The 1,153,433-nt window shown below is 43.0% G+C and overlaps 16 protein-coding genes, 6 long non-coding RNA genes and 1 pseudogene across 86 annotated transcripts; 13 read left to right on the top strand and 10 right to left on the bottom strand.

Moving 5' to 3' along the window:
- The first annotated feature begins 10,827 nt into the window (after positions 1–10,827).
- Positions 10,828–26,748, top strand: LOC309619783. The gene is made up of 5 exons (XR_014239226.1): positions 10,828–17,329; positions 17,662–18,641; positions 20,865–21,779; positions 22,379–23,134; positions 25,219–26,748. It is a non-coding gene; the product is annotated as an uncharacterized lncRNA (long non-coding RNA).
- TRAPPC11 (trafficking protein particle complex subunit 11) lies at positions 22,187–68,148 on the bottom strand. Of its 3 annotated transcripts, none has more exons than XR_014239173.1 (32): positions 67,936–68,148; positions 65,305–65,529; positions 63,285–63,454; positions 62,560–62,630; positions 61,633–61,747; positions 60,769–60,868; positions 60,323–60,396; positions 58,335–58,431; positions 56,514–56,647; positions 55,710–55,857; positions 53,730–53,823; positions 52,831–52,910; positions 52,654–52,732; positions 52,517–52,571; positions 52,024–52,169; positions 51,530–51,591; positions 51,306–51,438; positions 50,589–50,719; positions 47,016–47,171; positions 45,302–45,489; positions 45,032–45,180; positions 44,728–44,849; positions 44,087–44,206; positions 41,295–41,360; positions 41,029–41,185; positions 40,128–40,239; positions 36,664–36,755; positions 35,517–35,650; positions 33,690–33,857; positions 28,579–29,240; positions 28,167–28,205; positions 22,187–25,156 (listed from the first exon to the last, which is right to left on the bottom strand). XR_014239173.1 is itself a non-coding variant. In XM_082375173.1 (30 exons), the coding sequence occupies exons 2-30, from the start codon at positions 65,506–65,508 to the stop codon at positions 29,196–29,198; spliced, it is 3,402 nt and encodes a 1,133-aa protein (XP_082231299.1). In that variant the 5' UTR covers positions 65,509–65,529; positions 67,936–68,148; the 3' UTR covers positions 28,253–29,195. The 3 variants fall into 3 exon arrangements, 1 of the variants encoding a protein (XP_082231299.1); XR_014239174.1 differs by having other exon boundaries at positions 26,737–28,205; XM_082375173.1 differs by lacking the exons at positions 22,187–25,156; positions 28,167–28,205 and having other exon boundaries at positions 28,253–29,240.
- A 125-nt stretch (positions 68,149–68,273) lies between these two features.
- On the top strand, positions 68,274–84,455 carry RWDD4 (RWD domain containing 4). Of its 2 annotated transcripts, none has more exons than XM_082375407.1 (8): positions 68,274–68,577; positions 71,742–71,822; positions 76,295–76,404; positions 76,510–76,657; positions 77,984–78,101; positions 80,016–80,065; positions 83,685–83,760; positions 84,055–84,455. In XM_082375407.1, exons 1-7 carry the CDS (start codon positions 68,554–68,556, stop codon positions 83,715–83,717), a joined length of 564 nt encoding a protein of 187 aa, XP_082231533.1. In that variant the 5' UTR covers positions 68,274–68,553; the 3' UTR covers positions 83,718–83,760; positions 84,055–84,455. The 2 variants fall into 2 exon arrangements, with proteins under 2 accessions (XP_082231533.1, XP_082231534.1); XM_082375408.1 differs by having other exon boundaries at positions 68,285–68,577; positions 76,299–76,404.
- A 79,106-nt stretch (positions 84,456–163,561) lies between these two features.
- Positions 163,562–170,479, bottom strand: ING2 (inhibitor of growth family member 2). Its single transcript, XM_082375401.1, has 2 exons — positions 169,890–170,479; positions 163,562–165,596 (listed from the first exon to the last, which is right to left on the bottom strand). Exons 1-2 carry the CDS (start codon positions 170,059–170,061, stop codon positions 164,926–164,928), a joined length of 843 nt encoding a protein of 280 aa, XP_082231527.1. The 5' UTR covers positions 170,062–170,479; the 3' UTR covers positions 163,562–164,925.
- Positions 170,480–170,669: 190 nt separating this feature from the next.
- Positions 170,670–201,773, top strand: LOC309619775. 12 transcript variants are annotated; one of them, XR_014239205.1, is made up of 7 exons: positions 170,670–177,253; positions 178,590–178,699; positions 180,428–180,547; positions 182,670–182,774; positions 191,434–191,489; positions 194,714–195,041; positions 196,947–201,773. It is a non-coding gene; the product is annotated as an uncharacterized lncRNA (long non-coding RNA). The 12 variants fall into 12 exon arrangements; XR_014239206.1 differs by having other exon boundaries at positions 182,673–182,774; XR_014239214.1 differs by lacking the exon at positions 182,670–182,774 and having other exon boundaries at positions 170,670–171,704; positions 177,032–177,253; positions 191,373–191,489.
- Positions 201,774–202,815: 1,042 nt separating this feature from the next.
- On the bottom strand, positions 202,816–206,562 carry CDKN2AIP (CDKN2A interacting protein). 4 transcript variants are annotated; one of them, XM_082375272.1, is made up of 3 exons: positions 206,101–206,550; positions 205,537–205,667; positions 202,816–204,932 (listed from the first exon to the last, which is right to left on the bottom strand). In XM_082375272.1, exons 1-3 carry the CDS (start codon positions 206,370–206,372, stop codon positions 203,590–203,592), a joined length of 1,746 nt encoding a protein of 581 aa, XP_082231398.1. In that variant the 5' UTR covers positions 206,373–206,550; the 3' UTR covers positions 202,816–203,589. The 4 variants fall into 4 exon arrangements, with proteins under 4 accessions (XP_082231398.1, XP_082231397.1, XP_082231399.1 ...); XM_082375271.1 differs by having other exon boundaries at positions 202,816–204,935; positions 206,101–206,549; XM_082375273.1 differs by having other exon boundaries at positions 204,797–204,935; positions 205,568–205,667; positions 206,101–206,557.
- LOC309619501 (uncharacterized protein) lies at positions 203,616–230,848 on the top strand (the record flags this gene model as incomplete). Its single annotated transcript, XM_082374692.1, has 6 exons — positions 203,616–203,624; positions 204,134–204,562; positions 205,998–207,002; positions 208,885–209,044; positions 209,820–209,951; positions 230,600–230,848. 6 exons carry the CDS (start codon positions 203,616–203,618, stop codon positions 230,632–230,634), a joined length of 1,770 nt encoding a protein of 589 aa, XP_082230818.1. The 3' UTR covers positions 230,635–230,848.
- A 1,402-nt stretch (positions 230,849–232,250) lies between these two features.
- On the bottom strand, positions 232,251–248,348 carry LOC309619414. The gene is made up of 3 exons (XR_014238937.1): positions 247,863–248,348; positions 239,019–242,597; positions 232,251–237,562 (listed from the first exon to the last, which is right to left on the bottom strand). It is a non-coding gene; the product is annotated as an uncharacterized lncRNA (long non-coding RNA).
- A 34,723-nt stretch (positions 248,349–283,071) lies between these two features.
- On the top strand, positions 283,072–284,090 carry CLDN24 (claudin 24). Its single transcript, XM_082375441.1, has one exon. The coding sequence runs from the start codon at positions 283,296–283,298 to the stop codon at positions 283,956–283,958; it is 663 nt and encodes a 220-aa protein (XP_082231567.1). The 5' UTR covers positions 283,072–283,295; the 3' UTR covers positions 283,959–284,090.
- A 95-nt stretch (positions 284,091–284,185) lies between these two features.
- Positions 284,186–300,950, top strand: LOC309619752 (claudin-22-like). Of its 2 annotated transcripts, none has more exons than XM_082375406.1 (2): positions 284,186–286,220; positions 300,581–300,950. In XM_082375406.1, the coding sequence occupies exon 1, from the start codon at positions 285,523–285,525 to the stop codon at positions 286,183–286,185; it is 663 nt and encodes a 220-aa protein (XP_082231532.1). In that variant the 5' UTR covers positions 284,186–285,522; the 3' UTR covers positions 286,186–286,220; positions 300,581–300,950. The 2 variants fall into 2 exon arrangements, with proteins under 2 accessions (XP_082231532.1, XP_082231531.1); XM_082375405.1 differs by lacking the exon at positions 300,581–300,950 and adding an exon at positions 289,681–290,016.
- On the bottom strand, positions 287,561–450,620 carry WWC2 (WW and C2 domain containing 2). Of its 4 annotated transcripts, none has more exons than XM_082375188.1 (24): positions 450,107–450,492; positions 365,208–365,317; positions 354,878–355,081; positions 354,039–354,115; positions 337,813–337,892; positions 333,023–333,152; positions 330,035–330,181; positions 328,924–328,997; positions 324,751–324,993; positions 319,162–319,251; positions 318,128–318,321; positions 317,702–317,824; positions 314,365–314,494; positions 313,566–313,646; positions 313,386–313,472; positions 310,883–311,075; positions 309,470–309,634; positions 305,938–306,059; positions 303,886–304,084; positions 302,384–302,548; positions 300,958–301,050; positions 297,609–297,851; positions 293,369–293,496; positions 287,561–290,349 (listed from the first exon to the last, which is right to left on the bottom strand). In XM_082375188.1, exons 1-24 carry the CDS (start codon positions 450,235–450,237, stop codon positions 290,283–290,285), a joined length of 3,276 nt encoding a protein of 1,091 aa, XP_082231314.1. In that variant the 5' UTR covers positions 450,238–450,492; the 3' UTR covers positions 287,561–290,282. The 4 variants fall into 4 exon arrangements, with proteins under 4 accessions (XP_082231314.1, XP_082231313.1, XP_082231312.1 ...); XM_082375187.1 differs by adding an exon at positions 370,849–371,018 and having other exon boundaries at positions 317,702–318,321; positions 450,107–450,214; XM_082375186.1 differs by having other exon boundaries at positions 317,702–318,321; positions 450,107–450,620.
- Positions 355,091–365,295, top strand: LOC309619804. The gene is made up of 2 exons (XR_014239248.1): positions 355,091–356,212; positions 357,904–365,295. It is a non-coding gene; the product is annotated as an uncharacterized lncRNA (long non-coding RNA).
- Positions 450,621–450,711: 91 nt separating the features above from the next.
- LOC309619735 (uncharacterized protein) lies at positions 450,712–779,951 on the top strand. Of its 11 annotated transcripts, none has more exons than XM_082375350.1 (5): positions 450,712–452,049; positions 452,431–452,566; positions 490,661–490,762; positions 490,941–492,502; positions 776,574–779,951. In XM_082375350.1, exon 1 carries the CDS (start codon positions 450,716–450,718, stop codon positions 451,847–451,849), a length of 1,134 nt encoding a protein of 377 aa, XP_082231476.1. In that variant the 5' UTR covers positions 450,712–450,715; the 3' UTR covers positions 451,850–452,049; positions 452,431–452,566; positions 490,661–490,762; positions 490,941–492,502; positions 776,574–779,951. The 11 variants fall into 11 exon arrangements, with proteins under 11 accessions (XP_082231476.1, XP_082231477.1, XP_082231472.1 ...); XM_082375351.1 differs by lacking the exon at positions 776,574–779,951 and adding an exon at positions 542,246–546,136 and having other exon boundaries at positions 490,941–491,081; XM_082375346.1 differs by lacking the exons at positions 490,661–490,762; positions 490,941–492,502; positions 776,574–779,951 and adding exons at positions 644,177–644,303; positions 676,848–681,481.
- Positions 491,054–592,660, top strand: LOC309619502 (uncharacterized protein; the record flags this gene model as incomplete). The annotated part of the gene is made up of 5 exons (XM_082374693.1): positions 491,054–491,081; positions 493,089–493,162; positions 552,282–552,617; positions 587,420–587,519; positions 592,294–592,660. 5 exons carry the CDS (start codon positions 491,054–491,056, stop codon positions 592,473–592,475), a joined length of 720 nt encoding a protein of 239 aa, XP_082230819.1. The 3' UTR covers positions 592,476–592,660.
- On the top strand, positions 494,507–787,079 carry ZNF596 (zinc finger protein 596). Of its 16 annotated transcripts, none has more exons than XM_082375299.1 (8): positions 773,200–773,272; positions 779,961–780,177; positions 780,879–781,118; positions 781,474–781,556; positions 783,121–783,247; positions 783,967–784,062; positions 784,933–785,024; positions 785,494–787,079. In XM_082375299.1, exons 4-8 carry the CDS (start codon positions 781,545–781,547, stop codon positions 786,757–786,759), a joined length of 1,593 nt encoding a protein of 530 aa, XP_082231425.1. In that variant the 5' UTR covers positions 773,200–773,272; positions 779,961–780,177; positions 780,879–781,118; positions 781,474–781,544; the 3' UTR covers positions 786,760–787,079. The 16 variants fall into 16 exon arrangements, with proteins under 16 accessions (XP_082231423.1, XP_082231425.1, XP_082231424.1 ...); XM_082375298.1 differs by having other exon boundaries at positions 780,879–781,084; XM_082375302.1 differs by having other exon boundaries at positions 780,879–781,008.
- Positions 787,080–827,788: 40,709 nt separating this feature from the next.
- LOC309619503 (uncharacterized protein) lies at positions 827,789–862,646 on the top strand (the record flags this gene model as incomplete). Its single annotated transcript, XM_082374694.1, has 4 exons — positions 827,789–827,813; positions 828,346–828,522; positions 846,873–847,097; positions 857,040–862,646. 4 exons carry the CDS (start codon positions 827,789–827,791, stop codon positions 857,384–857,386), a joined length of 774 nt encoding a protein of 257 aa, XP_082230820.1. The 3' UTR covers positions 857,387–862,646.
- Positions 839,699–845,672, bottom strand: LOC309619751 (ubiquitin carboxyl-terminal hydrolase 17-like protein 6; annotated as a pseudogene). The gene has a single exon. The product of its transcript is annotated as a ubiquitin carboxyl-terminal hydrolase 17-like protein 6 (transcript).
- A 33,200-nt stretch (positions 862,647–895,846) lies between the features above and the next one.
- LOC309619774 lies at positions 895,847–901,053 on the top strand. Its single transcript, XR_014239204.1, has 2 exons — positions 895,847–900,608; positions 900,735–901,053. It is a non-coding gene; the product is annotated as an uncharacterized lncRNA (long non-coding RNA).
- A 1,477-nt stretch (positions 901,054–902,530) lies between these two features.
- FBXO25 (F-box protein 25) lies at positions 902,531–962,630 on the top strand. 12 transcript variants are annotated; one of them, XM_082375311.1, is made up of 11 exons: positions 902,531–902,685; positions 909,000–909,140; positions 926,305–926,408; positions 927,366–927,415; positions 929,592–929,684; positions 942,827–942,920; positions 944,167–944,351; positions 945,435–945,614; positions 946,842–946,985; positions 950,405–950,431; positions 951,025–952,263. In XM_082375311.1, exons 2-11 carry the CDS (start codon positions 909,007–909,009, stop codon positions 951,112–951,114), a joined length of 1,101 nt encoding a protein of 366 aa, XP_082231437.1. In that variant the 5' UTR covers positions 902,531–902,685; positions 909,000–909,006; the 3' UTR covers positions 951,115–952,263. The 12 variants fall into 12 exon arrangements, with proteins under 12 accessions (XP_082231437.1, XP_082231436.1, XP_082231435.1 ...); XM_082375314.1 differs by lacking the exon at positions 902,531–902,685 and adding an exon at positions 902,999–903,128; XM_082375313.1 differs by lacking the exon at positions 902,531–902,685 and adding an exon at positions 903,003–903,128 and having other exon boundaries at positions 945,432–945,614.
- LOC309619807 lies at positions 919,987–926,298 on the bottom strand. The gene is made up of 2 exons (XR_014239251.1): positions 921,963–926,298; positions 919,987–921,647 (listed from the first exon to the last, which is right to left on the bottom strand). It is a non-coding gene; the product is annotated as an uncharacterized lncRNA (long non-coding RNA).
- A 132-nt stretch (positions 962,631–962,762) lies between the features above and the next one.
- Positions 962,763–1,021,610, bottom strand: TDRP (testis development related protein). Of its 4 annotated transcripts, none has more exons than XM_082375398.1 (4): positions 1,021,139–1,021,610; positions 1,018,620–1,018,831; positions 968,794–968,897; positions 962,763–965,475 (listed from the first exon to the last, which is right to left on the bottom strand). In XM_082375398.1, the coding sequence occupies exons 2-4, from the start codon at positions 1,018,737–1,018,739 to the stop codon at positions 965,130–965,132; spliced, it is 570 nt and encodes a 189-aa protein (XP_082231524.1). In that variant the 5' UTR covers positions 1,018,740–1,018,831; positions 1,021,139–1,021,610; the 3' UTR covers positions 962,763–965,129. The 4 variants fall into 4 exon arrangements, with proteins under 4 accessions (XP_082231524.1, XP_082231526.1, XP_082231525.1 ...); XM_082375400.1 differs by lacking the exon at positions 1,018,620–1,018,831 and adding an exon at positions 969,015–969,198 and having other exon boundaries at positions 1,021,139–1,021,236; XM_082375399.1 differs by lacking the exon at positions 1,021,139–1,021,610 and adding an exon at positions 1,019,440–1,019,458.
- A 6,597-nt stretch (positions 1,021,611–1,028,207) lies between these two features.
- On the bottom strand, positions 1,028,208–1,091,011 carry LOC309619756 (uncharacterized protein). Its single transcript, XM_082375411.1, has 3 exons — positions 1,090,650–1,091,011; positions 1,037,102–1,037,240; positions 1,028,208–1,035,409 (listed from the first exon to the last, which is right to left on the bottom strand). Exons 1-3 carry the CDS (start codon positions 1,090,684–1,090,686, stop codon positions 1,035,028–1,035,030), a joined length of 558 nt encoding a protein of 185 aa, XP_082231537.1. The 5' UTR covers positions 1,090,687–1,091,011; the 3' UTR covers positions 1,028,208–1,035,027.
- Positions 1,091,012–1,091,312: 301 nt separating this feature from the next.
- On the bottom strand, positions 1,091,313–1,150,713 carry ERICH1 (glutamate rich 1). 4 transcript variants are annotated; one of them, XM_082375335.1, is made up of 7 exons: positions 1,150,636–1,150,713; positions 1,149,979–1,150,183; positions 1,135,640–1,135,786; positions 1,128,087–1,128,221; positions 1,110,698–1,111,165; positions 1,107,906–1,108,100; positions 1,103,873–1,104,343 (listed from the first exon to the last, which is right to left on the bottom strand). In XM_082375335.1, the coding sequence occupies exons 1-7, from the start codon at positions 1,150,696–1,150,698 to the stop codon at positions 1,104,270–1,104,272; spliced, it is 1,287 nt and encodes a 428-aa protein (XP_082231461.1). In that variant the 5' UTR covers positions 1,150,699–1,150,713; the 3' UTR covers positions 1,103,873–1,104,269. The 4 variants fall into 4 exon arrangements, with proteins under 4 accessions (XP_082231462.1, XP_082231461.1, XP_082231460.1 ...); XM_082375336.1 differs by lacking the exons at positions 1,103,873–1,104,343; positions 1,150,636–1,150,713 and adding an exon at positions 1,091,313–1,091,463 and having other exon boundaries at positions 1,149,979–1,150,291; XM_082375334.1 differs by lacking the exon at positions 1,150,636–1,150,713 and having other exon boundaries at positions 1,149,979–1,150,291.
- Positions 1,150,714–1,153,433: the final 2,720 nt, after the last annotated feature.

Raw genomic sequence — 1,153,433 nt, forward strand, 5'->3', positions numbered from 1 at the left:
AATGGAATTTTTAAATAACAATACATTAAAATGTGTGTTATGTTATATAAATTAAAACAGAGATCCAAGTGTTCTTGATTCAGTGTGTTAGCTCAAGTGGCTGGGAGTGACCCTGACAGTTCCCTTATCTGATTGACTAATGCCTGGACCCAAAGGTAATGACACTAAGACTTTAAAGAAATAGCAAACAGAAGCTTCTGGTACAGAATGAATGGAAGAGGGGAAAAAGTAATACCAGTTTCAGACACATTTAGTCTTTAAGAATGAATGAAAAGAAACGGGTATCATCTTCACCATGTCTAAGAGATTCAACCCTTGTGAAGTTAGTCTCTGCTTTTTACACTAATTCCAAGTCTGAACATCATGGGTCATTTTTGCCCAGCATGGTTTACCATTTGCAATTTGCAAATATTCTTGCAAGCTAAAGTCTGGGAGATGTGGTTAATTTTAATGAGAGGTTCTAATTAAACCATTTAGCCATTCAAGCACAAAACCCTTCCTCTCTTTTCTGTTGTTCTTTCTCCCATGGAATTAGTCCTTTTGTTGAGTCCAGTAACCATTCTCCCAGCCCTAAGAGCTACGGATTCCACCAGTTTTGCGACTTTCAGTTATGACCCCAAATTTCCTCTCTGTGTGTTAGGGAAATGTGAGCTTCTTCATGTCTTTGTTGGCTTTAATTAATATGTCTGGGTCAGAATCCAACAGACCGTATGAGCCATCTCTAACCAAGGAGGAAAATAGAGGAGCCTGAATTCAGCGCCAGCTCTGGGGGCTTCAGCACTGTCCCGGCTCCTGTCCCCAGAAACACTCCAGTCCTCATGAGTTTCAGCAGAAAAAGCCCTCATGGGTCTAAGGAATAAAGTTAGCTGCCTGAATTTGTCTTTTAAGCAGATTCAGTTCCCAAATGCTCTTTGTACACTTAAATTCTGTTTCTTAGTTTGAAAAAAGGTACATACTTCATGTTTTTGACAACTCTTTCTTCTATAAAGATCTTACTTAGCCCTTAAAAAAAAAGTCTTTTTAAATGGAGGGCAATTTTGCAATGGCCTCTTAAGAATAGAAATCTTAATGTGTGACCTAGGTGAATATTTCTTTTAAAAAAACTCTGGAGTAAACAGAAAGAAGAAAGTGTTCTGAAACTCATTGCCCAATGTTGAAATCATGCATAGTATCCATCACTTACGTTAACCTCACTTATGTTCCTTGAAATTATTCAAGGGGCGATATTTGGTCTCCTTCTCCGAATTTATATGGAACTTGCCGATTTAATTTCATTTTAACTTCTTTTCATCTATTATTTTTATTTTTATTTAGGAAATTTTATCCTTTATCATACCAATATCATAATGGAAAAGTTGAGCCATCACAGTGTGAGAGATTAATTCAACATCTATTATTTATTAGAAATAGTTAGTTAAAAAAAAAAATCTATGGTTTGGTTAAGTGCTGTGCCATGTAACCCCTAACATATTCTAATTCCAATTTATCAAATTATTAAATTCAGAACAATTTATTGCAGTTTTATGTTTTCCCAATTGTAAGATAAGAAAAATATTGACTGTTGTTAACACTGTACTAAGAGAGCATGAACAGAGCTTTGCAGGCACCACTTGCTAGAAATTGCTTAATAATCCTGCACTGATTTATGCCACTGTAGCAGTTTCATGCTGGATTTTCCAGTATCAAAACAGGGGTGTGGTTGCTCTGTAAAGATGAGCATTATGCAAGAGCAAACATAAAGAATTCTGCTCGTGGAGGATTACTGGACTGAATGTCAATATTATGACATAGTATGAGTGTGTTTCGTGTTTGGTAATTGCAATCATTGTTGCTTTTGTTGTGGTCATCCATGTACAATGCTTGGTGTCAGTCTATTTATCTCTTGTAAAAATAAAATACAGTGTGTGTGAGTGAAAAAAAAAAATTCTGCTCAACAGAATTTGCAAACTGAGACATCGCCTTAAAACAAATATGAGGGGCTTCCCTGGTGGCGCAGCGGTTGAGAATCTGCCTGCTAATGCAGGGGACACGGGTTCGAGCCCTGGTCTGGGAAGATCCCACATGCCGCGGAGCAACTAGGCCCATGAGCCACAACTACTGAGCCTGCGCGTCTGGAGCCTGTGCTCTGCAACAAGAGAGGCCGTGATGATGAGATGCCCGCGCACCGCGATGAAGAGTGGCCCCCGCTTGCTGCAACTAGAGAAAGCCCTTGCACAGAAACGAAGACCCAACACAGCCATAAATAAATAAGTAAATAAAGTGAAACCTTTAACAAAACAAAACAAAACAAAAAACAAATACGAGACCTTTACTTGAAGCAGCCTTCATTTTCTTCCATAAAGCATGACAATTGTATAACAATCTTACAATCTTTGCTTTATGGTAAATCTCATTGTGTAACAATCGTTATGTAGTAAATATTTTATAATAATTTCTCATCTACTTGAACAAGTCAAAATTTTTAAGCTCCGCACTCATGAACTTCCCCCAGAATGTTTCTAATTCAAATGGCAAGATTTATAAAATGTAAAGATTAGAAGGCTCTTATAAAATATCCAATTCTTCTCTCTTCTAAACATTTTCTATAATATGGGGAAATTTTTAATAATACAATTTAAAGTTATTTCTTCTCTTCCTGGATCTCTCTGCTTTGGCAGCTACAGTTAGATTTAAAAAAAAAAAAAAGATTATCATTAAATCAAGAAGTTCTTGATCTTAGTTAATTGCTAAACATTTTGATGCCCAAAGTATGTAGGGGTCCCCTTAAATCTCATTTAAATGACATCTCATGAACTATTTCTTCTTACTTTTGCTGTGGATTAGTGGTTTCTGAGACATTGAATTAAAATGTAAGTAGGGTTGCCAAATAAAATATAAGACCTACAGTTAAATTTTAAACAGTGAAAATATTTTTATTATACTTCCCAAATATTGTGTAGGATATACTAAATTTTTTCACGGTTTATCGGAAATTCAAATTTAACTTGGCATCCTATATTTTTTCAAGCAACTTTATTAAGATATTCATGTATCATAAAATTCCACTACTTTGTGTACAATTCAATGGTTTTTAGTTTTTCACAGAGTTGTACAACCACAATCATAATCTACTTTTAAAACATTTTATCACCTAAAAAGAAATGCTGTAGCCATTTTCAGTCACTCCCCTCCCTACCCCCTTACTCCACAGCCCTAGGCAATCACTGATTTACTTTCTGTCTTTATAGATTTGCCCATTTTGGACATTTCACATGTAAGGATTCATATAATATGTGGTCTTTTGTGACTGGTTTCTTTCACTTAGCATGGTTTCAAGGTTTATCCACGTTGTGTGTATCAGTGAATGTGTTTTTGTTTGCTGAATCGGGCAACGCTAATCATACGGCAACATAAAATAAAACCACTTTGCCTGGTGTAAGGCCAACAACTGTCCTTTACTACCAGACTCAGATCCGAACTGATCCCTGGAGATATTCTTTCAAATTCCTTTGTATGTACTCTCAGAATTTGTCCTTCTGCATTTGGAGACCTGGGGTCAGAACTATCCTCAAGGCAACAGGATTGGGGCAGTTAGTGGAGAAGTTGCCCAGAGTCAGAGGTAAAGGATGGAGAAAGAGCTGGTGCCCCAGTTGGTAGTAAAAAGGACCTGAAATAACCTGAAATACACAAAACACACAAATACAAGGCGGGGGTGGTCAGAGCTGGATGTCTGCATTCCACACCCCCCCCCCCCCCCGGGGCTTTTCTCTTTCCCTTGAGATCTCCTCTTGATGATGTTGGTTGTCACCAGATTTTCCCTCTATGAAATGTTAGAAATCACACAGTGGGGTTCACCCATGACCTAAAGTTTGGGCTGGCCTTGTCTGTGACAGTGGTCCTCAGGTAGAGGATGTGATTTAAAGAAACAAAAACAATTTTGCTGTACCAGTCAGAAGATCTTGATTTCACATCCGATTTCTCGGTTCTAGAGAAACTCTTACAAAAAGTCAGCTTTAATGCAATGCATATCAGCTGCATTTCAAGGAATCCAGGGCTTGGCTAACTTGTTCCCAAACTTTAGTTCGTTTTTTAAGTTTTTTTTTTTTTAATTTCCCAATCCACTTCAAAGTCCAAATATTTATGGTTCCCTGAGAGTGGGCCACTGTACTTTGCAGCACTGCAAAGCTGAGGCAGCATTTTTCCCTGCCAGGATTCTAGAAGGAGACAAAAGAATGGTATAGAATTCACTGTGGGTGAGTTTGGTCTAAAGAAGTGCCGTTCCTTCCGTGCCGTGGGAACGGTATCTGGGAGCCACGGGGCATCCAGGACCAGAGATGCCTCAAAACCTCAGGAAAGTGCAGCCGCCCAGCCCTCAGCTCCGCCCAGCCCCTGCACCCCTCTGCTCACCCCTCACTCCTGACCAGGTCAGTGAGGAAAGTGCTAGCATTTCCCAAATCAATTTCCTCATGTTCACTAATTAACAACAGCAAGACATAATGCAACCAAGTGCATATTGTATGTGTAAAAACTAAATAAGAATACCCTAAAAATGAGAAATGCATAAGAAACAAACACTCACAAAGCCACTGAATAACCCAGGAAATTGACATCCTATCCCTGGGCCTAGTAATTTTCAAACCTACTTCCCTCAAGAGACCATTTGTAAGGCACGAATGATAGTTATTTTATCAATCTATTCATCAAGTATTATACATTGAACATACCCCACAGTGTGTAAGGCACTATGAAATGATTACCTGAATTTAAAGTACTAAATGCATTTCTTTCAAATGCATGGGATTATCTCATTATTTCAGAATAAAAATTCTAATTACAAAAAAATTCTGAATTCCAAGATTTTATAGAAACTGTGGCCTTGTAAACAATGAGTGAACCCTCACAGCAAAAATTCCTTAGGAAGATAATGGTTCACTAATCCCTCCTGGCTGGCATAATATCTTGGGTTTGGCTCATTGAACCAAAGAGATAATTTCAGCTGTGCATCATTTACTGGACAGGTCTTCTGAGGGAGTAAACCTTTGATAAGGAGTAATTGGGAGGACTCGTCCCATAGCACCCCTGTACTACTTTATACCTATATTGTATCTGTGTGTGTGTGAGTGTGTGTGTATTATACACACACACACACAGGCATACTTCAGAGATATTGTGGGTTCGATTCCAGACCACTGCAGTAAAGTGAATATTGCAATAAAGCAAGTCACACAAATTCTTTTGGTTTCCAAGTACATATAAAAGTTATGTTTACACTACGTTCCAGTCTATTAATTGTGCAATAGCATTATGTCTAAAAAAAACAATGCACTCCCTTAACTAAAGAATACTGTATAGCTAAAAAGTGCTAACCATCATCTGAGCCTTTAGCAAGGCATAATCTTTTTGCAGTAGCAACATCAAAGATCACTGATCACAGATTACAATAACAAATATTAATAATGAAACATTTGAAATATTTCGAGAATTGCCAAAACGTGACACAGGGACATGATGTGAACAAATGCTGTTGGGAAAATGGTGCCGATAGACTTGCTTAGTGAGGGGTTGCCACAAACCTTCAATTGTAAAAAAAGGAAAAAAACCAATATCTGCAAAGCACAATAAAGTGAAGCACAATAAAATGAGATACATTTGTCTATCCCCTATCCTACGCTTAACTAAAATTAATCCATCTAATTTATCTCTAGAGTTCTTTCAGCTTGAAATTTCCTGGATTCTGTGTTGTGTCAGTGTCTAGCTCAGACCTGAGGGAATAGAACCCAGGCCAGCCCTATGCTTTGAGAAATGGGGGGTTATGGAGCAGGAAGTGCTGGCTAAGGGAGCGAGAGCCAGTGGGGGTCCCAGGGCAGAGAAGAGACCGTCAAATAGGTGGAGGAATCAGATGCGAGCTGCGCTGGCAGCAAAGTAAAACTTGGCCATGATCATAGTTTTACCCAGAGCTAGACCTACACCTGCAAAATTGGATTTAATGGCAAAGTGCCTAAAAATACGCTCAGCGAAAACAGTCTACTGACCTTCTCAGAAGAAGTGACTGCAGGACACAATGGGGTCAGTCAGCATCTGAGCCTTTGTTTGTTTTGTTTTTTTTTAACATCTTTATTGGAGTATAATTGCTTTACAATGGTGTGTTAGTTTCTGCTTTACAACAAAGTGAATCAGCTATACATAAACATATATCCCCATGTCTCCTTCCTCTTGCGTCTCCCTCCCACCCTCCCTATCCTACCCCTCTAGGTGGTCACAAAGCACCAAGCTATGCTATGCGGCTGCTTCCCACTAGCTATCTATTTTACATTTGGTAGTGTATATATGTCCATGCTACTCTCTTACTTCATCTCAGCTTACCCTTCCCCCTCCCTGTGTCCTCAAGTTCATTCTCTACATCTGCGTCTTTATACCTATCCTGCCCCTAGGTTTTTCAGAACCTTTTTCTTTCTTTTTTTAGATTCCATACATATGCGTTAGCATACGGTATTTGTTTTTCTCTTTCTGACTTAACTTCACTCTGTATGACAGACTCTAGGTCCATCCACCTCACTACAAATAACTCAATTTAGTTTCTGTTTATGGCTGAGTAATATTCCATTGTATATATGTGCCACATCTTCTTTATCCATTCATCTGTCGATGGACATTTAGGTTGCTTCCATGTCCTGGCTATTGTAAATAGAACTGCAGTGAACATTGGGGTACATGACTCTTTTTGAATTATGGTTTTCTCTGGGTATATGCCCAGTAGTGGGATTGCTGGGTCGTATGGTAGTTCTATTTTTAGTTTTTTAAGGAACCTCCATACTGCTCTCCATAGTGACTGTATCAATTTACATTCCCACCAACAGTGCAAGAGGGTTCCGTTTTCACCACACCCTCTCCAGAATTTATTGTTTGTAGATTTTTTGATGATGAGCCTTGGTTTTTTTTTTTTTTTAATATAAATTTATTTATTTATTTATATTTATTTTTGGCTGTGTTGGGTCTTCGTTTCTGTGCGAGGGCTTTCTCCAGTTGCGGCGAGCGGGGGCCACTCTTCATCGCGATGCGCGGGCCTCTCACCGTCACGGCCTCTCTCTTTGCGGAGCACAGGCTCCAGACGCACAGGCTCAGTATGTGGCTCACGGGCCTAGTTGCCCCGCGGCCTGTGGGATCTTCCCAGACCAGGGCTCGAACCCGTGTTCCCTGCATTGGCAGGCAGATTCTTAACCACTGCGCCACAAGGGAAGCTCGAGCCTTCGTTTTAATGCCTAGAAGAATCTGCATTTACACAGTCAATTTCCTCCTACTCCAGAGTGAAACTTTTGACTTCTCCTTTGTTGAATCCTGGCAAAAAAAGGGGCCGGAGGTTAATGGACTTGAGAATCCAAGGCTCAGTAATATAAGAACTGTACATGCCATTTTCACTTAAGCTCCTACACATTATCAGACTAAATAAAAGCAGCAAAACCTCACTCATCTACCATCCAACTCTATGGCAAATGCATAAGTGGGAATCAGGAAAGCAGAAGAGGGGCTTTGTGATGGGGTGGAGATTTCAGGCATTGGAAAGACAGTGCTTGGGTTAAAGAGATAAGGACAGAGAGAAAGATGGACAGACAGAGCATTGCGCAGCCATTCCTGTTAACCTGCAAAGCAGGCAGCCCACATTTTGTAGAGTATATTGGAGGGAAGCAAAGTCCTCTAAAGAAATCAATTAATAAAACTTGTATGCTTCAAGGCCTTGATTTGAACAAGTACACAGAGCTGTGATTAGTGATACAAGCCTTAAAGAAAAAGGAAGAATTTGCTGCAGAAAAGAAGAGCCAGCAGCACACTGACAGCGTAAAAATGTCAGGCGCTCTGGATGGCTGGGACATGGACCATGCCCCGAGCTAGGGCTGAATTGCTATTAGCTGATCCCTAATTACAAGGAATAGGAAACCAATATCAATACCCAGAATTGTTTATATCCCTATCCAAATAAGCTATGATATTGTCTCATTATGTTCAAGCTTTCTCAACAAGTTCAAAGTCAGTAAACTTTTAGAATATTGGCTTACTTCTGTGTGCCCTGTATGCAACATAATTTCTAGAGAAGCCCCTTGGTCTGTTATTAAGACTGTAAGTCTAAATTTTACACTTATAGCAAACTTGGAGTTCGGGCTTTCCAAGTCACAGAAATAGAAGTGAAAGAGGGTTTACACAAACATAAACGCTAACATCAGCGAGAAGTGACAGGTAATAACAATAAAGAGAAAGAAAACAGATAAACTCTAAACTGCCAACCCAAGTATCAGAGAGTGCAGCAACACTTCAAACCCCGTCACACATTTTTGTGACAGACAGTTAACGGCCTAAGTCTACCAAAACAGTACAGTTGGAACTAGTATATTTGATTTTTAAATGTCGAAAAGTAAACAAGGAAGTTTGGAAATATTTTGTCCAAAGGGGTTATAGAAAAACAGAAACTTGGCTACCTAGAGCAAGTTGTCAAGAGATGTGGACAAGTTGAGATCTACGCTGGGTTAAATAATGTCTCCCTGAAATGTGTATCACCCAGAATCTGTAAACGTGACCTTATTTTGAAATAGGGTATTCACAGATGTACCCAGGTTAAGATGAGATCCTGCTGGATTAGGGTGGCTCAGTGACTGCCATCCTTATAAGAAGGGGGGCATTTGGAAACAAAGGCATGGAGGAGAGAAAACCACATGAAGACAAAGGCTGAGATTGGAGTTATGCTATCACAAGCCAAGGAGCCTCAAGAATTGCCAGCAACCAGCGGAAGCTCGGGCGGCAAGGCAGGATTCTCCCTTAGAGCCTTCAGAGAGGGCGTGACCCTGCCAACAACTTGATCACACAGCTGTAGCTTCCAGAGCCGTGGGAGAATAAATTTCTGTTGTTTAAAGCCACCCAGTTTGTGGCACTTAGTTTTGGCAGCCCCAGGAAACTAAAACAGGATCCTATTCTCCCTGGTTCATTCCATTAATTGAGACAGTTGCTTTTGAAATATATACATGTCATTTGTTGAGTGATTACCATTTTCCAGACACCATTCTAAGCATCTTGCACTTGATCTTCACAATAAACCTCTAAAGTGGATACTGTTATTATAAGATAAGAAAATTATGTGTATTTTGAAGCTCTGTTGTTACAGATGAGAAAATGAGGTAGAAGAAACATCAGAGGACTTGCTCAAGTCCACTCAGCTAGTGAATGTTGAAATAAGAAATTGCACTCAGGCAGACTGGCTCCAAAATCATGCTCTACCGCCCATATGACACACTTTGGAGGCTAAACCATCCAAATCAATTGTTTTCATAGAGTAAATGATCCAGATAATTCACTTAGCTTCACTGTGGTCAATTCAGGTCAAAAGTTGGCAAAATAAAGTATAGTGAATTTTCTGGCTCATTGGTGATCTCTGCCACCCATCTTCTACTCTATCAATATGGTGCTTGTCATTTCTTCACTGACCATGCCATGCTATGCACTGGTGCCTTTGCAGTAGTTAGTCCCATTTCCTGGAATGTTCTTCCTGGCTTTGGCATATTTTAAATCGCATCTTATATTTCGAGTCATAGCTCACACGCAACAATAAATGAATATGCATCTAACAACAGAGCTTCAAAATACACAAAGCAAAAACTGATAGAACTTAAAGGCTACTTGAACAGATGCGTAATTTTCATTGGAGACTTTAACACTCGTTAAAAGGGGAAGTGGGGCAAAAGAGGTGTTCCCTCCACGCGTAATTCAGGAATGCCAGAACATTGTATTCTCTTTTCCTCATGCCCTCCATACAAATTACTCCTGGTTCACTGGTGCCTGAAATTCCATAAACTTATTGCTTTGGCTTAAAGCCAGGAGAAGGGAAGGGACATAAATTTCTTCTTTTCTAGAGCTGACTATGTGCCAGGTACATTCTTATTTATTCTCCACATCAATCTTACGCATTGCACTCTTTTATAAAAGAAGGAACTGAGGCTCAGAGAAGTTAAGTAATTTTTTCAGGGTCACAAAGCAAGTAAATAGAAGAGATTATAACTGAGCCTGGGGTGGGTTAACTCTAAAATCTACTACTCTAGGCTAATATTTATGTTGGCCTAGCACTGTATTGTCTCTGTCGTATTTAATATTTACTCTCAGAGTAAATAAGCTTATCAGGGCAAGACCATTATAAATATTTTCAAACCCCCATCGCAATAGGAGAGCAACATTTAAACAACCCTCCTACAATCTTTTCAATAAAATTAGGTGACACGGTTTACTCTGCTCTGGTGGTTTGGGTAGGACCAAACCACCACCATCCATGAAACCTACTCACAATCTTTATAGGTTAGGAAATGTGTGAGGATCTAAGGGAAGAGGAGAGGGAGTTCTGATGGTATAGGAGCCGGTGATGTGCTCGTAAGTTAGCTCTCAAAAACATTTAAAAACCACCAAAACAAATAAACAAACAAAACTCAGAAACCAACTTGACCTGTAGTGTTTGCTGATCTTCAGGGTATAAATACTCCACCATAGTTAATGTCACTGGCTGCAGATCTGGGAAGAGCTGACACAGTCAAGTCTTGCAAGAATCTCAGCTTTAGAATGACCCTTAGAGCCACTGTTGAGAGCCTTAGAACACAGACCTTGCAACAAAAGCTCACCCTCCCGAGAGAGGACCCTTCAAGGTCCCCAGAAATACTCCATAAAAACTCTCTCCTAGGGATTTCCCTGGTGGCACAGTGGTTAAGATTCTGCCTGCCAATGCAGGGGACACGGGTTTGAGCCCTGGTCCGGGAAGATCCCACATGCCGCGGAACAACTGAGCCCATGCGCCACAACTACTGAGCCTGCGCTCTAGAGCCCGCGAGCCACAACTACTGAAGCCCGCATGCCTAGAGCCCATGCTCCAAAACAGGAGAAGCCATCGCAATGAGAAGCCCGTGCGCCACAACGAAGAGTAGCCGCCGCTCGCCACAACTAGAGAAAGCCTGCGTGCAACAACAAAGACCCAATGCAGCCAAATATAAATAAATAAATTAATTTTAAAAACCCCAAAAAACAAAAAAAAAAACAAAAACTCTATCCTAGGAGGAAAAACTCTCTCCTACCCTGAGTAAAAATCTTCTAGTAGTAGAATAAATTGATCAGGTCAGAGCACTGGATATAAAGAAGGTACAAAGGAATAAGATCTTATAACTGTGGAGGTGAATCCATGGAATGAAATACTTTGAAGTGACAATGGGGAGCCTTCAAGACAGAAAGCACCTTGGCCTAGCCCCTACTCCCTGCATGGCAATATTGCTTTTAAATTATAGGAAAACCCATCTTATATAAGTATAAACATTAGAAAAGAAGTGTAAATCAAATATGAAGATATTTTAAGGAAAATGAGAAAAATGAACTAAATACTGCATTGGCAGATAAAGAGGCATACCAGAAAAACACAGCCACAAAGCAGATTGAGAAATGTTTCCTAATAGAAAATGAACTAACAATAATTTTTAAAACTGTAATAAGTTACAGAAACATGACATAAATATGACATATGAAAGTTCAAAAATAAGACAGTACCACAAGAGGGATGTGTCAAATAAGAGTCGAGTGAGCTCAGGAAAAAAATAAAACATAATATTTTATGAACTAAGCCTAAGCTAGAAGTTACACAAGAAAAATTAGACGTCACAGAAAGCATAACAAGGGAGATTGAGGTTATAAAGGAGGAAATTAAACAAATAAAGAAAAAGATTGTTTATAAAGGTAGATGTAGAAAATAGGCAAAGAAAAATCCAACAGTGTACAACTGGAGTTCCTGAAGAAGGAAACCAAATCAATAGATCAGAGCAAATACTAACTTAAGAAATCTGTGATGAGATAAAAAGACACTTGAGTCTATATATTGAATGGGGTCAGTATGTACCTGGGAAACTCAACCAGAATCATCCACAGTGAGACACATTCTAATTAAACTACTGGAATTGAAAGATAAATTCATTTCGGTCTCCAGACACAACCCACCACCACCAAATATCAATTTTTTGATGGAAAAAAGGACAAATTTGAAATGAAACTCTGTTCATACAAAAACCTGCACAAGAATGTTCATAAAGACTTCATTCACAGTAGTCAAAACTGGAAACAACTAAATGCCCTTCAACAGTGAGTGGTTAAACAACCTGGTACATCTGTACCATGGAAATCTACTCAAGGATTAAAAGATATGAACTATTGATACAGGCAATAGCTTGGATGAGTTTCCAGAGAATTTCTGGAGAATTATTGTGAGTGAGAAATGCCAGTCCCCAGCGGTTACGAATTCTATGGCTTCATTTATATAACATTCTTGAAATGACGAAATTATAGAAATGGAGAACAGGTTAGTTGTTGCCAGAGTTTAGGAACCACATGGTGGGTAGGAGGTAGACAAGGTTATAAAAAGTCAACATGAGGAATCCTTGTGGAGATGTGTCTTGAGTGTGGCGGTGAAGATACGAGAAAATTGCATAGAACTGAATACACACACACATATATATGCAAAACACAGTTAAAACTGGGGAAATCTGAATGAGATTGGTAGATTGAACCAATGTCAAAATCCTGGTGTGACATTGTACTCTAGCTTTATAAGATGTTACCTTTGGGGACACTGGTAAAGGATACACAAGATCTTTCTGTATTATTTCTTACAAATGCATGTGAATCTATAATGATCTCAAAATAAAAAGTTTAATTTAAAAAGTGCACTGCTCTGAGCTAACCAATGTTTCAAATCAGTCAACACAGAGGAAATTTCGATGACGAGGATGATGGTAGTCATGGTGATAGTGGTGATTATGATACTAATTACCATTTACTGAGCTGTCACCGCAGGTTCCAAGAGAACTGAGGCTTCCTCTTAGTCTCCACTGCACCCCGAAGACTAGCACACTATTGAATAAATATTTGTTGAATAGCTGGTATTGAGCAAATACTGGTTGAATAAATGAACAATTCTGCAAGATACCTATTATTATTCTCATGCTTCAGATAAGAAAGCTGGGACTTAAAAAGGTTAAGTAATACCCAAACGTCACACAACTTATAAAGAGAAAAGTTAGGATCAGCTGATCACAAAGTCTGCTATTAATAATGACATCAGTCTCCCAAAACGCTAGTGTAACTTCCAATAAACCACCATGAATGCTCTTCATTTTGGTATCACCACTTTAACTGCCTGGCATCTCTCTGCTGAATCTCATGACTATTCTTATTTATAGTGATGCATCCTCAGCCCTCCCCCCTGTCTCCTTGTTCTCTGAGCATCCTTGTGAGACATTATAATTAGTGCCACTGCGTGTGAAGGGAAAAGGAGACTAGTTTACGTGTGTTCAGAAAATCTACCAATGACTAGAGCATTTTTTTAAAGCATGTTAGATACTTCAGGAATTTCCACTAATTTCTGAGAATACACTTAGGAATCACCTTATGAATTGATCTTATTCCAATTTAAGCTGCCCACATAAAAATCTGCGAATGGATCCGCTGTCAGGCATGAGAAATAGTTTGAAAATAATAGGTCTGGCTGCTTCGGGGAAAGACTATTTAGGAAACAAACTCCCCTGATGTAAAGAATAAACACTGGAAGTAAATTCTCCAAGATGTGCAAAGTCTTTATCATTAGGTAATGAGATTATGAGTTCTTTTTGTTTTTCTGCATTTTTCAAGTTTTCTGCTCTGCATGTATATTACTCTTAAAAATAATGTAGTAAAAATAAGAAAATGAGTAGTCTAGGTAAAAATTTTACAAACTTTTTAATTAAAAAAAAAATGATATTCTGGTATAAACCTATCTTAGCCCAGGTTGTCTAGAAATCAGAATGAAGGACAATGCATTTGTGCTAACACTTCATCGGGGAGAGCGATCCTGGGAAGGAGCGAGAACAAATATTATAAGAACAGTACTGAGCTGTTCAGAAGCACAGCTGATTCTCCATCTTACGGGAGGTCTTCAGAGGGGCTCAATAAACTAACAGATGTCTTGAAACAGTCCATGGGGGGAGGAAGAGAGAAGAATTTATTCGTCAACTGCCATCTCTCACCTGCCAAAGTTTACCCTGCAGGATGTTAACTCCTCATCTCCTGGGGGAGTGGGGGGCGGTATCTCCAAGCAGCCAGTGGGAAAGCAGACCCCAAGACAGCGGTGGCGGACTCTTCCCACCACGCCCCTCCCCCGCCATCTGCAGCCATCAGCCTCAGGGGCCTGTCCAGGGGGACAGTGAGTGTGGGTTCCATGAGGTTCCCAGGGGTCCCCTGGCTCTGTGGCAGGAGGCCGGGGAGCAACAGGACCCCCCAGAGCACCACCATGGCGCCCTGGCCCAGTGAGCAGGTAGACGCCCACTTGCCATTGCTGTCAACACGAGATGGTGGCAGAGCTAGACAAGCTGCCTCCAGAAAAGATGGAGCTTCCTGTCTGGGAAGGCAGGCTGGTTAGGGGTCAGAGAACACAGGCCGGTGCCTCACGCAGGGCACCGAGAACAGGCTGTCAATATGTGCTGTCCACAACGGTGCCTCTTTGGGCCTTCAAGGGGGAAACATCAGAGAGGGAAAAGTTCTAGGTTCTATGTATCTGTGACTCACATCCTGACGCCTTGATTTTGATGAGAAAAAATTTTAAATCACCCTCCTTTTTACTGCAGAGAAAATAAGATAGCAAAATCTTGCAGGGAACTTTCACTGAGATTCGGAAATGACACTGCCCAGCTGGATGTCTCAGGATAATGCTCAGATTCACTGGTCCCAGCATCTCTCCTTCTAGGGCATTCGCAGCACACGGCTCTAGGGACCACCCGTCACAGAGTTCAATGTGGATGGATCTGGGCAACACGGCAGTCCGACCACGCCTCTTCCCCTTCCTTATATCCATAGGGAGGCGACCGGGACTCCAAATTCGGAAATACAATTTTCTTACAGATTGGGGTCCCGAAGACACAAGAAAAAGAAAAACAGGAAGCGGGAGGGAGAGTGACGTCTGCAAGGGCTTCTGTCCAGCTCCTCCTAGGACTGTCCTGCTTTACTGAGGCCTTGGGCTGGTGACTCCGTTCTTAATTTTGTGATGATGAAAATGCCATACAGAGTTTTGGAAGAAACATCCAAAAAACAAAATAGCATTACAATCTGCATCATATTTTACCTTTCTAGAAGAGTCCCCCCTTCCCCAAAGATAGCATTTTCTACTGTCTAGAGCTTTCACTGGGGCACGGGACACAGAAACAGAGCTTGCGGAAAGACAAGAGGATTTTGCAAAGGGAAACAGAGGCCGGTGGCTCTGGTGTCTGAATTACACAAATTACATTGGTCCCTTGGCCTTTTTGACAAGGATCGTTGGCATCCTTAGTGTGGGTTACCGATGTCCCAGTCACTCTCACATTTACAGGGAGCTGGAAATGAGAATAATGGGCACAGTTGGACTCATCTGGGTTTTGGTTTCGGCTCTTCCATGCCTCAAGACTTTGTTGGGATGGGACTTGGAAGCTTCTAGGGATCACGCATGGCTGTGGCCTGTGGGTTTCATTGTCATTCAGATGGGGCCCATTTTTTTAGTGAATGACTGGATTCATAGTGGGCAAATGACCAATGGGCATGGGGTGGGTGAGGAAGGCGTTCTCCTGTCTAGATGTAAAAGTGAGAAAGAAAAAACAAAAAAGAAGAAGAAGAAGAGGGAGAGAGGGCAAGAAGTAAGAAAGAACAGGAAAGAGAAATCTCAAAAACTGGGAGATTTCCAAAGCGTAAGTCTGTAGTTTATCAATCTATGCCATAAATATTTACCAGTCCCTTCTAATGTGTCAGGAATGGTTCTAGGAGCTAGAGACAGATCAGCGAAGAAAACATGTCTTTGGAGCACTTACAATCTCGTGGTTCCACTGGAAGGCCCATTCAGGATTCTGTGGCAAGAAGGAAGCCATTAGGTCTTGTTTAGTGAAGACTTTGAAGCTCTTCGGGTCCCTTTGACATCATCCCCTAGTCAGAGATCTAAATAGAGATCTGCTTCCTACAATCCAAAAGCTGAGACACGACAGAGAATTCCCCCAGCCCCAGAGGACTGGCAATTGGAAGAGAACCAGCTCAATGAACATGTCGTCAAGCAACAGATCAGAGTCACCAACATCCTGAGGAACCTTCTGGGTAAGAGAAAAGCATCCTGGCTATAACTACAGTGGGGGCTCATCTGCTTCTTCCTTGAGTGGCCGCAAAACAGGAGCACATCTTTATCTTCAGAATCTCTCCAGGAATCCACACGGGTGCTTCCAGTGGGTATATTGGTATTGTATCACCAGGTGTGCCCATCCATGGACTCTCTTCCCACTGGTGCTGTGATACTGTGTTCTCTCTCTTTTTTTTTTTTTTAATAACATTTGTCATTTTTTCTTGTCAGAAAAAAAAACCCATTTACTGTTGAAAACACTTTAGAACAGATAAGTAAAATGAAGAAAATTAAAATCATCTATAATCCAATAATCCAAAAATAGAATTTGGTGCATATACTTCTGGTCTTTTTTCTTTGAGTATGTATTCGTGTTTTTGTAGTGTTTGTTTTGTTTTGTCTTACAAAGCAAGATCGTATCACACACACTGTTTTGTAACTTGCTTTTTTCTGCAACAGTATAGAGCGACCATTTTGAAAGGTGATTTCACCAGGGAGGAGGGCCCTTCTTACAAAGAAAGATTTGTCTGTTGGGGTTCGGGCCCCACTTGAGAGCTCTGAGCTCTGCCAAACCAAACAGAAAAGAAAGAATGAAGGAGGGACCTGGGTCTGGCAGCGCCGGCATCTGCAGGGCGGGCCACTCTCCCTTCCGGGCGAGGACATTCCAGAGGCACCTGAGTCCGATGCTCTCATCCCCTGGCCTCCCCTTCAGATACCATCCACCTTCTTCTGGACACAGAGATTCTCCACTCTTCTCTTCGGCATCCGAGGCGGGTTGGGGTGAGGGGGGCTTGGGGATGCCAGGGTGTTAGGACCCCGGGTGGAACGGCCCCCTCAGACCCCAGACACCTGCAAGTGGCCTGGAGGTTCTGAGCTAGACACATCCTCTGTCTTTCTGGACTATCATTCCTCCTGCAAAGAAAAGGTAAAACTGATACCGCTTCACCTCCTAGGTGGGCTTTGCAAAATCCTTAGAAGGCGTTTTGCATTAGCTTTAGAAACTCGCTGTGCAGGCCTCTCTGAGCGTGGCATCCTGCCCGCTTTCTGGAAGTGGCTGCACCACGTTTAAGCCAGGGGTGATCGCAGCGGGGTGAACGTCCATCTCAGAGGCGCTGGGGGTCTGTGAACTCCTTCAGGCTCAGCCCGCTGCAGCTCCAGACGGGAGCCGGGTCCCCGCATGAATGCAGCGTGAGCCCGGAGGGGATGCGGGGATGCTGGGATGCGGGGATGCTGGGATGCGGGAATGCGGGGATGCGGGGATGCGGGGATGCGGGGATGCTGGGATGCGGGGATGCGGGGATGCGGGGATGCGGGGATGCGTGCGTGGCAGGGAGCGTGCGTGCAGAGCCCGTGCTCACCCGCCCAGCCAGGGTTTCTGCAGGTCATTCAAGCAGGTGCAAGAAAATCTTTTCGCTTGCTCGCTCGTCACGGCTGGGTTCCGATTTTAAAACATAAAGGCTCCTTGTCCTGAAGTCACCCAGCCTGTCTAACCACTTTGGAAATTTCTTTCTGCTTCGCAGAACCCGGAGTCAGTCATCCGACGTCGTCCTGGGTAGTGAGCCGGAGTTATTCATGCACCAAGCCTCGAGCCTCGGAAGGGAGCAGCCCTGGTTTTCGTTTTCTGTGAGGGAGGGGGAAGCAACGCTTGAAAGGTTCAGCTTGCCCAGCGCGTTCAGACACACTTGACTTTGAGAACAGTAAACATTCTACTACCTGATAGAGGAGGAGGAATGATTAACCTGCAGAATAAAACATTGCGGTTAATGGTTGTGGGTGGGTATGGACACATGCTCTCTCCTTTGACCAGACTTTAATCAGGCTCCTCTGAGCACCTCTGCTCGACCAGGCCCGAACTGGGCTTCTCTCCCAGTCCTTGGAGAATCCTGTTTGGGCAAGAATCCTGCTAAATCAGTTTCATGGAAATCCCCACCTTGGTACCCGACCACCCTGGGCTGCCTTCAGCCAGAATTCTGTTGAGTTGGTCTAGCAAGAGCCCCCTTACCCCTTAGGTTTTCCCATCCCATTCCCATCTCAGTAATTTCCCATCCGCTGACCCCTGCCTGCTCCTTGCCTACAAATCCACATTTGTCCCTGTCGGAGTTGGAGTTGAATCAATCTCTCTCCCCTGCAAAACCGCATTGCAATGGCCCCTCTTGAATAAGTCTGGCTAACTGTCTTTAACAGGTGTCCTGAATAATTTTTTTTAACAGTATCTGTGTCTGTGTTGAAAGATCCATCATGCAGTGATTACCGGTTTTCAAAGAATTCGTATAAAATCCATTTATTAAATATCATTTAATCACTCCTTCATGTCAGGCTCTTGCACTAATTCCCCAAGGGAATCACTTGGAACATCTATAATATTGATTTGAAGTGTGTGGTTGGCAGAGGTCTGCAGGAGTGGATGTCTGACACCAGTTTGTAGTTTTCTTGTTGGTCTTATCCTTACAGCTGAAGATTCCTTGTCAACTTTACTTTTCAAAGCAGAAGCTCTAAGCAGGTGAGTACAGGCATAGGATCCCTCTGTGTGGAAGAAGCCAGATGGAGGGTGCTGGGTGTCCTTTAGAGAAGGTGACAGCTGCCACCAAGATGTCAGAAGGCCATCACACCAACCTCCCTGTTCTCCAGCCTTTCATTTACGTGATTATTTCATAAGAAGAGGGGAGAAAAGGAGAGGACCAACAAACCAAAACGAAAACCAAAGCTCTTGAATAACACGAGAGTTAGTGAAGTTACCACTCATTATCCTGAAAATTATAAAGAGAAAGAATCAAGTTATTAAAAATTCTCTCTTTCCTATAGGAACTATATTTTAGGGTAATTAAATAGACCTAGTAGTTGAGGGGGAAAGAAGCTTCTATATAGTATAATTCTAGCCAATAAATGCAGGACAGTATATTAAAATTACATTTTCAAAAACAGAAATATAGATCAATGGAACAGGATAGAAAGCCCAGAGATAAACCCACGCACATATGGTCACCTTATCTTTGATAAAGGAGGCAAGCATATACAGTGGAGAAAAGACAGCCTCTTCAATAAGTGGTGCTGGGAAAATTGGACAGATACATGTAAAAGTATGAAATTAGAACACTCCCTGACACCATGCACAAAAATAAACTCAAAATGGATTAAAGACCTAAGTGTAAGACCAGACACTATCAAACTCTTAGAGGAAAACATAGGCAGAACACTCTATGACATACATCACAGCAAGATTCTTTTTGACCCAGCTCCCAGAGAAATGGAAATAAGAACACAAATAAACAAATGGGACCTAATGAAACTTAAAAGCTTTTGCACAGCAAAGGAAACCATAAACAAGACCAAAAGACAACCATCAGAATGGGAGAAAATATTTGCAAATGAAGCAACTGACAAAGGATTAATCTCCAAGATTTACAAGCAGCTCATGCAGCTCAATAACAAAAAAACGAACAACCCAATCCAAAAATGGGCAGAAGACCTAAATAGACATTTCTCCAAAGAAGATATACAGATGGCCTACAGACACATGAAAGAATGCTCAACATCATTAATCATTAGAGAAATGCAAATCAAAACTACAATGAGATATCATCTCACACCGGTCAGAATGGCCATCATCAAAAAATCTAGAAACAATAAATGCTGGAGAGGGTGTGGAGGAAAGGGAACTCTCCTGCACTGTTGGTGGGAATGTAAATTGATACAGCCGCTATGGAGAACAGTATGGAGGTTCCTTAAAAAACTACAAATAGAACTACCATACGACCCAGCAATCCCACTACTGGGCATATACCCTGAGAAAACCATAGTTCAAAAAGAGTCATGTACCAAAATGTTCATTGCAGCTCTATTTACAATAGCCAGGACATGGAAGCAACCTAAATGTCCATCGACAGATGAATGGATAAAGAAGATGTGGCACATATATACAATGGAATATTACTCAGCCATAAAAAGAAATGAAATGGAGGTATTTGTAATGAGGTGGATGGAGTTAGAGTCTGTCATACAGAGTGAAGTAAGTCAGAAAGAGAAAAACAAATACAGTATGCTAACACATATATACGGAATCTAAGGGAAAAAAAAAAGGCCATGAAGAACCTAGTGGCAAGACGGGAATAAAGACACAGACCTACTAGAGAATGGACTTGAGGATATGGGGAGGGGGTGGGGTGAGATGTGATAGGGTGAGAGAGTGTCATGGACATATATACACTACCAAATGTAAAATAGATAGCTAGTGGGAAGCAGCCGCATAGCACAGGGAGATCAGCTCGGTGCTTTGTGACCACCTAGAGGGGTGGGATGGGGAGGGTGGGAGGGAGGGAGATGCAAGAGGGAAGAGATATGGGAACATATTGTATATGTATAACTGATTAACTTTGTTATAAAGCAGAAGCTAACACACCATTGTAAGGCAATTATACTTCAATAAAGATGTTTTAAAATAAAATAAAATAAAATAAAATTACATTTTGCAACTTCTAATTAAGTAACTGATTCAGACAATTGCCAGTGATGGATGTTCAGCTGAACCTTATAATAAAGGGATTAGGCTGTCATTCTCTAAACTCATTGATCCATCTTCGCATGACTAAAAGTGAGGCAATCAGACCTGTGTGGCAATAGGATGTGTAGCATGTCATCTATGAGATATTATTACAGAAAAAAAGCAGGGCGGAGGCAGGCAGAAAGGGACTCAGACAAGCTTTGAAGTGTAACTCCCCATCCACAGGAAAGCCAAGGGACAGAGAAACAAGCCAAATGACACCCTGGGGAAGCAGTCAGCCAACACCAGGATGTGGAATATTTTACAAGACGTTGACTGCATGTCTTCAACTGGTCAATGATAAGGGATAGAAAGGAGGAAGGGACTGTTCTACATTAAATGAAACTCAAAAAAGACTTGAGACATAATTAAATATAATGATGGACCTTGTTTGGATGCTAATTCAAACAAACCAACTGTAAAAAGACTGCTTCGTCAATCAGGGAAAATTGAACTTATATTGTGTATCAGGCAACCTTTAAGGAATTACTGGTAATTATGAGATGTAATAAGGTATTGTGGTTATGTTTTTAAAAGTCCTTTTATTTATGGGTGAAATTACGTAAGAGGGGAATAGATGTGGGTGCAATATCATGTAGATGGTAGATGGCAAAGTATGAATGGCTATAGAGCTGAGTACAAGCATGGAAGTGTGTTATTGTCTCTACTTTTGTGTATGTTTGAAAATTTTCACTATAAAAATGAAATAAAATAAAGGGTAGCGATTAGAAGTAGAGAAAATATTGCAAATGTAGTCTGAGCAACTGGTAAGCACTAACACCTCTGATAAACGCATGAACTATCACAGAGCTCCTCCCACCCTGTGTTTAAACGATTCAATATTTAAACACATCTTGAACATAGGGCTTCTTATTGTTTCCTGTTAAATTTGGCATTTGGGATTCAGTCCTTTGCTGAGACAGTGGTTTTTGATTATCACCCAGGGTCAAAGATTTCTCAAGCTACAATTCTTCAATACTCTAATGAGCATTATACAACTAACAAGAAGACACGCTTCGTTCAAAAATCCTCGAATTCCAACAGAAAAAGCCCTGTCCTCCAGAAGCAGCGGTGCTGACAGCAGCAAGCATTGTTTCAGTTGTAAGTGAGTTTCAGGCCTCCCCTAATTCTCTTATCACTGAATAGGAACCTATCGGGTAGGAAAAGCAAAGCCAGCTTTACTCAGCGCTGGACAGGTCTGTCTACACTATGAACGCTTGGTGAGCCTGGGGGCCGTCTGGTGTGGACGCCAGCCAGCACCCCTTCATCACCTGCAAAGCTCTTCCCTGATATGTTTACTTTACAAACTTTCATGTGCCCTCAAAACCCAGCTCGCATAACAGGATCTGTTCAAGGATGATGGAAACACATTCCCATACAAGAAAAACACAGAGTAATTTCATGAGGATCATGAAAACAACTCCAGGGTCACTTCTGGAGGAAGCCATGCCTGTCTGCTGCTTCATCACTCGATCCCTATAAATCACCTCCACTGGGGTTCCTTTCTACATGGAAAGTTACAGACATATCCAAAAGTAGTGCCCCCAGGCACCCTTTACCCACTTTTAACAACTATTAACATTTAAAAAATCTGGTTTCATCCACTTCTCCCCAACCTGGTTTTTTGTCTTCTGGAGCATTTTAAAGCAATTCCCACACATCCCATCAGTTCACCAGTCTTGTACCCACTTCTATTGCAGCAAGCGCATGGCAGTGGAATGTGTTTGCACGTCAGTGTCTCCTGCTGGACCACTGATCTTCAGGAAGAGGATTCCTTTATGCTTTAGCAACCAGCACAGAAACTGGCCCATGGCAGGCACTCGATAAACACTTGGAATTCAACGTGTAATTAAGGTCAACAGCTTTATTGCCATAGACTTAAGGTCTTTTTTTCCTCTTTTTTTTTTTGGCTGCGCCGCGCAGCTTGTGGGATCTTAGTTCCATGACCAGGGATCAAACCCACGTCCCCCTGCACTGGAAACATGAAGTCTTAACCACTGGACCACCAGGGAAGTCCCAAGAACAGGTCTTAATTCACAGAATGCATAATGCCTCAGTCATCAAATCCATATTTAGCCCAAACTCATTTATTTAGGAGCAAACACTGGCAGCATTAGAGTGGTGGCTGTGTAGCATAGTGGTTAAGCACGTGGGCTCTGCAGGCAGAGTGCCTTGAATTGAATCCCAGCTCTTCCACCAGTTGCCGTGTCATTGGGTAGGACAGACTGTATTTTCCAAAGATGGCTGCAATGATCTCTCCTGTCCCCCCCTGTTCTTCTAGGATGTGGCCATTTCCCCGTCAGGAGGTAGGGTTTATATTCCCTCCTCTTAAATGTGAATGGGCCTGTGACCATAGTTGAAGTGATGTTATGTGATATACAAGGCCAGGTCATAGAAGGCAATGCATCTTCCACCTTGCCGGCTAGACCACCCACACTGGAGCTCTGTGCTGCCATGTAAGCATCCAACTACCCTGAGACCGCCATGCTGTGAGGAAGCCCAAAGACCACATGGGAAGGTCCTGAGACTAAATGGAGAGATGCCTGGCTAGCCCCATGCTGCTTCAGCTCCCTTGTTCTCACAATCCCCACTATCCTAACTCCAGCTACTGTCAGATGAGCAACTGCCTGAGTGACGGCAAACCAGAACTACCCGGCCAAGCCCTTCCTGAATTCCTGACCCACTGAAACCATAAAAAATAATTGTTGTGTTAAGCCATCAAGTACTGGGATGATTTGTTTTGCAGTGATAACCAGAACATTGGGCAAGTTACTTAACTTCTCTGTGCCTCAGTTTCCACATCTTTAAAATGGGGATAATAACAGTACCTACACCATGGTGGGCTTTTAGTAAGAACAAAGTTGCCCGGCACACTGTAGCCCTCAATAACATCAGTAATTATCATTTGCGAAATATACATGGTTTAGAAATCCTGATCAACCTAATAAAGATATTATTTGCCAGTTCTCATATGCCAGGCAGGCTGATACATTCTGGTAAAGGTGTATTCTATAAATGAAAAACTACTTCAAGATGGCTGTGAGTTTTGCATTCTCTCAACGACTGGGGAGAAAATAGAATTTAAAACATGGCTCGACCTGTCACTTGCATGGTATATGTCACCTGAAATGCAGGTGTGCCTGGCAGGGTTGACTTTGGTTACATGTTCTCCTCTGGTAAAACACGCTTCAGAAAGCAGACACAAAAGGCCCGGTGATCACTTTCTCTTTTGTTCTCGGGCACAGGTAAATTGAGTGGAAGGGAAAGTTTCTCATAAATTTGACCGTTGAAGAAAGAGAACCTGAATATACTTAAACTACAAATTTCTTTTCTCAAGCATGAAAACATGGGATTTCATACTCATTTGGTGAATTGTATGCAGTTCTTTAGTAGCTGTGTCTGAGAATGGCATCGTTGGCTAAAAGAAAAGGAAGATGGTGATGGGGCTCACCACAGGATGGCTTGAGGAGCCCTTGGTAGAAATGTTTCAGAACAAATCCACAAGCAAGAGAAAGTGCACATTTCTATTTGGTATCATGTATTCATTCAACAATCTCTAATCACTAATGCTGCACCTAACTGCTTCTTGACAATTATAGTCATTACTATTTATTCACTCAACCATTAAATAACACAACCCATCTCAAGTATTTTTTTACAGTAGGAGTTGGGACACTTTTAGTGCCTTTTCTGGGGTTTTAGGTCAAGAGGAAAGGTGTGTGCTGGGACTACATAGACCCTCCCCATTACAAGAGTAAGCTTAACTTTTCCACTTGTTTTGTCCTTGAAAGCACCCCCCTCTTTCACTGCAATGCCAATGTGGAAATCACAGCTCAGAATTTTTTTTTTTTTGTCTGCGTTGGGTCTTTGTTCCTGCGCGTAAGCTTTCTCTAGTTGTGGCGAGCAGGGGCTACTCTTCGTTGTGGTGCGCGGGCTTCTCATTGCGGTGGCTTCTCTTGTTGCGGAGCATGGGCTCTAGGCGCGTGGGCTTCAGTAGTTGTGGCTCGTGAGCTCTAGAGCGCAGGCTCAGTAGTTGTGGCGCAAGGGTAAGTTCCTCCGTGGCATGTGGGATCTTCCCAGACCAGGGCTCGAACCCGTGTACCCTGCGTTGGCAGGCGGATTCTTTTTTTCTTTTTCTTTTTAGTGATGGATGTTAACTAGATTTATTGTGGTGATCATTTTGCAATACATACAAATATTGTATCATTATGTTGTATAACTGAAAACTAATATAATGTTGTATGTCAATTATACCTCCTCTATAAAAAAATAAATAAAACAGTGACAATTATACTACCTTACATACTTTTTTAATATTTAAACCTTGTAATTACAAAAAAACCAATAATTTGTAAAATCCAGTTTAAGACGTGAAGATGACAGCCAACATTTGTGTAGTCCAGAGAAAGCTGCCTATGAATTCACTGCTTTTCAAACTCCAAACCTTGCATATTTCCCACTCGCCATGCAATCTCCAACTAAGAAAATGAAATTAAACGAGAGTGGTTATTGGAATTATTTCATTTATTAACTATTGCAGGTGTTTGTTTAAACTGAATCCTGGCGTCCCAGATTCCCTGAAGACTGTTCAGACTTTCCAAGAGCAAGTACAAGTCAGAGGCATCTTCTTCTGATGATGGTAACAACACCACCTCCACCACAACCAACTCACTGTGCTTCCTGAGAAAGGGTCCTCTTCTAAGAGCCTGATGTGTATTGACTCACTGCCTCCTCACGATAACCCTATGAGGCACTGTGGTGGACAGACTCTAAAGGTGACCCCAGGATCCCCATCTTCTGTGTTCATACCTTTGTGTAATCACCCCACCCATACCTTTGAATGAGTGGTGGGTGGGACCTGGGACTTGCTTTTACTCACTAGAATACAGCAGAGGGAACATGATAACATGTGTGTGATTATAGTGCCTGGCTTGCTGGAACCTCTCTCCCCCTGGCTGGTTTTGAGAAAGCAAGTGGCCTTTGGTCACCAGCCAACAAGAAAATGAGTCCCTTGGTCCTACGACCACAAGGTCACACATTTTGCTAACACCTTCGGTGAGCTTGGGAGTGGATCCTCCCCCAGTCAAGTCTCAGATGAGACCTCAGCCCAGCCAGACCCTTTGACTTCAGTCTTGCTGAGGACCTGGCTGAGCTGTGCCTGGATTCCTGACCCAGGGAAACTGCAGACAATAAATATGTGTTGTTTCAAGCCACTGTGCGTGTAGTAGCATCGCTCTTCAGCAATAGATAACTAACACAGTGCTGTGGATATCTGCATCCTTGCTTTACAGGGGGAAGGTTAAATAAACAGTCCGCGTTCACGGAGCGAGTAAGAGGCAAGATGAAAAACCAGAAAGTCTGGGGTCTGGACGATCAGCGTTAACCACCGCGTGTTACTGCCTCTGCTGACATTTTATAGCCCACCTGTCTCACTCCCTCTTCTGAGGGTGGGGACTCCTGTCCTGAAGCCATGGGCCCCATTAGGGCACCAAACCCAATCCCTTGCAGCCCCGGTGCCAAGACTGTGGCATGGCGTTTGTGCCGGCACAAAGGAGAGAGCAGGGGTAATGGGCCATGACGTCCCTCCCACGGCCCTGGCAACTGGAAAGGAGCAAAGCTTGGTCCCACACCAAAGGTTCCGACTGCCAGGTAGATTCTTAACCACTGTGCCACCAGGGAAGCCCTACAGCTCAGATTTCTTAACACCTATTGTTAAGAACAGTATCAAGAGAGAGGCTTTTAATGTTCTGGGTGGAGTTATTAATGGGCCATGAAAGAAATGACTGAATGAAAATGAACGTAAAGAATCTTTTTTTTTCAAGTAATGTGAAGACATTTTTAAAAATCCAATGTAAGAGCCATGCTCTGGAAAGCCTCTTAGTAAAAAGAATTCAAGGATAAAGAATCTAAGACTTTCTGAGGAAAACTGAGTTGAAGTTGCACTTTTAGGATCACAGATATATAAAATTAAGCAAATTGGAAATTATTTTTATGCCAAAGACAATACCATCCTCATCCTCTTGGTAACACGCAACACTGATTATCCACCAGCTCTTACCTTCAAGAATCAGGAGTCAGGGCTTCCCTGGTGGCACAGTGGTTGAGAGTCCGCCTGCCAATGCAGGGGACACGGGTTCCGGCCCTGGTCCGGGAAGATTCCACATGCCGCGGAGCAACTAAGCCCGTGCGCCACAACTACTGAGCCTGCACTCTAGAGCTCGTGAGCCACAACTACTGAGCCCGTGTGCCACAACTACTGAAGCCCGCATGCCTAGAGCTCGTGCTCTGCAACAAGAGAAGCCACTGCAATGAGAAGCCTGCACACCACAATGAAGAGTAGCCCCCGCTCGCCGCAACTAGAGAAAGCCCGCAAGCAGCAACAAAGACCCAACACAGCCAAAAATAAATAAATTAATTAAAAAAGAAAAAAAAAAAAAAAGAATCAGGAGTCGAATTTTAATACATAGCTCCCCCAAATTCCAAATCTTTAATGCTTTATTTAAAAATTTATACCCCTGAGTGGTGCATAATACTGGTAAGGAGTAATACTGAGCATCAAATGGCAACATGGTACTAAGACAGAAGACAGGGTCCTCTCATGAGGGACAGATGATTGTGGCTGGTGCACAGAGGCAGGAAGGGAAAGACTCTGAGGTCCTGCTGGACACTTGTAACCTCAGTGAGTCAACAGCTCCTGCAATACTGTGACAGTTTTGTTTTGGGGACCCAGGAAGATCATGATTTCATGTATTTCTGAATTAAGACTTGCAATTTAAAAATAAGTGAATAGAATACATTCACAGTAAAATGAACGACATGGGAGAATTCCTGGTTGAGAAAGGATTACGCTATTGAGGGAAAGCACAGACCTGTTTATGCGGTGTATTTACACTCACACAAATCACACTGACATCAAGGCTAACAATTTTAAAGTGGATGCCAATGATCCACCTGTTCTGACACGCACTTAGTACTTCGTGTTTGACGATGGCGGTGTTAACACGTGAGACCTTTATTACATAAGCACGGCATGAGACGGACCTTTGAATTTTTCAGACATCAGGTTACATCCCCTTAGTGAGTCATGAAATCAATTCAGCAGGTTAAACCAGGAATATTTTTAACAAAACAGAGTAGGATATAAAATATAAGAGCATATAGAAAGTATTATTTCATGAAATTTTTGTTTACAGTTCCTCTTGAGTATTTAATTCTTATCATTCTCATACCGAGTCTATGAGATAGTATTATCATCGTCCACATCTTACAGGTAAGAACAGAGACAAACAAAGGGCGACATGAACAAAGTCACCGGAGCTGGGACTTGGCCCTAGACAATCCGACAAACTCCTGTGGCCTCCACCTGTAAAGCTGTGATAACAGGGAATTCACGTCCTCCCGGCCCGCCACCGCCCCAGTCTCCCCGAAGATGGGCAGCGCTGGCTCTAGAACACGGACCTATTTCCAGTCCTACACACTCCACCATACCTCTGCAACTGTGTTCTGAGTAAAAGCTGTTCCATGAAGCTGAAATCAAACAAGCGCAAAATAAATAAAAGATACATACAAGCATATCTGAAAGACAACATATTTATTTACATTATTCTTTTCCTTTTTGAAACTCCTACACTTTTAAATAATAAAAATCTCTGGGAAATGGGGTAGTTTTAAATTAAGATATTTTAACAAAGACGATTTTCACAATATGATTTTCATTTACATGAATTTCCAAAAGTTTTAAATAGTTCTTTTCAAATTGCACAACATAACTAAAAGCTCTTATTGAGACCTTGCACCTTTCTCAAAAACTTTTAGTTTAGGGAATTATGCTTAGAATCAGAATCTCGCAGTTCAGATACTGACAGGTAAGGATCTTGTTAACATACTTAAAAATACAAACCTGCTTCATAAATGATCCACGTTTTGGCTGCAAGCTGAACCTAGTTGACATGTTTTGATGGTAAGCAAAGATATTTTTTAGACATCTTAAATTGCTTTAAAACTTTCTGGAAGTTTTCTGCATCAGTCACGTGACTGCTTTCCGCTTCCTGTGTATGTATTCTGAGCACACACTAGATTCACGAGGATGGATTTACCTCCGGTTTAGCCAACTCTGAAAGAGACACCCAGGGATTCAGAACTTTCCTGGGGCAGACGCTGGCGCGTGTTCCCCTTGTCCAGTCATATTTCAGATGCTTAACTTTCCTCGGCCACTGCATGTGCAAATCCCTTACTTTGAAAAGACGTTACTATCCATAAAATGACTATCAACGGTAACAAAGGACTGATATCCTTTCACGTCACACTGACAGATTTCAAATATTTATTAGTGAAACTATAAGAGAGGATAGATTTTCCTAATATTTTAAGCATGAGTTCCTCTGAAGAGTTGGTATAACATCCATTAAAAACCGGCAAAGATTAACGTGTACCATGATCAAGCTACAGTTCACCATGAAAAACTTATACAGTTCTGTCCAGCGTCTCCGTAAGAACAGCCGAGGCCCGTCCTGAACATCACGCGGCAGCGATGGAGGCGTCGTCCATGAGTCGGCCCTGGGGCTGCCGAGTGGAAAACAAGACGGGTTTACAGAATGATAATGACAACAGTAGCGCTATTAATTGAAGAGATTTTGAAGTTCTTGGAACTGTTTCACGAAAACAGAAGAGACGTGTGCAAGTATCCAAACAAAATGTGTCGCTTTCCTCCTCTCCCCGCACCCTCGTTCTTCACGTGAGCCTGGGGACGGTGACCGCGCGGGCTCCACGCTGCCCACTCCCTCCGTGCCCAGTGGCAGACGCCACCAGCCGATCACACCCGCCCGCGGAGTCCACCTCGTCACTACTTTCCTCTTAACCTGGTGTTCTAGCAGCTACCGCCAATCTATCAAGGTGCCGCACGTGAAAGGGAACCTGGCCACCATTCCTGCTCGAGCGGTAAAGCTTTATCCTCTCTCTCCCTTGCTCAGCCTGTGTCCCGAGCTTTAAGCAGGCCACAAACCTGAGCTAACAGCAAGCTCTTTGGGATTCAAGGTTTCCCAATCTCCTGTTTGAGAAAAAGTGATTCACAGTGAACTCTAGGGTATTAACAACGAAGATTACAAGGATTGAAGCAGCAGATAAAAACAAAATTTCCCTTTCTCGAAGTTCACTGATTGAAACAATTCAAAACATCACATCAGAAGAAGAAAAGCTAAGAGTGATTAAAAGGTGTCATGACTGTTTTTAGGTGGAAAATTTCTGACAGGTCAGCAACACCCCAGAGAGTCATCGAGTAGCTAAAAGAATGAAATTCTTGCAAATGGCTACTTTACTGATGTACGTTAGCAGACCTTTGTGGGAAAAGCATGAGAGACGGTGTTTGGGACGTGAACTAGATTGGCATTACAACCTCAGCACCACAAGCCCACTGCTGTGTTTCAAGCAGCTGATTCCTGTGGGGCCCCTGGAGCAGTGAAGGGGGCGCTCCGGCTCTGATCTGTTGCTGGGCAGCTTTATGTCCGTACGTACGCCCGTGTGCACGTGTGTGTGAGTTAGGCATCTGAATGGGATGAACGAAAGAATAGGTTGCTGGTCTTTCATACTTCATGTAATTTTTAGGACTCATGGAGGACATTTAGTTTTAGAAACAGAATAAATGGCTCCACCAGGTCAAATCCTTACCAAACACAGCTTTACAAACAGGGACAGAGAACAATAAATTCGTGTTCTTATCATGCGATAAGAAAACAAATCTATTTTGCAAAGGAAGAAAAATACGGATCCAAGCTTGTTCTAGGGCGGCACTGTCCAGCAAAACTCTCCGTGAGGATGGAGACGCTCCACGTCAGTGCTGCTAGTTGCATGCCTACCGAGAGCTTGAGATGTGGCTAGTGCAACTGGTAACTAAACTTTAAATTAAGTTTTAATTAATTTTAATCTCAATAGGCACACGTGCTCGTGGCTACCATATTGGAATAGCACAGGTCTAAAGTTTAATAAAGGTATGACGGGATGTAAAATTTTAGTCAGTGATTGTTCATGAAGTGGAAAAAGGGTAATCCTCATTCACTGCCCTTAGAGTGACAGGTAAAACAATTTTAATTATTGAGTTTTCCAAGATGATGAAGGAGCTGGCTCTGAATAATCCAGTCAATGTTTTTAGCAGCAGTCAAGTTACTAGAAGATGGTTCTTAAATTTAGAGAAAAGATCATGGCAGTTAGAAAAGGGTGTGCTGATTAGGTTACAACTTATGAATGTTTATTTTTCTCGAACCTTTCCTTATGGACTTAAACACCACCTTGAAGAGGTTTACTGTGAAAAAAAATCAGAAGACGGAACTACACTTATCTGGGATTAGTTTTGGTGTTCTGAGCGCTTCAGAGATTAATTGATGGGAACAAAATGCTGGTTCCTCAACATGATCAACTCTCACATCTCAAACAAGCTCTGTTTGTTCGGCTAGAATAGGATCAGGTCTGTACATCGATAAATACTTTCACGCTGATGAAAGCCATACTTCTGAGTTTAGGAAGAACAAACTTCGGAGGGTCAAACAGCTAAAAGGACATCAGAGACCACCCATCCCACCGCTGCTCCCCAACCCAGTCATGACTTTTCCCCTGCAGGGTAACCTCAGACGTGACAGTGAGGAACAGCAAGGGAAATGGCTTTAGAGTGTGACGAGGTGGAAATGTTAAGAAAGCCACTGTTGTGTGCAGGCGGGCGGTATATGGGAAATCTCTGTACCTTCCTCTCAATTTTGCTGTGAACCTGAAACTGCTCTAAAAAAAATAAAGTCTTAAAAGAACAAAAAGGCCACTGTTTAAACACAGGAGATCCCAAATTATGAGATTTAAAAAACAATAATTTAAAAGTATGGTATAAAAGGGAACCCTTTTGCACTCTTGGTGGGAATGTAAATTGATACAGCCACTATGGAGAACAGTACGGAAGTTCCTTAAAAAACTAAAAATAGAACTACCATACGACCCAGCAATCCCACTCCTGGGCATATACCCAGAGAAAACCATAATTCAAAAAGAGTCATGTACCACAATGTTCATTGCAGCTCTAGTTACAATAGCCAGGACATAGAAGCAACCTAAGTGTCCATCGACAGATGAATGGATAAAGAAGATGTGGCACATATATACAATGGAATATTACTCAGCCATAAACAGAAACGAAATTGAGTTATTTGTAGTGAGGTGGATGGACCTAGAGTCTGTCATACAGAGTGAAGTAATTCAGAAAGAGAAAAACAAATACCGTATGCTAACACATATATATGGAATCTAAAAAAAAAGGTTCTGAAGAACCTAGGGGCAGGACAAGAATAAAGACGCAGACGTAGAGAATGGACTTGAGGACACAGGGAGGGGGAAGGGTAAGCTGGGATGAAGTGAGAGAGTGGCATGGACATATATACACTACCAAATGTAAAATAGATAGCTAGTGGGAAGCAGCCGCATAGCACAGGGAGCTCAGCTCAGTGCTTTGTGACCACCTAGAGGGGTGGGATAGGCAGGGTGGGAGGGAGACGCAAGAGGGAGGGGATATGGGGATATATGTATATGTATAGCTGATTCACTTTGTTGTAAAGCAGAAACTAACACACCATTGTAAAGCAATTATACTCCAATAAAGATGTTAAAAAAATAAAAATAAAAAAAATGAAAGTATGGTATAGAATAGAAGCTTAGAGGGTTAATAAAAATGATTTTTTTTCAGATGCAAACAAAACAAAACAAAACAAAACTGTGTAAGTCTGGAAATGTAACAGGTGGGAAGATTATGACGGATACATGAACACAGGCTAACTTATAATTTACCAAATCCCAGATTATATAAACAAGGCTTCCCCAAAGCCTGACAGATACAAAAAAGGAAATTGTAACTTGTCATCCAAAAAGGGGGTATAAACTTAAAATAAAAAGAGAACACACAAGGGACTTCCCTGGTGGCACTGTGGTTAAGAACCCACCTGCCAGTGCAGGGGACACGGGTTTGAGCCCTCGTCCAGGAAGATCCCACATGCGCGGAGCAACTAAGCCCGTGTGCCACAACTACTGAGCCTGCGCTCTAGAGCCTGCGAGCCACAACTACTGAAGCCCACACGCCTAGAGCCCATGCTCCACAACAAGAGAAGCCACCGCAATGAGAAGCCCGCACACTGCAATGAAGAGTAGCCCCCGCTGGCCACAACTAGAGAAAGCCCACGCACAGCAGCAAAGACCCAATGCAGCCAAAAAAAAAAAAGAGTGTGATCCTCTATCAATTATTAAAAAAACCCACCACAACAACAACAATAAAAAAGAGAACACACAGGATTCATATATGTTCATGTATCTCTGGTTACCAAGGGAAACCAGAACTATCTGGAGACACAGCCTTAATTTAGGCATCAAGAGTGGCTTAACCCGAGGCAAAGTGACGACAATCCTACAGAGTCCTTTACTGCAGGAACCTGGAAATCGTACCACTGTTAAAAAATCAAAACATTAAACCAGAGTATAGTTTCTGACTGGTGATCATTTTCAGAAAATACCCAAATCCAGTAGTATTACACAGTTAGAATCAGAAAAGTTCAGGGATTGTATTCAGAAAGTTAATCCATTTTGATTAAAAAATAGTTACAAATTAACTACAATTTTAAAACATACTTTTAAAAAGTAAACAAAAAATTAAAATAAAGAAATAAAAAAAAGAAAAACAAAAATAGAAATATACTTTACTAAACACCAAAGAAAAACCATGTTTAAGGATGCCATAAAGATAAATCTTTACCCAAGGGAATAAAAATCTTTGAAATTAGATCTAAAAAAATCTATAAAATAGAAATCTAAAAAAAATCTATAAAATAATAACTTTATAGAAATGAATAGCAATATTTCCAAATTTATATAGTAACAGTCAAAGCCCTATCCTGTTAGTCTCAAAATACTTAGTGAAGTTTACATGAAAAAACATCTTCTTTTGTTTGTTTCCAAGACAGTGAATTTAAAAAGCAGAAAATGTTTAAGCCTCACCTTTACAAAAATACTGGTGGGTATAAAACGCCTGAGCAGTTGATTCGTGAAGTTGGGAAACCTGAGCAAGTTGATGTTGAGAGATGGCAGCTGCTGGTACCCGGCCATCAGAGGGTAGAAATTATATAACATTTCCTGTTCGGTGCCAGGGAGGATACGTAATCGAATCTAAATCACAAAAGTTATAGAGAAAGATGATCAAATATAGATATCAAATACACTTGCAACATCTACATGATGTTACCCGTAGATTACTAGCAAATGATAGGACACCTAAATCTTTCTGGTGAAATATTCACACCCTCTCCTATCCCTTCTTCCAGACAGATACCAAAATATACAGCTGAATTAATGAGGTCAGGATCATGCAGGTAACAAACATAATAAAAACATGTGCATGATTTCTCAGTTTCTACCAACATCTAAAAGGCAACCTGTAGCTGCTTAACAATGGGACCACAGGGTGGATGAGTATTTCCTGTGTCTTAGACCAGGCAGGCTTTACAGGCACAGGGCGCTACGGGAGAACGTGCAGAAAAGCACCTTTGTAAACATTATGTCAACATGAGACAAACACATTGTTTCCTGTGTTTTGTGTTAGGGACTCTACCTTTGAGGTAAGGTAAGTAACTTCAGGGGAAGAAAAGATGTTTGTACTTTAGGAAAGAACACCAACAGGTTAAGATTTTTGGTATCTTACATTATCTAATTATTTTTAAGTCAATATGTTAAAGAGATCAAAACAATCAAGAAGAGCTTACTCGTTTGCAAATGAGTACATATAGGTACGTGTTGCGTCAGAGATAATACATGTGTGTGTGTAACCACCATATTACAGCTAATATTATACTTGGTATATACTATACATTTAAATTACTGTACAGATCTACAGTGTACTTCATGCGTAATTCTACTTTCATTTAACAGCAATCGCAGCACTCAGCACGTGCCCAGCCGTGGCGTGGCTGGTGAGTCAGGGTGGGTGCTGCTAGGTGTTGTGACACGTTTGTGCTCTAATTACATCCTTGTTAATAAAAAGCACTTACTGACCACTGAGGTGGGTCCCTGTTGCCACTCTTTGTTTCGTTTTGTTTTTGTTTTGGCCGCACCACACAGCTTGCGGGACCTCAGTTCCCTGACCAGGGATTGAGCCCGGGCCCTGGCAGAAAGCCCAGAATCCTAACCACTAGGCCATCAGGGAGCTCCCCTCTGTTGCCACTTTGAAGAGGAGGACAGTATTCTCACTGCAACATGGTTTTGCCTGAGAGTGTATGTCCCACCCAAAAATCTGATGAACTTTTCTACCCCTGATTTGAATAGATGAATCAAAACATCTGAATCACTTATTTTTATGTATAGATACAAAATTGTGCCTACACGAAACAAAGATAAGTAAATTCTATGCAAGATCAAAATCTCTTAAAAACTGTACTGATAGTTCAGAAGAGAATTAAGCTTTGATCTGTGTAGTCATGCCTCAAGGCCTCAAATTAAGAGACACACACACACACAAACTCATTAGTAATAAAAGGGATATTTTTAAATTTTCAGGAATTCTATTGTAGTCCAAGAATTTGTGAACTCTTGTTTTATACGGAGAAAGAACCTATATGTGTGACCTCAAAGCAAAAAGGGTTGCCCATTTAACCCAGTTCTATAGCAGGTTGTAATTAACCTTCAAAAGTGACTGAAGATTCACTACTATCAAAACAACAGGGACCACAGTCAGCCTTATCAATTCATTCGTAAACACAAAATGTACAGCTTTCCACTTCCTGGCCACACTTTGGTGTCTTCATAAACAACCCAAAGAGACATGACCTGTACCTGTTTAAGACCTGAGAACATGAAGGCGTCACTGGGCTCCACACAGATCTCCACGTCCTGAACTAAGTCAGTCTTATTCCGGAGCTGATACCTGACTGCTAACGACTCTCTGACACGCCCGAACGGTGGCAGATCTGCAGAGAAAGATGACACACGACTCTTGGTTTAAAAAAAAAAAAAAAAAAAGCTCACCATTTATGGGTTCTTTTTGTAAATAAATCTCATTCTATAGACATGGGATTATTTAAATTAATGATAGCACCACACTCTTGCTAAATAAGAAAATTCTCTGATTGGACAAAAGCCACAGGGTGATGATAAAACAGACTAAGAAGAATCAGTCTCCTTCTACAATTGATTTGACTTAGATAGGGGTCTTGGCTACCAAGAGCTGAATTATATTTTAGGAATAATTTTTTAAATCTACAAAAGATTTCCCTAAGTATCAATAATGGCTCAAGATGGAATGACAGACATTATGTGCCCCTTGATGGGAACTGTGATATATTCTTGCCAAAAACTTTAACCTGAATCTGATCAAGCCAACAGATCTAACTACCAATTTATAGGGACAGAGAAACACTTAAAAAAACTGATACAATGCAATCAGCAAATCCAGACTGTAGGCACTGAGTTTCGTTAACAAATGAACATCAAGGAAGCGAGAGAGGAGGTGGAGGTGGTAGAGGAGGTGATGAGGCGGTGGCGGTGGCGTGGGGGAGAGGGAGTCTGCCTGCCTATAGGTTTCAAAAGTCTAGACATCCATGAACGGCAATGCAGAGACCTTAAAACACACTACAGAACATTCAGAGTCAACTAGGGAAATTTCAATACTGGAATTTGATCATATTACAAAATTATTGCTAAGTTTTAAAGTTATGATAATGGTATTGCGATCATGTTTAGAAAAACAGCCAGTAATGTTAAAGATGCATACTGAAATCTTTATAGATGATATAATATCTGGGATTTGCTTCAAAATAATGAGGATAGGAGTGTGTAGAGGTATAGATAAAACAAGACTGGTCACAATCTACTTTTATAAATGGTGGGCATTTTTCATAATAGAAAGTTAAAAAAATCTTAGAAGCTAAAATAAATATTCTTATTGGATTTTTTGGATCAAATAAAACGTGAGTGCCGTTACCTGCGTTCACATGGAGAGGGATATTTTCTACAATCACGTGTGGCAGAGTGATGACAGTCCTGATGACAGGGATGTTGTCCATGGCTGAAGTCCTACAGCAGAAAAGGGTACCTTTTAAATCCACATTTCACGTGAGAAGTTAATAAATCAAAACCAGGGAACACGTATATTCACCAACTAATTACGAAGGAAATATAAATTATCCCTTTTCTAAAAGTTTATTAACGGAAGGAGTTTTGTGAAGAGCTTTTACAATCCCATTTTTGTTTTGAGGATTTCCGATTAACAAATGTTATAACTCAAGGCTGCTGTTTGGTCCCAGTGATGAAGTAAGGAGTTGCGTCAGAATGTAAGTCAACTGCACCACGAGCACACCATTTAACATAGTGTTTTGGTAGCAAAATGTTCTCAATGTCGGCAGCAGTGCGGTGCTTTACATTATGCCACAAACACCTTCTCACACCAAGGACCATCTCCAGATGAGCACCAGGCCACTGGACATGCCCTGCTGAAACTGCACTGTGGGCGCACAGGAGAAACTGAAGACTAAAAATATTTTACTATCAGTAGACACAGTGGCATTCCAACATTACTGAGATAAAGTGAGTTACCTTATGAGACTGTCAGATATTTTTCCCTGTAGTACAGTCAGGGCGGGAACTACAGGGGCAGCTGGCATCTATCTGACTGCTGAGGACAATCGTGGGAAGAGCATGTATGTAGCGGTGGAACAGCTGACACTATTACAATAGTGCAAACCACTGACAGGCAAAAACACCCAACCTCTCACCATTAAGAAATACATGTCTTTATAGTAACACAGCAGAGTAATTAAGCAGCGCCTTCAAAATGCTGTTTTAATTCCTATAAACATGTGAATTAAACTAAACATCAATATGGTAAATTCAAGAGGGGGGGGGAAAGAAAGACAAGTTAGTTTTTTTTAAATAAAATTACCTATTTTTCCTTTCTCATTTTTAGTATCTTAATTACTGTTTCAAGACTTACAAAATAATTGAGCCATGCCAAGAAAATAACACATGAAATATCATGCATCTACCTCCTGGCCTAAGAGAACATAAGAACATAGCTGAATCTTCCCGTGTACCCCTTCCCACTTGCATCCCCCCAACCTCCACTCTAGAAGTAACTACTCGCCTGAATTTGGCTTCTATCATTCCTATGTATTTCTTTATGCTTTTCCAAATTATATGTAGAGCCCTAAGAAACAAATGTTTTACATGTTTTCTAATACTATATATATGCAATTTGTTCATATTCTGCAGTTGCTTTGTTTCATTTAGTATTAATAGGCTGATAGGTGTAGCTCTGGTTCCCTCATTTTCACTGGTATATAATACTCCATTGTATGAATGTGCCACAATTTATCCAATTTCCTGTTGGCGGACATTTATTTTCTAACTTTTTACTATCATAAATAGTGCTGCTATGAACATTCCCAGACATGTCCCCTTCATGTATGTTTGAATCTTTTCTAGGACTGCAGGGTACAGCCATCAGCTTTACCTGGTACTGCCAAATATATTTCCAGAGCAACTGTTCTAATTTATACTCCTCCTCTTGACAAACTCTGCACTGTTTAACCTTTTTATTTTTCCAAAGTAGTGGGAGTACAGTTGAATCTCAGATAACTTATAAGGCTGACCTTCTCTCCCCCTACGTTTACTGGCCATCCAGCTTCTTCTGTTCACTGTACTACCTACTCAAGTATTTTTCTCAACTCTCAGTTAAGAGACTTGTGTTTTTCTTATGATCTGAATTCGAATCCTTTGTCAGCTTTAGATGTTGCAAATAGCTTCCCCCAGTTTGTATTTTGTCTTTTCACTTTCTTCATGGTGTTTTCTAATGAACTGAGAAACAATTTTAAGAAATCAAATGTATCCATTTTAGTGGCTTGTACTTTTAGGGTCTTATTTAAAGAAATTCTTTCCTATGCCTAAGTCATAAAATGATTCTCTTATTTTTCTACTAAAAGTAATAAAGTTTTGCTTTTTACAATTAAACTTTAATAAACCTGGAATTTTTATATACAGTGGTACAGCAGATATCCCATTTTTTCCCAAGTCAATACCAAACTGTTTACCACCAATTATAAAGCAGTTCCTCCTTCCCCTAGTGATCTATAATGCTACCTCTGTGAAATGTAATTTCCATGTGTGGATCTGTTGAACTATTTCTAGACTCTCTATTCTGTTCCATTGGTTTATTTACATCACCCCGAGCCAGTACCATAGTGATGACTACTTACAATAAGTCTTAGAATCTGGAAGAGCAAGTACCCTTGCCTAGTTGTACTTCTTCTGGAATATTTTGACTATTACTGCCTTTTTGCCTTTCCATACAAATTTTAGAATCAAGAGTGTTAAGTTCCACAAAAACAAAAACAAAACAAAACAAGCTGTTGAGATCCTGAAGGACACTGCATTGAATCTATAGAACAATTTACAATATTAAATCTTATCTAAACCCTATCAGAGATTATTTTGTATCTCTCCCATTTATTTAGGTCTTCCTTTAATGATTTAAATTTTTATAATTTTCTCCATAAAGATAATGCACATCTTCTACTAGATGTATTCCTATGTATCTTACCATTTTGTTTTTATGTAAATGACACCTATTTAAAAAATATTTTCCCTAGAGGTTTATTACTGATATACAGAAATCCAACTGATTTTTGTATGTTGATGTTATATCCAGCAACCTTGCTGAGACTCTTTATAATTCCAATAATTTGTTGATCCCCTTGGGTTTTCTATGCGAACAATCCTATTGACTGTAAATAAGGGCAGTTTCTCCTAATGTTTTTAGTGGTTGGTTCTATCATCAGAATTAATTTGGCTAAAATTGCATCTGTAATAGGTCACAAATTGTAACAAACAAAAACCAAAGTTTATCTTTTTAAATCTTTGTGTTTTTGACAAAAGGTCAATGACAGCATGTGACTTCTAGTTTGTTCTCCAGGCTGACAGAAGCTCTCAGCTATAAATGACAATGACAAGGACTTCCCTGGTGGTGCAGTGGTTAAGAATCCACCTGCCAATGCAGGGGACACAGGTTCGAGCCCTGATCCAGGAAGGTCCCACATGCTGCGGAGCAACTAAGCCCGTGCGCCACAACTACTGAGCCTGTGCTCTAGAGCCCGCGAGTCACAACTACTGACCCCATGTGCCGCAACTACTGAAGCCAGCGTGCCTAGAGCCCATGCTCTGCAACAAGAGAAGCCACCGCAATGAGAAACCCGTGCGCCACAACGAAGAGTAGCCCCCGCTCACTGCAACTAGAGAAAGCCCATGTGCAGCAACGAAGACCCAACACAGCCAAAACTAAATATAAATAAATAAATTTATTAAAAATAAATAAATAAATAAATAAATGACACATAATAAAGGTATTAGAATAACACAAATAATGAAGAAAAGGTAGGGCTGATACAATTTTACCTCTTCCAGGAGATAATATAATGCCCGGTTGCTACTCCACCTTCAACATTTCCAACAGATGGGCAACGAAGGCAAAAGCATTCACTGGCGCTCTCTGTGGTCTGTAAGACAACTATAAGAAAGAGACTTCATAATCCTCATGTAGTGATTTCATCTATAAAAAGAGAGCTTTATATCCAAGTAATATAACAAAAAAGAATACCTTATCAATTATACATTATTTATAGAGACTTGCAAACTAAGGCTCAGAGATGTTAAATGACTTTTTCAAGGAGACAGATAAACAGGGCAAATAAAATGACTCACTTATATTTGGTCTTAAGAATACATCATGATTTTTTCCCCTCACAATATTTGCCCTTATAATCTAGTTGAGCAAAATTTTGCTTGGGTTAACATTCAAACTAATTTTTATTCCCTCTAACAGCTTGAGAAATATACAAAAGCCCAAAGTACCCTGAACCAGAAAGGTAATATCACCTCTATAAACTGTTTTTAGTTGGATAATTTAGAAAACTTATCGTCTGCTTTTCTGTATTTTCCAAAGTTTCTTTGGTAAACATCTTTTCCCATTTCAAATTATAAACAACAGTAAACATCAATTAAAAATTATAAAAAACAATCTATAAAAAATCCAAATATGAAAAAACACTGTATCTTCAAGTACATTTTTCAGTCACTTTCTTATAGTATCAAGAATCTGATTTTTTTTTAAATAAGGTACACTCAAGCAAATTGTAAATGTTGCTAATTCTAACTTAATTCTAAATGTACCTGCTTCTTGTGAGTATAATTCTCAAATTCCCTTCCTTAGCAAAGAGCTAACTCTTACCCCACCAGCCTACACACGCACACACACTCCTGTCCTCTGCTAGTCAAGGGGGATGATCCACGCTCTCACCGCCGTCCACATGGGACTCCAGCTGGTCCACGGGCGTCATGGAAGGAGCAAGCTGCAGCTCACTGGAGACGATGGTGAGGGCCCAGGGGGAGGCACTCAACAGGTCCGTCATCAGCAGGAAGGGGATGTCGGCATAAACCCTTTCCAGGTGCTCAAACTGTCACGGATGGAGACAAAGGTCTGTCAGGAAGTAAGTTAATCCATTTTCTTTTTTCTGTTAATTTCTACAACCTAAATGATTTCCAGTATGCTTCACAGGAACGTACCTTTGTAGAAACAAATTTAACTGCAACGTCAAATGGAAAGACGGTTTCTATTGTTACAGTTTCATCCTGCAAGGAAATGTAAAGGGCACGATCAATGGCTTTTCTAAATCTTAACAACAAATGAAGTTTTAAAAACAGCAGGCATACAAAACACAATCAATTACTGATCAATAAATAATTCCAATTTAAAAATTAAGAAGCTAGGGTATTTCCCTTAGGTAGTATTTGTAAGAATCTATGTAGAGAGCAGACTAATAGTTCTAATTATCTATGGTTTTGTAACAGTTCACACTGCAAAGTGCTTTCTCATACATTATTTATCTCAGGATCTAGCAACAGTGGGCAGGGCAGGCATTGTCACCATTTTACAGAAGAAGAACCAGAAGTTAAGGAAGATTAAGTGATTGGCCTTAAGCCACAAAGCTAGTGGTGCAAAGCCTAGAATCTGGGTCTTCTTTTTGTCTAAGTCCTTTACCTCACCTTGACTCAAGACAACTAAAACAATGATAATGATGATAATAATAATAATAATAATAATGATGTAATATGACATAGCATTATAATCACTGCACACATATTATGAAATGCTCATAGTAACTCAAGGAAACAGACACCAGTATCACTGCCATTTTAAGATGAAGTGGTCACACAGCTAGCAGGTGACAAAGGCAGAAACTGAACCAAATCTGACCCCGGAGCCTGGACTCTCAACCATCCTGCTCCATCTCCTCTGTACAGGGCTGTACAAAAAACAGTGGGCTTATAAAGCAGAAACTAACACACCATTGTAAGCAATTATACTCCAATAAAGATGTTAAAAAAAAAACAACAAAAAACAAACAGTGGGCTTACTACATCTTTTATAAAAACAACCCACACTCTTGGCGAGAAACTTTTAAAAAAGACCATGTTGGGTTAAAACTCAGGCTGTAAGCCCAAATAGATCTGGATTTTATTCCTGGCTGGATACATACTTACTAGCCATGGAGACCTTGGACACAGTGATGTGACCTTGGGAAGGGTATATGGTCTCTCTAAGTCTCAGTTCATAGTCCTCACAAGGTTGTTATGATAATTAAATGAGATAATGCACACAAAACACTCAGTGAAATGCCAACATCATTTTTATTATTATATGCTTCAAATTATTTCCTCTCTCAATTATTATCAAGCTATCCCACCCCTCTAGGTGGTCACAAAGCACTGAGCTGATCTCCCTGTGCTATGCGGCTGCTTCCCACTAGCTATCTATTTTACATTTGGTAGTATATATAATAAGTCCATGCCACTCTCTTACTTTGTCCCAGATTACCCTTCCCCCTCCCGGGTAAAATAATTTTGAAAAATAATCATTAGAGCCTTTTGCGAAGCTTCACAATACACACTAGCAAATTTAAATGCTGTGCTAAGTCCTGAAGTAAAAATACCTGTTTAACACCCTTTAACCCAGTATTTTCCAAACATATTTGACCAATTAATTCTTTTTTTGGGTAATATCTATTTCTATTCCTCAGAATTAGCGTCCCTTACAAGCACATCTTGGTAATGGACTGGCTGATAGAAGAATAAAAACATTCTTCTCTAAAAAAGTGGCATGTACCTCGATGATCTCATGTACCTCGATGATCTCATGTCTTGAGAACACTGCTTAAAGATGTAGCAGCACACTTGTTTCACTCGAGTTCAGGATAGCTAACGAGGTAGCAAACAATTATTTCCAAGTACATTCCAAGTCTACCATCAACTTCATTATCAGAAGCAGAAACAACATCCAAGGCTTAGGACTTTAAATCTGCACAGAACTTTAACATTCTTATTTTATAGATGAGGAGACGGAGGTCAAAAGGAGTTACTTGGCTGACCTGAGTTCAGGATTTAGGAGGCAGTGCTGAGACTGGCACCCTTATCTCCTACTTCACCAGCAGGGTCTTTTAATTACATCAGGCTGGTGAAATTTTTGGCAGTATATTATATGCCTTCCTCCCTCCCACTTGGGAAATCCTCCTGAACTTGAACTCTCTTAGGATGGTTTTGCTTCCCAGTGACTTATAAAACAGCCTGCGGCCCAGCCCTGTACAGTGTCCAAACTACAAACCCCCAAATTCCTAGGTCTTCTGCTCTGCTGGACTGAGGACCCCGTTCCTAAGAAAAGGCTGCCAGGACTAAGAAGATACCAAATATCATTATTTTCCATTAATAAAAGGGGATACAAGCATTATATACAATGTGGTTAAGTCTATATAAAAACACGTCCCCCTGCAATCTCTTGAAACAAAAAAGACCGATAAATACATCAAGGAGTTAATAGCAGTTGCCTCTGAGCTGTTGGACCTGAGAGCTTTCTTATTTCTTCCTCATCAATGTGCACTCACCAAAAAATGATGTTCATAAGAATCTTCTTTACTAATAGAAGAAATATTCCACAAAGGGAGACCTCCCTCCCACAAGACCTTCTTCATATTAGCCAACTTACAGATTTTATCTAATGTGTGATTTTATAAAGAAGCAGATAGGTTTAGAGTCTCAAGACTTTTTTGCATGAGATCTCAAACCTTTTGGTTCTCTGTACAAAAAACCATATAGGCCAATTTTCTAATGTTTGAGCGATGAATACCATATCACATCATTTATAATAAACATAAATGGTAAAAAAAAAAATCAACAGATGTTTCATTAAAACTTGTAATGGGCTATAAGCACCTATGCTGCTTATTTTACAGGTTAACTAAGATAATACAAAATAGGAAACACTCCAAATACGGTATTTCTCGAAGTAGCTATGAAATAAATACCTTGTGACACTTGCAAACAATTTCTTTTCCTTCAATAGTTGTATTGATCAGGTAAGAAACATACACAAGAAACATTCTTGAGCCCACTGTTCCACAGCGAACATATAATATTTTTTCCAGCTGCAACAAAATAAAAGCATTTTAGTTTAATTAATATTACAGAGATTGCCTCCTAATATATATTCTAGGATAATGCTCCCACCTTTTAGAGTTTACTGTACCAACTGGCTAAATTCTTGAACACGTTTTATAGCTGTTCCTGTCGCAGCATGAGTGGGATCATTACTACACCATCTTTTTTTCATTACCATTCTCAACTTCCCAAGAATTCTTTGTGTTTGGTTTGGAAATAAAAGTTGACCAAAAGGTTATTTAACTAAGCTACAAATTTCGTGTTATTTAGTTATTTTATCAGGCAATGAATTCTCCATATTAGCATCATTTGTTCTAAAAATCCCTTGTATAAAAACTGAAGACATTTTACACATTAAATATGTGCAATGTGTATAAAATGTGCATTAGTTAAACCACTTTTTTAGTCTCGGGATATGCTGTTAAAATGCTCTAAAACTAAAACTCACTACATATTTAACACTACAACCAAACCGATTTCCTCTCCAGTCACAGGTGGCCAAGTTCACCTGCTCCCCGGGATGTAGGTCTCCGACAGGAATGTCCGTGAGTAGAGCCGGGTAGGACTCATCACACAGTTCTGTTCCATGAAGAGTCACGTGAGTTTTCTGAGTTAAATTGGCATCCTGTCCTAAAAGTATGAATGTTGGCGTTTTAAAAATACAGGAAATTCAAACGTTATCTTGACAATCAATACTGCATAGAGAGCACTAGGTCATAACCATTTTTTGAACAAACTTCCTGCAGTTGATGTCACTGACGTTTATTTCATGTTGGATCAGCACGGCTCAAATGTTAAAAAGGCAAGTTTACCGGGTTTTAAACCAGCAGTGAGCTTCACGTCTCTGATGGGGGTCTTCTCGTGGGATTGCACAGTCACAACCAAACAGTACATTTCGTTAGTCAGGGCAGGAGGGTCATGTCGCAGATGGACAGAAATGTTTGGAACTCTGGAAATGATCCTTTGGGAAAAAATGTTAGCTAAGTCACTGATTTTTTTAAAAGAAACAAAGTATTCAAAGTATTCAAAGTATTCAAAAGAAGTGGGGTGACCTCCACCATCCGCCCACCAGGCCGACTCACATGGTGCTCGCCTGGATCACTAGGCTGTCCCAGTGAGCCTCGCTGTCGGGGAGCCTGGGCCTTCTTTTGAAAGAACGGGAGGCCTGTAAGGCTTCCTGGGTGGAAGCGGCGTCTCCTCCTCCTCCCTGCCAATTCAAGACCACGCATCTTCCTGCCTCGTTGCCCAGAACCAGATCCAGGGATGTGATCTAGAAGGAGGAGGTCCGTCAGAAACGCCATCTCATACCAGTTCGTCACCATCCCCTCCCAACAAATTACAGGGTGGGCTGCTGGGCTATGGCGCTCCTCGGACCCACGACGTGACAGAGGTCAGAACACCTGCTGTGGGAGTCCGATCCCGGACCCTTCTCAGCTGTGACACGGACTAGCCGTGTGTGGGGTTTCAACCTCTTCACCTTTAAACAAGGATAATAACCTTACTCCCCAGCTCAGACACGACGGTGCGGTGCTGCTATCTCAGTGCCTGGCACGGTGCCTGAAGGCGCAGACACTGAAGCAGGGGCTGCTGAGTGAAATAAACGAATGTTCTGCTAACCATTAACACACTCACAAGCTAACTCCTAGTGCCACACATATTCTTCCTGACGACATCAATAGTATTAGCAATGAAATTCTTTATTAATTGAATATATGTCCTTTCCACTAAATCCATTAACAAATATACTCAAAATAGTATTATTAATTATGATTTACATCTGGTAGGCTTCCTTAGGCACCTCGTAAAAAATTAAAACATGTCATGAGGGATTTAGCCAAAATCATGCAGAGTTTTTTTTTTAATGAATAAGCAAAAACTCTGGATATTGGTTAATAATAAAATCAACAGATTCACAGAACTTATTATGAGAATATAGGGGGTACAGTCTTAAGTTTTTGTCTTAGAAACCGTCTCAAGTTCACATTCGCCGACCATTCCCATTCCAGCCATGAAAGCAGCACTTCATGAGAGCTCACCTCGTCCTAATCACTATTCCAGGAAATTTACATTAACTAACTGATGTAATTCTCATGAAACATTGCGAAGTAGGTAATGTTACTATCCCCACTTTATAGATGAAGAAACGGAGACACAATGAGGTCAAGTAACTGCCCAGGGCCACAAGCAGGTAAGCCAGAGAGCTGGCGTTGAAACCCACGCAGCTTGGCTCCAGAGTTTATGCTCAATAAAAATATGACTTTCATCACATGTTTCTGAAAGGCATTTTAATTATCTACATTAAATGAATCCTTTGAAGTATATATCTTCATTTTTTCTTTAAAAATATGCAATCAGCAATGTTTAAACGTCAAAATGATATAGCTCTTTAGTGTGAATTATGTCATATTTTACAAAATATAATTACTACATTATAGAATATATATATATATATATATATATATATATATATATATATATATATACAGTTTAAAATTCCTTAGCTGATTATGCAGCCATTAAAAATGAGGTTGGTCTCATGTACTAACAGGAAATGATATCTAATATATCACTATCAAGCGAAAAAAGCCAACTACTGAATATTATGTATAACATATTCTCACTGAGGGGAAACCTACCAAAAAACCATAATGAATGGCTTCCCTTGGGAAGTCCAAGTGGAAGATTTTCATTTTTTACTTAATAAACTTCTGTGTTATTTTTATTATAATTTTTTCTGACATACATATTATTACTTTTATCATTTAAAATATTTTTTAAACACTTTTCATAACTAACCTCAATTTTCTTTCCCACATCTTCAGTTTTTGCCACAAATTTAAATAAAAACTTCCTTGTTTTACCAGGAACTAAGCACATCTTTCCCTGAGTCAAATTTTCTAAAACGTCGCTTGCTTTGGATGCGTCTTCAATTACACAGAATTGGTTGTATTCCTGAAAAAGAGGTGAGCAAAGGTCACAGTTTATGAACTCAAATGTCATATGTTTTGCTAACACTAAACACCGAATTACTTGGAGCTTGTTGAGGTTAACTGCACTGAAACTGAAGCATTATGAATTTGTTATTAATAAAAGAAAAAGTATTTTTATGCCAGATGGTAGCAGTTAACCACTCACTGCTGCCACAAGATAAAGACGGTTCACACAGAAGCTGACCTCTGAAAACATTTATTTAGCCATCCCTTTCCTGGAGACAGAAAGAAAGATTTATTCTTTGTTTTGCATCGGATGCTACTGTCTATCATCTTTTCTTAAAGAGCTTCCTTTTTACCTGGCTTCTGTGACACTATAATATCTCCTGTTTTTTCCCTCAAAGGTCTTTTTTCCCTCTTGTTCCCCTCATTCAGAGGTTCCAAAAGTTTCAGTCCTTGGCTTTTGGTTCTGCTTTTCTCTTTATGTTTATTTCACTGCAAAGTCTTTCCATGTCTACATATTCTGCACCTCTGTGCTAATATCTCCCACATAAAAACTTCTAATTCTGACCTATTCCTTAACTAAAAGCTTATATCCACAATTGTCTCAGGGATAATTCCACTATCACTTCAAGTTCAGCATGTCCAGAACTGAGTGTCTAGCTACCTTCCCAGAAAAGCACACTCCTTACAGATGAATAAACAGAGACATCTTTCATATACATATCTAAGGGATCACCATTCTCATCCTTTCAATAAATACTGAGAACTTTCCAAGAGCCATCTTCTATCCCAGCAGGTGAATTATCTTCACAGAAGATTCTAATACAGTTAAGTTTTATACCTTCCTTCTAATTTTCATTTCTATTCCAGGCTTATGAAGCCTCGTACCCGCTACTTTTTTCCTTGTGATTTGCATCTTGAATTTCAAGTAACATATATTCAGAATACAACTTTAAAAACAAATTGCTTTATATTTTATTTTAATATTTTTATTAGTTTAATTATAGATGTGGTCTCTGTTGCTAAAAGGGAAAAAGGAAAAGAAATGGAATAGTAGGCTATGATGTGAAAAGTAAAATGAGAGTGCCTTCCCTGACCCTCTAAATTCCAGATTTAGAATATTTTATAGTGAGTAAAAAAAAAATTGTCTGTCCTCTTGGAGCTTACATTCTAGTAAGAAAAACAAGTAATTTACCAAATAATCACATGACAAGAGTGAAACCACAGCTGTGACAAGTACTATGAAGGGTTATGTGAGCCTGGCTAGGTCAATCAGTCATGTAGGTCAGGGGAGGTGTCCCTGAGGAAGTGAGGCTTTTAAGGGGATAAAACATGAGGAGGAATTAAGCAAATAAAAGAGGAGGGAAGACCAATCCAAGCATAAGAAACAGCACATACAAAGCTCCTGTCCTAATATTGTATGATCTTACTTATATGTGGAATCTATAACTTACTCATAGAAACAGAGAGTAGAATGAGGACTGCCATATGCTGGGCGTTGGCAGAAATGGGAAGATGTCGGTCAAAGGGTATAAACTTCCAGTTATCAGACAAATAAGTTTTGGGGATCTAATGTATGGCATGGGGACTATAATTAGCAATACTGTATTATTTATTTGCACGTTGCTAAAAGAGTAGATCCTAAATGTTCTCACAAAGACAACAACAAAAAGGTGATTATGTTAGGTGATGCATGTGTTAACTAACCTTATTATGGTAATCATTTTGCAATATATGTGTATCAAATCATCATGTACACTTTAAACTTACACAATTTTATATGCCATATCTCAATAAAGCTGGAAAAATAAACTGTTTTGGGCCTGCAAACACCAAACAGCCCATGCTTTATCCATCCTATCCCCATTCTGTATCCCCTATATACACTCAGCAATCCACACTTACCCATTTCTAAATGCCTCTTATCCCTTTATCTCCATGCCCATCACTAGCATCCTAATCCAAATCCTCATACTTTCGTACCTGGGTTCATACAAAGAGCCTCTGGTTTCTAAAATATCATTTCTTTCCCTCTATTTTGCTACTGGAATAAAGTTTCTTAAACATAAATTTCATGCTCTTGCTTTAAAATTCTCAAAATAATTAGAAGGAATCCTTGGGTAATGGTTTGAAGTTGAATAAAACATACTAATCTTCAAGTGACCCAGGTTCATTTAACCAATTCTATTACAGGGACATTGCTCAGTTCTTATGAGTCAAAAAAAAAACTATTTAAACAGATAACATTCTTTCTGTACCACCATCCAATAAATAAACAGATAGATAACGAATAAATGAATGAACAAATCAATCTTAAAAGACTTCTACTGATACTTCCCAGCCTGACTCTGCTTAACTCTCCAGGCTCCTCTACGCCACCCAGCCTAACTCCTGCTCACCCCACCTATAATCCTCTGCTCTCGTGAGGCTGCTGCTTCCACTTGCCCAAAAACACAGAACAGTCACTCCTGTTTCCATTCAGCGTTTTCTCATTGCCGAACACATCCTTTCCCTCTCATCTTTTTAAACCTATCTTAGTTGCATCTTCAATTTTGAAACTTCCTCTCTTTTCTCCGGCATGCCTGCCGTAACAGTGTTTCTAGCCTACACACATCATTTAGTCCTCAATACCCATTTAGGCAATCTGTGAGCCAGTCCTGGCCTTGCTCCCAAAATGCTTATATTTTAGTGGGGTTGACATATGCTAAACTTTTTCAGGTTCACCATGATGCTAAAAATATTGTAACTCTCAATAAATGCTTGCTGGTTAACGGCTCAATATACTTTCTGTGTGACCAGAAAATTAGAAGTGAGCTTATAACTGAAACAGAATGTAATCAAGCACTTGACTATATCACACTATAAAAATGTTAGAATGTAGGAAATATAGTACGATCCCAATTCTGGAGAAAAAAGTTGCTTATGTATGCGTGCACATAAGATGTCTAGACTATTCAAGAAGTTAATTGTGACGCCCCCTAAGGAATGGAATTGGAGGAACACACATTTACTTTCTACTTTATATCCACCTATTCTACTTTCATTTCTTTAACATCAAACATATAACAGTTTTATAATATAAAGCTAATACCGATGTTAGAATAAAACAAATGATTTTGAAAATTATATTCATTCTGAATACATCTTATTTGAAATTCAAGATACATATTACAAAACTTTTTGTCTATGTGTAGACAAAGTTCTTAGGTTTCCTAAGCAGGGAGTGAAAACAAAAATTAGAATAGGAAAGTGTAAAACTTGAATTGTGGATACAGAAGTTGAGAACTATAAATACATTTATTTTTAAATAGACTCTATCAAAATACATTTGTTAATATGAAACCATTAAGACCTAAAATTCACTAAGCACAATAAGCTTATTGTAAGCTACAATAAGATACACACATGGTAAAAACACATTAAAAGGTACCATTACCTGATTATTAAAGCTGACACAGAGCTTAGAAAACCTAATGGGATGTGGACAATCAGCCTTCAGATAAATATCGAACTGCACGGGAACATCGACATGAAAACTTGGGGCGTGGAACTTGGCTTTGCATTGCACTAGAAATAAAACAAAAAGGGCTGAGTCAGACATCACCAGACACGCTAGACACACACACATTATTCTCTGATCCACGTCTACTCTTCAGAAAGGAAACAGCTACACTGGATATTCTTACTGACTTCTGCACCTGAAGCATTTCAAAAGACATAAATCAAACCAAATTTAAATAAACTCTAGCTCCAAAACCTCTCTAATTTTAAAAACATGGTTCCTCCTAAAATGTAACTGACATAGGATTTTAAAGAAAAAAGAACCATTTTGTTATTTTTAACTTATTTCAAAATACCTGCCTAGACAATAAAGCATAAACTTTCAAAATAACTGTCTTTTCAAATGCATTTCAAATAACATCTGAACTACAGATGAACAGAGTAAATTTTAAGACCTCAACTAAGTATTTAAAATTTTGACCATCTTTAAAGGCGATGGGCAGAAAATTAAAAAAAAAAAAAAAAATCACACGGTTCATCTATAAAATGATTGTACTTGGAAAATTCTTTGACTTTATTATTCTGTGTCTATTTATTTTATAGAAATAAGCACGATTTCTCTAAAATAATACTGTAGACGTTGGTTACCCACCAAATGGCACAAAGTCCTGTACGCCTATTGTGAAAAGATTGCTGCCGGCCAGAGAAATTCGGTCCGCCCACAGCTTCTGAGCAGTTTTCACAGCTAAGATATCACAGTCAGGTTCAGGATCAGGACTTTCATTCTGCACCAACATGGAGTTAAACATCTGTTCAGCTAGTTATATAAAATACACATATCCAGATACAGATTTTATATAAAGAATTCCAACCTACCATTAAAACATTTATGAGGTTCTTTTCTATCCGAGATTTCTGGTCATCTTTCAGAGTTGAAGCTAATAGGAAGGAAGAAGGAAGAAAATTAGAACTACAAGACAGGCAAGTAAGCCCACTACCCCCATTTCAGGTATTAAAACCCTGCAGATAAATCTCTCTTCTAAGATGGCTAAGCACAACTCCGGAAAACTGACAGCACAGCTTTCTAAAAGTCAGCCCCAATGCTTGATGTATGTGCGTTTGAACTCTATGTAAAAAATTATTTTATGCCATATTTTAAAAAGTAAGGCAGATTTTTCTCAACTACAGTAAGACCTTCAACTATAACAAGTTCCAATAAAGTATAAAACCCCTTCACTCCGCCAAGTGACTTGCACGTGATAACAGTACTACCAGATATTCGATACTGAATTATTCTTCCAATTTAAAGAAGCTAAAGATGCTATGTAACTGTAAAGATTCAGAATTTTACTGAAAGAGCATCAAGTTACCTCTTCCAAGGAGTTCTAGGGAATAAGTGATGTAATCTTTCAGTTGGGCCATGAGGTAGGAACACTTCAGAGCTGTGGTCAGTATAGACGTGAGCAGGGTCCACCATCCTTCACTCCGATAATCACACATCACATAATCCAGCAACCTAACAGAGGACAAAATGTCAGACAGGCCGAGACAGCTTCACAAGGAAGGGTTTGAAGAGTTCATGGAGAAACTAAAATAAACTGCTTTACTCATTTTATATAAACTTCAGAAAATCTTACTGAAATAGTTTAACAGGTATTTTCACATTAGGTAAATGTGAGGTTTCCTAAGACTCTGATAATGAATGTACCAGCAGACAATACTTGAATAAATATCACGGAAATGGTGTTTAATAGAAGTAGGAATAAATATGGAAATAATACATCCTTCAGTACAGATTTCCATGCTAATTCTGCTGCAAGGGAATCAGAATACTTGTAAAAATAAATAGTGAACAGAACTCACTTCAAAGCTTTGGTATAATCCTTTGCATAATAATATTCCTCTCCCATTTGAACCACTATAAAGGAAAAAAGACTGTATGAACATAATTTAAAATTACTCAAAGTTGCACAAAGTTGTGGCATGTTACGGATACCTACTCAGATGACTTTTCATTCTTGGACACTTATATTTCTTAAATTGCGCAACAGCATTGCTCAGAAGAGTTATTATTATTTCCTGTTAGAAAAGATAAAATGTGAAACATTCCAATAAAAATAGTCTCATGTTTTCCTGGAATACTGTAAAAAATAGTTTATACTGGAAAAAAGACTTACAGAGTGAACAACACTTCTCTCCTTCAGCTGAATGGCAAGAATCCCCACCTTCTCTTTTTCGGGATCAGAAAGATCAAAACCTGTATAAGATAGGACACAACCCATTTCAGATAGCTCATTTAACACAAATCCTTCACACGAACACTGGATGTGTACACTCCTTGAATCCTTCGTATACAATGTACTTAAGATTCTTAAACATTCTAGAATTCTAAAGATTCTAAGAGACAGCTTTATTAGCATGGAATCTTCTCTGTGGTCTCTGTTCCGAAGGGTATGTTACTGAGCTCTGTACTCTTTTGCCCAGTGGAATCAACCACCTCAAAAGTAATGCCAATATCATTTTCTAGACAAAATACATTTCCTGTAGATTAAAGTAAATAATTTCTTAACAAAAAGTTTAATGGCCACAGAAATTGCTCAAATTAAGTGTGTATAAAACAAAAAAGATAGAGAAATTATTTTTAAGGTGGCTCAAGTAATGATGTTCTAAAATGGCAAACATAAAAAACCGTTAAACTTAACTGGAATTAAAATATTTAAATATTTTAAACTGTTTAAATTTAAATTTAAACTGATAAAAAAAATAAATATAAATAAATAAATAAATAAAATAATAAAATAAAATATTTAAATAGACCAGAGTGGCTTATTAATTGTGTCATTTAAGACAACAGATCTCCAAATGTTTTAGTCACATCCACATCTTTAATTATAAGTCATTCTAAGACATGGTGATAAAAACAACACATTTTTAAAGTAAATCTTAAAAAGTGTTTAAAAAGCACATATTTTTACCTCAGCATAATTTGTTATACTAGTGCAGCCATGGAAAAATTAAGATAGCAACCTTCTGCTTTTGAGGTTGAGAGAAAGGGAAAAGAGGAAAAATTATTTACTTAGTATTCCTTGTCGCCACGATCGTTGTCCGTAGAAGTCAAGAAGTCCTGTTTGCGTTTCTAAGGGATCAGGGTTGGGGTACGTTACAGAAGCCTGTAAGTTAAAACACAACCCATCAAAACCAACTCTTCCTCAATCTTTGTTAGAATAAAAAAGCTTACATAAATACGAATAACACATTCAAATATCAAAGTTGTGAATATTTTAACATAAATTAAATTTTCATAAAATTAAACAAGAAATGTTTCATTTAATATTAGGTAGTTTTATAAAAATTAAATGGAATAAATCAACCTGATTCTGACAAATGATTTCATAGTAACTAACTGCTCTACATATTCTTTTAACTTCTAAACCAGTAAAAATATATTACAAATTAAATTTGATGGTTATTCCATATGTATAAGTGTTTTTTGTGCAAATAAAAATAATGTTATAGGAGTTTTGAAAAGAAGACACTATTTTCCTTTTTTATCACATGTGTATTAAGTCTTGGTATTGATGGGGGAAGGATATTTTTGGCACCAGAATTTACAAATTTATACTTTTCTTTTTTATAACTTTTCCCTCTAAAACCAAAATGTAATACAAGTAATTGTTAAAAAATGCAGAAAATGTCCAAAAGGAAAAGGATAAAAATTTAAATTACCTATAGACCTACTACCACTGTTAACAATGTATATACATTATTCTTCCAGATTTTGTATGCAAACGTTTATTCGTCATCAGCTGAAATAATTTTTCAACCTGCTTTTTTCTTTTAAATACATTCTGTATATCTCACCATATCATTAAAGATTCTTCCAAAACGTTATTTTTCATGGCTGCCTGCTGTTCCACATTGTAACAGATTCCCTATAGCTGTTCATTGTTATTTTTATTTTACATTACAATTAATAAATCTGTCAGAACAACTCTATAAATAAATTTTAATACTTATCTCTTAGGCTCTCTTATCTGCCTTAGGCTTCCTGAATATGAAATTCTGGGTCAAAAGACAGGCATGATTTTGAGGCTTCTTAAATTATTACTTGACAGAAATATTATTTTACATTCCAGCCAATATTTGCTAATGCCCATTTCCTCATATCCATACAAGACCCAGTTTTAATCACCTTTTAAAATACTGTGCTCAAATATAATATGCCAAACTTTTAAAATATAATACATGCAATGAAATTATACGTCATATACAAATAACAAGGTAGAAAATAGTCTAGGTATATCATGATTTAAGGGGAAAAAATCCAAGCATTTAAAGTACTAATATGCAAACTGTTTTTTTTCTTTTTGAACAGTTTTTTAAGTAGCACTGTTGTTAAAATTCACCTATCTTCGGAGAAGAAATCTGAGGTTTTAAGTGAAAATAAACTGAAATAACTATGTGAATGTAAATATCTCTATCTATATACACACACCATGTTCTTATTTTAAAGGTGCTTATGGGAAAACTGGTATTTAAATATAACCATCCAAGAGAAAGGCAAAATGAAATGTCAAGTTTAAGAAAATATGCAGTTAACATCCTCAAATAGATTCTTTAGAGTTTTCCATAGAGGAGAACCCCAGGAAGAGAAAGAAGGCCAACGTTATGCTCTCCAGTGGGTCAAAATAAAGCACATTTCTCAGTGTCCTTCAAACTCTAGCAGTGATCACAGAAACAAAACAATGGATTTCCAGTAAGGCATGGACTAAACTGTGGCTTTTATTTTAAAGTAACTTTCTCTCCTCTAAATCACTGACTTATCGCTAATCATAAATCAGTTCTTCAAAGAGAAACTCCTGCTTAATTCACAGGTGAAAATAGAGTACTCAGGCTAAAACTGAAAATAATCCTAATTCCTGAAAATATAAAAGATAAAAACTTGTTACATGCAAAGGCTTGGAAAAAACTATCAACACCAATCAGTATTATCTTCTTTCAAGAGAAGGTTAATAGATTTCCTAAATGCCAGATAATACAGGAGTCAGTGACTTACTTCATGGTTACAGAGGGTTTTCGTAAGCTGTTTCCGCTCCTGGGTATAGTATGCTGCCTGCTGGTAATAGAAACCAGGATTCTGAGTTTGAATAGCTGTCAACCCCAACTTGATAGCTTCATCAAATAAATCTCCAAAGGCCTGGAATCTTAAAGAAAAAAAAAAAAAATCAAGAAATAAAAAAATGGAATTAAAAAGAAAAAGGAAAGAAAAAGCAGCTTACTTCTAGTAGTTATTCATCCTGGAACCATAACCTCAGCAGACTGGATCAAAATAATGCTACTGCTGAACTATTAATTGTGGGGATTTCTTTGTAAACACTAATACACACTAATCGTAGGTTACAGAAAAATTCTTTAAGTCAACTCTTCTGTGTTAGCAGGTCTTTATAAATATACCATCAAGCCAGATGTCAACATAGTTCCCACCACTCAAATACATCCATGTTTCTGGGAAAATTTTCATTTTAGCAATTTTTAGTCATCAGTCTCAGAGAGCAAGTTCCATGTCAGTAGGGATACTGTCTATTCACTGCTATATTCTTGGTATTTAGACACATGGTGGAAACTTGATATATATATATTGAATGAAAGAGATGGTCCCAGGAACTAGCTAATTTCCATTAAGAAACTGTATGAATCAGTATCTACAATTACTGGGAACATACTTATGGTGGATCATTAAAAACCTACTTACTGGCAAAAATCTTAGTTCGATTTAGAACCAAAGTCCATGCTAACTCCATTCCTCCAAACCCCAAGTATTTGTTTAAAAAACATTCTGAAAATACAATTTAAAACATACTGTTTAGACATCCATGCAGCATGCTCAAAAGACAACTCTGCACTTCCGATTTTTTTCTTACACAAGTCGATGTGCTTTCGGAACTGAGCAATTGCGTCCAGTGGGGTGTTGTGCTGAAAACACAGCCTACAGATCTGGAAGATGTAAAATCAACCCCAAAGTAAAGAAGAAAACCAAAGTCAAAAGGCGTATTCATTTAAAAATATATAAAAATTGAGACTAACTTTAAAAAGAGTATGGAATTTCCTTCTCTGAAGTTCAATAGAATTGAAGTGCAACAGAACTGGTTTCCTCTATTAGAAAGGTTATGCTAAAAACAGAGGTTATGTCCCTTTGATTAATGAAATAAAATTATTCACTATTTGTAATGAATCTATTCTATACGTTGCAAAGTTTTTTAAAGTATAGAATAAAGAAATATTAAACCCAATGAAGAGCATAAAGACGGGCAAAAATGAAATATTTCCAACAGGTAACTGAGAAAGGACAGATTAACTTTCAGTTTTAGAACCGTCAGAAAGCTAAAGATTTTTTGTAGAACAATTAGAGCACAGTAGCCTCCATATCAAACAAGGATTACAGAAATTCTTGAAAAATTAACTGGGATGTTATTTCAAAGTAATAATCTATATGTATGTAGTGTAAATGAAAAAAAAAAAAGAAGAAACAAAGCCTAAATTTATTTCCACATGCTTATTACCACTTTTAATTTTATTTTTTTAGGTATAAGGGAATACACGAAAAGTTAAATCTCTCATCCATCCCTGTCCCTCAGCCATCCAATTTCCCTCTCTAGAGGCAACCAGCTCCCAGCATACATTTGGTGATATATTCTGTGCACAGACAAGTGTGTATGTGCATTTACAAATAAACTATTATTTTTATATAAATAGCATCACACTAAATATGCTGCTTTGTGCCTTACTTTTTTCACCTAACAATATATCTTGGATGTCATTCCATTTCAATGGATGGAGCTGCTTCATTCTTGATAGCTGTATAATATTTCGTTGTTTGGAGTTATAATTTATATTGACCAGTCAGTTATTGTGGGGTTGTTTCCAACCTTTTCCTATTACAAGAGGCAATAAATATCCTTACATATGTGATTTGCAAGTCTTAGCACATACGTGGGATAAATTTCCCAAAATGGAATTGCTAGGTCAAAAGGAATATCCACTTTAAATCTGCACTGTCATTGCCAAAAATAGCCTCTATAGAAGCTGTACTAATTTACACCTACACAAGCAGTGAACAAAGTGTCCCTCTGCCCTTACATCACTAACCCAGTGCCAGCCTCTTTAAAAGATGAGTGTGGAAAGATTAAAAGCAAAACAAAAAGCCTCATCTGCCTTCTGGGGGTGTCTATTTCTACCATATACAACCTTAAAATGTTCACATAACACATATAAAAGTTTTCTCTAAGGGGAATAGGTACACCTTTTCTATGGCTGGCCATTAAACCAAGGAAGGCTCACCCAGTTCTAATAAGTTGCAGCTTCTAAAATTCAATACTGTAGGCAGCTTTCTTCTCACTCCCTCCTGCACCCACTTAAAAACAAACAAAAGACCCTCCTCAAGGAGTTTTACAAAGATAAAACTCCTCTAAATGAGAACTCTGGGACCATAGCTCAAAACCAAGCATTACAATTAGGCTGTTAAAACCAGGGTGCTCCTTGAGATAAAGGACATAAAACAGCATAGCATAGTTCATCAAATACTCACTTTTCAGAGCAAGTGAGTCATCTGGATTTCCAAACTTTAAAAAGATACTCCAATATTTAAAGCCAAATTTTGTTTATTTGGAAGTAGAATTATTACCTTGTAGTTGATAAACCCTGCCATGGTCTTAATTTCCAGAATATTAGTTTCATGGGCTCTCAATTCATGTACAAGATTATAGGCGGTCCTGTAATTCCTAATATAAACATGGGGAAGGTAGTTAATTATGATATAAATTAATTTTAAGTAAAGATTCCTAAGAGCAAAATTATTAGAAATAACAGAAACAATATTTACTCAACATTTCTTAGCACTCAACAGCTCAATAATAACAGATACATAACAATCTCTGATGTCCTGAAAAATGATATGTTGGTTCATTATGTGTGGGAGGAATCAATGACTTTTCACTAAGAACAGAACCACTGTACACTGCTGTCATTAACATCTGCCTATAACGGATAGGAATTCAGTTGCAAAATGAAAGTAAAGTGGAAAAGTGTCCAGAGTTACATGACAAAATTAACATTCTGTTAAAAAAAATTAGTATTTTTTAAAAGTACCATGTTGAGCTTCTCACACAAACAGAAATTGTATTAGCGAAGAAGGTGCTATCAAGACAGAGGTGGGTCAACAGCTTTAAACCCAAGTACCTCCACAACTGAAATGGGTATCACTGGTCTCGGGTATGGGCTGCAGTGGGGATGCCCTCAGGGCAGCGAGCGCCGAAGGAGAGAACAGCATGAGAAAGGAAAGTCTGATAGAAGATGGAAGGTAATGAGAAAATCTCAGTCTTCTCCAAAGAAAAGCGTTTGCTCCTAACTTCTCCACGTAACATTTTTCTTTCCAGAACTGTGTTTGAACAGAATTGGAATTGAGGGTGTTTCACTAATACACGGAAAAAAAATGAACTACATTAAGACCAACTAAAACTATATGAAGTTGTTGAAATTTATAGAACACAATTTGATGCTTAGCACCTCATTAGCAACAAAAGAGAGGAGGTTTCTGCAGTATTCCTCTGAATGACAGACTTATTTATTTCTCTGTTCCACCCTTCCATGTATATTTAGCCTCTCCTCAGTTTTAGGATATATAGCTGGTTTTTATCCTTTTGCTACACTGACACTGTTAATCTTAAAAAATTGAGTTAAAGCTAGAAAGAGATGTTTTATTAAATTGTGTTTAGTAAAATAAAAGCAAAGGGATAAAATGCCTAACCACTGCCAACACATCTGCAACTACTCTTCAAAGCTCTAAGCAGAGCCTTAGAATGAAAAATGGGACTTCCCTGGTGGCGCAGTGGTTAAGAATCTGCCTGCCAATGCAGGGGACATATGTTCGAGCCTTGGTCAGGGAAGATCCCACATGCTGCGGAGCAACTAAGCCCGTGCGCCACAACTATTGAGCCCGCGTGCCGCAACTACTGAAGCCTGCATGCCTAGAGCCCGTGCTCTGCAACAAGAGGAGCCACTGCAATGAGAAGCCCGCACACCACAACGAAGAGTAGCCCCCGCTCGCCACAACTAGAGAAAAGTCTGTGTGCAGCAACGAAGACCCAATGCAGCCAAAAATAAATAAATAAATAAAATTTAAAAAGAATGAAAAATGATGCTACTGGCAGGTATTATAAACTAAAAAAAAATTAATTAAAATAAAATCATAGTTGAATTGAATAAATGTACTACACACCTTAAGAAATTCAGTCTGATTCAGATAATGTTTAATACACATGAAACTTTGAAAATCAGTCTTAACACAAGGATTTTACTGAGTATACAAATAAGAAGTAGGTAACAGAACGGGAAAAATTTTAATATGTTTCTTTAGATCATGAAATTTAATTAAATTACACCAGAAAGCTTTCTGACACTATAAAATTTACTTCTGATGATAAAATGGATATATTTTTTAAAAAACTCAAATATATTCCATTTAACTAGAAAAATTAAAGTGAATATTACAAACCTGACTCTAACCAACATAAACATTTTAAACTTAAAGTTTGGTTGAGATTCAGAAATTGCCACTACTATGTTATTGTTAACATAAAGAAAAATTTAGTTTGACAACTGTTAGAAACTTACTTCAGAGCATTTTGTGTATCTTGTTTCAACTCACTGAAGAAAGCTATTTTGAACTGATGTCTAACAAATAAAAGCTGAAAAGAAGAATGGAAAAAAATATCATTATTACACATATTCTCTTAAAAATGTAAAAATTACAATAATGTTTAAGAGGAGACCTAAAAGTATAAAGGAAAATATCCAAAATTAAAGTTCAAGAATTATTCCAGTAAACAAGTGTAGTTAAGAAGGCTACCAAAATCTATCTTCAAGAGCTTTAAAGGCAAAGATGACAAAAGACAAAATAGTTTTTAAAAGCTTTAAAAAAAAAACTTCAAAAGCACAGAAGCCATTTAAAAAACATCAAAGTATTAAAGACATTAAATCATCTCCTCAAAAATAATCAATGATGAATAATCTACTCTAGAATGCTGCTATTATTTCCTTCTTTAGGAAAAGACATGTACCTGGTGTGTTGTTTTATTCAAAAATTCTTTATGAGATTTCACTCTTCTAATTTCAGTGTAGTAATAAGTCTGTGCATGTTCATAAAAGGCGTTTTCTAATCTGTTAAAAAAGACCAACATTCAAACACTGAAGTTATTTTAAACCAAAGTGTTTTCAAGAATCATATTTATAAGACCTGAAAGTAAAATCCTGACAGAGATAATGTCTGCTTTACTTCATGATTAAGATAAAAAGTAAAGCAAAATATAAGCTAAATTTTTAGATAAAAAAATCTAAAAAGAAGACCCACCAAAAGTCATTTAAAATTTTACAATCTAAGAAATAACTGATAAAAATAACTTCTTGTAATTTGTAAAAATTAGGTAATCACTAATAATCTCCTATTATTTTACAATTTTATAAGTATGAAAGAAACAGATATCTAATACTCAATTAGATTCGATTATCTTTTGTGACTCTGACATTTAGGGTTTAAAGATTAAGGAAAATAATGGGAAAAGGACCAAAAATGAGAACTGGCAAATGAGGTGGAAATAACATTTGTATAAATTAAATCCTGCTTCATTCTATAACTATGAGATTACAGGGGAACCAAGAAAATTTGCCCAGAGATGGATAAACAACTAAAAGTTCTGTTTGTGAAAATAAGTACATATCAGAAGTATCTTCCTAGGGCATGAAAGAAAGCTGAATTCAAAGTCAGATAAGGATTGAACTTCAAGGTTCTTCCTCCTCAGAATAAAACAGAGTTCTGAAGCTGCATTCAAAGGGTTTAAGTACATCTAAGAAAAATATGTAAAAAAATGAAATAAAATGGAATAGTCAAAACTTTAAAAATTCAGTATATATTCTAGGTTATTTACCTTATAATATAACCCACAAGGTGGTCCGTATGGGGCAGTACAAACAAAGACTTCCCCGAGAGTTCACACGCATTGCACAAGGCTGCAGCCCTTTCGGAAGCAATGACATCTTCTCCTGTTGACAACAAGTGCCATAAAGAGAGAAAATAATTAATGCATTTTTTCTAAATGGACATTTCCCCAAATCAGTACAATATAATTAAGAAAAAAAACCCAAACCACTTTTCACCACGTCTATAAGACCCCTGGAATCCTTGAGAGCTCTGTGGGATGCTTAGAAGTTACACAGTACATATCTGTTAGGAGAACACTGTGGAATTTTCTACTAGGCCAAGATAGGCCAAGTAATGCCAACAGATATACCGCTTAATTGTTTCAAAACCGTAACTAAAAATGGAAGCAATAGTTCATGAAAGTTGTTTCCATAACTATTTAAGATGCTTCAAGTTTCAAGATAGAAACAAAAAAAGTATTTTGGCTTCTAAAGTCTGAGATGGTAGAATAAATACGCACTTGAAACCAGGACATTTTCTTATAGGAAACTAGAAATCCTACAGCATTTTTCTTTGCTCTATTGCAAATTAAGAAAAAAGTATTACGTAAGGAATATAATTTCAAATAGATCTCAGATAAACAAAAAACCTTCTTTTTTAAAAATCAAGTGAATAACTCTTTTGTCAATTGACATGTGCCTCCCTGGAGGTAAGGGGAACTAGGGAGCAGGACTTGAGAAGATTTGCACTCTTTAATGTTTTTAGTTTTTACGATAAGCATTTACTCATGCATTATTGGTACTTTTTCAAGTTAACACACCATATTTCCCATAACTGAATGCATGAAAGATTTCAACATTAAAAACTATGCCTCCTGGTAATAAGAATTGGAGGGATAAACCAATCAATCAGTTATTAATTAACCTTTTGCTACCTGGGGGCAAAGGGGTTTTCTTCTGAATCAGAACCACTGCAACTTTTGTGTTTCTCCCTTGTAAACTCTGCCTGCAGTGGAAAAATAACAATAAAATTAGTTAAGTAATTAAACTGTTTTAACTTAAAAAATGTATTCAAGACTACATAAAATACAAGCTCGACAATTCAAAGAAAGACAAACTGCAACTTAAAAACCCCAAGATTGGGGGAACTCTTTTCCTACATACAAAGAAACATACATGCCACAATGATTTAAAAGTATAATCTCAGATAAAGCTTCCGTTCCTTACAAAAATCTGCTTTACAGGCAAAAGTTTAACATATACTTCAATGTAAAAGTTACACTACAACTTATTTCTTTATAGTGATATATTAGAGTAGTCATCCAAAAGACTTACTTTGAAATAAATGGTGATAATGCAAAAAGTGTTTTATGAGACTAAATAGCAAACCACTGTATCTCCCCCCCAAAAAAATTATAAATGCAAGAAAAAGCATTTGGAAATTCAGGTCAATTTGTCTTAGAAATTTCTTCACATTGCTTACCATTCCTTAAGTTAATATTAATGCTACCTGCTAGGAAGTGAACAGGTTTCACTGGAGGCCAGTGACCCCCAAATGACTATGGCAGTCTTAACGGCACTCAGCTGCCTTCGATAAATGTCAGTAAACTCCAGATGTGAGTTTGACGCAACACAGTCAGCCTGACAAACGGGACCATACCTAACTATTTCCACTCTGGTCGCGCACTCAGACTGCTTTTCTTTCCACTGGGGCTCATCCCAGTCCAGTTCGTAGAACACGACCACCAGGGCTGGCACCAGATTCAGATGTTTATTCATCCAGCCTGTCTTCAGGATCCCTTTGGGAATGTACCATTCATACGAAGTTCTCTGCAAACATTAGCCAAAGTTGAAAAGAGGTATTCTGACAACAAGAGCAGCAGAAACCACCTGTTATGGAGTGCAGGCACTTTCTCTGTATTTATCTCATTCAATATACACATGCCGGATTTTTAAGATGAGGACATTCAGGCTTACAGAGATCAGGTAAGAGCTAGCAAGTACTGGAGGTAGAATCTCAACCCTAGAGCCAGTACCATTTCCACTTAAAGACTGACCAAAGTCAAAGCATTTCTAATGATGTCAAGGCCTTCAAATACCCTGGAAGTAAACAGCCCTTTTCCCAATAAATTCTACTTATATTCCTCACCATCCCAGATTCTGTTCTTGTAAAAGCTGCTCAAATATTCTCTAAAACCCAATATGGCTTCATCTGCTTCAAAGTCATGTCACCAGGATGGCATTACACCTCACTTGTGGGTGAAAGAAAAAACTGAAGGACAATTCTTAAATACAGAAGCATAAGGGCAGTCAGTGGGGGTCAGCGCTAAGTGCCACGCCGTGGGGAGGGGGTGCCCTGAAGAAGCCGGGTGAAATCTCACGTTTCCCCCAAAGCACCCGCACTGGCCAGACCACTCCGGTTCACGCTGGTCCAGTGGTCATGTCACGTGAGGAAAGAGAGGACAGGAAGGAAATCTGACACAAAACACCTTGGGAACTCAGGAAAGAACCAGGAGGAGGAAAACGAGAATTCTGAAGAATGAATCCAGGAGGAAAGGGGTGAGTCGTGCTGGGCTGCTGGTCTTCCTTGACACAAACACCACATTAAAAACAGTGTGTAAGAGCCAGGGGTGCTACTGCTCCCACAGTTTCAGAGAAAGCTCACAGTTTCTAGGGCTGGATATATGAAACTGTGTCTCTGGTGTGGGAGTCTCAAACACATGCAAAAGAATCAGCAGGTGACCAAATCTACAGGTCCTACGCTCCCCCGAGTTTAACTGAGGACAGCCAGTACTGACATGCTTAATAAACACCCCAGGTGATGATATACTTGGTCCAAAGACCAGTCTGTCAGAAACATTGCTCTAGGGGGGAAAAAAAGTAGGCAGTTTATTTTGATCAATGTGTCTTATTAACTGACTTTCAGACCAACCTGAAAAGATTACAATAAGTGACAAATCAGTCAATGTACATAACTTTCTTAAAAAGCAAATTGACATAATAAGCAATATACGTGTATGAGTTGCTATTATTAATTCATACTATCATCATTCTAAGTATTTTTTTTCTAAGTAAATCAGAGTCTCTACCATGATGTTCATTCTAAAGTCAGTTTTGAACTTAATACCCCTCCTATTCCACACTGAATAAACTGTTTTAGTTTATGTAGAACTCATCAAGGACAGAGAGTATGTATTATTTAAATTTCTATCACCAGCCTGTTGCAGTTCCAGGTACTCTAAACCAAAGCAAGTGCTCAAAATATGTTTGTGAAATCAAACCAAACTGCAGAGACTATGGATTTTATAATGATACTGGCAATGGTGAGTGAGGAATGTGAGACCTTCCTTTTAGAGAGGCCTTTGTTAAAATTATGGAGCCTTGGGGTCTCTTTTTAACAACAAATAAAAAATGGAAAACCTAGGCTCATAGGATAGAAAGCTTAATAATTATAAAGCAATTATTCTTCTGGGGTAAAAAAAAAAAAGGGATTATTAGATACACCTGTAGTATATTACATACAAGAAAACATCTGGAGTTTTCTTCATGCACCACTGTAACCATACCCTTGATAAACTCAGGGGTTTTCCTGCACAGATATAGGAACAAAAAAGATACACACATGCAAAGAAAGAGACAGAGGGAGAAGGAGAGTCCCCTTGCAATCATAATGTCATTACCTTGGGTCTACATTTGGGATACTCATGGTCACCTGGGAGCACCTTGAAAGAAATCGGTACCCGATCAGCCCTCCGATTGGCACAGAAAGCATCCCAGACAGCTCGATGGACGGCATTATAAACCACATCCAGGCCCGTGAGAGTAACAAAAGCCATAGGCCGACAACATAATTCCACAGGGAAGTCCCATTGTGTGGGGCTCATGTTCAAGGAGTCAGGAAAATTCTGAAATACAAATGTTAATACATTAATTAATTTCTTAAAAGCCCACATCCACATCTAACATATGAACCTCCACCATTTGAAAAACATTACAAAAAGGCAAGTCTTTGAGTGTCTACAAACTGTCAAGCAAATCCAAACGAAGAGAGCAAAAGGGCAAACTTTAATTCTTGAATTGGACCTATTAAAATTTAATAACTATTGGTATAATATTTTTAAAAATCTTTCATATACAAGGGTTGCAGTCAACTTTAAGACAAATCACTATTTCCAGTAACATCTCAAAACCACACAAAACTTTGGAATAAGCAGACCAGGAAAGCAGGAGGGTGATCAAAGTACTGATTTCAGTTATAAAGAAAAACAATGATTGACTTACATATACAATAAAGTGCAACTATCTCTAATATCTCTGTAATTGCTAACATCTAATTTCTGATTTCCTGAGATATTAAAATAATATGCTAATTATCTAAATAGCTATGTTTTCTCATTTCTCCACAATTAATACAAATGCACTACTTAAAGGAAAATCTACAAGGGAAAAGCTAATAATGAATGGAAACCTCTAGGAGGACATGTTTCTACTGTGCCCTTTAGCTGAGAAGCAGTCTATATCAATCCAAGATGCACTACGTTTTGAAAAGCAATTATATAAAAGTGTTCATTGCGAACAAAATTATTATATTTTAAGAATAATTTCTCATTTTCAAAAACATGTATCATATGGTTGGTTTAAAAGGTGATCTCCACCAGTATATCATACAGGACTCAAATACAATTTCTGTGAGAAGTTAGGAGCGCTTAGGCCACCACTTGATCAGCAAAACAGTATTTTTAACGTAAAAGTTAATTTAGGAAAGACTCTTAGGCTTCTCGCACTTAAGTACTGAAGGAACAATGGGTACTAGATAATTGATTTGGAAAGCCTATCAGAAATGACAAATGTCCACAATAGACAGAAGTTTTAGAATTGCTTAAACAGATATTCTGAGGACAGGATTAAGGTACGAGGGCAAAGGACTGCATACTCAGAAACAGATTCTAGTTCTAGTGAATTTGGGGGGCAAATAAAAAAGAGATGGTCAAAACACAATTTAGGTACCACTGCTTGATCCCAAAGAGTCTAGATTAGAGCCCTAAATACCCACTTCCTTTAATAACCCCAGAGGCTCAAGAGGATTAGCTGTGTCCTTTGAATATGGAGTGGAAATAAGGGGAAACAGAAATGACGTTTAAATCACTTAAAAATCACAATCCTGTCCAAGAGAAATATAATATAACCTACATAAATAATTTAAAATTTTCTAGTAGTCACATTAAAAAGTAAAGGGATGAAATTAATTTTAATAATATTCTACTTAACCAGTATGTCCAAAATATTATCAATTCAACGTTACTATAAAAGTTATTAGTGAGATGTTTTACGTTTTTTAATACTATGTCTCCAAAGTCTGATGTGTATTGTACACTCGGAGCACATCTAGCCTATTTCAAATGCTCAATAGCTACCTATGGCGACTGGCTACTATAACAGACAGTGCAGCTCTAAATTACGGTAACTCTATCCCAAAATAACTGTACGAAAATTGTATCAGAAATTCTTGCCACATTGTACCTTAGAAAGCTTTGGTATTTGAAACGGCTGTGCCTATTCGGTGGCAAAAAATGGGAAGAATATCAGCAAAGGACAAGTACAGAGGTTGTATGGATCTCGATGACAGCCTATAGGAGAAATTTCCAGATCTCCTGGAAGAAACCAATGAAGCAACTAATCAGATTATGACCTGGAAGGAGGTGCAGAAGTAGGAAGTGAACACTCTGGATGGGAGATCGTGTAGTGCAATGGAAGTCGTCTGGAAGCTGGCGTGGTCATAAAATTATAAGGAAGACTCTTAGAAAGAATGACGGACTGCAAAGAAAGGTGACCTAATCAAAGTGGCAGGTTAAAAAAATAATGCAGTCACTATTTTTTAATTAACGGAGGTTCGGGATGCAGGACACAAGGCCAGTAAGGATGGGATTCAAAGATGTCCAACTACAAAACAATCAAAAGAGGAAGGACAGTTTGGGGCCGGGATGGTGAAACAAAAGCTGATGTTGAGGCTGTAAAGCAACAGCCCAACTTAGGAAAGGATACCGCCCCAGGGTCGCAGAATCCTGCTCCGGTAGCTCCAATGAAGAAACGCTGCAGCTTCTAAAGGCAGACGCTATCTTCCTCCTCTCCTCCCCTAACCCCCTTAAACCTGGAGGCCCTAGAAATAGGTGCGTCTTTTCTTTAGAAGCTAAAAGAGAAATGCACTCGCTGATGCTGTACGAAATTACAGGCCCCAAACCAGCATCGTTAAGCGGTAGCAATCTCCCTCGGCGGTCTCGCCTAGCCCCACTGGTCTCCCGACCCGGACTCACCCAGGCCGCACGCTCCGAGCCCGCTGCAGCTGTGGCCGGTCGCCGCCAGCCGGGGGAGAACCAGGGGAAGCAGGTGCGGGGTGGGGGGGCGGATCACAAAACGCCGGGGGCCGTCCCTACCGCCACCGCCCCTGAGCCGGTGCCCACAAGCGAGACTTCCCAGTGCCCACCCACGCAGGCACAGGAAGCACTTCCTGGGCTTGACTGACAGCGCTCTACGCCAATCGCCGTCCAGGAACTCTACGCTGCTCCACGAAGCGTAAGGAAGACGCTCCGCTTCCTAGAGGAGCAGGAGCTGGGGGCGGAGAGAGAAGGAGCCAATAGGAGAAGCGAGAAGGAGGGGGCGGAGTCTCTGCCGTTACCCCTTTTCTGCCTCTCCTCCGACTCGCTGGCTCGCCTGTTGCGGAGGCTACCGGCTCCCCGCTTGCAGCCCTCCGCCGACGGCTTCGCGCTGCCCGGGGACCGGGAACCCGCGAGACTCTCGTCTGCGGTGCTAAGGGTGTGCCTCAGCAGCCCAAGGCGCGGAAGAGGGACGCCCCGGCCTTCGGGCCACTGCCCTCGTTTTATTTTCGTTGTCGCGAACGCCGTCCGCCCGGGAGGCGCCCCGTGACCGGCGCGATGAGTGCCAACGAGGACCAGGAGGTGAGTCCGGGTGGACGCTCCTTTCCCGCGCAGGCGCGGTGCCCCTCCCCGGCCCCGCACGTGCCCTCGCCTCTACGGCGACAGCCTGGCTGAGACGCCCTAAGTTTGCGGGTGTCTTGCGCGGGGAGGCGTGGCGCGCTTACCTGGGTAGGGGACCACCTCTGCCTTTCCTCCCCCGCACTGCAGTTTTGAGTTTTGCAAACCCTGGGCTTCCCCCAGGTCTCCTGATAACGAGGGCGAGTGTCCTTGGCCCGCGACCCGGTGCACTTGGCTCGCCTTAAATCCCGTGCGTTGTTCAGCGCCTGTGTTCTGAGTTAGGCTCTTTGGGAATCTAATCACCTTTACATTTTAAAATCTGTTGGCTGGTAGAGAAAGTTAATTGAGTTAGTTAAATTTCTGGTGCAGGGAAATAATGGCACTAGTGTCTTCTGGCCATGTTGCTTGGTGGAAGGAATCATTTAATGTATCCATCTGACAGTTGTCCAGTGGATACGAACTCTGTTTTGACCATCCATGTACTACCGGAATTGTATGGTTTACACTCAGGTATTTTCTCGTGAAATGCCACTTTGACATTGAATCATATGATATTAGAGTTGTAAGTAGGAGTTCACTTTTCATTTAGAGTATACTGCTTGAAAGTTAGCACTTTCAAGTGACACATGTCATGGAATCTCGATATTGGAAGTTACCTTTAAAGAAGACCCAAAATTCAACAAGCTGTGATGTCTGAATCCTTCTAAAATATTCTTTATTTTTATTTTTTAAAAATATTTATTTATTTATTTATTTATGGCTGTGTTGGGTCTTCGTTTCTGTGCGAGGGCTTTCTCTAGTTGCGGCAAGTGGGGGCCACTCTTCATCGCGGTGCGCGGGCCTCTCACTGTCGCGGCCTCTCTTGTTGCGGAGCACAGGCTCCAGACGCGCAGGCTCAGTAGTTATGGCTCACGGGGCCCACCCTCTCCACGGCATGTGGGATCTTCCCGGACCAGGGCTCGAACCTGTGTCCCCTGCATTGGCAGGCGAATTCTCAACCACTGCGCCACCAGGAGAGCCCCTAAAATATTCTTGCCAGTTGAGTTTCTAAGAAGGCGTGAACAGTTCTTACTGTGTAGCATGGAGCGTATAGTGTAAGGTTTCTCGAAGTTTGGCCCGTGGACCACCGCCTAGAACCTTCTGGGTGGTTGTTAGAGAAACAGTTACCTGCACTCTAGCTCAGATTTACTGAATTGAAATTCCTGTGGTGAGAACCAGCCATCTCCATTTAACAGTAAAATAGCATCTTCTTCCACAGGACTGTTTTTCAGATGTTTGAAGACCATTTTCCTGCCCAGTTTTTCAGACCTCCTCCTCTCATACCAACTGGTTCCTTTCAGCTCTTCTCCATTTGTTCATTCCTTTTAGTTCCTTCACTCTTCTGGAATTGTGTATCTGTGGACACATTATAAGTTTATTTATGTTCTTTTTTTAAAATTGGGGCATTGCAGTTTTCTGCAGTTAGATTTACTGTTAAATCTGAATCTTACCCTTAAAGTGCTTTATGCAGAGCAGTTGTCTTTCATCTTCTGCTCTGTATGTTTAGGTACCTAAGGACAAGTTCTTCTACTTACCCTGTAAAGTTTCATCTTGTTAGATTGTTTTTAAAGGGCTTTTAAATTTCTTCTGCTGCCAGCATGATTCACTATCCCATCAAATTGTCATCCACAAATTTGATAAGCCTGCCTCCAGTTTTTGTTTCTGTCCAAGTCATTTAATTGAAATACGGGAAAGGATTAAGGACAGAAGGAGTAACACTACATTTTGAGTAATGTTGTTTTTCTAATCTCATCTCAGTTATTCCTTGATCCAGTTTGAATTCTTATATGTTTTTTTCTGTGAAGGTAGCAAGAGAAACCCATGGGGCTTTGCTGAAGTCCAGGTAGACTGTTTTGTCTCTTTCCCTAATGTACCAATCCAGTCACCCTCTGTAAGAAGGGTTGTGAACATATATCTTGTTTTTCATATTCTTGCCAAGTCGTAGGGGCTACTCCTTAACTCTGCTGGGTCCTCGCAAACTCTTTCTTTAATGATCTGTCTTAAAATGTTGTCCATGTAGGTCAAACTCACCATCCTGTAGTTTGTAGAATTCTCAACATGCATCTTTTTGAAAAGTAAAATATCTGAGGAAGTGCAGTCTTTCTTTTCTTTACCTCTTCTGAGGTCTTTGTCAGTAATCACAACAGTGATGGGGTCTTCTCATTTGTAAGCCCACAGCATTATAAGAAGTATTTCCAGGGCTTCCCTGGTGGCGCAGTGGTTGAGAATCTGCCTGCCAATGCAGGGGACACGGGTTCGAGCCCTGGTCTGGAAAGATCCCACATGCCACGGAGCAAATAGGCCCGTGAGCCACAACTACTGAGCCTGCGCGTCTGGAGCCTGTGCTCCGCAACAAGAGAGGCTGCGATAGTGAGAGGTCCACGCACCGCGATGTAGAGTGGCCCCCGCTCGCCACAACTAGAGAAAGCCCTCGCACAGAAACGAAGACCCAACACAGCCAAAAATAAATTAATAAATTAATTAAAAAAAAAGAAGTATTTCCAGCCAAGGATTGCTAGTTACATTTTCTCTTGCAGTCCTTTTCCCCATCTTGGATAGATACTTGTCAACCTCTTTCTAACTACCATTTTTTAAAAGCTCTTTTTATTGTCCGTAAGTGTTTTTTCAAGTTTTGTATCCTTCTGTGGTAGGAATTACAAATATAAATAGTATGTGTAAATCATGGGGAATGAGTGTGTTTCATACTTCTCGTCCACAAGTTTAATGTCCTTTCTACCCCAGGCTAGCCTTTAGCAGAGTGAGAAAGCACAGGCTCTGGAGTTGCTTTAAACTGAATCTTATTTTCCTCCCTAGTAGGAAGGAGAAAACAGTAAGATCTTCATAGGATTGATGTGAGAATTAAGTGAGATAATGCACCGCAAAATGCTTAGCGGTGCCTGGCGCATAGTGTTAAAGAAAGGGTTAGGATTGTGATGTGTTAGTATACGCACCTGGGTCATAAACGTCGAAGGCCATATAAGTCAGCCAAGTTTTACGCTGTTGAGTGGACTTGAACCAGAAACAAAAGATCCTCTATTTCTAATCCGTTTATATGACTAAACAACGCTCATGTGATTCATTTCTTTCAGATGGAACTGGAGGCATTGCGTTCTATTTATGAAGGAGATGAAAGTTTCCGGGAATTAAGTCCGGTTTCATTTCAGTATAGGGTAAGACCTGGCATGAATAGAAGCACTTACTACTTTGTTGGAAAAGACGAAAGTTGCTTTTTAAAATGCTGGGGGCGGGTGTTGTTTTGTTTTTTTTTAATTTAGTGGTTTACATTTATTATGTCTTTGGATTTGCTGAAGCATTTAAATGAAAACTCATCACCATGACATGAGTTATTTTCAACTTTTGAAAACTTAATTCAGAAACTTTTAAAAACTAAGATAAACGTTTTTATTGTAAGAGAATTTTAAAATGTTAGAAACAGAAGAAACATTAGAAATTATGTGGTTTTACCTTCTAATCTTAAAGATAACTTCTCAGTCCTAACTTCCCAAGCTCCCACAGCTTATATTGATAAATGTTGGGGTTAAAATCCAGGTCTCTAGTCCAAGTCTAGCATTCTTTTTACTACCCTATAATTTAGTCAAGAAAAGTTGATATTAATTCTGTATTACCAATGTGCGTGAATATTTTATGAGTATGTGAAATGTCAATTTTTCTTTGAAATAAAGGTTGCTTATAACTCTTTTTTAACGTGGAACAGTACCAGTATTTTATTTTATAAATAAATAATATAAACCGTTCATCTGAATGATTTTAAGTAGTAGTGGGTGGTATGGAAACCTTTTTTTATAAAAGACTTATGCAGGATTTATGGTTGTTAACATTGTCACCATTTAAAATAAATTGTTTGAGAAATGGTCCTTATACATGATTGTTATCGACTTCACAGGAAGTAAATCCCTTATAGCTATTTTTTTTTAGAAACTCCCCTCTCTGCTCAGTGCTTCTCAGTTCCCTTTCAAGCTCCACAGTCCTTACACCACTCCATGTATATACAGCAGAGCCTTTTAATGGCCGGAGGTAACAGTGGAGTTAAGCCCTGGGCCCTTCTGTTTGAATCCAGCCGTCCCCGCAGACTTCCCCAGCCACGGCCCCTGTCCCCGAGCAAATGGGAGAGTCCCCTGTGCTTCCCCAGATGTCCGTGCTGACACCAGCAGCTACTCACTGAGCACACAGTCTCCAGGATGCCGTAGGACGTGTGTGTGTCCTGTCGGGTGGACACACTGATGCGACCTGTAGGATGGATTTATGAGCAATGGAGCGTGACGTTTGGACACAGTGAGCTGAGTCACAGGACCTGGGGTTCGGTTCTGGCTGAGTCCTGGTCACGCCCTGGGTTCCTGCACAGACAATGTTAGCAGCCTTCTCAGTGACTCTCCCCTTTCCGTTCTTACCGCAGCTTCCCTGGTGCCGCTTCACCACTAGGCCTCCCACTACTACTAGCCGGCTCTCTGAAATACAGCATGAGTTATCCCGCTCCTCTGTTTAAAAAGGTTTCTCCATTCCTGTAGAATGAGGAGGAAACCCCTCAGCTTGACACCCAGTGCCTTCTGTTTGCTTCGGACTGTGTCTGCAGACTTTCCTAGCGCTGGCATCTGTTAGACGTGATACCTCGTTAAATGTTTCGCTGCATTGTCATTGATACTCTGTCTTGGGACACATTGTTTGCTCTTGCCCTCACCTCGCATCCATCATCCATCCCGCTCCTCCGTTAATGCTTGCCCCAAGCCTCCTCTGTGACGTACGTGGGCCACGTCTCCTCTCTGTCCCCTGACTTCAGAGTAGAGTCGATAGTCCCCATTTCCTCATGCTATGTTCTGTCCCTTCGGAACTTTTCATAGTGCTGCAGTTTAGTGAGTTGTCTGAAGGTCTGTCTCCCTTGAAGACAGTAGTGGTCTTGTCTCTTGGGTAACGCACGGTGTGAGGCGTGTGGCAGTTTGTTTCTACATACACTTTGGGTAAGGATTTAGTGATTGCATAAAGCAAGTAACTTTTATTACTTTTTTTTTCCTACTGTACAGTGGAGTTCCCTGTGCTATACAGCAGCTTCTTATTAGTTATCTGTTTTATACCTGTTAGTGTGTATATGTCAATCCCAATCTCCCAATTCATCCCACCCACCACTTTTATTACTTTTTAATTATCTCTACTTAAAACACAAGCATAAACCGATGACGTCCATTATGCAGGTAATCAGCTTAGGTAAGTATAGCAACAGATCCCGAAGTTTAGTTGACATAATTTCTAAGCCTCATCTTATATTGATGTGGGGTATGATTGAGGGTAAGGAGATGTGAATAAAAACATTAGTGGTCAGAAAATAAAAGTGAGTCAAGTAACAATTTGGGGTGAAAATTTTTTAAGTCTTTTGACTGATGTTTAATATTAAGTATTTAAAAACCCACAAAGCAGTACATATACTAAAAATACTACAGAAGAGATTAGCATTGCCCTGTGCAAGAATGAGATGCTGATTCATGAATCATTCCATAGTTTTATTTGAAAATCATCATTCTGCAACAACCAATGTGATGATTGTTTCAGGTAAGGATCCTTAATGGATACTGAAACCTTTGGGTGAAAAGTTGTTGAGAAACAAGCTATGCACATGGTTTTGTAGTATCACCCACAGATTGCTTCGTAATTACAAAATGAAAAAGATACCTTTCCATTGAAGAGGTCTGGAGAATATCACCCTAACCAAGTGATCAAACTTGGTATCACCACTAATGATTCCGGAAGATCTTATGTGCCTCATTATTTGGTGCTGGGGGGGTACACCACATCGCCTACCCAGTATCTTTATCAAAGCCATTTACCAAAGCCGTTTAGTCTGAATCTGAACAGAGGAAACAGTCAGTCCTGATCTGGGGACTTATACAAGAAAACTGGCCTAGGTTCTTTTTGTCATGAAAGACATTTAGGAGGTGGGTTGGGTACTGGGGACTGTTGTAAATTAAAACAGAATAAAGAGATCTGACAACCAGATGTAATCCACGATCCTCGACGGATTATGGATTTGGGTGTTGAGGGAGTGCTTTGTTAAAGGATACTTTAGATATGATTGGTGACTTTTAATATAAGTTATAATTAGATAATATTTTTGTATCCATGTTGAATTTCTTGGGTGTGGTAATGGTTTTGTGGTTATAAAGGAGAAGGTCCTTATTCTCAGGATACTTTAGTTTAAGGACATTTCATCACGTCTGCAGTTTACTTTCAAATGGTTCAACAAATGCCAAAGGAAAAAAATCACATACATTGGGGAAAGGGAGTTGGTCCTGTAGTGGAAGAAGGAGAAGGCAGGTGGAATAATAGGTATGTGGTGAATAAGATACGTGTCAGTGAGTGTTCATTGTTCTATTCTAGTTTTTCTGTAAAAGTTTTCGAAATAAAAAGCTGGGAAGAGCAAAAGAAATAGAAAAGACATCTTAAATTCAGGTCAAATAGGTGATCAAAAGATACAAACTTCCAACTATAAAGTAAATAAGTCGTGGGGATGTAATGTACAGCATGGCGACTGCAGTTGATAATACCCTATTGTGTACTTTGAAAGTTGCTAAGAGAGTAGATCTTAGAAGTTCTCATCACAAGAAAAAGAAAATTGTAACCGTGTGTGGTGATGGATGTTAACTAGATTCATTGTGGTGACCATTTTGCAATATATACAAATGTTGAATCATGTTGTATACCTGAAAGTAGTATAATGTATGTCAGTTATACGTCAATTAAAAAAAAATTTTTTTTAAATAAATTTATTTATTTATTTTTGGCTGCGTTGGGTCTTTGTTGCTGCACGCCGACTTTCTCTAGTGTGGCGAGCGGGGGCTACTCTTCATTGCAGTGCACGGGCTTCTCACTGCGGTGGCTTCTCTTGTTGCGGAGCACGGGCTCTAGGCCTGTGGGCTCCAGTAGTTGTGGCACATGGTCTTAGTTGCTCTGCGGAATGTGGGATCTTCCGGGACCAGGGCTCGAACCTGTGTCCCCTGCATTAGCAGGCGGATTCTTAACCACTGCACCACCGGGGAAGTCCCTAAAAATTTTAAAAACTTTTTCAGGAGTTGCTGTCCAGCCTAAGGCACTCCTTTCCCTTATCTCTCTACCCTTTCCTTTTTTCTATAAATTTTACATTTCATTTTCTACTTTCTTGGGATTGTGCTAATGCATATCAATTTACCTGTTCTTAAAGCCTCTTATGATTTAGCAATTGGAAAACTTAAGACAAAAATGAGGTGTTTCAAGTTTGTGGATTTTCATTTTTGTCCATTCTCTTCTTGTTCCCATAGTTGATGTCTTATCTTTGTCCTCAGAAAGCTTTGATATAACAAAAAAATACATGTATCAGACATAATCTGGGGGCTGGAAAAGATTGGAGGGCTGATGAGAGAGACAGGCCATGGACATCAGGTAAAGCTGTTAAAATAGCCTAGGAGTGAGTTAAAAGACAGACTAATAAAAGACTGAGCCCTCACCCTGTGCTGGGTCTTAGCCCATACCCCGGAGCTTTTCAACATATGACATGACTGATCTGATCACGAGCATTAGAAAGAAGTCATTTTAAAGATCATCATTTAATATTCTGCCTTTGTAGCACTTTTTACAAGCCTAAGATTTCCCTTTTCTTCAGATAGGTGAAAACGGTGATCCCAAAGCCTTCCTAATAGAGATTTCCTGGACAGAGACCTATCCCCAGACACCTCCAATCATATCTATGAACGCCTTTTTTAACAACACCATGTGAGTAGTGTTTCGTTTTCATGAGGTTTTTTTTGTTGGGGGGCGGGGGCAGGGTAACTGTCTCTTTTACTTTTCTCTTAGCAATGTATTTCTTGTGCATTGCAGATCGTCAGCTGTAAAGCAGAGCATATTAGCCAAGTTACAGGAAGCAGTGGAAGTGAATCTCGGGACGGCCATGACCTACACGTTGTTTGAATATGCCAAGGACAATAAAGAGCGGCTCATGGAGAACCACCGTCCCGTCTCTTCCGCTGTGAGCAGGGGATTCACTTTCGCCATATTTTGTTTGTTCTGGTTTTACTCTGCTCGTAATTCATTTTTACTATTTTATTATTTTTTTTAAATTGGAGGGAGACTTTGTGTTAGATTTAAAATGATGGTTGCATCTGAGTTAAATAAGAACAATGAATTTTAGATTTCTTAGTGTCTACTTATCTTTAAAAATGAAATTATATTCTCTAGATTTTACCCTTCACATAAGCCTAGAATACTTCATGGGTGTGCCAAAACTGAGCTGTGTAGAACCAAATACTTTTTCAAGTTTATTTAACGTCTTCCTAAAGCTCAGATAGAAGATTTCTTACATAGTGCTGAAATACATATGAAATTACGTATTTTCTCCATGAGGCTTATTTAGTTGTAAGTAGTCCTGCCACAGTTCAATTGGAACGTGTTGCAGCTTAAGGAGACTTCATTAAATAGGAAAAAATTATTTTATTTCTAGAATTGTTTTAGGAAATAATCATCTTTTATGACCTTAAGCAGGTATGTGTTAGACCCCTTTGCACCAAGTCATGCACTCCAAGACTTTCAGTGGTCAGTATCAGTTGAGTTTTGTCTTGTAAACCAAAGGCCACGAGCAGTTCTGGCTTCCGTGTTCCCCATGAATACAAGTGGACACTGAGAGGCAGCTGGAGAAGCAGTGGAGGGCGGTAGATCCTGGACCGGGGGCCAGACCGCATGGCCCTGAGCATGCACTCGTTTGCTGTGTGACCTTGGGCAGTTTCTTAATCTCTCTGTGCTCAGTTTTGTCATTTTTAAAATGGGGATTATAATAGTATCTACCTCGTGAGATTGTACTAAGGATCAAATCAGTGATAGCTGTACAACATTTATGGCAATGCTTGGCACGTAGTAAGCATTTTAAGTTTTGTCTATCTGACTACATGACCCCAGATATTTAAAAAATTTCCTTCATTTCCTCTGGGAACCAGGAGGTTCTAAGTAGGCATATGTGATTTTTCTAAGGACATATTTAACTTTCAAATAATGGCACATTAACTGAATTGTAAAATTACCTTGGCACTTCAGAGCTTCAGCATAATCGTGGTATCAGATCTTGTTTCTCAGGGACCTGGTTATAACAGTATAACTAATATTATGGCCTTCAATGTGAACTTTTAGGAGAGTGAAACCAATAATGTGCTAAGGTTCCTGATCTAATAAATGAATATAATAATAAAGGATTCTTTTACTTCACAAACCTAAAAATTGTCAACTCATTTCAGGATGTAGCCATATTTAGTGTAATTCAGTAAGTGTTAAGGCTTGAGTCTAAGAATTTGTTCTTTTTTTCTAGACGTCCATAAGCAATATCATCTCAGTTGAAACTCCTAACACAGCCCCATCAAGTAAGAAAAAAGACAAAAAAGAACAACTTTCAAAAGCCCAGAAACGTAAGCTGGCAGATAAAACAGGTTTGTGTTATTTTTTTCTCTTTTATAACACACATAACTGGATTGCTTTTTGGTATGATATGAATGCTTAATAAGTATATTTAGATTTACAAGATTAGTTCTCTATACTCTTCATTCTTGGAACATTTGGATCAGAGACTGTTTTAGGTCACAGACGTATATTGAAAATATTTACTACTACTTTACCACAAGAGATAAACATTTGAGAAGAAGGTAAAGTGGCAAAGTAACTATAAATGAGTCTGAAGATTGTAGACCATTAGAATAGTGTACAGATGTGTGTCCTACTGGTACCCTCTCTGACATTTTTGGAATTTTCCTGTTTGTTTACCTTTATGACAGATAAGTGTATTTTTGAAATTTTTTTGAAATATAGCTTTTATTTGAAATGAAGTTTGGTATACCATCAGATCTTAACACAATAAATAATGTTTTCGTAGTTGACTTACTTATACAACAAGATTTAAGAATATATATTTGGTCCTTTTTCTTTATTTAACCTAAAACTTTGCAAATTGACATCAATCTGTAAACTTTTTTCCCAGTTAAGGAAAATGAGGACGTTACCATGTGTGCGTATAGATATTTCTATCCACATACACAAGTGTGTACGTATACTTAGGTCTGTATGTGTGTGTTATTGCTGTATGGTTACAAGCTGCCCTTTATTAAAAGAAGTGACCCTTTTACTTTGGTGAAGAGGTTTAAAATAATACCCTTTCTTTTATAAAGTGATGGTAGTTTTTGGTTGTTTATGTTTTGTTTAATGTCATTTGTGGCAAAATAAAAAGAAAGCAACCGTGTTGGCCCTCAAAATACATTTTTTGAGATCGTATTGGTTTATGAAATAGAAAATCTGGGACTCCATTATACCTACTGTCAAAGCAGATTAAAGTATAAACAACTGAAGCAGTAAATTGTTAGCCATTACAATCTGTTTTTTAGAATTTTGGTTCATCTCTTTTCAGAATGTTTTAGCATGTATTTCAGTTAGTTTGTTACTGTTGCTTTCACACATAATGATCTACAGTTGTTCCCTTTCATTACTATCTGCCTACCTCCCTCTCCTTGGTGATGCCCACCTAAAAGTCCTTATCTTCCTATAAGTATGGTGCAGGAGCTTGTGACTTGAAACTTGCATTCTAAATAAAACTTTAATGGGACAGTCATGGCATTGTGGGTAAGTTTTGGTTACCAAAATTGGTGATCTGTCCCCGTGCCCCCTTATAACCAGTAACCAGTGAGATAAGATTCTTATTGGCATGAAGGAGAAAAGAGCCATTAGCATCTAAAATTGAGCTCCAGTGATATTATAGCTTTTCTCCTATAAGAATCACAGGGTTAGTTTCTGTTTCTCTTACTCTACAATTAGTGTCCTTGATTTGAATGCAGATTTTGAAAGTTTCATAAAATGAGGCATATATAGATATATCAAGCAAAGAGGAAATCAAGACATTTTAAATTGAAAATTTTTAGACTGCATTTATTAAACTATTTTTCAAATTTGAATATTCTATTAAAAGAGTGAAATTACTTCATAAACTATAAATTCTTATAAAAGGGTTGCGCTTGCTTTTAAGCACTCCCAACAGGTTAAAGCCCTGATTAAAGAATGTCAGATTAAAAAATGGATATTTTATCAGAGCACAGCAGTTAGTAAATAAGTTGGCCCGGCCTCCTCTTAGGTTTGCAGGCAGACGTGTTGAGAAGGCCTCTTGTCTTGAGCCTGCTTCCTGGCATGAGCACTAACTCACAAAAGAGCAAACTGACACAACTTCTCACTTCAGTAAGCAAGGACCTTTTATTATTTAAATTTTTAATACATTTGTTGTGTAGAGTAGTATATAAAATCTTATTTAAATTTAAATATTACTGATTGGTCTTAGATATAAAGTTAGTGTTTTCATCCTTTAGATCACAAAGGAGAACTTCCTCGAGGTTGGAACTGGGTTGATGTGGTGAAGGTATGTAATATTTATATTCCAGTCTTCAAAAAATTGTTACAGTTATTGCCATCAAGTAATGAAATTTATATCTTCCATTTTCTCCCCTTCAACCTTTGGATTTTACTGGGATGTCTGTTTCCTTTTTCACTTTCAGCATGTAAGTATTTTTGAAATATCTTTCACATTTTTCTCTTCCCTACGCCCTCAGTTTTAGGTTTTCTTTTTTTAATAATGGGAAATCTGTAGAAATGAGTTATAACTACAGTAAAGTGTGCCTGTTTATGTAAGTACATCTTAAGAATAGACGTACTAAAATATGACTCTAAATTATAGATAATATGGAATTTGAAACAAGTCATGAAAAGGAGTGCTTTGATTTCTTAGTAGAAGTTAAGTATTTTTTTACGGCAGACCCTAAACGTAATATCCCACCATCGTCAAGAAAGATTTTCTGTTTTTGTTGTTGAAAATTGTTTACTTTCCACTTGGAACTTTTTGTCCCCTTCTCTCTGGGTTTTTTTTTGCCTTACTCGTCAACTGATCCTTAATACAGTAAGTTAATGCCCTGTCTAGGACTTCATGAAATGAGTTTTCATTCCAATTAGTGTCACTACTGCTGTGTGGAGTAATTAATATGATCCAAGATTAGGATTAACGAGGACCCACAAGTATGGGTAATTTAAAAGCAGTGTATTCTTAAAGTTTATTTTGGAGCCAGCTGTTTGGGCCATAGGATGCCTTTTCTATAGAACCTGTTTGAAGTAATTTTTGTGCTTCTAAAATCTAGTACAAAAATATTACCTGAGAGTAGAGAGCCATGAGCCACAACTGGAATAAAGAAACACAGTACACGCAGACCTTGTTTTATTTCAGTTCACTTTATCTTGCTTCGTAGATACTATTTTGTACAAATTGAAGGTGTGTGGCAATCCTGCATTGTCAGATGATGGTTTGCATTTTTTAGCAATACAGTATTTTTTGATTAAGGTGTGTGCATCGTTTTTTTAGACATCATGCTATTGCACACCTAATAAACTACAGTATAGTGTAAACATTTACGTGCACTGGGAAACCAAAAAATTCATGTGTCTCGCTTTATTGTGATGTTTGCTTTATTGCGGTCGTCTGGAACCCAACCCGCAAAATTTTGAGGTCGGCCTTTACTACTTCTTGCCTTCCTGGGAAGAGGCTGACCCTATACAAGCCATCTGTGTGGGTGAAGCTTCTCTGGCGTTCTCTCATTGACTTGGGCCCCCGCCACTGATCCGTGATGGATACTTACCATTGTCCCAGGTGCACCTGTATTTATCTCACCAGCTAAGTCTGCTCTCCCCTTAAAATGCTGCCTGCTCCAGAGGAGCTGTCTCCCAGTCAGAGTAAGGATCCATCTTTTCGGTGTGGCGCCTTCCAGCCAAGCATGAAAAGGAGAATAATCTGGGTCATCTCAAGTGATCATGCTCCTTTTTCCCGAGAGCCAGAAGTGTCGTTTTCAGTTTTTTTGTTTTTGTTTTTGATGTGGACCATTTTTTAAAGTCTTATTGAATTTGTTACAATATTGCTTTTGTTTTTTATGTTTTGGTTTTTTGCATGAGGCATGTGGGATTTTAGCTCCCCAACCAGGGATTGAGCCCACACCCCCTGCATTGGAAGACGAAGTCTTAACCACTGGACCGCCAGGGAAGTCCCCAGTTTGTTTTTAAGAGAGACCTTCTTAATATAAATTAGAATTTTAAGCCAAAAAAGAAAGTAAAATTCAAATAATCCAGTAAGCTTGGGAGATGGGAGAGAGATTTTTAAGAAGGAGCTTACCACCTAGACACGGTTTGGACTCAGAATCCATTACTCTAAGCCAGTGGTTTCCACATGTGGTCTTTGGAGGCCCTCTCGGAGGGACTGTCAGGTTCAAACTCTTTGCATCAAAATAGTAAGATGTTTTTGCCTTTTTTACTCTTCCTCTCGCACATGTACAGTGGCATTTACGAGAGGCTGCATGAAGTGTGATGATGCCATCGCTACGTTCTCCTATTAGAGCACTAATGGAATGTGTGCTTTTATATTCTTGCGTTTTCCAGAATTTTCTAAGATAGTAAGTAGGTTTAGGATCTAAGTACGTTCATTTCTGTGTTCACTCCGTTTGTTCCTAGTACTTGGACTGTTTTTGTTGGCCATTTTCCATTATATCTGTCTTACTGTAGAAGCAGATTTGTGAGAACCCAGCTATCTTCTGTTGAGCTCGATAATAAAGAGATTTGCAAAAATGTAAAACAACACTACTCTTCACTTTAAGTTTTGGTTTTTTGTTTTAGAAAATGCAGTTTTTGGGCTTCCCTGGTGGCGCAGTGGTTAAGAATCTGCCTGCCAATGCAGGGGACACAGGTTCAAGCCCTGAGCCGGGAAGATCCCACATGCCACAGAGCAATTAAGTCTGTTGCGCCACAACTACTGAGCCTGCGCTCTAGAACCCACGAGCCACAACTACTGAGGCCCGTGCTCCTAGAGCCTGTGCTCCGCAACAAGAGAAGCCACCGCAATGAGAAGCCCGCGCACCACAACGAAGAGTAGCCCCCGCTCACCGCAACTAGAAAAAGCCCGCGTGCAGCAACGAAGACCCAACACAGCCAAAAACAAATAAATAAATTAAAAAAAAAAAAAAAGAAAAGAAAATGCAGTTTTTCATTTTTAAAATGTGACTGGGTTGTCATTATTGTTATTTTTATTTATTTTAAAATTTATTTTATTTATTTACTTTTTTTTTGGCTGCGTTGGGTCTTCGTTGCTGCACGCGGGCTTTCTCTAGTTGTGGCGAGCGGGGGCTACTCTTCATTGTGTTGCGCGGGCTTCTCATTGCGGTGGCTTCTCTTGTTGTGGAGCATGGGCTCTAGGCATGCGGGTTTCAGTAGTTGTGGCACATGGGCTCAGTAGTTGTGGCGCACGGGCTTAGTTGCTCCGCGGCATGTGGGATCTTCCAGGACCAGGGCTCGAACCCATGTCCCCTGCATTGGCAGGTGGGTTCTTAACCACTGCGCCACCAGGGAAGCCCCTGTTATTTTTACATGAATTAAATTTCTCATCTTTCACATGCAGGTGGGTATAATGTATATTTTAAAAAACAAAAAACAAAAAACCTCTTTAGGATTCTCAATTTTTAAGAGTGGGAAGAGGTCCTGGAGCCAAAATGTTTGAGAAGCGCAGTTTAAGACTTGTATCACGTTTTCAAAACTAACTGTAAGAATTATCTAGTTCAGATGATAAATCTTAAGTGTTTTATATAATTTTAAAATTTTAGAATTTATTATTTGTAAAAAAACAAAAATAGGAGAATATCATTCATTTTATAAATGGTACCTTTTGTATACTCTTGGTTCCAATTTGTTTCTTGGAAAGCTTCAAGGGATTTTTTTACCTCTCTTGTTCTGTTGAGGTTATGTTTTCAAAGAATCCTGTTTAAAGTCGCTGAGGCTAAAGTTGAAAAGTATTTCCATATGGTAGAAGCTGTAGATGGTGCAGGTTACTTGAACCTTGTTGCCTGTTGTTCTATTAACTGTAAATGTTGACTTTTGATATGATGTGGAAATAGTGAACTCAAATAATATGATAGCTTAAATTTGTTGAATATTTCTTTCATCTTTTTTTATAGTTAAGCAAAACTGGCTCTAAAGATGATGAATAGCACTTGGAATTGGAGACGAGGGAGGAAGAGCATCCTTTAAAAAGTAAACTGGGTTCCAAATCTTTCATTACTCTTTTCTGGTATGGAGGTGGCTTTTTATAAAACCATGTTTTTGTATGTTTCTTACGTAAAAAAATGTTTTAAGCTGAAAGTTCATGAAGAGATCTGGTTGTATTAAATTACTTTCACAAACTTGCCTTAATAAAAGGTGAAAATGTTACTGTTTAATATACTTTATGAAGCCAATTGGCCTTTGTAAATGGGCAAATATGGGGAATTATAAATCATCGGTGTTGATTTATGTGATCTTATTCTGGTGGATGTGATTTTTTTAAAGGAGTATGAAGCCCTTTTCAAATTCTCATCCCAGTGGAGGAGAAGACTGAGTGAACAGTGCGTTCACAGCATGATCCGTATGAATAGGCTTCTCGTCTGTACGTCTTCATCCCTTCCTTCTCTTAATTACTGAAGCGTAAATTGCTTCAGAGAAATTTAAATACTAGTATTTGAACTTTATACATAATATTCTTTGTAGTTCCTTTTTATTTTTCAAGGGTGAACTGCTTTTTAATAAATGAATATGTTTATACTTTCCTTCTGGTTTGGGTTATGATGTTTGATCATGAGAGCTTTCAATGGTATGTGGAATAGGAGAAAGAAAAATTAAAAAAAAACCAAATCTGCCAAATACATTAGAAAGCATTTGAGTAGAAGTGCTGGTTCCTATTTAAAACCGTTCTCTTGGCTGCATATACCAAAATGGGAGTAAAAGATGCCTTAATATTTAATTTTTATATTGTTAGAGATAATGGTTTTCATAAATTCCTATTTATCTGTTGTTGTGTATTTTTAGTTGTTTGATAACTGAGTTCTTCTAAGTGGTTTCACATAAAACCACATTTCAAGCTTTGTTTCTTTCCAAGTATCCAAATGTATGTCTCAGCCCACTCATCTTTGTAAAAATAGACATAGAGGTCTTTCAAATGCTGTGTTAGCAGGAAGTTACTGATGTGTATGTGCAGTTTACAGTGATTCTGTATATACTCCCCAGCTTCAAAAACACTTAGAACTGCTGCTGTGGTTTCTGGAGGAGTCAGTTGTTGGTTCCTCAATTACACCTGTGCAGCTCGGGTCTGAGTTTTTAAAGAATAGTTAACTTTTAAAGAAGTTTCTTTATCAAAAGAGCAGTTTGAGTTATAGCCATGGTTTTTGCTGGGTTAACATTGGCTTCGGTTAAATCGTTTCAATTATAAAGTAAGTATAACTATGGTGAAGAAGCTTGTCTCATTTTTAAATGCTGAATCACATTTTATTTCTTGAATTAATACGATAGAAACGTCAAAATTCAGGACCACTAGAATATGCCAACTTTTTTGTTTTGGGGTTGTGTGTATAGTTTTTGTTGTGCTGATTTGTTTGCTTGTTTTTTAAAGAAACTGAAACTGCTATGTCTGCTAGTGGAAGAAAATGCTTTGTTTTGGCTCTGAAGATTCTGAAATTATTCAGGCATATCGTGGTTCATCGATTACAAAGAATAATGCTAGTTAAATGCCAATGAGCTATTTTTACTCTTTTTATACGAAATGTACAAATTTCGGGGCGGGGGGTGATGGTGACAGCGGTGCCTCTTACTACCTTATGTAAAACACTTGAACATTTTCATCAATATTGCCATCATCTGTTTAATACTCCCAGTATATTTTCTCAACGTGTTTACCTAAAGTTGTATGGAATGACATAATAAGCAATAAAATCTGATTACACCCAGTGATGTTTCTACATGTTTTATTTCACATCACTTGAGAGAGAATTGTTGGTTCTATAACTGCACAGACTTACGGTACAAGATGTACCATCCAGCTAGAAACTGTTCCAAATGTTGGACTAAAAAAGGTTTTTTAAATGAACTGATGAGAGGGTAAGATATACTCAGAGTCTAAAAAATTAAATGAAAGTTGGAAGCTTCAGTTTTCACAGCCTCAGGGGGCCCAGAAGACAGGAGATGAAGTCCAGGATCAACCCAGGGTAGGGAGACATAACACATGCACACACACACACAGCATGCATGAGGCTGAGACGTGTCCCCCATGGGGGCCCTGAGGAAGAGTTCTTGTCTTGAACTTTGGTTCTGGGTGTAGTAGAAAATGTCAGTATACATACATGTACTCTCCTGCACTCACAACAAGTTATCTCATACTTGGGTTTCAGCCCAAATTCCTCCCCCATGTGGGTAATCTCAAAAAAACCCTCAAGCCAGGGTGGTACCAGGTGGGTAGAACCTCTGTTCAACTGCTAGAAATGAGCACAAATCCACTCTGAAATGTTGAACCCACCTTCAGTCCAGACCTCCAAAGAAGCCCCACGGAATGAAAACAGAATAAGAGGTGTTATCTGGTAGGAATTACCTGGTAATCTATGATTCTGAATTTCAGTGTTTTTGATTATTTGACAAAATCAGGAAGTGATGTATGGTCTAAAGTGTTTTTCAAACTGCACTTTGTGATCCATTAGTGAAGAAATTAATTGTCTTTACCAGCAGTTTTTCTAATGGAATGGACTAGAATAGGATTAAACAGAAAATACCAGTATGCACTGCATGTTGTAAGGGTATTTGGGGGTGTTATGTGTAAGTATTATGTAAAATTTATTTCTTAAAGTGAGTAATGGTGAAAAAAGTTTGAAAGCCGCTGATGAAAGTGTACAAAAGATGGAACAAATTTTATATGAAAACCGTTAATTTTTAAAAAGACAAAATATGCCTTTCAGAGTGCTAATAACATTGGTCGTTAATTTTGCATTATTACTGAAGACCAATTAAGTAAAGCCACATTGCATAGTGTAATGGGAAAGGAGCAAAACATTTGATTTGGAGTAGGATTTTTTTTAATGACTTTGTCCTGCAAGAATCTTCATTATTACAGATTTACAGTTTTTGCTTATATGAAGAACTGAAGAGAACACCTAAGAGCTAATACCTGAGTAAATAAATAAATCATTTTAATAGCTTTAATTTCATACTGATAAGAACCAAAAATAAGAAAATTAGTTCAATTTTCCCACCATTTCTAGAGGTATGATCATTTTCTTCCTGGGTTTCCTCTATCAATCCAGTTTCCAAAATAAATTATAACCTGCTGATGGTGGTGATAAAATAGACAGGAAGCACCCCCACCCCTGCCCATTTTCCCCTGTGTGTTACTGCTGGCAGCTGGGAAGTTCGAAGTGACCTTGCACGTTTCTCTGCAGCCTTCTGGTGCTATAAGAGGTCTTTTTCTGTGGCTCCCACAAAGATTTGGCCTGTGGGGACACTCTTCTTGACGCTTGAAACAACAAACCGTCTCTATGATCAGTTCTTATTTCATTCATAAAAGAGAATGCAAATTATAAAAGGAAACTGTCCCCAGGGTTGGGGGGAGGGGGCAGGAGGAGGATGCAGATGAAATCATTTTGCTTCATAATTAAGTGGTTAGAAATTAACCTTGAAAGTTTTAATCTATGACAGCGTGTAGAATGCAGAAGGAGATGAGAAAGGCTTTCATGCATGGAATTACAGAGGACGGGCCTCAGCAGCCGCACGGTGTGTAGACTGAAGCCTCCTTTGCCCTTCCCTGCTCCAGAGCTGCACTCTGCAGCTACTGCAGGGTGACACTGCGTGTGTGTTTTTACAGAGGGCAGTAGGTGTCCTGAATCACTATCCACCTCATTTGTGAAGGAACACACTGAGGCTTGGACCCTTGTATCCTCGGAAAATCTGAATCCCTCTGAGGTTTCAGTGGATGCAAACACTTTATTAATTCCTACATTCTTTTCACTGTCTGTTTTGAATTCTTAAAAATCACACCTTTTTCAAATTCTACCCAATAGGATGATTTTTTTTTAACACAAATGTGAAAAATTAAAAGTGAAAACTTTTCCTCCTTTTTCTGTCCTATTTCTCTGAAGATTACTAAATCTAGGATTTGTCAGTTGGCCATTTCATTCGATAAATGCAGAATACACTAAATATTCTTCCCCTTCCAGGGGCTGCTCGAAGATAAAATTTTTAATTGGTGGATGCTATTTATTTAAAATTCTCATGATAACGGAGAAATCATGGAGTGGTTACAAGAATGGCCATCCATCTGCTAAAAGAAAAACTTCACTCCCACTACATGCTGACAAATGCCATCTGTTAAATTTTCCCCTTAGTTTCTTTTTCTCCAAGTCTTTTATTTTTACTCTGAGTAAGGTGGACAGCCTCTAGAGGGGTTTTTTACCCCAGCTTTATTGAGCTGTAATTGACATATAACATTGTGTAAGTACAACGTGATGATTTGATACACTTATCACACTATGATTATTTAACACCTCCATCTGTTCATATAATTATTTTTGCGTGTGGTGAGAACAATTAGGATCTATTTGCCTTGCTAAGTATAAAATACAGTATTGTTAACTGTAGTCTCCATGCTGGACGTTAGATCCCCAGAACTTACTCATGTTATAGCTGGAAGTTTGTATCCTGTGACCAGCATCTCCCAACCCTCCAGCCCCTGGCAGCCACCATCTACATGTTTCTACGCGTTCAGCTTTTTTCGGATTCCACATACAGATCATAACAGTGTTTGTCTTCCTCTGTCTGGCTTATTTCACTTAGCACAAGGCCCTCAAGTTCCATCCATGTTGTCACAAATGGCAGGATTTCCTCTTTCTCATGACTGAATAATATTCCATCCTATCGAGGGCTTTGAGCACAGGAGTGAGGCGATCTGACTTTTGTTTCAACAGTTTATTGTGGCTTCTGTGTTGGGGATGGACTGAAGCAGAAGAGACCAGTGGGGAAGCTGTTGCAGAAATGCGGGTGAAAATAACGATGTCTTGAACTAGGATGGGAGGTGGAGGTGGGTGAGCAGTGGTCAGCTTCTCGGTGTGTGTTGAGAGAACTGCTCACAGGATTTGCTAACAGGTCAGATGAAGGATGTGGGAGAAATAAATAGACGCGTATCAGTAATGATTCCTAGGGAATTCCCTGGCAGTCCAGTGGTTAGGAGTCTGCGCTTTCACTGCTGAGGGCCCGGTCGGGGAACTAAGATCCCACAAGCCGTGTGGTGCCGGCCAAAAATCAAATAATAATGACTCCTAAGCTTTTGACCTGAGCAATTGCAAAAAGTCAGTCTTGGGCTTCCCTGGTGGCGCAGTGGTTGAGAATCTGCCTGCCAATGCAGGGGACACGGGTTCGAGCCCTGGTCTGGGAGGATCCCACGTGCCATGGAGCGGCTAGGCCCGTGAGCCACAACTACTGAGCCTGCGCGTCTGGAGCCTGTGCTCCGCAACAAGAGAGGCCGCGATATTGAGATGCCCGCGCACCGCGATGAAGAGTGGCCCCCGCTTGCCGCAACTAGAGAAAGCCCTCGCACAAAAACGAAGCCCCAACACAGCCAGAAATAAATAAATAAAGCCAGAAAACATCTTTAAAAAAAAAAAATAAATAAAAGTCAGTCTTGTCAGAGACATTAATTCTCCCTAAATTATCCTACAAATTTAAGGTAATCTCAGTGAACTCGCAACTTGATGTTTTTTTTTTTGCAACTTGACTTTTAAAAGAAAAAAAAAAAGCTTATTCTAAAGTTCTTAAGGAAAACCAAGCACACTGAAACAGCCAGAAAAAAATATTGAAAAAGAAGAGTAATAAAGCAAGATTAGTTCTACCCATTAGTAAAACATACTTCAAGCAACAGGAATTAAAGTGATAAGGTACTGGCACCTTCTCTGTTCAATGAAATAGAATAGAATCCAGAAATGGACCTAAATATATACAGTAATTCATGATATCTCTGTAGAAAATACAGTTTCTTCAATAACTGGTATTAGAACAACTGGATAGCCACCTGGGGGGGAGGAAAGGAAAGGCATTCCTATCTCACTATTTACATCATTTCCATAGATCAAGGAAAAAGAAATGATTCTTAAGTATATAATTTCAGAATGAGACGACCTTCCTTATATTGGACACAGAACCCTGAAGCCATAAAGAAAATGCTAAGTTGGATGATGTAAAAATGAAAAAGTTCTGCATAGAAATAATTTCCATAAATAAGACAAACAACAAACTTTATTTTTCTTTTTGAAAAAAAATTTAATTTTTGAAAGAAAAATTACTTTCAATATATATACGTAGTAAAAGCTCTTAGAAATTATCAAGAGAAATACGAGCAAAGAATGTGACAGTTTTAGAAAAGGAAATGTAAATGACTTAAAGAAAAAGATGTTCACTCTCATAATAAAAGAAATGAAATCTGCAGTGAGATTCCATTTTTCTCCTATGAGATTGGCAAAGACTGAAAGGTTTGGTAATACCATTTTGGAAGTTGTGAGGAAACAGGCTTTCTCCTACAAAGTTTTTTGAGTGTAAATTATACAACCTTTATGAAAGACAATTCAGCAATGCCTGTCAAAACCACAAATACCGTTGGTCCAGAAATTCCACTTCTAGGAATTGTTCCCACTTATATGCTTGTCTATGTGTGAAATGATCCGTGTGCATGGATAATGTCCTTTACTATTACTCGTCCACGATCAGTATCAGTATCTTTAGGTATATCCTGGATGAAAGGCACCAGATTGGATTTGGGATCAAATCCAATGTGGTAGAGTGACTCTTAAGCTTTTGACCTTAGCAACTGCAAAAAATCAATTGTTAGAGATATTAATTCTCCTTAAATTATCCTATAAATTTAAGGTAAACTCAGTGGTAGAGTGAAAAGGGCATTTGCATCAGAATCAAGCAGATGTATTAAAGGTATGCCCTTCCGCATTATTCGTGTGAATTTAAGTAAATGATGTCTCTCAGCCTCAAGTACTTCAACTGTAAGATGGGGACTTACTGGGAGACGCAGACCACTGTGAGGCCCGAGGACCCCACGTGTCTTTGCTGAGATGCCAACCTACAAGGCCTTCCCATCCTCCGTCCCGAGCCCTTTGTGTAGCTGAGTCACACGGGCCACCACTGTGACTGCAGTGCGCCCTGCTTGCCCCGCTGGTCGTGGGACCGGCTTGTCCACTCTTGCTGTAAAGGGTGCTGAGCCCTTGGCCCTGGACCTCAACTCCAGCACAACCCACAGCTGCCGTCGGGCCCATCCCATGGGATGTAGGGTCAGGGACACTGGTTCCATCACGCTGAGCTGCTGTCACTTGCTGTGCTGAGAGTAATAAACTACCTCACTCTGGTCCGTGGAGTCTTGTTTACTTCCCAAAACTATGGTGTTATGGCCAGTCGATCGGCTTGCTTGCTTTGTCACCTCCTTTGGAGCCTCGTTACTTCTTGCCATCCTCTATGAGGCTGGGGTTCTTCCCTTGACAGGAATAATAAATAGTACCTTGAATTGAAAAGTTGTTATGAAGATTAGAGAAAACATTTGTAAAGAGCCTAAAATCGTAATGGGTACAGAGTAAGCAATAAGTGGCAGTTATTATTTTAAAAACAAATACTTCGTCAACTTGGTTCTTCAAATCAGATGTCCTTGAAGATCAATATCAAATGTTTTCTAGTTTATAATCTGGGCTATCTATCATTCCCCTATATAGATAAATGAAATAGAGAAAAATGCATTTTTTAAATTTATTTTTTATTGGGGTGACGTTAGTTTATGTTTCATGCGTCCAACATTAAATTTCTACTTCTACATACCCCACAGCCTGCTCACCACCAAAAATGGAGTTTCCATCCATCACCATACAGTAGACCCCCTTTACCCATTTTGCCCTCCCCACCCTGGCCCCTGCCCCTCTGGTAACCACTACTCTGATCTCAATATCTGTGTGTTTGGTTTGGTTTAGTTTGACAAATACATTTTCCAAACCTGTGTTTTTCTAACTGGTTCACAACCCAACGCATGAGTGGGTATAAATTCAATTGTGGGCTTCCAACAGCAAGTTTTTTTTAAATGAACAGAATAGAGTAGAATAGAATAGGTCAGAACACAATATACATTCTAAGAGTAGGTGAAGTTCTGTGAAACATTTCCAGCTTGTTTTAGAACCAGTGTGTGTTTATATTCTGGGCTGCGGTGGAAGATGTACTGTGAGTTCTATTTCCTAAAAATTGAAAACCACTTTTCTAAATCCTAAATTGCTGCTTGCCTTAAACGCCTGTGAGGATTTCAATGGAATTCGATCAGATAATCCTGTGTTTAACCAGAACGCTGCTTAGTTGGGACCAAAGATGGCAGAAAGTCTGCAGGAGTGAATTCTAACAAACCAGCTGCCCGGAGCGTGGCCGGGGTGCTTTATTCTGACACCGGTCCATCTAACAGAGTCCTGAGAGTTCAGGTTAAGAGATCGCAAGAAACATCCTACCACTTTCATTGTCAGCAAATGGATCCTTGCTTTAAATTTTTAGTTTCCTTCAAATTTATAGCAGCATCATGCATTTTATTTAAGCTTCCTGTGTCCTTAATACGCTGCAGAATTAGCTAGTGTCCCACTGTTTCCCACCTGAGCTGTCCCTCTGAGTCATTCTAACCACATCATGCTTTATGGCAGAACCGTTACTTTACTACTGGGTTGAGTCAGTGATTAAGAAACAAAAATATACTCCGTTTTGCCACCCACATTGTGATTCTGCAAGCAAAAGGAGAATGTCGTTCCGAAGCAATCTGATAAGCAGTTTAACATTTCTTTCTCCGTCTTCCTAAATCTCACCCTTCAACAGTGTGCTTTTTCCATACTCGCTGGTTTTATTGATTAGTGAAAGGAATGCTGAGTGACAGTGTTTTAGTAGGAAAGGCCTGTCGGGCATCTCCACTCAGACAGCTGTCCCAGACCTGTCTGCAAAGGAAGCTCTTGAATCTGTGTCAATACCTGGTGACATGGACTCTGGTCCCTCCTCCTTGGGCCATCGGGCTGAGGCATGTTCCCCAGCACTTGTCTTAACTTCTCTTCCCCGAGAGGACTATACTTTCTTGACCTTCATTGATTAACTCAGTAGAATTTGGTTTCTGCAAGGATTTACAATTTAGATTAGGAAGAGGCAGTCTGTGGGCACTTAGGTCAAAGATTCTGGCGAATATTCATTAGCTCAGCACTAGCATAGGCAGTCCAAGTAGAACCACAGAGAGAGAACTGTACTTCCCCCCGTGGTCTCCCTTCCCTGTCTCCCTCCTCTGTTCCATAGACAGCACCCACATGCTACTGGGAAACCCCAAAGTTCCCACTTCCCGTCCCCCTCCTCATACCTGCCCATATCCTAAGTTCCGTGTCAACATTCCCCATGAAAACTCACATTAATGCCTCTGATTAAATGCCACTCCTCAGTTTGGGGTAAAATCACTTGCTTAAAGTAACTCATCTTCCCACCATCACACTACCCCCTGGGCTGCGAGTATACTCAGGTTCACCTATGTTCACTGAGTAAAAGACCTCCGTTCTAGCCAAGGCCCACCTCCCCACTTGGGTTCTAAATCCTGTTGCCTCTAACAGTCTCCAGGACTTTGCTGTCACCCCTTTCTTACTACGTCATCAGTTGCTATCTACCAGATTCTTCCCTTGGGCCATTTCACTGGGTGCCCACTGCACCATGCTGACCGGCAAGCATCTTCTTTGATTCAAAAAGAGACACATTTGCCTACACAGTGGCTCCTGGAAGGCTTGTGCTCTACTGAGAGCGCTGGAATACTGGGGAGCCTGACCTCACTGGCTTCTGGATGTCCACTGAAGGCCAGGGAGTGTTAAAGCCCACAGGGGGTCAAAGTCAGGTCTTCCTTCTCTAGAATAAATTCATTTTCTTGTTTCATATTCCTCGGGAGATCCCTACAACTTGGCATTCAGCCATCAGGACAGATGGCCTTTATTTCGGCAAATATTTCTGGCTGAGGCTTACAGAAGATGTGCATCACAAATAGCACCAGTCTCTGTAGAGGGAGGGAGAAAGACATAGCCAGGAAAGTCTTCAGGAGTGCCGGGCGCTTGTTCTTCCTCACCCTGAGCACAGTTTGTTCTTCCTTGTCCCAGCACCTCAGTCTGAAATAGTCATCCATCTCCTAGGTTCCTTCACCTTCCCCTGAATATAGCTCAAGAACAATGCCCTCCTAGAAACTTTACTCTCCCTGAAATCTAAACACAGTGTAAATCCATTATCCTTCCTTTAAGCCACCATACCTTAAAGATGTGAAAAATGTGAGATTGCAAACAAATGGAAGTACAGAAATGCAACATTCAAGACATTCACGTGCTGTTGTAAGGTTTGGTCTGGCCCTACTAAGAGCCAATAGCATGCAGCGAGATATGGCAGGACTCAGAGAGATGCTCTTGCTTTTTAGCTTAAAACCAAGAGCCTGTAAGGTTCGAACTTGCTGCTGTGTCACCTTGTGATCAGGGAGACAGATTGTAACACGGACGGGATACTTAAAAGCCTACAGGGGCTAGGCAGTCACAGTATGAATGAAGCTGGTTGGGTTTAGGGAAAACAATACAAAGCATTAAGGAAGGACGCTTTCTACTTGGCCTTTGAGTCTTCTACAACTGGGCTGATGGGGAGCACGGAGGTCTGCAGAGCAACACGTTAGCAGCATGGCTTGACTCCAGCCTGTTTTTGCCATGGGAGAAGGAAGGTGGAGTATTACTAGATCTTTAAAGAAAAGCAGAAGTCTGTATTTTTACATAGGGTCTCCTGAATTTCAAACGTTATAAGTAAAATATATTTAAAACAGGCCAAATAAACCTAGCCATGGGTTAGGTCCTGGGCCATGAGTTTGTGATCCCAGCAAAGCAGAGCCATCATGTGTGTTTGTGCTTTTCACAGGGCCTCAAGTGGGGTTAAAATCCATGTCACACACTAATCGCCAAGCTGCATGCCCAGGCTTGAGACTGCCTTCCACCAGCGCGGGAGAAGGAAAACGCTTTTCTGGTCTGTCTGCCAAAAGGAGGGATCCTCTTTTCCTGATTTGCACAAAGGTGCCTGTATGTACCAGCAGTGATCCTGCAGCAAAGATAAACAACAGAATAGTAAGGCTACTTTGGGACACAGGACTTTCAGTGATACAACTGGAAAATTCACAAACTGGTTACCCTATGTACAGCTGTGGCCAGCCTCTGTTCCTGGTGTTAATCTCTTTGGTGCTGAGCATAGCTTAGTTTATATCTGCACAAGCTTTTATGTTGGAAATGAATAGACGTGCTTTTGCTTATAATTATAACTTACAGTAAATTTTAGAGGAAGAATCAGGGTTTTATGAGCTAGATTGACCGGAAGGTCCTGCTCTTGTTAGGCGATGGCCAGGTGACAGGGTAAGTGCACTCCAGGAAGAGAGAAATAGGTGCTTTTCCCAGCCCTTGGATTACCCATCTTTACACCGGGAAGGCAGCCTCTTCTGTGGGTCCCTGGGACTCCAGATGTACCAGCCTGGGTGCTGGGTGAGACATCCAGAGCTGATGAACTAGTAAACGCATCGGCTGTTTCGATTATCAATGGTAGGTTCCAACGGTTGACCCCAAAACCACGTTTCTCTCCTCAGTCTCTTGGCTTTAAGTTTGCAGTTTGTATCAGTCTTTTTTCCCCAAAGGACAACGAGGGGGGAAAAAAATCACCACTCATTCTACCACTTTGACATCTTTACAGCATTTGTGACTCCCTAAAAATTTTTTCTAGCCTGACCCAGTTCTTCTCCAATATGATACATGAGTGCATCATCTGTGAATGTAATTGGTTTGAACTATTTATATAAAAATTTCAGGGAAAATACTCTTTATTTTGCTAAAGTTCCCTCTTTCTTATGATGTATTTCCACATGCTAATTTTAAATTTATTTCCCAGACGGTTTAACTCTTGCCTGAGAACAAACTCTGTGCGGAGAGGATCTTTGTGCATAAATGAAATGACTTCCCGCCCTCTGTCTGATTCTCACCTTTCAAGAAGCAATACAGTTCCACTTTGTTAACAGTTGCAGCCGTGGGGACCAACTGCCTAGGTTCAACCCGCGGTCCCCCCGCTTCCTAAACCCGTGAACCTGTGTTCTCCTTAATACCTCCGGGCTTCAGTCTCCCCATCTGCAAAATGGGGAGAGAAGTATGAGCAACCACCTGGTGGGGTTGTGTGTACATTAAATAAGACAGAGGGTGGACAGTACGGAGAGCAGGGCTTAGAATCTAGTGATGCTGAAATTGGAGTTGTTATGTACCTGCTGCTTCGGTCCACAGAGGATTCGTGGCAGATGAATAAACACACAGACAACCAAAAAGACATCAAGATGAGGGAAATATAAAAAGCACAGCACCAATGGGGATAAATAGAACACAGAGAATTTCCTATAGGGTCCTATATGGTGGCTACAGTTAGCCAGAAATTTAGCTCTGAGCTTTCTACAACTCAAAGTGAAAAGGAAAACGGGTACACTTTTAATAGGCACAAAGAGAAACGAAAGAGACTTTGGGGGGACGCAAAGATTTTCTAGCTTTTAACTCTAGAAGAATTTTCTCATATTAAGTTTCACAGCAGGGATGCAGAGTAGCTTAAACCTCCCACAACAAATAGAGTAAATGGATTTCATGAGGTCATTTTTGTGTTTATTTCCACTTTGACGTAATTTCAGACCTAGAGAAAAATGGCAAAAACAGTACAAAGTCCTTTACACTTTCACCCAGACTCTCCAAATGTTGCATTTGTTATATTTTACCATATATACTTTATCATTCTTTCTCTCTCTCTCTCTCCCCACTCCTCCCTCCCTCCTCACCCCAATTTCTCTATTTCTCTCTATATTTGCATACATATATACAAATATACATATTTCTAAACCATTGGAGACATTATGCCCCTTTACTCCTAAATACTTCAGTGTCTATTTTCAAGGACAAGGATGTTCTCTTACATAACCACAGTGCTCTGATCAAAATCAGGAAATGAACATTGATACAGTACTATCATCTAATACACAGATCGTTTCAGATTTCATCATTTTTCTCAAATGTCCTTTATAGCAAAAGAACAAAATTTTCTGTTCCAGGACCAATCTAGGATCAAACTTGTATGTCGTTATCATGTCTCTTTGCTCTTTAATCTAGAACACTTCGGTAGTCTTTCTTTATCTTGCAAGACCTTGACATTTTTGAACAGTACGGGCCAGACATTTGTAAAATGGCCCTCGATTTTGGCTTGTCCAGTGTTTCTTCATGATTATATTCAGGTCATGTTTTGGCACGAGTATCCTGGTAGTATCGCGTTCTCAGTGTGACCCGTCAGGAGACACAGCGTACCTACTCTTCTCATTCTGATGACGTCAAATCTGAACACTTGCTTAAGGTAGTGTCTGCCAGGTTTCCCCACTGTGAAGTCACTACTTCTTCTCTTTCCTTTTTTTTTTTTTTTTTTTGGCCACACCATGTGGCCTATGAGATCTTAGTTCCCCGACCAGGGATCGAACCCGTGCCCCCTGCAGTGGAAGTGCAGAGTCTTAAACGCTGGACCGCCAGGGAAGTCCCTGAAGTCACTGTTTCTTACCTGTATAATTGAGAAATATTTTGTAAATAGATACTTTGATATTAAGCAAATATTTTGTTCCAACTTTCCCCCTCTAGTTTTAATTGCTGATTCTTGCTTGAAACAGCTGTGACCATGGAGAGTGTCAAGTGGTGATGTTCTAATTCCATCATTCCTTCTGCATTTATTTGTTGGCGTTTTATGGTGCAGCATTTTCCTCCACACATCAGTGTGTACTCATTTCCATGCTGGATTTATTCCCTAATCCATTTTATCCTATGTATTTTACTGCTCAGTTTCTCCCGGATTTGGCTGGTGAATGCCCCACCAAACTGGCACTTGTACCTTTTTGACAGGTCCTCATCATACTTGAGTGATTCTTCACTTTCTGGCACAGCAATACACGCGGTTATAGCTTAATGAGTTCTTGGACAAAATCCCAAAACGTGGCTCAATGCAAGCAGCTCTGTAGAGAGCCAAGATGCTGGGATCCAAAAACGCTGTTGCTGGTCTTGCTTGATTCAAGGCTAAAGCTCAAAGAAACCATAGGAATGGACCCTCTTCCACCAACCTTCTGTAAATATTGCTTCTCTAAACAGGCTTTTGATAAGATCTGGACATTGGACAATTCAAGATTTTGTTTCCTGGCAAAGGTCAGCAGCACTATCTAACGTAACTTTCTGATGATGGACATGTTCTATAGCCACATTATCCAGTGAGGTAACCACTAGAGACATGTGACTATTGAGCACTTGAAATGTGGCTCGTGTGACTGAGAAACTAAATTCTTAATTTAAATTAGTTCATTGTAACTTTAATGTATAGAACTGTATGTGGCTAGTGGCTACCATATTGGACACACAGGTCTAGAGGGAAGGTTTCCTATGGCATTGATTGAGGATGGATTTAAACATGTTCCAGACAGAATGATGAAACGCGGCCCTAAATGATTAAATAGTTAATTTTGCAAAGTTATTCAACTCAAACCACTTGAGTAATTCTATTTATGCATCCTATAAATAGTAGATAGTAAAATCACCGTGCTCCACTGAGGCTACTCCTAATTTGGGACCATATTTGCACAGCATGGGCTCAGGGGGTCCATTTTTTTTTAGAATTTCAAACGACGATAAAGGTCTGGTTTAATTCCTCCTTTTTCATTTAGGTTAAACTGTTTCCCATACCAGTTTTACATGTTCTAGTATAGCTTCAAAAACTATAAACACACTAAAATTAAAACATGAACTATTAGGAATCAAAAATAACACAAGGGCCGAAGACCATGATATGAGGCAGTCAGCAGTGTAGCTAATATGCACATCACCCCACCCCCTGTGGTCTCTCTTGAAGTGACTGTGTGTGCAGATCATCTAAAAGTTCTTTCAAATCTGTAACCTCTGGGAGTAGTAATGGAAGGGAGAGAGGCAAAAAAAAAGTCCTAGTTAACGTTCCCTCAACAATCTAAACTTTACTTAAGATAGGCTTTCTTTACGAATTGTCTATATACTTTGCGGAAAGACAAACAGGATTGTCTGACCCTGAAGACTCAGGTCGCCTGGCAACAGTCTGAATGGGTCCAGAGCCTCCCCATCCCCCAGCAGGAGGGGCTGTGGCCAAAGGCAACTTCCCACAGGTCAACAGGTGCTGGCAGCAAGCGCTACAGACAACTAACTTCCTGAGCAGCTGCCATCTAACTTCAGACTGCCCGATGCCCAGGCGGACACCGCATCCCAGTTGGCAAGGCCACTCCCATGCTTGCTCTATAAAAGGGGAACGCAACTGAGTGGGGGTGGGAGACCTGAGTCCTTCTTCTGGGGTCCCAGCCCAAGCATCCCTCCACGGAGCGCTGAGATCACAGACCGTGCATCTGCTCCACATTTACCCATACATTCCCACTTGTTCCGAAAAACTCTCACCTTGTTTGCTCAAGGACAATGTGAAGGACACATTTTTAATAAAAATAATCTATATTTTCCCCCAAGTAGCTGACATCAAGGAAAATCATCAATGAAAATTCAATATATGAATCATAGAGAAAAGAATGCACTGGAATGAGATCCGTGGATTAGATGGTATGAAGATTTCACTGCTGATTTCCTGGTTTTGATGGTGGTCATTTCGCTTAGGTAGGAGAATGTCCTTGTTTGTAGGAATTACAAACTAAAGAATTCAGGGGTGATGGGGTATCGTATCAGCATCTTACTCTCAAGTGGTTCGGGAAAGTTTCTTCTATTCTTGAAACTTTTCTGTATGTTTGACATTATTTTAAAATCAGCAACAAAAGAGGTGTGTCAAATAAAAGGGAAATCTACACCCCTCCCCAGGGAAAGCCCTCTCCCTGGTCACACACTTCCACTTCCTTTCTGCAGGAGGCATGTTTGTGTACCCCCATATTTGTTTCCTTCTCTTCCTTTCCAGAAGAACCCTGGTTGTGTTTAGAGTGGAGACCTGCGTGCAGCCTGGGTTCCTCTGCGGCAGGGCCTGGGCGTGGGCCTCAATTCTGGGCAATGACATGTAACCTGAGGCTTTGTGGAAAAGCTTTTGTTTTCTTGATACAGGTGACACCTCGAACTGTTACCCTTACCTTTCTTCCTTCATAAAAGGTGGAAATGAGGTTGGCAGTGTAGCCCTTATCTCGTGATGATGAGTCATAAAAGCCAGCACTCTTAGGATGGCAGAGTAGAATCTGGGCCCCTGATGGAAAAGCCTGGGTGCCTGCTGGCCACGCTCATCTGCTGTGCCAGCTCTGAACTGTCCTCCTCTGTGCTCCTTGTCATCTGAGGACTACAAGCCCTTCTTTGTTTAAGCCACTGTAGCCAAGTTTCCGGTTATTTGCAGCCGAAGCATTCCTAACTAATACACCGCCTCCCTGCGTTTACATGCCTATACATGTATGTTTGTATGTATGGCTCGTGGATTTTAAACGTATAAGTGGATCATACTATCCAAATTGTTCTGCATATTGCTTCCTTTTTAAAAAAAAATTTATTGAAGTATAGTTGATTTACAATGTTGTGTTAATTTCTGCTGTACAGCAACGTGATTCAGTTATACATATATACTCTTTTCCATTATGGTTTATCACAGAATATTGAATATAGCTCCCTGTGTTATACAGTAGGACCTTGTTGTTTATCCATCCTATATATAATAGTTTGCATCTGTTAATCCCAAACTCCCAATCCTTCTGTGTATTGCTTTCTATTTTTTTACTTAATAGTATATCTTTTTAAAATTAATATATTTATTTTTAATTTTTTAAATTAATTTTTATTGGAGTATAGTTGCTTTACAATGTTGTGTTAGCTTAATAGTATATCTTAAGGATCTTTCCATGTCAGTTCTTTTAAACATAGTATGTCAGAGTATGAATAAACCACAATTTATTTATCCGTTTTCCCATTGATTGTTTCTAATTATTAGCCATTGCAAACAATGTTGCATGGGTTATTCTTTAATTTATTTGTATTTAATTTATTTATTTGTGGCTGTGTTGGGTCTTCATTGCTGCGCGCGGGCTTTCTCTAGTTGCGGTGAGCGGGGGCTACTCTTCGTTGCGGTGCGCGGGCTTCTCATTGCAGTGGCTTCTCTTATTGAGGAGCACGGGCTGGAGGCGTGCGGCCTCAGTAGTTGTGGCTCGCGGGCTCAACAGCACAGAGCTCAGTAGTTGTAGCGCAAGGGCTTAGTTGCTCCGCGGCATGGGGGATCTTCCCGGACCAGGTCTTGAACCCGTGTCCCCTGCATTGGCAGGCGGATTCTTAACCACTGCGCCACTAGGGAAGTCCAGCACGGGTTATTCTTGTACTTCCTGTATGTGTCAGCACTTCTGCAGGCAAGTCCTAGAAGAATTGCTGTATCAAAGACTATGTACATGTAACATTTTATTAGATGCTGACAAGTTGCTATCTCAGGATTGTGCCATTAAGTTCCTACCAAGAGAGTTCAGAGCCTTTCTACCCCCATATTTCCGCAAGCAGAAGAGTGTAAAATAGGGTGTGTTGTTGGCATTCTCATTTGCATTTATCTGACTTCTAGTGAATTTCATGTACCTAAGGCCATTTGTGTATTTCTTTTGATTGTTAGTATCTGTTACAAATATTTCTTTTGACTGTTTACCCTTTTCCTATTGATATGCAAGAGGTTTTTATATGCTAAGTGGCAGAGGAGCCCGGCAATCTACAGTCTTTCTACTCTGCAAACACTCTTTTACCTAAGGTCCATGTTTGCTACTGTAGATCCTGAGCTTGGAGTTTCTCTGGGGCTCCCTTTGGGAGAATGGCTTCTGCTGCTAACGTTCCTCCCACCTGCTTGTATTGAGGGGTTTATCTCTCTGCCTTGGTTCCTTTGTAAATCTGATGCTATTTGCTTGTAATATTCCAGGAACCCACCCCTCTCCAAATTCTGCTTCATGGGTGACAGCCTTTCATCTTTCCCAGCTCTGTTATGGATACATTCATTTAAGAAATATATTGTGTTACCATTTTGGCTGGACTTTAAGAGATAGAGAGAGGAGGTAAAGACAAATACTGACTGTGTCATCTTCAAAAAGGAAGGTCACTGCATTTCCCCCTAGTCTCTTGGGTCATGGTCAAGAGCACATTTTGAAGTCGTATATTAAATAATGGAGTGTTACCCCCAGAAAGAAAGTAGTTCAAATACCAAGAAGAGATAATTTGTGGGTTTTTCAGAAAAGAGGGAAGATAAAAGTCATTTCATCCTAAAGGCTACTATATGCTCAAGTGGTTAATAATAGACTAATATATTATTAAATAAATGTCTTCTCCGGTTGTTTTTAATTAAATATGAACATCACTGGGATGCTAATAGTGAGTCTGATGTTAAAATTTCCAAATGATGGTCAACTTGACATCAAGATTAGAATATCAAAAATTACAACTAAGGCACCTGACTGAAAGTCTGTACAAGAGTTCAGGAAATAACTTGATGAGGTGGAAAATTCACACTATGAAGTCTTTATATCTGTGCCTTAGAAAGAGAATTTATTTGAACATAAAAATGTACTGATTTTTTCCAAAAGGTGTCTTTATGATGACTCTGAAGGTGATTAGAAACAATGGCTTCTCTTAGAAATGTGTTCCAAAGCCTGGGGAGAGGAGATAAGATTGATGCTAACGGCCCTGAAAGACGAAGTGCAGGTCAGCACCGCTGGATGGTGTTTAGGACAAGGGGCATTGTCCAGGTGGCAGAACGTATGGGAGCAGGGGACAGAGAGACGTGAGAGAGTGACAGCACACGTGAGAATGACCTGTGTACGCACAGGACCAGCCCTCACTGAGGTGGAGAAGATACAGCAGACCCCATACACCGGTGGTGGCCGGAGAAACAAAGGCACCCATGAGAGGAGGGTGGGGGACATGCAGGTGTCACATGGCAGCCAGAAGAGTGCGTGCACGTATGTGCTGTAGGAAACGGGGCCACCCAACCCCTCCCATATTAGTCGGTTTCTCCAGAGAAATAGAACCAACCAGATACAGATGTGTATAGAGGGACAAATTTATTTCAGGGAATTGGCTCACACCATTGTGAAGCCTGGCAAGTCCAAAATCTGCAGGGCAAGCCAGCAGACTGAAGGCCCAGGGAAGAGTTAATGTTGCAGCTCAAGTCCAAAGGCAGTCTGCTGGCAGAATTCCTTCTTCAGGGGACCTCATTCTGTTGACTCTAAAAGCCTTCAACTGATTGGATGAGGCCCACCCACGTTATGGAGGTTAATGTTCTCTACTCAAAATCTACTGAGTTAAATGTTAATCTCATATAAAAAATGCCTTCACAGCAACATTTAGACTCGCGTTTGAACAAATATCTGGATACCGTGGTCTAGCCAAGTTGACACATAAAATTAACCATCACCAGATTCAGGGAGGCCCTAAATCCAGGGACTGGTGTCCGAATAAGAAGAGGTTGGGCACAGAGAAGAAGGTAATGTACAGAGGGAAGCAAAGATCGGGAAGCTGCATCTACATGCCAAGGAGCGCCCAGGATTGCTGGCAGCCACCAGGAGCCGGGAGAGACACAGGGAAGGGCCTCTTGCTCGGAAGCTCCGGAAAGAACCAATCCTGCCAACACCCTGATTTCAGGCTTCTGGCCTCCAGAGCTGTGTGACAATAAATTTCTATTGTTTTAAGCTGCACAGTTGGTAGGAAACTAATGCAGAGTGTTTTGCAGAATGCAAGGAAAGGTTGAACAGAACGGGCGTCAGGAAAGGTGAGAACCAGGGTTCCCTCAGCAGGGACCCTGCAGCAGGCAAGTGGACATTCGGGATGGCATTCCTCTGTGTCTGCTGCCCCAGCTCTTTCAGTCTCCGTGACTCGATTTAAATAAAATGAGAGAAGAAAATCTGGCCCAGGTTATGCCACAGTCCTTCCCTTGGTCAAATCACCATGGCCTAGAAGAAAGTCCAGTACTGAAACTGTACTAGTCAAGACCCACCCCTTGTGGATAAGGGAAGAGTCCTCAGTAAAGGGGGTCTCAGGAAGGCTGGATATTCCCAGACCTCACCTACTACACTTCTGTCAAGTAGCAGATCATGGAGAAAGACCAGTGACTTCTAATTCTGCCTGATCATAATCCCCTAAGAAACTTTAAAAGTTATGAATGACTGAGCTCCACCCCAATATCTCCTTATGGGAGTCTCAACAGGTATGGCCTGGGATTTTTTTTCCTCCCAAACTCATTTGGTGATTATGATGATGAGCCTGTAGGAACAGTGGGCTAGGGCTAAATTAAGTTGTTGAAGAAGATTTTTTAAAAAAATAAATGTATTTATTTATTTTTGGCTGTGTTGGGTCTTTGTTGCTGCGCGCGGGCTTTCTCTAGTTGCGGCAAGGGGGGGCTACTCTTCGTTGTGGTGCGCGGGCTTCTCATTGCGGTGGCTTCTCTTGTTGCAGAGCACGGGCTCTAGGCATGCGGGCTTCAGTAGTTGTGGCTCGCGGGCTCAGTAGTTATGGCTCGCGGGCTCTAGAGCGCAGGCTCAGTAGTTGTGGTGCATGGGCTTAGTTGCTCCGTGGCAGGTGGGATCTTCCCGGACCAGGGCTCGAACCCGTGTCCCCTGCATTGGCAGGTGGATTCTTAACCACTGCGCCAACAGGGAAGTCCCAGAAGATTCTTGATAAGTGTGACTTGAACTTCCTTAGAGGAAGCATAGGACGCCTGAAGGATGGAATTCCACGCACATCCTTAAAAAGCTTCTCTGAGTCCTCATAAATTAAACTGCTGTACGGACCCAAAAATAGCTTCACAGGAAAGACACGTGGGCGTGCAAGACATATTCGTTTTTACAACCTGACTTTCCTGCATGGGTTTGTCTTTGAATTTATTGCATGCTGTCATGTTGAAACGGAGCAGGACCCTGTGGTCCTTGCCTCTCCGTGTCCTCAGCCCGCCTTTTGTCTGTGGAAAAGCTTTAGCCAAAGTTTAATCAGAGAAGTGAGAAAATGCAGAAACAGAGGAACACAGTCAAAGGAAACCAAATAATAATAGTTTAGTCATTAAGCAAAGTCAAGGACCTCTAGTTCCTCCTCAAGGGCTATAGATCATATTCTGGGCCGTGTCCTGTGAGCTGTCTTGTAGATACTGAAACCCACACCAGGTGGAAGAAGTTAACTACATGATGACCAGGCTGTAGCCATGACATAAGCTGCCGCAATTCCAAGAATCGGCCTCAAAGAAATGGAAACAAACCAACCCTGGAAATGAAGATTGACTGTACCTAAAACAATGGAGATGATGCTGGTTGGACCACCGATGACCAATTTCAAGATGACTGTCAGAGCTGACTGTGCTGTTTCTGCATGTAGCGCCCTCCCTCTGTGTATAAAAGCTCCTGCCCCCTGATTGTCAGGGGGAGGGGGGAGGGAGTTGGCCTTTGGACAGGCGTCTGCCCTCCATCACCCCCCGCCCACCCCGTAGCTGGTATCCAAAATAAAGCAAACTTTCCTTTCCACCAAACTGGCATCTTTATTGGCTTTTGAGTGGCGAGCAGCCAGAACCCACTTCCGGTTACAATAGCATCATGAGTTTAATGAATCAACCGATTTTATCCCTGTTTCAATGAGAATTGTATCACACCCTGGGAGAAATCAAGGTACATGCACCCTTGAATTCAAAGGCATTAATGGAACACAGTGATCTCTACCCTATATCATCTGGATTTGATAACATCTTCTAATGGTAATACTGACATTCTGCCAGCAACCAGGAACATAATTCACTTAAATATCTTGGCCAAAAATCAGTCATCAATTTCTGATTTGGAAAGATATTTTTTAGATATCTTTGATATTTTAGATATTTAGATATAAAAATATCTTAGATATTTTTTAAGATATGCTTATCGAAAGCAAGGGTTTGGAACTTATCTGTACATATTACTGTACTGATAGTAATAACTGAAAGCCTAGATATACTCTTTCTAAATATTTGCATAATGGAGGGTGGAGTTCTCTAAATGTCACTCACGCACTTGCACAAACACACACACACATGCACACACACACACACACCCTACGCTATGCAATTTCCCCATTTAGAAGAAAGAACACGCTAACCAAACTCACCTCTATCTAACACTTATTAAACTACTTGCTGTGAATAATATGAAATTGAGGCTTTTACAAAAGCCCTTTGGAATTTAATCTGTAGGCAACAGAGGGGTTAGAATTTTATCTTACCCTGGGGTGAGCCAGGGAGTGTGAATAGCAATTCAGCACTTTCAGATTGCTTCCTGTGCAGCAGGCACTGTTCTAAGTGCTTTTGTTAACTCATTTAAACCTCACAACAAACCTTTTAGGTTGGTTCTATTATTATTACCACCATTTAACAGATGTTGGAAACCTGGGTACATGGAAATGACTTAATGCACCGAAGTCACGCAGTTCATAAATTGTGGTGCCTGGATTCAAACTCAGGCAGTCTGGCTTGGAGACTGTGGTATAATAAGAAATACATTTGGTCTCTGTCCCTTGGAATTTCCTGAATGGTCGTAATGTCTTTCGTTATTCATAATGAACCCTCTGCCACCTTATCTAAGTTTATGTTACTGAGGTGATACAGGGTGGAGCCCCTACATAGCCTCGGGATGGGGCTGGTCACCAGAAAGACCAAGTTATTAGAAGGTTGGAACTTTCATCCCACCCACCAACCTCTGGGAAGGGGAATAGTGGCTGGAGGTCAAGCTCAATACAAACTCTGGAATAACAAGATTTGGTGAGTTTTCCAGTTGGTAAAGATACTGAGGCATTGGAAGGGTGACACACCAGGGAGGGCAAGGGCACTCTGGACCCCCCCATCTCGACACCTTGCCCTGTGTATCTCTTCCATCAGGCTGTTTCTGAGTTGTATCCTTTATAATAAACCAGTAAACCTAAGGAAAGTGTTCGCCTGGGTTCTGCTGTTCTAGCAAATTCTTAAACCTGAAGAGAGGGTCATAGGAACCCCTGACTTATAGCTGGTCAGTCAGAAGTACAGGCGGGTAGGACTTCCGACTAGCGTCTGAGGTGAGAGTAGTCTTGCGGGACTGAGTCCTTAAATCTGCGGAATCTGATGGTAACTCCAGGTTGTTAGTGTCAGGACTGAACTGCTGGACACCCGGTTGGTGTCTGGAGGACGGGTTGTTGGTGTCTCAGCTTCTACGCTATGGCCCCTCTCCCAGGGGTGATGCTTGACCCCGTGAAAATGGATATCCGCCAAGGAGGCCATAGAGAAGGAAGAAGGAAGGTAAGGTGAGTACAGAACTTTGAAGAACCTTTGTTCTTGGGACAAAAGAAAGGGCAAAGGAGACAGGAAAAAAAGGTCAAAGAGATGAGAGAACTCGGAAGCACAGTGTCAGAGAGGCTGCAAGGAACAGGTCAGGGGACAAATGTCTCCAAGAAGGAGAAGGTCCGTGAAAACTTCTTATAGGACTTCGGGGATATTGGTGACTTTCAGAAATACAGATCCTGCAGAAGACAGGAGTCAGGAGTCAGGAGGATCCAGATGGAAATCATGGGAAGGCTTGTCTTTTGGAAAATTTGCTGTTGAAAAGAATGAGAAAGGGGTGTGGAAAAATAAGCTATTATCAAGGTATAAAATCTTCCTATGTTTGTTTAAAAGGCTAGAAAAGACATATTAGGTGTTCAATTAATTCACAAACACATGAAAATCATAGCTCACACTTATTTTGTGCTTTCTATATGTCAAGCACTTTTCTAAGCATTTTACATGTATTAACTCATTTTTTATTCCAACAATCCCATATGAGTTATTCTCATCACCCCAATTATATGTATGAGGAAACTGAGGCACAGAAAGGTTACGATACTTGCCCAAGTCTGTGCTCTTAAGCTACACAATCCTGCCTGTAATGATGAGTTGGAAGATCAGACAGAGACAAGGCTTTTAGAAGGTCTTATTTTAAAAAATAAATCCACAGTAAATTGCATTAATCTTCATTCATGATTTAATCTATTACCCAGGAAAGGGGTATGATCAAGAGAAGCGTTAGGGAGAAAGCCTTGCAGATTTATAAGGTAAAAGAGCATTATTTAAAAATAACTCTCTCCCTCATCACTGTATCCTCAGCACCCAGCACCACGTGCAAAGTGGGCATTCCAGAGATACTTGCTGAAGAGTAAATGAGTAACTCCAAGCCATAAATTATTATGATCTGCTTGGTAATGTTTATTGGTGCTGACATACTTTTAGTCGTGATGAAAAGGAAGAAGTCCTGAAAGAGAAAAGTAGCCATTTTTCAAAAGTACCTTCCGTAACTTCTTGTTCAGTTTTTCATACGAAGATTACTTCTTTAAAGAATCTAAATCTAAGGGGTATTCCTCACCGTGCCTGTCTTAGCCCGTTCGGGCTGCTGTAACAGACGCCGTAGACTGACTGGCTTATAAACGACAGGAATTTATTCCTCGCAGTTCTGGAGGCTGGAAGTGCAAGCTCATGGTGCCGGCAGATTTGGCGTCTGGTGAGAACCCGCTTCCTCATCCGTGGCACCTTCTCACTGTGTATTAACGTGCAAGAGGTGAGGGGTCTTGCTTAGGTCTCTTTTTTTTTTTTTTTAAATAAATTTATTTATTTATTTTTGGCTGTGTTGGGTCTCCGCCTCTGTGCAAGGGCTTCCTCCAGTTGTGGCAAGCGGTGTCCACTCTTAATCGCGGTGCGCGGGCCTCTCACTATCGCGGCCTCTCTTGTTGCGGAGCACAGGCTCCAGACGCGCAGGCTCAGTAGTTGTGGCTCACGGGCCTAGTTGCTCCGCGGCATGTGGGATCCTCCCGGACCGGGGCACGAACCCGTGTCCCCTGAATTGGCAGGCGGATTCCCAACCACTGCGCCACCAGGGAAACCCCTAGGTCTCTTTTATAACCACTAATCCCATTCATGAGGGCTCTGCCCTCCGAATTAATCACGCCCAGAGGCCCCACCTCCAATACCATCACCTTTGTTAGGATTTAAACACATGAATTTGGGGGGACATGTTCAGACCATGGCAATCTCCAATTAGTTTCTGGTTTTTTCCTCCCCTTAAGTGTTACTTGGTGTGTGTGTCTGTGTGTGCATGGTGTGGTTTTTTTGGTTTTGGGGTTTTGTTTTTGTTTTTGTTTTTTCCCTAAATGATCTGTGTTGCTGAAACAGCAGAGGGAGCTAAAATTAATGAATTGAGATTGCTGCTATCATCCAATGCTTGCAAGCACAAAATGTTTCAAAACCAGTCACGTCAGTTTTCCATTCCCCTAGAAATGAGGTTTGAACAGGGCGTAGGGGAAGTGTGGTAGTCAAAATAAGGTGCTAGAGTTGAAGTATTGCTTTCCTGTGTTGAGAAAGCCTAACTCATCCAACAGTACCTTCCAGAGGGGACCTGAGGGAAGCACTCTGACCTCTAGACCTGCGAATGCACACACTAAACCTCACCCACGTGGGAGAGAAGTTAGGCCCAGAGGCCTCTGTAGGAGGCTAGGTCACCTCCAAAGGATATAGTGGTCAAGTTGGGAAAAGAGTTCTGGACCAGAGAAGTCCTTTAACTATAACATATAGTTCATTTAAGTATAATGTAATGACGGACATATTTGGGTTTAAATCTACCTTTCTATTTGTGCCACCAATTCGTATATTTTTGTGATGGTTAATTTTATGTGCCAATTTGACTGGACTGCAGGGTGCCCAGGTATTTGGTCAAATATTATTCTGGGAAGGTTTCTGGGAGGGTACTTTTGGGTGAGATTAACCTCTTAATCCACAGAGTAAAGCAGGTCATCCTCCATAGTGTAGGATGAGCCTCACGCAACCAGCTGAAGGGCTGGAGAGATCAAAGGACCAACCCTCTCCCAGTGAGAGAGAATTAGCAGATGGACTGTCTTTGGATTTCATCTGCAGTGGCGCTCACCTGGGTCTCCAGGCTGCCGGTCCACACTGCAGATATGGACCTGCCAGTCTTCATAATCTTGCGAGCCAATTCCTCATAATAACTCTTTTATCTCTTTCTCTATATATCCACATCTTCTTGGTTCTGTTTCTCTGGAAAACCTGAATAAGAATATATATCTATATATATATCTCTCTCTATATATATCTGAATCACTTTGCTGCTGTGCACCTGAAACTAACACAACATTATAAATCAACTATACCTCAGAATAAATAAATAAAAGCAGTTACCTATGTGATGTTTTAGAGAAATTTCCTTCAAACTGATAAAATTAACGTTTCAGAGCTTACAGAAATAAGCTTCAAATATTCGGGAACTCATAGCCTGATTGTGACGCTGACTGCATGAGCTGTTAGTACCCGCTTATTAGTCTATTTATTGGTCCATAGCCCTATCTCACTCCGGGAGGAACATAGCTGAGGATTATGAGGTCACATCATAAGTCTCCGGTGGAGTAGGGGGTATTGCTTCAATTTTTTGATTTTCCATTTACTGATCCAGACACTAACTGAAGGCAGTGCGTGAGCCTTCTTTTTCTTGCTCTATCTGAGAGAGTTCTCAGCATTTTTTATCAGTGCCATCCCTGCTATTACAGAAAGGGCCAGTGCATTGCTCTTATTAATATGCTGAAAATATTTGCTTCTGACATCTGTCATTTTGCATAACTATGAATACAAACCGTAGACACCATCTGGGATGTCAGAACAAGGGGGAATGTGACTGCTTGAAATTCCCTTCCAATTTAATTTCACAGTTTTTGAAACTCTTGCTTTTCTTCTGTGATAATCATAGAGGGAGATAATTAACAATTATTCTCTGAGTGATAAAATTACTGCAAATTAAGAAACTGTTATGAATATAATTTACAAATAATTATGTGACAGGAGCATGAAAAGTGCAGAACTAATGAAACAAAATTAATTAAAGCTACTAAGAGATCTTTTTTTTTTTAATTTACTTGTTTTGGTCCCTTGAGGACAGACTGTCCCAAGATGCTTTACAACAGTGAGAACTACGATGCAAAAAGAAATCGAGGAACTTCCCTGGCAGTCCGGTGGTTAGGACTCCGAGCTTCCACTGCAGGGGGCACAGGTTCGATCCCTGGTAGGGGAACTAAGATCCCGCATGCTGCGCGGCGTGGCTAAATAAATAAACAAGAAATCCGAACAGCTTGCTCAGAAGTGTATGTGGCAAATGTGTTGGGTTGCATTGCCCATGGTACATGGTATAGGTCTCATCAGAACCTTCAGGAAAACAGAGCTATCATAATGCAAAATGTTAAATTTATTGACATGAACATGAGATGGGGGTGAATGCGTTGATATCTAAACCAGTTCTTCCTTATTGGGGGTTGACATCAGAAAAATAAACAAAGTAAGACCTCTGAAAATTATTTCCGCCATAAAAGCAATGAGAAAACTGTTAAAAATTTGTCAGAATATAGTCTTTTCAACAAACGGTGCTGGAACAATTGGATATCCACATGCAAAAAAATGAATCTAGACACAGACTTCATACCCTTCACAAAAACTGAAAATGGTTCATAGACCGAAATGTAAAATGAAAAACTATAAACTTCTAGATGATAACATAAGAGAAAACCTAGATGACCTTGGGTATGGCTGTGACTTTTTAGATACAACATCAAAGGCACCATCCATGAAAGAAATGATAAGCTGGTTTTCATTAAAATAAAATAAAATTTAAAACTTCTGCTATGTGTAAGATAGTATCAAGAGAATGAGAAGACAAGCCACATTCTGGGAGAAAATATTTGCAAAAGACACATTTTATAAATGACTGTTTCTGAAATATGCAAACTATTCTTAAAACTCAACAATAAGAATACACAAAGAATACAAAAACACTGATTAAAATGGGCCAAAGACCTTAACAGACACCTCACCAAAGAAGATATACAGATGGCAAATAAGCTATAAAAAAATTGCTTCACATCATGTGTCATCAGGGAAATGCAAATTAAAACAATAACAAAATGGTTTGGGTTTTTTCTTCCTCCAGCCACCTTCAAGATTTTATCTTTCTCCTGGTTTTTAGCAATTTGACCATGAAGTGCCTGGGTGATCTTTTTTTCTTTCTCCAGCTTGGAGTTCTCTGATTTCTTGAATCTGAGATTTGTTGTCTTGCCTTAATTTTGAAAAATTCTCAACAATTATTTCTTCAAGTGTGTTTTTTGTTGTCATTGTTATTCTCTTTCTTTTCCTTCTGGGACTCCAACTTCACCTGTATTAAGTCGTTTGATATTGTCCAACAGCTCTTGTTGCTCTAGGCTTAAAAAAAAATCATTTTCTCTTCATGTTTCAGTTTGGATAATTTTTGTGAAACTCTCTTCACATTTCTTGATCCTTTCCTCAGCTCTTTCCAATCTGCTGATAAGCCCATTATAGGATTCTTCATCTCTAATATCATGGTTTTTTATTTCTCGAATTTCCATCTTACTCTTTTTTTTAAATTTATTTATTTTATTTAATTATTTTCGGCTGCGTTGGGTCTTCATTGCTGCACACAGGCTTTCTCTAGTTGAGGTGAGCGGGAGCTATTCTTCATTGTGGTGTGCGGGCTTCTCATTGAGGTGGCTTCTCTTGTCGCGGAGCACGGGCTCTAGGTTCGTGGGCTTCAGTAGTTGCAGGCACGAGGGCTCAGTAGTTGTGGCTTGCAGGCTCTAGAGTGCAGGCTCAGTAGTTGTGGTGCACGGGCTTAGTTGCTCTGTGGCATGTGGGATCTTCCTGGACCAGGGCTCGAACTCGAGTCTGCTGCATTGGCAGATGGATTCTTAACCACTGCACCACAAGGGAAGTCCCCCATTTTACTCTTTTTTATAGTTTCTATCTCTCTGCAAAAATTTCCCATTTGTTTATGCATGCTGTCCACATTTTCCTCTAGTTCCTTTCCTTTAACATATTAATCATAATTAATTTAAAGACCTGTTTGATAGTTCCAACCTCAAGGCTATATCTGGATCTGGTTTTTCTGATAACTTTACCTCTTAACAGATTGCTTCTTCTTGCTTTTTTGTGTATCTCATAGTTTGTCGTTGTTAACCAGCTTTTTAAAAATAGACTATTTAAAAATTTTTTTTTAATTTTACTTATTTGGTTGCACCGCATCTTAGTTGCAGCTCGCCAGCTCCTTAGTTGAGGCACACGGGCTCCTTAGTTGTGGCATGAGAACTCTTAGTTGCGGCATGCACATGGGATCTAGTTCCCTGACCAAGGATTGAACCCGGGCCCCCTGCATTGAGAGCACGGAGTCTTATCCACTGCGCCACCAGGGGAGTCCCAAAAATAGGCTATTTTTTTTAAGGAGAAGTTTTAGATTTACAGAAGTAAAGAGAGTTCCCACGTACCCCCAGCCCTCCCGACATATACACAGCTTTCCCCACTATCAGCATGCCCCACCGGAGTGGTGCATTTGTTATAACTGAGGAACCTCCACTGACACACCAGTATCACCCAAAACCCATGGTTTGCATTAGGGTTCACTCTTGGTGGTGTACATTCTGTGGGTTTTGCCAAATGTATAATGATATGTATCCACCATTATAGCGTCCTACTCTGAAGATCCTCAAATAATCCCTCCCTCCCTACAACCCCTGGCAACCACTGATCCCTTTATTGTTTTATGTTAAACTTTTATGGTTTTGCTTTTTCCAGAATGTCATATAGTTAGAATCATACTGTATGTAGCTTTTCAGATTAGCCTGTTTCACTTAGTAATATACATTTAAGATTCCTTTATGTCTTTTCATGGCTTGATAGTTCATTTCTTTTTTGCACTAAATAATATCCCGTTGTCTGGATGTACCACAATTTATTTATCCACTCACTTACTGAAGGACATCTTGGTTGCTTCCAAGTTTGGGCAATTACGAATAAAACTGCATAAACATCCATGTGCAGATTTTTGCTTGAACATAAATTTTCAAATCCTTTGAGTTAATACCAAGGAACATGATCGTATGTTGAGTATCATATGTTAAGAGTATGCTTAGCTTTCTAAGAAACTGCCAAACTGTCTTCCAAAGTTTCTGGACCATTTTGCATTCCCCCCAGCAATGAATGAGAGATCCTGTGGCTCCACACCTTCATCAATAGTTGGTGTTGGGGCTTCCCTGGTGGCGCAGTGGTTGAGAATCTGCCTGCTAATGCAGGGGACACGGGTTCGAGCCCTGGTCTGGGAAGATCCCACATGCCGCGGAGCAACTAGGCCCGTGAGCCACAACTACTGAGCCTGCGCGTCTGGAGCCTGTGCTCCGCAACAAGAGAGTCCGCAATAGTGAGAGGCCCGCGCACCGCGATGAAGAGTGGCCCCCGCTTGCCGCAACTGGAGAAAGCCCTCGCACAGGAACTAAGACCCAACACAGACATAAATTAAAAAAATAATAATAATAAAAAAATAGTTGGTGTCATCAGTGTTTTGGATTTTTACCATTCTGATAGATGTGTGGTGGTCTCTAATGCCGTTTTAATTTGCAATTCCCTAATGCCATATGATGTTGAGTATCTTTTCATATGCTTATTTGCCATCTGTCTGTCGTCTTCTTTGGTGAGGAGTTCAGATCTTTTTCCCACTTTTCCCCCCTTTTAAATAGACTTTATTTTTTAGAGCAGTTTTAGATTCACAGTATGTATGTAGCCCTTTCAGATTGGCTTCGTTCACTTGGTAAATGTACATTTAAGTTTCCTCCATGTCTTCTCATGGCTTAATAGCTCATTTCTTTTTAGCACTGAGTAATATTCCATTGTCTGTCATAATTTTATATAGTATGGTAAATAATGATACTTTAAAATGTGATACCTTGACTTAAGATTTTTCTGGCTTGCTTTTCTGTAAATTAATTGATTAGATCATCAAAAACTATACTTTTAGCAATTTCATTTTCAATCAATATAATTGAAAGCAACATCAGTCACTACTACCAGATGCAAGATCACTAATAATTTTTGATGATTTTTTATTTTGAGAAAGAAGAAACTATTTCCGGAGCTGTTAAGAGAATTTGCAGTCTGTAACAACAAGATAAATTTCTGATACATTATTTTGAAATTTAAAGTTTAGCACATCTAGAGATTATTTTCACAGGATAATTTTTCTAAAAGATTTTACTCAATACAAAATCAATTTTGTGTAAGTCTGAATTCTATTAAATTTTAAATTTCCCACTGGCATTTTAAGGTTTTCCCTGGTATTTCCTCTAACTTGTGGAGGTGTTTGAAATTGCCTTCATGATTCTTATATAACTTAAAGCACTTATTTATGCATTCTATAATTATATCTTCAATTACAATGAAAATTTAATTTTAAGAATTTCTCCCTTATTGATAATTGGTTTCCTTGAAGCTTCTTATGAAAGCAGTGTTCTTTTCCGTTGAATGCAATGACCTTTAAATTTAATTTCCAAGCCTGTGGATGTTTGCTTTGCTTTGCAATGTTCCAGCAGTTTTAAAAACTGGAGATCCTAAACTCTGAGAATGCTAATAACTTCCTGATATGCTTTGCTGCAGTTCCCGTGTATATGATTTCCTTTTGTAATAATTTGCTGACAAACTTTACTGCTTCCCACCCCAGGTACTGGCACTGCCTGCATACTGAGCCACTATTTTTTCCCCATGGCTGCAGCTGGCACCACTGCCACCACTGCTTCTGCTACAACTGTTAATCACCACCGATCAGGGCCAGGTCTTGGCCTGCCCACCTTAGGACCCCACGGAGCCCAACTATCCAGAAGGCATACATGTGTGTGCTTGGCCATGAGACTAGTTGCTCAGTGCCTGGCCCCCGGCGTATCTCTGCTGCTGACACGTGTATTCCATTGTCCCATAGGACTTCCTCCCAAAACACAAGTTCAAAGATGCAATTATCAAAAATTTCAAGGTGGCAACAGCAGAGCATAAACCCCACACCCTAAGTGAAAGACCACATATCATATGAAACCAAGTCACGAAGTCAGGAAGGCAGCAGTGGCTTTTGCTTGCCCATTTCCCAATGTGGTGCCACCTCCCATCAATAGCACCGGAGGGCCATGGGGTTGGCGGCAGGCATCCTTTACCCTGTGTAAACTTCTGCTGTCACCCAGGGCAGTCACCTGTCTCCTCCATAGGTTCCACGTGTCAGGCAGTCCTCCAGAGTTCTTGTGCCCAATCTTCTCCACGGGCTTTCAAGACTACGACTCCGTGATGCCAAAGGGCCCCTCCAGCACAACGACCCTTCCGATCAATGTCCTCTTGTGCCTGCAATCCACGACCTGCCGGTTTTGCCAGATAAAGGACTGACATTCCCGGCACGAACTGGGCCGCTCTTCTCTTCCTGCCCATGGCCCCTCCCTGCTGGTGGCAGTGTCTGGAAGGTAGGGGTGCAGACGACATTCAAAGAGATCACGTTCTAGCAATGCAGGGATTACAGTGTAAGGAGTGCAAGAGGAGACCTGTTTGGATCATGAGTTGTTCCATGTTTAAGCTGTAACATTCCAAATAGAAAAGCAGACCTGGCCAGAGAACACACCACTGTTCACATTTTCCTGCAAATTCCAGATCAGATTTGCCTTTGTGGTCCTCATCAATGAAGCGCAGTGACAACCTTTAAGGTTGTCATTGGAAGCCCAGTGGATCATGCAGCCTCATGAGTAAGGACGTAACGAGCGTTCACTGTGGGGAAGGGCAGGGACTGAAGATCTATGCTGTTTCAGTACATCCGAGTTCTGAAGAGCCATGCATGGTGAATGTGAACAGTGCTGCTACCTTTTTCTCACAATGAGAGACATAAACGTAGTCAGGAAGGGGGCATCTGACGATGTAGAACACAAAAGATGATTCCTGGACATGAACAGAAAGAGATGGTGCTTGGACACTGAGAAGAATTTTTATGTGCTCTGATTGGACATTAAGCAAATCCTTTAATATCTCTCCTCCAACTGTTATTCTAAATTTTCATTAATAAATCACTGTATAGTGGCAAGACGGGAATAAAGACACAGACCTACCAGAGAATGGACTTGAGGATATGGGGAGGGGGAGGGGTAAGATGTGACAAAAAGAGAGAGTGGCATGGACATATATACACTACCAAACACAAAATAGATAGCTAGTGGGAAGCAGCCTCATAGCACAGGGAGATCAGCTCTATCCTAGAGGGGTGGGATAGGGAGGGTGGGAAGGAGGGAGATGCAAGAGGGAGGAGATATGGGAACATATGTATATGTATAACTGACTCACTTTGTTATAAAGCAGAAACTAACACACCATTGTAAAGCAATTATACTCCAATAAAGATGTTAAAAAAAAAAAAAGATTGTACACTGAAATAATAAATAAATAAATAAATAAATCACTGTAGCTCATATGGGTCCATAAATTTTCTAATGCATTTTTAAAATCAAATTGTTTATATAGACAAGGAGCTTGGAGAAAATGTATTTGCCCAGAATGTGCACATAGTAGGAATAACCTTGACTTGCTATGCGACTATAAGCTTCTTGAGAATAGGAGTTTTGTCTGCTTTGTTTACTATGTATCCTCGGTGCCATACTGGATTGAACTGATTGTTCTATACTAATCAACTTCTAGTGAAATTCATGGGTGTCCCTAAATGATGTGATGTGTTGTGTAGAAACTGCTTTGCTGGAAACTGTTGCAATAATCAGGACTTAGAAATTATTTTGTAAAACAGAGATTGCTATATTGGTCTTTGCATAAGCCAAATTGGAATCAGGTAGCTCTTCTCCGATTCACTTAATGGATTATAGAACGCGTGCCAGATTTCAGGCACTTTTATATATATAATTTCAGTTCACCATTCTGACAATCGGTACACCATCCGAGTGTACAGTGGAGTAAACAGACATGACAGCTGGGTGTCACCATGTCATTAACAGAGCAAGCATGAGAGCATAGCACGCGAGTGTCTAGGGCATTCATTGCCTGAGAGGTGCTGGGCAACCCCTGTGCTTGCCTCTATAGCCTAGGCTACAATATTTTATTCATAAGTCTTTCAAATTAATCCAAGCAGCCTCTGCTTTGAGGGTGTCATTTCGTTCATACAGCAGGTGATGCCATTCACTCGGGGATTGTAATGATGGCTATTCATCTGCTCCTGTTGTCGCTACAGCCAGTGCCATAAGTACTAATCTTCAGGCAATGAAGTAGCATCATTTGTGAAAATGATTATTGGCAGGTAGGCTACACCTCTCTGCAAAAATTGTTTGAGGTTATGTTTGCAAATGAGTCCCAAAGTGCCCTTTATAGACAGTGAGTCATCACTTCTGGAAGGGCCCCATTCAGACCCTGCATCTCTCTGCAGCCTTAGATTCCACGCAAATCTTCCCTCACCAGAGTCAGAGCAGGGCAGCCATTTGAAAGGCTTGAATCTAGAGAATGGATTTAGTTTTGGAGAGTCTGGAAGTTCCTGGCTACTTAGAACATCCTTGATGAAGCATCACCAGGTAAAAATTGCATGGACTTAGCTGAAGCATTACTGACAGGCTTGTCAAACCCACGTCAGTACTCTTTAGAACACTATCACCCCGTTTTGTAAACTAGAACCAGAGATTGTTGAAAGTGAGGTGTGCAAATGTCAGAGGAAGGACTCTACTAATTCAGAAATGCCTGAATAAAACGCCACACATTCTACAACTCATTTTCTGTATCCTAATTCATAACCAGCCTTCCAGGTAAGTTACACTTCAACTAGGATTTAGAAATTCTTGCAGAACACGTGCAACAGACAACCAAGATAAATTTCATGATTACATATGCGCCACTATTTTTCTTATATGAATTTTTTTATTGACTGTCCACTAGCTGATGAATGTAGAAATAAAATGTGTGTACCCACAAAACAGAATGTTATTATTTTGGCAATAAAAATAAATGAAATGCTGACACAGGCTACAACATGGATGAACGTTGAAAACATTATGCTCAGGGAAAGAAGCCAGTCACAAAAGACCACATACTGTATGGTTCCATTTCTGTGAAATGTCCAGAATAGGCAATCTGTACAGACAGAAAGTAGATTCATGGTTGCCTGGGGCTTGAGTATGGGGGTGGCGGATGGGGGAGTGGAGAGAGTGGAGAATGACGTCTAATCAGTACAAGGTTCCTTTTAGAAGGGGCAAAGATATTCGAAAATCTGACTGTGGTGATGGTTGCCCAATCTGGTGAAGGTACAAAAAAAACATTGCATTGTAGACTTTAAATGGATGGATTGTATGATATGTGAATCATATCGCAATAAAGCTATACAACTTTTTGTATTTGGGTTTTAAAGTAGTAATGGTTTATTACAAATTACAGGCAGACCTCATTTGATTGCACTTTGGAGATATTGCATTTTTTACAAATTGAAGTTTCATGGCAACCCTCTGTTAAGCAAGACTATGGGCGCCATTCTTCCAACAGCATTTACTCACTTTGTGTCTCTGTCTCACATTTTGGTAATTCTCCCAATATTTCAAACTTTTTCATAATTGTTATAGGTGTGATGGTGATCTGTGATCAGTCCTCTGATGGTACAATATAATTGTTTTGGGGTCCCATGAACTGAACCCATATAAGACAGCAAACTTAATTGATAAATATTGTGTGTGTTCTGACTGCTCCACTAACTGGCCGTTCCCCCATTTTTCTCCCTCTCTTTGGGCCTCCCTATTCCCTGAGACACAACCCTATTGAAATTAGGCCAATTAATAACCCTACTATGGCCTCTAAGTGTTCAAGTGAAAGGAAGAGTCAACCAATGGGACAAACTTCATTGTTGTCTTATTTTAAGAAATTGTCACAGTTACCCCAGCGTTCAGCAACCACCACCCTGACCAGCCAGCAGCCATCAACATCAAGGCAAGACCCTCCACCAGCAAAAAATTACAACTCGCTGAAGGCTCAGATGATGGTGAGCGTTTATAAGCAATAAAGTATTTTTAAATTAAAGTATGCACATTTAAAAAAAACTAATTAATTTATTTTGGCTGTGCTGGGTCTTAGTTGTGGCATGCATGTAGGATCTAGTTCCCCCACCAGGGATAGAACCCGGGCCCCCTGCACTGGGAGAATGGAGCCTTACACACTGGACCACCAGGGAAGTCCCCTGTACATTGTTTTTTTAGACATAATGCTATTGCACACCTGATAGACTACAGTATAGTGTCAACATAACTTTTATATGCACTGGAAAGCCAAAAAATTTGTGGGCCTCACTTTATTGCCATATTGGCTTTATTGCGATGGTCTGGAACTAAACCTGCCGTATCTCCAAGGTCTGCTTGTATAACTCTAAATATTAGAAGACTCTCACTTCAGAACTGGGTTATTTAGATCAATAACTTAGGTTAAGGCCATGTTCATCGTACAGAACATGACAAATAAAAAGGGCAAAGTTATAAATAGGCTGGTTCTCAGGCTCCTCCCTCTCTGGAACTTTACTACCGTTCTTCCCTGACATCTTGTCAAATTCTGACCTGAGGATCTCATGAAAGCTGTTGGGACACTGGGGAAGGGGGACTGGTGTAGTGTGGCGTGTGCCTGGCAACTGAAGCTTATAAATCAAGCTGAAAGCTGGTGAATCCACAAGATTTATAGCTCATGTGAAAATATGCTAGCTCAACTGCAAATTGATACCGCACCAAACTGGGCTCCATCTTCTTACATAACACCGCTTAAACTGTCAGGCGGTCTTTGGGAGAATTTATTGCAGCATGTTCAATGGAAATGGAGTCTCTGGCGACTTGACTGAGCCTTTCAGACACAGCTCAAAATGATCTCCAACCAGCTTGCAGAAGAGATGGACAGAGCCTCCAACACATGCCTCAGCCAAAACAGCAGAAGGGATTTGAAAAAATTTATTCATGGAGTCCATTAAAAAGCGATGGGAATTTTTGGCCTTAAATTTAACTTCATTTAACCCTTTAGGACAAGTGTAAAGGCCCCCTATGCCTTTACTTTTGAAAGCACAACTTGGCTTTAAAATCTTTTGAACACGATGCGAAAGGATCACAAATTAGGACGGTTGAACAAATTAGGAATCATGAATGTCTTTCTCTATCACTCTTTTTTTCCCCTTCTGTTTCTCTAATGGAAATCACAGCGTTTGAAATTGCTTCTTGAATAGCTGGAGTTCCAACCATCTTTCAGGAATCCCCATTTTCTGAGCAAATTTTGTCTCCCAATCCTAGGTCAAGAGGGCATGAACTCTCTCTGTGATGAACCATTCAAAACTGGCTAAGAGCCCACATCCTCTGGTCTTTGTTTCTGGCTCACTTTTGGGGGGACTTCTGTTCTGTCCATAGAGTGCCTTTGTGTCTCTTGGTGACGCCCGGCCTCCCCTCATGATAGTCAAGAGTCATATGAGCAGCAGCTCCGCTTAAATCAGAAAGGGCTTCCATGGAACCTTCTGCCTTCTGCCTCTGAATCTTCTGGTATTTTGAATAATGACCTCAGATCTATTTTTGTTCATGCAGTCCTTCTGCATCCTGAATTCATGACATAGGTCTTAGGATTTGATATCCTGCATTTCAAATTCTCACTTTCTGTAGTTTAAACTAGTTTATGGTCTTATGCTATCAATCACTAGGTTGAGTTATTTAGTAGTAGGACGGTCTGCTTTCTTCATATACTACCTCTGACAAGAAATTTGAGAGCTGTTTTTCACAAATTCATGTTCCTTCCGCCCTGACTTGATTGTATTTTAAGGGGTGTTTTCAGGTCTGATGAACACTGGGATTCCAAGATTCCGACAACCCTCCCCTTCCCTCTGTCTCCCTGTCTCCTGTGTGTACAGCTCTCATTCTCTTCCTCTGCCTCTTTTTTTAAAACTGGTCATAAAATTTAAAATATAGCTCACTATTTCATATATGTCCTAGGAGATTTTGTGCTCCCTATTTTTAATTCAGGAAATGGGTTGATTAAACACCGTTTACTCCAAACCTTTATTTATTAAACAAACTTCTAATCTAATTTAATCTTCTGAGTGGGTTTATTCACACCATCACATTAGACTTATCTTTCATTGTTAATACATGGGGAGGCTTGTTAATTTAATTAAACTTTAGAAAGAAGATGTGAAGGACAATAAAGAGATAAAAAGACCACTTGACTAAAAAATCCAGTCTAACCTTGAAATTCTCTAATCCCTAAGATTCTGTAGAGTGGACGAGTGGAACGTGTCGTGTCTTTAAAGCAATGCTTATTCAAAAGGCTGGTTGTTATCTGTTTTTTACAATAGCGTTATCAAGATGTATTTCACATACCACATAATTCACCCACTTAAAGTGTATAATGTAGTGGTTTTTAATATATGCACAGAGTTGTACAACCATCACTAAGTACGTTAAGAACTTTTCCTCACCGCAAAAGAATCCCCATGTATATTAGCAATCAGTTCCCATCTCCTGGCTTCATCTCCCAGAACTGTCCCACTGGCCCTCTGCCCAGCTCTAGACAACTACCAACTTACTTTGTACCGCTATGGATTTGCCTATTCTGGGCATTTCATATGAATGAAGCCATACTATATGTGATCCTTTGTGACTGGCTTCTTTCACTGAGCATAATGTTTTTAAGGTTTATCCATGTTGTAGCATGTGTCAGTACTTCATTACTTTTTACTATTGAATAATATTCCATTGTATGGCTATATCTCATCTTATTAATTCATTCATCAGTTGATGGACACTGGGCTGTAAAATCTTTTGGGCTATTATTATAATGCTGCTGTGAACATTTGTGTACAAGTTTTTGTGTTCACATATGTTTTCAGTTTTCTTAGGTATATACTTAGGAATGGAATACTGGGTGATATGGCAACTCTATGTTTATAACCTTTAAGGAACTGCAAGACTATTTTCCAAAGTCTGTACCATTTTACATTCCTACCACCAGTGGTTGAGTGTTCCCATTTCTCCACATCATTGCCACCACTTGTTATTATTTCTTTTTCATTGCACCCATCCTAGTGGGTGCGACATTGTGACTATTTTTAATGGGTTGTTAAAAATAAGCAGACCAAAGCAAGTAAAAAGAAAAGAGACTTTGCCTATTATGATCACCTTTGTCATCTGGTAGAGTTTATGTTCTCTGTTCTGATTCCGTCGTCTTTTAGACTAGCGTTTCTCAATCTTTTTTTTTTTCCTAACCTATGGCCCCCTTGGAAAAATATAAAAGCTCATGACACCCCAAGGTTCTCATATACCTCCTAGGTTGAGGATCATCTTAATCTGATATCTGAGACTTTCTGATTTCAAAGATCCGGAAAACAAATTTGCCAACTTTGTATTTGGCCAATTATCAAATACAGTAAACACAATTTTATCAAGTAAAGGACAATTTAACCCTCAAAACAGTAGAAGAAATATTTCAGGCTAAAAGATAGTCTTTCCAATTTTACCTGCACACACACACACACACACACACACACACACACACACACACACACACCACCCTACTGTCCTTAATTTCCAGCACTAAAATCCTAGTTTCCCGCATGGATTCCTACGAAACCCCTGGTGAGGATTTACGTTAGAATAATGCTGTTGCTACTCTAACAGGCAGGTGCCTTTTTTGACAAGTATACCCATCCGGAGGCAGGCAAAAGGGTGAGGGAACAGAGAGGCCGTGGAGAAGGAGATTTTTCCTACACCCAAGCAAAGAATATTCCTACAGCCATCTCTACACTACCTGACACAGCTCTGTGCTGAAAACACTGGCCCTGCTTATCCTTGTAATCTGAGTACAAAATGGTCCTTTGTTGACAGAGGCCAAAACCATTAGATGAAATGTTGGTGGGAAACTTCATAATGGAGGGATCCGTCTGACAATCTGGCCCATAATGATCAGTCTTGGCCTTTCTAAAAGTGGAACAATAAGCCATTATGTACCACATAATGTGATGCCAAAAGAAGTACACAGCACCTTGAATAAAGGATTCTTGACCGTAAAATTGAACCTAAGTTCATGTACAGGAAATACACGAGTTTGCAGAACAAATCAAATGACTCCATGAGGAAACAGTCAGCCAGTACAGATTGTAGGAGAGTCTATAGTCAAATGACTCATTGTCTTTTACGTACCATACATAGCATGTAGAAAAGAGTCGGCTATAGAATAAAAGAGAGACAGCAACCAAATGTAATGTGTGATACTCGTTTGGATCCTGATTCAAAAAATAACCTGTAAAAAAGACATTTTTAAGATAAAGTGGGGCATTTCCAGTATGCTCTGAATTTAGATTATCTTAAGGAATGGTTATTTTTTTTAAATTGAGGTATAGTTGCCATACATCATTATATTAGTTTCAGGTATACAACATAGTGGTTTGACATTTGCATATATTGTGAAATGGTCACCACAATAAATCTAGTTAACATCTGTCACCATACATAATTACAGGATTTTTTTCCTAAGGAATGGTTATTAATAAATGTGGTAAATGTCGAGTGGTTATGGTTTTTTTTAAGTCCTTTTAAATTATCTCTTAGACATGCACATTGAAGTATTTATAAAAGGACACATTGTTTGAGATTTGTTTCAAAATGCTCAAGAAAAAAGAAAAAGAAATATGTGGGGATATAGATGATGTAAGATTGGGAATGTTGTGACAATATTTGGAACTGCATCATGACAGATATATGGGGACTCATTATACTATTCTCTTTTCTGTTTTGTATGTTTGAAAGATTTCATAATAAAAAGTTAAATAATAAAATAAAATAAGCTTTCCTCCTAGGAAATAGATGTAGATTCAAATTTTAAAGTACATGGTTTATTAGGGAAACAAGTGAACAGGGGGTGGGGAATAAACATAAATTTCTCTATGCATTATTCTTTTGCATTGTTTCGGGGAGATAATTTGGTGTTAACTCACTGATTTAAATATTATAAGAACTCATAACTCTACAAGTCACTGCAAGATTAAGGTAAAACAAAATTCCCTCTGACTAAATAGAAGGCAAAGTATAGAAAAACTCCCAATGATCAAGCCATGAAAAAGAGGTGTCGTGACTGAAAGCCCAAGAAATCCAACTGTGTAGCCTAACGGAGACAGGGGAAATAGCATTTTAACCCTGGAATTATAAAATTAAAAGGTTTTTAGTTGATTTTTTTTCACACTGATCCCCTAATCCTGTTACTTCTGACAATGACGCTTTCTGCTCTAGGCTAGAGTTATACTTTCAGGTGAGTAGAATGAATGCCTTGGACTCCAGCATGCACAAGCCCTGGAATTTAATTTTGTTCCCCTGGTAGTTGCATAACTTACAGCATGTCCAGTAACCTCTTATGCAACTGGCATCTCATGCCAGGTAGGCTGGAACCAGAAGCTAGTCATGGGCTCTAAGCTCTACTAACACCCAGTTGCTTGCTTGGACAATGTTTGACAGAGGTGATTAAGCCACATGAAAGAACTCACACCAGTGTGGACGAGATCAAGTGTTCTGACTGAGGTAACTGGGCAAGGAATTGATGCCAAGAGACCCAAAGCCAGCTTCTAGATCAGTGTTGTCTACTAGAAATATGGGAGCCACAAAAGTAATTCTAAATTTTCTAGTAGGCATACTTGAAAAAGTAAAAAAGAATAGGTAAGATTAATTATAATAATATATTTTATTTAATCCAATATATCCAAGATGTTACCTCTTGTACAAGTAATCAATATGAAAACTATTATGAGATATTTTACACTCTTTTTTTATACTAAGTCTTCACAATCTGGTGTGTACTTTATGCTTTAAGCACATCTCAGTTTGGACCAGCCACATTACACGTGCTCAATGGCCACATGAGGATATTGGCTACCATATTGAACACCTTTTTAAATAATTGAGGGTGGAATTGTATAGATAAAACCCAGAAAACTTTCAGCAATCCATCAGTACAAATTAAATATTTTTATTAGCAAGGAAAAACATGCAATATTAAATACACGTTCACTTCTGTCTTGTGGACGGTGAGATGAGGAGGGAAACTCTAGTCAGTATTAGACACGAGCTAAGCCTTCTCCTCTTAGGTCAGAGGACTGTGCATTGGATATAAATAACCTCAGGAATGGCAAAACTTGCTCATACAGGCTTATAAACATGGGTCCTGCTGAATATATAATTTGTAAGTCCTAGGAGGAAAAAGAATTGGTAATAGCTAGGGAATTACTAAGAGAGAATCAGACAAAAACTCTTCCCACGATTTATGGTTTAATAACATTTACAGAGCCCGACCTCTGGCTAAGAACCAAGTTCTACCTGGAAAGTTACAACACCCAGGTATACTCTCACAAGGGTCAGCTCATCCTCGTTCTTTTAGTTTTATTAAATTCATAACCGTGCCTTCCTCCCACTGGCCCACTGAGCACATCTGCGACACTGTGTGTACACCACTAGTTTCTAACGAGTGTGTTTTACAAGCTGTACTCTCGTGCCTGGAATTCTATTTATTGAGATTCAGGAAAGGACATCTACCTCTCCTGCAGGAGTCGTGGGGTACCATGTCAGCCCATTGCCGGACAGTCTGAAAAGACCAGGCAATTCCAAGTTGCGGTCAAGAAAGTATCTGCACCAATTAAATTAAACCTAATCAAGTTGCCAACAGTGTCCCTCTGAGGGCCACAGCCTACCAAGCTACGAAAACTCTAAGTAATGACACTTTTTTTTTTTGGCTGAAGAAAATTAGCATGTATCAGAATACAATGCTTAGGTAAGATTCATGAGGACCGGACGTGTCATCTTTGGACTCAATGAACTATGGCAAATTGGGAGCTAATTTAGTTTGAAAACCATTTTTATCAAGATCCAACAGAACTAGAACAATCTTACCCAGTGTTATGTTAAAATTTAATACAAACATCTGCTTTACATTTGTGAATAGTGGCTTGCTGGGCGCTATTGTCATGAGTGGATCGAGTGTCATTATTTTACTAGTCCTATGATGTTGCTGAGACAAAAAGACACAAGCCCCCTTCTTTCATTTTCTCGTGGGAAATGCCAAGTACAAGGACTGGCCATATCTTAAGGGAATTGCACCCAACTAGTCCCATTGCATGGGAAATAGTGAAGGTAGTATATGCCCAGGGAACCCACGGAAAAGCCCTTTTAGGGGCTCCTAAGCCATTTGCCGTCTGTGACTCTCTCCTTCATCAGGGCAAACCTTGGCTTGATAAAGTGTTGCTAAAGTTCCGAGAACATGATGTTGCCAGGCCTGGGCTGTACCAACTCCCCAAAGATGATTGACAGAATCTTTAACAAAGGAAGGCATACAAAGTATTCGAGGTTCTGCAAAACTTTTTTTTTTAATTCTAAAGAACTTAGATTTATTTTTTGAAGTATAGTTGATTTACAATGTTGTGGTAATTTCTGCTGTACAGCAAAGTGATTCAGTTATTTATATATATGTATATATATATACATACACACATTCATTTTTTATGTATATATTCTTTTCCATTACGGTTTATCTCTGCAAAACTTTTTCACCTAGTCATGCCCAAGTACTACTTTGTAAGCACAAGTAAGCATGTCTTACTTACTACTTGTATTAGAAAATAGAGTGGGCCTTCCTCCCAGTGTTCCAAACGAGAGGAAGAGTTCTAAGTGGATGCCATCACTGTCATTAACCCCAGCTATTTATTTTTAAGGGTCAGGGACTCACCAGAAAGGCAGGGACCAGTTCATAGCCTCTAAGCTTGACCATGGATGACTTCTTTTTGCTGGTTCTACTCCTGAGACAGAAGGAGCCTTCAGCATTTAGACTTTTAAGACAGAAAGAACCTAGCAGAGGGCTGAGAAATTGGTGCGTGTGGCAGAATGTTGCATGGAAAATGAAAGGGATCTATGAAGAAAAATGAAATTGGGTTCTAACCTTAGACCATATACTAAGGTAGACTCCATATGGAAAGAAGTCCTAGGTGTAAATGATAAAAGCTATACAGTTAACAGAAAACAATATAGGGGAATATCTCTGTGACTTCGAGATGAGAAAGAATTTCTTAAACAAATCTCCAAGAGCTTAAGCCATAAGGCAAAAAAATTGATGGAATTGGGGACATCAAAATTAAAGGTTTCGGTTCAACAAAGAACACCAAAAATAAAACTCACAGACAGATCACAAATTAGAAGGAAATGTTTGCAATATTAATATTAATATCTTAACTATTTTAGAAAGTCCTGCAAATCAACAAGGAGGCTGGGGACCTCTTTCACACCATCCCTCGCTGGTGTGAAGCACCATCTCAAACCAGGAGAATTTTCACCTTTCTGATCTTGCTAAACACAAGCCTTTTACATAAAAACCCATCCCAACCTTCAGCAAGCTCACTGGTGAGTTCATAACTGCAACGGGCTCGGAGGGACGTCACATAAAGAGTAAACCCTGCTGTGTTGAGGAAACACAGGCTGTTTCCATGTTCTGATGAGGTGGGAGGTGGAGGAGGAGATCCTGGGGAGTCTCCTGGGAATGGCAGTCACTGGGGAAGGCTGTGTGGGGAGAAAGGATTCCAGTCCAGAGGGGAAAGTCTGTACAGTGTCCTGGAAGGGAGAAAATGTAGGACATGGAGAGAAGGCAAGGGATGGGATTCTAAATTATGAGAGGGTAAAGATCAGAGCCAGACTGGCTTTCAAACCCGTGTCAAGGAATTTGGACTTTATCCTGAGAGCGGTGTGGTGCCGCTGAAGGATTTTAAGCAGGGAGAGATTTATTTGTGTTTCAGAATGTTGACTCTGGCGAACGTGAACCGCAATGATCTTTAAAGAACAGCAGAAGCAGCCTATGAGGGGTGCCAAACAGTCTGCTGAAGAGTGGGAAGAAAATATGAGATCTCCTTTTTCTAAAAAAGGAAACTGTTAAGCTTTCCTAAAGTTTAATCCATACAGGTCTCAGCATATAATTGTATGCATAATTTAGAAATAAATACAGTTAATCCTTGAACAACTCAGAGTTAGAGGTGCCCACCCTCTGCTCAGTCAGAAATCTCTGGATAACTTCACAGTCGCTGTTCTGCATCCAGGGGTTCCACCATAGATCAGGTAGTACGTATTTGTTGACAAGATTCCGCATCTAAGTGGACCCTTACAGTTCAAACCTATTTGTTCAAGGGTCAACTGTGTACATTGGGGGTACATGCTCAAAACATTTTCACCAATAGGGATGTACCATCAAATACATTTAGAGACCACGGATACAGAAGATGACCTGGAAGGATCCACAGGATGTTGTTCCTTCCCCTTTCCTAGTAGACTTGATCCTACCTTTGGGAAGAAGGGCTGTAACCAGGGCCTTGTTCACAGCTGAGGCCCGCACCAGGAACCACCAGGCCCCAGGATGGAGGGACGAAGTGAAAGGGTTTCACGGCCGCCATCCCAACTGTGGCCCAAACAGAGAACTTTCCAGGGCATGGAGGAATCCCGCTGATCCAAGATAGAAAGGACAGACACAGGCAGTCCTCGTGGGACCCGTGGAAGGAAGCTAGCAGGGCCATTTGGCTGACACCCCCAAGGTTGAGGGAGCCTCAAATTTTGGCTGCTGTTCAATGACAACTTTGTGAGAGGAACAGGATAAGGCTTCTTCACAAACGTAGAGTTTGACCTTGAACTCTATTTTTTTCTAAGAGGCACACTGCTAACCTTTACAGAGGCTGTTGTCATGGTTACTCATGGCTGGCCATTCAGTGCAATAGTGAAGAGCTTTGGGTCGCCAGGCTGTACTGCAGGGAGAGAGAGGGTTTTTTCATGTTAAAAATACTCCCTCACATTTGATAGCCTATCTCCAAGAGAGCACTTTGAGATATGAAAAGACTGATTTACTTGTCTGTGCTACTGTAGATTGTGATAGCATTGCTTGATGAGGCCCCTTTGAAAACACATATTTTTCTCATTTGAGCCTGCTTTGTATTAGGTTTTCACTTACTATTTACTTTTCTCTTAGCTTTAAATTGAGGATTTGGAAAATAGGATATTGCACTCAAGTTGTGTTTATTGGTGGCTTCCCTTTTTTAAAAAAATCTGCTCTGTGTACGATTTTCAGCCTATTTAAGCTTTATAATCCTTATCATTTGCCACTTAATAATTAATTGTTGTCAATCACACACTAGTTTTTTCAAATGTCAGCCTTATTCAGAATATAATTTAAGTAGAGTGTAACCAATGAATAATGCAAGGATTTAGTTATTGCAAGTTTATAATTTTTCAATTTGTTCATAATATAAAGTCATTATGCAATGATTTTATTGTTATCCCAGGGTTCATTATTAGATCCTATGGAAACCCATGACCATTAGTTCTAGCTAAATGTGAGGGTAGAAGGATAGTTTTGAGAGAGGGGGACCTCAAAAAAACCTGTATGCTACCTGGTTTCACTGAAGTTCCTTAGAAGTTGTTTAGACTAGCATGTGACAGTCATGCTAGAGGAAAAACAGAGGAAAAATCCACTATTTAGGAGTTTAAATCAGCAGAATTCTGTTGTATTACATTTGGAAGATAAGGATAAGTGACAGGTTGGGCATGACACCTAGGTTCTTGCTTGTATACCTGCCTGGTGGTTCCAGTCACAAAGCTAAGAAACTATGCAAAAGAACCAGCTTTGAGCTGGAAGATAACAAACTCAGTCTTGAACATGTTGAACTTGAGAAACTTTTGAGATATTCAAGTGGAGAAGTAAAGTAGGCAAGATCTAGAGTTGAGAAGAGAAGCTTGAAGATGTCAATTTGGGAGTCATTAGCATAGATAGTGATTGAAGATATTGGCAGAGCTGAGATTTACCCAGAAGAGTAGAGAAGGAGAACAGCGCTTAGGACAAAGCCTTAGGGAGTCCTGATATTTAATGACCAAAAGAGGAAAGTGTTAAAGAAATAGCTATTGTTTTAAATGCTGTTCAAAATGAGGTAAAATGAGCATGGAATGATATCAAGGGCACTGCAGACCCTGACGTAAGCTACATGGATGTGATGGCAGCGGGTCTATACACATCTGTCTAGAAATCTAGCTATAAAGGCAAGAAGAGAAACGTGGTGGTTGTTGGAAAGGGTGCAAATCAATTGGAAAGAGAACAAATCAAAGCAGAGATTTTTGGTTTGGTTTTGCTTTGTTTTAAGATGGCAGAGCATGTCATGGAAAGACTCCAGTTGAAAGCAAGAGGCTGAACCAACAGAAGAGCAAAGGGATCCTCGCAAAAGTGATAGGGATGGAGGTCTCCAGGTCAGGAAGAAAGAACACCTCCTAACGGAGAGCAGGAGAGGCTAGATATGGGGACAGGTAATTAATTCACAGCATGTCAAGAGAGTTCTTGGCTGATGACTTCAGTTGACTCTAAGAAGCTGAAGAAGGAAGGTGAAAAGATTAGAGGCTGGAGGAAAGTGGGAAAGTTTCAGAACAGTCACTGAATAGACAGGGAAGATGAGTAAAGCAGAGAAATGTATTAGGACGTCCAGACAGCACTGAGAGTCCATTTGAATTCAGTGATGATTAATTTATAAACGCCCCTTTTCACAGCCCTTGTGAAAAGACTGCCAGAAACTCATTAAATAAGTTAATATCAGGAATTCCCTGGCAGTCCAGTGGTTAGGACTCCACGCTTCCATTGCAAGGGGCATGGGTTCAATCCCTGGTCGGGGAACTAAGGTCCCGCACGCCACTTGGTATGGCCAAAAAACAAAAAAGAAGTTAGTATCTTTCTTGATGATTACTCTTAATAAGGGCACCATACGGTTTTCTTCCACACATATTCTATTGTCTATATTTGTCTTTTGTCATTCTTGAACATCAAATTCAAATCCATGAGAAAGAGTTAAGATACCTGAATCTCATTCTTTTTTTCTTTCCAATTAAAAAAAAAAAAAAAATACCAGAGTGGCTGAAAAGCTAATCCTTGAAACGTCCAAAAATACTAATCTTAGAATTCGTTTTTAGAAGGTGGATGAGGCTTCACAGATAAAACCATAGCAGAAAAACAGCAAGATGGACTGCGAAAGGGATTAGCTGAAAGTGTGCAGAATTCAATAATTCACGAGGAATAACAAAAGTCATTAAGATGCAATTAAGGATATAGTATGCAAAACCAAACCCAGAAAATTAAATAAACCTAAGAATTTGAGTGTTTGAAAGCAAAGAAGCTATGTGGCCTTGAAAAGGACCTTATGAGACATACCGTAAGGGGCGGCATGAGAGTGACCAAAGGCTGATAGGGTGAGAAAGGCAATGAAATCCACAAGGAGGGGAGATGGTGAACAATGAAGGCAAACATTCTGGGAGGGGTATGAATACAAAAAGAAACAAAGGCAGGAAGTACAGAGAATATTTTAAATGTACCAACATGTATTGTATCGCTTGGTCTCTCACTATTACGAAGTTCCTGGAGTCCTGGGCAGAGAAGCAGTGAGGGGTCTTTTACCCAGGGTTTCCATTCTAACCTTCACTGTTGAAGTCTAGGCAACATCCAACATGAGCTGGCCATTTTCATGTTGAGCTCTGCTCCCTCCTCTGTGTCCTCTGCTGGGAGATGACCCTTCCCTTCACATGTGCACATCTTCCTCCTTTTGGGTATGTTCAAGAAAAGTCTGAATAAGAGATCAGCGTCTAGGTCAGGGGGTTCCCTGGCCACCCACTCGGTTGCCCCTGACAGCAGCCTGCTGTTCTCAGCTCTACTATCTCCCCACCACCTGCCCAGATTTCATCCATCTACAGGCCCTCTCTCATCTCAGCCACAAGTTCTACCTCTGAAATGTCATTCCAATCCCTACGCCTCTCCCTCAATCCCACTGTTTCTACCTTGGACCGCCATCGCTTCTCACACAAATTACAACCATTGCCTCCAGATTGGCTTCCCTGCCCAGGTTTTGTCTATTTTCACCCTCACTCTTTTCTAGTTCTTTGTGGCCAGAGAATTTCCCAAAATGCAAATCCAATCATGCTAGTTTACTGCTAAGTCATGCAGTGTCTCCCTATTGCCCGAAGGATAAAGCCCCACATCCCAAAGCCTTGATCACTCGGCCCTCTGCAAGCATCTGTTGAGCCTCCTGCAAGCATCTAAAATTCCAGCCTAGGTAAGTTCATTTGAATCATATTTTAGATTCCACATATAACTGCTATCATATGGTATTTGTTTTTCTCTTTCCGACTTACTTCGCTTACTATGATGATCTCTAGGTCCATTCATGGAGCTGCAAATGGCATTATTTCACTCACTTTGCTGTGCACCAGAAATTAACACATTTTAAATCAACTATGCTTCAATAAAAAAAATTAAAATAAAAAATTTAAAAATTTAAAAAATCAAAATAATAAAAGGCCAGCCTAACTGGACTTCTCTCTGTTGACTTCATCCTGCTTCTCCTTCCCCTGATTTCCTCTGCTGTCTTCTCCCTCTTCCTGCCCCAGTCTCTATTTAGGTACTGTTTACTCCAGAAAAACTTCCTGAACCTAATCTTCTAGACTCAAAATTTTTCTTTTTTTAAAACATTGATGCCAAGAAACCCTTGTCATATGTTATTATAACTATTGTCTTGAAAGCTCTCTGTCAGGATCACATCCATTTTGCTCAATGCTATATTCCTAAGCAAAGTAGTTGGGCTTTAAGACGTTTCCAAAATATTCAACTGAATGAAGAAATGATCAAATGAATTTCCCAAGGCAGTCCACAACTTTTGGAACTTAGAAACTAGATTGAGTCAATGTTCCAGGTTTGATCAGATTTGGGGAAAAGCCTGACAAGTCATTGAATGATATTAATCAAAATTCCAATGTATTCATTTCAATAAGAAATATTACTGACAAGTAGGCCCAGAGTTCATGTAGTTCTCATTTTCTCTGTGGATTTGAGAAACCAAATCACAGAATGGTTTTTGATTAACATAGATTCAGAGAAAGGGAAATTATGATTCAAATGTTTATAACATAAGGCTGTAATTGCCTGAGTCCCTCACTTTTATAACTGAAGGGTACACCTGCCAGGTAAAGACTCTGTATCATTTTTTTTTTAATTTAATTTTATTTATTTTTTATAAAGCAGGTTCTTATTAGTTATCTATTTTATACATATTGGTGTATACATGTCAATCCCAATCTCCCAATTCATCCCACCACCACCATCCCCACACTTTCCCCCCCTTGGTGTCCATATGTTTGTTCTCTACATCTGTGTCTCTATTTCTGCCCTGCAAACCAGTTCATTTGTACAATTTTTCTAGGTTCCACATACATGTGTTAATATACGATATTTGTTTTTCTCTTTCTGACTTACTTCACTCTGTATGACAGTCTCTAGATCCATCCATGTCTCTACAGATGACCCAATTTCATTCCTTTTTATGGCTAAGTAATATTCCATTGTATATATGTACCATATCTTCTTTATCCATTCATCTGTCGATGGGCATTTAGGTTGCTTCCATGACCTGGCTATTGTAAACAGTGCTGCAATGAACATTCGGGTGCATGTGTCTTTTTGAATTATGGTTTTCTCTGGGTATATGCCCAGTAGTGGGATTGCTGGGTCATATGGTAATTCTATTTTTAGTTTTTTTAAGGAATCTCCATACTGTTCTCCATAGTGGCTGTATCAATTTACATTCCCACCAACAGTGCAAGAGGGTTCCCTTTTCTCCACACCCTCTCCAACATTTGCTGTTTGCAGATATTCTGATGATGCCCATTCTAACTGGTGTGAGGTGATACCTCATTGTAGTTTTGATTTGCATTTCTCTAATAATTAGTGATGTTGAGCACTTTTTCATGTGCTTCTTGGTCATCTGTATGTCTTCTTTGGAGAAATGTCTATTTAGGTCTTCTGCCCATTTTTGGATTGGGTTGTTTGTTTCTTTAATATTGAGCTGCATGAGCTGTATATATACTTTGGAGATTAATCCTTTGTCCGTTGATTCATTTGAAAATATTTTCTCCCATTCTGAGGGTTGTCTTTTCGTCTTGTTTGTAGTTTCCTTTGCTTTGCAAACGCTTTTAAGTTTCATTAGGCCCCATTTGTTTATTTTTGTTTTTATTTCCATTACTCTAGGAGGTGGATCAAAAAGATCTTGCTGTGATTTATGGCAAAGAGTGTTCTTCCTATGTTTTCCTCTAAGAGTTTTATAGCATCCAGTCTTACATTTAGGTCTCTAATCCATTTTGGGTTTATTTTTGTGTATGGTGTTAGGGAGTGTTCTAATTTCATTCTCTTACATGTAGCTGTCCAGTTTTCCCAGCACCACTTATTGAAGAGACTGTCTTTTCTCCATTGTATATCTTTGCCTCCTTTGTCATAGATTAGTTGACCATAGGTGCATGGGTTTACCTCTGGGCTTTCTATCCTGTTCCATTGATCTATATTTCTGTATTTGTGCCAGTACCATATTGTCTTGATGACTGTAGGTTTGTAATATAGTCTGAAGTCAGGGAGTCTGATTCCTCCAATTCTGTTTTTTTCCCTCAAGACTGCTTTGGCTATTCGGGGTCTTTTGTGTCTCCATACAAATTTTAAGATATTTTGTTCTAGTTCTGTAAAAAATGCCACTGGTAATTTGATAGGGATTGCATTGAATCTGTAGATTGCTTTGGGTAGTATAGTCATTTTCAATATTGATTCTTCCAATCCAAGAACATGGTATATCTCTCCATCTGTTGGTGTCATCTTTGATTTCTTTCATTAGTGTCTTATAGTTTTCTGCATAAAGGTCTTTTACCTCCTTAGGTAGGTTTATTCCTAGGTATTTTATTCTTTTTGTTGCAATGGTGAATGGGATTGTTTCCTTAATTTTTCTTTCTGATCTTTCATTGTTAGTGTATAGGAATGCAAGAGATTTCTGTGCATTAATTTTGTATCCTGCAACTTTACCAAATTCATTGATTAGCTCTAGTAGTTTTCTGGTGGCCTCTTTAGGATTCTCTGTGTATAGTATCATGTCATCTGCAGACAGTGACAGTTTTACGTCTTCTTTTCCAATTTGTATTCCTTTTATTTCTTTTTTTCTCTGATTGCCGTGTCTAGGACTTCCAAAACTATGTTGAATAAGAGTGGTGAGAGTGGACATCCTTGTCTTGTTCCTGATCTTAGAGGAAATGTTTTCAGTTTTTCACCATTGAGAATGATGTTTGCTGTGGGTTTGTTGTATATGGCCTTTTTATGTTGAGGTAGGTTCCCTCTATGCCCACTTTCTGGAGAGTTTTTATCATAAATGGGTGTTGAATTTTGTCAAAAGCTTTTTCTGCATCTATTGAGATGATCATATGGTTTTTATTCTTCAATTTGTTAATATGGTGTATCACATTGATTGCTTGGCCTATATTGAAGAATCCTTGCATCCCTGGGATAAATCCCACTTGATCATGGTGCATGACCCTTTTAATGTGTTGTTGGATTCTGTTTGCTAGTATTTTGTTGAGGATTTTTGCATCTATATTCATCAGTGATATTGGTCTGTGATTTTCTTTTTTTGTAGTATCTTTGTCTGGTTTTGGTATCAGGGTGATGGTGGCCTCATAGAATGAGTTTGGGAGTGGTCCTTCCTCTGCAATTTTTTGGAAGAGTTTGAGAAGGATGGGTGTTAGCTCTTCTCTAAATGTTTGATAGAATTCACCTGTGAAGCCATCTGGTCCTGGACTTTTGTTTGTTGGAAGATTTTTAATCACAGTTTCAATTTCATTACTTGTGATTGGTCTGTTCATATTTTCTATTTCTTCCTGGTTCAGTCTTGGAAGGTTATACCTTTCTAAGAATTTGTCCATTTCTTCCAGGTTGTCCATTTTATTGGCATAGAGTTGCTTGTAGTAGTCTCTTAGGATGCTTTGTATTTCTGCGGTGTCCGTTGTAATTTCTCCTTTTCCATTTCTAATTTTATTGATTTGAGTCCTCTCCCTCTTTTTCTTGATGAGTCTGGCTAAAGGCTTATCAATTTTGTTTATCTTCTCAAAGAACCAGCTTTTAGTTTTATTGATCTTTGCTATTGTTTTCTTTGTTTCTATTTCATTTATTTCTGCTCTGATCTTTATGATTTCTTTCCTTCTACTAACTTTGAGTTTCATTTGTTCTTTCTCTAGTTCCTTTAGGTGTAAGGTTAAATTATTTATTTGAGATTTTTCTTGTTTCTTGAGGTAGGATTGTATTGCTATAAACTTCCCTCTTAGAATGGCTTTTGCTGCATCTCATAGGTTTTGGATCATAGTGTTTTTGCTGTAATTTGTCTCTAGGTATTTTTCAATTTCCTCTTTGATTTCTTCAGTGATCTCTTGGTCACTTAGTAATGTATGGTTTAGCCTCCATGTGTTTGTGTTTTTTACGTTTTTTTCCCTGTAATTGATTTCTAATCTCATAGCATGGTGGTCAGAAAAGATGCTTGATATGATTTAAATTTTCTTAAATTTACCAAGGCTTGATTTGTGACCTAAGATGTGATGTATCCTGGAGAATGTTCCATGTGCACTTGAGAAGAAAGTGTAATCTGCTGTTTTTGGATGGAATGTCCTATAAATATCAATTAAATCTATCTGGTCTATTGTGTCATTTAAAGCTTGTGTTTCCTTATTAATTTTCTGTTTGGATGATCTGTCCATTGGTGTAAGTGAGGTGTTAAATTCCCCCACTATTATTGTGTTACTGTCGATTTCCTCTTTTATAGTTGTTAGCAGTTGCCTTATGTATTGAAGTGCTCCTATATTAGGTACATATATATTTATAATCGTTATATCTTCTTGGATTGATTCCTTAGTCATTATGTAGTGTCCTTCCTTGTCTCTTGTAACATTCTTTACTTTAAAGTCTATTTTATCTGATATGAGTATTGCTACTCCAGCTTTCTTTTGATTTCCATTTGCATGGAATATCCTTTTCTATCCCCTCACTTTCAGTCCGTATGTGTCCCTAGGTCTGAAGTGGGTCTCTTGTAGACAGCATATATATGGATCTTGTTTTTGTGTTCATTCAGCAAGCCTGTGTCTTTTGGTTGGAGAATTTAATCCATTCACATTTAAACCCCCATATTACAATGACATGTTGTTCAGATAAGCAAACATCTTCTATATATTACTAGGGTCTTTAACGAGCCTGAGAGTCATCAAAGAGATTTGCCTATCTCTCTTCGGATCCCTTGGAAATTTTGATATTTCCCTCATTTCTAAGTCCTTGGTGGTCACCTGCCCCAGGTAACATTTTCCACTTGGGTATTCCGAGCTTGTACCAGTGATCGCAGGAGCTACAGTCTGCATTAGGTAATTTACTGGGTCACTGACTTGTTTGAGGGCTTCTTGGCAATGCTATTTGAAAAGAGAAAAATGTTGAGTCTAGGAGACAAGACAAGCATTAGAATAGCTTTTGAGGGCTAAAGCAGCACGGTGGATGAGGCTGAAGAGAAGACAGGCTGGTGGCAAAGTGCCAACACTTTGGAGCTAGAGGATGGTTATTTCAAAATAAAAAGCCTGGGGTTGGGGGAGATAAATTAGGATTTGGGGATTAACACATACACACTACTCTATATAAAACAGATAACCAACAAGGACCTACTTTATAGCACAGGGAACTTTACTCACTATTTTGTAATAATCTGTAAGGGAAAAGAATCTGACAAAAATATATACATGTATATGTATAACTGAATCACTTTGCTATATACCTGAAACTAACACAACATTGTATATGAACTATACTTCAATTAAAAAAATAATAAAATAAGATTAAGAGCCTACGCTTTGTAAAATGTATAGGTAAATACCTTGTTATTTGCATTTCCTATCATTATTTCTTCTTATTCTCCCTTAATGTATGCAAGTTCTTCTTGCCAACCCTGAGTGGTCTTTGAATGGTACTTATGACTAACAATAAGTAAATTTTCTATTTAAGTGTTCACTGTATATTATCCCACTAAAATGATAGCTCCATTAGGGAAAGAATCTAGGAGTCCGCCTTACTCATCTCTGCTGTTCAGGACCTAGAAGAGAATCCAGCACAGCAAAGATGCTGAATTAACTATGATCAAGTGAATGAATGAATGAATGAACGTTCAGGGGAGCCAGAGAAAGATCGTTTTGGTCAAGCTTGGGGTAGAGTCTGCAAGTGGAATGGCGGCACTTCCTTTTGGCCCAGATTGGGAGGTGGTGGAGGCAGCAGTGCGATTCAGAGAGTCCCCTAGGAAAGTGAAGCCCCCAGAAGGAAAGAGAAGACAGGTTACAGAAACAATTCAGCCCAGATTGAAGATCGTCTCCCAGGATCCCCTGAGCTGAAGCCTGTGCTTTGTGTTAACATAGAGGGAGCTCCCTTACAAGTGCCACTGGGGCCAAATATAGTGTAGGATGGACACCTTACCCACACCAGGCAGCAAACACCACAGGAGCGTTCCGGATTTGAAAAACTTTTTACTTATTTACAGTAACAAAATGTTACATAAATAATTTACTTTTTAATCCACAAATAAACCAAAATAGAACAGAGGAAAAGAAAATTGGAAAAAGTGATAAGGTAGGTAATGGCTTTGCTGACTTGACCTCTTGAAACTCAGTTTTGAATCACTTTTTCACCCTATTTTCAGCTTGAGAAAAGAAAACCAAATAACCCATGAAGTCCTCTTCATGACCTCCTCTTCATATTGCTGTATCAGAAGGTTCTATAGATTAAATCACTTGAATTCCCTGTCAAAATCATGTACAGAATTATCTTGGCACATTGTCTTGTGTCTTGACAAGAAAGGCCATATATTTTTGAAATCTCTATTGAAGACCCTGCCTTAGCTGTTCAGTGTCCTAGGACCAGCTTCTCTCACAGTTTGACAGTGGAAAGAAGTTCAGATCCAAAGAACTGGTGATTCTTTTCAAAGTCAAACAACAAAAGACACATAAATCAGCATCTTTCCCTGGCTGCCATGGAGCTCAGAGCTAAATATTGGGCTCAATTAAAGTTACCTTTAGTGTAGTCCCTGACTCAAGATTCCCTGCATTAGATGTATTCAGACCACAGGCTTGCATGCCTGTAACTTTTATACTGTAAAATCATAGAAGTGTATGAACAATGAATATTTTTTTGTCTTGCTTGCTTGCTTTTGTCCCACAGTGAGCTCCAGGAAGATTCCAGTTCACAACTATTTTGTTTTCTTTAGTCCCTTATGGATATTCATATTCTCTTATGAATATCCATACTCATCCACTTATACAAGTCAGCATTCAGAAGAGGGTATGCTTTACGATACTGTGCTTTATAATTATATTAAAAATAACCTATATAGCATATTTACACTTATAATGATACATGCTTTTTTAAGATATGAGGGACAATGGTAGTGGCTACAAAAAAAAAATCTTGGTTGGACGTTATTCTCTTATCTTGTGCAAGACATATATTCATATGGACAGTTATGTTATGTTCCGAAAGACAAAAGGTCACATATCAGGAAAGTAACCCTTCAACAATCTGTAGACTAAGCTCTAGATATAATTATCTCCCTCCTTCACTACATGATTCTTATTAATCTATCCACATTTAAAAAAAATTTTTATGTAGCTTTGATTGCAAACTCTCAGAATCTTCTTGAGTAGGCTGGCTTTTCAAAATGCATGAATTTTAAAACAAAATTAACCCTACATATACTATATATCAATTGAGCAAAAGTTTCTTCACAGACTTGAGTTGAAATCTTTGGGTGTTCAAGAAGTTTTTGTGGTGGAGAGTCCCATGGCTTACTGATCATTATAACAGTGATCTACTTCTGTACTTATTAAGTACCTACTGTTTCCACTAGGTCTGATTAGGCTCAGAGGTAGAGAGAAACATTAAAGTTACCGAATATAATTTCCTTTTATTTGTAGGATTATAATCTGTAGTGGTTGAGGAGATGTAACCTGGAAAAAAACAATTTTTGAAGCAAAATAATATTAATTATATAGTTTTGAAGTTTGGTTAGTTTTGGAAGGTTCTGTGGACTTCAAATTTGACCTTAAAGCAAGTGTAGGATTTAGGTGAAGGAAGGTAAGGAAAGAATTCTTGTTCAAGCAGAAGAAATGCATAAACCAAGCTTACATAAAGGAAATCAGTAATGAGATATGGGTTTGTCCATGTCCAGAAGTGGGCAGGATGGAGAGAGGTCTCAGGTGCAGTTAGAAAGAGAAGGCAGACTCTCCTAATAAAACATTGGTTGGAGGGCTGCCTATGGGGCTGGGGAGTTGGGGGTTAATCCCTCAATCTGATATAGACTGGAGAGCCATTATAAACTCTTGATGAGAGCAGAGAGATAATGGAATGGGTGCTTCAGAAAGAATCCAGTTGTGAAGCTGAGAGGTTTCATAATTACAAGATACGAAGAGGATATAATGGTTTTCATCAGCATCGAGAGCTCTCTGAGCTACAGAAAATCTCTAGCTTCCATAGAAAATGAAGGCTTAGGTAAAACAGCAGAGAGGAGAAGAAAAAGTATTTAATGAGAATTTTGTATTCAAAAGAGCATACTTCACAAAAGACTAAAGTTTCTAGCATAGTACTAGTGACAGAGTAGAAATTAACTATGACTGTTATTATTGTTACCATCACTGTAAGATTATTTTGCATTATGTTTTCATACAGATAGAAAGTGAGGGAATCTGACATTTGTTGGGTGCCAGCTAGATTAGAATCTGGCTTAGAATCGTATTTCTTTTGATCCTCACAATAACCCTGAAATGTAGATATTAATATTCCTATTTTTTTAATAGAAGATATAAGCTCAGAATGGCTAAGAACCATACAGCCAGTAAATGGTAGAGCCTAGATTAGGACCCAGGTCTGCCTGGCTCTGACAGCCATGCTTTTTCTACTCTGTCTCTGAATTGGGAATCAGAAGATCTGCCGGGAGCTAGAAGAGCAGATGTATAATTGAAAACCGATTAATACCATACACATACCCAGAGAAAAGTGCCAGTGAGAGGGAGAATGTTTGACAACGGAGCAGAGAAAGGGCGTCTGAGAGGCAGAATTGGGAGTAGATTTAGCTCTTCACAGCAGAAAGATCGATGGCCCTGACTAATACACACAGTCCAGTGGTTTCCTTTAAACACACTTGGTGCTCCACCTTTACAAGACTGGGAAGCTATTTCCCTCAACATTTTACATCTACCCAGTGATTTCATCATTGGTTTGCCAGATACTTTGTTAACAAGTACATGCTCTTTGTACTGTAGAAAAACTGCCCAACCTTTTCCCCAAACTTCGTTGCTACTTGCGCTACCAACATTTTCTTAAAACACCAAGCCTGCCGGTGACAGCGTTCATTAGGACAGACTAAGGATTGCTGTGTTGGGACTTCCAAAATGTGTAAGTCCTGACCTCACCATCCAGAGGCATGTGGTCTGGTGGAAGAGTAAACACCTAACATATGGAATTATTAAGAAACAATATAGAAAGATAATTAAGTGTTAATTGTTTGGGAAGGACTGCATATTTTCAGAAGGGGGATAATGAACTCAGCCATATAATTGGTGCATAATTTATAACATGCTGTGCACACCACCAGTGAATTTAGCACAGCAGCAAAACAACTTTTGATACAACAAAGAAGGCTTTGCCCCCCCTATCATGGGAGAGGGGTCAGAGCTGTGGAAAAACAGACCTGTTCATCTGCTCCTAATGTGAAAGGGGCCTCTCTCGTGATGGTACGTAAAAAGAAACAAAAAAAATTCTATAGATTGGGAGTTTGGGATTGACATATACACACTGCTATACGTAAAATAGATAACCAACAAGCACCTACTGTATAGCACAGGGAACTCTGCTCAATATTTTATAATAACCTAAATGGGAAAAGAACCTGGAAAAAGAATAGATACATGTATATGTATAACTGAGTCACTTTACTGTACACTGAAACTAACACAACATTGTTAATCAACTATACTCCAATATAAAATAAAAATTAAAAAAGAAAAAAAACAGAAATAGAAAAAATACTGCCAAAATCCAAATTTCTGGAGTCTCTTCCACAGAGCATGGAGTCCCCAGGGATGGAAAGAACTGGAATTTTATTTATTTATTCATTTATTTCTTTAACTTATTTACTTATTTCTAGGAGAGAAATTTGAGAACAGTTTGGGGGGTCATCCAGGGTCCCAAGGTCCTCACTGCCTCCAAGAAGCTCTCATTGTCAAGGGCAGTAAGAAAACACCAGCCATAGTCTGAGTATTTGTGTCCTCACATAAATGTTTTTCCCTTTGAACATCCCTTTCCCAGACCCCTATTGTCTCTGCCCCCAAACCTTCATAAGCCCCAAGCCCAGTGTGAAGCTCCGATAGGAACCAGCGCAGCGCTCAGACTTTCCCTCCATCCCCACCCACCCAAGGGGTCAGCTTGGCTCTTCCTGTGGGTTGCTGGGCAGGTCAGGAGACTGGGTTCCAATTCCCGAAGTTGTCTGCAACAAGTCCAGCCTCTTGGAAATCCCGTCATTGGGTTATCCAGAGGTTTATCCTGAGGAGCCCAACCTCTACCAGAGCGAATCGTCCTTACCTTTTTCCTCTACACCACACCTTCCCCCAGGGAGTTTAACTGCCTCGGACAAACCAACCTCGTGTAGCACAGAGAACACAGGGGCCGTTGCTTAAATATGTTAACTACATTTGTGGGACTATTAGGCCTTGGGCAACAAGAAACAGAAAAATTATATGTGATTTCATAGGCATAAAGTGTCTATATTCAAATGCCTTAAAAGATCATTGGAAAGACCTTCTTTTATCAAGAACTCCCTGTCATGTCCATCCCACATTACTGTAAACAAGAGCAATTAAGAATTTATGAGAGGTTGTATCGAGTCAAAAATGTAAACACAGGGACTTCCCTGGTGGCACAGTGGTTAAGAATCCGACTGCTAATGCAGGGCACACGGGTTCGAGCCCTGGTCCGGGAAGATCGCACATGCCATGGAGCAACTAAGCCCGTGCGCCACAACTACTGAGCCTGCGCTCTAGAGCCCTCGAGCCACAACTACTGAAGCCCACACGCCTAGAGCCCGTGCTCCGCAACAAGAGAAGCCACCGCAATGAGAAGCCCGCGCACCGCAACAAAGAGAAGCCCCTGCTTGCCGCAACTAGAGAAAGCCCGCGGCCAGCAGCGAAGACCCGATGCAACCAAAAAAAAAAAATGTAAACACAAAATCTCTGAGACCAAGAAGGGCAGATTCTCATGGTAATCCGGGTCCGGGTTCAACACTTGCAATTAAAGTACTGAAAGGTTCTAAAAGGTTTACAGTGAAGAGTCCAAGACTGAGTTCAGCCCAGCAGGCTCTGCAAGGAAATAATACTGGGATCCCGCTGACATCAGTGGGCTTGGATTTAAGGATCTGTTAGGACTAAAGACTTGTCGCTGCTGAAGGAAAAAATTTGACTCGATTTTTATTCTTCTCTTAAATTAACACTTTTTTTCCCCATTTACTTCTGATATTATGATGACTCAATGGACATTTGCAAACAAGATTCTTTTTCTCTTGTAGCACAATAACTAGAATCTTCTCTAAAAATCTTTCTTCCAAAAAGGAAAAAAAAAAAACAACTTGCATTTGAAGGAAGCATTAATATTTTCCATCCGTGTTGGCTCCTGAGGGTGGGAACTCGTATCATATTCAGATTCAACCCGTGTGAATTGACGTGTGCAGGCCTGTAAGTCCCCAGCAAGTTCCAGGTGCGGGAGTCTTTAGCTGCTCAGCAAATCCACCAAGTTCAAGGGTGTGAAGTGCTGATGAGGATTAGGGGCTTAGCTCTGAAGTCAAGCCTTCAGCCTGTCTTCAAGTTGAAATTTCACAGGTGATGCTGATTGAAACATCTCCTCCAATAGAAAGGTCGAAAGATGCTTTTTCACTTTGTGAAATGAATAGACATAAGCATTCATGGAATGTCCAAGCTGAGAGGGGTTAAGGAGATCATCCATGTTCCCACATTTGACAGAGGACAGGAGTGAAACTCACCAGAGCCCCAGGATCTGCCCAAGTCTGGGCAGAACCGAGGGCGTCCATCCCCGACCTCAGTCCTAGGGCCCCCAACTCTACCTCCAGAACCACGAACACATTCAACCAACTGCAAAATATTTGCCCATTTTGAGAAAAAAATATTTAAAATTTGCATATTAAATTGCAGTAAGCGTAAAGAAATAGATGTAATTTTTCTGGCTGTTTCAAGCTGTCATTTTACAAAAATTAGTTCTGTATGAGTAGACAGCACGTAAACACATACAAGATTCAAAATATTTAAACGGATGTAGAGTAAAAATACCTCTCCCTCCCACTCCTGACCTCCAGGCCTTTGGTTCTCTTCCCCAGAGGCAAGCATGAGTTTCCTGTGTATCCTTTTAGACAAAACACTAACGGCAACCTTTTAAAAGTATTTAAAATGCATTTTTCCTTGTGATCAGAAATGCCTGTATGGATACTCTGGCCAAATAATACATAGTTGTTGCCAGGTAATTTCTCATGAAGGCTAAAGAGTGACAACCTAGAGGATTTGAAAGTTAGAGGGGGAAGATTGTTGCCTAAGTGCTGCATTCTCTCCATATTTTGTCTCTAACATCTATATTTTCCTCCTAGAGTTTCTGTGTCCGTCAACAAATGAACACACAGGATGAACAGCTCACAACAAGGCTGTTCAGAGTTTGTGGCTCTCAGTGACCACCTGCCTAGATTTAGAATATTCAACAGAAAGCCAGTTCTTTATTTCTGAGCAACAAAACTTCACAACCTTGCCTTTTCAGATAATTCGTCATTATCTGTGATCTAAAATCAAGGTCCACAAAGAATTAAAGGCAGAAATCAAGGACAATCCCTATTGCATCTCCTTTTGAAATTTCTCTAATATTTGTGCACCTGAGCATGTCCTCCCCACCCCCAATCCCAGACCCACTGCTCCAGGTCAAGGCCTCTTTCTTTGCCGGGATTATTAATATAGACTCCCTTTTGTTATCCCTGCATAATCCAGTCACTGGAGCTGAATCCTGAGAGCCAGCAGGAACAGGCTGCAAAGCAAAGTCAGAGGTTAACAGGGACCACACATCATAAAGAGTTTAGATTTCATGGTACTGACACTGATGATGAGATACAGGATTTGAAGCAGAGGATACACACACACACATATGCACATACATGTAGCATATATTTAAATCATTCAGGCTGCCATGTGAAGAATGGTTGTAGGGCAGCAAGAGGCTTTCCGGTAGTTTAGCTGGAGGGGGTCTTGGGGAAGAACAGAGGACTGGATGTTTGTGGGCAAGAGGTAGAGTTATTTTCAGAGATGTGCGCGATCATACTGGTTATAGCCTGAGAAGAATGGTCCAGCAGAGATAAAGTGATGAGGCAGGGATGAGAGCAGCCTCCTGGAAGAAGCAAGTCATTAATAAGACAAGCAAGGGGATGGGACACAGGTGGAGAGGTTGGCTTAGGATAAGAGCAAACAGGAAGCAGGACAGAGGGTGTAGCTGAAGGCATAGGCGGTGGGGGGTTTGGGTGACGGGGCGATGAGGGCCCCATCCCTGATTACTTCCCTACAGATGTGTGTGTGTCCATCCCTCCTATTAGGTTATAAGCTGTGAAAGGCCACTTTTCTCGGTCACCCCTCTCCCTGCTCCCCCTCAGAACTAACGTGATGTGAACACAGAGAAGACTCACGGGGTGAGGGGTTATTTGATTGAAGGGTGACATTTTGGCAGAAGGATTATCTTAAGTTACAGGCATTTGAGATTTTATTTTATTTTTTTCTCTTTTGGCCACACCCATTAGCTTGCGGGATCTTAGTTCCCCGACCAGGGATCGAACCCTCGCCCTCGGCAGTGAAAGCACCAAGTCCTAACCACTGGACCACCTAACCATATGCCTTAAGTTAAAGGCATATGAAAATCAGCAGATGTAAGAAGTTTGCTCCAACCTTTCTCTCCCTGAAACCAGAAGATGAAGCTCCCACATGAAAGATGACCTCCCTACACCAGGAGGAAAAGAACATTCTAATCGCTGGAGATGGGACTCAAGGCCAAGGGGAATCTGTACAAACAAAGCTTGTTAAACTAGTCCTTATCTTCTTAGTCAGTTCTCCACGATGGGATGCCCTTGCCCAAGTCCCTTTGTCTTGTCATGTTTGCACAATTTTACTACTCTTTGTCCAACTTTTCATATAAGTATTTGGTTCTAAGTACTTCTGTGGGTCTTCATTTTCCTATGGGGGCTCCCACGCACGTGTGAAAATCTGTCTGCTTTTCCCTTGTTAATGTTTTATGTCAACTTCATTCTCAGGCCCAACTGGAGACCCTAATAGGGTAGAGGTAAAGTTTTGCCTCCTGTATATCACTTCTTCTAGCAATGTTCCACCTAGCAGCCCTATCTGGAAACAACTCCAGCTCACACACCAAAAAATCTCCTGGAAAAAAAACAGGGTGGAGGGAAAAAAACACAAACTGGCCCTACTCTAGCCTGGAGCTGCACTTAGAATGGCCAACCTTTCCCCACGTCCCCCCCCCCACCCCGTTTTTGTTTGCTTGTTTGCTTGCTTTTCTGGTTTAGTTTTGTTTCTTTGTTTTTTGGCCACGCCTTACCCTGACCAGAGATGGAACCCGTGCCCACTGCCGTGGAAGCGTGGAGTCCTAACCACTGAACCACCAGGGAAGTCCCAGCCAAGCATTTATTAACTGGAAATAAATACAGTGAGAGACCTGAAATGTCAGCGGCAGCATGAGGGCTGAGACATGATTAAACCAAGCAGTGGGTACAAAGAAATTGGGAGCACGGCTGGCCTCCCTGCTGAAGCCAAGCTGCTTGGTTGAATTCCCCCGTCTCTCTGCTCCATTATACACTATAACAATACATGCATTGTCTACATACTACATGAATTGTCTCTAAGCAGAATATGCTAGACTAATTAGCTCTGTCCCACTGCTGATAACCTGTTCTTCCCAGAGTTCTGTTCAGTCTCTAGTGGTGGCAGCCTGTTTGGAGCAGAGCCTAAGGAGGAAACACAGATCATGAGCCACCTCTGGAATTCTCCTTATGGCCCCCTCCTCTGGGGTGGGCGCGTGACTGACACCAAAACAGAAACTCATCTGCCTACAGGGAGGACACTTCAGAGCTGTCCAGCTAGCTCCCACGAGGATTAAGACGTCCGGTTTTCTCCAGCTGAGTAATTGCTAGGTTTCCTCATTAGACAGGTTCCTTTACCGTAGGGCTTTTTCAGCATGGTACCATAGCAAAGGAGTCCCGGTTTCTGGTTAGGCTTAGGGTCAGCGTCTGGGCACCTCACACAGAATCATCTGGAAGGAATTCTCCAGGCCCAGCCGGTGAGAATGCCAGGTGTCCACAAGCAGATTCCTCACCCTGGATGGCAAGAGCGAGGCTCCGACCGGGCTGAAGGGGATCGTCCACTAATCTCAAGTGTCTTTCATAGGCTTTCAGAAATCAGGAGGTTTCTGAGCCAGGAAGCTGAAATAAAGTAACGCAAACAGTAGGCTGGAAAGCAGAATGGAGGTCGTTCTAGAGCCATCTCTGTAATAAAGCAAAACAACTCTCTCTTCCAAAGGTTTGAAACCTCTTGCAACATTTCCAAAAGTAACGAATTTATTAATCACATTTTTATAGAACAAAGAGCATCATACAACTCATAACCATGTATCAGTCCTTATTATTCCTGCCTCGATTGAGAGAAGCCCTTTGCCTCCATAGAATGAATATATTTCCACAGTTAAGGGTCTTGGAATCCTATTAGTGGTGTGTGTGCAAGGCTAGGCCGTTTCTGTGGTCCAGCGTGGAGAAGATCTCATGCAAACACAGATACGCGAAGTCTGCAGCACCACTTGACTATGCTGGGAAAGGCAATTGCTATCTTTCTGGAAAGCATCCCTGCTTTTTGGTTTTGTTTTATAAACTCTTCTCCCCCAACTTTTTATTACACACTACTGTACACATAGGAAAAATGCTAAAGAATAGTATAATGAATACTTTCTCATTCTCTAACTGGATCTAGGAATTGCCCACAGTTATATGTATGTGTATACTATTTTTGTTGTTTTTGAACCATTTGAAAAAAAGTTGTAAACATTATGAAATTTCATACCTAAGTACTTCAGCATGCATCTCCCAAGAGTAAGGACAGTTTCCTACGTAATCGTGATCACAACTAAGAAAATTAACACTAATTTTGTGATATCTAATATCCAGTTGTGGTCAAATTTCCCCAAGAATGTCTTTTGTAGCTTTTTTTTTTTCAAGCTAGGATCCAATCAAGGTTCACACATTGCATCTGTGCAGGCTCTATTACCCACAATGACTCTCCACCCCTTTGTTTTCTAAAACATTAACTTTTTGAAATGTCCATGCCAGTTATCTCACATTCTGGAATTTTCTGATTGTTTTCTTATGTTGTAATTGAACTTGTTCTATCCCCTCTAGATGTTAGATGTAGATACATTTGATTTGATTTAGATTCAACATGTTGACAAAAGTCTTCATAGGTGTTGGGTATTTCAGATTACATCGTGTCACAAGGTACATAACAGGGAACTGTCTCCCTGTTAGTCATGATGTGTTTGGTTAAAGTGCTGACAGCCAACTCTTTCCACTGACTTGGTACATTTCCTTTTTTTTTTTTTTTTGGTCCATGCCACGTGGGATGCAGGATATTAGCTCCCCGACCAGGGGTCGAACCCGTGCCCCTTGCAGTGGAAGCACGGAGTCCTGACCACTGGACCGCCAGGGAAGTCCCGGTAAGTTTCCTTCTGAAGTGAGTCAATAATGTGTGGGGTTTTACTCTGGCACCATGTAAATATCCTCTTCTTATGAGGATCCTCTTGACTGAGTGGATAAACATTCCAAACCCTTTCAACTTGACTTATTTAGTGATCCCCGAGTTGTGGGTCTCCATGTCTATATTTCAGCAAAGACCATGTGGTGACCTCAAAATTCCATCTTGAGAACTTTACATTCCTGGGGAACTGAGAATCCAAGAAGCAGAACTGTTATTATTGGATGGAGGCAGTGAGTTGATGACTCCAAATTTAGGAAGAAGACAAAGGTAGGAGGGATACAATAAATACAGCACTGCTGTAAAGTTGAGGACCAGGTTAGAATGACCATCCTCTGTCACTAGGTGCAGATCCACATCAAGTCAGTTCTTCCTATTGAGGGTCCTCAAGTGTGGGCCTGATACAGCTGACAGCATTTTTGAGATAAAGGAGTTAAAGGCATCCTTCCTATTCCTGGGTGGGCAGAAGAGATGTTAAATTAGCTTACTATATCAATCCCTGTGCTGCTATAGGCCTCTTCTGGAAACTCCAGGCTTGTGTGTATGGGCCACTTAAGTGGATGGGCCTCTTTAAATCACTCTCTTTTATCCCCTGTATTGTTTCAGCTTTTTTGGACTCCTTGGGACAGGAAAACTGAAAAAAAAAGGCAACTAGAAAATGAGCTGAAATAGAAAATGGAAAATGTTCAATAAATATTGAATGAAGGCAAAATCAGACAGCTTAGAGAAATGACAACACTGTCAATCATGACAAAAGTCAAGGAGACTATGGAGTATTTTGAAAGGAAGCGGAAAAGATGCCAACTCATTTAGAATTCCTTACCACTACCACCAAGTCTTTAGAGCGCTCTTAACAAGGGCAGAATAATGACTAAGTTGCACATCCCTCTCTTTGCAATCTGTTGATGATGACCCTGTGTTCGACCTGGGATCTAATCTAGAAGCATGGATCTCTGCTCCCCCAACTCGAGGTAGCCCGAAAATTTCCAAGTACTTCACTCCATACTAAGAAAGTGGGGAAAACCAGCTTTGGAACCCAGCAAACAGAAAGGTAAATTCTCTTTGTAGATCCTTTTTAACCCAGTCTGTGATGAGTTGACCAACAATAACTTGTTTTGATCTTGTGCAAAATTATCTGCATAGAATAACAATCAGAAAGCGGGACGCCTGTCTGTCAAGAATGTCTAAGTTTCCATTAGAATGGGTTTGATCTTCAGCACTACCGCTAATCAACTGATGAGGCCTCCTTCAAACTGATTGGGAAGACTTTTGGAGGTCACTGTAGCTCAGCAGTAAAGAATCCATGAAACACTTTATTCTGTCTGGCACGGGAAACTAACTGCAGCACTTTTGCCAGATATTTTGTTTCTATACCTCCCTTTCTCCGAAACATACAAGACTGGCATCAGTACCTTCCTGGAACATAGCATTTTGTACATTTCTTCTAACCTACTGCGACCTTGCACATTTGCTCTTTGATCTTCGGCTTCTTTATGTGGAGAACAATACTCTGGAAAAGAAAGCATTTGTACACTGACAGAGGCCCCCCCTGGGAAAGGGCCTCCCTGATCACAGTAATACAGTTGTGATGTCTGCATAGTAGAGGATGGTTTCCTACATTTTGACACAGGAAATCAAAAGCCCTAAGCTGACCCTTCAACTTTCCCAGGGGACAAGCAGCAAGCCTGGTGTGTGTGGCTTGATCATTACAGAATCTGACAAATTTTGCTTCTGAGGTCAGAGTAGGTTCAAGTAAAATTTCAGAGAGCCCCGCCTTCCTTTATTCAGACCAGACTTCCAGTAGGCAATTCGTATTTTGTGATACTGACTGTCCATTTAATGCCTTCATAACAGGGGTTTGTGTTATAGAAATACGCTTTATTAAAATTGATTTCTCATTTCCTCTACTCAACATAAAATTTTACTTCTTGCTTTGGAACCATATGCATTCCTGTGTTTTTCTCCAAAACATGTTTTCTCCCCAAACTTGAACTAAATGCATCAGCCTTTAGATTTAGAGAAAGAAGGCATGAATTAAATGCTCCCATCATGCCCTGACAAACAGATTCCCCAACCAGAATCACTCAGCATTACTTAGTGATACGTACAAACACCTGGGCCACTCAGCATCTTCATCCTAAGAAAATAGGCCTACTGAGAAGGAATGATATGTTTAAAGACCAAAGACAGTGGACTAGATTAACAAAAGTTTCATGACATTCATTCAAAAAATATTTATCAACGAGTTTCGCGTGTTAGCACTGAAAATACAGCTGTGAGAAATCAGACACAGTTCCTGCTCCCAAGAAGCTACATTCTAGTGGTAGGAGACAAACAACCAACCATATGTTATGAAGAAACATTAAATGTAATGCGAGGATAACACATCATTGGAACATTTTCTCTTTTCATTGGTGTTTTTTCCTGTTCTGAATCTTCTTTCTTTACGATCTCAAATTTCCACAAATGCAAGTTTCGCTTGGATTAATGTCACATTAGCAGAACTAACAATATAACAATAGTAAAATTCTCTGACAAGGTGAAGTTCTGATAACCATCCTTTAGTTAGAGTTTCACAGATTGTGGTCTTCCTCCTAACCTGGATGGCATTGGGTAAGAGTTTTGATGGGTCAGAGGAACATTGGACTTTGCAGAGTTTAAAACAGGTATCTGTGGAGTAGTTGGGTGGCAGAGGGAGCCAGTGAAATGGACATCTGAGAGCGTAACCTTGAGGCAGAGGGTAGAGGATGTGCAAAGACCTGTGGCCGGAGAGCGATGGATGTGCCCAGGACACAGCAGTGGCCGACGTGGCTGTAACAGAATGAGCAGAAGAAGAATTGCCAGGAGAAGTTGGAACGCGAGCCAGATTAAGTGGGGCCTCTGAGGCTATCTTTAGGACTTGGATTTTACTGTAAGATGGGAAGCCACTGAAAGAATGACTTGCTAAATCTCTTTAGCTGCTCCGTGGAAAAGAAACATAAGGCAACAGTGGAAACAGGAAGATGGGTTAGGAGGCTGTTACAATGGTCCTGGAGGCCGTGATTGACACCGGTCTGGAGGAGGTGAGGAGCAGGCAGCAGCAAGCTGCCCACTCTATTTTGAAGGTCAAACTGAGAATTTACAGGGACTTCCTTGGTGGTCCAGTGGTTAAGACTCTGCACTTCTCAGGGGAAGTGGGTTCCAGCCCTGGTCCAGGAAGATGCCACATGCCGCGGAGCAACTAAGCCCGTGCACCACACTACTGAACCTGCACTCTAGAGCCCGCGAGCCACAACTACTGAGCCCACGTGCCACAGCTACTGAGCCTGTGCTCTAGAGCCCGTGCTCCACAACAAGAGAAGCCACCGCAATGAGAAGCCCACGCACCTCAATGAAGAGTATCCCCCGCTCGCCGCAACAAGAGAAAAAGCCCACGCACAGCAACAAAGACCCAGAGCAGCCAAAAATAAATAAATAAATAATTAAAAAAAAAAAAAAAGAAACTCCAGGGCAGTCTCTCTCTCTCTCTCTCTCTCACACACACACACACACACACACACACACACACACACACACACACAAGACTCTGCACCTCCACTGCACAGGGTGAGAGTTCAATCCCTTGTTGGGGAACTAAGACCCTGCGTGTCATGTGGCCAAAAAAAAAAAAAAAATCCTGAGAATTTACAAATTTGTTTTGGAGTAAAAGAGAACAAAAGGAATCAACTCGGCCTCAGCAGCTAGAAGATGGAATTGCCCTTTACCGTGAGGAGGGAGACTAGGAAAGAGTAAGCTGGTGGCTGGGAGGGCGTATGAAAATCAGGAGCTAACACGTCAAGGTCTGAGATGTCCATTAGACAAACAGAGGAGAATGTTGAGAAGGCAGGCAGATGTGGAAGGCTGGATGTGAGGGTTGGGTTGCTGATTACATCTGGGAGTCATCAGAGTATAAAGGGTGTTTAAAGCCACCGGACAGGACAAGATTACCTAGGGAGTGAGTGTAGATGGAAAAGACCTCTGAAGCCTTTGCCTAGGACACTCTGGCATTTGGAGGACAGGAACCGGGGGCCTATCCAGCAAAGCAGGATGAAAAGGAACAGTCTGTGAGGTTGGAGGAGATTCCAGAGCAAGTATACTTTGTACCCTGGTGGCCAAGAGGAAAAAAAAAAAAGTGTTTTAAGAAAAAGCGATCGTTTGTGTTGAATGCTGGCAGGAAACGATAATGACAGAGAACTGACTTGAATTTGGTAACGTGAAGGCAGCTTCGTTGGAACACTGGAGACAAATCCATTAGGGAAAGAATGGAAGGAAAGGGAGACAAACATAGACAACACTTTTGAGGAGTTTCTCCATAATGGTGAGCAAAGAAAATGGGACACCTAGTTGGCAGGGAATGTGGGCTGTTTATTGTCACTGTTTTTGCTGTTGTTGTTTTCAGGATTGGAAGTATAACAACATTACATGGCAATTAAAACGTCCAGCGGAAGGGGAAGCCTGGGTAACTGAGACAGAAGGGACTTCCTGTGCACAAGTAGAGGGGGTGACCTAGAGAACAGACTGTCATCCATCATTGGGAGATGGAAGCAGGGAGGCCAATGGTTCCGGCAGAATTGGCAGGTGGGGATCTCTGATAAACTTGGTTGTTGTTGTTTTTAATGAAATAAGAGACGAGTTAATCACCTTGTGAGTGTGGAGGGAGGACGGGTACTGGAGGTTTGAAAAAAGGAGAAAAAGTAGAGTAGGGGTCTCAGAGAGTGAAAGAGCAAAGTGACTCAGAAAATGTAGCAGGGTTGCTTGGGCTTTGTCATGACCGGAAGGAACGAATGGTCAGCACAGTTGTGTATTAATCTAGCTTCTCTCTCGAGCCACCCAGCTGCAGAAGCCAAGTGGGCTGAGTTGGATTTAATCAGGGTTGAGGGAGGGAAAGAAGCAAAGGAGCTGAGAAGGTATGCAGGCAGGTGATGGGCACGATGGGCCATGGAATCTGAGTCAGGTAAAGCGCAAAAGGCAACCTGAGAAGCTGAAAGGGTGGGAAGATTTGGTGGGAATATTTTGGAGGTCCTGGTGGTGCTGAAGAATCGCTCAGGTCACAGTGGAGCTGGGAGTGAGTTAGAATGACAGGAGGTGGTGGTCAGAGGGTAGGAGGCTAGAAACTGAGAATTTATTTGGGGTAGTAGGTAGATTTTGGTAGTCACAAAGTCTGAGATAACACCATGCAAGTGGGTGGTTCAGGTGGGCTAGATCATTTGAGGTGAAGCGATCAAGGTTTTCATATCCCCTACATTTTTGGGAAAGACCGTGTATATTCTCACACACATGAGTTCCCCTCTAAGATGTTTCATCATAAGCTTACATGAGTGCAAAGAACATCATTTCTGGCATATTATCTATACTGGCATTTTAAAATAAAACCATTACATCACTCAAATACATTCAGTGGAATATAAACCCCACACCGTACATTTAAAAAGATACCAACAAATAGAAGTTTAATATTTTTCCCTGAAATTATATTTCCATTCCACTTCCCCCACAAGATAGTATCCTAATGATGTATTTTTATTCTTAAGAGTCGTTTGATTACCCTATTATACTTCTTTGCAATAAAAATAGGTATTTCTCTCAGTTTAAAACTTTCTTCTGAACTGAGTATTACAATCATTCATTCACAATTGATTAAAATATTATCAAGGTGATGTTATTAAAAAGAAGTTAAATTGTATTAAACATGACAAAGAGTTTGGAGTGTATTTTATGGTGCTTTGAGAAAAGGAGGTTTCTCAGTATCAGTATTTCGAATGTTCCATGTGGTGCCCCAGAAGCTTTAAAAATTTGAGGCAACTAAATGGGTTACCCTCCAATCTCGCACGGTGCCCAAGACTATAACAAAAAGTTACAGTAAAAAATGGGTTATTTCTCATTGTTTTAGAATATATGGCACCCTGTCAGCTATAAAACTGGAGGTCATGCATCACAGGAAGATGGCGGTAGGTGGAGAATTTCGCCTTTTTTTCTGTTGTTGTAAAATGAACACGACTGTGAAAGGGGAGAAGGAAAATCTCCCTTTGCACATCATCCTTTCCTAGACTTGATACTTTATTCCCTTCAGAATAAACATTAAACTATTCTCAAACTAGCTTCATCAAACACATTTATAGGGACTAACTGGGAGCCAGTTGCCTCTCAGTATATGGACATCAGCACATCCAATATGGCTGTAACTTAATCTTCTGGTTCCAGGAATAATTTAGTTATCTTATCCTTCATGGCTATTGATCTTCCTGAAGACCCCAGCTAATGACGAGGTGAAACAGACTAAAAGATTTCCCTCTCTCTCATTGATCTGTGCTAGATGTGGTACATTTGGAACTTTGTCAGTGACACCGTCTGGAGTTGTGGCTCTCGGGCAATCGGCGACCCCTTTCTCTAGAGGTCATGTGCCTCATGCACAATCCAGGGTGTTGTTCTATCTATGGAAGGTATTTCCCTACCCTCTCATAGACATTGTTTGACCATGACATTGGTTAAGCAATTCTACCTTTTCAGTAAATGCGTTTTACAGAAACAAATGATATTACTTTGAGATAACAATGAAAATCTCCAAGGAAAACAGTTTAGTTGATCTTTACAGGTTCTAGAAGCACCGTGACGTTAATTCTAATAAACTTCAGAGCCCACAGGGAGCAGAGGTCAGCTCTCCCAGCTACCTGACCCATATGGTAATAATAAAGTGTGGCTTCAGTTCAGATCCTCATTATTCCTTGCCCTTTGTAGTCCATATTTTCCCAGAAATGGGTACAAGATGATTAACAATGGTCTCTTCTAGGGTTTCTCTGATCAAAATATGAAGTTTACAGTCCCTGTGTACCATAGAAATCTAGGCCAATTCTACCAATCAAGAAACTGAACAAGTTAAATTATTTCCAAGGTTGAGCTAATAGGCTACATAACCCAGTTATATTTGACAGACAATTCGTATTTGGACAGTATTGTTATTTGTTGCATCAGATTCATTAAGGAAGGCTTAAAACACGTACGCTTCCTCAACCCAATTGAGTATTACTGTCTAACAAACAGAAAGAAGGTGAAGTCCCTATTCCTGACAGATACCTCCTAAACAATGGTACGAATGGTATCAATGCTGAGGATATAGGAAGGGGAGGAGCTGGGGTGTAACTCCCTATACAGTGCGATTACCCAGAATATTTGAATATGATCCATCTTCTCATAGTATGGTTTAGGGCAATATTCCCCCAAAATGTGAAAGGCCTCCTACTGCCTCAGGATATGAGTGGGTATTATAGGGGAAGTAGGTATTATGAGTTTGAATAGGCATTATAGTGGCAAGATTTCTCAGAACCTCTAATATGTACCTTCTGAATCTCTAAGAGGTGGGGTATAACATGCAAAGTACCCCAGCTTTCTTGGGCAGATTAGCTCTCTGGGATCCATGGAACACTTTGGGAAACTCTGGTTTGGAGCATAATCCCACCCCAAGATGGAAGATGTTGCCTAGTTACCACACGAATGCTCTTCTAGTTCTATGTTCTATGTGGTATGCTTTTGCAAATTACTTTTTCAGGCTACTTAAATTATCTTTGAATTGTCTTATTAATGTCAAGAGTCAGGATGAGGTAGGTCTGAAATGGGAAAATACGTCAAGGAAATAAATGACACTCAGTTTATGCCTGGGGATTATTTACAAATGATTGTGTACAGTAATATTCTCTTTTAGTGCATAACATTTGCATCCTTGCCCCCTCAGAAGGACAGAACTCAGTGGAGCATCGCAAGTAAAACAAAGATTCAAGGATCTGGTAAAAACAAATAAACCAAAAAACCCAGCAAATCGTCTACCGTAACCCTACATGTAAAGTAGCAAAAAATCTACCTTTAGCTACTATTTTGCAACTCACTGGATTAACAAACGACTTGCTAAGGTACTGCAAACTCTCTCACACATAAAGTACTTCTTCACAAAAGTGCTTTCCCACAATCCTAAATGTACTCTTGTTAGCTCAAAAGGAGCAACGTCTTGTTTCAGATCTTCCAATGATGTGAAAGTGACATTTTAAAAAAAGTTTTTATATCTCTCAGTTCCAGATCATTAAGAATTTAATCTACTACTGGAAAGAGAAATCTAATTAATTTAAGATGAATTTTAATAAAGACTTAAATAGAAAGAAAATAATTTAGATTCTTCTGTCTTTTTTCCTTCTCTTAACCAGCCACTGGAAGTGTCTGTTTTTCATGGTGCAATTAGAAAAGTTCCACTAAATTACACCTTAAGTTTAGTCAGAATTATCCTGAAGCAACACTAAACTGATGTAGATGTAGAAAATATTCAGTGCAATACTTAAGCACCATAAATTCAGGGCCAAACCTACTACAAACTTTTTGTAGTCAAAACTGAGTAACTTTTCAATCACTATTTTGCTACAGTTTGTAGTCATTTAATCTGTGAGAATTTGCCTTTTTCAAATTGATAGGAAATATAAATTTATAAGAACCAAAAGCCAAACATGCTCTAAAGATCACAGAAGAAACTTTCTGCCATTTGGAGCATGTTATGTCTCAAGAAGTCACAAAAGTACAATAGAAGTCTGTCAAAAGGCTTGGGATTCTTATCTGCTACCATGTTACATCCTTGGTGAGTAAAACAGCAAGTTATCCTCTCGGTACCAAAACCATTACTTCCCACTGAGGCCACGATCCCACATTACTCATCCAGAACCTGAGCCCCTGGGGAGAAAACTAGCCAGTTGGCCCAACAGCATTGTTTATATGTGGGTAGTTTCTAAGATTAGTGTCCTATATAAATAAGTTAAGGGCCCTGGTCAAATAATTAGATCTTGCTGTTCAAAGCAAGTATATAGCAAAACACTGCTATCTGAAGACAGCTGAGAACAGCAAAGAAAAAAAATTCACATATTTGAAAAAAACAAATCCATACATTGATACCCAGGCACTAGATCCTCTCTTCGAATCTATTTTTAAGCTAGACACAAATTTGACCAAATGCTTTTCCAACACACAATAAACTGAAAGAGGGATACAAGCTACCAGGCAGAGTCAAAGGATGAAAGCATCAAATCTTTATGTCCTACCATATGCCAGAAAGGATTGAAGGACATACTTAAGAAGGCAAGACATTTTTTTTATCCAATACAATTCACATGTGAAAGACTACCTCAGTGCTTATAGGTACACAGCTACCCAATATACCAAAATATACTGTTACACCAAACATCTCATTCCTTCCGTGTTTATGGCAGGCACGGACATAGTGGTGTTATCCAATTCATAAGAAAAATGGCATTTTTTTAAATAACGGAGACTGCTAAATCAAGAGTCCACTAGCAAGTGGGTGACTGAGGAAATTATCTGGAAAATTCTAGGGATTTCTTTGGGTCTACAGGTCCAGCAGTGACTGTGGACAAGGCTGTCCAGAAATCTCTCTCAACTCCCAAAGAGCGACATCGGAGGGGCTGCAGTTTTTTATCCTGAGGTTAGAAAACAGACGAAAATAAAACTTCTGTGGAGTCAGGATCACATCAGTTACTCTTAATACTAATACAGATAAGGCTGGTCAATACCTCATGGGGTTTACAGAGACCTTTAGCAAGAGGCACGTTGCATCTGCATGTAGCTAGATAAAGACCTTTAAATTAAGACATGTTAATATTTCTGTTTTCTACTGATAGACAAGACTGAAATGCAGTGGTTAATCTTCGGTTGATTTAGGTGTTTCCCAGAGTAGAATGGTAAAGAAGTGCTCAAAATCCTCTTTAAATCCTTTCAATTACATCATGCAGACTCAATTTGGTGCTTATTATGTTTTTTACCCTTACCTAATATTATTTACTAATCACACCTTTTCAAAAAGAGAGGTGATTTTGGCCTCTGCTTTCACAGGCAATACTACAGAGGTGGAATTTAATAACACTGCTTTGTTTTCATTGTATTTTAGTCCTTTTTTAAAAAATAAATTTATTTATTTTTGGCTGCGTTGGGTCTTCGTTGCTGCGCGCGGGCTTTCTCTAGGTGTGGAGAGCGGGGGTTACTTTTCGTTGCGGTGCGCGGGCTTCTCATTGCGGTCGCTTCTCTTGCTGCGGAGCACGAGCTCTAGGCACACGGGCTCAGTAGTTGTGGCTCACGGGCTCTAGAGCGCAGGCTCAGTAGTTGTGGCACACGGGCTTAGTTGCTCCGCGGCATGTGGGATCTTCCTGGAAGAGGGCTTGATCCCGTGTCCCCTGCATTGGCAGGCGGATTCTTAACCACTGCGCCACCAGGGAAGTCCCTACAGTCTTTTACTCACAGAAAGTGATACTAATTTTCCGTTTACCAAAGTGATATGCTCCCCTTTAAAAATAAATTGACATCACAAAGGGAGTCGCTTTTTAAAGAAAAGTATTGAGTAAATAAGACTTTTAAATATAAAATTAGAATGGTTTAAGGAAATGGCAAAAACCCATCAGGCTCATTCTAGCGTCTGGAGTTTAGAAAATGCTGCTTAAAAGTCTAGTTACCACATACACGAATTAAAAGCTGTTATTTTAGGGACTTCCCTGGCGGTCCAGTGGTTAGGACTCTGCGCTTCCACCGCAGAGGGCATGGGTTCCATCTCTGGTCGGGGAACTAAGATTCTGCACGTGGCGCAGCCAAAAAAAAAAAAAAGTTGTTATTTTATAAACTAGTTAGTGAACTAACCAGTTAGTGAACTTTGTGACCAGAACTGTTTCCTATGAGTAATGTTAAGGGGCATGAATAATAACCACATTTTCAGGATAACCGTATCTGAAATCACTCGTTTTACAGCTGAACAAACCGCAGGCCAAGGACAGGTTACCTGACTGTGATACCGGAGGAGCCCACAGCTGCAATCCTGGTCCAGAGCCCTGCCTTCACATTTAGGATGTGATAAAGGAGATTTGGTTTCTTTAATTGATATAGAGTTTAGGCAACATATTAATTTCAAGATAACTTGTACTTTACTTAAAATAGATTTTGAATGACATCAAACCAGGACTTGATTCAAGGGCTGAAGAGCTGTCGAGCTTATTAATACCAACAGCTCCTGGAACACGGGCTCCTTTTATTTCAGGTGGGGAGATGAGAACACATTCCCTCAGAGGAAGCCACCCGCTGGGTATATAAAAAGGATGGGGGGGGGGGGGGAAGGATGTGGCAGCTGCCATTTTTCTGGCTTACTGTGCAGAGATTTTGAAATTTTAAGTTATTTTGTACACTTCTTTTTTCACACCTGCATCCAGGCAACAGAATGAGTCCGTTTGAAGTTATGACCAAAGAAAGACTCCAGCTGCCCCTCAGCTCTGACTGGCACTCCGGGCCCATTCACTTGCCCCATCTCCCCAGTGAGAGTTTACACACACCTCCCACCAACAGCTGCAGACTTCCAACGCGTTTTCCGTCTCAGCCCTTCACTGGCAACGCGGAAGCTTTGGAAGAGAACGATCCCGTTTTCCCGGTACAAAATCTAGCAAGCTATCTGCATTTACATCCATTCACTCCAGAACCTAAGCACCACTAAGTTACAGACTTTTGTCTTGTTTCGGTCACTGCTTTATCCTCAGTACCTAAAATAGTGCCTTGTAAATAAGAGGTACAACAGGTACGCAATAAATCCTTGAATAAATGAGCAGAAACGCCGCCCTCCCTTCTGACACGTGAACCGGCACTGTCCCTGGGCCTGAGGCTAACACAGTCCTGGCTCTCGCTCCTTCCTGCCTGCCCAGAGTCCACTGCCGCGATAATCCGCCCCTCCCCGCAGCTGTCATCTGTCCCCTTCTAATGGAATAGTCCAATCGGCACGTAATATGTGTTTCTCCTTCCAAGTTAGAATCCTCCCTGAGTTCCCCTGCCCCTCAACTGCATCTCACTTCTATTTTCCTTTACGTGAGAACCAGAGCTGCCCAGTTGCTGGCTCTGCTTCAGTCCCCTTCTGCTCGCAAGCCACCCCAGCCAAGCCTTCGTGCCCAAACCCCGCAGCCTGTTAAACTTCACAACAATCTTCCCTGCCTAACCATTAAGTCACAGCCCTCGCCTTACTCGACCAGCACGTGAGATCACTCCCTTCTTGAAACACTTTCTCCACTTTTGTTTCCGGTGTGTCACATTTTTCCGCTTTATCTCACCGAGAGATCTGGGAGTCTCCTTCGGCTGGCCCCTTTCAAATGTTGGGGTACCACAAGGCCCACGCCTCCCTCTCCTGGAACTATGTGGTTGCTACTCAATATGTGGTCCCTGAACCAGCAGCGCTGGCATCACTGAGGAGCTTGTTAGGAATGTAGCGTCTCGGACCCCATGCCAGACCTACTGAATCAGAATCTGCATTTTTGGAAAACTAGGTGACTCACATGCTTATTAAAATTTGAGAAGCACTGATCTAGTTACATGAGTGATTTCAGTCACATGACTTTAAACTCCCTTCACAGGCTAACTCCCAAATATTTATCTCCTGTCCCTTCCCCTAACTTCAGCCCCCCAACTCCACGCTGGAGTCCCACTAGAAATCTATCAGGCACCTCGAACCTAAGTGCAAAACACAAATCTTGATCCCTCAAGTCCAAAACCCAAGTCATCCTTGTCACCCCTTTGCTTTCCAATCTCTGGGCCAAAGTCCTGCTGATGGCTGTACCTTTAAACACAGGCAAGAGTCCTACCACCTACCACCACCTCCGCTGCTCCCACCCTAGTCTAAGCCAGCAATATTTTTGGTACAAAGACTTCTGACAGTCTCCTATACCTCCCTATCTTCACCAAGGCTCCCTATGATAAGTTTGCACACATTTTCCATCATGGCTTCCAAGAAGCCCCTCCCACATTACATCAAATGCTCTAGTCAAATTGACAAGACTGTTCTGTTCCTCCCTCCTCTAAATCTTTGCTTGCCTCACTTCACTATTTCTTTCTGGTCTCAGCTCAAGGATCACTTCTTTAGAGAGACCTTCCTTAACCACATTAAGCAGAAGACTCACCTCCCTTTCTACTCATTTCCCCTCTCCTTACTCCGCTATCCTTTCCTTTTGGGATTTAACACCATTACCTGGAGTTATATTATATACACACACACACACACACACACACACACACACACATAACTCTGCCTCTAGAATGTCTGGTCCATGAGCAGGGACTGTTTCTTCTTTTTAAACCATCGCTACTTAGAACAGTGCCTAGCACACTAGCACACAAGAGGCACTCAAGTACTGAGTCTTCAAGTATTGTTGGTGGAACTTTTGGGGACGGGGGACAAACTCTCATGTACGTATCCACACTTATATGGGCTTCAGTCACACAAACCTGGATGTAGAGAATCCACCAGTGGTTTTCAATAAGTTCAAATTTTCATAATACGGCAGTGGTTCTGTAACTTTTCTGTACATTACCATCACCTGGGAATCTTTTAAAAATTCTAATATTAAAACTACATTCCAAATGAATTAGGTCACAACTGCTGGGTGGGACACAAGTATCAGTATTTTCTGAAGCTCCTGAGGTAATTCCAATGTGAGACAAGTTTGGGAACCACTGGTATATAGTATGAGTTGGTAAGCATGGTATGAAATAGTATATGAAATCTATTATACTTAAAAAAAGAAATACCAGTCATAATGTTATGCAAACTTAAGGCTTCTATTTCCTGCGTGGTACAGAAAACTAAAATCCATAAAAATAAAACTGTTTCAAACATTAGTTCTCAAAGAGAACACATCTTCCAGGACTTTCCATGCTTGTTTTCCTGTCAAGTCTAATCCAAATTTTGGGACTTCTATTTGTAGGTTCATTTTTTCCCCATATGCTGATGCAAATTTATGTATGAAAGTGTTGACCTGTATGTGAGTCACATCTGGAAGCTTTGGGGGGCTTTGCACATACTGATATTTTTAATGGTGTCAGGTGAACAGCTCTATCCTGGTAACAAGGATATAATCCCTAAGACAAAATGCTATATTCTCAAGAGAGAAAAGGATTTCTTCACAACTCAGTATTTCTTGCTCAATATAATCAACTCCAGTCATCAATCAAAATATCCTTAGGACAGAAGCTAATAAAATACTGTGCATTTACCCGTCTCTAAGCTCACCTTTAAACTGTCTTTATACCACAGAATGAAGGACAAAAAGAATGAAAGAGAAAAACAAGTTCTTTGATTATTAAAATCCTCACTACAGTGCAAATACTGTAGATTTCAAAAGAACCGTGGAGATATTTAAGCCAACTGCATACTACAGGTGAGTAGCCTGACACCCGGATGAGGTGAAATGATATGCCTAAAAGTCACACAGGAGAGCTAGAAGAGAAAAACACATTTTTTTTTTCTTTTTTCCAAACAAGCAAACAGGACTTTTCACATGTTAATCAAAAAGAATCAAGGTCATCAGATTAGGAAGAAATGAGGAATAAAAAGTATGTTACACATAGATTTAAGGACTAGTCAATCCACTGCCCCCCACTCCTGAAAAACCAAAAAATTCTCCAAATATACGGACATATATCCATCAAGATGCTTACCCTTAAAATATCAGAATCTTGGAAAATTCAATTTTAGAATCTTGGAAAATTCAATTTACAAATACATTATTAATTGCATTGTTATAATGAAATTAGTTCATTGAACGTGAAGACAACAAACAGCACCAATACCAGAAAGTTAAGAAAGTAAATACACTACTACTTAAAATAATATATAATTTCTGATTGGGACAGAAATGACCTAGAGCCACTAGCAAAACTATTTAAACTACTGTCTGACATAAAGGCAATATTTAAAGACTAGTATATGCCCTCTTCCCGCTGACAGGCCTGTGGCTAGGCGTCCCAGCCGTGGGTCAACATGAAATATATTATTAAATGCCTTTTTAAAATTGCTCAACCTTGAATCATGATACTGCATAACCCAAATTTTGCCAATATAAGCCAACGGCAGCATTTTTGGTATCCTAACTGTTCCTACTTGTCCCAATTAAAACAAAACAACTCCCTTATTAAGCACTAGACTGAATGCAGCTATGAAGCAGCAGCAAGGTATTTATAAATGGGCTACTGACAGTGTATCAAAATGCTACTATGGAAAATAGAGCAGCAAATACTCTAATAAGAGCACATTATTCCACATGGAATCCCAAATTATTCTTATCTCTAGTTCCTTAAATTCTTGGAAGACTAGAGATGACCAAGTGTATGTATAAATGGGGCCAGGAAGAGAGAAGCTCTGAATGGTATAGTGTTCATATTTTAAATTACCCAAGATAATCTGAATGCTTACAGAGAACTCCAACTATATCTAAATTTTTTTAAGCACATAGACTAAAATGCTAGCAAAACTTTGGTGTCTACCCCAAAATTAGCATTGCATTTTCAGTGAAAAGGAACTAGGCATGGTTTGTGAAGTTTTTATCATATTCACACCACCCTTCCCTGCTCCCTGCTCCTTTCATCAGGTGATCTGAAGACTACCTGGTTTAAAATATTTGGTAATTCAGTGCAGAAAATTAAGGTCACAGACAAAGTACAACAACTTTTAATACACCATTAATACTAATGATTAAAAATTATTGCATAGTCTTATGCATTTACCCTAAAACATTTTCTGAAAGTAAATTCTGAAAGTATTATATAAAAGACAAATAACCCTTTAAAATACAGATGGCCTTTACTACCTCGATCTTCTCTCCTTCTTTGTCTTTTCAGTACTTTTGTCCATCGTTTTCTCATTATCTCCCCTGCACTTTGGGCAATACCATTTCCCCTTTGGTTTATAGGTAAGTGAAACACATGAAAAGTGAAACCATTCAATTGGACACTGTTCATTGTCACATCCGATCATTTCCCCATAAGACACTTGGTTACATAAACAATATGTAGGTTCATTGGGATCTATTGCAAACTCGACAGGTGAAGCTTCCCTTTCCTGCTTGGCCTTGGAACGTTTCTTTTTCTTGGCTGACTTGGATTTCTTTTCTTTAGGTGGCTGATCATCACAGTCTTCAATCCCATTCGTCATGTGACACAGATCACGGCTTTCACTGGTTCGCTGTCGGCGGGGTCTTCTCGAAGATCGTTCTGGTTGGCTGGAATCCATCTTTGCTTTATCTGAGGCTCGCTCACTTTCAGCAGGATCTTGAAAACACTGTGAATGTAGCTCCATTTGCCTTGCCCGATTTTCCACCAATTCGAGCATCTGTGTGACAATCTGAATTTTTTCATCTCCCAATTCTTGACTATTGATTAATGCTCTCTGGAGATGCTGCTGGAGGCGTTTTTTCTGGTTTGAATCATCTTCTTTCTTATATTTTTCATAGACATCATCAATTTCCTTTAATGTTTCTAAAAAAGGAAAAGAAAATATATGGTAGCACATATAACATTTTTCAAGTTAGTTATTTTTCAAAGAATTGGTACAGTTAGAATGAACTCAAACCATAAAACCACACTCCTCCATAGTATGAATACATGAAAAACATTTCATTTCCCTTACAAAGACCACATATTATCCAACATGAAAGTACATTTAGAGATAAACTAATAAAAAGAATGAACACAAAACTCTCTTAATACTCATTTGTCTATATTAGAAAGGATAAGAGATGTGTGGCTAATTATTAATCAAAAGTCTTTACTTGGGCAGGAACACTCTGTGCCACTCTAGAGCTCACCCAGTGCCATATCACCTATACTTCAGGTAAACCTCAAAACTACCCTGTATATAAAAATTCCATGCTGGACTCCAGCCGTAAAACTTAAAAAGGTTCCAGGACTAGGCTAGATTACTGTCCAACTGTGTTTACAGGATTTACGGTTCAATCGATGACTTGCTACAGAACTCCAGAGAGACGCTATACCTTGACTTTCATATCATCCCCTGGACATTCTTAAGCAAAGCAGACACAAGTAACTCTTAGTTTCCCATCATATTAGCCTGAATGGCTCTTTTATTTCATCACATGGGAGAGTCTGAAAATCAAACTATTTCCGGAGCAGGCTTAGGTTCAGGTTCTGGCATCAACTGACTAAGCTACTAACAAAATTATAGTAAAGTCAGCATTGGATCACTGTGCTTTTGTAGATAACTCAGCCGTTGGTTCTCAGCTTTTTGAACTGCTGATTTAGATATTGCACAGCATGAGGACCCACTTACATCAATTAAAAATGGCCGAGTCATTAGAAGGTATACAAATATCTGAAAATATAGTTCCAGATGTCACCAAAATTTACATAGATGTTATTCAAATCTGTTTCTCATCCTTATGAGATACAATGCTATCTGAAAGAGTTCTGTTTTAGTAAAGGTGGAGAAGCAAAAATTAACTGGAATTTATCACACCCGATGCCATATATCACTGTTCTATCTTCTAATATCACTGTTCTAAAGACAACAGAAATGTTAGACGACCAACACTGGTAGTGTCTGTGAGTAAGGTAACATACAGCAAGTATTCAGCACAACTTGTGAATTCACGCCGCCCTGGAGAGTGTAGGTACTCACACTTGATGGACAACTATTTAACCCGGGATTCACGACAATGTGCTCCCACACATTTGAGGGTACTCATACCTGCAGAGCATATTCTTAAACAACGTTCACATCTAGCCCATTTGCCCAGCTAGGTATGTAAGTGGATTTCTTAAGAACCCAATTTTCCTCCAGGAAAAATAAGGAAATTATATATTTTCCCCTCAAACACACAAAATGTGAGGTTTAAAAAATAAAAGCAAAACTTATTCCAAACATTCTGTATCGAATAATCAGGAATTAGAAGCTAAATATATTATTTCATGGCAGCACATTGATATTATACATGAAGTAAAAATTCACATCTTTAAGACACCTTAATTACCTGGTGAAATAACACTTACTGAACCTCTTCCATGTGACTTTCTCAGTAATCCCCACAGCAATCCCAGGAGGAAGCCACCACTTCTATATGTGAAGAAAATTAAGCTCAACAGTTATCAACCCCAGACTTTGAACTCTGCCATTATCTGTCAGTCTGGCTCTGCCCTTTAAGCACTTTCTACGCAGCTGCATGGAAGGCACTTAAAATTAAGTACGAAATTTTAGTTCAAAGGTTATTTACCTTTGAACTATGAACGAGAAATACTGGAACGAGAATATTGGAACAAAAATTGAGGTTCTCTAATAACCATACCCCATAATACTTCATTCAGTTGTGAAATTGTTTTCTTCATTTCTCTATGTTTTTAAGGCTACTTTTGAGGTTCTTCAGTAACTTCTGAAAGTGTCTCAAATAGGAGAGAAATTTCTTTGACTACCTATATAATATATATCATCGAATTTTGCTGTAGGTATTAAATCTAAAAACAGGAAATACTTAAGAACTAGCAAAGAAACAAAAAACATGAAAAACCAAGAACACACAAGCATATAAAGCTAATAGAAAACTGAAAGTTGAGCTTAGAAAGCATGTGCAGAGTAAAAACTAGATCACTGTTTTTGTATTACTCTTCAAAAGAACTACAATTTTAATGGGGCTAAAATTTTTTAAAATCTCTCGATCTTTCAAGGCCTAATACTGTTTCTCATGTTACCAAAGCTACTTCTATCAACTCTAGATGGTCAAGATGGCAAATTTCCCTGGAACAAATTGCCCCTCCCCAATTCAAATGAAAAAAAAAATAGCTTAACTTTCGTGAAGGCAAACATGTCTTTAAAGAAACGTAAAAGCCTGCAAGCTTTACAAACTTCAGAGTTATGATTATTTGAAAAACTAAAAATGTTCAACATACAATTCTTAAGCACACATGTACAACATACAACATTTTAAGGTTACAATTCAGGTATGTGCTCCATGTCTATAGAAAATACCTTTGGAGAACTTTTATTTAAAGAAACAAAAAAAAAAAGATTTAAATAATTTAAAAACGAGCATGTGCACCTGCAGCAGCCAGGCTGTGGAGTCAAACATTCCCCACTTAATTGGACAAGTTACTTAAACTCCTTGTAAATTTTAATTTGTCTGTAAAATGAATTTTTACTGCATTGTGAAGATTAAATGAGATAATGTTCTGGACGTGGTGCAGCAACTGACACACAGTAAGTAATCGTATTAATTCGCTTCCCCCCAACAGAGATCAATCCTGTCAGTCATATGGGTTCAAAAGGCAGAAATAAATTATAGGTGAAAAAACACAGAGACACTTCAATGTTCTATCAGGCTACAGGCCCGAAAATATCACCCCAGAAATGCGTTCCTTAGACACTAAATCATAAAACTAGCGACGTGTCGAAAAACAGAGAATGGGTCCAATAAGTTATCTTTTTAAAGTCCGTATGGCTGATTCCACATTATGTCCAAGGTCTGTTCTTTGATTCAGGGTTATTAAACCAAACGGCTCCCCATTTAAACTCCTCCCCTTGTAGTTACAGGCGAAAGGGCCACCAATGGTAAATAGTAAATAATATACTCTCTGTAAGAAAGGCTGATTCCAGGCAATCAACCCTAGCTCCTTGGGTCTGACCACAAAGGGTGGCTTTTGCCTCTGCACTTAAACTTGGCGGAGGAGGGACCCAGGGGTTAAGAGACGCCAGGCGGTTGCCCAGTCAACTAACCCACATCCTCCAGGGGCCCGGAAGTGACGCAACGCCCGGAACCTACGCGGTGCAGGGGCCAGCGACGATCACAGTAGCTGTGTCTTTGTCGTGATTGAGTGATTGGGAAAAAGTCGAAAAATCAAACAAACATGTCCCAAATCCCAACACTGACTCCGCTCAGGACGAGCTAATGTCCCGCACGGTCCCCTCCCGAGCAGCCAGTGTCGCCCAAGCCTTCCTGCAACCAGCCATTTTCCAGACGGGCGGGAGTGCGCGCGTCCGCGCACCGCCCATGTCCTACGTCACGACCGCAGGCCCCGCCCCCAGCGCGGGCGGGGGGTCCACCCCGCCACACACACCCCTCTCCCTTACCCCGCGGGGACCCCTAGCCTTTTAACCATTTGGCTGAAAAGAGCTGGGAAAGGCTGTGGCCCGGAACTTTCCCTGGGGCGGGAGAGGGAAAGCCTCCTCTATTCCCAAGCCGCGAGCCGGAGAGCTGAGGGAGGGACCTCCCCGGAGGCCGCCTTCGCAGCCCTCTCGCGCCCCCTCCCCCCTGCACGTTCCAATGCATCTGCTCTCAGGGGGTGGGGGCCCGAGGGGGGGGTGGGGAAAGCCAGGCCCCGGAGGCCAGCGGGAGTCCGGCCGCGGCCGGCCGCTCACTCCCCACAGCCCCCGCCCGGCTGCACGCTCCCCGGCCGAGGCAGGAGGGTCTGCGGCACCGGGCAGGCGAGGGCCGGAACAAATGCTTGCTGCTTAAAATGGCTGATTCGTCTCCACACCAGCTGCAGCCGCTGGGTCTGCAGCGGCGGCTGACGAGCGGCCACCACCCCCACCCTTGAGACCCCCGAGAAGTCCTCGCCGACCGCAGCGGGGGAACGGAGGGCCGCGAACCCGGTCTCCAGTCCCGTTCCCCCGTCCCACACACCAGACCCCCTCTGTGCAGTCGGGGAGACTGTCACAGGAGAAAAGGAAAGTGGCACTTCCCCGGGCAGGCTCCGAGCGACCGTGCCCGGCGGCCAGCGGACCCGAGTGGGGGAGGACCTTACCGGCAGCCCCGCGGCCCCTACCTTGATATTTGTTGTCCAGCTCTCGCAGCACGGACACGTTCCTCTGCATGTCGTGGGGCAGCGACTCCACGCACTCGAGGTAGTCCTGCACATAGCAGGTGAGGAGCCGGCTCCGCTCCCCCGTCAGGAGCGCGGCCGACGAGTAGAGTTGCTGTTGCTGCTGCCCTAACATCCTGCCGCCGCTGCTGCTCCTCGCCGCCGCCGCCGCCGCCGCCTCCGCATCCAGCAGCCACACATGCAACAGCCACGGCCGCCGCGGCTCCTCTGCTCGGCAGCCCGGCGCCGCGGGGACACCGGCAGCCGCTCGAGAGGGCACAGCCGAGTCCCCCGATCTCTACTCCCCGCAAAAGAAGCCCTCACTCCCCGCCCCCGCGGTAACAAGCCCAGGGGCGGGGCGAGATCGGGGCTCCCTCCTTTTCCCCCTCCCTCCTCAGGACTAGAGCAGCGGGGATCCCCCCAGCGGAGCTGGCGCCGGGGTCCCGGGCGTTGACACTTCCTGTCCCCCTCGGAGTCACCAGATGCTACCAATGCCGTCTCGTACCTCGGATCCCCATGACAAGCCTCTCGCTGGCCCCTTTCCTCCCAATCACCCTCCGTGCCTGTCGGAGAGTCGCTCACTGGACCGCCCCCGCCCCTCCGGCTGCGGCCGCCTCTGCGCCTGCGCAGGACTCCCTCCTAATAAGGCCGGGGGCCCGCCCCTACCGCCCAGCCGAAGGGTTCGCATTCTCCCGCCTTCCCTCCGCCACCCGGGCGATTGGTCTGTCAACTCTTGGCCCGGGGGGAGGGTGCGAAGGGCGGCCAAAAGGTAGGCTGCGCCCCGCCCCCTCTTAAAGGGGAAGCACTGTCGGGTCCGCCTCTTTGCTCAATGTCTGAATGGGACTTGAGAGGGCAGGTGGCTGGCCCCTTCCTTCCGTCCTGCCCACAGGGACGGGGAAGCTTGGCCCAGCTCCCTCGGCGCGGTGTTACCGACTTTTTCCCCATCAGATGGATGCAGCGCGGCCCCTCGCGAGCCTTAAAAGGAGCAGCAGGCGGCCGCCTTACGCAGCGACCCGGAGGGAGTCCTGAGGGGACTACGCGGCGGGCTTGAGGCGAGCGCGGCTCCGGGCATGCGCGGCGGCTATGTGCCCGTCGGGCCGGCACCGCCCTCTGGCTGTGTCTTCCTCCCGCCGCGGCCTTCGGGCTCCCGGAGCACCGGGGCTGATCGCCGAGGTAGGCGGTGCCCTCGCGGCCCCCTGCGTTTCTTTCTCCCTTAGTCCGTCCGCTTTTTGAATCTCCCTCCTGGCTTCTGCGAGCTCCCGCCCTTCCGCAGACGCGGGGGTCTCCCGGCGCACCAGGACATGCAGGTTTTGTCCACCCTAGGGCTCCTGAGGAATCGCGTTTAGTTTAGGCTCACTCTGCCCCATACCTGTTTGTCCGACAGACAACCTTTAAAAAAAAAAAAAAGTTTTCCCTCCGGGGATCAGAACGTTTAAACATTAAACGTAGGCAAGGGCTTCCTGGCGGCCTGAGGGGCACCACCACCTTAACATCTACGTAAGACTGAAAACCACTGGGGGCCGAGGTCCAGGGGTGATGGAGACGCGAGGACCGAGGATGGAGACCGAATCAGGAATCAGGCCCACGTCGTCATCTACGTGACCGGCCGACAGGGTTTAATTCCTATCTGGGGTTAAATGAAATGCCAAGCAGAGGAGTTGATTTTAATTCCAGATGGACTCAGTGTATATAACAGCGTGTATTTTTCAAAGAAATGGGTGTAAAGAGAACGAATACGCGGAGAATTTTAACGGAATGCCTATGTAAACAAGCACTATTGTGAGTAGTACATTTGAGTTAAAAAGAAAACGTGAGGGGGCGATAAATTGGGATTTCTCCTTATATCCAATTGGTTTGCAGCGGTGGGGCACCTGTATGGTGACCTATTTAGGGCACTTTTGAAACAGCTGTTAATAGTACGTTACCACTGACAGGGAAGGAGAAATCTAGACCTTGATCTAGAGGATATTTTAGATTTCAAACCGAAACAAAGCACTCTTGGAAATTTGAGTCTTGGGAACAAGATAATATGGCTCAGGATTCAGAGATTGTCTTGTATTATTATCCTGTGACACTTGGAGGTTTTGACCACTTGAATATTTAGTCAACCCAGGCAGTCCAGTGTCTTGTATTTCTGAGAACCGTCTAGGGATTTTCTTGTTGTCATTCTTTAAATCAGATTAACCAGCCAGGTCTTGTCAAAAAAGTCACTGTTAAGAATTGAATTTTAATCACCTTTTACGTAAACCCTACTATTTTTGTTTACTCATAGATTTAAATCAGCTAGTTTTTATTGAAGGCCCAAAATAATGCAAGATGCCTTATTATTTACTGATTCAGATTAGACACAGAACGCACATATGGGTTTTATTGAGCCTGAGAAGTGGTCTGCAGGCAGATATAACACATGGTTTGAGACTAGAAGTGAGAAAACGCAATGATTCATAATACCTAGAGCACTCCTTCCAGGAACCATGAGCAGGATGAGGAAGGAAGGATGAGTATGGAAGTGAAGACCTTTTAGGGCATTATTTTGACCTTTCATAATTCTGTTGAACAGGCTGAAAGGAAGCAAAAAGTCTAAATAATGATTCTGCAGCTTGTGTTGATCTAAACCTATAAAGAACACTCTCATATGGTAATCTATGTGTGTATGTGAATTGTCAGACATGTGCTTTTTTTGCTATAATAATTTATAAAAGTTAATCAAAGACTTAACTCCTGCCGTACTTGTGAAAGCAGATTGTGTGAGGAGAGTAAAAAAAAAAATCACTATACTCCCCAAACTCAGCCCTTTGACTTTGGTTATTTATCATGTCCTTTTCTTTTTAGTTATCACTTAACTGGAAATTTGGGGCCTTTTCAAATTCGGTTCCTGTACCCTGCTAAATGCAATATTTAAAAGTCCCCAATTCTCCACAATATAGAAGTTAATTGGTGATATTTAATTGTATGAATAAAGCAAAAAGGCATCTTATTTGCTCTTCAGTATATTTTCTGAAGTAACCTTAAAAAAGATAAGTAACTGACACCCCCAAATTAGTAGAACTATTTGAGGTTAGCTTTAATTTCTAAATCAGTTACTGTGAGACATCCCTGGTAGAAATGTTTAAGAGATCTCTGGTAGGCCCTTATTTATACTGTAAGGGGAGGGGGGACCACTTCAAACTCTGATGGAAAACAAACTAGCAAATAGTTCTGAAGGTTTCCTAAAGATAACCTCCTGAGAAGATTCAGCTACTGCTTGAGTCAGGACAATTAAATTTGAAGTCCTTTTTTTCTTTTTAATATTTTTTAAAACTTTATTATGGAAAATTTCAAGCACACACAAAAGTAGAGGTAATAGTACAATAAATCCTAATATACCATTCACCCAGCTTGAATATTTATCAATATATGGTCCTTAATATTTCACTCCCTTATGCTTGCTGGATTATTATCATTTTCTGTGTACTTTAAATATGAACGGATAAGAGAGAACTTTTTAAAAACATCCACAATACCATTATCCCATCCAAAAATTATCTTACTGTCATTTAATATCCAGACAATTGAAATTTCCCTATTGTCTCATTAGTATTATTTTACACTTGGTTTGTTCAACAGGATCCAAACAAATTCCACACTGCATTTGGTTAGTGAGGTCTTTTCTAAACTAGTAAAAGGCAGTTAATTCCCTATTTAATTCAGGGAAGCAGATAGCAATGTTTTTTCTAAGGAAGATATTTGGATTGTTAAAAAGCACTGTTCAAAATGTAGGGAAATTCAAGAAAATCACTTTAAACAAAATCCTCATATTGAAAGGTCACCAATTGATAGCCCACTGTAGAAATGTAATTATACCTAATGCAAATAAATAAATCCTTTAAAAATCTAGGCATTTGCTTTAGAGTGTAATTTGTTCTAGAAGGTCCAAGTGAAGCACTTTAAATTGTACTGAAAAAACCTGAAACTTTAAATCAATTCATTAGTACAATAGGCGACAACAATAACCACAAATACTAACAGTCTACATCTCCACTGAGCTCAGTTTTAAAGCATTTTTGATTGCTTTATTGCATAAGTAGTACAACTTAATTGTAGAAAAAAAAATAAAGCAAAAAAGAAGACATATAAAATCACTAAAAACGGGAAATAAGTCTTCTTGGTATCTAAGTATACTCCCAAGATGATTCCATTTTAGTTTTTTGTTTTAAGGAAACACTTTGTCTAGGACTAAAGGACAAAGTTAAGAAAATACCAGAGTCTCGAGATGGAATATTGCTAATATGAGTACTGTTAGCCTGTACATTTAGTTTATGAGGTAGGCAGCGCAGATGGGTGTATACAATCAATCATACTATGGGTTATAGTACTGTGCAGCAATTAGAATGACCACTAACAGCAAAAGAGGATCCTAAACCTTTTAATGAAGGTACTGTGAATGACTGGGTCTATAGTCATAGAATTTTCAGTATGATAAAATGTCATTCCCATAACCAAGAAGAAGAGCAAACACGTATTATCCACTTTGGTTATCCCAGAGAGAAAAATAACACGTATGGTATACTTTGCATATTGCTGACCAGAAAAACATTCAATTTTCCCTGGATGGTTACCATAGTTACATGAGCCGTTTATAACATCAAGAGGAGGAACTAGGTCACAGTATTAAAGGAGTTTGAATTATGCAATTATGTTTCCTAAAAGCAGGGGAAAGGGTTTAAAATTTAGGGGAGAGAGATTTATACTAATGTTCAAAATTGAAATTCTAGTCTAATTTTGCTGGTGAAACAATAAACCTGTCTAAAATTAAATGGTTGATAGTGTAGGTGTAAATAGTTTAACCTGTACAAATAATGTAATAGCTTGATCCATAAGTGTGATAAAAGAGATGCCAGCACATTCTGTCCGTGTCATTACCCCTTTATCTTAGTGAGCTACCTTACCTTAAAATGTTTTTGTAGATAATCAATAAACCCAACAATAGCCTAGAATCTTGGAGTAGCCAAAACATGTAAACTGGAGCTTTGACCTCTTACCTTTGCAAGTTTGAGATTAAAGCTTGGTACAATGCCTGTCATATGCTACTCTTAATTTGTTGTAGAGATTTTCCTATTAATTTCATCAAAGGGACAGAGAAGGGTGGTAAAGAGGGAAGGTGTTGAAAGCCATGTTAGCATAGACTTCATCCTCTTTAAATTATGTGTGTGTTTCTTTTTTTACTAAGAACCTCAAAAAAGATAATTTTATTCAAGAACTGTGTCTGTTGTATCAGAGCCCTGCACAGTGCTGAATAAATAGAGGTTGGATGAAGGAAAAGCAAAGAAGGGGCTTCCCTGATGGCGCGGTGGTTAAGAATCCGCCTGCCCAAAAAAAAAAAAAAAAAAAAGAATCTGCCTGCCAATGCAGGGGACACGGGTTCAAGCCCTGGTCCGGGAAGATCCCACATGCCGCGGAGCAACTAAGCCCTTGCGCCACAACTACTGAGCCTGCGCTCTAGAGCCTGAGAGCCACAACTACTGAGCCCACGTGCCACAGCTACTGAGCCTGCACGCCACAACTACTGAAGCCCACGCACCTAGAGCCCGTGCTCCACAACAAGAGAAGCCACCGCAATGAGAAGCCCGCGCAGCACAACGAAGAGTAGCCCCCACTCGCTGCAACTAGAGAAAGCCCGCGCGCAGCAACGAAGACCCACCGCAGCCAAATAAATAAATAAATAAATTTATTTATTTAAAAAAAAAGAAAAGCAAAGAAAAAACTTCATCTCATGGTTGCACAATTTCAGATGGTCATTTTTAATCTTCTGATCACTATAGACTCATAGACTTTGTATAGCTAAAACTAATCTTAGTTCAGTGATTTCCCTCAAAGGAAGAGAGAGCAGGCAACAGGCAGCCTCACTGAGTAGCTGGATGAGCCACTGCTGCTGATGTTAATTCATCATAACCATCATGTCTGTAGGGAAGGAAGGGGGAGAGGTTGAGAATCCCTATTATAGCTCACCTCTAGACCAATTTTTTTTTTACAGGTGATAATATGGGGACCCAGAGAAGTTAAGTAACTTGCCCAGGGTCACACAGCAATTCATGAAATAAGTGTACACCTAAAAATTTAAGAGTAAAACAAATATTAGTTAATCTTAGCTGATAATCATTGGAAAGGAGAAAAGTACCCATAGAAAAAACAATTAAGAACTTGGGATATTATAAAATTACTTTTTCTGAGAAGTCTTGCAGCAAATTTGACAAAGTTACCTCTAAAGGAAAATTAGAATTTCCTGAACAATAATTTCCAAAATAATCATAAAATCAAAAGTACTAGAAATCATGTATCCTTTAGACATTTATTTTCAAGGGCAAATGCCTTTTGCCTTCAGCTCTAGTTAAAATAAGAATGGTTTTTTAAAAATAAAACTCATGCTACTGGTGAGGAGCTTTTTGCTGAATCTTTTGTTCCTTGTAATGATTCTAATTGATTACTTAATGAGGCTTTATTGGAGCTATTGTTACATTAATTGCTCTTGGCAAGGTTAATTTAATCCAGCACTTTGGTGAATATTGATTTAGCTTCTGAGGGTAAATTTTAAAAAATTGTTTATCTAATTTATTTCTGTAAATTGGAGTTCTCTGACTCTTTTATCTATGGAAACCAGTATATCTCGCTTTATTCAATATATCTTTCTGGAAAATTGTGTTAAAACCTTATTTTGCTACAAGTAATTTTATAAATTTATTTATTTTATTTATTTATCTTTGGCTACATTGGGTCTTCGTTGTTGCACGCGGGCTTTCTCTAGTTGCTGCGAGCAGGGGCTACTCTTTGTTGTGGTGCGCGTGCTTCTCACCGTGGTGGCTTCTCTTGTTTCAGAGCACGGGCTCTAGGCGCGTGGGCTTCAGTAGTTGTGGCTCGTGGGCTTCAGAGCGCGTGCTCCGCAGCATGTGGGATCTTCCCAGACCGGGGCTGAAACCCGTGTCCCCTGCATTGGCAGGCGGATTCTTGACCACTGTGCCACCAGGGAAGCCCCTACAAGTAATTTGAAATGTGCTGGTTCTATAAAATAAAAGACCCACATTTTAGAAATATTTAACAAATAATTTATCTTATTTTCTTTTGTTTTCTAGACTGCCCTCAATTGTTTTCTGCTTGAGAAAACATAGGTTGTGTTCTTCATTATCTATCTGCAGCCAAAGTGTGGCATCTTTTGCTTGTTCTAACTGTGGTATACATTCCAGATCCTTTAGCATAATATACTTTCGTCACAGAAATGACATCTTCAGGGAGACAACTTTGAAGAAATGCCTGAAAGTCACAGTAGAAATACTTTCTTCTGTTACCTCCTGAAAGTAAGTACTAGAATTAGAGAGATTAAAAAAGCAGAGATATAAAAGTTATGGGGAACAATTTCTATGGAAAGTATTAGAGGCTAAAAAGCTTACTGTTATGGGAAAACAGAAGAAACAGAGAAAGGAATGATTATTTCAGGCATTAACGGTGGTGGTACAACAGGAGAATTAAAGTTTAGGGACCATGATATTTAAATTATATCTACAGAAACGATTTGTTACTCCTTTATGCATAACAAAAAATACAGTTGTAATACAGGGTTGGACTAATAGCCTATCTAACGTAATCTTTGAAAAGTGGCATGATGATTCAAAAATAATTGCAAAAGAGCCTAGTGGCTTCCTTACATGATGTTAGTTTTATTTTTTTTAAATTTATTTTATTGACATATAGTTCATTTACAATGTTGTGTTGATTTCTGCTGTACAACACAGTGATTCAGTTATACATATATATATACTCTTTTTCATATTCTTTTCCATTATGGTTTATAACAGGATATTGAATATAGTTCCTTGATCTTAGCTTCAGAATATGCCTAACTTTTACTCTTCAGGTAAAATATCTCTGGAAGAATAGTCCAGTGTTATCTATGGTAGTAGTTGCCTTTGATTTAGAGCCTGGGGATCTGGAGTTGGAGGGAGACTTAGTTTTCACAAATATCATTTTGCACATTTGATTTTTTTGATACACGTACTGCTTCAACAAAATTTAAACTTTATTTTTAATATAAAAGAAGCAAAAAGCTTTCCGTACATTCTGCAATAACAAAATGCATATGTATACTACCCACTGGGAAAGGAGCACATGAGTAAATATACTCAATATTCAGATTTAGTTCACTTTTTTGAGAATTTTTCTGCTACTACTGCTAGTAATGTCTATACTTTACATACTAGCATTCTAATTGCAAATATATTGTTACACAAAAATAAAATTAATAAATACCACATTGTTAAGCTTGAAGCTTTTGAAGACATCACACTTTAGAAACTGATCTAGGCAGTTTTGGCTCAGAAATACATTTTTTTGTGAAGTTTTTTAGCAGTTTAGGAGAAGTTATGTGTAGCTTTTTTCTCATTCAGTATAGCCCTCAACTTGTTAAGAGCTTTCTAAATTTTTGTGTGATCTTACTTGAATACCTTAGGTTAAGAGGGAATACCTCTTATCATTTTTATGAGTTAAATGTTTTAAAAATTCACATTCAGGCTAATGTTCTGTGTTCATGCCATCTATAACTTGTACCTACAACCTCAGAAGGGAACTGCAAACTGTGTCTACCCCAGAAGGAGTCCTTCCCTGATGTCTCTTATTGAGCTGTGGTCTTCTCTATAGGATTGAAATTTCGCAGAAGTATCTAATGAAGTGGAATCTGAACATAGCAGTTGAGGAAGGAAAAAGATTGGGAGAAGAGCCCAGATGTCATAAAGCAAAGAGAGGATGAGGTACAGGAAGCAGCTATTATTATTTCTGTTGCGTGGCTCAAAGAACTCCAAGAAATTGATTCCATTCCACTGGGCATAGTTTTCAATTTGGGCTAGGAATTTATTTTTTAATAAAATTGATATTAGTGGAAACACACGGGAAACAGACAGGAAAACAATTGAACATAGTGACCTGAGTGGTTACAATACCTCATATAAGGCATCTTTTTCAGAAATTATTCTTCGGTGTGTGTTGGGTTGCTTTCTAGGTAAGAATGGGAGTGACAACTCTGCTGTAATGAATAAGGGCCTGGGTAGGGAGGGGGAAGGAGAAGCCAGGAAGGAGCAATTAACAGGGAAATGAGGTTATGTGGAAGGAAGGAGATAGATTCAGGAAATTTCCAGGAGGTAATATCAACTGGGTTTAGTGACTGTTTTTAGGGGACGGGGCCATAAGGAGGTGGTGGCAATGTTGTGCAGAATAGAAGATCCAGGAAGCAGAGCAGGTTTGTTGGGAAAGATACAGATTTAAATCATACAATGTTTATAACCCTGTAGTTTTTTTTTAGGCCTCCTCTTCCAAACAGCATAAACTGTTGCTTCCTAGATGTAACCTGCTTGTCTGTAAAGAACAGCCAGCCATAGAAATTGGAGGCTGGGAATGTGTTGGGAAGGGTAGAGAGACTAGAGGAAATGATTTAGATGTGCAGTGGTCTTAAAAATATTTTCCCGCAAGCCAGGACTTAGCTAGCTTTGTATCACTTCTATTAGTAAGACGGGAGTCGGTAATAGGGGATAGCAAGGATGGACAGACCCTTGGGAGGAAGAGGTAATGCAGCAGGTCTGGTTGCTTATTCCTTGCATGTCTCCAAGGAAACCATGACTGACCTGACCAACCCTGGGAATTTGGCCTGTGCAATGTTCTTTATGTTAGTGACGATTTTGTTGAGTACACCTGGAGAAATGGAACACGCCAGACTGGCTTGTCAGGTTGCTTTGCACAACACGTACACCTGGTTTCGTTGTTGGGGTCCCGAGTCTCAGTTGCCATAGCTGATTGTATAGCAGAATGTGTGGACGTTAATAGCTCCCCATAAAAGCCTTGGACCCTGAGACTCAAATGGGCTTCCTCAGGTAGAGCTACTCCACGCATGCCTGTAGTTTTGCTGCTAGACAGAGAGAGAGAATTCCTTGCAACTTCAGGCCAAGAACATTGGAAGCTTGTGCTGACCTCTCTGGACTTCCCCAATGCATCTTTTTCCCGTTGCTTTTGCTCTCTTTCCTTTGCTCTAATAAGTCCTAGCCATGTTTATAACCTGCTCTTGAGGCTTGTGAGTGATTCTGGGATCACCAAAGGAAACGACCATATATAAAGTTCTGAAGAAATTTAAAACCCAATTTGTCCATTCGAGTCTTGATAGGATTCACTGAAAAAAGAATAATCAACATATGCAAGTATGTGCTATGTATGGATTTAAACCGAATCAAATCTTTGGTCCATGTCCAGGAGACATTTATAGTCTCTGTAGGGATATAGAACACGTATATAGAGTGTTAGGAAAATGCCTACAGGCACAAGTATAAATAAAATCAAATTAGCAATAAATGTAGAAGCAAGGGAGAAAAAGAGAGTAAAATTTGTAGGAGTCAATCATGGTTTATGGAAGATGGTGCATATTTAAGAAGAAATATGGGACCATGTTGTCAAATAATAGCTTTTGCTTTTTTCCTTCATATGTACTTTCGCAGTGTGTAAAAAAAAATGAAATAAGAAACATTTTTTTCTGGATTTTATCTGATGAGTGCTGAGTCCAACAGAACTTTGACTGAATTATTTGTGTGGAATCAAAATTTGCACTAAATCAAAATGTAAGTATTCTATGTAACAATATTTTTTGAGCCGTACAGTTATTAATTGTGGCTATGAGTTAATATTCTCTTATATTATCATTCCAAAGACTCCACCCAACTCCTGTTATAATCAATAAATCATATCTGGTATTTCTTCAGCTATTTAGTTAAACTGCTTACAGCCAAAGAATAAGAATGAACTTTGAAAGTTCTACTTCTGGTACTAGCCAGATAGGTCCTATCAAATCACCCTCCCACAAATAACAGCTATAAATTCTGGATAAAATATTTTAAAAATACCAAAAGGCACTGGAAAGCAAGCAAAAGAAGTCAATACTTGGAAGAATGAAATGGCACTTCAGGCGTTTCCTATTTTTATGTCTTTAGCCTGCAGTGCCCAGTTTTGTAGGATGACTTAAACTTAGAAACTTGCAGATGTACTGGCTTGAAGAGCCAGAGGATGGAGACCAGGGCAACCACAGTGTGGTACAGGGCCTAGAATTAATATCATGTACTGCCTTGACATCTGGTAGAATCAGGAAGGTTATGAACAGCCTAACACCAAGTTCCCCTCCCCATCTGCTCCCATGGTCCTAAGATCCCCTAGCCAAACAACCCTTTTTGTCTTGGGGACCAGGTACATTTCCTGCTTGTACCTGAGTGGCAGGTTTCATTTCCCTGCAAGCCTGTGGAATTATTCAAAGAAACCAATCCCATCCCCCCACAGGAACCAGGGACTACCTTGATACTACAAAATCTGCCTCCCTCAGTACCTGGTTGTTTACTGTGTTCTCTGGTGTAACCCTCATGTATCCCTGAATGGTGTCTGGTGTCCTCGCCCAGGCTATGAGTATGCGTGACTAGTAAACTGCCATCGATCTCACCTGACAAGTGCTGGGTGTCATGTATTAGGCCATTCCCATAAACCTAGGGTGGGAATCCTTGCCTCACCAAAGAGATGAAGAAGAGGCAATTAAAAGAACAAAAATGGAAAGTGGAGGAGAAATCCCAGAAAGAAGAGAGTCACAGAGAGGGAGCCTTAAAGTCTGTGTGGAAACTGCCCAAATCTCTAGCTAATTCCTAAACCACACATGTGCAAGGTGGACTCCAGGCAGCCCAGTTAAGGCCAAGAGCACTGCACTGAGTTAGAGTTTGAGTTCAGCCAAGTGAACAGCGTGCCAAAACAAAAACATTGCTGCTCTTTAGAGAAACATAACAGAACTGAGCATCTAGAGATGCTCAGTACATCATTCACTATGTCCAGGATGATATCTAAAACTATTAGACATATGGAGAAGTAGGAAAATGTAACCCCAAAACCAATCAATGGTGAGTAGCCCAGGATGAATCAGTTATAATTTGAGACAAGGATTTTAACGCGGCTCTCACAACTATGCTCAAGGACTTAAAAGAAAACACCCTTGTAATGAATGAAAATATAGAATATCTCAGAAAAGTAAAGAGATTTTAAAAACTGAAAGGAACTTCTAGTACTGAAAAGTATAATGTCTGAAATAAAATTTTCACTGGATAGCCTTAAGATCAGAGTGGAAATAACAGAAGAAAGTGTCACTGAATTTGAAGTTAGATCAATAGAAATTATTCAATCTGAAGATCAGAGAGGAAGAATATTTTAAAACGAAATAATGAACAGTACCTCTGGGACCTATAAGGTAATACTGAAAGATCTAACATGTAGGGTGCTAGAAGGAAAAGAGAGAACGGGGCATAAAATTTTTTTTTGAAGGAATATGGCCAAAATGTCTGCAAATTTGGTGAAAGACATAAATAACCAGATTCAAGAAGCTCATTGAAGCCCATGCAGGCTATAATGAAAATCACATCTAGGTACAGCAGAGTCAAACTACTGAAAAGCAAAAGCAAAGAGAAAGTTTTGAAAGTAGCCAGGGAAAATATTATTATATGAAGGGAACAAAGATTTGAAGTACTATTGACTTCTCATCAGAATCAAGTGAAATGACATCTTTAAAGTGCTAAAAGAAAAGAAAGAAAAAGTCAACCCAGAATTCTCTATCTAGAAATATCTTTCAAGATGAAATGAAATAAAAATATCCTTCAAGAATGAAGGCAAAATAAATACGTTTTCATTTAAAAGAAAACTAAGAGAGTTTATCATCAGCAGACCTGTACTACAAAAAATGTTATACGAAGTTCTTTAGACAGAAGGGAGATAACACTACATGGAAACCTGAATGTTCAGGAAGGAATGAAGAACACCAGAAAGGTAAATATAAATGGCTTTTTCCCATATAATATCTTTAAAATATATAACTTTAAAGCAAAAATTATAATGTTATAAAATGGGGTTTATAATACATGCAGATGAAATACATATGACAACTATAGGTTAAAGATAAGAGGGGGAGTGTAGGGTTCTTGTATTTTACGTGAAGTGCTGCAATATTAACTTTAAAAACACTGAAAAGGATGTGTATTGTAAGCCCTAGGACAACCACACACACGCACACAAAAACCCTAAAGGTTTTGCTAAAGTTAATCAGTTAGAATGGAATTCTAAAAATTGTTCAAGCAATCCCAAAGAAATCAAGAAAAGAATAATGAGGGAGCAAAAAAACAGATGGGACAGACAAAACAAATAATAAAATAGACCTAATCCATATCAATAATTACTCTAAATGTAAATGGACTAAACAATCTAATTAAAGGCAAGAATTGTCAGGATGTATTAAAAAGTAAGACTCAATTATATGTTGTCTACCAGTGATGCAATTTAAATATAAAAGCACTGATAGGTTGAAATTAAATGGATAGATAAAGTTGTACACAAAGTATAAGCATAGGAAGGCTGGAGTGGCTATATATTATATAAAGTAGATTTCTAGACAAAGAGAATTATCAGAGATAAAGAGCAACATTTGATAATGATAAAATAGTCAATATATCAAAAAGATGATTATAAGTGTGTATACACTTCTAATTAACAGAACTTCAAAATACACGAAGCAAAAATAGGTAGATTGAGGGAAGAAATAGACAATTCCATAATCATAGTTGGTAATTTTAACACCCCCCTTCCTCAGGAATCAATAGGAAATGTAAAAAAAAAAAAAAATTAGTAAAGACATAAGATCTGAACAATACCATCAAGTACCTAATGCTTAACTGACCAACAAGTGCAGAAGAATGAACTAAAACAATTTTTATGATGGATTTGGAGATAGATGTCCTTCCCTTTGACTGTTGAATCATATTCTATTTACAAAGTTAGATTTCCATTCTGCCCTTTGACTGATTAAAATTACAAAATAGATTTAAATTTTTTTCCAAATTTGAGCTACTTTGTGCTGTAATAAATATCACTTATCCTGAAACTATGACCATTTCCTTCCTGAGAGAAGTAATGAGTTTATTCTAAAGAGAAAATAGGGGCTTCCCATAGCCAACTCTCATTCCTATCTTTAAATTCTCCAGAATGTTTTAATATGTATATTCTACCTCCTACCTTGCTTGAAAGTAATTGACCCAGAAATAGATTTTTCTGTATATACCATATTTCCCTTTTAGTTATGTGTAAATTCTGTTTTTATAAATCCACTTAAAAAAAACTTCACAGATGAAGGAATAGGCTTGAAGAGATTAAGTATCTAGGCTAGATTCTAGCCTGAAGTCAAATAGCTCCTGAATAGTGGAGTCAGGTATTCTGGTTTCTAATAAAAGTTTTTCCATTATCCTGATATAAATTAAAAGAATCTTTTAATAATACAAATTCTCATTTTATTTGTTGTATAAATTTAGACTTTTATAGAAGTATCATTTTCTTAAAGTGACACCTGTTTGCTTTTTTATAACTGCTTAACTATTGCAATGTATTTAGCATTTTTATAACTGATGAGAAATGTTTAGTATTCTCCATTATTGCATAGTAGTAATTGCTTCCAACTTTGCCACTACAAACAACACTACAATGAGCACTTACTTGTGAAGTTCCCTTGTGAACCATTAAAAATTTTCTCTAGAGTATATCTAGGAATGAAATTACTAGATAATAGCATGTGGACTTTATCACTTAACTAAATACTGCCAAATTGACCTCCAAAAGGGCCACACCAATTAACACTCCATGAGTTGTACATTTGGGTTCTTCCTTCCTTACTTCCTCACCATCACTTGGTTCTATAACTTCCTAATCTTGTTTAATTTATTGGATTAAAAAAAACATTATTTTTTCAGTTTTGGATTTGATTACTGGTGAGGTTGAGAATCTCTTTATGAAAATTCTTTGACCATTTTCTTTTATTGGTTCCTGTTTCTTTTTTTTTTTTCTTACAGGTTTGCATAAGTTCTCTGTAGCTATTTTTCCCCTTACTGGTTTTCAATATTTGAAATATCTCTTCCCAGTCAGTTACCTATGTGTTAACATTGCCATTATGTTTTCTTCGAATGAAACTACTTAATTTTGGCATACTCATATATCCATTTGTAAATTCAAAGGCTTCTTTTAAGAAAATTTAAGGAAATTTTCCTCTTTTTAATAGGTTTTTAAAAAATGTTTCACACCTTTAATCCAACTGGAATTTATTTTTGTATATGGTGTATAGTGGACACAAATGTTTATTTTTTCTTCTGTGAAGCAAACCACTTTTCTATCATCCATTAAATATTCTTCTTTTCCTCTATGATTTGTTATACCACCTCTGTGTGACTCAGTCCTCGTACACATTCCTGGCTCTATATCTTGACTCTGTTCTGTTCTCTCTGTCTTTTTGTCTTTCCTTACCCGAAATACACTGTTTTTAAGTTTTGTTGGCTCAATACCATTTCTTAATATTTGATAGGTGAATTCCCTTCACTTTCTCAAACTATCTTAGCTAGTTTGAGGAGGTTTATTTATTCATAGATATTTTAACTTTCATTTGCCAGATTCCTGTAAAAAATCTCGCTAGGATTTTTATTGGAATTGCACTAAATTTATAGATAAGGTGGGGGACTGAACAATTTTACAGTTGTCCCAACCAAGAACATGATATAAATGTCCATTTAAGCAGGATTTCTAATCGTCTCTTTATTTCTACTTTTTTTTTTACTTTATTTGAATATATTTTTTTAAAAAATGCACATGAAATGGAAATCAAAAGAAAACTGAAATAGCAATAATCATATCAGATAAAATAGACTTTAAAATACAGAATGTTACAAGAGACAAGGAAGGACACCACATAATGATCAAGGGATCAATCCAAGAAGAAGATATAACAATTATAAATATGCATGCACCCAACATAGGAGCACCTCAATACATAAGGCAACTGCTAATAGCTATAAAAGAGGAAATCGACAGCAACACAATAATAGTGGGGGACTTTAACACCTCACTTACACCAATGGACAGATCATCCAAACGGAAAATTAATAAGGAAACACAAGCTTTAAATGACACAATAGACCAGATAGATTTAATTGATATTTATAGGACATTCCATCCAAAAACAGCAGATTACACTATCTTCTCAAGTGCACATGGAACATTCTCCAGTAGAGATCACATCTTGGATCACAAATCAAGCCTCAGTAAATTTAAGAAAATTGAAATAATATCAAGCATCTTTTCTGACCACAATGCTATGAGATTAGAAATCAATTACAGGGGAAAAAACAAACACATGGAGCTAAACCATACATTACTAAATAACCAGGAGATCACTGAAGAGATCAAAGAGAAAATCAAAAAATACCTAGAGACAAATTACAACAAAAACACGATGATCCAAAACCTATGGGATGCAGCAAAAGCAGTGCTAAGAGGGAAGTTTATAGCCTGCCTCAAGAAACAAGAAAAATCTCAAATAAACAATCTAACCTTACACCTAAAGGAACTAGAGAAAGAAGAACAAACAAAACCCAAAGTTAGTAGAAGGAAAGAATTCATAAAGATCAGAGGAGAAATAAATGAAATAGAAACAAAGAAAACAATAGCAAAGATCAATAAAACTAAAAGCTGGTTCTTTGAGAAGATAAGCAAAACTGATAAGCCTTTAGCCAGACTCATCAAGGAAAAGAGGGAGAGGACGCAAATCAATAAAATTAGAAATGAAAAAGGAGAAGTTACAACAGACACTGCAGAAATACAAAGCATCCTAAGAGACTACTACAAGCAATTCTATGCCAATAAAATGGACAACCTGGAAGAAATGGACAAATTCTTAGAAAGGTATAACCTTCCAAGACTGAACCAGGAAGAAATAGAAAATATGAACAGACCAATCACAAGTAATGAAATTGAAACTGTGATTAAAAATCTTCCAACAAACAAAAGTCCAGGACCAGATGGCTTCACAGGTGAATTCTATCAAACATTTAGAGAAGAGCTAACACCCATCCTTCTCAAACTCTTCCAAAAAATTGCAGAGGAAGGAACACTCCCAAACTCATTCTATGAGGCCACCATCACCCTGACACCAAAACCAGACAAAGATACTACAAAAAAAGAAAATTACAGACCAATATCACTAATGAATATAGATGCAAAAATCCTCAACAAAATACTAGCAAACAGAATCCAACAACACATTAAAAGGATCATACACCACGATCAAGTGGGATTTATCCCAGGGATGCAGGGATTCTTCAATATAGGCAAATCAATCAATGTGATACACCATATTAACAAACTGAAGAATAAAAACCATATGATCATCTCAATAGATGCAGAAAAATCTTTTGACAAAATTCAACACCCATTTATGATAAAAACTCTCCAGAAAGTGGGCATAGAGGGAACCTACCTCAACATAAAAAGACCATATATGACAAACCCACAGCAAACATCATTCTCAATGGTGAAAAACTGAAAGCATTTCCTCTAAGATCAGGAACAAGACAAGGATGTCCACTCTCACCACTCTTATTCAACATAGTTTTGGAAGACCTAGCCATGGCAATCAGAGAAGAAAAAGAAATAAAAGGAATACAAATTGAAAAAGAAGTAAAACTGTCACTGTTTGCAGATGACATGATACTATACATAGAGAATCCTTAAGATGCCACCAGAAAACTACTAGAGCTAATCAATGAATTTGGTAAAGTTTCAGGATACAAAATTAATGCCCAGAAATCTCTTGTATTCCTATACACTAACAACAAAAGATCAGAAAGAAAAATTAAGGAAACAATCCCATTCACCATTGCAACAAAAAGAATAAAATACCTAGGAATAAACCTACCTAAGGAGGTAAAAGATGTGTACTCAGAAAAGTATAAGACACTGATGAAAGAAATCAAAGATGACAAAAACAGATGGAAAGATATACCATGTTCTTGGATTGGAAGAATCAATATTGTGAAAATGACTATACTACGCAAAGCAATCTACAGATTCAATGCAATCCCTATCAAATTACCAGTGGCATTTTTTACAGAACTAGAACAAAAAATCTTAAAATTTGTATGGAGACACAAAAGACACCAAATAGCCAAAGCAGTCTTGAGGGAAAAAAACGGAGCTGGAGGAGTCAGACTCCCTGACTTCAGACTATACTACAAAGCTACAGTCATCAAGACAATATGGTACTGGCACAAAAGCAGAAATACAGATCAATGGAACAGGATAGAAAGCCCAGAGATAAACCCACACACCTATGGTCAACTAATCTATGACAAAGGAGGCAAGGATATACAATGGAGAAAAGACAGTCTCTTCAATAAGTGGTGCTGGGAAAACTGGACAGCTACATGTAAGAGAATGAAATTAGAACATTCCCTAACACCATACACAAAAATAAACTCAAAATGGATTAGAGACCTAAGACCAGACTCTTAGAGGAAAACATAGGAAGAACACTCTTTGACTTAAATCAGAGAAAGATCTTTTTTGATCCACCTCCTAGAGTAATGGAAATAAAAACAAAAATAAACAAATGGGACCTAATGAAACTTAAAAGCTTTTGCAAAGCAAAGGAAACTACAAACAAGACGAAAAGAGAACCCTCAGAATGGGAGGAAATATTTGCAAATGAATCAACAGATGGAGGATTAATCTCCAAAATATATAAACAGCTCATGCAGCTCAATATTAAAGAAACAAACAAACCAATCCAAAAATGGGCAGAAGACCTAAATAGACATTTCTCCAAAGAAGACATACAGATGATCAAGAAGTACATAAAAAGCTGCTCAACATCACTAATTATTAGAGAAATGCAAATCAAAACTACAATGAGGTATCACCTCACAACAGTTAGAATGGGCATGATCAGAAAATCTGCAAACAACAAATGCTGGAGAGGGTGTGGAGAAAAGGGAGCCCTCTTGCACTGTTGGTGGGAATGTAAATTGATACAGCCACTATGGAGAACAGTATGGAGGTTCCTTAAAAAACTAAAAATAGAATTACCATATGACCCAGCAATCCCACTACTGGGCATATACCCAGAGAAAACCATAATTCAAAAAGACGCATGCACCCCAATGTTCATTGCAGCACTACTTACAATAGCCAGGTCATGGAAGCAACCTAAATGCCCATTGACAGACGAATGGATAAAGAAGATGTGGTACATATATACAATGGAATATTACTCAGCCATAAAAAGGAACGAAATTGGGTCATCTGTAGAGACGTGGATGGATCTAGAGACTGTCATACAGAGTGAAGTAAGTCAGAAAGACAAAAACAAATATCGTATATTAACACATGTATGTGGAACCTAGAAAAATGGTACAGATGAACCGGTTTGCAGGGCAGAAACTGAGACACAGATGTAGAGAACAAACGTATGGACACCAAGGGGGGAAAGCGGTGGGCAGGTGGGGGGGATGAATTGGGAGATTGGGATTGACATGTATACATTAATATGTATAAAATAGATAACTAATAAGAACCTGCTGTATAAAAAAATAAAATTCAAAAATTCAAAAAAAAATGCACATGGTAAATCCAAACAGTAAAAAGGGATATACAGTGAAAGTAAGTATAGTCTCACCCTTCACCCTGCCTTCCCAGCTCCTTTTCCCAGAGAAAGCCAATTTCTTATCAGTCTTTCCAGAGATTTTCTATGCATATACTGGCATATATGTGATAGAATGTTTAAGGGGACTCTTCCTGTCAAAATTTTAGCTGAGGGAAGAATTCTTTATATGTTTTATTCTAAACAGACCATCATGCAAAAATTTCAGCGTGGATACATGGGTCTTGACCCCTTATCTACGTTAAAGATATGAAAAGGTTAAGAGAGAAGATTTGTGAAGATTACTTTAGAGTTAGCTGTGTTGTGGAGTCATTCAGAGAGAAAGGGTGGGGAATACTTAAGGTCAAGAGAGAGTAATTTCAGTGAGAACTGTCAGAAAGTCTAATATGTTTGCCTATAATCAAGGAGACACAGTACATTAACTGACTCACCTAGAAAATCTAAAAACGAAGAGATGGGTAGCTCCTGAGAAGGCAAGAACGAAGAAAGCTTTGTTGGTACTTTGGTATCAGCCTGCCATTCTTGAGTTTGTCCTAAAGTTGCTCAAATATTTCCTGCAAATCAGATGAGGGCCACAGAGCCTATATTTATTTATTTATTTTTAATAAATTAATTTATTTTTGGCTGCTTTGGGTCTTTGTTGCTGCGCATGGGCTTTCTCTAATTGTGGCAAGTGGGGGCTACTCTTTGTTGTGGTGCATGGGCTTCTCATTGCGATGGCTTCTCTTGTTGCAGAGCACGGGCTCTAGGCGCATGGGCTTCAGTAGTTGTGGCATATGGGCTCAGTGGTTGTGGCATACGGGCTCAGTAGTTGTGGTGCACGGGCTTAGTTGCTCTGCGGCATGTGGGATCTTCCCGGACCAGGGCTCGAACCCGTGTCCCCTGCATTGGCAGGCAGATTCTTAACCACTGCGCCACCAGGGAAGTCCCTATAGTTATTTAAAATTCTGACCTAGAGGAACACTGGAACTCTAAAAAAAAAAAGGCCCCATGGAATGGCCCTTGGAAGATCCTATTTGCAGCAGGAGGAAAATACACTGCTGAGTCATAACACGGTCATTCGTTCCTCGTTGTGGTCTCTGAAGGACAAAAGCGCCTGTTGTAGAGAAGCACAGTTAAACTCTTGCCAGCACCAGGGAGTGAGAAGTCGTCTGATTGAGTTATCAGATTTAAATCTCTTGTGATCAAGTATGTGCACACGGTCCTGTTCAAAATCAAATGTTCTCCAACAGTCGTATTGAGGTCTTTTTATGGTAATGTGGAATACTGGGAACTATAGCCCCCAAGGTCTAACCAGGGTTCTCTCTTCCATGCTTTACGTACAAAATTCTGAGGCTTCAGTTGAGAATCTAAATTTACTATCGAAAGTGTGCAGGCCTTCTCCGTGTGGAGGCAGAGGAGGCCCTCCCGCACTGGAGGGGACACAGGTCTCAGGCTCTTTAAGTTCCATCTTGCCACCTACAAATCTGAAGCCTGAAGTGATCGGATCTCCTTTTAATCAATAACAAAGAATGCCTGCACTACAGATATTTTTCCTGCATATGGCTTTTGAATACCTTTTATTGTGGTGGTGGTGTTTTTTTCAAGAGGGAGCATTATAAAAATGACTCTGATTAAGGGTAGAAATTTTCAAAATAGGCAACACTAAAAAGAAGTACATTGAATTTCGACATTCACAATCTACCACACAAAGTTAAGTACTTTTAATACTGTTTTGTATGTCCTTCCAGTCTTTTTTTCATCTGTGTACTTTTTTTTTACATAATTGAGCTGATAATGTATATACTCATTTGCATTGTTTATAATGGCTAAGTAATATTCCATCATATAAAAATACTATAAGTTAATTACAATGTTTGGTCATTCATGTTGTTTTTAGTTTTTCTCTATCTCATAAGGTTGAGATGACCATCTGTGTGCTCAATTGTTTTTATGTATTTTGGATTATGCCCTTAATAGAGGCCCCTTGAAGCAGAATTATTGAGTAAAAGCTCTTGCTACGTCTTGATATTCAGGTAGGTATTCTCTTTTCCTTCCTTCTCCCTTCCACCTGTGAATCATTCAGCAATATCCACAATAGTTGCTTCCCTTCTATGCTTTATTTTATACTCTTTGGGATCTTGGATTTTTCTCGAAGTCCTCTTTCAGTTGCAAAGTTCTTTGCACAAAACTGCCAGCTAACCCAATGGGCCCCCATGTATTTCTACATTAGCTCCAACGAGAGAAAGAGAGAAAAGCTCAAGGTTCACATTTTATCTATCCGGCTTCCTAAACTCTTATCTCTTCCCAACCATCTTTATTTTAACAACAGAGATACAAATCAAAATATTTTACCTATTTCATCTTATTTAACTCTCATAACAATGACATTAAGTGGGTCTTACCATCTTTGTTTTATAGATGCAGAAATTGAGGCACAGAGTTTAAATAACTTGCCCAAGGTCATACATTAAACAGTAGATTCAAGATTTCAATCCAGGCTTATCTAATGTCAAAGTTCTTTCCATTACACCACTGTTCCTTCCTCATTAAAAGAAAACTCATTGAGCAAATGCCTAGTGGATTAAGTTCTCAAGTAATTATGTAGGGGAGGAAAACTTTCCTCTTAGGTTCTGTGCCTGGGGCCTGCGAATTAGACTGACAACAGACTCAGAGAAGAAAAGGCATACAAATTTTGTTTGATGTTAATATTTTAATTTTTTCACATGCATGGAGGCCTTCATATAAAGTGAATATCCAAAGAAACAATGAAATGCTGTGGGCTTATATACCATCTTAACAAATGGTGATAAGTTCTGGAGAAGTGACAAGACAAAGTAAAAGGGGTTTGGACTTCTGTGGGTGGTAAATTGTGGGAAAGTAAATATATGGGGGAAAGTAATGGAAGATAGGGTTATTTAGTAAGGTTTCATTTATGCAGACTCATCTTGGTATCAGCTCCATCTCCTGTGATGAATGTTGTTTTTCCCTTCCTGGTACAGGAGAGGATGACATTCTCAAAAACGGAAATTTGTGCTCTGCTTTTAGGCAGGAAAGGGGAGAGCAGAGAGTTTTTCTTGCATCTGTTGCTTCTCAATTGCCATCAGCTCAAAACAGTCCTTATGCCAAAGTGGCATATTTACGGGTAGCATATTCTGATCCTCTTCAATTTACCACTGCCACTTGATGTGATTAGATAAATAACTAAAATCCAGCTTTCCTTTGTTCTTTGTGTTCCTCTGTTACATTTTCCTTATGTTCAGACCACTTATTCTTTCAGTTTTTCCTTTAGCCTTGGCTCCATAACTGTGAAATTGAAATTTTAATTAGGTAGCACAAAATGATTTTCTAAGAAGATTCCTGTTAATTAAAAAAAGCATTGCCGATCTAGGTGCTGTTTTTAAATTAAGAAAATTGAATGAAATTGCATTTGTATTCTGCTTTAACAATAAATATAGTCTGATACAAAAGAACTTATGAATATTTCCAAAATCGAAAATATAGTCTTACCTTTTTTCTTGTCCTCAGTAGTATTGAATGCACATGCTGATTACTCTCTTGGTTTTGCTAGTGGGAATGTTTCAGATGTAAAATTAAGCATATACTAACTGTACATCCGTTAGTTGTAATTTTAAAGCTCAGTTAAGCCTAATTTAAAAGACCCAGGAAATGTTTACTATTGATAAGATTATTTTTTTTAATTAAGAAATTCCTACAGTGTTCATAGATGGATGAATGGATAAACAAAATGTGATATGTACATATAAAGGAAAGGAAAAGGAAGTCTTAAAAAGGTACAGAAGTCTGACACATGCTACAATATGGATAAACTTTGAAGATATTATGCTCAGTGAAATAAGCAAGTTACAAAAGGACACGTATGTTTCCACTTATAGGAGGTACCTAGACAGAAAGTAGAATATGGTGGTTGCCAGGGGCTGGGGGTAGGAGGCATGGGGATGACAAAGTTCTGGAGATGGATGGTAGTGATGGTTGCACAACAGTGTGTATGTACTTAATGCCCATGAACTGTACACTTAAAATGATACATTTTGTGTTATGTGTATTTTACTACAATTTTAAAAATTACCAAGCACCTACTAAGTGCCAGTCACTGATGAACAAGACAGTAAGGTGCCTGGCCTCTGGAAGCTTCCATCCTAGTGGAGGAAACAATGACTAAGCAAAACATAGACAAGATAATTATGAAGGAAATAGAGAAGGATTTGTGATTCCTGGGAGCAAGGGATACTCACTCTAGTTAGTGATATTTGAGATCAGACCTAAGGATGAGAATGACCCTTTAAAGGCATTCCAGGTAAAGGGTGCAGCAAGTATTAAAGTCCCGAAGAGGGGAAGGACTTGATGTGTTTAAGGAAGCAAACGAGGCCAGGGTGCTGGAAGAAGCAGACAGAAACTCTTCATGTACCATCTGGAATCTTCTGAGTTTGTTCAAGAAAGGATGATGATGGGTTACATCAAGGGTCAGCAAACTTTTTCTGTAAAGGACCAGATAATAAATAATTCAGGCTTTGTGGCCCAGAGGAAACCAAACAAATAATTCCTACAATGACATTGGGAAGAGAAAAGTCTGACATGCTGTCTGTAATTTTAAGAAAGGAGTGGCCAATAGTGACCGTTTCTTTGCCTCACTTAGAATTGATCAGAGCATTCTCTGAACTCTCATCCATCCACAGGTGGGACTAATCACAGGAAGAGGGGCTGGAAGTGAGAAATAAGAGAAAAATACAATGTTTGTTAAAAGGCTGACTTGGATATTTGGAAGAGATCGTGTTGTTCAGCTAAGCTATCAGCAAAATTGGAAGTAGGCAGTTTTGCTTTTGATACCTGTTAGCACCATTCCATTTTCTAGTAAATGTAAACTCCTTAGGTGTTTGGCACATAAAATGCCCAATACATGTTTGTTGAATAAGATGTTTATCTGTGTTTCCTGTGTTTTTGTTTATTCCCTGAAAAATCAATGCCCTAATGCTGCCTCCTGGTGGCAGAGTGTTGTGTGCAATACAGAGACTTTCTCAAGGAAGGTGGGAAAAGACTAGAGAGGTAGGCTGCTGTCAGACTCTCCTGAGATGGACTTTGCCTAAAAAAGCATAATCTTATGAGGCTGGCTCTCTCCTCTCCTGAGGAAGCAGCCCTTTTCATGAGTGTGACATCCACTGGTTGTGAGTTATATCACAAGTCATTTCTTTGGCTGATATTTCACCAATTTTACTGATTGAATGATTTATTCTTTTTACAGGTTACATCAGATTTTAGAGCATGTACTGTGTTTGTGATTGCCATCTCTTAACTGTTGGAATGGAACAAAACATTGGAGATTATTTTAATGAGAAAAGCTTCTCCAGGAAGTCAGTGATGACCAAAAAATTAGGGTAGGGAACTCAGGGAGACCAAGTCAACTGTAAAGTGAGATTCTTGACATCGTTCAGCAGCTGCTTCCCAGTGGATTTAATCAGTAGACATCTGGTGGGAAAGGTACCACAGCACTGACAGCAAAGAGCTGCTTCAGCTGGGTGTGATGGCAGCTTGAAATCCAGGAGGAAGGAAAACACAGTAACCAGGGTGAGGTAAGTCCTCTGGGAAAGGCACCATCACCAGCCTGTTCTGATCAGTTGTCTGGGGGAATTTCTAAGGCAAAGCCCTTGCCCAGTTTTCTTTCTGGGGCATAATTGTTTGGGGTCTTGTTGGAGAAAAAGACTTTGAGAATGGGGAGAGGGTGTGCTCCAGGACCTGGGTAACTGGGTGGCTTTAATGACCATCGTCTTACAGTGTGGGCCCTGGGAAGAACTTACTGGGGAGTCCCAATAGCTTATTTTTCACATTGTCACTCTACAGGACGTCTGTACCAGCACATCTTTCCCATTTTGTGGTTAAACATCCCTCTGGAGAATTATCCCTGAGGCACTGAGAACTTTATTGTACTTTCCCCACACACCCGCCTCCCCCCAGCCTCTTGGTCTCAATTCAGATGTTAGTCCAGGTGCCCAGCACAGGACAACCTCTTTAGCTGGTCCGAGAGCTATTGCCAACTCCTGAAAACACAGAAGTAACTCACCTTTGTTCTGGTCCTACAGCTTTAAAAGCTTAAGTGAGGGCTTGTGAATCATCTAACCTGATGAGGATATTTGAGGCCCCATATGATAAGTGCACTTTGTACCATAAACTCAAGTAAAAGTAAAAATCAAATCAATCGATAAAATACAAATATTTTCTACCACTAAATCGCTAAGGCAATTCCAAAGAATATGCTTCTGGAACAAAAGGCAATTCCAAAAGGGGTGCCCTAAAAATGTTTTGAAAGTGGTAGAATAATGGAATAAAGATATCCTTTCCAAATAAAGATATTTTTCTTTGAGATACACAAAATTGGGATTTGTAAATTTGTTTTTTTTTTCTTTAAACATAACTCTGGTTTTAGAAGTATACATATTATCTGGAGCAAAACATCTGTCATGTTCCTCATGAACACTTCCCTTTTACCCCTTTAGATACTTGCAGTGACATTTTAGATATTTAAAGTCAATCAGTGTGATTTTTCAAATGCCTAGGATTATTTATTATATACTTATATGACTACGAAGAATGTAGAATTGAGTGCTTTAATAGTTATACATGCCTTTTGATTATTTGTCCAGCTATACTTGAGAGCTATAAATTTAAGATGTATTTTGCTCAGCAGTGAGAAGCTGACATTTAACATTTGTGAGGTCAGTCAGGCACTAGGTAAGTGAAGTCAGCCACAGAGCACTTACTTTCCATCTATTTCCACACCCTCCAGCCTCTTTAGGGCAAAGTTGTATTTGTTCTGTCTACTATGATCCAAACGAAGCCTTGAAAAACTGTCAACTTGTTGGCCATCTCAGCTTCTATGTTACTTCTATTACTTGACCTTTAAGAGAAAGTCTCTTATTGAAGGATCCGTGGAGTAAAAAGAGGTTCCCTTATTCGACTTTAGGGATTAAATGGTTGAGGAAGTACTTGTGATCAGACATCATTTAAAATCAGTAAGTCGTCTTCTAGCAATGTATCGCGCTGCTCGGCAGAACTCATTTTTAAGCTGTACCACCCACCTTCCACACGCTGTCTTGCTCAGCAGTAAGGCAGTTAACACTTTGTGATTTATGAAGTTAGGAAGCCAGCATTCTTAAGGTAAATGCTGGTGGTGAATTCACACCTCTCTGTGGACTCCCGAAGCTATCTGTGTCCTGATCCCTAGAACCTGTGAATACATTACATTACATGGCAAGGGAGAATTAACGTTGCAGACGGAGTTTAAAAAGTTGATCAGATGACCATCTAACCAGATGATCTTAAAATAGGGAGACTATCTGTGTGAACCCAGTATAATCGCGAGGGTCCCTGTAAGTGGGAAAGGGAGGCAGAGAAGTCAGGGTCAGAAAAAGATGTGACAGCAGAAGCAGGGTCGGTGCAATGAAGCTTGAGGACTCAACCTACCCTCTCCGGCTTTGCAGATGGAGGAAGGGGATCGTGAGCCAAGGAATGCAAGCGCTTCTAGAAGCTGGAAAAGACCCGGGAGGCAGACTCTCCTTCAGAGCCTCTGGAGGGAAAGCAGAGCAGCCAACACCTTGATGTGAGCCCGGGGGACCTCACTGGACTTCTAACCTACAGATTTGTATTGTTTAAGCCACCAGATCTGTGGTAATTTGTTACAGTGACAATAGAAAATCAGTATGTTGTTATTGTCATTTGTTTGTCTGCTCTAGGCCAAGACTCAGTAGGGAAGCTTTGCTTTGACATATGGCAGCATAAATTCCCTTACAATAAGAAAGGATAGAATTTTGAATTCTAAAAAGCCACCAAAGTCTACAAAAAATTCTTGAGCTGACCTTATATTATTTCTATCTTCCAATCCTTTCCCCTCTTGCTTTATATTGACAAAGATCAAAAAGGGTTCAGCAACTGTCTTTCACGATTCTCCCAGAACCATTATTACACTGAAATTTACAGGATGTCTGACGTATGAAGTACTATCGTCCATGGTTTCAGAAAGTAAAAAGCTTAAATCTTCACTCATTTGTTAGCTCACAAGAGCAAAAGGTAACAACTGAGAAAAAAATAAATGAAGCAAAGAAAGAGAAATATCAAAGGGAAACTGAGCAAGAGCTGTTGGGTTTACACAGAATGTTCCGAAGAAAACTTGGGGTAATTAAGGAAAGAACGCAAAGACGACCCTGTTTTATTCCATACTTGAGCTGACGTTAAGTCTTCATCTGCTTAGTTCCTGAATTTGCCCCAAGGTTGTGAATAGAGAAAAAGAAATCTTTACCAGAACCCAAGCAGCCGTGCTTCACCTGGTATGATTTGATTTTAGGCTACTGTCTCGAAATAATTCCTCCCCTAGAAGAATGTGTTGGGCAAAGTAATGCCTGACCAAGTATAAATAGTGCCCCAAGCTTTATCGAGCACCTTTAGCATATGTTTGTTAGAACTTTTATGCTATCCATGCTTTATAAAAACCACCAGTATTTATTTCAAATTACTTTTTTAAAGTAAGATTTTTCTAAGTTTACTCGTACAGCAATCTCAGGGATCCCAAGAAGGGCCACCTTGTTCCGCAACCCCAAGGACATCAGTGCAGAGTGACATCCACGGTCTTCCATGTGAACGCGGCCCCGTGCTGTGCAGCTCAGCAGCTTTGCCTTCAAGGTCTCGATGCCTTCAGGATTTCTCGCTCAAGCCCTCTTTGTTTCAATCTCTCGGACCCTCCTAAGGAAGGATGCATTCTTTGATTACAGTCAGGGGATAGATGAGGCAGGCTCATTACATGGGAACTGTCATTACTCCCACCGCTGCAATACTGACACACGCGAAGTTCATGCTGTCGAAGAGAGGTCAGGACCCACTTGCCTGGAATGCCCGCTTCCCTGCTTTACCCTCCGCAAAATCTGCTAGGGCTGGAATGGTGCATTTTTCCTTCCTTGCTATCCCTGCGTGGACTTCCCTAAAGTCACATTATCCTTCTCTCCTTCCCTATATGAGCCATAATGGCAGAATGACTGCCAGAGAATGTGAATTTCAAGGGAAAGGAATGAGTATTTTCAGAATAGTATTCTTATTTTACCTTTATCATATTTCTCTTGTTAATTGCATTCAATATTTTGAAATGAAAAACGAGGACAGAGGTGCACATACTTTATCCCATATTGGTTTCCAAATTGCAGGTTATTGGGCATGTGTGTAACTCCCTCATTAAGTAATCCATGACAGTCCACACAGGTATGACAAACTAGAGAGGCCTCTGTGGACCTCTATGAGTTTTTATTTCATGAGAACCATTTTTTTTTTCCTCAGCTAGTGTAGAAAAGTATTTAATAATATACAAATGGTGAAGAGTAATGAGACAGGATTCATTAGGTATATAATTTGTTTCACCATTGGTTACATCATTGATTATACCACTGCCTCTGCAGATTGTCCCTTTAAAATTCTACAAATAATGTCTAGAAAATATTTTCCAACGATTTTTTCAGATACATATTTGAGCAACTTCCCTTAAAGTTTACTTCTTTACAAACTTCCTAATTTAAATTGTTAAATAAAATTTCTCAAATTTTCTTCCAAGTGTGATTACACTATTTTCTAGTACATAAACAAATACCATGGGCCAGCATGTCTCACTGGCATCCACATTCAGTGCCCCAAATTAGAACCAAGTCATTGTTTAGTCTTCTAGAACACCGGATTTGAGTCCCTACTTCAACATTTACTTGTTCTGTGATTTGAGGGAAACAAGTCAAAATCGTCATGTTTTCTCATTTGTGAAATAGGATCAACAATACCAACCCACCTAAGGGTAAGGAGGCTTAAGTAAGATGTACATAAAGCATCAGTATACTGTAGGCACCCAATAAATGATAGCTACCCACATGGTGAGTTCTTGCATTGCTGATATAGTTTCGTTTTTTGACCTAGGTAATCATTATGTGGGCATTTAATAATTATTGGACTTTATATATGGACTTCTGCAATTATAGTTCACAAAAAAGTAAGAAATAGTAGCTATTTTTAGTGTTATCTAAATGTTAATTTACGTGATGGTCCCTTAAGCCTGACCTGAGTCCCTACTAACTGCAAATTCTAATATGGCATATTACTTTAAAACAGATTAATTCCATTTAGTAAATTGGTAACTTTCTGCCTTACATCACTCTAATACCAGTTGCAGAAGGAAGCTGGCATCTACACCAGGCCTCATAGTTGCTAAACCCCCTTCTGTTCAGTCCAAGGAGGTGCCAAGGAATTGAGAAAGGAAGGTAGAGGAATTCATTGATGGGGTGTGACTGCCCTCTTTCAAAGTAGGTCTGCTCCTCTCTGTTTTACACACACAGGGCTCCATTTTTCTTTGAAGAAATATGACTAAAATAAAGTTTGAAAACCACCAAACGCATATTCAGAGTTCGGGTTTTATCATTTCAATGTCCGAGCCCTGGTAAACTGACAAACATGAAAAGAGTCATAAGGAAAACACTAGGTGATTATCTTTTTGTGCATTTGTCTTTACACTCCTTTTCAAGTTTTATGTACATTATGTATAATAGTTCCACTTCATATCATAGTACAGTTTTATAACTCCATATACTTACTGTTTATGCTGTTAGTTTGGTTGTTACTAATGACTTCCAAGGAGGATTCTGATTCTACTCATTAAAGCTTCAAGATCACAAAACGTATTTGATTGCTTTGTGTTAAGGACTGGCACATGAAATCTCTAGCTTTTACTAAAAAGAATATCCTGTATCTAACCCTTCCTGTTTAGCATTACCTTTTTTCCCCCCTTCCAAGTTAGTCAATTTTGTTTGGGACCTTGTCCACTAACTACACTACTTTTCTTGCTGTATAAACCACAAAGGAATAGATAAAGAGAACTTTAAAAATTAAGATTTTTAGATAATGATCTTCCTTCAGTAGTCTTTTTAAAGAACAGAATAGAAAAGTGGATAGAATAAAGCTGGTAATAAGGGAAGAAAAGGAAAAAGGAATGGTTCTAGCTGAATAGCAACTAAGCTACATTCACTGAAATTTCTATTAATTTTTTTTGCAGAGAGGGAGTAGGAACATTAATGGCTTGACAACCCTGCATTTATCTGTTTTTGTTTAAACGGTAGAAAGCTACAAAGAATTTCTTTAATCATAAACCACACAAACATTTTTTTTTTAAAGTCGTGCTTAAACAGATACCCATAGATTTGCCAGTGTCTAGGCAGTGAGTCGATACAGGGCTTCAGCACCATTTTTTAAGACAAAGCCTACAAATTCCCCTTCAACTAGCAATAACACAAATTTAAGACTGACCTGGTTCCCAGTTGCTGCTTGCTTTGGTTACCTCCTCACTGCCATCGCTCAGGAATCCAAAGAGGAAGGAGAAATCCGTACCAAGAAAAGCTGTACTTGGCAGGGAAAACGATGGCCCCTTTATACCTAATTTAAAATGGAGCATGCTTTTGATAACACATACCAAAAGCCTTGGAATTATACATATCCTCATGACAATTATCCCAGCCAATGGCAGCAGGGGCAGGCCCCAAAAATTTGGGTTAAAAACTCATAACAAAAAAAAAAAAAAAAAAAAAAACTCATAACAATACCATTCTTTAAAGTCAACTCTCTAACTTTACCGTTAAAAAAAAAATTCTGGACTTTAGCACCATCAAGGAAAATTAGTTTCAGGTCATCATCTCACCTCATTGATTTAGAAGAAAAATCAGTATTTCCTCTCACAATATCCTATTCAGTAAACTTGATTTCAAATTATTTTAACAAACTTCAACTGCACCCATATGGGATAATTCCCTAGTCAAGAATATTCAAGACATGCAAATACTAAGGAGAAGCAGTACAACATTAGATCTCCTTATGTGACCCAGTTCAAGGAAACGAGCCTTTGGAATGATGTGGTCACTTAAAACTAGTAGGAAACCAGTCTGAGGGGGATTTTCAGAAATGTTATCATTTAGAGAAGTGAGAAAGGTAATAAGCAATAAAACATAGTAAGAGCTTGGACTCTGGAATCAGATATGGGCTTGAAATTGATCTTTGACAAAATTATTCAGTTTCTTCATCTGAAAAATGGACCAAATGACAAGAGTTACTCATCAGGTTCTGAGAAAATGAGAATACATATACAAGCAATTCCTCAACTATGGTATGTACTTTGCATGTATTATCTTGTTTGATCCTCACAGCTCTGAGGCAGCTCTTCTATTTTACAGATAAAGGGTTAAATTCCCAGTTACATGCCTACTTAAAGAGGAAGAGCCAAGATTCTATCTCAAGAATAAGATTCCAAAGCTTGTTTTCTTCTGCACTACACTATTTTGAAGAATTGTAAAATATGCATTTCTCTTAAATCAGGGGTTCTTTAAATTTTGATTATAAGCTTTTAATAAAGTTATAGCAAATGTTTATTAATTAGATGTTTGTTTTTACACTAAGCAGCTTCCTGCAATGCCACCATATAAGAAGTTTACTGTAATTTAAGATATTTTCAGTAACTTTTATATTAACTTGAAATTTAGGAAATTTAGCCAATTCAGGAAATTACTAAACCACCTAATTAGATACATTACAGAAATTTCTTACTTTTCTTGCAATCATTGTCCCACAAAATACACATTCCAAGGCTGAGGAAACTGAGGTAATTAAAACTGCTTTCACAACACTCACGTTGTTTCTCCTCACAATATATTATATAAAGGCAACCCATTTACATAATATGGACTCTAAACTTTGGTGTCCAATTTAACATGCTCAAAAATGAAACTTTTTAAAAAGTTAACTAGTGAAATAAAAACAATTACTTCAAGTATATAAAGTATCCTCTATTATTTCTAGAATATAAAATAGAAATAACTTCATGACTTAAATTTTACTACTTACGTCCAATTTTCCTACTCCAATACAACTGCCACAGGCAAGGCCATTTCCTGTTTTTTCTCAGTACATTATCACCATCACTGCTCAAAGTGCAGCAACTAGAAAGCCAGAAAAAGGCCACAAAGAATAATACAGTCCGAATCACCTAAGACACATAAGCAGGATTTCATTTCATTACCAACGAATGTAGTTCAACTGAACAGGCTCATTAAAGAGCTGAGCTTGGCTTCTCTTTTTCTGCCCAGTGTTCTTCTACGAGGTTTGGTAAACAAAAAACCCACCCAGTTCTAGATTTGCAAACTGTTAACTTGTCTACCCATAAAAAGCTGTGTATCAGCTATGAAAAATTACCTAGCTGCAATTTACAACGACTAGTGACAGGAAGCCTATTTGCAGGAATTGGTTCTGACTTCGGGGGCGGGAAAAAAAAGAACCACAACTTCTTGAAAAGGTAAAATAGCTTAAAGCATTTAATATCTAAACAAATCAATCTGTTAATAGTAGTAGTCACAAAATATGCTTAATATAGAAACCCACATTTACGTCTTTAAGAAAAAGTGTAAATTGTACTTTACCTCAAAACATAAATTAACCCACTTAAAGAATCTGCAGAGGTCAAAATCATGGTGAATTTCAAACAACTTCAAAATAAAATAACCTTAAGTATTTAACACTGCTTTATATCTAAAAAATGCTTACAGCTTCTCATAAAAATAGTCTGAGGCAACTATTTTCTCTTTTATTCTTTAACAGACATGTTCAACATTATCGGCATCATTCTTAAAACCTTAAGCTTCACAGACTTTCAGACAAATACTATGGTCCCCTTTTCTTTGATGTGAAGGTTTATTCAGCTAGAAAAAAAAAAGCATGGTAGACAACTTAATACATTTTCACCAAATTCAAAGTAGTACAAAAATTTTAAGACTACAGAACTACACATCGTACCTAATGTGTCATTAAAAATAGAAGACAGTATTTTCTTCAGCAAATAAAACAGCATACTGGTATGCTGTTAATGCATAAACCTTTTAATGTATACTGTCATTCACAAATTATTTACAACTTCCACTGTGTGAAGAGAACTAGAATGTAAATTTTCTGCAAAACTGGAAAAAAGCAATACAAAATTTGTGAAAGCCTGTGTTTCATATTATACAAAAGTAAGCCAGTTTTTCTCTTCAAATACCAGATATTGTACACAGTGACATTTTGGACATATTACAGTAATTCTTGAGGATGTTTTAATGCTGGAGGTAAGTTTACAGGCCTTGACTCTTCATCGAGGAGTACTAAGTCTTCGATTTCACTGCCTCTGTATTTCCTTTTACATATTTTTACCACCACCTTTTTCTTGAGAAATAACTTCAAGGCTTCTCTTGATGCAACTGCTTTTGCGTTTTCTTTGCTTTTTCCACAGCCAGTGCCCAAATACACAGACTTACATCTCAGTTCACAAACAATGCTTTCTTGAGAGCTCTTGTTTTGAGGCAGATCTGCCAGTTCCTTTAGCGGGACGAAAACCACATCCAGCGTTGCTTTCAGAGCCTCGACAGCTGCGTTTAGGAGCTCTCCGTGATTCACGCTGGGACTAAAGCCACCAACGGCCACCAACTTCCACGCCACCGTTTTGTACAGTCTATTGAAAAAAGGCTGCTTCTGTTTCACATCTTCATTGGTTAACTTGCAACAAGAGAATTTGACAGAACTCTCGCTCGCCTGCGCAGTACTTTTAGAAGGCAGCTGTGACGTGCCTGTCTGAGAGCTACTCTTAGAAGCCAGCTGGGACACACTTGCTACGGAAGTGCTTTTGGAAACCAGAGAGCCGCTGGTCTGGGAGCTGTTCTTGGAAGCTAACAGTGAAGCAGCTACCTGCGAAGTGCTTTTGGAAGTCAGCATCGTGTTTGCTGAGGTGGTGCTCTTGGGGGTTAGTGAAGATGTGCCTGATGAGGAACTGGTTTTAGACACTGATGATGAAACACTTGCCTCTGAACTAGCTTTGGAAGTTAACCCGCTTGAAGCTGTCTCTGAACTAGGTTTAGAAGACAACAGTGGCAACTCTACTTCTGAGCTTCCTGAGGAGCCCAACAAGGGCACCTCAATCTCTGAGATGCTTTGGGAGGCTGAGACTGAAGAGCCTTCCAAAGCACTCTTTTTCGGGGATCCACTTTGTTGCCTGGGATCAGTGGACTGGGTCACATGACTATTCACACTGGATTTCAACAACGAAGAAACAAACGACGCTGAACCATGTTTATCTGGAGCTTCTGCTTCAGAAGCTTTTCCACACCCTACCGCCGTTACCCGAGAGGAAACGCTGCTGCTGCTTTGGCTGGAAACAGAGCGCTCTCCATCACTCGTGGAGCTATTCTGACTCAGGGTGCCAGAGCTCCGAGCGGAGTTCCCACCACTCTCCGATTTGGTAGTTGAGCCCGAACACGCTGAACCGCTTTCCTGCTGAGCTGATGCGCGTTCTGTCTTGGCAGGAATTTTCACATGATCTTGCTCAACTGCAGAGCTGTTTTTTCCTTCTATGGCTCGTTTTTTTGTTGGCTCTTCTACCCCTTCTGAAAAAAATGGAAACAAGTATGTGACTAAGCCTACCTCATACATATCAGCTGAAGATTTACAAGATAGATACTCATATTAAAATAAAGGCACAAGGTGAAAACATTTCAGGATTTGTAGATTCTTTAAAAAGTGTGGAATAACTTCATTAATTTCTTAAAACAGCATTGAATAACATCAACAATCTTTTTATTTTTTAAATTTTTTTATTTATTTATTTTTTTTTTCTGTTTTTTGGCCGCCCCACAGGGCATGTGGGTCTTAGTTCCCGGACTAAGGCTCGAATCCGTGCCCCCTGCAGTGGAAGCGCCGTGTCTTAACCACTGGACCGCCAGGGAAGTCCCCTCAATAATTTCTAATATTAAAAAATCAACAGCATAGACAATATTTCACACTTCAAAATCTCACAGTAGTCAAAGGAAACTATCAAATTCAAAGCCTAAAACACAGAGACACATAATTTAGGTTTAACATTCCAATTTGATTAATAACATTATATAAATTCTAACTTGTTAAAAACTTAGCAATAACGATAATTCCTAATTACATCAAATTTAAGTTCTAAACTCCTATGTATGTTCACATCTATGATCTGCTAACCATTGCTACTCGATATCCCTCTTTTCTTCACCTTGGCAACCAGTTCGTCTCTTGTTGTATGGATTGGAGCATCTGTCACTTTGATGCCTTCAGCCATACTAAGTATTTTATCCATAACTTTTTGAGGGTACCTGAAAAAAAGAAGGGAAAGACACTTTAGGAAGTGTTTTTGCTAAGCTGCCACCTCTGGGGTACGAAAACAGGCCACAGGAACTGCATTTCCTGGTTGTAATCAAGAAATGTAATCAACCGCCAGGAACTTTCTGTTTCCTGGAACGCCGTAAACAAACGCCCGGGGTCTGGGAGGCGGGGTCCCTTCTTACAAACCTAATTTAGATTCAGTGCCCCTCTCCCCCAGGAGCGTTGTGAGCTCCTCGCCGACAAGTCCACCGCCAGCTCCCCACCCAACGGGGGCACCTCCAGACTGTTAACCATGGCAGAGACGTCCTTCTCGCCCTTAGAGGGCAGCCTGTCCCGCCGATTCCCGCGCTTCCACCACTTCCCCTCCCGCCGAAAGCTCTGGACAAAACCGCGAGAGCAGCTCAGGGACGCCGGCTCACTCACCGGCACCCGAGGAAGACGTGGTTGGCCCACGCCATGGAAAAGGAGATGAGCTGCTGCAGCTGCCGACTGCGGGTCCCGCTCTCGGCGTCGGCGGCCTCCTCCGGGTGAGCGGAGGCCGCGCCGCCGGCGGGGGCCAGGTCCCCGGCGTTGCGGAGCAGGAACTCGCGGCGGTGGCGCCAGTGTTTGTCGGTCTCGCCGTCGGAGCGCAGCGTCTCCACCCAGGCGGCCACCCGCGGGTTCTGGCTCAGGTACTCCGACACTTCCTGCGCCATGTTGGGCCTGCGGGTCGCGGAAGTCGCGATCGGACGCTGCGCCGAGGCTGGGGGTTGCGGGGCGAGCAGCCCTGTCACTGCGGCCTGCACCGGCGGCCCACCAGAGAACGCCCCTCGAGCAGCGCAAAGACCAAACAACAGCGCCGGGAGCAGCTGAACCGCCCACTTCCGCCCGCCGCCGGCTCCTTCCCTTTTATAACCTCGCTGCCGCCGAGCGCCCGCGCGTCCTTCCGGCGCGAGCCGGCTCTCCCAGGACGCTTTGCGGCGCCCGAGCCGCCGCGACGCTGCGGCCCCTGCGGCGGGGGTATGGCAGGCGGGGCGAGAGGAGGCGGGCGTGTGCCTGCCGCTCCGCCAGGGCGGGTCGCTAGTGGGTTCGCCCAGGGCGCCCTCGGCTTCGGCGCCGGCCCCAGCGTTCCAAGTGGGCTTTGTGACGCAACACGCTCCGGTCGCCTCCCTCCCGCGCCGGGCCCGCTGCTCCGGGGGACGGCGGAGGACAGCGGGCTACGGGGCGGCCGGGCGGGGCAGGCCGAGTCCTCGCGTGCCGCGCGCGTCCCCGCGGACTCGAGCCGCCATCCGGCCGCGAGGTCTGGGCGCCTCTGCCTGAGGACGCTGGTTTCGAGCGGGGCCAAAGTAAACAAAGCTCGCCTCCATTTTTTCTTGTTATGCAGAAAATCGAATGTAGACAAGCGAGGCATTCTGAGGCCGTCCGGGTCTCGGGGCATTTAGGAATGTGCAGATGTATATTAGCTTAAAAGTATTATACTAATAATAAAGGTAAATGATAACGTTTAATCCAGTTCGATGTTGCCTTGTGGAGGAGCCCAGTCTTTGAAACTATTCCTGACCCCGCAGACTTGGGTTTGGTTTCCGCAGTTCAACCCGGGCAGTACTGCTTCCTCTAGGGTGGATTTTTGGTCAGTAACATAAATGCTGCGCCAGTACCTTCGGTCTCCGTCGTATTTCCTTAAATTAACAAACTAACCCCTAGCTGGACGGATATCTAGGAGGCGGCTTGGAAAAGTGCGTTTGTCTCCACGGCCCCAAACTTCCGCTCTTAGAGCTATATTTTTCTTTGCATTTTTTCCATTTTAGAATGTCCACACTTAAAACAGAGCTGCCGGCTTGCTTATTGTTATGTTTCCAATATTAGGTATTTGGGTATTTTATGATTAATAAAATTTAATAATAAGTTAAAATAAGTGATACTTAAAATTTATCATTCTTGTCACTTATATAAGTGACAAGAATGATAAATTACGAAATAAAAAGAAATTTTCCTCTCACTAAATGTTTGTGGATTCTGATTTTAAAATAAATCAGAATAATCAAGCAAGGAAAAAAAGGAATGGTCACTGAGATGGGATTAACAAAAAGCCAGGTAATTTATATACATGCTGGAACAAGCAAAATTCAACTATTATGTGAAAATAGTAGAGCCCATTTTCCTGTCGTGCCCAATGAAAGTGCATAAAAACAGAGACACAGAGAAATTTTTTAAGCTTAGGATTTTGCTTCTAGTTTTGCTCTTCTTTCCTCTTTTCCCCCGAAACTTTAGAGGGGTGAAAAGATGTGGAAACCTGGCACTTTATTTAGTTATTTTTTAACATCTTTATTGGAGTATAATTGCTTTACAGTGTTGTGTTAGTTTCTGCTGTATAACAAAGTGAATCAGCTATATGTATACAAATATCCCCATATCCACTCCCTCTTGCATCTCCCTCCCACCCTCCCTATCCCACCCCTCTAGGTGGTCACAAAGCACCGAGCTGATCTCCCTGTGCTATGCAGCTGCTTCCCACTAGCTAGCTATTTTACATTTGGTAGTGTATATATGTCCATGCCACTCTCTCACTTTGTCCCAGCTTACCCTTCCCCCTCCCCGTGTCCTCAAGTCCATTCCCTACATCTGCATCTTTATTCCTGTCCTGCCCCTAGGTTTTTCAGAACCATTTTTTTTAGATTCCATATATATGTGTTAGCATACGGTATTCGTTTTTCTCTTTCTGACTTACTTCATTCTGTATGACAGACTCTAGGTCCATCCACCTCACTACAAATAACTCAGTTTCATTCCTTTTTATGGCTGAGTAATCTTCCATTGCATATATGTGCCACATCTTTATTCATTAATCTGTCAATGGACCCTTAGGTTGCTTCCATGTCCTAAACCTGGCACTTTAAAAAACTGGAGAAATTTCATGGTTTTTCCTTTCATGAATTCTTTGGCAAGGGGGAGATAGCAAGTAAAAGAGTCTAAGATTACGTACCTAGATAATATTTGTACATTTTAATCCAAGAATTTTCTCACTTTTTTTCTTTTTGCCCTGTAGCCTTCCACCCACAGGCTTCACTGCCTTGAAGGGAGTGCAAATAGAGCCTGGATTTCAAAATTAATTGTTAAAGTTATAATAAAAGCATTACGGTCTGAAAGCTGGAGTATTTGTTATTTGCAAAAGCCAGCTGCTTTCCTGAAAAGATGCATGTCTTTTTTTTTTCTTTTCTTTCTTAAAAGGTTGACTTTGCATATGAAGATACGGGGAATAGACCACGGACCACAAAGTTAAGAATGATAGCATATATTCTACTAGGAAAAAAAAAAAAAAAAAAAAAGCCTTCTCACCATATGCAGACAAATTCCCGGACTGGAGGGAGGGAGAATTCAGAGAGAAAAGGTGAGAAGGGAACTTGTGAAAACCAATGAGGGTGGGGCTGAGCGGGGAGGAGGAAGTGTTGGCTCTGCCTGGACCTTTGGGAGAAGACAGCCCACTAGTGCCCAGCGTGGATTGGCCTTTATAAGAGAAGAAATGAGCCTAGAGAAGGCCTTTTATAGTAATTAACTATACGACTGGTAATTAACTATACGACTCCCTCCTCCTCCCCCAACACACACACACACACACACACACACACCCCTTGTCTCTCACAGACCTTAGAGGAATCCAAAAAGTTCCATAAGGAGAGAGAAAGAGAGGAATGCTGAAGTGCCCCCGGCCACCATGGTCCACATGAGGCTGAAGGGGTGGACCGTTCAGGTCCAAAAGGAGGAAGGCATCAGCTAGTTCTTAACAGGCCCGTGAGATCCAGGTGGAGCCAAATCAACAGGGGAGAGCCCTCAAGCTCTCATGCAAAGACCAGTATGTGCTGGGAGAAGAGACAGTTTGCTCCCGGGGGATCCCACAGGGAAGAAGGCCCAGAAGGAAAGAAGCACAGAGACCATGTTAGAATGATACCTAAGCCTCTCCTCCCACCACTGCCCCCATCAGAGGAGAACAGAGATCTAATCAGCTGAGAACAATCCACCGCCACTCCCAAAACTGAGGTTTAGGCCACAAGTGACTGAATTCTCTTAATATCACGAGATTAGGTTTTCCCCTCCAAGTGGAAACAAATTTATTAAAACTGCTGCTACATGTGTCTGAAGAAATCCAATACAAATTCCATTGGCAGGCTGGCCTTTCTGGAAAATGGCTTCCCCAAGGAGCAACCTGAAGGGGATGGCCCTGCTCCTGAAACGGATTCTAGAAGCCCCAGAGGATCAAGGAAACACTTGGGAGGAAGGTCTGCATGTGGAGTACAGAGGTTTGTGTAGAGCGAATGCTCTAGTCAATGTCATGGCCAAGGTTATGGCTTGACTTGTGAGCATTATAGTGAAGGGAAAATTTTTACATAAAGCAATGAATGAGGTCACAAATCAGTCAAATCACAGTGGTGATAAGATGTGTGTCCTGAAAGTCGACGATGAGGATGTTTTAAGAAGGGGATAGTCCCCTGTGTCAGAAGCTGTTGTGAAAATTAATAAAGAGAAACTTCATTTAAACTGGAGTGGGGAGGCCAGAAGGGAGAGCTCTCATGCCCTACCACTCAGGGTCAATGGTAGACCCAACAGGAAGAGAGGTACCTTTGCATCTCCAACAGGAAGAAGGCCACTACTTTACTACCCAGCAAGAGGATGAATTTCTCCTCGCCCAGCAACAGCCTAGCCAATGAGAGGCTGTCACAGTCAGCCAATGAAAAACCAGTACACTTCAAACTCCCAGTTTCCTCCAATGGACTCTTTGTTTATAATAGCCCCTCCCAACTCCGTCTCCTCGTCTATGAAATAGCCCTCTTCTCCTTTAGTCTCTGGACTTGCCTGTTGTTTCCCTGGGTTTGCATGTTCTGAATTGCAATTCTTTGCTGTTCCCGAGTAAACCCATTTTGCTGGGAAAGTAACTGGCTGTTTTATTGTTTTAGGTAAAGAGTGTGGAGAGATCAAGTAAGAGGAATACTGGTATTAATGGATTTTGAGACTGGAACCATTGGCTAGCTTAGCAAAAGTAGTTTTGGTGGTGGGATAGAGGTAGACTCAAATAGTGGAGTAACTTCAGAAGATATTTGGCTGTGAAGGAGAGAAGAGAGAGGAAGCTGGAGAGAGTCATGGGGTCCAGGCAGCTTTTAAATTTAAGATGGGAGTAGCTTAAGCATGTGTACCTGCTGATTGGGAGGAGTTAAAAGGGGGCAGGTTTGAGGATACTGAAGAAAAGGGGGGTAAAGGAAAATTTGTGAAGAAGTCAGAGGGGCTGGGATCCAACACGCAGAAGGAGAGGTTAACCTCAGGTAGACGGAGAGACACTTCCTCCATTTTAAAAGGAAAAAAAAAAGGTTTGTAAGTTTGGAGGTGGGAAGTTGAGATGGAGTCTGTGTGATGGAGTAGAGAATGCTTGAAATGGACATTTTAGAGAACAGGGGAGCAAGCTGCTTGGATAAACAGAGTTTAAGTTCTGGACAGTTTTTAAAAAATTATAAATTATACATGCACACAACAATGAAATGTTTAAAGAGAATTGAAAGGCATGAAATGAAAGTGAAAGTCTCCCTCTCTTCTCAGCCTGGTCCCTCTCTACAGATATCATCATTAATGTCAGTTTCTGTTTCTGTTTCTTTGGGTGGCTATTTTCATAACTCCAAATTATATTACTTTGTTTTTTTGGGTATTTTTGGCCGCGCTGCGTGGTATATGGGATCTTAGTTCCCCGACCAGGGATCGAAACCACACCCCCTACATTGGAAGTGTCAAGTCTTAACCACCAAGGATGTCCCTATGCTTATGTTTTTATTTCTTGATTTTTCAGTGTTAAGCATTTTATTTCACTTCTGAATGTGAAAGATGGTAAATCCGTATCACTTACACTACCCCTTCCCTCTCCCAATTTTTGTTATATGTTTAGTGTTCTTCTGTTGGTCACCTGCCGTAAGTTTAAATATTTAATCTTTAATTTCTTAATCTATCAACTTTAGACAGTTAGCTCTTGATTCCCACGTCGTGTAAGAAAATTCTGGGGCAGAGACGATATGGCAGGTATTTGGACATTCAAAAAAATCTGGCTTTAAGAGAAAATCTAACCCCTAGTGGTGAACGGGGAGCGGGTGGAGAATTCTAAAGCGTTCCTACTTACCTGCAGGGTTTGTGCCATTTTGTTTTTACATTAAGCCTTAACGTTAATAAATGTTAATAAATGTGTTTGCTGCTGTGAGAATTAAATAGGATGGTGAAGTTACATCTTTCATGGGGGTTAGTTTCTAAAAATCAGCATATAAAATGAAAGTCAGATAAGATATGATAACACTCTACCTTCTTTTCCTGTAGCAAGCAATAGGATCAATTTTAGAAAGGCCCCTTGGGCATCTACTGAGGTGAAGAAGTAGGGAACCATGGGCTTTCTCTACAGGTTCACAAATTCTAGTTTGATTAATTTCAGTTGCAAGTGACAAACAAATTATCATTTAAAATGGCTTCTGCTTAAAAATAAAAGAGAAAGGGAATTTATTGGCTATATTACTGATAATCCAGGAAGCAGACTTTGGGGATCCAGGTACTCAAACAATATATTCAGGGATCCTGTTTCTCTTCATCTCTAGACTTTGCTTTCTCTGCGTTAGCCTCAATCTCAGATAAGCTCTTCTTACATAATGGCAAGATGGTTTCCAGCAGCCCATAGCATATACATACTGCATATCTCAGCAACTGCTTTGAAAAGAGAGCTTATCTTTCCTGATAGTTTCTGTCATTGTCCTGAGGTTCTGTTGGGAATCCATTGGTTCTGTTGAGTCACGTATTTATCTCTCAAATAAACAGTCTAGCCAGGGATATGAAATATTCTGATTGTACAGGTCTGAGTCATGCGTCCCCCCTAAGAATAATAAAACATCTGAGTAGGGTCAATATCACGTAAGAGAAATAACAGAATCAGTAAATAAAGAATTTACACTCAAAAAAGTGGGAGTAACAGCCATATGCACAGTAGGATCACCAAATGCCAGAAAAGATTTTAAAGAAAGGATGATAGTAATGAGTTTCAAATGGCACAAGATAATTCTCCTGTGGGAAGCCCTCTTATCAGATGACTTCCTTTCCTCCACATCTTAGCCAAAGTGATAAAATCTTGTTATAACAATTATTATATTTCCTTACATAATATTATATAGATCCTTCCTGAAAACAATTCCATCTTTTTAGTCTTCATGTTCCTCCAAATACCAATAAGATGAAGTTATTACTATCTGTACTTTCCCATCCTTTTGTGAAAGTTTCGCTTATGCTTATCCCTAGATTTAAATCTAGGAGTGAGATACAGGTAGAGATCAGACAAGAGTTGGTACTTGAAGAAGCACAGTTCAAGTTCCCATAAAATAATAAACTTGATCCTCGCTCTTCAGAATCACGGACAGTTAGCCCTGGAAGGGGACCTTAAGATTGTGTTTATTTTATAGATGAGGCAACTGAGGGTCAGAGTGGTTAAGTGATTGCCCAAGGTCAAACAACTGGTTAATGGAAAAGCAAGAATGAGAAACCAAGGAAAATAGTCAGTCTATTGACTTGTGGTCTAGGACGCTGTCCTGTGTCACATATTGCTCCTTGGTGAAGTGGAATAAATTTTGACTAACTCACAAGGTGTAGTGGCTGCAAAAGAAAAAGGAACTGAACCAACCCTTGTTCAGTCCAGGCACTAAGATCTGACAGCAGTAATCCACTTAATTATTGGGCAATTTGAAAACTAGAACAGGAAGCATTGAAACGTGTGTTTCATTGTGCCCAGGGCTCCAATGCATGAATGTGTGATTGCCTTGAAACTGGGGGCAGGAGAGGAAGTAGAAAGTTACATTCCTGGAGGGATTGAGGGAGCCAAAGGAGAGGACAGAACATCGCCTAACTTAGTGGTTAAGAACAACCGTTTGGGAGTCAGAGATTCCTGGGGTTGAATTCTGGCTCCATTATATATCACCACTGTGGCCTTGGGCAAATTGTTTAACCTCTGCAAGTTTTTTAAGATTTTTTTGATGTGGACCTTTTTTTTTTTTTTTAAGTCTTTATTGAATTTGTTACAATACTGCTTCTGTTTTATGTTTTGGTTTTTTGGCCCTGAGGCATGTGGGAATTTAGCTCCCCGACCAGGGATTGAACCCACACCCCTTGCAGTGGAAGGCGAAGTTTTAACCACTGGATGCCAGGGAAGGCCCTGTTTTCTTAATTTTAAAACAGGAATAATGGTACCTATGAATTGTAAGGAATAAATGAGATAACATTTATAAAGAGAATAAGTCAGTACCTGGTCCATAGCTTACATTCAATAAATGAACTTTAGAGACAGATTTTAGGTTTTACTTGGTAATGATGGTTGTAATAATTGGTTTTTTGGTTTACGCCAATAATATCTTTGCAAATGAACCGAGTTCACTGGAGACAAACCTCAGTCCACAAACTCAAGGTGTGCAAAAAAATGTAAGTATTTTTCTATGATTGAATGAATCCGTTTTCTATTTTAAGGACCTATTCCTCCAAGTAGTAGGAGCTTAATTCCAGTCCATTTAGGATTTGGGGTACACTTTCAAGGGAGAGTACGTGGTGTTGCGGCACAGGGGCTGGCGGTGGGAAGTCAAGGTGAGAAGTTCCCAGGCATCCTTCGAAGTATCCATCTTTCCTATCGGTTTCTGGTCCACGTATGCCCATGTAAGTCATCCTCCCCTTCCGTATGGCAAGGCCTCTTTAGGTCAGAGGACTCTCCTTTCTAGATTCATGCCTCTCTCAGGCATGGGAGACATTCCATTGCTTGTCGGACCACGCTGGGGGATGCTGGTTCTCTACGAGGCTACCTCAGGTCCACCTGCCCGGACGCGTCGTGCGGTCACTTCTAGTCCACTCCTGCACGCCTTGCTGCGAGGGAGGGCTGCTCTGGATATCTTGCAGCTTCCCTGGGTTCTGCTGGGAATGGAGTATTGTTGCAGGAAGGCGGACCCCTTCCAGGGCTTGAGAGCGGGCTCTTGTCTAACACTCGGAAATGAATTGTCCAAGGAGACACACGTGCTGACAAAGCTGGAGACTTTATTGGGAAGGGCCGCGGGGGTGGAGAGCAGGAGGGTAAGGGAACCCAGGAGAACTGCTCTGCCACATGGCTCGCAGTCGCCGGTTTTATGGTGATGGGTTAGTTTCCAGGTTGTCTCTGGCCAATCATTCTGACTCAGGGTCCTTTCTGGTGGCGCATGCATCGCTCAGCCAAGATGGATTCCAGCAAGAAGGATTCTGGGAGGTTGGTAGGACATAGGGACTGGCTTCTCCTTTCGACCTTTCCCGAATTCTTCCAGTTGGTGGTGGCTTGTTAGTTCCGTGTTCCTTACCAGGAACTCCTGTCGTAACGTTACTCATGCAAATGGTTACTGTGGTGCCTGGCCAGGGTGGGCGGTTTCAGTCAGTGTTTCCCCTAACAGTATGGTTCACCTTGCTCAAGGACCCTCAAGGCCTACTGGGGTTTTCATCATCCTTCCCTTCTCTCCCTGTTCTGCCTTGAGGGTAAGAGTAGGCAGGACATGGGGCCCCTTCTTGGGGGAACATACCAACAGCCTAATTTTCTTGGTTCCCTCCCCTTCAAGTGCTCCTTTCCTGTGAAGAATTTCTTATCTGGATATCGGGTAGCCTGGTTCTTTATCTATCCTTGAAACCTTGTTGTTATTCTGCACTACCTGGATTTTTTTTTTTAACATCTTTATTGGAGTATAATTGCTTTACAATAGTGTGTTAGTTTCTGCTTTATAACAAAGTGAATCAGTTATACATATACATATGTTCCCATATCTCTTCTAGAAACAATAAATGCTGGAGAGGGTGTGGAGAAAAGGGAACCCTCTTGCACTGTTGGTGGGAATGTAAATTGATACAGCCACTATGGAGAACAGTATGGAGGTTCCTTAAGAAACTAAAAATAGAACTACCATATGACCCAGCAATCCCACTACTGGGCACATACCCTGAGAAAACCATAATTCAAAAAGAGTCATGTACCAAAATGTTCATTGCAGCTCTATTTACAATAGCCAGGACATGGAAGCAACCTAAGTGTCCATCAACAGATGAATGGATAAAGAAGATGTGGCACATATATACAATGGAATATTACTCAGCCATAAAAAGAAACGAAATTGAGTTATTTGTAGTGAGGTGGATGGACCTAGAGTCTGTCATACAGAGTGAAGTAAGTCAGAAAGAGAAAAACAAATACCTGGATTTTTTACCTGTGAAAGTTAAGACTTAGCCTCTTTTGCCTTCTACATTGTGCTGCATCTTGCAAAAGGCAGGGACCACAGCTGCCCCTCATCTCAAACTGGCCAAATGGTTATAAAAGTCAGAGCCACCTCTGGAACTCCTGAGGAAAATGGGGAAAGGAAGCATCTTTAGCTGTATCTACCAAGACCCTCTGCAGATATTAATGTTAGAGACTAATTTCTATTATGTAATAAGCAATTTCTTTAACCTCATTGAGTAAGTAGAGTAGGCTTGTGAAAATTTTGCATAAGGAAATTATTCTCATAAGTAACATCTGGGTCGATGGAGTCATTCCTTCATTCTGGCAAGTACCTATTAACTCCCTACCAAGGGTCACACCAATGAGACCAATGTTATAAAATATAATGGGGGAAAAATAAAGCCGAGGGGCAGAAAAGTGTTCAGCAAGTGGTCTGAACAGAAAAAACGTGCTGAAAGCCTTTGATGGGCTACCAAAGGCAACACTGAAAAATCCCATCTTCTCCTCTTCCCTTCTATGCAAGTGTTGGTTGAATAAGGATGAGTTTTTAAAAACCTCCGTTAATTTTAAGGAAGGAAACAAAGTAAGTGTTTTTCTTCTCACCAGGGAAGGCAATTTTGATGTCAAACACCTCATTGATAGCAGTAATACCATGTAGTTAATTTTGAAGATGGGAACAAAAGAAGTGTTTTCATTTTCACTAGGGAAGGCAGTCTTAAACACCTCATTGAGGGGAGTACTGCCAGGCTCCTTTGGGACTTGATAATAGCTCCTCTTGACAAGACAACACTGATGGCAGGGTGACACCTACCAACATTTAGACAAGTTTTCACCTCCACCTACCAGCAAAGGCACATTTTTCTCTATTTCCTGAAAGGAGTGTTGGAGTGCAGTGCAATCCAATTATTTTTACAATGTCAAGTCCTATGGAGATGAATTCAGGAGCTTACTCCATTGATTTCAGTGGGGCTTGGTGTGGTGAAACTGATTCTGCGGGGCTTTGATACGGAGTGAAGAGAGTGGGGGAATTTTTTTTCACATTTATTTATTTTTCCAAGCTAGAGCTTAAGAGGATCAGAATGCTCCTTTTTTCACTGCCTTATGGAACTAGAACTAGTAAACAGGAAGGGAAGAGAACGTAGTTCTATTACCTCCATAGCCATGAATTTGCTCTTTTTTGTGCGGGAAATCTGATTCCATTTTTCGGTAAACACGTGACTGGAATCGGACATTAGTTGAAGGCTTCAGCTTAGAGTTACAAGAGGAGCTTGAAGCGTTGGACTGTCTGGCAGCTCGAAGTAGATATATCATTGCCTCCGTGGCTCTGGACCTACTGTTGCTTTTGGTTGTTTTGGAAGACAGGGATCATAATACTCTAGTTATTGGTTCCGAGAGAGGAGCTGTAACAGACCCATTTAAAAAAAATTGGGGAATTACTTCAATTCTCTTATGACATCATGGAATTCTATTACTGGCAGACTCTATGGTTGATGCTGTTTCCTCATTTTTAGGAACTTTGGGAACGATTAGGAAACAGGCTCAGAGAGGCCCTTGAGCACTTGATTTCCAGGCCAGGCTTCTTTCTACCAGCCCTGGTTTCAAGAAGAGAAGAAGTTAGCCTCTCGCCACATGAAGTCCCTGAGTCAGACACAAAGAAACCATCACTTCCAAGGAACCCGTTGATTTATAGTGAACCTCACGTGGGGGCTATGCAGTGCCTGAAAAGGTGAGGAGAAACTGGAGACCTACACACAACACAATGCAAAGAGCCTTGGGAGGGCTTCCCTGGTGGCGCCGTGGTTAAGCATCCGCCTGCCAATGCAGGGCACACGGGTTCGAGCCCTGGTCCTGGAAGATCCCACATGCCGCGGAGCAACTAAGCCCGTGTGCCACAACTAGTGAGCCTGCACTCTAGAGCCCGCGAGCCACAACTACTGAGCCCACGTGCCACAGCTACTGAAGCCCGCGTGCCTAGAGCCCGTGCTCCACAACAAGAGAAGCCACCGCAATGAGAAGCCCACGCACCACAACGAAGAGTAGCCCCCACTCGCTGCAACTAGAGAAAGCCCGCGCGCAGCAACGAGGACCCAACGCAGCCAAAAATAAATAAATAAAAATTTTTAAAAAGAGCCTTGGTAACCGCAGAGCAGCACGTCTGTTTGGAGTGGCAGTGGCCACCTAACATGTGATTCCCTTCCCGGCTCCCAGCGGCCTGGCATGGAAAACACCCTCACCCCCGAGATTCCAGAACGGTGCCCACATGGCCCAGTGGGGAGAGTGGAGTGGCGCCTGGGAGCTCTGCTGTAGCCCTTCCTTTGGGGGACTTTTCCATTTACGAACTTAATTTCATCCTTGCCAAGGTATTCTTGAGCCTTTCCTGTAAGCAAGACATAGGTTCCGAATGTACTAAGGGAAATTTTTTATAAAGGAAACATGGTCAAGCAATAAGATAATGTTGCCTAAGGGTTCTGTACTGAAATCTTCCAAAAACAAAAGCACTCTAGGAATATAAAGCATGTCATTCTATTTATTTTGTTGCAGAATAAAACATATAATAGTGCATTCGCTTTGACCATGTCAGGCCATTTTTCTCTGGGTGCAGTGATCTCTCTCCCAATACAGCCGAGAACGAGCTTCAGTAACTTCAAATGTGAATATAATTTTTCTGTGAACTCTCACGTTACGGTTTCTAGAACCCACTCCCGAATGTTTCAGTTTCCTCTGGGGTAGCCAGACTTTCATCCCTTCTTTGTGCTTGCCGGGCTCTCAGGGATCCAGGGAAGTTGCTGATTGCTCCAGGCTTCAGTTCTTTATGCACTTCAGTCAGTCCACTTGGCACTCCACTTGCTGCTTCCTTTGAAGCCTGGTGGATTCCTGGCTGGCAGCCAGTGCCAGGGCCCTAGCGTGTAAGAAGCCTGAAGCAGGAGTGTAGAGGAATCACGTCACCCAGTGAAGCACCCTCCAAAGCGCAGGTTGGGGCTCACCCCATCTCTCCTGGTCTTCCTCACTATTCTGGATTCAGCTGGCTGGAAGGGCAGTGGGGGGAGAGCTATGTACTCCTAGGGGATTGCACTCAAATCTGCTGACTGTGTCCTGAGCCCACCGAGGAGTTAAGAAAGCCTCAAGCCTGCTCCTGAAGGCTGAGAAAGCCACTGTTCCTAGTCCAGACCCCACAGGGCCCTTTGTCTTAAGACTGGAGAATTCCTTCTCCTTGGGGGTCCCACTCCACAGCCCAGCCCTGCACTTTTTCTCTTCTGCCTGTGGAAACCCAGGGGCAGTCTTCACTCCCAGGCTTCAGGGCACAGCAAAGGGTAAGGAAGCTTTGGCCAAAATTGCCTCTGACCTCCTAGGGGAATTCTTCTAAGAACAAAGGCTACCAATATCTTTAGATTGTCCATGAGACACTCATCTTGGAGCTGCTGTGATAATGGACATGGGAGAAGGCTTTCATGGAAAGTGACTAATTTGTAGCATCTAACGACAAAGAATAAAGAAAGAAAAGCCAAAGCTCTTTTTCTTCATCTGGAATTTGGAGAGATTGGGCCCAAGACCCCTGAGGTCCTTCTCTAAGGTCGTAGGATTCTAGGTCTAGCTCTGTTGGTGGAAGGGAGGTCTATTTGGTGTGGGAGGGTGGTAAAGGAATTGGCTTTGAGTGGTCATTGAACTCACCGTCTTAGTCTAAATGACCTTTGATAAGTGTCAGATGGGCTTGTGTATGCATTAGAAGGGAGTTTTTCATATAAATACATAGAAATTCTGAAATGAGTTTCCTCAAGCCTCCCAGATTTTATTTCAATAATGTCAATTACAAACCTTCCCCAGATATCCCTACACATAATTCATCATTTTCTTTTTTTCACTCTTTTTTTTAAAAATTTTTGGCTGTGTTGGGTCTTGGTTGCTGCACGTGGGCTTTCTCTAGTTGCGGCGAGCAGGGGCTACTCTTCGTTGTGGTACGCGGGTTTCTCTTGTGGTGGAGCACGGACTGTAGGTGCGTGGGCTTCAGTAGTTGTGGCACACTGGCTTAGTAGTTGAGGCTGGCGGGCTCTAGAGCGCAGGCTCAGTAGTTGTGGCGCACGGGCTTAGTTGCTCCGTGGCATGTGGGATCTTCCAGGACCAGGGCTCGAACCCGTGTCCCCTGCATTGGCAGGTGGATTCTTAACCACTGTGCCACCAGGGAAGCCCTTCACTCTATTTTTTAAATTAAAATACAGTTGCTGTACAATATTATATGTTACAGGTGTACAATATAGTGATTCACAATTTTTGAAGATTATATTTCATTTATAGTTATTATAAAATATTGGCTATATTCCCTGTGTTGTACAATATATCCCTGTAGCTTATTTTATAGTCTGTACCTCTTAATCCCCTGCCCCTATATTTCCCCTCCCCCCTTCCCTCTCCCCACTGGTAACCATTAATTTGTTCTCTATATCTCTGAGTCTGTTTCTTTTTTGTTATAGTCACTACTTTGTTGTATTTTTTAGATTCCACATATAAGTGACATAATACAGTATTTGTTTTTCTCTGTCTGACTTATTTCACTTAGCAAATACCCTCCAAGTCCACCCATGTTGTTGCAAATAGCAAAATTAAATTTATTTTTATGCTGAGTAGTATTCCATTGTGTGGAATCACAGCTTCTTTATCCATTCATCTGTTGGACACTTAGGTTGCTTCCATATCTTGGCAATTGTAAATAATGCTACTGTGAACATTGGGGTGCATGTATCTTTTCAAATTAACACTTTTGTTTTTTTCAGATATATACCTAGGAGTGGAATTGCTGGGTCTTATGGTAGTTCTATTTTTAGTTTTTTGAGGAGCCTCCATACTGTTCTCCACAGTGGCTGTATCAATTTACATTCCCACCAACAGTGCAAGAGGGTTCCCTTTTCTCCACACCCTCTCCAGCATTTGTTATTTGTGGTCTTCTCGGTAAAAGCCATTCTGACAGGTGTGAAGCGATATCTCATTGTGGTTTTGATTTGCATTTCCCTGATAATTAGCGATGTTGAGCATCTTTTCATGTGTCTGCTGGCCATCTGCATGTCCTCTTTGGAAAAATGTCTATTCAGGTCTTCTGCCCATTTTTCAATCAGATTGTTTGTTTTTTTGATGTTGAGTTGTATAAGCTGTTTATATATTTTGGGTATTAATGCCTTATCGGTCATATCACTTACAAATATTTTGTCAATTCATCATTTTCTTAAAGACTCTTAGGGGACTTCCCTGGTGGCGCAGTGGTTAAGAATCCACCTGCCAATGCAGGGGACACGGGTTCAAGCCCTGGTCTGGGAAGATCCCACATGCCGCAGAGCAACTAAGCCCGTGCGCCACAGCTACTGAGCCTGCGCTCCAGAGCCCATGAGCCACAACTACTGAAGCCCATGCACCTAGAGCCCGTGCTCTGCCACAAGAGAAGCCACTGCAATGAGAAGCCCCCGCAATGAAGAGTAGCCCCCGCTCACCGCAACTAGAGAAAGCCCAAGCGCAGCAACGAAGACCCAATGCAGCCAAAAATAAATTAAATTAAATAAATAAATTTATAAAACAAAAAGACTCAGTCACCATCATGAATATTAGTCATTGCTCACTGGCACATTAGTGGACTGTACAGGTGGCTCCACTGAGGTGGCCTTCCACCCACTGTCTGTGATGGGTGTGACCTTGTGCTTAGCAGTGGGGTCACAAAGATGGTCGAGGCACTGTCTCTGCTCTCAAGGAGCTTACTATACAGCATGGAAGCAAGAACATACATTTTTTAAATGTATACAAAATACTTATAAATACCAAATGGATACTCCAGGTGCTTTAGGAGTCCAAAGGTGACAGAGATACTAGGGTGCCTTGGAGAGAGGGTCTAGATCTGGACTTTGAAGGGAAGTGCAGTCTTGGAGCAGAGCAAGGGGAGGCAGTGAGCAGAGGCTCAGAGTGAGGAAGCCAGTGGGGATGTGACGGGGATGATGAGTGGCCCTACCACAAACCTGCCCTTAGACCTCGAGCGAGTTACTTACCCTTCCCGAGCCCCGCTTCCCTCCTACGTACCACCTCACAGGGCTGTCGTGAGGATAAGATGAGATAGTCCACACGCATCTCGTGGTATAGTGCCCAGCGCTTTATGAATGTTCGATAAATATTTCTACTGTTAATAATACAGACTTTCGCAGGTGAAGGGTTGATAAATAACAGTGCCATGTTTATCTGGCCCTTCTGATCTCAGGATTTCGAAGACTGTTAGACACATACCTACCAGCAGATAAGATTTTTCTCTATCTTCTACATAGGACATTGGAGGCTAAGTCAACAGGCAGTAGTAGAACCAAGAATACAATCTAGGTCACATGCTTTAGAGCTGAGAAGGGATGTCACAGATGCATTAATGTGGTGGTTTTCAAACTTGAGTGTGCGTAAAAATCACACGAGAAGATTTCTCAAAACGCACATCCCTGAGCAGCACCCAAAGAAGATTCTGGCTTAGAAAACCTGGCCATGGGCTCTGGATTCTGAGTTTTAAACTAGGCTTTCTGGAGGTACGTCTACCACACTTTGAGAAATACTGGTCTAGTGAAGAGTCAGAACAAAGTTGGGCCTTCTATTTGGGACTTGGCCCCTGCTTGACCAAGAGTGGCGTCTCCAGGCCTTTTATCCAGTGACAAAATATACATAATTTATACCACAAAAGTTTGCCTTTTTTTTTTTTGGCTGCCCGGGGTCTTATTTGCAGCATGCAGGATCTTTTGTCGCAGCATGTGGGCTCTTAGTTGCGGCATGCAGGATCTTTGGTTGCAACATGTGGGCTCTTAGTTGCAGCATGCAGGATCTTTAGTTGCGGCATGTGGGATTTAGTTCCCTGACCAGGGATCGAACACAGGCCCCCTGCATTGGGAGCACGGAGTCTTAACTACTGGACCACCAGGGAAATCCCCCCAATTTTGTCTTCTGTGGGGGGGAAGGCGTGCCAGAATTCAGACTCAAGCGTCTTAGGCCAACTCAAGTTTATTAATGAAGCACAACTGATGTCTCCTTAGGGTGAAGCTGGTCCCTGTGGGGCAAGACAGGAAGTAACCTTTCAGCTGCTCCTGCGGGGATCCCTGATCCTGGGTCACGTTGTAAAACAGCGGTCCCCAACCTTTTTGGCACCAGGGACCGGTTTCATGGAAGACAATTTTTCCACGGACCGGGGCAGGGGTGGGATGATGGTCCAGGCGGTGACGCGAGCGGTGGGGAGCAGCCGATGATGCTTCACTCGCTCCCCTGCCGCTCACCTCCTGCTGGGAAGCCCGGTTCCTAACAGGCGGGGACCCATGTTGTGAAAGGCTTGGAATGGGGGTTGCGGGGCCTGAGCCCGCCTCTTCCAGCTGCCGGCGGCTCCTGGCGTCCGTGGGCATCACTCCCATTGCAGCCTCCATTTTCACCTCACTTCTCCTCCTCTGCGTATCTCGAATCTCTGCCTATTGCTCCTAAAATTGCATAACTATCATTGTGGCTTTTAAAATATACATTGTAATCTGTGATACCATAAGTCTAAAAAGGAAAAGTCTATACTCTTATTTTTCAAAAATGTCTTCCGGGTGAACTTGAGAATCTTGAATTTGTCTCATTTTTGTCAAGGTCCATTATCATCACCAACACCCACTACCCCGTCACCTCATCTGAGATGTTGAGTAAAAGCCAGTACATGTAGAAATTAATTTGGGAAGAACGGCCATATCCCAATGTTGCGTCTTCTCATCCAGAAAGATGATATGTCTTTTTATTCGGATTAGATCTTCATTTACATTTCAGCCTTCTCTTTCCTCCCACCCTCGGACAGGTGTAGGGAGGGGATCAAAAAAATGGTGCTCAGCCCGGTCAAGGCAGCACTGCATCCCATTTTGCTGTGGGTAAAGGGTGAACCAGCATGACCGTCCTTCTGCTTGGGGAGGCTTCCCTGATGCTCAGTTCCTGACCACCCTTGCTCATCAGGCCCATTCTCTCCCAAGGCCAAGGATGGAAGGATCTCCCCACCCTCGTCCACCCTAGAACTTTAGCCAAAGAGGGCATTCGGGGTGCACTGCAAAGGGAACGGTGCATATGAAACTTTGGCTTGGGATCCATTCGTTCCATTTTTCACTCTTGCTTCATATACTTTTGCTAGTATTTTATTTAGAATGTGTGCATCCATTGTAAGTGATATTGGTCGTGTGTGTGCACTTGGCAAGATATTTGTCAGATGTGGGTGCCAGGGTGATGCTGACTTCAAGAAATGAACTAGAAAGCTTTCTTCTTGTCCTGTGCGTTGGAGCAAGCATAAAGCAGGGACTCTTAGTAATAACCACCTGAGCTGGCCTCAGGGAGCTTTGTGCAAAAACAGCGGAGAAAACGAGCAATTAGAAGTACTGCTTGGGGGTGGTCTTTTGGACCGGCAGGCAGATCATTCTGTTTCCAGATGTTTGCTGTACGGAACAGATTGTGTCTCTACCTTCCCAGCTGGTTTAGAGAGTAAACTGACCTCACAGCATGCTTGTCAGAATTTCACAGAATCCTCCAGTCTGTGTCTGGGCACCCCTCTCCGCCCCACCCCCACCCCCGCGCTGTGGCACTCAGCGCTGTGCTCTGCCACACTGAGGAGCGCGGAGGGGTGGATGGACCCCAGGCCTCACAGCCCTTGGAATCGTTTCACGTGCCAAGGCCGAGGGGAGTGAGTGGGATTCTGATCCAGAGCAGCAGCGTCCGCATGTATGGAGGGCAAGTTGTGTTGTACAAGGGCAGGGTTTCCTTGTTGGCCTTAAAAATGATGTTCGCAGTTGATCTTTAAAAAAAAAAAAAAGGCTATAAGACGCAGGGAGATTGAACTGTGAGTCTAATTTTCTTGATCTTTGTAGAAGGGGAGGCTTTGCTGGAAAGGTTTTCTCACCAGCAGGTGGACGGGCTGCTGCAGTCAGTAGCTCCATTTTGAAGCGGACGGAAAGTAATAAAAACCTCACCCTGTTTTATAGTTAGTTCCACCCATGCCTGCTGGAGGGACGAGGTGCTGTGTGCTGGGGGGGTGAGGAGAATGAATGGAGGGAAGAGTGGGAACCCCGGGCGACCTGTTAGGGACACTGGTCGCTCTCTTTTCCACTAGAACCTGATTTTATATATATTTATGAAATAATTATATATTTTATATAAAATATATGTATTATGTATTATACAAAATGTGAAAAATACATCTGAAAAAGAGAGGAAGTGCCATTTCATTTAATGACCACTGTTCATTTCAATATATGGACATTTAAACTAAGTTACATAAAAGTCTTTCCTTCTAAATTTCACCTCTGGGTTTACGAATGAAATGCCATTCTGACATGGTTCTAAATGACCAGATGAAGATTTAAAATCAGATTCTAATGTGGCTGGAATAATACTGACATAGAAATAATTGCTTTTTGACAGGTGGTCCCACAGGTTTGTGGTTAGACCTAAAAATTCCAGGCCAGCAAGCTGTGCCTAGGAGCCCCCCTCCCTGGATCTCCGTGAAGAATAACCTGCTTCTCTGAGATTCCACCTTCCCTGAAGCTTAGAGATGCTCACAGCAAAGGGAACTGAGAAAGGAGTAGAGGTGCAAGTAGGCAAATGCGGTGTCCTGGAAGCCCAGGGAAGACAACTTCCAAGGAAGACAGAAAGAACTGGGTCTGATGCTGATGGTGGGTCAAGGAGAATGAGGCCTGAGGACTGACCGTTGGGTGTAACAGTGGGGAGGTCACTGATGACCCTGAGTAGACCAGATGAACATATGAACATAACCGAATGCAGACAGGCAGAGGAAAGGGGCAGGTCACATGCTACCATGTCCCTGGCTGCTGTCCTAGACTTGTCAATCACAGCATTCCCCATGCCCACTGTTCTCTTCCAAAACACAGCTCTACCTATGCAGACCCAGGCTAGTCCTCGCACATGGTGGTCTTATTCAGCACCATATGACAGGCTAACCGTTGGCCTGGTGGGGGGAGCCTGACACAGAAGGCCCTGCCAATGCCTATCACATTCCCCTTCTGAAATATGCGAGGTAGGCTGATATCCGTAGAATCTGAAGCTGAGAGACTGCACAAGGGGAGGTTGTGAGGTAGGAAGGCCCTGCTGGACCACTAGTGGGCTGAAGTTTCAAAATAGGCGGAACACGTGATCATGGAGCTGAATTTATAGAAACGCATAGAAAACGGCATGCAGATCAGAGTGCAGGGGCTGCCTGGTGGCAGGAGGGGAAGGGAGGCGCCCCCCAGCAGAAGCAGGGATGGGGAGGCGCCCCAGCAGAAGCAGGGATGGGGAGACGCGCCCCCCAGCAGAAGCAGGGATGGGGAGGCGCCCCCCAGCAGAAGCAGGGATGGGGAGACGCGCCCCAGCAGAAGCAGGGATGGGGAGACGCGCCCCCCAGCAGAAGCAGGGATGGGGAGACGCGCCCCCCAGCAGAAGCAGGGATGGGGAGACGCGCCCCAGCAGAAGCAGGGATGGGGAGACGCGCCCCCCAGCAGAAGCAGGGATGGGGAGACGCGCCCCAGCAGAAGCAGGGATGGGGAACGTGGCTCAGTCACGTCTCGGTGGGCACTAGAGTCAGACCCACAAAGCACCGCCCTGTTCCGAACCTCCCACCAGCCCGGTGCCCCCCCTGAGCCCTGCCCTTCCATCTCCTCGAGGCTCTTCCCCCATCGCTGTGAAGGTCTGCACGTGAAGCCCCCTACCTGAGCTCACTTGAGTGCAATGAAGTAAACCAACAACACAGTGGGCACTATTTTACTAAGTCAGGGTGTGATCTCAGCAAGATGTGCTCAGAGGGTCCTGGATTAAAGCAAAAGAACAGAAACAAAATAGGAAATGGGAATGATAGACCAGGCATCGGGATGTATTCAGAGCGTGGTAACAAAACAAGGGTCTTTCCAGGAGTCTAACAGGAAAGGGGTGGGTCTCTCACTGACTTCTGCCTTCCTGGGCTTGACCGAGCCCGTGATGAAGTGAGGACAACATGAGGAAGGCCAGACTTTCATAGTGATGAAAGTTTTGTTGTGTTGGAGAGACCGAGGTAGGCGGCGTCCTTAAGCTGGGAGCACTGAGTGAGCTGGCCCCTTGCATTCCTGAGGCTCAGTAGCTGGGTCATATGCGTTTGCTAAAGATATCCCAAGGTCACTAGACCTTTGACTGAGGTGGTTATTTTTGTTGAGTTCAGTGGTCCAGTTTGTCTTTTGCACATTGAATGTACAAAACTCAAAATTTGTTATGGTTCTGGGCACTGGGGTCAACTATGAGCTAGACCATTAAGGGATCAGGAAATCTCCCAACTAAACCGTCTTGGGAAGGCTCTCCGGGATCTCTGCTTTAGGGCACCAAGGAAGAAGTTTCCAGACCTATTCCTGAACCATGGACATTAAAAAAGTATTCATCAGAGTCTAGATGATTTCAATCAGATTAACTGTAGCCTCTTGATTTTCATTTTGTAGACTGAGTTTTAGACTTATTACAGTGATATTTATTGAGCAACTACTTTGGGCCAGGCTCCATCTCAGTGCGGGAATGCCACGTGAGTCAACAGTAACGCTATTCCTGTCGTGAGGGGGGCTGATGACTCAGCCCCTCACAGTACAATCGGAGGTGCTAGCATGCTCTGCAGTAAAAACAGCCCAGAATTATTCTGGCTTACAGCCTATTGACTTTACCACTTCCTTAGTACAACGAGAATTTTATTGCCAATTTACCTAGCAGGTTAAATGAATATTTGTGAGGTTCACAGAGGCTGATGGCGAAATTCCTAGATGTGTCTTGTCAATGCTGGATCATTTCCTAGTCAACTGTGGTCTCTCAGTAGTGACCAAAAACACTTAGCATTTTCCTCTTTCATGGAAGCCATGGGAACCATGATTCTCACGAAGGAGACCTTTCAGAAGGGTGGGGACTGCTGGGGGGAGAGGGAGAGGAGAGGAGAGGAAGTGGGGGAGACAGAGATGGGCAGAGAGATGCAGAGGGATGAGTCCACCGACATCCCTCACAGTGCGTGGCAGGAGGCTGGAGGGGACGGGAGAGGTGGCTCAACCCGCCGTGGCCCCGTGGAGAAAGGCACGTGTGAGGGCAGAAAGTTGCGTGGTCTCCGAGTTCCCGCCACTGCCTGCGCATCAGGCTGGGGTGCAGCTATTTGGTGACCTGGCACTTTCGGGAATTGACATTTCCCTGCATACGGTGTTACCCGAAACAGAAAGACCTCTTCAGAGAGTTTCTTTTCAGAATGTGTCCACTGAATATCTATGACCTCTTTTGGCTCCTCCCGCCTCCCAACGTAGGTGAGACACCTAAGGATGTAACTGAACTGCCCCCCGTGGAGAAGCCAGCAGGGAGCCACGCTGAGCCCCGGAGCCCGGGAGTGCCTCTGGGTCCTGACCCAACTCAGTTCTCTTCCACTTGAGCAAAAAAGAAAGTCAGTAGGGAGGGCTTCCCAGGAGCAGTCACTTAAACACCACTCTGTTTGAATTGATTTCTCTCTCTATGGACTGAAAAAATAGAAACGCACAAATAGCTACCCTCTGCTCCCCAGAGCCCATATCCAGACCAGCAGGGCTCCTATGTGGATAAAACAAAAGAAATGTGTGAATGAGCCACACCCAAAGCAATACTACAGTATTCGCGACAATAATTATGTTGTCCTGAATCCAGCCTCTAGCATCAGGGACAGTCATTACCATCGCGTTGCTGTTCTCCCTGTTGTTCCCCCCCACCTTTGCCACCCCAAGTTTTGGGTCTCTTGCCCCAGGTTGGAGATTGTGGGAGATATTTCTTTAGAGGCAGAGGACACAATTTGAAGTCTTTGGAAGGGAAGAGGTGGAAGGTGGCAGAGTGACAAGAGACTTGGAGAAATTCCCTCTGGGCTGGCAATGGAATAGAGATTTGAGTGGATTCTGTGAGTAACAGAGATGCAAGCACTGCCCCATCACCCCCACCCCAACCCCCTTGGGGAAGAGGAAGGAACTCAGAGTACTTGGCTGTGAGGTCTAGGGGAGGGGAAAAAAAACCAAAAACCCTTTTCCCCTACCCTCTTAGATTCAGTGACTTGGGCCCGTGAATTAAGCTGACAAAAGACAGGTTAACAGGAGAAAATGCATACAGCTGAAAAACTATTTCCAATTTTACGTGCCCAAGGCTTCACAGAAAAGAAGTAAAAAACCCAAAGAAATGGTTAGATTTGGGGGGCTTATATACCATTTTAACAAAGGGAGATAAATTGTGAGGTGACTAGACAAAAGAAAGGGATTTGGGCTTTGAGGGATAATAAGTTGTGGGAAGGTGAACTAGGAAAGAAATGGAAGATAAGGGTTTTTTAGTAAGGTTGTTATGCAAACTCATCATGGTGCTGGCCCTCTGTCTCCTGTGATAAAGGTTGCTCTCTTCATCCTGGTACAGGAGAGGGGGGACACTTATGCCACCGTCACAAAGGGAAATCTACGCCCTGCTTTTGGGCAGTTAAGAGGAGGGCAGAGGACTCTTCCTGTGTTTGTTGATCCTCCACTTCCTTCTGCTCAAAACAGAGTGTCATATTTTGGGGTGGCATATTCTGAACCCTTCAGAGGAGTCCCTAAGGAGGCCAGACCCTACATTCAGAGGGCTGAATGACAGTCTTTAGGGACCAGGCTGGCTTGGGCACAAAGTGCATCTTGGCGGTGACCCCTGATGGACAAAGGCTGGAGGCCCAACTTTGGTTTTTTGGACACTACAGATATGCCAGTGATTCTCGTGTGACCCTAGAGATGGGAGGAGACCCAAACATGACTGAGATTGAATTTCTCACCACACAGGCAAGTTGACTTAGTATGACTCAGAAACTTCAAAATGTGGCTTTTTTTTTTTTTTACTACTTGTTTTAGAGTAAAATTCATAACCATTAGCTATATATTATCTCATTAAAACTCACAATAATCCTACGAAGTTGGTATTACTGTCATCACCATTTTGCAGGGGACATCAAACCTTAAAGGGGTAAATAACTCAATTACTCACAGCTATTCAGGTGGTGCTGGGAACCACCTGGAAGGGATTGCCCCCCTCCATCCTACTTTGTATAATAATTGGTTATGGACTCTTCAGTTTTGAATTTGGCTAAGCCTTTATTTTGAAGTGGTTTCTCCTGAATTCCTTTACGAGAAATTGAATTCATTTTATAGCACTCACTGTATAGATCCAGTTGGTCACCGCACCTAGAAGGCAAGGTGCCTTGGTGGAGAACAGGGACGCTGTTTCCCCTACAGGAGGGCACAGAAAGACACTCAAGTGTCACCCACTACACGCCCCCAAACCCACTTGCTCTCAACCACGCAGGGAAGGGAAATTCTGGCTCAATGTTATTAAAAAACAAAACCTTAAAGAAAAAAAGAAAAGTCAAAGAAACATGTATAAGAGAGTTCTTTGTAACAGTTTGGTAATCCGAACAGAAAAACCTTTGATAAGATCTCTGGGAGAGCGAAAGTAATTCTCCTCTCTCACTCTCTGAGTACGGATGGCTGCGGGTCAACCCTGAAACAAGATGACCGATTCCACCAGCATCAATGAGGCCCTAATCCTGGAGGAAGGAAGTGGGGTCCGGTTTCCACTGCTGCTATAAAAAAAATCAGGGCTTTGTTTCTCAGGATTGCTTTTCCAGTAGTTGTGACACATGACGGTTTGCTTTGGCAGGAAAAACGCCTTCGGAACTCAAAGGGCTGTTTTAGCCGGAGCCGCGCTGAGCTCGCGGGATGTTCCCCCTTGAGGCCACTGGGTGGCGCTCGAGGAGCCGGGATGGCGGGCCCGAAGTGGGCAACACGCAGAGGTGACTCCGAGGGAGAGGAGTGAGGCCAACCCTCCTCCCAAAGCCATTTTCAGTGTGGACAGTCGCGGTTTTCTCCCTCTTCTATAAAGAAGGAATAAAAGCATATTTAGAAATGATGTTGTTACTTGGAAAATGCTATTTTTATTGGTCTGTAAAAGACCATCGGCGTCAGAGCGTGCAAACGCAACGTCAAGGCCGGCGCCGGGCTCCACCCTCCCAGCTCCTTGCCCGCAGCCCCTCCTGTACGGAAACAGCCGAGTGGGCTCGTGCACGCCCTTCCTCCTGGGTTAGGCCCTCGGGCCCCAGCATCTCTTCGTTGCTCCCCAGCACCGGGCACCGCCGATGGGCTTCCCCTGCATTTTGAGTTCTGGTACCACCCCCTTGCACCTCCCCAGGGAGCAGCCAGTCCTTAGAGGTCATCTCTTCCCCTGGTCTGCTCTCTTGAATAAACTTGCTTAGCAATTTCCCTCTTCAAAACCAAACCACGCTAGAAACAAGGGGTCCCTATCGGCCCTCCACTGCCCCTTTAGCTACATATTGCCCATCGCTTGCTTCCCCTTCTCAACAAGCGGGATGAATTTGGCTGTGAGCACAGCCTCGACTTCCTCCCTCCTATTTACTCAAATCCACCCTGATTTAATTTATGTTTAGTTTTTGTTTGATACTGATCATCCCTATCTCCTTCTCCCCTTGGGTCCCCCCTTGGCTCCTGAGACTTACCTCCCTTGGGCTTCCTCCCCGGCTCCGCCCTCCCAGGCCCCACCCCTCCTAGACCTGCCCCCCCCCAATCCGCCCCCCCTTTCTGGGATCCACTTGCACGCAGCACTCTGCAGAGCTGTGGAAGGGAGTCCACAAAAGGCCCCACTCCAGCAGGGGGTAAAGACTTGGGCCTGGTGGACAAGGTGACCAGTTGTTTTTTTTTTTTTAATTTATTTTATTTATTTATTTTTGTCTGCGTTGGGTCTTCTTTGCTGCATGCGGGCTTTCTCTAGTTGTGGCGAGCGGGGACTACTCTTGGTTACGGTGCACAGGCTTCTCATTGCGGTGGCTTCTCTCGTTGCAGAGCACAGGCTCTAGGCGCACGGGCTTCAGTAGTTGTGGCTCGCGGGCTGAGTAGTTGTGGCTCGCGGACTTAGTTGCTCTGCGGCATGTGGGATCTTCCCGGACCAGGGCTTGAACCCGTGTCCCCTGCATTGGCAGGCGGATTCTTAACCACTGCACCACCAGGGAAGCCCAGGTGATGAGTTCTTGATCCGCATTTATTTTTACTGTTAGAAGGACCTTTGCTAAGGATCTTGAGTACTGGATAGGTTCCCAAGCTCAGAGGATACATGTATCCCCTACATGCCGCGGGGCTTGTAGGGGAGAGAGGGTTGGAGAGTGTGTGAAGGGTGTTCAGTGCTGGGCTAGCAGCTGGGACCCCATTTCACAGACCCCTAATCCTCGTGTGAGAGGCAGAACCGGGGGCCACTTGGGGAGGGCTTGGGGAGGGTCAGCATAGGGACCCTGGGCTCCCCCAAGGAAGGCTGGAACCCTGGCGCTCCAGTTATTTACTGTTGTCTGAAAAACGGATGCGGCAGAGCAGGTCTGCAATTTGGACAGGAATGAGGGCACGGGAGAAGCCTCATCTCGGCTCCGCGAGGTATCAGCTGGGGCACGTCAGGGGGCTGAGGATCCACTTACAGGATGGCTTTCGCACATGCTGGAGAGTTGGCGCTGGCTGTTGGTTGAGAGCTTGGGGGCTTGGTTCCTGTCCCCACGGGCCTCTCTCCCATCGGCTTGGCCTTTCTCAACCAGTCTGCTGGCTGGTTCCCAAGAGACAGCAGTGGAAGTTACCAGTTTCTTAAGGCCTGGGCCCCACACTGACACAGTGATTATCTTGCATCCACTGTATTCTATTGGTTAAATAGTTGCCAGGCTCAATTTCAAGAGCAGAGGACAGAGATGCCACCTAGTGATAGGAGGAGTATCAGAGAATTGGGGGCTGTGTTTTCAAACTGCCACACCTAGGATCCTGCCTTTACCCCTCTCTCCTCCTCCCTGTGCTCTCTGTTACTCTTCGCCTCCATCCTTTCAGGTTGGGACTGGGTGGGGACAGTCAGTAAAGTGAAGCCCAGAAAGTTATGGCATGGATCACACCTTTCTTTCTCCACCCCAGCCTTAGGGCTGCTTCCCTCAGTGGTGGTCAAGCTTGCAGATGAAAGAAAGGCCGTGGTAATTTAATGTGTCCCTTCCAGGAGGGTGAAGAGGAGGGGAGGGAAGGAAGAAGTTTCAGGGAGCTTCAAGCAAGCTGGGGCTTCCATCCGGCGCAAGAGGAATTATCTGAGTGAAGGGAAGAGAGGTGAACAGAATAGCAGGAGCATTTCTCAGTGTTTCCGAGAGGCCTCGGTCCCATGGCCTGCTTTCAAAGTACAGAGCAGAGTTCCTGCTATTACTGTGATGGTTATAGGTGGATTATTATCATTAGAATGAGTTTAAGCTTCTTTTCCGTGTTCTTTCATTGTGCTTCAAAAGTAATAGAAATTAATAGTCACGAGGCCCAGCCAGCTCAGGCATTTTCCTTTGAGGTTGGTGACAAGGAAGTGAGGCGTCTCGTGCCAATGAAGCCGGACACCTGTGCTGCAGCTCATCAGCTGAAGCCTCTAATTAACCCCACAAACGCTGCCAAGCAACTATGGGGGTAATGACCGTCTCCCTCCAGACCCAGCCCAGTCTTAAGCCCATGACCTTGAGCGACACTGTACCTCCCACGGCTATTCTATAAAGGGGAGAATGATGGCAGGCAGCGGACTGACTCTTTCCAATCATGAAGGTAACGAAAGACATAAATATACAAAGTACCAAGGCTTGCAGGGTGAGAGTGGCTCAGTGCCGAGAACCGCAGTGGCCTTTTTACACCAAGTAGGCACGTTTTCCTGATATAATTGTCTTCCTTTTGCAAGCATTGAATAAATTTCTCTCACGCACACACGCCCTTCTGCCTCTATCCGACCAGATTTCAGAATGGCCTTCACCAGGAAGAATTTCTAAAGTGCAGTGAATAAGGTGAACATTTATCTTTTGTTTTGTTTTGTTTTTATTTTTTGGCTCTGCCGCACGGCACGTGGGATCTTAGTTCCCCGACCAGGGATTGAACCCACGCCTCCTGCATTGGAAGTGCAGAGTCTTAACCACTGGAACTCCAGGGAAGTCCTGTGAACATTTATCTTCAAGGAGTTTCCACCCAAGGGGACAAGAGAGTCCAGGGATGTTGCTAGCAGTCAGCTTGGGATTCAGGAATGATTTCTCTGGGAATCCCTTCCACCTCCATCAACACACACCAGATGAGCTCGTGAAAAGCTGAAGGCCAGCTCCCTCTGAGACAGCTTAGCATGGGTGGATTGGGAGATTTCATGGGATTTTGATGATCTACGATTTAGATCATCAAAGACGAAGGGCAGGGGAGTCCGTGAGGGAGGGCGGGCAGGAGATGGAGAAAAAGGAGACGTTGGGAATGAGGCTGCCTGCAGCCACGAAAGAGCACATCCTCCAGGGTCCTGGGTTTAAATTTTGGCCCCATTTCTTAGGACTTCTGGCAAGACCCTTTTTAAGTCTCAGTGTCAATATCTAAAAAGTGGGGATTCAAATAGCTACCACGATAGAGTTGCTGTGAGAATTAAATGAGATAATGGATGTTTGGCAGTGTCTGGAGGAGTAGGAGTTAAGTAATGGGCGTGAACGTGTGCGTTTGGGGGGCAGGAACTGGTCTGGTTTGTGTTGGGGAGGAGAGTGAGGTCAGCGTGCAAGAGAGTGGGGTGTGATTGTGAAATCACACAGAATATTGGTGCTAGGAGATTGGTTGTACCACTTCCCAGATGAGTCATCTGAACCCCAGAGAATGAAGTAATTTACCAAATGAACGCTGTGTCTGCAATACCATCTGAACATGTGGCCTCAAACATACAAGATCTTTGAGGGCAGAGGCTGTAAGTTCCACATCTTTGCAAAGCCCTGCAACCCCCAGCACATCATGTTGGGGCTCAGTGACTACTTCTTGAATGAGGGCAGCACGAGCTCACCAGAAGAATGTGGTCAGTATACTGATGCTTTAGTGCTCCTCTACACTTCCCCAACCAATCAGCTCAAAACCCATCTGTCTTAGAGTGATTAGGTTAAAACGTTTTTATGTGTTCAGGCCTGACAATTTTTTCTCGTGTTTTCGGGGTTTTGTGTCATGCTTAGAAATATCTTTCTCTCCTCGATTCCTCTAAAGCTATGCATCCGTGTTCCGGTCACACACGTTTCTGATTTCAGCTGTTCCCCTGTCAAGTCCAATCCACCTGTGTGCTCTGGTGGGAGTAACCCCATACAGCCGGCCTCCTGCAGGGGGAGGGACGGGGGAGGGACTGGGGAGGGGCGTGGCTGGGGGCGTGGCCCCGGAGTCGGTTGCTGTGTGAGCTTTGGCCAGTTCCTTCACCTCTCTGTGTCTCCATCCCTCAGCTGTAAAAGGGGATAACAGTAGAACCCACCTCAGAAGTATGAGGTCAGGAGTGATTGAGGTAACACATAGCGCTAACATCTGTGGCTGGCACAGAGTGTATACTTAGAAAACCTTGAATATCCTATTCTCATCCACCCTGCACCGTCTCCTAAGGACCTTCAAGATGATGGGCAGAAATCTGGGTCCCCACAATTCCAGCGCTTGGGCAGTGGACCGAGCCTCGGCAGCGCTGCCCCAAGGGCTGAGAAGCAGCGTCCAGCTCTGTCTGCCCCAAGGGTGACCCGAGAAGGGCCAGGCCTGCAGAATGGCCGGCTGGGCAGGGCTGGGAGAGGGTGGGTGGACAGACCACGGAGCCAAGGCTGGAACTGCGGGGATCCGGCTCACTCTCATCGCTAGGAGTCTCTGTTGCCACTAGAATCGTGGTCGGCGGCTAACTCACCAGCTTGCGGGCTCCTTCTCAGAGTGAAAACTCTCTTGGGTGCCCTTCCAGTGTCTTTCAGCCTTGCCGTCCCAGTAGGATCGGTGTGCTTTTTTAATTAAGGAAATTAAACACACATACACAGTTTAAATAATTAACAAATCGAGGATTAAGGATAGAGATTTCCTGGCTTTGGCTGGGTTGAAGCCAGCCACTTCACAAAGGGCAGCTGATGAACGGCCTCTGCAGGGCACGCAGAGGCAGGTCCGCGCCAGCCTGCCAGCCCGCTTGGCGCGCGGGGAGGGCAAACCCTGTCTGGGATGCTCTTGCCCTCGCCCTCGCTCCGGAGGCCAGGTGAGGGGCGAGCCCCCGAGCAGGGCGCCCCAGTCTGCCCACGGCCCGGCGGCTGGCATTCCCTTCTAGTCCGGGGCTTCGCTGGGTGGGCGGCAATGGTCAGAAGCCCCATGCGTTGTTTGTAAGCCTCTCCTTCTTCCTGACAGCGCAGCTTCTGCCCACTTGGGCCACCTTTGGTCCCACGGTTTCTGCTGTGCTTCACAGCCAGCGCTCCATCACAGCGGGCGACCCGCCCTGCCTCTTTCCTTCTCCCGCCCCTGGTCTGCATGAAGTGCACCCTCCCGGAGGCAACCCGGGCTGGAAGGCTCTACCCCCGCGGGTCCCGCCCTAATTACCCTCATTCGTCATCCCTTCCTGGCTCACGCGGCTGCCAGCCGGTCAGAGTGGCTCCAGCCCACCCCCCCCACCCCCCCCGCAGAACCCAAGTTCTGCTTCCTTGGGAGCCTTCACACCTGTTAAGTGCCCCCTCTCTCCTCTTTGCCAAGCTGCCTTCTTCCCCTGCTCGCGTTCTCCCTCTTCACTAGTCGGCCTGGCCTGCCCAGCTAGGTTCAGGGCGTCCTCATCATCCCAGCGTGCCCTCGGCAGACACGCCTACACGCCAGGGCTGGAAAGAGTCCCGGTGGCTTTATTAGAGCCCCGGAGGCTGTACACACCCTTCCTCATGATGCCCGAAGCGCCATTCCCCAACTAGCCTTTCTGGTTGACTCTTCTTTCAAAACCCTGTTCCAGTAGCTATACTTTCTTTTAAAACCGGCCCTTACGCCCTCAGTTTCACTTTTGCTTCTCTGTACTTCCTTTGAAGTGCATACTATTACTACCGTATTACCATAGCAAATTGGTAGTGAGTTACTTGACTGCTCCGTTTTCTAGACTTTGAGATCCTTGAAGGCAGAGCTCACATCTTATTTATTTTATTATTTTAGTAAGATATCTTAATAACATCTTACATATCTTCGTATTTCCAGAACCAAACACAGCACCTTGGGATCCTCTTTTTTTTTTTTTTTTTCCTGAAGTAGTCTATAATGAATCACTAATTCCTTGACCATGTTTCTTTACCTCCAGAGTATTTCTTTCATTTCTTCTATCTTATACTTCCCTTACCTCACTCATCCTATTCCTAGATATCTGCTCACGAGAACACCAAATTTTCCTTTTTTTTTTTTTTCTGTTTTGACTGCCATGCAGCTTGTGGGACCTTAGTTCCTCCATCAGGGACCGAACCCTGGGCCCTGGCAGTGAGAGTGCCGAGTGCTACTACTGGACCAGGATTCCCAGAAAATCAAATTTCTTAAGGATTCACAGTGGAATTGCTGAACTCACAGGGATTCTCCGGCTATTTTCTTGTTTATTTGTTTCAAGGGCATGACCCCATATTTATAAAAGAGATCTTGTCTCACTCTTGAACATGGCAGGAGGAACAAACTAAAGAAGAGTAGATGAGGGTGAAGGACAGAAGTCCATTCCACGGTCAGCCCTCAGAACTGATGTAGTGCCTTTGATCAATCCCAAAATGGTCCCAGGGATGTGCAGGCAATGGCCGTCCTTGTTTCAGGCAAGAGAAGAAGCAGGGGGTTTCTGTAACAGAAGGAAGCCACTGGTGTGAGAATGGGGTAGCATTGTTTTGTTAAGACTAATTTTAAGGATTTATTTTTGTATTAATTAAATTTAATTTCAAATCTGTTTAATTTAGTAAATTTAAGGATAATCTTGTAAATAACCTAAGAAAATAGAATAATGCATTTGAGAATGAAATATAAACTATTAGCTTAGGTAATGAAGAAGAATTGCCTGTATCATAGGTAGAATGAACCTGGACCAGGAGGAGGAGAGAACTGACTGATCGGGAAGAAGAAAGGACATAGAAAGTGGAAATAGAAATAGGAAGGAAACAGGAAGTGAAGGCTTCTTTAATCTGATATAATTGATCCAGGACAAATCTATCCTGTGCCTCAGGTAACTCTGGATGGCAAAATGGACACATTTTTATTTATAGGCTACTACCACTTGTCCTTTGAAACCCTTACCCCCGGCACATGGAAAACCCTCATTTAAGAACTCCACGAGCTTGCCCCGGGCAGCTAGCCTGATTCATAAAATGCCAGAACATTGTACACTCCCTCTGTATGTTATTATAGTTTCAAATGATGGTTCTCATCTGGATAAAATCTCCTTTGAGCTATTGGCGTTATTGCCTTAATTACATTTGTACCTTCAAATTCAATGCTTTATGAGAATTCTCCATTTGCTATGAAACCCACATAGCATTTTAAACAACTAAAACCAAACCAAAACAAAATCAAATACCTGCCTAATTACAGAGCTTGCTGACTGGTTACCTATGAAACATTTGCAGACTACAGATGTTTTGTTTGTTGGCCTATACAGTGTTTTAATTGTTGCATAGTTTTCAAAATTTTAAAATGTGGAGATTTCTCATAAAAATCAGGATTTCTGACTTGTATTGAATAATTGGAAGATCTTGCATCACTGGACTCCTCATCCTGGATGGTAATATATACACTACTAAATGGACATATATACACTGCCAAACATAAAACAGAAAGCTAGTGGGAAGCAGCCGCATAGCACAGGGAGATCAGCTCGGTGGTTTGTGACCACCTAGAGGGGTGGGATAGGGAGGGTGGGAGGGAGGGAGACGCAAGAGCGAAGAGATATGGGAACATATGTATATGTATAACCGATTCACTTTGTTATAGAGCAGAGACTAACACACCATTGTAAAGCAATTATACTCCAATAAAGATGTTTAAAAAACAAAAAAAAGACCCAATGCAGCCAAAAATAAATAAATAAATAAATAAATTAATTAATTAATTAAAAAACAAAAACAAAAATGGGTGAAACCATAGCGTTATCTGTAAAAAGACGCTACTGGAATACGGGACTATTGCAACCAGTTATCTTTTAAGTGATTGCCCAACTCATTTTAAAATCATTCCTTATGATAGAACATTTATACCTTAAGGAATAATTAAACAGTCAGGTGCCAATTTTTGAAAAATAAGTTTACCCCAAATAGCTTATTTGTGAGCCCACGCCGTGGGTCTCTCACTTGAACGGTGGTCTTCTGTTGTCCACGACAGACAGGCAGCGGCATCTCACAGAAGTGTATTTGGGGGGCCTGAGGAGCTTCCCAGGAAGGAACTCAGCCTGGGTTACTGCTGGGGAACTGGTGAATGGATGCAACTCTATCTGCAAAAGCTGGGAAGCTTCCTGGAAATAGACTCATCCAAGCGGAAGAAGTTGCCCAAGAAGAGGCTCTGAATGGCTTGGGCGGGAGGGTCCGGGGGAGATGTTCCCCTAACCTGTTCTGGGCCCAGTCTACTTCACACTCGCACGTCTAGAGACAGAGAGAAGGACTACGAGTATAAAATGGGATGATCTCTTGTAACACGCTCCGTGAAATCCTGGGGCTGAAACAGCAGTGCTTTGAGACTCCCTCCCTCTGGCACAGTTTACTCTCCCATAGGCTGGGAACCATGAGAACTCAGGACATCAGTGACCTCACTGGCGGGGAACAGCTGTACCTGGGGGTGAGCAAGACGAGGCACGGTGCCTGGTGGCACAGTGTTAGCCCCAGCAGGAAGTGCTAGAGCGGGTGGGGCACTGGCAGCCTGGAGAAATACACAGGGGACACTCCCTGAGCATGCCAGGAAGTTCTTGGGAGGGGCCAGAGAGAGGTGGCATTCCTGTGCTAGCAGGTAGAAGCAAGAGTCTTTGAAAATTGCTGATTACTCTTAATACTACCTCTTCCAAACATTGGTGAGACCTAGGAAAACTTGGGTTCCATCATGTATTTGGTAATCATCTTATATTCTAAAATCATACTATAAACAGTGGTTAGATTTTTAAATAAGGAAGAAAATAAGAAGGAGGGAGGGAAGGAAGGAAGGAAGGGAAAGAAGAAGGGAGGGAGGGAGGAAGCCCAATTTCTCCCATTATAAACTATACATTGGCTAAACACTACACATTTGTTATTGAAAAAAGAGTAGAACTCTTTTTGTTTTAAACCCATAAAATACATTTAAACATACCAAAGTGTTAAGCAAACAGATAACTGGCCTCTGGTGCTTTTCCACTATCAGCCGAACCGTTCACCTTAATCCACGTGCTTACTTAGGGTTCAGGACTCAGAATGTACTTAGGGCTCTGTCCATTACTTAATCCCTGAAATATACTGTTAACGTCCTACATGGGGTGGTTGGGACAGGAATGAAGAGTCCCAGCACCAGATGAGGAGGGGCATGATGGGTAGGCAGGCACAGAAGAACTAGCATCTATTGGACATCTTTTTTTGGTTTCTTCTCTAACTAAATGTTCATAGGATCTTTATTATTTTTTTTTTTCAGAAGAAAACATTGGCATCTATTTTTTAACCACTTTACTGAGGTATGACTGACATACAAAACATTGTACATATTTAATGTATACAACTTGATGAGTTTTGAGACAGGTATATATCTGTGAAACCATCACCCTAATCTATGCCATAAACATGTCTATCACCTCCAAAAGTTCCCTCCCACCCTCTTTATTGATTATCTTTTTTTTTCAATTAATTCATTTATTTATTTTTGACTGCTTTGGGTCTTCATTGCTGCGAGCGGGCTTTCTCTAGTGTGGCAAGCGGGGGCTACTCTTCATTGCTGTGCGTGGGCTTCTCATTGCGGTGGCTTCTCTTGTGGTGGAGCACGGGCTCTAGGCGCGTGGGCTTCGGTAGTTGTGGTACACGGGCTTAGTTGCTCCGCGGTATGTGGGATCTTCCAGGACCAGGGCTCGAACCCGTGTCCCCTGCATTGGCAGGTGGATTCTTAACCACTGAGCCACCAAGGAAGTCCTGATTATCTTTTACGTGCTGGTTCATTTAAGGGTAACTCTTCATTTATCAAGTGCAGATTATATGCCTATCATGTACTGGACCCTTTATAACATATCTTGTTGGATCCTCAAAAGATTCTCATCCAGAAAAAACAAAACTGAGGCTCAGAGAAGTTAAGCAAATTGCAAAAGTCAATAGAAGTATTAGAGCCAAGCGTGCTCAGTTCCCAAGGGTGGTCACCAGCCTGGAGGATTAGGGTGAAGTCAAGAGGAAGAGGAAGGGGGAGCAGCTGGTGACTCGGGGGTGGAGGCGGGGGTGGGCCCCCCGGTGAGAAGTCACAGGTCGCCGCGGATGTGGGAAAAGGCAGGGACTCCTCAGGCGGGGTCGTGGCAATGATGAGGAAAAGAGGCTGGAGGGGTTCCCGTACAGTCAAGGTGCTTTCAGGGCAGTGGGAGAGCGGAGAACAACTTCACTGGGCAGATGTGAGAAATGGGGACCAGGAGAGGAGAGGGGCGGAGAAGCAGGGATGAGGCTAGAGACTGGGGAGTGAGGGAGTTTCTGCTGTGGGTTTTTCAGGGCGGCCGGCAGAGACAAGACAGGCTGAGTCTGAATTCACAGCAAAAGGACATGTGTGAACTGTGTGTCCCAGGCAAGCCTTGCCTCTACTAATAATCTTGGTCAAAGGTTCCACTTTTATTACCTTAAAATATTACTGAATGTTTAAAAGCCTGGAGTCTCCAGGCTAATAGCAATTCCTTTAATTGTTTTTAAAGGATTAATTCCCAGTATTTTCGTTTTTATTCTATATGGAGAAGATTCCTTTTCTTTGTTCCTTTATAAACTTTGTTCCTTTATAAGATTCAACACTGGAAACTAGCATCTTAAGGACTACACATTCCAGGAATTTGCTGCAGGGTCCTTAGTACCTGGAGCTGGTATTAAAAAGATCATTAAGAACAGAGCATCTCTTCATTCCCTGGCTCCTGGTAATTTGTGTTTAAAGACTAGACTAGACTCCAGCAGAGTTAATATTTACAGGGAGGGAAAATATTATTTACATGGACCCCAGACACAAAAACAGCTATAAATTCACATATAGTTAACCTCCGTCTGCTCCTTATTTTCTTTACTTATTAAGTCAATTCAAGACCCTATTATCATATATAAAGTTGTTTCAATAATTTCACCCACAAGCCCTTTAAAAGGAAAATAAAAAATGAAGAACTTGCCAGATTCTCATTTAATGTAAAGAACCTTTACAGACTTCAGAAGGAGTGCTTCTGGGTAAAGTAAATGAGAAAAATGTGGAAGAAAAATAAATTATTGCCATTTTGTCCTTTGGAGTTATATAGAAATTGAAGAGGAGGAAATGGATTCCAAGGGGTGAAATCTTCCTCCAGAATGTAACAGGCTATTCTTAAGGATTTCCAGGAATAAAAGAGCGTGCATATGAACAAACTAATCCAAAAGGCAAATTATACTGCTTAACAATATGTGCATTCATTAATGTGAATGGACAAATAAGGTTCTCAACCACGTCATAAAACTCTGCACCTTCTGGGTCTTTTTCTGCACCTCCTGCAGCAGCTCGGTAACTCCAAATTCAGGCTGCCTGAGTGTCCATGTGTCCAGGACATCTCAAGATTTCACCCCAGGCTTAATCCAGCTCAGGTTATGCGATCCACTTACCTTTCAGGACAGGAATCAAGAGAATCTCCTCACTTAATACACAGCAAGGAGGACCTGAACGTCGGTGGTAATTGGGAAGGCCTGTTGGGGTCAAAGTAGCAAAGGAATTTAGAAGCCAGAGGAGTCCACACAAGAACTTGTACACGAATGTTTACGGCATCATTATTCATAAGAGCCAAAAATGTTAACAATTCAAATGTCTATCAACTGATGAGTGGATAAATAAAATATGGTATATTCATACGATGAAAAATATTCAGCAACAAAAATAAATGAAGGACTGATATATACTACAACATTGATGAATACAAGTCACCAATATCAGGAATGAAAGGGGTTATCACTACAGGTCCTACAAACATTAAAAGAATAATAAGGAATATTATGAACAACCTTATGCCAACAAATTCAACAATTTAGATGAAACTAGACAAACTCCTTGAATAACTTTTAAAAGCTGACACAGGATGAAAAAGAAAATTTGAATAGCCCTTTATCTAGTAAAGAAATTGAATTTGTTACCAAAAAAACTTAGGAAGAAAATTCCAGGCTCATATTGTTTCACTGGTGAATTCCATGAAATATTTAAGAAAAAATAATTCTTTTAAAAAAATGAGTAGGAGGAAAACACTTCTCACTCATTTTATGAGCCCATCATAGCCCTAACACCAAAACTTAATATAACATTACCAAAAAGAAAAGAAAATTAGCGGCCAGTATCCCTTATGAACATAGTCACAAGAATCCTCAACAAAATATTAGCTAATCAAATCTAGCAATATATAAAAGGCATAAATGTCATGACCAAGTCATTTAGTCCCATCCCCCTGACCTCCTGGAGGTTGAATCAATCACCAGTGGCCAGTGATTTGATCACTCATGCCTATGTGATGTAGCCTCCCCAAAACCCCAAAAGGATGGGATTCAGAGAGCTTCCGGGTTGGTGAATATGTGGACATTCAGGGAGAGTGGTGCACCCGAGAGGTCATGGAAGTTCTGTATCCTTTCTCCACGGCTTGCCCCATGCATCTCTTCTATCAGGCTATTCCTGAGTTACATCTTTTTATAACATGGCAAGTAAAATATTTCTCTGAGTTCTTTGAACGGCTGTAGAAAATTAATCATACCCAAGGATGGGGTTGCTGGAATCTCCGATCTACAGACAGTTGGTCAGAAGCACAGGTGACAACCTGGACCTGTGACTAGCTTCTGACCTGGGGGTGGGGGTCAGTCGTGTAGGGCTGAGCCCTTAACCTGTGGGATCTGATGCCATCACCAAGTAGATAGGGTCAGAACTGAATTGAATTCTAGGACACCCAGGTGGTATCCGAGAATCAAGAATTGAGTTGGTGGTGCGAAAGCCCCGTCACCTACCCCCCACATTTGAAAAGTTGGTGACCAGAATCTTAGTTGGTGTCAGAACCCTCAACACACCAGGCACACCCCACCAGGCACACCTCATCACCAACACAGCCCCACCAGCACCTATGGGTGTCGGAGATCCATAATTGTGCGATTTTCAGAATTTCCCCAAAGTGTTTTCTGATGTTGCTGGTGGTTTCTCTTCCATCATTGGTTGTGGGAAGGAAACCATCAGAAATATTTTATTAATAAAGACATTCCTCTGAGTCTTGTTCTAAAACTATTCACCAAAACCAGAATCAGAACAAAAAATTGAAATGGACTAGGAAATATCTTCCTTTTGGGGCCTCCTAGCTGATTTTTATTCTGAATGGATTCTGTTTTATTTTCTTATCATAGTGGAGTCACTGCTAACAGAAGAGCAGGTGAAAACCTACATATTCCCCTTGCACCCTTCTCCTCATTTTCTCTGGCTGTATTTTTCTTTCCAATTCTTTGTGAGCTTTTTAGCTCCGTCTCCCCAGTGGCCTCCATTCCATCATTTGTCTTCCATTAGTTCTTTTGTTGGGTCTATCTTATTTCTGAAATGTTCGCTACTAAAGTGTGTCACAGTTCTTAAAATCCCCAAAGCATTCCTAACTCGTATCCTTCTCCTCCCTCCCGTTCCATCTTCATGAGGCACCAGGAGCATCTTTCCTGCAAGACCTTGCTTGGAGCTGACGGTGGACCCAAGAACTCCAGAAGCCTGATTAGTTTCCTTTCTACAGAAACAATCCATTTACCTAGACAATTTCACATTTCAATTCTCAACATCTAAGCATGGCCAGCACTTTTAAAGTAGAAGAATTCTTTGTCAGAAATAGGCTTTGCTTTTTCTCCTAGAGACATTTGCCACAGGATATCAGTTTTTTCAAAGGAAATATAAACAACCATCTAGTAAGGAAGAAAATCCCACATCTCACAGATTTCACTCACTTCTAGTTTCTTCTTATTCATGCCCAGCTCATGTGAAGGGCTTGTTCAACCCGTCTGACTATGGGAAAATGCCAATTATCAAAAGGGTAAATATTCCCTAAATCTTCAATAATATCTAAAAAGTGTGTGATTTTATTCTACTCCTGACATATTTTGATGGTTTCATGGGTTAATGGATCTTCTTATTGAATCATTGAGCAAAAGCTTTAAATAAAAACATCAAAGCCTTTATTTTATTTTTCCTCAGCCACAGGACAGACCAACCCTGCAGCCCACTTCCTTATTAGAATACTAGAACCGTCAGATTTCTGCCCACACACTGACCGGGCTTCCCTGTGGGGTAAGGAGTCCTTTTTCTAGCCCTGAACTGAATGCTATTCGTTCTTCCACTGTTCACTCACTATAGTTCTTCTGTAGTATTCTGATTCTGTTGAGAGAATCCAAAATTGGCAAATGCTTTGATTTACAAACCTTGATTTACAAACACAAAGGGTAAACATTTTCTAACTCTTCAGTAGTTTTCCATAATATTCCAAAGCGTGCAACTTTATTCTACACGTATTGATGGTTTCATGGGTTAACGGATCTCCTGACTGAACGATGGAATTATTAAGCCTTGCGTAAATAGTAGAAGCTCCTCTTCAGAGGTGTTAAATAAAGTAGAAGTTTGGCAACAGTCTGAAGTGGGGCTCTATAGACCACCAGCCTGGAAAATCCAGTTTTCAATTCAGTTTCTCCTTGGTCCTGTCCTAGGCTGGTTAATAGAAGCTGAAGCAGGTTGACGATTGAAGCAACTTGGATTATGACGGCTGTAAGATTGAACTTTTGAAGTATAAGTATACTTAACGTGATCTGATATCTGTGTTTGTTCCTGGAAGGTTGTGTGTGAGTTCAATTTTGGTCACTGCATAATTTTCTCATTTCCTTACACTATAAATTTTAGAATGCTTTACCTTGGTGCCTAATTACCTTTAAAAGGTAGTTATTTCCAACATTTCTCTTTCTGTTTTTCTGTTCATAGGCTTCTGATAAGTAGCCGTTACCCCCTTAATGAATGCGTCCATTGGAAGCTGCACTGGTAATAAGACAATGCTTTTTATAAGGCTTTAATTTATTTCTTTTAAACAAAATTTCTCATGTTGGAGTTTCTTTAAGCAGAGCACATATGCTGATTAGCCTGGGCAAATCTGACTGCTGTACAGGCACTAGGAGGTGCTGACTTTGGGGTTGTCCTCTGTCTGGTTATTTATTGCTGTGTAACCAACCGTCCCAAAACTCAGTGGCTTGAAACAACAATATGTTTTTCTCTCGCATGGTTCAGTGGCTTGGCTGGGTTCGACTGTGTGATTCTCCCTTGCGGTCTCTCATGCAGCTTGCCATCAGATGCTGGCTGGGGCTGGAGTCACTTGAAGGCACTTGGCTGGACGTCCAAGAAGGTTTCTCTGGTCACATGGCGTGTGTAGGCTGGGATGACTGCAGAGCTGGGGGCTGGCTGGGTGCCTCTCTCTCCCCAAAGCCTCTCTCCGCGACTAGCGTGGGACTCCTCACAACATAGCGATCTCAGGGTGGTAGACCTTCTTTCTGGCAGTGGCTTCCCTGAGAGCGTGCCATCCAACGAGTATGGTAGATAGTGCGAGGTTCCTGGCCTTGGAACTCAGTGCCACTGAGGCTGCATTCTGTTGTTTACATGGAAGTCACAGGGCCAAACCAGATTCAAGGGGACAGGACTATACACAGGCCTGGACGTCAGGAGTTGTAGCCCATCAGAGATCCATCTTTGGAGTTTAGCTACTGTGTTTAATGTATCTCAAATTTATAAAGTGGGTTAGAGTTAAAGCTACCTATTTTGGCTGTATTCCTGGGAACACTTTAATAATAATAATAATAATAATAATAATAATAATAATATCTGCCATTCATGCAGCAATTGCACTGTCAACCACTGGAGACAGAGTTGGGCAAAAACAAATTAAAAATTCCTGCTCTCACAGAACTAGTGGGGGAGAAAGGCAATAAAGTAAATAAGAAAATATACAGGATATCAGACGGTGCTAAACTCTATGGAGAAAACATAAGCAGGAAGAGAATTAGGAAATGTGTGTGTAGAAGCAATGCTAAGTGGGCTCTTAGAGAGGCTGCCCTGATGAGGGGACACTGAAGCAGGGATCTGAAGGAGGTGAGGGCCCTTGTGGGGAAAGAGCTTTCTAGTAAGGGGGCTTTTGGCTGGGGCTCAGTCGGGGGGTTAGGAGACTGGGTCAGAGTGGAGGGAGGGGTGTGGGGGGCCGTGAGGTTTATGTAGGCCTTTTACTTACATGAGGCTTTTACTCTGAGTGTGAATGGAAGGCCCTGGTGTGGTTGTCTCTGCTGGCAGGGAGCGCGGGTCCAGCGGGGGACAGTCAGGGGGCTACCACGCAGCCCAGGCAATGGGGGCCTGGGCCTGGGTGTTGGCTGCAGAAGTGCTAGGTGGTGAGCTATCATATTAGAGGCACATTTGGAAGGCAGGACCGATGAGATGTGATTACAGATTGGACCTGGAAACAGAGACAAATCTTCTGAGAAGTTTTGCTGTGAATGGAGGGAGTGGAGAACCAAGGTGCAGGCTGGGAGGGACATGTGTTTTCCTCGGTTTTGTTTTTGTTTTGGGTTATTGTTTTTGTTTGTTTGTTTAAGATGTGAAGAATGTTTGTGCATTGGTGGGAATGGTCCAACAGAAAGGGAACAGTTGGTGATGCAGGACAGAGAGGGGCTGATTGCTGGTGTGACGTCCTTGAACAAGGAGCAGGGTGGGATCAGGGTACCAGCGACGGGTTGGCCTCAGGGAGGTGCACCGGCAGCTCGCCAGAGTAACGGCGGGAAGGACCAGGTTTATGGGTAGCTGGCTGGGTGTGGGGTGGCCTTTACGGAAGTTCTCTTTTGATGCCTCCATCAGATCCACAGAAGAGGATCTGGGGGTCTGGGAGGGAGACAATTTGCCAAACAGCCATCAAAGTGAGGGAAGAGTGAACTCACAGGACAGGAGGCAGGATCCCTGGGCAGCGCCTGGCGCCCTAGACGTTCCTGACCAGGGCTTGAAAGCCGGACGAGCGCAGGGCTGTTCTTCCCCATCGTTCCCAGCGGCGCGGAGGCCAGGGTGTTGCTGGAGGACCGGGTACAGAGCAGGGGACCCGGCAGCCAGGTCAGCTCAGAGGGAGGAAGAGGAGGGAAAGGCGCTGGAGCAGCAGGGGAGCGCCCGGACGGGGCGGGTGTCGGGGGTTGCCTAAGGCCTCGGGGCTACGCAAGCGCTTCCCACCCGGCTCAGCGGGGTTGTGTTCAGATCCTGAAGCTCTCCTAAATTGTCCGCAAATATCTTCCGGACCTAACAGAGAAACAAGTAACTTACGGGAAATCACAGACCCCAAACCAACTAACAGAACGACCGACCGCTCAGGTCAGCTGCCAGCCACTCCCTCCCCCGACCCCGCCGGGCCTTCGAGAAACTGCCAGCCGCGGCCCCAGGCCCGGGGCTCCGGCGAGAGGAGAGGACGCCGCCTGCCGGCCGCCCCCCACCCCGCCGCCCGGGCTCTCAGCCTCCCCGGGCCGCCCTCGCCCGCCAAGTTCACCCGGCAGGGCCTCCGCCCCCCGGACCATCCCCCACCTGGGCCACCCTCCCCCTGGACGGGCCACTCCCACCCGGACCCTCCCCCTGGCCGGGCCACCCCCTCCCCGGGCCACCCTCCCCCTGGCCGGGCCACTCCCACCCGGACCCTCCCCCTGGCCGGGCCACTCCCACCCGGACCCTCCCCCTGCCGGGCCACCCCCTCCCCGGGCCACCCTCCTCCTGGCCGGGCCACTCCCACCCGGACCCTCCCCCTGCCGGGCCACCCTCTCCCGGGTCAAGTTCATCCGGCCGGGCCATCCTCCCCCGGGCCGCAGTAAAGGCGGGAGCGATGGTGGAGCCGGCCGGCAGGCAGGCGGGGGCCCTGGGGGCGGCCCGGGGGCTGGGGCGCGGGGAGAAGCGGGGTGAGGCAGGAGTCGCTCGCTGGTCCGCCCTCCGCCCGCCGGGATTGCGGATTTGGGCCCGGGCACCCACGGTCCCCTCCTCTGCGCCTGCCGCACTTTCCTTGCCAACGCCCGGCCGCCCCCATCCAGCATTTAGGCGTCAGCCTGGAAGCCTTGCTCGGGAGGGCTGTCCCGGCCCCCCAGTCGGGGTTGGGGCCGCGGCCTCCCGAATTTCTCCTCCGCCTTAGTTGTCCCCCGCGCTACCTTGTCTGCTCATCCTCAGTATCACCAACATGACCAGGAAAGCAGGGCCTCTGTCCCCGCTGCTCACAGGTGTATCCACCGTGCTTACCACAATTCCTAGCACACGCATGCACCCAATAAACGTGCCTTGGATGAGTGGTGAGTCCGGCCAGTCTCCCTGCACCTTCCCAGGCCTCTTTTCTTTCAGATTGCATGGCTGGTAAGTTCCAGACTTGTCCCACGGGCCTCTGACTCCCTGTTTCTGGTCTCCATTATTCTCTGGTACCCAGGTGAGGACTCCAGCTCCTAGCCCTCAACAGTCAACCAGCAAACTTTTGAGGAGGGCTCAGCTCTCCTTTTTGCTGTACTGTAGACCCAGTTTCAGTCCCAAACTGCACTGATCCTGCCAGCCTCCCATGTCTGAGGTGTATTCTGACCTTTGGTGACAGAGAGCAAAGAATATGCATGTTTACTCTGGATTTGATCCGCGAGGAGGCGACAGTGAGATTGGTTTTGAACAATTTCTGAAGCTGGCACTCTGGCTGGCCGTTGTCAGCTTGCTGGTTGTGTAATTTTATTGCTACTATCTGTGTGCCCGGAAGGGTTGCAGTGGGAAGAGTTTTAAAGTCTAAAAATAAAAGTCAATAAACCAATAATGAGGACTGTCAAGCTATAATAACTCACACATGATTGAATCTTTTTCCGAATCCCAACAATTTGTTTTTAACACCAACCGACCAACTCTGCAGCCGAGGTCTGATTTGTCCCCACTGCTCAGTCCCAGCACTGATCTGAATGGCAGTGTGCGTGTGTGCTGCCCGTCTGTCGGCAGAGCCATTACAAACCACTGGCCCAGTGTTAGGTTTATCTCTGCATTGATTGGCTTCAGGTTTGGGCGTGTTGTGTGGTTCCTGTGCAAGGACCCAAATCTTTCCTGTCAGAGCGAGAGCACAAATAACCCGATCATCCGTGAAAAATTCGTTCATGAAAACACAAGGAAAATACAATAATACAGGAACCGTATTGAAATTAATCAAAAACCGGAGACACTGCCCTTCAGATGTGGCTCTGGGTTCCAGTTATCAGGGCTGCTTAGAACAGCCTCTATATTTTCTCACTGGGCCTTATCGGGAAGGATTTCTTGCTTGGAAAGAACAAAGCTCTACTATAATTAAATCAAAGAATGATATTATTCTCCCATTGAAGTGTAAAAATTCAGCAAGAGCTGTGATAAAAACAATAGTCACGGGTCCCTCTCTGCACTGTCAGAGGGTGATTCCCTTTGGTGGCAGCCCCTGGGGACAGGGGCCAGCTTCCTGTTCTGCATAGTGTCTTGATGGGGTCTCAAGAGGTCTGGCCATTTCTCAGCTGGTCACTGAGCTATGGGTTAGAAAGGGGTGGGAGGAGGTCAAAAAAGAAGGAGGCAGAAAAGAAGAAGAGAAAGCAGCAGAAGCACGTTGTTGTGCAGAGAAAGGTGAAATCCCCTTGTAGTCATGTGGCTTTGATTCTTCAGCTAATCCTCACTGTGCCCAGGGGGTGAGCTCCTCCATCCTCCCAAAAGAAATGTCTAGCCCGAGCACACACAGAAGTCCCTTTTCTTAGTGTGTCTTAGTACAAAGGAGACAAGCTGACATTTTCGAGAGGGCATTGACAAAGGAAAGCAAAGAGGAAGTAGCTCCAGGAAATATCAGTGGTATGCAAAAGTCAGATTTCCCAAACACAGATTTCTTTTTAACTAATTAATTAATATATTTATTTATATTTTCGGCTGCGTTGGGTCTTCGTTGCTGCGCGCGGGCTTTCTCTAGTTGTGGCGAGCGGGGGCTACTCTTCGTTGCGGTGCGTGAGCTTCTCATTGCAGTGGCTTCTCTTGTGGAGCACGGGCTCTAGGCTCACAGGCTCAGTAGTTGTGGCTCGTGGGCTCTAGAGCGAAGGCTCAGTAGTTGTGGCTCACGGGCTTAGTTGCTCTGCAGCATGTGGGATCTTCCCGGACCAGGGCTTGAACCCGTGTCCCCTGCATTGGCAGGCGGATTCTTAACCACTGCGCCACCAGGGAAGTCCCCAAACACAGATTTCTGGTTCTACCGTGATGCTGGTCTCACTCCCTAGGACACTGCAACTCCACAGGCACTGGGGCTGTCCTCGTGTGATGGGTGCTACCTAAATTCAGGTCACCCGGAGCTGTATCCTCCTTGACACTGAGGAGAGCCCACTCCCCACATGCTCTGCCACTCAGGTCCAGTTTTCCACATGAGGGATTCACCAGGTAGACCTGAACCTCCCCCATGAAAACACTCATCGCACTTTATTTGAATTCCTTGTTTAATTAATACTCAAATTCTCTACCAGACGCAACACTCTGAAGGAGGGACCTTGTCTGTCTAGATCATTGCTCTATTCTCAGTGCCAATAGTGTGTTAGTAGGCGTTCAATACGTGTGTTAATGAATTAGTCACTACCTCCCACTTCTAGGATGTATCCCCAGGAAACAATCGGACAAATGTGCAGAAATATTGGTAAAAGGCCATTGATCTCTTCATTGCTTCTAAAATGTCTACAAATGAGACACTGGTTAAATAAATGAAGGGACTCTATCCAACAGAATACTATGCAGCCATTTAGAATGATACTCCACATTTATTGACATAGAAAGATATTCACAAAACAGAGCTAGAGAGAAACGAAGCCAATTGCACAACTGTGCACCATCTATCATGGAATTTTTGTAAAATAAAAAAAGCTGTGTGGTAGGAAATCAGGTATTTTGATTTTCCTCTTTAGCTTTCTGTATTGTCTGATTTAACAAAAGCTTCTTTAAAAAGTTCCTTTTATAGTGTGAAAAGCCAAGAAAATCACTTCCATTTTGAAAACAATGTAATTGTTCATTCCCATCTGGCCTTTCTCCATATACAGGGCAATTATGCGTCGCACTTGTGAAAGGAGGAAAAATGGCTTCGATTAGAGAACACGAGAAACTAGCACATCATTAATTGAAGGAATCAAAAAGAAGGAATTGTGTCTACTGAAGGCACTCTCCTTTGTAGCAGACAAAAACACTGAAAAGACTTTTTAAAAAGTCAGAGAAATAAAATGGCATCACAGGCTACAGGTTGAGCTGGTGCCCAATGAACACTCAGAACAGCACATCTGGAAATGACGAATCACGAGGGCTTCTTTCCTTTTGATTCACACACATAATTATGCCGAATTGTAACCAGTGTCAGCTGCCTGGATGCTTCGAAGTCCTCCAGCCTTTTGCAAATCATCCTTTTTCTTTCGTATCCAAACAGACTTGCTTGAGGCCCTATGTCAAGCTTTGGCTATAGAATGTTCATGGTTTCACCAAGATTTCTGATGACTCCCCCAGATTTGGAGGAAGCGGGTATGCACTCTACTCCCACAGTCACCTGTTGGTACAGATTCCTACTTTTACTGAATCTGGGTGATCCATCCATCTTGTTGCTTCCTAAGGCTGCTCTGTCTACCCACACTGCTTTGCCCACCCTAAACATACCTCTCTCTCATTCCCCAAACCATCAACAGCACTGGAACCTGATGAATGTTTAGGCCCTAAGAAGACTCTTACAGCGCTGCTCAGAATAGGCAAAGACTTGCAGCTATGCTCTGCCCTCTGTATCCACGGGTTCTGCATTAGTGAATTCAACCAACTGCAGATGGAGAATTTTTTTTTTTTAATTCAGAAGGTTGCAAAAAAGCAAACCTGGCATTTGTCACACCAGCAACTATTGGCATAGTATTTACCACTGTTTATATAGAAATTACATTGTATTAGGTATTACAAGTAAACTAGAGATTATTTTTTTTTATTGGAGTATAGTTGCTTTACACTGCTGTGTCAGTTTCTGCTGTATGGCAAAGCGAATCAGCCATACGCATACATATATCCCCTCTTTTTTGGATTTCCTTCCCATTTAGGTCACCACAGGGCACCGAGTAGAGTTCCCTGTGCTATACACTAGGTTCTCATTAGTTAGCTATTTTATACATAGTATCAATAGTGTATATATGTCAATCACAGTCTCCCAATTAATGATCCCCCTTCCCCCTTGGTAACCATACATTTGTTCTCTACGTCTGTGTCTCTATTTCTGCTTTGCAAATAAGATCATCTATACCATTTTTCTTAAACTAGAGATGATTTGAAATATACGGGAGGGGACTTCCCTGGTGGTGCAGTGGTTAAGAATCCGCCTGCCAATGTAGGCGACACAGGTTCGAGCCCTGGTCCGGGAAGATTCAACATGCCACGGAGCAACTAAGCCCGTGTGCCACAATTACTGAGCCTGTGCTCCAGAGCCCGTGAGTCACAACTACTGAGCCTGCATGCCACAACTGCTGAAGCCCATGTGCCTAGAGCCTATGCTCCACAACAAGAGAAGCCACCGCAATGAGAAGCTCACACACCGCAACAAAGAGTAGCCCCCGCTTGCCAAAACTAGAGAAAGCCCGCACGTATCAACAAAGACCCAATGCAGCCAAAAATAAATAAATAAAAATAAAATAAATGGGAGGATGTGTATAGTTATATGCAAATAATACACCATTTTATATAAGGGACTTGAGCATCCATGGATTTTGGTATCTGTGGGGCTCCTGGAATGAACCAACCCCCCTTGGATACTGAGGGATGACTGTATATATCAAATATCACAACCCTCAAGTTCCTTTGCCTTCCCTCCTATGGGGTTCTCACTGGCCGTCCCTCTGGTGTTGGTGTCTGCTGTCATGTTTTCTCTGTATGCCTCTTTTCTTCCATATCTGTTCCTCCTTCCATCATCCAGACCCACAAAGTCTTTTTCGACCATGCCTGCCTTCCCCTTAGTCTATTAAGCAGAGCAATTTTGTTTTCTCTCAATCCTGCCCTCCTCACCTGCCTGCCTAATCCCAACCCATAGAAGCTGGACAGGGGATGTCACCTTTCCTGACCCAAAGGCCCATGCATCTTTTCTTACGTGTATGTGCATGCTTTGAGTACTGCTTTTTTCCTGGAATGTGAAAATTCTATAGTAATTTAATTTTTTAAACTACTAATTTCCCCTTCTCGTGCATAGATATCAGGTGTCGGAGGCACCTAACTGCATGGATATTTTCTACATTTCTGTATACCCATACTTATCCCTATACGTACACAATTAGTTTGTTAAATAAATCAAAACTGGTACATTCTTTCAGAATCTGTTCCCATTTCTGTTGTACAAACTTTAGAGGTGGGGTAGCAAAACAAGAACATATGGAAAAGTTATTTTGGCACAGACATTTCATAAGAAATCTCAAAGCAGCCATGCCTCGGAGTGTATTTGCAGGGTGGGGTGTAGAACCACGGAAGCTAAGAGTTTCCAGTTGGAGGGCAGTGCCTACCCTTCAGGGGCTCAGCCTAAGACATTTTGGCCTCTCGCTTCTGGCAGATGGTCCCCTGGAAGTTACCCACTCAGCTGGGCTCTTTCTCACTCAACTCTAGTGGAGAGGGCACCGCCCCCCCCCCCAGGTCCAGAAGAAAGGTGGTTTCCTTTGAAGTGGCCCTGGGATGTATAGTTATGATTTTTTCTTGGCTTGTTCCAAGCTATGAATAATTTAGGGTTGCATTTCAACCCCTAGACTCCATTGACTATTCAACGAATCTCTTCTCTTTCCCCTGTCTGCCTTTGATTGCCCTGGAAACATTTATAAAGCATCTGGCATTGAGTTTGTGCATAAGCGTTCAAGAAACACGACTGAAATTATCCAAGCACATGCGTGTGCATTGACTGGAACTAGCATAAATATTGTCTCGAAGTCATGTCCGGGAAGCATGATAGACTTATTGTGGGTACCCACGTTCTGGAGAGACATTTATAGCAACAGCGAAAAGGCCAGATAATGGCCCCATTTAGAATGTATGTATTCCTACTATGTACCAGGCACTGACCTCAAGCCCTTTACATGCCTTACCTCCTTCAGTCCTTCCAACAGCCTTGGGAAGCCTTGTAGCCCTGTCCCCAGACTAGGAACAGACTCATTTCACAGGGGAGGAAAATAAAGCACAGAAATTTGGGGCAACATTCTCAAGGTCAGCCACACAGATACTCTACGTTGGGGTCAGGATTTGAACTCAGGCAGCTGGACTCCTGAGCCTGTATTTTTTTTTTTTTTAACATCTTTATTAGAGTAAAGTTGCTTTACAATGGTGTGTTAGCTTCTGCTGTATAACAAAGTGAATCAGCTATACATATACATATGTCCCCATATCTCCTTCCTCTTGCGTCTCCCTCCCACCCTCCCTATCCCACCCCTCTAGGTGGTCACAAAGCACCGAGCTGATCTCCCTGTGCTATGTGGCTGCTTCCCACTAGCTATCTATTTTACATTTGGTAGTGTATATATGTCCATGCCACTCTCTCACTTCCCCTTCCCCCTCCCCGTGTCCTCAAGTCCATTCTCTACGTCTGCGTCTTTATTCCTGTCCTGCCCCTAGGTTTTTCAGAACTGTTTTTTGGGGGTTTTTTGTTTTGTTTTTTTTTTAGATTCCATATATATGTGTTAGCATACGGTATTTGTTTTTCTCTTTCTGACTTACTTCACTCTGTATGACAGTCTCTAGGTCCATCCACCTCACTACAAATAACTCAATTTCATTCCTTTTTATGGCTGAGTAATATTCCATTGTATATATGTGCCACATCTTTTTTATCCATTCATCTGTCGATGGACACTTAGGCTGCTTCCATGTCCTGCTGAGCCTGTATTTTTAAACACCGTGCTGGGCTGAGTGACGGATAGATACATGATGGGGAGACATCCTTCTTCATGCTATTTCTTGAGAGTGAAGGAGAGGAAGAGAAGCTAGAGTTCTATTGTCACAGACACCAGAGCCCAGCCCCTTGCTCGAATGAGCCTGATGCCTCATCTGGTGCCTGTGGGGCGGGGGGAGACAGGGGTGAGCGGGGGGCGGTCAGGAAGGCATGAGGGGCGTGAGGGTGGGAGGAGCTGCTCTTTGACATCTTTTTGTTCCTTTGACTTCTTGCCAATTTGTTCCTTTTTTGGGTGAATAATTATAGACTATAGGGGTAGATGTAGATTATTCCATTGTCTTAAACTATACATAATGAATCCCACTTGTAATATACTGCTTCTTATTAATATCTTAGAACAATATTAATATCTATGAAAAAAACGCCTCCTTCCTTCAGCCCAGATATCCTTCAGACCAAGACTGCCACAATCTCTCCCACAGGCGTGGGTGTCAGCCACAAAGCATCAGTGGCTCCATGACTACCCCAGGCTCTGGTGGTCCATCACTCAGATCCAGGTGGGGCTGGAGTGGGAGGTGATAAGGATGAACAGCAGGAACCAACCCAGGAGGCAGCTGAGGTGGCCCTGGGCTCCAGCAGAGCTTTCGTCTGGATTCCCCAGAGAGAATGGCCATTGGACACCACCTCTGGAAAGGGGCAGAGGGGCTGAGCTGCAGACCGTATCCTTTGGACACTTGTAGTGCCTCAGCCCCCGGAACAGTGCTTTGTATGTCCTTGGTGAACGTCTATTTGCCTGTGGATGGTGAGCAGAGAGGGAGGAAGGAAGAAATAGATAAAGGAAGGAGGAACGAAGGGAGTGAGGGAGGGAGGACCAGGAGGATATGGAGACTTGGGTATTGAAGAGGTGAAGGTTAGACATAAGAAAAGAAAGCCATGGTCATGGTGAACTCAAGGTAGACTTATCTGAGGATGGGGGGTGGTCTTTACAATGGTGGATTTTCTTTTTTTTTTTTCTGTTCTTTAAAAGAAAAATTGGGGGGGACTACATTCCCGGTGTTGTACAATATATCCTCATACCTTATTTTATACCTAATTGTTTGTACCTCTTACACCCTTACCCCTATGTTGCCCCTCCCCCCTTCCCTCTCCCCACTGGTAACTACTAGTTTGTTCTCTTTGTGAGTCTGCTTTTTTTTTTGTCATATTCACTAGTTTGTTGCATTTTTTAGGTTTCACGTACAAGTGATGTCATACAGTGTTTGTCTTTCTCTGTCTGACTTATTTCACTTCCAACAATGCCCTTCAAGTCCATCCATGTGATGGGTTTTATTTTCAACTTTCATTTAAACATCTTTTCTTTCCCATAGCTCTATTTCTTTTAGGTCTTGAATACATATTAACTTTCCCATCTGCAGGACTTGGATTTTGTGGATGAACAATTTGTTTCCTTGGGATTCTGAACAGCCCTGCAAGGTCCCACGCTGGCTCCAGTGCAGACTTTTGTCACAACTCTTTTCTGTACCCATCCAACATCGCATAGTTCAGATCTGTTCGTGATTCCACTTGAAACATGAAGTGACTTTACAACAGATATATTTTAATCCTAGGCAGAATTGTTTTTGGAATAGCAGAGAATGATTCTGAGATTTCAGAATAGGTTATGGAATTAGGTCACCATAATTCAGTTCCCACCATATCACTGCAAAGGCCTCCTAATGAGATTTTATCTAAGCAATACACAGTTGCTCGTTTATTATTTTTCCTGGGTATGCCCAGATAGATGGCGTTGACAAACCCGAACTCTGATCATTTTATCACAATGAGGTCAGCTCAATGAGAGATCTCTTGGCTGAGACCCAGAAAATATCATAACTCACTCAAGATAAGGTCAATGTCATGGTGTAAATCACAAACTCTATAGTTAGAACAACCCTCCCCTATACGCTGACGTCTGTTTTCAGATGCGTTCTTAATCAGGTCTTCCAAACAATGCGTTCTTTATTTCAAGGGTTTGCTGCTTTAATCTCAGACAATAATGGCCATTCACTTACTCAAGCCAGCAGCTGCCTTCCTCTCTCTGCTAAAATTCCTTAATTGGAATCACCCTCTCATTGACCTAAACCATTCATTACAAACTATTTCAGACAAGCTCCTGATAGCCCTGAAGTAGAGGTGCCACCTGTTTTTCTCTCATCTAGGGTACTTTTCCACTCCGGGAAGCTCTAGTCACTGCTCAGAAAGCTAATTTCTTTTGCCCTCACATTCTCAATGAACAGCTTTGCATTTCTGTAGCAGCAAAATCTGAGACAACTAGATCTTTGGGTTTCCTTAATTATCCAACAAGGTTGATGAGAGCTGGTGCAAGGAAATAGGTATTCTCCTATGTTCCTGATGGGAGTGTAGGTTGATATAACAGTTCTAGAGAGCAACTTTATGCTATGTATCAAGAGTTTTTGGATTAAATCATTAATAAAGTAGAAATTAATATTAAATAGTAATATTAAATAAGTTGTTAATTAATAATTTAAAATTATTTGATCAAATTAATGCATTTCTAGAAATTTATCTTAAATAATCACGGCTCCATCAAATGATTTGACTATAAGATGCTCACTGATAAAATAAATCTTGGGGATGTGATGTACAGCATGGTGACTTTATTTTTTTTGTAACACTGTATTTTTTTTAAAAAATAAATTTATTTATTTATTTATTTATTTTTGGCTGCATTGGGTCTTCGTTGCTGCACACGGGCTTTCTTTTTAGTCACAGTGAGTGGAGGCTACTCTTTGTTGTGGTGCGCGGGCGTCTCATTGCAGTGGCTTCTCTTGTTGCAGAGCACAGCCTCTAGGCACGTGGGCTTCAGTAGTTGTGGCGCACGGGCTTAGTTGCTCTGCAGCATGTGGGATCTTCCCAGACCAGGGCTCGAACCCGTGTCCCCTGCATTGGCAGGCAGATTCTCAACCACTGCACTACCAGGGAAGCCCAGCATGGTGACTTTAGTTAACAATACTATATTACATTTGAAAGTTGCTAAGAGAGTAGGTCTTAAAAGTTCTCATCACAAGAAAAAGAATTTGCAACTATGTGAGGTGATGGATGTTAACTAGACTTATTGTGGCGATCATTTCACAATATATACAAAAATCAAATTATTATGTTGTACACCTGAAACTGATATCATGTTATGTGTCAATTATATCTCAAGAACAAACTAATCAACAGGATATTCCTGGACATTTTCCTAGGTTTTCGACTACAATTTTATGTAAACAAAACTCCATGGTTTTAATTTGTCTTTAATGAATAAGTTCCTCGACAGTCTTAATTAAACTTACGGATTTTTTGTTCTTATTAACCGTAAATATAGTTGAATCCAGGCAACTGGAAAAAAAGAAAAGATGCTCATGGAGACTTTTTAAATAAAAGTGAAAACCTAAAACCACCTAAATGCAAAATAATAAAGGATTGGTTAAATTAAATCATGGATTATAAACACATTTTTATGTCACAACCACACAATGGACCAGTGTGTGGCCATTAAGCGTGAGGGTGGAAAAGCATATTTAAGGCACGGTACCTATGAGTCAGGGTCTCTCATTAAGGTAATCTAAGGTGGGTTTCTCTACAAAGGGACTCAGTCTGCAAGTGTGAATTGTGACACGAGCCCCCAGGGACAGTGCAGGAACTTGGGCAGGCGGCCGCAGAGCTGCTACCAATCCTGGGCCAAAGGGACACCAAGTGGGAGAGAGGACCAGAAAGCGTGACCAGAGAGGACTGTGGAGACCCTGGAGAGGAGTCCTGACCTCTGTCAAGGGCAAGGCCAGCCCAGGGGACCTTGCAGAGCAGAGCCCAGGAGAATAAAGACTCTTCTCCTTGCCTCTGAGCTCCGGCTCGGGCTCCCACGGACAGAGCCAAAAACAGCATGAAGGATAATGGCCCTGCGATGGCCCTGATGCTGCACAGAGGCCCATGAGGAGGGGCAGAGAGGGGTCTGCAGGGGCCACGTATTACTTTCCTACTGTGGCTGCCACAGCCGCACCAGAAATGGGGAGGCTTGAAACACAGACAAGTATTTTCTCACAGTTCCGGATGCCAGAAGCCTCAAATCAAGGTGTTGGTTCCTTCTGGAAGCTCCAAGGGATAATTGCTTCCAGACTTCTCTCCTGGCTTCTCACAGCCGCCCCGATTCTCCGAGTTCCTTGGTGTGTAGACACGGCACTCAGATCCATGCCTCTGTCTTCAAAGCTCTTGCCCTCAGCATTTCTCTCCACCTTCTCTTCTCTTCTCTTCTCAACACTTGTCACTGGATTTAGGGCCCACCCAGCTAATCCAGGACGATCTCAGATTGAAACAGTTAATTCAGCCACACCTGCAAAGACCCTTTTCCCAAATAAGGTCACATTCACAGGTTCTGGGTGGACAGACGGTCTCTGGCACGACCATGGGAAGATATTCACGCAAACACGTATGGAGCAGGAAAACCAGTGTGTTCCTATCCATTTTTTGTAGGAAAACCACACATGTGTGTATTGAGGTATAAAAAAAATAATTGTAAGAGCACACCCAGAAGTGTTCAGAATGGCTCTTGATCTGTGGTAATATTATGGATGATTTTTCTTTTCTTTCTTTTTTTTAAAATTAAAATATAGTTGATTTACAATATTGTTAGGTTCAGGTATACAACAAAGTGATTGAGGTTTTTTTTTCAGATTATATTCCATTATAGGTTATTACAAGATATTGAATATAATTCCTTGTGCTATATGGCAAATCCTTGCTGTTTATCTATTTTATGTATAGTAGTTTGTATCTGTTAATTCCATACTCCTAATTTGTCTCTCCCTCCCTCCCTCTCCCCTTTGGTAACCATAAGTTTGCTTTCTATGTCTGTCAATCTGTTTTGGTTTTGTATACAGATTCATTCATATTATTTTTAGATTCCACATATAAGTGTTACCATATAGTATTTCTCTTTCTCTGTCTGACTTACTTTGCTAAGTATAGTATTCTCTAGGTCCTGGATGATTTTTCTTTGTTTTTATTTATTTAGAGTTTCTACATTAAAAAAAAAAAGAGATGATGCTGTATTACATTTGTACTATGAAAGAGCAAATAACAGCCAAAGACAGAGAGAGAAAGAAAAAGAAAAAAATGGCTGAATGATTGGTACCTGATGTTACCATCTCATGAAAGAGTGAAAGGATTTTGCCCATATATATATTAAAGCCCCCAAGTGTGGTCAAGTTGTATAATGGGATGTAATTGGCCCCATGCTTCTCTCCTGATAACACAAAAGGAAAAGGGCATCATCTTCATTTTTAAAGTCCCAAAGCAATCTTACTGTCTCCTCTGGGATCTTCAACTGCTGGCTTCTGTCCCATCAAAGAAAAAAGGCCACATCCTGGCTTTAAGAGAATGGATTTAATTGTATCTTGTTACCAACGCCAAAGCCAGGGCTGTGAATCACCAGGACCTACAGGTGTCAAAATGCTCTGATATACACCTGCCGTTAGCCATGGCAGGGTAAGAACTCTTCCCCACACTGGGGTCTGCGTCCTGATGCTGAGTATACCCCTGGGGTTGAGTGGGGGTCCCTAAGTGCTCCTGGCCTAGCCCTAACCCCTTCAGTAGATATACTGCTCTTTAGACAACTTCTTCAAGATTTATCAGACTATCTTTAGGAACTAACCTCTGTATGGATGTGATGGGCTGATTAAAAGTTTCTGCTTTTCATTTCTTGGGAGTTGGCAAAGTCACGGTCCTAACTGTGATTTGCAAGAAGGTCAAGAGGAAGATTTTTCTACTTCTTTTTTTTTTTAAGTTAATTTATTTATTTGGCTGCGTTGGGTCTTAGTTGAGGTGCGTAGGCTCTAGAGAGCGCGAGCTTAGTTGCCCCGCGGCATGGGGGATCTTAGTTCCCTGACCAGGGATCGAACCCGCGTCCCCTGCTTCGGAAGGTGTGGATTCTTAACCACTGGACCACCAGGGAAGTCCCGATTTTTCTACTTCTGCATGGCTTTGACGAATGGAGAAGCTAGAGGTCCTCATGCACTAAATAAATAGATGCAAAGAAGGTGGAGTGTCTCTGAACAGCAAGAAAGAAAAGGGTAGAGTTTTGAGCTGTAGGTGGGAATTTGAAATCCCTTGTGATCTATTTTATCCACATGACAGCCTGCAAAGGTCCACAACCTACCAGTAGGGACCCACCTTTCCCAAGGTTTCTTTTACATGTGTGGCCCTGCAAAAGTTATTGAAAATCATCCTTCAATAGATAAAAGTGTTTAATTACCCTTTAGAAGAGAAAGGCTATTTTCGTTTTTATTTTTCCACCTCTTTGTGTAAAACAAAAAAGAAAAAGCTTTTAAGAGTCATTTGTTTGAGCAGAAATTCCATTTACCTCGCAACCTGGAAGTTCCTACTTAGTGAGACTTAATGGTGATCTCCCACAAAATGTCCATGCCAAACCTGTGAATGTGACCTTACATATTTGGAAAATCTATTGATACTTGGCAGGTGTAATCAAGTTAAAGATCTTGAGATGAGATCATCCTGCATTAACGGTGGGCCCAAAATCCAATGACAAGAGTCTTTACAAAAAGGGGAGACACAGGATTTCCCTGGTGGCACAGTGGTGAAGACTCCACCCTCTCAATGCAGGGGGCCCAGATTCGATCCCTGGTCAGGGAACTAGGTCCCACATGCCTGCTGCAACTAAGAGTTTGCATGCCACAACTAAGGAGCCTGCCTGCCACAACTAAGACCCAGAGCAACCAAATAAGTAAATAAATAAATATTTTTATAAAGTCACATGAAGCCAGAGGCAGAGAAGGGAGTGACTCCAACCAACTAGGAGCTGCAGGCCAGGAACGGACCCCCGCCCAACTCCCCGAGCCTCCAGAGGGAGCACAGCCAACGCCTTGATTTCAGGCTTCCGGCCCCCAGAACTGTGGGAGGGTAACTTCCTATCGCTCTAAGCCATCCAGTTTGCGGTGACGTCTTACAGCAGCCCAAGGAAACCAATACACCCTGTTTCTGCACATTATCCATCTTTGTCATTGCTCTGGTCACCTGGTGGCCCTAGAGGCAGTAATATGATTCCAGCCTATCATTCTAGAGAGCACTTTTCCATTAAAAAGTTGTCACTGTTTTGGAATGTGTGCCCTCAAATGCGTTTTAACTTTGCCTCTTGAAAGTTTTTCTTCTATTTGTGAATCTCAGCTTCTTTCTCTCATTTCCTCTCTGGGCTCTTCCCATTTTGGGGGTACCCCTTGATATCTGGAGAACTTGTCAGACAGCAGCGAGGACCCGAGAGGCCAGGCACTGTGCTTGGGGTCCGCCCCAGGTCTCCTGGAGCCCTGCTGTCACCTGCGATCCATGACAGGCCGCCTCCTCATCTTTAGCCCTTCCTCGTGGGACCTGAGTGAGTACTGTATTATTTTCTTGTATGCTCTCATCCATGCAGGGAGATGGGGTCTTCTCATAAGAAGCTTAGTAGAACTGTTTCACTGTAGATTTCCATGGATTTGGAGGAAACCCCTTTAGTTTCACAACGTGGATGGATTCCCTATCTATCTCGCTTGGTTCGGCAGGGCTGTGTGGGTCTGTTGTCGGTTCAATACACAACTGAAAAGGAGAGAGAAGGCCATTCAACTTGGGCCTGTGGGTGGGAGGTATTGCAGGTGAGACAGAGGCAAACGAGGGAGTAAGTACCAGAGACAGGAACCAGGAGGGAGGGAGAGGCTTGATCACAGGCTGAGGTCACTGAGTCTAAGCCACTCGGCAGGTGATGCCTATCTGGACCTTCCCAGTTATGTGTGCCCATAAATTTCCTTTTTTGAGGAAGGTAGTTCATGATGTTTCTGTGATCTGCCATTGAAAAAGCCCAAACTCTTGAACCAAAGTTGCCAATGATATTCTGATTACTAAGTTTCTTCTCCTCATAACAGGGAAGCAATAAAGCCAGGACCAGCACTTCCGTCTCAGAATTTCTAGTCCCATGTTCTTACATTAAAAAGGGAGCATATTTCAATTCATCTCTTTTGCCAAAAGCAAGTCACATGGAAGATATAATCAAAAAGCTCAGTAAATAACAATTAAAAATTTCACAAAACAGTTAAAAATGAACACAAGATTAATGTCTTCCATTTGTTTCCGTGTTATACTAACACACTGACGTCACCACGTGTGTATCTTGTTGGCAGAGGATCTGAAACTCCAATCAGGACTATCCTGATGGATTCAGTGGTTTTGATGGTGGCCAATCCATTTCCTTTCACAGTTGGTCTCAATTTAGAAATTGGTCCAAAAGTTACAAGTTAACTTTTCGGTGGGTACATTTTTACCTGCCCCAAATCACCAGATGGCAAGTGATATGCACAAGTTACATGCTGCTTAAAATTTGACATTTTCAAAGAGCTTTGCAAACAAGCTACTAGGTGAAGCTCACCGGATACTCAAGCAAGACCCGCCCTGCCCAGAAATCATCAAGCAAACATTTGATCACGTTGTCCATTAGCCTGATTAACTGACAGTCGCTGGTCCTCTGGCAAGCATGCGGACGGGCGCTACCGCAGGCAGCCAGCTCTGAGCCCACAGGCTGTTCTATGCAATTTGCTCTCACCGGTTGAGTTGTATGCTTGCCTCGAATTGTGGTGTTCGTTTCCTGATCTGTTTATGCCATTTTTCTTTGGTATTGATTTGTAATTTAGTTAAATATCACACAAACTGATTAAATATGAGTGGGAATAAAGTTAGTTTATATGAAAACTAGTTTGAAGACTTTGGAAAGACGGATCAAGGTAAGTAACTCAAAACGGCTCTTATACTAGGTGTTGGTGAGACAATTTTAACAGATTAGGGGCAAGTCAGAAGAATCTTGACACCTGCACCCAAAACGCTCAAGAGCCACAAGTTTTTACTCCATTTTAAAGAAACCAAGAGTAGAATCAGTGGAGGCTGCGTTCAAGTGTGGTTTCTGCACAAAACTCAGAGATTCCCCAGTCCGTTGACCCGTTCTCAGAGAACGGCCTGGCCTGACGTCACAAGATGAGTGTCCATAGACAGAATGTATATTTCTGTCTTCGAAAGTAAAGTGATGTGATGGAGGTGAACATGTGTCATTGTTCCTGATTCCCCACTTTAAGAGACTGTTTTTCCATTAGATGACTCACTACCTATGCTGATCTTGTCTGATAAGAGGGCTTCTGCCCTCATCAGTGAGTTACTCAGCCCTTGTCTCCCTCTTGAACAGGAATCTGCACAAATCAGCAGGGGCTGGAGGCTCACATGCCTCCTACTTAACTGTCCTTGGCTGTCATTTGCCTCTGAGTCAAACCTACACAATTTTTAAAAAATTGAAATATAGTTGACTTACAATACTGTGTTAGTTTCAGGTGTACAGCAAAGTGATTCAGTTATATATATATATTTTTTTTCAGATTATTTTCCATTATAGGTTATTATAAGATATTGAGTATAGTTCCCTGTGCTATATAGTAAATCCTTGTTGTTTATCTATTTTATGTATAGTAGTTTGTATCTGCTGATCCCACACTCCTAATTTATCCCTCCCCCGATCTTTTTCCCCTTTGGTAACCATAAGTTTTCTACATCTGTGAATCTATTTGTTTAAGCCTACACAAATTTTTGTCAATGAGGTAACACGCTTAGTACTCACAGGGGCCAGGCAGGTAACATGAAGGAGTGAAGTGGCCAATTGTAAGAAAAATCAATATAGGTACACTTTACTTTCATTTAAAATGGGTAGGAATACTCTTTACACCTACAAATAACTCTACCTTTTTGTTTTGTTTTGTTTTAAATTGAAACGTGCTTCTCCCACTATCTTTTGTTTTTTTCACTTTTGCTCAAGACTTGGGTACCTATTGGGGGCAGATCCAACTTTTGCAGGGGAAGCAGATACGATCTGGAAGGTCTGATTTAAGAAAAGAAGTGTCTAGGAAGCACGCTTATGAGCAATGCAAGTGCATTTTTAATGGTTCTTTGTTGTGTTGAGCTGCACAGATATGATGTCAAATAGCTCTTAGACAAAATACACTGACTCACTGATGAATATGTGCTGTTTTGTAACTGGAAATGCTTGACTTTTCAGGTGATCTCATTGTGCTCATACAATTTTGTGTGCTGTTTTGTCTGCAGCTGCCAGACTTCATCAAGACAAAAGATGTGTCAGATTCACCAACACTTGATACCATACTTTGGATACATAATACATGCAACTTCATGAACAGATATATTTTTCTGTTTGAAGTACTCCTGGAGATTTGTGCCCTCAAACACAGCAATTTTGATAAATTCTATTTCATGCAGTTTCCTCCCCAAAAGAAATATGGTGCATTTACAGTAGTGTACTATGCATTATAAACTGTACTTCAAAACAGGAGAAACCTTTTATTTTGATAAGATGTTACTGAGAACTGGATCCTCTGCTTACGGTTTTGTGTATCTGGAGATTGAAAGGATTTTCCACAGAGCAGTTTTTGGCTCTGCACATTTCAAACCTTGTTTCTCCTCACGCTGCTTGCAGATTTCTGGTGCCAGGCCCCGTAGGTCACATTCATACTGTCACTGGAGCTCTGGGCCTGCATCTCCAGGCCATGGCGCTGGACGAGTCAGCACAGGTGTGGGGAAGGGTTTCTAGGAGGCTTCTGCACTGGGATGGCTATCAAGTAACCTAGTACCTGGAAATAACTGAGAGCCATGAAAACATTTCCACAAACCTTGATTAAATGTGTCTTCAACTCGAAAAGGGAACCCTCCTACACTGTTGGTGGGAATGTAAATTGGTGCAGCCACTATGGAAAACAGTATAGAACTTCCTTAAAAAACTAAAAAGAGAGTTACCATATGATCCAGCAATCCCACTCCTGGGCATATACAGTATGCGGAGAAAACTCTAATTGAAAAAGATACATGCACCCGAATGTTCATTGCAGCACTATTTGCCATAGCCAAGACATGGAAGCAACCTAAATGTCCATTGACAGATGAATGGATAAAGCAAATGTGGTACATATATACAATGGAATACTACTCAGCCATAAAAAGAATGAAATCATGCCATTTGCAGCAACGTGGATGGACCTAGAGATTATCATACTAAGTGAAGTAAATCAGACAGAGAAAGACAAATGCCATGTGATAGCACTTGTATGTGAAATCTAGAATATGACACAAATGAATTTATTTACAAAACAGAAACAGACTCACAGACATAGAAAATAAACTTATCGTTACCAAAGGGGAAACGGGATGGGGGAAGGATAAATTAGGAGTTTGGGATTAACAGGTACACACTACTATATATAAAATAGATAAACAACAAGGCCTTACTGTATAGCACAGGGACCTATATTCATTATGTTATATGTAATGGAAAAGAATATGAAAAAGAATATATATATATATATATATATATCTGACTCACTTTGCTGTACACCAGAAACTAACACAACATTGTAAATCAATTATACTTCAATAAAAAAAAAAATGTGTCCTCAACTCAATTTCTCTTTAGTCGAATCTCCCCAAAAGGAGATGCTCTAATGCTGACCAACATGGGGGCTGGATGGGAGGAAAAGTGAGAGGAAGAGAGATGAAGGGAGAATCAGAGTGACAGTGACAGGAAAGAAACCAATTGCAGTGAAAATATATTTATTCTTGCAAATTTTACCAAAAAGTATGATCATGCGAACAAATTGCTAGGCCCCCCTCCTGGAGTTTAGAATGAGTTCATGCAGGCCATGGGCCCCAAAGCTTAATTCCATTAGCATCGTGGAAATCTGCCTCTGGTACCAAGAGGTGGTTTTCTACACCAAGAGAACTGGCGAAGGCTTCCCGTCAAGACGGTGGGCTGTCCTGGGCTATAGGTCCCCCGCCTCCTAGTCAGCCCTGGAGAGAGAGAAGCACGGACTTGAGGAACTAATAAAGAGAACAAGCCCTGCTGTTTCCTGTTGCCCAAGAGCTTTTGGAATAATCATCACCTGTCCATTTGCCACAGAAATCAGCAGCAACAACTCAGGCCATTGGTGCGTGTCCGGGGCACCAGTAACAGGAAGAACAAAAGTCAGGATGGGAAGGAAGGGAGTGAATGGAAACAGTCAGGGCTTCACTAGCTGCCCTCGGGCATCCTCTCCTCCACCCTCCTCGGTCTCCAAGTGGAGACCCTTTTCTCCCCACGTGGCTTATTTAAGACTAGATGAGAGAAGATGAGCTGCACGATGGCGTGGCAGCCCACAGAAGTGCTCAGCTAAGGGTTCCGTGGTGCCTGTGACTCTCCCTGGGGGATCACCCCTCCCCACTCCTTAGCTTCTCAAGAGGCACCCAGATTAGGACACAGCCTTTAACCCTAAAGGGCATTACATCCAGAGTGGCTGACACTCCAGGAACCTGATCTCAGGGGCTCCAGGAGCAAAAATCCTAAAAGAAAGACTAAAAAGTGGGACAAAGAATACCATCCAAAGCAGAACTATTGGAACAGATGGGCTAAGACTTAAAAATATTCATAGTTTTTATTTATTTATATTTTTTTGGCCACACTGCATGGCTTATGAGATTTTAGTTCCCCAACCAGGGATCAAACCCGGGCCGTTGGCAGTGAGAGTGTAGAGTTCTAACCACTGGACCGCCAGGGAAGTCCCCTATATTTATTTTAATAGAAAAGGAAGCTATTGGCATTGTAAAACAGGAATAAGAAGTCATTAATTTAAAAGACCTAAGAAAAATTAAGTAGGAAAGCTTTTCTAGTTGAAATAAAGAACACAGTAGATGCAGCGGAAGGGTCTGGAATCAGTCAATGGGCAGCGGTGGGAGCAGTGAGAAGCTGTCCCCACAGAGCCCAGGCAGCAGCCGATGGCAGCCATGGGGCAGGATGGCCCGCTGCTACTGCAAAAACTTCTCAATCTTCAACAGAAGCCAGAACTCTCTTCTTTCTTTCTTTTTTTAGTGTGGATTCTCTGCAATATTAAATGTCTCCATTTTAAAGAAATACTGGGCAAGCTGAACAAAGCACACAGTCCCAGTTTGCAAATTCTTAGGCTCATAGCCGTGAAGTACTGATGAATCCAGTAGGTTCATAACATACGAGCTGCTGATCATCTCCAGGATAATCCTTTTCACACTGAGGATCAATCGGAGCATGAATTAAACGGAAGGTGGTATAGCCACACACCTAATGTACAGTTGAATACCATCATTTAATGCCTCGTTGGCAGCAGTTGCTTTACATATATTATTTCCTCTCAACCCCTACAACAACCCTGCAAGGGAGAATTATTATCTCCACGTTACCGTAAGCTGCGGCTTAGAGAGGCTATGCAGATGTGTCCTGTAGCACGCCCTGGGTGCTGCACCTGGGTTAGACATGCCAAGATTCAATTCCCCGCCCCACGCAGCCCTAGAGGTGACAGGTGGGACCTGGAGCCTCTTACCTGAGCAGACCCCTCTGCTTACCCCAGAGTATCATACGAATGTGATAATTTTCTATGTCAGGCCTGAGCATGAATATACAAATGGACGGTGGCTAGACCACATATACAAATAGAACTCTGACGCACAGTCTGCAGTAGCCAGCCCAGGAAGCCCACCTGCTAGCTGTAATCTCTAGCAACTGGTCTGGGAGGCCAAACAACGACCCTGTAGCAATCAGCCCCGAACGCCCAGGACTCGATTAATGATTGCCAGCTTCTCCAATTTTTGTCTCTGCTTCCAACTTAGGACCAACCAGAGAAAGCCAAATATGCACCCCTCACCGACGAAGAAGGATGCCCACCTTCTAGTTACCTGCCTGCAGTTTCCTGGGGCCAGGAGTCTCCAATCAGGGCACACTGGAAGCCTTCCCTTTGTTCCACTAGGAAGCTTTCCTAGCCCTCTGCCTGCCTTTTGCATCTCTGCCAAAGCCCGAGGGATGATGGCTGATCCCCTTGCTTGTTGTCATTTGTTTTCTGTTTACTTCCATAGGGCTCGGGGGTTAAGCCAGATGGTTTGAAATTTTAATCCTATCCAGTAAAAGGTAAAATGTAAAAATTATTAAGACATTTCTTGATTGGAAACAAAACCTCTCTTTCCCCCCCCCCATATATGTTATATATATACAATCATTATTACTGGGTAGACAAAGCAGTTTCCCTTGTTATAAATTCTAAGACCAGGCCTTCCCATTAATGTCAGCTAGGATGTGTTAAACTGCCAGTAACTAAAACCCTGACTCACACTGGCTTAAACAAGAAGCGAATTTGTTTTCTCTTAACAGGAAGTCGGGAGGTGGGGCAGCCCTGGGGTCACTGGCTCAGCGTGTTACAGTTTCACCCAGGACCCCGGGGGTCTTTCCATCTCTCCATCCGCCATTCTCAGCGTTGACTTCCTCCTCAGGCTGGAAGCAAACGGTAGGGGCGGTTCCATGAATCACACCCGGATGAAGAAGAGGGACCGTGTCTTCCTGTGGGTCTCTTTTAGTCCAGAGGAAACATTTCCCAGAAGCTCCTAGTTGCCTTCTCACTTCCTGTTGGGCAGCATTGGGTCCCACGTCCATCCTGGAACCGACCAGCCGGAGGAGTAGCATTACTCTCGGTCCAGCCTGGTCCAGCCTGACCGGGGTGAGGTTGGTCGGCTTCCCCTCGATTCCTGGGGGACACAGCTGCCTGCGGGGAGCGGTGGCTAACTGAACAGAGCTGGGTGGCGGGGAGAGATCTGCTAGGAAGGAATGCACCCTGGGTGGGCGGTCATCACCCCCGGCCCCTGCCTGGTTGTATGCTTTGGCTCTGGGGTGACAAGTAACGACGATCTTTTTGTGTTCTGCATGGATGGTGCGGGGGGATTAGGAGGTGCTGGCTAAAGGGTATGAGGTTCCTTTTTGGGGCAACGAAGGTGTTTTAAAGTTGATCATGGTGATGGTTGCACAACTGTGACTATATTAGAAACCATTGAATGGTACACTCTAAACGGGTGAATTGCATGGTATATGAATTCTATCTTAATGAAGCTGTTACCTAAACAACAGTCTTTCGATTAGAATTGAATAGTAATACAGTGAAGAAGAGAGAATTGATTTCGGCTGTTTCCTGAAAGCCCCAGTTTGCACCAGGATTGGTGCCGGTAAGCTTCGTAGTCACTAGACCCTAAAGATCCTAAATACTAGGTTGCTGCTCATTTGCTTCCTTGTGTGTAACTTCTTTACGTGCAGGCGCAGTGGATGCCGGCCCGGCCGGACCAGCTGTCCCAGAGGAGAGGAGGACGTCTTGTCTTCTCAATCAAACTGAGAAATTCCACCCCTCCGGGCTCCTTGTCGATTCCTGCCGGCTACCACCTGAAGCAGGAATGGGACAAGAGGCTTCCCTTGCACTGGGCTGGCCCGCGGTGCTTGGAGAAAAGAGACGCGTGTCTTCTGTCCGAGGCAGGTGTGCAAGCACGAGGTTCAAGTCAGAGATGAAGCAGCATCAAAAACAGCAGCCGGAGGTCCTGACACTGCGGTCCCCGGCCGGGGCCCCAGGGCTCCCCCGATCCCACTTTGGGGTGGTGTTCCTTTTAAAGAGCTCCATATACATCTGATCGTCGAAACACCCTTCGTAAATGATGAATTTGAGCAAATCTACAAGGAAAGGACCCAAGGAACATTTAAATGAAACTTCCTTCCTTTTAGGTTATTTTGTAATGTTTGTAGGATACTTTTTTTTTAAAAAAATATTTATTTTATTTATTTATTTTTGGCTGCGTTGGGTCTTCGTTGCTGCACGCGGGCTTTCTCTAGTTGTGGCGAGCGGGGGGCTACTCTTCATTGTGGTGCACCGGCTTCTCATTGCGGTGGCTTCTCTTGTTGTGGAGAACGGGCTCTAGGTGCACGGGCATCAGTAGTTGTGGCACGCGGGCTCAGTAGTTGTGGCTCACAGGCTCTAGAGCGCAGGCTCAGTAGTTGTGGCGCATGGGCTTAGTTGCTCTGCGGCATGTGGGATCTTCCCAGACCAGGGCTCGAACCCCTGTCCCCTGCATTGGCAGGCGGATTCTTAACCACTGCACCACCGGGGAAGCCCTGTATAATACTTATATACTTTAAAAAATATAGTCACACTCAGCAGGGGCATACTGCTTTACATTCTATCATGGCTTAAATATCCAGATCTGAACAGGCTGGCATGGTCCAGGGCACTTGTTGTTGTTAATGGCCATAGGGTATTTCATGTCAATGCATAATTTGCTTAGCGGTTTCCCCTATTGTGTGTGTCTGGCCCGTTTCCAGTTTTATACTGTGTTGAACCGCAGCTGCTGTGTATATATTTGTACGTATTAGGTTGTATATTTTTTCGGAGTTATTTTCTTGTAGCATATTCCCCAAAGTGGAATTACTGGGTCAAACTGTTCTTCGCTCTTGTTACACATTGTCCAATTTTTCTCAAGAAAGAGAGGAACCACTATAAAGGGCCACCAGCAGGGTATGAATGTGCTTATTTCCTTAAAGTCCTGCCAGCATTGTGCTTTATTCTTTAAAAAGAAAAATTGTGCTAGCTTAATAGATGGGAGATTGTTTTAAGTGATTATTTCTGTCATTGCTGGGGGTTTGAAATCCATCAGCTTGGGATCGGGCCAGGTGGCCACAGGTCTGCGTAGGGTTCCCAGCACAAAAACCTGCAGCCAGCTGCACCCAGGGAAGAGTAAATAGGTCACCAGGGTGGCAGCCCGGCCAGTGCCCGGTAGTCACTTCTCTTTAACATAAGCGACTTCTAAGGAGGCGTGTACCACACACGTGAGGCATATTTTGTCCCTGAGGGAAGACTTCAAGAATTCTTTGTATTAGTCCGGATCAGCAAAATCTCCCTTACCCACGTTCACGGAAGATGGCTGGGGTTCGTGTGACAAGTTGGTCTTTGTGAAAGTAGCCCTTACCCACGTTCACGGAAGATGGCTGGGGTTCGTGTGACAAGTTGGTCTTTGTGAAAGAACCCCTTACCCACGTTCACGGAAGATGGTTGGGGTTCGTGTGACAAGTTGGTCTTTGTGAAAGTACCCCTTACCCACGTTTACGGAAGATGGCTGGGGTTCGTGTGACAAGTTGGTCTTTGTGAAAAAGTACGGATTAAATGGAGTTCTGTTGGCCTTGGAGGGGTGCTCTGGGAGACCACGCAGGGACTGAGAGCGTGGCTCTATCTCTGCCTTTCCTCACTTGCAGAAAGAGAAAATGCCACCCTGTATGTGTGTGGAGGTTCAGGCCCCCATCCATCCAACATCTCCAGCAAACAACAGCCTTCCACCCAAACTGGAGCCATTCCAGGTGACTGAGCCCGGAGGTCCCTGCAGATGGAGGTACAACTGAACCCAGATGACGCTTAGTTGGGTGGCCCCAGATGGGAGGCTGCTTCATTCTGGGGCATGGTCTTCACTGTGGAGATTCTCAGGATCAGCCCAAGATGACCCCGACTGGAGAGCCATCGGGACACCGTGGGGCTTCTTGCCTCCCAGCCCCCAGACCTGCTGTTTCCTCTGCCCAGAGGCCTTCCTCCATCTTTGCTCTGTACTTCCTCCACATTGAAATGATAGGTCATCATTTCAATGTCATCTTTTCCCAGTTCTGGGTCAGGAGCTGCCATTCTGAGCTCCCATGGCACCCTGCCCTTTTCTCCTTCATACGCTCATCACACTGGACCGTGGCAGCTGGAAACGTGTTTGACCCGTCTTCAGTGCCTGGTGCAGGGCTCAATTTGTGGAATGAATGAATGAACATATGTGATGATGAAAGGGTGAAGTAATTAACCCTGGTACTTACAGCGGCCACCAGGGCCTATGGTTTGCAGCAATCCAGGGCTGGACCAGAAACTTGTGAGGCATCCAAGGCAAGTGAGCCCTTGAGTTCTCTTTATCTCAGAACCTGGAGATGAGGGGGACTCTGCCCCACAACTGTGGCAGCAGGGGGAGCGCTCTGGGGTCTTGTAGGCAGCTGGTTCTCTAGTTATCTCTCAGCCTTAGTAAAATTAGAATCATTTCTTCCAAACACATTTTGGACTGTAGTCTTTGTTCCAGTGACCTCAGAATCCCTTTATGGAATGAGGCCAGAAAATAAAAAAGAAACAAAAACTATCAATCAAAACTTTGTTGTGAGGAAGCAGATTTCCTTTTATGTTGCTCTACAAAGACCTCACAAAATATCACACATGTATCACAACCCATTTTAGGTCCTGGAGTCCTTAACAACGCTTCATTCTGTTTGCTTGACAGACATAAATGAGCCACTGCAAAGTTCTGAACACACTGGGGGACCAGGGCTGGGGTTCCTTGCATTGGGGGTGGGTACAGAAATTCTAATCTGAGGCAACTGCAAGGAATACAAAAACCAAAAAAAAAAAAAAAAAAAAAAAAAAAATTAGGGCTGAGAATTGTGCTGAAAGCTAGGCCTAAGAACAAGGACAATACCGAGGGTGGATTGGCAGAGAAGAGAGGGCGTGGGCATCACTGGGCAAGAGGAGGCTGAGTGGTCGAAACCTTGTTTTGAGTGGCCACAGCAAGACAGTCTCTGAAGGGCCCAATGCGCCAGGAGTAGAAAAAACTTTTAGAAAGGGATAGCATATGGCCATCGCCTTTAAAGACTTTCCCAAACATCCAACCAGCAGGGAAATCAGACAAAAAAGCAGGTCATAGCACACAGAATGCACTGGTGAAAGCGAATATTATTTCCCAACCATGACCATTTTCTCATTGCAATGACGATAAATATGTTAACAGTAACTTTTTATCTAATAATTTAGACAGGATGCACATTAGTCTTTGCTTAAGCAAAGAGTTTACTTTGTATGAATTTGATATTAAAGATGGTTGCATAAACCAAGCTTTTCATGTAATCTTCAAAATTTTAAAGTTGCACGTACTCTGGTGGAAAAGTGATAAATCAGTAAAACGAAAAATTCTTGCAACTGTGTTGCTGTGCAGAGTTTATAATTGTCTTTGCCAGAATCAGATTCTTTAGAGAAGTAGGTTAGGTAGGATATAAATTATAAATTAATAAGTAAAAATAGAATCCCTGGATTCTACTATTTTCTATCATAGGTTGTAGCCACTTATAATTAAAATTTAAATTTTTTTCAGTATATCATGTAAAGACAACAGCAACTACTCTTTCTCAGGCACCTAGATATCCTGTTTACAACTGTAATTTTCTAAAATACAAAGTTCCTCAAACTGGGAATCACAGATGCCTAAACATCTGCAAGATTTTAATTTTGTATTTTTGCCTTAGTTAAAACTGGGGTTTGTGCCATCTGAAAAGGCTTGGCAGGTGGGTTTGGCTCGGCCATCCTGCCGGTGAAGCCCGTTCTTCCCCTGAACATGGGTTTGAAAGACAAAATACAAAATAAAAATAGTAACTCCCACTTATTGAGAACCTCCTATGTGCTTTTCAGTTTCCATAATTATCCCCAGTTGTCTCAGTCACCTTGTGAATGTTGGTGAACTGTTACTATTATCACCATTTTACAGACCAGGAGACTGAGGCTCAGAGAAGTGCAATAAGTTGTCTCCATTACAGAAATGTAAGAAGCGGAGTTAAGGGTTTGAATCCAGGTCTTTCTGATTCCAGAGCCCAAGCTCTTGCATTTTCTTTAAATAAATCTTTGATTTATGGAGAAATCTCATTCTCTTGGATGGGGAAGGAAACTCACGCAATAATTCTGAAATAAGACCATTTTATGAGTATTAGGCGGGGATTTTCAAAAGCCCTTCATATTGCCTGGGTGAAATAGCATCATCGTTTGGAACTGCCCACCACAGGGTCCAGAGGTTGCTACCACCTCCTCCCTTGGAGCCAGGGAAGTCGGCTGCTGCAGCTTCTGAGCAGGAACAGGTGTGTTAACAGATAACAAAGAGTTTATGAAAGAGAGGTCAAGACCAAAAATATCACTGGGACACAAGGATTTCCTTTGCAAGGGGATTTAGGAGAGAAATCTCCTTCAGGCCCCTTAGCTCGCTGCTCTGGGGAAACCTGAATGAAACACGCTGTTGAGAGAACAAAGAGCCTTGTGTTTTCGGGGAGCCGGGTACCTGGCAGCGGCAGGTGCACTGTGACGGGGAGGCCCAAGGTGCACTCCCCACCCCTGGACCCTCTCGCCTCCCCAGACTCGGCCCCTCCGGGCTGGGTAGCGCCTGCGTGGCTCTGGGTTGGAGTGGCCGTCGTCCAGCGCTCCAGGCCGGCTCTGAAGGCCCTGGGGCACAGCTGGCTGCTCAGATGGGTCGTCGGGTCCAGACCTTTAAATGGCTTACTGAAGGCCCGTGACTCCCAATATAGGTCTCCAGCTCGGATCTCTGAGCACCGGACGCGTTTATCCAGCCACCTACTCGGCACCGCTATGCGGATGACTAATAGGATCTCGGATATGAAAAGACCCCAAAGGACTCTTAATTCTTCTCTCCCGCGCCGTCTCCTTGGGTCTGTCCCATTCCAGGACACGTTGTCACCAGCCACCCAGAGGCTCAAGCCGCGATCCGCAGTGGCACCGCCGACCCCTCATCCCCCCGCCACCTGCCAGTCACCAGCAGGTCCCGCCCGCGCCCTCTCCAGGGGTTGCACCTGAATTCCTGCCTCCCCGCTGGTCCCTCCCCAGGCCGAGCCGATCGCCTCCACCGCGGGAGCCCCGCCTCATCCTCACCTTCCGACGGGCCTGCGCTAGGCTCCCGCCCCCGCCCCGGCCCCGCCTCACCACGCCCACAGGTCTCCTGCCACCGCGCCCTTTGCTTGGTTCCTCAGCCAAGCCAAGCGTGTTCCCATTGGGCTTCACGCTCTCGTTCCCTCGGCCTGGAATGGTTCACCCAGGCCTTCGTTCGGTTGACTTTCTCACTGGTTAGTTCTTGGCTCACGTGTTACTTTCTCAGAGAGACGGAGCCCACCCATCATGAATCTCACCAGCTTCTCCATCATTTGGTTTCTCCCTTTCACTCTTGTATTGTCTGTCTCCATACCTGACGGATGGCCGACGAGGACTGTGCATTTCTTCATCGCCTTCTTAACCCCAAGGCCTGGCACAGGGCCTCACACGTAGTAGCTGCTCAATAAACATTCGTGGAATAGCTGAATGATTGCGACCCCAGCCTATCCAGTGTCACTTCCTGTCACCCCACTGCCCACCTCATCCTCCCTCCAGCCGGGACCTGGGGAGAGGGACTACTGTGGTCCCAGACTGGGCACCACGCATGGCCCTGCCTTTGCCCGGTCCCCCCTACCTGGAGGCATGCCACCCTCCTGGCTTCTGGCCCTCCCCCAGCTCCTAGTGCTTTCCAGTGCGTGGCAGGTGCACGGTTATTGTTTGCATGGAATTTGGTCTCTCTCCCGGAGAAAGGGCAAATACCCTGATGGCCAGGGCCCCAGTGAGGGCTGTGGATTCCTGCCAGAGCCCGGCAGTGTGGGAGGGTTTCAGAAAGATCCCCGGAGTACGAGTCTAGAGGCCAGGTCTTCGTCTTGACACTGGTCCTGACCAGGTGTGTTGTTTCTTCAGGCCTCAGCTTCCTATGAAATGGAGCTGCTGTGGTGTCTGAGGTGTGGGCTGAGCCCGGACTCCAGGACTCTCTTGCCACTCACTTCCTCAAGACGAGGTGCCAAAGCTGTCGCTGATTTGCGATGCTTTTCCCATCTGTTAAATGGAAATCAACTCAGCCACGAGCATTTCGAGCCTAGATTAATACTTAGGAAGGATTTACAAAGAAAAGAACCTAGTTAATCCTGAGATAGAGGGCTTTTCATTTCTATTTGCAAAGTGGGTGGGGACAGAGTCCCTGGCTAGGACAGTTCCCACATTCCTCCCTGTGAAGGCCCTTTGCTGATATAGTTTTTAACTTTACAGCCACGAAGCCAGCCCCAGCTTCCGTGGTTCAGCTCCCCTGCTGTCGGATGCTCTCAGCGCCGGACTCTGGTCCAAGGGGGCGACACTGTGCTAAGTGGATGCCGAGGGTGGGCAGGTAACACTTCTAGACAAAACGGAGAGTCGATCGTGACAACGGCCAAAGGTCGCTTTTCACAGCATAAAATGATTACGACCTGGACTTCAGTGTTTGATTTGGGCTGAAATCTTCCTCTACGTAGGGCAAGCTAGTTGGCTTGTTTAAACCCCAGATTCCTTATCTATTAAATGGAGGTAATAATGGTGCCTAATCACAGGGTTCTTGCGAGGATAAGCAAGATAACACAGACAAAGCCCTTCTCTGAACGCCCAGCAAGCAGTAAGTGCTCAGTAAACACTGGTTATTAATATCATACTTTAATATTAATATTAAACTTTATAAAGTATATAATATTTATAAAATATTATAAAGTATATAATATTATACTTTAATATTAAAGTGTCCGTCAGTCCCATCGGTCACTGCATGACAGGATGTCCCCTTCATTCTTCAGAACTCAGATCTTACATTATCTTTTAAGTATTAGTCCTTTTCAGGCTTGGAATAAAATCTCAGCTGGGGCCTAAGAGGACAGAAACATCAGATAACTAGGCTTTCAGAAACACTCCACCCACACACACCCAGCGCTGAAAAGGGCTTTCAGACCTGGTGCTGGGAATCCACTTGTTCCTCCAAGGTTTCCCTACTTCTTCTTTTAAATGCCATCACCTGAAACTGAATGAGGGCACCTGCAGCCCCTCACACACCAGTGCTTACGCGTGGGCGATGCATCCTGGTGTGGACATTTGGACAGCCCCCTCTGCATTGGGACCTGGAGGGCAGCCCCCAGGGAAGGGTCCACATAATCCTCCCAGATCCATTCCCTAGCTGCTCTGCTGGGCTGACCCCCCTCCTGCCACCTGCTCTCAGTTCGTTCACCCCCAGATTGTCCTGAGCAAAATGTGTCAGGCCAGTGGGAATAACGTTCTGGTGCTGACCCCCCCCCCCCCCCCCCCAAGATCTTCTGACGCAAGAAGCCACTGGCTGCAAGTGTGAAGACCCGGGCACGCATGCTAAAACTGCAGAGCATATTAGTTTGTACTTGTTGATAGATGTTTCCTTACAGTCTTGTGATGTCCACCAAAGTGGGTTTTTTTTTTTTTTTTTTTTTTTTTTACTCCAGTAGGCAAGGATGGGAGCTTTCTTTTTCTTTCTCCCCATAACCCTTTGATGGAAGTTTCAAGGGCCATTCAATACACTGCCTGGCAATTATAAATCAAATCAATCCAAGTAATTGATAAGTGTTCTGAATTTTAAAACATTATTTTTTAAAATTTTAACCACCAATGTCTTAAATGTCTAGAGGCCTCAGAGTCATAGAGCTGGTGGTGTTTCAGGGAACAGAAAGGCATAAGGGACCACATCTATATCTGAGAGAAGTCACTTGGAGTAAAACAGCAAAAATCATGAGGTAGATGGAATAGAAAGGGCTGGCAAAACCCAGACCAGACCAGCCGTGCTTCCGCCTTCTCCGCAGCCCTGAGGCTGAGTTTCAGCGGTGGGCGTGGGGTCAGCCCAGGATTCTGATGGGTCTCAGACTTGAGCTGGCAGCAGTGTCAAGGGGTCTGGTTCTCCCGTGGTAATCTTCAGCGTGTTTGTGAATTCCTGCAGGAGCTTGTTAACCTGCAGAATCCTTCCCCCCAGCTCCTTGGAGAGACTCTGATTTGTAAAGTCTGGGCTCGTCCCAGTGATAAGCTGGAGCTGTCTCATGCTGACTCAGAGCTGAGGGTTAATTTTTCAGGAATTTGGGGAGTTGGCTGTTAATCATAGCTATCATTAAAATTGAATTATATGATATAAACTTAAAATTAAGTTATATTAAAAACAAAGTATTAATACTCAAAACATCACTTCCTGATTATTTTATTCCTCATTGTTATCCACGCTCTTGAGGTTATTTACATCAGTGTATCTCTATGGTAAGAGTACTATATAATGGCGGGTTATGGCACGTCTCTTCCTAACGCCACATTCAGTGATTCACATTGGCAGCCTGGGCACTCAGAACAGTGCCTGGTAAGTAGAAGGCACTTGATCATTGCTACCTATTTATTATGATCTGACGAAACATTAAAAACTTAGTTCAGCAGGTTATCTTTTTTTCTTTTATAATTTTTTTCCTTCTTTTGAGAATCCTACATGTCCTCGCTTGAGGACAGATCTTTGCACCCCTGGCTCTCATGTGGTCAAAGATGCAGACAGGTGAGGCTGAATCAGTGAGCCAGACCTGGGCCCTCGTTTTGTCAGCCCTGGGCCAGCAGAGAGGGCAGGACGACCGCGTGTGAACTGGCACAGGGTGGCAGAGGCAAGAGTTTGTGTAAAACGTGTCAAGGTCTTCACAGCCCAGGTATTTTGGTTGTGACCACAAACTTAAACTTGAGCATGAAAGCACAAAGCCAAGGAGAGAAAGAGAGGCTGGCTTTTCTATTCAGTACTTGCCATGCCTCTCCTGGAATCTAGATTTGCTCAATGGTTCGTTAACAGGTCCATCTGGTTTGCTTTTCATGATAGATCTGTCTTCCAAAAATGGCCACAAAAGTACTTCCAGTCTCACAAGCTCTTCCAGAACCTTGGTGTTATTTTTCCCTCTCCCTGATCCGCCTCGTCTATGAAGTGGTGGTCTGTGACTTCGGAACCTCGGTCATAAAAGGTGACTCAGCCTCAGCTGACACTGCTAGGGGCAGAGACAAACTGTCCCCACTGACTGCAGATTCCTGAGCAAAATACACATACAGGCTTGTTGGTCTGAGCAACTACACTTTGGGATGGTTCATTTGGGGACATTTTTCAACCCTTGCCCTGGACGGAGAGGTTTCCCACGATGCGTGGCTTTGGGCAAACTGGGATGGTTGATCACCCTCACCTTCTGTTTGTTAAGAAAATACATAATCTGCTGACCTCTCGCGTTCTGTTTATGAGTTGTGTGGGTTTTTTTTGTTTGTTTGTCTTTGCTTTTTGTTTTTTAAGAGTAACGTTCCTGAGACAGAGAGCATGCAGTCCTCCACATGCTGAACGACGTGCTGGTAATATTTGTTTCCTGGCTGAATTTCACTCCCATCCCCCTCTGGAAACCGTGGTCTAAGCGGCTAATCCACGAACTGAGACTTGGAGACGGGAGCCCCAGGTCAGGGGAGGGTGGCCTTTGTGCTTTCAGTCTCCGGGTGGCTGCACTAGGGTTTCCTCTGCCTGCAATCCTCACACCCCACTCTTTTTATTTCTCTGAATGATCGGATTTACTTATTTCCCGATGGCCTCTCCCACTGGAACATGAGCCCCCAGAGGCCGGGGCAGCGCCTGTATCCGGACTGGTCTTGGTAGTGTCTTCAGCACTTACTGCCTGGCCCGGAGGAGGTCCTCAAATACTTTATTTACTTGTTTGTTTGGTTGTTTATTTGTTTGTTTTACATGCTGCAAGAATAAATGAGCTGGAGGTTATCCAGGTCCATTCCCCACCGCAGAGGAATTTCCTCCCTGTGGCCCAGGGGAGAATCACCTTGTTAACGCCTCGGGGATGGAGAGCGCCCCGCCTCACAGAGCAGCCTGTCCCATTCCACCTCTCGTTAAGTTTCAGTGTGATATGAAGAACCGTCTCTCCATAATTGTTAATGATTGCTCTTGAGAGCTTCATTAACTTGACTGCCCCCTGGAAGGAAAGTTCTAGGTCACCAATATCCTGCCTCCTGGGACGAGGCCCCAGGCAAGTCTCTAGCCCTTTCTGGACCTTTGTGCCTTTGTGCAAACTGGAGCAGCTTATTTCAGTACACTGAGGACAGCCAACAATCCTAAGGGATTCTGAACATTTGTCAAAGTTGAGAAAGAATTCATCTTCTTGTTTCAAGTATGATGCTGGAAAATGCTGAAGAAGGGACATCTAACCCGACTCCTGTGCTCACTTTGGTGTGTCGGGATTGGGGTGCTGTCTCTCTGATCCTCTGTGGAGAGACATCGTAAAGGACCTTCTCCAATCCTGGACTAGAAATGTGATGGGCTGCTGGTTCACAGATTAGAATCTTCCAGGGCAGTGGCTCCATTTTAGGAACCTGCATGTCCTTCCTGCTCCAGGCGGGCGCATCAGGTTCTGCCTCTGGCTGTGGCCACAGGAGCCCGGTGGCCCCATGGGCAGGAGCAGCCCTGGGAATGGGGGGCGTGGTCTCTCCTCCTGGCCTGTGAGGCCCTGCAGAGAGGGTCCTGTTCTGCAGAAGCATGCACTCAGGTGTGGCTTCAATCAGAAACACAAACAAAGGGCTTCCCTGGTGGCGCAGTGGTTAAGAATCCGCCTGACAATGCAGGGGACACGGGTTCAAGCCCTGGTCTGGGAGGATCCCACATGCCGCAGAGCAACTACGCCCATGCGCCACAACTACTGAGCCTGCGCTCTAGAGCCCGTGAGCCACAACTGCTGAGCCTGTGAGACACAATTACTGAAGCCCGTGCACCTAGAGCCTGTGCTCCGCAACAAGGGAAGCCACTGCAATGAGAAGTCTGCACACCACAGCGAAGAGTAGCCCCTGCTCCCCGCAACTAGAGAAAGCCCCGCACAGCAACGAAGACCCAATGCAGCCAAAAATAAATAAATAAAATAAATAAATTTATTAAAAAAAAAATGCAAACAAGATGACGCCTCGAAGGTCAGCCCCATGGTGGCTGTTTGTCTTGGAATTGGCAGGAGTTGTCATGCCTGGTGCTGCTTTGTCTTTGTGGCTTAAATGACAGTGAAGACAGCTGAGCTCTAGACAAAAACAAACAAACAAACAAAAACAAAAAACAAAAAACAACACCTCCTGGACACTAAGAAATTACGCTTTACCACAAGTCCTTAACAAGGATGGAGAAAATCTCAGAATGAAATCCAGAGCTTCCTGAGATACCCCCCTCTCCCCTCAGTACCTATGGGCACAGCCTCAGCCTTGGCATTTTACTTCACCCAGTGAACCAGCCTCTACCTTGCAAAGGAATCTGAGGGAAAGTCTTCTGCCAAGTCCCAACTGAGTCCCTGTGACACTCAAGAACCTGGGCCAGGTTCTTGTGTAGGTTAAGGAAGCCTGAGAATAATAAAGATTATAGGGAAACAGTCTACCTTTCTTTATAAGGTCTTGTTTTGCATCTCTGAAATCTCAGATTCAACTATTACAATGAGGTCCTGTTGTAGAAAGAGCTGGCCTTTTATCACCACTTAAAATCTAATTAATCCATATTGAAGCACAAAGATTTCTGTTGTATTTTAGGGTGAGGGGTCATAGAGCCCTCTTTGTTCATCTTTAGACTTATAATCATCAAGCATTGGGGATATAATTTTACCAAGCAAATTGGAAGGTAACAGATCAAATCCTTATCAGAAAGCGTAACTCATAGTTTTAACAGAGTCCTCCGTCCTTTACATGAAACATTATATTCAAGAAGAACAAAAACGCATTTCAGAGTGCCCAAAGGGTTAACGACCAAAGCTTATATTCCCCAGGCAACATCGAACCAAGATTGCCACACTACTGTCCACCACAGGACAGCAGCGCCTATAGAGGTGGCAAGGGTCCTAAGATCTGTTGCGATGGCTTTAGTCTTTAGAGTAGCAATGCAATTCGTTGGAATTTTGCTATCTCTGCTGGGATGGGTTTTATCCATTATTACAACTTATTTGCCACATTGGAAAAACCTCAACCTGGACTTAAATGAAATGGAAAACTGGACCGTGGGACTCTGGCAGACCTGCGTCACCCAAGAGGAAGTGGGGATGCAATGCAAGGACTTTGATTCTTTCCTGGCTTTGCCTGCTGAGCTCAGGATCTCCAGGATTTTAATGTTCCTCTCAAACGGCCTGGGATTCCTGGGCCTGCTGGTCTCGGGGTTTGGCCTGGACTGCTTGAGAATTGGAGAGCGACAGCAGGATGTCAAGAAGCGGCTGTTAATCCTGGGAGGAGTTCTGTTCTGGACAGCAGGAGTCACAGCCCTTGCTCCTGTCTCTTGGGTCGCCCACAGGACAGTCCAGGAGTTCTGGGATGAGACCATCCCCGAGATTGTGCCCAGGTGGGAGTTTGGGGAGGCCCTCTTTATCGGCTGGTTTGCTGGATTTTCTCTCCTGCTCGGAGGGTGTCTGCTAAACTGGGCCGCCTGCGGGACCCAGGTTCCCCTGGCTTCTGGCCACTATGCAGTGGCAGAAATGCAAACTCAGTGTTCATACCTGGAAAATGGAACTGCCAATCCTTCAGTGTAAGACTCTGATGAGACCAGAGAGGTGTATCTCCCTCTATCAACTGTGATGGAGGGTCTACATGATAAAGGGTTCTTTGTTATGTAACTATATTTGTGATGCTCACATTTTCTCATTACATACATTAAATAATGACTTTTCTATCCTAGATACCCCATCCCCCCAAAACCTGGAGAAGTAAGAAAGAGGCAAATCTTATATCTAAAAGAAAATGATTGTGGTAAGCATTACATTAGATATGAACAAAACAAAATTTCATTCATCTGGTTATTTAAATCAACATTTGGTGGCGGTTGTCCAAGAGAGCACTATTAAGCTTTACTGTGTTCATTTGATATTAGAAATGTTTTTTTGGTTTTGTTGGTAGCTGAAATTGATAATTAGTTCCTGTTTCCTAAAGAAAAAAACCTAACAATCTGAAATCCTTTAAGCATTCTGCACTAGCAAAACCACATGCTAAGCCTATCCAAAGTGCTATTTCCACAACAATGACTTGATCTTTCTTGAACAGAGGTGGTTTGTTTAGGAAATTGCTAGGAGCCCTGTGCGGCAGGACTTTATGAGGCTGAAGGTTTTCAGCACATTGTGATACTCTCAGATTTAAAATACTGGCCAATCTCTTCTCGTCTCTTCCCTCAAAAGCTTCGTACTTTAAAAAGATAAACAATTCCAAAAATATTTTTCTTAATATCCAGCTCATCTGCCCTAATAAAAATTTTCCTTTGTTCAATTAAAAGTTACATGCATGGGGATGAACCAACAGAGACGTTGATTCTAACTTACGCAGTCCTACTGCTTAACTTTTCCAGGGCATAGAAAGCATATTTAAGCAAAGAAACAAAACATAGCAAGTATTTATGTCCCTGTGTGTGAAGCTGTCAGGAAGGCGTGGAAGTAAACAGACCTGATATTTAGTTCAGAATCGTTCATATGTTATTAGGTATATGTAGCCTAAGAGATTAAAAAAAAAAAAAAGAAAACCCTGATTTGAGGTCTACAGAAGAGATTTCTGAGATTGATTTATTTGGTTAAGAAATACTTTTCTTGAACCTGTTTTTAAAAATGATAACACTCAGTTATAACCACAGTATGCGTATTGAAATGAGACCTCTTAACAGTTGAAAATCTGATAGGTGCAATTAGTAAGATATAAAGTAGCAGTTGAACCAAACTGTCAATTAAACATCTTGCACGGAGACTTCGTAATTCTTTGACTTGTCAGAAAGGTCAGGAACAACGTGAAAGCCATTTATACTTTAACAATGAGAGGACTATTACTACTTAATGTTATTTCAGGGACAAACTGCCTACTACAAAATGCAGCCCATAGGACGTGAACGTGATCTTGGCCACACCTTGTCATTACTGGTTTGCAGAATTATTTCCCTATCCTTTTCTGAAAACTATTCAACATAGAATTGAACGATAGCAACTCTGGCAAGAATCCTCCTATATACACAATGAAAAAATAGTTCTGAGCTCTGCAAGTGATAACACAAGTGTAACACTTCTTTTCACAGACACTGAAAGGCAGGGGTTGGTCTGGCTAAGGTCACAGGATTTTATAATGGCTTTAATTTTTAGAGCTGTGGCACAATTAGCGGGAATTTCACTATCTTTGCTGGGATGGGTTTTATCTTGTCTTACAAACTACCTGCCACAATGGAAAAATCTCAACCTGGACTTAAATGAAATGGAAAACTTGACCATGGGACTCTGGCAGACCTGCGTCACCCAAGAGGAAGTGGGGATGCAATGCAAGGACTTTGATTCTTTCCTGGCTTTGCCTGCTGAGCTCAGGATCTCCAGGATTTTAATGTTCCTCTCAAACAGCCTGGGATTCCTGGGCCTGCTGGTCTCGGGGTTTGGCCTGGACTGCTTGAGAATTGGAGAGCGACAGCAGGATGTCAAGAAGCGGCTGTTAATCCTGGGAGGAGTTCTGTTCTGGACAGCAGGAGTCACAGCCCTTGCTCCTGTCTCTTGGGTCGCCCACAGGACAGTCCAGGAGTTCTGGGATGAGACCATCCCCGAGATTGTGCCCAGGTGGAAGTTTGGGGAGGCCCTCTTTATCGGTTGGTTTGCTGGATTCTCTCTCCTGCTCGGAGGGTGTCTGCTAAACTGGGCCGCCTGCGGGACCCAGGTTCCCCTGGCTTCCGGTCAATATGCAGTGGCAGAAACGTCGCCTCACTGTCTACACCTGGAGATGAAAACCACTCACCTGAAACTCTAAGCCAGAAGGGATCAGCGGTGCCCTCAGATGATTTGGTAGGATTTCCTGTTACACAGTAACCCATTCACTATGCTTTTGATTTTCTGAAATGCATTTTCCCGTTGCTTCTGAAACTGTCATTTCTTCCTAAGATGGTAAACCACTTTTATCTTCTACTCTGAGACCAAAACCAATCAAGACTTAACAGTAATCATACTCATTACTGGGGATGAGTTTTCTCAGTTTTAAAATAGATTCAGTGATTGCACAGAACCGGTAAATAAAACATTGTATTAGTACCTACACATCTTTTGAAGGTGTTATTTAATAGAGATGAATCATTTGGCAATTGGAAATGTTACTGCTGACCATTGACTTCTTTCAAGTGTTTAAGATCACCTATTATACTGAAACCAAAGTCTGGCTGCTTATTTTTTTAAAAGGTATGACATCTGATTATATTAGAAAACCTGCTGGCTCTCTGAAAGCTTGAGAGGTGCATATGGGGGACACATCATCTGTTTTTTAATTGGAGACTTCAGTGCCTCTATGGAGACTTTTCCATTCATTCATGTCTTCTTTACTGTGTCAGAAGCAGAGGAGGGCAGTCTTGTGTTTTAAAGATTCATGTAAAATCTACCACACCAACATGCTTTTGCTTCTGTGTCCTGTGCTCTGCAGTAGATGGTGCAGCCACAGGGGCACTGCAGGTTGGGACTGGGGGGTGTGGGCAGATCTCCCCACCCCCCCTTTTAAAAAAAAATCAGCAATATATATGGTCCAACCAAGAACTATTCACAGCAAGCTGCTGGCTTGGGGAATTCTTTTTTTTTTTTTTTTAATTTATTTATTTTATTATTTTATTTTATTGGTTTTTGGCTGCGTTGGGTCTTCGTTGCTACGCGTGGGCTTTCTCTAGTTGCGGCGAGCGGGGGCTACTCTTCGTTGCGGTGCACGGGCTTCTCAATGCGGTGGCTTCTCTTGTTGCGGAGCATGGGCTCTAGATGTGTGGGCTTCAGTAGTTGTGGCACAGGGGCTCAGTAGTTGTGGCTCATCGGCTCTAGAGTGCAGGCTCAGTAGTTGTGGCGCACAGGCTTAGTTGCTCCGTGGCGTGTGGGATCTTCCTGGACCAGGGCTCGAACCCGTGTCTCCTGCATTGGCAGGTGGATTCTTAACCACTGCACCACCAGGGAAGCCCCCAAACTTGGGGAATTCTTTATGAAAGAGTTTATATTTGTTTGGTATATAGTTCAAGTAAACTTTTGTGTTTGCACCAGAGAAATTCACTGAACAATAAATGACACTGAAATAAAGTATTAGGTAATATGTATCTTTGTTTAAAAAAAAAAAACACTGAATTTTTTTCCACCCACAAACACATGAAAAGTGCAGAAACCAGAGTTAATCTATGTGATGTATTTGCATACTTTTACAAACAAGACAAATTAAAACAGAAACATATTCAGAATTTAACCTGATTAAATATTTAGTTCAGTCCTGAGCTTTTGATATTTAATACAATATAAAGTAATAGCAAAAAAAAGATTTTAAATTTATTTGATTTGCATGCTACAGAGATTCAGCTAAACTTTGTTCATTTGGCTAGCAATATTCTTTTTGTACCTGTAACACTTAGATTCTGATATACAAAATTGTAATAACATACTGATAATTCAAACTTGAGAACTAAATATTACATTCTTTTTACCCTGTGAAGAATAAATTCTACCTTTAAAAAATAGTACTTATAATATTAAAATTCATGTTGTCCATATGGTTTTGTGAGCAAGTTATTAAAATGTTTTGTCACTGTGAATCATTTGGGTTAGTACAAATATGACAGGATTGTTAAAAGCTGCCTATAAATACATAACACTATTGCTGATTTTTAAAGAGTGAAAAAGGATTATATTAAGTTTGTCTCTCATGTTAGAAATGAGCAAATGCTGTAAAATAAAACCAAAAGCATCTTGGTCACAACTGCTAACTACCAGCCTGAGACAGATTTTATTCTTTTATGCTTGTCTGAAACTCTTTGTCGTACAAAAAGTTAACAGCTAATCTGATGGAATTTATAAAGCTGTAAATATTCCAATATAGCCTCTTCTGTGTCAAACATTTAAGATGGCCAGAACCGAACTATATATTAAACAGAACATAAATAAGACCGTAAATAAATAAATGAAGAAAATAAAATCGTACGGTACAACCACACATAATCCTATAAACATTTTCATGGTCAAACTAAGAAGCTGAAAACAGCTGACCTTCATTTAACTCTACATTAAATAAACTTCTGTTTTTCACATTTGACCTCGACAAGGATGAATGGTGCTCTTCCTCCAGTTCTCCTCGGTCACCTAACAGGATGAACTGGGCCGCCTGCAAGGACTGTACTCAGTCAATTCACGAGGCTGGTTTTTGTTCAAAGTAGTGTCACGTCCAGTTATTCCTTCAAAGACTTTTGTATATAAATGGTGGGACACTGGGAAAAAGTCATTACAGTTCTAGGCTCAGAAATGGCTTGATCTGAATTTTGATTCTGATAAAATGAACGTTCCAAAACATGTGTAATTACTTTCAAATAAATATTCTTACCAATGAGGATTCTAGCTTAGGAACAGAACTTGTGTTTCTTTTTTTTAAGGGGCCCATTCCTTTAAGATGATTTTTTCATCTCTTAAAAAAAAAATTGATTTCACTTGTTACATAAGATGGCTCACCAAACATTGCCTCTTCCAGTATTACAGACCGAGTAATATGTATGATTTAACTTGCATAAAACTATTTCTTTTAAAAGCCTTTTATGCTGGCAGAGCTAACCTGGGGATTTGTTTCTTTTAAGAAGTGCTTGGGTCGGGTAAGCTCAACTTCTCCACTGGAGGAAACTTTGGTCAGTTTCCATCTTGTTTGCCTGGAATATATATATATATATATTTATTTATTTATTTTTTACAAATGACTCAGCTTTTACTTCAAATTAATAATCTCCCCAGGCACCCTCTTCTCTTTGCCTCCCAACTCCTTACCACAAGTTATAGATAGGATTCCCTAAAAATGACAGCTGCAAAGTAATTTCTAGTAAATGTTAGAAACCTGTTTACTGAAGTATTTAAAAAATTTTTGGCAACCTTGATTCAATCAAGATACCCTTTGCTCTGTTCCTGGTTTCAGCAAGTGATGCTCATGTGTTCCCCTCCACAGTACCAGCACTGTCTGTGCTCAGCACCCTGGGCCCCTACCTTCCCCCACTTGGTACCATCCTCACACCTAGGACGAAGCATGACTGGTGCAAGCCAGACACTCACGTCTGAACACCGACGCGCAATCGGGTTGAGCGAGAAGCAGCAGCTGCCCACTGACGTGCTGATTCTAGTGTATTTGAGGCGAACTGGCTTTCTCCTTTCATCTCCCTACCCTTAAAGTCCTGCATCACGGGATCTGTATGTGCTGGGAGCACTGCTCCTTCGCATTCTTGCCTTCCTGCACGCAGCGTTTTGTTTTTGTTTTCTTTAGACAAATAGAAAAGGACCAAGAAAGGCAGTTGTTTTAAGGAAACAAAGTGTTCCGACAGAGGTGACGGAAATGAACGCAGCACCTGTTTCAGGTGGACCCGGGACTCTGCACTGAAGCTCATGCTCAAGTTCAACCTCACGCTGAACGAGATGCCCTCTAGCACCAAGCATCACCTGGCGCCACTGCCAGCTTCATAGTTGCTCATGGGAAAACAAAGGAAAAGCGAAAACCGCCTGCTGCTAAACTGAGTTATTTCTCAACAGTCGGTTCAATAGGATACACGCTGGGTCCCGCCTCTATTCCATTTTTTACCAAATAAAGCCCATTGGCGATACACGTACACTGTACATCTGTGTACCAGATGATCCTGTTTGGGTTATCTGATTTTTTTTTTTTTTTAAACATGTAAGAATTACATTCAAGGTACTTTACAAATTAACATGTTGAAAATCTGATGTGAAATAAAAGCTCTTTAAGAATTGACAGTTATATTACAAAAAAACCCAAAAAACAAAAAACAAAACCCCAAACAAGAAAATGTTCAGTCTTTTGCCCTCCCTAAGAAATGAAGAGGTGAAAACACGATCTCGTCAGCGATGTAATCAGACGTCATCAGCCGGCAGGGACGGGATGCTGATCTTCGCTCTGGTGAAGTAGGCAATCTTCTCCCTAGAGCCGGGGTGAGAAATACACCGACTTCAATAGGATGTTGAAAATGCTCTATGCCCGTTAAAAATAGTCCCAAGAACGCCAGCGTTGTCTCCACAGGCCCGGATGGGAGATCTTGTCCTTAGCTAGAGCTCCATTTAAAATCAAGACTGTCTTCGCCTTTTTACGGAAGGACATAAAGGAGAACGGCAGCTCTGACCCATGGTAACCACCGGTCGACAGAGGCAGTAAGGTCCCTCCCAGGATTTCCAACCTCAGACAGGTTTTAAACCACTGGGGCGGGGGTGTCGGGGGAGCGTGCCAGTCTAGGTCTGAGCATTTCTAGACCAGGTAGTAGAGGATTCCAGGGGCCAGAATCCTCACAGGAAAGTACACGATCTGGGGAGAATTCTTTAAACTCAATACCATGCTAAGGTAAGGGCAACATAATGAGCGATGGATACCGGGGCTCAGATGAGGGAAGAGAAGGAGCCTGACCGTCGTAAAGGCAGATCTGCCGCATCCCGATGCGGGGATGAGTAGAAACAACCTGAGAGGGAGGGGCTCAGAAAGAAGGGGCGGGAGGGTTTTCAGAGCTTAGGAGAGTGTCAAGAAAGTAAGGTTTTAGGGTTGTAGAGCCGCCAAGGACAGGAGCAACACGTCTAGCCTCCAAGAAGCCTTCACATTGAACAGTCCCCCCTCAACACAGGCTGCTGAGGGGGTTCCCCACATGCGGACACGCTGGAAGCCCTAAGGAGGCACAAAGCACGGGCCCGCCTTCGAGAAACTGGGGGTGAGATGGTGCAGGAGCATGGTGTTACGATGCAAGAACTGAGGCGGAAAAGCTCTATGTCTAAGGAAATGAGAGAGAAGGAAGGAAGCATGAAAACCCTGGGCAAGTTGGAAGGAGAGTTATTTTTGTGCTACAGCGTCCTTTCCATTTGCTCAATTCTATGAGATAAAATTAAGAATTAAAGGGGTGAGTGAAAGTAGTCACGATGTCACTGAAGGCAGAACCCAAAACTGGGGTCTTTGCTTCAACACTTCCCGCAAGCGAATTTCTTTGGCTCACGTGGTGCTTTTTAAACACACAAATTAGTTGTCAGTGTCTACGCTTGATATGTTTCACATAAAATTCCTGATTTCTACCTTCCCTCGACAAATCGGAAGAGCAGGGAGCCCTGGGCTTTGGGAGAGCAGCTCAGGGAGAGCGCCCCAGGCCCCTGCACATATCCTGGTCCATCTCCCTCTCCTTCATCACCTGCCTGGTGATACGCCTGGCTTTGGGTGCTAAGGGAGTGTTTATAAACATTTATTTCGGGTTTTAGCAGCAGCTGAGGTTGGATGACTTCTCCTCTGGACAGTGTTTCTTGCACCAAAGGCACGAGAGGATTCCCCGCACCACCCTGCAGTTCTAGAAATCCAAGGAGCGGCATCCTCTGAAAGTTACAAGAGCGACCCTGGAGCTGAATGGAGACAGGAAAAAGCTGACTCTTTACTATAAGCCATCGTGTTAAAGAGAGTCTGAGCCTGCCATGACCCGTCTCCTTCCCCCGCACCCGACTCACTCAGGACAGCAGGAACTGCCACTGCGTCCTCTGGCACCAAACCCATCCCTTCCTAATGAGCCCTCTCCACCCCACATCCCGTCTGCCCCGCACATCAGACATGCTCCTTGGGCTTCTCCCACTTCAGCCCAAGAGCTTCCTACAGACCCCTCCACACGACACACACACACACACACACACCCACACCCACCCACCCACCACAGACCAATAAAACCACATCTCTCCTGTCGCCTCCCTCTCACTTGACTGAAACTGTCCCTGGATGGTCACCAGTGGCCCCCAGCCTGGGGAGTGTCTTTCAATCCTTCTTTGCTGTTGCCTTTGACAGCGTCTGTCACCCTCCCCCCTTAGCTCCAGGACCACGCTCCCCAGTTCTCCTCTTAGCTCTCCAGCCATTCCTTCTTAATCTCAACAGTCTCCTGTCCTGGTCACCTTCTCACACTTTCCGGGATGTCAGACCCATGTTTGTTGTGGAACCACCATATGTGAGATGAAGACTCCCATTTTTATCTCCTGGCTTCAGATTTTTATTTCTACTTACCTACTGACCACGGCTTCCCAAGCTGGCCCGCGGGAACTGTTAGGCTGGTATGTCCAAAAGCAGAACTCTCCCCGCCCCCCAGCGCCCCTCCGTCCACCCGCCTCCCATCACCCTCCTATCGCCTGCCTGGCCTCCCCTTTCCAGGGTCTGCCCGGCCGCTCTCCACAACGCCTCTAACGCCCTCACTCACTCCTGCGCTTGGAGGCCCCTGCTGGTCCCCCACCACTCAAAGCCAGCGCTGGAAGCTTCGACACAGCACACGGGGCCTCGTGTGGTCGACAGGCTCACCCGCTGGCACTGACCTTTAAGGCTCTGTGCCTCTGTCCCTGCCGGTCCCTCCGGCCTCGATGCCCTTTCCAAAACCACCACGCCTGGCGCCTGACACCCGCGTACCCATTCTTCCAGCCTGTACGGCCTCGTAGACTCCCGTGCGCTCCCGCAGGCCCAGTGTCTGCCCTCACGGGACCCCGCCTGGCCTTCAGGGGGCTCCTTCCGCGTGGCACTGCCCGCCCCCCTCACACAGACCGGAGCCTCCTTCAGGCCAGGGGCGCTTGCCCTTCTCTGGGTGCCCGGGCCCAGCCCCGTGCATGGCTCACGGGGCCTGAGGAACAGTCCAGGGAGGGACCAGCAAAACCCCGAAGACAGGTGACTTTTCTGTACCTTTTTGTTTTCTGCGTTAAGATTTCTCACTGAGATGTCTAACTGCTCCTAAGAGCTGGGGACATCCCGGGTCCCCGGGGAGCCGGGCTCAAATGGAGTCAGGACTGTGGCCGGCAGGGTCTGTGAGCTCAGGGACACACACACATCAAACCGGAAGCAGAGGGCCTGGTGTCCCACATCCCAACACGTGTCACCTGCCAGCCACCCTGCGGTGCAGGCCTGCGTGATTCAGACACACGGGGACAGCCCCGCCCGTCCCACGGGCGCTCACCTGAAGGACTGCACCTGCCGGGGCACCTTCCGGCTCTGCTCCCGAAGCCGGCACACGTCCTTGGAGACCTGCCTCATCAGCTTCTCTGCGTTCAGGTCCTGCTTCTGCTCTTCTCTGGACTGTTCGGCCTGGTAAGGAAATGAAAACACAGAACCCCCCGGAACATTAGTTAGAGATTCCCAAAGGGGTGCGCTAAGGCTTGAAGGACGCCGGGCTCGTGTCAGGAGGCCAGCCCAGCAGGACGACACCCGTGCGCTCCCCTCACGCCGACAGGGAGCAGCTACTGGGTCGGGGCAAGTGTGCTTTAATGCGTTTTAAAATTCTTATCACATAGGCAAAACGGGATCATCTTGTTACATCTGGAACACCTGGTAACTGCCCCCCCTCTCCACCCACCAAAACAGAAATTTAAAACTACTTACAGCACCATGTCCAAGAAATATCTACTGTTAACATTTTGGAGAATACACTTTCAACCTCTTATTCATCTTTTCAACCCTTTTTTTTCTGTCTTAGTCCTTTTAAAAGCTGTTTACTGAAGTAGAATTTACATACCAAAATAGTGCACACAGACGCGTGTGCAGCTCAAAGAGCCTTTTACAAAGTGATACCCTTCTCGAAACTACCAGACTGTAAACATCCCAGCGAGAGGACAGAGCACGTCCCAGTCTAAGTTTCCACAGAGGCTTCTACTCCCAGGAGGACGCGTTGTGAGTTGCGCTCAGCCCTTGGCAGGGAGGGGCGGGCGTGTGTATTGGGAGGGGACACTGTTAATTTGAGTCAGGGGTTGGGGAGACTCCACTCATTTGGGCACTCTCTCCCCATGACCTCCCAACTGGGGCGCTACGGTAACAGAATTTACTGCTCAGTGGAGGCCACTGGTCATGGTGGGGCAGCTGGACCTGTGAAGGAAATGGGTGAGGAAATTTAGAATACTGGTGTTTGCAGCTAAGTCTTACAAGAGAGATCAGCTCGGGATCAGAACTAAGTAGTCGGCACAAAGAGATGGAAGGAAAAGTGGCTTTGCTGACGGTGGTGCCTGTAGCCTAGAGCAGCTGATGGTCCCATCACTGGGACCCTTCTGCACTTGAAAAAGCCGACTGCTGTGCTTGTGTTGTTAACACAGGCAGCTGTAAACTTTACAGTAAAGAGCAAGGTCTTCCGGCTTAAGAGACAAAAGACAAGAACCAGTCTGACTGGTTCACAGCCTAACGGATACAAACAGCAATTCTACTACTAGAATTCTATTCGTGCTTTGGAAATGCTACTGAAACAAGAAAAGTGTCCCAAAATGTATAGGAGTGTTCACTTCCACACTGTCTATGACTGAAATTTGGGAAACTATCATTAGTAGAATAATGAAATAGTTATATTTATGATTAAATAAATATGATATGATATATTCATAATGTGTATTACAAATGCCTTAAAACAATCAATTTCAGCAACATAAACAAATATGGAAAGCTGTTCATCTTACATGACTAGAATTAGGTGGGGAAAAAAATAAGTTGCAGAACAGTATGTCTTCAGACCCTAGTTTTCTGTAACTCTTCCAAATAACACTGACACATATACATGGCATAAAAAAGAGCTGGAAGGACATATAACAGTCAACAGAGGTCATCCCTGGGGAGTGGGACTCAGGGGCACTTCTATCAATACTTTTTGCTTTATATACTTCTGCATTATTTGGCTTTGTTACAACATGTTAATTTTTTAACTAAAAAAAACTTTCTAAATTTTAAAATATTCTCAACACACAAAGTGCACTAAACTCAGTTTAAATTTGAAAGCAAAAATGCTTGTGGCACTTTTAGGAAAGATGACATTTTACAAAAACTATTTATTCAGCCAAGTACTGATGAAGATTCAGTTATACTCACACCAGTTTACGGAAAGCTAAATAGCCTACAATGGGGCATAACCTAGTTAGTACTTTGTTAATAATACTCTACCCCAGTAACATCTGATTTTTTTCACCACAAAGGATCCCTTTTCCAGATATTTTTTACTGCTCCCCTTTTCTCTCCTTGTTTTGAATGATTTTGTTTAGAAAAGTGGCCTATATTTAAGAAACAGTTCTTTCTTGATTATTTTGGAATTGATGAGATAGGTGAGCCGTCACTCGGAGCTTCTGAATTTGTGTAATTCAAATTCAAAGGGGACAGATGTGATATTTTAGTTACTTTGCGAAGCCTTACCTTCAGCCAATGGATGATTTTTTACTAGGCGTCAGGTTGGGAACTACTGACTTAGTAGACACAAAGAAATGACTTCTACCATGATGTGGTTCATCCAGCTAGGAAACTAGTAATTCTACTAAAATGTTGCTGCTATTCTAATTTTGGGGAACTTATAAGATGAACAAACCAATCTTAAAATGGCCATCTCCTTACTGACTTGAACAAACGGAGAGATCAGGAAAAACCAGCAAAGGAAGGTACATGCCGGATATACTTAGGGGAGAAAAGCTGGCCCGGTTTCCCCAAGAAAGTGTATTTTACCAGATCAGAGATACAACAGGCCCCCGGGACCCTGTTCAGTATTTTGTCCCCTTCCATATGAATGGAAGTGTGCGGCCTATTTTATCCCCTGTACGCGCTATTAAGACGGCCCCTCGAAGTAGCCTGCCGCCTGCTGCTGTTTGCAACTACCAGCATTTACGTGGCGGCCGCAGAGTCACTCTGAGACTTGGCTTTGTTCTGCGCAAAGTGAGACCGACCACCAAGGAACACACGAAGAGCCTCCTCTCCCTGCTGAGTGAGAACGCACTTTACCGCAGACTCCATTTGTCTCTGTGTTTATGTATTTATACCTGTACCTGGGTCTATATCTTCCTCCAAAAGTCTGGGTGCTAAAATATATCATAAAATTTTCATCAGGTGTTAATAATCGACAGTCGCCAGCTTTGCAGGCAGTCGAGGCTCAGCGCTGAGCACTTCACTGTAATCACTGAGTTCTTTTGTTGAATGAGCTGTATTAACATTTCTGACATATAATTTTCATAGCGGATTCTAACTTTTACAAATGTTAACATCTGTATTATTTTAAGCTTTTAAGAAGCCTAGCGTCACAGAACTGGCATTTTGACAGGGGAACACTCAGAGGAAGACAAAGAAATTTCTGCTTTGTAAGCAACCTGAGGCTCCTTTGGAAAAATACCAGCCCTTCCTCAGCACGCCTCTCCCCTTCTCACCCAACAAGTCACGATAAAGCTGCCTGGTTCAGGAGGATCGGAAGCCAGTTTTTATGCCCCGGATTCCAGGAGAGTGTGATTAACCTTCAGTTTACGCGGTGGGGGGCCTGACCTGCAGGAAGGTCCAGTGATTTATTTACGGTCACGTTAAGAAGCCTGACGGAGTAAGGAACACAATCCGTCCTAATTACAGTCCTGAGCTTCTCGCTCTGCTTCCTAAGGGGGTTGTACTATACACGAGGACACTACCTCTGATTCAGGTTTTATTCTGAGCTACAAAACAGACTTTCAGCCACAATGGAGGAAGGTTATGGAGAGTGACCCAGAGGCCTGACAGCATTCCTAACAAGGCAGGCAGATCTGGGCTCTGCTGCTGGACTCCGTTCACAGCTTCCCTGGGAGCCGTATTTTTTATGGCAATTGGCAGGCTGTTGGCTCATCGTGAGGCATTTTACGGCCACGGTGCTGAAAATCTCACAAATCCCCAACCGCCGGCGGGGGGGCAGGTGGATGTGAAAGGGCAGCGTGTGTGTGTGTGCATGTGCACCAGTGTGTCCACATGTGTGTAAGGAGTGGACGTGGGGCTTAAGAGCAAGCAGGAGAGAAGCCAACGGTTCTCACCAACTTCTGTGGCCGGAATGAAAGGCGCAGAATAGGAAGCAGTCTCTCTTTCACAGGGCGGGTGAGCACAAACTTCAGGGATGAGAAAAAAAGGCACATAACTCCAATAATCTATCTATACATACAGAGTTGGTAAAAATAAAGATGAAAAAAATCTGTACTCAGGGGAATCAGATTATTCTCAAAATGGTACAAACGCACCTTGCTTTGCGGGCTCTTTCTTCACTATCATTGGATGCAAGGGCTGCCACCAGGCAGGAGGAAACACAATGGGAACAAATGTGTTCTAAGTTCTAGAAAAAGGACTTGAAGACTCGAGCAAGACTGCGGTGTAGGCTGGTACCTTCTCCCCGGCGGGCTTTAGGCAACGTGAACTCCACGCGAGTGCCCCAGTGCTCACGGCGGCGCCGAGCTGCGTACCTGCTTCTCGGCCTGCCGCAGGAGCTTCTGGAACCTCTCGTCCTCCAGCACGCCCGGCGGAAGGTCCGTCTCGCCCTGGGCTTTCAGGTCCTCGAGCTTCTGCCTCAGGCCCCGCAGGGCCTGCAGCTCGTCGTTCAGGCGGCTCTGCCGGGTCAGTGAGGCCTGCAGGTCCAGCTCCAGGTCCAGAGAGGTTCGCACGGGGCATTCGGGCGCTGCCCTTCTGAGCACCGGCTGGCACACCGCCTGGAGGGTTAGAAACAACACGACACCCTCATTACGTCGGTGGTCACCTAACAGGAGGGCACTATCCCTGCTTCCTGCTTTGGCCGATGAGGGGCGAGTGGCAGTGATGTGGCACCTCCTGCTCCTGTTACAGGGGCAGCAAAGGCCCAGAGCGGGGAGGCCGGGGGCCTTGGTCCTGAAGGAGGACAAGCAGAGCCCCCGGCCCACCTGCACTGAGCACGCAGGTAAGCAACAAACGAGCCTTTATTCTTTTAAACCGCAGAGAGTTTTGAAGTTGGCACCGTGGTAGAGCCTAGCTTAGCCAGACCAATTTACTGCACGAAGCTGGCCTCTGTGAACGACAAATGCATCATAAGAATCTCACATCTGCTCCGTTTCAGGCCACGCACCTGCGTCCCCGCAGCTCACACCTCTCTCTTATCATTTCTGCACGCACTGGCCAGGACACAGCTGCTCAGGGGAGCTAGGGTTTTGACTCCTTCCTCGGTTTCCCATCACTTAATATCTATTCAGTACTTTCACCCCTGAATCACTGTGCTCCCTCTGGGGCCAAGCTTATCCACTTATCAAGAAATAATTACCGAATATGTATGAATGCATGTCCGCTGGGGGTTTGTAGGCAAAACACTAGGAGGAGAAGACACAATTTGTGACCTTGAGGACATCGTTTAGTGGGTGGTACGAGACAGTAAACAACAGCAAACCGAGAGGCGGCGGCTTCTGTGTCACAGGAAGTCAGGGAAGGGAGAGATCACTCAGGGCTGGGTCAGACTCGCTTGAGGAAAGGCCTTCAAACGAGGCTGGGCGGGACTGCCTGCGCAGAGGGAACAAGGAGGGCATTTCTTGCCTAGACTGTTGGCAGTGGGAATGGAAAATAAGAGATTACTAATAAAAACGGGTACTGTTTGATACAAGACAGAAGGACTCAGACCTGACGGGTATTCCAGCTGGAAGGTCTGGAACAACGGTGATGCTCATGACAGACGGGAAGGAGAGGCCTGTCCGTCCTGCTTCTCATTTCAGAGCCGCAGCCCCGGTCTGAATAGCTTTCCTTGTCTCCTCGGATTCCTCTTTCTCCTTGCCCAACATATCCTGCTGCAACATTCTCTAATGTTCTTATTATTAGCTTTCCCTTTATTCAACCTCTGCTCTAACAAACTTATTACACAGAAGAATCATCTAGACACACACTCTCTTCGACTGTACTACTCATTTTTTCAAGATCAGAAATCCTTCCCAGCTGTCAGGTACATGGAGGCTTTCTAAAGTCTCCCGTGGGCACGGCCTGCTGGTAAGTGTGTAACAGCGGGCTCGCTGGTTTGTAAGATCTGCCCATTTCCTTGGTGTCAATGCTCCCCGCCATGACTGCTCTCAGGCTGTCAGTGTGGTGTCGCTGAACTGGGGAGAGATGTGGCGATGGGTCCCCCCCAACCTCATGCCTCGCTGGCCGGGCTGCCGCCTTCCCAGCCAGGGAGCCTTCCACTGATCTCCTGAGGTGCTTTTGTTCTCTTCACCTCTACGTGGTTCTCATGCTATAACTCCTAAATCAGAATACACTTCCCCATTCACTTCTACCAAACTCTGTCTGCCCACTTTAAAAGCTATTGACAATGATCTCCTAAACAGTGTTTCAGGATTAACCTTTGTCTGGTTCAAGAAGTTCTAATAACTAAGTTTATCAGTAACCCGACTGTTTTTCAGCTCCACTCAATTCATAAACCCTGCTGGTTAAAAGTTCTCTGAAGAGTGCTACCATCCTCTGAAAGTATGTGCTTTTAAAAATGCAGGGGACTTAGAAAAGAGTTGGGAAGAATTTTCATTCAAGATGATGGAAATCTAGGTGCTTTTAAAGCACAAAGTTTGGTAATCTGAAAGATCTATGTTTCAAAAGGTCCTGAAAATGCTGAGGTGAAAGAAATGCTTGCATATTTACCTTTAGAAAAAAGAAGTATGCTTATGACTGTCAAGTAGCTAGGAAGTTAAACCAGGAAGCTACATGTTGCCCAGTCACACATCCAGTACTTTGCCCACAGCGGCACTAAACCAGAGCCGCTGGTGAGGGTAATGACTCAAGTTACCCTCCAGTCTTCACTCCCACCCACGGGGCCCAAGCCTGGCCGAGCTGGGTCCCTCCTCATCCCCTGAATGTGCTTCCCTGCCCCTGTGCCATGTCAGGCCACCTACCAACAGCACCCAGTATCCATCTCCATCCCTGCAACAAAACTACCACTTTCTTTTGAAATTTTATAGGAGCGTCAAGGCCAGACACCTTCCCCACGAAGCATTTTTGATTCTCCTGACCAGGTGAGCTCACTCCGCCCTTCTATCTGCACCTGGACTCGCCTGTGTGCCCTCGGAAGACCTCCTCCAGGCAGGGAGGTCCTGCCCGTCACTGCAGAGCTTAGTGTGCACAGCACAGCGCTGCATTCTTACTGAACACCGTGCTTTAAGCCGAAATAAAGCAGCTTTGGAAATTAGCACGAAACAAATTATTAGTAAACAAATAACTTTCCATTACTATTTCAGCTGCTGGTAAATAAACAGGAATTTCTGAACAGTCCAACCTTTTAATTTATTTAAAATTCTCCCAGAGTTTCCCTTTCGAGCTCATCCAGTGACCTCTGGCCTCCAGGAAAACCTGACTTGAGCATTTCCATCTACATTAATCTTAATCTTCTAAAAATATCTGTTTTTAAGCAAGCTACTAAAACCGTGTCCTCCTTTTCCAGAACGCCTGCCCCTCACTAAAGGCACCGGGTGTTACACTCTCCCCACAGCTGCTCAAGAGCCGGCCGTGGTGTGGAGACCGGCAGCAGAGATGCTCCCCCCAGCTCGGCAGCCCCGTCTCCATCCACGCTGCAAAGCGGATTTACCCTTCGTTATCAGAGGTTCACACCGGTGATGAATGAACGCTCTCCAGCACATCCTTCTCCATAACTGACACAACAGCTGTGTCTCCGTAATCCCAGCGGCTTCATCCCAGCGCCCCAGCGCCCGGGGCAAGGACACCCAGCACCCAGGACACGCCAGTCCTGGCGTTCATGTTCTGACATGCAAGACGCTGGGTGGGTCCAGGACAGCGGGATGCCGCCGAGGGAATACATACCCTTTTGACTCTCAAACTTCGCCGTTCGGTGGAGTTTCTCACAAATAGTGATTTTTTAGCCAGGGTTGAACTGTCACTGTCACTTCGATTTAACTGGCAACAAAGGATTAAAAAAAAAAAGAAGAGGAAATCAGTGCGTACCAATGTGCTAGAGGAAGCTTGGAACTGAGAACACTATCACAGAAAGAAGGTAGTTTATTTCTTTAAGAAAATCCTCCCCAAACAAATTTTTCCCTGTTTTCTTGCTTTTCTTAAATAACTTGATTTTCTTTAAATAATTGCTTTTTGGTTACAGTTATCATAAGTCATTTGTTAAGAAAATTATATACATTTTGAAATAAAATTATCCCTTGTATTTTTAGCTAATGTGCAGTATCCATTCTTTAAAAGAAAGGTTTGTGTAATGCACAGAGCTCAAGGTCAGAGTGGAGTCGCAGGAGGTACAACTGGGAACGCGCCCAGCCCAGGCGGCCCACACTCACTCCCTCACCTGCTTCAGGTCTTTGCTGAAACGTCACCTTCTCAGTGACGTCTACTCCGAACATACTTAAATTTGCGACCCTCATCCTCAACATTTCCATCCCTTCTTAACTTGTTTTCCATAGCACTGGTCCCTGCCCAAGAGACTTCACAGTTTCCTCATCATGTTTATTGTTTGGCTCAACTCACAAGAACATAAGCCCCGCAAGGGCAGGGTTCTGGGTCTTTGGTTCATGGACGAATCCCAAGGATCCGGCAATGTGCTTAATAAATAGCAGGTGCTTAATAAAAATGTTTGGTGAACTGAATGAATAAGTTTAGAATTCCGAAAGTATTTTCTAACCCACTTTATAACGTTAAATCTAAATTACTATAAATCATAAATACTTATGGAACTAGAATTTGGTAAACTGATGCAAATCACATCATATTCTCCATAGAACTATGAATCTGATTCAGTGTCTGGAGGCATTAATAAAGGCGATTTTTGTCCTAAAACCCAATTCACAATTTTTGACTCAGCAGGACTAACATGGTTTGAAGCATGCATGAGATGCAGCAGAAATATACAAGACATCATAAATCTTGAGTCACTTTAAGTTTCTAAATACACACTGAGGTCCAGACAGACTTAGCAGCCTGGTCCTTAATGTCACTTATTTGCCAAATAAATGGCATTAGAAGCAAAGAGACATTAAATTTGAGGAAAGAAAGGAAAGAAGAAAATTCCACAACCCAAACTAAAAAGAACGATTAAGAGTGTGATATTTTATGTATATTTTATGGCATTTCTAGCCATTAGAATCTGTAGTCGAGTTGGAAGATCCCCCGGCACTGTCTATTGTCACTAACGGGCCACTCCCTGGCAGGGGGCGGGGGGAGGCGGCAGCCCCCTAAGAGCACGGCGCGCCTCCCCCTGCAGATGCCCGCCCCGCACACGCCTTACCCTGCAGACGTACTGGCTCCGCTCGCCGGGGGAGAAGGTCTGCGAGCGCACGATCACGCTGCTCCGCACGAAGGGGCGTTGCCGGGCGCTCAGGCCGCTGCGGTCTTTGGGGCGGACCGCCACGCTGGCACTGCCCGCCTCGTCGGTATTTGTCTCTTTATCAACCTAGAAGTCAGTAATTTGTCAGGAGCGGAGAGACGTTTCTTGCTCCTTTCTTCTAAGTGTGAAAGAAATACCTAATCTTACAAGAGACTCATCTAGCACCAGGGCCACTTCCGTGAGACAGGCTTTGTCTTTCTCCTGATGGGAAGGTGCTTTTCTACTTAGTTCTTAGGACGTTACCCTCAGGTAGGGTAGGATAATATCTGTCCAACAGGGTTACCGATAAGTGGCAGCACCGCCTCTAACAGATTAGACCTAAAAAAGGAAGCTTTAGATTTACAGAGGGTAAATGTGCTTCTATAAAGAACCTTATTTGAGAATTCTTCATCATTAAACGTTATTCAACTTTCTGATTAGTTTTTTTCAGAGTAAACGATACAAGTAACTAAATATAAGAAAATGAAAATACACTAGTTAAACCTCAGGTTTACGCAGAACATGCAATTATATATACTGCCAGACCTCGGTATCCATGGGAGATTGGTTCCGGACACCAAATTCTGTGGGTGCTCAAGTCCCACAACTGGCCCTCTGGGGCTCCACATTCTCGCATTCAGCCAATCGTGTACTGTTTACTATCCGCGGTTGGTTGAATCAGATCCACGGTTGGTTGAATCCGTGGAGGCAGAAACCGCGGATACAGAAGGCCGACTGTATGTATGTATATGTGTGTGTATGTATGTATATATATATATATATATATGTACACACATGAAGTCTTCAGTCAGGGTATAACATTATTTTTCTTAGAAATAAATAACTGTTATTTTCTAAACTCCCAAGTTTGCCAGCATCTTCAAACCTTGAAAATGAGTTCCCCCCTTTGGGGATGGCAGTCTCAACATGTCTCTCACTAACCAGCAAAGTTACCTGCTTAGTAACATGGCATCTGTGCCTAAACCAGGTGGCATTTGCCACCTTCCTGAACTGGTTTCAATCAGAACCCCATCTAACCAAAATGAGCTTTACACGTTTACCTCACGTTTGAAATTGAAATAAACTCATAACATTTATGAAACTTAATACAGTTAAGTAGGCATCCTGGTGTTATTCAGGAAATTCTGAAAATGCTTTCCGTAAATATTCACAGAACATTTACAGAGAGATAAACGCCACTATTTATCTTCTTATATGAAACTTAATTGGAGAATGAATATGTGGGGCCCATTTGAAAAGGTTAAGGCATTTACAGTGTTTCTTATGGCCTCCTCCCACAAACGCCCATCCTGACCAGCTTTGGCACAAAATCCTAACATGCAGTTATAGCTGAAGAGACAGACTTGGTCTGCGTGGTGACTCTAGGAGACCAGTTTCAGGAGGGGACAGCTGAGAACACTCACCAGGGCGGGCACTCCTGCAGCTGGCTGACTCCCAAGGTCGCTGGCACAGTTGTTTTCTGTCTTACTTGTGTCCTCATTCATCTCAGGCACACTCGGGCATGAGCTTACGTCTTCTGCACAGCAACTGCCCTCTGCCAATTTCACTTCAGCCCCTTCCTCAGCCACAATTTCATCAGAGGCCTCTCTCAGCATGGTTAACCTATGGGTGAAACAACACGCAATACCGTTCAGGGTCAGGCAGAGGTGCTCCGTGATCGGCGCAACCTGGGCATGTTAACCCGTTACCTGGGCGATGATCAGACTCACACATCACGATTCCAGCCAGTTCTCTGGCTGGAACTTTTACTAAAATGCTCATGAGAGATAAAGTTATCACATTACTCTCCAGCAATCTGAAGCAAAATCATCATAATTTCGTACTGAAAAGTTAAATTCATGAAATTTGACCTAATTCCTAAATATTAAATAGAAATATGCTAAAAAATCACATATAAAGTTTAACCCACGGTTTGAAAATACTGACACTCACTATAATATAATTTGGTATCAGTTGTTCATTTATTGTAAAATTATTCAAACAATAGAATGCAGTGACTCTCTGCTAAGAGTGAATAAAAATATCCATTATCAACTGTGCTCATGGTCTAGCAGAGGTGGAACCCTGGGTAGAGGAGTCTTACAACTGAACTAACAGAAGACTCTGAATGGTCTATGATCTTGTCTTTAACAAAAGCCGTGGCCTGGGCTTGGGTGGCACTACAAGTGAGGCTCCAGAATACAAATATGGTTTATATTCTGTATAAACTGTACTGACAGGAAAGCAAGAGTACCAGGATGGGTAAGAATATCTCACTCTTTGTTGAGTTTCATATTCTCATAACGGGAACATTTTTTTTTCCACTGATAATGAAAAGTCAAGCTTTAATTGTGACTGGTGATATACTGACAGATTGGAACAGACTAGTTGTTAAAAACCTGGTCATGAAATGAACACGGGGGGACTAGCAATGAGGAGTGTAAGTTGTCAATTCCTTTAGATTACATTCTAAGTGCATTTTTTGAAATGTGGGTGAAACAAGTTGCGTATTTTACATATGCAAGGAAGGCTCAGTATTTCAAGATATGATGAACCTCATAATCACTCTCATATTTACTTTTTTTTTTTCGGTGCTCTGAACTTTATTCACTATAAAGGACTTTTGATAAGAACAAAGTATATCTGCTTTTCACATCACTATAGTAAGTTGTTCCTTCCAAATGTCCACAATTTTGTGGACACTAGTCACTCCAAGTTTGTAAGAAGTTTTATATATACACACATACACACGAATGCTGCTATATATGTATATGCATATATGTGTCAACAGTAGTTCAAACATAACAGAATAAGCAACAATACGTACAAAATTAATCCAAATGACTTTACATATATACTAAAAAAACTGATGCATTCACTAAAATTTGTTTTAGAGAAAACAGCGCAAACCTGGAAAGATAGTTCTTTATACATATGTGACTAGACAAACGCTATAATAACCTTTTTTATTTTTTAAAAACAATGAGGTATGAAAAATGAGAAGGAAACAGAAAAAGAAGGTGAAAGTGGCAACAAACAGAAAAAGAGCTCTTCAGAAGCTATTTTCTAAATATCTGCTTTGACTTCCCAGAGCCTAAATGGTACTTCTGGTAGTTTGCAGAAAAAAGAGTCAGTTTTTAAATTTATCTATGACTCTAAAATAAACTACCATACCCTTCAAAATAGGTAGTTTAGACTTAAAACCAAAAAAAAGCCCAAGAAATAGTGTCAAAATTACTGAAGCAAGAACACAGAATCTCGCTCATGTGCTTTGTCCGCAAACTCGCCACTACCCCTTTCAACTCTCTAATGACCAAGGGAAGACTTTCCCTAGGGGCAGCCCCCTGAAGCTGCACTACTTTCCATTAATTCCAGAATAAGATCTAAAGCTATGAAGGTTTCCCGGAAAGTTTCTTCTGAGAATCTAAACACATCCTCTTTGAGATCCCAGTAGCAAAAGGAAATAACTGTTTTACCAATCTCCATCTGGACCCCTTGGCTCTTCTTCCTGCTCTGGTTCTTCTTCTTCTTGTGCTAATTCTTGTTCCACAGCCAAAAGCTCCGCTGATGTTCTTGCAAGTAAGGCTGACACTGCATCCTGGAGAAGGTAAAACACATGGCAATGAACACCATATGCTTCAAGAAATGATTTAAAAACTTATCAGATGGGGACTTATGCTTCTAGTTGTGAAAAAGAAGAGGTATGAGACCCAATTCTCCTTCTGAGAATAAATATGAAGGCTGAATAAAGTAAAACAAAAAGCGAAATACAAACAGACAAAAAACTCCAGCTGTTTTAAAGCAATGAAGAGCAACAAAGGCAATTAGCACTCGAGGACCGAGATCCCAGGGAGAAGGGAAATGCAAGGAGGTGAAGGGACCAACACTGCCACTCTTCTCCCTTGGGGGGCATGTCTCAGTTCCAGCGGCGAGGCACACAGGCTGACAGACTGTGGCTGCACAGGGCTGTGGCAGTGATGGGACGATGCAGAGATGAAAACTGAGTTGGCGACAAGGTAGCCAGCATACAAGGGGCCAGAGAAAATGAACTGTGAAGTGAGCCCAATATTCTGCACAATATTCCTTTTGGGACACTTGCCCTTCCTAAGCTACATACGTGCAGAGCAAGAAGCTGAGAAAGCAAAACCAGCTGCTAGGAGGCTAAACAGTAAGCAGATACCTCAGTTGCCTCATGGTCCTAGGGAGAGAAAAATTGGAATTCAGGTCTCTCAAGTGATCCAGGTGATCTGCCCATATTGTAATCTGCCTTCCAGAAGAATATTAAATCCTCTCTGGAGGAAGCTATCAGCCAGATCCTCTACAATCCATACATAATATCCAGCATTCCACTGGAAACAGGGCCCAATGACTGAAAGCTAAGAAAAATAAGAAGCAAAAGAAGCAGACCCATAGGTGATCCATATACTACAGTTATTTAGAAAAGGAATTAAAAATTTTATAATTAATATGTTCAAGAAAACTGATGAAACAATGGAGAATTTCCCTAGGATAAACACGAAGACAAACACATTAGCACATCAGAGTGAAACTGCTGAAAATCAAAGAAAAAGAGGAAATTTTACAAACAGTGAAAGAAAGAAGATGTAATACCTTTTAAGGATCAACAATTAGACTGTCCTCCAGCAGCTGAACAGAATCAATGGAAACCAGATGACATGTTATTTTTAATGTATTCAGAGAAATAACTATTCACTTAGAATTCTGAATATGCAGGAAAAAAAGTCCTTCACAAATGAAATCAAAACCAAGATGCCGACAGACCTGTACTAAAAGAAATACTAAAGGAAATTCTCCAGGCAGAAGGAAAATGACCCAAACTGGAAGCACAATAATGCAGAAAGGAAAAGAATACATCAGAAAGGGTAAAGGTATAGGAAAATCTAAATAAATACTGATTGTCAATAAAACAATAATAACAATGTCTTGTGGGATTTAGAATAAATGTAACTAAAATATATGACCAATAATTGCACACAAGGAGGAAAGGGAATCATGGAGTTAAGTCTTTAAAAATCTTTGCACATCAAAAAAATAAATAATAATGTATTTCTTTTCTTTTTCTTTTGTTTTTTTTTTTTAGGGATGGAGCAAATGAAAATGTCTTGAGAAAGGTGTTTGTTTGATGGCGTATCAGTGTCAATTCTTCCACACTGTTGGACCAACTGGGCAGTGTTGCTTGTTAAACACACACACACACACACACACACACACACACACACAGAGTTGTCAATGAAGCCTTCTTATTATATAGAAATTTTAAAATATCAGGCTGTTTAAATTTTTACACGTTTCACTTTGAGTCCTAATTTGTTTTTCATTGCATCTACCTATTTTCCCTAGCACTATTTCTCTTATAAGTAATCTTACAGCAGAGAATATTATACGTCCATGAGTTTTACCTTCGGCAATCCAGCAGCTGCTTTTTTTAAAAATTTTTTAATTTAATTTTATTTATTGTTTTATAGAGCAGGTTCTTATTAGTTATCCATTTTATACATATTAGTGTATATACGTCAATTAAAAATACATTAATTAAAATATATTTCAATTAAAAAAAATCTTTGCGCTGTCTGAAAAAAAGCAAAAGCATTAATTTAACACAGTTTCTAAGTCAAGGATGCATGATGTAATGATCAGGGAAACAGCAAAAAAGAACAGACTGTAATACTAATGGTCTAAGAGAAGGAAAAACCAAAATTTAAAAATACTTGATTAATCCAAAAGAAGGAAAAAAAGAAACAAAGATAGGACTAAAAGAAAACAAAGAGTAAGATGACAGGTTCAAAGCCAAATATATCACTAACAGCATTAAGTGTAAATAAATGAAATATTTCAATTAAAAGATGAAGATTTTAAAACTGGATAAGAAATCAAAACCAACTAAGTACTGCTTACAGGTGAAACATTTTAAATCTAAGAACTCAGAAAGGTTGAAAGTAAAAGGATAATAAAAGATAAACCATGCAAATGCTAGCCAAAAAAGAACTGATACAGCTTTATTGATACCAGACAAAAAGTGTTATTAGAGATAAAGAGGGATAATTTATAATGATAAAAAGGTCAGTTGAACAGAAAGATACAACATAATGCTAAATTTATATTCACCTAATAGCCTGGATACAAAATACATAAAGCAAAGATTAATAGAACTAAAAGGAGAAAGAGACATTTATAATCATAAATTGGAGATTTTATTATACCTCTTAATAACTGATAAAATAAGCAAATTGAAAAATCAGTAAATGCAGAAGATTTGAAAAGCAAAATTAACAAACTTGACCTGCAGAAAATACACACTTTTCAAGAGCACATGGAACTTTTACTAAAACTGAGCACATGCAAGTCTCAATATTCTCTATGATTGAATATGTATAAAAATTCATATAAAATACACCACAATGAAGTGTTTTATTCCAGGAATCCAAGGGCAATTTAACATTCAAAAGTCAATCAATGTATAATCCACTACATTAAGAGAATAATCTTAAGAAGATAACCATGTAATCTTCTTAAGAGATACAGTAAAAATGCTTGATAAAACTCAATATCCATGCACAATAAGGCTCTTAGCAAGCTGGAAAGAGAAGGAAACTTCCTTAATCTGAGAGCAATCATCTGTAAACAGCCTCAGAAAAACCATTCTAAATGAATGAATTATTGAAAGCCTTCACTTTGAAAAAGCATAGTACTGTCTACAGAGATAGATGACTGCACTTGTCTACAGAGATAGATGACTAAGTCAACGGAACAGAATAGAAAGTTCAGGAACAGACTACACGTGTAGAGGACATGTGACTTATGACAAAAGTGACACTGCAGTGCAGTTAGGAAAGGAATTATTTTCAACAAACAACCCTGGGTCAACTGGCTGTCACATGGGTAAAAAACAATCTTGACCCCTACCTCAAACCTTGCACAAAGATTAATTTCAGATGGACTGCACATCTAAATGTCTTAATTAGATGTGTTTCTCCAACTCTGACTCACCAAGTCTATAGAATCTACTAGTGGCTGGCTTGGTTGAAATACTGAATCCTCAGTTTCATCTTCGTTCTTTTTGCAGGGCATTTGCTTTGAAGGAAGCAAGTTATACCACAGAGTGAAAATCTCATTGGAAAAGGGTAAATCTGCCAGGCTGATCTGAGTTCCCGCCTATGTGAAATGAAAGGAAGAAAAGAAAAAACAGGAGAAAATAAAATGTTTCAATTCATATTTGCTCCCTCTGATATAATTAAGATTACTGGACAAGCTTGTTTTAAGGTTAAAAAAAAAAAAAAAAAGCAATACTCATGATATATAGCACTGGTGGATTTTTTTTAAAACCTGGCGATGTCTTATATTTTCCGGTGTGACTAAATAAGAAATATAGCCGACCCTTGAACAGTGTGGGGTTAGGGACGCCAACACCACCCCCGACCCTGCAGTCGAAAATCCATGTCTACCTTTACAGTTGGCCCTCCACGTGTCAGGTGCCACATGCCCAGATTCAACCAACCACAGATCATGTAGTACTACAGTGCGAATTCAGTGAAAAAAAAAAATCTGTGTATAAGTGGACCACAAAAGAATCCCAGGGTTGGTTTTTAGATTGGGATTACGGTTGACCCTAGAACTACACGGGTTTCAACTGTAGACTGCAGTGTTTCTTGAACACCTGGACGCACCTCTAGACACCTGCGTTTGAACACCTTATGTAACTTTACTGGTATGTAATGCTGCTCTGGTCATTGTGCACAATGATGTGTTAAACTTGCTATTAGTTATGTGTGAAGTCTTCTGCATTAGTATTTAAATATCCTATTGCTCTAAACAGTAACACTTAAGTCTTCCTAGAAGCTCTAACACCATGGCTGGGAGAACGAGCTGCATGAAGGAACTATACTCAGTGTCCTGCTTAAATCTGTAACAGTCAATTAGGTGTGGGATGTCCTTTTGATATCTACCCATCATTGATGAGCTGTGTGACCCTGGATACATTACTTCTCTAAGCAGTTCTTCATCTGAAAATAGGGGTCATCATACCCTTTTCATAAGATTGTCAAGAGGATTAAATGAGATAATGTATACAAAACACCCAGCACCAGGCTCGTATTGGGAATAATAAGCATACTCCACAGTGATGGTCATAACAGAGGCCAAAGTTCTTCTTTACCTAAAGGTTAGAAATAAAAAGTAGATTTTACAGAGAATCATAATTTCTAAGCAAATTTGAAAGGTCTGGAATAAGAGAATGGAAACCAGAAATCTCTACTTCAGATAAAAAATGAAACCACTGTTGGGTGTGTCTGAGGCATTGGGCAGATTGGCAGAAGTATCGAGGCTGGCAAAACAACGACGAGAAAATTATTCTCAGAATATCCGACAGTGCTGTCTGATGCTGGAGATGATGAAAGGTCCTACCAGGCGCTCTTCCCTTTGGTGTTTACTGACAGAGCACAGATCCGCCCTCAGTGTCTTCTGCTGCAGGGCTGTCTGGGAGATGGCCACTCTGAACACATCACTGAATAACAGGGACTCCGCGGCTGGGTGGACTCTCGTTCGAAACAGACAGCTGACATCAGTCGAGGAGGGAAGCAGAGCAACTCTAAAGTATCTGCAAAGAACAAGGATGAAATGGATTTCACTGGTTCAATTATACTGGATTCACAGCTGGTGTTTGGAATTATCTGCCTGGGAGAGACACGGACTTCATCTCAGCCCAAAGCTCTGCTGCCACCATGGTCGTCATGCTCAGGGGCACAGAGGCTCTGTTCTTAACCCGCCGGTGCTCCGGATCATGCAAGGCTGAGCCTGCCGCCCGCCCCGGGGCTGCAGCAAAGGCACGTGGTAGGGAAGTGAGAGGAACGAAGACCACGGGGCAGACGGATTTACGTCCCACCTGCCCGTGTCCTGACAATTCCACAGTGACTGCCATCTGAACCTGGGAAAGCAGGAACACACCAAGTAAACACGGGTGACTTTGTCCCAAAGAACACTCACCCTGCATATTAAACAAGAACTGCTGATGGCCATTCCCCAGGAATGGAATACATTATCCTACTAGAGGAAAAGAAACGCTAGTGGCACATTGTTAAGAAAATTTAAAACAGATGAATTTTAACAGTTCAAAAAAGTCACTGCCTAGCGTCTCAGAAGTCTCAGACATGACAAACTGTTTCATGCTCTGTCATATTTAGAGGAAGAGTCAGAGAAAAACAATAACTTCTACTACTACTTTATTTTATTTATTTTTTTACTCTTTTTTTTTAACATCTTTATGGGAGTATAATTGCTTTACAATGGTGTGTTAGTTTCTGCTTTATAACAAAGTGAATCAGCTATACATATACATATGTTCCCATATCTCTTCCCTCTTGCATCTCCCTCCCTCCCACCCTCCCCATCCCACCCCTCTAGGTGGTCACAAAGCACCGAGCTGATCTCCCTGTGCTATGTGGCTGCTTCCCACTAGCTATCTATTTTACATTTGGTAGTAATACTACTTTAAAAGTGAGTTTTCTGAGCACACATTACATGAGGAGTCACAATTCCTGGAAACAGCACGAGGTATCTTCTTTTAAATCCCAGAAAGAGAACACCCATTAAATCCCTCCCCACTCCCCCATTTCCAGGCTTTCTAATTCATATTCTAAAGAGCATCTTTCTCCAATTATAAAAACTATAAATTCGTATGAAGAACTGAGGAAGGCCATATTATTTCTGTATTTTGTATCAACATTGATTATGGAGATTCAGCATTAAAAACCTAGTGGACCCTGGGCCACAGTCGTTAAGGCTGGAGATGCAGCAGAAGAAATCTTCTTTCCCTGCCTTCATGGAAAAGCAACAAAGGGAGGTATTTTAGAGAGGCGGGCGGGAGGGACGGGATTTTCTGTTTCTCCAGACTCCGTTCGCCTTGTCCCGGTGGCCTAACCACTTACACCATCCTCAAATGGTTCCGAGGGAAGAAGGTGAGGTTTTACAGGGTTAGGAACCAAAGGCACAGGGGAAGGAAGGTTGGGGTGCTTCTCCTCTCGTTCTGCTGCTGGGGAGGGGGTCGGGGGTCACTCACAGAGACCCTGTGGCCGCCGCCAACCCGCTGACGAATCAACTCTGCTTGTCGTCATTAATAATCAAAAAAAAAGGTTTGACGTCAGGAGAAAGAAAGAACGATTCTGAGGATATTTCATGCTAGTTGTCGTCTTGAGCAGTGTCAATATTTAGGCCAAGGCTTTCGTTACGGGTTTAAGAACACGTTGCCATGCACTCAGGAAGGGTCAGGCCAGGCAGACAAGCGACCGCAGGGCAGACGGGAGCAGAGGCCCTGTCATCGCACTCTGGAGGGCACCTGTGACTTCCTCTGTGTGCCCTGCTCTGGCAGAGGCGGGACGTTTGCCGGCAGCCCCATCCCAACATCAGGGGCTTCATGCAAGTTCGTGTTCTTGGGGAATTCTGTAGTTTTGCCTGGACTTGTGGGTTGGCTCTCCCTGTTCACACATTCGATCGCTGGCGGATCTGTCCTTTCCCTGACGGGCCACTCGAAGATTAAAAGGCTGTCCACAGTGTGCTCCGAGATCTCAGCATACTTATCAGGAGGGAGAAGTCACGAATAGTATCGCCAGCCGGTCCTCCCTGAATACTACTGACAGGTATCCCTAACCTCAGTGCTGGGAAGCGGGCTCTCTGGGGTGATCAAGCCACTCCCCCACATGCCCTCCCTCCTCCCTGCACGGTTCATAAAACCAAAGGAGGGGATCGGCCCATATCACCCCCTCTTCGCCTTTATCTAGTGCTGATTAAGACACAATCAGCCCTGCTATGTCTTTCCCACATCGTCACTTGGATGAATTGCTACATTATGATGCAAAATTCTCATACGGACAATTTTAAGTTCTTTGATTTGTTCTCCACGGATTTTACTTACACTTTTGAAGTGTGAGGTATCAGGAAGGCATGAAGATTGCGGAGTTGTGCTACAATCACCATGAAACTTGACCTTTTTGCATCGTATCTGTCAAAAGAGAAGCTGATGAGGTAAGGAAGGGCACGGGCCACGCGTCACCGCACGGAGTCGAGATGCGCCCCTTCCTGTGCACAGTCTCACCTGAGTCCGATCTGCACCTGGGCCGTCTCCATGACGGCGACGTCCTCCTCACTGTACAGAACATCTTCGACTTCACTGGGCCTGGGGGCAGGGAGACAGCAGGTGCAGGTGAACGTTTGTGAACAGAAATGTGCAGAGCTATGGTTGCTGTCTGCCACTTACTGACTCTGAATGGAAACCTGAACTAACAGAACTCCTCAGGAGTTCACTAGTGGTCCAGTGGTTAAGACTCTGCACTCCCAACACAGGGGGCGCGGGTTCCATTCCTGGGCGGGGGGCTAAGACCGCGCAAGCCACACGGCACAGCTAAAAACAAAACAAAACAAGAAACAGCACTCCTCTACTAGCCAGTGGACCTGACCCCAGTGCAAGCTCACTTTTAAAAGTCTTGCTTCACCTTGTCAAGAGGAGTCTGAGTCTGGGCCTTGAGTGGGGATGACTTTCTGGTGCCTGGGCTTCCAGAGCCTCCCCGGGGTGTATGGCACCCCAGATATGCCAGGCTTTCCGAAATCTGCATACACGAAACGCTTCACGCGCCAAACAGGCACTGGGCAAGCCCTGCAACGCTCTCATTAAAAACGAGTTTACGTCTCTAAGAGGCTCGGCTGTCTTTGAGCACATCGGCCTGTTCCTCATTTCCCTGCTGATAGGACGTCCTGGTATCCCTGGAAGTTTCAGCCTGCCACTTCTTTAATGCCTCAAGCCCTTTCCCCTGCAGAGAGTGGACTGAGGGCAATGCGCTCCCAGTCTGTCGCCCCACGCCCGGCTGCGCGGAGAAGGCACCGGGCTGGGTCCTTACTGTTTCACGAAAGCTTCGTAGACCCCGCTGTCCCCAGCCACGGACTCATCCGAGACCGCAGCCGACACGCAAGCGGTTTTCTCCCCAAGCAAGTGGATTCCTCTTCTTTTTGGTAATGCTTTTTCCACATCTAGGGAGGGGAGAGTGACAGCACTGATTAGAAAAAGTTAAGTACAAAATGCACACATGGTTTGGTTCGGAGAAATCCAAAATAAACTTTCGACCTGAGAATCCAGGATGCTACTATTCAAATCAACAGAAGTGAAGGATTCCAGGCACTGCGACTTATAAGATTCCTGGGATGCCAGTTATTTGAGAAAGAATCGGGTGTTCCTCTGTCCTGGATATTTTAAGGGAAGGGATCAATTGCACGCTTTCTCCTGGGCCCCTTGCCTCCCCCTTCTTGGTGCCCGCTGCAGAGAACACAGTCGGGGGTAAGAAGCCGTCTGCTTCCCTCAAGTACTGGAAACGTTTCTAAAAGAGAGCTTTTAGCGCTCGATGCAGAGAAAGGTTTCTGCCTCTTTTGCTCGCCCCTTCTCTCCAGGCTCCATCTCCTGAGCTGCTGCTCTAATAGAAATTGAAGAAAAAGTCTTTGACTTACAGAATTCCTCACTGGCTAATACCATTAAAAACTCTGCGCTACTGAATCTTCACCAACCACCACTTAACTTTTATCTCTGACTCATATTCATACCCCGGCATCCTGCGGAGAGCAGGGACCCTCGTTTAAAGCTGTGTTCCTGTGTAATAAGCTGCGAGCCCATGGCGTTCCTTCATCCTCAGGCAGGCGAGCGGGACCCATATTGGTATGCGTTTCGCCCCCCTTCTGAGTCATGACTTTACATCTTGTTAAGATGTTTAAATTTTAAGGCTTCAGATTACAGGATTGATTGCTGCATTTTCCCTTTTATTTCTGGCAGTGGGAATGCTTTTTCCCCCCATGATGATGAAGTGCCTTCTCTCTGCCCACCCCGCTTTGTGAGGGGTGAAGGTGATGATGTGATTTATTGATTACCCCCAGGAATAACCACAGCAGCCTGAAATTGACTTTGACAATGACAGAGACTGACTGCGGAAGGACTTCGGAGTTATTCCAACTTGATTTCTGCCATCCAGCAGGGACTGGTGCTGGACAGTCAAATGTATATAACAGGAACTCAACTTCAGCTGAACAAGAGTCTAGAGCACTGACGAGGTGACCAGTGTCACTATCAGGAACCACCTGCCCCCATGCCAAGGTCAGACATCCCCCCATAGACCGAGTGTCGCTGACCTGGCCTGGAGAGAATTAGTCTTTAGGGTTAAATATATGCTTTCGGTTGTTTTCACATGTGAAACTGAATATTACTCGCAAACAAAGCTCTTGGATATATTTTCCCCTAGTGTGACTTTTTAACAGCAGTTTTCTAACTAACGTGCATTTAAAAAGTGAACAGTTGTTTCATGGACACTCTGGAGACACCGTTCTGCAGGCACAGACCCCTCAGACAGACACGGGAGCAGATCGAGGGTAGGGAGCGAGGCGTCGGACGCTGCGGGAAGCGCAGGGAACTCGGTGCCTCAGGACGGCCGGGCGGGGCAGACCCCGGGAGGTTTCCTCCCTCGCCTCCTGCTTCGCCAGCACGCAGCCTCATTTACTGGCCCCTCCAAACCGACTGAGTGTGGACAAGTGGTCACTAGAGAACACTCCAAGTACATGAAGAACAAAAACAGCTTTGAAATGCTCAAGAACTGTGAGATCCTTCAAGTCCAAAGCACAGAAGAGTGGCATGAAACCCACTCCACTTCCTTCCTTCCTCCTCCCTCGCTCTGTCCTCCTTTCGTGAATGCCGGTGGTTTGTGACCGGAACTGGGTTTAGCAGAGTTTTCGTGTTCCTTAGTGTCACACGGTTGATATTCATTACTGCGAGCTAAGTGCCGAGAAGCAGGCACGGCTGGGTGCTTCAGACGCCTTATGAGAGCACTAACCCTTCCAGCACCCCACGAGGTAGATACCGCCTCGTGCCCGCTTTGCAGATGAGGAACAACAAGCCTCAGAGACCGGGTAACGTGCTCGCCGGAACACGGCCGGCCGACGGGGCCCCTGCGATGCGAGGGCAGGCCGGGCTGGCTTCAGGGGCGGCCTGCACCGGGCCACACGCGAGGCCCCAAGGCAGGTTTCTGCCTTGCTGGAGCCACTAGGTAAGCAGCGCTCCTGTGCTATTTTCTTTGCGGTTATTATTCCAACAACACGTCACTTGCTGGCACCTGGCAGGCAGCACGCAAACCACACGGCATCTCCTGCGCTCTGTCTCTGCCCCAGGCCACTGGCAGGCGGTGGTTCAGTCTGCAGTATTTGAAACCACACTAACAAGATGGATTCCTCTACCTCTTTAAACATCTGAAATGGCCAATTAATACTTAGAATTCCTAGGACCAAAAGTACAAAATAAAAATGCTTACAGAAACAGCAGGGAAATCCTTCTAAAGAGGCCTGTCTTCTCGTGCGCTGTGGACGCGCAGGAGCCTGTGTGGCTCTGAGCAGGCCTCCTGGGACCAGCACTGGACTTTGTTTCTCATTTGGTTTGCGGCTGGCTCCTCGGACCCCAGCTGCGATCATTTGCCAACCAAGGTACCATCCCATTCTCTTTACAACCACATCTAGTATAGTAAAACCTTCTGCCTTGCAAAGGTAAACAATTAAAAATATTACATTCTCCCTCTGTTTGGGTCTCTGTGAGCACAGATGCAGCAGTAAGAACTCAGGCCACTGCGTTTTCTTGGGCTGCAACTAGTACCGTGGCCAGAAGAGGGCAGGGTGACACCACGCATGGGAACCGGCTTTCTCCCCATTAACTTTCCGCAGAGAGGGAGAGTCTGGCATGAAACAAAACTCATCGTATTTATACAGAATTCCCACAGCAACCTAAACATTGAATGAACCTTGGTACTAATTAGCTGGTATGCTAATTGCCTTGGTTTTCATCTGTTTTAGGCCAAATTTGAAAAGAAGGTCCTCTTCCCTTTCTCGCTATTTCAGAACCAGAACCTATTTGGGAGCACGAAGTACGTTCACAAAATGTGTTCCCAGGCAGATGCCATACACAGTGCGGTTCTACACAACAGAAGGGATGCTCAATGATTAAATCTATTAAATACAGAAGGGGATTTGCATTTGATAAAGAAAAAATGTGTAGGTTCATCAATAAAAATTCTTTCCCAATGAAGCCAAAATGAAAAAAGGGCAGCAGAAAGATAAGGGGGACATACACCCTTTGTTTCCATGGAAAAAGTAACCTCCAATCGCTCTCCTTGAAATGGTCAAGAGGGATACGTGAGAGCAAGGGTCTCCGTGTACCTGCAGGCCCTTCGTGCGGCGGCTCCCTGGCGCATTCGGTGAGGTCCTTGTCCTCTGAGAGGGACGGGGGCACTCCTCCCGGGTCAGAGTCCAGCAACAGCGGATCTTCTCCGAGGCCGATGTCTGCAAAGTGGCTGCTCAATTCACAGTCCTCAAAGTCAGCAGAGAACTGATGGAGAGGGACGTCGTGGGGAGACAGGGGGAACGCGCCTTCTAAGACCAAGGGAGAGCCGGGCGGGGACAGGGAGGAAAGGGAGGACCGGGAGGACAGGGACGTCACGGACTTGGGGGCCTCGGTCAGGGCGGGAGCGTGGCCCGGGGCCGCGGCCGCTGCCCCACAGGGACCGCTCTGGCCAGGCTGGCTGGGGGACTTGGCCACTTCGTGTTCGTGGATGGTGGTGATGGGTCCGGAAGGAATGTAACCACCTTTCTCCTGCAGGAGGAAGTCCAGTTTATACTGATAATCCGGGTCCAGCTGGTCGCCCTGGCTGGTGTAGTAGAGCTCGCTGGAACTGAGGGAGTTGAGGGACCCTCTGCTGGACGTGTTCAGAGACCCCCGGCTGGAGGCCAGGGAGCCCAGGCTGCTCCCGGACGACATAGACAGGGTGCTGGCGGAGAGGCTGGGAGAGGAAAGCACACCTGTAAAAACCGGGATGGTGTGGAAACCCCTGCCGGCTCCTTCGGGCCGAGAGGAAGGAAACCCAGTGGCACCAAAGAGCAGAGTCAACGACCGGGGTAAGAGAACTCGCTGTCACACCACACATTTCCATGCTTATTCGTGAATGTTTCCAACCTGACTCTCTAAAGACTCTTTAAGCAGCAATCCTACTCATTAAAAATCATCCCCCTTGTGCAAAAGTTACCAAAAATTTAAAAAGGGATCAAATACCTATTGATAAATCTATCTGCATAAATATCCAGAAGCAACTATGCAATTAAAAAATACAGAAGTGGGAGGGAGGTGTAAACAGCATGAAGGGTTAATGCAGTGACTTTACTTTTAAAGAATCAAACTTTTTATTTTGAGAGAGGAAAAGGCCAGCTTCTAAAGACAAAGGCCCCTGGGCTCATTCGCCTTCCTCCTCTTTCTGTGTATATTTCAGGAATGAATCTGTGGCTGTTTTAGGGCAAATCTCCCCCACCTTCCCTTTTTAAAAGAAGGGATGATGTGGAGAAATGTGTCATTTTCCTAAGTATGTCCCGATAGTTGAAATACATCTTCTTCCCAACACATTTCAAACATATTCCAAATAGGACCTTGGGGTTCATGAAACAAAAAAAAAACCAAACCCAAATCCCTGCAACTTTAAATTTGGTCATCTGAGTTTTAATTGTACTAGTATAACAATTTTCCTACTTTTAAGTCATTGAAAATAAAGACAAAAGTAATCAAAGATGAACTACAACATGCCTGAATGCAGTCAAGAAAAATGTTCCCCTCAAGAACCAAACAGGCTTACTTTTTAAGTTGTGAATGCAAATATGTAGTTAATTTAGTAGTTTCTTCAAGTTTCTGTAGCAGCTCTTTCCTTCGCTCTTCCAATTTCAATCTAGACAAGAAAAAGAAATTAATTTATTTTCACATAACTACGATCAAGCAGGAAAAGAAAGATCCTTATTATTTTCCCCTTGTGAGATCCAAATGAACTCGACACAGGGAAAACAGAGCCACCTGCCAGAAGGAAAGTGGACAGAACTGTCCACGGCCACTGAGTGAAGGGGGAGAGCTGTACCAAATGGCCAGCGTTACTGAGAACTTGTAGAATTTTGGTATTCTAAAATTTTCTTAAATGGGTAAGAAAACCTCACGCTCTTACAAGTTAGGGAAAGACAGTGGGGAGGAAAAGAACAAAAAAAACAAACAAAGGTTAAAGATCCTTCTGCAGGCTTGTGACTTCAGCTTCCGTTACTAAAACATTTGACTGCAATAACAGGGAATTAGAAAAGATCATCTGAGTACTGAGTTTGGTAAGGGCTGTTCCAAAATCATAGTTAGTGATAAAAATTCCAATCTTATTTTGATGAGAATTTTGGCGATTAAGAAACAAATTAGTCCATATTGCCAGTGTGAGCTAATTTGGGCTTAACTGTTTAAGCAAGAAAAAGACATAAAAGTGATTTCCTTTCCCATCGACGGCACCTCTCATCACCTGTACTGGATTTTCATGAAATTTCATCCACATTCAGCTGAACAAGTTTTTATGAGGATTTTTTAGAAAAAAACTGAGTACTACGGGATTCTATACTTGAGTAAGCCATTTTAAAATATATCAAGCATACTGACTGTGTCAGAATTTTTAGACATCATTGAAATGAGCAGAATGGGACCCAGAAAACCACCACGGTTTCCGGTCTTACTCATCTGTCCCTAAGGCAAGTCACTTCATCGCGGGTCTCAGCTTCCTCATCTGCAAAATGGTGATTATAATCCTACTGCGTCCACCTGCTAAGGCTGTTCAAGGGACCAGATGGAGCTACGTATGTGAAAGGTCTCTGCAGACAGCAAAGCCAGTCTCCCGTGTTCAAAGCCTCGGCACGCCTTGCAAGGTGCCGATAAAAAAATTAGCTACTCTTCTTTGGAGAAAAATAAAACTTCCCTAATTTTCAACCTCTTTGAAATGTTATGTATGTTTTAGGCAGGGAGGAAACATGCCCATATTTTACTTATAGATATCTATCCTTTGATGCGTCACCAACACAATTTCATTATATGTTAAAATAAAAAAGTAATTCTTGTCATTTTGTTTAGTACTTCAAAGGGTGATAAATTCTTAATTCACAGCTTTCAAAGGTGTATTTTGAAAAGGAGTACGGTCCCTAATTTTTTTTAATCTCTTAAATATAAACAAAAACTCAACCAGGAAAAAATATTAATTCAAAGTAGATTAACTGAATTAGAAGGTACATAAAGGTCCAGAGAAAGTCCCCGAATCTACTAAAACCCATGTCTCCTGATACAGGAGCAATACTTTCGAAGTAAGTTTTAAAACCAAGTCCCACACCCACAAATGAAGGCTTTTCTGGTATGGTAAGGAGGCTTCAGGGCAACACAGTGTGTTCCATGCTGAAATTTAAATCCAAGTCTTTCCCATTCCAGTCAGTCACACGTGATGGTCCCCCCATGCCCTCCTCTGGTGATGGCTCAGGTGTTGCCCTTCCAGCCCTTTCCCGGTTGCCTTGAACTGAGGCCTGGCCTGTGTTCCCCAGCTGGACCCTAAGCTCCCGGAGGGCAGGCTCGGGCTCTTTCTCCCTCCTCTACCCAGGCCGCCTGGAGAGCCCGGCGCCCCTCCCCGGGCCCCTCCCTGCAGGTGTCTAGATCACATGTCATTGGAAGACGCTTAAAGAAGGCCCTGGGGAGTCACAGAAACCCTGCCGGCCACCCTGTGGCTGTCCTCTGTCAAGCACTCCACCTCCTGTCTCTGATGGAATCAGAGCCTCTCCCAGTGGGAGCTGGTTCCTGGTATCCGTCCTGGGAAATGACCTCCCCCACCTCCTCCGGACCAGGGCCTAGAAGAAACTGCTGAGATGTCAGCCCCTTCGGGAGGGTGCTCCCCTGCCTCTCCTCCCTTCTCCAGCCCCCGTCCTGCTACTCCTCCTGGGTGAGAAAGACCTCTTCAACCTGACCCCGAAAGACCCCTCCCACGGTCTCGCTGCTCCACACCCCTGCCCAGCTGCCCTTGACACGACAAGGGGGCCCTCGCACCCTCCACCTCTGCCCCCGGTGCCCTGAGGGGGAAAGCTCCATGTCATCTACAGAAGTAAGAAGTTCCTTTTCCATTAAAAAATAAATGACACTCATACCCCCCGCCCACTTGCTATAAGAACTTTTTCAGAATCAGCGGCAAAAACATTCATATGATTAAGAAAGAAGACACCCTGGCAAGATGCAAGGCAAAACCCCTAAGATTTGTGGAAAAGGAAGGAGCAATGTTAAGATCTTATCAGCCGTAGAAAAGCACAGAGTTTAAGGAATTTCAATAACTGTAAGGAAAGAATAGAAGGGTGTGTAACAAGTCTTTTCTTCATTTGAGAGCAATTTCTCTTTCCCGATGCGCTTTATGACCACTAGGGGGCGAGCTCCGTCTCCGCGGGCGGTCCCGCGAGTCAGCGACACTGAGGACGACACTGAGGACCGGGCTGGCGGGCACAGCTGGGGGGACCCTGGGAGCTCACACAGCGGCTGACAATTCATGTGAGTTTTAGCTCCTTCAGAGACCAAAATTCAGCAATGACCCAGAATCTCGCCTGAGGCCACCCCTGAAATAATGAGAAACCCACAATGTAAGTGGAAAACAGGATAATTTGGGGGAAGCAGCAAGTGCTTGTCTGACAGGCGTGTAGGTACCGAGAAGAAACGGAGGGGGTCTGGGGTCGGTGAAGCACCGTTTGCTCTGCGATGAAACTAAGTCTGACACAGTGAATGTCAAGTTCCCAGAGGTGTCTCCTTCGACCTCCTGCTGGAGCACTGAGGAAATACACTGCCTGCAGAGGGCTTCTCGGGCCTTCTGGCCCTGTTTCAGCTCAACAGCAACGACGAGCGCAGCAGGAATATATCCACAGGCAGTGGGAGTAAACGATGAGGTTGGTGAAGGGTAGGAAAGGGGGAGAGCATATGGGGAGTAAAGTAAAACCACCACCACCAACAAAGCCCGAAGCCACACGGTGCTGTGCCCACTGGGAAACAAAGGACTCCGGGTGCACTCCGCAGGGGTTCTGCTCTCTTGCACAGGGAATGCTGGGCCGTTTTGCAGCCACGGATAGCAGTGAGAAAACTGCAAGCTGCTCCAGCAAGAAAGTGTGAGTCCCTCGGCCTTACCCTGCTTTATCATGGGGTTCTGCTTTTGGCCGTGGACGGCAGAGAGGAAGCTGATGTCCATTTTCTGTAATGCTAAATGACTTGACCCTTCCAAATGACTCAGATAGCCAACATATCACAAATACGAAACATACACATTTCCCTTCCTGCTAAGATCTCAGTCGTGGGAGGTGGGCCCATGCGCGGTCATAAGTCAGAGGGCCACCCAAACCTGTGGATGGCCCCCATTACTCCCTGTGCGACTCAAACCCCACGGCTGGATCTCACTAGATAGAGAATTATTTTGTATAAATGTTTTATAGCTCCTCTTCCGGATGAGATCAAGCCTACTGTTTCTGCTGGAATTTTGACAGTTATTATGTGTGTGCAAACAAAAGTATAAAAGCCAAAGTCTAGGCACTTAAACTATATTTTTAACGTTACTTCATTAGTCATTTTTGAAGCTCCATCCCTAATAAAAAAGACAAACAAGGAACTTCCCTGGCAGTCCGGTGGTTAGGACTCCATGCTCCCAGTGCAGGGGGCACGGGTTCGATCCCTGGTCGGGGAGCTAAGATCCCGCATGCCACATGGCCCGGCCAAAAAAAAAATAAAAGACAAGACATCATGCTGTAAAAGCTGATTCAAACAAAGAAACAAACGCCTGTTTTCTTCCTCTCCCAGAAAAAATTTAAAGTCCATTGGTAGGGCCCTTCCCGGATCCAGATACTGCAGAGTAGGACAGCTGAGATGTCAGATGTCCGTACGTTACACAGGTATAATTATATGACATTTATTAAGGGCGACATAACACAAAAGATCACTGGTGTTTTATCTATGAGCCACACAAAGCTAACCATTTCATCATATTTGCTGATGATTATCAAACTTTTATCCTCGGAATTTAAGAAAAACAAACACAGACACTCACATACAACATCAAGGTAATTCAGGAAAACAACTGAATTCTGCCTTCTCACCCTTGCTTTTCGTTCCTTGTGGTCTTGGTCGGACGGCTCCCTACCTGGCCAGCCTTGCTCACACCTTCTGAGATGTCAGAGTGGGAGGGGAGGAGACGCAGGGGCAGGTGGCTGATGAGAGTTATTTAAGACAGTGAAAGGACGTCATCTGTAGGGGGTTCCCCCTTTGATCCTTTTTCACGCTTCCTAAAGCTGTGATGCTGTAGCTATGCATTATCTCCGTCAGCATTTTAACTCACACGGTTAAACAAATGCTCATGCTAATACCTCACCAGGAATGTCAGAGGTTCTTCCCTCCCCCATCTCCTCCACCACCACACTTTTCCAATGTTTTGATATTATGTTGACACACAACCTTAAACATTTATAGAGGACAAGGAATTAGAAGGCAAGAAGCCAAGAAGTTAAAAAAAATAAAAGTGACTGGATTATCGGTGGGTATTTTAAACTTACTACCAGGTCACTTGAAGTTACGCAAATGTGAATCTCTTTCCCTTCATTCTGCTCCTTACTTGTTGGCCTAAAAGATGGATGTGCAGTGGTTTTAAAGGGCCACATGGTCTATGGCTGAAACAGGTAAACAGGTGTCTGACCATTAGTCAGCAAGGCCTGGACACAGGGCTGCTGTGCAGATGTCCTCACGGCAAACAACACACAGGGGTTCCCTGCTTAAGAGTCCAGCTGATCTGCCTACAGAACTGGAGTTTTTAGATTAAGTGATTCATTTACACCTTCCCACAGAAAGATCAGAAAATTGCTTAAAGTATTTTCCTTTATATTTTCTCCTGCTTCAGAGGAGGGTTTCAATTGACAAACAAAATCCAAGTGAACATTTTGTGACCTGTTGAGATATCAAAGGGAGCAAGTTGTCTTTTCCTTGTGAAATGAAAAGCAATAAACTTTTGCATTCTTGTGAGTAATAAACCCAGAATAGGAAGCTTCAGCCACTCTAACAGTCCAGATAATCTCTCTTATCAGAGTGCAATAGTTTACAGCCACTGTTATCAGCCTCGGTCAGCGATGGACTGCATTCCTGGTTTTCTGTCAACATTCCTTAGTTATTCAACATCTGTCTCAGGCATTTTCACGTTCCCCAAAAGCGTAGAGGAACCACGGGGACTGAGGAGGGTGTGCTTTACTGCCCTACAGGAAGAAGTCCTCAGTCCACTAAGGGCTGAGGCCTCCGAGATTTCCGCAGACCGGGGAGAACGGCCTGGAGGCCCAGCTGAGCCCCCCACGGGCTAGCCACCCGGGGCCCGGGGAGGGGAACGCACCTCTCGGCCAGAGCTCGGCTGGGCGCCCCCCGGACCGACCGCAGCTCCTCCTCCAGCCGCCGCCTCTCGGCACCCAGGCTCTCCAGCTCGTCTGGGGTGCGCTTCTGGGGCGTGACGAACTGAAGCTCTTTCAGAAGTTCTTCTTTCTCGTTAATCAGCATCAGCTTCTCCTTCTCAACGTCCAGCGCCCCAGGCCAGGTCTCACTGTCCAGTTTCGACAGTTCGATTTTCAAGTTGGCCATACTAAAACAAGACAAGACAAAATGCAGTGACGTAGCTGTGCGCGTAGTCAGAAGTCCCAAGAGAGGGAAAACACAAGGCGGGCTACGGGCGGGATTAACCCCCCAGGGACAGGCGTGATGGCTGGTGTGAGGCTCCGGTCCCGGGGCGGATGCTACACTTACTTCTTATCTGCCTCGTTCTCCCCACCTTTAACATCTGAGTAAGCACACCTACCTACCTGAAAAAAGGATGAAGGTCAAAGTATGCAGAAGCTTAAAAAGCAGAGGGCCGTGGGCGGTCAGCCCTGACGTGTGCCTGCCTGTGCGAGGTGGCAGGAGGAGAGCTGCCTTTAAAAAATCTCTGGTAAATGATGCCTGAAATGCATTATTCTAGATCTCGTTCCTCTGGGTAAAGACGCTGTCCCCAGGCTAGGCTGGCAGTGACTGGGGATCAGCCAATCAGGGAAGGAAGAGGGGAGAAAAGAGGGCAGGGGCCAGGCCATGTGGTACCACAGCCAAGTCCATCCCTCCAGGCTCCAGCATCGCCAAGGAAAAGGGGGCAGCGCTCGGCTTCCCCCACCCACATTCTTCAGCTGTGCACTGTGAACTCGCTTCCCGCTCAGGGCCTGCACAGAGTCTACACCATGCACGGGGCGCTCACTGAGCCGGCCCTGTACACACTGCACTGACCTGGTTCTCCTCTGAACACACTTATCAGCGGCACCCAGGGTCCACTGGAGTAACAACAGGTGCTGAAGCGACGGGGCCGGGAGGGGTGGGAGGGGGAAAACGCAGCAAAGGGAACCTTCACCAGTTTCATAATTTTGCTGACCCCAGATTTCACTGCTTCTAGAGCTTCGTACTCAATGGTCAAGTTAACTCCTGATTCAATAAGAATGACCACCCGAATCAAACAACTTGCTCTGTGGCGCTGTGAGGACAATCAGGATTGTTCACAAGGGAAATGGCACTTGGCTGTTTTGACCATAAGCACAAGATCAAGGTAAACTATGAACACAACTGATGTTGGCACGAAGAATACATATTCCTATTAAAAAATGTTGGATGATTACTCTGGGTATTATTACAGCACACACTAGAAAAATGAAAAACAGATAGAAAAGGGGGGACTTTTTCCTCCCCTTTTTGGTGGAAAAAGTTGTAGAAGAGAAGAAAAAGGTGAACAAGAAACGTTGTCAGGGGACTTCCCTGGTGGCGCAGTGGTTAAGAATCCGCCTGCCAATGCAGGGGACACGGGTTCGAGCCCTGGTCCGGGAAGATCCCACACGCTGAGGAGCAACTAAGCCCGTGCGCCACAACTACTGAAGCCCGCACACTTAGAGCCTGTGCTCCGCAACAAGAGAAGCCACCGCAATGAGAAGCCCGCACACCGTGACGAAGAGTAGCCCCTGCTCGCCACAACTAGAGAAAGCCCGCGCGCAGCAACGAAGACCCAATGCAGCCAAAAATAAATAAATTAATTAATTAAAAAAAACAAAACAAAACAAAACAAAACAAAAAAATGTTGTCAGGACAAAGAGGGAAGTAGTTCCACATTCTTGTGCCTGAAGTTTCTTGTTTGAGTTAAAAATAAAATTGCCATCTGAAACTGTGCTGCATATATAACGTCCTTCTGATTTTCACCCATCGTCTGCACTTACGATGGATGTAACATCAGCTACTCATCAGCTTTAACCACAAAACCATAAACAACTGTCTCAACGTACTAGAAAATTAATCATCAAAATGCTAAATAAGCATGATATTATTAGCTTCATTAAGCACATAAAACAAAGGCTGGAGGAGAAAACAGGTTTCAGAGGAACACAACCCGCCCCTTATTCAGAATTGAGGAAGAAAAAGCATTTTCAACATATGCATAAACACTTGAGACTTACCTTCCCGTCAGAATCGCTAGTAACTTTAAAATAAAACCCCAAATGGTAATAGAACAGCAGTGCAACCAAATGGGAAAGAACTAACGCCTTAAGTTTTGATGTGACTGAATCAACCTATTGAACTGACAGCAATGATGCAGTGAAGGAAAGAACAGCACCTATTACTTGTGGGATGAGGCATTAGGCAGGTCTTGAATTTTATTTGGAAATAGTTTTCTGGGCAAGAAAACGTGAAGGTTTCCGGGAACACCTAGGAAGAGAAGTGCTGTGTCAGCTCCACATGGAGCCAAAGTAAAGCAGAAGTTCAAGCCGGCCCAAGGGAAGTCGAGTCAAACCCCAAGGACCCCGGGGCATGAGGCCTGGCTCCCCAAGATTAATTCTGAGTTATGGCCATTCTCCTTCAGAAAACCAGACACCAGAAAACCAGATCCTGGCTTTGTTTACGTCAGAACCTAGGAGTTCTGGCAGCTCAGGAACTGGCGTGCTTATAGCCAGAGGGCCCCAAGCAGGCTTCCACATCACTGGGCCACAAAAGCACAAAGCAATTCTCAGTCCTTACTGAGGGCAAAGCATCAGCCTGGCACCTGAGAAGCAGACAATACAGTAAACAAAATGTTTCCTACCCTCAAGCCATTTATAATCTACCTGGGAAATTTTACAGGCATTAAAATTAGCCAAGTGCAGTGTTGCTCAGAGAGACTAAGTGACTTGCTCAAGCTCACATGGTTAATGATTTATGGAACAAAGCTTAGGGTTCTTTCAGTAAATCAAAGAACCAAGTAATATTAATATTAGTAACAGAGGCTACCCAGAGGCAAATATTATATTTAGGCAGATCAAATAACGACTCTGTTAAAGCCAGACAACCTCTAAGAACTTTGGCCAGTGACTTTTAAATTCTCATCGTCACCAATAATAATGGATATATTTCAGTATCCATGTGATGGGCTTCCTTGTGGTGGGAAGCCACAACGCCCCAGCATGTTCTCAGCTGAAGTGTTCATGCTCATGACGACGCAGGTTTGTCCCCCAGTGCCTTCCTAAATAATAAATCAGCAGCATTTTTACACTCTTAAAAGGAAAATAATGAAATGTGTCAGTATGACCCTCTCTCTCGGAACAAATTCAGTTCCTACAGTATGAAACCCAGCTGAGTCTGTCACCGAGGCAAGGACAGAGGAGTCTCCCAGGCCTTCCCCAGCAGAGTCACAAGGTAAGAAAGAGGTATGGAGGCAGGGCTGAAGAAGAGTTGAGAGGGTCAAGGAGGGAAACACCCCCTGAAGTGAGTGACACAGCAGAAACCTCAGCATCCCCCAGGACATCGGCAGGGGGTCTGCCCTTCGAAGCCAAGGAAGGTGCTTGAAGCTATTTACCTTCACACTCCTCAGCTCCTACCAAGCCCTGCACCTGAGCCACTGTATCACATTTCTATCTGAGAAACCAACCTCTTCACTTTTTTTTTTTTTTAATTTTTATTTATTTATTTACTTATTTTTTGGCTATGTTGGGTCTTCGTTTCTGTGCGAGGGCTTTCTCCAGCTGCGGCAAGTGGGGGCCACTCTTCATCGCGGTGCGCAGGCCTCTCACTATCGCGGCCTCTCTTGTTGCGGAGCACAGGCTCCAGACGCGCAGGCTCAGTAATTGTGGCTCACGGGCCCAAATGCTCCGCGGCATGTGGGATCTTCCCAGACCAGGGCTCGAACCCGTGTCCCCTGCATTGGCAGGCGGATTCTCAACCACTGCGCCACCAGGGAAGCCCCCTCCTCACTTTTAATTGTGAGTAAGAAAGTACCATACAAACTCAAAGTTTCTTCCTTCCAGAATGAAGGGGAAAGTTTCATTCTCGCCCTCCTCATTAATTCTCCTTGTTCTTCAGCCTTCGGGGGAGGGGACCCCGTAACCCTTATATTCTAAGATCTGAAGGGTGACCTTGGTAAGAACGGTGGCAAGCGCCCCGCAGACGTCCCTAGTGAGTAAAGGTGAATTCTGGAAAAGGAAACCAGGGTGAGCCAGCTGACTACCCACTGACCGCTACCCAGCTCCCCTGCTGTTACCTTCTTTTGGCTTCTTCATACTGGAGGCTCAGCCTGACCTTTTCAGCCAAATTTGATCTACTTCTCACTCCCATCTAGTAAAAAACAAAAGGGAAAAAGTCAATTAACTCTGCTAATGAATGAAGTAAACTGCTTTTGTTTCTAGGAAGTACACGTAATTGCAAAGCTAAAGAAGATGGTACTGAAATTGGGAATACCAGTTTGAAAAGGCACTTACTTTATAGGCTCAGTAGGGACAAAACATTTCTTTTTAATTCCAGCTTGTCTGTTTTTCAAAGACTTTAACGTCCTTTTCTCCACACATTAAATTCAAGATAAAAAATATCAGGTAAATGTTTCTGGTATCTAAGAGTTTATGAAGGGTGTACAGGTCAATAAAATTTATGAACTGGAACTAATTTCCTTGTCTCTATGAGCCAAAATTTCCATCATCTAACTTTCAAATGCATAAACATAAAATTACTTCGAAAATTAATTTTTCAAACAGGTAAGCCCTACTGTTGATCTCTACCTGTTTTACTTTCATAGCACAGAATTCAAAGAAGCATAGAGAATACAAAAATAACTGGAACTTATTGAAAAGTAAATATCTACTAATGGTGCCCCAAAAGGTAGAATACAAACTGGTAATAATATTCAAGCCACATTAAATATTTTCAAATGCCAGGTATAAACCACCAATCAAATATTTTAATATAATCAAGTTCAGATTTATAAAAACAAGTTTTTTGGTTAGTTTTTAAAGGCATATATTTGTTTCTCATTAGCCTTAATGTTTATTTGGAAGGACCTTAATTTCTAAGACTCTAAACTTAACAGGAAAAACTCAAATTTTCATGTGTCTCTCGCCTTTCAATAGAGTCTCTGAATAAATACAGTACGAGAAAGTTTGAACAAAGCTATTCATATGGACAAATTCTGATATGCTTGGCACCTAGGCAGAAAAGATAAGGCTAAGATTTTTAAATCCAATCTTATGAGTATGAAATGCTGAATGCACACAGCTGGAATTTGCACCACCTTCCTGGCCCCTGTTCCATTTGCCATCGGTATTGTAATCAGGGCCCGTCAGGACAGTGCTGGGGCCAACCCTTCCACACGGATAACTTACATCCCCGGAAATGCTTGTTTGTGACCCAGCATCCAGGGTCTGTCTGGAGAGAGATAAATGAGAGTTCACAGGACTGGATCTCAAGTCTGGCTCAGATCTGCCAATGCTCTGGTCCAAGTGAAACCGCTCCTGCAGCTTAGCAAGACTCTGTTCAGGAAATACAAAGTACTTCATAAAGCTCAACATTTAAGAGCGCGAAACTTCCCCACCAGGTAAAATTAAGTCGAAAGAGCTAATCTCAACGGAAAAAACAACTACTTTATCTTAGTAGGTACTTATCCCTCTAAATTCTTGAAAAAAATAAGAGTAGAATATAATTTTTGCGCATACACACAGGACTTTGAAAATATGTAAGATCATATTAAACAGGTTATCTTATCTTTCCCAAGACAGCCTGGGAATTATTCACCCCGTGACTAATGGTATCTTTATATTTAATACATGCATTTCTTATTTTTAAAATTCTGTTAAAAAGAAGTCTATTTTAATAAGAACTACCCACTTTATGCAGTAGGAATTATGGAAGCATAGGATACCTATAATGCAATCTCATTTAGATAAAGCAGGCAAACTTCCTGCTTAGAAGACTTCTACAGTTATGCCATTTGATATCTGGACAGGATCCAAGAGATTATTTAGCTCACATAGATGTCAGAGATTAGGAAATGGAGGCCCAGAAGCCGCAGTCAATCAGTACCTGTGGTGATGTTTGGTTTGGGGAAGTGCCTAATTACAAGTGAACGTGACTGGTGTCGGCACCCGGGTTTTAATAGAGTGAGTTTACTTTAGAGGGAGGATGTGAGTCAGTGAGAGTATTAAAAAGGAAAAAATTTAAATTGCTACCAAAGAACCCCCCTACAAAACACTACTAAAAATGTAAGAGGCTCATTATTATCAACTTTAAGAGGAGCCAGGATTTAATCCTGATATTTAAAATTCTCATGATAAGAAATTAGAAATATCAGAGATCTGATATTTGTTTTTTACCTAACCTTCTCTATTTTCTTTCAAAGGCGTATTTATACAAAATGTATATGCATGAGGGATAAAACTTAAATGGTCATATCAAATAATATATTACAGAAAAGAACGAAGAAACCTCTTAGGGACTTTGGACAAGTCTTTTCTATTTTTTCATGCGAACGGTGAAAAGACGTACATTTTTCAAACCTATGACCATGCACTCAATCAATTTAGTAGGTCATGACTAGTATGTTTTTAAATGAAATAGAAGAGACTAGAAAGTAAAATCAAAGTATATTACTAGTATTAAAAGCAGGCATATTTCTGTGAAATTTGGTGTGTGTATCTATGGGTAAAGACATTTGTATTACTGGGCTTTGATGTAAAATATATGTATTTCTTACTCTGGGTCACAGCCAAAGAGGTTTAAAAGTCACAGAAGATAACTAATGTCCCTTTCAGCTCTACTGTTGATTCCTGTATCTATTAATTATTTTTTATATTTTAGTAATTAAAAAAGGAATCTAATTTTTAAATTTAATCTGGCCTATGTATAAATCCAAAGTTTACAGAAAGAATCAAAGAGGACCTGAAATTGCTAAATTATGAGGTTCCAATGTAACTCTGTTCAAGTTCCATTAACTTTTTTCAAAGGACTTATTTTGTGCTTTTCAGGAATGACTGATTTAATCGGCAGGATCACTGTAGAACAACAACAAAAAGTACAGCCAAGTGAAGTTCTGTATGTGTTACACATATGGTAGAACCACATATTCTAGAGCAAGACTGCCTGGGTTTGAACCTCAGTCCTGCCGCTTACCTGCTGTGTGACTTTAACCAAGTAACAACTTCTCCGCACTGCTGTTTTCTTGTCTACAGGTTGAGGATAATAACAGAGCCTATCTTTAGGCTGTTGTGAGAATTAAATGAAGTATTTCTACGCAAGGCAGGCAGAAGACTGCCTGGCACAAAGTCAGTATTTTAAGTCAGTCTTTTCTATTTAATCGCTTCTTGCAAGTTATTTCAAAATTCCCCAAATGCAAAATTATATGGGTTCAAGAATATTCACCCACATTCAACCAGCATTTTGGAAACTGACATGAAGTAGCTGAATTTGGTATTTAAATGCAGAGGTTCTGTTTACCACGGGCTCTAACATTTTTTGAAAGACACAAGACTAAATCCTCACCCAGCTAGGTAAAGAACTCCAAATATCTGAAATATTACAAAGACTTCTCAGTGCTTGTGATAATTATGGGATGGAAGGGAGGGAAGAGGAGGAAGAGATATCTCTTAAAAAAACTTGACTGTATCTGCTAAATATAGATACTCAACATGCAGAATATTGATCGCTGAATGGTTGTCCTCTCTACACATAAGGCTGGGTCACTGGAGCTCAGACCCATAAGGTGAGAAGTGCACAGGTGTAACGAGGGGGTCTACTGCCATGAGCATCTCTCCCAGGGTGACTATACAGATGTCCCCCAGCTGGGTCAGCGTTCTCCCTGCCACCCCCAGCTAGCACCTCGGAACCTCCTGGGGTGGGGAATAGCTTTTCTAAGCTCCTCACACCCCTCCCCCCTCTCCTCAAGGCATCTCATCTACTTACTGACAGCAGGTGACATACCCTTTCTGTATCCTGGGCTGAGGATCACTGAGTTAGATAACCTTGCTTATCAGGGCGCCACATGAAGTTTGCAGTGAGTTACAGGGGGCACCAAGATGCTAATCTCCTTAGATGGGCTCCAGGACCCAGCAGCCCCTGTCTCAAAGGTCATCCAAAGTCTGCCTTCAAATAAGCATATCAGAACCTTGGAACCAATCTGTTTTCTTCCAAGGCAGGCGGCTGGCTCAGTGCCTATAACAATCCCCTACGGGACCAAATTCCGTATGGATGGGGCAGAAGTGGGGTTTGTGTGGTGGTAAAGGGCCTTCCAGACTCCGATGGAGAACTTCTGCCTCAAGGAAAGTTTCTGAGGCCCAAGAAGGTAGCAGTGTGACTCGAAAAAATGTTCCATCACATACCTGCATCAGATCTTGTTTTTCTTTTTCTCCTGAGCTAATGGCCTTTCTGATAGACTTCAGTTCAGTTAGGATGGCTTTGGCTTCACTAAGTTCATAGCCACTCTGGCCTCCAGACATTTTTTTATCAATTCTGTTAAAAGAGGAAAGGAAAAAAGAAAAATCAAAGAATGACCGAGTGTACAAGTTAAGGAGATAGGAATTGGGTTTGGGGTTGTCTTAGTTGGCTGGTTTTTACTACCTGACTCACACACACCAGTTTCAAGCTGACGGTCTCTCCTTTCTCTTCTGATCATTTGAGAGCCCTTCCAGCCCCCACTTTATCCCCCAGTCCACTGTAATGACCTTCAGGCTCAGGCTTTTTGCTTTCCGTCTGTTTGGGTGATCCCACTGCTGGCTGACCTCAAACCTCATCTCACGCTGATCCTGACAAAGGTTCAGGACACGGGGAAGCAGAAGGACAGAAATGCCAATAAACCAGGCGAGCACAGGAACCTCAGGATTCATCCCTGCCACCTAATGTTACATGCTGCGATGTCTGTGCAAAACCTAGCACAGTGCCTACAGCTTGGTGACCTTTAATAAAGGGTAGTGATTTTTATTTACACTAGTGAGTATCCTGTAATATTTGGATTGCCTGGTTCGTTTCTTATTTCTTTTTAGATATATGAAATGTATTCTTTTTTTTACGACAGTTACGAGTCAAGATAAATTGCTCGCCTTGCTGGATGAGTTCAAATCTAGGAACAAGGGGGCGGCAGATGTGTTCATTTGTCCACTAACGTTGAATAAAGAGCTCCCCGATGAGCTTATTTACTGTCCCTGCAGATCTGCTCACCAAATGTCCTTACAGCTCACAGGGTCACCCTGTGTCAGAGGATTTCATGTAACCTAATCTTTGTGGTCGAAGGGCCCAACCAAATTACCTAATTTAAAAAAAAACAAAAAAACGGTTCAACATTTTCTTCACCATCACCCTCCTGGTTCTCCCCACCACCTATGCTGCCTGGGACTCATTAGGAAAGAGCCTGGGCTTCCCTTCAGGGACACATGCCACATCTCTGCCCATCAGCCAACAACGCTATTACACGCGTTCTCAGACATATCCTTGTCTTATTCACAGACCCTCCAGAGTTATGGCACCTATTAAATCACAGAAAACTGGCTCTGACCTAATTTGGTTTAAAACACTTAATAATTTGTATTTATTTCAACGTGAAGGGCATAGTCTGAAAAGTAAAAAAGAAGAAACTAACACAATTATTATCTTATTCATTCTTCCAAAGTTTACCCAAACAAGTGCAGTTTGTAGATAACTTGATAACTAAAATGGTACTCGTAGATAACAAGTACCATTTTAGAAAATATTTTATGGTGCTGAACAAATAATTAAAGTCTTAAAGAACCTAAGAGAATAAAATTAATTTTATCATAAGGTCATTCTATAAAAAAGTATAACCAATGAAGTCACTGAATTAAACATACACGCGTGCGTACGCACACACATACACAGAGTATTTGTGATGGGAGGGACCCTAGAGATTGCCTAGTCATGTTTCTTCCAAATGAAGAAACTGAGACCGGAAAGTCTATGCAAATTTAGCCTCTAAATTGCATAAACACTTAGCTAAGTAGCACAACTGTCCTCAAAATGAGAGACTTAGGCTTGGGGCTCTTATGACTATTACATTTAGAATATTTGATAAGAACCCCAGAAGTAGTTTGAATATTGGTTGATTATATTTATTTCGGGAGGGCTTTATCAGTGAAATTGTTGACACCCTTAAGTACTATATCTACTCACTTAGTTGAGGCAAAAAGCTTACTTTAATAAGAAAAAGAATCTGTGAGATTTCATGAAACAGCTAGTAATATAGGTATCTCAAACTGTCAAAGGCAGTTTCTAAAGCCCAAGTAATTTCTTCCGATTTGTATAAAACCTTCAGAATTTAATAGTAATACAAATCTTTAATTCAGAAATCAACTTTGACATTTGAAAATAAAAGCCAGTGAGCAGTTTTCAGAAATAAACTTTAATATTTAAAAATAAAAGCAGGGCTACTTCAAGACTGCTAATTTAAATTTCAGAGAGCTTTAAAAATGGATGAGAATTTCTCGGACAGCCACTGCTCGAACAAATGTTAAATACGACAAGTACCACCTCCACGCAGCATTTGCCACGGAACCCCTTTTGGTCTTTCTTTCCCTTTTTCTGAACCTTTCTTCTTTACTTTAACTATTGCTTTTGCCCTCTACCTCCACGTTTTTCCTTTTTCTCCTCCACTTTTCATCTCCCCCTTTTTCTCTCTTTTGACCCTAACTGACCATAAAATAAAATATCAGCATAAGTTGCTGACTTTTTTTAAAAAACAAAGTATGTACTGTGCTCTTTGTTCTTGAGAAATACAATTTTACTTTCATCCCTTAAAAATTAAAGAAAAAATTTTTTTTGGTTTGTGGGTACCCTATAGTTAATTTTTTCCCTATATCTTACCATTTGCATGCCTTCCCTGGAAAATGTGTATCCCCTGAGCCAAAGTTTCATAGATTCTGTATATACTCTTGGCTTGCTGGGTGTTTCAGCACTTTCCATTTTCCAGTTTTGAGTGAACACTGGAGGTGGCAAAGCGGAAATATGCTTCTCTTCCTGGCACCCACCTACACATAAGCTACACTATCGCTTAGGCCAAAGTCAACTTTGGGACCACAGTCTGAAATGAATAATGTAAAGAATAAAACTACATTCATTCATCCAGCATAAACTACTGCATCAAGTAAAATCAAAACCGGGGTTTAAATTACATCATAATTCCAGATTCCACAAAATTATTCCATTTTATTGTGAATACGTGAGAAGTTACAGAATCCTGCAGTGGGATTCTGTATAAATCTTTTCCTGAAATATATTTTGTCATAACCCAAGTAAAAAGTCCCCTTATAGTACCAGGAATGCGGTTTCTTGAAAAGTATGGTCTCTGGGTTCAATCAATTATTATTCAATCTTCTAGTAGTATGGTGGTGAACATCTGGATGAAAATAGCTTTATTTTGTCTATAGCTTTATTTTGATCTACGAGAGGAATCTGATGTTAGATATCCTATCTTTCTGCTCTTGGTTCAGCGGATTAGAATCACTGCAAGAGAAAGCCTGAATTTCTACAACAAATGTCTATTGTTTTCTTGTGGAATGTTATTGACAGATTCTTAAACATGCCTTGGATTCCTATAAAAATTGCTTGCAAGTAAACTGCTTTGAAACAATACAGCATTGTTACATCAATATAACAAAAACAGCAAGTTTGGCTAACCTTTAATCCCAGTGGTGACATGAGTTATAATTTCATGTGCCTTAAAAGTATGCAACGTGTGGCGAAACGCTTCGTGGTGCTCCCACCACAAAGCCCTCCGTTATGCTGATGTACAACTGACTAAATAATACATTTAGTTGATTCCAGGTCTGCTGAGTTTTTCGGGGCGCTCTGCAACCAGCTGAGGTTCTCTGAACAGGGCTGGACCTGAGAACCACATGGGGGTCTCACAGAATACGACTTGGGGTGGAGACAAGACACAGGGATTTTTAAGAGCTCCTCAGATTATTCTAATATGCAGTCAGGTTAGGGAACCACCAGGATGGGAGCATCTGAAAGAATATCATGGTCATGATCACATGAGGGGAGTGTCAAAAACAAAACTGATCCAGTAAACCAAATGTCTGAGATGAAAGTCATGTGGCTGGTGGTCAAGAGGGGTGACTGGGGCCCCAAAATATAACTCGTCAACCAAACGTACAGAACAATCAGCTTATGTGGCCTGGCCAGCGACCACGTGGGATCTTTAATGGGTAACGCCTTGCTGCCTTGGATACTGCTAAGGGAGACAAGGAAGAACATGAGACCCGCCGATCAGGGAAGCCCCTAGGAATCCTGCATTGCTACTGGGGCCACTGAACCGGGCAGCAAGGAGGAGGGAAAGGAAAAGCAGCTGGACGCCTTTCAAGGGATGCTGCCTTCAACCCTCCCTGTGGTTGTGTGCTGGATGAACCACCGCTGCTCCCCTGCATCGGAGACCCTGGGGCGGGCACTGCGTGAGCTGGAAGGTCTTCGTGTGCCTGCTGGGGTTCAGTTAGGCTGGGCCTCGTCAGCAGAAGAGCAGTGGCTTCCAGGGGCTGGGAATGGGGCAGGGATTTCCAGATCCTGTTACCCTCCATCATCTCCATTCTCATTTGACCCAGCTCAACCTGGAGCCAGGGTCCAGCAGACTTCAGCACAGAGCAGGAAAGGGCAGAGGGAACACGGGAGCCGAGGCGCTCACTCAGCTCCTCTGCAGACGCCCCTGACTTGCTCCCTGAGATCAGACAGCATTAGGTCCCCCTGGGGCTGCCAGAGGAGGACAGGCCCCCAGCCCGGGGCTCGGCGGGCGCAGGCTCACAGAGCCCAGCCTCCGGAGAGAAGGGGGAGGCCCTTCCTGGGCTCGATCTCCTGGCTCTGCCTCAAACTGAGAGCAGGCTGGCGGGCCCAGAGACGAAGCTAAGTTTCTCACTTTGGTCTCCTTGGATCTCCAAAGATTAGTGAACATTTCACACCTATTCAAAGTGTATAGATTTTCCCAAGTTTTTTTGTTTGTTTGTTTTGTTCTTCAGTTGATTGCTTTTTTGTTTTTTTGGTGCAGAGCTTTGCGCTTTGTATTTTACTTCTCTTTGAGAAAACTCTTATGTAATCTATACTTCTATTTTCTTTGTATCAGTTCAGGGGCTTTGGATTATTCGAGAGTCAATTTCAGTATTTTCATACTCACTGTTTCAAGGTTGCAAAGCCTTGTTCTTTATAGAGCAATTCTTGCTTCATCTGTGACAGTTCTCGCTTCAGCTTTTTAACCTTTGTGAGAAATCAAGGTAAATATGAATGTTTGTAAATAATCAGCAACACAGTTTAAAAAGGTAATCTATTAGTAAACCATTAAACACATAAACACAGCCACTAGTTTGACATTTACTCGACTAGTTTCTCCTGGACATAAGTTCTACGGAAGGCAGATCATCAGCGATGTGCGTTACTACTCAAGTTTCCTCTCATCATTGGATGTAGCGACATTGCTACGAGCCGGACATCACGATCGTCTCCGCTCTGTGATAAACAGCCACTACGGGGAGAGGCAGGACGGTCAGCCAGGGTCTCTCGGACTCTGTGCTTGCCCTTCCTTCCTGACTCTCCAGGACCCCTGGCCACCTCTCTGTTCCCCGAACAGGCCAGGCTGTTCCAGCCTCAGGGCTTCGGCATGTGCCGTTCCCCCGGCTAAAAGGCCCTTCCCTCCGCTCTTCACTAGCTGACTCCCTGCCACTCAAGCCTCAGCTCCACGTTACCTTTGCAAACAGCACTTCTCTGGCCACTGCACCCAGGCCATTGGTCTGTTTTGTTTAGTTCGCAGCATTTTCCAAGAGCTGAAATTGTCTTTGTACCTGTTTCCTGTCTGTCCCCCATGGGAAAGTAAGCAGCATCACCCAGCTGTATCCCAAGCTTGTAAAATAAAACCAGGTGAACAGCAGGGGATCAATAAATATTTGCTGTCAAACTGATAAAAATGGTTCTTTTCCTGTTATCTTTGGTAATAAGAATACTAAAATTTGGCAGGTCAGGAAAATGGCGCAAGCCTGGTTCAGTCACAAACTGAAGGTATTCTCATGGGTGTCAGAAGCTTATTTCCATATAGTGAGTTATAGCCTTAAGTTTCAAGCACATCCTGTTGTATAGTATTTCCAAATGTGTTTTGCACTTTTACTTCCTATTTATTCTACCCATTCCACAAACAGTTATTGATTCTGCACAATGTGTCAAGTCCTGGGTCTGAAAGCGTGAATGAAACAGACCTAACCTTTGCCCTTATGCGTCTTACAGGACAAGGAGGGAGGCTGATATGGAGCAAATAATTGTCCAACGAAATAAATCTTTCCAACTGCCACAGGTGATATAAAAGCAGAGCACAGGATACTTCACGATCTAAAAGGGGGACGGGACCTAATTTAGTCTGAGGGGTTGAGGAAATGAGAGGGTTCGTGGGCTTCACTGATAGAGGGGTCCCCACAGGGTAGAGCCTGTGGACAAACCCTAAACTGTGGGAGGGGAAACTCAGCAAGTCTCTGGGATTTAAAGAATGCTGTCCCTGCCGGATTACAGAGGTGGTGTGTGGAATGAGGTGAGAATGGAAAAGGAGGCCTGATTACTTAGAACCTGAAGCCATGCTGAGGATTTCTAAATCTCCTCCTAAGAACAATGAGAATCAAGGAGGGATTGTAAAGCATGAGCTGCTTTATGATTCTAAAAGATCACTGTGGAGACTTTACGGTGCTTGGACCAGAGGGGCCCAAAGGGGCCATCCTGCCTGGCATGCGGGCCGTGCTGTAGGAAAAATATATTTTAGAGGCAGAATCAACAGGACTTGGTGATGGACTCAGTGTGGAGGGTGAGGGAGAAGATGTGTCAAAGATCACTTCCAAAATCCTGGGTATGTGAAGGTGATTTCCTGGGGAGGGGGAAAGATAAAGGGTTTTCTGTAAGACATTTATTTTTCTAACACCCATGGCACTTCAAGGCAATTGGAATATGTGGACTTGAAGTGTCTAGACTAGAGATTTAAAATAAAGAGTCACTGACATAAGGACGCTATTTTAAATGCACGAGAATAAATGAGATCAACTAGAGAGTGTGTACGGAGAAGGGAAGGCAGCTCAGGAACACCTTGGGCATCTGCATCGCTCACAGGTCAACGAGAGAAAGAGACAAAGTACATTGCGAAGCAGAGGCCAGAGAAGTCAGAGGAAAACAGAGAGCATCGTGGAACAGAGGGGAAAAAAGTAAACGGGGGGGACGAGGCCCTATGAGGAACCAGACGACAAGGACAAGGGCTGTTGTGACACATCTGTAGACCATGAGGCACAATATTTTGGATACAGTAATGTTCAATAATTTATCTGAAGGCTTAACAGTTTGTGCCCTAAGGCACTGACATTTTATTAGGGAGAAGGAAATAGAAAGAATTGTGTTGCAAGGCCCAATTCATAACTAAAAGAGAGGTACAAACAGTGTTACTGGAACCCAAAGGAGGAGAGGACTACTTAGGCCAGGGGAGGAGGGCTGCCCTCAGAGGAGGATCTTGAAGGTGCTTTAATATTCATGCATAGCAACAAGCTCACTCACAGTGTCCAGTAAAGACATTTCAGTTTTAGTATCAGACTGTCATCATGTCAGGAGCGATCACTAACCGACAGCTCATTCCACATGTAATTCTACTTCAGACAGCACTCTCAAAAGCTTTGTACCAAAAAGACTAACATTTTTATTTAAAAATAACAACAGAAATTCAAAAATCAATAGTAACTGGGCTGAAACCTGTCTCTACCTTTGAAAACACAGTTGACAAAAAAAAAACAATGGTACTATCAAGCCCTCTTGGAACAACTGAATTAAAACAATTAGTGTATCTCATGGTCATACAACAGCACTCCATTTAAAATCATTTCGGCTGTGACGACATACCCATTTAATTTCTTTCAAAAATGATCATTGTAAATTTAACTTTTGACAATTCAGACTCTTCTCTGCTTAAGTGATGTGAAATTTTATTGTATGTTGGGTGACAGCGATAAAGGCGGCTAACACCTGTGTTTTCTTCCACATTATTTACTTTACCTACAGTTGGCTGAAAGCCACTGCTTTTATTTTGGGGAGTCTTCTGAGTGGATTACCTGAATGATTTTCAGCTGCCAAATATCAATGTGCATTTTATTTTGTTAAGGATGAAAACGTTTGATTCTATTATAATGATAAGTGAAAACAGATACTACTATTTCCAACCCAACATTATTTCCGATTGTTTCTGGTTTTAAGAGTTTGGTCTTAACTGTTCAACACCCTTTCTTCTCAGAGAACCATTTGGCATCGTTAGCTATTGGAGGATCACTGTTTCTACTCTCGTTCTCCAACCCACTTTCAAACGTAGGACACAGAACATGAAAACACATGTCCTTAGATCCCAGCTAAGGGTTACGCTAATGCTGATTTGCACGTTTAGCACAATGGACTTTACTTGGAGGCAATGGTGAGAGCTAACATGCTAAACACTTCAGGTATTCCAGGCACTGCGCTTTCAATCCTCACAACTACTCTAGTAGATGGATACGGTTTTAATTCTTATTTTACAGGTGAGGAATCTCAGACCTAAAGAGAATAAGTAAGTAATCTGTTGAAGGTTAGCCTGCTACTAAGCAGCAGAGAGCGGTCTAGAACCCAGGAGAATGTTTTAAAACTACAATTATAAAAGTTTTAGTTATTAATGGCATGATAATATATATAAGATCAAAGACAAACTAGAACTGTAGCAAAATGACCTAAATAAAACCTATGGCCCTTATTCTATCTTAGAAACGTCAATATTCTTATATCCCACCCAAGCTGATTATGTGAAGAGCCTCACAAGCCCTAGAGCCTGTTTTTGCCTTATATCAATATGTGGTGAACTTTCTGCAGCTGGATCCAACCATCTAATTTTCCAGACCTATGTCTACGGCTCAAATCTCAAACACGAGAGTCCCAAATCGGAGGCAGAGAGACCCATGACTTTTGCACATTCCCTGCCTTTTATACTGACTACACCAAAGCAACTGACATTTTGAATTGACTTTAAAGTTAGTTCTGAAATCCAGAAAGAGAGTGATTCAATATGATAAGTACGACTGGAAATCATACAGCCTCTTACCATCTCTTACAATCCTACTGTGTAATAAGTTTTCTTTTAAAAGAAGGAGAAAGAAGATGGCAATGAAGGAAAAGTAAATTCCAGAACTTGTGGACCTTGGGAAGATCACAAGACAGGCAGGGTTCAGAAGTCTGCCCTAAAAGTGACCCTTGCAACATTAAAGTTACAATGATCACAGTGACGTTTTACTGACGACTACTGTCCCTTCTCACCACTCCCTCCGTCGTCTTGCCAGGAGCTCCCTAAGCAAGCCAACAAAGGGCAGCTGTCATCTTGCTCTTCTGGAAATCCTCCTCATCACCAGTGCTTCCACCTCACTAAAAATCCTCACCACCCGCCTCCTCTCTCAGGTCACCTTTAAAGAAAATGAGAAATCAGCTCCAGATCGTCAGAGGATTAATAATAAAAACATGTTTGACTTTACTAAACAATAGCGGAAAACAGAATCCCAGATGCTGTTAGAACCATTTGTGATGACTAATAAATGGATTCTGTCATTAGAAACGAGATGATTGAATATATTAAAAAAAAAACCCCAAACTTCTGTTTAACAACAGTAAAAAAGGAAAAAAGCAAAACAAAAGCTACTGAGAAAAATATGAAACATTTTTGAAATATACTACCTTGAGATACAAATAATAGATAAAAATATGGAAGGTCAACGCTAGATCTCTTTCTGCTAAATAAACCAATAAGTTGCCATATAACCCAGAAATTCCGCTCCTAGGCATAAACCCAAGAGACATGAGAACTTATATCCACATAAACACCTGTGCAGGAATGTTTGTAGCAGTTCTATTTATCATCACTCAAAAGTGGAAACAACCCAAATACCCACCAACTGGTGAATGAATAAATGAAATGTGATGTATCTGTACAATGGAATATTATTTAGCAATGAAAAGAAATGAAGTACTGACACAGGCTACAACATGGATGAACCTTGAAAGCAGTATGCCAAGTGAAAGAAGCTCACAAAAGACCACATATTGTATGATTCCATTTATACAAAATGCATAACAGAATAGGCAAATCTAGAGAGACAGACAATAAATAGTGGTTGCTTGGGCTTTGGGGATAGAGGATATGGGTGTGCGGAATGGGCAGTGACAGCTAATGGAGTACAGGGTTCCCTTTCGGGGACACAAAAATGTTCTAAAACTAGATTGTGATGATGGGTATACAACAATAAATATACTAAAACCCACTGAAGTGTACATTTTAAACAGGTGAACTGTGTGGTATGGGAATTAATTCTCAAAAAGCTGTTAAATTCAAAAAATAAATTGGCAAACAGAAATAGAAAAGGTAGAATGTCACCAAAAAAAAAAAAAATCACCTCTTAACAAAGACAAAATTGAAAATCATGGTATCATTATATATCAATTAAACTAGCAAAAAAAATATTAATACAAATGATAAACACCTGGTCAAATGGCTTCCTATTTCAGATTAACATCCAAAGTCTACAGTGGTCCCCAAGGCCTATGAATTCTGTCTTCATCTCATTGTCTAGGTTACCTCTCTCACCTCCTCTCTTACTGCTCTCACTTTCTCTCTCCATATATTGTGGCCACATTTGACTTCTTATTGTTCTTTGAAGATCCCAGACCTTCTCTAACATCTGGACCTTTACACCGGCTCCTCCTCACCTAACTTCACCACCTCTGTCTAGTCTCTGCTCAAATGTCACCTTCTCAATGAGACTTACCCTAAATACTCTATACAAAACTACAACCAGCTCTCCTTCTTCATCTCTCATGCCCTGTTATACAGCAATTATTTTTAGTTAGATTGATTTTTTAAAAAAACAAACCATGACTAGAAGCTGAATTTATCAAAATGCTTTCTCTGTATCAACTGGAATGATTAATGACTTCTGTTTACTCTGTTAGTGTAGTAAATAATTCATTTTCAAATCCTAGACGGTACATATCTAGGATAAGCCCAACTTGGTCCTAACAAACTATTTTTAAATGTTCCTGCATCTGGTTTACCAATATTTTGCTTAGGATTTTTGTATCTAAGCTTATGAATATGGCTGGCTTATTTTTTCCCTCATATTATCTTGTCAGAATTTGGTTGTATTAGCCTAATCTTCAGGGTGTCTCTGGAATTTCACTGATAGTAACAGGGCTGGTCAGATTCTTTCTTTCATCTGGAGTCATTTTTGGTCAATGATATCTTAGTAAGAACTTATTCATCTCATCTCAAAATTAAAATGTAAGAAGATAAATTTACTCAAAATGTCCTCTTATTTCTTAAGCATCTAGAGTTTTATCTCTTCATTCCTTGTGTATTTTTACTTGTTTCTTTTCTCTCTTATCAATCCTGACAGACATCTGTCAATTCTATTATTCTTTCAAAGAACTAAATTATGCTTTTGTTGATCTCCTCTATTATAGCCATATTTATTATTTAAATAATATCTTCCCTTAATTTTATTTCCCTTCATCAACTGTCTTCAGATCTATTCTATTGTTCTTACATTGAATTCACTGCTCATTAATTTTAAGACTTTCTATTTTCTAGTATATGCACGCAAGGCTAGAAGTTTTTCTCCAATTCTCTTCTGACACTACTAACAGTATCAGCTAAACTACAGACTTTACTTGGATGCCCCAGGATCCGACCATGTTGTCTTTACTTGTCATGTCTCCCTAGACTCCTCCAATCTGTGACACTTCCTCAGTCTTTTCTCATCTTTAATGACCTGTTCGCTTTTGAATAGGTTAGATGTTTCGTGAAGTGTACCTTGGGTTTGCTAGATGCTTTCTCATAATTAGACAGAGGTTATAGATTGGGAGGAAGAATATGACAGAGGTGATGTGTCCTTCTCATCGAATGACACTGGGGTACATGCTATCAACCTGACATCACTGGTGATGTTAAACTTAATCACTTAGTTATGGTAGCAAATCCCTAGATTTCTTCACTTTAAGTTTACTGTTTTGCCCTTTCCAAACTCTACTTGTTAGAAGATAATCACCAGTCCAGCCCATACTCAAGAAGAGAGGAGTATCAAAGATTAGTGGACATGTTAAAATCACCAGAGTTAAGTAATACATATTTGTGGGGAGATACTTTGAGGCTACACAAATATCCCTTTTCTCAACGTTTTACTCACTAATTTTATCAAAGAGCACCCATTATTATTTAGAAGTGTATGGTTCTCCTCCAAATTAAGTAGCTTCTAAGTTTTTTAAACTTAGGAGTATAACATACATACAAAAAAGAAAAAAAAATCTTAAGTAGACCATTCAATAAATGAACGGTAAAACACCCACGGGAAGGTCAAAATTTCAAAAAGTCCCAGAAGCCATTCCTGTGCCCCACCAAATTACTAACCCTTTCTTTCTCCCCAAAGTAACCACTATCCTGACTTCCAACCCTATAAGTGGTTTTGTCTTTGTTGAACTTTATATAAATGGAATCATACAGTATGTATTATTTTATGTCTAGCTTCATTTACTCAACGTGGTGTTGTTGTAAGTAACTGTGCTCAATTATACTTGGGGGCCCATATTTTAACAGATTCATTACAGATTCGTGGCCCTCTTTTTTTTTCTTAGTGAAGCATTTTGCCTTATAATCTACCTATTCCAAAATTAACAAAGCTATACTAGCTTTATTCTTTTCTTTCTTTTTTTTTTTTTTTTACTTTGGCTGCGCCAGGTCTTAGTTGTGGCATGTGGGATCTTCGTTGCGGCATGCGGGACCTTTAGTTGCAGCATGTGGACTCTTAGTTGCAGCATGCATGCGGGATCTAGTTCCTTGACCAGGGATCGAACCCGGGCCCCCTGCATTGGGAGCGCGGAGTCCTACCCAATGGGCCACCAGGGAAGTCCAATACTAGCTTTATTCTGATTAGAATTTGATTGTTGCATCTTTTTTACCCATCCTTTTATTTTTAACTCTTCTGTATCTTTGTTTCTAGTGTCTCTTATAAGAATCATATAGGTAGATTTTTCTTTCCAAAACCAGTCTGTAAATCTTTGTCTTTTAAACTAGAACATTTAATCCAATTACACTTATTTCTCATTATTTGGGTTTAATTTACCCATTTTAAACTTTTCATTGGCTTGCCTTTTCTATTCTCTTCTCTCTTTTCCTGCTTTCTTTAGTATTTCCAATGGTGAAGAACTTCTGGTGCCATTAGTTACTTTCAAATTTTGTCTGAAAACATGTTTATCTCATTCATATGCATGAGAGATGTTTTCCTGTGTATAAAATTCTGGTTGATGGTTATTTTCTCTTAGAGCACTGAAAGTATTACATTATCATTTTCCTTCCATCATCACTATGGAATAGTCAGGTGTATCACTCTAACTGTCAGACTTTTGCAAATAATCTTTTTTCCTCTGGCAGCTTTGAATTTTAACCATTATGTGATTAATTTACAGAAGTTCTACTTAGTTCTTTTCCCATATATCCTTGGTCATTTCACAGTCATAGTATCTTTCTTACTCATATTTTCAATTCCTTTTTTATTTCTTGACATATTAAACATTTTACATTCTGTATCTAAAATCAACAAAATCTGAAGCATTTGAAGACCTGATTCTATTGTCTGTTTTTTTCTGCTGGTTCTTACTGATGTGACCTTGTTTCTGTGTAAATTTGCGATTTTTGGCTATGAGTTTGTACCCTTAGAGCTCTACCTGTGGAAGGCACAGGTGCAGGTGCATTCCTCCGGAGAGGATATGCACTTCCAGGCAACTGGCAGCACAGCCACCTGCCACTGCCTAGACCTGCCACAGCTCGAATTAAGTGTTTAGCTTGCAGTTTCTCAGACTTTCCAGGTAAGTGTGAACTCAGCCTGCAAACCCACATAAGGTGTGTCAGATGGTGATACGTTCAGAGGTCAGAATGGTTTCTCATTGTTTCTCCAAACAGGTCACTTTTCCTACTGCTTTCTGGCGGGTGATGGAAGTGGCAGGTGTGTTGGGGTGGCAGGGTTGGAGGAGTTTAATCCTAGTTCCTCTCACACCGAGGGTTTGGTCCTTTTGGGTCCCAATTCTACGCAGTTGGGCTTTGTCTCCATGAGACCATGAAAAGAAGACTATGGAAGGTGACGTTCACCCAGCGTGTCAAATTCTCTTAGGGAAAAGCAAGCTTTAGTGCTCTGTTATTGCTTTAAATGTCTTGTGGCTAATTTAATTGAGTTTATGATTGAACTTCTCACATTTAAATTGCTGATCCATCTGGAATTAAAGGAAAAAGGTACAGATTCACTTTCATTTCTTTTAAAATGGGCCAAGATATGTCCCAAGCATTCACTGAATAATCCATTTTTTCCTTAATGATATGGAGTGCCACTTTTATCACATTTTAAATTCGACAAGGTGTTTCTGCATATTCTTCAATGTTCAGTTCCACTGATCTTCCATTTTTGTGTCAATATCACACTTTTGTAATTACTGGAGATTTAAGTATTTTAAATATATTAAGATAAAGACCTATATACAATTGCCAACCCAACTGTAATAAACATTCATGCATATAGATTGTGGTCTCTAAATATCACTTCTCACTAAAAAGAATCAGAGCTTCTTGGAGAAATGTTTGATTCCAGACCTTATACAAAAAAATCAAGAACATCTTTCCAGACCAAAGAGAAAGAAACTATCAGAATATTGGGATCAAAGGCCTCAGGAGTCAATATAAAAAGGTTCCTATACGCACAAGACAGGACAATGTGAGGTTCAATAAGAATAATAACTGCAATGACATATCAATAATGTTTAAATTCGTGATCACACAGTGATACTTAAACAAACAAATTCAACTCTGTTGGTCATCTCTAACAGATGCTAGGACATAGCTCATCATTTGAAATTTTTTTTTTTTAAAAGGAAAATAATCTAATATTTATTCATCTTTCCAATATGAGCTGAGGGTAAGCAAATAACAAGTAGCAGTTGGGGGGTGTGGAATTTCACTTTATAGAAGTATCCCAACAAATAAATAAATAAGGAATAATATAATTAGACTATCATCATTTTGTAATCCTTAATGAAATAACCTAGACGATGATCATGAATGACTATTACTATAATTAAAAAGAAAAATGGGACATTGTATGCCTGAGGGAGATAATGTAATACCAACCATGATGAATTCTACTCCCCACTAAGAAAAAAAAAACAAAACTAGATCTCGTAATCTCTACATCTAATTAGCAATTTATACGGGCCAAGAATTTTGTTCAAGTCTACCATCAGGATAAAAGATACAAAAGTCAGATGAAGACCTCTATAAACAACCTGGTTTTTATGAATAGTTACATACAGAGAAAAGAGGGTGACTGAAATCAACTTCAAAAAATATATATATTTGTCTAAACTCATCATATTGTACTTTTAAATATGGTGAATTTCATTATAAATAGTTTATAATAAATTATAACAGCAATAAAAGTGAATAAGTGATCATTTTCTATGCGGGAGGAAAAGATTTAAATGAGTAATTATTAGAACCAATAAGTAAGGTAATTTCTTCATGCCCCTGTGTTGTCCATCCCCACCTGGCTCCTAGCAGACACTCTCCTGCTTTCTGTCAGTTATGCCTTTTCAAGCATTTCGTACACATGGAAGCACAGCAATAAGTAGTCTTCATGACTGGCTTCTTTCACTTATCACATCGCTTGTGAAATTCATCCACGTCATGAGTATTAGCAGCTTGTTCCTTTTGATTGCATTTTATGGATATACCACAATTTATTTACCCATTCAGTCACTTGTGAACCTGAAGGCTGTTTCCAGGTTTGGGCTAGCAAGAGTAAGGCTCCTGTGAATGTTTACACTCAAGTCTTTGAGTATATGCTTTCATTTCTCTTGTGTAAATACCTACAAGTGGGATTGCTGGGTAACATTTTAAGTGTATGTTTAACTTCATAAGAGATGTATGTAGTATAAATAGCTATTTTTTTCCTCTCACAACTTCATTGTCGTGGCCTCAAGAGGCTGATTCTCTCAAAATTTAACATGAACATACTAGGTCAATGTATTTATTGGGTCTATGTCAAGGAAAAGTATCGAAATATAACGAGGTGTTGGTTTGAGTGTGTTCATTATAATATCTTTATCTCACACAGTTCCACAGAGCTTAACTCCCACAGTCCTTCAAAAAAAATGAGAGAATGAGTATTGCAGGCTTCATAGAATCATTTAAAATTGATTTTTAGGAATCCTTATTCCCTGTTCCTGTCTGCTTAGACTGTACATTCTCTCACAGAAGAAGTTAATTGCATTTGATTTTGTAAAATGCTATGAGCATTATGGATATGAGGGTGTTTATGAGTGAAGATGGAGAAGTCTGGAAGTCATGACCAGAGAGACTGAGACAGTAGTTCACCCAAGTGAGGAGAAACTAAATACCTCCTCCCCCAGCAACACAGTTTTGATGAAGAATTTCTTTTGACGTATAATTATTTAGCCTGCAGTATGGTACCCTTCAAAGCTAGAAAAGGAGACCAAGATCATTAGAGAGAAAGAAAGAGAGAACCAAAACATTATGAAATCAATAAATGTGATTAAGTGTTATAATTTCACTCTACTGAGTATGCTTTTTGAAAAAAACACTACCGTGCTATGAAATTTAATCATTTCCAGTTATTAGCATGTCTTAACAGAGATAAGACCAGTTCTTGCATTAAGTAGAGTATCTCTCTCCCATTTTCTCTTTCAGTCTTGCTTCTTTTCTTTAGTGAAGGTGAATCAAGTCATATCATTCTTCATTTCATTCAAACTTCACGAAGACTGTTGTACTATTTTCAAACCCAACACCAACTACAACATAAATTCATTTCTGGACATCTTAAAAGAAGATGTACAGTTTGCTACTGCAAATCAGTATTGCTCTATCTCCTTCAAAACCCTGAGATCAGGAAATTGGAACTGAAAGAACTTGGGATGTAAGCTAAGTATAAAGACATCACTCATGTCTAATCAAGAGACAATCCTTATTTGTAGCAATTTGCATTCTCAGAAGGCATATTTCTTTTCATCTGAAGCACACTGCTATGACTTTTGTATGTTAGTTACATCACTGGTTAAAGTGTCATAGTTTGATGTGCACAGGAGCTAACTCCATTCACAGTTACAAACTAACCCTTACATTCAATAGCCATTCTTTTAAAATCTGTGCCCAAGACTGCAAACAGGTGAGATTGTGGATGGCTTTTCTAAGTCCATCATCGTTGCTAAAAATAATTCAAAGTGAATTCATATTAACAATGTGGGGATAAATATATGTGAGAATAAAGACAGCACCCTGTTATCAACAGCAATGCCCACTAACCAGCCATGTATTTGGCGTGGAGAGCAAATAATTTAACCAAAGGAGTGTTTGTTTCCTTTTTGACAAAATTAAAAGTTACATCAGATCATATGCTGCAGTGCTCAATAAATTTCTCAAATACATTTATATTTCTAAAGAAATTTATACCTTTACATTTCCAACATTTTATTTCAGTTTGATAAACAATAGTAAAAACTTAATCAAAATTCACCAAAAATTTTCTACATCCAATTTTCACCAAATCTCACCTATTTGTAATCTGGGATATAAATTTTTAAAAATATCAATTGAATTGAAGGTTGAGTTTGTATAAGATACTCCATTCCTTATCCTAAGTATATATAATGAACAAATAAAATAATAAATTTTGGCGTAAAATTTTTTACATTCCTCTTCCTAAAAAAATAGATTTTCTCAAGAAATTAAACACCCACCTCTAAAAGTTATGAATATATTATTAAAAGAGCATTAATTTATTCATTTCTCCACTTCAACAACTAGGAATAAGATGCCAGGAAATACTGTTATCCCATTAACCCGAGGAGGAAACTAAAGCCCAATGATCACCAATACCTGTGACCATAATATAAAATAATACAAAACGGATGCTTTAGACAGATGTTCCTAAATACCTGATTCTCAAATACTTGACCCATTTGCTGTAATTCAATAAAATAAATGAAGCACACCTACTAATATTGTTACATTAAAATAATGAAGTATGAGGCCAGTGCTTGGCTGCGTCTGAAAAATTGTTACTATGACCAAAAATGCAGGCAGGTCCCCTGAGACACCACAGCAATGAAGAGTTAGCTAATTCATGAGTTACTATTTCTGCGGCATTACTTTGTGAAAGGGACTAGTATATGCAGGGATTCTACAGGATAGGCAAGCCAAGAAAAGCTAGGTTATCAAAATCCATGAAACTCTGCTCAAGTTATCCTGCCATTTCTGAATGGCTGGGGCCTTCTCAAAGAGCCACCTGGCCAAAAAGTGCTCAAATGGCAGAGAGAGGGAATCATCTGCCCCGCCATGTTCAAACCATGACACAGCTCAAAACATCACAATAGAGCATGGACCACAAGGGCCAATGTGCTAAGGAAGTGTTTCTATAAAAAGGCATTTGCACTGACAGGAAGTGTTAAACAAGTGCCTGTTCGCTAATGGAAGAGATGCTCTCATCTTTCATTACAGTTATTATGAATGTCTTCTACCTCTTCTTGAGGGAAGCACTTTCGTGGGGAAGGCACTTCTTCCTGGCTCACCTTTGTGGTCCCACAGTGATGCCATACACATGAAACGCAGGCTTCTGATATTAAGAGCACATTAAACCTGGCACAAAATAAGCTTTATCTGAGGGATTCTGCTGCATTAGGAGACATGTCTGGGGGACAGGGCTACTTGGGATCTTCTGGAATCTCCCCCAGTGAGATGGGGCTCCATTTCCTTCTAACAGTTATTTGTGTGAGATATCTTATATGTACTTTTGATTTTAAATCCCTCCCTTAGTTTGCATCTTTCCTAAAATAGCATTTAAATGGACAGATTATGACAGCCTTTTGAGGAATTCCATTTACAATATGTCTTACAAAGAAAAGAACTGTGAAAAATGGTTAAAATTTCCAAGGGCAGTAATAATAAGTAATAACTTCTTGAGAAGTGCACAGCTCAAGGGAATACTGAAGTTTAGCAAGAGTAAGTTTTGACAAAATACCTTCATTCTCCCCCCCACCCGTTTTTAGATAAGGTATCTGCCTAGCAGATCACAGAAATGTATACACATGGTAGACACGGAGCAGTAAGGCATCCCACAAACCAGCCCATGAGATTCTTAAGGAACGTACAGAGAAATAAAGGTGGATTGACAGAGTAAGGGTTGTTTATGGTAGAAAAGAACACTTCTAACAATGACTTCCATAAGTGAAACCCAGAAATCCAGACTGAAGAGAGGTATATAGATGAACTTTTTCACACTCTTTTTCTGAGAACGATAGAAAAGTTGTCAGGTAAAACAAAACAAAAAAGAACATCTATTTGAAGACACTGGCGAACGACTAAGGCAAGTAAGGGAAGCCCATAGTCAAGATCCAAACTTGGCACTGTTTTTCCTTTTGAGACATTTGCATATGTGTAGGGAAAGTGAAAAGCCGGGGGAATGTAGTGACTGAGAGAGCCTGACACACAGAAAAGCACTGGCTGTCCCACAGAGCTGAGAAGCTTCGGAGAGAGACTGGAGTCCAGCCTCAATCCGGCAAAGGGACCCTCAGGAAACAGCCCAGGAGTTCAACTGGGATTCTGAAAAGCTCCGCCCTAAGAGAAAGAGTGGACTGGAAATAGACCCACTCTGAGAAAAATGAATGAAGCCCAGAATTCAGAAAACTCAAACCCTGACTGAATTAGAACTATCTACCCCTGGACTCACTGCCTATAAGAAGCAAAACTAAATCCTCTTTGAAGGATAACAAGATCATACCAAACCTCAAATGATCTTTATTCTCTTTCAAACATAATATATGGCTCTTAATTAAAAGTAAGCAGCTGTGAGATGTCAAATATTGACCAAAAATCAAGAGAAAAAAAACAGACTGAAGAATCCAACATACAGGAAATCTAGATATTATACTAATTAAGACATGGAATTTTCAAATAACTGTGATTATTTCGTTCAAAAAAATTATTATATCAACGTGCAGAATTTGGGCAAGTAACTAGAAACAAAAAATAAATAGAAATTTTAGAATTGAAAAAATACACAGTGGAATTAAGTTGAAACCAATAATAAAAGATAAGAAAATCCTAAACTGTTTAAAAATTAAGCAATACACTCATATGAGAAATCATAAAGAAATCAGAAAATATTTTGAACTGATTGATAATAAAAATACAAAATTCAAAACCTATGGGATGTAGGCAAAAGCCATGCGCAGAAAGTAATTTAGAGCTTTAAGGGCAGATATTAGAAAGTAACAAGGCCCAAAACCGTGTGTCATTATCTGCTTGAGTTGAAGCTATGTATATTTTTTGACACGGCAATTCCACTCCTGGGTGCATAACCAACAAAAATGTGTACATCTGTGCACCCAAAGACATGTGTAGTAGACACGTACACTAAGGCATAATTTTTAATTACCAGCAGTTCGAATAAACTCTAATGTACATAGACAGTAGAAGAAATAAAGAATTCATGGTATCTATACGAAAGTGGACTGCTTTACAGCAATAAAAGTGAATGTAGATGAATCTCAAAATGTTGAACAAAAGAAGCCATCAGTAATCCATGGGGTAGCATTCCAATTTCACAAAGTTCAAAGCAGGCAGAAAATCAACTTAGAGTATTGCCAATAAAGGTCACCTAGTGTCACCTTCAGGGAGAAGGATGATGATGAGGGGATACCATGGGGGCTTCGGGGGTCATGGCAATAATCTCTTTCATGACCTATGTATTGGTTGCATGAGTTTGTTTACTTGGTGAACAGTCTGTAAGACTCCAAAAATCAAGGGTAAACAAGCTGTGACCTTAACAGCAATGTGGTCAAAAAGATTTAGGGTAAAGATCAGCAAACAACCCATGAGGAAGTGTGAGGCACTAGGAAAATTTGACCTAGAAAAGGAAGTGACGTGGTGATGTGAGCCGTGGGCATCCTGAAATATTAGGTTGTCCGATGAAGGAGCAACTAGGCTCAACTCTGCACGTGTATTTCAGCACAATAAGGAAAAGTAAGTTTTCCAGACTCAAATTTTCATGCAGTATACTAACTGCAAATAATAAAACTGCCCAGAAAAGGAACACACTCTTTCTCAATAGAAAGAACAATCTCAATCACTCACATGTTCTAACAAAATCAGAAAAACTACCCATCGAGGGTAACTGAAAGGGTTCCTGCATTGAATGGAGAGGGCAGATGACCACAAAGGCCCCTTCCAGATTCTATGCATACGTTCCACGAAGAACCACAATAAAAAAGTCTTACCCTTAATCGCGTAGTGGAGATCTCAGCTTTTAAGATATCAGGGTCATATTTAGTACTGGATGAAGATCCTGAGAATACTTTCAAAGGGAAAAAAGAAAAAAAAAAAGTAACTTGTACAAGTTGCATAACTAGTTGTCAACTTGGAATTTACAAACTCTAAAAACAACAAGATTTACATGCTTCTGTGGATACTTACTTAACTTTATAACTCCTTTACTGTCATTCATCAGACACCTAAATATAAAAAGTCATCTTCAAACCTTTATAATTTTTTTCAAGAAAAAGGAATGTTATAAAGACCCCAGTGCCTCATTTTCCTCTGAATTTTATATCTATGGATAAAATCTTAGAGAATCTTATTGCAGACCCAGTTTATCAGAGCTTTGCATTATCCAGAAACTTGTAATTTAAGTAGAACTTCTGGGCCCATCACAGATGCTTCTTTAAACAAGGCCAGCTCCAGATTATCAATTTCTGAGATGAGAGAGAGGTCGGTCAACTCAGGTGTTCAACAGAAACTTCATTCTAGTTAATAGCTCCAGTTTTAGTTTAGTCCCACTGCAAACATTGTACAAGAGTAGCACAAGGGCCAAATTACTTGCCCTGATCTGAAAAGGTAAATATTAATCCCCCAGTGAGGAGACTTTTATCTGGAATGGGGTCGAGGGGTTTTACTGAGAAATCTGATGTGTGCCCTCAGCCTCACGTGGCTCTGAGGGACTCTTCCTGCCCGGGAAGAAACAGGACTCAGAACAAAGTCCCACAGAAACCCAAGTGGCCTTCTATTACCTACGACTTGGTCCCCATTTCTCAGGTCTGAACAGCCACGCTGTACTTACAGCTGGTGCGAGAGCTCGACTTTTCCTTGTAGGCGTCATTTAACCGGACGTATTCATCCAGGGCCAGGGCCAGTCTTTGCTCCTTCACGTGGTACAGCTCCTTCTGCGTCCTGAGGGCATCCTGAGCCACGGACAGATAGTCCTTGAGCATTTTCTCCTGTTCCCCCCTCCATTGTTTCCTTGGGTCTTCAATCTGTGTGGTTTCTGAAAGTATATTAGGTGGGTTATTTTTCAGAATTTAATGATGGTTTTTTAAATTTTTTATTTAAGCTTTAAAGAAAGTAGCCATCTTTATTTCTTACCTCCTTTAAGTAGTTTATTAGTGGTAGGAAGTGACCTCTCCAGAAGTGTGACAGAGTTTCTGTTTTAGTTTACCCAGTGCCTCCCCATCCCTGCCCCTTTCAGGTCCTTGTTAGCAGTTTATCCTCATTGCCAATCCCTCAGACACAATGTTGCCTAAGTAAGCACAGCAACAGGGCTGTGCTCAGGTCCTTCCTTTCAAGAACTCTCTGGATCCCCAGGACCTTCAGAATAAAAGCCAAGCTTTCATGGCCCTGTATGATCTGAACCCAACTGCTTCCCATGCTTCTGTTCACTCAGTACAGGACTCTTGCCAGGCTGCCCTCTACATCAGCAGTACTCAAAGTGTGGTCTGCAGACCAGCGCCGGTCCGTGAACTCTGTTACGTGTCTGTGACGATAAGTACAGGTATCAAGAGTAAACATTCTGAAATGTTTACAGCAATTTCATACAGTTATTGTATATCTGTTGACTCTAATAATAATAATACTGGGGCTTGCATTTCGCATTTTTTTCAACTTTTCTAATTCATTTTTATTGTTATTTTATAAAAATATCAGTTAGTCCATAATGGCTCAGAAATTTTAAAACAAACAAACAAAAAGACCAAACCGTGGTCACGGGTTAAGGAGAACACCCTAAGGCACAGTTCTTGGTTCTGCACTTCTGCACACCAGCATCACCTAGAGAGCTCTAAAATAAATCCCAGACCATTTAGAGTTTCTGAGGGTGGAACCCAGGCAATGGCAGGTTTACAAGCTCCTCCAGTGATTCCCATGAGCGGCTGTGCCTGAGAGTCTGTGCTCTGCAACAGCTCACATACTGCCTCCTGCATGGAATTATGAATTATTCAAAACATCCCATCCTAAACTTGCTCAAACTTGCCTCCCCTGCCTCACCCACTCCTCCCAGAGGGAACCAAAATAAAGGCTCTGGCCCATGCTTTCCCCTTCGCCCCTTCTGCCTCCTGACAGACCCAGGTGCTTCCCCACGTGGCCCTGCATGGTGTGATGTGGCCCCCTTCTCTTGGGAACTGTAAGTAGTACAACTTCTTTCGATGGCACTGACCTCTTTGTGTTGTCACTCAGCCACCTCTAGAAATTAAATCCCAGGTACAATCAAGACAGATGGGTCACACGGGCTGGCCACTGCATGAACATGAGGACCTACCTCTTCCTGACAAGTTAGGATCGGATAATTAACTTCTCAATTTGCTGGAATGTCCAGTGGTGTGTACTGTCTTTAAAATGCTTTCTGTGTGACTCTCAACCTTAATGTACCCCAACTCGGTATTTCTGGTTGCCTCTAAGGACTCCAGTGAGTCAAAACCCAGAGAATGATAGGAGACGATCTGCTGTGACCACAATTATCTCCAGCAGCCAGGCTGGCCCTGGAAATGTTTAACCTGGTCTCCAGGGAGAAGTGATAACACTACAGTGGTTCAGACGTTAAGCCTGGGTCCCCTTTGGGCCAAGGGAGGCCGGGTCAGCCAGAGGCACCACCACCACTGCCTCAGACCTACAGCCCTCCCTTCGGTTAGCAAAAACGTCAGTGCTTTCTCTAAAGTAGTAAGTATTCGGAACACTAATTTTTAAAGATGTAAATACTTCAATGTGCAAAAGAGGCAAATCTCATGTAATTGTGGGGAAAAATACGCTAGAGTCAATGTCCAAAGAAGATATGCAGGAGTGGGGCAGCGCTGGACAGACAGCCCCCCAGCCAAGAATCTTCAAGGGCCTCGTCACAAGGGGCAGGCTCGGCGTCTGGGTAACACGGAGAGTAGACACTGATCAGCCAATAAGAGCCTAAACGTCTCCATTTTAAATGTTCCTTATACCTCAGGTCTCTGGCTATCCAAACATGTAATATTTACATTCATTTCCAATATTTCTATATACGAATGCAAACTGACTCAAAGTACAGAGAATTCATCCTCTAACAAACAGAAATTTATGGTCTTAACTGTGGATGACCCACAATAGTCCTCACCTCCTAGTGTGCACACCCTTGAATACAGGCTAGAGTGAGTGACTTGCTTCGAACGAAGAGCACACGGAGACTGGGTGTCACTGGAGACTGGGTTACAAGAGGCTGTGACCGCCGTCTTGCCGGGCCCTCCTTGGCTTTTCTGCTCTAGTGAAGCCAACTGCCAGGTTACACGCCGTCCTATGCACGTAGCAAGGAATGCGAGGGGCGACTGGCCGGCAGCCGACGAGGAACTGAATGAATCGTGCCAGCCACCACACGACTGAGCCTGGAAGCAGGCCTCCTCCGGTCATGCCGGGGGTCACGCAGCCTGGCTCACACCGTGAGGACACCCTGTGAGAGACCTGGAGCCAGAGGACCTGGCTCAGCCTTGCTTGGCTTCAGCGCCCGCAGAAACAGCGAGATAATAAATGCAACCTGTTACAGTGAGATATATAACTAGGAAACTAACCAAATAAAGAGATGATACAAATTGAAAATGTACATGAAAAACTTGAAGTGTTTACACATTATAATAGCTATAGCAAGATACGTACTCCCAGTTCTCTCTCAATATCTTTAGAGGTTTTACCTAATCATATTTCCCTACATATTGGCGAACTGGCATACTTTCAATAAAATGCTTGTCAACAGCTAAATTGCCACCAAACCCTGAAAGTAACACTGACTGACACTTAAATGAATAAAGTACAATGATAATAATAATAATAAACTATCAGCATTTGTTTTGGGTACATCAGCAGAAACACTCCAGTCGACTGGTTTAAATACTGGATGCTACAAGAGACTCAGCAGGACACGCTGACATTTCCAATATACTGCCCCATTCAAATATGAACTACAAAAGTGGGTTCTCAGAGGCACCTTTGAAGAAGCCTTCATAAAGCAAGACTGTGCTTCATCTCCATCAGTTATATTTGCTGAATAGATCTGTGAAGAATATTTATTAAACGTAAATACTCAAAAAAGTATATTATACAAATGTGGTATTTTTTTATTAAGACCTGGTGGCCTTGGGAGATCACTGTATTATAATGCAATATAATTTGCATGTTGTCTACTATAGGAAAGAAGTAATATATCACATACTGTTAAAATGTCACACACCTCAAGGGAATTCACATTCCATCAGTTTTATAGATGTGGAACTTTATAGATAGAGAACACGTTGTGAGTTACAAGAGCTTATCAGGGGAGATAACATTAGACTCTTCAAAGGAATATTATTTCTGTCTCTCATGCACGTTTCTATTCTTTCTGCTATGCTCAGGAAGAATGAATGAAAGAATATGAGTAACTCTCCTTATCTTCCTTTATAGAAACTATCTGCTATGTTTACTTATCTGTTTGTGCTACAGACAATTGAGTATCTACTGCATGCACTAGGGAAAACAAGATGTTCAGGTATGATCCCTCCTTCCAAAGAAATTACAAAGTATAGAAGAAGTTGTGACACAGGAATTAAAACAACAACGACAACAACTGTTTCATACGGTAGAAAATGGTGAGAGCCCCGAGGAGAGAAAGGTCAAGTGCCACAGAAGTTTAGAGACACGGGAGTTTCCTCTGGCTAAAAAAGTAAGGTCCCATGGAACAGGCAGTGATTAAGAAGGGCTTTGAAAGGTCCCAGACAAGAGGCCCTTCAAGGACCAAACCCCCTGTTTGCCGCTCCAGCCGTTTTCCCCAGCCTCATTCACACCAGCCTCAGCCGCGCTGAATTTCTTTTCTTTCCTTCATTAAGTCCTGCTTCCTGAGGCCTCTTCAGACCTCTGGCTTTACTTGTGGGTCTTCCTTCTTCCAGGCAGTTTCTCCTGCAAACTCCCAAAGCCTACCCCATCCCCGTGTTCTCCAGGCCTGTTAACTCACTCAGCCTTTGGGTTGTCAGCTTAAAGCGCCTTCTCTAAGTAGCTGCAGCCACGCCCTTCAGAATGGATACGGTGCTTTACTTGTTCTCCTTTGTTCTGCTAGTGATGGTGGTACTAGAATTCTGCTCTACTTTCTCACTTCTTCCCCAATACTCCAAGAGGAACTAGATGGTGTCTCGAACGTCAGGTTAATAAATAGGAAACTCATTTTGTAAGCAACAGTATGTGGTAGAAAGGTTCCAAGTAAGGGCGTGAAAGGATCTTAGCTATATTTTAGGAAGATCATCTGAGAGAAATGTGAGGTTCTATTATCAAAAGAGTTGATATGATTGTGCAGACAATTTTTTGGATGAAAGGTTATACATTAAGTAAAAAAAAAGCAGTTTATAAAACTGTATGTATGTGATATAATCCCACTTGATGTATACAATATATTGAACACTCGTGTGTGTGTGTGTGTGTGTGTGTATCAATATGAAAAAGTCTGGAAGGATACACACTACAAGATTTAGAATACTGGATTATCTCTGAGTAGTATGAATATAGATAATTTCTTCCTTTTATTTACCCACATTTTCTACTTTTCTCCTAACGCATCTATTACTTCTATTAAAAAATATTTTTTAAAGGGAAAGGAACAAAAGGCACAAGGCAATGAGGGTCTGAATTAGGAAAATGGCAGTGAAAATGAGGCTAAAGGAGCAAATCTGAAAATATAGAGGAAAAAATCAACAAGAATTGACAAGATGATTCTGCATTTTTCAACTCAGGAACCATGAGGACTATGTTTCGAAAAATAATCAAGTCAAAGGGAAAACTGGAGAATCCCATTTTGTACGTGTTTGTTTTGACGTTTCAATGGCAAAATAGGTAGCAGTGTCCTACAGCTGGAAATGTTTGACAAATATTAGGACAATCAGAGTCAGAAAGACAGATAGAAGGGTCATTCACATAGTAATGGCAAAGGATGGTGCTGCTGTAGATCAAGGACAGCATGCTGGGGGAGGCGGGTAAGGCCACATCTTCGGGGAGTGACAGGATACAGGGACTCTCAAAAGGAATATGGGGCAAATGAGGAGAGAAAGAAGGAACAGTCTGAAGTGAGGAAAACAACAGGTTTAAGAAGAAAGGCGTAGTTATCTATGTCAACTCTACATCCAGGGGGAAGAGACGGATGACCGTGACTAAGAAGAGGTCCCTGAACTTGACAACTATATGAAATATGTAAATTATCACTTATCAGTGATGCGAACTAATAAGAGTTAGTATCGCTACCAGCATAATACGTTGTACTTGGATATTTTAAGTATCTAAATTTTTTCTTTATAAAATATCTTAACAGTTTATCCTCCTAGGAAAACATAAAGGATGAAATAAGACAGAGATGAAGTAGAAGGGTCAAAAATTTATTTCGTTTCTCCTAAAAGAAACAACTCCATATTAAATAGTATATACACCTGAGGAACTTTCATCAAACCTGAACACATGTGTTGCTTCAAAGCTAATACAGAGGAGTTTGGTTCAGGGTAATATGAAGTACACACCATCCAATCTCTCCGAGACAGCATGGGGAAAGATGAGAGGGGAGAGCTGAAGAACTGTCTATTTAAGTTTGTTGCCTGTTTTTAAATTGGTTTGTTTGTCCTTTTAATGTTGATTTCCAGGAGTTCTTATATATCCTGGCTACAGGTCCTTTGTCAGATATGTGTACAATGAATATTCATCTGTGATAGTGTGTGTATCAGTAGTATATTCCTTAAAAATACCGTGAGTAAAAGATTCCGTTCACAAATTGAACACACACTCCATTTATATGAAATTCTAGAACAGGCAAAGCTAAGGTGTGATGATAGAAATCAAAACAATTTGCAGCAGTGGGGAGGGGGTGACTGGCAAGGGACAGGAAAGAACTTTCTGGGGGCGGGGTGAGAATATCCTATATCTTGATTGGTTGGCAACTACAAAGGAGTATACATTTGTCAAAATTCATTGAAATACGTACTTAAAATCTGTGCATTTTCTTATATGTAAATAAGACCTTAATTACTAAAAGACAAAAAAGTTAAGGTACAACTCTGACCCTATCAAAAAGTGATTTGCTTCTGGTTGTAGTGATAATATCAAAACCTTACAAACAGTACTTCATAATTACCTTCTAGTTAGTTACAAACACCCCCATCAATATCTACACCCCGACTCGACTCCGCACACACAGCCACTAAAAGGTGAATTCTATCACAAAACACTTAGGGCCTAAAATAACTATCACTCTCAAGGTCAAAACTTTTACTTCTAGGGCTTCCCTGGTGGCGCAGTGGTTGAGAATCTGCCTGCCAATGCAGGGGACACGGGTTCGAGCCCTGGTCTGGGAAGATCCCACATGCCGCGGAGCAACTAGGTCCGTGAGCCACAACTACTGAGCCTGCGCGTCTGGAGCTTGTGCTCCGTAACAAGAGAAGCCGTGACAGTGAGAGGCCCGCGCACCGCGATGAAGAGTGGCCCCCGCTCGCCGCAACTAGAGAAAGCCCTCACACAGAAACGAAAACCTAACACAGCCAAAAATAAATAAATTAATTAATCAATTAATTAAAAAAAAAGAATAAACTCTAAAAAAAAAACAAAAAACTTCTACTTCTAGATATTTAACAGCGTTACATAGAAATAGTATTAAACAGCCAAGCAGTCTTAATTTCATTTTTTTATTGAAATAAGGAGAAGACAATGCTGAAACTATACAATGTCAAGACACAACATATGTGTAGACCAGCTGTTAAGAGAAGATAATACAATTTGCTCCCTAACTACTTCACAGGAATGTCTTTAAGATTAATGAGATAACAGACCAGATCCTTTTTAGTGGGAAAACTACTTGCTGTGGGTAATTGGGGCACTTTAGGGCACAGTAAATCCACCAGGCCACTGGGGTACCATTACTGTACCAAAGCAAAATGCGAGACTTAAACATTTATGTTCTGATAATCAAGATTTGAAGTATTCAGAATAGTGCTTTCTGAAGCATAATGCACTTCAACTTCTTTAAAAACAACCAGAAAGCTTTTAATCTGTGAGTTAAACAGTAAAGCTCTTCTTTGTTCTAACATGTAAGAGTTTATCATCATACTAGGCACCCAAAGATAGAAAAATAAAGATGCAGTCCACAAGAAGATCACAATTTAGCGAGGAAAAACATACAAATAAATAATTTAAATGCAATATAACAAGTGCTATTGTAAAATCGTTAAGTACCTGGTACTAAGAAATACCTGCACAGGGTAACTAATTCAGAATGCGGTGGGGACTTGCAAGGTGGAGGGTCAGGTGCCAGAGAAGGCCTCTGGGAAACAGTGGGCAGACGGACTGAGCGGACGGACCCTAGAAGGATATGGCAGTCGGCCGAAAGGGAAGGCCTGGGGGCTGGGCAGAGAGTGACCAGGGCTAGAACCAACAAATGCAAAGAAAGGCAGAAAGCCAAGGAAGCACAAGGCACAGCTGGAGCGTTGTCCTGTGCCAGGGAAGGACAGGGCAGGAGATGAAAATGGAGGCCAGCGGGGCAGACTGGAAAGGGCCTCAGAGTAAGGAATCAAATATACGCATCTGGAACTCTGGACAAGCCCTAAGAGACAAATTTGGCCATCATCCAAGGAGATCTGCAGGGTGCAAAGAGAAGACGATTACAGAAATCCTGCTACCAGGTACAGGTGAAGAAGAGATGGGCAAAAGAAAACTGGGCAGGAGCAGCCAGGTATGCCAAATAAATTCCAACAGAAGGTGTCATGAAATCCAAAGGGGTAAAGAGCAAGAGGGAATAGCCCGTGGCGCAGGGATCTCAGATCAAGACCAAGGAAGACAGGCCGGGGCGCTTGGATTCCGTCACTTGTGCGGTCTCAGGCGACCTCGGCAAGAGCGTTTTGTGTGAAATCACGGCCAACAATGGAGGAAGTGAAGTCCATGGGGACTGTGTGTGGCTTTTTAGTAAGTTTCCCGGTGAAGGGAAAACAGATGACATGCTGGTAAGGGACTGGGGTTGAAAGATTGTTTCAAGTAGGAGTGAGCAAGAGAGTGAGAATGAAAGTGAGAAGGAGGGAGGGAGGGGGGGAGAGATTGTTATTATTTGTTTTTTCTTTTGGTAGTTTTGGTTTGGTTTCATTTTGAGAGTCTCCAGTGTTTAAATACTAAAGTGAAAGAACCATTAGAAATTGAAATGGTGGGCGAAATTTTTAAAACCAGAAAATGACTGGTAAAGATACTACCTAGGAGAGAAGGATAGGACATAGAAGTTATTAAGCGGGGTCTTGGGGGTTGAGGTGGGTGATTCAGAAGAACACTTCTTCCACTGAGAAAAAGCAGAGAGCCCTGGAGGTGGGTTTAGAAGCTGAAGAGACTGTCGGCAGTGGGAGGGAAGTTGAGCGAATTAATTTTCTCATTTTGGTGCCATGAGAACTTATTTCCATTGAATCAGGAGAGGAAGGTTTGTTTCTGGTTCCCTAAATATTATTTAAGGAAAAAAAGCTAAACTTTTATCCATATAAAATAAGTATAAAAGTGAGATTTAAATAACCATCCGTGTGTTCGTTGAAAAACTGACTTAATACCTCCAAGACCTTGCTCCTTTCAACCCCTCTAGCTCACCTACCTGTGGGAATTAGCCAATTTCACAGCCCTCAAACCTATTCCACCACAACTAAGCTACTCACACTGCTACCTGTACGCCCCCCGCCCTGAGGCATAAGCAACACTCAGCACACCGCGCTTCTCAAGAGTCAGCCTCTCTGGCTCTCTGGCTGCCCCCGGGTGGGGCGAGCATTTTATTATCCCTGCTTGGTGGTCTTCGAGGCAGAGCACCCCCTTTCAGTGTAAATTACTGGAAGTGAGTCCTTCATCTCAACCCACTTGCACTGAAGCCTCACTAGATCACTTGGGGGCACGCGTGCAGCCCTCCCACCCAACTGGCCGTCCGCCCCATGGCCCTCGGCCTCTGCACACTTCAGAGTGGAGCAGCCCAATCACTTCTGGAAACCCTCCCAGTGACGCCGGGAAAGGAGTATTTGCACAGGTAAAGAAAGATACTGACAGGGAATCTGTGCCAGGGTATCTTCACAAATTCGATACGTGACGTGAACATATTTCACATATTTAACATTCTTAGATTTCTAAGAGATCACTGCTATAAATATGGGCTTTTTGTGCCTTTCAAAATCTTTGTCATATATCTAGACAAGGGCAGCTGCAAGCCATCACTCGTAAATGAACATCAAATAAAACACTTTTCTATAATGATATTACTCCTAAAGATATTAATGAGTACTTATTAAATAAAATTTTAATGTAACGATAGACCTAAGAATATTAAGATAATGGAGTATAAATTCACTATGTATTCCTAAGAACCTATAAAAATAAAATAATTATTTTTAAGTGAAATAAGCAAAATGAATATCAGTGAGTATTATATTCGACCATCTGAATAAATTTTTTATAGGGGTGGCTAGAGAGCTAAATAGAAATATAAACACATACACCATATAAACAAACATACAAAAAATACTACTTCAAGTACGTGTTTTAAAAAGTTGTTTACAGCCACAGTGATCCTCTGCCCTAGGCTTACCATGACAGGGATGTGACAGATCTAAACGCTATTACAGTGAGAGGTGCTCCCCTTCCAACCACAAAGAAATCAGGAAACAGAAACAAGACGAGGTTCTGGTCTTTTCGCCACAGCTACAGCTGCGTCTTCCAGAGTCGCTGGTGAGTGTCCAGCCCTCCCTGGACCCCACCGGAACACACGCAGCTGCGCCATTAGACCAGGCTGCACCCGTGCCCGCCCCTTTCCATGGCAAGGACAGGAAAGGAGGAACCCCACCGCGAAGGCCCAGTGGCCATGGGAAGACGAGACAGACGGCTCATGGTCTCCACAGGCCCTAGACGTGCGCTGAAGACAACTCACGCCCTAACAGGCAGGCAGACAGACGGGCAGACCAGACCCCCTTCTCCCTCTCTGCCCCCATCAGCCCGACTCTACACATATGCCCCAACTTCCAAAACGGACATTTCAGTTAAATATTAGTCACTGGAAAGTGGGCCTTTAAAATAAAGAAATTCACTTTGTAAAATGTTTACTCTTTCGTATGACTCTAGATTTTCCGATATGCTTGCCCGTACCAAAGAGGAAAACTTACTGTTTATGTGATCGATGTAGTAGACACCAATCTGAGGGTCAAACCCGGCTTCCCATCCCCACGGCAGCTCATCACCAACACAGTCAGCGAATGACAAGGGCTTCGTTAGCCTGTAACAAACCAGAATAAAGGTACAGGTGATTCTTTCCAGCCAACCGCATATGTTTAAATCCAGCACCCTACCCACGTGCTAAGTGTCCAGGCTGCGTTTCCTTTTTGTTCTTGATTGTTTCTAGAGTTTGCACTACTGTGTTTGAAATCTTTAAAGAAAAAAAACAACAAGGCTGAAATGCAGAGATGAATATCCAAAAAAGTAGCAGTAAGTCATAATACCCTTCGGAAAGTTCACAGCTTAAGATTGGGAGGTAAATCTGTACAATAAATAAATAAGGCCATCTTAAATCAGGGAGAACGCCAAGCTGAGGGTCAGGAGGGCTGGAATCTAGCTTGAGCTCTGCAGCTAAATAGCCATCTCAGTGAAAAGAAAAGTTTGTCCCAGGATTCGAACACCAGCATCATGGGAATCATCATATCAGTACCTCCAAGACAAGATACGCATCAGGCTACACTAACTTCAGATTTGGACGCTCTTCTATATACTAACTCGACTGCGAGGTCCACAAAGAGCTCTCCTTGAGAGGAGGGACAATAGATCTTATTTTTATACTTATATTTTTATACCTGTCCTTAACAGTCTCTCAACAAAATATTTAATGGAATCAAACACACAAAGTATTTCTATTATCAATGTGATCTCACCTTTTGAAACTGCCTTAAACTTTCTCTTTAAGCCTTAAAACTAATCGGGAAACTAGTTACCTAAGCAGAGTACAGGTTTCAGAGTTAATTATGGGTTGATTTTCTCTCTCACTTCCTTCATTTTCGCATCTGAGATTTTCCCTGGCTGTTAAAGCAGCTGCAGGCAGGCCAGCACCACAGACTGGTGACCGCCCTGCTATAGGGTGGCCAACTTCAGGTGACATCTCTGCTAATTTAATGCACCGGCACCACCAGCAGTTCCTACATATGAAATCACCTGGAGTCTCTGTGATCCATGCCAGTGAATATCAACGATTTCATAGCGCAACTGAAATACAGGTCATTCCCAGAATCACATCACTCATCAGAATAATGAACTGTGTCATGTACCCTTCAGAACGCTGGGAGAAAAACATGAAAAGGAGGGAAACCCTTTCTTCCCAGGTGTGGCCTGCCAACAGCCCTCCTCCAAGGATGTGAAACACCAAGGGATGAAAGAAAGAAGTGTCTCCTTTTCTCTCAACCTTCCTTAAGCGTGAAATCCGCTTCTGCAGACGGCTGCAGGGATCCTGGCCTTCACGAACACCGGCTGACTCAGTCACCACACTGACTCACTGTGAGACCTCCTGACTGGGCAACTCTCTCCACCTCAGTTTCCTTTTCTTCATTTTAAGTGGTGATCACACCCCCTATCTTCCCCCTGCAATTTAACTACCTGCTAAGATTAATGGGAGGATGAAAAGGGATTAACTCCGAAAAGTGTCTAGGACATCGTTAAGCAATCCATAAATGTTAGTGACTATGAATCCAAGCGTCACACGTGAATTCTCTCTTTCACTCTCCAGAGGAACCAAGTCTGGGAGCACAACGTACAGCAGTGATTCTCAAGGTCTAGTGCTCACGACCAGCAGCGTCCACAGCTGGGAACTGGTTAGAAACAAATCCTTGGGCCTCCTAGTATAGTACATGCCTACAGGATCAGAAACTCTAGGGCCCAGCAACGTATGTTTAATCAAGCTTTCCAGGTAATTCTAGAGAATTTGGCTCAGAAGTTAAGAACTTGAAATTTGAGATCAAAGGGACCTGGATTCAAATGCTTGTTCCGCCATCTTACAACGTGGGGGCAGGTTATTAACCTTAAAAGCCCCTGTTTTCCAATCTATTAGTTTTTAAAAAGGTAGGGACTGGGGGAGATCATGAAGCTTAAAGGAGAACCAAACGGTGTAATGCCTGATAAGTGGAAAGCTTCCATATGCAGTAGATGAGTGAAATGAATCTCAGACGTGTTAAGCAATGCATCCAAATATGGCAATTTGCCATATTCGCTTTGCAAACCTGGAGTCGATTTGAACTTAATCTGAGTCCAAAAACTGGCTCTTAGAATTATGCTCAAATCCCACCTTATATCATAAAAACTGCACAGGAAAATTAAGTTTTCTTTTGACAAAGGAATTAGATACTATGTACATCAAAAACTCCCTGGGACGTCCCTGGTGGTGCAGTGGTTAAAGAATCCGCCTGCCAATGCAGGGAACATGGGTTCGATCCCTGGTCTGGGAAGATCCCACAGGCCGCAACTAAGCCCGTGCGCCACAACTACTGAGCCTGCGCTCTAGAGCCCACGAGCCACAACTACTGAAGCCCGTGCGCCTAGAGCCCGTGCTCTGCAACAAGAGAAGCCACCGCAGTGAGAAGCCCGCGCACCGCAACGAAGAGTAGCCCCCACTTGCCGCAGCTAGAGAAAGCCCGCGCGCAGCAATGAAGACCCAATGCAGCCAAAAATAAATACATGAATTTATTTTAAAAAACCCTCCCCACACCATGGAAAGTCGCCTTGTCTTCATACTCTGTCTGTAAGACTGAGCTTCGACCACCTGATTAGACAAAGCCCCTTGCGTATCATTCTGCTTGGCGATTCTCTTTCCTTAAACTCCTCTATCTCTGCTGTCTAAAAGGTACATGCATCCTAAAGAAATAAAGAAGAAGGAGACATGGAAATGGTACGTATAAATGACAAAAGAGAGACATTACACAAGTTTTGTCCTGGCACCAAAGCAACATGTTTAAGCATGACTATGATATGAATATACTTATTACTTTTAGAATTAGAAGTCACAAAAGTTTCAGAACATGCACTATGATTACAAGTTATGGTAACTGGATTGCACTTGGAAATAATCCATCTTTTCCTATTTATTGTTCAACAGATAATAAGCACTTTATTAACTGTCACTGTTCTAACACTAGAATTACATCTATAAGTGAACTCAGTTAAAAATTCAGGCGTTTCCCGTATGGACACCAAGGGGGGAAAGTGGCGGGGTGGTGGTGGGATGAATTGGGAGATTGGGATTGACATATATACACTAATATGTATAAAATAGATAACTAATAAGAACCTGCTGTATAAAAAAATAAAATAAAATTCAAAAATTAAAAAAAAAAATTCAGATGTTTCCATTCCTGGAATTTTAACATAAAACCTTCCTTGCAATGTTACTGCAAAAATCAATTTAATACTGTATTTTCTGTATCTGGATAAATACAGGTCTTTTCTCCACACCCTATCAATAAGTAAAACCATTAAATACATATTTATAAATTTCAAATTTTTAATTCTTATCCAAATTATAAAACATAAATAGAATAACATTCTCAGATACCAAACAAAATAAATCACTCAAATACACTGCTATCCTGATAAAGAAAACATATTAATTACTATGATATACTAAGAAGTAACATGAAACAAAAAGAAATAACAGATATATTCCAAAATTAGAAACAAACATGACTTAGAACAAATACGGTGAGCAGAAATGTTGATTAGCTTCTAAATTCCTTCCTCTTGTTTTGCACAAGGAATCTCTGAAACAGTCAGTGTTCCCTTGATGTTAAGGAAGTAAAAAATGGACGGAGTTTGTTGGTTCCCCACAAAGGAGCAACAGCATGCAGAAAGCCTGAAATTACGGACCGTCTTTATGCGAAATTCCAGAGATTACTCTTTGCTTAAAAAACAGTCTTCCTTTGCACCGTGACTAACGTGAAGAAAATGGCAATTTACTGCAGCACTTTGCCACAGTTTACATACAAAATTTGAACTGTGCAAGGTATTTCCTCTCCTTGTGGGCATTATATCATTCTTTTATACAACCTGTCATTTAGTATTTATTGTCAGGCCACGGATCCCTGTCCTGTGACATGAGACGCCACACACAGATGAATTTACTCTTCCCAATTACACGACGGTGAATTCTGCTGTGTGTGCAAGCACACATCCAGAAACAACGACTTTGCGCTAACTGCAACCGAGTTTGTGCTAACTGCACTAAATGAAATGGCACTTGACAGAGAAAACCATTTTCAGGTTAATAAAACTCTTGCCACGGTTCCAGCCTCCCAAATGTACAGTTTAGCTTGAATGTTAAAGGTCTGAAGAGTTATTTTTCCTTCACAGCATCTGTTGCTGCCGTCGTTTAACTGAAACTCGAGGCAGAGTTCGCATCGTCGACTAGGTCTCTGATCGCTACAGAATCGGCCCACACAAACCCGCCTGAATTGCTCCAAGAGAGCGGGGAAGGAATTCAAGATGAGGTTCACAATGTGAATTTTACAGGGAGGGTAAAATACCAGATATCTCTCCATAGTTCTGAGAGAATTTTAATTTATAATGTTGCTGATTAGTCCCCTAAAAACAACTTCTTATCTGTTTCGATCACTATTCTAGTCAGGGAAACCAGCAATGCAAAGGAACAAAATGAGGGGAATGCCAGGGATGAGTGAACAGAGGCAGCAGGAAGAAACTGGCTTTTAAGAATGCAAACCTCTGCAGAGGAGGGTAACGCAGTTAGTTCTGGGTCTTTGGGGAAATTAGCTTAAATTCTTCTCAAAGGGTCACATTAGACAGGAGAGAACTGCCAGATGGGCAGGCCTGGACCTGGGGCAATGGGGGCAGGCAGGAGACTGCTGCCCTGGGTGTGAACGGCTCATGCAGGGTTACTAGCTGGTAAGGGGCATCTAACCGGGCTCATTTCTTTAGACTGAGTCCATCACGTCCTCTTGGGCCTGCGTGCTCTCAGACAGGTCTCCTCTACGTGGGCTCTAGATCTGGTCTTCCTACAGTTTATACCCACTGGTGCCAAAGAGCAGCAGTTTAATCCCTCTTCCACGTGATGGGCTTTCAAACATTTAAACACAACCATCTTGTTTCCCAAGTCTGCTCGCCTGGAACCCGGATGCCCCACGCCCTCACCGTTTCTCGCATCTCTCCTCCACTCAAAAGCCTGCCCATCTCCCGCCCTTAATCCCATCCTCTTCTCCCTGCTCTGCAACTTCACTCCATCCATTATTATCAAGGGTTAATCTCCTCTCACATAGTTAATGCCTTCTCCCTCAGCCTACAGATATACAGGACTCAATCCCCCCTACCCTTCAAAACGCCTTCCCTCAGCTCTCCTGGCTCCTCTTTTGACATTTGCTTCCTAACCGTTCACTCAGTCTGACCTAGGGATTTTAGATCTGGAGGACCTAAAATCTCCCTTATGCCACCTAACCTAATTCTCTAATTCCTTCGTGAATAGACCCCTGAAAGGCAACATTTGTGAGTAATTCACCTTCGAAAGTGCACACGGCTTGTGCTGTTGCTTTGGGGACCCAGACATTACTTGTAAAAATGTCAATAACAATATTCTATGTAAAAAAGGTCAATTTTTACATAATTATCCTAATAATATAAAACATTCACTGAGTGATTCCCATGTACCACACATGCTTTAATGTCTATAAATGTGTGAATTAAATCCCCATAAACCTCCGCAAAGTAGATACAATTATTATCGCCCTTTGAATACCCTGTGCAGGGAAAAAAAAAACCCCAACTTACTTGTAATGAAACAAGCCTGTGACTGTACCGCACACGCCTCTCTCTAGTCAAAGTCTGTGGTTTCCAGCCATGAGGTTTCCACTCCTGTGCAGGATGTGGCCATCACTGCTGTCACTCCAGGCACGGGTTTAACTATTGATATGCTACTCGGATTAACTAGCCATCAATTTCTGGAAGAAATGGCAAGAAAGGAGTCCCTTAACAAAGTTCTGGAGGGAGGAGGTGGGAGGGCGCCTGGGCTTTAAGACGGCGCTGCAGACGAGGGACAGAGCGCTACTGCTGCCTGAGCGCGTCCACGGCTGCGCCCACGCCGTCGCGGGCCTTTGTGCCAGAAACCTGCGCAGGAGAGGCTCCAAAGAAGTAAAAAATGAGACCCGATCACAGGAGAGAGGAAAAATACACACCAAGGACACGCAACTCTTAAATTCTTTAGGGATCTGACCAAAGATCAAAAGCAGCGTTTAAAAACTACTCTCTTCACATGATTTGTAGACTGAATAGCAATTTCTAGGTAAAACTATATGATTTATACATATAGTATGTAATTCTTAAACAGGAGGTTATAATATGATTCAATTTAATTGTTTATATTGTCTGCCTCCTTTAGTTAAAAAGAAAAGGTGGAGGACTTCCCTGGTGGTCCAGTGGTAAAGAATCGCCTTCCAGTGCAGGGGACTAAGATCCCACACGCCGCAGGGCAACTAAGCCCGCGTGCCACAGCTACTGAGCTCGCGCATCTCAGCGAGAGAGCCCCTGTGCCGCAAAACTACAGAGGCCATGCGCCCTGGAGCCTGTGCGCCACAACTAGAAAAGAGAAAACCTGCACGCCACAGCTAGAGAGAAGCCCGCGCGCTGCAACCAAGACCCGACACAGCCAAAAAATAAAGAAAGAAAATAAATTAAGAAAAAAAAAAACAGAAAAGAAAAGTTGGAGCTAACAAGGCCAAAATTGTGGATTCCATCTCCCACAAGGGCTCTTTAATACAACACTGGCCCAGAAATGCTGAGTTACAGCAGTGGTTCTCAGACCTAAGAGCACATCCCACTCATCTGAAAAGCTTATTAAAACAGATTACTGGGCCCACTCCCAGAGCTTCTGACTCAGCAGATCAGGGGTGGGGCCTGACCTACTAGGATTTGCATTTCTAACAGCTTCCCCAGTGATGCTCACGCTGTTGGTCCCTGGACCACACTTTGAGAACCACTGGTTAAAGGGCACAAATTACAGCCTAATACACCCAGGTGATGGAGAAAAGGAAAACAAACTCAATTTAAAAAGGAACCTGGGACTTCCCTGGTGGCGCAGTGGTTAAGAATCCGCCTGGGCTTCCCTGGTGGCGCAGTGGTTGAGAATCTGCCTGCCAATGCAGGGGACACGGGTTCAAGCCCTGGTCCGGGAAGATCCCACATGCCGCAGAGCAACTAAGCCCATGCGCCACAGCTACTGAGCCTGCGCTCTAGAGCCCACGAGCCACAACTACTGAGCCCACGTGTCACAACTACTGAAGCCCACGCGCCTAGAGCCCATGCTCCGCAACAAGAGAAGCCACCGCAATGAGAAGCCCACGCACCGCAACGAAGAGTAGCCCCTGCTCGCCGCAACTAGAGTAAGCCCTCGTGCATCAACGAAGACCCAATGCAACAAAAAATAAATTAATTTAAAAAATTTATTAAAAAAAAGGAACCTGGAGGCAAAAGCCTATGCTTCAGAAATATCTCTATTATGAAAACTATGAAATGTTTAGACAAAATTAATGGCTTAATAATTCTCAGATTTGGGCCACTTCATTTAATTTTAAGTAAACTTTTTTCTCCCTCAAGGAACATTTAAATAATTTTAAAATAAGTTCTTAAAAAGCAAGGTTTTCTTTTTCTGTCATATATGAGATACATAGTAACAAGTATTCAACATCATTAGTCATGAGGGAAATGCAAATCAAAACCACAATGAGGTACCCACTAGGGTGGCTATAATTTAAAAAACAGAAACAACAAGTGTTGATGAGGATGCAGAGAAATGGGAATGTTGCGCATTGTTGATGGGAATGTAAAACGGTTCAGCCTCTATAGAAAACAGTTTGGAAGTTCCTCAAAGAGTTAAACACAGAATTACTGCATAACCCCACCATTCCACTCCGAGGCAAATAACTAAAAGAACTGAAAACAGGTACCCAAACAATTATATGTATGCATATGTTCATAGCAGCACCATTCACAATAGTCTAAAGGTGGAAAGAACTCACACTTCCATCAATGGATGAATGGATAAACAACGTGTGGTATCTTACTATTCAGCCATAAAAAGGAATGAAGTACCTATACATGCTACAGTGTGGATGAACCTCCAAACATTATATTAAATGAAAGAAGCCAGAACAAAGGTCACATATTATAATTCCATGTATATAAAATATCCAGTATAGATAAATCCATGCAGACGGAAAGTAGATCAATGGTTGCCAGGGGCTAGGGAGAGGGGCAAATGAGGAGAAAGTGCTCAACAGGTACTGGAGTGATGGAAATGTTTTGGAACTAGACAGAGGTGGTGGTTGAACACCATTGTCAACATATGTATGCCACCAAATTGTTCACGTTAAAGTGGTTAATTTGGTGTTACGTGAATTTCACCTCAATAAATTGTTTTAAAAAATTTACTAATTTTTTACAAAGTTATAAATTTATTAAAAAATTTATAAATTTTTTATAAATTTACAAGTTATAACAATGCCAAGACTCCAAGTGAATATTTGGAGTAAGTAAAATAATAAAAATATGGGAAAATGTTCAACTTCACTAATAACAAAAAGAAATGCCAAATAAAACAATAATGAGGCTTAATTTTAAGTCTATTAGGATATCAAGTTTTTGTTTTGTTTTGCTTTGTCCTAAGGATGAAATTCAGTTCTGGTGAGGATGTGGGAAATCAGTTACTTTCATTTATTGCTGGTGATTCTGTAACTTGATACATCCTTTTAAGAAACAGTTTGGCAGTATTAAAAACCCATTAAAGTCTTGATTCCATGTAACCCAGGAATGCTATTCTTACACAGTGTTCCCTGAATCCTATCCCACCTGACCACCTCCACAAAGACTCAGGAGCCACCTCAGGCACCTTTACTACACTCTCATTTCTCGACAAGCTTCTCAAAGGCAGGGCCTCTGCACCCATCTCTGCATCTCTAGCCCAATGCCTTCCTCGTACACAGTCGGCATAGAATCAATGTTGACTAAGTGGGTGCAGATTAGAAAGGAAGACAGAAATGAAAACAGGGACACCATGGAAGAATTGTCATTTAAAAAAAAATGTTCAATTTACAAAGGTGTAATGGTAAATGCATTTACTAAGAGAACAATATGAAGGTTGATATTAAGGTGATAGTTGACAAACATGTTTCCTGAACAAGCGACAGGCAGGACACGAGAAAAAAATCTTTCAAAACTGCATCAAAATATCTGGTCCTGTAATTTATTTTAGTTTACTATAATTATATTATGTATCATAAATGAATAGCTAAACAGAGAACAGATTCTTAGTTACGAAGAGGTAAAAGAATTTATTTCAGGTGTTTCAATAATTCAGCAAGTTTTTTAAAAAAAGTATCTTACCCTACAGAAGAAAACAGAGAGGTCAGCAAAACACTTTAACCTGAACCTCATTTCTCTCCTAAGTGCCAAGAAATGTTTGCTTGTTGGATTATTTGGTTTTGGAAAATAGTTTGAGAATTTAAGTGGATATGCTGGCAAAGAAGGTAGGAATGTTTGAAAGAGGACGAGGGCTTAAGAGATTATTGTCCAAACAAACAAATAAAAACCCGCCAAGACTGTCTTGTCCTCCTCCCTAGACTTTAAACAACACACAATCATCAAGGATTTCATCACAGATAATAACTGTTCAAGGGCCAGGACGGGACATTCACTCAAGAGAATGTGCTCCAGTCACAACAACAAAGAACTGACACACGACCCACCCACCCACCCCTCGGTGTGGACAGGACCTTGTTAGATGCAACCTCTCTCTTAGAGAGGTCAATTAAGTGATTTAAATGAACCAGTATTACTTTTATCAAAACTTACGGAACTGGGAAGATGTTTTTTAATCCCTATGACCTTATAGGAGAACCCCAGTTAACAATATGTTTCATTCTAGGCTATGTTTTTCTTATATAAATATATACATATGTATACTGATGCACATAAAATATTATGCACATTTTTACAAGATTGGAATTAAACTAAATAAACTATACATATACTATAGTTTTGGGTCCTACCTTAAAAAAACACAAGTAATACATTCTCATTATGAAGAATACATAAACTAGGATAAGCTATTATTAAAGTCCCTCCTTCATTTACCTGTAGAATGCTACATACTGCAATATTTTGGTATCTTATAGTCCACCTATAAATTCATATAGTTTTACAAAACATGCAAATAGGCTCATACTATGTGCATTTTCTATGACTTTGTTCAGTTTGCAATACAAGTAAGAAATCTTTCAATGAGCATATATATAGGTTTACCTCAATCTTTTACTATCTACATACACTGAGTGGATTACAGTCCATTATTTAACTATTCATCGATTAATAGACATGAGTTGCAACCTCCTTCAAGAGAAACTAATGCTTCAAAGAACTTGCTTGTAAATGTTTTCAGCTGTGCAATTTTTTAGACTAAAGCCCTTGCGAAGAGTCAAAGAACATACACCCTTTTTAAATTTCAAAATCTCAACATGCATTAAAGAGATGTTAAAGACATATTAGCATTTAAGTTTTTACGTTCTGATAGTCTCCTCCACATGGGCTTTAGCAATTTGCATTCTCATCCACAAGGTAAGCGAGGGCTCATTTACCCACGTTCCACCACCTCTCAATGTGATCGTTGGAGGGGGGAGCTATCTAGTAACTGCTAGTAAGGTTTGTAACCTTTCTGTACGTTTATTTGCTTCTTTTGTGAATTGTCCTTTTTAAAATTGTGTTGTTTGTCCTTCTTAATAATTTGTAGCAACTTTTAACATATTTTGGTATTAATCCTCTGTCAAGTGGCAAATATTTTTTCCAAGGATATTACTTATCCATAAACTTTGTTTATGATGAGTAAAAGATTGATTATTTAAACGTGTTGGGCTAATTGCATAGCCAGTTAGGGAATAAAAGCTAGATCCTACCTCTTTGTTACAACAAAATTAATTCCAGATAAATCAAAAGAGCTATACATGATCCATGAAACTAACTGAAGTATGAAACCCACTAGAAGAAAAGATATAGAAGAATTCTTTAGGACTTCTGGATTGCACTCCTTAACCCAGTAGTCCCTTAAAATACTTGCCATTGAAAATAAATACAGTGACAACAAAATCATACTGTAAAATTTTAGCGAATTGCTGGCAGCGGCTTGGAGCTGATGGCTTGCTCACTTGGTTGAAAAGGCAATTAAGTGCCAGAAAGGTGCTAAAGACAGTAGCACCAAACGGACTTTCTCCTTGATCTAATCAGAAGCCCTGAAAAGTAAAGTAGACCAAAAAAAAAAAAATGACTAAAAGTTACTTAATGGGATGTTCCTACTCCACTGCACCACCTACCTTGGGAACCACGGTCCTAGGTCAATGGAAGACACTCAGCGAGGAGTGGCAGACCTGGGGCACATTTTAATTTAGGAAAGTGAACCTGAGAGTGACGCACTGAGCGGGCTAAAGCAGCGGTTCTCAAAGTGTGGCCCCTGACCCAGCAGCATCAGTACCGCCTGGTAACTGGGTAGAAATGCAAGTTATCAAGTTCCTCCCCCCAAAACTACTAAATCGGAAACTGGGAGGCTCTGGCCAAGCTCTCCACGTGATTCTCCTGCCTGTGAGAGGTGCTGGGCTGGAGAGGCTGAAACAGACCTCAACCTTCCCTTTCACCATCAGAGAGTAAGCAACTGCAAAGACGAGGAGAAAGGTAGCCAAGGTGGCGGCAGCGTGGGGGGCTGCGGGAAAGGCAATGAGCAGGTTCGAGGCTGCCGCCGAGGAGAAAAGGCTCCTAGTGACGGCAGACCTCCCAGTCACTGGATATTTGAAAGCAGAAGCTGGATAACGAAAAGTTGGGGGTGTTACTGAAACAGTGCACTCACTAAACGTGAAAGCAGAAATGAGAAAGTCTACAATGCTTATGGTTTGGCAGTTTCAAAGGAGCGTAGTGATATCAGCATGGGTAAGCAAAATAATCAGGCACAACTAACTTAAAAATATGTTGTGTGAGGCACCAGAGGGACGTGCAGGTAAAATGAGGACTAACATTTCCATGTGGAGATCAGATAATGGATGAGGCTAACGAGCCAGGCAAGGCCTTGGGATGTGCCCACATTTAATGGGACAGTAAGGATGCTGAGGAGACTGACTTCAAGTGGAAGAGGGAAAGAAAAAAAAAACAACAACCCACTCCAGCCTCTAATCTTTTCATTCCTGCCAGTAGGAAGTAATAATAATAAAACTACCAGCAAAGGAACATTTCATTCATGCGTCCACGAGGTCACCCGACGTTTACCGAAAGCCTCTTGCGGGTGCTGGGACACACGAGTCGCGAGAAGCATGGCTCTCGTCCCCAGCAGCTTCTCCAGACAACCAGTGCCTGTCCTCTAGGTGGGGGCTGCGGGGTGGCCTAAGTCCCTTCCCCGGTGGTAGCTCAGCGTTTGCTTTGGAGACGAATGCACTTGGACTGTGCCTCCTGTGGTACCGCGGATTAACACCCGTGGGCTAGGCTTTCTGACATTCGGTGGAGCGCCGGGGAACACAAAGTCGTCCTCGTAACAGCAACACCGGGCGAGACTCCCTGAGCCAAAGCACCCATTTCTCTGTCTTTTAAGTGCAGAGACTCCATATTTGTCAAGAGGGAGGTAACCTTCCGAGGCCAGGAAAACCAGCTGCACAGAGCCCACGTGGACTCGACCTCTCTCCTTTCCACACACCAAGCCCACGGTTAACTACCCATCTTCACGCCCCTGATCACATTGACCACAGGAAGCAGTTACAGGTCATGCTGGGATTTAATAATCCCAAGCCTAGCTTTTTTTTTTTTTCATAGGATCACTGAAGTTTAATTTATATACCAGAAAATTTGCCCGTTGTACGTGTACAGATCGGAAATTTTTAGTAAATTTATAGAGTTAAAACCACCACACAATCTAAGTGTGGCGCATTCTGACCACCCCAAAAAGATCCCTTATGCCTATTTGCAGTCTCCCCCTGCCCCAGGCAACCACGAATTTACTTTCTGTCTCTATAGATTTACCTTTTCTGGGATTTCATACCAATGGAAGCATGGAAATTTGTGCTTTCTTGTGTTTGGTTTCTTTCACTTAGCATGTTTTTGTGGTACACCCATGTCGTCTAAAGATCGATGTATCTTTCTTCCTTCCTCCCTACGACCTGTCTTGCCCACTTCTGGAGTCCTCGGTGCCTAGAACAATAGCTGGTACTCATCCAACACGTGCTCGATGACTGTCCTTTCTGCGGACCACTGCATCTGCACTGACGGATCCCTGGCAACGACACTCTGGACCCCTCTCAGGATAGGAGGCTTTTGCGCTGAAAAGCACCTCATTCTGGCTCTGAGTACAACTAACACAAACCAAAAGAATCACGGATTTTTTTTTTTTTTTTTTTTTAAAGCTACAGGATTGGAATTCTGAGAATCAAGTATCAGAAAACTAAGAAATGTTCTTACGCAGCCCAAGGAATGGCGCTAACATGCTACAAATCAATTCCATCCCCAGCATTTGCTTTGCTAGTTAAACACATGATTGGATTTTTGTAACTTATAGGAAGACTTTCTTTGGTGGTATTTCCTTGTGCCTTCCAGCCTCTGTTTTCCTCTGGCACAGCACCAGATCCTCCAAGCACTAAAAATTAGACGTATGGAATGTCAGGAATGTCTGATAACTACACTAACTTCAGAGCTCAGCCATTAGTCATAAACAGAAATGCCCTTTGAGCTCACTCAAATTCAACTCGAAGCAAACAAAAGTCATGAGGCTGAGTACTGGCAAAGCACGCAGACTGCTGTGGGGTGGGCTGGGAAGGCTCTAAATATAGTTCTTCATCCCAGCAAAGACAAATACTGCTTCGTTATCGAAAATGTTAATACACTGAAGGTGCAAAGCATTGCTCGGTGACGTTTTCGACTGGTAGCACCTGAGTTAGAAACACAAACCATTAAAATTACTTGATAAAATAAAGTTTGTCCTATTCCCATATACTTTCACTAACATCTCCTTAACAGGGCCTCGTCTTTAGTTATTAATCCAGCTCTACAGGTGCTGGTACTGTTCAAGATTAATTAAAAGAAAGAATACAAACACCAAAAACTTTGAGGAACTGTTCTAGTTCACAAGAGAAATAATGGGGACCTCCCTGGCGGTCCAGTGGTTAGGACTCGGCACTTTCACTGCTGGGGCCCAGGTTTGATCCTTGGTCGGGGAACTAAGATCCTGCAAGCTGCATGGTGCGCCCCCCCAACACACACAAAAAAGGAGGGAAATAACAACCAATTGTAGCATGTTTATCTCAATTGGATCCCAATTTTTAATTTTAAAAAAAGGATAAAAGAATTCTTAGAACAACTGGGTAGTTTAAATATACTAGATGTTATACTAGATATTGGATGATAGATGTTAGATGACATGACAGGATTTTAAAAATTTTCTATAGTTGTAATAATTGGTATTATGGTGTGTAAGGGAATATTTTTTCCTTGGAAGATGCATGCTGAATTATTTAATGGTGGAGGGTCATAGTATCTGTAACTTACCTTCCAATGTTACAGCAAAAAACAGTAAACATAAATACAATACACACACACAAAAAAAATAAAAAATAAATACAATACAATACACTCATATATTTAAAGAGAGAGGGAGGAGAGGATAAAAGAAATGTGGTGATAAATTATTTGTCAGATCTACAAATTTTTCATAATAAAAAGTTAGGAGGGAAAAAAATCCCTCATTAAGGAAATTCCAGTAAACACAACAGATTGAATACATGTGTTTGCCTACACTCCATCTAGAAAATTGCAGAAAAAGGATATTAAAAAGTCATAAACACAGAAGGACAAAGGGCAGCTCAGAGGACAAGAGCCACAAAATTTGGGATTGTGGAAAGCCGAGTGGTAACTGAGTTAGCAGACCCGAGAAACAGGAAACCTAAGTCAGCAAGAGAAAGCCCAGCAGCTGATTGATTCATACTGCAAACCCTTGAAAGGCTCTGGAATTCCGGCATCAAGGACTTCAGACAGCTGGGTGTGGCTGTGGAGGACTGGCCGGAAGTCTGTTAAGAAGTAGCCAGCCCCTCAGCCTGCCTTTGCCCAATCTGGGTGAAACTGAAGGTTTCCTCTCTAGAGAGACTCAGCTACAAAGATTCTGGACTTCCTGGCAGCTGGTACAGCTGAAAGAAGGCGTACCTTACTGAAAACAGGAGGATTAAGGGACTGTCCACGCACTGACCAGTGGGGTTCCCGGACCCCCTTTCCCCACTCAGTTTTCAGAACCACTGGTAGCTGGGCTTACACTTGCTAAGCAAGAGATTGGTGCCGTTTTTCCTGGGAAAACTAACAAGCTCAGAAGAGATCTATTGACATTAATACCTGGGAGTGCCCTTATAGGAAGGGTGGGCCAGATCACCACATGACTAAGCCTCACCCACAATATAGAGCTTCCAAACTGCTTTTTATGGCTCATTCTTAAATATGACTGATAGCTGTATCAGTCAGGACAGGCTAGGTAACGCTCTAATAAAAAACAATACCAAAGTCTCAGCAGCTGAACACAACAAACACTAATTTCCCACTCAAGCCAAGTTCAAAGTGGTTCTGGATGCCTCCCCCAGGCAGCTGGCCTCCACAGTACGGCTCAGGATTCCAGGGTGCATCTCGGGTGACTGGCACCTCCACTGCGATACTAGGTAGATAGGTAGGTAGATGGTAGATAGATTGATAGATAGATAGACAGATCTCAGTCAGTCAATCTTGTGGGCTGGAGATACAGGTACACCCATACTGTTCACATTCCACAGCCAAAACACATCACATGGAGGCAGGGAAATTAATCCCCTCATGTGCCTGGAAGGAGTGGAAGAACCAGAAAGATCAGTATGAGCTATTCTAATGCAGAAGTTAAGAACACTAGGTCTCTAAAATAAAAGCAGAATCTAAAACAAACACACTAAAACAATGAACCAGGCAATTTAATGCATAGAAGAAATTTTCAATTTTGTTCAGAGAAATTGAAGAAAATTTCAATTAGCATCTTCAAAGAGATATAACAGACCATCAAAAAATAAATATTTGGAGAAAGAAATTTAAAACCCTTGGTAATGAAGAATACAATAGAAGAAATGAACCTATCTATTGAAGTGTTAGAAGATTAACTTAAGAAAATTTCCCAGAGAGAAAGACAAATGGAAAGGAAAAGACAGGAAAACTGGAGGACCAGTCCAGGGGGGTCTACTATCTGAGTAGCAGCACTTCCAGAAAGAGAGAACAAAGTATACATGAAGGGGAAGATATTATCAAAGATGTAATACAAGAAAATTTCTCTTAACTGAATGACTGGTTTCCTGAATATAAACAGCCCACCCAGAAGAATCGTTAAAAAAAAGACCTACGTCAAAGCACAGTATCGTGAAATTTTAGAACATGGAGGCAACGAGAAGAGTCTAAAAGCTTCGAGAGGAACCAGGTCACCAAAAAAAAAAAAAAAAAAAAAAAAAAAAATCAAGAATCAGAAAGGCTATACACTAACAACAAATTTTCTGAAAAAGAAATAAAGAAATTGATCCCATTTACAATGGCATCAAAACCAACAAAATACCTAGGGATAAATTTAACCAAGGAGGTGACAGATCTCTACTCTGAAGACTATAAGACATTGATGAAAGAAATTGAAGACAACAGAAATAAATGGAAAAGTATCCTGTTTTCATGGATTGGAAGAATTAATATTGTTAAAATGTCAGTATTGCCAAAAGCCATCTACAGATTCAATGCAATCCCTATCAAGATAACAAGGGCATTTTTTAAAGAAGTAGAGAAAATACTCCTAAAATTTATATGGAACCACAAAAATATCCTGAATAGCCAAAGCAATCCTAAAAGAATACAAAGCAGAGGCATCACACTTCCTGATTTCCAACTATACTATAGCTATAGTAATCAAAACAGTACAGTACTGGCATAAAACAGACAAACAGACAAATGGGACAGGATTGAGAGCCCAGAAATAAACCTAAGCATATACAGTGAACTAATATTTGACAATCGAGATAATAATACTCAATGGAGAAAAGACAGTCTCTTCAATAAATGGTGCTGGGATAATTGGATTCTCACATGTAAAAGAATGAAATTGAACCCCTATCTTACAACACTCAGGAAAATTTACTCAAAATGGATTAAAGACTTAAATGTAAGACCTGAAACCATGAAACTCCTAGAAGAAAACAGAGGAGAAAAGCTCCTTGATGTGAGTCTTGGTAATGACTTTTTTGATATGACACCAGCACAAGCAACAAAATAAAAAATAAACACGTAGGGCTACATCAAACTAAAAGTTTCTGTAGAGCAAGAGAAACCAGGAACAAAGGGAAAAGACAACTTATGGAATAAGAAAAAATATTTGCAAACCAGATATCTGATAAGGGGTTAATATCCAAAATATGTAAAGAACTCATACAGCTCAACAGCAAAAATAAACAAATAACCCAGTTAAAAAATAGACAAAGGACCTGAATAGATCTTTTTTCAAAGAAGATATACAAAAGGCCAACACATACATGAAAAGATGCTCAACGTCACAAGTCATTAGGGAATGCAAATTAAAACTGTGACGAGATAGCACCTCACGGGTGTTAGAACGGCCATCATCAAAAAGACAAGGGATAACAAATACTGGCTAGGATGTGGAGAAAAGGGAAACCTTGTGCACTGTTGGTGGGACTGTACAGCCACTATTGAAAATAGTCAAAAAAATTAAAAATAGAACTACCATATGGTCCAGCAATTCCACTTCTGGGAATATATCCAAAGGCAACAAAACACTAACTCCAAAAGATATCTGTACCCCCATGTTCATAGCAGTATTATTTATAATGGCCAAGACATGGAAACAACCTAAGTGTCCATCAATGAATGAATGGGTAAAGAAGTTGTGCTATCTATCTATATATAGCACAACTATATATATATATATTATTCAGCCATTAAAAAAATGAGGAAATCCTACTACCTGTGCCAACATGGATGGACCCTGAAGGCATTAAGCTAAGTGAATTAAGTCAGACAGAGAAAGACAAATACATATAAATGATCTCAATTATATGCGGAATCTGCAAACAAACAAACAAACAAACAAAACACCAAAAAAAACCTCATAGTAAAGAAAAAGAGATCAGACTTGTAGTTGCCAGGGGCGGAGGTGGGGGGAAGGGGGAATTGGTGGAAGGTGGTCAAAAGGTACCGACTCCCAGTTACAAGCTAAGTAAGTACTAGGGATGTCACGTACAGCATGGTGACCACACTAGCAGCTAGCAGCTAACACCGCTGTGTGATACTCAGGAAAGTTGTTAAGACAGTAAGTCTAAGAGTTCTCATCATGAGACAATTTTTTCATTTTTTCACAATTTTTTCTTTTCTTTTTATTGTGTCTATGAGATTCAATATGAGATAGCCGAAACTATGGTGGTAATCATTTCACAGCACGTGTAAATCAAACCATCATGCTGTATGCCTTATACAGTGCTATATGTCAATTATTTCTCAATAAAACTGGGGAAAACAAGGATCATAAAGACACCGGACTTCCCAAACACAAGGCTGGAGGCTACAAGTCAGTAGAGAAACATGGTCACATTTTTCAGTACAAATTATTCCCAATCTGAAATTGTATCCCCAGGTAAAATGTCTATCAGGTATGAGAGTAGAATAATGTGGCATTTTCTGAGATGCATAGACTCAACAAATTTCTCTCCTATGCCCCCTTTCTAAGGCGTCTCTACCAACCAAAAGGAGAGAAGAAAGCAAGAAAACTGGAAGACATGGTATTCAAAAATTAAAGTATCTTAATTTCTAGTAAATGGAGATCCCACGCGCGTATGACCCGTGCAGCAGTTACAGTTACACAACTCGCCAGGCTGAACTGGAGACCAAGAACAGGAGGAGCAGCAGGTGTGAAACTGACAGAATACCTGTTGTGCTTAAACGTACTGAAAGGAGATTTACAATTCTGGCAGCAAATTGGTGATGGGGACATAGAAAATTAAGCCAATGGAAAAAAAAGAGACAATTATTAACTACAGAGAAAACCAAAGGAAATTCAGCTGTAGTACACTAGATTGGCCATCCAGAAACAATATTTACATAGTCATAAAAATGTAAGTATTGAATACTGATTTCTTTACAAGGTGATATAACACTCCAGGATGATGAAGGGAAGGGAAATGTGTACATGGGGAGGGCACCCAGGAGAGCTGAATCCTCACCCCGCGTGGGAAGTCAAGTCTCCAAATCTACAGCTAAGAAAATCAAGACATAGACAAGTGTTATTTAAAAACACAGAGGTAAATACCAAAAGAAACCATTATATATGTAAAAGTGGTTGACTCTGGGGAGAGAGAATCAGGTATAGGGAAGAGCAGTGGGTCGGGGACTGCCGATGTGCTTGAGAACCTATAATGTTCATTAATCATTTACAGATAGAGCTTTGGCTAAAATAAAGTTGTAAAATCTCCCGTAAGTTTCCAATTTTAATTCCAAAAATCAGAAAACTTTCTGTACTGTCTCTTTTTACTGATTTCAAATTTATTCTTAAAGAAATCTCACCTAAAGTTTTACATTTTTTAAGTTTTTTGAAGTTGCAGTTTGTTAAAGTTACATTTGCTCAGAGCTTAAAGTATTTTTTCCCCTGGTACGCTAAAGCACGTCACCTAAAAATCAGAAATTATTACCAATGTAATCTTTTAGTACAAACTAAGTTCTAGTGAATCAAACAAAACAGAAAATATAAATATTATACCTTGTTCTTCTGGGTTTTATTTGGAAGCCCTTGTTACATTCAATACACTGTTGAGAGATACCAAATAATATATATGAAAAATATTCTGTAAAGTGCATAAATGCTTTTATTTTCATTTTGAACACTTGACCCTCCTCTCCCAGAGGTTGAAATCTAACTGGAAAGATAAGGCATATGCAGAAACATACACAACAAAAGGCAGTTTGTGCTAGGAACCATGTGAATGGTACAAAGAAGCAATGAAGGCAGTTGATTAGAAAAAGTTTCCATCTGGTTGCATCTGAAACGGTGGTTGTCACGCTACGCTCTCATCAGTTACCTTCTCTCTCCATTTTATAAAGCAGAAAAACAAATTAATCTGAAGAAATGACTCTTACTATGTTCCCAAAGCGCACTTCCACATCCGCATGTTGCACCTCCAGGGCTTCCTTTTAATTCTCCCCGTGCCTGCCCCTAACCTGGCAACAGTGCTCTCCTCCTTACCCCATCCACGACCACAAGCTCCTTCCAGACGACTACAACTCCAGGACCTCCGAGCCGCAAAGTCTGTCATGGAGTCTCTGCAGCTCTTGTCATTTACCTGAAGATCATCCTCATGAAGGTTTCTGAATGTTTAATTTCTACACCCTCCGAGCCTCAGGCTGGCTGGTGAGCTGGTCCCCGCTGTGACTTCAAGCGTCTGCCTCCTGAATCTGATGTTTTCAGCCATGATGGGTCAAAGAGGACCCACTATTTTCTAGAGTGGAAATCATTCTCTGGCCAGCACAGCAACTGTTAACCTAATGTTTTTGTCTTTTTAAGCGAATAAGCATCTGGACTGTGCATCTGGAATATTCCTCTCATCATTACTTCTGCTGTGGCTTTATGCTCTTTTTGTCCAGCAAACCTACTATTGTCTTTTCTAAGTACCTTGAAAATCTATTTTCCAAAAAAAAAATCATCCTTTTGAAGTATGCTCTTCTTTTGAAGCTCAGATTGGTGTACATGAGAAACTATTGATTTCATAGTCACTTCCCTACTTAGGTGAACAACTACCTGATTGTTTATATTAAAGTAAGCTAGAATCGGGTTTCAAAAGTTTCTGGCATGAAAACAGATTATTTTGATATTCATACTGAGTATTCAACCGTTAGATATTCAGTAATTCACTGGTTTACAAGAGAAAGTTGTAGCACTTAACACTTTATTTCTTTACACCAGGTCTTGAATCTTCAAAATTACTTCCTTTAATACAAAAACTACGTGATATAAACAATTCTGGTTTGTATGCATCAAGATATTCACCCCATCGTTTGGGTATATGAGGGTCATTCCAAAATTGTATTTCCTCAGGATTTCTCTGATGGACATCTAAAAATATAATAATAAAAATAAAAAATATACAAAACACACTTGTCTTTCCTTCTTCAAACCTTAACAGCTTTATAGTAACGCACCTAATTTCAATGAGTATCAATAATGTGATTATGTATAATTAGAGTAAAATAAAGTTCTCTCATGCTAATGATTTGTATGCTTGTACTTGATCAATTTTGTTAATTTTAATATTTCCAAATGTTTTTAAAAATACAGATACAGACTTTATAATACTTTATGCCATAAAAAGATGACATTTCATATTTAAAGATAATTTTTAAAAACTCTTGTATTTTTACACATGCCATAATTTAAAATCCTATTTCAATGTGTGAAAATGGTATCTATCGTCCTTGTTTTAGATTTTTGTCCTTGATGATTTCCACTGCAGCCAGCATGCACCCTGACACTCAGTGACAGACAGGGAGGGAATGAATGGCTTAACAATCTCCTCCTTAATGTTTGTTTTCTTCAAAGAATTTCTAGGCACTAGACACTTAAAAAAAAAATAAGCTTTGACACCCTTGATGTCGGAGTAGACGTTTTCGCTTCATCACAACTAAGCCAAGACACAGAGACAATGATGTGACTGGGCCAAAAGTAATTGTAGAGTCCCCTGAAGACAGCTCTATAGTGAACTGAAAAACCTACTACACTGACAATCAGAGTATCTGGGTTTGACCCTATCTCTTCCAATAGCTTGCTGGGAGAGCTTTAACACTTAGCAAGTTCTTTGTTAGTTTTCTTCAACTGTAAAACAACAGGGTTTGATTCAAAGATCCAAAGTCAATTCAGGCACAAAAGCTTAATGATTTTTTAGATTCTGCAGTCCTTCACTGTAGAGCGTCGTAATTCATATCTTATTTTCTCACTGACTTAGAAATCTAAATGATCCTTAATTGGCAGTGGCCCCTAACAATTCTGTTTCAAACCCCTGTGCCCCCAAAAGAGCCCTTTACTATATCTGGCAGGAAATACAAGGATCTTTTTAAAACTTAAAAAAAAAAAATCATTCACTGACTTCTATTGCCAACTACATAAAATCCAAGGGATGTGGTCTGGCATTCAGGATACTCAAAATCTGACCTCAACTCACCTTCCCAACTTTTATCTCCAATGATTCCCTTTCTTGTTGCCAAAGCTACAGTCAAACTAAACATGTTTTTCTTAACCACTCCAAAGTCTTCCCGGTGCCCATGTTTTTTATTCATGGTATTATCTTTACCTAGACTGTTCTCTGTCTCCACAGAGTCAAGTTTGACCAGATCCTCAAAGCTAGGGGGACCATATAATTTATCATCCAAACTGCAACAATTTTGACAGTGAAAGGGGATGTTATTTGGATGGGAGGCCAGGAATAAACTGGGGCTCACCCAACACACTGGGACATGTGATCGCTCTACATAAAGCCCAGCTGGAGTGCACATCTACTGGAAATAAAATCCCTCCCCTAAACCTCCATCACACTGGAAATTTGTATCCCCTTTCGATGATCATTTCTGCTGTGTATTTGAGTTATGTATACAACAGTCTGAGTCATGAAATGATTCAGCCTTATACTCCCCACAATGTCTGGCATATAGTAGGTGCTCAGTAAACATCTGATAAATGAGTGAGCTCCTAGGTATGTGAGATTTCTGTACATGACATTAGGTTCTTTCAAGTCAGTACACGCCTTTTTAAAATCAGCAGCACAGTTCACACAGAGAAGAGCCACATTCCTTGGTCACCCCAAAGAGAGCCATTTCCCGCAGGAATGTCCCAGGTTCACACAGCAACTGGAATGAGGATTCCCGTGGCCCTGTGGAGGCACGCTTCAAACACATGCTGATTCAGGCCTGCTTCACGACGTAGTCCAACTCCCTGATGTGTGAAAACACCCCGTGAGGTAGATACAAGAAGTCCCCATTTTATGAAACACTGTGGTTCACAGAAACGAACAGCATTGTCCTGAATGAGCTGCTAAGTGAGGAGCCAGGTCTGAAATCCAGACATTCTGACCGCTAGGACTATCTTGGTCCCCACAGCATACTGCAATGACCTTGACAGATATGGCATTTACATAACAGAAAATATCATTCTCATCCCTGAATGCTGCAGGCTACGACGCACAACTGCCCCAAATGTCTTACGCAGTTCTGTTGATTTTCTGAAAATGAGAAGGAAAAAAATCTTTCATTAGCTGCTTCTTTCAGCCACTAGTAAAGATAGACCTGGCTAAGTTAGAGCAGGCGGAAAAAAAAGAAAAACATAAATAAGAGAAAGAGAGAATTTAACATATTACAAATCTCAGAAGCAGGAAGCGTGGAGTGTCATGGTATCAGCGTAGCCCTGGGTGCGCCGCAAGCACGCATCACAATGTTGCCACGCAGATGCGTCAAGTTATTTCGGGGACCCAATAAAGGAGGCACTTTATCATCTGGAATGTCCACCTGAAGATGGAGACTTCTACTAAAACAGAAGTCTTATGAATTAAACAAAAGAATTTTTAAAAAAATCAAACACACTCATTTTTTTGTCCAAGTATGTTTCATTCTACCGTACTCAAATGCCACACATAGGATTTGGATGAAAAAGCGAAACTTGTACTTTGTGCCAGTTTTTAAAGTTCCTTCATTACCTATACGGTTTCCACGTTCTTTCTTTGTAACAACAGTTAAATTTAAGCCTCAACGGGCTTCAATTCCCATTTGCTCTGAGTCTGAAGGCATGAGAAGTATGTAGCATTTATAAAGCAGGAAATATCTAAAAGCATTCTGCTGAGATTTCCTTCCCCCACACCCCGTTCCACACCCATTCCTTAAACTGCCTTCGAAAGGCCTGCTGTGTCCCTTACAAATTAAACCCAAGCTACTAACAGAAGCAGCGCGCTCTTCCTTGGTTTGTTTGGACACCGCATCTCCGCGAAAGTTGGCTGTTGCCTGGCTTCAGCAGCTTCTTAGGCTAGCACCTGACCCCTCATGCTCAAATATTTTAATGCCACGCAGGTCAAATATGCTTTTCTGCTGTTATCAGAGTGGAATTTAGGAGGAAAAGAAGAAAGCCTACCAACTCGGCTTTCCATTCTCCACATACCAAACCCTAATCAAGAGGCCCTTCCAACGTTTGACGCGAACGTGTCTCTCTGACTCTCCAAGTCAGGAGAGGCCTTTTACCGCCCCCCCACCCCGACCCCTCCTCCCACCCTCACTCCCTGACCCACCCTCAGATCAACTCTGCCCAGCCGAGGTCTGAGCTCCCATGCGTGTTTACCCAGTAGATGTAAGACTCTGGAACAAATGGAATGTTTGTTTATGGTCCATTAGAGGTAAAGATTGTGAATACGGTGCTTACATGAGGCTAACATTTATTAGTTATTAATACCTCTGCAACAGTACCCAGCAACAGTTATTAATACCTCTGGTTTATTAACTGTCCAAAATGTGCCTTTTCTACAGGGTACCATTGGTCAGGATAAACCATTACGGTGATGAGCACGGGGATGTCACCACACTGGAGGCTGTCACACACCTGGCAGCCAGCCAGCCACAACTTGCCTGGTTTTTGAAAACATCTATCCATGTCCCCAGAAGCCATTCAAGGTCAAGGAATACCCAGGAGGTCTGGCTCCACTGAGAAGCAGCCTCATGATAGGTGGGTCGAGCTGGCCTAAACCTGATCAACTCCAGGACCCATATCCACAAGAAAGGACTCACTTCTCTGCCAGCTCCAAAGCCATATGTATCACAAAGATTTTCTCCAACAGCGTAGACTGGCTTAAGAGTTTCCTAAAATAGTCTCGATTTTAAAAAAAGCAGGAATCTCTAACTTAATTCTAACTTTCTCTGTCTTTTGAAGACAAACTCCCAATCTCTCCTTTCTTTTCCCATTACTTAAAAAAAAAATTGTTAAACCACATAATGCAGAGGACACTGACCTGCATTAAGCCATAATATTTTACAAATAAAGTAATAGGTAGTTTAAGATTATGAAGTCTTACTAAGCGAAATTTAGAGCAGAAAGTGAATTTCTTATATGGACCTTCTTAATTGCTGCTCACAGAAATTATTTTGTCCACATGGCATGAGAGAATTTTAATTTTGGTTCCATTTTCTCATTACCCTCAAAAACTCTAAAAGTACCATTTTGTTAAATTGAGTCAGTGCCCATTGAATAGAGTAATTCAGTAACTTAGCTCACTTGTCCACTAGAACACTAATTTCATTTTTTCTAAAATTAATACAACCTGCAACGTTAAAGCAAACCACTCCCATCTATCTTGCCACCTTACTCAATAATTCAATTCTCTGTGTAATTATGTTATAACATTATAAGCTAAATCACAAATCACTTTTGTACAATGACCTAGAAAATACTCATCTCTTCACAAAACTGAAAACATCTAAATTAATTTTAATAATTTTGAGCACCACCCATATACAGCAACACAATCAAGACAGAGGATACTTCCAAAGTAACTTGGCCATGACTTATAACTTGGGTCAATTCAAACAATCAAAATGAAAAATAATAAAGGAAATAGAATACATGCTAATTTACACTGGAGTTAGGCTCCAAAAGCTCATTTGTAAATCAGCTGTTCAAGCACTCCGGTTACTTACTGGCTTAGGCCCCCATACCAGATCACAGAAGTCTCTTAAACTCACAGTTTATGTAAATAAAGCTCTTGCATCTTCCCTATCATACGACAAGCTTTTTCACTGGAAGAAGGATTTGTCATTCTGTTCTGTTATTTCCTTCAGCTGTGGGCTCTGGGCCTCTCCTCTGAGAGGAGACATTTCCCAGCTCCAGGCCACCAAATCCTGCAGGCCAGGCGAGCTGGGAGCGTGTGGTGTGCATAACACAACCTCGGCACACGAGGTTCCACACGGCTCCCAAGACTCTTGTTTTCTGACCTCTCTGTGGCCACATGGATGAGTCAGCCTGCTTCCCTTTTTACTGTCATCACTTCTTTTCACCAACCAGAGTGTTTCTCCTTTATGTTCACTGGGGAAATCGTCTCATAGCTATGTTCTATCCTCTTTGGTCCCTAATGCAAATCACCATGATATCCTAAGGCTTTTCACTGCTAGTCTCTCAAGTACGAGGGCTTCTCTTCCTTGAAGTCATCTCCTCTCACCAAGGTGCTGTAGAGAAGAACAAAAATTGAACACTGGAAATAACGATGCCTCTTGGAACACAAAAGAAAGATGACTACGGTTGAAAAGGCAAAGGCCTTGATAAGACCTTGGGTTTAAGGATGAGACTCTAAGCACATGCTCTCAGAACCAAAGATAACCACTGGACCAGATTAACTAGATTCACCAGACTTGGCAATGCTATGGGGTCGGGGGGAGGTGAGAAGAAGAGCTGGGTGACAGAGTAGTAGAGTTGTTCCTCATGAGTCAGACAACGTAAAAGGCCCACAAAAGAAAAAAAAGAAGAAAGAAAAGAGAAGAAAAAGAAAAGAGAAGAAGAAGAAAAAAGAAAGACAGCTTTTTTTCAACTCTGTAGACCAGAAACAAGGCCAGGGAAGATGAGGCAATGTCAGGCCGGGGCAGCTGGAGAACAAAGCACCATGTAGACTAATGGGTAGCATGTTAATGGGAAACATCATGAAGAGGCTAAGAATATAGGAAGACATAGACAATAATACAGCTGATAATGGTTGCTGAAGTGTGGGCACTGGAAGATAAGGAACTTTAAGGACCATGATAATGAATGTGCAAGCTGAAAGTGTGCAAAGTAATCTTAATAATTAATGGGAAAAGGCTTCAATTGTTCCATGACCTTTGAAATTTTTCATCAAAATCTTAAAAGCTCTCTATTAATGTGTTGGGAAATGAAAAAATAGTAAAACTAATATTTATTTAGTATACTGTAATTTAAAACATTAGAAATAGAAAGTGTTTATTTGTAAAAAACCTATCAAGAGTAGTTTGAATAGAGCTTGTCTTCTTCACGTTGTATAACTTATGATTCGAAAAGAGAATCTTCTCTATACCTTGACAAATTGCCATAGTCCTTTCTAAGTTTGGATCAGCTGCCAACATTTTATCCTTTGTGCTTTCAATGTCATGAATTATCTCCAAGAGTTCCTTTAATGTTAAGATATTTGGTGGCATCCTGGGATATCTTCAACTTTTTCATCATAGTCACTTACCTCATTCAAGCCAAAACATTTGCCTTCATTAAGTTCCTATGGCTACACATCTCGTCTTTCAAATGGTGGCAGTGTCAACGTTCTCATAGTCAACTATTTCTTCTATAACTCTATTTATGTTCAATTCAAATCCTGCAATGTTATTTGCACAGTGTGGTAAAAGTTTCTGCCATTCTGCACACATATTACCCACCGTTACTTCCTGCTATAATGCTTGGATGTTTTCCAATGCATGCTTTATCTCATATTTCTTCCAAAATTCGGCTACAGAAAATGCACGATATCCCCTTGTAGCATCAATAACCAGTCTAAAAGTCCATTTAAAATAAGAGGCTTCAAAAGCTAGTAGAAAGCAAATTCTGACATTTTCATTCAAGTCCCTGAGAGAATCAGGGTGACCTAGAGCATTATCTAACAGTAGTGGTTGTGCTTCAGAAGTTAAATTATTTTGCGTACTTCTGGACAAAAACACAATTGGAACAAGTTTTGAGACAATGATACCATGACCCGTGATCTTTTATTTGCGTGCCAAATGACTGGTTGAGATGCTTTTTCATGATTGTTTAATGCTCTAGGATTCTCAGACTGATAGATCAGCACAGGTTTTAAAGTCTCCCTTTGCATCGCCTCCTACTAGAAGAGTTACCCTGTTTTTAACTCCTTTATAATCACATCGGGATCTGACATCTTTTGTGGCACAAGTTCCTGAGGGGGCTGCTTTCCAACCTGCCCCTTTAACATTAAATATTTGAGGATCATCATCACCTGCCTTAACTAATCCTTGGGACCTGGATGCAAGTTTCTCAGCAGCATCCTTACCTGTGCTACAGCTTCACCTGATGGCTTAACATTAATCAATTCACTCCAACTTCTGAATGATGAAACCGGTCTTTACAGACAGTATTTCTTCAATATCCACACATTTACCATTTTCTTTCAATGTGGCAACTAACTTCAATACTTTGGCCTGAACGATAATCAAGCTGATTGGGATTTTTAAAATTACAGTCTTCGATCCAAAATATAAGTAAACACCCTATTTCAACCAAAAGCAACTTTCTGTTCCTAGCACAATTTAAACTAAAAGATGCTGAAACGACTTCACCTTGTTTTTACATTCACAGGATGTATTCAATATGCTTCACGCAGGCCTAGGTCTCATCCCATCTTTGCTTTGCTGTCAACATTTTCACATCTTCTAATTACTTCTAATTTCACTTCTAGCACTATCACTTTTCATTTCTTTGCTGTGCTTTCATTTTTATTGGCCAATTCCCTCTTTCAATTATTCATTCTTGTAAAATGACGTGTGGGTTTATCACTGGGAGATAAACAAGCAGTACAACTACACGCTTTGTTGTCTGTGTGAACTGAGTAACAGACGCACAGGGAACAATCACTGACAGAACTGAAAAAAGTAATATGATTTATCACTGATCATCAGGCACACTTGTTATCTATGCAGTGATTTGTGGACTGAAGCAAAGGTTGTACTTTGTGAAGTTACGGTTAGTACACCCTGGTAGCTGAAACCTGAACGATGCCACTGTGGGACTGGTGTTATCTATGTAAACCATACGTGTGCACATGAGAACTGTACAAAGTTGCGTTCTGCCTTATTTCATTCCAATCCCTGCTTAACAATTACCTAGCCCAAATTAGGCTAAAAATTTTATAATCTTACTGAAATGATGAAACCTTAGGGAAAAATAAAAAGAGTCCTAAACTCTGACCAAATACGGAGAAATTAATTATATAAATAAGGCATACGGAAACAGAAGAGAAGGGTTACAATAACATTTCACTATAAAGTACAATTATTCACAAAATTAACTTACTGTGATGCAAGCATTTTTAAAAAGAGAAATTCTGTCTGTTAGAAGAATTGAGTACCAGCAATAATGGCAGCTGTGTAAAGCCAAATCTTCCAACAATTCTTCAAAATATAAAAAGACAATTTTAAGAGGCAAGAACAAATAAAACTGCATAAACCCATGCCCTCAGGATAACCGGAAGACTAGGGTCATTTCAAATTACCTGTAAGTAAAGAAAGTAAATACCAAATCCTAGTGAGCTACTATCAGTTCTGCTGTAACACTTATTTTGAAAACGCAAATTCTGGTGTTCAAATATGATTGGCACATTAGGGAACAATTAGAACATAATGAGAATTTTGAGTTTTCTTATGAGCATCTTCATCTGCAAGAAACACTAGGTGAATGCAGAAAACTGCACCCAGCTGAACCAAGCTGGTAGGAATAGGAAACACACTCTGCCTGCCTTGAGAATCTACCAGCTCCCTGAGTTCACCACAGGAGCTATGAGCTGCACCCACCCATCCGTATCTGGTCTTACAACTTTCCATTCGATAAAACAGCTCGAAAGCTACAGTCCTTCCTAAGGCCACTCCACAGGCAAACTTCAGGTCGTTCTCAAGGTGAAGTGCCATACTTATTGGACTGATATTTCTAATGACTTAACATGGGTAAAAATAGTGTTACAGTTTTTATTAGGTTCCTACCTATTTTTGTAATGAGCCATGGATGGTATTTAAGTATTGTGCCCTGTTATAGATTGTGTGTGTGGCCCCCATTCCCCACCCAACATTCGTGTGTTGCTGTTCTAATGTTCTAATCCCCAGTACCTCCAAATGTGACTGTATTTGATGATAGGTCCTCTAAAGAGGTAACTAAGATAAAATGAGGTTATACAGGTGGGCCCTAATCCAACAGGACTGGAGTCCTTATGAAAAGAGGACAGAAGGACAAAGACGCACACAGAGGGGAGACCATGTGAGGACAGATGGAGAAAGAGGCCATCTACAAGCCAGGGAGAGAGGTTTCGGAAGAGACCAACCCTGCTGACACACTGATTTCCAACTTCTAGCCTCCAGAACTGTGAGAAAATGAACTTCTGTTGTTTGAGTCACCCAGCCTGTGGTACTTTGTTATGGCAGCCCTAGCAAACTAACACATGCTCTCAAACCCATTTTCCCCACAAACCCTGTGGTTTTTATTGTGCAGTTTTGCACAGCATGATGATGTTGAAGAACGCAGAGGTTGCACCACAGGAGAACTGACTGTGTATCTCCTGTTCCTGCTGTAAGTCATCACAGAAACAATGGTATTCCAGGAAAAACTGCGTGGTAGTTGTGGTCTTAAGATGGATCTAAAATCACAGCCTAAAAGAGAAAGTCCCCCTACATGGGAAAATACTGGGGGGGGGGGGTGGTGGGGAGAGGGCTACAGGGAAGGAACTAACTTAAAAGTGCATCCGACTAGAGATAATCATACTAAGTGAAGTCAGTCAGAAAGAGAAAGACAAATACCACGTGGTATCACTTATATGTGGACTCTAAAATATGACCCAAATGAACCTATCTATGAAACAGAAACAGAATCAAGGACATAGAGAACAGACTGGTGGTTGCCAAGGGGGAGAGGGGAGGAAAAGGGTTGGATTGGGAATTTGGGGTTAGCAGATGCAAACTGGTATATATAGGATGGATAAACAACAAGGTCCTACTGTATAGCACAGGGAACTATAGTCAATATCCTGTGATAAACCATAATGGAAAAGAATATGAAAAAGAATGTATATGTATCTACAACTGAGTCACTTTGCTGTACAGCAGTAATTAACATAACACTGTAATTCAACTATACTTCAATAAAATATTAATTTAAAAAAATTAATTAAAAAAAAGTGTATCCAGACACCAGGAGGCAGTCTTGGAAAGGCGACTATTTGGGGGAAAACAAGGTAGAAAGGAAAGAGGAGGCACTCTGGAAACCTCCTGGTAAAGAGAAAAAAGCCAAGAGGGGAAATTTAGAAAACTGCAAGAGAAAAAACTTTTCAACAATTTCAGGGCACATAAATCCTCCCCCATTCCCTGCTCCCACAAAAGCCATCCAGGAAAGCAACCACACTGTAGACTCTGTCGGAAGCCCGGCAGACACCCCCTTAAACAAGAGGCCAAAGTAGACATCGCCAGCAACGGGACAGACAGACATCACATACCCCCTGATATCATGCACTAAAAAGGACACCAGATCACTTCTGGGATATTTCTAGCAAAAATGCATGACCTGAAGATATCATGATTAAACACTGGACAAACACAAATTGAGGGACATTCATTATGCCAAAAAAATGACCTATACTCTTCAAAAATGTTAAGTTCATGGAAGACCAAGAAATACTGAGAACCTATTCCAGATTAAGGGAGAATAAAGAGGCATTACAACTAAATAAAACAGGTGAGCCTGAATTATATGGGGGACATGTCCTATAAAGGGCAATAGTGGGGCACAAATTCAATTTAGCACAATTTGAATAAAGTACATACAACAGATCATTGTACTGTGACTATGTAAGAGAGTGTCCTTGTTTTAGGAAATGTAAACTGAAGTATTTAAGGGTGAAGGGTAGCAAGTCTGTAATTTACTCTCAAATGGTTAACAAAAATTAATGTATATAAGGGAGTGTGTGTGTGTGTGTGTGTGTGTGTGTGTGTAGGGAGGGGAAAGGGGAGGGGGGGACAAAGAGAGAATGATAAACTGACCATCAGAAAATGTTACCATTTGAGGAATGTGGGTAAAGGATATATGAGAATTCTTTGTATTCTTTTTGCAACTATTCTGTAAGTATGTAATGATTTCAAAATTAGAAGTTAAAAAGAGAGAAAGAGATAAATTTTGCCTAGCCTCCCAATCTATACTTTCTGGTCAAGTTCGTAATTCATTCGCTAAGAAAAACAAGGCCAAGAAAGAGTAGAAGGGAGTATAATTAAAGAATGAAGAACAAAAGGGAATTAGAAATTCACAAATAATATTATCACATCATCTTAAAATCTGAATTCAGAAATTTAAAAAAAATCTTGGAATCAGGCTCCATAATATAGGTTGCAAAATTGTGATTTAAACCACCAACCCTGCCAAGTAGCACAGGGAAAAATTCTTTCAGCCTTTCCTTGGGTGTTCCTGAGTCAATGACTCTGTAAGTTGATTCTGTATAGCAGCAGGCACTCACATAGAGAGAAGGACCAAGCAAAAAGGTTATATTATGTGACATTTTCTTAAAGTGTATCTTATTACTTTCAAGTGCATATAGCCCAACCAACTGCTAAGAGGAAAGAATAATGGAGTGACTCTTAACATGACTTCATTCCAACAGCAGCACTTGACCCAGGCGCCCTCATCATCCCTAGTTCATTATAGCTTTGTCCAGATTAGTCCCCTCCCTCCATTCACTCTTCCTTTCAATCTCTCCAGCTATACTCTTCCAGATTCTTCATTCTATACACCTTCTATGCCGTGACTCCTTTATCAAAACCCTTCGAAAGGTACTTATACAGAATCAGGTTCAAATGTCTTACCCTCAGTATTCAAGGTCTCCCACCATCTAGTCTTCAGCTTCTTTTCCAAACTTGTACTCTATTCTTCCTTCAGCCAAACTAGCCACCGTGTCTGTGCTGACCCCCAGCTTTCCCTGCTGATCCTCCAAGCCCCACTTGGGGGTCCACTTAACTCCATGAAGCCTGTTCTCACCAACTCAACCACTTCCCTCTCCTTGGAAGATGTAGGAATTAGAACTTGCTGCATGTAAGTAAGTAAAAAAAGCAAAAGAAGGAAGGAAAGAAGGGAGGGAGGGAAGGAGGGAGGAAGGAAACAGAAGCCCTACAAAGTTCTGAATTTTTTGACTATCAATTGTCTAATTTTTGCCCATCATTTCCCCCTCCTTTCATTCATTTTATTGCTCCAGCTTTGCACATACTTATTCTATAATACAATGGGACAGAGCAGCTGTGAGAGCACAGAGATAGCAAAAGTACTGTAGTTCTCAAAGAAGCATGAAACAAAAATGGTGCGGGAAGAACTGGTGCTGTGGTCCGAGAGAAGGGGCCAGGGCGCAGGGAAGGTAGCGGGGGCCGCTGTCACCAGGGAGCGTGGTGCTTCCAGCGTAGGCCATTGGCAGTACAATGCTATATACCCCAACTGGGGAGGGACCGAGGGTCAGCATACAACGCCCCCAAAGACAGAAGTGTGAACTGCATCCTAACCCAGTTCAAATTATTAACCGTTATAATTAGGTAAATCTAAATGAATGAAATGTTGCCATATTTTCAAAGTACAGCAGTAACACAGGATAGATTCTCTATGGAAGATATAAGCATTTGGTTATAAAAACAGAGATCCTGTTGGTGGATGAACTGGGGGAAACTCAAGGCTGTACCTGACCCCTCCCTCCTCTTTATTCAGGACAAGGGCTTCAAGGTCATTTCAAGATATTCCCTGGGGGTAACCATGTGTGGGGACCAATGTCAACTAGACTTATTGTGGAGATCATTTCACTATATGTATATAAATATCAAATCATTACGTTGTGTACCTCAAACTAATATTATGATATATGTCAATTACATCTAAATTTTTAAAATAAGTTAATTTTTTTGAAAGAAAAATTCTTGTAATTGAAGTCCAGTTCCACAAAACCAAGAGCCCAGCTCAAAGGGGTAAATTTTTAAACTGTGCTTTCCTCTTTGAAAAGTCTTTAAAATAAAGAGACAAGAAGCATTTGAGTAATGACATTCTGCAACCCCCCAAAGAGCTCCCAAGGATAAAATTCATCCTAAACCGAGAGAGCTACACCCTTTACTTCCCATGTTTCCACGTATGAAAATCATTCATTCCCTTGCCCAACTCCCCCAATGGACTGAGCTCTTTGACAGCAAACTGCCTTTTATTTATCCCTTTTATTTATGTATCTGCAGCTCCCAGCCCAATTTATGGGCCCAATAAATGTTTGTTATGAAAATAAACATTTAGCCAGAATGGTGAGAATGTAGTAAAAGTAGCTGACCATTTTGACCACACACACACACACACACACACACACACACACACACACACACACACACACACAGATATTCCCTGGAGGCCAGAAACTTCAGGAATAGCATATAACTCAAATATTCAGTCTGCACAATTCAAGGTAATCGTAGTAATAGTTAACACATTTCCAGCAGGTATCTAATCACCTACTCTTCATTAACAAACCTTTGAGTTAGGTACTCCTATGACTTAACATAAAAGGAAACAGGCCCAGGGAGGTTAAGTAACTTGCCCCAAATCACACAGCCAGAGAGGGGTAGAGCCAGGGTTCAAACGCAGGCAATCTCCAGAGTCCACACTTTCAACCATCATACAAATACAAATATATCAAAATAGATGAAATAAATGCATTCTAAGAATTAAGGAAAAAGTATAATATTTTAATTGTATACTTTTGGGTTAATTTTTAGAATGCAGTCTAATTTAAACAGCATTAAATGATAATTAAAATTTTTTTTGTTTGTTTTGCTTTTAAAAGCTACCTAAGTTACTGTTAAAATAGAGAGCTCATTAATTATAACTATTTGTAGGGCAATCATAATTACTAAAAACTGACATTTTAATTATTAGTTTAATCAAAATAACATTAATATAGTATGGAGATTTTTCTTTAATAACAATAATCATTTTTAAAAGGTACATATTTTAAATGTTTAAATATTTAGTTATAAATATGAGTTATGGTGTTAAAACCAAAATGAAATAAACACAAATGAAATAGAACATTTTAGCTGGGTTACCATAAAAAAATATCTGGTATGTGACTCCATCTTCCTGTTCCTTTTCCTGAGAGGTGGTGAAGCACAGAGGGCCATATCCAGGCTTTGGAGCACTGCTGGAATCATGGCTGGTCCATTCTCCAGCTCTGTGACCTCAGGGAAGGTAATTAACCTCTCTGAGCTTTGTAAATAACACCAACAACCTCAAGTTATTTGGAAGACAAAAATATGTAATATACATAAGACAGCATACCTAAAGTAAATAAATGTTAAATCCTTTTCTTTGTTATAAGAGAAACAAGAACAGACTGATAACTTTTGTCTCTGTGCATGAGAAAGTCCAAACTATACTGATGCTTTCCAGAGTCCAAGGGACAAGCAATGTTTCTCCATCCCCCTTTTTCATTTCTGAAACTTTGAGGAAAACAATTGCATTAATATATCCTAAATCTAGATTCCAATTTATATGGATGGCTTATGCCAAAATAAAGTATTTACTTTAAAATTTAACTTTTGAAATTATTTTGTTTTAAAATTTTTTTTTTTTTAAACTGACAACTTTGGCCTCTGTGAGCCTCTGTGATGACTTTAAACTCTGTGTATGATGGAGATCTCTTCACCTTACCCACTGAAGGCAAGAGACAGGACCAGATGATATTTAGTGGTTTCTTTAGCAAAATAAGGTTTTAAATTTGTCAACAAACAGGAACAGATCCAGAAACATGAGTAGCTCTAATGAAAAGGCAGAGTCCATTCTCCTGAAAAAGGATTCACGGTAACAAGCAGGTAACAACTAACAATTTTCAGGCCAACCACTTGCTTCTTGTCCAACCCAAGAACCAAAATGCCTATCAAATGGCCCTTTCCTGGTCTGTTCACCTTCTCAGGTGGTCCGGTGGGCAGAAAAATCCCATGGCTCATACAGGTCCCAGCACCCCAGAGGCCTCCCATGAACTAACAACGAAGCAGATGAAGGAAATCCTTCTTTACAGAAATAGTCCAGTTAACAAATGAATAAGGAATGACTGACACTGTTTTGCAACCCCCCGTTGTCATAGATCTAGACACTCAGCATCAACAACACTAATTTTCTTCCCAATGTCATAGAGAAATATCTCAGACATTGTATGCTTTCTACCACTAAAATATCTATGTATCTCTATCTATGTATCCTGAATTTGATCAAACCTATAGATCTATTATCAATTTACAAGAAATACAAAATCGCACAGTGGGGATGCTATCAGGAAAAAAAGGATGAAGACAGAAGCTGTGGATTATAAAATACTTAAAGGGATTTTTTTTTTTTTAAAGTATCAATCCATGGTGCATGTAGTTTTATCAGGATAATTACTTCATAAGAAGGGGCTATAGAAGTCTTCCGGGGTGGCTGGCAAAGTTCTAGTGTCCTGAGTGGTGTTAGAAGGGTATTTCCTTTACAACAATTTGTTAAGCTGTACGTTTGTTTTACCTGGTTTCTCTCTCTCTCTTTCTACACACACACACACACACACACACACACACACACACACACACACACACACATATACAATAAAAAAGAGTTTAAAAAGAAGAGTGAGATTCTAAAGGTAATTCCAGATTAGCCATTACAGACTAAGTATGTGCTAAAGTGCTTAGAATATCAGTAATAAAATTCTCCTCTCCTGCTCCTATCCCAATTAGAAAGAATAATTTTGGATTTAATACTTAAAAAAAAAAAAAAGAGGAAATGAAGAGGTCACTATGAGAAGAAGTCAGAACTCTGAGAAGGTCCTTAGAATTCCTTTACTATTTAGTAAAGGTTTTTAAGTAAAGGAATACTCTTTATTTTGAGTTATCCTGGAGGGACACCATATAATCTTTACAATGCCTGGGGGTCCTGAAGGTTTGTATTTGCCTTGCCTTTTCTTAAAAACTAAATCTCTCACCTTAATGTGGGGGTGAGAAGGAGGTTTGGTGGGTCTGTTCTTCATTGCTCATCTTTACTAAATGCTTTTCAGATCTTTTTTTCTAGCTCATTCAAGACACCTTGGTTTGGGAGAGAGCTGCTTCTAGAGATTCCAACTTGAATAAGAAAGTCTCTTCAGCAAAGAGTTCAAACTCAGGGACAGAAGTTGCACAGGAACATGGATAATTCCTTGATGAGCTAAGAGCTAGAGCCAGGACACAGACAAAGGAGCAGAGATGTTCCGTCATTCCCTGAACTCTGCAGCCTATTCATGTCATTTATCTAGTGCCAACTTTGCAGAGGAAGGGAACCACATTTAACCTACAGAGAAATGAAGAAGGCAGCAGGGAACATAAAAGCGGAGCTCAGTAAACATTACACTAGCTTAACAAGAAAAATCAGAGATGTATCTCAATGTTCTTCATCTAATTTTAAAATGGGGAGGAGGATATAGAAGCAGCATGATAATCCTAAATATGTTCATTTAGTTAAAAATCTAAGATCTAGATATAATTTAAATAAAGTTCAACAGGCATTCTATTCCAAGTTTGTTAAATTTCACTATTCATTAGCAGTGATATAAATATGGGATATGTCATTACCAGATTAATTTTTGGATAGTTTTTATATATAAATATCCAAAAAATCACTTTATATCCAAAAAACCACTGTTTAGCCAAGACAGGTATTTTTATATGAAGGGGAAGCGTGCATACCTAAAGTACTATGAGACAACCACCAATCTCACTCGCTACATATACTTTTTGTACTCAAGTAGGTAAACCAGAGTTTAAGGGCAGTTTTAGTAAGATCAGCTAACTGCAGAGCTATAATTTCACAGAGTTCTAAAATTTCTTATAACCTACTTTTATTTTTTTAACTACTCAAAACTAAAGGATTATTCAATACAATCATTCTAAGTATTTGTTTTATAAAGGCTGTTCCCATTCATATTGAACAATGACACAGAATGAGATATATTAGCACGTGCAAATATATACTTTACCAGAGAAAAATATGTTTCACCTTTTCTTCTTATATTTGTCTTGATCTGCTTTTATGTTTGTCTTTATGATGTTTCGGAAAACAGAACTTAAAAGGAATAAATTGTTTGGACAATCCTTTGTTTTAACATCATTCAAGATCTCTTACAACAAGAGTACACTGAAATCCTAAATGAAAACATGCCAGAAATTTCTGTACCATTTTCAGCTTGATCCTAAACTTTAAAAATTTCATTACGCTTTCAGTATCATGCTTTTACAACATTTTTAAGCAAAAGGTTGAAGAGGTTTTACCAATTAAAAATCTCTGAGATTCACTTGGTAAAACTGCCACATTTTAGGAAGCTACAGTAACACCAGAGTAATCTGAGTGTTTGTTCCTTATCACAGGTGTGAAGCTCCCTCCACTGCCCCAAACTTTACCCTGTTGTGCAGTTACTTGTAAGGACAATAATAGGAGTTATCATAAGGATCTGGCTTTAACTCAGAAATCCAGTCATAACACAGACGAGCTGTGTGGCTTTGGGCAAATTACTTAGTCTCTCTGAGCCTCCATAGCCTTACAGAAAATAGAGATTATATTATGTATGTACATCTGTGAGAATTAAATAATGCTATACACATATAGCATCTGAGATAGAGTAAGAACTCAAAAGTTCCTATTTCCTTCTCTTTTCTCATCAGAAATGTTGAGAGTGGAGGGGTAAGAAAAGTTTGCCTGTGATAACACTCTAGGTCTGGAATAGTGGTTCTTCTATTGTGGTCCATGACCAGTAGCACTGACACGGCCTGTGAGCCTGTTAAAAATGCAAATTCACGGCACAGGCCCCAGCTCAACCTAACAAATTACAATCTCTTGGGATGAACCCAGGAAACTGGGTTTTAATAAGCTTTCTAGATGTTTCTTAAGAACATTAAAGTTTGAGAACTACTGTTCTAAAAACACAGAGTATTGACAGACGGCATCCTCTCGTGATTCCTTATCCCGTTTCCTGATCCTGGCGGACCTCCCTCTCCTTCCCTGCTCGCCACTCCAGCTCCCTCAACTGCCCAGTTCTGGAGACTCTGCTTTTGACTTCGCTGGCTCACTTCCCAGACCACAGCTGGTCGCTACCCCTCCTGGCAGTCCTCTCCTGATGACAATGAGGTAACCGTCACATCGCCACCCCAGCACCACCCTGGTACACAGACAGACAGATATGCACCCAGGCTGTACAGCGCCCTCAGGAGCAGGCTGGCCTGTGCCCATCTGAATCCCAAGTGAGTGATCCTTCCCGTCCAGAAAAAGCATCATTCTGCCAACCCAAGGTACCTGGGGCAGAGAGGAACTCCCAACAACTGCGTCTCACTTTCAAGGCTTTACTTGGAATTGACAAGTCAACTGAGGAAGGTTTTACAGATCTAGCTGGCTAGTTCCCAGAACTGAGTCCACACCCACATCCCGGCTCCCTGACCCAGCTGTGGAAAATGCTCATCCAAACCCAAGTCGCGGAGCTCATTACAATTTATGTCCTTTCAGCCACTCTGTCTCAAGACAGGACAAAAGGAGCAACACTCCTGCAAACAGATACTCTGAATGACAGTTATGATGGACACTTGCCGGAGGCAGACATCTCAGTAGTTACCGGCCTGGACTGACAGCATCATAACTACTTACTAGACAAATACTTCTGGACGAGCAAGAGCTCCCACGCGGTACGAGAAGGCCGGCTGCGCACTGGAGTGGACTTCTGTCGCTTCAGCTGCTTAGCACCCCTAATCTGCGAGAGGGAAGATGTCTTGCCCCCTCCCATGTGGCTATGGTGGGGACCACTGTGCCCGACCTGCTCCCTAGCAAGGATGTGGCCAGGAAGGGCCCATCATATTCGGCTGCCCAGTGATGACTTATATACACTCTGACTTCAACAATATAAAACATGCGTGCAAATAAACTATACTTAGAAGATAATATGTGGCTTCCCTGGTGGCGCAGTGGTTAAGAATCCACCTGCCAATACAGGGGACACGGGTTCAAGCCCTGGTCCGGGAAGATCCCACATGCTGCAGAGCAACTAAGCCTGTGCGCCACAGCTACTGAGCCTGCGCTCTAGAGCCCGTGAGCCACAACGACTGAAGCCCACGTGCCTAGAGCCCGTGCTCCGCAACAAGAGAAGCCACCTTAATGAGAGGCCTGCGCACCGCAACGAAGAGTAGCCCCCACTCTCTGCAACTAAAAAGAAAGCCCGCGCGCAGCGATGAAGACTCAACACAGCCATAAATAAATAAATAAATTTAAAAGAAGATAATATGCAAACATTATTTTTAAATATTGGGCATATGGGTAATTATTAGCAAATATTCTTTAATACTGCTGGTCTATCATCTTTCAACAATGATAAAAGAAAACATGCTTGCCAGGTATGTTTTCACACAGCTTGAAGATAAATAAATATTACCCCAAATTTTCTTTATTTATGTAAAAGTCATTTATATTCATTTTTATTCACTTACTTTGAGGCAGTTGTGATCCTAAATGTTTTATAACACACATTTAACCCTTAAAACAGCCCTCTGAGGAAACAGGCAGAGAAGGCTACCAGAGGGTTGCACAGTCAGGAATCCACACTGCCAGAATCAAAACCACACTCGCAACGGCCAGCCCGTTCTGCTTCTCGACTGCGGGGCTAAATTCATTAAACTTTCTCTCCATCTGTGGAGTCCACACTCTAAAGAAGCACGGAGAGTTCTATGGGAACCCTATCTCGTCTACGGCCATCCTTCCTTGAGCTGTGATTTTTGTCAGATTTCATCAGCTAAATAAAACCAAATCCAGCCGGTACTCACAAACACAAGAAAAGCACAGTGGCTTCAAGAATGCTCTAGATGTTACTGAGGTGACACTTTTCCCCAATATTTAAAAATAATAATGTTTGCTTGCATATTACCCTCTAATTAGAATACAATGTGTTTACAATGAATAGCGTTCCATGTACAATGAACATCATTAAACAAATCTTGTCCTGTTATAAACAGTTCGTATGAAAACAACTGAAACTGGAATAACCTCTTATTAGTGAGACATAGCATGAATGGGTAATGACATCTGGGATCATACATTTTCTCTCTACAAAAATGTCAATTAGTCCTGGCAGCCACGGCCTTAATTAGTACCTTCGCATATTAATTTTAACCTTCAAAAGAATGATTTAGCAATGCTCCAAGATTATGAAATTAAACCAAGCAGTTTTCTTTGCCCTAGTACATTTCAGTACTAATCTCCTAGTAAAACAATCTCTAAATTTGTCAACTTTCTTAATTTTCAATTGAAATTCCAAAACAGGACACTAAATTAAACACTAAGGTTTCACAGTAAATAATTAGTATTTATTCAAGTCAAAATGGTCACATTTCACCAAGTTATTACCTTAAGTTATCTGTGCAGCAACACATATACGCCAACCAGAGGAAAAGCTCCCTGATTTGGACTAATGAAATTCCTAAAAACTAAACTAATGAAGTTAATTAACCAACTATTAAAAGGTAACTTAACTTTGCTACATTTCAAATACCAGGTAACTCAAACTTGGGAAACTAATTATTCAGGAGAAGTTCTGAAGATGTGCAAATGGCATATCGGTTGATATGGATTTACACAGGATTTACACAGGTTGTAAGTGGATTTACACAGGATTCTGAAATACAGGCACCTGTAAAAGATGCTTGAAAAATTTATTATTATTTCCTTCTTTGTGGCTCTGAATCCATTATCTCAATTTCATCTTCACTAGTAGTTCGGCCTTTCTATTAAGAAAGAGCTCACACTAAGAACATCAACCCCATACAAATTCATAACTTAGAATATGCAGCATTTTCAATTTTATTAAGAACTTTCATTAAATTTCATCTCATATTCTAGAAATAGAACTTAACCTAATTCTTACCTTAAAATGATTGTATACTATTAAAAATATATAAAACTAAAAGAACGATCATCAGATTATTTACAGCTGGTTCCCAATTATCCAAAGAGGTCCATACATACTTAACATGACAGAGACAGCAAATGAGTCTCATCTCTATGGCAACCCTAATCAATTAGTAATGACCTCCCAGAGCATGTTTTAGAGAAGGATTCTGATGCAACAGAGCCAGGACCGGGATGCAAGTGAAGAGTGCAGTAGCATGGGTGCCATGCTTCAGTCACCTACGCCCACTATTAATAAATATTCAGAGACTGCCAAGTTAATAATTCAATAAAACATAATCTAAAAAGAAAATTAGCCTGCAAAAGTGAGTGGCACATTATGAATTCCAAAGCCAAATAAAATTGATTTGGGGAAAATTTCGCTTGTTGCTACATCTTCTATCTGGTGATCCTCTTCTGATGGTGCTGGGGTGAATTTCACTGTTCATTCTGACAGGAAACTGGATTTTCTTATGCTTCACTTTGCATTGCTCATTCTGGGAAGAAAACTGCATTTTCTTGGTTTTCACTTTATATATAATTTATGGAAGGAAGTTGAACATTCTTGTGTTTCACTTTACAGGATACTAACAGTAAAACCACCCAGCCCACACCCTAATACCCTTGGGTAACATTAGCCTGCTGCTGAACAGGGGCCAGAACATACACCACATGGCTCTATTCCAGGGCTTCTCGACCGGTGCAGCCAGGGAATGTGCCTGGGGGCAAGGGCATTCAAATCCACAAAACAGGCCTGGCATTTAAAATGTAATTTCAGTATTAAACTAGGCACAAATGCATTATTTAGAAGAACACAAAATTGGCATGGATCTTTAGAAGAAAAGAGATTACAAAAAATGTTCCCTTTATGGAAAGACCTGTGCGCGCACACATAAACACACACACACACACACACACACACACACACACACACACAGACATACCCTCTTGGGTTCAGTCTTTGCATTCAGAACACTTCGGTGGAAAGCTCAGAGAAACACAGCACTGTGCCATTAGTGTCCATAAACTGAGGACCGACTCGGAAAATGTAACAGTTATCTTGATTTTCAAAGGGGAGAGGGGTAGCAAGCTGATCTTGGTAACAGCTTCCAACAAAAAAAGTGCATTTGGGCAGAAAATGTTTTGTTTATTACAGTTATAGCTGCACCCTAATCACATTAATAATAGAGATACTTAACATTTGAGCATTTCCAGGCAATATGACCCCAGAAGCTGGGGGTGTTACCCTTCCACTACTTGCCAAGAATATTCCAACTAGTAGTGGGCCTTTGTATTTCACATGATGTCTCCTCTGTCCACAATGTTCTTCTCTCAGATATTTCCCTGGCTCATGCCCTCACTTTCCTACCACTTTTCTAAAACAGCACTCCACCCCATCAAGACGGCTATTCCCCAATTGCCTTACCTTTCTTCTTCACAGCACAGACATGGTGCTATGCATTTCTCCGTTTACCTGCTAACCTGCCGTGAACACTCCACACAGGCAGCACCTTGTTCTGTTATGCTTTTCACATATTATCAAAGCCCACGAACAGTGCCTGGCATACAGCAGGAGAATTAAATATTTGTGGAATGAATGACTACTGGACTGTATTTATTCAGAAATGTATCATATGAGACATGAAGATACCAGATTTGTATGCCTACAGCACACTCCAACCAGGGCAGAAAGACGTACTCCCAAGACCTCCCCAGCAATGCCGCAGTCTGCCTTATTTTAGCCACACATACCACCTGGCTGCCCACAGAAATGCCAAATATTTTGAAATAAGCCCACTGGAGATACAAATGTGAACTTAGTCACTCCGGTGATAATTTTTGTTAAAAACTGACACTCACTAGAAGGAAGTAGAGAACCTATCCAGGCACACAAGATGCCATATTTGTCCCTTGGAGTGATGGTGAGGTGCTATAGACTGTGCCCTTCCAAAATTCAAATGTTAAAGCCCCAACCCCCAATGTGACTGTATTTAGCGATGGGGTCCTTAGGAGTTAATTAAGGTTAAATGAGGTCATAAGGGTGGGGCCCTAATCTGATAGGACTAGTGGTCTTATAAGAAAAGGAAGAGAGAAAGATCCTTCTCTCTCCACCCACACTGATGGAGAAAAGCCACGTGAGGACACAATGAAAAAGGGGTCATCTACAAGTCAGGAAGACAGCCCTCACCAGAAATCAAATTGGCCAATACCTTAGTCTTGGACTTCTAGCCTCCAGAACTAGTGGCGTTTCCTTATAGCAGCACAAACTAACACGTAGAGAGTCGAAAATCAGATGATGCTTAACAGCCTTGAAATCCTTCAAAACCAGCTCCTCTTCTCCTGCTCAGTCCTCCCCATGTGGTTCACCACAAACCTGTCTCATCCTCACGGACAAGCTGTTCTGCTTAGGATCCCCCTGCTGCAGTAACACAAGTCAGCTCTGAAAGGGTTTTGTTTCTAACTCCATGTCTTTCTAAGCCTCGGTAAATCTAAATATGGGGGTATCAATAATACACCTCATAGGGGCTTGTGAAAATTAAACTAACCTGTGGTAAAAGTTTAGAGCAGTATGTCACACAGAGTAAATGCCGTTTAATATTGGCTACTATTATCAGGAGCAGGACCATCCAGTCTTACTTCCAAAATAACACTATGCAGTGTGTATAACCAGTACCCTCGTTTCAGGAAACTGAAGCACAGAAAGGTCACACAGTTTTAAGTGGAGGAGCCAAGATTTGAAAGCAGGCAGTCTGAATCCAGGGTCTAAGCTCTCAACTCAGCGACTGGCCCACAGTGAAAACCCTATAAAGGTTATTGCTTTTATTACTAATGTCACACTATAATATTAGTAAAGAAAACAAAAGTGGGCATTAATCAAGAAAGCAATTTATTTTTCCTTTCCAATGCTGTTCTTATAAGGTCTCATCAATCATTTTATCTAACAGTAAAACTATAATTCTATCTGCTTATTAAAAAGAATGCTTCTTTGTGTGCACTAAAAATAGCTGTTATCTCAATATATTCCTCAAAGTATTGAGAAGTTCTGAGTAAGTAGTTCACGTTTATGACTCCTATGTGAGTCAACACCTTCCACAAATAACAATGAAGCAAGTCTGCTTTGGTCTCTCTCTCTCTATTAGCAGCACTTGACCACTCTCCCCTCGGAACAGCGGTCTCAAGTCTTGCATAGGAAAGAATCACTGCAACAACTACCTGTAGAATACACATTATTTTCAAGCACCCATGTAATATTCACTAAAATGGCAATATACATACACATTCTCTGACTCCAACTGCAACAGAAATCAAAATCAATGACAAATCTTTGTTTTGGGTAAAAAAAACCCAAAAAACAGCTAAAAACTATATAATATGTAAAACAGAATGATAAAACCCTACAGGTAAAATCATAAACAAATTCAAGAAAAGAACCATGTCGTTAGATTTACTATGTATGAAGTGCAATTTTTAAAGAGAAAAGACCAAAATCTTAAGCATCCCTTTTAAGAAGTTTTTAAAAAATCAGTAAAATCGACCCAAAGTAGAAGAATGGAAATAAGCGCAGAAAGTAATGAAACAGAAAGCAAATGATAAAGAGGATGAATAATGTCAATGTCAAAACTCATTTCTTTGAAAAAAGTAATACTGACCAACCTCCTACAAAAACAGAAAAAGGCAAAAAATTAAAATACAAATAGACAATAGCAGAAATGAAGAGGAAACACAAGTATAGATGCAACTACCTAGATTAAACATATATGACTTCTCATGAATCACTTTGCGCTAACAGATTTGGACATATGGATGAAATGAACAAATTCCTGAAAACTGAAACTCAAAAAAACTGAATAAGAAAGAGAAAACTTGAATTGTTTCATAAGCATTAAAGAAACTATATCAGCAGTTAAAATGCTACACCCATATATTATTTTATAGGCTTGTTCAACCAAACAGCCAAGAATGAAATAAGGCTGATATTACATCAACTATTCAATAGTATAGAAAAAGTGGGCATATTCCCCAACTCATTGTATCATGGGACATAACCTCAACACCAAAATGTGACAAGAAAAGAATGAGGAAGGACAATTATAGGTCAAGTTCACTTAAGAACATAGACATAAAACAAAACAATAGGGCTTCCCTGGTGGCGCAGTGGTTGAGAATCTGCCTGCTAATGCAGGGGACACGGGTTCGAGCCCTGGTCTGGGAAGATCCCACATGCCACGGAGCAGCTGGGCCCGTGAGCCACAACTACTGAGCCTGCGCATCTGGAGCCTGTGCCCCGCAACGGGAGGGGCCGCGATAGTGAAAGGCCCGCGCACGGCGATGAAGAGCGGTCCCCGCACCGCGATGAAGAGTGGCCCCCGCTTGCCACAACTAGAGAAAGCCCTCGCACGAACTGAAGACCCAACACAGCCAAAAATAAATAAATAAATAAAGTAGCTATAAAATAAAAAAAAATAAAAAAAAAAAAAAGTACTAACCATGTGCCACAAACTCAGGAATGACAACAGAACCACAGTGGTAGGGAGTTGATTTAAAAAAAAAAAAAAAAAAAAAAAAAAAAACAATAGGACATTTAGTTGGCATCAAGACATATACATTAAAGTATTTTAACATCTCTAAAACCAAAATACATCTTACAGTCTAAGATACTTTATAATCATCATGTGCCACTTAAAAAAATTAATATCCTTGAAATAGGGATGCATGTTACATAAATGGCATTTTAAGTTTGAAAAAAAAAGTATTGGCAAATCATACTCTAACAATAAGAATAATTCATAGCCAACTTGGGTTTATCCCAGGAATGCAAGGTTGGCTTAACATTAAAATATCAATTAATGTATTTAATGCAACATGCTATTCACAAAAGATAACTTAGTTGATTATCTCAAAAAGAACAGAAAACCTTCTGATAAAATTCAACATCTTTTGGAAAACAAACAAACAAACAAACAAAAACCTCCTACATGCTAGGAACAGAAGGGAATTTCCTTAACCTGATAAAGGTGTCCACAAAATGCCTATTTACATTAAAAGCATTTCCTGTAGGATTTAGAACAAAACAAAGATGCCCCTTATTACTATTTCAATTCAACACTGTATTGTGATTCCAAGCTAGTACTGTACGGCAGGAAAAAGACATAAAAGGATTAAGGATAAGCAAGGAAGAACAGAAGTGTCCTTATTTGCAAATGTTATCACTGTCTTCATATAAATAACCTAGGAGACTTTCCCTACCAAATCCTGAGATTCATTATAAAACTGTAATATTTAAGACAATGTGATAATGGCAAAAGGACTGTATAAACAGACCAAAGGAACTGAAGAGCAACACAAAAATAGAACCACACAAAGATTGACCCTTGAAATAGAGAAACTGATGTGGAAGATATATTACTGCTCAGTTGGAAAAGCTGGACTTTTCAATACGTAGTAGTGTGGTGACAAGTTAGACATGTAGGGAAAAAAATGAAGCTGGTCTCATCCCATCCCCCATACTCAAAAACCAAGTCCTAGTGATTTGACGACCCAAGTGCGAAAGACAAATCTCTAAAGCTTTGCAAAGATAATACAGTAGAATACCTTATGACCTCAGGATACATGTTACATTTTTCTTAAACAAGAAACAAATGCACGATCATAAATAAGAAGATGGGCAGATCTGACTATACTAACTTAAGAACCGTCATTCATCAAAATCTCCAGGAAGAAAGGGAAAAATAAGCCACAAACTGGGAGAAGATATTTACAGCACAAATAACTCACAAAAATTTGTTTCTAAAATATATAAGAAACTCTTAAGAATCAATAAAAAACTAGCAAACCATTCAGAAAAATGAGCAACCAAAAAAATTCCCACCCAGGAATTTCAAAGAAAAGGTAAACAAGTGGCATCTAAACATATGAAAACATGCTCAACTCATTCATAATTAGAGAAATAGAGAATTAAAACCACATGGAGGTACTAGGTTCAAACCCACTCAAATGAAAAAAATTTATAAGTTAGACAATGTCCAAATGTTGCCAAGAATGTGTGGAACCAGGAAATTTCATTTTTTGCTGGAGAGTGTAAACTGCTTTATAAAAAAATGTTTTCTTTTGAAAATTTGGCTTTACCTACTAGAGGTGTACATGCAACCATATAACCCAACAAATCCACTCCTAGATATACATTCTGGAGAATCTTCTCTTGCCTGAGAAGATGTATAAAAAATGCTTAGAGCAGCACTGTTCATAATAGGGAAAAACCGGACACAAATCCAATGCCCCCCTGCTATATCTATACAATGTAAGACCATGCAGCAATAATTATAAGTAAGTAACAGTCATCAACATGGATAAATTCTAAATTTTAATTGTGTATTGACCTTAATGTATTCTTTTTATCATAAACTATTTTTAAAAAATATTTATTTATTTACTTATTTATTTTGGCTTCGCCGGGTCTTAGTTGCAGCATGCGGACTCTTAGTTGCGGCATGCGGGATCTTTAGTTGCGGCATGCATGAGGGATTTAGTTCCCTGACTAGGGATCGAACCCGGGCACCCTGCATTGGGAGCATGGAGTCTTACCCACTGGATCACCAGGGAAGTCCCAATCATAACCTATTTTTTAATTGACATACAGTAAAACTGACATCTTGGAGAGTGTATAATTTCTGAAATGTAACAAATGTATAGATTCAAGTTGCCACCACCACAGTCAGAATACAGAAAATTCCGTCACACCCAAAAACTCCCTCATTCTACCCCTTTGTAGTCACACACTCCTCCTCCCACCATCCCCCACCCCAAACCCTGGCAAACACTAATCTGTTCTCCATCACTATAAATTCATCTTTTTAAGAAGGTTGTATAAATGGAACTATACAGTATTGAACTTTTTGAGACAGAAGTCTTTCTCTAAGCATAATGCCACTGAGATTCATCCAAGCTGTTGCCATCATTGTCTCTGCTGAGCAGTGTTCAACTAGATATAAGTGCCGCAATTTGTTCATCCATTCACCCACAGAAGGACATTTGGGTTGTTTCCAGTTGGAGGGATTACGACCAGAACTGCTATAAACATTTGTGTATAGGTTTTTGTGTGAAAGTAAGTTTTTACTTCTCTAGAAAAAGTACCAACAAGTGGGACTGTTGGGTTTTACGGTAAGTGTGTATGTAACTTCATAAGAAACTGGCCAACTTTCTTCCAGAGTAGCCGTCCTGTTTCACATTCCATCGGCAAAGGACGAGAGTTCCACTTACTTCCATCCCCATCAGCACTTGGTAATGTCGCCATTTTTTCATTTTAGCCATTTCAATAGGCATGCAGTGGTATCTCACTGTGGTTTTAATTTGCATTTCCCTAAAAGCCAATGATGTGGAACATTTTTTCATTTGCTTATTTACCATTTGTATATCTTCTTTAGTGACATGTCTATTCAAATCTTTGGGGCATTTTTTAAATTAGATTTTATGTTTCTAACTGTTGAGTTTTGAGAGTAATTTATATAATATATAGTCAGATATGTGATTTGCAAGTGTTTCCCCCCAGTCTATAACTTGGTTTTGCATTCTCTTACAGCATCTTTCAGAAAAGTGATTAACTTTTATGGAGTCCAGGTTATCATTTTTCCTATGAACCATGTATTTAGTATCATGCCTAAGAACTCTTTGCCTAACAGAAGGTCATGAAAATTTTCTCCATTGTTTTTTCTAAAATTTTTATCATTTTACATTTACATCTATGACCTGTTTTGAGATTTTTTTCTGTATAGAATGTGAAGTTTACAGAGTTTTTTTTTTTTTTTTGGCACATGGATGTTCAATTGTTTCAATACCATTTGTTGAAAAAAGCATCTTTTCTTCAATAAAGTACATTTGAGCCTTTCTCAAAAATCAACTGTCCATATTTGTGTGGATTGATCTCTGGATCCTCTGTTGTGTTCCACTGATCTATATGCTCATCCTTCACAAATACCACACTGTCTTAATTACTTGGTGGTTAATTTTATGTGTTAACTTGGCTAAGCCATAGCACCCAGATATTTGGTCAAACATGAGTCTAAATGTTGCTGTGAAAGTACTTTCTGGAAGAGATTAAGATTTAAATCGGTAGACTTTTGAGTAAAGCATACTACCTTCCATAATGTGGGTGGGCTTCTTCTAATCAGCTGAAGCCCTTAAAAGAAAAAAAGATTGATGTCCCCTGAGGAAGAGGGAATTTGATGTCCCCTGAGGAAGAGGGAATTCTATCTCTATACTGCCTTTAGACTCAAGCTGCAACATCAATTCTTCCCTGCTGGCCTACCCTGAAGATTTTGGACTTGCCAGGCTCCACAACCGTTCAAGCCAATTCTTTAAATATATCTCCTATTGCTTCTGTTTCTCTGGAAAACCCTGACTAATACAATTACTAGAGCTTCACAGTAAGTCTTACAGCTGGACAGCGTGTTCCTCCGACTTCATTATTCTTTTTCAAAATCTTTTTCTCTTTTCTAACTCATTTACCTTTCCATATAAATTTTAGAATCAACTTGTCAATATCTACAAAAAATCCTGCTGAGATTTCTACTGGAACTGATTAAATCAATTTGGGAAGAACTGACATCTTTACTATATTTAGTATTCCAATCTATGAATATGTTTCCCCATTTATTTAGGTATCCCTTGATTCCTTTCACTGGTGTTTTAAGTACTGTAAAGATTACAGTTTTGTGTACTTTAGGTTTTATCTAAGTATTACATTTTTTGAAGCTATTGTAATGGTATTGTTTTAATTCTGGTTTCCAATTATCCACTGTTAGCTTATGAAAATACTGTTTTAATTTATGTACATACTGCACCCTCAAGGAGGTACAGCATTACTCCCCAGTCCTTAAGTGTGGGCTGTACTGACTGACTTCCTTCCCAAGAGGACAGTATGGAAAGAGGGAAGAAAAAAGGAACTTTATAGTAAAAAAAAAAAAAAAAAAAAAAAAAAAACCTAACAAAACACTACCTCAGCCGAATTAAGGTCAACATTAACAGTGATAAGCCCTACATAAACACCTGTGGTAACAGCGGGAGATGACAGGTTAGGGGCCAACGATACCTTAGGTCCGCTGAAAGCGTGATTTAAGTTGAAGACTCCATGTCTTCAGTTTCATTTGTATTCTCTGTGTTCCTAGAAAAAGTGCTCTCTAAACCCAGAAGGCATGCTGTAAATGTCAACTAACAGGTATTGACAAGATGCCTATCTCTCTGTGATCAGTGAAGTCAGTAACATCTTCTTCATGACTTTTCAGATCCACTAAGATACAGCCCATAAGGCGCCTCCTTAATATCTGCTGTAGTTAACAGACTTTACTACAACCCTTATATCTAGTACTGTAGTATAAAGACTATGAAAGGCAGATTTTCCCTATACCACTAACTGGGAACCTTCTCAGAATATGCGACAATTCAGTAAGGGCTTTCAAAAGAAACGAAAAATAGCTCATTTGTCACCAGACCATTTAAAATATAACATTTTGGCTCAGAATCAGATGACATACAATGATTACACATAAGAACTTTAATGGAGGAGGGAACTCCATTTCTTGGCAACATTTAGAAATTCAAATACCTTTGTTAAAGGTATTCCAAAAGCAAAACCTGTATTTCCACCACCCCTGCTTCTCCAGGCTCTTCTTGATACAGGATGATAACATACTTCAGTTGGAGCCTACAGTAAAGGAGAAAAGTCTCAGCTTTAAATATAAAAAAGCAAATGTAGCATAAAAACATTTTCCCATATTGGATTCCACAGGAACTGGGAAACTTTCACCAAAAGTCAGACTGACAAACAATAAGCCAGCTTCCACTAAGAAACAGAAGGCAGCTTTCCTTCTGTTCTTTTTTTTGCAAATTAAATCTCAACCTGGTTTTAGCAAGTCCCAAGGAAAAACTAGGACTTCCAATCTTGATTAATCTAGATTAGCCTCTGTGCCAAGGAGGCTGGGCCATCAACCCTCAAAAGACTCCCCAGACAACCTCCTTTTACACTATTCTTTCATTGCATCTTGGGTTTCACATTGTGTGTGTGTGTTTCCAGAAAGTTTTAAGTGTTTAAGGATATACTTCCTGGGATTATTTCTGTTCGTTACTAGAGAAGTTTCTCTGAAAATAGCCAAAGCAATCTTGAGAAAGAAGGACAAAACTGGAGGTATCATGGTTCCTGACTTTGAGCTATACTACAAAGCTATCATAATCAAAACAGTATGGTACTGGCACAAAAACAGACACAAAGATCAATGGAACAGAACTCCCAGAAATAAACCCATGCACATATAGTGAATGGTTATGAAAAATTATGACAATTATTATGACAAAGGAGGCAAGAATATAACAATGGGGAAAAGACAGTCTCGTCAATAAGAGATTTTGGGAAAACTGGACAGCTACACGTGAAAGAATGAAACTAGACCATCTTCTCACAAAAATAAACTCAAAATGGGTTAAAGACTTAAATGTAAAACCTGAAACTGCAAACCTCCTCAAAGAAAACATAGGCAGGGGTTTCCTGGTGGTGCAGTGGTTAAGAATCTGCCTGCCAATGCAGGGGACACAGGTTCGAGCCCTGGTCTGGGAAGATCCCACATGCTGCGGAGCAACTAAGCCTGTGCACCACAACTATTAAGCCTGAGCTCTAGAGCCTGCGAGCCACAACTACTGAACCCGCGTGCCACAACTACTGAAGCCCGCACGTCTAGAGCCTGTGCTTCACAATGAAGAGAAGCCACCGCAATGAGTAGCCCACACACTGCAACAAGGAGTAGCCCCCCCGCTCGTTGCAACTAGAGAAAGACCGCACGCAGCAACAAAGACCCAATGCAGCCAAAAATAAATAAATAAATAAGTTTATTTTTAAAAAAACAAAAAACACAGGCAGTATGTTTTATACGATGGGTCTTGGCAATATTTTTTGGATCTGTCTCCTCAGGCAATGGCAACAAAAGCAAAAACGGACAAATGGGACCACATTAAACTAAAAAAAAAGCTTTTGCACAGTAAAGGAAATCATCAACAAAATGAAAAGGCAATCTACTGAATGGGAGAAGTTATTTGCAAGTGATGTCTGATACGGGGTTAATATCCAAAATATATAAAGAACTCACACAAATCAATATCAAAAAACCAATCTGATTAAAAACTGGGCAGCAGACCTCAATAGGCATTTTTCCAAAGAAAACATACAGGTGGCCAATAGGTACATGGAAAGATGCTCAACATCACTAATCATCACAGATATGCACATCAAAATCACAATGAGATAACACCTCACCTGTCAGAATGGCTATCACCAAAAAGACAAGAAATAACAAGTGTTGGAGAGGATGTGGAGAAAAGGGAACCCTTGTGCACTGTTGGTGGGAATGTAAATTGGTACAGCCACTATGGAAAACAGAACGAAGGTTCCTCAAAAAATTAAAAATAGAACTACCTATGATCCAGCAATTTCACTCCTGGGTATTTATATGAAGAAAACAAAAACACTAATTCGAAAAAATATCTGCATCTCAATGTTTGTTGCACCATTATTTACAACAGCCAAGATAGGTAAGTAACATAAGTATCCATTGATAGATGACTGGATAAAGTACATGTGATACACACACACACACACACACACACACACATACATATACATGTATATAAAACTCAGTCATAAAAAAGTGAAATCTTGACATTTGTAACAATATGGATGGAGCTGGAGGGTATCATGCTTAGCAAAATAAGTCAGACAGAGAAAGATAAATACTGTATGTTTTCACCTATATGTGGAATCTAAAAAACAAAACAAACAAATATAACAGAAACATACTCACAGATACAGAGAACAAACTAGTGGCTGCCGGAGGGGAGGGAGGAGGGGGGAAGGGTGAAATAGGTGAAGGGGATTAAGAGGTACAAACTACCGGTTATAAAGTAAGTCAGTCACAGGGATGTAATGTACAGCACAGGGAATAGAGTCAATAAAAATATAACTTTGTATGGTATGTAATTTACAAAAATATCAAATCACTGTTATACATCTGAACCTCATATAATAAGTCAACTATACTTCAATTTTAAAAAACAAAGTTTTATGGGTTTATTTATTATTTTATATGTGACTGTCAGCATACAGTCCACAATTTGTGATGGAAGATTCCAGAATGATCTGCCTCTGATACTTCCAATCTTCTCACTCCCCATAACCATTCCAGGTTCAAACCAGGCCACTATGTCTGGGAAAGTCGGGCTTATGAAGGTATAATTAAACAGCATACAATTCACCCTTTGGGGACACAATTCTATTAATTCTGACAAATGCGCACTACTGTACAACCCCCACTGCAGTCAAGAAACAGAGCCTCTCCACCACCTCCAAAAGCTCTCTCTTCCCCCATATAGTCAGTCCCTCCTTGTACCCCTGGCAACCACAGATCTGTTCTCTGATCTGATAGATTTTCCTGTTCAAGAATGTCATATAAATCAATCCACACAGGACGTAGCCACTTGAATTTGGCCTCCTTCCTAAGTCCACGCATTCTCAATGGGGGAGTGAAGGTCCCCTACTGTCCCCAAAGAGGTGAAAACTGATTCTTGGCACGTGTAAAAACCTTAGGTATTTCAATGGTCTGAGTCTGCCAAAGGGCTACAGTGCATAAACAGATAGACAATACCTCTGCGGTATTAAAATTTCATGAGGGGAATGGGCAATTAGGGAAAATATGTAAAAGGGCTGCAGGGTATAATAATTTTTTAAAGGTTGAGAATCACTGATTTTGCATAATGCATTTGAGATTAATCTATGCTGCTTCATTTATCAATAAATTTGTTGCTTTTAACTATTGATAGTATTTTAGTATAAAAATGCCAGTTTGTTGGGCTTCCCTGGTGTTCCAGTGGTTAAGAATTCGCCTGCCAATGCAGGGGACACAGGTTCAAGCCTTGGTCCGGGAAGATCCCACATGCTACGGAGCAACTAAGCCCATGAGCCACAACTACTGAGCCTGCGCTCTAGAGCCTGTGAGCCACAACTACTGGGCCCAAGTGCCACAACTACTGAAGCCCACGCGCCTGGAGCCCATGCTCCAAAACAAAGAGAAGCCACCGCAATGAGAAGCCCGTGCACCACAACAAAGAGTAGCCCCCGCTCACCGCAACCAGAGAAAAGCCTGCACACAGCAACAAAGACCCAACGCAGCCAAAAATAAAATAAATTTTAAAATTAAAAATAAATAAATAAATAAAACCCAAAAAAAATGCCAGTTTGTTTATCCATTCATAATTGATGGTACATGTTTTCATTTCTCTTGAGCAAAAATCTAGGAGTGGGATCACTGGATTGAGAGGTAGGTTACACTGCTTGCCAAAGTGGCTGTATCATATTGCTTTTCCACTAGTAACGTATGAGAGTTCCAGTTGCTCCCCATCCTCACCAGCGCTTGATATTATCAAGTTTATTTATTCAGCCATTCCAATAGGTGTAGTGGTTATCTCATTATGGTTTTAATTTGCAGTTCCTGAATGACTAATATTTTCTTAGCATCTTTTATGCATATAGCTTCTAAGAGCATATCTTCTTTGGTCAAGATTCTGCCTAGATCTTTTGCTCATATTTTATTAGGTTCACTGTTTTCTTATTACTGAGTTGTAAGAAAGAGGTCAGTTTTTAACATGGTCAAAATGAAGAGCTTTTTTAGAAAGTTAGGACTCTGAAAAGAGAGAATATATCTATCAAATAATAAGTTTTATATCTACCATACTACTTTCCTTATAAAAATATTATACTTTATCATAATATTCATAGTTCATAAAGTTATATAGTGTTTTTGTTTTCTATAATGTTTTTTATTTCTATACCATTTTGTTTCTTTTCTTTCTAGGATAAGGACAAATTTTTTATTGATTCATAATTTTATAAATTTTATAATTATTAACTTATAATTCTTTTAAGCTAATGCTTAGGTCAGAGTTGGTAGCCATTATACTAGGCCAATGGCTCTGAAATTTCTTTGTAGCCAAACTTTAAAGAGTTAAATTCCTCACAAGCCACCTCCTCCACCCACCATTTCTATTCTTTTGTGGAAAATGAACTCAGGACTAACAGAAACTTGTGGCTATATAAGAAAAATCTGGGAGGATTATTATACTATATACTTCCCTGTTTTAGCAATAAATGTATATATGTATATATATTTTAAGCACAATTCACGTATGTCTGAAGTTTTGTTACTAGAAAAGTATGGGTACAAAATACCACTGCTGTAAATGTGCATCACAACATTGAGTTCACAAAATAACCCAAAGGACTAAATTGAAGACAATGACACTCAGCAAACTGAAATTAATAGTTAGAAAGTAAAAGAAGCAATTGGTAACAATAACTACCTCAAGACAATGATAAATATGAATATTCTTCCTGAACACTGCCCTATGCAAGGTAGGCACTCAGTATGTGTTACATGAATAAATGAATGGTTAGAAGAAAATTGCAAAATTCCAACTATCTACTATGCATTTGTAAATAAATAAGCTTTGCAAAGTTGTGTGGCAGCCAACTTCTAGGCAGGACACTAAATTAAATTCCTCAACAAACTTTACTAATGTGCTAACTGTTGTTATCAAACAACAAATTATAATAATCTCTACAAACTCATTCAGTAAGCTTTAATAACAACCCTGTAGAATCATTTATCATTTTCTCAAAGATTAAAAGGACATGTCTTTTTTAAGCACTTTCCACTACATCAACATTTTGACCAGGTCACTGACTATGGTGATGTCAACCATTTCCCAAATTTCAATTACCATTGCTGTAAATGTGCCTTACTGTACGATAATTTCTCTCAAATTTCTATCTTAAGACTAACCCTCTCTCCTAAGCTCTAGACTTGCAAAGTCAAATGCCTACCCCACATCTCCACCTGCATGTCTCACAAATGCCTTAAACTCAACGTCTCCAACTGAACTCAATTTGCCCTTCCTCCAGTGTTAACCAGCCTGCTAAATGACATCACCATCCACCCAACTGCTGAGCCTGAAAGGCTAGAAGTCAGGGCTCTGCTTCACCCCTAACAGCCCATCAATCAACTGATCTTAGTGTTAGATCTCTTACATACAGACACTTAATCGCCATCTCCACTACCACTATTTGAATCCAAGTCAACATCACGCCCTGTCTCAACTACTGAAATGGTTTACTAGTTATCTTCTACCTCTGCAATAGTGTCCTTCCCCCATCAATCTATTTAGAGAAATCTAATTTACCTAACAGATAAATTAATAAATTATATTATTATTATATTATATTATTTATTATTGTTAATAAATCTAATTAGATAAATTAGAGTACATATTTGCAATGGAATACTATGCATCCATAAAAAAGAATGAAACAGCTCTTTCTATACTGCCGTGGAATGGTATCCAAACTATGTTCAAAACTAAGGCATATAGAACCTTCATATTTGCGTAATAAAAAGATGAGGAAGAATAGCTTTGTGTTTGCCAGTATGTGCACAGAATATCTATGGAAGGATACATGAGAAATAGAATATAGTTGTCTCTAGGGAAAGGAAATGGATGGCAGGAAGACAGAGGTGGAAAGGAGACAAGACTGCTATACCCTTTGGTGCCCTTGAATATCAAATTATGTGATTACCTATTCAGAAAACAAATAAGATCAAAAAGGAAAGGAAAAAATAACTTTGTCTCAGGATAAACTGCCAAGACCTCGACCCTGCCCCTGCCTAACTCTCCAGTCTTATATCAATTCATCTTCTGCCCCCCACTCCCAATACATGCACACATGCACTGGATTCTTTCTGAACCTCCAAGGCATCAAGTGTCTCCCTGCTCAGAGACTTTGCACATGCTCTTTCCTCTGTGCCCCAAAACGGTCTCATCTCACCCCCCATTCTAGCCAACTCCTATTATCCTTCAGGTTTCCATTTAAATGTCACTTCCTTGGTTCCCAGAGTAAGTCAAGGGCCACACAGCACACCGCCATTTCACCCTGTGCTTCTCTTCTTAATACTCAGGATGTTTAAAACAAAACTACTCTTCTAGGGACTTCCCTGTTGGTCCAGTGGTTAAGACTTCGTCTTCCAATGCAGGGGGTGTGTTCGATCCCTGGTCAGGGAGCTAAGATCCCATATGCCTCATGGCCAAAAAACCAAAAAAACATAAACCAGAAGCAATATTTTAACAAATTCAATAAAGACTTTTAAAAAAATGGTCCACATCAAAAAAAAAATTAAAAACAAACAAAAAACAAAAGAAAACTACTCTTCTATATCTGTTTACACATCTAGAATCCAAACAACAGGAGGACGGTGGTCGCATCCGTCTTTACTGACCGTGCAGGAAGAAACGGGGCACCCTGGAGGTCCAGGAGAATGAGCAGTGTGCCTAGAGTGTGTGTTTGCGGACAGAGGGGAAGGGGACTCGTTACGAATCTGCAGCAGCAGACGGACCTGGCACCACGCCTGGCACCATGCAGGCGCTCAGACCCTGGCTGAATGAATGAATACATGGACAAATGAGGAGACCGGGGATTGGATCCAGTTTAGACACCTACTGGATGGGTCACCTCCGGCAGATTATTTAACCTCTCTAAACCTCATTTATCAAATAGAAACAGTCACATCTGTCTCTTTTGCTGTAAGGGACTAAAGAAAGTACCAAAGACTCAAGCAGGGAATCAGTGCCCCGTGGAAGCCAAGGAATGTCCACAGTGCCCACAGCAAGAAATGAGCTGACCCAAAGCTGGGGTCCCTAACATGTAAGAGGCTGCTGGCCCATGGAAGAGGAGACATCTTTTATTTAGCATAAAAACCAAGACAAAAATAAAAAGAGAGGCATGTAGGCATCGGGAAGACATTCTAGGGAACAAGACAACAGCAGTAGAGGCCACTATGCCCTGATGCAGAACGGATGGAGTCTGCAGCTGGGACAAGAGATCAACCAACTGCAGAGGCAGGCCTATTATGAAAGCTGTCAAAGCCACAGATCCCAACCTCCTCTAGTGACAGGCACAGGGCCAGGAGTATACAAATGGTTACGCCACGCGTAATGAGAAAAGGGACATCTGCCGAGTACTTGGGAAGAGTAAGTACACAAATACTTGATGGATTGGTACAAGTTGATTCACCTGATCTGTATATTATAAAGACTTAGAAAGGGCAGCTATACAAATTCTTGGCATCGGCAGTGATGGGAAACACACCACCTTGTAAGGTAACCTATTCCATTCTTCAACAACTGAAGAAATCAGATGGGAGTTCATTATGAGGAAAAAGTTGCAGGTCTTCTTGTAGTTGTATCCACTGGTCCTATCACTTGCACAGGTGAAGTCTTGTCTTTCTTTCATATAACAGACCTTCAAATATTTAGGATTATTACAATTAGGTGATCATGTTCCCATTTGCCCAGGACAGTCCTAGTGTATGTCCATCATGCCAGCATAACTACTAATAGTACCTTCTTTCACTCTCAAAGAGTTCTGGTTTGGACAATAAATTATATGATCACTCAGTTCTGAGACACCTCCTCACCCTCCAAAATACTCTCCTCTTCAGGCTAAGCATTCGCCTTCTCACCACTCATTTCTCCTGTGACATTATCCCCAGGCTCTTCACAGTCTCTAAGCCCTTAGCTCTGAACAAGCTCCAGGTGACTGATACCCTAAACCAAATGCAGTATTCTAGGTGTAACATCACAGGAAAAATCAGAATTTATTCTTCTGATCATATAAGAGCACCTTAGCATTTTCAGAAATCAGGTCACACTCTTTATGCTGAGCTCAAATTACCAATGAAAAGTTTTCTGTCCTTCCCCCCTGTGTTTCCACCAGGCAATCCTGTACTTACACGATAGATTTTTAGACCCTGGTGCAAGGCCTTTCAGTGTTGCATTAAATTTCATTTAGTTTATTACTTCAACCAAATCTACGAGACATTAGGGTCCTGATTCTCTCATGAGCCCTATGTTTCCCCACCTTGTCCTATCTGTAAGTCTGATAAATTTATGTTTTCCTCTAAGATATTAATAAAAAAGACTGAACTTGGAGCTATCGTCAAAATCCTAGAACTAGCCCAAAGAAATTTCCTCTTCAGATTCCACTGATCCTTCATGGACACCTTTGGGTAAGGTCACTCAATTACTAGCATGTCTAACTAAGAGGTTAACAAGTCCATATTTCACCACGTTCTTCATAAGAACGTGACACAATATCTTGCTTAAATGTACCATGTCCACTGCATGAGACTATTTTGGGACACTCTATTCTGCAGGTAACATCTGGATGTCAATGTGGAAATATCCTGAAAATAGAGAACAAGGACAGATGTATATTCACCCACTGATATTCACCAAGTCATTCAATAAATACAGGTTCTCGTATGTGCCAAGAGCTGTGGCTGCGTTGGTCACACAACGGTAACAAGGTACACGCCCTGCCTACACGGTATTTTGAAAAACACTCATTTTTAAGGAGTTAGAGGAAGACCCAATAAGAAAACGGAGTAGGGAGTCAAAGATTAAGGTGGAGAACAAAGAGGATGCTTTATAGAAACAGCCGAGAAAGAAACCTGATGAAGGGAGAATCAAAGAAGATCCTGCGCCTGAATGGTGGAGATTTACAGCGGTACAAACATCCCCGGAAGGCAGAATTGGTTACAAAGGAAAGATGGTGAGTTTGGCCTTGAACATGTTAAATAATGATGGGAAAGTGATTTGAAGATTAAATGTATAAAAGAATCCCTTTTTAAAAAAAGACTAGAAGAAAAATAATGAATATTTTCATAATCTTCACACAGAAAAAGGCTTTCCAGGCATTTTATAAAACCCAAAAGGATAAACACATAAAATAAAAATTCAAAACATTAAACATCATAAAACTCTATAAAATCTAAATGGAAAATATACGTGAAGCACATTAAAGCTCTGACTTCGAGCTTTGTGTCACACGTCTCAGAGTCCCAGGTAGGAGGAGGGCCACAAGCGAAGGGAAAGAGGACAAAATCAGAGACAAAAACTCTCATGGGAGCCATGGCTGAAGCGCCTCAAGCAGGTGAAGGACGTGACAGTGTCACCGTGAAAGCAAGCCCGGGAAAGAAGGGGGGTGGGTGAGGGCCCCCTGTGCCGCCTTCCCCGTGTCACCCCACCCTCAGGGACCCGGCAGAGGCCAGGGACCACTCCTCAGAGCCCCTGGCCAGCGTGGCTCCTGGTGAGTCTGCCACAAGAGGAGACACAAGTGAAGCAGAGGGCAGAACCCCGGACGAGGCTGACAGCGGCTCCCTGCCCCAGATCCTGAGAACTACCCCCTCCCCGCAGGGCAGAAGGGCCACTGCGGGAGCCCGGCGGAACCGCAGCCTGCCCAGGCCAGCTCCCAGCTCCGCCCCCTGGGCTCAGGCCCAGACCTGCCAGCCTCCGCAACCGCAGGAGCTGCTTCTCCTCACGCTTCTCTCAGGTGAGGAAGCAGCAGATTTCACGTTAGACCCTTTATCCCTTAGAATACAGAGACTAGCCTGTTTTCCTGAATGGACCCTGATTGCCACCCCACTGGATTTATTAAGAAGACCACTGTTTACTTTTGAAAAGTCAGACTGTAGTAAAGCAATGGACCGGAAAACGAGATCAGAGGGCATTAAACAAAAAGTAGTCAGCCATCATTCACATCACTTACTGAGCATATGCCCAATAAATATTGGTTGAATGTTGAGTGTGGAAGAACTACTTCAACAAGGTGGGCAGTTAAAAGAAAGAAGAGAAATATTAAGGTATTTCAAGGGCTCACAAGTCATTTTCAGTCGTGAACCCTAAGACCAAAAGGACCCATGATCTCCTTGAACACCACCAGTGTTGCCGTAGGTCTTCAGCATAGTTAGAGAATAAAAGACAGTCATATATTACCACCGCCCATCATCATTAGCAAATCAGAGCTAATTCCTCATAAAAATGCATATATATTCCTCATAAAATACCTAAAAACAGAATAAAACAAAACCAGGCCTGAAAAGCATTTGTGAATTTATTAAGCCTACACACAAAATGCCTTCCCTTTCCACAGGTAATACAAATATAGCAGAGTTATACGGTATAGAACTGTAACTTAGGGGGAAAAAATAGACTGCTACAACAATAAAGCAATGGATTAAAATAAAGAAACTGAGTTTACTGGGCTGTTCCAGCCACATTTATCTTAATCTAGCCCTGCAAGGTCTCACGCACCTGTACCATGATCTTCTTATGCAGAGAGGGCAGACAGAATGGAATGGCCACTGTTCCAGTGTGTTGTCTTAGAAGAAACACATATGTATAATTTCTGTTTTTTTTTTTTTTTGGCTGCGCTGGGTCTTCGTTGCTGTGCGTAGGCTTTCTCTAGTTGTGACGAGCGGGGGCTTCTCTTGTTGCAGAGCACAGGCTCTAGGTGTGCGGGCTTCAGTAGTTGAGGCGCATGGGCTCAGTAGTTGTGGCTCACAGACTCTAGAGTGCAGGCTCAGTAGTTGTGGCGCACGGGCTTAGTTGCCCCATGGCATGTGGGATCTTCCCAGACCAGGGATCGAACCCATGTCCTCTGCATTGGCAGGCGGATTCTTAAGCACTGCGCCACCAGGGAAGTCCCATATGTATAATTTTTGAGAGAAAGTTTGGGGTAGTGAATAAGAAAAGAATAAGCTAGAAGTCAGAAATTCAGACTAGAATTCTGATTTCAGGTGTCTCTCAAGAAGCAAAAGAGGGCTTTCCTGGTGGTGCAGTGGTTGAGAATCTGCCTGCCAATGCAGGGGACACGGGTTCGAGCCCTGGTCTGGGAAGATCCCACATGCCGCGGAGCAACTAGGCCCGTGAGCCACAACTACTGAGCCTGCACGTCTGGAGCCTGTGCTCCGCAACAAGAGAGGCCGCGACAGTGAGAGGCCCGCGCACCGCGATTAAGAGTGGCCCCCGCTCGCCGCAACTAGAGAAAGCCCTTGCACAGAAACGAAGACCCAACACAGCCAAAAATAAATAAATAAATTAAAAAAAAAAAAAAAAAAGAAGCAAAAGAAGTTACTGACAAACTCATGAGACGGACGGAGACACTATAATTCTTTTCATGCCTCAGTGAAAATCTGATTAATGAAGGAAATGTTTATAAAGAATGTTTTTAGTTTCTCTGACATGAAGTGTTATACAAGGAAAATAGGAACTTAAGGAGTGATCCATAAGTAAATTCTCTTCATTCTATTAATCTGGCCCCCAAAACTGGTAATAGTGTGATAGTTTACAAAACTTCTAATTCCTATGAAAATGGTGATAATGAATAAAAGTTCCAAACAGAAACTTCTTGAAAAACACTTCTTAGTATGCCAAGTATTAGATTTTTTAAAAACTTCAGTCATGGCACTGAACCAAGTGGTATTTGCTCCCTACTCTCAAGGAACATGAAATTAACATCACAGGAAAGGCCAGAGATCTCAGGGAAGCAGTCAAATGGCACGCATGATGAGGCATGATGTGCCTGAACGCTATAATTGACAGAATTGGTGAAATTTATCATTGAATCATTCATGAGTCAGCAAATACTTATCAAGAGCCCAAAACATGCCCACCAAACTAAGTGACGGGCACACAACAGGGAATGTGATAAGAGCAATAGCAGTAATAATAATAGCAGCTATTTATTGAATGATGTCTATGTAACAGGCCCTGTATTACAATGCTCTAAATTATCTCATTTAATCCTCCCAACAATCCTACAAGCTTGGCATTATACATAATATCGCCATTTTTCACATTAAACAATGAGGCTCTGAGAAACTGGGTCAAATAGATAGATCTGTTTTGTTTCAGGCCCTACTCACTCACAAGCTCAATTGCTCTCAACCTCAGTTTTCTTCATCTATGAAATGGTAATATAAAAGGATTAACTGATATAATTATGTTGGCACCAAAACAAAGTTAAGCCCTCTCTAAGTCATAGTCAATATCACCATTGCACGAGATCACAAAGCTACCAAGTAAACAGAAGAACCAGCATTCTGATTCCATCAGATTCCAAAGCCTACATTCCAGAACCACAACACTGCACAGAGGGGCAGGGGTGAGGCTTCTGCTGCAAGTGAAAGCTTTTGGTCTGAAGCTGGTTAAACAATAAGAAAAGCTATCATCCCACCTCACACAAGGATGGCTGGGGACTCTAGGGTTGATGGTTTCAGTGGCTCAACAATGTCACTAAGGACCTCGTCTCAGTCCATCTCTACTCCGCCATCCTCCGTGCTGGCTTCATTCTTAGGCTGGCAGCAAGACGGGGACCATGGCTCCAGGCAACACATCCAGGCAAAACAACATCGAGGAGAACAGGAAAAACTGTCCCCTTCTCCAGGCGTCTCCTAGCCTCAGGCGGACTTCCCCTCACCGCTCACGGGCCAGAATAGGCCACATGTCCACTCCTGAACCAGTCTTCAACAGAAGAGGCAGAATTTCCACAACTGGCGTATACTAAGTATCCGAGACAGAACGAAGAATTAAAAGATGTATTTCAGGAGACTGAAAACTTAAACTATCTCTTAACAAATCCACAGGACGTGGCTTATAAGGAAGAGGGATACAAGAATTCCAAGTGGAGAGAGTAGAGAGCCTGAAACATAACACAGACATTGAAAAAAACGCTCTGGCTAGAAAAACATGGTATCATACTACAAAGGAAGTCCAATGTGAAGTAAGCATGGGAGTCACACAACTCCTTGTGTTAGTCAAGTCAGCACCCATTTAAGCCACTAAGTGTAGAGCAATAAAGACCTGAAATACTAAAAATAGGCACACACTCAACCCTGCACCTAATTCAAAATGCAACAAATCTTAGAGTGTAGAACATAATAGAGAATTTTGGTACAGCATTCTGCTTCCTTCTCACAATTCTTTTTCCATTCTCACACATAAATAAAAGTAAACTAGTGTGTGCATACATAAACCATGGAAGACTTTCCAAACCACAGTTATTTTTCGCATTCATGCAACCAGGTTTGATGTAAAAGCTAAACTATCCTTTGACCTGAAAATACAGTAATATGTAAATCCTACAAAGTTCTAAAGAAACTGCTTCCATTTCATCTACAACAGTTTCTCTGCTATTCCTAAGAAATGTCTAGGTTTATCTGCCTTGAAAATGACAAGAGTGGGTAGAAAGAACATCACATATCACCCACCAAGTCATATTTTGAGGCAGGTACTGGATATTTAGAGGAGCCCCAGGATGCCTGTGGGGTTGGGAAGGGCGTCAAGGTCACTGCACCTGATGCCCTTTTCTGCCATAATAGGATTCCAGAGGATTAGACGTAGGAGCAAGCTCCCAGGAGCAAGTCTTCACTACTGCACACGTCACCCTGGAAGAGCAGCACCGGAATCATCTCTCACGCAATCCAGAACAATAACTGGTCCTCACCCAGTTCTGGTCTGCAGTGGACACAAGCTATCTGAACCACTGAACGGCCAAGATGGTGGCTTCTCAGCTCCTCTGAGGACCGTCAGGCTCACCTTGGCGGGGGTGTAGCACTGGGGACACTTCCCACACTTGGGATGACTTCTTTGGCCACACGCTGCATCAGAAAAATTTAGTGCGTCTAGTAATTTTTAAGCTTTTGTGGAGAGGTTTGAGCTACCATAGATTCTAAATTCTGACGTAATGAGGAATTCAAACTGAATGCTGATGATTAAGTACAAAATAACCATGAAATCATAACATTTCAGAAGCTCGAATACAACGACAGCAGGGATCTGTAATCTGTAGGGGAGGACAAAGTTTTCCTCAACTCGCTTAGGGTCCCTGGTAGGGTCTAAAACTTAAACTGACAGAGACAGATTAACAGGAGAAGAGCACACAAAATTTAGTTAATAAGTTTTATGTGACATGGGAGCCTTCATAAGGAAATGAAGATCCAAAGAAACAGTTAGACCCGTTATTTTTATACTAACTTTGATGAAGAGTTGACGGTCGTGGAAGAATATGATAGGTTCAGGTGTGTGCCTGAACCCCATCAGAGAAAAAGAACATCCATAGCGTTAACTGCTAATACTACTAAATAAGTAATAATGAAAATAAATTAAACAATCTCAAGAAGTTACAAAAAATGAAAAAGCTGAAGGAAGGAAGGAATAAAGATAAAAAGCATAAAGTACTGAATTGGAAAAATAATTAATAACAATAAACTCAGGTTGGTTACTTTAAAAAGAAATACACAAAAAGCTGAGCAATTAGGTAACCTAAACTGAAAAGAAAAAAATGAAAAAGTACAAATACACTAGGTAATAAATGAGAACAGGAAAACAACCAGAGATACAGTAGAAAGGAAAAGAATGTTAAGGGATTATCTTGTCCAATAAATTGGAAAACACTGATGATTTTCCAGGAAAATATAAATACCAAACTGATCCCTGAAGACAGGGAAAAATCTAATCAGTCACATAGATACCAAAACAGTTATCCAAGAACTAATCCTCCAGAAAAAGTACGAGATCAAATAAGTCATGAATGTGAACGCTACCAAACTGCAAGGAACACACAATTTCAATGATAGTTGAACTGTTCCATGGAAAATGGTGAAAGCTTCCAAATTCTTTTCAGGAAGTCAGCATAACATTAGAACAAAATCTGATCAAGGGAGCATCAAAAGAGGAGAACAAAAAAATTAGAAAATTAGACTACTCTCATGAATATTAATGTAAAAATCCTAATACTAGCAAAGAGAATACAGCAATACATTTTTTTTTAAATGACCAAGTGGGCTTTATACCAAAATTCAAAATTAGGAAATCTATTAATAAAATTCATTATATTAATAGCTTAAAGTACAAATTATCTCTACATGGTAAAAAGGCATATGAAAAAATTCAATATGTGTGTTTAATATATAACAACAACAACAACAAAAAACACAAATGAACATCCATGTCTACAATACCAAGATTTAGGGAATGATATTTTACCATTCTTGCCTTCAGATTTAAAAATATAAAGAATTATAGACACCTTTCAGGACAGACCCCCTTACACCTTTCCTTCCCTAGAGGCAATTACTATCCTGATGTCAGGGTAGACCATTCCTGTTTTCATTTCATTTCATTTCATTTTTTAATTTTATTTATTTATTTACATGGCTGTGTTGGCACAGCCAAATAAATCCCTCTTAGTTGTGGCACGAGGGATCTTCGGTGCAGTGCCCAGGCTCTTCTTTGCAGCTCATGGGCTTCTCTCTAGTTGTGGCATGTGGGCTCCAGAGCACACGGGCTCAGTAGTTGCAGTGAGCGGGTTTAGTTGTCCCGTGCGATCTTAGTTCCCCCACCAGGGACCAAATCCAAGTCCCCTGCATTGGAAGGCGGATGCTTAACCACTAGCCCACCAGGGAAGTCCCGACCATTCCTGTTTTTAAATCTTGACCACATACATATGTATCCCTAAATGCTACACACTCTAGTTTTGCAGGTTTTTAAAAAATTTAACATGAATGCTATACCATACATATACTTCTGAAACTTGCCTTGTTTCTCTAAACCCTATCATCAAGATTTATCTATGCTGATATATGTAGGAAGATTCTAGTTCATTTATTTTAACTGCTGTATAGCATTCCATTATATGACTAAATCATGAAAGTTGTTTAATACAGACCCCTATTGATGGACATCTGGATTGTTAACAATTTTCTGCTTTTATAAATTATGCTACAATGAACTTGCTTGTACATAGTGCAAGAGTTTCTCTCGGATATACTAAGTAGCATCCTGGGCTTATAGGAATGCAAATGTTTAAACTGACATACATTGCCAGTTGCTATCTTAGTAGTATTATCAATTCACACTTATATCAGCAGTGATGAAAGCTATTTCCCCACATCCTCTCCACATCTGAGTGTTATCAAGCTTATTAATTTTAGTAAATCTGATGACAATGAGTTGGTGTTTCACTGGAGTTTTCCTCTGCATGTCCCTTATTACTAGTGAAAGTGAGATTCTGCTGTACATTCATTAACCATTCTGTTTTCTTCTTCTTAGAACTGGCTGTAATTTTTGGTCCCTTTTCTTGTGTATTCTCTTTTACTTACTGAATTACAGACCTTTATTCATTCAGGATACTAATTTTTAATTAGTTATGTGCAACCTTGTCTCCCTTTTTTTGTCTTTTGATTTCACTTATGCCGTATGTTATGTCAGAGTCTTTCTGTAGTCAAATGTATCAGTCTTTTCCTAAACAGCTTGGACTTCTTAGTCCTGACTACTATGTCATACAGATGCCCACCTACCTATAATTTTCTAATAGCTAAAAATCTGTTTTTCCATGGTGATTTTCCACATTGATCAATCTACAAATTTTTGTGTATGGGAAAACATAGGGACCTGAATTTTATTTTTTAATATAGATGACCTGTTGTACCAGCACCATCTCTTGAATAATCCATTCTTCCCCACTGATTTTGTAATCTGCTTAATATATAATGTTTATAAATAAGTAATAAAAATAGCAACTATTCAACAAAAAAAAAGTAAAGAATAGGAAGACTTAGTCCACAAAAAAGGAAAAATAGGTGGCTTTTTAAAAAGTGAAGTTCCCTGGTGGCCTAGTGGTTAGGATTCAGGGCTTTCACTGCCATGGCCTGGGTTCAATCCCTGGTAAGGGAACTGAGATCCTGCAAGCTATGCGGTGTGGCCATAAATAAACAAACAAACAAATGGGAATTCCCTGGCGGACCAGTGGTTAGGACTCATAGCTTTCAGTGCTGTGGGCCCAGGTTTGATCCCTGGTCGGGGAACTAAGATCCCGCAAGCTGAGTGGCACGGCTAATAATAATAATAAAATAAAATTTTAAAAATAAAATAAAAAAGTGAAAAAGTGTTCCAAATTTTAAAATGCTATTTTTAAATTTGCATTTCTCTTATCAGTGAAAAATACCAAATGCTTTGAAACATAATGCTTGGCAAAGGTGTGGGAAACAGGCACTAATTCATAGGTTGTGGGGAGTAGAAACAGGTACACCCCCCATGGAGAGCAAGCTGAAGCAACCAATCAAAATTGTAAATGCATATATCTTGAATTCATTTGCATTAAAGAGACTTATACATGTTAGTATCAGTGAAACCCATTTGTAACAGAAGAATAAAAACTGAGAGGAACTTAAATGTTCATCAATGAGGAAATGGTTCCAAAATGTGCAGTATACTCACAAAACAGTATGTTAAGAGGCAGGTTATATGCAACGGAATAGAACAATCTCCAAGACATACTACAAGGAGAGAAATCAAGGTGCAAAATAGTATTACAATTGTGTCAAAAAATTAAAAGCTAAAGTATATGTAGAAGTATGCGTATGCATGTGTAGGTCCGTAGATGCAGAGAACAGCTCTAAAAGAATATACAAGAAACTGGTGATAGATATCTCTCTTTGAGGAGAGGAATGGGGAGTCAATAGGGGTGGGAGGGAGATTTACTTTTCACTGACTATCTTCTTGCTCTTGAATTTGGTAACATGTACATGTATTACCTATTCAAAACTAATAGAAAAAAGTTAATCATTTAAAGGAAAAACATTGCTGATTGATTCTGTTCTTGCTGAAATAATGAGGCATCTTCTACCTTTCAGTAGGATGGGGAAAGAAGGTTTCATTTTACCCCTAAAGACTGAGGACCACAGTAATAGAGCTGCAGAGCCCAAGAAAAACTGCAAAGATGGGGCAGGTAGTAGAATATTTCGTACAAATGAATAAACAAGCAAATGAAGTTAGGAGGCCAACACTAAAGAACATGGACATGTCTACCTCGAGGTGCTGTAGTAAGAATTAGCTGAGATAATACATGTGGGATGACTACAGGAGCTCTGACAACTGCAGCAACTTAGTTTCCTTGTTCAAAACCATCCTACTTTAACAAACGTTAGAATGTAGGAGTTTATGAGGGTGTGTGTTTTTATTTATTTATTTATTTTTAAATTTTTTTGGCTGTGTTGGGTCTTCATTGCTGCGCGCGGGCTTTCTCTAGTTGTGGCAAGCAGGGGGCTACTCTTCGTTGCGGTGTGCGGGCTTCTCATTGCGGTGGTTTCTCTTATTGCGGAGCACGGGCTCTAGGCACGCGGGTTCCAGTAGCTATGGCACTTGGGCTCAGTAGTTGTGGCTCTCGGGCTCTAGAGCACAGGCTCAGTAGTTGTGGTGCGTGGGCTCAGTAGCTGTGGCTCACGGGCTTAGTTGCTCCGCGGCATGTGGGATCTTCCCGGACCAGGGATGGAACCCCTGTCCCCTGCATTGACAGGTGGATTCTTAACCACTGTGCCACCAGGGAAGCCTGAGGGTGTGTGTGTTTTAACTCAAATGGAATCATAGTAGAGATCTTTGTGTCTCAGTACCCATATTTCTTTATCAATTCATAGTATTATATTCTATGCGTCATGATTATTTAACATGAATAAAGGTGTTTTTCAATAAAATTTACATATGTACACGTACATACACACAACCCTTCAGGCAGCTGACCCTGTGACCTTGAAAATTCTAAAATAACTAGTTTTTCAACAAATGGGACTCTTCAAGACCAGAAAAGGAAAGCCAGCTTTCCTGGGTTTTTTTTAAATCCCCAAATTATTAACTAACTTAGAAGGATTTAATTTTAAAGTACTAAAAGTGTCCTTTCTATACTTGCAAAGGTAACTTTACCTCCATTACTAGGACATTACTTCTGATATCATGATGAAACCAGAGGTTTAGGCGACTTCTATTTCTGTTGTGACTTTCTTTAAAACGCTTCAACAAACAAATGCAAGTTCCTTGAATGGACTGCTTAAGAACTATATAATTATCACTATGAATGAATATCTGAATTTCTGGGTTAAATATGGAACTCTGAACAAAAATTGACAATAGTGGAAAGGAAATGAGCCTCGTATACAAGAGGCATGGTTTTCCATGATTTACATATAAAAACCTTCCTTAATGAGTTAAGTGAATACCCATCTCAAATATTACATGCTCATTTAAGTTCTCACTCTTATCCCAGAATATCTTTTAGAATTAACATCCTAACATATCTGTGCTTTTAAAACTGACATATTAAAAATATAAAAATCTAATTTAAATTTTCAAAATTAAAATAAGACTTTTGTTTCAAAAAGAGAAATCACTGTTTCCTAACATGCAAAGGTGCACGGGCGACTTACCTGGCGGTCCAGTGGTTAAGACTTCGCCTTACAATGCAGGGGGTGTGGGTTCGATCCCTGGTTGGGGAGCTAAGATCCCACATGCCTTGTGGCCAAAAAACCAAAACATAAAACAGAAGCAATATTGTAACAAATTCAATAAAGGCTTTAAAAATGGTCCACATCAAAAAAAAAAAAATCTTAAAACAAAAGGGCACAGATGGCGACATAGAGATGTCTGGGAGGCGGCGCCCGATCCCCTCCTGAAGGTGCAGAGGCTCCGCAGGTTCTTCTGAAATCTTACAGAAGAAAGTTATGTCTTGTGCCTGCAAACTGTGTAAAGGGCTCGTGCTTCAGGGTTTGTTCTCAAGAGTGAGCTGGGGAAGAGGCGAGAATGCAGCATGAAGACAAAGGGCGTCTCTTCACTGAGTCCTGCATTCTCCAATGGAGAATTAATTACATTATCACTATAAATCCCTAAACCGGCCCGTTCCCAGCCCTCGTGCCTCTGACTGGGGAGCTGACTTCCGCAGTCCAGCCCGATTCCTAGCGCCCTTCTGGAGAGTGAACTCAGGGAAACCCATCCAGCAGCCTCCACTGCCGGGCCGGCTCTGGACTTGCCTTCAGATGGGCCAACGTGTGCCTTCACTACCGCTGCTAATTTAGGTAAACACTGCTCGTTTAACCAGCAGAGAGGAGTATAATCGACAATCACACAACAGAGTCAAACAGCAAGCAGTCACCAGGAGTCAGGAAAATTGAGGCTGAAGTAGGGTGGAGAGCAATGAAACAAATACTATCAGGACAAAAGAAGCCTTTAGGAAGGAGATAAAGTGTGGTGAGGGGAGGACGAGAGACAGAGCTTTTAAAAAAAAGAAAGTTGGGAAATTTCAGATAAATCATGGGTTTTCTATGCAAACCACTACACACGGCTTCTTTTCGGCCACAATAGTAAAGGCAGTCCAGTCGGACGACTCAACGCTTGGCTACTCGGCTGCAGCCTGTAGTCTTTCCTCATTTGAATAGTATTTTAGGAATGTTTTGTCAAAGTGTCGGATGATTATTCACTTCTACCGCATTCTTCCCTTCACCATGATCATTATGGTCATAGTAACAATTTATTTGATAGGCAGAACATTCACAACATTAAATGATGACCTTTTTTAACCTGTTCAAATTCATGTATTTATTTGCCCACAATTCCTTTAAAAAGGAAGATTAACTTTAACAACTGTTGCTCATAGCAACACAGGAACAAAAGATTTTTCACATGCATAATCTGAGCATTTAATTAAAATTCACAAACTTGGATCTCAAATGGAGTCAAAAGTAGAAATGTAAGAATACTAGATTCCCAAAGAGCAGCAGTTACAGAGTATATTGTTCAGCTATCACAAATACAAAAAAAGGGTAGCTTGTGACAGGGATAAGGAATGTACAAGTTTAAAGATTCCTTTATAACCACCATTTTAGTGAAGTGCTTATATTCTTCCAGGTAAGTTTCACAGCATAAATAAATCAAACAAAAATATACCATACTCTCACTAAGTTTCTATCACTTCCCTTTTACCAAGGCCAGAGCCTGAATACAAATCTAAGTAGCGTAAAGCAAACTCTAACAAGGCAATTTACAGAAGGAGATGATTTTTCCCCTCAAGACTTAAGCTCAACTACAAGAGTCAAGGTAAAATAGAATTCCAATCAAGGTCTGTAATTTACACACTTGTGAAACCAAGGAAATCTCAGACAACAGATTGCCCATTAGGATTTAAATCAATGAAAAAAGAGAGAGTTCTATTAAAGAATCTGGAAGAGCTGATCTGGGGCTGAGCTGTCGAGGAAAGCTTCAAGTGTTGAAATTAAGTCCTCAAGGGTAGCTGTGACCTCCAACCCCAAACCCAAGGCCAAGGGCTCTTCTGAGTAGTACCTGGAGGTCACACACAGCGAAAAGCACAGCTTTGAAGTCAGACAGACATAGGTGAGTCCTGCCACCTCTGCTTAACAGCTTTGTGCCCTGAGACAAGCCACTTTACCTATTAAGCTCAGTTTCCTAAAATGGGGGTGCTAATGGTTCCTGTCAAAGGTTTCATCTATTCAGTAAGTATTTATTAAGAGCTTGCACAGAACTAAACACTGAAATACAACAGTGAACAAGACAGACACAGGACCTGCCATCATGGAGCCTGAAATGACATATATGAAGGCTCAACAAATCGTGCATATATCATTATCATCATCATCTTTAGCACAGTGGTGGAAAGTATAAAGTATGTTCCAGGGAGAACAAATACACCATCTTAGCTGGAACAAGGTTTCACTCCCCCAAAAATACTGGCATGTTTCAGGGCTCAGTCCTGGGACCTCTTCCTCTTCTTCTCTCCCAAGAGTCTCATCCCATCCCACAATTTAAAAATACTATCTACGTATACCCAAATTTAGCTGTCTCCCAAACTCCAGACTCTATATCCAGCTGCCCATCAGATATCTCCACGTGCATGTCTTAATAGGCATCTCAGACCTATAAATCTGCAACAGAACTCTGGGTCGCTGATGCAACTGGATACCAACCAACCGTATTCCTTCCTTGGTCTTTTTCCCATCCGTAAATCACTAAATCCTTCATCCCTCTCTTTTCCTTATGCCTCACATATCTAAAGCATGAGTCAGTTCTTTCACTTTCACCTAAAACACATATCCCCAATCCATTGCCAAAGCCATCATTCCAGTTCAAGATCTGATTGTTTCTCATTTAGATTATAGCACTGCAATAGCTGCTATGATTCCTTCTCCGCAGAGCAATGATCTCTTTTTTGAAAAATGGGTAAGAACATATTTACACAAACACACACACACACACGTCCCATCATTCCTCCATTCAACTGAGAACTCTCCAGTGGCTCCCGGATGCCCTTAAAATGTTGATGGTCTACAAGGCGTACATGATCAGACGCCTTTTTGACCTCTCTGCCTCCTGTCGTAAGCCCTCCCACTGCCCCACCCCCATCTCTGCACTGTAGTCCCACCAGCTCCCTTGAACATACCAACCTCCCTAGCGCTTTGGGACAGTGCAGTCCGACAGAACTTCCTGTATCGACAGAAATGCTCTATATCTGCACACGTGGCTATTGAGCACTTAACATGTGGCTAGTGAGACTGAGGAACTAAATGTTTAACTTTATTTAATTTTGATTAATTTAAATAGCCACATACTTCTAGCAGCTATCACATCGAATACCGGACAGAGCACGGCTAGGAACCTAACCTGTTCCTCTGCCTGGACTCTTCCCCCAGATCTTCACGTGGATGGTGCTTTCTTATCCTCATGGCTCAGCTAAATGTCAGCTCCTCAGAAAGGCCTGACCACTGCACTCAAAGTAGCTCCCACTGACAGCATTATCACTGCACCTTGGTTATTTTCATCAAGACACATTCAGTACTGCCTCTATAATCTGTCTCCCCCAAACTAGAATATAAAATCCATCAAAGTAGAGACCTTGAAGATTTTATTCATTGCTATGTCCCTAAGATACATGTACTTGGCACATAGAGTTTTCAATAAATGTTTGATGAATGGCTGAACGAATGAATGAGTGAGTGGATGATTAGGAGGCCAAGTCAGTAAGAGTAGGCTGGGGACAGATTGTGGAAGCTGCTGGAAGAAGGCAAGGGTCCTTCAAAAACTTGCATTTCATTTCCGTGTGTATGGGCTCTGCACTGTTCCTAAGTGTCCCGGGGGGGTCAGGCAGGCAAAGCAGGGGGCACAAAGGAAAGGTACACACGCAAAGCAGGTCTCCACCCCCAACTGACTTGAAATCAGTTTATGAGAACATTACTGCTGCAGACACACGGATGCTCCTTACATATGAGACATCAGGAAATCTCTCAAGAATGTATCCACATACACTCTATTAAAGGCACACCTTTAGAGGGGAAAAGGACTGAAGGGGTATTAGACAATCAAGTTAGCTTTGTAGTCTTTGGAGCTGCAATAGCAAAACAGGGCATTAATGTTATGTTAAACATTCAGCCAAGTTAAATACCGGTTTAGAGACATACTGTCCTCTGAGAGCTGTCACTAGCTGTGTCACTTAGCAGAAAAGGGGGAGGGGAGGCAATGAGGGGAGTAAGTTAATGATCTGTTTCTAACAAGTTCAAACACCCTGAAAATCAGCAAAAAGGGAAAGAATAAAGTGTAGAGAGTATTACTGACCAGCCAAAAATGAGCAAACCTGGACCTAGAAGGTGGCAAAACTGACACCCCAGGGATACCACGTACAATACGGATTCCACACATTCCTTCATTGTCATAATTTCAAAGAAAAAAAAAAGACTGGCATTTGAATTTATCTCTGTTTAAAACCAAAACACTAAGAAAACTGCAAAGTAAAGTTTGGTCCTAAATGAAACTGTGTGCTCTTCAAAGTTTTGAGAGTAAACATTTTCTACCACGCTTTAAGCTTTACTGAATATCAGTGCCACTTAATAAAATTACCCTCCTGCATAAAACGGAGCAGTATAAGTAAAGTAATTCCACGGTCGCTCACTAAGTCAGAATCTTCCTCAGGAGTTTATAGCACAAATCTCTCTAGGTCAACCTTTCCTACAACGTGAATTGTCACTACTCAAGTTTGAGCCCGAGAGAAAACAGCACGAGCAGAGAGGCACCAGTGGCACTGAGGAAAGCCTCTCCACCTGCTAAATCCCAACACACTCATTTTTCCAGAAATATAATACCAGGGAGACTTATTTAGCTAAAAGTCACTATTAAGTCAAAATAATGTCTACATTTCTTCAAAACTAAATCTCCTACCTCCACCCCCAGTGAGATCAAAGCAGGTTAAATGTACACCTCTGTGCAAATTCTCTACTGGGACCACTGTAGCTCCTCCCATGTTACAGGAGTAAAGCAACAGCTCCCAGAGCTTAGCTCGGTTACTCTGCTCCTGGTCTACTTCCCAGTGAGCTCCGTTCTCAACGCTACTCACTGCTGTCTTCTCAGAACCATGATTTCTTGACTGACATCAGGGTTAATAGTATAGGAAAAATTATTTGCAGTGCGAAACAGTTTTAGCCCCTCATGGCATCTTTGGAACACCTGTAACTGTGACAGGCACCAGCTTTGTAAAGATAGTACATGGAATTATTTTCTATTTGATCATCATCACCAACTGTATGATTTTATAAATACTATCAATACGTCCCAAGAAAGTCAGTGTTTCCAACGATCAAAACAGATCACTGTTATATTTATACTGCCAAGAGTAAACTGTAAACAAACAACTACGGTACTTCCAAAAGTTTGTGGAGTTTTTTGCCTGTTTCTCTCCTGTCCCTATGTATAATTCCAGTTACGTCAGAGAAGAATGGGTTTGGAAAACTTTAAGTAACATGCTGCATGTCATTAGAAGAAAAGTAATAAGAGAAGCAAAGCAACGCCTCCAACTCGGCATCCATGTCTGATTTATTTTTATACAACAGTGCCTAGAGTCCAAGTTATTTTTGAAAGCTATAATCAATGATCACTGATCAACATGCCATTTTATCATATAAGACTAATATTTCTTTTAAATGTTTGAATAAAATATTTCAAAGACTTTATCATCTCATTTTACATCAGCGGTTCTGGAAAGGGCCAGAGAGTAAATATTTAAGGCTTTATGGGTCACATACAATCTTGGACACATATTCTTCTTTGTTTTTATTTGTTTGTTTTACAACCCTTTAATGATGTAAGACCCATTCTTAGCTGGAGGGCTACACAAAAAGAAGACTGCAGGCTGGGATTTGGCCCTTGGGCCATAGTTAGCCCACCCCTGCTTTTCAAGTATACCAAAACACCATAATTATATAGTATGGCCACTTTGACTAAAGAAAAACACTTCCAACTGTTTTGTGTGTATTTCTGTAATTTTTTTTAAAGTAAACTAATTTTTTTAGAACAGTTTTAGATTTACAGAAAGCAAGCAGTTAATACAGTTTCCATACATCCCACCCTCCGTTTCCCCTATTGCAATGGTACATTTATTAAAATTAATGAACCAACATTGATACATTGTCATTAACTAAGATGTAGATTTCCTTATCTTTTACATAATGTCCTTTTTCTGTCCCAGGACCCCATCAGGACACCCTCTTGCATTTATTCATCCTGTCTCCTTAGGCTCCTGGCTGTGACAGTTTCTCAGACATTCCTTGGTTTTGATGACCACGTCAGTTTTAAGGAATACTAGTCAGACAGTTTGTGAAATGCCCTCTATTGAGATTTAGTGGGTGTTTTTCTCATGATTAGACTGGGGTTTTGATAGTTTTTTGGGAGAAAGATTGCAAAGAAAAAGTGGTCATCACATCATATCAACGGTATATCAACACGACTTATCACTGTTGACATTTACCTTGATCACCTGGCTGAGGCTATGTTTGTTAGGTTTCCTCCAACTGCTTTTTAAAAACAAAAAAAATTAATTAATAAAAATGATTTTAATTCTTACTATATATTACTAGTTTAAAGCTTTTAAACAGCAAATGATCTTGAATAAGCTGGCTGTATACAGACACACACACATTATGATTCATTATCTATGTGATTCACATGTATGCTTCTTAAAATATATTATATTTGAAATGAAGACAAAAATTAATATGTACTTTGCCAGTAGATTCTACTTTTAATTCACCCTAACTCTTCTTCCTTTACCTATTAGGAGACACAAAAAAGGTGGGTAGAGTGGCAAAGGCTAAAAGGCTAGAATAAAGGAGGAAAACTTGGGTCATACTGAGGCTATCAAAACACTGCAGGAAATGCAAATCAAAACCACAGTAAGATACTAGCTCATCCCACCAGAAATGCTAAAAAAAGAAAAGAAAAGAAAAGAAAAGAAAAGAGCAAGTGTTGGTGAGGGTGTGGAGAAGCTGGAACACTCATACACTCATACACTCACACACTCACACACTCATACACTCACACACTCACACACTCATACACTCATACACTGCTGCTGGGGATGTAAATGGTGCAGCCACTGTGGAAGAGTTTGGCAGTTCCTCAAAAAGTTAAACATAGAATCAACATATGACCCAGCAACTCCACTTCTCGGTATTTTATCCAAGAGAACTGAAGACATATTTTCATATAAAAATTATACATAAATGTTCATGGCAGTATTATTCATAATAGCCAAAAAGTAGAATAAACACAAATGTCTAACAGCCGATGAATGGATACACAAAGTGTGGTATAGCCATACAACTTATTATTCAAAGTCATAAAAAGGAATGAAATACTGGTACATGCTACAGCATGAATGAACCCTGAAAACATTATGCTAAATGTCATTAAGAAGCCAGACACAAAAGGAAACATATTGTATTATTCCATTTATATGAAATGTCCAGTATAGGCAGAAACATAGAGACAAAAACAGAGAGACAGAAAGTACATTAGGGGTTGCCAAAGGCAGCAGGCGTGGGGGAAGGATGGGGAGTGAGCTCTTAATGGGTACAGGGTTTCTTTTGGGGGTAATAAAAATGTTCAGGAATTACATAATGATCATGGTTGCACAACACTGTGAATATACCAAAAAAAACCCTGTATTCTACACTTTAAAATGGCTAATTTTATGTGATGTTTTTATCTCAATAAAAAATAAATAACTGGGGAAAAAAGCCACTGAAGACACTGAAAACATTCTGAAGCTATATATTTGGGAAATCATTTTTAACCCACAACTTATACACACACTGTGCCTTTAAAAATCCCTTTCCTACTCTTTATACTTCTGTGGTGATTTTTCCAGTAACAGGAGCTTCAGAAATGGATGAAGAGGGCTCCCCTGGTGGCACAGTGGTTGAGAATCCGCCTGCCAATGCAGGGGACACGGGTTCGAGCCCTGGTCTGGGAAGATCCCACATGCTGCGGAGCAACTAAGCCCGTGCGTCACGACTACTGAGCCTGCGCTCTAGAGCCCGCGAGCCACAACTACTGAGCCCCTGTGCCACAACTACTGAAGCCTGCGCGCCTAGAGCCCGTGCTCTGCAACAAGAGAAGCCACCGCCATGAGAAGCCCGTGCACCGCAACGAAGAGTAGCCCCCGCTCCCTGCAACTAGAGGAAGCCCACACACAGCAATGAAGACCCAACGCAGCCAAAAATAAATAAACACAAAATAAATTTTAAAAAAAGGAATGGATGAAGAAATTAGTCCAAAATTCTAACAAGAAATCAGTTCAACCAGTCAAGTTCATAGGACCAGAGCATACACAAGACTAGGGCCCTATCTCAAGGAAGTTACACTTCATTAGGGCTAACACTGTTTCCTACCGTTTCGGTAACTCCCATCGGCAAAATGAGGCTGGTCACACTCCTCTAGAGTGGTGGCATCATTTTCCTACAGACAACTACTCCGAAAAACTGAGCAAGTGCCAGCCACAAGGCAACATCTCCAGGCCCCAGAGGCAGGCAGCACAGGGCCTGCTCAGGCTGCAGGACGGCTTCTACACTTTTGCCAGCCCACCAGGGCTTGCCCACAGGAAACTGAAATCCTGGCTTGCTTGAAGGCCACATGTCACTGTGGCTGATTATGTAGCTCACAACTTAGTGATTTGCTGCTAAAACAAAAAAAGAAAAAATTACTGATTTATAAATAATAGTCTTTCTTGACAACGCAATTATTGTCCTGAGAGTTCCAACAAAATTAAGGTGCAAACTATGGACTAGTAAAGTCAGAGAAGAAACCTCAGTCACGGACCAGGCAACCACCGCTCACTCCAGCTAACATCACAGCAAGCTGCTGAAAACAAGAAATATTCTGTCGGGAATTTTTGGAAGACAGCATAGTTCAGTTTAAATTAGGGCTTCCCATGGTGATTTTTTTAAAAAACCTTCTTTTAAGAACCTCTCCACACTTCAAATACCATAATCACTCAAATCATAGTAACCACTTGGCACCCAGACTTGGACGGAGCCTGGAGAGGGACGACTCCCAGCCATCTATGACAAGGGCGGTTGTGATGAAGACTATTGGGGCTGATTTTGTGTTCTCTGCTCTTATAAGTAATTCACATATTTATACTGTTAGTCAAAATGCAGCAGCTTAATTCTCTCATTATTTTTAATCTAACTGGAAAATCAATTGTCTCTGGTTGTTGGTGGTTATGGCTATAGTTATGAAAACCCAACAGTAAGAAATTGGAAACAAGAGTAGCTCAACTAGTAGTGTTCTTTCATTAACTTCAGGAACTTTCTGTATCAACTGACCTAACCAACATTCATTTAACATCTACCAGATACAAAGGATACAGAGAGCAGGAATAAGCAGATACAAAGGATACAGAGAGCAGGAATAAGCAATTAGGTGTTTTGAAGAATTCACACTCCAGCAGTAAGTAGGTTTAGCAAAATTACTTGCTTTGACTTTGAAAGAAAGACAGCAGAGAGCTGCATACAGCCTAACCAGGTGCCACAAACTGGGCGTGGAGAGCCAGTTAACTCAGACACTGGTGACACCCAGCTGACATCCTCTTCCTCCCCACTGTCCCCCAGCCCCAGCCCCCAGGATTTCTTCCCTTCAATTAGAAAGTACAGGTTGCTCAACATCTGATCCAAGCCATAAACCAGAGATTACGGCCTATCAGCCCTTTTTAATGTAAAGTCGCTTTGTGTGGTGGTAACTCTTTTAAGTTCAACTAGACAAAGTTATTGTATCCCTGGGTAACGTCCAATCCGAGGACGGAAAGCAAACAGAATTCCACTGGGAGTTCGTAAAACCACTCATCCTGTCTCTGAGCCCTGCCCACCTTAGCCACCTACTCCTCCAAGAGGCAAATAAATCCATCATCCCACCTTTTTCTCCCACATTGAATAGAGTTTTTTTTTAAAGCACCAGGCCATTTGGCCATGATCTATGGCCCACCATAAACACCATTTGGTGCGGTCAAAGGGTGCCCATGGTGAGCAAAATAAGAGGTGAGCGAGGGAGCAGACCTGCAAAATAACAGTTGGCCTACCTGGGGTGAGGAGGGTTGCCAAGGAGTCACAGATGAGGAGCTTTCCCCAGGACTGAGCGGGGGCGGGGGGGAGAGGAAGGGCAAAGTCAAGACTGTTACAGTAAAACTGTAATCTCTGCAGGTTGATACAGAGCCCCAAACTGAACTTCTAATGTGCTCAAGAGTGCGCTGAACTTCCAAGTTCTACGTGGAATAGTACCGTGGTTCAATGGGGTCAGCTCGATGGGTCCCCAACCCACACCCCCAAGGCGTTCACCCTACGTGGCCCAGGGATCACAGCTTCCTACCTAGTTGACAGGAACCTCTGAAGACCAAGAAAGACTGGCCAAATGGAAACCACCTAAGTATCCATCAACAGATGAATAGATGAAGGAGCTGTGGCATACAGTATGTGATATACAATGGAATACTACTCAGCAATAAAAAAGAACAAAATTTTGCCATTTGTGGCAACATGGATGGACTTGGAGGGTATTATGCTAAGTGAAGTAAGTCAGGCAGAGAAACACAAATACTGTATGATATCACTTTTATGTGGAATTTAAAAAATTCAACAAACTAGTGAATATAACATAAAAGAAGCAGACTCGCAGATACCGAGAACAAACTAGTGGTTACCAGTGGCGGGGGGCAGGGGTAACACAGGGGTGGGGAGTGGGAGGTACAAACTACTGGGTGTAAGATAGGCTCAAAGATGTATTGTACAACATGGGGAATAGAGCCAATATTTTGTAATAACTGTAAATGGAAAGCAACCTTTGAAAATTGTATAAAATGAAAAAAAAATTGCATAAAAGTAAAAAATTAAAAAAAAAAGACTGGTCAATCAGCCTGAAAAGTCAACCCTGGGCGAAGAGGTTCTCCTCCATCCAGAGACCCCTGAGCATGCCCAGATGTCCAGGAAGACTAGAGGAATGACAAAGGATACAGGCTCCAGAGTCAGACTCTCTGGCTTCGAATCCTGGCTCCACGTTTAACTACAATGGCAGTCTCCCTGCGACTCCATTTCCCCATCTGTAACTGGAAGATAATAACAGCACCTACCTCATAGGGCTTCTGGGAGAATAAAATGAGATCACAGTTAAAGAGCTTAGCAGGGTGGCTGTCACACCGAAAACACTGAGAAAATGTGTGCAGTACCTCTACTATTTCCAGGGGTAACCGGAACTATCCGCCAGTTCCTAAATTGGAATGACAACACTACAACTACTACTCTTTGGTGAGGCCCTAGTTAGGGGCCCCCAAACATCTCCATGGGGTTGGTGGTATGATCTTCATTTTAGAGTTGAAAAATGGAGCTTTAGAGGGGTTCAGACACTCATCTAAGCTTTCTCAGCCAATAAAGGTGGAGCAAGGAAAGCTCTGATCACATTGCAGCAGAGTCTGCATCATGTAATGGACCTCCAAAAGCTTAAAAGCATTTTAAAATAATACTTCAATATTCTAAAATCACTACTTATTGAATAAAATTATGTTCTTGTGAAATCTCCCAGCCTTCCCCCATGACATCTGCATAATTACCTATACAATCAGAAATACCTCACAAATTCTGATAGACCATGAAAAACACAAAATTATCTTTCTTAACATAAATATGACTGGGTAAATCATCATGACCATCTTAATGAAATGGATTTAAAAGTTCAAAAGTACTGCAGACCCACAGTTTATCAAGTCACTTTTTTTTCAGGATTTGTAATTTGATCCTGTAAAAGAAGGGGCACATTCCAATTGGCCTGTGCAACACCTCTCTGCCCATATGTTTGGTAATAAGTGTGTAACAAAATTGCCTAGAGGTAATAGTTCCTCCAAATATCCTCTTCCACCATCTCTTACACTAGTTAGCAAGACTTATAGACACTTCACTGCCCTAAAATAAAACACAACCAAATTTAAACTATGTCAATGTTGACTCATCTCACAGAATGTCTTTTAAAGCTCTAATACTGAGATCCAGAAATATGTATAACCAGTCAAATTTATAAATACTTAAAGATCCAACATCTTCAAGGCAAACTGGGATGATAACAAATCACCTTAGTCAAAGCTGTTTGTCCCCATCAAATGAATTGGTTACCCAGTTTCCTAAAAACAGAGTTCATGATAATTGTTAATCCATTAACAATTTTAAATAAAAGACATGCTTAACTTGTTTAAGAGGTAGTGATAAAGATAAGCCAAGCCATATAATTTTACTTCACTTTCTATTTGCTTTACCCAGGCATTACACAGTCTTGTAATCCTTGCTGGTAAACACAAATGAGATGATATTAATAAAACATGTAAATTGAAGTAAAAGAGAATCTAAAATGCCTAAATATTTCAAGAATGCATTGCAGTTTCAATAACCTGAAACTCCAAGTATCAGAAAGCAGAAAGAATTACCATACAACTGTAAAAGTCAAATATTTATACAGGTGCCTTAAAAGCCACTGTTGGGTGCACACCATCATCACTGAAATTTACTATCTGTTAAGTAGTTTCAAAGTGCAATAACTGGCTTGGAGTGTGAAGTTTATGACAACAACTAATACATCTGGAGAGACTGTGAAGGCGTGATGCTTGTCATAACTTTCATCAGGTCAGCAACACGCAGCCAGGCTAGAGCAAGACAGGACCTCAGCACAGGTGCCTTTTCTCATTTCAAGAGGGAAACCTAAACCGATACCTTCATGGATAATTTATCAAGGATTGTTCCATAAATTTATAATGTCACTTGTGACTTTCTTATAACTGCTCTTTAGTAGCATTCAAAAACAATATTCTTAGGATAAAAGTAACTGAGAACATAAAGTATGAAACTATTTCAGCTTCAAATTGAGAAAAGGGGGAATGTTTAATAGGAGAAGCACCTAAAAAGGTTATAAACCCCTAAGGCCACATTCCATAAAAAGGTGGAAAGAAATTTCAGAAATGATAAACATCCAAAATTTGGAATTATCCCTAATGGTATACTATTTAAATTTATAAATAGGAATACCTCCTTAATAGTTTACAAATTTACAATTAGGAATATCTCCTCTTGTTCTTCCAATAATTCTAACTATAAGAAATTTTCCTTTTCAGGGTAAAAAGAAAGATGGAAAAGAGAAACAACATTTGTGAACATTCAGCTAAACTTCACTTCCTGAACTCCTTAGATGATGATATTGTTATGTTTCTCCTCTTCACTTCTGAGCAGGAATAAAAAGTGTGTTGAAAACTACAAGAAACCACGCTAAGCTCAAGTCAGCGTTCCTCAATAACCAAGGTTCGGTTCCACTGTTCATCTTACCACTTCTTACTTCAATACAGCATCTGCCTTTTCAAGATCTGAGAGTCAGTTCAAGTTTTCAGGTGAAGATAAACACTAAGCAGTAAACCCCCAAACAAGCGTCTCTAAACTCTGGGGGGCAAAGTCAGGTACACCCACCACCAGAGCCCAGCGAGGAAGGGTGCCCGGGGCCCCCCCAGGCCCAGGGCCTCCGGCCCGACCATAGTGCGCCCCGTCAAGAACGTGCAGGCAAGGATGGGAGCCAAGGACGGCCAGAGAGATGCCACAGGTGGCCTGGACGGCTGGCTGGCCCCGCCTGGCACTTAGGCCTCCTCCTCCAGGAGGCCCAGGGCCGGGCCCCGCCTCCCAGGCCGAATGGACCCTCCAGCCTCTTGCTGGCCAACTTCAGGCGGAGGCGAGCTCGGAGCAGGGCTCAGGGGGCCCCTCTGGGTCCGTGAACTGGACACTGTGACCGCCCAGGGCGTCAATTCCACCCTTCCCTCTGCGCCCAGAGTGTCTAAAGGTCCCAGGGCCGTCGCAGAGCGGGTGGCCAAGAGGGCCCTGGAAGGGGCGGCTGCAACCGGCCCGCTCCAGGGTGCCTGGCCGGCTGACGCAGCCCCGGCTCGGGCAGACGGTCCCGCGCCTCCTTCCCGGGACCCCTCCCGGCACCCCGGGCCGGTGACGCCCCACGCCCCCCGCGCCGCGGGCGCCGCCGCTCGGCCAGGTCTCCCGGACAACAGCCGCCGCCGCGCTTCCGAGGCGGGTCCCCGCGCCCACCCGCGGCCCGGCAGCCCACCTGTCCCGGGGGTCGATCCAGCTGGTCCTCCGGGTGTTGTGGTCGATGTAGAAGACCTTGCCGTCGTAGTCCCTGGCCTCCTCCCAGCCCCGGGGTAGCGGCAGCTGCCCGCTCCCGGCCCTCCTAGGCATGGTCGGCGGCCTCGCCGGCGAGCGGCGCCTCCATAGGGACCGGGCGCGGGACGCGGCGGGAACGCGACTGCCCGGCCCGACCCGGGCGCCGGCGAGGGGCTGCGGGGCGCGGGGCGCGGGGCGCGGCGGGGCCACGCGCGGGGGCGCCTCAGGAAACCCTGCTCTCGGCCCCGCCGGGGATCAGTCCACCATGTCTGCGTCGGAGCAGGCGAGCGAACCCTCCTCCTCCTCCTCCTCCTCCTCGCGATCGCCGCCGCTGCCTCCGCCTCTTCCTCCTCCTCCTCCTCCCCGTCCCCCTGTGGCCGCCGAGGGTCGCGGCGCCCAGGCTGCCCGAGCCGCCGCCGTCTGGGCTCGGATCCGGGAAGCTCCGCGGAGCGGCGGCCGCGGCGGCGACGGGTCTCCTCATTTGCATGCGATTAGCATGCGCCCCGCCCGGGGCCCGCCCCCACCCGCTCCTCCCCTCGCTCGGCTCATCTGCATGCACATTCCTCGCCGCCACATTCCAGGGCTTAACCCTGCCGCTCCCGCGGCCCGCTGCGCCTGCCGGGGCGCCGGCCGGAGTCAGGGGCGGAAGGGAGCTGCGGGCCAGGTGGGAGGGAAGACGGAGAAGGAATGCGCTGCTCGCTGCTTCCCCTTGACCCCAAATATCTCTCTACGGCCGAACACTTGGGGTTTTAGAGTTTCGGGACGGGAAAGGCGGCTAAAGAGAAGTCTCCTCAGCCCTCTCCACCGCCTTCCGACTTCTAGGGAAACCACAAGACTTTCGAGAGGAAAGGGGTGGGGAGGCTCTCTTCGGAAGACAAGGTCCCAGCAAACCGAGAAGGCACAAAGGCTCCCCCGCGCCCCCTCGGACCCCGGGGCGTTCCGGGCGGTGGGAAAGTGTGAAAAGCAGAGCCAGCGCTCGAAAGCGCGTCAGTGGCGCGTCCGGGGCGGTGTCGCCCCCGGGGCCTCTGCAGGGCGCCCGGCCCTCCGTGACCTCAGCCTCGCGGCGGAAAGCGAAGGCGGATCCCGCGGTCCGAGGGCGCCGCGACACGCCTGCCCCGGTGCCCCGCTGCGGGGGGGAAGCTCGGGCCAGACTCGGAGAAGCCACTGCACCCCCTCCCCCCACAACCCCCCGCCGCGGGCGTCGTCGTCGTCCGCCGCGCGCGGGCCTGGGGCGCTCCACCCGGGGGCCCCGCGCTGGACGTGCACGCGCCCGGGAGCCAGCCCCTTCCGTCCGCCCGCGCCTCGGGAAGTCCCCCACCCGGAGCCCCGCCGAGGCCCAGAAGGTGTGGGCGAGCCCGCCGGCAGGAAAACGCGGCGGCCCGGCGGCCAGGCTTTCCTAGCCCCTGGATGTGTCCGGGGAGGAACGTGGACTTTCTCTCCTTCCACAAGTATTTATTTATTCAGCAGCTACTACGCCCTGGTCGGCCCTGAGGAGGGTCCGGACGTCGGGCTCCGGGCTGGACGGTGCCACGAGCCGCAGGCCTGGCAGGGCCCGGACACACAGCGTTTGTGCCCCGAGCCCCTCGGTCTGGGAGGGAGCCTCCCAGTCTCCAGACTCCTCTCCAGCCAGGTCTACACCACCGTCCCCCATTCATATTCCTCTGGGTTACTAAGCAGCTGCTTTTAGAGTGAAAAAACAAAAACAAAAACAAAAACAAAAAAAAACCGGAGGAAGACCCGGAGATCATTCACCTTTTGGTGTGAATTCGCTTAATCCTGCCAACTAATTTGTAAAGACTTCCCCACCTTGCGCGGGACGCAGCGCACAGCAAGGGCTTTCAGGGGGTTTGGAACAACGTCCGCCTCCCCTCCTGGGTGCGCAGACCGGTAAGGGAGTCAGGTGAATTGAGATTCTCTACGACGCGGAGCTGGCGCTGCGCGGTTAGTGTAGCAGCTGCCCTGGAGGTTGGGGGCGGCCTTTGGTTCTCCAGGCCGTCGGGGCAGCTGCGGTCAATCTCGAAGATGGAGGAGGGTGGTCCTGGAGAGGAAGGACGGAGGGTCAGGCTTGGAACAGCTTCGCGGCGGGGACTGGACCTGCCATCTCGGGCGAGGGCCTTAGAAGGGGTTGTATTTGTACTTGGAGCATCTGGGCAGAAACTTTTAACTACTAGAAACTCTAGAGAGAACTCCTGGGAAGGAGCTACCAGAGGGCGCAGGAGCTGGGGAACGGAGTCACCCAAGATGAACTCGCTTACTGTATCTTTCTAGGTCTTCCTCGTTTACACCCAGGAAGGAAACTAGGCTTCGCCCGTAACAAAGGGAAGCCCCTGCCTCCTGGTCCTGTGTTCAGCCCCACTCCATTGATCAGGAAGTGATCACACAAGGCAAGCTTCTCCTGTTCCAGGTGAGATGTGATATCCTAGTGGGTAATCTTAAGGTTGTACTTCTGAATGCTGTGAAAAAGATGAGACCTGGCTAAAACTAATCTCTCACACCACTGAGTGAACGAGGTGCTTTGTTTTGGACTGGTCTGTACTGGCCCATTAGCATGGCCAAAATTTGTGTTATGGTATACTAATAACATCATTCGGCAACCCAGCCAAGCCATTCTTGCTTAAACCTTGATTCCTGCTGTGCTTACCCCCCCCCCGAAAACAATTAGAAAACATGTATTATATTAAAATGTCTGCATCCTACTGTTAAAAAAAAAAAGTAACACACTTTGCCGTTGCCACAATTTAGTTTGTTTCACTGGGATGAACTACTGCCCAATACTTCTCGGTGTTATTTCACATTTGATAAACTTTCAGGTAAGTATTCTTACCCAACTTCTGAAACCGATGAGGAATCCAAAATAGCACACAGCGGTAAATGACATTTATTGTTCTATAAATCTCAAGACTTCAAAAAGGGACCCTAAATAGACAAACAAAACTCTGAAGCATTTAAGAGACAAGCTCGCTTCTTCTCCCCCACTGGGTGGCACAGGAAACATTTGGTCACACAAAAGCAGTTAAAATGACAGAAAGGAAAATTGCTCCTCTGCAGGGTTTTTTGTCTTGATCAAGTTTTCACTCTGCTGTTCTGAATTCACCCAGTTTACATAGTACCATCCCTTTGGAAAATTCCTAGTGGTTAAGACAATGAAGATTATCCCTAGTTTATAGATGGATACATTTAGATTTCATTTGGTTCCAGTTGATCATTGGCAGAGAAGGATGGTGCTGTCTGCTGTCCCGGATGCCAGATTACCACAGTCTATGGTACCACTAGCCAGATTACCACAGTCTATGGTACCACTCGCCGCTGAAGAGTCTGTTTCCGGGCCTTCAACCCCCTTTTCTCCCAGCTTTACATTTTCTCTGGTACTAATAGTCTGTGAGGGTGAGTTGCCATTAAACAGAGCTCACACGTCAACGTCCAGATCCTGCGTGGCAGGAAAATTAGCGGTATCAAAAATGGGAGTAGACAGTGAAATTTATTTCAACAGATAATTAGTTATAACTATCCAAATTTAAAATGTGTATACTTTTAATCCAGCAATCCCGGTGCTACAGGTTTACCTACGGGTATTAAATTTCCTCAGGATATGCAAGGATGTTCATTGTAGCATGCTTCATAATAACAAAACTGGAAAAACCACCAGCATCCATCATTAAGGGACTGAGTAAATGAATTATCCATACTCAGCAGGCATTTTAAAAGCATTGCATAAAAATGTATGTGCTGATAATGTATGTGCTGATCATGGAAAGATGTCCAGGATCTTTAAGTGAAAAAAAGCAAGGTGCAAAAACCACTTGCTTGTTAACTTCACTGCAGGTGGAGCCAATCATAAAATTTAAAGAACACAGCCTCCTATATACTTCCTTACTGTCAAAGGGAGAATTCAGACAGTAAATTAAGAGAATGGGGACTGTCAGAAAGGTCTCGTCAAAGCAGTATACATAAGGAAAACGATCATTAAAGAAAAGGGGTGGGGTCGAGATGAGTGGACATTGATTCTAAAATGGACCGGCGTGGCAGGGCGTGCTTGTAGAAGGAAATGGATATTGGAAACTCCAAGGTGAATCTGGTGTGCAAGAGCCCAAGACTGGCTGGAGCCGTCTAGTTAGGAGGCTGGCGTGATAATATAGGTATGAGAGAGATAAAGGTCTGGATTAGAAATAAAGTGAGGGAGGCATGAAAAGGAATGATCCGGCAAGAATTTGCTACTGATTAGATTAAGCAGTAAGTCGACCACAAGGAGGAATCTGGTATGAGTCCAAGAATCTAGACCATCAAGAGAAACTCAAATAGCTGAAATAAATGAGGACGTCCAAAGAGGGATCTGATATGGGGTTTGATTTTAGAAATTAGAGATACCCAGCAGAAAGTTAAAGGTCGGGACTCAAGCTCAAACAAAAGGTCAGGACTGCAAATACATGGTCGAATGTCACCCATCTGAAATTCTGTAAAGGCCTAAGGATTCAGGATTGAATCTTGGGAAAGAAACATCAGTACAAGTCTAATAGCATTAAGTAACCCATCTATAGTCCTAAATTTGGCCTGTAACTCTTCAGTAATTTGATGTGATTTAGTTTATTTCTTTGTAAAATGTGGTCTCCATTTTCAGTGATGTGTGTAAGAATTCGTTACTAGTGTGTAATCCATCTCTGAATGAATTATTGTTATAAACTTTAAGTTTAAGCTATTGAATCAACTCATGTGTAGCACAAGATGAACTGGTTTTCAGTATTTTCATATCCCCTGTCTCCTCAAGGAGATCAGGGATTATATAAACTGGAACTTCTAAGTAAGGATAACTTTTTCTTTCCTGAATCAAACTAGTGACTTTTGTGTTTTTGTTTTTGCTCTTCTGCAACTGAAACGTTAAAATAAATAACATCTCTAGGTATTTTGAATCAGTAGCCCTAATCCACAATTCCTAAATCTTATTGTCTAGACAGTCCTGAAAAAGATAGGCATATGAGCGTTAAGAATTCCCAGTGCCAGGCCAGACCAGAAACCTCGATAACCACAGCTACTTCCCTGCCAGTTACTCATTATAGCAACACCTTGGGCAACAGCGATCATTCCAGTTCAGTAGTAAGCAACATGAAACAGGTTAGATTTTACCTGGCTCACTGCAGAGGGAGACCCACATTGAGCGAATGCTGTGGTTGCTAAAGAGATAGAAAACATTTAATAGCTGTCTTATTAACGAAAAGGAACAGAAGTTCCAATGCCATGTTTGTATGTGTGAGGCTCTCAGAGGGTACCTCTTGTATACTCTGCGGGGTAGACTCTTAGAATACGTATTCACTGACATTCTTTCTTACGTAATGAAAGAATATAAGGTTCCATTTTCCTTTTACCATCTTTAATTTGCAATTTTTCCCCATTCCAACTTTATAATCCACGAAAAACAGCTTCTTTAAAAGACGGGATGGTATTCCCTCATCCCTATCTTTTAAAACTATTTTATATCTCCTTTCCTATCCCTCTGAATTTTCCATTAAAATCTTTATTTCTACTTATTATTTCTCAGTCTTTCTCTCTCCACTTCATCCTCTCTCTTTCTCTTAGTTCTTGATTTCCTGATGTTGACTCAATGCTGTGAATTTGGCTTTAAGAAATTTAACTGCAATATAATCTCCCAAATTTGTCTGATTTAGGGATATTCAAATTGAATAAGGAGAAAAAACGGTCTATGTAATAAAATATGTTCAAAGAAGTGTATTTTGCCAATAAACATATGGGAAGTTGCTCAACGTCATTAAGAACCAGTGAAATGAAAACTAAAACCACAGTGAGATACTCATGTAGCTGCTACACTGGCAAAAACTTAAGTTTAAAAATATCAGGTGTTGGTAAGAATGTGGAGCAACAGGTATTGTCATCAGTGATGGGTGGCAATACAAATTGGTACAGACACAATTTGGCCATATCTAGGAAAATTGAGGATATCCACATCCTATGACCTAGTGATTCCATTCCTAGGTATATCCCTAGAGAAATTCACACATATATGCTCCAGATCCACGTACAAGAAATGTTTAGGGTGTATTATTTACAGTAGCCTAAAAGTGAAGCATGCAAATGTCTGATAAAGAATGTAGTGGATAAATATATTGTGTGGTTTATTTATGCAATACAATAGAGCAATGATAAAAGGATGAACTATAGCTACACAAAACCTTCGGTAAATCTTTAAAAATATAATGTTGGGTAAAAGAAGCAAGAAACAAAAGAATTTGTACAGAAAGATTTCATTCACATAAAGGTCACAAAAACAGGTAAAACCAAACTATATTGATTAGAGATGTGTACGTAAGAGGTGAAAGTATAAAGAAAAACAGGGAAATAAGTACCGCAAAGGTAAACATAGTGCTTACTTCTAAAGGGAGGGATAATGTTGAACTTGGGGAGAGGAATTCTGTTAATGTTCTGAGGTTTTTTTAACCTGTTTGCTTTATATTTTTTGTTAAAGTATATGCACATGTTTATACACTTTTCTGTATGTATGGTACATTTCTCTTTCTCTCTCTGTCTCTGTCTCTGTCTCTGTCTCTCTCTCTCTCTCTCTCTCACACACACACACACACACACACACACACACACACACGGAAATACTATAGTTTTATCTTGAAGTGTGGGGAATACCCAAGACCTGGGAAACCTGCTTTAATGAACAGATGAAAATTGTACTTGTAATTAGCACATTCAGTGTGTGAATGCAAATGCCCCACTAAAGGTTATTCTTTCTAAAATAGAGTAAGCTCCCTTATTTGTTTATTTACAGATGTTGAGACATATATACAAGTAAGATCCAATTACAATAATTCTGTGGAACGAAGCTATATCCTTCAAATTCGTATCCTGTACCAGAACTTTTTAAAACCATAATAAATTATGCACAACGGTAATTCTACACAACCAATATTCTGTCTGGCTACTAAACACTTTCAGTTTTAAAATGGCCTGACTACTGTTCCACTGGTGTCCTGGGGGAGGGGAAGGGGCAGCGGGTAGGCCAGCAGGGGCCCGACTTTACTGAACTGTGCTGTGCACGCCAGTTTTTTTTAGCTCTTACCCTTCAGCTCACTCAACTCTTTTTTGTAGAAAAAAATCCAAATCACCTCTTCTAGAATTTACCTAGACCACCAAATCCCAAAATAAAACAAGTCCCTCACTCATCCGTTCAACTTCTATTGCACACGTAATATGAAGAGGGTGCTGAGCACTAAAGGCTGAACAAGAACAAGGCCCCTGCTCGATTGCAGCAGGTACTGATTCGCCGTATTTGGGTGTTCCCAGGCATCGTGCTCTTTCTGTGTCTTTAAGTATCTGTAAGTTTTGTTGGTGTAACACTGTTATTTTAATATTTAAAAAATCAAAACTTGGAGCCATTTACTTCTTGAGACACACCCAAGAAAGTTAGATTCTTTTTATTTTGAAAAATGTGAAAACTACAGAAATATTGAAAGAAGAATAAAATGAATACCTGTGTAAGCGTCTTCCAGATTCACCAGGCGATATTAACATGTTGCCATGTTACTATCTCTTTTATATCTCTGTTTGTAGATAAAGGCTTTTTTTATTCAACCATTTGAAAGTAAAAATAAGGACATTCTCTGACATAACCATAGTATTATTATCAACCCCCCAAATTAAAATTGATATAATAAATACTACTTAATATACAGTCCATATCCACATTTCCCCAATTACCCTAAAGCGTCCTGTACAGCTGTTTGTTGTTTTTTAAACAGGATGCCGTCAAGGACACCACGTGGCACTTAATTGTCCTGTCTCTTTAGTCTCCTTCAATCTTGAACATCCCCCTGCTTTTTATTTTTTTAAAATCTTTCATGACAATGATGAAGAGTCTAGGCTGGCAGTTTTGCAAAATATCCCACAATCTGGGTTTAGATGATTTCCTCAAGATTCAGATGAAAATCCTTGTCCAGAAAACTCCATGGTTAGGTTTATACTTCCCACCTCATCACATCAGGAGGCCTGTGATGTCAGTTTTGTCCCGTCGTTGGTCCCATGCACCACTGAATGACGCAAAGTGGCATCTGACAGGTGTATCTGATACCACTGCAAAGGCCTCTTTTCTCCTCTGTACTAATAACTATCTGTGGGGTTATACTTTAAGACTATATGAATATCCTTTTCCCTAACAAATCTTTCACCCACTGCATTTGGCATTTATTCAAGAGCCATGCTTACATACATCAATTATTACATTCATGGTTCCGAAATGGTGGGTTTTTTCCTTACATTTACCAGCCAGCATTTTTATGTGAAGAACTTTCCCTATCTCTTTCTGCCATGACTATTGTTGTTTTTTTATCCCTAGGGACCCATGGATTATTTTTTAGTGTGTTATAATCCATTCCAGCATTTTTTATTGTGGTAAAATAAATGTAATACCTACCATTTTAATCATTTTTAAGTGTACAGTTTAGGGGCATTAAGTACATTCACACTGTTGTGCAACCATCACCACCATCCGTCTCCAGGACTCCATCTTCCCCACGTGAACTCTGTGCCCCTTAAACACCAAGTCCCCATGCTCGCCTCTCCCCCGTTCCTGGCAACTGCACCATCTTTTTTTTTATGCTCAAATTGTCTTAGATTTGGCCTATGGGAGCTCCTTCATTCTATTTCCTGTGTTCTCTGACATGTCCCCATCATTCTTTTTTTTTAATATAAATTTATTTATTTATTTATTTATGGCTGTGTTGGGTCTTCGTTGCTGCGCGCAGGCTTTCTCTAGTTGTGGCGAACGGGGGCTACCCTTTGTTGCGGTGTGCGGGCTTCTCATTGCGGTGGCTTGTCTTGTTGCAGAGCACAGGCTCTAGGTGCACGGGCTTCAGTAGTTGTGGCAGGCGGGGTCAATAGTTGTGGCTCGTGGGCTCTAGAGTGCAGGCTCAGTAGTTGTGGCTCGTGGGCGTTAGAGTGCAGGCTCAGTAGTCGTGGCTCGCAGGCTCTAGAGCGCAGGCTCAGTAGTTGTGGCGCACGGGCTTAGTTGCTCCGCGGCATGTGGGATCTTCCTGGACCAGGGCTCAAACCTGTTTCCCCTGCATTGGCAGGTGGATTCTTAACCACTGCACCACCAGGGAAGCCCCATATCCCCATCATTCTTTGAGCATCTCCTTGTTTTCTGTCACAGGAAGATTTTCCAGGCTCCCTTTAATCCTTTCCCTGTCCCAGAGCTTGACTCAGCCATTTCTCCAAGGACCCCAGGTCCTTTTAGTGGGCAGTGAATGGTATTTAGAAACTAATATCTGGGCATCTAGGTGAACTCACCGATATTGGAGGGTCACCCAGGCCCTCTTAGTAGATACATTTACATGCTTATCTATTTCTCTGTCAAAAACCACGAGTTCATATGAATTCCTTCAGTTCAAACTCAACATCACAGCATTCACTCCAGTTTTGTTTCCTTTCCGTGTTTGTAACTCCCTTCTTGAACAGGGAGAAAACTGACTCTCCTTCTCCTCAGTGTATTTATGTATTTACTCAATACCCCTGAATGTAACCAGCCTCCCAAGGCTGCCACTGTGCCTTCCCCATTGATACCACCCCCCAACCCACCCCCGTGGCCTGCACACCTCACGTTCGGCCCACGCCCTCCCAGAAGCCTCTCCTAACCCTCTGTGGGCTCCCGCACCCGGTGCTGGGTCACTCTGCTGTGCAGGAGCCCTCTTCACCCAACTCAAGCTCCCACACCCCACACCAGGGCACCCGACCCCCTCAAACGACTCATCTGCTCTGGCTCTGACACCCCACGCTGGGCTGCACCTCCACGAGGACACCATCTCTGTGCTGCTTGTTTTACTGCCCTTCCAAGCCCATACTTTTCTTACCCTTCTTGGTAAGTCCCACATCCCATACCAGGGGGACTGCCTCTCTGCTTGGATGTCCCCCCGCTAGGGCTCTGACTCTCACACTCGTAAGGGCAGCATTTCTCACAACTTCAGTAGAACCTTGTTAACCTCTTGGTAACCTTGTTAAAAATGCAGATTGCCGGGTCCCACTCCCAGAGATTATGATTCAGTCAACTGAAATGAGATGGTGAAATCCACATCCTCAACAGGTGCTTCTGATGCAAGTGGTCTGAGTGACAATTTAAGAAATTCTGTTTTCATCTGTAATAACAGCATCAAAAGATAAGCACATTTAACATTTTGACAAGTATTGCCAAACTGTCTGCCTGAAAGGCTGTACCACGTTGTGGTTCCACTGGCCGTGCATAGCAGTGCACTGTCCCAAACCTTTCAGCATACCCCTGTAAGAGGAGGTGCTTCAAGAACATTGGGTGGGTGGGTGGAGCGGGGGATCCTCTTCCCTGGGCCTCAGTTTCCTTATAAAATCAGGATCTTGGATTAAATCAGTGCTTCCAAACTTTCCTGATGATGAACATCACTTGGAAGTCTTGTTAAAAATTCAGATTTGCAGGATCAGGTCTACTGCATCAGACTCTCTAGGGGAAGGGAGTGGGAATCTGTGTGTTTAACAAGAATCCCAAGCTTCTCTTGAATAAGTTCCACGTTACTCCTTTGACTAAGTGAGTTTTGTAAATATTGCTCTGATCGACTTTGAATGTTCCCTCCGGTTCTATAATATTTTAATTTCACCTGACTGTACAAGACCTTGTTTAATTATGAACCAATAGCCGTGAACTTGAGAGGAAAAAGTACAAGCTGTCTGCAGAGCAGCTATAATGCTCAAATAAGATATTCGTGGATGATAAATTCAAGACATGTCTTTTATATCTTTGTGAAGGCTGAATATTTCAGATATTTTTACATTTTTAAAGAAACTGCCACTGCAAAGATTTAAAATATTCCTAAAATGTCAAGGTGGCATACTAATACTCCTGTGCTGCCTTCTCATTGGGATTATTAAAGAGATGGACTACTACATAATAAAATAAAAACTTCAGACCCAAAGGAAGATCAGACTTCAAGTAAAAGAGAGTTTTGAAGTTCTCAAGTTTCTCAGTGAAAAGGATATAAGTCCAGTTGAAAACAATAATAATGATAAAAGGGGATTGAAAGTAGATCTTACGACACCACGCTAAATGAATGATGTGTAATTTGGAGAAGTTATGGTTAAAGAGGTTGCTGTAGAGGTATGCATTGATTCATCTAGAACAAATATTAAACTGAAGATTTTCCATATTGAAGTGATTTTTCTTTATGTATTATATTGATTTATGAGTCATATTTACAAACACTCTTAAAATTGGAAGTCATCAGGTCACTGTTGGCTATTGGATATTTTGGTCAAATAAATCTTCTGTTATAGACTTTTTTTTAAAAGTTAATTATTGGGACTTCCCGGGTGGTGCAGTGGTTAAGAATCCTCCCGCCAAGGCAGGGGACACAGGTTCGAGCCCTGGTCCAGGAAGATCCCACATGCTGCGGAGCAACTAAGCCAGTGCGCCACAACTACTGAGCCTGCGCTCTAGAGCCCGTGAGCCACAACTACTGAAGCCCGCGCGCCACAGCTACTGAAGCCCGCATGCCTAGAGTCTGTGCTCCTCAACAAGAGAAACCACCGCAATGAGAAGCCCGCGCACCACAACCAAGAGTAGCCCCCGCTCGCCACAACTAGAGAAAGCCCGCTTGCAGCAATGAAGACCCAGTGCAGCCAAAAGTAAATAAATAAATATTTTTTTTTAAAGTTAATTATTTAGCACTTACCATAAGCCACCGTCCCAAGTGCTTTGCTTCTATAAACTCATTTTCTCTTCCATCAACTCCATGGAGTATGTACTTTCATGACTCCTTTTTGAGAGGAGAGGAAACTGAGGCACAGATCACTTGACTTGTTTGCCCACAAACACACGGTTATTAAGTGAAGCTGGAACTCAAACCCAAGGGGACTGACTTTGGGACCTGTGTTCTTGGCCACATCACAGCAGAGTGGTGGTTAGTGTGGACAGTTGTTATGAAGAGCACATTGCTTCCTTTGCTTTCTGTCTTCATTCAAAATTGAGTCATTATTATTAGCAACTGTTTAGGTAGACCCAAGCCAGGTTTCTCACTGTCCAAAAAAAAAAAAAAAAGTTACAAATAAGCAAGGGGGAAATCTAGAATGAACCCTGTGGTACTAGAATAGTGTATTCTAGTATTCAATGCAGGGGACACGGGTTCGATCCCTGGTCCGGGAAGATCCCACATGCTGCGGAGCAACTAAGCCCGTGCGCCACAACTACTGAAGCCCGTGTGCCTAGAGCCCGTGCTCCGCTACAAGAGAAGCCACCGCAATAAGAAGCCCATGAACCGCAACGAAGAGTAGCCCCTGCTCACCACAACTAGAGAAAACCAGCGTGCAGCAGCAAAGACCCAACGCAGCCAAAAATAAATACATAAATAAATAAATTTTAAAAAAACAAACAAAAACAAAGCCCATACTAGAATTATTCAAACTAATCCTTTGCCTTTCCCAGGGAAACCCCAGTAAATTCTGTGGCCTGTGCTCTCCCCATGCTCCTGCTTCTGCCCTGACCAAACCTGGTGCTTCCCCACATGGCCCCGTGTGCTGTAGTATGTTCCCTTCTTTTGGAAAATGTAAGTAACAAATTCTTTCAATGGCATTAGCCTCTCCGTGTTCACTTAGTCACCTCCATGAGTTAAAATCCCACAGGTATATTTTAACACAATTGGCACAGTGAGCAGGGTGACTCAGTGTTCTGTAGAGGGACACGCCTCTAGATGGCTCTTGGCTTGCTAACTGGATTCACCCAAGAGCCAGTTCTGCCTGGGAAGACACGCTGGCTGCTGGTGCCCATGTGCTTTAGCTGTCACCGCTTTATGCTGTGTCTGCTGTATGCTGCCGTGGTATTCCAACCTAGATTGTAAGAGGACTTCAAAGGCACACACCTTTGCAGTCAACCTCATTAGTCTTAGGTGCTGAAGTCTAGGTTGGCAGTTGCCCTAATTCCCTAGTTGGTGCTTTACACTGCACAGCTTGGTTCACTGGGCCAAACCTGGTTTCCCCCATTCAATAAACGTAGGTTCCAGGCAGTGACCCCAGGCTGATTAGGATAAGGCAAAAACTCCCCCACAAAAGGAACAAGGACAGGCTTCCTCCAATGAGACTGTGTTGGGGGCAAGTCTGTCCAACCTACCCAACAGCCTTGAAGACGGCCGTGGGCAATCAGCCTCCCTGTTGGAGTCTCCCCTCCCTTCAGTGATTCACCACATTGGCAGCCCTTCTAGAGGGTGTCTTTTTTTTTTTTTTTTAAAGACACCAATTGTACTTGAACATTAGTTACTTTTTTTTTGGCTGTGTTGGGGCTTCGTTTTTGTGCGAGGGCTTTCTCTAGTTGCGGCAAGCGGGGGCCACTCTTCATCGCAGTGCGCGGGCCTCTCACTATCGCGGCCTCTCTTGTTGCGGAGCACAGGCTCCAGACGCGCAGGCTCAGTAGTTGTGGCTCATGGGCCTAGTTGCTCTGCGGCATGTGGGATCTTCCCAGACCAGGGCTCGAACCCGTGTCCCCTGCATTAGCAGGCAGATTCTCAACCACTGCGCCACCAGGGAAGCCCTAGAGGGTGTCTTTATGGAGATATCTCTAAATGTGCAAAGACCATCATTGCCTTTTACAGGAGGTTGGTTGGTCTACCTATGTGGGACGAGGCTGCACTGTTTGCTATCTTGAGATTTCTTCCAGATCTATGATTCCAATTTGATAGGAATTTAATTCAATTCACACAACGTTGGCTAGTAATCTATGAATACCAAGAAATATATGTCATATGGACTGTTTTGAAATATTGTATATTTCATATGTAACAACCTTTATTGTATGATACAGTCAAACCCCATGAAATAACATTTTTTAGTACAAACAGGAGTGATTACTGTAAAGCAACTATACTCCAATAAAGATGTTATTAAAAAAGAAAAAAGAATGATTAGAATTTTTTTAAACACCAGACAAAAATCTTTAAGTAGTACTAATTCTAAATAATTTTGCTTGCTTTTCCAGTTTATGTGGACTGATTATGCCTTTCAAACATCCAGTATTCTTGAATCGCTGTTTTGTGCTAGACACTGAACTGGGGGGTTAAATGCTCAAAGAAATAGGATTCTAGAGACCAAATACAATAAATTATTTAAGATATATAAAGGAGGTGCACATAAAGCCTATTTCAGTACGTAATGCAACACATCTGTGCCCAATCATTGGCTAAAAGTTTTTGTTTGTTTAACACTCTATGACATAAATCACAGCAAGATCCTTTTTGACCCACCTGCTAGAGAAATGGAAATAAAAACAAAAATAAACAAATGGGACCTAATGAAACTTAAAAGCTTTTGCACAGCAAAGGAAACCATAAACAAGACGAAAAGACAACCCTCAGAATGGGAGAAAATATTTGCAAACGAAGCTAATGACAAAGGATTAATATCCAAAATATACAAGCAGCTCATGCAGCTCAATATCAAAAAAACAGACAACCCAATCCAAAAATGGGCAGAAGACCTAAATAGACATTTCTCCAAAGAAGATATACAGATTGCCAACAAACACATGAAAGGATGCTCAACATCACTAATCATTAGAGAAATGCAAATCAAAACTACGATGAGGTATCACCTCACACCAGTCAGAATGGCCATCATCGAAAAATCTACAAAAGATAAATGCTGGAGAGGGTGTGGAGAAAAGGGAACCCTCTTGCACTGTTGGTGGGAATGTAAATTGATACAGCCGCTATGGAGAACAGTATGGAGGTTCCTTAAAAAACTAAAAATAGAACTACCATATGACCCAGCAATCCCATTACTGGGCATATACCCTGAGAAAACCATAATTCAAAAAGAGACATGTACCACAATGTTCATTGCAGCACTATTTACAATAGCCAGGACGTGGAATCAACTTAAGTGTCCATCAACAGATGAATGGATAAAGAAGATGTGGCACATATATACAATGGAATATTACTCAGCCATAAAGAGAAACAAAATTGAGTTATTTCTATTGAGGTGGATGGACCTAGAGACTGTCATAGAGAGTAAAGTAAGTCAGAAAAACAAATAACCGTATGCTAACACGTATATATGGAATCTAAAAAAAAAAAAAGTTTTTGAAGAACCTAGGGGCAGGACAGGAATAAAGACTCAGATGTAGAGAATGGACTTGAGGACACGGGGATGGGGAAGGGTAAGCTGGGACGAAGTGAGAGAGTGGCATGGACATATATACACTACCAAATGTAAAATAGATAGCTAGTGGGAAGCAGCCGCATAGCACAGGGAGATCAGCTCGGTGCTTTGTGACCACCTAGAAGGGTGGGATAAGGAGGGTGGGAGGGAGACACACGAGGGAGGGGATATAGGGATATATGTGTACGTATAGCTGATTCACTTTGTTATGCAGCAGAAACTAACACAACAATGTAAAGCAATTATACTCCAATAGAGATATTTTTAAAAAAAAAGATTAGCTGATTCAAAATTGTGATGCTAGGAGATGGACTAAGTTAAGGTTACCTTTTAGATGGCTAAAGCTTTCTATTAATGTTTTTTTATTTTTTCCATTATAAAGATTCTTTTAGCGGAAAAAAAAAAAGTTCAGTATGATGTAGAGGAAATAAAGTCCAGCCGTTCACACAGCCAAATAGCAGATGAAACAGATGGACTCTGAGCTGCCATAAAGCCCAGAAAATTCTCCTGACTCTTCTGGCTCCTATTTTGTAACTGGCATGAAAAGTCCATTTTTCTGCCATTGTGGTTGTAAGTTGCACAGCCTTTTGCTTTTTCACTCTTATATATTGATCCTTCAAAGTTTATATCATGGATGATAGAATAATAATTTATAAAGCATTTACTTAAAAATAAATATGGGAGATGAAGCTCCATGAAACTAATTTGGGCTCAATGCCCAGAGAAATGTCATGTTGAGAATTTCTTGACTTAAATATATTCAGTACAGCCACATATTAGCTGAACCTCCTGGTGGATTTCTGTTTAACTCTGTGAAGGCCGAAAAATGTATCACAGGGCCAGTACTGGTTAATGTTGAACTGTAGAAAGGTTGTGTGTACTACAGTGATTTTGTACATGAATATACACAAAGCAATATACACGTGTGTTTGCAAACATGCAGCTAAAAGTCACGGTCACCTGATCACTGTTGGCTTCTAAACAGTCTGGCTGGTCTTTGGTTTTTGAGTTAAACAGCTACAAAGTTCACTTCTATGTTTTGCTCTGGTTTCTCAATGCAAAAAAAAAAAAAAAGAAAAAAGTGTGTTGACAAGTGACAACAAAAAGTGTGTTGAGAAAGGGGACTTTTCTTTTTAGCAGAGAGCACACTTGGCCTCTTTTGAAAAGTCCAAGGTGCAAGCTGGAAGACTCTCCCTACAAACAGGTGAAGCAACCTTCTACCTATTTGATTAAGTCCTGATCTTGGCTCCATTCAAGGATTCCTGGGGTGTGACTGCTTTTGCTACCCTGGCTTCATTAAGAATCAGTCACTCCCCGGGCTGTAAGTCTCTGAAAGTGTCCAGGAGGAGGAGCAGGAGGGGTGACCCTGGTATATGGAAAGATACACCTAGAGAGTTTGACTATTGTTTCAGAATCTGCGGTCTTGTCCCTTCTTACTTCTTTCTCTTTCAGTGAACATGGAGATAATGGACATGTGCGTAAATATGGAGGCACATGTGTGTATTCCTTTTTCTCTTCTTTTTCTGACTTGTGTTTTTTTTGTGTGTGTGTGTGTACACATGCCCAGCAGCTTCTCCTAGGAGCACCAGATGAAGCTACAGTAGCCCTGGGGAAAAGCCTGAATGTTGGGGGTCAGGAGATCTTGGCTGCGTTCCTGGCTGCACCACATATTAGCTGGGTGACCCTAACAACCACTTTACTTCGAGCTCAGATTTTCTCTTGTTACCTGGGGACTCAAGCACCCACCTCAGGAAACCGTAGGGAGCATTGAGACAACAGGGCAGCGCCATTCAGAGTTGGTTCAGTTTTTCTTCTCCTTCTTCTCCCTCTTCTGGCCTCTAACAGTCTTGTCTCTCTTTGCCATCCCTCCGCATTTAACTCCTTACCCCAAAAAGTAGTTTGCATTACCTTGGAAAGAAAGTATGTATGTTTTAAAGGACTTGGTCCTTACTGAATACATTAAGAATTTTTAGGTTTCTAATTTAGACATCTCATGATTTCAAACTTTTCAGTGTCTCCAACAAGTGTTTAAAAATTGTAGTGGACTTTCTTTTTTCCCAACCTCTGAACCCTCTTCCTAAGCTTGGATGCAGCCCCACTCTGGGAGCCTTGATGGAAGGCAGGGAATTCTGCCTTCCACTAGGGGAACCAGGAAGGAAGTACAGGCGGTACGTTAACTTAGCTCAGCCAGCCAGATGTTCCCAGTGGGGTACTGAACTGGGCTCAGCCCGTCAGATGCTCCCAATGGAACGGGACTGTGGTTCCGAGAAGCAAGGAGGGCTAGTGTGGCCATAACACCCTTCTGCAGGTAGTGCTGAGATCTGGTAGAGTAAAGCGTTGGTTGTGCCAGTGATGGGTCAGGCATTCAACAGGGGTGGTAGGTCTCGGTCTTCGCAGAAGACTTTCACCCTCAGGCAGTTTCATCCAGGCTCTTTTGCCTTCTCTTTTTAGGCAGCTCTTCTGGAGAGGGGTCTAAGAAGGGACTTGTGTCTGAGACATTTCTAGAGCCATTTCCCGTCTTTTGAGCCATTGCCTGGGGAATCTCGCTCCTAGATTAAAGTGACAGGCTACCACCTTCTCTTAGGAACCCTCAGTGGTGGGTGCTGCTTGAAATTTAATTTTAGTAACCTGATTTTTTCCCTTTTTTTTAATTGAAGTATAGTTGATTTACAATGTTGTGTTAATTTCTGCTTACAGCAAACTAATTCACTTACACATATGTATACGTTCTTTTTTTCATATTCTTTTCTATTATGGTTTATCACAGGATATTGAATATAGTTCCCTGTGCTTTACAGTAGGACCCTGTTGTTTATCCATTCTGTATATAATAGCTCACATGTGCTGACCCCAACCTCCCACTCCATCCCTCCCCCAATGCCCTCCCCCTTGTCAGTCTGTTCTCTATGTTCATGATTCTGTTTCTGTTTCATAGATAGGTTCATATTTTAGATTCCACATATAAGTGATATCATATGGTATTTGGCTTCCTCTTTCTGACTTACTTCACTTAGTATATTCCATCCATGTTGCTGCAAATGGCATTATTTCATTCTTTTTTATGGCTGAGTAGTATCCCATTGTTTACATGTACCACATCTTCTTCATGCATATTCATCTGTTGATGGACATTTAGGTTGTTTCCATGTCTTAGCTATTGTGAATAGTGCTGCTATGAACATAGGGGTGCATGTATCTTTCTGAATTATAGATTTGTCTGGATATATGCCCAGGAGTGGGATTGCTGGATCATATGGTAATTCTATTTTTAGTTTTCTGAGGAACCTGCATACTATTCTCCACAGTGGCTGCACCAACTTAACATTCGCACTAGCAGTGCAGGAGGGTTCCCTTTTCTCCACACCCTCTCCAGCATCTGTTATTTGTAGACTTTTTAGTGACGGCCATTCTGACCAATGTGAGGTGGTACCTCATTGTAGTTTTGATTTGCGTTTCTCTTTTAGTGACCTGATTTTATTTCTTCTCCTCTCACTTCTTTACTTCCAAGTGTACATGTTTGACTGTGTATGTGTGTGTATCTTAGTGCGTGTTTCTTTCTCCTCGGCCTTCCCACATTAAAGTCTAATCTGGAGTCAAAAAGAGTTGACCCAGTTTTCTCTGATTAAAAACCAATAAAACCCAAATCACTAGAAAATCCAGAGCAGTTAAAAGCAGTTTGCACATACCACAATTTTTAAATACCCTTATTTGTAGACATATAAGTGCAATGTTGAATATTTGCTCCCCGCATTTTACAGTACTTTCTTGGATTGCAGCCCCACCAGGAAGAAGCACAATTTGAATAAGTGTGAAGTCATAATAGATGTAATACATTTGAAGTCATAAGAGGGTTACTTTCTTTGTGCTTTTCAGTCAGAGGCATTTTGATCAGAACCATCTGTCAGTTATCGTTTCTTCTCCTTTCTCCTCAAACTGCTGCACCTAGGCCAGCAGAATTCACGTCACTCCAAAGAAGGCCTGCAGTCAGTGTCAGCTGATGGGAAAATGCTTCTGTTTTACTTAGTATTCAGCAACATCACTGCTTCTGCAGATCTCTGCTGCTGATAGTAAACTAAGAAATCATTGACCAAAATCCACTGCATAGAAACTGAGCTGAGGGGCTCTACCAGCTGTGTGACCTTGGGCAAGTTATCTCTTGGTACCTCTGTTTCTTGCTCTGGAGAAAGCGGTGATGATTATACTAGCACCTACCTCAGAGGGTGGTTATGAGTCTAAAATGAGTTAACACACGTGAGATGCTCCCGACGTGGCCCAGCGTGTAGTTTGTGCTCAGTGAGGGTTAACTCTGGCCATTACAATCCATATCCCTTAGTTGGCCAGTGAGCAATGTTCAGTTCTCCCAGCCTGTTATGGGCTGGATTGTGTCCCGCTCCAGTTCATATGCTGAAGTCCTAACCTCCAGTGTCTCGGAATGTGACTGTATTTGAAAGTAGATCCTTTAAAGAGATAATTAAGGTGAAGTGTGGTCATGGGGATGAGCCCTAACCCAATGTGTCTTTATAAGAAGAGGAGATTAGGATGCAGACACACACAGAGGAAGGACCATGTGCAGACACAGGGAGAAGGTGGCTTTCTACAAGCCAAGGACAGAGGGCTTCAGGAGAAAACAACGCAGTCCACGCCTTAATCTTGGACTTGCAGACTTCAGAAAATAAATTTCTGTCGTTTAAGCCACTTGGTCTGTGGTAAATACTAATGTTTTGGCGCTTTGTTATGGCAGCCTTAGCAAACTAATCCACAGCCCAGTCTCAAGCTTTGTCCTTGAAACTGGCTGCGGTCTTGGGTTTCCTGTCCTTGAACCCTGCTGCTTCTCCCCTTTCTCTGGCTACTCAGTGCTCCCCACTGGCTCCTCTGCCATCTCTGCACCCCAGAATAGAAATGTTCCCCGGGTCCCTTCTCAACACCCTTCTCTTTCTTTCTGTGTTTTCTCACACGGTGATTATCCATTTTCCCGGCTCCACCTCTGGCCTTCACACAGAAGAATTCCAAATCTATAGCTCTAGTTTCACTCTTCCTGAGATCTACACAGACTCTTCAGATGCCTGTTAGACGTCTTCACGGCTGTGTCTTACTAATAACTCCTCCAGCCAAACCCACTGTCTTTTCATACTTTTTCCTCCTCTTTTGCCCTGCCCCCTCCCTTAATGACTTCATTATCTTCTTAGTGACCCAAAATATGAAACCACCCAACCATCGCTTATTTCCTTCCCTCACCACTCCCTTGTCCCCAAGCCCCATAAACTCAATTCCCACAAAGTCTTCCATACTTCTCACCTGTCCCAGTCACCTCACAAATCCAGGACTCATCAGCAATTGCCCAACATTTTGCAATTACTCCTTATTTCCCCTGCCTTCAGCTTTGGATCTACATCCTTCAAGGAGTTATTTTCCTAAAGCACAAATACTAGTATTTTCTTCTCAAAATATCTTAGTGGCCCTTTGTTGCCTAATTTAATAAATAAAGCCCAAATTACTTCCATTGGCATTCATGATTTTCTATGATCTATTAAATAGCCTTCCTTTTCAACTTTAAAGGATATTTTAAAAAATATCCACAAAATCAGCAAATATACTTTACACTGCTGCCATATCAGACTACTTCAGAATCATTGTAGGTTGTCGAACCTGCAGAAAGCAAGCATTTATATTCTGCAAATATATTGCCCTTGTCTTCTGTATATTACAAGACTTCCCTTCAAAGTAGGTCCTACATGGTAAATGGAACAAAGGAGAATTCTGATATTTTTTTATAAATGCTATTTTTAATTTCATGGACTCCCATCACACCTTTTGTTATTGTTGTCGTTTTCCACTTTGATTGAAATATAATTGACACACATCATTGTATATGTTTAAGGTGTACAGCTTAATGATTTGACTTACATACGTTGAGAAACAATCATCACAGAAAGTTTAGGTATCTTGCATCATCTCATGTAGATACAAAAAAAAAGAAAAAGAAAAAAAAATTCTCCTTGTAATGAGAACTCTTAGGGTTTACTCTCTCAGCTTCCCTACGTATCACACAGCAGTCATCATGTTGTACATGACACCTCTAGTACTTACTTACCTTATGAATGGAAATTTGTTCCTTTGACCACCTTCCTCTAATTCCCTCTTCCCCTACCCTCCGCCTCTGGTAACCACAAGTCAGATTTCTTTTCTTATGAGGTTGTTGGGTTTTTTGTTTTGTTTTGTCTTTTAGATTCCACATATAAGGGAGATCATGCAGTATTTGTCTTTGTCTGACTTATTTCACTTAGCATAATACCCTCAAGGTCTATCCATGTTGCTGCAAATCCTTGTCTTTTATGGCTGAAATACATGTATATGTATATGTATGTGTGTGTATATATACACACACACACACACATACCACAACTTCTTTATCTATTCATCTGTAAATGGCCACTTACAAATAATGCTGCAGTGAACCTGGGGGTTCAGCTATCTCTTTGACATAGTGTCTTCGTTTACTTCAGATATATTCCTAGAAGTGGAATTGCTGGATCATATAGTAGTTATATTTTTAACGTTTTGAAGAGCCTGCATACTGTTAGTGGCTGCACCAATTTACAATCTTTCCAACGGTGCACAAGGGTTCCCATTTCTCCTTATCCTCGCCCACATCGGTTCTCTTGGCTTCTTGATGATGGCCGTTCTAACAGGCCTGAGGTGATATCTCATTGTGGTTCTGCCCTCATCACATTTTATCCACATTAAACTGTAGACCTGAGGATAATAATTTGGGTGTATGCATCCGTCATTCATCCTAGGTCTATTTATAAAACTTCAAGGATACCATGGCCCTGCACCCACTACTGCAAATGGTCAAGGCCCAGAAGCACTCCTTGGAAAGTGTCAAGAGTCCAAGACTCAAGTCCATTGCAATCAAATGCATTTCCAGTGAGCCTTGCATAAATGTTCCAAAGGACCCTTGCATAAATGTTAGAATTCATATGTGAAATCCTGCATAGTAAGGAAAAAGAAATGAAACCTCACTTCAATCTTGTTCTTGGGGCAATCCAAGATTCACAGATTCCCGGTAGCAGGTGTTCAGCAGATAAAGGATCGAGTCTTGGCAGGGAAAGGGAGATCTATGTGAGGGCTGTAATTTTGCAGTTTTCCCCCAGGAGATAAACAGAACTGTGCAGAAGGATGGGTCGTCAGCCAGGGAGTACAGAAGGAGAAGAGAGGCGTGAACCTTCAGTGTGCACACGGAGAAAGGAGAATTCATGAAAAGTGATCCCAATCTAGCAGTCAGTGCTTAGATAAATGAGAAAAAAAAAGAGAAAGAGAAAAGCACATTATCTCTCAGTTATGTTTTCTATCTTCTTAAGGATTTATCCACATCTTCGTCAACACGTTCTAAGAACATTTTGTTTTTCTTTCTGCTTAGCTTGCTTTAAACTTTTAAACTATCTTGGTATCATTCTCTAGCATGGGCAGAGAGAAGGTTTTTTAAAAAAGGGGTTCTTTGGGGATCATTAAATATAGTTTTTAATCTGTTTCACTTGATTTTTATTTTAGTAATACCCAGAGGAATATTCATATATGAATCAGTCTGAAATAATGGAGCTTGGAATAACTGTATTTTGGAGAAATAGGTCAGTTCACAGCTGCCACTGAAAAGGTAGCATCTTGTAGCAATAGTTCTTCCTGAAGGTCGGTCATCAAAACTGTTGCTAAGTGACCCAGTCCATGTGTCTAAAACTTGATATTAATGGTTAGAAATGTACACATGTAGTTTTTTTGGGGGGGCGGTGCAAATTTCTGAAGAACAATGACTTTAGGTTAAGTTAGATAGGGAGTTTGGGGCCAAAATTCCATCAATAGTATGACTCCAGGGCACTTCACCTGATTTGAGAAAGGTCATATAGGTTCTTCCCCAATTATGAACACTTGACTGATGAACTTTCATACACACAATTCAGTACCTGTAGACTGACCCCTCTTCCTGCCCTCCGGGTTTTTCCGGGGACACCGGAGAGGTCATGAGATGCTGCTGCCACCTGGTGGTCAATAGGGGTAACTAACATTTACCCCCAAGCTGTTCCCTCCCGGGCATCCTCCATCCAGTTCAGTCCAGGTCTGCTGTGTTCAGTAAACATGTATTGAGTTTACGTGAGGGCCAGGCATTGTGATAATCAGGGGACATGCCTGTCCCTGTCTACTTTTCCTTTTTTACCATTTACAATTTAGTTTACTTAATCTCATGCAATTGCTTTCTTGGGAACGGACTCATTCTCTTTTACCCTCTCTGTCCCCCTATCCTCTCTCAGTTCTTTCTCCGTTGCTTTAGAAAGGGTTAGCTCTCTTCTCCTTCTTGCTTAGCTTCCATTTGGGCACCACCAATGACACTAACCATGACTTAAAGCGAAAATGTTATGCTGTTAGACATTGTTCCAAGGAAAAAGGAAATCATACAATTTATAAGTTTTCCACAGACTTCTAAAGGCTTCAAAAGGGCCCAGAGTTTCACAAAAGACGCTTTTTGTCTTCCCATGTAATTGCGTCTACACTATTTTTACTCATTTTTCCTGAGGCACCAACATTGAAGAAAAATATTTCTAATTCTTTTCATCAATTTTCTATTTTCTAGCCATAGTAAATTTTCCTTTTTCTATTTTTCAGTTCATTGTGGGTTATGTCAGCTTGCTTGAGATTGTTTGTAAGCATAATCATCATTGATAAAACTTTTAGGGAAAATTCATTTGAACTCAAACAAGTAGCTAAAAGCTTTTGACATGTAGTCCACTTCAACAAGAGACTTTTCTGCAATTAAAAAACATAAATTAGGAGCTATTTTGTTTATAATATTAAAAAGATTTGTAACTTCATAGATTAACTTATCACGGAATCTCTAAATAACATGATCTCCTGAATGCATTTAAATTGTGATTCAATTGTAAAACATTTAGAAATAGAAGTTGCTATAAATCCAGTGGGGGTAAACACAGAGCCAGTAAGAATCAAAGAATTTTGGAAGAATCACACAATTTCAGGATTCTGTTAGTTCCACTAAGTGTGCGCATATCTGAAATAGTCTTATTTGTAATCAAAGCATTTGGGAAGACTAATTATAATAAGAACTATGTAACCTTCAAATAAATTCCTAGAATTCTTGGTGGGATTGCTAAATCAAAGGGCACATACATTTGTAATTTTGATAGATATTGCCAAGTTTCCCTCCATAGAGATTATACCAATTACGTTTGTATCAATTTTTAAATCCCCAAAGACGTCATTATTACTGGTTTATACAGTCAGTGTTTATTAAATTTATCCAAACATTTATGGTTTCCTTTGCTATTCATTCCTTCCTCATCTCTGGCCCTCCATATGGGATTATTTTCCTTTTTAAAAGTATATCCCTGGACTTCCCTGTTGGCGCAGTTGTTAAGAAACCACCAGCCAATGCAGGGAACACAGGTTCGAGCCCTGTTAAGGGAAGATCCCACATGCTGCGGAGTAACGAACGAAGCCCGTGCACCACAACTACTGAGCCTGCGCTCTAGAGCCCCCAGGCCACAACTACTGAGCCCGCATGCCACAACTACTGAGCCTGTGCTCTAGAGCCCCCGGGCCACAACTACTGAGCCCGCATGCCACAACTACTGAAGCCCGCGTGCCTAGAGCCCGTGCTCCACAACAAGAGAAGCCACCGCAATGAGAAGCCTGCGCACCGCAACGAAGGGTAGCCCCCGCTCGCCGTAACTAGAGAAAGCCCGCGCGTGGCAACGAAGACCCAACTCAGCCAAAAATAAATAAATAAAATAAATTTAAAAGTATATCCCTTAGAATTTCCTTTAGTGAGTTTCTGCTCTGGTGAACTCTCTGTTTTGTTTGAATGAAAATGTCTTTATTTGCCCTCCTCCCTGAAATAATTCTAGGCTGACAATTATGGTCTCTTAGCACGTTGAAAAATCTCATCCTTTAAGCTTCCTTTGTTGCTGTTAAGGACTTAGGTCTCAGTCTGACTGTAACTCTTTCCAAGGTAATTCATGTTTCCCCCTCTGGCTGGTTTTAAGGTCTTTCTCTTTGGATTTTAAAATAATTGATATTGTTTTAGGGTTTTTCAGAAATTTCTTTTGCTTTGTTTTAGTTTCCTTTGATGTGTCTAGATGTGGATTTTCTTTTTTCCTGCTTAAGATTTGATGAACTTCTTAAATCTGTGGATTTGTCTCTTTTATTAGTCATTAGTATCCTTTTAAATATGGTCTTTTACTTATTTATTTCATCCTCTCTAGACTCTCAATAAATGTATATCAGACCCTCCTCTTCTATCTTCTATGCCTTTAATCCTCTCTTCTGTATTTTTTGTCTTCTGTGCTGCGTTCTAGATAATTTCTTCTGACCAACATCAACATCCAGTTCAGGAATGTTCTCTTTAGCTCTGTCTAGCCTGCTGTTAAACTCTTTTTGAGTAATTAATTTCAGTTACAGACTTTTCAATTTTAGAAGTTCTGTTTGTTCCTTTGTTAATGTAATGTTTATAGTTTCTGGTTTCCTGGAGATATTTTCAAGCTAGTTTTTTACTCCTTAATGCATAAAAGCAGTTGCTTCATAGCATACGCCTGGGCATCCCAGTGTCTGAGGTGTCTCTGTGGTGGCCATGAGCATGCACCTCTCAGATATCTGGCGATTAAGAGCATGAATAGCTGATGGCGCCAGCTGCTGTGCTCCGGTACCCATGACCACATTCATGCAGAGGACATGTCCAGGCACAGCAAGGACCCGCAGGAAAACCTGTTTATGGGAGACACGAGACTCCTTTGACAGGTGACTTTGGCTCAAGGACTCCCCTCCAGCCTTACTGAACTTTCTTAGCACTGCATTGCAGTTTAAGGTTCTCCCACCTAACCTTCCATCCTTCCCTGTCTCCTTCACAGGGGCCTGAACTGCAGTGTGGTAGGTCCCTAAGCCCCCACCGTTCCCTTTATGCCTCTTCATTTTCCTTCACGGGCATTTCCCCTCATAAATTCTTGCATGTCTAGTCTTGTCTTGGTGTCTGCTTCCTGGAGCACCTCAACTAGCCCGAGTGGTACCAGGAATAACCCAAGACAGTAGATGAGAAACGTGCATTTGAGATTGCCCCATGCACCGCTAAGTGAACCAGGAGGACGCCAGCCCGGTTGGTCGGTGGGGCACGAAGCGTCTCGGCACAGGGTGGAGGCTTAATTACTAACGATATCACCAGTGGTGATGTGAAAAAATGCCCCAGTGCCAGGGCTGCAGCAATGATGCAGGCACTCAAGCGATATGGGGGAGCCATCCCTACAAAACCAGAGAGTTGACTGGTTACTGTTAAGTTGTACTGATGCCCTGCAGAGCGATAATGACAAACTGAGGGCAGTTAATGGCCAAGTGTGAGAGCCTCGGTGGTAACTTACAGAGGGGCCCGTCTCTCCTGCAGTGGAAGAGCAGACGCCGTGGAGAGTAGGCTGAAGACAGCTGTTAGAGACGCCCGCAAGCTTAGCCAAGGCAGGCCTGTAACACAAAAATTTGAGCCCCGTTGGGGAAAACCTGAGACTCTGAAACATACGATGGGGTCACCTGAATGAATGCCTTGCGTGTGTCAGCTCTGTAACCACCCGCCACCTCCATCCTCCAGGCTTACAGAGGTGCCCACCCTTCCCCAGTCAAGAGTTAGCACTTCTGCTAGATTGGAAGACACTGCAGAGACCTTGCCTACGAGGCAACGGTTGTCCCCTCTTGGGGGTCCCCACCTCTTCTCTTGGCAGCCAGAATGATCACTAGGGTTACATCCCAGTGCAACCCAGCTGAAGATGGGCTGGGCATGATAAGGGAGGAAAGAGACCATACACCAAAAGAATGACAGGAAGCATCCAGCATCTGCTGGCAGGAGCCAGGGGAGCAGCCCTGGAATTAAATTTTAAAGATGCTCAATCAAGACTAGTGGAATGTGGGACTGGATAAGTAATTTCTTGGGAGATGGGATTTAATATCCTGGCAAGGACACCAGGGGATGGCGAGAATTCCTTGCTGGGGTGGCTCCTGGAAGCCTGGAGAAAGGGATGACCAATACGCAGCTAAGTGGAAAGGCCTGAGGTACCCAGGCAAACGGTAGAGTCAGGAAATGCTGGGATGGACGGATGGTCTCACTTCAATGAGACGGGATGACCAAGAAGTCTCTCTGTGAGACACACATACTCTAGAGGGTGGGAAATGAACCCTGGGAAGACTCAGAGCCCTGCCAAAGAAGACTTCAGAGCTCAGAGATCTGGCACATCCTGGGACATCTCCTCTAAAATAACATCCCTACCACAGGGAAGGAAGCACTGCCCCTGGTGGGATACCCTTGGGTTCTGGAAGCAGTGCATTCCACAGCTGAGAATACTGTCGCCTCCATCTACTGGATGGCGTGAAGGCTGCCAGCTTTGAGTGGAGCAGAAAGGGCTCTGGCACAGGTTCAGGCTCTGGTGGTGCAAGCAGCCTTACTTGGGCCATATGATGCAGCAGACCCTGTGGGGTTGGAGGTGCCAGTGGTGAGAAAAGATGAGGCGGGCAGCTTGCTGCAAGCCCCAGTGGGAGAATCACAGTGCAGGCCCCTGGGATTCCAGAGCAGGGCCTGGCCATTCGTAGCAGAGAATTATATGCTCCTTGAGAAAGTCCCTAGCACGTTACTGGGTCCTGGTAGAGATGTTTACCATCTTTAGGAATTGTCTAACCTTTGGGTGGGGGGCAGTCTTGCCAAGGTCAGCTGGGCCCCAGAGGTCAAAATCATCAGAACACAGCAAATAAAAGATGTGGTTGATAGAAGGTTCAGGAACAATTTGCTTCCACCTCCTTCCAGGAGCCGGCGGTGTCGCAGCTTCGGCTCCAGCTTCGGCCCCGAGCCTGGCTTAGCTCTTGGCCTGGCTTAGCATCCTTCCACCTCATCACCCTCATCTGGATCTGGAGCCCAGCTGGCCTATTGCTTTGCAGGTCTGTTCTGTTTTGGGTCCATAGTGATGTTTTCTTGTTTTTGAGCTCAGCTTGCATTTCTGTTTTTTGTTTTTTGTTTTTTTTTAATTATTTATTTATTTATTTTTGGCTATGCTGGGTCTCTGTTTCTGTGCGAGGGCTTTCTCCAGTTGCGGCGAGCGGGGGTCACTCTTCATCGCGGTGCGCGGGCCTCTCACTATCGCGGCCTCTCTTGTTGCGGAGCACAGGCTCCAGACGCGCAGGCTCAGTAGTTGTGGCTCACGGGCCTAGTTACCCCGCGGCATGTGGGATCTTCCGAGACCAGGGCTCGAACCCGTGTCCCCTGCATTGGCAGGCAGATTCTCAACCACTGCGCCACCAAGGAAGCCCGCATTTCTGGTTTCTGTTTTTATATTTTCTCTCTCGTTACTATACATTTCGAGAAAAAGAGTGCATCAGAGCACGAACACGCTGCACCGTCTTAACCGGATGTCCAGTTCATCCTTTGTCTACCTGTTTGTTAAGGTGGGAGCTACCAGAGCAGGAATATACGCTTATGGGAAAGGCTGAATGGAGAAGGAGAAGTGGAAGAAGGGATCATTGGTGCACGGGGCTTCCTGAGGGAGCAGGAAGTGATGGGTGGAGAGCACGGTGGGCAGGGGGGACTTTTGCTACAGGGAGAGATGCTCTCTGCTGTGGAAGGAGGAGGGGAGGACAGCAGATCTGGGAGCTTCTACTTTAGGGGACAGGAAGTTGGGGTGGTGCCCACATGGTGTCTATTGCCTGTCTTTATGAAGCAGGACATGAGGCCATCAGCTGAGAAGAAGAGGCGATGGTGTGAAAAGGAAGGGATATTGGCAGACAGAGAGGATTTCTAAAACAGGAGCTGGTGGCCCTTCCAATTTCTTTTTTTTTTTTTGGCTGCGTTGGGTCTTCGTTGCTGTGCGTGGGCTTTCTCTAGTTGCGGCGAGCGGGGGCTACTCTTCATTGTGGTGCGCGGGCTTCTCATTGTGGTGGCTTCTCTTGTTGCGGAGCATGGGCTCTAGGTGCGCGGGCTTCAGTAGTTGTGGCACATGGGCTCAGTAGGTGTGGCTTGCAGGCTCTAGAGTGCAGGCTCAGTAGTTGTAGCGCACGGGCTTAGTTGCTCTGTGGCATGTGGGATCTTCCTGAACCAGGGCTTGAACCCATGTCCCCTGCATTGGCAGGCAGATTCCCAACCACTGCGCCACCAGTGAAGTCCTCTTCCAATTTCTAAAAACTACTTACATGTTGGAGCTGATTGACAAAGCGTAAATGTATTACATTTTGAGTATTTTGCAAACAAAAAGGACTTTGAATGGCTCTGTTGTTAGGCATGAGAAATATATTTCCAGTGTTATTTTGACTTTTAGTAACTCTTCGAATGACATAACCCTTTTGATTGTGCCTCAAAGAGTGGCAATGGAGGAAAATTTGTATTTCTTTTGTGAGCTTCGGTGAAAAGAAATCCACAAAATTGTGTATAAAGGTTAGGTAGCCTGAAGACTAAAGGGATTTGCTTATTTCTGGTTTTCTTGATTACTTTTGTTAGATTTTAAAATTTTATTTTGGACCACTTTATAATAGCTACGGAGTCAGTTTGCCTTGGAATGAATCCTGGCCTCTATTTATGAGCTATGTGAAACTGGGTGAGCAATTTTTTATCTTTGTGTCTCAGTTTCTTTTCCTGTAACAAGGGTAGAATAATAATATTTACTTCATGGAGCTGTTGTAAGGAACAAATTAGATGATGTATGTAAAGTGCCTAGCTCAATAAAGCTTAGCTGTCCTTGTCATTTTTAATGGTTGAAAAATATCCCACTCTATGACTATCATAATTTATCTAGCCAACTGCCCATTGATAGATATTTAAATTGCTTCTAATATTTTTGCTGTAATAAACAAAATTTGGTAAATATATGAAGATGTGGAGCAATGGGATTTCTTACATACTGTTAGTGGGAGCGTAAATAGGTATCAACCCTTTAGGAAATAGTTTGACACTACTCTGTAAAGTTGAATATGAACATACCATGTGACTCACTAATTCCACGCCTAGGCATACATCCTAGAGAAACTGTCACATATCTATGCCAGGAGATTTGTGTAAGAACGTGCATAGCAGCCCTGTTCTTGGTAGCTCAATGGAAAGGACCCAAATGTCCAACAACAGTAGACTGGATAAAGGTGGCCTTGGAAACAAATGAACTACCACTATGTGCAACCCAGGAGAAACTCACAAGCATTTGACGTTTGAGGAAAGAAGAAGGTCATATCCTAAAATTCATATGGAATCCCAAGGGACCCTGAATACTCAAAATAATCTTGAAAAAGAAGAAAAAGTTGGAGGTCTCACACATCCTGGTTTCAAAACTTACTAAAAACCTCTAGTAATCACAAAAGTTTAGTGCTGGCAGAAAGACAGACATATAGACCAATGGAATAGAACAGACAGCCAAGAAATAAACCCTTACATGTACAATCAAATGATTGTCGACAACCATTCAATGAGAAAAGGACAGTCTCTTCAACAAATGTGATGAGAAAACTGGGTATAGACAGCAGAGAATGAAGATGGACTCTTACCTTACACCATACACAAAAATTAACTCAAAATGAATCAAAGACCTAAAACTATAAAACTAAGATCTAAAACTATAAAACTCTTCGAAGAAAACATAGGGGAAAAGCTTCTTGAACTCTGGACTTGACAAAGATTTCTTGGATATGTTACCAAAAACACAGACAAAAAATTAGATCAAAATTAAAGACTTCTGTGCATCAAAGGACAAAATTAGAAAAAAAACCAACCTACAGGGCTTCCCTGGTGGCGCAGCGGTTGAGAATCTGCCTGCCAATGCAGGGGACACGGGTTCGAGCCCTGGTCTGGGAAGATCCCACATGCCACAGAGCAACTAGGCCCATGAGCCACAACTACTGAGCCTGCGTGTCTGGAGCTTGTGCTCCGCAACAAGAGAGGCCGCGACAGTGAGAGGCCCGCGCACCACGATGAAGAGTGGCCCCTGCTTGCCGCAACTAGAGAAAGCCCTCGCACAGAAACGAAGACCCAACACAGCCAAAAATAAATATAAAAAAAAAAAAAAAAAAAAAAAACCAACCTACAGAATGGGAGAAACATTTGCAAATTATATATATGATAAGGGGTTAATATCCAGACTATGTAAAGAACTTCTGCAACACAACAACAAAAAAAACAAGCAACCTGATTAAAACATGGAGAAAGTTCTTGAATAAACATTTATCCAAAAATGATACACAAATGGCAATAGGCACATGAAAAAAATGCTCAACATTATTAATCATTAGTGCAAATCAACACTAGTGAGATGCTACCTTACATCCATCAGTATGGCCACTACTAAAAAAAAAAAAACAGAAAATAACAAGTGTTGATAAGAATGTGGAGAGATTGGAACCTTTGTGCACTGTTGGTGGGAATGTAAAGCAGTGCTACTGCTGTGGAAGGCAGTGTGGCAGTGCCTCAAACAATTAAAACTAGAACTACCATGTGATCCCGCAATTCCTCTTTTGTATATATACTCAAAAGAATTGAAAGCAAGGACTCGAAGAGATATTTGTACATCCATGTTCATAGCAGCATTATTCACAACAGCCAAAATGTGGAAGGAACCCAAGTATCCATCAATGGATAAATAGGTAATCAAAATGCGGTATACATACATACAATGGAACGTTTTTCAGCTTTAAAAAGTAATGAAATTCTGATACATGCTACAGCATGGAGACCTTGAGGACATTATGCTAAGCAAAATAAGCCAGTCAATAAAGGACAAATACTGCATGACTCCCCTTATTTGAGGTACCTAGATGAGTAAAATTCATAGAGACAGAAGTAGAATGGTGGTTGCTAGGAGCTTGCGGGGAGTGGAGAATGAGGAATTATTGTGTAACAGGTACAGAGTTTCACTCTGTGAGACAAAAAGAGTTCTGTGGATGGATAGTGGTGATGATAGCATAATAATGTGACTGTACTTAATGCCACAAACTGTACACTTAAATATGGTTAAGGTGGTAAATTTTATACTATGTGTATTATACCACAATTAAAAAAAAGAAGCAGGTCACAAAATAATACATACAATATAATTCCACTTACATAAAATTCAAAAACAGGAAAAACTATGCTTTCATAGATGGTAAAACTGCAAAAAAAAAAAAAAAAGCAAGGAAATGATTCTTAGAAACGTCAAAATAAATGGCAGTCGTTTCTACTGGGGACAGGAGGGGATGAGGGAGGGACTTTTGGGTGCCGCCTACGTTCTGTTTCTTGGTTCGGGTTATATACGGATGTTTGCCTTATTACTCTCTTGAACTGTACAGATATTTTAGATATCATATATATTTGATATATTTCATAGTTAAGAAGGAAAAGAAAAAGTTAAAAGGACTTTACTGCTATAGATTATTCAATCAGACAATATTGTGGGAAAAGCAACTAATGGTTTGCTGGAAACCTCGCAGCCTCCCACCAAAATAGCTCTAAGATTTCTCCTGTCCGCTGGCCCTGGTGGATTTGGAGTTGGCAGCAAGTGACACCACACAAGCTGCCGGGCATTGTGGGGGAAGGTGACAGAGCTAAAGAGACCACCAACAGACGGGGTTTCAAAGTGGATCTGGAGCTTGATTTTTCTTTCATTCCTCTCCATGACACTGCTACGTTCACAATTTTTTGGTTGTTAAAAAGCGTCAGGTGGGGAGTTCCCTGTGACCTAGTGGTTAGGGTTCAGGGCTTTCACTGCTGTGGCCTGGATTCAGAACCTGGTTGGGGAACTGAGATCTCGCAAGCTGCAAGGTGCAGCAAAAAATAAAAATAAAATAAAAATAATAAATAAATACATAAATAAATAAAAATTTAAAAAGTATCAGGTGAATTTCTTTTAACCTAAATAATTTCAGTTCAGCGTGGAAAGGAAAGATGTGCTTAACAAATATCTAAGTCAAAACTCTGCTTGAAAGTGTTTCTGGTGACCAACCAGGCAGGCGTCACCAGTATTATCACCCACAGGAATTTGCTGGCCACTCACCATGTGCCTTATCTGAGATGAATGCTGTGATTTCTGGTGAAAAAAAACCTTGAAAAATATTATTCACTAGTAACCAAGCAACTTTTTGCATTCCAAGAACTTCAAATAAAATATAAACAACTTCAGATTCTCTTGAGTGTGAAAGACCAAAATAATACATGCCATGCCCACAGCATCTAAAGAGCTGGATGCTCTCCCCCGGGGTGAGGAGTTGGGAAGCACATGGTCAGCATCAAGGATTTGGAGGAGGTTATCACCATAAAATATGATGGCTCAACAATAGAATAAGAAAGTAAATCCTGGTAGAGTCAGAGGGCGATTACTATATTGCAGCGCTAATGAATGAATTACAGCTACACATGACAACCTGGACGAACCAATGCTAAGGGGGAAACATGTCACAAAAGAATATAAACATCATGATTTTATTTAAAAGTCCATATGATGTTCATAAATAGGCAAAGCTATTTTGTATTGTTGGGAATGCATATTTGGGGGGAAATAATGAGAGCGTGACCTGCATAGGGAGGAAGGGACAGGGGGGCGACCAGGAAATGATGGTTAGGGAGCTGCTCTCTGACAACCATCATTTGCTGTTTCTTGACTTGGGTCATTGTTACACCCGTGCTTGTGTTGAACTCTACGTCTGTATCTGTTATATGGCTCAAAGCATCAATAAAAAACATGATGGCAGAAACGAAGACCCAACACAGCCAAAAATAAATAAATTAATTAATTAAAAAAAAAAAAAAAAACAAAAAAAACATGATGGCATTTTACTCATTGTGAGAAACGTGAAGATGGAGCCCGTAATGTTTGGCTGTGGTGATTTTCCCCTTGAGCCGCCCAGACCTTTCTAAGATACTGACTTTCATGAACTAGAAAAGTCTTTTCTTTCTCTTGATCAGAGCAGGGGCACATCAATGGGGGGGAGGGGGGTTGGTTTTTCTTTCTCTTTCTATTGCTATTTCTCCTTCCTTGGCTATAAGGAGAGAATTGAGCCCAACAAGAGTCTTTTCCATCCACCTGTCAATGCAGGGGACACGGGTTCAAGCCCTGGTTCCGGGAAGATCCCACGTGCCACGGAGCAACTAAGCCCGTGCCGTGCACCACAACTACTGAGCCCGCTCATCGCAACAAAGAGTAGCTCCCCACTCACCGCAACTAGAGAAAGCCCGGGTGCAGCAACAAAGACCCAACACGGCCAAAAATAAATAAATAAAATAAATTTTTTTAAAAAGAGTCTTTTCCAGAGACTCTGATTTTTTTTTAGAAACGTGTGTGTGCGTATGTCTGACCCGTGAAAGGATAAAATTAGACCCTTGGGGACAGCCACTGTACATAACTTAGTGCTAAAGAACAAGTCTTCTGAAGAGCAGTTGACATCTCCAGTGTGTCAGGAGTTTGTAATAAATATTCCACACAAGGAACACCTTGTTCATAGGGTCTTGGGAAAGGGGTTTGCCGGAACCTATTCTTTTTTTTTTTTTTTTAAGGTTTTGTTTTTTTTTAATTTATTTATTTTTGTCTGCATTGGGTCTTCGTTGCTGCGTGCAGGCTTTCTCTAGTTGCGGCAAGCAGGGGCTACTCTTTGTTACCATGCGCGGGCTTCTCATTGCAGTGGCTTCTGTTGTTGTGGAGCACAGGCTCTATGCGCGCAGGCTCAGTAGTTGTGGCGCACAGGCTTAGTTGCTCCGCGGCATGTGGGAATCTTCCTGGACCAGGGCTCGAACCCGTGTCTCCTGCATTGGCAGGTGGATTCTTAACCACTGCGCCACGAAGGAAGTCCGGAACCTATTCTTGTAAACTGTTGGCAGTCTGCCTCTCTAGTGCAGAAACATTTCATTTCTGTGAACCATTTTGTACTTTAAGTGTTCAAAGTGAATCCGTAACTCACAGTAGCATCAACAAACCTGTCTCGGAAACTGTCTATGTAATAAAAGGAAAGGTGTAAGAGGAACCCATCCATGAAAAACGATCTTTTCCCGTTTTTGAGGGAGTGAGAGACAGGTGCTGCTCAGAGCAAAAGTTGTTATTAAGAGTTATTTTAAGACTTTATTTTAATGTAATTTGTTTCAGTATTTACTTAAGCCTTGGGAGAGAGGAAAGGTATATACAATAGTATCACAGAGGGAGGCTTGATTTAAAATATGATCCCATTTTTTGACATAAGCTGTAGATCTAAGCCTTAGGTCTTGATAATATTGTGCATGAAATACATTAAAAACCCACCTCCAGAGAACTCCTAGAAATGCTAATAAAAATGGAACAACTGTTCTCTAAAATGTAGAGCTGAGTGCTCAAGAAAGCATTACCAGAGAAATATCGGGAACACATGGCTGGAAGCAGCAGCAAAGTGTCCCTTGGAAATAGGGACTTGGGTTTAACTTTCCTGTGGGTACAAGAAACAGGGCCTTGGGCCTCCTGTGGGCAGAGGTAGGAACTGAGATCCCCACGTAAACGTGGAGCCCTTGAAAGACAGTAACCTCAGGGAAAGAGTAGATCCGGCAAATACCCACGGTCCCAGCCCACGGATGTCAGTTTATAGTCATTTTTTGGTTTGGGGGGTACCTGGACCATGACAGTGTATTTACTTTAACAGACTCTTACCCAAAGCACCATTTAATTTTCCTCTTCAGGAATAATAAAACTACACTTAGAAGGAAAGACCAAATTACAAGAATAAATAGAAAGCAAACAAATGTATACATTTTGGCTAAATTTAAAAAGCACTAGCTATGTAAACTAACAACAACAGTAATGACTAATTTGAGGATATGTGACCAATGTTGTAGCTAAACTACTGGAAAATGTAACATATAAGGTTATAGGCATTTAAAAATGCATTTTGAAATCCTGGTGACATTTGAAAAGAGAGTAAGGATATTGGTTAACTTTTGGCTTTAAGTCAAATATGCATCATGTGTAGTAAGAGTAACTCCTAAAGAATAAAAGTAGAACCATAACTTACAAACGAGTTGGAAATAAAAGAGAGAGGTAATGAAAATTATTAATTCGCTAGGAGATGGGAAGGGAGAAATAGGAAGCAAAGTATGGAAAGTAGCATGAAAATAAGATGGTAGAAATAAATCCAATATATCAGTAGTCTTAACAAACATAAATGGATACAATATCATTTAAAAATTGTATTTTAAAAATTTGTGCTATATTCTGTATTCAAGAGATATACTTAAATCATAATGACCCAGAAAGGTTAAAAGTAAGGAATCAGAAAAAACTGAAACCAAACATACACTATCCAAAACCAAAACAGAAGCAAAAAAGAGCAAAACTTGTGAGCTATACCAATACTGGGCATCAAAGAGTTGAAGGTGAAAAGCGTTATTGGAGATCATGAAAATCGTTAAATAATGAATGAATTCACCTAAAAATATAATTGTGAAATTGTATGCACCTAATAACATAGCCTCAAATGTAAAGTGCAAATATTGACAGAAGAGTGTGAGAAATAAACAGAAGCACCAGTGTAATGAGAGGTTTTTAACCACATCACTCTTTGTAATTGATAGATCAGGCAGGTAAGAGTTTAGCAAAGACATATAATGTTTTAATAACACAACAAGTGTGATCTAATTGCTATATAAAAAACCCTATGCCCCACAGAGAATAGACATAATTTTTACGTATATGTGCAAGATATTTTAGGGTCACAAAGCAAATACCAAAGCATTTATTTATTTATTTATTTATTTATTTATTTATGGCTGTGTTGGGTCTTCGTTTCTGTGCGAGGGCTTTCTCTACTTGCGGCAAGTGGGGGCCACTCTTCATCGCGGTGCGCGGGCCTCTCACTATCGCGGCCTCTCTTGTTGCGGACGGAGCACAGGCTCCAGACGTGCAGGCTCAGCAATTGTGGCTCACGGGCCTAGTTGCTCCGCGGCATGTGGGATCCTCCCAGACCAGGGCTCGAACCCGTGTCCCCTGCATTGGCAGGCAGATTCTCAACCACTGCGCCACCAGGGAAGCCCACCAAAGCATTTTTATCATATTGGCCACCATTCTCTTACCTCAATGCTATCAACTTGAAATTAATAACAAATAGACAACGAAGTTTCATATATTTTGAAATTTAAAAGAAGTCCTAAAGCACAGTAAACAGAAAATGATAATGGAATGATAATTGCTAACGTTAACTGAGGAGTGACTGTGTGCCAGGCGCTCTTCAACGCGTCTTTCATGGATTAGCCAGTTCAACGCTTGTAAAGACCCTGTGCCACAAGAACCACCATTATCTCCATTTGCAGATAATGAAACTGAGGCACAGAGTGGTTCAATAACTTGTCCAAGAGGCAGAACTGAAACGGAGCAGGACCCTACGGTCCTGGCCCCCCACCCCCAGGTCCTCAGCCCACCTTTTGTCTGTGGAAAAACTTAAGCCAAAGAATAAGTTTAATCAGAGAAGTGAGAAAATGCAGAGACAAAGGAAAACAGTCAAAGGAGACCAAATAATAATAGTTTAGTCATAAAGCAAAGTCAAGGACCTTTAGGTCCTCCTCAAGGGCTATAGATCATATTCTGAGCCGTGTCCTGTGAGCTGTCTTATAGATACTAAACCCCACCAGGCGGAAGGAGTTAACACATGATGACCAGACTGTAGCCATGACATAAGCTGCCACAATTCCGAGAACTGGCCTCAAGGAGATAGGAACAAACCGACCCAGGAACTGAAGACTAACTGTACTTGAAACAATCAAGATGACGCTGGTCAGACCACCGATGACCAATTTCAAGATGACGGTCAGAGCTGACTCTGCTGTTTCTGCGTGTAGCCTCCTCCCTTCACCTATAAAAGCTCTTGCCCGCTGACTGTCAGTGGGGGGGGGGGTGTCAGCTTTTGGAAGGAGTCCGCCCTCCCCACCAAGGCTGCGGGCATCCAAAATAAAGCAAACTTTCCTTTCCGCCAGCCTGGCCTCTGTATTGCGCTTTTGAGCAGCGAGCGGCCGGACGCCACTTTCGGTTACAGAACCATCCTCTTTATCACAACCCAAAACTGCTTCTCCACTTAGAAAATAAGTAACTGAATGATCATGAAAATAAAACATATAGAAACATGCAGGGTCCATCAAAAGTGGTAGTGACTAAGATATTTATAATCTTAAATGCCATAGCTTAGCAAAAAAAAAAAAAAAAGACTGGAAAAAGAATGAGATATACACTCAGCAGAATGAACCCGAAAATAGGAGAGACAAGGAATTAATAGAAATCATAAATTAATAAAATAGAAAACAAAGAAACAATAAAGAAGATTATAAACACCAAAGCTAATTCACTGCAATAAAATGGTAAGGCCTGCAAGCAAGATGGAGCAGGAAGAAAATGAGATTAGGCACAGACACCACACACAATGCACTAAGACTAAATAAGACAACTTGCCAAGAGGGAGCAGAGATTTTGAAAACCAGAGAGTGCTATTCACAGCTTAATGCTAATGCTGGGAACACATAAAATGGACAATTTCCCCAAATAAATATAACTTATCAAAAGGGACTGGAAAAGGAACAGAAAAGCTGAATATCAAAAGTCATGGAAGAATTTTATCAGTAGTTAAAAATCAACCAAAAAACCTAACCCCAGAAGTGTTAAGTGTATAACAAATGATTATCTGGATGATATAAGAACTCTGAAATAGCAAATGAGGAAATGCTTCCCATCTCAGACCAGAATAGTGGAAGAAAGGAAAGTTACAAAGGCTCTCATCTGCAAACATTGTTACAAAAATCCTAAGTAAATTTTGGCAAACTGAGCTTTGGCAATATAGAAATAAAAGAATATATCATGAACAAATTGGATTAATTGCAGAGTGCAAAGATGGTTTAAAATTAGAAAATTGCTTTTATGTTATTTGTCACATTAACAGATTAAAAGAGGAAAAAACGAGAGCATCTTGGAAAACACAGATATAGCACTTGATAAAATTCAACATCAATTCATGATAACACTTTGTTTTTATTAAAACAGGAATAGAAAAGAACTTGCTTGACCTTTTTTTTTTTTTTTTCCCAAGAAAATTAAAATCTGAAGCCAATTTAGCAGAATAGTGGGCCCAGGTGTTTGTAGTGTAATTCTCTGAACTTGGTTTTTTGTTTGTTTCGTTTTGGTTTTGGATCACCTAGATTTTAAATGAAAAAATAATTGAAATAACAGAGGAAATGATGGCATAGAAAATTTATAAAATAGAGACACTGATGAAACAAGAGAAAACAAATGATCACTAAAAAAATAAATAAGAGGACCATTATAGACACCACATTTTAGACGTTGTGTTAGTCTGTTCAGGCTGCTTTAACAAAATGCCACCAACCAGGTGGCTTATAAACAACAGAAATTTGTTACTCACAGTTCCGGAGGCTGGAAGTCCAAGATCAAGACGCTGGTAGATTCAGTGCTGGTGAGGGGGGTGATCTGCTTCCTGGTTCATAGGCAGCTGTCTTTTCACTGTGTTCTCACGTGGCAGAAGGGGGTAAGGGACCTTTCTGGGGTCTCTTGTAGAAGAGCACTAATGCCGCTCACGAGGGCTCTGCCTCTCCCAAAAGCGCCACCTCCTGATATGGTTACATTGGGCGTCAGGTTTCAACAGATGAATTTTGGAGGGACATAAACATTCAGTCTGTGGCACATGGTTAGACAAAAATAAAGGGTTCAGAGAATTGGGAAATAGAAAAGAAGAGGTGAAAACTTACAAGACAGAAAAAGAAGGGCTAGTGAGAACAACAGAAGTTCATGTAGATGAAAAGTAGAAGGAAACAAAATGGCAATCTGAATCTAGTAAAATAGGTTTGTGGGAACAAGGAGTGTTAATTAAAAAAAAAAAATAAGAGGAAGAAGAGGAGGAGAGGAAGGGAAAAAATATACCACTCACCCTGTTAATATATTAAGCAGAACACTTCCTTTCGGGACTAAGGGTTTCTCACAGCACCTGGGCTGGAGAGCTAACGTCATGCTGTGCTCCTGCTGTGGCCTTTTTGTGGGACCAGAGAGCTGTCAGCCGGGCACGTCTCTAATTGAGGTGCAGGCAGCCAACGGCTGGTTGTAATGGGGGCAAAAGAACAGGTGCACTGTCCTCCAAATATCACATGCATGGCACAACGTTGGAAATTTACTTTGGCTTAAAAAGTAATGTCTATGAAAATGCTTCAGCGATTTTAATATGCTATGTAAGGGGCATTAGAATTATCGAAGATAAGGATGAGAAGAGCTTTATTTTAGTTTGTAATAACACCTTGGCAGGCATTAGGACATAGTAGCCTTTATTTGTGCTTTCTTTCCAGAATCTTTCCTGAGTGCCTGCTAGAGATACGTCTCTGCCCTCATGGAGCTGGCAGTGTTTTAGGGGAGACCTGGTACTCAGGTATAACATCAGGCAGACAGAGGTGAGTGCCATGAGAGGAATAGCCTCGTCCTATAGGGGTAGAGATTGGTAAGCTGTGGGGATCAGGAAGGCTCCAAGGAGGAGGTGGCCTCACGTGGACCGTGAAGGACGGGGGACATTTGAACGTGAAAAGATGGAGAGAAGGCTCAGACAAACAAAGTAGTTCTCTTTCCTTTCAGGTAACATTGGATAATTTGCAGTCACCCATCCCTGCCTTGAGAAACACAGACATAGGTCAGGCCATTTGGGTTAGGAACGGGGAGCTGAACGTCTGGCGTGGAGAGCACTTAGGATGAGCTGGAGGATCAAGGAGTTTGCAGGTATCCGGCTAAGTACCTGGACTTGGGACAGTCTTGGAATTCCAAGTCTCAGATGCCCACAGGCCTTTCTTCTCATGCAGCCTCTGGCGGTGTCTAAAGAGGAAACAGTAAGGCATGGTGCCTTGTCCAGCCCCTGCCCTCCAGGCACAGGGGAACGCCGATGGGGTGGGCTTGGATCTCCTCGCAGCTCCCCTGTTCAAAGGAATTAATCTAATCATACAAAGCTTCCCCCCCCATAGCCAAAAGCAAGTGCACTCACCTGTGAATAATTCGAAAAGGCAAGTAGAAATCATTTACCACATTACTTCAGAATATCTCATAATACAGAGACTCCTGTATTTAAATCATCAGAATTATAATATCCTCCCACTTTCTCGCTTATGATGACCATTTTGAGCATTTGTGTTTCCTAGAGGGCTGGGATAACCGTGGTCCATGCCAGACAGGAATTTCCCCTGCCGGGTTCATAGCCATTTCCACTGGGGAGTTTGCCCTGAGGAACAGATTTCTCTAAAGGAATCAGTGCTAAAGGACAGATAATAAATAATGAACATGTTCTTTAGAGATGTTTGTAAAATATTTTACACGCCAAGTTGTATAAAGGTGTCGATAGGTATGAAATACATTAAAATCTTTGGTGGCTGATGGTCCAGACCTTGTTGCATAAAGTCCTGGGACTAGCAACCTAGCATCTCTGCCCCACCCTGAACCCATATCCCAAGACAGTTAGTATGAAGATTAACTTCTGAAAAGTCCTGGTTTAGATAACCTTGAGAGGAAGCTCTCAGTCACCCTGCCCAAACCCCCATGAGGTTCCCCAGTGGAAGGAAAGCTGAGCATTACTAATATTTTATTTACTCTAATATTAATGTTGTCCAACAGATCAGATAACATTCTAATTATTTCCCATCAATATCCATGATCCCACTAGTTACACTGTTTTTCTTTAGTTCTCAGGAAGAATCGTGAGGAAACTCAGTCTACTTAAATCCAAATTAAGCTCTGGTTTGCAATATTCACACTATGAAACCATATTAAAAGTCACCACACCACTTCTGATTGCATGATTATTAAAAGTAAAATACTAACCCTAAAAAGGCCTCAGCTTGTCATGTCTTATTTTCCTCATACAAGGTCTTATTTATTAAATGGCTGAACGTTTGTGAATAAATATCATTCCTATTTTTAAGATCCAAAGACAGATAATTAATGAACTATATTGATAATTACAGAATTTTAATATTTATAGACGTCTGTCACCTTACATTTTTTTTTTAATTTTTATTTATTTATTTATTTATTTTTGGCTGCGTTGTGTCTTCATCACTGCGTGAGGGCTTTTCTCCAGTTGCGGCACATGGGCTTCTCATTGCGGTGGCTTCTCTTGTTGCGGAGCACAGGCTCTAGGAGCGTGGGCTTCAGTAGTTGTGGCATGCAGTCTCAGTAGTTGTGGCTCACGGGCTCTAGAGCGCAGGCTCAGTAGTTGTGGCGCACGGGCTTAGTTACTCCGTGGCATGTGGGATCTTCCCGGACCAGGGCTCGAATCCGTGTCGCCTGCATTGGCAGGCAGATTCTTAACCACTGCGCCACCATGGAAGCCCTGTCACTTTACATTTTAAGATAGTCTTACCATATGTGCTGCTCTCTTTTAATTCCAGTAATTAAAGTTTATGAACATATACTGTGAAAATGTAGCTGTAACATTGTCAAATTGATTATTAGGAGGCTTTCTTACTGATAAGCTATTTTTTTAAAGGGAAATTATTACAAAGATGAAACTTATCCTAGAATTTCATTCCTCTTTTGTTAAAAAATTTTGTTGTGCACTTTTCAAGTCTCTTAAATTCAGCCCCAAAATATACCCTACAACCCTGGGTATGTGACTGTACTTAGGTTGTATCTATATTGTTGTCATTATTTAATATGTGAAATGTGCCAGTAATTTACCAGAACTTCTGCCTAATAAGGAAAACTTATATTCTTTTTAATCTTCCCTAACTTTTCGAGTTTCTCCTGCAGCAGCTCTGAAGACACTGCACAGATTAAGAAATGCCTTTCTCGCTTCTTTCACTCACCACTCGGTACAGCATCCAAATTGATTATGGTATAGTTGATGTGGGTGAAGTTGTTTTTCTCTTTTTGCACTTGCCTTAAATATCACCCCAGATCGGGTTTGATTTTCCACATCCAGGTTGGATTTGAATCAGCCCTTAGGCATTAAAAATAGTAGACACATTTTTATTTAAGTTTTAGCAACAAAGACAACAATTCCCCAACTATTCTCGGAAAGCCTATCTCTTGATGTCAGTTCGGGAAAGGAGTCCATCAGTTGAGACACTGAACATGCACACAGACAGTGGCCCCACCATATGTGAACACAGAATGTTGATCCACAAACCTGCAGCAACTAGCCCAGGAATTCGGCCTGCTCTAAGTCGGACTTACAGGAAGTCAGGCTACTCTCTGGTAGCAGTGCAGGAAACCAAACAATAACCTCTGTACCAATCAGTTCAAAGTGGCCAGGACTTGAATAATAACTGACAGCTTCCTTAATTTTGTCCCTGCTTCCGTCTTAGCACCAACCAGAGAAAGCCACACATACACCCCTAACTGATCACATAGGATGGCCCGCTTCTAGTTACTCCATCTACAACTTCCTCGGGCCAGCAGCCTCCAATCAGCGCACACCTGAAGCCTTCCTTTCTTTCCTCTATGAAGCTTTCCCACTCCTCTGCTGCCTTTGGTCTCTGCCAAAACACAGGTACTGACTCCCATGTTATAGCAAGCTCTGGATATATCACCTTTGCTTGATCTCATTTGGTTGGTCTTCATTTCTTTCTGCACAGTCAGGACATTAAGTTTATATTGAGTGTCTGCTATAAATGCACATTCTGGTGGAGAACATCTAGGACCTGGACCCAAGAGAGCAGATGAGCTAGTTGGGAAGCTAATACAGCAAAACAACAGCATGTAAAACTGAACAGTTTTTGACGTAGTAGTATAAATTGATGAGGCTGATTACCATAAACTGTGACTGATTTTTGCTACACCATGAACTCCTTTAGGGAGAACACCATGACTATACTGTTTCACAAAATTCTCAGACTGGCTTGAACAGAAATGGGAAGTTCCTCTTTCACATGCCCGAGATGTCCCATTGGACATGGCTTCCGGGTTGGTCTGACAGAGAGAAGAAACAGTGTCAGCAGGATTCTCCTCTACACCATGCTTCCCCTAGGCTGGCTCCTTGCTCAGGTTTTATGGTGACAACTCCTGGGCCCACTTCCCAGAAGCTCTGGGCTTCTGCATCCGTGTTGCAAGATGCTGCAGGGAAAGGCAAGCTTCACACGTTTGCACCCAAACTTGATAAAGAGTGTAAGCCTCTCCTTCCCAGAAGCCTCAGCCAGTGTCTTCATGTCCTCCTGGGTCCTCTCGGGTTAAATCCCCACCTCTGAAGCAAGGAAGATGGGAAGTGGTGATTGGCGTGAGCCTGTGTGAACTCACTCTTGCAATCAGAGGTGGATGGGATCAGTGTCATACAAATCTCATAAATAGACGAGCAGAAGTGGTTTTCCAAAGGAGGCTGGGAGTAATGCTTCCCAATGAGAGAACATGGAGACTAGTTAAGAAACATCATATTTTCTCTACTTGCATAACTTGCATTCATTTACCCAACAAAGTATTCTGAGCTGTACCTACTTGTGCTTCCAGACAATGTGCTGTGTTTTGGGGATTCAGACAGAAGATACGCTGGCCCTACCATTGAGGAACTTATCATAACGGAGTGGAGGCAGAAAAATAAGTATTTAAATGTAATAGTGTAATAAGCTCTGATAAGGGATGCAGAGGGTTCCATGGGAACTACCCCTTTAAGGTAGCAGTGAATAGGAGGAGAAAAAGAAAGATGGAGGTGGGGGGAGGAGCGAGATGAGGAAAAGCTTTCCAAAGGGGGTGGAGCCTGAGCTGAGTTTTTACCACCTGTGGTCATTAGCCTTACCTGTGAGGGAGCATCTTCAAATGCACAGAAACCTAAGACTGCACGGCCCATCTGGGGAATTTAAGTAAATCAACACGACTGCAGAGTTTGGTGAAGAAGGGGGAATGTTTTGAAAGCTGAGTGAATAAGCAGGATCCTGACCGTAAAAGGCCTTAAATACCCAAAGAAGAAGTTTGGATATTATTTTGAAGTCAGAAGGAAGCCACTGAAGGATTTCAAGCAGATTCATGTTTTAGAAAAATGACTCTGAAGAATAGATTGGGGATATGTCTTTGGGAGGTGGAGGGTGAGAGAGGAAGCAATGCAAAAGGCAGGAAACCAGTTGGAATCTGTTGCAGTCAGACATGAGGAGGACCTGAAATGAGGGAGGAGAAAGAGAGATGGAGTCAAAGGGACAAACGTAAGAAGCAATGAAGGAGAAGGAACAGCAGGATGGGTTGGGTGTCTATGGCCATCTATCAAACCATCCCAGAAGATTATAGCTGAAATCAAGTTGACTGATGTGTTTCTTTTTGGTAGTTTGGGCAGGGCTGGGAGGGAACTGCTCATCTATGTTCTACTTGGCCTTAGCTACGGTTCCTTGACTGAGGTTGGAGGATTCACTTCCAAGATGGCTCATGGAACATCAGTGCATATGGTTGATGAGTTAGTTAGTGCTGGCTGTCAGCCGGGTTGAGAGGGTGAATGTAAAATCAAGCTACCAACACTTCTAGCTTAAGTTAAACCTGGGATGACGCTGCCTTCTGTTCTTTTCTATATGTGCCCACACCCACACCATTTCCTCTAATTCTAAGCTCTGCCATGTTCTGGTGCATCCCTTGACCTATGGCCCAGAGAATCCCCACTGCAGTGGCCACTCTGTCCTCACTTGAAACGTCCCAGATCTGGAACCAGCCTGATTCCTGGCAGGTGGGAATCTAAGGAGTCCTAGCCTGGTCTCTAGATAGTCTAGCATCTTAAGACCTTTCCATTCATCCCGCCATCCATTCAAAAAATATTTCTACTTGTCTTCATGTTGCCTAGTCATGTATTTGGTAAGACTTTGCCATGCTGACTTTTTATTTGGTTTATTCATTAGATTCTTGCCTTATACCTTATGACTAAGGCCAACCTTGTACCCACTTTCTTGTTTCAAATTTCCTGAGTCTTTTTCTTCTGCCTGGTATTCCAGTTCCTCTGGAAACCAAACCCTACTTATTCTTGTCACCTTGGGGTGGAGGGAAGTTCAAGTCCTGATCCTTAAGCTCTCCGGGTCTCAATTATGTCATGTGACCTTTAAGGTCCTCGTGTGAATCACTGACCACGTGCTGTTTCTGAACTTTTGGCCCCTGCCCAGTTCCCCCGGTGCTCGGCTGTCCCGGCTGTTTCCTTTTTCTGTTTGCTCTGGCAGAATTACTCCAGTTCTCGGCTCCTTGCGGTTTGGCCTGGTTCCTTGGCTTATCCCGGATTCCTGCTTTCTGCAGAAGGAAGACATTTCCCATCCAGCCCCCAGCGGGGCCAAGTTGATGCAGGTGTGGTTTCTGCTCTTGAGGCATGTTTAACACAGAGAAAGAAACAGACAGTAAATCCTTAGCTACAGTGCTAGGTAGACAGAGCTGGGAGGGTGAGGTCTCAGGGTCGCAGAGGAGGATCTCATGGGACCATCAAGGATGGGGTGGCCTAAGTCAACGGGGGATTTTTCTACCGGTTGTCAGGAATAGGGTGGCTTTGTTTCAGGAACTGTGGTGTCTGCTGTCTTCCTGGAGTTTGTATTCGTCTTCCCTCGCTGTTGCTTTTTAGAGTGTCTGTTCTCTTTTTAGTCGGAGCCGCGTCTCCAGTTCCTAGCTTATTGGCTAAACGCAGACAAATGTGTCCTGAGCTCTGACCAGAACAGACTCACTAGTCGCCAGCTTTCCCACGATGTTGGTGCGTTCCTGAGTTCACATACTCACACAGCTCAGCTGGGAGGTGGCAGCGGGGAGCCAGGATTGAAGCTGGGGCAGCCTCAGGGTGGCAGTTTTAACCAGAAGGGGTCTTACTGAAGGCGTCCAAGGGGGTTCCATGCCAGGTGAGCTAGTGTGACAAATCTGAGGAGTTAGGAGAGGACAGAGATGTCAGAATAAACAGCAAAGTCCGTGACCAAGAAATTTGAAGGTGGGCTTGGGCAAGGGAAGAGAAGTAGCTCTCCAATGACACAGTGAATGGAGGCTATACCGTAAGCCCTTGTTCTATGTTTGCTCATTGAGGATGGAGCTGCCCTCTACAGAGCAAAGCGTGGAAACGTCTGCGTAGGCTTCAGGGATAGGGCAGTGACTTCAAGAGGTTTGGCTTAAATACTGACCCCTCTGCATTAACGCTTTTCAATGTATGTTTTCTGCTTTCCAACATACACTGAAGCCCCGTGAAGGAAGCACCAGTCCCATCTCTTATATTCCAACATTTAACCCAATGCTCTCCACAAATGCTTCTTTTTATGATGTGAAAGAAAAGAAACAAGAAAGTTGATTAGGTGGGAAGATAAATTCAGGGCTTTGGTAGGGAAGGAATGGGACCCTAAGGCTTACACTGGGGATTTCTAGGTGGATGAAACTGCTATATTCCCCTGAGTCCTGTGGGACTGCAGGAGTGGCCCACACTGACTGGTTGGAAGACGGTGGGCCTCCTTGCTTGGAGACCATGTGGTAAGAGGGTGCCTTACAGGACAAACCTTGTCTTCCTCAGGATCTGCCTGCAGCTCTGATCCTGGCCACAAGATCCATAATTAGGGCCGAATATCAGCCTGACCTGACTGGGGGAGAGCTGAGCCCGCTAAGGGACCAGAGGGGTTCTGTGCCAAAGTGGCTACAGAGCCTGGCCGTCGCATCCCGGCAGGACCCCGTGAGCATGCCTGCAGGAGGGTGCAGCTCACAGCTGGCTAAGGGAGAGTAAGGTGAAGTAAAGGTGGCAGAACTGCCATAACAGACTCTGGAGCAAAAGAACCAAACACTCAGAGAAGTGGACGTGCGAGAATAGGTCCCTCTGTACGATCAGCCCACCGTGTTCCCTGGTGATGAGGAATGCACGGGCAAGGGGCACCAGCATCGTTGAGAGACGGGGTGGTGGCTTCCTCCTGCAGACCAGGGCTGACAGAGGAGATGCTCTTACAGAACTGCTCTCTCCGGTAGCAGTAGGGACAACGGGATCCCCAAACTAGCAGAGGCCAGGTGGCAGCACTTAATAATTGTCAGAAGCTAGATGGCATGACTGCTGTAAGGATAATAAGTTTATAATGACATGAGGGTGTTGGTTTGTGGAGGCTAGTCTATGGGAGGGGTCTGTAGGGGAGTCTGTAGTGGCTAACAGAACATGCGTTTTCTAGGGGCAAGATAAATGGGCAGCCAGCAAGGGGTTTGCTTAACATACTAAAAACCTCAGTGCAGTTTTAAGCTTTAAAAAGAGATCAGTTTCGTGGCCTGGGTTCAATCCCTGATTGGGGAACTGAGATCCTGCAAGCCGCTCGGCACGGCCAAAAAAAAAAAAAAAGATCAGGATTGGGTATGAGGAGGCCAAAGTCAGCCATCTCCAATGCAAAGGTACAACCTCTTGCACAATTTCAAGACCTAAGCCGGTTTTCAACCCAGAGCTCATTGACTGAAGGAGAGGCCGGGTCCCCATTGGTAAGGTCCCGGTGTATATGGTATATACAGAACAGTTTGTACAGTACTGAGTCCCCCAGTGCTTCCCAAAGGAAACTATGGCCACCTATGTGGGTACCATATATGAGAAAGAGGGGAATACCCGGATCTTCCCAGGGCTGTTAGATACAGCATTGGAGTTAACACTGATACCCTGGGAGCCAAATGCCCTGGTGACCTCTCTGTTAGGGCAGGGAAACGTGGGTGTCAGAAAATAAAGTCATTGATAAAGTCTGCCTCACACTGGGTCCACATATCCCATCCACACCCTCACCTCCACCTCCCACCCCCAGTGGTTATTTTCCTGGTTGCAGGATACAGAATCCGATGATCACACTTGGCAACTGGAGAATTCTCACAATGATTCCTAGACTGTGGAATAAGAACTATCATAGTGGGAAAGGCCAAGTGGAAGCTATTAAAACTACCCCCTCTGACCATGATAGTAAATATCTCTTTTCAGAAGGATCGCAGAGATTAGTGCCACCCTCAAAGACTTAGATGTCTGACCAAATCATTCAAAATGGTGGTCCACTTTAGAATCCCATTTTAATGCACCAGACTGGCCCCCGCAAAATCTGGATGGATTATGGCAGATGACAGTTGGCTGTCACAAACTTAACATGCAATACCCCCATTTTAGCTGCTGTTCTGGATATGGTATCTTTTTTTTTTTTTTTTTTTTTTGGCTGTGTTGGGTCTTTGTTGCTGTGCGCAGGCTTTCTCTAGTTGTGGCCAGCGGGGGCTACTCTTCGTTGCGGTGCCCAGGCTTCACTGTGGTGGCTTCTCTTGTTGTGGAGCATGGGCTCTAGGTGTGCAGGCTTCAGTAGTTGTGGCTTGCGGGCTCTAGAGCGCAAGCTGAGTAGTTGTGGTGCACGGGCTTAGTTGCTCCGCGGCATGTGGGATCTTCCAGGACCAGAGCTCGAACCCATGTCCCTTGCATTGGCAGGCAGATTCTTAACCACTGCGCCACCAGGGAAGCCCTGGATATGGTATCTTTACTAGAGCAGATTAGTTAGGACTGGATAGATGTTTTGCGGCTATTAATCTGGAAAATACATTCTTTCCACCCTCATCAGGAAGGCAGATCAGTTCTCATTCCGTGGGAACTAGAGTTTGCTTTCACTGTCTTGCCCCAGAACTATGTTATTCTCCTGCTCTAGCTTATTCCTGATAAATATCAGGTTTTGGGGAATGGCAGCAAGTATTTGAGGGTTTAATCAGCTAATTCTGCATATTAAGATAGAACGTAAACCTAGAAAATATGATAAGCTTTTCAGCTAAAGTCTATGCTCATTATTCCGTGGGAGGCTAACCCAACAAGCCCGTCATTGTCAAAGCTGTAAGACTCAGAGTTTTGACTTGAGAGATGGTAGTAAATATATTTCTATTAAATTTCCAGCAGCAAGTCACTGGAAATCATTATATGGTTGTTATGCGTACTAATAAGTTTATGAAAATTGTCCAAAGACTGAAAGCTTGGGCAATCCCTTTGCTTTAAATGACCAGTGTACCTCAGTGTAGAAAAGCAGGTCTACACTCACAGTCATTTTTTTTTTCACACAAGGTACACTTACAGTGGTGGCAATTTGATGATATTTACATATTTCACTATTTCTTTCAATACTCATTAAGATCAAAAGGCGTCTCTTTGTCCACCAACTGTTCTCCATGAATAAAGAGAGGACGGATTGACTAAATTGTCATTTAATTGGTTAAATAATCATTAACTAAACAAGAAAATACCTGTTTACGTAGCATGGCTTTTCAGAGTTACATAGAATCAAAAGCCATAGAGAACGTCTTCCCTGAGGATATGTTGCACATATGCTGGGAGCAGATCTGCCTTCTGTCCCTCAGTGCTCTTGTCCAACAGGAAACAGAAATATCTCGCAGCAGGAGAACGTGGCAGCAATTACTCTTTCACTCTGTCTGCCATTGACCTAGCGTGATGTCCACCAGTAGCCTTGGATAGAGGCATTTTGCCAAGAATTGTTCTGCTTTCTCTTTATGCATAATATTGGCCATTAACTTCTGGGCTGGTTTTACATTTCTCTTTTTTAAAATTGAATATATTTGGCATATAACATTGTGTGATTTTAAGGTGGGCAATGTGTGCATTTGATACATTTATATATTGTAATGGTCTGTCACTGACACCTGTTACTGTCACTACCTCTTCTTTGTCTTTAGGGATAAAATTAATCAGATTTTTACTTGGGAAGCAACATTTTGCTTTCATTCCAGAAAACCTTATATGGATGCTAGAAAGACACTGACTGGTCAGAAAATGATGCAAAAGTTCTGATGGCTTCCTGTCATCATGCAACAAAATTTCAATACAGGCAGTGCCCAGGGACAAAGAGTGAATGGATTACTAGTTGAATGAAATCCAGTTTTCAGATATTCATTATCCGTCGTCCTAGTCACACTTTCCTTTTCCAGTGCTTGTAGGAAATCACCACCTTCGCAGACTCAGTTGTCCCGGCATGCACGAATTCACGTTCTATATTTGTACTGGGGTCTCGTTTATTATATATGTGTGTGATGTTGTTTTGAGTCGTGGTATGTATGTTATTATTTCATTGTTGTTTTTATACTTCAGTCAACCACTCTGAGCCACTAATCCACTTTTGTGAAATGGAGCTAAAATTCAACATGTGAGTAAAAATAAAAGGCATGTTTACGTAAGCACTACCATGTGAATGATTTGGAAGCACAGAAACCAGAAGGTAGCAAATCCTATTTACTGGATGATGCTCCCTCCAAAATGACCAACACAGTGTGTGGCTTCTGTACAACCTCTAAACTCATAATATTTTTAGTTCTTTCATGCATTTCTGCAAAAATCATAGTTTTATCTTGCATTTAAAGTGTATAACATATATAAGAACAAAATTGGTTTGTAGCTTTTCCTAGGCAGTTTCCTGCAGGCTGCTTGATAGTCTACAGGGGCGTGACCTGTAGTCTGCAGGTTTCTGCCTTTCCCACCCCAAGGATTAGAGAAATATCTGCCTATATTTTTTAAAAGTTTTTCTCATAGTTTCATTTTTTTACATTTAATTCTTTAATTCTCTGGACTTTATTTTGGCATATGAAAAGATATGAGTATCTTTCTCATCCCTCAAAAACTTAGCTTATTACTTAGGGTTATTTACTGAATAATTTTCATTTTCTTCATTTATTTCAAATGCCACATTTTTTGCATATACTTTCTTATATACCTAGGCACAATTTCTGGGGCTCCAGTCATATTGGCTGCATGTGGATCTTTCTTTTCTGTTCCACTCACTGGTTCCTCATTCTATTCTTGCATCTGCACCAGACGACTTTATATATGCTTAATATGTTTTAATATTTGGTAGCGCAAGATCCACCTAATTTTTCTCCTACTTTCAAAATTGTATTGGCTATTCTTTCCCAAGGGATGTGTGTATTACTTAGTGATTTTTGATTTGGGTTTTGACTTTTATGCCCTTGACTATGAAAGCATTCTCCAAATATGGGATGTTTTTCTCCTTGTAGTCTTATTATTACTATTAACAGGCAATTTTAATAAGATACAAAACATTATCTCATCTTTGCCATCTCAGTTTCTGAGGGTGCTACCAACGTGAAACATTTTATAAGAACCCCTTCATATTGTGACTCTAAGTTTTCCTAGTCTGGGATGCTGGGAAGAATGAACTGATGTGCATCTCATCAACCAATGCAACACGCTGACGTTTTTCTCCCGTGGCTTGTGGAAATACTGCCACAATACATGGACCAAAGCCATTATGATTCAGACTACATTTCTGGGGTGCTAAAATAGCCAATTGAAAAGTGAACAATTTAGTCAGCCAATCAGTTTCTTTGTTTCTGTGATCCTAAGCAATCAAATGTCTCCCACACTCCACCCCCCACTCCCCGACCCAAACCACCTTCTTGAATTAACTAACTCAGCAAGTTCAGTTTGGGCACCAGGAGGCCCAACTTTAAAGTAGTACCTTATTTAAAAAGTACACACCAAAAACCTGTGGGTCTTGCTAAGCATTTGCATACTCTCTGCTAGAGTGTCAGCAAACATCTTAGAGATTCAGATGGTTCACGAAGCATCTTGTGATTAAGTGATCTGAAGCGGAAGACCCATCGGTGGCCTAGTATTGTTAGTAGTTAAATATGATTTGGCTTCTGTAATCAGCATTCATGAAATGAAAACAGAGCGGGTACAACGGTTTTACTTGCTGGGCCAAGTTAGGTTCCTCTGTGGACTTCAAGAGGTTTTTTTTTTTTAATGTTGTTTTATTATATTTGTAATTAGCCCTTGTGAAGCAGGCTCTTTTACGTTCTGCAGTGATGCATTGCAGCTTTCATTACAACAAATATCCATGACCCCTGTTGCCTAACTGTAAACAGTGCTAGTTACCAGCCTCATTAGGAAACTAGCAGATGGCTTATAAAGTCCTTGCTGGAGTTGAAATCCATTGGCAGCTTGCAGCACACAAATATTTATCTTTAAACAGTATAAAATATGTCAGAAGGGGTCTGAGTTCTGCTTTTGTTAGTATTAAATGCAGTCTGATCCTAACAAGAAAAATTGCTTCGATTACACTTTTTTGTTTGTTTGTTGCTTACTCTATGTGAACTGATTCTCCAAATTTTTTTCTGGCTTTCCTTTTAGAAGAACAAAGTTTTCTCAACTTCTCACTTTTACTTATTCCACAAATATTTATTAAACTCCCACTATGAGCTAAGCTGAAATATTAGAGATGCAATGATGAATACGATATAGTAGATGCTCAATAAATATGTGCTGAAAAAATTAAACTGAAGGTCAGTTTTATTTTATATAGTGATGCTCTTCAGCTAAATAGTACTTGAACACTGTTTCCTAGACATAGAACCATATCATTTTTGTCTATAAACATTTCCTTAAACTATAAAATGTTAGAAATTAGAGAAAGTGTTAAAAACTTTTCTTAGTCCAACACATGAAATTTTCAGAGCTAAGACTCACCCGGATAAAATAATAATGGTGAACATTAACTGAGTACTTACTGTGTTTCAGCACTTACCTATGATAAGGACTTTATTTCCTCACTTAATTCTGTACTGTTTAAACAATCCATGGGGAAGGTACTATTTTCCCATTTTACAAATAAGATTAACTTTCAAATGTTAATCGAGTTGTCCAAGTTCTCCCGGTGGCAGAGCCCAAATTCAAAAGGAAGCAGTCTGACATGAGACCCCATACTACTTTGAACTATTATGCATTAATTTCAACAGCTTTCACATCTAGACCTCCATATGCCTACAACAGTCTGTTCCTACCCAGCATTTTGGGGGAGAGCATATTACTAGTACTTAAGTGTTCGGACTTTGGAGCCAGCCTGCTTGGTTCAATCAAATCTTGGCTCTGCCGTTTAAAGCTGTGTGACTTTGAACAAATTACTTGATCTCACTTTGCCTTGTTTTCTTCATTTGGAAATTAAAGATAATTATAATACGTACTTCATAGGGTTGATGTGAGGATTAAAGGACTTAATATAATGCATGCAAAGCGCTTAAGAGAGAGCGTAGGGCGAACAGTCATGCTATTATTATACAATTAGCTATGACTGCTGTTATTATTGTCATAGTTATGAAAGAGTCAGTTGCTCCTATTTGAGCTCAACGTGGCCATACAGGAATCCATGCCCAGTGTTGCTACATCTTCTGAATTCTAAAGAGAAGATGGAAACCTAGGTTTGTTTTTTTTTTTTAATGTGAGTTCTCTTATTTTATTTTATTTTTTTTTCAGAAATTCACGTTCTTTTTTATTTATTTATTTATTTATTTATGACTGTGTTGAGTCTTCGTTTCTGTGCGAGGGCTTTCTCTAGTTGCGGCAAGTGGGGACCACTCCTCATCGCGGTGCGCGGGCCTCTCACCATCGCGGCCTCTCTTGTTGCGGAGCACAGGCTCACAGGCTCCAGACGCGCAGGCTCAGTAATTGTGGCTCACGGGCCCAGTTGCTCCGTGGCATGTGGGATCTTCCCAGACCAGGGCTCGAACCCGTGTCCCCTGCATTGGCAGGCAGATTCTCAACCACTGCTCCACCAGGGAAGCCCCGAATTCTCTTATTTTTAAATGTTAGCACCTAATGCAAGTTTTCAAAACTACTGAGTGAGCCAAAGAAATTGTGTCTGTGGGCCGCATTCAGGCCGTCATAGCCCGTTGTGGCCCCTGGTGGAAGAATGGTAGTGAAAACCGACAGAATAAGAGCCAGGGAATGCAGACATGTTGGTGGGGAAGGTCCGAGCCACTTGGAATACCAGGTCTTTGGGAGATGCAGTCACTCAGCCTAGAATTTTATAGACTTAACCAGGTCTGACTGGCTTGGTTCCCACCATTTTGTTTCTAACTAGTAAGAATTCTATTAGGCACCATACCCTTCATGTATTCTTCTTCTCTGAAAGATGATCAATTTGAATCAATTACTTAAAACAAAACAAAAAGGGATTGAATGGTGAAGGAAAGTTTACAAGATTTCCATTTCCAGAAAGTAAAATCCTCAAATTATCCACAGAAAAAGAGTTGCTTAGAATGAAAACAAACAAACAAAACAAAACTGTGCTATGAGTTTCCGTGGCAATTAAAATGATCATATATCATATATTTATTTCCATTTCTGTGATGGTTATACCAGTGTGTCTGGGCTTGGTCATAATATACTGTGGTCCATAAGACAACACTTAACTATTTTTAAAATGTATCTAACTGGAAGTTAGTTTATCTGCCAAGTGTACCAGCACTCGAGTCCTTTACAACCTGACTGTCTGCAGTCACAGCAGAAGTCACACTGGTCTGGACTCCTGCCCCCAGCCCGGCTCCCCACACCCATTCCAGCTGTTCTAGCAGCTGCCCAGGGATGCACTCCAGCTGATGCAAATATCCTGAGATGGATACTGGGCTTGAAAAGCTCAGTGGTGGTTAATGAGCATCCATGCTAAAGAATAAATAAATAAAAGGATTCATAGGATTAAGTAACACTGTGTGGTCAAGAGATGTCAGTGAAAGGAAATAGGATGGTCTGTGTGTGCCGCTACACCTTTCCTGCATGGTGTCCAGAAGGACTGAATATACTTTCCACTCAAGAGGGAAAATATCCTACACAAGGGGTTTCAGTCTCTCTCTTCTCTGTTGAAGAATACCAAGCTCAGCATTGTGTTTTTATGAGTAATAACTTGTTCTGTTCATTCATTTGTTAATTGATGTATCAAACATTCACTCCTCTCCTCTCATGGGGGTGGGGGGGTGAGGGGAGCTGCAGATACAACAGTGAGTGAGATACAGTTGCTGCCCTCAAGCAGCTCAGGAGCCGGTGAGAGAGGTAGATGAGTGGAAACAAGACGCATGGAGATGAGAGCTGGGAGAGGGGAAACCAGAGGAGGCTTCACAGGGGAAGAGGCATCTATCTCCTTTACTTTGTGGTGAAGTCTGATCTTCAAATGCAGCAGCTCGGTCTGTCTGATTAGAAGGCAGAATGGCCAGCCCTGAGAAGCCTCCTGCAGTTGGAAGGGAGTCGGAACTGGAAGGAAGGATTCCCCGGGAGGTATTATAGGAGCACAGCCTGCTCTGAGCTCTCCACCTCCTCCAGGACAGGTCCTGGCTTGACAGTGCTGTGGTGCGGGGACCCCGCAGGCCAAATGCACACCAGGGCCCCTCTTCCTGCGGACAGTGGAATGAAGGACACGGCGCTCGCTGGTCCTTCCCTCCACCCTCTCCTCTTCCATCATCCTAACTTCTTTGTATTGATCTCACTGCTGTCTCTCACTCTGGAATCTCTTCTCTTTCCCCTTTGCTTCCCTCTCCATCAATCACTCACTTTTCTTCCCAGGGTAGAGCATTTCCTTTTATCTCGGGGCCTGGGGGGTAGGAAGGGGGCTCATGGGACCCCCAGTCCCATTGCGGCTGCACTTAACTGCTCAGACTCTGCCGCCTTCAGGAGAGCGATGGCCCTGCAAGTGGATCCGATGTGATTTCTTGCCTGTAGGAGGTGAAAGAACAAGCTGCGTCTCCAGAACTGAGCAGAGCTGGTCTCCGATGTAGACGGAAAGTCTCTCCTCTAGATATCGGTCCCAGCCTGTCTCTGTTCTGGGTGTGGCATTAGGGGGGTTCAGAGATACCAGTGTGTCTAGACGGCTAAAAGGTTGCACTGGGCCAAAGAGTAAAGGCTAAATGAGTATGTCACATGCAAAATACAACTGTGCTCACGGCACTTGGAGAAATGAGTGGCTGTTTCAGACCAAGCCGCTTCTTCAAACAGGGACCCTCGCGTGCCGGGAGCCGGAGGAAGGCCACAGATCCGCTCCAAGGTGTAGCACGTAGGCTTGACAGCAAAATGCTGCCAGCGGGCAAGGGTGGAGGTGCTCGGGGGACTAATGACTTGGGTTGGAGTGAAAACAAGAATAAAAGACTTTGTATTCCACCTGCACTCCCTCGAGTCACACTGCCCTGTGGGAGCCATTAATGATTAATGATATTTCCATGCAGCAGGAGGACCCCAGAGATGCGCAAATATTGATGAATACTTCTCCATTTTTACTGCACTTTTCAAGCATGCCAAAAAACATTAAAAGTTCATAAAAGAAAAGAACTTGGCTTAATGGTGACTGATCTCATCCCTGAACACGGTCCATGGTACCACAAGCTTACCAGCCATCTGTGCTGATTGGGAGGGACAGTCCCATTTCTCACTAGCTGCGGTCCCAGGTGTCTGGACCTTCCAGATAAACTCTTGGGTTTGGGGATTAGCTTTTACCAGAAGGAACACAGTCTTGGGAGACTAAATTCCATTTGATTCCAGAAATACCTTGAGGAAGGAAGTAGACATTGGTAAATAAGAAGCTGAATCTGTCAGTTGATGAGTATTTATTATACCAAGCAATGCCGATTGACCTCTTAAGCTTAAAGTTGATTCCTCAAATTGTGGCTTGGCCAGGGCGGACCACACAACAGCGAAGCCCTCAGTGGCTCATAACGCCTGCTGGTCAAGCCAACCGTGCTGAAGTTCTGCTGCTCAACAGCAGGCGGGGTGCACACCTCTCTATGCTTCCTCATTCAGGAGGGAAATAGGTTTCTAGTCTCTTAATAAATCATTCTAGTTAGTCCCCCACGCCCACCCGCAACACGTACACACAAAACCAAGAGGAAGCACAGAGAAGGAAGCCATCACCTGACGGTGTGGAGAGGTAGAGTCGACCAGGTCCAGCTGTGCGTGGCAGGGGCAGTGGTGCTCCCCCACACACGCAGCCCCAGTTCCAGGCAGAGGTGAGGAGGACGGGCGCCCCTCTGGATGACGGGTCTAACGGCGGTCCTGGAAGCCGCGTGGAGTTGGGGAAGCAGTACTTTGAAGTGACCTGGCTCAGGGATACGGAGGAGGCCACTCTGGAAAGTCACCAGGCCTCCCTCAGACTTTGTGGAAGCTGGAAAATGAACCTTTAGGAAACCCTACGTCACTGAGATTACAGGATTTATTTGCTACCCGAGCTTATCATCACCTACTACATGAATAGATTGTTGAGGAAATTCCCTGGCCCTTCAGTGATTAGGACCCTGCGCTTTCACTGCCGAGGGCCTGGGTTTGATCCCTGGTGGGGGAACTAAGATCCCCCCGGCCATGTGGTGTGGCCAAAAAAGAAAAGAGTGGACAGTTGATCTTTTCCTAAAACAAAACCACAGATCCATAAGTATACTTGTGCCCCAATTTCGTGCAAGGCAGCCTAAGAGTGAGATCCCTCCCTGGAGAGCAGTTTCTCCTTGGGAGACTCTGACTCACCAGCCATTGTTCCCAGGGGTGCCCAAGGACACCCCTAAATTCTGAAGGCTGGTGACAGTCCAATTCAGGAATATCCGTCACTCACCACCAACTCTTGGGGAGAAAGCATTGTCTCTGATACCAGAAACTCAAATTGCATTTGATATTTAACATCATTTAATCCTATCTATTTACTTATTTAAAACAACTGTGACTTTCTTAGTTTGAAGTACACATTAAAGCACATTTTGTACTTGCTGGCAGATTAGTAACTTTTGAAACACATCATTTGATGTAATTTCAGATGCCTCATTTTCTTCCCAAATTAGATTGCCATAAAGCCCTACGGCTGCTCCCATCAGGAAAACCTCCAAGGCATCCCTCTCCTTGCACCTTCACTCCTAATGGGCCAAATTTTAAAACTAACTCTGACTTTTGGGTGTATAGTAAGGGGTGGGCGGAGCAGAGCAGAGAAAGCCAGTCATCTTTGAAAGTTTCATGAGAGGCTCACTTGTTGTAAAATCCTTTTGAGTGGGTACCTGTTGGAGCTTACCCTTGGAAAGAGAGAACGAATGCTTTCTATTTTGTTGGTATCCTCACCCTGAAACTTTAAGTAAGGGAGAGTGAAACCTGATTGGGGAAGGAAAGAAGGGAGAAGAGAGTGATGAATGTTTTCAATTCTCAAGTGCAAAGAAATTTTAGTGAGCTGTGAACTTTGAGTGCGTGTATAACTTTTTATTTTCCCTTGATGTATGATTACGTTTACTAGCTCTTTTTTAAAAATAGATCTTTATTGGAGTATAATTGCTTCACAATACTGTGTTAGTTTCTGTTGTACAACAAAGTGAATCAGCCATATGCATACATATATCCACTCCCTCTTGAGCCTCCCTCCCATCCTCCCTATCCCACCCCTCTAGGTCATCGCAAAGCACTGAGCTGACCTCCCTGTGCTATGCTGCTGCTTCCCACTAGCTAACTGTTTTACATTTGGTAGTGTATATATGTTGATGCTACTCTCACTTCGCCCCAGCTTCCCCCTCCCCTACCATGTCCTCAAGTCCATTCTCTATGTCTACATCTTTATTCCTGCCCTGCCACTAGGTTCATCAGTACCATTTTTTTTTTTAGATTCCATATATATGTGTTAGCATACGGTATTTGTTCTTCTCTTTCTGACTTACTTCACTCTTGATCGTTAGCATTTACACACCAGCCGTAGCAGCAACACGTTACATTCATTTGCAAATTAGCTTCCAATCTAGTATATCTCCAGAAAAGGGAATAAAATCCTATTAAAGAACACAAGACAGCTCTCATCAACCAGAATATTCTATTTTTGACAGAAACTAAAGGGAAGAGGGAGAGAGGAGAGCTCAAGATTTGCTAAGCATTTAACGTGATGGGCACTCACTACTGTAATATTGATACATATTTCATCCTGTAATTCTCACTACAGCCCTGAAGGTAGAAAAGATCCCCATTCTATAGATGAGGAGTCTGAGCCTTGAGCAAATATGGGAATTTCCTAAATTCAGCCAGCTGGTCTCACTAGGGAAGGGTGGCGCTTGCTTGCAGATCCTGGTGAGGTTCACTCCAGAGCTGGCTCGCTTTGCCAATCTGCCAGACCGGCTACAGGAAGATGCCACATCACAGCTCTGTCTTCAAGTCACATCTAGTCCAACTGGCTCTCCAAAGGAGTGAGGGCATGCATCTTCAACAGGGACCATATTGCCCCCAAGGATGCAGCAGTTGGTTCTTGGGAACAATAACCTTATAGTTATTATAAAGTACGAGTATACATATAGTACAGAAATAGATATCTAGTGTACCTATACAATTAAAATTTCATGGAGGGGAATGATTAGGAAAAAAATGTCTTAAAAAACTCCTTATGATAATGATAAAAAGGGTTGTGAACACAGGGCAAAGGGAAAGAGTAGAGGCATGGGTGGCTGTTAGACCTGCCGTTGTGCACTTGATGGTCTGGAGCCTCCACGGGGGAGTGATCTGGAACCCCGGGGTCCTCCAGCTCTTTCTCCCCCTTCTGAACATGGAAGTCCAGAGGAGGCACAGGCCACGGCTGTATAGAGGGTCTAGTGCTAGATTCAACCCAGACCTTTCACTCTTTGCACACAGCAATGGCAAAAAGTCTTGGAGGAAATGAACAGGTGCTCCTTTCCTTAAGCAGCGTGGGGACACCTGAAGTGGGAACACTCACTGGGGCAAAGATTCAAAGACCCTTACATCCATCTCGTTCACAGAACCTCTGGATCAGGCCACATGTGGAGCTCTCCAACTGCTTTGGTGTAATTGGCACCAAGGGTGAGGTAGGTGGAAGGCTTTTCAGAGAGTGAAACGTATCCTTAGGTCTACGTAAATATTCCTCCACCCAAGTGGGCTTTGAAGCTTTTCCCCTGTGAGCTCAGGGGTTTACCCTCTCACTCCTACAGGGGACAGCGGAAGTGGCTGCAAAGATGGAATTCTTTTGTGTCACTTCCCTGTCCTTGACAGAGCAGAATTTACGGCAGGCATCCTCTGCGTTATGGTCCTGCTCAACCGTCATTGCAAAAATGGCATTAGCTGTAGTCCTAGGATCAGTTAAAAAAAAAAAAGGTGAAATATGAAAACTAAAGAACAGGGCTCCAAAACCTGCACCTTCTCTGCATTGTGATGGGGTACTGCGTGTTTTCACAAACTTCTGTCTTTGTCTTGAGGAAGGGAAAGGACTGTTTAAGATTTTTAAATGCAAGACAAAGGAAGATTCTGTTAAGGGTAGGAGGAAAACTATACATTTAGGTCACTCACTAACACACTTAAAAGAAAATGTCTCCAGTGACCATAAATAATTGGATATCTTACAGGGGGCACACAATGCGCCAGATAACTCCCTTCCCCTTTATCTGCGTTTTTTGATACCTGGTAGGAGGGAGTGGGGGAGAGACACTTCACAGTGAATGGAGGTAGATAAAAGGGGAAGATCTGACAGTTGCCCTTATTACCGTGCCATATCATTTACCTCAGCCAGGAGTCACTAACACACCAGGTCACCCCCGAGGTCGAGGGCAAGACGGGGAGTTTACGTAGCCAAACAGGGTAGCTTGCTGGCTGGGGGCACACATCAAAGTGTGACAACAAACATGAGAAGAAGATTTGTTCAGGTACAGAGATCAAGATAACAGTGCTTTCCTTGCAATATTCTACCACTGTGGTGGAAGGGATGCTTTAAATTTCAACATCAGTTCTTTCTGATCTTTTGAGAAGGAGCAAACACAATTAAGGGTTTAGTGAAATATCCTGTTTCTTTAGAAGTGGGCTCTTCCTAATAATGTATTGTTTCACTAATGTCTTCCTCTGCACCAACTCCAAATTTGAAGTAGAAATCTCCCTCTTTTTTACGGTGGCAAAATATACATAACGTAAAGTTTACCATTTTTAAGTGTACAGTTCAGTGGTATCAAGTACATTCGTATTGTTGTACAACCATCTCTACCATCCATCTCCAAAACTTTTTGTTTTCTTCAACTGAAACTCTGTACCCATTAAATACCAACTCCCCATTCTTCCCATAACCTCATAACCCCCAGCCCCTGATAACCACTACTCTACTTTCAATTTCTATACATTTGACTAATCTAGGTAACTCATAAAAGTGGAATCATACAACATGTGTCCTTTTGCATCTGACTGACTTCACTTAGCGCAATGCCCTCCGGGTTCTTCCATGTTGTAGCGTGTATCAGAATTGCATTCCTTTTTAAGAGTGACTGATATTCCATTGTATGTATAGACCACATTTTGTTTATCCAATCATCTGTTGACGGACATCTGGATTGTTTCCATCCTTTGGCTATTGTGAATAATGCTGCTATGAACATGGGTGTATAAGTATCTGTTTGAGTTTCTGCTTTCAATTCTTTCGTATACCCAGAAGTGGAAAGCTAGATCACATGGCAATTCCATGTTTAATTTTCTGAGGAACTACCATGCTGTTTTTCTCCCCCCTCCCCATATTTTTTGTACCTTAAACCTATGTGGCTTTTTTATTGGGCATTATATGAAATTAGTTCTGTACACTAAATAGTTTGAAATAGGTTATAGTTTCCACAGTGGCATTGGTTGCCGTTTATAGTCTCCGAACAGTAGGTATCTGGGCAGTCAGGTAGCAGGTGAGAGATACCCAGTGAGCACTGTTTCCCATGAGACATTCTTTCAGTGAGATCAAGCGTGCAGTCCTTAATGCCAAGCCAAAGACAGCAACAAAGTAGATGTCACTAACCCAGGGTGGCTGTTCTCCACTTGGAACCTGGGACTTGCAGCCACATACGAACTCCTATGTGTTCTGAATTCAGTTCGCTGGTGCAGAGTCCCCTGAGACCTTGGAGTAGTGGCAGTACAGGGAGATTTGGGAGACCTGGGTGCTAATCCTAATCCTGCCATAAGCAATGTGTGGCATTGAAAAAGACCTTTAGCCTCTCAGACACATAGCTTCCCTAAGGACATTTGAGTTCAGTGTTCTCTAAATTACTTAGAGTTTTGTACTCCTGTGAAGTAACAGTTACCTTGATACTATGCTATTGTTAAACACTGATGACTCCTTTTTAATCTGGCTCCTTTAATGAATCCAGTAATTTTCAAAAAACCTGTAACAATTCTTCACTTTTTGTTCCCAGTTACTGAAAGCTCGGTTATGGAGGATTTCTAGTTGCAGCAACATTTCAGCAGTTCCATTGGGTGTTTTTGGTTTTGCCTGTTTGCTTAGCACTTGTGAGTTTCCCTGGTTTCACCTCTCTCAACATTATGAGGTCTGAAAAGCACCCTTGGAAAGAGAAAGACATTGGGGGCCTCCCAAAGGCTGGGCAGGTCCAGTGAGTGTCTGTAATTGACTGTACGAAGATACCAATTTCCCTGCAGTTGAAATAAAATTAAGCACAGAAAATAAGACTTTATGTCTGTACAGAGTCATAGGTTATTTTCCTCTCAAAGGCTACTGTGAGATAAATATGATTTCTCAGGTTTTCATGAAAAAGTGATTTGAATATTGGACCTAGAGTTCCAAGTTCAAACTATTTGTTTATTATAGTTCTTGGTATAACAGTGCTTGAAGGCTGACCAAAATTTCTAGGGCCATTGGGAAAACCCATTGATGGGAATTTTTGATTTGCAAGAAAGACAATACCAACTTAAAGTATACTCTCTTATTAGCTAAAATCTTGGCCAAGCTTATGGTAGAAAAGGCTGATCCTGTGAAATGTGCCATCCGGGTCCTCTGATTCTGCGAGGGGTTCATTTGTTCTAAATGGTAGGCACAGATGTTTGTGTTTTGTTTCTGATGTTGCTTAACTTTGTGTGACGAGTGGTAGGATTTCAAGCAGTCTCAAATTTCTGCGATGCTTAGGAAAACCAGCAAATGACTGTGTCACAGCATTAGAGAGATCATGATATGATTAACTAATGAAACTTTTGCACTGCCACTACTGGTAAGGGGGTATTTGTGTTACACTGAAATCTAAAATACAACAAAGAATATAAAATATATATGTATGACAAAGACCAGTGTTCCAAACAATCTATCACCCAAAGGAAAAAATAGAACATTTCTAGTGTCTGGGAAGCCCCATGTGTCCTTCCTCCAGTACCTCCTATTGTTCTCCCCTGGAGGAGTGGTTTATAGCCCTCATTACACATTAGCATCACCTGAGGGGCTTTTGAACCATACCCATGCCAGTGCTGGTTACACATTAGAATGGGGAATTATTCTAATATAATAGTCAGTTTTGATTCTATTATACTGCATATAGCTAAGGGTAAAAACCACTGTACTAAAGAGTTCTTCTCAAACTTCAATGTGTGTTCAAATCCCCTAAAGATCTTGTTAAAACATAGCCCCTAAAGTCTTGTACATCCTCTGTAAGATTTCTTCCTAGGTACTTCATATTTTTCTTACTATTGTAAATGGTATTTTAACTGTTTGTTACCAATGTGTTAAAATATATTGGCTTTTGTAGATTGATACTGTCCAGCAAACATGCTGTACCCTGTTATTAATTATGGTAATTTATCTATAGATTATTTGGAGTTTTCTATGTAGACAGTTGTATCATCTTGCAAGTAATAACAATTTTGTTTCTTTCTGCCCAATCCTTCTATATTTTCCTGTTTTTTCTGCTTTTCTTCCCACATGGCTAGGCCTTCAAAACAATCTTAAAGAGAAGGAGTGATGGCAGGTATTCATGTTAGTTTCTGATCTTAAAAGGAGTGTTTTTAATATTTCATAATTGAATATGGTATTTTCTCAGGTGTTTTTTTTCTTTTTATGAGGATGTGTTTTATCAAGGTTAAGGAAGTTGTTTTCTATTCTCAGCTTGCTGGATTTTTATTATGAAGAAAATTGAATGTTATCAAATGATTTTTCTCCATTATTTTGTTTTTCTTCTTTAAAGATACATTATTGTGAATTACATTAATTGGCCTTGAATTCTTAGGATCAACCCAATAAGATAATCAGGTACTGTATTTTTTATATATCACTATATTTGGTTTGTCTACATTTTGTTTAAAACTTCTATATCTATGTCAGGCTAGCTTTACAACCTCTTTTTCTATTCTCTGGAAGAGAAATTATCTGAATAGAATATAATATTTGAATATTTGGTAGAACTAGAACTAGTCATTTGAGGCTGCTGTTTTCTTTGTGACAAGATTTTTAAACTATAGATTTAGTTTTATTAATGGTTGAGAATTTTTCTGGGGATGTGTTTTAGTTTGCTAGAACTGCCATAACTAAGTACCACTGAGTAGGTGGCTTTAACAACAGAAATTTATTTTCTCACTGTTCTGGAGGCTGGAAGTCCCAAGGTCAAGGTGTGGACAGGGTTGTTTTCTTCTGAGCCCTCTCTCGTTAGCTCGTAGATGGCTGTCTTCTCCCTGTGTCTTCACATGGTCTTCCCTCTGTGTCTGTCTGTGTCCTAATATCCTCTTCTTATAAGGACACCAGTCAAACTGGTTTAGGGCCCATCCTAAAGATCCCATTTATACTTACTTCTTTAAAGATCCTACCTTTAGATCCAGTCACATTCCAAAGTATTGGGTGTTAGGACTTCAGCAAATGAACGCAATTCAGCCCATAAAATGATGTATCCATTTCCTCTAGGTTTTCAAATTAATTGGCCCAAATTTGCTTATATCTTGTTTACTGTCTCCAGCCTCATTTAATATGTCCACACATTAATTCTTGATTAGTTTAGTTGTCTCCCCCTCTGTCTTTCTCTTTTATTAATCTTACTGCTATCTATTTTTCAGTCTTGTCAATTGTAGGAGTTCTTTATATATTCTGTGTATAATCTTGCTGTCATATAAATATGTCAAAAATATTTTCCCCCAGTCTGCAGTCATCTTCTTAGCTGTGTCTTTTGAAGTACAGAATTTTAAAGTTTTCATAAAATCCAATTTGTCAACTTTTCTTTTCTGTTTAGTGCATTTTGTGTCCTGGCTACAAAAGCTCTGCCTACCCCCAGATTATGAAGTTTGTCTCCTATGTTTTCTTCTGGAAAATTTATAATTTTAGCTTTTACAATTAGGTCTATGATTCATTTAGAGCTAATTTTTGTGTGTTGTGAGGGAAAGATTGAGTTTTATATTGTTTTCCATATAGATAATTAGCTGTTCCAACACCATTTGTTGAAAAGATTGTTTTCTTCCCTCATTGAATTACCTTGGCATATTTGTCAAAAATCTGTTAATTATATATATATATATATATCTCATATGTATATATATCTCATATATATATGTATATATGGCTCTTTTTGTACTCTATATCTGTAACATTGATCTAATGTTTATCTTTATACTAAAACCACACTATCTTAATTACTGTAGCTTTAGAGTAAATCTTGAGAGCAAGTAGGGTAAGTCCTCCAACTTTGTTCCTGTTTTTCAAAAGAGTTTTGGCTTGTCTGTGTCTTTTCATTACCATATACATTTTAGAATCAGCTTATCAGCTTCTATAAAAGAAGAGTCTGCTGAGATTTTTATTGATACTGTGTTTAATCCAAGATCAATTTGGGAAGAATAAATACCTTAATAGTATCCAATTCTTGAGCAAGGTATATAGCTCTATTTATTAAGTTCTCTAATTTTTCTCAATCTTGTTTTATAGATTTTTAATGTGTTAAGATGTCTTGTATATATCTTATTAAATTTATCCCTAAGTTTTTCATGTTTTTATGCTATTATAAGCAGTATTGTTTTAAAATTTCATTTCCATTATTTATTGTAGTGTAGAATTATAATTGCTTTTGATGTGTTGCCCTGACCCATGACCTTGTTCAATTAACTAAATTGCAGTAGCTTTTTTGTAAATTTCTTAGTATGTGATCATGTTACTTTCCCCTTCCAATCTCTATGTGTTTTTTGTTTTTTTTTAAATTCTTCTCTTATTGCACTGGTTACGACATCCAGAAGAATGTTGAATAGAAATGGTGAAAGAGGACATCCTTGCCTGGTTCCTGATAAGGGGGAAAGCCTTCAGTCTTTTGCTATTAAGTATATCAGTGGTAATGTTTTTGTAGATGCTGGGTCAAATAAACAGAAAACCCATTCTAGGGTTTTCAGTATGGTGGAACTAGCAGTTGAATAACAGGACTTTACTGAGCCTTCTTCATAGTTGTACATACTGATGCTCAGATTAATAGTAAGGGTACAGAGTTCTCACTTCAGAGTGAGGGTTATGTCATTCTTATCAGATCTTTTCATAACATCATAAGGTCTTAGGTTATAAAACGACTCTAATATCTTGTTATATGAAGACCTCTGGGCTGAGAGGATCCTGGCTGAACATCATGCTGAAGATTTTGATGATTACCAAAGCAGCACCAGTTACAAAATTATTCAGCTTTAGCCTGTCGTATTTTGGTCTATAAGTGCTATATATTTACTTTGTTTTTAATTTTCTCTTCTCAGGCTTAATTTTTAATTTAACAGTGGGTTTCTGGTGTGACTAACTACCAGTAAAGGGAACTATCTTTACAGTTCATGCACTTCACATATTACATTTCAGACCATATCTAGGTTTTAAAAGAAAATTTTTAGTGTTGATAGACTTTATAAAAATTGTTTCTTATACAATTTTCCTTTAAGCCCTAAAATAAAAACCAACAAAGATTTAAGATGCATGACTTTTCCAATTATCCTTCATTTATTGTGGAAACTAGATTGAGTTTTGTCTTTAGTCAGGACATATGTAAGATATGTCCAGTGGATGCAGTATCATTTACCTTTATTGTACTTACAGATCTTGGTTAGAGAAAATAACTGGATTTATTGAATGTTACACAGAAGAGAAAATTATTAAGTTATTGCTTGCCAGGGTTCTTCTTTCATACCTCTTCTGGAGGAAAATTGTCAATTCAGAATTTCTCTTATGGGTCTCAGAGACTAGTAACTTACTGAATACAGAAAATGTCTTGTTTTAAACTTACATGCATGTGAAAAATCACCTCTTAAAAAGTCTCCAGTGTGATATAATGTACAGCTTATGCAATAGCTGTAGGTAGATTTAACTATATTTTTAGGGATGCACAGATATATGTTCTTGGGCTTCTCTACACGTCTTAGAGGATTTTTCATCTGAGGCCTATTCCCAGGGCTTTTTGTTTAGATGAAAGAAAAGATGACAATTTGGCCTTCATTGACAGTCCCCATTATTTTTGAGTTTCAGTCTAAAATTTAGTCTAAAAAGCAAAACGTGCCTTCTTCACACATGAGCATTAGAAAAGACCCTAAGGCACTGAATACTTATAAGTTTTCAGAACTTGAGGAACTGTATTTGTCAATTATTGCCTGAAACTGGCAAACTGAGAATTTGGTTTTACCTTCATAATTTTGATGCACTTGGTGCTACAGATACTTGATGGAATTCTACTGTCTGTGATAATGAAGTAGTGATTCAAGGTTCCTGTTTGTTTAGGGCACACAGGAAGAGGAGGCCAGATGAATCTTTGCTGTGTTTTTGATTCGCAGCCGTAAAGCTCTGCTGTGAAACTATACAATCAGGCATTCGTTATGTAAAAATGTGAATCTAGCAGGAACTAATCCCTTTCTAATGTCACCCTTTTTTCATAGAATATTAATATTAGGAAATATGGTTGCATGGGGCTTCATGTTGGATTCTGACTATCTAAGCCTTTTTTGTCCATAAACAAATAAAAAGGATTTTAGGACTGAAATGTAATTTTAGCAATCCTGGGAACTTTCTAGTAATAAGAACACATATTTGAAAACAGCCCCGCTTTTTGTCTATGTTCACATATTTTAAAAATAGTCCTTCGTGAAAATCCTAGATGGTTTCAAAATGCCTTTAGGCATATGCCAGATGCTAGTGGGAAAACAGGAGGCTCCTTCACTTTTTTATGATAGAAAAGGGAACATTAGGACCTCTTGTCAAGGGAAACTTGCCGAGTGTCCAGATGCCATAGGAATTAGCTCAGCCAGCTTTGTGCGAGTCTGCCCATGGATATACAGAATTAAATAAAACAGTAAAAGAAGAAATACTGAGAACTAGGATCAACATTTACTTAACAAAGTGGATTTGCCTGGAAAAAGTAACTTTAGCCTTGTTGTCACAGTAAGAGTGACAGTTCCCAGCTCTTGGTTCTGTGGGAGAACAGCTAATAAGGTTGCAGATATGAGGAATGTATTCTTCCTTGATAGGTGTATGTGACGCTAACAGAGAATATTGAAAGCATGCCTTTTTCTTGTTAAGTAGCTGCTTCAAATCCTCCTGGCTTCGGAGGTGAATTTTGCTGCTTATTAATGAACACTGGGAGTCATAGCTTTAGGTGAGGGATTTATTTCCTTGAACTACACACAGGCTGAGAGAATGTCAGCAAAAGGCAGAAGAGCAGCCTCCGCTCCTTTATGATTCTAGAGGCTACTGTATTAGCTAGGAAGCTATCACCTGCTATAGCAAAGCGCACAAAAAAACGCGGTGACTCACACAAGATAGCAGTTTATTTTTCATTCAAGTCACAGGGCATGTGTTCTGGGTTGGCAGGTGACTCTCCTCTACATGTGTGTCATTCAGGAACTCTGGCTGACAGTGGCTCTGCTATCTTCAATATATGACTTCCAAGGTCAGCATAGACTCTGCCATCTTAGCTGAAGAGAATGATGGAATGCCAAGTCCAGGGTTAGAGACTGTCTGTTAGGTAAGTGAGAAGAAAACTGTACTCAGCGCTTCTGATCACATTTCTTTAGCAAGAGCTTGGGCACACCAAATTAGGAGGGCTGGAAAGGCAATCCCTAGCTCACATAGTCTTTCAGTGGGATGACACAACCAAAGTGCTCAAAAAACCCTCAACAAACCCAAACGCCCTGTCAAACAACAATCTTATAGTACATAGTACATTACTATGCTCTTATAGAGCATAGTAATCCTTAAAGCAGTAATCCTCAAATTTCAATATGACCCTGTATATTTCTAAATAAGCCAGGCTAGAATGAGCTGTAGAGTTTTATTTTTAATACACTGAGGGAAAAAAAAAGCTATGTAATTGACAATTACATGAAGTGATCTGAAAAAGGTACACAGAAGCTTAAATGTCTCTACACTAAAAGTCTCTACACTACATCTTAGATCTGTGAATGGAAGGTGCTATGGAATGTTGACTCTAAAACTGTGAAAGGTCAGATGTTACATGCACACACACATTTCAAGGCATATCATCATGAAATGCCATATTTCCCCCTCTTTGTGCAATTATTGTTATATGTGTTACATCCATAAATATCACAAACCCAACAATACATTGTTCCAATTATTAATTTATATAATTTTATGTATTTTAAAGAAGCTGAGAGAAGAAAGAAGACCAAGTGTGTATTTATAGCATTTGTTACATTAATCTTCCAATTTACCATTTCTGGTTCTCTCAATTTGTTTTTGTGGATCTGAGTTACCATCTGGTGTCATTTCCTTACTTCGATATAACATTGCTCACACGCACCCCCTTTGTGCTGTTATTGGGAAATATACAACATTTATTTATGTTTTTGGCCCAACAATACAATTATATACATACTATTTTATAAAATTGTTTTTAAAATTATTTTTTTTAAAAAGAGAAGAAAGAAGAAAAAATGCTTTTACAGTATCTTTCATAACTATATAATGAACTTTGCTGGTGCTTTTTGTTTTTTCATGGAGATTAGAATTACTGCCTGGGATCACTTTCAGCCTGAAGAACTTTCTTTAGTTTTTCTTGTAGGGTGGATCTACTAGCAATGAAGTCTCAGTTTTTGTTTACCTAGCAATGATGTTACTTTACCTCCGTGTTTGAAAGCTAGTTTTGCTGTGTATAAGATTGTTGTTTGACAGGGCGTTTGGGTTTGTTGAGGGTTTTTTGAGCACTTTGGTTGTGTCATCCCACTGCCTTCTGACCTCCGTTGTTTCTGATGAGAAGTAGCTGTTAATCTTATTGACATCTCCTTGTGATAAGCTGTTTTTCAGTTGCTGCTTTGAAGATATTCTCTTTGTCTTCCCTTTCAACATTTTTACTTACTGTACCTGTGTATGGATCTCTTTGCATTTATCCTACATGGAGTTGAGATTTTTGAATGAGCAGATTCCTGTTTTTCATTAAATTTGGAAACTTTTCAGCCATTATTTCTTTGAACGTTTTCCTGCTCTTTCCTGTCTCTATTCTTCTTCTGGTACTCCCATTATGTGTATACTGGAACACTTGGTGGTGTTCCACATTTCTCTGTGGCTCTGTTCATTTCTCATTCTGTGTTTTGGCTGCACTCACCTGGAGTGAGATCTCCTCATGCTGAGCTGGAAGTGAGGACATAAGGAGAGAGTTGGGGTTCACATGGCATAGACTCTTGCTGTCCTTGCTGAATTTTGGTAGATTTTCTTAAATAAATTTTTCTTCACTTGCTGTATGCCTTTAGGACAATTTTTAAAGACTTTACATTTTTATGATTTTCACCAGTTAGGCTTATTTCACTAAGAAGTGGGTCTGTAGGGCTCTTCACATTGCCATTCTGAAAGTGGAACTCTTGCAATATACTTTTTTATAAATTTATTTTTTGACTTGTGATAAAATATGCATAACATGAAATTACCATTTAAACCGTTTCTATGTGTACAGTTCAGTGGCATTGAGCACATTCATATTGTTGTACAGCCATCACAACATCCACCCCCAGAACATTTTTCATCTTGCAAAATTGAAACTCTGTGCCCATTACACAATAACTCCCCATTCCTTCCTCCCTCCAGCCCCTGGCAACCACCATTCTACTTTCTGTCTCAATGTATTTGACTACTCTAGGTGACTCATATGAGTGAAATAATGTGGCTTATGTCCTTTTGTAACTGGCTTATTTCACTTAACATAATGTCTTCAAGGTTTATCCGTGTTGTAGCATATGTCGGAATTTCCTTCCTTTTAAGACTGAATACAGTTTCATTATATGTATAGACCACATTTCGTTTATCCATTCATCAGTTGGATTCTTGGAGTGCTTCCATCTTTTGGCTATTGTGAATAATGCTGCTATAAACATGGGTGTACAAATATCTGTTTGAATCCCTACTTTCGATTCTTTTGGGTATATACCCAGAAGTGGAATTACAGGAACATATGGTAATTTTATTTCTAGTTTTGGAAGAACTGCCATACTGTTTTCCATAGTAGCTGCACCATTCTACATCCCCACCAACAGTGCACAAAGGTTCCAATATCTCCACATCCTCACCAACACTTGTTATTCACTTTCTTTTTTTATCTTTTAAATAATAGCCATCCTAATGTGGTATCTTGTGCTTTTCATTTGCATTTCCTCAATGACTAGTGATGTTGAGAATCTTTTTATATGCTTATTGTTCATTTGTTTATTTTTGGAGAAATGTTTACCTAAGTCCTTTGCCCATTAAAAAAATTTTTTTTGGTTTGTTGTTGAGTTGTAGGAATTCTTTATATATTCTAGATATTAACCACTTATCAGATATTGATTTGCAAATATTTTCTCCAATTACATGGCTTGTCTTTTCACTCTGTTGATAATGCCCCATGATGCACAAAAGTTTTAAATTTTGATATAGTACAATTATTTTCTATTTTGTTGCCTGGGCATTTAATGTCATATCCAAGCAATCATTGCCTGCAATATTCTTTCAAAGATAAATATAGTTAGGTAGGTAGAGAGATAGGTAGATGGACAGAAGATAGATAATAGATAGATAGATAGATAGAACGAACCTATGTGGAAAAATGTTATTAACTGGTGAAGCAAAGTAAGAGACATATAGGTATTCATTGAACTGTTTTTCATTTATTTTCTAAGTTTGAAAATTTTCAAAATAGGTATTGGGGAAATATTATAATTCATCAAGTTAAAGGAATAAAAGAAAATTTATAAAGTCAATCAATAGATGCATAAAAGAATCTGATAAAAGTCAGGATCCATTCTAAGATTTTAAAACCTTAACAGTAAGTCATAAGATTGATAAACCAGTCAACTAATAATAAGAAATTCTGTTCATCAAAGTATTTTATTAAGAGAGTTTAAAAGCAACAAAGTAGTTTATTAAGAGAGTTTAAAAGCAACAAGTTTAAAAGCAACAAATATATGTAACTAAGGAATTGTTTCCAGAATTTACACAGGACTTCTGCAAATCAATAAAGAAAGATAGACAATGCATCAGAAAAGTGGACAAGAGTTTTGATCACGCCATTCATAAAGGGGGATATTAAAGGGCCAATAAACATATGAAAAGGCACTCAACCTCATTATTTTTCAGGGAAATACAAATTAAAACCACAGTGGGTTACAATTACAATTCACCAAAACGGCCAAAGTTATAAAGGCTGACACTATTACAGGATGGCAAGGCATGCTTTGTGGTAGCATAGTGGTACAACCCCTTTGGAAGACTGGCATTATCTATTGAAGTTAAATATATACTTGTATATACCCTATGCCCAAACAATTTCACTATGAGCTAGAGACCCAACAGAATGCATACTCATGTGTTTAAAAGACATTAACAGTAGTGTTCTTACAGCATTAGTCAGCCCAAACTAGAAACAACCAAATCTCCAATTAACATTAGCATGGATAAATAAATTGTGGTATACTCCTGTGATGGAATGCTATCGGTGACGAAAATGAACAAACCGCTGTTCTACATAACAGCAGGGAGGAATCTCACAGACATATTGCTTAGTGAGAGAAGCCAAACACAAAAGAATATATATTGTAAGTCTACTTATGAGTTTGTTATATGAGAACATATAGAGTCCATTTATATAAAGTTCAAACGGAAGCAAAACAAATCTACAGTGTTAGAAGTCAGTGTGGTTGCTACCTGTGGGGCAGAGGGAAGAAGTGGTGATTGAGTGGGGCAAGGTAAGGGTGGTCTTGGGAACTGGTAATCTTTTATTAACGTGGATGGAAGTCACATGCGGGTATTCACTTGGTTATAGTTTATCAAGCCGAACACTTACGATTTGTGCCCTTTTCTATAGCGTGCACATCACTATACTTCATATATGCTGTATATGCTATCCACCAATAAAATACTGTGTGTGTGTGTGTGTGTGTGTGTGTGTGTGTGTGTGTGTGTGTGTGTGTGTGTGTTTTCAAACCTCGGACTGGGGAACTGAGCAGGGTTTCAGCTGAAAAGTGCAAATCACTGTCACTTTCGTTGACCAAAGCCTCTAGTAATTTCACCTTACAGCAGCTTTAAAAAAAAATTTTTTTTTAGGAATGAACAAACTTCTAAAGGTTGAATCTGCATACCTAAAGCAATGAAATGATGACAAATGTCAAGGGTCTTCACTTATGCTTTAACATGCAGACATAATGATAATTAAGAAATATCTCAAGTAAAGTTTCTTATCTTCCTTCCTCATTTTTTGAACTCTGCGTTACTTTTCAAATTTACAAATTGCTGCTAAGCACATGCTAGCATTAAGTACATTAACATTCCTCAGAACAAATGTCGCAGTGAATACAAAACCTGTCCTCTTACCTAGAACATATGGCTTTAACAACCGTGATAATTTTTCATGTACCAGAGATGAACAGTTTGGCTTGTGCCTTTTTTTATGAATTCAGTCTGTTCTGGTCCCAAGCTTGTAGTATGCCTCTTTCTCTCTGAATGGCTCTCAAAAATGAGATGACAATCTGTAGACATTTCCCTTTACCACCAAGGGTCCTAATCTTTTGGAAGACGTGGGAACAGATGAAAGTATTTGGTTCTGGGAATGGAAATTACAGATGAATAGAGTCCCATTACAGTGAGCTTCACTGGCATTTTCTATTGAGCAATTAGCCCTTGTCTGACTGAAAAGGCTTCCTGCCATGTCCGGAAGGGAATGCATAAGGCAATGTCAGTTTTTATTTATTCCAGAAAAATAAATATTTTTTATTTTTAGCTTCTTTAAATTCCAGATAAATGTATTCTTTTGCCAAAGAGGATGATTTTCCACATCGAAGACTAAGACTCTGTGTGTGTGTCTGTGTACATAGTATGTATCCCTTATCTTGTGACTGGAATATAAATGTGACTGTAAATAAAAGGTGTATTAGAGGTACTATTTGTTCCATTAATTTGCTTTATAAATTATTTAAAACCCAATTAATTTAATCTAGGCTTTAATATAGTAGAAGCTACATGCCAGAAGGTTGCGTGACAAAAATGCTCTAAATGATATAGTAACTCATCTAAAACAAGATTTTCTCAAAGTAGCACAGACACAATAAAAACCATCAGGTGTCTCTTATTTGGGTATATGCTGTCATTAGTCAAAAGTAAGTACACATGCAAGGAAAAATACTAAGAAAGACTTGTTTTATAAAACTGACCAAAATATTGATGGATACTCTCCTTTTTGTGGACACTCTCAGACCTTTTAGAATAAAGCATATCAAAACGCTACCAGTTATTCTCTGTACTTCTGTCACTAGTTTTTCCCAGTCTTTAAAAGGCTATATACTATGACTCAGACATGCCAAGAACACATGGTTTATTCCTATAATTGTTATAATCTTGTTTCAAACCTCCAGTCTATGTGTATAGTAGGCTTGTGGGAGAGAAGGAGGAAGGACTTGCCAATTAATGCTTTCTCTTCCTGTTTAAATACACTCCTCCAGGTAAATGCTCAGGTGTTCAGAGTTTTTCCCCCTTGCTTTTTCCTCCTCCAGATGTTGGGTATAGAGACAAGCTTCAGTGTCCTCTTGGTGGTCAGGAGAGGAGGCCTCAGGTCCTCAAGTTCAGGTCCTGTGCTGTCCTCTGAGCCTTTGCTGGTTTCGGGGTTGGAGTCCCCATTGCCTGCTGCCTGCACACCGCTGGCAGCCACTGTTGACACCTGTGGCTGATGAGCTTGTGGTCTATCCTCTCGGCTGGTCAGGGCTCTGTTGTCGTCCCGTGCTGTCTCAGTCCTACCTCAGCTCTTGCCGTTACTGATGCTATGACTCTTAATGGTTTCCACCTTCTGCCTTTGCTTCCTCCCTTCTCTCCTTCCTTTCTGCCTTTCTCCCTCCTTGCTCCCTTCCTCCATTTCTCTCTCCCTCCCTTCTGTCTTTCCTCCGCTAATATTTGTTGAGTATCTGCTATGTGTAAAGCACTGCATTAGGTACATGGAGTCCAGGAATAACACTAAGACCCCTGCCTCCTTGGAGGTTACATTTTATTTTATTTTTTTTTTTTTTTTTTTTTTTGCTTTTTGATTTTTTTATTACTCAAAGAAGCTTCATTTTTTTATTTAGCTTTCTGACTCTGCGCTTGTGCTTTCAACACTTTCACAACGATTTTAAAGGGAAAGGGCAGTAAAGCAATAAAACAGAGTGGTTGGAAGAGACAGGGACAGCCAGGTTTTGTGGTACCCAAAGCTTGTAAAGTTCGGGGGGCTTCCTCCTTAAGAAATAAATGCAAAATTGGGAATTAAAAACTTAGTCCCCAAAGTGAATATTTATGGAATGAGAAAAGATTATAAGAAATTAGCCATATCAGAGTTATAGGTCCCTATCTTCTGATTAAGCCATTTATCAGAAATGTTTACATAGAAATACTTCCTAATTGTAAACCCGGGTCCTGTTCTCCACACTCGACTATCAGCAACTTGCAGCCCTCGCGGAGGCTTGTGTGAGTGATGTGTCTGGCGATTTAAACCTCACTAGCTTCACACATCACTCTGCCTCTGCCTTTCATCATGTCACTTCCCTGGCCAAAATTTTCAGTGGTGCCCCATCATCTCTAGTAGTAATCTCAAAACTCATTTGATTGTGTACATATCAATAAAAGTATTTTGAGCATGCACTATATATATATGTATTTCTAAATTATACATGTGTACTCCTATCTCTACATATACTTAATATTAATTAAGCTTAACTTTAAACTTTTTTAGATAAAAATAATTATAAATGGAAGTTCTAATATTTTTCTTCTGCCATCCCAAAGGAACATTTAGTGCAACTCATTTTGGGTAATTACATGTAGGCAGAATATTTTTAAAGATCAGAGAGGGGGCAGTGGAGTGCTGTTCCACTGTCCGTGGTGCTGAACTATGATTGCACATTACCACATCATTGTATCTCCTGACCTTCGGATACTGGGGATTCCTTTCTAACTTTCCCCCATATTAAAAAAAAAAAAAAACTTCCTGTTTATTTTGTTTGTTTGTTTGTTTTTGGCCATGCTGCCCAGCTTGTGGGATCTTAGTTCCCCAACCAGGGATTGAAACCGGGCGCTCGGCAGTGAAAATACCACGTCCAAACGACCTGGACTTCCAGGGAAGTCCCTCCTCCATATTTTTTAAACAAAAGGAAATGCTATAGACTATACTCTCAGTAGGATTCTAGTTCCTAATATGGGATTCCAGAGGAGTAAAGATTCTTTGTCCTCCGTACTGAAGAACAAAGTATCTCTTTTCCTTGGAAAGAAGCAGACTGAGAATAAAAAGAAATGGAGGGTTTAAGAAAGTCTCCATATTAGCTGAATCATTTCATTTCTCTGTTGAAAAAACACAGTCAAGGAAGATGTTAAAAGAAGATTCTAATACTTATGTTTTCTTAATTTTATAGCTTCATAACCAGGAATGATTGAAAATAGGAGAAAGAAGTACTGTCAAAGATAATACAGTACAATGAAGTTGTACAGTGAGGCTCAAGAATATAAATGTCAGCAGGTACATGAATACTTCTGTGACTATTGGCTATCAGAAACAAGACTGTAAATTTCTGCCTTGAGGAAGATTCTGATGATCTATAAAATGTCAACTGATGTTGTCACAAATCAGTGGTTCACATGAATCTCATAAAGATTGTAGAACCTGCAGCACTTGTTATATAAATGATGAAAGAGTGTTTCCTCTTTAAATCTCCAGCTAGCTGCAGTTCAACTGAATGCAAAGTAGAAAGCTTAAGTGACATCCAGAATGTTGAAAAATAGTTAGGTTCCTCATATAAGTAAAAAATATATTGAGAACTTAGAAAAACAGAACAGTATCTTGTTATCAACGGTTCTACTGTAATGTCATTAGAGAATTTACAACCATTATAGCAAATTCCAGTAGACCATTTTAAAACTTACTTTTTCCTTTCTATGGCAACAAATCTCTGGTCACTTGACACTGAGAAAAACTAGTGTTTTTCACCACCAATGTTCAGCTTCAGTATTAACTGTAACACTTGAATCACTCAGTGCACTGAAATTCTTCTTTGATGAAAGTTTTTAACATAGATTTCCATTTAATAAATGTTTGTTTGCAAATGTTATATGCCAGGCCATGCAGATACAGAGATTAAAAAGACAGAGTCTGGGGGCTTCCCTGGTGGCGCAGTGGTTAGGAGTCCACCTGCCAGTGCAGGGGACACAGGTTCCAGCCCTGGTCCAGGAAGATCCCACATGCCACGGAGAAACTAAGCCCGTGCGCCACAACTACTGAGCCTGCGCTCTAGAGCTCGTGAGCCACAACTACTGAGCCCGTGTGCCACAACTTGTGAAGCCCACATGCCTAGAGCCCATGCTCCGCAACAAGAGAAGCCACCACAATGAGAAGCACGCGCAACCACAACGAAGAGTAGCCCCTGCTCGCCGCAACTAGAGAAAGCCCGTGTGCAGCAACGAAGACCCAACACAGCCAAAAATAAATAAATAAATTTATTAAAAAATAAAAACAAAAAGACAGACTCTGACTTTAGGAATTTCATGATGCAGTGAAGGACACAGACAAGAAGATAAACTAATATCACTATATTATATTGCATGATAGACATACAAACAGAATAGCATGTCAGCACATAAAGAAGTACCTAATCAGACTGGGACAGTCTTCCCAGATGAGCTGATGCTTCAGCTCACTCTTTCAAGAACAGTAGGAGTCAGCTAGGAAAGCAAATGGAAGAAAGTCATTGCAGAGAAAGAAAGCAGTGTATGCAGGGGCAAAGAGGTGTGAGACAGCAGAGCAAGATTTGGAAATTAAATGCAGTTCATTATCGTGACATAACAGGTATGAATGGGCAAAAATCAAGATCAGAAAGAGCTATGTAGGGGATTCTGCGGGGTTTGGATGCTCCCTGAGAATAAAAGGGAGGTATTATTAAAGGACTCTGAGCAGTAAGGGGACATGATCTTTTTTGCATATTAAGAAAGTCCGGGCTTCCCTGGTGGCGCAGTGGTTGAGAATCTGCCTGCCAATGCAGGGGACACAGGTTTGAGCCCTGGTCTGGGAAGATCCCACGTGCCACGGAGCAACTAGGCCCGTGAGCCACAACTACTGAGCCTGCGCGTCTGGAGCCTGTGCTCCGCAACAAGAGAAGCCACGATAGTGAGAGGCCCGCGCACCGCGATGAAGAGTGGCTCCCGCTCGCCGCAACTAGAGAAAGCCCTCGCACAGAAATGAAGACCCAACACAGCCAAAAATAAAAATAAATAAATAAATTTTAAAAAAGTAACATTTAAAAAAAAAAAAAGAAAGTCCTTCTGACAATAATGTAAGGAGTAGATTCACAAATAGTCGCAAAAAAGGGAGATGATTTTGGAATATTACAGAAATACTGAGTCATCAATCAAGTCATTGAAAGTGAAGATGGAGAATAAGAGACAGATTTAAAAGATATTTACGCTGCAGTTTCAATAGACATAATGAACAATTAATTTTGGGGCAAGGAAGAGAGAAAAGTCTCAGATAATCCCAAAGTATTGTGTGGGAAAAAGACATCACTTGCTGAGCACGGGGATGCAGAAGGAGGAACATAGCTGGGGGACAGGTAATATGAGTTTTGGACATGCTGTGCTTGAGTACCTACGGATCATATAAGCAGAGATGTCCAGCAGGAAGAAGCATACTTGATTTTGAAGTTCTGAAGAGCAATGTTGGCTCAAAGGAAATATTTGGGAGTTGTCAGTGGTAGGTGGAACCATGTGTAGGATCCTCAGAGAGAATGTGTAGAATGAAGAGAGAACCAGGTAACGTCTCCAGGGGAAGATAATATTTAAGCAGTGATTGAAGGAAGAGGAACCATCAAAGGAAAAATAAACTTGAGTAAACAGAGAGGTCAGAAGAAAACAAAGAGAATGTGTATCATCATGGAAGCCAGTGGAGGAGGAGTTTCCAAAAGTGGAAACAGTCAACAGTGACTAGGAAGACAGAGTCTGTACCTGACTCACCCTCATTGGTCATTTTTTGACCAATTGAAATTTATATTCTATTCATATTAGATACTAAATATAAAAATATTATGTTTAAATAAATTACTTAAAATATACATGGTCAAATTACAGACATTACAGCTAACAGTTATGACCAGACCAGTACATCTTCACTCTTGTATTCTTATGGTTATGCCAGAGGCGTTGTTTCTTATTGTGCTTGAAGCAAAGCCTGGAACCATATAGAGCAACTATTCCTGAGATTCCCCGGTGTAAAAATGAAATTCCATGTTCTAGAAATGAACTCTAATATATGACTGAAAGGATCCTTTTGAGAGATTCTTTATAATGCCATAATATAACTACTTTGCACTCACAAATTCAGTCATTCAGGTTTTTATATTTGTCATAATGTTAGAAATTACCCTGAGGTGTCCAGAGAGTAGAAATACTTTGAATATTATGGAAACATTTTCAGAGTTCTCAACACTGTCACGTAAACGTTGAATCTAAGTAATTGAATGAGAAAAACAGATTTTAAAAGGTTTATTCCATGAGTTAAGGTCACAGCATTTTATAATAACCTCAAAAAGAATGTTGAAATCTAAAACTGGGATACTAGTCTTTCAGGGCTAAAATACAAGTTAGTTGAAACTCAGAAAATTACTTGTTAGATGTGGTGCTTGCATGTGTGTGTATGGGTGTGTGTCGGTTTTATGGGATGTCTGCCCAATGACACATCTAGAGTCTAGATTGCCTAAGAGGCAAGATGGCATATATGAGCAGGAAATGGTGCACACTTCCCAAAGGGGTATAAGTTTTAGATGATCTGCTCAGTTTCCTTCTGGTTTCTCAAAGGGGATGCATTCTTTTTTTTTTTTTTAGCCGTGCAGCATGCAGGATCTTAGTTCCCTGACCAGGGATCGAACCCGTGCCCCCTGCAGTGGAAGCGTGGAGTCCCAACCACTGGACCGCCAGGGAAGTCCCGGGGATGCATTCTGATATCCCATATAGCCACCCACTTAAACAAGATATGGATTGAACAAAAGTCAACCAGTTTTTCACAACTAGTTAATTTGTTAGAAAATGAGTGTAAGCATCATATCTGTGAAAGTTTATGGTGGTTGCCATAAACAACCACCCACAAAAAACATACTAGTTTCTTCAACTTATTAACTTGAAAATTTACAAAACAAAAGTTGAAAGAGTAGTGCATTTATTTACCTTTCATCTAGAATCATCAGCTGTTTAGCCACATTTGCTTGATCAGTCTGTATGTAGGGACTATTTTTTTTTAAATAGTTTTCTTGGAACCATTTGAAAATAAGTTGTAGACATCATGACACATATTCCTAAGAATGAGGAAATCTCCTGTATAACCACAGCAGCATTAGCAAACCCAAGAAGTGTACACATTGGTATAGTAATCTTTTCTATCCATATTTAGATCTCCCCAGTTGTCCCTTTAATAGCCAGGATCTAATCAAGAGTCAAACACTACATTTAATTATCATGTCTCCTTAGTCTCCTTCAACCTACAGCAATCCCCACCTATTTTTTGTGTTGGTGCTGTTTATGACATGGATATGTTTAAAGAATCAAACTAGTTGTCTTGTAGATTATCCTACAATCTGAATTTGTGTGTTAACAGTTTACTAGGGCCACTGTAATAAAGTACCACAAACCAGGTGGCTTGAAACAACAGAAATTTTTTGATTCACAGTTCTGGAGGCTAGAAGTCCAAGATCAAGGAGTTGACAGGGCCACACTCCCTCCAAAGGCTCTAGGGGAGAATCCTTTCTTGCTTCTGCCAGCTTCTGGTGGCTCTTGGTGTTCCTTGGCCTTGGATAACATAACTCCAATCTCTGCCTTTTTGTCTTCACATGGTATTCTTATAAGGACACCACTTGTTGGATTTAGGGTCCACCCTACTCCAGTATGACCTTATTTTGACCTAACTAATTATATCTGCAAAGACCCTATTTCCAAATAAGGTCACATTCTGAGGTACTGGGGGTTAGGGTCTCAACATATGAATTTTGAGGAAAACACAATTCAACCTGTAATAGTGTGATTGTTTCTTATGATTGAATTGAGCTTGAAGATTTTTGTCGAGAATATTTCGTAAGTGATGCGGGGTACTTCCAAATGAATCAGTTTGTCCCATTATTGGCTATGCTAAATTTGTTCACTTAGGGTGGGGTCTGCCAGATTTCTTTTGTTATTAATAAGTAATTAATAAGTAATCTGTGAGGGTGGGAAAACAACAAAGACAAGATGCAAAGCAAGTCATTATTTGGAAGCTCCTACACGGGTAGGAGAGGGGAAAAGTGAGATGGGGCAGGAAAGCAGCCTATGTGGGGTGAAGCGTCAAGCTAATCATCGCTGTGGTTGCAGAGCTTAATCCCACTGGGAGCCAGTGTGGAACAGAGTATTGTCTCAGTCTCCAGTTGGGGGCCACTGGGGTGGGGCTGAGTTGCTTAATTCTCTGGAATTTCCACCCTCCTGTGCCTGCAGGCAGAGCTGGCTCTGGGACTGGAGAAAGCCCTCAGGTCTTTGGGTGCTTGTGCTTCACAATGTTAAGGCTGAGGGGGATGGCCAGGGCACAGACACCATCTGCTACAATTGCCTGCCTTTACTTATTTATTTATTTATAGTTGATTTACAGTGTTATGTTAGTTCCTAGTGTACATCAAAGTGATTAGGAATATATATATGGAATGTAAATGTACATGGAATATATATATGGAATATATATACATATATACACATGTATATATGTATATATATTCTTTTTCAGATTTTTTTCTATTATAGGTTATTACAAGTTATTGAATATAGATCCCCGTGCTATACAGTAGGTCCTTGTTGTTAATCTATTTTATATATAGTAGTGTGTATCTGTTAATCCCAAACTCCTAATTTATTCCTCCCCCGTCCTTTCCCCTTTGGTAACCATAAGTTTGTTTTCTATGTCTGTGGGTCTATTTCTGTTTCATAAATAAGTTCATTGCTATCATTTTTTAAGATTCCACATGTAAGTAATATCATATGATATTTGTTTTTCTCTGTCTGACTTACTTCACTTAGTATGATAATCTCTAGGTCCATCCATGTTGCTGCAAATGGCATTATTTCATTCTTTTTTATGGCTGAGTAATATTCCACTACAATGACCTTTTAAACTTACTTTATGAGCAAGTTATAGCTACTTGGTCTTTAGCCATACATTTAAGAGTTTTCCCTATACAATGTCCTGACTTGTCAATTTCAATTAATTTTGGTTTCATTTTGATGACCTTAGGAACCATAGTTAAGAAAGAATCCACTTCTCACACTCTACAGATTCTGAGTTATCAGTGACATGGCAGGGGAGCAAGGGTGTGAAGTGAATTACCAGATGACCAAGAATGAATGGTGAGGAAATGCATATGGTACGACTGCAGGCCAGGAATGTGTCCTTCTTCCTCTCTACACAAGCTTGCCGTACGTCCCGCTGCTGCCACTGTAGCCCACACTGAGGACAACTCTCTGAGTAGCGGTCGAGGCCTGGTCCTGTCATGGACTGAATTGTTTTCCCCAAAAATACACATAATGAAGCTTAACCCCCAAGGTGACTGTATTTAGAGGTAGGGCTTTTAAGGAAGTAGTGAAGGTGAGGTCATAAGGGTGGGGCCCTAAGGATATGACTGGTACCCTTCTAAGAAGAGGAAGAGACACCAAGGATACGAGGACAGAGGAAAGGCCGTGTGAGGGTGCAGCAAGAAGGTGGCCACCTGCAAGCCAAGGAGAGAGGTCTCACCGGAAACCGACCCTGCCACCACCTTGATCTTAAACTTCCAGCCTCCAGAACCATGAGAACATAAATTCCTGTTGTTTAAGCCACCGTGTCTGTGGTAATTGCCATGGCAACCCTAGCAAATGAATACAAACGGTTATGCTTGCTTCCTCTTTTCTCAGCTGTCTCCTCATTTACCTTCTTATACCTCTCTTTGAACTTAAAGGAAGAGATACCTCACTTCCTGGCTCTAAATCCCTTTTCCTGCCCAGGAGGTAGTTTATTCCCAAACATATCCCATTTGTTGTCTTTCCAGTTCTTTAAGAAAATAAGGTAGAATGTAAATCATAAATAGTTAATAAATAACATTCTTTTCTTTTTCATCTATTATCTTCATCCTCTCCTTCGTCAAAGACTCTGTTCCTTTTCTGGCCTAAGGCATGCGATGGCTCTCAGGTAAAGCCTGGCAGGACAGGAGGGCAGGTGGTGGTGTGTTTATCACCGAAAGGAAGATGCTCTTACCATGAGGTAACTACAAACATGAATCTAAAGCAGTGCTTCTCAAATAATTTCCGAAAAAAAACCAAAACAAAACAGAATTGCCCCCCACAATCTCTACCAGATCTATAGTTTTGTAAAATAGGATAAAAATGAATTTCTAGAGAAAAATTAAGACATACAAAATACAAGTCCCAACATTCAACGGACAGAAAATTACTCTGTCAAATTGCTTTTGAAGTTTCTAAACCGTTATTTCTGTACTTGCCACATACACTTAAGAAATAGTTCAAAGACAGGCACTGGTCTGTCCACACTTTGTCCACTGGTATGGATCACACTTTGAGGACAACAGTTTCAAAGGGCAGGTGAATCATTTCCTTCCTTTCTCATTAGTTTCTATCATCTCATTCAGGGTCAGCCGAGCTCTATGTCTAGGAGAGCTTCTTCCCCCTGACTCTCTCTCTCTCTCCTTTTCTGCGTCTCTGCCTTCCTGTTGGCGTTCATCCTACTGGACTTTCCTGTATGGTCAAGGGCATGGATAATTGGGTTATTCCTGGGTGGGTCTTGGGAAGACTGCTAGTACTCTGTAAGAATTAGGTTTCTCAAATCCCTCTGACTGGAGCGTCTATAAGATAGACCACTCTCTCTCTTGCTAAGATCGATAGCCTGGCATATTTGACTCTGTGATCAATCTCCCTTTTCTGAAACTCTTCCTTTGTCTCCTTCCTATCAGTCTATCCATGGGCAGTCAGACTGGCAATGTGTCAGATGAAGCTAGGGTAACAGATTTCTGGGTCTAGGAACTTCACCATCTGTAATGGTAAGTGGGAGGGCAGAGAGATTGGCAGAGATTCCTGGAACTCTTGAAGAGGCTTGGAGCCTCAAGATCTACATGATTTACTGGAATAAACCCTCTCCAGGGAAGTGACTGTCCAGACAGTACGTTTAGTTTATTGCCCAGCAATAAATGAAAGGTTGAAGGACGATAGTCGTTATGTGCTGGCATACTGAGAGTGTACAGCCAAAGCCCAAGCGCATGGTCAGTACTCACAGTCTCCCACTGTTACCTGCACAACAGTCTTTATCCTGTCTCTCACCTATCTCATGAACATCTATGTGACAGTTGGCCTCTAGTGGGGTCAGCTTTGTGAGGCTGGAGCCCCCGGAATTATTCCAAGTGGTTTAGAATATAAACCTCTTAAAAGAGATCACTGCATCACCGTGGTGTTTCCCACACCAGGACACCCTACCTCAGCAAGAACACATCATATCCAGCCAGAGCACCTGGTTTCTAGAAGAGATGATGCACATGCCGTTCCTGTTCTCTTGGATGACAAACAAGGACAGTGCTCCTGGAGCAAAGGTCATGTGGTCAGGCTGTAACAGATGCGGGTAAGTCTGGTCTGAGCCTAGCGGACTAACCCTGACACTAGCTGATTCCAATAAAAAGCGGTCCCATCATTCACCCTAACTTGGCCTTGCCTAGAATATTCTGAGATGTTAAAAGATGGAAGATTCTGGTTTTTTTGGGAAATGAGTGAAGGGAAAATTGAAGATGAAATAAGGGAAAACTACGGAGCAAATTCCTTGAGAAGGGATGGGATCCTTGAGAAGGGATGAGATCCAGAAAACACATGAAGGATTGCCCTTGATAGGAAAGGAAGCTGTTTGCTCAGTTGCCAAAGGAAGGGAAACATGGACAATGGCCCAAGTGCAGGTAAGTTTGTAAATCAGATGGTGCGAAGGTCCTATTTTCTCAACCAAGTAAAAGGTAAAGTAGATGGAGAATGTGAGGAAGCCACTAGGAAGGGCAGAAGGTTTGAGAGAAGAAATGGTTCTCTTGGAGACAAGGACAATAGTCTTATTTGCAAACAAGCACTGGGTTGTAATGACAGCCCATCTGGGGTGTGGGATGGTGAAGTGTAAAGTGAAGCCAGTTTGCCCAGTTGTGTGAATCTGGCAGAGTTCAACTGCTGGGTGCAGACTTGGAGCTGGTGGGAATCTGGGTCTGTTCAGGCAAGTGTGATGGAGGGAGAGAGAGGCTAGGTGATTAAAGGATAGGCTGTGGAGTCTAACCTGGAGAATAAATTCGAAGAAAGGAAAGCTAAGTTCAAATGCTTGCTGGCTCCGCCATTTACTAGCTGTGTGATCTTGGCCAAGATTCTTAAATCTCTGACTCAGTTCCCATATTTTAAAAATGGAGAGAATAGCAGAACGAATTATGTCCTCAGTCAACATGAGGATTAAAAGAAATAATTGTATATATAGCAGCTTACCACAATGTCTGGCATACGATAAGTACTCAAGAAATTTTTCTCTTTTCTTTAAGGTATTATGAAAATTTCCCAACTATTAAGTGTTTTTTCAAATATAGGATTCTTTCTGGTTGTTTAGCATTCCAGAGTATTTATGAACTCTATGTCCATCCCTTTTGGTTAACAGCACAATGTAGAAACTAGGACAGCATAGCATATTGGCAGGCTCCAGAGTCAAACAAAATGCCTGGGTTTGACTCCTGGCTTCACCACTTACTATCTGTATGACTTTGGGTGAGATACTGAACTTCTAAAATCTCAGTTTTCTAATCTGTGAAATGGGTATAATTCTATTTCTCCCGAGTTGTTATGATAATTAACTGATGTAATACTTGTGAATTCTCAGTAAATCTCAGTGGCAATGATGATGATAATGATGAAGATGTTGGTGGGTGTTTCCAAACATTTAAGACATTTTGGACTTGTAAGCAAGGCAGAACTGCAGGAAAGGGATTTCAAAAGGTAGATTAGACTCGCCATTAAATCACATGAAAAGCGGCTGAACTTCGCCAACGATGCAGTTGGCCAAAAAGGGCGTATGCGTTTTTCCTGAATATATTCAGGAAAAACGCATACGCCCTTTTTGGCCAACCAAACAGGCAGGCGATGCAAATCAACACTACAAAAAGTATCACTTTGCATCCGTCAGAAGGGCCATCCTCACAAAGTGTAAAAACAAGAAAGGCAGCACAGGGCGTGGAGAAAAGGGAGCCCTGTTACGCTGATGGTGAGAATGCAAATTGCCAATGGCCACTCTGGAGAAGTGTACTGTTTCCTAAAAAATCTAAAAAGCAGAGCTGCAGAGCATACGGCACTTCCACTCATGGGCGAATGTCTTAGGAAAACCAAAGTCGACAGGACACAGGCACCCCAACGTTTAGTGCTGCTCGATTTACAAGAGCCTCGACTTGGTACAACCTAAATGTCCTTGAAAGGAAAAAATGGATAAAGAATATGTGGTATGTATGTACAATGGAATGTTACTCAGCCATGAAATCAATGAAATAAGGCCAATTGCAGCAACTCAGGTGGACTTACGTACGATCATTCTAAGTGACATAAGTTAGACAGAAAAAGAGACTTATCATAAGATATCACTTATAGGTGGAATCTAAAAAGGGCAACACATGAACTAAATTACAAAACAGAAACATAGTCACACATTTAGGGCTTCCTTGTTGGCGCAGTTGTTAAGAAACCGCCAGCCAATGCAGAGAACACGGATTTGAGCCCTGGTCCAGGAAGATTCCCCCATGCCGTGGAGCAACTTACCCCTGTGCCACAAATACTGAGCCTGCGCTCTAGAGCTCGCGAGCCACAACTACTGAGCCCACGTGCCACCACTACTGAAGCCCACATGCCTAGAGCATGTGCTCCGCAGCAAGAGAAGCCACCGCAATAAGAAACATGCGCACAACGAAGAGTAGCCCCCACTCGCCGCAACTAGAGAAAGCCTGCGTGCAGCAACAAAGACCCAACACAGCCAAAAATAAATAAATAAAATTATTTTAAAAACCAGACTATTAAGAAGCCGAAAAAGAATTTATTGATGTCTCTCTGTAAGTGAATCTAGTGGATGTACACCAGCAAGTAACACAGCATTGAAAATCAGCTATACACCATTATAAAAATATATTACAAAAAAAAAAAAAAAGACAGTGAGACAGAGAGAAATTCTTACAGAATTCATTGATGGTCTGTGATGCAACCTGGACTGACCACATCTCGACCCACAGCTGGATGGGACCTAAGGCTGGACACTCGTGAGGTTGAGAGGCTTGGTGAGGATGGGTCAGCAAATGCAGCCTCTTTAGAGTATGACTGCCTGCTCCCCATTCTATGGGTCCCAAATCTCCAGGTGCAGGGGACCCTTCTTACAGCTAGAACATGCTTGGGACCCCTAGAGGATGGTACACCGTCTGATCGGGAAGAGTTTGGAAAAGGCACGTCATCTCTTCATCTCCTGGTGTTCGGGTTCCCCCCTCCAGACTCTTTCCTAACAATCTCCCCACTTGGGGAAGTCAGCACCTTCAACATCCTGTTTCGCACAGTTTGGAATTTGTCCGCAGGATGAAGCAGAAGGCAGGGAACCAATGAGAGACAAGCCCGAGGTGTTTGGACAGGCACATGCCACTCTAATTTCCAATCAGGAAGAGGAACTGACCAAAGGCTCAGCTTGCCCCCGGAAGCAGAATAGGGCATGAAGCCATCCTGCTGTTTTGTGGCCAGTTCCCAAAAAAACAACTTGAAAAATGGAGCTCAGGGGCACTGCAATTCACAAACCTGGAGAACTGTAAATGATACCTATTGTCAAAAAATGTCTCGAGGTAAGTCATCGAAAAGGACTTGTAAGCAAGGTGGAATTGCAGGAAAGGCATTTTAAGAGGTAGATTGGACTCGCCATTAAAGCACATGAAAAGCAGCTGAACTTCACCAACGATGCTGTTGGCTGAAAAGGGCGTATGCGTTTAATTTTAGGGACTGTGGCATCGTCTCTGTAGAAGGAGGTGGGTCAGCTTGAAGCCCGGTTCCCTCTTCTGCACGTTTCTTCTTTCTCTCCCAGCGATGGTGCTGTCCGAGTTGTGCCAGAGCAACCAAGGCAAAAGCGTCGTGCACAGAATGACTGAGAACTTTGACCAGGTGCCGTGGGCTCCTCAGAGGCAGTGACCCAGGACTGAGGTCCCAGAGCCTCCTTCTGAGTGTCGTGGCCCCGGTGCCCCTCTCACGGGAGTTGTGGTCAGGCTTGATGGTTGAAGCAGCCATGGTATCGTGATTTCACTGGTAGAAACTATTCCTTTTCTTCCCTGGGAGAAGCAGGTCTCCTTCTACTTTGCTGGGGAGACCCCCTTTTTAATAAACAAAAATGATAAGCTGTAAGTACATATTAAGGAATAGGTTATATACATGTAAAGAATAATCATAAAGATCAAGAAACAGAACATGACGAGTGGACACCCAGGAGTGCCCTTCCCTCGTCACAGCGTCCTCCCCACCGTGAGGTAGCTGTTCTCCTGATTTTGTGTCAGTGACTTGTCCTCATAGTTTACGCCCAGGCACGCAGCCCTAAATAATGCAGCCCAGCTTTGCCTAGTTCCAAAGTCGGTAAGTGCGTGTACCATGCTTGCTGCTTTATTGCTCTTGATGGCTCAGCATTGTGTCCATGAGATGCTTTCATCTGTGAATATAGTTTTTTTTTTTAAATAATTTTTATAGTTTTACTACCTTTAAACAAAATGTACTCCATTGCTGTGGAATATTCCTTCATAGGAGCGTGCACGGTTCATTGCTGCATCCGCTTGTGATGGCCTTCAGGTTCTTTCAGGTTTGGCTCCTGTGGCTGCGGAGTCCATGTCCGTGTGTCCTGGTGCAGTGCTGGTGGGTTTGTGTTCAGCTGGGAGGAGCACTGTGGGTCTGTGTGCACGGACTTTGCTATCTGAGGCCCGATTGTTTCAGAAGTGGTTGTATCCCCTCTGCTGCATACCAGGCTTTCCATTGCTCCACATCCGGCTGATATACTGTGTCTTTCATGTCTGCCATTCTGGTAGGTGTACGCACGGTTTTTTTCTTATGGTTTTAATCCCTGGGTTATTAGTGATGTTGTGCATCTTGCTGTATTCATGGACTATTTCCTGTTGTTTTTTTAAAAGTTTTTAAAATGTGGTCAAATACATGTAACATAAAATTTACTGGGGCTTCCCTGGTGGCGCAGTGGTTGAGAATCTGCCTGCCAATGCAGGGGACACGGGTTCGAGCCCTAGTCTGGGAAGACCCCACATGCCGCGGAGCAACTGGGCCCGTGAGCCACAATTACTGAGCCTGTGCGTCTGGAGCCTGTGCTCCGCAACAAGAGAGGCCGCAATAGTGAGAGGCCCGCGCACCGCGATGAAGAGTGGCCCCCACTTGCCGCAACTAGAGAAAGCCCTCGCACAGAAATGAAGACCCAACACAGCCATAAATAAATAAATAAATAAAATTTTTTAAAGAATTTACTATCTTAACCCTTTTTAAGTGCACATTTCAGGGTCATAAAGTAATTCGCACTATTGTGCAACCCTGACCACCATCCTCCTCCAGAAATTTTTCATCTTGCAAAACTGAAACAGTCCCCATTAAACACTCACTCCCCATTGTCCCTCCCTCAGGCCCTGGCACTCAACATCCTACTTTCTGTCTCTATGTTTCTGACTGCTCTAGGGGCCTTGTATGAGTGGATCAAGCACTATTTGTTTATTTGTGCCTGGCTTACATCACTGAGCATAATGCCCTCAAGGTTCATCCCTGCTGCAGCCTGTGTCAGAATTGCCTTCCTTTTTAGGCTGAATAACATTTGCTTGTGTGGATGGACCATGTTTTGCTTCTCCATTCATCCGTTAATGGACACATGTAATATCTACATTCATTTCTCATGTCTTATAATATTTGTGGAATAATGTCAGAAAGTCCTATGAATCAAAAGTCATTTGCCATTAACTTTTTTCTTAAACTTTTTATTGTGAAAAACATCAAAGCTAAGAAAAAGGGAAGAATACATGTCAGCTTCACTTGTGTCCAGGAATTAATGCTTTACGGTATTCACTTTGTTCCCCGTGTGTGTGCTATGCGTGTGCATGTGCCCGTTTGCATACATGTGCTGTGCATGTGCAGAGGTATGTGCATTTGCACACGTTAGTGTGTGCCTGGGCATATGCATGCGTGTTCATAGGCTAGTGTGTGAATATATTTGTGCCGTGCACGTGCATATGTTTGTGTGTGTGCTGTACCTGCCTGTGCGCACACCTGTGTGTTTGCTGGAACCACTTGCAAGTTGGTTGCAGACTGAATTGTGCCCCAGATATGTCCACACGCACCTGCTCTAACAATCCTGCGTAGCCACGTAAAGGTCACAGATCTCGGGGATTTAAATGCATGGAGCAGGATGTCCTGACACAGACTGTCTTCCAATGACTGTCACTGTCTCAGTAACATCCTTCACACCTTCTTTAAGCCCCACTCAGGGTCCAGCCTAGGCCCCCATTACATTCAGTCACCTGCCCCAGGTCCCCTATAAGCTACAATGTCACCGTTGGAGAGCCCGGCCAGGGCCTGGGGTGCCCCTCCTTTTGGCCTGGCCTCCGGGCCCTGCACTTGGCTCCTGTGTTCCCATCTCTCAGCCAGGCCCCGACTTGGATGGGGCCGCCACCTCTTTCCTCACAGGGTCCCATCGCCCAGTCAAGGGGGTTCATTCTCCCCAAACTCAGCATCAGGAGTGGGGGGGGGGTGACAGTCCCCACTGGGTGTCCTTCATGTGAGACCCTGTGCTGTTGAAAGATCAGCGCCCTGCCCTCGGGGGTGGGGGGCTGGGGGGTGGCATGGGGCCCACGATGGGCAGGCGGGTCTCCGGGTGGGGCGAGCCAGTGTGCAAGGAGTTCCGCGGTGGGTTCGCCTCTCCAACGGCTTCTGTGCCCCAACCTCTCCCCGTGCCTCCCCTCAAAGACAGCGCGGCGCCCTGCTGAGTGTCAGCCCCAGGGCATGAGGTCACCTGACCGGGAGCCATAGGAGCCGTCAGCCACCGCCCCCTCTACACGCACCCTCACGCACGCGCACACACGTACACGCACCCTCACGCACGCGCACGCTGCAGGGAAGCAGGACCTGCGTGCAGGGCTCTCATCCGCCCTGAGCGCCCCGCCTGGAATCGGCCTGCGGAATGGACAGACCGGCTCTCCGTGCCCGGACCATGCAGGACTGTCCTGCCTGGACCTCCAGTGTGGCCGCCTCCTTCTGGAAGCCTGGGAGGCTGGAATCAGGCCACTTCTTGTCTGTCCTGGCAGCAGACTGGGCTGCCCTACAAGAAGTTCCGGGCTCACCCGTGCATCCTGACCATCAGCTGGGCAGAGAAATTGGTAACATTTTTGTTTTGCCTGTTGAAATGTTTAATGACAAAGATTTTGTTCAGTTTCCTGACGTGGGTGTCCAAAGATGAGAGACCCATGTGTGTGACCTGTACCTCCTATGAGATCAGCCCTAAGCTAGTTGAAACATGATCAAGTTCTGTCTACACGGTAGATTTAGACCTCTGCATGTCCTGTCTACTGATTATGTTTAGAGCTGACCATGTGTTGTCTATAATAAGAACATTTAGACCTGACCATGTTCTGTGTACGCTGGGACTATGGGGACCTGGGTAGAGACCCGGCCTGGCCTCAGTACTGGGAAGCTCTGTGCCTGCATCTGAACGTCAGTGCTTACATATCTGGGGTCTGGAGCTGAGGTGGGCTTGTCTACGTAACAGCCTCCCTTCTGAGTGTGGTGACCTGGTCCTCCCAAGGGTCAGTGCTATGGTCGGGGCCTTAGTCTTAATCCCTGCAAGGTTCACCTTCCCTGGGGCTCGTGGAGAATCCTCAGGAGGGCTACCTGGCAATAATTCCAATTTACCAGCACGTGCATGGTGCGTAGGGAGGCAGGTTTAGCTGGTGAATTGATTGCAGGGCACGCAGATCGGGCAAAAGGCTGATGGGTGACAGCTGAGGCTGCTGCTGAGCTCTCCCTCCAGTCTACCGCCCCTACTCAGCAGCGTCCAGAGCTGCCCGTCGGCTTTCAGCCCTGCTGTCCTGTGAGTTTTCTCAACATGTAAGCGAGACGAGAAAGGACTGAGCCTGCCAGCACCAGGGTCGTGTGTTCAACTCTAGTATGAAAGCTTTAAAAACAGTTAAAATCACACAGAACCAAAGTAAGAAGAGGAGGACTTCTCTGGGACAAGTGTGGGGAGAGGAGACCCACCTGACACTTTTTCCCATCCCAGGAGGTCCCAGGGACCCAGCTTGTTTCCACATTAGGGGAGCAAACAGCAGAGCCATGGTGTCCTGACCAAGGGGACGTGTGACCCCAGGTGCGGGGTCTGGGGAGGTGAGGTCACCCTGGGACTGTGGACATGTGACCCAGGTGGAGGGGTCTGGGGAGGTGGGTCACCCTGGTGAGTGTGGATGTGTGGCCCCAGGTATAGGGTGCGGGGACTGTGTGGGTCTCACCACACCTGCATGGGTCAAGATCACATGTACGGGGAGACCGCATATGCGCTCTTTGCCTGCAATGTGTCCTGTCCCCTTTGAGATTTCCAACCTCTGCATTAAGGGTGTTGCCCTGATTAACCTATGGTTCCTTTTCTTCTCTTAATCTTGTCACAATCATATGAGGTCAGGCATGTTTGAGTGGGTTGCTGCTCTGTGTTCTGGTGAGTGACAACACTTGGTGGTATCATATTAATATCCTAGCATATCATATGTCTAATCTATGGTGGTCACCACTGCCTGGGTCCCCCTGGACAGAGGTCAGGTGAGCACAGACTAGCCCCTCCTAAGAATGGTCTCCCACGTGCTCTGTGAGGGTACCGTGATGGCCCCTAAGGTAGGGGACTGTGTCTGGGCCTCCGACATTTGTGATGAAGGGGAGTCGAAATGGAATCTCAATTAAGAAGACACTATTTTAAGAATTTATTTTAAGTGAAATAAAACACATGTCACATACTCTTTACCATCATCACCATTTCAAGTGCACGTTTCTGAGGCACCAGATATATTCACCTTCTCGTGGAGCCATCACCACCATCCCTAGAACTTTTCATCTTGCAAAACCAAAATTCCACAACCATGAAAGTCTCACTCCCCATTCCCTCCCACTGCCCCTGGCACCGATATCCACTTCAGTCCCTGAGTTGTCGACTCCAGGGCACCCACTGGAGTGGAATCCTGCAGTGTTTGCTGACGGGTCATTTTGGAAGAGCTGACTTTCAGTCTGAAGCTCTGCCTGTTCGCATCTGAAGAATCTGCATTTAAGGAGAGGGTGTATGAGGAAGGGGGTGTATGCGGGACAAAGGTGTCCGGGGTGCAGGTGAGCCAGGACCTGACCAGCTGCCTGTTGGGCCCTCTGGTCCCATCTCTTGGTCTGTGCCTCATCTGCATCCTCACTGTCCCCGCTGGCACCACTGGGGTGTTGTTATCTGAGTGAGATTCCCTGGTGCCCCTGCTCCCCTCCCCTCTTCCTGCTGGTTGGGAAAGGAGCTGCTTGCTGGGTGGTCTCTACTCCTGAGTCATGAAGGACCCTGCAGCATGGACCTGCAGAGTGTGGGGTGTGGTCCCAAGAGCATGGGGCCCACACAGGACACAACATCGGGGCGTGACAAGTGCTAGGGCTGCCTCATCACTGACAGGGAATGTTGCCCAGATCCTGTTCGGGAGGGCGTAGTGGGTGGCCTGGGACCCCAGAGGCCCCATTCCTATCCTGGAGCTTGGAGAATGCATCCCCCATGGGCTCCAGATTCACCCCATATCTCAGCCATATCCGTCTGTCCTGTGTTTGAACTCAGGAAAACGAGCTCTCTTGTCCACAACATAGGCCTGGTCCTGTCGGTATTAGGATTCTTTAATTTAGGCGTCCTGGGATAGCAGCTCTTTTAAGGCCTAAGAGGGAACAGCTCAGGAGGGTAAAACATTTTCAGATGAAACTAATATTCAATGACTATCTCTATGCTACTCAGTTGTTGACTATTAGTCATTATTCTCCTGGTTTTAGCTCTGATGTGGGGATTACAGAGGAGTCAACATTTAAATCTTCATAATCAGTGTATTCGTAGCTTCAGTATCATGAATGACCCATAGTTTTTATGGTTTGGGAAGAGTTATTGATTTCATGTATCATGTAAAGGATTTGCAATGATGATAGGGCAATTAAGATTACAATAATGGCTGGTAAGTTCAGATTTTCTCTACCTGTGCATCTATTGTATGTATATGAGTTAGTTTAGTTGTCAATATTAGTGAAATAATATAGAGGACTAGAGAACTTATTTTAAAAATAACTATTAACGTGTGATTATGAAAATGTAAAAGTTCTTCCATAATTGGTGATGTTGCATCTTGAGAGCCTAGGTGAAATTGATATGCCTTAATGATATACAGGATTTTAGCGTATGATTTAACTTTGACAAAGTTACATCACTTTTTACTTTTATCTCATTTATTGAGAATGTTATTACATAACAATGTAATTGTTATGGTGTTGCCTTGAAACTGGTTGAAAAGGGCTTGAGTCCTTCCTTATTTTACATTTACATAGGTAGGATCTTCAAACATAGGATATGGTGGAGGGCATCCGTGTAACCATTCTAGGTTAGGAGTAGCAGTTTCCACTGCTGAGACTTCTTGTTTGGACGCAAATGCTTTTCAAAGTATGAAGATTATTAGCATTACTGCTGCTACTGAGATCAATGAGCCTAAAGACAAAATATTTCATGTTGTGTGTGCCTCAGGGTACTCAGACTAATGTAGTGACATCCCTGAGAGGCCACGAAAGTGCTGCAGGAAGTCATATTTACTACGACAAATATACTTGTGACCATGGACATTACCTCATGGAAGTGTGCTACTACATAGTATGTATCCTGGAGGACAATGTCCGGGGATGAGTTGGCTAAGATGATTCCTGTCAAACCACTTACTGTAGAAAGAAAAATAAAGCCTAAAACTCATAATAGAGTGGGAGGTCATATAATATTACCTCCGTGAAGAGTTGCTAATCAGGGACTTCCCTGGTGACGCAGTGGTTAAGAATTCGCCTGCCAATGCAGGGGACACGGGTTCAAGCCCTCATCTGGGAAGATCCCACCTGCCGCGGAGCAACAAAGCCTGTGCGCCACAACTACTGAGCCTGCGCTCTAGAGCCCGCGAGCCACAACTACTGAAGCCCGCGCGCCTAGAGCCCACGCTCCGCAACAAGAGAAGGCACTGCAATGAAAAGGCCGCGCACTGCAACGGAGAGTAGCCCCCGCTCACCGCAACTAGAGGAAGCCCGCGAGCAGCAACGAAGACCCAACGGAGCCAAAAAAAAAAAAAAAAAAAAATTAAATAAAGAGTTGCTAATCAGCTAGATACTTTTACTCCTGTAGGAATAAAAGTAATTACGGTAGTTGATGCAAAGCATGCTCCTGAGTCGACAGCTATCCCGATGGTAAACATATGATGGGCCCACAGGAGAAATCCTAAAAAGCCAGTGGACATGACTCATACTATTCCTAAATAGCTGAAAGGCACTTTTTGTCCTAAATAGTATGTAATGATACGTGAGGTTATAACAAACCCTGGTAGGCCATGAATACAGACTTCAGGGTGACCAAAGAATCAAAATAGGTGTTGGTATAGGATTCGGTCTCCTCCTGCAGGGTCAAAGAATGTAGTGTTTAGATTTCTATCTCTTAACAGTATGGCAATTCTGGCTGCTCGGACTGAGAATGGTAATCACAGTAATATGGCTATAGTTGGGGAAGATTAAACAAATAATGGTGTTTGGTATTGGGATATGTCTGCTGGTTTTGTATTAAAGACTATAGTCATAAAAGTAATAGCACCAAGAATTGAAGAGACACCTGCTAAATGTCAGGAGAAAACGGTTAGGTTGACAGAGGCTCCTGCATGGGCCAGATTTCAGGCTAGAGCTGAATATACGATTCCACTTGTACCAGAACCAGGTTCTACTATCGGTGATATGAGTAGGAGTAAGAATGATGGGGGAAGTAGTCAAAAGTTTATATGATTTATTTGGGGAAATGCTACCTCAGGTGTCCCAGTTATTAGTGGCCCAAGTCAGTTTTCAAACCCTGCAATCATAATGGGTACAACTATAAAGAAAGTTATTACAAATGCAGGGACTGTTATGACTACCTTACAGATTTGGGCATCTCCAAATAGCGCTCCAGGTTAGCATAGCTCAGCCAGGATTAGTATACTTAAAGTGCTGCCTGCTACTCCAGCTCAAGCACCAAATAGTAAATATAAAATGCTGATATCTTTGTGATTTGTTGAAAATAATCAGCAGTGTATGAACAGAGGTACAATGACTGAGCTAGCATTAGACTGTAAATCTAAAGACAGAGATTGAGCCCCCTTTCTGGCAAACCCTGTGGTGAATCAACAAATTGAATTGTAACTTCAGAGAAGCAGCTTCAATTCTGCCGGTGATTTTCCTGCCTTTTGTTTTTTCTTTCTCAAAGGCAGGAGAAGTAGATTGAAGCCAGTTGACTAGAGGATTTGAATGTTAATTGAAATTTCCTGGGGTTAAAACTCATCAATCTCGTAAGGATTTGGCTTAATTACAATGTTTGCTTTGCATTCAATTGATGTAGGATAAAGTCTGGCAATCCTTATTTTTTTTTTTAGGAATTAAGTAAATTGTACTTGTTTAGGGTTTTGAAAGCTCTTGGTCTAAACTAACCTAAATTCCTAGTCCAGCACTGATAGAATGGGTATTATGGGTAGTAATCGTGTGGCTATTATGATTGGTAATGATAAGAAGGTTATTTGTTTTGTATGTTCAAATTGTTTTATTTTTGTGTTGTTTAATGAAGGGAATAGAGTTAGTGATGTGGAGTATGTTAGCTGCAAGTAGAAATATATGCTGAGGACTGCTATGATGGCTATTAGTGTTGGTAGAAGGATGTTGTCATTTTTGTTATCTCTTGGATAAATTATTCATTTGGGTAAAAACCCTGATAGTGGGGGTGGGGGCGCGACCTCCTAATGATACTATAATGGTGAGGATAGGGATTGTGATGGGAGGTGTTTTATCTCATGTGTGTGATAATGATACTCTTGTAGTACATGATCTGGGTATAAAAAGGAAGAAGATAGTGTTGTTATGATATAAATTAGTATGTTTAGGACTGTTATATTTGGAATACACATTATAATAGCTGTTATTCATCCTATATGGGCAATTGATGAGGAGGGTGTAATTTTTTCCAGGTGAGTATGGCTAAGTCTGCCTCAGCGTCCAAGTATGATTTATAGTACCACTATGATTAATAGTATGTTTAAGTTGATGGATGGTGACATGTGGTATAAAACTGATAGGGGTGCAGTTTTGTCATGTTAATAGCATCAGGCCTGCTGTTCATGGAATGCCTTGTGTTACTTCAGGCACTCAGAAGTGAAATGGGGAAAGTCCTACTTTCGTGACAAGGGCGATTGTCATGAGGGTGGATGCTGCTGGATTAAAGATTTTTGGTATTCATTGTGTTCTTTGACCAGAGTATATTAGATTAATGATAATAGCCTTTATAAGTAGTATTGATGTGGTGGATTGTTTTAGAAGACATTTGTTGGATTCTTCTGTAGCTTATGGGTTCATGTTTTTTATTAGAATGGGGATACCATTAACCAGTGTGAGCTTGTTACTACAATTATATTTCCTGAGATAATGGTCAGTAGAATGATAGTAAAAACAATGAGAGTTTATTAGTACAGGAAGGATATACAACAATATTTTGGGGGTATGGGCCTGAAGCTTACTTAGAGAACCTTACTATATAGCATGTGGTGTAATGTGGTAGCATGGAGAATGTAAAATTCTTAGGAATAAGTTCAATTCCAGGAATAAGGGCATTTAAACCTCTATCATTTACTCTCTCAAAGTCACTCTTTTGTCAGACATATTTCTTAAGGTTGTGGTGGGTTGCCTGCTATGATGACAGATAGTGAAAACTCTCATATACACAGGGCTAATGTTAGTCGTAAAAAAATTTTTTATAAGAGATGTACGTGTTGATCATATCAAAATTGTGGGTAGGATGCCTTTATTCATAGAAAGGCATGTGTTTTAATGATGTGTTTTAATGATGTGTTTTAATGATGACTTGGGCTGTATATAATTCTGGCACGTAGGGATTGTCGAATGCTCCTAAAAATAGATTGTTGTGGAAATGTTTATTATAAGGAAATTGACATATTCTCTAGGAAGGACGGGGTGAATGAGCCTGCTACGTTTTCTACACTGAAGCCAAATATAGGTTTTGATTCTACTTCTGTTAAATCAAGTGGGGCTTCATTGGATTTCTGCTACTGCGGAGATAATCAAATTCTGGATAGGGGTCAGGAGAAAATTAGTCATAGGTGTTCTTGTGTAATAATTACTGTTGAAAGTGTAAATGATCCATTTATCAGTAGGACTGAGAATAGAATAACTGCTACATTACTTCATATGAGATTGTCTGTGCTACTGTCCCTAGAGCTCCAGTGAGTGAGTATTTTGAATCTGAAGCTCATCCAGATCAGAGGATGAAATAAATGGCTAGGCTTGATATGGCTAATATAAATAGTATGCCTACATTTATATTAATTAGTGGAGAAGATATGGGAAGAGGAATTCATGTTGTGAGAGCCAGGGTTAAGGGCATTGGGGCAATAATATATAAATTGATGATGTTGATGGTCATAGTGGTCCTTTAATAAATAATGTGAATGCCTCAGCAATGGGTTGTAATAATCCATAGGGGCTGATGATTTTTGGCCCTTTCTGGATTTGTATATAGCCTAGGATTTTCCATTTAGTTAATATGAGGAATGCTATGGTGAATTAAATTGGGTAATTTGTGAAAGAATGTTGATTATAAACATATTCTTAGGAAGAGGACTTGAACCACTGCAGATAAAGGTTTCAGTTTTACATAATTACTGGGCTCTGCCACCATAACAAACCCTGTTCTACAGTAGGGTATGTATCAATTAATTGAATGTAGATTATATCATCATTTAGTTTGAAGACATTTTGTAAAGTAAGCCGTATTTCCCTTGTCCTTTCATACTGGGAGAAATCTGTAATAGACAGAAACCAACCAGGATGACTCCAGTCTGAACTCAGATCACGTGGGACTTTAATCGTTGAACAAACAGACCATTAATAGCAGTTATACCATTGAAATGTCCTGATCCAGCATGAAGGTCATAAACCGTATTGTCGATATGAACTCTAGAATACGATTACACTGTCATCCCTAGTGTAACTTGTTCCGTTGATCCGTATTTTATTTTTTTTTTAATTTATTTATTTATTTATTTTTGGCTGTGTTGTGTCTTCGTTTCTGTGCGAGGGCTTTCTCCAGTTGCGGCGAGCGGGGGCCACTCTTCATCGCGGTGCGCGGGCCTCTCACTGTTGCGGCCTTTCCCGTTGCGAAGCACAGGCTCCAGACGCGCAGGCTCAGTAGTTGTGGCGCACGGGCTTCGCAGCATGTGGGATCTTCCCAGACCAGGGCTCGAACCCATGTCCCTTGCATTGGCAGGCGGATTCTTAACCACTGCGCCACCAGGGAAGCCCTGATCCGTATTTTAGAACAACAGGTGATAAAGCATTTTGACTAGCTGGTCTAAATTTTAATGACTCAGAGGTGGTTTTATTCTCCAAAACATAGATGGCACACGGGCTCAAGGTGCACTGGCTTCAGTAGTTGTGGCATGGAGGCTCAGTAGTTGTGGCCCACTGGCTTAGTTGCTCCGTGGCACGTGGGATCTTCCCGGACCAGGGATCAAACCCATGTCCCCTACATTGGCAGGCAAATTCTTAACCACTGGGTCACCAGGGAAGTCCCAGAATTGCAGTCGCCCTTTTAATATACCTTAAGCCCAAAGAATCCATGGAAAATTGTTACAGAAAATAAGACAATAAAATATTGTAAGGACTGTAAGAGAAGCATATAGTACACTGTTCATATAGACACATTCCCAAGCAGTTACAAAGTATATTAAAAGGGAGGCTGCAATTTTAAAAGAATAAAATAAAATATACCCACAAACTCCCAATTTTTCCTGAAAAGTTGTAATCTGAAACTCTATTGTAGGAAGCAGAAGATTCCAGGAGACATTCTACAAATGAAGGAATTGTAACATTCTCTAAACCCTGGGGGTGGATAAGGAATTCTGGAAGGAAGGTATCCTCACCCAAGGAGAGCAGGTTCCTATAGTTCTCTAACATCACATCCCGGTACAATTCCCATTGATCTTGGCTCAGGCATTCCCACTCCTCTTGAGAGAAATCTATGGCCACATCCTGGAATGTCACCTGTCCCTGAAATTAAAAGAGAACTGGTTTTAATTTAGAAGAGTGTCTTGAATTATCCACACACACACACACACACACACACACACATATATATATATATATATATATTTTTTTTTTCCACAAAGTAACATTCTCTACCTTATTTCCAACTACAAGAAAAGAGTATGGCATGTGATCACAAAACCAGTATAGAGACTATACTTATCTGGAAAAGAAATGATAAAATAATGGTTTCAACACAGGCATATGCATTTTTGAGTGTTTTATTTATATCAAACTGGATAAAATGTGTGTATTTCTCAGACAGAAAAGACATGTCCAGGTAGAAATGTACCTTTCAACTATTCATGGGTACACAAGTACACTGGGGAGATTGTAAAAGTGCAGATTCTGATTCAGTAGCTCTGGTGGGCCTGAATTCCATTTTTTTAACAAGCTCATTTTTAACTAGTGATGCCACAGTCTCTGATTCGTTAACCACAATTGTGAATAGTAGAGAGATAATAAGGAAAGGTAAAAATTCATATTTAACTTTGAACATAAAGTGTTTTATGGATTTTACACGTTTAATAGAATAGTAAGCACAGCAACAACAATCATTTGTGAATATTTACCGTAGACTGTGTATCTTTCTAACTTTTTTGTGTAGGATTCCAGGAAAAAGGCCTGGGCTGCGGCCACAGTGGGCGTGGCCCCCAGGCGGGGCCGCCCCTCCAGGACCCCCGACGGGGCCCTGCGCTCCTGGCGGCTCCTCCCCCGGCGCCCCCCTCCCTCCCGGAAGGCCTTGGGGCAGAGCGGTCCCGCCCCCTGCGCCCAGAACGGAGACCGTGTTTCCGCAGAGCTGCAACTCCCGGCTCGGGGTCTCTTCCCTCCGCCGTCACTGAACTGCCCCGGAGCCCGAGGGGAGGGCGGCCTCACTGAGGCTGCTGGCTCTGGAGGGGCCCCAGCGGCCGAAGCCGCGACAGTCGTGGGGACGGTGGGCCGGGTAAGTGGGCGCCGACCCTCCGCCTGGTCCGGTGCCCGGGCGTCAGCGCAAGACCAGCCTCTGAGGGACAGGGGTTCGCTGCCACCCGCCGCTGCTGTGCAGGAAGAGCGGCCCCCAGCGTCTGGTCCCGGGGAACTTCGGTCCCTCCTCTCGCCCCTGCCCTCGGCCTGGCTCGCGAGGCCTGGTGGGCGTGGGGAGTGGGTCGGCCTGAGCGTCCTGAGGGGAAACGGGGCAAGGGAGGCGCAGGGTCCAGTTGGAGCGTCAGCGCCCCTCCTCCCGACTGCGGGGAAAGCGGCTGAAAACTCCTCCCGAGGCGCGCAGGCCCCTTATTCAGCCGAGTCCCTCTGCGCTCCTTCCTCCCTGAGCTAAAGTACCGGGGGGAGGGGACAGGGCAGGGGACTGGCGCAGGTAATGGGGAACATCAAAAGGTGATTGTTAACTAAGGAAAACCAGCTCCCCCAAGGTGAGGAATGCAGCGCTTTTCTTTGTATGGGAAGATGCTAGATTCTGGGCTCACTGAAGTCCTTCCTTTGATATGCACCTCAGCTCTCCGGGGCCAGCACTCTGTATTTGCATATCCTGAGTGCCCCAGGGCCCACCGGCTCACATTGGAGGGCTGCAAGTGCTGATGACTGTGACTTCCTTTGTTTACTGATATGGCAAGAAATATTCCATTTCTCACAGGCTTGAGGGGCAGACAGTGAAAAAGAGTAGGAGAATCTCACTCAGCATGTACTTCGGTTTATTTATTTATTTATATATATATATATATATATATATATATAATATTTATATTTAACTGTGCTAATAGAGGTTCTCAAGTCCAATCAACTTGTACTACTGCCCTCTATGTATTAATTTCATCAATATCATAAGATAATGCCTATAGAATTGACTTAATCCATTTAAACAGGATAATGATTTTTAAAGGAAACATAATAGAAATATAACAACAAAATCCTTACCAATAAAGGCTGGGTCTGGAACAACCTAAATAAATGTTCCATTGTTAAAATATTGAAAGATGTATTCAATACAAATATCAACAAAAATGAAAAATAATAAGGGCAGCGGAATGCTGAAATGTTCTATCTTTATCATTAAAGTGGCAGAAAATCATTTATTAGTATGCACTGGGGGCAGAGGATGCCTGATTTTATATCTTTGTCATATTTGTGCAGTTGTTTGAACAAGTAACTTAAAGACAAAATGGAAAAACAAGGAGGTTTGTGCCTGAGATCATGTTGATGTGAAACCAGGGATGGCCACCTTGTGCCAGGTGAGTGAAGTTTACCTGGCCAGGTAGACCGCAGAGCTCCTGAGAAGCCAGGTTTGGAATTCTTCTGCTGGGTGCCCCTTAGGTTCTGTGACTTGATTGACTGTGAGTCATGTTGGGGGAAAGACCTGATCACAGGAAATGGATGGAAATAGAGTGATCTGGGGAGCAGCTAACAACATTCATCACAGCTCATGGCCTGATTGAATTTTAAAGAACCAGGAAAACAAATGCTTCTTATGGAATCAGAGAATGTGAGGGCTGGACAATCCCAGAAAATGAGAAACACCCCATCCCATTTTCCAGATGAGAAAACAGAGGCCCAGCAAGGTGAAATCCCTCACCCAAGTTGCACCCATCTCTTCTCCCCACTACATGCTTCATGAAAGCAGGACTCTTCCTGTCTTGAACACTGCTGAACGCCAAACAGGGCCAGGCATCTAGCAGCTGCTCCAAAAATTTTAGTTGACTGTATGAACAATGCTATTTCGTTCTTTCTCTTATTCAGGATTGTGCCAAGAAATCATCAGGTTGCAATGTAATTCGATAAATGTAAATATTAATTGAGTTTTGTTGTGATGAGGGCTTAGGCTTTGAAGGTAACAGACTTGGTTCGGATCCTGGTTCTGCCACTCAATAGCTGGTTGGCTTTGGGAAAATTACTAAACCTCTCTGAGCTTATTTCCTCTGTAAAAGTGGGGATAAAACTATCTGAGCCAGCAGAGCACCTGCATCAGAGATGTGCACTAAGTATTGGTCTTTCTCACTCTCCCACTCCTTCTCTCTGTTCTTCCCAGAGAAGATGTACAGAAGGATATAGTACTTTTTTAAAAAAAATTAATTAATTAATTAATTTTTGGCTGCATTTGGGTCTTTGTTGCTGCACGCAGGCTTTCTCTAGTTGCAGCGAGCGGGGGCTACTCGTTGTTGCAGTGTGCGGGCTTCTCATTGCGGTGGCTTCTCTTGTTGCACTTGTTGTGGAGCACCGGCTCTAGGCGCGCGGGCTTCAGTAGTTGTGGCACACAGGCTCAGCAGTTGTGGCGCATGGGTTTAGCTGCTCTGCTGCATGTGGGATCTTCCCGGACCAGGGCTTGAACCCATGTCCCCTGCATTGGCAGGCAGATTCTTAACCCCTGTGCCACCAGGGAAGTCCGATATAGTACTTTTTAAAAGGGGGTTTTAATTTATTTCAGATAATATACATTTTTCTTGTAGAAAAAATTATTCCACTATAGAAACATAAACACACAAAACCACTAGAAATGCAATATTCTATGGGTTAGATGTTATCAGTCACATTTTATAAGTAATTGGGCAAATGCCAAAGCACTAGGTACTGGGGAGTAAGAAGACTCAAATCTGGGGTGCCCCACCCCAGTTTCAAGAGCAGGGTGTGTTTTTCAAATCCATGTTTCATCTGGTCTTTGTTTCTCATCCATCCTCTGTGTCTGCCTTTCTCAGGAAGGCTCAGATCCTCGGCTTTCACACCCTGCCGGCTGGCTGTGCCCCAGCTCTCGGCCTGGAGCCTCTGCGTGCCTGGGTGTGCCTGCTCCCCCTGTGCCTCACCAGCTTGGCCAGGGAGCTGCTGTATCGTGCACTGCTTGCTGTACCTAGAGTACCTGGACCCTTCTGGTACATGAAGTGCACCCTCCTCACCACGTGTGCAGCCCATCCCCTTGCCTTATATCCTGCCTCTAAGCCAGGCTTGGGGGTGACTCCAGTGTGCATTCAGCTGTGTGAGGTGCTGGGATCAAAGTGAAGTTCCCAACTTTTGAAGTTGCAGGCTTGAGGGGCAGACAGTGACTTAAAGTCGGGTCACCTGACTTAAAGGGGGGACTGATTGATTTAAAGCCAAGGCAGCCGACTTAAAGCCTGCGTCCCTCAGCTGCAGGACGAGACCAACTTTGGCGGTGCACAGGTTCGCTCCAAGCCAGCACTGCTGTTCAGGAAGAGCTTCCAGCAGCGCCTTAGTGCAGGGGGATCTGGTCCGTGGTCTTGCCCCTGCCCTCAGAGGGGGGCCACCTGCTCTTCTGGAGAATCAGGGAGGGGGAAGTGCAGAGTCTCAGCTGGAGTTGCGGCACCCCTTGTCTGATGGCAAGGAAGCGGGGGGCGGGGCTGTGTGGTGTCCTGGGGCTGGACTCAGCAGGTGGGACTCAGCCTCTCAGCCTCCTAACCTCCACCCACACACCCTACAATAGTTTCCAATAATATTTAATTGCGCCTACTTGGTTTGTGTGTCCCTTAACTTCTTATCGTGAATGTAGATGATTTTATTACTGTTTTCTTTCATCCTTCCTACTAGCTGTGTACATGGTTGATTTACTACCTTTACTGAATATTTTCCTTTACCAATGAGGTTTTTCCTTTAGTAAGTTTGCTTTCATCATTTTTATGTTTCAGTTGTGGCCTTTTCTTTTTCACTTAGAAAAGCCCCTTTAAGATTTCTCATAAAGCTGGTTTGGCAATGCTGAACTCTTTTAGTTTTGCTTCTCTGTAAAACCTTAGATCTCTCCATCAAATCTGAAGGAGAACCTTGCTGGGTAGAGTATTTTTGGTTATAGGATTTTCCCTTTCATGACTTTGAATATACCATGCCACTCCCTTCTGGCATGCAGAGTTTATCCTGAAAAGTCAGCTGATAACTTTATGCAAGTTCCCATGTTTGTAACTTGTGGCTTTTCCTTTGCTCCTTTTAATAGTATCTTTTTATCTTTATTTTTTTGCCATTTTAATTACAGTGAGTCTTGGTGTGGTCCTCTTTGGGTTGATCTTGTTTTGGCCTTACTGTGTTTACGGGACTTGTATGTCTGTTTTCTTTCCCAGGTTAGGGAAGTTTTCCGCTTTTATGTCTTCAGGTATGTTCTACACCCCTTTCTCTTTCCTTTTTCCTTCTGGGACCAGTATAATGCAAATGTTAGTACACTTGATGTTGTTTCACAGGTCTGTTCAACTTTCCTCATTTCATTTTATTCTGTTGTTTTACTGTTCATCTTCAGTGATGGCCAGTACTCTGTCCTTTAGTTTTCTGATTCATTCCTCTGTATCATTTAGTCTACAGTAGTTTCCTTTTAGTGTATTTTTCATCTCAGTTATTGTATTCCTCATCTTTGTTTGGTTGTTCTTTAGTCTAACTCTTTTTAAAAAAACTTCTAACTTCTTGCTCTGGTTGTCCATTCTTCTCCTGAGTTCTTTGATTATCTTTACAGTCATTACCTTGAACTCTTTCCTGAGTAGATTGGCTATCTCCACTTCACTTAGATCTTCTTCTGGGTTCTTACCTGTTCCTTCATTTGGATCGTGCATCTGTGTCACCTCATTTTTCTTAACTTGCTGTTTCTATTGCTATGTATGTAGTAGGTTCGTTACATTTCCTGACCTTGGGGAAGTGGCCTTTTGTAGGAGATGTCCTGTGGGTCCCAGCAACCCCCTGTCCCCTGGTCACTAGAACTGTATGTTCAAGGTGTACCCCCTATGTGGGCTGCTTGGGCTCTTCTGCTGTGGCGGGCTGACTACTGTGGGTGGTCTGGTAGGCTTGGCTGCCCCCAGACTGCTTGTCTGCCAGGCTCTGCCTTGTATGGAGGCTGTCTGTGCTGCTTGGTGAGACTAAATCATAAGGCAGCTGGCTGCACAGCTCTGGGGGACACCAAATCTGGTGCTGGTTCACTTATGGGTAGAATTGCAGTCCAGGTGATAATCAGGCCTAGTGCCCAGTCACTGGTCCTGGGGCTATGCTAGCTACTGGGAGGAAGAGACAGGTCCTGAGTTCTGGCTGCAGGGCCCAGGAGCCACAGAGTTGGTGTTGGATCACTGTTCCTGACGCAGCTCTCTGCAGGGCCGGGGGTATCCCTAATCTTGTGTTGGCATTCTGATGGGCAGGGTCAGGACCCAGCTGAGTCCATGGCTGCTTCTGGCCTGCAAGTGAGTGTTCTGGTCACACAGGCTGCTGGGCTGTGGTATTCCTGGAGCTGGCGTGTGCCTGTTGGTGTATGAGGCTGATCCCACTGCTAGAGCAGGTTTGCTGTTGGGCAGGTCCAAGCTCCATCCAGTCCCTGTGCAGTTACCACCTGCCGACGGTGAGGCTGACTCCAAGGCCAGAGCAGGCTCACGTGTCGGAGGGGCCGGGGACTCTGGGGCTGGTGCCTGTGCACTGAGGTGTGGAGGCTGGTCCTGGGGCTTTTGGTGGCTGAGCCCATGTCCAGGGGCAGCTGTGCACTGAGAGGGTCTGAAGGCACCTGTTGGCTGGTGGGTGGGGCTGTGCCCCTGCTCAGTTAGTTGCTTGGCCTGCGGCATCCTAGTACTTGTGCCTATAGTCTGGTGGAAATGGGTGGGGCTCGGTCCTGAGGCTGATAAGCTAGAGGGAGGATTCTGAAATTATGCTTGCTGGTACCAGTGTCCACGAGGTAGAAGGAGCTCCTCGAATGGCTGCTGCCAGTGTCTGTGTCCCGAGGGTGTGCTGTAGTTGCCTCTTGCCTCTCTGGGAGACTCTCCAAGATCAGGAGGTAGGTGTGACCCAGGATCCTTTCAAGTGACTGCTTCTGTTCTGATTCTCAGATCATGTGGGATTTTGTGAGCATCCTTTAAGAGTGGAATGTCTATTTCCCACAACCCTCTGGCTCTCTGGAAAATAAGCACTACTGGTCTTCAAAGCCCAACTTTCTAGGGACTCTTCTTCCCAGCACAGGATCCCTGGGCTTGGGAGCCTGATGTTGGGTTCATACTCCTTGCTACCTGGGAGCACCTCTGAAATTGTAATTATTCTCCCATTTGTGGGCCACCCACCTGGTGGTATGGGTCTTGACTATATTGAGATTTTGCCCTTCCTTCCTGTCTTGTCGTGGTGTCTTCCTTATGTCTTTAGCTGTGAAAGATCTTTTATCGTAGGTCCCGGCCTTTTTCATCAATTGCTATTCTGTAAACAGTTGTGACTTTGGTGTGCCCATGAGAGGCATCAAGCTCTGGGTCTTTCTATGCTACCATCTTGGACAGTCTCTCCACTTCATTCTTAAATCATATTATTTAATTTTTCTTAGTATCTTATTTGATTTGTGACAGTTTGAAATTTATTATCACTCATGTTTACTTCGCCTGTTTTGAAAAATTGAATAGTGCATTCATTCATTTTGAAATGAAGGTAGTGACCTGTGAATTTCCATACATCAAAAATCAAGGATATGACGAAAGCCTTTTCTACCTGTGTTACCCTCAAACTCTGCACCCAACCCCAGCCTGGGGATTAACCTCTTGCACCCCTCCTGCTCACCTTCTGTTTTTGGACCGTTAACCATCATTGCATCTGTATGTGTGTTGACAAAGTGAACTCTAGTCTTTCCAGTTTTTGAGTTTTGTTTTTTGGTTTAGGGAATAGTCCTACTATGAATGTACATTTACTGGTCTGTTGAAGTTCATATATAAACCTGTCAAGCACATTACCAGAATTGGAATTGCTTGTATATACACTTTGATAAATTTTAGAGACGATGGTAGAACAGAAGTACATTGTATTTCAAATCCCACAATATTCTCACACCATGAAAACCCTTCCCTTTTTAATATATTTGTGTATAGTTTATCTTTAGGCCCATTCCTATATTTCCCGGAGATGGGTAAGTGTTATGTTTCTTGCTAAAACATTTACTATATTGTTCAAAGTCAGGCGTTTAGTGGTTTTAGCATGATCATATATCCGTGAACTCGCAAATACAGGATCTTCTCTCACACTGTCTTTTACTTCCTGCTCTTTTATATTGCCCTTCTAATTCTCAGTCCTGGTTTTTCCTTATGTTCTTCATCAACCTCGATAGGTTATACTATTTTCTCCCTTATTCAAGACCAATAGGATAGGATAGAACACCCAGAAATAAACCCTGATATATGGCCAAATGATTTTTGACAAGTTGCCAAGACTTTTCAAAGTAGAAAGGATAGTATTTTCAGCAAATGGTGCTGAGAAATCTTGTTGCCAACATGCAAAAGAAGGAAGATGGACCCTTACCTAACTTCATCTGCAAAAATTAATGAAAATGTATCAAGAAACTAAATATAAGACCTTATAAAATAAAAAGTCTTAGAAGAAGACACAGAACAAGAGCTTCATGACATTGGATTTGGCAGTGTTTTCCTCAATATGAAATGAAGGAACAACAAAGGCACAGCTAACAAAAAATAATTTGCAGTACATAATTTTAAAAAAATGTGTATCAAAGAAATGTAAACAGAATAAAATGGCAACCCACAAGATGGGAGAAAATATTTGAAAGCCATATATCTGACAAGAGATTTCTATTGAGAATATACAGAGAACTCCTACAACTCAACAAAAAGCAAACACCCTGATTCAAAAATGGATAAAAGACTTGAATAGATGGTTCTTCAAAAAGATGTACAAATGACTAAGCACTTGAAAAGATGCTCCATATCACTAAATGCATGTTTATATGTTTGTGTGCATGCATACACACACAAGCACACACACATACACAAGCAGAAAACAAGTATCAGTGAGGATGTGAGGGAGTTGGAACCATTGTGCTATGTCAGTGGGAATGTAGAATGATACAGCTGCTCTGCAAAAGAGTATGGCAGTTTTTCAGATATTGAAAAATAGAATTACTACATGATCCAGGAATTTTACTGTGAGGTATACGCGGAGGAATTGAAATCAGGGTCTTAAAGAAATATTTGTACTCCAATGTTTATAGCAGTAATAATCACAGTAGCTGAAATATGAAAGCAACCTAAGTGTTCATCCACTAGTTCCTGGATAAGCAAAGTGTGGTATACCCATATAATACAATATTATTCAGTGTTAAGAAGGAAAAGATCTAGGAATATGCTACAACATGGATGAACCTTGAGGAAATTTAGCTACCAAAAATGCAATTTTTGTGACGTTTAGTGAGTCATAGCAATACAACTACTTATTTTAATTATATGGGGTACTTAGTGTAGTCAAAACCATAGAAATTGGGAGGGTAATGATGCTTTTCAGGTGGTTATGGAACAAAAAGGAAAGTTATGTTTAAAGGATATAGAGTTACAGTTTTAAAAGATAGAAAAGAATTAGATAAATGATGATGTTGGTTGCCCAATAATATGAATGTATTTAATATCACTGAACCGTGCACTTTATAATAATTAACATGTTATATTTTATGTTATTTGATTTTACAACATAAAAAATTGGGAAAGAATGTAATATCAGGAAAGGGAGTGGACCTGGGATAGAGCAGAGAGTAATCAGAAGGGTGAGACACTGCATGTGTTGAAGAAGAAGAGCTGAGAGTCTTCACTGGCCAGAAGAGACTTTATAAAAAAAAAAATTACTCTGAGGGAGTATTAAATAGATATCTATGGGTGTACTGCTATCTCCCATGGGTTATCTTAAAGAGTCTTTAATAAAGTCCATAAGGCTTGCTGAGGCTTTTTTAAAAACTAGATTCCCTATGAGATAATTAGAGGGTGGTACTTAAGTCTATGTCTAGGTTGACAGATTTTGCAGGGAAGACGAAATTGAGAACAGTGGAGGTCCTGAGAGTGTAAGTACATGGAAATTAGAAAAAAAATAATAAAGGGAATTAGGAAAACTTTGGACTTCAAAGGTCATGGATTACTGAGTCAGACCTGAGAGTTCTAAGGAGTTATATACGCAGTAGATATTTGGATTACTTGTTGATAAAGATAAGTGGAAAAACTAGAGTTGTTTCCAAGTGTAGGTAAGATATAATGAGAGGATGGAGGTGGAAAGTAGGGAGGCCCAGAGAAAAGTGGGAAGGTCATATGGGGCCAAGATGGTGGTAATATCCAGCAGAACAGATGGTAGGGCAGACTATTGATTCATCTTTTTTATTTTGGTTCCCCACCTCATCCTTAATAATTCTTTGGGAATATTTCATTGCTCTGTGATGCAGGTACAAAACTGTAGTGAGGAGCCTACACCCTCAGTGTCCAGCTGTCTGAGTTCTCAGTGTGCTTCAAATGATGGAGAACTATTGCTTCTTTATGAGAAGAGTTAGTACCTCGTAGCTAAGCTTAAGCTGGAGCTTATGCAATATTGATTCTCTTTTATATGTACTGTTGGAATGGAGGTTCCTCCTCCTCTTTTCTTGACCATTATGAAATGAATCTATATTTATCAATATTTGGGTATATCAGATAAATACATTAAGTAAAGGAATCCTATATATTGCTCCCTGCATAGTTTGCCTCTTTCTTGTTTCTCTTTTACCTTTACTAAATTAGCACAGGGAGAGACCTTGAAATGTTCTAATCAGGAGAGATTAGAACATCATATTTCTAGAGAGGTTGGTTGGACAGAGCAGGGGTCCCAGTGAGAATCAAAGCTTCTGTTTCTACTTGGAAGTGTACCTGTATAGGGTAGATGGCTCCAGGAAACCTCCTAGAATATTCCAATGTCCCTGCAGGAGATCATTAAGAGAGGCAGAATCTGGTACCAGATCAGTGTACTATGACATGTTTGTCCGTCATCTGATGTGAGATTCTCAGAGCCAATCCCATATGGTAGGGCTGACTGCAGAGTGATGCAGAACCCATGAAAGCCTTTGACTGCATGTTAAAGATGAAGCTCTGATTTCAGGGAGAATTTTCTTACCTGACTGAATGTCATCCTTCTGTGGGTATGAGATTCTGTGCTTTTCCTCTGTTGATGACCACTGACTGAAAATCATTAGAGGATCATGTCTAGACAGCATTCTTTATTTAATTTCTTAAAGAAGAAAACATAGAAAACATTTTTATCCACTTTCAAATTGAGGATCAAGGGGAATGACATCAGTGAAAATATCAGAGTAGGGAGCTCTGGCTTGTGTCCATCCCCAGAAACACTGACATAGGTGGTAAAACTGGTCAAAATGATCTTATCAACACATGTAAGTTTTCTTTTCTTTTCACCATGTAGATTTATCTTTCATTGAAACTTTACTTACTACAGGATGTGGAGAATAAAGAAGGAAGTAGAAACTGTGTTTCCTGATGACAGAATCACTAAGTCACATTAGCTCTTCTGAGCTATGTCTTACTCACCATGACCATAATTTAAAAAAAAAAAGAAACACAACACTTTTTTTTTTTTGTAAGTCAGTTCTGACATTTCATAGTTAAAGACAAGGTAAGAGATACAAACTTAGATTTACCAGAATTGAGTATAATTTAGATTGTACCTGTGTTAAATATATGAGCATGACCTGCTATAAAACTTCATTATACTTATTGCCACAACTGACAAATTCCCTTTCTCCACTCCTGATAAGTTGCATGTAAGGAATGCATAGGTCACTAACCCCAGCTGGTCACAGGTAAACTCTGCCACATGGATTACTGCATGTTTTCCTGATGAAAGACCCTGCATTCTCAAGTATCATGCCTGCAGAGTATCTGGGCTCTTCTTTTTTCTGGATAAAGGTTAGATAATCACCTAAATTTATGAGAAATATATAAATTGTATTTGCATATTCTTCAGGTTTTTATTTATCCATTCTCTTTCAAGTCCTAAGTGCAAATATTAAAGTGATTTCCAAGAGGGTGGTAAGTAAGACAGCTACGTTTATGCTCCAAAATTAGCAATAAATCATAATACAATTGTAAATGCATTATTATGTGATTAATATGTAGATACTTATATAAATGCAATTTTAGTAATGCTTTGTGGAGAGCTTCAGAATCTAGGTGTTAAAAATAAAAGGAGTTCTTGAAACAATCAGGGAATTATAGAGAAGGCTTTGTGTCTACAATTATCAATCTGAAATAATGCATTTTCTCAGAAATAAACTAGGCATAAAATTGTAGGAAACAGCTACATGAAATGAAACAGCATGTGAGATGGCCATACAAGAAAAAGAATATTCTCAGCGAATAATGAACATTGTGGAGTTCAGCAAAAGGGTAATACAGATTCAGAGAGTAAACCTTTGGAGAGCCTAATTATGAGTTCCTCATATTTCATCTTTGGAGAGATGGTAGTCATTTGAAGTATGATGTTATAAGGTGGTGTTAACATACTTAAATACTTTCCTTTAGAAATGACCACTTAGAACCAGAATAAATGAAAGAGAACACAAAATTATGTTTTTGTTGATTTTTAAAGACTTCAGGTGAGTGTTGATAATTTAAAAATACATGATGTCTTGAGTAAAGTTGCCTGGAATTTGAGATCTGTAAAAAAGCATTTCTGTTCTGTAATGCTAGGATGCTAATTGGACATTTTTGCAAGAAAGAGATTTCAGGATGCAAATCTTGTGTCTCTAAGGTGGGAAGTCAGTTCATGGTGGAACATTCTATTAAACTTGTGTGAGTGGGGAAATATTTCTTTGGAAGGAAGAGGTCACGAATCCGTTTTTAATAAAGTTAGTGGCTTATAGTATACCGAACGAGCAAAATGGCTATTTCTGAACTTTAAGAAAAAAATAATATAGTTTTTCTGCATTTATATTTTGAAGCTGATGTAAAATATCAAAAATTCTTTACTTTGAAAAACAATGTAATCAATTTGACATAATTTATATATTGAACCTGTGGTACACACACACAATAAAACTTACATTAAAAATCTTTTTTGCATTTAAAAAATATTTTCAAGTGTAGTTGATTTACAATGTTGTGGTTTTTTTTAATACATGTTTATTGAAATATAATTGCTTTATAACATTGTGTTAGTTTCTGCTTTACAACAAAGTGAATCAGCTACATGTATACATATATTCCCCGTATCCCCCCCGCTTGAGCCTCCCTCCCACCCTCCCTATCACACCCCTCTAGGGGGACACAAAGCACCGAGCTGATCTCCCTGTGCTATGCAGCTGCTTCCCACTAGCTAGCTATTTTACATTTGGTAGTGTATATATGTCAGTACTACTCTCTCACTACGTCCCTGTCTCCCCTTACCCCTCTGTGTCCTTAAGTCTGTTCTCTACATCTGTGTCTTTATTCCTGCCCTGTCACTAGGTTCGCCAGTACCATTTTTCTAGATTCCATATATGTGTCTTAGCATATATGCCCAGTAGTGGGATTGCTGGGTCATATGGTAGTTCTATTTTTAGTTTTTAAGGAACCTCCATACTGTTCTCCATAGTGGCTGTATCAGTTTACATTCCCACCAACAGTGCAGGAGGGTTCCCTTTTCTCCACACCCTCTCCAGCATTTATACAATGTTGTATTAATTTCTGCTGTGCAGCAAAGTGATTCAGTTTTATGTATATATACATATATATATACACATATGTATATATTCTTTTCTATTATGGTTTATCACAGGATATTAAATATAGTTCCCTCTGCTATACAGTAGGTCTTTGTGGGTTGTCCATCCTGTGTGGAATAGTTTGCTTCTGCTATTCCAAAACTCCCAATCTTTCCTTCACCCTCTCCTTGGCAACCACAACTCTGTTTTCTATATCTGTGTGTTTCTGTTTTGCTGACATGTTCATTTGTGTCCTATTTTCGATTCCACATATAAGTGGTATCATATGGTATTTGTCTTTCTCTTTCTGACTTACTTCACTTAGTATGATCATCTCTAGGTCCATCCATGTTGCTGCAAATGACATTATTTCATTCTTTTTTATGTCTGAGTAATATCTATTGTATACGTATACTACACCTTCTTTATACATTCATTTTTCAATGAACATTTAGGTTGTTTCCATGTCTTGGCTATTATAAATAGTGCTGCTATGAACATAGTGTTGCATGTATCTTTTTGAATTATAGTTTTGTCTGGATATACGTCCACAAGTGGGGTTGCTAGATCATATGGCAACTGTCTTTATAGTGTTTTTGAGGAACCTCCATACTGTTTTCCATAGTGGCTGCACCAACTCACATTGCCACCAACAGTGTAGAAGGGCTCCCTTTTCTCCACACCCCCTCCAGCATTTGTTAATTGTAGATTTTTTAACGATGGCCCTTCTGATCAGTGTGAAGTGGTACCTCATTGTAAATTGGATTTGCATTTCTCTAATAATTAGTGATGATGAGCATCTTTTCATGTGCCTATTGGCCATCTGTATGTCTTCTTTGGAGAAATGTTTATTTAGGTGTTCTACCCATTTTTCCATTGAGTTATTTGTTATTGAGTTGTATGAGCTGTTTGTATATTTTGGAATTTAAACCCTTGTCAGTCTCATCATTTGCTAACATTTTCTCCCAGTCCATAGGTTGTATTTTCATTTTGATTATGGTTTCCTTTGCTGTGCAAAAGCTTATAAGTTTGATTAGTTCCTGTTTCTTTTTTGCTTTTACAGTAAGTCCCCTACATATGAACAAGTTCTGTTCCAAGAGTGCATTTGTAAGTCCAATTTGTTTGTAAGTCCAACAAAGTTAGCCTAGGTACCCAACTTACACAGTCGGCTATATGGTACTGTACCTTAATAGGTTTATAATACTTTTCACACAAACAATACATAAAAAATGAACACAAAAGTAAGGAAAACATTTTTAATCCTACAGTATAGTAACTTGAAAAGTACAGTAGTACAGTACAACACCTGGGATACTCGGGCTGGCATCGAGGGAACAGGCAAGAAGAGTTACTGATTGGAGGAGGGAGAGGAGGTGGGAGATGGTAGAGGTGAAGAATTATCAGCAGTAGGAGACAGAGGGCAAGCTGCAATTTCATTCATGCCTGATGTTGATGGCACAGGTTCTGGTTCCTTGCCGGATTTAATTCTATCTACCCTCTTGAAAAAATGGTCCAGTGATGCCTGGGTAGCAGCTCTTCTTTTCTCATCATAGATGACAAGGTAGCACTGGATTGCATTCTGAATGGCTGCTGCAACCTTTGGGTACCATTCTGTGTTCGGGTCCTGTGCCTCAAAAGCTAACAGTGCCTCCTCAAATAAGGAAAGTCTCCTTGCCATTTTCTGTGTCGTGAATCTCTTCAGTTCTTCAGTTACTTCTTCCTCCTGTCCCTCTTCATCCTTTCTCTGGGCCTCCAATTCCATCAGGTCTTCATTAGTAAGCTCCTCGTGTTGCACAGCAAGGAGTTCAATGAAATCGTCCTCTTGCAGATCTAGCTCCAGCTTCTCGCTGAGGGTCACTACGTTGCTGAAGACCTCTTTGGACTTCTCATCTGCCTTCTCAAATCCACAAAAATCATGAACAAACTGTGGTCATGGTTCTTCCAAACCCCATTCATGGTGACCGCCATACCCTCACACCAAGCAAAGTCAATGTTTTTTATGGCCTTGTAGATGTTATAGTCGTTCCAAAATTGTCCCTAGGTTGTTCCTGATTTGTCACTTACCTTTACTGCCTGACAAAAAGTGTGACATAAATAATATTTCTTGAAAGTCGCTATAACTCCCTGGTCCATAGGTTGGATGAGCAACATAGCAGATGCACTACTTGACGTTGGGATGAAAGTCATCCATGAATGGGGGGTGGCCCAGAGCACTGTCGAGCAGCAAAAGAATGTTTTGCTGGGACGTTCTTCTCCAAGCAATATTTCTCTACCTCTGGGATAAAGTGGTGGAAAAACCAGTCCTGCAAAATGGCCTGTGTAATCCAGGCTTTGGGGTTACTCTTCCACACAACAGGAAGAGAGCCTTTGGCTATGTTTTTAAGGGTTCTTGGGTTCTCTGAATGATAAACTAAGAGAGGCTTCAGCTTCATGTCACTGGAAGCATTGCCACCAAACAACAGTTAGCCTATCCTTTATTGCTTTATAGCCCAGCATCAACTTTTCCTCCTTACTGATGTAACTTCGGTCCGGCATCCTCTTGCAGTACAGTTGTGTCTCATCCACATTAAAAACCTGCTTGGGTAAATACACACCATCATCAGTAATTTCTCAAAGTGTTTCAGGAAGTTCCTGGACAGCTACCGTATCTGCACTTGCTGCCTCTCCACTTACTTTTACATTATGAAGGTTGGCTCTAGCCTTGAACCGATGAAACCAGCCATGGCTGGCATTAAAAGATGTGCCCTCTGATTCTTTGCCGTGTTTCTTCTTCAAGTCTTCATAAAGGCTTTTAGCTTTCTCTTGAATCAGCATTAAGCTGAGCAGGACTCAGCGCTGATGTTGATCCTGCATCCGCACAGTGAGAAGTTTCTCCATCTCCTTCATCACTTTTCCATGCTTCTTCGATATTTTGTCAACATCGTCGGCACAGCAGACTTCACATGTTCCATGATCTTGTCCTTGTTCTCTAGATTCGTGCCAATGATTGAATGATTCATGTTATAAGAATGAGCGATGTCTAACATCTTTTTGCCTTGCTCCACTCTCCCAATTATTTTCACTTTTGTTTCCATAATTATCGCTTGGCGCTTCTTAGCAGTACCAGCTACATCACTGCTGCTTTTACGCTTGCTTCCAGACATCTTGGGCTTGAAATAAAGGTACTGTACTACTGTATACAGTACTGTAAAGTACACAAAAGCACAACCACTTATAGAGGATGCACGCACATGACAATGTATGCCAGACACGTGAACTAACGTACATGATTGGACATGCGAATGGACGTTGGCATCTTCGAAAGTTTGCAACTTGAAGGTTCGTATGTAGGTGACTTACTTTATTTGTACTGCCTTGGGAGATCTACCTAGGAAAACTTTGGTATGATTTATGTCAGAGAATGTTTTGCTTATGTTCTCTTCTAGGAGTTTTAAGGTGTCATATCTTATATTTAAGCATATAAGCCGTTTTGAGTTTATTTTTGTGTATGGTGTGAGGATATGTTCTGACTTCACTGATTTGCATACGGCTGTCCAACTTTAAAAACACCACTTGCTTAAGAGACTGTCTTTTCCCCGTTGTATATTCGAAGGTTAATTGACGATAGGTGTGTGGGTTTATTTCTGGGCTCTCTATTCCATTGATCCATGTATCTCTTTCTGTGCCAATAACACGTGGTTTTAATCTTTTAAGAGTGGGAATCTCAATCCCACTCTTTTTTTTTAATTAATTAATTAATTTATTTATTTATTTTTGGTTGTGTTGGGTCTAAGTTTCTGTGCGAGGGCTTTCTCTAGTTGTGGCAAGCGGGGGCCACTCTTCATCGCGGTGTGCGGGCCTCTCACTATCGTGGCCTCTCGTTGCGGAGCACAGGCTCCAGACGCGCAGGCTCAGTAGTTGTGGCTCACGGGCCTAGCTGCTCTGCGGCATGTGGGATCCTCCCAGACCAGGGCTCGAACCCGTGTCCCCTGCATTAGCAGGCAGATTCTCAACCACTGCGCCACCAGGGAAGCCCCAACACGTGGTTTTGATTACTGAAACTTTGTAGTATTGTCTGAAGTCAGGGAGGGTTATGCCTCCGGCTTTGTTGTTTCTCCTCAGGATTGTGTTGACAATTCTGACTTTTTATGGTTCCATATACATTTTAGGATTATTTGTTCTAGTTCTGGGAAAAATGTCATGGGTAATTTGATAGGGATCACATTAAACCTGTAGATTGCTTTGGGTAGTACGGCCATTTTAACACTATTAATTCTTCCCATCCAAGAGCGTGGTATGTCTTTCCATTTCTTTGAATCATCTTCAATTTCCTTTGCTAATGTTTTGAGATTATCAGCATATAAGTCTTTCACCTACTTGGTGAGGTTTATTCCTAAGTATTTTATTTTTTTGATGCCATTTTAAAAGGGATTGCTTGTTTACATTCCCTTTCTGATATTTCATTCTTAGTGTAAAGAAATGCAACCAGGGACTTCCCTGGTGGCTCAGTGGTTGAGAATCCATCTGCCAATACAAGGGACACGGGTTTGAGCACTGGTCCAGGAAGATCCCACATGCTGTGGAACAACTAAACCGGTGCGCCACAACTGCTTAGCCTGCACTCTAGAACCCGTGAGCCACACCTACTGAGCCCATGTGCCACAACTACTGAAGCCCGCATGCCTAAAGCCCGTGCTCCACAACAAGAGAAGCCACCGCAATGAGAAGCCTGCACACCACAATGAAGAATAGCCCCCACTGGCCACAACTAGAGAAAGCCCGTGCACAGCAATGAAGACCCAATGCAGCCAAAATAAATTTAAAAAGAAAAAGAAAAAAAATGCAACCAATTTATATATGTTAATCTTGTATCCTGCTACTTTGCTGAATTTGTTTATCAGTTCTAGTAGATTTTGTGGGGAATTTTTAGGGTTTCCTTTATATATGTTATCATGTCATCTGCATATAATGACAGTTTTACCTCTTCCCTTCCAACTTAGTTAGCTTTTATTTCTTTTTCTTGTCTGATTGTTGTGGCTAGGACTTCCAATACTATGTTGAAGAGAAGAGGTGAGAGTGGGCATCCTTGTCTTGTTCCAGATTTTAGTGGGAAGGCTTTCAGCTTATGAACATTGAGTATTATATTAGCTGTGGGTTTGTCATAAATAGCTTTAATTATGTTGAAATATGTTCCCTCTATACCCACTTCGGTAAGCGTTTTTATCATGAATGGATGTTGAAGTTTTTCAAATGCTTTTTTGGCATCTATCGAGATGATCATTTGTTTTTTGTTTTTCCTTTGTTGATGGGGTGTACCACGTTGATTGATTTGCATATTGCGAAACAACTTTGTGACCCTGGGGTGAATCAAATTTGGTCATGGTGTATGATCTTCTTATGTGTTGTTGGATTTGGTTTTCTAATATTCTGTTGAGAATTTTTGCATCTATATTTATCAAAGATATTAGCCTGCAATTTTCTTTTTTGGTAGTGTCTTTCTCTGTGTGTTTTTTTAAAGTCTTTAATGAATTTGTTACAATATTGCTTCTGTTTTATGTTTTGGTTTCTTGTTTGTGAGGTATGTGGGATCTTAGCTCCCTGACCAGGGATCAAACCCGCACCCCCTGCACTGGAAGGCGAAATCTTAACTGCTGGACCACAAGAAAAGTCCCCATCTGTTGTTGTTGTTTTTTTAAATAAATTTATTTATTTATTTATTTATGGCTGCATTGGGTCTTGTTGTTGTGTGCGGGCTTTCTCTATTTGCGGCAAGCGGGGGCTACTCTTCATTGTGGTGCGCGGGCTTCTCATTGCAGTGGCTTCTCTTGTTGCAGAGCATGGGTTCTAGGCGCACGGGCTTCAGTAGTTATGGCACATGGGCTCAGTAGTTGTGGCTCACGGGCTCTAGAGCACAGACTCAGTAGTTGTGGCACATGGGCTTAGTTGCTCCGTGGCATGTGGGATCTTCCCAAACCAGGGCTTGAACCCATGTCCCCTGCATTGGCAGGTGGATTATTAACCACTGTGCCACCAGGGAAGTCCCCCCTATCTGGTTTTGATATCAGGGTGATGGTGGCTTCATAGAATGTCTTTGGAAGTATTCCTTACTCTTCAATCTTTTGGAAGAGTTTGAGAAGAATCAGTGTAAGTTCTTCTTTGTATATTTGGTAGAATTTGCCTGTGAAACCATCTGATCATGGACTTTTGTTGGTAGGGAGTTTTTTAAAATTACAGATTCTATTTCGCTTTTAGTGATCAGTCTGTTCAAGTTATCTGTTTCTTCTTGATTCAGTTTTTGTCAGCTGTAAAAAAAAAACATACATTTTTAGATTATGTTAGCACCTAAATATTTACCATGTATTAGACCACAAAAAAGCAAAGAAAAAAGTATTGAAATATTTTTTTCATATACAAAAAATATTGAAATATTGTTTAAGAAATTGGGATAATAATACTACTTACAATAATGACAAACTGTTCTGAACTTAAAGACTATTTTATCTGAGATGCATATTATATGCTAATTGTTTTATTGTTTTTAAATACATGGAATGTATTCTCCTTTCTAATTTAATTCTTTTATTTTACCTGTATATTGTGAAAAAACTTTAGTTGCACACATAATATAAAAAATTACACTTTAATAGGAGATATTAATCCATTTACATTTACTATAGTACTGAAAATACTTAGGTTTAGAGTTACCATGTTATTGTGTGCTATTTTTTATTTATTTATTTAAAAGATTTAATTTGGGGGGGGGCGTTTTAAATTATTTATTTGTTTGTTTATTTTTAACATCTTTATTGTATTATAATTCTTTACAATGGTGTGTTAGTTTCTGCTTTGTAACAAAGTGAATCAGCTATACATATACATATATCCCCATATCTCCTCCCTCTTGCGTCTCCCTCCCACCCTCCCTATCCCACCCCTCTAGGTGGTCACAAAGCACCGAGCTGATCTCCCTGTGCTATATGGCTGTTTCCCACTAGCTATCTGATTTACATTTGGTAGTATATATAAGTCAATGCCACTCTCTCACTTCATCCCAGTTTACCCTTCCCCCTCCCCATGTCTTCAAGTCCATTCTCTACATCTGCATCTTCATTCCTGTCCTGCCCCTAGGTTCTTCAGAATGGTTTGTTTTTTTTAGATTCCATATATACATGTTAGCATACGGTATTTGTTTTTCTCTTTCTGACTTACTTCACTCTGTATGACAGACTCTAGGTCCATCCACCTCACTACAAATAACTCAATTTCATTTCTTTTTACGGCTGAGTAATATTCCATTGTATATTGAAGATGTACGACATCTTCTTTGTCCATTCATCTGTCGATGGACACTTAGGTTGCTTCCATGTCCTGGCTATTGTAAATAGAGCTGCATTGAATATTGTGGAACATGACTCTTTTTGAATTATGGTGTTCTCAAGGTATATGCCCAGTAGTGATATTGCTGGGTCATATGGTAGTACTATTCTTAGTTTTTTAAGGAAGCTCCATACTGTTCTCCACAGTGGCTGTATCAATTTACATTCCCACCAACAGTGCAAGACGGTTCCCTTTTCTCCACACCCTCTCCAGCATTTATTGTTTGTAGATTTTTTTGATGATGGCCATTCTTACATGTGTGAGGTGATACCTCACTGTAGTTTTGATTTGCATTTCTCTAATGATTAGTGATGTTGAGCATTCTTTCATGTGTTTTTGGCAATCTGTATATCTTCTTTGGAGAAATGTCTATTTAGGTCTTCTGCCCATTTATAGATTGGATTGTTTGTTTTTTTGATATTGAGCTGCTTGTAAAGTTTGGAGATTAATCCTTTGTCAGTTGCTTCATTGGCAAATATTTTCTCCTATTCTGAGGGTTGTCTTCGTCTTGTTTATGTTTTCCTTTGCTGTGCAAAAACTTTTAAGTTTCATTAGGTCCCATTTGTTTATTTTTGTTTTTATTTCCATTTCTCTAGGAGGTGGGTCAAAAAGGATCTTGCTGTGATTGATGTCATAGAGTGTTCTGCCTATGTTTTCCTCTAAGAGTTTTATAGTGTCCGGCCTTACATTTAGGTCTTTAATCCATTTTGAGTTTATTTTTGTGTATGGTGTTAGGGAGTCTTCTAATTTCATTCTTTTACATGGAGCTGTCCAGTTTTCCCAGCACTACTTATTGAAGAGGCTGTCTTTTCTCCATTGTATATTCTTGCCTCCTTTATCAAAACTAAGGTGACCATATGTGCATAAGTTTATCTCTGGGCTTTCTCTCCTGTTCCATTGATCTATATTTCTGTTTTTGTGCCACTGCCATACTGTCTTGATTACTGTAGCTTTGTAGTATAGCCTGAAGTCAGGGAGCCTGATTCCTCCAACTCTGTTTTTCTTCTCAAGATTGCTTTCGCTATTCGGGATCTTTTGTGTTTCCATACAAATTGTGAAATTTTTTGTTCTAGTTCTCTGAAAAATGCCATTGGTAGTTTGATAGAGATTGTATTGAATCTGTAGATTGCTTTGGGTAGTATAGTCATTTTCACAATGTTGATTCTTCCAGTCCAAGAACATGGTATATCTCTCTGTCTGTTTGTGTCATTTTTGATTTCTTTCATCAGTGTCTTATCGTTTTCTGAGTACAGGTCTTTTGTCTTCTTAGGTAGGTTTATTCCAAGGTATTTTATTCTTTTGGTTGCAGTGGTAAATGGGAGTGTTTACTTAATTTCTCTTTCAGATTTTTCATCTTTAGTGTATAGGAATGAAAGAGATATCTGTGCATTAATATTGTATCCTGCTACTTTACCAAATTCATTGATTAGCTCTAGTAGTTTTCTGCTAGCGTCTTTAGGATTCTCTATGTATAGTATCATGTCATCTGTAAATAGTGACGGCTTAACTTCTTCTTTTCCTATTTGGATCCTTTTATTTCTTTTTCTTCTCTGATTGCTGTTGCTACAACTTCCGAAACTGTGTTGAATAATAGTGGTGAGAGTGGGCTACCTTGTCTTGTTCCTGATCTTGATGGAAATGGTTTCAGTTTTTCACCATTGAGAACGATATTGGCTGTGAGTTTGTCATATATGGCCATTATTATGTTGAGGAAAGTTCCCTCTATGCCTACTTTCTGGAGGGTTTTTATCATAACTGGGTGTTTAATTTTGTCAGAAACTTTTTCTGCATCTATTGAGATGATCATATGGTTTTTGTCCTTCATTTAATATGGTGTATCACATTGATTTGCATGTATTGAAGAGTCTTTGCATCCCTGGGATAAACCTCACTTGATCATGGTGTATGATCCTTTTAATGTGCTGTTGGCTTCTGTTTGCTAGTATATTGTTGAGGATTTTTACATCTATGTTCATCAGTGATATTGGCCTGCAGTTTTCTTTCCTTGTGACATCTTTGTCTGGTTTTGGTATCAGGGAGATGGTGGTCTCATAGAATTAGTTTGGGAGTGTTCCTCTCTCTGCTATATTTTGGAAGAGTTTGAGAAGGATAGGTGTTAGCTCTTCTCTAAATGTTTGATAGAATTTGCCTGTGAAGCCATCTCGTCCTGGGCTTTTGTTTATTGGAAGATTTTTAATCACAGTCTCAATTTCAGTGCTTGTGATTGGTCTGTTTGTATTTTCTATTTCTTCCTGGTTCAGTCTTGGAAGGTTGTGCTTTTCTAAGAATTTGTCCATTTCTTCCAGGTTGTCCATTTTTTTGGCATATAGTTGCTTGTAGTTGTCTCTTAGGATGCTTTGTATTTCTGTGGTGTCTGTTGTAACTTTTCCTTTTTCATTTCTAATTTTATTGATCTGAGTCCTCTCCCTCTTTTTCTTGATGAGTCTGGCTAATGGTTTATCAATTTTGTTTATGTTCTCTAAGAACCAGCTTTTAGTTTTATTGATCTTTGCTATTGTTTTCTTTGTTTCTATTTCATTTACTTCTGCTCTGATCTTTATGATTTCTTTCCTTCTGCTAACTTTGGGTTTTGTTTGTTCTTCTTTCTCTAGTTCCTTTAGGTGTAAGGTTAGATTGTTTACTTGAGATTTTTCTTGTTTCTTGAGGTAGGCTTGTATAGCTATAAACTTCCCTCTTAGAACTGCTTTTGCTGCATCCCATAGGTTTTGGATCGTCGTGTTTTCATTGTCATTTGTCTCTAGGTACTTTTTGATTTCCTCTTTGATTTCTTCAGTGATCTCTTGGTTATTTAGTAACATATTGTTTAGCCTCCATGTGTTTGTGTTTTTTACGTTTTTTCCCCTATAATTCATTTCTAATCTCATAGCATTGTGGTCAGAAAAGATGCTTGATATGATTTCAATTTTCTTAAATTTACTGTGGCTTGATTTGTGACCCAAGATGTGATCTATCCTGGAGAATGTTCCATGTGCACTTGAGAAGAAAGTGTAATCTGCTGTTTTTGGGTGGAATGTCCTATAAATATCAATTAAATCTATCTGGTCTGTTGTGTCATTTAAAGCTTCTGTTTCCTTATTTATTTTCATTTTGGATGATCTGTCCATTGGTGTAAATGAGGTGTTAAAGTCCCCAACTATTGTGTTACTGTTGATTTCCTCTTTTATAGCTGTTAGCAGTTGCCTTATGTATTGAGGTGCTTCTATGTTGGGTGCATATATATTTATAATTGTTATATCTTCTTCTTGGATTGATTCCTTGATCATTATGCGGTGTCCTTCCTTGTCTCTTTAACATTATTTTAAAGTCTATTTTCTCTGATATGAGTATTGCTGCTCCAGCTTTCTTTTGATTTTCATTTGCATGGACTATCTTTTTCCATCCCCTCACTTTCAGTCTGTATGTGTTCCTAGGTCTGAAGTGGGTCTCTTGTAGACAGCATATAGATGGATCTTGTTTTTATATCCATTCAGCAAGCCTTTGTCTTTTGGTTGGAGCATTTAATCCTTTCACATTTAAGGTAATTATCGATATGTATGTTCCTATGACCATTTTCTTAATTGTTTTGGGTTTGTTTTTGTAGGTCTTTTCTTCTCTTGTGTTTCCAATTTAGAGAAGTTCCTTTAGCATTTGTTGTAGAGCTGGTTTGGTGGTGCTGAATTCTCTTAGCTTTTGCTTGTCTGTAAAGCTTTTGACATCTCCATCGAATCTGAATGAGATCCTTGGCGCATAGAGTAATCTTGGTTGTAGGTTCTTCCCTTTCATCACTTTAAGTATATCATGCCACTCCCTTCTGGCTTGTAGAGTTTCTGCTGAGAAATCAGCTGTTAACCTTATGGGACTTCCCTTGTATGTTATTTGTCATTTTTACCTTGTTGCTTTCAATAATTTTTCTTTGTCTTTAATTTTTGTCAAATTGATTACTATGTGTCTAGCCATGTTTCTCCTTGGGTTTATCCGGCTTGGGACTCTCTGCGCTTCCTGGACCTGGGTGGCTTTTTCCTTTCCCATGTTAGGGAAGTTTTCGACTATAATCTCTTCAAATATTTTCTCAGGTCCTTTCTCTCTCTCTTCTCCTTCTGGGACCCCTATAATGCGAATGTTGTTGCGTTTAATATTTTCCCTGAGGCCTCTTAGACTGTCTACATTTCTTTTCATTCTTTTTTCTTTATTCTGTTCCGCAGTAGTGAATTCCACCATTCTGTCTTCCAGGTCACTTATCCGTTCTTCTACATCAGTTATTCTGCTATTGATTCCTTCTAGTGTAGTTTTGATTTCAATTATTGTATTGTTATTGTTCATCTCTGTTGTTCTTTAATTCTTGTAGGTCTTTGTTAAACATTTCTTGCATCTTCTCGATCTTTGCCTCCATTCTTTTTCCGAGGTCCTGGATCATCTTCGCTATCATTATTCTGAATTCTTTTTCTGGAAGGTTGCCTATCTCCACTTCATTTAGTTGTTTTTCTGGGGTTTTATCTTGTTCCTTCATCTGGTATATAGCCCTCTGCCTTTTCATCTTGTCTGTCTTTCTGTGAATGTGGTTTTTGTTCCACAGGCTGCAGGATTGTAGTTCTTCTTGCTTCTTCCGTCTGCCCTCTGTTGGATGAGACTATCTAAGAGGCTTGATGGGAGGGAATGGTGGTGGGTAGAGCTGACTGTTGCTCTGGTGGGCAGAGCTCAGTAAAACTTTAATCCACTTGACTGTTGATGGGTGGGGCTGGGTTCCCTCCCTGTTGGTTGTTTTGCCTGAGGCAACCCAACACTGGAGCCTACCTGGGCTCTTTGGTGGGGCTAATGACAGACTCTGGGAGGGCTCATGCCAAGGAGTACTTCCCAGAACTTCTGCTGCCAGTGTCCTTGTCCTCACAGTGAGCCACAGCCACCCCCCGCCTCTGCAGGAGACCCTCCAACACTAGCAGGTAGGTCTGGTTCCGTCTCCCCCTGAGTCACTGCTCCTTCCCCTGGATACTGATGCGCACACTACTTTGTGTGTACCCTCCAGGTGTGGAGTCTCTGTTTCCCCCAGTCCTGTCAAAGTCCTGCAATCAATTCCCACTAGGCAAAGTCTCATTCTCTAGGAATTCCTCCTGCCATTGCCGGACCCCCAGGTTGGGAAGCCTGACTTGGGGCTCAGAACCCTCACTCCAGTGGGGGACTTCTGTGGTATAAGTGTTCGCCAGTGTGTGAGTCACCCACCCACCAGTTATGGGATTTGATTTTACTGTGATTGCGCCCCTCCTACCATCTCATTGTGGCTTCTCCTTTGTCTCTGGATGTGGGATATCTTTTTTGGTGAGTTCCGGTGTCTTCCTGTCAATGATTGTCCAGCAGCTAGTTGTAATTCTGGTGTTCTCACAAGAGGGAGTGAGAGCACGTCCTTCTACTCTGTCATCTCAGCTAAATACTTTTACTCCTGTAGGGATAGCAATAATTATAGTGGCTGATGTAAAGTATGCTCGTGTATCAACGTCCATGCCTACTGTGAATATATGATGGGCCCATACAATAAAACCTAAGAACCCGATTGATATTATAGCTTACACCATACCCATATATTCGAAAGGTTCTTTTTTTCCCAAGTAGTAAGTTACAATGTGTGAGATCATCCCAAACTAGGTAAGATTAAAATGTACACTTTGGGATGCCCAAAGAATCAAAATAAGTGTTGATATAGGACTGGGTCTCCTCCTGCAGGGTCAAAGAAAGTTGTATTCAGGTTTCGATCTGTTAATAGTATGGTAATTCCAGCTGCTAGGACAGGTAAGTATAATAGAATACCGCTGTGATTAGGACTGACCATACGAATAGTCGTGTTTGGTACTGGGTTATAGCGGGTGGTTTTATGTTGATAATAGTAGTAATAAAACTAATGGGCCCAAGAATTGAGGATACACCAGATAAATGTAGTGAGAAAATAGTGAGATCAACTGAAGCTCCTGCATGTGCTAAGTTTCTGGCTAAGGGTGGGTACACAGTTCAGCCTGTGCCTGCACCGACCTCAACTATTGATGATGCTAGTAGTAATAGGAAAGAAGGAGGGAGCAGTCAGAAACTTATATTGTTTATATGGGGAAAAGCTATATCGGATGCCCCAGTTATTAGGGGCACTAGCCAGTTTCCAAACCCGCTGATTATAATGGGTATGACTACAAAGAAGATTATTACAAATGCGTGGGCTGTTACTAGCACATTGTAAATTTGGTCGTCTCCGAGCAGTGTGCCGGGTTGGCCTAGTGCAGCACGAATTAATAAGCTTAGGCCAGTGCCCACCATTCCGGCTCAGGCGCCAAATAGTAAGTATAAGGTGCCAGTGTCTTTGTGGTTGGTTGAGAATAATCAGCGATTTATGAACATAGGTAAAATGGCCGAGCAGGCATTAGACTGTAAATCTAAAGACAGAGGTTGAGCCCTCTTTTTGCCAAGTCCTGTGGTGAATCATCATTTGGAATTGCAAATTCAAGGAAGCAGCTTCAACCCTGCCTGGACTTCTCCCGCCTTTTTTTTCTTGCTGTGGGAGAAGTAGTTTGAAGCCAGTTGATTAGTGTATTTAGCTGTTAACTAAAAGTTCTTGGGAAATGTATCCCTTCAATCTAGAGAGGATTTAGCTTAATTAAAGTGTTTGATTTGCATTCAAATGATGTAAGATATAGTCTTGCAGTCTTTATTTGGCAGGAATTAAGTAAATTGTACTTGCTCAGGGCTTTGAAGGTCCTTTGAAGGTCCTTGGTCTGGTTTAACCTGAATTCCTATTCTAGGATTGACAGTATTGTGTGAGAGGTAGAAGTATTGCAGATATTATGATTATAGTTGGTAAAAGGGTTTTTTGTTTTGTGGAGTTAAGTTGTCACTTTATCTTCATGTTGTTTGTAGAGGGGAATACAGTTAGTGCTGTGGAGTATGTGAGCCGTATGTAGAAGTATAGGTTGAGTAGTGCTGTGATGGCCATGAGTGTGGGTAGAATAATGGTATTATTTTTTGTTATCTCTTGAATGATCATTCACTTAGGCATGAATCCTGACAGGGGCAGGAGTCCTCCTATTGAGAGGAGGGTCAGTATGGTGAGGGTTGTGGTGACAGGTGTTTTGTTTCATGTTTGTGATAGTGATAGTGTGGTGGTAGTTGAGCTTTGAATAAATGGTATGAATATAGTGAGGGTTGTTATGATGTAGATGAGTAGATTTAGGATGGTTATGTTTGGGCTATACAGTAAGATGGCTGTTATTCATCCCATGTGGGCAATTGATGAGTAGGCCATGATTTTTCGGAGTTGTGTCTGGTTTAATCCACCTCAACCTCTGACTAGGATAGAAAGTATGGATAGGGCTAATATTAAATTTAGATTGATTGATGGTGAAATTCGATATAGGATTGGCAGGGGTGAAAGCTTTTGTCAGTTACTAGGATTAGGCCTGCTGTTAAAGGGATACCTTGTGCTACTTCGGGCACTCAAAAGTGAAAGGGGGATAGTCCTAGTTTAATAGCTAGTGCTATTGTTATTATTATGGATGCTGTTGGGTTGAATAGCTTTGTGATGGTTCATTGGTTGGAGTGCAGTAGGTTAATGATGACTGCTATTATAAGTAATACAGATGCGGTGGCCTGTGTTAGAAAATATTTAGTGGAGGCTTCTATAGCTCGTGGGTTAAAGTTTTTTTATTATGACAGGGCTGATGGCTATTATATTTATTTCTAATCCAATTCAGGCTAGTAATCAGTGAGAGCTGGTAATTATGATTGTAGTTCCTAAAATGGCAGTTGTTAGGATAATAATAAAGATAATGGGATTTATTAGTACGGGAAGGATATAAACCAACATTTTCGGGGTATGGGCCCGATAGCTTGTTTAGCTGACCTTACTGTAGAATGTAGTGTAATGTGGTAGCACGAAGAACTTTGAATTCTTAAGGGTAGGTTCAATTCCTATGATTCTAGAAATAAGAGGGTTTAAACCTCTATTATTTACTCTATCAAAGTAACTCTTTTATCAGACATATTTCTTATGTTTGTGGAGGGGTACTTGCTGTTATGATGGGCAGTGATACATGCCATATACATAGGGCTAGTGTTAGAGGTAGGAAGTTTTTTCAGAGTAAGTGTATTAGTTGGTCATATCGAAATCGAGAGTAGGATGCTAGAATCCATAGGAAGGATGTTGTTAGTAGTAATGTTTTAACAGTGAGGTTAGTTGTGTACAGTTCTGGTGTGTAGGGGTTGTGGAATGCTCCTAGGAACAGAATTGTTGTGAATATATTTATTATAATGATGTTGGCATATTCCGCTAAGAAGAATACGGCGAAGGGGCCAGCTGCGTATTCAACATTGAAGCCGGATACGAGTTCGGATTCTCCTTCTGTTAAATCGAAGGGGGCTCAGTTGGTTTCTGCTAGAGTAGAGATGAATCATATTATAGCCAGTGGTCATGATGGGAAGATTAGTCATAGTTGTTCTTGTGTTGTGGTTAGGGTTGCTAGGGTAAAGGATCCATTTATTAAGAGTACTGATAGGAGGATGATTGCTAATGTTACTTCATATGAGATTGTTTGTGCTACTGTCCGTAGGGCTCCAATTAATGCGTATTTTGAGTTGGAGGCTCAGCCAGGTCATAGAATGGAATATACGGCTAGGCTTGATATTGCTAATATGAATAATACTCCTAGGTTTATGTTGATGAGGGGGTATGGTATGGGTAGAGGGATTCATGTTGTGAGGGCTAGGGTTGGGGCTAAGATAGGTGCGATAATGAATACAGAGGTGGAAGATGTGGCTGGTCGTAGGGGTTCCTTAGTGAATAGTTTGATTGCATCGGCATAGGGTTGGAGTAGGCCATGGGGACCTACAATGTTTGGCCCTTTTCGGAGTTGCATGTAGCCTAGGATTTTACGTTCTACTAGTGTCAGGAATGCTATGGCTAGGAGGATAGGGATGATGAGCATTAAAATGTTAATTATAAACATTTTGTTGGGGAGAGGGTTTGAACCTCTGAGTATAAAGGTTTAAGTTTTACGCAATTACCGGGCTCTGCCACCCCAACAAAACCCTGGTCTCGGGTGACTAGTTTGAGCTTGCTTATTAGGTTGAGATTAGACCATTAATTGTTTTGAAGGCGCTTATTTAAAGTGGGCCTTATTTCTCTTGTCCTTCCGTACTGAGAGAAATGTATAATAGATAGAAACCGAGCTGGATTGCTCTGGTCTGAACTCAGATCATGTAGGACTTTAATCGTTGAACAAACGAACCCTTAATAGCAGTTATACCATTAGGATGTCCTGATCCAACATCGAGGTCATAAACCCTATTGTCGATACGGACTCTAGAATAGGATTGCGCTGTTATCCCTAGGATAACTTGTTCCGTTGATCAATTTTTTGGATAAGTAAGTGATATTATGCTTTGGCTAGTGGGTCTAGGCTTTAATCACTTGGAGGGATTTCTGTGCTCCGAGGTCACCCCAACTGAAATTGTCTACCCATGTGAAATTTTGTTATTCCTTGGCGGTTCAAGATTATGGTTTTTGGGTTGATTAATTGAAGCTCCATAGGGTCTTCCCGTCTTATTTTGTTATCCCTGCCTTTTCACGGGGAGGTGAATTTCACTGATTAAAAGTAAGAGACAGTAAAACCATCGTGTGGCCATTCATACAAGTCCTTATGTACAGAACAAATGATATATGCTACCTTTGCATGGTCAGGATACCGCTGCCGTTTAACGATTGTCACTGGGCAGGCAGTGCCTCTAATGCTGGTGATGCTAGAGGTGATGTTTTTGGTAAACAGGCGGGGTTTGTGTTTGCTGAGTTCCTTTTACTTTTTTTAATCTTTCCTTTGGTGCACGCCTGTGTTGGGTTAACAGTGTTTTTAATAAATAGTTTAGTGTTGGATTATATTTATTTACTGTTAATTATCAGTATATTATTAGTTGCTGATGTAAGCTTGTGCAAGGGGAAATATTTCTTGTTACTCATGTTAACAGTATTGCTTCTATAGTCTTATAGATTAGTCCAGTAATAAGACTAGGAGTTGATTTACTTAATATTGGAATTAAAACATTGTTTTGTTGTTGAGCTTGAACACTTTCTTAATTGGTGGCTGCTTTTAGGCCAACTATGGTGTTGTTTGTTTTTACTCTCTAGTCAAGGTTGTGTCCATTTCTAAAAAGCTGTACCTTTTTAGACTAACGTTTAAGTATATGTGGAAGCTTATTATGGTTTTTAGTATTATTTAACGTTGAACTGAAATTCTTTTCCTGGACAACCAGCTATCACCAGGCTCGTTAGGCTTGTCACCTCTACTTATAAATCTTCTCACTATTTTGCCACATAGATGAGTTTATTCTAGTAACTGTTCATAAGTAGCTCGTCTGGTTTTGGGTAGTTTAGCTTAAGTTCTCTTTGTTAAATTGTTACTAGTTAAGTCATTATGCAAAACGTACAAGGGGTAAGCTTTGCTTTTTATTACTTTTAATCTTTCTTTCATCATTCCCTTTCGGTACTTCCTCTATAGCACCATTAGTGTTTAAATTTCTATCTCCTATAGCTTTAGATGTCTGGTGGATGTTTTATTTGACTAGTTTGTGCTAGTATGGTGGGAAAGGTGTGGGCTAGGTTTAGTTCAAGACATACATAGGTTATGAAATCTTTTAGGTATAAACTAGGTGCTTTATTTAAGCTATGTCTTGTTTTATCCAAGCACACTTTCCAGTATGCTTACCTTGTTACGACTTGTCTCCTCTCGTATAATTGTTTAGCATGTGTTGATGGACTGGGGCTTTGTCATGGCACTTGAGGAGGGTGACGGGCGGTGTGTGCGTGCTTCATGGCCTTATTCTATTAAGCACTCTATTCTTAATTTACTACTAAATCCTCCTTTGGTTTTTAGGTTTCATAAAAACTTTCGTGTGGATAAAGGGTGTTCTTGGTGTAGAAAATTTAGCCCATTTCTTCCCATCCCATAGGTTACACCTTGACTTAATGTTTTTATGTGTCATAATTATGCTTGCTTTTGCTCCTTTTTAGGGTTGGCTGAAGATGGCGGCATGTAGACTGGAGTAGCCAGGGATGCTGAGGTTGGTCGGGGTTATTGGTTATAGAGCAGGCTCCTCTAGAGGGCTGTGAAGCACCGCCAAGGCCTTGGAGTTTTAAACTGTTGCTAATAGTACTCTGGCGAATAGTCTAGTTCTTACGATTATTTGGGTTTAGGGCTAAGCATAGTGGGGTATCTAATCTCAGTTTGGGTCTTAGACTATCGTGTAATCAGATTATATTAAAGTCACTTTCGTAATTTATTTTTGTTTTAATTATGGCTTTTTACAGCTTAATTAAGGTTTAACTTTATCTTGTATGGTTCTTTAACACGCTTTACGCCATAGTTCTATTAATTCGGGTCAATCGTATGACCGTGGTGGCTGGCACGAAATTTACCAACCCTGATTAATATGGCTTAGTCAAACTTTCGTTTATGGCTTAATTTTTATCACTGCTGACTCCCCTGGGGGTGTGGTTAAGCAAGGTGTTGTGAGCTGCTGGTGCAGCATGCTTGATACCTGCTCCTTTTAATCTTAGTGATTTAGAGGGCATTCTCACCGGGGCGTGGATGCTTGCATGTGTAATTCTATTAAAAACTAATAGAAAGGCTGGGACCAAACCTTTATGTTCATGGGGCTGGTGAGCCCATCTAGACATTTTCAGTGTCTTGCTTTATGAGATGTTTAAGCTACATTAACTTGCTGCACGTAGGTGATGTTTGTATGGATGTATTACATGGGTTATATCAGATTTAGTATTAGATTTTCAATAGGATGGTTGGCGAATCTAGGGGGAAGTCTGTCTATATCGGTGGTGAATATCTAAGTAGTTCTTTGGTATGAGAGGAGGGGGATTGAGGTTCATTCATTATGATATATAATTATTTTAAGCCTGGAGGGAATAGTAAAGTGCTATGTCCTGTGACCATTAACTGATTGTACAACGTAGGTTGCTCTAGCCAAATAACAAATACATACAAGTCCAGCTACAATTTGCTTGACTGTGTTAAGACCTTTTAAGGTCATAGCTGAGTCCAAGCAATTTCCCTCCCAAAAAATAAAAAATACCAAATGTATGAAATCGCAGTTATGTGTGAGCATGGGCTGATTAGTCATTAGTCCATCAAGATGTCTTATTTAAGGGGAAAGAGTGGGCGATTTTAGGTGAGATGGCCCTGAAATAAGAACCAGATGTCTGATAAAGTTCATCAATAAAAACCCGCACAGATCATGGGCCTGGAGCGAGAAGAGTGACACCTGCTGAGCCAGTTAATGGTTTCACGCGGCCTGGTGATCAAGCTCCTGGTCTAATGGACGGGATTACCAAATATGTTGATCTAGACCGGTTTAATTTAATGTACTATGTACGATAAATAATATATATGTGCTATGTAATATCAATGATATGTACATGCTTATTAGGCATGGGGCAAACAATTTAATGTACAATTATACATATAATGTACATGCACACATATACGAGAGAGAGACATTACTGCAGTTATGTGGCAGTACAGACATGTACGGTGTACATAGCATGTATGTAGTAAAATGAATTATTTTTAGTACTGACATCGCACTGCAGTTTTGTGAATGTCTTATACCTTTTTTCAGGGAATAGTTTATACAGAATTTCAGCTTTGGGTGCTGGTGGTGAAACTTAGTACTTCTTCCTTGAGTCTCGGGGAGATACGTTGTTCTCCTTTTGCGGTTTACAAGACCGGAATATTGTGTTATACTACAAAGACTCTTCATTTTAGGAACTTGTTTTCAATGAGACTAGTCACTGGTATTAACACCAGAATTAAGAGAAAATATAAGATGGATGCAAGTTGTCCAATAGCTATATATGGATATTCCACAGGCTGTCTTCCAATCCGTGTTAGTGTTAGTAAATCTACCACTAGTATTCAGAACAAGAATTGGCTGAAGGGTCGAAATATCATGCTTCATTGTTTAGATGTATGGAGTATTGGAATAAATGCCAGGGTTAGGATTGAGAGTAGCAGGGCCAAGACTCCTCCTAGCTTGTTAGGGATTGATCATAGAATTGCATATGTGAATAGAAAATATCATTCTGGTTTGAAATGTGGTGGCGGGCTGAGTGGGTTTGCTGGGGTGTAGTTGTCGGGATCTCCTAGCAAGTAGGGTGAGAATAGGGCTAATATTAGTGAAGCTAAGATTAGTAGTATGGTGCCCAAGATGTCCTTGATTGTATAATAAGGGTGAAATGGGATTTTGTTTGTATCAGATGGAATTCCTGTGGGGTTGTTGGATCCTGTTTAGTGAAGGAATAATAGGTGGACGACTGCTAGTGCTGTGATGATGAAAGGGAGAATGAAGTGGAAGGCAAAGAATCATGTTAGTGTTGCTTTATCTACGGAAAACCCCTCTCAGATTCATTCGACGAGGGTGGTGCCGATATATGGGATTGCTGACAGTAGATTTGTGATAACAGTTGTGCCTCAGAATGATATTTGTCCTCAGGGTAGGATGTAGCCTATGAATGCGGTGGCTATGACTATAAGTAGTAGGATAATTTCAATGTTTCATGTTTCCTGAAAGGCGTAGGATCCATAGTATAGACCGCGTCGTATGTGGGCATACAGATAAAAAATGTGGAAGCTCCATTTGCGTGTATATATTGGATGATTCAGCCATAATTGACGTCTCAGCAGATGTGTGTTACTGATGAGAAGGCAGTTGTTGTGTCTGGTGTGTAGTGTATTGCCAGGAATAGGCCTGTTAGGATTTGTAGGATTAGGCAGACGCCTAGTAAGGAGCCAAAATTTCATCATGAGATATTTGATGGGGTAGAGAGGTCAATGAATGTGTTGTTGAGGATTTTTATTAGTGGGTAGGTTTCTCGGGTGTTGGTCGTTGGTGTTCTTGTAGGTGAATGACAACGATGATTTTTCATGTCATTGGTCACAGTTGAAGTCTATGTGAGAATAATGATGACATATACTGTATTTATTTTAAGTATTATTTTTGTGATTAGTTTTGTGGGGTTGCTTCAAAACCCTCACCTGTTTGTGGCTGGTGGTGTTGGGTGTGGGATCGTGTTAAATTTTGGCGGTTCATTTCTGGGTTTAATGGTATTTTTGATCTCTTTAGGGGGGATATTGGTTGAGTTTGGTTATACAACGGCTATAGCCACTGAACAATATCCTGAGGTTTGGGTTTCTAATAAGGTTGTAATGGGGACATTTCTTTTAGGGCTAGTAATAGAGTTTTTAATGGTATTTTATATTTTGAAGGATGAGGTTGTGGAAATTGTGTTTAAGTTTAATGGGCTGGGAGATTGGGTTATTTACGATACTGGTGGCTCTGGGTTTTTTAGTGAGGAGGCTATGGGAATTGCAGCATTATACAGCTATGGTACTTGGTTGGTGATTGTTACGGGCTGGTCATTATTTATTGGTGTTGTGGTTATTATGGAGATTACTCAGGGTAATTAAATAGGAATATACTGAGGGTAATGGTAATGACGAATGATGGAAAGTAGAGTTTAATAAGGCCTTTTTGGTTTGAGACTAGTGTGGAGGATTTTAGTTGAATGAAGGCTGTATACTTTGGTAGGATAGTTTCTAGTCAGATTAACTCTAACATGGAGGTTGCTAATTTTTGGTTTACTTATAGGTTTAGATGGGGAGGTAGGTGGTGTATGATGATGGGGAAATATACTAGGAGAGTGGAGAATTTAGAGGAGTTTAAGGGGTGAGTATATTTTAAGTTTTGTGTGTTAAGGTTGATTTTGAATGCTAGTATGAAGCCCAGAGCTGTTACTACGAGGGCAGGTAATTTTAAATATAAAGGTATAGTTATTAGGGGGATGGTTGTTGGAGGAGTGCGGTTGGAGATGATAAACCCAGCAAAAATAAATCCGATTAATAGGCGTTTGATGGAGTTAACTAAGAGGGGGTTGTTTTCATTGATAGGAGCTGAAGGAGAGAAGCGGGAAAAATGGAAAACCGCATACGGCCTTTTTGGCCAGTGGCATCATTGGCGAAGTTCAGGAGCTTTTCATGTGCTTTCATGGTGAGTCCAATCTACCTCTTGAAATCCGTTTCCTGCAATGCTGCCTTGCTTACAAGTCCTTTTCGATGACTTATCTCGAGACATTTTTCGACGATAGGTATCATTTACAGTTCTCCAGGTCTGTGAATTGCAGTGCCCCTGAGCTCCATTTTTCAACTTGTTTTTTTTTGGAACTGGCCACAAAACAGCAGGATGGCTTCAAGCCATATTCTGGTTCCAGGGGCAAGCTGAGCCTTTGGTCAGTTCCTCTTCCTGATTGGAAATTAGAGTGGCATGTGCCTGTCCAAACACCTCGACCTTGTGTCTCATTGGTTCCCTCCCTTCCACTTCATCCTTCAGACAAATTCCAAACTGTGCGAAACAGGATGTTGAAAGTGCTGACTTTCCCAAGTGGGGAGATTGTTAGGAAAAAGGCTGGCGAGGTGAACCCGAACACCAGGAGATGAGGAGATGACGTGCCTTTTCCAAACTCTTCCCGATCAGACGGTGTACCATCCTCTGGGTGTCCCAAGCATGTTCTAGCTCTAGGAAGCTTCCCCTGCACCTGGAAATTTTGGACCCATGGAATGGGGACCAGGCAGTATTACTGTAAAGGGGCTGCATTTGCTGGCCCATCCTCACCAAGCCTCTCGGCCTCACGAGTGTCCAGCCTTAGGTCCCATCCAGCTGTGGGTCTAGATGTGGTCAGTCCAGGTTGCATCACAGCCCCTGAACGAATTCTGTAAGAATTTCTCTCTCTCTCACTGTCTTTTTTTTTTTTGTAATATATTTTTTTAATGGTGTATAACTGATTTTCAATGCTGTGTTACTTGCTGGTGTAAATCCACTAGATTCACTTACGGAGAGACATCAATAAATTCTTTTTCATGTTCTTAATAGTCTGGGTTTTTTTATAACTTGATTTATTTATTTTTTGCTATGTTGGGTCTTTTTGCTGCGTGCCGGCTTTCTCTAGTTGCAACGAGTGGGGGGCTACTCTTCGTTGTGGTGTACAGGCTTCTCATTGTGGTGGCTTCTCTTGTTGCAGAGCACGTGCTCTAGGCCTCTGGGCTTCAGTAGTGGTGGCACTCGGGTTCAGTAGTTGTGGCTCGCGAGCTCTAGAGCGCAGACTCAGTATTTGTGGCGCACGGGTAAGGTGCTCCACGGCATGTGGGATCTTCCCAGACCAGGGCTTGAACCCGTGTTCCCTGCATTGGCTGGCGGTTTCTTAACAAGTGTGCCAACAGGGAAGCCCTAAATGTGTGACTATGTTTCTGTTTTGTAATTTAGTTCATGTGTAGCCATTTTTAGATTCCACCTATAAGTGATAATCTTACGATAATTCTCTTTTTCTGAGTTAGGTCACTTACAATGATTGTACCTAAGTCCACGTGACTTGCTGCAACTGGCCTTATTTCATTGATTTCCTGGCTGAGTAATATGCCATTGTACATACGTACCACATCTTCTTTATCCATTTTTTCCTTCCAAGGACTTTTACGTTGTATCCAAATCGAGGCTCTTGTAAATCGAGCAGCACTAAACGTTGGCTTGCCTGTGTCCTGTCGATTTTTGATTTTCCCAAGACATACGCCCATGAGTGGAAGTGCCGTATGCTCTGTAGCTCTGCTTTTTAAATTGTTTAGGAAACACAATACCCTTCTCCACAGTGGCCGTTGGCAATTTACATTCCCACCATCAGCGTAGCAGGGCTCCCTTTTCTCCACGCCCTGTCCGGCATTTCTCGTTTTTACACTTTGTGAGGATGGCCCTTCTGACTGATGCGAAGTGAAACTCTTTGTAGTGTTGATTTGCATCGCCGCCTGTTTGGTTGGCCAAAAAAGGGCGTAAAAAGGGAGTCTGCACCAGGCGCAGCGAGCTGAGGTGTCGGCCCAGCCCTTTTGCACTAGGAAATCGAGTCTGAAGTGCCGGGTGTGAGGCCTCTGCATGCGGAACCCTAGGAGCACGTGAAATTAGAAAAAGCACAAAGGAAAAAAAAGTTAGACTTTATTTTATTGCCCAGATTCTATTTTTATCTCCCAGGAATTTTTAATGGGCTTTGCCGGTGACAAACCCCTCCTCTGCGTTTTGTCCCATTCCTCATTCTTGGGGCGCTGAGGGTGCAGACCCCTCTTCTGTAACTGCTTCGTGCTGATTTGGGTGTCCTCATACCCAAAGGGGGGAGGGGCAGAACTTCTCCCCAGCAGCCTCCAGGTGAGGTTGATAGTCCCCAGGCCTCCTCCCTCACTGCTCGTCTGCCTGAGCAGCAGCATTTGAAGTTTTATAGATTCTAATGACCTTTAAGGGTCCAGGAAAGAGATGCCCAGAGACGCTGGTGGGCCGGTTTTACCTCGGCCCCGCATTTGTTCGGCCACATTAGGCTGACGGTTTCTGCCAGCCTAGATTCTCTGACCAGTAGTCTGCGCTTTCTTCAGTTAGGCCACTGAATTAACGTACAAACAGCACCAGGTGTCAGAGCCCTGCCTGCTCAACTCCCAGACAGTCCAGGGCCGGTGGTGATCCAGGACCATGACCACTGAGTCAATGGCCTTTTGAAGTAGCCGGGAGTCCAGCCGGTCTCACTGGCCACTGTCACCGCGGTGGCTGTTGGCGTTTCTATGGTGACAGCGTTATATACAGTCCCCCCGCCAAGCTTATTAGCTCCCCTCTGGGTGCAGTAAGTCCTGCAACCAGTAGTCTGCTCTTTTGGGGCACACTCTTGTTGTTTTCTGGAAGAGATGCTCCAGGTCAAAGACATGGTCACACGAGTCATCATGGGGTCCCGTTGCCCCAGGTTGTCTCTCTGGAGGTTGGAGCTGGAGGGCCTCTTCACTCGAGGTCAGTGTGCCCACGGAGCGATCCCTGCAACTTCAGGGCAAGGTGGGTGGTTAGGATCACCAAGTGGGGTCCTTTTCCCTTAGGAGGGAGCTGGCCTTGCGGGCTGCTGATTTCCAGGTTTTTAGATACCCCCAGTATCCTGGCCGGATGGGGCGGCGGGCCCAGCCCTTGGTTACCGTAGTTTCTCCTACCCTGAGGGCATACTTGAGTTGTTCCATTTCAGGTGGTCCCAGTTTTTGCACTAATATTCCAAGGGTGATTTACCTTCTACCGGGAATGTAAAGGTCAAAGGGTTTAGCTAAATTTGGGAGGTCCAGGGCAAGGGCCTGAATTAACTGCTCTTTCCATTCTTGAAAGGCCACTTCTGGATTCTATTCAAAAGGATCATCATCTTTTCCTTTCAGTGTTTCATATAGAGGCCCAGCTATTAGACTGTAGTTAGGGATCCAGATGCAGCAAACCCGACCTCCCCAGGAACCCTTAAGCTGTCTTCTAGTTTTAGGAGGGGTAAGGCTGCAAATGGCTTCTTCCCTTTCCTGGGATGGGCTCTCCGACCTTCTATGAGAATGAAGCCCAGGCAGGTCACCCTAGTCTGTGATATTTGAGCCTTTTTCTTGGACACCTTCCATCCTATATTGGTTAGGTAGTTCAGAGGCCTCCTTAGTAGGGCTGGTGATCAGAATGTCGTCTGCATATTGAAGGAGAGTTCCCCTCTCCAGAGGTAGATCTTTTAGGTCTTTAGCTAAAGTTTCCCCAAAGATGGTGGGGGAAATTTTGAACCCTTGGGGCAGGACGGCCCAGCAGTATTGTTTCTGTTGTATGTTGAGCCCTGCCACTCAAAAGCCAAAATTTCTTGTGATTCTGGGACTAATGGAATACAGAAGAAGGCATCTTTTAAATCTAATACAGAATACCATGTCCTGGTGGATGGTAGAATGACCAGCAAGGTGTAGGAGTTAGGAACTACTGGATGTATATCCTCGGTGGCTTCACTGACTGTCCTGGCGTCCTTTACCAGGTCCCCAGCAGCCCACGGGGCTCTCGTGGTCAGGCCCCTCCCAGGATATGGAGCTCACCTGGGCAGGCACCCAGCAGCCCACGGGGCTCTCATGGGCAGGCCCCTCCCAGGATATGGAGCTCACCTGGGCAGGCACACAGCAGCCCACGGGGCTCTCATGGGCAGGCCCCTCCCAGGATACGGAGCTCCCCTGGGCAGGCACCCAGCAGCCCACGGGGCTCTCATGGGCAGGCCCCTCCCAGGATACGGAGCTCACCTGGGCAGGCACCCGGCAGGGCTGGGCACACAGGAACCGTGCCCATAGCCCTCATTGCAGAGCACCCCCAGGTCACCTGTCGGTCAGAGCTGACCCAGAGCACCTCAGAGCAGGACTTGGACTAACAAACAGCAGCTCCGGCAGGTCTGTGACCCTGGGCTTCACTCTGTGCGGCCTCCCTCCACCGGGTCTTCCAAGGGCTTCCACTGCAGCTGGGGCGCCAGGCCTCTGTCTCCACCCACCACTCCTCCTCTCCCTGACTCCTGCGTTCTTCTCATTAGCAGAGGGTCTTCTTCAAATTATCTCCCACTCATGGACCAGATAATATGATTAGAAAACAAGCCAGAGTTGCAGCCCCTTGTCTATCCTGACTCTCAGGACCCTACACCTGTTCCTTGGACCTGGCCGGTACAGCAAGGCCCATTTTCTGCAAGTATGAGCCCCTGATGGGCGAGGATTGGCTGATCTGGGCAGCCTGACCCGGCCGGCCAGCCCTCCCCAGGTGTGCCTGGGTTGAGGTCTATATAAACACCCCTCCAGGCAGCCAGATCCCCTGCAGCTGTGCCTGACGCCATATTCTCTGCCCCGTCAGCAGTCGCGGGGCTGGGCTGGTGGGAGGGAGGGAGCGGCCACGGCTTTGTGGGTGGCTCGGTGTGAGTGGGGCTCTGCTGGACTTTCTGCAGGAGTTGCCGGGCTGCCACCTACTCAAGAAGAGGATGTATCACCAATACCTGCCGTTGGAATTTCTCCCCGGGCAGAGGTGAGGAAGGAAAATAGCAGTGGGGACCAGGACAGGAGGGGTACCTCAGGTAGGGAAATGGAAAGCTTCCAGAAGAGCGCCCGGGGCCAGGACCATCCTGGCTGACCTGCAGGCACCAAGTCGGCCTGTGTGCTGTCGCTCGTGTGACTCCAAGCCCCTTCCTCTGGGCTTTAAAGTCTTTGCACACATTCAGGTGTTTTACCTGGGAAGGGTGGGAAAAGTTCAGGAGCAGCTGCCCTGGGGCTCAGCTCACGTTTACTCAGAGACGCCTCTGAGTCCGCCAGCTTTGCAGTGAGGACGCTGCTTGCGGGGTGGGGGGTGGGGTGGGGGGGCTGCTAGCTGCATGGGAGACGATTCCCCAGCTGTGACCAACCTCAGAATTGTTTCCCACTGGAGCAAGTGTCCTGATAGGGTTTTCATCTTTATAACTGGTGGGTTCTGTTTCTTTTTTTGTTTCAAGGTAGGTTTTATTCCTTGTTTTTGTATTTATAGATATAAGCATGGAAATAATTCATTCATATAAATACGTCTATGGGAAGGGAAAAACTTTTTTTCTGTTTTTTAAAAAATTTTATTTATATTTTTAATTTTTGAATTTTATTTTTTTTTTGGCTGGTGTCTCCTGAGGCCTCTCTCTCCTTGGCCTGTAGACAGCCATCTTCTCCCCGTATCCTCACATGGTCTCCCCCGTGCCTATCTGTGTCCTAATCTCTCCTTGTAGGACACCAGTCCTATTGGATTAGGATCCACCCTAGTGACCTCATTTTTACCTTGATCACTTCTTTAAAAACCCCGTCTCCAAATACAGCCACATCCTGGGGTCCTGGGGGTTAGGGATTCAACATGTGAATTTGTGGGGGACATGGCTGAGCCCACAGCCTCCTGCTTAGGAACCAATATGTGCCTCGGTCCCTCCTTCCCTCAAGTCCCACGGGGATCGTGCGATGGCTCAGGGAGAGTTTGTGCAGAGTTTGTGTCCCAGGTGGGGAAGCCTTCTCGGCTCTCTTTGATCAGGCAGTGGCAGTGCGTTGCTAGCCCCGTCCTGAGGTGAGCAGTTCTGGGGTTTTGTGCCATGTCGCCTGGCCCGCTGAGATGCTCATTGTCAGGGAACCCAGGAGCCAGCAGCCTAGTGGGGTTGCCGGGGACTCTCAGGGCCATGATGGACGCCTCTCCCACCAGACAGCCCAGCAAAAGTGGGGAAACGTTTGCGGGGGTGTACAGGTGGGAGAGAGTCAAAGTCTCGTTCATGCTTCAGAAAGACCACTCTCTGGGGCGGGATGTGATATGCACCTGGGGACAGGGAGCTTTGTCAGGGCTTAATGGAGGGATCGGGCTAGGGCCAGGGCTGTGGGTGTAGAGGGGAATTAGTGTGGGGACTGGCCACAGACTCTGGAGGAGGAGCTGACAGCCACTGGGGCACAAGGAGAGTGAGAACCTGGGAGACGCCAGTGTTACCGAACTGAACTTGGGTCCGCTTGCCCGAGTGCAGTAAAGCCAACCTACTGACACCGGTTGCGGTGAAGGAAAGTGCAGCGTTCGTTGTAAAAGTGCCAATACAAGGAGGACGGGTGGCTTGTGCTCTAAAACCCCAAACTCCCTGAAGGGTTTCAGCAAAGCATTTTAAAGGCCTGGTGAGGGAGGAGGGGTTCGCAGGGTATGTGATCAGCTGGTGCACAGTTCTCTGGTTGATGGAGAGGTAACAGGTGGTTAACATTATAAATTCTTAGGCACCAGTAGCTCTGGGGCTACGTGTTCATGATCATCAAGTAGTTAATTTCTTCCACTTGGTGGTGGTTTTAGCATCTGTAAAACAACCCAGGAAGCGTGCGTCAGATACTATTATCCAGGTACTTCAGAGAGGAGCTACAGCAGAGGATATGGGGGAGGGGGGGGTCTGTCCTGGGAAGGCCCCGTAGGGTCCTGCTCGGTTATACCTGGTGCCTGGGCTCAGCAACCAGGGAAGGTGGGGCTGCTCCTGGGTGTGGGGAGCTGCAGGATCCCGGTCCCCTGAGGGGCCTGTTAGCCCCCAAGGTGAGATGGGGATGCTGGACAGAGGCGTCTGGCCTGGGAGAGGGGTCCGGGCTGGAAATGTCACTGGAATCATCCCAGGGAGGGAGAGGAAAGGCCAGTGGGGGCAGGTAGGTCACAGCAGACTACGTGCAGGTGACCACGGTCCTGTTGGAAGCAACTCAGAGCCAGAAAGGAGTGGCCGTCAGGGGCTCAGCTTCATTCTCTTGTTCCTTTGTAAAACCACTGTGTCAGAGTTTGAGACACTGCCAAGTGACTTCTGGGCCCAGTGCTGCCATGGCTTCATCAAAGGGCCCAGGGGGAACACAGAATCACTGCAGGCCCCGCCCATGTCTGCACTGGGAATGAATCCCATCAGGGCACCGCAGCTCACAGACTTCAGGGGACCTTTGTCCTCAGGACTGGTCCTCCTGCTTCCTCTCACCAGCTGGCCAGAGGCCCAGGAACCCCCAACATGGCTCCACCCCCAGGGCCTGGATTCTGGGACAGCTTAGGGGTAAGCAAGACCCTTATGCTCTGTTATCTGCCTAGGGGTGAGGATGTCTTAAAAGCTGCAATTGACTGATTATGAAGGACTGGGTGTTTCCAGCAGGTAAGAGTTACTGGTAAGAGTTACTTGAGATTTCATTATCCTTCTATTTCTGGTGCAAAGAGGGACATACCCTTATAAATGGACACTTCTCTATTGTAAATGTCCTTCACAAAAGGGCAATCTCTACTCAGTTTTCTGAGATTTTTTAAAAAATCATACTGAAATAATCCTTATGCCAGAGAGGCATATGTTGGGGTGGCATATTCTACTCGCCTTGACATGGATGTATCCCAGTTTGCTTATGCATTCACCTATTGAAGGACATTCTGATTTCCTCAAGTTTTTAGCCATTGTGAGTATAGCTGCTGTGCATAATTGCATCTTTGTTTGCATTTGGACATAGATTTTCAAAGCAGTATTCCAGTATTTTTCCTAAATACTGGAAGCACAATTGTTGGATCCCAAGGTGAGACTTGTTTAGATTTGGAAAGAAGTGACAAACTGTCTTACATAGTGGCTGTACCTGCATCCCACCAGTAAGCAGGGAGAGTTCCTGTTGTTCCTCACCCTCTAGCAATTGGTATTGTCATTATCTTGAGTTTGGCAGTCCTGATCTTGGAGAGGCAGCAGTGAGTGGTGGCGTGAAGTGAGATCTTAATTCCCTGCCCAGGAATTGAACCTGCGTAGCCTGGATGAAAACTAGGAATGCTAGCCACCACACCCCCTGGCTCTTGCCCCCAGTGAAAAATGCATTTCTTACAGAGGCAAAACTGTAAAAACAGGTACAAAGTTTATTATTAGAGACATAGCACAACAACAAGTGGGGGAGCACACAGAGAAACAGTTTGTTTAGTTAAGACAGAAGCAAGGCAGAGATGCACACTCGGAGAGAAAGGTGTGGGCATCCCCCCAATGAGGACTGCAGTAAAGAGGTGGTTAAGTCACTTATATGGGGCAGTTCTTCTGGGTCTCTGTTTACCTCTGGCCAATTATCTGGTTCCTTTTTCCACACCTGCCCTGCCCTAGGACCCTCCCCAACATGTGTGTGCAACTTTTTTCCAAGATGGATTACAGCCCAGAGACCTATGGGACGGCCTTAGCATCACCTATTATGGGGTGGTGCCCCTTCCTTTTTGACCCCCAAGGAGGCTTTCTGCACATGTGCAATGTCTCCCTTGCCCCAAGAATGGGAAATGTATGACCTCTTGACCTTTTAACAGGGTTTAGTCCCACTCTGTCCTTGCCATAAAAATGTCCAATGTCCAATGTCCAGTTATTTACCCTGTTTCTGTTGCTGGTTTTTATATTGAGGTGCAGTTCTCGAAATATAGACAGGAGTCCGTCCAGTCATAAACATGTAATCCTGGAGCCCGTTTGTCTCTCGCTTCAGGAAATGTAAACAGGGAGCTGGTAATGAATGTCCAGCCTGGAGCCCATCTTCTTCTCACCCCAGGAAGTGTGAACAGGAGGCCAGTTGTAAATTTCTAGCCTGGAGCCCATCTGTCTCCTGCCTCAGTCCTAATAGGTGTGCTGTGATATCTCATGATTTTAATTTGTAATTCCCTAACGGTGTATGATGTTGACCATGTTTTTTTATGACTTTTACTATCTGTATATCATTTTTGGCCGGGTGTCTGTTCAGATCCTAACCCATTTTTTATGGGGTTGTTTTAGAGGTCTTTGTCTATTTTGAGTCCAAATCCTTTATCAGATAAAAGTTTCGCAAATATTTTTCTCCCAGTTTGTGGCTTGTCTTTTGATTTTCTGAATAAGGTCTTTGAGAGTAGAAATTTTTAATTTCATAAAGTCTATAATATTACTTTTTTTCTTTTGTGGATTGACCTTTTGTGTTGTGTGTTAAAACTCAAAGCCCATGATCTCCAGACCAAACCCAAGGTCATGTAGATTTTCTATGTTTATCTCTGTAATATAGTTTCACATTTTAAATGTCTGTTAATAAATTTGAGTGAGTTTGGCGTAAGTTTTTTTTTTTTAATCAGTCATCAATTTTATACACATCACTGTATACATGTCAATCCCAAACGCCCAATTCAGCACACCACCATCCCCACCCCACCACAGTTTCCCCCCTTTGGTGTCCATACGTTTGTTCTCTACATCCGTTTCTCAACTTCTGCCCTGCAAACCAGTTCATCTGTACCATTTTTCTAGGTTCCACATACATGCGTTAATATACGATATTTGTTTTTCTCTTTCTGACTTACTTCACTCTGTATGACAGTCTATAGATCCATCCACGTCTCAACAAATGACTCAATTTCGTTCCTTTTTATGGCTGAGTAATATTCCATTGTATATATGTACCACATCTTCTTTATCCATTCGTCTGTCGATGGGCATTTAGGTTGCTTCCATGACCTGGCTATTGTAAATAGTGCTGCAGTGAACATTGGGCTGCATGTGTCTTTTTGAATTATGGTTTTCTCTGGGTATATGCCCAGTAGTGGGATTGCTGGGTCATATAGTAATTCTATTTTTAGTTTTCTAAGGAACCTCCATATTGTTCTCCATAGTGGCTGTATCAATTTACATTCCCACCAACAGTGCAAGAGGGTTCCCTTTTCTCCACACCCTCTCCAGCATTTGTTGTTTGTAGATTTTCTGATGATGCCCATTCTAACTGGTGTGAGGTGATACCTCATTGTAGTTTTGATTTGCATTTCTCTAATAATTAGTGATGTTGAGCAGATTTTCATGTGGCCGTCTGTATGTCTTCTTTGGAGAAATGTCTATTTAGGTCTTCTGCCCATTTTTGGATTGGGTTGTTTGTTTCTTTAATATTGAGCTGAATGAGCTGTTTATATATTTTGGAGATTAATCCTTTGTCCGTTGATTCGTTAGCAAATATTTTCTCCCATTCTGAGGGTTGTCTTTTCGTCTTGTTTATGGTTTCCTTTGCTGTGCAAAAGCTTTGAAGTTTCATTAGGTCCCATTTGTTTATTTTTGTTTTTATTTCCATTACTCTAGGAGGTGGATCAAAAAAGATCTTGCTGTGATTTATGTCAAAGAGTGTTCTTCCTATGTTTTCCTCTAAGAGTTTTATAGTGTCCAGTCTTACATTTAGGTCTCTAATCATTTTGAGTTTATTTTTGTGTATGGTGTTAGGGAGTATTCTAATTTCATTCTTTTACATGTAGCTGTCCAGTTTTCCCAGCACCACTTATTGAAGAGACTGTCTTTTCTCCATTGTGTATCTTTGCCTCCTTTGGCGTAGATTAGTTGACCATAGGTGCGTGGGTTTATCTCTGGGCTTTCTATCTTGTTCCATTGATCTATGTTTCTGTTTTTGTGCCAGTACCATATTGTCTTGATTACTGTAGCTTTGTAGTATAGTCTGAAGTCAGGGAGTCTGATTCCTCCAGCTTCGTTTTTTTCCCTCAAGACTGCTTTGGCTATTCAGGGTCTTTTGTGTCTCCATACAAATTTTAAGATGATTTGTTCTAGTTCTGTAAAAAATGCCATTGGTAATTTGATAGGGATTGCATTGAATCTGTAGATTGCTTTGGGTAGTATAGTCATTTTCACAATATTGATTCTTCTAATCCAAGAACATGGTATATCTCTCCATCTGTTGGTATCATCTTTAATTTCTTTCATCAGTGTCTTATAGTTTTCTGCATACAGGTCTTTTGTCTCCCTAGGTAGGTTTATTCCTAGGTATTTTATTCTTTTTGTTGCAGTGGTAAATGGGAGTGTTTCCATAATTTCTCTTTCAGATTTTTCATCATTAGTGTATAGGAATGCAAGAGATTTCTGTGCATTAATTTTGTATCCTGCAACTTTACCAAATTCATTAATTAGCTCTAGTAGTTTTCTGGTGGCAGTTTTAGGATCCTCTATGTATAGTATCATGTCATCTGCAAACAGTGACACTTTTACTTCTTCTTTTACAATTTGTATTCCTTTTATTTCTTTTTCTTCTCTGATTGCTGTGTCTAGGACTTCCAGAACTATGTTGAATAATAGTGGTGAGAGTGGACATCCTTGTCTCGTTCCTGATCTTAGAGGAAATGCTTTCAGTTTTTCACTGTTGAGGATGATGTTTGCTGTGGGTTTGTCATATATGGCCTTTATTATGTTGAGGTAGGTTCCCTCTATGCCACTTTCTGGAGAGTTTTTATCATAAATGGGTGTTGAATTTTGTCAAAAGCTTTTTCCGCATCTATTGAGATGATCATATGGTTTTTATTCTTCAATTTGTTAATATGGTGTATCACATTGATTGATTTGCGTATATTGAAGAATCCTTGCATCCCTGGGATAAATCCCACTTGATCTTGGTTTATGATCCTTTTAATGTGTTGTTGGATTCTGTTTGCTAGTATTTTGTTGAGGATTTTTGCATCTATATTCATCAGTGATATTGGTCTGTAATTTTCCTTTTTTGTAGTGTCTTTGTCTGGTTTTGGTATCAGGGTGATGGTGGCCTCACAGAATGAGTTTGGGAGTGTTCCTTCCTCTGCAATTTTTTGGAAGAGTTTGAGAAGGATGGGTGTTAGCTCTTCTCTAAATGTTTGATAGAATTCACCTGTGAAGCCATCTGGTCCTGGACTTTTGTTTGTTGGAAGATTTTTAGTCACAGTTTCAAATTCATTACTTGTGATTGGTCTGTTCATATTTTCTGTTTCTTCCTGGTTCAGTCTTGGAAGGTTATACCTTTCTAAGAATTTGTCCATTTCTTCCAGGTTGTCCATTTTATTGGCATAGAGTTGCTTGTAGTAGTCTCTTAGGATGCTTTGTATTTCTGCGGTGTCTGTCGTAACTTCTCCTTTTTCATTTCTGATTTTATTGATTTGAGTCCTCTCCCTCTTTTTCTTGATGAGTCTGGCTAATGGCTTATCAATTTTGTTTATCTTCTCAAAGAACCAGCTTTTAGTTTTATTGATCTTTGCTATTGTTTTCTTTATTTCTATTTCATTTATTTCTGCTCTGATCTTTATGATTCCTTTCCTTCTGCTAACTTTGGGTTTTGTTTGTTCTTCTTCTTTAGGTGTAAGGTTAGATTGTTTACTTGAGATTTTTCTTGTTTCTTTAGGTAGGCTTGTGTAGCTATAAACTTCCCTCTTAGAACTGCATCCCATAGGTTTTGGGTCATCGTGTTTTCATTGTCATTTGTCTCTAGGTATTTTTTTATTTCCTCTTTGATTTCTTCAGTGACCTCTTGGTTATTTAGTAATGTATTGTTTAGCCTCTATGTGTTTGTGTTTTTTACGTTGTTTTCCCTGTAATTCATTTCTAATCTCATAGCGTTGTGGTCAGAAAAGATGCTTGATATGATTTCAGTTTTCTTAAATTTACTGAGGCTTGATTTGTGACCCAAGATGTGATCTATCCTGGAGAATGTTCCGTGCACACTTGAGAAGAACGAGTAATCTGCTGTTTTTGGATGGAATGTCCTATAAATATCAATTAAATCTATCTGGTCTGTTGTGTCATTTAAAGCTTGTGTTTCCTTATTTATTTTCATTTTGCATGATCTGTCCATTGGTGTAAGTGAGGTGTTAAAGTCCCCCACTATTATTGTGTTACTGTCGATTTCCTCTTTTATAGATGTTAGCAGTTGCCTTATGTATTGAGGTGCTCCTATGTTGGGTGCATATATATTTATAATTGTTACATCTTCTTCTTGGATTGATCCTTTGATCATTATGTAGTGTCCTTCCTTGTCTCTTGTAACATTCTTTATTTTAAAGTCTATTTTATCTGATATGAGTATAGCTACTCCAGCTTTCTTTTGATTTCCATTTGCATGGACTATCTTTTTCCATCCCCTCACTTTCAGTCTGTATGTGTCCCTAGGTCTGAAGTGGGTCTCTTGTAGACAGCATATATATGGGTCTTGTTTTTGTATCCATTCAGCAAGCCTGTGTCTTTTGGTTGGAGCATTTAATCCATTCACGTTTAAGGTAATTATTGATATGTGTGTCCTATGACCATTTTCTTAATTGTTTTGGGTTTGTTTTTGTAGGTCCTTTTCTTCTCTTGTGTTTCCCACTTAGAGAAGTTCCTTTAGCATTTGTTGTAGAGCTGGTTTGGTGGTGCTGAATTCTCTTAGCTTTTGCTTGTCTGTAAAGCTTTTGATGTCCCATCAAATTAAATGAGATCCTTGCTGGGTAGAGTAATCTTGGTTGTAGGTTCTTCCCTTTCATCACTTTAAGTATATCATGCCACTCCCTTCTGGCTTGTAGAGTTTCTGCTGAGAAATCAGCTGTTAACCTTATGGGAGTTCCCTTGTATGTTATTTGTCATTTTTTTCCTTGCTGCTTTCAATAATTTTTCTTTGTCTTTAATTTTTGCCACTTTGATTACTATGTGTCTTGGCATGTTTCTCCTTGGGTTTATCCTGTATGGGACTCTCTGCGCTTCCTGGACTTGGGTGGCTATTTCCTTTCCCATGTTAGGGAAGTTTTCGACTATAATCTCTTCAAATATTTTCTCTGGTCCTTTCTCTCTCTCTTCTCCTTCTGGGACCCCTATAATGCGAACGTTGTTGCGTTTAATGTTGTCCCAGAGGTCTCTTAGGCTGTCTTCATTTCTTTTCATTCTTTTTTCTTTAGTCTGTTCCGCAGCAGTGAATTCCACCATTCTGTCTTCCAGGTCACTTATCCGTTCTTCTGCCTCAATTATTCTGCTATTGATTCCTTCTAGTGTAGTTTTCATTTCAGTTATTGTATTGGTCATCTCTGTTTGTTTGTTCTTTAATTCTTCTAAGTGTTTGTTAATCATTTCTTGCATCTTCTCAATCTTTGCCTCCATTCTTTTTCCGAGGTCCTGGATCATCTTCACTATCATTATTCTGAATTCTTTTTCTGGAAGGTTGCCTATCTCCACTTCATTTAGTTGTTTTTCTGGGGTTTTTTTCTTGTTCCTTCATCTGGTATATAGCCCTCTGCCTTTTCATCTTGTCTTTCTTTTTGTAAATGTGGTTTTTGTTCCACAGGCTGCAGGATTGTAGTTTTTCTTGCTTCTGCTGTCTGCCCTCTGGTGGTTGAGGCTATCTAATAAGAGGCTTGATGGGAGGCTCTGGTGGTGGGTAGAGATGACTGTTGCTGTGGCAGTCAGAGCTCGGTAAAACTTTAATCCACTTGACTGTTGATGGGTGGGGCTGGGTTCCTTCCCTGTTGGTTGTTTTGCCTGAGGCAACCCAACACTGGAGCCTACCTGGGCTCTTTGGTGGGGCTAATGACAGACTCTGGGAGGGCTCATGCCAAGGAGTACTTCCCAGAACTTCTGCTGCCAGTGTCCTTGTCCCCACGGTGAAACAGAGCCACCCCCCGCCTCTGCAGGAGACCTTCCAACACTAGCAGGGAGGTCTGGTTCAGTCTTCCCCAGGGTCACTGCTCCTTCCCCTGGGTCCCGATGCGCACACTATTTTGTGTGCGCCCTCCAAGAATGGGGTCTCTGTTTCCCCCAGTCCTGTCAAAGTCCTGCAATCAATTCCCACTAGGCTTCAAAGTCTGATTCTCTAGGAATTCCTTCTCCTGTTGCCGGACCCCCAGGTTGGGAAGCCTGACATGGGGCTCAGAACCTTCACTCCAGTGGGTGGACTTCTGTGGTATAAGTGTTTGCCAGTTGTGAGTCACCCAACCAGCAGTTATGGGATTTGATTTTACTGTGAATGCGCCCCTCTACCGTCTCATTGTGGCTTCTCCTTTGTCTTTGGATGTGGGGTATCTTTTTTGGTGAGTTCCGGTGTCTTCCTGTCAATGATTGTCCAGCAGCTAGTTGTGATTCTGGTGTTCTCACAAGAGGGAGTGAGAGCACGTCCTTCTACTCCGCCATCTTGGTTCCTCTCCTGAAGTTGCTGAAATTCAAGGCTGTGGTTCTTAAAGTGTGGTCTCTGGACCAGCCTGGCACAAGTTTTAAAGTTTGTGTCTACAGTCATTTCATTTCATACAATTTCCAGTTAATTGTTCCTTAACTATTCTGGAGAAGTCATGAGATACTTGACTGTATTTCAGTTTGAATTTCCACAGTTTACTGGATGCAGCCGAAGTGCCCTCACGGGGCGGGGCCTCCACGGAACTGGGAGGTGGCTTGGTCTGCACGTTCCCATTGGCTGGAAGGGAACGTGAGCCCGCCTCCCTGACCGTCCGTGGGAACACGCATTCTGCCCGCGGACTTGGCTCCACGCAGTGCTGACGGGATCCCTGTGTCCTCAGGACCCGCTGGGGCTTTGGCTTCTGGAACACGCGGGGCCGAGTGCATGCTGACGGCCGGGCTTCAGGACAACCTGGGGTCGAGTCCACACTAACGGAAGCCGGGTCTCCTCAGGACCCGCTGGGGCTTCAGCTTTGGGACATCGTGGGGTCCATTTCTCTCTGACAGGAGCCTGGTCTCCTCAGGACCTGCCGGGAGGTGATGCCCCTGAGGGAAAAGGTGAGGAAAAGTGGGGAGAAGATTCCTGTGTGTGGCTGACCGCTGAGGGTGTCTGTCTTCAGAGGAGCCAGGAGGGGAAGGGCTTGATGTGGAAAACTGGGTTTTTGGCCCCTTTTGTATGTGGTGTAGACAGAGTGCAGTGTTTTTCTTTGGCGTGTGGCGTCCGGTTTTCCCAGCACCGTTTATTGAGGGGACTGTCCTTTCCCTGGTGTATGGTCTTGGCTCCTTTCTTGTGAATAACTGGCCACATACCTGTAGGTTGATTCCTGGGCTCTCTGTTCTGTTCCTCTGCTCTGTGTGCCTGTTTTTGTGCCAATTCCAAACTTTTTTGTGACTGTAGCTTCGTATCGTAGTGTGAAGTCGGGGAGGGAGATGCCTCCGGTCCGTTCTCCTTCCTCAGGGTTGCTTTGGCTCTTCTGGGTCCTTTGTGGCTCCACACAAATGTTAAGATTGCTTGTTTTGTTTTTATGAAATGTCATTGAAATTTTGGTAGTGGTTGCGTGTATGTGTACATTGCTTTGGGTAGCATGGACATTTTCACAATATTTTCACCCATGCGCACGGGATACCTTTCCATTGATTTGTGTCTGTTCAGTTTCTTTCATCAGTGTCTTAGTTTTCAGTGTGCAGGTCTTTCAAGTCCTTGGTTAAATTTATTCCTAGTTCTTTTGGGGATGAAATTATAAATGGAATTGTTTTCTTAATCCTCTTTCTGATAGTTCATTATTAGTATATAGAATCACAAATGATCCTGCAGTTTTACTGAATTCATTTTTTTAGTTCTGACAGTTTTTTTGGTGGTTTTAAGTGGAAACCTAGAATTCAGAAATCCCACTGTTTTCCACTACACCCAGGTCATCCACAGCACCCAAGACCTAGTGGCTCCTAATATTATCTTCCCACAGTGCCTCTTAATACCATGTGGACCAAGCGATTAGCATCACTTGGGTTGAATTTGGTCTGGGTAAGTCTTGGCCTTTCTAGCGATGTTTCATGTCATCGCTGATTTTCTGGCATGTTACTGACATGGTTGTATTGAAAAGTATTTTTTAGTAAATTTCAAATGTTTAAACTTTAAATAGCAGTACAAAGTTTTCTACATTCACACCAAATACTGCAGTGTGTTTTAGGCAAAACAGGGCCAGTCTCCCAGGGAACCAGCACATAACCCCAAAATGAGGTATAATTATGGTTTCCACATTATAATCCTATCCACAGGACCACTTCAGCTTTCACCAGCTGCCCCAACTTTGTGGAAATGTCTTTTTCCATTCTAATCCAGTTTTCTTTTTCTGGAACCATCACTGGGGCTTTCCCTCATTTTAAAAACCTTCATGGATTCAAAGTGTACAAGATGAGTATGATCTGGGTGGCTTTTCCTGTATGGCTTCTTTCACTTAGGATGTTTTCAGTGTTTACCCATGTTGTAACATGTATCATTTTTTTCATTGTGATTGAAAACACATAACATTTATCACTTAAGTCATCTTAAGTACACACTTCTGTAGCATTAAATACATTCACATTGTTGTAAAGACATCCTCACCATCCATCTCCAGAACTTTTTCATTTTCCCCAAGTGAAACTGTCACCATTAAACACTTATTCCCCTCAACCCCTGGCAAACTTACTCTACTTTTTGTCTTTGAATTTGACTTCTCTGGATACCTCATACTAGTGGAATCATAGAATGTTTGTCCGTTTGTGTCTGGCTTGTTTCACTTAGCATAATGACTTCAAGGTTCATCCACATTGTAGCCTGTGTGAGAGTTACTTAGTTTTAAAGGTGGAATTGTATTCCATTGTGTATATACTACATTATGTTTATCCATTCATCTGCTGAAGGACACTTGTGTTGCTTCCACCTTTTGGCTATTGTGAATAATGTTGCTATGAATATGGGGTACAGATATCTGTTCCAGTCCTTGCTTTCTAATATTTTGGGTATATAACCTGGAGTGGAATTGAGGGATCATACATTAATTCCATGTTTGTTTTTGAGGAGCCGCCATACTGTTTTCCACAGCGGCTGCACAATTTTACTTTATTCCTTTATATGACAGAATAATGCAGCTTATGGATCTACCTTATTTTGCTTATCCATTCACCTGTTGGTGGACATTTTAATTGTTTCTACCTTGGGCTGTTGTGAACATTGCTGCTATGAATATTGGTGTATAAGTTTTTATCTGAACACCTGTTATCAGTTCTTTGGGTATATATCTAGGAGTGGAGTTGTTGAGATGTATGATAATTACATTTTTATATTTTTGAGAAAATGCCAAAGTTTTGTACACATAGATTGCACCGTTTTACATTTCCATGAGTAAAGTTTAAGGGTTCCAATTTCCCTACATTGTTGCCAACATTTGTTATTTTTATTTATTTTTAATATAACCATTCTAGTGTGTGTGAAGGGGTATCACATTGTGGTTTTAATTTGCATTTCCATCATTACTACTGATGTTTGACATCTTTTCATGTGCTTGTTGACCATTTGTATGCCTTGTCTGGAGAACAGTCTGTGCAACTCCTTTGTGCATTTCAAACATTGGGTTGCTCTTTTACTGAGTGGTAAAAGTTCTTGATATATTCTGGATAAAGACTCTTATCAGATATATAATGTTCCTATATTTTCTTCCATTCTGTGGGCAGTCTTCTTACTTTATGGATAGCCTCTTTTGATATACAAAGGTTTGTAATTTTGAGGAACTCCAGATTATCTGTTTTTTTCTTTCCTTGCTTGTGTTTTAGTGCCAGATCTAAGAAACTATTGCTAAATGCAAGGTCATGAATCCCTTGGTTTATTCCAGAGTACCATCATCCCTCGGTATCCACTGGGCTAGGGTTTAGGTCTGGGGTTTGTGTCAGGTCAGGGTTTAGGGGTCAGGGGTCAGTGTTGGAGAGTCAGGGTAGAGGGTCTGGGGTTAGGGTGTTAGGGTTAGAGGTTAGGGTTCTTTAGGGTTAGGGTTAGGTTTAAGCATAACTGGTCCCCATTGCCCTTCCTTTCTCCTCTCTGAAGTCTCCAGGATGGATAGGATTTGCCCAGGGTCACACATGAGTCAGGGAGTTGAGCTGGACCACTGTTTTTCTACCCCCCAGTCCTGGGCTCTCAGAGAAGAATGAAGTGTCTGTACTGTCTCTGAGGGTTTCCCATTGAAGTCGATGTCAGTCACAGGTTGTGGAGGGTGTCAGGAGTCATGCCTGGTTCCTTCCTGCCCTCCCATCTGGGAAAGGTTGTGCTGGCCCTGCTCTGCCTGGGCAGCCCCAGTGCCAGCAGAGTGCCCAGACAGGAGGGCACTCAGTGGACAGGTGTGGATTAATGCAGGACTGGGTGTAGCAACCCGCCAGCCCCCTGCCTACTTGAGGGCTGGTGGGGCCCTCCTGGGACTGCAGGCATCCTTTGTCCCATCTGAGTCAAGTCTCAGGCAGGACAGTCCTTGACCTCTGACCATTCAGGCAGGCATCTGTGGTCCTCTAGCTCAGTTCAGCCTGGGCCCTCTCAAGACCACGTGGACAGTTAGTGAGCTGACCATGCTGCTGAGCAGTGGAACAGCTATCTGGGCACTGTAGACACTCCTTTGAGATGTTTCAGCTACCAACATCCATGTGGCTGAGAAAAGGGCTTCCTCTTCACAGCCTTCACAGCCTCGTAGCCTGCCAAGAGAGGTAATAACCCTCTAAATATTTGAGTGTGTCCCTGACACAACAACCATACAGCAGACCATGACCCTGCAATCCTTTGTCCTTTCAGCTGTTAGAAATTTTGACATTCATATTCATTAAGAATCAAAGTTATGGGAGTAGCTGGGCCTCCCAGTGGGAGGTTCACACTGAGACTGCGTTGTCTTGGAGAGCCAAATGCATCCACGTGGCCTCTGGAAAACCTGCCAATTATGGGTTCCATGGCATGGAATAATTCTTGAGCCTCCCATTACCTCATTGCACAAGAGTTTCCTTACCACCCTAGCATTTGGTTTCTTCCCTTAGTATAAGAGACAGAAGAAACTGGAAAAGGACCAGTATTATTTTTAAGGGATGGGTAATTAATATGGCCAGGGAGATGGCATAATTCAAGGGCTCCCACCTCTCAGGGGCAGGAATGAGGTCTGTGTGTCTTCTGAGGGCACGTGGGCTGTTCTGGGCCAGCCTCTGAGATGTGAGGACCTGATGCCCAAGGCAGGAGACTTGAGTTAACCAACAACAATGATCCTGCCTTTTCAGCAAGTGAAAGAACTTCTTGCAGTCTTGGGAGGACAGTGAGAGCACTGAAGGAATAGCTGCAGCCCCTGACCCTAAGTGAACCCCTTTCTTCCTTTTGTGTCAGATTCTGTGCTGTGCAGTGAGCTGTCATTGATATAGAATCTGCTGCTTTCCCCAGCCAGCACCTGTTCTCATGCCCAAGTCTAGTGCCTCAGTTTTCCTTTGGGAATTACATCTCACCTGCGTCCAGTCCAAACAGTTCCAGAAGGATGAGCCCATGTTCCACCCAGCTCGAAGATGGTTTTACAACCCACATCTAGCCAGTCCCATTTTCCATCTTCTGGTGATGGGTCAAGGATGAGAATGCAACCCAAGCCAGGCCAAAGGTATTCAAAACCATGATTTTTCTTAGAACCCAAGAAAAGGAGAAACTTTTTCTCGGAAAAAGGATGGTGAGTGGTTGTCAGCCTAGAATTGCTGTTGGCCCAAGGGCAGAGAGAGAGACTGTGCCTGTGAATGGGGTCCCCCAAAGGCACTGAGCAGGACTAAGCTTTGGAGAGAAGTAAGGTCACACTGAGAGAGTGTGAGACACTGGACCTGCCAGGTCCAAACCCATTCTTAAACTTGCCACTTGCAAGTATTAATTTATTTCTACCCTTATAATAAATACTAATTTATTTTACTTCAGTAAGTGTGTCCAGTCGCTGGGAATAGAAGAAGTCCTAGTTGACACATCTGGATCAATAATCCCTGATCCTTCCTCAGGTGTCCTCCCTGGGTAGGCGTGGCTGGGGGAGATGAAGACACTGGGTGGGGTCATATACTAGGGGAGCTGCCAAACAGCTCTGTCCCTGTTCCTTCCCTGTCCTTGGAGAGGGAAACCCTGGAACAGTGATAACCAGTATGGGGAAGAGGTTCCTCAGTGGTTAATTGGTCTTTTTGTATTTTCCTTAATTTAGGGTCCATTTTGGTAATGTGTTTTTACAAAGAAATCACCCGTTTCCTCTAGATTTCCAGTTTGTTACAATAGGTTTCTCTTATTTGACTTTTAATTTTTCCAGTCTAATTTCCTACAGAATCATCACAAATAATGAACAAATATTGATACTTTGTTATTAACTGAAGTCCCTATTCATGTTCCCTTTGTTATACCTTTCCTTGTTCCAGGGTCTCAAAGGACACGGGGTCATCATGTCTGTTTAGTCTCTTCTGGGCTTTGACAGTTGCTCAGACTCTCCTTGTTTCCATGACCTTGACAGTGTGGAGGAGGACTGGTCAGGTATTGTGTAAACTGCCCTGCACTGGGATTTGCTTGCTGTTTTTGTTGTAATTAGACCTGGCTTTGAAAAAGCAGATCACAGAGGTAAAGTGCTTCCTCTTCACTATATATATCGAGAGAACAGGCTCTTAAGGGAACTTCTCACTTATATTCTTAACTTTGGTCACCAGGCTGAGGTAGTGTTTGTGAAGTTTTCCCACAGTGAAGTTAATTTTTTCCCATGTCCATCCTGTGTGTCTTATTTAGGAGGAAGTCATAATGCAGAAGCCACACTTGAGGAGAGAGGGGTTAGCTTCACATCATTGATGGACAGCTGAGTGTCTATATGAATTGTTTAGAAGCTTTCTGCATAGGAGATTTCTATTTAACATCATTCATCAAAAACTACGTAACTTATTTTTACCAGTTTGGACACATGAATAATTATTGCAAACTTTTGGTTATAAGCCAGCACTACATTATTAGACTGCTTAGTTCATTCTTGCTTTGGCTGTTGAGAGCTTTTTCCATTTGCTCCTGTTTTCGTTTTACATAATTTTTCTTTTGTGGGTTTTAAAATTTTTGGTACTTCTTTACTTTCTGATATTTTAAGATTTCCTGCTTCATATATTTACTGTCTCAGTCCTAGCATCAGCCCTTTCTTCAGAGAGCCCTCGTTCCTTTTATTAGAGAATGGTATTAAAAACTTACACGTGGGAGCTAAATATGCTCAGCTGACAGTGCACGGAAATATGTGCATGTATCCCAGCCTATGAATATACACATAACTATAAAGATTTCCATGTGGAACTATGTGTATCTCTATTAGGCTAAAGATAGTTTATACTGATGTCTCCTACCTGGTCTGTTATGACATGGATATTGTAACCGTCTCCCTTTGTTTGTCTGTGACTTCCCACTCCAGTGGTAAGAAACCTGGCTTCCACCATTCGTCATTAAATTCAGTGTTTGTTGCATTCGATTACTGATATAGTAGTTTCAGTACTGTTAGCTACTGCTCCCCATGGGAAGGAACTTACAGAGTCCACTGTGTGTACAGCATATTTTGCCTTTGGCCTACAGAGTCCACTCATTTCCAAAGTTAACTTAGGTCAGCCCATTTTGTCCCACCACCAATAGTGAGTTTTTTTCATACCTTTCTAAATCAGTTAGATTGTTTGTTACATTCTGTATGCCAGTCTTTGACACTCCCATATCCTAAGTAACTAAATTTGAATAGATTATAATTTACTTGTTGGGTTGTAAAAAAAAATCTGTGGGTGTAGACAGATGCATAGTGACAGGTATTCCCCAGTAAAGTATCATACGGACCTTTTCAACCACATATTCCGTAAACTGTTTACCATGTCTGTTTTGCCTTTTCTAGAATGTCATATAAATGAGGTCATACAGTGTGTAGCACTTCAGACTGGATTCTTTCACTTAGCAATATAAATGTTAGATTCATCTTTTTTTTTTTTTTGCATGGGTTGATGATTCATTCCTTTATATCTCTGAATACTATTGCATTGCATGTATATGAGAGGAAAAATAATTTTCCCTCTACCCTTCTATGTTCTTCATTGAGATCCCCCTTGTAATGAAAGGGAGATGAACTGGAGAAAAACAATCAGAAGTTTAATATATACCATGCATACCTCCTGTATAGTTGAAAGATACCCAGGATAACGTAGTCTGGCCCAAGCCATTACCTTAAAAGCTACCTTCAGCTAAGAACAGAAGAAAGATGTTAGGGAATGGAGGAAGCCATTTAAGGGAGGTTATTAGGCAAAGCACAGTAAACAAGGGTATGGTTGTTACGTAGATTTACATCCAGACCTATTTCATTGACAAGCTTTTTTTTAATATATTTTATTTGGCTGCCCCAGGTATTAGTTGCGGCATGTGGGATCTAGTTCCCTGACTAGGGATCGAACCCAGGCCCCCTGCATTGGGAGTGTCGAGTCTTAACCACTGGACCACCAGGGAAGTCCCAACAAGTTTTTCTTGATATTTAGTCATCATTCAATTCCTGGTCCAGAGAGGGACATACCATTACAAATGGAGATATCCTTAATAAATGTAAATTTACCTCATAAAAGGGCATTTTCTACTTGGTTTTCAAAGATTCTCCTGGGTCTGCTGTTCTTTTAAATTAATCTGTCTAAAATAATCCTTTTGTCAAATGGGCACATTTTGGGGTGGTGTAGTCTGCTCCCCTTGACATGTATGTGCCCTAATTTGCTTATGAATTCATCTACAGAAGGATATCTTCATATCTTTAAGTTTTTAGCCATTATGAATAGAGCTGCTGTGCATTACTTGATGCTAGTTTTTGTTTGAACACAGGTTTTCAAAGCAGTTGTCTACATACAAGAGGTACGCTTCTTGGATCCTAAGGTGAGACTATTTAGATTTGGAAAAAACTGCCAAACCATCTTCCAAAGTTGGTTGTACATGCATTCCACTAGCATCTTGAGTATATTCTTGTATGCTTATTTAGTATCTGTTTGTCTTCTTTGGCCAGGTGTGTGTTTCAGTCTTTACCAAATTTTAATGGCATTGTTTGGTATAATTTGAGTACAAACCCTTTAGTGAGATATGTGTTTTGGAAATAGTTTCTTCCAGTGTGTGGTTTGTCTTTTGGTTTTCTGAATAAGTTCTTTCATAGAGTAGAAATTTTTAATTTTATAAAGTCCACATTATCAATTATTTTTCTTTTGTTGATAGACTTTTGGTGTTGTGTGTTTAAAACGCATCACCAGACCCAAGGTCATGTAGATTTTCTTTTTGTTTTTTAATAAATTTATTTATTTTATTTATTTTTGGCTGTGTTGGGTCTTCGTTGCTGTGCATGGGCTTTCTCTAGTTGCTGCTAGTGGGAGCTACTCTTCATTGCAGTACGTGGGCTTCTCATTGCAGTGGCTTCTCTTGTTGTGGAGCATGGGCTCTAGGCGCATGGGCTCAGTAGTTGTGGTGCATGGGCTCTAGAGCACAGGCTCAGTAGTTGTGGCCCACGGGCTTAGTTGCTCCGCGGCATGTGGGAGCTTCCCGGACCAGAGGTTGAACCCGTGTTGCCTGCATTACCAGACGGATTCTTAACCACTATGCCACCAGGGAAGTCCCTCCCACTGTGCCTCTTAATACCATGTGTACTCCTACAAAGGAAATAACAATCACAACTTTGGTTGAACTTTGTCTGGGTAAGTCTTGGCCTCTGTAACAAAGTTTGATGGCTGTCTTATCTGATTTTCTGGCATGGTACTGACATGGTTGTTTTGAAAAGTAATTTACTTTTCAGTAACTTAAAATGTACAGAAAAGTTTCAGTAATGCCAAGAGTACTCACATTTGCCACTTCACATAAAATGTTCAGTGTGTTTTACCCAAAACAGGGACACTCTCCTGAGGAATCAGCACATAACCCCTAAATGAGGAAATCATGATGTCTACATTATAATTTAATACACAGACCCTCTTCAACTTTCACCTGTTGTCCCAACTGTATGAAAATGTCTTTTTCCATCCCAATCCAGTTTTCTTTTTCTGGAACCATTACTGAGTTTTTCCCTCATTTGGACAGCCTTGATGTATTTAAAGCAGACAAGATGAGTATGGGATCTGGGTGGCCTTTTCTGTATGGCTTTTTTCACTAAGGGTGTTTTTAATGTTCATTTATGTTGTAAGAAATATCGGCACTACACTTTTTTTTCATTGTCATTAAAAATACAAAACATGACATTTACCATTTAATTCATTTTACGTATACAGTTTTGTGATATTAACTACTTTCATAGAGTTGCACAAAGAAGTTAACTAATGTGTACCTCCTGTGTGCATGGGAGATACCCAAGAAATTGAGCAACACCCTGAAATGGCCCAAGACATTACCTTAAATACCGTCTTCATCTAAAAGGAAAAAAAAGGAAGGGTATGGTTGTTTCTGTCTACATTCATTTGATTGCATATGGTTTCCAGCTGATTGTCGTATAACTAGTTTTGGAGAAGTCATGGGATAGTTGGCTTCATTTCAGTTTGAATTTCCAAATTTAGTGGATTCTGCAGGCTTGATACAAGGTTTACAAACTTGATATTGGATCAGGACATCCCATGGTGTAATTGGTATTAATGGTGTGTTCAACAATTAAAGTTCTGTGTGATATGAGTTCGGACTCGAGTAATCCTGGTTAGTTTCTATCTGTTATACATTTGTCCCAGGATGAAAGGACAAGAAAAATGAAAAGGCCTACTTTATAAAAGTGACTTTAAACTTATTGATGGTATAATCTCAACCTAATTTTTAAAAAGTTTATTTCGGGCTTCCCTGGTGGCGCAGTGGTTGAGAATCTGCCTGCCAATGCAGGGGACACGGGTTCGAGCCCTGGTCTGGGAAGATCCCACATGCCGCGGAGCAACTAGGCCCGTGAGCCACAACTACTGAGCCTGCGCGTCTGTAGCCTGTGCTCCGCAACAAGACAGGCCGCGATGGTGAGAGGCCCGCGCACCGCGATGAAGAGTGGCCCCCGCTTGCCGCAACTAGAGAAAGCCCTTGCACAGAAACGAGGACCCAATGCAGCCAAAAATAAATAAATAAATAAATAAAATTAAAAAAAAAAAATTAAGCTATAAAAAGTTTATTTCATTGAAGTATAGTTGACTTACAATGTTGTATTAATTTCTGCTGTACAACAGTGATTCAGATATATATATATATACACATACACACACATACTGTTTATTACATATATACATATGGTTTATTACAGGGTATTAAATATAGTTTCCTGTGCTGTACAGTAAGACCTTGTTGTTTATCCATCCTATATATAATAGTTTGCATTTGCTAATCCCAAACTCCCAATCCATCCCTCCCCTGTCTTCCCCTTGGCAACCACAAGTCTGTTTTCTATATCTGTGAGTCTGTTTCTGTTTTGTAGATTCATTTGTGTCTCATTTTAGATTTCACATATAAGTGATATCATATGGTATTTGTCATTCTCTGTCTGACTTCACTTAGTATGATAATCTCTAAGTCCATCCATGTGGATGCAAATGACATTATTTCACTCTGTTTTATGGCTGAGTAATATCCCATTGTATATATTTATCACATCTTCTTTATCCATTCATCTGTTGATGGACATTCAGGTTGCTTTCATGTCTTGGCTATTGTGAATAGTGGTGCTGTGAACATAGTGGTGCATGTATCTTTTTGAATTATAATTTTGTATGGATATGTGCCCAGGAGTGGGATTGCTGGTTCATATGGCAATTCTATTTTTATTTTATTTATTTTTTTATAAATTTATTTATTTTATTATTTATTATTATTTTTGGCTGCGTTGGGTCTTCGTTGCTGTGCGTTGAGCTTTCTCTGGTTACGGCGAGCGGGGGCTACTCTTCATTGCGGTGCACAGGCTTCTCATTGTGGTGGCTTCTCTTGTTGCAGAGCACGGGCTCTAGGCGTGCAGGCTTCAGTAGTTGTGGCGCACGGGCTTAGTTGCCCCGTGGCATGTGGGATCTTCCCAGGCCAGGGCTCAAACCCTTGTCCCTTGCATTGGCAGGCAGATTCTTAACTACTGTGCCACCAGGGAAGCCCCTGGTCTTTTTTATTTTTTTTCTTTGGCCCATTGATTATTTAGGATCATGTTGTTTAATTTCCACATATTTGTAAAATTTCCAGATTCTGTCCTGTTCATTTCTGGTTTCTTACCATTATGGTTGAAAAAACACTTAGTATGATGTCAGTCTTCTTAAATTTGCGAAGACTTGTTTAGTGACCCATCACATGATCCGTCCTGGAGAATGTTCAATGTGCACTTGAGAAGAATATGTATTCTGCTGCTGTTGGATGGACTGTTCTGTTTTTGTCTGTTCAGTCAATTTGGTCTAATATACAGCTCAGGTTCAGTACTTCCTTATTGATTTTCTTTTTGGATGACCTATTCATTGTTGAAAGTTGGGTATTAAAGATCCCTACACTTTTTTTTTAACTAATTAATTTATTTATCCACTCGTGGCTGTGTTGGGTCCTCGTTTCCACGTGAGGGTTCTCTCCAGTTGTGGCAAGTGGGGGCCACTCTTCATCGCGGTGCACGGGTCCCCCACTATCGCGGCCTCTCTTGTTGCGGAGCACAGGCTCCAGACACGCAGGCTCAGTAGTTGTGGCTCACGGGCCTAGTTGCTCCGCGGCATGTGGGATCCTCCCAGACCAGGGCTCGAACCCGTGTCCCCTGCATTGGCAGGCAGACTCTCAACCACTGAACCACCAGGGAAGCCCCACTTTTTTTTAGTATTGTCTATTTGTCTCTTCAAATCTGTTAGTGTTTGCTTAATATATTAAGATCCTCCACTGTTGGGTGCATATTTATTTTTGATTTTTGTCTTGATAAATTGAAAACATTATCATTATATAATGACCTTATTTTTTTTTCCTTGTTGCAGCTTAACACTTAAAGTCTATTTTGTCTGGTATAACTCTAGCTACCACTGCTTTCTTTTGGTTTCCACTTGTATGGAATATCTTGTACCAGAGCTTCAATCTGAGCTTATTTGTGTTTTTAACTCTGAAGTGCGTCTCTGATAGCCAGCATATAGTTCGATCTTGTATTTTTATCTGTCTAGCCACTCGATGACTTTTGACTAAAGAATTTAATACATTTATGTTTACAGTAATTATTGACAGTTAAGGACTTACCGATGCCATCTTATTGTTTTCTGGATTTTTTCTTGTTTCTTGTTCTTTCCTCTGTTGCTGCCTTTCTTTGTGAATTAGTGATATTCTGTAGTGGTATGTTATGATTCCCTTCTCTTTATGTTTTCTGAATCTACTATAAGATTTTTGCTCTGTGGTTCCATGAAGTGTACAGAAAATATCTTACAGGTATAAGAGTCTATTTTATGTTGATAATAATATAACTTCATGACACAAACACAAAACTATGCTTTTACTCCCCTCCATGAATTTTTGTATATGGTGTTACAATTTACCTCTTTGTATATTGTTTATATATTAAAATTATTATAGCTGCAGTTATTTTAATAATCACATACTTTAACCTTTATACTAAAGTTAACCGGTTTACACACCACCGTATCACATTATTAAAAGTATTCTTACCTTAACTATATACTTATGTTTACAAGTCTTGTGTATTTTCATATGTTTTCATGGTACTATTTAGGTTACTTTTATTGTAGCTTGAGGAACTCTTTTAGAATTTTTTTAAGACAGATATAGTGATTATGAACTCTCTCAGCTTTTTTGGGAGAGTTTTTCATCTCTTCCCTTAAGAAGGACAATTGTGATGGAGAGGATATTCTTTGTTGGCAGTATTTTTTTCATTGAGTAATTTGAAGGTATTATCCCACTCTCTCCTAGCCTGTGAGGTTTCTGCTGAGAAATCATCTGATAACCTTATGAGGTTTCTCCTGTAAGTTATAAGCTTCTCTCCTCTTGCTGCTTTTCAGATTCTTTGTTTTTGATTGTTGACAGTTTTACTATAATGTGTTTTGGGGAATTTTTTTTTTTTTTTTTTTTTTTTTAGTTTGGTGCCCTATGAGCTTCATGAACTTGGATATCCAAATCTCTCCCCTGATTACGAAAGTTCTCAGCAAGTATTTCTTTAAATAAGCCTTCTCTCTCTCTCTTTTCCTTTTAAGACTCCATAATTCACAGAAAGTTTCTTTTGATGGTATCCTATAGATAACAAAATCCTTCTTCACTCTTTTTTTCTGTGTTCTCCTCTGAGTGGATATTTTCAACTTACTGTCTTCTAACTTACAGAAAATTTATTCTGCTTGATCTATTTGTATATTGATTATGCTTATTGCATTTTTTTCTTATATTTAACATAAAATATTAGTTGAATTTAATGGTGCTTTGATACATTTAAGTGTTATGCTTTGCCATTGTAGCAGTAGCTATCACCTCTATCATGTCACATAATTATTATTTCTTTATTGTGGTTAGAAAAATTAAGATCTAGTCTCTTAGCAAGTTTGATGATTATAATACAATACCATCGTCTATATTGACTATTGTGTGCATCAGATCTTTAGGAATTATTTACTATTAGTTAAAAGTTTGTATCCTATACAACATCTCTCCTATTCCCCATACCCCAGCCCCTGGTGACCAACATTCTACTCTTTATTTTTATAAGTGTGGCTTCTTTTTATTTCCATATATAAAGGATATCACATAGTATTTGTCTTTCTCTTTTTGACTTATATCAGCATAATTTGACTTATATCAGCATAATATATCAGCACCCAAGGTGCATCAATGTTAAAAATGGTAGAATTTCCTTTTTTCTAGTGGCTGAATAATATCCATTGTGTGTATGTAAATATAGATAAGTATATAGATATAGATATCATATCTTTCTTATCCATTCATCTTTTGATAGGAACTTTGGTTGATTCCATATATTGGCTATTGTGGATAATGCTGCAAGAAATATGGGAGTGCATATTTCTCTTCAATTTAGTGCTTTTATTTTTTTGGATAAATACCCAGAAATGGAATTGCTGGATCATGTAATAGATCTATTTTTAACTTCTCTGAGCAACCTTCATATTGTTTTCCATAGTTGCTGCGAAATTATATCCCCACTAACAGTTCACAAGTGTTCCCTTTTGTCAACATCATCACCAACGCTTATTTTCTTGTCTTTTTGAAGATAGCCATTCTAACAGGTGTGAGATAATATCTCACTGTGGTTTTTATGTGCATTGTACTGATGATTAGTCATGTTGAGTACATTTTTGTATACTTATTGGCCATCTATATGTCTTTTTTGGAAGAAAAATCTGTTTCCTTTGCCCATTCGTACATTGGAATGTTTGATTTCTTGTGGCGTTTTATGAGTTTTTCTAAAAATGTATTTTGATTACAGACCCCTTATCCAATCTATGGTTTACATTTTTTTCCTATTTGGTAGGTTTACTTTTCATTTTGTTGATTGTCTATATTGTTGTACAGTAGCACTTTTTTTAAGCTTTATTTATTATTTATTCATGTATTTTATTTATTGTTTTTGGCCTCGTTGGGTCTTAGTTGCGGCATGCGGGCTCTTCATTACAGTGTGTGGGCTTCTCTCTAGCTGTGGCATGCGGTTTCTTTTTTCTCTCTCTAGTTGTGGTGCGCAGGCTCCAGGGTGCATGGGCTCTGTAGTTTGCAGCACGCAGCCTCTCTAACTGAGGCGGGCGAGTTGAGTAGTTGTGATGCACGGGATTAGTTTCCCTGCAGCATGTGGGTTCTTAGTTCCCTGACCAGGGGTCAAACCCACGTCACCTGCATTGTAAGGCAGATTCTTTACCACTGGACCACCAGGGAAGTCCCTAGAAACTTTTAAGTTTGATTTCTTCTTGGTTGTGGATTTCTGCTTTTGTTGTTTGTGCTTTTAGTGTCATATTAAAAAAATAATCATCAAAACCAATGTGGAAGAGTATTTTATGCTTTCAGGACTTTTATGGTATCAGTTCTTCGGTTCAAGTCTTTGATCCATCTTGAGTTAATTCTTGTGACTGATGTAAGATAGGGGTTCAAATTTCTGTTTTGCTTGTGCTTATCCAGGTTTTCTAACACCATTTATTGAAGACACTATTATTTCCCTATGGTTGTTCTTGGCTACCTTGTCAAAAATTAGTTAACCTTATATGTAGGGGTTTAATTCTGGGCTCTCTGTTCTGTTGCATTGGTCTGGGTGTCTATTTTGATGCCAGCACTGTACTGTTTTAATTAATATAGATTGTAGGATAGTTTGAAATTAGGAACGGTGATGCCTCAGGTTTTGTTCTTCTTTCTCAGCACTGTATTGGCTATTCAGATATTCTCTGGTTCCATAGAAAGTATAGAATTGATTTTTTATTTCTGTGGAGAATGTCATTGGATTTTTGAGAGAGATTGTTAGAATCTACAGATGGTGTTAAGGACTTTTAATCTTAGAAATTCCTCCAATCTATGAACATAGGATATCTTTCCATTTTTTAGTGACTTCAGTTTATTTTATCAATGTCTTACAGTGTTCAATGTAGAGACTTTTCAACAACTTTGTCAAATTTATTTCTAAATATTTTATTATTTTTGATGCTATTGTAAATTAGATTGTTTTCTTTATTTTTTCAGATGCTTTACTATCTGTGTGTAGAAATACAAGTGATGATGTATGTTGATTTTATATACTGCAATTTTACATACTTTGTTGATTAGTTACAACTTTTTGGTGAATTCCGTGGGATATTTTATATACAAAATCATACCATCTTCAAATAATGATAATTTTAGTTCTCCCTTTCTGATTTGGACACCTTTCTTTGCCTTGCCTAATTGCTCCAGCTAACACTGCCAGTACTATATCGAATAAGAGTGATTAAGTGGGCATCACTGTCTTGTTCTTGATCTTAGAAAAATAGCTTTTACCTTTTTACCAACGAGTATGATGTTAGCTATGGGCTTGTTACATATGGCCTTAATTACGTTGAGGTACATTTCCCCCTGTACTCAATCTGTTCAGAGTTTTTAATCATAAAAGAGTAGCATTTTGTCCATTGCTTTTTCTGCATGTATTGAAACGATCATGTGTTTTTTATTTTTACTCTATTAATGTGATGTATCTTGCATATTCATTTGTGAATGTTGAAGCATTCTTATATCCCAGTGATAAATCCCGCTTGGTCACAGTGTATGATCCTTTTAATGTATTGTTGAAGTTGATTTGCTAATATTTCGTTCAGAATTATTGCATCTATGTTAATCACTTTTATTGACCTGTAGTTTTCTTTACTTACAGAGTCTTTCTTTGACTTTGGTGTTTTGGAAATGCTGGCCTCATAGAACAAGTTTAGAAGTATTCGCTTCTCTTCAATTTTTTGGAAGAGTTATAACTTGTGTTAATTTTTCTTCATAGGCTTGGTAGAATTTACCAGTAACGTCATCTGGTCCTTGAGTTTCTGTGTTGGGAGTTTTTTGATTACTGATTCAATCCCTTGTTATTAGTCTGTTTAGATTTTCTATTTCTTCCTGATTCAGTCTTGGTAGGTAGTGTGTTTCTAGGAGTTACCAGTTTCTTCCAGGATATCTAATTTGTTGGCATATATTTGTTCATAGTAGTCTCTTATGATACTGTATTTCTGTCATATCAGTGATAATGTCTCCTCTTTCATTTCTGATTTTGTCTTCTCTCTTTTTTCCTAGTCTAGCTAAAAGTTTGTGTATTTTATGGTTTTGAAAATCCAGCTTTTATTTCATTGATCATTTCTATTGATTTTCTTTTGTCTATTTTATTTATTTCCACTCTAGTCTTTATTGCATCCTTCCCTCTGATAACTTTAGGATACATTTCTTCTGTTTCAAGTTCCTTGAAGTGTAGAGTTAGATTATTTAGGTGCTTTCTAATTTCTTGTCATATGCACTTATGGCTGTAAACTTTCCTCTCTGAACTGCTTTTGCAGCATCCCCTAGGTTTTCGTAGGTTATGTTTCCATTTTCATTTGTTTTGAGGGTTTTTTAAAATTCACTTTTTAAAAAAATTTATTTATTTTTGGCTGTGTTTGGTCTTTGTTGCTGGGTGAGGGCTTTCTCTAATTGTGGCGAGTAGGGGCTACTCTTTGCTGTGGTGCGCGGGCACTACTCTTTGCTGCGGTGCATGGGCTTCTCATTGCGGTGGTTTCTCTTGTTGTGCAGCACAGGCTCTAGGCGTGTGGGCTTCAGTAGTTGTGGCACACGGGCTCAGTAGTTGTGGCCTGCGGGCTCTAGAGGAATGGGCTCAGTAGTTGTGGCCTGCGGGCTCTAGAGGAACAGGCTCAGTAGCTGTGGCACACAGGCTTAGCTGCTCTGTGGCATGTGGGATCTTCCCAGACCAGGGCTCGAACCCGTGTCCGCTGCATTGGCAGGCAGATTCTTAAGCACCGTGCCACCAGGGAAGTCCTTATAATTCACTTTTGATTTCTTTTTTGACCCATTGATTTTTTGGAAGTGTACTGTTTAGTTTCCACATTTTTGTAGATTTTCCAGATAGACTCTTGTTGATTTCTAGTTCTATATCATTCTGTCCAGACAGTTGATATGATTTTGATCTTCTTAAATTTGCTAAGACGTATTTGTGTTTTATGATATGACCTATCCTGGAGTATGTTCCATGAGAACAAATTGTTGGATGAAATGTTCTATATATGCTTGTTAAGTCCATTTGGTGTAACGTATAGACCAGAATCCTGACTGTCAGGAAGTTGTGGTGGGGGATATGGGGGATGCTGTTCAAGTGGTATAAAACATTGTTATGAAAGATGAGTGAATTCTCGAGCACTGAGTACAGCCTGGTGAAACAGTCAATTATGGAGTGTATTATACTTTAAAAAAAATAGTTTAGATTTAATCAACAAATTATCAATAACATTCTGAAAGATATCATGCATTACAACAGAGATCACCAGTTAAAGTATGTTAAAGCAAATCTTCTGTGGTGAAAAATGACTCCTTTTCCAAACTATCCTTGCACTCATATAACTTTTTAAATGCAATTTATTTTTTATATTTTTTATTGAAGTATGGTTAATATACTGTGTTCCTCCCCCCCACCTTTCCCCTTTGGTAACCATAAGTTTGTTTTCTTTATCTGTGAGTTGGTTTCTGTTTTGTAAATAAGTTCATGTATATCTTTTTTTTTTTAGGTTCCACATACCAGTGATATCATATGGTATTTGTCTTTGTCTGACTTACTTCACTTAGTATGATTATCTCTAGGTCCATCCATGTTGTTGCAAATGGCATTATTTCATCTTTTTTATGTCTGAGTAGTGTTCCACTGTATATATATACCACATCTTCTTTGTCCATTCATCTGTCAGTGGACTTTCATGTTGCTTCCATGTCTTGGCTATTGTAAATAGTGCTGCAGTGAACATTGGGGTGCATGTATTTTTTTTTAAATTAATTAATTAATTAATAAATAACATCTTTATTGGACTATAATTGCTTTACAATGTTGTGTTAGTTTCTGCTGTATAACAAGGTGAATCAGTTATACATATATGCCCATATCTCCTCCCTCTTGCATCTCCCTCCCATGCTCCCTATCCCACCCATCTAGGTGGTCACAAAGCACCAAGCTGATCTCCCTGTACTATGCAGCTGCTTCCCACTAGCTATCTGTTTTACATTTGGTAGTGTATATATGTCAATGCTACTCTCTCACTTCGTCTCAGCTTACCCTTCCTCCTCCCCGTGTCCTCAAGTCCATTCTCTATGTCTGTGTCTTTATTCCTGTCCTGCCACTAGGTTCATCAGAACCTTTTGTTTTCTTTTGTTTTTTTTAGATTCCATATATATGTGTTAGCATACAGTATTTGTTTTTCTCTTTCTGACTTACTTCACTCTGTAGGACATACTCTAGGTCCATCCACCTTGCTACAAATAACTCAATTTCGTTTCTTTTTATGGCTGAGTAATAGTCCATTGTATATATGTGCCACATCTTATTTATCCATTCACCTGTCGATGGACACTTAGGTTGCTTCCATGTCCTGGCTATTGTAAATAGTGCTGCAATGAACATTGTGGTACATGACTCTTTTTGAATTATGGTTTCTCAGGGTATATGCCCAGTAGTGGGATTGCTGGGTCATATGGTAGTTCTACTTTTAGTTTTTTAAGGAACCTCCTTACTGTTCTCCATAGTGGCTGAGTCAATTTACATTCCCACCAACAGTGCAAAAGGGTTCCCTTTTCTCCGCACCCTTTCCAGCATTTATTGTTTGTAATATTGATGATGGCCACTCTAACCAGTATGAGGTGAATACCTCATTGTAGTTTTGATTTGCATTTCTCTAATGATTAGTGATGTTGAGCATCCTTTCATGTGTTTGATGGCAATCTGTATATCTTCTTTGGAGAAATGTCTATTTAGGTCTTCTGCCCATTTTTGCATTGGGTTGTTTGTCTTTTTGATGTTGACCTGCATGAGGTACTTGTATATTCTGGAGATTAATCCTTTGTCAGTTGCTTTATTTGCAAATATTTTCTCCCATTCTGAGGGTTGTCTTTTCATCTTGTTTATGGTTTCCTTTGCTGTGCAAAAGCTTTTAAGTTTCATTAGGTCCCATTTGTTTATTTTTGTTTTTATTTCCGTTTCTCTAGGAGGTGGGTCAAAAAGGATCTTGCTGTGATTTATGTCATAGAGTGTTCTGCCTATGTTTTCCTCTAAGGGTTTTATAGTGTCTGGCCTTACGTTTAGGTCTTTAATCCATTTTGAGTTTATTTTTGTGTATGGTGTTATGGAGTGTTCTAATTTCATTTATTTATTTATTTATTTATTTATTCATTTATTCATTCATTTATTTATTTATTTATTTATTCATTTATTTATTTATTCATTTATTCATTCATTTATTTATTTATTCATTTATTTATTCATTTATTCATTCATTCATTTATTTATTTATTTATTCATTTATTTATTTATTCATTTATTTATTCATTCATTCATTCATTCATTTAATTTATTTATTTATTTATTCATTTATTCATTTATTCATTCATTCATTCATTCATTCATTCATTTATTTATTCATTCATTCATTCATTCATTCATTTATTCATTCATTCATTCATTCATTTAGTTAGTTAGTTAGTTATTCATTCATTTATTTATTTATTTATTCATTCATTTATTTATTTATTCATTTATTCATTTATTCATTTATTCATTTATTCATTCATTCATTCATTCATTCATTCATTCATGTATGTATGTATGTATGTATGTATGTATGTATTTATTTATTGCTGTGTTGGGTCTTCGTTTCTGTGCGAGGGCTTTCTCCAGTTGCGGCAAGCAGGGGTCACTCTTCATCACGGTGTGTGGGCCTCTCACTGTCGCAGCCCCTCTTGTAGTGGAGCACAAGCTCCAGACACGCAGGCTCAGCAGTTGTGGCTCACGGGCCCAGCTGCTCCGTGGCATGTGGGATCCTCCCAGACCAGGGCTCGAACCCATGTCTCCACTGGCAGGCAGACTCTCAACCACTGCACCACCAGGGAAGCCCCTAATTTCATTCTTTTACATGTAGCTGTCCATTTCTCCCAGCACCACTTACTGAAGAGGCTGTCTTTTCTCCATTGTGTATTCTTGCCTCCTTTATCAAAGATAAGGTGACCATATGTGCGTGGGTTTATCTCTGGGCTTTCTATCCTTTTCCATTGATCTATATTTCTGTTTTTGTGCCAGTACCATACTGTCTTGATTACTGCAGCTTTGTAGTATAGTCTGAAGTCAGGGAGCCTGATTCCTCCAGCTCCGTTTTTCTTTCTCAAGATTGCTTTGGCTCTTCGGGGTCTTTTGTGTTTCCATACAGATTGTGAAATTTTTTGTTCTAGTTCTGTGAAAAATGCCATTGGTAGTTTGATAGGGATTTCACTGAATCTGTAGGTTGCTTTGGGTAGTATAGTTATTTTCACAATGTTGATTCTTCTAATCCAGTAACATGGTATATCTCTCCATCTGTTTGTATCATCTTTAATTTCTTTCATCAGTGTCTTATAGTTTTCTGCATACAGGTCTTTTGTCTCCTTAGGTAGGTTTATTCCTAGGTATTTTATTCTTTCTGTTGCAATGATATATGGGAGGATTTCCTTAATTTCTCTTTCAGAGTTTTCATCATTAGTTTATAGGAATGCAAGAGATTTCTGTGCATTAATTTTGTATCCTGCTACTTCACCAAATTCATTGATTAGCTCTAGTAGTTTTCTGGTAGCATCTTTAGGATTCTCTATGTATAGTATCATGTCATCTGCAAATGGTGACAGTTTTACTTCTTTTCCGATTTGGATTCCTTTTATTTCTTTTTGTCTCTGACTGCTGTGGCTAATGCTTCCAGAACTATGTTGAATAATAGTAGTAAGAGTGGGCAACCTTGTCTCATTCCTGGTCTTAGAGGAAATGCTTTCAGTTTTTCACCATTGAGAATGATGTGGGCTGTGGGCTTGTCATATATGGCCTTTATTATGTTGAGGTAAGTTCCCTCTATGCCTACTTTCTGGAGAGTTTTTATCGTAAATGGGTGTTGAATTTTGTCAAAAGCTTTTTCCGCATCTATTGAGATTATAGTATGGTTTTTATCCTTCAATTTGTTAATATGGTGTATCACATTGATTGATTTGCGTATATTGAAGAATCCTTGCATTCCTGGGATAAACCCCACTTGATCATGGTGTATGATCCTTTTAATGTGCTGTTGGCTTCTGTTTGCTAGTATTTTTTGAGTATTTTTGCATCTATGTTCGTGAATGCTATTGGCCTGTAGTTTCCTTTTATTGTGACATCTTTGTCTGGTTTTGGTATCAGGGTGATGGTGGCCTCGTAGAATGAGTTTGGGAGTGTTCCTCCCTCTGCTATATTTTGCAAGAGTTTGAGAAGGATAGGTGTTATCTCTTCTCTAAATGTTTCATAGAATTCACCTGTGAAGCCATCTGGTCCTGGGCCTTCGTCTGTTGGAAGATTTTAAATCACAGTTTCAATTTCAGTGCTTGTGATTGGTCTGTTCATATTTCCTATTTCTTCCTGGTTCAGTCTCGGAAAGTTGTGCTTTTCTAAGAATTTGTCTATTTCTTCCAGGTTTCTCATTATATTGGCATATAGTTGCTTGCAGTAATCTCTCATCATCCTTTGTATTTCTGCAGTGTCAATTGTTACTTCTCCTTTTTCATTTCTAATTCTGTTGATTCGAGTCTTCTCCCTTTTTTTCTTGATGAGTCTGGCTAATGGTTTATCAATTTTGTTTATCTTCTCAAAGAGCCTGCTTTTAGTTTTATTGATCTTGGCTATCGTTTCCTTCACTTGTTTTTCATTTATTTCTGATCTGATCTTTATGATTTCTTTCCTTCTGCTAACTTTGAGGTTTTTTTGTTCTTCTTTCTCTAATTGCTTTAGGTGTAAGGTTAGGTTGTTTATTTGAGATGTTGCTTGTTTCTTGAGGTAGGATTGTATTGCTATAAACGTCCCTCTTAGAACTGCTTTTGCTGCATCCTTTAGGTTTTGGGCCATCGTGTTTTCATTGTCATTTGACTCTAGGTATTTTTTGATTTCCTCTTTGATTTCTTCAGTGACCTCTTGGTTAGTTTAATCTCCATGTGTTTGTATGTTTTACAGATTTTTTTTCCTGTACTTGATGTCTAGTCTCATAATATTATGGTCGGAAAAGATACTTGATACAATTTCAATTTTCTTAAATTTACTGAGGGTTGATTTGTGACCCAAAGTATGATCTATTTGGGAGAATGTTCCATGAGCACTTGAGAAGAAAGTGTATTCTGTAGTTTTTGGATGGAATGTCCTATAAATGTCAATTTAGTCGTCTTTTTTTTTTTTTTTTTTTTTAAAGCTTGTGTACTACTGCTTTATTCCAGAGTGCAAATCAGTGTGAGGGAGACACATTTTTTTTTTTTAAAGAATCAGCTTTTTTTTTTATTCTTTTTTTTAAAGTTAATTAATTAATTAATTAATTTTTTATATTTATTTTTGGCTGTGTTGGGTCTTCGTTTCTGTGCGAGGGTTTTCTCTAGTTGCGGCAAGTGGGGGCCACTCTTCATCGCGGTGCGCAGGCCTCTCACTATCGCGGCCTCTCTTGTTGCCGAGCGCAGGCTCCAGACGCGCAGGCTCAGTAGTTGTGGCTCACGGGCCTAGTTGCTCCGCGGCATGTGGGATCTTCCCAGACCAGGGCTCGAACCCGTGTCCCCTGCATTGGCAGGCAGATTCTCAACCACTGCACCACCAGGGAAGCCCTAAGTTGTCATTTTTAATGTGTCATTTAAAGCTTGTGTTTTTTATTTATTTTCATTTTGGTTGATCTGTCCATTGGTGAAAGTGGGGTGTTAAAGTCCCCTACTATGATTGTGTTACTGTCGATTTCCCCTTTTATGGCTGTTAGCATTTGCCTTATGTATTGAGGTGCTCCTGTGTTGGGTGCATATATGTTTACTATTGTTATATCTTCTGGAATTGATCCCTTGATCATTATGTAGTGTCCTTCTTTGTCTCTTATAATAGTCTTTATTTTAAAGTCTATTCTGTCTGATATGAGAATTGCTACTCCAGCATTCTTTTGATTTCCATTTGCATGGAATATCTTTTTCCACCTCCTCACTTTCAGTCTGTATGTGTCCCTAGGTCTGAAATGGGACTCTTGTAGATGGCATATATACAGGTCTTGTTTTTGGATCCATTCATCCAGTCTGTGTCTTTTGGTTGGAGCATTTAATCCATTTACTTTTTTTTTTTTTAATTCTTATTTATTTATTTATTTATTATTTATGGCTGTGTTGGGTCTTCGTTTCTGTGCGAGGGCTTTCTCCATTTGCGGCAAGCGGGGGCCACTCTTCATCGTGGTGCGCGGGCCTCTCACTATCGCGGCCTCTCTTGTTGCGGAGCACAGGCTCCAGACGCACAGGCTCAGCAGTTGTGGCTCACGGGCCTAGTTGCTCCGCGGCATGTGGGATCTTCCCAGGCCAGGGCTCGAACCCGTGTCCCCTGCATTGGCAGGTAGATTCTCAACCACTGCGCCACCAGGGAAGCCCAATCCATTTACTTTTAAGGTAATTATCGATATGTATGTTCCTATTACCATTTTCTTAATTGTTTTGCATTTGTTATTGTAGGTCTTTTCCTTCTCTTGTGTTTCCTGCCTAGAGAAGTTCCTTTAGCATTTGTTGTAAAGCTGGTTTGGTGTGCTGAATTCTCTTAGCTTTTGCTTGTCTGTAAGGGTTTTAATTTCTCCGTCGAGTCTGAATGAGATCCTTGCTGGGTCGAGTAATCTTGGTTGTAGGTTTTTCTCTTTCATCACTTTAAGTATGTCTTGCCACTCCCTTCTGGCTTGCAGAGTTTCTGCTGAAAGATCAGCTGTTAACCTTACGGGCATTTCCTTGTATGTTATTTGTGCCTTTTCCCTTGCTGCTTTTAATATTTTTTCTTTGTATTTAATTTTTGATAGTTTGATTAATATGTGTCTTGGCGTGTTTCTCCTTGGATTTATCCTGTATGGGACTCTCTGGTCTTCCTGGACTTGATTGACTATTTCCTTTCCCATATTAGGGAAGTTTTCAACTATAATCTCTTCAAATATTTTCTCAGTCCCTTTCTTTTTCTCTTCTTCTTCTGGGACCCCTATAATTCGAATGTTGGTGCGTTTAATGTTGTCCCAGAGGTCTCTGAGACTGTCCTCAATTCTTTTCATTCTTTTTTCTTTATTCTGCTCTGCAGTAGTCATTTCCACTATTTTATCTTCCAGGTCACTTATCCATTCTTCTGCCTCAGTTATTCTGATATTGATTCCTTCTAGAGAATTTTTAATTTCATTTATTGTGTTGTTCATCATTGTTTGTTTGCTCTTTAGTTCTTCTAGGTCCTTGTTAAATGTTTCTTGTATTTTCTCCCTTCATTGTAGTTTTGATTTGCATTTCTCTAATAATTAGCAATTTGAGCATCTTTTCATGTGCCTGTTGGTCATCTATATATCTTCTTGGGAGAAATGTCTCTTTAGATCTACTGCAATTTTTTCATTGAGTTTTTTTTTATATGGAGCTGCATGAGCTGTTTATATATTTTAGAGTTTAATCCCTTGTGGGTTACATCGTTTACAAATATTTTCTCCCATTCCACAGGTTGTCTTTTCATTTTGTTTATGGTTTCCTTTGCTGTGCAAAAGAGTTTCAGTTTAACTAGGTCCGATTTGTTTATTTTTGTTTTTATCTTCATTACTCTAGGAGGTGGATCCAAAAAGATTTTGCTGCAATTTATGTCAAAGTGTCTTCTGCCTATGTTTTCCTCTAGGGGTTTTATAGTATCCATTCTTACATTTAGGTCTTTAATTCATTTTAAGATTATTTTTGTGTATGATGTTAAAGAATGTTCTAATTTAATTCTTTTACGTGTAGCTGTCCAGTTTTCCCAGAACCACTTATTGAAGAGGCTGTCTTTTCTCCATTGTATGTTCTAGCCTCTGTTGTCATAGATTAATTGACCTTAGGTGATTGGGTTTACTTCTGTGCTTTCTTCTGCTCCATTGATCTATATTTTTGTTTTGTGCAAGTACCCTGTTGTTTTCAGGACAATAACTTTGTAGTATGGTCTGAAGTCAGGAAATCTGATACCTCCAGCTCCGTTTTTCTTTCTTAAGGTTAGTGTGGCTACTAGGGGTCTTTGTGTTTTCATACAGAGTTAAGATTTTTTTGTTCTAGTTCTGTGAAATATGCCATTGGTCATTTGATAGGGATTGCATTTAATCTGTGAATTGTCTTGGGTTATATGATCATTTTAACAATATTGATTCTTCCAGTCCAAGAACATAATGTATCATTCCATCTGTTTGTGTTATTTTTAATTTCTTTAATCAGCATCTTACAGTGTTTGGAGTACGGTTCTTTTGTCTCCTGAGGTAGGTTTGTTCCTAGGTATTTATTTCTTTTGATGTGATGGTAAATAGGATTGTTTCCTTCATTTTTCTTTCTGATCATTCGTTTTGCTTTAAGGCTCCAGTTGCCCCTGCACTCCCGGTCCAGCTGCACACCCGGGGGCCTTGCCACCTGGCTTCCAGTAGAGACCTTGTAAAGACCAATGAAAAATCTTGACTGCAGAGCTGGTCCCTGGGGGCTTCAGCTTAAGAAGTGCTGTCCCAGGGGTTCCAGAAATTGAGAAAGGAAAAGTGAATGGAGTAGTGGGGTGGCATAGAGAAGGGTGAGTGCCCTGGGAGATTTTGAGAGAAATACCCTCCACCCAAAACCCCTACCCCTGCAACTGATCCATTGGTGTCATGGGATTTCAGTGCCTTTTGTGAGGTGTTGGCTCTGCTTCGTTACTCCTGTGCTCAACACTATGCCAAACCAAATCCTCACCTGTTACTGATTTCCAAGGATTTTAAAAGCACTGTTCATGGCTGACTTGGTTTTCAGTTCCCTAAGCAGCAGTTTTGAGCTGTCCAAGCTATTTAAAAGTATTCTGCTTAACTAAGACAAAACTCTATTCTTTTGAAAAACTAACAAGAATTCAAAGAAAATATGCTCTTCGCCCCATTCCATCAATCTTCTGTGCACTTGGCGGATACAAGATTTGATACATCAGACACCTCTGACTCTCTGGCCCAAACTGGGTCCCTTCACAGAGGGGATATAGGTCTGCCATCAATATCCAATTGTGAACTTACATCCTGGTCGGGTGGCACAGTGGCCAGACACTGTGGCATGCTCTCTGTACTATGATTGCCTTTGTTTTCACCAGAGGCAGGATTCTGGACTCAGAAATATTTTGTTTGAATCTTGGGCTGACAGTTTATTCCCTGCAGGCCTGCGTGAGTGTTTTAACCTGGAAAACAGGTCAGGTGGTTGTGAATGTGGAGCATATAAAACCAGTGGCATTTTTGATGGCGGGCTGTACTCTACCCTGTGCCTGAGCTCTCCAGAGTTCTCCCCAAACTTCTTTCTTCCCTTTTCATTTGAGCCTCTTCCTTCTGTCTACACACCCCTGACCTCAGCAGAAGGGTCTCACTTACTTATCTGTTGCACCATCAGTGATCACAGCCTGTATGCCCAGAGCTATTTTCAGTGCTGTGATCAACGTGAAGCTCCTGACTTTTGAAGGTGCAAGTTTCAGGGGCAGATTCTGAGTTCATACAGGGTCAGGTAAATTAAAGGGTGTGGAGCTGATTTAAAGCTGTTCAGTGAGGGACAAGGGTCAGCTGATTGATTTAAAGCCCGATCATGTGACTTGCAGGGTGGTGATGTGGTGAAGCCCCAAAATGTTGATTTTCTATCTCTTGCACAGAACATCATATTCATAACTTTTTTTTATGATTTAGAAAACTAGAGATGTTTCTCCCTGGACACAAAAGGAGAAAAATACAGTATTTCAGGTTCATTTTAGAAAAAAAAACTTCTCAGGGTAAGGTGATGGTGACATGGTCCAGATCAAATGTCTTGGTGGCAAACTAGGGGAAAATCATAGGAGAAGATCCCAGGCCTGTTGTCTGTCAGCTTGGCAATGATGTTTGAGCAGTGACCAATGTGCTTGAGTGCAGCTGGTGAGGGAATAATGATATCCTCATCCTGTCCTTTATCTGGTCCACAAGTTGAGAGCAAAGAGCTCAGTACAGAGCTCTTGATGTAAGGCTGTGCATGGCAGATGGCCCTCATATCAAGTGTCTTGAGTGGTGGATGACCTATGACAACAAGTTCTTGACAAATTTTTTAGTGACTATGTGTACAGTAATTGGTTTGGAAGGATGCTGTGGGAGAAGACGCCACAAATATACAGTATATTCAAATTGCCTTTCAGTCAAGAGAAAAAATAGAAGCAACCAAATAAAAATATTTGGAACCTATGAAATTAAATTTCACTGAAAAAGAAATAAAAACAATCATTTTACATATGAAGAGGCACCCAACCTCAATGATGGTCGGGGAAAATAAATTACAGTGCCAATGTGATCGGTTTTTTTTTCCATTATATTGAAAACTTAAAGTGCCTTTGTAGCATCTCTTGTCATCATCAGAGGAAACAAGCCCTTTGATGTACTCTTGCAGGGAGTATACATGACTAATATCCCTTTTGAGGCAGTTTATCTCCTCTTTTGCTTCTTCAGGATCTGGGCTTTTGGGGTTCTGTGGGGCTGATGTTTGTGTAACGACCTTGATATTTCCTGTGTCCATGGGCCTCTGGTCAGTCTCCTTGCGTCATTGATAATTTGATTTCCTGAAGTAGAAGAAAAAAGGCAAACAAATTATATAGAGGTTGAATCAAGATGGCAGAACAGAAGGATGTGGAGTTCACCTCCTCTCACGAATACATCAAAAATACATACCTGTGGAACAATCTTCACAGAATACCTACTGAATGGCAGCAGAAGATCTCAGACACTCAGACATGCAAGAAAGATCTCCACGTAATGAGATAGGATGAAAGAAAAAGAAGAAGAAGAAGCAGCAGCTCCCTCCTGGGAGGGAGCTGTGAAAGAGGACAGTTTCCCTCACCCTGGGAAGCCCCTGAACCAGTGGGGACGTGAGCTGGGACAGAAACGGAGCTGCAGAGGCTTGGAGGAGAGCGCAGCAGTGAGCTTGCAGCAGACAAAACAGAGACCTGCACAGAGGACCTGTGCTCCCTCGCTGCAGTCCTCAGCCCAAGATGTGTGCCTGCTGGCGTGTGTGGGGGTTGGGTGCTGAAACGTGGGCTTCAGAGGACAGACCAGGGGAGTGGACTGGGTTTGGCTGCACGCAGACAGCACGAAGGGGCTGGAGTGTGGTATATGCCCAACCCGGGGTGTATGCGGAAGAAGACCAGGCTGGCCATAGAAGCAAAACGTCATTGTTGAGGGGCAGGGCCACCATAGCAGCCTCTTTCTTGGTGCCACCTCTATGACGACCTCTGGGAGTGCACAAGTGCCAGCAGGTTGCCCACACGTGGAGGTGGGGCTGACATCAGAGTGGATCCCCAGGTACTGCCTGACTTAGGAAGCAGGGCTGATCCCTGAGCCCTCTCCCCATGGCTGTGCAATTTGCAGATTTATGCCACTGGCTTTATAAACTCAGTACCTGTGGGACATCCGAGTGGACAGTGGGCACTCCCATGCCTGGGACAGGTCCAGCCTTAGCAGCTGTGGTGTTCGTGGGCACGGGCACATGGAGGCTGGGCAGGGCTGGGGTCTAGTCTGCTTCCATAGCTCCCATGGTGGGTCCATGTGTGGGACACTGGGTCCTGGAACCTGACATCAGTGGGTCAGCACCTACGGATCTGCGCTGGTGGCTTTGTGAACACTGTGCCTAAGGGACACCAGGGCTGATTGCCTGCATTCCCACAGTTGAGGAGGGGCTGAAGGCAGTGCCAACACCAGTGTATTTTGTGAGCCCGCACCATGGGTGACAGGTGACACCACAGAGGACACTTCCTGGTGGACAGCTCTGGCAGAGGAATGCTCAGTGACTCCCCTCCCATTGGGAGTGCTCCAGTCCAGCCTACCTCATTATGCTCTCTAATCCAGCATAGAAACAGACCTGAAGGCTTCTATTCCAACAACTAGGGAGCAGACCCTGCCCCTGAGAGGCCTGTGTCAACCACAGAGCAAACAGGAGACCCCGTTCAACATCCAGTGCAAGCTCTGGTCACCACATACTCCTTCCAATAGTCTTCCAAAAGATTGAAGAGAAAGGAAGCCTCCCAAAGATATTCTATGAAGCCACTATCACCCTGATACCAAAACCAGACAAAGACACCACCAAAAAAGAAAATGACAGGCCAATACCTTTGATGAATATAGAACCTAAAATTCTCAACAAAATGTTGGAAAACCGAACCCAACAACACATAAAAAAGATCACACAACATGAACGTGTTGAATTTATCCTAGGGTCACAAGGATGTTTCAACATATGCACATCAATCAACGTGATACACCCCATCAACAACAAAAAAGACAGAAATGACATGATCATCTCAACAGATTCAGAAAAAGCATTTGATAAATTTCAACATCCATTCATGATAAAAAAAAAACTCTTATGGAAGTGGGTATAGAGGGAACATATCTCAACATACTAAAAGCTATTTATGACAAACCCACAGCAAATATGATGCTTAATGGTGAAAAGCACTTAGCCTTCTCACTAAAATCTGGAACAAGACAAGGATGCCCAGTCTCACCACTTCTTTTTAACATAATATTAGAAGTCTAGCCATGGCAATCAGACAAGAAAAAGAAGGAAAACCTATCCAAATTGGAAGGGAAAAGGTAAAATTTTCATTATATGCAGATGACATGATATGATATATAGAACCTAAAGGCTCCACACACAAACTACTAGAACTGATAAACAGATTCAGCAAGGTAGCAGGAAACAAGATTAAAATACAGAAATCGGTTGCATGTCTTTATATTAACAATGAAATAGCAGAAAGGGAATGTAAAAAAAAAATCCCTTTTAAAATTGCATCCAAAAAAATAAAATACTTGGGAATAAACCTGACCAAGGTTGTGAGAGACTTATAAGCTGAGAACTATAAAACATTAATAAAGGAAAGTGAAGAGGATTCAAAGAAATGGAAAGATATCCTATGCTCTTGGATTGGAAGAAATATTATTAAAATGGCCATTGGACCCAAAGCAATCCACAGATTTAATGCCATCCCTATCAAATTACCCATGATATTTTCCACAGAACTAGAACAAAGAATCCTAAAATTTATATGGAACTATAAAGAACCCAGAATTGCCAAAGCAATCCTGAGGAAAAAGAACAAAGCAGGAGACCTAATGCTTCCAGACTTCAGAGAATACTACAAAGCTACAGTAAACAAAACAGTGTGGTATTGGCACAAAAACAGACATATGGATCGATGAAACAGACTAGAGAGCCCAGAAATAAACCCACACACCAATGGTCAATTAATCTTCGACAAAGAGGCAAGACTATACAATGGGAAAAAAGACAGTCTCTTCAGCACGTGGTGTTGGGAATGTTGGACAGCCACAGGTAAACCATTGAGGTTAGAACACACCCTCACACCATGCCCAAAAATAAGCTCAAAATGGCTGAAAGAGTTAAATATAACACATGACATCTTAAAACTTGTAGAAGAGAACATAGGCAAAACATTCTCTGACATAAGTTATACCAATGTTCTTGTAGATCATTCTTCCAAGGCAATGGAAATAAAAACAAAAAGGAACAGATGGGACCTATACAAACTTATAAGGTTTTGCAAAACAAAGGAAACCATAAAGAAAATGAAAAGACAACCTATGGAATGGGAGCAACTATTTGCAAATGATGCAACCTACAAGGGCTTAATTTCCAAAATATACAAACAGCTCATACAACCAACCCAATCAAAAAAATGGGCAGAAGACCTAAATAGACAAAAAAAAAAAAACCCAATCAAAAAATGGGCAGAAGACCTAAACAGACATTTCTGCAAAGAAGACATACCAATAGGCACATGAAAAGATACTCACCATTGCTAATAACTAGAGAAATGCAAATCAAAACTACGGTGAGGTATCACCTTAAACCGGATGGAATGGCCATCATTTAAAAGTCTACAAATAAATGCTGGAGAGGGTGTGGAGAAAAGGGAACACTTCTACACTGTTGGTGGGAATGGAAATTGGTGCAGCCACTATAGAAAACAGTATGGAAGTTCCTCAAAAAAATAGAGTTGCCATATGATCCAGCAGCCCCTCTCCTGGGCTTATATCCAGACAAAAGTATAATTCAAAAAGATGGACCTCTTGTGGGGAGGGCTACATAGTCTGGTGGGACAGTCCTTCACCCCATCATCAGTGCCTGCAACCTTTGCTCCTTCACCTACTCCTGCTGTGGTCAGAAGTGGTCTGAATAACCACCTTGAACTCTATGGCGACAGTCATGGCACCTGGTGGATATGGGGTTCCTAAGGCTGTCTGGCTGCCTGCAGTAAAATGCTAAAGGCTTGGAGATTTCTGGAACATTTTCTCACTGCCAAGGGCTCATCTATATGGAAATGAACTTCATGAAGAAAGCTCTGTAGCACATGACAGACTTGGCAATTCAGTTTAACAAGAATAGCTTTGGTGTCATCCCCAGCACTCCTCTGGCCATCCCTACACCACTGATGCCAAACCAGAGCATTGATGTCTCCCTACCTCTCCACACCTTGGACCCAGTCATGAAGATAGAACCTCTGAACAACCTGCAGGTGGCTGTGAAAAACAATAGTGATGTCTTCTACTTCAACTGCCTCATCCCACTCAATGTGGGTTTTGTAGAGGACGGCAAAGTGAAGTACCAGGCCTTCCTTGCAACATAGAAGGATATTCCCAATGCAAAAGAACTTCAGTTTCAGATTAAGGAAAGTCATTTAAATGCTGACACTGTTTCCAGCAAGTTGCAAAACAACAACATTTATACTATTGCCAAGAGGAATGTGGAAGGGCAGGACATTCTGTGCCAATCCCTGACTCACTAATGGCATTTGGGTTTTGGCCCAGCTCCATAGCAAGCCAGAAAACCCCAGTTACACACTGTTGCCAAAGTGTAGAGCTAGCTCCTGAAGCCTCCCAGTACATCTATCAGGTCTGTGACAGCGTTCTGAAAAACTAATAGACTGGTCCGGTGCCCTCAGGCCATCCTGTGATTGGTGCAAGCCAAGAACTCTTAACTGGAAGAAATTGTATTGCCGTGTGGAATCTGAACCCAAACATACCAAGGCCACCCACCAAGGTAGTGATGGGTCTGACCTGTGCTAATATTAGGGCACAACCTTTTGGATAGTTTTAGCTATCCAACACTGAGCATTTGTAACCACAGCTTCAATCACTTCCCACCTCTTGCCACCTGCTGCTCTCTGTCTTTACTTGTGGGCTTCTCCATCCCGTGCCAGTTGCTGGCATTTTTGACTGTAGTTTGATATTTTGTAATTGAGAGCTCGCTTCAAAAGCAGCAAAAGACAAAATATATTAAAGCAAGGAAAAGTGTCCCTGATAGAAAAATAAGGTTATTTGTTGTGTTTTTTTCTACTCAGCTGTTTGAGCATATTATACATATTAGAGAGGTTTTCCAAATATTTCCCCCATTTTGTAGGTACACTCTGCTCTCTGTAAATTGTTTCCTTTGCTGTTCAAAGCTTTATGGTTTAATGCAATCTGTTTTTCAAAATTGTTTTTTCTTTTGCTGCCTGTGTTTTTGTGGTCACATCTAAAAATACATTGCCCATAGCATTGTCAAGACCTTTTTTTGCCCCTATATCTTCTTCTAGTAACTTTACAGTTTCAGATCTTATATTTAATTCTCTAAACCAGTTTGAATTAATTTTTGTATACAGTGTGAGATACAAGTCTAATTTCTTCCTTATGCTTGTGAATATTCAGTTTCCCATGAATTTACTGAAGAGAAGATCCTTTTCTCATTGTATATTCCTGGCACTTTTGTGAAAGATCAATTGATTGTAAATATGTGGATTTATTTCTGAGGTCTGTATTTCGTTCCATCGTTCTATATGTCTGTTTTTGTACTGTGACCATACTGCTTTGATTACTATGCTTTGTAGTATGGTTTGAAATTATGAAGCGTGATGCCTTCAGCTTTGCTCTTTGTGCTCAAGATTGCTTTGGACATTTGGGGCCTTTTATGGTTCCATATGAATTTTAGTATTTCTTTTTCTATTTTCTGGGGAAACTGCCTTCGGAATTTTGACATGGATTGCATTGACTCTGTAGATTGCTTTGAATAGTATGGACATTTTTAACAGTGTTCATTTATTCAATATATTAATATGGGCGATGGTTCCATTTATTTGTCTTCTTCAAGTTCTTTCATCAGTATTTTATAGTTTGCAGTGTACGGCTCTTTTACATTCTTGGTTAACTTTATTCCTAAATATTTTATTCTTTTCACTGCTGTTGTAAATGGGACTTTTTAAAACCTTTTCTGATAGTTTATGTTGTTAGTATACAGAACCACAAGTGATTTTTATATGTTGATTTTGTGTCATGCTGCTTACTCGATTTACTAGTTTGAACAGTTTTTTGGAAGTGGCATTTTTAGGTTTTTGTAGATATAAAAACATGTCATCTGCAAACAGAAAATCTAGGTTTACCTTTATGATTTGGATTTATTTTATTTATCTTTCTTGCCTACTTGCTCTGGTTAGGAATTCCAGTACTGTGTTGAATAGAAGGGGCAAGAATTGGTACCCTTGTCTTGGCTGAAACTTAGGAGAAACACTTTGGGGATTGTTAGCTTTGGGCTTGTCATATGACTTTTAATGTGTTGAGGAATATTCCTTCTATAACTAATTTCTTGACAGTCTTTATCACGAAGGGAAGTTGGATTTTGTCAAATAATTTTTATGTATCTATTAATATGATATTTTCCCTTTACTCTCTTAATGTAATGTATCACATTTATTGATTTGCATACATTGAGCCATCCTTGCATCCAGGCATAAATCTCACTTAATCATGGTGAATGAATCCTTTCAATATGCTGCTGAATTTAGTTTGCCAGTATTTTGAGTGTATTTCATCTGTTATTCAGGAATGTTGATCTGTACTTTTCTTATCATGCCCTTGTCTGTTTTTTTTTTTTAATTTATTATTTACTTATTTATTTTGGCTGTGTTGGGTCTTCGTTGCTGCACGCGGGCTTTTTTCCATTTGTGGCGAGTGGGGGCTGCTCTTCGTTGTGGTGTGTGGGGTCCTCGTTGCGGTGGCTTCTCTTGTTGCGGAGCACAGGCTGTAGGTGCGAGGGCTTAGTAGTTGTGGTGCACAGGCTTAGTTGCACCGCGGCATGTGGGGTCTTCCCAGACCAGGGATAGAACCTGTGTCCCCTGCATTGGCAGGAGGATTCTTAACCACTGCGCCACCAGGGAAGTCCCCCTTGTCTGGTTTTGGCGTTACCCTTGTCTGGGATATGCCTCATAAGATGGGTTGAAAGCGTTCCCTCCTCTTTAAATTTTTGGAAGTATTTGAGAAGTCTTGGTTTTAAATACTTTAAGTATTTGGCATAATTCACTAGTAAAACCATCTGGTCCTGGGATTTTATTTATTGAGGTTTCTCAATACTGTTTCATTCTCTTTACTCATTACTGGTCTGTTCATGTGTTCTATTTCTTGGTAGGTTGTATCTTTCTAGGAGTTTGTCCTTTTTTTCCTAAGTAGTCCAAGTTGTTTGCATATGATTGTCGATAGTAGTTTCTGATTGTCATTTGTATTTCTGTGGCAAAATTGTAATGCCTTTATATGCATGTGTGTGTATTTATTTATTTGTTCATTCATTCATCATTCATTCAGTCTTTTAGTTATTCTTGCTAACAGTTTGTCAATTTTGTTTACCTTTTCAATAAAAAAACTCCAATATTATTTATTCTTCTACTGTTTTTGTAGTCTTTACTTTATTTTTAATTTTTATTGGAGTATAGTTGATGTACAATGTTGTGTTCAGTAAAGTGAATCAGTTATACGTATATCCACTCTTTTTTAGATTCTTTTCCCATATAGATCACTACAGAGTATTGAGTAGAGTTCCCTGTGCTAGACAGTAGGTCCTTCTATTACTTTTATAACTGCTCTAATCCTTATTATTTATTTCATTCTGCTAATATTGGGCTTAGTTTGTTGTTTTCCTAGTTCCTTTAGTTGTAAAATGAGGTTCTTTAATTGAGTTATTTTTCAGAGACAAAAGGTTTTATTACTTATGGCACAGCAAGCGTGAGCATAATATTGTATTGGTTCTCCTTCCCCACACCCCAGTTCCCACTGGGATGACAGAGAGGGATCCAGTTGAGTGCTAGCAGGTACTTGGTTGTGTTACACTAAGAACACTGAGTTTGAGGAGTCCACTGTTTTTAAAATGAGAGGTTAGCAGGTTCCTGTTTGTCTGAGGGAGAGACATTAGCTCATTCCTCAAGGCTGTTCATTACAAACACACTCCCAAGAAATGGCTCAGGTGAAATGCTGTCAGGGCATGCATTCTTTTTCTTTCTTTCTTTCTTTTTTTTAATTGAAGAATAGTTGGCATATAATATTACATTAGTTCCAGATGTACAACATAATGATTTAGCGTTTAAGTATATTACAAAACGATCACCTTGATGAGTCTAGTAACCATCTGTCCCCATCCACAGTTACTGCAATATCATGAACCATATTCTTTATTCTGTATATTAAATTCTTGTCAATTTTTATAACTGGAATTTTGTACTTCTTATACCCCTTCACCTGTCTTGTCCAAGACCTACTCACCTCCCCTTTTGCAACCACCAATTTGTTCACTGTGTCTGTAAGACTGGTTTTGTTGTGTTTATTTTGTTTTGACATTACACATATAAGTGAGATCATGTGGTATTTGTCTTTCTCTATGTGAGTTACTTCACTGAGAATAATACTCTCTAGGTCCATCCATGTTGTCAAAAATGGCAAGATTTTATCTTTTTATGGCTGAGTAATATATAATATATAACTGTATATGTACAGTTGTATAGACATATATACATATATATGTATTTGTATATGAATATATCTACATACGTGTATAGATACATGTATATATGTGTATGTGTATTTTGTATATTCATATGTATGTATGTGTATACATGTATGTGTGTGTGTGTGTGTATATATATATATATATATATATATATATATCTCACTTTTTTATCCATTTGTCTATCATTGAACATTTAGGTTTCTACCATATATCGGCTATTGTAAGTTATGTTGCAGTGAACACAGGGGTGCATGTAACTCTTTAGTTTTTTGCTTTTTTTTGTTTTCTTTGGATAAATAACCATAAGTGGAATTGCTAACTCATATGGTAGTTTTATTTTTTTATGTTTTCAGAACCCTCCATAATGTTTTCAATACTGGCTGCACTGCTATACACTCTTAGCAACAGTGCCAGTCAGTGCTCTTTTCTCCACATCCTCAGCAACACTTATTAACTGTTGTCATTTTGATGATAACCATTCTGACACCTGTAAGGTGATCTCCTTTTGTGATTTTGAGTTGTATTTCCCTCCTGATGATTAGTAATGTTGACCATGTTTCCATGTGCCTTTTAGCCATCTTTTTTTTTCTTTTTTTTTGGCAAAATGTGTATTCAGATCCTCTACCCAATTGTTTTTATTTTTGTTTTATTTTTTAAAATTATAGTTTATTTACAATATTATATCAGTTTCAGGTGATCTTGGATTTTTTACTGATTACACTTGATTAAAAGTTTTTACAAGAGAATGGCTATAATTCTCTGTCCTATACAATATATATTTTGTTGCTTATCTATTTCATACATAGTAATTTGTACCTCTTAATCCTGTATCCCTAATTTGCTCCTCCTCCCTTACCTGTCCCCACCGGTAACCACTACTTTGTATATAGATCTGTGAGTCTGTTTCTGTTTTGCATATACATTCATTTGTATTATTTTTAGATTCCACATATAAATGATATCACACAGTATTTGTCTTTCTCTGACTTACTTCATTAAGCATAATATTCTCGAGGTCCATCCACGATGCTGCAAATGGCAGAATTTCATTCTTTTTATGGCTGTGTAAGATTCCACTGTACATATATCCCATATCTTCTTTATCCATTTGTCTGTTCATGGGCATTTTGGTTGCTTTCATATCTTGGCCGTTGTCAATAGTGCTGCTATGCACATTGGGGTTTATGTATCTTTTTTTTTTTTTAAACAATCTTTTTTATTTTTATTTTATTTTTTATTTTTGGCTGCGTTGGGTCTTTGATGCTGTGCATGGGCTTTCTCTAGTTGCAGCGAGCAGGGGCTGCTGTTCGTTGCGGTGCGCGGGCTTCTCATTGTGGTGGCTTCTCTTGTTGCGGAACACGGGCTCTAGGAGCATGGGCTTCAGTAGTTGTGGCTCGCGGGCTCTAGAGTGCAGGCTCAGTATTTGTGGCGCATGGGCCTAGTTGCTCTGCGGCATGTGGGATCTTCCCAGACCAGGGATTGAACCCCTGTCCCCTGCATTGGCAGGTGGATTCTTAACCACTGTGCCGCCAGGGAAGCCCTATGTATCTTTTGAATTAGTGTTTTCATTTTTTTCCTAGATAGGTACACAGGAGAGTTATTGATGGATCATATGGTAGTTCTATTTTTAATTTTTTGAGAAACCTCCATCCTCTTTTCCATAGTGCCTGCAACAATTTACAGTCCTACCCACAGTGGACAAGGGTTCACTTTTCTCCACATCCTCTTCAAAATTTGGTATTTGTAGACATTTTGATGAGAGTTATTTTGACAGGTGTGGGGTTGATATCTCATGGTTGTTTTGAATTGAACTTCTCTAATAATTAGTGATGTTGAGCACCTTTTCATCTGCCTTTTAGCCATCTGTATCTTCTTTGAAAAGATGTCTATTCATGTCTTCTGACCATTATTGATTGGGTTGTTTGTTCATTTTTTCTGTGTGTGATATTGAATTGTATGAACCATTTATATATTTTGGATATTAACCTTTTGTCAGTCATATCATTTGCAAATATTTTCTTACACTTTGCACTTTGAATTTTGATTTTGTTGATGGCTTTCATGGCTGTGCAAAAGCTCTTTAACTTTATTTAGCTTCCATTTGTTTATTTTTGTTTTTATTTCTTTTGTCTTAGAGGCCAGATCCCAAAAAAATTATTGCTACAATTTATGTCGAAGAGTGTTCTGCCTATGTTCTCTACGGGGAGTTTTATGGTTTGGTGTATTACCTTTAGGTCCTTAATCCATTTTGAATTTTGGGTCTGGTGTGAGGAAATGTTCTAAATTCATTATTTTACATGTAGCCCTCCAGTTTTCCCAACACCACTTATTGAAGAGACTGTCTTTTCTCCATTGTATATTCTTGCCTCCTTGGTGGTATTTTTATTCACCATAAATGTGTGAGTTCCTTTCTGGGCTCTCTATTCTATTCCGTTGATCTATGTATCTGTTTTTTTCATTATTGTAGCTTTGTAGTCAGGGAGCATGCTATCTCCAGCTTTGGTCTTTTTTTCCTCAGGATTGCTTTCGCAGTGTGGGTATTTTGTGGTTCTATATTTGGGGATTATTTGTTCTGTTTGTGAACAATGTCATGGGTATTTTGATAGGGATTGCTTTAAATCTGTAGGTTGCTTTGAGTATAGGGCTATTTTAAAAAGATTAATTCTTCTAATCCAAGAGCATTGGCTATCTTTTCATTTATTTGTGTCATCTTCAATTTCCTTCATCAATGTCTTATAATTTTTAATATATATATCTTTCACCTCCGTGGTTAAATTTATTCCCAGGTATTTTATTATTTTTGGTACAATTGTAATTTTTTTCCTTACTTTCTCTGATAGTTTATTAGTGCAGAGAAAAGTAACAGATTTCTGTATATTAATTGCATATACTTCAATGAAAATAAAAACAAAAATTAACAAATAGGACCTAATTAAACGTAAAAGCTTTTTTGCACAGCAAAGGAAACCATAAAGAAGATGAAAAGACAGCACTCACAATGGGAGAAAATATTTGCAAATGAAGAAACTGGCAAAGGATTAATCTCCAAAATATACAAATAGCTCATGTAGCTCAATATCAAAAAAACAAACAAGCCAATGAAAAAATGGGTGGAAGACCTAAATAGGTATGTCTCCAAAGACACACAGATGGCCAAGAGGCACATGAAAAGATGCTCAACACCATTAATTATTAGGGAAATGCAAATCAAAAACTACAATGAGGTATCACCTCACACGGGTCAGAATGGCCATCATCAAAATATCTACAAACAATAAATGCTGGAGAAGGTGTGGAGCAAAGGGAACCCACTTGCTCTTGGTGGGAATGTAAATTGATACAGCCACTATGGAGAACAGTATGGAGGTTCCTTAAAAACTAAGAGCTACGTTATGATACAGCAATCCCACTACTGGGCATATACTCAGAGAAAACCATAATTCAAAAAGACATGTGCACTCCAGTATTCACTGTGACACTATTTACAATAGCCAGGACTAGGAGGCAACCTAGATGTCCATCAACAGAGTAATGGACAAAGAAGATGTGGTACATATATACAATGGAATATTACTCAACTATAAAAAGGAACGAAATTGGGTTATTTGTAGAGACGTGGATGTACATAGAGTCATACAGAGTGAAGTAAATCAGAGAAAAACAAATATCGTATATTAACGCATATATGTGGAATCTAGAAAAATGGTATAGATGATGTAATTTGCAAAACAGAAATAGAGACATAGATGTAGAGAACAAACGTATGGACACCAAGGGGGGAAAAGGGCGGATGGGAGAAATTGGGAGATTGGGATTGACAAATATACACTATTGATACTATGTATAAAATAGATAACTAATGAGAACCTACTGTATAGCACAGGGAACTCTACTCAGTGCTTGGTGGTGACCTAAATGGGAAGGAAATCCAAAAAAGAGCGGATATATATATACGTATAGGTGCTTCACTTTGCTGTATAGTAGAAACTAACACAACATTGAAAAGCAACTATACTCCAACAAAGTTCATTAAAAAAAAGAAAAAAACTGTGTATACTTCAAATTTACTGAGTTTATTTATGCTAATAATTTGTTGGTGAGATCTTTAGGGTTTTCTCTACATATTATCATGTCATCTGCAAACAGTGACAGTTTTACTTCCTTTACAAGTTAGATCCTATTTTGTATTTTGATTTTTGTCTTTTGGCTGTGGCTAGAACTATTAATCCTGTGTTGAATAAAAGTGGTGAGAGTCGGCATCCTTGTCTTGTTCCTGTTCTTAGAGGAGATGCTTTCAGCTTTTCACCATTAAGTATGATGTTAGGTCTGCTTTTGTCATATATACCCTTTATATTTATTTATTTATTCATTCATTCATTCATTCAGGCCACACTGCACAGCATGGGGGACCCTAGTTCCCTGACCAGGGATTGAACCCACACCTCCTGCAGTGGAATCGCAAATTCCCAACCACTGGACTGCCAGGGAAGTCGCTGTCCTTTATTATAAAAAGGTATGTTGCCTCTATACCCACCTTGTTGAGAGTTTTTATCATAATTCAAATGTTGAACTTTGTCGAATTTTGCCACCTCCTTTGCTGGAGGTATGAAGTTGATCATATGATTTTATCCTTTGTTCTGCTAATCTGGTGTGTCAGTTGATCTGCATAGACTGAATCATTCCTGCATTGCTGAGATGATCCATGTGATCATGGTGTATGGTTCTTTTAGTGTATTGTTGAATTCAGTTTACTAATATTTTGTTGAGGGTTTCTGCATCTATGTTCATCAGGGATATTGGCCTGTAATTTACCTTTTTTGGTAGTGTGTTTATCTGGTTTTCATATATGGGTGATTCTGGCCTCAGAAAATAAGTTTGGAAGCACTCCTTCATCAGTTGTTTGGAATAGCTTGAGAAAGATAGATGTTAACTGTCCTTTAAATGTTTGGTAGAATTTATTAGTAAAGCCACCTGATCCTGGACATTTTATTTATTGGGAGTTTTTTGATTATTGATTGATTTCATTTCTAGTAATTGATCTGTTTAGATTTTTTATTTATTGCTAACTCTATCTTGGAAGATGTATGTTTTTAGGAATTTATCCACTTCTTCTAGGTTGTCCCATTTGTTGGTGTATAATTGTTTGTCTTAATCTCGTACGATACTTTGTATTTCTGTGGTGTCTGCTGTAATGTCATCTCTTTTATTTCTGATTTATTTGGGCCCTCTCTTTTTAAAAAAACATACTACTATTGTCATTTATTCTTTACAGAAGCTTAATAAGTGTTTGATCTACTACCCTTACTCTATGTATACTTTTTGCAGTGAGATTTTTACTTTTGTTTGTTTTCTTGTTACTAGCAATAATTAGTGAGACTTCTTTTAAGCTTAAGTAAATTCCTTCAACATTGCTTATAAGGCTACTTTATTAGTGATGAACTCTTTTAGCTTTTGCTAGTCTGGGAAACAATTTTTTTTTTTTTTTTTAGCAAAGAAAAATATCTTTATGATCTCTGGGTAGGTAAAGGCAAAAGTATAGATCTCAGGGTGGGTATCTTAATAAGCCAGATACCCATATCACTAACCATCAAAAATCTTTCTCTATTTGATTATATTAATGAAAGTTGAGGACATCATTAAGCAAGTGAAAAATGCACCCTGGAACATACAAGAAGATGTTTGCAATAAATATAACCAGAATGCACCCATATTGAGAATACATACAAAGTTATTCAAATTAATAGAAAAAAGACAGAGAACTCAATAGAAAAATTGGCAAGAGGCTTGACCAGGCATTTCACAAAATAGATTATTCAAATAGTCAACCAAAAAGTGAAATGGTGCTAATCCTCACCAGCAATCTGGGAAATACAAATTAAATTCCAATGAGAACTCATTATACTTCTATCAGAATGACCAACATTAGAAAGGCTTTATGAGAGTAAATATTGATGGAGATGTGAAACAATGAGGACTTTCACACACTCGTGGTGGTAATGTAAGTAAGTATATCCATTTGGGGAAAACAAAAATTTGGCATGTTCTACTGGGGTTGAATATACTTATTTCCTATGAGCCAGAAATTCCATTTCTAGGTATATACCCAACAGAAATGCATGCACATGCATCCCAAAAGATATGTACAAGACACGTATAGCAGCATTGAATCAAAGGTACATCAAAGGTAAAATGGATTAAAAAGTGTCATACTTGTGCAATGGAATACTGTATAGAATGAAAATGAATTAACTATAAGTATATGCAACCACATAGATGAATGTCACAGATAAAATACTGAGCAAAAGAATACACACTGTGTGTTTGAATAGATACAGATATAGATATAGAAATACATATAGATTTCAAAAATCTCCAAAACTATTCTTTTTTTTTCACACACACACACTGTATTTTATTTTTACAAGAGATAAATAAACTGACACCAAGCATTGTAAATGGATGACCACAACAAAAGCAACAATGATTGCAAACATGAAACACACTCATACTACGTCATAATATTGACATTCAGTCCAGTAATCCTCCACTGTAACAGCTCCTTTACTTTGCAGTGAAAATTGATTTGTATATTTTTTTTACGTCTGAGTCCTTGTGGGATTTTTTTTTATTCAAACAGAAAGTCACAAAAATTATGATCATCCTCATCAGTTCACTCAGTCCCATGTAATTAATTTTTTTTTCATCTTGATCTTCTGTTAGCACTTTTATGAGTTCATCAGTTTTCCATTAGAGTTCTGAAAATGCTTATTCATTCATTTCAGCAGTATAGTCCGTTACCAGAAACCTGTACTTGTCAGAGTCTTTTCCATGAATTCCTTGAAGATGAAACCCTTTTATAGGAACATTTTTGCAAAAGCATCACAGTACACCCAGAACTGTGTGTAAATGACAAAAGACTTAAAAATGACCACGGTTAAAGATTTGATGAAAGTTCATAATAATGCAATTGACAAGGAAATTTAGTTATTTCTGAGATATACATTTTAAAGTATTAACTAGAATTATGACTTATAACATTATACCAGAACATATAAGATTTTTAGAAATTTCATGTAATGTCTGAAACATTTATATTAACATATTTCTGTACAAATAACCCAAGGAAAGTTTAGTATTAGTTGTTTTTTTTGTTTGTTTTTTTATACTGCAGGTTCTTATTAGTCATCAATTTTATACACATCAGTGTATACATGTCAATCCCAATCGCCCAATTCAGCACACCATCATCCCCACCCCACCGCAGTTTTCCCCCCTTGGTGTCCATACGTTTGTTCTCTACATCTGTATCTCAACTTCTGCCCTGCAAACCAGTTCATCTGTACCATTTTTCTAGGTTCCACATACATGCGTTAATATACGATATTGGTTTTTCTCTTTCTGACTTATTTCCCTCTGTGTGACAGTCTCTAGATCCATCCACGTCTCAACAAATGACTCAATTTCGTTTCTTTTTATGGCTGAGTAATATTCCATTGTATATATGTACCACAACTTCTTTATCCATTCATCTGTCGATGGGCATTTAGGTTGCTTCCATGACCTGGCTTTTGTAAATAGTGCTGCAGTGAACATTGGGGTGCATGTGTCTTTTTGAATTATGGTTTTCTCTGGGTATATGCCCAGTAGTGGGATTGCTGGATCATATGGTAATTCTATTTTTAGTTTTTTAAGGAACCTCCATACTGTTCTCCATAGTGACTGTATCAATTTACATTCCCACCAACAGTGCAAGAGGGTTCCCTTTTCTCCAGCATTTGTTGTTTGTAGATTTTCTGACGATGCCCATTCTAACTGGTGTGAGGTGATACCTCATTGTAGTTTTGAATTGCATTTCTCTAATAATTAGTGATGTTGAGCATCTTTTCATGTGCTTCTTGGCCATCTGTATGTCTTCTTTGGAGAAATGTCTATTTAGGTCTTCTGCCCATTTTTGGATTGGGTTGTTTGTTTCTTTAATATTGAGCTGAATGAGCTGTTTATATATTTTGGAGTTTAATCCTTTGTCCGTTGATTCGTTTGAAAATATTTTCTCCCATTCTGAGGGTTGTCTTTTCGTCTTGTTTATGGTTTCCTTTGCTGTGCAAAAGCTTTGAAGTTTCATTAGGTTCCATTTGTTTATTTTTGTTTTTCTCTCCATTACTCTAGGAGGTGGATCAAAAAAGATCTTGCTGTGATTTATGTCAAAGCGTGTTCTTCCTATGTTTTCCTCTAAGAGTTTTATAGTGTCTGGTCTTACATTTAGGTCTCTAATCCATTTTGAGTTTATTTTTGTGTATGGTGTTAGGGAGTGTTCTAATTTCATTGTTTTACATGTAGCTGTCCAGTTTTCCCAGCACCACTTATTGAAGAGATTGTCTTTTCTCCATTGTATATCTTTGCCTCCTTTGTCATAGATTAGTTGGCCATAGGTGCGTGGGTTTATCTCTGGGCTTTCTATCTTGTTCCATTGATCTATGTTTCTGTTTCTGTGCCAGTACCATATTGTCTTGATTACTGTAGCTTTGTAGTATAGTCTGAAGTCAGGGAGTCTGATTCCTCCAGCTCCGTTTTTTCCCCTCAAGACTGCTTTGGCTATTCAGGGTCTTTTGTGTCTCCATACAAATTTTAAGATGATTTGTTCTAGTTCCGTAAAAAATGCCACTGGTAATTTGATAGGGATTGCACTGAATCTGTTGATTGCTTTGGGTAGTATAGTCATTTTCACAATATTGATTCTACCAATCCAAGAACATGGTATATCTCTCCATCTGTTGGTATCATCTTTAAATTCTTTCATCAGTGTCTTGTAGTTTTCTGCATACAGGTCTTTTGTCTCCCTAGGTAGGTTTATTCCTAGGTATTTTATTCTTTTTGTTGCAATGGAAAATGGGAGTGTTTCCTTAATTTCTCTTTCAGATTTTTCATCATTAGTGTATAGGCATGCAAGAGATTTCTGTGCATTAATTTTGTATCCTGGAACTTTACCAAATTCATTAATTAGCTCTTGTAGTTTTCTGGTGGCATTTTTAGGATTCTCTATGTATAGTATCATGTCATCTGCAAACAGTGACACTTTTACTTCTTCTTTTCCAATTTGTATTCCTTTTATTTCTTTTTCTTCTCTGATTGCTGTGGCTAGGACTTCCAAAACTATGTTGAAAAATAGTGGTGAGAGTGGACATCCTTGTCTCGTTCCTGATCTTAGAGGAAATGCTTTCATTTTTTCACCGTTGAGAATGATGTTTGCTGTGGGTTTGTCATATATGGCCTTTATTATGTTGAGGTAGGTTCCCTCTATGCCCACTTTCTTGAGAGTTTTTATCATAAATGGGTGTTGAATTTTGTCAAAAGCTTTTTCTGCATCTATTGAGATGATCATATGGTTTTTATTCTTCAATTTGTTAATATGGTGTATCACATTGATTGATTTGCATATATTGAAGAATCCTTGCATCCCTGGGGTAAATCCCACTTGATTGTGGTGTATGATCCTTTTAATGTGTTGTTGGATTCTGTTTGCTAGTATTTCGTTGAGGATTTTTGCATCTATATTCATCAGTGATATTGGTCTGTAATTTTCCTTTTTTGTAGTGTCTTTGTCTGGTTTTGGTATCAGGGTGATGGTGGCCTCATAGAATGAGTTTGGGAGTGTTCCTTCCTCTGCAATTTTTTGGAAGAGTTTGAGAAGGATGGGTGTTAGCTCTTCTCTAAATGTTTGATAGAATTCACCTGTGAAGCCATCTGGTCCTGGACTTTTGTTTGTTGGAAGATTTTTAATCACAGTTTCAATTTCATTACTTGTGATTGGTCTGTTCATATTTTCTGTTTCTTCCTGGTTCAGTCTTGGAAGGTTATACCTTTCTAAGAATTTGTCCATTTCTTCCAGGTTGTCCATTTTATTGGCATAGAGTTGCTTGTAGTAGTCTCTTAGGATGCTTTGTATTTCTGTGGTGTCTGTTGTAACTTCTCCTTTTTCATTTCTAATTTTATTGATTTGAGTCCTCTCCCTCTTTTTCTTGATGAGTCTGGCTAATGGCTTATCAATTTTGTTTATCAAAGAACCAGCTTTTAGTTTTATTGATTTTTGCTATTGTTTTCTTTGTTTGTTTCATTTATTTCTGCTCTGATGTTTATGATTTCTTTCCTTCTGCTAACTCTGGGTTTTGTTTGTTCTTCTTTCTCTGGTTCCTTTAGGTGTAAGGTTAGATTGTTTACTTGAGATTTTTCTTGTTTCTTGAGGTAGGCTTGTATAGCTATAAACTTCCCTCTTAGAACTGCTTTCGCTGCATCCCATAGGTTTTGGGTTGTCGTGTTTTCATTGTCATTTGTCTCTAGGTATTTTTTGATTTCCTCTTTGATTTTTTCAGTGATCTCTTGGTTGTTTAGTAACGTATTGTTTAGCTTCCATGTATTTGTGTTTTTTACGTTTTTTTCCCTGTAATTCATTTCTAATCTCATAGTGTTGTGGTCAGAAAAGATGCTTGATATGATTTCAGTTTTCTTAACTTTACTGAGGCTTGATTTGTGACCCAAGATGTGATCTATCCTGGAGAATGTTCCCTATGCACTTGGGAAGAAAGTGTAATCTGCTGTTTTTGGATGGAATGTCCTATAAATATCAATTAAATCTTTCTGGTCTATTGTGTCATTTAAAGCTTGTGTTTCCTTATTTTCATTTTGGATGATCTGTCCATTGGTGTAAGTGAGGTGTTAAAGTCCCCCACTATTATTGTGTTACTGTCGATTTCCTCTTTTATAGCTGTTAGCAGTTGCCTTATGTATTGAGGTGCTCCTATGTTGGGTGCATATATATTTATAATTGTTATATCTTCTTCTTGGATTGATCCCTGGATCATTATGTAGTGTCCTTCCTTGTCTCTTGTAACATTCTTTATTTTAAAGTCTATTTTATCTGATATGAGTATAGCTACTCCAGGTTTCTTTTGATTTCCATTTGCATGGAATATCTTTTTCCATCCCATCACTTTCAGTCTGCATGTGTCCCTAGGTCTGAAGTGGGTCTCTTGTAGACAGCATATATATGGGTCTTGTTTTTGTAACCATTCAGCAAGCCTGTGTCTTTTGGTTGAAGCATTTAATCCATTCACGTTTAAGGTAATTATTGATATGTATGTTCCTATGACCATTTTCTTAATTGTTTTGGGTTTGTTTTTGTAGGTCCTTTTCTTTTCTTGTGTTTCCCACTTAGAGAAGTTCCTTTAGCATTTGTTGTAGAGCTGGTTTGGTGGTGCTGAATTCTCTTAGCTTTTGCTTGTCTGTAAAGCTTTTGATTTCTCCATCAAATCTGAATGAGATCCTTGCTGGGTAGAGTAATCTTGGTTGTAGGTCCTTCCCATTCATCACTTTACGTATATCATGCCACTCCCTTCTGGCTTGTAGAGTTTCTGCTGAGAAATCAGCTGTTAACCTTATGGGAGTTCCCTTGTATGATATTTGTCGTTTTTCCCTTGCTGCTTTCAGTAATTTTTCTTTGTCTTTCATTTTTGCCAATTTGATTAATATGTGTCTTGGCGTGTTTCTCCTTGGGTTTATCCTGTATGGGACCCGCTGTGCTTCCTGGACTTGGGTGGCTATTTCCTTTCCCATGTTAGGGAAATTTTCGACTATAATCTCTTCAAATATTTTCTCAGGTCCTTTCTCTCTCTCTTCTCCTTCTGGGACCCCTATAATGCGAATGTTGTTGCATTTAATGTTTTCCCTGAGGCCTCTTAGGGTGTCTTCATTTCTTTTCATTCTTTTTTCTTTATTCTGTTCCGCAACAGTGAATTCCACCATTCTGTCTTCCAGGTCACTTATCCGTTCTTCTGCCTCAGTTATTCTGCTATTGTTTCCTTCTACTGTAGTTTTCATTTCAGTTATTGTATTGTTATTGTTCATCTCTGTTGTTCTTTCATTCTTCTAGGTCTTTGTTAAACATTTCTTGCATCTTCTCAATCTTTGCCTCCATTCTTTTTCCGAGGTCCTGTATCATCTTCGCTATCATTATTCTGAATTCTTTTTCTGGAAGGTTGCCTATCTCCACTTCATTTAGTTGTTTTACTGGGGTTTTATCTTGTTCCTTCATCTGGTATATAGCCCTCTGCCTTTTCATCTTGTCTTTCTGTGAATGTGGTTTCTGTTCCACAGGCTGCAGGATTGTAGTTCTTCTTGCTTCTTCTGTCTGCCCTCTGGTGGATGAGACTATCTAAGAGGCTTGATGGGAGGGACTGGTGGTGGGTAGAGCTGACTGTTGCTCTGGTGGGCAGAGCTCAGTAAAACTTTAATCCACTTGACTTTTGACGGGTGGGGCTGGGTTCCCTCCCTATTGGTTGTTTGGCCTGAGGCAACCCAACACTGGAGCCTACCTGGGCTCTTTGGTGGGGCTAATGACAGACTCTGGGAGGGCTCACGCCAAGGAGTACTTCCCAGAACTTCTGCTGCCAGTGTACTTGTCCCCAAGGTGAGCCACAGCCCCCCCCCCCACCGCCTCTGCAGGAGACCCTCCAACACTAGCAGGTAGGTCTGGATCAATCTCCCCTGGGGTCACTGCTCCTTCCCCTGGGTCCCGATGTGCACACTACTTTGTGTGTGCCCTCCAAGAGTGGAGTCTCTGTTTCCCCCAGTCCTGTCGAAGTCCTGCAATCAATTCCCACTAGGCTTCAAAGTCTGATTCTCTAGGAATTCCTTCTCCCGTTGCCGGACCCCCAGGTTGGGAACCTGACGTGGGGCTCAGAACCTTCACTCCAGTGGGTGGACTTCTGTGGTATAAGTGTTCTGCAGTCTGTGAGTCACCCACCCAGCAGTTATGGGATTTGATTTTACTGTGATTGCACCTCTCCTACCTTCTCATTGTGACTTCTCCTTGTCTTTGGATGTGGGGTATCTTTTTTGGTGAGTTCCACTGTTTTCCTGTCGATGATTGTCCAGCAGCTAGTTGTGATTCTGGTGTTCTCGTAAGACGGAGTGAGAGCACATCCTTCTACTCCGCCATCTTGGTTCCTCTGTTGGGAAACTCTCGATCTCTCCTTCAATTCTTTTTTTTTCCATAAATTTATTTATTTATTTATTTATTTTTGGCTGCGTTGGGTCTTTGTTGCTGCAAGCGGGCTTTTCTCTAGTTGTGGCGAGTGGGGGCTACTCTTCGTTGCAGTGTGCAGGCTTCTCATGTTGTGGAGCACGGGTCTAGGTGTACAGGCTTTAGTAGTTTCGGCTCGCGGGCTCAGTAGTTGTGGCTCACAGGCTCTAGAGCACAGGCTCAGTAGTTGTGGCGCACTGGTGTAGCTGCTCCGTGGCATGTGGGATCTTCCCGGACCAGGGCTCGAACCCGTGTTCCCTGCATTGGCAGGCAGATTCTCAACCACTGTGCCACCGGGGAAGCCCTCTCCTTCAATTCTGAATCATAATCTTGCTGGTAGCACATTCTTATTGTAGGCTCTTTCCTTTTAGCCCATTGAATATATCCTGTTATTCCTTCCTAGTCTGCTGCAAAGTCAGCTGACAGTCTTATGGGAATACCTTGAACATAACTAGATGCTTTTATTTCACTGCTTCTATGATCCCTCTTTACCTTAAGTTTTTGGCACTTTGTAACATGTCTTGGTGTGGACCTGTTTGTCTTCATCTTGTTTGGGACTCTGTGTTTCCTGGACCTGGATGTGTGTTTCCTTCCCCAGGTTAGGAAAGTTATCAGTTACTATATCATCTAGTAAGTTCTCTGCCCCTTTCTCTCTTCTCCTCTTTCTGGGACCCCTGTAATGCTCATGTTAATATTCTTGATGTTGTCTCAGAGGTCCCTTTACCTATAGTCTTAATTCTTTTTTCTTCGTGCTATTCAGCTTGGGTGATTTTCACTAATCTGTTTTCCATTTCACTGATGTGTTCCACTGTATCATATAATATAATGTGGCTTCCCTCATGTGTGTGTTTGTGTGTGTGTTTTAATCTCATTTGTTGTATTTTTCAGCTGTTTGGTTCTTTTTGACATTTTATTACTCTTGAAATTCTAACTATGTCCATCTATTCTTCTCCTGACTTGGGTGAGCATCTTTATAATCATTACTGTGAACACTTTTTTTTTCGGGTAGAATGCTTATCCCTGTTTTATTTAGTTCTTTTTCTGATGTCGTGTCTTTTTACTTCATTTGTAACATATTCCTCTATTTCCTTATGTTTCCTAATTCTCTGTGCATTTCTATTCATTAGGTTCAGGTTGTTACATTCCCGGGTCTCAGAGAAGTGGCCTTATATAGGAGATGACTGATAGGGCCCAGCAGCACGTTGTCCTCTGGTCAGCAGAGCCACATGCTCCAGGGGTGTCCCCTGTGTGGGCTGCACACACCTTTCTCTTATGGCAGGGCCAACTACTGTGGAGAAGCTGGTAGGCAGTGTTGGACCCTGGCCTAAATGGCTGTGAGGCCCCGTGGTATGTGATTGCCATGGGTGTGCTGGTAGCCCAGGCAGCCCTCCGTTATGGGTGGCTGTGTGGTGCTCCAGGTGCACAGGTGGATAGGGTAGGCCCCCAGTGTGTCTAGTTGTGAGGCCTTGTGGTGCAGGAGTGCTATGGGCATGGTGGTAGATGGGGAGGCCCCTGATCCTAATCAGTTCCAGGGAAGACTCTAAAATGTTGCTTGCCAATGTCTCAGTTCCTAGCGAGAGTCCCAGCTGCCTCTTGCCTTTCCAAGAAGCTCTCTGAGATTAGCAAGTGGGTCTGACCCAGGTGTCTTTCACACTACTGGCTCTGCACAGGGACTGAGAACGTGTGAGATTTGTGTGTGCCCTGTGAGAGCAAAGTCTCAGTTTTCTTTAACCTCCACCTTTCCTGAAAGTAAGCCCTGCAGGTTTTCAAAGCCAGACCTGCTGTGTTCTTTTCTTCCCAGGGCAGGAACCCTGGGCTGAGCAGCCTGATGCAGGGCTCAGACCCTTCCCTCCGTGTGGAGGACCTATGCAACTGTGATATCTTCCAGCTGTGCATCACTGTGCTTGAGGTGTGGGTTCCAACTAGACTGTGTTTCCAGTCCTCCTACCTGCCTTGTGGGTTCTCCTTCCTTATATCTTTAGTTGTGGAAAAGTTTCCCTGCTAGTCTTCAGGTCATTCTCAGAGATAATTTCCGTGTAAGTTGTTGTAATTTGGGTGTGTCTGTGGCAGGAGGGGAGCTCAGTATCTTTGTACTTTATCATCTTGATCGCCTCTCAAGAATTCTTTTAAAATATATGCATTTATTACTGTAAACATAACTCTTTGAATTGCATTGTTTTTCCTGTATTCCATACATTTAGGTATTTTGTGTTTCCAATTTTGTTTGCTTTAAAATTTTTTTTAAATTTCCCTTTTGATTTATTCCTGTATTCATTGGCTATTCAGGAGCTTATTTCTAAGTGTTCTTGAATTTTCAATTATTCTTTCTAATATTGAATTTCAGTTTCATACCATTGTGGTTGGAAATGATACTTGATATGATTTCAGTATTCTTGGATTTTTGAAGACTTGTTTTGTGGCTTAACATATGATGTACCCTAGGAAATGTTCTATGTGTACTTAAGAAGAATGGAAATTTTGCTGCTGTTGAGTGGAATGTACTGTATATGTCTGTTAGGTTCATTTGATATCAAGTGTGTGTACAAGTTCAGTGTTTCCTGATTGATATTCTGTCCAGTGATCTATACAGTGTTGAAAGTTGGGTATTGATGTTTCTTACCATTATTTTATTTCTGCATTTTCCCTTCATGTGGGTTAATATTTTCTTTATATGTTGAGAGGCTCCAATGCTGGATACATACATATTTATAATTGTCATAATTTCTTGATGAATTAATCCCTTTATCATTATATGATAACCTTCTTTCCTTTGAGAGGTTTGACTTCAAGTCTTTTTTCCCTGATAGACTAGTCAGGCAAGTATCATTTTCACGGAGTATTTTTTTTCCAATCATTCAATTTTATGGTACATATACGGATTTAAAGTTAACATGAATCTCTTGTACACATTATATTACTGAAGTTTCTTATTCCGTTCAGCCACCCTATGGATTATTTAAATTGAAGTATAGTTGATTTATAATATTACATTAGTCTTAGCAGTACAACATATGGATTTAATATTTTTACAGATCATGCTCCACTTAAAGTTATTACAAAATAATGGCTGTATTTCCCTGTGTTGTACTATATATCCTTGTTTGTTTCTCTAAATCCAATGCCCCTATGTTTGAAATAAACAAACTACTGTCTTTCCCTCCCTCCTTCACTCGCCCCACCAGTAACCACTAATTTGTTTTCTGTGAGTATATTTCTATTTTGTTATATACATTCCTTTCTTGCATTTTTTAGATTCCACAGAAAAGTAAGAACATAGAGTATTTGTCTTTCTCTAACTTATTTAAGTAGGTATAAATGTTCTAGGCCTATCCACGTTGTTGCAAGTGGAAGAATTAGATCCTTTTTAATGGCTGAGTAATAGTCTATTGTGTATACATACCACATCTTCATTATCCACTCATCTGTTGATGGATATTTAGTTTGCTTCCATATGTTGGCAATTGTAAATAATGCTGCTATGAACATTGGGATGCATGTATCTTGTCAAATTGGTGTCTTCAATTTCTTTGGACATATACCAAGCAGTGGAATTGTTGGCTAATATGATAGTTCTACTTTTAGCTTTTTTCAGGACCTCCATATTGTTTTCATAGTGGGTGTACCAATTTACAATCCCACCAACAGTGTACTAGGATTCTCTTCTCTCCATGTCATGAACAACATTTCATATTTGTAGACTTTGGAATAATAGCCATGTTGAGAGGTGTGACGTGATGTCTCATTGTGGGTCATTCATTAAATTTAACTTACACATGAAGGTGATAGGCTGGATGTGATCTCCAGGTATACTTTGCTAATGCCTGGTGTAGGTTAATTTGAGGAGAATTAATACCTTTACAATGTTATTTATTGCTTCATTTTTTCAGGTTGACATTTAATGATCGGTAACAGATTTAAAAATTTTCTCCCTAAAGCATATCTGAAGTCTGTTGGTTTGTTTCTGTTTTATAAATTAGTTCATTTCCATCGTTTTTTAGATTCTACTATAAGTGATATCATAGGATATTTGTCTTTTTCTATGACTTACTGCACTTAGAATGAAATAATGCCATTTGCAGCAACAGGGATGGACCTAGAGATGATCATGCTTTTTCATTTCTGAGTAATAATCAATTTTGTACATGTACCAATTCTTCTTAATCCATTCATCTGTTGATGGACATTTTGGTTGCTTCCATGTCTAGGCTATTGTAAATAGTGCTGCAGTGCATGTTTGGGTTTGGGTGCATTTGTCTTTTCGAATTCTGGTTTTCTGCAGATGTACGCCCAGAAGCAGGACTGCTGGATGATATGGTAGTTCTATTTTTACTTTTTAAAGGCATCTCTATACTGTGCTTTATAGTGGCTGTTACCAGCTTACATCCCACCAACAGCATAGGAGGGTTCCCTTTTCTCCACGTCCTCTCCAGCATTTATGGTTTGTAGACTTTTTGATGATGGCCATTCTGACTGTGTGAGGTGATACCTTGTTGTAGTTTTGATTTGCATGTGTCTAATAATTGGAGATGTTGAGCATCTTTGCATGTGTTTTTTTAAAACACTGTGAGAAAAAGTTACAGTTGAAATTGGCTTCTTGAAAGTCTGACTATTTTGAATTTTTTTTCGATAACTACCACAGGATATTTGTTAAGGACAGGTGTCATTTACACCCTGGCAGTCCTTGTGAATATTAAGTACCCATAAGCACATGTTTTGAAGTTGCTGTTGTGGAAATGGGCACAAGCAGTAGGGTTTCCTTCATGCCCCTCTCTGGTTACTTGGGTAAGCAGAGCTGCTGTGGAAGATGGGCTCCTGGATTGTAAATTAGTGTGGACTGTGCCAGAACAAACACCCAAAATCTTGTGTTTTGTTACTTCTTGTTTTTTTTTAAATTTAATTTTTCTTTTTTATTGGAGTAAAGTTGATTTAAAATATTGTGTTCATGGTAGGTGTACAAGGATCTTGTTTAGTTATGTATATTCATATGTCTATTCATCTTCAGATTTTTTTTCCCATATAGGTTATTAGAGAGTGTTGAGTAGACTTCCCTTTGTTATACAGTAGGTCCTTGTTGATTATCTATTTTATATTTATTCCTTCCCCCCACCTTTCTCATTGCGTAACCATAAGTTTGTTTTCTAAGTCTGTGAGTCTGTTTCTCTCTTTTATTTTTTTGGGTGCACTGTGAGGCATGCGGGATGTTAGTTCTCCCAATACCAGGCATCGAACCCACGCCCCCTGCAGTGGAAGCTCAGATTCTTAACCATTGGACCACCAGGAAAGTTCCTGTTTCTCTCTTGTAAATTAGTTCATTGGTATCAATTTTTAAATTTCATCTATAAGTGGTATCATATGATATTTGACTTTCCTTTTCTGACTTACTTCACTTAGTATGACTATCTCTAGGTACATCCATGATGCTGCAAATGGCATTCTTTCATTCTTTTTCATTTCTGAGTAATATTTCACTGTGAACATGTACCACTTCTTCACCCATCTGCCAATGGATATTTTGGTTGCTTCCATGTCTTAGACATTGTAAATTGTGCTGCAGTGCACATATGGGTGCATGTGTGTTTTCCAATTCTGGTTTTCTCTTGTTATACGCCCAGGAGTGGGACTGCTGGATCATAATGGTAGCTCTAATTTAACTTGTAAAGGCACCTCCATACTGTTCTCTATAGTGGCTGTTACCACCTTAGATCCCAACAGCAGCTTAGGAGGGTTCCCTTTTTTCTACCTCTCAAGCATTTATTGTTTGTAGACTTTTCAATGATGGCTATTCTGACTCACGTGAAGTGATCCCTCATTGTAGTTTTGATTTCCATGCCACTAATAATACACAAATTAGAGCATCTTTTCAAGTGCTTTTCTTTTAAACAGTGTGAGTAAAATTTACCTATTGAAATAGGATCTTTAAAGTCTGTTTGTTTTGAATTTTTTTTTTTGGCTTACCTACCCCTGGATATTTCCTGATTGCAGGTGTCATTTACAGCCCTACAGTCCTTGTGAATATTAAGTACCCATAAGCATTGGTTTTAAAGTTGCAGTTGCAGGAAAGGGCAACAAGGTAGTGGAATTTATTCATACTCAACTTGATTGCTAGGGCAAACAGAGCCTTAGTGGAACTCCTGTTCCTAGGTTGTAAATTAGAGTGGAAAGTGCCAGGACAAATACACAAAACCTTGTGTCACATTACTTCTTGTTTACTTTAATTTTTATTTCTTATCAGAGTAAATTTGATTACAATGTTGTGTTTGTTCTAGGTGTACAGAATCTGGTTCATTCATACATATACATATATCTAATCAGGTTTAGATTCTTTCCCATGTTGGTCATTACAGAGTGTTGAGTAGACCTCCCTTGGCATCCAGTAGGTCCTTCTTGATTATATATTTTATATATATTATTAAATGTATGTTAACCCCAACGTCCTAATTTTTCCATTCCTTTCACCTTTTTCTAAGTCTGTATGGGTCTTTCTCTGCGGGAATATGTTCATGGGTATCAATTTTTAGATAACACCAGTAAATGATATCATCGGATATTTGTCTTTCTCTTTCTAACTTCCTTTACATAGTATGCTTATCTCTAGGCTCATCTGTGGTGCTGCAAAAGGCATCGTTTCATCTTTTCCATGGCTAATATTCCATTGTGTACGTACCACTTCTTTGTCCATTCATTTGTAGATGTACATTTTGGTTGCATCCATGTCTGGCTATTGTAAATATCGCTGCAGTTCACATTTGGGTGCCTGCATCTTTCTGAATTCTGGTCTTCTCGGGTTATAGGCCCATTAGTGTTTCAGCAGGATCATATGATAGCTCAGTTGTTACCTTTCAAAGGCACCTTCATTCTGTTCTAATTAGTGGCTGTTACCAGTTTACATCCCAGCAACAGCATAGGAGGGTACCCATTCTCGGAAACCCATTCAGCATTTATTGTTTGCAGACATTTTTTTCTGATGGCCATTCAGATTAGTGTGAGGTGATACCTTTTTGTAGTTTAAATTTGCATGTCTCTAATAATTCTTGATGTTGAACATGTTTTCATGTCCTTTTTGAAAAAAAAGAACAACAGTGTGAGCAAATTTACCTCTTGAAATTGTCTTCTTGAGAGTTTGCCCTGTTTTGAATATTAATGTCCATTCCTGACCTCAGGACATTTTTTGAGGGCAGGTGTCATTTAAAGCCCTGCAGTCCTTGTGAATATTAAGAGACCATTAGCACGGGTTTTAAAGCTGCTGTTGCGGGAAATGGCCAAAAGGCGGCAGATTTCTACATTCCCAGTTTTGGTTACAAGGGCAGCAGAGCCTTCCTGGAAGTCGTATTCCTAGGTTGCAAATTAGAGTGGAATGTTCCAGGACAAATCCCCAAAAGCTTATGTCTCCTTACTTATGTTTGTTTTTTTAATTTAATTTATATTTTTTATCAGAGTAACTTCGATTAGAGTGTTGTGATTGTCTGGGTGTACAGGATCTGGTCAATTATTCATACATATATCTGTTCATCTTCGGATCCTGTTACCATGTAGGTTATTACAGAGTGTTGAGTAGACCTCCCTCGGTATTTGGTAGGTGTTTGGTGATTATAAATTTTATATGTATTAGTGATTATATAAATTATATATTTTATATATGTTTATATACATATAACATACATTAGTATATGTACATTAACCCCATAATCCTAATTTATCCATCCTCCCACCTTTCATTTTGGTTAAGCATTAGTTTGTTTTATAAGTCTGTGTCTTTTTTTGTGGAAATATGTTCATTGATAGCAATCTTAGGATAACATCTATAAATATCATAAGATATGTCATTCCCTTTGACTTAACATAATATGATTATTTCTAGGCACATCTGTAGTCATGAAAATGGCATTGTTCATTTTTTTCTGAGGCTAATATTCCGTTAGGTATGTGTACCACTTCTTCTTTGTCCATTTGTCTGTTGATGGACATTTTGTTTGCTTCCATGTCTTGGCTATTGTAAATATTGCTGCAGTGCATGTTTGCTTGCCTGTGTCTTTCCGATTCTGGTCTTCTTAGGTTATAGACCCATTAGTGGATTGACCGGATCATATGGTAGCTCAGTTTCTACCTTTTAAACGCAGCTCCATTGTGTTCTTGTTATTAGCTGTTACCAGGTTACATCCAACCAACAGCATAGTGGGTATGCATTTCTCCACAAACCCTTCAGCATTCATTGTTTGTAGACTTTTTACAGATGGCATTTTGAATGTGGAATGGTGATATCTTTTTGTAGTTTGGATTTGGATTCGACCAGTAATTCCTGATGTTGAGCTTTTATCCATGTACTTTTTTTTTTTTAAATAAAAGTGTGAGTAAAACTTATCTTTTCAAATTTTTTTCTTGAAAAATTTTCCGTGTTTTGAATTTTTTGGGCCATTACCTACCCCAAGACATTTTTTGAGGGCAGGTATCATTTACAGCCCTGCAGTTATTGTGAATATAAAGTGACCATTAGCACTGGGTTTAAAACTGCTGTTGTGGGTAACGGCCATAAGGCGGCAGCACTTCTCCATTCCCAAACCTGGTTACTAGGGCAGCAGAGCCTTCCTGGAAGTGGTGTTCCTAGGCTGTAAATTAGAATGGAATGTGCCAGGAAAACCCCCCGTAAGTTAATGTCTCATTACTTCTTGTTCATTGTTTTAATTTTTTTAATTGGGGTATTGATTAGAATATTGTTTGTTCTAGGTGTACTCAATCTGGTTCATTTGTACATTATACATATCTATTCATGTACAGATCCTCTTCCCATGTAAATTATTAGAGTGTTCAGTAGACCTCCCTTGGTATATGGTCGGTCTTTTTGACATATGTATTTAATATGTATTTGTATACATGTGGTAACCCTAATCTTAATTTATCCATTCCTCCCACCTTCCCTTTTAGATAAACTACCTAAGTCTGTGAGCGTCTTTGTGGAAATATGTTCCTTTGTGTCAGTTGTTAGATAACACCTATAAGTGAAATCACAGGATATTTGTCTTTTGCTTTCCGAATTACCTCATGTTCTGTGACTATCTCTAGGCTCATCTGTGGTGCTGCAAAGAGCAGTGTTTCATTCTTTTCCATGGCTAATATTCCACTGTGTACATGGACCACTTCTTCTTTGTCCATTCATCTGCTGATGGACGTTTTGGTTGCTTCCATGTCTTGGCTAATGTGAATATGGCTGCAGTGCAGCTTTGCCAGCCTGTGTCTTCTCGATTCTGGTCTTCTCAGGTGATAGGCCCAGGAGTGGGCCTACCAGATCATATGGTAGCTCAATTTTCACTTTTAAACACAGCTCCTTTCTGTTCTCATTATTGGCTGTTACCACTTTACATCTCACCAGAAGCTAGAGGGTACACAGTTCTCTAAATCCCCTTCAGCATTTGTTGTTTGTAGACTTTTTGCTGATGGTCATTCGACTGGTGTGAGTTGAAACCCTTTTGTAGATTAGATTTGCATGAGTCTAATAATTCCTGATGTCCTTTTATCCATTTTCCTTTTTTTTTTTTAAAGAGTGAGTAAAACTTACCTCTTCATACTATCTTCTTGAAAAATTTGCTGTGTTTTGAATGTTTTTGGCCATTCCCTACCTCAGGACATTTTTTGAGGGCAGGTGTCCTTTACAGCCCTGAGTCCTTGTGAATATTAAGTGACCATTAGCTGTGGGTTTAAAGCCGCTCTTGTGGGAAACGGCCACAAGGCGGCAGCAGCATTTCTACCTTTCAAATTCTGGGTACTTGGGCAACAGAGCCTTCCTGAAAATCGTGTTAGTAGGCTGCAAATTAGAGTGGAATGTGCCAGTGTATACCCCCAAGAGCTTACATCTCCTTACTTCTTGTTTGCTTTTTAAATTTAATTTTTATTTTTTATCAGAGCAAATTTGATAAAAATATTGTTTGTTCTAGGTGTACAGAATCTGGTTCATTATGTATCTATCCATCTTTGGATCCTTTCCCATGTAGGTTATTACAGAGTGTTGAGTAGTAGACCTCTCTTGGTATTCCATAGGTCTTTGGTGATTATATATTTCATATGTATTAGTATATGTCTGTCAACCCCCATATCCATTCCTCACACCTTTCCATATGGTTAAACATAATTTTGTTTTCTTAATCCATGAGTGTCCTTCTCTTGGAAATAAGTTCATGGGTATCAATTTTTAGGTAACACCTATAAGTGATATCATAGGATATCTGTCTTTCGGTTTCTTTCTTACTTCAAGTTGTGTGATTAACCGTAGGTTCTTCCATGGTGGTGCAAACGGCACTGTTTCATTCTTTTCCATGGCTAATATTCCACTGTGTACATGGACCACTTCTTCTTTGTGCATTCATCTGTTGATGGACATTTTGGTTGCATCCAAGTCTTGGCTATGGTAAATATTTCTGCAGTGCAGGATGGCCAGCCTGTGTCTTTTTGATTCTGGTTTTCTCAGGTGATAGGCCCAGCAGTGGGCCTACCAGATCATATGGTAGCTCAATTTTTACCTTTAAACGCACCTCCATTCTGTTCTCACTACTGGCTGTCACCAGTTTACATACCACCAGCAGCTAGAGGGTATACAGTTCTCTAAAACCCCTTCAGCATTTACTGTTTGTAGACTTTTTTGCTGATGATCATTCTGACTGCTGTGAGGTGAACGTTTTTGTAGATTGGATTTGCATGTCTTTATTAATTCCTGATGTTGAGCATTTTTCCATGCCCCTTTTTTGTTAAACAACAAAAGAAAAAATGTGAGTAAAATATGCATCTTGAAATTGTCTTCTTAGAGGGTTGCCCTCTTTTGAATTTCTAGGTCAATTTTCGACCCCAGGATTTTTTTTGAGGGCAGGTGTCATTTACAGACCTGCAATTATTGTGAGTGTTAAGTGACCATTAGCACTGGGCTTAAAGCTGTTGTTGCAAGAAACGGCCACAAGGCTGCAGCATTTCTCCATTCCCAAATCTGGTTCCTAGGGCAACAGAGCCTTCCTGGAAGTCATGTTCCTAGGTTGTAAATTAGAATGGAATGTGCCAGGAAAAACCCCCATAAGTTTATGTCTCATTACTTCTTGTCATTTTTTAAATTTAATTTTTATCTTTTTTCACAGCAAATTTGATTACAATGTTTTGTTTGTTCTAGGTGTGCAAGATGTGGTTCTTTTACACATATACATATATCTATTCATCTTCGGATCCATTTCCCATGTAGGTTATGACACAATGTTGAGTAGTCTTCTCTTGGTATTCCGTAGGTCTTTGGTGATTATATATTTCACATGTGTTTGTATATCTCTGTTAACCCCAATATCCTAATTTATCCAATCCTCACACCTTTCCATTTGGTTAACCATACGTTTGTTTAATGAATCTGTGATTGCCTTTCTCTGTGGAAATGTCTTCATTGGTATCAATCTTTAGGTAACACCTATAAGTGATATCATAGGATATGTGTCTTTCGCTTTGTGACTTACTTCAAGTTGTGTGAATACCTTTAGACTCATTTATGGTGCTGCAAACGGCATCGTTTCATTTTTTCCTTGGCTAATAGTCCGTCCGTACATGTACCACTTCCTCTTTGTCCATTCATCTGTTGATGGACTTTTTGGTTGCTTCCATGACTTGGCTATTGTAATACTGCTGCAGTGCAGTTTTGCCTGCCTGTGTCTTTCCGATTCTGTCTTCTTTGGTTATAGGCCCAGCAGAGGGCCTGCTGGATACGGTAGCTCAATGTTTACCTTTTAAAGGCACCTCCATTCTGTTTTCATTAGTGGCTCTTACCAGTTTACGTCCCACTTTAAGTTAAGGGTATGAATTTCTCCACAACCCCTTCAGCATTTATTGTTTCTGGTTGTTTTGCTGATGGTCATTCTGATTGGTGTGAGCCAATACCTTTTTGTGGTTGGATTTGCATGTGTCTAATATTTCCCTACATTGAGCTTTTAGCCACGTCCTTTTTTTTTGTTTAAAGAATGAGTACAACTTACCTATTCAAATTGGTTTCTTGAAGTATGTGCCACATTTTGAATTTTTTGGCCATTACCTCCCTCAAGACATTTTGAGGGCAGGTGTCATTTACAGCCCTGCAGTGACCATTAGCACAGGTTTTAAAGCTGCTGTTGCAGGTAACGGCCACAGGGCGGCAGCATTTCTATATTCCCCACTCTGGTTACTAGGGAAGCAGAACCTTCCTGGAAGTCTTGTTCCTCGGTTGTAAATTAGAGAGGAATGTGCCTGGATAAACGCCCATAAGCTTATGTCTCCTTACTTACGTTTATTTTTTATATTTAATTTATATTTTTTTTATTGGAGTAATACTCCATTGTGTACATGGACCACTTCTTCTTCGTGCATTCACCTGTTCATGGACATTTTGGTTGCTTCCAAGTCTTGGTTATGGTAAATATTGCTGCAGTGCAGGATTGCCAGCCTCTGTCTTTTTGATTCTGGTCTTCTCAGGTGATAGGCCCAGCAGTGGGCCTGCTGGATTGAATGGTAGCTCAATGTTTAACTTTTAAAGGCACCTCCATTCTATTTTCATCAGTGGCTCTTACCAGTTTACGTCCCACTTAGAGCTGAGGGTACGCATTTCTTCACAACCACTTAAGCATTTATGGTTTTCAGAATTTTTCCTGATGCTCATTCTGACTGGTGTGAGCTTGTACGTATTTGTAGACTGGATTTGCATGTCTTTAATAATTCCTGATGTTGAGCATTTTTCCTTGCCTTTTTTTTTGTTGTTGTTAAAAAAAAAGTAAAAAGTGTGATTAAAATATACCTCTTGAAATTGTCTTCTTGAAATGTTGCCCTCTTTTGAATTTTTTGGTTGATTTTCAACCACAGGATTTTTTTTCAGGGCAAGTGTACTTTACAGGCCTGCAATTATTGTGAATATTAAGTGACCATTAGCAGTGGGTTTAAAGCTGCTGTTGTGGGTAACGGCCACAAGGGGGGAGCATTTCTCCATTCCCAAATCTGGTTACTTGGGCAGCAGAGCCTTCCTGGAAGTTGTGTTCCTAGGCTGTAAATTAGAATGGAATGTGCCAGGAAGAACCTCCATAAGTTTATGTCTCAGTACTTTTTATTCGTTGTTTTAATTTTTTTAGTTGGGGTAATGATTAGAATATTGTTTGTTCTAGGTGTACACAATGCGGTTCATGTGTACAGTATATATATCCATTCATGTATAGATCCTCTTCCCATGTACATTAATACAGAGTGTTCAGTAGACCTCCCTTGGTATATGGTCGGTGTTTTTGATATATGTATTTGATATGTATTTGTATACGTGTGGTAACCCTAATCTTAATTTATCCATTCCTCCCACCTTTCCTTTTAGATAACCATAGCTTGTTTTCTAAGTCTGTGAGTGTCCTTCTCTGTGGAAATATGTTCCTTTGTGTCAGTTGTTAGGTAACACCTGTAAGTGATATCACAGGATATCTGTCTTTTGCTTTCTGACTTACCTCATGTTCTGTGACTATCTCTAGGCTCATCTGTGGTGCTGCAAAGAGCAGTGTTTCATTCTTTTCCATGGCTAGTATTCACTGTGTACATGGACCACTTCTTCTTTGTCCATTCATCTGCTGATGGACATTTTGGTTGCTTCATTGTCTTAGCTATCATGAATATGGCTTCAGTGCAGCTTTGCCAGCCTGTGTCTTCTCGATTCTGGTCTTCTCAGGTGATAGGGCCAGCGGTGGCCTGCTGTATCGAATGGTAGCTCAGTATTTACTTTTAAACGCAGGTCCTTTCTGTTCTCATTATTGGCTGTTACCACTTTACATCTCACCAGCAGCTAGAGGGTACACAGTTCTCTAAATCCCCTTCAGCATTTATTGTTTGTAGACTTTTTGATGATGGTCATTCGACTGTTGTGACTTGAAACCTTTTTGTAGATTAGATTTCCATGAGTCTAATAATTCCTGATGTTGAGCTTTTATCCATTTTCCTTTTTTTTTTAAAAAAAAGAGTGAGTAAAACTTACCTCTTCATACTCTCTTCTTGAAAAATTTGCTCTGTTTTGAATTTTTTTTGGCCTTTCCCTACCTCAGGACGTTTTTTGAGGGCAGGTGTCCTTTACAGCCCTGAGTCCTTGTGAATATTAAGTGACCATTAGCTGTGGGTTTAAAGCCGCTCTTGTGGGAAACGGCCACAAGGCGGCAGCATTTCTACCTTTCAAACTCTGGGTACTTGGGCAACAGAGCCTTCCTGGAAATCGTGTTAGTAGGCTGCAAATTAGACTGGAATGTGCCAGGGCAAACCCCCAAGAGCTTACATCTCCTTAGTTCTTGTTTGTTTTTTAAATTTAATTTTTATTTTTTATCAGAGCAAATTTGATAAAAATGTTGTTTGTTCTAGGTGTACAGAATCTGGTTCATTATGTATCTATCTATTCATCTTTGGGTCCTTTCCCATGTAGGTTATTACAGAGTGTTGAGTAGACCTCTCTTGGTAATTCCATAGGTCTTTGGTGATTATATATTTCATATGTATTAGTATATGTCTGTCAACCCCCATATCCTAATTTATCCATTCCTCACACCTTTCCATATGGTTAAACATAATTTTGTTTTCTTAATCCATGAGTGTCCTTCTCTTGGAAATAAGTTCATGGGTATCAATTTTTAGGTAACACCTATAAAGTGATATCATAGGATATCTGTCTTTCGGTTTCTTTCTTACTTCAAGTTGTGTGATTATCTCTAGGTCCTTCTATGGTGGTGCAAACGGCACTGTTTCATGCTTTTGCATGGCTAATATTCCATTGTGTACATGGACCACTTCTTCTTTGTGCATTCATCTGTTGATGGACATTTTGGTTGCATCCAAGTCTTGGCTATGGTAAATATTTCTGCAGTGCAGGATGGCCAGCCTGTGTCTTTTTGACTCTGGTCTTCTCAGGTGATAAGCCCAGCAGTGGGCCTACCAGATCATATGGTAGCTCAATTTTTACCTTTAAACGCACCTCCATTCTGTTCTCACTGCTGGCTGTTAGCAGTTTACATCCCACCAGCAGCTAGGGTACACAGTTCTCTAAAACCCCTTCAGCATTTACTGTTTGTAGATTCTTTGCTCATGATCATTCTGAGTGATGTGAGGTGAACGTTTTTGTAGATTGGATTTGCATGTCTTTATTTACTCCTGATGTTGAGCATTTTTCCATGCCCCTTTTTTGTTAAACAACAAAAAAAAAAAAAGAAAAGAAAAAATGTGAGTAAAATATGCATCTTGAAATTGTCTTCTTAGAGGGTTGCCCTCTTTTGAATTTCTAGGTCGATTTTCGACCCCAGGATTTTTTTTGAGGGCAGGTGTCATTTACAGACCTGCAATTATTGTGAGTGTTAAGTGACCATTAGCACTGGGCTTAAAGCTGTTGTTGCAAGAAACGGCCACAAGGCTGCAGCATTTCTCCATTCCCAAATCTGGTTCCTAGGGCAACAGAGCCTTCCTGGAAGTCGTGTTCCTAGGTTGTAAATTAGAATGGAATGTGCCAGGAAAAACCCCCATAAGTTTATGTCTCATTACTTCTTGTCATTTTTTAAATTTAATTTTTATTTTTTATCACAGCAAATTTGATTACAATGTTTTGTTTGTTCTAGGTGTGCAAGATGTGGTTCTTTTACACATATACATATATCTATTCATCTTCGGATCCATTTCCCATGTAGGTTATGACACAATGTTGAGTAGTCTTCTCTTGGTATTCCGTAGGTCTTTGGTGATTATATATTTCACATGTGTTTGCATATCTCTGTTAACCCCAATATCCTAATTTATCCAATCCTCACACCTTTCCATTTGGTTAACCATACGTTTGTTTAATGAATCTGTGATTGCCTTTCTCTGTGGAAATGTCTTCATTGGTATCAATCTTTAGGTAACACCTATAAGTGATATCATAGGATATGTGTCTTTCGCTTTGTGACTTACTTCAAGTTGTGTGAATACCTCTAGACTCATCTATGGTGCTGCAAACGGCATTGTTTCATTTTTTTCCTTGGCTAATATTGCATCTGTACATGTACCAGTTCTTCTTTGTCCATTCATCTGTTGATGGACTTTTTGGTTGCTTCCATGACTTGGCTATTGTAATACTGCTGCAGTGCAGTTTTGCCTGCCTGTGTCTTTCCGATTCTGTCTTCTTCGGTTATAGGCCCAGCATATGGTAGCTCAAAGTTTACCTTTTAAGGGCACCTCCATTCTGTTTTCATTAGTGGCTCTTACCACTTTACGTCCCATTTAGAGCTGAGGGTACGCATCTCTCCACAACCCCTTCGGCACTTAGTGTTTGCAGAATTTTTGCTGATGGTCATTCTGACTGGTGTGAGCTGATACGTTTTTGCAGATTGGATTTGCATGTCTTTAATAATTCCTAATGTTGAGCATTTTTCCAGGCCTTTCTTTTTTCTGTTAAAAAAAAAAAACGAAAGAAGTGTGAGTAAAATATACCTTTTGAAATTGTCTTCTTGCAAGGTTGCCCTCTTTAAATTTTTTGGTCGATTTTCGACCCCAGGATTTTTTTTGAGGGCAGGTGTCATTTACAGCCCTGCAATCCTTGTGAATATTAAGTAACCATGAGCAGTGGGTTCAAAGCTGGTGTTTCGGGAAACGGCCACTAGGCAGCAGCATTTCTACATTCCCAAATCTGGTTACTAGGGCAACAGAGCCTTCCTGGAAGTTAGGGTTCCTAGGTTGCAAATTAGAGTGGAATGTTCCAGGTCAAACCCCCAAAAGGTTATGTCTCCTTACTTCTTGTGTGTTTTGTTAAATTTAATTTTTATTTTTTTTGCAGTAAATTTGATTAGAGTGTTGTGATTGTCTGGGTGTACAGAATCAGGTCAATTAGTCATATATATATCTGTTCATCTTCGGAACCTGTTCCCATGTAAGTGATTACAGGGTGTTGAGTAGACCTCTCTTGATATTTGGTAGGTGTTTGGTGATTATATATTTTATATGTATTAGTCATTATATAATTTATATATTTTATATGTTATATGTTTATATACATATAACATACATTAGTATATGTATGTTAATCCCATAATCCTAATTATTCCATTCCTCCCACCTTTCATTTGGTTAACCATTATTTTGTTTTATAAGTCTGTGAGTGTCTTTTTCTGTGGAAATATATTCATTGGTAGCAATTTTAGGATAACATCTATAAATGATATCATAGGATATTTGTCTTTCCCTTTCGACTTATTTCACATAATATGATTATTTCTAGTCTCATCTGTAGTCATGAAAACCGCAATGTTCATTTTTTTCTGAGTCTAATATTCCATTAGGTATATGTACCACTTCTTCTTTGTCCATTCATCTGTTGATGGACATTTTGTTTGCTTGCATGTCTTGGCTATCGTAAATATTGCTGTAGTGCATGTTTGCCTGTTTGTTTCTTTCCGATTCTGGTTGTTAGGTTATAGGCCCTTTAGTGGATTGGCCAGATCATATGGTAGCTCAATTTTTACCTTTTAAATGCAGCTCCATTCTGTTCTCATTATTAGCTGTTACCAGTTTACATCCAACCAACAGCATATTCAGTATGCATTTCTCCACCACCCCCTTCAGCATTCATTGTTTGTAGACTTTTTACTGATGGCATTTTGTATTATGGGTAGTTATACCTTTTTGTAGTTTGGATTTGCATGCATCTAATAATTCCAAATATTGAGCTTTTATCTATGTCCATTTTCTTTGTTTTTTTTTTTTTTATTAAAAGAGTGAGTGAAACTTACCTCTTCAAATTGTTTTGCCATGTCCTGAATTTTTTTGGCCATTACCTACACCAGGACATTTTTTGAGGGCATGTGTCATTTACAGCCCTGTAGTTATTGTGAATATTGAGTGACCATTAGTACTGGGTTTAAATCTGTTGCAGGAAATGGTCACAAGGCGGCAGCATTTCTACATTCCCAACTCTGGTCGCTAGGGCAACAGAGCCTTCCTGGAAGTCCTGTCTGTAGGTTGTAAATTAGAGTGGAATGTGCCAGGACAAATCCCCAAAAGCTTATATCTCCTTATTTGTTGTTTGTTTTGTTTAATTTTTATTTTTATCAGAGCAAATTTGATTGCAGTGTTGTGTTCTAGGTGTACAGAATTTGTTTCATTGATACATATATCTTTTCATGTTCGGATCCTTTTCCATGTAGGTTATTACAGAATGTTGAGTAGACCTCTCTTGGTATTCCATATGTCTTTGGTGAGTATATATTTTATATATATTAGCATATGTCTGTTAACCCCAATATCCTCATTTATACATTCCTCACACCTTTCCATTTGGTTAACCGTAAGTTTTTTTTCTTAATACGTGAGTGTCCTTCTCTGTGGAAATAAGTTCATTAGTATCAATTTTTAGATAACACCTATAAGTGATATCATAGGATATGTGTCTTTCGCTTTCTGACTTGTGTGATTATCACTAGGCTCATCTATGTTGCTGCAAACGGCATTGTTTCATTCTTTTCTGTGGCTAATATTCCATTGTGTACATGGACCACTTCTTCGTCCATTCATCTGTTCATGGACATTTTGGTTGTTTCCATGTCTTGGCTATTGTAAATATTGCTGCAAAACACGATTGCCAGCCTGCATCTTTTTGATTCTGGTCTTCTCAGGTGACAGGCCCAGTAGTGGGCCTGCCGGATCATATGGTATCTCAATTTTTACCTTTTAAACGCACTGCCATTCTCTTGTCATTATTGGCTCTTACCAGTTTACAACCCACTTAGACCTAGAGGGTACGCTATTCTCCACAGCCCCTTCAGCATCTATTGTTTGTAGACTTTTTGCAATGGTCATTCTGACTGGTGTGAGGTAATACTTTGGGTAGATTGGATTTGCATGTCTCTAAGAATTCCTGATATTGAACTTTTATCAATATCCTTTTTATTTTTTTAAGATTGAGTAAAACTTACGACTTCAAATTGTCTTCTTGAAAAATTTGCCGTGTTGTGAATTTTTTTGGCCATTCCCTACCCCAGGACATTTTTTGAGGGCATGTGTCATTTACACACCTGCAGTCCTTGTGAATATAAGTGACCATTAGCAGTGGGTTTAAAGCTGCTGTTTGAGTAAACAGCCAGAGGGTAGCAGCATTTCTACATTACCAACTCTGGTTACTAGGGCAACAGAACCTTCCTGGATGTTGTGCTTTTAGGTTGCAGATTAGAGTGGAATGTGCCAGGACAAACACCCGTAAGTTTTAGTCTCCTTATTTCTTGTTTGTGTCTTTAATTTTTATTTTTTATCAGAGCAAATTTGATTTAAAAATGTCATTTGTTCTAGGTGTACATAATCTTGTTCATTTACACATATACATATATCTACTGATCTTTGTATCCTTTTCCATGTAGGTTATTACAGAGTGTTGAGTAGACCTTCTTGGTATTCGTTAGGTCTTTGGTGATTATTTATTTTATATGTATTAGTATATGTCTGTTAACCCCAGTATCCTAATTTATCCATTCCTCACACCTTTCCATTTAGTTAACCATAATTTGTCTTCTGAATCTGAGATTGGCTTTCTCTATGGAAATATGTTCATTTTTATCAATTTTTAGATAACACTTACAAGTGATATCATAGGACATTTGTCTTTTGCATTCTGACTCATTTCAAGTTGTGTGATTATCTCTAGTTTCGTCTGTGGCACTGCAGATGGCATTGTTTCATTTTTTTTTCATGGCTAATATTCTATTCTGTACATATACCACTTCTTGTTTGTCCATTCATCTGTTCATGGACATTTTGTTTGCTTCCATGTCTTGGCTATTTAAATATTGCTGCGGTGCACATTTGCCTGCCTCTGTCTTTCCGATCTGGTCTTCTTTGGTTATAGACCCAGAAGGTGGCCTGCCGGATCATATGGTAGCTCAATTTTTACCTTGTAAAGCACCTCCATTCTGTTTTCATTAGTGCTGTTACCACTTTACATCCCACCAGCAGCTAGAGGCTACATAGTTCTCTAAAACCCCTTCAGCAATTATTGTTTGTAGACTTTTTGCTGATGTTCATTTGACTGGTGTGAGGTGAAACCTTTTTGTAGGTTGGATTTGCATGCATCTAATATTCCTTATACTGAGCTTTTAAGCATAACCTTTTTTTTTTTTTTTAAAGAGTGAGTACAACTTCCCTCTTCATATTGACTTTTTGAAAAATTTGCCATGTGTTGAATTTTCTTAGCTATTCCCTACCTCAGGACATTTTTTGAGAGCAGGTGTCATTTACAGCCCTGTAGTCCTTGTGAATATTAAGTGACCATTAGCTCTGTGTTTAAAGCTGCTGTTGTGGGAAACCGCCACAAGGCGGCAGCATTTCTACGTTCTCAACTCTTGTTACTAGGGCAACAGAGTCTTCCTGGAAGTCGTATTCCTAAATTGTAGAGTGGAATGTGCCAGAATAAACGCCCAGAAGTTTGTCTCCTGACTTATTGTTCTTTTTTTTAATTTTTAATTTTTTATCAGAGTAATTTGATTACAATATTGTTTGTTCTAGGAGTATACAATCTGATTCATTTGTACATATACATTTATCTATTCATGTACGGATCCTCTTCCCATGTAGGTTATTAAAGAGTGTTGAGTAGACCTCCCATGGTATACGGTCGGTCTTTTTGATATATGTATTTATTATGAATTTGTATACGTATGGTAACCCTAATAATATTAATTTATCCATTCCTCCCACCTTTCCTTTAGAATTACCATAGTTTGAATTCTAAGTTTGTGAGTGTCTTTCTCTGTGGGAATAGGTTCATTTGTATTAATTTTTAGATAATATCTCTAAACTATATCATAGTATAGTTGTCTTTCTGACTTCACGCAGTGTGATTATCTCTAGGCTGATCTATAGGCCTGCAAAGGCATCGTTTCATTGTTTTCCTTGGCTAATATTCATGGTGTTCATGTACCAGTTCTTCTTTGTCCATTCAGCGGTTGATGGACATTTTGGTTGTTTCCACGCCTTGGCTATTTCAAATATTGCTGCAGTGCAGGTTTGCCAGCCTGTGTCTTTTCGATTCTGGCCTTCCCAGGTGACAGGCCCAGTAGCGGGCCTGCCGGATCAAATGGTAGTTCAATTTATAGCTTTTCAACGGAGCTCCATTCTGTTCTCATGAGTGACTCTTACCAGTTTTCCTATTTCCAGATTCATAGGAGGATATGCATTTCTCCACAACCCTTCTGCAGTTATTCTTTGTAGACTTTTTAGTGATTTCCATTCTTCCTTTTTTGAGGTGATATTTCTTTGTGGATTGCATTTACATTCATCCAATTATTTATCATGTTGACCACTTTTCCATGTCCTGTTTTGAATTTTTTTCTCAATTCAAGACCGTGAGATATTTGTAAGGGCAGGTGTCATTTACAGCCCTGCAATCTTTGTGAATATTACGTGATAATCAGCCCTGGTTTTAAAGCTGTTTTTGAAAGAATTGGCCACAAGTCGGCATTTCTACGCTGGCAACTCCAGAGCTTTCCAGGAAGTCATATTCCTAGGTTGTCAATTAGAGTGGAATGTGCCAGGACAAACCCCCAAAAGCTTATGTCTCCTTACTTCTTGTTTGTTTCTTTAATTTAATTTTTATTTTTTATCAGAGCAAGTTTGAGTAAAATATTTTATTTATTCCACATGTACAGAAACTGGTTCATTTATACATACATATATATACCTCTATTCATCCTCAGATCTTGTTCCCATAAGTCTGTCAGCATTTATACGTGGACATTTGTTCATTGGTATAAATTTTTAAATAACACCTACAAAATATATCATAGGACATTTTCTTTCTCTTTCTGACTGACTTCATGTGGTATGATTGCCTCTACACTCATCTATGGTGCTACAAAGAGTATAGTTTCATCATTTTTTGTGGCTAATACTCCATTGTGTATATGTACCACTTCTTCTTGGTCCATACATGTGTCAAAGGGCCTTTTGTATGCTTCCATGTTTTAGTTGTTTTAAATCTTAGCGCAGTGGACGTTTGGGTGTCTGTGTCTTTTTGATTCTAGTCTTTTCGGTTAATAGTCCCAGTAGTGGGTTGGCCAGATCATACGAGGTAAGTTTTACTCATTTTTTTAAAAAAAGGACATGGATAAAAGCTCAATATCAGGAATTATTAGATACATGTAAATCCAATCTACAAAAAAGTATCACCATACACCAGGCAGGATGCCATCAGTAAAAAGTTTACAAACAATGAATGCTGAAGGGGTTCTGGGGAAACATGTAGCCTATTTGCTGTTGGTGTGATGTAAACTGCTAACAGCCAATAATGAGAAGAGAACGGAGGTGCATTTAAAAGTTAAAAATTGAGCTACCATATGATCTGGTAGGCCCACTGCTGGGCCTATCACCTGAGAAGACCAGAATCGAAAAGACACAGGCTGGCAATCCTGCACTGCAGCAATATTTACCATAGCCAAGACTTGGAAGCAACCAAAATGTCCATGAACAGGTGAATGCACAAAGAAGAAGTGGTCCATGTACACAATGGAATATTACTCCGATAAAAAATATATATTAAAAAAAAATATGTTTCTTTTTAAAATTTAATATATATATATATATATAAGTAATGAGACATAAGCTTTTGGGGGATTATCCGGGCACAATCCACTCTAATATACAGTCGAGGAACACGACTTCCAGGAAGGTTTGGTTTCCCCAGTAACCAGAGTGGGGAATGTAGAAAAGCTGCCACCCTGTGGCTGTTACCCTCAACAGCAACTTTATAACCTGTGCTAGTGGTCACTTCATATGCACAAGGACTGCAGGGCTGTAAATGACACCTGCCCTCAAAATGTCTTGAGGGAGGTAATGGCCAAAAAATTCAAAATGTGGCACATACTTCAAGAAAAAATTTGAATAGGTAAGTTGTACTCACTCTTTAAAAAAAAAAAAAGGACATGGCTAAAAGCTCAATATAAGGAATTATTAGACGCATGCAAATCCAACCACAAAAAGGTATCAGCTCACACCAGTCTGAATGACTACAGCAATATTTACGATAGCCAAGACATGCAAGCAAACAAAATGTCCATCAACAGATGAATGGACAAAGAAGAAGTGGTACATATACCTAATGGAATATTAGACTCAGAAAAAAATGAACATTGCGGTTTTCATGACTACAGATGAGACTAGAAATAATCATATTATGTGAAATAAGTCGAAAGGGAAAGACAAATATCCTATGATATCATTTATAGATGTTATCCTAAAATTGCTACCAATGAATATATTTCCACAGAAAAAGACACTCACAGACTTATAAAACAAAATAATGGTTAACCAAATGAAAGGTGGGAGGAATGGAATAATTAGGATTATGGGATTAACATACATATACTAATGTATGTTATATGTATATAAACATATAACATATAAAATATATAAATTATATAATGACTAATACATATAAAATATATAATCACCAAACACCTACCAAATATCAAGAGAGGTCTACTCAACACCCTGTAATCACTTACATGGGAACAGGTTCCGAAGATGAACAGATATATATATGACTAATTGACCTGATTCTGTACACCCAGACAATCACAACACTCTAATCAAATTTACTGCAAAAAAAATAAAAATTAAATTTAACAAAACACACAAGAAGTAAGGAGACATAACCTTTTGGGGGTTTGACCTGGAACATTCCACTCTAATTTGCAACCTAGGAACCCTAACTTCCAGGAAGGCTCTGTTGCCCTAGTAACCAGATTTGGGAATGTAGAAATGCTGCTGCCTAGTGGCCGTTTCCCGAAACACCAGCTTTGAACCCACTGCTCATGGTTACTTAATATTCACAAGGATTGCAGGGCTGTAAATGACACCTGCCCTCAAAAAAAATCCTGGGGTCGAAAATCGACCAAAAAATTTAAAGAGGGCAACCTTGCAAGAAGACAATTTCAAAAGGTATATTTTACTCACACTTCTTTCGTTTTTTTTTTTTAACAGAAAAAAGAAAGGCCTGGAAAAATGCTCAACATTAGGAATTATTAAAGACATGCAAATCCAATCTGCAAAAACGTATCAGCTCACACCAGTCAGAATGACCATCAGCAAAAATTCTGCAAACACTAAGTGCCGAAGGGGTTGTGGAGAGATGCGTACCCTCAGCTCTAAATGGGACGTAAAGTGGTAAGAGCCACTAATGAAAACAGAATGGAGGTGCCCTTAAAAGGTAAACTTTGAGCTACCATATGCTGGGCCTATAACCGAAGAAGACAGAATCGGAAAGACACAGGCAGGCAAAACTGCACTGCAGCAGTATTACAATAGCCAAGTCATGGAAGCAACCAAAAAGTCCATCAACAGATGAACGGACAAAGAAGAACTGGTACATGTACAGATGCAATATTAGCCAAGGAAAAAAATGAAACAATGCCGTTTGCAGCACCATAGATGAGTCTAGAGGTATTCACACAACTTGAAGTAAGTCACAAAGCGAAAGACACATATCCTATGATATCACTTATAGGTGTTACCTAAAGATTGATACCAATGAAGACATTTCCACAGAGAAAGGCAATCACAGATTCATTAAACAAACGTATGGTTAACCAAATGGAAAGGTGTGAGGATTGGATAAATTAGGATATTGGGGTTAACAGAGATATGCAAACACATGTGAAATATATAATCACCAAAGACCTACGGAATACCAAGAGAAGACTACTCAACATTGTGTCATAACCTACATGGGAAATGGATCCGAAGATGAATAGATATATGTATATGTGTAAAAGAACCACATCTTGCACACCTAGAACAAACAAAACATTGTAATCAAATTTGCTGTGATAAAAAATAAAAATTAAATTTAAAAAATGACAAGAAGTAATGAGACATAAACTTATGGGGGTTTTTCCTGGCACATTCCATTCTAATTTACAACCTAGGAACACGACTTCCAGGAAGGCTCTGTTGCCCTAGGAACCAGATTTGGGAATGGAGAAATGCTGCAGCCTTGTGGCCGTTTCTTGCAACAACAGCTTTAAGCCCAGTGCTAATGGTCACTTAACACTCACAATAATTGCAGGTCTGTAAATGACACCTGCCCTCAAAAAAAATCCTGGGGTCGAAAATCGACCTAGAAATTCAAAAGAGGGCAACCCTCTAAGAAGACAATTTCAAGATGCATATTTTACTCACATTTTTTCTTTTCTTTTTTTTTTTTGTTGTTTAACAAAAAAGGGGCATGGAAAAATGCTCAACATCAGGAGTAAATAAAGACATGCAAATCCAATCTACAAAAACGTTCACCTCACATCACTCAGAATGATCATGAGCAAAGAATCTACAAACAGTAAATGCTGAAGGGGTTTTAGAGAACTGTGTACCCTAGCTGCTGGTGGGATGTAAACTGCTAACAGCCAGCAGTGAGAACAGAATGGAGGTGCGTTTAAAGGTAAAAATTGAGCTACCATATGATCTGGTAGGCCCACTGCTGGGCTTATCACCTGAGAAGACCAGAGTCAAAAAGACACAGGCTGGCCATCCTGCACTGCAGAAATATTTACCATAGCCAAGACTTGGATGCAACCAAAATGTCCATCAACAGATGAATGCACAAAGAAGAAGTGGTCCATGTACACAATGGAATATTAGCCATGCAAAAGCATGAAACAGTGCCGTTTGCACCACCATAGAAGGACCTAGAGATAATCACACAACTTGAAGTAAGAAAGAAACCGAAAGACAGATATCCTATGATATCACTTTATAGGTGTTACCTAAAAATTGATACCCATGAACTTATTTCCAAGAGAAGGACACTCATGGATTAAGAAAACAAAATTATGTTTAACCATATGGAAAGGTGTGAGGAATGGATAAATTAGGATATGGGGGTTGACAGACATATACTAATACATATGAAATATATAATCACCAAAGACCTATGGAATTACCAAGAGAGGTCTACTCAACACTCTGTAATAACCTACATGGGAAAGGACCCAAAGATGAATAGATAGATACATAATGAACCAGATTCTGTACACCTAGAACAAACAACATTTTTATCAAATTTGCTCTGATAAAAAATAAAAATTAAATTTAAAAAACAAACAAGAACTAAGGAGATGTAAGCTCTTGGGGGTTTGCCCTGGCACATTCCAGTCTAATTTGCAGCCTACTAACACGATTTCCAGGAAGGCTCTGTTGCCCAAGTACCCAGAGTTTGAAAGGTAGAAATGCTGCCGCCTTGTGGCCGTTTCCCACAAGAGCGGCTTTAAACCCACAGCTAATGGTCACTTAATATTCACAAGGACTCAGGGCTGTAAAGGACACCTGCCCTCAAAAAACGTCCTGAGGTAGGGAAAGGCCAAAAAAAATTCAAAACAGAGCAAATTTTTCAAGAAGAGAGTATGAAGAGGTAAGTTTTACTCACTCTTTTTTTTAAAAAAAAAAGGAAAATGGATAAAAGCTCAACATCAGGAATTATTAGACTCATGGAAATCTAATCTACAAAAAGGTTTCAAGTCACAACAGTCGAATGACCATCATCAAAAAGTCTACAAACAATAAATGCTGAAGGGGATTTAGAGAACTGTGTACCCTCTAGCTGCTGGTGAGATGTAAAGTGGTAACAGCCAATAATGAGAACAGAAAGGACCTGCGTTTAAAAGTAAATACTGAGCTACCATTCGATACAGCAGGCCACCGCTGGCCCTATCACCTGAGAAGACCAGAATCGAGAAGACACAGGCTGGCAAAGCTGCACTGAAGCCATATTCATGATAGCTAAGACAATGAAGCAACCAAAATGTCCATCAGCAGATGAATGGACAAAGAAGAAGTGGTCCATGTACACAGTGGAATACTAGCCATGGAAAAGAATGAAACACTGCTCTTTGCAGCACCACAGATGAGCCTAGAGATAGTCACAGAACATGAGGTAAGTCAGAAAGCAAAAGACAGATATCCTGTGATATCACTTACAGGTGTTACCTAACAACTGACACAAAGGAACATATTTCCACAGAGAAAGACTCAGAGACTTAGAAAACAAATGATCGTTATGTAAAAGGAAAGGTGGATGTACAACTGATTTACTTTTGTTATAAAGCAGAAACTAACACACCATTGTAAAGCAATTATACTCCAATAAAAATGTTTAAAAAATTAAAAAAGAAAGGTGGGAAGAATGGATAAATTAAGATTAGGGTTACCATACATATACAAATGCATATTAAATACATATATCAAAAAGTCCGAAAATATACCAAGGGAGGTCTACTTAACACTCTGCAATAATTTACATGGGAAGAGGATGAGTACATGAATAAATATATATACTGTACAAATGAACCAGATTGTGTACATCTAGAACAAACAATATTCTAATCACTACCTCAATTTAAAAAATTAAATTAAAACAATGAACAAGAAGTACTAAGACAGAAACTTCTGGAGGTTTTTCCTGGCACATTCCATTCTAATTTGCAACCTAGGAACACGACTTCCAGGAAGGCTCTGCTGCCCTTGTAACCAAAACTGGGAATGTAGAAATCTGCCGCCTTCTGGCCATTTCCCGCAACGGCAGCTTTAAACCTAGTGCTAATGGTCACTTAATATTCACAAGGACTGCAGGGCTTTAAATGACACCTGCCCTCAAAAAATGTCCTGAGGTCAGGAATGGACATTAATATTCAAAACAGGGCAAACTCTCAAGAAGACAATTTCAAGAGGTAAATTTGCTCACACTGTTGTTCTTTTTTTTCAAAAAGGACATGAAAACATGTTCAACATCAAGAATTATTAGAGACATGCAAATTTAAACTACAAAAAGGTATCACCTCACACTAGTCTGAATGGCCATCAGAAAAAAATGTCTGCAAACAATAAATGCTGAATGGGTTTCCGAGAATGGGTACCCTCCTATGCTGTTGCTGGGATGTAAACTGGTAACAGCCACTAATTAGAACAGAATGAAGATGGCTTTAAAGGGTAACAATTGAGCTACCATATGATCCTGCCGAAACACTAATGGGCCTATAACCCGAGAAGACCAGAATTCAGAAAGATGCAGGCACCCAAATGTGAACTGCAGCGATATTTACAATAGCCAGACATGGATGCAACCAAAATGTACATCTACAAATGAATGGACAAAGAAGAAGTGGTACGTACACAATGGAATATTAGCCATGGAAAAGATGAAACGATGCCTTTTGCAGCACCACAGATGAGCCTAGAGATAAGCATACTATGTAAAGGAAGTCAGAAAGAGAAAGACAAATATACGATGATATCATTTACTGGTGTTATCTAAAAATTGATACCCATGAACATATTCCCGCAGAGAAAGACCCATACAGACTTAGAAAAAGGTGAAAGGAATGGAAAAATTAGGACGTTGGGGTTAACATACATTTAATAATACATATAAAATATATAATCAAGAAGGACCTACTGGATGCCAAGGGAGGTCTAGTCAACCCTCTAATGACCAACATGGGAAAGAATCTAAACCTGATTAGATATATGTATATGTATGAATGAACCAGATTCTGTACACCTAGAACAAACACAACATTGTAACCAAATTTACTCTGATAAGAAATAAAAATTAAAGTAAACAAGAAGTAATGTGACACAAGGTTTTGTGTATTTGTCCTGGCACTTTCCACTCTAATTTACAACCTAGGAACAGGAGTTCCACTAAGGCTCTGTTTGCCCTAGCAATCAAGTTGAGTATGAACAAATTCCACTACCTTGTTGCCCTTTCCTGCAACTGCAACTTTAAAACCAATGCTTATGGGTACTTAATATTCACAAGGACTGTAGGGCTGTAAATGACACCTGCAATCAGGAAATATCCAGGGGTAGGTAAGCAAAAAAAAATATTCAAAAGAAACAGACTTTCAAGATCCTATTTCAATAGGTAAATTTTACTCACACTGTTTAAAAGAAAAGCACTTGAAAAGATGCTCTAATTTGTGTATTATTAGTGGCATGGAAATCAAAACTACAATGAGGGATCACTTCACGTGAGTCAGAATAGCCATCATTGAAAAGTCTACAAACAATAAATGCTTGAGAGGTAGAAAAAAGGGAACCCTCCTAAGCTGCTGTTGGGATCTAAGGTGGTAACAGCCACTATAGAGAACAGTATGGAGGTGCCTTTACAAGTTAAATTAGAGCTACCATTATGATCCAGCAGTCCCACTCCTGGGCGTATAACAAGAGAAAACCAGAATTGGAAAACACACATGCACCCATATGTGCACCGCAGCACAATTTACAATGTCTAAGACATGGAAGCAACCAAAATATCCATCAGCAGATGGATGGATAAAGAAGTGGTACAGGGGGGCTTCCCTGGTGGCGCAGTGGTTGAGGGTCTGCCTGCCAATGCAGGGGACACGGGTTCGAGCCCTGGTCTGGGAGGATCCCGTATGCCTCAGAGCAGCTGGGCCCGTGAGCCACAACTACTGAGCCTGCGCGTCTGGAACCAGTGCTCCGCAACAGGAGAGGCCCGCGAACCGCGATGGAGGGTGGCCCCCACTCGCTGCAACTAGAGAAAGCCCTCGCACAGAGACAAAGACCCAACACAGCCAAAAATAAATAAATAAATTTATAAAAAAAAAAAAAAGTGGTACAGGTTCACAGTGAAATATTACTCAGAAACGAAAAAGAATGAAAGAATGCCATTTGCAGCATCATGGATGGACCTAGAGATAATCATACTAAGTGAAGTAAGTCAGAAAGGGAAAGTCAAATATCATATGATACCACTTATAGGTGAAATTTAAAAATTGACACCAATGAACTAATTTACAAGAGAGAAACAGGAACTTTCCTGGTGGTCCAATGGTTAAAAATCCGAGCTTCCACTGCAGCGGGCGTGGGTTCGATCCCTGGTGTTGGGAGAACTAATATCCCACATGCCTCACAGTGCAGCCAAAAAAATAAAAGAGAGACAGACTCACAGACTTAGAAAACAAACTTATGGTTACCCAATGAGAAAGGTGGGGGGAAGGAATAAATCAGGAGGTTGGGAAAAACATTTACACACTAATACATATAAAATAGATAATCAACAAGGACCTACTGTATAACAAAGGGAAGTCTACTCAACACTCTCTAATAACCTATATGGGAAAAGAATGTGAAGATGAATAGACATATGAATATACATAACAAGATTCTGTATGCCTACCACCAACACAATATTTTAAATCAACTTTACTCCAATAAAAAAGAAAAATTAAATTAAAAAAAAAAAGAAGTAACAAAACACAAGATTTTGGGTTTGTTCTGGCACAGTCCACACTAATTTACAATCCAGGAGCCCATCTTCCACAGCAGCTCAGCTTGCCCAAGTAACCAGAGAGGGGCATAAAGGAAATCCTACTGCCTGTGCACATTTCCACAACAGCAACTTTAAAACGTGCTTATGGGCACTTAATATTCACAAGGACTGCCAGGGTGTAAATGACACCTGCCCTTAACAAATGTCCTGTGGTAGTTATCGAAAAAAAATTCAAAATAGTCAGACTTTCAAGAAGCCAATTTCAACTGTAACTTTTTCTCAGTGTTTAAAAAAAACACATGCAAAGATGCTCAACATCTCCAATTATTAGACACATGGAAATCAAAACTACAACAAGGTATCACCTCACACAGTCAGAATGTCCATCATCAAAAAGTCTACAAACCATAAATGCTGGAGAGGACGTGGAGAAAAGGGAACCCTCCTATGCTGTTGGTGGGATGTAAGCTGGTAACAGCCACTATAAAGCACAGTATGGAGATGCCTTTAAAAAGTAAAAATAGAGCTACCATATCATCCAGCAGTCCTGCTTCTGGGCGTACATCTGCAGAAAACCAGAATTCGAAAAGACAAATGCACCCAAACCCAAACATGCACTGCAGCACTATTTACAATAGCCTAGACATGGAAGCAACCAAAATGTTCATCAACAGATGAATGGATAAAGAAGAAGTGGTACATGTACAAAATCGATTATTACTCAGAAATGAAAAAGCATGATCATCTCTAGGTCCATCCCTGTTGCTGCAAATGGCATTATTTCATTCTAAGTGAAGTAAGTCAGATAGAAAAAGACAAATATCCTATGATATCACTTATACTGGAGTCTAAAAAATGATAGAAATGAACTAATTTATAAAACAGAAACAAACCGACAGACTTCAGATATCCGTTAGCGAGAAAAATTTTTAAATCTGTTACCGATCATTAAATGTCAACCTGAAAAAATGAAGCAATAAATAACATTGTAAAGGTATTAATTCTCCTCAAATTAACCTATACCAGGCATCAGCAAACTAAACCTGGAGATCACATCCAGCCTATCACCTTCATGTGTAAGTTAAATTTAATGAATGACCCACAAAAAAACCCACAATGAGACATCACGTCACACCTCTCAACATGGCTATTATTCCAAAGTCTACACATATGAAATGTTGTTCATGACAAGGAGAGAAGGGAATCCTAGTACACTGTTGGTGGGATTGTAAATTAGTACACCCACTATGAAAACAATGTGGAGGTCCTGAAAAAAGCTAGAAGTAGAACTATTAGCCAACAATTCCACTGCTTGGTATGTGTCCAAAGAAAATGAAGACACCAATTTGACAAGATACATGCATCCCAATGTTCACAGCAGCATTATTTACAATTGCCAACATATGGAAGCAAACTAAATGTCGATCAACAGATGAGTGGATAAAGAAGATGTGGTATGTATACACAAGAGACTATTACTCAGCCATTAAAAAGGATCAAATTCTGCCACTTGCAACAACGTGGATAGGCCTAGAATATTTATACCTACTTAAATAAGTTAGAGAAAGACAAATACTCTATCTTCTCACTTCTCTGTGGAATCTAAAAAATGCAAGAAAGGAATGTACATAAGAAAAGAGAAATAGACTCACAGAGAACAAATTAGTGGTTACTGGTGGGGCGAGTGAAGGGGGAAGGGAAAGACAGTATTTTGTTTCTCTAAATCCAATACCCCTATGTTTGAAATAAACAAACAAGGATATATAGTACTACACAGGGAAATATAGCCATTATTTAGTAATAACTTTAAGTGGAGCATGATCTGTAAAAATATTAAATCCATATGTTGCATCACTGAGACTAATGTAATACTGTAAATCAACTATACTTCAATTTAAATAATCCATAGTGTGGCTGAATGGATTAAAGAAACTTCAATTATATACTGTGTACAAGAGATTCATGTTAACTTTAAATCCGTATATGTAGCATAAAATTGAATGATTGGAAAAAAAAATACTCCATGAAAATGATACTTCCCTGACTAGTCTATTATCAGGGAAAAAAGACTTAAAGTCAAACCTCTCAAAGGAAAGAAGGTTATCATATAATGATAAAGGGATTAATTCATCAAGAAATTATGACAATTATAAATATGTATTATTCAGCATTGGAGCCTCTCAACATATAAAGAAAATATTAACCCACATGAAGGGAAAATGCAGAAATAAAATAATGGTAAGAAACATCAATACCCAACTTTCAATACTGTATAGATCACTGGACAGAACATCAATCAGGAAACACTGAACTTGTACACACACTTGATATCAAATGAACCTAACAGACATATACAGTACATTCCACTCAACAGCAGCAAAATTTCCATTCTTCTTAAGTACACATAGAACATTTCCTAGGGTACATCATATGTTAAGCCACAAAACAAGTCTTCAAAAATCCAAGAATACTGAAATCATATCAAGTATCATTTCCAACCACAATGGTATGAAACTGAAATTCAATATTAGAAAGAATAATTGAAAATTCAAGAACACTCAGAAATTGAACAATAAGCTCCTGAATAGCCAGTGAATACAGGAATAAATCAAAAGGGAAATTTAAAAAAAATCTTAAAGCAAACAAAATTGGAAACACAAAGTACCTAAATGTATGGAATACAGGAAAAACAATGCAATTCAAAGAGTTATGTTTACAGTAATAAATGCATATATTTTAAAAGAATTCTTGAGAGGCGATCAAGATGATAGAGTAGGACGATACTGAGGCTCCCCTCTTGCCACAGACACACCCAAATTACAACAACTTACACGGAAATTATCTCTGAGAATGACCTGAAGACTAGCAGGGAAACTTTTCCACAACTAAAGATATAAGGAAGGAGAAACCACAAGGCAGGTAGGAGGACTGGAAACACAGTCTAGTTGGAACCCACACCTCGAGCACAGTGACCCACAGCTGGAAGATATCACAGTTGCATAGGTCCTCCACACGGAGGGAAGGGTCTGAGCCCTGCATCAGGCTGCTCAGCCCAGGGTTCCTGCCCTGGGAAGAAAAGAACACAGCAGGTCTGGCTTTGAAAACCTGCAGGGGCTTACTTTCAGGAAAGGTGGAGGTTAAAGAAAACTGAGACCTTGCTCTCACAGGGCACACACAAATCTCTCACGTTCTCAGTCCCTGTGCAGAGCCAGTAGTGTGAAAGACACCTGGGTCAGACCCACTTGCTAATCTCAGAGAGCTTCTTGGAAAGGCAAGAGGCAGCTGGGACTCTCACTAGGAACTGAGACATTGGCAAGCAACATTTTAGAGTCTTCCCTGGAACTGATTAGGATCAGGGGCCTCCCCATCTACCACCATGCCCATAGCACTCCTGCACCACAAGGCCTCACAACTAGACACACTGGGGGCCTACCCTATCCACCTGTGCACCTGGAGCACCACACAGCCACCCATAACGGAGGGCTGCCTGGGCTACCAGCACACCCATGGCAATCACATACCACGGGGCCTCACAGCCATTTAGGCCAGGGTCCAACACTGCCTACCAGCTTCTCCACAGTAGTTGGCCCTGCCATAAGAGAAAGGTGTGTGCAGCCCACACAGGGGACACCCCTGGAGCATGTGGCTCTGCTGACCAGAGGACAACGTGCTGCTGGGCCCTATCAGTCACCTCCTATATAAGGCCACTTCTCTGAGACCCGGGAATGTAACAACCTGAACCTAATGAATAGAAATGCACAGAGAATTAGGAAACATAAGGAAATAGAGGAATATGTTACAAATGAAGTAAAAAGACACGACATCAGAAAAAGAACTAAATAAAACAGGGATAAGCATTCTACCCGAAAAAAAAAGTGTTCACAGTAATGATTATAAAGATGCTCACCCAAGTCAGGAGAAGGATGGACATAGTGAGAATTTCAACAAAGAGTAATAAAATGTCAAAAAGAACCAAACAGCTGAAAAATACAATAAATGAGATTAAAACACACACACACACACACACACACACACGCGCACGAGGGAAGCCACATTATATGATACAGAAGAACAGATCAGTGAAATGGAAAACAGAGTAGTGAAAATCACCCAAGCTGAATAGCAGGAAGAAGAATTTAAGACTATAGGTAAAGGGACCTCTGAGACAACATCAAGAATATTAACATGAGCATTACAGGGGTCCCAGAAAGAGGAGAAGAGAGAAAGGGGCAGAGAACTTATTAGAGGATATAGTAACTGATAACTTTCCTAACTTGGGGAAGGAAACACACATCCAGGTCCAGGAAACACAGAGTCCCAAACAAGACGAAGACAAACAGGTCCACACCAAGACATATTATAAAGTGCCAAAAATTTAAGGTAAACAGGGATCATAGAAGCAGTGAAATAAAAGCATCTAGGTATGTTCAAAGTATTCTCGTAAGACTGTCAGCTGACTTTTCAGCAGAGTTTGCAGACTAGGAAGGAATGACAGGATATATTCAATGGGCTAAAAGGAAAAAGCCTACAACAAGAATACTCCACCAGTAAGATTATGATTCAGAATTGAAGGAGAGGGCTTCCCCGGTGGCGCAGTGGTTGAGAATCTGCCTGCCAATGCAGGGGACACGGGTTCGAGCCCTGGTCCGGGAAGATCCCACATGCCGCGGAGCAACTATGCCATTGTGCCACAACTACTGAGCCTGTGCTCTAGAGCCCGTGAGCCACAACTAGTGAGCCTGCGAGCCGAAACTACTGAAGCCCGTGCACCTAGAGCCTGCGCTCCGCAACAGGAGAAGCCACCACCATGAGAAGCCCACGCACCGCAAGGAAGAGTAGCCCCCGCTCACCACAACTGGAGAAAAGCCCGTGCACAGCAATAAAGACCAAATGCAGCCAAAAATAAATAAATAAATAAATTTATGTGGGAAAAAAAAGAATTGAAGGAGAGATCAAGAGTTTCCCAGACTAGCAAAAGCTAAAAGAGTTCATCACTAATAAAGTAGCCTTATAAGCAATGTTGAAGGAATTTACTTAAGCTTAAAAGAAGTCTCACTAATTATTGATAGTAACAGGAAAACAAACAAAAGTAAAAATCTCACTGCAAAAAGTATACATAGAGTAAGGGTAGTAGATCAAACACTTATTAAGCTTCTGTAAAGAATAAAAGACAATAGTAGTATGTTTTTTTAAAAAGGGAGGGCCCAAATATATCAGAAATAAAAGAGATGAAGTTACAACAGACACCACAGAAATACAAAGTATCCTACGAGATTAAGACAATTATACACCAACAAATGGGATAACCTAGAAGAAGTGGACAAATTCCTAAAAACATACATCTTCCAAGATAGAGTTAGCAATAAATAAGAAATCTAAACAGATCAATTACTAGAAATGAAATCAATCAATAATCAAAAAACTCCCAATAAATAAATGTCCAGGATCAGGTGGCTTTACTAATAAATTCTACCAAACATTTAAAGGACAGTTAACATCTATCTTTCTCAAGCTATTCCAAACTGATGAAGGAGTGCTTCCAAACTTATTTTCTGAGGCCAGAATCACCCATATATGAAAACCAGATAAACACACTACCAAAAAAGGTAAATTACAGGCCAATATCCCTGATGAACATAGATGCAGAAACCCTCAACAAAATATTAGTAAACTGAATTCAACAATACACTAAAAGAACCATACACCATGATCACATGGATCATCTCAGCAATGCAGGAATGATTCAGTCTATGCAGATCAATCGACACACCAGATTAGCAGAACAAAGGATAAAATCATATGATCAACTTCACACCTCCAGCAAAGGAGGTGGCAAAATTCGACAAAGTTCAACATTTGAATTATGATAAAAACTCTCAACAAGGTGGGTATAGAGGCAACATACCTTTTTATAATAAAGGACAGCAACTTCCCTGGCAGTCCAGTGGTTGGGAACTCGTGATTCCACTGCAGGGGGTGTGGGTTCAATCCCTGGTCAGGGAACTAGGGTCTCCCATGCTGTGCGGTGCGGCCTGAATGAATGAATGAATGAATGAATAAATATAAAGGGTATATATGACAAAAGCAGACCTAACATCATACTTAATGGTGAAAAGCTGAAAGCATCTCCTCCAAGAACAGGAATAAGACAAGGATGCCTGCTCTCACCACTTTTATTCAACACAGGATTAATAGTTCTAGCCACAGTCAAAAGACAAAAATCAAAATACAAAATAGGATCTAACTTGTAAAGGAAGTAAAACTGTCACTGTTTGCAGATATGATAATATGTAGAGAAAACCCTAAAGATCTCACCAACAAATTATTAGCATAAATAAACTCAGTAAATTTGAAATAATACACATTTTTTTTTAAATTAACTTTGTTGGAGTATAGTTGCTTTACAACATTCTGTTAGTTTCTACTGTACAGCAAAGTGAAGCACCTGTACGTATACATATATCCCCTGTTTTTTGGATTTCCTTCCCATTTAGGTTACCACAGACCACTGAGTAGAGTTCCCTGTGCTATACAATAAGTTCTCATTAGTTATCTATTTTATACATAGTATCAATAGTGTATATCTGTCAATCCCAATCTCCCAATTTCTCCCATCCCCCTTTTTCCTCCCTTGGTGTCCATACATTTGTTCTCTACATCTGTGTCTCTATTTCTATTTTGCAAATTACATCATCTATACCATTTTTCTAGATTCCACATATATGCATTAATAAATGATATTTGTTTTTCTCTTTCTGACTTACTTCACTCTATATGACTCTCTCTAGGTCCATCCACGTCTCTACAAATAACCCAATTTCGTTCCTTTTTATAGTTTAGTAATATTTCATTGTATATATGTACCACATCTTCTTATCCATTACTCCGTTGATGGACATTTAGGCTGCCTCCTAGTCCTGGCTATTGTAAATAGTGTTGCAGTGAATATTGGGGTGCACGTGTCTTCTTGAATTATGGTTTTCTCTGGGTATAGGCCCAGTAGTGGGATTGCTGTATCATAACATAGCTCTATTCTTAGCTTTTTAATGAACCTCCATACTGTTCTCCATAGTGGCTGTATCAATTTACATTCCCACCAACAGTGCAAGAGGGTTCCCTTTTCTCCACACCCTCTCCAGCATTTATTGTTTGTAGATTTTTTGATGATGGCCATTCTGGCTGGTGTGAGGTGATACCTCATGGTAGTTTTGATTTGCATTTCCCTAATAATTAATGGTGTTGAGCATCTTTTCATGTGCCTGTTGGCCATGTGTATGTCTTCTTTGGAGAAATGCCTGTGTAGGTCTTCCACCCATTTTTTGATTGGGTTGTTTGTTTTTTTTTTATATTGAGCTACATGAGCTATTTGTATATTTTGGAGATTAATCCTTTGTCAGTTGCTTCATTAGCAAATATTTTCTCCCATTGTGAGTGCTGTCTTTTCGTCTTCTTTATGGCTTCCTTTGCTGTGCAAAAAAGCTTTTAACTTTAATTAGGTCCCATTTGTTAATTTTTATTTTTATTTTCATTGAAGTATACACAATTGATATACCAAAATCTGTTATTTTCCTCTTCACTAATAAACTATCAGAGAAATTAAGAAAAAAAATTTACAATTGTACCAAAAATAATAAAATACCTGGGAATAAATTTAACCATGGAGGTGAAAGATTTATATATTAAAAATTATAAGACATTGATGAAGGAAACTGAAGATGACACAAATAACTGAAAAGATAGCCCATGCTCTTGGATTGGAAGAATTAATCTTTCTAAAATAGCCCCATTACTCAAAGCAACCTACAGATTTAAAGCAATCCCTATCAAAATACCCATGACATTGTTCACAAACAGAACAAATAATCCCCAAACAAATATAGAACCACAAAATACCCACACTGCCAAAGCAATCCTGAGAAAAAAAGACCAAAGCTGGAGATAGCATGCTCCCTGACTACAAAGCTACAATAATGACAAAAACAGACACATAGATCAACGGAATACAATAGAGAGCCCAGAAAGGAACCCACACACTTATGGTGAATAAATCTAGCACCAAGGAGGCAAGAATATACAATGGAGAAAAGACAGTCTCTTCAATAAGTGGTGTTGGGAAAACTGGAGGGCTACATGTAAAATAATGATTTTAGAACACTTCCTCACACCAGACACAAAATTCAAAATGGATTAAGGACCTAAAGGTAATACACCAAATCATAAAACTCCTAGGAGAGAACATAAGCAGAACACTCTGTGACATAAATTGTAGCAATAATTTTTTTGGGATCTGGCCTCTAAGGCAAAAGAAATAAAAGCAAAAATAAACAGATGGAAGCTAAATAAAGTTTAAGAGCTTTTGCACAGCCATGAAAACCATCAACAAAATAAAAATTCAAAGTGCAAAGTGTAAGAAAATATTTGCAAATGATATGACTGACAAAAGGTTAATATCCAAAATATATAAATGGTTCATACAATTCAATATCACACACACAAAAAATGAACAAACAACCCAATCAATAATGGTCAGAAGACATGAATAGACATCTTTCCAAAGAAGATACAGATGGCTAAAAGGCAGATGAAAAGGTGCTCAACATCACTAACTATTAGAGAAGTTCAATTCAAAACAACCATGAGATATCAACCCCACACCTGTCAAAATAGCTCTCATCAAAATGTCTACAAATACCAAATTTTGGAGAGGATGTGGAGAAAAGTGAACCCTTGTACACTGTGGGTAGGACTGTAAATTGTTGCAGGCACTATGGAAAATAGGATGGAAGTTTCTCAAAATAATTAAAAATAGAACTACCATATGATCCGTCAATAACTCTCCTGGGTACCTATCTAGGAAAAAAATGAAAACACTAATTCAAAAAGATACATAAACCCCAATGTGCGTACCAGCACTACTGACAATGGCCAAGATATGAAAGCAACCGAAATGCCCATGAACAGACAAATGGATAAAGAAGATATGGGATATATGTACAGTAGAATCTTACACAGCCATAAAAAGAATGAAATGCTGCCATTTGCAGCATCGTGGATGGACCTCGAGAATATTATGCTTAATGAAGTAAGTCAGAGAAAGACAAATACTGTGTGATATCATTTATATGTGGAATCTAAAAATAATACAAATGAATGTATATGCAAAACAGAAACAGACTCACAGATCTGTAAACAAACTAGTGGTTACCGGTGGGGACAGCTAAGGGGGGAGGGGCAAATTAGGGGTATAGCATTAAGAGGTACAAACTATTATGTATGAAATAGATAAGCAACAAAATATATATTGTATAGGACAGGGAATTATAGCCATTCTCTTGTAAAAACTTTTAATCAAGTGTAATCTGTGAAAAATCCAATATCACCTGAAACTGATATAATATTGTAAATAAACTATGATTTTAAAAAATAAATAAAACAAAAAAACAATTGGGTAGAGGATCTGAATACACATTTTGCCAAAAAAAAAAAGAAGATGGCTAAAAGGCACATGGAAACATGGTCAACATCACTAGTCATCAGGAGGGAAATGCAACTCAAAACCACAAAAAGAGATCACCTTACAGGTGTCAGAATGGCTATCATCAAAATGACAACAGTTAATAAGTGTTCCTGAGGATGTGGAGAAAAGAGCACTGACCTGCACTGTTGCTAAGAATGTAAATCAGTGCAGCCACTATTGAAAACATTATGGAGGGTTCTGAAAACATAAAAAAATAAAACTACCATATGAGTTAGCAATTCCACTTATGGTTCTTTATCCAAAGGAAACAAAACAAAGCAGAAAACTAATTTAAAGTGATACATGCACCCCTGTGTACACTGCAACATAACTTACAATAGCCGATATGTGGTAGAAGTCTAAATGTTCAATGATAGACAAATGGATAAAAAAGTGATTTTATATATATATACACACACACACACACGTATACACATACATATGAATATACAAAACGCATACACATATACACACATACATATACATATACACATACATACACATATATACATGTATCTATACACATATGTAGATATATACTCATATACAGATACATATACATGTATATATGTATATACAAATGTACATATACAGTTATATATTACTCAGCCATAAAAAGATAAAATCTTGCCATTTTTGACAACATGGATGAACCTAGACAGTTATGCTCAGTGAAGTAACTCACATAGAGAAAGACAAATACCACATGATCTCACTATGTGTAATGTCAAAACAAAACACAACAAAACCAGTCTTACAGACACAGTGAACAAATTGGTGGTTGCAAAATGGGAGGTGAGTGGGTCTTTGACAAGACAGGTGAAGGGGTATAAGAAGTACAAAATTCCAGTTATATGATAAAAAGTGACAAGAATTTAATATACAGAATAAAGAATATGGTTCATGATATTGCAGTAACTGTGGATGGGGACAGATGGTTACTAGACTCATCAAGGTGATAGTTTTGTAATATACTTAAATGCTGAATCATTATGTTGTACAACTGAAACTAATGTAATATTATATGCCAACTATTCTTCAATTAAAAAAAAAAAGAAGAAAGAAAAAGAATGCATGCCCTGACAGCATTTCACCTGAGCCATTTCTTGGGAGTGTGTTTGTAATGAACAGCCTTGAGGAATGAGCTAATAATGTCTCTCCCTCAGACAAACAGGAACCTGCTAACCTCTCATTTTAAAAGCAGTGGACTCCTCAAACTCAGTGTTCCTCAGTGTAACACAACCAAGTACATGCCTAGCACTCAACTGGATCCCACTCTGTCATCCCAATGGGAACTGGGGTGTGGAGAAGGAGAACCAATACAATATTATGCTCACACTTGCTGTGCCGTAAGTAATAAAACCTTTTGTCTCTGAAGAAAAAATCAATTAAAGAACCTAACTTTACAACTAAAGGAACTAGGAAAACAACAAACTAAGCCCAATATTAGCAGAATGAAATAAATAATAAGGATTAGAGCAGTTATAAAAGTAATAGAAGGACCTACTGTCTAGCACAGGGAACTCTACTCAATACTCTGTAGTGATCTATATGGGAAAAGAATCTAAAAAAGAGTGGATATACATGTAACTGATTCACTTTACTGAACACAACATTGTACATCAACTATACTCCAATAAAAATTAAAAATAAAGTAATAAAGACTATAAAAACAGTAGAAGAATAAATAATATTGGAGTTTTTTTAAAAGGTAAAATTGACAAACTGTTAGCAAGAATAAGAAAAAGAGCAACTGAATGAATGATGAATGAATGAACAAATAAACACACACACGCATATAAAGGCATTACAATGATGCCACAGAAATACAAATGACAATCAGAAAGTACTATTGACAATCATATGCAAACAACTTGGATTATGTAGGAAAAAAAGGAGAAACTCCTAGAAACATACAAGCTACCAAGAAATAGAACACATGAACAGACCAGTAATGAGTAAAGAGAATGAAACAGTATTGAGAAACCTCTCAATAAATAAAATCCCAGGACCAGATAGTTTTACTGGTGAATTATGCCAAATATTTAAAGTATTTAAAGCCAAGACTTCTCAAATACTTCCAAAAATTTAAAGAGGAGGGAACACTTTCAACCCATCTTATGAGGCATCCCAGACAAGGGTAATGCCAAAACCAGACAAGGGGGACTTCCCTGGTGGTGCAGTGGTTAAGAATCCTCCTGCCAATGCAGGGGACACAGGTTCCATCCCTGGTCTGGGAAGATCCCACATGCCGCAGTGCAACTAAGCCTGTGCACCACAACTACTAAGCCCTCGCGCCTAGAGCCTGTGTTCCGTAACAAGAGAAGCCACTGCAACGAGGAGCCCACACACCACAACGAAGAGCAGCCCCCACTCGCCACAAATGGAAAAAAGCCCGCGTGCAGCAACGAAGACCCAACACAGCCAAAAATAAAAAAATATAAATTAAAAAAAAAAACAGACAAGGGCACGATGAGGAAAGTACAGATCAACATTCCTAAATAACATAGATGAAATACACTCAAAATACTGGCAAACTAAATTCAGCAGCATATTGAAGGGATTCATTCACCATGATTAAGTGGGATTTATGCCTGGATGCAAGGATGGCTCAATGTATGCAAATCAATAAATGTGATACATTACATTAAGAGAATAAAGGGAAAATATGATCATATTAATAGATACATAAAAATTATTTGACAAAATCCAACTTCCTTTCATGATAAAGACTGTCAAGAAATTAGGTATAGAAGGAATATACCTCAACACATTAAAAGTCATATGACAAGCCCAAAGCTAACAGGCCCCAAAGTGTTTCTCCTAAGTTTCAGCCAAGACAAGGGTACCAATTCTTGCCCCTTCTTTTCAACATAGTACTGGAATTCCTCACCAAAGCAAGTAGGCAAGAAAAATAAATAAAATAAATCCAAATCATGAAGGTAACCCTAAATTTTCTGTTTGCAGATGACATGTTTTTGTATCTACAAAAACCTAAAAGTGACACTTCCAAAAACTGTTCAAACTAGTAAATAAATCGAGTAAGCGGCATGACACAAAATCAACATATAAAAATCACTTGTGGGGGCTTCCCTGGTGGCACAGTGGTTGAGAATCTGCCTGCCAATGCAGGGGACACGGGTTCAAGCCCTGGTCTGGGAAGATCCCACATGCTGCGGAGCAACTGGGCCCATGAGCCACAACTACTGAGCCTGCGCGTCTGGAGCCTGTGCTCCGCAACAAGAGAGGCCGCGATAGTGAGAGGCCTGTGCACCGTGATGAAGAGTGGCCCCCACTCGCCACAACTAGAGAAAGCCCTCGCACAGAAACGAAGACCCAGCACAGCCAAAAATAAAAAAATAAAAACCCATTTAGCCATCCATTTTAAAAAAATCATTTGTGGTTCTCTATACTAACAACAGAAACTATCAGAAAAGGTTTTAAAAAGTCCCATTTACAATAGCAGTGAAAAGAATAAAATATTTAGGAATAAAGTTAACCAAGAATGTAAAAGAGCCGTATGCTGCAAACTATAACATATTGATGAAAGAATTTGAAGAAGACACAAATAAATGGAACGATCGCCCATATTAATAGACTGAATAAATGAACATTATTAAAAATGTCCATATTATCCAAAGCAATCTACAGAGTCAGTGCAATCCTTGTCAAAATTCCGAAGACAGTTTCCCCAGAAAACAGAAAAAGAAATACTAAAATTCATACGGAACCATAAAAGGCCCCAAATATCCAAAGCAATCTTGAGCACAAAGAGCAAAGCTGAAGGTATCATGCTTCATGATTTCAAACTATACTACAAAGCATAATAATCAAAGCAGTATGGTCACAGTACAAAAACAGACATATAGAACAATGGAACGAAATACAGACCTCAGAAATAAATCCACATATTTACAATTAATTGATCTTGACAAAAGTGCCAGGAATATATAATGAGAAAAGGATCTTCTCTTCAGTAAATTCGTGGGAAACTGAATATTCACAAGCATAAGGAAGAAATTAGACTTGTATCTCACACTGTATACAAAAATTAATTCAAACTGGTTTAGAGAATTAAATATAAGATCCGAAACTGTAAAGTTACTAGAAGAAGATACAGGGGCAAAAAAACGTCTTGACAGTGCTATGGGCAATGCATTTTTAGATGTGACCACAAAAACACAGGCAGCAAAAGAAAAAAAATTTTTGAAAAACAGATTGCATTAAACCATAAAGCTTTGAACAGCAAAGGAAACAATTTACAGAGAGCAGAGTGTACTAAAAAATGGGGGAAATATTTGGAAAACCTCTCTAATATGTATAATATGCTCAAACAGCTGAGTAGAAAAAACACAACAAATAACCTTATTTTTCTTTCAGGGACACTTTTCCTTGCTTTAATATATTTTGTCTTTTGCTGCTTTTGAAGCGAGCTCTCAATTACAAAATATCAAACTACAGTCAAAAATGCCAGCCACTGGCACAGGATGGAGAAGCCCATCCTAAGGACAGAGAGCAGCAGGTGGCAAGAGGTGGGAAGTGATTGAAGCTGTGGTTACAAATGCTCAGTGTTGGATAGCTAAAACTATCCAAAAGGTTGTGCTCTAATATTAGCACAGGTCAGACCCATCACTACCTTGGTGGGTGGCCTCCGTGTGTTTGGGTTCAGATTCCACACGGCAATACAATTTCTTCCAGTTAAGAGTTCTTGGCTTGCACCAATCACAGGATGGCCTGAGGGCACCGGACCAGTCTATTAGTTTTTCAGAACGCTGTCACAGACCTGATAGATGTACTGGGAGGCTTCAGGAGCTAGCTCTACACTTTGGCAACAGTGTGTAACTGGGGTTTTCTGGCTTGCTATGGAGCTGGGCCAAAACCCAAATGCCATTAGTGAGTCAGGGATTGGCACAGAATGTCCTGCCCTTCCACATTCCTCTTGGCAATAGTATAAATGTTGTTGTTTTGCAACTTGCTGGAAACAGTGTCAGCAATTAAATTACTTTCCTTAATCTGAAACTGAAGTTCTTTTTCATTGGGAATATCCTTCCATGTTGCAAGGAAGACCTGGTTCTTCATTTTGCCATCCTCTACAAAACCCACATTGAGTGGGATGAGGCAGTTGAAGTAGAAGACATCACTATTGTTTTTCACAGCCACCTGCAGGTTGTTCAGAGGTTCTATCTTCATGACTGGGTTCAAGGTGTGGAGAGGTAGGGAGACATCAATGCTCTGGTTTGGCATCAGTGGTGTAGGGATGGCCAGAGGAGTGCTGGGGATGACACCAAAGCTATTCTTGTTAAACTGAATTGCCAAGTCTGTCATGTGCTACAGAGCTTTCTTCATGAAGTTCATTTCCATATAGATGTGCCCTTGGCAGTGAGTAAATGTTCCAGAAATCTCCAAGCCTTTAGCCTTTACTGCAGGCAGCCAGACAGCCTTAGGATCCCCATATCCACCAGGTGCCATGACTGTTTCCATAGAGAGTTCAAGGTGGTTATTCAGACCACTTCTGACCACAGAAGGAATAGGTGAAGGAGCAAAGGTTGCAGGCACTGATGATGGGGTGAAGGACTGTCCCACCAGACTATGCAGCCCTCCCCCCAAGATGTCCATCGTTTTGAATTACACTTTTGTCTGGATATAAGCCCAGGAGAGGGGTTGCTGGATCATATGGGAACTCTATTTTTATTTTTTTGAGGAACCTCCATATTGTTTTCTATAGTGGCTGCACCAATTTCCATTCCCACCAACAGTGTAGAAACGTTCCCTTTTCTCCACACCCTCTCCAGCATTTATTTGTAGACTTTAAAATGATGGCCATTCCATCCGGTTTAAGGTGATACCTCACCGTAGTTTTGATTTGCATTTCTCTAATAATTAGCAATGGTGAGTATCTTTTCATGTGCCTATTGGTATGTCTTCTTTGCAGAAATGTCTGCTTAGGTCTTCTGCCCATTTTTTTGATTGGGTTGGTTGTATGAGCTGTTTGTATATTTTGGAAATTAAGCCCTTGTAGGTTGCATCATTTGCAAATGGTTGCTTGCATTCCATAAGTTGTCTTTTCATTTTCTTTATGGTTTCCTTTGTTTTGCAAAAGCTTATAAGTTTGTATAGGTCCCATCTGTTTCTTTTTGCTGTTATTTCCATTGCCTTGGAAGAATGATCTACAAAAACATTTGTACAACTTATGTCACAGAATGTTTTGCCTATGTTCTCTTCTACAAGTTTTATGGTGTCATGTGTTATATTTAACTCTTTCAGCCATTTTGAGCTTATTTTTGTGCATGGTGTGAGGGTGTGTTCTAACTTCAATGGTTTACCTGTGGCTGTCCAACATTCCCAACACCACGTGCTGAAGAGACTGTCTTTTTTCCCATTGTATAGTCTTGCCTCTTTGTCGAAGATTAATTGACCATTGGTGTGTGGGTTTTTTTTCTGGGCTCTCTAGTCTATTTCATCAATCCATGCGTCTGTTTTTGTGCCAATACCATGCTGTTTTGTTTACTGTAGCTTTGTAGTATTCTCTGAAGTGTGGAAGCGTTATGTCTCCTGCTTTGTTCTTTTTCCTCAGGATTGCTTGGGCAATTCTGGGTTGTTTATGGTTTCATATAAATTTTAAGATTCTTTGTTCTAGTTCTGTGAAAAATATCATGGGTAATTTGATAGGGATGGCATTAAAGCTGTGGATTGCTTTGGGTCCAGTGGCCAATTTAATAATATTTCTTCCATTCTAAGAGCATGGGATATCTTTCCATTTCTTTGAATCCTCTTCACTTTCCTTTATTAATGTTTTATAGTGCTCAGCTTATATGCCTCTCACAACCTTGGTCAGGTTTATTCCCAAGTATTTTATTTTTTTGGATGCAATTTTAAAAGGGATTGTTTTTTTTTCCATTCCCTTTCTGCTATTTCATTGTTAATATAAAGACATGCAACCGATTTCTGTATTTATCTTGTATCCTGCCACCCTGCTCAATCTGTTTATCAATTCTAGTAGTTTGTGTGTGGAGTCTTTAGGTTCTATATATCATATCATGTCATCTGCATATAATGAAAATTTTACCTATTCCCTTCCAATTTGGATAGGTTTTCTTTCTTTTTCTTGTCTGATTGCCGTGGCTAGACTTCAGAATCGGATATTGAATGGCAGACCTATGTCCCCTCTGTGAAGGGATCCAGTTTGGGCCAGAGAGTCAGAGGTGTCTGGTGTATCCAATCTTGTATCCACCAAGTGTGCAGAAGATTGATGGAATGGGGCGAAGAGCATATTTTCTCTGAATTCTTGATAGTTTTTCAAAAGAATAGAGTTTTGTCTTAGTTAAGCAGAATACTTTTAAATAGCTTGGACAGCTCAAAACTGCTGTTTAGGGAACTGAAAACCAAGTCAGCCGTGAACAGTGCTTTCAAAATCCTTGGAATTCAGTAAGAGGTGAGGATTTGGTTTGGCATAGTGTTGAGCACAGGAGTAACGAAGCAGAGCCATCACCTCACAAAAGGCACTGAAATCCCATGACACCAATAGATCAGTTGCAGGGGCAGGGGTTTTAGGTGGAGAGTATTTCTCTCAAAATCTCCCAGGGCACTCACCCTTCTCTATGCTACCCCACTACTCCATTCACTTTTCCTTTCTCAATTTCTGGAACCCCTGGGGCAGCACTTCTTAAGCTGGAGCCCCCAGGGACCAGTTCTGCAGTCCAGATTTTTCATGGATCTTTACAAGGTCTCGACTGGAAGCCAGGTGGCAAGGCCCCCGGGTGTGCAGCTGGACCGGGAGTGCAGGGGCAACTGGAGCCTTAAAGCAAAACGAATGATCAGAAAGAAAAATGAAGGAAACAATCCTATTTACCATCACATCAAAAGAAATAAATATCTAGGAACAAGCCTACCTGAGGAGACAAAAGAACCGTACTCCAAACACTGTAAGATGCTGATTAAAGAAATTAAAAATAACACAAACAGATGGAATGATACATTATGTTCTTGGACTGGAAGAATCAATATTGTTAAAATGATCATATAACCCAAGACAATCCATAGATTAAATGCAATCCCTATCAAATGACCAATGGCATATTTCATAGAACTAGAACAAAAAAATTTTAAGTCTGTATGAAAACACAAAGACCCCTAGTAGCCACACTAACCTTAAGAAAGAAAAACAGAGCTGGAAGTATCAGACTTCCTGACTTCAGGCCATACTACAAACTTACAGTCCTGAAAACAACAGGGTACTTGCACAAAACAAAAATACAGATCAATGGAGCAGAAAGAAAGCCCAGAAGTACACCCAATCACCTAAGGTCAATTAATCTATGACAACAGAGGCAAGAACATACAATGGAGAAAAGACAGCCTCTTCAATAAGTGGTTCTGGGAAAACTGAACAGCTACATGTAAAAGAATTAAATTAGAACATTCTTTAACATCATACACAAAAATAATCTTAAAATGAATTAAAGACCTAAATGTAAGAATGGATACTATAAAACCCCTAGAGGAAAACATAGGCAAAAGACACTTTGACATAAATTGCAGCAAAATCTTTTTGGATCCACCTCCTACAGTAATGAAGATAAAAACAAAAATAAACAAATGGGACCTAGTTAAACTGAAACTCTTTTGCACAGCAAAGGAAACCATGAACAAAATGAAAAGACAACCTGTGGAATGGGAGAAAATATTTGCAAACGATGTAACCCTCAAGGGATTAAACTCTAAAATATACAAACAGCTCATGCAGCTCCATATAAAAAAAACTCAATGAAGAAAACTGCAGAAGATCTAAAGAGACATTTCTCCCAAGAAGATATACAGATGACCAACAGGCACATGAAAAGATGCTCAAATTACTAATTATTAGAGAAATGTAAATCGAAACTACGGTGAAGGGAGAAAATACAAGAAACGTTTAACAAGGACCTAGAAGGACTAAAGAGCAAACAAACAATGATGAACAACACAATAAATGAAATAAAAAATTCTCTAGAAGGAATCAATATCAGAATAACTGAGGCAGAAGAATGGATAAGTGACCTGGAGGATAAAATAGTGGAAATGACTACTGCAGAACAGAATAAAGAAAAAAGAATGAAAAGAATTGAGGAGAGCCTCAGAGACCTCTGGGACAACAATAAATGCACCAACATTCGAATTATAGGGGTCCCAGAAGAAGAAGAGAAAAAGAAAGGGACTGAGAAAATATCTTAAGAGATTATAGTGGAAAACTTCCCTAATATGGGAAAGGAAATAGTCACTCAAGTCCAGGAAGAGCAGAGAGTCCCATACAGGATAAATCCAAGGAGAAACACGCCAAGACACATATTAATCAAACTATCAAAAATTAAATACAAAGAAAAAATATTAAAAGCAGCAAGGGAAAAGGAACAAATAACATACAAGGAAATGCCCATAAGGTTAACAGCTGATCTTTCAGCAGAAACTCTGCAAGCCAGAAGGGAGGGGCAGGACATACTTAAAGTGATGAAAGGGAAAAACCTACAACCAAGATTACTCGACCCAGCAAGGATCTCATTCAGATTCAATGGAGAAATTAAAACCTTTACAGACAAGCAAAAGCTAAGATAATTCAGCACCACCAAACCAGCTTTACAACAAATGCTAAAGGAACTTCTCTAGGCAGGAAACACAAGAGAAGGAAAAGACCTACAATAACAAACGCAAAACAATTAAGAAAATGGTAATAGGAACATACATATCGATAATTACCTTAAATGTAAATGGATTAAATGCTCCAACCAAAAGACATAGACTGGCTGAATGGATCCAAAAACAAGACCTGTTATGTAGGCTATCTACAAGAGTCCCACTTCAGACCTAGGGACACATCAGAGTGAAAGTGAGGGGATGGAAAAATATATTCCATGCAAATGAAATCAAAAGAAAGCTGTAGTAACAATTCTCATATCAGACAGAATAGACTTTAAAATAAAGACTATTACAAGAGACAAGGACACTACATAATGATCAAGGGATCAATCCCAGAAGATATAACAATTGTAAACATATATGCGCCCAACATAGGAGCACCTCAATACATAAGGCAAATGCTAACAGCCATAAAAGGGGAAATAGACAGTAACACAATCATAGTAGGGGACTTTAACACCCCACTTTCACCAATGGACAGATCAACCAAAATGAAAATAAATAAAAAACACAAGCTTTAAATGATACATTAAAAAAGATGACTTAACTGATATTTATAGGACATTCCATCCAAAAATAACAGAATACACTTTCTTCTCAAGTGTTCATGGAACATTCTCCAGAAGAGATCATAAAAAAAGAGTGAAGAAGGATTTTGTGATCTATACGATACCATCAAAAGAAATCTTCTGTGAATTATGGAGGCTTAAAAGGAAAAGATAGAGAGAGAAGGCTTATTTAAAGAAATACTTGCTGAGAACTTTCATAATCAGGGGAGAGATTTGGATATCCTAGTTTATGAAGCTAATAGGGCACCAAACTGAAAAAAAAAGAAAGAAAAAAACCCAAAAACATTCCCCAAAACACATTATAGTAAAACTGTCAACAATCAAAAACAAAGAATCTGAAAAGGAGCAAGAGGAGAGAAGCTTATAACTTACAGGAGAAACCTCATAAGGTTATCAGTTGATTTCTCAGCAGAAACCTCACAGGCTAGGAGAGAGTGGGATAATACCTTCAAATTACTCAATGAAAAAAATACTGCCAACAAAGAATATCCTCTCCATCATAATTGTCCTTCTTAAATGAAGAGATTAAAAACTCTCACAAAAAAGCTGAGAGAGTTCATAATCACTATATCTGTCTTAAAAAAATTCTAAAAGAGTTCCTCAAGCTACAATAAAAGTAAACTAAATAGTACCATGAAAACATATGAGAATACAGAAGACTTGTAAACATAAGTATATAGTTAAGGTAAGAATACTTTTAATAATGTGATATGGTGGTGTGTTAACTGGTTAACTGTAGTATAAAGGTTAAAGTATATGATTATTAAAATAACTGCATCTATAATAATTTTAATGTGTGAACAATATACAAAGAGGTAAGTTGTAACACCATATACAAAAATTCATGGAGGGGAGTAAGAGTGTAGTTTTGTGTTTGTGTCATGGAGTTATATTATTATCAACATAAAATAGACTGTTATATCTGTAAGATGTTTTCTGTACGCCTCATGGAACCACAGAGCAAAAATCTTATAGTAGATTCAGAAAACATAAAGAGAAGGGAATCATAACATACCACTACAGAAAATCACTAATTCACAAAGAAAGGCAGCAAGAGAGAAAGGAACAAGAAACAACAAAAAATCCAGAAAACAATAAGATGGCATCGGTAAGTCCTTAACTGTCAATAATTACTGTAAACATAAATGTAGTAAATTCTTTAGTCAAAATTCATAGAGTGGCTAGACAGACAAAAATACAATATCAAACTATATGCTGGCTATCAGAGACTCACTTCAGAGTTAAAAACACAAATAAGCTCAAATTGAAGCTCTGGTACAAGATAGTCCATACAAGTGGAAACCAAAGAAAGCAGTGGTAGCTAGAGTTTTACCAGACAAAACAGACTTTAAGCCTAAAGCTGCAACAAGGAAAAGAAATAAGGTCATTATATAATGATAATGTTCTCAATTTATCAAGACAAAAATCATAAATAAATATGCACCCAACGGTGGAGGATCTTAATATACTAAGCAAACACTAACAGATTTGAAGAGACAAATAGACAATAGTAAAAAAAAAAAAAAAAAAAGTGTAGGGATCTTTAATACCCAACCTTCAACAATGACTAGGTCATCCAAAAAGAAAATCAATAAGGAAGTACTGAACCTGAGTTGTACATTAGACCAAATTGACTGGACAAAAACAGAACAGTCCATCCAATAGCAGCAGAATACATATTCTTCTTAAGTGCACACTGAACATTCTCCAGGACAGATCATGTGATGGGTCACTAAACAAGTCTTCACAAATTTAAGAACACTGACATCATACTAAGTATTTTTTCAACCATAATGGTAAAAAACCAGAAATGAACAGGACAGAATCTGGAAAGTTTACAAATATGTGGAAATTAAACAACATGATCCTAAATAATCAATGGGCCAAAGAAAAAAAATAAAATGACCAGGGGCTTCCCTGGTGGCGCAGTAGTTAAGAATCTGCCTGCCAATGCAAGGGACAAGGGTTCGAGCCCTGGCCCGGGAAGATCCCACATGCCGCAGAGCAAGTAAGCCTGTGTGTCACAACTACTGAGCCTGCGCTCTAGGGCCCAAGAGCCACAACTACTGATCCCACACACCACAACTACTGAAGCCCGCAGGCCTAGAGCCCGTGCTCTGCACCAAGAGAAGCCACCGCAATTAGAAGCCCGCGCAACACAACGAAGAGTAGCCCCTGCTTGCTGCAACTAGAGAAAGCCCGCGAACAGCGACGAAGACCCAACACAGCAGAAAATAAAAACAAATAAATAAATTTATTAAAAAAATAAAAAGACTGAATCATGAAGAAATGAAACAATCTGAACAGACCAAATTACTATTAAGGAGACTGAATCAGTTCTCAAAAATCTCCCAACAAAAAAATACCAAGACTAGATGGCTTCACTGGTGAATTCTACCAAACTTTTAAAGAAGAATTAATACGAATCATTTTTAATTGGGTAACTCATATAAATTTATTTGTGGGTGATACACTTTGTATATTATAAATACAGTAGGAGAGACATACCCACAATGATATAAAATAAGTTAGAGCTATTGGTTCTTTTTTTTTTTTAATCAGTCATCAATTTTATACACATCACTGTATACATGTCAATCCCAATCGCCCAATTCAGCACACCATCATCCCCACCCCACCGCAGTTCTCCCCCTTGGTGTCCATACGTTTGTTCTCTACATCTGTGTCTCAACTTCTGCCCTGCAACCCGGTTCATCTGTACCATTTTTCTAGGTTCCACATACATGCATTAATATACGATATTTGTTTTTTTCTTTCTGACTTACTTCACCCTGTATGACAGTCTCTAGATCCATCCACGTCTCAACAAATGACTCAGTTTCGTTCCTTTTTATGGCTGAGTAATATTCCATTGTATATACGTACCACATCTTCTTTATCCATTCATCTGTCGATGGGCATTTAGGTTGCTTCCATGACATGGCTATTGCAAACAGTGCTGCAATGAACATTCGGGTGCATGTGTCTTTTGGAATTACGGTTTTCTCTGGGTATATGCCCAGTAGTGGGATTGCTGGGTCATATGGTAATTCTATTTTTAGTTTAAGGAACCTCCATATTGTTCTCCATAGTGGCTGTATCAATTTACATTCCCACCAACAGTGCAAGAGGGTTCCCTTTTCTCCACACCCTCTCCAACATTTGTTGTTTATAGATTTTCTGATGATGCCCATTCTAACTGGTGTGAGGTGATACCTCATTGTAGTTTTGATTTGCATTTCTCTAATAATTAGTGATGTTGAGCATCTTTTCATGTGCTTCGTGGCCGTCTGTATGTCTTCTTTGGAGAAATGTCTATTTAGGTCTTCTGCCCATTTTTGGATTGGGGTGTTTGCTTCTTTAATATTGAGCTGAATGAGCTGTTTATATATTTTGGAGATTAATCCTTGGTCTATTGATTCATTTGCAAATATTTTCTCCCATTCTGAGGGTTGTCTTTTCGTCTTGTTTATGGTTTCCTTTGCTGTGCAAAAGCTTTGAAGTTTCATTAGGTCCCATTTGTTTATTTTTGTTTTTATCTCCATTACTCTAGGAGGTGGATCAAAAAAGATCTTGCTGTGATTTATGTCAAAGAGTGTTCTTCCTATGTTTTCCTCTAAGAGTTTTATAGTGTCCAGTCTTACGTTTAGGTCTCTAATCCATTTTGAGTTTATTTTTGTGTATGGTGTTAGGGAGTATTCTAATTTCATTCTTTTACATGTAGCTGTCCAGTTTTCCCAGCGCCACTTATTGAAGAGACTGTCTTTTCTCCATTGTATATCTTTGCCTCCTTTGTCATAGATTAGATGACCATAGGTGCGTGGGTTTATCTCTGGGCTTTCTATCTTGTTCCATTGATCTATGTTTCTGTTTTTGTGCCAGTACCATATTGTCTTGATTAATGTAGCTTTGTAATATAGTCTGAAGTCAGGAAGTCTGATTCCTCCAGCTCCGTTTTTTTCCCTCAAGACTGCTTTGGCTATTCAGGGTCTTTTGTGTCTCCATACAAATTTTAAGATGATTTGTTCTAGTTCCGTAAAAAATTCCATTGGTAATTTTATAGGGATTGCATTGAATCTGTAGATTGCTTTGGGTAGTATAGTCATTTTCACAATATTGATTCTTCCAATCCAAGAACATGGTATATCTCTCCATCTGTTGGTATCATCTTTAATTTCTTTCATCAGTGTCTTATAGTTTTCTGCATACAGGTCTTTTGTCTCCCTAGGTAGGTTTATTCCTAGGTATTTTATTCTTTTTGTGGCAATGGTAAATGGGAGTGTTTCCATAATTTCTTTCAGATTTTTCATCAGTAGTGTATAGGAATGCAAGAGATTTCTGTGCATTAATTTTGTATCCTGAAACTTTACCATATTCATTAATTAGCACTAGTAGTTTTCTGGTAGCAGTTCTAGGATTCTCTATGTATAGTATCATGTCATCTGCAAACAGTGACAGTTTTACTTCTTCTTTTCCAATTTGTATTCCTTTTATTTCTTTTTCTTCTCTGATTGCCGTGGCTAGGACTTCCAAAACTATGTTGAAAAATAGTGGTGAGAGTGGACATCCTTGTCTCATTCCTGATCTTAGAGGAAATGCTTTCATTTTTTCACCGTTGAGAATGATGTTTGCTGTGGGTTTGTCATATATGGCCTTTATTATGTTGAGGTAGGTTCCCTCTATGCCCACTTTCTGGAGAGTTTTTAATCAGAAATGGGTGTTGAATTTTGTCAAAAGCTTTTTCTGCATCTATTGAGATGGTCATATGGTTTTTATTCTTCAATTTGTTAATATGGTGTATCACATTGATTGATTTGCATATATTGAAGAATCCTTGCATCCCTGGGGTAAATCCCACTTGATTGTGGTGTATGATCCTTTTAATGTGTTGTTGGATTCTGTTTGCTAGTATTTTGTTGAGGATTTTTGCATCTATATTCATCAGTGATATTGGTCTGTAGTTTTCTTTTTTTGTAGTATCTTTTTCTGGTTTTGGTATCAGGGTGATGGTGGCCTCATAGAATGAGTTTCGGAGTGTTCCTTCCTCTGCAGTTTTTTGGAAGAGTTTGAGAAGGATGGGTGTTAGCTCTTCTCTAAATGTTTGATAGAATTCACCTGTGAAGCCATCTGGTCCTGGACTTTTGTTTGTTGGAAGATTTTAAATCACAGTTTCAATTTCATTACTTGTGATTGGTCTGTTCATATTTTCTATTTCTTCCTGGTTCAGTCTTGGAAAGTTATACCTTTCTAAGAATTTGTCCATTTCTTCCAGGTTGTCCATTTTACTGGCATAGAGTTCCTTGTAGTAGTCTCCTAGGATGCTTTGTATTTCTGCGGTGTCTGCTGTAACTTCTCCTTTTTCATTTCTAAGTTTATTGATTTGAGTCCTCTCCCTCTTTTTCTTGATGAGTCTGGCTAATGGTTTATGAATTTTGTTTATCTTCTCAAAGAACCAGCTTTTAGTTTTATTGATCTTTGCTATTGTTTTATTTCTATTGCATTTATTTCTGCTCTGATCTTTATGATTTCTTTCCTTCTGCTAACTTTGGGTTTTGTTTGTTCGTTCTTCTTTCTCTAGTTCCTTTAGGTGTAAGGTTAGATTGTTTGAGTTTTTTTTTGTTTCTTGAGGTAGGCTTGTATAGCTATAAACTTCCCTCTTAGAACTGCTTTTGCTGCATCCCATAGGTTTTGGGTTGTCGTGTTTTCATTGTCATTTGTCTCTAGGTATTTTTTGATTTCCTCTTTGATTTCTTCAGTGAACTCTTGGTTATTTAGTAACATATTGTTTACCCTCCATGTGTTTGTGGGTTTTACGTTTTTTTCCCTGTAATTCATTTCTAATCTCATAGCATTGTGGTCAGAAAATATGCTTGATATGATTTCAATTTTCTTAAATTTACTGTGGCTTGATTTGTGACCCAAGATGTGATCTACCCTGGAGAATGTTCCATGCGCACGTGAGAAGAAAGTGTAATCTGCTGTTTTTGGATGGAATGTCCTATAAATATCAATTAAATCTATCTGGTCTATTGTGTCATTTAAAGCTTGTGTTTCCTTATTTATTTTCATTTTGGATGATCTGTCCATTGGTGTAAGTGAGGTGTTAAAGTCCCCCACTATTATTGTGTTACTGTCGATTTCCTCTTTTATAGCTGTTAGCAGTTGCCTTATGTATTGAGGTGCTCCTATGTTGGGTGCATATATATTTATAATTGTTATATATTCTTCTTGGATTGATCCCTTGATCATTATGTAGTGTCCTTCCTTGTCTCTTGTCACATTCTTAATTTTAAAGTCTATTTTCTGTGATATGAGTATTGCTACTCCAGCTTTCTTTTGATTTCCATTTGCATAGAATATCTTTTTCCATCCCCTAGGTCTGAAGTGGGTCTCTTGTAGACAGCATAGAGATGGGTCTTGTTTTTGTATCCATTCAGCAAGCCTGTCTTTTGGGTGGAGCATTTAATCCATTTATGTTTAAGGTAATTATCAATATGTATGTTCCTATGACCATTTCCTTAATTGTTTTGGGTTTGTTTTTGTAGGTCCTTTTCTTCTCTTGTGTTTCCCACTTAGAGAAGTTCCTTTAGCATTTGTTGTAGAGCTGGTTTGGTGGTGCTGAATTCTCTTAGCTTTTGCTTGTCTGTAAAGCTTTTGATTTCTCCATCGAATCTGAATGAGATCCTTGCTGGGTAGAGTAATCTTGGTTGTAGGTTCTTCCCTTTCATCACTTTAAGTATATTACACCACTCCCTTCTGGCTTGTAGAGTTTCTGCTGAGAAATCAGCTGTTAACCTTATGGGAGTTCCCTTGTATGTTATTTGTCCTTCTTCCCTTGCTTTCAATAATTTTTCTTTGTCTTTAATTTTTGCCAGTTTGATTATTCTGTGTCTTGGTGTGTTTCTCTTTGGGTTTATCCTGTATGGGACTCTCTGCACTTCCTGGACTTGGGTGGCTATTTCCTTTCCCATGTTAGGGAAGTTTTTGACTATAATCTCTTCAAATATTTTCTCTGGTCCTTTCTCTCTCTCTTCTCCTTCTGGGAACCCTATAATGGGAATGTTGTTGCGTTTAATGTTGTCCCAGAGGTCTCTTAGGTTGTCTTCATTTCTTTTCATTCTTTTTTCTTTAGTCTGTTCCGCAGCAGTGAATTCCACCATTCTGTCTCCCAGGTCACTTATCCGTTGTTCTGCCTCATTTATTCTGCTATTGATTCCTTCTAGTGTAGTTTTCATTTTAGTTATTGTATTGTTCATCTCCATTTGCTTGTTCTTTAATTCTTCTAGGTCTTTGTTAAACATTTCTTGCATCTTCTCGATCTTTGCCTCCATTCTTTTTCCGAGGTCCTGGATCATCTTCACTATCATTATTCTGAATTCTTTTTCTGGAAGGTTGCCTATCTCCACTTCATTTAGTTGTTTCTGGGGTTTTATCTTGTTCCTTCATCTGGTACATAGCCCTCTGCCTTTTCATCTTATCTTTCTGTGAATGTGGTTTTTGTTCCACAGGCTGCAGGACTGTAGTTCTTTTTGCTTCTGCTGTCTGCCCTCTGGTGGATGAGGCCATCTAAGAGGCTTGTGCAAGTTTCCTGATGGGATGGACTGGTGGTGGGTAGAGCTGACTGTTGCTCTGGTGGGCAGAGCTCAGTAAAACTTTAATCTGCTTGACTGCTGATGGGTGGGGCTGGGTTCTCTCCCTGTTGGTTGTTTGGCCTGAGGCAACCCAACACTGGAGCCTTCCTGGGCTATTTGGTGGGGCTAATGGCAGACTCTGGGAGGGCTCACGCCAAGGAGTACTTCCCAGAACTTCTGCTGCCAGTGTCCTTGTTCCCACGGTGAGCCACAGCCACCCCCCGCCTCTGCAGGAGACCCTCCAACACTAGCAGGTAGGTCTGGTTCAGTCCCCCCTGGGGTAACTGCTCCTTCCCCTGGGTCCCCATGTGCACACTACTTTGTGTGTGCCCTCCAAGAGTGGAGTCTCTGTTTCCCCCAGTCCTGTCGAAGTCCTGTAATCAAATCCCACTAGCCTTCAAAGTCTGATTCTCTAGGAATTCCTCCTCCCATTGCCGGACCCCCAGGTTGGGAACCTGACGTGGGGCTCAGAACCTTCACTCCAGTGGGTGGACTTCTGTGGTATAAGTGTTCTCCAGTCTGTGAATCACCCATGCACCAGTTATAGGATTTGATTTTACTGTGATTGCGCCCCTCTTACCGTCTCATCGTGGCTTCTCCTTTGTCTTTGGATGTGAGGTGTCTTTTTTGGTGAGTTCCAGTGTCTTCCTGTCGATGACTGTCCAGCAGCTGGTTGTGATTCTGGTGTTCTCACAAGAGGGAGTGAGAGCACATCCTTCTACTCTGCCATCTTGGTTCCTAGTCCTCTCACATCTTTAAAGTGCACTAATTAAATAAAAATTAGAGAAAAGCATATCTACTTTTTCAAATATTCTTTGAGAATATTGCATCGTTTAAAATTTTTATTTTATTCTTTTTTAAAAATTAAATTTTTATACAACTTAAAAAGTTTACTTTTCATTTACAGTTATTATAAAATATTGGTTATTTTCTGTTTTGTAAACTACATCCCCACCCACAGCCAATATTTGTACCTCCCCCTTCCCAACCACTATATTGCTCCTCCACGCTCCCCAGTGGTAACCATTAGTTTGTTCTATATATCTGTGAGTTTGCTTTTTTGTTATATTTACTGATTTGTTGTACTTTTTAGATTCCACATATATTTGATATCACACAGTACTTGCCTTTCCCTGTCTGACTTATTTCACTTAGCATAATGCCCTCCAACTCCATCCATGTTGCTGAAAATGGAAAAATTTTATGTTTTTTATGGCTGAGTAGGATGGCATTGTGTTTATATATATCACATTTTCTTTACCCATTCATCTGTTGATGAACACTTAGCTTGCTTCCATATCTTGGCAGTTGTAAAAAATGCTGCTATGAACATTGAATTAGTGTATCCTTTTGAATTAGTGTTTTGGGGTTGTTTTTGTTATCCACCCAAGAGTGGAATCACTGGGTCATATGGTAGTTCTAATTTTAGTTTTGGAATCTTTTAATATATGCCAATAAGTGTTTCACATGCTCCACTTACCAATGTAAATATTTAAATTTTAAGTGATTTATAAAAAGCCATTTAGGTTCATAGCAAAAATGAAAACATGATGGAGATTTCCCATATGCTTCCTGCTCCCACACAGGTATAGGCCCCTCATGCCCAACACCCCACAAAAGAGTGGAACATTTGTACCGTCGATGGATCTACATTGATATATCATACTGTTCAAAGACCATAGTTTACCTTATGGTTCATCCTTAGTGATGTACATTGTGTGGGATTGGACAAATGCATAATGACAAGAATCCATCATTATATCAAGAGTATTATACAGATTATTTTAATTATCCTGAGAATTCTCTAGACTTAAGCTATTCACTGCCCCATCTCTGCCACCCTGGGCAACCACTGACCTTTTAACTGTCTTATACATATGTCTTTAACATAATATCATATCTTTCGCATCATATATCTTTTACCATTTTCATACTGGTTTCTTTCACCTTGTAATATGCATTTAAGAATTCCAGCCACTATGGAAAAGAGTTTGGAGATTCCTTAAAAAACTAAAAGCTACCATATGATCCAGCAATTCCACTACTTGGTATAAATCTGAAAAAAACAAAAACACTAATTTGAAAGGATACTTACACCCCTATGTTGATAGCAGCACTATTTACAGTCGCCAAGACACTGAAACAACCCAGGTTACCATCAGCAGATGATTGACTTAAGAAGATGTGGTAGGGACTTCCCTGATGGCACAGTGGTTGAGAATCCACCTGCCAATGCCGGGGACATGGGTTCGAGCCATGGTCTGAGAAGATCCCACGTGCTGCGGAGCAACTGGGCCCATGAGCCACAACCGCTGAGCCTGCATGCCACGACTGCTGAGGCCCACGTGCCTAGAGCCCCTGCTCTGCAACAAGAGAAGCCACTGCAATGAGATGACTGCACACCACGACGAAAAGTGGCCCCCGCTTGCCGCAACTAGGGAAGGCCCGCGTGCAGCAATGAAGACACAATGCAGCCAGAAATTAATTAATTAAATTTAAAAAAAAGATGTGGTGTATGTGCCTGTATAATGGAATATTACTCAGCCATAAAAAAGAATAAAATAATGCTATTTAAAGCAACATGGATGGACCTAGAGAACATTATGCTTGATGAAATAAGACAGAGGAAGACAAATGCTATATGATCACTTATAGGTGGAATCTAAAAAAAATAATACATAAATTTATATACAAAACAGAAACACACTCACAGACATAGAAAACAAACTTATGGTTACCAAAGGGGAAAGGGAGGGGAAGAGGAACAAATTAGGGTATGGAATTAACATATACAAACTATTATACATAACATAGATAAGCAACAAGGATTTACTGTATAGCACAGGGAATTTTATTCAATATCTTATAATAACCTATGGAATGGAATCTCCAAAAAAAAAATCTGTATGCCGTACAACAGAAACTAACATTATTTTAAATCATTTATACTTCAAAAGAGAAAAAAAGAATTTCCCATGTATTTTTATGGCTTGATAGCTTACTTTTTTCGTGCTGAATATTATTCCATTCCCAGAATATACTAGAGTATATTTTTCCATTCATCTACTGAAGGACACCTTGGTTTCATTCACATTTTGGCAATATTGAATAAAGGTGCTAAAAATATCCATCTGCAGATTTTGTATGGACAAATGTTTTTAACTCCTTTCAGTATACATCCATGAGAACACTTTCTGGATTGTATAGTAAGAGTATGTTCAATGTTGTAGAAAGTGTCAATCTGTCTTCCAAAGTAGCTCTATTATTCATTTCCACCAGCAACGAACGAGAGTTCCTATTGCTCCACATCCTCTACAGCATTTGTTGCTGTCATTGTTCCACATTTTGGCCAGTCTAAGAGTTATGTAGTGGTATAACATTGTATTTTTAATTTGCATTTTAATGACAGCATGTAATCTGGATTATTCTTCCATATACTTACATGCAAAGTGTCTGTATTCTCTGGTGAGGTGGCTGTAAATTGTGTTGGTCCACTTTTTAACTGAGCTGCTTTTCTTTTTTTTTTTTTCTACCCAATCTGTATTTTATTTCTTTTCTTGCCTTATTGCACGAGCAAGGGACATCCTTGATTTTTAACTGAATTTAGTGGGAAAGTTTCATGTTTCTTATCACTAAGCACAATGTGAGGTGAAAGTTTTTGTAGATTTTTGTTATCAACTTGAGAAAACTCCTATTTATTTCTATTTTACTGAGAGTTTTCATGAAGAATGAGTGTTGGATTTTTTAAAAAAGTCTTCTGCATCTATTGATATGATAATATAGTTTTCTTCTTTAGGTTGTTAATATGATGGCTGTAATTATTTGATTTTAGAATGTGGAACAGACCTTGCATACCTGGGATAAATCCTTCTCATTCATGGTATACAATTCTGTCAAAACATTGTTGGATTCAATTCATTAATATTTTTTTGAGGAGTTTTGCATCTAAGTTCTGGAGAGATAGTGGTCAGTAGTTTTCTTTACTACTCATATTTTTGTCTGAGTTCCCATGTTGTGTTTTTGGTGTCAGACATTCATTTGAGGAAATTCTCAGTCATTTAAAAAATATTTTCTGTTTTCTATCTTTATTCTTCTCTTGCTATACCCATTATGTATATATCATAGCATTTTTAGTTGTTCCACAATTATTGATTATTTGGTTCTGTTGGTTTCTTTCCAGCCCATTTTCTCTTTTCTTTTGAGATTTGAAGGTTTCTCTTGAGAGGTATTCAAGCTCAGAGATATTTATCCTCAGCCAGCTCTTTGGCTGCTAAAATGAAATACCAGAGACTTGGTAGTTTATAAACAACAGAATATTCTATTCTCAAAATGGCTGAGGTGCTGTCCCTAACTAAGGCCCTGACGCTGGTCCTAACTCCAGCCCTGATGCTGGCCCTAACTAATGACCTGATGGTGGCCCTTACTAAGGCCTCACCCTGGGGTTGTCCCAGGCTGCTGGGCAGTTTTCTCTTGTCCGCCTCTATAGCCAGCTGCCTGCCATTGTCCACTCTAAGATTCTGCGATGCAGTGGTCCCACATGGGATGAGCCTGGGTAGGCTCACCTTGGGGAGGAGGGTCATGGCCACTCTGCCCTCCAGGGGACTGTGGCTCAGGGTAGGAATTGCTCAGCCAGTATCTGGACACAGGGTTCTGTGTCCTTGTTTGTTGTAAAACCCTTGGAGTTACCTCTAACATTTTTTAAATGGATCTCACCCTCGGCATATTTATAATATAAATTATTTGCTGCATTAGAATTCAGGAATGACATAGTTAGAATGAGCAGGAAGATACAATGCCCACCCAATGATCTATTACTTGGAAGATTTAAAATTCTAATGAAAACACTCATTCTCATCACCTTCTTGGGCATCAGCACACGGTGGGAATCAGCTGCATTCTTTATTTATCCCTCTGATTTTTCCAGAACCGTTCCTTCGAGGCGAACTCTCTGGATTCTGAGGGAACTGTAAGTGGTGACCATCAGGTAAATCTGATTCTGAAAAGCAAGAGGAAAAGAGACAGGGGAGGAGATGAGAATTGGTGATGGGGAGAAGCAGGGGCGTCCACGTTCAATCTCAGGCTGAGGGTCTGGGTTAATCTCCAAAGAAGCTAAGGACCACCAGGAGCTGGCCTCACTGGCCTTGTCACCTGGTGTGGGGATTGGGGACAGCCAAACCACCATGCCCACTTTCAGAGAAATAAAGAAGGTGGGAGGGCACCCCTGGGAGCCAGATTGAAAATGTTCATGTTGTGAAATAATAAGATGCCCTTTTCAGAAAAGTGAAGACTGTTCTCTTCATTCTCAAAGACTTGCAAATACTCTGTGTCCTTCTGGAGGCATGCTGAAGCCTTCAGCCTTTGAGGGCAGTAATGGGTGCATCTGGGCTCAAGACCATCCAGCGCTCACTCCTTGAGGGTGCTGAGGATGACCAGTGTCCACCCCTTGGGTGCTGTGGGGCCTGAGATCCCCTGATCACCGAGGACGGGAGGGGCCGCACAGACACTCCACTGGACCACCGGGGGCTTGGCTGGTGGGCTACAGTCCTTTATCAGATACATGCTTTGCAAACATCTTGTGCCATTTTGGATGGTGGATTATTTTATTCCTTGCTCCTTTTATACACAATTGTTTTTCATTTTGAGGAAGTCCAATTCATCTATTTTATCTTTTGTTGCTTGTGCTTTTGGTAGCAGATCTAAGAAAACAGAGCCAAATCCAAGGTCATGAAGATTTACTCTGTTTTCTTCTATGAGTTTTATAATTTTGGTTCTTACAGCTAGGCTTTTGATCCATTTTATGTTGATTTTGTATACGGGATCAGGGGGAGAAGGGTCCAACTTTATTCTTCTGTGTGTGGGTATCCAGCTGTCCCAGCACCTGTGCTAATTGTTTGGGAGAAAATATTTGCAGATGATGTGACCAACAAGGGCCTAAATTTCTAAAATATACAAACAGCTCATACAACCCCCCACCCCCAAAAAATCAAAAAGTGGGCAGAAGGTCTAAACAGACATTTCTACAAAGAAGACATACAGATGGCCAATAGGCACATGAAAAGATGCTCCACATCGCTAATTATTAGAACAATGCAAATTAAAACTACAATGAGGTATCACCTCATAGTGGTCAGAATGGCCATCAATAAAAAGTCTACAAATAAATGCTGGAGGGGGTGTGGAGAAAAGGAAACCCTCCTACGCTGCTGGCCGGAATGTAAATTGGTGCAGCCACTATGAAAAACAGTACAGAGGTTCCTCAAAAAACTAAAAATAGAGTTGCTGGGGCTTCCCTGGTAGCACAGTGGTTAAGAATCCGCCTGCCAATGCAGGGGACACAGGTTCGAGCCCTGGCCCAGGAAGATCCCACATGCCACGGAGTAACTAAGCCCGTGTGCCACAAGTACTGAGCCTGCACTCTAGAACCCACGAGCCACAACTACTGAGCCCGCATGCCACAACTACTGAAGCCCGCGCGCCTACAGCCCGTGCTCCCAACAAGAGAAGCAACCGCAATGAGAAGCCCATGCACCACAACGAAGAGTAGCCCCCGCTCGCCGTAACCAGAGAAAGTCCGTGCACAGCAACGAAGACCCAACGCAGCCAAAAATAAGTAATAAATAGATTAAAGAAAAATAAAATAAAAATAGAATTGCCATATGAACCAGCAATCCCACTTCTGGGCACATATCCAGACAAAACTATAATTTGAAAAGATACATGCACCACTATGTTCATAGCATAGCACCACTATTCACAATAGCCAAGACATGAAAGCAACCTGAATGTCCATCAACAGATGAATGGATAAAGAAGATGTGATAAATATACACAATGGGATATTACTCAGCCATAAAACAGAGTGAAATAATGCCATTTGCATCTACATGGATGGACCTAGAGATTATCATGTTAAGTCAGACAGAGAACGACAAAGACCATATGATATTACTTATTTGTGAAATTTAAAATGAGACACAAATGAATCTACAAAACAGAAACAGACTCACAGATATAGAAAACAGACTTGTGGTTGCCAAGGGGAAGACAGGGGAGGGATGGATTGGGAGTTTGGGGTTAGCAGATGCAAACTATTATATATAGGATGGATAAACAACAAGGTCTTACTGTACAGCACAGAAAACTATATTCAATACCCTGTAATAAACCATATATATACATGTAATAAACAGTATGTGTGTATATGTGTGTGTATATATATATATATCTGAATCACTTTGCTGTACAGCAGAAATTAACACAACATTGTAAGTCAACTATACTTCAATGAAATAAATTTTTTAAAAATTAGGTTGAGATTATACCATCAATTAGTTTAAAGTCACTTTTATAAAGTAGGCCTTATTTTTCTTGTCCTTTCATCCTGGGACAAATGTATAACAGATAGACACTAACCAGGATTACTCCAGTCTGAACTCATATCACACAGAACTTTGTTAAACAAACCATTAATACCAATTACACCATGGGATGTCCTGATCCAATATCAAGTTTGTAAACCTTGTATCGAGCCTGCAGAATCCACTAAATTTGGAAATTCAAACTGAAATGAAACCAACTATCCCATGACTTCTCCAAAACTAGTTATACGACAATCAATTGGAAACCATATACAATCAAATGCATGTAGACAGAAACAACCATACCCTTCCTTTTTTTTCCTTTTAGATGAAGACGGTATTTAAGGTGATGTCTTGGTCCATTTCAGGGTGTTACTCAATTTCCTGGGTATCTCCCATGCACACAGGAGGTACACGTTAGTTAATCTGTTTGTGCAACTACATGAAGGCAGTTAATACCACAAAACTGTACACATAAAATGAATTAAATGGTAAATGTCATGTCTTGTATTTTTAATGACAATGAAAAAAAAGTGTAGTGCTGATATTTCTTACAACATAAATGAACATTAAAAACATCCTTAGTGAAAAAAGCCATACAGAAAAGGCCACCCAGATCCCATACTCATCTTGTCCGCTTTAAATCCATTAAGGTTGTCCAAATGAAGGAAAAACTCAGTAATGGTTCCAGAAAAAGAAAACTGGATCGGGATGGAAAAAGACATTTTCATACAGTTGGGACAACAGGTGAAAGTTGAAGTGGGTCTGTGTATTAAATTATAATGTAGACATCATGATTTCCTCATTTAGGGGTTATGTGCTGATTCCTCAGGAGAGTGTCCCTGTTTTGGGTAAAACACACTGAACATTTTGTGTGAAGTGGCAAATGTGAATACTTTTGCCATTATTGAAACTTTTCTGTACATTTTAAATTACTGGAGAGTAAATTACTTTTCAAAACAACCATGTCAGTACCATGCCAGAAAATCAGATAAAACAGCCATCAAACTTTGTTATAGAGGCCAAGACTTACCCAGACAAAGTTCAACCAAAGTTGTGATTGTTATTTCCTTTGTAGGAGTACACATGGTATTAAGACGCACAGTGGGAGGGACTTCCCTGGTGGCACAGTGGTTAAGAATTCGTCTGCCAATGCAGGGAACACGGGTTCAACCCCTGGTCCGGGAAGATCCCACATGCCGCGGAGCAACTAAGCCCATGGGCCACAACTACTGAGCCTGTACTCTAGAGCCCATGCACCACAACTACTGAGCCCGGGCACCTAGAGCCCGTGCTCTACAACAAGAGAAGCCACTGCAATGAGAAGCCCACACAGTGCAACGAAGAGTAGCCCCCCACTTGCTGCAACTAGAGAAAGCCCGTAGGCAGAAATGAAGACCCAACACAGCCAAAAAAAAAAAAAAAAAAAAAAAGCCACCGTGAGAGGAGTATACTAGTAGCTACCATGTCTTGGGTCCTCCGGATTACCTGGGATACAGTAGAAACAGTGGGATTTTAGCATTACAATTTTTCACATTACTTCAAAAATATGTTTAAAAAATAAATTCAGTAAAGTTGCAAACTATGGAATCAATACGCACAAATCAGTTTTGTTTCTATAACTTAAAATGAAGCGTCAGAACAAAAAATTAAGAAAACAATCCCATTTACAACTCCATCAAAAAGAACAAGCTATTTAGGAATAAATTTAACCAAGGACATGAAAGACCTATACTCAGAAAACTATAAAGCATTGATAAAGAAATTGAAGACACAGTAGAAAACAGTATTCCATGCTCATGCATCAGAAAAATGACTATTATTAAAATGTTTATTCTACCCAAAGCCATCAACAAACAGTGCCAGGAAAACTACACACCAGACTCCAAAGAACGACACTGGTCACCATGTACACTGCACATAAAACTAACTAAAAGCGCACAGTATTCCACATTAAACCCTTTCTCTCCTGAGTCCCCTGAAGATGCACCCCACCCACCCCGCAGTCAGCTGCACAGGAAGATTCTCCACAATTTCTCATTTTTTCCTCTTATGGCATCTCCTCACCAGTGGGTCCTGAGAAAAGTCAGCTCCAGTCAGTGTAGACACTGCCCCATGGTCCAGAAACCTAAGCCCTGACAGGAGACAAAGCTCCTGTCAGCCTGTCACAGAGCAAAGTCTGTGGGCCAGATGCACCTGTGCCCCCAGGGTCAGACAGGTGCTTTCACTGCCCAGTGTGGGATGTCGGGGAAGTGCCGGGAGCACCACACTCACAAACCCAGAGGCCTCATCCCAAATGCTGTTCTGCTGTGTATACTAAGTTTGGAAATCCAAACTGAAATGGAGCCAAGTATCTCACTGTATCTTCTCAAAACATGGTTAAGGAACAATTAATTAGAAACCATATGTAATGAAAAGAATGCAGACACAAACTTTACAACGTAAACCAAAATTCACTCAAAAGTGCCCATAGACAAGTTTAAATTACCAAACCATAAAAATTCTAGAAGAAAAAAGAAAATCTAGGACTTCCCTGGTGGTGCAGTGGTTAAGAATCTGCCTGCCAATGCAGGGGACACAGGTTCAAGCCCTGGTCCGGGAAGATCCCACATGCTGCAGAGCAACTAAGCCCGTGCACCACAACTACAGAGCCTGTGCTCTAGAGCCCACGCACCACAACTACAGAGCCCACACACCACAACTACTGAGCCCACGTGCCGCAACTACGGAAGCCCGCGTGCCTAGAGCCCGTGCTCCACAACTAGAGAAGCCACCGCAATGAGAAGCCCACACACGGCAACAAAGAGTAGCCCCCGCTCGCCGCAACTAGAGAAAGCCCACGCACAGCAACGAAGAGCCAACACAGCCATAAATAAATAAATTAAATAAATAAATATATTAAAAAAAGAAAACAAAATCTACATGACCTTGGGTGTGGTGATGCGTTTTAAACACACAACACCAAAAGTCTATCAACAGGGCTTCCCTGGTGGCGCAGTGGTTGAGAGTCTGCCTACCAATGCAGGAGACACGGGTTCGAGCCCTGGTCTGGGAAGATCCCACATGCCGCGGAGCAACTAGGCCCATGAGCCACAACTACTGAGCCTGCGCGTCTGGAGCCTGTGCTCCGCAACAAGAGAGGCCGCGACAGTGAGAGGCCCGCGCACCGCGATGAAGAGTAGCCCCTGCTTGCTGCAACTAGAGAAAGCCCTCGCACAGAAACGAAGACCCAACACAGCCATAAATAAATAAATAAATAAAAATTAAACTTTAAAAAAAAAAAGTCTATCAACAAAAGAAAAATAATAATGTGGACTTTATAAAATTAAAAATTTCTACTCTATGAAAGAATTTATTCAGAAAACCAAAAGACAAACCACACACTGGAAGAAACTATTTCCAAAACACATATCTAATAAAGGGTTTGTACTCAAATTATACCAAACGATGCCATTAATATCTGGTAAAGATTGAAACACACACCTGGCCAAAGAAGATAAACAGATACTAAATAAGCATACAAGAATATACTCAAGATGCTGGTGGAATGCATGTACAACAACTTTGGAAGATGGTTTGGCAGTTTTTTTCAAATCAAATTGTCTCACCTTAGGATCCAACAAGTGTACCTCTTGTATTTAGACAACTGCTTTGAAAACCTGTGTTCAAACAATAACTAGCATCAAGTAATGCACAGCAGCTCTATTCATAATGGCTAAAAACTTAAAGATATGAGGGTGTCCTTCTGTAGATGAATTCATAAGCAAATTAGGGCACATACATGTCAAGGGGAGCAGACTACACCACCCCAAAATGTGCCCATTTGACAAAAGGATTATTTTAGACAGATTAATTTAAAAGAACAGCAGACCCAGGAGAATCTTTGAAAACCAAGTAGAAAATGCCCTTTTATGAGGTAAATTTACATTTATTAAGGATATCTCCATTTGTAATGGTATGTCCCTCTCTGGACCAGGAATTGAATGATGACTAAATATCAAGAAAAACTTGTCGGGACTTCCCTGGTGGTCCAATGGTTAAGACTCCACACTCCCAATGCAGGGGGCCTGGGTTCGATCCCTGGTCAGGGAACTACATCCCACATGCCACAACTAACACCTGGCACACCCAAATAAATAAATATTAAAACAAAAAAAAGCTTGTCAATGACATAGATCTGGATGTAAATCTGCCTAACAGCCGTACCCTTGTTTACTGTGCTTTGCCTAATAACCTCCCTTAAATGGCTTCCTCCATTCCCTAACATCTTTCTTCTGTTCTTAGCTGAAGGTAGCTTTTAAGGTAATGGCTTGGGCCAGACTAAGTTTTCCTGGGTATCTTTCAACTATACAGGAGGTATGCATGGTATATATTAAACTTCTGATTGTTTTTCTCCAGTTCATCTCCCTTTCATTACAAGGAGGATCTCAATGAAGAACATAGAAGGGTAGAGGGAAAATTATTTTTCCTCTCATATACATGCAATGCAATAGTATTCAGAGATATAAAGGAATGAATCATCAACCCGTGCAAAAAAAAAAAAAAAAAGATGAATCTAACACTTATAATGCTAAGTGAAAGAATCCAGTCTGAACTGCTACACACTGTATGACCTCATTTATATGACATTCTAGAAAAGGCAAAACAGACATGGTAAACAGTTTACGGAATATGTGGTTGAAAAGGTCCGTATGATACTTTACTGGGGAATACCTGTCACTATGCATCTGTCTACACCCACAGATTTTTTTTTACAACCCAACAAGTAAATTATAATCTATTCAAATTTAGTTACTTAGGATATGGGAGTGTCAAAGACTGGCATACAGAATGTAACAAACAATCTAACTGATTTAGAAAGGTATGAAAAAAACTCACTATTGGTGGTGGGACAAAATGGGCTGACCTAAGTTAACTTTGGAAATGAGTGGACTCTGTAGGCCAAAGGCAAAATATGCTGTACACACAGTGGACTCTGTAAGTTCCTTCCCATGGGGAGCAGTAGCTAACAGTACTGAAACTACTATATCAGTAATCGAATGCAACAAACACTGAATTTAATGACGAATGGTGGAAGCCAGGTTTCTTACCACTGGAGTGGGAAGTCACAGACAAACAAAGGGAGACGGTTACAATATCCATGTCATAACAGACCAGGTAGGAGACATCAGTATAAACTATCTTTAGCCTAATAGAGATACACATAGTTCCACATGGAAATCTTTATAGTTATGTGTATATTCATAGGCTGGGATACATGCACATATTTCCGTGCACTGTCAGCTGAGCATATTTAGCTCCCACGTGTAAGTTTTTAATACCATTCTCTAATAAAAGGAACGAGGGCTCTCTGAAGAAAGGGCTGATGCTAGGACTGAGACAGTAAATATATGAAGCAGGAAATCTTAAAATATCAGAAAGTAAAGAAGTACCAAAAATTTTAAAACCCACAAAAGAAAAATTATGTAAAACGAAAACAGGAGCAAATGGAAAAAGCTCTCAACAGCCAAAGCAAGAATGAACTAAGCAGTCTAATAATGTAGTGCTGGCTTATAACCAAAAGTTTGCAATAATTATTCATGTGTCCAAACTGGTAAAAATAAGTTACGTAGTTTTTGATGAATGATGTTAAATAGAAATCTCCTATGCAGAAAGCTTCTAAACAATTCATATAGACACTCAGCTGTCCATCAATGATGTGAAGCTAACCCCTCTCTCCTCAAGTGTGGCTTCTGCATTATGACTTCCTCCTAAATAAGACACACAGGATGGACATGGGAAAAAATTAACTTCACTGTGGGAAAACTTCACAAACACTACCTCAGCCTGGTGACCAAAGTTAAGAATATAAGTGAGAAGTTCCCTTAAGAGCCTGTTCTCTCGATATATATAGTGAAGAGGAAGCACTTTACCTCTGTGATCTGCTTTTTCAAAGCCAGGTCTAATTACAACAAAAACAGCAAGCAAATCCCAGTGCAGGGCAGTTTACACAATACCTGACCAGTCCTCCTCCACACTGTCAAGGTCATGGAAACAAGGAGAGTCTGAGCAACTGTCAAAGCCCAGAAGAGACTAAACAGACATGATGACCCCGTGTCCTTTGAGACCCTGGAACAAGGAAAGGTATAACAAAGGGAACATGAATAGGGACTTCAGTTAATAACAAAGTATCAATATTTGTTCATTATTTGTGATGATTCTGTAGGAAATTAGACTGGAAAAATTAAAAGTCAAATAAGAGAAACCTATTGTAACAAACTGGAAATCTAGAGGAAACGGGTGATTTCTTTGTAAAAACACATTACCAAAATGGACCCTAAATTAAGGAAAATACAAAAAGACCAATTAACCACTGAGGAACCTCTTCCCCATACTGGTTATCACTGTTCCAGGGTTTCCCTCTCCAAGGACAGGGAAGGAACAGGGACAGAGCTGTTTGGCAGCTCCCCTAGTATATGACCCCACCCAGTGTCTTCATCTCCCCCAGCCACGCCTACCCAGGGAGGACACCTGAGGAAGGATCAGGGATTATTGATCCAGATGTGTCAACTAGGACTTCTTCTATTCCCAGCGACTGGACACACTTACTGAAGTAAAATAAATTAGTATTTATTATAAGGGTAGAAATAAATTAATACTTGCAAGTGGCAAGTTTAAGAATGGGTTTGGACCTGGCAGGTCCAGTGTCTCACACTCTCTCAGTGTGACCTTACTTCTCTCCAAAGCTTAGTCCTGCTCAGTGCCTTTGGGGGACCCCATTCACAGGCACAGTCTCTCTCTCTGCCCTTGGGCCAACAGCAATTCTAGGCTGACAACCACTCACCATCCTTTTTCCGAGAAAAAGTTTCTCCTTTTCTTGGGTTCTAAGAAAAATCATGGTTTTGAATACCTTTGGCCTGGCTTGGGTTGCATTCTCATCCTTGACCCATCACCAGAAGATGGAAAATGGGACTGGCTAGATGTGGGTTGTAAAACCATCTTCGAGCTGGGTGGAACATGGGCTCATCCTTCTGGAACTGTTTGGACTGGACGCAGGTGAGATGTAATTCCCAAAGGAAAACTGAGGCACTAGACTTGGGCATGAGAACAGGTGCTGGCTGGGGAAAGCAGCAGATTCTATATCAATGACAGCTCACTGCACAGCACAGAATCTGACACAAAAGGAAGAAAGGGGTTCACTTAGGGTCAGGGGCTGCAGCTATTCCTTCAGTGCTCTCACTGTCCTCCCAAGACTGCAAGAAGTTCTTTCACTTGCTGAAAAGGCAGGATCATTGTTGTTGGTTAACTCAAGTCTCCTGCCTTGGGCATCAGGTCCTCACATCTCAGAGGCTGGCCCAGAACAGCCCACGTGCCCTCAGAAGACACACAGACCTCATTCCTGCCCCTGAGAGGTGGGAGCCCTTGAATTATGCCATCTCCCTGGCCATATTAATTACCCATCCCTTAAAAATAATACTGGTCCTTTTCCAGTTTCTTCTGTCTCTTATACTAAGGGAAGAAACCAAATGCTAGGGTGGTAAGGAAACTCTTGTGCAATGAGGTAATGGGAGGCTCAAGAATTATTCCATGCCATGGAACCCATAATTGGCAGGTTTTCCAGAGGCCACGTGGATGCATTTGGCTCTCCAAGACAACGCAGTCTCAGTGTGAACCTCCCACTGGGAGGCCCAGCTACTCCCATAACTTTGATTCTTAATGAATATGAATGTCAAAATTTCTAACAGCTGAAAGGACAAAGGATTGCAGGGTCATGGTCTGCTGTATGGTTGTTGTGTCAGGGACACACTCAAATATTTAGAGGGTTATTACCTCTCTTGGCAGGCTACGAGGCTGTGAAGGCTGTGAAGAGGAAGCCCTTTTCTCAGCCACATGGATGTTGGTAGCTGAAACATCTCAAAGGAGTGTCTACAGTGCCCAGATAGCTGTTCCACTGCTCAGCAGCATGGTCAGCTCACTAACTGTCCACGTGGTCTTGAGAGGGCCCAGGCTGAACTGAGCTAGAGGACCACAGATGCCTGCCTGAATGGTCAGAGGTCAAGGACTGTCCTGCCTGAGACTTGACTCAGATGGGACAAAGGATGCCTGCAGTCCCAGGAGGGCCCCACCAGCCCTCAAGTAGGCAGGGGGCTGGCGGGTTGCTACACCCAGTCCTGCATTAATCCACACCTGTCCACTGAGTGCCCTCCTGTCTGGGCACTCTGCTGGCACTGGGGCTGCCCAGGCAGAGCAGGGCCAGCACAACCTTTCCCAGATGGGAGGGCAGGAAGGAACCAGGCATGACTCCTGACACCCTCCACAACCTGTGACTGACATCGACTTCAATGGGAAACCCTCAGAGACAGTACAGACACTTCATTCTTCTCTGAGAGCCCAGGACTGGGGGGTAGAAAAACAGTGGTCCAGCTCAACTCCCTGACTCATGTGTGACCCTGGGCAAATCCTATCCATCCTGGAGACTTCAGAGAGGAGAAAGGAAGGGCAATGGGGACCAGTTATGCTTAAACCTAACCCTAACCCTAAAGAACCCTAACCTCTAACCCTAACACCCTAACCCCAGACCCTCTACCCTGACTCTCCAACACTGACCCCTGACCCCTAAACCCTGACCTGACACAAACCCCAGACCTAAACCCTAGCCCAGTGGATACCGAGGGATGATGGTACTCTGGAATAAACCAAGGGATTCATGACCTTGCATTTAGCAATAGTTTCTTAGATCTGGCACTAAAACACAAGCAAGGAAAGAAAAAAACAGATAATCTGGAGTTCCTCAAAATTACAAACCTTTGTATATCAAAAGAGGCTATCCATAAAGTAAGAAGACTGCCCACAGAATGGAAGAAAATATAGGAACATTATATATCTGATAAGAGTCTTTATCCAGAATATATCAAGAACTTTTACCACTCAGTAAAAGAGCAACCCAATGTTTGAAATGCACAAAGGAGTTGCACAGACTGTTCTCCAGACAAGGCATACAAATGGTCAACAAGCACATGAAAAGATGTCAAACATCAGTAGTAATGATGGAAATGCAAATTAAAACCACAATGTGATACCCCTTCACACACACTAGAATGGTTATATTAAAAATAAATAAAAATAACAAATGTTGGCAACAATGTAGGGAAATTGGAACCCTTAAACTTTACTCATGGAAATGTAAAACGGTGCAATCTATGTGTACAAAACTTTGGCATTTTCTCAAAAATATAAAAATGTAATTATCATACATCTCAACAACTCCACTCCTAGATATATACCCAAAGAACTGATAACAGGTGTTCAGATAAAAACTTATACACCAATATTCATAGCAGCAATGTTCACAACAGCCCAAGGTAGAAACAATTAAAATGTCCACCAACAGGTGAATGGATAAGCAAAATAAGGTAGATCCATAAGCTGCATTATTCTGTCATATAAAGGAATAAAGTAAAATTGTGCAGCCGCTGTGGAAAACAGTATGGCGGCTCCTCAAAAACAAACATGGAATTAATGTATGATCCCTCAATTCCACTCCAGGTTATATACCCAAAATATTAGAAAGCAAGGACTGGAACAGATATCTGTACCCCATATTCATAGCAACATTATTCACAATAGCCAAAAGGTGGAAGCAACACAAGTGTCCTTCAGCAGATGAATGGATAAACATAATGTAGTATATACACAATGGAATACAATTCCACCTTTAAAACTAAGTAACTCTCACACAGGCTACAATGTGGATGAACCTTGAAGTCATTATGCTAAGTGAAACAAGCCAGACACAAACGGACAAACATTCTATGATTCCACTAGTATGAGGTATCCAGAGAAGTCAAATTCAAAGACAAAAAGTAGAGTAAGTTTGCCAGGGGTTGAGGGGAATAAGTGTTTAATGGTGACAGTTTCACTTGGGGAAAATGAAAAAGTTCTGGAGATGGATGGTGAGGATGTCTTTACAACAATGTGAATGTATTTAATGCTACAGAAGTGTGTACTTAAGATGACTTAAGTGATAAATGTTATGTGTTTTCAATCACAATGAAAAAAATGATACATGTTACAACATGGGTAAACACTGAAAACATCCTAAGTGAAAGAAGCCATACAGGAAAAGCCACCCAGATCATACTCATCTTGTACACTTTGAATCCATGAAGGTTTTTAAAATGAGGGAAAGCCCCAGTGATGGTTCCAGAAAAAGAAAACTGGATTAGAATGGAAAAAGACATTTCCACAAAGTTGGGGCAGCTGGTGAAAGCTGAAGTGGTCCTGTGGATAGGATTATAATGTGGAAACCATAATTATACCTCATTTTGGGGTTATGTGCTGGTTCCCTGGGAGACTGGCCCTGTTTTGCCTAAAACACACTGCAGTATTTGGTGTGAATGTAGAAAACTTTGTACTGCTATTTAAAGTTTAAACATTTGAAATTTACTAAAAAATACTTTTCAATACAACCATGTCAGTAACATGCCAGAAAATCAGCGATGACATGAAACATCGCTAGAAAGGCCAAGACTTACCCAGACCAAATTCAACCCAAGTGATGCTAATCGCTTGGTCCACATGGTATTAAGAGGCACTGTGGGAAGATAATATTAGGAGCCACTAGGTCTTGGGTGCTGTGGATGACCTGGGTGTAGTGGAAAACAGTGGGATTTCTGAATTCTAGGTTTCCACTTAAAACCACCAAAAAAACTGTCAGAACTAAAAAAATGAATTCAGTAAAACTGCAGGATCATTTGTGATTCTATATACTAATAATGAACTATCAGAAAGAGGATTAAGAAAACAATTCCATTTATAATTTCATCCCCAAAAGAACTAGGAATAAATTTAACCAAGGACTTGAAAGACCTGCACACTGAAAACTAAGACACTGATGAAAGAAACTGAACAGACACAAATCAATGGAAAGGTATCCCGTGCGCATGGGTGAAAATATTGTGAAAATGTCCATGCTACCCAAAGCAATGTACACATACACGCAACCACTACCAAAATTTCAATGACATTTCATAAAAACAAAACAAGCAATCTTAACATTTGTGTGGAGCCACAAAGGACCCAGAAGAGCCAAAGCAACCCTGAGGAAGGAGAACGGACCGGAGGCATCTCCCTCCCCGACTTCACACTACGATACGAAGCTACAGTCACAAAAAAGTTTGGAATTGGCACAAAAACAGGCACACAGAGCAGAGGAACAGAACAGAGAGCCCAGGAATCAACCTACAGGTATGTGGCCAGTTATTCACAAGAAAGGAGCCAAGACCATACACCAGGGAAAGGACAGTCCCCTCAATAAACGGTGCTGGGAAAACCGGACGCCACACGCCAAAGAAAAACACTGCACTCTGTCTACACCACATACAAAAGGGGCCAAAAACCCAGTTTTCCACATCAAGCCCTTCCCCTCCTGGCTCCTCTGAAGACAGACACCCTCAGCGGTCAGCCACACACAGGAATCTTCTCCCCACTTTTCCTCACCTTTTCCCTCAGGGGCATCACCTCCCGGCAGGTCCTGAGGAGACCAGGCTCCTGTCAGAGAGAAATGGACCCCACGATGTCCCAAAGCTGAAGCCCCAGCGGGTCCTGAGGAGACCCGGCTTCCGTTAGTGTGGACTCGACCCCAGGTTGTCCTGAAGCCCGGCCGTCAGCATGCACTCGGCCCCGCGTGTTCCAGAAGCCAAAGCCCCAGCGGGTCCTGAGGACACAGGGATCCCGTCAGCACTGCGTGGAGCCAAGTCCGCGGGCAGAATGCGTGTTCCCACGGACGGTCAGGGAGGCGGGCTCATGTTCCCTTCCAGCCAATGGGAACGTGCAGACCAAGCCACCTCCCAGTTCCGTGGAGGCCCCGCCCCGTGAGGGCACTTCGGCTGCATCCAGTAAACTGTGGAAATTCAAACTGAAATACAGTCAAGTATCTCATGACTTCTCCAGAATAGTTAAGGAACAATTAACTGGAAATTGTATGAAATGAAATGACTGTAGACACAAACTTTAAAACTTGTGCCAGGCTGGTCCAGAGACCACACTTTAAGAACCACAGCCTTGAATTTCAGCAACTTCAGGAGAGGAACCAAGATGGCGGAGTAGAAGGACGTGCTCTCACTCCCTCTTGTGAGAACACCAGAATCACAACTAGCTGCTGGACAATCATTGACAGGAAGACACTGGAACTCACCAAAAAAGATACCCCACATCCAAAGACAAAGGAGAAGCCACAATGAGACGGTAGAGGGGCGCATTCACAGTAAAATCAAATCCCATAACTGCTGGTTGGGTGACTCACAACTGGCAAACACTTATACCACAGAAGTCCACCCACTGGAGTGAAGGTTCTGAGCCCCATGTCAGGCTTCCCAACCTGGGGGTCCGGCAACAGGAGAAGGAATTCCTAGAGAATCAGACTTTGAAGCCTAGTGGGAATTGATTGCAGGACTTTGACAGGACTGGGGGAAACAGAGACCCCATTCTTGGAGGGCGCACACAAAATAGTGTGCGCATCGGGACCCAGGGGAAGGAGCAGTGACCCTGGGGAAGACTGAACCAGACCTCCCTGCTAGTGTTGGAAGGTCTCCTGCAGAGGCGGGGGGTGGCTCTGTTTCACCGTGGGGACAAGGACACTGGCAGCAGAAGTTCTGGGAAGTACTCCTTGGCATGAGCCCTCCCAGAGTCTGTCATTAGCCCCACCAAAGAGCCCAGGTAGGCTCCAGTGTTGGGTTGCCTCAGGCAAAACAACCAACAGGGAAGGAACCCAGCCCCACCCATCAACAGTCAAGTGGATTAAAGTTTTACCGAGCTCTGACTGCCACAGCAACAGTCATCTCTACCCACCACCAGAGCCTCCCATCAAGCCTCTTATTAGATAGCCTCAACCACCAGAGGGCAGACAGCAGAAGCAAGAAAAACTACAATCCTGCAGCCTGTGGAACAAAAACCACATTTACAAAAAGAAAGACAAGATGAAAAGGCAGAGGGCTATATACCAGATGAAGGAACAAGAAAAAAACCCCAGAAAAACAACTAAATGAAGTGGAGATAGGCAACCTTCCAGAAAAAGAATTCAGAATAATGATAGTGAAGATGATCCAGGACCTCGGAAAAAGAATGGAGGCAAAGATTGAGAAGATGCAAGAAATGATTAACAAACACTTAGAAGAATTAAAGAACAAACAAACAGAGATGACCAATACAATAACTGAAATGAAAACTACACTAGAAGGAATCAATAGCAGAATAATTGAGGCAGAAGAACGGATAAGTGACCTGGAAGACAGAATGGTGGAATTCACTGCTGCGGAACAGACTAAAGAAAAAAGAATGAAAAGAAATGAAGACAGCCTAAGAGACCTCTGGGACAACATTAAACGCAACAACGTTCGCATTATAGGGGTCCCAGAAGGAGAAGAGAGAGAGAAAGGACCAGAGAAAATATTTGAAGAGATTATAGTCGAAAACTTCCCTAACATGGGAAAGGAAATAGCCACCCAAGTCCAGGAAGCGCAGAGAGTCCCATACAGGATAAACCCAAGGAGAAACATGCCGAGACACATAGTAATCAAAGTGGCAAAAATTAAAGACAAAGAAAAATTATTGAAAGCAGCAAGGAAAAAAATGACAAATAACATACAAGGGAACTCCCATAAGGTTAACAGCTGATTTCTCAGCAGAAACTCTACAAGCCAGAAGGGAGTGGCATGATATACTTAAAGTGATGAAAGGGAAGAACCTACAACCAAGATTACTCTACCCAGCAAGGATCTCATTTAATTTGATGGGACATCAAAAGCTTTACAGACAAGCAAAAGCTAAGAGAATTCAGCACCACCAAACCAGCTCTACAACAAATGCTAAAGGAACTTCTCTAAGTGGGAAACACAAGAGAAGAAAAGGACCTACAAAAACAAACCCAAAACAATTAAGAAAATGGTCATAGGACACACATATCAATAATTACCTTAAACGTGAATGGATTAAATGCTCCAACCAAAAGACACAGGCTTGCTGAATGGATACAAAAACAAGACCCATATATATGCTGTCTACAAGAGACCCACTTCAGACCTAGGGACACATACAGACTGAAAGTGAGGGGATGGAAAAAGATAGTCCATGCAAATGGAAATCAAAAGAAAGCTGGAGTAGCTATACTCATATCAGATAAAATAGACTTTAAAATAAAGAATGTTACAAGAGACAAGGAAGGACACTACATAATGATCAAAGGATCAATCCAAGAAGAAGATGTAACAATTATAAATATATATGCACCCAACATAGGAGCACCTCAATACATAAGGCAACTGCTAACATCTATAAAAGAGGAAATCGACAGTAACACAATAATAGTGGGGGACTTTAACACCTCACTTACACCAATGGACAGATCATGCAAAATGAAAATAAATAAGGAAACACAAGCTTTAAATGACACAACAGACCAGATAGATTTAATTGATATTTATAGGACATTCCATCCAAAAACAGCAGATTACTCGTTCTTCTCAAGTGTGCACGGAACATTCTCCAGGATAGATCACATCTTGGGTCACAAATCAAGCCTCAGTAAATTTAAGAAAACTGAAATCATATCAAGCATCTTTTCTGACCACAACGCTATGAGATTAGAAATGAATTACAGGGAAAACAACGTAAAAAACACAAACACATAGAGGCTAAACAATACATTACTAAATAACCAAGAGGTCACTGAAGAAATCAAAGAGGAAATAAAAAAATACCTAGAGACAAATGACAATGAAAACACGATGACCCAAAACCTATGGGATGCAGTTCTAAGAGGGAAGTTTATAGCTACACAAGCCTACCTAAAGAAACAAGAAAAATCTCAAGTAAACAATCTAACCTTACACCTAAAGAAGAAGAACAAACAAAACCCAAAGTTAGCAGAAGGAAAGGAATCATAAAGATCAGAGCAGAAATAAATGAAATAGAAATAAAGAAAACAATAGCAAAGATCAATAAAACTAAAAGCTGGTTCTTTGAGAAGATAAACAAAATTGATAAGCCATTAGCCAGACTCATCAAGAAAAAGAGGGAGAGGACTCAAATCAATAAAATCAGAAATGAAAAAGGAGAAGTTACGACAGACACCGCAGAAATACAAAGCATCCTAAGAGACTACTACAAGCAACTCTATGCCAATAAAATGGACAACCTGGAAGAAATGGACAAATTCTTAGAAAGGTATAACCTTCCAAGACTGAACCAGGAAGAAACAGAAAATATGAACAGACCAATCACAAGTAATGAATTTGAAACTGTGACTAAAAATCTTCCAACAAACAAAAGTCCAGGACCAGATGGCTTCACAGGTGAATTCTATCAAACATTTAGAGAAGAGCTAACACCCATCCTTCTCAAACTCTTCCAAAAAATTGCAGAGGAAGGAACACTCCCAAACTCATTCTGTGAGGCCACCATCACCCTGATACCAAAACCAGACAAAGACACTACAAAAAAGGAAAATTACAGACCAATATCACTGATGAATATAGATGCAAAAATCCTCAACAAAATACTAGCAAACAGAATCCAACAACACATTAAAAGGATCATAAACCAAGATCAAGTGGGATTTATCCCAGGGATGCAAGGATTCTTCAATATACGCAAATCAATCAATGTGATACACCATATTAACAAATTGAAGAATAAAAACCATATGATCATCTCAATAGATGCGGAAAAAGCTTTTGACAAAATTCAACACCCATTTATGATAAAAACTCTCCAGAAAGTGGCATAGAGGGAACCTACCTCAACATAATAAAGGCCATATATGACAAACCCACAGCAAACATCATCCTCAACAGTGAAAAACTGAAAGCATTTCCTCTAAGATCAGGAACGAGACAAGGATGTCCACTCTCACCACTATTATTCAACATAGTTCTGGAAGTCCTAGACACAGCAATCAGAGAAGAAAAAGAAATAAAAGGAATACAAATTGTAAAAGAAGAAGTAAAAGTGTCACTGTTTGCAGATGACATGATACTATACATAGAGGATCCTAAAACTGCCACCAGAAAACTACTAGAGCTAATTAATGAATTTGGTAAAGTTGCAGGATACAAAATTAATGCACAGAAATCTCTTGCATTCCTATACACTAATGATGAAAAATCTGAAAGAGAAATTATGGAAACACTCCCATTTACCACTGCAACAAAAAGAATAAAATACCTAGGAATAAACCTACCTAGGGAGACAAAAGACCTGTATGCAGAAAACTATAAGACACTGATGAAAGAAATTAAAGATGATACCAACAGATGGAGAGATATACCATGTTCTTGGATTAGAAGAATCAATATTGTGAAAATGACTATACTACCCAAAGCAATCTACAGATTCAATGCAATCCCTATCAAATTACCAATGGCATTTTTTACAGAACTAGAACAAATCATCTTAAAATTTGTATGGAGACACAAAAGACCCTGAATAGCCAAAGCAGTCTTGAGGGAAAAAAACGGAGCTGGAGGAATCAGACTCCCTGACTTCAGACTATACTACAAAGCTACAGTAATCAAGACAATATGGTACTGGCACAAAAACAGAAACATAGATCAATGGAACAAGATAGAAAGCCCAGAGATAAACCCACGCACCTATGGTCAACTAATCTACGCCAAAGGAGGCAAAGATACACAATGGAGAAAAGACAGTCTCTTCAATAAGTGGTGCTGGGAAAACTGGACAGCTACATGTAAAAGAATGAAATTAGAATACTCCCTAACACCATACACAAAAATAAACTCAAAATGATTAGAGACCTAAATGTAAGACTGGACACTATAAAACTCTTAGAGGAAAACATAGGAAGAACACTCTTTGACATAAATCACAGCAAGATCTTTTTTGATCCACCTCCTAGAGTAATGGAAATAAAAACAAAAATAAACAAATGGGACCTAATGAAACTTCAAAGCTTTTGCACAGCAAAGGAAACCATAAACAAGACGAAAAGACAACCCTCAGAATGGGAGAAAATATTTGCTAACGAATCAACGGACAAAGGATTAATCTCCAAAATATATAAACAGCTCATTCAGCTCAATATTAAAGAAACAAACAACCCAATCCAAAAATGGGCAGAAGACCTAAATAGACATTTCTCCAAAGAAGACATACAGACGGCCACATGAAAATCTGCTCAACATCACTAATTATTAGAGAAATGCAAATCAAAACTACAATGAGGTATCACCTCACACCAGTTAGAATGGGCATCATCAGAAAATCTACAAACAACAAATGCTGGAGAGGGTGTGGAGAAAAGGGAACCCTCTTGCACTGTTGGTGGGAATGTAAATTGATACAGCCACTATGGAGAACAATATGGAGGTTCCTTAGAAAACTAAAAATAGAATTACTATATGACCCAGCAATCCCACTACTGGGCATATACCCAGAGAAAACCATAATTCAAAAAGACACATGCAGCCCAATGTTCACTGCAGCACTATTTACAATAGCCAGGTCATGGAAGCAACCTAAATGCCCATCGACAGACGAATGGATAAAGAAGATGTGGTACATATATACAATGGAATATTACTCAGCCATAAAAAGGAACGAAATTGAGTCATTTGTTGAGACGTGGATGGATCTATAGACTGTCATACAGAGTGAAGTAAGTCAGAAAGAGAAAAACAAATATCGTATATTAACGCATGTATGTGGAACCTAGAAAAATGGTACAGATGAACTGGTTTGCAGGGCAGAAGTTGAGAAACGGATGTAGAGAACAAACGTATGGACACCAAAGGGGGGAAACTGTGGTGGGGTGGGGATGGTGGTGTGCTGAATTGGGCGTTTGGGATTGACATGTATACAGTGATGTGTATAAAATTGATGACTGATTAAAAAAAAAAAACTTACGCCAAACTCACTCAAATTTATTAACAGACATTTAAAATGTGAAACTATATTACAGAGATAAACATAGAAAATCTACATGACCTTGGGTTTGGTCTGGAGATCATGGGCTTTGAGTTTTAACACACAACACAAAAGGTCAATCCACAAAAGAAAAAAAGTAATATTATAGACTTTATGAAATTAAAAATTTCTACTCTCAAAGACCTTATTCAGAAAATCAAAAGACAAGCCACAAACTGGGAGAAAAATATTTGCGAAACTTTTATCTGATAAAGGATTTGGACTCAAAATAGACAAAGACCTCTAAAACAACCCCATAAAAAATGGGTTAGGATCTGAACAGACACCCGGCCAAAAATGATATACAGATAGTAAAAGTCATAAAAAAACATGGTCAACATCATACACCGTTAGGGAATTACAAATTAAAATCATGAGATATCACAGCACACCTATTAGGACTGAGGCAGGAGACAGATGGGCTCCAGGCTAGAAATTTACAACTGGCCTCCTGTTCACACTTCCTGGGGTGAGAAGAAGATGGGCTCCAGGCTGGACATTCATTACCAGCTCCCTGTTTACATTTCCTGAAGCGAGAGACAAACGGGCTCCAGGATTACATGTTTATGACTGGACGGACTCCTGTCTATATTTCGAGAACTGCACCTCAATATAAAAACCAGCAACAGAAACAGGGTAAATAACTGGACATTGGACATTGGACATTTTTATGGCAAGGACAGAGTGGGACTAAACCCTGTTAAAAGGTCAAGAGGTCATACATTTCCCATTCTTGGGGCAAGGGAGACATTGCACATGTGCAGAAAGCCTCCTTGGGGGTCAAAAAGGAAGGGGCACCACCCCATAATAGGTGATGCTAAGGCCGTCCCATAGGTCTCTGGGCTGTAATCCATCTTGGAAAAAAGTTGCACACACATGTTGGGGAGGGTCCTAGGGCAGGGCAGGTGTGGAAAAAGGAACCAGATAATTGGCCAGAGGTAAACAGAGACCCAGAAGAACTGCCCCATATAAGTGACTTAACCACCTCTTTACTGCAGTCCTCATTGGGGGGATGCCCACACCTTTCTCTCCGAGTGTGCATCTCTGCCTTGCTTCTGTCTTAACTAAACAAACTGTTTCTCTGTGTGCTCCCCCACTTGTTGTTGTGCTATGTCTCTAATAATAAACTTTGTACCTGTTTTTACAGTTTTGCCTCTGTAAGAAATGCATTTTTCACTGGGGGCAAGAGCCAGGGGGTGTGGTGGCTAGCATTCCTAGTTTTCATCCAGGCTACGCAGGTTCAATTCCTGGGCAGGGAATTAAGATCTCACTTCACGCCACCACTCACTGCTGCCTCTCCAAGATCAGGACTGCCAAACTCAAGATAATGACAATACCAATTGCTAGAGGGTGAGGAACAACAGGAACTCTCCCTGCTTACTGGTGGGATGCAGGTACAGCCACTATGTAAGACAGTTTGTCACTTCTTTCCAAATCTAAACAAGTCTCACCTTGGGATCCAACAATTGTGCTTCCAGTATTTAGGAAAAATACTGGAATACTGCTTTGAAAATCTATGTCCAAATGCAAACAAAGATGCAATTATGCACAGCAGCTATACTCACAATGGCTAAAAACTTGAGGAAATCAGAATGTCCTTCAATAGGTGAATGCATAAGCAAACTGGGATACATCCATGTCAAGGCGAGTAGAATATGCCACCCCAACATATGCCTCTCTGGCATAAGGATTATTTCAGTATGATTTTTTAAAAAATCTCAGAAAACTGAGTAGAGATTGCCCTTTTGTGAAGGACATTTACAATAGAGAAGTGTCCATTTATAAGGGTATGTCCCTCTTTGCACCAGAAATAGAAGGATAATGAAATCTCAAGTAACTCTTACCAGTAACTCTTACCTGCTGGAAACACCCAGTCCTTCATAATCAGTCAATTGCAGCTTTTAAGACATCCTCACCCCTAGGCAGATAACAGAGCATAAGGGTCTTGCTTACCCCTAAGCTGTCCCAGAATCCAGGCCCTGGGGGTGGAGCCATGTTGGGGGTTCCTGGGCCTCTGGCCAGCTGGTGAGAGGAAGCAGGAGGACCAGTCCTGAGGACAAAGGTCCCCTGAAGTCTGTGAGCTGCGGTGCCCTGATGGGATTCATTCCCAGTGCAGACATGGGCGGGGCCTGCAGTGATTCTGTGTTCCCCCTGGGCCCTTTGATGAAGCCATGGCAGCACTGGGCCCAGAAGTCACTTGGCAGTGTCTCAAACTCTGACACAGTGGTTTTACAAAGGAACAAGAGAATGAAGCTGAGCCCCTGACGGCCACTCCTTTCTGGCTCTGAGTTGCTTCCAACAGGACCGTGGTCACCTGCACGTAGTCTGCTGTGACCTACCTGCCCCCACTGGCCTTTCCTCTCCCTCCCTGGGATGATTCCAGTGACATTTCCAGCCCGGACCCCTCTCCCAGGCCAGACGCCTCTGTCCAGCATCCCCATCTCACCTTGGGGGCTAACAGGCCCCTCAGGGGACCGGGATCCTGCAGCTCCCCACACCCAGGAGCAGCCCCACCTTCCCTGGTTGCTGAGCCCAGGCACCAGGTATAACCGAGCAGGACCCTACGGGGCCTTCCCAGGACAGACCCCCCCCTCCCCCATATCCTCTGCTGTAGCTCCTCTCTGAAGTACCTGGATAATAGTATCTGACGCACGCTTCCTGGGTTGTTTTACAGATGCTAAAACCACCACCAAGTGGAAGAAATTAACTACTTGATGATCATGAACACGTAGCCCCAGAGCTACTGGTGCCTAAGAATTTATAATGTTAACCACCTGTTACCTCTCCATCAACCAGAGAACTGTGCACCAGCTGATCACATACCCTGCGAACCCCTCCTCCCTCACCAGGCCTTTAAAATGCTTTGCTGAAACCCTTCAGGGAGTTTGGGGTTTTAGAGCACAAGCCACCCGTCCTCCTTGTATTGGCACTTTTACAACGAACGCTGCACTTTCCTTCACCGCAACCGGTGTCAGTAGGTTGGCTTTACTGCACTCGGGCAAGCGGACCCAAGTTCAGTTCGGTAACACTGGCGTCTCCCAGGTTCTCACTCTCCTTGTGCCCCAGTGGCTGTCAGCTCCTCCTCCAGAGTCTGTGGCCAGTCCCCACACTAATTCCCCTCTACACCCACAGCCCTGGCCCTAGCCCGATCCCTCCATTAAGCCCTGACAAAGCTCCCTGTCCCCAGGTGCATATCACATCCCGCCCCAGAGAGTGGTCTTTCTGAAGCATGAACGAGACTTTGACTCTCTCCCACCTGTACACCCCCGCAAACGTTTCCCCACTTTTGCTGGGCTGTCTGGTGGGAGAGGCGTCCATCATGGCCCTGAGAGTCCCCGGCAACCCCACTAGGCTGCTGGCTCCTGGGTTCCCTGACAATGAGCATCTCAGCGGGCCAGGCGACATGGCACAAAACCCCAGAACTGCTCACCTCAGGACGGGGCTAGCAACGCACTGCCACTGCCTGATCAAAGAGAGCCGAGAAGGCTTCCCCACCTGGGACACAAACTCTGCACAAACTCTCCCTGAGCCATCGCACGATCCCCGTGGGACTTGAGGGAAGGAGGGACCGAGGCACATATTGGTTCCTAAGCAGGAGGCTGTGGGCTCAGCCATGTCCCCCACAAATTCACATGTTGAATCCCTAACCCCCAGGACCCCAGGATGTGGCTGTATTTGGAGACGGGGTTTTTAAAGAAGTGATCAAGGTAAAAATGAGGTCACTAGGGTGGATCCTAATCCAATAGGACTGGTGTCCTACAAGGAGAGATTAGGACACAGATAGGCACGGGGGAGACCATGTGAGGATACGGGGAGAAGATGGCTGTCTACAGGCCAAGGAGAGAGAGGCCTCAGGAGACACCAGCCAAAAAAAAAATAAAATTCAAAAATTAAAAATATAAATAAAATTTTTTAAAAAACAGAAAAAAAGTTTTTCCCTTCCCATAGACGTATTTATATGAATGAATTATTTCCATGCTTATATCTATAAATACAAAAACAAGGAATAAAACCTACCTTGAAACAAAAAAAGAAACAGAACCCACCAGTTATAAAGATGAAAACCCTATCAGGACACTTGCTCCAGTGGGAAACAATTCTGAGGTTGGTCACAGCTGGGGAATCGTCTCCCATGCAGCTAGCAGCCCCCCCACCCCACCCCCCCCCCCGCAAGCAGCGTCCTCACTGCAAAGCTGGCGGACTCAGAGGCGTCTCTGAGTAAACGTGAGCTGAGCCCCAGGGCAGCTGCTCCTGAACTTTTCCCACCCTTCCCAGGTAAAACACCTGAATGTGTGCAAAGACTTTAAAGCCCAGAGGAAGGGGCTTGGAGTCACACGAGCGACAGCACACAGGCCGACTTGGTGCCTGCAGGTCAGCCAGGATGGTCCTGGCCCCGGGCGCTCTTCTGGAAGCTTTCCATTTCCCTACCTGAGGTACCCCTCCTGTCCTGGTCCCCACTGCTATTTTCCTTCCTCACCTCTGCCCGGGGAGAAATTCCAATGGCAGGTATTGGTGATACATCCTCTTCTTGAGCAGGTGGCAGCCCGGCAACTCCTGCAGAAAGTCCAGCAGAGCCCCACTCACACCGAGCCACCCACAAAGCCGTGGCCACTCCCTCCCTCCCACCAGCCCAGCCCCGCGACTGCTGACGGGGCAGAGAATATGGCGTCAGGCACAGCTGCAGGGGATCTGGCTGCCTGGAGGGGTGTTTATATAGACCTCAACCCAGGCACACCTGGGGAGGGCTGGCCGGCCGGGTCAGGCTGCCCAGATCAGCCAATCCTCGCCCATCAGGGGCTCATACTTGCAGAAAATGGGCCTTGCTGTACCGGCCAGGTCCAAGGAACAGGTGTAGGGTCCTGAGAGTCAGGATAGACAAGGGGCTGCAACTCTGGCTTGTTTTCTAATCATATTATCTGGTCCATGAGTGGGAGATAATTTGAAGAAGACCCTCTGCTAATGAGAAGAACGCAGGAGTCAGGGAGAGGAGGAGTGGTGGGTGGAGACAGAGGCCTGGCGCCCCAGCTGCAGTGGAAGCCCTTGGAAGACCCGGTGGAGGGAGGCCGCACAGAGTGAAGCCCAGGGTCACAGACCTGCCGGAGCTGCTGTTTGTTAGTCCAAGTCCGGCTCTGAGGTGCTCTGGGTCAGCTCTGACCGACAGGTGACCTGGGGGTGCTCTGCAATGAGGGCTATGGGCACGGTTCCTGTGTGCCCAGCCCTGCCGGGTGCCTGCCCAGGTGAGCTCCGTATCCTGGGAGGGGCCTGCCCATGAGAGCCCCGTGGGCTGCTGGGTGCCTGCCCAGGGGAGCTCCGTATCCTGGGAGGGGCCTGCCCATGAGAGCCCCGTGGGCTGCTGGGTGCCTGCCCAGGTGAGCTCCATATCCTGGGAGGGGCCTGACCACGAGAGCCCCGTGGGCTGCTGGGGACCTGGTAAAGGACGCCAGGACAGTCAGTGAAGCCACCGAGGATATACATCCAGTAGTTCCTAACTCCTACACCTTGCTGGTCATTCTACCATCCACCAGGACATGGTATTCTGTATTAGATTTAAAAGATGCCTTCTTCTGTATTCCATTAGTCCCAGAATCACAAGAAATTTTGGCTTTTGAGTGGCAGGGCTCAACATACAACAGAAACAATACTGCTGGGCCGTCCTGCCCCAAGGGTTCAAAATTTCCCCCACCATCTTTGGGGAAACTTTAGCTAAAGACCTAAAAGATCTACCTCTGGAGAGGGGAACTCTCCTTCAATATGCAGACGACATTCTGATCACCAGCCCTACTAAGGAGGCCTCTGAACTACCTAACCAATATAGGATGGAAGGTGTCCAAGAAAAAGGCTCAAATATCACAGACTAGGGTGACCTGCCTGGGCTTCATTCTCATAGAAGGTCGGAGAGCCCATCCCAGGAAAGGGAAGAAGCCATTTGCAGCCTTACCCCTCCTAAAACTAGAAGACAGCTTAAGGGTTCCTGGGGAGGTCGGGTTTGCTGCATCTGGATCCCTAACTACAGTCTAATAGCTGGGCCTCTATATGAAACACTGAAAGGAAAAGATGATGATCCTTTTGAATAGAATCCAGAAGTGGCCTTTCAAGAATGGAAAGAGCAGTTAATTCAGGCCCTTGCCCTGGACCTCCCAAATTTAGCTAAACCCTTTGACCTTTACATTCCCGGTAGAAGGTAAATCACCCTTGGAATATTAGTGCAAAAACTGGGACCACCTGAAATGGAACAACTCAAGTATGCCCTCAGGGTAGGAGAAACTACGGTAACCAAGGGCTGGGCCCGCCGCCCCATCCGGCCAGGATACTGGGGGTATCTAAAAACCTGGAAATCAGCAGCCCGCAAGGCCAGCTCCCTCCTAAGGGAAAAGGACCCCACTTGGTGATCCTAACCACCCACCTTGCCCTGAAGTTGCAGGGATCGCTCCGTGGGCACACTGACCTCGAGTGAAGAGGCCCTCCAGCTCCAACCTCCAGAGAGACAACCTGGGGCAACGGGACCCCATGATGACTCGTGTGACCATGTCTTTGACCTGGAGCATCTCTTCCAGAAAACAACAAGAGTGTGCCCCAAAAGAGCAGACTACTGGTTGCAGGACTTACTGCACCCAGAGGGGAGCTAATAAGCTTGGCGGGGGGACTGTATATAACGCTGTCACCATAGAAACGCCAACAGCCACCGCGGTGACAGTGGCCAGTGAGACCGGCTGGACTCCCGGCTACTTCAAAAGGCCATTGACTCAGTGGTCATGGTCCTGGATCACCACCGGCCCTGGACTGTCTGGGAGTTGAGCAGGCAGGGCTCTGACACCTGGTGCTGTTTGTACGTTAATTCAGTGGCCTAACTGAAGAAAGCGCAGACTACTGGTCAGAGAATCTAGGCTGGCAGAAACCGTCAGCCTAATGTGGCCGAACAAATGCGGGGCCGAGGTAAAACCGGCCCACCAGCGTCTCTGGGCATCTCTTTCCTGGACCCTTAAAGGTCATTAGAATCTATAAAACTTCAAATGCTGCTGCTCAGGCAGACGAGCAGTGAGGGAGGAGGCCTGGGGACTATCAACCTCACCTGGAGGCTGCTGGGGAGAAGTTCTGCCCCTCCCCCCTTTGGGTATGAGGACACCCAAATCAGCACGAAGCAGTTACAGAAGAGGGGTCTGCACCCTCAGCGCCCCAAGAATGAGGAATGGGACAAAACGCAGAGGAGGGGTTTGTCACCGGCAAAGCCCATTAAAAATTCCTGGGAGATAAAAATAGAATCTGGGCAATAAAATAAAGTCTAACTTTTTTTTCCTTTGTGCTTTTTCTAATTTCACGTGCTCCTAGGGTTCCGCATGCAGAGGCCTCACACCCGGCACTTCAGACTCGATTTCCTAGTGCAAAAGGGCTGGGCCGACACCTCAGCTCGCTGCGCCTGGTGCAGACTCCCTTTTTACGCCCTTTTTTGGCCAACCAAACAGGCGGCGATGCAAATCAACACTACAAAGAGTTTCACTTCGCATCAGTCAGAAGGGCCATCCTCACAAAGTGTAAAAACGAGAAATGCCGGACAGGGCGTGGAGAAAAGGGAGCCCTGCTACGCTGATGGTGGGAATGTAAATTGCCAACGGCCACCGTGGAGAAGGGTATTGTGTTTCCTAAACAATTTAAAAAGCAGAGCTACAGAGCATACGGCACTTCCACTCATGGGCGTATGTCTTGGGAAAATCAAAAATCGACAGGACACAGGCAAGCCAACGTTTAGTGCTGCTCGATTTACAAGAGCCTCGATTTGGATACAACGTAAAAGTCCTTGGAAGGAAAAAATGGATAAAGAAGATGTGGTACGTATGTACAATGGCATATTACTCAGCCAGGAAATCAATGAAATAAGGCCAGTTGCAGCAAGTCACGTGGACTTAGGTACAATCATTGTAAGTGACCTAACTCAGAAAAAGAGAATTATCGTAAGATTATCACTTATAGGTGGAATCTAAAAATGGCTACACATGAACTAAATTACAAAACAGAAACATAGTCACACATTTAGGGCTTCCCTGTTGGCACACTTGTTAAGAAACCGCCAGCCAATGCAGGGAACACGGGTTCAAGCCCTGGTCTGGGAAGATCCCACATGCCGTGGAGCACCTTACCCGTGCGCCACAAATACTGAGCCTGCGCTCTAGAGCTCGCGAGCCACAACTACTGAACCCGAGTGCCACCACTACTGAAGCCCAGAGGCCTAGAGCACGTGCTCTGCAACAAGAGAAGCCACCACAATGAGAAGCCTGTACACCACAACGAAGAGTAGCCCCCCACTCGTTGCAACTAGAGAAAGCCGGCACGCAGCAAAAAGACCCAACATAGCAAAAAATAAATAAATCAAGTTATAAAAAAACCCAGACTATTAAGAACATGAAAAAGAATTTATTGATGTCTCTCCGTAAGTGAATCTAGTGGATTTACACCAGCAAGTAACACAGCATTGAAAATCAGTTATACACCATTAAAAAAATATATTACAAAAAAAAAAAAGACAGTGAGAGAGAGAGAAATTCTTACAGAATTCGTTCAGGGGCTGTGATGCAACCTGGACTGACCACATCTAGACCCACAGCTGGATGGGACCTAAGGCTGGACACTCGTGAGGCCGAGAGGCTTGGTGAGGATGGGCCAGCAAATGCAGCCCCTTTACAGTAATACTGCCTGGTCCCCATTCCATGGGTCCAAAATTTCCAGGTGCAGGGGAAGCTTCCTAGAGCTAGAACATGCTTGGGACACCCAGAGGATGGTACACCGTCTGATCGGGAAGAGTTTGGAAAAGGCACGTCATCTCCTCATCTCCTGGTGTTCGGGTTCACCTCGCCAGCCTTTTTCCTAACAATCTCCCCACTGGGGAAAGTCAGCACTTTCAACATCCTGTTTCGCACAGTTTGGAATTTGTCTGAAGGATGAAGTGGAAGGGAGGGAACCAATGAGACACAAGTATTCAGAGATATAAAGGAATGAATCATCAACCCGTGCAAAAAAAAAAAAAAAAAAGATGAATCTAACACTTATAATGCTAAGTGAAAGAATCCAGTCTGAACTGCTACACACTGTATGACCTCATTTATATGACATTCTAGAAAAGGCAAAACAGACATGGTAAACAGTTTACGGAATATGTGGTTGAAAAGGTCCGTATGATACTTTACTGGGGAATACCTGTCACTATGCATCTGTCTACACCCACAGATTTTTTTTTACAACCCAACAAGTAAATTATAATCTATTCAAATTTAGTTACTTAGGATATGGGAGTGTCAAAGACTGGCATACAGAATGTAACAAACAATCTAACTGATTTAGAAAGGTATGAAAAAAACTCACTATTGGTGGTGGGACAAAATGGGCTGACCTAAGTTAACTTTGGAAATGAGTGGACTCTGTAGGCCAAAGGCAAAATATGCTGTACACACAGTGGACTCTGTAAGTTCCTTCCCATGGGGAGCAGTAGCTAACAGTACTGAAACTACTATATCAGTAATCGAATGCAACAAACACTGAATTTAATGACGAATGGTGGAAGCCAGGTTTCTTACCACTGGAGTGGGAAGTCACAGACAAACAAAGGGAGACGGTTACAATATCCATGTCATAACAGACCAGGTAGGAGACATCAGTATAAACTATCTTTAGCCTAATAGAGATACACATAGTTCCACATGGAAATCTTTATAGTTATGTGTATATTCATAGGCTGGGATACATGCACATATTTCCGTGCACTGTCAGCTGAGCATATTTAGCTCCCACGTGTAAGTTTTTAATACCATTCTCTAATAAAAGGAACGAGGGCTCTCTGAAGAAAGGGCTGATGCTAGGACTGAGACAGTAAATATATGAAGCAGGAAATCTTAAAATATCAGAAAGTAAAGAAGTACCAAAAATTTTAAAACCCACAAAAGAAAAATTATGTAAAACGAAAACAGGAGCAAATGGAAAAAGCTCTCAACAGCCAAAGCAAGAATGAACTAAGCAGTCTAATAATGTAGTGCTGGCTTATAACCAAAAGTTTGCAATAATTATTCATGTGTCCAAACTGGTAAAAATAAGTTACGTAGTTTTTGATGAATGATGTTAAATAGAAATCTCCTATGCAGAAAGCTTCTAAACAATTCATATAGACACTCAGCTGTCCATCAATGATGTGAAGCTAACCCCTCTCTCCTCAAGTGTGGCTTCTGCATTATGACTTCCTCCTAAATAAGACACACAGGATGGACATGGGAAAAAATTAACTTCACTGTGGGAAAACTTCACAAACACTACCTCAGCCTGGTGACCAAAGTTAAGAATATAAGTGAGAAGTTCCCTTAAGAGCCTGTTCTCTCGATATATATAGTGAAGAGGAAGCACTTTACCTCTGTGATCTGCTTTTTCAAAGCCAGGTCTAATTACAACAAAAACAGCAAGCAAATCCCAGTGCAGGGCAGTTTACACAATACCTGACCAGTCCTCCTCCACACTGTCAAGGTCATGGAAACAAGGAGAGTCTGAGCAACTGTCAAAGCCCAGAAGAGACTAAACAGACATGATGACCCCGTGTCCTTTGAGACCCTGGAACAAGGAAAGGTATAACAAAGGGAACATGAATAGGGACTTCAGTTAATAACAAAGTATCAATATTTGTTCATTATTTGTGATGATTCTGTAGGAAATTAGACTGGAAAAATTAAAAGTCAAATAAGAGAAACCTATTGTAACAAACTGGAAATCTAGAGGAAACGGGTGATTTCTTTGTAAAAACACATTACCAAAATGGACCCTAAATTAAGGAAAATACAAAAAGACCAATTAACCACTGAGGAACCTCTTCCCCATACTGGTTATCACTGTTCCAGGGTTTCCCTCTCCAAGGACAGGGAAGGAACAGGGACAGAGCTGTTTGGCAGCTCCCCTAGTATATGACCCCACCCAGTGTCTTCATCTCCCCCAGCCACGCCTACCCAGGGAGGACACCTGAGGAAGGATCAGGGATTATTGATCCAGATGTGTCAACTAGGACTTCTTCTATTCCCAGCGACTGGACACACTTACTGAAGTAAAATAAATTAGTATTTATTATAAGGGTAGAAATAAATTAATACTTGCAAGTGGCAAGTTTAAGAATGGGTTTGGACCTGGCAGGTCCAGTGTCTCACACTCTCTCAGTGTGACCTTACTTCTCTCCAAAGCTTAGTCCTGCTCAGTGCCTTTGGGGGACCCCATTCACAGGCACAGTCTCTCTCTCTGCCCTTGGGCCAACAGCAATTCTAGGCTGACAACCACTCACCATCCTTTTTCCGAGAAAAAGTTTCTCCTTTTCTTGGGTTCTAAGAAAAATCATGGTTTTGAATACCTTTGGCCTGGCTTGGGTTGCATTCTCATCCTTGACCCATCACCAGAAGATGGAAAATGGGACTGGCTAGATGTGGGTTGTAAAACCATCTTCGAGCTGGGTGGAACATGGGCTCATCCTTCTGGAACTGTTTGGACTGGACGCAGGTGAGATGTAATTCCCAAAGGAAAACTGAGGCACTAGACTTGGGCATGAGAACAGGTGCTGGCTGGGGAAAGCAGCAGATTCTATATCAATGACAGCTCACTGCACAGCACAGAATCTGACACAAAAGGAAGAAAGGGGTTCACTTAGGGTCAGGGGCTGCAGTTATTCCTTCAGTGCTCTCACTGTCCTCCCAAGACTGCAAGAAGTTCTTTCACTTGCTGAAAAGGCAGGATCATTGTTGTTGGTTAACTCAAGTCTCCTGCCTTGGGCATCAGGTCCTCACATCTCAGAGGTTGGCCCAGAACAGCCCACGTGCCCTCAGAAGACACACCGACCTCATTCCTGCCCCTGAGAGGTGGGAGCCCTTGAGTTATGCCATCTCCCTGGCCATACTAATTACCCATCCCTTAAAAATAATACTGGTCCTTTTCCAGTTTCTTCTGTCTCTTATACTAAGGGAAGAAACCAAATGCTAGGGTGGTAAGGAAACTCTTGTGCAATGAGGTAATGGGAGGCTCAAGAATTATTCCATGCCATGGAACTCATAATTGGCAGGCTTTCCAGAGGCCACGTGGATGCATTTGGCTCTCCAAGACAACGCAGTCTCAGTGTGAACCTCCCACTGGGAGGCCCAGCTACTCCCATAACTTTGATTCTTAATGAATATGAATGTCAAAATTTCTAACAGCTGAAAGGACAAAGGATTGCAGGGTCATGGTCTGCTGTATGGTTGCTGTGTCAGGGACACACTCAAATATTTAGAGGGTTATTACCTCTCTTGGCAGGCTACGAGGCTGTGGAGGCTGTGAAGAGGAGGCCCTTTTCTCAGCCACATGGATGTTGGTAGCTGAAACATCTCAAAGGAGTGTCTACAGTGCCCAGATAGCTGTTCCACTGCTCAGCAGCATGGTCAGCTCACTAACTGTCCATGTGGTCTTGAGAGGGCCCAGGCTGAACTGAGCTAGAGGACCACAGATGCCTGCCTGAATGGTCAGAGGTCAAGGACTGTCCTGCCTGAGACTTGACTGTCTATTGATACCCACTCAGATGGGACAAAGGATGCCTGCAGTCCCAGGAGGGCCCCACCAGCCCTCAAGTAGGCAGGGGGCTGGCAGGTTGCTACACCCAGTCCTGCATTAATCCACACATGTCCACTGAGTGCCCTCCTGTCTGGGCACTCTGCTGGCACTGGGGCTGCCCAGGCAGAGCAGGGCCAGCACAACCTTTCCCAGATGGGAGGGCAGGAAGGAACCCGGCATGACTCCTGACACCCTCCACAACCCGTGACTGACATCAAGTTCAATGTGAAACCCTCGGAGACAGTACAGACATTTCATTCTTCTCTCAGAGCCCAGGACTGGGGGGTAGAAAAACAGTGGTCCAGCTCAACTCCCTGACTCATGTGTGACCCTGGACAAATCCTATCCATCCTGGAGACCTCAGAGAGGAGAAGGGAAGGGCAACGGGGGCCAGTTATGCTTAAACCTAACCCTAACCCTAAAGAACCCTAACCTCTAACCCTAACACCCCAACTCCAGACCCTTTACCCTGACTCTCCAACCCTGACCCCTGACCCCTAAACCCTGACACTGACTCAAACCCCAGACCTAAATCCTAGCCCAGTGGATACCGAGGGATGACGTACGTACTCTTGAATAAACCAAGGGATTCATGACCTTGCATTTAGCAATAGTTTCTTGGATCTGACACTAAAGCTCAAGCAATGAAAGGGAAAAAAACCGGTAAACTGGAGTTCCTCAAAATTATAAACCTTTGTACACCAAAAGAGGCTATTCATAAAGTAAGAAGATAGCCCACAGAATGGAAGAAAATATTGGGACATTATATATCTGATAAGAGTCTTTATCCAGAATATATCAAGAACTTTTACCACTCAACAAAAGACCAACCCAATGATAAAGGATTTGCATGGACTGTTCTCCAGGGAAGGCACAGAAATGGTCTCAAGCTCATGAAAAGATGTCAAACATCAGCAGTCATGATGGAAATGCAAATTAAAACCACAAAGTGATAACCATTCTAGTGTATGTGAAAGGGTATATTAAAAATAAATAAAAATAACAAATAATGGAAACAATATAGAGAAACTGGAACTCTTAAACTTTACTTGTGGAAATGTAAAATGGTACAATCTATGTGTACAAAACTTTGGCATTTTCTCAAAAATATAAAAATGTAATTATCATATGTCTCAACAACTCCACTCCTAGATATCTACCCAAACACTTGAAAACAGGTGTTCAAATAAAAACTTGTGAACCATTATTCAAAGCAGCACTGTTCACAATAGCCCAAGGTAAGAACAATTAAAATGTCCACCAACCGGTGAATGGATAAGCAAAACAGGGTAGATCCATAAGATGCATTATTCTGCCATATAAAGGAATAAAGTAAAATGGTGCAGCAGCTGTGGAAGACAGTAGGGGAGCTCGTCAAAAACTTAAATGTAGATTTAATGTTAGGATCCCTCAATTCCGCTCCAGGGTATACACCCAAAATATTAGAAAGCAAGGACTGGAACAAATATCTGTACCCCATATTCATAGCAACATTATTCACAATAGCCAAAAAGTGGAAGCAACACAAGTGTCCTTCAGCAGATGAAAGGATAAACATAATGTAGTATATACACAATGGAATACAATTCCACCTTTAAAACTAAGGTAACTCGGAGGAGGGGCAAGATGGCGGAAGAGTAAGACGCGGAGATCACCTTCCTTCCCACAGATACAGTAGAAATACATCTACACGTGGAACTGCTCCTACAGAACACCGACTGAACGCTGGCAGAAGACGTCAGACCTCCCAAAAGGCAAGAAACTCCCCACGTATTTGGGTAGGGCAAAAGAAAAAAGAAATAACAGAGACAAAAGAATAGGGACGGGACCTGCACCAGTGGGAGGGAGCCGTGAAGGAGGAAAGGTTTCCACACACTAGGAAGCCCCTTCGCGGGCGGAGACTGCGGGTGGCAGAGGGGGGAAGCTTCGGAGCCACGGAGGAGAGCGCAGCCACAGGGGTTCGGAGGGCAAAACGGAGAGATTCCCACACAGAGGCTCGGCGCTGCGTAGCACTCACCAGCCCGAGAGGCTTGTCTGCTCACCAGCCGGGGCGGGCGGGGACTGGGAGCTGAGGCTTGGGCTTCGGTGCGAGATGGGAGGGAGTCCGGGAAAAAGTCTGCAGCTGCCGAAGCGGCAAGAGACTTTTTCTTCCCTCTTTGTTTTGCGGCGCGCAAGGAGAGGGGATTCAGAGAGCCGCCTAAACGAACTCCAGAGACGGGCGCGAGCCGCGGCTATCAGCGTGGATCCCAGAGGCGGGCGCGAGCCGCGGCTATCAGCACAGATCCCACAGCAACAGGGGCGCAGAGGGAAAAACGGAGAGATTCCCGCACAGAGGCTCAGCGCCGAGCAGCGCTCACCAGCCCGAGAGGCTTGTCTGCTCACCAGCCGGGGCGGGCGGGGACTGGGAGCTGAGGCTTGGGCTTCGGTGCGAGATGGGAGGGAGTCCGGGAAAAAGTCTGCAGCTGCCAAAGAGGCAAGAGACTTTTTCTTGCCTCTTTGTTTCGCGGCGCGCAAGGAGAGGGGATTCAGAGCGCCGCCTAAACGAACTCCAGAGACGGGCGCGAGCCGCGGCTATCAGCGTGGACCCCAGAGGTGGGCGTGAGCCGCGGCTAACAGCGCGGAACCCAGAGACGGGCGCAAGCCGCGGTTATCAGCGCAGACCCCAGAGACGGGCAGGAGACGCTAAGGCTGCTGCTGCCGCCACCAAGAAGCCTGTGTGCGAGCACAGGTCACTCTCTACACCGCCCCTCCCGGGAGCCGGTGCAGCCCGCCACTGCCAGGGTCCCGTGATCCGGGGACAACTTCCCCAGGAGAACGCACTGCGCGCCTCAGGCTGCTGCAACATCACGCCGGCCTCTGCCGCCGCAGGCTTGCCCTGCCTCCTCTGTACCCCTCCCTCCCCCAGGCCTGAGTGAGCCAGAGCCCCCAAAGCAGCTGCTCCTTTAACCCCGGTCTGTCTGGGCGGGGAACAGACGCCCTCAGGCGACCTACATGCAGAGGCGGGTCCAAATCCAAAGCTGAACCCCAGGGGCTGTACGAACAAAGAAGAGAAAGGGAAATCTCTCCCAGCAGCCTCAGAAGCAGCGGATTAAAGCTCCACAAACAACTTGATGTGCCTGCATCTGTTGAATACCTGAATAGACAACAAATCATCCCAAATTCAAGAGGTGGACTTTGGGAGCAGGATATATTAATTTTTCCCCTTTTCCTTTTTTTGTGAGTGTATATGTGTATGCTTCTGGGTGAAATTTTGTCTGTATAGCTTTGCTTTCAACATTAGTCCTAGGGTTAGGTCCATCCGTGTTTTGTTTTATTGTTTGTTTTTTTTTTTCACTTAAAAAAATTTTTTTTCCTAATAATTTTTTCTTTATTTTCTATTTTTAGAAATTAAAAATTTTTTAATAAGTTTTTTCATATTTTTTATTCTAAAAAATTAAAAAATTTTTTCTTAATAAATTTTTTCTTAATTTTTTTTCTTATTTTTTACTATAAAAAATTAATAAATCTATTTTTAAAAATTAAAAAAAATTTTTCTGAATACATTTATTCTTAAAATTTTTTTTCTTATTTTTTATTATAATAGCTTTATTTTATTTTATTTTATCCTCTTCTTTTCTTTTTTTCCATTTTTTTCTCCCTTTTATTCTGAGCCATGTGGATGAAAGGCTCTTGGTGCTCCAGCCAGGCATCAGGGCTGTGCCTCTGAGGTGGGAGAGCCAACTTCAGGACACTGGTCCACAAGAGACCTCCCAGCTCCACGTAATATCAAATGGCGAAAATCTCCCAGAGATCTCCATCTTAACGCCAAGACCCAGCTTCACTCAACGACCAGCAAGCTACAGTGCTGGACACCCTATGCCAAACAACTAGCAAGAGAGGAACACAGCCCCATCCATTAGCAGAGAGGCTGCCTAAAAACATAATAAGGCCACAGACACCCCAAAACACACCACCAGACGTGGACGTGCCCACCAGAAAGACAAGATCCAACCTCATCCACCAGAACACAGGCACTGGTCCCCTCCACCAGGAAGCCTACACAACCCACTGAACCAACCTTAGCCACTGGGGACAGATACCAAAAACAACGGGAACTACGAACCTGCAGCCTGTGAAAAGGAGACCCCAAACACAGTAAGATAAGCAAAATGAGAAGACAAAAAACCACACAGCAGGTGAAGGTGTAGGGTCAAAACATCAGACCTAACAAATGAAGAGGAAATAGACAGTCTACCTGAAAAAGAATTCAGAATAATGATAGTAAAGATGATCCAAAATCTTGGAAATAGAATAGACAAAATGCAAGAAACATTGAACAAGGATGTAGAAGAACTAAAGAGGAACCAAGCAATGATGAAAAACACAATAAATGAAATTAAAAATACTCTAGATGGGATCAATAGCAGAATAACTGAGGCAGAAGAACGGATAAGTGACCTGTAAGACAGAATGGTGGAATTCACTGCTGCGGAACAGAATAAAGAAAAGAGAATGAAAAGAACTGAGGACAGTCTCAGAGACCTCTGGGACAACATTAAATGCACCAACATTCGAATTATAGGGGTCCCAGAAGAAGAAGAGAAAAAGAAAGGGACTGAGAAAATATCTTAAGAGATTATAGTGGAAAACTTCCCTAATATGGGAAAGGAAATAGTCACTCAAGTCCAGGAAGAGCAGAGAGTCCCATACAGGATAAATCCAAGGAGAAACACGCCAAGACACATATTAATCAAACTATCAAAAATTAAATACAAAGAAAAAATATTAAAAGCAGCAAGGGAAAAGGAACAAATAACATACAAGGAAATGCCCATAAGGTTAACAGCTGATCTTTCAGCAGAAACTCTGCAAGCCAGAAGGGAGGGGCAGGACATACTTAAAGTGATGAAAGGGAAAAACCTACAACCAAGATTACTCGACCCAGCAAGGATCTCATTCAGATTCAATGGAGAAATTAAAACCTTTACAGACAAGCAAAAGCTAAGATAATTCAGCACCACCAAACCAGCTTTACAACAAATGCTAAAGGAACTTCTCTAGGCAGGAAACACAAGAGAAGGAAAAGACCTACAATAACAAACGCAAAACAATTAAGAAAATGGTAATAGGAACATACATATCGATAATTACCTTAAATGTAAATGGATTAAATGCTCCCACCAAAAGACACAGACTGGCTGAATGGATACAAAAACAAGACCCATCTATATGCTGTCCACAAGAGACCCACTTCAGACCTAGAGACACTTACAGACTGAAAGTGAGGGGATGGAAAAAGATATTCCATGCAAATGGAAATCAAAAGAAAGCTGGAGTAGCAATTCTCATATCAGACAAAATAGACTTTAAAATAAAGACTATTATTACAAGAGACAAAGAAGAAAACTATATAATGATCAAGGGATCAATCCAAGAGGAAGATATAACAATTGTAAATATTTATGCACCCAACATAGGAGCACCTCAATACATAAGGCAAATACTAACAGCCATAAAAGGGGAAATCGACAGTAACACAATCATAGTAGGGGACTTTAACACCCCACTTTCACCAATGGACAGATCATCCAAAATGAAAATAAATAAGGAAACACAAGCTTTAAATGATACATTAAACAAGATGGACTTAATTGATATTTATAGGACATTCCACCCAAAAACAGCAGAATACACATTTTTCTCAAGTGCTCATGCGACATTCTCCAGGATAGATCATATCTTGGGTCACAAATCAAGCCTTGGTAAATTTAAGAAAATTGAAATCGTATCAAGTATCTTTTCCGACCACAACGCTATGAGACTAGATATCAATTACAGGAAAAGATCTGTAAAAAATACAAACACATGGAGGCTACACAATACACTACTTAATAACGAAGTGATCACTGAAGAAATCAAAGGGGAAATCAAAAAATACCTAGAAACAAATGACAATGGAGACACGACGACCGAAAACCTATGGGATGCAGCAAAAGCAGTGCTAAGAGGGAAGTTTATAGCAATACAAGCCTACATCAAGAAACAGGAAACATCTCGAATAAACAACCTAACCTTGCACCTAAAGCAATTAGAGAAAGAAGAGCAAAAAAACCCCAAAGCTAGCAGAAGGAAAGAAATCATAAAGATCAGATCAGAAATAAATGAAAAAGAAATGAAGGAAACAATAGCAAAAATCAATGAAACTAAAAGCTGGTTCTTCAAGAAGATAAACAAAATTGATAAACCATTAGCCAGACTCATCAAGAGAAAAAGGGAGAAGACTCAAATCAATAGAATTAGAAATGAAAAAGGAGAAGTAACCACTGACACTGCAGAAATACAAACGATCATGAGAGATTACTACAAGCAACTCTATGCCAATAAAATGGACAACCTGGAAGAAATGGACAGATTCTTAGAAATGCACAACGTACCGAGACTGAACCAGGAAGAAATAGAAAATATGAACAGACCAATCACAAGCATTGAAATTGAAACTGTGATTAAAAATCTTCCAACAAACAAAAGCCCAGGACCAGATGGCTTCACAGGCGAATTCTATCAAACATTTAGAGAAGAGCTAACACCTATCCTTCTCAAACTCTTCCAAAATATTGCAGAGGGAGGAACACTCCCCAACTCATTCTACGAGGCTACCATCACCCTGATACCAAAACCAGACAAAGATGTCACAAAGAAAGAGAACTACAGGCCAATATCACTGATGAACATAGATGCAAAAATCCTCAACAAAATACTCGCAAACAGAATCCAACAGCACATTAAAAGGATCATACACCATGATCAAGTGGGGTTTATCCCAGGAATGCAAGGATTCTTCAATATATGCAAATCAATCAATGTGATACATCATATTAACAAACTGAAGGAGAAAAACCATATGATCATATCAACAGATGCAGAGAAAGCTTTTGACAAAATTCAAAACCCATTTATGATAAAAGCCCTGCAGAAAGCAGGCATAGAGGGAACTTTCCTCAACATAATAAAGGCCATATATGACAAACCCACAGCCAACATCGTCCTCAATGGTGAAAAACTGAAACCATTTCCACTAAGATCAGGAACAAGATAAGGTTGCCCACTCTCACCACTATTATTCAACATAGTTTTGGAAGTGTTAGCCACAGCAATCAGAGAAGAAAAAGAAATAAAAGGAATCCAAATGGGAAAAGAAGAAGTAAAGCTGTCACTGTTTGCAGATGACATGATACTATACATAGAGAATCCTAAAAATGCCACCAGAAAACTACTAGTGCTAATCAATGAATTTGGTAAAGTAGCAGGATACAAAATTAATGCACAGAAATCTCTTGCATTCCTATACACTAATGATGAAAAATCTGAAAGTGAAATTAAGAAAACACTCCCATTTACCATTGCAACAAAAAGAATAAAATATCTAGGAATAAACCTACCTAAGGAGACAAAAGACCTGTATGCAGAAAATTATAGGACACTGATGAAAGAAATTAAAGATGATACAAATAGATGGAGAGATATACCATGTTCTTGGATTGGAAGAATCAACATTGTGAAAATGATTCTACTACCCAAAGCAATCTACAGATTCAATGCAATCCCTATCAAACTACCACTGGCATTTTTCACAGAACTAGAACAAAAAATTTCACAATTTGTATGGAGACACAAAAGACCCCGAATAGCCAAAGCAATCTTGAGAATGAAAAATGGAGCTGGAGGCATCAGGCTCCCTGACTTCAGACTATATTACAAAGCTACAGTAATCAAGACAGTTTGGTACTGGCACAAAAAGAGAAATATAGATCAATGGAACAGGATAGAAAGCCCAGAGATAAACCCACGCACATATGGTCACCTTATCTTTGATAAAGGAGGCAAGCATATACAGTGGAGAAAAGACAGCCTCTTCAATAAGTGGTGCTGGGAAAACTGGACAGGTACATGTAAAAGTATGAAATTAGAACACTCCCTGAGACCATACACAAAAATAAACTCAAAATGGATTAAAGACCTAAGTGTAAAGCCAGACACTATCAAACTCTTAGAGGAAAACATAGGCAGAACACTCTATGACATACATCACAGCAAGATCCTTTTTGACCCACCTCCTAGAGAAATGGAAATAAAAACACAAATAAACAAATGGGACCTAATGAAACTTAAAAGCTTTTGCACAGCAAAGGAAACCATAAACAAGACCAAAAGACAACCCTCAGAATGGGAGAAAATATTTGCAAATGAAGCAACTGACAAAGGATTAATCTCCAAGATTTACAAGCAGCTCATGCAGCTCAATAACAAAAAAACGAACAACCCAATCCAAAAATGGGCAGAAGACCTAAACAGACATTTCTCCAAAGAAGATATATAGATGGCCAACAGACACATGAAAGAATGCTCAACATCATTAATCATTAGAGAAATGCAAATCAAAACTACAATGAGGTATCATCTCACACCGGTCAGAATGGCCATCATCAAAAAATCTACAAACAATAAATGCTGGAGAGGGTGTGGAGAAAAGGGAACACTCTTGCACTGTTGGTGGGAATGTAAACTGATACAGCCACTATGGAGAACAGTATGGAGGTTCCTTAAAAAACTAAAAATAGAACTACCATACGACCCAGCAATCCCACTACTGGGCATATACCCTGAGAAAACCATAATTCAAAAAGAGTCATGTACCAAAATGTTCATTGCAGCTCTATTTACAATAGCCAGGACATGGAAGCAACCTAAGTGTCCATCATCGGATGAATGGATAAAGAAGATGTGGCACATATATACAATGGAATATTACTCAGCCATAAAAAGAAATGAAATGGAGGTATTTGTAATGAGGTGGATGGAGTTAGAGTCTGTCATACAGAGTGAAGTAAGTCAGAAAGAGAAAAACAAATACAGTATGCTAACACATATATATGGAATCTAAGGGAAAAAAAAAAGGTCATGAAGAACCTAGTGGCAAGATGGGAATAAAGACACAGACCTACTAAAGAATGGACCTGAGGATATGGGGAGGGGGAGAGTTGAGATGTGACAGGGTGAGAGAGTGTCATGGACATATATACACTACCAAATGTAAAATAGATAGCTAGTGGGAAGCAGCCGCATAGCACAGGGAGATCAGCTGGGTGCTTTGTGACCGCCTGGGGGGGTGGGATGGGGAGGGTGGGAGGGAGGGAGATGCGGGAGGGAGGAGATATGGGGATATATGTATATGTATAGCTGATTCATTTTGTTATAAAGCAGAAACTAACACACCATTGTGAAGCAATTATACTTCAATAAAGATGTTTAAAAAAAAAAAAAAAAACGAAGGTAACTCTCACACAGGCTACAATGTGGATGAACCCTGAAGTCATTATGCTAAGTGAAACAAGCCAAACACAAAAGGACAAACATTCTATGATTTCACTTGTATGAGGTATCCAGAGAAGTCAAATTCAAAGACAAAGTAGAATAAGGTTGCCAGGGGTTGAGGGGAGTTAGTGTTTAATGGTTACAGTTTCACTTCGGGAAAATGAAAAGATACTGGAGATGAATGGTGAGGATATTTTTACAACAATGCAAATGTAGTTAACTGTATACTTTAAATGATTTAGATTACAAACGTTATGTGTTTTTAATCACAATGAAAAAAAAATGATACACATTACAACATGGATAAACACTGAAAACATCCCAAATGAAAGAAGCCATACAGAAAAAGCCACCCAGATCATACTCATCTTGTACACTTTAAATCCATGAAGGTTTTTAAAATGAGGAAAAGCCCCAGTGATGGTTCCAGAAAAACAAAACTGGATGAGAATGGAAAAAGACATTTCCACAAAGTTGGGGCAGCTGGTGAAAGCTGAAGTGGTCCTGTGGATAGAATGATAATGGGTAAACCATAATTATCCCTCATTTTGGGGTTACGTGCTGGTTCCCTGGGAGAGTGGCCCTATTTAGGGTAAAACATATTGCAGTATTTGGTGTGAACGTAGAAAACTTTGTACTGCTATTTAAAGTTTGAACAGTTGAAATTTACTAAAAAATAAATCACTTTTCAATACAACCATGTCAATAACATGCCAGAAAATCAGAGATGACATCAAACATTGCTACCCAGACCAAATTCGACCACAGTGGCGATGCGAATCGCGCTTGTAGGAGCCCACATGGTATTAAGAGGCACTGTGGGAAGATAATATTAGGAGCCACTATGTCTTGGGTGCTGTGGATGACCTGGAGGTAGTTGAAACAGTGGGCTTTCTGAATTCTAGTTTTCCACATAAAACCACCAAAAGACTGTCAGAACTAAAAAAATGAATTCAGTAAAACTGCAGGATCATTTGTGATTCTATACACTGATAATAAACAATCAGAAAGAGACATTAAGGAAACAATTCCATTTACAATTGCATCCCTCAAAAAAACTAGGAATAAATTTAACCTAGGACTTGAAAGACTTGCATCCTGAAAACTCTAACACATTGATGAAAGAAACTGAACAGACACAGAAAAATGGAAACGTATCCCATGCTCATGGGTGAAAATATTATTAAAATGTCCATTCTACCTAAAGCAACGTACACATTCACACAATCACTACCAAAATTTCCATGACATTTCACAGAAAAAAAACAAACAATCTTAACATTTGTGTGGAGCCACAAAGGACCCAGAAGAGCCAAACTGACGCTGAGAAAGGAGAACAAGCTAGAGGCATCTCGCTCCCTGACTTGACACTTCATTACGAAGCTCCAGTCCCAAAAAAGTGTGGAATTGGCCCAAAAACAGGCACACAGACCAGAGGAACAGAACAGGGAGCCCAGAAATAAACCTACAGGTATGTGATCAGTTAATTCACAAGAAAGGAGCCAAGAACATACGCAGGGGATAGGACAGTCCCCTCAATAAACGGTGCTGGGAAAACCAGACGCCACACGCCAAAGAAAAACACTGCACTCTGTCTACACCACACACAAAAGGGGCCAAAAACCCAGTTTTCCACATCAAGCCCTTCCTGTCCTGGGTCCTCTGAAGACAGACCCCCTCAGCGGTCAGCCACGCCCAGGAATCTTCTCCCCACTTTTCCTCACCTTCTCCCTCAGCGGCATCACCTCCCGGCAGGTCCTGAGGAGACCAGGCTCCTGTCAGCGTGGACTCGGCCCATGTTATCCGGAAGCTGAAGCCCCAGCGGGTGCTGAGGAGACCGGGCTCCCGTAGGTGTGGACTCAACCCCAAGTTGTCCTGAAGCCCAGGCCGTCAGCACGGACTCGGCCCCAAGTGTTGCAGAAGCCGAAGCCACATCGGGTGCTGAGGAGACTGGGCTCCCGTCAGCTGTGCGCGGAGCCAAGTCAGCCGGCAGGACGCGTTCCCGCGGAGGGTCAGGGAGGCGGGCTCACGTTCCCTGCCAGCCAATGGGAGTGTGCAGACCAAGCCGCCCTCACCGTTCAGCGGAGACCCCGCCCCCTGAGAGCAGTTCTGCTGAATCCATTAAACTGGAAATTCAAACCGAAATAGAACCGAATATCCAAAATAGTTAATGAACAATTAACTTGAAACGGTAGGGAATGAAATAAATGTAGAGACCAAATTCACTCAAATTTATTAACAGGCACTTAAAATTCAAAACTATCAAACTTATAGAGATAAACATAGAAAATCTACATGACCTTGGGTTTGGTCTGTAGATTATGAGCTTTGAGTTTTAACACACAATACAAAAAGCCAATCCACAAAAGAAAAAAGTAATATTGTGGACTTTATAAAATTAAAGATTTCTATGCTGAAAGACCTTATTCAGAAAATCAAAAGACAAACCACAAACTGGGAGAAAAATATTCGCAAAACTTGTATCTGATAAAGGATTTGGACTCAAAATATAGAAAGATCTCTAAAACAATCCCATAAAAAAATGGGTAAGGATCTGAACAGACACCCAGCCAAAAAAAGATATACAGATAGTAAAAGTCATACAAAAACATGGTCAACATAATATACCGTTAGGGAATTACAAATTACAAATTAAAATGAGATATCACAGCACACCTCTTAGGACTGCTAAACTCCAAAAATATGACAATACCGATTGCTAGAAGGTGAGGAACAAAAGGAACTCTCCCTGCTTACCGGTGGAATGCATGTACAGCCACTTTGTAAGACAGTTTGGCAGCTTTTTCTAAAGCTAAACAAGTCTTACCTTGGGATCCAACAATTGTACTTCCAGTATTTAGGCAACTGCTTTGAAAATCTATGTCAAAATGCAAACATGGATGCAATTATGCACAGCAGCTCTACTCATAATGGCTAAAAACTTGAAGAAATCAGAATGTCCTTCAATAGATGAATGCATAAGCAAATTGGGGTACACCCATGTCAAGGCGAGTGGAATATGCCACCCTAAAATACACCTCTCTGGCATAAGAATGATTTTGGTCTGCTTTAAAAACAAACAAAAAGGACTTCCCTGATGGCGCAGTGGTTGAGAATCTGCCTGCTAATGCAGGGGACACGGGTTCGAGCCCTGGTCTGGGAAGATCCCACATGCCGCGGAGCAACTAGGCCCGTGAGCCACAACTAGTAAGCCTGCGTGCGTGTCTGGAGCCTGTGCTCCGCAACAAGAGAGGCCACGATAGTGAGAGGCCCGCGCACCGCGATGAAGAGTGGCCCCCGCTTGCCGCAGCTAGAGGAAGCCCTCGCACAGAAACGAAGACCCAACACAGCCAAATAAATAAATAAATAAATAAATAAATAATTAAAAACAAAAACAAAAAAAAAAACACAAAGAATCTCAGAAAACTGAGATTGCCCTTTTGTGAAGGACATTTACAACAGAGAAATCTCCATTTGTAAGAGTATGTCCCTCTTTGCACCAGAAATAGAAGGATAATTAAATCTCAAGTAATTCTTATCAATGGAGAAGTCCTGACTTAAATCTGCAAACAATCATACCCTTGTTTACTGTGCTTTGCGTGGTAACCTGCCATAACCGGCTTCCCCCCTTCCCCAAAATCTTTCTTCTGTTTTTAGCTGAAGATGGTATTTAAGGTGATGGCTTTGGTCATTTCAGGGAGTGACTCAGTTTTCCTTGGTATCTCCCCTGTATTCAGAAGGTATACATGTTATCAAACTTCTGTTTTTCTCCTGGTAATCTGTCTTTTATTAAGGGTGGGGGGAGTCTCAACCAAGAACCCAGAAGGACAGAGTGAAAATTGTTTTTCCTCCCATACATATGCATGGAATACTACTCAACAGCAGAAAGGAATGAACCATCAACCTATGGAAAGACATGGATAAATCCTCAGTATATACTGCTAAGTGAAAGTGTCCAGTCTGAGGAGGCTGCACACAGTATGACCCCATTGATGACATTCTGGGAAAGGCAAAGCTACGTAAGTAATAAGCAGATCACTTCACTGGTTTGAAGTGATACTTCAGGATACCTGTCACTATGCATTTGTCTAAGCCCACAGATTTGTGTAGCCCAAGGTCAATCATAATCTATTCAAATTTAGTTATTTAGGGTGTAAGAGTGCCACAGGGTGGAATACACAATGCAACAGCATCTAACTGCATTAGAAATGCATGGAAAAAACCTCACTGTAGGGGATGGGGTATAAGGTGCTGACCTAAGTTACTTTTGGAAATGAACAAAATCTGTAGACTAAAGGCAAAATGGACCGTACATAAACAGTGGGCTTTATTTTATGAAGTTCTTTCCAGAGTGTAGTAGCTAACAATTATGAAAACTTTGCACATGTAATCTGAAGAGGAGAAATGAATTGATAAATGGCAGATGGTGGGAGCCAGGCACCTCACTGTGGGAGTGGGAAGTTACAGATAGCAAAGGAACAAGAGAATGAGGCTGAGCCCCTGATGGCCACCCCTTTTTGGCTCTGAGTTGCTTCCAACAGGACCGCAGTCACCTGCACGTAGTCTGCTGTGACCTACCTGCCCCCATTGGCCTTTCCTCTCCCTCCCTGGGATGATTCCAGTGACATTTCCAGCCCGGACCCCTCTCCTAGGCCAGATGCATCTGTCCAGCCACCGCTTCCCCATCTCACCTTGGGGGCTAACAGGCCCCCTCAGAGGACTGTGATCCTGCAGCTCCCCACACCCAGGAGCAGCCCCACCTTCCCAGGTTGCCGAGCCCAGACACCAGGTGTAACCGAGCAGGATCCTATGGGGCCTTCCCAGGACAGACCCCTCCCCCATATCCTCTGCTGTAGCTCCTCTCTGAAGTACCTGGATAATAGTATCTGATGCACGCTTCCTGGGTTGTTTTACAGATGCTAAAACCACCACCAAGTGGAAGAAATTAAATACTTGATGATCATGAACACGTAGCCCCAGAGCTACTGGTGCCTAAGAATTTATAATGTTAACCACCTGTTACCTCTCCATCAACCAATCAGAGAATTGTGTGCCAGCTGATCATATACCCTGCGAACCCCTCCTCCCTCACCAGGCCTTTAAAATGCTTTGCTGAAACCCTTCAGGGAGTTTGGGGTTTTAGAGCACAAGCCACCCGTCCTCCTTGTATTGGCACTTTTACAACGAACGCTGCACTTTCCTTCACCACAGCCGGTGTCAGTAGGTTGGCTTTACTGCACTCGGGCAAGCGGACCCAAGTTCGGTTCAATAACACTGGGGTTTCCCAGTCTCCCCCTTCCTTGTGCCCCAGTGGCTGTCAGCTCCTCCTCCAGAGTCTGTGGCCAGTCCCCACACTAATTCCCCTCTACACCCACAGCCCTGGCCCTAGCCCGATCTTGTGCCTGATTTCTCCATCAGGCCCTGACAAAGCTCCCCACCCCACGGTGCGTCTCACATCCCACCCCAATGTGGTCTTTCTGAAGCACAAACAAGACCTTGACTCTCTCCCTTGTGTGATCCCCCGAAGGTTCTCCCTCATTTGCTGGAGTGTCTGGTGGGGGAGGCGTCCCCCATGGCCCTGAGAGTCCCCGACATCCCCACCAGGCTGCCGGTTCCTAGGTTCCCTGACACCGAGCACCTCAGCAGGCCAGAAGACCCCGGGGGCCAACAGGCCCCTCAGAGGACTGTGATCCCGCTGCCCCCCACCTCCCCTGCTTGCTGAGCCCAGACACCTGGTGTAACCGAGCCGGACCCTATGGGGCCTTCCCGGCACAGACCCAGAACTGCTCACGTCAAGAGGGAGCCGGCACTGCCGCTGCCTGATCGAAGGGAGCGGAGAAGGCTTCCCCAGCTGGGACACAAACACTGCAGGAGTGGTCTCTCCCTCGGCCATCACATCACCCCCGTGGGACTTGAGGAAAGGAGGGACCGAGGCACATGTTAGTTCCTAAGCAGGATGGTGTGGGCTCAGTCGTGTCCCCCAAAATTCACATGCTTAATCCCTAACCCCCAGGACCCCAGGATGTGGCTGTATTTGGAGATGAGTTTTTAAAGAAGTGATCAAGGTAAAATGCAGTCACTATGGTGGATCCTAGTCCAATAGGACTGGTGTCCTACAAGAAGAGATTAGGACACAGATAGGCACGGGGGAGACCATGTGAGGATACGGGGGGAAGATGGCTGTCTACACGCCAAGGAGAGAGAGGTCTCAGGAGAAACCAGCCTGCAGACACCTTGATCTCAGACAGCATCCAGGACTGGGAGATGTCTGTTGTTTAAGCTGCCCTGTCTGTGGTGTTTGTTATGGCAGCCCCGAGCAGACTCACACACAGGGTAACTCAGGGCTCAGACTGGACAGAGCCCACTCTCCATTCCCCCTGTATGTGAGTTCCAGGAGCCTCAGGAACTGAGGAGGGGGGTCCCTGAGGAGAGGCACAAGATACAAGACCTTAGGCACAACACGACTGCATTCACATTAAACGTGCCTGAACTACACTCACACAAGATGGTTTTGTCCTGTATATACACCCACACTGGCACCTTCAGTCTGAACTGCAGACCTTTGGCTTCACCACCTCCACTGAGAGCATTAGCTTCACCTGCTGTGAACCACCTCCTATAGGATTTCCAGAACCACAAAGCATCGAAGAGCTCATGCTAATGTGTAATCACATTTCATTAGCCCACAGGGACTGTGGGCTAGTGTCCTGGCAACTCTGCCACAGCAGAGCTGCCCAGCTGCTCACCAAAACCTGTTTTCATTTTTCTTGCTCACGGCTACCCTGCGCCTCCCAGCAATCCCACTCCTTGCAGCTGGGACCACCAAAATGTCTGTGGCACTGTGTCTCATGTTACCAAGGGGAAGGGGTGGAGGTGGTGAGGGCCTTGGCCAGCCTGCACCCTAGGATGGGGGGCATGGTGCCCACGTGGTCACCCCACCCTGCTGGTTGGACCCCTCACCCGGAAGCAAGGAGAAGAAACAAGGTGGACACAGCCTGGGCCCTGGCATCCACCTGCCCTGGACTTTCGCATGAAGGGGACAGAGACACTTTGAGCTTCAGCCCATTTTGGGGGGGACACTTTGTTCCAGTAACAAACATTTGCCCTAAAAGCCGAAGTGCTTTACAAAGCCCTCCCCAACTGTAACAGAAAGTAAGGCTTAATTTTATCACACTTTTCTCAGACCATAGCCCAGGATGAGACCACCACTCTGGTAACGGTGCTTCAGAGCAGCCCCTTTAAAAGATCCCTGGAGTTCAGCTCCCCGAGCTCTGCCTTAAAGGGGAAGGTTCCTTGAAAACCTTGACAAACCTGCTTGGTTTCCTTGACAACAAAGTTTCACAATCTCCCGAACTCTTCTCCTTCAAACATTCCTATTCTAGGCTTGATGAGCCTAAAGTGACAGTGCCATCATCACATGCCAGAAAGCAATTCCTCCAAGCCCATAGTTATTGGTTACATGACTGTAACCTACTGATGATGAAATCCCAGAAGAGCCAGCTTTGCAAGGTAACCACTTCTGCACTTGGCACTAGGTCCCTTTCCACGGGCAGGATGGAGTGGCTGCTTTCACGGGCCCCGTGGTGGAAGAACTCACCTTCTGATGAAGCCAGGCCTTGATACTTTCCAGGTGATTCCAGGGTTCTCATTCTCCCCAGACCCCCACCCACATGGCTGCTGTCTGTGCCAGTCTATACGGGACCTTAGTAATCTCCTAAAATGAGGATTATTTTATACACAGATAATGGGTTGAATGGTGGCCCCAAAAGATGGTGGCCCCCAAGAACACATGAACAGGTCCATATCTGGGAAAACGGTCTTTGTAGATGTAGTTAAGGATCTCGAGGTGAGGCCATCTTGGGTTAGGGTGGCCCTCAATCCAATTGACAAAGTCCTTATAAGAGACAAAAGAGGAGAGACAGACACAGAGGAGAAGCCACGTGAAGACGGAGGCAGTGATGGGAGGGATGCAGCTCCAAGCCTGGGGACGCCTGGAACCCCCAGACTGGAAAAGGCAGGAAGAACCCTGTCCTGGAGCCTCTGGAGGGACTTCGCCCTACAACACCTTGATCTCAGATGTCTGGTCTCCAGGACTGGGGGAGGATGAATTCCCGTTGATTTAAACCACCCAGCTTGTGGTCATTTGTTACAAAAGCCACAGAACAGTCACACAGACCCTGCTTGGTAGGATCCTGGAAGTGTGGGTCTCACTAAAGGCCGACAGAGGCTGGATTGCAGAACCCTTAGAGTCAGCATTGGGCCCCCAGAAACCCTAAAGCAGTGGCTGGACACCAGAATGTTGAGGGGTCAGTCAGAAGCCCATCCCTAAGGGTGCCGGCTGCACACGGTCTCCCCAGGTCCTTACACCTGTACATGGGGGGGAAGGTACCTCAATCCTGATTGAGGATATTTAATGTCACCATTCACGTTGCTAATTAAGAACCCGCCAGTTACACAGATGAAAACCCAATCAGGACACTTACTACACCAATGAACAATTCTGAAGATGGTCGGAGGTGGGGAATTGTCTAACATGCAGCCAGCAGTCCCCACAAGGAGGGTCCTCATTGGAAAGCTCGTGGGCCCTGCGGAGGCGTCTCTGAGTAAACAGTAGCTGAACCCCAGGCCAGCTGCTCCTGAGCTTTATCCACCCTTCCCAGGGAAGCAGACCTAAATACATGCAAGGACCTTACAGGCTGGAGGAAAGGGCTTGGAGCCACGCGAGTGACAGCACGCTTGCTGAATTGGCTCCTGCAGGCCATGTGGGATGGTCCTGGCCCAGAGCCTCTTTGGAAAGCTTTCCATTTACCTACCTGAGTTACCCCTGCTGTCCTGGCTCCGACTTCTTTTTTTCTTGCTTCCTCACCTCTGCCTGGGGAGAACTTTCAACAGCATGTACAGGAGACACACCTTCTTCCTTAGCAGGTGGCAACTCCTATAGGCAGTCCAGCAGAGGCCCACTTAGGCCGGGACACCCACAAGGCCGTGGCCGCTCACTCCCTCCCACCAGCCCAGCCCAGCCCCGCGGCTGCTGATGGAGCAGACAGTATGGCGTCAGGCACAGCTGCAGGGGATCTTGATGCCTGGAGGGGGCCGGGGGTGGGGGTTATATTGACCTCAACCCAGGCACACCTGGGGAGGGCTGGCCGGCCGGGTCAGGCTGCCCAGATCAGCCAATCCTCGCCCATCAGGGGCTCATACTTGCAGAAAATGGGCCTTGCTGAACCGGCCAGGTCCAAGGAACAGGTGTAGGGTTCTGAGAGTCAGGATAGACAAGGGGTTGCAGCTCTGGCTTGTTTTCTAATCATTTTAACTGGCCCATGAGTAGGAAACAACTTCAAGAAGACCCTCCCCACACAAGAGAAATCTGGAAGTCAGGGAGAGGAGGGGTGGTGGGTGGAGACAGAGGCCTGGTTCCCCGGCTGCAGTGGAAGCCTCTGGAAGACCTGGCGGAGGGAGGCCGCAGAGAGTGAAGCCCAAGGTCACAGACCTGTCCAGGAGCTGCTGTTTGTTAGTTCAGATCCTGCTCTGAGGTGCTCAGGCTGGGGGTGCTCTGCAACAAGGGCTATGGGCACGGTTCCTGTGTGCTGAGCCCTGCCAGGGTGCCTGCCCAGGTGAGCTCCATATTCTGGGAAGGGCCTGCCCATGAGAGCCCCGTGGGCTGGGAGGGGCATGTGAATAAGCGTCCTGGCTTTGCAGGCAGCACAGCTGCTTAGCAACTCCCCCGTGAGTGGTGCTGGGGTGAGATGAGAGCCAAGAGCTACTGCGGGCCCCCTGACCCCCTGCCTCCCTGCCTGGGCCCGTCCAGAGTGATGAGGTCAGTAGGTGGGTGCTGGCCTCTGTGCTGCATGAGGGGAGCCCCACGGGTACCTCTTGTTTCTTCCACCTGACACCACGGAGGCCTCCCCCGGACAGAACAGACAGCCTGCCTGGGGCAGGTGGGAGCTCCTGGTGACCCTGCAGGGGACACGGAAGGGAAGGACCAGGCAGGATAGGAGTGGGTGCCCAGGTGGAGCCGTGGGGTGGGGACCGAGGGGGCATTTCTGGGTCTAAGCTGGGAGTGGACAAGCAGGTGGTGAGTGTGACCCAGGAAAGCTGGCCTGGTGACGTGAGGCTGAACCCACTTCAGGGTGACAAGCCTCCCGAGTGACTGCCCCGCCAAAAAAAAGGATTGTGAGACGAATCCTGTTAAAAGGTTTTGTAACGTGAATCTGCTGAAGGGAAGGTTTTGCAAAGTGAATCCCCCTAAGAGGAGGCTCTGTGAGCTGTCCCCTCAGAGGGGACACGTGGAACCTGCCGGGTGTGGGCAGTCACCCTGGGCGGCTGGTGGGTTCAGACCCCACTCTGGGGCCTCACCTTGTGCTTTGCCTAATAACCTTCCTTAACTGGGTACCCCCTTCCCCCAACATCTTTCTTCTGTTTTTAGCTGAAGATGGCACTCAAGGTGATGGCTTGGGGCCATTTCAGAGAGTGACTCAGTTTTCCTGGGTATCTCTCAAGTATACAAGAAGTATACACGCTATTAAACTTCTGTTTTTTCTCACTTATTACAGGAGGGCCTAAGCCAAGAACCTAGAAAGGTATAGGGAAAATTATTTTTCATCCTTCCCCATGCAGTTGAGTACTATGCAGCAATAGCAAGGAATGGACCATCAACCCATGCAAAGACATGGATGAATTTTATGTATGCATTGCCAAGTGAAAGAATCCACTCTGAAGAGGCTACACAGTGTGACCAATTTACACAACATTCTGGAAAAGGCAAAACTACACAGAGGGTAAACAGTTCATGGGGTGGGGGTGGGGGTGGGGTAGAAGTATTCCATGCAATTCTTTACTGATACACACCACTATGCGTTTGTCAAAACCCAGAGATTTTTTTCCAGCCCAATGAATAAGGTAGGACATCCAGTTGGTGTCAGAGTATCGGTCGTTGGTGTGGGAAAAACTGCATGCACACCACAAGTTCATTTGTGAGGCTTGAGAAACACCAGCCACAGTTCTCAAAGGTTATTAATCCCCTGCAGAATGTGAAAATGAGAATTAATCAGTGGCCTTTCCTCTCTAGTCAGTGATGGACACCAGGACTCTGCATGTTTGACAAGTGCACCAGGGATCCTTATGAGTGAAACTTGTGAAAGCATGGCTGACAAGATAAGGACCAGTTCTTAACATGGCTCAAATCTCATCAGGTATGGCCAGAGGGGTCATTTCAGTGTTACTCATATTTCCCTTGAACAGAAGCACCAGCATTTCCTTTATGGGACACATGCTGGTCTGCTTTACTGTCTTGTCCACACATGGCCTTTTTACTGGAACCTCCTTTTCATTCCCAACTTTGCCCTCCTGGACTTTATCTCATTCTACAGCAGTCTGCTTACTTAGGCAGTCTCCTTCTGAAGAAAAAAAAAAAGAAGAAGACTTTTTTTTTCTAAATTCAATGTATGGCTTGCAAAGTGAAGTAAGCACCAACCTCTATGGGAAATACCCTAAGAGACTTAAGGGCATGAGGCTACCTGGGATCCACAGAACTGTCCCAAGGCCTCTGTCCAATTAAGTGACACTCAGAAAGTGATCAGGGGATGCGTAGAGGTGTCTCACTTAGGGTCCAGGGATTAACTACCAGTCCTCCAAGCTCCCTGTATCTCCCCTTTCCCATATTACATAGTCTGAGGTTCCCGCCTCCTAGGTTTGGGGACATGCATCTGTGCATATCATGGGAAAAGACTACCCGGGGCAGCAGAAGAGGGAATGCTGAGAAAAAGACAGAAACTCTGCTCATGACTGCTTAAACCTGGGAATTCTTGAGCTCTGGTTTTAGGTACAGAGGCATTTACAGAAAGAGCTCTTCAATGCAATTAGAGGGGTAAGCTGAGCTCGGGGGACATGAACTCAGCCCTAGAGACCTGGAGGAGCAGTGAGCAGAGCTGCTCTCCCTCCTCTGTATGAAACCCAGGGTAGTTCCAGTTCTACTGCCTAAGAGAAAGATATCTTCCAAAATTTAAATTGATTTTGGTTCACATGTTAATATGAAATAAATGTTAAACTTGGAGAAGATGGTATTTGTTCTATCAACCAAAAAATAATGCAGGAGGCTGCAAACAACAAAAGAGTTTATTTTGGAGGGGTCTTAAGAATTGCAATTCAGGAGACACAGACTTGGTAACCCCACAGGAGTGTTCAGGAGAACAGCAAGAGTCAGGGGCTTATAAAGACAAAAAGCCACAAGGTTGTTAAAACTTGCCTGGTGAGAACTGTAATTAATGCTGATGCGAGTCAGAAAATATTTGTCCTTGGGAATCACAAGTTGTTTTAGGGTAGGGGTGCAATACGTAGATAGGCTGTCATGAGTTTCTGGCAGATGTTCTGGATGACTTCATCAGGTCAAAAGGTCAGATTCCATCCAGGCTGAGAGATGCATTAGGTCACACTTCCTTAAGGGTCTCCAGGCTCCATTTTAGAGAACTCTCTCAGCAATACTGACTCCATTTTGATTTTCCTTTCACAGTTCTGGGAAAATCAGAAGTGTGTCTTCTTTTGGAAAAATCTCTGTAGCATGAATAATTGGGATCTGATCTTGCCAAATTCTAGCCAGCATGAACTTCAAATTTTCCAAAATAAATAAATAGATAGATATTAACTTAAAACATTCTTTTTCTATTATTTATCTATTTTATATGTATTAGTGTATATATGTCAATCCCAATCTCCCAATTCAGCCCACCCACCACCCCCACTCGCTTTCCCCCCTTGGTGTCCATACGTTTATTCTCTACATCTGTGTCTCTATTTCTGCTTTGCAAACCAGTTCATCTGTACCATTTTTCTAGATTCCACATATATGTGTTAATATACGATGTTTGTTTTTCTCTTTCTGACTTACTTCACTCTGTATGACAGTCTCTAGGTCCATCCACATCTCTACAAATGACCCAATTTCGTTCCTTTTTATGGCTAATATTCCATTGTATATATGTACCACATCTGCTTTATCCATTTGTCTGTTGATGGGCATTTAGGCTGCTTCCATGACCTGGCTATTGTAAATAGTGCTGCAATGAACATTGGGGTGCATGTGTCTTTTTGAATTATTGTTTTCTCTGGGTATATGCCCAGTAGTGGGATTGCAGGGTCATAAGGTAATTCTATTTTCAGTTTTTTAAGACACATCCATGCTGTTCTCCATAGTGGCTGTATCAATTTACATTCCCACCAACGGTACAAGAAGGTTCGCTTTTCTCCACACCCTCTCCAGCATTTGTTGTTTGTAGATTTTCTGATGATGTCCATTCTAACCGGTGTGAGGTGATACCTCATTATAGTTTTGATTTGCACTTCTCTAATAAGTAGTGATGTTGAGCAGCTTTTCATGTGCCTCTTAGCCATCTGTATGTCTTCTTTGGACAAATGTCTATTTAGGTCTTCTGCCATTTTTTGATTGGGTTGAAGACAAACATTCTTTGCTTGACCAAACTTTAGGCTCCTAAAGCTTCTCTTATGCCCATCTATGCACTTCCTTGTAAAATCCAGTTTTAGCAAGAATACTGCTAAGTCAGTTCAGCCAGAATCCACCACCCTCGCTATCTGCTCTGGTTCCTCATTCTCTACTATTCCACAGGTGATGTCTGATCACCATGGAGTATCTTCTGAAAGAAACCTGCTCATCAGTTTAGCCAGAATTCCCCTTACCCATGATGTTTCCTCTTAGTAATTTTCTATCCACTGACCCCCCCGACCCTGCTCGTTGGCTATAAATTCCCACTTCATCCTGTATTTGGAGTGCAGCCCAATCTCTCTCACCCAATACAAAATCCCACTGCAGTGGTTCCTATACCAGTTGTGGAGATAGCCCACCCCCAGAATAAAATCTTCCTTACGATGCTTTGTCGAGGAACATTCAATTAACTGTCAAGTTAAGAAGAAAACTTGATAGTTAATTGAATTAAGAAGAAAAAAGGGAATTTTTTTTTAACCAAACTGAGGATTATAAGCCGGGAAGCAGATTCTCAGAAAGCTCTGAGAACTGTTCTGCCTGTTAGAACTCTAGGACATAGTCAAATACATTTCTGAGACAAAGGATCATATATCAAAATGACACACTGATATTTTACAGAAGTTCACCAAGGATACATAGTCCAGGTGAGCCCATACAAAGCAAGCTGCAAGTCATCATTACCCCCTACAGAGCTGGGAAAGAACATTATTATTTTAAGAATTTACATTGCGGGCTTCCCTGGTGGCACAGTGGTTGAGAATCTGCCTGCCAATGCAGGGGACATGGGTTTGAGCCCTGGTCTGGGAAGATCCCACATGCTTCGGAGCAACCAGGCCCGTGAGCCACAATTACTGAGCCTGTGCGTCTGGAGCCCGTGCTCCGCAACAGGAGAGGCCGCGATAGTGAGAGGCCCGTGCACCGCGATGAAGAGTGGCCCCCGCTTGCCGCAACTAGAGAAAGCCCTCGCACAGAAACGAAGACCCAACACAGCCATAAATAAATAAAAATAAATAAATAAAAATTAAAAAAAAAAAGAAGTTACATTGCTAGCTTAAGAAGAAAGAAAAAAAAATTGATCTTTATGGTTGAGCAGGCACCCCCATCTTTGAGGAGCTCTGGTTAACGTGTAATGCAGATGCACACAGCACATTATGGAGGGAGGAGGTCCAAACACAGAAAATTTTATGTTTAATTTTTTTCTTGTCCCGCCTTAAAATATAAATTTATTTCATCAGCTTTAACAAGTATCACTGAAGTTTTTTCTTTAACACAAACATTCTTTCAGATAGCTGGGGAATTATAGATAAGGAAAATGGGAAAATATTTAGAAATTAATGACAAATTATGGGATGCCATCCACGCTTGGCCCCATGAAGTCCCCGATACTGAGCCCAGGGCTGCGTCTCTAGTGAACAGGGAGCAGAAATGGAAATAACGTTCGCTCTGGTTTCCATCGCCAGCACAGACAATTCCAGCCCTTGCTAAACTGAATAACCCATTCCAAGCGCAGGAACCACAGACGTTGTTCGGGATCCCACCACGGCCCACTTGGACCCAGCGAGGTCCCCGCCCGAAGCCGAGTCGCGCCCAGAGCACTCGCAGGACACGAGTCTCCAGGCGCGAAAGGGGATTTCGACCTAAACCATTTTCAACATGTTAACAGGGAAACATCCCAGCATTCACTACGGAAGGCCTCACAGCTCTAAGCTCGTACCTGGAGTTGTCCGAAACATTTAACTTGAAGCCCCGAGGAAGCAGCCCGGCTCCCCGGACACCAGACGAATCAAACGCACCCAAACGCTGAGACTGGAGGTGTGTCTGGGCGGGGTAGGGGCCGACCCGGAAACGGCCTGGGGCGGGGCGGGAAGGCTCAGGCCTCGCCCACGCTGCTCCGCCCCGCCTCTCCCTGACTAAGGCCCCGCCCCGCGTGCGTAATTTCCTGCCGACGCGGAAGCGGATTTCGGGAGCGAAGGTCCCCTCGGGTGAGTGAGCCCCTGGGCTCTGAGAATCAGAGCTGCGCTCCACAGCCCCCTCCCGACCGCATCCTTCACACGCAGGTTCCGGGGTCCCCGTTCTCGCCCCTCCGGCCCGCGTCGCCTTGAGACTCGGGATGCTGGGCGCTCGGCTGCCGGGTCCGAGTCCGCGTCCGTTTCCGGTCAAAATCGCTCCGAGGCCGTCCCCGTCAGGCCTTTCTGCCTTCGGTCTCTTCACCGTCTCCCGGCCCGACCCGCGCCGTGTCAGGTCCCCACTCGCGACGTGGACTCTTCGCCCTTCGCGCCCCGCATCGCCCCTCTCGGCCCCTCAGGGCAGCCCGGGACGCCGCGCCCTCCCGCGGCCCTGGGACTCCGCAGACCCCAGTGTTCTCCTGAGACCAGCTGCCCATCCTGGGCCTCCTGCGGCCGGGCCCTGCCGCTCGCTGCCCTTCGCGGTCACCGCCTCAGAAAGGCCCTAGAGCCCCGGGCTGGGGGCAGGGGACCAGTCCTGTGCAGTGACACCCCGTGTCCTTCTGTCCCAAATCCTATCCGCTGGCGATACCGGCCAACGTGTGTCCACATTCCCGATGTCTCACGGGAAAGTGTGCTCTTCTGGGCAGAGCATCTTTGTTCCACCCCTGTGGATGTCGAGTGGGCGGGGGAGGATGAGACAGAACAAGGAGACCGATGGAGTAAAGGAGAGTGAGGACTTGAAAAGTAAAATAGAGGAGGGAGGTAGGTGGGTGCAATGGAATTGGAAAGACAAAATACAGGTGAAAAAGAAAGTGACCTGGGCAAGAAGCAGTATGGTACATGAAAACAGACAAAAAGGAGATCAAGAGGGAGATGGCCAAGGACAGAGTAGATGAGGGGAATTTCACCAACAGTAGCGGTTGGGGAAAGTAGAAGGATAGATTACAAATTCATTAGATTTTTTTTTCATTTTGAAATTACTTTTCTTTTTAAATGTATTGTGTCAGATTCAGATCATGAGGCCTCAGTGCTTTTCCTGTCTTTATTGTATACTAAAAGCATTCTTTAGTGCTTAGTAAAGAAGTTTTACACTATTTTTCAGTGCAGTTGGTAGGGATATTGATGATTTTTGTCTTAAAAGTCAAAACCAGGTAGTTTAAGCAGGTAGTCCAGTATTCAACAGCATCCTTTCTTCTGTATGTGACTTTTTAATTTATTGGTCTGTGAGCTAGTTTCCAACTAAGTATATGCTCTTTCCAAATTCCCTTTGTTTTTTTGTTTTGCAAATATTGAACGATAGGCTGGATGGTTCTAGAACTTTGTTCTCACAGATCTCATTTGTTCATGATGAATACATTATTAAGAGCTATTTCCACAGCTGAACTTTTGTGTTTTCCAATGCCGATAATTAAGTGTTCTTAATATTATATTTTTTGATATATTCATGGAAATGTATATTTTTATATTTATTATGGAAAAGAGAAATTAAATGATTTTAATCAGTATGATTAAAAACATGACAGAGAACTTGCCCTTGCTCGGGAGAATTAAATATTATCTGGAATCTTTAGGGGCAGGGGTGAGAATGGTAAGCCTTGCCACTATCCAGTCCAGACCACCCCATGCCTGTGAGGCCAGTAATGGTTACTCTCTCCTGTTGACATCTCTTCCTGCCCCCAAACACACACACATAGTACAAAGGCAGCTGGTAGGGAAAGACCAAGATTTTTTAAACTAAGCACAGAGCAAAGGTATTTCTCCAATGAGGAGATGACACTTGGCTCTGGGAAGGGAGCTTGGAGGAGAAAGGGCAGTGCAGTTTGGATGTTAAGGAATGGAAGAGAGCCTGGGGAGCTCAGGAATAGGAGAAAAGGAGACCTCTGCCCATCCTTACTTGGGGATCCTGTGCTCAGCAGGTACTAGAAGACACTGTGAGGATGGTGACTTGAAAGGGAGGGTCACACCAACTCACATTCCCATATCTGCCATGTGATGTGTGGGCTTTACAGTATAGAAGGGTGTATGGAGTAAAGGGCAGAGAAACTTAGCTGTTGGTCTCCATGTAGGGGTTTATCGTCCCTGCTCCCTGATAGTTCAGCAGACAGCAGAGGACTATTTTTTCCAAATGTTGAATTTCTCCCTACATATGTGGTTGTGGCCAGGAAGGGGATAAGTTATTTGAAGACCTGAATGGCACATTCTCAACACTCAGGAGTGACTTCTTGCCTGAGAAAGACACTCAGAGGAGGAAGAAGATGAGGAGTCAGGAATAAATCTTTATCTGGAAAAGGTCATATTATCTGTTGATTGTTCTGTCCTCTCCTTCCTGAAATGCTGTTTTTTAGGACGTGCTAAAATCTGACTCTCAGATATCCTGCCTAACACATTTCCTCACTCACTGATGGCCTCTCCTGTCTCCAGACCAATTCTATCTCACTGTCAACCAGTGACATGGAACTTGTGAAGTGGCTCCATTTGGGGGATCATTATGAGAAATGCTGCATGCCCAGACATTGATTAGAGACAAGGACTGGGCACCATAGTGTCAGTAAGATTTGCCAGTAGGGATTGCATAGTGACCAGATCTGGATGTACTATAGACCAAGATTAAAGAAACTGCACACATTAGTACTGAATTAATGTCAGGAATACCTAAAAAATCATGGAGAAGGGGAAATTTGTTCTACCTGATTTTGTAATACATTTGAAGCTTAACAAAGTGAAGCTGTGTATTTGGCCTCAAAATATTAATGATTTGCAATAGAAGGGAGAGATTAGAAACTTAGCCATGACAAATTAAGGTGGCATTTCATCCACATCATGTAGTATATTTTATTCCGTAATTGTTTAAAAATAGAATCAACCCAAATGTCTAACAGTAAGAGGATTTTAACACTGTTCACATCACATCCGTCCCAGGGAGACCTTGGTGTTGATGGATTTGTAAAGAATTGACGTTTCTGCAGATATTTGAGGGTTCCTCCTCTTTGGGTATGTTGGGGTTTCATTGCTGGGCCAAGAGATGGTACGTTTCATTTTGTAATAGATTCTGGCACGATCCCCCGTACACACATAATACACAACTGTAAAGAAATCCTCATCCATCATCAACTCCTGAGGTTTCCCCCATACTTTAACCAGGATTCATTTAAAATTTATTTATTTATTTATTTTTGGCTGCGTTGGGTCTTCGTTGCTGTGCGCGGGCTCTCTAGTTGCGGTGAGCGGGGGCTACTCTTTGTTGCGGTGCGCAGGCTTCTCATTGCGGTGGCTTCTCTTGTTGCAGAGCACAGGCTCTAGGAGCACGGGCTTCAGTAGTTGCGGCACGCGGGCTCAGTAGTTGTGGCTCGTGGGCTCTAGACGCAGGCTTAGTAGTTGTGGCACGCGGGCTCAGTTGCTCCGCGGCATGTGGGATCTTCCCGGACCAGGGCTTGAACCCGTGTCCCCTGCATTGGCAGGTGGATTCTTAACCACTGTGCCACCAGGGAAGCCCCTCATTTTATTTATATATGCATGTGGTTGTAGATTTGGATAAAATGACAACTCTGTTTTTAATTTCCATTTTCCTAATTACTTAAGAGACTGAATGAATGTTGTTCTTTATAGACATGTATATGTAAAATGAATTTTTCTACTTATTTTTCTGCTTATATTTTATAGTTTATAGTTTAATTATACACACACACATATGTGCACACTTTGGTCTGATAACGTTGGTGAAGTGAAACCAAAATCCTTCCTTCATGGCCTTTGCTTTTTTTTCTTTCCTTTGTAAGGTGTCACCTATTTCATAGTATAAAATATTATGTTCATTTAGTCATAATATATTGTTTGTTTCAACTATTTAATTTGAATTATTTTAAAGTTTCACATAATATAGGTTCAGATGTAATTTGACCTTTTTTTCCCTTTTCACAATTATTTTGGCTGTATCCTCATCCCAAATCAAAATTGAGACAAAATTGACTTTTAGGATAATTCTCATTTTTTTATGTGAAATATCACATATGACTTTGGGGTTGGGGTATACTTGATTTACAATGTTGTGTTTCAGATGTACAGCAAAGTGGTTCAGTTATACATATACATATATACATTCTTTTTCAGATTCTGCATATGACTTTTAAATTTGAGTCGCACCAAATTTCTGCAGTCACTGAGACATTTTTGTCACCATGTCCTCTAGTCTAAGAATTTGGTTTGGCAGGCTTTGTTCATGTCGTATTTATGTCCTCAAAAAGTTTTAAAATTTCTTTACATGGGTTTGCAAATTTATTTCAAGTGAGTCATAATATTTTGCTGTTGGCTTTTGTGTGTTTACTTAGTTTTTAAATTATTGTTACTAAACAGGAAATATTGATTTCAGTATATTAAGATTGGATTTGTTCTCTTTAAAAAATACTACGTATGATAGTTAAAATGGATTCTCCTATTTTGTTTTGTTTGAAATCATATCTTCTGAGAATCAATACAGTTTCAGCTCTTTGATGCTATTTTTGAATTTCCTCTCCTTTCCTCTCTTTTCTTGGTTCTGATTCAAGCACCCAGTGCACTGATTTCTAGGATACTTCCTACTTCTATTTCCTTCTGATAATTTTTGAATAAATTAGACAGACCTCAGACAGGCCATCTTTATCCTGTGCCCAACCAAATAAGTTTAGTTCTCTGCTAACCTGTCTTTAGGTTTATATAGTAACACCGTATTGTAACTTAATATTTATGTTAATTAAATTGTAAATGCATTAAGGGGAGGAAATAATCATGTCATTGTTTTGCTTTACTGTATGCCCAGCCCGTAGCACTAAGTCTGACTTGTAATCGGTGCCCAGCAGTATCTGAGAAACAAAAAATTGTTTTGCTTATGTTTCCTTTTCTTTTTCTCTCATATCCTTCCACCTCCCCCACCATAATTTCACTACCCACACCCTGTGCCAGACAACCATCATCTAATTCTTAAAACTCATTAAACCTTTCTGAATTACTTAACTCCATTCTTCAACAAAAGGCTCATGTACAAACACAAGTCTTCCTGTCACTTTCTTGCTATCAGTTCTCCAGTGAATTCCCACTAGCTTTAGAAGAAGGACCAATCCAATTACAGTGGCCTTTAGGCCCTGAAATCTACTTGCCTGACACCCTCTCCAGGTCTTCCTGTCACTCAACTGCCTTCCAACGTGTTCTCATTTCCTGGGGTACAGCACATTCTGTGATGTGTCCATGATTTTATACTTGTTCCTTCATCAGAAAGAAAAAGCAAACTTCTGAACCTATTTCCGTCTCTGCAAAACTCCCTCAGACTTTTTGCCCAACTGAATTTTTAAGGTGTCATAAATAATGTGTGCGTTTCTAGAGAGCTTCCCCACCTCCACAAATGAAATACTTCAGTATATGTTCACAGAGTATCCTTGTCATTATTTCTTTTTTGTTTTTTTTTGGTTTTTTTCATTATTTCTTTAATCTCTTCTAAGCTCGTATTTAACTCCATAATGACAAATGATCTCTCTGCTTTATTCATCAGTATGATTTCACTCCCTGCTACAGTCTTGGCCCTGAGTTGACATGAAACATATTCATTTATGGCAAAAGGAGATCATCACTTGCCTCAAATATGTTGCAGTAAATAGGCTGAAAAGACATAGACCATCTCAGAAATACATGAAAATCAAATAGTTGATATAGTTTATTACAAAAGTAATACATACTAAATCCTTTTTTTACTGTCAGAAGAGTATAATTTTAAAAAAGAAAATTACAAAGAATTTCTTATGGGATCAAGTATTTCTTATGCCTTATACCTAAAATGAAAATACATTGCTTGATTTTCCTTCAGAAATAATATCCTTCTATAAAGTAATGTCTTAAGATTTTTAAATGTTTAATTTCCTTTTTAATATCAGTTTTTAAAAATATGCTACTTAGATGGGAATTCCCTGGTGGTCTAGTGGTTAGGATTCAGGCTCTCACTGCCATGGCTCGGGTTCAATCCCTGGTCGGGGAACTGAGATCCTGCAAGCCCCACAGCACAGCCCCACCCTCCAAAAAAAATCCTATTTAGAGACAGAAAGTAGAATGGTGGTTTCCAGGCATTGGGAGGAAGGGGAATAGGGAGTAGTTGTTTAATGGGTACAGAGTTTCAGTTTTACAAAATGAAGAGAGTGTTGGAGATGGATGGCAGTGATGGTTGCACAATATTATGAATGTATTTAACATCACTGAACTATACACTTAAAAATGACTAAGATGGTAAATGTTATGTGTATTTTACCACAATAAAAAAATTAAATTCTGTCTACAATAAAATCAATCCTGAAATTGATCATTTATTCTGGAAATTCTTAATATTTTGAGGATTGTAGGGTTTTTAGGACATGAGCTAGATCTGACTTGAAGAGACCTAACACTGGATGAGCTTTTTCTCACTTGGTAGTAAAAATGAAAGATATTTTCCTTCGATAGATATTTATTCAGCACAAACACTTACACTTCTGTAGAGTCACACTTATGTCCACAGCCTGAGAAAATGTTGGTAGATTACAAATCCTCCTACAAATAAAAATAGAGAGCAGGAAGGGGTCTCTTGGCTGCAGATTCTCAGTACTGCCCTGAACAACCAAAATCCATAAAACACTGAAGTCTCTGAGAAAAGGCATGAAGTTTGCTTTTGAGACTTTTAGAAGAAGCAGAATTAAAGGATATAATTTGTTGTCCTTAATTTCATCTACAGGGTTTACCTAAAGAGGCATTTCTTGATACATTTATCTTGATTGGGACCCAAGTTAATCAGATTTGTCCTTTGGATTACAAAACTGCATTAAAAGAGAGTTCACCATCAAAATGATGCATTCTCTAGAAAGAGAAAGAAGCTCTGAACTCTGGAATGTTGTGTCAGCATCCTCAATAAATATTTGGTTTCACTGGATTTTCCGTCTGTTTGGGTTCTGGTGAGTACTGGAGATCATTTTCACCAGGAGGGATGGCCCTCCTTTATTTTGTAAATGATTTTTTGTGAGAAGTGTTCATTTTGGTAGGAATTCAGTGACAGGATCTCTGAGGAACTGACATTCAAACAGATTGAAGGAAATAAGTATGGGGTAGGAAATTGTGTTTGTGGATTTGAGTAGAAATGAAGAATAATAGTGAACAGCGTAGAAGTAATAGCAATGCTAAATTGTATTTGCGATGTTCTGAGAGAGCATATAAAATGTCAACCCTTGGATGTCTGGTGGAGACATTGAAAAGTTTAGAGACTAGATAAAGAGTAATATTTGGGGAAAGTGGGAGATAATGGCCTGAGATCTATTTCCTTTCTAGTGTATGTTAGTTTCAAAAAAAAAAAAAAAAGCAAACTCAGAAATGGAATTCAGATATGAGTTTTGTCACTTTCAATTTAGAAAAAGCAATGGAAGAAATTGAAGCAATTGAATAAATATGTGGGCATACCTGGGCAGTGTACATAAGTAGAGAAGGATGAAGGAGTAGGATGGAGTCTTGAGATCTTCCAACAATATTGTTTGAGAAGTTCTTGGCAAGTGATCAGGAGTTAGAATGACCAGATTCCTTTGAAGACTGTAGACTGAGATGTTAGAGAAACCTAGGAAAAAGTATGTTTCCAAAAAGAGGTCATGTTATACTTTTTATTAAGCTCTAGGTAAAAGCCTGAGGCGCATACGTTGGATTTATTTATGCAGATATTATCAGTACGATAAGTCAAGTGGTGACTGGGATGTGAGGATTCGGCAACTGCACCTTCATCTTTTAGTTTGATTGTAAAGGCAAGAAGGGAAAAGTAGGGATGGATTGAGGCACCAGAGGGCTGGAACGGAACTGGAGAAACTGCTAGTGCACGGAGTAAGAATGATTCAACCTGAGAAGTTCCATGGTGGTTAGTAGAGGTGGGGACACATGTGGCATGAATCAGGGATCCCTATGGATTTTAGGAGGGGATTGGACAGTTCTGAACACCAGGGGTTAATTAGCATACAAAACTCAATGGTTTTTCACATTCTGCTCTCTAAATTGAAGGTATTTATATCTTCTTTACTAACAACAATAGTCATAGCCTTCTTGCGTTTGATCCTGGTAGAGGAGAGCTCTAGCCCTATTTCTCTTAGAGCACACTGCATGTTTCTTTTGGTTGTCCAGTGGGCTACTTCCACGTGAAGCATTGGGGCTTCATGATAAGTGAATATGGAGGTTGTGAACAGCTAGAGTCTAATGACTTTTTTCTTCTTCCTCAGCTTTGCCTCCTGTTGCTTGGACTGTGTGTAAGTGAAAACCCAGAAGTCAGCTGGCAGCTGAGCTAGTTACAATGGAATCACAGGTAAGTAGGAAATTACTCTTTCTACTGAAATTGCATCTCTGTTTTCAGTATATGGACATATTTCTCCTACAGGCACACATGTTCTAAGCACACTCGAGAGATTTTTCAAGGATCTGAGCTTCAGTTAAGTTTCCCCAGAATTCTGGAATGGTCATGTTGGATCAAGGACTCATCAAGTGGTAACTTCTTCCCAACATCACACTAAGATATTCCAGTCTCTATTAATGCTGTGTATTCATAGAAGAGATGAGAGAGGTTTTCTTTTTCTCATCTAGCCCATGGCCTAGTTGGCAAAAAAAAAAAAAATTAGTCATTAACCAGTTTATTAACTGTAATGAGCTCAGGATTGAGGTGAATACTGGTGATGAAGATGAGTGAGGAGGAAAACATTACAAACGAATAGAGAGGCAGATGTTCCCACAGGTGAGGTCAGTCAATCCAGTGTTACAGGTGCTGGGGGGAGTCTCAGAGCCTCTGGCTTGAGCTGCTGAATCATTTATCCTTTATAATGAACACCTCAGTTTTGTAGAGATGAAAGCCTACACCTTCTGATCCCAAGACCTGTTTGAATTCTAGTCAGTTGTGTAGAATCCTGGATGTTGCTTCAGTATTCTCTGCCATTTCATGAATAATAAACCTAAAAGTTATATTTAAGAAAGATTTGCTAGATAGTTATTACTTTACACATTAGCTCATTAGATCTTTCAGAACTCATAACAGATTATTAAACCTTTTCACTGATGAAGAAACTGAGACCATAAAGGGGAATAATCTAACCATAGCCATGCTTTTTTTTTTTTTTTTTTTTAATATATTTTTGGCTGCGTTGGGTCTTCGTTGCTGTACATGGGCTTTCTCTAGTTGCGGCAAGCAGGGGCTACTCTTCATTGTGGTGCGCGGGCTTCTCATTGCAGTGACTACTCTTGTTGTAGAGCATGGGTTCTAGGTGCGCGGGCTTCAGTAGTTGTGGCATGCAGGCTCAGTAGTTGTGGCACGCGGGCTGTAGAGCACAGGCTCAGTAGTTATGGCACACGGGCTTAGTTGCTCCGCGGCATGTGGGATCTTCCCAGACCAGGAATCAAACCTGTATCCCCTGCATTGGTAGGCAGATTCTTAACCACTGCGCCACCAGGGAAATCCCACCATAGTCGTGCTTTAAAAGTGGCATATCATGGATACTTCATCCCTTGTGAGAAGTCTTTAAAAGATTTACTTGAAATTGGTTGAGAAGACTGTTTTCGATACAAGTTTTCAAGTGGAAATGTTATAATCATGATCTGGAAGTCGTAATTACAAATTTATTGGGAAATCTCCAGGGTGTATTACATCACACCTCATGTGTTATCTCTTTGTAATGAAGTTTTATGTATCTAGAGTGTGTATGTCTCTGTAGGTATATCTGGAAGTCAGATGTTCATGTCAACACTGAGAATGATGTGATTGGACCCAAAATACTGTTTGAGATCTCTGTACACTCGACCTCCACCTCCTTAGTGCTTGACACCTGTACCATCCTCCCCTGGCAGAGATGGCCCTGTCTGAAACAATGTCCATAATATTTTAGGAATCAGTGACCTTCAAGGATGTAGCTGTAGACTTCACCCAGGAAGAGTGGGCCCTACTGGACACATCCCAGAAGAAACTATTCAGAGATGTGATGCTAGAGAACATCAGTCATCTGGTCTCAGTTGGTGAGTCTCTTACTCTTTATTATGTATGTATTCATTCATTCAACAAGTATGGAGAAAAACTTGCCTATTTCTTACTCCAAACTCTGTCTTGATCCTTTCATAACTCTCACAACTACCTTATCGCAGTTTTCTTTACTTCTTGCTTACATTTAGTTTGTCAGTCCCATTACAGTGTAATCTTCTTGACATAATTTTGTGTCTTTCTTGCTACTCAGTCTCTGATGCTCAAACAGTGGTGGGAACTATTTTTGTATGGGTGAGTAAATGTATTGATTTTTAAAAATGTATTTCTCAGCAAGGACTGGTTTGATCAGATCACAGTGTTAAAAATAACAGATATATTGTTTTCCACATAGAACTTAGATTTTTGTGGTGTATTTATTGGAAGTTATATTCATTGGATTGTTTTTGGAGGCTGTATTTTTTGGATTCTTTTTGGATATAATATTAAAACACCGTAGAATGAAAATATTGCAGATTCCACAGTCTGTCTTTGAACTTGGGCATGGGCATTAGCTGTGATAGGTTCTTAATGTCCTTGGGAACAAGTTCAAGAGCTATCATTTTGCTGGTCAAAGAGTATACATGTTGTTTTCAACGTACTCTTCTCTGTGCTGACCCTCAGAGGTTATTGTATTCTTCCTCATTAGTCTGCCCTATACTGATGCAATGTTATGAGCACAGAACTCAAAATCCACATATCTTTCTCCTACAAACAGGCAATCAGCTCTACAAATCAGATGTGATTTCCCATTTGGAGCAAGGAGAGCAACTTTCAAGAGAAGGGTTAGGTTTTCTGCAAGGCCAGAGTCCAGGTGAGATCCAAGAAGCTGTGCTTCAATAGGAGGAGGAGCCTGGTCAGTGAGTGAATAGGCCCTAAGAAATATCACATGAAGATATCTAAGTTTAGTGATATTTTTAAAATTTAGACAATATCATAGGAGAAAAATTTTTCAGATGATGTCATACCTTGCAGGTATCAATTTTCTATTCACGTGTCATTCTGCCTTTGTCCTTGGCTTTAGGCAAGGTGAAATTTATATACTCACTGGAGTTAATAAACATTCACAAAAAATCCCTTTTCATGGTCCTGTTCTATGAATAGGATCTTCTCTTTTCCTCCCCAACTTGCCATCTTTTTTTTTCTTCCTCTTAAGTGTTTGTTTGTTTATTGGCTGCCCCGGGTCTTCATTGTGGCACATGGGCTCTTCGTGTGGCATGCGGGCTTCTCTAGTTGTGGCACGTGGGCTCAGTAGTTGTGGCTCCCAGTCTCTCTAGTTGTGGTGCAGGCTCTAGAGTGCGTGGGCTCAGTAGTTGTGGTGCACTGGCTTAGTTGCCCTGTGGCATGTGGGATCTTAGTTTCCCTGACCAGGGATCAAACCTGCATCCCCTGCGTTGGAAGGCAGATTCTTAACCACTGGACTACCAGGGAAGTCCCCACCATCTTCATTTTATTTTTCTCATATTTCAGTCCTGAGAATGACAATTGTTATAGTCCTATAATGTGTTTCTTCTCTTTAGAATATTCCTTAATTTGATGTTCTTTCGTTTTTTCTCTTCAGACTATTCCTTAATTTGACATTCTTTCCCATCTGTGTGTCAGTATTTGAAACATACACAAATGGGCATTGGGTCTCTTCACCATTTTAATTCCTAATACCACTATAGAGATTTATTTTTTCCAGTCATTTCAGGTAGAGAAGATGATCTGAGAAAACAAGAAATGATATCCATGCAGCATATCTACAAGAAGGACACATCTGTAATCAGTGCAATGGTAAGCTTCACGGGTGTAAACGTATTCTTCCAAATGAAGACCTAGGAATTGAATAAGTTGGGAATTTGGCACACTTACCTGATTTAAGTTGGGATCATGGGCTCCCACAGGAGAAAATTTTAGTTAGTTTGGTTTTAGGGAAGAAACATTAACCTGTAGTCAAAACCATAACTTGAGGTCTTACATAAACAGACAATTATATAATCATGGCTTATATTCCTAATCACTGAAACATAATAATGTCTTTAACATCTGTATAAACAGATGTCTCTGCAGTTGGGTTACTACAAAAGATAAAATCTATGCTTGCAAGAGAGTAATGTCCCATGTTTATGTAAATAACATAGGGACAATTTTAACTGGAGTCTGTCACTGCATGATTACTCTAGAATTTATATGTAGAGGAATGAATGAAGGAATGAATAAATGTGGGCAAACCTGTAACAGTCTCTCATTTCCTTTCAAAAAGCAGAGATCTCACAGTCAAGAGGATCCTTTGGAATGCAGTGATTTCAGAGAAAAGTTTACTGAAATCTTAACATTGGCTCAATATGTGATACCTCAAGTGGGAAAGAAACCCTTTATCAGCCAAGATTTTGGAAAAGCCATCAGTTACTTGTCATCCTTTAATATACATAAGCACATTCATGCTAGAAGTAAATCATATGAATGTCATCAACGTACGAATGCCTTTATTCAAAGTTCTGCCCTTAGGCAGCACAATAATACTCAAACTGGAGAGAAAACATTTGAATGTCATGTATGTAGGAAAGCCTTCGGTAAAAGTTCTAACCTTAGACGACATGAGATGATTCACACTGGAGTGAAACCACATGGATGTCATCTGTGTGGCAAATCCTTTACTCATTGTTCTGACCTTAGAAAACATGAAAGAATTCACACTGGAGAGAAATTATATGGATGTCATCTGTGTGGGAAAGCCTTCAGTAAAAGTTATAACCTTAGGCGACATGAGATGATTCACACTAGAGAGAAACCAAATGAATGTCATCTGTGTGGGAAAGCCTTCACTCATTGTTCTGACCTTAGAAAACATGAGAGAACTCACTTTGGAGAGAAACCATATGGATGCCATCTATGTGGGAAGACATTCAGTAAAACTTCTTACCTTAGACAACATGAGAGAACTCACAATGGAGAGAAACCATATGAATGTCATCTATGTGGGAAGGCCTTCACTCATTGTTCTCACCTTAGAAAACATGAGAGAACTCACACTGGAGAGAAACCATATGAATGTCATCTATGTGGAAAAGCCTTCACTGAGTCTTCTGTCCTTAGACGACATGAGAGAACTCACACTGGAGAGAAACCATATGAATGTCATCTGTGTTGGAAAGCCTTCACTGATTCCTCTGTCCTTAAGCGACATGAGAGAACTCACACTGGAGAAAAACCATATGAATGTCACCTATGTGGGAAAGCCTTCAATCACTCTTCTGTCCTTAAACGACACGAAAGAACTCACACTGGTGAGAAACCATATGAATGCAATATATGTGGGAAAGCCTTCAATAGAAGTTATAACTTTAGATTGCATAAGAGAATTCACACTGGAGAGAAACCGCATAAATGTTATCTATGTGGGAAAGCCTTCAGTAAATATTTTAACCTTAGACAACACGAGAGAACTCATGCTGTAAAGGTAATAAATGTGGAAGATTCACCACCCATAGCTTCAAAGTATAAACACTATTGTGGACTCACACAGTGAAGAAATACTATGTTTATATTCAGTGTATAAGAGCCTTTATTCATCCTTATTACTCCACTCAACTAAAGTTAATTCAAAGTGGAGAGAATCCATATGTATGTCACCTATGTAACAAAACATTTAGCAGTGGACTCAGGTGGGAGAACTGAAACTGCAAATGGAATGAATGTGGAAGAATCTTCATCCTCAGCTGTAACTGTTAAACTAAATGCATAAATCACATGTCAGAGAAATTCTATATCTGTAATCAGTGTGGAAATGCCTTGAGTTATAAGTTATCCTTTAAATAAATAAGTAAACTGCACAAAAGAGAAATTCTAGACCTGTAATCACTGTGCACTCTCGTTTAACTTAGCACCACCCTTAGCATTCATGAGAAGATTCAGTGTCAGGTAACTGCTAAAAAAAGAAATAAGTGGGAACAAATTAGGACATGAAGGAGATTGAAGACATTTGGAATGTCCCATTTCTGGAATGCCTAATATATTTACACTTACTCATGTAATGACAAAGTACTGCTCCTCCTAGTGATGCATAAAACACCCAGAAAGCTGGGAGAGCAGAAAGAAGCCAAGATAATCTGATCTTGCCCATATTCCCCTGTCACAACAGCCATGAATCCACAAATCACCAACTGGGAATGATACCCATGAGTCCCAGCCCCTCCCATATACAAATACAGAAGGCTAAGAGAGAAAAAGTTGGAGCTTCTCTGCTGCCAGGGCAACAGAAGGGCTGGTTCTTGGTACTCATTTGAACATGACTAATATCTGTGTTTCACAGGTGGCAAAACTGAGAACACAGATGCTTATAATTCATTTATCCCATGTTTTTCTGAGGGATACATGTGGACTCAAAGTGAAGGGATGGGAAAATATATGCCACATAAATGGAAATCGTAAGAGCAGAGCTAGCTACACTTTTATCAGACAAAATGGACTAATTCAAAAACTGAGTTCATGAAGAGGATGTAACATTTGTAAATATGTTATACAATATAATACCCAGACTAAGTGCACAAGATATTTTGTAACGACGGAATAGAGGAGGTCTTCCAAAATAAAAGGAGACAACATGAAGGAAAAATTTATATTTTATCATATAAAAATTATAACTCAAATGGATCAAAGTCCAGGCACATGTACATGTATAAGTCTGTGTGTGCACAATAAAACTACAGAATATAAAACAGTATGTAAAATTACATGAAAAATTGGCCAAGTAAGAAAGTTAACTTATATGTACATGTCTATGAAATAAAATGCATTGATAAATTTTATTCAGTAATCAGTGATAAGGAAAGAGACAATACTCATTTTTCCACATACATAAAAAATAATGTAGTATCAAGTCCTATTTAAAGCTGAGCAAAAAGCCCACATTCTGGTTGTGGGTGAGGATATCATTGCAGCTTTAGGCAGGGGGTAGCTTGCCAAAATTTGGCAAAATATGAATGCACCATAACTTGAACCAGCAACCAAACTCCAACTTGCCCAAAGCAGGGAAACACTCAGACATCTGCAGATAAGTCATTGTGCTCAGAAACAGCCACAAAAAAATTCTTTACGAATCCAGGAACATCAAGGTCTCCTTAGGATAGACATAGTGTGAGCTATTTTAGACATTTAGGTTGATTGAATTTTAAAAAAGCAGGGAATAAAACCCACCCCATCATGTGGATAAAATGCAGTCTTAATTTTCACTGTTACCAGTTTCTGAGTTCTCTATTTTATTTTAAACAATATTTTGCGGCCAAATTCACACTGATTCACTTTGTTAAAGGTGGGATGTGTTATAAATTTAGGTAGATCAAGTTTTCCATTATCAATCTTGTTTTCCAGCTATTCCTGCAGATTAATAAAAAGTTTTCTGTGCAATTCCTTTAATACCTTATCCATAGAGAATTGACAGTGCATCCAGATGTGACCCCTGCTGTGCTATCTCATTTAAACTATAGTGCTCATTCCCCATTCAGGTCACATCTGAGTGTGAAGTCCTTCCCATGATTATCCCCCAAATGGAGCCAGTTCACAAGTCATGGTAAGATGGAATCTATCCTGAGGTGGAAGAGGGCTTAGGGAAGGCCGTGAGTGACTGTGAGCAAATGTGTTGGTAAGATACATGAGAGTTAGAGATTAGCAGGTCCTGGGGTGGGGGAGGGGAAGCGTTTTAGGAAGAGAAGGTAACAACCAACAGAGAGGATGATTCCTAAGAAGCATTCCTGACTCCTCATTTCAAACGAGCTTTCTAAGGCAAGATCTAAGTCACTCCTGGGTGTTTGAAAATATGCCTTTCAGCATACCCCCTTCCTGTGACACAACCATACAGATAAGGAGGAATTCACTTGTGGATATGACAGTCGTCTGCTGTCCACTAAAAACTGGGAATTCAGGGTCAGTAAACTACGTGGAGCCTGCAGTTTGGTTTTTCCGTCCTTCAGAAAGTCCTATCCTGATGAAACCCACATATTACTTGGCAGCAGTGGGTGTGTGGGAGGGACTGACCTACCCTTGAAGTTGGAGACATCGAAGACACTTCTAGTACCTGATGAACATAGGATTTCCAGGAAAGGATGGGCAAAGATTTTCATTTATCCTAATTCTAAGCTTCCCAGTGTCCCACCCATTCGTAGCTCCTTCATCCACTATAGCATTCTTCTTTTCATTCTCCAGGCTCAGTTCACATAGCCAAGTGTCCCCTCCAAATGGGAGAGATATTTATGTTCTATGCTTAGTTTAAAAAATCTTGGTCCTCCCCTACCCAACTGACCAGGAACTCTGTGCCTGTGTTGGACAGGCAAGGAAGTCAGTGGGAGAAGCCAGTAGAATGTAGAAACCACTAGCCTCAGAGGAATAATGTAGCCTGAACGGAATAGGGCAGGGTTTACTCTATCACTCCTACATCTAAAGTTTATAGACCGTATTTCATACTCTCAAACAAGAGTACCTTCTCTTCTATGGTTTTAATAATTATCTCAAGTATTTAACATCTCTTTTCTAGAACATTACATTAAACTATCAGAAAATATACAATTAAGAACAAATTACCATCACTGGAAATCATGAAGGAAAGCCAGCTATGTAAACACCTCTATGCAGTGTATTCATCCTGAACAGATGGGCCTTGTTGGAAGAAAATTCAGGTACAATTCTGTCAGTCCTTGAACATTTACAAAGGAAGGATAAAGGGAGCTTATAGACTTAGTGGGAAACTTCAGTTTACAGACCACTAAGTTAAAAGATTGCGTAAGGGAATTAATGAAAATTATTATTAGACAAACTGGTTAAACAAGATTTTGACTGTTAATACCAAAAAAGTTTTGTCGATATGCTTACCAAGTGCATATTGAAATAGAATAATATTATTTAGTAAGCTCAAAAGAATATTTTCAGCATACGATAAAGAGTGGAAAATGACATATAATCTGAAAGTGACACAATAAATTTAAGAGAGTTCCGGCAGAGAGCGCGGTGAGAAGTGGATCGCGGCCTTCTAGCCCGGGGCCCTCCAGGCCCTCCGGCCTCCGGTCGGCAGGTGAACTGGGGGGCCCCCGGGACAGGCTCAGGCTGTGTCTTGCCGAGCCCCAGAGCCCTCGCCGCAGCCGCCCACTGGCAGGGCCCGAGCCTGGAAGCAGCAACGAACTTCTCCCCCACCCCCACGTCCGCGACCTAATGGCGGCGGCCCCTTGGAGCCCAGATCCCGCCCACCGCCGGGTCTCTTGACCCCACGCTGCAGGGGTTAGGCAAAGCCTCCGGCAGGCCACCGAGGACGTGGCGCCTTTGGGCGTCGGGCGTGGCAGGGCGAGAAGAATGGCGGCCACTGGAACGCCGCGGAGGGCCCTTAGAGTTTCGAGGGCCCGGGAAGGGGGGTCTGCGTGGACGCCAGCTCAGCCACCCTTAGGCCTTGGAGCCCGCGCGGATCCGGGACCTGAGGTGACCTCTCTGTCCCAGTTGGACGAGACCTCACCTCGTCCGGACAACTACGGACAAAGGCCTGAACGGGCCCAGAAGGTGAGCGGAGCCCCGGTCGACGACGGGTGGAACGTTAGCGGGTCATCGGGCGGTTGGTCGTCGTTCTACCAAGACCTCGATGTCGGAAGATAGAAATGGTAGAATAACGTACCACATGCGGCCAATAGGAAGTGCCCGCCACCCTTTGGGAAGATTTACTGGCCATTTATAGAAGGCCTGTGTATATAATATGAAAAAGCTGCTCTCAACTTTCCCCTCAACCTTTCGAAAGAAAACTTTTCGCTACATATAGGCCTTCTAGATGTGAAGAGGTTGCCGACGTATGATAGAGTTAAAGTCACATGTCTTGTAAATGCCCATTTGTTTACCCATATATATGCTGTCTACAAGAGACCCACTTCAGACCTAGAGACACATACAGACTGAAAGTGAGGGGATGGAAAAAGATATTCCATGCAAATGGAAATCAAAAGAAAGCTGGAGTAGCAATTCTCATATCAGACAAAATAGACTTTAAAATAAAGACTATTACAAGAGACAAAGAAGGACACTATATAATGATCAAGGGATCAATCCAAGAGGAAGGTATAACAATTGTAAATATTTATGCACCCAACATAGGAGCACCTCAATACATAAGGCAAGTACTAACAGCCATAAAAGGGGAAATCGACAGCAACACAATCATAGTAGGGGACTTTAACACCCCACTTTCACCAATGGACAGATCATCCAAAATGAAAATAAATAAGGAAACACAAGCTTTAAATGATACATTAAACAAGATGGACTTAATTGATATTTATAGGACATTCCACCCAAAAACAACAGAATACACATTTTTCTCAAGTGCTCATGGAACATTCTCCAGGATAGATCATATCTTGGGTCACAAATCAAACCTTGGTAAATTTAAGAAAATTGAAATCGTATCAAGTATCTTTTCCGACCACAACGCTATGAGACTAGATATCAATTACAGGAAAAGATCTGTAAAATATACAAACACATGGAGGCTACACAATACATTACTTAATAATGAAGTGATTACTGAAGAAATCAAAGGGGAAATCAAAAAATACCTAGAAATAAATGACAATGGAGATACGACGACCCAAAACCTATGGGACGCAGCAAAAGCAGTGCTAAGAGGGAAGTTTATAGCAATACAAGCCTACCTCAAGAAACAGGAAACATCTCGAATAAACAACCTAACCTTGCACCTAAAGCAATTAGAGAAAGAAGAACAAAAAAACCCCAAAGGCAGCAGAAGGAAAGAAATTATAAAGATCAGGTCAGAAATAAATGAAAAAGAAATGAAGGAAACAATAGCAAAAATCAATAAAACTAAAAGCTGGTTCTTTGAGAAGATAAACAAAATTGATAAACCATTAGCCAGACTCATCAAGAGAAAAAAGGAGAAGACTCAGATCAATAGAATTAGAAATGAAAAAGGAGAAATAACCACTGACACTGCAGAAATACAAAAGATCATGAGAGATTACTACAAGCAACTCTATGCCAATAAAATGGACAACCTGGAAGAAATGGACAGATTCTTAGAAATGCACAAACTGCCGAGACTGAACCAGGAAGAAATAGAAAATATGAACAGACCAATCACAAGCACTGAAATTGAAACTGTGATTAAAAACCTTCCAACAAACAAAAGCCCAGGACCAGATGGCTTCACAGGTGAATTCTATCAAACATTTAGAGAAGAGCTAACACCTATCCTTCTCAAACTCTTCCAAAATATTGCAGAGGGAGGAACACTCCCAAACTCATTCTACGAGGCCACCATCACCCTGATACCAAAACCAGACAAAGATGTCACAAAGAAAGAAAACTACAGGCCAATATCACTGATGAACATAGATGCAAAAATCCTCAACAAAATACTCGCAAACAGAATCCAACAGCACATTAAAAGGATCATACACCATGATCAAGTGGGGTTTATCCCAGGAATGCAAGGATTCTTCAATATACGCAAATCAATCAATGTGATACACCATATTAACAAATTGAAGGAGAAAAACCATATGATCATCTCAATAGATGCAGAGAAAGCTTTCGACAAAATTCAACACCCATTTATGATAAAAGCCCTGCAGAAAGTAGGCATAGAGGGAACTTTCCTCAACATAATAAAGACCATATATGACAAACCCACAGCCAACATTGTCCTCAATGGTGAAAAACTGAAACCATTTCCACTAAGATCAGGAACAAGACAAGGTTGCCCACTCTCACCACTATTGTTCAACATAGTTTTGGAAGTCCTAGCCACAGCAATCAGAGAAGACAAAGAAATAAAAGGAATCCAAATCGGAAAAGAAGAAGTAAAGCTGTCACTATTTGCAGATGACATGATACTATACATAGAGAATCCTAAAGAGGCTACCAGAAAACTCCTAGAGCTAATCAATGAATTTGGTAAAGTAGCAGGATACAAAATTAATGCACAGAAATCGCTTGCATTTCTATACACTAATGACGAAAAATCTGAAAGTGAAATTAAGAAAACACTCCCGTTTACCATTGCAACAAAAAGAATAAGATATCTAGGAATAAACCTACCTAAGGAGACAAAAGACCTGTATGCAGAAAATTATAAGACACTGATGAAAGAAATTAAAGATGATACAAATAGATGGAGAGATATACCATGTTCCTGGATTGGAAGAATCAACATTGTGAAAATGACTCTACTACCCAAAGCAATCTACAGATTCAATGCAATTCCTATCAAACTACCACTGGCATTTTTCACAGAACTAGAACAAAAAATTTCACAATTTGTATGGAAACACAAAAGACCCCGAATAGCCAAAGCAATCTTGAGAACGAAAAATGGAGCTGGGGGAATCAGGCTCCCTGACTTCAGACTATACTACAAAGCTTCAGTAATCAAGACAGTTTGGTACTGGCACAAAAACAGAAATATAGACCAATGGAACAGGATAGAAAGCCCAGAGATAAACCCACACACATATGGTCACCTTATCTTTGATAAAGGAGGCAAGCATATACAGTGGAGAAAAGACAGCCTCTTCAATAAGTGGTGCTGGGAAAATTGGACAGGTACATGTAAAAGTATGAAATTAGAACACTCCCTGACACCATGCACAAAAATAAACTCCAAATGGATTAAAGACCTAAGTGTAAGGCCAGACACTATCAAACTCTTAGAGGAAAACATAGGCAGAACACTCTATGACATACATCACAGCAAGATTCTTTTTGACCCAGCTCCCAGAGAAATGGAAATAAGAACACAAATAAACAAATGGGACCTAATGAAACTTAAAAGCTTTTGCACAGCAAAGGAAACCATAAACAAGACCAAAAGACAACCCTTAGAATGGGAGAAAATATTTGCAAATGAAGCAACTGACAAAGGATTAATCTCCAAGATTTACAAGCAGCTCATGCAGCTCAATAACAAAAAAACGAACAACCCAATCCAAAAATGGGCAGAAGACCTAAATAGACATTTCTCCAAAGAAGATATACAGATGGCATACAGACACATGAAAGAATGCTCAACATCATTAATCATTAGAGAAATGCAAATCAAAACTACAATGAGATATCATCTCACACCGGTCAGAATGGCCATCATCAAAAAATCTAGAAACAATAAATGCTGGAGAGGATGTGGAGGAAAGGGAACACTCTTGCACTGTTGGTGGGAATGTAAATTGATACAGCCACTATGGAGAACAGTATGGAGGTTCCTTAAAAAACTACAAATAGAACTACCATACGACCCAGCAATCCCACTACTGGGCATATACCCTGAGAAAACCATAGGTCAAAAAGTGTCATGTACCACAATGTTCATTGCAGCTCTATTTACAATAGCCAGGACCTGGAAGCAACCTAAATGTCCATCGACAGATGAATGGATAAAGAAGATGTGGCACATATATACAATGGAATATTACTCAGCCATAAAAAGAAATGAAATGGAGGTATTTGTAATGAGGTGGATGGAGTTAGAGTCTGTCATACAGAGTGAAGTAAGTCAGAAAGAGAAAAACAAATACAGTATGCTAACACATATATACGGAATCTAAGGAAAAAAAAAAAAAGGCCATGAAGAACCTAGTGGCAAGACGGGAATAAAGACACAGACCTACTAGAGAATGGACTTGAGGATATGGGGAGGGGGTGGGGTGAGATGTGACAGGGTAAGAGAGTGTCATGGACATATATACACTACCAAATGTAAAATAGATAGCTAGTGGGAAGCAGCCGCATAGCACAGGGAGATCAGCTCGGTGCTTTGTGACCACCTAGAGGGGTGGGATGGGGAGGGTGGGAGGGAGGGAGATGCAAGAGGGAAGAGAAATGGGAACATATTGTATATGTATAACTGATTCACTTTGTTATAAAGCAGAAGCTAACACACTATTGTAGGGCAATTATACTTCAATAAAGATGTTTAAAAAAAAATAAAATAAAATAAATTTAAGAGAAATAATTTTTAAAACACTGTAATGAATTTGAGATCTATCATTCTTTTACTCTCTTCCTATTCTGTCCTACTCCATCTCTCTGCCGATACCCTTTTTGTCTGTTTTCATTTAACACACTGCTTCTTGCCCAGGTCACCGTCTGACTCTTCTCGTATCTAGATAAAGTCCATCAGACCAACCTGTTCCTCCATCTTCTATGTTACCCTCTCATTTTCTCCCTCCCTGACTCACTCTGTCTCCCTGGTTCTCCATTTGTCTTTCTTCCCCCTTCCCCCTCCCCTGCCCTTCACCTCCATATTCAGAGGGATGGAATAAAGATGCCACCTGTGCAGGAATGTAAACACACCCTGGCAGGCACCGCCAGTGGGATGGGATCTGGGACAGGACACGGGTGTCACAGGACAGGGCCAGTCACCTTTCCTAGCCAGGGCTCAGGGGTGCCAACTAAAAATCGGCACATGTCATCTGCCTCTATAAGGACTAAGTCACAGACCGCTACAGCTGCTGACCTTCAACAAGCCCTGAAAGGAGATCAGGATGGAGATGAGGAAGGAGGCACTCTGTGTTCTGGGGAAAACTGGCAGAACAGGTCTTCAGATAGTTAGCTGTTCTGCTCCTTGTGATGAGCAGCAAGCCTCTGCCAGAAGGTGTGCTTGACTGCACATACCCCCTTCCCTGCAATCCTTTATAACACTGACCTTCCCCTACTTCTCTGGAGCGGTTTCTCAGAGCTATCTGAAGTGCTGTCTCCCGGGCTATTGTCCTAATTTTGCCCCAAATAACACAGCTCACAACTCTCACCTTGTGCATTTTTTTCCCAGTATACAGGGGCTTCCCAGAGGCAGTGACCGCGAAGGGGAGACCTGTGGAGGTACAGGGCCCAGCTCCATGAAGACAAGGATGAGCAGGTTAGTCCTCTCCCGAGGACTGAGGTCTGCAGAATCCCAGGGCCAGGGAGGGCGTGGTGTCCTGGGGCTGCGTTGAGGGCCAGGATGGGTGATGGGAGGCGAAGGGTGAGAGTCCACGTCCTGAGTGAGGACCTGGCACAGCACGAGGCAGGAGACGGTAAAAAGACCAAATGCGGGAAGGTCGGCAAGGACCGCGGAGTGCTTTTAAGCAGAAAAGGAAATGACCCGAACTCTGCTGCCTGGCCTCCGGGCGTTTCAGGATGAGGCATTCTCCCTGAGGGCGGGACAAGGGGGTGCAGTGCCTGTGACAACTGCGGGGACCCACAGACCCAGGGGTTAGACACTTCAGACACGCCCTCTTGTCATAGGAGTCAAGCACTATACTTCTGCCTCTACGAACTGTCCATTCCCCCAACCCACCTTCCATGTCAAAGCTTGTGTGTTCATGTTTACATGCAGTGGGTGTCTGAGTGACGACAGTGTCTCCCCACCACATCTCTGAGACTCTATTTCCCAATGTGGGAATTAAGTCCAATGAAAGCTGAAGGGTAAAAGGAAGTGACAGTGCTTTGAAGTATAATTTAATTGGTTTTCTTTACTATTACTAGAATTAAATTTTTTTTCCAGGTATTCCTTTGCAAAGCCCCCTCATTAAAGAACTACTCCTTTGAGGGGAGAGATTCAGCCATACCTAACACATCTTGATGAGAGTCAGTCGGATGGCCTGAAAAAGATGTGGCCTCTCTAAAACATAACGCAGTGCACATAAGGGAACCTATTTCCACATTCCTGGGGTGGTGGGGGGACTTTCCTCCTCAAGGTACCCCTGGTCCTAGTACATGTGACCATCAAATGACCTGAGGGTACTCATATGTAAGGGACCCTCAGCTTGAGATGTTTGCTGTGAGTTAAAGTACAGAACCCTGGTGAAATGAAGCAGTTCATATGTTTGGTTTAGACAGATACAATAAGGGAGATTCCAATTCCCCTTCATGGGGACATGAGCACATTAGGGGAGTTAGTGAATAGGGTGTTTCCCAGTGTTGAAAACGTTTGCAAGGCTTTTGTCCTACTGAGATTCTGCTGAGATCATCAGGATGCTTGTGCAGCAACTCTTGTCTCATTTTTTTCATGAAGAATTGTACGTTTATTTTAATATTTTAACAATGCCATGTTGGAAGTGAAGAAAACACAGCCATCCAGGAGTGGAAAGTGGGGAGTGAAGAACATAAACACAATGAGTGTTGGCTGATAACCTTCACAACCAGCCTCAGATAAACACTTTAGAGGTCCCAGAGCCCCCATCATAGGGAATCACAAGTCATTTCCAAAGACAGACCTTCGTGAACAGGGCAACACAGAAATACCCACATACCCCATATTGCTGTGGTTCACCACCACATCTGTCCAGGGGCCTCTGAGAAAGGATCAGAATGTCCAGTTCTTTGTGAGGGAAGTTCACAGTCAATATTTGAAGTTGGCTCCTTCATACTCAATCAGGAACCCTTTCCTTCTACTATTCCTGGAGGAAGAATGAGTTTTGCAGATGAAGGAAAGAATGGTAGATGGCTTCTGAGTCATCTTAAGTGTCATAATTCCAAAAAACATGTACTGGGTTCTGAGTCTCTCCTGTTGTGGATATTAGGCCACTATTTCTCGTAAGATGCCTTCCTGTCAGGATGAGTGCTGAGGACTAAGGGAAGCTGGGGGTGTGGGGATCAACAGGCCCTGAGAGCCGAGTCTTTAGTAACCTCACCTTTACTCACGGTCCCTCCAGTGCCCACTCCTGTGCACAGGGTACCAACTTGCCTCCACAGAACCTGACGCTACCCCAGAGACAGGCTCCCCACAGCACCTGTCTGACTGAGGTTCCTGCTCAACAGGCTGCACACGTGGGGAGGATCTGCAATTAGCACTCTCCCCTTGCAGGTTCCGTATCTGCAGCAGCAACCTGGTTCTTTCACTGACTCTAGACTCTAGACCCCTGGACCAGTGACAAGGTCTCAGAGCACAGCAGAATTTGTAGCACAGTATCATTCTTCCACCAACTCTGAAATTTCCCCTAGATGTCCTTGCTTGCCTTCTGCCTCCCACCATTTCCACTTCTTCCTTCCTTTCATGCAATGAATATTACTAACTGCCAGGATATTGAGGATTAAATTACATAATGTATTGAGGTCCCCAGCACAGTGCCCTGTACACAGTGGAGCCTAACAAACCTGAGAGCACACAGGAGATGCTCAGTAAAGCTTGTTTTAGTGAATTGATGCATGTTGTTTCTCAAATACTGTCTTGCTCAGACACTGCTGATTTCTCTATTCTTCTCTCAATTTGACAAGGGTCAACAAATAATGTAATTTCGGGGAGGGGGAGGTAATGGGTGATATTGCTGGAACCAAATCTATTTGTGCTGAGAAATGATGTTGTGTCCCAGCATTTCCATTTTTAAGTTAAAAATAAAATTTCGGGGGCTTCCCTGGTGGCGCAGTGGTTAAGAATCCGCCTGCCAATGCAGGGGACATGGGTTCGAGCCCTGGTCCGGGAAGATCCCACATGCCGCAGAGCGACCAAGCCCGTATGCCAGAACTACTGAGCCTGCGCTCTAGAGCCCACGAGCCACAACTGCTGAGCCTGCATGCCACAACTACTGAAGCCCACGCGCCTAGAGCCTGTACTCCGCAACAAGAGAAGCCACCACAATGAGAAGCCGGCACCGCAACAAAGAGTAGCCACTGCTCGCCACAACTAGAGAAAGTCCTCATGCAGCAACGAAGACCCAACGCAGCCATAAATAAATAAATACATTTATAAAATAAAATAAAATTTCATTGGTCCCTCTCAAACTTCCTGAATCATAATTTCCTAGTGTTGAAACCCTGATCTCTAAGAGATTTGCATGTACATTAGAGCTTAAAAAGCAATATTTACTTAAATAATTCTCAACACTGCTTTCCCATTGGGAAACCTTAGGTAGTCGTAAGAAATACCATCACTCCAGAAATTATTTCAGTTGTTCTGAGGATGAGCCTAGGATCAATACTACTTTAACAAAACCTTCATGACCCCTTTTTTTGCAGATCAAAGAACATTTATTAACCCTCAGGTGATTCAAATATCAGGTTGCTATCTATATTAGACCTTAAAATTCTTTGACTCTTGTGGTCATCAGAGGATTCCAGAAAGGAGAAGTTTTTCTGTGCTTCTCTAGACTTTCAATTGCCAGAAATTAAGACCCACGACACTCTTGTTTCTGTCGTTGTTGTTGTTTCAAAATTCATGACACAGTGATGAGGCAGGAGTACCACTATCGCCACTGCTGGAAATGAAGATGCAAAAAGGTTGTCTTAGGCTGCTCTGAGCCCCTGACTCTAAGCTAAATCCCCAAGGGTGTCCCGGAAAAGGTGGTGCTAGAATGGAAAGCAGGAAGACAGCAACACACCAGCAGGAACAAATGTAAAATTTTCTAAGTCCTCCAGGAAGCCCTGCAGGGTTCGTATAGGCATGTGTTACCCTCTGCTGGCCTGGGCACATTGCAAATGGGATCTACCAACAGCCCCTCTGAGATATGAAAACCAAGATGTCAGACCTCAAAGGAGCTGATCAGAGCAGAAGGTAGAAGGGCACCCAGATGGCAAGGGCTGAGACTGTGCTGGACATATAAGGTATGTTGTAGGCGAGGCTTCTCCTTGCTGGGTACGGATCTGGTTCCTGTCTTTGTAGGGGTTGGCCTAACTCCAGTGTCCAGGGATGGGCAAACCCTGGACCAGGGCCTCTTTTCCTCTCTCTGGTAGTTCTCTTCTCCTAAGTGTCTCACAAGTTCCCAAGTTTTCCCATGCTCTCCTCAGGTTGGTTTTCTTTTCCCTCCTGATGTTTGTCTTTGCCTTGCAGAACAAGTTTCCTAGCACAAACCTAGAACTAAGACTTCAGACTACCCAGTGGGCCCAATGTCATTATCTTGTTATTCAGTTAGAGACGTCTGTATTCTTTTATCTCCTTAGGTGTATTATTATTATACTTCCTCATATTAATGTCATAAGGATAATAATCACTATAGTTATTTATTATTATTAAGTTTCTTATTATGGATTTTCATGTGTGGTTATAGTTACACAGCATTGACTAGTGATTCTCTACTTAAGAAAGATGTCTGATTTTCAGAAGATGATTGCCAAGGGTTCTCGAACAGACATACATTCACAGTCTCCCAGGCTCCTTGCCATACCACTTGGTATCTTTTCAATAAGCAAAACCCTTATTTTTCAATTCCAACTCCAGAAGCAGGGACAAACCTGTGAGTAGGTGAGTTCCAGATGAGGATTCCATTGATCTTAGTGAGGCTCTGCTCACTTTACAACAGCTCTTCAGGGACCAGGAATCTCTTTTTCCATCTGAAGAGACCCAGGGAAGTATTCCTTGACCTGCTAGAGAAACCACAAAGATTTGTAAGTCAACTCAGGGATGCAGAAACCATTCTTTTTTTTTTTTTTTTTAAAGGAATTCCTTTATTTTTATTTATTTTTGGCTGTGTTGGGTCTTCGTTTCTGTGCAAGGTCTTTCTCTAGTTGCGGCAAGCGGGGGCCACTCTTCATCGCGGTGCGCGGGCCTCTCACTGTCGCGGCCTCTCCGGTTGCGGAGCACAGGCTCCAGACGCGCAGGCTCAGTAGTTGTGGCTCACGGGCCTAGTTGCTCCGCGGCATGTGGGATCTTCCCAGACCAGGGCTCGAACCCGTGTCCCCTGCATTCACAGGCAGATTCTCAACCACTGCGCCACCAGGGAAGCCCCAGAAACCATTCTTATCTTCCTGAAAAGGTTGTAGAAGGTATCTCAACCTGACAGAGCATTGTCAGAATTTTCTATGTCACTTTAGGAGGTCCAAAGTACCATTGCTGAAAACTGAGGAGCACAGAGGATGAGCCACACCTGCCAGAGCCTCTGCAAATATTCTAAGTCCTTCTGGGTGCCCAGAAAAGCCAGGGGCTGGAATGGAAGGCAGGGAGAGTGCAACACACCAGAACGATCAATTGAAGAAATTTATAAGTTCTATGTGGCTACAAGGAACCTCTAGTGCCTGCTCGTGTCACACCTTGCCAGCTGGGAGCTCCAATAGTAACATCCTCCAACAGCCCCAGAATGATATATATGAACACAGATGTCTGGACCTCAAGGGGCCTGGGTTGACCAGATGGCAGAAAGAAAGCTAGGCACTGAGAACTGAGATAGCACTGGGGGCTTAATGTATGTTACTGGTGGGGTTACTGTATCCTGGATGTAAATCTGGGGTCAAGCTTTGTCAGCCCATTGACCTGAATCCTGATATCTGGTGGGAATACTTCTTTTAAAAGTATTTATTTATTTATATATTTGGCTGTGGTGGGTCTTAGTTGCGGCACGTGGGATCCTTGTTGCGGCATGCGGGATCTTTTGGTTGCAGCATGCAGGATCTTTAGTTGCAGCATGCAGACACTTAGTTGCGGCATGTGGGATCTAGTTCCCTGACCAGGGATCGAAACCGGGCCCCCTGCATTGGGAGTGTGGAGTCTTAGCCCCTGGACCACCAGGGAAGTCCCTCTGGTGGGAATCCTATGACTGGTAGGCTCCAGACCTGCGTCCTCCACCTCTGCTAGGGAGATCCCTCTTCCCAGGGTTGGTACAGGAGATCCCTCATTGGCCCATATTCCCCTCCTTTGGGTTTTACTTCCCTCCTGTTCTCATCCATGACTTTCTAAACACATTTTATTGTGCAGACCTAGGGTTCAAACTCCAAAATATTACATGAGGTCCAATAACAGTATCTGGTCACTTAGGTAGGAGAGCCTGTATTCTATTCTACAATCTCCCTAGGTTTCTAATTATTATCATTTTTATAGTTACAACTTTTATTGTAATTAGGATAATCATCATTATCAATGTTGTTACTCGTTATGATTTTTAGTATTACGGTTTTTTATTATGCATTATTTTTGTGGTGGTAGTTATACAGCACTGAGCAGAGTTTCTCTTTTCACCTAGGTGTCAGGTTGACTGAAGATAAGGGAAGGTCCCCCAACATACCTACACATTCACAGTTCTCCCAGGTTCCTGCGGTAGCTTTTTTTTTACGTGAAAGTACCTTCATCAGTTTTTTTTTTTAATAATATTTTTTAAATTAATTAATTTATTTTTGGTTGCATTGGGTCTTCATTGCTCTGAATGGGCTCTCTAGTTGCGCCGAGCGGGGGCTACTCTTCATCACGGTGCACGGGCCTCTCATTGCGGTGGCTTCTCTTGTTGCGGAGCAGGGGCTCCAGGTGCACAGGCTTCCGTAGTTGTGGCACGTGGGCTCAGTAGTTGTGGCTCACGGGCTCCAGAGCACAGGCTCAGCAGTTGTAGCGCACGGGCTTAGTTGTTCCATGGCATGTGGGATCTTCCTGGACCAGGGATTGAACACATGTCCCCTGCATTGGCAGGCGGACTCCCAACCACTGTGTCAGCAGGGAAGTCCCCCTGCAGTAGTCCTTGAGGCCTGTTTGTCAGATGAGCCTTTTGAAATATTAGAAGTCTCCTTCCAGAGGCAAACCCTGCCTGGGCATCTGGAAAATTTTACAAGTCTTATTGAGGGCCCCCAAACTGTTTTGCTGGCCTTAAAGACCCAGAAGGCTGTCTTAGACTAACCAGAGACTTCACATAATTTTCTAAAACAATTCAAAGGCACAGAAGGTGCTGTTACCTTCCTGGAAAAGCTGCAGAGGGCATCCTTGCCCACATGAGCCTCCTCAGGATTCTAAAATTCAGCAGAGAGGCTGGAAATCTGGCTTTAAAAACAACTGAGGCTCAAGGGAGGCATCCTAGGCCCTCCTGAGCCTCTGGGAATGTTCTTCAACCCCTTCGGTGTCCAAGAAAGGCTGGTGCTGGACTGGATGGCAAGGAGGGGACAACCTGTCATGTGACCTACCATCAAATTTTCTAAATCACTCAGTGAACTCAGTAACAGCTCAGGCTGCTACTGTCGCCCCTGCTGGATGAGGAGCACCAGCTGAGATATGTGAACTGAAATTTCTGGACCTGAAGAGGCTAGGTAAAGAACAAGAAAGGCAACCAGGCCATCATGAGGACTTAAAGTGCCTAGTAGAGGGGGCCTTTGAGCAGCAGGTGGATCTGGGCCCTGCCTTCTTTGCAGGGACCCAGGCCATCAGAAAATTGGCTCAACCCCTGAAATTCCGTGAGGTTCCTGTGGCTGGTTGGTTCTAAAACAGGGTCTCTCTATGTCTGCCCTATAGGGATCTCTTCCTGGGGTTGGCATGGGAGTTCCCAAGATTGCCCATGTCCTGAATATTATTACAATAATTCCTTATCTTTATTGTTGTTGTTGTTATAAAACATTGAATAAAGTTTCTTGATCCGTGAAGAACTGTCTGATTTCCTGAAGATGAAAGAAGGTTCCCAAAGCACACACTGCTGCTCTCTGGCTCCCAGGTTAGCTCCACAGTCACTTCCCCCAGGGAACTTCCAGAAACTTTCCAAGTACACTGCCAGATGCTTGGACTGGGGTTTTTTGTTTTTTTTTTTTTCCTCAGGAGAAACTCAGGGAGGGCATCTTGCCTGTCTGAGCCCCTGGAAAATATTCTAAGTCACCGTAGGTGCAGCTTTGAAGTGGCTGCCTATTTGAAGTGGATGCCTCAACAATCAAAGCTTAACTCAGGCACTTGTATTACAAAAAAGAAAAACCAACTGTCACGATATACATTACAGACATTTAAATGAACAAAAATAAGAGTTGTCTCGAATGACAGATTGTTCTTCAGATGAATATTTATGCCCTATCTTGCTTTTAGTTATTTCAAAGTCAGCATTTCAGAATAATGACTACATATAAATACTAATCCATTTCATTTTTTAAATAAGAAAAATTAATATTGTTACTATGGCTTAGTTGGATTACACAAGAAATCAACATGACCAGCTAGTCTAGAACATCATTCTTGAAATAAGCAATATTTACAATAAACAAAAAATACACCATTGGCAAACCATTAATTTAATTTAATTTAAACCTCAATTAACGAATATCTACATTAAATTTGATAGTTTCCTTACATTATTTCTCCTGTTTGACAGAAACCATGAGCTCAATGAAAGTGGGTTCTGCTGCCCCCAAGTGATCTCTTTCTGTCATAGAACCTCCAGATGTAGCATGGGCCTACTTACACCTTGGTTTTGATGTAGCAAAAGCGATTTAGGACTCCCGGGTACAGAGTTGTAAGAGACTAATTTTGTGTTACTTTAAGTCACCAAGTCTGTGGTAATTTTAGAGTAACAGTAGGACATTATCCATGGAAGAATATCAATACAATCAACATTTAGATGGAATACAGTATGACCATGAGCAAGGTGCCTTGCTTTAAAACAGGTTAGGGAGCTACAAGCAGAATTGGGAAGAGCACAAACAAATAAATCAGATCACATACATTGCTATCTTTATGTTTATTTGTTTCTGATTGTTACAGATTATGATTTTGATAAGAATAAATAAAGTAGTCCTTTAATAACTTGATCCTATTTTAAAAAGTGTATTGGTGCAGACATCTTCCATCAGAACTACTGTATGTTATATTGTGTACAAGTTCACAGAAAATGAATTTGTCAAAACTCAATTTACCAAATATAGCAAATTTCCCACTCACCAACCTCACTGATTTACCAAAACGTAATTTGTGTCAAACATAAATACATTTTAAGGAGATTTATATTTGGAAGGAATGATTTTTTAACACAGTTTAAGGTCAGCTAGGTATTTCAGTTGACCAGTTACCACTGGATTTAATAGATCCAGTAAAATCAATTTGTTGACTTTCAGTGTGGTTTAGTCTTCTAATGAGTTAACATTCATTTAGAGATGTATACATTCTGATGTTGTGTACATGTATGCATACATTCACAATATTATTCAGCCTTTCAAAAGAAGGAAATATTGCCATTTCAACAATGTGGATGAACATAGCTGATGTTATGCTGAGTGAAATAAGCCAGACACAGAAAGACAAATACTGCATAATATCACTTATATGTGGAATCTTAAAAAGTGGAACTTACAGAAACACAGAGTAAAATGATGGTTTTCATGGGCTTGAGGTGGAGGAAATATGGGGCTTTTTTAGTTGTAAGATGAATAACTTTTGGAGGTCTAATGTAGAGCATAGTGATTATAGTTTAAAATAGTGTACACTTGAAATTTGCTAAATTAGTAGATCTCAACACGCACAAAACAGTAATCTGTGAGGTGATGGATAGGTTAATTAGCTTGATTGAGGGAATCGTTTCACAATGTGTATGTATATCAGAACATCACATTGTACACTTTTAGTATATACAGTGTTTGTCAATCACACCTCAATAAAGCTGGAACAAATAGTTTGAAAAAAGGAAAAAAGGAAATAGAGAACAGTATGGATCCTCTTGCTGCAGATTCTGTGCTGTAGTAATGATAACAATGAAAAACCTCAAAAACATGGGGCTTCCCTGGTGGCGCAGTGGTTGAGAATCTGCCTGCCAATGCAGGGGACACGGGTTCGAAGCCGGGTCTGGAAAGATCCCACATGCCGTGGAGCAACTGGGCCCGTGAGCCACAATTACTGAGCCTGCGCGTCTGGGGCCTGTGCTCCGCAACAAGAGAGGCCGCGATGGTGAGAGGCCCACGCACTACAATGAAGAGTGGCCCCCGCTTGCCACAACTAGAGAAAGCCCTCGCACAGAAATGAAGACCCAACACAGCCATAAAAATAAATAAAAATAAATTAATTAAAAAAAAAAAAAACCTCAAAAAGAGTGAAACCTCTGGGAAAGAACAGGAAGTTTGCTTCTGAGACCTTTAGAAGAAGTGCAGAACTAGAGGACTTGGTCAGTTTTTAAAAGTTGTATCTACATGATTTACCTAAGCAGGGGGACATATTTTGTCACTGGGAATGCATGATTGGATTTATCTTGACATACACTCAAGTTACTTAGGATGTGTCCTTTGGGTTACATGGTGAGAGAGGTTAGATGGTTGATGGGATTATAGTTTATGAGGTTATATGATTGATGAGGTTATCAACTGCATAAAAAGAGAACTCACATCAGAGCAGTGCTTTGTGTAGAGAAAGAAGTTCTGAGCTCTGGAGTGTGGTGACAGCAACCTCAGGAAAGAACTGGCTTCATTGGATTTTCCATCCATTTGATTTCTGGTAAATAATGAAGATAATTTTCACAAGAAGGGACAAATGTCATTTATTTTAAAAATGAATTTTAATTGAAAAATGATCACATAATCTGTCTACAAGAATTTGGGGTAGGCCCCTTGAGGTTTGGTTCGGTTGTTATGGACATGGAAGTTTTCTAGATTAATAATTTCTACGTCATGGTCACAGGGAATTGTACCTAACCTTAGAATTCAGGTAATATTTTTTTGCAGTTATACCAGTGGAGAGCACAGTAAATAAATAAATGAGTTGCCTAAATGAATAGTAGAATTATATTTAACACAAAGGGGAGGGAAAGAGGAAGGCTAACTGCGGTTGAGATTTAGAAAAGGGATCTTTGAGAAGTTAACATTTAAACCAAGACCGAAAGAAACTGTATGGTGTGAGAGTGTATGTGTGGATGAAGAATGCTAATAGGTCTCCGTGTAGGGATGAGAGCAATACCTAATTGTATTTGTGTGGTTCTCTGAGGGCATGTGAAAGATCAACCCCTAAAGGTCTGGTAGAACCATTAATTAACAATGCCAAATAGAGGAGTCTGATTTACATCTTCATTTTGGTAGGGGAGGTAATGTCCTAAAACATTTAATTTTAGTAGCACATGACTATGCAATTAGAGTTGGTAGGTCAGGATTCCATAATCCCTGGGATTAGTGTCTTGATCAGCAGAGGTGGTAAAAGTTCAGACAGACATGAGAATCGCTGGTCTTTCTACTGAAGTGAGTAAATGTGGATTAAACAGGCAGGTACAGCGAGGAAGGTGGTGGACGGCAGGTTCCCAGATGGTAGGAGAACCTGGGTGGGGAGTGATTCTGTGAGATGAGCTGAAAGGGGAGAGGCTGGGATTCCATGGTGGGGCCTCTGAGTCCTTCCCTGAGAGGTGATGATTCCTGGTGAAACCTAGGTGTGGCGTGTACCCCTCACAACAATCCTGCTGAGAAATTTGAGTTTGGGAAACAGACCAAAATTGAAAGGCCAGATGACCCATTTCCAAGCCGTGCAATTTTGTCACGTTACTAAAGCTCTCTAAACCCCTGTTCACAACATTGGTTCCCTCAGTAAAGGATTCAAAATCAGCAGGGTTATCGTGGGGCTCAATGAAGCCTCTCTATGGAACTCTGCAAGCAGGGATCTCATTTAATAAAACTTTTTTCTTTTTCTCTAGACATAGGAACAAGGAGGTGTGTTGAAACTCCTGCAGAGAGGACCATCAGAAGGGTGCACAGATCTCACACCCAGGCCTGAAAGATGGGGAACTGCCTCAAATCCAGCATCTTGGATGACAGCTCTGTTCCTGAGTCTCCATCCCGCTGGGTGGGCCCAGGCGGGAGGAGACGTTGGGATCAGGAACCACATCCGGAACAAGTTCCAAATCCCATCCATCTTCCAACACCCAGCCCACTTCACCAAGCAGCACAGCTGACGGAAGAGGAACAAGTGAGGTTAGCTCAAAGAATCAGCCTTAAAAAGCACCTGCCTCAAGGAGTGTACGGAACAGATGGATTTGAAGAAAAGATCCAGGAGGAGTGTGTGATTTGTTGGTTGGAGTTTATGTGTGGGGACTCCATCAGATCTCTGCCCTGCGAGCACTTCTATCACCTGAACTGCATCAATGAGTGGTTGACCAGGTCCTTCACCTGCCCCTACTGCCGGGGGCCCGTGGATGTCGCACAGCCTTCATCCCAGGACATGAATTGAGCCAGGATCTCTTGTTTGATTTCAAGTGTCCCATCATTTTTAGTGATTTTGATATTTTGTCATCGTGTCTAAATAGCCAGGGATTAGGAATTAAAATCATGCACAAAGACTTCCTAAAAATTCCTGTCATGTTGCAGATGATGGCAAACAATTTATAATGTTTTAGAAACTTAGGGAGATAATGGCATGTAAAGCCTTGACCAAGTGTTCAGAAGTGTAATTATATCTTAGCATTTTTCCAGTACATAGGATGTGTACCATGTTGCAGCAGCTATACATGTTGTATTGTGTCTGTTGAAGATTAGGGAAAAGATAATGGTTACTTTTCCTAAGTGATATAACTTTCTTCTCCCCAATCCAAACTGGCATTTGGACCAAGGTTTTACGAAAAACTACAATTTATACAACTGAACTAAAATGAAATCCAATTATATATGAGTGAATAAATGAAGAATCTTATTTTCAAATAACCCTCCTAAATGGTCTTATCTTTTTGTTCTCCATCATTTTGAGACATTTAACTTTTTGTCTTGTAAGTCCAATCAAGGTGAACAGAGTGTGTCACAGGGAAGAACAGTCCTGAGTAGGTTTATTAGCTGTGTAATTACGGTGTGTTCATGTAATTTAGCTGTGTTTGTGTAAAGGGATAATAAAATAGTTTTCCATCTAAAGTCAGAGTTGAGGGAGTGATATTGCTGGAGACCCCACGTGGAGGAGGGAGTCAGAATGATTCAGGATGAGTGTATGCAGAGGTTTGACTTGGATTTGCAATCATGATTTGGAATTATGGAGTGAACTGAACTTCTGATCACTGTGGGCTAACGAGCATACACACCTCCATGTTTTCCACATTTTTATCTCCCAAATGGAGGTGTTCATATATTATTCATTAGCAATAATAGTCATAGTCGTCTTCCTTGTGACCATAGGCAAGGAACCCTTCTTTCTCTTAGAGCACACTGCATGTTCCCGGTGATTAGGCCCACATCCTCGTGAAGGACTGATGTTTATGAGATGTGGGTCTGGAAATTGGAAAACTGGGGTCCCATGGCTTCTCTGTCCTTCCTCAGCTTTGCCTTCTTGATGCTTGTACTGGCGACCCTTCCCCTTTCACCCTCTCTCCTAGTTCAGATGAACTTGTGAGTCCCACCTAAACCACACAGACCCTGGGTAAATGCCTGCCACAGCTCTCAGTGCTCCATCTTGTGCAAACTGTTCCCCTCAGTTCTCTTCCTCCTCTGTCTCGGACCCTGACCCTGTGGAAATAGAGGGAGGTTAGGTGACTGGACACGCCCTGGGCACATAGAATCCTCTAGTCCACCCTGAGCCATATATGTGGGACATTCTCTCCACTGAGACTGTCCAACCAGTGCTGAGAGTGAACAAGAGGAATCTGGCTCCAGGGGATAATTGCACGACTTTCTCAGACCTCCTAGGCCTATAAGCCATTTGTGATCTCCTGTTCCAAATACACCCAGCCAAAGGCACTTTAGGTTTGATTTCCCATAGCAATCCTCCCAGGGTCTGCACAAACATTACAATTCCCTATCCAATCTTTGGGGATAAGTCTCTGATGACTGTGTAGGGAGTGTCTTCTCTTTTCTCTTCTTTAAAATTTCTTTTTTCTTAATTTAACTATACTTGATTTACAATATTGTATTAGTTTCAGGTGTACAGCTTCACATTCTTTTCCATTATAGGTCATTACAAGATATTGAATATAGTTCCCTGTGCTATATAGTAAATCCTTGTTGTTTATCTATTTTACATATACTGTAGTGGTGTGGGTCCTCTACTCCTAATTTAATCCCATACTCCTAATTTATCACTCCCCCTCCCCTTTCCCCTTTGGTAACCATAAGTTTGTTTTCTATGTCTGAGGGTGTTTCTGTTTTGTAAATAAATTGATCTGCATTATTTTTTAGATTCCACATATAAGTGATATCATATAATATTTGTCTTTTTCTACCTGACTTACTTCATTTAGTATGATAATCTCTAGGTCCATCCATGTAGCTGCAAACTGCAATATCTCATTCTTTTTTATGGCTGAGTTTTATTCCATTGCATATATGTACCACATCTTATTTATCCATTCATCTGTTGATGGACACTGAGGTTGCTTCCATATCTTGGCTATTGTAACTAGCACTGCTATGAACATTAGTGTGCATGTATCTTTTCAAATTAGTGCTTTTGGTTTTTTTGGACATATACACTAGAGTGGAATTGGTGGGTCATACGGTAGTCCTATTTTTAGTTTTTTGAGAAACTGCCATACTGTTTTCCACAGTGGCTGCACAAATTTACATTCCTACCAACAGTGTACTAGGGTTCCCTTTTCTCCACATCCTTGCCAACATTTGTTATTTGTGTTCCTTTAGATGAAAACCATTTTGACAGGTGTGAGGTGACATCTCATTGTGGTTTTGATTTGCATTTCCCTGATGATTAGCGATGTTGAGCAGCTTTTCTTGTGCCTGATGGCTATCTGTATGTCTTCTTTGGAAAAATGTCTATTCAGGTCTTCTGCCCACTTACTAATCAAGTTGTTTTTTTTTTTTTTTGATGTTGAGTTGCATGAGCTGTTCATATATGTTGAATATTAACCCCTTATCAGACATATTATTTGCAAATGTTTTCTCCCACTCAGTAAGTTGTCTTTTCATTTTGCCGATGGTTTTCTTTGCTTGCAAAAGCTTTTAAGTTTACTTAGATCCCATTTACTTTTGCTTTTGTTTCCTTTGTTTTAGGAGTTATGATATGATACCAAAAACTGTAATTGTGAGGGAAGGAGAGTATATATGAAGGATTTTAAAAATGCATTTGGAATTAAGAGATCAGCAACTTAAAACAATCACGAATATATATAGACTGATATCATATACCTATTATTTATTATCAGTATTATAATTATTTATATTTATACCATTCTGATTATTGTCAAGTAAAATCAAATCCAGATTTACATAGGGAGAGACTTTAATTAGAAAGAAAGGTTATTGCAGGAATTCCCTGGTGGTCCAGTGGTTAGGACCCCTCACTTTCGCTGCCATGGCTCCTCAGGTTCAATCCCTGGTCGGGGAACTAAGATCTCGCAAGCTGTGCTGCACGGCCCAAAAAAGGGAAGAAAGAATTAAAAGCTATTGCAATAGAGAGAACTATCTGATTGCAGAGATCAGCAAGCATCTCAAAGTCAAACAAAAAAAAGGATTTTCTTTCACATGGTAAAGGGGGTAAGTGGTAAGGGGAAGTTGGGCACTAGGAGGAGCTTAAGCCAACTGTGTGACCAGTGTGGTGTGGAGGGAAATATGTCTTGCCATAGCCCATCTATCCAGGCTTCCCATGTCTCCAACCCCCTCTGCTTGCTTTCCATGTCTGTCCTCAAGTATCTCTACCCACTGTGCCGTAGTTTGGTTATAAGTTTGCCTACTGAAGGGCATCTTGGCTCCTCATAGATTTTGGTCATTGTGCATAAAGCTGCTGAATATATTGCATGCTGTTTATTCTGTGGAGACAAATTTTCAAACCAGTTGGGCAAATATACAGGGACACAAATGATGCATCGTATGCTGAGACCATGCTTACGTTTCTAGGAAACTACCAAAATGTTTTCCAAAGTGGCTGTACATTATGCATTCCCACCAGCAATGAATCAAATTTCCTGGTGTTCCCCATCCTCCTTTGTGACTCACATTATCAGTTTTTTCAGTTAGCTATTGTAATAGGTGTGCAGGGTATCTTGTTGCTCTTTTAATTGGCTGTTTCCTAACAACAAGTAATATTGAGCATGTTTTTGTATGTTTGTTTCCTATTTGTATATCTTGCATGATGATCTTTCTGTTCAGATACTCAACCTTTTTTTTTTTATTTTTAATTTATTATTTATTTATTATTTTTATTTTTGGCTGTGTTGGGTCTTCGTTTCTTTGCCTGTGAGGGCTTTCTCCAGTTGCGGCGAGTGGGGGCCACTCTTCATCGCGGTGCGCAGGCCTCTCACTATCACGGCCTCTCTTGTTGCGGAGCACAGGCTCCAGACGCTCAGGCTCAGTAGTTGTGGCTCACGGGCCCAGTTGCTCCGTGGCATGTGGGATCTTCCCAGACCAGGGCTCGAACCCGTGTCCCCTGCATTGGCAGGCAGATTCTCAACCACTGCGCCACCAGGGAAGCCCTCAACCATTATTTAATTGGGTAGTTTGTTTTCTCTATGTTGAGTTTTACAAGTGTCTTGTATATTTTGGGTACAAGTCCTTCTAAACATTTATGTTTTGCAAATATTTTCTCCCAGTCTGGGACTTGTGTTTTCATTGCTTGAATTGTTTCTTTTGTAGAGTGAAAAATTTTAATTTAATAAGGTCCATATTATCAATTTTTTTCTCATAGATTGTTGTTTTGATTTTGTACATTAAACTAATTAATGTATATTAAAATTCATGTATATTCTGTTTTCTTATGTCACTTTTTGTTTTAAATTTTACGTTTAAGTATATGAACTATTTTGAGTGAACATACATATAAGTTTTGTGTCTTTGTTCATTTCATTGCATATGGTCATCCATTTGTGCCATCATCTTTTGTTGAGAGACTGTATTTCCCACTGAGTTGCCTTTTCTTCTTTTACTACAATCATTTGACTGTATTTTCCTGGGTCTGTTTGTACACTCTCTGTTCTGTTTTTTTATTTATCTGTCTATTATTTCTCCAATGTCAGGCACTCTTGTTTACTGAAGATTTATAATAAAGTTTGGATTAGGAAGTGTGGTTCATCAACTTTGTTCTTCAATATTACTTAGTCTACTCCAAGTTTTAATAGAGTTAGCTGATAGCTTCAAAATAGCTTGATTCGTATTGGGATTGCACCGAATTTATAGATCAAGTTGGGAAGAATTAACATCATAACAATATTGTGTCTTTCAATCATGATCAAGGGATACCTCTCCCCTGATTTACATTTTTTTTTCAACAATTTTTTTTTCTACACACAGACTTGTACATATTTTGTTGGAGTTATACTTGAGGATTATTTGGGGGTATGCATTGAAAATTGCATTGTTTTTCTTTCCAATTCCAATCATTAAGTGTTAGTGTATGGGAATGCAGTTGACATATTTTGCTTCTTGTTATCTCCATCCATTCCAATCAAAGCACGGTGTGGTAGGCTCCATTTGGTGTTAACTTTCAAAATCGTGGCCTTGAATAATCCAACACTGGATTTCAGTTACTCAGACAGAGACTAGGAGAGGGCGCCAGGAAGCACCGAACAGCGAGCTCCGTGCGTCTTCTACTGCCCCCAGTCCTTCAGCCTGCAGGCGGTGCAAACCCTCCTGCGGGGACCCTCCTGGCACGCGTGCACATTCTGCCTGCTGACGTCACAGCGTCCTCAGTGAGGAAAGTTTTCCTTCTCCGATGACTCGCCAGAGCGCGCCACCAGCTTCCAGAAGACATGGGACCGCGTTGCCCTGAGGAGAACGCTCCCTGTCCACGCCAAGGGCTGAAGGGGCTGTGGGTGCGTCTCCCCGACGACTTCCTTAAACTGCAGCAGAGCCCCTTGATTTCCTGGATGATCCCGCGTGGTTTATTCTCTACTTTCCCAGGCAGTATTTCAGCAGGACTGACTCTTCAAAAACAAAACCCAAGAACAACGGACATTGAGAGTTTGGATGGATAATCATAGAATACTGTGGTGTTTGCTATGGATTCAGGCTTGTTTTGAGGAAGGAACCCCTACACAGATTCGGAGAAAGGGAAACACATGGACACTCATGACGGGAATACGCGAACTGTCAGGCCCTTCCTGGGGGACGAGGGTGTGGGCAGTGCGGGTCTGGCCGTGAGAGAAAGGGAAGTGGGGCGGCCACCCCTGGGCTTCTGTTAATTTTCAGCGGTTAGTTCCCCCACAACTGTAACGTACTTGAACAATATCAGACGGTTGCAGAGTGTATGTCTTCTAACGCTCACGTTATTTTAAGTCCATACATTATTTATACCAAAACCATAACTTATCACACTTTGAAATGAGACTACTGTCAGCTGTCTTTCTCCCAGGTCTTTATGAGATGATGTAATTTGATACAAAGAGTGGAAATTTCAGGAGAAATCTTTTAAAATGGATCAGAAAGGGGTAGTGCTTTGTGATTGCGAGAATTAGAATACACATACCCCTCTCGTATGATTCAAGGCTTTCTGAAAGTTGGGCCCTCTTCACATCTGTGGTGATCTTCCACCTCCTCATTCTCTGAGAGAGCTCTGCATTTTGTGTCAGAGGCCAGTGGGAGAAGATTTTTAATATGACCCTTTGCCTGACCCACGATTCTGGGGTTGTTTACTCTCCAGGTAACCAAAACCTTCAGGACTGACCACATCATTTTAATATTAAGATACAGTGAACTTTAATTTGATTTTAAGTTTTGAGAGCAATAATGGCACTTTATTATTATTATTTTTTTAAGTGGAGTCTCTGACCTGGGGTGTCAGGTCCCCTGCGGGGCCCTTAGCATATGCAGGCCTCACATCTCTCTAGAGTTAAACTAAGGAGCAGGCTTCAGAGGATGCTGCCACAGCTTTACTTTTTCTTTTTCGTTGAGGTATAACTGACATAGAACACGATATTAGTTTCAGGTGTACGACATAATGATTCAGTGTTTGTATATCTTGTGAACTGATCACTATAAATCTAGTTAACATCCATCACCACACACAGTGACACAGATTTGTTTCTTGTGATGAGAACTTGTAAGACTTACTCTCTTAGCAACTTTCAAAGATGCAGCACAGTTTTAATAACTATAGTCACCGTGCTGTGCATGACATCCCCGTGACTTATTTACTTTATAACTGACAGTTTGTAGCTTTTGAACCCCTTCACCCATTTTGTGCACCCCACACTCCCCACCTCTGGCAACTGCAACTATTCTCGGTATCTGTGAGCTAAACTTATTTATTTATTTATTTATTTATTTATGGCTGCATTGGGTCTTCATTGCTGCATGCGGGCTTCCTCTAGTTGCGGCAAGTGGGGGCTACTCTTCCTTGAGGTGCGTGGGCTTCTCATTGTGGTGGCTTCTCTTGTTGTGGAGCATGGGCTCTAGGCGCACAGGCTTCAGTAGTTGTGGCACTCGGGCTCAGTAGTTGTGGCTCGAGGGCTGTAGAGCACAGGCTCATTAGTTGTGGCGCATGGGCTTAGTTGCTCCACGGCATGTGGGATCCTCCCGGACCAGGGCTCGAACCCATGTCCCCTGCATTGGCAGGTGGATTCCCAACCACTGCACCACCAGGGAAGTCCCTATGAGCTAAATTTTTAAAAGATTCCTCATGTAAGTGAGATTTTCCTCTGTCTGACTTATTTCACTTAGAATAATGCACTCAAGAACCATCCATGTGGTCACAAATGGCAAGGCTTCCTTTTTTCTTATGGCTGAATTAAAGCAAGGAAACAGTCGGTCAGGAAACGCAGAACATTTTTACTGTGTTGCTTACTTGAATTGACTCCAAAAATGTTTGACTTTTTCCCTTAATGAAACAATCATAATAGGTAGGACTTAACTCTCTTTGTATTTTGACCCATAGTGTCCCCTAAAATAAATTGGAAACATAAAATCATATACGTTGCTGATGAGTTAGTGTGTAAACACCTGGCTCTAAATTTACCATGAGCTGAAAAGGACTGGGTGTCATTGGGTCCACCTGGGCCCATGTCCACGTGGACACCCACACCAGGGCAGCCTTTCTGGACCTGAAATACTGCCGGGCAGAACCAGGAGACCAGGGAGAAGCAGGAGAGGAAGATGGGAGGAGGCTGAGGGAAGAATCAGCTCCTCAACTGCTGTTCCAGGTGCCTGAGGAGTGAGTCCTGTGCAAGGTAGGATGTCCTTGGGCACTGCAGGGCATCGTGAGGGATGGAAGGGTGGAAGTCCTGTGGTCCTGGGCAGCTGTCAGCGCTCCTCCAAGTCACCTGCAGACCGTCCGTTGTTATGAAGGCCTGTGAGACAGGCATGCACAGCCCCCTCCAGACACAGACTTCCTACTGGAAAGTGCTTGTGGCTCAACTTAAGTCTGCATTTTATGGTCTTTTCCTCTTCATGGCCTGCTACTAGTTGCACAATTTAACCTTCATATAGTGTTCTAAACGGAAAACGACAAACTCACAGAAGCAGAGATAGAATGGTGGTTGCCGGGGGCTGGGGTGGGAAAATGGAGAAAAGGTACAAACTTCTAGTTCCAAGTTCCAAGCCTCCAGCTTAAGATTACTTCGGCTATTCAGGATCTTCTGTGGTTCCATACAAATTTTAGGATTGTTTGTTCTATTTCTGTTTTTATAAAGAAAGCCATTGGAATTTTGATAGGAATCAGTTGAATTTGCATATTACTTTGGGTTATATGGACATTTTTGAACAATATTCTCTCAATCCCTGAGCACAGAATAATTTCCATTTATTTGTTTTCTTTCATCAATGTCTTAGTTTTTCACTGTCTAGGTCCTTTACCACCTTGGTTAAATTTATTTCTAGACATTCTTTTTGATTCAGTTGTAAATGGGATTATTTTTTATTGTTTGTTAATGTGTGGAAATGGAACAGATATTTGTATATGGATTTTCGTATCCTGCAACTTTACTGAATATATTTATTCTAACAGTTTTTTGGAGTCCTCAGGGTTTTCTATATATAATATGTTATCTGCAAATAGTGACAGTTGACTTCTTTTCCATGTTGGATGCCTTTTTTCTTGCTTAATTGCTCTGGCTAGGACTTCCAATATTACACTGAATAAAAGTGGTGAGAGTGGGCACTCTTGTCTGTTTCTGATCTTAAAAGCTTTCAGCTTTTCACCATTGAGTATGATATTAGCTGTGGGCTTGTTATATATGGCCTTTATTATGTTCAGCTGTGTTCTTTCTGTACCCATTTTGAGTTTTTATCATAAATTGGTGTTCAATCTTGTCAAATGCTTTTCTGCATCTACTAATCACATGGGTTTTATTCTTCAGTTTGTTAATGTGGCCTATCACATTGATTTTGTGGATGTTGAAACATCCTTGCATCCCTGGAATAAATTCCACTTGATCATGGTGTATGTCTTTTTAATGTATTGATGAAATTGATTTGCTAATATTTTGTTGAAGATTTTTGCATCTATATTAATCAGTACTTGTCTGGTTTTTGCTATCAGGGTAGCGCTAGCTGGTAAAATGAGTTTAGAAGTGCTCCTTCCTCTTCTATTTTTTTGTAGAGTTTGAGGATTGGTATTAATTCTCCTTTAAATGTTTTGTAGACTTCACTAGGACCTTCTGGTCCTGGACTTTTGTTTGTTGGGAGGTTTTTGATTACTGATTCAGTCTCCTTACTAGTAATCAATCTGTTCAGATTTTGTTTCTTTGAGTCAGTAATGGTAGGTTGTATGTTTCTAGAAATTTGTCCATTTCTTCTAGGGTGTCCAATTTGATGGAGTATAATTGTTCAAAGCAATCTCTCATGGTCTTTTCTGTGGTATCAACTGAGACCTCGTTTTTTCTTGGTGAATCTAGCTACAGGTTTATCAATACTATTTATATTATTCAAAGAACCAGCTCTTGGTTTCATTGATCTTTTCTATTGTCTTTTTAGTCTCTATTTCATTTATTTTCCCTCTGACGTTTATTTCTTTTCTTCTACCAACCTTGGGTTTCATTTGTTCTTTTCCTAATTCCTTTCTAGTTTGTATTGCTATAAACTTCCCTCTTACTATAGTTTTTGCTGCATTGCATAGATTTTTTTTTTTTTTTAGCAATTTCATGTAATGTCTGAAACATTTATATTAACATATTTCCATACAAATAACCTAATGAAAGTTTAGTATTAATTGTTTTGTTTGTTTGTTTTTTTATACTGCAGGTTCTTATTAGGCATCAATTTTATACACATCAGTGTATACATGTCAATCCCAATCGCCCAATTCAGCACACCACCATCCCCACCCCACCGCAGTTTTCCCCCCTTGGTGTCCATATGTTCGTTCCCTACATCTGTGTCTCAACTTCTGCCCTGCAAACCGGCTCATCTGTACCATTTTTCTAGGTTCCACATACATGCATTAATATACGATATTTGTTTTTCTCTTTCTGACTTACTTCACTCTGTATGACAGTCTCTAGATCCATCCACTTCTCAACAAATGACTCAATTTCGTTTCTTTTTATGGCTGAGTAATATTCCATTGTATATATGTACCACAACTTCTTTATCCATTCATCTGTCGATGGGCATTTAGGTTGCTTCCATGACCTGGCTTTTGTAAATAGTGCTGCAGTGAACATTGGGGTGCATGTGTCTTTTTGAATTATGGTTTTCTCTGGGTATATGCCCAGTAGTGGGATTGCTGGATCATATGGTAATTCTATTTTTAATTTTTTAAGGAACCTCCATACTGTTCTCCATAGTGACTGTATCAATTTACATTCCCACCAACAGTGCAAGAGGGTTCCCTTTTCTCCACACTCTCTCCAGCATTTGTTGTTTGTAGATTTTCTGATGATGCCCATTCTAACAGGAGTGAGGTGATACCTCATTGTAGTTTTGAATTGCATTTCTCTAATAATTAGTGATGTTGAGCATCTTTTCATGTGCTTCGTGGCCGTCTGTATGTCTTCTTTGGAGAAATGTCTATTTAGGTCTTCTGCCCATTTTTGGATTGGGGTGTTTGTTTCTTTAATATTGAGCTGAATGAGCTGTTTATATATTTTGGAGATTAATCCTTTGTCCGTTGATTCGTTTGCAAATATTTTCTCCCATTCTGAGGGTTGTCTTTTCGTCTTGTTTATGGTTTCCTTTGCTGTGCAAAAGCTTTAAAGTTTCATTAGGTCCCATTTGTTTATTTTTGTTTTTATTTCCATTACTCTAGGAGGTGGATCAAAAAAGATCTTGCTGTGATTTATGTCAAAGAGTGTTCTTCCTATGTTTTCCTCTGAGAGTTTTATAGTGTCCAGTCTTATATTTAGGTCTCTAATCCATTTTGAGTTTATTTTTCTGTATGGTGTTAGGGAGTATTCTAATTTCATTCTTTTACATGTAGCTGTCCAGTTTTCCCAGCAACACTTATTGAAGAGACTGTCTTTTCTCCATTGTATATCTTTGCCTCCTTTGTCATAGATTAGTTGACCATAGGTGCATCGGTTAATCTCTGGGCTTTCTATCTTGTTCCATTGATCTATGTTTCTGTTTTTGTGCCAGTACCATATTGTCTTCATTACTGTAGCTTTGTAGTATAGTCTGAAGTCAGGGAGTCTGATTCCTCCCGCTCCATTTTTTTGCCTCAAGACTGCTTTGGCTATTCGGGGTCTTTTGTGTCTCCATACAAATTTTAAGATGATTTGTTCTAGCTCCGTAAAAAATGCCATTGGTAATTTGATAGGGATTGCATTGAATCTGTAGATTGCTTTGGGTAGTATAGTCATTTTCACAATATTGATTCTTCCAATCCAAGAACATGGTATATCTCTCCATCTGTTCATATCATCTTTAATTTCTTTCATCAGTGTCTTATAGTTTTCTGCATACAGGTCTTTTGTCTCCCTAGGTAGGTTTATTCCTAGGTATTTTATTCTTTTTGTTGCAATGGTAAATGGGAGTGTTTCCATAATTTCTCTTTCAGATTTTTCATCATTAGTGTATAGGAATGCAAGAGATTTCTGTGCATTAATTTTGTATCCTGCAACTTTACCATATTCATTAATTAGCTCTAGCAGTTTTCTGGTGGCAGTTTTAGGATTCTCTAAGTATAGTATCATGTCATCCGCAAACAGTGACAGTTTTACTTCTTCTTTCCAATTTGTATTCCTTTTATTTCTTTTCCTTCTCTGATTGCCGTGGCTAGGACTTCCAGAACTATGTTGAATAATAGTGGTGAGAGTGGACATCCTTGTCTCGTTCCTGATCTTAGAGGAAATGCTTTTAGTTTTTCACCATTGAGAATGATGTTTGCTGTGGGTTTGTCATATATGGCCTTTATTATGTTGAGGTAGGTTCCCTCTATGCCCACTTTCTGGAGAGTTTTTATCATAAATGGGTGTTGAATTTTGTCAAAAGCTTTTTCTGCATCTATTGAGATGATCATATGGTTTTTATTCTTCAATTTGTTAATATGGTGTATCACATTGATTGATTTGCGTGTATTGAAGAATCCTTGCATCCCTGGGATAAATCCCACTTGATCGTGGTGTATGATCCTTTTAATGTGTTGTTGGATTCTGTTTGCTAGTATTTTGTTGAGGATTTTTGCATCTATATTCATCAGTGATATTGGTCTGTAATTTTCTTTTTTTGTAGTGTCTTTGTCTGGTTTTGGTATCAGGGTGATGGTGGCCTCATAGAATGAGTTTGGGAGTGTTCCTTCCTCTGCAATTTTTTGGAAGAGTTTGAGAAGGATAGGTGTTAGCCCTTCTCTAAATGTTTGATAGAATTCACCTGTGAAGCCATCTGGTCCTGGACTTTTGTTTGTTGGAAGATTTTTTAATCACAGTTTCAATTTCATTACTTGTGATTGGTCTGTTCATATTTTCTGTTTCTTCCTGGTTCAGTCTTGGAAGGTTATACATTTCTAAAAATTTGTCCATTTCTTCCAGGTTGTCCATTTTATTGGCATAAAGTTGCTTATAGTAGTCTCTTAGGATGCTTTGTATTTCTGCGGTGTCTGTTGTAACTTCTCCTTTTTCATTTCTGATTTTATTGATTTGAGTCCTCTCCCTCTTTTTCTTGATGAGTCTGGCTAATGGCTTATCAATTTTGTTTATCTTCTCAAAGAACCAACTTATAGTTTTATTGATCTTTGCTATTGTTTTCTTTGTTTCTATTTCATTTATTTCTGCTCTGATCTTTATGATTTCTTTCCTTCTGCTAACTTTGGGTTTTGTTTGTTCTTCTTTCTCTAGTTTCTTTAGGTGTAAGGTTAGATTGTTTACTTGAGATTTTTCTTGTTTCTTGAGGTAGGCTTGTATAGCTATAAACTTCCCTCTTAGCACTGCTTTCGCTGCATCCCATAGGTTTTGGGTCGTCGTGTTTTCATTGTCATTTGTCTCTAGGTATTTTTTTATTTCCTCTTTGATTTCTTCAGTGATCTCTTGGTTATTTAGTAACGTATTGTTAAGCCTCCATGTGTTTGTCTTTTTTACGTTTTTTGCCCTGTAATTCATTTCTAATCTCATAGCGTTGTGGTCAGAAAAGATGCTTGATATGATTTCAATTTTCTTAAATTTACTGAGGCTTGATTTGTGACCCAAGATGTGATCTATCCTGGAGAATGTTCCGTGCACACTTGAGAAAAACGTGTAATCTGCTGTTTTTGGATGGAATGTCCTATATATATCAATTAAATCTTTCTGGTCTATTGTGTCATTTAAAGCTTCTGTTTCCTTATTTATTTTCATTTTGGATGATCTGTCCATTGGTGTAAGTGAGGTGTTAAAGTCCCCCACTATGATTGTGTTACTGTCAATTTCCTCTTTTATAGCTGTTAGCAGTTGCCTTATGTATTGAGGTGCTCCTATGTTGGGTGCATATATATTTATAATTGTTATATCTTCTTCTTGGATTGATCCCTTGATCATTATGTAGTGTCCTTCCTTGTCTCTTGTAACATTCTTTATTTTAAAGTCTATTTTATCTGATATGAGTATAGCTACTCCAGCTTTCTTTTGATTTCCATTTGCATGGAATATCTTTTTCCATCCCCTCACTTTCAGTCTGTATGTGTCCCTAGGTCTAAAGTGGGTCTCTTGTAGACAGCATATATATGGGTCTTGTTTTTGTATCCATTCAGCCAGTCTATGTCTTTTGGTTGGGGCATTTAATCCATTCACGTTTAAGGTAATTATCGATATGTATGTTCCTATGACCATTTTCTTAATTGTTTTGGGTTTGTTTTTGTAGGTCCTTTTCTTCTCTTGTGTTTCCCACTTAGAGAAGTTCCTTTAGCATTTGTTGTAGAGCTGGTTTGGTGGTGCTGAATTCTCTTAGCTTTTGCTTGTCTGTAAAGCTTTTGATTTCTCCATCGAATCTAAATGAGATCCTTGCCGGGTAGAGTAATCTTGGTTGTAGTTTCTTCCCTTTCATCACTTTAAGTATATCATGCCACTCCCTTCTGGCTTGCAGAGTTTCTGCTGAGAAATCAGCTGTTAACCTTATGGGAGTTCCCTTGTATGTTATTTGTCATTTTTCCCTTGCTGCTTTCAATAATTTTTCTTTGTCTTTAATTTTTGCCACTTTGATTACTATGTGTCTCGGCATGTTTCTCCTTGGGTTTATCCTGTATGGGACTCTCTGCGCTTCCTGGACTTGGGTGGCTATTTCCTTTCCCATGTTAGGGAAGTTTTCGACTATAATCTCTTCAAATATTTTCTCTGGTCCTTTCTCTCTCTCTTCACCTTCTGGGACCCCTATAATGCGAATGTTGTTGCATTTAATGTTGTCCCAGAGGTCTCTTAGGCTGCCTTCATTTCTTTTCATTCTTTTTTCTTTAGTCTGTTCCACAACAGTGAATTCCACCATTCTGTCTTCCAGGTCACTTATCCGTTCTTCTGCCTCAGTTATTCTGCTATTGATTCCTTCTAGTGTAGTTTTCATTTCAGTTATTGTATTGGTCATCTCTGTTTGTTTGTTCTTTAATTCTTCTAGGTCTTTGTTAATCATTTCTTGCATCTTCTCAATCTTTGCCTCCATTCTTATTCTGAGGTCCTGGATCATCTTCACTATCATTATTCTGAATTCTTTTTCTGGAAGGTTGCCTATCTCCACTTCATTTAGTTGTTTTTCTGGGGTTTTTTCTTGTTCTTTCATCTGGTACATAGCCCTCTGCCTTTTCATCTTGTCTATCTTTCTGTAACTGTGGTTTTTGGTCCACAGGCTGCAGGATTGCAGTTTTTCTTGCTTCTGCTGTCTGCCCTCTGGTGGTTGAGGCTATCTAAGAGGCTTGATGGGAGGCTCTGGTGGTGGGTAGAGCTCTGCATTGCATAGATTTTGATATGTCATATTTTCATTTTTGTCTTCCAGTAATTTTTTATTTCTCCTTTGGTTTCTTCATTGGCCCAGTAACTGTTCAGTATCATACTGTTCAGTCTCCACATATTTGTGACTTTTCCAGCTTTCTTCTGGTAGTTTATTTCTAGTTTCATACCATTGTGATTGAAATTATAAGAAGCATCTTTTCCAGTCTTCTTAAATTTATTGAAACTTGTGTACCAAAATACGGTTTATTCTTGAGAAAGTTCCATATGCCCTTTAGAAGAATGTGTATTCTGTTGCATTTGGATGAAATGTTCTGTACAAATCTATCAAATCCACCTGGCCTAATGTTTAATTTAAGGCCACGATTTTCTTGTTGACTCTGTCTACATGATTTATCCATTGATGAAAGTGGGGCATTAAAGTTGCCTACTGTGATTATATTGATGTGTATTTCACTCTTTAGGTCTGTTAATATTTGCTTTATATTACTGAGGTGCTCCTGTGTTGAGTGCATAAATATGTACAGCTGTTCTATCCTCTTTTTGAATTGACCCCTTTATCATAATGTAATGCCTTTCTTTGTCTCAATAACGGTATTTTTAAAAGAAATGTTATGCACCAGCAGACTTCATTCACAAATTATCTATTTATTGACCTTTAATTCATCATTGTGATGTATGTATATATTAACAGTATAGTAATAACACATCATCCTGTGTTCTACATTTTCCAGTTAATATTCAAAGTTACTTTCTGGTTGAACTTATTCATCATGATTATGACTATTGCTGCATGAAAAGTTGAAACTGACCAACATGGTAGTTTTTTCAGCAACAACTTTGATTCATTAAAAGTAATTATTGCTTATTGTTACAAAATTCTGCATTCAGAATTCCCAGATGATGTCACAATCCTGGATATTTATCCTACATTTTTTTAATAATAGGCCACTGGGCAATATTATAAATTAATGTCTAAATTGTATGGCAAAAATAATGATAGGTGTTTTTCCCAGTCAGGGATTTCTGATGCAAACTCCAATCTTTTATTTGATTTTTAGCACTGATATATACAGTGTTTGAAATTGAATGTCAACTAAGGAATTAAAAATCATTGAAGACATCCCTTCATTCATTACACTGAAAGTGTTTTGTACATAGTGTGGAATCTTACATCTACAATAGTATCTCTTCAAGTAAAAGTTTCTTCAAGGCATATTGCACTGAATATGTTCTCCAGCACTAATTTTCTGTTATTACCCTAGCATGCACTCCTCCTGGTAAAGAGTTTCCCGTCTAATTTCCCATTTTAGGGAAATTAGAATATTATTCATAGTGAGTTTTGTGCACTCCACAACTAGAAATCAGCTTAAGTCTCTTCCACCTTGATTATAAATATAGGGCTCCTCCAAGTGGAGTTCACTCATGTTGTTTAAGGATAGATTATAAATGAAGGTAGTTCCATAATGAATATAGTCATAGAATTTCTCCCGTGTAGCGTTCTGATTTGTTTCAGTTTAGAGCTGTGGCTGAAGACTCTTCCGTGTTCATAACATTTACAGAGTGAGTTCTCTCGTGTCTTCTAAAGCAAGAGCTTGTAACAAAGGCTTTCTCACACAAATGACATCCAAATGGTTTTTTTCCAGTATGAGTTCTCTCATATTCTCTAAGACAACAGCTTTGAATAAAGACTTTCCCACAGAGATGGCATCCAAATGGCTTCTCTCTAGAGTGAGTTCTCTCATGTCGCCTAAGGCAAGTGCTCTGAACAAAGGCTTTCCCACATAGATGACATTCATATGGCTTCTCTCCAGTATGAATTCTCCTATGTCTATTTAAAGATGAAGAATGACTGAAGGCCCTTCCACACTGATTACAGACATAGGGATTCTCTCCTGTGTGAGTTATTTTGTGAAAATGAAGTTGAGAGTTTTGGCTAAAGTGTTTCCCACATTCATTACATTTAAAAGGTTTCTCTCCAGCATGAATTAAGACATCTTGGGTCAGTGTGCAGTTGTGAGTGAAAACTTCATTGGTCCTTTTTTCTTACAATGACACCAATCCCTTCGTGGGAGACCCACTCTCATGACCTCATCTAAACCTAATTACCTCCTATATGCCCCACCTCCAAATACCATTATATTGGGGATTAGGGCTTCAACATATGAATTTGCTTGGGGGAGTGCGGGACACAGACGTTCAGTCAATAACAGTAAATAAACCAAAATCAGCAGGGTTTTTATGAGGATTAATTAAGCAAATATGTTTAAATCTCTAAGCAGAAAGTAATGTTTAATACAATTTCTGTTTTCCTTATTTTCTGAACTTTAGGTATAAGGAGGTGTGTTAAATCTACTTTTTTGTGATATATCATTTTTCCATGAAACACATTTAATTTTGGTGAAAATTTCAAGTTTACCAATACTTTCAAATATTGGGTTGGCCAAAAAGTTTGTTTGGGTTTTTCCGTAATGGACCACAGCTCTTTCTTTCTACCATGTCAAGACACAGTGACAAGGCAGCCTTCTGCAAACCAAGAACAGGTCCATCACCAGGAACCAAATCTGCTGACACCTTGACCTTTCAGCCTCCAGAACTATGAGAAATAAATGTGTGAACTATGAGAAATAAATGTGTGTTGTTTAAGCTACCAAGTGAATGGTATTTTGTTATAGCAGCCCGGGATGACCAAGACATTTACCTATCTAACAAATGACATGAACATGGTTTCAGAAAGTTTGAGACACATCTGTTAGATGGGAATAACATGCATGGTGCCAGCAAGATAAATTTATGGGGTTATCGTTGGTGATTTTAGTAAGTCAAAGCATGAGGAAATGTAAGGAAATGGTAACAACACTTTCAACTTTCAGTTTGATTGGGAAGGAACAGCAGAGCAGAAACTAGAGAGAAGATAGGTTAAGATGAAGATTTTGTTTCAAAATGGAAGAATCTTAATAGTTTAAAATTGAGTAGAGAGGTCAAGGAGAATAGGATATACGTCTGGTAAAGCAGATTTAATATAGAAGCAATAGCATAAAGTTCCTAAGATAGCAAGAGAGACAAGGACTTAATTGGAGAAATTGGAATGTCCCAGGGTAGAGAGGACACTTCAATTTACAGGAGAGCAGTAGTAATGGATGGGTATGAACGCAGGGATAACTGTAGACTTCTGGGCAGTCATCTGAGGTTTGACTTACAGTTTGTCAAATGATCTAATTCATCAGTGTAGTAGGGGGCAATCCCTTCTGTGGAGACTAGTAAAAGTAAGTGTGTGTGTATGAGTGTGCGTGTGAGTGTGTGTGTGTGATGAATAAGGTTTGAAGTGCTTATGGAGCTGGAAGGATACTTTTGTTGGCAGGATTTCCAGATACATATGAAAGTTTCTGGGAGTTGGCTGTATTTAAACCAGTATCAATATCCTAGTCATGTGTTTGCCAGATGCAGCCACTGAGTAGTGAGGAATTTGGAGTCACCAGGATTGGTGTGTTGATTAACAAATGTAGTAAAAGTTCCAATAGACATAAGAATTGTTTGTTTTGGAAAATTATATTTAAAACCTAAATAAATTACTATTAAATTATAAACTGCGTTAGTATATGAGGTATACCTTAAAGTATAAGTTACTAGATGATACTTTATATTTTGTTGAGGACGGCATAGAAAAGGCTGTCTGAGGAAGAATTATCTAAAAATTACCAGATTGATGAAGAGTAGGAATTAGCCTGGAAACCGGTGCTGGGTAACAGAGGAGGGAGACAGAGAACGTTCTCCATAGAAGGAACAACCCTTATTGATAAGTTGGTTAGACTGATGATTATCAGGGGGAGAGGAAGAAGTCCGTGCCATGCATGCTCCAAGTCTGCTTTTCTAATGCCTGAGTCCTACCCCCATAGATACATATTTTGGTGAGGTTGGCATAAGGCTTAACACTCTCCAGATAATGTTAATGTGCAGCAAAGTTTGAGAACCATTGGAGGTGGTGGGCAAAAATAATGTATCACTCACACAATCTTTTAGGTGATGTTCAAAGATTCACCCACAAAAACAGCCCATGTACAAATAAAAATTCACATGATTATGTTGCAATAGTGTATAAACTCTAGGAGAGTGGTTTAGGAATAATCTCCATTAAAATAAACACTGCTTACATAGGACTCTATTTCCTCCTGAAAAAAGGGACTAGTTCTTTAGCGAGGTAGTTTTTCTAAGGAATCCCTGGAAACTCTTCTTTAAATAGTAATAATGACAATGAGAACATAAACTGAAGAAATTATTCTTCAATGCAATGTCACTTCTTTTACCTTCTCAGCTTTCATTAGATCTAATCCCCAGCCAAGGAAACAGACTCAGAGATGTGGTGTAAAGACTGGTTTACTCATAAGGTACCCATCTCATGGACTCAGCTTCTCCTAGGGAGATATGTATCCCATATGGACCCAAGAGGAATCACTACAGTCGATATGGAGACCCCCAAGCACATATTATGTATAAACCTAAATGCAGAAGACTTGGTGGAGAAGGTGATTTGGAGGCTGGATGAGTTACACATGCAGATATATATCACTTGACTCTTTTGTAAGCCTCATCCTAACTTGACATAAAACATTGAGAAATAGAAAACAAAGAGATTAAAATATCTCACATTTTTTAAATTAAACACTTTCAGATAGCTCTGTGATACAGAAAAAGAAAAATGTGAAATTACAATATATTTAGAAATTAATGACAAGCATCCACGCTTGTCCCAAAGGTCTTGCATTTATATATCACCTCAAGATGAGTGAAACTGAACAAGTCAAATGTAAGGAGAAAAGAATTTACATCTACACACGCAGTACATTTTACTCTTGTAAAGCAATGCCTCAGCCCCTCAGCCTCGCAGCCCAGGTCCTGGCCCCATGAAGTCCCCGATACTGAGCCCAGGGCTGCGTCTCTAGTGAACAGGGAGCAGAAATGGAAATAACGTTCGCTCTGGTTTCCATCGCCCGCACAGACAATTCCAGCCCTTGCTAAACTGAATAACCCATTCCAAGCGCAGGAACCACAGACGTTGTTCGGGATCCCACCACGGCCCACTTGGACCCAGCGAGGTCCCCGCCCGAAGCCGAGTCGCGCCCAGAGCACTCGCAGGACACGAGTCTCCAGGCGCGAAAGGGGATTTCGACCTAAACCATTTTCAACATGTTAACAGGGAAACATCCCAGCATTCACTACGGAAGGCCTCACAGCTCTAAGCTCGTACCTGGAGTTGTCCGAAACATTTAACTTGAAGCCCCGAGGAAGCAGCCCGGCTCCCCGGACACCAGACGAATCAAACGCACCCAAACGCTGAGACTGGAGGTGTGTCTGGGCGGGGTATGGGCCGACCCGGAAACGGCCTGGGGCGGGGCGGGAAGGCTCAGGCCTCGCCCACGCTGCTCCGCCCCGCCTCTCCCTGACTAAGGCCCCGCCCCGCGTGCGTAATTTCCTGCCGACGCGGAAGCGGATTTCGGGAGCGAAGGTCCCCTCGGGTGAGTGAGCCCCTGGGCTCTGAGAATCAGAGCTGCGCTCCACAGCCCCCTCCCGACCGCATCCTTCACACGCAGGTTCCGGGGTCCCCGTTCTCGCCCCTCCGGCCCGCGTCGCCTTGAGACTCGGGATGCTGGGCGCTCGGCTGCCGGGTCCGAGTCCGCGTCCGTTTCCGGTCAAAATCGCTCCGAGGCCGTCCCCGTCAGGCCTTTCTGCCTTCGGTCTCTTCACCGTCTCCCGGCCCGACCCGCGCCGTGTCAGGTCCCCACTCGCGACGTGGACTCTTCGCCCTTCGCGCCCCGCATCGCCCCTCTCGGCCCCTCAGGGCAGCCCGGGACGCCGCGCCCTCCCGCGGCCCTGGGTCTCCGCAGACCCCAGTGTTCTCCTGAGACCAGCTGCCCATCCCGGGCCTCCTGCGGCCGGGCCCTGCCGCTCGCTGCCCTTCGCGGTCACCGCCTCAGAAAGGCCCTAGAGCCCCGGGCTGGGGGCAGGGGACCAGTCCTGTGCAGTGACACCCCGTGTCCTTCTGTCCCAAATCCTATCCGCTGGCGATACCGGCCAACGTGTGTCCACATTCCCGATGTCTCACGGGAAAGTGTGCTCTTCTGGGCAGAGCATCTTTGTTCCACCCCTGTGGATGTCGAGTGGGCGGGGGGTTGAGGAAAAAGGAACAAAGAGGGAGAGCCAGGGAGACAGCCAACAAGGGAGAGTGAGGAAAAAGACTGCAAAGTAGAGGATGGAGAGTGGGTGGAATCTGTGGACTTGGCAAAACAGTAAGAGTGGGAGAGAGTGAGCTAAGCAAGAAGCAGTGCGATCAATGAAAATAGACAGCAATGGAATCAGAGAGATGGAGGAGGGCAGAATAGGAGGAGAGAGCCTTGATCAATAGCAACAGTAGGGGCAACAGGAGGGTGGACCCCATCCCATTCATTAGATGGCTTTCTAGTTTCCACGTTACTTTCCTTTTGAAATGTATCGTCTCAGGTTTGGTTAGCGGCCTAATGCTTTTCCAGTCTTTATTACATATTGAAAATATTATTTGGTACTTTACACTGTTTTAACGTGTTCTTGGTAAGGATGTTGGTAATGTTTTTATTAACAGTCAAACCTAATCATTCTAGTATATAACAGCTTCTTTTCTTTGCTTATATGATCTTTTGACTTAGTTGGTCGTGAGCTAAGGTTTCCAACTAAGTGTATGTTCTCTTCAAGTTCCTTTTGGCTTTTCTCTACAAATGTCCAAGGATCCAGTCATCCTTGCCGCTCCTAGCCACCAAGGGGGACAGGTACAAGTCTTTCCCTGGGTCCCCCTGAGAACTTAAAGAATTTGTGATTTCTCAGTGTGTGCCTCCCTTAGTGCCTTCCGGTCCAGCACCAGCCTTTCCTGGGTATCTGAGGGGACTTAGAACATTTCCAGGCAGGCCTAGAAAGCTTTCCATGGGACTGCATTTGGGTAGTGGCATTTCCCAGGCTCCTGAACTGACCTAGAAAATTCTGCAGCAGGATTAACTGGCATAGGCACCCTCTCCATTCTTTCCAGACAAACACTAGTGGCTCTTGGGTCCTCAGGGCCACTTAGAAAATCTTAAGAGTGCCAGGCAGGAGATAGATGAAGTTCACTGATGTTCCATGTTAACAAAAGCAGTTCCTGGCTTGACAAACTTTTTTTTTTTCCGGTGGCTCTTACGGGCCAAAATGCCCTGCCTGGTGTTTTTACTTTTCCCATGTCCCACTGGAAAAAGAGGTTTAAATAGAGGAAGGGGGTGGTCTGATGCACTTGGAAAGACAGTAAGAGTGAAAGAGAGTGAGTAAATAGCATATTTTGGTGTTTAATTTTTGCTAGAGATATGCAGTGTCCATTTTTCCTGTTCAAATGTTTTTCATATGGTACAGTTTCACTGAGCTTGTTTCGATATTTTTAGAATTAAAATTAAAATGTGAAATTTATAAGGCTTCTCTTCAAGAAATGGTATCTATGAATTGTGTAATATTTTGTTTGAAATTACAAAAGAGCAACAGTTGGCCTGAAGAATCATACTGTGTAAGGAGTCCTGAACACCTTGTTAGACAATAGTCATACCTTATTTGGCAGCAGCCTTAGAAAGAGATGCATTTAGGGGCAGCAGAAACTCACTTTCATAGAGCTCATGGTTTCTGTCAACTAGGCCAAGTGATACATGGAAACTACGAAATTAAATGTAGGAAACTACTTGTATGGATTTTATTTAATTGAGATATGGTTTCCAAATGGTACGTTATATATTTATTATAAGTTTTGCTTATATGAAGGATGTTCTAGAATAGATGTTCATATTGATTTTTTTGTGTAATCCAACTCCTAGGAGCAGTACTCATTTTTCTTCTTTCTTTTAAAAAAATACTGAAATAGAAATTAGCAAGAATGATAGGGCATGAAAATTCATTTGGAAAACAATTTGTCATTCAGAGACAACTCTTATTTTTGGTTCATTTAAATATGTTTGTGTGTATGTTTCCTCCAGGGAAGCTGGACTCAGGATCCATCTTTACTTCCCTCCAAAGCCTCACCTACACCAAATGTTAAGGCCTCAGCACTCTCATTGCTGACCGCCTTGCTGCACTTTCTGCTGGCCACCTTCAGGTCAGACATCTGGGCTTGTACTTCTTGTTTAGAGCTGTTCATGGGCCATGGGATTGTTCCCTTGGCATCCTCAGAGTTTCCTGGCTTTGAGGCTGTGACCTGGTGTGGCATTAATGGTTCCCTGGTTCTAGGGTATACTTAGAAATTTCTGCACAGGTGAGGCCTTCTCTCAAGACTTCTGAACTTGCCTTGGTGGTTTGTTGGCCCTGAGAGGTCTCAGGAAATTTGAAGTGACTCTTGTGGCCCAAAGATGGCCTCCAAGTAACTTCGGGCAGCCACGGGCCCTTGCTGGACCCCAGATAACTTAGAATATTTTCCAGGGGCTCAGGCAGGACAGGATGCCCTTTTCTAGCTTCCCCTGTAGAAATGGCAGGTCTGAGCATCTGGAAGGGGACTTGAAAATTTCCAGGGACTCGTCGGGGAAAATGCCATCAGGAGGTAGTGTGGTAGAGCAGGAACACCTGTGTGTGTGTGTATATATTGGAAATAGTCATCCTAGCCAGTAAATCAGACTGTGACTGGATAGAGAAATGTTATTTAATGTCTTATAACAACAACAACAACAATGGTAAATAATAATGTCAGGAAATGGGAGAATAGAGTATAGACTACCCTGAGTGAGTGACAGAGCGCCAAATCAGTACTTACGGGGTGGTTTGAGTCAGAGTCGTACGTAGTTCTGTACCTTGAAACGTGTTCCTTGAAGGTGGAAGACAAGGCCAGAAGGGAAAAGCAAACCATCAGAAGTCAGGCAGAGGTGTAATTGGGGGATTCCTGGGGGACCCTAGGGGGGATATTAGGCACTCACCCACTGCCCTAAACCCACCTGCTTTCTGGAGAGCAGCCAGCTAGCTGATGGGGCGCAGCTCCCTGCCAGGAAGGCAGGACTCCTGAGCCACGCCCACATTCCTGCAGCGTAGCAACCCTGCCTACTGTGAACATTAAGCCCCCAGCAGCATGTGATCCTCACCACCACACTGCCCTCTGCCCTCTGCCCTCTGCTCTTCCTAGGCCCAGGAGGTCCAGACATCTCTGTGTGCAAATCCCCGAGCCCTGGGCCATTGGAGGGCTTTGATCTCTGTGATCCAAAGCCAGCAGGTGAGACACGGGCTGGTCTTTGTCCATTAGCAAACTCTGGACTTCATGTCTTCCCACACCATCACTTAACCACCCTCATATATATGTACCCCATTCACCTTTCATCAGCTCTTCCTGGAGAAATCGTTATTTCCTGTCTCTGAGACGACTTTCTAGTAAGTGATTGAGCTCTACTGGATAAAATAACACCACGTATTGTATTATGATACCATAAGCTTGAAACTAGTAACATAGCTACTACTAATGGTCATCCCCCAAACTGCATAGAAATCATTCACTAATTCCACATAAACATGCTATGTGTCTTCTTTGTTTTTTGTTTTTTTGTTTTTTTTTAATTTATTTATTTATTTATTTTTTTAATACTTTATTTTATTTATTTATTTATTTATGACTGTGTTGGGTCTCTTAGTTTTCGTGTGAGGGCTTTCTCCAGTTGTGGCAAGCGGGGGCCACTCTTCATCGCGGTGCGCGGGCCTTTCACCATCGCGGCCCCTCCCGTTGCGGGGCACAGGCTCCAGACGCGAAGGCTCAGTAGTTGTGGCTCACGGGCCTAGTTGCTCCGTGGCATGTGGGATCCTCCCAGACCAGGGCTCGAACCCGTGTCCCCTGCATTAGCAGGCAGACTCTCAACCACAGCGCCACCAGGGAAGCCCTAATTTATTTATTTTATTTATTTTATTTTTGGCTGTGCTGGGTCTTCGTTGCTGTGCGCAGGCTTTCTCTAGTTGCAGCAAGCGGGCGCTACTGTTCATTGCAGTGCGCAGGCTTCTCATTGCGGTGGCTTCTCTTTGTTGTGGAGCACGGGCTCTAGGCACGTGGGCTTCAGTAGTTGTGGCATGTGGACTCAGTAGTTGTGGCTTGTGGGCTCTAGAGCACAGGCTCAGTAGTTGTGGCACACGGACTTAGTTGCTCCATGGCATGTGGGATCTTCCTGGACCAGGGCTCAAACCCGTGTCCCCTGCATTGGCAGGCGGATTCTTAACCACTGTGCCACCAGGGAAGCCCTAAGTGTCTTCTTTGTACTGTTAGAATACATCAGTGTGAAAAATAGAGTTCCTTGCTTTTTGGAGCTAACACCCAGATCTTTTCTATAGTCAAACTTTTTCTATAAGTGGTCAGATATTAAATATTTTATGCTTTGCAGGTGTCTCTGTGACAAGTTCTCAGTTTTTCCATAGCTGTACAAAAGCAGCCATCAACCAAACATAAACAAATGAGTGTGGTTGTATTCCAGTGGACAAGGACATTGGAAAAGGATTAGAATTTCATATATAATTTTTACACATCATGAATGTACTTCTTTTGGTATTTTTCAAAATCGAAGAACCTGAAGACACCTCTTACCTAGAACTGTTACAGTGCAGCAAGTAAGATTCGCACATGGTGTGTAGTTCTAGGACCCCTGACTTGCATCATTGTTTGCATATCCAACTCTTTCATCCCTAACATTATTTCACATATTCTCCACTTCACCCAACTTCTGCCCTAACTCACTCAATAGATGTGCTGGATCCCACTTCATAAAGAAATTAAAGCCCATCTCTTTGGAAGTTTTCTTCACCAAATCTTAAAAAAAAAAAAATCCCTTGTGGTACATCTATTCAATGGAATATTTACTCAGCCATAAAAAAGAATGAAATAATGTCATTTGCAGCAACATGGATGGACCTAGAGATTGTCATACTGAGTGAAGTAAGTCAGACAGAGAAAGACAGATACCATATGATATTGCTTATATGTGGAATCTAAAAATGGTGCAAATGAATTTATCTACAAGACAGAAATAGAGTCACAGATATAGAAAACAAACTTATGGTTACCAGGGGGTAAGGGGAGGGAGGGGTAAATTGGGAGATTGGGATTGACATATACACACTACTATATATAAAATAGGTAACTAATAAGGACCTACTATATAGCACAGGGAACTCAATACTCTGTAATGGCTTATATGGGAAAAGAGTCTAAAAAAGAGTGGATGTATGTATCTGTATAACTGATTCACTTTGCTGTACACCTGAAACTAACACAACCTTGTAAATCAACTATACTCCAATAAAATTTTTTTTAAAATAAAAATTAAAAATAAGTAAATAAATACAGGGTTTTGGTTTTATGCTAGTAGCACTTTATTGAGGTATAATTTAAATACAGTAAAATACACTAATTGTTGCAAAAAAAACAAAAACAAAAAAAACCTTTGTGTTCCTAACTTCCTTTACTCCTTCCATCATGTTATAATAAAAAATACACCCTTACAAGAGTATTCCTTGACCATTCCAAGCTGAGAAAGTTGCTTTTACTTGCCTAGACTTTTCACCTGGATATGTCTTGGTTTAACATTCTAAGGACATGTCCATCTCTCACTTGGAATCTCCCTTTCTTCCCTTTCTACTTCCATCCAGAGAAAGCTGCTTTTTTTTTTTAATTAATTAATTTTATTTATGGCTGTGTTGGGTCTTTGTTGCTGCACGTGGGCTTTCTCTAGTTGTGGTGCATGGGCTTCTCATTGCGGTGGCTTCTCTTGTTGCGGAGCACGGGCTCTAGGCGCACAGGCTTCAGTAGTTGTGGCTCGCGGGCTCGAGAGTACAGGCTCAGTAGTTGTGGTACACAGGCTTAGTTGCTCCGTGGCATGTGGGATCTTCCCGGACCAGGGCTCGAACCCGTGTCCCCTGCATTGGCAGGCGGATTCTTAACCACTGCGCCACCAGGGAAGCCCAGAGAAAGCTTCTTTTTAAGGGCTCTTGTAATTAGATTAGATCTAACTGCATAATCTTTCAAGTTCAACCGATAGTGACCTTAATTACATCTGCCAGATCTCTTGCCTTGTAACATACCATAATCATGAGAGTAACATGAGGGGGTATCCTGGGGGCAGTTCTGGCCTAAAGCAACTTCTTGAAAATATGCAGACTGCTGGTATCCACCCCAGACCAGATGGGAGTGACTGCTGGGTGATATTTCTCATTTCCACATTTCCCAAGGATTCCTAACCTGTGGGGTTTATGGTTGGTGTGAGTCAAGAGCCCCCGAAGTCTGGGGCTATTGTTGGGATCTTCTTGTCTCCCTTTCAGTTGTGTTCTGGCTACTTTAATTGTGCCCAAGAGATTGTAGCTTGGAGTTCTCAGCACATTTTTTGTAAAATGTAAGGCAATTTTTTATTTGCTTTGCTTTCTTTATCTTAACAGTTTGGTATTATTTTCTGGCACAGCTTCTATAGGTGATACATCTAGTCAGGCAACTTAAGACAGGTTCAAATGGAGAGACCCCCCCCCCCCCAAAAAGGCAACAGGGGCAACGAAATGGTCTTAGGGATCTGTGGAGATGGGTTCACCTTGAACTCTTGCCCTTCTGCTCACTTATCACCTGCAAACTGCCCTTGTTGCCCCATATGTAAGTAAGAACAGCCATGACTCATATTGTCCAGGTTTCAGCACTTTACACTCACAAAACCATTTCCACTCCTTAACAACCCTGTGAGGACAAGGGCCATCTCCGTTTGTGCATCGCCCAGCGTGTGGGGATCCTGGCTGGAATCCAGGCAGGCTGAGTCCAGACTTTGGGCCCTTGACTCCTGAGCATCTGGGTTCAGTATTCTTCTGGCCTTGGGGCCCCTGCCCTCCAGAATGACGGTGGTCACATGAATGACGAAGATACCCATGGAGGGTGTGGATTCAGTAGGAAGAACAACTGCCAACACCGGTTGAGCACTTGTTATGAGACAGCTCAGGCAGACATATTTCAGATGAAATCATTTCCAAGCCTGGGGAAGTGGTGCCTGGTCACGTGAGCTCCTCTGGACGTCCCAGACCCAGCACAGTCTGGAGCGACGGAGAGAGAGGGCCTGGGCCTCAGATGTCGTTCCTGAAGGATAACTGTTCCTTGACCCTCTGGTCCCTATACCCCAGAAGAGGTTCAGAATTGCTCACAATTGAGACATGAACAGGGATAGGGACGAGGAATGGAGAAGGGGCTGCGTTGTGGCGGTGTGGTCGGCGGGGTGCGGGAGGGCGTCTTGACTCTGTACACAGCAGGCACGCTGTGCTTTCTTAGTGTGCTGTGCATTTGGCATAAAGTTGGCCATGAAGCCCTCTCCAAGCCACCCCTTGGTTTCCTCTATTTAGCAGTCGGAGAATCCTGTAACCAGTGTCCTGGCTGAAGAGAAGTGTGTTTCATCTCAGAGAATTCTGGGGTACACTGTATGGTGGGAATAGGGGCTGCTTGACTGTCGTCAGCTCCAGATCCCCATAAAAGCCTGGAGAGACTAAGGTCTGGAAATGCAAGCTGCAAGGGTACAGGCTTGGAATTTGCCTGTCTAGGCTTCTAGGAGGACCGGGAGGCGGATGGTATGTTGGGTGAGTAGAGCACATGTCCAGGCTCAGAGGAGAGGAGGCTGTGAGGCCCATAGAAGGAGCTAGATCTCCTCCTCTCCACCCCAGAGTCCTCCACTGCCGGTCAACGCGTGGGAGCCCCGTGTGTATCCAGGACCTCTTCCAGGTAGTTCTCTTTTCCATCCTCCTGCTTGTTCCCGTCCTCAGGGCACACGCCTCACGGTGCAGACTTGGTGTGACTCCAGTCCTCCCCGTGAGTGCTGGTATGGCCACATGGTCAGTGACTCTTAGAAGTCTTTATCTTTCTGCCATCTCCTTGGGCTAATTATCGTCCTCAACCTCACTGTCATTGTTCTTGTTAATCATCAGTAGTGAAGTTATTACCACTATTACTATTTATCATTCTTGTTATAAAATATTGCATGAAATTCTCTGCCCCCAGAGAGCTTCTGATTTACTAAAGAGGCTGACAGAGGGTCCCCACAGTACCTCCCAGTAACTTCTCGGGAGGAGCATCTGGGAATTGTCAGAGACTGGAAACAGTCCATGTGAGCAGGGATGGCGGTGGGAGGATATGCTGTTCTGCCTGAGACCCTGGAACGTGTCCTGAGTGAGGAACAGCAACTGTTCATGCCTGGCAAGAAAGGCTGGCGGGGTAGCCCCTGACCCCCAGAGCCTCTGTAATTTTCTGAATCCATGTGGAGGTGTTAATTAGATGTGTGTACACCTACCAAAATGTGGGTTCATAACACTGTAACAGTTTAAACTGCACAGTTTACATTGTAAACCATGTAAATGTGGGAGGTCTCACATTTCTTTGTAAAACTTTTTTTTTCTTAAGATCCCACCCCGGTAAGAGATGACTAAATTATGCCACAATATAGATGAACATTCAGTTTCTCTTGCTTCAGGGAGTGTTTTCTTCACAAGCGTGCCGTTTATGCACAGCACTAGCCTGGATTGTGGAAATCCACATTTAACCTGAAATCCTGTGCATGGCTTAAGGGGCCAGCATTCAGAGACCAAGTTTCAAAACAGGCAGGCTCTGAAGTAACATTTTTGAAGGAAGCTGGGAACTATTTTATACTTGAGGTGATTATTATTCCGTATTAGAGAAAGAGGCATGTTGGTAACACTGCAATTTGTAGTGAATAAGGTTTCTGAAAGCACATAAAGTTTAGGAAGGAAAGACCTAAAATCTCTGTCCGTCGTGCTAAACACACAGAGGCCAAAAAATACATTCGCCTTCTTCATGCCTTGGTCACTGACTGTGCTTCTGAGCCGTTTCAGACACCACTCACCTGCAACAGAGGCTGAAATGACGTCTGTCGTGGGTTGAATCTGTGACCCCAAAAAAATAAGCCCAAGTTGTAACCCCAGGGATCTGTGAATGTGAACTTATTTGGAAATAGAGTGTCTGCAGATACAGTTAAAGATCTCAAGTTGAACAATGAGGTATCACCTCACACCAGTCAGAATGGCCATCATCAAAAAATCTACAAACAATAAATGCTGGAGAGGGTGTGGAGAAAAGGGAACCCTCTTGCACTGTTGGTGGGAATGTAAACTGACACAGCAACTATGGAGAACAGTATGGAGGTTCCTTAAAAACTAAAAATAGAACTACCATACGACCCAGCAATCCCACTACTGGGCATATACCCTGAGAAAACCATAATTCAAATAGAGTCATGTACCACAATGTTCATTGCAGGACTATTTACAATAGCCAGGACATGGAAGCAACCTAAGTGTCCATTGACAGATGAATGGATAAAGAAGACGTGGCACATATATACAATGGAATATTACTCAGCCATGAAAAGAAACGAAATTGAGTTATTTGTAGTGAGGTGGATGGACCTAGATTCTATACAGAGTGAAGTCAGTCAGAAAGAGAAAAACAAATACCATATGCTAACACATATATATGGAATCTAAAAAAAAAAAAAAAGGTTATGAAGAACCTAGGGGCAGGACAGGAATAAAGACGCAGATGTAGAGAATGGACTTGAGGACACAGGGAGGGGGAAGGGTAAGCTGGGACGAAGTGAGAGAGTGGCATGGACATATATACACTACCAAATGTAAAATAGATGGCTAGTGGGAAGCAGCCGCATAGCACAGGGAGATCAGCTTGGTGCTGTGTGTCCACCTAGAGGGGTGGGATAGGGAGGGTGAGAAGGAGACGCAAGAGGAAGGAGATATGGGGATATATGTATATTTATAGCTGATTCACTTTGTTATACAGCAGAAACTAACACACCATTGTAAAGCAATTATACTCCAATAAAGATGTTGAAAAAAGATCTCAAGTTGAGTTTCCTTAATTTATTGTGGACCCTAAGTCCAGTGAATGGTATCTTTGTCAGAGATGAGAGGGCGTGTGAGCCGCAGGGAAAGAGGCCACGTGGTGACGGAGGCTGAGACGAGCCAGCAGAGGCCAAGAGCTGCCAGAAGCTGGAGGGTGGGGGGCGGGGGGGGTCCCCAGAGTCTGTGGAGGGGGTGTGGCCCTGCCAGCACATTTTTGGGGGCTTTGAGAGAATAAATTACTCTTGTTTTAAGCTCCCAAGTTTGTGGTAATTTGTTACGGGAACCCTAGGAAACTAATATAGTGTCCTTTGTGACATCATCTAATTTTTCAAAATGATTTCTCAAAATGACATCACTTTTATTGTTTATTTGATGCTCTCAGATAAGATGCAAGTAATGCGTACAACTATGAACCATAAGAAAAAAGCCACTGTACATCCAACAAATACGGTCCCCGTGTGGAAGTTTACTATCTGACACTTGGCTCCTGTCCCACATGCACACTAACGCACACGGCCGGGCCTGTGTGTTTAGGAGGGTTTCTTTGGGAAGATGCTGCCTTTCAATGACAGTGGGCTTATCTTTATAAAGTCAGTTCCCACAAACACTGGGGAACAGGCTCAGAATTTGTGTTTTTTAGTGTCATTGTCTTGGAATTATTCATATAATTAAAAGTAATTCCCATATCTGCCTTGTCCATAATTATTTGCCCCTTTTTTCGTCTGTGTTTTGTTTGTTTCTAGTATTACTCTTTCACATGATGTGCCCCATGTGAATTCAGGTTATAAATCTTTTCAAGAACAGCTTCTGTTTTTCCAATACCCCATTTTTTTTAATACTCAGTTTTCCCAAGCCAGCATGTTCTAACATGTAAGTGTATCTGTTAGGAAATGTTGAAAACTGGTGACATTGTCATTTTTTGCTGTAAATGTTTCTGAATTCCTCTGTACCCCACTATGTACATAAAAATTAATTGAGTTTTCAGGAAGTTCTTATATAACTTCTATTTTAATGAACTGAAGCAAGTAAACATAGCATATAGCATTTAGTTAGTTTTCCCTGTATTTATATCTTTATGGATTTGGACATTTGCTGTTTATAATTTAGTTTCAATTTCATACGGGCTTTCTCTTTATTGCATGGAAAGATCATTGTTTTAGGGAAAGAGGATAGATAACTTTTAAAGATAGAGGTGGCAACCAGGAGAACTCCATAAGATATTAATACTATGCAGCCAAAATAAAGGAAAAGAAACTATTCCTAAAGCATTTACACGTCTCCATAAAAAGGTCCACCACTAAGGCAAAGTGCCTTCTGCCCCCATTGTCAAATAAAACTTTCCCTGCTGTCTCTGTAACCCCAAAAGTTAATGAATCTTCACACATAGAACGCCAACACACATTCCCCAGATCTCTGAATTTTATAAAACATAAGCTCAAATACAAAATCCCATATCTGACCAAGGCAAGGTGATATGCAAAAAATACCTCTGTTCTCATACTTAGCTCTCATACACTTATCCCATCTATGCCACCCACAAACCACAAAATCTATACTAAGAATCCCTCCAAATACTTAATTGCTCAGCCCCGGTACTCCCTGAGAACTCACCCTGAGACCTCTTTTGACAACCTATCAGCATCTGTGCAACACCCAATCCCACTAGAAAACCTCCAAAATCAAATATGCAAAGTTGTTAAGGAGATTCACACGTATCCCACACATGGGCATGGGATACGTTTCAGGGCATGGAGACACAGTTTCCCTTGTAAGGCCTCGGCCCCGGATCCGTCACCGTTACGCAGTTGCACCAGTGTACACGTCACCGAGCCTCACCTTTGTTTCTTCACCCCAGAGTGACTGTGTGTGTGCTCATTGCACACGTGTGCCCTCAACACTTGTACCAGGATAACTGGAATACATGCACAGCCTCCTCACCCTTCCTGTCTTTTCTCTTGGTGCCTCTGGCACTCGGCCCCAGACAAGGGGGTTCGCTACTGTTCTCCTCCGCCTGAGCTGGGATGTCCCTGAATGAAACGTTCAGCAGGTAGTTTTCCTGCTCTGGAGGAGCATCCCACCTCTTTATTTTGAGTGCTGAATCACAACTGCACTGCAGCACCCCAGGGTGAATTCTGTTTTCCTGAGGTTGAATTCAGGCTTTGGTCAGTTTTGTTCTTGGAGAAATTTCCACTGGTCTAAGGTGATTCCTTTGGTTGGTGTTACTTCCAAATTCTCCTGTGACTCAGGAACTTGGATGTAGGCGTCTCCTTCAGGGCTTCCTAAATCTGCTCCCATGGCTGTGTCATCAGCCCCAGGGCTGTTGGTTCCCTACCTATTGCCAAACTCCCACTCTTTCTTTCCGGTTTGCTCTTCTGTTAAAGAGGACATAGGCAGTTTGGCTCAGGAAAGAAGTCATGTCACAGGTGGCTACCTTAGATCATCCATTATCCCACTCTTTTTTTCCCACTTTTTACATATCAGAAATAATGTCCATTGAGACAACTCAAAGCGGCATAGACCAGCACAGCTTAGAGTAAATAGACAAGTGGTCCTGCGTTCTGCTGAGACAGGAAGATTTGCATGTCAAGACACTCGGGATATGGTTACTCAGCAATTTGGTCACCTGTGAACCGTTTCAATACAAGGATGAGGACCTTAGAGGGAGTGTGCAAAGTAAACATCTTGGCAGTAGGCATCTTCTTTAGACAAACACTACAATGACAGGAGTTTTCGCGGTCCAGCTCTTTGGGCTTCATCGACTATCCTAAAGCTTGGCTCTCACTCTGAGCTACCTTGATATCCAGCTTAATGTCCAGGTAAGGGTCAAAGGTGTTTAAAATGCCCTTGCAATGGAGACACTTGATTTAAGGTCTCCAGCACCCTCCAAATATTGGTCGTGTTAGGGGGGTGCCCTTGAAGTGACACTGTAACTACTTGTCCCCTTGCAAACGTGCCTTCTGCATGGCATTGACAGTGAACATCAGAAATTCATGGGCATCTTCCTGCTTGTGTGTATGGAAGCCAGCAACTCACTGGTGTGATGGCTTGATAACATCACAACGATGATGGCTTGCCTAGTACATAGAGTGCAGAATCCTTAACACCGACAAATCTGAGAGTACCCCTGAGTCGGTGTAGAGTTGGCAAGGGATGGCGTATATGTCAGATTTTGCAGCGCTGCATTCATGTAGCAGGCGGTCCCCATATTCCAGAGTCCCATAAAGTCTCATTTAAGTCAGACGAGTTTCTCTGAAGGAGTGAGCACTGTTGCCACAGAAGCAAAACCATCATGCAGGTTATGGTGTCTGTGGTGATTGTGTTGGTTTTTCTGCTAGAGTGAGACCCCAGTGGACTTCAGCACCAGCTGTGGGTGCCTGAGCAGGTTTGTGTTTTGGAAAGATAATGAACTGAGTCTCACCTCCCCAGTGGAGAAAAGTAGCTTCAGTGTCTCAAACTGGCTGTACCATTTTACATTCCCAGCAGGAGTGAGCGAGAGCACCTGTTGCTCCATATCCTTGTTTACATTTGGTGTTGTCAACGTTCTGTGTTTTAGCCATGCTAACAGGTCTTTTAATTTGCAGTTCCCTTATGACATGTTGGATCTTTGCCATCTGTATGTCTTTGGTCAGGTGTCTGCTCAGATAGTTTGTGCATTTTTAATTGGGTTGAACTTTTAAAATTTCTTTTAAGATTTATTATTATTATTTATTTATTTTTGGCTGCGTCGGGTCTTAGTTGCGGCACGTGGGATCTTTGTTGAGGTGTGCAGGATCTTTCGTTGCGGCGTGCGGGCTCTTCGTTGTGGTGTGTGGGCTTCTCTCTAGTTGTGGCGTGCGGGTTTTCTCTTCTCTAGTTGTGGCGTGCAAGCTCCAGGGCGTGTGGGCGCTGTAGTTTACAGCACACAGGCTCGCTAGTTGAGGCGTGCAAGCTCAGTAGTTGTGGCCCGAGGGGCTTAGTTGTGGCATGTGGGATCTTAGTTCCCTGACCAGGGATCGAACCTGAGTCCCCTGCATTGTAAGGCGGATTCTTTACCATTGGACCACCAAGGAAGTCCCTTAAATTTTAATGAAGTCCAATTTATCAATTTTTTTCTGACATGGATCATGCCTTTGGCACTGTACCTAAAATGTCATCTCCAAACCCAGAGTCATCTAGACTTTCTCTTATGTTGTCTTCTAGGAGTTTTATAGTTTTATATTTTACATTTAAGTCTATGATGCACTTTCAGTTGATTTTTATGAAGGGTGTAATATCTGCATCTAAGTTCATTATTTTGCTTGTGGCTGTCCAGTTGTTCCAACACCATTTGTTCAAAGGACTGTTGTTTCCTCATTGAATTGCCTGTGTGCCTTTGTCAGAGATCAGTCCAGTATATTTGTATGACTCTCTTTCTGTGCTTTCTATTCTGTTCTATTAAACTATTTGTCTATTCTTTTGTTAATACCACAGTGTCTTGATCACTGTAGCTTTATGGTAACTTTAAGTATTAAAGTTGGGTGGTGTCATTGTTCCAACTTTGTTTTTCTCCTTCAATGTTAGGTTAGTTTTTGGTCTTTTGTCTTTTCATATAAACTTTAAAATCAATTTGTTGATACCCCCAAAATAATTTGCTGGGATTTTGACTGGCATTCTATTGAATGTGCAGGTCAAAATCAGGAAGATCTGACATCTTGACAGAATTGTGTCTTCCTAACCATGTACATGGACTAGCTTTACTTTTATTTACATATTTATTGATTTCACTGAGTTTTGTACTTTTTTTCATGTGAGTTTTATATATCTTTTATTAGATTTATGCCTAAGGATTTCATTTTTGGGGTGCTAATATAAATAATTTATTTCAAATTCCAGTTGTTCATTCCTAACATGTAAGAAAGTGTATAGCAGGGAAGCCTGTATTCTGTAGTAAGGTACTTGCAAGTGGCATGGTGTCACTTTAAAGCAGACTTAGATTAGTTGTAAATGCATATTGTAAACTCAAGGACAGTGACTAAAACATTTTCTAGACGTATGATTGATTAATTGATACAGTAAGAACAAAGAATGGCATTATATAAATTATATAAAATGCTCAGTTAAAACCAGGTAAGGGAGAAAAAATTGGAATACAAGAAAAATAATAAAGGACAAGGGCAATGAATAGAAAACAGTTACAAATATGATAGATACCAATCCAATAGTAACAGTAACCACTTTAAGCATCAGATGTTTAAATACATCAATTAAAAGAAAGACTGGGAATTCCCTGGCAGTCCAGTTGTTAGGACTGTGCGCTCTCACTGCCGAGGGCCTGGTGCAATCCCTGGTCAGGGAGCTAAGATGCCACAAGCCTGTGGGGCACAGCCAAAAAAAAAGACTGTCAGAGGGGATTTAAAAAAAAGAAAAAAAGACTCAACTATACGTTATGTAAAAGAAACCCACATTAAGTATAAAGATACAGATGTATTAGAAGTAAAAGGATGGAGAAAGATACATTTGTTAAAAATAAGCAAAGAAAGCTGGACTGTAGCTATGCAGAGTATAGTTAACACTCATATTCTACATATTTCACTTAACACAGAAATTTATTTTGTAACTGACCCCAGTCATCTTAATTATATTTAGAGCTACGTAAAAAAACTGGAAAGTGACCAACATAATAGCTTTTCAGCTGCAACTTTTAATCTATATATTTATATATTACATTTTAAAATGTAATATAATAATTTTCACAAAATTCTGCACTCAACATTCCCAAATTGTTCCATGTTCCTACATTTTATTTTATTTTATTTTCAATAATAAGTCATTAGGCAGAAGTTTGAATTTATGGATGAATTGTGTTGTAAAACATTTATGTTAGAGGTTTTTCCAACTCTGAGACTTCTAACATGAATTTCCACTGAAGGCTTTTTCACTTTGATTTTAGGATTGGTATCTCCTCAGTATGGGAACTTTAGTATTACCTAAGGGGTTGGAAATCACTGAAGGCTTTCCTTAATTCATTACACTGAGTGTTTTATACAGTGTGCAGTCTCACATATTCTATAAGTAAAGGGCTTTTTACATTTCTTTCATTTAGTAACTTCTCCAGCATGAGTTATGTGTTATTTCACTTCCAACTTGCTTCTCCTGGTAAAGACTTGTCTACTTTTCTAAAGATGTTCCTGTTTTTATAGTTCTTCCTACCCTGAATTTTCTTGTGCACACTAACACTGAAGCTTAGATGAAGTCCCTGCTGCAGTGGGAACAGAGAGAGGCTTCCTCCCAAATGGAGGTCACTCGTGTTGTTTAAGGATAACTTACAGGGGCTTCATTGGTGGCGCAGTGGTTAAGAATCCGCCTGCCAATGCAGGGGACACGAATTCGAGCCCTGGTCCAGGAAGATCCCACATGCCGCGGAGCAACTAAGCCCGTGCGCTACAACTACTGAGCCCGTGTGCCACAACTACTGCAGCCCACGTGCCTAGAGCCCGTGCTCCTCAACAAGAGAAGCCACCGCAGTGAGAAGCCCGCGCACCGCAACAAAAGAGTAGCCCCCGCTCGCCTCAACTAGAGAAAGCCCGCGCAGAGCAACGAAGACCCAACGCAGCCAAAAATAAATAAATAAATAAAATAAAATTTTTAAAAAAGATAACTTACAGGTTACAGAGACGTAGATTTTCACCCCGTGTGCACTCTCTGGTGTGTTAGGTTAGAGCTGTGGTGAAGACTCTTCCACACTCGTCACATTTATAATTCGGGCACTCATGTCATCCAGAGTGAGAGCTTTGACAGAGGCGACCCCGCACAGATGGCATCCATATGATCTTCCTCCAGGGTGAGTTCTCTCACGTCATCCAAGGACAGAAAGTTGGAGACAGTGACCTTCATAGACCTCCCAGGAGAAATCCCTTCCCACTGACTTCATACGAGGAAGAGCAACAAATTCCCTGGATAATGGTTAGTTTTACCTCCTGGATGTTGACGAAACCATAGCTGAGGATGCCTCCCTTTTGGCAGATCATTCTAGGAAGGTGGGAACCAAATTCACAGCAAACTCATTCATCTGTGTCATCGTCTCCATTGAAGTGTCGTCCCTTTCCTTGGTTAATTAGTGCCCACCTTTTTTTCTTCCTTCATCTTAATTACAATTCAGTCTGCTTTATTCTGTTTTTTTGGGTGACTACCCAAGTCCCTTATGGTAGGTAGGTCAAGAGGCAGAGAGAGAGAGAGCTCTCCCCCCACCCCCAGGGAGACTAAAGACCGAGGATCTGGTGCAGGATGTCCCTTCTTCACTGCCTTGACTGGGATCAACACATATCAAGGTTAGGGCAGTGGACTTGGCCCTCCTGCCCAGGCTCACAGGTCTGCTCCCTCCCCCAGCCCCTGAGGCCTGTGACTACAGCATCCTCGAAGCTTTAAACAGCTTCTCGGTGCTCATGGGGACTCAGGGAAAACAGGATCTGCAGACCAGGAAGCGGGTCCTCACCTGACCCCAGGTCCCCGGCACCTTGACCTTGGACTCCAGCCTCCAACCTTGAGGAACAGACGTCTGGTTTCACGCCCATCTGTAGTACTTCAGCAGCCGAAGGGACTCAGACTCAGAAGTTGAGCATCTACTCTGCCCCGTGGCTGAGGAGCTTCACAGATACAAATAAAGTGCAAAACCCTGTCTTAGAAAACCTTTGACCCTGGTGGGAACAATACCAGCCAGTAAGTACTGGAGGCTGAATTTAGAGGGTAGTTGAGACTCTTCCACTTTTTAGAAAGGGGACACCAGACTCAGGCAGGCCACCACTGTCCCGAAACGACAGAGGCTCCTGGGCCTGAAAATCGGCCTGTCTGCACCAAGAGGTGCAGTCGGTGTGAAATTCACACTGGAACCCAGACGTGCTGGGGGGGAGAAAAGTGTAAAATACCTCACTAGTAATGTTTAGATTGAGTACATGGTTAAAGAATCGTATTTTGGATCTATTGGGTTAAATAAAATGTTATGAAAATTAATTTCTTTTACTTTTTCTTGTAGCTACCAGCACACTTAACGTTGCACGTGATGCTGTTGGACAGCGTGGGTCCAGAGCCGAGTCAGTTCCTGCTTTGGGAGCAGAGAGTCCTCCGTGTGGGGTGTCCTGCCCGCAGGACCTTGGGCAGCATCTCCAGCATCATCCACCAGATGGCAGTAGCTCCTCTCCAACACGACTTTGCCAAAGTCCCCAAGGGCTTGGAGTAACCCCATCTGTCCATGCTGCAGGTAAGCTTGCTGCCGCCTCTTCCTGCTCCGAAGGGCGCGGACCATCCTTGCTCCTGAGGACAGACCGGCCTGCGTGTCTTGTTTGCGGGGCAGGGTGTGGGGCGGAGCCCCGTGTGGTGGGAAGGGAGCTTGGGGGGGTGGGTGCCGTCGCTCCTGCTGTGTGTCCGTATGTGACTGGGCACCACAGTGCTTCCTGCAGATGGTGGGGCAGGCCGTGAGGCAGGGTCCCAGCACCCCACCTCTCGCACGAGTGCCGCGCCCGCTGCCCTCCCAGGAGGGAGGAGGGCCTTTCCTCCACAGCAGAGATCAGTGTATAATGCACAAAGAAGGCAGAGGGTGGAAGTGCCAATGTGAGCAGCTGCTGCCCAGCCAGGCTGGGTGTACCCCACCTCCTTGTCCGAGGGAGGAAGCCAACATCGTCCTGCACCCCTGTGTGGGAACTGAGTATGTCTTCCCAAAGGCCCTGAGTGACAGAGACAGGATCAAACCCAGACCCTCTTTCACCCAAACCCATGTTCCTTCCACAACCCTGAAATCCCTTTACTCTGCCCCACGGAGCCCAGGGACTGGATCCTGAAGATGCGGTGGGGGGTCCCTCGATCAGACACGTCCCCTTGGGCTGTGCCTGGCGTTCCCCAGAGCATGTGTCCAGGGGTTCGTCCTTACACTCCCTCCCCATGGCTGGGCCTGTGACCAGGGGCTGAGAGCAGGCCCCTGCTGGGCAGAGAAGAGGGGGCATGGGGCGGCCGTGGGAGCCCCCAGCTCCTCCCAGGTCCAGTTAGGTGCATGACCCCGAAGCCCCTCTTGGACTGGTGTAATCCAAACAAGCGAGACAGGTTCTCAGAAAGGATTAGAGGGTTTAGGTGTACTCAGTCCCTGGAGGACGTGGACGTCTGTGTTCAGTTCCCTTGCAGAGCCTGGTGCTTCCTATCTGTTAGCCGGGGTCCCAGAGACAAGGCCACCTGGTTACTAAGGACTGAATTCACTTTTCACGCCGGCTCGAGGTTCCCCAATATGCAAGTAGTTCACAGCCTGCAGACACGACCAGAGGACGGCTTTGAAGAGACACTGTCAGCCCAGACAGGGACGTCAGGCCAGCAAAGGAGGCCAGTGTGCTGCTTGTTTGCACGGCAGATTACATTTTCAAATAACATATCATAACAGATTAAAGCTGAAAAAAATCATTTTTTCCAGGCCACTGAGCACTTTATAGGATTATTCAGTCCAAAGGGGCTCCTGACTGTCATCCTCTCAAGGTCAGGAGAGCAAAGTTTCTGCCAGTGGCCTCGGTCCCAATCTGAGCTGAGACGCAGCTGGCCATGCCGGGGAGCTGGTCCATAGCTGCCTCTTCCTAGAGAGACAGCCAGCTCTTGTCAAAGCAAATAGCAGACACCTGAACCAGTGAGCACTTTTTTTAATTAACTTGGAGCGACTGGAAGGGGTAACTGAAGGCCCCTTTGGGGGTTTGGTGTTTCTGTAGGAGGAGAGCTTGATTCCTGCAGCTGCTGAGCCTGGTCAACAAACGGAAACCCATCAACAACAAAAACATTCCCGAGTGAGGCTCCCTTGGGGTCCAGCATCCAAGGATCTAGGAGAGACAGGAGTCAGGACCGCTCATGATTCCTGAGGGGGCAGCAGGGTCGCGGTGGGGGGAGACGGGAATGAAATGACCCCCGGGAACCTGGGCATCTGCTCCTCAGAGCCATGGGGCCTCATCTCTGGTCTGACTTCATCCCCCACGGCCCACCCTGCCCCTTCCAGACAGAGGACCCAGCGCTCAGGGAAGGTGCCTGGCCCCAGGTGCACCTCCAACGGCAGCATCTGCAGGAAGTCCCTGCAAGGGAGCTGACCTTGGCTTAGGGAGGATCTGCACCCTTTTCCTTCCAAGAAAATGGAAAAACGCATTGGGAGGGGGACTGACAAAACTTGCTCTGGGGAGACAGCAGGGGCAGAATGGAGACCAAGGGGCAGAAATTCCTTCACTGAGCACTCACTCCGGGCCCAGCACTGCAGCAGGACCCTGAGGTGGAGGGTGGGCAGGACCAGCAAGACGGGGCTGTTCCAGGATAGTGTGCACCAGCCGGGGAGAAAGAGGCCTCGCTAAAACACAGTCAGGAAAACACAGAGTGTTAGGTCTGTGATCAAATCAGTGGGATAAAGGTCCCCTGGAAGCCATGTCAGTTCACCAGATCTGAATCACAGCCGCACAGACAGATGTGAAGATCGGCACGTGGGACGGTGAGAGTGAGGGTCCTACGAGGGGAATGGGGCTCTCCCCTTGCAGCTCAGAGAGAAGCCCACAGGGGCTGGAGCCACGAGATCAAGGGCCCGGCTCGGGACCTGAGTCTGGAGAGAAAAGGCAGGGTTGGATTTGCAGAGCCTCACAGGCTGAGAACAAGTTTGGAGTTTTTTGAGCATGGACGTGACCACCTGATCCACCCCCAGAGGACCAGCCTGTCTTCACATGGAGGGTGTCGAGTGGCGGGCAGCTGAGGAGCCCCGTCAGGAGGCCCTGGCAGACAGCACAGGTGCCCACTAACCACGGGACACGCTCCAGGACTGGAGATTTGGGAAAGAGAAAAAGGAAGTTGCAGAGAGGCGAGTGGGACCAGCTTTGTGGGAGGAGCACGGCGCCTGCCAGCCCTCCCCTCCTTGCCGGGCTCCAGGGGCTGATGTGGGCAGAGGCCTGCAGTGCACGTACCAGGAGCAGGTGGGGCTGTGAGGAGGGTGCGAGGCTCTCAGCCTTGCTCCCCGCCTGCCCCTGGTCTGCAAGACCCCCAGGGATTTAGCCCTCCCTTGGGGTAAACGTGAAGCTCAGAGGGAAGAGGAAGGCCTGGGCAGGAACGCTAGGGCAGCTCTCTGGGGCACCTGCTCCCAGGGCTGCGTGACCCGTGCATCTCAACTCCAATTTGGTTACAGTACCACCTACTTCTAGGACTGCAGAGGCGAACGAGGAACAGCCGTGGCCTTCGAAGGCAGCACTCACACCAGAAGCAACGGGAAGGCGGCATTTAGCAGAAGTGCACTTTCACAGCTCTTTAGCATTTAAATTTTTTTAATTTAAATAAGAATTTAAAATTTTTAGGGTGCCCAGCATGCTGGTTTGAAACACGTACACACAGTGAAACGGTTACTACAGTCAAGCTAGTTAGCACGTCTGGCTCATGTAGTGACCACTGTGTGTGGTCAGAGCACTTGAGATCTACTCCCTGAGCGAATTTCCAGGACCTGACCCAGCGTTGTCACCTGCAGTCACCGTGCTGGACAGTAGTCTCGGGACTGCTCACTCTGTGTCCCTGCAGCTTTGTCCCTGTGACCAGCTCCTCCTCACCTCCCCCGCCTCCCGGCCCCTGCTCACCCCCATCTACCCTCTGCTTAAAATTTAAATCAACAAAGCTGACATCAGAGCTCCTTGCATAAGAATGGATCAGGGAGATCTCTTTTTGGTGAGAGTTTGGGTACAACTTAAAATGCTCTTAATGCTGCAAAACTGCTCAGGAGGTGCCGTAGAACAAAAACGTCTCCCGGTTCTAATTTCCACCCGCAGTGGCTCCACAAGCCCTGTAGGACCAAATCCATTCAGGTTCTCATCTAAATGAGTATGTGCGGCTTTGTGTGTGTTTGTCTTGTTTTTTTCTTATTGTGGAAATTTGCCAGTAGAGAGAATAAGTTACACAGCTGGGCGATCTGGTTCCATCTTTGCCCTTCCTACCCCTCTCCCCCAGGGGCGTTGGGGCAATTCCAGATATGGTACTGTTGCATCCACCCTAAGGACCTCTGAAAGATGGGAGGTAATTGCGTTTCTATCATTAAGCAAAAAGTTGACAATAATTGCTTAGCAAAACAAAACACCCAGCGTGGTATCTGTTAATCTGTGGCCTCCTTTAGCCGGGAGAATGCAGGGCTGTGGAAGGGTGAGTGTTCTGGGGCCGGCTGGAGGCCTCTGGGCACCACGGCGATCCCATCACGGGAACCCGGGTGCCTGGCTGTCTCTCTCGGTGATGTTAGCAGCCTTTGAAAACGGTTGCCTAGACTTACTCAGGTATTCTGAGTTGTGAAACAGTGACATTTTAATTCCAAGCTTCTATTTTAAAAAAACAAAAAACGCTTTCCCTCATCAACTACTTGTACCTTGAGGTTCAATTTAGATTTTGCGCTTCTTGTTTTAATGTCTTTGTTAACTCGTGGATTTACACATTAGATGTGTTTCAATGCGGTAATTCTCACATCTTCAGTCGGTGGGGCCTCTTCAGTGAATCCTTTTGACGTGGACCTGGAGACCTTTGGTGGCTTTCTTGTTTTCTGGTGGACACGATGTTTTAGATGGTGCATTTCCTGACTCAGACATGAAATCTTCCATTTCTCCCAGAAGCCACGGATGGTTTTAGTGAGAAATCTACTCACTGGGGGTGACTATTGATTGGTTTTGGTCCCTGTTTTCAGTCCTTTTCTGTACAAATCTAGTCATTTCATATCCATAATTCCCATTTGAATTTAGGAATACAGTGTTTTTACTTAACCTCATCCATTGTGTGACCGTCTCCTTTCACTCACACTATTTTGATTCTCAGTGATATCAAAGTAATGAATGACTAAATCTGACCTCAACGTAAAAATGTTAGTCTCAGAATAACAATGCCCATGCCCGCTCCCGCTTTTAACTTAGTGGTTTCCTTCTGTTATTGTTATAGTTATTGCTGTTATGGGTGTGTTTCAATATGCAGGAAGGCCTGTATTTTCCTGGCACGCCTTTATTGTTGGCAGGGAATTGACAATGCTTGTGTAGATTTTCCTGTGATTGTTCATGCTGCTTATTTTTAAAAATAAAACAAAACAAAGACTTTTCCTGAATCTCCAGGAGATAGCAATGGGCTGGCATAGCTTTTTAACTTCGAAGCCCTGGTGCTTCCTCTTTTGTTGTTTTCACAAAGCGATGAGCAGTTTAGCCTGGGCGGTTCAGAACTCAACCCGCTTGTCTCCCCTCCCCGACCACCTGCGAGGTGCCGTCTCCTCTGCCCCTCCGTGCGTCCTGCTCAACGTGGTCAGATTCAGTTCTCAGGAGTTTCTCCTGAGGGAAGGAATCTGGGTGCTGGGGGAGCTCTGTTAGTTTTGAGTTTATAGGGTTCAGACTGTTCCAGAACTGTGGGATCCTTGGGTATTGAGTGGGTATTGGGTTCTTAGTTTTGCTTTCAAATCTAGTGTGTCTATTTCTGGGAGAATTTGGGGAAAATACAAAAACACTAAATTGCCACCAGACTCCTCCTTAAATGGGCCTTCAACTTTCTAATGAGACTTAGAACAGGGTCAATTGTAGAAAAGAATACAATACATCACTGTTATTGTGGACAATATAATCATTCACTAAAATTCAAAGTCAGTGTTCTTCCTGGTACCCAGGATTCTCTAGAAGGCTGTCTCCAACGGTTCTGGTCTGTACTCTTCTCTTGAGGTTACGAAATAATTTTCCTGGCCGCCAAGCAAATCTGGCCGATATTCCCCTACCCTCTCACAGAGCAGTATATGCAGTTCTGATCACCACACACCATGAAGTCAGTAAGAAAACTGGAGAGCAAAAACAAGGAAGTGGTGATGAATTAGGTTCCCATTGCTGCTGTAGAACACTTCCAAAAATTCACTGGCTTAAAACAGCACATATTTATGATCTTACAGTTGTAGAGACAGAAGCCTGAAGCGAATGCACAGGCAGTTCCTTCTGGCGGCTCCTGGGGGAACTTCTTCCCTGTCTTCTTCCAGCTCCTCGAGGCTCCTGCCCCCTCCTCCACCTTCAAGGCCTCCTGGCAGCTTCTTCTCACATCTTCTTCCTCTGACTCTGACCCTCCTGCCTTCTCCTCAGCCACCAGCAGGGAGTTTATGGGTGAAATTCAGACCTGAAGAAAGGGCCTGGGCAGAGGAAGAAGGTGTGGAGCTTCTGGCCACGGCGGGGGCTCTGGTGCAGGAGGAGGGTGGGGAAAAGGAGCCCAGGGGTCAGCACATGCCAGCTGCCCCCGAGCCCGCACCCCTGCATTGGCCACTCGCACTCCTCCAGTGAGTTCTGAGTCTAGGGCCCAGGACCCGAGTGTGACATTATTTGGAAGATCCATCACTGAGAGACAGAGAATGAAACCACTGTTTCCATCGAAGCGCTGGCAGCTGAGATGGGTTCACACTCAGGTGGGGGCAGACTTAGTCAGCGGGGGGACGGGGGGCGCAGCAGAAGAGGCAGGGCGCCCGGTCCTGGTGGGGCCGTGGCGTGCTGGGGCCGCTCTGCGAGGGGTGAGCGTCCCTCTGAGCCCCTCCCATGGGGTGAGTATGCAGGAGAGGGCTCTGGGTGGCAAGCTCCTGCTCGGCACGTGGGGCCAGCAGCTCCCAGCACCTGGTTCCTGGGGTCCTCCTGCTGAGGGGTGGTCTGAGCGCCATGGCCCTCAGAATGGAAGTTGCCCCTGGGGTCATTTCTGGGTAATCCTGCTTGTTACGTTTCAACCACACTGTCTTCCACTTGTCGAAAAGTTTTACAGAAAATGTTGCTCTGGGGCTTCCCTGGTGGCACAGTGGTTAAGAATCCACCTGCCAGTGCAGGGGACACGGGTTCGAGCCCTGGTCCGGGAAGATTCCACATGCAGGCTCAGTAGTTGTGGTGCACAGGCTTAGTTGCTCCGCTCTAGCCGCGGAGCAACTAAGCCTGTGCACCACAACTACTGAGCCTGCACTCTAGAGCCCACGAGCCACAACTACTGAGCCCACGTGCCGCAATTACTGAAGCCCGCACGCCTAGAGCCCGTGCTCCGCAACAAGAGAAGCCACCACAATGAGATGCCCACACACCACAACAAAGAGTGAGCCCCGCTCGCCGCAACTAGAGAAAGCCCACACGCAGCAACAAAGACCCAATGCAGCCAAAATAAATAAATTAATTAATTTAAAAAAAAAGAAAATGTTGGTCTATCGGGTAAATCCACCCCCACGACCCCAGACCATCCGCGCAATGATGCATTAACTTTAACTTTCCAGAATCTCCCGCTCGTAGAGATTCAGAAGTAGCCCTTGGCTGGTTTGTTGTTCTACAAGAGACATGACCCAGCTCCCTGGCGGTGGACAGTGGCCAAGGGAACAGAAGAACCAGCCTGTGGGCTGCTCTTAGCAGGAAGCCACCAGCTTCTGGGCTGGGCTGATTAGAAATTGGGTCTTATGTTGGGTTTGACCCCAAGAATTGAACCCACGGAGGCAACTCTGCAGACTGTTTTCCACTGTGAATTCTGGAGATGAGCTGGAGATTATTGGGCAAAGAAAATTGGAAAATTCCTGATACTCTGCCCCATTCAGAAGGGCAGAGTTTAGACGCCCCTAGAAACAGAGCGGCTTAGAAAGATTGTCCCTTGAACAAAGCGCTTCCTTCCAGGACTGCAGGATTTTTTCCTCAGCTGCCCTTTTTGCATCGCCTCAGAGATTGTTGGGACTTGACATTCTAATATCCCACTGTCTGGATGGACCAAGTTTATTTATCCACTCACCTGCTGAAGGACATCTCGGTTGCTTCCAGGTTTTGGCAGTTATGGATAAAGCTGCTGTAGACATTTGTGTGGACATAAGTTTTCAATCCCTTTGAGTAAATACCAAGGAGCATGATTGCCGGATCACGTGGTAAGGGTATGTTTAGTTTTATAAGTAATCACCAGACTGTCTTCCAAGGTGTCTGTACCCTTTTGCGTTCCCACCAGCAGTGATGAGAGTTCCTGTTGCTCTACGTCCTTGTCAGCATTTGGTGTTCGTGCTCTGGGTTTTGGCCATTCTAATACGTGTGTGGTGGGATCTCATTGTTTTAATTTTTATTTCCCTAATGACATACGACGAGGAGCATCTTTTCATATGCTTATCTGCCATCTTGATGAATTTTAATATAATTTCTAAAATTCATAGAGGGAAAAAAAGGTGATTTTGGTTAAAGTTTTCTGGCAAATGGAAGAAGTAACACATATGTGTTCATATGGCAAGTGGTTTTACCTCTGAAACATTGATACAAAAACTCCACAAACATCTGCAGAAGGAGTTTCCATAAGGAGACACAACACGTTAAGCTTCAAGTATTCTGACTTTGGTTAACAGTGAGAGGCTCCTTTAGTGTAAAGAAATAGAGTGCAGTTATTTTAACCTCATGCAGAAGGAGGCTTTCTGTAAAGTCTGTCCACGACGGACCTGGAGTATTGAATAAAATGTTCTCTTTCTTTAACCGGTCATCTCTTGACAAGTAGAAATATATATAGATATAGATATTTAAATTATAAATATCTATATCTATATCTATCTATCTATCTATCTATATATATATATATATAAAGCACAGACACCACTGCTCCAGATTTGTTCAAACTGGTTCAATGCTGCATTTCAATTCTTGTGTCAAATGCTGGTTTAGAAGGATTTTTGGTGACGTGTAATCTATGGTCTAATGATCCAGGCTGATTGAATGTTGAGTCAGTAAGAATTTCTCATTTCTTGTTATATGATGTTCACTTTTTTGAAAGCAGATTTTTTTTTATATAGAGAAAGAAGGTAAATGTCACACATTTCAATTTAAAATGTGAAGTGAAGTATATTTTCTTGCTAATGGACACAAAAACGTGGTTTTTTTTCTTTTTCCCAATCAACAGATTTTATAGAGCAGACCCATTGTTTCTGTTGAATCCCCACTATGCCTATGGACTGGACACATGGTGAGTCCTAGGACCTCATCACCCGTCTGCCTTCACAGCCTCTGCCGCGCCCCCTGCAGCCCAGGCTCTGTGGCCCATTGCTGGGTGCCCTCCATTTATTAGTCTCAACTTACTTTGCACGATTTCTCTTCCAACTTCTCTGATGCTATAAAACTCCTCTCTTTTAAATTCCATCAACACATTTTGTCTATTTCTGCCTCTGCGCATCTGTTTTTGCTGCTCCAACATGAATGCCAACCTCTTTCTCTCCAACAATTAAAATAGGGCCTGTGCCTCAAGGTCGCTACAAGGTTACCTGCCCGATGTGCGCACAGTTTCTACACTGCTTTGTCATCAGACCACTTACTAAAACTGCTCACATTACTCAACCCATCCCAGCTTCAATTCACCATAATTCACGCACAGAATGTCCTTAGCACCCACTGCTGCCTCAGATGCCTCGATGAAGGGCAAGAAGTCGGCACCAGCTGAGGCCGCGAGCTCACGGCACCTGCAGCTCCTTTGGTCAGAAGGCGGAGTCGGCTCAGACACGCGGCCCCTCAGGCTGTGAGGACTCCCAGGAGGGCAAGGGGACGAAGTAACAGGGTGGGCTCAGGGTCACCAGAACTCCAGTATCCACGGCCTTCGAGTGGACGACTGCAGTGAGCCTGGAGAAGAGCGTGCGGCCAGCTCGGAATATTCGTCCCGGGGGGGAAAGGCTGACGACTGGGCAAACGGCGCCAGGAGAAGGCGGGAAGGACGGAGTTGGGCCTGTTGGGCACAGCGGGGGCTCTGAGCTCGGCCACGTGGGCTACTGGAGGGTGAACGCCGGCTGCTGTGCGGGGCCAGGTGCAGGGAACGAGGCTCCAGGCTCCCAGAGGCACGTGGAGGCTCGGAGACCCTGGGAATTGGCCAGACTCGGGACTTGCTGACGGACTGGGCTTGCGATGTAAGGAGACCGGGTTTATAGAAAGTTCCTGAGCCTGGGGCCTGAGCCGGTGCTGGTCCCTGCCACGCTGAGCAGAGCAGGGCAGGGCAGGGCAGGCAGGGGTCCTGCGCTGAACCTTTCCGTCTGAGCTGCCGGCCAGAGATCCAGGTGAGACGTCCAGGCAGAGGTTGGGTATGTGAGCCCAGAGAGCAGGGCTGAGCATCTAAATGTGGGAACCTGTCAGCATTGTGGTCGTGCTTAAACTCTTGGGATAGGGTGCGACCCCCTGAGTACGGAGACAGACGAAAGGATTTCCATTATTTCCAGGAAGAGAAGAGGATCCAGCCAGGTGGCCAAGGGCACAGCAGGAAAACTGCAAGTTCCCAGAAAAATCACTTCAAAACCTGGTTTCTGGAAGGTCAGCAAAAGTGTCCAAATACTGTTGCAAGGACCAGGCAGATGAGGATGACATCTGCCAACAGGAAGATGACAGGGACTTTGTCAAGAGCATTTCAGAGGCGCCGCCACCACCCCTGGGCTGGAAGCCTGGTCAGCAGAGCGGGGGCGGGGGAAGCCATGCAATAACGGAGGACAGAGAAGTGGAGTGGAATCCGGAGGCTGACGTGTGCTTGTCAGAGGGGGTTCTGCTTGATTTTTGTTTTGCTTTTAGATGAAGACCAGCACATTTGCACACTGATGAGTTGACTCGAGGGAAAGGAAAAAACAAGCCCCAGGTATGAGAAAGGCCGCCTGGATGTGCGTGGAGATTCTCATGGTAATGGGCAGGCCCCACCTTCACTCCGGGCTTCCTGTCTGGTTCACTCCTCGTTTGATCTGTTGCGGGAACCATCGTCTATGGTTTGTTTTTCTCAGATGGGTCTCTGTGCCTCTCTGGTTGGTCCAGATGCGGACGCAGGAGCTGTGCCATAGGGGCGGCCACCCCACGTGCTGGGCACTTTGCTAGCACAGGGCTGCGTGGTTGTGAACCCAGCCCGAAGAGTCCTTCAGAGGAAAATGTACGATCCCCAAATTGGCCGTGTCAGGTGGCATTCAGAATGAGTGCCAGAAATAGCCTGTATTTTTGGTGCAATCAGCCACCTCATACCTTTTTTCTTAAAGCTTAAAGGAAACAGAAAAGCACACACAGCCCTCAACATTTCTTTGGTCCAAGGTGTTTATGTCTGAGACCCAGACCACCCACGAGGGAAGTGTTCTAGAAAAGTGAGGTGTTCTTATGTTTTCAGCTGGATCAGTGGGCTCCCTGTATCGTGCAATCAATGGGGAAACGGACCTTGAGATCCCAGAATGAGCATCTAGGAGACGGGCATCTCACCTGGGTACAATGCACCAACCCTTCAGCTTGCAGAACTATCCTCCCACTTCGACAACCTTGGCCGAGGGAGGCCTGTCCTTGGTTTCTGGCCGCTGTGAGCCACGTGTGCCCTGGGCATGAGTAGAAGAGGGGGGTCCTGCTCGCCCCCGTGTGACACATCGGCCAGCCCACTTTACAGGACCGTGGACGTGACCTGGGGTCCCCGTCCCCACTGCAGGGAGAGCCTGCTGCTCCTGGACTTTCAATCTGCGTAAAGTGTCTGAAAAGGGACTGTGTTCGGAGGATTTGGCTTCTGTGCATCTTCCCTGACAGACCAGCTACGTCTAAGTCAGTGTGGCTTTTAATGCCATAAGCTTTGGGCGCTGTGCCAAAGTCCAGCCGCATACCCACCGAAAATGCAGCACACGCTGCAAAGAGAGGGAGTGACTTTGCCTTAATAGTGCTTCACGGGAACCTGTGTTTGTGGGCTGATTCCCATGTATGGTTCCTCACTTCCTGTGGGATGAGGCTGAGACTCCTTCACATCATCCATCATCTGGTCCTGTTTTTCCAGCTTCAGCTCCCTCCTCTCCCCACATCCCTGCCAAACACTTCCTATGTTCTAACTTAGTATTTTTTAACTTATTCACAAAGATTGCGCTGCACTAACAGCAAAGCCTATGCTTAACAGTATTCTTGTTTGCAGAAGGTTTTGTTTCTGTGACAGAGTCACTTACAACTCTGCACCCTCTCAGATTTTGTTTCCCTCTGCATACGACGTCTGAATACCTCATTACTGTCTGGTGAGCTCCTATTCATACTTCAAAGCCCAGTTCAAATGTTATCAGCTCTGAAACCTTCAACCACTCCACCCCTAACCAGAGTTGTTGCTCCACAGCCTTTTGCTGTAGAACTGATTATATTTGTGTGTAACTTTGGGCGTTTTTGTTAACATCTTTGCCTTCAACATTATGTAATGAGCACCTCAGTAGAGGGACTAGCTATGATACGCCTGGGTGTTGCATATCACAGTGCTAGCACAAAGTGGGGTTACTAAATATGCTCTTCTTTGTCCAAGGAAAGAAGGATGAAGGAGGCACAGCACTCATGAGTGCCATGTTCTTAGTGGGTCATGTTTTAGTAAAAGCCAGCACAGCTGTTCTGGTGAACTGGCTGATGGTACCCCGCCCTGCTTCCTAATTAGAATTGACAACTGTAGGGGCACCTGCTCTGCTTGCCTGTCCAGCACCCTCTTTCTCTTCTTTATAAGGGCACCCTGTTTTCCTTTGGGGACTCACTCCTCTCCAAGGCATGTAACTTGGGTGACACTCATGAGAGTGTGACTGGGTGGGGCTGTCCCACCTTGTGTCTCTGGGGGGGGCCCACAAGCTAGGCCTCTCCTGGGAGGGTCTTCCATCCCCGACTGCGGAGATGGGTTCAAGGTGGGCACCTGACTCTAGCAAGACCAATACATTATTATACCCACGTCTGCTGGGATTATTGAAGGAAAGCCCCTCTTCTTCTGATGACTGGATGCAAAGCACATGAAAGCCCCAAGCTTTGGGAGTCGTTGTTGCTGCCACATGGAGAAACCAAGCCAGCAATGAAGCCTACTCAGAAGGAGCGACCAAAGATGGGGACAAATTTCCAATATGACCACCTGGATCCAGCCATGCCTGATGCTCACACCTGGGCCTTGGGCTACATATCCTAAGCCATTTTGAATTGGGCTTCAGTCCATTGCAATATACCATGTCCTGGCCATTCCCTGATGAATCTCCCTGTCAGAGAAGAACCGACTCAGTGGCAATGTAGTGATGGCAGATGCTATGCAGGGAGGAGAAGGGGGAATTCCTGCCGAGGGTCATTGTGAGCTTCCCGAAGGCTGTGGTCCTAGAACCCAGGCAGGGGCATGTCTGCACGCAGCAGTGGTCAGAGCGTTCCAGGCCAGCCACGGCTGGGAGAAGAACACCCAGTATCAGACACAGGAGAACACTTGCTGAGCCCCTGCCTGCACCCATGCCGGGCAGAGGACCCCGGGCCCCAGGGTGCTGCTCCTTTTCTGCTTTTGCCTCACAGACTGACCGGCTCTTCAACTTGAACTTGCTGGAAGGTGCAGTTTCCAGAACAGCGACCACTCCCAGGCCAGCATTTGTCTTCTGCCGCCAGGTTACAATATTGCTGAGAGCTGGATCACACACATGCGTATGTGTACATGTATGCATGTTTGTGTACACAGTAATACATAGCCTACATCTCTGACTCTGCCTCTCAAAAGGCAATTTCCTGTCTCACGATCTCCTCCTGGCTAGGGGCTCGGCTGCCCGCGTGGCTGCTTGGCGACCTCAACACAGGTCTGCGGCCCCTCTGCCTGATTCTTGCCACGTTTTAATGGGATGTGACAGAGAGAAAACAGCTGTTTGCTCTAATGAATTCTCCTTGGCAAATGAGAGATTACTTTAAAATCAAAGCAGCCAGGGCTGATACCCCAAGTGGAAATAATTAAATTTCGTGCTAGAGAAAGATTAGCGGTCCTTACAGAGGGATGAGAAAAAAGACTTTAAAAATCCAAGTTCAAAAGTGTTTTAAAGAATATGGAAGTGAGCTTATTTGCTGCAGAGATGGTTTCTGGTTGCGTGTTTAGGGTTTGGTGCATCCCACACGGGCAAGGGCACCAGTTCCTTCCAACTAGATTGTGTAGTCAGCACTGCTGAGGGGAGGGAACTGACCACAAACACAACAAAGTGGGGACGGATGTCGGTGGAAATCTGGGCTCGGGGACTGAGAAGTAGGCACTACATCTGAAGTGCTCATGTCACCATGAAGTGTCAGCAGGAAGGGCCTCTGGCTGGGTGAGTGGAGAGATGGTGGGAGGGAAGTTAGGGAGTTGGGGGAGAGTTAGGTAGGCAGCCGGGCTGGGACAGGGCAGGTGGGCACGTCCTCAGGGCCCCCTGCCCTTTTCCTGACTCAGCATCCAGTGAAAAGGAGGTGATGAGGGCTCTGAGCACCCTTCCCCGGCTCCTTCAGATTCCTGGTTCTAGCCTCATGGGGGATGCTGTAGGCAGGAATGCATCTTCCCAGACTCTGGATCCTCTGTAGTAAACAATGCCCAGGAAATCAGCCTGAGCTGGAGGGAATCCGAGCCCAAGTCATTATAATGACAAAAGATTTCAGAAGGCTCAGAGGAGCACAGCTCTTCTCCACGTGAAGGAGCCTTTCTGATTGTCATGGACGACTAACTAGCTCCGTGTTTCTCTCCAAAGCCCTGTAATCCTAGAAATCAGAACTGATTAGAAAACTAAGGCAATTGCTAGGTAGTTTCAAAGGCTTGAGGAGGCATGTCCGATAAACCAAGGATGCAGTTTCACAGGAGAACCTAGACGCGTGTGGAAGCTGTGGACCACAGGGTATTGCAGATACCACGCAGTGGGAGGATAGCCACTTGGCGTAGATCAACTTGTCAGTCAAGATGTGTGTTGACTTTTTGACCTAGAAATTTTAGTTTTTAGGAAACTAGGCTAAGAAAATAATTAGAAGTACAAATATTCACATCTGAAGATGTTCATAACAGTGTTACTTATAGAAAAATTATTGAAGGTATCTGAGTTCAAAATGATGAACTGGTTAAATATAAATGCAATGAAATGTTATTGGTCATTAAAATTGTTCTGAAATTTTTTTATCTATGGTGAAATGTTTGTAAAGAACTTTTTAAAAAAATATTTATTTATTTTTGGCTGCATTGGGTCTTAGTTGCCGTGCGCCGGCTCTCTAGTTGAGGCGCGTGGGCTTAGTTGCCCCGAGGCATGTAGGATCTTAGTTCCCCGGCCAGGGATCGAACCCACGTCCACTGCATTGGAAGGTGGATTCTTAACCACTGGATCGCCAGGGAAGTCCTGTAAAGAATTTTTTTTTTTTAATTTTACTTATTTTTGGCTTCATTGGGTCTTCGTTGCTGTGCGTGGGCTTTCTCTAGTTGCAGCGAGCGGGGGCTACTCTTCGTTGTGGTGTGCGGGCTTCTCATTGCAGTGGCTTCTCTTGTTGTGGAGCACGGGCTCTAGGTGCGCGGGCTTCAGTAGTTATGGCTCGCAGGCTCTAGAGCGCGGGCTCAGTAATTGTGACCCACGGGCCCAGTTGCTCCGCGGCATGTGGGATCTTCCCAGACCAGGGCTCGTACCTGTGTTCCCTGCATCGGCAGGCGGATCCTTAACCACTGTGCCACCAGGGAAGCCCCCTGTAAAGGGCTTTTAAGTGAAAGGGGACTATGGGACTCCACATAAAATATTTTAGCTATTGCAAATGAGAGTAGTTGCTTTCTGTATATGTACATGAATATTGCATAGAGGGAAAAATCAGAAAAGAATCCATCAAAACACCAACTATATATATTTCTAAGTTACATATATCTTAGCATTATGGGTACAGGTTTTTTGAATTTTCCTCTTTGTACTTTGCTGTATTTTCTGAAATTTTAATGATAAGAACGTATCACTTTTTAATCAGAATTTTTTTTTACTCAGACATGTCACTTAACCATTCAAACCCTCAACTTAACCCTCAACTTAACACAGTAATTTAACATCCTCTTCCTATTTTTTTCCTGTTCTGGTTCACGCATCTGATAAAAGAAGGTTGCATTGGATGAGCGTCAGTCCTTGCCCAACCTCGCTTCACACGACGGTGACATCGAGTCAGCAGTCCCATGTCCTTGAAACGTGCGGTTCTGTGTTTTCGCTCTGAAGCTCCGATCCTGCTCTGGACACCCTGTGCGGGAGCAGCTCCCACGCGAAGGGGGCGTCTCCCCCCAACCGTGCGCTGGGAGGGGTTTAAAGACAGCACCATGACCCTGGGCTCTCACACGACGTGGCTTGCCAGTCCGAGGTTCAGCCTAAAAGCAGCAGGGCCCCGTCCCTCTCCCCGCTTGGCAGGCCTTCTTGTCTGTCGTTGCATGTGGTCTCCTAAAACTGGACGGACGGGCAGTGTTTTAGAAGGTTTTATCTCCACGTCTTATCACTACTTTCTTATTTTATTTTTAGGTAAAAGTTGTATATATTTGAGGTGTACAACATGATTTGAGACATGCATACATAGTGAAATTACTACAGTTAAGCTAATTAACATATAATTTCCTCACATAGTTACCATAGATCCCAGAACTTACTCTCCTTCTAATTGGAAGTTTGTGCCCTTTGACCAACATCTCCCCATAACCCCACCCACAGCCCCTGGCAACCGCCATGCTACTCTCTGCTTCCATGAGCTTGACTTTTTTAGATGCCTCATATAAGTGACATCATGCAGTAATTTTCTTTCTGTGTCTTGCTTATTTCACTTAGCATAATGCCCTCAAGGTCCATCCATGTTGTTGCAAATAGCAGAATCCCCTTCTTTTTTTAAGGCTGAATAATATTCCATGGTGTATATATCACATTCTCTTAATCCATTCATCCATCAGCAGACACTTAGGTTGTCCCCCTGTCTTGGCTATTGTGAATAATGCTGCAATGAACATGGATAGGTATGTGGATATCTCTTCGATGTAGGGATTTTATTTCCTTTGGATAAATACCCAGGAGTGGAATTGCTGGATCGTATGGTAGTTCTGCATTTAATTTTTTGAGGAACCTCCATACTTCCCATAGTGCTTGAACCAAATTCCATTCCCACCAACAGTGCACAAGGGTTCCCTTTTCTCCACATCCTCACCAACACGTGCTAATTCATCTTTTTGTTGATGGCCATTCAACAGGTGTGAGGTAATAGCTCTTCGTGGTTTTGATTTGCATTTTCTGATGATTAGTGATGTTGAGCATATTTTCATGTACCTGTTGGCAGTTTGTATGTCTTCTTTGAGGAAATGTCTGTTCAGGTTCATTGTCCATTTTTTAATGGAGTTGCTTGATTTTTTGCTGTTGAGTTATATGAGTTCCTTTTGGATATTAGCCGCTTATCAGGTATATGGTTTGCTAATATTGCTTCCCTTTCCGTGAGTTGTGTTTTCATGTTGTTGCGTTTGCTGCTTCTCACTACTTTCTAATCTCATCACCCACCTTTCCTCAGCAGGACTCACCCTTCCTGCCAGCCTGGACGGTGCGTGGAAGACCTGGCGCTTCCCATGCAAACCTCCCTGGGTCCTTCCACTGCCCGCAGTGCCCCTCTCCCCCCTCTTCACCTGATGAAACCCTAGGCTGTAAACATTTTTGGTGGAAAACCATGTCTTCATCACTTTCATCTACCTCTAAGCCTTATACAGTTTTTGCACTTAATGGATATTCAATAAATATTTTACATAAATTGCTGTTGGAGTCCATTTCTGAACAATGTAAGAAAACAAACCTTGGTTTTTAGCCTCAAACTTAATTTTTAGCCCCAAACAATATTCTTATCCTTGATCACTCTCCTTATTTACCATATTTAGCTTGGAATGATTTTAGCTTTTCCCAAAATAAAATTTACCCTCAAATGATGAAGTTTTGCCACCAGAGAGTATATCTTAATGAATATACCCTTGGCTGTAGAGGTGGTTAAAAAAAAGAGTTGAAGAAAAAAAATTAAACAGTAATAAAACCATTGGAACTAATATGTAGGTCTATTTTCAAAGTTATCACTTGAATGTAGATATTTCTATATTTTTAAAAAATCAGACTTCATATCTATTGTCATATCTTATTCTTATTTCCCAATTCTGAAAGCATCCTCTTAAGAAAAAAATCTAATTAGCATAAATTACAAAGGAGACAAGGAAATCCTCCTCCAAATGGGACGTATTAAGACCCTCGCTCCTTGGGGGACGTGACTCACTCCACAGGATCACATATGAATATCTTCTTGATACACAAGTTTCAAAAAACAGCTGGGGTTTTAAAATTAAACTTGCCTTCGTTTTTATGCATAGTTTGGAACAAGTCTGGCACTCCTAGTCACAACTAAAATCGGGTGGCACGAGGCAGAGGGAGATAGGGCTTCAAAAGCGCCAGCCGTCCCACCCCGTCTGCGCGCGGGTCCCAGCAGGACTGTGTACTAAAGCGCTGTCCTCCTCCGGTGGTTAAACTCCTCGAAACTTGCGAATCGCTGACGTGCCGATTAATCTTTGCTTCATGGCTCTTATCCTGGTAGTTATTCTCATCAGGCCACAAATGATTCCATTTATTACCTCCCTGTTCTTTAAGGTTTGTTCCCCTTTTGCTCCGTCTTCCTCGTAATGAGAGACCACAGCTGCGGCCCCTGGGCTCCTAGGATTTCCTTTGCGTTTGAGGAAAGTATGCAGAGTTCTAAGCCCTGGTTCCTGATTTTCATTGAATAGGTCGTATTTTCTGAGCCTCATAACCTCGGCATCTCCTGTAATCAGCTTTTACGTTACAAGTCCCTACTTGGGATATTGTGACTGTTGGGTAGAGCTGATCAGGAAAGAAGTTTATTGTTGCAGAAGTGAGAAGAAATTATTAGGCTAACTCATATGTGAGGGAGATGTACCTGGAAGAAAGTCTGTAATAGGGCATGTATGTTCGGGGGTATTTTTAAGTTGTATTGACAGACATGAAATCTGTTGAACCTGAATCAAGCAAATATGACTTTGGTCAGTTCAAAGAAACCTCTCACTCAGCAGGAATGAGGGCCTGAGGAAGGAACCGCCCCTGGGCTGTAACGCTTTCTCGAGCTCCGGATCCGAACTCTCGGGCAGTGGCTGGAGGAGGAGGAAGGGCCTGCGAGAAGAACGGGAGTGGAGTCTCTGCGCTCAGGACGCGTGCACGCAGCCCGCTTGTTCCTCCTGAACACGGGGGTCAGGAGCCCCCACCGGCCCCGTCGCCAAGGGGCTGCACCCTTGACCTTTGACCGATCCCGCCAGTAAAAGCTTGAGTCCACCCAAGAGGATTGGGAAACGCCGTCAGCTGTTGTGTCCCTGCGTAGACGCCCCTCAAAGGGGCAGGACTGGAACAGACTGGAACAGGATGGGTGAAGCCGACGGCAGGATTCCAGCGAGCGGCTCCACCGGGTGCGGGGAGGAGCCTGGCAGGTCTGCCCCCAGGCCGGAGCCTCCCCTGCGCTCACCGTTCCGTCTGGATGCTGGTTCTCTCGCGATATCTGTCTCTGTGGCAGCTCAGCGGCCTCCACCTCCCCTCATCCCACCAACGCTTGCACACAACACACGTACACATGCATAACGTGCTCACAATCACACACGCATGTGCAAAACACATACACATGCACACACATGTATACACATGCACGTCCATGCAGAGGACATGTGTGCACACAAAGCAACACCCACAGAGGAAACACACACAGACACACAGTACACACATGCATACGTACATACACAACATACACCCACACATGTACACACACACTTAAATACACATACACTACACATGTGCACACACATGCACCCACACATACGGAAACATACAAACGCACACACACAGGTGCTGGAGTTGGCCTCTAGTCCGACCCGTCCTCACCCACCAAATTCCCCTGAGGGTTGGCATGGCTAAGGGGATGGAGAGTGCTGCCCGAGACAATGAGTCCGCGGCCCACTTACCTCAACAAGGCTGGCTGAGCGCCACGGCAGCCACCACGCCCACGGCCCATGCTGACCCGCGGTGCCGGCGGCACTGCCCCGTCTTGGTTCTGACAGCACAGCCCAGGAGGCTGGGGGCCTGCGTGTGCAGGAAGCTTCGAGGTCGAAGCGTGGAGGCGCAGGGCCACATCACACCCCCCCGGGCTTCGCGCACGTGCACGTTGTGAATGGGTTTTGTAGATGAAGGTGGAATCCGCGCACGTGCACGTTGTGAATGGGTTTTGTAGATGAAGGTGGAATCCGCGCACGTGCACGTTGTGAATGGGTTTTGTAGACGAAGGTGGAATCCGCGCACGTGCAGGTTGTGAATGGGTTTTGTAGACGAAGGTGGAATCCGCGCACGTGCAGGTTGTGAATGGGTTTTGTAGATGAAGGTGGAATCCGCGCACGTGCACGTTGTGAATGGGTTTTGTAGATGAAGGTGGAATCCGCGCACGTGCAGGTTGTGAATGGGTTTTGTAGATGAAGGTGGAATCCGCGCACGTGCACGTTGTGAATGGGTTTTGTAGATGAAGGTGGAATCCGCGCACGTGCACGTTGTGAATGGGTTTTGTAGATGAAGGTGGAATCCGCGCACGTGCACGTTGTGAATGGGTTTTGTAGATGAAGGTGGAATCCGCGCACGTGCAGGTTGTGAATGGGTTTTGTAGATGCAGGTGGAATCCGTGCACGTGCACGTTGTGAATGGGTTTTGTAGATGAAGGTGGAATCCGCGCACGTGCACGTTGTGAATGGGTTTTGTAGATGAAGGTGGAATCCGCGCACGTGCACCTTGTGAATGGGTTTTGTAGATGAAGGTGGAATCCGCGCACGTGCACGTTGTGAATGGGTTTTGTAGATGAAGGTGGAATCCGCGCACGTGCACGTTGTGAACGGGTTTTGTAGATGAAGGTGGAATCTGCGCACGTGCAGGTTGTGAATGGGTTTTGTAGATGAAGGTGGAATCCTGTCTTTCTACGCAGTCTGCCCGCTTGATGTCGAATATAGGCCTTACACAATATTTTTGGTTCATTAAATTGTAACTTTTCAATAAGCTGGCTGGTCCCACACATTAAACCTTTTCGAGAATGCTGGGGAGGGGAACATGTACCAAACCATTGAATTACTTGAAAGTCGGGTTTCGAGGACCGGTGAGCTGTGGACGAGCAAACGGGTAGTTGACCACCACCCACGTTTTATTTTCCCGGTTACAGCCCGTTTCCTCTGCCACCTCATTTCCCAATCCCTGTGCTTTTCTCTGTGCTGTTGATTCTCAATATATTCCTGGTTCCAGTCAGGTCATGTGTGCACACATCTTGATTTCCAGACAAGGTTAAAATCCCCTTCTGTCTCTTTTAACACCTATAGTACCTAGCAGAGGGTTCAAATATTTATTGCTTGTTAATGCATGATTGATTAGCAGGGAACAGAACTAATTTTTTAAATTGGTTGCCAGTTGAAAAAATTAAACAAGATATCCCAGTGCTTAACCATAGAAATGTGACAACCTGACTCCTGTGATCACCTGGTTAAAACTCCTTCCAGCTAACTGCCCCTGGTTATCCACATCTCCTGGTTACACCTTCTGTTTCTAAGAAACCTCTCCGTAGACAATCTTGTTGGATACTTTACAAGACCCCACAGCCCTTCTCCAGTGTGTGTCCCCCTGAGTGGGCACCCCAAGACCCCCACCAGCCCTCCTCAACATTCTTCTCTTTCAGTGCATTTTAATGAACAGTTTTGAAGTCTGTGGAAATGTGGGTGTGTTTCTTGGGGCTAGTCTTTTCAAAAGGAGAGCAGACCTTTCGTATTTGAGGATGTTTCATCTTTTGGAGCTGATAAAGAGTCTTTAAAAACAAAGGAAATAGAAACCAGAGGGAAAGTACAGCGAGTGAACACCGTACTTTTTCTCACGCCCCAAGTGGGAAAATGCGCATCTTAAATAAAGGAATACGTAGTCCTGGATGGCTTTAAACTAGCATGTCGTGGAATCAACGCATCCCTCTTCAAACGACCTATTAAATAGAGAAAACCTGTACTCCACATCTGCCAGCTGACCCTTCTGTTCAGAGGCTCCCTTTGCAATGCTAGGGTTACAAGCATGATCTCCCCCCTCATCCCATTTGTGTTGAGCCACCACTGACCTGCAGAGCTGGGTGAAACTCACCAAGATCACTGGACACCTTTGCTTCGGAATGAGACCACACTCACCGTGCGGTATAGTGTGTCCCAGGACTTATAATTGGAAATTTGTAGCTTTGGACCCGCACCCATTTCACCCACCCCTAATCCCTCCTCTGGTAACCACCAATCTGTTTTCTGTAACCGTGAGGTCAGTTTTTGTCATGTGTTTTTTTTTTTTAATTCCGCATATGAGATCATACGGTGTTTGTCTTTCTCTGACTTATTTTACTTGGCATAATACCCTGTAGGTCCATCCATGTTGTCACAAATGGCAAGATTTCCTTTTCTATGGCTGACTAGTATTCGTGTGTGTGTGTGTGTGTGTGTGTGCATGTGTGTGTGTTACATTTTTCTTTATTGATTCATCCATCAATGGACACTCAGTTTGCTTCCATATCTTGGCTATTTAAATGCTGCTGTAAACATGCGGGTGCATATATCTTTCCATGTTAGTGTTTTCATTTTCTTCAGAAGTGGAATTGCTGGGTTATATCATAGTTTAATTTTTTAAATATTTATTTATTTATTTGGCTGTGCCAGGTCTTAGTTGCGGCACGTGGGACCTTTAGTTGCGGCATGCAGGATATAGTTCCCTGACCAGGAATGGAACTCAGGCCCTCTGCATTGGGAGCACAGAGTCTTAACCACTGGCCCTCCTGGGAAGTCCCTAATTTTTTTTTTTTTGAATTTTAATTAACTTCAAAATTTTTTTTTATGATGATGAAAGCTTGATGGTATTCACATTGCTTAATTTGTGTCATGCTTTATTTATTTATTTATTTATTTATTTATTTATTTATTTATGGCTGTGTTGGGTCTTCATTTCTGTGCGAGGGCTTTCTCTAGTTGTGGCAAGCGGGGGCCACTCTTCATCGTGGTGCGCGGGCCTCTCACTATCGCGGCCTCTCTTGTTGCGGAGCACAGGCTCTAGACGCGCAGGCTCAGCAATTGTGGCTCACGGGCTTAGTTACTCCGCGGCATGTGGGATCTTCCCAGACCAGGGCTCAAACCCGTGTCCCCTGCATTGGCAGGCAGATTCTCAACCACTGTGCCACCAGGGAAGCCCAGAAGTCCCTAATTTTTAACTTTTTGAGGAACCTCCAGACTGTTCTCCATAGTGGCTGTACCAATTTACATTCCCACCAACAATGCACAAGGTTCCCTTTTCTTCACATCTTCGCCAACATTTGTTATTTCTTGTCTTTTTAATGATGGCCATTCTGACAGGTGTCAGGTGATATCTCATTGTGGCTTTGATTTGTATTTTCCTGGTGATGAGTGATGTTGAGCATCTTTTCATGTACCTGTTGGCCTTTGTATGTCTTCTTTAGAGAAACATCTCTTCAGATCTTCTGCTCATTTTTTAAATAAGATTGGGTTGTTTTTTTTTTCCTATTGAGTTGTTTGAGTTTATTATATTTTGGATATTAACCTCTTGTTAGAGGTTTTCTCCCATTTGGTAGGTTCCCTTCTCATTTTATTGATGGATTCCTTTGCTGTGCAGAAGCGTTTTAGTTTGATGTAGTCCCTCTTGTTTGTTTATGCTTTTGTTGCCTTTGTTTTTGGTGTCACATCCAAAAAAATCATCACCAGGACCCATTCGCAGAACTTACCGCCTATGTTTTCTTCTAGGAATTTTATGGTTTTAGGTTTTATGTTCAAGTCTTCAATCCATTTTGAGTTAACTTTTGTGTACTGGGTGCCATTCTGAAATATCCACAAGACAAGGAGAACAAGGATGAGATCACTGTCCTTCTTCTGATTTTCAAGACAGTGGATAGGTATTTTTCTAAAGCTCCTGAGACTCCACTAGGACCCGGTGGCCACAGGCAGCTTCCACGCTGGGTCAGCTGTCAGAGGCGCTTGTGCTGCGACTGTCCAGATCCTGAGCTTCTGGGAGGGAAGCAGAGCCTTTGGAGAGAGACTTGGGAAGCGGGTGGGCTGTGAGGGGTGGGTGAGAAAGAGAAAGGCAGATCTCCGGGCTGTTCAGATGAGCCTCAGCAAAGCAGCGCAGGCAGGACCAGCACTGGTCACCAAGCCACAGCTGCCCTCCTTCTACAGGCTCTCCAAGTGTGGAGAAACCTGCCGTTTTCCGTCTGGGACTGTCTCTGTGCTTTTTCAACCAGATTTAATCTTTACAAAATGTGATAACCAAAATAAAGGGATTAATTTTCCCTATCACCCTTTTCCCTTCCTTGGCCAGATCCTGGTTTTAATGGGAGTTTCCAGAGGGTTGAACCCAATGCTCCTCAGAAAGGATTTTTGCTCTTGTTGACTCCTTGATTTGGGGTTTGCTTGAAGGTCTGTTTTAACAAGTTTTTGAATCAAAGTCCGCTCTGTTCAGTCTGTTTCAGGCAGAGAGGCTGGGAAATGAACATAGCAGTCTGGGTAGTAGAGCCAGAACACCCAACCTGCCATAGCGCGGTCCCGGCAGGAGGCGCCTGGCCTGCTGTGGGGGTGAGGGGGGGTATTGCCCAGGCGAGGGAGGGAAGGCAGCCCTGTGAGAACTGCCTTTGGGGGAATCCTCCCATTGAGGTTGATGTTGCCAACAAGGGCCCGGCTCTGTGGGGGATTCTTCTACCTTGGAGACAGTGTTCAGCTGAGCCCAGGCCTTCCATTCTTGGCTTCAGTCTTCAGTCATTTGCTTCCATTAAATGTACCAGATTCCTAAATCATCTCCAATGCTGACCAGTACTTTTAGACAGAGCAGGACTCTTAACACTCTTTATGTGTGGTTGTCAGATTAATTTTGATGTAGACTTGAGTGAATGATAACGCCAAAAATTTGTTCAGTGACCCTGCACCTTCCAGATGCCATTTCATCAAACTAACAGGACTGTGTATCAACTTCTAAACTGTATCAAGGACAGAGATGTGCTTCGGGGACATGCTGTGTCCCACATACCAACTTTCCCCCGAAGTCTGTAGATTTAGTGTTTGTCCACTAAGCATCATTGGACAACCATTAGCCGTGAAGGTCACCAGCGTGTGTGTGCCACATTTCCCCCCAACCAGAGAGATGTCCTGGCCCTTCCTCTGGGGCCTCGTGATACTGTGCACACAACTCTGCGGTCGTTCTGGACACTTACTATGCTACGGTTCAGACACGCCCACAGACAGTGACAGGTGGGGTGGGGTCTACGTGTACGACAGACAGAAGCACACAAATGAGGTGCAGAGAGAGGGCTGCACCAGCGAGCAAAGGGAGGGGAATCTGAAGACAGAAAACCCTGTCTCTTAACACTGCTCTGTCACAAAGTGGCTCTAATATGAATAATAAAGATTTTAAAGAGGGGTGCAGATGTCACATTAAATGCAAGTCAACTGACAAACTGATACTTTGAAAAACTAAGTGCAATTTTGATGACCGATAGTGGTTAATATCAATACAATATAAAGATGCCTTAAAATGACAAGGAAACTGAAATTGTGAAGAGACAGGCAAGAGGAAAATGTATAAAGCATAAAATAGGTTATTTACAGAAGGAAAATACATGTAACTAAAAACTCTTCAAAAACATGGGAACAGAGTCTCCTCCTTCCTAGAATTTAGGGGAAATTACAGGTAAAATAATACCTATTGGTTTGAGAAATATTAGAAGCGTCCTACCATAAACTGCAAGACATGAAGGGAGAAGGGAGTTCTCCCACAGTCCTTGTGAAAATACAAATTTTTGTCTTTTGAAAGCATGGCCAGATATATCCAAACTATAAGTACACTTATCCTTAGTACCAGTGACCTGACTCCTTGCCCCATAGAAATAAAAGAACGTAGGAAAATGGGTATCAGAATGTCAGTTGGCCGAGGTCACCAAACCCATTAATAGCAGAAGTGCTGAGATGAGAAGGGGAGTGTTGGGGGGCGATTCTGAGACCCAGGAAGGTGAGTCAGTCGTGACCACCAGGCTACCTTGTGGGTGAACCTCTAGCCCAAGAGCTTTGGTCGGCTGGCCGCCCATCTCAGCCACTCCACTGAACCAGGGAGTCTTTGAGGGAAAATAACACTCTCCCTCCCTCCTTGGGAGAATGGCTTAAGGTGAGGGCACAGCGATGGGAAAGCACAGGTGCGCAGGGAAGGTGAGCGCAGCACACATGAACTGGGCATTGTCTCGAGTTCTGTGTTTCAATAGCCCCAGACCTGGAATAGCTCTGTACATAATTCCATCCACTGTGGAAGCCATAATGCCCCCTGTTTATTTACGACAGAAGAAATTAGAACAGGTCACCAGTCCATCCCTCTCGCTGAGGCAGGATTCTTCACACTAATCTCTCTCCTGTCATTGAAAGCCATCAGCAAGTTACACTTAATGTTCTGCGTCCTCTAGGGAGAGTAGAAATAATGACAGTTGTCAGCACTTTCTTCCTGGGCCGCAGACACCACAGCCAAGTCTATCTCAGTGACAGGAGGAGTGGTGTCACTGGGGTCGTGGAACGCCCCCCTCCTCCCTCCCCGCCTGAGCTACAGCAGATAAATCTCTGCCACTGAGTTTCCTTCGAGTGGAAACCCTCATGCGTCCTGAGGAGGAGGGAGTTGTCCATGGGAGTCATATCAAAAGATGAAAGATTTACACAAAGAGGAAAATCCCAGATTGTGTGAGACTCTTACCTGCATCCAGGTGTCTCCTCCTCGCCGGTCCCCTGGTCACAGTGACCACGAGTCACGGGCTGTCTTCACTGGCATCCAGGTGTTTGGAGCAGGAGAGCGTGGGGTCTCTCAGCCCGTGGCAGCCCCTGTGCCGTGTGACCTTGGACTCTTCCTTAGAGGGGGGAGCAGGGGCCTCCAGGGCCATCTCTAGCGTTGATTCTGCGGGCGGCACCTCCGTCCACCCTCCCCCACGGCTCCCTGTACATCAGTCGGTCTCAGACAACTCATCGCTTAAGTCACAATGACACGTTTCAAATTTTCTGCAACAACCGTATCTCACTTTACAATCAGAAAAAGAACAAATGTTTTTAATATTTGAAATTTTCAGGGAAAAAAGTTAAAAACCCAAACCTTTTAAGAAGTTGCAGCAGACTGAAAGATGCTGAAATTACAGATGACTAAAGCAGGGACCAGACTGACTGCTAAACAATAATTCTTAGAAAAAGGGGCACGTGCGAGTCAGACAGAGGGAAAATACATGTAACCAGCCCCCTGGAACATGGCAGGTTCCACCCGTGTTGGATGAGGAGGTGAGCGGGCACTAACTCCGGCTCAAGGTCTCCTACTTTCCTGCTGAAACAACCAGTAAAGGAGGAATGCAAACACTTCCACAGCCACACCACACTGGGAAATGAAAGATTAATTTTTCTTTGCAGGTACTGATTAAGGAAGCTTTGATCAGCTGCCCAATTAGGGAAATCAAGGCAGCATCACATGAAACGGGTCGAAATGTTCCCTTTTTATGGAACATACACAAGATCTCCTAACAACCACCACGTTGCCTACTTGGTTATTTAACAGAGGAGAAAACAGGCCCTGAGGAGTTAGGTAACTGGCCTGAAGTCACAGAGCGAATTTATAGCAGGGCTGAGACTAGGCCCGGAATATCCCACATCCGGTGACTGGTTCCCCATCTCCTCCGAACACCCTCGTCCGTCCATCCCTAGGTGACCTCCCTCCAGATATGTTTGAATATCCCACTTCTCCCGTCTCCACTGCCTGCTGGAGGGGCCTGCCTGCCCCCACCCTAAATCCACCCTTCAAATAACAGGGCATCGTTTCAAGATGTACACCGTACAGCTTGGCTGCTTGAAACGCTCCAGTGCCTCCTGTGGCCCTTGGGATGAACCCAAACCCTTGGGTGTGTGAACGGCCGCCGAGGCCCTTGCCTCACCCTCCTTCTCCACAGGCTCCCAGACTCCTTCCTGCCTGGCCTTCGGCCTCGGGGCTGCATCTGCTCCTGGGAATCCCTTCCACCCAAAGGCAGGTCCGAAGCGGTCGTTACTCTCCTGAGAGCTCCCGCTTGCGAACCAGGAGGGCGGCACAGCCTCGAGGTGCAGAAGGGGCAGCTGCCTGTCTGCCCTCTGGCCACTCTCTGGTCACCTGAGCTATGGCGATTATTCAATGTCTCTGACTCGGTTTCCTTGCCTGTAAAATGGGGATTGAGTTATACTCAGGAAGACTCTAGCTCAGCCCAGGGCGAGTGCTGTATGTGTGCGTGCTACATAAAATGAATAAGTTACATACAAGTAATGATTTGTATTAACATTTCAGTTTGAGGGAGAATCATAGCTGGGGGACTGTTTTCTGGCTTTGGCAGCTGCTGCTGAGAATTCCGATTCCCTTCTGAACCCCCGGCCTGTGTGTCGCCAGGTGAAAGATCACAAGTGCAGACCTTTCCTGATCCACACGCATTTCAAGTGTCCCTCATTAGTCAGACGTGTCCGTGCACCTCTCAGTTCCAAGACCAACCCTGTGAACTATTAATCACTCTGAGGAGGAGCTCGATTGCCCCAAGGTCCCACAGATGCAGAGAAATAGTGAGAAACCGAGATGTGGTGTCCCTGATGGTGACAGCAGGACAGGACTGCATCACTGAGCATGGGTGTGGGCAAGGCTCTGACTGGCCATCGGGCAGCGCCGGGGTGAAGGTACCCTGGAAAGGGAGGTCGGCATCCAGGGGAGGTGTGCGTAGCAGGCCACATTCAGTAAGCTGTGCATTAAACCCAGGGTAGCTAAAGTAAAAATGCAGTGGAAGGGCCAGGCGACAAAGCTGAAGAGCATGGACCAGGAAGACAAAGAGATGGTTAATAGGAGAGAAAGGACAATGGAAAGAATGTATACGGAGGAGGATATTATCAAAAACAAATGCAAGAAACTTACCAGCCCCTACGGACACCCACTATGGGGCCGTAACGGGAACTCAGACCATCTCAGTGGCCACAGGTTCAGTCCGAAAGTGTGGATTGTCTGCAAACGGGCACCACGAGGGGAGAACCTAGGGCTTAGGGTCTGCCAGGCGGGGCTGACCTGGGAAGAGATGGCTGGGACATTATGGAGAGGGTGACGGGGCTTGGGGGGTGGGGTGATGCTGAATGCGTGAGGAGCAGGGCCGGGGTGCCCCGCAGGGAGCTCGAGGCGCCCACCCACACAGCCCTCCTTAAAGACCAGCTTGTGTGTCCTCCTTCCTCTCCTCCCATCAGCCCCCCGGGGAGCCTTAGCTCAGGTCTTTGCAAATCCAACCATCCTCCTTCAGTGTGCCAGGTACAAAGTGGTCGAGGCAAGTGGATTTATCTTTATTTCCCCGGTGGGATTGGATTAGCCGTGAATGCCCTCCTCTGAACAGATCACCTGTTTCACACCCTCCTTGTTCCTGCTGGCATCAGAGTGATGCCTTTCAGTCTAGGTAGAAATTAAGTGAAATCAAATTGAAGATGTGGTTCACGTTACACCGGGTCATGGAGGACTTGGGCACCTGGAGGAAGGACTCAGCAGCAGGTAAGGGAGCAGAGCCAAGCGTGGATTCCAAAATGGTGCTGTGACTCCCTCTTGGAAGATGCGGGGCTGTTTATGGGACTCAGAGGGGAAGGGGTTTGCTGGTGGGGCAGCAGCGGTTGGAGCAGGCTCTGGGGACTTGACCGCCTAAGGACAGTCCCGTGGTGGGAACGGGGCGGGTCCAGGCTCTGTGGGGTCTGAGCTTAGGCAGGTCAGGGAGCCTCTTCACAAAGAAGAATTCAAAGTGACCGACAAGGTGTGTCGAAACAGGGCCCTGGCGCTTCCTCAGCTCCGTGGTGCATCCCCCGTGGGGCTGGGACTTCTTGAAAGGAAGCCTAACGAGAGGAATCTTATGTTACTGTGATGGAATGACCACTGGATCTGTAGTGTTTCTTGGTTTTGTTTCAATATAAAACTTTCTCCCTCCACACTGTGGTCAGTGTGCCATAAACCGGGCAGTCTGTGCCAGCCACCATGGTTCAAAGGGACCCTGATAACAGTTTCCCAAGAGAAGCACAGCCAAGAAAATAGTGATGCCCCTTGGGCTTCCCTGGTGGCGCAGTGGTTGAGAATCCACCTGCCAACGCAGGGGACACAGGTTCGAACCCTGGTCCGGGAAGATCCCACATACTGTGGAGCAACTAAGCCTGTGTGCCACAACTACTGAGCCTGTGCTCTAGAGCCAGCGAGCCACAACTACTGATGCCCGTGTGCCACAACTACTGAGCCTGTGCTCTAGAGCCCACGAGCCACAACCAGTGAGCCCATGCACCACAACTACTGAGCCTGTGCTCTTAGCCCACGAGCCACAACTACTGATGCCCACGTGCCACAACTACTGAGCCTGCGCTCTAGAGCCTGCAAGCCACAACTACTGAGTCCGTGTGCCACACTACTGAAATCTGCATGCCTGGAGCCTATGCTCCACAACAAGAGAAGCCACCGCAATGAGAAGCCTGCGCACCGCAACCAAGAGTAGCCCCCGCTCGCCCCAACTAGAGAAAGCCCGCGCACAGCCACGAAGACCCAACACAGACAAAAATAAATAAATAAACAAATTTATTTTAAAAAAAAAAAGAAAGAAGGAAAATCGTGATGCCCCAGAAGCCACACTGGTTGTTTCCATGTTTTGGCTGTTGTAAATAATGCTGCAGTGAACGTGGGGGTGCAGGTATCTTTTCCACCTAGTGTTTTTGTTTTCTTTGGATAAATGCCCAGAAGTGGAATTGCTGGATCATCTGGTAGTTCTATTCTTAATTTTTTGAGGAACCTTCATACTGTTCTCCATAGTGGCTGGACCAATTTACATTCCAACCAACAGTGCACAAGGGTTCCCTTTTCTCCACATCCTCACCAACACTTGTTATTTCTTGTCATTTTGATGATGGCCATTCTAACAGGTGTGAGCTGATATCTTATTGTGATTTTGATTTGACTTTCCCTGATGGTTAGTGATGTTGAGCATCTTTTCATGTACCTATTGGCCACCTGTATGTCTTCTTTGGAAAAAATGTCTATTCAGAGCCTCTGCCCATTTTTTAATCAGATTGTTTTTTGGTGTTTGTTTTTTGCTATTGTGTTGTTTGAGTTCTTTATATCTTTTGGATATTGATCCCTTATCAGGTATATAATTTGCAAATATTTTCTCTCATTTAGTAGGCTGCTTTTTCATTTTGCTGATGGATTCCTTTGCTGTGCAGAGCTTTTTAGTTTCACATGGTCCCTCTTGTTTGTTTATGCTTTTGTTGCCTTTGCTCTTGGTGTCAAGTCCAATAAATTATCGCCAAGACTGATGTCAAGGAGCTTATTGCCTATGTTTTCTTCTAAGAGTTTTATGGTTTTAGGTATTACATTCAAGTCTTTAACCTATTTTGAGTTAATTTTTGTGTATGGTGTAAGATAATGGTCCAGATTCATTCTTTTGCATGTGGTTGTCCAGTTTTTCCAGCACCATTTAATTAAAGGGACTGTCCTTTGCCAATTGTATATTCTTGACTCCTTTGTCATTAATTAATTGACTGCATGTGCATGGGTTTATTTCTTGGGTTCTATATTTTTTCCATTGATCTGTGTGTCTGTTTTTTAATGCCAATGTTAAACTGTTTTGATTACTATAACTTCGAAATATCGTTTGAAATCAGGAAGCATGATGCCTCCAGCTTTGTTCTTCTTTCTCAAGATTGCTTTGGCTGTTTAGGGTCTCATGTGGTTCCATACAGATTTTATATTTGTTATATTTCTGTGGAAAGTGCCATTGGAATTTTGATAGGGATGACCTTGAATCTGTATATTGCTTTGGGTAGTATGGGCATTTTTAACAATACTAATTCTTCGAATCCATGAGCACAAAATACATTTCCATTTATTTGTGTCTTCAATTTCTTTCATCAGTGGTGTACAGTTTTTAGTGTACAGGTCTTTCGCCTCCTTGGTTAAATTTATTCTGAGGTATGTTATTGTTTTTGATGAGATTGTAAATGGGATTGTTTTCTTAATTTATCTTCTGATAGCTCATTATTAGTGTATAGAAATGCAGCACAACCAAGTGATAGGAGGGTTGGAACCCTCAGTCACATCTCCACTCCCCGCCTCTGGGGAGGGGAAGAGAGCCGCAGGTGGAATCTACCCCCAGTGGTCAGCAGCTCAATCAATGAAGCCTCCATGAAAACCCAGAAGACGGGGTTTGGAGAGCATCCAGGTGGGTGAGCACATGGAGATGCTGGGAGGGGGGCGCCTGGAGGGATCGCGGGGCCCCAAACCCCCTCTGCACACCCTGCCCCACGTGCCTCCCATCTGGCTGCTCCTGAGTTCATCCTTTTATCATAAACCGGTCATTTAGTAAGTAAAATGCTTTCTGAGTTCTGTGAGCCACTCTAGCAAATTAATTGAACCCAAGGAGGAGTCGTGGGAGCCTCCAGACTATAGCCAATTGGCCAGAAGCACAGGTGACAACCTGGACTTGCGTTTGGCACTGGGTGGGGGGCAGTCTTGGGGCCCTGGGCCCCTCCCCTGTGGAATCTGACACTTACCTCCAGGTACAAAAGCCAGAACTGACTGACTCGTAGGTCACCCAGAGAATCGCTTGGAGGCATGGGGGAAACCCACACACATTGGAACAGAATCATACCTGTTCACATTACACTGGATCTTCCTGCAAGCGGGACCAGCCAACTCACCAGGTGTGCAGACCAGTGAAGTCAAGCTGTGGGTGCACCTCTGTCCACAACAGCCACCAGGGCAGCCTCAGCATCGCCCAGGTTTACACCGGGCCCTGACCTCAGCTATGCTGCCCAGGTTCTTTCCGGCTTCTGGCCCCTGAACTTCGCTTTGCCTCTTAGTGATCACAGAGGCTTATGCTTTCCCGTCTGCCTCTTCTGCTTCCCGGCCGCATTGGAGAAGAAATAACCTAGAGGGAATCACCTGCTTTGACAAATGATTTAGGCCAGTCAAGTTATCCAATATCCCCCAGCCTCTGTTTCCTGACCTGTAAAATGCATATTTAAAAAAATGCTTCATATGGTTTTGTGATATTTGGTTGGTTTTCAGTCCCTTTGATACATTGTCCAAAGGCACCTTTGCGTTTACTTTAGATTTCACAGGCTACTTCTTGCTGTTTAAACAGATGATCGTCCAGTTGGAAGTTTCAGCCGCAGCTGCTTCCTGCTTTGAATCCCAGCCTCATAGAGTTTATTTAAGTAAGATTTTTCTCAACCTGTGAAGCACAATTCCGAAGGCACAGAAAAGAAGCAATGTCTGCACCTCATCCGCACAATGTGGTCGAGTGCCAAGTGCCACAGAATGTCCCGCAGAGGCCACGGGGGAGTGACCCCTGGGGAAACGGTGCTCCAAGCTTGATGGACTGTAACGTCGTAGGAAAGAGAAAGAAGTGCCACAAATGAGAAAATACAAACGCGGTCTTGTCACGGATGGAGCTAGTGTAACCCTGGGAGACAGGAGGCTGCAGAAGAGCCTCCTGGGGAGGGGTCGGAGGTACTGAGACGGCTGAAGAATAGAAGGAAGAAGATCCAGACGCAGAAATGCCCTCTGGCTGAGTCAGCAAGGAGGGCACCACCAGGTGAGCCGCTGGCATTGTTCTCAGTTATGCGTGTGTATGACATGCATTATGTATTTTAGGTTATCATATGTATAGTTATGTATGTATATGTGTGTGTGTATATATATATATATATATATATATAGTTACGTATGTATGTATACTTCTGTAGCAGATTATGTAATTATGTAACAATTTGTGTTATCTAGTATTTAGTATGTAATTATAATTATATATTACATATGGTATATGACATATAGAATGTATTAAATATTCCATATATACTATATAATATGTAGAATACTGTATATACAATATAATGTATACTATATTGTATATAAAATATATTGAATATAAAATAGTATATTTGGGATAATAGTATATAGTATTATAGTTACATATGTTATAACCATAATACATAGCTATACTATATATAGTATATAGTATTCTATATAGTTATATATTATATATTATATAAATGTTTTATATGATATATAATCTAAATGTAAATATATGGATATAAAATATTTTTAAAATACATTATTTTAGAAAATAAATGGAGAAAACTACAAATATTATACATTTGATCTTTCCAACAAAGAGCAGCAGATTAAGAAATCCAATAAAAGCTAGAAGGAGTTCTGCCTCTCTCTAATCAGCTGTGGAGTATTGGAAAAATCAGTTAAGCTCCCTGGTCCAGTCTTGTCCGTAACTGAAAGATTAGCTGGTGCCCCTTAGGGGCCCTTCCTGAGCTTTCCTACAGAGTTTGATCCAACGTAGGGCATGCAGACCCATGACTAAGCACTCGAGAAGCTCCCTTCAGCTGGTTCCTTGGGTGTGGGTCACCTCTGTCCCTGCCCAAGGCCCACAAGGACCCCGCCCTCTTGTGTGAGCCGGCCAGCGGTGATGACAGAACCCCTTCCTCTGCCTGGCACCCCCAGGCCCCTCCCCTGGCTCTGGCTTCTGGACCTCTTCCTGCCTTTGATACTTTCCCTTCTAGAAACCAGGGGTCTTTATCTCTCCTTGAAGTTGAGTTACTTAATCAAGATATTTTATATCCATCTTCTTGTATCCCTTTTTTGTCCTGCAACATAAGACCAAAAGATAAAAATTTTTCATTTTTTAAAGATACCTTTATGCATTCGTATCTTTAATTTTCTCTCTTTTATTTCTTCTGGTTTTTTTCGTTAGGAGCACCAGTTATACACATGTTATTTTCCCACCGTCTCCACATCACTCCCTGGCCCCCGAGTCACTTACCTGCCTTGCACTGTGCATGCCCAGCACCCTGAGTGACTTCAGGTTTGCCCCCCGTGTCCCGGACAGCACTTCCCACCTGCTTCTCCTACTTCTGATGGCTGCTGTTGGCGCTTTCGCCTCCTGGCCTCTTCCTCCTTCACCCACTCCTGATCCTCTGTCCTTGTCCTGCAATCTCTCCTTGGAGCCCTTACAGCTCTTCCTTCTGCTTTTCTCCTAGGACAGCTTGTCTTGACTCCAAGTTTGTTTAGTGATGTTATTTCTTTGAATGATTTCTTATTTCTTTGTCTTTTTGCAATTTTCAAAAAAAATTAAAGATACAGGAAAAGTATAAAGAATTTTTACAGAACACATTGTGTTTTCCATAACCCAAATTTAACTACATATTTTGTCATACTTGTTTCTAATCCTTTTAAAAGAAAAAATACATAATAGATATAGCTTAGGAATCCTTTATGAACAACACAGAGGCCTGTCCTCACTCACCCAGTGGTAAACAGTTTGGTAGTTTGTATTTTTATATTCCTTTTTTAAAAATTTACATATGTACATGTGTCCATTATACAAACTTATTTTTGAAAGTGTTACTTTACATTAAGTGGCACCATGCTGTATTAATTATTCTGCCCCTTCCTCTTTTCACACTATGTTCGTGATCACAAAGTCCTATATTACCTATATTTCATCCTACTAGTTTTTGGTTGGTTACATTTAGGCTTTACAAGACTGCTTCTGAGCTCTTCTTTTCCCTTGGTCTGTTTTTCTACTGCTGTACTGTTGTCACAATCTTTATGACTGTACCTTTGATGTATTCATTTTCTTGTAAATTCTCCCAATTTGGCTTTTTCTCAAAAAAAGAGTTTTTGGTATTTTTCCTTCTCAAACTTTTTTAACCTTATATTATAGAAAATTTTAAACATATGTAAGTAGACCCAATAGGATAGCCCAATCCCAGCTGCAGTGATAATCAATTCATGCCCAATCTGGTTTCATCTACGCCTCCCCCTTGGTCCCCCCACCCCTGCCCCAGATTCTTTTGAAGCCAGTTCCAGGTAGTGTATCATTCCAAGCATTTCTTTTTTTCTTTTTTTTTAAAATTTATTTATTTTTGGCTGCGTTGGGTCTTTGTTGTGGTGTGCGGGCTTCTTATTGCGGTGGCTTCTCTTGTTGCAGAGCATGGGCTCTAGGCGTGCAGGCTTCAGTAGTTGTGGCATGCAGGCTCAGTAGCTGTGGCTCTCGGGCTCAGTAGTTGTGGCTCGCGGGCTCTAGAGCGCAGGCTCAGTAGTTGTAGCGTACAGGCTTAGTTGCTCCGTGGCATGTGGGATCTTCCTGGACCAGGGCTCGAACCCGTGTCCCCTGTATTGGCAGGCGGATCCTTAACCACTGCACCACCAGGGAAGCCCCCAAGCATTTCTTAAGCTATTTCTTTTTTTTTTTTTTTTTTTTTTTAATTTATTTATTTATTTGTGGCTGTGTTGGGTCTTTATTTCTGTGCGAGGGCTTTCTCCAGTTGTGGCAAGCGGGGGCCACTCTTCATTGCGGTGCGCGGGCCTCTCACTATCGCAGCCTCTCTTGTTGCAGAGCACAGGCTCCAGACGCGCAGGCTCAGTAATTGTGGCTCACGGGCCCAGCTGCTCCGCGGCATGTGGGATCCTCCCAGACCAGGGCTCGAACCCGTGTCCCCTGCATTGGCAGGCAGACTCTCAACCACTGCGCCACCAGGGAAGCCCTTAAGCTATTTCTTTACACATATTCTCTAAAATCAGTTTTTTAAGTTCCCCATATATTTTGATGGAGTTTTGATTGAATTTTCATTGAATTTAAAGATTTTGGAGAATTCACTTAAAAAATTGAATCTTTCTATCCATGAAATTGGATAAAATTTCTAACCATGAAATTTTTCCCCATTTATTAAATTCTTCCTTTATATCTTTTAATAACACGTTTGTTGTTTTCTCTGTGAAGATGTTGCACATTTGTTAGATTTTGCTGCAACTATGAATGTTATAGATTTTGCTATGACTATGAATGACACAGTTTAAATTATAATTCCCACTTGGTTATTGCTACTGTAAAGAAATGATATGAATTTTGTGCATTGCTCTTGTCCCCTGCAAATCTTGCTAAACTTTTATTTTTTATTTTATTTTTTAATAAATTTATTTATTTTTGGCTGTGTTGGGTCTTTGTTGCTGCACACGGGCTTTCTCTAGTTGCGGCGAGTGGGGACTACTCTTTGTTGCAGTGCGCGGGCTTCTCATTGCGGTGGCTTCTCTTGTTGCGGAGCACAGGCTCTAGGCACGCGGGCTTCAGTAGTTGTGGCACACGGGCTCAGTAGTTGTGGCTCGTGGGCTCTAGAGCTCAGGCTCAGTAGTTGTGGCACGTGGGCTTCAGTAGTTGTGGCACACAGGCTCAGTAGTTGTGGCTCACGGGCTCTAGAGTGCAGGCTCAGTAGCTGTGGGGCACGGGCTTAGTTGCTCCGCGGCACATGGGATCTTCCTGGACCAGGGCTCGAACCCGTGTCCCCTGCATTGGCAGGCAGATTCTTAACCACTGCACCACTAGGGAAGCCCTAAACTTTTATTAATCTGAGTAGTTTATTCATAGATTCTCTTGGATTTTATAGGTAGACAATCATATCATCTGCAAGAAAATGATAGCTTTGCTTTCTCTCATCCCTTATAACTCATGGTTTTTATTTTTTATTTTACTGCAAAGGCTTGTTCTCCAGTGCACTGTTGAGAAGAGTAGTGATAACTGGCTGTCGCGCTTGTCCCTCACATTCGTGGCTCTTGTACATTCCCCATCTGCCTAACATCTTCTCGCCCAGCTGGGCAGCATGTCTCCACCTGGCCCCGGGCTGACTCCGGGCAATCTGCATTCATCTTTGAGGGAAGCGGGTCTGCTGAGCCAGCCTGGTCCTGAAGGCCCATGGGGGCAGGGACAGGGCTGAGCTGCAGAGAAACCACGACACCACCTGGGTTTGCTGTCGTCCCCTGCAGGATCCCCTCACTCACACAGGGTGACGGTGGCCGCACCCCCCCGCCCACCTCCCCTTGGCCGACTCTTAGCTAAAAGGCTGGGTCATAGGCCAAAGAACTAGCACGCAGACTGGCCTTCAGTTTTACCTCCCACCATGTGAGAGGGGTCTCAGCTCACCCTTCTCAGGCCCATCAGCCCAGGGAATCCCCCTGCACCCCTACCTCTGGGACAGAGCCAGGGTCCACGACCAGGTCAAATAGGGGTAGGCATCCCCAGCCGAGCGATGCATGGATTTGCCCAGGCCCTCATCCCTGATGCATGACAGGTCCCCGAGACTCCACTGCTTTCTCTTCCCTGCCCTGCTCTTTGCCTTCGGTGTGTGGCAGGGACAGGACGCTCGGATGGGGTGAGTGGCAGGCGACCCTGGGGTGCGAGAGACCCTGGGCGTTCATGCTTCCTTAGTTCCTTCCCCTCCTGCCCCTGATTCCCAAAGTTGTAAAACTAGGTTCCACTTCCCAGCTTCCTGTACAGTGATGTTGAGAAAGCCCAGGAGTCCGCTTTCCCATATTCTCACCTCAGGACATTTGAACAGTTAATACTTTAGCAGCAGAAAATAAGCCACCACATAAGCAGTAAGTTTCTTGGTTAGAAAACGAGCCATTAGAGAAAAAATAATTTTTGCAGAGAAGGAGAAATAGTGGGTGGGCTGAGTTTTCTATCTTTCGTATGGTAGATTAGTGATTATATGTCTGCACAGCGGCAGCTAACATTTTCAAATAGGAAGGCATATGATTAAATCTCTTTTGATGTTATCTGCAAATTGTTTCTCTGAGCTCTGCTTCCAAAGGGTAGCTCTCCAATTAGAGTCAGAGATGATTATTGTGGAGTTAGCCCTCACTGTCTACTGCTTAGACAGGTGACTTCTTCTTTAAAGCGCTAATTAGCCCTACATGCAGTATCTTGTATCGTATGTGACCTTCAGCATTTTGTTCTTTTCTAATTGGAATCATCTCTCCTCATGCTTCTCCAATAAAATGGAGAACCTGTTGGGAGCTCTTTGCTGCTCCCTCCCAAGGCCCCTGTGATCCGCCACGAGGCGCGGGCAGTCCTGCGGCTGCTGCTCCCCTGCCCCTGGGCAGTTCATTCCGTCCCCAGGGCTGATGCTTTAGTAAGTTCATTTCCACTCAGCAAATTTACAAACACCTCTCTTGAAGTAATAGATTGTTCGCTCTTGACGACTTGTTATTATTATTGAAATGGACCTTAAATTAAGGTCAGGGATCCCTAAATCTCTCATGGTCACCAGTGAGCAAAACGAAGGTTAAGGAGTGAGGACATGTTAGGTACGATGTCCTCACACCTTCGTTTTGCTCACTAGTGACCATTAGAGATCAATTTAGAGACTCTTGACGTTAGGTCCTTTTTTGAAGGGTTAATTAAATGACATTATATAAACCACCTTCACGTGCTTTAAAAAACATTTCCATCCCTCTTTTCCGAGTGAACTCCAGTTCCTGGCTGGTCCACGGGTGACGGCTGTGCTGTGGCGTCGGCGTGGGGACTTCTGACAGCTGTGCTGATGAGGACGGTGTGTGGCTCTCAGGGACACTCACAATGCACCGGGCTCTGCCCAAGTCCGAAGAAGACTGATCACCGTGCACTCAGCCATCACTACACTGCTGGGGGGGAGGGGAGGGTGGGGCAGGTACCACTACCGTGTTTTGCAAAAGAGAAAACAAGGAGGCACAGGGGCTTAAGGGCCTGCCGCGGGCGGGCGAGCTGGGGCTGAGCCTGTCGGTCTGGCCCCTTCACCACCGTCTCGTGAACAGTTTCCATGATGAAAGCAGAGGCACTGTTGGGTGGATCCTGCATCCTGATAACCCGTCAGCTTCAGTCATCAAACCCGCGTCCCCTGCTGCTCACCGTCCTCTGTAAACCTCCTCCCATCTCGTGTTCATTCAGTGGGAGGCTCATTCCTTCAGCAAACATTGCCGGAGCACCATCGAAGTGTGGGTTCTTAGAACTGTGTCACAGCTCCGATGGGGAACAGAACAGAACTGCACTCCCCCACGGAGATTACAGTCCAGCTCGGAGAGGCGCACCTGAAGTCACTTGGTAATAAATTAAAGGTTGTAACTGCGACAGTGGCTCAGAGGGACAGAGGGGCTGGACTGAGAGTTTGGAGGGTCGAGGGGCACCAGCAGGAAATGCCTGCGCGAGCTGAGTAGATGGTGGCGAGGCAGTGGGGATGCAGGGGTCCTCTTGGTGGGAGCCTGGAGCACCAGTGGGGTGGAATTCACAGATGGCGCAAGTCAGGACAGTCCCGCTTCCAGTGAGAGGCGTTGGTGGCTCAGTGGCAACGCTTGTGCCTTTGTCCCCACACTGGACGAAGGCACAAGATCATCTGCCTGTGCAGAACCATTGTTCTGTGAAGACCAGTAACCCATCTGTGGGCAGCAGGGTAAGGCCCCAGAGATGTCCAAGTCCTAATCCCCAGGAACAGTGACTACCTTAGGCTAAGCGGTAAATGTTGCTTATCAGCTGACCGTGAGGTGGGCGGTCAGCCGGGATCACCCAGGTGGGCCCAGTGTCATCAGGGTCCTTATGAGTGAGTGGAGGAACCAGGGAGAGGGGGGCGGGAAATCCTTGGTGGTCAGGGCTGGCTTTGAAGGGGGAGGGTCCCGGGAGCCGAGGAAGGTGGGCAGCCTCCAGAAGCAAGAAAAGGCAAGAAGTGGGTTTTCCGTGGGACACGGCTCTGCCAACACCTTGATTTTAGCTCAGAGAGACCCCTTTCCGTTTCTGAGCTCCAGAACCATAAAGTGATAAATTTGAGTGTTTTAAACCATTAAGTTTGTGGTAATTTGTTCTAGCAGTGGTAGGAAACTAATACGAATACTATGATTTTTCTTCCTGAATATTTCGTTTACCACACTGACTTGAGTGTGAAACAATAGGTTTGACTGTGAAAATGCAGCTAAGATTGACCTAACCTTCAGCCAGTCAGGCCCAAGCATGTTTCTGAATAATGCCCAACTTGGTGTTTACACCCTCCAGTTTAAAAAATTGATTATAATAGAAATATTAAAAAATGTATTTTTGCTTTTCTCTTGGGTTTTGGATAAAGATATGTAGGATTTAGCATCTCTTATTTCATGTTTCTCCTTTTTATTCAAGATGAAATATTCCCAGAAATGTCAAAATGACACAGACATGTTCAGCGTTTGCTGTTTCCAGGTCGTGGGGCTGGCAGAACTCCTGGCACCTGTGTTAGTATAAAAACTGGAGACCCAGGACCAACACCGAGGTCTGTACTGGTTTGGTTGTTGTCAGATTATATGATCTAAGAATGACGGTTTATAATCACTTCTTTACTATGGTTTATTGTTTTTTTCCCCCTCCAATTTTTTTTTAATGAAATTGTGCTTATACAAATTACTAGTCTTATAAAAGTACAAAAGGGCTTTCACCTAGTTTCTGAAGAATAATAAGATCAGTGTTGTAGGGGAATAAACTGTGGCTGCTTAAGAAAGGCCGAGGACCACCCTTCACACTCCGGCCCCCGTTTCTCAGGTCACACAATCTGTTTCACCAGCTCTAAGGTGTTCCTGACGGTAAGACTCATCTTTATTTTTCTAAACCAAGAGAGAGAAAACACTTCCAATTAAACTATTATGAGCTGTGTAACTAAAGATACATTCTGCCTCCAGAAATGTTAAAATGTGAAAACACGGGTACCCAGAATTGTGGAAACACGGTGGTCCTGAGAGGGGACACATAGAGGCACCAACAGGAACGGGCTGGGCCCCGGGACAGCCGGTGGACAGCCTGGGACACAGGACAGCTTTCCCGTGGGTGAGACGTCCGCCAGGTAAACGGACTTTACCAGCCACACACCTGAAGGCACTAGAGGGGCAGCTTCCAGGGTGCAGCTTCCCCTCCTGGGCCTCGGCTTTCCCACTCGGCTGGGGCTCCTCCTGGGAGCAGTGGCCACGCCAGACTGGCCGGCTGTCCAGTCTGCGGGCCACCTCCCTCATGCACCTTCTGTGGTTTTAGCTCTGGTTCCCAAACGATGGTTTGAAAACCCACTTTACCTCACAATTTCTCATGAACACTACTTGATACTATTGTACTCAGAAATTTTGTGTATTGGGAAAGGGCATGACAAAAAGGTACTATTCAGTAACATTTCAGAAATGTGTGTTTTATTATCACAAATACATCTAGGTACATGCATAGACAGGGGGCCACACGTGAAAGACATTTGATTTTTGGACCACGCTGAGTAGAGGGTCCTTACAACACATGCCTCCAAAATGTGGTTTAGGGCTGAGCCTGGTGCAAGCTCTCAGCTTCGTGCACCCTTCAGAACGAGAACTTTATTTATGTATTTTTTATTTAAGTATAGTTGATTTATAATACCGTGTTAGTTTCAGTTGTACAGCACAGTGATTCAGTTACATGTGGATAACTGAATATATATTCCTTTTAGATTCTTTTCTGTCGTGGTCCAAACGCAGGTTGGAAAAGAATTTCCAGACACAAGGCAGAATGTAAAGAGGATGGAATTTATTAGAGGGAACGGTTGCTGCCAGAACAGCGGGCCGACTTCCTAGTAGTCTGGGAGAGCCGACCCTGAACATGTGCTATTAGTCAGTTTTTATAGCCAGAGAACAAAAAGAATGGTCTGAGGTGAAAATTTCTTTTCTCGATTGGTTGAGGCACATATATATACCTTCCTTCTCTAGGGTGGGAGTGGGACAAGGCAGATGCCTTTCCTTATTTGGGACGAGAGAGGAACAGTCCCGTTGCCCAGGTGGGCTCAGGAATTTCGTTCCCATCTCAACATGGCGCGGAGGGCGAGAGAGTCCGGTGGGGTGTGTAACACAAACTTTTTCAGGCAGGGCTGTCCTTTGTCCTTGAAGCACCATTGTCCTTGGAGCACCACATTTTCCCTTATAGGTTATTACAGAATATTGAGTAGAGTTCCCTGTGCTACACAGTAGGTCCTTGTTGGTTATCTATTTTATACGTAGTGGTGTGTATCTGTTAATCCCAACCACGAGAGCTGTATTTAAAGCCACCCTGGGCCCTCCCGAGCGTTCCAGCCTGAACTTCCACCCCAGCCCCTACCCCCGCCCTCGGCCATTGTGCTGCTAAATACAATCTCTTACTGTGTTTTAAATAGTGCCGGATGCCTCACTGTCATTTATTGTAGTCACGTACGTGGGCCTTTGCTTTCAGTAATATTTAAAGCTGTGCCTAATTAGATTTAACTCCATTTGCTTGAAGACTTCTTAAGAATCCTTTGCAAGGTGGATTAGTGCTCCAAACTCATGTGAAGTCTGGGTGTTTATTTATCCGCTTATTTTAAAGGATGGAATGCCTACCTCACACTTTTAGGTCTTATTCCCTTCTTCCCACTGGAGATTGGAAGGAAGGCTAGCGGGAAAGAGTCTGCGGTGAAAGAACTGTTCCCCCAGCCTTGTGCTCTCTGCGGGGGTGTCTTAACCTCATCTCAGGGCCGAGGGGGATTGTTCAAAGCCCAAAAGCTGCCTCTGGAGTCCGGTGAACCGACCTATGAAGCTGCTGCTGACAGCCCTCAGGGTGGTCTTTTTTCCTTTTTAAAAATCTGCTTTTGCTTTATTTGTTTCCATTGCATTTGTTTTTCTTCCCTAGGAGACATTGCAGCGATGGCCCATAGGGGAGGGTGAATAATTACCCGGGTGAACAGAGGGGCACACAGCACGCTGGCGGGCGTGCGAGCAGGTGGCCAGGAGGGGCTCTGTCCCTGACGGACGGTCTGGCTGATGCCGAGGGCTTGAGCGGCCAAGGGCCTCTGCTGAGAAGTCTGCTCCCTCAGAGGGGGGCCGACGGCCCAACCCAGAGCCCAGGAAGCCGCGAGCCCCAGGGGCCACGGGTGGGCTCGCTGCAGGTGGGAGCTGCCCGCAGGGAGAGCATTTGCCCGCCGCCCAGCCTCCTCCTCTCCCACCCGGTCCCCCCCACCCCATCATCAACCCCCTTATCTTACAGCTCGGGAGGTCAGGGTCCTACTAGGTGTTGGCAGGGGAGGGTTCCTTCTGGCGCCCAGAGGAGAATCCACGTCTTTGTTTTTTCTAGCTCTAGAGGCTGCCTGCGCGCCCAACAGGCAGGACCCACAGCAGGCGGCCAGTAGGGGAGCAGGGTGGGGCCCCAGGGCTGTGCAGGGCCGGGCCTGCGGGCGGGAAGGAGGACGCAAATCTACAGCCTTCCAGAGCCCCCAGGCCCGGAGCTGAGATGCGCCTGAGCTCAGGGCATGGCCCGCCAGTCTCCAGGGTCCAGGCTGGCAGGTAAGCAGCCTGGATGGTGCCACCCCTATGGTTCTACAAGTAAAAAGCGAACAAATTGAAAATCAACAATGCTTCTTAGACCCCTCAGAGAACTGAGATCACAGGGCAAACCCAAGGTCTGACCTGAGGTGGGGAGAAAACAGAACTGAGAGGCTCTTGTGAAGGTCACGGTCCCAGTCGCTGGCACCCTCAAACCTGAGAGGTAATCACACTCTCCACGATGCCCATGTCCCCGCCCCCTGTCCCCCACACCCGCGTCGCTGCTCCCCAGGCCTCTGCCCCCCAAACCCACGTGCCTGCCCCCATGCACCCTCGTCCCTTGGACTGGGCTCCTAGGCACAGGGGATTCCAGTGGAAAACACTGCACGTCTTGATCTCAGGTGGCCTCGGCCTGAGGCAGGATTTCGGCTCCCGGCCAGAGATTGAAGTCGGGCCGCGGCAGTGAGGGCACTGAATCCCGGCCACTAGACCAGCAGCCAGTGACAAGGCCCTGGCCCTTCAGCTTTGTAGAAATGAATTTCCACAAAGAGACGGAAAGCAGTGAAACAAAGTGTTTATTAGGAGGAAAAAGAGTACGTGTGGATAGACACATGGGTGGACTCAGAGAGTCCCGCCCTCGTGGTAGTTTGACTCACTTATATGCGGCAGTTCTTCCAGGTTTCCTCCGGCCATTCATCTTGCTTTGTCTGGCTCTGAGTCTGTATTTGGTTTATCTCAAGGTCCTGCCCTGTGTGTGCGTGCATCTCTTAGCCAAGATGGATTCTAGCGCAGAGGCCTGTGGGTAGGTTGACATCACCTACTATGGGGTGGCGCCCCCTCCTGTTGACCCCCAGGAGCCTTTCTGCACGTGTGTAATCGGGAAGTCTCCTTGACCTCGAGAATGAGGAATATGAGGTCTCGTTATCTCTTACCTGGGCTGGGCTCAGGTCCTCCTCCCTCCTGCTGCTGTCTTCGTCTTGAAGTATCTGTCCAGGGGGACAGACTCTAGCAGCTCAGCCTGGGGCCATCTATCTCCTGCCTCACCAGCTCGCCCCACACCCACGTCCTATCGACAGGGCTCCGACGAACAGGGGATTCCAGCGGAAAACACTGCACGTCTGAGACCTTGTTTAAGGGGAACTGCCTCTCCTATGTCTCACTTCTAAACAGTAAATTGTTTAGTTACACATTTAACAAACCACCTTGTGAGAGCCGTAACACGAATGGAACTTCACATGCAAATCCACTATAAACAGCATCGTGGCATCTACTCATCAGCAATAAGGAAACGTTACTATGTTTCCATAACCATAAACCGCTTGTCCTGGGTTATCAGGAGGTCTTCCCTCTCACCAGGAATGAATGCGTAGCTCAGGCGGTCCCACCTCTGCAGCCTATTCCCTGGCATTGACTCTGCTCACCCAGGGTGAACACAGGACTGGCGCGCGCGTTCCCCAGCCCCAGGGACTACACCGTCCCTCCTGGGTTTCCTAAACCCTGTCCACACCGGTGCACATAGTCCCTTTATTAAATCCTCCTTCAACTACCCCCATTTGAATGTTCCATCCTTCCCTATGGGGATCCTGCCACATCTGAGGAGGTAGAGAGGGATCTAGTATGTAATACAGACCTCTTTCCACTGGCTTTGTCAAAATAAATGCCTGTAGTTGCTAGAAAAAGCATGTGGTTTTCTGTACCTTAACCCAGATGGTGTGAATGCGTGAAATTTCATTGAGCCATCTCACCTCTTCTGGGGAGACTGGCGGGCAGAAGGAATGCCAAAGCACAGGTTAAATTAAACCCCAGGAAGCCGGAAGAGCCGGAGAATTCTGATTTGCCGCACTTTTGGCAAGGCCCTGCTGTAGAACGGTATTTTCTTTTTATTTTTGCACTTTTCTTAACCGAAATACTGTCTGAAATACTTTTACCATTTTCCTGTTGCCACTATGAAAAGCACTGTTGGGGAACTGACACTGGGTCAAGTGGGCAAGGGTTATTTAACATATAGTTTTGTATTAGAAATTGTGGTCCTGTTCTCTTGACGCCATTCCCTGGAAAAGCCCTTGTTTGCGCTCAGAGACCAGCATTGTATAGGACGTCGAGCAAATGTTTTCCACGCGCACACAGTGTTTACAGAGCAGGAGCAATCGCGTTTTGATTCTGTCCTCTTGTGTCACATTTGGCGCTGACACTGGGCTGAGTTCCAGATGCAGTGGACGTCTGTGTGAACTGGGCCTTGCCCCTCTTAGACCTCGCCCCTCTTAGAGCTCAGCTGTTCTGTGAAAGTTCTTGGGTTGATTATGAGATGCCAGCCTCTCTGCTGTGTCCCCTGTGGAACGTCAGACACATGACAACTGCAGACCACAGAGGTCGGGCCCTGTGCGCCGTCACCCGCGGGGTCTCCCCCACCCAGCAGCGGTGTTTAGGCTGCAGGATGGGGAGCCCTCTGGGCACCGCGGGGAGCACAAGTTTTGCCCAGATTTCTCTGATTCAAACAGTAACTGCTTTCGCTTGTTTTACACATTAATTGAAAGCCCAGTCATTGGAACAAAGAGTTTGAGGGCTTAACACAAATAGGAAACAACTGATCTAAAGCAGGGGCTTCCAAATCTGGCTGCAGAGAATCAACTGGAAAGACTTTGGGTAACAGAAGTGTGCGGGGTTTACCATGATCAAAGTGAAGAGAATCTCACAGGGATGGGATGGCAGCTTTCACAAGCTCGTTGGGTGATCCTCGTGCACACATCCTGGCGAGCTTGGGAAACGTTCGTCTGGACCAGCAGTTGAAACCGTACTGTGCCTTAGAATCTCCTGAGTAGCTTGTAGATTAGCAGCTGCCCAGACCTCAGCCCCAGAAATTCTGACTGAGAAGCCACAGGTGTGCCTGGGATGCTGCATTTAAATAAACGCACCAGACGATTCTAATGTAAGTAGTTTGAGGGCCGCGTGCAGAGAAACACGCGAACACAGTTAACGGCATGTGTGCCCTGTGGTGGACCTTCCCTCTTCCAAAGGTGAACGTTTCCTGCATAGCTATCTGAGGCTTAAAAACAGGGCTTCTTTTAAAAACAACAGTGGTTGTTTCCGAGTGGTGGAATTATGGATGGTTTGTAGATATTTATTCTTTATGCTTGTCTGTATTTTCTAATTTTCGTTAAACGTGTAGTATATTCCATCTACTGTATTGTTTCAGTAATAAAATAATAGTGATCAATAATTTTAAAATATGATAAAGAGGAATACAACTGAAAAATCTGTCTCCTTTCTAAGCAACAAGTTTAGAAAGACATTCTTGCCCATTTTTTAGAGTTTGGTTCTTGGTCTCCTTTTCCATAGTACTCATGTCATGTGTGTTACATAGATTTCCCAAGGTAGCTCATTACAGCCTATTTAACCAACAGCAGCTGACACGAGTGTTTGATCTTTTCACGTGTGCTGTCTGCTTTATAAACCGCAAGCTGTGTTGTCCTGCTCCACCTTTTTTGTCTTCTATTGTCTTTTTATTTTCTTCTGCCTCTTATTGTTTGCGCTCACATTTCCCTTATTCCTCATCCTCTCCTGCCATCCCCACTTTGAATCTCTAGTTAATACAGGAAAAGCTTCAGGCAAAGCACAGACAATGGTAGCTTTACAAGGCACTAATCCCATTCATGAGAGCTCTGCCCTCGGGGTTCAAGCACCTCCCAAAGGCCTCACCTCCTAATGCCATCACATCAGGCATTAGGATTTCAACTTGTGGATTTTGAGGGGACAAACTTTCAGGCCATAGTAACATCAAACTTTATCAAGTAAATAAGCAACATAATCTGGAAATATCTCCATTTACCAACCCTCCTGGTATATTCCTTCAAGTCTGTTGTGAGATCAATAGAATCTTCTGGTCTAGAACATGAACATGCATATTTAACATTTTTTATATGAAGGATGTGTTTCATTGATTTGTTCATTCATTTATTTATTCAGCAAGTATCTAAGTGTCTAGTATGTACCAGGCACTGTCCTGGGAGCCGGGATGCATTGGTGAACAAAAGAGAAAAAAGAAAATTCTGCCCTGGTGAAGCTTACATCCTGGGGTAATTAATAAATTAATAAATTAATTAATACATTAATAAGGGTGAAAAATAGACCAGTGTGAGGGGGTTTCTGAGTGTCTGGGGGAGGTTGCAATTTTAACTGAAATACTAAAGGTAGGTCTAATGAGAAGGCAACCTGTGAGCGGAGCCTTGATAAGGTAGGAAGCCATCATATGTAAACGTATGATACTTGCAAGTCACCTGAAGGCCCAGCTTTCGCAAGATCTTGTGCAAACACTGTCTACCGGGCAATTTTCCTTCCATCTCAGGATAAGACAAGGCAGAGCAAGGGGGCACTTCCCTTGTAACAGCAGGAATCACAGCAAATCTGTGTTTCCTTCTTGTAAATGCCCTTTTAAGGTTTTATAGCTCTAACAACCATTGTAGACAGCACAATTGTCCTTCAGTCAAAGGAGAAACATCTATATAAAGTAGGTTATTTATTTTCCTCTCAAGATTTTTCTTTAAAATACATGCAATTTCCATGGACCTATGAGGCTCTCTGGCTTAGAACGCTGGCTGAATATTTTCCATCAGTACACTTTTTCTCCTGGTAGGGAAGGATAATATCTTGAAATATGAATCTCCCTGACTTGCATTTATCTACTCCCTTGTATGTGACTTTGCACTAGTTAGAACATCCACGTTGCCTTGAAAAGAAGTAGGAGTTTTAGAGCTGGAATCAGAAGCAGAAGAAAGGGTAAATGTTTGATTTATTTTGCTGCAACAAGTCAACATGAGGCAGTGGAGCCAAGAAACAGAAAGTAAGCTCCTGTCTCTAGACTTTGCTGCATCACTGGGGCAACTTGACAGGGTCACTTAAGCAGCCACACTAATCCTTGGGATTTCCATCGGCAGCTGCCTACACATCAGACCCATGGGTCACAGAGACGAGAGACCCCAGCTGTGCACAAAACCTCACCAAGTCCCAACCAAGTAGCTACACTGGGGACCCTCCACTGTCCTCCACAGCTCCGGACACGTGTAAGTTCCCTCCTCGGTTTGGTTGTGCCTCAAGGTTTCCCCATTATATCTATAAAATATGCACCTGGGATTGGGCTCCCTGCCTAAGCATGGTCCTAGCTTTGGCATCTGCTTTTCTCTACTTCTGCCCACTCAGACATAGTACAGAAGTTCTTCTCGGAAGAATGACTTCAGCAGAGAAGTTGCAAGCAGTTATGTGCCATAACTTAGGTACTCTTCAAATGTTAGGCTTTCACCAATGCTACACCCACCAGTGGCTCACGTCACTTATGTTGCTCTGGGTTTCATGTTGCAGTAAAAGCAAAGAGCATTTGTAGAAAGACTGAGCAAAATTGTTGGTATTTTTGCTGTTCTTTGCTTCCCCTGTCCTTGGAGGTGGATTGAGACACCTGGAATGAGGCTCTGTGGGCCAGCAGACAGAAAAAAGGTGAGCCGTCACGGGGCCAGGAAGTGCCTCCTCTGTTTAGACATCTCTGTGAGTGCGGGTCCTGGTGTGCACAGAAACAAATTCTGGCCCTCGTACACACCTACTCTCCTGGCTCTGGCTGCCTTTATCAACTCGGTCCCACAGATGCAGACTCCCTAATGGCGCGAATTCATACTCTTTCTGTCCTGCCATCCTCAGCATTTCAGATGAAGCTGAGATTTTCATCTGAACAGAGAAGCTAAATTTCTGTGTTCTGGTTATATAGTTCCACGTGTGCATTAGACACTTTTTTCCAACAGATGAGAATCATTTCTGTTGACATTTTCAACCATTCAATTCCACTTGCTTTTGTAAATTAGATTTGCTTTAACTTCATTTTCTCCCAGACATTATTGGAAGAATGATTACGGAGCCCATTAACCATTTCATCATTTTATTGCTAATAGCCAAACCAGAATTAATTTTCCAAAATTATGTAGCACATTACCATAATGATTTAACTAAAACCCAGGTGTATTTAAAATACTGCCTTTCTATTGTTTCTGTTTCTTTTTAAAAATGTTTTATTTCATTTTATTTATTTATTTATTTTGGCTGCATTGGGTCTTTGTTGCTGCATGTGGGCTTTCTCTAGTTGCGGCCAGCAGGGGCTACTCTTTGTTGCCGTGCGTGGGCCTCTCATCGTGGCGGCCTCTCTTGCTGTGGAGCACAGGCTCTAGGTGTCTGGGCTTCAGTAGTTGTGGCACATGGGCTCAGTAGTTGTGGTGCACGGGCCCAGCTGCTCCGTGGCATGTGGGATCTTCCCGGACCAGGGCTGGAACCCGTGTCCCCTGCATTGGCAGGCGGACTCTTACCCACTGCGCCACCAGGGAAGCCCCTGTTTATTTTCAATTCTATCAAAAAGCAGTAAACTTCTGCTGACAAAATTGCTTGGAAAAACCCAGTTGTTCAGCAGGCAATGTTGCTGTTTTCCATTTATTAGGTTTCTACTGTAGCCCTGGTGACGGGGCATCTGTGGCACATTGCCTTCATTTGTACGACTAGTGACCCTAACCAGGAACTCGGAAAATTCTCATGGCTGGACATGAGAGGATCTGCTCATGCCTCTTCTTTCAAAGAAGGGTCCCCTTAATAGACTTTGCTCATCTCACCCAGAGGCTGAACCTCTGTGCTTCCTCCCAGGAGGGTATGGTCAGTCGTCCCCCATTCAGCAGAGGGACAGAGTCATGATGGGCAGGAGACCACGGTGACCTAAGGTGACTGGAAGTCTGGGCCAGTCAGAGAGCAGCCCAGCAATGCTGTTGATAAAAGGCTACAGACATCTTAGCGACCACGCCCAACCCATGGTGGTCTCGCATTTGCTGGACGTGGGGAGAGGGATCTGGGACTTCCAGGCTCAGACACAGAGACCATCTGCTGTGTTAGGGGAAGAAAACCATGTTTGGCATGGGAGGCTCGGCTCCAGCTCTGCCGTTCCTCCACCAGCTGAGTCTTGAGGGTGTGGTCTTATCTACAAGGACGGATTCGGCTCCACGCCGAGTTCTCTCTTGGTTCTAACAATCTATCGAAGTTTATCCCATTGCTTGGATCTCACAGAAAGCAATATAGAAACAGGAGAAGCACATGCCAGCACGGAAATAACCATGCAGAGGACGAGCAAACTTCAATACCGTATCTGAGGTGACTCTGAAGGGGACTTGTTCCCACTGCTCCAGCTGTGGTCGTGTGTGTAGATCAAACGATGTTGGCTGGCTCCCCTCTCCACCGAGAATTCTACTTTCAGGGCTCTGTAAAGTGTCAGACCCTAGTCCCTGCCTTCAGAGAGCTCACGGTCTTCACGGAAAGCTGAGATGTTTTTATAAGTCGAGGGCAGGGCGAGCTGGGATTTAAGTAACTGAAAGGAGTTACAGGAAACTGTGGTTGTCTGGTGACTGGTAACGACTCAAGCACTGGAGGGCTGGGGGAAGGAGGATCACCTAAAACAGGCCTCTCAGGGGGGCGCCTCCCAGGGAGGTGGACACGCAGTGATGGCGTCACACAAGCTAAGTCACACCCTGGATCCACGTCTGCCTACTTGTGGGGTCCCGGCAAGGCTACTGAGCTTTCTCGAAGCCTCGGGGCCTCGTCTTCAAGACACAGTAATAACAGGATTGACCTTTCAGGGTTATTCGGAGCATAAGGCAAGCAGAGTGCTTGAGCACAGCCGGGTGTGCAGTGAACAGTAAGTAAAGGTTAGCCATTTACACCATCACTGTCATGATCAAAGCTGTCATTGTTATCAGCATAAAAAGAGAGGGTTGGTCTGAGCCTTGAGGAGCGGGGTCATGTGGGCAGGCTGAGAATAACTCGGGACTTCATGGAGATGCTCCCTTGAATCCGTGGATGGAATTTCAAGACACCAGAACTGGGAGAGACTTAGAGACTTACCATTTTTGTTTCTAGATTGAAGTGCCTGCTTTCTGAGATTTACATTAGAGGAAAGGGAGCCCGGCTCTAAGAGGTGTTACCGAAAACGTCTGCCCTGTTAGAGTCCGTATTAAGTTAGGAAACTATGTTTTTCCCCCTCACCTGCCAAAGTGAATTTTAGTATCTTCTTATGACTGCTCAGGCTAAAGTGATTTCCCTGCACCTGTGACCCCCATCAAAGTTCACTTGTGCGAATGACCTGGGGTCATTCCTTGGGGTCTTTTGAATTTTCATTTAAATGTTCGATTGCTAACACTTCTTCATGTATTTCCTGCCTCAATCACAGACCACAAGCTCCTAGCAGGCAGGGAAGGTTTCTACATTTCTGCAGTTCCCACAACTCTTAATATGATTCTGGGTGTGGGGTAAGCCCTCAACATATTTGCTGGTTGTTTGATTTTTTAAATTCAATATGTTGCATAAAATTTGGCCAGGAATATGTCAGATAGAAACGTTCCTCCCAAAGAAAAAATATGTATTGGCTTGTCGAGGTTTAACATACTTCCAGTGGAATGCGCGGTGATATTTAACACAGGCATAGTCTCATCCCAAACTACACCAGACACTCCCATCACCCCAGAAGGTTGCCCTGTCCCTACCCTGGCCCCGCAAAGCCACCACGGGCGTGATTCTATCGCATTTCACACGAATGGAGTCACACGGCATATACTTCTGTGTCTGCATTCCTTCACTAAGATACTATTCTTGACAAGTGTCCACGCTGTCACACGTATCAGCGGCTCATTCTCTTTCCACGGCTTGAATATTCCAGTCTGTTAGTCCACTTCCTTGCAGACAGATATCTAGGTTGTTCCAAGGAATAAACTGCTACGAACATTATTGTACACGCTCCTCGTGGCCATGTTTTCATTTATCTTTGATAAATACCTAGGGTGGAACGTGCGGGGGCATCTGTATTAATGTAAACATGTCCATGAGTGGAGTTAGAGACAGCCTTGATACCGAGCAGGGCCCAGTGGGGCTCCTGGGCACAAAATCCTTCCTGTGTCCCCATTTCTTTGATTATAGGAAACAGGCTTCAGTCAGCCTCCATGACCTTCCATGAGTTCCATGGGGCAGATTCAAGCAGTTGTTAATTAGGGAAGGGAGGGGGTGTGAGACAAGGGAGGAGGAGTCAAGAGAAACAGTAGAGCAGCCTTGGGGCAGGGTCCTGGTTCCCCATCAAGGGATACACAGAACAACATCTTTGAGCTGTTTTGCAGGTACTGAGACCCCCACCAGGTGGGAGAAGTTAACGGTTAATGGCATACTGCCCACAGAGGCCGGATTCGGCTTCAGCTCTGCGCCAGGCGAACAGGGAGGGTTTGGAGCTGGGTGAGGAGTTGTGGGCTTGCAAACCGGCTGCTCTCAGGATGAAGCCTGATGACGACACGTCTTGTCCGGCAAGTACGAGTTTCAAAAGTGGAGGGATGAGGCGCCTGCAGGTTCTGTGCAGTCAGCGGTCACATCCCTCCGTCCCACGCTTACCACGTGCTCCTGGCCACCTCTTAGTTCAGGATCCTAAGATTCTATTCCGATTCCTATTTGAAAGATAAGGAGGCCCAAGACGGAGAGGAGATCTGAAACAAGCCAGCAAACACAAGCTATCTCCTCCTCTGCCCTGGCCATCGCTGCCTGCTGGCCTGGAGGCATCTGTCAGAGAGGTGCTTTTGGCCCAGGCCTCTCCATATTTTGTACGTCTTTATAGCCATCACCCCATTTTCTGTGTATTTGCTGTCCTGTACCTGCCTTGAACAGTGAGCTCCTGAAAATCAGGGACTTCAGCTTCACATCCTCACCGCCTGCCATGGTGCCCAGCATGTGGTCTGTGTGGTCACCCTAATGTACCTACTGCTCTACCAAGTCTGCACCAAGGTGACAGGGTTTTGTTTGGGTAGTTTGGTTTGGTTATTTCGCACCCCAGTATTATCGTTGCATAGAAAACAGAATTAGTCTTCATGTATTGTATAAAGATGCCATTAAACATCTTATGTGTTCCAGACAGGGTGGAGCATGGAAAAAGAGACAATTCCCTGAGCCTGGAAGGAGCAAAGCTGAGCTTGTCTCCAGAGGATCAGGGACACACTCCCCAGCGGTGTAGCGGCCTTCAGGATGCATGGGGGCCCCGTGCTGGCCGTACCCCAAGCCCCCGGTGAGGCATGGAGGCACCAGCACGCCTGTGACCAGTGACTGCCCCAGCTCACTGCTACGGCGGACCCCAACTTTGGGGAGGGGCTGCAACAATGTGTTTAAGTGTCCCCAAATCCTTGGATCGAATCACAATTGGATTATTTTTAGGAAAATAAAGAACTCGAAATTCTCCCTCGTCCCAGTTGATAGACTTGTTAGATGAAGGGACGGCTCTCCCCTCACTCCCGGGGCTCCACAGCGCCCAGCCACACCCTGCCTTTGCAGAGCATCTTCCTGCCCCTCTGCTGCTTTCTCCTCCTCCACTGGTGAAGTTTCTAGAGGGCCGTGAACATGCCCCTCTTTACAAGCAGAAAGCTAAGTGTGCTCTCAGAGATATTTGCTGGACGGAATTGACCTGAACCACGTGGGGGGGCCCCTGCGTTTCTCTGCGGATGGCTGTCACTTTGCTTCCTCTCAATCCAGCCAGTGGAACTCCTTCACAAGGAGCTATGTGGACGCTGGCCAATTAGTCTAGACTTCATACTCCTCTAAGCCCCGTGGGGTGCCGGCGGGGCTCTCGCCCTGGCAATGTCGACCACAACTCCACTTGCACTTGTCTTTGGCCCAACAATTCCAATGATAATTTACTCGCACACACACCACCCCACAAATTTAAAAAAGAAACCAAAACCGCCCATGCATACAGCTACTCATTTATTTTTAACGGCAAAATATTGGAAAGAACCGAACGCTCATCCATGGACGATACCTAAAACTAGGAAAAGAAGGGGGCGGTTCTTAAATTGGGGATATGCAAGCAACACTGCTGACCTCTGTCCGTAATCACTTTTCCTCTATTTTAAAAGCTTGTAAAGAACACTATTGTAATAAGCACGAGGAATAATTTACAAAAAATTTTTCTAAAATATGAATACCTACTATATTTTACACATTTTACAAAAAGAAAAATACTAAGATCAAATACTTATGTCTTGCTCACCATACCCCAGGTACTGTTTTTAATGTTTGACCATGTTAATTCAATTTTCATAAAGATCCTGTGAGGTAAGCCCCGCTGCCGGCTCCATTTTACTTGCGGGGAAAGTGAGGCAGAGAGAGGTTCAGGCCTTAGTTAATGCCCACGCCTCTCGGCAGCCGGTCCGGCTCCGACCCGGCCGAGAGCTCGCACTGGCCAGAACCGGGGGCCCTGCTCCTACCCTGCCCTCTGGAACCCCACATTCTTGTCTCCTAACTGGGAAAACCCCACTAAATCGTTTATAAATACAAAGTACTTGGGCCTTAAAACTCAGTATACAAGGTAACGAGGTGCACAGGGGGATTGGGGGCAAATCGAAGCTGCATTCCCGAAATTCAGGTTGGGTTGGAAAGCTGAGCAGGTTGGGGTAAGCGGATTGGAGTATCTGTCTGCAGTCGGCCCGGCAGTCAAGACCCAGGTGACCCACGCCTTCTCTGCTACCTCAGCACCTGGAGCCTCTCGGCGCCCAGACGCCCCCTCCACCTCCCCCACCAGCCCCACGGGCCGCACAGACTGCGCACGCGCGGGCAGCGGCACCGGGGTGGGGGGGGGGCCGGGAGCGATGCCCACTGCGCACGCGCGCGCCGTCGACTCAGGGATCAACGTAGCAACACGGCCGCGCGGAGCCGCGCTGGCCAATCAGCGCGGCCGGGGGCGGGGCTTCCCCGCGGCGGCTCCCGGGTAGGCGGTGGGCGATTTCCGGCAATAAATCCCGACGGGCCGCCGTCAGGTGCCGGCTGAGGGTTGTCAGTGCGCCAGGTGGGGCCCGGACCGTCGGCGCGCCAGGTAAGGACTGGGACGCCGCGCGCGCTAGGTGGGGACTATGGGCGTCCGCGCGTCAGGTGGGGACGGAGGCAGTCTGCCCGCCACACGGCGCGGCCCACCCGTCCTCAACCCCACGCCCACCCTCCGCGTCCCGCAACCCAGCTCCCCTCCCGCCCCAGCATGAACCCGCCCCCACCGGGTCGGCCCCCTCCTCCCCCGGCCCGGGGCCTCCGGGACCACCCCTCCCCGGCCCGGCGTCTCCGGCGTCCGCCCTCCGGCCTCTTCCTCCCCCGGCCCGGGGCCTCCGGGACCACCCCTCCCGCGCGGGCACCTGCCCGGGCCTGTCCTCGTCCTCCCGGCGTCCGTCCTCTGCTCCCGTTCTGCTCCGGCTCCAGCCCCTCTTCGGTTGCTTTTCTTATATTTCTTGAGCGGACGCGTTTCAATTTTGCGTCCTTCTCTTCGCGGTAAGCTCCGTTTGGACCCTTCTCCCAGCCCTGGCCCTGCTCAGACTCATCTTGAAGGAGTGTGGGGAATCGTGCCTTTTCCAGCGGAGCCCTCCTTTCTTGCCTCTTCCAAATCCTTACCTCCAGCCCTAATCACAAAAGACACGCTTTCCCTTATTGTTTCGTGTTCCACTTTCCCCTCTTACGGGAATGTTTTCCGTTTCCGTGAGGCATCCGTGATTATCTCTCAGGCCTTCTTGCAGTAAACCCCATTTCTGATTCTCAGCCCTCGGTTTATCATTTCTTGATGGTCTTTCTGGATCAGATTCTTCCACATTTATAAGCCGTATTCATGTTTGACCCTCAATTATTTGGAAATCTTGTAAGGAAGAGAAAGCAATAGAAAAAGCCAAATGCTTATCAAATAGAGGATCAGTCATTCTTATCTCAGAACAATGCAAATTATTTTCTCAAAATTTATGATGAAATTTCCAGTATAAGAAATACTGGAAGAGAAACTCCTTTGCCAGCTTTTTTCTCTGAATATGAAAGTGCCTTTTATTTTCACTGTAACTTGTTTGTTTATCTGTTTGTAATGTGTTTAGCCATAGCTCTTGCTCTACAGGTATAGTCTTTATTGTTCTGAAAATCAGTTTAGTAACTGAAGAGAGTAAGTACTGTTACACATGTAACCTTTTCAGATTTTTTAGAGCTGTTTCCTGTCGTGTTTTCCTTGTCTTAGTGTTTTTATATTTAGATCATTCATTACTTTAGATCATATCTGATGATGTATGACATATAAGCTAAAAAATGTAAGAAAAAAAAAAACTCCTGCAGTTTCATGACATCTGTTTCTAATAGGGTGTTCAGGAATTGCTGTTTTAAAAATATAGTGGTAGAGTGTGGATTGAGATTCCATGACTGTAAATCCCAGCTCCACCAAATTTTTTGCCTCAGTTTCTTCATCTATAAAATAGAGATTTAAAACTTTTAAATGCGGATTGCAGCATTTCCTACCTTATATGGTAGTGTGAGGACTAAATGAGATAAAAGAGGTAAATTGTCTAGGGTGATGCCTAACCCATGCTGAGATCTAGTAAATGTTTGCTGCTGTTATCATTAGTTAACAGAAAGTGTGCTTATTGAAGGAAAGACATTTCTTGTCTTGTGCAGGAGTTTCCACTGGCAAATGAACTTCATGAAGCCCTGTTCTCCTGCAGTGCTTCACCCCCATGTCCTGCCATATAAAATAGAGATTGAGGGAAGATCTACAGCAGATGGCCCCATATGCTCTCTGACATTAGTTGGCATGAAATGTGCACAAAATTGCAGATTGTACCAGCTGTTTTACAAGAGTAGCCACTTTTGAGTAGTTGCTCTTACACATTTAATAATTTTCAGGAGTAATTTCTAGTTCTTATTTTTGTATTTGGAAATTATCAAAACAAAGGTGATTTTAATTAAATTTATAACATGATAGCGATTCAGATCTTTTAGCAGAACAGATGAATACACTTCCATAAAAAATGATGGCTTGTCATCATTCCACAAGTTTAACAGTATTTTTCGATTTGCAAACTTGTTAGATGCTTCAGACTGGGACTATTTTTGAAAATTTGAGTCCGAAGCCTTTCACATTGCAACTCGTGTGTTTTTTCTTTCTTTTCCCTGATGGCTTTTTTGTTATTGTGTGTAATAACTGTGCTTCCAGAATCTCTGCTTTAGTTCATGAACTAAAGTATAAAGTATAAAGATTACATATAAGTATTATATAAGGTTATATATTGTAATAATCTATGATGGGAAAGAATATGAAAAAAAATGTACATAATTGAATCACTTTGCTGTACACCTGAAACTCACACAACATTGTAAATCAACTATACTTCAATTTAAAAAAAGGTTATATGCAAGTGTAAAGCATAAGTATAAAGATTATACACCTATATGGAATGGAATACACACATTTATTTTGAAACAAATCTTTTCCTCTGTGTTGAAAATAAAACTGTTGGAAATGTACTATTTTTATTTCCATGGTCCATTTAGCTGCATTTCACTCCTTCCAGCCCATGGAAATATAAACACTTAGCAGCTGAAAAATTCAGGCTAACTATATCTGTTTCTCACAGAGTTGTTAAAGTCAGTATGAATGATCTGTAGAGTTCTGGTAGTTGTAAAGGAATCAATTATCTTACAGGAAACCCCAAGCTGACTCTTAACTTTACAGCAGAAACTTAGTGTAAATGTTATAGGGATTGCTTGTGAGGCCTGAATATAAGTGCATTAAGTGGTGAGTGGGCATGGTGTCTAAATAGGCAAGTACAATGTGTGTCATCAAGTCTTAAAATATCTTGTTAGCTGAGGTGTTGGTAAGAAGTTTCTGTTGCTTAAGTAGTTGTTCTTTCTGCCTCTGTTCTCCACTTCAGTCTGTCCTTCACGCCCTGGCAAATTATTCTGAAAATAGCACTGCTCACGTTGCTGGATTGCTCAAAAAATTTAATTACTTAGAGAATAAAGTCCACACTTTTGATATTCTGCATTCTCCTAGTCCCCTTTCCAATCTGTTCTCTATTTCAGCCAGCCTATTCTGCTTATTCTCAAACATGTCACATGTATTCCTGTCTTCATTTTTTTCAGCCACCATTTCTGTGATTGGTATTTTTTTCCTTTCTTCATTCACTTAAGATCTAACCATGCTTTAAGGCCAAGCTCATGTCCTAGTTTCTCTTCAGAGGCTTCCCAGGTGGTTTGCTTTTTACTCTGAGTTTCTTTTAGTTATTCTCTCTTTACCACTCATTTAGTACTCATATTACAAGATTGCATGTATGCACATTTATATATATATGTATATATTTAATGAGAAACCAATTTTATTAATTTAAATGTATGAAGACTTCTAAATTCTACAAGAAAGGAAAAAACTAAAATAATAAATTTGTAAAATCTGTGAGCATACAGCTCACAAAAGAAAAAAGGAAACATACTGGGGACAATTCTCCAACTGCATCAGGAATCAAATAATATAGGTTAACAATGTCACCATTTCTGCCTTTCAGATCAGCAAGTCATGTTCTATAAAAATTGTCACATGGGTAATACATTTTCATCTAATAAAAGAAATATTAAAAATAAAAATGCCTCAAATAAAAAATAATGTAAAATCTCTTGAAATTCAAACATACAGAGATATTCACTGTTTACATTTTGCTATATCTGCTTTCAGATTTTTTTTCTATACACACGTGTATAAACTTGTGCCTGCATGTAGAAATACACAGAAGTATCACATATATTTTCCTAAAACTTGCTTTGCTTTCACTTAATATACTGTGAATATCTTTTCACGTTAACAAATATTTGCACAATTATTGTTAATAGCCATTTACAATCCCAGTGTAATAACAAATATATTTAACAAAACCTCTTTTAGATATTTTAATTGTTTATAGTTGTTACAGTTTGTTCCTGTTACAAAGAATTCTTCAAGGGACAGTTTTCTACATAACATCCCCCCTGCCCCGGTTTTATTGAGATATAACTGACATATAGCACTATGTAAGTTTAAGGTGTACAACTTGATGATTTGACTTACATACATCATGAAATGATTACCACAATAGATTTAGTGAACATCTATCATCTCCTATAGATACAACATTAAAGAAAAAGAAAAACTATTTTTCCTCATGATGAGAACTCTTAAGATTTACTGTTTTAATAACTTTAAAATATAATGTGCAGCAGTGTTAATTATCGTGTTGTACATTACATCCTTAGTGCTTATTTATTTTATAACTGTTGGTTTGTACATTTTGACTACACATATGCATATATTTTAAAATATTTTAAATATACTTACATACATTGTGTGTGGAGGGGGTTTTCATTTGTTTTTTTAGTTCCTCAAGGGTTTACTGGTGTACCCTTAGGGAAGGGACACATAAGGTAATAACACATTTAGTCTGTGTTTATATGTTTGTCATTGAAGTAATACTGTATTTGACCTATTAGCAATATTCTGCACAGTTGCCACTTGATTTTTTTATAAACGCAGTTTAAATATGATATTGAGAGATACTTTGGCAATTGTCAGAGGTGGTCCTCACAGACATTCTTCTCTTGTTTGTGTTTTATGAGACTAAATTTGCCGTTTAAGCATTATCTACTACATCATGGTACTTGCCTTCTTTTGTAAAAGTGTTCTCTGGCTTCTGTCTGAAGCTTCATGAAAAAGTATCAGACACCTGCTATTGGAGACAACCTTAAATAATCTGGATGGACTAGACATGGGTGGTGGCTTTTGCATTTTAGGGTGATCAGTAGTTGTGAAACAAGAGCGTAAGATGAGGCTTATCAAAATAGTGTTGAAATTTAAGGAATTATTTTTAATTATCTTCTAAAGAAAGAATTTCAGTTAAACAATATATGACTGAAAAAGATGTGTCTGATTATTACTTAGTTTAGCAAGGTTTTGAGATCCTCTTGGTACAAAGGAAAATTACTTTATCATACGTTTCATGTTGAGCACTTGTAGTTGACACAGGAATATTGTTGAAGAGTTATAATTTCCCTCTGAAATTTTTTTGTCTCTTCTAAGCCAGTATAAATGCCTATTTAATAGCCTATTTTTTGTTAGTTATATTAAATATATTTGGGAGATGGTATTTGAACACTTTCATCTCTTGTGTACTCTATGATATGATGTGATATGATACTTCCACGTTAGTGAAATATCCCAAATCTCCATCGTCGGACGTGAGATTAATATAACACATTACTCTATGGAAACTTTTTGTTGAGTTATCAACTACCTTTTTGTAGCTAAATACGATGTATACTTTTTCATTCTTACCATACTGGCTTCTTTATAACACTTTCCTCTCTGTTGATCATTTCTTTCTTAAACCCGTTCTTCTCTCGCCTTCCCACTTCCCCTACATCCGTGGCTCTTCCTGTTCGGTGTCCTTTCTCGACTCGTCTTCACCTGCTTGTCCCTTCAATGTCAGCGACCCTTGGAGCTGGCTCCTTGGCTTTCTTCTGTCCCCACGCTGTCTGGTCTCTGTCTGGACGGTCTAGATGCTGGTGGTTTTCCTGCCTTGCTCTCCAGCCTTACCCTCCCCTCTGAGCCATTCATTCAGTGATTGTTGAGCTACCCTTGTGCGCCGGGCATCGTTCCAAGTGTTGGGATACAGAGTTGAACAAGACATCGCATTTTCTTGAGGAAGGCAGACTGTAGCCATGTAAGTAATTTCAGACAGCATTTATTACTAGGAAGACACTAGGCGCTGGCAGAGACCGAGTAGCCCTGAGGTCTCTGTGAAGCTCAGATCTGGTTGAATTGCCTCCCTGCGGAGTGGAGGTTCCTTTCTTGGCCACTTGGTGTCCTCAGAGTGCAGTCCAGCTCCTTTGACTTTGTTTGCCCCCAGTGGCTTCTCCATTCTCACTTCCAGCCACTCCCCACTCCCACCTTACATGGTCAGCCTCAGGCCGACTGGACTGTGTACAGGGCTGAGCATCCGTGTTTCATGTTCTGTTGCTTCTAATTTCTGGCATGAGTTTTCTGTTCGGCGTCATACTCCTTTTCTTCCTCACTCCCTGACTGCTTGTTCTTCAGGCATGAGCTGACATGTCCCCTCTGGGAAACCTTTCATGACACGTGCAGGGTTGGGCTAATAAATCCACCAGTCCTCATCCGTGTTAAATCATTTTACTACAACTGAAGTCCTGTGTTACCTTCAGTGTTTTATCTCAGTGTCCAGCTGGCACGTAAGGCACGTGCAGACATTTAAATATTAAGTAAGAATTGTATTCATTAAAGTTAACAAATAAATGTTCTAAATGAAAAGAAACTTACATCAATTACACATACATTTTTAACCTAAATTATAGGAGAGCTATGCCATTTTTGGGCCAGGACTGGAGATCTCCTGGATGGAGCTGGATTAAAACAGAAGACGGCTGGAAAAGATGTGAACCCTGGACTGAGGGACTTGAAGGAGAGAATAACCGGTGTGGCGCCAGCCACGGCACGTGAGTCGCAGCTCAGCAGAGCCACACCGTCCCCGCCTGACTCTTACGGCTTCACCTGTTGGAGCCCATGACTTACCGCTTGGCTGAGAATCCCCCCCCGCACCTGCACAAGGCTGGTGTAAGGAAACAAGTTACTAGCCAAAGTCTGAGCCTGGTAGATCGCCTAGTGCCCACGCACAGATGCTGCCGTCTTCTTTTTAATTTGAAACGTTTAACCCTTACAGTAGTCCGAGAGATAGGTATTATTCTTATTAACCTCCCGTTACAGCTGAGGAACCTGAAGGAATGAAAAGATGTAGTTTTGGCGGCCTGCGTCAGAGGCCCGTGGTGACAGTGGCTTGTGCGAGACAGGAGTATAGTCTTCTCTGTCAGAGGCCTGAGTTGGTGAGGTGGCCTTTAGCTCTGCCGTGCCCAGAGGGTAGCCTCGTCGGCGGGGTTCAGGGTGGAGCTCTGCCCCCACCTCCGCGTTCCGCTTGGCAGGGTAGAGGAGGAGGTGCCCGTGCCACACGTCACCGGCTGGAGTGGGAGCTGCAGGGCAGGCCGGAGGCTGTGGTCTTTCTCCAGAGGAAAGTGAGAGATTGCCTGGATGCAGGAGCAGGCCAGCGTGGCCGTGGTGTGCTCACCCGCAATCCCCGTCACAAGTGTATTTGAGCATTTGGGGGAATGGGGAGGTCTGCAGACCTCTTCCTCCAAAGTGTCACGGGCCTCGTCATCCATTTTACTGCATATGTTTATCTCACATTTGCGTAACTGTCAATTGTGTATTTCGAACTGACAGGTCATCTGTTTTTCTGATAGGAATTTGGTACCTTTAGACTGGAGATTGGGGTTTGCGGTATTTAAAGCAGAAATTAATTTTATATTTAAGATTATAGGAAGGATAACACACAGTGTTCGTTGAATTTATATTGTGGCATTTCTCTGCCTTTCTGAATTCTAAAATGTCAGTTTAAAAAAAGCTGTAATGCATGAAATAGAAAGTTACTGCTACTTCTACACTAAGGAATTTGCATGTGTTTCTTTCCTCATGTATTCTTTATTTCCCCTCATTCCAAACATGTTGTGAATATCGAAGAATACTTTTTTCTCATATATGCATAGACTTAGAGAAATACAATCAAAACCTGTTTTCTTTGCATGATAAACTCCATGTTCTCCTCTCTCCCTTCCCACCTTCCCCACAGACACTCCCACTCACCCACTCACCCACTCCTGTTCACACTCATTTGAAAATCCTTTGAAATATAGTGGTGCTGGCAGAGGCCTTTCTGTGTGGGTGTCCTCACAGGGACAGAGGCTGTGTCACAACAGCCGTGGACTCTCCACCACGGGTGGAGTGAAGACACCTTGCTCCCATCCAGGTGCCTCACAAGTCTGGCTGCCCTCTCTTTATACTAATGGTATATGTAATTACCAACCTTACATAAACTTTACAAACAGGGTGGGACCGTGGGCAGCTCACTCACTCCCTGCCAGAGAACATGGTGGGACCGTTGTAAATGAATTGTTCTCAGACCCTTGCAGTTGGACTTTTAGTTTTCATCTTTATTAAGTTCATCCTGAATCTTTATCAGCTTCATCCGGAACACACAAAGATGTGTGGGTCAGAGATGTTTTTATTAATTACCTTCTGTGAACGGAAAGTGTGTTGGTCTCCCCAGCCCAGTGCTTACTCCAGACCCTTCACAGTGTGGGACCAGGAGAAGGTGACTTTGCTTCGCTTGTCCACAGAAAGGATGCGGCCGTCCCCTCCCCTCCAGAGGGGGCTCCTTGGTAACAGAAGGGGCCTGAGTCCTGCCTGTGCTCCTTTGGTGTGTAGATAGATCCCTCCACGAGCCAGACCTGAGATGCCTCTGGTTTTGTTATTACACATGGTGTTGTATGTGCTGAGTCTATACTGTATGTCAGGCATTTACTGTGTGTTCCCAGTGCTGGGATCCAGCAGTAAACAGAAAGAGGCAAAACCCATGCCTGGAGGAGCTTGCATTCTAATGGGACAGTCAGACGAAGGACAAAAGGAGCTCCGTGTGGTCTGTTCCGTGTCATAAGTGCTGTGAAGGAAAAAACCCGGGGTGGGAGGGAAGACCATTGGGGTGGGGGTGGTGCGTGGAAGTGTCGAGGCGGGGCCTCTCTGAGAAGGGTCAGCTGAATGACGCCTTGGGCACCGAGAGGGTGGCCCAGGTGGGGAAGGGAGAGCAGAGACCCCGAGGCAGGTGTCGTGAACTCGGGAGCAGCGGGGACAGCGAGATGGGAGGGATGAGGGGCAGCAGGGGACCAGATGCCAGCGTGGCCGTGGCCGGTCATGAAGGGCCAGCTGGGTTTCCTCAGAGCTAGACGGGGGGTCAGAGAGAGGGGGGGGTTTGTTCAGGTTTGTGTTTTAACAGGCTCCTTCTGGCTTTTGTGTTGGAAATAGGCTGCAGAGAGGTGAGGCAGAGCGGATCGACTCATTCCTAAGAGCCTGTGTAATGACCCAAGTGAGGAGTGACTGTGGCTCAGAGAGGATGGAGGTGGCGGGTGATGAGAAGTGCTCAGATTCAGATGTTTTGCAAGTGGAGCTGGCAGGTTGCTGAGCTGTGGAGTGGGTGGGCAGTGGCGAGGGGCGTCGGCGAAGGCAGGCAGGTGGTCGGCCTGCGCGGCTGGGAGGGTGGCCGTTCATGCGATGACAGTGGAGTCTGACCGTGTAGCTTCCTGCTCACGCGCGAGATCCTCAGGGCTCGTGCCCGGGAGAGGAGCTGCTGGGTCACGGGCAGGCCCACCTTCCGTTTTCCAGTGAGGTGGTGTCTATTTCTGCTCCTGCTCTCGGTGCCTGTTCATCTGACCACACTGCTCATCGTTTCTTCCCATTTTTTATTTCTTGCAAGTAAATCTGGGCAGAGAAGAATAAGCTCAACATCATTAGTCAGCAGGGAAGTGCAGGCAATCTGGGAAGACACACGTCGCAGCGAGCCTGAGATCACAGTGCAGTGTGGGGTCAGCAGCAGACCAGCTGGAAATAGAATGGAAGTTCCAGGGGAGTGAGACAGCCGAGGTGGCCTAGACAGAAGTGTGGAGAAAGTGTTCACCTTCCAGATAAGGTGCCATGACACACCTACCACAGCGGCTGCAATTAACAAACAACAGAACGTTACAGGTGCTGGTGAGGGCAGTGCCGAGTGCTGGCAAGAATGTCCTCTCGTAAGCTTGATGGGAGTGTAGAATGGCACAGCCACTTTGCTGACTAGTTTGGTACTTTCTTATTAAGTTAAACATAAAGCTGCCGTATGACCCAGCATCTCAGTCCTAGGTATTTACCCAAGGAAAATGGAAGTTTATGTTTACACAGTACCTGTATGTGAACGTTAATAGCAGCTTTTTTCCAGTAATTGCCAAAGCTTGGGCATCCCCCATGCTTTTCAGCTCTCCAGGGGAGGGCCACTCAGGAGCGAAAGGAACGAACCGTTGATTGACACAACGTGATGAATCTTAATTTCATCTTGCTTAGTGAGAAAAACTAAACCCAAGAGGCTTCATATTGTGTGATTCCATTTATATGGCCTTCTGGAAAAAGAAAAACTATAGGGACAAAGGGGTGAAAAACAGACCAGTGGATGCGAGGGGTCTAGAGGTAGGGGAAGGAGTTGATTACACAGATGACAGGAGGCTTTTTGGGGAGTGGTAGAGCTGCCCTGTAGGGAAGGCGCCGGTCCCTTTATGACTCTGCATTCGTCAAAACCCATAGAGTTGTGCAGCACGAAAAGCAAATTTTGCTCTGTGTAAATCTTAAAAAAAAAAAAAACCAACCAGGATGTGTGTGATGGGGAGCTGGTCACCCAAATGATCTAAACTGTGACAGATGGATGTGATTGTGTTACAGACGAACCCCATAACCACACTGAGGTGGGTGTGGAAGAAAGGAGCTGACTGGGAACTTGGGAAAACCATGTTGACAGGATATTGTCAGGCTATAGACAGACACTGTAGGTGGTAAATGTGCTTCTCATGCCCCAGGGTGTGGGTTAGCAATTCTGAAACTACTTTATTATGTATAGTAGGGTTAATCAGGGTGAGTAAATAAAATGCAGATAATGACAGCCAGATCTCTCACTTTGGAGAAGGAAGTCACAAAATCATGCTAGACTGTACCTTGTGGTGCTGCATTGTTGTGGTGGTGTCAGTGTGTACTTAGGCCGTTGTTGCTCTTGTGGGTGGGTGGGTGGATAGATAGGGATCGGTGTGTAGGTGAGTTAATATAACGTGTTCCCCAGTTCTGTCTACTGGGAGGTCAAGAGCGGTGGTGCCCCAGTAGCCATGAGCAGACTGAACACCAAGATCTTGGTTTTGAAGGGTTCCTGGGGAAGTGGTTGATTCCAGAGCTGGGGTAGGGAAATATAAGCTGAGCCTAGAGCATCTTGTGGTGTCCAAAAGTAAGGAAATACTTAACAAAAAAAAGGGGGGGCTGTGGATGGGAATATGTCAGATGTCAAAAGGGCAGAGGCCAACCTGAAAGCAGTCCAGTGGCCAAAGCTGGAGCCATTTGAGCAAAAAGCAAATAATGGTGGTATTGGATTATAACTCAAAGGAGAAGATAAATACCCCTGAGTTTATGGGGATATAATACATGAATAAGTGGGGAAGAAGGGACAGCTCTTCCTGACAGAGTAATTCTAGTTAGTGAATGTGGAAGGAATAGGGAAGTAGAGTGTCACCATTAGGACACCACAGTAATGATGGCTATAGGCAGAGTCCACTGATAGATGCTGAGATTAGTGGGTGAGATGTTTAGGGAAAACAATATTTGCAAAGCGTTCTCCAAAATATCTATGAATTCACAAAGGGAAAACAGTAGCTTTACAGTTGAGAACCCTGGCAGATCCCACCTTAAGCGAGTGATCCAGGTGACATGACCAGGAGCAAGACACAGGGGCAGCGTGTACCCCGATCGCATAGGTCCGGATGGGGTCCTGGAACAGCGAAGGGCACCAGCGGGAGGCTGGCGAGACACAGGTCTGTGGGCGAGTCAGCGGTACTGTGCCAGCATCCACTCCTGGCTTTGGTCGCTGTCCTGCATTCCTGTGAGATGGTGGGGAAGCTGGGGGAGGGGACTTTGTACTGTTGCTGCAACTCTTCTTGAAGTCTAAACCGATCTTTGAAAGTTGCTTTAAAAAGTCACCGTTGAGAACATCAACAGGCAAGCCAGTGACTGGGAGAAAGTATCGTGTTTTGTAAGCTGTCACTAAGCTGTTTTCTGGGCTCCGTTCTACCTACTCACACCTCCCTGTGACGCTGCAGCCGGTGGGCCCTGCTAGGCCCTGCCTGGGGAGGGTGCCACGGGGCCTGTGCGGTGGGACTGGGGCAGCTGCTGCCGGGGCCCTTCTGTACCTGTCCCCCCAGGTCAGCAGCACTGGACTCTCCCTCCCAGCTTTTCTGACATTTGCAGACCTGGCTCATTGTGTCCCTTCAACACCAGATGCTGGTGCCCCCACCCCACCCCGCAGCTGGACCCCAGGCCCTCGGGGCTTCTCATCTGAGCTCAGACTCCAGCACCAGCCAACAGTGCTTCCTCCTGCTGGTGTCAGCCTGTGCCCTTTGCTCTCCCAGTGCAGTGTGGTGACGGCTGTTTGCAGTCACTACCTCTGGAATGCTTCAGTGTTCTTTTCGGCTGTTAGGTTACCTAGTTAACAAGGTTTTGTACATATTTGTACATTTTCATTTTAAGTTTCTCAGTTAAAATAATTGATGTGTCTTCTGTGTCCTGATTGAACCCAGCTGTTATACTGACAGAGGCTTTTCTTCCAGGATTTCGGCAACTTAGTAAAGAGACAAGCAACTCAATTAGCAGCTGGGAGAATGACTTGGACAAACATGCAAATAGCCAGTATGCTAAAAGTTCAAATCTTTAGTTATCAGGGAAACTAAATTAAAACCCCAGTGATGTGCATCTTCTTCTTGGTTTTGTTGTAAACCTAAAACTGCTCAAAAAATAAAGCCTTTTAAAAAAGCCGCAGTGAGGTAGAACTATCCACCCACCAGAATAGCTGAAATTAAAAAGGCTGACAATAAATGGTGATGCAGATGTGGAGCAAACGGAACTCCCCCGTTCAGCTTTTCACCATTGAGTATGATGATAGCTGTGGGCTTATCATATATGGCCTTTATTATGGTAAGGTACGTTCCCTCTATACCCTCTTTATTGAGAGTTTTATCGTAAATGGATGTTGAATTTTGACAAATGCTTTTTTTGCTTCTATTGAGCGATCATATGATTTTTTTTTCTTTTACTTCATTTTGTTAATGTGGTGTATTACATTGGTTAATTTGCAGATGTTGAACCGTCCTTGCATCCCTAGAATAAATCTCACTTGATTATGGTATATGACCCTTTTAATGTATTGTTGAATTCAGTTTGCTAGTGTTTTGTTGAGGATTTTTGCATCTGTGTTCATCATTGATATTGGCCTGTAATTTTCTCGTGGTTTGCTTGTGTGGTTTTGGTATCAGGGTAATGCTGGCCTCACAAAATGACTTTGGGAACTGTTCCCTCCTCTTTGATTTTTTTGGAAGACTTTGAAAAGGATTGGTATTAATTCTTCTTTAAATGTTTGTTAGAATTCACTAGTGAAGCTCTCTGGTCCTGGACTTTTGTTTGTTGGGAGGTTTTTGGTTACTGATTCAATCTCCTTACTCTTAATCGGTCTGTTCAGATTTTCTCTTTCCTCATTATTTAGTCTTGGTAAGTTGTGAGTTTCTGGGAACTTAACCATTTCTTCAGGGTTGTCCAATGTGTTGGCATATAATTGTTCATAGTAGTCTCTTAAGATCCTTTATTTCAGTGGTATGAGCTGTGATGTCTCCTCTTTCATTTCTGACTCTGAGTCCTCTCTCTTTTTCCCTTGGTGAGTCTTGCTAAATGTTTGTCAATTTTATCTTTTCAGAGAACCAGCTCTTAGTTTTATTGATCTTTTCCATTGTCTTCCTACTATTTTTTCCATTGTTTTTAGGCTTTGTTCTTCTTTTCTAGTTCCTTGAAATATAAAGTTACATTATTTAAGATTTCTCTTGTTTCTTGGTGTAGGCACTTATCACTATGAACTTTCCTCTGAGAATTGCTTTTGCTGTATACCCTAAGTTTTGGTATGTTGTATTTCCATTTTCATTTGTCTCAAGGTATTTTTTTGATTTCTCCTTTGAATTCTTCTTTGGCCCATTGGTTGTTCATTAGCATGTGTTTAATCTACACATATTTGTGCATTTTCCAGTCTTTGTCTTGTAATTGCTTTCTTGTTTCATATCATCAAGGTCAGAAATGTGCTTGATATGATTTCAGTCTTTTTTAAATTTATTGAGACTTGTTTTGTGGCCTTATAATATGATCCATCCTGGAGAATGTTTCCTGTGCTCTTGAGAAGAATGTGTATTCTCTTGTTTTTGGATGGAATGTTCTGTATATATCTGTTAAGTCCATGGGGTCGAATATGTCATTTAAGTCGCCTCCTATTGTTGTATTGCTGTCTGTTTCTCCTTTTAGGTCTGTTAATATTTGCTTTATTTATTTAGGTGCTCCTGTGTTTACAAATGTTATATCCTCTTGTTGGGTTGATCTGCTTATCATTATATAATGACCTCCTTTGTCTCTTATTACAGTCTTTGTCTTAAAGTCTATTTTGTCTATTTCTGATGTAAGTTTAGCTACCCCAGCTTTCTTTTGGCTTTCATTTGCCTGGACTGTCTTTTTCCATTCCTTCACTTTCAGTCTTAATGTGTCCTTACATCTGAAGTGAGTGTCTTGTAGGCAGCATATATATTGGTCTTGTTTTTTTAATCCATGCAGCCACTCTGTATCTTTCAATTGGAGAATTTAGTCCATTTACATTTAATGTAATTATTGATTGGTATGTACTTATTGCCATTTTGTTAATTTCTGGCTGTTTTGTAATTCCTTTGTTCCTTTCTTCTTCTCTTGTTTACTTCCTTTGTGGTTTGATGACTTTCTTTAGTGGTATGCTTAGTTCCCTGTTTATCTTTTGTGTATCTACTATAGATTTTGCTTCGTGGTTACCACAAGCCTTACATAAAACAACTTGTATTTGTAATAGTGTGTTTTAAGTTGATAACATCTTATGTTTTGAATGCATTCTACAGCTACATTTTTACTCTCCCTCCACGTTTTATATTTTTGGTGTCGATTTACATCTTTTTATGTTGTGTATCCATTAACAAATTATTGTAGTTATAGTTATTTTTACTACTACTATTTTTGTTTTTTAACCTGCATACTGTCTTTATGAGTGATTAACCCACTGCCTTTACATTAGATTATTCTTAATTTTACTACATATTTACCTTTACAAGTGAGATTTATACTTTCATGTTTCCCTCTTTGTATTTAGTACCCTTTCATTTCAGCTTAAAGGTATCCCTTTAATATTTCTTGTAGGGCTGTTCTAGTCATGACGAACTCCTTTAACTTTTGCTTCTCTGGAAAATTCTTTATTTCTTCTCAATTGTGAAGGACAACTTACTGAGTAGAGTATTCTTGGTTGGCAGGGTTTTTTTTTTCTTTTTTTTTTCCAGCACTTTGAATATATTGTTCTACTCCCTTCTGGCCTACAGAGTTGCTACTGAAAAATCTGCTGATATTCTTATGGAGAGTCCCTTGTATGTAAGGAGTTGTTTTTCTCTTGCTGCTTTTAAGATTCTTCTCTTGTTTTTAACTTTTGACACTTTAATTATAATGTATCTTGGTGTGGCTTTCTTTGGGTTCATCTTATATGGAACTCTCTGAGCTTCCTGGATCGGAATGTGTGTTTCTTTCTCCTGGTTAGGGAAGTTTTCAGCCATTATTTCTTCAAGTAAGTTTTCTGCCTCTTTCTCTCTCTCCTCTCCTCTGGGACCCCTATAATGTGAATGTTGGTCTGCTTGATGTTGTCCCAAAATGCCTTAATGTATCTTCATTCTTTTTCATTCTTTTTTCTTTTGGCTGCTCTGATTGGGTGAGTTCCACTCCCTGTCTTTGAGTCACTGATATTTTCTTCTGCTTCATTTAGTCTGCTTTGAAACCCCTCTGTTGTATTTTTCAGTTCAGTTATTGTATTCTTCTGCTTTGTGACATCTATTAGGTACTCTTATATTTTCTATCTTTTTGTTGAAATTCTTATTTTGTTCATCATTTATCCTTCTCCAGAGCTCAGTGAGCATCTTCATGACCATTATTTTGAACCCTTCATCAGGTAAATTACTTATTTCCATTTTATTAAGGTTTTTTTCCCTGAGGTTTTATCTCGTTCTTTCATTTGGAACATAGTCCTCTGTTTCTTCATTTTCCTTGACCCTCTGTGTTGGTTTCTGTGCATTAGATAAAACAGCCACCTCCTCCAGTCTTGAAGGAGTGGCCTGCTGTAGGAGATGAACCTTACTGTTCAACCCTGCCCCAGCTCATGGTTGTCTCTCAAACCTCTGTGATTGTCCAATCAGCCTACTTTATTTTTAGTCTCTCTCAGTAGTTGAGGGTGTGCCAAGACCTGTCAGTGTCACAAAGGGGAGTATATCAGTTGTTACCTAGATTCAAGCTGATTGGAAGCCAGACCCTGAGGCAGCAGCCTTTGAAGTATGCACATATACCTCTCAGGGGAAGACTGGGAGGTGGGCTTTTCTGTCGGTTTCCTCTGACTTGAGCCCTGGGGTAGCCAGTTAAGAACGGTTTCCTTCTCTGCTACTGTCCTGTTGAACCCATGAACAGCGCCACTGGCCACCAGAGCCAGGCTATCAAGGGTTGGGTTCTCTGGGCAGCAGGCATGACAGTCCGCGCACCAGATGTGTGCATTGCTCCTCACTCAGAGATGCTGATGACCCACAGTGGGGCAGGGAGAGAGTATGAATGTGGCGCCTGCCAGGCTCCTGTCTCTAGAGAGGGTTGCAGTCAGCCCCCAGATGAGTATTTCATTAGCACCCTGCCCTTCCGGCCATAGCTGAAGGTAAACTGACAGGCCTCTTTCACAGGGAGGCTGGTGCGTTTTGGGCTGAGGTCTCTGTACTGTGTTCTGGAGGCAGCTGGTGGAGAGCTCCCTCTGGATGTCTGGGGGCTTGTCTCTCAGGTGCAGGTCTTAAAAGTTGGGGTGCTGATGTGGGTTCACGTCCCTCACTCCTCAGAGAGAAGCTCCAGGCTGGGAGTTCCCTCCCAACTGTGGGCAGCCCTTCGGGGCTGAGGTTTGGGGTGAGATGTGTCAGGGCCTCTCCTACCCACTTAAATGTGTTGTTTTCTTGTTCAGCTGATGTGTAGGGGTGCTCTGCTGGTTTGGGGTTTTTCCCCAGGGAAAATTGTTCCATATGTAGCTGTCAATTCCATGTGTCTGTGAGGAGGTGAGTTTGGGGTCCTCCTTTGTCACCATCTTGAACTGGACCAGAGGCAGTTTTCTTGAGGCTTTATAATTTGTTTTAATATCAGGTAGGACTAGACTTCTCCCACTGCTGTTCTTGTTCTGAATCGTCTCCTAATTCTTCCTCGCTTTCTTCTTAAATGAACTTTGTATTTAACTAGCTCTAAAGGAAAAATCTGATATTTTTATATTGGTTAAATTTATATTTTTAAAAAACTTGTTTAATTTCTTCCCATTTATTTACAAAGAGTTTTACAAAGTAGCCTTTTACGATTTTTTATATTTCCTGTCTGCGTTTGTAATTTTCTTCTTGTCATTAATTTTATATAGTGTACTTTCTCTATTTTTTCTGATAAGATATCTAGTGGTTTATCTTGCTGGTTTGTTTTGTCCAGTGAACCAGCTTTGGGGCTTATTTTTCAGTTCTATTCTTTTACTATTTATTAATACCTGTTTTGTCTTTTTTTTTTCTTTTTTTAATTTATTTGGCTGCACTGGGTCTTAGTTGCAGCACACAGGATCTTTTAGTTACGGCACACAGAATCTTTTAATTATGGCATGTGGGATCTAGTTCCCTGAGCAGAGATCAAACCCGGGCCCCCTGCCCTGGGAGCATGCAGTCTTAGACACTGGACCACCAGGGAAGGCCCCACCTGTTTTTATCTTTAACAATTCTGTCTTTTTGTTCACTTACTCTTTTTCTAGCTTTCAAGTTATATGTTTATATTATTTGCTTTTTTATCGATATATGTATTTAATGCTATAAAGTTTCCTGTCACAGTTGTCTTTCTTGGGTTCTGTAAATTCTGATGTGTACTTCCCCATCCGTTTATACATGTGCGTATTCAGTATGGTGTTTGTTTTGCTTTGTGAGCCAACCCCAAACACTTATCCTTTAAGAGTGAGCCAAGCCCCCTCACACTTACTGCTCCGTTTGGCCTCAGTTCCCTGAAATTAATGTTTTGGATGTACAGTACACGTTTGCATCTGTATCTGTCTGTCTTTATTTATGTTCACCTCTCTCATACACACAACAGAGAGTCTGGCCCCTTGTGTTTTGTTTTATTTGCTTTTACTCTTTTGATATTTAGGAAGTTTTTTACCTCTTATTTTCACCTTTATGCTAATACCTTTGTGTAGTATCCTTGGTTTCTTCTTTTTGAACACTGACTGTTGGCTCTGTACAGTGTGTAATATTGCAGTTAGCTGCTGACCCGTCTCCCCTGCCCTCCCATACCTTGTTAGTCATTGTTCTCTGCTATGTGTCTTATAGCCATCAGTTGCTGTGTCTTTTCTGTCATCATGGACCCTTTGTGTACGTGTAGAAACATGTAATTCTACAAGTACATACATGTTAACTTGTTTAACACCAGCCTTCTTGCCTCTGCCCCTCTAGTCCTGGTGGCTTCCTGAGCTCATTCTGTAGTGAATTCTCCACTAATTTCCTGGTTGCAGTACTTCTCTGTTCATGCACATTCATAACGTTTGTTGTGACCTTTACCTTTAAGACTGGGTTTGTCTAAATGATAAATCCTTGGCTCACTTGAGTATGTTAAATATGTCACCTGAACCCATTCCATTCCTGGCCTGTGATTGCTCCTACAGAACTGCTGTCAGGTCTTTGTGTCTTTCTCACGTTATGGACGTTTCTCACGTTATGGACGTGCACTCTTAGAGTAAGCGGGAGTGTGACCGTCATGAGGTGCTCGGTGGGTCTGTCATTCAGGCGAGGCAGCAGGTTGGAGGCGAGCCATCAGAGCATGCCTGCGGGGCATAGGTGGAATGCAGAGGGTGGCCGCTGTGCCCTCGTGCCTTCCCGGCTCTCTCTCATGGAGTCTGCAGCTGCTGTGGTTGGACTTTTTACACGGCCCTTCTCCAAGAGAGCTCCCTCTGGAACCTCTGAAAGACGGTGTTCCCCTCGCCAGGTTGCATGGGGGTGTCCACCGCTTCTCCCGCTGGCAGAGCCGTGGGGCTGCCTGGGCCACTGTCCGCCTTGGTCTTCAGTATCCCATCCTGCCACCTGCCTGCTGCTCCCTTCATGCATCATGTCTGCGTCAGATTCCTTAAGCATGTCACATGAGGTGTTTAGGACAGAAGTGCTAATGCAAAAAACAAACAGGTTCTGCATTTTTTTTTTAACTTAAAAAAATTGGACCTTTTTTTTTTTTTTTAATTTTTATTTATTTATTTATTTTTAATTTATGGCTATGTTGGGTCTTCGTTTCTGTGCGAGGGCTTTCTCTAGTTGTGGCAAGTGGGAGCCACTCTTCATCGCTGTGCGTGGGCCTCTCACTATCGCGGCCTCTCTTGTTGCGGAGCACAGGCTCCAGACACGCAGGCTCAGTAATTGTGGCTCACGGGCCCAGCTGCTCCGCAGCATGTGGGATCTTCCCAGACCAGGGCTCGAACCCGTGTCCCCTGCATTAGCAGGCAGATTCTCAACCACTGCGCCACCAGGGAAGCCCTGGACCTTTTTTTAATATCTTTTTTTGCAAGAGAGGCTAATAATACACTGATGCACAAGTGACTTTATATCAGGAAAACAAACATGAACATTTGGCCAGCAGGAGAAAGTAATATAACCCTGACCCTTTGTGGGTAATGTGAGGATACAAAGCTAAGTTTAATAGGTGACCGACATACAACTGAAAACAGTAACCTGGGACTGTTAGAGCAGAGACTGTGGCTCTGCTGGGAGAGAAGTTTCTTTCACTGAGAGAAACTCCCGTGGAAGTCAGCTTGGCAGTCAGTTACTGGTGACTGTGTCTGAGGGGTTCCTCTGTTTTGTTTTTTGGTAAAATGATCACATTTTGTTTGTCATGTTTACTTTGGTATGTTAAATATTTCATTTCGCTGAGTTTTTCTTCCCAGAGTCTCCTCTATTTGAATGGTAGAATTGATAGCCCATATGTGCTGTCAAGAGCAATACCAACTGAAGTAATTTAAGAAGGTAGAGAATTGTATTAGTTTTCTAGGGTTGCCATACTGAAAACCCAGTGGTGTAAGACAACAGAATTTTTTTCCTTGCAGTGTGGAGGCCAGAAGTCTGAAATGCAGGTGTCAGCAGGGGTGGTCCCTTCTGGAGGCTCTTTGGGAGAATTTCTAGCTTCTGGGGTTGCCAGCAATGCTCGCCGTCCTTCAGCTCCAGTCTCTGCCTCTGTTGTCACTCGGCTGTTGTCCCTTGGCTGCTGTCACCCGCCATCCCCCCCTGTCTGTCCTGTGTGGCCTCTCCCCATATAAGGTTTAGGGCCCATCTGGTTAATCCAGGATGGTTTTGTCTTGAGATCCTTCATGTAATTATATCTGCAAAGACCCTCATATTCACAAGTTCCAGGGGTTAGGACTTAGACATATTTGAGGGGCCACTATTTAACCCAGTGCAGCAATAAATATTTCTGGTTTAGTACAGTTTTTAAGATTCTGATTTCAAGCAATTGGGTGGGGATGGATGCTGCAGTTTCCCCTATCAAAATCCTAGAAATGACTAAAAAGGTATATATTATCTTAAATACTGTAAATACATATTGTACTTGAGAAAAAATGGGGGGTGCAACTCTCAGTGTCTTGGTGCACCCGAAAGGATACGGAGTCTGTGAGACACGCTTGCATGGTCTGTAGCTGAAGGGCTTCCTGGTGGGGAGAGTGTGGGGTGGTACCGCCAAGGAGGTGGCTGCAGCAGGGGGCTCCTCCCAGGGGCAGCCTCGGGGTATTTACTTGAGAAATGCAGTGGGAGCGACCAACAGAACACGTGCTGGGCACCCCTCCCTCCCCCAGGCTGTGGAGGTACCTGACGCCAGCACCGAGCAGTGACGTGGTCAGGGCAACGCCATAGGTGGCCGGGGTGCCCGCAGTTCCAGAGCTGGTATACACACGGGCCAACAGCACAGCCCACCTATTCCCCATCGCTCACTGAGGGCCAGGCAGGGGCACCCAGGGAGCAGTGCCTGCCCATCCCCCAGCCAGGGGGTAGTCCAGCAGGAATGCCTGCCTTCTGGGCACCTTTGAGAGACATCGGATGCTGATGGGAACGCCCCGAAGAGCTCATCCATGAAGAAACACTAATTACACAAATCACAGCAGGACTGAGTATCATCCTGAGACGTTTACACCTGAAATGATAGCCTGTCTGGGATTTATGTCAAAATAATTGAAGTGGGTCCCCGGCCAAGAAATGGGTGGAGAGAGAGATGAGGTAAGATGGGTCATGAGTCGATAATCGTTGAATGATGAATTGCCAACCAGAATGGAGAGGAGGGTAGTAATGAGGTTAATTCCTTGTCTCTTACAGGCAACTCAAAACAGAGGTATGTGCCTGGGTTTTTTGTTTTGTTTTGTTTTGAATTATAAAATTAGCAACCAGAACAAGTGAAGATAGAAATAATGAAAATTTAGCCAATTCTCACGCGTGAGATTGGCAAGGGAGACTTTTCATTTTATACTTGGTTGGTTTTTTTTTTTATTAGTACAAATTACCTTTATAAATATTAAAATGTAAATCATTCACAAATCTTGGTAATTTTTCTTACTAATTACAAAACTTTTGTGACTTGTCTTACAACATTACAGTTACGAACTGCCGATTAACCATTTTCAAAACCGGAGGTTTACCCTCCCTTGTCTTATTTCTTTGAATCGGGTGGAAATGATTGGAAGGTGATAGCCCATCACAGAGTATTGCATTCAAGGCTGTGCTGACCCGAGAAAGGTCTGGGGGTGAAGCTTAAGACCATGTTATGTGACTCTTGAGGAAAATGTCACCAGTTGTCTAATGGGTCATCACTAGGGTGAGGATCATAAGGTGGGAAAAGGTCAGGTCACACTTGGACAGTGTTCAAAGCTGCAGGCTGACTTCAAGGAGTGAATTAGGAGAAGAGAGTAACTTCTTTCCTCGGCCCTTGGTTATTTCTCTCAGGAGATTTTTTTTTTTTTAATTGAAGTATAGTTGATTTACAATATTGTGTTAGTTTCAGGTGTACAGCAGAGTGATTCAGTTACACATATATACATACATATCTTCTCTTTTTCTAATTATTTTCCACTATATGTTATTACAAGGTAGTGAATACAGTTCCCTGTGCTATACAGCAGGTCCTTGCTGTTTACCTGTATGTCAGGAGATGTTTTTGATGGTTCTTCTCCACACGCATGCTTGTCTTGGTTAGAAATGGACATGGGGTGTGGGGAAGCCATGCACCTTTGGTGGGTTTATCAGAAAAACATTCCCGAGAGAGACGGTGACGGGGTGCTGGTGGAGTGCTGAGCGGTGGGCCTGGAGGGCTGAGAGTGTCGCCTTCGTAAGTCAACGCGGTTGAAGTGTATAGGTGTCTGTGCTTCCTTCCTGTACGTCTGTCCCCTGGGCCTGTTGCCTCCCTTCAGGCGGCCCAGCCCTCCCAGGGCAGAGTCAGGGCAGAGCACACGTGGGCGCTTGCCCAGTGCCCCTCGCTTGCCTGCGCGTAGCCGGGCACGGCTCCCTCTCCCAGGAGATGACGGGCAGCTCCCTCCTCTCCTGGTGCCTGGTTTCCTTTCTGTGATGCTGTTTCTGGAGAGCAGTGTACTTCTGCTTTCCCTTGATGCCTTTGTGATTGTAGTTGGAAAAGCTGTTCACATTTGAAATCTTCTACCTTCAGTATTTGAATCAGTGACAACAAACCAATGTGAGATACAGCCAGGATCAACCCATTTCTATGAGTTGGTATTATTTAACGCCTGCCACTGAATGTTGTTTGTTTTTTCTAAGTGCACTTTTGCTTGTCTTCATGATTTACAACTATTGCCAGTGTTCTGTAAGTCTATTCTGATGGTGATAAGTGGATTCATTTGGGAAAATCAGCTGTTTTGATTAAAAGTGAATACAGGTTAGTGGAAGGAGCTTGTGTACAATTTTCTTGTCAAAGAGTGGCGATGAGGCAGCCAGCAGGGTTACTCCCTGGGCTTTGAGTATCAGTCCCTGGCCCTCCGCTAGCCAGCTCATCTGCACAGAGCCCCTCCTTGCTGTCAGACTGAAAACAATCCAGCTGTCAGTGTGCTGAAAATAACATTGTGTGCATCTTTAGTTTTGAGGGGGTGGACTGCTTTTTGCATAGTCTTATTTTTTACTACAAGGAAGAAATTTTTTTAAAAAAGAAAGTGTGTTCAAGTTGTTTAGTTATCACCTTATGATTTTATTTTCTTATTTCATCGAAAAGAAAAAAAAAGAAAAAAATGGGAAAGCTTTTAATTAGATGTATTTAAGTGGAAAAAAGAAATGTTTTACTTCATCTGGCTTCAGTTAAGCGCCTTAACAGGTAGCATTATTTGGTTGATGCTTAGTAAGGAAATACGGTAGTAGTTCCAGTTAAGTCTTTGGAAGTATGGGGACAAAGAGAAATGTTGAGTTTACTCGGCACTGGGTCAGGGATATAGCAAATCATTAGTATTAGGTATCATGTTGTCACGTTAACTTTTTTCCAGAGTATAAACTATAAAACTATAAGTTTTAAAGTCTGAAACTACCTTGGTTGAGCATTTCAAAATCCTTAGGCGATTCTAAAACTTGTGCATCACTTCCTGATACAGCATTCTGATAAGAACCAGGATAAATCTCAGGTTTCTTAAAACAAGCAAAAAACATAGACATTAGCCTTGTAATTTCAAACCTGTGATTTGTTGCTTTGAAAATTAAGGATTGCTTTCAGAATTTAACATGATTTTTATTTTGGGCTCCTGAATTGCAAACCAAATATTTCTTTTTTCTTTTTTCTTTTTAACAAAAGAAAATCCAGATGAAGAAACCCCTGTAAAAATATTTTAATAAAATGTTATCTTTATTTCAGTATCTTAAATAGTGAAGATGAAGAAATATTCAATAACGAAGAGCATGAATATGCATCCAAAAAAAGGAAAAAGGACCATTTTAGAAATGACAGAAATACTCAGTGTAAGATCATTTTCATTAATAATTTCATATTTACTTGTTGAATATGTTGATAAGTTGAATTGCATTGACAGTGCCGTCTTATGACGTAAATGCTGATACAGTTATATAAGCAGCAGCACTGTATCCAGAGTTGCCCACTGACTTAGTGGTCAGATATTTGCAGCTCAACCATTTAGCTGAGTAAGTCATTAGTAAGATTTGCTACAATGAAACCGAGGACAGGAAAACCTACAAAACAGCCTCTATGTCTGAATGTTGAATAGCAGTCCTGAATTCAGGTCCATTCACTCCCAAGCAGTGAGGCCGAACCTTAGGGACCTTGACATTGGGCTTTGGTGCAGGAGACGCTTCTGGTTCGGAGCAGAAGGTAGACATGGTCAGAGCTGGAGCCATGCAGGCGGGATGGGGACGGGGATGGGGACGGGGATGGGGACGGGGATGGGGAGGCTCTGAAAGGGCCCCTGTGCAGATGCCCAGACTTGAGTCACTGAGACCCTGTGAGTGAATCCAGTCGTGCGCCCTCTGGAGGCTCCCATGGACCATGTAGTCGTGATCCTTGAAGCTTTGGGATATGAGTTACTTAGAAAGTGTATTTAAATGGAACACCATATGGGGCAATGAAAGAGGAAGAGAACTTTTATTAGGGTGTATACCAGATGCACTTTTATAACCATTTATGTTTGGATATGACTGCAGTCACTTGGTGACACTATTTTCTTCCAAGTTACCTAGACGTGGTACTGTCATAAATCATCTTTCATGTAAAGATGTTTCAGTACCTCTGAAACTGATATTAGGAAACGAAGCAATTCTGGTTGCATTTAGCCAAGTCAAAGCATCTCTTATCTATATGATGTCAGATAATTTTGTTAGCATGTGCCACTGTTGAAGTTCCTTAAAATCTTCATTTTGTAATGATTCACCAGCTTTTAAAAACAAAGTTAATTTTTATTCTAGGTTTTTATCGTGAAAAATGGATCTATGTCCATAAAGAAAGCACAAGAGAAGTAAGTATTTTATTAAAAATAAGAGTATATTTTGTATTGTTACTGTTGAATATGTGATGTTACATTAAATTGTTTCTTTTGCAATATCAGACCTGTGTCCACATTCTAAGAGGTGAAAGCATAAGAGGGTCTTTGAGACAGTGTTTCGTGTGTGTGGTGTATGTCAATGCCCCATACGAATCTGAATCAGCAGAGGGCTGTTTCAGGAGAAGTATGGACCCCCAGATACTTTGATATTTTCTCCCCCGCCCTCCCCAAAAGCTGTTCATAGTGAGCCTCTGGTACTAGTAGGGCTGTGTCTTGGCTCGCCTGTGTTTTGGGTTGGTGAGAACAGTTTGTAAACCCCTCATTTATTTTGTAGAGTAGTAGCTAAGGTGATGTTGGTAGTTAAGCTGGAATCTGCAAAGAGCAGTTCGAGCCCTGCCCGCCTTTCTTTTGCAAAAGGTCTGTTCACCTCCACTCTGCATGTTTACTTTTTCTCTTGGTGTCTGGGGAAGCTTGCTTCCATCTGTTGTCTGAGAAACTCTGCATTTGCCTTATTTTGCAACAATGGGGGAAAATATTCAGGGAGCAGTTGTTTAGCATGTATTATGTTAGCGTAATTTAAGGGTTCCAGAAGTGTTAATAGTGGGTGTTCTGAAACCAGCCCAGCTTCCTAGAAGCTTAAGGATTAGATTCTGAGATAGAAAATTTATCCGACCTATTTGGCGATGGTTAACATTGTTAAATGCGTATGAAACCACTCTGACCCGTAACATACACTCCAGTACACCATTGGAAGGTGTTTGGCGAATCTGACCTAGTTTGAGCTTATGAAGACTGTTAGACATGTGGACTTCCCTGGTGGTGCAGTGGTTAAGAATCCACCTGCCAATGCAGGGGACACAGGTTCAAGCCCTGGTCTGGGAAGATCCCACATGCTGTGGAGCAACTAAGCCTGTGCACCACAACTACTGAGCCTGTACTGTAGAGCCCGCGAGCCACAACTACTGAGCCTGCATGCCACAACTACTGAAGCCTGTGCGCCTAGAGCCTGTGCTCTGCATCAAGAGAAGCCACCGCAATGAGAAGCCCTTGCACTGCAACAAAGAGTAGCCCCCGCTCGCCACAACTAGAGAGAGACCACGTACAGCAATGAAGACCCAATGCAGCCAAAAATAAATAAATAAAATAAATAAATTTATTTAAAAAAAAAAAGAAAGACTGTTAGACATTTCATTTGCTGGGTGTCACCACACTGATTACAGAACAGAGGTCCAGCTTCGGCTGCACATGCGGCAGAGGGGGAACTTGCTGTGAGTCTGCAGGGTGTTGCATGGGTCCTGGGAACCGGCACAGGCAGGCACAGGAAGGGGCCAGGACTCGGAGCTGGTCCCATCTCTCTCCGCATCACGTCACGCCTTTGGTCTTCTCACCTGGGGCCCGCCAGGTGTTTGCTGCTCGTGTGCTTCAGACGTGTGATTTTATTTCCCCCCAAAGAAGAGGCTGTTGTGAGATGGGTGGCAGCCTGGGAGGAACACCAGTGTTTGGAATTCTGTTCACTGAGAAAGAGAATAGTTACCGGCTGTGATTGATTTCAGGTTATGATCGATATCCAGTTAATCTTGGCTTCCTCCACAGCTCCCAGGAAAATATTCTGTACTTAGTGGATATTCAGGAAAAATACATAATGAATGTTTTAAATAAGTGTATCTTGTTGGCTTGTGCACACATTGAGAGTGTTGTTGGGATTTGGGTGTAAAACCAAATCAGCCCTCACGGTGCGTCTTCTGTCAGAGACTGAGGATTTCCCCTCCAGCTCCCCCTCTGGCCCCTCTGCTGTCCTCTGTTTGAAATGTGAGGCGTATTTGTCACCTCATGTTTTCTGTGATTATTCCCCACTTTATCTATACCCACAACTCTGCATTGAAGATCTCTTCAATGATCAATATTTATCCTTGTCATTAAGTGGTGTAGAAATGTCAGTGCACAGTGTCTTGATTATACATAATGACTTAAATTTAGCATTGTTTTAATTTTACTCAACTTTCAGCTAAATATGGAATAGATCATAATAAAAACGAATATCCTTTGCCAAAATTAAAAAAGAAATTGTGCAGACTAATTCACGTTAACTGTTAGCTCATTTTGACTCATGACTCATTTGACAGATTTTCACTTGTGTCTGTTTTTCCAGAGACACGGCTACTGCACTTTGGGAGAAGCTTTTAACCGCTTAGACTTCTTCAGTGCGGTCCAGGACGCCCGGAGGTTCACTTACGTGGCCAGAGTGAGTATTTTATTTCAGAGACACTTGATGACACTTTGGAGCGACTGCGTTTTGAGGATTATTATGTGAAATGTTTAAGATGCTTTTGACGGCTGCGTACAGTTGTGCTTGTTCGCTGGTAGAGAACCCCCAGGGGCGGGCGGGCGGGCGAGGCTCCGGGCTGGCGCTGGGGCTTCTGCAGGCTCCCGCGGGGCAGGGGCACGCTCCCCGCCCGTCGCGCTGTCGGAGATGCAAAGAGGAGGCAGAAGTTATCCTGGGAATCCTTACCCGGTGGTTTCACATGCATTTTCTACTTTGTGTTTTTCACGGAGTATGATCCCTGCTTAATGGAGGGACAGTGGGCTAACAGAAAGAAGGAAATTTATACCGAATGGAACTCCACAGAAGCCTTATTGTGTTAATAACATGTTTTTAGAGGAAATTTTTATCTTGGCCTACATTCAGAAAAGAAAGGATCTTGCCATATATTCCGTTTACTGTCTGCTTTTATTTGCCTAACAAATTTATTCACCTTCTTACTATTATAGGCAAAGAGTAGGTGATGGGTCGCGAAGCTGTTAATTTTGGATTTTTGATGGTGCTGTGAGACTCTGGAAAGATACTCCTTGTAATGGCTGCTAGGCATTTGGAAGTGCTACCGGAAGGACAGAAAACTGGGCGGTTGAATGATTTTGAGCCCGAGGGTTTGGTTTGCTCCCGGTCGGAGTTTGCCTGGCATCCGTGTGACCAGCACCTGGGGTTCCTAGCCACGTGCTCCCTGCAGCCTCGCCAGGTGGGGGCTGTGTGGAGGCCCTCCGAGGGTTCGAGTTCTCCCAGGTGCCTGCGCACCAGACAGGGGCCTCCGCCAGCTACCTCTTCCCTCCAGGTGACCGAACCGGGATTTGACTCCACTTTGTAGAAATGCCAAGATTTGAGTATCCAGGAAAACGTGTGTCAGCAGAGAGGTCTGTTATACAGTAAGCGTTTACCCACATGCTTTTTGATAGTTCAGATCATGCTTAGTTGTCTAATACCAGCCGCTCTGGACCGCGATCCACACAAGGGATTTTACTCGTGGGGGCGTGAGAGAGACTCTGGGGCAGGACGGAGACACGGGAGGGAGGACAGAGATGCGGGAGGGAGGACGGAGATGCGGGAGGGAGAACGGAGACATGGGAGGGAGGACGGAGACGCGGGAGGGAGGACGGAGACGCGGGAGGGAGGACGGAGACGCGGGAGGGAGAACCGAGCCTCCTGGTTTCAGTGCCGGGCTTTCTGCTCGTCTTGCTGGTCCAGGCCCTTGGTTTGCTGACCAGAGAAGGTCTGAGCGTTCTGTGCTCTGTGTCCTACTGAACCTGGTCACCTGAACAGCCTTGGGATCTTTGTTTTGTCCGCATGCCGATCTCTTTTTCACGGAGGAGGCTTTCTTCAGATGTTGTCCTCATCCTAGACAGTAGTACCTGGCAGATCGTAGACTTTCTCTACTGGTTCTTTTGTAGTACGTGTAAAAAAATACGTAACTAAAAAGTAAAGTGCGTGGTGTGTCCACGTGCTAACGCGTGAAGTGGCGTTTCTCTGCGTCGCCTCTAGAAATGGCCGCCGGGGCTGGTGGCTTTGGCAGCTGCTGAGGCCACTGTGCAATGCCCGCCGCACCACTGGGCCCTCCCACGTGGCTGGCCTCTCTCTGTGGCACTTCCATGATGGCCGAGTGCTCCCGCCAGGTGGGGCCTCCCCATCAGGGATCCTCACCTCCTCACCCTCCTCCTGCCCCTGCTTCCTGCTCCTTCAAACCCTTCCCGAGGCCAGTTACCTTCCCAAACTGATCTGCTTATGTCTGCCTTCTCCGAAAGACAAAGACAAATGAAGCCAGCTGTCGGTGACTCTGTGATCGGGTCCACGTGCCGTGGCCATGGCACGCTGTCCCCTGGCCCTAGTGACTCTGTGATTGGGTCCACGTGCCGTGGCCATGGCGCGCTATCCCCTGGCCCTAGTGACTCTCTGATCGGGTCCACGTGCTGTACTGTCTCTTCTCCCTTCCCTTTCCTCCTGTTGCCTCCCCAGCAGGCCTGATGCCCCCACTTGCTTTCTTTTGATCGTGCTCTGTGCCTCACCTCTGGGTGACATGTCCCCCTGCACTTGCTGCCACCTTGTCTGTGGGGGTGGGATCCCCTCTCCCTCGGCATCCCGCCACTGGGGCGGAAGCACTGCTTTGCGAGTCTGTTAGTGCGTCATCGTGCAGTCAGTACCCCTGAATCCCACTGAATCATAGTTGGCCTCAGTGGCTGGAGCGGTGTCCTTGGCACCTCTCTGCTGCTTTCATGTTTACACCACACTTACCAGGACAGTGAGGGTCTCTTGCAGTTCTTCTCAACAAGACAATTTCCCATAACTTGTGCTGTGTTGTCCAGATGGCCACTCCTTAATATTAGAAGAGCCGTAGATGTACACACGGTGGTTTTGAGGTGACTGATGAAAGAGTGTCCTTACGTTTCGGATGGCATGCGGTAATATTTCCCCTAAGAATTTATATGAAAAAAATTAGTAGAATGCATCTTTTAATTAACATTTTATATGAAATCCCTTTGTTTATCTAAAATTTGCATTTTAAACTGAGGCTAATCTATAATTACTACATAGTTTCAGAATAAAAATTAGTATTAGAGTTTAGTGTTCAGTATAAATTGTTTTAGTTGTCAAAATAAAAATAAGTAGTTTGGAATGGAAGTTCAGTCTTTATTCTCCTATACTTTGGCAGGAATGGAAATTTGACATCTTCTAATTACACAAATCTAAATTAAATTGTCTTTTCCACATCCTGTATATGAAATAAGCAACTTTTGGTATTGTCTGTTACAAAATATTTGAAACATCTTCATACCTAGGTTACTTTTATAATTTTTCAAAATTTTAGTGTGATTTTGAGGAATAAACATTGTTTTTCCAAGCTGCATTCACTCAACTTTTTAAAGGAGAACAGAGAACTAATTTCATGTGCCATGTTCCTCAGAACATGGCACCTAATTCAGGGTCACTGTTGAATCACATAGGCAGTGCCTGCCGGCGCTGGCGGGAATCGTAAGGAAACCTGTAAACATGGGGTTGTGAGCTGCCCCCTCAGCACTGTGGTGGGATGAGTGGGTGGTCTCTCACACGCTCCTCGTGCATTCGGCCTGTTCTTAAACCTCATTCATGTTACGTTTTGTCCATCTGGCCACGGATAAGTCCAAACACCACTTCTTGCTCTGGGCTAACACGTGCGTAAACACACACGCCGCCTCCGCTGCTGCACTTCGTCGGCACACTTGTAAACAGTCGTGTTCTTCACCACCATTCAGCAGAATTTGCGTTACAAATGTAATGCTGTATATTTAGTTTCAGACTAGTTGGTTGTCAGTGATATGGCTATTATGTTAAACTGCTGTTAAAACTATCTTGTAGTTTACAAAAAAATACTTATTTATAGATTGAGAATGTCGTCTTGGCCGGCTACTGAAAAGCCCTTAGCATAATTTATTGAACTATTAAATTTATTTCCAGAAAATCAATAAGAACTGGTCTTTACTCACAGTAATTTTTCTCTCCTTAACTGATTATTTGCAGTTATTATTTTATAATATGTGCTGAGAAACTTTCTTATTGGGGGAAAAAAAATGACAGTCAAGATGCAGTTTAGATTTGGCCCTGGTGAGTGGACAGTTCTTAATATCTGGTCCGTAATTGAGCTTACTTCTCATTCATCCCATTTCTATGTAATGTATAAGTAAATTAAAAGCATTTTTGGTCAGTTTTAGGACCTTACTTTCATTAGGATAAATCAAAGACTTAAATTTGGTGGAATTTTGAAAATTTTAAGTAGAAAAATTAACCAAAGACGTGGAATTATTAGCACATAGGTAGTTATTTATTTCGCCGCAGAGGGGGAGATGGATAGCAGTCAGAGTTGGTATTTTAGAAGGCCTTTGAAGTGGGCTTTCAGCTCGGTGTCATGGTTGGAGACTGAGTGTCAGCACCTTTACCTCCCGTCTAGCAGTCGGTGTCCCCTGGTCTGAGGTGGGAGGGGTGAGAACCTTGGTGCCCATATTGCTGAGCACCCTTAGGAGAGGTGCACGGCCACATCCTGTGAGGTTGACTTGTCTTTCCAAACTAACAGTGTCAGGGAAGCTTCTAATTCACATTCCAGCCATAGACCTCGTCCCGCCTGTCAGCCATACACACTGAAGTTCAGCAGTGCAGAGAGGCGGCGTCTGGCCTGACTGTCAGTGCACACCCGGAAACCGGGCAGCCCCTCAGTGCCAGCCCTTCCTGGGGGAGAGTTGCGTTGTGTCTCTCTGCGGGGCGTGTAGGTCGTGCATGGTGGCTCCCTGGAGTCCGAGGCCCCCAGCACTGCGGGTCCCCTGGGAGAGACGGGGCGGGCGCAAGGAGGGCATGGAGTGGGAGGGTCTGCGTCTGGGGGCGGTGGCCAGAGAGGCTGTCAGCAAAGTGCCTGGGAGCAGCGCAGGGTAGCAGTTGACATGTATAAAGATGCCGGGTGTGCTGTGCTTCCTAAAGGAGGTTCCTGTTAGGGGAGAAACTCTCAGAATCGTTACGCTTATGTACCTTTATTTGGGTTATTTGGAAAACGAGTTTATACTTCATTCCCTGCCTGTGGTCAATGAGACTTTGCTGCCGTCTGTGACACATTATTCACTTTATTTGGCTTGTAAATAGTGACTTTTTTTTACCTTGGTTACCTTAACTTCGTCACATTAACTTCCCTGTAATTGGAACGTGTTACTCACTGACAGTTTGGTTTCTCTGAGCTTTATTTGAAGCCTTGTCACAGGAGCATCAGGTTTTATCTGTGACAGTAACTCAGCCTCTTGACGGCCCTTCCAGCTCGCCCGAGGCTCCGCCCTGAGCCCGGGGAAGCCGCGCCCGGCGGCTCTCGGCTCAGGAAGCTGCCCGGGACGTCCTGCGCGTCGCCCAGGGAGCAGCGCGAGGTGTCGGATGCTGGCCGTGTGTGCTGCACCGTCGTATTCGTAACGTTAGGAGAGTTGAGCTCTGTAGCTTAATTATTAAAATATTTGTTAAGAAACATTTTAACAGACGTTAATACTCGCTGCTAGCGTTCACGGCCTGTTTAGAGAACAGGTGCTGTCTGGCAGGGCAGGATCTGCGAGGTTTAATAATTGATCAGGCCTTTCCAGCGGTGCTGGTGAACCTGTCGTCTGTGATGTATTTAAGTCCCTTCTTGTACTCGGGGTCGTACAGAAGGAATCTACTAACCCCCTAGTCACAGTAGGGGATCAGGAAATATTAATAAATACAGGGTGTGCTTAGGGTGTAACAGATGCACTTATTAGGGTGCTTACGAGAAGTCGGTCATGGAAGGTTCATGTTTATACAAAGTGGGATCACGCAGAATAGTATTTCTCCATTCAGAACATTTCACTAAAGGGGTAGGTCTTTCCAGAAGCACATACAATATTCTGAAAGGATATTTCAACAACTTTATGACTTAGAAGGAAGTTTGGCAGTGGAAACCGGATTTCTAAGAGGGATTGTTGGGTAGGGGTAGGGGATTTAGAGGAACAAACTGCTATGTATGAAATAAACAGGCTACAAGGATATACTGTGCAGCACGGGGAATGCAGCCAGTAGTTTATAATAGCTGTAAATGGAGTATAAGCTTTAAAATTGCCAGTCCCTGTTGTGCACCTGAAACTTATACAAATGAACAAAATAAAAGGATTGTTGAGTGGCTTGGCCAGGAGGATGCAGCAGGGCCGATTTCCTGGTTTTGCGCTGTGGCTCTTGAAGTGAAGGGCGCCAGGGACCAACGGTCGGGCTTGGAGGCCCCATGGACGCCAGGGGAGCTCTGAAAGGCCACAGCGAGTGCAGCCCCTCTGCCGCTCAGCCCGGCCCCCAGCGACTGCCCGCGTTTTGTCACAGACGTGTACGTGCAGGATCCCACCCCGAAGAGCCAGAGACGAGGGTGTCGGTGTGAGCCGGAAGAGGGGCAGTGAAAAGGTCTGGCGACAGGAGGCAAAGGGGACGAGTGCGGATGCGCGACTTGATCTCAGTGGACAGACGCTGAGTTCTCACTGTCCTTCGAGATGGCACACCTCTCGTCACTTTCTTTCCATTTTTGTCCTGTGTCAGGATTAACTGCGGGAGGTGGTGGTCAGAACGGGACCCGGCCTCGGGCCGAGGAGTCGGGCAGCTGAGTGGTGGGCCCGGCCCTGCTCCAGGTGCACACAGGCCATCCCGGGAGACTCGACAGCTCACAAAGCACCCTCCCTGCTTCTTCATTTCTGATCCTCTGCCAGCTCGATGGGCTGGGTCACCGTGCGTGGTAGATGCTGACCTGAGCCACAGAGGGGTTAACGTCTTGCGCGTGGGCTGCTTGCATGAAAAGTTTAGTTGTAAAGTTTTGCTTAAGTCTTTTCACTGTTCCACGTTCCTATATTAGAGGAATTATCATGTTTTTGAGGAATTACTTCTAAATAGCGAGTCTGCGGGCCTGAACAGTGTCCCCCAAGGTTCACGTCCACCTGGAGCCTCAGAACGTGACCTAATTTGGAAGCGGGGTCTTTGCACGTGTATTCAGTTAGGATGAGGTCCTACTGGAGTGGGAAGGGCCCTAAACCGATGGCTGTGTCCTTAAGAGAAGAGGAAACAGAGACACAGTCACAGGGAGAAGCCATGTGAAGAGATTGGACCAGGAACTCCACAACAGTAGGAGCTGAGTGAGGCGAGGAGGTCCCCTCCCTGGGCCAGAATGTAACAGGGCCCTGCCGACACGGGGGCCTGGACCTGCGACCTCAGAACCCTAAGAGTGGTGGCCGCTGACGGTCCCCCACGCGGCGTGGGGCCAGCCGCGGAGACCGTGCAGAAGGGCCGTTACTTCTCCCCTGGGGCGCCGTGTGCTTTTCTCCTTGAGAGGAGCGGTCGTGCTTGTTCATGGTTTGTCTTCTGCGAAGGACCAAGCATACTTCTCTACACGATGATCAGATATTCTCACACCACCTCACTTTGAACGTGTGGAAAATGAGCCTGTGTTAATGGTGGGTGAGATGACATGATTGCAAACTAGTCAGTGGAAAAAATTACAAGGAGCAGAACGCGGGAGGCCTTCGGTTTTCTGGCACAGATTGGAAGGAGACCCTGTTGCCACTGGATTGCGTATGAGAACACATTTTGCTGATGAATCGTTGAAACCGACTGACAGTGAAAAGAGCAGGGGGCCTCAGCAGACGGTTGTCGTGCACGTGGGTCTCCTGCAGACTTGCCGCTGGCCTGCGTGCCCAGAACCCAGGCAGCGTCGGAAGGCTCCACGGGGAGGGCCGTCCCTGTGCCACGGAGGTCCCCAGGAGGTGCCCGTCATGGCGACTCTGCGTGAAAAATGTACCTGATGCACCTCCTCCATGTTAGTGACACCCTTTCCTTCTGTTCGAGGTAAGGGATTGGTGGGGGGGGGGGGTGTCATTTGGGCCCCTTAGCTGTCCGTCAGCCGCTCTGGGAGGTTGGGCCTCCTCACCGCGGGGCACCAGGTGCAGTGCGTGCAGGGCCGGGGCCACTTGGGTGTTCATGTGACCTCTGCCCTTGAGCTGGGGAGCTGCTCTGCTCATCTTTACGTGCCTTCTTAGGTCCTGGGACTTTGGCCCCAGGAGTTTGTTTCCAAACACTCCTCAATTTTTGGACGTGAACTCCAGTCCCCCATGTGCTTCCTGGGTCCTTTAAATAGTGGAATCATGAAAACAAGGGAAAGGACGTCTCTGGCTGGACCGTCTGGTTATGTGAAGATGTTTAGCTTCTTCCTGATCTCTGCCGAGGACGATGTGGCATGAACAGTTCACGAGGAGATGGGAGTGGGGAGACCATGGTCGCGGACGAGCTTCCAGGGACCCACGAGGCAGCAGCAGGGCCGGGGGGTGGAGGGGCCAGACCTCTGTGTTGGGTTCTGTCTTGTTTTCTCAGTTATTGACCGGGGATCTCCTCTTCCACGACACCTAACGGGGTTTGTATCTGCCCCGAGGCTGCCATGACGAGTTCGTGGTGGGGTCGTAGCGAGCCCTCGGACATGCTCAGCTCAGGAGTGCTGCTGCGCTTGGCTGGTCTTTTGAGGGTGGCTTAGATGGAGGGACAGCCCCCATGCAGGTCCAGCCCCGTCCCCGGATTCAGGGAGGAGAAGCGGGCAAGGTGTGCCTCAGGTCACAGGCGGTCCTGACCGCAGAGGCGCCTGTGTTAAAGGTCTTCTTTGTCTTGATCCTATAGCCTTCTCCTCTCATGGAAAGCAGTGACTTCCTGACATGCGTGGAGACATTTTAAAACGGTGGCCTTTTGAGTTCAGGGCGACTGTTGAGAGGGACTGTCCGTAGAACCTCTGACCTGAGCCTTTGTGTGCCACGTGGCAGTGTCTTGGGTCACAGCCCAGCTAGGTCCCTGTCACGTGCCCACTCCCTGGGCACCCGCCACACACATGTCCCCAGCCCCCGGCACAGACCTGGAGCTGCTCCACTCGCAGTGAGGGGACGGTTGAGCCGGCTGCTCTGTGAGTTGTTCCGGTTGTTTTCTCCATGGTAAACATTCTGCGCAAATTCTACCTGAATACGAACTGGCTCGTAAGAGACTCTAAAGTAATTAATTTGCCAGTGGTTTTACTGAACCTCCAGGCACCTCCAGGCACCTCCTCTTTTCAAGAAAACTGGTATTTAGAAATGGAGGAAGTTCCTGATTAGAAAACAAATTCTTCACAAAAGGAATGCCCTCTGAGTTCCTTAGCACAAAAAGATATTTTTACATTTTATTTTTTTAAAAACGTCCTTCTTGTTGATTCAAGAATTGGCTATAGGCTACTTACTCCAGGAGTTTCCTCTAATTTTTCCCCTTTTAAAAAGTGTTGGATTAAAGTGAGCTAGCAAAATACGTAACTGCTCCTAAGAACAAGATTCATGAAGGAGAAGAGACCACGTGGGACCTCCCAGGGGTGCCTGCTTCCAGTCGAAGGAAACACGACTGGACGCTAACTGGACAGTTTGACCTCAAGAGAATTAAATTTGATGTCGTAGCTCTGCCGTTTCATGGGATGTGTGTGTCCAGCCAGCGGGAGTGCCCTGATTAGATGGCATGTCCTCTGGAAATTTGAAATGTCACTAGCACAGAGTCTGCAAGTGTCCAGTACCATCTTCATTTTTCTTTAGCTTCCCGCATGTTTATGCTGCCAACAATGTAACTTGTAGAATGTGACCAAACGCAAGAACTAAGAATTCTCTTAACAAAACTGAAATTATAAATTGTGTAACAATTCAATTCATAGAAGACAACAGTTTTTCCTTCTGCCAGTATTAGAAGTCAGTGACTAGGATGAGAGTCAAATGAGGTGTTAATTCCCACGGAGGGTGGACAAGAGGGACAGTCCGAGAAGAGGTCACTTCTCACAGGCCACCTGCCCGAGCTGGTCCCCCAGACGGGAGCCTTGTTCTCGGCGCAGCCTGCGTTCGCTCTGCGTGAGATACCCTCATCCCTGGGGGAGGAACGGGGCCGCGGACCTTGGGAGAACCTGATGAAAGCTCCTGACTCTCCCCAGAGAGCGATGACAACATGGACGCAGAGTCTGCGAACAAGCCTGGGTGCTGGCACTGCTCCGGCTTCGTGAACATCTAGGTGAGAATCTGCTATTGCAGAGTTTAGGTCTCATTCCTTTTTCATTAAATACAGTAAAACTGAGAAGACCTTTTAAAATCAGGTAATCAAATTGCACATCGCTGAAGCCTGTGGAAGCTGTTCGCTGCGTCCTGACACGCGTGAGGTCCACGCGATGCAGCGTGGCAAGAGTTTGCAGAGTTTCAGTCCGGAATCCGGTCCCTGTTACTGTGTGACTTCGGGGTCATTTTCCTCATCTCTGGGCCTTAGTTCTCGCTGTGCAGCGTGATATTACAGTACGTCTCCTGGGGGTGTTGTAAGAATTAGGCAGTCACGTCCAGCCCTTCCGGTAGCACCTCGGTAATAACGGGTCAATGTGGAAATCTGCGTGAAGCCAGGAGTGAAGACGGCACGGCCCCCGGCCTCTGCCCGTTGAGGGTGCCCTGTGCTGCACGGCAGAGCGACCCGAACACGAAACCGTCCCCCTCGGTCCTTCCCGCATGCACACCCACACCGTCATCCTGACCACGTAACGCGTGTGCTCGGGCATTCCAGACGTGCCTGGGAGCTCAGATAGCTGAGGTTTTCTGTACTTTTATTTAATTCTAGCTTTAGTATATTATCATTAGAGAGTTCGGCCTGTACGATCTCTGCTTTTTTGAAATGCGTTAAATTTTCCTTTGTGGCCATTTTCATAGTTGATTTTTGTAAATATTCTATTGACACATAAGAAAAATGCAGATTCTCTCTTTGAAGGATGTAAGTTTTTCTGCTTATTTATTAAACAAGGTTTGGTGGTTATATTATTTAAATCGTCCACATCCCTACTTGTTTAGAATTGTTAAATTTGAAGAGACGTATAAAAATCTCCCACAATATTTGTATTTTTGACAAAATCTCTTCAAGTTTCCAACAGATTTTGTCTTACATATCTAGCTGAATAGAGGCTAATGCGTGGTTATATTTTCTTTGTAAATTGTCTTCTGGGGGTTTCCCTGGTGGCGCAGTGGTTAAGAACCCACCTGCCAATGTAGGGGACACGGGTTCAAGCCCTGGTCCAGGAAGATCCCACATGCCGCATAGTAACTAAGCCCGTGCGCCACAACTACTGAGCCTGCGCTCTAGAGCCCATGAGCTACAACTACTGAGCCCATGTGCCACAACTACTGAAACCCACGCACCTAGAGCCCATGCTCCACAACAAAGAGAAGCCACTGCAATGAGAAGCTTGCGCACTGCAATGAAGAGGAGCCCCTGCTCACCACAACTAGAGAAAGCCCACGCGCAGCAACGAAGACCCAAAGCAGCCAAAAAATAAATTAAAAAAAAAAATTGTCTTCTGCACGTTTATGTTAATTACCATTTTAACCTAAGATTTCACTGTCATCTATTAGCATGGCCACTCTTGTGTTTGCACATCCCACTGTGGTGGTTTTCCTGGTGGGTGCCCTGTAGGTAACTAGCTAACCCACCGTGCCAACCCCACGCCTTCTGCTAGTGAGTTCAGCCCTTTTCTAAAAGATTTTTTTACGTGATATTAGAAAACTGTAGTTTTTGTTGATGATAGGAGGGGGTAGTTGGAATACTTATTCCCTTTTGTGACAGAATATCTATTCTCAGACTAAGACCTGGTCTCAGGGGTCCTCCTCACTTTGAAACTACTGAGGACCCCAAAGAGATTTGCTTATGTGGGTTTTGTCTATTAATATTTACCATATGGAAGTTAAAATAAGTTTTAAAAAATTTCTCTATTTAAAAATGAAGAGTGCCTGTGTCCTCCCGTGCCCATCTTCGCAGCGTCTGCGATGGTGGAAGGTGGCGCGTTCTCAGGGCTGGATTCAGTGTGTGCAGCCTCCTCGGGGGGCCCCGGGACCCTGCACTGCACACGAGCGAGGCGGCAGTGGTGCCAGGGAAGTAGCTTAGATCTGGGGTGCTGGGGGCTCCCTGGACGGCTCTCTGAGGGCCGCGGCCCATGGGCTCCGCGCTCTCATTTTTCTTTGCGGAGCAGGAGAGGCATGTGTTTGCATATTCTGGTCTGTTTCTCTCAGGTCCTGAGGGTCTTGAGAGCAGGGAGCCTGTCAGGGAAGGTTGGTTGTTACTCACACTGCCCAGGGCTGGTGGCTCGGTCTGCGCTGGGAGCCCCACCCCTTCCGGCTGTCCTTAGCAGTGAAGCTGGCCTCAGGTCTCTAATTTGGTTGTAAACGCAGGCCCGGGGGTGGGGGGTGTGGGGGGGTGTGGGAAGGGTCTGAGTCAGCGTTAAAGTGGTGCTGATTGTGATGCTGGTCGAACAAGGAAGACGCTAACATTTTGCTTTGTGACCACCTAGAGGGGTGGGACAGGGAGGGTGGAAGGGAGATGCAAGAGGGAGGGGATATGGGGATGTATGTATATGTATAGCTGATTCACTTCGTTATACAGCAGAAACTGACACACCATTGTAAAGCAATTATACTCCAATAAAGACGTTAAAAAAAAAAAAAAAAGATTGAGGAGCCGGACTGACCTTGTAGCCTTGGGTTTCTCAGGTGTTCTCTGGCCAGGGCCCTGGAGTGTTGTTTCTGTAATCACTGCAGTATAGGACACTTTTATGTAAATATACTAGAAGTTGCAGAATGATTTTTTTCCCAACAATCCTCATATGATTGTCATATTTGTAATTTTTTTTTAACTTCCACGGTCAACATGGCAATGTGAGTACGTGAGTTAGCATTTTCTTTTCTCCTTCTGGAAACTCACGGAGGCAGCTAGGAGGATTGGAGAGGAGGGATGAAAAATTCCTTTTTCAGAGAAATAGGCAGATGTAGTTCACAGATTCTAAAATCTGTTTAAGGCTTACCCAAAGTGGCTCAGATTGGGCACAAACAGTATGGGAAGAAGTGAATGGATGTGTCCGGGTGGCGAGGACTTGGCAGAGGCAGGTCTGGACCACACCACAGACACACGTGGTCCAGGGCGAGGCCCGGCGTGGGTGGCGGAAGTTACAGTTCGTGAGGGGACACGGGGAAGGAGCTGACACAGGACTCCTGAGACCCAGGTTGTACAGAGAGGTGGGCCGTGGGTTCACCGAAGACTGATAGGGATGAGCCGTGTTTGTGACAACCAGCTCTCCCCGGAGCAGCAGAGGGGAGGGGACAGCACTGGGGCAGAGAAGCGGGAAGGCTGTCCCGTCCTTCCCAGGCCTTCCCCGCCGGCCGCCGTGCCGGCATCGTGTGCTGAGAGCAGCCGAGCCCCTGACCGAGCAGGAGCCTGGGAGGCACGACGGGCAGCAGCTGTGGGAGGCGGGAGGCTGGGGGGGCAGACGTGACGTGAGGCCGTCGGGGAAGGTCCGGCTCGGCTCGTGTGAGGCTAGGACGTTCAGAGGAGAGGGCACAGCAGGGTGCTGGGTGGACGCCCAAAGAGGTCCAAGAACACAAGCCGAGCCGAGCAGTCGTGGGGAGGGCGTCACGGCCCGCGGCCTGCGCTCTCCTTCCTGTCGCTCGGGGGCGTTTCCCTTCAGAGGTGATGCTCACCTGTAACTACCCCCCCCCCCAACCCCACAGCTGTTGCAGCTGATCGCAAAGTCCCAGCTGACCTCGCTGAGCGGTGTGGCCCAGAAGAACTACTTCAACGTTCTGGATAAAATCGTTCAAAAAGGTAAGGTGATGTCTGATACTTTCAATAATCTAAATCTTAATTAGAAATTCAGTGCAAGGAGATTGGATTTTTCTTTTATTTCCCCCCAGTATTAATGATGTCAAATAATGTGATGGTGTCAAGGCAAGGGCAAGGGCTCGGGTTGGCTGCTCAGTTCTTGATGTTATTGTTCTTTAAAAGGTGCTTTTGCATACAGAAGAACATACTGTAATGAGAAAGATAATTTTTTTTGTTTTGGGGCCACACTGCGTGGCATGTGGGATCTTAGTTCCCCAATTAGGGATCAGACCCGTTCCCCCTGCAGTGGAAGCGCGGCGTCTTAACCGCTGGACCGCCAGGGAAGTCCCAGAGAAAGGTAATTAATCCCTGAGTTTTAAAAAGACACTGTTCCATGGTTAACTAGTCACAGCTCACCTTATCTGTATAGTGTTTCTATAATAAGCAAGGTTGTGACTTAGTTCTTAGGTATCATATAAGCCTGTAATTTTAATTTAATGTTTGTCCTGATTAGTTAGTGGCCAGTAATAAACGCAACTTTGAGTTTATGCATATATATGCCATTTTAAATATCCATTCTCATGATTAAGTATAAAAGAAAACAGAGACTGACAGTTTTAAAGGCAAAACTGTAGACTCAACCAAAAATACACTATCAGACAATATTTTGAAGTTTTAAAATCTCATCATACTTGTGATATCTCAGAAATGATGCCACTTTGGAGTTGCAGTGAAATTAGATCATAATTTTTTATTGTGGTTAAATATACATGAAATTTACCACCTTAAACACTCTTAAGTGCACAGCTCAGTGGCGTTAAGTACATTCACATCATTTTGCAACGATCGCCACCATCATCTGCAGAGCTCACCTTGCAGAGCTGACACTCTGTCCCCACAAACACCAACCAGCACAACCCTCCCCCCACTGCCCAGCCCCTGGCGCCCACCGTCTACTTTCTGTCTCTATGAATTTGACTATTCTAAGGACCTCATATAAGGAGAATCACACAATACTTGATCATTTGTGGCTGGTTCTTATCATAAGGTCTTCAAGTTTCATCCACGTCGTAGCACATGTGAGAATTTCCTTCCTGTTTAAGGCTGAGTAGTATTCCGTTGTGTGTGTATATCACACTCTGTATATCTGTGTTATCTGTTAATGGGCCCTGGGGCTGTAAAAGCAGGTCATTCTTAACAGCAGGGGTTGACTGTATCAGTGCATTGTTTTTGTTTTTGTTTGTTCCAGTTCTCGATGACCACCAAAACCCTCGCCTAATCAAAGATCTTCTCCAAGACCTAAGCTCTACCCTTTGCATTCTAATTAGAGGAGTGGGGAAGTCCGTTCTGGTGGGAAATATCAACATTTGGGTTTGCCGGTTAGAAACTATTCTCAACTGGCAACAGCAGCTACAGAATCTTCAGATGACTGAGGTATGCATTTCTTGGCCTACAAGTGAGCATGCTCTGTTTTTCTATTACAAACACCGTTGTTACTTCTGAGCATATGTGCAAGACTATTACAGCTTTTCCAAAGGTTTTTTTCCTTTACATTTCATAAATATTAAACTGTTGTAAGATGGATTCAGACCAGAAGCCCCTTTAATGTGTTATAGGTGTCATTGGAAAGACGGTGGGGATGGTAATTATTAAAAAGAGCTGATCCTGTGGGTGATGAGGTGGTGAATTAATTTACCTTTACAGGAGATTAGGTATTTCAGGCTAAAATAACATTCAATGAATTAAGGCTAAGTTGTATAGTGACTCTGTTCATCTGCTGTTGCTTCTCTAGGGTTGATGTGTTGTACGTTGCTTGGTGTGCGTACATGTGTTTATAGTTCAAAAGGAGCATGCAGATCACTCCAGTTGTTCTGATGTTTTTTGTTTATTCTGGTAACTAGTTTCATTAAGAAAAATGTTGACCCTGTTGACTAAAGTAAGTGTTTTAGGTTGTGTTTTATTTATCTCTGGTTGCTTTCAAAGGTGGCCTTGGAACACTGTAACTTTGGGCCATTTATTTGCTATCTAAACGTGGGATTTACAAAGAGCAGTGATTCCCTAATTAAGGCCCTGCAGTTACAAGGGACGATCCAACATCCAGCGTCCAGGCGGCCTTGGTGTGAGCACCGCACAGACCCCACCTCGTTCCCACGGGCAGGGGCTTGTGCTGTGAGGGCCACCTGCCTGAAGACACATGCACCTGGGGCGTGTCTGCTGCCCAGGCCTCGATGGACGTGGCCAGGTGCCACTGTCCCCTAGTAGCTGATGCGCGGTGACGCCTCGCCAGCTGGCGAACTCGGGGAGCGTGGGTGTCAGCGGCCGGGATCCCCAGGGAAGGGAAGGGAAGGGAATGCTTGTCGCACAGGTCCAGGCAGGGCCGCTGCTGGGCGTTTTCTGGGGAGAAGTGGGGAGGAAGGAGGGGCGGCGGCCTCCCCGTCGCCTGGGCCTCGGACGTCAGCGTCAGTGCCGCGCTCCTGCGCCCGCTCGCTGGAGTAAGCGCGCGGGCCCTCCCAGCAGGTGGACAGCGGCCTGACGCTCAGCGACCTTCCCGTGCCCATGCTCAGCAACATCCTGTACAGGTTCTCGGATGGGTGGGACATCGTCACTCTGGGTCAGGTGACCCCGACGCTGTCCGCGCTTAGCGAGGACCGGCGGCTGTGGAAGAAGCTCTGCCAGTACCACTTCGGCGAGAAGCAGGTGAGCGTGGGCTCCGGCCCCAGCGGCCAGGCCTGGCCACTTCGGGGAATGGACGAGAATCACTTACGGGAAAGCTTGTTCTTCATGTTGAGAAAGAGCTGTGATTCTAAACACAGCCCAGAACAGAGACGCAGAACGAGAGCAGGTTCTTCCTGTCGAGGACGGGCCCCTCGTCTTTCCCGTAACTCGAGGCCTCTCTGCGGGGGGCGTGTCACCGCCGAGATCATGGGTGGCCATCCGCTCCCCGCACCCCTGCCCTCCCAGGACCGGGACTAGCCACGGGGTCCGGCGGACTCCTGTGTGTCCCCCGCGTCGTTGCCCCCCTGCTCGCCCCCTGCCCCGTGTTGTTTCTGGAGGGAAGCACCGGCAGCTGGGCACCCATGACACCCACGGCCGCGTGAAGGGCAGGGGACAGTCTCGGACGAGGCGGGACGCGGTCCTGCCCCAGGGAGTCCTTGCCGAGGGGACAGACATCACGTGTCTCTTCAGACACGGGCTCGGGGGACGTGTGGGGTCACGTGCCCGTCCCCCAGGGGGACACGGCCACTGCAGAGGGCATGGCGGGCAGGGGCGTCCTGGCGATGAGCAGGTTCAGGCCCTGAAACGGAGAAGCGCGCGCTGGAGGGGGTGAGGCTGGGCGCGGCCAGGCCACGGGGCCGCCATGGTCCCCCTTCTCAGGGCGGGGGGGGGGGCGCCCCGGAGTGGAGTCTAATGTTCCGAGGAACCGAGCAGCTGTTTCTCAAAGTCGCCACCCCGTCGGGCAGCCCCCGCCTGCTCCACGTCCTCGTCCCCGCCTGTTACTCTGAGTGTTTGGTCACAGCCTCACGGGGGGTGTGACGTGCTGCCTCCTCCCGTCCCCGAAGCCTGAGGTGCTGAGCCTCTTTCCATGTGCTTGTTGCCCATTTGTATGTCTTTTCAAGTCCTTTGCCCATTTTGTATTTGGATTGTCTTTCTGTTACTGAGTTGTGTTCTTTCTGTGTTCTAGTTACAAGTCCCTGTCAGATACACGATGTATGTAACTTATTTTTAGCTTAATAGTATGTCGTGGACATCATTCCAGATCAGAACCTTTAAGTCTGTTTAACAGCTGCATGGTATTCCATTGTATAGATTGAATTACATTTGAAATTTAATTTCAAATAATTGAATGTTTCATGCAGTATATTGCTTTTAAAATTGTTATGCTATGAAAACCATCTGATTCTGAACAGAATTTTGTTTGTCTAGTTTTGTAGACACTTGATCCTTTCAGAAAAAGGTCACATCGAATGGAAGCTGATGTATTTTGCGCTTCAGAAACATTACCCCACTAAGGAACAGTACGGAGACACACTGCACTTTTGTCGGCACTGCAGCATCCTCTTTTGGAAGGTAAAAATTTCAGATGTGCTCTTGGAGTTTGAGGATTAAAATTTGGAGAAACAAACTATTCACCTAATGGTAATGGTTTAAAAAAAAAAAGGCATGTTGTATTTGTGATAAGATAATGATGCATCACGAAGGACTGGGGCAGGGGAACAGGTTCACAAAAGTAGAACAAGTTGCGGTTGGACCTGAACATCGGGCCACCCACCCCGTCCCCTTGCACTGTGGTAGCAGGTGGGGGCCTGTCCCCGAGGGCGGTGAGCGCACTGGCTGACGCCTCGGCCCGAGTCCTGGCGGGGCTGCTTTCTGCTGTGGTCGAGGCTCATCCTGAGATGAGGCTCAGGATCCCCCACCCTCTTCTGGAAGCCGAGGGGGGCCCCTCACCTGTCCTCCACACTCGGCCTCGGCCTCCACTGTCGGGACCCCCGAAGACGGCGCCTCCAGGGGGCTTCTCCTCACAGCCCTGTGCCTGGAGCAGAAGCGAGGCCCACGAAGGTGCCTGGGTTTCTCATGTGTCTGAGCCACGCTTAGCAAGTCTGGTCCTGGGTGGAGACTGAGCCATGTCCGCAGTTGTCTGGGCCCATCCCCTCCCTCTCTGGCTCCCTTACTCTCCTGTCCAGACTCTGATAAAAACAAGTTTCCGGGGCGGGGGAGTGGGGTGCTTCCGTGCACCTCCTCTCAGTAAAATCATTTCCATAGTTTGCCTTGAGTTTCAATTTGCTTATTAACGTTGTGAAATTTCACTAGGGAGAAAAGTGACGAACCTGGCAGGCGGTCTGCGCCTGCCCCTCCGTGTCCTCGGGCGTGGCTGTAGGGCCGTGTCCTCGGGCGTGGCTGTAGGGCCGCAGGCCTTCTGCCTAGTCAGCACCTTGGCTGTCTGTGTATTTCTTCTGCTCTTCGTTTATCTGTAATTTGTTGCATGGATTACATGGCAGACTCTAAACCGTTGGAAGAGAAATGACTACTTTAAACTGTTTTCATTTCAGATTATATCCGTGGTAATTTGGCTCTTTTTTAACTATAACCCGTGGTTGTGGGGTGGGAGTCCCTGCGTCAGCAGAGCTTTACCTCCTGTGCTGCAGGCGAGCGGGTCCTGCTGTCCCCACTCATGACCAACAGGAGGTCACGTTATGGGTAATCTGTTGTTTTGTATTCTAGTGTGGCTTTTCCCACACAATTAAAAAGAAATGTGTTACGTGGCTGCAGTGGCTGTTCTGTGGAACCTTGTTCCTCTGGGGCAGGGGCACCTCGCGCTCATTCTCGCCGGCGTGCCGGCTGCGTACTGCGGGGACGCGGGCGAATCAGTCAGCGGGATGACAGTACGTAGAGTGGAGCCCTTACTGTGCGCCCTCGGTCCCAGTCACAGGGATAGAAATGCACACGCGGGCAGGTGCCCGTGGAAAACACGTGAGGAGGCGTCTTCACGGCCGAGTCAGAGCAGATGAGACCGTCTGGTTGCTGCTGTGAACTGGCGCTCCTCCCTGGGGTTTTCTGTTCTGCGCAGACTGCTTTCTTCCAGAGAGAGACCAGGAGCAGTGGTGTTTCCTCCTGGGGCACAAGTCTCCGCCCTTGCATGTGATGGGCGTTTCTCAGAGAATGCCGTTGCCGAGTGTGGGCGCCCTGTCTCTGAAGTAGTGAACAGAGAAGCACCCGCCTTAGTCTCCCTGTTGTTGGTGTAAGAATGTGCTGCTGAGGCATCGAGAAGCACGGAAGTTCTGGATTTTTTAAAATTGAGAGGTGATTTTTTAGGTTTCTAGAAGAATTGGCCTGCAGATTCTTTTATGAAAATTGAGAACAAGTGTCTCCTGCTGGTCTTTTGGCTCTGAAATGTTCCATCTTGCCTTGAAGGCTGAGCACCTCGATGTCGGTGCAGCCTCAGGCCTCAGGGCCTGGCTCGGTCCACCCATGGGGTCACATTGCAGCTTTTTCTCCTAGAGGCCCTTCCAACTTTATTCTGAATTTGTGGGTGGAAATTTAAAAAAAAAAAACACAACGATGAGTCTCTGGAATTTCTGGTGGAAACTGCTTGCAGTGTCAGCTCCCGAGGAAGGCCCCCCTGCGTTGCCCCAGCTGACCGGACTCTCCCCCGGGCTCGTCCCGCACCATCCCGCGGCCTCACCCCAGTTCCCAGCCTCGTGGAGCCTCCTGTCGGGGCACACCTGCCGCGTGGAGTCGTGAAGGTTAAGCAGTGCCCTGCCCTGCACGGGGCTGGTGCTCGGAAGCGGCCCCTGCGCTGTGACTCACCTTCGCCAGCACTTTCTGCTGATGGGGAGACAGCAGCGTGACACCGTCAGATGCCACTGGGTGCTGGTGGGGACCCGCCATGGTCCGGCTCCCGCACGCTGCCAGACTCGTCCTCTTCTGCCCACGTGGGCCTGGGCTCTGACCTCTCAGCTGCCCCAGCCATCCTGTCTGTTCTGGCTTCACTCTCTGGAGTCTGGGGGTTAGTTTTCTACCTGCCTTTGTGGGAACTCTTCCAAAGTGAAAGGAGGGGAAATACTGGGCTTAAGAACTGTGCACCATGGTCTTGGAGTCACTGAGCCGAGTCACCCAGGCGAGCGCAGGTGCCCGGCTCTGGGTCTGTCTGGCTTCCGTGGGGCGGCCCTCCCGGGTCGCTGAGTAGTGACACGAGACCGCTGTGTTCCTTCCGCCTGACCGTCCTCCAGCCGAGTTTCTCGACTTCGTGGAACTTCAGTCAACACTGGGGGTTGGGTGAGTTGGAAGCTGGACAGAATGAGTCCAGTTAAAGGCTGGGAATCAGGACCCCGTGTCCTTTTTTGTCTCGGCGTGTCCACTGCCAGGTCCACACTGCAGGTCTGTGGCCGGAGCAGGGAGGCTGCTGGCCCCAGCCCACGCTGATGGCCAGCCCCCGTCTCCAGCGAGGGTGGGGAAGCCGGGCCAGGTGGCCGGGCCGGCAAGAGGCGAGAGCGGCAGGTTGGTGCTGACCTCGAGCTGAAAACCATGGATGAGCAGGAGGGCTCCGGGGCGCCGGGGCTCACGTGGGATCTGGTTCGTGCACTTGATTCCACGGAGTTGACTCTCAGACAGTAAAGAGGGAGTGAGGGAGCTTCCGAGAAACCTGCCGTAAATATTTGCAGTGTAAACCGTGTGTGTCAGTGTCACTCTGCGTACTTTCAGTGAACAGTTTCGGTGATTATTTAGCTCTGCAGCCTCATCAGTTGTCAGTCCGAGACTCGAGGAAGTGGAAACTGTGGCAGTGTCCCAGATGTCCTGCGGGTGCTGTGGCCCTTCAGGTGCCGGACGGTGACTCTGATTCAGCTACCCGATGATTTTAGCTATTTTCGTAAATAATACACATCCAGCCTAAATGCTAAGTACAGTCTGGCTCTTCCTAATAACCCTGTTTTCCCTTTTTTCCTCCCTTCTCTGCACTCCTTCCTGACCCTTTCTCCGCCGTCTCCAAGGACTGCCGCCTTGCTTTATTACTCGAGGTACCTCCTGCTCTGCCCGCATCTGCGCGCGTCCCCAGGAGGCCGGTGCCCCTCAGGCCGCACCCTCTGCCGATGTGCGACTGGCCTGCTTGCTTCGCCACGACCGGGGGTCCCATGAGCTGCCCTGTAGACCAGAGGGAGGGTGTAGACTTGGCCGCCGGGTCCCCGGCCTAACTGGCCCCCAGTCCCGAGGCTGCTCTGTCTCCTGACCTGAGCCCTGTTTCTGCTGCGGGACGCGGTACTGGGCCCTCGGGTGAGTGGGGCGGGCTGTGCTGAGAGCAGGTTGCGGGGTGGACCCTGACCCATGGCGGGAGGGGAGGAGCGCGGCCAGGATTGGGGCGCAGAGCCCAGGGCTCCCTCTGGGGCCCTAACTCAGGGCGGCCCGTCTCCCCATCCACTGGAGCAGGAATTCCTTCGGGAAGTCTCCCCCGAGGAGCCACGTGGCTGCCTTCATTTTTGTAGTTCTCATCGCTTGCTGTCCACGCACCTTTGTGGTGGGGTCCGGGGCACGTTTAAACAAACAGCTGGCGACTTCTGAGCTGCATTCCCTCCAGAAACATGCCCCATATGGTAACGACCCACTCCTCCCACAGGACTCGGGCCACCCCTGCACGGCCGCCGACCCCGACAGCTGCTTCATGCCCGTGTCCCCGCAGCACTTCATCGACCTCTTCAAGTTCTAAGGGCCCCGCCGCGCCGTGGCCTGGGCAGCGTGGTAGGAGGTGTCCTCCGTGACTGAGCCGTGACCTGGTGCCCAGGCTGGAGGGTGTGGAGGGACGTGGAAAACTGCCCTCGCAGCTGCGGGCAGGAGCACCTGTTGTTTCCACCTTTGAAGCGGGGTCAGGGAACCCAAGGAAAATCATTTCTACTTACTTCTTTAAAAAATTCGTTTCCTCTAAGCGCATTAAAATGTGCAACTTTGCATGTTTGTGAATGTGGTTCAAAAAGAGTGTATTTTCAGCACCACATTCTGTGCTGAACTGACACTAACAGCCAAGCATATGCTTCTTAATTGTCAAATGATAGTTTCCTGATTTTGTAGTGATTGGGGGTGGGGATAGATCATTGATCCTTGTAAGGACATTGTGCAGAATATTTATTTTTCTTGAGATGTATTTTAACTGCATTGGTCGTGTCCATATGAATCCTCTTGGATACAGAAGGAACCCAGGGAAGTATGTGCATGTCTTCTGGGTGCTCAGCGTTGGGTTGTGAATTGTGCAGACATCCGAGACCCACAAAGGCGTGAGTCTGGGGCTGTGGTCCTGGGCTCATGGCCCGATGCTGGCAGGCAGGGGCCCTGACCTGGGGGCCAGCCCAGTGTGACCTGCACTGTACTGCTCTGAATCCCCTTTTGCAGGCAAAGTGATAAATCATGTTTATCTACCGATTTTAACTTCATCAGTTTTGCATCTTACTGAAGGAAGTAGTATCAATGATTTTGATATCATTTATTGAAACCTTTCAAAGATTGTTTTATTTTAAAAATATTGCATGTACATTTTAGAAAATTTTGAAAATAAAGGTTTATAAAAGAATAAAACTTGCATATAACCCTGCCACCCAGAGATAGCTGTGCTTGCCAGAAGGAATGCAGGAATGGCCCTGGCAGGTGTAGGGGAGACTGAACAGGGTCAAGGCCCAAGCAAAGTCATTTCTACTTCCTTCTTAGCACATGGAAATTTGCTGTTTTGCATATTTGTAAATAAAGAGTCTGTATTTTCACTACGTTCTGTGCTGAACTGACACAGCCAAGACTATGCTTAATTATCAAATGATAGTTTCCCTCTGTGTGTATTGGGTGAAAGCTTTTCATAAAACCGTAAACATCACATATACTGTTTTCATTTTATAACCAGCCTTTTTTTCAAAAGTTTGTGAAAATATGGTTTTTACTGGCGACATGGTACCACACAGCTGGAACAGATCACTTTTTGATCAGCATCACCACATGTGCACTTTTGTGCATCTGATGATCTCCTTACGATAAACGAGAAGCAGAACCAGGGAAACGAGTCAGTTGTTTGTAAGGATGTTTCCAGAGCACTGGCGAGGATGGAAGGTGGCATCTTTCTCCCCCGAAGATGGACGTGAAGAGGCTGTGAGGTAGGACATGTCTTCTGAAAGCTTATTGGCGAGTTGTTTCTGTATTTTTTTTTATACATAAATTTATTTATTTATTTTTGGCTGCGCTGGGTCTTCGTTGCTGTGCGCGGGCTTTCTCTAGTTGAGGTGAGCGGGGGCTACTCTTTGTTGCAGTGCATGTGCTTCTCGTTCTGGTGGCTTCTCTTGTTGCGGAGCATGGGCTCTAGGCGCGTGGGCTTCAGTAGTTGTGGCACACGGGCTTCAGTAGTTGTGGTACATGGGCTTCAGTAGTTGTGGCACGCAGGCTCAGTAGTTGTGGCTCACGGGCTCTAGAGTGCAGCCTCCGTAGTTGCGGCGCATGGGCTTAGCTGCTCTGCGGAATGTGGGATCTTCCCCGACCAGAGCTCGAACCCGTATCCCCTGCGTTGGCAGGCGGGTTCTTAACCACTGTGCCACTAGGGAAGCCCTGTATTTTGTTTTGCTTTGGCAAAGTACCTAATTGTGTTCTTTGCCTGTTTTACTTTTGGGGTGTTGGTCTTTTTTGTATTAGTTTCTTCTTAAGAGGACATTAACCTCTTGAAGTGAGTTCTTTTCCCCAGATAACATTAAAAGTCTTGGGAGAAGAGTCCAGCTGTTCCCTCTATTAGCCCGTTTCCAGAGGCAGCAGACGTGCTTGGACCCAAAACTCCACACAGGCATTGGCAAAACCTATAGCAGGTGTGCCTGAGGCCCGCAGCGCTGGGAGGGGGCGTGAGCGGGATACATTTGGCGGCAGGCAGAGAGTTCATGAGCGGGATACATTTGGCGGCAGGCAGAGAGTTCCAGGCACACAGTTCCTGGGCCCTGATCAGTCATTTACGGGAGATCTGATGATGTGAACAGGAAGAGAGGGGTCGTCCTGAGCTGCAGGTTCGTGTGGCATTTCTGAGTGTGGTTCCATCAGAGGGCTCGCCAGACTCGGGCTGCACGGCGTCACTCCCCGCGGTGTGTCGTCTGCACGCCCTCGACCCTCTCAGGACGGCCAGGAGTGGGCCCAGGCCCGGCCCAGAGCTGCGCCTGTGGGAACTGCCACCCCCAGGAAGTGGCGTCTGGAAGTCTGTGGCCTCTTCCTTTGCCTTGAGGTACATTTTCTCACCCGGGTTGTGACTCGTGGGTCAGGAGGAGCCACAGTAGGTTCTGCAGCAGGTCCAGGTGCTAGTCTGGGAGTTTCGTGGCATCTGTTGTGCGTTTGCTCAGGGCTGTCCATGGAGAACCATGTCTCCTTTAGGGACAGTATTGAAGGATTTGATGTTATTTCTGCTGTAAATGCTGCTTTTAGAATCATATAGATTCTAACATACAGAATCAAACAAAATGCCCACGTAAGGTGTCTGTATACTGATTTTGTATCCTGTAACTTTGCTGAAATCACTAATTAAATCTAGTGGTATTTTTTGTAGATTCCTTGGGACGTGGCTATACATCGTGTCCTCTGCAAATAGAGGTGGCTTTTCACCTTTCCTTCTTCCCTCCCTCCGTCCCTCCCTCCTTCCCTCCCTCCTCTCCTTCCGAGCTTTCCGGCCAGACCCCCGTGCACGTGGACGGCAGTGCACACACATCCTAGCACGCTCCTGGGAGGCTCTCCGCCCTTCCCTGTGGGTGTGGTGCAGGCTGGGCATCTCTGTGGGCGTCTGTATCAGGGTGAGGTGCTCCCTTCCAGCCTCGCTTTGTTGATGTGGTTTTTTTTTTTTATCATGAAAGGGTGTTAGATTTTGTCGAGTGCTCTATGTCTACAGAGGTGGTCGTGTGTTGCCTTTTGTATGTTGAACCAACCTTACATTTTCAGGCCCACGTCCCATGTGGTTTCCATACACGGTTGGTGAGTTTAGTTTGCTGGTTTTACTGAGCGTTTTCACAAGAGAGATTAGCTGTGCTTTTCTGGTGAGTCTTTGTCTGGTTTTGGTATCAGGGTGAAAACAGCCTCCTAGAAGGGGCTTGCCTTGGGAGCGTTTCCTCCCATTTTCTGGGAAGGGTTTGTGAAGAATTGGTGCGAGTTCTCCTTTAAGCATTAGGATAATTCCTTGGAAACTGAAGTTACTGAGGAGAAGCATCTGTTTTCAGTTTAGTCACATGCTCCTTTTTGGAAAACCCTTTGCCTTTAACGGGATAGGGTAGTTTTGTCTTAGCTGAGACGTATCTTGGTTAGAGCTCATTTTCTTCATCATGGGGCCTAACCTAGCAATAAACGGGCTGTAAACTTAATCTGCTGCTTTCCTCCATAGTTACAGAAGGAAGTGTGCTGAAAACCATAGATGAAAAGGCAGAAGCTGTCTTGGCTTATGAAATTATTTCTTTCATTAACGGTGTGAGAAGATGCATATGCTTCACTCGTCTCCCTTTCCTGTATGCCCCACCAAACGCAGCATCACCCCCACCCGGTGAGATGCCCAAGGATCTGCAAACCTGGGAGGGAAAACCCTGAGGGACCCAGTGACTTCCTGGCCCGACATCCACTTGCTTCTCAGCTCGCACTCCCTGCTTCTGTCTGGGTGTGGTCGCCTCTTCTGACCTCACTCCAGACGAGCTCTGCTTTTTGTCCCTTTTTGCAGAGGGAGCAGACCCTCACTTTTGGAGAGCAGTGTACCCTGGGCGCTCCCCAGAATCCCAGCAGGGACGTGCCACGTGCCCCTTCCTGACCCCTGCCATGGCCGGTGTGGCCTGCTCCTTCCCACCACACAGGTGTGACTGCAGTGCCCCCTCGCCAGCACCTTCTGGGTGTCATCGGCACATGCGTCTCTCAGGCGTATTCCTGGGGGGGCCTGCTGCCCTCCCCGCCCCCAGCACCGACTCAGGCCCACATGGAGAACAGAGGTGCTCAGAGCACAGCCACCTGAGGACGCGAGAGGGCTTTTCACGTGCCTCTCGCTCAGGATGGCGAGATCCTCCACACACAGTGTTCTTCTGTGTCAGACGGGAGAGACACCTCAACTGTGTTGTTTTTATTATTTGGGTAAAATTTTCACTTTTCTTTGATAGTCATTTGAGAAATTTGCACAGACAAATGCAAGTAGCTTTTTACTATTTAATCTACATAGAAAATTCAAATGTCATTAAAAATTTTTGATTACAGTAAAATACACATAAAATTTGCCATCTTAACCATTTTTCAGTGTACAGTCCAGTGGCATTAGGTACATTCACACTGTTGTGCAAACACCACCACCGTCATCTGCAGAACACTTTTTATCTCTGAAAACAGAAATTGTCCCCTTAAACACTAATTCCCTGTCCCCATCCTCCAGCCCCTGGCCCCCACCATCTACTTTGTCTCTATGGATCTGACTACTGTAGACACACCATGTAACTGGAATCATAAAGTAGTTGTTTTTTCATCCGTGTTGTAGCATCGCTCAGGATTTCCTTCACTTGTGAGCAGAATAGTGTTCCACTGTGTGGTTGGACCACATTCTGTTTCTCTGTCTGTTGATGGGCACTTGGGTTGCTTCCACCTTTGGAACTGTGAACATGGTGTACAAATCTCTCTTCTAAAGGTTTCGTTTCCTTTGAATATATACCCAGAAGTGGAATTGCTGGATCATGTGGTAATTATATAGTTAATATTTTGAGGAACCACCATACTGTTTTCCATGGTGGGAATGTAAAATGGTGCAGCCTCTAACAGTGCCCAGGGGCTCCAATTTCTCTACATCCTCACCAACACTTGTTATCTTGTGGGGTTGGGTTTTTTTTGTTTGTTTCTTATAGTAGTCGTCCACATGGTTGGGAGGTGATATTTAATTATGGCTTTGATTTTCATTTCCCTGATGAGAAGTGATGTTGAGCATCTTCTCCTGTGCTTGTTGGCTGTTTATATGTCTTACTTGGGGAAATGTCTATTCAGGTCCTTTGCTCTCTTTTTAATTGAGTTGTATGTGGCTTTGTTGTTGAATATAGAAAGAACTACTACAACTCTGGACACTAAGTCCTTATCAGCTAGACGACTTGAAAATGTTCTCTCCGATTCCCTAGGTTGCCTTTTCACTCTGTTGATTGTGTCCTTGGATGTACAGAGGTTTTTAATTTTGATGTCCAATTTCTCTATTCTTTTTTTTCGGTGCCTGCACATTTTGTGTCATATCCAAGAATTCATTGCCAAATCCAATGTCATGACGCTTTCTCCCTGTGTTTTCTTCTAAGAGTTTTAGAGTTTTAATTTTTGCACATGGCATAATAAGGTAAGGCTCCAACTTCATTCGTTTGCATGTGGATATGTGGTTTTCCCAGCAACATTTGTTGACTGTCCTTTCCCTACTGAATTGTTTTGGCACCCTTGTTGAAAATCATTTGACCAAATATGCCGTTATGACTTGGGTGGGGATTGTATTGACTCTAGATTGCTTTGGGTGGAAGTTTTCCAATCCATGAACATGGGATGTCTTCCATTTATTTGTGCCTTTTTCTTTCAGCCTTTTTCACTCAGTTCATTCCTAAGTGTTTTATTCTTTTTGTTGCCATTACAAATAGAATTTTCTTAATTTCCTCTTTGGATTTTCCTTGTTATTGTATAGAAATGCAACTGATGTTTGTATGTTGATTTTTTGTTGTTGTCTTTAGGATTTTCTACATGTAAGATCATGCCACCTGCAAAGAGAAAATTTTAATACTTCCTTTCCAATTTGGATGCTTTTTTATTTCTTTTTCTTGCCCAGATGGCTCTGTCTGGTGCAGACTTCCAGTCTGTGTGGAACACAAGTAGTGAGAGTGGGCATTCTGTCTTGTTCCTGATCTCAGAGGAAAAGCTTTCAGTCTTTCAGCATTGAGAGAATGTCAGCTGGGACTTTTTATGTGGTTGTATAATGTTGGGGCAGTTTCCTTCTGTTCAGAATTAGTTGAGTATTTCCATCGTGAAAGGGTGTTGAATTTTGTCAACTGCTTTTTCTGCATCAATTGAAATGATGTTTTTCCTTTGTTCTGTGTATAATAACGTGTATTAAATTGATCTAATGGTGGATATTGTCTCTTCTTGAAAGTGGGGTACTGGGGTCTCCTACTATAATATAGAGCTTGCTCTTCTTTCCTTCAGTGTTTGTTTCATATGTTTAGACGCTCTAATGTTTGTTCACGTATGTTTATGATTATTACATCTTTTGGTAAATTCTCAACTTTTTAATTTAAACAACATGAAGATGATGAAATTACAGGATTATGGGATTTACTTTAACATAATTCTCTTGGTTGAGGCTAGGGGGTGACTAAAGATAAAACAAGATTGGCCAGGAGCTGAAAACTGTAGAGGGGAAGGATGTGTACATGAAGGAGTTTTCACCAGGGTTCAGCAGATTTTCTGTGAGGAGGCAGGTGTTAAATATTTTTGGCTTTTCAGGGCCCACATTCTCTCTTGCGGCCATAGACAATCTATACGTAACTCAGACTTGGACTGCATGGGGGACATTGATAGCGAGTGTTCCAATTAAACTCTGCGGGATTTCACGTATCACGGTATATTATTCTTTTAAGTTGTTCTACCATTTGAAAATATAAAAACCATTCTTAACTTGTACGCCATATAAGTAAGTACAGGGGGACGGCCACATTTGTCCACCAGGCTGTAGTGTGCCAACCCATGATTTATATAATTTTGTTTCTTCTTTTGGATATGTTTGATATTTTCCATTTAAAAAATGAGCTGTTACTTTTTCAACACTGGTCACCCTGTTTTTTGATCACAAAAGAAGTAATGTATATTCACTGTAAAAAGTTTTGTTAAAAAGCCAATATACAAAAAAAATGAAAATGCTACCCATAATTCTACTTCAAGGTAATTACTTAAATTTTGATATCTTTCCAGTATTTTATCTCACATTGCCTTTTGAAGACCTGTAAGCACCCAAATTACAAAGTGAGAGAAACAGCGAAGTACTAGAATAGAGCTGCGGATCTCCTGGGGGAGAGCAATGCCCTCATCTGGGTCCTGCTCACTGGTTCCCAAGGGAAATGGGTCTTCCAGGCGCTTCTGAATGTTGAGCTTTGGAGATTTTTTTACAGAACAAAAATTCTTGGCATCCTGCTGCTAGCTTACTGAGCCAGTTCTAAGTTTCTAGGGAGAAGAGAATTTTGAAACCCTAGCCTCTAAAGAAAAAAAATACTTCTCAAAAAGAAAACTCAAAGCAAATGGTATTTTTCCCATCACCACCCCCTTCCAGATATATTCAACTCTCTTGAAAGCTAAAATTCTACCCCGCCTTTATCACTAAATTCTGCAATTCTGAAAAGTCATGCTGAGACATTAACTTCTAATTACATAAACTTGCCTACCACTTCACTGAGGCCAAAGACCCTGGAGGGAGGAGGGCGACCAGAAGACAGATGACAGAGGCCTGGGACAGAATCAGAAACTTGGCCGATACCCAGAGAAAGGACTCTGAGTATCGGAACCCAGCACAAAGTGGTGGATTCGTACAGAAGCGAGTCCCCAGACACACACTCCTGCAGGAGGAGAGAGGCGATTGCAGGCAGGTGAGGAGGGAGGGAACTTGTCATCCGCACGCCCACATTCCACACCTACCTCAGTATCGGCCGAGCCCCTGCAGCAGGCCAGGCACAACCCGTACACCGCGCCGTGGCCTTGAGGACAAAATTAGAAGCAGCTAAAAAGACATTTTGCAGACAGTTGGGAAAACCTGGCTGTATCTATGGGTATTGGATGATGTTAGGGAATGGTTAGTTTTGTGAGGTGTGCCATTGACGTAGTAGTTAGTTATGCAGGGGGAATAGATTCGTTTTTAGAAACGCAGGCTGTACGCATTCAGGAGTGAAACGTCATGATGTCTGTAATTTACTTTTAAATGGTAAATATATATCTCAGCCTTGAAGTCGTTTATCAGGTAAACACACATGTGAAGCAAATGTGACACATTCAGCAACTGTGGAATCTCAGTGGCTGAGTTGCCCACTGCACTGTTTTTACTTTTGCATAGGCATTTTCCATAATACAGTTTTTAAAAACTGAAATGCTTGTCACTTCCAAAAATAAGCCAAATTGAAATGTGCCGGGTTAATTATGAAAAATAACCACCACTTAGAGGTTTAGGTGTAATCTGGCCTCCCTTGCACATGCCTGCTGCTACCGGGCTCAGGAGTGGCACACGCTGTACAGAAAAAGCACAACTCTTAACGCTCCCACACACACTGAGACCCGGGGGCCCCCAACTCCTCAGGACCCACAGAGCGACCGAGGTGTGGGGACTCTTGTTCATAGCCGAGCATGGCCTTTCCTGTTGTTAAAAGGAGAACGACTGTTTCACTGGGGATGGTTCTTCTCCTGGATGAGCTGTGAGTGCACAGAAGCTGGGCGCTGGCTTCCTCACCATCGGGACCCTGGGTGGCCGACAGGTGCGAAAAGCAGAGTCCAGGAGGAGCCCCTTTCCTTGAACCAGCCTCACAGAGCCTGCAGACCTGGGGTAAGTTCCCGCTCCGAGGCCCTGGCACCCCTGCTGCCCCAGGAACGTCTCCCAAACTCCGCCAGCCTCTCAGCTGCCCGTCCGCCAGCTACACGGCCTCCTCACCCCCACTGAATCCCATGCTCCGTCTGCTTCATGAAAACGTTTGCCCGGTGCATACGGGCAGGGGGCTCCACCCGTCCGGGAGGGACTGCCAGGTGGGGACACCTGCCCAGATGCCCCGCAGCCTCGCCTGGCCCTCACCACCGCGTCCCACGCCAGCCACGCCTTCTGCGACGAGGGACAAACTGTGTGGCCTCCCGGGGTCTAAGCCAGCATTTAGACCCCATCCCTGTGAGTCCGAAGCCAGGCCCTGTGCCCCCAACCAGTCCCGGGGACACGTCAGACCCCTAGGAACAGCAGGTGCCTCCGGCTTCCCCACCTGTGCCCACCTGGATCCCAGCTCCTGGTCCAGCGAGTGCCTGGGCACAAACACCCTCGGAGCCTCGCTCTGATCATCTGCGAAACGGGCACGGCGGCACCGCCTCTGGGAGCCCCGATGAGCCAGGTGCCCCGCAGGAGGCCGGGCGGCACCAGGGAGTGGAGTGGACGGCGCCTGAGACCCTCGCCCGACGCCAGGGTCTGAGGTCTCCTCCCTGTCCTCCCTCTGCGAGGCAGACGCACGCACCACAGCCACGTGCCATCGCTCCCTGGCTGTTCTGTTTAAAGCCACCATTTCTAAATTCAGAATTTCTGCATGAAGGCTGGAGTCGCCACTTGGGAACTGGAACACAGGCACTCGGTCAAAAAAGACGGCCTCTTCCTCACGGGGAGGAAGCCGATTTTCGGTTTATCCCCCCTGAGGCTTCGCTGCCAAGTCCCCGTCTCATCTGTGCAGGTGGGGGGACTCGGGGGCCACAGGCCCGGGTGGGTCGTCCCTCCAGGCCACATCCCCACTCTCGGGAGGACTCGGGAGCCGTGCCCAGGCCACGGTAGCCTTGGGCGTGGCCCCAACAACCGAGCGGGTCAGGGCCCCCTGCGGGGCTGGCCCAGCCACACCTCACCTTCCCACGGCCTCAGGACCAGCCGCAGCGCCCTGACCTGTCCTTGTGCGAACACAGCAGGGAGACGACATGGATAGAAAAACCCAGAGCGGAGTTGGTTTGCTTGTTAATATGGTCTGTATGCTTGTCTGATTTTTCAAAATACCCCCCCAGAAGGCATGAAAAACAGAGAGGTGAAAGTCACCTGTAATCCCTCACCCGAACGCAACCGTTAAAAGGTCTCGTCTGCCACGTCATTCTCCCCGTGGGTTTGAGGAAAGTGGGGTGCTGGGCCACTATCTCCAGGGTAACACGATGACCTCATCAGGGGCACCAAATCTGGGGTGCTACCCAGCTACGCGGGGCTTTCCTTCTAGACCCATTGTGACACCTCACACCCTGGGGGTCACCTTTGCGTTCGTCACCCTGTTACTAAAAGACACAGCTCAAATATTTTCCAAATCCTGAGATGGCTTCTTTCAGTAGAAATTTTACATTTTTCAACAGCAGACAAAATCTATCAATAGTTCATCACTTTGTTCTGCTATTAGTGAAGATTGGTGATTTTTCATTGCAATGTGACTCTTCGTGGCTTTCGAAAATCGAAAGCCATTTAGGTTACAAAGTAGTGCTTTTTCTGAAAACAGGTGCATTCAGCTGGCTGAACGTAACAGCTGGCCGGCACCGAGTGGACCAGGCTGGGACAGGAGGTGGCCGTCCACCACCCCACCCCACCCCACCCCCTGCCCCAGGAGCCCCGAGGGACCCTGCAACCCAGGAGGTGCCCTGCAGACAGTTCTGGACCAGGCCGGGTCCTGTATCCACGATTACAAATGACAGAACACAGCCATGGGGACGCGCACTCACCATGACAGCGTCACGTGCAGGTCGCAGCCCCATCAGACCCTTGTGGTGAAGCGGCAACTACTAGGAAGTGCCGGTGCCTGTCCTCAGGGCACCCCCTCGGAGGGCGTTCCTGGCCCGCCTCCATCACCCAGAACCGCTTTTCTGCCAAAAGAAAGCAGTGGCAGCAGCAGGTCCCTTGGTTAGTCATTCAGCACCATCTGTACCCCCTTTGGACTATTTTATCACAAAGTTAAAAAATTTTTAGCCAATTCATTTCTTTAAAGCTTATTAAATAGTGTTCTGCCCTTCAATCAAATATCAACTGAGAACCATAAAAACTAGAAAGTAGATAAATGGCTAGAAGTAAATGGGGAGAAAGAAGAGAAAGTCCCCTGGCCTGTGACAACAGTCGGAAAATATCTGGTGACGTACATCCGTGAGTGAGCATCTGAGGTTCAGGGTCTGACGCCACCAGCAGAACCACACGCCCCCAGAGGCAGGTGTAGAGCAGGACGGGAGCAGGAGTGGGTGAGGTGGGGGGGAGGGGAAGAAGAGGGGACGAGGGCAGGGACAGGCCAGGAGACCAGCAAGGGAAAGGCAGAAACACGCACACCACGGGAAAGGCAGGCGGTGGGACTCGGACGTGTCACCTGGCTTGAGACGGCATCGCGGTCACCCAGTCCCTAAGGGAGGTCAGGGTTTCTCTCCAGAAGAGGCCACTGTTTAGGAAAAACAGATGGAAACCTTTTTACAAGACGAAGATGATTAAGTAAAGAACGTACTCCTATCAGCTGGGTGCTGAGGGGAGGCTTGCTTCAGGCTCTAACTCGTGAAGTCACTGCAGTGAAATCAGAAGCAGGGCCCAGGGCAGGGCAGGCGCAGCGGCTGCTGTTCCCAAACGGCATCCATTCAAATACACAAAAGATACATCCCGACAGCTGAGGTTGAAGTTGGTCGTTTATTTATGAGTCTACACATTTTGTTGGCATCTTAAATGAGGTTGAAGGTGTCGAGACAGGTGCCATCAGCTCTGAGTGACTGAGTCACCGGAAGCAAGATGCCAGTAACCGTGCAAACTAACAGTCAGAGTATATAAAGCATGTTTTTATTTTAAAAAACCTCAGCATTAAGGATGAATTCAACCTTCTTTGAAGCCAATCGCTTTCCTGTTAAAAACGACAGTCGAAAGAGCAGACACTTCACTCTTCACACAGAGAAGCTATGTTTTTACCGAATTCAAACAAACCTGTTCTCTCATCAGCCAGTGAACAAAACAAAGATGCTTCGGTAAATTCTATCAAGAAAAAATATCTTTCCCCCAAAGCATACCAATAAATATTTATATTAAAACCCACATAGTTATCTTCGTTTAATCAGATACAACAGAAGAAAAATTCATTTTTACGTTAATCTTTGTAGGTAAGTGTGATTTATGTGCATATTCCAACCCCGGTCTGGTTTTGAGGAACAATGGTATGAAGGGCTGTCCTACCGGCTGTGCACCATGGGTGTGTCACAGGCACTGAGCGTCACAGCACACGGGCACAGGCTCCCCACGGTGGGGACGCTGTCCCCATCCCCACACCGAGCTCCCTGCCCAGAGCCTTGGACAAGAGGTCTGCGTCCCTGCACCTCAACACAGGATTAGCCCAAGGCAAGCCCGCGGCTCCTGCTTTAAAATCCTCGCGTAAATGACGGTCTGGAGCTCGTCTGCAGCCACAGCAAGCGTCTCTTTAGGGAGAAGGACTACAGTCTATGTACTGAACTGTTTACCTGAGGAAACGCGGTTTTCAGTTCCAGTATTAACCATTTCAAGGTTCTAACGCAAACTGGATTTTACCACCACTTACATGTCCCCCCTTTCAAGGCTCAGTGAAGTAAACTTCTTGTCTCAGAAAAAGATGGACATAGATGACTGATGGACGCTATGTAGACAGAGAGAGAGAGAGATGGTTAGAGGACAGGTATACATTGTACATAGATGGCTGGAGATGACAGAGTATAGACAGATGACTGATTGAGAAATGACAGATGACAGGCAGACAGTGTCACCCCCCGGAGTCCACAGAAATGCTAAATGACACCCCCTTACGTGGAACAGCACAGAACTGCTCAATGAACACTGAGGACAGTGGCTTTTAAAGAGAGGAATGCACAGTGTAACTGGAGGTTTTTGTTTTTAACCAAAAAACCCCTATACCTTCTCTGTGAAGCCACCGTGACCTGAGATAGACACATACTCCTGGGGATCAGAGCTGTCCTGCTGAGGACACACGTGCACGGGTACCCGACCAAGGGGCCAGTCTATCAGGGAGACAGAAAGCAAGTCTGGAGACACACGAGACGCCTCAGTGACGTGCCCAAACCAGCCAGTCTCTCATTTGGGAAAACAAAACCCTGGGTGTTAAAGAAGAGAGGCACTTTCATCATTTTACATACAGTTTTAACTCTTAATGAGCGAGTTATTATTTTCCAAACAAAATTAAGTGTCAAGTTACTAAAACTGATCCATGCTTTATAGCATTCTTTAATCTGCAATCAAAAACGGAGAACAAAGTTTTAGAAGAAAATAAGATCAATATTTAAAAGTTCAGGAGAAGTAAAAATAAAACCTCAAGGTAAGAACCACTGTCACCATCTAATGCGCTCACGGGAGGCTGGAGATGAAGATGCGTTTGCAGACAGTGTGTTCACGCTGATCAGATACAGCCTTCGCTTCTCCAGGGTTTATTCCGCTTGCATATTTTAAAATTTAGTACAAAAGAAGAGTTAACACAATGTAACACCACCTTTGGAAGATTCATTTTACACCTGGATTGCAGGTTTCTGGCAACAGAAGAGAATTGCGCAGCTGCTACATTCTTGTGTCACAGACTACACGTATGTGCTACATGCAGAGAAAGGGATCAAGCCACGGAACAAAGAACTGCAACCGAGGACACAGGAAGACGGTTTTGTGGCAAAATGCAAATTACCACTGCGCTTCTCCCAGACAGCAGCAAACCTCACGCGCTCCAGTCTCAGCAACACGTGGACGACAGGAGGACGTTTCCACATAAGGCAGTCGACGTGTGGTCCCTGTTTGTGTCCACCGAGGAATTTCCTAAGTAAGCATTTGAAGAGGAGAGTCCAAATAAAACGGCACAGGGCAGATTCTCTGCACTTTTCATCTGGGAAAGACCAAACTTGATACTCTACTAAAAAAAACACCATGATACAGCAAACTCTAGGAATCTGAATGAAATGAGATACGAAGGTGCAAAATTAGGCAGATTTTGGTTTGCGAACACGCGGGAGTTGGGGCCGTCACTCCAGCTCCTCCCAGTCATCCGTCAGGTGGCCTCTGCTCTGCCGACGGATGCTGACCAGCTTCCCCGCTGACCTGAGGCTCCAGCGAGAGCTGTTCCCGGCGCCGGCCAGGCTGGTGTATTTGGTGGAGCCCCTGGCGTCCTCCTCCCAGCCCGGCCCAGACAGACGGTCACTCATGGGGTCACCCGAGTCGGCTGCCACGTCTTCAAGAGCAAGTTTTGGAGGCTCCCAACCTTCGATCTCGTCTGGTTTCTTAGACTGTGTATTCTGTTTCAAAACCAAATTGTCCCAAAATCCAGACTTCTTCTCCGTCTTCAAGTCTTCTTTTAATCGTAAGTTAGCTCTACAGGAGACGGAAGAGTTAAGTGTTGGTGATCAATCATCTCAGAGCCTCAAGTTGTGTTTATTTTATAAAATAAAAGGTTCTTTTTAAAAAAAGTTTTGTTTGGAAAGCTCACACAGATTTATGTGTAAAACTTGAAATATTAATAAGGAAAAATCAGTCACTACACATGATTAGGGAAACTTGTGAACACTGTATTTAAGGTACCACACTTGGCAAAATGCAAAGTCACTCTCAGAAGAGAAAAAAGCGGACTGTCTCAAGGCCACACGGAAGGCTGAGCTTGTCTCTGAACAAACCTGAGAAAAGAAGCCCCAGGTCCAGATCCAGAAACGGGGGCTACTCCATGTACCACGTCAGTTTTCCACAGGTTTATTCCGAGCTGCAGCCTCCGACGTTCAGAGCTCAGAGCGCTGTGCACTCTGAGGAAAACATGGCCGACCGTGGAGGCAGATGCTCACGCGCGACTCAGGGCTCCGGCCGCGGTCCCCGAGCCGGGCTGCCGGGAGCATCCCCAGGACACAGGGGTAAGAACGCGGGTGTCCAGGCCCAAGCCCTTCAGAGTCTCACTTAATTGGACTGAGCGGCCAGGACACAGGGGTAAGAACGCCGGTGTCCAGGCCCAGGCCCTTCAGAGTCTCACTTAATTGGACTGAGCGGCCAGGACACAGGGGTAAGAATGCCGGTGTCCAGGCCCAGGCCCTTCAGAGTCTCACTTAATTGGACTGAGCGGCCAGGACACAGGGGTAAGAACGCCGGTGTCCAGGCCCAAGCCCTTCAGAGTCTCACTTAATTGGACTGAGCGGCCAGGACACAGGGGTAAGAACGCCGGTGTCCAGGCCCAGGCCCTTCAGAGTCTCACTTAATTGGACTGAGCGGCCAGGACACAGGGGTAAGAACGCCGGTGTCCAGGCCCAGGCCCTTCAGAGTCTCACTTAATTGGACTGAGCGGCCAGGACACAGGGGTAAGAACGCCGGTGTCCAGGCCCAGGCCCTTCAGAGTCTCACTTAATTGGACTGAGCGGCCAGGACACAGGGGTAAGAACGCGGGTGTCCAGGCCCAGGCCCTTCAGAGTCTCACTTAATTGGACTGAGCGGCCAGGACACAGGGGTAAGAACGCCGGTGTCCAGGCCCAGGCCCTTCAGAGTCTCACTTAATTGGACTGAGCGGCCAGGACACAGGGGTAAGAACGCCGGTGTCCAGGCCCAGGCCCTTCAGAGTCTCACTTAATTGGACTGAGCGGCCAGGACACAGGGGTAAGAACGCCGGTGTCCAGGCCCAGGCCCTTCAGAGTCTCACTTAATTGGACTGAGCGGCCAGGACACAGGGGTAAGAACGCCGGTGTCCAGGCCCAGGCCCTTCAGAGTCTCACTTAATTGGACTGAGCGGCCAGGACACAGGGGTAAGAACGCCGGTGTCCAGGCCCAGGCCCTTCAGAGTCTCACTTAATTGGACTGAGCGGCCAGGACACAGGGGTAAGAACGCCGGTGTCCAGGCCCAGGCCCTTCAGAGTCTCACTTAATTGGACTGAGCGGCCAGGACACAGGGGTAAGAACGCGGGTGTCCAGGCCCAGGCCCTTCAGAGTCTCACTTAATTGGACTGAGCGGCCAGGACACAGGGGTAAGAACGCCGGTGTCCAGGCCCAGGCCCTTCAGAGTCTCACTTAATTGGACTGAGCGGCCAGGACACAGGGGTAAGAACGCCGGTGTCCAGGCCCAGGCCCTTCAGAGTCTCACTTAATTGGACTGAGCGGCCAGGACACAGGGGTAAGAACGCCGGTGTCCAGGCCCAGGCCCTTCAGAGTCTCACTTAATTGGACTGAGCGGCCAGGACACAGGGGTAAGAACGCCGGTGTCCAGGCCCAGGCCCTTCAGAGTCTCACTTAATTGGACTGAGCGGCCAGGACACAGGGGTAAGAACGCCGGTGTCCAGGCCCAGGCCCTTCAGAGTCTCACTTAATTGGACTGAGCGGCCAGGACACAGGGGTAAGAACGCCGGTGTCCAGGCCCAGGCCCTTCAGAGTCTCACTTAATTGGACTGAGCGGCCAGGACACAGGGGTAAGAACGCCGGTGTCCAGGCCCAAGCCCTTCAGAGTCTCACTTAATTGGACTGAGCGGCCAGGACACAGGGGTAAGAACGCCGGTGTCCAGGCCCAAGCCCTTCAGAGTCTCACTTAATTGGACTGAGCGGCCAGGACACAGGCGTGTTTTCAGGCCCCCCGTGAGCTGCCACCCTGACATCCAGGAGGACCGACTTAAACAGTCCCTGCAGAGAGGGCGCGTGAGGTCACGACCACGGGGTCAGAGGCAGGGGAGGGCCAGACAGTGCTGGCGGGTCATGAGTGCTGCCGAGGCACCCGGTCCTCGGAGGAGAAGCCTCTCTACAGTCAGCCTCAACCAGGAGTCACCTGCTGCTGGCAATTCCACTAGGTTGTCACTGAATTTATATTTTCATCTTTAAAAACATTTTTTTTGTTGTTGTTGGCCATGCCGCACAGCTTGTGGGATCTTAGTTCCCCAACCAGGGATCAAACCCGGGCCCACGGCAGTGAAAGCGCAGAGTCCTAACCAGTGGACCGCCAGGGAACTCCCTAAATACATTTTTTAAACTTTCAAAATATTTATAATAAACTAGCAGCACTGTCAGCTTAAATATATTCAATTTTCTAAAATCTTTTTTTAATTTATTTATTTTTGGCTGTGTTGGGTTATTGTTGCTGTGTACAGGCTTTCTATCATTGTGGCACGCAGGCTTCTCATTACCGTGGCTTCTCTTGTTGCAGAGCACGGGCTCTAGGTGCATGGGCTTCAGTAGTTGTGGCTCATGGGCTCAGTAGTTGTGGCTTGCGGGCTCTAGAGCGCAGGCTCAGTAGTTGTGGCGCACGGGCTTAGTTGCTCCGTGGCATGTGGGATCTTCCCGGACCAGGGCTCGAACCCATGTCCCCTACCTTAGCAGGCAGATTCTTAACCACTGCGCCACCAGGGAAGCCCCAATTTTCTAAAATCTTTTACAGTTTACAATCAATCTTTGCATTTTTAACTGGTTTTTTTTCTTGATTTTCTGAAACGACTACACACCTTAACCATGGCTACAAGCTGCTTTAAGACTCATAAGTTCTATTTACTGTTAAGTTTGAGAGCTGGTCAGAGAAGCTTTTTTTCCACTTTTCCATAATCTTTCTAAGTGCTTACTGTCAAAATCAGTACAGCTCATTTCTGTCTCCTCACACGGGGAAGGAAGCCCTCAGCGTCCCCGCACACGGCCCTGCTCTCCACCGCCTCTGGAACGGCCGCCGTCCGGACAGCAGCTACTCACCCTCTGGACTTGGGGGATTTACATCTTTCCAGCAGGTGCTGCTCATCATCCTTGTTAAACAGCGAAGTCACTTCTTTCCAGCCTCGGAAACTCGCTCCCTGAACCTAATAAAAGGTTAAGAAAAGAGCACATCTGACATAGTAAATAAACAGGTCACAGCCGTATTGGGCAGTAACTGCGGGGCTGACATTCAGCACAGAAGCTGGCACCGATTTCCTTACCTGCCGTATCCGCACACCAACTTTTCCCATCAGTTGCAGGTAATCTCCGTTACCCAGTGAGGACAGTGGGTAAACCCACCCACGTTTAATAACGGACGATCAGTTGACCACACTTCAGCCAAACCAGGTCGGGATGGTGGGGCTCCTGACACGAGGTGGGGGGCTGCACCAACCTCCAGGTGGACTTTGAGAAGAAACCACACGTTTTTGTTTATTCTAAGACAAATAATTTTGTACTTTTTCATCTCTGGAATCAGGATGTAATTAACGCCTGGCATGTTAGATTCAAAGAGATACAGTAATAAGGGAGGAATGGAGAAAAGGAAGTACATCTCCAGAAGTCTCGTGTCAAGTGCCTTTACCGTGAGCCACTCTGATGTCCCTGGAGCCCAAAATCACACCAACTGCAGCTGGTTTTCTTTGAAGGGGATGGAGGAGGGCATCTCCCATAGGGCAGACCTGGCTTTAAATGCTTTGAAATGTTAAAAATGCAGCAGCACTGAAACCTGAACCAGGAGGCCGCAAGCGAGCACTGGTGTGAGACCATCCACAGAACAGGAAACAAACAGCTTGCGACCCTGCCGCACTCGCCCCTCCAGGGCTGATTATGTCTCGCTGAGGGCTCAGATGATGGTTGGCATGTTTTTTTAGCAATTAAGCATTTTTTAATTAAGGTGTCTACGTTTTTAAAGACATAATACTACTGCACGTTTAACAGACTACAATCTAGCATAAACACAACTTTAATACACGCTGGGAAATAAAAAACTTGGCATGACTTGCTTTATTGCAGTGATCTGGACGGAACCCACTCTCTGCCTGTGCAGCAAGGTTGTTAATAGAGTACATCCTACGTTGTCATCACAAGGAGAAAAACCTATTTCCTTCTTTTTCCTGTATCTACACGAGATGATGGGTGGTAACTAACCCTAGCGTGGTCATCACTTCCTGACGTACGTCAGTCACAGCATCGTACTACACGTGTGGAATTTATACAGTGAGGCGTGTCAGTTACTTCTCAATAAAACTGGGGGAAAGAAAGAGTTCTAGGGCAACCACTCTGTAGCCTACAGGAGAAACTTACTACAGGTCACTGAGATGGTACTACAAATCGTTGAGATGATCTAAATGAGATGGGAAGTCTTAGATGTGGGCCCCAGAGCTTGGGGGAAACTAGAGATAAAACCACCACCAAAAGGAGCATCTAAAAACGTTTAAAATAATAAAAACCTCAACACAAACCACCTGTGCCCTTCAGTCCAGGAGGCCCACACTGCAGGAACGTGTCACCGGCTTAGGGCACTCTCCCCCTTCTCCCCTCTCCTTTGCCTCTAAACCCTCCCTTCCCAGCTTCTTCTCACCTGTAATTGGGAAACACAGATGTGCTCGCCCTCTGGGCAGGTGCAGGGATGCACGTGAGGCGAAGAGCTCTCTGGGTGTCACCCACCACCTTTCCGTGGAGGGCATAAGGGCCCATGCCAGACCCTGAGCTCTGACAAACCTCAGACCCACACCTCCCACTGGACACTGCCCACCAGGCTTGCCTCCACCTCGCTGCCCCTCGAGAAGGGCAGCCTTCTTCCCGCCTCTCTCTCCACGGGCTGGCCTTGGTGCCCCTAGTCCGGCCGGGCTCAGAACCTGTAGGTGACCCCACCCCCTCGGATGCCACATCTGTCCCCAGCGTGTGAATCCAGGCCTCTGGTTGTGGGGACTCAGGACACCTGTCCCGCTGCCACACGTCACTCAAGGGCTGGCAATACCTTCCAGGTGACGTAAGAGCGAGGCTCCACGTCCCCAACGAGCAGACGTCCCAGGTCACAGCTGACACAGCACCCGGAAGAAATCAGAGAGACCAGGTGCGAAAACCTCTCTCTGCTGGCAGATAACTACTAAGTGACAAGTGATGGCACATCTACAGACAGAGCAGTAGGAGTTCTGAGTGGTGAGCGCTCACGTACAGCATGGGGCAAACGGCCGGCTGGCAGCCTGAGGGAGACCCACCCTGGGCCAGGCACATCCTACAGGAGCGTGGCCGTCACACTAGGCTTAACGATCCCAAAAGAATGTGTCAAAGCCAGACCGCTCCTTCACTGACAAACCTGCTCTGCCTGCAGTGCCCACGTTTACACCTGAACTGTACCCCGAGAGGGACACGGGGATGTCACCCACAGACATGACTGCAGCCACCCAGCAGGTCCCAGCCCAAGGGCTCTGCCCCTGATCTCAGGGAGGCTGCCCTCCACAGGCGCCACATGAAGGGTGCCCATGGACACGGAAGCGCTCCTGAGCTCAACTGGAACCGTGGGCTGTGTGGAGTGCAAGTGCCGTTCGCAGTGTGGGGTGAGGAAGTTTCCATCCTCAGAGGGCAGAGGTGACAAACTCAAATGCTTCCTGCAGTCAGAAGGGCCAGGGGTAAAAAATTCTTTATAAGTGAGATGAGAGCCAGGGAGAAAGGGACGGCCCCAAAATGAAGACAAACATGATACGCTGTGAAACTCTGAGCGGTACCCAAGAAGCTGTCCAAAAGAGATGAGAAAGTGAATTTCAGCTCTGAACAAGGAAGAATTACTTTTCCTTGTGCCCATAACTCAGTTGAAAAAAGTACTTCACGCCCCATGGGAGGAAAATCTATGAAATCCTAGAAAGAAAGTTGTCATCCATAACTTACCAAAACTCGTTCTGTTGGAGCAATTTAGCGGGAGGGTTTTGTCACACCTCGTCTACTGCCCCACGTGAGCACAAAGCCCAACTGGGAAATCCGGGCCTCCCACTCTGCCTGGGCAGAAAGTGAATTCACAGCACTGCCCACAGCTGAGTAAAGCTCCCAGCCTTGCCAACCAGAGTCCAACAGGCAGAGCTGATCACCCACAAAGCGAAGCCAGCAGCACCATCTGACAAGGGAACTTGGGGCACGGGTCAGCTTGAGTCAAGACCACAAAGAGCCTTACCATCTGCTGCTCCTGGGAGGGGAAACCAATCCACGGCCCGCCCACAGCTGAGTACAGCCTTCAGCCCACCTGACCAGGGGCCCTGGGCAGAGCACACAGGAGGCGGTGCTGTCTATTCAGCAGCCCTGCTTACAGTGGCAGCTGAGTGCAGGGCACAGCCTGAGGTTTTTCCCTTCTGCAGAGCAAAACCAGTAGCCCCGCCTAGCCAGGGAGTTCAGGCACAGTCCAGTCTGATTTGGGATCCCAAACATTGAGCCGGGCTGACCCTGAGGCCCACCCTGCTGCCCCACCAGGGCACGGAAGCTAATGCACAGCCCCCTCTACTGCTGAGGATAGCGTCCCATCCTGGCTGTTTGTGAAGCCTAACCAGAGAACCCAGGCCCCTGCAGTCCCTCTTACAGTCTCACTTGGGCAGAGAAGCCAGCCAACCTGTCTGAACACTGTCAGCCAGCAGCAACTCCCCCACCCAACACGACCTCAGGGCCCAGGGCTCAGACAGTGGCCTTGCCCCAAAGTAAACACGCATAGCCCCATCGGCCCAAGCACGTTAGCAGCTGACAGGTCCAGAAACCCAAACTAAGCTGGTCAAGAACTGTCTCTAGCAAAGAATCTATAAGGTCTGGAAGAGGAACCCACTCACTCAAAAGTGCAGAAAACAATGTAGGGAATCAAGCATCACAACAGCAGGTAAATGTCACACCACCAAAGGGAACTAATAAAGCTCCAATAACTGACCCTAAAGAAATGTGATATCTATGAACTATCAAAGAATTCAGAATAACCCTATTAAAGAAGTTTAGTGAACCACAATAACACAAAGACAACTAAATGAAATTAGGAAAACAACACATGAACAAAACAGGAAGTTCAACAAAGAAGTAGACACCATCAAAAACAAAGAAAACCACACACCAGAAATCTTGGAACTGAAAAACACAGTCACTGAACTGAAAAATTTCAATAGAGAGCTTCAAAACTAGCCTTCACAATACAGAGAAACAATTGAAACGATCAGTGACCTGGAAGACAGCTGAAATTATCCAGTCAGAGGAGCAAAAAAAAAAGAAAGAATGAAGAAAGCCAGAGGGACTTGTGGAACACAGTCAGAAGCAACAATATCTACATTACAGGAATTCCAGGAGAAGATAAAGGGACAGAGAGTATATTTAAAGCAATAATGGCTGAAAACGTCTCAAGCCTGGGGAGAGAAATGGATATCCAGATCCATGAAACCCAAAGGACCCCAAACAGGTTGAACCCAAATACATCTACATTGAGACACACAATTAAATTGTTAAAAGTCAAAGACAAACAATTCTGAAAGCAGCAAGAGAAAAGAAACAAGTTACATACAAGGGAACCCACTACCCTCCCCCAATAAAACTATGGAGAGATTTCTAAGAGAAACTTTTCAGGCCAGGAGAGGATGGGATGATATTCAAAATATTTTTTTAATTATTAAAATTTTTACTTTATTGAATTATAATTAACATACAATATTATAAAATGTTATAAAATATTAAAAGAAAAAACTGTCAACCAAGATTTCTATACCAGCAAAACTGTCCTTCAGAAATAATGAGATAAGGACTCTGCCAAACAAACAAAAGCTGAGGGAGCTCATCAGCAAAATATAAGGACTCTAATTAACATCATAAAGACATATGAAGGGAGTGTAAAACTCACTAGTACAGGTAAATTTATAGTCAGAGTTAGAGTCTGTAATATGGTAATAATGGTGGTGCATAAATCACAACTCTAGTTTAAAAGTAGAAAAAAAGTACTAAAAATAATCATAACTACAATAATCTGTCCTTGGATATACAACGTAAAAAATACGTAAACTATAATATCAGTAACCTAAAATGTGAGAGGGAGAAGAAACAGAAGTTAAATACCGCCTGCCAATGCAGGGGACACAGGTTCGATCCCTGGTCCAGGAAGATCCCACATGCCACGGAGCAACTAAACCCGTGCACCACAACTACTGCGCTCTAGAGCACACGAGCCACGACTGCTGAAGCCCGTGTGCCACAACTACTGAACGCTGCACGCTTTAGGGCCTGCGTGCCACAACTACTGAAGCCTATGCGCCTAGAGCCCATGCTCCGCAACAAGAGAAGCCACCGCAATGAGAAGCCCGAGCACCACAATGAAGAGTAGTCCCCACTCGCCGCAACTAGAGAAAGCCCGCACGCAGCAACGAAGACCTAAAGCAGCCAAAAAACAAACAAAAACCACAATAAAAGAGAGCAGGATAAAAAGCAAGGAACAATGGATCTATCACATAGCCAGAAATAAATTAACAAAGTGTCTTGCCTATCAATAATTAAATATAAATGCACTAAAGTTTCCAATCAAAAGACACAAAATGACTGAATGGATTAAAAAAACAAGACCCAACAATATGCTTCCTACAAAGAGACTCACTTTAGCCTTAAAGACACACAAAGGCTGACAGTGAATGTATGGAAAAAGATACTTCAAGACAAAATAGACTTTACAAATGGTAAAGAGAGACAAAGAAAGCCATTATATAATGATAAAGGGGTCAATCCATCAAAAAGATACAATTAATATTTATGCACCTAACATTGGAGCACATAAATGTAAAGTAAAAACTAACAGACCTAAGGGAATTCCCTGGCGGTCCATTGGTTAGGACTCAGCTCTTTCACTGCTAAGGGCCTGGGTTTGATCCCTGGTTGGGGAACTAAGACCCCACAAGTCACGCAGTGTGACCAAAAAAGCAAAACAAAACTAACAGAGCTAAAAAGAGAAACAAACTGCAATACAGTAATAGCTGGGGAATTTAATACCTCACTCTCAACAATGGATATAGATCAGACAGAGAATCAATATGGAAACAGTGAGTCTGAACACTATAGATGAAATGAACCTAACAGACACATGCAGAACATTCTATAGCATGACAGCAAAATACACGTTCTTTCAAGCACACATGGAATGTTTTCTATGACAGACCGTATGTTAGGCCACAAAACAAGTCTGAGCAAATTCAAGAAGGCTGAAAGCATGGTAAGTATCTTCTCTGACCACAACATATACCATCAGTAAGGAGGAAAACTGGAAACTGCATGAATACATGGAGACTAAACAAGGCTCTCCTGAACAACCCACAGGTCAAAGAAGATATTAAAGGGGAAATAAAACTTATCTTGAGACAAACAAAAATGGAAACACAGCATACTAAAACTTACAGATGCAATGAAAGCAGTTCTAAGAGACAAGTTCACACAGAAGCAAGGAAGATCCCAAATAACATAACTCTGTGCTTCAGGGAAGTAGAAAAAAAAGAACGAACTGAGCCCAAAGTTAGTAGAAAGAAAATGATAAAGAGAAGAAATAAATGAAATAGAGAACAAGAAAATGATAGAAAGATTTACAAAACTAAGAGTTGGTTCTTTGAAAACATAAACAAAATTGACAAACCTTTAGCTAGACTCACCAAGGAAAACAACCAAAATCAAAATTCTAAATGAAAGAAACATTACAACTGATACCATGTAAATATAAGGATCATAAGAAGCTACTACGAAATTACAACTCATATCACAGAAAAACAAATAACCATAAGAGAATACTATGAACAGTTACATGCCAACAAACTGGACTACCAAGATGAAATGGAAAGATTCTCAGAAACATATAACCTACTGAGACTGAATAAGAAGAAATATAAAATCTGAACAGACCATTCACTAGTAAGGAAACTGAATCAGTAATTTTTAAAAATCTCCCAATGAAGAGAAGTTCAGGACCAGATAGCTTCACTGGTGAATTTTATCAAACATTTAAAGAAGAATTAACATTAATTTTTCTCAAACTCTTCCAGAAAATCGGAGAGGAAGGAACGCTCGTAAACTCATTTTTCAAGGCCAGAATTACCCTGATACCAACGTCAGAAAAGAACAGTGCAAGAAAAGAAAAATTATAGGCAGGCCAATTTTCCTGATGAACACAGATGCAAAAATTCTCAATACTAGCAAACCAAATTCAGCAGCACATTAAAAGGATCATTCACCATGATCAAGTGGGATTTCCCTGGGATGCAAAGATGGTTGAAACACACAAATCAAATAAGTGTGATACATCACATTAATAGAACGAAAGAAAAATCATCTCAGTAGATGCAGAAAAGGCACTTGACAAAATTTTCAACATTCATGATAAAAACTCTTAAGTATGGAAGGAACATACCTCAGCATAATAAAGACTACAGATGAAAAGCCCACAGCTAACATCATACTCAATGATGAAAGGTCAAAAACTTTTCCCCTAAGATCAGGAACGAGACAAGGATGTCCACTCTCACCACTCCTACTCAACACAGTACTTACTGGAAGTCCTAGCCAGAGCGGTCAGGCCAGAGAAATAAATAGAAGGTATCAGAATTGGAAAGGAAGAAGGAAAACTGTTTCTATTTGCAGAATCCATGATTTTATATACAGAAAATTCTAATGACCCCACCAAAAAAAACCTGTTAAAACTAATCAATAAATTCAATAAAGCTGCAGGTTACAAAATTAACGTTCAGGACTTCCCTCATGGCGCAGTGGTTAATAATCCGCCTGCCAATGCAGGGGACACGGGTTTGAGCCCTGGTCCGGGAAGATCCCACATGCCACAGAGCAACTAAGCCCATGCGCCACAACTACTGAGCCTGTGCTCTAGAGCCTGTGAGCTATAACTACTGAGCTCTCGTGCCACAACTACCAAAGCTGCATGCCTAGAGCCCGTGCTCTGCAACAAGAGAAGCCACTGCAATGAGAAGCCCACCACCGCAGCGAAGAGTAGCCCCCGCTCACCTCAACTAGAGAATGCCTGCGCACAGCAACAAAGACCCAACGCAGCCAAAAATAGAAATAAATAAATAAATAAATTTAAAACATTAATATTCAAAAATAGGTACCATTTCTACAAGCTAACAATAAATTATGTGAAAAAGAAATAAAATGATACCATTTACAACGGCATCTAAAACGTAAAATACTTAGGAATAAATTTAACCAAGGATGTCAAAGATCACTGAAAACTATAAGACGGTGATGAAAGAAACTGAAAAAGATACAAATAAATGGAAAGGTATCCCATGTTCATGGGTTGGAAGAATTAATATTGTTAAAATGTCCATACTACCCAAAGCCATCTCTAGATTCAGTGCAATCCCTATTGAGATTCTAATAGCATTTTTTACAGAAGTGGAAAAAACTGAAACAATCCTAAAATGTGTATGGAACCATAAAAGACCCTGAATAGCTAAAGTAATCCTGAGAAAGAAGAACAAAGCAAAAGGCATCACACTTCTTGATTTCAAGCTATACTATAAAGCTATAGTCATCAAAACAGTATGGTACTGGCATAAAAACTGACACATAGATCAATGGAACAGAACTGAGGGCCCAGAAATATACCCATGCATATACGGTCAACTAATACTTGACAAGGGAGCCAAGAATATTCAATGGAGAAAAGACAGTCTCTTCAATAAATGGTCATGGGAAAGCCACACAGCCAAATACATGCAGAAGAATGAAATCGGACCCCTATCTTACACCATTCACAGAAATTAACTTGAAATAGATTAAAGACTTAAATGTAAGACTGGAAACCATAAAACTGCTAAAAGAAAACATAAGAAAATAAAGCTCTTTGACATAGGTCTTGGCAATGATTTTTTGGGGAAATCGCCACTAAAGCACAAGCAACAAAATAAAAAATAAGTGGGATGACATCAGACAAATAAGCTTCTGCACAGCAAAAGAAACCATCAACAAAGTGAAAAGACAACCTACAGAATGAGAAAAAATATTTGCAAACTATATACCTGATAATATCCAAAATATCTGAAGAACTCATATGACTCAATAACAACAACAACAACAAAAAGCAAACAATATGGTGTAGAAATGGGCAGAGGATCTGACTAGAAAATCTTCAAAAGAAGACATACAGGTAGCCAACAGGTACATGAAAAGGTCCTCAACATCTCTAATCATCAGGGAAATGCAAATCAGAACCATAAGGAGATATCACCTCACACCTGTCATAATGGCCATCATCAGACAGACAAGAAGTAACAAATGCTGGAGAGGGTGTGGAGAAAAGGGAGCCCTCGTGCACTGTTGGTGGGAATGTAGACTGGTGCAGCCACTGTGGAGAACAGTGTGGAGGTTCCTCAAAAATATTAAAAATAAAAACTACCATATGACCCAGCAGGTTCCACTTCTGGGTATTGATCTAAAGGAAACAAAAATACTAACTCAAAAAGATATATGTACCCCCATGTTCACAGCAGCACTATTTACAACAGCCAAGATATGGAAACAACCTAAGTGTCCGTTGGCAGATGAATGGATAAAATGTGGCATATATACAATGGAACATTACTCGGCCATAAAAAAATAAAATCCTGCCTTTTGTGACAACATGGATGGACCTGAGGACATTACGCTATGGAAAATAAGTGAGACAGAGAAAGACAAATGCCATATGATCTCAGCTATCAATGGAATCTTGAAAAAAAATTAATTTGTGGTTACCAAAGGAGAGTGGGTGGAATTGGGGGAAGGTGGTCAAATGGCACAAACTTCCAGTTATAAGATAAACAAGTACTGGCCATGTGCAACGTGATGACACGGTCAGCAATGCTGTAATGTGCATTCGAAAGCTGTCAAGAGAAAGCTGTTAAGAGCTCATCACAAGGAAAATAATGTTCCCTTTTTCTGTATCTATGAGACCATGGATGTTAACTAAATTTATTGTTGTCCTCATTTCGAAATATATATAAGTCGTCACTGTGCTGTACATCTGAAAGTTATTCAGCGCTGTGTGTCAGTTATATCTCCTAAAACTGGAAAAAAGCAAACTAACTAGACCTGTGAACTTCGTCTCTTTGGATCTGGAAAAAAGAGCCTTATCTGACCAAGTTAAACACTCTAAGCTGCCATCCCTCCAACTCGGTCTCACAGTTTGTAATCTTAAAATATTGAACAAAATGTCCCAAAATTAAAGACCAAAATACAGTATCATTTGCATTTACTCTTGTTTTTCCTCAAATATAAAGCTCTAGCTTTAAGTGCTTTAATTATCCAAATGCGACAGATGCAGGTTTCTCATCTCGAATTTTTCTGGCAAAGTGTGTAACCGAGTTATTAGAAGTGTCTGATTATACGTGCACTGTGAGAAAGCAGGAGCTACCTGCCCCCAGGCTGCCAGGGCAACTCTTGGTCCAAAAGAGGATCAAGACACAAATTTTACCCAAGCAAGAAAAATTACATGAAAACTGCATGGTGATAAATGAGATGCACCATTTCAGTGATGGGGGCGAAGGAAATATTATGCCAAAATACCTCTGAAAATCAGAAACTAACGCAAGGGACGAAGAGGAAGAACACAGCACAGGGCTCTGGTGGGTTCTGTGGCTGCCACGTGACCTGAGGGTACTGGTCCAGGCCAGATCCCGTGGCATGTGAATGCTTTAATAAAAGCAATTATTTTTTAAAGGTATTTAAGGTCAAACATCAGGAAAAAATTGTTACTCTTCCTTAGGTCAGGCATCCCAATCTTTTAGCAGGAAAACACTGCTGTCACCCCGCAGGGGTGGAGTTCAGCTTCGGTGTCATGGTCGTCTGCACCAGGTGACGTTACTGCAGTGCTGTCACCCCACAGTCATCTGCCCGGCAGTGCGTTTCCTTGTGTGGATCAAAGAGGTCAAAGCATAGGGCCGGCCGCCTGAAGCCAGAGGCCACGCGCTGTGTCAGGGCAGAGCCCAACTCCAGAGTCATGCTGTCGGCGGGCTGAGGGCCATCACTTCTCCAGGAAGGGCTCGGATCCGTGTCGGGAAGCTGCTTCGGAGTGAAAAGTACTCAGGTTGGGCAGTGTGGGGTGGCTTGGGGCCGGGCGGGAGCCTCCCCAGAGCCCCCCCTCAGCACCCCAACTCTGCCCGGGGACTCTGGAGGCAGTGGGTGCTGTGGGCATGACTTCCAAGCCACAAACCGGGGCCGAGGCCCTGCCCTCAGTACCCCGCACGGGAAGGGGCTCAGTCTGGTGTGTCCCAAAGGACAGCGACGGCCAAGGTTCCGATTAAAATGTAATTAAAAAAGCCTAATTTCCTAACCCTTCTAAATTTTAGAACTCACAACCACTTTATGTTTAAACACTGAATTTATTGAGAAACTGGTAATCCTGGAGGAGACTGATTTCACAGCCCAGTCCAGGCCTCTAGGTCAAGCTGTGAAAACAAATCCCAGGCCCCGTTGCCAGACTAGAGCTCTCCGGCTCCGGGAAAACTGCTAGGGGGCCCTTACAGGCTCACAGATGCACGAGGTGAAGAGGTCTGAGAGGAAGGCGGTCCCGCCGCTGCTGGCAGAGACAGAAACGGGAGGGAGGGCGTGGGAGCGGCCACTGGTGTGAAGGGGGACCAGGGGGACCGGGGCCGGCGTGAGGCCGAGGGGGCGCCCGGCCCTCAGCCCTGCCCATCGGACACTGTGCAGCACAGGGAATGCAGCCAGCATTTTATGATGACTATACATGGAGCATAACCTTTAAAGGCTGGGTCACTGTGTTGCACACCTGTAACGCATATAATATCGTACATCACCCGTATCTCAATTTAGAAAACCCTTCAGATGACACACACACACTTCAGGCACACTCTTCAGACCAGAGGCAGGATGACACCTGCTGAGGACCTGGGGGTAACAGAGGCACCTGCGCCCTTCCCTGTCCCCGTCCCGGGTAGAGTGAGGCACGCGTGCTGGCTTGACCGTGTCCCTGTGCCTTCCCTCTGCCCAACGCAGGGACACAGCGGTTCCCCCACTAGTGCACTGAGCTTTAGGGACGGCTGGGGTGAGCCGAGGGCCCTCCGTTCCCTGCACTGAACCCGACCAGAGGCAGGATGACACCTGCTGAGGACCTGGAGGTAACAGAGGCACCTGCGCCCTTCCCTGTCCCCGTCCCGGGTAGAGTGAGGCACGCGTGCTGGCTTGACCGTGTCCCTGTGCCTTCCCTCTGCCCAATGCAGGGACACAGCGGTTCCCCCACTAGTGCACTGAGCTTTAGGGACGGCTGGGGTGAGCCGAGGGCCCTCCGTTCCCTGCACTGAACCCGACCAGAGGCAGCCACTCCGCAGCCGGGGGCTCTGCATCCATCCGGCTGACAGTCTTAATCTGTCGGGACGGCACTCACCAAAGAACTCTACGCAAACTCCTTGGACTAAGTGGAGAAACAGCTAAGGCTTCACGTGGCCTGCTCTGAAAACTACATTCTGTACAATGGTCTGCTGTGGAAATGCTCCTTGGTGGGGACATGCACTCGTTCTGGAGTGTGCAATGTTACAACTGCGTTCGCTGATAGTAACAAACACATGTAGTAGTTTCTAAAATATGAAAAATGTTCCTGATCAACCACCAATTAAACTTTGGTTACTTGGTTTGTTTGGTCACTTGTTCAACAATGTTTAAATCTTTTAAATACCCTAATCATTTGACAGTCAACTAAATTATTCATGCTAATGGAAGAAAAGAGAGAGGTTCGTGATTCAAAGCAAAGTGCATCTTTGTACCGAAAGCATGAGCAGGAAAATTCACTGCAGAGTCCCAAGGGGGGCGACCCGAACGCCTGTCTGCTGAGGCCTCCTTAGGCAGACACGGTGCATCCACACCTGGGGGCAGAAGGGGCCGCAGGACTAACACCAACCCCCCAGCAGGACACCAGCGGTGCTACCAGCTGCCCGTACAGATCTGGGGACACACACACTCTGTGTACTTAGGACATCTGGGCATGCATGTGTGTACTGACATGTCCTTCTGTGTTTATATGTGTTACATGCAGACAGGATCTCTGGAGGGAAGAGCAAAAACTGTGAACTGGAGAACTGGGTGGCAGGTAGACATGAGACGCAACGTGTCCCCTTTAGTACAGCTACAGTTGCAGACCATGTGTCCTAGTCGGAGAGCGCAGGGAACAGGGCATCTCTGAAGGGCTGGCTGGCGGGGGCCGAGGCGGGAGGAGGCCCCAGGAAACTAAAAGGCAGACGGTGGACAGAAAGGGTGCGAGGTGTTACCGAGCAGATACTGAGTCTTCTGGGAGGAGCAGACCTCAGTGCGACAGGGCAAGTCGCCAGACAGAAACTGACGCAGGGCAGAGCTCAGCCAGAGTCAGGGTGCTACGCAGCTAAGATGGGTTTCATGAGGAAAAGCAAGAGCGCGGCTGAGGGTTTTCCAGAATCAAAGACAGACATGCAGTGGCCACAGCAGCAGCCCCCAGTTAGAACAGAGCTCCCTGCTGGGGGGACCACGCCTCCCAGACGCTGTGGATAGGAACATGTGCAGCAGTGCATTCTCAGGTGTCGGAAAACATCTGATCTGCAACAGAGGCCACTGAGGGCATGTGGGATTCTGCCCCGTAGGTGATAGGTCAAATAAAACACATCTCAACCCCGTGCCCGTGGGAAACGTCTCCCTAATGCTGCAGAAAAGGCTGCTCTGAAAAGTGCTTCCCTCTGAAACCCAGAAGCAAAGAGCAAACAGTTTATACACACAGGGGCCAGTCTCTACAGAGGCCGCTTTCTACAGAATCTCTCTGCAACGTACGATAAGCACTGAGCTTGGTAACCTGCAGGCAGGTATCTTGAGAGAGAGCTTCAACATTAAAAGGGGTAACTTCTGAGACCAGAACTCATGGTGGGGAGGGGAGAAATGAGTACTGCTTCTTTTATTTAATTATAAACTTTACAGTTCTTTCTGAATTTGAAAAACAAAAAAACAAGCTATTTTTCTAGGAAAGATTGCAAAAGTTTTTGGATTTTTAATGATAAAAATCCGAAGTCCTCAATATAAAGAGTTTTATAAAACAATAAAAAAAAAAATCAAAACAACCTAGTAGGAAAATGGGCAAAACGAAAGAAAACAGGATCTTCTCTGACTAGGGAAGGCCGAGTATATGGGAGAAGCTTGGTCATGTGACCAGGTCTTCAGCTCAGGAGACACAGGACCCGGTCAGGCGAGCCTTCTGTTCTACAGCCAGAGAGAAGGGGAGGACTCGTGGCCTGAAAGGACTCGGATCTTCTGTCATTAAACAGCTCCCAGCAGCTCTGTGCCCCCCGCCACCGACAGCCCTCGGCCTTTACTGACGCCCGAGACGCTGTCTTCTGCATAACATGCCCTTCTTTTCCTTCGGTTTTCTTTCGCTCGTTTAGCCTTGGGGTGCAGCTATGAAGTGTTATTAAAAGTCCTGAAGCTAGAAACAAGTCCCCAAATGAGGTGCAAATTGAGATCTCTTCAGGAGGCACAGGACCGTGGACACTGTCCCCACGGAAGTGGCCCGGGTCTCTGCGCCTGCCCTGGATCTGCACACGCTTGGCCACCACCTTATTATCACCCAAAGCGTCTCAGGAGGAGAAGCTCAGCACTCGGCCCTCCTGCAAACACTACCCGTTCACACTCCCGGTTCACTGACTTCTTTGTGCTCTACTATCTCAGAAAGTGAACACAGAGATCTTGGAATGTTTAAATTCTAACACACCAAAAACTATTCAAACACAGACAATGGTTAAGACAAAAGAACTCTGCTCTTGGCTTCTGCACGTTTCGGAACCAAACGTAATAAATTCATTCAGAGCTTTTAAGCTGCATCTTTAATCATTTCCCATTCTGAAAAACTTCTACCTTATGTCCTTTTTAAAAGAGCTATTTGAAAACTAACTGGCTAATTGTATGTTATAGTGGTAATTACTTATTTAGAGCAGGATTTAGAGAGTGGGGAAAAGGGAATTTTTCCTTGCCACACCAAATTTTTTTAACAAAGTATTTACCCAAAATAAAAATTAACCTTAAATGATGACTTAAATACTCAACTTATGTAACCAATATAAATTATAACCTTCATATAATCTTGTAGGCCTGATGAAAACAAACATTAATACATGTGGAGTACTTATGTAACTGGAAAATCAAAACCCATACACACTGCCCACTACAACCTTCCTTGGTACAAACTGTGCAACAGGTTTGCCAAGTGCTGAAAAGGACTAATCCAGTAGGAGCGTTAACTGTTCCATACAAATGCACGCACCCCAGGCGCTAAGTGCTAATCGCTTTAATAACAGGCTCATTATGCAGGCCCTCTGGTAAGACTCTGGGGCCGAAGGGCCTTCAGGAGGGAGAAATGCTGTTTGTCAGCACACGGAAGGCCATGGTCTAAATGTATGTTTCCCCCGAAAATTCACATGTTGGAATCCTAAACCCTGACGTGATGGTATTAGGAGGGGGGGGTCTTTGGGAGGTGACCAGGTCCTGAGGGTGGAGCCCTTGTGATGGGATTAGTGCCCTTAGAAAAGGGACCCCGAGAGCTTCCTCAGCCCTTCCTCCACAGCAAGAAGCCTACAGCCAGGAAGGGGTCCTCACCAGAGCTGCGAGAAACGAATGTCTGTTGTTCAAGCCACCCAGTCTGTGGCGTTTAGTTACAGCAGCCCGATCACACTCAGACAAAGACGCTTAAAAGAAACTGGAAGAAGCAATCCCAGTGAAGAAACATAATCCATCACTTTGCCAACCAAGATCCAAAATACGGGGATTTTTTTTGCTAGAAATATTTCAGACGGATGAACTTAACCTGTTGCCAGAAGCCAAAGGAAAATTCCATCTACTCCCACCCACTTCCAACAACCTTTGAATATCCTCTTCAATCACAGCAATGGGAATAAAAAAGCTGCCAAATCCAGTATCATCAGATAGCCAATACGTCAACGAGGCTTAGGTTGAGAAAAAATAAAAATGATTATTCACAAAGCCCAGCTTTCTGCATAGCAGCACAGAAATCATGCAAGGAGGTGTGCACACCCTCCAGTGAAGAGGCCTGGAAGGAGGAGGCCTCGCCAGGGAGCAGCGGGGCCCGGAGAGCTAGAAACCGGAAACCAGGCCCCAAGTGGGGATGCTGCCCTCCTGCCCCTCTGCAGCTGGCCTTCCTGCCAGCCCCCCTCCCCCTGCCCACGGTCCCAGGAGGGGGGGCAGGCTCCAATGCACGTGGTCTCAGCTCCAGGTCTCCTCGGCCCAGAGGGTAGCCGTTCCCACGCTTCACCCTCGTGTGGCGAGGCCGCTGCCCCACCTTCACATGCGGGCACCAGGCTATTTGCACTTCCCTCCAGCCCCTGATAGCACCACCACCACCGCTGTCCCGGCCCTTCCTGCTCTGCCGCCGTGGGCCTCTGTCCTAGGAAAGGCGAGCTTGGCCACCTCCTCGAGGCGGTTCAGCTCTCACCGCCAGAGAGGGGTGCCAGTGAGCCACCAGCAGCGGGCAGAGCAGGAAGGGAAGGCTGATGGAGGGCCCGGTTCCCCTCTTCCTCCCAGGCTCCCGTGTGGGTTACACGCGTGGTTTCCAGGGCAGAAGTGACAGAACAGCCCATAATCCTACCAGAAATTTAGATTCAGTTCTCCACTCCCACAGCAGGAGGAGAAGCTAATCGTCGTTAACTGTATAACAATCACATAATCATCAGCTATTCTAAAATTTTAGGTATTTACAATCATACTACTAAAACTAGTAGTAAGAACCTAACTTGTTCTAAGTATCAAAACAGAGCAATTACAAATTGCATAAAGATGCCAATAAACACATGTAAAAATCAGACCAAAGGTAGCTAGTGTTTATAAGTCACTGCAGTATTCTAAGTTACTACTGCAAAAATAAACTTAAAGGTAGACACGTATATGTAAGAGCCAGAGATAAGAATCAACAGATAAAAGAAAAAAACGCTCATCTTAACTCAATCCCTCATTCCTTTTGAAAGTTACTCGAGACATACAACTCACTAAATGGCACTGATCCTAAACACTGATTTTAAACAGTGGCTCCTGAACTGACAGTAAACGACGGGTGCAGCCTCGGAGCAGAGCTGCGCCCGCAATCACCACGTTGCTGTAGCGTGGCGGCTGCTGTGTCCTCTCCACACAGGCCTGGAGAACGCCAGAAACAGCAAAGGTAACACAGGACTTTTACCTCGCGCACTCCCACCCTCCATTCACTTCTGTACCACATACTTCCTATTAGAAGGAAGAGGAGGTGGAGGATTTGACTTCCGCCAAGAAATGAGCAAAACGAGAAACGGAGACAGCACCGGGGGTGGGTGGGTCATGCTGACCCTGCCCCCGCACAACGCGACACCTACTTAAGTGGGGCTTTAAAAATTAAAGCAAGTATCACCCTCCACCACGATGGCCTGAAGAGACCAGGACCCACTCCCCAGTGAAACTACTGAAATGTGTAAACAAACAGAACCACAACCATTAAAAGCCTCTGGAAATGCTCCTTAGGGTGAAGAGTAAACGAAGAAATATCTACTCAAGAAAATCGACGAATATTTGAAAATCCAGAAATTAAGAAAATGTACAAAAGGCAAGCAAGCATCGGTGGCATTTGAACCTGACCACGGCCCCTGGGCCCCCCAGCTACAGCCGGCAGCACTGAGCCTGCTCTCCCCCAGGCCCCAGGCAGGGTTCAGGGCTCCTGCACTTCTCATCCCGAGGCGCCCGAGGAGTGGGCCCCAGAGGTGAGGCTCCCCTCCTTCCATCCAGCCCCCACTCCACAGACAGAGGCTCACCCTGGGTACGGAACACTGGAAACCCTGGACCCTGGTCTCCTGGTCCAGCTCACGCAGTGGCAGCTACTACACACCAGGAGACCCCAGGCTGCTCCCCAACCCCACTAGCGCTCAGCTCCTAGAGTGGGGTGCCACTCAGAGAGAAGCTTGTCGTGGTCTCCACCCCAGCTCCAGAGCCCTGGCTCAGAGACCCTACCAGAGGAAAGCAGGACACGAGATGCTGTGAGCCAGCAAGAGCTTTGGAGCCATGGAAGGACTCCTCCCAAAGGCACCGACTTCATTTGTGACACAGCACAGGGGAGGGTGCTCTCAAGAGCAGGGGGTGGTGGAGAAAGGTAGTCAAGAGAAGACTTGAGGTACAGCTAAGCTGAGCAGCGAGCTTGCAGGAGAGAAGCGGGGAGGAGAAGCCAGAAGGGGCCCCTTGAGGTCAGAGCGATGATGAACAGGGGCTTCAGAAATGCTTCCCTCAAAGGAGCCAGTCAGAGTGCATGCCTCTGCAGAGCAATTTATGCCCCTGAGTATTACTGGAAATAATAGAGTAGCCAGCTGGCAGTCAGTGGAGTTTAACAGCTGGATGCTGTCAGGGCAAGAGGAAGGCAGGCCTGCCAAACCCACCGCAGCCCAGGCGATGTGGGTGCACCCAGAGAAGGGCTTCCCTGAGGGGCAACGCCCAACACTCAACATTGGGGGGCATGGGGCAGACCTCACTAAGATAATCCAGCGGGACATGAAACAAGGAGGCGATAAGTTAGTTACGAAGTAAGCAACAGGAATAGGGGGGTAGTGCCCAGATTTACTTACATACAGAACAAACAATCCTAAAATTTGTATGGAACCACAAAAGATCCCAAATAGCCAAAACAATCTTGAGAAGAAGAACAAAGCTGAAGGCAACATGCTCCCTGATTTCAGACTATGTTATAAAGCTACAGTAATTAAAATAGCGTGTTACTGACATAAAAACAGACACATGGGTCAATGGAACAGAATAGAGAAGCCAGAAATAAATCCATGCGTGCATGATCAGTTAATTTACAACAAAGGAGCCAAGAATATACAATGGGGATAGGACAGTCTCTTCCATAAATGGTGTTAGGAAAACTGGACAGCATATACATGCAAAAGAATGAAACTGGACCACTACCTTACACCGTACACAAAAATTAACTAAAAATGGATTAAAGACTTGAGTGCGAGACTGGAAACCATAGAAGAAAACACAGCTGGGTAAGCACCTTGACATCAGTCGTAGTGATGACTTATTGGATTTTCTACCAAAAACACAGACAATGAAAGCAAAAATAAACAAGCCAGACTAAATCAAACAAAAAAGCTTCTGCACAGCAAAGGAAACCATCAACAAAACGAACAGGTAATCTACTGAATGGGTGAAAATATTCGCAAATCATATATCTGATAAAGGGCTAATATCCAAAATATATAAAAAACTCATACAACCCAATAGAAAAAAACAAACAATCCAATTAAAAAATGGGCAGAGGATCTCAACACTTTTTCAAAGAAGACATACAGATGGCCAACAGGTATGTGAAAAGATACTCAACATCACTAATCATCAGGGAAATGCAAATTAAAACCACAGTAAGATATCACCTCACACCTATGGGAATGGCTATTACCAAAAGACAAAAAATATCAATAACAAGTGTTGCACAGTTGGTGGGAATATAAATTGGTGCAGCCACTATGGAAAACAGTATAGAGATTCCACAAAAAAAAATTAAATAGAACTACCATATGATCCAGCAATTCTACTTCTGTGAAAACACTAACTCAAAAAGATATATGTACCCCATGTTCAGTGCAGCACTATTCACAATAGCTAAGACATAGAAACAACCTACACACACACACACACACACACACACACAATGGACTATTATTCAGCCATAAAAAAGAATGAAATCTTGCCATTTGCAACAACATGGATGGACCTTGGGGACATTATGCTCAGTAAAATAAGTCAGACAGAGAAAGACAAATACTGTATGATCTCACTTATACGTGGAATCAAAAACAAAACAAAGCAAAACAAAAAAGAACCCAGTTCAGAGAGACAGAGACAGAGACAGATTGGTAGCTGCCCAAGGCAGAGGAGAGATGGAGGGAGTGGGTGAACAGGGTCAGAGGTACAAACTCACAGTTATAATAAGTTGTGCGGGTGTGATGTCCAGCACGGTGACCATAGCTAATAACACTGTGCTGTACTTCTGAAAGCTGCCAAGAGAGTAGATCTTAAAGTTCTCATCACAAGAGAAAAAATTTTAACTATGTGTGGTGATGGGTATTAACTAGACTTACTGTGCTGATAATCTGCAGTACACATATCAAATCATTATGCTGTACACCTGAAACTAATATAATGTTGTATCTTAGTTATACCTCAATTTTTAAAAATTTAAATAAAACAAAATGTCCATTTTCTAATGAAAAATTCTGAAGCAGCCAAAAAAGGGGGAAAGTATGACCCATAGACCCTCCCCCCCCAAAAAGTGGGCAATACAAACTGACTGTGAGAGCAAACCAGATGTTTGACTTAACAGAAAAACACTAGAAAATAGCCATCATAAACATGTTCACAGGACAGAAGGAAACACCATTAAAGAAGTAAATGAAGGCATGCTGGCACTGCTGCACCAAGGAGAAAACAGGAGTAAAGAGGCAGAAATGACCAAAAAGAACCAAGTGGAATTCTAAAGTTGGAAAGTACAATAAACAAAATTAAAAATGCACTACAGGGGCTCAACAGTAGGTCTTAATTTGGAGAATTAAGAATTATTGAACTTGAAGCCAAAAACCAGAGAGAAAAAAAGATGAAAAAAAAAAAGAAGAACCTCAGAGAAATGTGTGATACCATTAAGCACATCAACATATGCAAAATAGAGTACGAGAAGAAGAGAGAAATTAGCAACAACAACAACCAAAAAAATTCAAAGAAATAACAGAACATTTCCCAAATTCATTGAAAAACAAAAATCCATACATTCTGGAAGCTCTAGAAACTCCAAGTAGGATGAACACAGAGACCCACAAACACATACATCATAGTTAAACAAAGTCAGAGTCAACATCAGCTGTTTTACTGTAATACAATTCTGAGGCTAACTACCTGGAGTTAGTCTCAGACTCAACAAGTTCAAGGCTCAGTCCTCCTCAAGACTGTCTTTACTGAAGACACCAGCCTCATTTCAGTGGCCCCAAGCAATCAAATAGGTATAAATTCAGAGGCTGGGGGGAATGCAGAGCTTCCCTGCCCTCTGCCTGTGGATTCAGAGCCAGCTTCTCTCTCTCTCTCTCTCTCAAACACACACACACACACACACACACACACACACACACACACACACATACACCCAATGTGTTTACCAACCATGAAGCTCCACTGAGTCTTTACTGGAATTTCATTCTGTTGGCATGATTCATTGATTAAATCATTGACCATGTGATAGAACTCAGTCTCTAGCCCCCTCCATTCCCTGGGGGTGACATGGCTGAAAATCCCAAACTTCTATTCCTATGCCTGGTCTTTCTGGTAACCAAGCCCCATCCTGATGCTGTGGAGGGGCACACCGTGAGTTCATGTCTTAGCGTAACAGTGACTCCTGACCCTCAGGAATCCCAAGGGTTTGGAACCCCTGTGCTTGGAATGGGGGGATGGGAATGGGAAAGACGAGACATTTTCTTTATTACACCACACAAAGACAAGGAGGAAGTCTTGAAAACTAGAAGGGAAAAACAACCAGTCACTTACCAAGGGACCTCCCCACCCAAGTAAGATTAGGAGCTGACTCTCAGAAGAAACAATGAAGGCCAGAGGCAGTGGAATAACATACTCAAAGTACTCCATGAAAAAACTGACAAACACAAATCCTGTATCCAACAAAGCTATCTCTCATAAATGAAGATGAAATAAAGACTTCCCCAGATAAGCAAATTTGAAAGAATTTGTTGCTAGCAGACCTGTCTTACAAGAAACACTAAAGGAAGGTCTTCGGACTACAAGTAACTCCAGATGGTAATTCAAATCCACATGAAAAAACAAAGAGCACTGGTAAAAGTAATTATGTAATTATAAAACACAGTATAAATGCTTATTTTTTTACTTCTTATAACTAACTTAAAAAGTGTATACAATAACATGTATCTAATGTAATGTTGGGCAATGTAACGCAAGTGTAATACATTTGCCAATAATAGCATAAAAGAGGCGGGTGCGGGTAAAACTGTACTGGACTGTGAAGATGACTACAGACGGTAAAATAATAAGCTATTAAGATGTTACGTTAGAAAGTATACACTTAACACAAAAGAAAGTAGTAAAGGAGGAACAGCGGAACAAAAAAGACATGAAGAAAACAAAAAATGGCAGATGTAAATTCAACTAAGCAATAATACTATTAAATGTAAACTGATTAAACAATCCAACCAAAGGCAGAGATTGTCATACTGGATTTTAAAAAGTGATGCAACTAAATGCTGCCTACAGGAGACATACTTTAGATTCAAAGATAAAAACAGACTGAAAGTAAAAGGAAGGGAAAAGATAAATCATGCAAACAGCAACCACAAAAAAAGCTGGAGTGGCTATATTAATGAATAAGATAAACGTTAAAAATTTTAAAGTTAATAAAGAGATATTTCATAATGATAAATGGCTCACCATCAGAAAGATATAACAATTAAAAACATATAGGCACATAATAACAGAAAAAAATACAAGAAGCAAAAATGTAGAGAAATAAAGAGAGAACTAGACAATCCAACAATAAAAGAGACTTCAGTATGCCACTACCAATAATGGATAGAACTAGACAGAAAATAAACACTACAAACTAACTAGACCTAATAGATCTCAATATAACACTCTGTCCGACAATAGAATACACATCCTTCTCAAGTTCACATGGAGCATAGACCATATGCTAGGCCATAAAATAAACCTCAGTACATTTTTTTTTTTTTTTTTTATGGCTGTGTTGGGTCTTCGTTTCTGTGCAAGGGCTTTCTCTAGTTGTGGCAAGCGGGGGCCACTCTTCATCGCGGTGCGCGGGCCTCTCACTATCGTGGCCTCTCTTGTTGCAGAGCACAGGCTGCAGATGCGCAGGCTCAGTAATTGTGGCTCACAGGCACAGTTGCTCCGCGGCATGTGGGATCTTCCCAGACCAGGGCTCGAACCTGTGTTCCCTGCATTGGCAGGCAGATTCTCAACCACTGCGCCACCAGGGAAGCCCCCTCAGTACATTTAATAGGATAAAATTATTCACAGTAGAGCCTCTGACAACAGAGGAATGAAATTAAAAATCCATACCAGGAAAAACTCACAACGAGGTGGAAATTAAACAACGCATGCCTAAATAACCAATGAATCAAACAAGCACTCAAAAGGGAAATCAGAAATAGTTTGAAATGAATTAAAGTCAAGACACAACATTCAGGTTTCAAGTATAATTTACACATATTGTATAGTTATAATAGAACTGTCACTGTATGTTCTAAGCATGGTAGCAATAAGTTTTAAATGTTTGTTTTGCTTGTTATGCTATTTTAAAAAATCAATGATTATTTTTTTTTTTAAAAAGAGAACTTCTTCAATCTGATAATAAGCATCTATGAAAAACTCACAGCTAACATCAGACTAAATGGTAAAATACTGAAAGCTTTCCCCCTAAGATCAGGAATGAGTCAAAGATGCCTATCGCTATTCAACACTGTGTTGAGGTGCAAGGCAATTAGACAAGAAAAAGAAATAAAAAGCATCCAGATTGGAAAGGAAAAAGTACAATACTTCTATTTGCAGATGACATCATATTTTACATAGAAAATCCTAAGGAATCCCCTAAAAACCTATTAGCATAAACCAGTTCAATGTGGTGACACAATACACGATCAATATACAAAAATCAGTTGTGTTCCTATACACCAGCAATGAGCAATCAAAAAAATAAAGAAAACAATGCCACATACAAACACATCAAAAAGAATACTTAGGGATACATTTTACAAAAGTTCAAAATTTCTTCTCTGAAAACCACAAAATATTGTTGAAATAAACTTTTAAAAGATCTGGATAAATGGAAAAATCATACAATGTTCACGGATCAGAATACATAACATGGTTACAGATTCAATGCAATGTAATCCTATCTGACTTCTTTGTAGACATTGATAAGCTGATGTCTTATCAAACCATGAAGCAACTGAACTTCATCAAAATTTAAAACTTCTGTGCTTCAAAGTACACTATCAAGAAAGGGATACAAATAGCCAATAAGTACACGAAAAGATGCTCAATACATCAGTCATCAGAGAAATATTGATACAAATCAAAACCACAATGAAATACTACTTCACTCCCACAAGGATGGCTAGAATCAAAAAGTCAGGTGATAATACGTGTATGTGCGGAATTGTAGAGATCAAACCCTCAAACACTACTGGTGGGAATGAAAAATGATGTCACTTGCAGGAAACAGTCAGCAGGTCTGTAAAACGATTTCACACAGAGAAACCATGTGATCCAGTGTCTTCTCCATGTGAGCTGCTGTAACAGAACACCATGGACTGGGGTGGCTTATAAACAATGGAAATTTATTGCTCACAGTCTGGAGGGTGGGAAGTTCAAGACCAAGGTGCCAGCAGAGTCGGTGTCTGATGAGGGCCCACTTCTTGGCTCACTGATGGCTAAGCTCAGCGCACTCCCACGTGATGGAAGAGGCAGTGAACTCTCAGGGGTCCCTTCTATAGGAGCACTAATCCCATTCATTAGGCTTCTGGCACCCGACCTAATTCACACTGGGGGTTAGGATTTAACATATGAATTTGGGGGGCATAAACATTCAGTCTGAGGCACCTAGAAATTCCACTCCTAGATATATACCCATCGGAAATGAAAAATAGGTCCACACAAAATCTTTTCCACAACTGTTTATAGCAGCATTCATAATAGCCAAAAAGTGGAAACAACCCAAACGTTTGTGGTAAATTGATAAAATGGAATATTATTCAGCCATAAAAAGTAACAAAATACTGACACATGCTATAACATAGATGAACCTTTTAAAATATTATGCTCAGTGAAAGCGGCCAGTCACAAAAGTCCACACATTACATGATCTGTGAAAGTCCAAAATAGTGAAATCTGTAGTAATACAAAGTAGATCAGCAGTTGCTGGGGAGGGAAAATAGGTGGGGTGGAGAGCTACAGGGCACAGGGTTTCTTTCTGAGGTCCTGAAAATGTCCTAAAATTGGCAGTTGCACATATCTGTGAATACACTAAAAACCATTTAATTGTACCATTTAAGTGAATGAATTCACTGTTATATGAATGACGTCTCAATAAAGCTGTTTAAAGAGAAAAAGGTAGGTGGTTATATTTGAAAATACTGTAGAAGGGGCGCAGATCACACTCAGAAGCCCAGAGAGAGCTTATTCCTACCACCTCTTACCAGCCTTGGCCCAACAATGGAGGAAAATGCCTGAAATATCTGGTCACATCACAAAAGTAGACTCTTAATAGTAGTTTTACAGCTGAAACAGTTCATAGCAAAGGCATGGTATGCACTACCCTTTTCACGCCTGTGTAAAGATGCCTGAGCGCAGATGTCAACTGCCATGACTGACCTTCACGGGTTCCAATCCTGGGAGCAGCACACCCAGGGCCTGCAGAGCTGGGTACAGACAATTAACAGCAGCCACTATTTAACTCACATACAGAGATTTAATACAGAAAAATACAGCTGCACGTCCAGCTGCTGAAAGACTGAAGGATGGGGCTCCACACTGAGCCTGCAGGAATGACCCCCAGAAAACGGGACCAGAGCTGACCTGCCAGGGAACAGCCACGGATTCACAACCACAACACGGGGGTGGGGAGGCCGCCGTCCTCCACGCTTCTCTGGATCAACATTCTCTGCAACAATCCAGGGTCCAGGATGCTTCAGCCTGACCTGCTACTCCTCAGCTCACACGTGTAAATACAAGGAACCCTTTGGTTACAAAGCCCCTCAGTGACCAGAAGGTCCCCATCGGCACACTGGACTGTTTTCTGTAAGTGGCTACAGGGAAGGGTAGTCTCCGCTGACACTGGGAAACGGCAAAATCAGCTTTCCAGCTACGGGGAAGGAGTCCCACCCAAAGACCGTGGGGACACATGCTGAATGAGCTGATTTGCAGCTCTCACGTGCCATCCTACCCTCGCCCCCAGAGGCTGGCACCAACAGGTTGAGAGTATTTGCTTCTGGCCTTGAAGGGCTACCTAAAATAAAGATTCTCATTTTGTATGTCGAATGAACTGGATATTGATGGAATTTATCCTGAAAAAATATCTAGAAAAGGAAAAGTTTTACAATTCAGACTTTATTACACTTCAGCTAATATCTCTGAATAAAGATACCACAAATACTGGGAATGCAGGTCAGGTCAGGTCCCCACTTACCATCTGCAACCTAGTGGAAATGACCTAATGCCTACTCATCCTGAACTTCATTAAATTCGGACAACACTGGACTCTGTATACTGAGACAGCGGTGGGACTGAATCTGACAGGTCCCTCCTCCACCCTCACTTTAAATATATTTTCTGCTCTACATTCTCCATGATTTTTAAATTCTCACTAATCTCTTGGCCAGCCAAAAAAACTATATCTATGAAACTATGAAATCTCCCTCTCTGATTAAAACTACAAACACAGGCATTCAAAATATTGTGTACATGAGCACGCTTAAAGTACTATCAAAATAAATGATATTCTAGCCGGCATAACCCAAAATAAAGTCAGAAAAAAGATATGGCAGCCCTCCCACATTATTACCCAGTATTATTCTGTAAGTTCTAATCAGTACAAGGCATAAAACAGAAATGAGTTAAAACAACTGGAAAGGAAAATACAATTATTATGATTTAGGCAAAGACCATATAACTAGAAAATGGAAAAGCATCAAATGAAGAACCATTAGACCTAATGAAATGGCTAAATATAAAATAAATGTATAAAACTAAATAGGTTTATTGCAGTTAAAGACAATAGAAAAAATGCTATTCTCAAGACAAGAACATTTAAGATGTCCAGAAAAAAGTTACACGTTACCTTGACAATTATATTTAAAAAATAACTTGAATAAATGAAGATAAAAAAATCATTACCTGAATGACAAGAATAAATATTAGGAAATATAATTTCTTCTCAAATTACTGGTCTGGTAGTATGATTTCTACCTGGGATGGGGGTAGAATATGTGGCAGCTCTAAGTCCTAAGGGCCTCAGAAGATGCAGGTCTAAGCCCCTTGCTTCTCCCCAAGTCCCTCCAAACAGTGAGCTGCTGCCCCCATCGGCATCAAATCATGGTCCTTAGGAATGTGGAATACAACAAGGTGAAAATTCAAGAGAGTGAGAAGAAAATCCATAGACCTGAAGAAAATATTTGCAAAAGACATACCTATCAGGTATTTGACTACTGTCCAAAACATACAAAGAACTCTTAAATCTCAACAACAAGAAAATGAAAACCCAATATAAAAATGGGCAAAAGACCTGAACATACCCCTCACCAAAGAAGATATACAGGGTGAAACCAAAAAGGTGAATTCCTATTTTCTCATACAAAAACAAACCTGTTTTCCACTTTCACATGCAAAAGTGAATAATCAAAGATGTCAGCTGTAACTGGTGTCCCAGCCAGAGTGAACCTGTGTACACTCATTAAATATCAGGGGGTCCACAGCACATTTATTTCACGGAAAACAATTAAGCATTAACTAAAACATGTATAGACAGACAGTGACTAAGCATATGAAAAGGTGACAAACAACATATGTCATCAGGAAATTGCAAATTAAAACAACAGTTAGATACCACTATGCAACTATGAAAATGGCCAAAATGCAAAACACTGACAACACCAAGTGCTGGTGAGGATGTGGACCAACAGAACCCTCATCACTACTGGCAGGAATACAAAACGGAAAAGTCACTTTGGAGGACAGGCTGGCAGTTTCTTATACGAATAAACATACTCTAACCATAAGGTCCAGCAATCACACGCCTTAGTATTTACCCAAAGGAGTCAAAAAGCTATGATCAGGGCCTCCCTGGTGGCGCAGTGGTTGAGAGTCTGCCTGCTAATGCAAGGGACACGGGTTCGAGCCCTGGTCTGGGAAGATCCCACATGCCACGGAGCGGCTGGGCCCGTGAGCCACAATTACTGAGCCTGTGCGTCTGGAGCCTGTGCCCCGCAACGGGAGGGGCCGCGATAGTGAGAGGCCCACGCACCACGATGAAGAGTGGTCCCCGCACCGCGATGAAGAGTGGCCCCCACTTGCCGCAACTAGAGAAAGCCCTCGCACGAACCGAAGACCCAGCACAGCCAAAAATAAATAAATAAATAAAAATAAAAGTAGCTATAAAAAAAAAAAAAAAAAGCTATGATCACACATAAACCTGCATGTGGATGTTTATACAGAAGCTTCATTCATAATATCCAAATCTTGGAAGCAACCAAGATGTCCTTCAGCAGTTGAATGGATAAATAAACTTGGTCCATCCAGACAATGGGGATATTATTCAGCTAAAAAGAAATGAGCTATCAAGTCATGAAAAGACATGACAAAACATTAAATGCATTTAACTGAGTGAAAGAAGCCCATCTGAGAAGGCTACAGACTGTGTGATTCAACTCCATGACACTGTGGAAAAGGCAAAACTGTGGGGACAGTAAAAAGATCAGGGTTTGGGGGAGGGAGGAACAGGTGGAGCACGGAGGTCTTTTAGGGCAGTGAAACTAACTACTCTCTATGACTCTATAATGGTGGACGCCTGTCATTAAACATTTGTCAAACCCACAGAATGTTCAACGCCAAGAGTGAGCCCTGATGTAATAAGCCAGGGACTCTGGGTGGTCATGATGTATCAGTGCAGGTTCATGGATTGTAACGAATGTCCCATCTGGTGAGGATGGTGACAGTGGGCTGGGGGACGGGCGGGGGGAGGGGTACATGGGAAATCTCTGTGCCCCACCCACAATTTTGCTGTGAACCTAAAACTGCTCTAAAACATAAAGTCGTATTAAAAACAAAAAAAGAAGATAATAACCTAGCTCAATAAGACACATACATACAAAAAGTAAACAGGAAAGGGTCGACTGAAAAAAAAAAAAAGCACAACCTGAAAGTTGACAATTGTTTTATTTCTGCGGACTTCAAGCCTGGGATGCAGCCTCTTAGATGGCTCTGAGGGACTGCTCTGAAGAGGTAAGGGAGGAGCTAGGATACACAGAAGTTTTTCCAACAAAGACCAGGTAGTGGGAACATCCAAAGAGTACTGTTAATTAAAGAAAACCAAGTTAAGGAATTTAGTGCTTTTCTATGCATGGCAAGATGCAAGAGTCAGGACTCACTGGAATCATTCCTTTGCTATGCACCTCAGCTCTCTGGGGCCAGCATCCTGTGCTTTCCCGCCCTGAGTTCCCTCAGGGTGCACAGTTTGGGGGGAGCGGGTGGGAGGGGGGGAAGGGCTGCAGCGGCTGAGTCAGCCCATCCGTCTCCAGCCTGAGTCCCCTCAGGGCTCACCATCAGGAGCGGCCGTAGTGGTTTGATGGCTGCAACATCCTTTTTTCAGGATGTGGCAGGCAACATTTTTCATTCACAAAAAGGAAGACATTTAAAAAAGTCTACTAAAAGGCAATTTGTGCCACCAGTTATTAAACATATTATAAAACTTCAGCAAGTAAACTGGAAATGTAACAAGAATAGGCAGAATTCAAGAGAACAGAATGGAAAAACCCAACAAACCGTAACACACAGCAATTTTAATAAGAGTGATGTGTCAAAGAGGGTAAAAGAACAATGATTTAAAAAAAAAAAGATTTAGAACAACTGGTTATCTACTTTGAGAGAAAAAAACCTAAGTTCTTATTTTCACAACAGACAGCAAAATAAATTCCACACAGATGAAAGAGTTTTTCCTTTTAAATGAAGCCATAAAGGAACTAAGGAGAATCTGATCTCAAGGAAGGAAATGCCTTTCTCAGCATAAAAGCAAGAGGAAAAACACAGAGAAAAACTGAGAGATTTTATCATTTTTTAAAGTTTTTTAAGAAAACATTTACATATTTTAATAAAAAGTCTGGTTTGAAATCCATATACATTTACAACAAATCAAATATTGGGGATTTGGTAAAGATAAATATTTGGTCTTTGTCTCTGCTTCCTGGCACAAAGCCCCCTAAAGCCTTGGAATTTACAGTCTTTTGTATGCTAATAAGATGACGCACGGGGGGGGGGGGGTCTTGGGGGCGGGGCTAGAGAACTTCAGGATGGGGGCTGGTCACCAGAAGAGCAAAATCCTATAGTTAGAACTTTCCGTCTGTCCGTCTGGCCGTCCGTCCGTCCATCCCACCACCACCCCCTCCCTTGACCTCTGGGAAAGGCTAAAATTGACTCAGTGACCAATGCCAGTGATTTAATCTATCCTGCCTGATAGGAGGAAACAGAACCTCCAGATAACAGGTTCAGGAGCCTCCAGGCTGGTGAGGGCACGTGCGGGGAAGACAGCAGGTCCACAGAAGTCGAGGAGGCCCCTCCCCACGCACCTGGCTCCATGCATCTCTTCCATCTGGTTGTTCCTGAGTTTTATCCTTTACAATATACCTGTAATTCTAAGTAAAGTGCTTTCTTGAATTTCTGTAAGCTTTCCTAGTTAATTACTGAAACCAATGGGAGATCATGGAACCCCTGACTTGTAGTCAGCTAGAGAGAAGTGTGGGTAGCCTGGGCACCCCACTTTTTTATTATGATAAAAAACACATAACACAAAATTTACCACTTTAACCATTTCTAAGTATATAGTACTGTCTTAGTCAGTTTGGGATTACCATACACAATACAATAGACTGGGTGTCTTATAAACAACAGAAATTTATTTCTCATAGTTCTGGAGGCTGGAAATATAAGATGAAGGGGCCTGCAGATTCAGTGTATGGTGAGACCCATTTACTGGTTCACAATGGCACTTTTTCCCCTATGTCCTCAGATGGCAGAAGAGGGAAGGGAGCTCTCTGGTGCTTCCTTTCTAAGGGCACTAATCCCATTCATGAGGGTTCCATCCTCATGACCTATGACCTCCCAAAGGCCCCACCTCCTAACACCATCACCTTGGGGATTAGGTTTCAACATATGAATTTCTGAGGAGACACAAACATTCGGTCTATAGCAAGTACAGTACTAACTATAAGCACATTGTTGTGCAAGAGAGCTCTAGGATTTTTTTCATCCTGCAAAACTGTAACTCCTAACCACCAAACAGTAGCTCCCTGTTTTCTGCCTTCCCTAGCCCTGGGCACTCCAATTCTACGTCCTGTGTCTGAGACTTTGATTATTTCAAGACCTCATATAAGTGGAATCATATATATTCATCTTTTTGTGGTTAGCTTGTTTCACTTAGCATAATATCCCCAAGGTTCATCAATGTTGGAGCATGACAGGATTTCCCTCTTTTTAAAGGCTAAGCATTATTCCATTCTGTGCATGGACCACATTTTCTTTATGGAAGGAAGGAGTGGGACTACTGAATCATATGGTACTTCTCTATATTTAAAACATTTTCGAAAACTCCAGGCTGTTTTCCATAGTGGCTGCACCATTTTACATTCCCACCAACAGTGCACAGAGTTTCAATTTCTTCAATTTCAATTTCATCTTTACCAACACTTGTTATTTTCTGGGGTTTTTTTGATAGTGGCCATCCTAACATGTGTGAGCTGATACTGTGGTTTTGATTTGCATTTCCATGCAAACAGAATATAGTAAATTTGCACAGTTCTTTGGAAAAATGTATACTCAAGTTCTTTGCCCATTTTTAAAATCAGGTTTGTTTCCTTGTTTGTTTTTGGTGTTGAGCTGTAGGAGTTCATTTCTATATTCTGGATATTAACCCCAAACCTCAGGTATGAGGTTTGCAAATGTTTTCTCACATTCCATAGGCTGCCCTTTTTACTATTGTTTCCTTCACTGCACAGAAGTTTTTAAGTTTCATGTAGCCTCACTTGTCAATTTTTGCTTTTATTGGCTGTGTTCTGGTGGCATATCCAAGAAATCATTGCCAAGACCAATATGAAGAAGATTTTTGCCTGTTTTCTTCTAGGAGTCTTATGGTTTCAGGTCTTATGTTTAGGTCTTTAATTCATTTTAAGTTATCTTTTGTATATGGTATAATGTCAGGGTTCAACTTCATTTTTTTGCATGTGGATAACCAGTTTTCTACATTTCATTTGCTGAACAGACTGTTCTTTCCCCATCATGTGTTCTTGTCACCCTTGTCATAGACCATTTGACCATATAAGTGAGAGTTTATTTCTGGGCTCTCTAGTCTGTTTCACAGGTCTGTATGTCTGTCTTTATGCCAGTGCCATACTGTTTATATTACTGTAGTCTGTAATATGCTTTGAGGTCAGAAAGTGTGAGGTCTCCAGCTTTTTCTTTCTCCAGAAAAAAATTGGGGGCTAGTCAGAAAGTATTTTGACTATTCATAGTTCTTTAGGATTCCATATGAATTTTAAGATGGATTTTTCTATTTCTGCAAAAACTGCCACTGAATCTGGTAGGGATTGCAGCAAATCCATAGATCACTTTGGGTAGTGTGGATATTTTAACAATATCAAGTCTTCCACTCCATGAACATAGGATGTCTTTCTACTTATTTGTGTCTTCTTTAATTTCTTTCAGCAATGTTTTCTAGTTTCAGTGCATAGCATTTTTGTCCCTGTGGTTAAATTTATTCCAAGTTTTTTATTCTTTATGATGCTACTGTAAATGGGATTTTTTCTTAATCTAATCTCCTTTTTGGAATTTTCACTGTAGTGTATAGAAACAAACCTGATTATGTATCCAGCAACTTTTCTAAATTTGCTCATTAGTTATAACAAGCTTTTTTGTGGAATCTCTAAGTTTTCTATGTATAAGATCGTGTCATCTGCAAAAAGAGATAATTTTACTTCTTTCTTTCCAATTTGGATGCCTTTTATTTCTTTTTCTTGCCTAATCTGCTCTGGCTAGGACTTCCAGTACTACATGGAACAGAAGTGGCAAGAATGGGCATCCTTGCATTATTACTGATCTTCGAGAAAAAGCTTTCAATTTTTCACCACTGAGTAGGATGTTAGCTGTGGGCTTTTCATATATGGTCTTAATTACGTTGTGGTATTTTCCCTCTGTTTATAATTAGTTAAATGTTTTGTCATGATAAGGTGCTGAATTTTATGAAATGCTTTTTCTATATCAATTGAGATAATTATGTGGTTTTTCTCCTTCAATATGTTAATGTGGCACGTTACACATAGATTTTCGAATCTTGAACCATCTTTGGGTTCCAGGAATAAATCCCACTTGGTCATAGTGTATCATCCTTTTAATGTGTTGCTGAATTTGGTTTGCTAGTATTTTGTTGAGGATTTTTGTATCAATATTCATCAAAGATACTGTTCTATACTTTTCTTGTAGCATCTTTTTCTTTTTTTTTGGCCATGCCACGCAGCATGTGGGATCTTAGTCGCCCAACCAAGGATCAAACCCACGCCTCCTGCAGTGGGAGCATGAAGTCTTAACCACAGGACCGCCAGGGAAGTCTGCTTGTAGTATCTTTTTCTGGTTTTGCTATTAGAGTAATGCTGGCCTCATAAAATGAGTTTGGAAATGTTTCTTCCTCTTCAATTTTTGGGAAGAGTTTAAGAAGGACTGGTGTTAATTTTCTTTAAATGTTCAAAAGAATTTTCCAGTGAAGCCATCTGGTCCTAGGTTTTTCTTTGTTGGGAGGTTTCTGATTACTGATTCAAACTCCTTACTAGTTATATATCTGTTCAGATTTTTATTTCTTCATGTTCAGTCTTGGTTGGTTGTATGCTTCTAGAAATCTATTCATATCTTCCAGTTTATCAAATTTGTTAGTGTATAATTGTTCATAGCAATCTCTTGTAATCCTTTTTATTTCTATGACATCAGTTTTAATACCACCTTTCATTTCTGATTTTTCTTTTTTTTCCTCTGAGAGTTTGTCAATTTTGTTAATCTTTTCAAAAAACCAACTTTTAGTTTCACTGAATTTTTTTCTATTGTTTTTCTACTATCTAATCATTTCTCTCTGCTCTATTCTTTATGATTTCCCTCTTTCTGCTAACTTTGAGTTTAGTTTGTTCTTTTTCTAGTTCCTTAAAGTGTAAATATATTGACTTGAGGTCTAATTTTTAATGTAAGCATCTGCCACTATAAACTCCTTCTTGGTACTGCTTTGTTACATCCCACAAATTTGGGTGTCTTGTGTTTTTGTTTTCATTTGTCTCAAGATATTTTCCAATTTCTCTAGTGATTTTAGCCCACTGGTTGTTCAAGAATGTCTTACTTTCTATATACCTATGAATTTCCAGTTTTCCTTTAGCTACTGATTTCTAGTTTCATTCCATTGTGGTTCAAAAGATCCTCAGTATGATTTCAACCTTACTAAATTTATTAAGACTTGTTTTGTGGCCTAACATGATTTCCCTTGGAGAATGTTCTTTGTAAATCTGAGAAGAACATGTATTCTGCTGTTGTTGGGAATGTTCTATATAGTCTGGTTAGGTCCATTTGGTCTATAGTGTTGTTCAAATTTGCTGTTTGCTTACTGATCTTCTGTATGTTGTTCTACTCATTACTGGAAGTGGGGTATTCAAGTTTCCTACTATTATTATGTTGTTGTCTATTTCTGTCCTTAATTCTGTCAATGTTTGCTTCATATATTTGGGAACTGTGATATATGTATTACATATATAATATATAATATATATAATTATATGATGACCCACTTTGTCTCTTGTGACAAATTTTTGACTTATTTTTTATCTGATGTACTTGCATACTTATTTTTAAAAATCTATTCAGCTACTTTGTATCTTTTGATTGGGGAGTTTAATACATTTACACTGAAAGTAATTACTGATAGGGAAGCACTTACTATTTCCATTTTGTTGATTGTTTTTTGTATGTCTTATTACAGTTTATTTGTTCCTCTTTTCTGTTCTTGCTTCCTTCCTTTGTTTCACTGGTTTTCTATAGGGACATGCTTTGATCCCTTTCTCATTTTCTTTTGTGTATATTCTATGGGTATTTTTTTGTGGGGGTTACATAATATATTTTATAGTTACAACAATCTTTTAAACTAATAACAACTTCAATCACATACAAAAACTCTACTCCTTTACATCTCCCCTCCACTTGTTATCAATATCACAAATTACATCTTTTTACATTTATTTATAGTTACTATATTTATGCTTTTATCTTTTAAGTTCTATACTCAAAGTGATTTACGTACCACCATCACAGTATTACAGATTTTAAACCTGTCTATATATTCACCTTTAACAAAAAAGCATTATGTTTTCATGTGCTTTTATGTTACATCAAGCATCCTTTCATTTCAACGTGAAGGAACTCCCTTTAGTATTTCTGGTAAAGCAAGTCTAGTGACAATGTAATTACTCCCTCAGCTTTTATTTCTCTGGGAAGGTCTTATTTCTCCTTCATTTTTGAAGGACGGTTTTGCCAGATAGTTTTCCTGGTTGGCATTTTTATTTTCTTTCAGCACTTTGACTATATCATCCCACTTCCTCCTGGCCTGTAACGTTACTGCTAAGATATTCACTGAGAATCTTATGGGTGCTCCCTTGTATGTGACAACTCGCTTTTTTCTTGCTGTTTTCAAGATTCTCTCTTTGGCTTTGCCTTGTGACAGTTTTATTATAATATGTCCTGGTTTGGGCCTCTTTTGAGCAACCTGAATTTGGATATTTATCTCCTTCCTCAGGTTTGGGAAGCTTCCTGCCCTTTTCTCCTAGTTCTCTGACACTGCATGTATTGGTCCACTTATTCGTGTCCCATAAGTCTCTTAGGCCTTCTACACTCTTTGTCATTCTTTTTCCTTTTTGTTCCTGACTCGGTAATTTCAAGTGACTTGTCTTCAAACTCACTGATTCTTTCTTCTACTTGGTCGATTCTGTTGTTGAACCCCCTAGAGAAATTTTCAATTTAGCTATTGTATTCTTCAGCTCCAGAATTTGGTCTTTTTTATACTTCCTCTTTGTTGACATTTACATTTTGTTCATGCATCATTTTCACAATTGCAGTTAGTTCTCTATGCTCTCTTGTAGCATACTGAGTTTAATACAATTAATTTGAATTTTTAGGTAATTCACAGATCTCAACTTCTTTAGGGTCAGTTTCTGGATATTTATTTTGTTCCTATGACTAGGCCATATTTACCTGTTTCTTCATATGCCTCATTATTTTTTGCTGTGATTTGGGCATTTGAAAAAACTGCCACCTCTCCCAGTCTTTATGGACTGGCTTCATACAGGGAAAGACCTTCACCAATCACGCTGGCTAGAGATTCTGCGAGCCTCTAAATCTTTTCTGGGGATGTGTCTCCTCTGAGGTTGTGCATGTAATTTCCCAATTAGAGAGTTTTCTCAGTTTCTCTTTCCAGAGCTTGTAACCTCTTTTTCCTCTGGCATCTGTCTCTGGGACTGCAGGTTCTCTGGCACTGCAACAAGCAGCTGAACTCTCATTTGTTCTCAGTGGCCCCAGGTGTGCCAAGTATGCCAGTCAGGTGAGACAAACTAGTCCCTTGGGCAGCTTCTCAAAAAGCCAGAACGTAGGGCACATGCTCCACTCTTCTATTACCTTCCTGACGAAGAAGTCATGAGTTTGGCGTTTACTACCAATTGTGCTAAGGTACACTTGTGGGAATGGCTACTGTGAGTGAAATGAAGCAGCCTCCTTACCCATTTCAATGCAGCTGTTCTCAGCTTTGTGCTTGCCTGGCTTACTGCAACTTCTTAACTGGTTTCTGGAGTCATAAAGGCTTTTTTGGACCATGTATGGTTCAGGCAGTGTCTCCGAGGGGAAACAGGTTTGGGGCTTCCTTTCCACCATCTTGCTGGCATCACTCATCTTCTGTTTGCCTGGGCACCCAATTTGTGACTGACTTCTGACATGGCAGCAGTCCTGTGGGACTGAGCCCCTTCACTTGTGGGGTCTGTGCTAACTTCAGGTAGTGTCAGAACTGAAATGAATCGCAGAACACCCACTTGGTGTCAGAAAATTGGAGAACTGCTTGGTATCAGGAAAAAACAACATGGAGATATATATATTCCTTATGATAAAAATGGAAAGGTGTGGAGATGATCAATCTTTTTTTTTTTTTTTTTTTAGTTTCTTTAGGAGTTTTTTTGTTTAAATTCCTCTACTTTTTTTTTTTTAATTTATTTATTTATTATTTTTATGGGTGTGTTGGGTCTTCGTTTCTGTGCGAGGGCTTTCTCTAGTTGCGGCAAGCGGGGGCCACTCTTCATCGCGGTGCGTGGGCCTCTCACTATTGCGGACTCTCTTGTTGCGGAGCACAGGCTCCAGACGCGCAGGCTCAGTAGTTGTGGCTCACGGGCCTAGTTGCTCCGCGGCATGTGGGATCTTCCCAGACCAGGGCTCGAACCCGTGTCCCCTGCATTAGCAGGCAGATTCTCAACCACTGTGTCACCAGGGAAGCCCGATCAGTCTTAATTATAGTTACAGACTGTCTTTTCTCTGTAAAATTTCTTAGCACACTTTCTTGCCACATCGATCAATGTCTATAATTACATCTTGGGGCAAAACTTCTCCATTTATTGTTTAAAACACCATCACTATAAAACTTTGTTTTTAAAAAGTATTATTGGTCTTCAGTCAACAAGCTTAGTATTTAGCTATAGCCAAATACCTGGCAAAGAAGATCTAAAAAGAGATATAAATAGTTACAAGGAAGCACTAAATCACATCAGGTATTATTTTAAAGTTTAACTGATACAGAAGAGGGAGAATGAAGTAACTGGTACGTGACTTACAGTAGGTCACTGGGGGTAATTGTGTAATAAAGCCTCTTGGTTGTAATCAAATTTGCTGGTGTAACACAACACAACACAACACCACACCACCTCTGGGGTGGAAGACAGCCCGCCACCACTGACCTATGTGACGAGGCAAAGAGAGGAAGCACGGCAGGTGCACACACGGCTTCCTCTCACATGACAGGCCAGAACCTGGACACAGAGCCCCTGCTGGTGCAAACGATGCTCTCTGGTTAGGGAGCTGTACACCCAATGAACACGTGCTACCAGGGGAAAGTCAGCAGTCTCCCCAGAAGGGCACCTGCTGGCCCCCAGGCTCCACAGAACTAAGAGGAACACCATTACACACACAGTTCTTACTGTCTACAAAACACCTCCCAGTTCCTTTGGCCTCCGCGCTCCATCTGGGTTAAGATGATGCGGACGATTCACATGCTGTTCTTAATGTCATCTCCTTGACCATAAAAGCATGACTCATTTCATCATGGAATGAGATAAAGGACCAAACTAGGCAATTAATTTATGTGAAAGCATGGAAAGCTATACAAATGCACGCTTGTTAATTAATAAAATGTAAGCCCAGGAAGAATGTAAATGAGCTCTAGCACCCTGCCATTTATTTCCAAGTTTAGCAATTAAGACTTCCTACTTGTACCCAAAATCACAACAAATTCCACACTGCAAACCTCTAATGAATCAAGTTGCCTTAGAATTAGAAGAGACTTCAAAGATCCTTTAGTCTAAACCAGGGGTCAGCAAAGAATGGCCCAGCCCTGTCTGTGTAAATACAGTTCTATTGGAACGCAGCCACACTTGTTCACTTACACACGTCATAGCTGTTTGCACAGGACAGCTGCAAAGTTAGCAGCTGTGATGGAGACTGTATAGCCCGCACAGCCCAATTCCTGCTCTAAACCTCTCACTGAGAACAGGGATTCTGGAGAGGGAATAACTAACTCATCTGCCCCTAGTCACACAATTAGTGACAGGTGGGCCCAGGTCTGCCTGCTGACACCGGGCTACCTACTCCCTTTCCCCTGGTCCCAGTTCATTCATCATCTGCCCTGTAAGTTCTGAAATGGAGAGCCAGGTCCTTGCGGTTTTTCACAAATGATGAGCCCTTCAGCTCCTCCCCCAGCAGCGCACCTGCGCGGCTCGTCCATCAGGATGTGCGACGCCGTCCCCAAGTCACACGTCCACAGTCAACTCGCTAAGCTGCTCCCAAAGCCACAGCGCCCTGGGCTTCCCTGCTGCTCAGAGGAGACATCTTCGTCCTGATCACTCTGACTGCCCTTCAGCCTTTGACCTGCACCTTGAAAGGCAACAGCTCTCTTGCATCGGCTTTGGCAAGCTCACTTCTTCCCGCTTGTCCTGATACTAATCCATCTAGAATTCAGGCTCTTATTTCACGTCCGGACTCCTACACCAGAATCCTGTTTTAAATGCACCTTGCCTCTAACCCCTCCTCCTCCTCAGACAAGTATTCCCTGTCAAATAGCATGAAGCCCTGACTCAAAGGCCTTCAATATTTGTCTAAAAGGTGAAGTCTGAAACCCTTAATGGGGCTTCCCAACCTCCCGTGCCAGTTAAATTGGTTTGTTCTCTATCTCCCAAACCTCTTTCGGATCCAAAGCTACGCCATTTCCCCCCTTTCTCACTGTCTTTCCTCAAGAACTGGCTTAAAGTCTACCTGCTCTTCCTCCAATAATTAAGTTGAAAAGGAGGTGAATAAAGAAAAGGGAGCGTGTATGTGTGACAGCTCTGCTTTTCTCACAATGTTCTAGTACTTTTCACTTGCTAATTCACCAGAGAACCATCTACCTCCCATAGTAAGACTTCGATAAATACACTCATTATTACAATACTTAAGCATAGCAAAAAGTAAAAGCATCCTAGGGTGTTTGTTTTGTTGAAATTTGAGCCAAGACACAATTTTATCAATGCTTTTTAAGGCACTAATTGTTGAAGCCCTAGAATTTGTTGAATATAAAATATGAATGTTTGGAAAGTGAAGAAAAATATCACAAATTTATGATAACCTGTAAGGTAAGAGAAAGAGGGTAGCAAAAAAAAAAAAAAAAAACCTCAAGAGAAACCCGGATTCAAATTCCTATTAGTGGCTACATAACTCTACACAAGTTTTTTAGCTTCCTTAAGTTCCTCAAATGTAAAATACAGTTGATTCTCATTATTCAAGGCAGCTGTGCTGTAAAAGTTGCCACGGACAATGAATCAGCAAATACTGAATCACTGCTCTTACAGGAAATACGGGGTCAGGTTCCTGTGAGCCTCTGTCACATTTTCATCAATCATTCAATACATAACCTTGTTTTGTGTGTGTTTCTGTATAAAGACACTTTATTTAATATGTATTGTATAGTCACTAACGTTGACCTCACGCCTGAACAAAGCTCACCTAACATGCATCTTCTCCTTAAGGTACATCACAATCTTCTGTGATGCAATTTTTAATGAGTAGCAATTTTTAAAGAATATTCTAAGTCATACGACCTTAAGCTCTAGTAAAATCAGTAAAAGTGAATCTTATGAACTAGGATTTTAAACTCTTAGGAATAACAATTTCAATCTAAATGCTTAATATTAGCATTGACGGGTGAACATTATACAGAGTAGTGTGCTGGGGCCTGGGGCCTGAAACGGACACCAAGCCTTAACCATTTCCATCCTCAAGTGGCCACTGTGCTAACAGAACAGGGCGGGGGACCTTGGAATTCGACCAGCTCATGCCTAGAGAGGTTCACAGGCCCAGGCACGTACAAGCATCCGCAAACCTGAGATGAGCTGATCTGAATCTGAGGGAAAAGTCCGGAACTATGCCATCCAATTCACTAACCAGCAGCTAAACACAGTTGCCAGGGAGCTGGAACAGGGCTAGCATGACTGAGGAAATGCATTTTAAATTATTTATGTATCAATTCAAAAAAAAGACACTCAATTCAGTTATTAGAAAACTTTTATGTATGTTCAGAACAACTTGGGTAAAACAATCTACTTCTTCAACTGCAAATTTTATAAAATCTAAATACTGACCACATATTTCTGAGGAAAAGTGAGTATACAAATTGAGATGTGCTAGTAAATGTAAAATACACACCAGATTTCAAAGACTTAGTATGAAAAAAAGTGAAAGTAAAGTAACTCCTTAACAAATTTTTATATTGGCTACATAGTGATATAATTAATATTTTGGATATATTTAACTTAGAATATTGCATTGAAATTAATTTCACCTTTTTAAAAAACATTTTTAATGTGGCTACCAGAAAATTTTTGCACTGTATTTCTATTGGACTGTGCTACTCTGTCTCATAAACAGGAGAAACTTCAGGCCTCCTTTGAGATGCCTTAAGTGAATCTAGAGGGAAGGAGTATTTTACCTCTGATCTTTTATCTTCTCCTCCTCTTCCTCCCCTTCCCTCAACTAACTGTCTGCTTTTATTTGATGAAAGGAGTTCTGCGGAATAAACATCAGATTTATCATGGGAATGTCCAATAAGACTAACCCCACAAAGAAGTATCTGCCTAGTCCCAAATGAACCTGTATCCAGGAAGAAATCAGATCTTCTAGGCTAGATGACTCCCACTCATCCTTCCAGGCCGGTGAAAAGAAAACGGATGCTGCGATTCCTTCCCTGACGACCTGCACTGACCCCCTCAGCACTTTACACACAACCCCAGTTCCCACACCTGGTGGTGCCGACACTCCTGCGCCCAGTCCCTTCACTTCACAAGCACGGACAGCACCTCCAGCCCTTTCTCGGCATGAGGGTCACAGCAGTGGACATAAAATCCTTCTCTGTGGAGCCTCTGGACTAGAATCTAGATGACTCTCAGGAAGAGAGTTAAGTGCTCTCTAAATGCTATCAAATCAGTAAGATGCAGGAGGTCGGTGCCACTGGTAGGACTGCAGCCGGGCTGATGCTGGGACCACTGTCACTGCCACCCTCAAAGCTCCTGTCAATCTGCAGCCTCCCACCCCCACCCTGGCCAGGCCACATGGGCAGCAAGAAGATTCCAGAGCTGCTGACAAAGATTCTCAGGGTCAAGACTCATTGACATTGATCAGAAACAGGGCACAAGGGAGCCTGACTCCATTCTGGTCGAGTAGAGAGTCTCTGTCACCACCTAGTAGTAGCTGTCACCCTCCTGCTTTGTGACTGGTTTACACATCTGGCACATGGTGGCACTAACCCAGTCAAGGGCTTTTAACAGTGTCTAAGGACAACAGACAATACACGGTAGAGTAGCTTCACCTTATCCCAATTTCACAGATGAAAAACAAACCTGAAGCTTGTCTGGATCGGGGTGGGGTGGGGGGGGCCTGCACAAGGGCATCTGGCTAACAAGTAGCAGGGGTGGGACTCAACCAAGGCATATGGATATGGACACCAGAGACAACGTCCATATCTGAACCACCAGGCTGTATCTGCACATAAATGCAGTTATTTTGACTCCAGTTTAATCCATCTAGTGACACGGTAACAGGACTGATGGGGAAGATTTTAGAAGTCTTCATTTAGGCTTATAAACATAGGAAAAGCTATTTAATATCATCCACGAGGGAAACACAAATTAAAACCACATTAAGGTAGTACTTTTCACCCATCAGATCTAAAACTCTGCAGACATACTGCATCGTATCATATCGGCCAGCCCATCCTGAAAGCCAGTTGCATACATGGCTGGTTGACACATACATTCATGCAACCTCTTTGGGAGCACAGTTTCGAGACATCTATCAAAATTACAAAGGGAGATTTTCTGATGATGCCCATTCTAACCAGTGTGAGGTGATACCTCATTGTAGTTTTGATTTGCATTTCTCTAATAATTAGTGATGTTGAGTAGCTTTTCATGTGCCTCTTGGCCAACTGCAGGTCTTCTTTGGAGAAACGTCTATTTAGGTCTTCTGCCCATTTTTTGATTGGGTTGTTTGTGTTTTTGATATTGAGCTCTATGAACTGTTTATATATTTTGGAGATTAATCCTTTGTCCGTTGATTTGTTTGCAAATATTTTCTCCCATTCTGAGGGTTGTCTTTTTGTCTTGTTTATAGTTTCCTTTGCTGTACAAAAGCTCTTAAGTTTCATTAGGTCCCATTTGTTTATTTTTGTTTTTATTTCCATTACTCCAGGAGGTAGGTCAAAAAAGATCTTGCTGTGATTTATGTCAAAGAGTGTTTTTGCTATGTTTTCCTCTAAGAGTTTTATAATTGGTCTTACATTTAGGTCTTTCACCCATTTTGAGTTTATTTTTGTGTATGGTGTTGGGGAGCGTTCTAATTTCATTCTTTTACACGTAGCTGTCCAGTTTTCCCAGCATCACTTATTGAAGACTGTTTTTTCTCCATTGTATGTCCTTGCCTCCTTTGTCACAGATTAGTTGACCATAGGTGTGTGGGTTTATCTCCAGGCTTTCTATCTTCTTCCATTGATCTATATTTCTATTTTTGTGCCAGTACCATATTGTCTTGATTACTGTAGCTTTGTAGTATAGTCTGAAGTCAGGGAGTCTGATTCCTCCAGCTCCGTTTTTTTTTCCTCAAAACTTCTTTGGCTATTCGGGGTCTTTTGTGTCTCCATACAAATGCTGGAGAGGGTATGGAGGAAAGGGAACCCTCTTGCACTGTTGGTGGGAATGTAAATTGATACAGCCACTATGGAGAACAGTATGGAGGTTCCTTAAAAAACTAAAAAAGAATTACCATATGACCCAGCAATCCCACTACTGGGCATATACCCAGAGAAAACCATAATTCTAAAAGACACATGGGGCTTCCCTGGTGGCACAGTGGTTAAGAATCTGCCTGCCAATGCAGGGGACACGGGTTCGAGCCTTGGTCTGGGAAGATCCCACGTGCCACGGAGCAACTAAGCCCGTGCGCCACAACTACGGAGCCTGCGCTCTAGAGCCCGCGAGCCACAACTACTGAAGCCCGTGCGCCGCAATGAAGAGTAGTCCCCACTCGCTGCAACTAGAGAAAGCCCCCGCACAGCAACAAAGACCCAACACAGCCAAAAATAAATAAAATAAAATTAATTAATTAAAAAAAAAAGCTTTAAAAGAAAAAAAAAGACACACGTACCCCAATGTTCACTGCAACACTATTTACAATAGCCAGGTCATGGAAGCAACCTAAATGCCCATCGACAGATGAATGGATAAAGATGTGGTACATATATACAATGGAATATTACTCAGCCATAAAAAGGAACGAAATTGGGTCATTTGTAGAGACATGGATGGACCTAGAGGCTGTCATACAGAGTGAAATAAGTCAGAAAGAGAAAAACAAATATCGTATATTAACACATATATGTGGAATCTAGAAAAATGGTACAGATGAACTGGTTTGCAAGGCAGAAATAGAGACATAGATATAGAGAACAAACGCATGGACACCAAGGGGGAAAGCTGGGGCAGGGGGTGTATGAATTGGGAGATTGGGATTGACATGTACACACTAATATGTATAAAATAGATAACTAATAAGAAAAAAAAGAAAAATAAGCTAATAAATGATAAATGTTTGATTAAAAAAAAATTACAAAGGGAGGTGTCCTTGGACTCAGCAGCTCCACTTCTAGACATCTATCGTCAGATATGTGAAATGATTTATGCTCATGTTTGTAATAGAAAGAGACTAGAAATAACCTCCTAAAGGTCACCAATAGAGGTCTGGCATTTAAAGTCTATATATCCATACCAGGAAATACCATACAACACTGAAACACACACAAACACTGGAAAGAATAAAGCAGCTCTTCACATAACAGTCGGATCCAAAATGTATTGCTAAGTGGAAAAAGCAAGGGGTAAGTGTCTTGAAGTTGTTAATTAAAGTCCAGTCTATCCTCAAAGCCCATGCTCCTCCCAGTATATCACCCCCAAGAAAGAGTGTGAGGCCTTAGAGCATTTACTTTCTCAACTAAAGCGCTCCCATAAACCTTCAAGCATCTACTTCACTCCTTTCTTCCCATCACCATAAAGCAAACTTAAACAGAGCTCTCACAGTACCCCACAAGAAAGATTTGGTGTCATCTCAACTAAGACTTACTACCCCTTGGTTCTTCCTATCTTCAGAGCAGAGTAAAAAGCACCTGAAATGTTCTCTGAATTTTTTTTTTGAATGCCTACAGAATATGTCTAAGCCTTTTAAAATTTTAACATGAAAATAGGCCAAAAATGCCGTGAGTTTTGTTTTTAAGGACATTAAAGTACAGCTAGCTAACTCCCAGTGCAGTGCAGCTCAAAGCAAGTGAAGGCCGGCCCAAACCTCAGCATGCGGGTCTCATCGCAGACCCCCATTTCCTTCTCACCGCTCACAGACCCCGGAGCAGGGCCTAAAGAAGACTCAGCAACTCCATATCCACCAGAAGGAGCCCAATTAGATTTAATAATACACAGGCTTAAAGATGATTTTTTTTCAGCTGCAGTGCTAAGACAGGAAGTGCTCCACGATACACATATTATTTATCGAGGGAACAATTCAAAGTGCAGAAAAATGTTTGTAGTGGGAAAACAAATGCATGATTTTAAACATACATTTATGTATATGCATAAATGTTTCATGGATAGCTATATAAAAAAAGGTAACAATACTTCCCATTGGAAAGAGGAAGAAGTTAAGACCCAGCATTTAATATCCAGAAATCTTTTACCATGTGCACAGCAGATTTGTTTTTTTTTTTTAATTAGATTAATTAAAACTTGTAAGTCTCTCTTTTTTAAATGATTACAATAAATGATTCACCTTAAAAACCCCACTGTTATACTTTAACACAAAACAGATGTGTATTCATGACAAAAAAGGCCAACTGCCTAAAGAAATGCTCAGAGAAATTTATTTTCTATAATGTTAAAGCTATTCTAGTAACAGTCAAGTGTTCCTTAAATCCAAGTAATGACTGAATGCCTCACATTTCAAACTTATTAGAACCTAACACTAAGCTATTTTTTTTTTTTAAAAAACAACACAGATTACAGCCATGTGACCTGATTTTCAAGTAGGTCGAACAGACCAGATTTGAATACAAACTAAATGCCTTTCTAGAATAAGACAAAGTGTACTCTGAGCCTACATGTTTAATATGAACGGGCTGACAGGGGTGGAGGGGTGGTGGCAGGCCACTGGAGACTGAAAATGAAACAGAATGAGACCATCTTTCTAATGAGACACAATTTAACAGATCCATTAAATTCTTCTCGTATTAATTCCTACCTCTTTCAACTTTAAAATAAAATTTTGCCAGCAGAAGTTTTATGGTAGACTTGTCGTGAATTTTAAAGTTTAATGCTAAGAGAAGCTGGCTTTGGGATAAAGGTCAATCTACCTGATGAAATGAACTAAATTTAGAGTATGACTGACTTGCCACAAAAAGTCTGCTTTTCTATAGCAAAGTTTTCAACACATCAAACTATAGATACCCTTAATAAAGTAACACAGAAGCTGCAGTCAAATCTCACTCCTAGAAGATAACGCAGGATAAAATCCAGATGACTTTGGGTGTGCTGATGACTTTGGGGAAACACCACCAAAGACATGATCTATGAAAGAAATAACTGATAACCTGGACTTCATTAAAATTAAAAACTTCTGCTCTGTGAAATATAATGTTAAGAAAATGAAAAGACAAGCCACAGACTGGGAGAAAATATTTGGAAAAGACACATCTGATAAAGGACTGTTATCCAAAATACACAAAGAACTCTTAAAACTCAACAATAAGGAGAAAAAGCAACTCAATTAAAAAATGGGGCAAAAAAATCTGACCAGACATCTCACCAAAGAAGACATACAGATGGCAAATGAGCAATATAAAGAGATGCTCCACATTACATGTCATCAGGGAAATGCAAATTAAATGAGATACCACTACACACCTATAGAATGACCAAAATCCAGAACACTGATATCGAATGCTGGAATGCAAGAACAGGAAGCAAGAGGAACTCTCGTTTATTGCTGGTGGGCACGCAGATTGGTACAGTCACTTTGGAGAGTCTGGTTTCTTACAAAGCAAAACATACTCTTAGCCTATGATCCAGGAATCACACTCCTTGGTATTTATCCAAGTGAGTTAAAAACTAATGTCCAGGGCTTTCCTGGTGGCGCAGTGGTTGAGAATCTGCCTGCCGATGCAGGGGACACGGGTTCGAGCCCTGGTCTGGGAAGATCCCACGTGCTGCAGGAGCAGCTGGGCCCGTGAGCCACAATTACTGAGCCTGCGTGTCTGGAGCCTGTGCTCCGCAACAAGAGAGGCCGCGATAGTGGGGGACCCGCGCACCGCGATGAAGAGTGGCCCCCGCTCGCCACAACTGGAGAGAGCCCTCGCACAGAAACGAGGACCCAACACAGCCATAAATAAATAAATTTAAAAAAAACTGTTAAAAAACAAAACAAAAAACAAAAAAAACTAATGTCCACACAAAACCCTGCACATGATGTTTTATAGCAGCTTTATATACAACTGCCAAAACTTGGAAGCAACCAAGATGCCCTTCTGTAGGTGAACAGGTAAACTGGTACTTGCAGACAATGGAATATTACTCAGCGTTAAAAAGAAATAAATTGGGGGCTTCCCTGGTGGCGCAGTGGTTGAGAATCTGCCTGCCAATGCAGGGGACACGGGTTCGAGCCCTGGTCTGGCAAGATCCCACATGCCACGGAGCCACTAGGCCCGTGAGCCACAATTACTGAGCCTGCCTACGCGTCTGGAGCCTGTGCTCCGCAACAAGAGAGGCCACGATAGTGAGAGGCCCGCGCACTGCGATGAAGAGTGGCCCCCACTTGCCACAACTAGAGAAAGCCCTCGCCCAGAAACGAAGACCCAACACAGCCATAAATAAGTAAATTATTAAAAAAAAAAAAAGTCCTTTCCCATTCCCTTTAAAAAAAAATAATAATAATAAATGAATTACCAAGCCGTGAAAAGACAGGGAGGACCCTTAAATATACTGCTCAGTGAGTAAGAGAAACCAATCCATAAAAGCTGCATATTTTATGATTCAACTCTGACATTCTGGAGAAGACAAAACTACGGAGACTAAAAAGATCAGTGGTTGTGGGGCTGTAGGAAGGGGTGAACAGGCAGAGCACAGAGGGTTTTTCGGGCAGTGAACCTCCTATGTATGGCACTATAATGGTGAGTTCATGTCATTACACATTTGTTCAGACCCACAGAACAAACACCACCAAGAGGGAACCCTAATGTAAACTGTGGACTCTGGGCGATAATGATGTGTCCGTGGAGGTTCACTGGTTGTAACAAATGGGATTTTGCTAGTATCAGGGGAAGGCTGTGTCTGTATGGGGACAGGGGTATATGAGAACTCTGCATTTTCCACTCAATTGCTGGGTATCTAAAAATAAAGTCTATTAAAACACACACACAAATACACAGTGAGAAAAAAAGGTATAGATTGTAATTCTGTAAACTTGAATATCGGGAAAAAAGTTTTAATAAATGTGTCACTAATGGTTGAGTCTAGGAAGTATATATGTGGGTGTTCAATCTCCTATCCTTCCAACTTTTCCCTGTTAGTAATTTAACTTAAGAGGAAAAAAGGTGTTTTAGGATTCATTAGGAGAAATAGAAGCAGAACATAGGAAGAATCAATTTAAAAATTTTAAGAGTTTGTTCAGAAACAACAAATATTGCTTATCTTTGACCAATAAATTATTTACAAAATTAAGTAACTCTGTAACCACACTTAAACTGCATATAAATTCTCAACATTATATTTAAGAGAGCTGCTGTTTAAAGTAACCATAAAGGGCTTCCCTGATGGCACAGCGGTTAAGAATCCACCTGCCAATGCAGGGGACACGGGTTGCAGCCCTGGTCCGGGAAGATCCCACATACCCCGGAGCAGCTAAGCCCGTGCGCCACAACTACTGAGCCTGAGCTCTAGAGCCTGTGTGAGCCACAACTACTGAGCACGCGCTCCGCAACAAGAGAAGCCACCGCGATGAGTAGCCCCCGCTCGCCGCAACTAGAGAAAGCCTGCGTGCAGCAATGAAGACCCAACGCAGCCAAAAATAAATAAATAAATATATTTATAAAGTAACCATAAAATTTTGAGATTTAAAAAATAAATAGTAGGGTGAGCACTAACACCACCAAAACTTGATTTCTGAAAGACACTTCAGATAGGGACCATATTTAAATGCTTAATCAAGGGCATTTAACTCCTATAAAAAAAATGTCTTATCAAGATGAGACAACTTCAGTTACAAGGGAAGTTATTTAGAACCAACTAGGAAAGAAACAATCTGGTGAACTATTTACAAGTCCTGAGAAGAAAGATACAGATCCCCATTAACTTCCGTTACAGGCCAGAAAGCAACAGGAGAGTTTCCAAACATTTAACAAACAAGAAACTGTATGACCACCGTCATTTTAAAAATAAAATAAAGAGCTGAATTTCACTGCACATGGAAAGGAGCGCTGCGTTGGGGGTGAGGTGGAGGGAAGCATTTGTAGCGCAGACAGGATCCACCTGGGATCCTTTTTAATTAAAAAATTCTAAACATTCCAGGCACATCTCTGAACTTGTAAGGCCAGTGTCTTTCTGTATAAAGGACATCTGCCTTCTTCCTCCAGCCAAAGGTTTAAACTCAGGTGAAGGTCTGCTGGTTATCCAAACAAGTATTTAGCACACTTAGCGCGCTGCTTTGGCCCCCACCGGTCCAGGCCTTGCCCGTGAGTCCGCCCCGGCGTGGCGCGGTCCCGGACTCGCCGCGGAGAGGACGGCCTGGGCACCATCCACCCGGCAGGCAGGTCCCCGTCCGCAGCAAGGCCACGGCCCGAGGTTTCTGGGTGCGCGCCCTGCGCACTCCCACCTCCGGGGACTGCGCCCGCGGTCCCGAACCCGCACGAGGGGGGTGGCGGGGCGCGGGGTTCAGTCACTCCTAACGTGGGGGGTCACCACGAGCCACGCGGTGGCCCCCAGACCAGCCTCGGGATCCTAACGGGTCGCGCGGCGCGGGCCTTACCTGCGCACCCCACCTGTGCGCCTCTCCAACCTCGCAGCGCAGGCCTCACCTGCGCCTTCCCCCACCCGCGCCCTCCCCCACCCGCGCCCCCTCACCTGCGCGGCGGCAGCGGCGGCGGCGGCGGGGGCGACGGAGGGCGGCGGCCCCGCCCGCAGGCCATCCTCCTCCTCGGGGGGCTCGTCCAGGAGCACCCGGCTCCGGCCCAGCTTCCACATGCTCCCGGGCGGGCGCCGGCGTCCGTGCGTCCGTGCGTCCGTGCGCGCCCCTCCTCGGTCGGCCCGCAGCGCGGACGCACCGGCTGCGGCTCCTGCAGGACCGGACGCGGCCAGTGGGGCCGGGCGGGGCCGGCCTGTGGGGCGGGCCCACCTCCAAGACCCGGACCTCCCCACCCCCGCCCCGCCCCGCCCCGGCCCCTCCCGGACCGGACCCGGTCCCCGCACTGAACGAGACCCACCGTACGCCCGGGACCGGGCCCACCTCCGGGTCGGGCCACACCCCCCGGGCCCCATTTCCCCTGCTTGCGGTCCCCCCCACCCAAGTCACCGCCCCTCCGGCCAGGCCCTAACCCCGACCGACCCTCCCACACCTCCAACGAGGCTCCTCCTCCTTCCAGCAAGGTCTCCGCCCCCCACATCACTCCACGAGGTCCTTACCTCGGGTCGCCACCCCAAGCTGACCCCCCTCACACCTCACCCCCACCACGGGCCCCCCAACACCCCGGGATGATCCCCAAACCCCCGGCCGACCCCCTCACTCTCCACCCGGGATCACCTCTCACCCGGGCCCCCTTCACCTGGCCCCCACTCATCTCGGACCGCCCCCGCTCACCCCTCAGGCCGAGGGCCCCGCAACCCGGGCGGACCTCCTCACCCCTCACCCCGGGATCCCCCCCCCACCCCGAGCTGACCCCCTCACCCCTCACCCCGCGGGGGGGAGCGGCCAGGTCTGCGGGGCAGCGGCGCGGGGGGCGGGGCGGCCGGGGCTCCGGTCACCATGGCGACAGCCGCCGGACGCGGAGCGGGCATAGTGCGCATGCGCACACCCCTGGGTCCGCGGCTCGAGGGCGCGGTGGGCGGGACTGGAAGCGGTTCCAGTTCCCGCCAGGGCGCCCCGCCCCCGCGCTTGGTGGTGCCGAGGGCTGCGCACCAGCCCCGCCGTTCGGGTGGGAAACTTCGCGAATGGTGGCAGGGACCCCCGAGGGCGGAGGCGCTGGGCACGTGGACCTGCCGGGGGGGAGGGTGCGGCCGAGACCCGGGATGGGCAGCAGGCGGTGGGTTCGGCCGGGGCGGGTGCAGGGACCGTGTTCAGCCATAGGCAGGGGGAGGGACGCGAGCTTCCAACGTCTCCACGTTAGGAGCCCAGGGGCCGAGAGGAAAGTGGGCAGCTGCTCTGGCCAGGCCACCTTGGAACCCGCCGTGGTGCTCGCTGGTCCCTCGCATTCGGGGAGCCTCACGTTGACGAGCAAGTAAGATGTGGCACACGTGGTGTAGTTCACAGGCAGTTGAAGGGACTTTGACGGCTAATTATGACAGCCGAAAATTGTTACTTTTTGTAGGTAAGATAGGTTACAGCCACAGTCATGGCGAACGTGGCAGGGCCCCCGCCCTAACCCCAGGCTGGGGCAGAGGAGGACCGGCCCGAAGCGTCCTCTGGCCTCTCACCAAAACTCAGAAGCAGGAGAGGTAACCTCACACACTCCCAAGTACAAGATGACTTTGATTTCATGTCTCACAAAAGAGCCAAACAATAAAATATAAAAAGATATTCAACTCCATTGTAATGAGGGAAATGCAAATAAACATGAAATGCCCTTTTCCGCCTATCAAAGTGGTAAACATTTGCAAAGCTGTACCCAGTGTTGGGAAGCACCTAGGGAAACTGGTAGCTGTGCAGGGAAATAAGCTGCTTGTGGCGTGTAAACAGTACAACGCTGTCGGAAGGCATCCATTTGTTAGTATCCATCACAATTTTAACGTGCAAACGCTCTGCCCAGCAAATTACCATCCATAGAGAAACTTTTTACTCGGTATACGTCAGTATTGCTTATGTTTTCACACCAAACGTGTATTACTTGAGGGATTTAAAAGTACGTTTTATAAAAAGAATCCAGAACTGTAGGCGTCTATAAACATTTTCTTAAGCTTTGTATCTTTACTACCCTGAAAAAGAAAAAAAATCAACTGTACCTGTTGGGTTTTTCCAGAAATGATTAGCAGCAAAATTTTTAAAATGAAAAGAGGCTCTGAGTCTGTCTTTGGAAGAGGCCTGCAGGAGCCCCGAGAACAGACCCAGTGGTGACAGGCACGGGGGCCCTGTCAGGGTTAATGGTTAGGGCATGGAGGGGGAAAGCCAAATTTTACATACCAACCAGCTACCTGGAAAGCAAGGCCGTGGCAAGAAGCCCAGTGGTCCCCACCTTCCCTTCTCAGTGAGTCGCGAGGGTCAGGAGATAAACACACAGGCACACAAATATCTCTGGGCCCACCAGGCACAAATATTACAAACTGATGTGAAACCCCAGCACACCCACTGAAGAATAATCTACCCAGTAGAAATTAAAGAACTCCTTCTTCATGGGAATATATAAGAATGATAAAATTATATATCTACACACCTTTTCAAACCAGGTCAAATAAGCTTGGTCTTCTGGACTGGAAAGACTTCAGGATGGAAATAACTGAACGTAGACATGGTGATGGTTCTAAGATGTGCTACCTACACAAGATGAATTTGTACCTGGGGCCCACCGGGTTCTGTCAAAATAAACATGCTGCAAGCACAAACATTGATAAAAATCAGAAACAATAAAGTAGAGGTTACAAAACAAAGCCAGGATCCAAACACAGCCCCTTCAAGGTCACTATAAACAAAACAGAACACTAACTCAGAACACTTCAACAAATTACACGGATGCCTTTATTCTCACCAAGAGAGCACGGGGCCTGTGCCGGACCACTGGCTTCCTTTGTCTGGCATATCCGCATTTCTCTGCTTTGAAATTTTTCTTTATAAATTAATCTGTAACCTCCTGCAAATCCAGGCCGATCTGGAATAAGAAGGCCAGGGTAACTAAATAAAAAAGCTAAATTCCAGTATATTTAAACAATGTTTTGCATTATTTCTAGGAGAGCTCAGGAGGGAAGACCTGCAACCCAAAGCACAGCACCTGAGGCGAGCAGGAGGGGGCTGGTGACTGAGCTTTAGGCATCCTGGAATTCTGAGCACTTCTCGGGAGTTCTTGGAATTTGGCCCTAGTCATTCATTTACTCATTTATGAGTTTTATAAAATTAAGTCATGCTATTGTTAAAGTTCCGTAAGAGGTGTGCTTGACACAATCCAGTGTCACAAAAATACAACGCTTATGGGGCTTCCCTGGTGGCACAGTGGTTGAGAATCCACCTGCCAATGCAGGGAACACGGGTTCAAGCCCTGGTCCGGGAAGATCCCACATGCCGCGGAGCAACTAAGCCCGTGCGCCACAACTACTGAGCCCACATGCCACAACTACTGAGCCCACATGCCACAACTACCGAAGCCCGCGTGCCTAGACCCCGTGCTCCGCAACAAGAGAAGCCACCGCAATGAGAAGCCCGTGCACCGCAATGAAGAGTAGCCCCCGCTCGCCACAACTAGAGAAAGCCCGCGCGCAGCAACAAAGACCAACACAGCCAAAAATTAATTAATTAATTAATTATTTAAAAGTACAACGCTTACACATAAGAATCCATTTCTAGATCTAGAAAGACATGGTTACAGAACCTTTCATTTACTGAGCTCTCCTTGGAGGAAGCTACTAATTTTAGCCTGAATTGCTCTTACTGGCTAATAGAGTCCTGAAAATTCACTGGTGTAGGAACTCTGTTAACAAAGATCAAGTGTGCCATCCCTGTTTGAAGGCTCAACTTAGTGAGATTTTACCCTGGCAAAATTAGTTTTAAAGGAGAGTGCTGTCTGGGGCACCACACAGAAGCTTCTAGCAACCAGAACTTGAGTGAACTAAGCGGCCTCCAGAGACAGGTCCGCACCCCGGGAGGGGATGGTGCAGAGGCGGATCTGAGCAGCAAAGGCAGCTGGATTTGAAGTCGTTATTCCAGTTACGTGGGCCATGAAGCCAGGCATATCCGATGAAGTTCGAGCCTCCACAGGCTGGTGGTTTTGTTACTCAAAAACTGGGTTCGCCTCTTGGTGGCTGGCGAGCCAACAATCAAGCCGAAGATGGAGAGAAGGAGGGATTTACTATTACTTGCAGCAAGTAAGGAGAACACTGGGGATCTCAAGGCAGTGTCTCCCCGACAGCAAAACTGAGGAAGTTTTAAGCTAGGGTACACGCATATTCATGAGGGGCTTGAGCAGAGGAGAACTCAGCATAGAATTGGGGCAAAGGTCGACAGAGTCCAAGCTCTAGTTGATTGAAGTCAGGAGGGTCACCGTCATTGTTCCAACCTCCACTGGGGAGGGGGCCTTAGTTCCCTCAGAGCTCAAGGATGTATTATTAGGCCTATCCCTGGAAGAGGAGCTAGGACTCTGCTTATCACTGCACTACTTTTGACTGCCTCTTCTCTGTTCCTGCATTCCTTTGTTCCCTTAAGATTAATGACTGAGACCCGTTCAAGGGCAAGCACTGTGGCCAGGCTTAGATCACAAAATGGGTTCTCTTATGTCAAGAAAGCCATTCCTAGTTCTCTCTCTCTGGGGACCCCCTAACCTATCTGCTTACAGTTACATTCGCCACATCGAAGGCCCACGTGGAAACTGCCATACGCCTGCAATGCGTTTTTATCAAAAGCAAGGGAACGGTCATTGACAACACCTGGAGGATTAAGGGGTACGATCACTGTGGCCTTGAAGGTCAGCCTTCACGCCCTGCTCTGTTACCAGGTTACCTAGTATCCTCCCAGCCAGGCTTCTGTGTGGACTCCCTTACCTGTAGGTATTATTAAAATTACATTCTGTACCCTTCACACCTTCTCAAGTACATCCTATACCCAGTGTGGTACTGAGAACAAAACTTGCACCAAGAATTCACTGATTTGATCACTAATTCCATTCAGCGGTGTTAACAGAAGTGAAACAAAACTACAGCTTACTGAGTGCTTACTACACACCAGGCATTTGCTGGTACTTTACACACATTATCTCACTTAATGGAAAGAACACAGAATTTGGAGCACATTGACCTGGATTACAATTTTAGCTCTACTTAAAAAAAAATAGAGCCTGAAAGGATTTGCACCAAACTTCAGTACTGGTTGCCTGTGGGAAGTAAGCTTGAGAATCAGAGTAAGAAAATTCCACTTTGGTTTATGTAGTTATATATATCAATTTTGACACATATAGACAACAAATTATGTATAAGTCATATATATTATGTATCTAGTATGTAAGCAAGGTGATCAAAAAGTATTTGCTGTTTTGAATTTTTAAGACATTTGCTACTCTAAAATATAAACAATCTACACATTGCAACAGATAGGGAATTTACAACAAACTTAAATGATTGATTTGTTCTAATTTATCTTATTTTGCATGTTAAAACCCTATGATAACCTCAGTGACTATATCCAAATGTATACATAATGATGGTGAAAACATAAAAGCTCACATTCCTGCAATTAAACGTAATATACAGCATGTTACTAACAATCACATGTCTGTTTATGGGAACTTTGTTTTCTGTTTTTGTACTCTTCTGTATTTTTCTAATTAAAAGGTTCCTTGGGGAATATAAATAGTTCAGCTCTTTGACTTACTAACTCTGTGACTCTGGAAAGTCATTTTAGCATCTTGAGCTATTATTCTCTGGTCAGCTAGTGATGGGAAGACTTCACAGATGAGGTGAGGATGGTAGGGCTCGTCTTCAGCATAAAGACGCAATGTGCGTTCACTGTGAAGCTTTGCAAGAGTTCCTTGCCCTCTCTGAGCCTCAGTGTTCCAGGTCCTTAACCTGAACGGGATTCCTCTTCCACTTGTAGAGCCCGACCAGCACGGGTTCTAACCACAGCCAGACCGCATCTCTGGATAAACGCGGTGCGTGAAGCACCTGCTTCCGTGACCTGGGTCCGAGCTCCCGTCCCCCTTCCACAACAAGCCCTCTGTGAGGCGCACAAACCCTCCGGGCCCACACTCAGCCACTCCAGGCTCGACCTCCAGTGTCTGACCGTCAGCGTCGGTCCAGCTGGCCTGCGTCGCCCAGTCTCAGCAAGACCCCTGCTGGGTCAGCTTAGCCGGAGCTCGTGCTGACCACCCAGGGGAGCCTAACCCCCTAGCCTGCCTCCAGAAAGAATCCCCTCGCCCCTGATGTTTTCCATCATGACCCCGCCCCACTCCTGGGCTGGAAGCCCCGCCCGCCCAGGCCCAGCTGCAGCGCCCCAGGGAGAGCCCCGCTGGAGTAAAGCCGGACCATCTTTAGCTACCGTCCGGATACCTTTCTTAGCGGTGCTGTGGCCGCCCAGGGATCAGGACTCAGCCTTCGTCCCCCTCACACTCTGAAACGATGAAAGCACAGAAGAATCAAAACCCTCCCACCCGAGTCCCCCCTCAGCCATCTCCATCCAGGATGCTCAGTTTCTGAGGGCTGGTGGTCACGTTACTAGCCATCCTCTTTGTCACCAAACCAAAGGCCTGTGCCTTTTAATTAAACCTGTTTTCTCCAAGGAAATAATAGGGTAAGTAATACGATAAAATACTGAGAGGAACAATGAATACACTTGCTGCCCACCCCAAGCACCTTTATTTTTAAAGCACTTTTATATCTGCTGTCTCATTGGAATCATTCCCAACGTCTTAATTAACAAGCGTAATATTTATTCCCTTTTTTTTGTTTTTTATTGAAGTGTAGCAGATTTACAACACTGTGTTAGTTTCAGGCAGGTGTACATCATAGTGATTCGGTTTTTTGCAGATTATGTTCCACTAGAGGTTATTACAAGACATTGGGTATAATTCCCTGTGCTTTACAGTAAATCCTTGTAGCTTATCTATTTTCTGTATACAAGTTTGTGTATTTCCTTTTAAAATTATAATCATGTTAAGAGGTTGTACTGTATTTAAATAGTTATTTTACATGCTTAAAAAATGTGGAAACGGAAAGTCATAAACGTGCATTTTTAAAACCTGTAAGCCGTGATCACAGGCCGCCCAGCAGACCTAAGGCCCCCCACCCTCCGGGACGCAGGCCCCACCAGCTGCGAGCTCCGTGACTTCTCCCCCGCGCCTCCCCTCCTGCGGGGGCTGCCGAGGGGAGCGGGGTCAGGGGACCCGAGCCCGAGGGATCTGCTGGGCAACCCGACGGCCAGGTCGGGCTAAATGGGGCCGGGCGGCGCGCCGGAGGTGCCCCCGTGTCCCAGCCCAGCCAGAACCCGCTCGGCGTCTGACCCTCCCCCCAACCAGGAGCCTCACAGCGGCGCCGCCGGCCTTCTCTGGGGGCGGCCCCTCCTTCCCAGGAGCGTGGAGACTGCGGGGTCCGCCAGAGGGAGGGGAGCCCCGTGGCTTCCCCATTTGACTTCGCTTCCAACTCTGGGGTCTGTGCATGGGGCAGGCGCCGGGCGAGCCTGTCCATCCTCCAGGACACCGGCGGAGCCGCCGAGCCCCGGGTCATGTGTGGGAGGCGCTGGGGGGGGCGTGTGTGGCAGGGACTTGGTGGGCCTTGGTCCTGCAGGGCGCCCCCCACCCGGGGATGCGACGCCTCGTTAGTTACGGGGGGGGGTGCGGGGGGAGCCGCCTGCCCGTGTCCATCTACACCCCCCACCCCCGCCCTGCACTCAGCACACGCGCCACACACGTACCGCCTATACACACTGCATACACCACACACACACACACCCCACAGTACACAAACCACACACAGCACACACACATACACACCACACACACATACACACACACATACACACACACCACACACTACACACACCACACACTACACACCACACACCACACACTACACACACCACACACTATACACACCACACACATACACACACACACCACAAACTACACAAACCACACACACCACACACTATACACACCACACACTACACACCACACACACCACACACTACACACACCACACACTATACACACCACACACACACACCACACACTACACAAACCACACACATCACACACACACACACTACACACACAACACACTATACACACCACACACACATACCCCACACACTACACAAACCACACACACCACACACCACACTACACAAACCACACACACACATACACACCACACACACATCACAGACACACATCACACACATACACACACACCCCAACATACCCCTCATCCCCCCACACACACCACACCAGATACACACACAGCACACACATATACACATGACACCACATACACACACACCACACACACCCATACACACACACACCACACACACACACACACATACATACACACGACACACACACACACATGCACAGGCACAGGCTCCAGCACCGCAGGGCAGAGCCCAGCACACTGACCTTCAGTGGCCGCCAGCTGTGCAGAATCACAGGCTTTCACGGAGCCACAGTAAATTCCATCTCACCATTGAATCAGTCCTTTTTTAAGGTGTCAAATGGAAAAAAAGCAACACAGCACGTCAACGACTGCACAGCATTCACAAGCGGGGGCTGCGGACCCAGAGGAGCGGAGCGCGACCCGATGAGCCCAGTGCCCAGTGAGCCTCGGTGCCTAGGCAGCGCGGGGTCCCAGTGTCGGCACCTTCCGCTCTGTCAGGATGCAGCCATCTTTCCCTCTCCTTTCCTCCTCCTCCTCCTTTCTTTTCAATAATTGGATGTGTAAAGGCTTTTGCTTATGCAATATGCCTGTCCCTTTTCATTCCGTTTAATAGCAACATATTTCTTATACTGGTGTTAAAATAGTCAATATCTTTTAAAATGTTCACTATGTTTTTTTCTGCTACAAGGATAATGCACATTCACAATAGGCCACCTGGTAAATAATGAAGAGCACAAAGAAACTAGGAATTATCCAATTTGCAATAACTTCATCATCCAGCCAAGCAGCCTGGCCCTTCACCAAATGCACGGAACATGCAGTGCTGTCCTCACGCAGGGCTTTAGGGTTTAAAACTGTAACGTGACTCTGGGGCCGACCCCCAGCTACACAGCTCACCAGCCGCAGGAGTCGTCCTGGACCAGGCTGAGCTGACGAGACCCTCATAGTCCTGGAACTCTCTCACTTCCCAAACGTCGGCCTCCTTCCACTCTCTTCTTTCTCGTCCCTCCACAGACCAGGAGGAACCATGGCAGAGCCGGCAGCGTGCTGTGGTGCGATGAGCTGTGGTCTGTCCTTCCTCCCCAAGAAGTGGACTGGATCAGCCCAGCGTATACTCAGCTGCCCCCAGGGCCTGGTGTATATGGGTTCCCAGCAAAGGCCAGGCAGACACCCTCAAGGAGGCCTCTCCGGGTCAGCCCCTTCCCCGAGAACTCTCCATCACCTCCACTGCTGATGACAGGGTGTCCCTGACACCGCAGGCTCCTGCTCATGGCTGATTTTACTCAGTGGGCAAGTGGATAACCTGTCCTAACTAAGCCAATCACAGTTTCCATTACACAAATTAGGTTTCAAGGTTTTGTGGGGAGGAAAAACTTCCCTCCACCCTCTTAGGTTCTGTGATGGGGCCTGAGAATTAAACCAACATAAGACAGATTAGCAGGAGAAAGGCACATATAGATTTTATTTAATATTTTTGTGTACACAGAGGAGTCTTCATAATGAAAATGGAGACTGAGGAAGCAGTTAGGATCCAGAGCTTGTACACTTCTTAAACAAAGATATGATAAGTCCTGGCGCTGTGACGAGGTAAACTGTGGCACAGAGAATAGGAAACATACAGGCCCCAACAGGAGATCAGGGTCATGTTACTGGGCTTGCCCAGATCCCTTTGTGCGTCGACCCCCTTCTCCAGTGATAAGAATGTTCTGCTCTCCCTGGTGCAGGGGGGTGCTTCTTCCCCACGGGAAAGTTCATGCCCTGCTTTCCAGTAGAGAGACGCCAGAGAGCCACTCCTGTAACTGCTGCTTCTCAGGTGCCTTGGCCCAGAGCAATCAAGATGCCAACGCGGTGTGTTTGGTGGGGGGAGGGGCAGGAAGCGTGTTCTGAACCCTTCGTGGAGACCCAGGGACCACAGAGACCAGCACGTGAGCGGGAAGCAGGGTGTGTCACATGGAGGCCCAGCCCCGTGCTCACCGAGGGCCGAAGGGCAGTCTGAAGAGGCTGAGGAGGACGGTCCAGAACCCAGACAACTGGGGGAGCGAGCTCGTGCTCACCCCCAGCCTCTAAATCTAGTCCACATCACGACCCCAGCGGGGACCCCCTCCAGGATGGGCGCCATAGCCTGGGGCCCACCCAAGGCAGAGGCCAAACATTTGCGGGGTGCACAGCACCCAGTTCAGTGTCTCGATGAGAAAGTTGAGAGTTGGGACTTAGCGAGACCTCCTCCCCACCCCTTAACAACAGCAGGTGTGGAAGTGACAAGGTGCCCCTAAGGGGCCGTGACCCACCGTGCTGCTTCATGGTGACAGTGCAGAGCTGAGTAGTGACATCAACGTCCTTCTCCAGAACTTCACTGCAGGGACAAGGCTGAACTACACACGTGAGAAGACCTTCCTACCTGAATACCATTCATAAAATCCTCAAATGGACATCCGTACACTGAAATGTGATGCAGACATTTAAATCCAGTTCATACAAAGATTTTTTTCCAAGAATTATAAGAAAAGTAAAACAAACATCTTTATTCTAAAAATTATATATGTTCATTAAAAAAAAGAAGAATCTAAACAACACTGGGAAAAACCAAAATAAAGTAAAACTAATATTGAGTTCCAACACTCGCCATGTGGTTGGCAGAATCATGGCCCCCAAAGATGTCCACATCCTGATCCCCAGAACCTACGAATATGTTAGGTCAAAGGAGAATTCAGGTTGCAGTTGAAATTGCGGGGGTTTTTTTGTTTGTTTGTTTTTTAAGATTTATTTATTATTTAATTTATTTACTTTTGGCTGTGTTGCTTCTTAGTTGCGGCACGCAGGATCTTCGCTGAGGCATGCAGGATCTTTCATTGCAGCGCTCGGACTTCTCTCTAGTTGTGGTGCACAGGCTCCAGGGTGCGTGGGCTCTGCAATTGTGGCGCACAGGTTCCAGAGCACGTGGGCTCTCTAGTTGGGGTGCACACAAGCTCAGTAGTTATGGCGTGGGGCTTAGTTGCCCCGCGGCATGAAGGATCCCCGTTCCCTGACGAGGGATCGAACCCGCGTCCCCTGCATTGTAAGGCAGATTCTTTACCACTGGACCACGAGGGAAGTCCCTGAAACTTCATTTGTTAACAGCTGACCTTAAAATGAGAAGATTATTCTAGATAATGTGGGTGGGCCCAGCGTGATCACAAGGGGCCTTAAACCAGAGAGAGGGCAGCACCGGCTGAAGACAGAGGGGCCGGGGCCCGGGCAAAGCAGCAGCTCTGGAAGCTGGGAAAGGCAGGAACAGACCCCACCCTGGCCTCCTGAAGGAATATAGCCCTGCCAACGCCTTGATTTTAGGCCAGGGAGACCCACTCCAGACCCCTGACTCCAGACGGTAAGATAACTGTGTCCTCATAAGACACTGTTTGTGGTAATTTGTCACAGAGGCGATAGGAAACCGACACACAAAACATTCACTGCATTTGGGGAAGCCTCATTTCGAATTTCTGTTTAAGTGTGTAAGCATTTTTCTGTTCACTCTTTTCTCTGCCTTTTAAAAAAATTATACCCTCAATTCAAATTTTTCATCCATCCTTTTTCGTTAAATGTCATGTAGTAAGAATTTTCCAATGACATTAAAAATTCTCAAGAATGTAAATCTGTCTATCTCTGTGGGAATGTTCCCAGCCAAATCTCTAAACACAATAAAAATCTCCAGATAGGATCCTGCGGGGTCAGGTTACCCGTGGACCGGGAGTAGCTCCACTGAAGGTGCCAGTCGGCGCTGGTAGCTTCGGCATAAACATAACATCTTGCAGACGTGCAGCAGCAGGAACGTCCGGGGCACCAGGAGGTGAGGTGTCAGTCTCCATGTCTGCTCGGCTGCTGGGGGGGAGTCCCAGCCCCACTGTTTGGCCTGAGTCTTGGCCCGGCAGGGACAGAGAAGGACTTGGAGGCACAGCTGGACTCCTCAAGCTAGCCTTCATTCATTCCTTCCTTCATTCATTCAACAAACACGTATTGGGCATAAGTACCAGATGCTGAGAAATGAGAAATAGGAGGGAGTGAGCTTTGCGCAGTGTTTCCACTGTCTTCATAAGAATGAAATACGGTACATGAGCCACAAGAAATAAAATGTCCAGAGAGGTAAGTGCTTATCTGTGCTGGGAGAGCCTGATTCACACCTCTCACCGCGGCTGTGGCCTCGTGACCGTGTGTCCAGCTGGACTGAGAGCCCCTGGGGACAGTGCACGCCGTCTTACTCATGTGCGTTCAGAACCTCTCACAGAATAGGTACTTAATCACTATTGGTTGATTGAATAAATTTAAATGAATCAACCCACAAAGCAATTCTGCCTGTCACTTCCCTGAGTCTTTCTGAAGGATCCTTGTTCATTAAAAATGAGACTCTCCTGGAAAATCCAGGGTCTGGAACTCATCAAGGAAGTGGCATTCACGGGTGTGACACCTGTGGAATTCCCTTGCAGGAGGAAGGCATGGCTGACACAGATAGACAGTAATTTTGCTGATAAGAAGGGCTTTAGGGAAGATAGGTCCTAAAGACGTGTATTCATTCTGCAAAGTGAATGAACGTCTTTGGTGAAGATGAGTGGGTCTAGGAGCAGAAAAAAATACGTCCCATCTGAAATGCAGCACATGGGGAGAAGGTTAAGGAGAACGCACCGGCAGAATTGTACCCCTTCCATCCTTTCCCACAGAGTAATTTGATGGCATGTTGCTGCAGGATTTGAAATTGCAGCTCAAATAATGGAAATGCTACAAGCTAGCCAGTGTTTCCATGGGTTGACAGATTAAGGGGCTTTCCTCAAAGCTGCACGTAGTATATGCTAGTCAGATCAGTTCATCCGTAGATGTTACAGATTATTGACACCAAGAATATATGGTACTTTGAGAAGGGAAAACGAACAGATCTACACCAGTGCCTAAGGACTGCAGATGTCAGGACACCAAGAAAAGCCAGGATATTCTCAGTCTTGTGGAAATAAATGAAAACCATTCAGATGAGAGCGGGCAGAGGCCGTTCACACAGAGCCTGCTGGGGACGGGGGCTGGCCTTGGTCAGGAGCCTTTGGGAGAGGCTGAAAGGCAGGCAGGGCCGTGGGGCAGCTCTCCAGGGGGAGAAGGGAGGGTATTTGGGGGCCCTCGACGGAGGCTGAGGTGGGGCAGGTGCAGTGCGCCCACTAGAAGGGCTTCCTCAGGATTGGCGTCTCTGGCTGGTCCTCAGGGGAAGCGGGGACAGACTCAGGGCAGCGGTCAGTGACGATCCAGTCCTGGCCGCTTGGTCGACTGTCACCGGGTTGTTGTTGGGCTTCCTGGACTGGCTGCAGGACCCCCTCCACGTGTGAGCTCCGCAGGCTGGGCCCTGGGCCGTGACTGCAGAGGATGGGCTGGGCCCTGGGCTGCCTGCTGCAGGTGTGGGCCAGGCTCTACTTTTTGTGTGTTCTGGCCGTTGTTCGTTGAAATACGGTAGCCCCCACCCATCCACGGTTTCTCTTTCCTCAATTTCAATTACCTGTGGTCAACTGTGATCTGAAAATATTAAATGGAAAATTCCAGAAGTAAACACTTGATAAATTTTAAATTGTGCACCGTCTGAGCATCGTGATGAAATCTTGTTCCATCCTGCCCGGGGCATGAAGCCTCCCTTCGCCCAGCACAGCCTGCTCGCCAGTCACTTAGCAGCCGTCCTGGTTATCAGATCAACTGCCGAGGTGTCACAGCTTGTTTTCAAGCGACTCTTACTTTACTTAGGAATGACCCCAAAGCTCAGGAGGAGTGATGCTGGGAATTCAGCACACTGTGCCCAGCTTATAAATTAAACTCTGTCACAGGGGTGTGTGGACAGGAAACACGTCGTGTATGGAGGGTCCGGTACTATCTGCGGCCTCAGGTATCCACTGGGGGTCCTGGAACACTTCCCCGAGGATCCGGGGGACGATCATACGTGTTAAGAACCTAACCCTTAAAAACTGGCTTTTGAATTGATGGCGCTGCAGACCTGCATGCTTCATGTTTCAGTAGGGACCACACGAATTCCCACTTTTCAATCCCATATTCACGGGGTCTAACCTGGGTACAATTTCTTTCAAAATAATATTCATACTCATCTCCCCAGTGGAACAAGATTCTGAGATTTCTTTACCTATAGGCAGCTCTAGTGGGTAAGATGAGAACATAACTTTTCCCTTCCTACTATAGAGACATAAGTTGGTAGAAAGGGTTCTGTTCTACAAAGAGCTTTAAGAGGTACTTAGTATTTCCTAGATTTAAAAAAAGCCTTGAGGAAGTCTTATTAATGTCCTGGGAGAAAACGAGTCAATTGACTCACAGAGAGTACAGCACGGAACAGGCAGACCACTTGGCTGTCACCGTTTATATGCAATTTTAAAGCAATCTCTAATCAGAGGCGGTAGCTCCTGTGCTCTGTCTGTCTGTCTCCCTCTCCTCTCTCCCATTTCTGCCCTCATTTTCCTGGGTCGTCCTGCAGGACCTTCCTCGGGGCAGCCGTAGCCCTGCTCCCACACTGCTGGGTAGATTAACCAGCGGTTCCAAATGATGAGCTCAGTGATTAGGCATTATTTCAAATTGGTGCCACAGAGTTCAAAATGGGCAGGAATTCTTTTTCTGTGGCAGCATCCTTGCCCCAAGAGAAAGGGAAAAAAATGTCACTTTTGTCACAATTGTATACTGAACGTGATTAGAGGAAGATGAGCATGAAGTATGATTGGAAACACGTGTTAGAAAGCGTTCTTGATTTTTACATGAGGACAGGAAGTAGAAACAATATTTGACCTTTTGGAGGTAAAAGTTACCTATTGAGGTAAAAGAGAAACATCTGGGGGTGATGCAGAAGACGTTCCTCTTTGAAAATAAAAGAAACCAGTCTTCGCAGGGATACCACGTGGGCAACGAACTATCAAGCTTTAACGTATTCATCTTTGCGGTCTCGTCCTGTGAAAGTACCCTTTTCCTTCAGAGAATAGGTTACTGAGTCTACTGAGCCGTATCTGAATTTTCCCTAAATCTCTGCTCCTGTCTTTAAACAAGTTGCTAGAGTTCAGCTGTTTTTCACAGACCCCGCGACCCCAGCCTGGGCTGAGAGGAGTGTTCATTCAGGAAGTGGGAGCTGAAGGAGCCCTGTAAGGAGAACCCAGTTGCCCTCAGATGAGGAAACAGACGGCCTGAGAGGACCCCTGCACTCTGGTTCTCAGTACAACGACTCTTGGAATGTTGCTGTTCCCAGGCAAAGATTCTCTGTGTGCAGACAGTGAACCCTCTTCTCCCTCCTCTTCTCCTTCTCCTTCTCTGTCTCCTTCTTCTAGAGCATTTTGTCTGGGGATTCTAGGCTTTAAAGAGTTTAGTAATAACTGCATTTCCTTCAACTGGAAACTTGCCACCTGGCCCCTCCCCAGTTGGAATCGTCCCAATTCCCTGAAGAAGGAAGACCCAGGACCCCCCCCCCCCGGACACAGGAGGGCCAGCACCTGGGGTCCCTGTCGCTCTCCCCAGTTACCAGTTTGCCTCTAAATGCTCGGAATTCCTCTGTTTTTCTACTTGGCTTCTAACGTTGCCAGCTTGGGAGCAGCGTGAGCGGTTTCCAGTCCCAGACTCCGTCATGGTCACACACGGAGGCTCCTGAGGCGTCTTCCTTCCTGCAGCTCCTGGCGCATCCCGTGAATGTGGAAAGATTCTACCTGTTCCTGAGAACTCCTTCTTTCAGTTCCTCTCACGTAAATGAGCTAAACAGCTAAACACACTTGGTTTTAATAATTTTAGTCGGAAATTAAGGTGCTTTGCCCCAGTTCCAGAAGCCGGCCGTTCGGTGTCCCTTCCCAGCTTCCAAGGGGAAAGCCACACTTAATTCAGAACGAGACCATCGTGCGCAGTGGCAGGTGCCCCGGGGTGGAATCTCTGCTCGCTTCACTTGGTTTTGTTGTGTGTTGTTTTAATTGTGTGAACTCACAGATCCATTTTACGGTTAATTAGACTGCAAATCCTAAACACGCAAATACAAACATACTGGTGATCTTTTCCTTTAAAAAAGATAGTCTGTGGCAATAATCAATATTTTATACATTATATAGCAAAACATGAGGAAGGGGGGTCTTTTGTGGATGCATGGGCCAAAATCACCTTGCCAACTGCTGCCTGCGGTCCTCTGAGGGCAGGAGATTTCAAACGTTGTCACAGGTTTGCTGTCATTTGATGCTTTCACGTGTCTCTCCCGGTGACACATGACAGCTTGAGGAAATGGCCGAGTCTCTTAGGGGTGAGTGCCCGCAGGTAAGAAGGTCCTTGTAATGGCAGCATACAAGCTTCCCTTTATTTTGTTTCTTGGACACCTTTTCCCTAGGACGTGCCTCTGAGGGGTCTTGGAGGACCCACGCCTCTTGTACTCTGGGGGAACTGGGCAGAGCGGCTGCGGCCCTGCCCTGCCTGTCCCTCCCCTCAGGCTCCCGCATGGACGGTCCACCCGTTGGGGATGGCCCCCGGGAGCGCCTGTGCGACCCTCCTCCAGGCCAGGCCCCGTGCCCCTCCACTGCTGCTGCTCTGACCTTTTGTTGCCTTGTGTGACCTGCCTGTGCAGCACGGTGAGTTCTGAGCCTTTGGAAAACATTTCTGCATCCTCAGAGTGAGTGTGAAATCTATGGGCATAATTTTGAAGAGTTTTAAACAATTATCTGAATTGCTGACTTAGTGTGAAACATTAGTGCTTTTTAAAAGTTTTCAAATGGTCTGCTTTACAACCAAAACGAATGAGACATTTCTCTGGGCCGAGGACACAGCACATCAACTCCTGGGCAACACTCCGCTGCGGAGGCGGCTCTGGACCCTGAGTTCCCTCTGGTCCCACCTGGCCCTTCCCCGCCGTCGGCTCCTCAAGGAAAATTCCCGGCGTGTCTTCCCTTCAGGTTACAGGAAGCAGGGCTGTTTGCTGTGTAACAGGACTGCGGTTGTTTTATAAACCTATGGGTGGATTTTTTACTGACAAAGGGAATGTTCAGAATACCAGCTGTAAACTGCAAACCCACTTGCTCTTACTTTCCTCCAAGTGCAGTAGTTACGTGGGAATATAGTCAGCGTTCAGCTCTCTGACGTCAAAGGCTGAAAAGTCAGGGTCACGCTTGGGGCCGTGATACCCCCGCACACCCCCCAGCTGTGCACCTGTCACAGGCCACGCGCTGCCACGAGGTGACAGCAAGCTTCCCTGGAACATCTTCCGTTCCAGCGTTGGGCTTGAACATTTCCCCAAGATGGACTCGGTACAAATTCCCATCAGTAAGTACCCAGCGTCCGGCCTTTCTGAGAAGAGGAGCATGCATTCCCCCTAGGCGGAGCCTTCGGACTCTCTTTGCCCCAAATAGCAGGGGTTTTGCTCTCCTATCACAAAGTCTGGAGGCGGTGTTCTCAAGGAAGAAGACTGTTGCTCTCTTGCCGTGTTTTAGCTCCAAGGCACTGGCGTCTTCTCAGGCCCGTTCCCCCGGTTAGAGGATGGGGGCCAATCTCGCGGGAGAAACGAGAGGGCCTCTCCTCACACGGCCCTCGTTTGGCAGGTTTGAAGGCCCCCCCCCATGAAGACCACGTCAAAGTGCTGGCCGGGCGGGGGCCGAGCCCTCGGATAAAGTGATCGCTCAGAGGAGAACAAAACAGCCAGAATGGCCAGCGGTCACTCCTGGGCGGGGCTAAGCCCTGTGCATCACCCAGGAAGGGCGCTCGGGAACAAAGCTGGGCTCCGAGGGTGGTAAGGAGACAGCAGACCATTGCACAGCCTCAGGCCCAGGCTCTCTGCTCCAGCCAAGCCTGAGACAGGGAGCCCTCGTCACTTCAGAACGAGAGACTGACCGTGCACATGGGCACGGCCAGACCAGGTGCAAAAGTGGAACCCTGACCCACAGCCTGCAGCAACCAGCCCATGGCACCAGCCTGCCCTCTGCAATCACCAGTTTAGAAACCAGCCCCTCACCTGTGGTCACCTGCCCTGAGACCAGCCCGCCCTCTGCACTCACCAGCCCAGGGCCAAGCCCGTCCTCTGCACTCACCAGCCCAGGGCCCAGCCCGCCCTCTACACTCACCAGCCCAGGGCCCAGCCCGCCCTCTGCACTCACCAGCCCAGGGCCCAGCCCGCCCTCTGCACTCACCAGCCCAGGGCCCAGGCCGCCCTCTGCACTCACCAGCCCAGGGCCCAGCCCGCCCTCTGCACTCACCAGCCCAGGGCCCAGCCCGCCCTCTGCACTCACCAGCCCAGGGCCCAGCCCGCCCTCTGCACTCACCAGCCCAGGGCCCAGCCCGCCCTCTGCACTCACCAGCCCAGGGCCCAGCCCGCCCTCTGCACTCACCTGCCCAGGGCCCTGCTGAGGTCAGGTTGTGTCTCCAGCAAACAGTCCAGGAAGCCCAACACCAAGCCTACGACAGTCGGCCAAGCGGCCAGGACTGGATCGTCACTGACCGCTGCCGTGATTCTGTCCCTGCTTCCCCCTGAGGACCAGCCAGAGACAGCCTTTTACTTGTTTGTGGAAAATAATCTGCAGCAAATGTCACCTAAAATGGCCAGCCAGCCCACAGCCCATCCTGGACACCCCGCGGATGGACGGACAGACGGTGACCCGGGGCACAGGGAGGTGGCTGTCGCCATGCTCTGTCCCTGCTGGGCTCCTCAAACGGCGTTTCTTTGTCCAGGCACAGAGGGAGGCTTTTCCAGGCACCGTTGGGACCTGTGTGCCCCAGGCAGCTAAGACGGTGGCACGCAGGCCGCAAGCTGATGAACACGACTGTCTGGGTTGTGGTTACTAAGCTCCCACCCCTCCCTGTCGCTCCTCTCGAGGGAAAGCTGTGTCGTGCAGACCTTAATGCTGGAACGCGGGCCCTCCCTCAGGCCAGTGCATTTCTCCACATGCGACCTCGGCAGGGACCCAGCCCCGCGAGGCTCCGGCCGTGACAGAGGCTGAGGGGCCACAGCCCCCACCCCTGCAGGGCCTCGGCGCCCAGCCTGGTGGGCAGACAGCCCAAGCTCAGCCGTTTTCCCACAAAACGGGGCCAGCAGGGAGATGGACGGACTGTAGCCCCTGGCCCAGAGATGAGAACAGAAGTGCCTTGTGTCCCGACGGGACCCGAGGCCGTGGGCGGCTCAGAAACCCTCGCGGGTCCCCTAGCTCTGGGGTCCCCAAGTGGGCTGCCGGCTGCAGTGCTGGCCCCTCACGTCTCCTCCGCAGACAGGACCCCAGAGAGGAGGTGGCGGGCGCAGGAACCCTGGTGCTCTGGACCTAATGTCCCCCAAGTGCACCCCCAGGTGGGAGTGAGGAGGGGGGCTCCTGAGGTGGGATCAGTGCCCTTGTAAGAAGAGGAGGAGGTCAGGCGCTGTCCTCGGGCCAGGAAGAGGCCTCACCAGGAACGGAATCTCAGCCCCCGTCTCTGTGTCCCTGAGCAGCGGAGCGGGTTCCAAGCAGATCTGAGGCGCACGGAGCACCTGACCCCTTAGGATGCTTTAAATCTCGTGTTTCTGTTGTCACTCTCACCTCAGCCTTTGCTATTTGTGTATTTGTGCCTCCCCACGTTGCCTGGAGGATGCCATCTAATGATTTATCTACTCTATTTTCCAAAGAATCTGTTTGTCACCCCCTTTCCCTCTCATTAAACTCTGCTTTTATCTTTAGTAATTCCTTCCCTCTGCTTCCCTTCAGGTTACTTTTTGTTCTTTCCCCAGCTTTTTGAGTCACATGCTTAATTAATCTATTCTCAGTCATTCTTTTTTATTATTACAAGTGTTTGAAGCTATGAATTTTCCTCTTCTGGCTGGATTTTTTGTTGACCTCAACAATTTATTCTAAACTAATATGAAAGCAGAAATGCCTGTTAGTAAATGTGATTTCTATTAAAAGGGGACAAAGGAGGGAAGACGGTAAGTCACAATACAAATAGCAAGGACCCATCATTGTGGAAGCCGGGCAGGGACTATGGGGGTATTTGTACTGCTCTCTTCTCTAGTAATTGTTTTAAATTTTCAATGATGAAACTCTTTTTTTAAAATTCAGTATCGTACTGACACAGGAACATTTTCACAGACGAATGGAACAAGGAGAGTTTAAACAGTGACCCAGATAAACAATCCACGAGACATCACAAAGCAAGTGGGGAATAGTGGGTCATTTAGTCTGTGTGAGGAGAAAATGACTGCATGGGTAAAAGTAGAACTAGTGCCTCATTACAACCTTGATGCAAAGGTAGGCTCCAGACAGACTAATTCTCAAATGTAAAAAGTGAAAGTAGGACAATCATAGAAAGGATCTTTACAGGTGGGGAAAGCTTTTTAAACAAGAATCCCAAAACGCAATCCATAAAGTTAAAAGAAAGATAGAACTTATGTCAACCTCAGCAACTTATATTCAGTGAAGTTTACCCTAGACTCATGCCATGCATGTTTCACACAACCAGGATAATATTATATTAAAATATACAAGGAGCTCCCACAAATCATCCAGAAAAAGACAAAAAACTCAACAGAAAAATTTGCAAGTGATTTGGAATGGCAATTGTGGTGGGCATAATGAGGGCAGCTCCCCCTCAGAGGAGTTCAGGTCCTAATGCCCAGAATCTACGATTATGTCACCACATGCAGCGACAGGGACACTGCAGATGTTATTCACCCTGGAGTGTCTGGGTGGGTCCAGTGTAATCATGAGGGTCCTTCTAACAGGGGGGTGGGGGTCAAAAAGGAGCCGTGAGGACGGAACAGGCAGAGAGACTCAGGGTCACCGCCCAGGAATGTGGGCGCCTCTAGAAGCTAGAAAAGCCAGAGAAGCCGATTCTCCCCGGAGCCCCCAGGGGAAACCCATTTTTAGGCTCCACCCTCAGACCTGCAGCAGAATAAGAGTGTTGTGTCTGTGGGAACTTGTCAGGGCAGCCACAGGAAACTGCTACCGGGTGCACAGAAGAGGGAGCGCGGATGATCCGAGGGCAGAATTCCTCTAAGTCTCAGGAGGTAAGAGAAACGCAGCACTAACTAGCAACCAGACGCCACGCGACACCCATCGGTTCTGAAAAGCTTGGAAAGTTGGAGCCCGTGGGCTGCTGGTGACAACAGTAGGGGCAGAGGAAGTTCTGGCACAGCCATCAGCGGTGACTCAAGGGCAGCCGGCCCAGGTGCAAGAGGGGACGCGTCCAAGGACACATATCACCCGCAGGTCGGACGCACTGGAGGGAACCCAGGTGTTCACACAGCGCATGGACAGATGTTTAAAACGTGGAGACAAAAAAGGAGTCAAAGAAGAACGGCGTCAACCATTCCCGCCATCCATGACATTAACACACACACACGGAGCGCCCCGGAGCCTCTCGGCAAACATTTCCTGGGGTGCACAGTGTGTTCAGGACGCCGGCGACGGGGCAGATGGAAATCCCCACCCCTGGGAGCTCACACTCCACACACACGTTTGAGGGCGGATTTCAAGCCCACAGCAAGCAGGTGGAGCCGTGATGAGTGGAGATGGACAGGGGCCCCGAGTGAAGGGGATGAATCGAGAAACATGGGAGGGAGAAGCCGGGACCGCGGCAGAAACGCTGTGCGCAGCCCTCTGTCCCGGAGACTAGACGAACAAATGAGGGTACAAAATACGCAGCCTGGAGCCCGAGGGAACCCCATCCTCCGGCGGTGTCTGAGCAGGGCCTCCCGCCCCTGCACTGCTGGCATTTCCCAGGCCTGACGGCAGACCGTGCATGTGCATCGGCCACCTGCAGGCTGACTCAGTCCCCACAGACAACCAAACAGCCTTGGTGTCTGCTTCAAGCCATGACCACACTCTTCCCGGATCTCAGGACACAGGAGCCCGAATCCCTCCTCAGGCGGACACACCCGTGTGTGCAGCCCAGGTGCCTGAGTCCACACAACGTTACCCACTGACCTGATGGGTAAACCGTACACGCTGGGTGTGCCCTGAGCTCACACACAACTTGCCTGTGGTCCTTGAAGCCCGTCAAGTCCACGGGCACCACTGGCCGGTGGCCCAAACAGAAGCAGCTGCCACAGGTGGTCGCAGGACGCAGGGACCACAGGGGGACGAGAATGAACCACATTTCTGATGACTGTGGGTCTGAAGTTGTGTTTCCCATGTATCGTTAACCTTTACTCCCGTTTGGACAGGAAGAATTTTCATTTTTACTTCAATCTTTTTGGGGAATCAAAAAGTCATAAATTCCTGTCCTGGTGTAGCCTTGGCTTATCATTAAAATTTCCCCCTAGATTATAGTTTAGATGTATAGAGAAGTTTCATCCTGGAATCAGATGACGAACTGTCTTTTCATGGCTCTGTTCCTGTGGCAGAACAGACCCGTCTCCAACAACTTGAAATCATTTCCAGAGCACTGGGAAGGGAAGTAAACTTCCAACGTTTTCTACAAAGTGCATATAACATTACTGACGAAAACCTAAAAAGACTGCATCAAATGAAAATACAGGTTTTCAACAACCCACCTATAAATATCAATATAAAAATGTAAATAAAATATAGAAACAAAGTCAATAGCACATTAGTAATAACACAAGGTGATCAAGGAATGCTAGGATGGGTCTATAACAGTTATCTGTTCATATAATCCATCGTATTAATAATCCAAAGAAGAAATTCTATGATCATCTTCAGAATTGCTAAAAAAGTATTTCTAAAAACATTCTTTAAAATAACACCAAATAAAATGAAATAGGTGAATATTTCCTTACTATTAAGAAATATATCAAGTATAAAATACATTCTCAAGCTTAATAGGAGAGTACTTCCACTGAAGTCAAGAAAAAGCAAACATACCCAGTACTAGCACTATTGTATAACATTATACTGGAGGTACCAGTCCATGCAATTGGATATAAAAGAAAGAAAACACAGTATAAAAATTAGGAAGGAGGAGATCAAATTATCTGCAGACTCTAAAATTGTATATCTGGATTTTCGTTAGGGTGCCAGAACATCTGATGGGGAAAGAAGAGTTGTTATCAGATGGTGCTGGGACACCAGGATACCCACCAGGGAAGGAGGAGACGAAGGAAGGAAGGAAGGAAGGAAGGGTGGAACCGGGTGGTGACAGCCACGCAGCGGAGACGGGTTGGGGGGGGGCGGTGGGCAGGCCAGAACCGCTGGGTCACCCGATGCTCTCGACAGCAAGTCAGAAAGCGTGTGGCTAACGTGGTGGTGGGTTCATAGAAATCTGAGCAAATAACAACAAAAATGCAACAGTTACGAGCTCCAAAGGGCAACAGGATGCACATGAAGGGGCGACCACGGTGCTCTCCGTGGCTCAGCGGATGCAGCACCGCAGGACCACGGCCACAACCATGACCAGGTGGACACGGAATGTCCAACCTGGCATAACCTGAGCTGGTGACTGCTGCCCCAGGAGGGTGGGGAGCAGGGGGAATGAGGCCCCATTGTTCATCCAGGGAAATGGGGAGGAGGAGGGGGAGGGGGCGGGGAGGAGGGGAAGGAGCGGGGGCACAGGTGCCATCAGGCGGAGGGAGGGACCGTGGGGGCTGAGGGGTGGTTTGTGTCCTGCTCTGAGCGCCGTGCTCCAGGAACAGAGGGAAGCCTCCGTGTTCAGAGTGAGAAGCTGGTGCTCAGGTGAAGCAGCGGCTCATGAGATGAGCATTACGGTGTCTCTTCCAGCTCAGGACCTGCCAGGGGGGAGCTTGCTCACCACCTCCATCTCATCCAACCAGCGTCGGCCAGAAAACCCAGCACAAAGGGTGCCAGGGTGTCGTCCGAAGTCGGATGGACACGGCATGAAATTCGGTATTCCCAGGAGCTCACTCTTCACCCTGGTACTTCCTGCTTCCATATTAGTGGTGCAGAGAAACTTGTGGAAACACAGACGTGATAAAAGATGCCAAATACATAAGAGCTTTAGAAAAGTATGTTGACGCTACAGACTCACGAGGATTGGGTAAAAAGGTTTTAAATATTAATTTTTAAAAGCTTGTACTTTTCACAGTTCACAAAGTACTGTCATAAATATTATCTTCACATGATGACATGATGGGCATTTGTCCACTTTGTGGGTCAGCAGACTGAATCTCAGGGCATCTAAAAGATTAATTCTGGGCCCCCAGCAAACTGTGGTCATGGTGGGTCCTCACACCGAACTCTCCTCTGCCACATCCAGACTCTTCCCAGAACACAGGTCACCACACAGCACAAGACCCGCAAAGCCTCAGAGGGGAGGGGACTTAGGGAGGCCCTGGGGACAGGGGGAGGGGAGGGGACTCAGGGAGCCCCTGGGGACAGGGGGAGAGGAGGGGACTCAGGGAGCCCCTGGGGACAGGGGGAGGGGGAGGGGACTCAGGGAGTTCCAGGGGCGGGTGGGGGGGCCAGGGGAGGAGCAGGGGGGCTGGGCAGAGAGGAGGGTCTGCCTGCATCAACCGGCACCAAGTCGCCCCTCACGGGGGCCCCACGTTTCCCAAGTCTGGCCCCAACGGGGTTTCTGATGGCCGCTAACCCCCCAGTATCATCGGACGTCCTGGGCCTTCCCACACTGACCGCAGACACTGTCCCGCTCCCAGAACTCTTTCCAGGGCAACCACGTGGACGCCCACCTTGGGCCTAAGCCGACTCTCTCCCCTCTCCCCTGCCGTCCTGTCCCCCCGACCAGAGCAGCGCACGCAGGTATCCAGGCCTCAGACACGCAGCACAGGGCTGGGAAGGGGCCTCGGCCAGACAGCTCTGCCCCAGGAATGAACCCCTGGGTCCTGAGGCTGAGAAACTCGACTCAGATGTCAGTGGGGCTGGGGGGCCGGGGCCTTGTCCCCTTCACGGCCCTGGTGACAGCTCCAGGCGGGCAGTGGCCAGGCAGCCCAGCCTCCAGACCCGATGGCTCAGTGCAGGTCAGAGGATGGAGGGAGGTCAGGGGTGCAGAGAGCCCCCAGCTTCCACCCCCAGGGCTGGCCCATCGCAAACGTCCTGCGAGCTGACCTCCTTCCTGCCGCTCTGGCCTCGGGAAATTCCCTGGTTTGGGGAAGAAGACAGCCACCCCCAGGCCAGCTCTGCCCTCTGAGGCTCGGGGAAGGCACCCCTCTTTCCCGTGACAGCCCCCCAGGAACTCGCGACAGTCATGTCCCTTCTGAGATGGATCTGCCTTCCACCAAATTCTAGGCCATCACGCATCATGGGTTTAATGAGGCTTCAATGCATTATGATTCACGGCAGCAAAAATGACACCACAGAAAAAACAAACCAGTCTCTCCTGGCTTCTGTGGAAATGGGAACAGGACTTCCTACACACAGCTGAGGCTCCACGAAGCTCAAAAGATTTGTTTTTTTTCTGGTGCAACCACAGCGGATGTTCCAGAGGTGACTCTTGAGAGCACTTTAGAATCTCCAGATTAAAGAAACACTTAATGTGCTTTAGAGGAAGTATATGTAATATTTTCATTGTATCTAATACCTTTCAAAATTAGATGAGAGAAGGCTACGTAGATAGGAATTTCGCAATTTATCTTTTTTAATTAAATTTTTGATTTTGGAGGTAATAGTACATTCACAGGTGGTCGTAAGAATGCAGGGAGGCCGGGTACACTCTACCTGGCTTCTTCCAGCAGGAGCATCGTGAAACCACAGCCCACCGTCCACCCAGACGTGGGCCTCCATCCACGATGGATCTGGAGCGGCCACCCTGGGAATGGCAGACCTCCGCGCTGCCCTCACCCCCGCCCCGGCGTCCATTTCCACAGTTTCGTCACCTCAAGAACATGACGTAGTGGAGTCCTGCATCTCTAACCTTTGGGCTAACGCTTTCCAGCAGCAGGACTCCCTGGAGACGCGCCAGGTTGTCGTGGGTACCACGTCCGTCCCCTTTGCTGTGCGTGGAAGCCCGTGGAATTGGTGGAAGGATGTGGCACACTCTGGTTAGCCCTTCAGCCACTGAAGGGCTCCTGGGTTGTCCCCAGTGCCCGGCCCCTGTGAGTGAAGCTGCTATAAACTGCTGTGTGCAGGCTGTGTGAAGTCGCCAGCCTCCATTTCTCTGGGATGAGTGCCCAGGACCGTGGCCGCCGCATCCAGGGTAATCTCAAGTTTAGTTTTTAAAGGACCTGCCAGGATGATTCCACAGTGGCTGCAGCATGTCACACCCCCGCCAGCATGAGTGTGAGCCAGGGCCCCCAGGCCCACGTGTGCAGGGCTGTCGCTGCTCACTTAGCTCCTCTGATGGGTGTGCAGCGATTTCTTGCTCTGGTTCCACCTTGTATTTCCCTCCTGGCTAACGGGGGTGAACATCTTCCCACAGACTGACCTGACATCTGCAGATCCTCTGTGGCAAAATGTCTCTTCAGATCTTTTGCTCATTTTCTAATTGGACTTTTTTTTTTTCCTGTTGAACTTTGAGCATTTTTATATATTCTAGGTATCAGTCTTCTGTTGGATCTATGGTTTGGGAATATTTTCTCTCATTCTGTAACTTGTTTTTCCATCTTCTTAGCGAGAGCTTTCACAGAGCAAAAGTTTTAAAATGTTGATGAAATCCAATTTGTAAATTTTTTCCTCTATACTTTTGGTGTCAAGTGTAAGAACTCTTTGCCTAACCCTAGATCCCAAAGATTTTGTCCTGTATTTTTTTCCAAAATTTTTTATAGTTTCATGTTTTACATTTTAGTCCATGATCCACTTTGAGTTAATTGTTGAATGAGGTGGGACACTTGGGTTGAAGTTCATTTTCTTGCCTGTACATGTCCAGTTGTTCCAGCAGCTTTTGTTGAAAAGGCTATCTTTGCGTCCTTGTCAAAAATCAATTGGGTGGGGGCTTCCCTGGTGGCACAGTGGTTGAGAATCTGCCTGCCAGTGCAGGGGACACGGGTTCGAGCCCTGGTCTGGGAAGATCCCACATGCCGCAGAGCAACTAAGCCCGTGAGCCACAACTACAGAGCCTGCGCGTCTGGAGCCTGTGCTCCGCAACAAGAGAGGCCGCAATAGTGAGAGGCCCGTGCACCGCGATGAAGAGTGGCCCCCGCTTGCCGCAACTAGAGAAAGCCCTCGCACAGAAACGAAGACCCAACACAGCCAAAAATAAATAAATTAAAAAAAAAAATTAAAAACAAAAATTAAAAAAAGAAAATCAATTGGGTGTATTTGTGTGGGTTTATTTCTGGGTTCTCCATCTTGGTCCCTTGATCCGTGGGTCTGTCCCTCAGCAAATATCACACAGTCCTGATTACTGTAGTTACCAAATAAGTTCTTGAGACTGGATAGAATGATTCCTCCCACTTTATTCTTTTTTTGTTTCAAAATTGTCTTAGCTATTCTAGTTTGCCTTTCCATATAAATTTGAGAATAATCTTGTCTATATCTCAAAAAAATCTTGTTGGGATTTTGATAGAAATTTTGTTAAAACTGTGTATCAATTTGGGGAGAACTGACATCTTAACTATGTTCAGTCTTCCAATCCATTAATAACATCTCAGTTTATTTAGATCTTCTTTGATTTCTTTTATCAGTGTTGTATACTTTTCAGCATACAAGTCCTATAGATGATGTGTTACATTTACACACAATTTTTAAATTATTATAAATGGTATTGTATTTTAATTTTGGTGTTCATTGCTAGTATACAGGAATACAATTGATTTTTTTTTTTCTCTGCACCATGTGGCTTGCGGGATCTTAGTTCCCCGACCAGGGATCGAACCCAGGCCCTCAGCAGTGGAAACACTGAGTCCTAACCACCGGACCACCAGGGAATTCCCTACAATTGATTTTTTTATGTTTATCTTGAAATGACCTTACTTGGTCATTAGTTTATAATTCTTTTACTATATTGCTGACTTCTATTTGCTAATATTTTGTTAAGAATTTAAAAAAAAAAAAAAAAAGAATTTTTCATCTATATTCATGAGGGATGTTGGCCTGTAGTTTTCTTTCTGTGTACTGTCTGTCTGATTTTTGCATCCTGGTAACACTAGCTTCATAAAATGAATTAGGAAGTAGTACCTCTTCTATTTTCTGAAAGAGATTTTGTAGGATCTGTGTTAATTTTTTTATAAATATTTGGTAGAATTCTCCAGTGAAACCATCTGGCCTAGACACTTCTTTTAGGGGAGCTTTAAAATTATGAATTCAATTTCCTTAATAGTTATAGGGCTACTCAAATGGTTTATTTCATACTGGGTGAATTGTGGTAGTTTACGTTTTTAGAAGAATTTGTCCCTTTCATCGAAGTTGTCAAATTCATGTGTCTGCAGTTGTTCACAGTGTTTCCTTACTGTCCTTTTGATGTCTGTAGGGTCTGTAGTGATGTCCCTGTTTCTTCCTAATGTTCATCACTTGTGTCTTTTCTCTGGTTCTTTGTCAGTCTCGGTAGAGGTCACCAGCTTTATCACATCTGAGGAGAGGTTACGACACCACCTAGCGGATTTCCAAGGGTGGGCGTCTCTGCTCTTCCAGGCCTTGCTGGGCGTGGGCGTGGGTGGGGCTGTGGCCACAGTTTTTTCTGTGGTGTTTGAGAGTCACTGTCTAAAGTTCTCTGTCCTTCTAGCCCCGCTCCCTGATCTTTGGTTAGGAGAGCAGCCTTTGTCGGGCGTTTACGGTCTGCACTCTTGGTGCCTCCAGGCCTCTGGCTTTTTCTGGGACCTATGAGACAACCCAGTTGTCATTCCTCAGCTCCTGGAGTCCCTATTCCATCTCTTCTCACCATCTTTCAGAGTTGTCTTTTGTTTCCTTTATACACAGTGTAGGGTTTTTAGTTGAACTTAGTGCAAGGAATAGGGAAAAGTACATATTCCCATGAGCAGAAGTCCTAGTAATTCATTTCTGAGGAAAGAAATTAGAGCTGTGTCCCCTTATTCACAAATAAGGATAAAGGACAGTTAAATCTTTCAGGAATGGTAAATATTTCATTTTTGTTTTTTTTTCCATTATAATCTTTATCTTGGACGAGATCCTTTCCAGGAAGCAGCTTTACAAATGTTCCTGAATTTTTCTTCTATGTCCCGTAAGATTTCAGTTTAAACTCACGCAATGAAGTCTATCCTCAACAAATTAAAACTAGAACTATCATATAATCCAGCAATTCCACTTCTGGGCCTTTATCCAAAGAAAATGAAAACACTAACTCAGATATCTGTACCCCCATGTTCATTGCAGCATTTTTACAATAGCCAAGATATGGAAATAACCAGTGTCCATTGAGGATGAATGGATAAAGAAGATGTGGTATATATACACAATGGAATATTATTCAGTCATAAAAAAGAGGGAAATCTTGCCATTTGCAACAACATGGATGACCTTGAGGGTGTCAGGCTAAATTAAATAAGTCAGACAGAGAAAGGCAAATACTGTAGGATTTCATATGTGAAATTAAAAACAAAACAAACAAACAAAACAAATAAACAACAAAAAAACTGAGCTCATGTATACAGAGAACAGATTGGCAGTTGCCAGAGGTGGGAGTTGGGGGGTTGGGGGGGATGGGTGAAGGGGGTCAAAAAGTACAAACTTGGGCTTCCCTGGTGGCGCAGTGGTTGAGAATCTGCCTGCCAATGCAGGGGACACGGGTTCGAGCCCTGGTCTGGGAAGATCCCACATGCCGCAGAGCAACTAGGCCCGTGAGCCACAATTACTGAGCCTGCGCGTCTGGAGCCCGTGCTCCGCAACAAGAGAGGCCGCGATAGTGAGAGGCCTGCGCACCGCGATGAAGAGTGGTCCCCACTTGCCACAACTAGAGAAAGCCCTCGCACAGAAACGAAGACCCAACACAGCCATAAATAAAAAAAAAAAAAAAAAAAAAAAGTACAAACTTCCAGTTGTAAAATAAATAAACCATGGGGCGTAATGTACACCACGGTAAGAGTGGTTAATAAAAAAAAGTTTCTTTCATTGTGCATTTTGATTTGTAAATAAAGACAGTACCTTACATCTGTATAGATTTTGTAATGGTGACATCAGATCAGACCATCTCTTAATTATCTCTGCATTCTCTTCTGTACCTCTCATAACCGATGCCCCGCTGATGCTGAGTTGATTTGCAAACACCACCAATTTGGCCGTTGATTTGCACCCCTCCACCCTCCGTAAGGTCAGCAAGACACTGTGTGCTCTTCACAGAGCCAGAGAGCTGGGGCTCTGTCCCACGTCAGGACCGAGTCAGGGTGGGTTAGGACTAACCCACCTGCTTTGACCCTGGGTACCATTTCATCTCCGTTCTAGCTGCTTCTCTTAGTATCTGGTGGGTGTGAAAAGAGTAGTGTGTGGTTGGCTAGATTCAGGAGACCCCAGACTGACATACGACAAGACATCCTCCCACACGGTGTGTTACGGCTTCAAGGAGATTAGACATCATGTGATCCCAACGAGCTTAACCTCTGTTCTCCGTGTGCCCTTGAGGGGCTGTGGGTGCCCATGTCACCACTCCTGCTTAGAACAGAGCTGTTCCTCCTTTATCTCCTTTCTAGGCTGGTTTCTGTATAATTAAGTTTCATTTAAACATAGGGGTCTGTAGGCCAAAAATAGTTTGAAAACCAGTGAGCTAATCCAACCCCTCCTTTTGCTTGAGGTTGCAAAAGGGGAAGTGGTTTACTCAAGGTCACAGAGGGAGGGGTCTGGTGGGGCCAGGACTAGTTGATGAAGCGGTTAACCTCGTGCCACAGCTGTCCCTGTACCGGTGCCCCCGCTATGATTAGACCTTAGATGCCATGTGGATTCCCCCCCCCCACCAGCTCCACCGTCACCCACTCTGCCTAACACAGTGTACGCCTAAAATCGGTCCACCTGGATCGCTGTGAGGGCCTGCTTGCTACCTGATGTCATTCCGAACTCCAACCGTCCTGAGACAAGAGCTCCCCACCCACGCAGCATGGACACCCGGCAGTGACAGTCACGCAATTACACAGCCCTGGGGGCTCAGAGCAGCAGCCCCTCTCGCCCTCATGTCAAGGCTTCTGAAGCAGATGTGACGGACTTGCGAAAACAAAGGACATAATAAGCCCCAAAGCAAAAAACAAAAGACGACTATTGCCTAAGACCCTCCAACCTCACCCAAAACAATGAAAAACAACAACCACTTAACCCTCTCAAAATGCTGAGAAGTGAGTGCACAGGACACCGCTCCATGCAGACAAGAGAATCTGTGAACTTGCAGGCAGACAAGCAGCATCGATTCTCTACCCTGGAAACACACCCCACGGTCCACAGAATCCAAGAGAGTCAAGCACTTCCTCATGGCTGGTTCCCTAGAGCTTATTCTACAGCAGTGGAGTCAAAACAACGGGGTGCTTTCTTGTGTCCTTTTCTCAGGTAACACCACACTGTTACCTGTGTAATGACCCCCTTGAACTAGAGACAAACACATAAATCTGTCCAACATCTGTTCTCATTTTAGTGTCAGCTCTTTGGGGCATGTGTCTTGGTGTTCTATGTAATAACAGGAAACACGGTCCCTGGATTTTCTGGGACAGTAACAACTTCAAACATTCTTTTCTATTGTCCCCAAAGTACAGTTATACTTGTGAAACTATGCATCTTATTTAAACAAAACATAATGAACCACTTTTATTATTTTTTTTAATGATTAAAGAGTCATATTCTCATTGCATAAAAATAAGAAAATTCAATAAAGTATAAATAAAGAAGAAAATCAAAACAATCCATAATCCACTATTCAGAGGCAACCATAATTAACATTTTGGTATATTTTTCCAATGTTTATACATATAATTGGAGTCATACTGTATGTATGTAATAGTTTTTTGTTTAAATAGTTTGTTTAATAGTTTGTTTAAATTTTAATAGACTTTATTTTTTAGACCAGTTTCAGGTTCACAGAAAAATGGACCAGAAAGTTCCCACATACTCCCTCTCTCCCTCCACAGTTTTCCCTATTATTTACACCTTTTATTAGTATGGTTGGTTATCTGTTGCTATTGATGAACCAATACTGATGCATCATTATTAACTAAAGCGCATAGTTTACATTAGGGCTCCCTCTTGGTGTTGTATATTATGTGGGTCTGGACAAACATACAATAACATGTATCCATAATTACAATATCATACAGAGTAGTTTCACTGCTCTAAGAATCCTCTGTGCTCCACTTATTCATCCCTCCTTCTCCCCAGCCCCTGGAAACCACTGATCTTTTTCCTGTCTCCACAGTTTTACGTTCTCCAGAATGTCTTATAGTTGGAATCACACAGTCTGTAGCCTTTTCAGATTGGCTTCTTTCACTTAGTAATATGCATTTAAGGTTCTTCCATGTCTTTTCATGGTTTGAAGGCTCATTTCTTTTTAGCTGAACAATAGTCCATTGTCTGGTTGCACCACAGTTTATTTATTCATTCATCTACTGAAGGATATCTTGGTTGCTTCCAAGTTTTGGCAATTATGGATAAAGATGCTTTAAACATCTGTGTGCAAAGTTTTGTGTTGGGCATAAGTTTTCAATTCTTTTGAGTAAAAACCAGGAAATGTGATTACTGAATGATAGGGTAAGAGTATGTTTAATTTTGTAAAAAACCAAACTATCTCCCAAAGTGGATGCACCATTTGCATTCCCACCAGCAATGATGAGAGTTCCTGTTGCTCCACATCCTCACCAGCATTTGGTGTTGTCAGTGTTTTCAATTTTAGCCAGGCTGATAGGTGTATAGTGGTAGCTCTTTTTTTTCAATTTGCCATTCCCTAATGACTTAGGATGGGTAAACATCTTTTCATATGCTCATTTGCCATCTGAATATCTTCTTTGATGAGGTGTCTGTTCAGATCTTTTGTTCATTTTTTAATTGGGTTGCTTGTTTTCTTATTGTAGAGTTTTAAGAGTTCTTTGTACATCTTAGTTACAAGTCCTTTATCAGATATGTGTTTTGCAAAGATATTCTTCCAGTCTGTGGCTTGTCTTTTCATTCTCTTAACAGTATACTTCATAGAGCACTTTTTAATTTTAATGAAATTAAACTTGTTAAATTTTTCTTTCATGAATCATGCTTTTGGTATATCTAAATAGTCACCACCAAACCCAAGGTCACCTAGATTATCTCCTATGTTATCTTCTAGGAGTTTTATAGTTTTGCACTTTACATTTAGATCTCTGATCTATTTTGAGTTAATTTTTGTAAAGGGTGTAAAGTCTGTGTTCAGATTACATTTTTGCATGTGAAAGTCCAGTTGTGTCAGCACCATTTGTTGAAATGACTATCCTTTCTCCATTGAATTATTTTTCTTCTTTGTCAAAAATCTGTTGACTATATTTGTGTGGGTCTATTTCTGGGATATTATTCTGTCCCATTGATCTATTTGCCTACTCTTTTGTCAATACCACACTGTCTTGATTACTGTAGTGCTATAGGAAGTCTTGAATTCAGGGAGTGTTAGTCATTTAATTTTGTTCTTCTCCTTCAATGTTGTGTTGGCTGTTCTGGGTTCTGGCTATTTTTTGTTTGTTTGGCTGGGTTTTTGTTTGTTTGTTTGCTTCTCTCTATAAACTTTAGAACCAGTCCATCAATATCCACAAAATAACAGGATTTTGATTGGTATTGCATTGAATCTATAGATCAAGTTCTGAAGAATTGACATCTTGACACTATTGAATCTTCCTATCCATGTACATAAATTATCTCTCCATTTATTTTTTCTTTGATTTCTTTCATTAGAATTTTGTACTTTTCCTCATATACATCTTGCACATATTTAGTTAGATTTATTCCTTAAGCATTTCATTTTGGGGGTGAAAATGTACATGAATTGTATTGTGTATTTAATTTCAAATTCTACTTGTTCATTGCTGATATATGGAAAACAATTTAGTTTTTTATGTTAACTTTGCATCCTGCAACCTTGCTATAATCACTTATTAGTTCCATGAGTTTTTAAAAATTATTCTTTGGGATTTTCTACATAGACGATCATTTCATCTGTGAACAGACAGTGTTATGTCTTCCCTCCCTATCTGCATAGGGCTTATTTCCTTTCCTTTTCTTATTGCATTGGCTAGGACTTCCAGTATGTTGAAAAGCAGTGGCAAGATGGTGCATCCTTGCCTTGCTCCTGATCTTAGCTGAAAGACATTGTTTCTCACCATTAAGTGTGATGGCAGGGACTTCCCTGGTGGCTCAGTGGTTAAGAATCCACCTGCCAATGCAGGGGACACGGGTTCAAGCCCTGGTCCATGAAGATCCCACATGCCGCAGAGCAACTAAGCCCATGTGCCACAACTACCGAGCTTGTGCTCTAGAGCCCACGAGCCACAACTACTGAGTCCACGTGCCACAACCATTGAAGCCCACGTGCCTAGAGCCTGTGCTCTGTAACAAGAGAAGCCACCGCAGTGAGAAGCCCGTGCCCTGCAACGAAGAGAAGCCCCAGCTCGCAGCAACTAGAGAAAGTCCGCGCACAGCAACGAAGACCCAATGCAGCCAAAAATAAATAATAAATAAATAAATATATTTTAAAAAAAAAGTGTGATGGCAGCTGTAGACATTTTGTAGGTAGAGAAAGTTCCCCTCTATTCCTAGTTTTCTGAGGGGTTTTAGCATGAATGTTGGGTTTTGTTAATGCTCTTTCTGCATCTATTGATCATATGATTTTTCTTCTTTATCCTGTTGATGTGATGGATTACATTAACTGATTTTCAGTTTTCAGGGCTTTTCTTGGTAAGTTTTTTGCACTTTGGTTTTGGAAGTTTCTACTGACATTTCTTCAAGCTCACTGATTCTTTCCTCAGCTGTGTCCAGTCTACTGCTGAGCCCATCAAAGGCACTCTTCATTTTTGATATGGTGTTTTTGATTTCAGCATTTCTTTTTCATTCTTTCTTAGCGTTTCCTTCTCTGTTTACATTACCATCTATTTGTGCATGTTGTCCTCTTTCTTCATTCAGGCTCTGAGCATGTTCATCATAGTCTTAAAGTCCTGGTCTGATAATTCCAACATCTCTGTCATATCTGAGTCTGGCTCTGTCTCTTCAAACTGTGTTTTGTTTTGACTTTTAGTATGCCTTGTAATTTCTTGTTGCACATCAGACATGATGCACTGGGTAAAGGTAAATAGTTCTTTCATGTGAGGTAGTTCTTTCATGTGAGGTTTTCTTTTTATCTGCCAGGGGCTGGGCTGTGTTTACTGTTTGCTGTAGCTGTTTGTGTCCTTGTGTCCTGTTTTCATCTGTGTGTCCTTGTTTTCATCCCCCCGTTGTCTTTGGGTTTCCCTAGACACTTCTTACATAAGTGCTGAGACATTTAATTCTTTCAGTTTTATTCCTGTTATTACACAGGAGCCCTGCTGATGTGGAGGTAAGGTGTGTGGGGGGATGGGAATCTTCTCTAGTCCTGTGATTAGGTCTGTCTTTCAGTGAGCCTGTGCCCTGCGCTGTGACGAATGCGTTCAGTTCCCTCTCCAATTCGGGTGAGACAGAATGGCTAGAGGGGTTGATATTTGGTGGAAGGCTACAAGCGGCTAGAGTGGGTTAGGTTGGTTAGGCTCTGGTAAAATAATTTCTCTTTAAAAACAAAACACAAACAAACCCAAATGAAACAATGTTCTAGGTATATTTCAACAGGGCTACTTTCTCCTCCCCCTACTGGAAGCAGGAGGGGAATTTTCTCTGATCTTTACTGTGAGAACCTGGTAGGGTTCCTGGTGGTAGAGCTCATGAAAAAGAGTATGGGGGCCCCTAGATTGGTCCCCCCCTGGAGTTTTAGACTCTCAAACTTATCCACGCTGAGTTTCCAACAGTTCTCAATCACGTTTTAAGTCTATCCGCTGCTGTCTCTCCAATTTCGGGGCAGCAGTTTGCCCTCAATTTTCTGATGGATCTCAGAAGAGCTGTGGATTTTCAGCTTGCTCAGCTCTTGTGTTGTTTTCAGGACAGGAGTAATGACTTTCGAGCTCCTTACGGGCTGGACCAGAAACTGTAAGTCCTCCCCCACCCCTCCCCCCACCACACCTCTGTGCAGACAATTCTGTGACTGGTTTTAGTGGAGTTTCTGAAGACGTGGACGTAAACACACATGTTCCAGCTCCCACACGTGAGCAAATTCCCATAAATTTGCTGATGGGGACACAAGTTCTGGGGGCCCAGAGACCTGGCTGTACAACTTGCCCTGTGATCTGTTTACGTGGTTGTTCTGAGGATTTTCTGAAGTGGCTTGTTTATCACATCTGGTACACGGCAAATACAAAATAAGTACTAGAGCCTTCACTTCTTCTGGTGCCTTTCAATATAAAAATAATCACTGACTGCAGACATCCTGGTTGCCTAGTTCTCTTGGGCACGGAGCACCGACACTCACTTGTGCTTTAACTCAGAGCAGCAGAATCGCCACATCCAGCACACCCGCACCTGCGACAGAGCTGACCCCCAGTGTGGTGTGTGCAGGTGGCTTAGGCGTGACCGGGCCCCTCTGGGACTTGATCTGCAGTGAGTGACACGGAGGGCCTGGGGGGTCCTGGCCAGTGCGGCAGAGGGCACGGCGACACTCCTGCCCTGGCTGTCGCCCAGCGTCCAGGTCTCCAGTGCTCACCAATGCCTCCTGTGGCCCCCTCGGTGCGGTTCGGGTTCTGGCCGCTCCACACACCCTCCCAGTATCTTTCCACTAAGTCCTTTTTTCACTTATATCAGCCAGAAGGGGCTTCTGTTGCTTGTCCAGTGAAACAGCATCAGGAAACCAAGTTCTTCGTAAAGTCAGTAAAATATTAACATGGGTCACCTCGCTGGGGAAAACCTGAAGCACAAAGGCACACAGAGAGGCTGTGTGAATGGCTCGTGTGAAGATTCATTGTCGTCTGTCCTTAGAGATACGGAAACTGGTGGTTCAGGTAAAATCTCAGGGGAGGGACTTGAGCATCCAAAGCTGGTTGGCTTCAAAGGCTGGTGGGTTTGGCCAGAGCCTTGAGCTGTGGTTAGAGGCTGGGCTGTGCACCCGCCCTCTGCCCTCGATGTCACGCGGACCTGTGCATTCAGCACCCACGTGCCCAGCGGGGATGGCGCTGTTCCTCCACCGGGTGCTCGTGGAGATTCACTGTAGCCCCTTAAACAGAGCCGAGAGTCCAGCGCGGCGGGCGGTCAAGGGGGAAGGCCCGTCTTTCAAGTTATGTTTTTTGAATTCCTTTACTGTAGAGCGGCCTGGTTTCCAGAACACGTAAATCCATGAGTAGGTGAAAGAGGTTGCACCAGGAGATAATCGTATTGAAATTTATTTGTGCCGTCTTAGCTTAACTAATGATTTGATATCTAATGGGATGTAACAAATACTCAGAATCACATCTGTCTGCAGATGGCAAATTAAGAGGTCAGTTCCTGTCAACAAAACAGAAGTTGATCATCTAATTTATGTAACTTCCTGGTTGATTTGTGTTTGGGTAAAATTAGCATCTTTTTGGAAAATGCTTTAAAAATAATGCAAAACCTTTCTCCAAAAATTATCCGACTACCAAAATATCATAACGTCTCTTTTTTTCCCCAATAGAAAAGAGCTAAGCATGGCTTTCACTTCCTAAAATAAAAGGCCTTGCAATTAAGTATATATTCAACTATTGCGATTAGATTTTCATGTTGAGAGTCCAGAACCAAATAGATTGGAGTCGATTAACTGTTGTGAAAACCAATTCCATTTATTTTACCTTCAAATGAATTTTTAAAAGAAGGTTAATATGCTAATTCACCTCGGAACAATGTGCCATTATATTCCACACATTAACCTCTGGATACTATTTTTCTGCCCTTTTGTTCCTAATTTGAAAAGCCACTGGCATTCTCTCTTCTGACTTAGGGATGTCTCTATGTTTGACTCTCTCATTTATGAAGATTCATACCAGCTAACGGGCAAAATTCTAGACATTGTCTACAAATGTTACAAAAGACATTTTGGTTTGAATCAAAAAGTCACAAGAAAATTAATCTTAAGTTGTGGACATAGAGAAAGTGAGAAAAACAGAGCTCTGATAGGGTGACACAGACTTAGACGTTAACCTGAGGGACAAACGATTTGTTTGTTTTCTGTGGGCCAGCTAGACTACGTTTCAATTGCTATTTATTTTATTTGAATTTCTTTTTATATAACTCAGACCTAAGAATGACCATTTGGAGACTAGAATAATGCTACAAATTACCCTACCTCCTTTATTCTAAAATGCAGTTTCTGGTAGACAAGCACATTGCGGGAGAAACACAGGCAATTACTGCAGGGCCCGGGGGAGACAGCCTGTGGGGAGAATCTCAGATTTTCTGCACAAATGTTATTCCAGGGACTCTATTTTTTCAGCACAAGGATCCCAAGTAACGGCTGCCTTGAGCAAGACCCTGTCACCAGCCCTGGATGACCTGAGAGTCATGACCCAGGGGGAGACCAGGAAATGTGTGGTTTTGCCTCTAGATTTTCACATTTCCCACCAGCTTCCTTCTTTACTTATTCCTTCCAGTTTGTTGAAAAGGAAGAAGAAGGAAAAGAAGATGATGATGATTCAAATCAGTTGATAAATTTTCTCATCTGCAAAGTGTGGAAAATCAGCCACAGCCCATAGGGCGACTTTGAAGGTGACAGCAGTCCAGCTCCTGCCTGACTGACCTCAACCTCTGGAGCCACAGACCGGGGGCTCCCGGCCACTGTTGCTCCTGAATGGACAGAGTAACCGTGAGGCCACCACACCAGGGACCCCTGTCCGGCCTCCTCATGCCACAGTCTTGGACAGTGAGGACCAGGGACTGAATGTGCGTGTCCCCCCCAAATCCATATGTTGAAACTGTGGACTAAGAATGCTGCTGCCCTTTCAGAAAATGAAGGATGTCACAGTCATCAGCGAATGCAGCCCCTCCCACCCCGACGGTGAGTCCTGAGGGAACTCAGGATGGAAACAAGGAATGCCCGCCATCTAGCAGCCATCAGACTGCAGGCACCCCGACAGTGAGCCCTGAGGAGACTCCAGATGAGAAAGCACAGGACACTGGCCCCAGATAGCTGAGGTGCACATCAAAGGAATGACTTCAGTGAGCCAAGCCAGACTCTTGCCTCTTCCCATACATAGAAAAGCACTAAATTCCTTAACTTGAATATCTGGTTTTCTTTAATTAACAATAATCTATTGACTTTCCGACTACCTGCCTTTTGTTGTAAAAACTCCTATATACCCTGGCCTCCTTGGAGCAGTTTCTCAGGGCCACTTGAGATGCTGCCTTCTAGGCTTGAAGTCCTCAGTATGTCCGCCAAATAAAACATAACTCTCAACTTTTAGGTTGTGCAATTTTTTTTCAGTTGACAAAACCGAACCCCCATGGCCTTTGGGAGGTGAGTAGGTCATGAGTGTGGGGCTCCCATGATGGAATTAGTGCCCTTAAAACAGAGACCCAGAGAGTCCCTAGCCCTTCCCCGATGTGAGGACACAGGGAGAAGACGCCGTCTGTGAACCAGGAAGGGACCTCACCCGACACTCAATCTGCTGGTGCCTTGATCCTGGACATCCAGCCTCCAGAGCTGTGGGACATAGATGTCTGTGGTTTATAGGTACCCAGGCCACGGGATTCTCATCATAGCAGCCAGAAGGGACTAAGACACAGCCATACAAGCCAAGTGGTCCCACAGAACTCCGAGGGGCTGAGTGACGGGTAGGCACTCACTTGCTGGGTGAGAATTTGGGGGAAGTCTTTATTGCTGCAGATTTTTCCTCCAAGCAGCCTGGGTGAAGTTTGCTGTTAAGGGCATGAAGGGTTCCAGCTGACCGCAGGGATGGTCAGGAGTAAGGCCGTCTACACCCACAAACTTCCATTCTGTGACTGAAAGTCACGGGAATGAAACTTTCGTGCTCCATTTAAATAGTTAATCCCAATAGGTGTACAAAATGAATAATTTTATCTGCAGCACAAAGACATTCACTCTCAAAAAATAGAAGAAGATGCTTTTTGTTTTATCATTATTTTTTCTCTTTCAACTCAGTTTCTTACAATCAGAAGAGGGAAGAATGAAAACATTAAAATCAATGGAGATCATGTGGATAAGCCAGGTTTGATCTTTCCAGTCAGTGTTAAGTACAAGCTTTTTGTTCTAAACAAAGGGCTCCAAGGTACTTTCAAAGTTACTTTTAATATAGACTTAACAACACAAAGCAGCACAATCCAATGCTCACTCCTAAGACGTGTGGGTGGAGGTACTGAGAGTACAAGGTACTTGAACTTGAATCAGCTGTTTGTCTAACAAAATAACTGCAGAGTTTGAAAGATGTTACCCAGCTATTCAGGGCCTAGTTCCATGGATGATTAAAATCTTGCAAATTTGTTGTATCTTTATTAATGTTCACTCACCTAAGTCAAAAGATTTATATTCATATAATTTCCAATTTTTATTTAAAATGAGATGACAGTGAATGGAATCTGTGGACCAATAAAGGTTTGCATGTATGCTTGCGTAAAATCTATAGAACGCACAAAATGAAACTGTTATTTAAAGAATGAATTATGAATTTCATTATACAGATAAAATATCCACGAAACTGAAAATACTCCAAATGTGAAATAGAGCATTTTTCATTAGTTAAAGCCAAAATGTTGCACCAAAGGTATATTTTAAATGCATTAGTCTTATGTGAGAAAATTTGTTTAAGTTGCAAGAATGCCTAATTTGTTGAATTTTATATATGTAGATACAACAAATTTTTTAAACAGAAATTAAACATTCATGAGACGCAATCTAGGAAACGCATAAAAAGGAAAAAAATATACAAAGTTAAATGATAAAATCCTAGTTAAAACTGATGAATAAAAAAATCATAAAATATTTGGCCAATAATATCTCCAAAATCCTCCAATGCCTTCATTTCTCTGGGCCTTTGTTTCTTTATCTGTGAGAGGCCATCAAAGTGGACTAAAGCCCCAACTGGTTTAAAAAATTTTAAATATATATTGAGTTGATTTATTCATTATTCATCCTTTTGGGGAAATAGTTATCAAGTACATTACTGCATACATAATGTTGGTTATAAAGACGCTTATGGCATTTGATTTTCCCACGCCCAAATCCACTTACTTGTTCACTTCTTTTCCTCTGATGATAAGACAGTCAATCAGGGCTCCCTTTCAAAGCCTTGTTACTCATGGTGGGGGCTAAATGACCAAGGCACTAAAGCCCCATCCTACAGGCCAAACCATATTTATTTTTCTCCTATGGTCCCCAGGAATTTAGAACAACTGAGTTGTCATTTCCATTTGCAGATGGAAACAAGGCCCAGAGAGGCCATCTCTCCTCCAAGTTCTCAAAGCAAACATCTACAGGTGTTAAACTTAGAACTTTTACTCTGGGTCGCATCACAGAGGATAATTTTGGGTCTCCTTCACTGGCTCCTAGTTCCCTGCGGTGTTAGTTTTGGCTCAGCTGCGGGCTGCAGGCCTAAGTCAAAGGCAGAAGTTCAGGCTAACGAGGGGGTAGCGGGTGTATCCTCGGAGGAAGGCCATCCCCTCCAGAACCATCAAGCCCAACAGACTCAAGCGGGTTTCCAGGCGGCACCGGTGTTACCCTAACACAGGGAACCGAATGAGCACAACAATAACTGAAGTGACAGCACCGAAACCTTTCCAGGCTGCGCAGTCAATTTTGAAAACCAGTTCATCCCTGAATCCAAGTCACCTGAAAACAACAGGCTGTTTACTTGGAAACCCGAGGACGGGATCCTGTGTTTCCCTGTGGTGACCGGATGCCCTGACCTGCACACGGCCTCCCAGTTGACCCGAGGGACAAGGGGGGACGCCCGAGGCTCAGGCTCTGGGATCTGGGTACCAGTGACCCTTGGACAATGCGGGGTTGGGGCACCTACCACCCCTCCCCACTGCAGTCGAAAGTCCACGAGTGACTTTACAGTCGGCCCTCAGTATCCGCGGTTCCACATCCGCAGAGCGTGCAGTCCTGCAGAATTTACTCGGGAGGAAAACCCGCGTTTAAGTGGACCCGGCAGCTCAAACCCGTGTTGTTCAAGGGTCCGCTGTCCGCTGGGACTCGGTCCCAGGCCTCTCAGAAGTGAAAAGAGGAGCACGGACGCCCATCTTCCCTAAGCATCGCCGCCCGGTGAGGTTTCCTGTTTGCGGGTATTTCTCTCTTCAGTCGGGGACCCGTCGACATGCACATCCCATTCTCACGACCGCAGACTTACTGCAACCCGTGTGCATCCGTGCGGGCAGGTGCAGGGCTCCGCGTGCGCCTTCTACTGGATTCGCCGGGGGGCAGGTGGGGGCAGTGTCCACAGCAGTGACGGTTGTGCGCGTGTGTGTCCCCGTCTGAGTCCGCGCCCTTCGTGGATAGAGACCACGACTCGCTTCCCCTAGGGTTTCAGGTAGGACTGAGTGGGAGGCGTGGACAGGTGTTCAGGCCACGCCTACTTGCTTTAGTAACCGACACGTGCTCCTGACCGGCTCTGCGCCCGACGTTGAGGCGGGTTCACCTGAACAGGGCGTCCTTCGGGCGGCGGACGGCACTGTGGAGGTCACCCGCGGCCTGGAGCTGGGCCAGGCGCCCGGCCCCCCTGGGCAAGGGGGGCGGGACTGAGCTGTGGACCCGCACCGCCAGCCAGAGGGGCAGGGGCAGTGCCCGTCGCCCCGCATCCGGGGTGGACAAACGTAAGGGATTCCGCCCTCCGGGGTTCCGGTCACTGGAGATCCTGCCCTTCTGCACCTGGTGAACCAGCGGCCTCACGGAGTCTGTGGCCCGTCTGTCCTAGCTTCCTCATACCAGGTGAAAGGCGACGGAAGACAAAGTCACTTTTGACCTGAAGCGCCGAAGCCAGCCCACGAGTCAGCTCGCGGCACCTTTACCCTTCCTCTCTTAGGTCTGCTCGGGCTCCTGGAAACGGCGGGGGAAGGGAGAGCAGCCTCTTCGGCTGGACTTGATGTTTATGGGCCCGCGGACGGGTGCCGGCCGCGGGGGGAGGAGACAGCTAGCGCGAGCCCGCACAGCGGCACTTTCTCCCCCATAGACAAGAGGAAAATGACAAGACCAGCGATCACAATAGCATCAGTGGCTGCTGTCTGCAGGGGCGGGGCGAGATGGCGCTATTCCTGGAAAGGCCGGTGCACACACCCGGCCCCCGTGGCTTTCAGGTGAGGGCTCGGGCCAGCGGCTATCACACGTGGGAGCCACGCCCCACGGGGCCAGAGGCGGCGCATGGGCCCCACCGACTGTGGCTGCCGGAAACAGCTAGAAGCCTGTCGCGGTGATGCCACTTAGGAAGGACCACACCTCCCGCTGCCCCAAGTGATGGGGGCGCCCGCAGAGCTGTGCTAACAGCCTGCACGAGACAGAGAACATCCCATCTTCTGCTAGAACGTCTTGTTACAAACGTCCGATCCCTGTTTTCTGTCAATATTTAGTTTTTCCCTTCCATGAATATGCTGCAGTCTCACGCATTGTAAAGAAAATGATCCTCTCAAATGACCAAGCTAAGGTTTTCCAGACGACTTGACGGTTGTTTTCCTAAAGGTGCAGACTAGGGGGTCGACAGGGAATTCACATTACTGGTCTCCCTCATGTGGGGCAAAAAAATGTAAACTGGGACAGCAGCCTTCACGTCGCACAGACATCCAAAGGTAAAGACCGAAAATCTCACTGGCCACAGGGCCTTAAGCACAACCTTTGACAGATAAGTCACTTGTGCTGGCCCAGGGTGACCCCTAGGTAGCCAGGCTAAAGGTGAAGACAAGAAAAAGAAGACTGAGCAGGGACATCGGAGGCTGCTCACCACAGGGGAATAGAATTCATAGAGTTAGTCCAGCCAAGTCACTAGACAAATAAATCAACAAACACACCGACAACAACCACTAGGGCAGGTGAGGGGGCGGGGTTTAGTATTGAGAGTTGCTACAATATAGTATTTAAATGTCCAGCTTTCAACAAGAAAATGTCAAGATCTGATGAAGCAGAAAAGTGTGGTCCATACACAGGAAAGCAGGCCACAGAAAAAGCTTTGGAAGGGGCTGAGGTGTTGGACTTTGCACACAAAGACTTCAAAGAAGCTGTCATAAGTATGTTCAATGAACTGAAGGAGACCATGTCTAAAGAATTAAAGGAAGCACCTCATCAAATAGAGAATATCAATCAAGAGATAGAAATCATAAAAATGGAAATTATAGGGTTAAAAGGTACATTAATCGAAGTGGAAATTCACTAGATGGGCTCAACAGTAGATGTGGGATGGTGGAAGACAGAGCAAGAGAGATCATCCAAGCTGAAGCAGAGAGAAAAGATGGAGGAAAATGAACACAGCCTCAGAGAAATGTGGGACACCATTTAAGCCCCCCAGGAAACACATAATGGTACTACCTGGATAGAAGAGAGAAAAGGGGGCAGAAAAAACATTTTAAAAAATAATGGCTGAAAGCTTCCCAAATGTTATTAAAAAGATTAATCTACACACCCAAGAAGCTAAGCAGGACAATAAGCAGGATAAAAGCAAAGAGACTGAGAGGCAGACACATCACAGTTAAAATGTTGAAAGCCAAAGAAGAGAAAACTCCTGAAAGCAGCAAGGGAACAATGACATCACGCACAAGGGAGCCCCAGTAAGATTAATGGCAGAGCTACAAAAACAACGGAGGCCAGGGGCAGTGGGATGACCCATGAAACATGCGGAGAGCAGAAGCTGTCAGTCAAGGATTTTGTGGCAAGCAAAATGAAGGCGGAGTGGAGACGTTCCCAGATAAACAAAAGTAAGAGAACTTGTTACTGGCAGAATCAGGTTCCAAGGTGTACGAGGACGTTCTTCAAGCTGAAAGCAGGTGACACCAGACAGTAGTTCAAATCCACACGATGAAACAAAGAGGCCAGTAGAGGTAATTGTAAAGGATGGTATAATGGCATAGTTCTCCCCCTTTCGTCTCGTAACTAATTTAGAAAATAACTGCATAAAACAATATGTGAAGAATTGTATTATTTGGATTTTAACATATAGAAATGTAACATATTTGGAAATAGCAGTACACGGCAGGTGGGTAGGGACAAAGCTGTATCAGAGAAAAGGCGTGACAGAGGTGGTAACCCATGCCCACATCCACGGGAGGAAATGAAGAGAATCAGAAATGGTGAGTAAGAAGTTTAATATAACACACTCCATTTATTTACATATGCTTTCTTTTCTTCTCTCAGCTTCTTTAAGAAATTAAGTTTATATAAAATAATAATTTTAATACTATATTGTTGGGCTTGTGACATAGAGGTAATAATAGCACAGAAAAGAATTCTATGGCATGGAGCTATAATGTTATTGGGGTAACATTTCTGTATTTCAGTGGTATTAGGTTAGTATAAATATGAAGCAGATTTTGACGTTAAGATGTGTATTATAAGCTGTAGAACAACCACCAAGAAAATAACTCCAAAATGTAGTAAAACAAAACAAAACAAAACAGACAAAAAACCTGTTGTACCGTGAAGTATCTACTTAATACAAAAGAAGGCAGTAAAGGTGAAATGAAGGAACAAAAAAGACATAGAAAACGATGAGCATAATGGCAGATGTAAATCCACTTATACCAATAATAACATTAAATGTGAATCAACTAAATAATTCAATCAAGAGTCAGAGTGTCAATAATATCTCAATACAATTGGAAAATAATAAAAGATTTATTTTCAGATATTATCAGATGGGAAACAGAAAAAATATGATAAAGACATATTTACATATATTTATATGAATCTACACTGTATGCTGTGTTACATAAATATATACTATCTATAGGAGAGCCAGTGTAGATTTAAAAAGTAGAAATTGCCTGAAAGTAAAAGAGTGGAAAAAGATGTACCATGCAAACAAACCATGAGAGAGCTGGAGAGACTATATTAACATCAGGGAAAAAATAGACTTTAAAACAGAAATGTTACTAGAGATAAGGAGGGACATTTTGTAATGATAAAAGGGTCAATTCATAAGGAAGATAAAACAATTATCAACCTATATACACTTAACAGTGGAACCTCAAAATACATGAAACAAACTGACAGAATTGAAGGAAGAAACAGACAATTCAACAATAATTGTTAGCGAATCCAGAACTCCACATTCAATAATAGAACAAATATGCAGAAGATCAAGAAGGAAATGGAAGACTTGAATAACACTTTAAACCAACTAGACTTAACTGATACCTACAGAACTCCACCCAAAATGGCAGAATATACATTCTTCTCAAGTACACATGAAACATTCTCCAGGATTGACCATATGATGCACCATAAAATAAACTTCAGTACATTTGAAGGGATTGAAATACATAATATGCTGTCTGAGCACAATGGAATTAAATTAGATATCAATAATAGAAGGAAATTTGGGAAATTCATAAACATGTGGAAATTAAACAACATGCTCCAAAATAACCAATGGGACAAAGAATAAATCACAAGGGAAATTTAAAAAGTCTTGCAATGAATGAAAATGAAAACACAAAATTTATGGGATGCAACTAAAGCAGTGCCCAGGGGAAAATTTATAGCTATAAATGCCTATATTAAAAAAAGATCTCAAATTAATAACCTAACATTTTCACCTTAAAAAAACAGAAGAAGAAGAGCAAACTAAGCCCAGATACAGCAGAAGGAAAGAAATAAATAAGATTAGAGCAGAAATAAATGAAATAGAGAGTAGAAAAACATTAGAGAAATCAACAAAACTAGAAGTTGCTGCTTTGAAAAGATAAAAAAAAAATTCAATCCTTTAGCTAGCCTAACTAAGGGAATACAAAAGACTAAATTACCAAAACGAGAAATGAAAGAGGTAACATCTTATAAAAATAATGATACTATAAAAATAGAAAAGAATTATAAGTGAACATTATCAACAATTATATGTCAACAAAATTTAATAAAATGTCAAATTCCTAGAAAAGCACAAACTACAAAAACTGACTCAAGTAGAAATAGAAAATCTGAATAGATTTAAAGTAAGTAAAATGATTAAATTAACAATGTACAAACTTTCTACCAAAGTCTAGACCAGAGAGCTTCACTGGAAAATTCTATCAATCATTTAAAGAAGTATTAATACCAATGCTTTACAAACTCTTCCAAAAAATAGGAGAGGCGTGAACACTTCCCAACTCATTCCACAGGACAGTATTATCCTGATACCAAACCCAGGCAAAGACACCACAAGAAAAGAAAACTACAGACTAATGTCCCTTATTAGTATAGATGCAAAAGTCCTTAACCAAACACTAGCTAACAGATTAAAGCAACATATAAAGAGGATTATGCAACATGACTAAATGGGATTTACCCCAGGAATGCAAGATTGGTTTAATAGTGATCAATGTAATACACCATATAATTCATAGACTAAGGACAAAACCATGTGAGTATTTCAATAGATGCAGAAAAAACATTTGACAAAATCCAACATCCTTTGACAATTAGAAAACACTTACCAAACCAGGAGTAGAAGAAGACTTCCTCAGTCTGACCCTTATATTTATGGTCAATTGATATTTGACAAGGGTGCCAAGACAATTCAAAGGGGAAAGAATGGTCTTTTAAACAAATGGTACCAGCACAAGTGGATATTCACATATAAAAAAATAAAGTTGGATCCCTTCCTCACATTATACCCAAAATTGAGTAAAAAGGGACCACATACCTAATTGTAAGAGCCAAAACTCTCAGAAAAAAACATAGGAGTAAATTCACATGACCTTGGATGTGGCAATGGTTTCTTAGATATGACGCCAAAAGCACAAGCAACCAAAAAATAGATAAATTAGACGACATTAAAATGAAAACCTTTGTTGCTGTGAATGACACCATCAACAAAGAAAGAAGACGACTTACAGAACTGAAGAAGATTTTTGCAAATCATGTATCTGATGAGGGACTAGTATCCAAAATATATAAAGAACTCTGACAACTCAACAATAAGACAAATAACCCAATTAAAAATTAGGGAGGGATTTGAATGGCTGAGTCTCCAAAGAAGACACACAAAGGGCCAATAAGCACATGAAAAGATGACCAACTTCATTAGCCATCAGGAAATGCAAATCAAAACCACAATGAGGTATCACTTCAGATACACTAAGTGGCTATGAGCAAAGAGACATAACATCAAGTGCTGGCAGAAGCCACTGAGACGGAAATTCAAAGAAATCACACATGTTGCTGATGAGAACATAAAATGCTGCAGCCACTTTGGAAAAGTGCAGCAGGTCCCCCAAAAGTTAAACATAGAGTTACTTTAGACTCAGCCATTCTACTCCTGGGTGTACACCCAAGAGAACTGAAAGCACATGACCACACAACTTGTGCACGAATGTTCACAGCAGCAATATTCATAACAGCCAAAAGTGGAAACACCAAAATTGCTATCATCTGATGAATGGATAATAAAACGTCAGGTATTCGTACAATGGAATAGGATTCAGCCGTAGAAGGAATGAAGCACTGACACAGGCCCCAACACGATGGACCTCGAAAGCACACTGAGTGAAAGCAGCCAGTCACAAAGGACCACACATGTGTGAGCACATTTACGTGAAGTATCCAGAGACAGACAGTGAACGAGGGGTTGCCAGGGCTGAGAGCACAGGGTGGTGGACGGCGAGGGCTGAGAGGTGTGGGGTTTCTCTTGGGGGAAGTGAAAATGCTCTGAAGTTCACCATACTGACGGCAGCACAAAAAGCCTCTGAATTGTGTCTCCAACAAACGTGTTAAAAGTAATACAGACCAGGCCTTTAGATGGGGACTCCCTCACTTGGCAGGCATGTGTACAGCCCACTTCTGTGTGGCGCGTGACGTTAAGCCTGTTTCCAAGGTCTCCAGGATCCGCGCCTTACGTGTTCTCTTCACCTTGGGATGCACGTGTCCTCAGGTGTGATTTCTCTTACAAAATGTTGTTTTCACTTGGGCTAAGAAGCCATGATCTTCCAAGGTTTGTGGCACAAATGCCATTTCAAAAAAGTGGTCCAGACTTTTCTGTCCCATAAAATCACAGTCATGTTGGTTTAAAAAAGTCCACGTCCACCTAGTGAGGAAAGTTGTTTTTATTCCACTTGCGTCCCTTCTACATGGGGACGTACCTCTTGCCTCGTTGCCCCTTCCACACACGTGTCAAATGTGTGGTTGTTCCTGCGCCCACTGTGGCCCTGTTCCAACAGCAGTGTCCTCCAGGAAAGTGGCCCGCCTGTCTTAAAGTTGTTTCAATGAAGAATAAGGTTGGCCTGCACAGCGTTGTCTGCAGGGTTCAAGGTGCAAACACCTGGAGGTCTGAGTCTGCTTAGAAATTGTGACAATTTAGAAAAGCCCACTTTCTGAGATTCTCCCCAGAGCCAAATATTGAGGATTTCAGTGCAGATCGAGAGAAAGACCCTCCACCGCCTTTCTGGAGCCCTCCTGCCCGTCAGGCCTGGGAGCATGGTCCTCACCCCTGCCAGCCTCCACGCCAGCCTCCACGCCAGCCGACTGCCGGCCCCTCATCGGAGAAAGGAAGGGCCAGCATCCCTGTCCCAGCGGCTGGGGGTGGGGCAGTGGGCAGTGCAGCAGGGCAGGCCGGGACTCCACGGCGCCCTGGACACTCCCTAGTGCTGACAGGACCTGGTTCTGCCCTTGGCCGAGCCTCAGGGGACAAAGCCAGGCCCCGTCCCTACAGGGTGGATGGGAGGATCCAATGAGACAGACCAGGTGGGCACAGAGCTCCACCCAGGCAGCTTCCCGTCCCTCACAAGGACTCGAGGCCACACAAAGTCCATGCAAGTGGGGATCAAGACTCAGGTTACTTGACCCCAAGCCCAGATTTGCTTCCGAGACAGTCAGCGAGCGGCGAGCCCGCCGGGCGAGGTGACGATCTGTTGGGCAGTACTGAGGGGACAGCCCAGGTGGGACGGGCACTTCTGAGTCTCAGGCTCCCACTGGGCAGAGACAGGTGGGCGGGGACAGACAGGACGACGGGAAGACACCTGGAGCCACGGACCAGCCTCCACCAGCCAGCGCGTCTCTGCCCGCATGGCGGCTCTAATGCCCGCTGGTCTGTCCTCTCAGCTGCGCTCGGGCTTTGTCAGGGCGGTAGGGAGGCGTGTGGACGCCAACTGACTGCTCTGCGAACAGCCCATGGGGCCAGGAGCAGCGGCGGAAGCAGAGCTGCGCACAGACCTGCTGCTGACGGACACAGACGGACTGGATCCCTGCCGGACCGGATCCCTGCCGGCCCGTGCCTCCCCCGCCTCCCCGTCACCTCTGCCTCTGCGGGTCCTCGGTGACCTCCAAATGTCTGGACCCCACGGGGTTGTTGGGACCACTCAGGTGGTCGGAGGGGGCAGACAGAGGCCGGGGATGGGACCAGAGCCTGGACGCCTGGGCTTGGCCTGGGGTAGGGGATGGGGTGGGGGGCACGGTAGACACTGACCCTGACTGTGACCGGAGGGATGTGCAGGGGCTTTAGCCGTCCAAGCTCCCCCTACAGCCGGGTGGGATCAGGGGAGCAGCCACCAAGGCTGGTCCTACACTCATGATTCCAGCCCTCCGACCTCATCACATACCACACGGTACACGATACACACACTACACACACACCACATACAACACACACTACATAAAACACACGCACACCACATACAACACACACACCACATACAACACACACCACATATAACACACACGCCACATACAACACATGCAACACACACCACATACAACACACACACCACATATAACACACACGCCACATACAACACACTACATAAAACATGCACACCACATACAACACACGCACCACACACATCATACAACACACACACCACATAAAACATGCACACCACATACAACACACGCACCACACACCACATATAACACACACCACATACAACACACATGCCACATACAACACATGCACCACACACAACACACACACCACATGCAACACACACACACTACACAGACGTGCACACACCCCCACCCAGGCACACGTTGCCTGCCAGTGGAGGAGACATCTGGGAAGGGGCTGTTTCTTAATTGTGGGAAAACACGCATCACAGAAAATCCACCACCTTAACCACTGTTCGGTGCACGGCTTGGTGGCATCCCCACCGTCATCTCCAGAACTTTCTCATCTTCCCAAACTGACTCTGCCCCACTTAACACAACCCCCATCCCAGTCCCTGGACACCCCATCCACTTTGTGTCTCTCAGTTTGATTCCCCTGGTTGCCTCACGTAAGTGGGATCATGCAGTGTCTGTCCTTCGTTCTGGCTTCTTTCACTAAGTGGACCGTCCTCAGGGCTCAGCCATGTCGTAGCAGGTGCCAGTTTCCTCTCTTTCTAAAGCTGAATGACATTCCGTGGTACGGATGGAGCACAGCTTGTTTATCCATTCCTGGTCAGGGCAGACAGCGTGCTTCACCAGGGCGGGTTCTGGGGCGCTGAGGGCCGGTCACGTGGGGGGCAGGCAGAGCGTTAAAGCTGGCACCTCTCCCTCTCCCCCGCCCCCCGCCCCCCGCCCCCGCAGACTTGCCGAGCGCCCCGAGCCAACTCCCACTCTGCAGCCATGGGGGTGTCACAAAATGGCTTGAGCAGCTCTACAGTTCCAAAGTTCTGGAAGTTCTTTCAAAGTTCCAAAATCTCCACCCTGGTAATTACGTTGGTGACAAATGCACTGAAGAAGTGGGAAGACGGTGCAGCGAGAGGGAAATGCCTGGAAAAGCACCAGAAACGCCCACGCCTTTCATACCGTTCAGGATCAGGCCAGCATGTGAAATAAAGGGACTCTGTTGGTATTTCTCCTCGAAAAGAAAAACAAAACCGAAATAATAACACTCACTCCCCCCACAAACTCCCCAGATTCCTTTTAGTTTCTGCTCCTGGGTCGTTCTCATCTCCGAGGTGGATTTGACACGTCTGCCGGCCCGGGTCACACCGGCGGGGGCCTCAGCCCCTCTCCCCTTTCGGCACAGATGTGGCACTGTCTCAGGTCCCCCCTCCCGCCCCCCACACAGCCCAGGGCGGGACTGACCCCATGATGCTGTACCCAACACGCTGAAATAGAGCCAGCCGGGCACGCACTTTTTTTTTTTTGTCTGCACATTCTAAATAAAAGACTGAGAAAGAGCGAAAGAAAAAGAGAGGGTGGGAGAGAGGGAGAGAGCCTAGACCACCCTCCCTCACTGCCTAGGGGACCCCCCGCCAACAACACCCCAGAGGCTGCAGCTTCCTCCACCGGATAAAAACTGGCAAACTTGAGTTTTCATGGGGGGGGGGATGACTAATGCATTTTTTTCAGTTCTCTTAAAAATCACCCAAGAATTTTGGGTTTTATAGGTACTGACTAATATTTTGTGATGGTCTCGTGGGAGGTGATGTAGGGGTGCTCGAGGGAGCTGGGGCGCCGCAGCAGGCGCTGCTCGAGGGCACGTCCCGCCAGGGGGCCTTCGCCCAGCTCAGGGTCGCGCTGATTTCTGAGGCAGATGTTCAAAGCTGTGCGCTAAGCTCCAGAAAGCCCACCCCTCTCTTATCCCCAAAGAAATTCTGCCTGTTCTTTAAGGGCTAGATCGGGGTTCTCTGCTTCTTTAAACTCTGCAGCTTCAAGCCAGAAGAGTAAGCCCTGCTTCCCCGGACACACGCTCTGATTTCCTCCGCGACCAGGGTGCTCTTCGGGGCGGAGACCCTAACCGCCCCCTCGTGCACCGGCAGAGAGCCGGCTGCCGCATAAACCCATCCGGCTGCGAGGTTTGTTTTGTTTTGTTTTTTGTTTTTTAGGAGGTGTTAAATTCTGATGTTCTGGTGATTTGCACCAGTGTCTTATTTTCCCAACTAATCACAAACCGCTCCAGTGGAGACTGTTTTGTTCAACGTGATAGTATCTATGGTGTCCTGCCTCATCCTCAGTCAAGCTTTGCTGAAAGGAATAAGAGAAATTCATTTAAAAAACCCACCAGTCCTTACAGTGAGAAAAATATTCAACAGTTCAGAGTTAATACCTTTCATTAGTTAATGTTTCCAGAGGAAAAAAAGTCTCAAGATAATTTTTCTCAAACCTGTGACTGATTTCATGCAAAGTTTTGACAATTCCTGATTAGCAGCACAACTTGAGTAAAAAATTTTAAAATGCCAAGCCAGAAAGAAAATATTTTAAAAGTTAATTTATTTTTGGCTGCGTTGGGTCTTCATTGCTGCACGCGGGCTTTCTCTAGTTGCGGCGAGCGGGGGCTACTCTTCGTTGGGGTGCGCGGGTTGCGGTGTGCGGGCTTCTCACCGCGGTGGCTTCTCTTGTTGCGGAGCACGGGTTCTAGGGTGCGGGGGCTCAGTAGTTGTGGTGCATGGGCTTAGCTGCTCTGCAGCATGTGGGATCTTCCCGGACCAGGGATTGAACTCGTGTCCCCTGCATTGGCAGGAGGATTCTTAACCACTGTGCCACCAGGGAAGTCCCCCAGAAAGAAATTTTTAAAAGTTCACTCATCTAACTTAAGACTAAAAGAAAGTGAAAGATCAAATCGTCCAAAGATTCTTAAAGCCCATCTACTTAAAAATATATGGAGTTTTACTAATTCGAGAGGCTTTATATTTCCTATCGTTATAAGGATAAATATATGAACATTATTTTGGTGCAGAAAGATCACTGGAATAACTAACAAAAGATAAGTATCCAAAATACTTAAAGAATATATATATCAGTAAGAATAAACCAAACAACCCAATAGAAAAATGGGCAAAAGTTATGAACAGAAAATTCACAAAAGAGGAACACAATGGCCAAAAGTCACGAAAGGAGGCTCAACCTCCCTGGTAACTTGAGAGATGCAAATTAAGATAAGGATGTTATTTATGTGAAGTTGACAAAGATTAAGTACATCAGTGGTTCTCCAGCGGGGTGATGTTTACCCCAGGGGGGATGTCTGGCAGTGTCTGGGGTCATTTTTGGTTGTCAGAACTAGGGGTGCTGCTGGCATTTGGTGGGTAGAGGCCAGGGATGGGGCTCAACACTCCGCAGTGCACAGGACAGCATCCCCCCAAAGGATTATCCAGCTCCAAACGTTAATGGTGTTGAGATAGGAAACACTGAGACACACTGAGGGGACGTAGGTCAACCAGGACTTCTGGATGTTGCTGGTGGGAATGTAAACTGGGATAACTTGGGTAGAGGCCAGTTTGATGCTATCTCATGAAGAAACAGATGGCACACCCTGCAACCCCACAATTCCATTTCGAGGTTTATACCTTCGAAAAACTCTCCCACTCCACACAAGGAGACACAGTGAAGCATTGTTTGATAACTGATAATCGGCATATTCTTCAACAGGAGAATGGATGAGTGATGATGTATTCACACAACACAACATTACATTGCATTAAGGTGAGTGAACTACACACACATCCACACGGATAAGTCTCACAAGCATAATGTTGAGAAGACAAAGTGCCAAAAAAGTAAGTAACATTAATAGGACATTTTAAAGCCCTTGAAATGTTACCTCTTTACCAAAATCCCGATGACATTTTTGTCGAAATAGAAAATCCCATCCAAAAATTCACATGGACTCTCCAGGGACCCCAAATGGCCAAACAATCTTAAAAATAACAAAGGTGAAGACGTCATGCTCCCTGACTTCACACATTCCAAAGCTACAGAAATCAGAACGGTGGTGCTGGCACATAGGCAGACGTATAGACCGATGGGATAGAAGAGAGAGCTCGGAAATACACCCTCGTATATACTGTCAAAAGGTTTTCAACAAGGGCATCAAGGCCACTCAGTGGGGAAAGGACAGTCTTTTCAACAAACGGTGCTGGGAAAACTGGACATCCACTCACAAAAGGATGAAGTTGGATCTTCACCTCATACCATCTACAAAAATTAACTAAAAATGGATCAAGGACCTAAATGTAAAACCTAAAACTATAAACTCTCAGAAGGGAACACAGGGCAAAAGCTTCATGACACTGGATTTGACAATGATTTCTTGGATGTGACACCAAAGGCACAGGTAAAAACAACAACAAAAAATAGACAAATTGGACTTCATCAAAATTAAACAATTTTGTGCATCAAAAGACACTATCAACAGAGTAAAAAGGCAACCCATAGAATGGGAAAAAATATTTGCAAGTCACATTAACGGATTAATATTCAGAATATACAGCAAACTCCTAAAGCTCAACAACAAAAACACAACCAACCTCTTTTAAAAATGAGCGGGCTTCCCTGGTGGCGCAGTGGTTGAGAATCTGCCTGCCAATGCAGGGGACACGGGTTCAAGCCCTGGTCTGGGAAGATCCCACATGCCGCGGAGCAACTAGGCCCGTGAGCCACAACTACTGAGCCTGCGCGTCTGGAGCCTGTGCTCCGCAACAAGAGAGGCCGCGACACTGAGAGGCCCACGCACCGTGATGAAGAGTGGCCCCCGTTTGCCACAACTAGAGAAAGCCCTCGCACAGAAATGAAGACCTAACACAGTCATAAATAAATAAATAAACAAATATTTAAAAAAAAAAGAACTTAAAAATGGGCAAAGGACTTGAATAGACATTTCTCCAAAGAAAATGTACAAATAGCCAATAAACACATGAAAAGATGCTCACCTCACACCCACCTGGATGGCAACTATCAACCAAAACAGAAAATAATGTATTGGCTACAATGTGGAGAAACTGGAACCCTTGTGGACTGTTGGTGGGAATATTTAAGTGGGACAGCAACGTACAAAACAGTATGGTGGTTCCTCAAAAAATTAAAAATAGAATTAACGTATGATCCAGCAATTCCACTTCTGGGTATATATCCAAAAGAATTGAAAGCAGGGTTTCAAGGAGATATTTGTACACCCATGTTCATGGCAGCATCATTCACAATAGCTAAACTGTGGAAGCAATGCAAGTGTCACCAACAGTGAATGGATAAACACAATGTGGTCCATCCACACAATGGAATATTATTCAGCTTTAAAAAGGAAGGAAATTCTGACACGGGCTACAACACGGATGAGCCTTGAGAACCTTGTGCTCAGTGAAAATAAGCAAGTCACAAAGGACAAATATTGCAATTCCACTTACATGAAGTACTTAGAGTAGTTAAATTCATAGACAGAAACCCCAAGGGCTGGGGGAGGGGGATGGGGAGTTAATGTTTAATGGGGACAGAGTTTTGGTTTTGCAAGATAAAACAAGTTCTGATGGTGGATGGTGGTGATGGCTGCACAATATGATTATACTTAGTATCACTGAACTGTACGCTGAAAATAGTTAAGATGGTAAATTTTATGTGATGTGTATTTTAATACCATTTTTAAGAAGTTAGAAGAAAAAAATTTCAGTCAGAGCAGCTCTGTCATGCTGTTAAACTGTAAGACTTTGGAAAACGGTTCCTTTGCTTTAAAAAATAACAATAATAAAGTTTTGAAAGCCCTGGTATAGATGCTGTCCAAGTTCCCACTCTGTTCTAAGATCCAGTGATTCACCCATCATTTTACAATCTTCTAACTGAACTTCAGAAACTCCAAGATTGAAATTCTCTTTCCAGTGAATTGAATGATTTCACATCAGTTACACAGGACAGATGCACACTCAGTCATCTCCAGGCTCACAGAGCTTTACGTCAGCTGTTCACATGCCCGTTGATATATCCTTTCATGAGCCTGTGATCCTTGAAGGAGCCGGGTGGGAGGGGCTGTGTGTGCAGGTGAGGACGAGGCAGAGGAGGTGACCGTGTCGTGTCCTCTGAAAACTCACTGCCCCATCTCTCAGGGAGGCCTCTACGTGACCCCCAACATTCATACAATGAAGCTCAACCCCAAGGTGATGGTGCCGGGAGTGGGCACTTTGGGAGGCGATTGGGTCATGAGGGTGGGGCCCCCTGAATGGATTAGTGTCCTGATAAAAAAGGACCTCAGAGAGCCCTCAGCCCTTCCCCCACGTGAGGACACAGCAAGAAGACGGCATCTGTGAACCAGGAAGTTCTCACCAGTGCCTTGATCCTGGACTCCAGAACCATGAGAAGTAAGTGTCTGTTGTTTATAAGCCACCTGCCTATGGAATTTCTGCCGTAGCAGCCCGAATGGACTAAGACAGTCTCTCTTCTATTCTTTTTTGTACTAATTACGTATGTGTCTTCTTATCTCAAGTGAAGAATGTCTTAAGGCTGGTGCCTTCTAAGGCAGATTGCTCTCGTCTCACTCACAGCCCCCAGTACGGCTCAGGTATGCAGTAGGTGCTCACTGTATGTGCAGAGGAAGGATGGCTGGGGCCTCATAGCAGGAGACTGCTCTCTGAGTGGTTTGACCGGCCATGGGGATGGACACGGGGTCATGCAGAAGTGCTCACAGCTGGCCGCCTGCGGGACACGTGCAAGTGGTCCAGCCTCGCTAGCCAACCCAGATCACAGATGGGAAAATGGAGGGAAGAGGTTCTCTTGCCTCCTGAGGAATGTCCAGCTCTGAGGCCCCTCACCCCATAACAGAACAGTGACCACCAAGGCCCCCAGGAGCCCCAGCACCCAGCTACCTGCTTTTGGAGCCTTTCTGGGGAAGAAAGTAGGGGGAAGGGGTGACAGTGGCCCTCGGGCTCTCCTGCAGCTGCTGGCTTTTCATTGCTTCAAAGAGCACTTTGGGTTCAGGACCCAGCCACTCCGGGGCTTTAGAAACTCATGCAAGCTGACACATAGGATTGTCAACTTAGCTAAAGAGGAGCCTTTCCCTGAGAGCAGACATGCTGGCCTCTGGACTCTGGCCTCTGTCTCAGGGTCTCTTCCTGGCAAACACATCAGGGGACCTGATTCTGCGAGCCTGAAACTAACGGGAAAAACATTCACATTCCAGCTCAACTCCAGGGCTGCCCGCTTTGTGCAGAGTCCACGGGGCCAGGAGCGCAAGGAACGGGAGAGGTGGAGGTCAGCGGTGCTGCAGCAAGGGTCCCTTTCCAGAGCTGGGCTTGCAGACTGTCCATGGGACTTGGAAGCCACCATGTTCAAGCCTGTATGTGGCTCCCGAGCTTCCTAACACCTCACATGTGGCTCTGGCGTGAAGGGTGCCCGCAAGCCCGGGGCTGGACCACTAGCTGCCTATCAGGACTTGGCGACCAAGAGAGGAAGGCAGACAGCGCCCCTTGACCAGCAGGGATGTTCTTCACCACTTCTCACTCTTCCTGTCACTGGAGGCTCTCGGGGTTCCAAGGCAGTTTGGAGGGTATCGTCCTCAACACCCCATCTCATGGGGACCAGGCTGGCAAGGGGGAGGAGCTGCAGCAGCGGATCCAACACGGTTACTGATCTGGTTCCCAGGAACCTGGGCAGCCGAGAACTTAATGGAAATCACAGTGGACAGTAGTGAAATTAATGAACCCAATGGAAATCCCACACTCACCCATAAACACATGCAAAGCCTCCCCGGGAGGCCCCATTACTTTGTTTTGGGCTGAAATTACATCAGCCTACTGTGGTAATCCCAATTAGCATTCTGATTATGGGGTCTAGTTAGTTATGTAATTATCTTTATAATGGAAACAATTTTTAAAAATCAATTTGGTAGATAAGCTCTTTCACAATACGGAGTCAATGGGAGTAAAGCAGAGAAGATAAGGATCCTTATAGTTGAAACAGCAAAGAAGTGACTGCACGGGATCTTGTACCAGAAGGTTCTCAAAATGCTTGGCCATTGTCTTTGTCCAAACCGCGTGCACTGTGGGCTGGAAACCGCCGACAGAAATAAGTAGTCTTCCTCCAAGCTAAGCAGGGCTGGGAGAAGAGCAGGCTGAGAGTCTGTGAGCTGTGAGGTGGCCCTTCGGTTCTGCACCTGTGACATGGCGAGGCCACGTGTGACTTTATGGGCGTCACGTCCTGTGACTTGGATGCTCCTCACTGCCTTTACTCAATATCTAAGCCCCCCTTCTTCCCTGAAACGGACCCCTTAGCCCCTGTGACCATGAAGCATCAAGCAAGAGCCAACATATGAAAGATGGAGGAGTAGAAATCCACCAAGAGTTTGGGTTTCTAGTGATGTTGTTGAGGAGATGAACCAGCACAAGCCACCACCTGCTCCTTGACTTCTCGGTGAGACCAGAAGGGTCCACGTGGTGGCAGTCGACACATTTCTACACGACCTCTATGCTGCCCTCCGCTACTGTAGGATCCAGCAATTCTACTTCTGGGTACTTATCCAAAGAAAACGCAAACACTAGCTTGAAAAGATATATGCACCCCCATGTTCATAGCAGCACTATTTACAATAGCCAAGACATGGAAACAACCTAGGTGTCCACTGAGAGATACACGGATAAAGAAAATATGAGAGGCAGATAGATAGATAATAGATGATAGATAGATTAGATAGATGATAGATTAGATAGATGATAGATGGTAGATATAGATAGATAGATGGTAGATAGATGATAGATAGATAGATAAAGGAACATTGTCTATGCGTAAAAAACAAGGAAATCCTGCCATCTGCAATAATATAAATGGACCTTGAGGACATTATGCTAAGTAAAACAAGTCAGACACAGAAAGAGAAATACCATATGATCTCACTTATATGTGGCATCTAAAAAAGTCAAGCTCATGGAAGCAGAGAGTAGCATGGCAGTTGCCAGGGGCTGGGGCGGGGGGCGATGGGGAGACGTTGGTCAAAGGGCACAAACTTCCAGTTACAAGGCAAGTAAGTTCTGGGATCTAATGTCCAGCGTGGTGATTGTATGACTAATACTGTACTGTACACTTGCAAGTCGCTAAGAGAGCAGATCTTAAATGTTCTCACCACATGAAAAAGGTGATGATGTGAGGGCTGGGGGAACTAACTAACCCTAGTGCAGTACTTAGTTCACAGTGTACATGTGTGTATTAAACCGTCACGCTGTACACCTTAAATTTGCGTGTCGTATGTCAATAAAGCTGAAAAGAAAAAATACCCCCTCAAAAAAGATTTACTCCATGGGGTCTAGAAACTGCCATTTCCAGTAGGTGCAGGAGACCTAAGAGCTGGGTCGGGCGGGACGGGTGGAAACAGGCAGGGTGACAAAACATCCATGGCAAGAAGTGTCTCCAGGTCCCTTTGCTGGAATGAAAGCATTCTCCACTCCTGAGGTGCTTGCTTGTGAGTCAGGCCTCACGTGCACCAGCGCCTCAGCAGAGGGAGCTGGGCCCCCAGGAAGAGCAGACGGGGGGCGGGGGGGGGCCAGGGTCAGCAGGAGGCCGGAGGGTGCTGGGGAGGCCCCTGAAGGTCCTGGCCTGTGAGGTGGGAGGTGGCAGAGAGTGGAGGGTGGAGAAGCCCCAAGGAGCAGCCCACCTGCTGCAGGAGAGAGCGGGCGGGGGGCTGCGGCAGAAACCCCACGACACGCCCCCTCTTGGTCCTAGAGGCGCAGGTCCGAGATCAGGGTGTTGGCGTGTAGGTGGGGCCTCGTCCAGGTCGTGGACGTCCCCACGCAGGGATGGAGGAGACACAGCTCACCCGTGTCTGCCATCAGAGCATGGACCCCATTCACCCAGGCCCCACACTCAAGACCTCACTGCCCCCAAGAGCCCCCCAAGATCCCCCCAAAACACATGGGGGTTAGGGTCTCAGATTCATGGATTTGGGGGGATGCACACATTCAGACCTCAGCAGCTGTTACACGTAAGCACCTGGTAAAGTCACAGGTTGACCTCGAGTTTGCAGGCTGGGGGTGATGCACCCCAACTCCATGGGGACAGGAGCTCCCAGGGACCCCGAGATCTCGCGCTCTGTGCCCTATTTTCTGGCTGTTCATCTGTGTCCTTTATCAAATCCTTATCATGTAAGGAGCCGATGGACGTGTTTCCCTGGGTTCTGAGCCCCCAGCACGGGGACATGAGCCCCAGCCTGGGAGCTCCCAAGTCTCCCGTTACTGGGAGTTTGATGGAGGCTCCATCACGTTACGAGGGTGCAATCCGTCATTAACTCAATCTCCAGCCCTCTCTTCTCCCTGGAGGATGAGGGTGGGGCTGGAAGTCCCAAGCCTCTGACCGTGGCTTGGTCCTCCTGGTGACCAGCCCTGTCCAGGACCACCGAGAGCTGCCTCGTTTGGACAAACATGCTCCCATCACCCAGGAAACCCCAGGGGGTTTAGGGGCTCTGTGTCAGGAAGTGGGGATAAAGACAAAATACCAGAGCAAAAGATGCTCCTGGCACTTTCATTGCTTACGAAATCATAGAGGTTTGGAAGCTCTGGCCAGGAGCTGGGCATGAAGAGTAATTATGTGCTTTTTATCATAACATCACAGAAGGTCAGAGGGCTGGTCCAGTGACTGGGGTGCAGTCTGGTCCAGAGCAGAGGCCAGGACGCACGGGAAGATGGGGGTCACCTTCTCCAAAGAACTCTTCCCTGATGACCCAGGTCCCCACCCCCAAAACCAACCAACCAGCCAACCCCCAGCTGGCTTACCCACCACCTCCTGTAAACCAGCTTCCAAAGTTCTCACACGACCGGGATGGCTTCTTAGAACAGCTAAGTTCAGGACTTCCCTGGTGGTGCAGTGGTTAAGAATCCTCCTGCCAATGCAGGGGACACGGGTTCGAGTCCTGGTCCGGGAAGATCCCACATGCCGCGGAGCAACAAAGCCCGTGCACCACAACTACTGAGCCTGCGCTCTAGAGCCCGTGTGACACAACTACTGTAGCCTGTGTGCCTAGAGCCTGTGCTCTGCAATGAAGAGTAGCCCCTGCTCACCTCAACTAGAGAAAGCCCGCATGCAGCAACAAAGACCCAACGCAGCCAAAAATAAATAAATAAATAAATAAAAAGAACAGCTAGTTCTACTAAATGTCTCATTTCTGATTAGCGGATTCTCTTAACCCCAAAAGCTGCTACCAAGAAAGAGAAATTCACTTCACAGCCTGGACCTGAAGTTACAAGAAAGGGCTTTGTAATCATAAGGCCTCTTCTCATAAACATCACAAATGGATTCAAAACCAAACTGCATTTACATGTTGAAAACCCAATGTTTCAAGTTTCCTGCTCACGAAACAATTCTCAAAAGGCGACTTTTCAGATGCACAAAGCCTGAGCCCGACTGAGGTCGATTTCTGAGTCCTGACTGCGAGGGCGGCCTCACAACTCGGGGGCCCTGGGCCCCTCCTCCTCAGGCCACAGTGCTGGTGGATGGCCAGTATCTTCAGAGGCAAAATGATAAACCACAGTCTCCTAGGTGGTAGGACTGGAAATGAACTAAGACTCCATCTCGCACACAATTTACTCACGAGAGCCCGGGGCCCAGAGGCCAAGGGGTACAGGCTTTGACTCTGGCCTGCAGTCCCAGGGTCACCGCTCCCAAACCCCTTTCCGCGAAAGGAGGGCAGAGCGGGGCCCACCTCCCAGAGGGGCTGAGATGACCCGCGAGGGGTTTGGCCGCTGACCCCGTCCTGCGCATGTCCTCCAAGCTCAGGAACTGTCTTGTTACTGTTGGGGGTTGAATGGTGTCCCCCAAAGCTGTGGGGATCCTGCACCCGCACCGTGAACGTGACCCTACGCGGGGAGGGGTCTTTACACCTGCGCTCGAGTTAGAGGGGGTCCTGGCGGCGGGTCCTAATCCAGTGACGGGCAGACAGTGACACAGGGAGCGGGGGCGGGGAGGGGTCTGCGGCCGACAGCCCCCGGGGAGGCCCCCTGCCAGCACCGTGACCCCCTGACCCCGGCCTCCAGAGCAGAGGCAGAGAGACCGCACGCTCCCGCGTGGGCCCCGCCCACGGGGCCGTGTCCGGTCCCAGCAACACGCTTGGTGAACACCCGGGGCTCTCGGCCACCACCCGGGAGGGAACACGCAGCGACACACCTGGGCCCGAGGCGCCCACGCGGCCCCGACGCCTTGTTAATCTTTCCTCCTGCAGAAAAGTCACCTGGTCCCCAGGACATGGCCCTCCCGGCACTGATTGGCGTCCAGGACACCCGCACAGATTCTGTCCCCTTCATCCGGCCCGAGGACGGAGCCCTGGGCTCAGTCCCACAGGCGTCCGTGTGGACTGCGCACCGGGGCTCCGAGCGCCCTGCCCGCACGCAGCGCTCGGCGATGAGGCGACTTTGCACCCACGCTCCTGCTTCTGCAGCCAGTCACTGTGGTCCGCAGGGGCTCCAGCCTCCCTCCCTCCCCAGGTGCTGACACCCCCGGAGCCGCCGGGCTGGCCGCACCCTCCTGAGGCCCCCCGGAGCCCCGGCACGGTGCGCATACCCATGGCCTGGGTCCTCCCGCTCCCCCCACAAAGAATCACCCATCAGGCTCAAGGCCGAAGGAAACCAGCACGTGTCCCCCCGAAGGGCCTCTGTGACACAACTTCACTTTGAGCTGAAGCTGATTAAGGAGCAGCAAAGCAGGGAAAGCTCTCTTCTGCCCCAGCCCCCCACCCCGTGTCCCCCTCCAGGAGGGCTGCACGCTCACCTCCACCCGAGGCTCAGCCCAGAGCCTGCGCCGGAGCCCCTTCACCCCCTCACCCACCACCGTTCCCACCCTCGGAAGCTACACGCTGTCCCCCTGCTGTCACTTCTCTGCCTGTCTTGTTCCGGGTGAAAGCCGTGACACAGGCCGAGCTCTCCCAGGGACTCACCTCTGGGCCCAGGCGCTCGCGGGCATCTCACAGGCTCATAAATGCGCTCTCCTCCTGGAACCCGGCTCCATCTAGGGCCCGGCCGGGGCTCCACCCCCGCTCGTTTTCACCCTGGCGTCTCTGTGGCGTGGTCACCTTGCTCCCTCTTCCAGGCTGAAAACTCCAATCTATCTTATTGGATAAAACAGCTTCCTAGAAGAACTGAAACAGAGACACAGGAAGCAACGGTTTGAAAAGCACTTTGCACTAAGAATTTAATTCAGAGCCTCTGGGCTACAGCTCGGCACACATGAAATATCAAATAACCCGCCTGTCGTGGGCGTGGTGGGGGGTCATCGCATGAGCCGAAGGGGCTACCGTGAAAGTGACCCAGGCGCTGGGCTTAGAAATAACCCCAGCTCTGAATTCCTTGGCTGTCTGCCCCTAATTACATGTCCTATTTCTTGACCCTATGTTTCCGGCTGAGGTTCCACGACGCTTAGAAGAACGATGACAAGTAACATCTGAGGAGCACGTCCTCTGTGCCTCGGCCGGGAAGCCCTCTAAGCCCCTTTGTAGGACGAGCCCGAGTGGCCGTCCTGGACACAGAGGAGGAGGTGCAGAGCTGGGCGTTTAGTCACAGATTCTTGAACGATGCTCCACGTAAACGAAGAGCCTGTATAGGGTGGGGGCTCACGAAATGGGGGCAGATGCTCTCTTTTAATACCAAAAGTGTGAATTCTTTGTATTTCAGCTGAACTTTTCATTCCCAGTTCCTCCCAGCAGCCGCTGACATGCAACCCCCGCAGGCCCACTGCAGCCCCTCGGGCGCAGGCTCTAAGGCACGTCCCGCCCTGGTCGGCACCCGGCCTGCCCCTCCCCGCCGCCCCCTCCCCGCCCCCTCCCCGCCCCCAAGCACCAGCCAGACACCCTGGTCAGGGTGACTCGCCTCCTTCCATGGAAGCCCCCCACCTTTGAAGTAATGTGTGCAAACATCCTAGATATGTGACCGGTTCTCTCTACATAATGTTTTCTTGCTTGTGATCCTGAAAAACTACCAAACCCAAGGAACGAGCGTGAACGAGGTTTCTCGATAGAAGAGATTCGCTCTCCTCTTGTGAGCGTAAACAGAGCACGTGATTTCTGAGCTCCATGGAATTGGTGCTCTGCAGCCTTCGTTCCATCCTGGCCTCTGTTTCCGGTATTTGGTTTCATTTTGTTTGTGATGACAGTGAAGGGTGAGGAAGGCCGCCAGGGAGGAGGAGGCCCCAGGGAAGAGGGAGAGGCACCCAGGACAGAACCCTCGCCCCCATCTGGCCACTGGTTCCTTGGGAACATGACAGGATCTTTTCTTTCACTTTGGGTGTGGCTGGGACTGAAGTCCGTGCAATCTGATCTTGACAGAAGCCAACAAAAGCTTAATACAGTTCACATTTTAAAGTACCGGAAATTGTGTTATTTTTAATTTTCTTAAAAATCCCAGTTTTGTTTCAACCAAGATTTCAAAGTAAGTGCTTCCAGGGTCAGGAGTGAGCGTTTGAGGGAAATGTGAAACTGGACAAAGTCCATTCACTTCTTCCGCCGTGCTCAGGGTCTGCCCTGCCCCTGTCACCCTTGTCACTCCCCCGAGGCCACCCCAGCTCCTCGCTTCTGGGTGTGGCTGACGTTTCCTCAACCCCCGACAGGGGAGGCAGGGGACGAACATCTGCTCCAGTCTGTGATTTTACATTAAAACAGATACACTGCTGGACGCTGGTGGGCCATCTGCTGGAGCCTGACCGAGAGTTCAGTTTCAAGTTTCCAGCAATTAATTCTTGTGAAGGAAAGAGTCCTCAGCACGGTCTAAATGTGTTTGTAGTTGACAATGACAAAAAGGATGGGCTGCTCAGTACGTCCCTTGGGTAAATGTAACAGGGTTGACAGGCATCATTTTCAAAATTTAAAATTAAAAACACAAAGAAGAAACCCCCAAGTCTAATCTTGGAGGAAATGGATGCAAAGCACCGTTACATTTACATACAGTTGTAACTTGATGGCTTTAATTACCTGGTAAAAGGTTAATAGTTTGTACCCTAAAGCATCCTACAGGACCTTTTTTCAAAGATTATTCAAACGATAATTTAATAATATTGTCTGATTAATTGTACGAGGAGGGTGTCGTGTCTGCACTTTTTAAAAAAAAATAAATTTATTTATTTATTTTTTGGCTGCGTTGGGTCTTCGTTGCTGCGCGCGGGCTTTCTCTAGTTGCAGAGAGCGGGGCTACTCTTCCTTGTGGTGAGTCGGCTTCTCATTGCGGTGGCTTCTCTTGTTGCGGAGCATGGGCTCTAGGCACATGGGCTTCAGTAGTGTTGGCCCGCTGGCTCTAGAGCACAGGCTCAGTAGTTGTGGCGCACAGGCTTAGTTCCTCCGCGGCACGTGGAATCTTCCTGGACCAGGGCTCGAACCCGTGTCCCCTGCATTGGCAGGCGGATTCTTAACCACTGCGCCACCAAGGAAGCCCTCGGCACTTGTTTTAATTCCATCAAGGGAGCCGCAGCCTCTCACCTCCTCGCCTTTGCTGACCTAATTCCTACCCTCTCATGGGGGAGGCCTTCCCTCCTGTTTCTGATCCCCACGCCCTCCCCTGCGAGGCTCCCCCGGTCCTGCCCTCATCCCGTCAGAACGATCTGCACAAAGCTTCACTCGTCTCTCTGACAGCGCTGACTCCTGCTTTTCCAAGAGGCTCCCCTTGTAGTTTGGTTTTCCCAGAAGATATATTACTTTTACCTTAAGTTTCTGTCTTTTGCCCGAAGTCCTCTGGGCTTCTTGAAAGGCTTTCAGGGAATGCTGGGCGGTGCAGACTTACTGCCCAGGACCCCACGGCCAGCCCGCCCCCCACCCCAGGAGAGCCCAGGAGGAGCCAGGAGACCCGGGGGCAGAACACGCCTCCCCCCAGCCCCCAGCACTGGCCTCTTCGGCACGAGGGCCATTGTGAGCTGAAGGCGACTGGGGAGCAGCGGCTCCCCGTCCCCACTTTCCTAGAAGCAGGACAGAAATGTCCACTTGTAATGTGTCTTCCACCCCCGTAGCAGGAAGAGGACGCCTTCTAGACTCTTCATCCCCGGAGACACATCCAGACTCTCACCAGCCCAGGGAGGCACAGAGGAATCTACACGGCAAACCTACGCCCTCCTTATCTGCACTCATTTCCCCATAGGCTCACCGTCCCAGGTTGCTGCCCTTTCCTTGTCTTGTCACTTCTCTGCAAATCCCCTGTTCTTTGTTCAAATGAGTCGAGTTCTAACCACCCCTCTGAGCTCCTCACTGCTGGGTTTTCCTGAGTGTGTCTGTGTCTGCGTATGTGCATGTGTGCACTCATGTGTGTGTCTCTCTGCACGTCTGCGTGCATCTGTGTGTGAGCGTGCATGTATCTGTGTGCATGTTTGTGTCTGTGTGTGCGTGTGTCTGTATGTGTGTCTGTGTGCATGCGTGTGTGTGCATGCGTGTCTGTGTGTGCGTGTCTGTGTGTGCGTGTGTCTGTATGTGTGTCTGCGTGCATGTGTGTCTCTGTGTACGTGTCTGTGCGTGCGTGCGTGTGCGTGTCAGTGTACATGTGTCTCTGTGTGTCTGTGTGTGCGCGTGCGTGTCTGTGTGCATGTGTGTCTGTGTGCCTGCGTGTGTACATGTGTGTCTGTGGGTGCGTGTCTGTGTGCGTGTGCATGTGCACGTGGGTGTCTGTGTGCGCGTGTCTGTGTGTGTGTGTCTGCACATGTGTCTGTGTGCATGTCTGTGTGTGTCTGTGAGTGTGCGTGTGTCTGTGCATGTCTGTGTGTGCGTGTCTGTGTGCGTGCATGTGCATGTGTTTGTGCGTGCATGCACGTGTGTGTGCATTTGTGAGTGTGTGTGTGTGTGTGAGATCACCTCTTAGGAGACTCTGTTGGTTCCTCTTGTCAATCTGTCTTTTGCAGGTTTAACTTCCGGGCCCCAGCGCAGAACCCGGGAGCCGAGAGGAAAAGCTTTTTCCCTCCCCTGCATCCTCAACAAGCACTTCCTGGACACTGGGGGTCCTCGTGAAGGCCTGGGGGGCATGAACGTGTAAGACCGAGTGTCCTCCAGAGACCAGGCTCAGGCTGCACCTGCAGCCCCGGCGCTGCCCCTCTGCCCACGGATGAGCTGGTCCACAGGGCACGCTGGCTGCTGGGTCCCCAGACACGACTCCAGCTCTTCCTGGCTCTCTCGGCCACCCACACCCACCCGTGTCCCCTGCGTCCCCTCCCCTTCGACAAGGCCCCTCCCAGGCTCTGCCACAGGGCTAACACAGAGCAAGGGCAGGAAAAATCTCTGGGGCACAAAGCATACCTCTGCAAGTTGGGAGAGAGGGGAAGGCAGAAGACAAACTGCTGAGAAAACTCAGGAACGATACCACCTGCCCCAGGACACAGCTCGGCTGCAGCCACCCAGCTCGTGTGGGGTCTCCGGAGCGTCTCACCAAGATGTCTCTGCAACGTCTGACTTCTTCCCTCTTGTTCATGTACTGAAATGTGGGTCCCTGAGTCCCCTTTTCAATGCTGATTAGTAATTTTATGAATAAAGGTTGATTTTTTCCTAATTCCAAATGGTACATGCATAGATAACATACATCTTATAAAAAAAAAGAAAATGCATATTGAAAACATGAGTGGCATCTGATGGAACATATTTTAAAGAGTCAACAATTTGCCAACTTGGCCGATGTGGTGTTTTGATTCCCGCTAGTTACAGATTCCCTTCAGGCACGGTCACATCAGGCCGCTGAGAAGGCTGCAAACCAGGAAACCAGACGCCATCTGCCCTCTGTGCTCCCAGGCTGTCCCTGCAGAGCCTGGGCTGCAGCTGGGCCTCGGCGTGGGCCCTGGTCTGAGGCACACGTGTACGTTCTCAGGAAGAGAAGCAGCACGGGCTCTGCTATTCGTCTTGGCCTAGATTTTCTAACAGATTAGGCCTCTGTGTCTCTAGACAGGAGACTGCACTCTGTGACTTACAGTAATAAATTCTATTTTATTCTCACATTCACACATCCCAAAGCTGCAGGCATGCTGTAAGTGAATCAAACACAGCAAATAATAATTAAGCCTGCAGAGAAATTTATGTGTGTATTAGCATAGCCAGGAGTCTCGGAATCTTTTGACATTTAAAAAATCTAATATGAATTTCGTTAGTTTTCTTTTGCCCTTCGCTCACATGGACTTCAAGTTTTACAAAGTGCGGATTTCATGTTTCAAATTATGAGTGCTCTGGTGTACCAAATACCCACCTACATTGAGTAGCTCACTCTTTTCTTTGTTGAGGTTGGTTGTCTGGTTGTGGCGTTTGTTGTGTGGTTGTGTTGTGTGGTTGGTTGCATATTTGCTTGTGTGGTTGGCTGGTTGTACAGCTGGCTGGTTGGTTGTGTGACTGGCTGTTTGAGTGGCCGTGTTGTTGGTTGGTTTAGTTGGTTGTGTGGTTGATTGGTTGTGTGATTGGCTGGTTGAGTGATTGATTGGCTAGTTGAGTGGCTGTTGTTGGTTGGTTTAGTTGGTTGTATGGTTGGTTGGTTGTGTGACTGGCTGGTTGAGTGGCTGTGTTGTTGGTTGGTTTAGCTGGTTGTGTGGTTGGTTGGTTGCTCCTTTGTTTCTAGGACCCCAGCTGCTGAATTAATCATGCTGCTCACTTTACCCCACACGACCACTCCTGCTCTGTGCGAGCTCTCTGGCTATTGTCATTCATCCTCTTTTCCCCACTCCCTCTCCCCTCTCTACCATGTGTCTTTTTACTTGAATACATTCTTGCAAAATTTCTACTATTGTTTTACGAGCATGCATTTTTATGAAAACGTTTCTTACTTTTCCTCTTAGCTCTCCACCTGTGAGGCTACAGGTCCATCTGATTTGTCCCTTTCAACACGCACACTGTGGCCTGGTCTGCAGGTGGACACCAAGCAGCCTCCTGCTTGCAGCCACCACCAGCAGCGCTGAAGCGAGGATCTTCGTGCATGAGCTCAAGGACCCACGTGAACCTCCCTGAGTGACGCGCCCGAAGGCAGAGCGGCAGAGTCATAAGTGAGGCCTGTGCTTGATTAAAGTAGTGCTTGGACCCTGTCCAGGCTGTCCTGTCCTGCCCACCCATCCTGCAGCCGTGCACAGCCCAACACCCTCTCCAACACCTGGCCCGACCCAGCTGTCTAAACTCTCCTGGTTGCTTTTGTTTTTTCTCCCATGAGACTTACAAGTTCTGTGTGCTCAGCTCTGGGATTTCTGTGCAGTGTGCTTCCCGTGCTTTGGAACGGATGGTCCTCCTGGGTTTGACTGCCCGTCCTGTTTCTGTTAGTCTCGGCTCCTGGTTCCTGTCTCTCTCTTCTGGTCCACAGCCCCTCAAGCCCTGCCCTCCCTCCACACGACCTGCGCTGAGTCCCCGGCCTCCAACCACTCATCCAGTCAGTAAGGTTCATCGAGTCTTGCTGTGCGCCAACCCCCCGACCACAGTACTGAGGACACAATGTAAACAGCAGACCTCCCGGAGGGCCCTGGCATCTGCAGGCGGGCACAGTGGGACATCACACAGACACACACACACAGTTAGACGTGGTAGGAGCCGTGAAGGACAAGTTTGGGGGCTGGCAGAGCCGGGGACTAGCTGGCAGCCCTGGGGTGTGATGAGGAAGTGTTCTGAGGGATGGGCAGCAAGCAGCAAACAAGGCAGACACCCTGACGCCATGCTGTGAGGGTGGGAGCCTTGCTCTTAGCTGTACCTGGTTCCATCCAGGGAACCTCTGCTTTTTCTCCTCCAGAGACTCAAGCTCCGTCTTTGCAGGGATAAGAAAGGTGCAGTCACTGGGCGGCACAGAGCTGGGGAGGGGCCTCAGGGGTCAGAGCTTCTTAACTGACCATTAAAGGATCCTCCTTATTTCAGTGGTGACCTTCACCTTCTCTACAGAACCTGATGTTGCCAAATCTTGAGCGTCTGGGCTTAGTCAGCTTGGGCTGTGTCTTAGTCTGTTCAGGCTGCTGTAACAACGTACCACAGACTGGGGCCTTATAAGCAACAGATGTCTGCTTCTCAGTCCTGGAGGCTGGACATCCAAGATCAAGGTGTCAGCAAGGTGTAGTGGTGAGAGCTTCCTGGTTCACAGATGGCGTCTTCTCCCTGTGTCCTCACGTGGAGGAAGGGCTGGGGGCCCTGTGGGGTCTCTGTTAGAAGGACACTAATTCCATTCATGGGGGTTCCACCCTCATGACCTCATCACCTCCCAAAATGTCCCCCCCAAAACCATCACATGGGGGCTAGGATTCAATATATGAATTTTCGAGGGACATAAACATTCAGACCATAGCAAGTTGCTGTAATAAAACACCATAGATGAATGTGGGGTGGCAGGGGGGACAGTCAGCTCATAACATGGGCTATTCTTCTGAGTAAACTGTGTTGGTTCTTATTTTTTGTACCAATAGACCAGGACTAGATTTTCCAGATCTGCCATCCCCATCACTGTAAGTCGTGAATTTGTGCCTTTAAAAAACCTCTTCACTGTGTTTTGGGAGGACTTCAGAGGGAGGGGGAGCTGTCTGTAAATATCTGAACACCAATTCTGAGCTTTCTTCCACGACATCCATTCCCGTCGGCCTTGCATTTGCATTGGGGACAGCTGACCGGTCCAGCTTCTGCACAAGACACTCACGTCTGTCCCGATCACAACTGAACCCTTAGCCCGTTCCCATCGAGCACGGTGGGCTGGGGCCCCGTGTGACCTGGAAGGAGGGAGGGTGGGGGACGTCTGGTCTATGGCTGGCTGCGCTCACACCTGGCGTCCGACCAGGCCCCTCGGCCACTCCTCCTGTGAGGACAGGTCCCCCAAGAAAGGGGCAGGCTCAGGACCTTTGTGCACGACGCCCCCTCCAGGCAGGCCTGGTTCCGAGGAAGAGCCCATCTCTGTTCTCCCCAAATTGTGGGCAGGGGGGAAAATGATTCCGACCTTTGGCCACATCGGTCTGTCCCGCCCCTGTGAGACCCTCTTCCTGATGAGCCCAAGGGCAGGGTGGCTTGCCGCGGCTGCAGCGGGTGTGATACTGTGAGGTAACATTTGGTTTCCGTCCCAAGTTCCTGACACAAGAGCCTCGGATTCTCCAGAGTGATGAGTGACTTTTTATAAGTAATGAGGTGACTGCTGGTGAGGCCCCAGGGCTTCAGGATGGGGGCTGGTGGCCAGAGGAACCCTCCTGTGATTACAGGGTTGGAATTTTCAGCCCCAACCCGACCTCCCTGCGGAGAGCGGATGGGGAGAGAAAAGAGCTCCTCCTCCCCACCTCCCTCCCCATCCTTTCCTTAGGGTTACATCATTGTTCTCTTTAATGCTTAAATTTTTCCAAATCTGGCCACTGGGAGACTCTTGAAGCTGGCTTTTCTGTCATTTTGATAAGTCCTTTTACATTTTTGAGCAATTACTTGCTTCCTGGAACAAGATACTCTGGACTCACCTTGTACTTTTCCTGCTCCACGCCTGGAACCGGCCATTTCTCCAAGGAGCCTGGTTAATTCCGGGCAGAAGGTGGGCAGCAGTGGTTCTTAAACTCTGCCTCTCAGGAGCCCCTGACATGCTGGAAAGGTATTGAGGACACTGTGAGCTGTGCTTGTGTGTATATGACTATAAACATTTACCACGCTAGAAATTAAACAGAAATTTAAAAACATGTATTCATTCATTTTAAAAGAACAATAATAAACCCCTCATATGTTAACACAAATAATGCATTTTAGTGAAAAATAACTACACTTTTCAAAACAAACTCTTTAGCAAATTTACTACAGAATGGAAAAAGAGAGGAAGGAGTATGTTAATATTCTTCCCTGATAATTATGGATACTTTTTATACAACAGCCAACCTCAACAAGTTGAGGTTTCTTTTTTTTAATTTAAATTTATTTATTTAATTTATTTATTTTTGGCTGCGTTGGGTCTTCGTTGTTGCGCGCGGGCTTTCTCTAGTTGCGGCGAGCGGGGGCTACTCTCTGTTGCGGTGCGTAGGCTTCTCACTGCGGTGGCTTCTCTTGCTGCAGAGCACAGGCTCTTGGTGCGTGGGCTTCCGTAGTTGTGGCACGCAGGCTCAGTAGTTGTGGCTCGCGGGCTCTAGAGCGCAGGCTCAGTCGTTGTGGCGCATGGGTTTAGTTGCTCTGCCGCATGTGGGATCTTCCCGGACCAGGGCTTGAACCCATGTCCCATGCATTGACAGGCGGATTCTTAACCACTGTGCCATCAGGGAAGCCCCGAAGTTTCTTAAAGGTTGGTGGCAGCTGGAATATGAAATCATGTCAATAATTGTGATGGATATGAGGTTTCCAAAATTCAAGGTTTCATGTGAAGATTTGAATTTTGTCACTGGCAACAAGTACTATCAGTACGCATTATCTATCACACAATATATAACATTGTTATCTCTCACACAATATATAACGTTGTATACGCTGCATGTAATACACAATACTGTATATAACATATAATGCATGTATGTGCATATAAATATACACGTGTATATATATAATTTGTCTTTAACCATTGCAGATGTAAACTCAGGATGGGTTCCTAGGCACGAGCCCTTGCTGGGTTATTTCTAGACCACTCTCCGCAGTGCCCTGTGTCTCCCACCAGCCACGTGGTGACCCTCTTGTCCCTCACAGCCTCATCAGCAAAGTTTTTGTTTGTGGCTAAGTGTTTGAATTTCTTTGCAATCTGATTTGTGAGAACGGTTCAAGCAAACTTTTCTTTAATAATAAAAAAAACAACATTTATTTATTTATTCAGCTGTGTTGGGTCTTAGTTGTGGCACGTGGGATCTTGTTGCAGCACGCGGGATCTTGTTGCAGCACGCGGGCTTCTCTCTAGTTGTGGCGTGCAGGCTCTAGAGTGCGCGGGCTCAGTAGTTGCCACGTGTGGGCTTAGTTGTCCCGTGGCATGTGGGATCTTGGTTCCCAGACCAGGGATTGAACCCACGTCCCCTGCATTGGAAGGCAGATTCTCAACCACTGGACTGCCAGGGAAATCCCCAAGCAAACTTTTGGTTCTGCGTATTTCCCCTCCCCAGGCCAGCCAACCGAAAACTTGTTACGATTGTGTTTTTCATCATTTTCCTTCTCATCTGCATTGACGACGCTAGTGTGCCCCTCCACCAAAAAAACTACTCAGTTGGGCTAAAAGAGGATCAAACATTTGAGAACAAGGACAACAAGCCTTTTCAGAGCATCTGCGCCCTCCCACGGCTGGGTGGCCTGCGAGCGCCCAGCCCCTCCCCGCCTGGGGGTCTCCATCCGTCCTGACACCAGAATGTCTGAACCAGGACCGAATGTCAGGTGCACCCCGTGAGCCCCGTGCACCCTGCTGTAGGTTCCCCTGCGTCACGGCGCTGCCCATGTGCCTGGCTCTGTCTCTTCCTGCTACTGCTGTGACGTCACAGCTGCTCAGGACTGGATGAAACAGAGGGAATTCTGCCTGCTGGTCCTTCCTCTTTCTTCCCAAGAGCACAATTATCCCTTATTTGAGAGGGTGTCTTTTTCAGTCTCTGCCCACAGTTCCCCCAACTCTGCAGGGAGCTCCACGTCTGGATTCAGTGGCGGAGACTCTGGATTCTCCTGACCCTCCACAGCCCCACCCAGGCCCTGACCCCATAATTGTGGACCCAAGACCCTGTGCTTAAGGTGGACCAGCACTTGCCCTTGGCTTAAACATCACAATGGCTCAACCTGAATCGCCACGCGTCACAGATGGAGGGAGGGCCCTCGCCATATCTCCAGGGGCTGTGCTTTCTCATCCCCGGGGGTGCAGGCCTCGCCTGGCGGGAAAGAATGAGACTGGCTCGCCCTGACCTCTGGGGGCTCCATGGTGTCACTTGTGGGCCCGGAAAGCGTGGTGGGCCGGCCCTGAGGAGAGGCTCCGTCATCCCCTCTGCTGTGGGGCACCCGGAGCCCCTTCCAGCCTCTCTGGGCACCGGGCACCATGGACCAGCCCTCTCTTCCCCAGCCCCCCTCCCCACCTCCTGAGCCTCATCGCTCTGTTTGCCTCTTTCTCCCCTGTTCTCCCACCGCCCATATGGACGCACCTGCGAGAGACCTAACCCCTGTGTGACTTTTCAGGAGGTGGGCCTTTGGGGGGAGATTGAGGTCAGATGAGGTCACAGGGTGGATCCTGCTCTGATGGGGGTGCTGGGGTCCCCTCTCCCCACAGAGGAAAGGCCACGTGAAGACACAGAAGGGGTGTCTCCAGGCCAGTAAGAGGCCCCACGGGACCCGCCAGGCTTGGGGCCTGGGCCTTCGGCCTCCGGAATAGAGGGGATCAACGTCTGTCTGGCACCTGGTGGCCCGCAGGAGATGCCGGCTTCTTCGTGAGGCATCCTGATGGCTGGCCCACCATCCCCGGGCCCTGCATCCAGGCTGCACTTTTTCCTCTTCCTCACCCGCCATCACCCCGCTCGCTCCGAATAATTAAATGTGGGCCAAGTTCTACTCATGAGCAGAGCAGGCAGGAAACTGTCATTTTCCTATTGTCAGTTTGCCAAGGCCCACTTCAGCCAAATCAAGACTATTAAATCACCCTTCACAAGAGCTGAAGTGGGGTATCTATTCCGTGGAGTCCTCGGGTTCACTCTCAGAGCCTTCAGGGGACAGATGACCAGGAAAGGGAATCACACGTGCAGACTTTTCTTTTCCAGGAGTTTTAAGAGGGCTTCTCACCGCATGTCATCCGTGGCCTCGGTGCTGGAGACGCAGGTGTGACAAAGCGACCTGGGCTCCGTTCTTCAGCTCTGGCCTTGGCCCGAGGACTCAGGTTCCATACAACCCTTGTCGGCCCGTGTGGCGCTGACTCCACACACCGCCCACCTGCGCCAGCACATTTTCTGCCTGAAAACAGACTTTCCCCCAAAAGGCAGCACAGACTCCCCTCTTCTGCACCCAGAAGATGCGGGGTCCCCGAAGCAGCCCCGATGGATGTGCCGGGGTGAGAGATCCCGCAGGCGGGCAAGGGGCGGTTCACCCCACACAGGGCTCGGCCACTGCCGTGCAGTGGGCAGCCTGTCTGTCTGCAGCGTTGGCGCACAATCCTTTTCCCATCTTTGGTCGTGGTCTCCTGGTATTTCCCCCTCCCGACCTGACGGTGACTCAGCAACACGACTGACGTTGCCATGGGGATTGATTTTCAGAAAAGGTGAACAGTTCTTGGCACAAAAGGGGGTGCTACATCCCCCATGTGTATGACAGACCATGGCACTCCTGAAATATGCAGGAAATACTGCAGTTGTGTGAAAACCGCCTTGTGTTTATACGTGAAAACAGAGGTGGTGCTGAGCTCAGATCGCTGTAAACAGCTTTCTCACCTGCATACCTGTCGCTGGAACACCTGCAGGTCAGGTGGCATCTGGGGAAACTGCACGAGGGCCGTCCTGCTTGGTGGTTGGTCTCTTCCCCCTCTCCTAAACGCCGACTGGCCACCCGATTTCTCTGATGTCCAGAGAGTCCCCCCAGGTTACAAGGCTTCCCTTGCGGGGTTCAGCCCCCCAGGCAGAGCTACTGCAAGGATCCTTTAGGAACTAATATTCTTTGGGAGGAGAAATATTTTTACAAAGTTCAGCACCTCCTTTAATACGGTTTCAGTTTCTTTCCCTCGAACACATAACCTTTTACTTATTAAATTCAAGTAAAATGAGCTGAAATGCCTGTTAGTTTTATCTATTCCGTGGAGTCCTCGGGTTCACACTCAGAGCCTTCAGGGGACAGATGACCAGGAAAGGGAATCACACGTGCAGACTTTTCTTTTCCAGGAGTTTTAAGAGGGCTTCTCACCGCATGTCATCCGTGGCCTCGGTGCTGGAGACGCATCTTCGTTTGAGTCTTTTATTATAAAATTCTTCCCAACCATCGGCGTGGCTGTCATCCTTCCAGGCCTATCATGTTCAGCAAAATTAACCATCTTTGTTTTTGTGTGGTGGGACTTAGGGAGTAATATTTTACTTCCTTAGCTGTACTTTTTTGCATTGCTTTAATTTTTAACAGTATAAAAATAACATTTCTTAAAAGCAAGAAACAGGGAGTTCTTTGAGCCTCCGAGGTGCCAGCCTGGGGGGCTGCCTTGTGCGCAGGCGCCGTGAGGGGCTGGGCCGCCTGAGCCTGCTCGGACCCAGGACTCCCCTGGTGCTCCTGTCAGCCTTGACCCTTGGCTGCTCTGGGACACTTGCCCCCGTCCTGCTGGCTGGAGCCGTGGTCACCTTGGCTCTCTGGCAGCTCGTCTTCAGTTCTGGCTTCACCTGGCTTTGCCCTTTCCGGCTGGGAGTGCTCTCGAGACAAAGTCCTTAAAATCAATCCGCTCCACGGCCTCCACCGGTTTTCCTCTGGAGCACTGGGCTGGGATTAACCTTTCAGGCCCGAGCCTGGCGCCGAGTGCAGCAAAGCCAGCCTTGCCGGGGACAATCTCTGACGCTCCCTCAGGCGCTGTACTGTCAGCGTCCACTCAGACCTGCGGAAGACCCCTCTCACTCCCGGTGATCTGCTAGGGTTTTGGTCACGACTCACCCACGTGGCAACAATGCACAGCAGCTGGCTGGCCCCGGGGCACAAACGGGACACTGGCTCCTGTTCATCCATGTAGCCCAGCACCCAGCACTGCCCTGGGATGTTTCTGAATCACACATGATAAGTGCATCAACTAACGGGGCCACATTTAGGGGGACAGTCAGGTACAAGGATGGTGCCAGGGTGCAAAAGGCCATTTCAGGACGCTCCCAAGCCACTAAAGAAAGTGACAACTGTCTAAGACCAGGATATCATATGCATGCAGGCACCATCAGATCACACGTGCTGTGTGCCTACTCTGCTCTGGGCCTCATAACATCATTGCCAGGCAGGAGACACTATGGGTCTCTATGTCCGTCATGGACACTGGCTATTCTCAGATGCAGGGAAAAGGAAACAATTGGCTAAGTGGTGAGGCCGAGTTTCATATGTATGTTTATGAGAAAGGATGATCACAAGTTAGCTTTAGTGATGGAAATTCTAACGTTTCATTACTCGCGGTCAATAGTGACCTTAAGGTCAAGCAAACATTTCTTCATCCACAGAGTGGGGATGCTAATAACTGTTAAAACCTTAATGGAGGGCTTCCCAGGCGGCACAGTGGTTGAGAGTCTGCCTGCCGATGCAGGGGACACGGGTTCGAGCCCTGGTCTGGGAAGATCCCACATGCCACGGAGCAACTAGGCCCGTGAGCCACAACTACTGAGCCTGCGCGTCTGGAGCCTGTGCTCCGCAACAAGAGAGGCCGCGACAGTCAAAGGCCCGCGCACTGCGATGAAGAGTGGCCCCCGCTTGCCGCAACTAGAGAAAGTCCTTGCACAGAAACGAAGACCCAACACAGCCAAAAATAAATAAATAAATAAATTTATTAAAAAAACAAAAAAAACCGAGAAAAAACCTTAATGGATTTCGAGACTACAAAGATACCGTATGTAAGGAATTTATTACGCCTGGCACACAGCAGGTGCTCAGTAAGTGTTCGTTCCCTTTTTCTTCTTCATTCTCCATTATGAATATAATTAAAAACTGGATGAGCACCTAAACTTGCAATGAGAACATCACTGAGGTAAGAAAATGGATTATACTGTGGAGTTTGTGAGGATGAATAGATGAGGCTGCCCTTGTAATTTCTGCAGACATGTTTACTTGATGTTTGTTCCGTGGTAACTGCCTTGCACGGTTGATTGTTGGCAGTTGCCATCAGTTACTGTCTACATTCATGTTGGAATGTTCTAACCCCTTAAGAAAACATTTCTTATTTTAGGACAGGCACACTTCCAGCATGGGTGGTGGTGATTAACTCTGAAGAGGAGACATGCTTGGGGATAATTTCCAGCGGAAGTGTGACACTTTTATGAGTCAACAGCATAGCTGCTGATTGAAATATCTCTGTGTTGGTGCAGATAGAAAACAGTCACAAGCAGGGGAAGCACCCCCTTCTTCCACCTGCTCTGTCACCTCCCAGCCCCTCTGCCTTCCTCCTGTATTTCCACACATCCTCATCCTATCTGTCTTTTAGGGAGGAGCTCAGCTATCACCTTTTTATGAAGCCATCTTTCTCCTTTGATTCCTCCGTGAAGGTAATTTCTCTCCACCTGAATTCTGAAAACATATCACCTATACATTCTCACCTACACCTTACTCATCTTACTTTCTACTTTCTACCTTTATGAGTGCTATGTGACATTGAGCAAGCCTCCTAAATTCTCTGGTCACTAGCTTCTCTTTTACAAAATGAAAGGGGTTGCACGACCCCATGTGAACATCTATGGGGCCTATACAGTGATGGTAACCAAGGCCATCTGGTCTACCCTGGTAATAAAGGTCATCTGGTAACTGAGGGCATCTGGTCTACCCTGGTAAATGAGGACATCTAGTCTACCCTGGTAAATGAGGACATCTGGTCTATGCAGTATGTGGGTCTGAAGGGCTGGCAGCAGCTAACCACATTCCGACGGCTGGTCCTCTGGAAGGAAAACTTGAGTGACTGCCTCAAGAAAAGTCTGTTGAGTGACCAGTGCAAGATCTGTGCCAGGTTCTATGGGCCAGGTAGGTACCAGAAGGGTCATTGCCAAGTGCCACATGCAAGGACAAAGGACTTGAAGGCCTGTAATCAGTTGGTTTTAAATGAAGCAAAAGGGAGACCAACCTGGTGGCCTGACTCCACCAGGGGAAGCCCTTCAGAACCTGGTCCTTCCCAGGTCTCCTGTTGGCCTCAGAGGAGTCACTGCCAGGTGGGAAGAGGGTGGGGGGAATTGGGACTTGGGGGGCCTCAGGGAGGTGAAAGTAGCCCCAGCTGGCAGCCAGCAAGAAACCTAGGACCTCAGTCCCACAACCACAGGAATAGAATTCTGCCCACAGCCCATGAGGCCCCAAACCCAGGACACAGCAGGCCAAGCCTGGGCCTGACTCATGGTCACTGGGGGGCAATAAAGGGCATTGTTTTAGCCACTAAATTCGTGGTAATCTGTCATGCAGAAGTAGACAATCAATCCACCGCTGCGTGGGTTTCAGGGAGTCTGCAACCCCTTTAGTTGTGCAGTGTGTGTGTGTGTGTGTGTGTGTGTGTGTGTGTGTGTGGTGGGGCAGCTCTGTGTGTGCTTTTTATTTTGGAGGGGACCCAATGTTTCACCAGATTCTCTGAATGAGAACACATGCTCCCTAGAGAAACTGGGCACAGCGAGTGCTGCATGGAGAGGAAAATCCAGAACCAGCCAAGTGAGTGTGAGCGAACCTAGGACAGTTTTTTCTGAAAACACTGAGCATCAGGGCCTGGGGAACAGCAGGGAGACACTGCTGCCACCTCTCCTAATTGCTGAGATCTCAGGATGCAGGAAAGCGCTGGGCTTCCCCCGCCCCCCATCTCACTGTGATGAGCATTCCTCACATTCTCGAGAGCTTCCTTTCTGCCTTAATTGGTATGGTTTACAGAAAACAAATGACTCAGACTGAATGATATTTTGCACTATTGTAAAAGATAAGTTGATCTAATTATCATCTAACTTCAGTCACACTGGGAGAAACATATTATCGTATTTATGCTGACACAGAGACAAGATTTATTTTTTTTCTAGAAGAGGCATTTTTCTTTTTGAAATTAGAATGATATGTAAAACTGATTAACCCTGACCATCCCACCTGCTCAATTACACCCCTGTTCCTCAGTACTTTTAGGGTGTGGTCAGAGAAACGGACAAAGTAAAACCCAATGAGCTGACAGGAGGAGAGTTTACAGGGATTCTGTGCTGAGACCAGAAAGAATCAAGTAAAGGGTTAAGTCTTGTCTGCAAATCAGAAGTTTTCCCCAGAATTCAACAATAGTGTATTCATTTGCTGGGCATGGAAAAGATGTAAATTGTGCATAACTGAAAGACACAAATTGGATATTGAGAATTAATGGGAAATTCTGAATCTGTCAATATTTAATTTATTTTCATACCGGCAAACACGTGTCATTAATTAAGAGGCATCTTAATGGAAGGATTACAACCTGGCGAATCAGAAAGTCAGGTGTCCCGCCCGAGGCAGTCAGAGATTCTGGAAAGGAAGCAGCAGGTTGATGTTACCTGCCTAGAGTGACCCCTCAGCCCTGCGGTGAAGGGGACACAATTCCTGGGCCTCTGACCTCACCGACGTTACGTCTCAGGGGAGGAGGGAAAAGCAGCTGTGGCAGCAGATCATATCTCCACCGAGGGGGAAATGAGACGAAGGCCATCTTAGGCATGGACCGGAAGCTGCCCACAGTCCTACTTCAGGCTGCGGCCGTGTCTTGTTTCCAGCTCCATGGAGACAGTGGACCATCATCCATTCTCAAGGAGGCAGCCCCTGGGGTACGGTGGGCCCATCCCAGTTGGTGGGCCATCCTGGTTGGTGGCCTGTCCTGGTAGGCGGCCCATTGTGGTTGGTGGCTTGTCCCAGTTGTGGGCCCACCGTGGTTGATGACCCATCCCAGTTGGTGGCCCATTGCAGTTGGTGGCCCATCCTGGTTGGTGACCCATCCTGGCTGGTGGCTTGTCCCAGTTGTGGGCTCATCGTGGTTGGATGACCCATCCTAGTTGGTGGCCTATCCCGCTTGGGGGGCCCTGTTCTGGTCAGCGGACCTGTCCTGGTTCGTGGACCTGTCCTGATGCCCATCCTGGTTGGTGGCCCATCCTAGCTGGTGGCCCATCCTGGTGTCCAGGCCTGGCTGGCAGCTCCACTTACCAACCTTTATTAAGCTCAGGGAGCTTCACAGCAACTAGTCTCAAGTTGACAGATCTCCAGAACCAGTAGGGCATCCTTGCTGTTTCATCTGCTTCCAGAAGGTTCTACTTAGTGGGACAGACACCTCTTAAGGACAAAGACAGTGATGGGGAAGAGGAGCTCTGGAGAATGGGGCATCCACAGTGGAAGGAAAGAAATAAAATGATCTCCTTCACAGATGATATCTTATATGTAGAAAACTCTAAAGATTATACACACACACATACACACAACTGTTAGAGCTAATATATGAATTCAGAAAACTAGCAGGATACAAAATAAATACAAAAAATCAGCCATATTTCTATACACTAGCAGTGAACAATCTGAAAAGGAAATAAAAACAATTCCATTTATGGGAACATATCTCAATGTAATAAAAGCTATTTATGACAATCCCACAGCCAACATAACACTCAATGGTGAAAAGCTGAAAGCCCTCCCACTAAAATCTGGAACAAGATAAGGATGCCCACTCTCACCACTTCTATTCAATACAGTATTGGAAGTCCTCACCACAGCAATCAGACAAGAAAAAGAAAAAGTATACAAATTGGAAGGGAAGAGGTAAAATTGTCATTATATGCCAATGTCAGGACACTACATATAGAAAACCCTAAAGACTCCACACAGAAACTATTAGAACTGAGAAACGAATTAAGCAAAATAGCAGGATGCAAGATTAACATACAGAAATTGGTTGCATTTCTTTATAACAATTAAATAGAAAGGCAATGAAATAGAAATTAAAAAAAAAAATCCCTTTTAAAATTGCATCAAAAAAAAAAATACTTAGGAATAAACCTGACCAAGGAGGTGAAAGATTTATATGCTGAGAACTATAAAACATTAATAAAGGAAACTGAAGATGATTCAAAGAAATGGAAAGATATCCCATGTTCTTAGATTGGAAGAATTAATATTGTTAAAATACCCATACTAGCCAAAGCAATCTACAGGTTTAATGCAATCCTTATCAAATTACCCATGATGTTTTTCACAGAACTAGAACAGATAATCCTAAAATGTATATGGAACCATAAAAGACCCAGAATTGCCAAAGCAGTCCTGAGGAAAAAGAACAAAGTAGGAGGCATAACCCTCCCAGACTTCAGACAATACTACAAGGCTACAGCAATCAAAACAGCAAGGTACTGGCACAAAAACAGACATATGGATCAATGGAACAGAATAGAGAGCCCAGAAATAAACCCACACACCTCCAGTCAATTAATCTTCGGCAAAGGAGGCAAGAATATACAATGGAGAACAGACAGTCTCTTCAGCAAGTGGTGTTGGGAAAGCTGGACAGCCTCATATATATCAATAAAGTTAGAACACACCCATATACCATACACCATACAGCTCCCTGAGCTTAATAAAGGTTGGTAAGTGGAGCTGCCAGCCAGGCCTGGACACCAGGATGGGCCACCAGCTAGGATGGGCCACCAACCAGGATGGGGATCAGGACAGGTCCACTCAAAATGGCTTTAAGACTTAAATATAAGACATGACACCATAAGACTCCATAGGCAAAACATTCTTTGACAGAAGTCGTACCAATCAGTCTCCCAAGGCAATAGAAATAAAAGCAAAAATAAACAAATGGGACCTAATCAAACTTATAAGCTTTTGCACTGCAAAGGAAACCATCAACAAAATGAAAAGACAGCCTATGGACTGGGAGAAGATATTTGAAAACAATGTGAACGACAATGGCTTAATTTCCAACATATACAAACAGCTTATACAAATCAATGTCAAAAAAACCCAACCCAGTCAATAAATGGGCAGAAGACCTAAATTGACATTTCTCCAAAGAAGACATACAAATGGCCAACAGGCACATGAAAAGATGCTCAACATTGCTAATTATTAGAGCAATGCAAATCAAAACTACAACGAGGGGCTTCCCTGATGGTGCAGCAGTTAAGAATCCGCCTGCCAATGCAGGGGACACGGGTTCGAGCCCTGGTCCAGGAAGATCCCACATGCCGTGGAGCAACTAAGCCTGTGCACCACAACTCGAGCCCGCGCTCTAGAGCCCGCCAGCCTCAACTACTGAGCCCACGTGCTACAACTCTTGAAGCCCGGGCGCCTAGAGCCCGTGCTCTACAACAAGAGAAGCCACCGCAATGAGAAGCACGTGCACTGCAACGAAGAGTAGCCCCCGCTCACCACAACTAGAGAAAGCCCGCACACAGCAACAAAGACCCAACACAGCCAAAAATAAAAAAAATAAAAAAAAAAAAACTACAATGAGGTAACACCTCACACCACTCAGAATGGCCCTAATCTGATTAAAAAGTCTACAAATAATAACTGCTGGAGAGGGTGTGGAAAAGAGGGAACCCTCCTACACTGTTGGTGGGAATGTGAGCTGGTGCAGCCACTATGGAAAACAGTATGGAGGATCCTCAAAAAACTAAAAATAGAGTTGCCATATGATCCAGCAATCTGATTCCTGGGCATATATCCAGACAAAACTCTGATTCAAAAAGATACATGCACCTTAATGTTCATAGCAGCACTATTTATAATAGCCAAAACGTGGAAGCAACCTAAATGTCCATCGACAGAAGAATGGATAAAGATTTGGTATATATATATATATATATATATATATATATATATATATATATATATATATATATATATAATGGAATACTACTCAACCATAAAAAAGAATGAAATAATGCCATTTGCAGCAACATGGATGGACCTAGAGATTATCATACTAAGTGAAACAAGTCAGAAAGAGAAAGACAAATACCATATGATATCATATATGTGGAATCTAAAATATCACACAAACGTACTTATTTACAAAACAGAAACAGACTCACAGACAGAGAGAGAACAGACTTGTGGTTGCTAGTGGGGAGGGGGACGGACTGGGAGTTTGGGATCAGCAGATGCAAACTAGTATATACAGGATGGAAAAACAACAAGGTCCTACTGTATATCACAGGCAGCTATATTCACTATCTTGTAATAAATCATAATGAATATGAAAAAGAATCTATCTACATATATACTAACAAGAGAGTGAAAAGACAAGCTACAGAATGAGAGAAAATATTCTCAAATCATAGATCTGATAAGGGGTTAATAACCAGCATAAAGAACTCATAATTCAGTGACAAAAAGCTAATAATCTAATTCACAAATGGGCAGTAACTTCCACAGGAATTTCTCCAAGGAGGAGAAGAGCCAACGAGTACACAGAATGTAAACTGAAACCACCACACGATGCCTCTGCACAACCATGAGGACGGCTGTTACCAGGAAAATGGAAAATAACAAGTGTTGGTGAGGACGCGGAGAACTCGGCACTCATGTTTGGCTGGTGGGGATGAAGACGGTGCAGCTGCTGTGGACCACATCCTGGCAGCTCCTCAAAAGGTTAACGTAGAGTCACCATGTGACCCAGCTATTCCACTCCCAAGATAAATGAAAACAAATGTGCACGCAGAATTTTGTACGTGATGTTCACAGCAGCATTATTCATAACAGGAAATGGGGGAAACAACCCCAATGTCCATGGACAGAAGGTGGAACATTGTTCAGCCTAAAAAAGGAAGGACAGTGGTGATGACCTCACAACACTGTGAATGTACTTAATGCCACTTAACTGTACACTTCAAAATGGCTAACATGGCATACTTTATGTTATGTATATTTTACCACAATAAAAAAGTATATTTTCATGTATAGAGACAGTGCCAATCCTAAGATGCTGCATCGATTGACTGGTGTTTTTAAAACTCAGTCTCACTGAAAACTGGTGACGGCTTCTGTGACAAAAGGAAGATCAAACAGGAAAAACATGTTCTTGATATTCTTCTCAAAGTAGAGAAGAGGAAAAAAAGAAAACAATCGATAAATTCAACTAGAATCAAACTACTTAAACATGAACGTTTTAATATCCATACGACATTCTTAAAACAAACTTTCAGACACAAAGTGATTTAAAACTTTATAAAAATATATATACAGCTTCAAACTATACAGTTTATTCAATTTAACAGACTGTCCATTTTTTAATTTAAGACACACACAATTTCAAAGAAATTTTCAATTTTATCCCAATTTCTCACTTAAAGTCTCAGATTACATCTACCTATTATGTACAAGCAGATGAATAGAAATGTCCTCAAAGTTCCCAGGGTTTGGGTTACAAAGAAAACTTAGAGAATTTCATCTTCTCTGTGTATAGGAATTAAGTCTCAGCCCATTTCATATCTGTCTTTCCTATTTTCTTGTCAAATATTAGCTCTTCTTAAATAGATGTACTGATTTTATTCATTGTTTTTCTCAGGAAGGATATGTGTGATCCAGTAATTAAAGAAAGCTGAGATTACTCGGGCATAGTCTGGAAAGCAAAAAGAAAACAGAACAAAAAATAAAATAAAACAAAATATTCAAACAAAAAGAAAAATTATAAATTATTATTTTGTAGATATTAGTCCTTAGGCCCAAAGCAAACCCTGAAATAATCTAATAAAACACAACTCGGGTGTTGAAATGATGTTGATTGTCAGCATGCTTGCAAATCCCAAAAAAGTATGGGTGAGTCTGGAATATTTGTATTTCACTTGGATACAAAAGTTCTGTTAGAGCTGAACTCCATGACACCATACGCAATATTACATGCTTAACATCTGAGCTCAAAGAAAACCACATACGAACTGAAATGAAACAGAAATAGGAGTTTACTTCAAAGATGGACAAAGTAGCAGGAAGTCAGAAGCAGGATTCTAAGTGAGATGAGCTGGAAGGGACAGCACTCAAGTTTCAGGAAACTGTCCCAGGAACAGCCCAGCAAAGGGCCTGAGCTGACGTCACAGCCCCTCATTTTGGGCCTCACTCCTCATAAAGATGCTCACTGAGCGGGACGCAGGTCCGGAGGCTCCAACCCTGAGAGCTCGCACACCTTGTCTGGCTCAGATCCTGGTGCCCGAGGGGCAGCTGACTGCTGCTGAGGCCCTGAGACGCACTTTCCAGCAGAGGCTGGGGCTGCGGGGAGGGGTCCCATCTCGCGCTCCATGCAGAAGTGTGGCTGAGGTGCCTCCAAACTCGTCCCCTGTCCTGCCCGGGCCAGCTGCCCGGCCCCCCAGCCTCGGGCTCCCGAGGATGGTGGTGGCTAACGTGTGCACAGAGGACTCAGGAGGGTCCAGGGCGGGGATGCCTGCAGCATCTTCATGGTGCGCGGAGCATGATAAAAACCCCACAGGTGGTGACGCGCATGTACATGCAGATGACGGAACGCAATACGTGAGACCAACTGTAGGAACACGTGCACTGGCCTCGGGACACGGCTGCTACCCCCCAGTCAATGAAACACCCGCGAACTAGGAAAAACAATCGTTGAGGCAGCACAGAGAGAAAGCCCCCTGTGTCTGCTGTTAAAATGCTATTATTTTCCAGGCTTACTCTATAGACAGGAGAGATACAGCTACTAATTAAACTTCATAAGCTAGTTTTAAGAAAAAGAAAACAATTTCAGAATGCTAAATCTGAATTAGACAGAACCAATATTTGAAAATAAAGCTTCACCATTTGTAAGATTTCATTTTACAAAGTAGCTCAACATAGAAAAACTTGGACTGCACATCCTACATGCACTAAAAAGGAATCCGTTTTCACAGAAAAGTGCTTCATGCATAAATTTTAGTTCCACCAACTACTTAAGGTGCTTGTAGGCAAAACCTGTCCAAATGGTTTCAATGTAAGAAGCAAGAGAAGCATTTCCACTCAATCCCCAATCCCTGTTCCAAACTCTCCTGATGCATCTCAGAGCCACACGTGAGGAACGTCTTCAGTGTGAGGAACTCCACTGAATTGTAAATGATTTATTTTCATCTCTCATAAAAACTTCATATTAGTTTAACTTAATAAAATTGGCTTTTTGCAATCTGAAAATGTAAACTATGGAAATGTAAATCTTTTTACATTTCTTACGGAAATGTAAATTTTTAAATACTGAATACAGCAGGCCCAACAACCAGCAGTAAGGAAAGGAGCAAACACTGGATCACGGGGCTGGGGGTCCCGAGTGGCCCTGCGGCGCCCCCGGCAGGAGCAGGGCTCTGCCAGCACTCGCTCCCCTGCCTGAGGGCCTCCCTTCCCGGAGCTGCTCCCACCGGCAGCCCACCGGCTCTCGCTCCCCCCATACCTCCTCTGGTCCTACTCCTCGTGGCAATCTCCCCGGAAGGCACCGCCTTCACCCCATCTCTGGTCCCCCAGCCCCACACTCTCTGGCCCCGCTCTGACAAAGCCTCTGTCCCCCCGGATCCCAGGCTGCTCTGTGAGGGTGACGGGCAGTGGCTCTCCCAGGCCTGAGTCCCCACACCTGGACTTCCGACAGGAACCTCCAGCCGGCCCCGCTCAACACCCCACCTGCTCCTGGGGCTACCTCTCCTGCCTCATGATGCGCTGCAGGCTTCGGGCCACAGACGTCCACATCCAGTCAGTCGGCAAACCCTACTGAGTCCACCTTCACAGCCGACCCAAATCTGACCATGCCCGGGACAGCCATCTCGCCGGGAGTATGACCGAAGCCCCCGCTGTCCCCGACCCCTTCTCTAGTCCGAACATGACGGCTGGAGAGATCTTGCTAAGTGCGGTCAGACCCGACAGGCTGGCCTTCCAGCGGCCCCACGTCACCCAGGATAAAGGCCAACGAACTCAGCACAACCTCCAGGGCCCGACGTGACCCGGTCCCCGGCTCCTCTCCCACCCGGTTCTGCCCCCTTGCTCCCTCCCCCAAGACCCCGCCCCCCCATGTCTTCTCCGTGGGCTCAGCTGTATGAAGCACACCTCACTGACTTCTCCATCTGGCTTCCTCCGTCCCCCACTAGAACGTAAGCCCCGAAGGGCAGGGCGCTCTCCCCTGAAGACCCGCGGCGGGACCAGGGCCGCACAGGCAGGGCAGACGAGGCCCCCTAACAGATCACTACTGGACGTACGGGGGAGGCAGGTCCTCCTGGCGACCCCAACACACAGGGGTCTCGTCAACCCCCGCCAGCCACTTGCTAATTATACTGGTGCCATATTGCTTTACTGCTGGCTTTACTGTTATTTCACGTGACGAAATGTGATAAGTGGCTTTTTAAACATGTCAGTCTTGACTCTTCAGCTACACTATGAGGTTTCCAAGGAGAAAAACCATGCACTGTACTCATTTTGAGATCACTGCCCCAGGGTAGTCTGCAGAATCACTTTCATTCACTCAGCTAAGTCTGCCCAGTGCCTGTCCTGGGTCCGGCACCCAGGACAGGCACTGGAGTCCTGCCCCATGCCGTGCAGCTGAAGTGCGCTCCAAGAAGTCCCGATCCTCTGATACTCAGTGTCTGCAGATTTCTGCGGCCGGAGTATTCCCACCGTGGCCCGGTGGGACTTCAAGCTGCCAGTGTGAAGCCCCACCCATGGCATTGTGAAGGCACAAGCACAGTCGGCCCAGCACTCTACAGTTTGCATGAAATGGGCACCCAACAAAGGTTGAGGGAGTAACAAAAGAGAAATCATCTTATAGTTCAACTCCCTTTTTACTGTAGGGTCCAGGAAAGCAGACCAAGACATTTGGAGGAGAGAAAAAATGTACCTTCTCTGAATCTAGCAGAGGAAAAGGAGAAGGGAAAAAGAAATGAACTCTTTCACTTCCATTTAAACTAATAAGGATTTGGTCCTAAGAGTGGAGCTCGCAAGTCTGGAGAATTAGATTGCACACGCATGTCTGCATATATCATGTGAGATATTTTTATAGCAAGAGAGATGCAAGAAGCATATTCCTCTGTGGGAATCTATTCCTCAAGCCATATGTGCATCCTTATATTTTCTGATTCAGGACTGCTTTGCTAGAGAGTAAGTTTTTCAGAGGCAAACCCTAGACAAGTGTCTAAAGCAGCACAATGAATAAAGTGCACAGTACATACCGGGTGGCATCCTGCAATGTTCTGGGAACACTTCCAGGGCACTCTTCAATCTTTCAGTATCTTGCAAAAGTAACAGCGTTTTCATGTGATCCAGAATGAACACATCTGAGGAGGGCATGCTGTGAGTTTCAAGATATTTAAATAGCTCTTCACTGGTCTCCATGAAGACAGCCGAGTCCGAATCCTTGGAGACACCTAAACAAAGACAGGATCACTTAGAAATGCATTTTTACTCCTATAAACTGAAGATAAGCTCTCACCTCCTAAAGAAAGCCTCAAACGTATATTTCTATTTAGAATGATGTGTTTGAGAGACAATCAGAACAGAACTTTGAAAAGCAAACAACAAAATACAACCGTTGAACCACAGTGGAAAGGTGGTGTCTGTTATGGGCACTGATCTCGTAAAGCAGCTCTGAGTGTTCCAGGTACTGGAATCCACGCACGGAGCAGGGGAAACACACGAAACCAAGCCCTCCGAAGGTGTCAGGCATCTACAAACAGAGCATGAAGCTGCTGGGCATCTGGGATGCTTCAAGGAAGCCAAGGAGGCTGCCCCATGAGCACAGCGCCGTGCCCGCTGCCGGCTGGCGGCAGGCCTACATCGTGCTGAGGCCATTTCTGCACTAATCCCGGTTGGTGTTCACAGGACGTCTAGAATCTGTGACTTCATGGTCTTTGCCAACTTTGAAAAACTCCCAGCTGCCGCCTCTGACACGTCCCTCGGGCCCCAGTCCCACGGGTGAGGCTCCTTCCGACCCATGTGGCCGTTATGCTCCTTCTGTGTTTTCCATCCTTTCCTCTCCCTCCTTCACTCTGGATACTTCCTTCAGCCTGCCTTGCAGTTACTAATTCTCTTTTATGCTGAATCTAATCTGCTGTCTGAACTCGTCTTTGAGTTCTTAATTTCATTTATTATATTTCTCAGGTCTAGAACTTCCGTTTGATTATCCTAACAGATTCACATTATCTGGTGAAAGTCTCCGCTTTTCACCTTTTTTCTGCATCTTCTCCCTACTTCTTGGACATCTAGATCATAGCTTTTTAAATCCCTTGTCTGGTAACATCAGCGTCTCCACCCCGTGGCCTCTTTCTACTGCTCTTTTCCTCATGGTTTTGGTCGTATGGTCCTGTCTCTTGCTGTGCCTGACGCACTCCTTTGAATGAACACGAAAATCACAGGGTCTCGGCTAACGGCATTTTCCTCCAGAGAGGGTCCCCCCCCGCCTCTGCTCGGCAGGCAGAGAAGGGGCAGGCGGCTGAACTGACCACAGGGTGTCTGCACGTCTGGCCGGCAGCTGTCCACCTGCCCCTGAGCGCGTGGCCTGCGTGCTGCGCCGGAGGGTCCGGTGAGCCCTGCCTGCTCGGTCCCTCAGGACGCCACAAAGGCCGTCCTGCCATGAGGAAGACATCTGCCGGGTTGCCCTCCTCCCATCCCACAGTTCAGGGCTTGGCCAAGGTTTTGAGGGGGGACCAGCAGAGCTTTGCTCTGGTCTCTGACCCTCCTTTCTTACAGAGCTGGCCGACCCTGGGCCCTCCACTTTCCTCCCCAGACCTGTGAGACCACGGGGGCTCTGCTGGTTTGCCTGCTCTCCAGGGCTGCACTGCCCCTTTCCCTGGACCCTCGCTCAAGCCCCTGTCCAAACTGGCAGACACCTTGAGGGAAGGAGGGCAGCAGCATTCTGGCTCACCCGGCCTGTGGTTCACCTCCTCTGGGATTTGTCACAAGGGCTTTTCCTCAGCAGCTCTTAAACTCCAAGTACACTTTAAACTTCAGTCTTCCTTGGCAGGAGGGCTGTCTGCCACAGGCTACTCCCTCACGCAGAGAATGGATAATCTACTGAGATCTCTCTGAAGCCTACTTCTGTTCTGCAGTGTATCCGCAACGTCCTCCTATTAGTCTCATGTGGATATTCGTTAAGGATGTTTTCAACTTAACACAAAGTGTGGACAAACAAGCGAAAGTGAAAAGGGTCAATCTTGGTTAAAATGGACCCGTTAATCATGGTGTTTTTGCATCACTGTTTAAGTCCATTCCTTACCCCTCCAGTTGTCATATAGGCAGTATTTTTCCATCTTGGTCATGCTGGAGGTTCGATGCCCTAAGCCCACCACATTCCCTGAATCTCCCAGGGACGGATCAGAACGGGGGCAGTTATGCCAGCACCTCTGTTCTTGGCACCGAGCCAGCACCCGCTTCTTCCTGACCCTCAGGGCTGCTGTCTGTTATGCTCCACACAAAGGTGAGGGATTATCACCTGTCAGAATAAATCCCAGGATAGACTTCCGCTCCTGTATCAGTACAAATAGTGGTCAAATACGCTTACTGAAAAATCTCAAATCACAAAGCCACACACTGGGGAGCAAATCAACGTGTGTCCGAAAGAGAGAGAGCTGTGCTTCCTTCACTTCTCTACTAGCTGATGAAAATGAGCAAGAGTCCATCAAAACCTCCAACCTGGATTTATCTTTTCTTTAGACATATAGCTGAGAATAGCAACATATTCTGAAATTGGATTTTAGAGAAATGAGGATGATGAGACCAACCTCGTTTGGACCCACACCTCTAATGGGCTGGCTGTTTCCCCTGGTGAGCCTAGAGCAGGGGGCCAGCCCAGATCTTTGGTGGGATGAATTTAAATATTTGGAGTTTTGCCTCAAAACTAACGACTTATTTTGAATACTGAATACTTTAAATGTTTTGTATTTTAAACATTTAAATATTTTACATTTGCTTATTTTTCCAAATAAGTAGATGCCATTATTCAAAAGAACAACAGGAAAAAACATACCATCATAAAAATAAATTTCTTGTGTTGACTTCAAAAAGTTCAGGATACCATCTGCCTTTTCATTGGTACTTTTAACGTCTTCCTCCCCGGCGTCTGTGGCTCCTTCCTCCTCGGCCTCTGGGACCCCTCCCTCCCTGTCTGCGACGTCCTCTCCATCACTCACTCTCACGTCGTCCTGCTCACTGCTGGTCTCCTCAGGCTGGTACATGAAGTTGACGCCAGAGACTCCTGTTAGTAAGCCAGCTGCTTTCTTCCTCTTAATTTGCTGTTTCTTTTTCAGTTTCCTTTTTTTATTTTTGCTTATTGTGGGGCCATCTGTGTGCCGTGGCTGCAATTTTTCTTGCAAAATACTCTGCTGTTTCTCTAATTCTGCTTGTTCTACAGGAACGTTATTGGGATTTTTAAATTTTTTCTTTGAATTATGCTTTCTAATTCTTCTTCTCTTTGGTTGAGCATGAAGATCCTGATCTATAAAAACAGAAATTCAAATATAACAATTTTCTGTAAAATGGAACCATAACAACTTACTAGGCTAAATAAATTTTCCATTAGGATCTTATAATTTTAGCAGAAAAGGAATTTAAAATATTTACTTCAGTGATTCTTAACTTTATACCAACAAAGTACACTGTTAAGGATGCTGGGATTTACCATGAAGTAAATAATAACCTACTTGTTCTTCCAAAAAAGGTGTATGTATGTGTACGCGTCTGTGTGTGTGTATGTGTATTTATTCAACATTGTTACAATCATGACATACGGTATGATTTTAAGGATCTAAGAGTTGTTGCAGTTTTATCGAGAGTAAAATTTCATGCCTATGGTCTTGGGGAGAGAAACATGAATTCTTATGCTTTTTAAAATGTACTTTAGCACCTTCTAAAGAGTTACTTGTGTGTGAGGATGAGAAGCAAACAGTGACGACCTGCCCATCTGAATCAGCAATGGGTCCCATATGAATGAAGATGAAGCCTGGGCTCTCGGCAGGTAAGTGACATGGTCGAGATGTGGCAGTCACTGCCACGCAACAGACAAGGTCTGGGGTGGACGTGTGGTGGGAAGGCCTGCAGTGGACGTGGAGCCTGAGAGGAACGACCCCCACGCCAATCCTGCCCCGTCCACCGCATCCCCGCACCCTCGTGGCAGTGTGTGCCCGGCACATGCTCAGCACACGCCCGGTGCATGCCCAGCACACCCGCTGCTGCCCACACGCGCCCACCTGCTCCGTCCCAGCCAACCAAGCACGGCGGTGCTGCCATCAACGCTCAGACGCTTCTTCTCAACAACCCTCACTTCTCACAGGTTCTCCCTAGGCCCATCACAGGTTATGGTGGGAAATCAAACACCATGCGTGAGACTTCTGAGACACTGTGCGTCACGACGTGGAATGAAGATCCCTCTCCCTGTAATTCACACTCTGAGGCTTTGATCTGCCGCTGACGTCAGACAGAAGATGCCGTGTGGTCCTTGCGCTGCGGCTCCTGTGACGAGGGGCCTGAGACTCAGAACCCGCTGGTCACACTCTCCAATCTGTGGAGGTGGTTTCTTCTCTTGTTCTGGGCTCTGAGTCTGTTAATGCAGCCAAACTCCCACCTGCGCATTTAAACAAGCGTCCACCCGCCCCCCCCCACCCCGGCCTGTGTGACACGGAAGGCCCCCTCCCCTGCAGCTTCGTGTCATCACCAAACCAGACACTGCCTCTGGATACAGGGAGAGTCCTCCCCTGACTCTGGAATGAGAGTCCTCAGTTTTCTCTTGATACACGTGACAACCAGGAGACCTGGTGCTGCCTGCAACTTGGCATGAAGCCCAAATTACTCCTCATAAAATCATGATGTGACACTGTCATACAGTCCCATACTTGGTACATTTTCTCTCTCTTCTCAATCACCAGTGGATGACTGAACACAGCATTTTCCTATTTCATTTGAAAGTTGATATTAACTGATTTTAGAGACCTGCTTAGTTTCGCTGACAGACACCTGATTCATGAGTATCTCTGAATAGCTGGCCCTTGAGCTGGTCTTGTCAAATATTAATGTTTGAAAAATGACCACTGCTTATGGAATTTAAAAAATTTTCGAGATTCAGTTAAAAAAAGAAAAAATTACATTTCTCCTCATTGGGGTCTATTCTTGCCTTTATTGATTTGGAAAAAAGTCATCCATAGGATGCTTTATCACGTCACAGTAAAGCCATCTGGGGACCAGCGTGCAGTCATCTGGGGGCATCCTTTCTGTCCACCAAGAGTGGCATCCGGAGAGCTGCTCTCATTTATTCTCCGATATCTCCATTCTCCAGGCCCTTCCAGCCGAGCCAATTACTGACGTCATCCTCCGGTTCATTTCTCTCTGCAGGTGGTGAGAGCACAGCGTGAACGCTGCCCTGTGAGGATGATTATGCTCTCAGCCTGCTACTCTAAAAGACTGTAAAACAGGAATTTGAGAAGGGGGAGGTGGCAAAAAAGGGTGTAAAACATACGAGTATCATACTTTTTCATATAAGTGTGTGCGCGTACTTCTTAAGAGGAAAACTTAATACACACTGAGATACTGAAGGTCCAGATGCCAGACCTGTGGGGTTAACTGTGGTTTCTGGGTGCTGTGACTGTAGGTTGTTTTTTTTCATTGTACTTTTCTGATTTCCAACTGTAGGACTTTGAGTAGATACTGCTTTCATAATAAGGAAAAATTATTATTTTAAACTTGATGAAATTATGACAACTCAAAACATGGGATGTCACTAAATTCTACTTAAAGGTGAATTTATAATCTTAAATATGTCAGGAAAGAAAAAAGGCTAAAAATCAATGATATAAGAAAGAAGCTGGAAAAACAACAGCAACTTATACCTGAGGAAAGCAGAAGGAAAGAAATAACAATCAGAGGAGCACAAAATAAAGGAAGAGAAAAGAAAACCCAACAGAGAGAGAGCAACCAGCACTGACACTGTGAAGAAAGAAAACAGACGAACAGTGCAAGACTGGACGGGATGAGCAGAGGACACATAAACGCCAGCGTGGGGTGAAGGCGTGTGTTAACATACACCCTGTAGGCGCGAAAGGACCCATAAGATGGCTCTGTGAACAACTCTATGCAAATAAATTACATAGTTTGTATGAAATGGAGAATTCTGAGAAAAGTACAACATACCAAACTGGACACATGAAGAAACGGAAAATCTTAATAGTCCTATATCTATTAAAAAATGGAATCTTTAGTTAAAAATAATCCCACAGAAGAACTTCAGGCCTAGGCAGATTCACCTGACTTCTAAGGAACATTGAAGGAAGAAACAAACGCCCAACATACAAAACATTTCTGGAGAACAGAGACAGTGACAGTGGCCACACGCTCTGCGAGGACAACACAGTGCTCATTTCAAAACCTGCTGAGGACACTGAAAGACGGGAAAGTTGCAGGCCAACCCCTCTCGTAATCATCAATACAAAACTTCTAAACAAAATGTTAACCGTCTGATTGTAGTGATATAAAGTACTCAATCAATATTAACACCAACAGATCATGAAAACGTGTAGCAAACTAGAAATAGAAGGGAAATGCGAAATGCGATAGAGGGTGAGAAAATCCCGCAGGGACACTGCACGTGAAGCCCTCACCCTGCTGCTTCCCTGCCGGAGGCCCTGGCGGTGCAACAAGAGGAGGGAAAGTGTCAGACCTCGTGGGGACGCCAGCTACAGCTGGCACCACTGTGAGTCCAGAAGGTCCCCAGGCCCTACAGACAGGCTGCCTGGGAGCCTGCAGACGCAGAAGCAGGACATGAGTGCGGCAAGGAGGACGCTCACCCGCACGGCAACCAGGGTCGCAAGGTAACGCCGGCGAGCGCCGACCCTGGCAGAGAGCACCAACCGCAGGGACCCCACTGGGAACTGGAACCGCAGCCCCAGAGCAGCAGGGAGCCTCACTGTCCCTGGGTCTCCCCGTAACGAGGGCTCCGCAGAGGCCGAGGCAGGGGCGCCCATGCTGCCCTGGGGTCAGCAGACGTGGCACCCGAGTCTCCACCTCAGCTCATGCCCCTGCGTCACTCCCAGGGCTCACGGCCCCAGAGGTGGGGGAGTCCTTCTGCTTCTGGACAGCACGGTACCATCCAGGACGCTCACCACGGGCTCGTGCAGGAGCAGCGGGCAGGAGGCAATGGCTGGGGATACCCGGCTCCCGGGGCCAGAGGTCACACGGCCACCCTGCTCTTTCCGCGTCTTGTTCATGGTAACGGACAGGACTAATTACTTGACCTGAAGAAATACTCATCACTCAATGCCCTTTCGACGCTACGTATTTGTTGCTTGAGTCTCTCGTTTTCTCACAGATGAGGGACAGCAGTCACTGCAGGAGGACTTTACCACCCTAATCGCGTGGCAGCCGACATGGGCTCACATCTGCCTCGGCAGCCGGTGCTTAGAGGCCTTTTCCCCAAAGGAGATGTCTTCGTGTCTGTTTCCTAAGTACAACATCTTGATGCGACTTAGTGTGGAGAATATCCAGTTAACTCACACAGACATGGTTCAACATTTCTTTTGAAAAACAGTACTGCATGTTAATACCTAGATATGATATGTAGGCATTACAATCGATACAAAGATCTGTTTATTTTCTTCTTTTAACATTTCCAGCATAACCTATAGACCACTGGGCAATGGCTACACATAATTGAACATAATTTCTTTTTTTAACATCTTTATGGGAGTATAATTGCTTTACAATGTTGTGTTAGTTTCTGTTGTATAACAAAGTGAATCAGCTATACGTATACATATATCCCCATATCTCCTCCCTCTTGCGTCTCCCTCCCACCCTCCCTATCCCACCCCTCTAGGTGGTCACAAAGCACTGAGCTGATCTCCCTGTGCTATGTGGCTGCTTCCCACAAGCTATCTATTTTACATTTGGTAGTATATATATATGTCAGTGCCACTCTGTCACTTCTTCCCAGCTTACACTTCCCCCTCCCTGTGTCCTCAAGTCCATTCTCTACATCTGAGCCTTTATTCCTGTCCTTCCCCTAGGTTCATCAGAACCATTTTTTTTTTAGATTCCACATATATGTGTTAGCATATGGTATTTATTTTTCTCTTTCTGACTTGCTTCACTCTGTATGACAGACTCTAGGTCCATCCACCTCACTACAAATAACTCAATTTCGTTTCTTTTTATGGCTGAGTAATAATCCATTGTATATATGTGCCACATCTTCTTTATCCATTCATCTGTCGATGGACACTTAGATTGCTTCCATGTCCTGGCTATTGTAAACAGAGCTGCAATGAACATTGTGGTACATGACTCTTTTTGAATTATGGTTTTCTCTGGGTATGTGCCCAGGAGTGGGATTGCTGGGTCGTATGGTAGTTCTATTTTTAGTTTTTTAAGGAACCTCCATACTGTTCTCCATAGTGGCTGTATCAATTTACATTCCCACCAACAGTGCAAGAGGCTTCCCTTTTCTCCACACCCTCTCCAGCATTTATTGTTTGTAGATTTTTTGATGATGGCTATTCTGACCGGTGTGAGGTGATACCTCATTGTAGTTTTGATTTGCATTTCTCTAATGATTAGTGATGTTGAGCATCTTTTCATGTGTTTGTCGGCAATCTGTATATCTTCTTTGGAGAAATGCCTATTTAGGTCTTCTGCCCATTTTTGGATTGGGTTGTTTGTTTTTTGATATTGAGCTGCATAAGCTGCTTGTATATTTTGGAGATTAATCCTTTGTCAGTTGCTTTTAAAAAGAATAGAACGTAGCTGTTTGGCTGGGTTACATGCAGAACTCCGAGTAATGTAACATAATTTATAAAGATATGGAAAAATGATAAATTTGACCCTTTATAATATTTTCCACCCCAAACATACCAGACCTTTTCATGATTCTTTATTCTCTGTCTAAAATTAAATCGTTCCTCTTGTTTATGAGCCAACCTTTTCTTACCAGTTCAAATCTCAAGTGCTTTATAAGACTTCCCAAGGTTAGCTTCTCCATCCGCTGTGTTCCTACGGCGCTTGGTCTCTATCGCTAATAACACTTAGTACTGAATGACAAAGTCTGTTATTGACTTTATTCCACTCCCTAACCTCTAAGCTCTACAGCAGTAAGGGTTGTGTTATCGTCACGGTTGTTCCTTCAATGTCTGACGCACAAGGTTCTAACAAATAGCTCATTATCTCAGATCCAGCCACGGTGCAGAAAGAGACGGTGCAATCAGGGGACAGAACCCATGTGCTCTGAAAGTCAAGAGCAAAAGCTGCTTATTTATCGTTTCCATAAATATGAACCAACTATCTTTTGGAGACTGAAGTATGGCTACACGTGGTCTGTTTAAATCTGCTGATGATCAGAGTTACTCCTTGGTATCCATACAAACAGAAAGGACTCTCACAGTCAGGCTTTCTCTCTCCCAGTCAGATAGATTACGGTGAACTTAGGAAGCCTGGGTCTCCTGACTTTTTACTAACAGGGAGTTCCTTGGGCTGTCAATGAGTTAATCCAAGTCTCACACGCAGCCAATGGCTTCTACGGCCCAGGACAAAGCAGGGAGCAGGGTGTAAGGTCACCTTCACAAGGTCAGCCTCTGGACACACAGGAGATCCATCACCCTGGCTCTACCATGACCAATTGGTACTTCACACCGGATGCTTTTGTTGAAAGTACTTTCCTGTTTGGCTCTGATTACCTTGAGATTAAGAATCTGACTGGCTGTGAAAATGCAATGGAATTTACATTCAGAATTCACAAGATTCTTATGCTACCTCATTATTTTAGGATATAGATGGTGTCAAATCCTAAAAGTCATTGCCAAGACTGATGTCAAGGAGCTTACCACTTATGTTTTCTTCTAGGAGTTTCATGGTTTCAGCTCTTACATTCAGGTCTTAAATTTACTTTGAGTTAGTTTTTGTGTAAGGTGTGAGACAGGGGTCTAGTTTCATTCTTTTGCATGTGGCTGTCCAGTTTTCCCAACACCATTTATTGAAGAGATTGTCCTTTCCCCATTGCACAGTCTTGGCTCCTTTGTTGTAAATTAATTGACCATATATGTGTGGGTTTATTTCTGGGCTCTCTATTCTGTTCCATTGATCTATGTGTGTGTTTTTATGCCAATATCACACTGTTTTGATTACTGCAGCTTTGTAATATAGTTTGAGGTCAGAAAGCATGTTACCTCTAGCTTTGTTCTTCTTTCTCAAGATTGCTTTGGCTATTCAGGGTCTTTTGTGGTTCCATACAAATTTTAAGATTATTTGTTCCATTTCTGTGAGAAATTCCCTCTGAATTTTGATAGGGATTGCACTGAATCTGTAGATTGCTTTGGGTAGTACGGACATTTTAACAATATTAATTCTTCTAATCCACGAGCATGAAATATCTTTCCATTTACTTACATTTGTCGTTGTCAATTTCCTTCATCAATGTCTTATAGTTTTCATGTATAGACCTTTCATCTCCATTAAATTTATTCCTACCTAGGAATTTTATTCTTTTTGATGCAATTGTAAATTGGGCTGTTTTCCTAATTTCTGATAGTTCATTGTTAGTGTAAAGAAATGAAACTGATCTTCGTAAACTGATTTTGTACCCTGCAACTTGACTGAATTCATTTGTTCATTCTAACAGTTTTTTTTTTTTTTTGGTGGAGTCTTTAGGGTTTTTTTATATATAAAACCATGTCATCTGCAAATAGAGTCAGTTTTACTTCTTCCTTCCTGATTTAGAGGCCTTTATTTCTTTTTCTTGCCTAATTGCTCTGGCTAGGACTTCCAATACTACGCTGAATAAAGTGCCAAGAGTGGACATCTTCAACTTAAATAATTTCCCACCTTCTTTTCTCAGTATCTCTTTGGAATGTCTATTAGTTGAGGACATATTAATCAATAAATTTTATTAGTTGAAGAAATATTAATCAATATCCAAAGAAGTATTCATAATCTGTTCTATTATTGTAATGCATTTGCTTACAATAAGCTAAGGTGGTGTACGGGTTTACCAAGATCTAAATATTTCTCTAATCCAAGTTTCTTATGAATATGTGCCAACAATGGTTTGGAAATTAAGTAAATACTTTAAGAAAATAAATGGCAATCCAAACAAATGTGGGTTTTCTTTTTTTATAAAGGCAGGTTAAAGAGCTGTGCACACTCCACTGGTAAATTATTTCAAAATCAATATTCTGACCCACATAGTCCTTGGTCAATCATACATCTAAAGCTATGCTAGCTCACTCCACTGTGACTGAGAGGAATCCAGGGTATCAGGTGTGTGTGCCAATAAGATGCCAAAGAAACAAAAACATGAGCATACAAAATAGTTCTAGTCTTCTAGAAACAATCTAGGCCTTTTTAGGTGCTCTAAGAATGCATGAACTCTTTTCTGTGTCTAGCCTTTTATGGCACCTTGTTGACAGTGCCTGGCAGAGGTAGCTGGTCTAAGTGAGGGTTCTCGACTCACCGAGAGAAAAGAGTGGTTCAGAATGACACCACCTCTACTGTCCCTCAGATGCCCCCAAGTAACCTGTGAGAAAGGAAAGGCTTTCACACAATTGCATGTCTTAAGTCTCATTTCAATAAATCACCGGGACAAGAATGAAAGCCTGCTAACTCTGAGTCTGGCTTTGCTGCCCCTTGAGAGAGTATGATGTGTATGGAACGTGGCCCTGGTCAGAGACTCTCTGCTGAGAGCCTGCCTAGGACTCTACCTTGACTCCGGTGGCCTCTGGTGAAAACTGCACCTTATTAGTCAAATGAGCTAGAGTGCCTGCTGTGCTCTGCACCTGGGAAGCTCAGAGAAATCACGCATCAGCGTTTCTTCAGCCCAGACAGAGCCAGTGAGATCTGAAGATGGATCTGCCTTAGAACTGCGGCCTAAAGCCGTCAAAACTCATTGAAAGGATGGTTGACTCACAACGAAGCCACATTAGAACTGTGCATTTAGCTCATGCTTCCAAAAGCCATGAAGTTAATAACTATTTCAACCAGAGCTTGCTATTAGAATACTAATCATAATAGCGTTCCATCAAAATGACTTGATTTTAATGACTTTGCAGCTTGATCTGAACACAAAAACCATGTCAATACAGTCAACCACTTGTGATTATACGAGTGATTATACGAGGAGAGAGGACTGGTCCTTCTTTGCAGGCTGCTTTTATAAATAATTACGCAACTTGGTTCATCAAATATTGACTGAAGACTTAACACCAGCAGGCGCCGGTGCCTCAGGGAATTAAGAGCTGGCAGTGCTCACGTTTGCACAAGCTTTGCACAAACCCAATCTAATTGGCACAGCAAGCGTGTGGCGTGCTAGTGCAGGATTATTACCCCATCAGGTGGTCAAGGAAACTGAGGCTCAGGGAAGTGAGGAAGACGGCACCCACAGTCAACAGTGGGGCTGCAAACCCAGGGCCCTTCACGCTCACTCTGCCACCTGGCAAGTCGGAGCTCCGTCCCCCAGGGGCTGGAGGTGAGGATGCAAGAGCAAGACAGTTACAGAAATAACCAGATACTGGACGGAAGGCAAAGGGAGGCGGCACTTCTGTGTCGTGGTGGGGGGTGGGGTCAGGGAGGCCAAGAGAGGACGTGCGGAGGGAAGGATCTGGGCAGAGGAGAGGTCCCCACGCTGGAGGGACTGAGCAGCGGGCAGAGGCTAGAAGGAAGCCGGAGCCTTACCCGACCCGATCCCGCCCGGCGGGCTGGAGGGGGGAGCAGATCAGCAAAGGGGGTGACAGCAAGTGTGGCAGGTCTCAGACGGACACAGAGGACATGTGTGAGGTCAGCGAACGGGAGCCCCCGCACCGACCAGCACAGAGCTGGGCCCCAGCAGGACCGACTCGCAAGAATATGAATGGCAGGAGCAGACGGGAACCCCTGGGCTACTTCAGCAGGCAGGGGCAGAGGTCACAGGAGGAGATCAGAGCGACGGGAGGAGCCTGAATGAGCCCTGACAGAGGCAGAGGCGCCAGGCAGAGGGGCTCAGGGTCCCAAACTTACTCCCCCCCCGCCAGTGCCCCGCTGCACCCTCTGATGAGAGCCAGATGGGGGGTCTCACTTCCCGTTATAAACAGCATTGGAGGGGGGAGCTGTAAGCGAGAAAGTCACTGAAGAGGCGAGGCCACGAGGACCCTGAGAGTGAGACACCGCGGTGACGGTGACACGCCGGGGAATTGCGCCACAGACCTTAGCGAAGGAATTAAAACCAAAGGCAAGTCAGATTTCGTAGGAAATCTGGAAAAGGAAGACATCTGCAGAGGAAGATCCAAAACAGATCCCAGCAAGGAAAAACAGGGAAACAGCCCAGACAGCAAGCCGTGGGGAGTGTGTAAGAAAGACACCCGGAGGGACAGGGGCACCTCTCAGTCACTGAAACCACAGATCCAAAAGCAGATGCCAGATTGCTGGCACCCAGCAAGCAATGAACATAACTGTTACAACAACTAAAGTAACGTATAACATCATAGATATGTTATACTCAGTTATAAAAAGGCAGGTATCTTCAATACAGACATAAATTCTGGAAAAGGCACAAAGAGAGGAAGTAGTTCCGGGCGTGTGCGATTATTAAATGCTTCAGGTGTTGAGTGTACTTTGTTGCAGGGAAGAGGAAAGCAGACGACCGGCCGGCAGCGAGGGAAGCGACCAGGCGTCTGACCAGACTTCCCCCGTGTTCTCACACGGAGAACAAGGACATTGGGAAGAGCTGACACACAACTCTGACAGTGCAGCGGGACCAGCCCGCAGTGCACCCCTGGACTGTGGAGCCAGCCAGTGTTCTCAGGTCCAGGGTGGCGCCTGGGTCAGAGCACCCCGAGATGGTGCTGAGTCTCGAGCCCACAGCCCTGGAGGCCCTGGGATGGGGATGGGGACGGGAGGAAGTGACTTCAATGAGTGATTCTGGCCTAACTGTGCCCTCTCGGAGTGGCAGCTGAAGGAGCAAAGGGGAGAGTGTGGAGGAGGCTGGGCGTCCTCACAGGTGGCGCGGGGCTGTGGCAGCAGAAGGAGAAGAAAGCCGTGCATTCCAGACTCTGCCCAGGTGTTCACTTTCTAGGGCGTGGGAGCCCTCCTGGTGGTGACATTTACCAGGGGAACCCCGCACATGCAGGTCGGGGAACTTTGTGGAGGTGGCTCCTGAAACGTGGAGATGACATAATTACAGAGTCTCAGCCCTCATCAAACTTGGCTGTCTGCAAAAAGTTCATAAAGTATGTTATGATAGCCAAAAAAACACACAAACAAACAGTGGTGCCATCATAAAATCCAGAGATCAATACTGGAAAAGGTCACAAAGAAATGTAAATAGTTATATAAGACATTAATAAAGGATCGATTTACAAACGTGGGAATCACTCATTCACGACTAAGAAGCTCTTCTGGAAAAAGAAAAAAGAAACCAGATGGGTCGGGTTTCTCCGACCCAGGTGCAGTCCCCACTCCGCGGGCGCCCCATGACTCCTGGAATGGCCCTTCAGCTCTGCGCGGCTCTGCGATGCCCATGTGGCCCCAGGGAGGGTGCAGATGAGGGCAGGGATCCCCAGCCGTCCTGCTGACAGGGATGGACGCTGCATCTACCCAACCGCCTGCAAAGAGGCATGAGGAAGCCCCATCCAGCCCATGAGCCAGCAGGGCAGCCGCTGAGGAAGGCAGGTCGGGGAAGGCGGGTGAGCAGGAGCCAAGAAGAGAGCCGTGGATGTGGAACGGGGTCCGTCATATGCATGGCTTCTAAGCCATCAGGGAAAAGTCACAGGTAACTGAAGAAAAAGTGCGGGAGTTAAAAAGGAAAATCTATTTTCAAAAAGATGGATCTACACTTTGTTCTAACAAAATATATCTCAGATGCGTCAAACATTTCATATAAAAATATAAAAACAGGAGCCATACAAGGGTGCTTGTGAGTATTATTTGTCCCTCTGGGTGTTGCCATCTTTCTGCTCATTCTACTGGGGTGATCTTTTCTTTTCTTATTGATTTGTAATATCTTGTTATATGGTAAGGAAACTTTCATCTATTGTGGAATGTGCAAATATCATCTCCTATTCTGTCCTTTGCTTCTGAACCTTGTTTATAGTGCCCTTTGCCATAAAGAAAGTTTAAATTTCTTCACAGTCAAACCTGTCATTTTGGCTCTTAGGCTTAGAAAGAATTTCCCTAACGCACAGTTTTCTCACAAGAAAATGTAAGATATATGTTGTCCAAACAATTAGCTAAAATTTAAAAGACTGAAAATGTCCAGGCAATGGAAGAAAGGGAATTTCCTTAAACTGCCTTCAGGAATGAAAATTGGAACAGCTTTCTGAAAGACAGTTTGTTATTATGTCCAAATTTAGAAACACATGTACTCTTACGCTTAATATTTCCACTTCCAAGAGTTTATATTCAGGAGGTAATCAGACTATCGCATGTATGTACCATGTATGTACAATGATGTTCACGTGCAAAGTGCTTATCGAGCACCAGGGGAAGTTCTAGATGTCTTTCAATGCAGGGGAGGGGAGCCTAGTTATAAACAAGTTGCTTTCATAGAATAGATTTCAGCTACTTTCAAAAAATGATATAAATATATCTATATGCACTGAAATGGGAAAAAACCTCCATAATACATTAAGTGTGGAAAGTGGTTTATAATGCAGTACATATAATATGGTACAACTTTTATAAAATCTGCGCATGCATATACAACATGCGCAGGGGAGAGGTTTCAAAAGATGTTTACTTAGGGTCTCAGCCTGGTGGCCTTAGGTGATGTTTTACTTCCTGTGCGTTTTCTGTAATGCTTGACTTTTCTATAGTAAGTGTTTCTGTGGTCAAGAAAAACAAAATATTTTTCTTTAAAAAAAAAAAGATTGGAGTAACAGAGAAGAAGAGGCCCTCTTTCCTAGAGGCTGGCCTGTTTTTTAGTTTATAAAAAAAACTGAGGTTCTTATTTCTGTATAAAATGTGTAAATGTAAAGTTTCTGTGTAGAGGTTCCAGAACTTCACCTGCTGGCAGCGGCCAGCGGCCTTTTCATTATGAAAAAAGGACCTCTGCAAAGCTGCTATGATGGCAGGATGCAAATGCCCGCAGAGGAGGGACGCGCCTTTGGCTGCACAGGGTCCGGCTCCAAGGACAAGTGCCTGCTGATAAGAGATGAGACACTGAAAGCTGGAAAGGGGAGGCAGAGAAGAACAGCTAGCAAGAATACTTAATTAAGGAAAAGAGGAGAAGATGATGGTGTAGAAAGTGGTGGCTGTGAAAAGCAAGTTTCAAACCAGGTAAGTGCACCTGACCTGTCACTCACCAAGATCACCTATGTTCTCAACAATGCGCATGCAAGACACGGGGCAGCGCTGCTGACAGCTCACTGGCAGAGCCAACGCTGAAATGATGAGACCATAGTCACAATTCTGTTTCTAAAGGGACGTGGGTGGCTTATTGCTCTCTGTTGAAAGGCTGAATTCTTGGTTCAGCTATTAAAGGTGAAGGGGCAGAAGGAAGCCCGTGAAAATGGTAAATGAGCCATAGAGATGCAAATGTGAAGGACAAATTTTGTTACAAAATCGATAGACCAGGAGGCTGGCTAAGTACAGACCATTCCTACCGGGAGGGACAGGAAAGCACTGAAGGTCCACAGAGGTTAAAGAGGGGACTTGCTGGAGAAGACCAGACATTCACAAGAGAAACGGAAAGAGTAATTTCAGTTACAGTTAAAACACATCAGTTACTGGAATAAAACAGTTTCACATCAAAAGAAAACCAAAGCCTTAACAGGGAAACGCAGAATTGCACCCAGTTCTCAATGTGGATTCTCAGTCCAGTGTTACGTATGAAGAAGACAAGTTTGTCAACCTGTGAGTCGTTGACGACTCCAGTCCCCACGTGGTGCCGTCACCAGGAGCTCACACAGAGGAGCGTCCGCAGGACCGTCAGTCCTGCACAGGGTCCCGGACAGACCAAGCAGCGCCATGGGCAGGCGGCAGGTGTGAAGACCCCGGTGTGCCTGGGAAGGCGCCCTGCAGACCCAGGTGGAAGCTGCCAACATCAAAATCAGAAGAGATGCCTCATATGAAATGCGAATTTCTTTGTAACTGGAGCACGTGAGACAATGCTTAGAACGACAGTTTAGATTTGCACAGCTGCAGAGTTCACAAAGGACTTTCACAGCCTTTAAAAATGTTACTCCTGGGCTTCCCTGGTGGTGCAGTGGTTAAGAATCTGCCTGCCGATGCAGGGGACGTGGGTTCGAGCCCTGGCCCGGGAAGATCCCACATGCCACGGAGCAACGAAGCCCATGCGCCACAACTACTGAAGCCCGCGCGCGTAGAGCCCGCGCACCACAAAGAAGAGCAGCCCCCGTTCGCCGCAGCTAGAGAAAGCCTGTGTGCAGCAACGAAGACCCAACGTGGCCAAAAATAAATTTAAAAAATATTATGAATTCAAATTTATCCAAAAAAAAAAAAAAAAAGTCACTCCTGCTCTCAGCCCTGTCATGGGAGCCAGGGCAGAGGGGAGGTGGGCAGCCAGGCAGCCGGCGCCCTCCTTCAGCCAGGACCCAGCTCTTGTCACCGTCACCTACAGGGGGTGAGAACCGAGACCACCTGGAAGGGTCCCGCGCACCCTCAGCCCCAGTCTCCCTGCCCAGGCACGACACCCACTGAGAGCGGTACTGGGCGGAGCGACCGGACCAGGCCCTGAGGTGAGGAGGGGTCAGCCTTGGGTGTCACCAGACTTGCCGCCCCACATGGGCCGAGGGAGGGGAGGCAGGACTCAGCGGCCGCAGACGGGGCAGCCGACCGGGAAACCTCTTCCTTCCCAACTTCTTGAGGAGTCGCTACTGAAATGGCTTATTGGTGCTGGGCATTCAAATGGACATCAACAGTGGACACAGTCACCTGTGGACTTTTTCTTCTTTTCCGACTCCAATCCTCACGCCCTCTGTGCTTACAGTGCTACCAGTAAGACTGCGGAGCCCCCACTCTCACCCTTGTGGGTCTGCACACCTCACGCCCCGCCAGTCCCGGCTCAGGAGTCCCTCTTCCTGTCCCAGCCCCCTGTCGAGCCCTAACGACCCCCGACACATGCCTCCCGGCTGAGCGCGGTGGCCTCTCAGGCCTCTCTGAAGGGTCTCTCATTTTATTTTTTTAAAAACTTTTTGGCAGATTGATTGATTACGATTGACTTCTGCATTGGGTCTTTGTTGCTGTGCAGGGGCTTTCTCTAGTTGCGGTGTGCGGCTTCTCATTGCAGTGGCTTCTCTTGTTGCGGAGCATGGGCTCTATGCACGCGGGCTTCAGTAGTTGTGGTGCATGAGCTCAGTAGTTGTGGCTCGTGGGTTCTAGAGTGCAGGCTCACTAGTTGTGGCGCCCGGGCTTAGTTGCCCCGCGGCATGTGGGATCTTCCCAGACCAGGGCTCGAACCCGTGTCCCCTGCATTGGCAGGCGGATTCTTAACCACCGCGCCACCAGGGAAGTCCAGATCTCTCATTCTGAACAGTGTCATCAACACTTCCTTCCACTTCATCACTTCAGACCCCTGAAGCGGCCCACCTTGTCAAATGGGTTCACAAAGGGGAAAAATATTAGAGAAATAGTAAGAAAAGTGAGCTGAAACACTGGAGATGAGTTACAAGTGTTCATGATAGAAAGATATCAACTTCCCAGCCAGAAGTGCATGAAGGAGTTATTCAAAGCTCTTCTGAAAACCTGGGTTAACGTTTTCAGTGATGTTGACTTAGGGAACTGAGCTCACAGGGCCTCTTGAGAGAAAGGACCACTTCTTAAAGCTGAGACCTGTCCCCCGCGGAGGAGAGCATGTGGCCACCGGGAGGTCATCGAGGAGCCCAGGCCCACCTGCTGTGGGACAGACACACGTGGGGCGGGGGCAGCACTGGGGTTCAGATGTGAGGTCAGGGCAGAAGCTTGAGTCAGAACGGCAGGGCGAGGTGGACACGTCACCCTGTGACCTTAGGGATGGAGCTGACACCGTGCAAGGAGACCCCAACCTCCCTTCCCAGTCCACTCTCTCCTTTGAGGGAGACGGCGGCCCACCACACCTTCCTTGACCACAGCCTCTGGGAGAAGGTCCTTGGAACCCGTGTGCTCCCGGGAACCAGAGGACAGAAAGAGGGACGTGAACAGGATGGCCTGCCAAGAAGCAACTGCAGAAACGTAACCTGGGACCTGCTGGAGCCAAAGGTACAATGAAAGTCGCCGGGGATATGCATGGTAATTAGAGGGATGTGTCCTAGGCACTGACTCCCCGTCTCTCTGCTTCGCCCTGACCACTGCTCACCTGCTAGAGCAGAGCGGCACCAGGCCACCCCCATGCCTTCCTGGAGGCGGTGGCACTGGGACTTGAGGGCCAGGAAGAGTGACTACCACAGGGACGTGTGTCCAGCTGCTGAGACGCCTTCCCATCTCCTGGAAGGACGTCCCTCTAGCTCGGCAATGCATTCAGTCAAGGGCACCCAGAAGGTTCTCGGCTGGGATCCTGCCCAAAGACCCACCCGGGAGGCATGGGCAGCAGAGCTCACTGTGGGCAACAGCCCCGGAATGAGTCCACAATTTTTATTGAATATACTAAGTACACAACGGAGTATGTCACCAAAGTAATTTATCTTTATAAGAACATAGCTTAATTTTTGAATGAAATAATCTATTTATCCAATAATTATATTCCAAAGATTTTCAACAGGGCTTGAATAGATGACTATATTACTGCTTAGCTATCCCATTTTTGGTTTTGTGGTTTCTGATGCTTTAATTAGGAAGTCAGAAAGATCAATCTACTAGAAAACCATATTTTCTTGCTATTCAAAGTTAAGGTTTATGGTACAGAGTTTCTTAGTTTTTACTTGTTAAAAATCAACTGGGGAAAATTTTTACCTGAAAATTCCCGATTCCTCTTAAGGAAGTTCCGAAATGATGAATTAAAAGGGGAAAAAACTACCATTTGACTTTTTAAGGTAAGAATGTAACGTGCAGCCTCTGCACCGCCACCAGAGCACCTGACCCCTGATCTTCCTTCACTCACAAAACATCCAACAGCAAAAGCAAATATCATCATTCAACTTTCCACAAGAGATGCAACATAAGTTATTTCCATCATTACAAAGTTGATATACAATCTCAGAAATTTTGAAAAAATTGGAAAATCAAGAAAAAAAGTCCTACTTAACAAGAAAAGCACTTTCACATTTGGATGTATTAACGCCAGACTTCTCCTAACTTGCTAACAAATGGGGCTGCGATCACATTCCAGCCTTAAGTCTCCTTCCAGCCTGAGCTTTTCCTGCTGTGGATCTTACAGGCATCTCTGATGACTGCAGACCACACGGCAGTGAGACGCTCACTCCCATTAAAGTTCAGATGGAGTCACAACCCTGGAAGACCCCGAAGGCTGTCAGCAGTCTTACCTCCTGCGTCCTCACCGCTGGAGGAGCTCTCGGGACTCGAGCAGCTGGGGGCCTCTGGCGGAGGGGGGACCCAACCCTCAGGAGGCAGGCCCACGGTGTAGAGCCGTCGTGCAGGCTGGACCTGAGTGTCACCACCTGCAGGAAGAGGCAGGGACAGATGCCATCAGACGTCTACTTGCCAAGCAGCTTCTCCAACCACGTTCACTGAAGATGGGTAGCCAGAGCCGTAAATACTGATGTCAATCAGCCAAGCATTTTGCCAGCAGAGTCACTAAGCTATACACCCAGCCAGGAACAAGGGGTGAGCTATGATTATTTAAATTCACATTAAGTTACTTATTATGTAAACTTCTGGGGTTTTATAATACGGTATAAAAACATAACTAATTCATGAATAAGAAGCAGAAAATAAAAAGACTCCACGTAACACACCCCTCACGACCACAACACGAATTTCAACATTTTGGTGCGTAACCTTCTGGACCTTTTTCTCTCTATATGCTAACAACATGTATGCACTGTGTGTGTCTGTACACACCCACACACAGACACACACACATCTTAATGGGATCACGCTACACATATTTTATCATTATACACATATATATTATATGTATAATATCATTCAAAAGTGAATATGATAAAATATTAAGATATATTTAAACTTACATACTCCTAAAGGCTACATGATATTCCATGTTACTGGCAAATTTAACTATAATTTAACCACTGTCCTAAATTTTGCATATGGAGGTTGATTCTAAATTTTCACTATTACAAGCAGCTGCTATGACCATCCTGGTTGTACATAACTTTGCACAACTGACCACGTGGTTCCTCCAAACAAATTCCTGGAAATGGACCTGCTGGTCTGCACCGTCCAGAGGCAGCTTCCGGTGCTGCTCCCCACGCTCTCAACGCTGGGTAGGATCGACGCTTTAATCTTCATGCTCTCATTCAAGATATGGCAAAGTAACCTTTATCCAACACAAGTGGATGTCCCAATTAGTCTTTCTCAGAAAAATGAATATTTTACTTTAAAAACGACAAGAACTGAGCAAAATCACTAATGCACATATAACAGAACGTGTGGTTTCGAGACATTTAAATTGTAAAAGCTTTGGAACACTTTCAAATTCTTCTGCCATCAATATACTTCACTTCTGTGAAGCTAAGGGGCAAGAATGCAGTTCTTATGTTAATCTGACCCACCCAGTTGATTAACGACTGTGTTGTTACCACTAAGATCAAGGGCAGAGCAGGGACGTGCTTCCAGGCAGACCATCCCGTCGGGTAACATCGACATTTGATCATTTTTCACAGAATACTTTTGGGAGCTTTGAATCAGCTCACAGAACTTGGAAACACTGCTGCTCACTTAAGTATCAGGATGAATACAGGTGGCGCCGTGGACCTGAGGCAGGATATGACTCCTGTGATGAAGGGCAAGGATGCACCTGAGGGCAGAGCGCTTCCCGACGCTCCCATGCCGAGCACGCGCTCATCGGAGGCCAAGCCTGCGGGCTGAGGAAGGCGATCTGCTGTCTGAGCGTCAGGGTGGCCAGGCGCAGAGCGCAGCTTCCCGGCCTGGGTTTCCCTCGTCTCTTCTGGTAGAAGATGGCTCGTCGCTGGACGGCGGTCAGATGTTGTGTTTCACTGCTCACGGCTCGGGGCTCAGCAGGGCCACAGCATCCCCTCGCCCACACATCGGGCCCGCAGGGTGAGGCTTGGGGATCTGGACGAGGCATGTCAGGACCCCCTTCACTGCTGACAGAGGCCACCGTCTCCCTAGGAACACCGGGGTGGCCGCAAGGCTTCAGAAGAGGTGACTTAATCAGCTCTCCTCTCGTTGGTCGGCTGGCTGAGATCCGAGGTTCATAATTCTCACCCTTTCTGGCTCTGGGTCTGATTTGCCGGACACCCACTCGAGCCTGATTTCATGCCTAACCTCTGACTCCCCCTGCACTGTGCCTGTCCACACGGCCCCCTGCCCACAAGCAGACATGCACGCCCTCCGCCAGGGCACCGCCACTGAGCCACCCTTGGGACGGCTGCAGCCTTTACAATCGGTGTGTTTGTGTCATGGAGCTCGGGGTACAATGCTGCTTTTTATAATTCTTCTGGGATTACCTGGCTCTTTAAAATATATACAGATATAAAGCAATAACAAAAAATAAGGGTCCAACATGGGCTCTTGAGTGACAGAAATTCACCAAAATGCATACACACGAATTGTTGTGGCTGTTTACAGATAATGCCCTCATCTTTAAGAACAAATGGAACTATCAATGCCCTTTTGAAACAAACAAACAGACGCACTTCTGTAAAGTGAACAAATAATTATCAGAATCACCATGCTGTGTCCTAACTGTACAAAGAACATTTTCTCAACGTCATCCAAGGACTGACTGACAAAGGCCCCTTTCCTCATTTGGCTGCTTCTTCCAACACTGAAAAGACTTGGGCACACCTGCAGCTCTACTTCTCACCAAACTGTGTCCTCCACAAGCATCAACCCTTCAAACGAATTCTCAGATGACCTTTACAGAATGTTTCATATGACCTGCACACAACTTTTATTTGTCTATTTGATTGTGATTTCATTGTTTTGCCTTTAGCCAAGAGTTCTCTTTTTCCAGCTGCAAATGAATTTTTTCTTCAAAATTCCCAGGACATATTGCTTCAGAAAAATATGTTGCTCATTCAGGATTAAAAAACACTCAAGAAACTAGGGCTAGAGGGAACTTCAAATGACAAAGAGCATGCATGAAAAACCCACAGCTGACACTACACTCAATAGAGAAAGCATGAAAAACACACGGCTGACATCATACTCCATTGAGAAAGCCTGGTTGCTTCCCTCTAAGATTAGGAATGATTACAATTCACATTCTTGCCACTTCAACATTATACTGAAAGTACTAGACAAGATAATTAGTCAAGAAAGAAAGGAAGTAAAAGGCACCCAGACTGAACAGGAAGAAGTAAAATATCTCTTCTCACAGATAAGTTCTTGTATATAGAAAACCCTGAAAAATCCACATACACAAAAAAACTGTTAGAGCTATTAAGTTTGGCAAAGTTGTACGATACAAGATCAACATACAAAAATCTGTATTTCCATATTTAAGAAACCATTGCCTAGTGCAAGGTCAAAGGATTTATTAGTATTTCCATACACTAGCAATTAATAATCCAAAAAGAAAACAATTCCATTTACAATAGTATCAAAAAGAATAAAATATTTTGGAATAAACTTTTTTTTAAGTATAAAATTTATACTGAAAACTACAAAGCATTGTTAAAAGAAATTAAAAATGACTTAAATGGAAAGCTAGACTAAATTCATGGATTGAACAACTTAATATTGTTAAAATGGCACTAATCCCCAGAGTGTTGTGCAAATTCAATGCAATTTGTATCAAAATTCCAACTTCCCTTATTTTTTTCTTCCAGAAATGGACAAGCTGATCCTAAAGTTCATATGGAATTGTGAGGGACCCCGAATAGCTAAAACAATCTTGAAAAACAACGAAGTTGGAAGACTCTTACTCTGATTTCAAAACTTACTACAAAGCTACAGTAATTGAAACAGTGTGGTACTGGCATAATGACAGACATAGAGACCAATGGAATATAACTGAGAGCCCAGAAATAAACCCAAACATCTATGGCCAGTTGATTTTTGACAAGGGTGCCAAGTGGGGAAAGGACAGTCTCTCCAACAAGTGGTGCTGGGATGACTGGATATCCACAGATAAAGGAATGAATCTGGACCCCTACCTCACACCATATACAAACATTAACTCAAAATGGATAAATTACTTAAATGTAAGAGCTAAAACTATAAAACTCATAGAAGAAAACTTACATGTAAAATTTGTGACCTTGGATTTGGCAACAGTTTTTTAAACATGACACCAAAACACAGGCAACAGAAGAAGAAATAGATATAATGGACTTAATCAAAATTAAAATGTTTTATACTTCAAGACACCATCAAGGAAGTGAAAGGCTAACCCATGGAATGGGAGAAAATATTTGCAAATCATGTATCTGATAAAGCTCTAGTGTCCAGATTATGACCACCTCTTACAACTCAGCAACAAAAAGACAAACAATCCAATTACAATATGGGCCAAGGACTTATATACACATTTCTCTAAAAAAGATACACAAATGTCCAACACACACATGAGAAGACACTCAACGTCATCAGTCATCAGGGAAATGGGAATCAGAACCACAGTGAGGTGCAGTCTCACACCTACTAGGATGGTTATCCTAGTAGGATAAGAAAACAGAAAATAACAAGTGTTGGCAAGGGTGTGGAGAAACTGGAACCCCCCTGCATGGGTGGTGTGATGAAGAATGGTGCAGCTGTTGTGGAAAACAGTTTGGCTGTTCCTCAAAATGTTAAACATAGGAGTACCACGTGACCCAGCAATTCCACTTCTAGGTTTATATCCAAGAGAACTGAAAACACATGTCCACACAGACACTTGTGCAGGGATGGTCAAAGTGGCATTATCGATAAAAGCCTAAAAGTAGAAACAACCCAAGTATCTATCAATTGACGAACAGATAAACAAAATGTGGTATATCCGCAGAATGGAATATTATTCAGCAACAAAAAGAAATGAAGCACTGATACTCGTTACAATTCAGATGAACCTGGAAAACATGCTAAGTGACAGAAGCCAGACACAAAGGTCACCTATTATGCAATTCCACTCAGGCAAAATGTCCAGAATACACAAATCTGTAGAGACAGAAAGCAGGGAAGCATGAATGGGGATGACTGTAATAGATATGGGTTTCTTTTGGGGTGTAAAGAATGTTCTGGAATTAGTGGTGATGGTTACATAACATTGTGAGTATACTAAGAATCACTGAACTGTAAATTTTGAAATGGTTATGGTAAACTTTAGGTTAAATGAATTTTATCTTTAAAAAATATGTTGCTGCATGTTGTATGGAGTTTTCAGAAAAAGGCATATAAGTTAGGCTCACTTGCATCTGTGAAATACTAAAACTCTCAGAAACGCCTCCTCTATTTGTTGCCTGAAGCCATGAGAAAGGGTGTGGGGGTCCTGCCCACCAGACCCCTCCCCCCTCCAGGATGCTTGGCGGCCAGAGGGTGCTCTGGAAGCAGAGAAAGTGTGGGGTGTGCAGAGATGCAGGAACTGGACGCCCCTCTAGGACCCGGTTAGACTGCCCTGGTCACACCACGTCCTCATTAAACACTCCCCCTTAGTTTAGGCCATGGCAGGTGGCCAGTCTACACTGTGCAAGGCACACTGCGCTGCCTTAGACAGCAAGCACCACGCGCAGGGTCTGCAGTCTGAGAAATCACGCGGGTGGAGAGAGCCACCGAGAACACGGGCCGAATCCTGCCCTGCGGTCCTCATGGGACCTCTCCTCTGGCCCCATCACCATGCTGGCTGGGCCAACTCCACCCGGACACTGGTGTCTATCCTGTCCTATCCGCCGACTGTGCCACAAAGCCACTGGCACCAGCCACCACAGTGTGATCACCAGTCAGCCCCATGGGTGCCCCACTGCCCATCACAGCTCAGGCTGCAGGCAGCTGGGGCCCACCCCCAGCTCCTGGTGGACGTGATGGAGGCTCCCCACGCTCAGGGCCCCCTCATCCACTCACACCAGGCATCTGCTCCATGGAGCAAGCTTCTGAACCTTCCATACGGGTCATTTCACGTAATCAATACATTCTGAACCAATTTTACATCAGCATCTTGATTTTCAGTTCAACATCTTCATACTGAACAACAACAGCACCTCACAGCTGCCTGCTGAAATGACGTGACTGAACCTGGAGCTTCCGTGGAAAGACACCGCCCAGATTACTACTATTAGTGAATAATCTCTGTTAAAACCGTCAAGTTAGAAGAGGGAAGAAAATGCAAATAAACTGTAAAAACAAAATTTTAAAAAAGACTAAGAACACTGGTTCAGTCAAACTTGGACAGAAAACCAGGAACTCCCAGGGACGCCTGCTCCTCCTGTAGGCGGCACGTCTTCCCCACGGTTCCCGCCTTGCTAAGCTGTGCTGTGCTTTTTCAAAACCACGTGCGTCTCTCGCAGGTGGAACGGGTGTCACGTTAGTTTTCTGGGTAGCACCACAGGTGGGGGCTTAAGCACAGGTTTTCCTTCTCTCCTGGTTCTGGAGGCTGGATGGCCGAGATGGAGGTGTCACAGGGCTGGTTTCCGAGGCCTCTCTCCTTGGCGTGTGGATGGCCGTCTTCTCCCCGTGTCCTCACGTAGTCGCGCTGCTGTGCATGTCTGGGTCCTGATCTCTTCCTGACCTCACCAGTCACACTGGACTAGGACCCACCCTAATGGCCTCGTTTCACTTAATCACCTCTTTAAAGGCCCCGTCTCCAACCACAGTCAACATCTTGAGGTCAGGGCTTTAGTGTATGAATTATGGAGGATACAATTCACCCCACGACAGTAGGGTCTTTGAAAGGTAAAACGCATTAAATAGCAGCCACTATTCCTTAGTGTGACTCCAGGGGTGGGAGTCCATCCTACACCTGGCAGGCTCTCTGTCAGAACAGCAGCAGGTGCGCCAGAGAGTGGTGGTCCTGGGGGGATGCTACACGGGGCTCAGAGCATCCCAACCACACCGAGGCACGTGAGGACACAGAAAGGGAACTCGGCAGCCCCGGGTTCATCCTGCAGGACAAGCTTGTGGAGCCCCCCATCCTGTGGGGGGAAACGCTTTCCCCTCGTCCGCAGGCATCGGCCATCTCATGGGTGAAACAGGCGTGGGCACGATTATTTCTGGAGATCCAGCCTGTGGGCAGCAGGCATGCCTTGGGCTTGTCGGGTCTGCCGCTGAGATCTGGTCCAGGGAGGGTCGGGATTTGTGGACACAAGGTTACCGGGCCAGGCCAGCAGGAGAGACCAGCGCTCAGGAACAGAATCACTCCGGGACAGAGCCCCGTGAGGGGCCACTGCCAAAAAGAAACGGGACTGACCCGAGAAAGGGTGCTGGGAACTCTGCCCTCTCACGTCCACCTGGGCACTAGGGGCTGCCGCCAGGGCTGCCCCCACCTCGCCTGGCCTCCTTCCGTGTGTCCCGCTCAGTGGCCCCTCGCCAGGCGACACCGCTGCACTGATGGGGAACCAGAGTGAGAGGAGCCTCCACGGCCGACCACCCAACTGTGTGAGGATCTTGGACAGACATCTGTGAAGAGCAACGGGCAGGAGACTAAAACAGGAGAGACGTCAGGAGCGCGTCCTGGGCGGACAGGGAGTGGGGCAGGGTGACAGGGCAGGGGGGAGGCCAGGCAGCAGGGTCCAGTCTCTGCGACCGGGAATAGCATGCAGACGAACTCAACACCAATGGCGAACCTGACCTCGGCCCAGCTGGGGGCACCGATGCTGGCTTCTTCCCTCCCCAAGTGAAGTAACTGTCCTCCCGGAGCGTGAGCAGAACGACACCTGCCCGCCCCCTGAGCTGACACCCCAGTGGCCTGAGGCCAGGCACGTGCTTCCTGGGGAATGTCCAGGGAACCCGCCCTCACCTGTCATGGGGGGGACGCTCCTGCCCTTCACTCTCTCAGGAGCCACTTTCTCAGGTGGGTTTCTGCAGGCTGGACTCACTGGGGCTCTCTTCTCTTGACCACGTGGAACCTCAGGATACAGTTTCTTCAGCACTTTTCCAACAAACACTACAGACGCAATCAATTTGCAAAAGAAAGGAAAAGAATTACTGATGGCAGTTTTATTTAAATTGCAAATGGATTTTATATAAAACAAAGGCATATCACAACATCACTACCTCAGGACTGCCCCCCACAGGACACCATTGGGCTTGTCCCCCCAAGACCCTCCAGCATCGTCCCCATCAGAGGACCCCCCAGCACCGTCCCCATCAGAGGACCCCCCAGCACCGTCCCCATCAGGGACCCCCAGCACCATCCCCATCAGGGACCCCCAGCACCGTCCCCATCAGGGGACCCCCAGCACAGTCCCCATCGGGGACCCCCCAGCACCGTCCCCATCAGAGGACCCCCCAGCACCGTCCCCCTCAGGGGATCCCCCAGCACCGTCCTCCTCAGGGGACCCCCAGCACCATCCCTATCAGGGACCCCCAGCACCATCCCCCTCAGGGGACCCCCAGCACCGTCCCCATCAGAGGACCCCTTGGCACTGTCCCCTGAAAGGATGCCGCCGCCCCCCCCCCGGCACTGGATGCCCCCACAGGTGTGAGCACAGGTAGGAGCTGCTCACACCTGTGCTCACACCTGGGGGCCGCATTGGGCTCACAGTTCTGTTCTTCCCGCACCTTGTCTCTGGTTGAATGTATGTGTAAAGCACAGACTGTGAGGTGTTTTGAGAATCTGGGTTTGAGGTCCTGGGCCCCAGCGCAGCCCCAGACAGGCTGGGTCCACGTCAGTTCACAGCAGACACGCTGGGCAGGCCCCAGGCAGCCCCGGCTCCTCCCTGCAGGGCACCCACCGGGGACCAGCACAGCCGGCAAGGTTCTCACAAGGGTGTGCAGTCTTCATTTGGCTTATTTTAGTTTACATTCTGCTCTAACTGGAGGGGGAGAGCTGCCACAATGAATAGATATTTCTGTCCTGATTTAAGTGTGAACAATGAACAGGTACAATCTCAAAACAGCATCCTAGAAAAGGTGAGGCGAAAAGGTTCATCCAGTGAACCTGTTTTAACCTCATTAAATTTAGAAACAAATCAGCAAAGAGAGAGAGAGCTGCTCTGGAGTAACCAAGCACCGTGGGGCAGAAATCGGGACCCTGGAGAAGGGCTTGAGTTCTTCAGACGATGAAGTGGAGGATGTATGTTTGGGCCACTGAGGACACGGTGACGTGAGAGGGGAAGTCTGAAGGGGCCACTGAGCGGCTTGTGGGTCACAGAGGGCAGGGCCCTGTCCCCACGTGGAAGGCACAACCCTAGAGACGCAGACCACTCCTCATTTCATCATGTGCTCAGACGGCCCTCGCAGCAGAAATAACCCCCTCCAACCGGTCCTAGTTGGAAAAAACACAACTTGGGTCTAAAAACACGAAAGGCCTTCTCAGAAAACTATTCAAGCCCAGGCAGTGCTTGGCCGGGTGCCTGGGAGGAGCATGGGGTCCTGATGCCACCCGCCCGCTGGCCCGGTGGCCTGATGGCTGGCTGCCCGCTCGGCCAGGAGGCCCTGGATTGACGAAACCGTCTCTGGCAACGATGCCCTCATTTACGGTCTCGGGTCCCGGCAACGCTGGACTCCAACCCCCACCTCTGCCTGGCTGAACGGGGGGCGCAGGGCCCGGCTCAGAATATTCCCAAGGCCTCTGCAGACGGCCCCGGGCAGCGTGTGCGTCACGGGGAGACAGGCTGTTCCGTTAGACCGGCGCTCAAAGACACATCCAGAGGGTAGGTTCCAAGTTTCCGTTAGAAATTGAACTGTCCTGTGCATTTCCTTAAATGGCAGAGGGGAAAACACTCTATTCCAGAAGACTGGGTGGCAATTTCCAGCGGAAGCCAAAGGCAGATAAAATAAACTTTACCTACAAACTATCAACAAGTCAGCATTTTTATGAACTAGAACAAATTTAAGGTAAAATCCTAACTGGGCACCCTGCTCTAAAACAAACTTGGGAAGCTCGGAGCCTGAGACTCGCCTGAGCTGGCGGCGGCTGACACGGGCGTCCAGCTGAGGTCATCTCTGAGCCGAAGCTTCTGCACACACGTGTGTGTCTGAACACACAACAACACTGCAGGAAAACCCGACACAGGCCATCACCAAGCAGTGCCTGCACCACAGCTGAGCAGACACATAGCTCGAAACAGCCGGCATAAAAACACAGCAATCCCGGGGAGAGACCAGCGCAAGCCAGGCCCCCAGAAGGCCCCCCTCTACAGGGAACACTGAAGTGGATCGGGCACCTGACGATTTTGCTTGAACAGGTGCCCTGACAACAGGCAGCGAGGGCGCGGCACACAGCAGGCTGGCCAGGACCTCACCGCCCAGGCTTTCTGCCCTGGATCCTGAGCTGAGACATTGGTAGTGTGTACGGGCAAGGAAAAGAGCAAAAGCCCGTGGCACTTTCACTGAATTCAACGTATTGCCTAAATAAATTGTATTTACAGCCTAATTAATAGGGGTTTTCACCAAGGAGCTACCTGGCGGCGTGTCTGCAAAGCCTCCGGCTCTCGAGGCCCTTTGGTTCTCCACTCACTGGCTTTGCGGTGTCCCCGTATGACCGCTGCAGGGGCCTCAGCCCGTTGGGAGGTTCAGGACACGTGGTCCTTCCTCAGGGACAAGATTCAGTCCTAGCCCCAGGCTGAGCGTCCAGTGCTGAGGTCCCGGGGGCCAGAACCCTTTGTCCCCAACTTGGGTGGGGTCTGGGGGCTACAAGCTTGCCTCACACCTGGCTCTGGAAGCTGAAAGCTCCTTATAAGGAGCCTGGGTCTGAGGGCCGTGGTCCGAGGGCGGCCTCATCTGCCATCCAGGCTCCCCCGCCGCCCCACGGGGGCTGGTCGGGCCTTGCTTCGGGCTCTGGGCCTCCCCGATAGGGAAGGGTGGCAAGAGCTGGGGTTCAAACATCATCCCGGCCAACGCCCCACCAGAGGCAGCCCGCCAGGGACAGGGCCCCTCTCCATGTCTCCTGACTATGGGACCCTGCTCAGGGCTGCCAGGCCCTGTAGTGTCCCCAGTGACATTTTAAAAACTAAATCTAGCACAAGACTCAAAGGCTCAATACTTGCCGCCTCGGCCTCGTTACCAGGAAGCAAAGTTTCGTGACCCTGAGAGGAGAGAAGGTTCTTGGTGAGCAGGAGGCCCAGGGCACAGGGCAAACCTGCAGGTCTCCCCACACAGAGCTCCTCCCCTCTCCCACAATACCCCCCAGGGATCCCTCCACGAGTCGGGTTCAACTGGGTTAAGCCACAGTTCTGCCACTCCTAGGTAGGAAACCTTTTCTGAGTTACGTGGTCTTTCTGAGCCTCACTGTTTCCCTCCGTAAAATGGGCAGAAACACCTCTGCGGGCGAGGCTGCAAGACTGACAACACAGGTGTGCTGCAGAGACGACACAGGGGCGGACGACGGGGCTCTCACTTCCTCACGCCCGGCCTCTCTCCCTTCCCACTCCCGTCCCAGTCCGGGACGAAGGCTGAAACCTCCAGGAGCTCGCCTGAGATCCAGACCCCACTGCCAACAGCAGGCAAGCCCACCCAACGGCCTGCAGTGCCCGGTGTTTTCACAAAGCAAAACTGAACTGTTTTTCCCCACTCGCCCTGCGCCCATGGCCTGGCCTGGGGCACTGCCGGCCCGCCAGCCCCTGCGCTGCCTGCCTGATGCCCCCCCCCACGCCCTTCTGAGAGCACGTGGCTACTTGCCGGCACCAGGAGCTGCTCCAGGCTCATCTGCTCTCCCTCTGCCTGCGCCCTGGGATCGGCACGTCTCCAAGGAGCCTGTGCTCAGGAGGAGGGTGCGTCCTCGTTCTGAACACAAATCCAGTCACATCTGTCCTGGCTGAACAACCACGGCTGCTCGAGGGAGGACCGTCTTGGCCACTGAAGACACAAGGCCCCACAGCAGACAGAAGCAGAGAGGGAACCTGCCCCACGAGCGCCGGACGTGCCCACGGGGAAGGAGGACGCACCACATGCCCATGTGCATCTGAGGAGCCCGCGGCTGCACCACGGGGAGGGGGCTGAGCACGCACAGCACGCAAACCATCTAAGATCGAGGGAACACAGGCTGTGCACTCAAAATTCAAAACAAATGTTCATAAAAGTACAACTTAAGTATAAAAGTGTCATACTCTACGCTTCAATCCCAAGATTAATATTTGGAGGGTGACTGTGGGGAGAACAGTACACAGATTCAGATGTGCTCATTCATAAAGGCCAGAGAGTCTGCACAGTTCACACTTTATCAAATGGGAAAGACAATTTTCCTAAGTTTTAAATTTAAAATTGAGTACAGTAGTTCAAAAACTAAAACAAAGAGAAGAACTTTCATCCTCCTAAGCTAAATGGGGTTAAGCATCTCGTAAACCCAAGAGGCAGCATGATTTCCATCTCACACTCATGTGTGTTAAAAACCTCACAAGCAAAAACACACCTTCTCCAGGCGTCTCTGCAGCTCCCACTCCCGGCAGCACATGTGCCCCATAAAGGGGTGAGTTCAAGGAGTTCAATCCCACCCCCACGACTTGTAATAAACGTTTTCACGGGAACAAAACTGCTCTGAGAGGAGATGCAGGTTTTTCGTCCTATTATCCATGATCTGTGAGATACTTATCAGGTGTCTTGTCAACAGGCACAAGAACAGATGATCTCAAAGAGCTGTCAGGATGCGCATCCCAAAAGCAAAAGTGGGAGCCTGTGTCTTCAACGAGAAGTCTAACTAGTAAGTCTTAATGGATTCCAAATATCCAGGAACCTCAGATTAAAATAATTTTGCTGATAAATATACATGTCTAATACTTTCAGTTGCCACAATTCAAAGCATAAAGTCTTCTTAAAAATAACGTGATTTTAGTTTTTCAAAATCGGCTTTAAAAGAGCAATGTGTAACAAACAGAATGAAAACAATACTTTCTACCAACCAATACTGCTGGAGGGTTCCTTGGTGAATTTCACTTCGTCCCAGCATTTGAGACAACACAGGGAATAAGACCACTGAACGTCCGAACACCATCCTCTGAAGCAAACAAGCTGTCAGCGTGGACCTGCCTGCCCAGCCCCCCGCCAGCCCCAGTGATCAGTGCCCCTGCTTTTCAAAGGGACGATGGACCTGCTCCTGTGCAGTCACATGGGGCTCCTATCACAAACGGAGCTCGTAGTTTACTTAAATACAAATTACCAGCTATTTTAGACCAAAAGAAATGTGTAGCCACTGGACTCTCAGTTCTCTGAGCCTCCAGGGCTATGAAGGAGCTAGGTACCCCATGAACTGCCTGCCGGTTTCCTACAAATAGGGACTTAATTCTAACTGGCCAGACTTACTTAGGGATTCACGTTAAAAGCAGAACATAAATGAAAGGTTATTTTTTTCAGGGTAGGAACACAGTAAAGCATCATTTTTAAAAAGCATCTGTCAGCTTTGGTTTGTTGAAAGGCGCCTTGTGACTCGTGTGTGTGTGTGTGTGTGTGTGTGTGTGTGCGCGCGTGCGTGTGCACGTGCACCCACGTGCCTCCTGCAAATGTAGTCCTAAAAATCAATTTAGAGGTTAAAAGTCTCTTTTCTGCTTAATTTCCACTGTGCTCAAGAACAAACAAAAAAGAGCAAGGTGCTTGGGTCCAGGAAGGCAGCTCTGTGTCACCACAGGAGCTCAGTGAACCGCTGGCCTCCTGCCTGTGCCGTCCCCCTCTCCCAGCAAGAGCAGGTTGTAACTTGAAACTCTGCAGCAGTCTGTCAAAAAGCAATCAGCGGAACATAAAAAAGCAGGGGAATGGACATTGATGCCTGCAGGAGACAAGTACAATCACCACGCGACGGGCGACTGGAGCTGGGACATGAGAGACACAGAAAAAGGTCACTGTGGAGAAAAACATCCTGTCTGAAATTAATACGACGAAATACCAAACAGAGAGATTCAAGTCTCTGTGTCACAGGGGAATTAAGTCATTTTGATATAATTTTCAGAGAGGACTGCCATCTAAACTTGCTATTTCAGGTTAAAGACACAAGCCAAATAAAAATAAAATTTCAGTAAAGTGTTCTTTGGAAATTAGACACCTGGGAAGAACTCAAAAGGAAATAGTTTGATTGCTGGTGGTAAACTATTCAATTCTGAACTCTTCTTCCACACAGTCATGCGTTTTAAAATCGAACAGTTGGGTGTAAAAAAGGAAGGGGTTTGCTCCATTTTTAACACAGAGGTGTTAACGGCAGCATTTCAAGGAATTAGGTCTCCTTCGCTGTGGTCTTAGGGCAGAATGTCTAACAGGCTCCTGCCTGAGTCAGATGGTGCTCCCGGCACACCTCCCAGCCGGGAAAGCTTCCTCATCAGGGGAAACTGGGTGCATGTACTTTCTATTAGAAAAGGCTCTCATGAAAAAAAAAAAAAAGAAACAAAAATAGGAACTTTTTCTTCGGTAATATTCCATTCTGAAAAGAGCAAAGGAAAATGAAAACTATGTGGTAGAAAAAAAAGCACCTCTGATCTTTGAGACCACTAAGTCACCCCATCAATGTCAGAAATATTTTTCTTTTCCTTAAAAAAGTTCACTTTGATGGTAAAGTGATACACATTTCCCTCAACATCTATGTACACAATATACTTTATTTACCATTGGTGTAAAACTATACATCTATTTTTTACTAAATATATACTGTAGATCTTTCTGGTAATGGATGAGATTAGAAATGATATTGATTCATTTGTGATTCTCTAGCCAAATCATCCCTATGAACCATTGTCTCTCAGAAAAGCATAACTCTCAGAGGACAAAAAAAACACGTGGAGCTAATCTGGGGTCATGAGGAATAAAATTAGCTAAAAAACTATATTTCCAAGGGTGGATGTTAATGGGAAACAGTAAAACTGATGGGCCACATGCTTATAGGAATTACACAAAAATAAAAGAGACCATAAATCTTAACAAATAACTTCTAAAAAGTGACTTCTAGATATTTCATTATGAGAAAAAAACATCAGAACAAATGGTTTTATGATGTATGTTTTTAGAGTGATTATCTAAATGGAAAAGTGATTATCTAGAATTTGAAACCAGAGTTGGCAGGCTTTTTGAAATCATATATAAATGAAAAACTGCTACTGAAAATAAGATCAGAAATGGAAATTCATTGAAACTTTCCCTGTGGCCAGTTTGATGACAGCCTCCCGACCTTAGCCTGGCATAGTAGAGAAAATCTTCCAAAACAAACACACACTGACAAATCATAAAGAAAAGGAAGAAGTTCCCCAACCTCAGTAAACACTGACTCAGCTGATTCCCTTTTCCACCTGATATCTGTATAGCTTAAGAGACACTTTAAATTTAAATTTTCTTAGGGTATTTCTTGGAATCTGATACAGCATTTTCAATTTTCTCTTTTCAGTAAAGACTATGTTTATCTGCCAACCTCTCCATAGCTTTTCCTCCCACAATATTCAATATGGGTTTTTTTTTTCCATTTTATCCCTATAACGAGAGAAGGTATTTAATGGATGCTTATGAATAAAGGAATAAATTGATAATAGCACTGCATCAGTTCACAAGAAAGAGCCGTTCAATATAGTATGCAAATTCAATGAATGATAGTTTGTTAATGACTTTCATCGTAGAATTATAAATGGAAAAACAATTAGCTAAGATTTAAGCAACAGTTGGCAAGCTTTCTGAAATATTAATTAAAAGGAAGATAGTTCTCAAAATAAGACCAGAAATAGTACTCAAATGGGACATAATTGGAATCCTACGCCATGACCAGTCTGAGGTGGTCTCCCCATTTAAGAGGTAGACATCCACTAAACTTTCATTTTCTCCCAAAACTTTAACACTTAAAAAAAAAAAATTCTAAACTCTGTCCAAAATTTTTCCTCACAGTTTTTTAAGCAGCAATTACTATGCCATCAGCTATTCAGAAACATTTTAAGTGCACGTAAGGCTGTGATCGTTTTTGTTGGGCTTGGTGACTGCGTCCTAACCCAGGAGATGCAGGGAGAGCAGACACAGCTCCCAGCCTGTCTTGTTTTCTCACCAAGACGCGATGCGACAGGGCGGGCTGAGGGGACATTCAAAGGCAACTCGGAAAGCTGCCTCATTACGATGGGGAGACAGAGGATAACCTATTACTTTTACTCCAATACTTTTATTTTTTTTCCAGTTTAATCGACACTGGCTTTTTCAGCAGACAGATCTGGAATTCAACCCAAAGGGCACAAGGATTGCCTGACCATAGCCGGGTCACCTGTTCTCTGGGTGAGGATGTTGGGGAGGAAGTGCCCATCCTCCCACTGGCTTCTGCCGCCCCAGCCGAGCAGGGAGGAGCCCTGGCTCCCCATCGTGCCCCCACTGCGCCTGGCACCCTCTGCTTGAGGAACCGTCCTGCTCCCACGGTCCTGAAGCCTTGTCCAGGCGCTGTCGTCTCTCCAGCCGCTGGGCCGTGCACACCGTCTTCCCGACAAGGTCCCCCTCGGCCGCTTCCACGTCCCACACCCATGGTGACAGTGACGGCAGGCTGCTCACGTGGGCCTCACGCTTCACAAACGTGACCCGCGTTAATCTCCACGACTCTGCTGTTCACCGAGTAGTCATACATCTTAAATTTTCTGTCTACTGTGATGCTCTGACATCGTAAGTCCCGCCTGGCTGGGCAGAGACAACCCCCCGCCAGCCAAGGGCCCAGCCAGGAGCCCGCCTGTGACCTATGCCAACAGCCAGCCAGGCCCGGCCTCCTCCGCCTGCCCCGCCCCCGGGGAGGTGACACTCCTCTGCCCGAAACACCCAGGCCAGGTGCCCAGAGGCTCGGGACAGCCCTGTCACCCAAAGCCCAGCAAAATCACTAAAACCAGCCAATCGTACGTGTTCCCCCCACCCCGCCTGCCTTTCCCCTGGAAACCCCAGTAAAGGCCGTGCCCTCAGTCTTCCCTCTGCCCTGTCCTCTGCCCCCTGACCCCCTGGCCATCCCCCCATGTGCCCGGCGTGGCCCTGCCTCTAGGGCCCGAGAGCCCAACAAACCGTCCTTCCTGGGCCTGTCCTGAGCCTCCTCTGGCGGCCGCTCCTGACTGACTAGCTTGTAAAAGGACACAGAACAGCCCCCTCCTTACAGACGAGGCCCGAGGGTCCTAGGGAGCGCCTTCACGGGTGCGCCCCTCTCCCGCCGCAACCTGCACACACGTCTGCGCGACACCTGTCAAGCCCGGGAGAGAGACCTGCCGCTGCTCCCAGCACACCTCTCGCCTCCCCCACCCCAATGGCCCCGCCTAGCCTCGACCCTCTCGTCTTCCATCCTCCCTTCGGCCGCTGGCCTCCTGGACAGATTGACGGACACCTGGAGATGACAGTCCAGGGGTGCAGCTCCCGGCCACGGCCGCTGACCGGCGGGGAGGGCACTAGTCCGACCTCGCTGGCTCTGCCCTGGGTGGCACCACCTCCGTGGGGCTCGTCACACACAGGGGATGGTGACAGAGGAACCAGACCTGAAGCTGGTGCGCCGAAGCCCACCTTGTCCTGCTGCTGGCCACAGGCTGAGGCTTTCCGCACTCCCCAGAGGTGACAGTGACGCCGCCTGGGTCCCAGGGCAGTGTGAGGCTCACCACTCAGCAGTTGTCAGGAGGTAGCTGAGCCCCGTCCCCAGTCACATCCAAGGCACGGGACCCTGCAAGGCATGTCCCCGCCTGGCTGAGCCCCCTCCCTGGTCTCTGAGTTATTCCCCACGTCCCATGCCGTGGCCTGAGCCCCCTCACCCTCCAGCTCTGAGTTTCTCCCCGCACCGTGTCCATCCCCTGCCCCGGCCCCGGCCCATCTCTGCGTTAACCCTCTCCAGGCCCTGCGGCACGCACGTTCAGTCCTGGAAGATCGCTGAAAGGAAAAAGGGCTCTTGATCCGGAAGAGAAGGGATCTGCCGCATCACACTGAACACAGAAGAAAACGCCGAAGTGACACTTCTGTGGATAAAGAGAGTTGGGCTCTTCCTGCAGGTCAGTGAGCGACTGCTCATCCACCTGTTGGGGCGCCCGAGGCACGTGGCTCAACACAAAGGAAAGTGGGGTCTTCCCAACCAACACAGACCCCAACCAGTACCCATGAGTTTGAGACTCCAAAGGAAGCTGCGGGCAGTGTAAGCCTGAGGGTGCAACGGGGGAGACACACACACACACACACACATGAACATACATGCAGACAGATACACACATGCACATACACGCAGACACACACATACAGCTACACACAGACACACGCGAGTAGCAGGGAGGGGCGACAGCAGTGTCCTCCTAGTCCGGACCCCGGTCCTGGATGGCCCTCACGCTTGCCCGCCTGAGAGTCCGCGTCCAGCGTGGAGCAGGCCCGGAGGGCGAGTGCCCAGGCTCTGCTGGGGTCTGTGCAGCAGGGGACAAGGCTCCACACGCTCCAAGCGGAGAAGCTGCCACAGACAGAAGCAGAGCCGGCGGACTTCCTGAAAAGGGGCGCGGTGCCTGTGGGGAGGTGGGGGGACGCTGGACTCAGGTCACCCCTCAGCAGTCGGCCTCCAGCGAGCAGGCCAGCACCTACGAGATGGCCAGAGAACCTCAGGGCAGCTCCCTCCCGCAACGCCCGGCCGGGCTGTCCCGAGATCCCTCCTGATTCCACAGTCCCCACCGGGCTTCGCCCGTAACTCCGTGCTGGATGCTCACCCGCTCTCCCCACCACACTCTGTGCGGGACCCACCGCTGCCTGTGAACCCAGAAGCTCCCAAAGGATGCCCAAGGGATGGCCTCCAGTACAGGCCACAGGCTTCCCCAGCATCAAAGAGAGAGCAGTAAAGATTTACTTCTCCCTCCAGCAGCCTTGCTGCAAGGACAGCAGCCTCCTTTCATCCTGAGGAGCTTTGCCACCGCAAAGGAGGCCACTTCACCCAGCAGACGCCGTCGACCTGCAGGGAAGCCTCAGAACCGCCGCCCCAGGCAGCACGCCAGCCCACCTGCCTCGTGCTTTCTCACTCTGAGCTCAAGCTGAGGGCCTTTCTTCCAAGGCACGCGGTGGGGCTCCCGAGAAGCGCTTCGCCCAGCCGCCCTCACCCTGGCCCCCAAGGCACCCCGGGCTGGAGAGCTCTGGGCTTAGCAACCCCACAGTCCCCCTCCTGCCGGGCCTCCTCCTCTGAAGCCCAGATACGCTGCAGCCCTGCAGCCGCCTCCGCCGCCCCGGCCCACGGCGCCCCGAGCGCGGCCAGCGGGGCATCTGCTCCACCGTCACTCGGCCTGAATCGGGTCCACGTCACGAGTCCCACAGACCAGGAAGACAAGAGGCGGCCCTGGTTCACACTTCAACCCGGTACAAGCGCTTCGAAGCTTTTCCGGCTAAAACCCCACCGGGTGTTTCTCAGTGTCTGTCACCCCTGCACGAGTGCTCCTGCGACCTAGTTAAGAAGATGCGGAAAATGGATATTGCGTTTCTCACTTACAATGGCTGCTTGGACGCTTTCAAGACTTACTAATCCAGCCTTTCACCACAATGTTCTGCAACAGCCCAACTTTACTTGGTAACTCTGTCAGAGACCCAACAGGAAGGAGGCCTGTTTCAGGACGGATGGTGAAAAGTTGAGTCCTCCGGGTGCAGCGAGCTGAGGGCCGGGAGCAGGGTGTCGTTGCCAGGCTTGGCCAGGCCGCACGTACCGGGAAGGATGGAGAGCAGGTGCTGGCGAATGAGGGCAGAGCCCCAGGCAGAGAGGAGGCCCAGTCAGGGTGCAGGGGGTCAACCAGCCACAGGGGCCCGTGAAGGCCACGGTCAGGGCTGCCCCCGCGAACCTCACAGTTGGTCTGCAGAGCCTGCTGGCTCCCCTGCTGGTGGGAGTTATAAAAAGTAGCTTGAGGACCCATCAAAATCCTGTAATGCCCGCTTTGGAGCTAACATCTGACTGTTGAGGAATTCCGTCCCTGTATGAGATGATCTGTTCTTTAAGGCTGACCAGGTGAGTCCTAACGCCTGGGGCTCAGAGCAATGGGGGAAGCCGGGCAAAGCGTTTTTCTACAAAGGAAGCCACAGACTGGGAACACTATTTACTCTTCTCTGTATTCTGCCTTACTGAGAAATTCATTTCTTTTTCCTATTTTAAGCAAATGCTTATTAACTAGAGTTGCCACTGGGCTTTTCCTTTCAAAGGGCAAAAACACAACCACCTGTTTTAAACGTAGAGGAGGAAAAAAATAACCACGGCCCGAACTAATCCAAGTAAAAAGAGAAACATATCTAAAACCTTCAAAACCATAAAACTCCTAGAAGAAAACATAGGGGAAAAGCTCCTTGACAACGTGGGTCTCAGCAATGGTTTTTTTGGATTTGACACCAAAAGCAAAGACAACAACAGCAAAAACAAACAAAAGAAACTAAAAAGCTTCTGCAAAGCAAATGAAACTGTCAACAAAATGAAAAGGCAACCTACTGAAGGGGAAAAAATATTTGTACACTATATATCTGGTAAGTGGCTAATATCCAAAATACAGAAAGAATCCATACAATTCAATAGCCAAAAAACCCAAACAATCTGAATAAAAAATGGGCAGAGGAACTGAGCAGACATTTCTCCAAAGAAGACATACAGGTGGCCAACAGGTATACAAAAAGACGCTCAAGATCACTAACCATCAGAGAAATGCAAATCAAAACACAATGAGATATCACCTCACACCTGTCAGAATGGCCATCATCAAAAAGACAAGAAATAGCAAGTGCTGGTGAGGATGTGGAGAAAAGGGAACTCTTATGCACTGTTGGTGGGATGTAAATTGGTGCAGCCACTATGGAAAACAGTATGAAGGGTCCTCAAAAAATTAAAAATAGAACTACCGTACAATCCAGCAATTCCACTTCTGGGTATTTATCCAAAGAAAAGAAAAACACTAAGTCAAAAAGATACATCCACCCCAATGTTCACTGCAGCATTATTCACAACAGCCAAGACAAGGAAACAACCTAAGTGTCCATTGATGGATGGATGAATAAAGCAGATGTAAATACTACTCAGCCATAAAGAAGGAAATGTTTTCATTTCCAATAACATGGATGACTTTGAGGGCTTTATGCTAAGTGAAATAAGTCAAAGGAAGACAAATACTGTAAGATCTCACTTATTTGTGGAATCTAAAAAAAAAAACAATTGAAAAAAGGAGCTCACAGATACAGAGAACAGACTGATGGTTGCCAGAGGTGACTGGGGGATGGGAGAAATGGGTAAAGATGGTCAAAAGGTACAGACTTCCAGTTATAAGATAAATAAGTCCTGGGATGTAGTTGTAGGGCATGGTGACTATATTTAACACTGCTGTATGGCGAATTTGAAAGTTGCTGAGAGAGACAGTAGGTCCTAAAAGTTCTCATCACAAGGAAAAGAAACTGTGTAACTGGATGAGGCGATGGGTGGTGGTTTTGTAGCACATAGCCCATCAAGTCACTGCGCTGTACACACACCTTAAACCCACACAGTGCTATATGTCAATCATATCTGAATAAAACTAGGAAAAATAGAATCTTCCCTTTTTTCATTTTAATATTAATGATTATAGGGTAATGAAAAGTTTGCTGGGCTTTCCATGAGGTGTCTGGAGTTCCCTGTACCTCTGACATTCATTCTAAGGCATGTGCCAGGTTAACCACTTAAATGTATCCATCCTGCCTTTGGTGTTGGCTAAAAATACTACCATAGCTTAATAACACTAGTTACGTGCCCAGAAACTCAGAATCCCTGCAGGTAAATGGTTTGAGAGTCAGAATCTGGGCTTTGGGAGGAGCCCCTTACAATCCCGGGTCCCCATAGTCCCCGTCCTCGCAGCCCCGGGTCCTCACGGTCCCCGTCCTCGCAGCGCCGGGTCCCCACAGTCCCCGTTCTTACAGCCCCGGGTCCCCACAGTCCCCGTCCTCACAGCCCCGGGTTCTCACAGTCGCCGTCCTCACAGCCCCGGGTTCACAGTCCCCGTCCTCACAGCCCCGGGTCCCCACAGTCCCCGTCCTCACAGCCCCCGTCCTCGCAGCCCCGGGTCTCCATAGTCCCCGTCCTCACAGCCCCGGGTCCCCATAGTCCCCGTCCTCACAGCCCCGGGTTCTCACAGTCCCAGGTCCCCACGGTCCCCGTCCTCACAGCCTCCGTCCCCACAGCCGCAGGTTCCCACAGTCCTCACAGCCCCGGGTCCCCACAGTCCCGAGGGCCCAGAGTCCCTGTCCCCCAAAGCTCCCGGTCCCCACAGACACCCAAACCCCGCCTACCGTGCTTCCGCAGCGCCGCCATGCCGGCCTCGCCGCCCCGGCGACCCCTGCGACCCCAGCCCAGGCCCGAGCGGCGCGACTGCACTTCCGGACTCCGTCCTTGTAGGCCCGTCCACAACAGCAGGCCTGCCCAATCAGGATCCGGGGTCTCTGCCGCTGGACGCCAATCAGCCGCGCACCGGCTGCAGATTGGCTCTAACGCGCGCTGTGGGCATGGCCCGTGGGCGTTAGTACTCCGAGCATGCTCAGAGGGAAGGGTGTGACCGGGGTGAGCCGAACCGGGCTGCGGAGGGGTCATGGGGCGGGGTCAGGGGTTAGGGGGTCATCAGAAGACCGTCACTGGAAGGGGATGGGTGGGTCAGCGAGAGGTGGTTAGTGGGTCAGCAGGAGGGGAGTCAGGGGTTAGGCGGTCACTGGGAGGAAGTCAGCGCGGGGCGGGATTATGTTCCTGGGTGACCGCCCACAGTGTTACCCTGGGTCCCAGCGCTGCACAGGGCTGCGAGCAGTGGGAGGGGTCCGCTGAGTGCCCATCGGGCCAGGGTCCTATCGTACCGCAGAAGCTGGGACTCAGAGCAGAGAGGAAACTGGAAAGAGGGGAGCCCGGGGGCTGCCCAGGAAGACCGCCGCCCCCTGACCCCTGACCCCTGTGCCACTGACCCCTTCTGCCCGCTGTTGCGACTGCGGCAGGTGGATTTCTTCCCTGTGCTCCCCTCCAACCATTTCACCTTCTCTGGGACCTTGGTTTATTGTTTACCCTTCTTCTTTGAATCCGTTTCTTGGAGAACATATTTCCTGAGAGCCTGTCTGTGCCGGGCCCTGCTATGGAAGCAGGTGCACCTCCTGACGGGCTGACGAGCAGACAAGTCCTCGTGAGACAGAGCACGTCATTGTCTTCCCGCCGGGAAGGGGTTTCAGAGTGTGGAGGTGGGGGGTCAGGAAGGCCTCCTGGAAGGTCATTTGAACCAGGCTTGAGGCAGAGGGAGCAAGGCTCGGTGATGTCCAGGCAAAGAGCACTCGACGCAGAAAGGACCGTCCCAGCCTGGAGCAGCACAGGGCCCGTGCGACAGGAGCACAGGGAGCAGGGACAGCGACAGCCGCCGTCAGATAGGAAAGCAGGCGGTGCTGGGCAAGTTTGCGAAGACGCGAGGATCAGCCTTACGTTTTCCAGGCAGTCAGGTGGAGGATACGGCTGGTTTTGAGCAGAGGAGTGAAATTATCTGAAGCCCATCTTGAAGGAGTGGCTTGAGCCGCTGAGCTGAGATCAGATTTGGTGGGGGAAGCAGGAGGCCAGCTCGAGTCCATCCCTGTGAGAAGGACCCTGGTGGCTAACACCAGGGTAGTGGTGGATGAGGCTGTGGGAAGAGGTGGTTGGATTTGGATATATGTGAAGACAGAGCAAAAGAGGTTTTCTGATTGACCAAGAGTGGCTTTGGCAGGAGAGAAGTGTGGCACGGCTCCAAGTTTTGGTTTGGAAACTGGGAGGCTGGAGTGGTCCCAAGGAAATGAGAAACCTCCCTGGGGGGTGGGGGGGGGGCGGTCATTGTTGGGTGGTGTGCAGTGCCAGGCATGTTAGGTTTGAGGTGCTCCTTAGACGTGTAAATGTGGGCATCAGTTAGGCAGCTGAATAGGATTTTAGGATTCAGGAGAAAGGACGAGGATGGAGATATACAGCTGGGTTTGTCTGCATGTAGGTGCATTTAAAGCTCTAAGACGGAGTGTAGATAGAGAAGTGGTCCAAGGACAGCTCTGAGGGGCTCTAACTTCTAGAAGGTGGGGAGATGAGGAGGGAAAGGGCAGGGGGGCTGGGAGGACAGTGAGCTGTCCTGAAGCCAAGTCACGTCATCGCTGGTCTGAAATGATGTTGAGGACCCATCACAGACAATTGTATTCATCAAGCGCAGGTTCTCAGTGACCTTGATTACAGTAATTTCGTTGAAGTGGCAGAGGCAAAAGCTTGATGGGAATTCGGTAGAGAGAATTGCAGGAGAGAAATGGAAGATATTGGGTGCAGATCTCTCTCTACTGGACCCAAGATGGGGTAGCAGCTGGAGGGTCCCTAAAGACAGAACACACACACACCACACATACACACATATAATCAAAAGAGGGTTGTTTAGAAAATACACATGTCACACACACCAAATTTATGTGCTGAAGGATCTGATCAAGTTGCGACTGAAAATGAGTAATGGAACACAAATGACACAATTAAAAAATGGGTCAAAGACCTTAACAGACACCTCACCAAAGATAGACAGATGGAAAATAAGCATATTGAAGGTTGCTCCACATCATATGTCATCACGGGCTGCAATTTAAAACAATGAGACACCACTACACACCTATGAGAATGCCAAATCCAGACACTGACAACATAAAGTGCTGACAAGGATGTGGAGCAACAGGAACTCTCATAATTGCTGGTGGGCACAGCCACTGTGGAAGACAGTTTGGTGATGTCTTACCCTATGATCCATCAATCTCATTCCCCAGTATTTGCCCAAATGAGATGGAAACTTATGTGCACACAATATCCTGCACACAGATATTTATACCAGCTTTATAATTGCCAAAACCTGGAAGCACCCAAGATGTCCTTCAGCAGGTGAATGGATAAGTAAACTGTGGTGCATCCAGACAATGGGATATTATAAAACTAAAAAGAAATGAGCTATCAAAAGCCATGAAAAGACATGGAGAAAATTTAAATGCATATCACTAAGCAAAAGAAGCCAATCTGAAAAGTCTACATACTGTATATAATTCCAACTCTATGACATTCTGGAAAAGGCAGAACTATGGAGACAGTAAAAAGATCAGTGGTTGCCAGGGGTTGGGATGGGAGGGATGAAGCACAGAGGATTTTTAGGGCAGTGAAACTACTCTGTATGATGTTATAATGGTGGAAACATGCCATTATTCATTTATCCTAACCCATAGAATATACAACCCCAAGAATGAACCCAATGTAAACTATGGACTCTGGGTGATAGTGACACGTCAACATAGGATCATTAGTTGTAATACATGGACCATCTAGTTTGGATGTTGATAATGGGGCGGGGGCTGTGCATGGGTAGGGGCAGAGGGCATATAGGAAATCTCTGCATCTTCTCCTCAATTTTCCTGTGAACCTAAAACCACTCTAAAAAATCAAGTCTATTTAACAATAGATGGTGCAGGAGAGAGGGAGTGCACACGGAATGGTATCCTTGATTAGTTCACACTTGACCTCGTTCTCTACTTCAGCTTCCCAACAGTGTTCAAGCAGCTCTGGACTTTCTAACCTTACGACGAGATCTTCCCAGAAACCATCTCTTTTCCTCCAGCCCTGTTCCTTTAATCTCTTTTACACCCAAACTTCTTGAAAGAGTTGATGACAAAGTCAGTCTCCACTTTGTCATCTTCGGTTGACTCTGTTGCCCATATGTGTCTCCATCCTCCTCCACTGTAAC

The sequence above is a fragment of the Balaenoptera borealis genome (genome assembly GCF_965194805.1).
Source record: "Balaenoptera borealis genome assembly, chromosome: 21".
In the NCBI taxonomy this organism is placed as follows: Eukaryota; Metazoa; Chordata; class Mammalia; order Artiodactyla; family Balaenopteridae; genus Balaenoptera; species Balaenoptera borealis.

Excerpts from the sequence above, each read along its gene's own strand:
- TRAPPC11 (XM_082375173.1), bottom strand. The coding sequence starts at position 65,508 with ATGAGCCCCACACAATGGGACTTCCCTGTGGAATTATGTTGTCGGCCT. Across the intron at positions 63,455-65,304 it reads ATCCCAAATGTAGACCCAAG|AGAACTTCGTATGAATGGTA; the intron begins GTAATGACATTA and ends TAATGTTTGCAG. Across the intron at positions 41,361-44,086 it reads TTGTTTGCAAGTGTCACAAG|GATGAAACTGTAACAATAGA; the intron begins GTATTTATTTCA and ends ATTTCCTTGCAG.
- RWDD4 (XM_082375407.1), top strand. The coding sequence starts at position 68,554 with ATGAGTGCCAACGAGGACCAGGAG. Across the intron at positions 68,578-71,741 it reads GTGCCAACGAGGACCAGGAG|ATGGAACTGGAGGCATTGCG; the intron begins GTGAGTCCGGGT and ends CATTTCTTTCAG. Across the intron at positions 76,405-76,509 it reads GCCTTTTTTAACAACACCAT|ATCGTCAGCTGTAAAGCAGA; the intron begins GTGAGTAGTGTT and ends TGTGCATTGCAG.
- ING2 (XM_082375401.1), bottom strand. The coding sequence starts at position 170,061 with ATGTTAGGGCAGCAGCAACAGCAACTCTACTCGTCGGCCGCGCTCCTG. Across the intron at positions 165,597-169,889 it reads GCTGGACAACAAATATCAAG|AAACATTAAAGGAAATTGAT; the intron begins GTAGGGGCCGCG and ends TTCCTTTTTTAG.
- CDKN2AIP (XM_082375271.1), bottom strand. The coding sequence starts at position 206,372 with ATGGCGCAGGAAGTGTCGGAGTACCTGAGCCAGAACCCGCGGGTGGCC. Across the intron at positions 205,668-206,100 it reads CACGTCTTCCTCGGGTGCCG|GTACCCTCAAAAAGTTATGG; the intron begins GTGAGTGAGCCG and ends TCTTTTTTTCAG. Across the intron at positions 204,936-205,536 it reads AGGGATATCGAGTAGCAATG|AAGGGGTAGAAGAGCCAACA; the intron begins GTTAGCAGATCA and ends CATTTTTTTCAG.
- CLDN24 (XM_082375441.1), top strand. The coding sequence starts at position 283,296 with ATGGCTTTAGTCTTTAGAGTAGCAATGCAATTCGTTGGAATTTTGCTA.
- LOC309619752 (XM_082375406.1), top strand. The coding sequence starts at position 285,523 with ATGGCTTTAATTTTTAGAGCTGTGGCACAATTAGCGGGAATTTCACTA.
- WWC2 (XM_082375186.1), bottom strand. The coding sequence starts at position 450,237 with ATGCCTAGGAGGGCCGGGAGCGGGCAGCTGCCGCTACCCCGGGGCTGG. Across the intron at positions 318,322-319,161 it reads TTGCATTCACAACTTAAAAA|CCTCTCCGCCAGCACCCTGT; the intron begins GTAAGCCTGTTT and ends TTCCTCTCCCAG. Across the intron at positions 306,060-309,469 it reads TAGTAGATTCTATAGACTTG|GATGCAGTGTCAGCCTTACT; the intron begins GTGAGTCAGAGT and ends TACCTTCTCCAG.
- LOC309619735 (XM_082375350.1), top strand. The coding sequence starts at position 450,716 with ATGCACATTCCTCGCCGCCACATTCCAGGGCTTAACCCTGCCGCTCCC.
- ZNF596 (XM_082375297.1), top strand. Across the intron at positions 783,248-783,966 it reads CAGTCATCTGGTCTCAGTTG|GCAATCAGCTCTACAAATCA; the intron begins GTGAGTCTCTTA and ends TCCTACAAACAG. Across the intron at positions 785,025-785,493 it reads CATCTGTAATCAGTGCAATG|CAGAGATCTCACAGTCAAGA; the intron begins GTAAGCTTCACG and ends CCTTTCAAAAAG.
- FBXO25 (XM_082375310.1), top strand. The coding sequence starts at position 909,007 with ATGCCATTTTTGGGCCAGGACTGGAGATCTCCTGGATGGAGCTGGATT. Across the intron at positions 909,141-926,304 it reads TGTGGCGCCAGCCACGGCAC|TATCTTAAATAGTGAAGATG; the intron begins GTGAGTCGCAGC and ends TCTTTATTTCAG. Across the intron at positions 929,685-942,826 it reads GGTTCACTTACGTGGCCAGA|CTGTTGCAGCTGATCGCAAA; the intron begins GTGAGTATTTTA and ends CCAACCCCACAG.
- TDRP (XM_082375398.1), bottom strand. The coding sequence starts at position 1,018,739 with ATGTGGAAGCTGGGCCGGAGCCGGGTGCTCCTGGACGAGCCCCCCGAG. Across the intron at positions 968,898-1,018,619 it reads CCGCCGCTGCCGCCGCGCAG|GTTCAGGGAGCGAGTTTCCG; the intron begins GTGAGGGGGCGC and ends ACCTTTTATTAG. Across the intron at positions 965,476-968,793 it reads AAATCCCCCAAGTCCAGAGG|AGCTAACTTACGATTAAAAG; the intron begins GTGAGTAGCTGC and ends CGTCTCCTGTAG.
- LOC309619756 (XM_082375411.1), bottom strand. The coding sequence starts at position 1,090,686 with ATGGCCGGTTCCAGGCGTGGAGCAGGAAAAGTACAAG. Across the intron at positions 1,037,241-1,090,649 it reads TGGAGCAGGAAAAGTACAAG|GGGGAAGCAGGGACAGAATC; the intron begins GTGAGTCCAGAG and ends GCTGGTCCTCAG. Across the intron at positions 1,035,410-1,037,101 it reads CTCAGCAGGGCCCTGGGCAG|ATTTCACACTCACTCTGAGG; the intron begins GTGAGTGCAGAG and ends TTATGCCCATAG.
- ERICH1 (XM_082375334.1), bottom strand. The coding sequence starts at position 1,150,276 with ATGACCCCTCCGCAGCCCGGTTCGGCTCACCCCGGTCACACCCTTCCC. Across the intron at positions 1,135,787-1,149,978 it reads GGCGGCGCTGCGGAAGCACG|TGTTTGTTGGAAAAGTGCTG; the intron begins GTAGGCGGGGTT and ends TTGCGTCTGTAG. Across the intron at positions 1,104,344-1,107,905 it reads ACATTGCAGGATGCCACCCG|ACTATGCCCGAGTAATCTCA; the intron begins GTATGTACTGTG and ends TTTGCTTTCCAG.